The sequence below is a fragment of the Kogia breviceps genome, chromosome 5 (assembly GCF_026419965.1).
Source record: "Kogia breviceps isolate mKogBre1 chromosome 5, mKogBre1 haplotype 1, whole genome shotgun sequence".
Lineage (NCBI taxonomy): Eukaryota > Metazoa > Chordata > Mammalia > Artiodactyla > Physeteridae > Kogia > Kogia breviceps.
Genome location: NC_081314.1, coordinates 13828543 through 14919475, shown reverse-complemented (window position 1 = coordinate 14919475; position 1090933 = coordinate 13828543). Strand labels below are relative to the sequence as shown.

Sequence of the window (1090933 nt, the reverse complement as noted above, 5' to 3'; positions counted from 1 at the left end):
CACTGTACCCTGGTGGGCCTGAGAACGAGGCCCAGAGAGTCCGATGCGGGGCCTGCTCGGGGCCCTGATTGAGGCTGGAAGGATGTGGGCCGGTTTCCGGGTTGAGCTTCAGGCATTGGTGGTCGGAGGGCTGCGAAGAGCCTTCAGCTGTGGAGCTCCCCAGGAGATGGGAGTATCCGACCCTGCAGGTTCTCCTTCCTGCTATTGAGCGTCGACCACGTTCATTAATTTATAACTATTTATTGATCTTCAGCTCTGTGCCAGAATACTTTCCTCTCAAATCTTCACATCGAATCTGAATTATGTCCATTTTACTGATGAGGAAACTAAGGCTCAAAGAAGTTAAGGGTCCCTGCCAAGGCCACACTAAAGGGTAGAGTCAGGATTTGATACCAGACTGATAAGTCCTCCAAGTCCTGTGTTGTTTCTATTACACCAAAGTATATCTTCATTAAAGTAGTTGAACTCTAGAATAAGGACCTGAGCCATAGCGGTTGCAAAGTAAAATGCTAGAGCTTTTGCCTACCACACTCTCTTCCCACCTTTTTTTTAAAAAAATTTTGTTTATTTTTTGCTGCATTGGGTCTTCGTTGCTGCACCCTGTCTTTCTCTAGTTGCGGCGAGCGGGGGCTACTCTTCGTTGTGGTGCACGGGCTTCTTACAGTGGCAGCTTCTCTTGTTGCGGAGCACGTGCTCTAGGCACATGGTCTTCAGTAGTTGTGGCATGCAGGCTCAGTAGTTGTGGCTCGTGGTCTCTAGAGCACAGGCTCAGTAGTTGTGGCACACAGGCTTAGTTGCTCCGCGGCATGTGGGATCTTCCCGGACCAGGGCTCAAACCAGTGTCCCCTGCATTGTCAGGCGGATCCTTAACCACTGCGCCATCAGGGAAACCCCTTCCCGCTTTTTAAAATAAATTTATTTATTTAAAATTTTTATTTTATTTTTTAATCACCGTGGACCAAGTAACACTTGCCCTTTTGCTACATATAAACGTGTACCTCAGGCCTGAGAGTAGCCTTGGGGATTCTTTTAGACCTCTAGATTATCAGAAAGGGAAAAAAAAAAAAGAAGTAAGTGTGTGTGTGTGTGTGTGTGTGTGTGTGTGTGTGTGTGTGTTAAGTAATATTCAGAGGGAGACATATGGACTCTGCATCAGGTAATTTGCCTTTAGCAGGAGCTTTGTTGCCAATGTGACCTCTTTGTGGGTCTTAGTTTTCCTCATTAAAAAAAAAAAAATCTTTGTACACTGCTAGGCACCCAAGATGCTGAGCCCCGAAGTATCACACTCACTTTGACTATATATTTTCTCATTTTTTTCCATGGCAGTTAACCAACATTAAGTTCTGGAGTTGTGCATTATAAATTCATTCTTCTTTCAGACATTACATAATGAATTTGTACTGTATCCAAAGCATTATACTGGGTGCTGCCTGAAGATTATACCTATAAAAATTTAGTCTTGGATTTGGGTTGAAAGAAATTTCACTTTAAAGAAATAAGATTCTTGGGGTTTCCCTGGTGGCGCAGTGGTTGAGAATCCGCCTGCCGATGCAGGGCACATGGGTTCATGACCCGGTCCGGGAAGATCCCACATGCCGCGGAGCGGCTGGGCCCGTGAGCCATGGCCGCTGAGCCTGCGCGTCCGGAGCCTGTGCTCCGCAACGGGAGAGGCCACAACAGTGAGAGGCCCGCGTTCCACAAAAAAAAAAAGATTCTCAAATATGAACTACTACATAAAATAACTTTAAATATATGTGTGTATATTCCTGTGTGTTCAACTGTGTGTTTAAAATAAAATCTTTTGTTTACTCTTCAGTTTAGAGAAGACTAGAAGGTAGAAAAATAACTCTGGGAAAGAAAAATATGGACAAGCTTAGCAAATTGGGAAAGGGTTTCCCAAGAGTTTGAGTGCAATTGATCAACAGATCTTAAAGTCTTACCTGGTCAGTTTCTAGGATGACTGTTTGAACCCTGCCTTTTTGCTGCTGCTGGGAGAATTCCAAGTGGAAGTTCAGCCAGCAGTGTCTCTGTCAGTACTCTGCATACACCCTTCCCTCTCTATTCTATTCCCACCCTTTCATGAGAAGTTGAGGAAGTGAAAATAATTCCTTGAGGAAAAGTCTAGTCGGTATTTTTAAAATATATACATGTCTCATCACTTAGCAAAGTGGTGAGTAGGAGAATGAATAAGAACTTAGTTTCTCCCTTCAAAAGGGTTACAATTTATAAGAAGTACCAATGAAATACTCAGGATAAAATATCCAGCTGGGGAGATAATTTTCATAATGGAAGCAGAATTTGAGGTGGACCTTTGGACCACAAAAATCCAGTTTGTTTGGAAAATGGTATTCATTTAGAATGGCAGTGAGGGAGAAGGCTGGAAAGGAAGGATGGGGCTAAAATCTGAAAATGTACTTAAATAGGGAGGAATTGGGCTTTGATTCAGTAAGCACTTGGGAACAATTAATTAATTAATTAAAAAAAATGTGTTCATATATGCACTCTATAAGATTTATCTTTTGTTGATGCGTAGGAAGAAATGGATTGGAACAGTGAGATACTACACAAGTTTGGAGGAAGTGGGTGTGGAAATAATAATATTGAATAGATTTCATTGAGTGCCCAATTTTGTACCCAGCATTGAAATATGCACTTTGCATACTGCAATTCATATAGTAATACTGAAAGATAGCCATTATTTTCTTCAAATTATAGATGAAACACTGAGGCCCAAATGAGTTGAGTAATATGCTCCATGCCACACTGCTCAAGAGTTGGTGACATACTTGAGATCTGAACCCAAGTTTATCTCCAAAATGAATGCTCTTTGTTTTTTGTTTTTTTTTTTTGCTGTACGCGGGCCTCTCACTGTTGTGGCTCCAGACGCGTAGGCTCATTAGTTGTGGCACACAGGCCTAGCCGTTCCGTGGCATGTGGGATCCTCCTGGACCGGGGCACGAACCCTTGTCCCCTGCATCGGCAGGCAGACTCTCAACCACTGCGCCGCCAGGGAAGCCCATGAATGCTCTTTTTACTGGACTGTGAGTTCTTCCTTTCTCACTAAGAAGCTAGCATCAACAGGGTACACAAATAATTTGCATTTGTTTTGTGAGTTAGGGAATTGGGAGGCATCCTAATGCTCATGTTTTGAAAATAGTGAACCCAGAGGAATATCTTCAATTAGAGGAAGAAGTGGAGCCAGTAAATGACACAGTAAAGGAACAATTTGAATAAGGCAGCAAGGAAAACTATATGCCACAGAAGGGAAGGGAGGTAGAATATAATAGGGTGACTAGCAGTCTAGATGGCTTTAGAGAACTTAAGGAAACTTGGTATTTGGAGAAAAAAAAAAAACTATTGTCAGTGAATTAGATGATTATGAGGACACTAGTAGCCTTAAAAAAATTTTTCTTTTCAGTTGAGTAATGCTAGAGGAAGCAGGTTTGCAAGGGATTAAGAAAGGATTGGATGATAAAGAAGTGGAAGTGGTGGGTGTAAACTATTTTACCAAAAGTTTAGTCATGAAAAGACATATGTTGATGTCTCAGTGAAAATGGATTGATTGTTCCTATATTTGGGGTCTAGTTCTCGTTAATTACTTCATGATGACACTCCACATGGATGTATGCAACTGAATCGAGTTAGGAGTTAGGAGTCAGTATGAGTTAGGAGCTAGCCAGACAAATGTCAAGAGGGTATATGTAGGGCATTGTAAGTGGAGAGACTTGAGAGTTCGATTTTTCCAGAGAACTAAAAGTAGTTTGGCATGATTGGACCAGAGAGTAAGAAGTGGATGGAGTGAGAAATGGGACTAGAAAGATAGATGACGCTCAGATCCTTGAAAGTCCACGATTGCTAGTTTAAAAAGTCTGGACTTTACCCTGAAGGATCTAGGGAAGCACTGAAGAATGCTAAGCAGGGTAATCTTCACGCTCTATTACTGATTCATCATTGCATGTCAGTTACTTTCCCTATTAAAGGAAATGTTAAGGTTCTCAGCTGGATTTCTGCATGAAGCAAATGAAAGTGGGGATCTTGACCACATAATCACATACTAACCAGCAGGAGACTGAATGGAATTGGAGAACCACTGAGTTGTCTTCCAAGGAGAATGAAGCTTAATAAGGTTGCCTGACAGAGGCAAAGCTTTGACGGATTGCAAAAGCACTGATCAACTACAACGTGCTGTGCACTTTGTATGATTACGTTCTCAGAATTTAAAATCTGTTAAATTTACTCCGTGTGAGTTTGACGTGGGATTTTTTTTTTTTTTTTTTTTTTCTGTACGCGGGCCTCTCACTGTTGTGGCCTCTCCCGTTGCGGAGCACAGGCTCTCCCAGACCGGGGCACGAACCCGTGTCCCCTGCATCTGCAGGCGGACCCTCAACCACTGCGCCGCCAGGGAAGCCCTGTTAGTCATGTTTTTGACACGAGTATACTTTTACCTTCTTAAAAATGGCATTAACTCTATGTCTTTTTTAATAAACGTATTTAGAGGAGGCAGGGTTTAAAGTGAGCTTTGAATGAATGAAGGCAGTGATTTCATAGGTAGGAATTGCTAGACATTGTAAATATAGCAGCAGAGTTTTGGGACTTGGTCATTTAGTGACCTCCATAATGGTCCACACCCTGGACATTCTATATCCAGCTCTTCACACGTGGAGTGCTAAGACAACCTGTGGTTAAGTCGTGCCCAGCAGGTTCTGGAGACTTCTTTGACTCAGGGTTGTCTTGTGGAATGAACTCTCTGGGTCTCAGTTTCATGACCTACAAAATAATGTTGGAAAAATGAACTCTAAAGTCCCTTTCTACTCCAAGTTTCTTTAGAATTTTGAGTCTGTGATTCTATATTCTTGTCAAATGAAATGGGCAAAGGGAGTGGCTGCAGGATATATTAGACTTTTTTTACTTCATTCATGTGCCAGTGAAGTAGTTCTTCCTGCATATTTTACAGTATGCATTGCTCTTTTTCTCAGGAAGCCACCTTAAATCAGCAAATGTTTGTTGAGGCTTTATTATGCTTGGAACAATGCTGTATAAACTTGAGGGTCCTGGGGCTCAGGGCAAGGAGCCTGGTGGGTATGAGGGGACCAGGAGCAGAGGCCCAAGTGTGCATGGTATGCAGAGGTCCTGGGGGACATTCTCTGACAACCAATGCTTAACTTTCTTTCCAGAGAAAGGACTTTACAAAGTTTTATATAAGCAAATTGAGAGGTTTAGAGCAATTATGTTTCCTTAAGAATTATGTGCTTGTAAATGATAGTGCTGCATATAAATAAATGAATAATAATGACAAATAGCCTGGATATCTGGCATATAGCAGTTACCTTTAAATTAATTGAAAAAAATTTAATGTAAAAGTGAAATATCTGGAGTGACACGTCACTGCACAGTATAATTTCGATCAAATTGCCTTATTCCACTGTCTTCTAAAGAATTTGTCAGCTCAAATTGATCTAAGGGCATTACTGAATTTGAATTCAAATGTAGTTCAAGCTCCAAGTTTTAAAAATGAAGTCCTTGAGCTCTGAACTCATGATATGCTTTTGTACCTGAAGATGATAATCCAAATTATATTGAGCTGTGCTGCTACAGGACTTTTCACTTGATGTCAAAGCAACTTCATATTGATAATGCTTGATCCATTCATTAAAATCCAAATATAGGAAGAAGAAAGTGTTTTCTTTGCTAAATATGGCCATACTTTGGTGCATCTGACATTGACAATGAATACAGATATAACTTTATCCTGAAAAGATTTATATATAAAGTGAATGTTAATTGGATCATATATATATATCCATTCATACAGACAGACAGACATATATAGGTAAAGTCAATATCTGAGGGAGGTAGAAAAAGATTACAGGTGATTTTGGTTATATTTTCTAACTTTTCTTTTATAACATACACTGTAATAAAGAAAATAAATTACCTTATGCAAATATAAAATGTAGCAAAGGAGCTTGTCATTTAAAGGAAGCTTAGTTTGAATCTGACTATAAAGCAAAGAAATACCTCTTATTTTCTGCATAAATCTCAATTTTCATTTTATAAAGCCCATTTGAGGTGCAACAAAATGGTATAGTCATATCCAGGAGTGAATGGTTGCCAAGGTATAATATGCAATCCCTGTCTGAGGGTTTTGAGAAAGGATTCTTCTGGTAAGGTGTGTTCCTGGTAAAACTAGACAAGAAAGCAGCTTTGTTGAAAGGTTTAAAGTTGCAAGGGAGAAAGGTGAGGCAGTGATCAGGGAGCAGGGGAAGGATGAGACCCGCTAAGGAGACTGGTGGAAGGGCTAGAAGGGCTCATGTTCAGGAGATATGTATTTGTATGTCAACAAATGTATTAATATACCAGTTATTAGATAGCTGCTACCTTGAATGACTCCACCATCCTAGCTGAAGCTGATCAGGTCTCTCCCCTGGGTTTCTCCCTATTGTGGCCACGAAGGGGATAGCAATTTACACTGCAATAGGCCCCCAGGCCCCTGATCTTGTGCAACAGCCAGCATCTAGACTAATATTAGGCAACTCTTCTGATTGATGAGTGCTGGTGCCTGAGTATTGTTAAGTATTTTGAGCATCAACCCTGCCTGTAAGGTAAGGATAATGAACTGGTCCTTGATGCATCTATTTGAGGAATCAATGAAAGGAGAAAGCAGTTATTTTACACTGACGAGCTGTCTTCACGGTAGGGAAAATTATAAAATAAGCCTAGTTGGTCTTTGGCAGCCACTTCCAACCTCTCAGGTACCCTCTTCTCCCTTTCCCACCAACTCTGTGTGTGGTTACAAGGACTTGTTCTATGACTTTCTCAAATATCGGACTGATAAACTCATCACCTAGCCCATCACTTTAAAGTGTAATCAAACATGGGTTTTTCAAGCCTCTCTCAGAGTGTCCAGAATTTTATAGGGAACCAAACTCTAGGAAAGGGGACCAAATTCATTTTTGAATGGTATTTTTTTTTGTGGTTGTGTATAGAATTCTAGGTTAGCACTAATTTTCTTTGAGCACATTAAAGCTGTATCAGTCTGCCCTTTTCTGACTTGCTTTTAAAAGTCCTTTGTCAGTTCCTCCTTTGATGATAATTTTTTTCTCTGGTTGCTTTAAGGTTTTCTCTATGTTTTAGTTTTCTGAAGTTTCATTATGAGTTGTTGAGGCATGGGTTTTATTTTATTCTCCTTGGGATCCACTGAGTGTCTTAAATCTGTAAATAGGTATCTTTCATCAGTTCTGAAAAATTCTCAACCCCTATCCTCTTTTCCCTCTTTTGTGTCTTCCTGGCATGCCAAAGTTAGAACTTTGTACCGCGTTCTCCACATCTTCTACACACTTCTATTTTTTCCATTTTCTTCTCTCAGTCCTGCATGCTGTATAAGGTCTTCTGACCCACCTTCCAGTTCATTATTTCTCCCTCATAGTGTCAGTATGTTGCAAATGTGATTATTGAGTTTTAAATTTCAATTACTATCTTTAGTTTGGTTCTTTTTTTCAGATACAGTATGTAACTTTTCATAGTCTCCTTATAGTTCTTTTCAAGGTTGTCATTTCCATAAACATGGAAACCTGGGTTTTTAAACCTGGCTCTAACAGCAGAAGTCTCTGCAGGTATATTTCTTCTGTCTGTCGTTTTGCTGGTTCTTGTTCCCTTTATGCTTAGTTATCTTTGATTGGATAACTGGTCACTGTCTTTAAATTATTTTGGGGGGGTACTCTGAAGCCTAGTTTGAATGTCTCCCCCTCCAGAGAGGCTTTATTTTGGTTTTGCCAGACACCTGATAACAATTGAGATCTCTTCACACCGAATTCATGGCTTAAACACCTCTGCACACCCCCGCCCCCGCCAGGCTAAGTGTACCCACAGTACAAATCCACAACAGGGTATTCTGTGGCTACAAATTCTTGAAGACTTTTTGTCCCTTTTCTTTTTAATTCTTTTGCCTTGCTTATTGCCATGGCAGGCTTTCCTGCAGTCCCTTGATGTTGAGGGGTAGGGAAGGCAGATTTAGATCTGGTTTAGCCTCAATCTGTGTGTGTATTAATTTGGGGAAATTATAAGACTTATGTCCTATAAGACTCTTCAGTTTCTTTGGGTTCCAGGCCTTGACTTGTGCCCATCTAGCCCCTTGTGGCCACAGCAGTAATGACAGATGATCTTAGGGGTTTTGATCATCCAATAGTCTTCCCGCCATTTCTATAGCAGGCTTTCATCCAGATATTGACCTGGAAGTTCTTTACTGTGTTTTCAAATCTTTGATTATTTTAAGGTAGTGGTGTTTATTTAAATCTATTTTAGCAGTATTTTTTGCTGTTGTTTTCAGCAAGAGTTTTGATCTGAGTAAACCAGCTTGCTATTAACAGAAACCAGAAGCCTCGAGAGAGTTTATCATTGGGCCTTAATGAAGGAATTTTGAGCATGAAAAACAGAAACGATGAGAAATTATCCCGATTTAGAATGGAGGAAAGAGATCTAGGCTGAAATGGCAAGGAGCATACGCCAACTCTATGCTTTTAAAGGAGGTGAGACAGAACCCTTCACAGTGCTCCTGAAAACTGACCCCATCTATGGGTGATGTGGCAGGAAAACATTTTGACATATTTGACAAGAATTTTCCCCACGTTCCTTCATGTGCCTATTTTCTGCCAGCATCTCTCAGCATTGACTCTCCAACAACCTCTGTTCAATCATCTGTCTTGGGTTCTCCCTCCATTCTTTCCACCACTGCTGCCTCTCTCACCTGGGTCAGAATATGAGGGAAAGGTTCACAGCAGTCACTAGTATTCCCAGATTACAGCGGAATATTCTCCCAAGGGGAAAAAGGTATATATACCTGTACTTTTCATACAGTTTCAAGATTTCATGGAAACCGTGTAAAAAATCCAAGCACCAAGCCTATGATGCAGACAACGCAATCAAATTCAATAAACATTTCCTGATGACCTGTTACGTGCTAGGAATCATGCAGAGTTCTAGATCTAGATAAAAAAGACACCATTCCTATCCTAAAGGTGCTTGAGCTTACTGTGATAATATAATAAAAACATTGTCCTCACAAACATATCCAGGGTGAGTACTCTTTAAAGGACTTTATACAATTATTTTGCCTGATTAAAAAAAACGCCAAAACCCAGGAAGACTGGATGCACTATAAATTCCAATTACAGCAGAAAGAGTAGGGGGCTAGCTACAGATTTTACTGGCTTGTAGCCACATGGCTAAACAAGTAAAGAACGAAGGACACAGTGCAGTGGTCACTCTGCACGAATCAGCAGAGCTTACACAAGAGGCCCCTCCCCCTGTACCCTGGACATGGAAGGCCATGTTCCCATAGGGAGCTGGGACCAATGGCAGTGGTAAGAGGACATCCATGGGACACCACGACAAATGAAAGGTGTACACAGCCCCTAAGAGCCCTGGATAAGGAGGAACATCAATCTTGTATTTGATATTAGGGGAGAAGGCAGAAAGACTAGAAATTTAGCCACATCTTCCAACAGTCAAGATTACAGTGAAGAGGGCTCTTAATTCAGCTTTAGAACATTTTCAGATCAAATATGTTCCTTCTGTCTATTCTCTACCATTTTCTTTGCAATTTGCTGAAAGGCTAATGTGTACAACAAAACCCTGAGTAGGATTCACCAGTGAGTTAAGACAGAGTGAGTTCCTTAGTCTGTGACTGCATAGTGAAATTGCATCATGCACTTAAATTTATACAAGTTCAGCTATTTGATCTCAGAAATAAAGAAATAATTTAAATAATATTAGCAGTACCTCTCTCCTCTTGGAATGAACACAAACCAGAAGTGAATCTGCCTTTCCTTCCAAACACATCAGTTCCTTTGTACCGCCCATGATGAGAACCTGTTCTCTCACTGGATGAGAGTCTGGGGTTTGGAAACAGGTGATATTCCTATCACTGTCCTTAATGCAATCCATCTGTGTCCTCTAGTACTTGACAGTAATCAAAGTGGAAAATGGCTATGTTGGATTTATGGAAAGGCCATATGTCAGTCTCCAGCATGGCTCCTTGCTAAGGATGTGTTTAAGGGTTATTTTGTCATGATTCTGTATAACATGCTAAATGTGGAATCCACACCTTGGTGGTGTGACTCTAAGTGCAAAACATCTCTTTTTTTTGTTGTTGAGAAAGAGCAATTTAGACAACTAACTAGCACATTTAGGTTGCTAAAAGGATAGTTTGCCATGAAGAATTTAGTTTGACTATTTCAATTCAATGGCTTTTTATAGAAGACCTACTGTGTGCAAGGCATTGTTAGGTGCTGCTGGGGATTTGGTGAAGATTCCTGGTATTCAATAGTTTTAACTGCCTGTATTGAGCTTCACCGAGAAGGTGAAAACCAAAGACAAAAGGAGGAGGGTGGGATACCATCTGCCCTGGGAGATTGAGGAAGGCTTCTGGGAGGAGGAGACACTTAAGAATAGTCCAGGGCTTCCCTGGTGGCGCAGTGGTTGAGAATCCGCCTGCCGATGCAGGAGACACGGGTTCGTGCCCTGGTCCGGGAAGATCCCACATGCCGCGGAGCAACTAAGCCCGTGAGCCATGGCCGCTGAGCCTGCGCGTCCGGAGCCTGTGCTCCACAACGGGAGAGGCCACAACAGTGAGAGGCCCGCATACCGCAAAAAAAAAAAAAAAAAAAAAAAAAAAAAAAAAAAAAAAAAAAAAAAAAAAAGAATAGTCCAGATTTCAGGTGATGGCTAGTAACAACAGTTGGCCATCTGCCACAGAGTTTGACACTTCATCTAGCAATCCTGAAAGTGTCTCCATTTTATAGATGAGAAATCTGGTGGTTGCAAAGGTTAAATAACTTGCTCCAGGTCACAGTATGTGAAAGACCTGGGCCTCAAATCCAGATGAGTCTTGTAAGGTAACAGCCCTACCTATTATAAGGATAATGTTAACTTAACCAGGTCCCAGAACACTCAATAATAAACGAGCACTTGGTAAATGTTAGTTCCCTTCCCATCTTTCTATATTGTGTCCCTTTACAGCATCTAGCTCAGAAGTAAATGTTTAAGAAAAGAACCAAGGAAAAATGGGCTGGAGGATGGGGTTGAGGTGTGTAGGGCAGGAAACTGATAAAGATCACTGGGGCCTGGCAGGCTGGAAGAGGACCCAGTGCAAATCCCATGTAAAGGTTTCTAGCTGGTCTTCTATTGCTAAGGAGTTGAAAATAAGATCTTCACGAGGACACCTAAACCTACTATCTATAAATATTTGTTGACTGATTTCCAGAAAAAAATACACACACACACACACACACACAAATATATGGTACATATCTAATATACCATATCTATTTATCTATCTATCTATCTGGATATCATGTGAGGGTAGCTATTTTTATTTTTTTCTAACTCATCTACAGTGAGCATTGTTGTTTGGCTGCTCAGTATGTCCTTCCCATGCAGGGGATTTCCCCATCCCCTGGCAGCTTGGACTTAAGCATGGCCATGTGGCCTCAGTACAAACTGTAAGGTGTTCCTGTCTGAGCTGAATCTTCAGAGACTGGTCAGCTGGTGATAATTCACAGCGGAATCCAACAGTATAGAGGGCATGTCCAGGGGGATAAGCTGCAGTAGCACCAATGGACGGGATGCAGGACCTTGATGCCTGTGCAGTGCCCATGGCACTATGCTGCGTACACAGATCCTTGATGGAATCATGGGTGGGCCTTGTTCCCCAGCAAATATGCATCTGACACATACCTAGAGTTACTGTCTGTTGTTTTCAATCAAGAGCCCTGTGTAGTACAGTATCCAATAACCTGCCCATAAACAAAAGATGGTATGGTCCTTTCAATTGTAGTTTTGAAACCTGAAAGAAAACCCCAGGTGTCATGTTGATTTTAACAATAGAGATAGAAGTCTATTTTTGTGGCTCTTTCTTTAGGAACGAGGAAGCTTTTTCTGCAAGGTCCTGGAAGGCTTCCCTTCAGGTCTCATTGGCTGGTCCTAAACTACATGCCCACTTCCAAACCTGTAACCAACAAGGTGGTGAAGAACCTTATTGGCTTATACCAATTTGGGGGAGTTGTTATGGGTTGAACTGTGTCCCCATTTCCCATCTCCCAAATTTCCATGTTGAAGTCTTAACCTGCAGTACTTCTGAATGTGACCTCCTTTGGAAATAGGGTCATTGTAGATGTATTAGTTAAGATGAGGTCATACTGGAGTAGGGTGGACCCCTACTCCAATATGCTTGTTATCCTTATAAAAAGGGAAGCTTGGACACAGGGAGACCTGCACACAGGGAGAACAGTATGTGAAGATGAAGGCAGCTATTGGGGTGATGCAGCAGAAGCCAAGGAACACCAAAAATTGCCAGCAAACCACTATGAGCTAGGGGAGAGGCTGGGAGTAGATTCTTCCTCACAGCTGTTCGAAGGAACCAGCCCTTCAGACACATTGATCTTGGACTTCTAGCCTCCAGAACTATAAGACAATAAATTTCTTTTGTTTAAGTCGCTCACTTTTGGTACTTTATTATGGCAGCCCTAGCAAACTAATACAGAGGTAGACTAGACCTTGGGGAGTGAATCATCATGATCACTACATTTGCCATCAGGTAATGAATGTTATACTGATATCGCTTCTATGATGTACACTTAAAATATGAGACAAACAGGATCGTGAGATAGAAACTGCCCAGGCTTTGGAATCCGAAGGTCTGGGTTCAAGCTGTATCCCTGACTAGTTATGTGACTTTGGGCAAATCAACTTAAGCCCTCTGAACCGGTAAACTGCAAAGGCCACTACTGAACTTGAGATAAGATACCAATTATTAGCATGGAGAGATTCAAAGATATTCCCCTTTCCTGGCCCACCAAAGAGAACCCACCCCCCTTAATTTCTACCCGGTTCCATTCTATCCCTACCTCAATACTTTCCCACCCCTCCTCCACACCAGGAGAGTAAAGAGTTGAGAGAAAAAATGGAGGAGGTGGAAAAAAAAAGTTGTGAAGGCTAGAGGTAGAGAGTCATAATTCTGAGGGCATTTTGGCTGATGAGGGGCTTCAGAGAGGGTGGAGTATAAGAGAATTAGGAAGGAGAGAAGACATTTCCAAGGAGATTTGCTGGGGGTTATGGGTTGGATTCACCTTTGTGTTTTTCAAAATGTTCTAGTAAAGAATATAATTCCTGAGCTCTAGAGAGAGAATGAAGTTGGATCATAAACTCACTTTCCTGGGATACTTAATGAAAGAATCACAAAATTAAAACCAGCCTCCCTCTCCCACCCACCCTACCCCACAAATAAAAACCAGCAGCAGCCAAACAAGGAAAGGGGTACAACTTCATGCCAAAAAATCCAAAGAGTGGCGGTAAAGGAACAAAGCAAAAAGTCTGGCTTGACTTGCCATGACTTGTAAACCTTCCAGAAGAATGCGAGTGAATAAAATTCTGAGAATTCACACAACTATGCCCCCATCTGGAGCAAGAGTGACAAAGGCAGGGCTGCCAGCTTAAATATAGAATATCGAGTGAAATGTGAATTTCAGATAAACAATGAATAATTCTTTGTTCATTGCAATATAATTTTAAATTATACTTATAAATATTATAATATAATATTTATTTCATGCAATACTTGGGACTTATGGATCCTAAAATCGTTTTTTTTTCTTTATCTGAAATTCAAATTTAACTGGGAGTCCTGGTATTATTATTATTAAATCTGGCAACACTAGACCGAGGTAATGAGCAGATACTCTGTAGAAAATTAAAAAACAAAACATAAGCACCTCAGGTAGAAGCCCCTAACTACACTAGAAATGTCTCATTAGCAATAGGACTTAACATTCCTTAGGCTCCTTTCTGAAGGGGGGTTATAAGGGGCCATTCTAAAGCCTTAGGGGAGCTGCCTATAGCTTAAATAAAATCCCAGGAGAGAAAGCCAAAATCCTCCAGGTTTATACATGAGTCCTCCTCCTTACTGCACCCTCAGGATACAAAAAATTGGAGAGACTTGCATTACCCCAGTTTCTAGAGCTTGGAGAAGACAAACAGCCTTTGGGTACATCAGGACAGAGTCCACAAAGGAAGTTTTGTCAGAGGTACCTACATTATAATGACCAAAACAAAAAGAAATATGTAAATATGAAAGCAAGCAACACATAGAAGGCAAAGGATAGAGGAAGAACACTGCCTAGAAGAAAAACTCAAGGAATAAAAGAAAATTCCCTCTAACCATTTTGAGGCAGCTGTTTTTGTCCAGTTGGCCGTTCACCAGATTTTTATAGCAAGAAAGAAAAAGAAAAGAAAGAAATGGCCTTAGATCTTTGATTAGCCCTCTACTTCTGGGAATTCATGCTTAAGTAGAAAATGAAACAAACAAAAACAATATATGTTCAGGGATATTTCTACTGTTGTCTACAATCGTAAGCAAAAATGATTTATATAGTCAAAAATTGGTTGGGTAAAGGATGGAAATTCATAGAGTGGAATACCTTGTAGTGTTGAGATTGAAGATTGGGATTTTAAAATTTCTGAGAGAAAATAATTAGGATATGAAGCAACATGTAAAGGAAGACCCCACCCCCTTTCATTTTTGGCTGTACCATGTGGCTTGTGGGATCTTAGTTTCCCTGACCAGGGATTGAACCCGGGACCTTAGCAGTGAGAGCATGGAGTCTTAACCACTGGACCACCAGGGAATTCCCAAGGAAGACCCTTTTGATGCTGATCTGCATACTTGCAGTTGTGTACTTTGGAAAAGTGCCCAAGAGAGTGTTTGCTAAGATGTTATCAATGGCTGTCTCGGAATGATGGGATTTCTCATTTTTCATTCTCATTTCTCATTCTCTGCATTTCTCTATATTGAGTTGACTTTTTTCTTCTACATCATATATATATTGATTTTATTTTTTAAAAAAAAAAAAAAAAGCTTGTACCCCTTCTGCCTTTCTTGGGCTCAGGGGACTTGCAAGGTCCCTGAAGCCATCTGGGATGAGATGGACCAGACAGAATGAAACCAGGTCACGTTTGCTTTGTAATGAGTGGCCGAACACCTTGCCTGGCCTTAGGACAGTTCTATAGCCCTGAGCCTTTGGGAAGTTTCAGCAACAGCTGCTTGACCTAAAGCTACCCATGACCAGCTGGGCAGGCAGCTGTTGGGACATCGGACTTGCGGCAGATGACCTGTTTTTGGAAGCAGAATGGGGTGGCGAAAGATTAAGAACCCAGCAACTTTTTGGAAAGGCAATCTTGGGCAATTATTTCTCCTCTCTAGCTCAGTTTCTCTGTCCATAAAATACAGTTAATGGAGCCTATGTTATAGGGTCATAGTAGGAATCAGATAAAATAATGTACTGGAAAGATACTCCATAAATGTCAGTTTCCCTCTTTAAAGTCTTTCCATTGTGCTGTTAAAATTAGATTTTTAAAATTTTATTGATGATTGGACCTTGGGTTGAGGGCAAATTTACAAGGAAATGTTTGTGGAGGATAAATGCCCTCCCTGTCCCCTGGTCCATATCCACACATCTAGCCTTCAACACAATGTAGGATTTCACTACCGGCGGGAGACTTATAACTTAAATATTTGTTTCCAGAACTTGATTTCCCTGTGCATTATCTTATTTGATATATGGGAAACAAGAGAGAATTCTACTGTAACTTCTATGCACAGAGCATGATTAAACAGTTGTCAGGAAATCAGAACAAAGGGAAAGATTTGCACTGAAAAGGCTCACAGTCAACGTTGAGAGGTCAGAATGGCGTTTGTCATCTGAGATGAGTAGGGTTTCCATTTCCCCCACAGGGTGAGGGGCTCTTGTTTCCCAGCTCTTCATCTCTGGATTTCAGCTCAATTAAACAGCAGAGTCAGCCTGCTACCCTGGGCAGAAACACAAGTCGAGCACATTCAGTTCCTTCTAGCTTATTCAGAACAGCAATTTGGATTTTAAAAAATAATTAAGATGAGTGAACCAGCCCTCCATGTTGTTTTTGGAGGGACAGTCTGTCCCAGGCTACGGTGAAAACATTCTCTCTGAAGTCAGCTAGCACAGGAACCCAGCAAAACAGAGCTGTTCACAGGATCAGAGTTTTGGAAACAATGTTTAAAACAAAGACTATTTTATGGCAATTAGTATATCAAAGCAGTGAACTCAAAGAGCTGAGTTCCAGTTCAGGCAACAAGCCTACAGCCATGGAATCCAGGATGCATCACAGCAAATAACACACCTGCACATAGCCCAAGCAATTTCTCCCTCAGAGGACAACATCTGCTTTTTTCACTGAGGTCAGTGTTTAGAAAAGATGGATATGCAAGTGAATCTAGGTGTGTGCTTAGGCCAGGGGCTTCAGGATTTAAAAATGCATGAAGGTCCAGGTGATAACTTTCCCAAGTCAGAGTCCCTTCACTAGGTAAACTTCATCTCTGTCCGGTGGGTGTGCATCTGCACGGGGCTTGACAGTATCTTGACCCTCATCAACCTTCTCCGGATGGGAGGGGGATCAACATCCTCCGTGTGGGAGGAGGGGGTGAGGTGACGCCTTGGGGTGAACACGATTAGGAAATGATGACGCTGATGAATCAACCACCACCAAATGGTCAATCATTGAGACCAAGCTCTTCAGAATTTCCGTCATTGGTAACCATGGGATTAGTCACTTGGCCCATATGGTGAGGGATTGTGTGTGTGTGTGTGTGTGTGTGTGTGTGTGTGTGCATTCACACACATTAAGTGGACTAAGAGAACAGAAATAAAAGATTCCAAACAATTAATTGCCCAATTAGCTGTCCTCGCGATTATGGGAATGTGACATTTAGTTAAAAACTCAATGATTGTTTCAATTAAATTGCCCGTTTTGCAAGCATCTTCCTGGCTCAGTCGCCGTGCCAACTGGTTCTTCCAGGGGTGCCCTTGCTTTTGAGAGGCAGGCTCAACAGTCTCCCTTACAACCAGGCCCAGTCTGCTTTCTTAACGAACAAGGTTGAAACCAGGGAGGGAAAGTGCTGTGACTCGGAGCTGGGAGCTCAGCTAGACTCCCTTTTCAGTGATTTCTCAGGCTTGAGGGCGGCCTGCCCGGCCTCTGCATCGGAGAAAATACTGCAGGCAGAGGCAGGGCAGGGCCAGAGTCTGGCTGATCGGGGACGTTTTGCAATCAGCTAAAGGTCTCTTTTTTCAAAACATGGTGGTGAATAAGCAAAAATGAAGGACAAGTGAATATAAACAAAATCTCAGGTTCTAGAGATTTAACAACATTACTGATTGAGGTCCTGCTGGATTCTTACCAGCATTTCCCACTGGCATCCAGAAATCCAAAAGGGGACCGAACATGAAAACTTTTCTTCCTCCTCTTCGTTTGCAAGTATCTGGTCTTGTGGACTGACCTGCTCACTCATCCAGGGCCCATCGCTAGGACGCACAAGAACCTCGGGGTTTTTTGGCATCCTTTCCCCAGCCCCCCACCGCCAGCATCATACCCACCCATAAAGAGAGCACAACCTGAATACAATGAGGCCCGTTGTTCCCACATGTATCATGTTCACATCCCTGAGCTCAGAGCCGAGGGGAATCAGCATTCTGAAGGGCCTTGAGACCTCCTCCTGGACCGGCCTCTTCTGCCCTGGGTGGCTGGTCAGGTCCCAGAGCCCGGGGAGGGCTCTGCCCCAATGAACAATGAACAAACGCAAGCTTATCCGACACGGTGCTCCTGAGAAAGCCCCTCTGGCCAGCCCTTCTGGTCTCCTTCCCTGTGAGCTATGCTGTCCGTGATGCGTGTTACAGGACGGGAACCAGCACTTGCTTAAGAGCCAGCGGCGCTTTTGGATCTAGGTTTACTGTGGGCTCTGCTGCTTTGCAGCTGGGGCCGCTTGGACAGTTTACATAAACAGCACGGAGCCTCATCTATAAAACGGGGATCAAAAATGGTTATTGAGTTATTGTGAGGACTCAATAAGTAAATGGTTGGGAGGGGTCTAGCACCGTGCCTGGGATATGGTAAGTACTCAAAAATGGTAACGTTTCTTACTGTATATTTATTACTCCTTTCAAAAGAATGACTCGGTGTCAAAGCTGGGACTCCAGAGAAGATCGATCAACTGTCAGCCTTGCACAGACCCTGGGGCCTGAGGCCCAGACACAGGTCCACTGGGCCCACTTCATGATCCACCCTCCACAGGGCCTCCAGTAGGGTCTTTCTAAACATGGAGCTATTAAACATACCTTTCGTACTACTTGAAGCTCTTCGGTGGCCGCCACTGATGACAGGAGAGGGGCAGGGGCTTCATCTGAGTCCTGTGGGGTCTGGGTGGGCCCCTGAGAAGAGGCAAGGTGTGCAGGTCCAAATGAGGAGCCTGCCTATAAGGGAAGGGCCTGAGGGCCGGCATGGGTCAGCGTGCAGGGCTCCCTCCAGGTCTGGAGAAGACTCAGGAACAGAATGGAAACAGAGATTTGGGACAGGCATTCCAGGACCTAAGGCAGGCTGGGAGGAGGGGAGGACCTGCATGACAGGGGGACCCAAGAGTGACTGTTGATCCTGGGGGTGGGGGGAGATAGTGACCTCACTCTGTCCCACCGCTGTGTGGCTGCTTTTCTTCCTAGGGCGTGAGGAGAAGTGTGGCAGTTTCCAGCAGCACCTGGGACAGCTTCAGTGGCTGGTGTGAGAAAGACACCCTCACCTCAGGCAGTTAAGATGCTTGGGTAGCCAGTCACAGAAACGGGCTTGAAAAATAGGGCTATTTGTTTTCTTACAATTCTAGAAGTCCAGGGGTAAGGCAGGCTCCATGTGAAACTGAGCAGGACCCAGTGGGGCTCTTGGGCACAAAAGCCTTTCAGTGTCCTCCTGTCTTCTTGTTTGCAGGAAATAGGCTTCATTCAACCTCCATGACCTTCCCTGATTTCCAATGGGCAGGTTCAAACAGTTGCTAAATAAGGAAGGGAGGGGAGGTGGAGACAAGATAGAACAGTCAAAAGAAACAATAGTGCAGCCTTGGGGCAGGGTCCTGGCTCCCCATCAAGGGATACACACAATAACTTTGAGCTGTTTTGCAGATACTGAAACTCCCACCAGGTGGGAGAAGTTAACTGTGTGCTGCTCACAAGCACGAAGACCCCAGACCGGTTGGAACCAGAAGGTTGATGATGCTGACTCCCACTTACCTCCCCACCAACCAATCAGAAGAAAGTCCACGAGCTGATCACACCCTCTCTGAACCATTACTGTAAAACTCCTCACTACCCCCTCCAGGTCCGGATGCACAGTTTTGAGGGCATTAGCCTGCTGTGGCCCCTTTGCCTGGCAAAGCAATAAAGCTATGTTTTTCTACTTCACCCAAAACTCTGTCTCTGAGATTCAATTTCGTGTCAAGGTACAGAGGTTGAATTTCGACTACACAGGTGAGGGACTACAGGTAGCTCAAAGATATCATTAAGAATGCTGGCCGTCCTTGTGTCTGGGCTCTGCCATCCTTGCCGTGGACATCCTCCTAAGATGGTTTTCTTCAGAGTCTCCACATGGCTGCAGGGCAAGTGGCAAGTACCTGCCTTCTTGTGAGGGTGAGGGATGAGTACAAGAGCCCCCTCCCCTAACCATGAACTGTAAATCCTTGCAGCCTGACCGGGCAACTTAGGGCACCCCAGAACCAATAACATGGTTTCCTGCTGGAGCTGGGTGGGTCCCAGAACAAACGTGAGACTGGACTGGAAGGGGGCCAGGGGAGAATTGTGGATTGGGTAGGCAAGCGACCCCCCAACATGTCCTAACAGATACATGCCTCACCCTGGCACACGGGAAGCACTCCCAGGGTTTTAGGACTGTGATATCCTCTAGCTTCTTGAAGTTTGTTGGGATGCACCCGGGAGGCCTACAAGGCCTGTGCTTGCCCAGCTTCAAGACCAAAAACGAGCCCAGAGTCAGCAACAGAGACATCTGTGTTTTAATGGATGGGGGAGCTTACACATCTGAAGTAAGGTCCTGGAGTGACACTCCACCGTGTGAGACAGATGGTGGGCAGGACGTGGTGGCAGTCTTCGCTCCCAGGGGCAAGGGGAGGTTGCCAGTTATAGGGGAGTGACATCAGGTGGGTTCATCGGTTAGCAGGGAGCACGCCCTTCACCACCCCTTTGAGAAGCTGTCCCTAGCTGGGGCAAGCATGTAGGAAGGTCAGTTATGTGTGTAGGGTGTAGGTGAAGCAGGCACTGGTTGAGCCAGGGATGTCCAGAGAGCAGGAGGACAGCCATCTTGAGTAGCCTGACCATAAGAAGACCCAAGGCAACTTTGAGAGGTGGGCAAGGATTAGGCTACCTACTTGCCAGAAGGGGCTCAGAGAGGTTAAGAAAGGACTCAATGTCACACGGGTGGAGGAGCTTCTTCGTGGCCTAGAACCTTATGGAGGCCCAGAGGCCATTGAGTTTTGGTTCTGTAGTTGACTGGGACATAACAATGCACTCAGAGACAATCCCGCCACACGCACCTCCTAGAACTTTGGTGCTAGACTTGTACCAATCCCCAGCCCTTAGCCGCCAACCAGCTGCTCCCCGGCACCCAGCTCTTCCCCTGCTTTCTACCCACAGGCAATGCTTTTTCACGGTTTCCCTTCCTACCTCTATGTACCTTTGTCTCTCGACCCCCCACTATCAGTTAATGATGAAGTCCTCCCAGTGTGGGTGTGACAGGCAGGGGACAAGGAGGAGTGAGAGAAGGACATTCCTATCCAGAGAGGCTGGGGCAGCTCCCCCTGAGGCTACATGGCAGGGAAGCCCAGCCGGGCAGATTTGAGTGCATCAGTATAGGTCCTGCCCCTGGAATGTCGATGACATTACACACTGACTCATCCATTGGAAGTTGTGGTTCCTTCCAAGAAGTTTCCCTGTTGATGTTTAGTGCAAAATAAGGGATTGGAAACAGGACTTTGGACAAGCTGGATTTCAAAGTAGCCAAGGGGCAGAGTCCACCTGTGGGCTGGAGGGGCCTAACCTTTGCTCCTGGAGGGGTGCAGGGCGATGGGGGTGTGTGATCTTTTTCTCTTTCTTCTTCTTATTCTGATGGGAGAACCAGAGTCAAGGAATATCCATTCCATTCCCCTGCCCTGGACAAGGGGCCTTCCCTTCCCAGGTGCCAGCAAGAGGCTCTGGGCTCCTCTGGCCATTCAGACACCCACCCTCCATCTCAGTGAGGGCCTTGTTCTTTCAGGCTCTTTCTCTCCTTTTCTAAAGGGAGTCTCCCAAACTTGGGTGGCTCCCACTGGGCATTTCCGGGCACCCTGAGGTTTCTACTGCCTTTTGGATTTCCTGGGGCTGGAACAAGTGTAGTCCCCAGAGGAGTGGGTGATGCCCTAGAACACGGGTTAGGAGAACTGCAGCTGAGGGCCTGCTCTGCTGTTAGCATCTGGGTGACCTGGGGAAAGTCACTGAACCCCGTTGTGCTTCAGTTTCCTCATCTGCCAAGGAAATTTTAACACTACCTGCCTTTTCTTCCTGGTTTTTAAGAAGATGACACACAATAACAAGGATGAAAATTCCGTGCAAACTTAAAGATGTTTCACGAATGTCAAGTGGCCCTTTTAGTGACCCCAGTGCTGTGCCTTGTGATTTCTCCCTATTTGGAAAGAAGAGTATGGGAGCAGGCAGCGTGGCATTCAGTGAGGAGGTTATTCTCCTTAGGTGCCATTGGGGTTGGGAGGCCATCTAGAGCGGAAGTTGGGAAAACATGAATACGAGTCCCTGCTTCCACATCAGTAGGCCATTTTAGCAAGTTCCTTCTCTGGCTTCTAGCAGGAGGAGGGGTGTCAGATGACCACCAAGTCTCCTCCTGGCTCCTGTTCTGTGAATTTTATTGAAATCCTTATCTCTACAGCCAAAGTTATAACCAGGTTCCCACCATAGAGCTTTGACTTTAAAAGAAAGAGCTCTATTGAGGTGCAATTGACATACGACAAACTAGGGACCCAACCTCTGGCCAAGGTGGAGCAAAGGGACTGGGGTCCCTTTGGTTATGTGTGTAGGGTGTCTTGGAAGGTCTTCAATAACCTCACCTGTTAGAGAAAATGTCAGCTGCTTCCCAGCTGACACCTCTGCAATCCCAGAACCTCACCTGGATTAGAGAAAGTGGCACCATATTTTCTAATTATCCCTACAATTCCAACAAGGCCACTGTTCTTTAAGTCTAAAGGGTTTTGAAGTTGTTCTAATCTGGCTGGGCTCCCATCACATGGCGCTGGCTTTCACATTTCCCGAAGTGAAATGACCACGAAGTGCATTAACATTCCCTCAAGATCATAATGGGGCTAAGAGAGGCCTCCAGGCCTGTGACAGGGAGAGAAGGAACTCAGAGAGGGAGAGCACTTAAAAATAGGAAGTAAGCCTTGGAGTCCTGACTCTTTCTGCAAAGAAGTAGGTCTTGTCTAACTCCTCCATGGTCCCTGAGAGAGCCAACAAGATGGAGATGCCGTGGGATGAGTCAAAGTGTGGCAACACGCCGAAGCTCATCTGTGAAGCTGGGATAAAACAGATTAATCCTATACTTAGGTTACAAGAAAAAAAAGAGTCTTCCAACTAATTCTAGATCATCAGCCATGTAATCGATCTCTCTGTGTCTGCTGAAAATAATGTTATAAAAAATAATGATGCAAGAAAAGTCTCCAGGAGACCAGCGGTCCATCCTCTGCACTATTGGCGTTTGGGCCACAACATTCTTTGCTGTAGGGCAGTCCTTTGCATTGTAGGACGTTTAGCAGCAACCCTGGTCTCTACCCATTAGATGTCAGTAGCACCCCACCCCTAGTTATGAGAACTGTCTCCAGACAAGGCTGAATGTCCCCTGGAGGGCAAAATTGTTCCTTTTTGGGTTTTCAAAAAGGTCCCATTTTGTTCTTAAAAAAAAGTAATTACAGACTATTGTCTTAGATTTGTTGTGTGACTGTTATCTGCCAGGTGCTGGGTTAAGGGCCTTACAGACAAGATCTTGTTTATCAGTGGCTAGTGGATTACAAGGATCTTGTATTTTCTCCTCTTATTATGGGAAACACATAAAGCAACAGCATCTTCCAATTTGTCTAGTTAATTTGCAGTTTCTCTCTTTGCCTCCTGCCCTGCCCAGCAAGGAGGAGGGGCCGTGTCCCGCAGGGAGAAGAGGGGAGATGCCTGGCCCGGTCACTTCCAAATCAGGAATGTGCTTTTGGAAGCCTTCTCATCCTGTTTGAGCCTCATTTATAAAAAGAGGCTTAGAAACAAACTTTGGTAGGAGGGAACACGGCTACTTGGCTTCCCTCTATCCCGTCAGTGCCCGGCCACTGGGCCTGGCTCAGAGTAGATGACTGATAATGTTCCTGGAATGAACAGGCTGATGAAGAAAAATGTCTGCATCTGTCACAGGCCCTGGCACCAAGGTGTCTGATAAATACTTCCTGGCTGACCATGACTGCGATGCAGACAGGCAAAGGGCAGAGAGCAGGATGCAAACCAGAACCGCCTCTGCCCTGCGGGACGCTGTGATCCAGGAGGACGGGAATGGCAATGAACAAGAATTACAAATCACTAAACAATTACAAGCGTGAAAAGTGCCGCAAAGCGGGTGTTCAGAGTCTCTCACATCTCACACTTGCCCAGACGCAAGGAAGCACACCGGCTACAGCTGCGGGCTGGCCTGTGGGATTGTGGTTAGCCAAGGATCTGGGCTCTAGGGAAGTTTTAGAGAGGTTTCCATGGCTTTTAAAGCTTAAAACGGTGAACTTTAATAAAAGAAAACATTTCCATTGAGCTTTTAAGTACTTAATAGGAGTTAAAAGTAAGGCGAATAAAATAGTCTGTTTTGTTTCCATTCAGTCAGTGCTCCCTTTTATTCACTTCATTGTCCTTTAGGATTGGGATTAATGTTTGTCTGCATTTGGAAGAGGTCACATTAGCCCGAAGGCTGATGGATGTCAGGATTAAGGCAGCCACAGGCACTGGGGATGCCAACAGGAGCCTGGGCTCTGTGAGGCTGCATCCAAACCCTCGTCCTCCCGTGTCTTTACCGTCACCCTCCCAACCCTGCCAAGACTCAGTTTCCTCTTGTGTAAAGTGGGGATGGTACTGTCGTGCAAGGTTGTGCTGAGGATTAAGAGAGCTACAGCACATATGGAAAGAACATGGCACACAGCAATTCACAAGGAAGGCTCAGTTAATGATGACCCCTCCCCTCTTCCCTGGCCTGAGTCAGACTGGGAGCTCTTGGAGGGCAGGGCCTGGGGGCCACTCCCCTGAGTGCCCCTCTGTGTCCATTTGCTCTCAGATGCCTTCGCCTCCTTTCCCTGTGCTGCTGCCTACATTTCCTAGGCTTCCTGGCAACAGGCTTTGGGCTAGTTTCTACTCGTGGGAGCACTGATTGGAGACTGAAAAGTGGAAAGAAAGGAGAAGCCAGGGTGTTTCTCTGTCTTTTCCTCCCTCTTCTGTTTTGGTGGTGTTTTTTGGTCTCCTCTGATAGCCCCTCCTGCTATGGTCCAGCCCTGCCTGGCAGCTGGCTTCTGGCTTCTGGCTTCTGATAACCATTTTCCTCCTGGTCCATCTGTCCCTCAGCTTCCTGCTGTTGCCAAGCTCCCAGCTGTTTCACATCTCCTGGTAGGCTTCCAAGCTTTCCCATCTTCTGTGTAAGCAATCCCCTGAACTGAATTCCCTCCACGAGAAATGCCTAGCATGGCTATTTCCCTGACAGGAGCAGACTGACACATCCGTGTCTCCAGCCTCTGACCATGGCAGGAGTTCACTAGTCTCTTATTGGCCAAGTGCATTTTCTATTAGAATATTCTAAAAAGGTGGAATTTGACCACATTTTCCAGGCCTTCCCCTTGACGCTCCTTCATTTTCCATAACCTTAGCAATCAGATGCATGAGGAACAACTAAAGTAAGGGCCAGTCCCAGAAAATCTATGAACAAATCTTGAAAGTTCTGAAAATTCGATTTCATTTTCTTAAGCCCCAGCTTCTAACTGGCTCCATCGACATAACCAGTCTAATCAGTGAGCCAAAATTAAATATACCCAACTCCTGTCCTTCTAATCAATCACAAATCACGAGTGAAAAATGCCAGTGCAAGTGGAAAAATCAGTTCCAGGAAGCCTGCTCTGTCCATCAGTTCTGTCAGGCTCTGCACAGCGGCAGGACCCAAGCCCCCAGCCGGGAGAATGCAAACGAGTCACTTCCAATGACGTCCTGTCAGCAGCAGAATTAGTCTTGAAGGAGACAAAGTGAATGTTGATTTAAGAAAAAGAAAACCTGATTTCAAATGATTGGGAAAAAATGGCATTCGTGGTCTCCTGAACATGCCGGGGGCCCGAAGCCTGCAGGGGTGGGACTGGACGTCCAGGAATGGGGAGGGCCACCCTGTCCCTGCCAGGGGCTGCCTCCTCGGGGGCAGGTCTCCAACTCCGGAGACAGACCCACCTGGGTTCAAATTCTGCCTCTGTGACTTACCAGCTGTGGAGTCCTGGAGGAGTGTTGGATTCAGTCAGAGCCTCAGTCTCCTCCGCTATGAAATGGGCTCCTCTATCCTAGTCCTAGAAAGTGCCCCGCTGCTGATGAGGTGCCTAACAAAAGGCCCAGTATCCTCTCTTTGAACACCGATTAAGGACCCAGGCCAAGGCTATTGAGTGCCTGTAAGTACACCTGCTCTGTGTTGACTTGCCTAGTTGTATTTAAAGAAACCTTCCTGTGCTTCGCGAGTGTCTGTGGGGGGAACAAAACTAGAGAAAGCCCCTGGGGTGTGTCCCAGTCACTGCCACTCTGGCTATAGTCTGTGTACTTGGTTAGTCAAGGCATCCCTCCTCCTCCTCCTCTCTCCTCCCCTCTTCCCTCCCTTCCCCTCCTCTCTCACCCTCTTCCCTCTCCCATACTTTCCTTCTATTCTGCATTTTCTCCTCCTCTCCTTCTGTTTCTTGCTCTCTCCCCTCCCCTCCCCTTCCCCCTCTCCTCCTCCCCCTCCCCTCCCCTTCCCTCCCCTCCCCTCCCCTTCCCTCCCCTCCCCTCCCCTTCCCTCCTCCCCCTCCCCTTCCCTCCTCCCCTCCCCTTCCCTCCCCTCCCCTCCCCTCCCCTCCCCTCCCCTTCCCTCCTCCCCCTCCCCTTCCCTCCTCCCCCTCCCCTTCCCTCCTCCCCCCTCCCCTTCCCTCCTCCCCTCCCCTTCCCTCCCCTCCCCTCCCCTCCCCTCCCCTCCCCTTCCCTCCTCCCCCTCCCCTTCCCTCCTCCCCCCTCCCCTTCCCTACTCCCCCCTCCCCTTCCTTCCCCTACTCCCCTCTCCTCCTCCCTCCCCTCCCCCTGGTGTCATCATCATCACTTCCTGGCCTCACCAGTGTCTGTGACAGCTGGCCACTCCTTCAGTCCCAGCCCAGCGTCCCGCCCCAGCAGGAAGGTAAGATTCAGGGGTGACACTTGGCCATCGGAGGGAGGCAGTGGGCAACGGGAGAGGCATGTGGGCTTTGCCATCATCGCTCTGTCACTGCACGTGCAGCAGGCCTAACCCAAACCCATGGCCCTCTCTCTGGCCCCCTCCCCCCCAACCGCTAAGCCGCACTGAGGCGCCTTCTTCTCCCTCTTCCCCACACTCACACCATCCTGTTGCCTCACGTCCTCTGGGAGCTTCGTGCAGCCGTCACCTAGTGCCGGGGCCCCTCCCAGCACCTCTCCCCTCCCTCCCTGCAACCAGTCCCTGGCCCTGAGGTGGGTCCCTTGCAGCCTCTCCTGGGAATGGCACTGTAACAGCCTCTGAGCAGGTGACCCTGACTCTCTCCGCCAGCCCCCATCCGTCCTCTCAACGAGTGGCCGAGCATCACCCCTGGTCCACGAATCGGATCGCATTGCTTGCTGCTCAGAAGCCTGCACTGGCCCCCACGGTGCTCCCACTGAGGCCCAGCGAGGCCTTCGCGGCCTCCCTCGGCTGACTAATGACCTTCCTTCCCCACCTGGCCTCCTCACTTACCCTCCCAGCAGGTGCTCCCCTCCCCCACCCCAGCCCGCTTTGCCTTTGCTGCCCCCTGACTTGGTTCACGTCACGTCCTTCTCTGCTGTGCCCTGTCCCCATCACCCACCACCATCCTCCAGGGCCCAAATGCGTCCCCTGTCGCGAAGCAGCTCCAGAAAGTGTGACGTCACTTCTGTTACAGGGCTCAGCCACACAGGCAGCGGCCCCGATGCCATATGGAAGGAAAAAAAAAACGGGTCACGTGACCTTTGGCCACCTGCAGAGATAGACCCGGCTTCTGCTTGAGGGTGTTCCTGGTGACACATGGGTGAGTACACGTTTGAAGTGAAACATGCTTCACCTGAACAACGTAGGGTTTGTCAGTGTGCTTGCCAAGCACCTGAGGGCGCTCACCTCGGGAGCTTGTAACCACACACATGCCTGGACCCTGCCCATGACCTCAGAGCCAGAATCTTGAAAGGGGTTTGGGGAGCAGGAATCTGTATTCTTAGAAAGTCCTCCTGGCGACCTTCCCATTTGAGGATTGTAGTAAGGATCTCAGTGTTGAAGCTTTTATTTTTTATTTTATTTTTTTTTGCGGTATGCGGGCCTCTCACTGTTGTGGCCTCTCCCGTTGCGGAGCACAGGCTCCGGACGCGCAGGCTCAGCGGCCACGGCTCACGGGCCCAGCCGCTCCGCGGCACGTGGGATCCTCCCGGACCGGGGCACGAACCCGTGTCTCCTGCATCGGCAGGCGGACTCTCAACCACTGCGCCACCAGGGAAGCCCAGTGTTGAAGCTTTTAGAAGGTAAAGAGTTTTAATGACGGGAATCACTATCTCGTTACGTATGTATGTATGTATAGATATGTGGGATTGGGGTGGAGAATGTGTCTATATATGTGTGTATGTGTACATGTAATATACACACACATGTGGTCGTCCCTCAGTATCCGAGGGGATTGGTTCCAGGCTACCCACGGATACCAAAGTCCGTGGATGCTTAAATCCCTTATATTAAATGGCATAATACAGTTGACCCTCTGCATTTGCAGGTTCTGAACCCACGGATTCAGCCAAGCGGGGATCTAAATTCAGAACCTGTGGATACAGAGCGCTGAGGGTAATAAGGGGAACTGACTGTTGGCTCGGTGACTGTGCTGAGATCTTATTCAATCCTGACTACCTCCTTATGAATCACAGTCCTTATTCCTCATTTTGCAATTGGACAAACAGAGGCTCAGAGCGGGGGAAGTAACTGCCAGACTGTCACACAACTGGAGAGAGGTGGGGCAGGATTTGATCCAAGGGCTGACAGAGAAGTCCATGCTTAAACCACCCAGCGGCACTGCCCAGCTGTGCACTGGGATTTTCATGTGACAGGGTCTCTTTCACTTTCAAGATCAGGCCCCCTGGTTTAGGTAAACCCCAGTCTCTCTCCTGACACCCCTTGGAGGCTGGGGTCCTGAAGGTCTGGGAGCCCGTTCCACCAAGGTGGCCCCTTCCACTCTGTCTCCAGACAGCCTTGTCAGTATCAGGGTGAGGCATTCCCGTCATGATTTGGTTTGGAAATAGGAGGCAGGGGACCCGCCCTACCTTATCTGCAGTGAGTGCAGGACTGGGAGGCCAGCCCTGGCCCCCAATACCTGCCCTTGCTTTAAAATGGTTGCCTCCATCTTGACTACTTCTGATGAGTTCAGATGCATCTTAGTTGAAAAAGAAGGATCAGTAGAATGACTACTGCTACAACCAGTCTTTCATACCGTATGTAAAGTAACTCAGTTACTCTTCATTTGTGGAAAAAAATATACTGAGAAAATCCCACTTGGGAAAGGGGAGTTTTAAATGATATTGTTTTTTTTCTCTCATTGAATGCAGATGTACAGTGTTTCCAAAACACCCTGTGGACAGGAAACGCTGCAGGGTGAAGGGGGTCCTGGGGTTTAAGGCCGGACTTCTTTGCTACAGGATTTTTCAGGGCTTTAAACACACTAATACTCACTGTACATTTCTAAGAAGGCGATATAGTTCTCAGCATTTCCGAAGTTCATCTGACCATGAACCGTTTTGCAGAATCTTGAGTGGGTAACGTTCCCCAGAATATACTTTGCAAAAACAAGGCTCAAATATTACTAATAAACATAACCCCTTACATGTGCAGAACACTTTTTAGCTAGTCCTCAATGATCTCGTTCAACTGAGTTTTCTTGAGCGACAAAGGAGAGGGTCATTTGAGGTTGTGGTGAGCAAAGACAAGACTTGGGGGGGGGTCATCTGGGGACATGGGGCTCCTAGAGAGGCTCTGGGGAAGCTGGGGACAAGGGGCCCATCTCACCAGTCCCTCCACTTGGTCCCTGGTATGCCCCAGGAGACGGGCCTGCACCTCCTCAGGAGGCTCCCCCTCCCCGGCACCCGAGAGAGGACCACCACCTCCCCTAGGTCCTCAGCCAGCACGAGGCCCCACCAGGAACTTTCCTGGACATGGCATGGTTTCTGGGGAGCCCGGCCTGCCAGGATGCCCACGTCACGGCCGCCTGTCTCAAGCGCTCGTGCCAAGGCTGGCCCTGGGTCGTGTGGGCAGCTGACAGCCTTTCTCTCCTTTGAGGATGTTCAGGATCAGTGATCATTCAAATCATACCAGAGGGTGCTAATACCACCTGCTACCCCTCCTGGCATGAACCTACCTTTCCAAGGCAGTGCTTGTCTAATGGTGGGATTCCAGGCTCTGCTACAGAAGGATACGGAGATGGCTCTGATCTGCAGTGCCTTCTCAGGATCCCATGAACGATCCACCATAAATGCATCCCTATTAAATACTCTCCTGTTCCAGGTGCACTACTCCATTTGCGTATCCAGCAGGAGAATACAGTGCTGCCTCGGAGTAACAAGCCTCACGTTCTGGAAGCAGCAGGAAGTCTCGGAGGTGTTGATCCACTGCTACTGAGCATCCACTCATCTGGACCCCGAAGGTGGTGGAGAGGGTGGATCCACATAATGACCAGAGCTAGCAGGGACTGAGCCCTTACCGTGTACCAGGTCCTGCTCCAAGCACTCCGTATGTGTTAACTCACTTAACCCTCACAGTGACCCATCCCAGTGGAGGAGATGCTATTTTTGTTTTCTCCATTCTATAGAAGAGATAAACAAGGATAGAGCGTCCAAATGATGTGCCTATGAGAAGTGGAGCACAGGGCTTGAACTCAGGCTACCTGGCAGAGCTTGGTGACCCCTCTGCAGGGGTGAAAGTCTGCCCAGGGCTGAAGGGCAAAGGACTGGCCTGGACCAAGAGCAGATGATACTGCAGACCTGCAGAGGCCTTTAGAGGTAGAGCCACTCAGGCTGCTTAAGGGAAAGTACAAACTGGAAGGCATATGCTTCCTAAAATAGGATCCTGGAGAAATAAATGTGCTATCCATAGGAAAGAATCTCCAATAGGCAATGTCCAAGAATTAGTAGGGGATATGCTGTGCTGGCCAGAGAATGTTTCCAGGTAAAACAACCCCACACCCAAACTAACGACTAAGAAACGAAGCTAAACTAAACTAAAAAATAAACAACAAAAGCTGCACAGAAAACCACCATGCAGGCAATCACCTCTTCTGCTTGTGGATAAAACTGACAGTTCTAGAAATAAAGGGGAATAGATTAAAGGGTTTCAAAGTATGGGAGTGATTTTTGTTTTCTCGTTTAATGCCAGCTTTCAAGGAAGGGTGACTATGTCTGTCACAGTTACATACTCGTTCTGTTTAAAACCCATCCAGATGCCTCCATGGGCTCTATCAGGAGTAGGAGGGTCCTGCAGCTGCTTCCCAAAGCCAGCAGAGCGCTCTTCACAGGGAGCATGGAGAGCATGCTTGGTAGACCCTTCTCACAGCCATCACTTCTTCTTGAACACTTGATGGCACACCTGGTCACCGCACGTCAGCTCCTGCAACATCAGAAAGCAAGTGAGTGACTAACAAGCCAGGCCTTCCTTCCACCCACCCCCAGCCCTCTGGGTGTCTGTGAGTTGGGGTGGGGGAGGAGCTGGAATAAAGAGGACACTTAGTCATTCTGGGCAAAGGGCATCTCAGAGACCCAATCAGCTGGCGTGACCTGCAGGTAGCAGTCATTTGATTTTGACACTTGAATTGAGCTTGAACAACTATAAAGATGAAAAATGCAAAGAAATTATCCTCTGGAGCAGGATTTCTCCTACTCTCGTGATTAAAGCAACATCGCTTAATTTATAAAAGGCAGCAAAGCCGCAAAGAAGGGAAGGATCTAGTGGGGAGCATTTGGAAGGCAAGGGCCTGGTGAGCTGTCCCTGCACCCTGTGGATTTTCTGGCCTCTGGTGATTAGAACGTTGGTTGGTGGCAGCACAGGCAATGACAGGGCAGGGGCTGCAAAAGGGCTCCCCCAGGCCTGCCTGGGCAGACAAGATGCTGCCTTTCATCTGGACAGGGGGAGCCCCCAGGCCTTATCTGCGCCTCGAGACCCTTTGAGGGAGGAGAGGAAAAACACGAGTGTGGGAACAGCCACAAAAATCACTGCAGTTGATGATGAATCCATTGGCTTAGCCACAGGGACAGTTGGCGTTTGTACTACAATTTAAAAAATCCACCTTCCAAACAAGAGCAGGTCGGGAAAACTGTCCATGGAAAACAGTGACTGCCTCCCATTTATCACCAGTTGACATTGTCTCTGAAATAAAGATCTCAGGTGAGTCAAGGCTGGCTCTGAAGGGCACCCTGTGAGATGAGTACGGACACCAGAGCCAGGTACCTGCTTGACTCCACAGGTGAATGAATAAAGAGCCATCCATTGAATGACCCATGCATTTAACAAACGAGTGACTGAATGCATGAAGGAGTGAAAGATTTTTCACTGTCTGAATGTTGGACAAATCACTTGTCTTAAAGACTGAAGAGTGAAAAATTAAGCTATCTAGACAGATATAATTTATACAAGGAAATCAGAAATAATTTATTCCAACTGCTCTGTTCTGGTGTCAAATTAAACTAAAATATTTTGGGATCAGGTGGACATACCTTAGGATGTGAGGCCAGTGCCTGTGGTCTACAGGCAGTTCCCAGGCGCACCGCCACCCCTCTCCTTCTTAGGCTCGGAGCACTAAGGAGGCCTGGTCTCACCCTCCTCCAGGGCATCTTAATCCTGTGCCTCGCATTTCTCCCCAGCTGGTCTTTGACAGGTTCCCTGCACTTCTCCTTGGATCTTGGCTTCCTAACTCAGCATCTTGAACTTTCCTTATAATTGCAGCCGTTCACAGAAACAGCCATATAGATTTCCTCCTGGAGTCCCCTGAGCCAGATGGGAATGGCTCACGCATTTGACCACACGCATTTGGCTGGAGCTTAGGGGAGGAGGGCAGGGCCATTTTTCTTGTCAAAGCACCTGGCTGGGTGAGCCGGCAGTTGGCATAAGCCGAGTGGAGGGGAGCTGGGGACTTACCAGGTGCAGCTTGTCCGCCTCGACCCACTGCTTCCAGCCTCGGTTCTCCTTTTCCCCCTTCTGCACGCACACGAGGGCATCACCTTCCCAGACGATCAGAGTCTGTAACGAGAGGTTTCCAGGCAAATCAAATGTATGGTCTTGATGGGGACTGAACACAAGTAAACCTGCAGCTGCAGTTCCTGCAGCCACTCTTGGGCTCCTGCTCCGTCCCCAGAGCAGAGCTCTCAGCCACAGCCACGCCAGCATCCCACCAGCCTCATTTCCACATACGCCCTTCGTTCTAGCCAGACCGACTTATCTTGGCCGGTTCTGTTCTCTTTGAAAGACTTCTACTCTTCCATTTTACCATATGGTAAAGACAGCATTCCAAATCGGTGGGGGAAAAGATGATGAATTTAACTATGTCACTATGTAAAATTTCTGGAAGGGAAAGATACCTCAAAGTCAATAGATGAATAACAAACTGGGAAAAATAATTGTAACACATTATCAGACAAAGACCTGATTTCCTTACATACAAAGGACACCTGTAAAGCAATAAGGAAAAGATCATTAACCTAATAGGAGATTCAACACAGGACACCAAACCAACAGCTTACCAGGAAAAACAAAACAAAACAAAACACCCTAGCAGATGGCTTTTAAACATAAGAAAATATCTTCAACCTCGCTTATAACAAGAGAAATGCAAATTAAGTGTGTTTGTTTTTCAGATACAATTCATCCTGTGGTCAAAGATCAAAGAGTCTAATAACACACTGGGTTGGAGGGGGTACAGAGAAGCATGGGTCCTCATACAGGGCTGGTGCATATATAAATTGGTATGAATCTTTGCAGGGCAATTTTACATTACCCTTCAAAATATAATATTGTGTATACTCTTTGACCTAGAAATTTTACTTCTGAGAATTTTCCCTACAGGAAACACATTATGAGGACTGCCCACTGTAGGGCAACAATAAAGGCAAGGAAGCTACCTAGTTAGCAGGGGGCTGCACATATGGCTCCAAAGCCAGCCTTGTCATCCAGAACCGGGAGATGGACCTTCTCCGGGTCCTGGGTTTCCTCCAGGCAGCAATGCTGATCAGTTAGCACAGGGAAGGCAGCAGAGATGCAGAGCTTGTGCTGGACAAGCAGGCTGAGTTGACCAGCAGGTTGGAGAAGCCACAAGAGGCTGAACCACAAGAGGCTCTAACCCCTTTTATTAAATTTACATATAATTTCACCCCCTGCCCCAGCTCCTCCTCCTCCTGTTCCCCCCACTTTACCTGTCTTAGTACCTGCCAAGGGATGATGTGTACTATCCCTAAGTGGTCCTTCAAGGCCACCCACCTCTGTGCCCACATTAGGCTTGCATGTGAGGTCGATGGTATCATTCCCATCCGGGCAGTGGTGGTGTGTTGGTAGCCGCCTTTCCTCGGGAATGATCCTGATGTGAGCTGGTTTTCTTCCAAGTACGTGCAAACTATATTACGCCTCTATGAACAATACTGTGCTAAGGACCAGGCGTTTATTTTCCTCCCTATCTTTCAAACCCAGTTGGTGATAAACGAACCTGTGTTTTTTGTTTTTTGTTTTTTAATTCACTTCAGGTCTGTTTTTTGGTAGACATCTGTGTTCTACAGATTGTTAAGTCTACCTGTTTCTAAAGCAATATTTGACCTTGACCATATTATATATTTCATGTACAATTTTCTTCCTCTTTATTTTACTCTCCAGCCCATCGCAGCGTTGTTTGTTACAGCAAAGGCCTGGAAGCCTCATAAATTGCATCAGTGGCGGCTGGTTAAATATGGTGTGTTTCCTCCCCGCTCTGTAGCCCTTGAAAGGAGAAGGCAGTTCTGCACTTATGGGGAAGAGCAGTCTCCATAGTGTATAGTTTAAGTGAAAAAAGCCAGGAGGAGGGCCATGTGCATAAAAAAAAGGAGCAGTGGGGATGCATGCATGTGTTTGTATACGTTCTCGCCAAGGAGGCAAAAAAAAAAACACCCTTAATAGTAATTGTCCCTCGGGGAGGGAACTAAGGAGCTAGGAGCCAGGATAGGAAGGAAATTTCACTTTTTAGTGTTTAATTTTTTTTAAAGCATGCGTATGTATTAATATTCCCCAAATTAATTTAAAAATAAAATTCTACATGTTTTCTAAAGAAAACGTGTCTCCTCCTTCTTTAGGACCATCTTAAGGCTCACAGTTTCGAATGTCTTAGAGAAACTTAATTCATAGGTTATCCTCTTGCCTCTTCTGGAAGCGAGATGTTGTCTGGAATATTCCAGAGATCCCTCCCACGTAGATGAGAAAGGACTCACATCTTCTCTTTGGGCAAGGTCTGTGTCTTCCAATCCCCCAGCCCGTATTGTCTTACACATCAAGGACACCTAATGCATGTTGATTGAATATCTGTCTCCGCTCTTTCAGAGGGGCTCGTGAGGGTGACCAAGGAGTTAAGAAGTGGAGTCCTGGAGAATACGAGGACAAAGAGTAGAGGAGCAGTACACGCACATGAAAGTGCACACGTGCACACAGACGCAAGATTTTTGTGCACATGGGTGTGCCACCAAGGGTGGGCAACAGAAATTAATCAGAGGGATAGACTCACCCACTCCCTGCCATGCCTCTCCAGCTAAAGGGTTGCAGTCAAGTTACAGGAAAAAGGTAGTGCCAAGGGCACCTGCTCTGTGTTGTGATTCTCATGGGAATAGCCCTTTGCTGGAGGCTGGGCAAATTCTGTCTGAGTACTTCTCAATCTCGTGTGTGTGTGTGTGTGTGTGTGTGTGTGTGTGTGTGTGTGTGTGTGTGTGTGTGTGTGTGTGTGTGTGTTTATTAGCCCTGGCTTTTTGCTGCAGGCAAAGCAGACACCAGAAGTGAGAAAAGGGGAAGGGGATTATCTTTCTCTGCAGGGCTAAGAGCTGATCCTGGAGAGAGGATGGAACTCAGAGAGGACAGAGCATGGAAGGGAGAGGCAGAAGGCTGGGTGTTAACAAATGGAACCCTTTAATGGTCAGAAAGGGCCAAAAGGACATAATTTATTTCAGTAAGAGTGAGTTCTCCACCATCAAAGGTGATAAAAAATGAGTCAGAGAGGACAGGCCTGCTTTTCAATAGCCCACGCCCCAAACTGAGAAGCAAGGGGAAAATGAATCATTTGGAACTGATTAGGTTAGAACAGCAGAGCGATGCAAAAATTCTGAGACAAATTTTCCTATCATTTCTGGTGTCTGAGGAATTGGCCTTGCAGCCACACAGTTCAGAAAAGCTTGCCGATCCAGCATCTCCTCGGGGCGGGATTCTACGAGGGGCCGTTCCTGGAGCTCGGGAACTTAGCATCTCCTGCCAAGACGGGTTTGATGGAAGCATTTCCAAAGGGCTTTCCATTTCCCACTTTTCTTTTCAAGGAGTCCAAACGTCATTCAACCCTGACGCATTGGCTGAGATGATCCATGTGGCAGGACAACATGCATGAGAAATAAAATGTGTCCTGCTCTTTTGGCTTTAGAATCATCCCCAAAGGATGATGACAGCTTTTCCTCCCCACCCCGGGAGAGCAGCCAGAGCTTTGCGGGGAGAGTTGAGACTTCGACTTGGAAGGAACTCCTGGAAGCACCAGAGAAGAGTGTGGCTCCGGGGGGAGTGGGGCTCACGGGGAAAGGGGAAGGGCAGGGTGGAGGGCCCTGCTTCCCTGTGGTGCTCTGAGAGGGTGGCCCTCTGCAGGGCTTGAGAGCACGGGTACCTGGGCACAGGAATCTCAGCCCGGCCCTCCTCAGCTTGGGAGCCAGGGCAGAGGTCCTGGTGGCTGCGCCGGCACAGAGGGAGTGGGTGCCGTGAGGGCTCAAGCTGCCCACTCCTGTGTAAGCCACACGGGCCATGCAGTCCTCGGGGTTCTTGTATGATGCTAAGATTTGGGTGCGGGAATCCTTAAATACGGCTGAGATTGGATTTTCCCCCATTTCTGTTGTTGGGACTGCCCAGCTGTAATTGGATTTGGAAAACCAAAGATGTTCACACTGAGCTTGAACGTGGACACTGTAACAGTCAGTCACTGGGCTGTGATACCACCAGGTGATGCAGGAGGAGAGGGGACCTGCCGACGGCCCCGCCTTTCCCATCGCTGCCCTACTTCTCCCCGCTGCTACCAGCCTCTGCCTTATTCACAAAGAGCCCCTTGGATGAGGCCCTGCCTATTCTGCAGACTCCAGTTCTCGGGCTTGGAGATAACTCCCCACTGTGCACTCAGAGCTCTCTGCTCAGTGTAGGGGCCTCCCTACATCCAAAAGCCGCAAGCAGCTAGAAGTGTGCCTTCTGATGCGTAGAGGATTTCCTCGATTATGTCCTGAGAGTTAAGGTGAGGCTGAGACTGAAGCCGTAAGCTTGCCAGAGATTTATCTGGGTTTCTAGGATTGGAGAAAGCCTGACTTCATCTAGTCTACTGATTTTTTGGTGTGATTTGCATTGCATTTTTCTAAAAAAAAAAAAAAAAAAAATTAAATCAGTTGGAATCATCTGAAATTGAGATATTTCATATAAGAACATATGAAGGCTCAACAGCTCCTGAAGAGAAAAAAAAATTCTAGCAACACGAGGCCTCGGTCCTCCGTGGCAATGCGTGGCTGCTGCTGAGGAGCTGCTCCCAGGATGAAGCTATGCTATCCCTCTGGCACCCTCAACGTCCTTCCCTACGAGTCCACCTGGCCTCTTGGCTTTGCCTGCCAGGCCCACGTCAGTGTACGAGTTGGCCTCCTACCCTCGATCCTGGAGAGGTCAGCATCCTTTAATCCCTCCTCGGCTTATAAGCTTCATGCAGAAGCCAGCCTGCTTCTTCCCACTAAGCTTTCAATACTTGCTTATTGCCAGCCTCACTGAGTCCATTCTGGTCCTCCTCTCCTGATGCCTCCCAGGTTGCTTCTGTCATTTTTTCATTGTGCAGCTAAACAGCCACAGCCCCCGCACCAAGACCTTGTGGATGAAAACTCCACTCTGGTCAGTACCTTAACATTTCGGTTGTCCAGGCCCTTCGTGTACTCGTCAAACTCCACCCCGACTGTGAAATCTAAGTTATAGTTTCGGAACGTGCTGTTGGTTTTTGTCTTGAACTTGTCACCGTCTTGCTCGATGATCTTCGTCTGAGTCAGGTGGATGGCGACCTTGCGGGTGGCAAAATCAATATCTGTTGGCAAAAGAGGTTGTGGAGGTTATGTTGTGCTCGGCCAGACGTGCATTTCTTTAGCAAGGCCAAACACTCAGGACCGGAGACGCAGATCTCAGGCCGGCCACATTCTTTGCTCAAGTGGCAAACGAGAGCTGTCTCGCGCATGGCCAGTTTGGGCATCTCAGTCAACTGTCGGGAAACCCAGGGTCCCTGGGCATCTCCACGGGAGCCCTGATGGGAGGGGAGGTAGCACCCCCGAGCTGCAACTTCCCAGTGTGCGTGTGTGCACACCCATGCACACACGCACATATACACACGCACACGCCTGCACATACACACGCACACGCCCCTGCCCTCACAGCAGCTCCCTTCTGTCTATTTGACATATTGGTTTCCTCCTAAGAGTTTGCTGAACAGAAGACTTCATGGTTTAGAAGGAAAAAATAACCAGTCTAGGGCTTCCCTGGTGGCGCAGTGGTTGAGAGTCCGCCTGCCGATGCAGGGGACACGGGTTCGTGCCCCGGTCTGGGAGGATCCCACGTGCCATGGAGCGGCTGGGCCCGTGAGCCATGGCTGCTGAGCCTGCACGTCCGGAGCCTGTGCTCCGCAATGGGAGAGGCCCACGTACTGCAAAAAACAAAAACCAAACAAACAAAATAACCAGTCTAGATCCTGGGTAAAGATGGATCTTTTGTTCATGCCCACTGAAAGGAAGAATACCTACAAACTTCCATTTTTACAGCAGATCTGGGGGATGTTCTGCCTCAGTCGTGGCCCCAGCACAGCTTAGGTATATTTCAGACACTTAGTAAACACTTGCTCAGAGATTTCTTTTGTTGTTTTTTAAGGAAAAGATGAATAATTGTTTATATTTTTATTTAGAAAGATTTCAAACAAACCAAAGTAGAGGGGAGAGTACAAGGAATCTGGCACACCCATTATGCAGATTCAACAATTGTCAAGGTTTTGCTGCATCTACTCCATTTACATCTTTTTTTTTGCCTTGATATTTTAAAGAAAATCTTATTCATTTCTTAGAGACCATTTGTAAGTAAAAGGGAGCATGCCTTTCAATAGAGTGTTTCATTTCCTAAGCTTTACATTTTACGGTAAGAAGCTAAGTGCTGAGCCCACCTCCTGTTAACCTCTGATTGTGCATAAAATGTCACCCAAGCCAAAACGTCACTGTCCTATAGAAATGATATAGAAACAGGATAATACTGGAACTGCTAAATTTCTACTGTTGCTACAAACATCATTAAGCTTTTTGTCTCTAGCCATAGCATATTTGACCTTTGACCTCCTTTATGCCTGTGAATTCTCCAGATATCTTCGGATGCCAATATAAATCTTTAATTTTTTTTTAAGAGAGTTTACCTGGAAGATTTCAAAAAACACTGAGATTGATTCGCTCATAACCCAAGGTAATAATGACTTCAAGAGTAAGAACAGTTCAGATTCACTGAGTGCTGTTTCTCTGAGAATTCCAGCCTCATCTCTATCGTAGTAGGTGATTAAACTTCACACCGTGTGCTATCTGGTAGGGGATAAATACTAGTGTGCCCATGAGTGAGACCAGCAGTTACCAACAGTTCATGGAGCTGCTTTCAATTCAGAGAATGAACATCTCCGATGGTCGCATCCTCACCTCTTCTGCTGTCCTTCCCTGGTAGCCAAGCATTACTTCCCTCACCCTCTTTCCCCATTTCCCTTCTGACACATTTCTTCCTGAATCCCTCTTTGGTCATTATCACTTTCCTTCTCCTAAAGGACCAAGAAGAAGAGGTCCAAGCTGGATGCTTGGATCACAGCAGAATCCAGGAAGGACCTTGGCTGCTCTTTTGGATTCTAAATTGTATAAAGTCAGCTTTTATCATAAGGGAATAATTTCAAGTAATAACAGGCAACCCAGAAGGTAAAAGGATTATATACCTGTATCCTAAGTTGAAAAGAGAAATAGGTTCAAGTTGGCCTGAGCTGGTGTATGAACGCCAGTGCTTTGCTCAACTATTGTTCACTACTATTGGTTGAGAACTTGTCCCGTCTAAGAATTCACCAATGGCTACCCAACAGGATCACCTGGGAAGATGTAAAAACTACAGATTTCTGGGCCTCATCTCAGACCCTGAATCTCTGGGTGGTTTTAAACCTTGGATTTCCTCTCAAGGGGCTGTTTGGAGAAAGACTTCAATGGTTTAAGAAATTTGAAAGCTACAGTTTAAGCATCTACTCCTCCTGAGGTAGGAAAAGTCAAGGCTGGGCCCAAGCAGAGTCTCCTCATGCATAGGTATTAGGGAGAAGGCAAAGCTACCTCCTTGTTTTGCACTTAACCAGGCCAGGACACATGGAGGAATGGCATCCAAAACAGAAACTCTGTAGCATCTGAGCAAGAAACTCTGCCCATGAAAACCGTGGAGCCTGTGCAATAAAAACACATAGTTTGCTGATGACTGGATGAAAGACAAAGGAACCCACTGGCAGCCTCTTCACTCTTGCCTTCAAGAGGACTTCTCAGCCCGACACATTCACAGAGGGGGTCTCAAGTCGCCCTCTAGTAACCCTGGCTGTATTGTAATATCATTATAATATCATTAGCATTGCCGTTTTGACCCCATCCCCACCCCTGTGGGTCTTGCTTAGGTGCTCACGGGAAGGATTCAACATGGTGCCTGGTGGAAGTCCAAATAAGGAACTGCCAATGACACAATCATAGGGGAGGAAAAGGGGAGTCACCCTCATCTAAGCCCCAGAAGATTAACCTCATATTAACAACCTAAGCTACCCCTACCGCGTGCCCCTCACTCCCAAGGACGCCCCACTCTTCTCCTTCGAGCGTGTAACTTTTGCTTCTGCCCTAAATAAACTGCTTCTTTGTGTGCTCTCACACACATACTGTGCTTCTAATAAACTCTGTGCCCACTTTACAATCTTGGTCTCTTTGTTGAATTCTTTCCTCAAAGAAGACAAGGACTGAGGTCCTTTTCCTCGCCAAAATCCCTCATGGCATAGGTGATGACGTGGAGGCCCAGAGAGGTTAAGTGACTCGTCTAAGATTACACAGTTGGAAAGCAATCACAAGGGTTCGATTATTGGAAGGATGTGTGGAAGATCAAGTTGGGAGGTGAAAACAGAGGTTCTGAGTTTAGGTACCAAGGTAGAAGCAGAGAAGTAAAGAATTTTATGGGGGAACTTAGGATAAGTTTTAGGTAAGGTGACCCTGGGGGCCCTGCTGTGTGGACCTTTGGTAGTATTTGGGGTGATAGTTAGGACATGCCTTGGAACCGACCAGGGATGCTGTCCCATAGTGGAAACTCCCTTGGGAAGCTTCACTCACTTCATTCTCCCAAGAAACCCACGAGATAAGAACTATATTATTCTCCATTTCACCAGTGAAGAAGCTGGCTCAGAGAGGCTGTGTCACTTGCCCTCGATCATATAGTGAGGAAGCAATAGAGGTGGCAATTGAACCCAGGATGGCCTGGCTCCAGGGCCAGCACTGTTCTCCACAAGCTCTGGGCTGACCCGTCCCATCACGTCAGACCACCCCAGTCTGTGCACTTTCTAGTGGCTGCCCAAGATACCAGTAACTTCTGACTCTACGTTTCCCCTGGAGCCACAGGGCCTTCTGGATCCAGCTGGATAAGCCTTCCCTGTTTGGGGCAGCTTATGTTCCCCAGGGCTCATGTACACTGCCCCCACCAGACAGCAATTGTTTTCTAGGCTTAGGTCTCTACAAGAATTCAGTTCGTGCCCCGGTCCGGGAGGGTCCCGCGTGCCGCGGGGCGGCTGGGCCCATGGGCCATGGCCGCTGAGCCGGTGCGTCCGGAGCCCGTGCTCCGCATCGGGAGAGGCCACAACAGTGAGAGGCCCGCATACCCCCCTGCCCAAAAAAAAAAAGAATTCAGAGCTGGAGCAACCACGTTCCAACGCTGGACTTTCTCTGATAGCTTCAGCTTTGTGGCATATGAAATTGTACCGGGGCACGTCCAAGCCACACCGCCTGCAGGCCCCAGGGCATGGGGGTAGATAAATGCTCTCTCTGCTGCTGTGAACCCTCCTAGGCATCTAGGCCAGCATTTATAGAGCCCAGGGTGACCCACTGTATTGGCCATGGACTCAGCCTATAAAAGACTGGTGGTCAAAAAAGTTTTTTAAAGGGGAGCTCGTGATCAGCTAAGTTTGAGAAATGAGCAATTAAACCCAGGACAGGCTGGCTGCTTTCTCTACTGAAGAATTTCACAGAGACTTTAATCTGGGAAAAATGCTTTATAACTCCAAGAGCAGGACAGAAGATGCAGCCTTTCCCAATCTTAGGTGGCTGTAGAACCCTCCGTGGTGGGATCTCCAGCTGGCCAGGGTTCCACAGAACGTAATACAGGAAGGGTTGACAAAACCCTTTCTGAGGCATTTATCTCTGTCACCTGGTCCCTGCAATTACGGTAATATCCCTTGTTTAATTTTTCTCCCTTTAAGGCAACTGCTGGCCTGTTTGGAAAGGAGAAGACTAGACAGGACCAAGTGGTCAACTATATCTGACTTCAGAATGAATCCTTCCTTAAAACTGCTAAGAGCCGCAAAAGAATGTTTTCTGCACTCTAGTCGGTATAAGCACGTGCTTGCGCTAGGCAGGGGCTAACGTATTACGCTCCAATTCACGTTTCTCTCGTTCTGCCCCAGAAAGACAGCCTAAAGAGCCAGGTGACATCTAACTTCAGCTCCATCGCTGGACACTAGGGTCCGGATCTGGAAGCAGCAGAGAGCAATAGCTGTAAGTAGAGTTATTACTAATTGTACCGGGCTATTCTGAGGATGAAATTTGACGGTGCTTGTGAAGAGATCTGCCCAGTGGCTGGTGGCTTGTGGTGATGGCCCCATAAGTGGTAGCTGCTGGCACCATCATAATCAACTCCCCGATCTCATAAGCTGGCTTCCTCGGAGCCCTCTGCATTTTTCCAGGTACTCCCTGCACTTCTGGTCCCTGAATCCCTGACCCTCTCCTCCCAGCCCCAGCATGTTCTGTCCTTTCTTGCCTCCCTCCTCACCTGCTTTCCAGGCCCAGGGTTTAACCCGCAGGAGGTACTACCTGGCATTTTCCTCTTTTTCGGGGAGTTTATTATTTTTTTCTCCAAAGTCTCAGCTCTGTGAGGACAAGGATGATGTCTCTTTGCTCCCGTGTCCCCATAGAACCAGGCCCAGGCCTGGGCACACAGTAGGAGCTCAAGAGATACTTATGGTTTGGTTAACGTGGGCACCGTGGTCTAGGACGGTGGTTGTCAAAGTGAGGTCCCTGGGCTGGCAGCATCCACAGCACGTGGGACCCTCTTAGAAATGTAAATTCTGGGATCCACCCTAGACCTACAGGGGGTTGGGCCCCTCTTGTTTTTACAAGCCTTCCAAGCGATTCTGTGCATACCAAAGTTTAGAACTTCTGGCATAAAAGAGTGAGGGTCAGATCCAGGCATAAATCCTGTCTCTGATCTCCCAGCTTTGTGACCTCATAGAAGTCACTTCCCCTTTCTGAGTCTCAGTTTCTCACAGTAAAATGGGGGAAAGAAAGCTTATCTCATAGGGTTATTTATGTAAGGATTCAGTTAAAATGATGGCAAAAATGCTTTACACAGTGCCGAGGAGCTGGTGGGTATTTGATGCACATTGGCCTCAACTCCTTGGCCTTTTCCACTCTGGTCAAACAGCGGTCAGATCAGCATTCAGTCCGGAGTGAAACATTCAGGTAATGTTTATGCATCTCCACAACCATCCGCCACTCCATGCAGCCCAAGTGTCCTGGACTCTGAAGAAACAGTCAGAATGGTGGCTGGTCTACCCCCTCCCTCCCTCACGCAGCCCTGGCCTGTCACATGGGCGTTTAATCCAGCCTGGCCAAACCTTTTTTGCATGGACTGGTTTCCTCATTCCATAGGTTGACCAAAGGGTAGAAACGACTTTAGTTCCTGCTCTAGCCCTCTGTGCTGAGTGAGGAGGAGTTTAGGCTGTGCTAAACCATGCTGGAGCCACAGTTAGGAGTTGAGGAAAGAGAACCACAGGTCATGTGTTAACCAGATGAAACGGAGGGGAGGGCACCAGGCAAAACTGCAATTGACCCTTGAAAGACACGGGTTTGAACTGCACGGGTCCACTTACATGTGGATTTTTTTCAATAGTAATTACAGAACTACACCATCTGCGGTTGGTTAAATCCACGGATGCAGAACCACAGATATGGAGGAACTACATACATACGTAGGGCCAACCATAAGTTACACGCAGAGTTTTGACTTCATGGAGAGCAGGGCCCCTAACACACCGCTGCTGCCTCCGCCCCACCCCTGTTGTTCAAGGGTCAACTGTACTAAGGAAGAATTGGGAAATACAGAGAAATTTAGAAGTCTAAATTTAAGTCAACTGTACTAAGGAAGAATTGGGAATTACAGAGACATTTAGAAGTCTAAATTTAAGTGGTCTTCGGAGAGCAAGTCTATTTTCACTCCACAGATGTGGAAATCAAAGCCCGGAGAATTTAAGCGGCTGGTTCAGAGTTGCCCAGCTAGGACAACACTCCTGACAGTTTGCCTACAAACACATTCTGTTTATCGTTCACAACTAAAACACATTCTGTTTAATGCTCCCCAAATGGAAATTACTGCTTGTCCCTGGTTGCCCAGAGAGGTAGATCACAGCTAAAAATGTCTACTGCCAAGAGGAGAGGTTTGTCCTGGAAACACCACCCCAAGTCAGTCTTTCCGACCAGAGCTGGGGAATCTTACTAGGGGCTCTATGCAAATTGAATCAAACATTGCCTCTTCTCTGGGTTGAAAAATGGCTTGGCCTCTTGGCTACCCTTCACCGTGTGTGCAGGCTACTTAATCATGAAACCTCTGCTCCACCCAGGGAAGGGAGCCAAACATTCTGTTGGTGATTTTGTGATATTTCTAATCAAAAGGAAACGTTTACCTGCAGCTGTAGCATACACAGGCATACACACACAGATTACAAAAACACTTACTCACTGTACTTTGCAGGGAATATTATTTTCCTGGTGTGGTGTTTGAACCCAGGTTTATCAAATATGTTTTTTTTCATCTGCTTTTCTGGATTAAAGGTATCTATCTCTGAGCCTGATTTATAGCCAGGTGAAATGAATTTCTATCTCAGAGGAAAACATCCAAAGGCAAGCTATTTCTGAATAATATATATGGCTTATAGGTGCTGCAGAAGAAGAAAAAAAAACACTGAAGTGTCTTTATTTTTTTTTTTTTGCTGTACGCGGGCCTCTCACTGTTGTGGCCTCTCCCGTTGCGGAGCACAGGCTCCGGATGCGCAGGCTCAGCGGCCATGGCTCACGGGCCCAGCCGCTCCACGGCATGTGGGATCTTCCCGGACTGGGGCACGAACCCGTATCCCCTGCATCGGCAGGCGGACTCTCAACCACTGCGCCACCAGGGAAGCCCTGAAGTGACTTTATTAAAGCATACTTTTCATAACTGCATTTTGAATAATGCAGGCCATAAAGTTGAAATATGAGTATGCTACTCAACATTAAAATGCTCTGTAATATGCTTGTGGAAAAAGCTAAAGTTGTAGGCTAAAAGGGCAGATGTGATTTGTAAATTAAAGAGCAGAGATGCACACATTTTCATCATATGAAATCTGAAACCCATTCTAAGTGTAGCTTCCATGGGCTTCGAACCTGAACTACTTAATTCACAAATCCTCAGCACTCAGGCATTGTGAGAAGCAGAGTGGAAGAGCAATCTTCTCCGTCTTTCCATGCCATTTCCTCCTCCAGATAATCCACGGAGAGAGGAACTATCCTTGCCCCTTCCTGCCTCCTTCTCTCTTACCCTCAGGGACACCTCCAAATGCATTCAAACCCTTCCTTAGCCAGCGGAGGCAGGCTGGAGACCCTGGGGTGCCTCCCTGCTCCCCTTGTACTTTTCACCTCCCCACCCCCCGCCACCATAACCTAGTCTGCACCATTGGGATGGGGGTCGGGGAGGAGGAGCTGCCACTACACGCCAGGGGAGACCCATAGGAAGGAACCAAACTTATCTTCACCTGGGCTTTTCCCACCTACAGCACTGTCCCCGTTTGAAAGTCAACCAGATGCCACACAAGTAAAGTCTTTGGCCAGTGTCTAACTTTATTGACTTGTGAACACTGGCAGGAATCCAAACGCCGTGAAATTAACTCCTCGTTGGGTCATCAGACATTCATTCATTCATTCATGTATTCATTCATGTATTCATTCATTCATTCATTTTTGCCCAGGGACTCCGAGTGACTCTCTTGCAATGTATCTGAGGGTCCTGCCTGCCTGCTTCGGAGGTCCCCATCCTGATGAACTTTGCTCAGCACGAAGCTCCCCCTCCCCTAACCCCACACTCAGCACCTGCACCTGGAACCGAGCTATGACAAGTGCTTGGAGGCTTGAAGCAGGCAGACCAGGCTCCTCTCTGAGCAACACCAATTTCCAGCCACAAATGATCCCAGGAAAGTTCCTCCACTTCCCTGACCTTCAGATTCCTCACTCCTTAAAATGGCAGGCATTCCTTTGGCTTTATCCCTGACCCTACCCTAAGCTCTAGCTCGTATATCAACATGCCAATTTTAATACTCCACTTGGATGTGTAACGGGCATCTATAATCAAAAGATGTAGATCAGAATTCTTAATGCGTTCACCCCTGCCCGGCACCCCTGTCCAAACTCATTCCCCGCCATGTCCTCCCCACGTCAGCTGATAGGGTCACAGCCTTCCCAGCTATTCAGGCCTAAGCCTGGGGGCCGTCTTCATTTCTTCCATTTCCTCTCGCTTCGTTTTTATCTGCAAGCCCTGTCAGCTTTACCATCAAAATATACACTGAATCTGTCCTCTCTTCTCCAGCCCTGGGCACCGCCCTAAACCAACCATCATCATGTCTCGCCTGAACAACACAGAAGCTTCCTTAATGGGCCTCCGTGTTTCTAGTCTTGCCCTCCTGTGCTTCATTCTTCATGCTGCAGTCATAGCGAACCTTAAAGAATATGAATAAGATGGATTAAGTCTGCGCATCATAAGGCCTGACCTACCCCTGGGCTCACCACACGCCCAACACACCAGCCTTTGCTGTGCCCTGTGCCCGGAAAAACACTTCTCAGCACTCAAGCCTCGGCTCCGATGTCACCTCCTCAGACAACCTTCCCGGACCACCCATCACTCTCCACCCAAGAATTCCTTTTTGGGCTTCCCTGGTGGCGCAGTGGTTGGGAGTCCGCCTGCCGATGCGGGGGATACGGGTTCGTGCCCTGGTCCGGGAGGATCCCGCGTGCCGCGGAGCGGCTGGGCCCGTGAGCCGTGGCCGCTGGGCCTGCGCGTCCGGAGCCTGTGCTCCGCGGCGGGAGAGGCCGCGGCAGTGAGAGGCCCGCATACCACAAAAAAAAAAAAAAAGGATTCCTTTTTATTTTCTTTAAAGCACTTACCACTACCCAGATAGTCTTAAACTATTACCCTCTCTCTCTCCCACTAGCGTGTGCACTCCACAAGGGCAGGGAACTTGTTGCCTCATTTACCACTGCTTCACCAATGCCTAGAGCTCTTCCTGGCATCTCATAGGTGCTCAAGGCATCTGTTGAAACTGAATTAATTAAATGACATAATGTACAGAAAGCTCACGCTAGCACGATGCTTATCACGACATGAGAATGTTTTGTGCACGTGCTCACCTCTGCTGTTACACTTCGGCTCCTTACAGCCAGGACAGGCTTTTGAACATTGTGGGTAATCAGGAAAGATTTCCTGGCAAAGACCACTCAGGTGGCAGCTGCTTGACTTCAGCCTCTAAGGCTACCGCTTTCCTGGTAGAATTTTCCAGAGACCCACTAGGACTTTTTGCAGTAGCCACTGCTCTTTGAAATCTGTACATGTTGATTTCAATGAAAAGATGCTCTTCACAGAAGATGATCCTCACCTTCTTTTGTGAATTAAGAGAACTGGATTTTTCCTAATGGTTGCAATTTATTGAACAAAGATTTCCTAAAATATGTCTAAGCTTAACGTTAACTGAGTGCTTTTATTTTTATTTATTATTTATTTTTGGCTGTGCTGGGTCTTCATTGCTGCGCGTGGGCTTTCTCTAGTTGAGGTGAGTGGGGGCTACTCTTCGTTGTGGTGCACGGGCTTCTCATTGCGGTGGCATCTCTTGTTGCAGAGCACGGGCTCTAGCCGCGCAGGCTTCAGTACTTGTGGCACACGGGCTCAGTAGTTGTGGTGCACGGGCTTAGTTACCCCTTGGCATGTGGGATCTTCCTGGAACAGGGATCAAACCCGTGTCCCCTGCATTGGCAGGCAGATTCTTAACCACTGGACCACCAGGGAAGTCCCTGAGTACTTTTAGAACAGATGCCTTCCATTATACATTCCTGTCTTCCTGATTAAAGTTACATGGTGAGGTTTTATTTCTTAGACTCACCCCCGGCTTCTTCTCCACTTAGTTACCACATCTAGTCAGTTTCCTGCTATGGACAACCCCTTGGACACCCTCCTTGGCACTGCTCTCACATCTTCCCAGGACGACTGCAACCACTTCCTCCTTCAGTTCTCTGACTGTCTCTGCTGATCTATTCACGCCCTGGCTGTCAGGGTACTCATGGCCCTTCTCTCCTCTGTACACAGTTCTTCCCAGGACCCTCTCTTTACCTGATGTCCTTGGGTGATGATCACACATGGTGTCACAGCGCTTCAAGATCCCGCCCTGGTACCTTTCTGACTCTTCTTACCCCTGCGGCCGCCCTTGCACTTCACCCCCTAGCAATATGGCTTCTTCTTCCTTTGGCCGCCCACATCCTCATCAGCCTGACCTTGGCACATGCTCACAGGTCCAGACCTGACTCTATCTTTCTGTGGAGCACTCCTCTCCTTCCTTCAAAACCCCACCCAGAAGTACTCAGGAAACCTTCAATGATCCATCTATCGTAGCTCCCTCCACCTTCACCGCCACACACACTGTTTTTAAAAATTATGTACATTTCAGGTGTACAGCATCATAATTCAACATCCATATAGACTGCAGAGTGATCACCACCACAAGTCTAGTTACCATCCATCACCATACAGAACACACACTTCCTTCCGGTCACCATTGTTCTATTGTCACTATAGCCCTTTCAGGCCCAAGGGACAGAATCACCCACTATCCCATCTGTTGCAGACTATACTTTCTTTAATGGCTGCAACACCACCACCTCTCATCCTATAGGCTGTTCTTGCATATGATTTTGACATTTTGAGAGGCGGGGTCTATGTACCTTCCCCTTGAATGTGGGTGGGCTCATGACTGCTTCAACCAATAGAATACAGTGGAAGTGATGCTGTGTGACTTCTGAGTCTGGGTTATAAAAGGTCATTCAACTGCTACCTCCTGTCTCTTTACACACAACCAGAGTGCTATGAGGAAATGCAGGCCACATGGGTCACCACGTGTAGATATCCACAGCCCCTTCTGAGGTCTCAGCAGCTGGCCAGCACGAACTGCCAGACACAGGAGCCAGAAGCCTTTGAGATGGCTCTGGCCCCAGCCACTGTCCTACTGCAATGGAATGAGAGCCTTCTAGCAAGAACCCCCTATGTGGACCTGGTCAGTGCCCATAACTATGAGAGACAATGATATAATCACTGTATAATAAAATCAAGACACCACATTTTGGGGGTGATTTATCACACTATAATAGAGAACAGGAATGCAATTTGTACACAGCTATAGCTTGACTGTCTGCACCAGTTTGAGTTCCTTGAGAACAGAAGCTGGGCCCGGGCCTGCTGCAGATGGCACCGTGCCTGGCTTCCACGGGCGACGTCTAAAGCTTTGGTAAAGAAGCTGAATGATTCTCCATGTACGTGCAGTGCTGGTCTCACTCCAGGGCAGAGTGAACGGGCTCTCCCGCAGCGTTCTTTCACAGCACGGAGACCTCACTTTGAGGGGTCTTCCCTTTAGATTGAACACCACTCCTCCACTCCCTGACCCCCCAATCCAAGTTGAAGGAGGAACTCAGGGCGTGACAGATTCCTCAGAGTAGAGGAGTTCACCAGCTGCTCTCCTCACTGTCAAGAAAGAGTCTAGGGCCTCAGGAAACACGAGGTCTAAGAAGGCAGGAGAGGAGGTACCATTGACCCTTGTCACCCATTCTCTGAACAGCGAATGACTTGGAAAATTTGGGGCAAACCCAAAGGTTGCCCTGATGTGTCATTGCTGAGGCTGGCAGCCAGGTCAAGTGGGGAGGCTGGGGGTGGAGTGAGTCACCAACTGGGAACAAAGACAGTTTGTCCCCAGACCCACCTCTCGACAGGAGTATCTCCTTCCTAGGGAACCAGCCGCCAGGCCCACAGAGAAAGCCGACTCCCTGGTGCTAGGGATTAACATCTATGAAAGAGACAGCTCTTTGGCAGGGAATGGAGTTATACTTAGTGATATTTCCATATCTGGGGATTTGGGAGGATCTCCACATATGTTTTTCCCAAATGCGAAGGGCCTCGTGCTCAAAAGGGCAAGAAGGCAAGCTTCTCTGACTTGTCAGTGTTGGGAAAGCAACCCCTGTCTTGTGGGGTGGACGTGGAGGAAATTGTACAGATCTGCTGGGTTGCGTTTTGGTTTTTTTTTTTTTTTTTGGCCACATCGCATGGCATAGTTCCTTGACCAGGGATTGAACCCATGTACCCTGTATTGGAAGCGTGGAGTCTTAACCACTGGGCCACCAGGGAAGTCTCTGCAGGGTTGCTTTCAGCAGATTCAATTGTGGGAGGCAGCCGCACCCGGCTGCTTCTGGCTGAGCCCTTGAGACCTGTCTCCAGTCGCTGCCAGTGCCTGTCTGCCCCACTTGTGTCCCGATGAGCAGGTGAGAAGGGTCAGGTGTCCCATCTCCACGGAGGGAAGGTGACTCTGGCTGAGTCGTTTCTGCACAGAGCCTCATGGATTCAAGCTGGGGCAAGCTCCTGGGATACTGCAGGCCATCAGCAGCTGGGTAAACCGAGGCACCAAGCACATCCACATTCTGGGTTAACTAGTACCACCCCCTATGGTGTTAATCTCTATCAGGAAAGTGGGAGCCAACCTCTCTCCACTGCAGAGACTCGTACAAAGAGGTCAACCCGTTTGCTCATTAGAGTGAAATCAATGTAGTTAAGATGTTGAATTGGAAGTCATGACTGTAGCTCTAAGAGATAAGAGGTGTCCGATACCAAGGAGAACTAGAAAGGCCACTCCCTCCAAAACCTCCTGGACAGAGACATCCAAACATCACATTCAAGGACCCACGCACCCCTCCCCCACAAGGAGGGTGTAAGTGGGTGTGAAAGAGTCCAGAGGAAGGCTGCTTTTAGGAAAAGGATTTTTTGGTCAGAGCTGACAGGGTGCCCTGCATCCCGGCCTCCCCCAGAGGGAATAGGGGATGGTGACAGGAGTGCTTGCCTCTCACCTTAAGACTAGAAAGAGGGGCTCCAGGGGCCCACCCTGTACAACCGAAAACTAAACTGAGACTCGATTTTGTACCTAAAGTCACCATAGGACTTTATATAATTTAAGAATAAGCAACAAAGGACTCAAAATTGCTTTCTTATTACATTCCCTGAGTTGGGCTTGTTCAGCTTACTGCTGAAAGCTTGAAACCACCAAATAGCTCTTGTTAAAGTACTTCCAATCATTCAAAACAACAACCAACATCATCTGGAGAAACAAGGCTGGTGTTATTTCTCTGTCTGGTGGATGAGGAGACTGGTTCGGAAAGGTTAAAAAATTGGTCAAGGTCAGAGAGAAAGCCTCAGCTGGCCCACTGGTTTGGTTTCTTCCTCTTTATGATCTTGTTCAGAATTCTAGTTCTGAGCTCATTTCCAGCCCATTTACTCACATATGGAAGCAGGATTCCATTTCTAGTCTCATTCAGGATACTACAAGCAGGGGCGACAGGGTTAAGGTTCTGATAGGGGGATTTTTGTCTCCTCCCTCCTCTCCCAAGTATATTGGTAACATTCTGTAGCCAGGAGGGGGAAAAAAAGCTATCTAGTGTTGTAAACATGTCTAAAGTACATGAAGAAATTTCCAGTCTCTGTAAATTGCAAAACATGTCACATGAGCTCTCCTTGTTTGTTGACACGGTGGAAGTGTCATCAAGCTAGAAGTGAATTGCACAGAAAAACCCACAATTCCCATTCTTGATGAGACTTCCCATCATCATATCCAAATTATTGGGCCTCAGACTGCACCCACAGCCATTTTTTCTCATGCTTCATGTAGGGAAGTTCCAGCTGGGAACTCCCTATGCGTAGAGATCTAAAGCTAGAAAAGGTGATCAGGAGGTCATTGCAGAAATAAGGACAGGCAGCCAATGCTCCTTGCCGGGGCCTGGCCTATAATATCTGCCCCCAGAAGTGAGCTCCCCTCTGTGGGCCCACTTGCTCCGGTTTTGTGTGATTTCTGCCAACCCCACAAGAGATCCCACAGGAGAGTCAACTCAGGACACATGGTGATGGAGACCCTGGCTTGGAGCCTAGTTCAGAAGTCAGGTGAGCAGTGAGATGTTTGATGTATATGATGAAAGCCTTTCCTAGCCTGATTTTCTCTAGGCTGAGAGATTTGTTATCTACTCTTTTTCTGCTTCTCCACTACAAGACTAATGAAAGAGCAATGCAGGGGTCATTTGTGCATAATATCAGATCCAACTGGTAATCTAAGAGTTGGCAATCACAAGGCAGGGGAGCTACTGCATTTTCCTCTCAAGTCTGGCTTTCCGCACATATGCGTGTGTGTGTATGTGTGTGTGTGTGTGTGTGTGCCTCCTCCATTCAGTGAATCTTTTCTGTATGCCAAGGACATTCTAGACATAACCTCATTTATTATTGTTCCCAACTTGCCGATGAGGAATCTGAGCCTCAGAGAATGAGTATGACTTGCCTGATATTACACAGCTGGTAAGGAACGAGGAGTGAGGCTTGCACACAGGTCTGGGGAACTCCACAGTGGCACTGCCAGGAGGGCCAGACCACAGTCCTTCCAAAGTTGCCCTCCCTCCCCCTTTCCCACCTCCTCCCCATTTCCCACCTCCTCCCCCTTTCCCACCTCTGGCATCCCCCCTTACCCAGAGCCTTCATGTAGCCTTCAAAGTTGTCATTACTCTCCATCTCCCAGGTTCCATCCTGGCCCCTTGTCATGGTGGTGGCCTTTGGTTACCGTGGGTGTGTGCTGGATGGCAAGGAGCAGGCTGCAGGGTGAACGTGTTAGAATGAGCTACTTTTATAATCCAGTGGACCAGGTTTATGGCTTTGAAGATAACATGCTCAAAGGTCACAAGCACAGCCCAAAGGAACTTTCCTTTCCTTTGCAAAGTTCAGCAGGACCATGAGCAACCCATGCTCAAAACCTGACGTGGCCAGGCATGGGTGTCCTTGTGACCTCCAACATACACAAGGCCTGGAACAGCTCATTTTTGGCTGGCTGGGCTCCCACAGAGTCCCTGGCCCCATGCAGAATACTCTGTCCAGCAAACACCCAGTACCCACCCAACATGCACAACAGGCCATCAGATCCCAGGCTTCAAACCTGGAGTCTCTCAGCTGTGTAGCCAGAACTTCTGGCCTGGCTGGTAAAGTCAAGAAGATGAGAACTCACGCCTGTGGACCTCTACTCTACTTTGTGCTGGGCAGGAGACACCCTTCATCTTGTTTTCTTACAAGAGCTCTGAGCTATGTTTAACCATCTCCATTTTACATATGAGAAAGGCTCAAGGAGGTTAAACCACATGCCTAATAACTACTGGTCAGTGGCCGAACTGGGATTCAAACTCAGGCTTGTCTGGCTCCAAAGTTCTTTCTAAGGAAAAGAGCTTTGTTAAGACAGTGTGCTAAGTTCAGCTTGGAAAGGGCAGCTTGGGTTGGGGTTTGACTTGAGAACCTGATTCTCACTTGCTTCCCAGCAAGTTACCCTGAGAGCATCTACGCAGTGGGGTTGCTCAAGAAAAGCATTTTCTCAGAGCATGAATCTACTAAAAGCAAGCAGGACCCAGAGGGAGGCCAGATGGAGGGCAGCACGGTAGTGGGACTCTGCTTTAGACCCCAGGAAAAAGCCAAAGATCACCTGACTAAGGTGACTCGCATGGCTGACATTTGGACAAGGACTCTTGGTTCAGGACTGTTCTTCAAACTGGCTATCCCAGCGGGTCAGAAAATGGGTTGGCTTACTGCTCTGACACATGGTTCTGAGAACTGGGGCTTGAGCATGGGCTTCTACACTCTGAAGAATGGAGGTGTGGGCTGGGATGGATAAACCATGAGTCCCCAATTTTAATCTTGACACTTTGAAGCTCTAATGTATATATCCTTGTGCTATGAAATCTAAGCAAATGGTTCTGCTGTCTGTGGTTTGAGAGGTATAAAACGACACATTTATTTTTCAGTAAATATACTGGAGTCAGAAAGGCACACAGTAAAAATTGGCCCAGCTGTTGTCAAAAGGCCAATGTAGGATGAAGGGAAAAGGGGAGTAAAGGACAACTTCACTACAAATGGAAAATGACTGAAGACTTCAGAAGTGGACAGATAGGGAGCCTTGGGCTTCATCCTTTGACGTCCAGCCAGAATCTGCTGTAGGCTGAGCACTCAGCCACCTGGGAGCTAGGTATTCCCCTCCAGGCTCAGATTCCGACTCCTACCTGAGTTCCCTGTAGGCCTCCCTTGCAAGAAAGGAACTGTAAGTTGGCCACGTAGGGGAGGAGACTGGGGACAAGAATGGGTTTGCCAGTTGCAAAAAGCCAGGGACTTGGGTTTTAATGGGCATGGGGGAGGGGGTGGGGGTTATTTACCCTGTGTAAGGCAGGACGTTGAAACTGAGTTGCTTGCATAAAGCCAAAATACTTGATGGACTGGTCCCTCAATGAGAGTGTGAAATAGCCAAAATCTACCTAGAGACAACAAGAAAGTTTATTTGGCCTGGGTTCTATGTGAGTTAAAAAAAAAGGTTCTTCCCTGTTCTGACTCTGGTTTGGGGCTTGAATTTATGCTGCCTGGTAGTCAATATATTAAAATAAATGCAGTCTTGAGCTTGTAATACTTGTAGGCTGCTGGAAAGAAGTAAATGTAAAAGCTGTCTGGAGGGACACACCTTCAACCCAGACCAATCAGAATTCTCTGTGATAAAGCCATGCCAAATGTGAGCTCATAATCCAAAATTTCAAAACACACATGAAAATAATCCACCAAAAATCAAGCACCAGCAGAAACATACAATCCAATTAGACTTCCAAGAGCTTCAGATAATAAAAATTGTCAGATATAAACTATAAAATAAGTATGTTAAAATTAAAGAAATTTAAAAGCACTTGAAAACATAAAAAAGGATAAAATGATTTTTTAAAAAGATATATTAAAAATAACCAGAGAGTAGCAGAAATTTTAAAATATAGCCATTAAAAGTAAAAAGGTAATAGAGGAGTTAAACAGCTGATTAAACACAGCTGAGGAGAGAATTAGCAAATTGGAAGATAAAGCTAAGGAAATTACCCAGGATGTAGATACCACAGAACACACTGGTGGAAATTCAGAACATCAAAATACAAATAAAATTCTAAAATCTTACAGAGAAGACAAAAACAACCGTATAGATTACCTATAGAGGAATAGTACAGTAATCAAAATGGTATCAGATGTCTCAACAACTCTGATGGAAGACAGTGATGGAACTATATCTTAGAGGCAAAAGGGGAAATACTTTTGAATAAGAGTTATTAACCCAGACAACTTCATTAAAATATGAGGGTATTAAAAACTACAATAGTTTCACATATTATAGCCCCAACTGGAAATAATCCAAACATCCATTGACAAGTTAATAAAAAAACAAATTGTGGTATATTCATACAATGGAATACTGCTCAACAGTAAAAGAAACAATCTCCTGATATATATAACAACATGGATGAATCTCAAACATTATGCTGAGGGACAGAAACTTGATACAAAAAATCACATACTGCATGTTTCCATTTATATGAAAGTCTAGAAAAAAACAAATCTCATCTGTAGTGATAATAAAATAGGCCACTGGCTTGATGGGTATGGGAAGAGAAGGTGAAATAGGAAAGGGCACAAGGAATATTTCTTGGGGAGGTAAGATGGAAATGTTCTACAGTTGAGATGGTGGTTGTAAGAAAATTGCCAAAACTCAAACTCTACAATTGATATCTCTTCCTTTTCATTGTATGTAAATTTTACTTAATAAAAATGAATAAAATTGTTCTTATTCATGTATTCATTCATGATTGTTTATGTAAAAATATTTAGTTTCAACCTAAACTAAAAGCCCTTATTATGCCCACATGAGAAGTTAGCTGACTGACATGAAGTAAACGTGTGCTAAGGAGGCTATAATTGTTGATTGACTAGATGTTTATAAGAAATAGAGGTTTAAATGATGAACAACTCAATAAATGAAGTTTAAAATTCTCTAGAAGGAATCAATAGCAGAATAATAGAGGCGGAAGAACAGATAAGTGACCTGGAAGACAAAATAATGGAAATAACTACCACAAAGCAGAATAAAGAACAAAGAATGCAAAGAATTGAGAACAGTCTCAGAGACTTCTGGGACAACATTAAATGTACCAACTTTCGAATTATAGGGGTCCCAGAAGAAGAGAAAAAGAAAGGGACTGAGAAAAAATTTAAGGAGATTATAGTTGAAAACTTCCCTAACATGGGAAAGGAAATAGTCAATCAAGTCCAGGAAGCACAGAGAGTCCCATACAGGATAAATCCAAAGAAAAACACGCCAAGACACATATTAACAAAACTATCAAAAATTAAATACAAAGAAAAAATTTTAAAAGCAGCAAGAGAAAAGCCACAAATAACATGCAAGGGAATTCCCATAAGGTTAACAGCTGATTTTTCAGCAGAAACTCTGCAAGCCAGAAAGAGTGGCAGGACATATTTCAAGTGATGAAAGGGAAAAACCTACAACCAAGACTACTCTACCCAGCAAGGATCTCATTCAGATTCAATGGAGAAATTAAAACCTTTACAGACAAGCAAAAGCTAAGAGAATTCAGCACCACCGAACCAGGTTTACAACAAATGCCAAAGGAACTTCTCTAGGCAGGAAACACAAGAGAAGGAAAAGATCTACAATAACAAACCCAAAACAATTAAGAAAATGGTAATAGGAACATACATATCCATAACTACCTTAAACGTAAATGGATTAAATGCTCCAGCCAAAAGACATAGACTGGCTGAATGGATACAAAAACAAGACCCATATATATGCTGTCTACAAGAGACCCACTTCAGACCTAGGGACACAAACAGACAAAAAGGGAGGGGATGGAAAAAGATATTCCATGCAAATGGAAATCAAAAGGAAGCTGGAGTGGCAATTCTCCTATCAGACAAAAAAGACTATAAAACAAAGACTATTACAAGAGGCAAAGAAGGACACTACATAGTGATCAAGGGATCAATCTAAGAAGAAGATATAACAATTGTAAATATTTATGCACCCAACATAGGAGTACCTCAATACATAAGGCAAATGCAAACAGCTATAATAGGGGAAATCGACAGTAACACAATCATAGTAGTGGACTTTAACACCCCACTTTCACCAATGGACAGATCATCCGAAATGAAAATAAATAAGGAAATACAAGCTTTAAATAATACATTAAACAAGATGGACTTTGTATCAATTATATCAATTTATAGGACATTGCATCCAAAAATAACAGAATACACTTTCTTCTCAAGTGCTCATAGAACATTCTCCAGGATAGGTCATATCCCGAGTCACAAATCAAGCCTTGGTAAATTTAAGAAAATTGAAATTGTATCAAGTATCTTTTCCAACCACAACACTATGAGACTAGATATCAATTACAGGACAAAATCTGTAAACAATACAAACACATGGAGACTAAACAATACACTACTGAATAACCAAAACATCACTGAGGAAATTAAAAAAACACCTAGAAACAAATGACGATGAACACACGACCACCCAAAACCTATGGGATGCAGCAAAAGCAGTTCTAAGCAGGAAGTTTATAGCAATACAATCCTACCTCAAGAAACGAGAAACATCTCAAATAAATAACCTAAACTTACACCAAAAGCAATTAGAGAAAGAAGAACAACAACAAAAGAAAAAACCAAAGTTAGCAGAAGGAAAGAAATCATAAAGATCAGTTAAGAAATAAATAAAAAAGAAATGAAGAAAACAATAGCAAAGATCAATAAAACTAAAAACTGGTTCTTTGAGGAGATGACCAAAATTGATAAAGCATTAGCCAGACTCATCAAGAAAAAAAGGGAGAAGACTCAAATCAATAGTATTAGAAATGAAAAAGGAGAAGTAACAACTGATGCTGCAGAAATACAAAGGATCATGAGAGATTACTACAAGCAACTATATGCCAATAAATTGGACAACATGGAAGAAATGGACAAATTCTTAGAAATGCACAACCTTCTGAGACTGAACCAGGAAGAAATAGAAAATATAAACAGACCAATCACAGCACTGAAGTTGACACTGTGATTAAAAATCCTCCAACAGGGCTTCCCTGGTGGAGCAGTGGTTGGGAGTCCGCCTGTTGATGCAGGGGACTTGGGTTCATGCCCCAGTCCGGCAAGATCCCACATGCCGCGGAGCGGCTGGGCCCGTGAGCCATGGCCACTGAGCCTGCGCATCTGGAGCCTGCGCTCCACAACGGGAGAGCCCACAGCAGTGAGAGGCCCGCGTACTACAAAAAAAAAAAAAAAAAAATCCTCCAACAAACAAAAGCCCAGGACCACATGGCTTCACAGGCGAATTCTATTAAACATTTAGAGAAGAGCTAAAACCTATCCTTCTCAAACTCTTCCAAAATATAGCAGATGGAGGAACACTCCCAAACTCATTCTATGAGGCCAACATCACCCTGATACAAAAACCAGATAAAGATGTCACAAAGAAAGAATACTACAGGCCAATATCACTGATGAACATAGATGCAAAAATCCTCAACAAAATTTTAGCAAACAGAATCCAACAGTGCATTAAAAGGATCATACACCGTGATCAAGTGGGGATTATCCCAGGAATGCAAGGGTTCTTCAATATATGCAAATCAATCAATGTGATACACCATATTAACAAACTGAAGGAGAAAAACCATATGATCATCTCAATAGATGCAGAAAAAGCTTTCAACAAGATTCAACACCCGTTTATGATACAAACTCTCCAGAAAGTAGGCATAGTGGGGATCTACCTCAACATAATAATGGCAATATATGGCAAACCCAGAGCCAACATCGTTCTCAATGGTGAAAAACTGAAACCATTTCCTCTAAGATCAGGAATAAGACAAGGTTGTCCACTCTCACCAGTATTACTCAACATAGTTTTGGAAGTTTTAGCCACAGCCATCAGAGAAGAAAAAGAAATAAAAGGAATCCACATAGGAAAAGAAGAAGTAAAACTGTCTCTGTTTGCAGATGACATGATACTATACATAGAGAATCCTAAAGATGCTACCAGAAAACTACTAGAGCTAATCAATGAATTTGGTAAAGTAGCAGGATACAAGATTAATGCACAAAAATCTCCTGCATTCCTATACACTAATGATGAAAAATCTGAAAGAGAAATTAAGGAAACACTCCCATTTACCATTGCAACAAAAAGAATAAAATACCTAGGAATAAACCTACCTAGGGAGACAAAAGACCTGTATGCAGAAAACTATAAGACACTGATGAAAGAAATTTAAGACGATACAAATAGATGGAGAGATATGCCATGTTCTTGGATTGGAAGAAGCAACACTGTGAACATGATTTTACTACCCAAAGCAATCTACAGATTCAATGCAATCCCTATCAAACTACCAATGGCATTTTTCACAGAACTAGAACAAAAAATTTCACAATTTATATAGAAACACAAAAGACCCTGAATAGTCAAAGCAATCTTGAGAAAGAAAAACGGAGCTGGAGGAATCAGGCTCCCTGACTTCAGACTATACTACAAAGCTACAGTAATCAAGATAGTATGGTACTGGCACAAAAACAGAAATATAGATCAATGGAACAGGATAGAAAGCCCAGAGCTAAACCGATGCACATATGGTCACCTTACCTTTGATAAAGGAGGCAAGAGTATACAATGGAGAAAAAACAGCCTCTTCAATAAGTGGTGCTGAGAAAACTGGACAGCTATACAAAAGAATGAAATTAGAACACTTTCTAACACCATATACAAAAATAATCTCAAAATGGATTAAAGACCTAAATGTAAGGCCAGATACTATAAAACTCTTAGAAGAAAACAGAGACAGAATACTCTATGACATAAATCACAGCAAGATCCTTTTGGACACACCTCCTAGGGAAATGGAAATAAAAACAAAAATAAACAAATGGGACCTAATGAAACTTAAAAGCTTTTGCACAGCAAAGGAAACCATAAACAAGACCAAAAGACAACCCTCAGAATGGGAGAAAATATTTGCAAATGAAGCAACTGACAAAGGATTAATCTCCAGAATTTACAAGAAGCTCATGCAGCTCAATATCAAAAAAACAAACAACCCAATCTAAAAATGGGCAGAAGACCTACATAGACATTTCTCCAAAGAATATATACAGATTGCCAACAAATGCATGAAAGGATGCTCAACCTCACTAATCATTAGAGAAACACAAATCAAAACTACAATGAGGTATAACCTCACACCAGTCAGAATGACCATCATGAAAAAAATCTACAAACAATAAGTGCTGGAGAAGGTGTGGAGAAAAGGGAACCCTCTTGCACTGTTGGTGGGAAGGTAAATTGATACAGCCACTATGGAGAACAGTATGGAGGTTCCTTAAAAGAAAAAAAATAGAACTACCATATGACCCAGCAATCCCACTACTGGGCATATACCCTGAGAAAACCATAATTCAAAAAGAGTCATGTACCAAAATGTTCATTGCAGCACTATTTACAATAGCCAGGACATGGAAGCAACCTAAGTGTCCATCAACAGATGAATGGACAAAAAAGATGTGGCACATATATACAATGGAATATATACATATATACTCAGCCATAAAAGGAAACGAAATTAAATTATTTGTAGTGGATGGACCTAGAGTCTGTCATACAAAGTGAAGTAAGTCAGAAACAGAAAAACAAATACCGTGTGCTAACAGATATATATGGAATCTAAAAAAAAAAAAAAAAAAGGTCCTGAAGAACCTAGGGGCAGGACAGGAATAAAGACGCAGACGTAGAGAATGGACTTGAGGACACAGGGAGGGAAGGGTAAGCTGGGAGAAAGTGAGAGAGTGGCATGGACATGTATACACTACCAAATGTAAAATAGATAGCAAGTGGGAAGCAGCCGCATAGCACAGGGAGATCAGCTCGGTGGTTTGTGACCACATAGAGGGGTGGGTTAGGGACGGTAGAAGATAGATGCAAGAGGGAAGAGATATAGGCATGTATGTATGTATATAGCTGATTCACTTTGTTATACAGCAGAAACTAACACACCATTGTAAAGCAATTAGACTCCAATAAAGATGTTAAAAAATATATATAAGTTTAAATATCTTAAAAACTTTTGAGAAACCTCTAGAGCAGTGGTTCTCAAACTCTAGCAAGCATTATATTCATTTGGGGGGCTTATGAAAGCAGAGATTGTTGGATACTACACCTGGAATTTGATTTAAAGGGTGTGGGGTGGGACTGAAGAATTTACATTTCTAATAAGTTCCCTGGTGGTGATAATGCTCCTGGTCCACGACCACGACTTGAGAACTACTGTCAGAGAGTAATGGAAATAAAAAAAGGAAACCAATGGAAAAATAAAATCTTAAAAAAATGTTGGAGCTGGACACACGCAGTTTTGAATCCAGTTTCACTACTTCCTAGCAGTGGAATCCTTGGACACCTATCTTGTTTGAGTTTCAGATTCAGTTTTTGAGTCTTGGGGTCTTGGTAGGGATTAAAGGAGAGCACAAACATAAAGCTGTTGGCTGAGTCCCTGCCACATAGCACACATTTATTCCAAGGTAGTGGCAGTGGTAGGTGTCGTAGCTCAAGCTCCTAGCAATGCTTGACATACGTCCTCAACAGAACACAGCTTTGGCACACTCTTCCATCTCAGATCGTGTGTGTAGAGAATGGGGTGGGCAGGGGAGGGTTCTAAGGGGAAAAAGTGAGGGACAGTGGATGAAAGAAGACAATTGTCACTCAGCAACTCAGCCAGTATTGTCCCCTACACCTTCTATTCAAGGAGGACCACTCATTTTAGAATTGGCAGCAAGAGCCCAAGTTTCAAAAGTTCTGTCCTAGGGCCCCTTAACTCTCCACTCGTACTTACAAATCACATGCCTGGATGTTCCGTTTTCTCAGGTGCCTGGCGTCTCCACTTCTGAATTTATGTACCTGAGTCTTTGTGGAATCCCTCAGGTGACTCTTAAGACTGGGAAAACTCATCAGTCATAAACGAAATCTTTCTAGGTTGCAAGAAGCTTTCTGGAGACCACACTAAAAGTGAAGATGCGAACCTGTCAAGAAGCTTGGGTCTGAGATAGATCAGTCAGCTAAGAGCAAACACAGCCAAGATCCTGAGGCATTTACCGGAAGTCCTGGGGAGCATCTGAATGCGGGGAGCTGGGCTCCTGGCTGGCTCCTGGAAGCCAGGAAACCCCTCCAGACCAGGCCTGCTTAGCTCCACCCTCTCTCCTTCTCTTGAGGTGAGAAGGTGTTTCCTTAGAAGACAAATGGCATCAGCTGGGCGCTCATTGAGCTTCTCTGCCTGGCCCACTCCTTCCCTTCCCACTGAGCAACGCCCTTTCGACTTGCATGTCTGGTCTAACTGAATGTGCTTGTTATGGGAACTAGACATTCCATCAAATTTGTCTTCACCTGGAGACCCAGGAGGGAGGGGACCTGGGACTTTCTCCAGCCACCATGCAGCACTGGGCCTTGCTTTAGTTTTATGTAAATGGTGCTGCTTTTCCACTTTTGCTCCCAGAAGTCAGGCCTGGAGAGCAGGAGGTCACAAACCCTCATCCCTCTCTTGGCCACGGGGATCAAATTGCTCTGGCCCAGGAAGGGGCCCATTTGCGATTCTCTTCTCCTCTACCCTCCCCACAGTCCGGAGGAGGTAAGGAGCTGGCAGGGGTCCACCGCAGACCACCTCTTCCCAAGGGGGCTGTTCCTGCCTTTCCTCCGAGGATTCTCGGACTGCCCTTGGCAGTTACACCTGGTAGAAACTTGTTCCCACTCACCTTTTCTTCCACCAGACCTAAGGAATGTCTCACATTTCCCAGGTTAGGCAAAATCTGTTTATTTACTGTCTCCCTCCCTGAGACTAGGGGTCATTTTCTCTTTTGTTTACCACCATATCCCTAGTGCCTGGCACATGGCAGATGAGAAATAAACAAATGTTTGTGGAGTGAACACTGCTTGTCTTGAGCGTGAGTAGGGGAGGGTCTTTCCACAACAGAAAGCCCCAATTTTCTGCATATTCTGTGGAAGGAAGGGCAGAGAGGACTTTGACCCCCAGTGGTGCTATGAGCTACTAGCAATCTTTCTTTTCAAGACTTCAAATTAAATGAAAGCATTGGTGAGTTAATCAATAATATATTGGTCCATATACTCTCCCATCATTTATCAAATGCCATTTGATGTGTTAAAAACAATGAAGATGTACCCACTCAAAAACGTGTTTTGTTTCCAATAAGTGGTTTGAGCCATGATTAGAAAAAAGGTATGACTTTTCATTGTGAGTGCTGAGTACTTGTCCCGGCTTGTTTCTTTTAACTCTCTTAGCAACCCTTTAAGAGAGGGGGATGCTACTGTAAGGACGATGAAGATGAGGTTCAGAGAGGTTAGGTGCCTTCCCAGTGGTCACACAGCTAGTAAGAAGACAGTGGATTTGAACCCAGACAATTTTCTATCTGGCCTATTAGGTCTTATTTTCTTTTTCTTATCTTTTCTTTTTTTTTTTTTAAATGGAACTACGCCCTCAAATGTTCCTTGGACTATTGCTAGAAACACCCAAAGACTCTCCCATGCATAATCCTTTTATTTATTTATTTATTTATCTATCTATCTATCTACTTATTTATTTATGGCTGTGTTGGGTCCTCACCTCTGTGCAAGGGCTTTCCCCAGTTGCGGCGAGCCGGAGCCACTCCTCATCTCAATGAGCGGGCCTCTCACTGTCGCGGCCTCTCCCGCTGCGGAGCACAAGCTCCAGACTCGCAGGCTCAGCAGTTGTGGTTCACGGGCCCAGTTGCTCCGTGGCATGTGGGATCCTCCCAGACCAGGGCTCGAACACCCGTGGCCCCTGCACTGGCAGGCAGACTCTCAACCACTGCGCCACCAGGGAAGCCCAAGGTCTTATTTTCTAATCGAGGAATAAAGTAGTTACCTCTTAAAGCAGGGTTGGGGGTTAAATTGGATGTCTGAAAAAATTTAGTGCGGGGGTGGTTCTCCAACTTTGGTCCTATCGGAATCACCTGGTGAACTTGGTAAAAACACAGAGGTCAGGCCCTATGCTCCTTTAAGGATCCCGAGCCTCTGTGTGCCTTATTCCTCCCCCAGGTGATCCTGATTCCTGCCAATGTGGAAGAACCATTGATACAGTACATAATAGACACTAAAACATGGGGGGAGATAGAAAACAAACAAGCAAATATTAAATTCCCAAGAGGTCAGGTGTAAAGAGAAAAGAGGGTGGCCAAAGATGTTGGGCCAGAAAAACCACCAGATTTTGATAGTCCCCTCAGTGCCCTGCTTCCTGGAGGCTCTGCCCCCTGGACTTGGGAGAGCCAGGCCTCAGGAGCAGGTATTAGTAATGGCTATGGCCATGGCCACGGCCGTCCTCGTGCCCACAGTGTCCTCAAGACAGCCACTGGGAGCGTGTAACTGTGTCTGGATCAGTGCTGGGCTGGTGACGAGCATCTGGTCATGCTGCCCTTGGCCGGGCAGACTGCCCACCTCAGCCATGGACGTGAATCAGATTGAACGTTTCCCGAAGAAGCCACTGGATTTGTCTTCCCCTGGAGACCCAGGAGAAAGGGGACCTGGAACTTCCTTCAGCCACCAGGCAGCAGTGGGCCTTGCTTTAGTTTTATATAAAATGTGCTGCTTCTCCACTTTTGCCCCCAGAAGGCCGGACAGGAGAGCAGGAGTCATAAACCCTCATTTTGGGATCAGAGTGCTCTGACCCAGGAAGGGACCCATCTGCAGTTCTTTTGTCCTCTACCCTCCCCATCCCCTTACTAAGGAGGAGGTAGAGAGAGCTGGCAGGGGTCACCCCAGACCGCCTTTTCCCAGGGGGGCTATTCCTGCCTCTCCAGGAATCCCTGAACTGCCCTTGGCAGTCACACCTTATGGAAACTTCTTTGCGCTGACCTTTCCTTCCACCAGACCTAAGGAATGTCTGACATTTCCATGTAATCTAACTTGGAAATCTTTTCAAATCGGCACGTGTGATCTACTTCATTCTTATTTATTTATCTATTCATATTTTATTGCATTCTTGAACAGGTAACATATTCACATGGTTAGACATTCAAGTAGTATGAAAAAATATATCAATAAAATGAAAATTCTGAGTCACCTGTGTTCAGGCCCCACTGCTGCTACTGCCAAATACGAAACCATTTGTATTAATTGCTTGTGTATATTTTCAGGGTTTCTTTATGCACAGAAAGCCAAATATCAAGATATTTTCTCCCTCTTGCCTGTTTATCCAAAAAGGAAAATACAACAAACTTGGAACTGCATTTTTCTTTTTACTTACCTTGGCAAATTTTCCATATCAATACAGAGACTTTTTTTTTGCGGTACGCGGGCCTTTCACTGCTGAGGCCTCTCCCGTTGCGGAGCACAGGCTCCGGACGCGCAGGCTCAGCGGCCTTGGCTCACCGACCCAGCTGCTCTGCGGCACGTGGGATCTTCCCGGACCGGGGCACGAACCCGTATCCCCTGCATCGGCAGGCGGGCTCTCAACCACTGCGTCACCAGGGAAGCCCAATACAGAGACTTTTCTCATTCTCTCTGGCTGTCATATAGTATCCTATTGATTACAAGCACCATAATGAATATAGCCTGTCCTGAGTTGAAGGTCATTGTGTTGTTACTATTACTTGCAATTACAAACTGTGCTGGTCTGATCTATCGTGTACATACATTTTTGTGCAAATTACAGAAAATGTCAAAGTGGTTTTCAAGTAGGTTGTCCCAGTGTATGAGAGTTCTTATTTCATCACATTCTTGGCAACCCAGTGTATGAGCAAATAATTTTAAAAAACTTTGTCATTCAGATAGGTTTTTAAAAATGTATTTTGTTGTTTTAAAATAGATTCTTTATTATAAGTACAGTTGAACATATTTTCAAATATTTTGAATCGTTTTTCTTTTTCTATGAGCTGCCTTTTCATGTCCTTTGTTCATGTTAAATTTGGTTAGTCTTTTTTATTGATTTAAAGAGTTTTTTGTATATTAATGAAATTAATCTTATTATATAACTGTTACAATTATTTCTTACAGTTGCTTTTACCTTTATTACACTGTTTTTTTGTATTTTCTACTTTTCTCAAAACAGTGCATGCAGATATTACAAAAATCAAAGTACTACAAGGCTTATAATAAATGGAGAAGTTTTTCATATGACTCAGTAATTCCACTCCTGGGTATATGTCCAAAAAAACCAAAATCACGAATTCAGAAATATACATGCACCCCAATGTTCATAGTCACATTATTTTCAATTGCCAAGATATGGAAGCAACTTAAATGTCCATCAACAAATGAATGGATAAAAAAGATGTGGTATATATATATATATATATATATATATATATATATATATATATATATAATGGAATATTACTCAGCCATCAAAAAGAATGAAATTTTGCTATTTGCAGCAACATGGATGGACTTACAGTGTATTATGCTTAGTGAAATAAGTCAGACAGAGAAAGAAAATTATGTATGATATCACTTATATGTGGAATCTAAAAAATAAAGCAGACTAGTGAACATAACAAAAAAGAAACAGACTTGAAGATGTAGAGAACAAACTAGTGGTTACCAGTGGTGAGAGGAAAGGGAGAGGGGCAAGATAACAGTAGGGAATTGAGATATAAAGTACTGTGTATAAAATAAGCTACAATGATATGGTGTACAGCACAGGGAATATAGTCAATATATTATAATAACTATAAATGAAGTATAACTTTTAAAATTGTGAATCACTGTGTTGTATACCTGAAAGTTATATAATACTGTACATCATCTATACCTCAATAAAAAAAATTTTTTTTTAATGTAGAAGTCTTTTATCCCATCCCTACTCACTAACTTCCTACTTCCCAGAAGCATCTCTTTTACCACTTTTAGCTGTTTTGCTGGCCCTTGCCTCTGCATTTCTAAAGAAAATTATATTGCTTTAAAACTTATATCAATTTTAAACATTTTCTATTGACTTCTGTCAATGGATGTTGAAGATGTAGCACTTGTACCATTTCCTCCTTCCCTTCCCACACATACATTTATGTCCTCTATTTGCTCTGTCTCTTTTATATATATATATAAAATTTAAATATAAATAAATAAATATATATATTATATATATATATATAGTCCAGTAGAGAATATAAATCTCTGTAAGTCAAATCCTCATTTGAACCAGTTGCAACATCTTACTGTTTGCCTCATTAATTAATGAGTTAATTTAAAATCTTTGCTAAGTGCTCATTTTACGTTTGCATGAGAGTTATGATTTCATCTCTTTAAAAAATCATCATTTAGGGCTTCCCTGGTGGCGCAGTGGTTGAGAGTCCGCCTGCCGATGCAGGGGACACGGGTTCGTGCCCCGGTCTGGGAGGATCCCACATGCCGCGGAGCGGCTGGGCCCGTGAGCCATGGCCGCTGGGCCTGCGCGTCCGGAGCCTGTGCTCCGCAACGGGAGAGGCCACAACAGTGAGAGGCTCGTGTACCGCAAAAAAAAAAAAAAAAAAAAAAAAAAAAAAAAAATCATCTTTTAACAGTTTTGGAGTTCTTGCTGAGATGCACAATAGATTCACCTTGACAGGGTCAGGTAATCTCTGTGTCCAGAGAATCCTTCATGAACAGCTGAAGCCAGAGCACATTTTTTTCTTGGCTCCTAGAGGTGAGTCCCAAGTGTCAATAGAAGTTTAACTTCTCCAACTCTATATTCTCTGGGTTTTTTCCAACTCTCAATTAATTTTCTGTTTTGGTTTTGGTTTACTTAGAGCCCATAAGTTATACCTCATTGGTGACAGCAAATGACTGGGAATTTGGCTTAACGGTCTGACTGTTTGGTGATTTCTATAGATGAACGATAGGTATCTATTCTCTGCTGGGTGAGTGATAACAGAGAATCTGGCTATTTATTTATGTTTTCTTACGTAGTTGACTACAAATTAGTTAAAAAATTCATGCCCACTAGGAAAGAGAACAGTTCTTTTGGATATATGAAATGGTTAAAAAAAATTTTTTTTGGACTAAAATCCTAAAATTAAAACTGTAAGCTCTCTGTCTGTAATTTGGAAAGGGCTTACCTTTCTTCTTTTTAAAAAATATGTTTATTATTTATTTATTTGGCTGCGTTGGGTCTTTGCTGCTGCCTGTGGGCTTTTCTCTAGTTGTTGCGAGCACGGGCTACATTTCATTGCAGTGCATGGGCTTTTCATTACAGCGGCTTCTCTTGTTGCGAAGCACGAGCTCTAGGCGCATGGGCTTCTGTAGTTGTGGAACATGGGCTCAGTAGTTGTGGCTCACGGGCTCTGGAGTGCAGGCTCAGTAGTTGTGTCACACGGGCTTAGTTGCTCCGCGGCATGTGGGATCTTCCCGGACCAGGGGTCGAACCCGTGTCCCCTGCACTGGCAGGCGGATTCTTAACCACTGCGCCACTAGGGAAGTCTGGAAAGGCCTTTACCTTTCAATGTGTGTGTGTGTGTGTGTGTGTATATTTTCCTATTTCTGGAGGGTGTAAATGAATTAAATTACAAAGTCTTTTAAATTAAAGGAGCTATGTCCTGATTGGTTTATGGAATAAATAAGTGCCAACATAAAATCCTGAAAAATAAGATAAGTAAACTTCTAATACTTTAAACGTGCTATAAAAATGTGCCAAAAATTGTTCTTTGTGTAGCTCACTCAGAAACATTTTAAGAATCCAAATTCACATAATTAAAGTAAATGTTTGGCAAACAAGACCAGTTTACTAATGTGGGTTTAATTAAAAACAACTTTGTCTTCCTCTAATTTTTCACTGTTAAGTGTACAGCTGATCCTTGAACAACACAGGTTTGAATTGTGTGGATCCACTTATACACAGATTTTTTCACTAAATAATTTTTTTCATTACACAATCCACAATTGGTCGACTCCACAGATGCTGAACTGTGCACAGGAAGAACTGACTGTAAAGTTCTATGGGGATTTTCAGTTGTGTGGAAGGTTGCTGCTCCTACCCGTCCTGTTGTTCAAGGGTCAACTGTAATACAAGCAAACAGTTTTTTCTAATTGGGTATATTTTCACCAAACATTATAACAGGTTTGCTGATTGAATTAGCTCGCTTTACTGCTCCATAATTTTTTTTGTTCGGTTGGTTTTTTTTGTGGTACGCGGGCTTCTCACTGTTGTGGCCTCTCCCATTGTGGAGCACAGGCTGCGGACGCGCAGGCTCAGCGGCCACGGCCCACAGGCCCAGCCGCTCCGCGGCACGTGGGATCCTCCCGGACCAGGGCACGAACCCGCGCCCCCCGCATCGGCAGGCGGACTCTCAACCACTGCGCCACCAGGGAAGCCCCGCTAATGTTGTTTTAATGTACTATTTTCTAGATCTATAAGGAAGCCCTTTATGATTTTCTCATGCTCTCTGTAACTCATAGCAATTTGGTGGACTCTGCTTTTTTAAGCTTAAGTGAAACATTTAAAAGTGATATCTAATTGTACCAACTCTCTGGAGTTCAGAAACTCTGAGTCTCCTTTTCATGGCAATATAATTATTTGCATAAGTTTAATAAGAATCTGTCTTTCTACTAGAACATAATTAAACGAATTGATTAAACATCCAAGGCCTTCCTGCAGTATCATATTTGAGTACGATGCTCTTTTAATCAGGCTTGACAAGTCATGCTTAAGGAACAAAGTCTGGTAGTACTTGGGATAGGGAGGGTGGGAGGGAGACGCAAGAGGGAGGAGATATGGGGATATATGTATATGTATACCTGATTCACTTTGTTATAAAGCAGAAACTAACACACCATTGTAAAGCAATTATACTCCAATAAAGATTTAAAAAAAAAAAAAAAAGAGAGAGAGAGACATTGCATATTATGACCTCCCAGGAAACCTAGCCTGAGTGCCTCGTTTACAGGGTCCAGTCTCACAGGTAGTAAGGGAGGTCACTTCCTGGTGGGCCAAGAGACCTAAGTTATTTTGGGAATCTTGAGAAAAGAAGAATTCATCCAACTTTGCAAGTAGAATCTGGTAGAGAGAGTTTCTTGGGCTTATTTCTTAGCCTTGGGATGACAAATAATAGACGTTTTTATTTTACTTATTTATTTATTTACTGGCTGTGTTGGGTCTTCGTTGCTGCGTGTGGGCTTTTTCTCTCTAGCTGTGGAGAGCAGGGGCTACTCTTCGTTGTGGTGTGCAGGCTTCTCTTTGTGGTGGCTTTTCTTGTTGTGGAACGTGGGCTCTAGGCGTGTGGGCTTAGTAGTTGTGGCACACGGGCTCAGTAGTTGTGGCCTGCGGGCTTAGTTGCTCCGCAGCATGTGGGATCTTCCCAGACCAGGGATCGAACCTGTGTCCCCTGCATTGGCAGGTGGATCCTTAACCACTGCGCCACCAGGGAAGTCCCAATAGGCTTTTTTAAAAGTTCAGTGAGATGCCTTATGAAGATTTTCAGATGGAAGTTAATTTTGTAATTGTTCAAACTTGTTTTGCCCTTGGTATCACAAAGCAAATTTAAAGAGACCTGTATGAACACTCCTCCTGCACCTATGTAAATAATCAGGCCAAACCTTATGAGAAAAGTGTTATTTTGTCATCAAGAATAATCTTTCTTGAGATTATTATGATTACAAGTGGAGGAGACTATCAGGAAAATTGCAAAAGATTTTGAAGTGGGCAAAAAATATTAATGAGTGTCCTGTCTAACCTACCCATTCAAGTTATCCTTGGTTGTCTTTGACTAGGCTGTTTTCCAACTCTGCAGGGATAGAAATTAACTTGTAGGACTAGTAATAATGAAAATGCTTCCAGTCTACAGCTGTGCAAAGGTCTCCTGAACAGGGCAATGTGAACAGATTCTCTTAGGTGGGGAATATAAATCTGTAAGCCAAAGCTTCCTTTGTAAGAATTGTAACATCTTTCCGGTTCCCTCATTAAATAATAAGTTAAATAAAATCTTTGTCAAGTGTATATGTTTGTATGAGGGTCAGGATTTCACCTTCTTTAAAAACTTTTTTCTTCAACACTGTCATTTTAGTAAAATTTGGGGAAGGAACAGTGATAAATTCATGTATTCAATCCACATTTTTAAACTGAAAGTTCTGTGCAGACATTTTAATTTATAAGTACTTAAAGATATCAAAATTACTTCATTGGCTCTGAACTTTGTGTTTTAGACTAGCCTTCCCTACACTAAGATTAATTTTTTTTTTTTTTTTTTTTTTTTTTTCGGTACGCGGGCCTCTCACCGCCGCGGCCCCTCCCGTTGTGGAGCACAGGCTCCGGACGCGCAGGCTCAGCGGCCATGGCTCACGGGCCCAGCCGCTCCGCGGCATGTGGGATCTTCCCGGACCGCGGCACGAACCCGCGTCCCCTGAATCGGCAGGCGGACTCTCAACCACTGCACCTCCGGGGAAGCCCCCTGAGATTAATTCTAAAAATACAAACAGGGCTTCCCTGGTGGCGCAGTGGTTGCGCCTACTTAGTGGTTGCGTCTACTTAGTCTATGTAGTTTAGACTATCTTGTCTGCTTTGGGTATAAATACTGCACTAGTTTGTAAAATGAATTTGGAAGTTTTTCTTCTTTTTCTCTCTGCTCTTGACTGCTTTATATAAGCAGTGTAGGGTTTGGAAGACTTAAAACTGTCATTATTTGAGGTGATATAATCATTACCTAGGAAAAATCAGAATCAACACACAATTTGTTAGAACTGATAAGAGACTTCAGAAACTGCCAGGTATAAGAGCAAACTACAAAAATCAATAGCATTGCCTTATGCCAGCCATAACTTACTAGAAAATATAATAAAAAAGAAGAAATTTTTCACAAGGGCAGGAAATCTACAAAGAGTATAGGAATTAACAAAAATGAAAACATACACAATTTCTCTGGAGAAATCTTGAAACCTCTATTAAAGGACACATGAGATGATTGAATAAAAGAGGAGATGTGCTATACTCTTGGATTAGATAATTTAACATTCTGAAGGTTTCTATTCCCCACAAATTCATCTATAAATTCAATATATTCCCAAACAAAATTCTAGGTAGAAGTTTTTGGTGGGGGGACATGATAAAATTGCTCTGAAATTTATATGGAGGAATAAAGGTCCATGAACAGCTTAGTTTAAAAGATTGAAGGGTGGGGATTTGTCTTAACAGTATTAAGATAGACTACAATGCCCAAGTAATAAATACACTATGGTATTAACACAAGTAGGGACAGATAGGCCACAGGAGCAGAATAGAGAGCTCAGAGACACACCCCTCTGTGTATGGGAAGTTAATGTATAATAGAAGTGACACCACAAATCAATGGGAAAGGGACAGAGAGTGAGCAAACTGATTCATTATACAGAGAAAAACAAAACCATATATCTCCCTGATTCCCCATGCAAACGTGTGTTCTAAGTGAATAAAAGACCTCAGTACGAATGGTAAAACTACAACATTTTTGGAAGAAAATGTAGGGGACTGTTTATGGACCTAAGGGCAAGGAAAGACATCTTACAATTTCAGAAGCCCAAACCATAAGGCAAAACAATGATTACATTTATTACATATAAAATGAGGATTTTTATTCAACAGATACCATTGACAAGTTTAATTTACAACAGGATGGAAGAAGACAGTTGCAATATCTAAAACCAACAAGTGAATAATATCTAGAATATTCAAGGAATTCCTGCAAATCAATGAAAAAAAGACAGCAATCCTAATTTTTAAAAAATTGTCAAAGGACACGTACTAGCACTAGTACTGGTACAGAAGAGAAAACTCAAAATTCTAACAAACATATGAAATGAAGTGTAAACTCATTAGGACATCTGGATTTTTTTAAGACTTTGGCTATTACACATAAAGCAGCTATGAACATCCACACACAGGTTTTTGTGTGAAAATAAGGTTTCATTTCTCTGGGGAAAATAGCCAGGAGTGTGATTGCTGGGTTGTATAAGTGTACATTTAATTTTTTAAGAAACTGCCAGACTCATTTCCAGGGTGTCCCTACCATTTTATATTCCCATAAAAAATTTATGAATGAGCTAGTATCTCTGCATCCTTGCTAATACCTGGTATTATCAGATTTTAAATGTAGCCATTCTATGGCAGAAAATATTTGCAAATGATGTGACTGACAAGGGATTAATTTTCAAAATATATAGACAGCTCATACAGCTCAATATCAAAAAAACAAACAACTCAATCAAATGATGGGCAGAATATCTAAATAGACATTTCTCCAAGGAAGGCATACAGATGGCCAACAGGAGCATAAAAAATTATCAACATTGCTAATTATTAGAGAAATTCAAATTAAAACTACAATGAGGTATCACCTCACACCAGTCAGAATGGCCATCAACAAAAAAATCTACAAATAATAAATGCCAGAGAGGGTGAGGAGAAAAAGGAACCCTCCTGCATTATTGGTGAGAATGTAAATTGGTACAGCCACTATGGAAAACAGTATGGAGGTTCCTTAAAAAAATAAAAATATAGAGAGGGTGACACAAGAGGGAAGAGATATGGGAACATATGTATATGTATAACTGATTCACTTTGTTGTAAAGGAAAAACTAACACACTATTGTAAAACAGTTATACTCCAATAAAGATGTTTAAAAAAAATAAAAATAAAAATAAAAATAAAAGAGTTATCATATGATCCAGGTATCCCACTCCTGGGCATATATCCAGAGAAAACTATAATTTGAAAAGATACATGCAACCCAATGTTCATTGCAGCACTATTTACAATAACCAAGACATGGAAGCAACCTAAATGTCCATTGATAGATGAATGGATGAAGAAGATGTGGTACATATATACAATGGAATATTACTCAGCCATAAAAAGGAATGAAATAATACCATTTGCAGCAACATGAATGGATCTAGAGATTATCATACTAAGTGAAGTAAGTCAGACAGAGAAAGACAAATATCATATATCACTTATATGTGGAATCTTTTAAAAAAAAGATACAAAAGAACTTATTTACAAAACAGAAACAGACTCACAGACACAGAAAACAAATTTATGGTTACCAAAGGGGAAAGGTGGTGGGGGAGGGATAAATTAGGAGTTTGGGATTAACATATACACACTACTATATATAAAATAGATAACCAGCAAGGACTTACTGTATAGCACAGGGTACTATAATCAGCATTTTGTAATAACCTATAAGGGAAAAGAATCTGAAAAACCATATATATATATATATATATATATATATATATATATATATACACACACCTACACACACACACACACACACACACACATACATATGACTGAATCACTGTGCTGTAACTAACGCAACATTGCAAACCAACTATACTTCAATTAAAAAATATAAATAAATAAATTAGCCATTCTAACAAGTGCATCAGGTATGTATTGTGATTTAATTTGCATTTTTCCAATGATAACAATTGATGAACATCTTTTAATGTTTTTACATGCTATCCTTATATTTTCACTGAAGAAGTATCTAATCTGGTCTTTCACCCATTTTTTAACTGGAATCTTTGTTTTCTTACTGTTAAGTTTATAGCATTCTTTACATATTTCATATGTGTCCTTTGCCAGATATGTGATTTTCAAATATTTTCTCCCATGTAGTCTTTTTATGATTAATTTCTAACTATTTTTCAATTTCAGTTTTGATTTACTCTTTGATCCAAAGTTTTCTTAAGTGAGTTAATGGGCCACAAATAAGAATGGAATTTAATAACAACACAATGTCGGTCTGGAGAGGGGTCATCCAGGGCTGATGGGAAACGTGTCTTGCTTAGGCAGGGCGTTTATCTGAGTCTTGAAGAATAAATAGGGCTTGGGGAAAAAGTCTGTAGTGATTACAGCAACCTTGAGGGTTATCAATTAGGGGCTATAAAATGGTAAGAGTCCCAAAGTACAAAATAGCAGAGACTTTCTTAAGACATCCCCAGGCATTATCTTGATACCCCAGATTAGGTGATGCAATGCCCACTTCATCTGAAGGGTAGCCACTCCCTCAGACATGGCCTTTTTTGTGGGCCAAAAGTCCCCACCTACTGCTGCGTGGCAGGAAGATTTCTTAATGTGGTCTGGAGGTCTCCTTAGAGGGGCCATAAATGAAAGTGTGGCCAAGGTTGGGCTGATAACCACAGTGTGTGAAGTTCGGTCTATTCATTAACTTACTTGCACAGTCCAGTCACTCAGAGAACACAGGGCAACGTGAGGAGGGAGAGCAGAATGGCAGGAGACCAGGTCCTGCCCGGCTGGAGAAAGCCTGATGGAGGTCATGCAGGGATCAACGAGAGAGCTCCTAGATGGGAAGCCTGACTGGCCCTTCTCTGCCAAGGTTACAGCAGCACCAAACCAATCAAAACTGAGTGGAGGGCTACCCTGGTGGCGCAGTGGTTTGAGAGTCCGCCTGCCGATGCAGGGGACACGGGTTCGTGCCCCGGTCCGGGAAGATCCCACATGCCGCGGAGCGGCTGGGCCCGTGAGCCATGGCCGCGGAGCCTGTGCGTCCGGAGCCTGTGCTCCGCAACGGGAGAGGCCACAACAGTGAGGCCCGCATACCACAAAAAAAAAAAACAAAAAAAAAACAAAAACTGAGTGGAGGGCTTCCCTGGTGGCGCAGTGGTTTGAGAGTCCGCCTGCCGATGCAGGGGACACGGGTTCGTGCCCCGGTCCGGGAAGATCCCACATGCTTCAAAGCGGCTGGGCCCGGGAGTCATGGCCGCTGCGCCTGCGCGTCCGGAGCCTGTGCTCCGCAACGGGAGACGCCACAGCAGTGAGAGGCCCGCGTACCGCAAAAAAAAAAAAAAAAAAAAAAAAAAAAAAAAAAGAGTGGGATTTTTAGGAAAGAGTGAGTCAAGTCAAATAAGTCTTCTTAGAGAGGGAGGGACTTTTTTTAAAAATTGAAGTATAGTTAATATATTTACAATGTTGTGTTAGGTTCAGGTGTACAGCAAAGTGATTCATATATATATATATTTATATATATCTGATTAATTTCAGATTCTTTTCCATTATAGTTAATTACAAGATATTGAATATAGTTCCCTGTGCTACACAGTAGGTCCTTGTTGTTTATCTGTTTTATATATAGTTTGCTTTTTGTTTTTGTTTTTTGGCCACGCCTCATGGCATGTGGGATCTTAGTTCCTTGATCAGGGGTCAAACACGTGCCTCCTGCAGTGGAAGCATAGAGTCTTAACCACTGGACTCCATGGAAGTAGTGTGTATCTGCTAATTCCAAACTTAATTTAATCCTTCCCCCGACCTTTCCCTTTTGGTAACCATTTAGGAAACATAGGAAAAGTTTTTTTCCTATGTCTGTGAGTTTGTTTCTGTTTTGTAAATAAGTTCATTGTTTTAGATTCCCCATATAAGTGATATCATATGATATTTGTCTCTGTCTGACTTACTTCACTTAGTATGATAATCTCTAGGTTCATCCATGTTGCTGCAAATGGCAATATTTCATTCTTTTTTATGGCTGAGTAGTGTTCCACTGTGTATATACACCATGTCTTCTTTATCCATTCATCAGTTGATGGACATTTAGGTTGCTTCCACGTCTTGGTTATTGTAAATGGTGCTCCAATGAAAATTGGGGTGCATATATCTTTTCGAATAAGAGTTTTCTCTGGATATATGCCCAGGAGTGGAATTGCTGAATCATGTGTAACTTTATTTTTAGTTTTTTAAGGAATCTCCATACTGTTTTCCATAGTGGTTGCACCAGTTTACATTGCCACCAACAGTGTAGGAGGGTTCCCTTTTCTCCACAGGAGGAGAGACTTTTTGAGCAAATTCGTAAGAATTTTCTAGAAAGGGAAGAACTAGGCATTTTCCAGGGGGAACAGGAAGAATACTGGTGTGGGGCAGGAACTGTCACATCACTTCAGGAGGCAAGCCTGGCTCAGACAGAGAGGGGGTGTCCCAGAGCTTCAGGGGAGGGACTTCTGAAGGAGGTCTTGAACATCAGAATGAGGAGACAGGTGCTATAGTGCAGGAGTTAATAAGCCCCTTGTCCCTCTGGTTTTCCGCCCACATGATGGACCAGCCCAGAGTGCATCACCTGGGGCTACCTCTCTGTGCCTGCTAGAAATTTCCACCCTCTCACCTTTCCAAATATCTACCCAACTTGCTCAGTGCACCCCCTGCAGGGGGCGTCTTTCTAGATCCTGTACTCCACCTTGCTCTCTGTATGCCAGCGAGCTCCTATAGCATGGTCCGTCTGAGGAGTTCATTTGGCCCCTGGCCCTGATGTAAAGTTTCCAGTGTGAATGGTCCAGACATGGCCCTGGCACTGATCGGGTGATCAGTGTACATTTACAGAGGAACGAAAGACATCGGGGGACATCCCAATCCACTAAGGCCATTTTGAAACTGGTATCTGTTATTGCCCCACTATGTATTTAATATCATTGGTAGGGGTTTTGATTTTGGATTTTTTGGGGGTTTGTTTCTGTTTGGCTTAAAATAACAGAAATTTAGTCTCTCACTTTGGGAAGCCAGAAGTCCAAAATCCAGTTACTGACAGGGTTGGTTCCTTTTAGAGTTTCTGAGCAAGAATCAGCTGAGTGCCTCTCTCCTAGCTTCTAGTGGTTACTAGAAATCATGGCATGCTTTGGTGTGTAGACACATCACTCCAATTTCTGCCTCCATATTCAAATGGCCCTCTTCTCTGTGTGTCCCTTTCTGTCCCTTATAAGGATAGACATTAGATTTTAGCCCCCCCCCCCAATCCAGTATGCTTTCATCTTGATCTCTACCCTAATCGCATCTCCACTGTATTTTAAATAACTAAATTAATAAGAGAAGCACCGGGACTTCCCTGGTGGCGCAGTGGTTAAGAATCCACCTACCGATGCAGGGGACACGGGTTCGAGCCCTGGTCTGGGAAGATCCCACATGCCACGGAGCAACTAAGCCCGTGCACCACAACTACTGAGCCTGTGCTCTAGAGCCCACGAGCCACAACTACTGAAGCCCGCGCGCCTAGAGCCAGTGCTCCACAACAAGAGAAGCAACCGCAATGAGGAGCCCGTGCATCGCAACAATGAGTAGCCCCCACATGGGGCAACTAGAGAAAGCCCACATGCAGCAACGAAGACCCAACACAGCCAAAAGTAAAAATAAATAAATAAAAATAAGACAAGCACCATCTTATTCTGTCCTCTAATTCTTGGCCTCTGTCAGATTCAAAGGAACAACCTGAGGTTTCTTAGCCTTTCTTTCCTGCTCTTCCAGCTCCTTGACATCCAGACTCTGAAATATGGCCCCATGGAAAGGCACAGTCTTTGGCATCACAAAGACCCAGGTGCTAACCCCAGCACTGCCTCTGGGTTCTGCCTAGAAAGCCCTACAGAGAAGAAAGGAAGTCTTGCCATTGGTGGACATGTCGTACTCATGGGTTCAGAGGACAAGGCATAGTTGTCGGTTATGGTTTCCACTGAGATACCGTCAGTCCACACAGAGGCCACCCTGACTGTGTATCAGAGAGTTCCTGTATTAGTTATTAACTGCTGCGTAACAAATTACCCCAAAAACTTAGCGGCTTAAAACAACATAAACATTTATTATCTTGTAGTTTCTGTGGGGGTCAGGAGTTTGAGAACAGCTTAGCTGGACTGGAGGATCTGCTCTGGAAGGTGGCTCACAGGTTGTTGGTGAGAGGCCTCCACTGCTCTCCCTGTGGACAAGGGCTGCTCAAGTGTCCTCATGACGTGGTGACTAGCTTCCCTCAGACTGAATGCTTGTAGAGTGAGCAAGGAGGAAGTTGTATCCTTCCACGACCTGGCCTTGGAAGTTATGTACCATCACTTCTGCCACCAGTCCACGTTCAAGGGCTGGGGGGGTCCGGGGACAGTGAGGCTTCACCTTTTGAAAGAAGGCATGTCAAAGAATTGGCCAAAATATTTTAAAAACACCACAGCTCTCTTCCGCACTACGTCTCCACCCTTCTTCTACTCTGTCTTCAGCCACTTGGTCTAATTACTATTCTGCCCCTCCCCACCTTCTCTCCCAGAGCCCCAGGGTCCAGGGTCTCTGCCAGAGTGGGGTGTGTATGTGTGTGGTGGTGATGGGGTGCTGGATTTGCTCACAAAAATCTCTTTCCCTTCTGTATGCCAAAGAAGCTTCTCAATAAAAGGTGAGGACAGAGAGAAAGGGTCTAGGGGGAGAAAACATCCTATTTGACACATGAAAGTGCGTAATTTTAAGCAATTTCACTGACTTGGCAGAGATTCCGTTTTTTCATCAGGAGGTTCGGGATGGTAATATTTATCGCACAAGATTGACATATTAGGACTATTTTAGTCACAGGTAATGGAACTCTGACTCATACACGTTCAGGAAAAACAAAGGAGCTACTTGGCTCATAAGTCAACAGCCCAGTGTTAGGGTTGGCGTCAGGCAGGGCTGGATCCTGATGCTTAAATAATGAAGCATCTCTTGCCTCTGCTTTCCTCTGTGAAGGCTTCAGTCCAATAAGGCTCTCTCCATGTGATGGGTCTCAGCAGTCCCAAGCTGACATTCTACCTTTCAGCATCCCCAAATGATAGAGAGTATCTCTTTCCCAGTGGTTTAAAGTAAAAACCCAAGATTATGTGCCAGGGCCAGTGAACCTGGGTCTGATTGGCCAGGCTGGTGTTGTGTGTCCAACCCTGGAACTGGCTGGGGGCAAGGGAGTTAGTCCTGTTTGAACCACGTGGGCCAAGTGTTATTACCAGAAGAAAGGGGACCAGACTTTGGAAGAAGCAAATTGTCAGTGGTGATGGTGCAGGTTGAAGGAGATAAAGTGAATAAACTGCCCGGCACTTTATAGGGAATGTTGTTTTCTAGATTCTTCTCTTTTCCTCTCTCTCCAAATTTAATCATTTGATAAGTCAATGGATTCTCTGTTAGGTTTGTTGCTTGCAGCCGCCCCTCCTCTCCACCCCACTGCCTTGCTATGGCCTCTCACTGCCACTCTCCTGGACCATTGTTGGAAGACCACTTCACTGACCCCACTCCAGCTCTCTCAGAGCACCTAAACCAGAATCTGGCTCTGAGAGATCCATCACCTCCACACACTTTCCAATGTCCCCTCGGCTACAGAGGTCCATATGGATGGTTTACGGCAGAGAAAGCTGGCTGCAGTTGGGTGACAGCTAGCTAGCTGGGATGGAGTAGAGATGCACGGTAGCCATGGAGCTGGGCACCACGGCTCCCGTTGCAGCCCTGCAAATCGGAGCATCCAGGAGCTGAGGGAGACCAGATGGCCAGAGTGTACTACAGATTCTCAGCCTCCACATCCAAGTAGCTCCACACTCCATCTCCCCCAGAAGAGAAGAAATTGCTTCCCAGGCTTTCATCTAAAATGGAAAGTGCCTGGCTAAGCCAGCCCATCAGTTCTGTAAGGGTGTTCATAGTTAAGCCAGATGGAGTTTGATTTAATGCAGAATCATTTATTTATTTTAAATTTTATTTATTTTAACGGGTTTTTTAAAACGTTTTTATCGTGGAATATTTCAAACATCTACACAAGCAGACAAGATAGTTTAATGAATTCCATACACCCATCATCCAGCTCTGACATTTATCAAGTCATGGCCAGTGTTATTTCATCTCTATCCCTTCTGGTCTTCCCCTCCATAATTATCTTGAAACAAATCCCAGACAGTATGCCATAAATATTTCAGTGTGTTATCCCTAAAAGATAAGAACTCTTAAAATACATGACCATAATGCCATTATCACACCTAAACATTTAACAGTATTTCTGGTAATATTTTCAAACGTTGTCAGTGTACAAATTTCACTATTTATCTCCTGTCCTTTATGATGTGTTTTAGTTTTTGTTTTTGTAGTTCATTTGTGTGAAATAGGATTCAAATAAAGGCTAAATAGTATGATTAGTTGATATGTCTCCTGAGTCTCTTTTAGTCTATAGGTTCCCTGTCTGTATCTCTTTTTGTCCCTTGCAATTCATTTGTTGAAGAAACCAAGTTGTTTGTCCTCTAGTTTCTCACATTCTGAGTTTTGCTGATCGCATCCCTGAAAAGGCCTTTAACATGTCCTTCTGACCCTGTGTTGCTTGTAAATATGTAGTTAGACTGGAGACTTGACCAGATTCAAAGTTGAATGTTTGGAGAGACCACTTCGAGGTGGTGTGTGTAGGAAGCACATAGGTCTGGTGGCCTCTCTCTTTTGCATCCACTGCCAGTGTAGATAGCAACCATGACACTGGACACCAGGAACCATAAGCTCTGCCACTGGTGCCCTCCCAAAGCCAATCCCTGTGCATTCCCAAAGAATCCAATCAGCATTATCCACCTCACATAGTTCTTTTTCCAAATCTTTTCTGTTGGGGGCATATAATTGAGGGCACCTCGGTCTTATACCTGGAGCCTGGGTGCAAGTAGGCTGGGAAATCTAGTTCTCCCTTCTATTAATACCTTGAAGAGATGGAATTCCGAATGAAGAAAGTTCCTTAAACATGGGAGAATTGCTCACAAGATGGCAGACACCCATAAATGTGACAAATGTCCACTAGGGTGTCTGAAACAATGGTAGGACTGAGAGTTAAGTGCCAGGAGTTCAAAGAGGGCCTCCAGTGGGAGCCCGCGGTGTTGGGGAAAGGGACCCATTGGCCCAGACATCACATTCATGAAGGGCTCTTCAACTTTTTTTTTTTTTTTTTTTTGCGGTACGCGGGCCTCTCACCATTGTGGCCTCTCCCGTTGCGGAGCACAGGCTCCGGACGCGCAGGCTCAGCGGCCATGGCTCACGGGCCCAGCCGCTCCGCGGCACGTCGGATCCTCCCGGACCGGGGCACGAACCCGCGCCCCCTGCATCGGCAGGCGGACTCTCAACCACTGCGCCACCAGGGAAGCCCAAAGCTTTTTTCAACTTTTGACATCATCACCAAAGGAAGTTACACATGAAGGTCACAGACAGACAGTAATGAAGTTCATTCTCCACCTTTAAACTTGTGAACCATTATTGGCCCAGACTGCCTCAGGGACACTATGAATTCACTAATTTTACAAATTCTGTAATGATCTTGGAATTAGCACAGCATAATTATATTACACTGTATTTTTGTCTGCTATACTATTGGTTACATGCAACCATTTAAAATAAACAACAATTTTGTCCTTCTGATCTGGTATTTCTTTATTGAGATCATCTCAAAAAGGGGAAATGGGAAGCAAATTCCCTGCTTTAGGGGTATATAGATATGGCTATGCTTTGTTATTAAATTTGCCTTGCAACCATCAGTTGCTTGTGCCCTTCTGATCCCATACCTTGGTGAGTTCAGTTCCCTACCTCCTCTAGTCGATTGTTGCTGCACTTTGAGGACCCGCCGCCGCTGGCTGCAAGTGGCGCCCGAACAGGGACTTGACAAGAGGGACATCTGAATCTCGGTTTAGGAGACCAAATTATGGCTTTAAAATTGAAAATGCGTTTGATTTGCCATGCTAAATATACTTGGACTTGTGTGACTCGACACGCTTATAATGAAACGGACTGGGATTGGAACAAAGTAAAAATGCACTTTTAAGTGTATGGACTGATGGACACATTAGTTTGGACATACAAAAACTTAATGCGGAAATACAAGCAATTCAAGAAGCTCATCTACAAGAAGACGGGCCCCAACAATTAATTCAAGGACTCTTGGATCAGTGTCAATGGTTAAACCCAATGCATTGGTTTCAAAATGGACTCACCGGATTGATTACCGTGGGGTCGTGTGTATTGTTGATGTTAATTGCCTTACCTTGTTTATTACGCTTTATTGTTGGCCGTCTCGCTGCTCTTCGTCAGGAGGTGTATGGGTTGAAATTGCATTATCAAGCTTTAAAAAATAAAAGAGGGGGAAATGTGGCGAGCATTGCCCTCTGAGGAAGGCGCCATTAAGAACCTCATACGCCTCAGGGCCCGATTGTACTCTCCTTGGTATGCATCCTGGACTTTATGGTATGAACGTAAAAAAGGAGATGGCCTTTGGCCAAATCGCTCCAGGGACCTGCTCAGTTGTTCCCTAAAGCTAGGAAAAGCAACCCTGGAGGGGAAATTGGTGCCTTTGAGGGAGAAGCCGAGAAGCCAATCAACCAGCTGATGCAGATAAGGCGTGACTAAGCCGAGAAGCTAATTAACCAGCTGATGCCAATAAGATGGTGACTCAGCAAATTCCCTGCTTTAGGGGTATATATATATATATATATGGCTATGCTTTGTTATTAAATTTGCCTTGCAATCATCAGTTGCTTGTGCCCTTCTGATCCCATACCTTGGTGTGTTCAGTTCCCTACCCCCTCTAGTCGATTGTTGCTGCACTTTGAGGACCCGCCGCGGCAGGCGGCAGACTATTATTTACTGAGTAGCTGCCACAAGCCAGGCTAGGTGCTTGCATACGTTATCAGTAGCCAGTAGCCTTACAGGATGGGAAAAAAATGGATACTCTGGATCATATTCCTACAGAACAATCTGAAAGTTACTAATTGATCACAAACAAATAGTGGTAAAATCTAGTAAAATTTTTCAAATAAGGCAAAACATTTTTAGTTAAATATAATGTATGATTAATCTCTAACCAATAAGCCTCACTGTAATTAGATCATAGTTTGGAGAAATTTTGGAAAACGGTGACAAGAATTTATTTTATCTTTGCATTTCAAAAATAAGTTACACTATAATCTCTTGGTTTTTTTAAAAAAAATAAGAACTTCAGAAGAAAATTTCAAGGGAAATCTGAATTTCATGTGAAATTCAGTGTCTATCATTCTAATAATTGTGCATTATAGGCTACCTGTTTAATTTAATCTGCAAAGGCCCAGCATATCTTTTCTCTAATAAGACAAATTAATAATCATTCTTTCAAATCTCAGAATTTTCAGCTGTTTTAGTTACATGTGATTCATGCTCAAGTGTGATTTTATATGATTTGAAGCATGACAAATCTGTCATTGAGTGATGAAAATGTTCTACAATTGTGGTGGTTACACAACTCTGAATACTAAAAACCATTTAAATGAACACTTTAAATGGGTGAATTGTGTGATATTTGAATTATATCTCAATAAATCTGTTTAAAATAAATAGACAAGTCAAAGAAATATATTTACTATAATTTAGTAACTTATAAGTAAATTTCTTATTTTCATTGAATATGTGGTATTTCACATGATTAAATGGTACAGAAATTTTGCATTTTCAGCATTACCCAATATTTATGATTCTGGTTTTGTTTTATCCAATCTTTTACCCCTTCTAAAATAAAATTAACTGCTCTAAAAAAAAAAAAAAAAAAGGGGGAAATGGCCAGGATCACCCTTGAGAGAATGAGAACTCAAAGAAGCAGGGGTTGTGGGCTGTGGAGAAGGGAAATGGGGACCCCAAAATTGTCTCTGAAGGATGGGTCGGGTTTTGGTTATTGGAGGGGAAATGGGAGATGTCATGATTGGTCAGTATCCTTCCCAGAGCAAAACAAGTCCTTTTTTCCAAAGACACAGCCATCCCTTTCCTTGTCCCAACTCTGCCTGAGAGGAAACCCATTCCTGTGACGTGGGTGATTAGCAGGTCCCCTCCACCTCTGTTGACTCAGCTCTGCAGGTCTGCAGGTCCCCAGCTCAGGGCAGGATGTGGGGCTGGGGCTGAGTGGGTGAAGGCCCTGGAGACTCAGTTCTGCAGGTGGGGTCGGGTAGCGTGGATAAGGGATATTTCAGAAAATTAAGCAGAGTTGAATTGCAATGCAGCATAGAGCTGTTTAATTTGCACCTGAAAGGAACGGTAGTGGTGTCCTAATTAACCGAGACAGAGGTTATGTATTTGGGCATCCAGAGAGGTCCTTGGGGTTCACGTGTTAGAATTTTCTTGTGGGAAGGTTTGGGAAGCTGCCCAGAGAATGACGTTTTAGGGCCCTTGGGGGTTTCATGTCAGAAGTCCATCCTCCTGCCAGCCCTGTGATGGAGGGTCACTGTGTCTGCATCAGAACCTCCGGGGTCCCTGCCAGTATCCTTTGGGGGTGTGGTGGCAGACACCCTGCACTGCGGTCTGCACCCCCAGGAGGTCGGAGAGAGGCTCTGCAGGAGCCTTCTCCACCCACCCCCACCGCTGAGGCAGCCTGGGGGCTTCCTGCCCTAGAAACCCACCCCTCCTGATTTCTGTTAACTGCTTCCCGTCTGCCCTGACCTTGGCTTCTCTCGCTCTTCTGTCACCCACACCGTGTTGTGTTGTCGTGTCTGCAGTGATGTTATGTTGCTTCTACCCTGAAGTGCCTCTCAGATCTCTGATTTTTTTTTTCTTACCCATACATAAATTGGCTTGTTATACACCAGGCACTGTTCAAATCTCTTTGCAGATAAAATATACATCTGCTCTAAGTTGCTTACATAGATTAATTTAATCCTCACAAAAAGTCTATGAGGAATTATTAGTCCCAATTTACAGATGAGCAGACTGAGGCCCAGAGAGGTTGCATGACTTGCCTTAATCTCACAGGGCTAGGAAGTAGCAGAGATGGGACTCGAATCCGGGCCACGTGGCCAGAGCTTAGCCACTCAGCCACTTCACCCCCAGTTCCCAGTGAGGGCCTTCCATTGCCCGAAGCCCAGCCTCAGCCCTCCCACCTGAGTTGCTGCACATGGCAGTCCTGTTTTGGGGGGGGTTTAAAAATTCTTTTATTTTTAAAAATTTTTGGCCACACCATGCGGCCTGGGGGATCATAGTTCCCTGACCAGGGATCGAACCCGCGCCCCTTGCGGTGGAAGGATGGAGTCTTAACCACTGGACGATTAGGGAAGTCCCCTTAGGTTTTGAATATTTGAAATTATGTGATGTAAATACTTTAATAAGGTCTCACTTCAGGTGTATTTTGAAATAATGTAACCCTTCCATTTGAAAAATGTGAAAAAAAAAACAAAAACAGCAAAAATTTCCAAGTTGGCAGGTCCAGGGATTTGCGAGATGGAGTGATACAATTTCCACAGCCTCGTGGCACCAGGTGAGCTTGGCAAATAGGCAAACTCCATCATTTGTCATCCCGTGGGCATCACAGTATTTTTGCCATGCTTTGGAAATTCAGTAAGTGAATCCATTCCTAGTCCTCAGTTATGTGATCAGTCACTGTTGTTAGAATTGAAAATCTTTTTTATAACCGGTAACAATGGCATCCAAGTGTCGGTTAAGTGGTGGAGCTTGCGGTAGTGTTCCCCAAATGGAGCCAACATCAACAGCTTTGCACTGGAAGCCAGAGGTGCTAAAATGCCTCAAAGAGGGCCGAGCAAGCACCATGATACATACAGCTGCCAATTTCGGAGCAAGCCCTTTCCAGGCCATTGGAAATGGAGCTGAGAAAATGGAAAGCAGCTTAGGTTAAAAGCCCAAAGCCTGCTTCCCTGGTTACAGGTTTATTATGCACAATGAGAAACATCCCCTCCCACTTGACCTGTACTTCTTTGGGAAGATTAATCTCATATGAAGTGAATTTCAATTCAATGTGACTGCCCGGTGCTGAACTCCAACTGGACTCCTCACCTTTTTCTTACTATGGAGAGAATGGCCACCAGATTAGTTCTGCTGAGAGGTGGAGCCTGCCACTGTCCCGCTCAAAACCTCCTGTGGTTCCCACGGACCACTAAAATAGGTCCTAGTATTCAAGCTGTTCAGTCAGAGTGAGGAGTCTCCTCTGGGTACCAGAGGCCCCCAAGGGTGGGGTCAGGACCCCTACATCACAGGCACACTCGCACCAGTCAGAACCCAACTGTTGGGTTGAGGCGTTTATATATCAGGAGTGGAAGTCTGATGGGGTCTCCGTACCTGGGATGGGTTGGGAACGCCTGGATCCCTAAACAGGTGTGATGTTCCATCAGTGCCTGGCACACAATAGGCCTTCATTAAACATTCGTGTGATGAATGAACGAACGGTCTTTACAAGAATCTTTGCCTTTGAGCTCTCTACCCTCAGGGACAAAGACCAAGGCCACAAACGTGAAGGGGGTCTCCAGGATCTTAGGCCATTCTGGGCTTTCATCTCCTTGGTGTAGGCTAGGGAAATGACCTCGATAAGCAAAAAATTTAAACATTTCTTATGTTTGTCTCGGGCAGGGTTGCTCAACCTTGACCTACTGGGCTGGATAATTCTTTGTTGTGAGAGCTGTCCTGGGCATTGAAGGCTATTTAGCTGCATCCCTGGCTGCCTACCCAACTAGATGCCTGGAGCGTCACCCCCCAGGCCAAGGTGTGAAGTCAAGGATATCTCCAGACTTGGCCAAATGCCCCTGGGTGGGGGCTGGATTACCCCCAGGTTAGAAACACTGGTCTAGGGCAGTGATTCTCAACTCCAGTGGCATACTAGAATCACCTGGGGAGCTCGGAAAACAAAACTGATGCTTGGGTCCCACCTCGAGACATTCTGATGTAATTGGTCCTGGGTAGTGGCCTGGGTACACGAAATTTTAAAAGCTGCCCAGGTAGTTCTAAGATTTAGCTAAGTCTGAGCGCCACTGGTTTAGCACTGGGCAGTCTACAAGTTTGATATGCATGACAAGCCTCACGAACCTATCTGTGCAGGAAGGGAGCGGATTACTGTGAGTTTCTGACTAGAGAAGTGAGGTCCAGAGCCGTGTGGTAGCCCTGTGAGTGGTGGTGTTGGGATTCCATCCCAGCACATCTGACTCCTAACCCAGTGCTCCTCCCAAAGGGCAGGGCCCAGCCTGGGCAGGTTTGGTGTTCAGGTTCTTCAACGTGAGTCTTTCCTTTCCCAGTGGTTCTTCCTACCCATGGTGTCCCACCTCCTCACTCAGTGTCCCCATTTCTTTATGCAAAGGCACAGCTAGCAGTCATTTACACTTTAGTGAGAACATGAGGCTGCTTTTCTTCTTCCAGAGGGATTGGCAAGTTATGCCTCATCTGTAACAGCGAAGAGGAAGGCTTTACATAAGCCCATAGATGGGATGCGGATGGTTTTGGGGTGATGAGGTGTGTATTCATGACATCTCTGAAATTAAATCCAATTGGCAATTGTCTTTCATTAATGTTCACCTCACCCTAGCTTTGAGTTTAAAATTCTATCCGGTTCCATTTCGTTTACAATTTCTGGAGCATCCCTTGTACACTTGTAAGTGCAGTCATGAAGTCACTGTTCGCCCGACCTTAACAAGGCTCTAAGTTCCGAGGTACAGGGCATCCTGGCCTGCTTCTGGCACTCACTACACCTTGACCCTGACTGGACATATGATATGGTAGGTACTTAAAACATAGATGACTGAATGTCAGGCCACAGACCCGGGACCCAAGCCTGTGCCCTGGAGAGAGACCGTACAGGTGTAACATCAGGACCAAATCTGCAGGTGCGTGGCTGAATCTCTCCTTTCTGCTCAGGGCCGGCGTCAAGAGCAGCCAGCTTCAGAAGCCTTCAGAGAAAATGTGAGCACAGTGGCGTTTCAAAGCCTTTCCAAAATAGACATATCGAGCAGAGACCACTTTTATTGGGATGGCTTCGTTTTAAGAAAAGGGAAAGAGACAAAGCCAGGAGACAGACTCTGCTAACAGATGCAGGCTGTATCTCTGCCCCATGCTATGCAGAGAGGGGGACCCTGCCCCCCCTCTCCAGCCATGCCACTCATTCCTCGAGACTAAGGTATGTTCAGGCTTCAGTTCACCTTTTTGAATACTTGCTTGCAGACCACACCCTGCACTCTCATCTCCTGAAACAAAAACAGATTCTTGTTATTGGCCAAAGCAAGGTCACACTTGGGGCTTAGCACAGCCCGGGGCAGGGACTTGCAAAATACTCCGTGACTGCTATTTTTCCCCAAGAGTTGGCCTGAACTAGACAAGTCCTTGGCGAGTCAGTTGAACTGGATCAGTGGACATCGGTCTTGGCTATGCCCTATAGACAGAGCTGGCTGGAGACAGATGTGGCTCAGAGCTGACTGACGGGACTCCCAGGTGCCTCCCTCCGTCTACTACCCTCCACAAGCCAAAGGCTTTAAGAACGTCAGGCCTGAGCCCAGGTCAGAGTCTGTGTGCAGGGCTGCAAGAAATCAGGGCCAGACTCAAGGCCCAGCCCCCAAAGGGGTCACCGCAGACCAGGGTTGCAAACCAGCTTGGTGGTTCCAAGCTTCAGCTGCACATTAGAGTTACTGGGGGAGTTTGAAAAATACCTGGGTTCTAGGCTAGACTGGTATCAGTATCTCAGAGGGTGAGATCCTGGAATTGCTATTTTTAAAAGCTCCCAGGTGGTGCTAAATGCAGCTAAGAAAGTCCATGCTCTGCCTCCAGGGCAACCCCTGCTGAGTGTTGCTAGCAAGAATGACAGCACAGCGTTGCCACACCTGCGAAGCTTTTTGTTTGTTTGTTTGTTTTGGTAGGAGTCCAGAAATCTGAATATTTATGTGACATCTCCTAATTTTTTAATCACTGGCTGAAGAAATGTGAAGCCCATGGATGGCCAGATAAAAGAGGCCTGTGGCCCGTACTTTGCAACCTCTGGCAAAAAGCCACAGAACTATTGAGCTGACAGGGCCAGTGGAGATCACATAACCTACCCTCATTGCTCTGCAGCTGAGGAAACAGAGGCCCAGGAAGGAGAAAGGCTCAAGGTCAGGCATCGCAGCCCAGGCTCTACACGAGCCGAAGCTGCCTCTGAATATGATATGTCTCCTCTCAGCGCTCACACATCCCAAAGCTCCTGCAGACCCTGACCTTGGCAGGAGCCCTATGTGCTAGGATGGTGTTTTGCAGAGGTTGAGGGAAGGAAGGCACCTCCCCCAAAGTACCCGGTGAGTCAAAATAGACCCCAGGTCACCTGGACGAGGCTCCTTTCTCAGAAGGAAAATAGCTGGGGAGTTCCAAGGTGGCAGAAGGAATGACAGGAGGTCTCTGCTCAGAGGGCAGGTGTTATTTTTCGGCCCCCAGAGGCTAAGGCTCCTACTCTGGATTTGGATGTGCTTTTTCCAGACAATGGATAGAGTAGAAGTGGCTTTGAGGAGCGATCCCAGGCTGGAGGACAGGGTGCGTGGGGCCCACACCTGAGCGGAGAAAGGCTTCTCCCCCTCCAACCTAGATTGTAGAGATAGTAAGCAAATAGGGTAGGGAGTGCCCGGACATAAAGATGCCATTTTTGGCCTAAGCCATTTTGTGATCTAAGCCTGGCTACAGTGCTTGCCCTTGAACCGGCCTCAGTAATTAGTGATCTTAAGGGAAGTGAAGAAATGCAGGAACCATGGAAAAGCAGGCAAGTTCAGTGACTTGTTTATCACAGTTTATCACAGTTCAGTGATAAAGCAGAGGCCTAGTTCCTCCTCAAGGAATACACATAACCATCTTTGAGTTCCTCGGGAACTAAGGCCTCCACCCCGGTGGAGGATGGGATTATGACGTGGACCTTTTCTGACCCTCGTGACTTCAGTCAATTAAAGCCTGGACTCTGTTGACCTTTGCCCCATTTCAATGCTGAATTCTCCTCTGCTCAAGCCCCTTCGTGAATACACATGCGCCCTTGGTTTAAAACTTCCCCAGTTTTGCTGTTCAGGGAGACACAGCTTTGGGAAAGGTCCCCGGTGTTCTCCCCACTTGATCTGAGTAATGATCCCTTCCTTCTCCCGACCTCTGGCTTGGTTGTATCTTTTGGCTCAATAACTACCAAGAGGTGAACCCAATTTTCAGGTAACAAGATCATGTCTTGAGAAGCTTAGAGAACTCACCTGGTTCCGGCTAGCCACAGTTTGGCATGGTGAAAACAGCTATCATTTGGGAGCAAATGTAAGTTGTGCTATCTTCTAGCTGTGTTACTTGGATGTGAGCCTCTGTGTCCTCATCTCCAAAATAAGAACCATAACAGTACCTGGCCCATCGGGCTGCTGAGACAATGGAAAGAGATACAGAATGCTCCACATCTCATGCTTAGCAGATGCATCTCCTCACCTCCTCCCTCTGATTGGACAAGTGGGTCAGCCTAGACCTTGAAAACACATTACTCAGTTTTTAAAGTCACTCAAGCATCTTCCCCAGGGCCTTGGAAGCGAAGCTTCAGAGCAGAACCAAGGTCCACCCATGGTGCATACTTCCAAAGTCCATCCAGACCCCAACATGACCAGGGCCTCTGGGGCCCAGCTTAGCTTACCTACCCCCGTATCCCCGGAACCTACCAGGTGCAGCTCGTCACCCTCAATCCACTGGGTCCAGCCACGTCCCTCCTTCTCGCCCTTCTGCACACACTCGAGCTTGTCCCCGTCCCAGCTCACCGTGGTCTGCGGAGCCAAAAACCACAGTTGTCAGTCTGGAGCCAGCAGCCCCTGGGCGCTGGGGGAGGGGCAGCCCCAACCTTGAGACTCCAGGGTGCGCTCAAGTCAATTTCATTCCAGAAAATCTGCAGCCTCATATACTCCTTGTCCATCACGTGCTCTTATTAAAGCAGGCAAATCGGTTTTAAAATTCACAAAAACCTTCATAAATTTCATTTAAATGGATAATTAGGGGAGAAAAAGTCACCGGGGCGGGAGCTGTCGGTGCAAAGGCTGAGAGTGGGGCTGGGAAGGGAGGAGGGGTTTCTGAGGGTTGAGCGCACACAGGGTCTGGGGGTGCGTGAGGGCTGCTGGCCTGCATCTCGGTGGTGAGAGGCAGACTTCTTAGAATATCCTGCTCATCCCCAGACATTCATTCATTCATTCATTCATTCATTCACTGTTTCAACCTTTGCAAGGTCTCGGGACACCAAAAAAGAGGGCCCCCGCCCGCCTCAAACATCTTTTCACTGCCTGGAGAATGGCCTTAGATATACATCACCATCTGCGGTACAAACGTGCTCTTCCCGGCACTCTCCGTGCTGACTCTAGATCCTCATGACTGTCCACGCGGAGCATGGGCTAGCGTCTCTGCTCTGCAGATCAGGCTACGGGACTCGCCAAGTCCAGCCAGGCGTCCATGGCAGAGCCAGACCAGAACACGGATCTGTGATGTTCAGAGGTCCCCCTCCCCACTGGACTGCGCTGCCTCCCTAGGCGCCCAGCGTCGCCAGTTACAGACCAGAGGCTGCGGGAGCCCAGATGAGACTCAGGGAAGGGGGGCGCTGGGAGGAGAAGGCACCAGGCGGGGCTTTGAAAGACAGGGGAGCAAAGCGGAAGCAGGGACAAGCAGGCGCTGGGAGAGAGAGCTTCTCTGCAGACCACGACCAGACGAAGGCACAGAGACTGAACAGCACAGGGCGTGCTCAGGAAGCTCCTCAGGCAGGTTCCACATTCCAGGGGACCGTGGGGGAAAGAGGAGGAAGCCCCCCGTCCGCCCGCTCGGTCCGGCCTCCACCCCTGCCTCCGGCCCCACCCTTGAGCGCTCACATCTCCCGTGAGCCCCGTGTGCCCGGCCAAGTACTGGGCGTGCTGAAGGGCAGACAGACAGCAGGAGGAGGCCCAGCCTGTGCACATGGACCCACCCAAAATACAGGGCTCCAAGTGCTGGAACTTAGAGGGGAGATGGTCCAGGAGCTCACGGTCTAGACTGGGACCTGTGTGCAGTGGGCATCTCCCATATTCGCAGCTACCCACCTCCCATCCACATGGGCCCTGCCTCCCCCTGTAGAGGTTAGAACCCCACTTGCCCCTTCACTGTGTGGCTCTGAGCAAGTCCATCACTTCTCTGGGCCCCAGTGTCCCCATCTGTCATATGAGGTGTCAGAGGCCATGAACTCAGAGGCCTTGGCTTTACAGAGGTAAGGTTCTAGGATTCTTGGGTTCCTGCCATGCTCAGGTGAGAGGACAGTCAGCTAGCTCCTGATAAAGATTTCGGAGAGAAGGAGGAATCTGGGAAATGGGTGTGGAGTGAGTGGGCCTCTCCCTAGGGAGCATCGCCTCCCCCTTCCTCCCCAGCCCCGCCTCATGCCTGAGCTTGTTGATCTCTACCACCCTCTACTGTTGGGATGAAGTCTGCCATGAGAGGTGGGCACAAGGGGGACAGGCGGACCCACTGTGCCCCCAGCTCTGCACAGGCATCAATTTGCCCTCTGCTCCTGGAGCCCAGAGGGAGAGGGGCACAGGAGGACCCAGTGGGGGGCGGGCGGCTCCTCTCCCTGGTCCGCAGATCCCTCGGGGGCACATGTCCAGCCTCCAAGTCAGGACAGAATGAAGTGAACGTCTGACGAGGTGGGTCGAGGGTAAAGGCCACTAACGACCTCAAGCCACAGACAAGATGCCCATTTACTGGGCGCCTTGTCCATGCCCAGACTGTGAAGGGAGGTGGGGACTGAAATCAGACGGTCCTCAACTTCAAGGAGCTCGTAAGAGCACTTGGCCTCCTCATCAACTGAGCTTCTCTTCATGTGTTTATCCAGAAGTCTACCCTGCACACTGAGGGCTCCAGATGCTATCAGAGGCCAAGAAAGACTCACTGGGTGCTCAGTTACAATAGATACACTTCTGTCTCTACCGGAAATATTAGAGGCTATGAGCATATTCATACCCTCTGTCCTGGAAAACTCGAGAAATGCTCAAAAAAGAATATAGTAGTAACAAGAATACGTAAAATCTTGCTTCTTTAGAGATAATTAGATTTTGGTGTATTTCTATCCAGTCTTTATATATGTGTGTGTGTGTGCGTGTGTGTTGGTGTATTTCTGTACAGTCTTTATGTGTGTGTGTGTGTGTATACACACACACACACACACACACACACATATATTTTTCTTTCTTTCTTATTTTTTTTTTTTTTTTTTTTTTTGCAGGACGCGGGCCTCTCACTGTTGTGGCCTCAACGGTTGCGGAGCACAGGCTCCAGACGCGCAGGCTCAGCGGCCATGGCTCACGGGCCCAGCCGCTCCGCGGCATGTGGGATCTTCCCGGACCGGGGCACGAACCCGTGTCCCCTGCATCGGCAGGCGGACTCTCAACCACTGTGCCACCAGGGAAGCCCCCACACACATATATTTTTATTTTTAAAAAGTTAGGATTGCATCATTTATGGTTTTGCACTCTAGTTTCTTCACTTAATAGAAGCAGTTTTCCACTTCAACAGATATTCTTCATAAGCATTATTTTAATTGTAATATAATATTTAGGAAATGGCTATGTAATTTGCAGTGCCCACCCAGCACAAAATGAAAATCAGGGCTCCTTTTTAAAAAATTATTAAGAATTTTAAGACAGTGACAGCAGAACATTAAACCAAGTGAGGGGCCCTTCTGGGCACAGAAGCCTGTGGGACGGCACTGGTCACAGGCCCATGAGGACAATCCTGGTAGTATTTCATTGTACATACATACTTATTTAGCCCATTACCCATTCTTGGACTTTTAGCTTATTTATAATTCTGTGCTATTATAAAGAAGACTTCCTTGTATACAGTTTTGAGCACAACGTTTCTTTAGAATAAATTTCCAGAGGAAAAATTGTCGCATGAAAGAGTGAGCATATTTTTAAGGCTTTTGATAAGGATCACCACCTTGATCTCCAAAAGGCTCACATCTGCTTCCCTTCCAATGTCAATGTCAGAGAATGAGCACGAAAGAGATGTTCATTAATAGTAAAGCAGGTTAGGTGCTTCCCTGGTGGTGCAGAGGTTAAGAATCCGCCTGCCAATGCAGGGGACACAGGTTCGAGCTCTGGTCCGGGAAGATCCCACATGCCATGGAGCAACTAAGCCCGTGCACCACAACTACTGAGCCCGTGCTCTAGACACCGGGAGCCACAACTACTGAGCCCACGTGCCACAATTCCTGGAGCCTGTGCTCCTAGAGCCCATGCCCCACAACAAGAGAAGCCATCACAACGAGAAGCCCGCGCACTGCAACAAAGAGTAGCCCCCGCTCACCGCAGCTAGAGAAAGCCCGCGTGCAGCAATGAAGACCCAACACAGCCAAAAATAAATTAAAAAAAAAAAATCTAAAAAAAAAATAGTAAGGCAGGCTAGGGAGATTGGGATTGACACATATACACTAACATGTATAAAATAGATAACTAATAAGAACCTGCTGTATTAAAAAAAATTAAATTTAATTTAAAAAACCCCAGTAAAGTGGCTTTGCTCCTGTGCTAACATGTTACACTTTCTGATTCATTTGACATCTTTTAACAGGGACCTTTTGGATACAGATAATAAAAATACCTTACCAAAAGAATGATGGATGGTGCAATTTCAGGCTTCATGATAGATCGAGGGATTCAGGGAGTGGAAAGCTCTTTGAGCGTAGAGAACCCTTTCTTAGAGCCCTACAAATCAGACCCTCAAAGAGAAGAATCCTTAACGCACAAATGCTATGTCAGTGTCCAGAAAAGGCACTTTCTCAAGCCCCGAGTTCCTGCTGACTCTTGACCCAGAGTGAGCTGGACAGAAAAGAGACAATTCGCGTCTGTATTGGATGTACAGAGGAGGCTGAGCTCCGAGAGGTTAAGTGACTTTCTCAGTGTCACCCAGCTAATGAGGAAAACAGTTTGGGCTGGAACATGGGCCTTGTGTGACTCAGTGCCCCCGCCTTGTTTCCCAGGCCAGGCTACGCACCCAGCCGATGTCTGCTCAGTTTTTTGGGGGGTGCAGAGAAAACACGGGCATTATGCTAAGACTGAGCAGCCCCCGGGAGGAACACCCTTCAGTTCAGCCCAACCCTTGCTTGGGTGTGGGGTGCTGAGAGCCAGAGATGGGTCCTGAAGGCCCCTGGGCTAAGGGATCACTGCAGAGACGGGCAGACAGAGAAGTGCCAGGCAGTTACGGCTCAGTGTGGTAGGTGCTGCCATCAGGGGAAGCACGGGGGCTGCAGTGGCCAGGAGAGCCCCATTCTCAGAGGAAACACAGCCAGTTTTTTAAAGTGGGAAGGCATCCCAAACAGAGTGAATAACGACAAGCAGGCCAGTGCTGAAGGAGGCGCAAGTACGAGGCTGGGGGCTAGACAGGGTCATAGCAGCAGACTAGAACTAGGACCGTGGCCTGGAGCGTGTTTTCAATGCCCCCCAATGCTGCCTGCGCCCTCACACAACCCCACGGCTCTGATCTGCTGGGTGGGACACTCCCCAGTGGGCCAGGGAGTCTGCCGGGCTGTCCTCTGGGAAGCTCAGCTGTAATTTACCCTGGGCTCCTGGTACCTGCCGCCCTCCCACCCTGTATCAGGTTGACCCGGTGTTGTCAGCATAGAACATGTTCCTTGGAGTCAACAGACCTGGGTCCTCTGTCCCTAACTGTGTGGAAGGACCTTGGGCAACAGGACGAACCTCTCTGAGCCTCAGTGCCTTCATCTGCAAAAGGGTAGATTCGTGGCACCTACTACGCAGACCCATCGGGGCTCCCAATGGCTCACATGACATTCACGCCCTTGTGAGGCCCCTCCTACCTTGATTCTGGCCTCGGCTGCATGACTGGCTCTGGCCAACAGGACAGCAGCAGGCGTGAGGTAAGAGGCGCCTTCAAAACCCCTTGTCTGCTGGGGGCTCGTCCTCTCGGGACCCTCCCCTCTTGGAGCCGAGCTGCTGTGCTTTAAGGAAGCGCAGGCTATTCTACTAGAGTGAAAAGCCCACATGATAAGCCCCAGACGATGAGAAAGCAGTCACCGCCAGAGGTTGTGACAGTCTGTTGGTCGCCCCAACCGAGCCTTTAGCTGAACGCAGTCACACGGAGCCGTGGACACTGCATCAACCTACAGCATCCTGAGAGCAAGTGGTGGTTGTTTTAACGTATTACGTTTTGCGGTGGTTTGTTATGTGGCTTTGGATAACTGCAAGGCCTACTTTACCAGTGTATGCGGAGGATGAGAGAAAATATACATAAAATGCACAGGGCTGGCACAGGGGGCCCGAGGTCATGGTATTCATGATGTCCAGAGCTTAGATAAGGGGGGGGATTTGCCTGTCGAAGCTGAACAATAGCTAGAGCCTCTCTTTTTTAAGTTGGAGATTTGTGAAGAAGTGATGGACAAGCTATTCACCGTGGCTAAATGTTTCAGAAGCTCCTTCTTTTCCGGGAGACTTGGATCCAAGAGGAGACTCTGCGGGGGCTGCCTGCTGAGCTGGGTGCCCAGGAGCCCTGCGCGGTCCGCTTCCCCTAAGATTTTTTTTTTTTTTTTTTTTTCGGTATGCGGGCCTCTCACTGTTGTGGCCTCTCCCGTTGCGGAGCACAGGCTCAGCGGCCATGGCTCACGGGCTTAGTTGCTCCGCGGCATGTGGGATCTTCCCGGACCAGGGCACGAACCCGTGTCCCCTGCATCGGCAGGCGGATTCTCAACCACTGCGCCACCAGGGAAGCCCCTCCCCTAAGATTTAATTAGCCTTTGTTTAAGCAGAAGATCTATTTGGAGACTCCCCCCTGACAGCCGCGATGGCGCTGAAAATGCAATTTAGTTCTCCCACTTTGCTGTTCCATGTTCACATGTGGTGGGCACGGATTTTTCTTTCTAGGCTTTGTACCCTGTGGGAATAAACCAGCCATTTCCCAGAGGATCAGATTTGTCCTAAGAACAGAAAAGTGGGGGGGGGGGCGAGGAGTCAGGGAGGAGGACGATCACCCACAAACACATGAGAGAAAAGAAGGAAAAGAAAGAACGTTGGGAGGGTGATGTAGCAAACAATGGTCACTTGTTTTCTTGTGACACAAAACATAGCTTCTGACAACGAGGACTCCTTCCGTGACCTCCCTCTGTGGTAAGCAGCTACCTTTGCCACACCAGGCAAAGTCTGGGACAAGGCTCAGCTTGCCCTGTGAATGCAGATCTGAAAGGGTCCTTAAGAGGTCATTCAATTCAGTCGCCCAGCTTGGACACTCACCATGGCTTAATCCATTTAATCAGGGTCTAGTGGGGCAGTTTCAGGCAAGAAGATGTTCCTGGTGCTTTTCAAGTGACACAGGAAGGCAGATGCCAGTGGGGGCTGAGGTGGGCATGGTACCAACCACGGGAATAGGCAGAGCTGCCCGGCACCCCACTTCTGGGAACTCCACCTTGGAAACGAAGCCCAGACAAACCCAAGAACAAGGGGAAAGTATGGCCACCTTCAACTCCCCTCCCAACGGTAATTCTCACCGCCTAGACCATCTGAAGTCTGCAAACGAGCTGCTGCCCGGGGCAGCTGGTTCTAAAGCAAAGCCGGTCTCACTTTTCTATTAAAAACTAATAACCTCCAACACTTTGGCCTTGTCAGCAGCTTTCCCAGAGATACATGCACCAAAAGATGAGTGAAGACAGCTTTGTATTACTCTGACACGGGGCTGTCACTTCAAAAGCCATTATCCAGCTCCCCTGACCACTTAGAAACCCGAGCTGGCCCTGGGGTGACATAGAAAACTCGGCTCCAAGGAAGCCTCGAGGCCCCTCCCCCTGTATGAGTGACCTATACTGGGAGTGACAGACCATTCCCACTAAATGGACCCATCTCTTGACAATGACCTGGCATGAACCACAAATAGTGGCGTTCAACTTGGCTGCCAAGAATTTGAGAGGTTCCTTAAAGCTCCCACGTGCCCCCAAACATCCACTCTCATGCACAGGGGCAAGATGGATCAGCGCCCCCCCCCCCACTCACCCGCCCAGCTCTGGGAGGCCCTCTGCTTACAGAGCCACTTTCCAGAGGGCTGGGACTGGACCTTACTGTCTCTGTGGTTCCAGAGCCAGGTCCTCAGAGGGGAGGTCTTGTCCATAGTGGTTCTGCTTGCAAAGGGCAGAGCCAGGACTGACCCAGGTCTGTCTCCCAAGCCTGTGCTCTTTAAATTTAAGGGGAAAGTTGAAAAACCAGACAGTGACTAGACACTTTCCAAGCATGATGTGAATCGCTAAAAGATACAAACTGGCCATTCCTCCTGGAGTTTGATGTTACAGTGTGCTTCACTCTTTGAGGGTTTCTGGAATAAAGAGAAGATTCTCAGCCTCCGGTGCCTGTGAAATAAGTGGGTGGCTGGGAAGGGCAGGGAAGGTAGCTGAGAACCTGCCAAGTGCCAGGTATGGTGCTGGGGGCTTTCCACCTCAAGTTTTAGAGCCAATCAAAATTAGGCTTGTTAAGTAACCAGCCCAAGCCTCCTCGGGGTTAGGGGTTGAGCCCTCATTTGAACCCAGTTCTTTCTGGCTGAGTCCATGACCTGCCCTGCCTGGGAGGTCAGGTTGGGTGAGCCTCTGATCCTTTCCCAGGGGAATGGCAATGACCTAAAATCAGCACATTCGGGGGAAAAGCCGATTCATTCTGTAAGCATATTAAAACTAGATTAATAAGGCCTTAAAACACGAACGAGTAATTAGGCACATAAAAGCCGTTAGAAGCAACAGCTACAGACCAGTAAAGCCACAGCTGGCCTTCGTGCGCATGGGCAAATGTGATTCCAACACCATGCAGAAGCGAACAGCAAATGATAACGCGATTCTTAGGACAAGCTAAATGATAAAATGTTAAGACTAATCTTGACATGAAATTTTTACAATTCCTTAAACATTCCAGAAAGTGCCCAGGATTCATTTTAAAACAACAAACCGCCAGAGAGCTCAAGGCCCCACGAGGCCAAGGTTCTGCATGGGGAGGGGGAAGTGAGGCTGGAGAAGGTCACAAGGACCCTGTGGAACTGGGCTCAGTCATTGCAGGTGCCCAGCACTGAGGGTGGCCCTAAGGCTGGGCTGGACCCAAGCTCTGCCATGGAGCAGCTCAGGCTGGAGCGAAGACAGACATGTAAATTGGCATCAACTGTGTGCTGTGTGCTGGGTACTTCCTGGTGTAAGTAATAACAACACTGTCATTATAACCATCGCCATCATCACCCTAAAATCATCTATTTAATACTCACTATGTGCTGGGCAGGGTATTAAAGCGTGGGTCATATCAAGTTGATTCTTTAAACCTCCTGGAGCAGTTATGCTTCTCCCCATTTTACAGATGTGCAGACTGAGGCTTTAAGGTCACCCAGCCATGAAGTACAGATGAGGTTTGACTCTACAGCCCATGCTCTTGGCTACTGGACTCTGCGGTTCCCTGATGTAAGCTGGCCCTTGAATGAGCAGTAAGACCTTGCATCATGGTTCTGCGTAAGGAAGCATCGTTCAGCAAATACGGGTTCCATATCCGCACACCAGCCTCGTGTGCTAGAAATAGAGGCAGGGAAGGTGAGGATTCTGTTCTCAAGAGCTCACAGACTACTGAAGACAAGCAGACAGAGAATTCCAGCAAAACGGCAAGTGCCGGGTAGAGGCAGGTGATGGTGATTTTGCAAGTGGGAAGGCACCTCGTCTGCCTCTGAAGTAGAGACAGAGGTCCAACAGGGAAGGCTTCCCGGAGGAGGTAATGCTGGAATCGACACCAAAAAACATCAAGAGAGTTAGGTGAAGAAGTAGAAACTGGAAAAGAGGAACGAGGGAATCCCATGCAGAGGGAACAGCCTGCACAGATGCAGGGAGGTCAGGGGCTGCATGAGTGAGGCTTCTAAACGGGCTTTGCCCGGCTGGACTCTCACGGCATGATACTCCCCAGGGAGTGTGATCCTGCACCTCCAACCCTAGAAGTTACCAGCATCTCTTCTTCCTCACTTCACATCTATGTGGCTCCAACCAGCCAAACCTGGTACAATGGAAAATCCAAATATTTGCTTATCTGGCAGGCAGAGCTGGCTTTGCTACTTGGGCAAGTGTAAGAAACCGGCCTATTCTCAGGTCCACCTGCAGTGGAGGTGGAATAAAGGAGAGGTCGTCCTGCCAGAAGGTGCTCAGAGGGGCTCAGAAGGGCAGAGCCCACCCAAGGCCTCACCTCTTCCACGAGAGCCTCTGGCCCCTATTTTTTAATCTTTCAAGGCGAACAGAAACAAACAGTTCCCAGAAGATAAAAGATGGTAGCTCAGTAACCAGGGAGGAGTGAGCAGGTCAGGATCTCTTGACCAAGAGTTCTTTGGGCTCTGGAATCCTTTAATTCACTGTAGGATACCAGCCCCTACCTTAGAATCTATGGCAGAGAAAATGCACATTACCATTTGTTGAATCAATAGAATGAATGAATGGCAGGAAACATTCTAGGGGTACTCTTGTAATTTACACCGTTTTTTAAATGACAAAATATCCCAGGCATACGTTTCTTCTTCCATAGATTAGTGTTATATAAACAAGTGAACCATTGGAGTGACATTGGCCCCGAGTTTCTGAGGCCTGGAGTCTTAGTGATCGTGCCAGGAAGAGCATGAGTCATGGTTTCCACCCCCTTCTCCCCAACTCTGAACCCATGTCCTGCTCCCACATGAACATCTTGCTACCATGGATGTCATTGCCATTGAACCTGGCAGGCTGTGGGGCTCATCTGGCCAGCAGACAGCAGCTTGCCTGACTGAGCTGGGCGTTCAGGAGGGACCTGATGATGGCCTTGGATAGAGGCGGGCCTGAGCTCCAGTCCATCCCCACCTCTTTCTAGCTGGGTGACCCCCGCAATTTACCTTTTGAGCCTCCATTTCTTCATCTGCAAAACGGGGCTAATGAGTCCCGCCACAGAACAGAGCCATCAGGATGAAATGAAACAAGGGGTTGCAAGGACCCGTTGCAGCTCTGGACTCTCAGTAAGCGCTGGTTTCCCCTCTGCTCTTGGCCTTGTGGCCCACCTCACTGTCCCACACCGTCCTCCATCAGGGTGGAGAGGCGAGTGCCCTTTCAGGCCAGCCTCTGCACATGTAACCCTGCCAGCTCTTCTCTGGATGGCCAAATGTCCCTTCACACATCGCCACCTCCAGAATTTGTCTTCTGGAGCACACAGTTTACGAGGTGAGAGAATTACTAATAACAGCTCATATTGATGGAGCAGTTGACTGCAGCCTTTCTTGCGTCTAATCTTCATTGTGAAGTAGCTTGTGAAGTAGACCCCTTACTTGATAATAATGCCCATTTCACAGACAAGTGAAGGCGCAGGGAGGTGAAGTAACTCGCTTAATGCCACCCAGTTTGTAAGTGGCAGAGATGGGGTTCAAAACATGACAGTCTGGTTCATGGACTCAACCGGTTATGACACAGCCGGACTGCCAGGTCTTGCCTCAGAGGGAGATGGGCTGTGGACAAGGGAGAGCTTAGAGGAGGGCCGGGAACGGCTGCCCTCAGCCCTGAAGCTGCAGATCTCGGCCGGCAGCGCCAAGCCTGGCGCATAGTAAGCATAAGAGACATTAGTTGTTATTATTATTACAGGCAAGAGATATTCAGAAGATGGGGAGAGGGGAGAGAGATATTAAGAAGCAGAATCTATGGAACTTGCGGACTGATGGCCCATAAACACTTTCCATTTATCTTCACAGCGATCACTTTCATGGCTACCTAGTGGTCTATGGAATCAAAAACCCACAGTCACTCTAACGGCCTGTGGTTCCTGGGCACTTAGGGACACCAGCAGAAGGCAGCCTGTTCTGTAAACCACACAAAGTTGGGAGTCAGAGAGATCTGAAGTTCAGTCCCTTCGCTGTAGTTAACTGGGAGTGTGACCCTGGCAGGACCTCAGGTCCCTGTCTGTTAAATGGGAGAGTAGCTCCTCTGTGCTGGGATTGTTGGAGGGTTGAATACATAACATACATTAAGTACTTTTGGAGGTGGGCGCAGGGCTGAAGGTGAAGCCCTGCACCACTCCCAACACTCTGAGGCCATCCTTTTCCCCTTCAACTCACACGCCAGCCTCCCATGCAGGGCCTGCCTTCGGTGGCAGGCAGCCCAGGGAGGTGGAGTTCCCACCCTGCCCGCAGAGACCCAGCTCCAGGCACCACATACCTTCTCCCACCCCCACGGAGTCCTTGTGGGCTCTGCTGCTACTTGAGATCAGCCAGAAACAAGAGCCCAGCCTTGACAGACCTGCAAACTTCAGCCAGAGAATAATAATCCAACGCCCACTGTGTACTCACCAGACACCAGGCACTGTGGTCACAGCTTAGTTTGCATATAGCCCACTGAACTTTTCTAAAGTATCTTCCACCCGACGTGCTCCCCCACTGAGATGTGGACTCCACGTCCTCTTCCTTGGGAAGACGGGTGGGCCTTTGTGACTGCTTCAACCAACAGAGTATGGCAAAATTCTTGCTATATGACTTCAGAGGCTAAGTAGATTATAAGAATGTCATACACTCTGCCTTGTTCTCTTGGCCCTCTCGTTCTTGGAACCCAGCTGCCATGTTGTGAGGAAGCTCAAGCAGCCAGTAGAGAGTGAGTGTGAGTGAGCCATCTGGAAAGTGGACCCTCCAATGCCTCACGGACATGGCATGCTGCAGGGACAAGTCATCCCCTTGGAGCCCTGCCCTAACTGCAGATTCATGAAGAAAATAAACAACTGTTATTGTTTCGGAGTTTCGGAGCACTAAGTTTTGAAGTGGTTTGTTACACAGCAATAGAAATTTGAAATAATTCATCACCACATTTAATTTTCACAACATCCCATTAGTGGTACTACCTCTGCCTCCTTTTTACAAATGAGGACACTGAAGTCCAGAGGGATAGAGTACCTTCCCCAAGGAAACACGGTTGGAGAGTGGACCCAGGATTCAAATCCAGGTTCATCTCAAAGCCAAGGCTCCCAGTTGCTCTGCTGTATCCCACGCTTGTCCAGCTGCACACACTCCTGGTATCACTTACTCGGACCCTCAGTTGCAAACCGTCATGGGCTGCTGCAAGTGAGGTGTCCCCAGGCAGACTCCATCCACAGGGACTGCATCTGTCCACTCTCATTCATCCCCTGTAACTGGGCACCCTTAACCCCAGCACAGGCTTATTACACTGAATCATGACGAGAACATCACTGGAACCCGGGCGTGGGCCAGCCCGCTTCCTCATTTCTCTCCCTTAGTAGTTATCACAAGCACGATCTTCGAATCCACGGCATGCAGCACCAGTCAGGAACTTGTTAGAAAAGCTCCTGGTCCCTATTCTAGACCTTCTGAATCGGAAACTCTGGATGTGGGGCAAGTTCAAGTCTGAGAACTACTGCTTTAACTACTTATGTGGTTTTCAACCTATGATCTGTGGGCTCTGTATGTCATAGGATGTTTTTAGGTGCAAGCAACAGGAAACCAGTTCAAATAGTTTCAGGGGAAAGAAAGGGCATGTATTTGCTGGTTCAAGTACACAACGAAAAGTCTCAGAATGGCATTAAGCGTCAGGAGGTCCAGCAACCCTCCGATGCTGAGGTTTCCCCCTCTCTCTCTCTCTCTCATTTCTGCTTATCTACCAGCCTCATCTTACTTTTTCCTTCTGTTGGATTTCTGCATGCAGCCACGGAGGGCGGCAGGGAACGTACGACTGGCCCAGCGCAGGTCAAACGCACAATCATGGGACAGGCCACAGGGTACGGTCATGGCCCTCGTTTAAGGTTCTCATCCCAGGAGACACAATGTACTGGGATTTGCAGCTTCTTCAGAACCCACAGGTAAGTAGGGGTCATTCCCACCAAATAAGGGGAGCAATGTCGGTCAGAAAAACAAACAGCTGTAATCCTCCAGTAAACATCTGACCAACACAAGTTTGCTTTGCCTGCAGTCTAGGGTATCAGAAGGGCTTTGCCCGCTTATTGCACATAGTATTGTGGCTTCACCAGGCCCTGTCTTCTGTGCTGTCACCATGGTCCTCAGAATTTGCTGTGAGCCGGGTGAAGCAGCAGTCATGATGCCCATTTTGCAGATGTGAAAACAGAGGCAGCAGGTCCAGTCATTTAAGGTCACTTCGTTAACTAAGTAATAGAGGAGGATTCAAAACCAGATGTCTGACTCTACTACCAGCACTCCTTCTCCACACCCCCAAGACCCGTCAGCACTGTCTGTGCTCACCTCCAGGTTGCGATGAGCCTCTCAATAAGGAACTGAGGTGCTGGCCCTCAGCAGAGCTCCATAGGAGACCTTGTAATAGCTTTATAAATAAACTAGTTAGAACCCTTCCTCTGCCACCAGCTGGCTGGATGACCTTGGGCTGAAAAGCTTCCTCAACTTGGAGCCTCAGATTCCCATCTGTAAAATGGACATAATGATACTCACGGAACAGCATTTGCTGTGGGGACCAAAGGAGAAAAAGTGCTAAAATCATCTGGGACAGGCATGGCACTCAGTAAGGATTTAGCACGTTATTTTCCTTTGTTCCTGCCTAACAAAAACCAAAACCTAACAAACAAATGTGATTCTTGAAAGTTACTTTGTGAATTTTATTTGGGTTGCTTTAATTCTTCTTTTTGTAATCCTCAAAAGTATGCTGCTGACACCGATTTCAAAGGTCAAAGAACTTTAGCTAAGACATGAAAGAGACTCCGTGTTTCCTTCCTGGAAAAGACCCTGCCAAATGCAGGGGGCCTGATCTGAGCAGGGGCGGCTCTCAGAAGGCTTCCAAATCCAATGGCATTCTCAGCTCTGCAGCCCAGGGGGTGAATTCTGCTTTCGGCATCATGTTTTTTTAAATAAGAATAACAACAACAACAACAACAAAAACCTCTTTAATGAATCAAGAATAGGATCAGAAGAAAGCTGGCAAAAGCATTTAAACCAAAGCATTAACAGCAGTTTGGTAGATATCATGTATTACCATATATACTTAGATGAATGGATGGATGGAGGAAAGTAAGTCAGGGAGGGAAGGGAAGGAAACATGTAAGCGCTGATACGGAAAGATGCCGGAGAAACATCATCGAGTGAGAAAACAATGTCTTTTCTTTCTTTCTTTCTTTCTTTCTTTCTTTCTTTCTTTCTTTCTTTCTTTCTTTCTTTCTTTCTTTCCTTTCTTTCTTTCTTTCTTTCTTCTTTCTTTCTTTCTTTCTTTCTTTCTTTCTTTCTTTCTTTCTTTCTTTCTTTCTTTCTTTCTTTCTTCTTTCTTTCTTTCTTTCTTTCTTTCTTTCTTTCTTTCTTTCTTTCTTTTTTTCCTTCCTTCCTTCCTTCCTTCCTTCCTTCCTTCCTTCCTTCCTTCCTTCCTTCCTTCCTTCCTTCCTTCCTTCCTTTTCTCTCTCTCTCTCTCTCTCTCTCTCTCTTTCTTTCTTTCTCTGTCTCTCCCTCTTTCTGTCTTTTTCAGCTTTAGATAGAAACATTGACAAATCACCGCCTCGGTAACTATGTGGCTGGATGGCTTCTATATTGGAGGAAGATTTCTGCACAGATCCACCAGAAACAGTAACAGTGATAACCTCTGGGGGGCGGGAATGAGGCCAGGTAAGGGAAGGGGTCCTTTCCTTTTCAGTCCACTTTCTCCTGTGCCATTTGAATTCTTTTTTTCCTTTTACAGTGAAAACAAAGAAAGCAACAGAGGGCTGGAAGTAGAAGGCAGGCTCTGTGGAAGGGGTCATTCTGAGTTCAAGGCTGGAGATGAAGGCAAGGCCTCAGCCTGGGAGGAGGTGCCGGCTGCTGAGTGAACAAAGCTGCCTCCCCCAGGGAAAACCTGACCTGGTGTCCAGAGGGATGACAAATGGCCCTTCTGCCACCACCATGCAGAGCCAGGCTCCCGGCTGGGATTCCCGCGGAGGCTCGTCTTCTCCCACAAAAGCTGCTTGTGCCGCGGGGGCGGGGCGGGGGGGGGAGCTGGGAACCAGGAACCCGATCATTCCTTGTGCCGATCATTCCTTGTGCCGAAGGGCTCCCTGGCCCTGGCGTGGGGAACGGTATTTGAAGCGAAGGAGCATCTCCCTTTTGGAAGGTCCCCACCCTGCCAAAGCCTCCATCTGCTAGATTCAATAAATAATACTGGTTTCAAACTGGGCCTCAGATTTCATTTTAATGGATAAAGGCGTGCAGGAGGCGGTGGAGAAAAGCTGAGTCCAGTCTTGATACACTTCTACCAAAACCACAGCCCTGGCTGCTTGGGGTCCTGTAAAGAGCTGAATAGAAAAAACTGCAAATGGGAGCCGAGTGAACCCGGCTGCACAGAGCTGAGCCCCTCCACCCATCAGCCTGGGGAGAGACCGCAGAGCCATTTCAGGTGGTTCTGGGCAGGGACCGCCATGTCCACGGGGCCCGGCGATGTAATCCTCAAAACAGCATTTGGCAGGGTCTTTTCCAGGAAGGAAACACGGAGCCTCTTTCATGTCTTAGCTAAAGTTCTTCGACCTTTGAAATTGGTGTCAGCAGCATACGTTTGAGGATTACCTCGGGGCCCGGCGGCGACGGACTAAGCCAGCACGTGGCCCTCTACACCTGAGTGCCTCAGAAACATCATGAGTGCTGTCCACTTTTTACAGAGACACAGGTACAGAGAGGTTTCTTTTCTCCAAAGCGGTGGTTCTCAAGGTTTAGTTGCTGGAGAACCACCTGGTGGGCTTATTGAAGAAAGCCAGATTGGTGGCCCCGCTCCCAGAGTTTCTGATCCACCAGGGGTCTGGCTGGAGAATCTGTGTTTCTAACAAGTTCTCACCCTGCTGCCGCCGCCGCCGGTCTCAGCTTCGGGAACCACCGCTCTAAGGGACACACGGTGCAAACAGTGACATACGGCTGGCTGTTTGATCCTTGACTTTAGGTACCAGGGTGGGGGGAGGGCTGTGGAAGGGTGGAGAAGGTCCCATCTAAAAGAAGGCACTGTGACAGCGTCCTGGGGATCCACAGGGTGCAGGAATAAAAGGGCACCCAGCATTTTCAGCAGTCTTGATTTTACTGGGGTACAACTAGCCAGAAATATGGATTTTTCTATGACATCTTACAACCTTTGGCAATCATTGGCAACTGGCTCTTAAATTTCTCAAACATTGTGTGAGCCAAACAAAACACATCTGCAGCCCAGATTTCATCCTCTGGCTGCTGTTCCAGAAGACAGATAAGGTTCCCATGGAAAGAGGCAGGAGCAGAGCTCTCTGAGCCTCTGGGCCCTTTGGGGAGGATGGGAGCCTGACCACGCCTCTCCCAGAAGGCTCCCTGGGGCCTGTCGGGGCCACATCCAGGCTCCCCACTGGGTCCTCAGCACTGTCCCCAGCCACACCCTGCACTCTGGCCACATGAAGTCTTTGCAGACTGCACCTCTGTCCCGGATGAAACCCCTCCCAGCCAGGCCTTTTCTGACCTCTGGGCCTTTGTGCACGTGGTTCCCTTCGCCTGAAATGCTCTCCACATCCGCCCTAATTCTTACTTGTCCTTCAAGGCCCCCTCAGCCGTCACCTCCTCCTGGGAGCCCTCCCTGACCACTGCCTGTCCCCCATCCCCCCATCCCTGCCCTCCTAGCCTGCTGTGCTTCCATCACTGCACTGGGCTGTAATAGCCTGAGGCTGTGTCTGTCTCCTCCACTGGCCTGGGTGCTCCAGGAGGCTTTGCTGCCTCTGTGTCCCCAGGCTGAGCCCAGGGCTGGTGTGGGACAGGTCTGGTCTGAAATAGCACCTACCAAGTGCTGTTCTCTTGGCCTTGGCCTTCCTCTCATCCGCTTTCTGTTTGCTTACTTCCTGACTATCCTTCAAACCACTACTCAGACTCTACTTCCTGTGGGAACAGCCCCTGACCTCCCAGACCCGGGGGGCCCCTTCTCTGCCTGTCCTTCCCCATCAACACACCATCTCAGCATGATTGACTGCTTTGGTCCGCTGCCCCCATTACACTGAACTCCACGAGGGCGGGACTCTTGTGCGATTCATCTTAGTAACGCAAGGGCCGCAAAGACAGAGTGAGCACCGTGAAATGCATATAGGACCAAGAAAGGAATGAACGGAACAGGTGAGCAATGAGATCCTTATAATGTGCTGGGAAGTACATGTTAGAATGAGGCCAACCTGATGCTGAGAACTGGCTTCCTCCGGCCACTGCTCCCTGCTGGTGGCTGCAGAGACCGGGGAGCAGGAGGGGTAGTGGTGCGCTCTCTTTGGCAACCACCTTGCCCAGGAACCCCGAGGACCCTCTGGGCCTTGGCCATGTGGCCTATTGCAGGCAGCTGCCCTTCATTCACAAGCACGAGGCTCGACAGTTGCCATCATTCTATTATGCTCTGCTCTCCCCCAGCTGTGCTCTTCCCTGTGGCCCCCCCTCCTGCTGGACAGCAGGGGAGAAGGGCTTCTCTGCAGTGCAAGGGCCAAGGGAAGGCCAGAGCAGAGGGCCAGCCATCCTCCCAACAGGCAGCAGCACGGTTAGCGCGTGCCATCTACAGTACTTGGGAGGCGGCCGCCCTGAGTCCTGGGACAGCAAAGGTGACCACGAGTCCTCATACAATGTCAGCGAGTTTGCCAAGCTGCTAGGCTCCCTGATCTGTCCACCCACCACCGTCCTAATGCCTAATGGCCGAAAAAAGAGGGTGGCCGTGTGCCCCTTCCTTTGTGTCCAAACCCGTCCCTTCCACCTCTTTTTTGTTACAAGTAAGTGGAGAAGTCACCCCCTCCAGAATTCCTTCTGAGATGCCCTCCTCTGGAGCTTCCCTTTGTCACCACTGATCACAGCGTGTTCCGACTGTGTGTGTGACTGTCTCCACCACAAAGACTGTGAGTTCCTGGACATCAGAGATTGTGACATGTTCCGCTGGGTCAGACCGCATTCAAATCCTCCCTCTGCCACTTCCTTAACCTCCCAAGGTCACACGACAAGAAATCCTGCCTTGGTTTTCTTATCTGTAAAATGGGTTGACACCAGCATTGTGAAGATTCACTGAGTTAAAATAAAATGGGAACGGTACTTCAGCACTTGAAGAGTACAGGCATACCTCGTTTTACTGCACCTCAAAGATACTGTGTTTTTTGCAAATTAAAGGTTTGTGACAACTTTCATCAAGCAAGTCTATTGGTGCCATCTTCCCAACAGCATTTGCTCACTTTGGGTCTCTGTGTCACATTTTGGTAATTCCCGCAGTTATTTCCAACTTTTTCGTTATCTGTTACAGGGATCTGTGATCAGTGATCTTTGACATTACCATTGCAAAAAGATTACGACTTGCCAAAGGCTCAGATGATGGTGAGCGTTTTTTTAGCTATAAAGTAGTTTTTCTTTTTTCTTTTGGCCGCGCCACCTGTGGGATCTTAGTTCCCCGACCAGGGCTCGAACCCGTGCCCCCTGGTTTAGAGGTGTGGGGTATAAACTACTGGACCGCCAGGGAAGTCCCTAAAGTAGTTTTTAACTAGGGTATATACACTGTTGTTTACACAGAACACTACTGCACACTTAATAGACCACAGTACAGTGTAACCATAAGTTTGATATGCACTGGGAAACAGAAAACTTCGTGTGACTTGCTTTATTGTGATGTTTGTTTTATTGCGGGGGTCTGGGGCTGAACCTGCAATATCTCCGAGGTCTGCCTATATTAACTAGTATTACTAGGTGATCAATAAATGTTTCATACAGTAATGGATGAGGGTGGGAATGAAACAGCAAAGATAATTAGCCAAGTAAGTACAAGCCAGCACATTCCAGAGGTGGCAGTGACCCAAAATAAATAGAGATGTTTGCTGTGCCCTGTAAGTACCTCAAGAGTGGGCTGAGGACAAGGATTGTTCTTACAGGGACAAGGATTATTCTTACGTGCATTTGCAGGCAGCGGGCCAGGGACCAGGTCTTGGGCAGTGGTCCGACAGGCCGGGCCCCCTCCTCCCCAAGGCAGGCGCTGTCTGAAGGTCTCCTTTCCCACTATGAGCCTCTCCGAGGATTAAGAGGCCTTGGGCCTTTTAAAGGCACGACCTGACATTTCCCTACAACAGTAGTGTTTCCCCCCCCGCCCCCCCCGCAGTGGCCTCTCCAAGGATCCTCCTTGGCGGCCACCCCCTCTTCCGCCACCATTCCAAGCGCAGACTCCGACACTAACTCAGATCCCCTTCAGGTGAATCAACAAGTAGGGGGGTGAGTCATCCTGGCCGGGGGTTCCTCATCCCCAGACACCGGCACTCCTTCAGCCACAGTCCTGACAAACCCCCGACACCCGGTTTCTGCAAAGGCTAGCCACAGAGGAGCCTGGCCCCGAGCAGAAGTGTGGGCCTCCAAGTCCGGTCTCTGGAATCTCCTCTGGGAGCCTCAGTCAGTGTAAAATATGGGATTACTAACCCCTCCCTCACTGGGCTGTGGTGTAAAATAGCTGGCACAGTGCAGGGCACGGAGCAGACCCTCAGTAAAGGGTAGGAGGGGGAGGGGAAGAGGAGTCGGGGAGAAGCTCACATCAGTAAGCAAAGCAGCTCCCTGGGGGTGGGAGTGAGCTAGCTCTGGACCCAAGACTGGGAAAGGGAGACCGGGAGCACCCTGACCTCCCAGCAACCCCAAGAATGTTGATGGAGGCCCCGGGCTGACCTTCCGGAGGCTGCTGTGGTGGCGCTAATTGGGGTCTCCGGGTCACCAGCTTCCCACCCTTGGGGGCAGGTGGCTCCCTCCCTTCCCCCACTGTCGCCGCCTCTGTCCTGGGCTGCTGTTGGCTGCAAGCTTCAAAGGAAGCTCGGGGGCAGTGGAGGATAGGGTAGGGAAGGGGATGGCCAGGAGAAAAACCCCACTTTGGGGATGAAGGGGGGGCAGGTCAGAAGGCAGAGTCACGGTGCCCCCTGCTTCCTAGAGCGGCTCCATGCTAAGTCCTGTAGGAAGTTTACACTTCAGAAGGGTTGCCTGTGTTTCATCTTGCTTTCCTCCCTTCTCTCCTTCCTCCCCCAGCCTACAGTTCAGCCAGAGAGTCAACAGATTTGCCGGGAATTCCTGCCCAGCGCCTCCCTAGCTGTGTTACTCTGAGCATGTTGCTTCTTGAGACTGTTTCTTCATCTGTAAAATGGGCGTACTGAGACCTCCTTCAGAGGTTGTTATGAGGATTGGATGAAGGCAAGTGTATAAAGCACCAATGCCGGGACACAGGAGAGACTCAACAAACCACAGCTTTCATCTCGGAGGGTATGCTTGATAAGTCGAGAGCTGCCTACCCTGGGGGCTGCGAGTGTGAAGATCTTGAGTCCCTAAGAACACAAAGGCGCTTGCTCCCCTCTCAGACGAACTAGCCCTGCCTTGGGTCAGGACCCCTGGGCAGCAGACGCCCAGGTGTACGCAAAGCCTCACCATGCACTTGCGGTCGTCTATGCCCGTCAGATCCTCCTCAAACTCCTCCCCAACCTGGAAGTCCATGATGTAGTTCCTAAAAGTGCTCAGCGTTCGGATGATCATGTGGTCGCCGTTCTGCACGATCTCTTTGTCTGGCTTCAGCAAGTTGGCGATTTTGCGCAAGGCCACATTGACATCTGCAGGGAGTGCCGGGGCAGAAAGGAGCAGAGAGTTGACTGGAAAATTCAGAGAACTGTTGCCAAGGTAGCGGGGCCCTAGGAGCCCGCTTCTCCCGCGCCCCACCCCCCAAGAAACCCATCGGGGTCCCCTGCTCGATTAGCAAGGCCTCTGCGCGCAGCTAGCTGGTCTGTGTCTTTTTCTTTCTTTCTTTTCTTTGCTTTATTTTTTGTTTTTTGGTTTTTTTACAACAAAGGTTTCTACCCTTACGCTAACCTTTTGAAAACTAAAGCTAGCCAACCAAGCCCAGCTTTCCTAATGAAATTATCCACTTCGAGAGCCAACCATCAGACATTGACCACCATGAACCTTAATAACCCCCGTCCTCCAATTCGCACTTGCTGGCCCCCTGGAGACGCCCCTTCCCCGGTCGGGGTGCCCATGGCGGCGGCTGGGCCGGCGGAGGCAGGCGGGTGGGCGGCCGGCTCGGGAGGGCGCCTGGATCCCACTCCCAGCGGCCCGGCCGGGCGCCCCGGGCAGAGCGCAGCGGGCAGCGCTTACCCAGCGCGCGCAGGTACTCCTCGAAATTCTCGTTGGCCAGCATCTTCCAGTACCCGGTAAAGTCGACCGGCATTTCAGGGGGCGACTGGGGCCGGACCGGGACCGAGCGGGCGGGAGCAGATCTGGGCTCGCGGTGCGACCTGGGTGGTGGGCGGCCCGGAAATGTGCGCCCTCGTGGGGGCGAGGGCTCGTGGGGCGGCGACAGCTGGATTGCAAGCGCGCACAAAGCCAGCGGGAGGATCCACCGTAGCTGTCGCTCCTCCCCCCTCAGCGGGGCGGGGCCGGGGATGTCTGAGGGTCAGGTTGTCCCCGGCCCGCCGCCGCCTAGTTCAGACCTTCAGCTTCCTTCCCTAGGAAGGAAAAGGAGATGGTGGTGGAGGTGAGGGGTGTTTTATTGATTCCAACTTTTCGGTTCCTGCGGGCTTCCTTCAAACGCCTTGAACTTCTCACATTCAGCGGCCACTTGAGGGTGGGGAAACATTCTCCTGCGTTTGCTGGAGTAATTAGGGAAAGAGACCACTTACAGGCTTACAGCGCGGGTGGCCGGTGGGGATCCAGGATCCAGAGAGCTGGGCAGTTCAACTCCGGGAAAGAAAAGTGGGGCACTCCCCACATCCCTCCCCCAAATAAAAGCAAAGCTGGGGGACTTCCCTGGTGGCACAATGGTTAAGAATCCGCCTGCCGATGCAGGGGACACATCTTCGATCCCTGGTCCGGGAAGATCCCACTTGCCGCGGAGCAACTAAGCCCGTGCGCCACAACTACTGAGCCTGCGCTCTAGAGCTCGTGAGCCACAACTACTGAAGCCCACGTGCCTAGAGCCCGTGTTCTGCAACAAGAGAAGCCACCACAATGAGAAGCCCACGCACCTCAACGAAGAGTAGCCCCCGCTCGCCGCAACTAGAGAAAGCCCGGGCACAGCAACGAAGACCTGACGCAGCCAAGAATAAAAAATAAAATAAATAAATAAATAAATAAAAATTTTAAAAAGCAAGGCTGATGTTGCTTGAAGTAAGTATGGTTTAAAAAAGGCCCTCTGTCGGGCTTCCCTGGTGACGCAGTGGTTGAGGATCCGCCTGCCGATGCAGGGGACACGGGTTCGTGTCCCGGTCCGGGAAGATCCCACGTGCCGCGGAGCGGCTGGGCCCGTGAGCCGTGGCCGCTGAGCCTGCGCGTCCGGAGCCTGTGCTTCGCAACGGGAGAGGCCACAACAGTGAGAGGCCCGCATATCACACACAAAAAAAATAAATAAATAAAAATTAAAAAGGCCCTCTGCAGAGTGAAGTTTGAGATCCACTGCTTTATGCAAATGTAAGCAATTATCAATACACTGTTGACTTTCCCCTCTGCTTTCACCTAGTGGCAGTACAGCACTCCACAGTGTTGTTCACTTAGCTTTCTTCACTTACTCTGTTCTGGAGACCTCATTCTTTTGCAGGATATTCCATTGTGTATCCAGCTTGTCCCTCACTGCTGGACATTTATGTATATATTATTTTCCAATCTTTTACTATTAGAAGCAGTACTGCAATGAAGATCTTTGAGCACATCTCTTTTCTCACCTGGTGGGTATGTCATGGTGCTTTAAAACCTCTGTCTTTGCCAGCAAGGAGATGACATAATCATGTGGGTTGACTTTTTGACCTCTATTAAAGACTAAACAACTCTTCTAATTTGCTTTTTGCACAACTCACAGCCTAGGTGACAGCAGGTACTTTCTCCTCCCACTCTAGCTCTACCATGGCTCCAACCCCACCCCCTCCCCGCCCACCCTCCCCAGGCTCCTGTGAGTCCTCACACTACATCTGGCTGAGTTAGGAAAAGATACCACTTCATCAGAGTAGGGGCCGCTTCATCCCAGGGAGTGGCTTGGGCACATGGCACTTAGTTCAGCCTGCTTTTGCCTGGTTCCTGTCTGTCTTTGTCTAGTCTCCCAGTGGCTAAGTATACTCCTGCCCTGCTGGGTTTCCTCCCAGGAGGGCTCTCCCAAGTATACTCCCAGCCCCTGCTGGTTGTGCTGTTACCCGCAGCTGGGGGCTGGTTGTGAGGGCAGGCTTTAGAGGCAGAGCACTTGGTTTGAAGCTGGCTGTGTCACTGTGTAGTTGAGTGATCTTGGTTAAGTTGCTTATCCCTTCTGTGCCTCAGTTCCCACATCTGTAAAATGGGGACACTCTGACTACCTACCTCTTCAGGTGGTGAGAAGCAAAGGAGATAAGGGATACAAAGGGCACGGCACAGAGTACTGCTCCAGATACACGGCTGTTTGAGCCAGAGGAGTGAGGGAAAAGGCAAGGGAGAGAAGAGGGGCTGGCCTGTGTCCCCTGCTTCTGGGGCCTTAAGATCAATCCAGTGAGTTGAGTGAAAGTGCTCCGTGGAAGTGAGAATTAAATATCATCACCCTTATCCTTCCTCAGCCCACTCCATCATGCTTGATTTACTCCATTAATCAGTATTTTGGGGTGCTTCTTTCTATCTGGGGTGATATCCCTTGGGATGTGTAAAGCAAGGAGAGCATCTGAGGACAGAGTGTGAAGAAGAGAGAGGGGACCCGTGAGGGGCTGGCAGTCAGTGAGGGCTCCCTGGAGGGGGTGAGGCTCCAGCTGGATGTTGAGGATAGCGGGGATCAGAGAGGTAGGGGAGGGGGGGAAACGCACAGGCCAGGGGAGGAGGGAGAGAGGTGAACAAGGGGGTGCTGAGGAAGGGGCAGACTTGTTAATGGCTGAGAGATTTGTAAACACCCTAGGACATCCTAACCAGACTTTTGTCATTCACTAGCCTTAGAGAAGAGCAGTGGAGATCCAGAGATCCATGACCAGTCCCAGAGAGCCAGCAGAACCACGAAGGAGGGGAGCCAGGCCAGTGGGGAACCACCCTGAGGCTGTATGTGTGAGGCCTGTGAGCAACCCTGGGCTGGGTGGAGGGAGGACAGGAGAGAGCCAAGGGCCCCCAAGGTGGTCACCTGGGGGAGAGGATTGCTCAGAGGAGCTGGGGAGGAAATGTGCCGTTGCATTCTTTAGCCGATCAGTCCGCTCCCTGGGGATAAATCAGAGCTCAGAGAACCGTCTCCACGAAAGGATACCTTGATTTCCCATGATCCTTACAATCTCTGTGTGAGGCGGGCGGTCCTATTCCCGTATCACTGAGTGGTCGAGCAGCTTGCCCTGCGTGTCCCTAGCTGGTGGGGCAGCAGCGCTTCCCGAGGGCAGTGGGGTTGGAGCAGAGAGCCCTGGGACAGACCCTGAGGCTCCATCCCTCCCCCAGAGATGCTCCTCACAAGAAGCTGGGCAGCGCATGCCTTCCAGTGCCTGCCCTCTTTGCTGGGTCTCCAGCTCCCCGAGACTCAAGCGTCCTGGCAGGCGACAGGCGGCCTCATACTCCTGCCTCATGCTGATAAAGAAAACCTTCCCCATCCACGTTTCCCAAGAGCTCATTTTACTTTAGAGGCTGGTAAACTCTTCTCTTTTCCTGTGTTCAAATATGTGTCTGGAATTATGTTGAGGAGAACAAGCCCCCTCCAGTCCCTGAGCTGTTGCCATGCCATCTGTGAAGCTAATGTCTGAAAGTATGAGGGTGGCCCAACAAAGCTGCCTCCCTGTATCCACCATGTTCGGGGGGTGAGAGGGCTTGTCAAGAGGCCACAGGGACTGAGGGGCACCGAGGTCTACACAGGACGCTTGTCTTTGATGCATTTATGAATATGCAAATATGCAAATGAAACTTCAAGTCCCAGAATCTTAAACCCACTGTGGGGAGGTGGACTGGGGATTTATTTCCGTATAGAAAATGGTTCTGCAGAGTGGGTTAGCTACCTTTCATTGACACATGACAGTTGTTTCTACAGACTGTGATAAACCCTGCGTGGGACGTGTTTCTCTTTCGTTCTTTCTTTCTTCCTTTCTTTCCCTCCCTCCCTTCCTTCTTTCCTTCCTTCCTTTCACCCTCCCTCCCTCCTCTCTCTCTCTTTCTTTCCTCTCACTGTTTTTTGCTTTCTTAACTATTTTATTATGGAAACATTTAAACCTCCATAAACAGAGAGATAATTAATTGTACATTGACCTCCCATGGATTCAACCTCACCAGCTTCAACAATTATTAACCCATGGCCAATCTGGTTTCATCTATATCCCCACCCATGCCTCATTTTCCAAAATTATTTTGAGTCAAATACCAGATAGCACATCCTTTCATCTGGAAACATTTCAAGAAGTATCTCTAAAAGATAAAGACTCATTTAACAAAAGTAACACAACACCATTATCACAACTAAAAACCAATAATATTAATGCCTTAATATCATCAACTATCCAGAAAGAGCTTACGTATAATTTTTTGTTTCAGTTTGTTAGTTTGAATCAAGATCCAAACAAGTTTCGTCCATTACACAGTCATAGTAACAGGCCTTGGGCATGAGCCTCTGTGCAAGCCAGCCAGCCCAGAAGGAACAGAACATCTGGTGGAGTGCAGCAGGCAGGGAGGTGACTCATTTGCCCGCCAGGAGATTGCAAGGCTGCACAATGGCAAGTACAATTGTCTTGTTCCTTTGTGACCATGCCCCCGGGCTCTAGGGATGAGAGTAGGATGTGAAAGAAGGCAGAAGGCAGATCCAGGACCCTCAATGAAGAGACATTTTTGGTAGTGGTAGTTTTGTGAAGAACAGAGCACCCTTTACTTTATCTGCTCCAGTCCACCTCCCCAGCTTAACATCCTGCAAAGATACCTGGGTCCCAACTTGCCAGTCCTGTGGCCACACATATATTTGCAATTGACTCCTAGAAAATGAAGCCTAGGTCCTATGGAATCCTGTGATTTCTGTGGGGCAGGCATAGATGTCAGGTAGGTAGGGGGATTACCCATAAGCTCTGTCGACTGAAAAAAATGCACAAGTTGACAATTACATTTTATTCGGTGGACAAAACTGAGGACTTAAGCCCGGGACACAGCCTCTCAGATGGCTCTAAGGGACCACTCCAAAGAGGACAGGGAGGAGCCGGGATATACAGGGGTTTTTGCAACAAAGGCCAGGGAGTTGGAACATCAAAAGATTACTGTTAATTAAAGAAAACCAGAAATCTCAAGTTCATGAATTTAGCGCTTTTCTACATATGGGAAGATGCAAGGGTCTGGGCTTGCTAAGATCATTCCTTTGATAGGCACCTCAGCTATCTGGGGCCAGTATCCTGTGTTTCTCATCCTGAGTCTCCTCAGGCTGTACTGTCAGGGGCGGCTGCAGCAACTGACCGCTAGATGGCTGGCATTCTGTGTCCATCCTGCGTGCCCTCGGGGCCCACCGTAGGGGCGGCTGTAATGTGATGGTTTGATGGCTGCAGCATCCTTTGCTTACTGATATGGCAGGCAACATTTTTTCATCGGCAGTTGGTGTAAGCCCCCCCCCACCCCACCACCACGTGAGTTCCAAAGCTGTGCCAGGGAGGCAACTGTGCTGGATGTCTCCTGACCTGACAGCCCTAGACTGGGATGGAGACTTTATGGAATAGAGGCTCACCAACACAGATGACAGGACCAGGAGGATTTGGGTGGAGTTACAGATGTCTGACAGGAAGGTTCCCCAGGGCTGAGAGATCTTGTATAGTGGCATAGCTGGTAGGAAATCAGAAGAAGTCAGTCTTTGAGTTCCAGTCTAATTTCGGTCTTTAAGTGGCCATTTCATCCAATGAAATGCAAGAAATGATACAGCGGATGGAAAGATGGGAGATGTCACGATTCCATGCGTTGCCATGTCATGACAATGATGCAGGAAGGGTTTTTGGTCAAAAGCAAAGCAGAGGAAATTTTAAGTGAGATGTCATTAGCCATTGTGTTACACCAGGGTCACTAGAAGGTGGGAAAAGGGTCCACATGATTCATCTGCCTATTGGTGGCCAGTCAGCCTACCTCCCCCGGACATGCCCACAAAAGGACTAAAGTGGGAGGTGGCATAGCTTATCTGAGAAGCTAGGCAACTAAGGGCAGCCCTTGCCAGCTATTAGATAGAAAATAGGTGTAGGCAGATTCTTGACCCACGTGGTGTCTGCTGTGGTTTCAGTGGGTCCGTTGGGCCAGTGGCTGGGTAGAGGTGGCCAATTTTTTTTTTTTTAATCGTTTCTCTTGAGCAGCCTTTCTCAAGTACTTGGTGTGCTTGGCCTTGAGGGTTTGAGATTTAACAAAAGATTTATAAATTTTGTGTTTTCACTTTGATGATACTCTTTTTCTTATTGAAGTATAGTTGATTTACAATGTTGTGTTAATTTCTGCTGTACAGCAAAGTGGTTCAGTTATACGTATATATATATATACATATATACATATATATATATACACACACACACATAATGATACTCTTAAAATATATTTTTGGTCAGTAATGAATTTGAAAAAAAAATGCATCATACATATTCACAACTTTACCCACCTCACTGCCTTTTATGGAGGATTGTGGTTTTGTGTACTTTACCCCACGCCTTCCTATAGGGCTAGTCAGAGGTGCTGGGTGGAAAGGAGGATTAGAGGTGGCCCCCCAAAAGTTGACTTAGTGGACAGAGAAAGAGCAGGCAGCTACTCTTAGAAGAAAGGGGGAGACTGGAAAAAGGTGAGGAATGGGGCTGAGGAGATGGGAGTCCTTGCAGAGTCAAGGACTTTTCAAAAGTAATTGTTATGACTGTGTATGGGCTTTGGGCTGATTATACAACCTCGGGTGAGATATGACTGCCTTGGGTCTTCATTTTCAGAAGACAATGAGCCTTAGAGAGGCTTACGACTTGCTCGAGGTCCCACGGGTGGAGTGGCAGGGCTGGGGACGGGATTTGTGTCTGGCTTTGTGTGACCCCAAGCCCAAGGTCTCCTGACCTTGCAGATTATCTCCTGAATGAGGCAAAGATGTATGGGGATCTTGGTGTGCTGGCTCTGATGAATAAGCCCACAGAAGAAAACCCCAGAGAGAACATAAGTCTTCCAAGTCGTCATCAATATGGAAGCAGAACTTGAATCCCCACGTGAAATGTAAGCACAGGGCATATATTCTAAGAGGAAAAAAATCTATAAAGAGTTAAAGATTAATGGCCTTAGTGAGGCTCCTGCCAGATTAAAAAAAAACCCAAATCTTGCCAGACCAATGTTTTTGTGTTCTGGGGGCAGAATTATCCTATGAAGGGATGAAAGGGAAGCAGCTGGTCAAACACACATTGATTTCTGGGCAGCACGTGACCTGTCCTCTGAGGACTTCCCTGAAATGGAACACAGAGCTGGCTGTGCTGACCGGGACAAGGGGAGGCCTCAGAGGGGAGGCTCGCTGGGGTAGGATGGGCCAAGGTCACCTGTTTGGTCCTGGGCTAGCCTCAAGGCCTCGGTCTCTGTCCTGTCTCCTTAGAAGCAGTGGAGGTAAACACACTGTTTAGGTGGTTCATGGAGGGTTTGTGTTTCCAACAGGGGAAGAAATAGGCCAGGAGCTCATTGATACAGGGACAGAGAACACAGTTCAAATAGCATTATCGTAATCTTTGTGAAGACTCTTCTCATCTGTGACCTCCCTTCCTGCTCCATCCTGCCCTCTGCCTCTGGATTAGAGTCCAGTGGCATGAAGAGCTGGGCATTAGAGTCAGACTGGTTTTGAACCCCAGGCCTACCATTTCCTAGCTGTGTGATCTTGGGTAAGTTGCTTAACATCTCTGAGCCATCATCTCATAGGGTAGTTTTGAGGCACCTGGCCCACATATCCTCAAATAAATTCTAGTTTCCTTCTCGTCCTTGTCATCTGAGGCCCTTCACTGTCTGATCCCAGCGTCTTCTCCCAGCCCTATACTCTTCTTTCCCTTGAGTCACCCTCTTGGGCTGGTGGCTTTGCCTTCTGTGTCCTCACAGCCCAGCCTCACTCCTGCAGGTCCCTGGCCCCCAAAGCCTTCTTCTCCTCCTCATCCATCAAAGTCCTCCTGTACCAGCTTCACTGTGATCTCTTCCCTGAGTCCTGAGTGCCCGAGCTCTCCCAACATGTTCGTGTTACTCACTGCCTCAAGCGGACAGAGCTGTGATTTCCGGGAAATCGTGTGTGCACACGCCTGCTTCCACTTCCTCAACGAGACTGTCGATGCTCTGTGGCCAGTGACTGTGTCTCCCGGCACCAGGTCAGGAGCTGGGCACACAGTGGACACACACCGAGAGAACAGGGGGGATGTGTCAAAGCTGCAAGTGATGGATGCTTTCAGCAAACACCTACCAGGTGCCTTCTAGGCGCCTGGAACCGGGCTGGGTGCTGAGGACACTGCCATGAGCGAGACACGACCCCCAGGAAGTTAAGTCTAGTGGAAGAGAGAAATGTAACAAGTGGAGGCTTGTACAGGGTGCTTCAAGGACAAGATGGCGGTTGAACACAGGGATGCAGTCTTGGAGGACGAGTAGGTGTTTGCCTGACTGAGGAGGGAGAGAGTATTCCCAAGAGGGAACAGCACGGGCAACATCAGAGAGGTGTAGGAAAGCCTGGTGTCTTCAGGGAAAGTGGGGGGTCACATGTGGCTGCAGCTAAGGGGGAGTTCTGGGAGGACGGAGGGATGGCACGGTCTGACACAGTGGAAGAAAATGTTGGAGGGACAAGTGGAGCCAGGCCATGAGGACCCTTAGATGCTGCAGCAAGGTACTTGGCCTCTGTCCTGAGGGAAAAGGGCGGCCACTGAAAAGTTTAAGTTCAGGAATGTCACCATGAGGGAAGGGAGAGACACGTAGTCACGGTAACAGGCGTTGGGCATGAACCTCCGTGCAAGCGGCCAGCCCAGAAGGAATAGAACATCTGGCGGAGTGCAGCAGGCAGGGAGGCGACTCATTTGCCTGCCAGGAGATTGCAAGGGCTGCACGATTGTCTTGTTCCTTTGTGACCACGGCCCTGGGCTCTAGGGATGAGAGTAGGATGTGAAAGCTTTCTGTCCTCCATCCACACATCCCGCATCCATCCAAACAACCTCCATTTATCCACCGTCTAGCACACAGAATGCATCCAACACCTACCCATGCACCCATCTACCCACTCATTCATGCACAGCGGCGCCCCAGTCCATTCCAGTCTTTCCAGGTCAGGCAGTTTCAATGGAGTTCTCCTCATTGACCCTCTGACCTTCCTCTGACTCACAGGGACGGGGAAACCCTTTGTCAGCCTCAGTCACCTGACACAAAGCGATCCCAACATGGGTTTGGAGGAAGGCAGGTCCCCAGGGACCAGAGAGGGGAGGGAGGGCTTTCTGGAAGGTGGATCCTGAGAGGGTCCCAAGGAACGAGTGGTGTTGAGAGAGGCTTAGAGAAGCAGGAAGGGTGTGCCAGCTTAGAGAAATGGCTCACACAAACAGTGGGAAGCCGGAAACCATGGTGGGTTACAGACATGATCTCAAGCTGTCTAGAAGAGAGCGTTCCTGGATGACCAGAGAACAGGCAGGAACAGAAGAGAGTGACCAGACTTGGAGGCTCAGATGCTGACTGAGAAGTTGGGCTTTTCCCATGAGGTGAGGGAGGAGGTTGAATGTTTTTGACACCAGTGACAGCAGCACAATGTAAAGATCGTTTAGGAGGAAATGCCTTGGGAGGGGGTGAGGGACAGATGCACCCCCATCTTCTAAAAGCTCTGCAGAGGAGCCGCCAAGCTGCTTCCTGAACAGGACGCACCCCTCTGAATTCCTTCTTCCTTCTCCCGACTCTTAGATAGCGTCTTGCAGAGAGAGTCCGCTTGCCTCAGGCTCCTGGGGTTTTGTTAACACTTGGATCTCTGGGTCCACTGCAGCTCGTTGAATCACAGTCTGGGTGAGCCCAGGAAAGGGCCCTTTTACCAGCCTTTCCAGATGATGCTTATGCCCCCAGCATTTTGAAGACCTGACTCTTGGCGTCTTTACTGCTCTGCCGTCCTGGTCCCTTCCCTGCACCCTGACTCAGCACTAGGGGATGCCGGGTGTACGCTGGATGTGGGTTTCTCCTGTGAGGCTGGGAGCAACCAGACGGCGGAGGCCTGGGCTTTCCTGCCTCTACTAGCAGGAGCTTGGTAGGTGTCTGTTAGTCAGTGCGTGACCGGAGGACACCCTGAGCCTGATGGCCTTTGTGAGAGCGAAGAGAATTGTCCGAAACCATCTCCATGGCTGGTGCAGCATTAACACAGATGTGAATGTTTGGGCTTGGCCTGGCTGTTCCAGGAAGACAGTATCGCTCATCATGGCCGCCATCACCCCATCCACAGCTGCCCTGCTGATGGCGGGCTTTCCAGCTGGACTGTGGGCTGGTCTCAGTGACTCACTCACCGCATATTTTTTTTTTTTTTTTTTTTTTTTTGCGGTACGCGGGCCTCTCAGTGCTGTGGCCTCTCCCGTTGCGGAGCACAGGCTCCGGACGCGCAGGCGCAGCGGCCACGGCTCACGGGCCCAGCCGCTCCGCGGCACGTGGGATCCTCCCGGACCGGGGCACGAACCCGTGTCCCCTGCATCGGCAGGCGGACTCTCAACCACTGCGCCACCAGGGAAGCCCTCACCGCATGTTTGAGTTAGCTTTCCTCCCTCCCTTCCTCCTTCCTTCCTTCTATTCTTCTTCCTATCCTTCCACTCCTCCACTCCCCCTGTAGTTACAAGCAACAGAAACAAATTCTGGAGAATTTAAGAAATGAGGAAATTTACTACAAGGATTACCAAAGGCACAACGGATTTGGGGAGGGAAAGAGGAAACACAAACGGGACCCTCTATGGGGAACTGTTAGGACACGGCCACCGGGACAGACCGACTCCAGCCATTTTTAGTGGCCGATGTGTTCTAGATTTGAATTCCGGGGAATGAGCACCTACCTGGGTGTGCCCTGCCAGACTGAATCCAGTGAGGAAGAGGAGCCCTTAAAAGGAACTCAGCGTGCTGTTAGGAAGCAGAGTGGGTGCTGGGCCTGCACCAGACCGTCTGGATGTTCACCCCGTGGGGCACTTGGTCCGCGCACTCTGAGACATCGAGCCCCTTCCTCCTGTAATAGGCAAGAACACATCTGACACCATATTGGATGTTTCTTTTACCATGAACCTTTGTATTCTACTGTTCTTGCTACAAGTTTGTCACTAAAGGGATGTTGCCTGTAAGCTTACATTATACATAACGGTCCATCTCTGGGAACCCTGCCTCCCGTGTAATGAGTATTAAGCTAAAATGACTTTGTTTAGCTCACAGAAAACCTCCTGACCAGGCCTATCTGGCTGCAGGAAGGAAGGAATTAATACATCCCCAAACCGGGACTTTACCCCCTCCCCTTCTAGAATAAAAAGAAGACTGAATGCTAACTCAGGGAAGATGGAGCTTTGGGACACTAGTCCACCATCTTCTCGGTCTGCTGGCTTTCTGAATAAAGTCGCTATGCCTTGCCCCAAAGACTCATCTCTCAATTTACTGGCCCGTCATGTGGCAAGCGGCACGAGCTTGGACTCAGTAACAGTCTCTGGGTGCAGTCAGGCCAGGGAGACAGCCACGGAAACGGGGGCATCCAGGGTGGCTGGGGCCAGGACGGGGACAAGCAGGGGCTCTAGGATCACCAAGGAGAGGCTCTTCCCAGAGGAGAGAGAGGGAGGTCAGGGCAGAAATTGGGAAAGACAGGTCTCTGGATGACATAACATCTTGAGACGCCCGGGAAATCCACACTCACTTCACAAACATCCCTGTACGAACTTGCAGTCCTGCCAAGAAGCCAGTTGAATTTGGGCCAAGTTAGGACACCCAGTGAGGTTGTGAGGTCCGGACAAGGCTCTGGGCAGCAGCTGAGGACTGGGACCCACCCCTGGCTTGACACTTCATGTTCTATGCTTGATGCTGCATCCTCTGCAGGATCCGGCTGAGGGGACCGGCTCACTAGTCCGGCGGCAGCCCACGTACTCTGCCCTGCCCTGGGAGGCCAGGCTCTCCCAGACCCACGGCTACTCAAGCACAGACCTGTGGGCCCTGGGGGACTCCCTCTAGTTTCTGCCCAACCCGCCCTGGGCCCCTGTCTGTCTGCCCACAGTGGAGGGAGGAGTGGAGAAGGAGAGATTGACACCTGGCTGTCGTTCTACTCCCCCTTCCCTTTCTCCCTCCAGGAACGAGCATCTTCCACCAGCATCCTTTCCTATAGCACCACCTGCAAGAGGCGTGTACACAGATGACTGGGTTACTGTGCGATTTTGTGGGCGCTTACCCGAGTGTGGGAAGTGTCCGTCACTTCTTTCCTGCCCACCCTCCCCCCTTGCAGAGACGTCACTGCCACATGGACCAGGTGGACAAGTCCATCCAGGGCCAGTGAATCTCTTGGGGAATCTAGAATTGTGACACTGAGACAAGGGTTAAGGTGGAGGGTCACGTGGGCACAGGTGTGCCAGCTGCAGGATGATGAGCTGCAGCTGCAGAGCAGAGATAGTCTGGGGATGGGGCAGAGCAGGAGGGAGAGAGAGAGCGAGTGAGAGGAGGAGGAGGGAGAGAGGGGAAGGGGGCGGGGGAGGGAATGCCAATTTCTTCTTTCTCTCCAGAACCCTGTATACATGTTCTATCCTTGGGCCCTCCCATTCCTGACATCCGTATAACACCTGTGCTCCCACCTCTGTTATTTGGGCGAGTTTGAGGAGTTCCTGTACTGAAAAGAAAAAAGAATCCTCGACTGAGGCACCCAGCAAACACTAGGAACAAGGTTTGCCTGCAAACAGCTATGTCTCTCTAAGGCGAGTGAGTCCCTGAAACTCTTCCACACAGATTGTCTGTTGGAATAAAGAGACGGATATTGCAGAGGCATGTATGAAAGGTAATGAAGGTGACTCCCTGCAAAGGAATAAGGAAATGAAATTTTGAGCCGCTCTGTGAGATTCTGTTTTTTTAAAAAAATTCAATTTACTTAAAAAAAAAATCAATCTGGTAACACTGATTAGAATAAAAAGTACACATACCATTTGACCCAGCAGTACCACTCCTGGAATCTATCCCACAAACGCACTAGCTTATAAGGGCTTATGTATAAGGGAGTCTATTGCAGCAAAAAACTGGAAAAAAGCTTTAGATAAGAACTTTGTAAACTGCTCCTTTGACGTCTGTGTTCCTCATACAGATACACAGCCTCATGCAGAGGCTGTGCTCCTCAAGCATGTGTGTATAAAAAGGATTCCAAGTGCAAACATGCTTCAGAAACACTGGTTTATATAAAGTCCAACAGGTGTGTGTGTTTATTACGGGCTTCTCAGAGCTCATAAGATTCTTATTTGGATATTATTTGATGAAATATTTATTGAGCCCCTACTATGATCCAGGAGTTGTGCTGGGGAAAAAGAACAATGATGGAGACAAATTCTTGCTTTCAGGGAACCTGGTGTCACCATCGAATCAGTCATTTCACGAGTGATGAAATTCTCTCCCAAAAGAGAGCAGTGAGCTGGGAGTACTGCGGGCAAGTCTAACTTAATCAGGACTCAGAGAGGGCTTCCCGGAAAAAGTGACTTGAGGCTCAGAACTGAAGAAGAAATGCGAACGAGCCCAAAGAAGAGGAGGAGACAGCTTATGGGCAGAGGGCAGGGTATATGCAGAAATGCTGATGGGCTCGGGAAGGGAGAGTGTGAGACACTGAAAAATGCCCTGGGCTGGAGCAGAGAGTGAAAGGGCTTCGGGCCTGGGGTGGGTAGGGCAAGGATGGTGGGGGCGGGGCGGGGGGGAGGAGCAGGCCAACCCCAGGAGAAGCCGGGTCTTCACTCCCAAAGCATGTAAAGGAAGATCAGAAGGATTTTTTTTTTTTTTTTTTTTTTTTTTTTCCGGTACGTGGGCCTCTCACTGTTGTGGGCTCTCCCGTTGCGGAGCACAGGCTCCGGACGCGCAGGCTCAGCGGCCGTGGCTCACGGGCCCAGCCGCTCCGCGGCATGTGGGATCTTCCCGGACCGGGGCACGAACCCGCGTCCCCTGCGTCGGCAGGCGGACTCTCAACCACTGCACCGCCAGGGAAGCCGGATTTTTTTTTTTAAGACACCTTTATTGAGGTGTAATTTAAATACCACAAAATCTGTTTTATGTGTGTAGCTTGATGAGCTTTAGTAAATTTATATAAATGAGCAACCATCACCACAATCTAGTTTTAGAACATTCCTAACACCCCCCAAAGTTCCCTTGTGCCCACTTGTGGCCAATCCCCACTCCTACCCTAGGCAACCACTGGTCTGCTTTCTGCCTCTATAGTTTTGCCTTTTCTAGAAATTTCATACTAATGAAATCATATAATATGTCGTCCTATATGCCTGACTCCTTCCACTTGGCACGTCTTTGAGATTTATCCACTTTGTTGCAGGTATCCATCACTAGCTGTTCCTTTGAATTGCTCAATCATGTTCCATTGTATGGACAAAACACACTTCTTTATCCATTTACCAGTTGATGGACCTTTGAATTTCCCCAGTTTTTAGCTATAGTGAATTATGCTGCTACAAACATTCACATGCAAGTCTGCATAGATAAATGATTTCCTTTCTCTTGGGCGGATACCTAGGAGTGGGGTTGCTGGATTGAGTCTAACCATTCCAGTGGGTGTGGAATGGTAGCTCACCGTGGCTCTCTAAAGACTAACAGGGCTGAGCATCTCTTTTGTGCTTATTTGTCATTCCCGTGTCGCCTTTGGCCAAGTGTCTTGCTTCCAGGATTCCATGTTTGGTGACTTGCTTGAAGGATTCGTAGGACTCGGAGGCAGTTAGCTGTCTCGGCAATGAGTCACTGCAGTGAGGGGACACACGGCAGGGCTGGCCAGGGGAGAAGACGCATGGGGTGGGGTCTGGAGGAGCCCAGGTGAAGGCTTCCCAAGTTCTCCCTCCAGAGAGAACACGCACAGAACGCGCCTCTTCCTCCAGCAGTGAAATGCCGCAACACTGTGCATTGTTTCTGTCCAGGGGGGCCTGCCTGAGACTCAGAATCCAGGGTTTTTATCGTGGGCTGGTGATGTAGCATTCTGCCTGCACGACCTGCTGTGATTACCGACATTCCAAACTCCTAGAAGGAAGGCAGATGTTCACTACAAATCACATTGCTTGTATAAACAGTCTAGGCAAGCTGGTATACCCAGATTCAGTGCCCCAGGCAGACAAAACAGCCTTATCAGTTAGACACGTAGGCAATATTCCAAAAGCCAATTTCTCAGATGCCAGCCAAGGGCCAGCCTTCTATCCAGCAGCATCAGGCCTGCTGGGTTAACCCTCTTCCTGCACATGTCCAGTCAAATCTTTGGATTGTTTTTAATTGGGTTTTTAGGCTTTTTTTTTTTTTTTTTTTTTTTTCCCCCGCAGCACGCGGCCGTCTCACTGTTGTGGCCTCTCCCGTTGCGGAGCACAGGCTCCGGACGCGCAGGCTCAGCGGCCATGGCTCACGGGCCCAGCCGCTCCGCGGCACGTGGGATCTTCCCGGACCGGGGCACGAACCCGCGTCCCCTGCATCGGAAGGCGGATTCTCAACCACTGCGCCACCAGGGAAGCCCTAGGCTTATTTTTAAGAGAGTCCTTTACATATTCTGGGCACGAGTCATTTATTAGATACACATTTTGGAAATGTGTTCCTCAGTCTGTGGCTTCCATTGGAGTCGCCTGGTGTCCCTTGGAAGGAGTGTGGGCAGGGGAGGGGTATGCCCAGATTTGCACACACACATAACTGCTCTGGGTCTGATGTGGAGAACAGATCTCAGGGGCCAGGAGTGGATTAGGGAGGCCATCACAGTGGTCCAGGTAAGAGATGATGGGGGTCTAGATTGGGAGGGGACAGGGCGGATGGAGAAAAGAGGCTGCATATGAGGGATGTAGAGAAAGCAAGACTGACAAGGCATGCAAACTCTCATTGTGAATTTCCAACAGGAGGAAGAAAGTTAGGTAGGGCTCCCTAAACTTGACCGCAAAACACAATACTATTGTTTCTAATAGCGATACTTCCATACCTTTGTGGGATTTCAGTGTTCTGATAATCTGGGAAAGGTGGGACCAACCAGATGAACTTTAGGGTCCCTTATAGGGCCATGAGCAAGTCTTTTGGGGATTATTTTAACAATTCTAAAATATTCTGAGGTGTGTGCCTAGGTGCATTATGATGGATTGTTTAAGAGTTACACACACATGTGTATCTAACATGCTGAGGTTTGGTCCAAGAAAATAACTTCATGGCTGAAATGGAACACAGTCTATGCATGGAGACCCTTGTAAAAAGTGAAGGCAGAAACACTGTTAGCATAGGAAGTGTGAGGACGGGGAGAAGAAATTCATATTCAGGTATTAACTCAATTACCACATGTGCCTTGCGAATCCAGAGCGCTATCTGTTTAAAATGGGATTTCACATCATTCTGTCCCAAGTGATACAGACAGTACTGTAAATGAAAAATCCTTTCCTCAGGCCGGGATCCAGAGCTCCGCTCATTTGTGCAGCGTGTGCTATCACAGGAGATCCTTTATTTAAGGGGGGGAAATTCTGTTTACCCAGGAGCCCAAACCACTGTTTTATCTGTTCTTGCAAAATAAACAAAACACCCTGGCAAAGTAGATGCAAAGAAGGCCCGAGGGAATGGAGAAGAACGTGAAATCAGGTACGCAGGTCGGTGTCAATGCAATAAGTCAGGAGCATAGCAGTGATACATATTTTCTCTTCTGATACTAGAAAAAAGGAGGCTACATGAATCAATGGGATAAAACGAGAGTATAAAAATTTATATATATGTATAAATATAAATATATAAATAAATATAAATATAAATATATATATATACATATGGTAGGGTTTTTTTGTGCTGTTTTATTTTAGGGGACGATGTATGTAAAGGCTAAGAAATGAATGTTTTGCCCGGGGGGAGCCACAGGATACAGCCATGAATCAGACAGATGAAGGCATCTCCTTCAACCTAGCGGGGCCTGGTGCCCTGAGCCCGTGGAAAGGCTGCACAGGGAGATAGATGGTGGCGTGCCAAGATGCCTGCTACCGTGTGCACACGGTAATGATCGACCCCTTCTTAAGGAGGTGATGATGAATCTAGCTAGTCATGCTATTTTGCCCTCTCCTGCCACAAGGCCTTTGTACCTGCGGTTCATTCTGCCTGAAAGCCAGTTGCCTCCATCCATCTCCAAGTCTCATGGATTCATCTTTCAGGTCTCAAATCTATCCTTTCTTCCCTGCTGTCTATACTCTGTCATCAGGGTGAATCCCTGATGCCTTACAGAGCCTGAACTTTGTACAATCTTGAAGGCCCCTTTCCAGAGAAAGAATAACAATTATGAGTGTGAAATTAGATACGTAAATAATTAAGGTCCCTCCAGAGTGTTGGGAAGGGCCTGGTGAGCGAGGGGCTGGAGCTTAAGCTTCCTTACTTCACAGGGAACCTGCTGTCTCTGGCTGGCACATCACGTGGTATGTTTGCCCAGCAGAGCCCTCAACACGCTTTGCAATCACGGTTAGTGGCGTGAACAGTCGATTCCTAGCCATCTCCACCCTGGACTGTAAGCTTCTTGAGGGGAGAGACCGTGTCCGTTTTGCTCACCATTGTTCGTTTTCCTACTGTTTAGTCTAGTGCCTGGCATAGGAGGGGTCCTCAGTAAAAGGATTTGAGTAAATGAGTCCTGAATTTTGAATCATAATTATAATCATAGTACTACCGGTTCCCACTCATCAGGAGTGTACACTTGTGGGGCCCTGAGCATCAGGACGGAGGGTATGGGGTAGGGTGGAAGCCTCAGCCTGTGAAACATGGAGGAGAAAAGCACTCTGAACCCTGGGAGTGCAGGGAGACTGAAGTTGGGGTGCCTCTGAGTCAAGGATGTAGCATCTAATTCCTACTGTCTACAGCACTGTGTCCCCCAGAATAAACATGACTTCATGAGTGGTAGGGACCCCCACCACCACCCCCAAACTAGTCCTTTGTAAGATTAAGCTGCAGCTTCCTAATTTTCCCTCTTGGGAAACAGAGACCCATTCCTCATATACATATCCTCCCTGCCCAGCCATACTCTTAAAACTAGTGGGCCTGGTGGTTATTTTGTGCCCAGGGGACATTTGGCAATGCCTGGGGATATTTTTTGTGGTTACAATGGGCAGGTGTTATTACCAGCTAATGAACAGAGGCCAGGGATATTGCTAGGCGCCCTACAAGGCACACGACAGCCCCTCCCAGCGAATAATTCTGTGGCCCAGAATGTCACTAGCGCCCAGGGTGAGAAGCCCTGCCTCACACCCACAGGCTCCCTCTCCATCACTTTTCCTGGGCACTACAGCTGTTTTGCTTTTTTTTCATCCTTTGACTTCTGTACTCCACACAGAACAGTGGGGGCAATGTTGCAGAGCTATTCACCAGAGTAAATGTGATGCAATTTCAGCCATACATTCAGTTTATTCAAAACAAAATGAATATTTATTATAACAGGGGCTATTCTAGGCCGATGCATCGAATGGCTTGTGAATCTTATGCAAATACAAATACTGAGGGCTTCCCTGGTGGCGCAGTGGTGGAGAGTCCGCCTGCCGATGCAGGGGACACGGGTTCGTGCCCCGGTCCGGGAAGATCCCACATGCCGCGGAGCGGCTGGGCCCATGAGCCATGGCCGCCGAGCCTGCGCGTCTGGAGCCTGTGCTCCGCAACGGGAGAGGCCAAAACAGTGAGAGGCCCGCGTACCGCAAAAAAAAAAAAAAATACAAATACTGAGTCAGTAGGTCTGGGGTGGAGCCTGAGAGTCTGCATTTCTAACCAGCTTGCAGCCTGAGAATCTGCATTTCATCCCAGGATGAAAACACTGGGCCTGGGAGCACACTTGGAGTAGCAAATGTCTTGGCGCTTAGGATACAGCAGCAAAGAAAACACAGACTCCTGCCCTTAGGGAGCTTCCAATTGGGCTAGAAAGTGTACTGGACCCAAAGAAGGGTGGAGAGGCTGAAGTCACAGGCACTCAGAGTCTTAGAAAATCAGCTGGAAGAGAATTGAGAGGATGTCTAATCAAACCTCCCCATTTTAGAGATTGGGAAACTGAGGCTCACGGTGGGGAAGGGAGCTAGTTAACATCACCCAGCTTGCTGTGCCAGCTTTTGGGCAGGGCTGTTTGATTCCTATTCCCCTGAATTATCAAGGTCCTTAGGAAGTTCTTGAGGGTAGAACTCATCAGGGTGGGGGGATAGCCAGCAGCTTTAGAGGTTGCAGGCATGAAGTCTGGAGCCTCCCACGGGATGGCCCCACGACTCTCCATGCAGGAAACCCTGATTTCCTACTTCACTCATGTCCATCCCGACACACCTGCAGACACCGGGATATATTTGGGGAGATACTAGATTCTTCCCACTGACCCTTTGCGTTTCTGCACGGTTAAATTTGTAGCAAACATGAACCAGATAAAATCCTGGAGAAGTTCTAAATGAGTTCAGTCATTTGCTCAGCAAGTGGAAAGAGTAAACTCAAACAGAGTTAGGCTAGTCAAAACCTCTTCCTAATCGGGAGTGGAAGGAAAAATCCTGAACACACACACCAGCTCCTGTGGTCACCTTTCGGGGCTCACCAGAACACAGCCATCAACCCAGAGCTTAGAGAACCATTTGCTTGGTGTTGAAAAGCAATTGCTTCCTCCACAGCTGGTACCCGGGAATGGAAACTTTTAAATTCATGCCAGTTCGATTGGAACAGTAGCAAATTTCATGGAGTAGCTAAAAAGAAAAGCAACAGCTGGTACATCAGGCATTAATAATATAACAAAGAAAGAAAAAAAAGAAACTTTTCATTAGTGCTTTTTGACGTCAATTTATTATTTATCCCTTCACCAATATTCAAACAGGCAGGCAGTCATAAAACATTCAAAAAGATCTTCTAGAACAGTCAAGGCATCTGTTTTACCTCTGTTCTTTTTTAGAAACCTGGAAATCAGGAGCCCTGGCATTTACAGAATAGCTGTGTTTAATATATATATATATATATATATATGTGTGTGTATGTATTGTATCAAAAATATTGTTTGAGGATCACTACCTAGAAAGATTTTAGTTTAAATTTTATCACTGGCCAGTAGGTAGGCAGACTACGGTTTGTAAAGTAAGATTCAATGTCAATCAGCAAAGTGTTGCTTCCAAATTTTGTTCTCCTCCATGAGCATTACTTTGTGGAAACAAGGCACTGACAAAGCCCACTGTTTGGTAATTAGCATCCTGTCAAGTCTCTCCAATCAAGACCAGCAAGCTGCACCTGGTCCTAGTTAAAAAAAGCTTTGTGGGCAATTCTGATCTGACCCTCAGGGGCTCCCTGCCATGTGCAGAACTGCCTTCAGTGAGCAGCCATAACTACCATTTACAAAATAAGAAGCCTTCTTCATCCAGAGGTTCTGAGAGCTTTTGTCTAAACCTAATGACCTGCCACACCACTTTAACTTCTGTGATAAATGTCCATCCTTGTGATGCAAACATTTGCTCCTCCCCGAAGAAGGTATCTCTTCCTGGGACAGAAGATGCCTCGCAAACAAAATCATTGTTAAAACAAACCAAATGAAAAATGGAAATACTCTGGAAAACAAAGACTGTAAGGGCCCTGTCCTCAGGACGAGATCAGTGGAGGAGGAGCTGGCCCTCCCCAGCTCCACTAACCTTCATTCTCTCCGAGGCTGGCGTAGAGGTCGTGCTCCTTGATGTAGGTGATGACGGAATCGGGGAGCAGGTACTTCACGCTCTGCCCTTGGCCCAGGGCCCGCCTGATGTATGTGGCACTGATCTCGTTCTGCACTGGCTCCCTGGCCAGGTGGATGTTGTCCTGGTACCTCTGCAGGATGGGCGAGCCCAAGATGTACCCCTTTGGGTCGTGCCCTGCCCGGTCCACGCACACCAAGCCGAACTTCTCCACTATTTCCTGGATGTGCGTGTCTTTCCAGAGGTTGGGTGTCTGGAAGGTCTTCAGGACATCTGCCCCGCAGAGGAGCTTCAGCTCAGGCACAGCTGGAAAAACAAGGGTGGATCCCAAGGAAGTTACAAAAAGGTCATGGCCAGGAAAGATAACATCACATTCTGTTTGAAATTTTCAAAAAATGCTTTTCTTGGAATGTATGGGGAACTCAATGTCTCCGTGTTCATGACTTAAAAAGAAAAAGCATGTAAATGAATCTGAAGCTACTTCAGGGACATACGGTTGTAAGTAATACTTTAATCAATAAATCTTTTAACATTGGCAAAGTGCCAAGTAATACAAAATGGATTTTTTTTTTTTTTTTTCAGTGTTATACCACAAGGCTGTCTGTGGTTGCTGGACCCCATAGCAGAGTCCAAAGGCGGCTGTGCTGTACGTAGAACCCCGTCTTCTGATAGAAGGTGAGGTTCTTAAAGCCCTAGGGCTAACAAGTCAGTCACTGCCTTTCTCCAAATGTATTTCAGCCCTAACACCTGGTATTTCTATAAGTACAATCTCATCCTAAAGGTTAATTATAAAGGATCTGTGGGTAACTAAAAGGTCTCTAAGACGCCAACTGGTGACCTTTTCATCTGTTTTCAATAAAACAAAGCTCTAGAACAACCGATCAATGTGGCTCATCCTTTGACATTTGTGCTACTAGAAAATGATGATTATGATGATTAAAGAATACTTAACATGTATTGATTGTTTACTGTGGGCACTATTGCTAAGCGCTTTATGTGTTTGATCTCATTTGAGCCTCAGAACAACCTTGGAAAGTAGGTGTTATTGTTGTGCCCACTTTGCGGAGGGGGAAACTGAGGCACAGAGAGGTGCATGACTCATTTAAGCAGAGGAGTCAGGATTTAAATGCACACAGCCAGCCTCCAGCTGGGGCGTTTGAAACCGCTGGGCTCTGCCTCCGCCTGCTGGCAGGAACTGAACATGCATCACCCTGCCTGGATATTCCTGGCACCATTTCTGCTCAGGCCCCCTTTGAATGGGCTAATCGGAAGAGGAAAAACCAAGTCCATGCTAGAAGCAACCAGCAGGACCTCTATTCCTTCTGGAAGCCAGTTCTAGCTTCAGTGAACGGCAAAGGCTGGGCTTCTAGGGCACGGGCATCTCTCAGTCACCCTGAAATCTCAGCTGCGAGGGGCTTCAGGGATACCAGCTGCTGGGGAAAACCTGATGTAAATGGTCGGTTTAGGCTCCTCTATTGTGAAACCTTCGAAGGGATCTGGACGTGGACCAGAGAGATGAGTTTACAAACGAGCACTAGACCAGCGGTGCACTGGAAAGTGAGAAACTGGAGATGTCATGGACAGGTCAGAGTTCCGGCCTCAGTCGGGCACAGGCTGCTGTGGGGCTGGAACTGAGTTCCTTCTCTAGGCCTCAGTTTCCCCACGCATGAAATGCTGGCACTGGACTTGTTTACTCGTTTTAAAGCAGCAGATGTAATTACAGAAATACACTTCAAACACTTTAGCAGCATAATATTGATATAATAAAATGATATTCAAACATTTATCAAGGCATGTATTCATGAATTCTCCATGGTTAAGAACTAGGACTCTAGCGCCAGACTTCTTAGATTCAAATCCTGGCTCTGCCGTTTGACAGCTGTGTGACCTCAAGTTTAAAATGGGGATATTAACAGTACTTATCTCATAGGATTATCTTAGAATTGAATGAGCTTATAAATGTAAAGCACTTAGAACAGTGCTTGGAACAGAGTGTGACATATGTTAACTACTGTCCGTCCGTCCGTCCATCCATCCATCCATCTTTACCTACTCATCCACCAATCCATTCATCAGTACATCCATTCAGCACTTACAGAATATCTCCTAAGTACCTGGCCTTTTAAAATCAATAAAACTGCATTTAAAAATTATTCAGGGCTTCCCTGGTGGTGCAGTGGTTGAGAGTCTGCCTGCCGATTCAGGGGATATGGGTTCGAGCCCTGGTCTGGGAAGATCCCACATGCCGCGGAGCAGCTGGGCCCGTGAGCCACAACTGCTGAGCCTGTGCGTCTGGAGCCTGCGCTCCGCAACGAGAGGCCGTGACAGTGAGAGGCCCACGCACCGCGATGAAGAGTGGCCCCCGCTTGCCGCAACTAGAGAAAGCCCTCGCACAGAAACGAAGACCCAACCCAGCCAAAAATAAATAAATTTTAAAAATATATATATATTAAAAAAATATTCAATGACTTAGACCTTTTTCACTCATTTGGGCTGGTCCCACTGCTTACGACATGTATGTGGATCCAAACTACTCTGCACCTGTGAGATTTTACTCTAATTTCTTATTTATTTGACCATTGTAATGTAGCAAGAGACCACCGTTTGACCTTTCAAGCAATTGGGTTGCTGATATGTGGTCTTCCCGTGGGGGAGGTTAAATGATGTGCACTGAATTCCAGGGTCTTCTGGGGTCTGAGGTACACCACCCTGTTCCCACAGGTCAGGGATTCTTCTCCTGTGGATTTCTGTGGGAACGATGTCCACATATCCACTTCGATGTTAGATATTGTTTGAATTCATTAACAATGACAGTATGGAATGTGATTCACTCTGAGCCCTTGCCCAGAAGAGACAAGTACCCTCAGCTGCCCTGTCCCCCAAGTCAAAGGCATGTCTGTGGGACCGGTGTGACGGCCACATGCGCCTCAGATCCCAACTCTGGGCTGTCCTGTCATCAGGCCCCCCCAGAGGCATCCACATCTCCCTTTCAAATCCATTCACGTCACTCTTACAAAATCTGCAGACCGAGTGACTCTGACTGTCTAAGTCCAAAGTCTGTAAGTCCGAGGTTTTGAATAAATACTGCCAATATGATTTGTCCTAGCAGTGATATAGTGACATAAATAGAGGTCCATGGGCAGTTTGGGGCAGCGTGCTTTTTGAATGGCCACAGGCTTTGGAAAGCAGATGTAGTACAGATTAACACAGAAAGGGAGAGGAGTGCCACCAGGACCTTTCCCTTTGAATGTCCAGTTGCCCTAACTCTTTGACATCAAAGAGCGCCGACCCTGAGGCCAGTCAGCCCTGGGTGCTAATTTCAGATCTGCGAGGGCCCTGGGATAGTTATAGCTGGTGGGCCTGTTTCCTCAGCTGTACTAAGGATAATAAAGCCTCCTTTGGGAGTTATGGAAGTTGAGTGATGGAGAGAATGCGATGGAAATCTCCTGCTTAGTGCAGGCACCGAGGGTGGTGTCTGGAGCATAGGACTTCTGGGTCTAGACAGGACACCCAAGATGAAGCCAGGTATTGGCAACTGAAGGGTGGCACCCAAATTAACCTTGGAACAGTCAGTGTGAAGTGGAACCAGATGAAGCGTCTGCTCTGGTTGTACGAAAGGAAAATGGGGCTGAGCTGTGCTCGGGCCCCATCAGCCAAGGCAAGGGACCACATTCACAAGCGACAGAGGCGGCCGGTTAAAGGACCGAGGCATCATCCACCCCAAAGTGTGACACCCAAGCAGCCCGGGACAAGGCAATTCACACGCCTCTGGGTGAGTCCAAGGAGGACAGCAAATCACGGGAGTGATGGGTAAAGCAGGGCTCCGGCGGCCAGAAGATGCTGAGCTCAGCCCCAGAGGAGAACAGCGCATGACAAAATACACGGCACACAGAATGGTCCTTTCAAAACATGTCACTAGTAACATACAAGCGACCTCATCAAAAGCCAAACTTACGGTGAGAAAAAAAGCACCTGCCTTTTAAAAATTGCTCTAGTTTTTTTTTTTCTGATGACAAACATGAAATCTATGTCAATTATGGGATGTATGGAAAATACGTAACAGCAACAATAATTCTTTCTACAAAAAACTCAATATTTTGATGTATTTCTTTAGTCTTTTCTATTTAAACATGCAAATAGATGTGAAAGTATATTTACATATTTTTATATACTTGAGATTACATAGTATTGTATCCTGATTTTTTCCCATTCACCTCCTGTTTCTCCATATCATGAAAACCTTTTGCGTGGATTCTTCATTCTCTATATACAGAATATCCTATATACATCCTATATATATACATCCTATATATACAGTGTAATTTACTTATACATTCCCTTACATTTAAACACTGAGGTTGCTTTTATTTTCTGCCCTTATAAAAATTGCCACGATAAACATCCTTCGGCATGCCTTCATCCCAATTTCTAATTATCTCCTCAGCCAGATTCCTAGAAGGGGAATGTATCAAGGAAAGGGCACACACATTTTTAAGGCCCCTGCTATATTTTGGTAAATTGAAAAGCTCACTTTTCATTCAATGCAAACGTCCTTTTTTAACAGTTACTTTGGAAGAGAACAAGATGAGTCGGATTTAGGGTTTGAACAGAGAGAAAGGGGATAAGGAAAAAACCCCCAACATCACAGGGCCAAGCAGAGCAGACTAGGAGCCCCCTGGAAAGATAGATCCAAAAAGAATGCGGGGTGAGCTTTGGGGGAGGGAAGGACTGGTTCCACCACAGGGAAGTGGGTTCCAACCTGGGCCTCACAGGACGGACAGGTTTTCAACTGGGGAGCCAAGAGGGGAAGGGGGAGGAGGGGCAGGCACACCAGGCAGAGACAGGGATTCTGGAAGCATCTGCAGAGAGGTGAGAAGCTGGGAGCCTAAGCATGGCCTTCCTCCTACCTCACTGGAAGCTACTCCCTTCCTTCACTGTGGGTTCCAGCATCCTGAATGGCATGGAGTGCCCAGCACTTCCTGCCTGTGTGCCTTCCTCAGCCGCCCCTCTGTCCCCGAAATATCCCCAGCCCCAGATAACCTGCTGACCCTGTGAGTCCTGGTGCAGGCGTCACCTCCTCCAGTCCCCCTAATCCATGTCTGGACTCGCTGCCATTCACAGCCTGTCTCCAGCTCAGGGCAGGGGCTGGGCACCTGTCTCTGTTCTCAGCCAGCATCTCTAGAACCCTATCAGGAGTGACTGCTGAGCCAGAGGTGATTCCGAAAGAAGGCAGAGGGCTGAGAATGCACACTGTGTGCTGTGCTCAGGACTGGGGGACAGATGAGGAGGAGCCCGTGCTGGCAATGGAGTGGGGGCAGACAGGGAGACCAGGGGAGTGTAACAAACATTGTAGAGGCTCGTCATACAGGAGACTCTGTAGCTCCTTCTTTCTTGGATTCCTACTCTAGTGCACAGTTCCCCAAACTGGCGGTAAAGCAGCTCCCCGGCGTGCCTATTAACCATCCAGAGTCCCAGGCCCCATCCCCCCTCAGCAGGTCTGAGGCGTGGCCTGGGAATTAGCGTTTTTAACAAGCCTCACAGGTGACTCTGCTGTGAGTGATCCTTGGACCAGCACTCAGGAACTGCTGCAGGAAACGTTTAGGGCATTTTCAAGTCTTTTTCATTAATTGATTAGTTAATTATAAACACATATATATTCTTTTTCAGATTTTTTTCCATTATAGGTTATTACAAGATATTGAGTATAATTCCCTGCGCTATACAGTAGGTCCTTGCTGTTTACCTATTTTATATATATAGTAGTGTGTCTATGTTAATCCCAAACTCCTAATGTATCCCCAACCCACCCTTCAAGTCCTTTTAGAAGAGTGTTTCCCAGTCTGTGTTCTGGGGAGCACCGGTTCTGAGAAATACTAATATGCACTAAAAAGAGTCCCATGATTAAAAAGTGCTGAGAACGGCTGCGAGCCTCTTCCCTTTCTTTCAGAGTCACAGCATACATGAACATAGTAAAGGCTCTGAAAAGTCCTGCAGTAAAGACACCACTTTAAGTTCATTTAACCGTGACATTCTGGAGCCCTTCTAATAGGGAGATAGTGTCCCACCAACTAAAGTTGGGAGAGCCGCTGGGGTGTTGGCCCAGTGGGACCAGCGACTCCCTGCTCATGGCACATCCTGCCCACCCCCCATCACTGGTGTTACTGCTTATGTGCCTGAGGGGCTATCCATTTGACCCCTGGTACCAGGGCTGCCATGGGAGGTACTCTGAAATCACAGCTGACAAGATTCCATCAAACACCAGGCGGTGACGACAGGGTAGAAACCCAGGGCTACAAATTAAAAGGCTAATCCAAATCGACTTTACATGCCTTAAAAATAGGTTTCCTCTTCCAAGTAAAACACTGAGTAACACTGCTATAAAGTATTAGTTTAAGGGATATAATGGCACATTTTGTTTTCAAAAAGGCTAAGGCTTTCAAAAGCAGCCCAGCAGCACCCAGAAGTTTATCTCTGTGTAGCCCTGACTGTAATCCAGGTCACAAGCACAAGTCACAGGTGTAGGTAAACTCCTTTGGGGCAGAAAATCCCAATTTAGCATAACAATTTACAAGGGATGGTGGCAGATTGGTTAGTTTGACCTTTCCACGTGGGAAGTGTCACCCCTAGCAGGCTTCCAAAACTCTTATCTGTGCCCAGCGGGCTGTGACTCCCATTGGTTCTTACCCGAAGCCCTGACATCTCACCCTCCCACAGAGGAGAGGGTCAGCAACCCACCTGCGGGGGCTGGAGAGTCAACCTTGCCTTGGTCCGGGCCTTCCTTCCGGGACAGAGATCTGAGCAGTTTGCTGTGATGATGCCTGTATTGCAAGCATATGGGTTCAGGGGGCGTCCGTGTGGCCTACAGTCCCCCCCAAACCACCCAGGGGGGTCTCTGATTTTAAGTCTCAACCTGCTTTTGTCCATTTTAGGTAGCTCATTCCATAAATATTTGCTGAAGGCCTACTATGTGCCAGGCCCTGTGCCAGGTGATGTGTCTGGGTCCTCACAGACCCCCGCATCCAAGGCAACTCACTGCCTTCTGTGAGCCCTGGATGAAAGGAGGAAATGAGCAGATTTCTAGTCTTTTGGTATCTTCTTTCAATACCTCACTTTTTACAAAAAGCTGAATAGGGATTACGGACCTGGGCTATTAGAATCAGACCTGAGTTCAAAGTTTCAGTTGTAAAGCTGGGAAAATACACCTACTTTTTAGACTTTTGTGAAGGTAAATGAGCTAACACGCAGCAAGCACTGGTACAGTGCATGGCCCACAGCTGCCTCTCAAGATAGAGGCTCTCTCGGATCATGAGCTAGGACTTTAGAATTTGACAGGGGGACGTTCAGAGCCTGCGTTGAATCCCAGCTCCCCCGCCGGCCGGCGGTGGGACCCCGGGTGGGCGGTTTCCAGTCTCGGCACCTGCAAAACGAGGAATGATGACAGTGCCGGCTTCCCATGGACGGTTATGAAGATGAGAGGAGTTCATGCAAAGTACATGCAAAGCCCACCAAGTGGTGTGCAGCACAGAGCAAATCTCATTACGTGTTAGCAGTTCAGATATGATTAGACTTACACCCATATGGCAGGCCCGGCTCTTTAAGCCATCTAGCTTCTGCAAATCAAGAGATACCTGTGCCTTCTTCTTTTTAATAGAGCCCAGGTAATCACTATGTCTTGTTCTCAATTTGATCTTCCATCTTCCACCTACTGTATTAACTAGAGCTGTGTTTGGGAAGGAGAAGTGCCTGGTGGAAGAAGCATGTGTTTGTAGCCAGAGTGGCTGGGTTCAAGTTTAGGCTCTCCTGCTTGTAGGAGCCTGGGTGAGTCACAAACACCCTCAGGGCCTCACTCACTGACCTCTGTTAACTGGTCAGGAAAGTTAATGCTGGCCTTGTCTACCCTGAGTATCACAAGACCATGAAGGAGCAAGGGCTTCTCCCCGGCTGGGTAAGTGGCTGATGCTGATTATTTTTAGGAGCGGGTGCAGTGTAGAGGTTAAGTTCTAGAATGAGGTTGCCTGGGTTGGAATACTGGTTCCAACTAGGAGCTGTGGAATCTTGGTGGGTGCCTTAAGCAACCTGCCTCTACTTTCCTTATCTGTAGAATGGCGGACAATGACAGTACCCGCCTCAGCGAGCTGTTGTGAGGATGAATTAAAGAGCTTAGCACAGCCCATCCACAGAAAAGTGCCCAATCAACGTTAGCTGTTATTGGTATCCTTACTCTCAGTCTGTCTTCCCCATCAGATTGTGAACTAGGAGCTCATTTAATGCATCTTTATATTCTTGGTACCTAGGGAACTGCCGAGTAAAGTCAGCTGAATTCACGAAGGATGGAAGGGGGATAAATAAATACATTTAATTCAGGTCCAGATTCCCTCCTGATGGTCTCAGAGACTCAGCTGAGTCTTCTCAGGGCCTCGCTGGACTCGTCTGTGTTTCCATTATTGTCTCATTGCTTTGGTTTTAGAAAGCTTCACCTCTGAGGATTCACTCCTGGGTTAGTCTGGAATCTCGCGTCAGGCTGAAGTAGGTTTGGGTCTCACCTCCACTTTCTCGCTGTGGGACTCTGAGTATGTTGCTGACCCTTTCAGAACCTCTGTTTCCTCATCTGTGAAATGAGGCCAAACTCACTTACTTCTCAGAGTTGCTGAGCTGACTAGATATTATATACCTGGCACACATAGTAGGTGATCAATGAAAGCTGGTATTATTTTATTTTACTTACCTTGACGCTCCTGGTTCAAGTTGACCCTACTTTGAATACTAGCTGGAGCTCTGAACCCTGGTGTGCAAACGACTATCTTCAATGCCAAATGCATCTTCCTCACAGACCTCCACTCCGCCTTTGTTGGGCGGGAGGTCATTGCTTCCTCTTGTTGCCTGCCTGAGGGGTACCCTGGTGTGCCCAGCCTTGGGCCTGATGACTGCCCCTGGCAGCATGTTCTGTGTCCTCAGCGGCCCCTGGTCTCCAACAATACCCGATCAAAAGGTCACTGTGGCAGAAGCAGAGGCAGCCACATCGTGGTCCCACCCGTAGATCCCTGGTTTTGAAGATGGCCATGAGCATGGCTTCAGAGTTCAACAGACTAGGGCTCCACCACTTGCTTATTTGTTGTGCGACTGTGGTTAATTAGTCTCTCTGAGCCTCAGTTTGCTCATCTGTAAAATGAGGACGACATAAGACCATGTTTGCCAAGGGGCACATGAGCTGCTGCTGGACCACATCAAATGGCATCGTGACCGAGGCCCTCCCCCAGCATGGGGAAAGGGCAAGTGAAATCAGTTATCAAGTGCCCTAAAAGCATGAAAGCTGGCCCAGATTTTTGAAAAAGTTAGAGTAAAAATAAAAAACCTAATAAGGAGAAAAAGAATACTCAATAAGCCCTACAGTGAATTGACTTCATAGTGACATATGTCACTGTCACCATGATGTAGATTCACTGCTGAGTCCACTAAGAGGATACTAGATGGAGCAAAGGGTGGGGTGGATCTCTACAATGCTTCTAGAATCACCTAACTTTACAATTTTAACCAGATTTTTCAATCTTAAAAAAATGATTTTGGTAATTTTAGATAAACATTAGTAATTAAACAAATTTTCTAATGAAGCCTACCCCAAATACTGACAAAAAGTCTTAATCAGCTATGTAATAAAACAGTGTTGACTCTATCAGTGGATTCTCAACTTTGGCTGCACAAAATAAATCATTTGGGGACCTTTCAAGGTACCCATGCCTAGACACTGCCCCAGAAAAATCAAAATCTCAGGTAGGGGAGGGTGAGCATTTAGAAACAGCTTCCCAGGTGATTCCTACAGCCAGGATTGAGACCGCTGGTTTGGACTGATCCCAGTACTAAGCATAAGCATGATTCACACACTTGTTGACTGAGGCTGTGGATCTCAACCCTGGCCACACATTAGAATCACCAGGGAGCTCTTAAAAATCCTAAGGCCCCCTCCTAGACCAATGACATCTCAGTCTCTGGGGTAAGACTCAGGCTTCTGTACTTTTGAAAGACCCCTAGGGGCTTCCCTGGTGGCGCAGTGGTTGAGAATCCGCCTGCCGATGCAGGAGACACGGGTTCGTGCCCTGGTCCGGGAAGATCCCACATGCCGCGGAGCAACTGAGCCCGTGAGCCATGGCCGCTGGGCCTGCGCGTCCGGAGCCTGTGCTCCGCAATGGGAGAGGCCACAACAGTGAGAGGCCCACATACGGAAAAAAAAAAAAAAAAAAAAAAAAAAAAGAAAGACCCCTAGGTGATTCAAGGTACAGCGAGGGCTGAGAAGCACTTGTCTAAAGGGTACAGTAAAAGAAAGAAAAAGAATGTGTACTGTAAAATCTTAGGTCTGCATTTTGCAGCAGGATATTAATTACGTGGTACTGCGGTCAAATCCTACTTAACTGTGAGTGGCTTATCTGTTATGAGGAGACATTATGGGCCCGTTAGGGATGCAGGGAAGGTAGCTAACATTAAGCACCTACTATAAACCATGCGTTTTCCGACATCATCTCATGTAGTTCATACAGTATCCCAGTGAAGTAGGTGGTGTCATCCCGTTCTTATTAGGTGAGGAATTGAGGCTCAGAGAGGCTAACTCATTTACATCAAGTCACTTCGCTAGTAAATTTGGCTCCAGGATCTGGGCCCGAGGCCACACTGCCCCTCACAGGGTGGAAAAGAGCGTCTCTTTGTTTCTGACTACATATTAAAGCTAAATGATTTGTTGGATTATCTGATTTGTTTCTACTCCCCTCTGTTAGCCTAGATAAATGAGAGCTGACTACACTGTTTATTCTAAAAGGGTGATCTAGGTCTAAATTTATTACTTAAGTTAAAAAAAAAGAGAAGTATATATCTAACAATTATTTCATATTTGCTCTCGTTCAATTTGACGACAGATTTTTTTTTTGTGGTACGCGGGCCTCTCACTGCCGTGGCCTCTCCCGTTGCGGAGCACAGGCTCAGGACGCGCAGGCTCAGCGGCCACGGCTCACGGGCCCAGCCGCTCCGCGGCACGTGGGATCTTCCCAGACCGGGGCACGAACCCGCGTCGCCTGCATCGGCAGGCGGATTCTCAACCACTGCGCCACCAGGGAAGCCCCCTGACGACAGATTTTGAAGTAGCACTGTAACTGCTGAATGCTTCTAGCTGGTTCTTTCTCCAGTAAAGGGTAAGTAATAAGAACCAGGATGTGGAAACTAAATGTTTACCTTTGCTTAAAAAGGCAAACATTTTTCTCCCAAGTGACTTTGAAGATTAGTAAAAAATAAAAACCAATCCAAATTATGGGCAGGGCTGTCAATCATTCAACCTGGTCCCTTGTGTCTCCTATTCTCTGACAATCCTAGTGATTCCACATAGATCAAGACACAGCCCACGGTCTGCAATCCCTCCCAGCAGAGCTGGCTGTCATTAGTGACAGGCAGGCCCCCCTCACAATCCCCTCTGACAGGCAGGACAAGTGGGACTTCTGGCTTCTCTAGCAATCTCCCAGGAAAGCTTCCCAGACAAAAGTCAGAGACCCACTGTCCTAAAATCCAGGGCTTTTAAACGGCTGCACTACTTATGCTGAATGCTAATAGCAGTTCTAAAAGAAAAAAAAAAAATCCTGTGTAATTATTTCTAGACTCATAGTTTTTTCTTAAAGTCTAGATTTCTAGAACCTAGGATTTGTACACTTGGAAAAGATGGCCTATTAGGTAGATGCAGTTTTCAACCTAGTCAGTGACGACAGTAATAAAGGGTGTCACTTTGAGTATGATTATGTGGTTCTGGGTCAGAAAAGTGATACGTTTTCGTAATGCCCATTAGGTTATGCTGTCCCTGTATTGCAAGTGAGAGATGTGTCCCAGAGAAATGTCACGGGCCTAATGTCACACAGCTGCTGCGTGGTGGCCCTGGAGCCTAGATGCTACAACCCTCTGAAGCAAGATGGGGCTTTCCCACAAAGTGTAGCCTGAAGGGCAGTGGTTTGTGATTTTTTCACTTAGGACCTCTCTGAGAATGTGAATCTGCTGGTCTCTCTCCCTCTAAGGAGAAACGCTTGCAGGATTTGGGTGAGAGGGGCTGGCTGAAGCCCCACTTACCACTCCATCCCTGCCTGTCACCCTGTGGGCTCTGCAGACGTGACCGTGGCCCCTGCTCATCCCAGGAGCACATGCCCACCGTTACCTCAGCACCTTGACTGTCTCCGTCCACTGCACCTGTTCACTCTCCCAGGGGTCCACCTGGATCCAGTCGGACGTCTGCAGGGCCAGCCGGGCCATGGCCACCCGGTGCCGGGCAGCCACGAGGTCCTTCTTTCCGTAGTTGTCATTGACAGGAGAGATGATACCTCCGATCACTTCGTACCTGCCTAGGCAGCAGAGAGCAGTGGTGTTGCTGGTACAGGACCTTGTCACCTGGCAGCTGGAATTCAGGCAGGTGCTAAAAATCTTGGGGTCTCGTCCTGAGTGGGATCAGACCCTAGCATTCTCTGCTGGGCGGGCCAGCTCCCTTGGGCCAGGTAAGGGTGCTACCTCAGGAACCACATCCCTCTCCTCCAGAGGCTTCTACACCCTGGAGTAGCTGAGAGGATGCTGTGAGGGTGGAGCTGAGGCAAGGCTCCCAGAGAGCAATGTGGATGGTTAGGGTCAGAATATGTTGGAGGAACACGATGACTCCCCCTGCGTGGGACTTACAGGGGCATTACTGTCCTCTACTCATGTTTGGGACAAGAGTTACACATGGTTTCTTAGCTCAAATAGGGGATTTTGTGGATCAAAGAGGAAGGGATGACATTTAGCCTGGACCAGGTGCGTGGGTGATGGGACGCAGACTCACTGCACAGGCCCACCACTGGTTTTGGAGGACTGTGCTGTTAAGGGAATGGGAAGGCCTACTTTGGAAAAGATGTGAGCTGTCTATGAGAGATGTTGCACGGCTCAGTGACCGAAGAATGGGGCATTATAGGTTTAGAGCTGCAGTGAATTGTAGAAGCTACAGAGAACCGCCATGGAAAGAGTATGAATGGGCCTCAGAGAGACTGTGGGTGGAACTCGGGTGAAGCTCTAGTTCTGTCTCTAACTAGGATGTCTTAGGCAAATTACCAAGCTATTTGAAAAAATAAAACACTTAGCCATTTGAACTTCAGTTTTCCTACCTGTAAAATGGGATAATACCTGCTTGGCAGGACCTTGTGGTAAGGACAAAATTAGATAATGTTTATGAGGGGAGATCATATTTTGACTTTGTATATGATACATTTTTTAAAAGTGTATTATAAATTATCATATGCATATAAAAGGGCATAGAGTTTGACAAAGAGTTATAAAGTATATCCTGTTCTAATCCTCACCTAGGTTAAGATACAGAAGTTCCCTATCACAGCCTCCACACTCTGATGGAAGCTCATCACTATTCTTACTTTTATAATATTAACTCTCTTGCTTTCCTTTATAGCTTTACCATGTATTTATGCATCCTTAAAAAACACAGGTTGATTTTGCCTGCTTTTGAAACTTTTAAATATGGAGTCATACTGAATGTCTTCTTTCATTAAGCCTTTTCACTTTGATAAAATTCATGTAGTCCAACCAGTTTTATTGCTGCATAATATTCTTTTGCATGATTATATACCAAAGAATTGCTCTATCTTACTGTTGATGGATTTGGTTTGATTCTGGCTTTAGACAGTTACCAACAACACTGCTATGAAAATACTTGCACAAGTCTCCCTGTGTATATATTTCTTAGGATATGTACCTAAGAGTGGAACTGTTAAGTCATTGGGTAGATGTATTTGCAGCTTTACTAGATAATGCCAAACAATTTTCTAAAGTGGTTGTGGACATTCACTCTCCAACCAGCGGTGTATGAGAGTTTCACTTGCTTCACACCATCAAGCAAATAACCATACAGGGTTATTGTCGGGATTTTCCCATCCGATAGATGTGTAGTTATATCTCATTGTGGTTTTAATGTTCCTTTTCCTGTTTACCAATGAGCCTGAGCATTTATTCATATATATTATTAAACACTCGAGCTTAATTTTTTTGTGAAGTGCCTGTTCAAATCTTTTGCCCATATTTTCGGTTGTCTGCCTTTTTATCATTGATTTGTAAAGTTCTTCATCTATTCCAAATATTAGCCCTTTGTTGGTTGGTTATATGTGTCATAAATACCTTCTCTCACTTGATGGCTTGTCTTATTCTTCTTATGGAATCCTGTGAAAACAAAATGTTCTTAATTTTTATGTAGTTGGGTTGTTAGTTTTTTTCCTTTATGGCTAGTGCACTTCGTGTTATGAGGACATTACCTCATATATTACCTCATAAAAGCTTTATAGTTTTGTTTTTCACATTTGTGTCTGTGCATGATGTGCATCCTATTAAATTATTTTCCATTTGGATAGTCAATTATTCCAGCATCATTTACCAAAAAGACCTCTTCTGTCCCGCTGATGTGCATTGTCACCCGTGTGGAACTCCTAGTGTCCATCTGTGCCTGGGCCTGTTTCTCCGCTCTCTGTTCTGTTCTGTGGCTGTATTTGCCATCCTTGTACAGCATCACACTGCCTTGTTTAACAGAGCTTTAGTACACATCTTGATATCTGGTTAAGTGAATCCTCCCACCTGTTCTTCAAGAGTGTCTTCGCAATTCTTGACTTTTTGCATTTTCCACATACATTTTAGAAAGCACTTGTCAAGTTCCACAAAGATGAAACAGCTCCCCAGCCCCCCAAAAAACCTGCTGAAATTTGATAGGAATCGAATCAAATCTATAATTCAGTTTAGGGAGAACTGACATTTTTACAATAATGAGTCTTCCAATCCACGAGCATGGTATATCTTTCCATTTGTTTAGGTTTTCCTAAATGTTTCTAAATAAAATTTTACAATTTTTCTTGTAACGCACTTAACACATCTTTTGTAAGATTTATTCCTAGATTCTTGATCTTTTTGATGCCACTATAAATGGCATTTTTAAAGTACTTTTTTTCCTGCTGTTGATATGTAGAAATATAATTGGTTTAGGTATCTTGACTGTGTATCTAGTACATTTGCTAAACTCTCTCATTAATTCTAATAGTCCATCTGCAGTCTTTTGAATCTTCTGTGTCCAAAATAATACCATCTGAAAATACTGACAATTTTTCTGTTACATTTCCAATCCTTTTACATTTTATTTTTCTTGTTGCATTGTTTAAGACCTCTAGAATAACGCTGTATAGAGATGGTGTTAGCAGGCACCCTTGTGTTAGCCCCACTATCAGAGGAAAAACTTTCAAGTTTCATTATTACGTATGAGGTTTGCTGCAAGTTTTCTGTAGATATCCTTCTTCAGTTGTGGCAGAGACCATGCCATGTGTTCATTAAGACCCATTTTTATTTTTCCTCTTTCTGGGCATATAGGAAGCTAATATTTCTGTTCCTCTTGAAATTAGGTTGTGTTTTTGTGATTTGAATGAGTTACAGTCATTGGGACGTGGGTGGAAGTGATGTATGCCCCATTTAGACTTGGCCATAAAAACTCCTGCATGACGCTCTAGCTCTTCATAGTTAATCTGAAAGCTGCAATTAAGATAGCAAAGCATATGGGGGCTACCAGGATACCTGAGACACAGCTTGGAAAGGAACTGCCCTGTAGATCTTCTGAACCGACACAGGATTTATCTGATGAGAGATAAACTTTATTTAATGTGTTAAGCTACTCAACTTGGGGGATTTGTTACTGCAACTTAGCCTGGTCTATCCTGACGAATACGTTATTTTAAAAGAGATATTTAATATCCAAAATACATAAGGAACACATACAACTCAACAATAAAAAAAAAATTTGAAAATGGGCAGAGGAGCTGATGGACATTTTTCCAAAGAAGACATACAGATTACCAACAGGCACATGAAAAGATGTTCAACATCACTAAACATCATGGAAATGCAAATCAAAACCACAGTGAGATACCACCTCACACCTGTCAGAATGGTTATTATCAAAAAAGACAAGAAATATGTGTTGGTGAGGATGTGGAGAAAAGGGAACCTTCTTGCATTGTTGGTGGGAATGTAAATTGGTGCAGCCACTGCAGAAGACAGTATGGAGATTCCTCAAAAAATTAAGAATAGAACTACCATACAATCCAGCTATTCCACTTCTGTATATTTTTCCAAAGACTACAAAGATACTAATTTGAAAATATATACATACCCCTATGTTCCCTGCAGCATTATTTACAATAGCCAAGACATGTAAGAAACCTAAGCGCCCATCAACAGATGAATGGATAAAGGAGTTGTGGTGTGTGTGTATATATATATATATTATATATATATATATACACACACACACACACACACACATACATACACGATGGAATACTACTCAGACAGAAAAGAGATGAAATCTTGCCATTTGTTAGAACATGGATGGACCTCCAGTGTATTATGCTAAGTGAAATAAGTCAGATGAAGAAAGACAAATACTGTATAATTTCACTCATATGTGGAATATAAAAAACTAATAAACTAAAAAAAAAAAAAAACCCAACAAATAATGAACCAAACCAAACAAAAACAAACACAAACCCGTAGATATAAAGAACAGAGTAGTGGTTACCAGAGGGGGAGGGGTGGAGGGAGGGTGAAATGGGTAAAGGAGATCAGTCTCCTTTACCATACATGTCTCCTGTATGGTGACAGATGGAAACTAAATCTTTGATGGTGAGCGCTTTGTAGGGTATACAAAAGTAGAAATATTGTACACATGAAACTTACATAATGTTACATATCAATGTTACCTGTATAAAATAAAAAAGAGACATTCCCAGCTAGTCATAGGTTGAGCTTTTGTCATAAATGAATTCTCTGAAACTCTTGAAAGTGACTGTGTGATATTTCTCCTTTAGTCAGTTTAAATACAGTGCACTGCATTGATTAACCTTCTAATCTTTAACATTGCATCCCTGAGATAAACTTGGTTTGGTCAAGATATATTATCTTTTTAATGTGTTGATGGATTCACTCTGCTAATATATTTTTAGGAAGCAAGAGAAGTCTATAATTTTATTTTCTCTTAATGTCCTAATCGGGTTTTGGTATCAAGGTCATGCTAGCCTCATAAAAAGTGTTGGGAGTCCCCTCTTTTTCTATGCTCTGAAGTAGCTTGTGTAGGATCGAAATAACATTTTTTCCGTTAAGTGTTTTCTAGAACCCATCAGTGAAGTCTTCATGAGGCTGGAGTCTAATTTGTGTGAAAGTTTTTGACTAATGATTTAATTTCTTTAATGGCTGTAAAATGATTCAGATTTTTATTTCTTCATTATAATTATTGGCAACTTGCATTTTGTCTAGGATTCTTTTCATTATATCTAAATTTTGAAATGTACTGGCATAAGGTTGTTTCCAATATTCTCTTATCTGTTTAGTGTTGACACCATCTGTAGTGATGTTCTTTTCATTCCTAACGTTGGTTGTGTTTCCATTCTTTTTCCTTGCTCAATCTTGCTAGAGGTTTGTAATCTTATTAGTCTTTTCAAAGAACCAACTTTTGGCTTTATTGATATTCTCTACTGAATGTTTGTTTTCCATTTCATCAATTTCTGTTCTATTTTTATTAATTCTATCCTCCTACTTTCTTGGTGCTATTTTGCTCTTCTTTTTCTAACTCCTGGTGATGGATACTCAGCTAATTTGCCATTTATCTTATTTTCTAATACACACAATTCTGGCTATAAAAATTCCCTCTAAGCACGACTTTACTTGTATCCTTTAAGCGTGACTTTACTTGCATTTACTTTTTGATATGTAGTGTTTTCATAATCATTCAGTTCAAAATACTTTCTAATTTTTATTATTACAACTTTTTGATCCATGAACTATTCAGAAGTGTTTTCCCTAACTACCCAACATATTGAGATTGTTTATTTGAGATTTTTCTTGTTTCTTGAGGTAGGCTTGTATAGCTATAAACTTCCCTCTTAGAACTGCTTTTGCTGCATCCCATAGGTTTTGGATCATCGTGTTTTCATTGTTGTTTGTCTCTAGGTATTTTTTGATCTCCTCTTTGATTTCTTCTGTGATCTCTTGGTTATTTAGTAACATATTGTTTAGCCTACATGTGTTTGTGTTTTTTACGTTTTTTTCCCTTGTAATTCATTTCTAATCTCATAGTGTTGTGGTCAGAAAAGATGCTTGATATGATTTCAGTTTTCTTAAATTTACTGAGGCTTGATTTGTGACCCAAGATATGATCTATCCTGGAGAATGTTCTGTGCGCATTTGAGAAGGAAGTATAATCTGCTGTTTTTGGATGGAATGTCCTATAAATATCAATTAAATCTATCTGGTCTATTGTGTCATTTAAAGCTTGTGTTTCCTTATTAATTTTCTGTTTGGATGATCTGTCCACTGGTGTGAGGTGTTAAAGTCCCTCACTATTATTGTGTTACTGTCGATCTCCTCTTTTAGAGCTGTTAGCAGTTGCCTTATGTATTGAGGTGCTCCTATGTTGGGTGCATATATATTTATAATTGTTATATCTTCTTGGATTGATCCCTTGATCATTATGTAGTGTCCTTCCTTGTCTCTTTTAACATTCTTTATTTTAAAGTCCATTTTATCTGATATGAGAATTGCTACTCCAGCTTTCTTCTGATTTCCATTGGCATGGAATATCTTTTTCCATCCCCTCACTTTCAGTCTGTATGTGTCCCTAGGTCTGAAGACCGCATATATATGAGTCTTGTTTTTGTATCCATTCAGCAAGCCTGTGTCTTTTGGTAGGAGCATTTAATTCGTTCATGTTTAAGGTAATTATCAATATGTACGTTCCTATTACCATTTTCTTAATTGTTTTGGGTTAGTTTTTGTAGGTCCTTTTCTTCTCTTGTGTTTCCCACTTAGAGAAGTTCCTTTAGCATTTGTTGTAGAGCTGGTTTGGCGGTGCTGAATTCTCTTAGCTTTTGCTTGTCTGTAAAGCTTTTGATTTCTCCATCGAATCTGAATGAGATCCTTGCTGGGTAGAGTAATCTTGGTTGTAAGCTCTTCCCTTTCATCACTTTAAGTATCATTCCACTCCCTTCTGGCTTGTAGAGTTTCTCCTGAGAAATCAGCTGTTAACTTTATGGGAGTTCCCTTGTATGTTATTTGTCGTTTTTCCCTGCTGCTTTCAATAATTTTTCTTTGTCTTTAATTTTTGCCAATTTGATTACTATGTGTCTCGGTGTGTTTCTCCTTGGGTTTATCCTGTATGGGACTCTCTTGCTTCCTGGACTTGGGTGGCTATTTCCTTTCCCATGTTAGGGAAGGTTTCGACTATAATCTCTTCAAATATTTTCTTGGGTCCTTTCTCTCTCTCTTCTCCTCTGGGACCCCTATAATGCGAATGTTGTTACATTTAATGTTGTCCCAGAGGTCTCTTAGGCTGTCTTCATTTCTTTTCATTCTTTTTTCCTTATTCTATTCCATGGCAGTGAATTCCACCATTCTGTCTTCCACGTCACTTATCCGTTCTTCTGTCTCAGTTATTCTGCTATTGATTCCTTCTAGTGTAGTTTTCATTTCAGTTATTGTATTGTTCATCTCTGTTTGCCTGTTCTTTAATTCCTCTAGATCTTTGTTAAATATTTCTTGCATCTTCTCGATCTTTGCCTCCATTCTTTTTCCGAGGTCCTGGATCATCTTCACTATCATTATTCTGAATTCTTTTTCTGGAAGATTGCCTATCTCCATTTCATTTAGCTATTTTTCTGGGGTTTTGTCTTGTTCCTTCATCTGGTACATAGCCCTCTGCCTTTTCATCTTGTCTATCTTTCTGTGAATGTGGTTTTTGTTCCACAGGCTGTAGGACTGTAGTTCTTCTTGCTTCTGCTGTCTGCCCTCTGGTGGATGAGGCTATCTAAGAGGCTTGTGCACGTTTCCTGATGGGAGGGACTGGTAGTGGGTAGAGCTGGCTGTTGCTCTGGTGGGCAGAGCTCAGTAAAACTTTAATCCTCTTGTCTGCTGATGGGTGGGGCTGGGTTCCCTCTCTGTTGATTGTTTGGCCTGAGGCAACCCAACACTGGAGCCTAGCTGGGTTCTTTGGTGGGGATAATGGCGGACTCTGGGAGGGCTCATGCCAAGGAGTACTTCCCAGAACTTCTGCTGCCAATGGCCTTGTCCTCACAGGGAGGCACAGCCACCCCCCACCTCTTCAGGAGACCCTCCAACACTAGCAGGTAGGTTTGGTTCAGTCTCCTATAGGGTCACTGCTCCTTCTCCTGGGTCCCAGTGCACACACTACTTTGTGTGTGCCCTCCAAGAGTGGAGTCTCTGTTTCCCCCAGTCCTGTCAAATTCCTGCAATCAAATCCCGCTAGCCTTCAAAGTTTGATTCTCTAGGAATTCCTCCTCCCGTTGCCAGACTCTCAGGTTTGGAAGCCTGACGTGGGGCTCAGAACCTTCACTCCAGTGGGTGGACTTCTGTGGTATAAGTGTTCTCCAGTTTGTGAGTCAACCACCCAGCAGTTATGGGATTTGATTTTATTGTGATTGCGCCCCTCCTACCATCTCATTGTAGCTTCTCCTTTGTCTTTGCATGCGGGGTATCTTTTTTGGTGAGTTCCAGTGTCTTCCTGTCAATGATTGTTCAGCAGTTAGTTGTGATTCCCGTGTTTCGAAATAGGGAGTGAGAGCTTTTTCTTCTACTCTGCCGTCTTGAACCAATCTCTCACCTTTTATTTCTTGATTTGAGACCTTTCCTTTTTTTCCCTAAAGTAAGCATTTACTGTTATAAACTTCCTTCTCTGTTCTGCTTTAGCTGCCATGTTATATGCCATATTTTAATATGTTATATTTTTACTTTCATTCAGTTCCACGTATTTTAAAAAATTTCTTTTGAGACTTTCTCTTTGACCCATGGATTATTCAGCAGTATGTTGTTTAATTTCCAAGTGTTTTAATATTTTCCTGTTGTTTCCTTTTATTGATTTCATTTTGATTCCATTATGGTCAGAGACCATAATCTGTATGACTTCAGTTCTTTAAAACTTGTTGAAGTTTGTTTTATGGTTCTGAATATGGCCCATTTTAGTGAATGTTTCATGGGTGTTTGAAAAAAAATGTGTATTCTGCTGTTGTTGGTGGAGAGTTATACACACATGAATTAGATCCTGTTGGTTGATGGTGTTGTTCATTTCTTCTATATCCTTGCTGATTTTCTGTCTAGCAGTTCTGTCAATTGCTGCAAGTGGAGTGTTGAAGTCCCACCTATGACTGTGATCCTGCCTATTTTGCTTTTCAGCTCTTACCAGTTTTTGTTTCATGTATTTTGAGACTCTGGTTTTTGGTGTGCACACATTTAGGATTATTATGTGTTCTTAGCTGACCTTTACCGAACTTTTAATTTATTTTAGTTGTCATTTCTAGAAGTGCTGATTTATCCTTCATCAAATCTGATAAGTCATTTTTATAGTTTTTTTTTAATAAAACATAAGCATAACTTGAAAAATCTGTATCTGTGCACAACAATGTTCATAGTGGTACTACTTACAATAGGTAAGACATGAAAGCAACCTAAGTGTCCATCGACAGATGAAGGGGTAAAGAAGATGTGGTACACATATATACAATGGAATATTACTCAGCCATACAAAAGAATGAACTAATACCATTTGAAGCCACATGGATGGACCTAGAGATTCTCATACTTAGTGAAGTAAGTCAGACAGAGAAAGACAAATATTATATGATATCATTTATATATGGAATCTAAAAAATAGTACAAATTAATTTATAAAACAGAAACAGACTGACAGACGTAGAAAACAAACTTATGGTTACCAAAGGGGAAGGGGGGAGGGATAAATTGGGAGTATGGGATTAACAGATACACACTACTATATATATAACAGATAGGCAACAATGATTTACTGTATAGCACAGGGACCTATATTCAATACCTTGTAATAAACTATAATGGAAAAGTATTGAAAAAAAGAACATATATATATGTATATATATATATATATATATATATATATACATATATATATACTGCTGAATCACTTTGCTATACACCTGTAACTAACACAATATTGTAAACCAACTATACTTCAAAAAGCAAAAAAATAAATAAATAATCTGTATCTGACACTGTCAATTTCAAAGTCTCTACAGGTTATTTTTGCTGTCTGTTGATTCTGCTAGTTCTATTCATATTGTTCTGTTTCTTTTGCACTTAGATGTTTTTGACTGTGTGCTGGTCAATGCCACTAACTAGTTATTTGGAGGGCTCCCCAAGGCCTAAGATAGATATGCCTTCCTCCAGAGAGGCTTCATGTTTGCTTTTGCCAGGTAACTGGCTGGAGTTATTAAAAGTCATGGATAGGGGCTTCCCTGGTGGCGCAGTGGTTGAGAATCTGCCTGCCAATGCAGGGGACACGGGTTCAAGCCCTGGTCTGGGAAGATCCCACATGCCGCGGAGCAACTGGGCCCGTGAGCCACAATTGCTGAGCCTGTGCGTCTGGAGCTTGTGCTCTGCAACAAGAGAGGCCGCGATAGTGAGAGGCCCGTGCACCGCAATGAAGAGTGGCCCCCACTTGCCACAACTAGAGAAAGCCCTCGCACAGAAACGAAGACTCAACACAGCCATAAATAAATAAACAAATAAATTTTTTTTAAAAAGTCATGGATGACCTTAAGTCAAGTTCTCAACTTGAGCTTCTTTGACTAATCCAGGCAGAGGGCTGATGTGTGGTCATTTCTTCCTAGCAATATTTTATGCTTTCCTTTTTCTTCTGCTTGCCTTAGTGTCAAGGCAGCAAGGCTTTTCTGAAGTCCTTTAGGAATGGCGGAGGAAAGTGGGTTAAGATCTAGTTCATCCTGGTCCTGAGGGTGCAGCTCCTGGGAATCTAGCTTCATGTGGGAGAAGTCACCCATACGGCTCCCAGCTTGGAAAGGCTCCAACTTTGTATTCTTTCCCTCTTGGCTTGTATGGCCGCTGAGTACCTTTGTGAGCAGTACTGTCAAGTGTCCACCAGGGGTCCCGGTGGCATACTTACCTCCCTGGTTACAGGTGTTTATCTCTTAGCTGGTCTGAGACATCCCCTCTGTCTCTTCCATTTTAAAAGTGAAGTCTGAAAAATGTTCTATCCACCATTTCTTGTTGCTTTAGTGGGAGAGTTGATCCAAAGAGTGCAGCCTCTCCCCTGGAAGGTGGAAGTTCTCTGATGCATTTTTCCACGTCTGGGAAACCTGGCTGCCCTAGGGTCCTCCATCATGGAGGCTGAGGCTCCCACTGCTCAGGGGGCTGGCAGAACCAGCTGAGACTAAGGAGAGGACATTCAGCTTGTGACTTCCAGAACTGCTCCTGAAACTCATTTCAGAGGAGTGCTTGTGAAGGTCAAAGCGTTCATTTGGAAGATCCAGGCATTGTTGAGAGAGAAAGATTTATTTAAGTTGCAAAAGTTACCCTTAAAAAAGTCAAGAACCAGAGCCCAGGGGGAGAGGGGACACAGTTTTACTAAAATCCACAGAGCAGTAAGGAGAGAATATGAAAATGGAAAGGGAAGGCCCTTTCTGGGCTGAGGGTGGGGTGGGTGGAGAAATGAGCCGTAGAGCAGAGAAGAGATTGGTAGGAAAGGTTTGTGTGATGGAGCATTTAGACCTGAGTTGAGGCCTGCTCCCTACACCCTCCTACCCTTCAGAGACAAAACCTGGTGTGTGTTGGGTGCAAGAGGCCATAGTGAAGAGGTCCAGTTGGGTTTGGAAACTGCAGAACAGACGGACTTGTATTTTGATTTCCACCTGGAATTCTAGAAGGAGACCATCTCCCATTGCCCTGTGCCAACACAGAACAGCATCAACACAGTGGAAACGGCAGTGTGTCGAGTACAGGCAGAGAGAGCTTCAGAAAATACCCCCTCCCGTGCCTTACAAGTCCCCCTCAGCTCCAGCAGGGCATGGTAGAAACCAGTAAAAATTCTCAAGGTTCCTCGAGAGGAGTAGTGAGGGAGGCTGAGAATTAACAGTCAGTAGGGCTGCTGGGCGGGGGTACAGGGTACAGGGCGTGCAGCCCAAAGCCAGAGGTCACGGGGTTGGCAGTGCCAGAGAGAGTCCAGCATGGGCCCAGGTAGCAGCAGCTGCGCCTGAGCCAAGAGAAGCTGAGGAGGCCTCAATAGCGGAGGCAGAGAGAATAGAAGCCAATGCTCGAGGTCAAGAGCAGACCCCTCGGCTGAAGGACATTGAGGGCCAGATGCCCGTTTTCAGATGCCAGGATGATAAGCCACCTCGGATGCTTAACTTACTCTTGGGAAAATAGGCGGAAAAGAGAAACTTGATCGCAAAGTGACCTATAAGAGAATAAGCTTAAAATCAGAAGGTAGTTACCTTAAGGTTACCTTAAAGTTACCAATTTTCTTTTCACCGTTCATGGAAATGGTGGCTAAAGAGCAAGTCAAGTGTTATAGGAAGCAAAGGAAGTTATTCTTCTGCACACGTGAGTCTCATGTGAGACATGGAAGACGTTAGTCCTTTCTCTTTTCCTCTTCAAAAGAAATGGGGGTCAGGAGGACTAACTCCTGTTGGGTGCCAACTCTCTTGGGTAATTTACATACATTTAACCTTCACCTTAATCTCTGTTTTACAGGGGTGGGGGGCCAGGGGCTCCTCCAGGCAGCTCTGCTGAGTATCTTGGCTACTCAGGTGTCACCTGGGATGGTTTAGCTCATTTTGACAGGGGAGGTTGTATACTGAGGAATCAATGCTTTGTTACAGCTCCCAGGAGAGGAGAGTCAATAAAAATGAGCTAAAACTCCTTCTTGCCCTCTAAATGGTCATGAGTTTAAGCCTCTTTGGTTCTCCACAATGCTACAATCCCAGTGTTGTTTCATGTGACCCCCTCTCCCTCTTGCTACATGGAGGTACTTCTCCGGTGACCCAATGCAGCCCAGACACACCTCCATTACAGCACTTGTATGATAATGATCTGTTTGCCTTTGTCTTTCCCGTGAGGCTGAGAGCTCCTTAAGGATGCAAACCTGTCTTTTCATTCTGGATAACATGGCCAGCGCTTCACTTAATATGAAGCTATCCCATCCTTCCCTTGGAGTTATCATAGTAATATGTGGCTGATAGAATTCCTTTTTGTTTATCTCTACCCCTCTGGAAATTCTAACAAAATGGCAGTAAAGGAATAAAAGAAGTATGAAATCACAAGGGCAAAGAGAGTGGGAAAGGAGACAACAGTAGGTGGGTAAGGTCAACACAATTTTGGAAGCTGCAGAGCTGATGAACAACGGTACCAGAGCCGGCAGAGTCTGCAGGCGGGGAAAGCAGTAAGGGTCAAGCTGCCATGCGTGGCAAAGCCCAGAGGAGCCAACAACCTCCCAGTGGGGGTGGGTGCCAGAGGGCCCGAACACAGGACGACTAGTTGAGGGTTTGTCTAAGGAGCCCTTGGATACAACCACTGACCTTGTTCTCCCATCCTGACAGAAGGCCAGATTTCTGCTTTCTGCTGAGGTTGGACCAGAGACCCTTGACTCCCAGGCATAGCTGAGGGGATGAGGGATTACTATACCTAAGACAGGAGAGTCAAGTCTGGCTTCCAGAATACCGGATTGGAGCCATCTCTCTGGACACATACAGACACAGTCGGGGGTCTTGGACCTAGGGGCTGGACATATGCCATTAGGCCCACCAACTTCACCCACACACCCAGAGTTTCTGGATGACACTTTCGGCCTGATCTGCAGATGAGAGTGGACAGCTCAGGAAGACACCAGTTTTAGAAAGGTGCTGACCATGAAAGACAGAGACCAAAACAGCCGTCTGGAGAAAAGGAACTAGGGGGACACAAAGGTAAGGCAGAAAGCAAAAGGAAGCTTCAAAAATCTCCAAATAATATTTTCAGAAGACAAGAGACGATATCCCATCCATGAAACAAAAATGGCTTTTTTTTTATTTAAAAAAAAATCAGAAAATAGGACAAAGCTCTTAGAAGTTAGAAAAATATTCACAATATTCACCAACTATCACGTGCCAGGTGCTGTGCTGGGTGCTGGGGAAATACAGTGGGGATGAGGCAGACCAATTATTTTCCTCAAGGAGCTTATACTCTGGTGGATGACGGCAGCAACAAAATAAGTTAGGAGAAGAACTGGAAGATACATTTGAAGAAATCATCTGCTAAAAAGAAGATAAACTTAGAAGACTGATTTGGGAGGTGAAGCATCTAACTAATAGACATCCCTGAAGGAGAGAACAGAGGGGGGAAAATATCAAAGAAGTAACACAAATATCTTCCCAGACTAGAAGGACCTAAGTTTTCACAGTCAAAGACCCTTCGAGTGGTCAGCACTCTGAATAAAGGAACACACTGGCAAACCACTGTAAAATTTCAGAACACCACTTTTAAAGAGAAGATTCTAAAAGTTCTCAGAGAGAAAATAAGAGAGCGTATACAGAGGACTGGGACAGCATTGGACTTCTCAACAGCAATTCTGGGATCCAGGAGACAGTGAAGCAAGTCTTCAAACATTAGAGGAAAATTATTCCCAGCATGGAATGCTATATTTGGCCAAACAACCAATTAATTAGGATGGCGCTGGCAAACTTTTCCTATTAAGGAACAGATATTAAACAGTGTAGGCTTTGTGGCCTGCATATACTCTTGGTGGCATATTCCTCTTTTTTTTTTTTTTTTTGGCTGCACCACAGGGCGTGTGGGATCTTAGTTCCGTGACCAGGGATCAAACCCATGCTCCTTGCATTGGAAGTGCAGAGTCTTAAGCACAGGACCACCAGGGAAGTCCTGGCATATTCCTCTTTTTAAACAACCTTTTTATAATGTAAAAATATCATTCTTAGCTCACAGAAAGCATGAAAACAAGCTATAGGCCAGATCTGGCCCCTGGGCTGTAGTTTATTGATCTGTGCATTGGAGTGTGGCATAAACTTGTGTTCATATACGTAAGGTCTCAGGAAGTTGATCTCCCATAGATTCTTTCTGAGAAAGATGCTAGAGGATGCACTCCACCAAGACAAAAGAGTAAACCAAAAATAGCAGAAGGCATCGGATCTAAGAAACTAGGGTTCCAAATCAGGACATAGGCAAAGGGAATCCCCAGGAAAACAGTGTTGCAAAATCCCAGTTGACAGTGGTGTAGCAGGCATAGAGAGCTAGCTGTCCAGATAGGACCTTGAGGGCTCCAGGAAGGATATGAGCAGAAACAAAATGGAACAGACAGATTACCATGAGTTTGTTTGTACTAAGAGTTTTAGAGAATTTTTGGGGGGGAAAATTTGGGACTAAATCAGTGATAGGTATAAGGAACCCAAGGAAACAAATAAATGCAGCAATTACTAACTCTAGGAAAAACCAAAGTTTATATCAGAGGCAATAAAATCTTAGTGTAATACACGGTTTAGTTAAAATGATCTAGCAGACATAAATGTAAATAATTAATATTAATTTAACCCAAAGCTGTGAGCTAATCAATTTGGGAGCGTATGGTGGAGATGAAGTATGAGTGTGAGGGTGGAGTTGTGAATGCTAAATTCTCCTTTTACACAACTGGAAGCCAAAAGATAATGTCTGAATCTGAAAATTCAAGAAACAACAGTATAAGCTTATTATTTAGAAACAGGGAGTCAAATACCAGAGAAAACAGCTAAAAAAGTCAACAGTGATTGCCCTGGGAACCAGGAATCAGTGGTGGGAAAGAATGGAACAAACACTACTATAAGCCTTATAATAACTTTTATTATAAATGTTTATAAATTTATAAAATAAATTGAAAATTAATGTATTTTGTAGAAATACTTCAGTGTACTGAAAGTGTAAAGAATCAAAAATTAACAAAGAGGTTAATACTGTTTATATTTTGGTTAAATTTTGGTTAGCTTTCTTTGTCTTTTTCTTCTACTTCATATACTGTAAATTCAATTTTGTATCTTCTTTATTTAGATTATATCATAAGCATTTTTCTTGGCCATTAGGACTCTGAAAACACCATTTGTAATGGCTCTACAGTAATTAATAGAGATTTTTTAAAAATTTATGCTGGAATCAATATATTGTGACCATCTTTGTAGATCTTGGTTTCAAGTTTTGGATAAATTTTTAAGATAAATTATTAGAAAGGAAAACCACTGGCTTCAATGTTTTGGGTGATTTTGGCACATCTTGCTAAATTTCTTTTCAGAAATTTTGAGCAATGGGAGAGAGACTGCAGCACAGTATGAGAGAGTTCATCTCTCCCCACACTGGTCAGTAGTGGGACTACTCAATTTAAAAACACCTGCTAATTTGTAGTAATTTCTTGTAGTTTAAATTTTGCTTTTAAAATGACTTGTGTGATTTTTATTATTTATGAGATATTTCTATATCTCCTTTTGTGAACTTTCTCCTCATATTTGTTGTCATTTGTCTATTGATGTGTATGAATACTTTTAAACAAGTATGTTAAATGTTTGCCTGTTGGATCTGTTGGCAAACATATAGAGAGGATTCTCCTCCAAATCATGGACCTTCCCCAGCTCCTGTCTGGCTGCTAGGAATTAGGCCCAGGTATTCACCCAACTAGAACACCCCACGTCCATGTGCAATAAAGCCAGTTTTCATCTCAGGGTTACAGCTCTTCCTTGATTTACGACAGGATTAGTCCCATCACAAGTGGAAAATAAACCACCATAAATTGAAAATATCATTTAGTCAAAAATGCACTTAATACACCTAATCTACCGAACATCCTAGCTTAGCCTTGCCTACCTTAAACATGCTCAGAACACTTACATTAGCCTACAGTTGGGCAAGATCCTCTAACAGAAAGCCAATTTTATAATAAAGGGCTGGATGTCTCCTGGAATTTATTGGATACTGTGCTGCAGAATGGTTGGATGGGTACAGAATGGTTGTAAGTATATCAATTGTTTACCCTCATGATCGCGTGGCTGATGGGAGCTGAGGCTACTGCCGCTGCCCCAGCATCACGAGAGGATCGTACCACACATCACTAGCCCAGGAAAACATCAAAGTTCAAAATTCGAAGTACAGTTTCTACTATATACGCATCTCTTTTGCTCTATCATAAAGTCGAAAAACTGTAAGTCAAACCATTGTAAGTCGGGGTCTGTCTGTACTTTCACCTGTCGTTTCTTGAGTGTTGCTCCTCTGTTCTAGTCTCTTGCATAAATTCTCTGTCTCATCTCACAGTTTTCATATCCTTATTTTTGTCTTGCGTTCTGGAAGAATTACTTGCACTGGTGACCTAATTATCTATTTAGTTGCAAGAAACAGCCTCCCTACTGCCTGTCTCCACTGAGCACTAATGTGGCGATGATGTTTTTTATCCCCAAAGCCCTTCCCTGTCCTCAGGTGGGCTGCTCTTTCGCTTTATCACATTCTCTTCTTGAATCTCATGAGAACCAGAGGTTTTAAAATTTTATCTTCGTTAAGTGGAGAGCCACGTGGCCTAAACCTGGAAGATGGGGCCTTCTTTGGAAATGCAGTTCCTTTTTCATATGAACCGTGACCTCTCTCTGACCAGTCCGCTGCCTCCAGAAAGGTCTATCTGTTCAGTATGGAAGGCTGGGCGGCCCTGTCAGCGTCTGGGTAGGCCCTTGCTTCATTACTTTGTTCACGGTTAAAGGATAAAGGCAACATTTAAGCTTACTGTAATTTTTCTTTGTATATTAGAAGTATTTCAGGCAGGGAGCTGCAGGTAAAAGGAAACAGCAATTGAAGGGAATTCTTCACTCCGAAGGTTTATCTGTAGTATTTTACTGACTGAGCTATCTAAGGTAGGAAAATATTGATTTTTTTCTTCAAATATGTAGGTGACTGTCCTGTTTCCTTTAATTAAATAATCTGTACCCCCCATCACTGATTTTTTTTGTTTTTCCCTTACTGTATATTTTCTTTCACATAGACTTTATGTTCCATTGTGCTGTCTTGAGTCCCTATCACACTCATTTAATCTCTTTTTAAAAAATTACGTTTTAGGGACTTCCCTGGTGGTGCAGTGGTTAAGAGTCCACGCTCCCAATGCAGGGGACCTGGGTTTGATCCCTGGTCAGGGAACTAGATCCCGCATGCATGCCACAACTAAGAGTCTGCATGCCACAACTAAGGAGCCGGAAAGACGCAACTAAGGAGCCTGCCTGCCGCAACTAAGACCCAGTGCAACCAAATAAATAAATTTTAAAACTATTTTTTTAAAATTACATTTTAGGGGCTTCCCTGGTGGTGCAGTGCTTGAGAGTCCACCTGCCGATGCAGGGGACGTGGGTTCGTGCCCCGGTCTGGGAGGATCCCACATGCCGCGGAGCAGCTGGGCCCGTGAGCCATGGCCACTGCGCCTGCGCGTCCGGAGCCTGTGCTCCGCAATGGGAGAGGCCACAACAGTGAGAGTCCCGCGTACCGAAAAAAAAAAAATTACATTTTAATGTCTGAGAGAGCTTTCTGAGCACATGGTCAGTCTTCTAGGAGAAACTTGGGATACCTTTCTCACGTTAAAGAAAGAAAAATACCCATTGGCATTCTCACTGAAAAGCCAATCAGTGAATGTCAATTTCAGTGAGGAGCTGGTTATATTTCATTTGGTCAAGACTCTCAGCAGAGGACAGAGCCACTGCCCTCAGTATCCTTCACGTTTCTGGTTCAGCTTAGCCTTGGGGGCAGATGTCCTTAGCTGTTTCTCTTGTGAATAGATCTTTTTTCCCTCATATTTTAATATATATATATATATATATATATTTCTTTCATTACATTGTATTACAACTGTTATATAGAAAACTGTACTTTGGTTCATTTATTTTGAGTCTGGGCTATGTTACTGAACTTATTAGTTCTAACAGCTTTTCAAATGCGTCTCCTGGATTTTCCAGGGATACAGTAACACCACCTGCAATAATGAAAACTGAGTCTCCTTTCTATAACTATATTTGATTGATGCCATCAGCAAATAATAGTGGTGAGTAAGCATTCTTTTCTATTTCCCTGCTTCTGTGCGAATGCTTCTGAAGTGTCATGCCATTATGTATCATGCTAGATAAGTATACTAGTCCTACTTTACTAAGAGCTTTAAAAAAAAAAAATCCCTGAGTAAGTGCTGGGTTTTTATTGAATGGCTTTTAAGTGTGTATTGAAATGATGATTTAAGTTTCATAAAAATATATTGCCTTAGTAATGCAATATATTAATAGATTTCTTTATGTTATACTGTCCTTGAATACTGGGATGCATGTTACCTGATCATGTTGAATTTTTCTTTTTGTAGTAATTTGATAACCTACTACTTTATATGGGCATTTTGCATCCAAGATTATGCTGTCAAGCACTAGCTGTAATGCCACAATATCCTTATCCAATTTTCTCTGTTCTAGAAAACGGTGATGGTAGATTGGATCATTGGTCCTAATTCCTCACTCTGCTATTATAATATCGCACACCCACACCTCTGCCACTGCCTCACTAAGGCAGAACATACTTCCCCGCCCCTTGATTTGGGGCTTGGCTGCGAGACTTCCTTTGGCCAATGAGGTATTAGCAGATGTGACATGAACAGAAACTTAAAACTTGCTGGCTTGGTGGCCATCCTGTGCTTGTGCCATCCCTGTGAGAGAACACACGAGGTAGCTCCTACCCCTTGCGTTCTCCTAGCCCCCAGAATTATATAAATGCTTTACACTGGTAAGAATTTGATAACATATGGACCGTGTGTGGTGCGTGGCTGGTGCTCAGCCCTTGTGGCTCGCGCTACTCCCTGGCCTGGCCGGTCAGCAGAGGAGGGAGCTGTGGCAGACTGTGTTTTACGAGATGGTCACACCATGATCTCCCGGCCCGCATGCTCTTCTAGATCTGGCCATTCCTCCATCCAGAGGTCCCCTTGGACCTGGGTGGGAGCCTTTGTCTGGGGCAGAAGTGAGATTGGGTGACTTCTGAGACTGGGTCATAAGAATGCCATGTGCTTCCACCTTGTGATCTGGAGACGCTCGGTCTTAGAACCCAGCTACCAGGCCGTGAAAACCCCAACCAGCCTATGCAGAGTCCCCCTAGCACAGCCAGGAGTGTGGTTAGGGTCAACGTCAGTGTCCCAGCTGACGCCCTGCCGGTACGTAGCGTCAACTGCCAAACATGTGAGTGAAGAGGTCTCTGGATGATTTCTGCTCCCTGCTGCGCACTCACTCCCCAATCTTTTGAGTCTTGTCAGCTGAGTCCTCAAACATCATGGAGTGGAGACAAGCCATCCCCACTGTGCTCGGAGCATAACAAAACAGTCAATTTACACCTACAAGTCTGTGGTGGTTTGTTACTAGTAATAATAACTAGAACAGGAATAGAGATTCAGAAAGGTTATGTGATTTTTCCCGTGGTTATACTACTAGGAAACGGCAGGACTGTGATCTGAACGCAGGTCTGCCTGTACTTCTGCTGCTGCACTGTACTGATGACGAAGTGAGCTTGGGGAGACATAAGGCAGCCAGGCCTCACAAGGGTAACCACTAGGTAGCCCCACCTGTCTTGTGCATCCCCAAAGCAGGTCTCTCAGGCGTATGACAGAGATGCTGTCCCCTCTAGAGCTGACCTGGACAAATGAGACCATCTCCCCCAACAAGACGGGGCTTCAGTAAAATGTTACTGCTGCTTAAAATGCTTAGCAGGCTCACGAACCACGAAGCAAAGACTTAATAGCATTCCAAACGGTAAAGACTTCATTGTTTCCATGGAGCATGCTTTGGCACATTTATCGGCATTTTATAAAGCATTACCATACATATTTAAAACAAAACTACACTTGTCAAAACAGCTGAGAGAAGTGTTAGGTGACGCTAGGAGGCATTTGGCAGCCTCCAGATCTGGGGCTTTTGCCGGGAGAAGCTCAGTGTTCCCCCGAGCACACACACAGTTCCAGCCTTGCCCACTTCATGGACCCTTTTGTCCATTTTCTTCTCTCTTTAGTTATTGCTGAAAAGCACCCTTGGAAATGAGGCCTTGAAAGGCAGGAATCCTTTAAGAAATATCAAGAGCAACTGCTGCCAGTGCTGTTAGGAACCAAATAAACAAGGAAAAGAAGCCAGAGTGATGATAAGCAGGTTGAAAAAAAACAAAAACAAAAAAGGCCAGGTTCGCAACTAAATGGATCTACCTGCTTTAAAAAAAAGCAGCTGTGATTACCTGGGCCTCCAAGCTAATGTAAGCAGCTCCCTTCCCTCTTTTCTGTTTGATCATCCCTGTTTTCTTTAGACCTTAATCATAAAGATGAGATCATTAGGCAACATTTAACTTAGCTCCTGATTTCTGCTTTACGAAATATACACAACACCCTACCTAAGCTGTTGATTCCTTTCCTGCATTAGAAGGAGTAAGGATGAAGGATTAAGGAGTTAAAGAATGATTGACCCACTACCCCTAGCTTCCCCTTAGTAAATTTGTGGGTGGACCTCTCTGGTGCAGCCAGAACACGTGGGCAAGAGAACATCCCATTGCAGAAGGACCTCATGAGCAAGACGGTAGCCCAAGGAAGATGTGGGAAGTCAGCAGGTCTGTTCGCGATGGAAAGATGATGAGGAATCTGACCTCCTGCCCGATGATCAACTGAGATTCTTTCCCCCTTTTCCCTTTAGAAGTTGTCACGGGGCTTCCCTGGTGGCGCGGTGGTTGAGAGTCCGCCAGCCAATGCAGGGGACACGGGTTCGTGCCCCAGTCCGGGAAGATCCCACGTGCCGCGGAGCAGCTGGGCCCGTGAGCCACGGCCGCTGAGCCTGCGCATCCGGAGCCTGTGTTTCGCAACGGGAGAGGCCACGACAGTGAGAGGCCCGCATACCGGAAAAAAAAAAAAAAAGGTGTCACAGCTGAGCAGAATCATCGGAGTTGGTCTCTAGACATAAGTCCACCATCGCCCCAGACTGCTGGCTTTTCTGAATAAAGTACTTTTCTCTTCTGCTGAAGCTCACCCCTCGATTTATTGGCTGTTGAGAGGCGAGTGGCCGAACCTGTGTTCAGTTACACGAAGTCTAACGAACATGATCTGGCTGACGCTGCTGAGGCTTTGAGGCCGTTGTGGCATCTTTTCTTTCTCAGCTCTCAAGCTTACTTAACAAGTTTTGCTCTTTTCTTCATGTGTATGTTTGTCTCTTCAGCTGGATTGCTCTTAGCTCTCGTGGTCCAATTGAACTTGAGACTGCCTATTTATTGCTCTGCTCTGGGCACCACTGGCCAGGAGCACCCATCTATTTTGATGTCCACTGTGGGCCTGGGTGGCAGGCAGGAGACCAGATCCAGCCTTCCGAGTATCCCAAGTAGAGTGGTAGCCCTCTGGAAGCATGGTGGGCCAGCTGGGACTGAGCGGGCCGTTCCTGGAAGTGTAACCATCCTTCCTCCCTCTTCAGTGCCCTTGGTGTATATGCTCCTCTTCTTGTCTGCCTTCCACTTCCCTCACTTCTTTCTGTGCGAAGAGTCTTTCTTTCAACCAGCAAACTCTTCCTGCACACGACAAAGCCCCCTCTGGTCTGAGTCTTTCAATGCCTGAGCTGGTCAGCGTGAGGCTTCTTTCTTTCATTGCCAAATGTCCTGCTTTGTGTTTGCAATTTCTTAAAAACTTCAGAGTAAACAACAAAGTGGTGATATTTCATAGGGTTTAAACTTCCTTCTGGTCTTGGAGAAAAAGGACTTCTTGGTTTCCTCTCTCTCCCGTCCCACTCTGCAATCATCCCCCCCCACCACCCCGAGTCTCAGGCGCTTGGCACTGGGCCACTGGCAGTGCCTTCATCTGTCTGAGCGCTGACAAAGCCTCCAGGGGGGTGGCTGGCTCCGTGGGGTCCTATGTGCTTTCAGGGTATCAGAAATTCTTTTTCTTTTGTGCGTCTCTATTTTTCATTATTTAACTCCTGGCGCTGCATCTCTGCCTGCTGAACGGAATGACTGTCCTTTCAGAGAAGATAGGTTTTTTTTTTTTTTTTTTTTTTTTTTTTTTTGCGGTATTCGGGCCTCTCACTGTTGTGGCCTCTCCCATTGCGGAGCACAGGCTCCGGACGCGCAGGCGCAGCGGCCATGGCTCACGAGCTTAGTTGCTCCGCGGCATGTGGGATCTTCCCGGACCGGGGCACGAACCCGTGTCCCCTGCATCGGCAGGCGGATTCTCAGAGAAGATAGGTTTTTAAAAGAACTCAGCAGAATCCCAAATGCTAGGGGCTCATGGCGCCTCAGAAACTCGTTACCATCTCACTGAAGGCCTTAGATCCGGCAGGAAAAATACAGGAAGGAAGGCAGTTCTGGCTCCGTGTGTAGTCCGCTGAAGGGGTCAAGGGAAAGCTGCCCGAACATCGCCCCGGGGCAGCCTCTGTGCCTGGAATCTATGCAAAGCAGCCTCGTTTCCCATTAATGAATAACTGGGCCTGGGCAATCAGTCCCCTCAACTGTCCTCTCCAGACAGGCTTTATAGTGGCAGGAACTTGAGGGCAAGCAGGCAGAGACACACCTGAGTGTGAGACTCAGCTCTGCAGCTGCTGAGCCATGTGACCTGGGGCAAATTACTTAACCTCTCAGTCCCCCATTCTCTCCACCTGAATCAAATGAGCTCATGCAGGAGACAGACACCAGTTCAGGGCAGACACATGGATGGAGAACATGCTAGAAATATCAGATGAATCTGAATTTCCCCCTCTTTCTCTTTTGTTTTCACTACAAACACCATTTCTCTTCTTAAGGCAAGAGGGGCCGGCTTGGCAGGCACTTTAAGTCGGGTCATGTACCAGCACTGTGAATTCTGAAATAAATATGGTGGGAGCCCTGCCCTCGTGGGACTCCCCACAGTCCTGGGGAGATGAACAGTCACCACAAGGTGGTCAACATGGGGCAGAGGTGCACAGGGAGCACTGAAGAGGCTCTGAACAGGTAGAGCAGTTTTCTGGAGGGGAGACAGCTAAACTGAGTCATGTACGATTGCTGAAGGCAGATGGTGACCTATGAAAGGTAAAGTCTTGTTAATCAAATCAATTCTTTCCACTTTAACTGTATTGAAAGAGACTTTAAAAAAAAATCTTCAGAACGACTGAAGCTTGATGACTCCTTGATTCTGCACTAATATCCTTGCCCATTTCTTGATACGTTTTCAATTTACCTTCATGGTAATTTATACTCAAGGAAACTGTCCAAGGTCTGCTAAGGGATTCAATAAAATAGGTCATGGAGTTAAACGCTGTGGTGAAATCAAGGGCTTAATTTTATGGATAAAATTAAAATTGCTTAGCTGCCTTTTTCATTATTCGTGTTAAGACTAACGATTGATCAGTGAATGTGAAGAGATCACTGTAGGAATCAGGAGGCCATTTTCCTATTCTTTCAGCACATCTGGTGAGGTTACGGACTTTGCCCTCGAGGTTAACAGACCTTGCACAGGGAAGAGACCCAAGCAGCCCACTAGCTTGCCTCCACCACTGGGGCTGCTCCTGAAACTGCTGCAGGGGCAAGGAGCCTGAAACTGGAATTTTTCCCAAGATCAACCTTGGGAGGAATGAGAGGGATGACCGTGTTTTAACATCAATATTTTTCTGGTACTTTTCTTTTTTTTTTTTTCGGTACGTGGGCCTCTCACTGTTGTGGCCTCTCCCGCCGCGGAGCACAGGCTCCGGACGCGCAGGCTCAGCGGCCACGGCTCACGGGCCCAGCCGTTCCGCGGCACATGGGATCTTCCCGGACCGGGGCACGAACCCGCGTCCCCTGCATCGGCAGGCGGACTCTCAACCACTGCGCCACCAGGGAAGCCCTCTGATACTTTCCAAAGTGAGGTCTGCATTGATGTCATTATTATTTTTTTTTAATGTCTTTTTTTTTTTTTTTTTCTCGGTACGCAGGCCTCTCACTGTTGTGACCTCTCCCGTTGCAGAGCACAGGCTCCGGACGCACAGGCCCAGTGGCCATGGCTCACGGGCCCAGCTGCTCGGCGGCATGTGGGATCTTCCCGGACTGGGGCACGAACCAGTGTCCCCTGCATCGGCAGGCGGACTCTCAACCACTGCGCCACCAGGGAAGCCTGATGTCATTATTAAAAATGAGTATTCCAAGCTGCACCTAGCTGTGCTCTCTGGCAGTGAGGCTTAAGAACTTTCATTTTTCCCAAGCATCCTAGGTGATTCTTACCCATGAGTGGAGAACCATGGGTCAGCACTGACTGTAGAGGGACTACTTCCTTTCAGTCATCCAAGGTTCTCTGATTAACCTAGCTCTAAGGTAACCCAGCTCTAAGGTAAACAAGGACCACTTTGCTATTATGACCAAATGGCCAATTTTATGAGTATGGAATAAAAGGATAAAGTCATTATATCTCAAAAAAATGTTTAGATTTTAAAAAAAGGATATGGATTTCTTAGGTTGTAAATGTTTTATAGAGTTTAATGCAATTTCATTTTTGAGGTTGGTTTCTAATAATACCCTTAATTTACATGTCTAATATATGCATCGGTCAATTCTGATTTATGTAAATTGTAGATGACCTTGTTCACTTGCAATATAGGACAAAATCTAGAGGTGCAAAAGTAACCTAAAGCTAACTATTCTCACCAAGCACTAAAAAATTAGTCCCTTTGGGAGACCATTTTTCTTAAAAGTTTTTACTTTTCATTTCAAGTGTTGTTTAGATTAGTGCTTCTGTAGCTGTTCTTTGTAATGGTTAAATAGGTACCTACCAGCTCCCCCAAAGAAAAAGGGTTACTGATCCAGTAGGCTTGGGAAACACTGGGCTAGACAAAGTGAAACAGGGTTTTACTGCAGACAGATTACAGATCCTCTGAGAGCCCCTAACATGTGGATGGGCACAGTAACTCTACAAGAAAGGGATGGAAATCTCAGGGGTTGCCAGGCTCATTGAGTTTCATGGAACATTCCACTGGATGAACATTCAGAGGACCACAAGTTGTCAAATACTCAGTTGGACCCACCGGCAAACTCTATCAGGGGGATCAGGCTGCTTTCACTTAGATGCACTGCCCTTAAGACCCAGGCCTAGGAAAATGTTTCACAACTGGTGGTGCACATTAGATCACACGGGGAGCTCCCTCAGACAGAAACCTTCCACTCTCGACATCCAAGTTCAAGCACTGATCCAAATAATGGGAATCACAGTCTACGTGATCATCACCAACTCTCGCTCCTACCATCCTCAAATCATGACCAGCATTTCTGACTAATACTACAATCCCTATCACGCCCATTATACTGATAGCGCCACCGTCACCATACAATGACCAACAGGACCTGTGCCATGACCATCACCACCACCACCACTACCACCACACTGAGCAACCGACACCACTGCTACTATTAACCCCGTGACCCACCGTACTACCACTGCCACTACTGCAACCATTCCCCGCACTGTAGCCACTACAACTGCTGTCAGAGCAAGTCACCACCACCGCTCCCCTGTTGCCACCATCTTTCTTATGTCCGGTCTGGAGATAAAAAAACACAGTGTTATTATTCCAGGTTGCATTCAAAGGTTGGAAGATGAGATATACTTGCACATATTTATCCCTAGGTACCAACAACCACCAAGTGGAACCAGACAGGGTGTCCCGGTAGAATCCTGGGCTCTAGAGTCTAAATAGACTCTCTGATCCAAGGCACGAGAGTCCCTCAATTACCTCTGTGACAAGAGTAAAAAATGCCACATGGGGCTGCCATGCCAGTTTATCTGATGGGAAAATTCAGCCCCAATCTGCTTTCAGAAACGTGGAAGCTGGACCTCAGCTAGTTGCTGGGGAGCAGACCCTGGTGCTAGGCATGTGGCAACCACAGGGGCTTTAAATCCAGCTCAAAATGCAGCTTTTTCCTGCTTAGGGAGCTGGTCCTGGGGGATCACAGCAGACAAGGACTTAACTTACTCAACTATGTGCTCTAGCTTCTGTAATTAAATTATTTTAAAGTTATATTTTATGTATGCACTGCATTTATTGTACATAGGTTAAGTGTATAAGAATAATACAGACAGTCCTTGACTTTATGATGGTGCAAAAGTGATGTGCACTCAGTGGAGACCATACTTTGAAGTTTTAATTTTGACCTTTCCCGGGCTAGTGATATGCGGTACATACTCCCTTGTGATGCTGGGGCAGCGGAAGCAGCCACAGCTCCTAGTCAGCCACGCAATCACCAGGGTAAACAACTGCTATACTTACAACCATTCTGTACTCATACAACCATTCTGATTTTCACTTTCAGAACAGTATTCAATGAATTACGTGAGACAGTCAACCCTTTATTATAAGACAGGCTTTGTGTTAAAGAATTTTGCCCAGCTAAATGTAAATGTTCTGAGCACATTTAATGCAGGCGAGGCTAAGCTATGATGTTCGGGAGGTCAGGTGTAGTGAACGCATTTTCGAATTTCAGTGTTTGCAACTTACGATGGGTTGATCGGGACATAACCCCATCATAAGTGGAGGAAGATCTGTAATGAGTCCACGTACTGAGTGCTAACAAAGTATTGGGAACTGTGCTAAAGGCCTAAAGGCTTTACATATACCACCTCTTTAATCGTCATACTCTTTTACAAAAAGAAGAGAGGTTAAGTGCCCCAGGTCACAAAGTGAACTCATTGTAGCACTGGAGTGTGAACCTAGGTAGTCTGGTTCCAGGGACACTCTTAACTGAAACCCTACACTGAGCTGTACACACGTCACCCTGCATGGAGCGATTCAAGGTATGTTCAAGGGTATTACTGATTATATGCGATTTGTCTCATGTGCTAATTTTTGAGCCTAGTCTCAGAGGAGATGTAAATCCACTACATTCCAAGAGGTAGAAGAGACATGAGAGACCACCAAGTGCAAAGCGATTCGGGGCAAAATATGAAGGTGGAGAGTCAACTACTCTCCAGGCAAAGTTCTCATAAATTCATGTAATAAGCATGCGATGGGGGGCAGCGGTGTGCAGGGCAGGGCACGGGGCAAGGCAACGCCAGCCTCCTGCTTCTTATTCCATAGCTTGTGTGTGTTGAAGTCCTCAGCGGGCTCAGGAAAAGATATCCTGGGTTCAAACAGCTTCAAGGTTTTCCAAGCACTTCCACAGGTGGCAGCAGCACTAGAGACAGATGGGGAATGACTCAGAGAGCAGTGCAGGGGCTGCCTGCCAGGGGATCGCCATGCTTCCTCCTCACCCTCGTTCAGTCCTTACACATCTTGATATGAGAAATGGTCACTTCGCAAACGTACCTATTGTTAACTCTTAAAAATACACAAATATATGCAGACTTATGTGTATATTCTACACATACACAGACGTACAGATAGTTTTTTTTTAAAAAAGAGATGGACTCCTTCAACTATCGTTAAGCTGTGTCCTACTCTGAGTGTCTACAGTGTGGCCAGGACCATTGTCAGGGATGCTCTGACTCCCGTAGATTCTCACAATAATCTCAGAATCCCCGAAGATTTCATTAACTGGCTTGGCCAAGGTTGCAACAGGATGGAAATGGCAGCGCTGGGATTTGAAAGGTCCCAGGTCCATTTGTCTGGCTCTGAAGTTTTGCTTCTTGACATGATCTGTGCTTGTTTTAACCATACCAAGTAACTCTTAGATTAAGATTCTTCATCTCTAAAGTGGGAGGAAAACAATGCTACCTCATGGGCTTGTTTGGGGGGATTAAATAACAGAATGTATGTAAAAACATTTTGTAATATGTAAGGAGCCATTCAAATGTAATATTATTACTATTATTTTGGTTTCAAGTAATAGAATTGTTTTTACTATATAGCGAATTTGCTTAGTTATCTGGATAATGGTTTCAATATCATTATTGGCTCCCTTTGTAGTTTTACATCTTTTACCTTTTTATTTCAGAACAGTTTTAGACTTCAACGAAGATAGTACAAAGACTTCCCACATATTCTTCACTAGACTTCTGCTAATGTTAACATCTTATATAAGCACGATACAGTGATCTAAACCAGGAAATTAACATTAACACTATTCACTATTCACTGTTCACACTAATCTATAGACCTTGTTCATACTTCCCCTATTTTGTCCACAGTGGCTTTTTTTCTAATGTAGCGTCTGATCCAGGATTCCCAGTCACATCGCATGTGACTGTCCTATCTCCTTGGTTTCCTCTAATCAGGGACAGCTCCTCAGTCTCTCATAACCTTTAGAAAAGGAGTGGCCAGTTATTTTGTAGAACATCCCTCAGTTTGGTTTGTCTGATGTCTTCTCATGAGTAGACTGAGGTTATGTACCTCAGGCAAGAATATCTCAGAGATGGCGTTGTGCCTGTCTCGGTGCACCATATCAGGGGGTACATGATGTTGATCTGTTTTGATTCTGGTGATATTACCTTTAATACTTTGTTGAGGTGGTGTCTGCCAGATTTCTCTATTGTGAAGTCACTATTTTCTCCTGTGTATTTGTAATTAACAAGGATCTTGTGGGAAAGTGCTTTGAGACTATGCAATTACCATACTTTCACCCACTAATTTTAGCATCCACTGAGGATTCTGGTGTGCAACAATCAGTACTATGATGTTGGCCAAATGGTGATTTTCTATTTCCAACATTCTTTCTACAGTATTAATTAGAATTCTACTGGAAGGAAGAAATGTTGCCTTTCCTGCACTTATTCATTCAATCACTTATTTATGTCAATATGGACTCATGAATATTTATTTTATTCTGTGGGGTGGAATCCATTATCATTATTTATTTTGTTCCTCAGATTATCCCAGATTTGCCCAATGGAAGCTCCTTTAAGTTGCCTCCTATGTCTTTTTGACATGCTCTCATCATTTATTAAGTATTCCCTTGCTTTCTGGAACTACAAGACATTCATGCTCATCTTGTACTTTCTCTGCCCCTGCTCTGGAATTAATCATTTTTCTAAGAAGCTTGGGTTTCTTTTGTTAGAGACCAAGAGGGCTAGTTGTGCTCATTGCTTCTGGAATTTTGTGGTTTCTAGGCACCTCTTAGAAGACAGAGCTAGAAATTATATATACGTATACACTCACACATGTGTACACACACCTTGCTGTATTTATTTCTGTAACTATCCATCTGGATATATATTAAAAACCATGAGTTCATACTGAAACTTCCGATTCTAATCTCACACCACAGAGTTCATTCTAGCCTTCCCCTCCTTTCCTTATTTGTAATTCCTTTTTCTAACACTGAGATACTTGGCTCTGTCACCCAGAATAATTTACTAATTTGCTTGATCCTACTGTTATTTACATAGAGTAGTTTCAAAAGCTTACCTACACTCCCGTGGAAAATACATTTTCTAACTAGACAACAGTATTTATGCACACTTTTTTTTTTTTTTGTCTTTAGCCTTGCAGTATCCAGTTGCAATGATGCTTTCCATCATTACTGAAGTTGGTTCTTTCCTTTTCCATTGGCTTCGGTGTGGTAATGTATTCATTTATAATAGAGACAGGCTCATTTGTTACAGCTTGGGTTCCCCTCACAGCCTGGTTGACCTTAATTATACAGTTAGTTTTTTGGGGTGTGAGATTCTGTGGTTCTAAGAGACAGACTGAAAACAGTGGTATGTTCAGAGAAGGCTCTCTCCTCCCTCTTCCTAGTTGCTACCCCCATTCCCATCCTGAATTCTTTTCACTCTGTTCCCATTCACCCACTCGAAGGAACCAATCTCATTAGCTTATAAAATCCATTCTTAAATGATTTTGTCCTCTTAAGATTTATCTTCCCTATAATTATCAGGAACTCTTCCATCTCCCCAAGGTTGAACCCTTTCTCAACAACCTCATCTTTAGAAGTATTTATACAGACACATCTTTTCAATGCGTTTTAATTAATGCCCTTTGTGCTGTTGGGAGTGTTAACTTCGCTGACTGTTTTATCTGATGTTGGCTTGGATTTTTGGAATGCTCTCGCATGAGTTCTCTTTAGGATCTGCTTAGAAAAGCAGGCAAATGCGGGTGCCTGATTCTAAATGATGTTTGCTTCCCATTTGGAAGACCGAGATGGTTGCAGGTCCTGGCATATTAACTCTGCAGCTGTCTCCTCAGGGAGTTGAAAGTTCAACCTGACTGGCTGGTATGGGGGCAGGAGCAGCAGGTAGAGACAGCAAGGTTTGCTCAGGAGATGGGCACCCCCATGGAGAGATGACAAGAGCACTGGCTTTGCATTCTAAGAGACGGGGGCTCTGTCTTTTACTCGCTGGGGAGATCTCATGCAAAATGTATCACCTCTCCAGGCCTCAAGTTTACTTACACCTGTAAAATGGGAATATTAATACTCACAGCACTGTTTTGAGGATGACATGATTCTATTTAAAAACCCCTGGCATGGAAGAGGTCCACTGAAAAGACAGTGTCACTTCCTCACTTCACCCCTTCATCCTTACATTCATAAAATATGTTGTTTCAATCTTCCTTGTTTTTTAAATTAAGCTTTTTGAGATAATTGCAGATTTAAAAGCAGTTGTAAGAAATAATGCAGGACAATCCCATGTGCCCTTCACCCAGTTTCCCCCCATGGTAACATCTTCCAGTATGATACTTGATATCACACCCAGGACTGGGACTGATAGAATCCACCGATCTTATTCAGCTTTCACCAGTTCCACATGCACTCATTTGCTCATTTGAGTGTGTGTGTTTAGTTCTATGAAATTTCATTTCATCTGTAGGTTTCATGTATCCACCACCAACAGCAAACTACATGACAGTTCCCTCACCACCAGGAACCCTCACGATGTCCTTTTATAACCACACCCACTTCCCTCCCGTTGCTCCCAAGCCCTCATCCTAACCCCTGGCAATCATGAGTCTATTCTTTTTTTTGTTTGTTTGTTTTTTGTGGTACGCGGGCCTCTCACTGTTGTGGCCTCTCCCGTTGCGGAGCACAGGCTCCGGACACGCAGGCTCAGCGGCTATGGCTCACGGGCCCAGCTGCTCCGCGGCACATGGGATCTTCCCGGACCGGGGCACGAACCCGTGTCCCTTGCATCGGCCGGCGGACTCTCAACCACTGCGCCACCAGGGAAGCCCGAGTCTATTCTTATTTATATAGTTTTGTCATCTCAAGACAGTTACAGAAATGGAATCATTTAATATGCAACCTTCTAGGATTGGCTTTTTTCACTCAGCAATACTCCCTGGAGAGTCATCAAAGTTGTTGTGTGTATAGTTTGCTTCTTATTATACTGAGCCTATTCTATGGTATGGATGGATCCCAGTTTAATTGTTCACCCCCTGAAGGATACCTGGATTGTCTCCAGTTTTTAATTATTATAAACGAAGCTGTAATGAACATTTGCGTACAGGTTCTGTGTGAACGTAAGTTTTCATTTGTCTGGGATAAATGCCCATGTGTGCAATTGCTGGGTCATATGGTGGCTGCCTTCTAGTTTTACATGAAACTGCCAGACTGTTTTCCAGAGAGGTTGAGCCATTTTACATGCCCACCAGAAATTATGAATGGTCCTTCTTCTCTCCATCTTTCAAGCACTTAGTGTCATCATTATTTTTTATTTTAGCCATTTCAATAGGTGTATGGTAATACCCTATTATGTTTTTAAAGTTGCATTTCCCTAATGTTATCAAATACCTTTTCATGTGTTTATCTGTATATCCTCTTCAGTGAAATGTGTCTTTGCCCATTTCCTTATTGGACTGTTTGTATTTTTTTTTAATTTTGAGAATTATTTATTTTAAGTGAGGTAACATTGGTATATAACATTATATTAGATTCAGGTGTACAACATAAGTCAATATTTGTATACACCACAAATGATCACCATGATAAGTCTAGTGACCATCCATCACCATACAGTTGACCCCCTTCCCCATTTAGCACCCCTGCCAAACCCCTTCCCCTCGGGTAACTACTAATCGGCTCTCTGTATCTATGAGTTTGTTTTTGTTTTGTTTGTTCATTTGTTTTGTTTTTTAGATTGCACATATAAGTGAAATCATATGGTATCTGTCATTCTCTTTCTGACTTATTTCACTTAGCTTAATACCCTCTAAGTCCATCCATGTCGTTGCAGATGGCAAGATTTCCTTTTTGTTTTTAACGATTGAGTAGTATTTAACATATATATATATATACACCATACAAGATAGAAGATATATATATACCATAGATATATATGATATATCTATGATATATCAAGATATATATACCATATCTTCTTTATCCATTCATCTGTTGATGGGCGCTTTGTATCCATATCTTGACTATTGTAAATAATGCTGCAATGAACATAGGGGTGCATGTATCTTTTCGAATCAATGTTTTCGTATTCTTTGGGTAAATACTCAGAAGTGGAATAGATGGATCATATGGTAGCTCTATTTTTAATTTTTTGAGGAACCTCCATACTGTTTTCCATAGTGGCTGCACCAACATTCCCCACCGACAGGGTGGGGAATGAGGGTGAGATTCTTTATGTATTCGGGACTCGTTTTTTGTTGGATATGTGCTTTGCAATTTCAACTCTTTTTGAAGAATAAAACAGCAAAAAATTAAACAAAAACCATTGATTTCTTTTAGCTTTCTATCTGGTTGCGGGAAAGAAGAAGAGGGTGAGAAACAAGGGGGAAAGGTGGGAAGCATCTTATGGTTTATGAGGACACAAGCAATGGCTCCCATTTTTCACAGCATGTGCATATGAGCTGCAGTGAGGCAGACGTAAACCAGAATACGGGGGGTGCGGGGTGCTTGGGAAGTGTCTGAGGGCCTTGATACAAGGCACACTCACAGCTGAGGTTCTGTTCGCCCCCTAACCTGGCACAACCGAGTCTGGTGCGAGAGTACATACCGTGGAAACTGCCCCCCTCAGAGACCCTGCCAGGATCTCTTTCCTTCAGGCTACATTCCAAAGTAGACAGAAGGATAAGGAAAATGCTGATTTGTTATTAAATCAGAACAGCACCTCCTCTTGAAAGAATTTGGAATGTAACACTTGTGCAGCCTCAAACCCTTAAAGCCTCACAAGATGAGGAACAAATTGTCTTGGTTCCAAACAATTGCTGCAGTAATTCAACATTCTTAAATCTATCTCTCCAGAAAAATCTCTTAAATTAGAAACGTGAAAATGAACAGTTTTTCAGACCAGGCTGGCGTAATGCCCATGAATATATATTAAAATCACTCTGATTAATAAATGTCTGTGTGAGCCCAAGATTAAAGTAACATGCTGAGCTTATATAATATTTACTCATGCTCTGATAATATCTCTGAAAGCCCAGAAGACCCAGAACTGGGGCTGTCACTGCCTTAAATAGAATTATTATAGCTTAATTTCCCCCCTTAACTCAGATTGTACTGCACCACTGTATCATGGTGCATTTAATTCTCTCAATATTCACTGTGCAATAAAGGATCAAAATTAAAGTCACAGGGCTTCCGCGGTGGCGCAGTGGTTGAGAATCCGCCTGCCGACACAGGGGACACGGGTTCGTGCCCCGATCCGGGAAGATCCCACATGCCGCGGAGCGGCTGGGCCTGTGAGCCATGGCCGCTGAGCCTGCGCGTCCGGAGCCTGTGCTCTGCAACGGGAGAGGCCGCAACAGTGAGAGGCCCGCGTACCGCAAAAAAAAAAAAAAAAAAAAAAAAAATTAAAGTCACAGGGGTAGCAAAAATAACGTGCGTCACACTGGACACTGACCAGACATTTTTATTTAACACAGAAAACTGCTGGTGTAAATGATATTGTAATAAATGTGCTCCAATTTAAAATGCAAGTCACTGAGAGGAAGTCCTGGAAGCCATAAAATACCTTTCCCCTCCTCAAGGTTGTCCCAAGGGAAGAAAAGGACAAGGCTTTCAACCAGGTTATTATCTTTACGATGCAATTTAACCTGAGATGCCACAAATGCATGGGGCAGGACTGTTAGGCAATAACATCATAAAGTATCAAGAAAGTGCTCAAGAAAACAGAAGAAACAGTTCTGCGGTTTTCTCACTTCCATGCGTAGATGTGAGAATATTGTGTTAAGTTAACCTGTCTGGTGGTGGCCACAGGACCAGGAGCTACTCTGAGCCCGCACTGTGGGGGGCCTGCTCAGGATGCAAGTGGAGAGACCAAACATGTATTGGATCTGTCGAGTAGGTTAGACCCTTCATGTACATCATCTCGTTTAACCCTTATAATAAATAACCTTTAAAGTTAGGAGATATTTTTCCCATGTTGCAGTTGAGGAAAACACATGTCGGAGGGGTGAAGTAAATTGTTCAAGGTCATGCACTAGAAGGTGGATTTGATGCTAAGGCTGCCTTCAAAGTCAGTGTTCTTTCTGTGACCCCACGGTCATAGGGAAGGGAGCATATGTCCTTTCGATGGTTCACCATTCTGCGATTCTTTCTCCTGTAGGTGGTGGCATCCAAGGGAAAGCAGGAAAAGAGATGAGAATCTCAGGAGCACCACCAAGTCAGAGCCGAGTGTGGCCGGGTAGCAGCCAGGGCCGGGTGGGGCCTGTGAGCAGGCAGGCTGCCGGGCAGAGGCACGGCCTCCTGGATCCTGCCTAAGCCAGGACAGAGATTTGGCTGAGAGCAGATCTGTGCCCACCTCTGCTGCATGCACCTAGAAGACCAATGGTCTTCTTTCTGGGGGCATCTATTGAATCAGTTATAAACAAAGCACAAAGAATACATTCTGGAAAATATAGTTTGGGAAACTGAATTCCAACCAGAGCGAAAATCGGGAAACATAGTCTGAAACTGACAGTTTCTGAGCACTTGGAAAAAGTGATGACTGTTCAGAGTTAGCAAGAGTTTGCCGAGAATAAGTCATTTCCCTATTCGGTAGCGTTTCCAGATGGGCAGGCAAGTAACCACCATGAAGGCAGAACCTCATCCAGGCATTTGCCAAGGTCTCATAAGATCACCTTGGCAACAGGGTGGGAAATGCACAGTGGGCCACGCTGCGGGCAGGAGGAGTTGTCCAGGGCTGTGCACTTGCCCCCACGGCTGAGTCTGGTCACGCTGGGGAAGAGGGCTTGAACTCTGCGTCAGCCGTCCCTGGCACCAGATGGGGTCCGGCTATCCAGGTGCAGGCTGCTGAGAGTATTCCAGCAGGTGATTTTCTGGAGGCCATCTATCTGAGGATCCCTGTGTCCAGGTTCCATCCATGGCAGAGACCCCTACTTTGTAGGCATCTGATGAGACACTTGGTCAAAGGGTTTCAGTGAGTTCCCTTCACCTAAAGTCCACGTTCCTTACATGGCATTTCTGACTCCAAAATCAAGCCCCGACCACTTCTCCACTTTCTATGAGTTCACCCAGACTCTGCTCTCATCAAATCTGTCTTTGGGACTTGCACATTCAGAAGGCCTCACGAGAGCCTGCTGGTGCATCTCTGCAGCACAGGGCAGTGAGAAGAACACTGGCCTCGCGGCCCAAGGCCTGGGTTCAGGCCCCAGCTCCCCCATATACTAACTTTGTAAGTGATAACCTCTCCAAGCCTTGGTTTCCCTGTCTATAAAGGTAGGGACAACACTACCTCCTGACCTTGAATACCTGCTGTGCTCCAGGCTTGCACTTCCACAGTCTCCTGTAATCATTAAAGCCCATGTGATGTTCTCTCGTGCGCGGGTCTCTCAAAGTCAACAGGTCTGAAGCTAAACTTGTCCCTCCCCAAGTCTGCTCCACCTCCAGACTCTCTCCTTCTCCGTGGGTGGCGCACCCTCTCCCCCTCAGACCCAATCCACTATCAGGTCAGCTTCACCCTCTAATGACCTTCCCCATCCACCAACTTCTTTTCATTGTCATGTCACCCTCTCATCAAAAGTATTGCTTAAATTGCCTCGTAACTGGCTTCCCTCCACCCACTCTTTAGCGCTAGGATGGCGGGGGCAGATACAAAGAGGAGGGAGGGAAAGGCAGATCTTCCCACAGCTCTTAGGATGAAAAACAGACTCCTTAACAATGGCCGGGCTTCCCTGGTGGCGCAGTGGTTGAGAGTCTGCCTGCCGATGCAGGGGACACGGGTTCGTGACCCGGGTCGCGGAGGAGGCCCACGTACCACACACAAAAAAAAAAAACAAAAAAACAATGGCCGGCAAGGCCCTCAGGGTCTGCCCCACAACCCTTTCCTCACTTCCTGTAACACTCCCCTCTGTTCCTGCTTCCTGGTCATCCCTCAGAGGCTCTGTCCTCTTCCCACAAGGAGCCTTGGTACACGCACTTTCCTGGTCCAAGAGTGCTCTTTCCTTGCATCCCCTGACCCAGGCCAACCTCACTTTCAACCTAAAATGTGCCTCACTATTCTTCTCCAGCTCAGTCCTTACATTTTCAGAAACACTTTTCCTGGATTCCCTGCCTCTGTCAAGTTGCCTCACTGTTCACCCTGATAGCATCAGGAACTCCTCTCAGAGGCATGTGTCGCCCGAGTAATTTTACATCTGTGGGATCTGATTAACGTCTGCTTCCTTGTTACAGACTGAATACTTGTGTGTCCCCCCCACCCAATTCATATGTTGAGACCCTACTCCCCGATGTGATGGTATTAGGAGATGGGGCCTTTGGGAGGTAATTGGGATTAGTCAGGGTCATGAGGGTGGGGCCCTCATGAATAGGATTCGTCACCTTATAAGAGTCACGAGAGAGCTTGCTTCCTCTCTCTGCTCTCCTCCATGTGAGGACATGATGAGAAGTCAGAGTCTGCAACTCTGAAGAGGGTTCTTGCCACAAACTAACCATGCTGGCACACTGATCTCAGACTCCCAGCCTCCAGACTGTGAGAAATAAATTTCTCTTGCTTAGAAGCCACCCAGTCTATGGCATTTTTGCTTATAGCAGCCTAAACTGACCAAGGCACTCCCCCAGGGGCACAGGGCCCACTTTTGTTGCCTCTGCTTCTAGCACAGTTTCCAGCACACACAGGTGCTCAACAAGAAGTCTGTTGAGTGAATGGAGGCAACACGGCACGGTGGCTACAAGCACAGACTGCAGGGCAGACTGGCTCTACCCTGTGTGTGATGTCGGGCAAGTCACTCAACTTCTCTGAGCCTCAGCTTCCCCGTGTGTAAAATAGGGAGAGTGACAGCATCCACCTCATAGGGTTGTTAGGAAGTTTCAATGACCTTTGTTTAAATGTAATGTACTCAGAACACTACCTGACAAATAGTAAGGATGGTATGTGTTTGTTAAATATGTAAAATGAACAGGTGCTAAATAATCATTAAATGAATAAGTATTAATGAAGCTGACAGAAAACCTGATTTAAAAAAAAGAAATACAAGTGGATTGTTGTTGAAATATAGGCCAGTGGCCAAATCATGCTGACTAGAAATAACAAAGTGTCTATGTAACAGAAAACAGGATTTAAATTTAATTCAACCTTTGTTAGTAAGTGTGCGACTACATGTTGGGAAAACAACTACTTACAACTGGGAATATATCCAACATCTTTTTTTTTTTTTTTTTTTTTTTCAGTACACGGGCCTCTCACTGTTGTGGCCTCTCTCGTTGCGGAGCACAGGCTCCGGATGCGCAGGCTCAGCGGCCATGGCTCACGGGCCCAGCTGCTCCGCGGCACGTGGGATCCTCCCGGACCGGGGCACAAACCTGTGTCCCCTGCATCGGCAGGCGGACTCTCAACCACTGCGCCACCAGGGAAGCCCTATCCAACATCTTAAGAGAGATGCGGGCTCAAATTCTTAATCCAAAGAAAGCTTTAGGTATGTCTGATGCTATTGATTAGTCATATGCTGGGCTGAATCATTTCTGTCAAAAATCAGCAAACCAAGAATAAAACTCCCAAATGAACTTTTTAAAACCACCCACACCCACTACACAAATTCATCCATCAAGGCTTTGAGAATCTTCTTTGAGAGTTCCCCACACAGCACACAGTGCAAGGCAAGAAAGCGCCTATGATTAGAGGACAACACTATAAAATACAGAAAATCCACAGATATCACACATTCCTACCAGCCCTTATCATATTCCCCAACATTCTTTCAAGTAAAGGAGTATAAAAAAATAGCTGGCTCAACATTTCATCCTTTGAGCATGTATGACTTTTTGTCAGGGTATTAACAACGAAAATCTTCAGACCTAAGTTTTCATCCATTGTAAAATTTTTTTTACTATAAAGGGGTGTGTTATCACAGGACTAAAGACAGTAAAAAGTTGTGATATATTATAGTACCTCTGTCAGTTTTTAAGGTTTTGCTGTTGCTTCAGGAGAAAAAGGAAGGAAGGACAGTTGCAGTTTGAAGAAGGGGTGCTTGGCAAAGGGGAAAGGGCTCAAAACAACAAAGTAATTAGAGCTACTGCAGCAAACTAGGAATGAACTATTAATTTCTCCTTAAACGTACTACACAAATTGCTTCAGCTTGTTTAGTTCAATTTATATGAGTGTAATATCGAATTAAAATTGTGAGTTGTTTTAGTGAAAATACACCAACAGAAGGGAGATTTCATTTTCTTTATGAAAAAAGAAAGTCAGCTGTGAGGCCAGATTTTCATCCAGCCTTAATTGTGAGCTGATTCTGATTGAGAGAAAAGGCCCTGTTTAAATATTTGTCCCCGGAGAAATGAGGGGTCGGGTGATGGCTTGATGCACAGCTCTGCTGGCTATGGGAGGCTACAGCCAGCCACTGGGGCTGTGGGCAGGGGGAGAGGAAGCCCAGCTGTGCAGAGAAGGGAAATTCTCACCACACACCCCTCTCCATGACCTGCTTCTCCCTACCTCCAGCCTCGTTTCTCTCCTATGTGCTGGAACGTGATTCTCTTCCACCTCTGTGTTTTACCAGTGCTGCTTTCTCTGCCCATAATGCCCTCTTAAACTGTGCTTGGCTAAGTCTTTCATGTTCTTCAAGCCTTGGGTGTCATCTCTTCCAAAAAGCTTTCCCCAACCGTCAGGTGAGAGATGTCTCTCCTTTGCATCTAGTGCCACAATCACTTGCTACCATGTGTCTCTCATCGCCTACATTGTGCATCCCTCTGGGGCAGGAGATGCAATTTAATCGATTCTATTTCCAGAAACAGTGCCTGGCATGAAGAAGATGCAGTAGGTATCTGTGGAACGTTGAAAGATGTCAACCCGCTGTATAACACGCAAAGACACAGGCAGCAGAATCCATTCTGGACTCTCAAAAATGACCAGGTACTTTCTATGCAAGAATGACTGAGAATAAAGGCAGGAAGATGCTCGAGGTCATATGTGAGGCCCCTCTTCCTATTAATACTTTAAGGTACGGAAATCACATGCAATATAAAAATATACTGTATCCACATGATTAATTATTCATGCATTCTGTGGTTATCATGAGCTTTAAGGATGAGGAATATTCTCTGACACCTCGCTGGGCCATGCTAGAGCCTGACCATGCACTAAATGAGAGACTGCAAGTACATGAAGTATCCAAAGTCCCCAATACAGTGTACAGATGTACCTGCCTGGGAAATAGCACATTTCACAAAGCAGAGTATGGGCCCTGCCCTGATAAACCTCAGAGCGAAGACAACAGGGGCATTTCTGATGAGTCAGGGTTGCTGGGAAAAGCCACTTATTGGCGAAGAGTCAAGCAGATGTTTATACCAAGCAAAGTAGATGCTATATACCCTGAAAAGAACATGATTCCACACACTGCTTTAAGACATATACGGAATACATTCCTACTTTCTCCCAAATAGAAATATTCTTTGTTTCCCCCATATACTTGCCTTAGGATAAATTTTGTGAAGTGGAATTGCTAGACCATGGATATATACTTTTTTTTTTCTAAGAGATAAGGACATTTTAGTTTTGACTTGTAAGAGATTGACAAGCTGTTTTCCACAGCCATTGAACTATTCACATTCCTTCCAGTAGTGTATGAGAAGTCCAATTACTCCACATCTTTGCCCATAGTTGGTATGACTGGTCTTTTTAATTTTAGCTCTTCTAATAGGGGTGCAGTGGTATTTCATTGTGGTCTTATTCTGCATTTCCTGTATACAATTAAGCATCTTTCTGTGTGCTTACTTGCCATCTATATAACTTCTTTGGTGAAGAGTCAGTTCAAATAGTTCCTCCAATTTTTACTTGGTTATTTGGTTTTTAAAAAAATTACTGTACTGAGATGTCCTTACATATTCTGGATAAAAATCCTTTAACAGATTTATGCTTTGAAAATCCTTTCTCCCAGGCTATGGCTTGCCTTTTTTTGTGGTTTTTTTTTTTTTTTTTTTTTTTTGCGGTACGCGGGCCTCTCACTGCTGTGGCCTCTCCCATTGCGGAGCACAGGCTCCGGACGCGCAGGCTCAGCGGCCATGGCTCACGGGCCCAGCCACTCCGCGGCATGTGGGATCTTCCCAGACCAGGGCACGAACCCGCGTCCCCTACATCGGCAGGCGGACCCTCAACCACCACGCCACCAGGGAAGCCCTATGGCTTGTCTTTTATTCTCTTAGTGTCTTTTGAAGAGGAGAAGCTTTTAATTTTGATGAAATCTAATTTGTCTTTTTTTTTTTTTCCTATTTTGGATCACACTTTTGGTAGTGTCTTATCTAAGAAATCTTTAACCTAAGGTCACAAAGATTTTCTCCTGTTTTCTTCTAGAAATTTCATAGTTTTATGCTTTATATTAAAGTTTATGATCTATTTTGAGTTAGTTTTTGTATATGGTGCAAGCTTCAGGTTGAGTGTTATTTTTTTGGAGGGGGTAGGGGGGAACATATGGATATTCAATTGTTCCATACCATTTTTTGAAAAGAGTATTCTTTCTCTTCTGAATTGCCTTTTGCAACTTTGTCAAAACTCAGTCAAATTTCATGCTCACTATTCTGTTCCATTGATCTATTTAACTATTTTCACACCAATACCACACTGTAACAAGTACTGTAACTTTATAATTAGCCTTGAAATCAGATAGTGTCAATCTTCCAACTTCGTTCCTTTTTTTTCAAAATTACTTTGGCTATGCTTTGGCTATTCATTTCCATATGAATTTTAGAATTAGCTTATCAATTTTTACCAAAAAGCTTATTGGGACTGAATTGAACATACAGGTAAATTTGGAGAGAACTGAAATCTTAACACTGTTGAGTCTTCCAACCCACAAAACAAGGCATATCTCTCCATTTTAACTAGGTTGTATTAAATTTATCTTAACAATGTTTTGTAGTTTTTAGCATATGGATCTTGCACACTTTTGCCATATTTATCCCTATTTCTCTTTTTATGCTATTGTAAATGGTATTATTTTAAATTTTTAATTTATGATTGTATATAGAAATGCAATGATTTTTATGTATTGATCTCATATCTAGCAACATTACTAAACTCACCTATGAGTTTTAGGAGCTTTTTTGTAGATTTCTATGTATTTTCTCCATAGATGATTATGTCATCTACAAACATTTTTTTTTCCTATTCCAATCTGGATGACTTTTATTTCTTTTTCCTGCCTATTGTTTTGGCTAGAACCTCTAGTACAATGTTGAATAGAAGTGATAAGAATGGACATCCTTATTTTGTTCCTCATCTTCTGATTGGAGAGTTTAATACATTTACAGTAAGGGTAATTATTGATAAGGAGGGACTTACTTCTGTCAGAGTGCTATTTGTTTTCTATATGCCTTATAGATTTTTATCCCTCATTTCCTGCATTACTGTCTTTTAGTTGATTTTTTAGTAGTGAAACATTTAAATTCCTTTCTCATTTTCTCTTGTGTATTCTATAGCTATTTTATTTCTGGTTACCATGGATTACATTTAACATCCAAAAGTTATAACACTCTAATTTGAATTTATACCTGCTTCACTTCAGTGACATACAAAATCTAGGCTCTTTTAACGCTCTCTCCCCACCCCTTTTGGTTGTTGATGTCACAAAATTACATCTTCATACATTGTGTGCCCCAAACTAGTAATTCTTTTAAATGAATTAATCTCTTAAATTATGTAGAAAGCCAGACTTGAAGTTACAAACCAAAGTTACAATAATACTAGCTTATTTCAGACCAAGTTTTTTTTTCTTTAAGTGTATTAATCTCTTAAATTGTGTAGAAAATAAAAAGTACAGTTACAAACCATTGTTACTAGCTTTTACAATTTCCCATGTATTTATCTTTATTGAGATCTTTATTTCTCCATACAAATTTGAGTTACCATCTTGGGTCCTTTCATTTCACCTGCAGGACTCCCTGAGCATTTCTTGCAGGTGTAGTGGTAACAAATTCCCTCAGCTTTTTTTATCCAGGAATGTCTTAATTTTCCTCTCACTTTTGAAGGATAGTTTTGCAAGCTATGGGATTCTTTTTTCTTTTTTTGGCCATGCTGCGCAGCTTGTGGGATCTTAGTCCCCTGACCAGGAATTGAACCCGCATCCTTGGCAGTGGAAGAGCAGAGTCCTAGCTGCTGGATCACTGCAGAATTCCCCAGATATGGGATTCTTAGTTGACAGCTTTCTTCCAGCCCTTTGAATATATCAGTCCACTGCTTTCTGGCCACCAAAGATCCTGATGAGAAATCTGCTGAAAATCTTATTGAGGATCTCTTGTACATGATGATTTGCTTCTCTTGCTGCTTTCAAGAACTCTCTTTGTCTTTGGTTTTTGAAAGTTTGATTATAATGTGTCTTAGTGTGGATCTCTTTTGAGTTCATCTTACTTGAAGTTGGTTAGACTTCTTGGATGTTTGTATTTATATCTTTCATCAAATTTGGGAAGTTTCAGCCATTATTTCTTCAAATATTCTCTCTGCCCCTTTCTTTCTCTTTTCCTTCTTGGACTCTCACAATATCCACCTTATGGTGTCCCATAGGTCTCTTAGGCTCTGTTCACTTTTCTTTAATCTTTTTTCTTTCTGTTCCTCAGACTTGATAATTTCCATTGTCCTATCTTCACGTTTGCTAATTCTTTTTTTCTGCCTCCTCAAATATGCCTTTGAATCTCTCTAGTGAACTTTTCATTTCCATTCTTATATCTTTCATCTCCAGAATTCCTTTTTGGTTTCTTTTTAGGTTGTCTATCCCTTTATTGATATTTCCATTTCATTCATAGATGGTTTCTTGACTTTCTTCACATCTTCCTTTAGTTATCTGAGTATCTTTAAGACAGCTGTTATAAAGTCTTTGTCTAGTAGATCTGCCATCAGGTCTTTTTCAAGGGTGATTTTTGTTTATTTATTTTTTTCCTTTGAATGGGCTATACATTCCTGTTTCTTTATATGCCTTCTGATTTTTTTGGTTGAAAACAACATTTGACTCTAATGATGTGTAACTCTGGAAATCAGATTATTCTCCTTCCCCAGGGTTTGATATTTTTGGTTGTTGTTATTACTTATTGTTTTTTGACGGTTGTAGGCTGTCTTTGTGCTGAGGATCAGCCCAAAGTATAAAGTCTTCTCAGTCTTTTTTCAGACTTTCCCTAGGCATGTGTAGTCACTTTCTAATTTTTCCCATATATGCAGTTAATATTGAATGTCCTAGTCTTTAATGTCTGGTAAATGTCTGGAGGGAAGGGGAAAGCGTGCTGATCGTTTAAATCCCCTGGAAGTTACTTCAGCCAGAGAGGAAGGGGCTTGCAACAATGAGAGAGGAGATGCAACAATGACTGGCCACCTTTGTCTGCACATCAGTGATCAGAGGCAGTAACCAGAGATCAGAGCACAGATCTCCAATATTCAGAAGACAGAGGCCCTTTTACCCACACTGGCTCCCACAAGCTGTGTGCAGGCTGTTCCAGGAACACGGGCACAGCTGCCTGCCATGTGGCTGGGGGTAGGGGAGGGGTAGCTCTTACTGGGCTAAGAGCTGAAGTTGACTAAACTTAACTGCACTTTACCTGTCCATGTCTTCCCCTGGACATAGTCTGTCTTCAACAGACTTCAGTATTCCAAAATGGTTACATCAGATTCTGTTGGTGCAATTATTGTTTAGGTGGGGAGACAGATTCCTATGGCTTCCTACTCTGCCATCTTCCCAGAAACCTTTGTGGGATATTTTTTAAATCACAAATTAAACCTCTTTTGTTGGTATAAAGCCATTTAGGTTACCTGTTTCTTCTCATTTAAAAAAAATCTACTTTTGAATGAGATTTGGTAGCGTGTCTTTTGAGGGATTTGTCTATTCCAATTTTTTAAATGATCAAATTTGTAGGCATAAAGTTGTTTATAATATTCCCTTATATTTTCTATATAAGTTTTCAAAATCTATAGTTATGTCACCTCTCTCATTCCTGATAATGGTAATTTATGTCTTTCCTCTTTATTTTCCTGTTTGTATGGCTAGAGGTTTATAACTTTTCTTGATTTTCTCAAAGAAACAACTATTGGTTCAACTGATTTTCTGTATAAAGTGTTTCTGTTTTCTCTTTAATTGACGTCTGCTCTGTTCTTCATTATTTCCTTTCTTATGCTTATTTTGTGTTTCATTTGTTCCTCTATTCCTAATTTCTTAAGATAGGAGCTGAAGTCATTGATTTAAAACCTTTCTTTTTTTTCTAATATAGTGTTTAGTTAGTGCTACAATTCCCCCTAAGTATTGCTTTAGTGACATCCCCAAATTTTTGATATATTTGACTTTAATTTTCATTCAGTTCAAAATATTTTCTCATTTCCATCTTGATTTCCTTTGTGACACATGGGTTTTTTAGAAGTGTGTTATTCCATTTTGATATTTGGGGAATCTTCCAGAAATCTTTCTATTATTGATTTCTCATGTAATTCCATTGTGGTCAGAGAACACATTTTGTAGGATTTCAAGCCTTATACATTTATTGAAGCTTCTTTTATGGTCCAGAATAGACTCTATCTTGGTAAATGTTCTCTGTGCCCTTGAAAGGAAAGTGTATTCTGTTGATGTTTGGTAAGTGTTCTATGAAAGTCAACTAAGTTGAATTGGTTGACAGTGTTGTTCAAGTCTTCTATATCCTTAATAATTTTCTGCGTATTTATTCTATCAATTAGTGAGAAGAGACTTAAAATATCAGACTGTAATTGTGGATTTGTCTATTTCTCCTTGCTGTTCTATACGTTTTTATTCTTATGTATTTTGATATTATTACATTTTGAAAAGGTTTAGAATTATTTCCTCTCAAATAATTGACCTCTTTATAATTATGAAATGACTTCCTTTATTCCTGTTAATATTCTTACCTCTGAAATCTCATTTCTCTGACAGTAGAGCTATTTCAGCTTTCTTTTAATTAGTGTTTTGGGATAGTTGTCTATTCATCTACTGTGAACCGAATTGTGTCTTTATATTTGGTATGTTTCTTGTAGGCATCAAATAATTGTAGTTGGGTCCTGCTTATTTTATCCAATCTGACAATGCCTGCCTTTTAGCAGAAGCTGTTAGACTATTTATATTTAAAGTGATTATTGATATGATTAGGTTTAAGTCTATCATTTTGTTATTTGCTTTCTATTTGTCTCATCTATTCTTTGGTCCCCTGTTCCCCTTTTTCTTCCTTCTTAGATTAACTGAGTACATTCTCATTCTATTTTATCTCCATTGAAAGCTTATGAGTTATAACTGTTTGCTTTTTTATTTTAGTGGTTGCATTAGGGTTTATAATATATATCTTTAACTTATCACAGTCTACCTTTAAGTGATATTATAACACTTCATGTATAGCATAAAAACCTTACAATAGTATTCTTCTGTTTTTCCCCTCCCAGTCTTTTTGATACTGCTGTCATATATTTTACTTCTACATATGTTATAAAACCCACAATATATTGTTATTTTTGTTTAAATGGTCAATTATCTTTTAAAGAAATTTAAATAATAAAAAAAATATATAATTGCCCATGTGGTTATCAATGCTCTATATTCCTTTGTGTAGATACATTTTTCCATTTGGTATCATCTTCCTTCTGCCTAAAGGACTTTGGTATTTCTTGTGGTGCAGGTTTGCTGGTGGTGAGATCATTCAGCTTTTGTAGATCTGCAAATGTCTTTACTTTGCCTTTGTTTTTGAAAGATATATATATATATATATATATATACACACACATATATATATATGTATGTATATATATATATTTGTGTGTGTGTGTGGTACGTGGGCCTCCCACCACCACGGCCTCTCCCGCCGTGGAGCATGGGCTCTGGACGCGCAGGCCCAGGGGCCAAGGCTCACGGGCCCAGCAGCTCCACGGCACATGGGATCCTCCTGGACCGGGGCACGAACCCTTGTCCCCTGCATCAGCAGGTGGACCCCCAACCACTGCGCCACCAGGGAAGCCCTGAAAGATATTTTTGCCAGATATAGAATCCTAGATTGACATGCTTTTTTCTTTCAGTACTTTAAAAGATCTGTACAACTGAATTCCCTTTTGCTGAATTCAGAAACAAGAAATCTGCTATCTTCTTTATTTGTTCTTCTGTAGCTGCCTTTAAGATTTTCTCTTTATTATTGGTTTGGAGAAACTTTATTATCATATACCTTGGCATTGTTTTCTTCATGTTTCTTGTGCAGGGGTTTGTTGAGCTACTTGATTAAATCTGTTTTCATCAAATTTGAAAACATTTCAGTGATTACTTCTTCAAATATTTTTTCTCTTCTTTGTTTTTTTTTTTCCTTCTAGGAGTTCAGTTACAAGTATATTAAGATGATTTAAATTATCTCATATCTCACCAATATTCTTTTCTTTTCTTTTTTTTTTTTTGCGGTACGCGGGCCTCTCACTGTTGCGGCCTCTCCCGTTGCGGAGCACAGGCTCCGGACGCGCAGGCTCAGCGGCCACGGCTCACGGGCCCAGCCGCTCCGCGGCATGTGGGATCTTCCCAGACCGGGGCACGAACCCGTGTCCCCTGCATCAGTAGGCGGACTCTCAACTGCTGCGCCACCAGGGAAGCCCCTCACCAATATTCTTTTCTTTATCTTTAAAAGTTTTTTTTTCTCTTTATGTTTCATTTTGGATTGTTTCAGTTTGGATAGACTTGTTATAGCTTCAAGTTCACTAACCTTTTCTTCTGCAGTGTCTAATCTGTTGTTAATCCTATCCAGTTTATTTTTCATCTCACCTACTGTAGTTTTCATATCTAGATATTTGAGTCCTTTTAATATTTTCCATATCTCTACTTAATTTTTGAACATATGTCACATAACTATTGTAATCTTTAATGTCCTAGTCTGCTAATTCTAACATCTGCATCAGTTCTGGTTCGACTTCCATTGATTGATTTTTGTCTTCATTACGGATGTGTATACAGACTTCAATTCTTTTTTTCTATGGAAAACCAAGTTGCCCTCCAAAAATATTTTATCATTTCCCATCACTACCAATACATGAGAGTTTGTTTCCCTCCCTATCCTGCCAGCACTGAATTTTGACAATCTTTAATCTTTGCCTAACTCATAGGCTAGAACTATTTACTACCACAACGGATATTTATTGAGCACCAGCTATAAGCCTAGTGACAGACAGTGGCAATTCTGTGGTGTTCAAGCAGTCACAGTAGCTGCCCTCATGGTGCTTATTACCTTGTGTTTATGTTTTTATTTGCATTTTCATTGATTATTAGTGATGTTGAGCAGCTTTTCTCAAGTTTACTGTCCATTTATATTTCTTCTTTGGTATATGGCTTACTAATGCTCACTGACCAGTTTTAAGTTAACTGGATTTTTTATTCCTGTGTCAGAGCTATTTATTTACTAAAAATAAATACTTCACTTTTTGAAAAATTAAAAAATGTTTTGTAAACAAAGACATTTCTTTAAAATAAATTAATATTTGTATGTAATTTCTTTGAAGAAATGATTTACATGTTACTCAAATATTTTTTTCTATGTTAAAAGTAAATAGAAATTGATTTTGGCTTAAAAACAATGCCCTTAAAAGGCAAACATTTTTGAGCAATGCAGAAATACACAATACATATATGAATATATAAGATATACATAAATACGTAATGAATAAAACTTTCATATGTATCTGACATCAACAAATAAATGACTTATATTCTTTAGAAATAATCATGCAGATTACAAATGCCAGTTTACTCTCTTAATAATGAAATGGAAAGTCAAGGAGATGGAACATTTACAGATTAAATATTTCCAGCTGATTAAATATTTCTGGCAAAGCCATGCCATCTGTATTAGAAATGCCCTATATACAAGTCTGTTAATTTGTAATTGTCTAAGATCTATTCTTTCAAAGGAGAACATGTCAAAATCCCCATTATAGAATGTTTGTTTACCCACTGAAGAGTAGCAGGAGTTCTCAAAGGTACATGCTACCTATTCATCTGGCTGTGTGGGTAACTGCTTCCTGGAGCCCCAGGAAGGACGTCCTGAGTGAGACACAGGTTCTATAATGTGCCCAGTTGTCTTTTTAGCATTAACGGTCAATGTGAAGTGGACCAGAAGGTAGTAGATCCTGAGAAGCATTTCAACTCTATGGCCAGGGATATGACTTGTACACATGTCACATGGCTAAGGGGTGTTAGCCCTCTGAATATGATGGAGGAAATGTATGTCACCAGTTATGCTGTGAATGAATAAATTGAACAGTTTTAATAATGGGGATGATGACAGCAGCCAGCAAAGCCCTAAGAGGCCCAACCCACCAGTTCTTCCATCGGACCTGGGCCCCATGACTGACCTGTTTGGTGAAGGTGGTCTCTGGCCACCTCAAACAAGCGCAGGTGCATGTTGGTGATGGGGTTGAAGGAGCCACAGGCCAGGAGCACCACGGGGATTCGGCTCTTCATCTTGTCAGGCACATTCCCACTCGTTGCAGCAGCCACCCTGCCTTCATTGGGACAAAAACTCACGTCAGGGAGTTGGCACCAAGACAAGTGTCAAGATCAGTGTCTCTAAGCCACACACAGGCCATTACTTCTCACTCCTCAGATGACTGAGGAGGCAAGAATAACAATAACAACATTTACAGGAGGTTCACCATGGGCCAGGAACTGTGCCAAGCACCACACCAAGGTACAGCTCTTATCTTACCAAATGCTTTCAACTCAATCCTGAGTAGTTACTTATACAGCCCAGGGACCTTAGAAGCTGCAAGGCCAGGACAGGAACCCAGGCCGCCTGACCCAAAGACCATGTTTTGCCCATAACCTCTACATCCTCCTGTGCTCTGATGGATCACCTTAGGGTCAAAAGGCACATGTAAGATGCCCAAAATGTCATCTCTGATAGTCCAAATAGAAGTCACAGGCCTCAGAGCAGAGTGGAACTTTTTAAAAACTTATTTTAAAATAATTTCAGACTTACAAAAAAACTTGCAAAATTTGTACAAAGAATTCCTATATACCCTTTACACAGAGTCCCCAAACATTAACATTTTACCACATTTGCTACATTCATTCTCCCTCTCCATATACACACACATATCTGTAAATACCTATAATTTTTTTTCTAAAATGTTTGAGAATAAGTTGTAGACATAATACCTCTTTAAATACTTCAGCATGTGTTTTCTAAGAGCAAAGACATTTTCTTAGATAACTGCAGAACAACGATTAAAATCAGAAAATTAACATTGCTACAAGACTATAATCTAATCTACAGGTCTCTTCTGATTTCACTCACTGTCTTTATCTGGGGCCCAAGCATTTTTTGAGAGGGTCAGGCCCAGACACTCTCCATACATAGTTCATTTATCCTCACAACAACCCTGTAAGTGTAAGTAATATTATCCTCATCTTGCATATGAGGAAACTGAGGCTCAGAGAGGGACTATCATTTGCCCTAGGTCACACAGCCAGTAAGAGGTAGAACTAGGAGTCAAACCAAGGCCTAACTCCAGTGAAGCTCTTCATTGAACATTCCAGGAGGCAGTGCCTCAGTGGCAGGAGAGCCCTATCAGCCAGCCTGCCCTGGATCCCAGGCTGTTTTCTGCTTTACTTTAACCTCACCCAGGTGCTGAAAGCTACAGGGTTAGGACACAAGAGGGTGGGCCCAGAGGAGGGCTATGAGGAGACTGAAAGGGCACCGGCCATCTGGGAGTGGACATGCCTCCTGGTACTGGGAAGGCTTAAGTACCTCCTTGGGTACATAGAGAAGTTGTTCTGGCAGTGTTCTGAGCTACGGTGGTGTGAGGATAAAAAACTCTCAACTTAGGTGGGCTGTGGTTTCTTCCCACTTCCTTTGAGGCAGCAGGGACACCCCCTGCTTCGTGAGAAGAAAGCAGCCTGCATGACAGCTGCTGGCCCTGGCTTCTTCCTGGAGAGGGCGGATCTTTAATGAGATAGTATTTGCAGAGTGTGCTGAGCTACTCACAAGAGCAGCCTTGAAATGAGTGTATCTGAAGAGGCTGGCTGTTTTTTACAACTGTTAGGAAGCCTTTCAAAATTCTACTTCGTTCTGACAAAATATCATTTTTTTTTTAGAGCCCTTAAAACATGTAACTGCAGCATCTCAGGTAACCTGGGATTTTGATCTATTTTCTCCAAAGTTCCCAGTAACTGTAAATTAGAACATTACTTTGAATGGTGGCATCAATGCGATGCAGTGCGACGATGGGAAGGAGAACAAATGATATATAGCAAGTGTGTGTCTGTCTTTTATTTCCTTGCGCGGTCACACTGAGCCATGCTGCTCTGACAGCGACTGACTCTGTCTGAGCCGCACCTCAGGCTGGAGGTTGCAGTGGGTGCACATTCCCAGGCTCAGGAACGGGGTCAGTGCACCTGCGTCGTCTGTTTATGCCAACGTGCTTCAACTAAACACCCTCCCAAGCCCAAACCCAGAGAAATACAATGATAGGGCTGAAATGGACTCCCTCCGGGGGTTCAGCAGAGAATACACCAGGCTCCGATTTGAGCGCATCCCAAAGGTAGGATGCATGCCATAAAAGTGACTCATCTGCCCTATCATGTCATAGTACCTAGCGAGATGAAGCAAGCGTGGGGGACTTTTGCTACTGGGAAAGGCTTCTCACCAATAAGCATTTAATAGAGGTCCACCGAGTGAACAGCAATTGCAGCTGAGGTACTTAACACGTTAAGAAGGTGGCATACGGTCTTCTTGGAATTTATCATTAAACTGGAGGCAAGGCAAACAGATTCCACCTGCAGACCCCGCCTCCTCTCCAGTTTACCGCCTCCCACTTCACAGTCATCCCGATAGCATTTCATCCAGCTCCTCAAATACAACACACAGCTCCTTTCTCTTGCTTGTGCAAATGCTCTTCCGACCACCTGAAACGAACGCCCTCCTCGCTCCTGCCTTCAAGGCGTTCTCCCTGGAGGCCAATGCCTCCCCACAACCCCAGCATGCTAACTGTACCTGTTACTTAATCACTTTCTTCTTTCATGGACCACAGACCTGTCACTGCCTTGTTTCTGCGTCGCTCTTCCCCAAGTAGAAGGTGAACTCCTCCGGGGAGGTTTCTTATTCATCTAGGCCCCTCAACTCCTGCAGGGTGCCTGGCACACAGGTACTCAGGAATGTGTGTGGCACAAATGAGAGAATGAGGGACTCTTCCTGACCAAGCATCCTCCTTTTCAGATGGCGACCTCCTCTCTTTGTTTCTGTCCCAAGCAGTCAATGGATTGGGCCTTCCAGGGATATAAGCTGACCTTTCCAATTTCCCAGGGGCACCTAAGGCCCCTCCCCAAGACCCCACTCCACCCAAGTCAGACTGAAAGCAAACAACACATTCCTGCCTTGTTGTGCCATCTTCGATGCCAGGAGCCCATCAATAGGGATATACCAGCCTCCTGCACACTGACACCAAGGTCATTCCTCCACCCTGGAGGTCAGCAGCTGTGGCTTTGCCAGGTGAAGGGACTTTGAAGATGCGATTAAATTAAGCATCAGAAATGCAGAGGTTATCCTGGATTAGCCGGGTGGGCCAATTTTAACGTGATTAGGGTACTAATAAGAGGGAGCAGGAGGAAGACATAAGGGACAACGCAACGATCAGAAGGCAGGAAGATGCTCTGCTGCTGGCTTTGAAGATGGAGGGAGGGCCAGGGCCCAGCACGGCGAGAGGAATCAGCAAGGAAACAGATTCTCCCCTAGAGCCTCCAGAAGGAGGGCAGCCCTGTTGACACCTTGATTTCAGACTCCTGACCTCCAGAATCATAAGAAAATAAAATTGTGTTGTTTTACGCCAATACTCTGTGGCGATTTCTTACAGCAGCCCCAGGGAACTCATACACTCACCTATTTGGGGCAGGCGATCTGAAGTGACCTTCAGCCTGGGGCAGGGAGGGCACAGCGATTGAGCCGATAAGGAGGATGTGGAAAGGTGTGTCGGGCACAGGGGCCAGCACTGCAAAGGTTCAGAAACCACCACTTAAGGTGGGCAATGGACTAACAGCACGTAGACGTGGCTGTGTGTGTGGTGTAAGCTGATGAGTGGGTGGCCCAAGATGGGGGTGCAGAGGGTGCAAGGATCACACAGTCCCCCAAGGGAGAGTCTAGATGTCATCCTATAGGCAATGAGGAACCTCTGAAGGATTTTAAGAGCTCTCAAGGGCTCCCAGGATAGTGTGTCAGGAAGCAAGCCCCAGGATGGCTACCCCCGGGACCGCTCTGCCTGGCAAAGGTCAGGCAGTCCCCAGCTTCCCAGAGGATGGCCTTTCCTGCTGCCTACATTTCTCCTCAGTCACCGGGTAACGTGATGCTGGCCAGTACCCCATGCGTACTAAATTCTAACTAAGTGTGTGCCCCTCGGCCCATTTGTCACAGGCTGTCGCAGAGACACGGAAAGGAAAGGCGAGCCGGGAAGGTTAAGTGCCATCACTGCAGATGTAATGTGCTAACGCTCATCAGTTGGGAGGCGGTTTACCTTTCCCTGTGGTGAATGCCTCTAACGGGACCTGGCCAGGGAAAGTGGCCGAAAACATCCATTTATTATACACATAAAGCAGATGGATTTGGGCAGAATGGAAATGGATTCTACCAACATCTTTCATTACGTAGACCTCCTGACAGGACTCCTTGTCTTAAAGAAAACAAGAGGCACGCGTTTGGATTTGTGGGGTTGACGAGCACATTTTTCAGGACCCGGGGAGATCGTCATCTGCACAAGAGTATCAACTTCTCCAGGGCAATCAACCTTCACGTAAACTCCGGGCACTTTTTCTTTTCAACTTTGCCGGATTCGCTCGCTGTTGCTATGGGCACACACACAGTGCTGCTAAGAACAAAAGCAGAGCCAGCCTCCTCTGTTGTGTGAGGATCCTCTGCCAGCCACCCCTTGGAGGAAACAAACAAGCCAATTAAGCACTCGTCCTAATTATGAGAGTCGCAGGAAAGCAGGCAGCCTGGCTCTTCAGTTTTGAGAACTTTCAAAAGATTTGGAGGAGCCCAAGGAATGGAACAAGCTCTCTTGCAATCCCACACTCAGGAGTTGGGACTGATTTCGACTGTCATAGGAGGGAGGAACTGAGTAAGAGCTACCGGGTTTATTGAGTGACAGGCTAGGCACTGGGCAGAAAACCTTATACACATTGGCGCTGATTCTTTCAACACGCCTGGAAGGGAAGGGTTGGTGCTTGCATTCTGGTAAAGAGTCTAATAAACTTCTCCGAGCCTCAGTCACGTGGAAAATGGAGATAATTACACATACCTTCTAGGGCTGTCTTGAGAGTTATCGGAGTTGATCCACTTAGCACAGTACCTGGCCCACCTGGCCCATAGGGGGTTCTCCAGAAATATTAGCTCCTTCCTCTTTCATTATACTGAAAACAGAATTCATTATCCCTACATCTGCTTCCATATACCTATTCACCTTGTTTGAAAAAGAGCCTACCATTTTGTAGTCACCCACTGATCAAAACCTGGCAGGCTTTGGGAACATGTCAGCATCCCCCGCCTGGCAGGCAGCTCAGTCAGACCAGCTTGAGTTGTCACCAGAGAAGAATGCTCCCAAAAAAGGCCACTCCCACATACCACTGCTGTGGTTTCTGTCTAGCTCCAACCATAACAATCAACTCAAAGCATCACTTATCCCTGAAACTGAGTTAAGAGTTGATATTGCAAAACAGAGGAATGAATAGTTTAATGTCATTCAGGTAGGAAAAACATCTGAAAATGAAGAAGAAACATGCCCCAAATCGCAACCAACTTGCCAACTTTAAACAAAGAAGATATAAGAGGAGGTAGAAAGTGAGAAGAAGTGCCTGGGGTCTGCTAGGAGGAGTGCAAAGTAGCAGATAACATGCCAGCTATTGTGCTAGTGCCTTGGAGGTACAGGGATAAATGAAATCTGGGCCCTTCCTCCCAATCTTTCAGGAAGAACGGATATGGAGGACACCAGGTAGGGCAGAGTCTGCTGGTGAGCTCCCAGCATCCACTCCCCTGGCTGGGCATGCTGCTACATTCCCAGTCTCCTTTTCAGCAGGGTGAGACCATGTAACTAAGGCCTGGCCAGTGATCTATGAATAGAAGTGTTGGGTGGGACTTCCAGGAACTCTTTTTAAAAGGGAAAGGCATGCCTTTCTCCTCTTCTCCCCTCCTCCTGCCTGGAATGTGGTGGCTGGGGTACGGCAGCTAGACTGGACCCTGAAGATGAGGATCAACTCTAGGTCTGGCAGAGAATAAGCCAAGAGAAAGCCAGGACCCTGAGGACCTGGACTGCCGACCTCCAGGTTTTTTTTTTATTGGGGAGAGAAATAACCTCCTAAGCCACTATTATTTTCTATTTTCTGTTATATGCAGCTAAACCTAATTCAAACTGATATACTAATACCTAATGAATGTTTATTGAATTGGGATGTAAAGGAATGAAAAGTGTATAAACTTTTAGAAGTTCCTATTGCCCCAGTTAAACCTATTTTATATGCAGAAACTCAAATAGATATTGTTTGAAAGGGAAAATACATCTAAGAAAAAAAATTCTACCATCACTTAATTTTTTTCTATGAATTTTTCATGGGAGGAAAAATCATTACTCAGGACTCTAGAAGGCTGAAATGTGCAGCAATGAATCTGCTTTTCTGTAGATCACAAAAGCCAGACTCTGTCCTATCTCCTTCCGCCCAAGACAGATTCATTATGGTGTGCTGTTGCACTCTGCTTCAAGTGGGCATTTGCCATAGGGCTTGGCAATTTAATGGTTTTCTGATACTTGACAAAAATGAAGCACAATCATTTTGCAAGGAGTCTGCATTCCTAGATGGGTCTTTTCCAAATAACAGCTGTGCCTCAAAATTGAGTTATTCAATTTGCAATTTGTGGACACAATACTCAAACATTTACAACTGAGCAAAACCTCAAACCACTTGGGCTATTTCCAGGCTTCAGAGTTTATGAAGTTTTCAGCAATGTTATGAGTGTGCAGCTGTTGACAAACTCAAGCCAACGTCTCTGAGCCACCAGACCTGGCAGGCAGCAGTGATGTCCTACTTAGCAGGCATGTGGAGCTGACCACAAACCCTTGGGATAGAAAGAACATGAGGGAGAGAGATGAGCCTCATGCCAAAGTCCACAGACTAACACCCTATCTCTTCCTCTCCACTCCCTAACCCATGTGTAGAGATGACACCCATAGCTATTGTTCTAGTCCTGATCTTGCTTATGGGCCCCTACAGGTCCATGGGTGGCCACGCACTGGCTTGATAACAAGCCAGACAGACGTGGATTCAAAACCAACAAGCACTTCCTAACGACATGACCTTGAGTGTATCAGTCAGCAGAGGCCAGGTGAGGCACATTAACAAACAACCCCCAAATCTCAGTAGCTTAAAACAATGAAGGTTTATTTCCTGTTCCTATACATGCCCAGTCCATGCCTACTGGGGGCTCTGCTCTGCCTCATCTTTGTCCCTCAATCCACGACTCAAGTCAATGGAGGAGTCACTACCTGGAATATAGTCAATCACTGTAGCAGAGGAAAAGAAGGCTCTGGAAGGTCATTTGGCCTCAAATGTGCACAGGTCACTTCCAACAACAGCACCCAAGTTCAACAAGTTAGAAAATACAGTCTGACTCTGTGTCCCAAAGTTAGAGAGCCAGAAATATTTGGTGAATAGCCCTGCAGTTATCAGTTAATTAAGCACTCTGAGCCTCAGTGACCCATACGGAAAATGGAGATAATTACACATACCTCCTCAGATTGTCATGAAGATAATTGCTGTTGACCATGTAGGGTACTCAAGAATAGTGCCTGGCCCATAAGAGGTTCTCCAGAACCTCTAACTTTTCCGTGTGTCCAAAACAGATGTCATCACCTCCCATACCTGCTTCTGGCTGCCCGTACCCCTTATCTGTGTTTCCAGTCACCCATGATCAAAACCTGCCAGTTAGCTATGACACCTCCCCATCCTTCTTCATGTCCCCTCAATACAATTAGCCTCTGAGTGTGTCCAATGTTCTCTGCATAAGGTCACCTTCCATCACGACTGAGACCTGCCCTACTATAGGATTTCATTACTTTCTTGTATCAATTAGGGAAAATGCAAACAAGAAAAGGAAGCTCTGGTTATCTTAGTTCCCCTCCCCACCAAAGGCAAAGCAGTGAAGGAGCATGGGATGATCAGAAGGCCACGAGGCCATCACACAGAATAAAGGAAGAGCTGAACACGAGACCTCAGGGTGGGCAGGGGACAGGGCAGTGTCACGGTCCCAGCCTGGATGGGGCCCTGTGGTACAGACATGGTCACTGGGGCTCACACCAGTGTACAATGCTGTTCCCAGAGAGGGGCAGTCTATCTGGACTGGACAGTCCCACCGCTGCCCCCAGTGCGGGCATCCACACTTGGTAAGGTGAGAGAAACTCTGGAATCACCTCCCCACCACCAATTTGGCCCCAATCCAATCTTTTCTCAATATGCTGAGCAGATTAACTAGTTCTAAAGTTTGGGTTCAATCACTCAGACGAATGTGATAAACTACTGAGTGTTTACTATGCACCAAGCACTGTATAAAACCTGGGCCTTTATGCCAAGCCAGTGATAAAGTCTTCGGTAATTTGTTCTCCATTGGCATTTACGTGCTAGGTCATGTCCTTCATCTGGCGTCAGAACTCTGGAGATTCTGGCCTCATTCTACCTCTCCTAATTGTCTCCTGACTGCCCTCTCTGTTCCCTACATGTGCTCCATCTCCTCACCAAGCTGGGACCACCTGCCATGCTCTGAAGTGTCTTCTGAGTCTTTCTGATTCTGGGATCTCTGTTTATTGCCACTTCCTAGAGCTAGAATCTCTTCCAGACCAACCCTCCCACAGAGCTCCTCCTGGTGGCCCACCTGGAAGTCACTGTTCCCTCCTCTGACCCCTTCAAGGTGACACTTTGTCTATATGGTTGAGTCCCCACACTCTTCTAGCCTAGCAGGCTGTAAATCCCTAAGGGCAGGGATCCCAGGGGTTCTAATGCAGAGTGGAAGGCAAATAAGTAATATTCACCTCATTCATTGGGGGACAAGTTACAAGGGAAAAGTAGATCAAAATGAGAGCCAGGGAGCACCGGGCACTTCAGGGCATGGTCTAGGCTGAAGCAGGAAGAAGCAACTGAGGAGGAAACATCCCTCAAACCAGAATAGCAGAGCCCCAGCTTTGTCCACCCTCCCCCGCCTTCCCCGTGCTTCCAACAACCAATTCTTCCTAGTCTCCAGTTTGCTTTATTTTACCCCATGCAGACTTCTGTCCCTCCATCTGGGGTGTCAGCTCCCTTGCAGACTCGAATATTGTTCTCACCCCATGAATCGTGTCTGCTGCCTTGGCTGGGCCCCATCCAGGATCCTGATTCCCGATTGCCCCTCAAAGGCATCATTTGACTCCTCTGTCCTCTCTGTGTCTCTGTCCCTGCCTTGTCCAGGGTGCATGCAGCCCAGGGTCCCGCTCCAGTCCAGCAGGGGCCGATGAGCCGGTTAGTGTTGGGAAAGCAGTCCCACACCCTCTACAGCCCTAGGGGCTTCCCTATTTGTCAGCAAAATGCAGAACAGTTCATAATGATGGCACCAGGGCCCTTCTCGTGCCCAAACCCCAGAACTGGCAGCAGTGTGGGCTCTTCCCCCTCCCTGGTCTTGACAGCCTGTCAGTTCTACCTGTGTAACATCTTTATGATCCAGCCCTCTCTCAAATTCCACAGTCGCTGCCTGGGATTGGGGCTCATTATTTCTCAGTTGGACCTGAGTGCACTCTTAACCTGGTCTCCTGTCTCCAGTCTCACCTCTGATCCATCTTCGGCTCAGTTGCCCAAGGGGTCTTTTAACATGCTTAATCCCCTGCCGAGCACCCACATTCTAGATAATGTTGAAACTCCTTAGCGTGGCATCCATAGGCCCTCATAACCTGGTCATGACCTGTTTCACCAGCCTCATCACTTACCTTCCAACCCCTCCCTGTGTCTGCTCCATCAAACTACTTTCTATTCTATCCCAAGTCCCCTTGCGTTGAATTTTAGGACCAGTCTTAAAATCAAATGTAAAAATTCTAACAAAGAAGGCAACTTTGTTTACCTTGCTTGTTTATTCATTCACTAAAAAAGAAAACAAGTTGTCACTGCTGTCAAGTTCCCCCAGGCATCAGGATGATGACAGGGAGCTCCTGAAATACCTATAAAGATGAGGAGCTGGCTGGGCCCTCCATGAAGGCAGGCCAGGCCAGTGGAGGCCCAGTGAACCACAGCAGGGGAGATGCGGGCAAGCCTTACTGCTAAAAGGTAGGTGTTCACTTGAGAATTTCCCTGGGCACAACATAACCAGGTCCAGAGCAATCCTTTCCCATCTCATGTAATATAATTTCCTCCAGAAATTATAAGCCAAGCAGCCCATCTTCCCTTCTTTATTGAGTTATAAGCAGAAGGAGATGGTCATGAGCAGAAAACTGCAAATCTGTGCAGTGATCTATGAAGTCAGATCAAACCCGAGCCAGGTTTGGGGCGGTAATTAATTAAAAATTTTAACCAAGTTCATCCAACATATATTCAATGTTATGCATAATCACTTTTGTGCTGGCCAGAGATGAGGCCTAAATGGCGGGCGGTTCACAGGAACGACTGCAGTCTCTATGAGTCTTTAACAGACAAACCTTATCTTGTTTCTTCCCTCAGTTACTGCTTCAGAAGCCATTAGCAGGACAGGCAGCTCAGGCCCTGCCCACGTCCCCACCGAAACTCATGAACAGGCCAACATCTCTCATGCGTACAAGGACACTCAAACAGAGAAGCCCATGGGGCACTTCTTCTGGCCTTGAACTGAGGCTGCCTGTGCTTGCACCTGGAATGGAAAATGCTTGGCTTTTTGTTCCAAGCTTTATGACTTTGAACAAGCCCTCCAATTCTCTTTAAAATGAGGATATCCCAACATTCATCCACGGGGGTGCCATGAACATGAACAAAAGAGACACATTAGAACTACATCTCCTACATGGCTTTGAGAAGAGGAGGAAGCCTTCCATTACAAAGTTAGGAAGCAGGATTCATGTGTGCCAACCCTGTGTGAAGACACCACCGTCCATGACAGATTCAACCTGTTCCTGCCAAAGCAAGCCAAACGAGGCCACTATTTATCTCAGGGCATAAGCCCTACATGCACAAAATCAAGGATTTAATGAAGCCAGTGTTCCAGCCGGTTTGGGTCTGGGCTGGGAGAATCAAAGAGGCCCAACATATCTACCAGTAGGTCATACACAACACTCCAGCTGACCTGCACCAGGTTCCCTCCCACGAAGTCAGGAATTGGTGACCTTCTTTACCATGCATGAATTAAAAAACCAACAAAGACGTTAATTTGCTCCTATGATTGCTGAAGAACCAAATGTTATTTATCCCGTAGCCATTGGCTGCTGGCATTTTTTACAGGACATTGTGATACATGGTAATCTATGAGCGTGCATGCACGAGCATGGGGTTCCTGGGAGCTGGAGCAGAGAGGCTGCCCAGAGGCCCAGGCAAGGAGGATCCTGGCTCCAGGGTAACAGGCAGATCCCGGGGCCTCAAGGTCAATGGGTAGAGCTAGAATCCAGTCAGGCCATAATAATTACAGAGCACCTTATGCCCAGAGGCTGGGGTAAAGCCAGACATAGACATCTGGAGGTATCAGCTCCAAAATTAAGACAGGGAAGCTTCATCCACCAGCCTCTGGCTCGTGTGAATTCTCCTGCATGTGCTGGCCTCGCCAGATCAACAAAATAATAACTTAAGTGTAAGAGAAAACGTAGCCGAAATGAAATGACTTAAGCTCACCGTCTTCCATGAGCAGATGTTCCAGAGGGAGTGTGATGGGGCAGAGGTTCCGCTGGTCCTTCCCGCGGCATAGTGATTCTTCTCCTTGTTATCAAGCCCGGTTTTGTTCAGGGACAAGGGGCTCAGATCCTGACAGGAACCACGGCACCACGGCCGCCATGGCGGTCTGCCCCCTTTGCTGTGATTGGTCGGGCGTGGGCATGTGACTCAGCCCCAGCCAATGATATTTAACAGGAGGGGACCCCGGAGGCCTCTGGGAAAGACGTTCCTACCCGCTGAAAGAGCAGCGACGGAGAGGCCCTTTCTCTGCTCCTCCCCGCCCTGGACACTGTGGTGTTAAGATGTGCCACTGGGGTTGCCATGGCCCCCTGCCACCGCAAAGGGAAGCCCTAGAGAGCTGCAGAGGTGAAGGACCACCCAGAGATGTGGTCTCGTCAAGTCACTGATTTAACCTAGTACTGCCTCTCTAGATTTTATTACTGAGCTGCTAAAATACCTTTCCTGCTACAGCTACTGCTGGTCAGGTATTCGGTTACTTGTGGCTCGAAGCATCCAAACAGATATACCTCAGGAGGCCAGTGTGAAAAGACAGGGACCTTCTGCATGACATGGTCCCTAAAGTCAAAGCTGACACTCCATCTGGGTTGCAAGCTGGAGAGAGGCACTGCGCCTGTGCTTGAGGGCATCCTGCTGTGTGGGACCCAGGGAGGGGTGGTATGTTAGACCCCAATGTGGCCACTGTACTGGGAATTTTCAAGGGACTATTTCGAACAAACATGATTTTTGGTTGACACTGGGCCCTCAGAACCTAATCTCGGGGGTAACTGCCAACTGAGCCTCTTAACAGACCCGTCTCAACTGCATTCACTGTCCCCATGTCCCCGCAGGGACCTCTCTGAGGGCAGCTCTGTATCTGGTGGGACCGTGTTCGCGTCTTCGCATCTTCGATGGCTCACCAGGAGGACATGCTCCTCGCTCCACCTCTCCACAGGCAGGGACAGCTGTGTCTTTCCTGCTTCAGTGCCAGCTGCCTGCCTGTCTGTGCCTTTGGCCCAACACAGCCTGGTGACTTGAGGAAGCCTCAACACATCCGCACCGTCATCTGTGCCTTTGCTGCTGCTGGTTCCTCTGCCTAGAATGACCTTTTCTACCCATTTGTACCTATTTAACTTTACTCCCCTAGCACTCAGCATATATTAGGGCAACATAAGAGGTCTCCTTAACAATAACAGAAACAAATAACCCAATTAAAAAAGGACTTGAATATACATTTCTCCAAAGATATACAAATGGCCAACAAGCTCATGAAAAGATGCTCAACATCACTAATCATTAGGGAATGCAAATCAAAACCACAATAAGATTCTACCTCATACCCATCTGCGTGGCTACCATCAAAAATACAGAAAGCAACAAGTGTTGATGAGGATGTGGAGAAACTGGAACCCTTGTGCACTACTGGTAGGAATGTACAATGGTGCAGCTACTGTGGAAAACAGTATGGAGGTTCCTCAAAAAATTAAAAGTATTATTTCTATATGATTCATCAATTCCACTTCTGGGTATATACCCAAAAGTATTGGAGGCAAAGTCTCAAAGGGATATTTGTACACCCACGTTCAGAGCAGCAATAGTCACAGTAGCTAAAATGTAGAAGCTAACCAAGGGTTCATTGATGGATAAAGAGATAAGCAATATGTAGTATTTACATACAATGGACTATTATTTGGCCTTCAAAAAAGGAAATTCTAAAACATGCTTCAGTATGTGTGAAACCTGAGGACACTGCTAACTGAAACAAGCATCAGAAAAAGACAAATACTGTAGGATTCCATTTACATGAGGTACTTAGAGCAGTCAAACTTATAGCGATGGGGAATAGAACGTTGTTTGCCAGGGGCTGGATGGAGGAGGGACCGGGGAGTCGTGTCGTTTCAGTTTTGCAAGATGTTACAGTTTGGGATATGGTTGTATAACAGTGTGACTGTACTTAACACTATTGAACTGTATACTTAGAAATGGTTAAGATGATAGATTTTATATTATGTGTATTTTACCCCAATTAAAATCTAAAAATAAAAGGTCTCCCTTGGTGAGCCTTTCTCTGATGCCAGGGTCTGACTGCACTGGTTGCTCATTAACCTCTGCCTTGCTTCCTCGTTTTCTGTTCTATCAGGATTGTTTTGAGACCTACCCAGGTGCCTAAACCAAGAGAATCACAGAGAAATGGAGCCAGAGCCCTTATTGAACTGCTCCTAAAGTCAATCCTAACTAGGCATCTCAACTATGTGAGCCGGTAAATTTTTTTTTTAACATCCTTATTGGGGTATAATTGCTTTACAATGTTGTGTTAGTTTCTGCTGTATAACAAAGTGAATCAGCTATATGTATACATATATCCCCATATCCCCTCCCTCTTGCATCTCCCTCCCACCCTCCCTATCCCACCCCTCTAGGTGGTCACAAAGCACCGAGCTGATGTCCCTGTGCTATGCGGCTGCTTCCCACTAGCTATCTATTTTACATTTGGTAGTGTATATATGTCCATGCTACTCTCTCACATCGTCCCAGCTTACCCTTCCCCCTCCCCGTGTCCTCAAGTCATTCTCTACGTCTGCGTCTTTATTCCTGTCCTGCCCCTAGGTTCATCAGAACCATTTTCTTTTTTTTTTTTTTAAGATTCCATATATATGTGTTAGCATACGGTATATGTTTTACTCTGACTTACTTCACTCTGTATGATAGACTCTAGGTCCATCCAACTCACTCCAAATAACTCAATTTCATTTCTTTTTATGGCTGAGTAATATTCCATGGTATATATGTGCCACATCCTCTTTATCCATTCATCTGTCAATGGACACTTAGGTTGCTTCCATGTCCTGGTTTTTGTAAACAGTGCTGCAATGAACATTGTGGTACATGACTCTTTTTGAATTATGGTTTTCTCAGGGTATATGCCCAGTAGTGGGATTGCTGGGTCATATGGTAGTTCTATTTGTAGTTTTTTAAGGAACCTTCATACTGTTCTGCATAGTGGCTGTATCAATTTACATTCCCACCAGTAGTGCAAGAGGGTTCCCTTTTCTCCACACCCTCTCCAGCATTTATTGTTTGTAGATTTTTTTGATGATGGCCATTCTGACTGGTGTGAGGTGATACCTCACTGTAGTTTTGATTAGCATTTCTCTAATGATTAGTGATGTTGAGCATCCTTTCATGTGTTTGGGTGAGCCAGTAAATTTTTAACCAGCTTTGAGTTGGTGTCCTGGACTTGCAACCAAAATCAACCTAATTGCTAATACACTTGATCTGAAATATTGCAGCACTAAGGATAAAGAAAAGATGCTAAGGATTTCTAGGGAATCAGAAAGTTCATAGACAAAGGAATGAAAATAAGACTGGCATCTGACCTCTCCTTTACAACATCAGATGCCAAAGATAATGAGCAATGGCTGCATACTTCTGAGAGAAGATGACTTTGAATCTGGAATTCTCTATCCAGCTAGACTCTCATTTCAGCATAAAGACAGAGTAAATACATTGTTAGACATGAATGGACTCAAAGTTTACCTCTGAGGCACTCTTTCTTAAGAAGTTCATTGAGAGTGTTTTCCAGCAAAACAAGGAAGAAAAACTAATAAAGTAGAAAGAAAGGGATCCAACCTAGGAGGCTGGTGAAGCTGGCATGAGATTTGTACAGGCTGCAGAGCATGGCCCAGGGCAGAAGAGGAAAAGGTGGGCCTCTAAGTAAAAGGTGCATGCTGAGAGGCCGGGTACAATGAGGTTACAGTGAAAGATTACTCTCTCAACTGTAACCAGAAAAAAATCCGAATAAAACAAAAAGCTACCTAATAATATAATGTAAATTACAATGTGACACAATTTTAAGCCCTGATGGAATATGAGAAAAGAAAATTCATTTGACTGATATTTCCCTTTGAATGGTCCAGGGCTACTTGACCCTGGAGTGAACATTCATGTAGTCAAAATGACTTAAATGCTATTTAATGGTGTTCAACTTTTAGAGTCAATTTAATGACAGGCACAGAAGGCTTAATTGTGAATACATTATAGAAAGATAATGTTAACACCCTTGGTAATGTAAGAATACAGCCACCAGAAGGGAAATGGTTAGGGAAAGAAAAATGGGACCAAGAGGAGAAGTTCCAGTATTTTCCTCTTACCTCACAGAGAGTCTAGATACTGATTACAGTTTAGGAATAAGAAACAGAGATTTGATTGTGAATAATAGATATGGGGAAAGTAGCACTTTAAACAAGACAGGGCATAAACTTCTCTCCCATAAAATGAAGCTGGAAGGTAGGTGGTTCAGGGATAGTGCAGCAGCTCTGATATCACCAGTATCCCAGGATCCCTCTAGATTTCTCTGTCATTCTTAGAATATGCCTCATCTGGTCTCATGGTCACAAGATGGCTGCTACAGCTCTAACCATCATACCTGTATTCCAAGTAAGAAGAAGGAAGTGGGAGGAAGGGCAAAAGAGGCCAACCTGCTGAGTCATTCCCCTTATAAAGAGCTTTCCTGAAGCCCCAACCAACAGCTGCTTATATCACAGTGGCCAGAACACAGTGACATGACTGTCCCTATCACAAGGAAAACTGAGAAGTGTAGTTTTTTTAGATGGCACATTGCTACTTTCAACAAACCTGGGTTTGTTTGTAAGAAAGAAGGGGAGATAGATATTGGGAAAGCAATTCATCATTTGTGTCCCAAGAAATAAAAGTATATTACTTAAAGTTAAAAGGTAACCAATAAGCTAATAAAAAAGAACAGAACCATCAAAAATGAGAGGGAGGGGCTTCCCTGGTGGCGCAGAGGTTGAGAGTCCGCCTGCCGATGCAGGGGACACGGGTTCGTGCCCCGGTCCAGGAAGATCCCACATGCTGCGGAGCGGCTGGGCCTGTGAGCCATGGCCGCTGAGCCTGCACGTCCGGAGCCTGTACTCCACAATGGGAGAGGCCGCAACACTGAGAGGCCCGCGTACCGCAAAAAAGAAAAAAAAAAGAGAGGAAGAAGGAAGGGTAGGGTGCAGAGTATAAGCGAATTAAATCGATCCTTCTTAATGGGACTCAGTGGCTATCTTATCAGGGTACAATTTAGAGTTGTGCATTTAATCTCCCAAATAATTTAAAAAGACTAAAGAGGCTACCTTTGGGTTGGGAGGTAGGCAAGGAGGTAGGGATGAAGCTGTAACTTTTTATTAAAAAGCCCTTCTGAAGTAGTTGCATTATTTTGATTACAAATGTATCCGTGTTTATTATATTGGGAAGCCAAGTATCCCTATATTTCCTTTACCCTTGACAACCTGGTTCAGTGGTGGGCATTTTAGTACGATTTTTAGTTCCCCTCACTGGCTTAGAAAGTGACATAAACCAGCCCTAGTCAGGGCTTTCTTTATTTCACTTCTTTCAATTGATTTCTTATTTTTTAAACCCTAGGCATTCAAGGTTCTTTATGAGAAGAAAGACTGGCCGACACACCACCTCTTGTGTTTCTAGTAGGGCAGGTCCGCCCAGGCCCCACCTGAAAGGCGGCAGCAGCCTCAGCCAGTGTCATCCCCCTGGGTCACTCCTGTCTGCTGGCGGACCTCTGTGCAGGGAACTGTGTTTGCTGCCTTCCTGGTCTGCACTCCCAAATCAGTCTCTGTAATATATTAACATGCGGTGGCCAAAGGGAGTTCTGCTGAAATAGGCAGTAGTTTGGGCCATTTGGGACTAAATCCTAGAATGCACACGATAATGCTGAGTAATGCAGTTTAATTTATGAGTATGCAGGTCTGCTGTGAAATTGGGACATGGGAGTACAAGACATTAGCATTCACATGGCCAGGGCAGGGCCAGGTCCAAAACTATAATAGGCATTTCACACTGGCGAGTTTGAAGGAGCTGACACGCTTGTCAGTTAAATGTGTGCTCACGAACCTCATCCGTTTATTTTAATGCCACCAGCCACCTGGGAGGTATGTGCTGCTCCTGGCCTTATGCCCTTATTATTGCCCAACACCCCCCCCCCCCATTGTTTTCACAACAGTAAAACATTTGTATGTACATCCTCTGGGCAGGTTTAAAAGTTGAATTTCATGGTTGGGATGTGGTTTGATCTGCAGGAGGTAAGGTAGAACAGTCGGCTTCTCAACTCCTTCCAGCAAGGGCATCCAAACTATTATATGGCTAAGTATTTCCAAATTAAAAAGGGAAGACAGACAAGTTTGTCATTTAACTCATAGCAGCTGCACCTGCAGTTCATGCCATGTACTCTCCAGTTTAAAGAACTTGTCAGCCAGAGATTTTCTGTCTGACCTGGACTTTCTAGCCCATTGTTCAATGCACAGAGAGAAATAACATCTCTTTCTGTCTTCCTTATGAATGAAAATACATTCTTCCAAAGTTCAAGGGAAATATCAAGTGTGCCCCAGCAGTAAGTTAAAGTATGCTGGAAAAGAGGTTGGAAAATCCATCTTAGCAGGCCGAATGATGTCTCCAGACCTATCAGGTCTTAATCCCTGGAACCTGTCAATGTGACCTTATTTGGCAAAAGGGTCTTTGCAGATATGATTAAGTTAAGGATCTTGAGATAAGGAGGTTATCCTGGATTACTCAGAAGGCCCTCAATGCAGTCACATGAATTCTTGTAAGGAGGAGACAACGGGAGATTTGACACACAGAGAGAAGGAAGGCCATGTGAAGACGGAATAAAGAGAAAATTTGGAGGTGCTGGCCTTGAAGACTGGAGTGATCCAGCCACAAGCCAAGGAATGCCAGCAGCTACCAGAAGCTGGAAGAGGCATGAAACAGACTCCCTCCCCCTCACATATGCTCCCAGAACCTCCAAAAGGCATGTGGGCCTGCTGACACCTTGATTTTGGCTCAGTGATACTAATTTCAGGCTTGTGGCCTCCAGGACCCTGAGAGAATACATTTCTGTTGTTTTAAACCACGAAGTGTATGATATTTTGTTACAGCAGCCCTAGGAAACTAACACACCCCTAGAGGTGCTGCAGGGGAAGGTTTCAGTTTGTACAAAACCATCCCAAACACTCTGTGGTTCCTTTGATGGTATTTGGCAGAATTCAACTTCCTGCCTCCAAGCAAGTGGAAAGTGAGAGGGTTGAACGTAGGGCAGCCAGGTCCATGAAGCACAAGGGTAAGAAAAGCAGGCAGCCACACTCCCGGGTCCTTGGTAACAGCTCTGGGCAATTCCCCTCCTGAAGCAGGGGGCTGAGTGCATGAAGAAAACATGTCTAGTTCTTAAAGCAAATATCTGATTGGTAAGGGTGAAGGGGGTACCAAGGATTTAAGAAGCGTCCCATAAATTAACCTCATAGCTCAGTTAGGGCTGCGTTGCACGTGTGTGGCAGGGGAGCATATCTTCAAATAAATTCATTGTAGTTCTTAATAAACATGGCCAGATGCCTGCGAGCGTATGTTAATAAGGCTATTCTCTGCAGGTTTATTTGGAAGAGTGAAATATTAGAGACCCAAATGTCTACCACCAGGGGAATGGTTAGACCCCATATTATACCATGCAGCTATAAAAAATCAACATGTTTCTATGCATATACTGACATGGGAGGTTACTAATTAGTAAATGTTGAGGGAAAAGAAGCATGTTACAGACAGTCTTATAGTAGTATCTCATTTTGGTTGAATGAAGCCATCTATGTTGTAATATATAGGGATAATCCATAATATATACACCTATATATGTATATAGATCCACTGGATGGGTACTCATCAAATGTTAAGTCATTACCTCTAAGGAAAGGGGAGGGTTGTTGGGGGGACAGACTTGGACTTCTTACTTTACATGAATGTGCTTTTTCCTTTAAGTGTGTACTCTTTTTGTAGTTTTTAGCAGGAAAAAATGAACATGCAGTAAACGCAAGCTGTGAGAACCTTGTCTAGTAGATGCCAGGCACGGTGTGGCCTGAGGAAGGGCCGGTGGTCCGCAGAGACTGGCTGTGGCTTCTTGAGGTCACCTGCAGGCCTGCCAGTGTCACAGGGCTGGAGGCAAAAATGCTGGCTTTTACACCAGGGTCCCTAGTGGGGCGATGTTTTTATTTATAAAAGAAAAACCGGCACAGTCAGGAGATCAAAGTCCCAGGCAAGTGTGTCTACTGTCTCTTCACAGAGTGGGGCGAAGCCACTATTCACCGGCTCCTCCATTTTGCATGAAAGCCAAGGGGAATCTGTCTTTGGAGCACTTCCTGAGAAATCCTACATGAGGATGTTTCGAACGGTTGTTTGGCCCCCTGGAAGGCTGGTTTCCTCGCTGGTGAGCGGAACTGTCTGAGCACGGCCCCTCCTCCTGTTGGTGAGCTGCCCGGCAGGACAGGAGCCTATGCCTTGGGAAAGGACCCCCCAGTCTCCCTCCTTGGAGTACACCCCAAAGTGCACCCCAAACACGCTCCACCACACAGGAAGCCAGGGCTCTTGGATTGAAAGAGTCCCCCAATGACTTGCCCACTGGAAGTGCTCTTTTGGATTAATGTACAATCAGACTTATCAACTGTGCACTAAAAAGGCGTTAATACAGCTGGGGGAAATATGCACTGATCTCCCACCGTTCAATTCAGGGGCACTAGAGATGTGACGGGAGTGTGTCTCGGGACGTCAAAGCAAAGATGAGATTTCTGGACGATGAAAAACCATGAAGCGCAATTCCCCTTCAGATAAAAGCAGGGTCGTGGGTCATTTCCATCTCAAACACATGCCACGTTGAGCGCAGGGCTTTGAAGGTAACAGGTCTCTGCAAACACTTCTGCAGTGATGGCTCTCAGTGAAATTACTGCTTTTTGTGGAAGGAAAGGAACCATTCCTCTCTCCCCTATAAAATATGAAGTGTTTATTTTTCCAAGTATGTTTCTCCGAGATTTGCTGCAAATCATAAAAAGTCGTGACATTTTACGATTCCTTATTACAAATTTCAAAAAAGACTTTCATCTCCTTTAAAGGGATTGTTGCAAAAACAAAGATTGGGAGCTGGATCTGTACTTAAGCAGAGCGACAGCTGTATCTAGAAGGCTTATGCTTAATCAAAATATTGAACCCTGTTGCTTTTGTACTTCCATTCGCAGAATCTTAGCATCTGGTCCAAACTCCTGTTTTATAGTTGAGGAAACTGAGGACCAGAGAGGTGAAGTTGCTGATTTAAGGTCACACAGTAAGGTAATAATAGAGCTAGAATCAGAACTTGGGCTGAGACTTGTATCACACTGCAGTGCTGCCTTCTAAGCCAAGCTCTTTGGTTATGGAGATTTTAAAGTTTTATCCAAGGACTGCGTCATGACATAATCCTCATCACTAGGCCTAATGAGGCCGGCAGTCTGGAACAAAAGCAGGGGATGCAGAAGACCCCTTTTGTGCAGGTAATAAATTCAGAGAAATATGAGGTTGGAAAGGACCTGCAGGGATTCTCTACTCCATTTCCTTTCCTGAAAGCAGAAGTTGCAGACATCATTCCGGGGAAGAAGGAGCTATCTTGTTTCTAAAACCCTTCAGGGAAGATTTTGTCACTTCACTTACAAAAGGGAATATCTGATTTGCTCTCAACAGTAAGATCCAAGAAATAAGCAGAAAAAACCAACACACAGTCTTTTACATAAAAATATAAAATATTCCTCACCCGATATCTCAGAAGTGATTATTTAAAATCACCTCCAATTTTTTTTTTTTTTTTTTTTTTTTTTTTATTGCGGTACACAGGCCTCTCACTGTTGTGGTCTCTCCCGTTGTGGAGCACAGGCTCTGGACGCGCAGGCTCAGCGGCCATGGCTCACGGGCCCAGCCGCTCCGCGGCATGTGGGATCTTCCCGGACCAGGGTACGAACCCGCGTCCCCTGTATCGGCAGGCAGACTCTCAACCACTGCGCCACCAGGGAAGCCCATCTTCCTAGTTTAATCCAACGTGGACATTTCTACCGTAAAAGGAAAGCATTTTGGAAATTAAGAAGTACAGAGTTGTTGTGACACGTTAACTATGATTTCTGTAAGAATCTGTAAGAATGTAGGAGACTCACTCGGGCCTGACTATACGAAGAACTTTGACAGAGAGGAGAATACAGAGAGAACTGCAGAGCATGAAACACTTGCAACATGGAAATTCCTGAGTTCAAAACTATACAGCGGCTCCCACTGTACGATTTTTCTCTCTAAGTTTTGTATGAAGTCCCCTTTTTTTGCAAAGCAGTTTTTGTAGTGGGCCTTAGCTGCAGAAAGTACATTTCTAAGTAATCTGAAGGGGAAAAAGTTTGATTAAAAACTCCACCAATGGGGCTTCCCTGGTGGCGCAGTGGTTGAGAATCCGCCTGCCGATGCAGGAGACACGGGTTCGTGCCCTGGTCCAGGAAGATCCCACATGCCGCGGAGCAACTGAGCCCGTGAGCCATGGCCGCTGGGCCTGCGCGTCTGGAGCCTGTGGTCCGCAACGGGAGAGGCCACAACAGTGAGAGGCCCGCATACCGCAAAAAAAAAAAAAAAAAAAAAAACAAAAACAAAAAAAACTCCACCAATGATTCCACATATATTCATGCCAAATGAGTCGAAAGTCAGAAGTGATTCTGAGAGAAGGCAGTCTGCCTAACATCTGTGATATTAAGAGAGCAGAAGCTAATAATGTATGGCACTTTATCTAAGATGATACCGCTGACCCACTGCCAACGGCTTTGAACTGCTTCTCCATCAGATGATGAGATGCCGGGCTCTAGAGCATCCAGGGGTGCGTCTCAAAGGCAGCTGCTGGAGTTAAGGCGGTCCAGGCCAGTGGCATAGTGCAGGCCACTCACAGCACCTGTGAGGGGGGCTGGCAGGTCTGAGGACAGAGCAAACACCGGAGTCTTGGCCTCAGGGTCCTGGGCAAGGGTGTGAAACAAGGACCTTCTTTAATTTCCCCCCCACCCGAACCATCCCCTTCCTGTGACCCATCAGAGCTTCTGTAGCCATGACTCAGGGCTCCTGTTCCAGCCGTTTCTCCTCTGTTCCAAAGCAAGGATTTCTCTGAATGACCCCCTCTCCTCCCCCAGGCGTTCAGGAACCTCCCATCCACTGGTGGAATATCTGGAGCCCACTGCTTGATCTGTGTCTGGCCCTCATCTTCCACCCAGCTTCAGGCCTGAGAGGGAGCCCAGGCTGGAGGTGACGCTGGAAGGACGGGTGCCTGGGGAAGACTTGTACTCTGCGGTCTGCCCTGAGCCAGCCAGCGTCCCGGCCAGGTGTGGGCTCCGGGCTCCCAGCGGAGATTCAGCCGCATCTCAGCCCGGAGGCGGCCCACGGCTGGTGGAAGAGGCCCATGAGTCAACAGCTATAATCCAATTAGGTGCGGGTACCCACCGAATGCAAGGGGGCCCAGAAACGAGGCTAAGTGGCTCTGAGTGGATGAGCTGAGGAAAGCCGTAGAGTTAGCACTTGAGCTGGATCATGTCATTACTATTCGCAGGGCACTGCTGCTAACTGCTTCCACATATTTCAATGAGATGCTCACATTCCCCCTTTGCAGACGAGGAAACTGGGGCTCAGAGAAGCAAACTACTTTGTTCAAGGTTACATAGGGAGAAAGAGTGAACTGGGATCTGACCCCACACCGCGGGCTCTCCAGCTGTCTCCCAAGACCTGTGAACCAGATGACAACAGTGTGAACCTATGAGCACACACCTGGGGGTCCTTCACAGCCTGGATTCCCTGGTCCCCAACAGCCTAATGTTTAAGAGGAACTGCAAAACTCAATTCAGTTCACTTTCATTTTGGAAGCAAGAGCGAACAGATGCCCCGCAGCCTCTTTCCCTAGGAGAGGGATGCAGAACCAGTAAAGCACCATCCCTCCTCTCCGCTGAGAGAAACCGGGAATCACTGCAGAACCAAATGCAGCTCTGCTTCTCCAAGAGTGAATAGTGTTGGTTGTCAGTCTAGAAGTCCAGAAGCAAAGGCAAGAGAAGAAAAACCTGAGCTTGGGGCCCTTAACCAAGGAGATGTACATCCACTCAAGAGAAGATCAAAACCATTCAGATTCAAAGTACAAATTGTGTTTCACAACAAGCATCCTACCCCTATTTTACTGAAATAATGGAACTAAAATGTTAAAGGAACAGATACAGGGAGAAAAAAAATGCAAGACGTTCCGGTTTAAGGAATCTCTGCTTCATAAACGTCCACCTTACTGGAGTTAGTCTGTCATTTCCTGTGTCTACTCCAGTTTATAAAAATACTTATGCTTGGATTAAAAGGTTCCTAAAAGGTCATTCTGCAAATAAAACCAGACTCAGGTATGGTTTTTAAAAACCTTCTGATGCAGAAAACCTCGCACCTCTCAATGTGTCACTGAATGATGCAAAAGGTAAGCGGTATTGTTAAAAACCCCATTAAAAGGTTTTTTTTTTAAAGAAAAAAAAACTGGTTTAATTAAAAAATAGTAGAACACTATAAAATGCTGACCTCGCCCTCTGCTGCTCTGCCTCCACTTCCTAAGGTGAGTTTCTGGCCTCTGTCTGGAACACCCCTACACTTTACCACCTCCCAGAACTCAACCGGTCATGACTCACTGTTTCCCCACAAGAGCGGCTCCTCATCCCACCTCATTAGCCCTGGGGATGGCACTGTGCGCTGAAAAACCCCAGGCGTCGCTGCCCACCCGGCTGCCAAGCACCTCTCACAGGCTGGCCCTTCCTCCTCTGTGTCTGAGACCAACATGCCTGTTCCCAGCACTCCTGGCCTTCAACCTGATACACAGATGGTGTTTAATAAATGCTCCCTGAATAAATGATGCAGGCACGTGGCCAGGAGCCTCTTGCTTCCTCCCTCTCCTTGGAGCTCCTCTCTCCACTTGGACTGCCCTCTCCCCTCAGTTTATCTATACCACCTTCTCCAATGTCCCATAAACGAACAGCACCATCATCCAGGCAGCTGTGTGGCAGGGATTCTGGGCCCCTCTCTTTTCCTCCCACCACCCTCCTCTCAATCCGTCTGTCACCGAGTCCTGTTCGCTCCACGTCCTAGATCCCTCTCTGATCTCCTTTCTTCTCCATCACCCCGTAATGCCTGGCCCCAGCCTTCCTTGCGTCCGTGGGGCCACCGCACGCTCCCCCGCTCCGCACTCCCCTGTCCAGCCCTTCCTTAACACACACTGAGCCCGTCCCTCCCCTCCGTCCTCAGGATGGAGCCCAAGCTTGTTGACGAGGCAGAGAGGTGGTCCATATGACGTGGCCCCGTAAGTCTCAGCCTCACGCCAGCTGCCGCAGAAGCCCTCTTACCCTCGTTTCTGGCTGGTAAAGCGGGAACAAATGGCCAAAGCAGGAAATCATTCCCCAAAAGTCTAGGTGAACTTTAGCTTTAAAGTAAACCTATGCGAGGGAGTGGTCTGACGCGAGGCCAAGGCTTTGTTTTGGGAACAGGGCTTGGAGCTTTCGCAAACCCCATCCATCCCCCTTCCCCATGCCAGCTCCTTTTAGGGGGAGAGGGCACCTAAGGACGCACCAGAAGAACCTGAGGGGAAGGACCTGTCTTGAGTCTTCTGATCTGCACCCCATCCCCACCTCCACCCATCTTTTATAGTCCAGTTCTTTCACCAACACCCGGGGCGTGAGGGGAGGCGAGCCACTCTCACTATTTTGAGTCTTTTCAAAGCATTCGATTCACTCCTCCAAAAAAGCCTACTCTTTCCTTTTATGCTCATAATCCATCAGTTTATGTAACATTTAATAACATTATGTGATACATTACAAGTACAATGGGCGCCACCAACACATTTGGAAACAAACGCAACTGACTGGTAAGTGCCGCAAGCGCAAGGTGGGACAGGAGAAGTCAGGCAGTGGGTTTGGTCAGGCCTGGGGGGTGGGGGGATGGTGTGTGGGCGTGGCCTGCCTCCCCCACTGGATTATGCGCCCCAGACCAGAAGAGCCTGGCTCCGCTCACTCCCTTTAGGATCTCTGTGTCTGACGCAGGACTGGAACATAATCTGTGCTTAGGAAATGCTGGCTGAAGGGAGAAATGAGGCTCCCCATAGACCAGCCCTACCCCAACTCCAGAACCTCCTCTAACAAATCCAGGCAGCCCCTCCCCTCCCTACTTGGACTCACTCACTGCCAGAGTCACATAGCGGACAGCACGTTCTAACTCAGACCCAGGGCGGGACGGCATCTCAGAGCCGGATGCAGATACGAGGGACCAGAGATCCTGGCTAGTGCAGATGCACGGTCCACGGGTCAGGAAGATGGAGACAAGCTAAGGGATGCGGTTGGGGGCACATGGTGCCTCCCACCTCCCTGCCTAGACTCCTCTCCTCTCTCGTCCCCGGGTCCCAGCAGCTGGGAGATCACACAGCACGTACAGAGTCCTGAGAGGGCACAGCCTCGGGCCGAGGATGGCTCCGGAACATCCCCACTCCATGGGAGTGTCTTACAGGTGAGACCCTTTGGGCAGGAATCACACCTTCCTCCCTTCTTCCCCGCGGCTTGGGGCACGAGAGGTAACTGATTAGCAGGAAAGCGAGCCTCCAGCAAGTTAACCTGCAGATAAAAAGAAAATCAACTTCAAACCAGGGGGCTGATTTAAATGTAAACGTTGTACCCCTACTGCCCATGAGCCTGGAACAAGCTGAGAATAAGCGCAGTGATGAGAAAGCCAACCACTGGCGGACGTGTCTACTCAACAGCAGGCAGAGAGACAGCCGGACTCTGGGTTACAGGGGAAGGGCACACATAGAGACAAACTTGATTCTGGGCTCAGAAACTCTTCATTAATAAGACTGACCTCCTTTTCATGCTGAGAGCATTTGTGTGCCCTTCCATACTTCCAGTAAAATCACAAAAATAAGATGCCAAGCTGTAAGCACATTGCTGTACTGATTATGATACAGAGGCAGGTAGAACTGAAGACAGAAGCAAAACCATGATGTCTCTCAGGCCCATTTTGCTTTTGACTTGACAACCGGGCAGGCCTATCTCATGATCCACCCGTTGGCTCATCACAAAAATGAACGTGGACACCAAAGACACAAATCTCCCAGCTGGCTGTAGAGTGCATCATGGATTTATTTGATCAATGGGATCCCTATGTTTTAAGGACGAACTTTAAAATTGGTTCAAACTCCTTCACTGCCATTAATAATCCCTTCATTTAGCAAACATCGATCAGCATCCACTATGTGTCAGGAAGTATGCCAGGAACCAGGGAGACAGAAGGGTAAGCCACAGTCCTGCCTACAGGGCTCTCCTGACTGTGCTGGTGGGGGGGCGGGGGCGCGCAGACAGGCTACCTGATGTTCACAACACATATTGGAACTGGCATAAATGGAAACAGAGGGAGCCTGAGGGCACAGAAGAGGGCTCCCGGCCCAGCCAGGCTGAGAGTGTGCAAAAGGGGTACGGAAGGGTTTCAAGAGGAAGTAACAGGTGTTTGGGGTTTTGAAGTATGAAGAGGAGTTAGGCAGGAGGCGATGAGTTGGGAAAACAGTGTTTGCAAACCTGGGGCAGTGGGAGGCCGTGGGGCATGTCAGGTTCAGGGATGCAAGAGGGTCAAAAGAGTAGCTAAGGTTGGTGGAGGGGTATGGGGTGGTGACGGGATGGGGGAGACGACGGCATGCTCCAGGGCCTGTGTTCTATGTTGGCAAGGTTGAACTTGACCATGATGGTGGTGGCTGGTGAGCCTCTGCATGTTTACACAGGGGATGATCAATCTGCAAGTGATCAGCTGAGGGTCTCCTGAACTGCAAAGCAGCCTCCAGGGTGACACCTTCCTTTATTCACCGCTCCTGAGGCAACAGCACCTTACAAGCCTCATTAGCAGACAGATCTCCAACGAACAAATCAGCCTGCTTTCCCTTCCATAATCCCTCTCTCTGAGGCCACAGCTATTTTCAATTGCGTTCTAATTTCGAGAAGCGATAAACACATGCGCTCATGTTTCCGTTTACAAGTTTTTGATTATCAGCCTGGCACTGTAGCTGTAAATTACCCATTTTCTATGATATTTTTACTTCTCTAGATGAAGAAGGACAAGAAGCGCTTTTAAATTACTAAAGTGCCCAAGCCACAAAGGCAGGGAATAATTAAGCATCTTTTTGCCAATAGAAATATAAAAGCAAGGGTTTGAAAAGTGAAATGCAAGCTCGTGGGCCGTGTCAGATGACCAGGCTCTAGGGACATCTCTCTGGACATCTCACAGGTGCATCTGCTCACCATAATCAGTTTACCTAAAACCAGGAAGCGCTGCGCTGGCAGCAGAACTGCTGCTATGAGAGCTCTTAAAATGGCTCCCTGAAAACCAGCTGCTTTAGGTAGCAGGTAGGCCCCTTGCGCTTCTGGGCACTAACTCCTGCATTTTCTGCTTCTAGGAGGGATTTTTAAAGATGGGATTGTCACTAACTCAGATGCATCCAAGCAGCTGAAACGTTTGGTCAAATTCTGATTGGAATGCCACAGGGAACCAGCCACACTCACTGGTGTTGCGAACCCCTCTCCCAAAGGAGACCCAGCCAGAGCCATGTCTGGTGAGGACTGGGGTGTGGGTGAGGAAGAGCCTTGGGAAAGGATGGGGGGCAAGGAATTCAGCTCACCAAGTGAAGTGGAGAGGATGCTAGCGTGCAGAGTCGCATGCCTATTGGCAGCCTAATGTCCCGTTTAATTGGAAAGTAACGCTAATTGACAGAGTAGTATGTAAATGAAAACACGACTGTGGCTTTGTGGCTTTAAAAGGTGCTGTTGGCAGTTTTGTTTCGAAAGCCCAGCTCTGATGAGCTACACAGTTTCATTATTGGGATGACTTGCTCATCAAGAAACCACGCCAACCACCAAATTCCTAACATCTTCCATGTGGGGCTGTGCTCCGTCCTGGGGACCAGGGTACAGAGGACCCAGTCCCTACTCTCGAGCGGGGGTCAGACATGGAAAAAAACGACAAGCAGCTTCTTTTTTTTTTTTTTTTTTTTTTTTTTTTTGCGGTATGCGGGCCTCTCACTGTTGTGGCCTCTCCCATTGCGGAGCACAGGCTCCGGATGCGCAGGCCTAGCGGCCATGGCTCACGGGCTTAGTTGCTCCGCGGCATGTGGGATCTTCCCGGACCAGGGCACGAACCCGTGTCTCCTGCATCGGCAGGCGGATTCTCAACCACTGCGCCACCAGGGAAGCCCGACAAGCAGCTTCTTAAATGTTCAAAACGCCATGTGTGGTCAAAGCAAAATCTCGTGTCATCAAAGCCGGGGAAGTTCTAAATGCTGCCCTCTTCACATTTTCAACCCTTAGTGGATGACAATAATAAATCACAGTCATACTAAATCAATAGGAACAGTGACAACGGCTAAAAGGTATTAAGTGTACTGTGTACTAGGCACTTTTTAGGTCTAACTCATATTTCGACAGCACCTATACCAAGCCTGTTATTACCCTGTCTTTTGCGTCATCTTTAATCTTTGCAAACACAATGCAGAGAGGTACATATTATCATCTTGTTTCTGATGGCCCCCTGAAGCTCGGGGCTCATCCAAAGATGCGGTACCAGGAAACGTGGAGCACGGACAAGCTCCCGTCTGATCACAAAGGCTGGGTCATTTCACTCCCCACTTCCTTGAAGGCGCAGAAACCAAGAGGGGCCCCAGACTCCCCCTCCACCCAGGCCCCAGGCTCTTTGGTATTCAAGATGGGCTCATTCATTTTTGCAGGAAACACTAGATGTAATAAGCATATTAACCATCTTTCAGACGTCAATCACAAGTCCTTCCCTCAAGAGTAAATTGTCCTCCATCCTGCGAATCTCAAGATCCTCGCACGAGTAAGGAAAGGTGAGAGCAGGTTAACGCGCACAGTCTACCCTCAACAGCAACGGCAAGGGGGGCTCTATTCAAAGTCCAGCAGTGTGCGTGCATGTGCGTGCGCGTGCGTATGCGTGCGCGTACGTGTGCATGTGCGTGTGTGCGCGCGCAGTGAGGAGTGTGCTGTGGCTGTGTTGGGCGTGTGTCACAAGGGGTGTCATGGAGGGGTTTGATGGAGGGTGGGTCTATGGGCTGTCTCATGGGGAGGCGTGCAGTGGATGTGGGGAGGTCAAGGGCAGGTGACAGGGGCTGTGCTGTGCTGCGTGTGGTGGAAACCACGATGCGGGGGACATGTCACGAGGGGTGTGCCACGGGGTGTATCATGGGGGTGGGCCCCCCTGGGTGTGCCCTGGGGGCTTTGCTGTTGGGGGGGTGACGTGGAGGGTGCTGCAGGGTTGCAGCTGGGATGTGCCAACTAAAGAATGTCGCTCACCACCTGGTTCTACGAGAATGAAGTCCCAACCCACCGTAGTGGCTGACCTTCAGCACAGCCGGGGAGGAGTTCAGGGTGAAGATCAGGAATAAGGCACTCTGTGCTCTGGGAAAAACTTGCAGAACAGGCCTTCAGAGAGTTAGATTTCTGCAGGAGAAATTTTTATGAACCCCTGCTGGGCTGCACCCCGCAGGCCTACAAGCCCTGGGCTTGTTCAGCCTCAAGACCAAGGAAGAGCCTGGAGGCGGTGACAGAGAGAGACATCAATGGTTCAAAGGATGGGGGAGCTTACACGTCTGGAGCAGAGTCCTGGAGCGACACCGCACCTGTGGGCAGGACGTGGAGGCCGTCTTCGCTCCTGGGGGCAGGGGGAGGTTGCCAGTTATAGGGGGACGTACTTCAGGTCGGCTCATCGGTTACCAGGGAAACCAGCAGAGGGGCACACCCCTCACCACCCCTTTTGATAAGAACAGTCACTAGCTGGGGCGGGGACTAGTACGTAGGAAGTACTAGTCAGTCGTGTGCATCGGGTGTAGGTGAAGCAGGCACTAGTCGAGCAGGGGATGTCTGGAGAGCGAGAGAACAGCCATCTTGAGTGGCCTGACCATACCACCCCAATTCTCGCATCTTTCCATACATAGAAAGGCACTAAAACCATTAACTAAGGTGCCCAATCCTCGTGACTAGCAGCAACCTTCCCCTGAGATGTGTGCTTGATTACACCTACCTTTCACCAAAATCACATATATGCTGACCTCCTCCCTCACCTCTTTGGAACGGACCCTCAGAGCTACTGCGAGGCTGTCCTCCGGGCTATGGTCCTCGGTAGGACACTGAGTAAACTCAACTCACAGCTCTTATGTTGTGCGTTTTGTTCTAAGCTGGCAGATGTCTTGTGGGGGTCTGCTGTGGTGTATCACGGGGGTGTGCAGTGGGGGTGCGTGGAGGGCGAGGAGGACCCTGCAGTCCAGAGAGGTGCCTCAGGTCCCCGTCACAGCCGCGGGGCACCCCGGAAAGCCCGCTACTACCAGGCCTGAAAAGGCCGCTCTTGCCCACTGCACCTGCCTGATACCCGTGATGGGAAGCTCCTGCCTCAGCACCCTCACTCTCCCCCAGGGAGACACTGGGGTGGCATGTTCCGGAATTCCGCCAGCTGGAGGAGCCTGGGAAGCCCCTCTCTTCCTCAGCCACTCACTCCCGCCTTTCTGTGACCGGGTCCAGGTGGTCTTTGCGGGTCACATCTGACATCGCCTCTGCACAGTCCCTCCCAGGGGACACCCGGGACACAGTGTAGGTGAAGGAAGGCAGTGCCCTTGGCTTTCTCCTCTTGCAGGGGCCCCAGCACAGGTAGCCACAGGCTTCTCTCCCAGAGCAGCAGCCTCTTTCAAGGGCCCCTCCCTCCCACACCTGGCACACGCCTCTGACCCTCCAGCTCATCTTCCGAGGGAGCTGTTGGAGTGACAGATGCCGGAGAGCTCAGGCGTGCGGGGAAAGCCCTTGTTTGTTGTTTTGAATGTATATGTCAAATTTTCCTCAATCTCTAATAGGAAAGATTTTCAAACATCCTGCCAAGTTGAAAGAATTTAAAAATGAACACCTGGCTATCCCCCACCTAGACTCTACCATTCATATTGTATTACGTTTGTTGTGTAATATATCTATCCCTCCATCCATTCGTCAATCCAGCTTATTTTGGGGATGCCTTTCGTAGTAAGCTGCAGATAGCAATACCCTTCTCCCTGAACCCTTCAGCAAGCATATCACTGACTGGAGTTCTGTATTGCTTTAGCATTCTTTTCCTCATTTTCTGAACATAGAGTGAAATGCACAAATCTTGAGGGTACCCTTCAACGAATTTTGACAGATGCATGCACCCATGTGACTCCAACCCCTATCAAGACACAGAACATCCTATTGCCCCAGAAAGTCCTCTCACGCCCCTTCCCACTCAATCTCCCAGTCCCCTTCCCCCCAAGCAACCACTGTTCTAAATTATAGTGTATAGTCTCTGTGTCTGGCTTCCCGGGGGGGGGGGGTGTCCATCAGTAGTTCCTCCTTTTCATCAGCATATAGTATTCCATTCTCTGGCTGTACCACAGTTTATCTAGATAATTTTCCCATTGGTGAATTCCTTTTTTAAAAGTAAAGATTATTGCCTCATCAAGGTTGTTCTATAATGAAGTCACGCTTGCATTCTAACCTGTCTCTCTTGTGGGCAGAAGACCAGGTGTGCTCAGATTTAGCATAGCCCTGCCTGACCCATGGGAGGGGACAAAGGGCAGAAATAGTGTATTCCGTCACCTTTGTGAAAAAAGAGTGAAGATCACAGTTCTAGAGTAGAGACTTTCAAAGTGTGATGGGATGCAAGATGATTCTAGGCCAGAACTTTACTATGTTTATTGTTACAAGTATGTCCTATAGCTGGCCTGTGAAACTAGTTTTCCTACTTGAAAGGGATATATAGTTTGCTTTTTTGTGTTTTCTCTTGGCTGCACCTCTCAGCATGTGGGCTCTTAGTTCCCTGACCAGGGATCGAATCCGTGCCCGCTGCATTGGAAACTTGGGGTCTTCACCACTGGACAGCCAGGGATGTCCCTCGTTTGCTTTTAAAATAAGTTTATTTACATAAAAACTTTAAAGAAATATTAAACAAATACACAGGGAGTAAAGATAGGGAAAAAAATCATGAGAATTGTATGCAGATGACTGTGGTCTTGGGCACACCCTAGAGCAGTGGTCATAAACCTTCGATGAACATTCAAATCACCTGGAGCTTGAAAATCACCCATGCCTGGGTCCTACCTCCAGAGCCTCTCATATAATGGGCCAAGGTGTATCCGGGCGTCAGTAGGTTTAAAAAGCTCCCCAGGTGATTCTAATGTGCAGCTGGGATGACGAGAATGGTTTGGAAAGCCACGGTTCTGCAAGTGTGGCTCCTGGGCTGGCACATATCACATCACCTGGGCACTTCTTAGGCGTGCAAATTCTTAGCCCCCACTCCAGAACTACTGAATCAGAAATTGGGGATGGGGCCCAGCAATCTGGGGCTTCACAAGCCCTCCAGGTGGGCCTGATGCAGCTCAAGTTTGAGGACCACTTCTCAAGGGGCATGGGCAACAAACCCTAAAAGCAGCCTTCATGGTACCAATCTGGCCAAGGTCAGCTGGCTCTGCCTGAGCCAGCCCCTGGGAAGCCCTTCTCCTCCCTGGGATAGAGAGGGTAGGTGGAGACCAGGTGGTGAGAATTACCAAGGTGATGACCGTGTCTTAACCTCAATTAATTCACAAACCCTCAGAAACCCTCACAAATCAGCCCTCAGAAAATCCACTGTTGACTACAATTTTATTTTCACCATGATTTTTAATTATCACTGACCTCCTTCCACTCCATTACCCTTGTTAATGGAGAATTGACTATGCAGTTAAAGTGAATGTTTCCTCTACTAACAGAGCTGTACCAGATTCATCTCAGAGTCCCTCGCAGCCCAGAAAATGTGATGAGTCTATGGATATATCGATCTGATACAATTCATTTCACCCAGAATATATGAAATTACCACTCAGAGGTCACCTATTATGTGTTCCTATGTCCAAAGGCTTATAGGGAAGAAATAGAGTGTTAGTGGAAGAATAACACGGTATTTAGAGAGCTAAACCAGTACTTGGCCGAGTCTGGCCTCTTGGCTGGCAGTAACGTCTGTATTAAACGATGCTCAACACAGTTCTACAGATGTGTCAAAGGCCTTGGAAATACTGAGAAGATAAGAACAGACACTCTGAGGGCTGCTTTTCTGCACCGGCTGGCTATTTTTGGTATTTTGGTGGTAAGGAAAAATGCAAAGAAAGAGGAGGCTAACAGGAGCTCACGGAATCTGATTATATCTCTTCCAATGCTAAGTCTGAAAAATGAACTTTCATGTACACCTCAAAAGATTACAGAATTTGCCAAAGAAAATGTGCTGGGGGATTAGCAGCAACAAGTGGAATTTGTCTTAAGTGTACGTCCCATGAGAAGATGTTGGACAAGACACCGTGGTCCTTTTCTCTTAGACTAACACAGTAAAGGCGGAATGCCACCACGAAGGACGAATCAGGCAGCCTTGGGAAGGACGGTCGAACACGGCAGGGACTCTCTCTGTGATCCAGCATCAAAAAAGACTAGGCCAGCTGTCTCATAGTTACCTGACTCTGGACTGACTGCAAACAGCTCTAGGAGAGCAACTACAGCTGGGAGAGCCAGAATCTGGTCCCACTAAGTGACTCCCGCTAGGAGCCCGCCCCTCCAAGGGCTGCCCCACACATGCCCTACACCCCTCTGCCTCTGCTCCCAAGCTCCGCCCACCACTGCCAGCATTTATTTGTGGGTCTCCAGAGTGCAGAGCTGGATCTAATTCAGCCCAAGACAACGTACGTCCTGAGGCCTCAGCAAATGACTTAAAACAAACAAACAAACAAACCGGGCTTCCCTGGTGGCGCAGTGGTTGAGAGTCCGCCTGCCGATGCAGGGGACACGGGTTCGTGCCCCGGTCCGGGAAGATCCCACATGCCGCGGAGCGGCTGGGCCCGTGAGCCATGGCCGCTGAGCCTGCACGTCCGGAGCCTGTGCTCCGCAACGGGAGAGGCCACAGCAGTGAGAGGCCCGCGTGGCCCGCGTACCGCAAAAAAAAATAAAAAAACCAAACAACTTTTTATTATAAAAAATTACATCATACAGAAAAATAGAGGAAATAGTGTAATGGACTGCAACACAGCCGTGTCCAAATGCTCATTAACGTGTTTCCAAGTTCACTTCACCTTTTTTTTCTGCTGGAAGTATAAGTATGCATATTATAAACACCGTGACATTTCACCCCTGAATACTTCAAAAATAAAGGACGCTTTCTAAAGCAAGGCCACTTTCTTACTTATTCATAATACTATGATCACACTTGACAAAGTTAACAACAATTAACAAAAATTCCTCAATATCATATAAGACAGGTCCAAATGTCAGCCTATATCTTTTTTTTTTTTTTTTTTTTTTTTTTGGTGGTACGCGGGCCTCTCACTGCTGTGGCCTCTCCCGTTGCAGAGCACAGGCTCCGGACGCACAGGCCTAGCGGCCATGGCTCACGGGCTTAGCTGCTCCGCGGCATGTGGGATCTTCCCGGACCAGGGCACGAACCCGTGTCCCCTGCATCTGCAGGCGGATTCTCAAGCACTGCGCCACCAGGGAAGCCCCAGCCTATATCTTTTGAGGAAATAAAATATCGATATAATTTGGGCAACCCCAGGAGAGACAGAGCAGATGTGAATGCCCCCGCAAGGTCCCCAGGAGGCAAATGTGCTCACCCCTGTCCCACCTGGGGGCTCCATCATTCCCAGAGGTGCGAGAGGGTGGAGGGGCATTCCGTCAAGTGGGGCCACCTTCTGGAGATTTGGGGGGACCTCACCCCGACAGTGCCACCATATCCAAACAGAGCGCTCCCAGGCCCCTCCAGTCAGCCATCTCCCACTCGGTGACCAGTCTTGTCCAGGAGGCTGGATCTGATCAGACGAACCCACCTGCAGGCCCAGCTCTGCCAGCAACAAGTTTGCCTTGAGCAGGTCGCCTGAGCTCTGGGAGTCTCCGTGTGCTCCTCTGTAATGTGGGAGATAAGGCCTGCCTCAGAGGGCAGTCATGAAGATTGAAGGAGACAGCGACACAGGCTCTGTCGTGGAGCGCCTAGCACACACTGCTTGGGCAGTGACGAGCTCACTGAAGTTCTGCTGCTGCCCCTGGGGGTGGCAGTGATCCCCTTTAAGGCCATAAGGGCAGCCGAAGGCATGAGATTGAGCAAGGGCCAGGCGGAGAGAGGGCCGCACCCTGCAGATCTCTAAGGCAGGGCTTGCCTGATGCAAGAGGTCCTAGGGTGGGCCCTTCCCAGCTCCCGTGTCCTCCATGCAGGAGGCTGCTGCCAGATGGAAGTGCTGAGGAGTAGGGGGAGGAAGGCCATTGGACCATCAGAGCAGAAGCATTCCCTGCACGGGGCCTCTGGCCACCCACCTGCGCCATCTGGTGTCTCCTACTGGCCTCCCGCTAGCCCTGGACCTCACCTCAAGGCACCAACCCTGGTTCTTCAAAACCACCTGCCATCAGCTCCTCCTCCTTTACTCTGTGTTAATGACAACCACTGTCCACCGTCAATACTACTGTTTATTAAGCATCTGCTACATCCCAGGAGTCTGCTGTGTAAGTTTTGGACAATATCTCCCTGACTCCACACTCCAATCTTTCAAGAAAGACATGATTACCCCCCTTTACTTAGTGACTTAAAACAATATACATTTTATTATCTCACACTTCTGGAGGTCAAAAGTCCAAAAACGGTCTCACTCGATTAAAACCAAGGTGTCGAAGAGCTGCATTCCTTTCTAGAGGCTCTAAGGGAGAATCCATTTCTTGCCTTTTCCAGCTTCCAGAGGCCACCCTACTCCTTGGCTCATGCCCCGTTCCATCTTCCCAGCCAGCGATGGCCGGCCCAGTCTTTCTCAAACTGTATCACTCTGACCGCCTCTCCAGCCTTCCTCTTTCATTTGTAAGGAGTCCTGTGATTACATCGAGCCCATCTGGATGATCCAAGATAATGTGAGAGTCAGCTGATTAGCAACCTTAATTTCATCTGCAACTTTAATTCCCTCACGTCATGCAACCAAACCTATTCTCAGGTTCCAGGGATTGGGATGTGGGCCATTATTCTGTCCGCCAGAGAGAGACTGAAACTCAGAGAGGTGATGGGGCTTACTCAAGGCCACACAGCTATTAAGTGGTACCAGACTCAGATGTCAGATTATGGGGACTGCAATCCAGCTCTGCTCCTGCTACTTTGCTTTGTGACCTTGAGCAAGTCACTCAACCCTTCTGGCCTCAGTTTCCTCACTTACAAAATGAAAAGGCCATCTAAGCACTCATAAAATATCCCCTAGCAGCCAGTCTGTGACGGTCTGAGGATCCTGACCTTCTCCTAATAACACATGTGAGAAAGCCCAGGACCTCATGAAACTCTCACCTCATCTTGTCCACACTAACTGAGGCTCCAGTACTGACCATTAGAGGGAGCCAGCATCGACTTCCTTCTTTCCCCTACCTGGAATATTCCAAGCCTTTTGTCCTGGGAACCATGGAGATATGGACTTACAGACACCTGACTGCCTTACCCCCGTGCCCCTCCCAGCACACCACACAAATCTTAAATCAACTATTATGTGTTTTCCTCCTAGTCCCCAGCTTAGAGGAGAGTAAGGATTAAGGTTTCTTTACACAATGAAAAGAAAAAGAGAGTGAGAAAATGAGACAGTAAACATACAGGGATGTGCAGGCTTTTTTGCTGAGAGTTCCCAAACCAAGGCAGAAAAAAGCTCCTCTTCTTTTCTTTTTTATAATGCACTTTTTAAAAAAGCACTTTTTATTACAGAAAATTTCAAACATATACAAAAATAGAGAGATGAGCACAGAATTCTTTTTAACTCACTCCCAGGCCTACCACCTCCAATTCAGGTAGTCCTCACAGTCTGAAATTTGAACTTTGAATCACCATCTGCAGTGGGCCACTCCATGTGTGGGTCCTGCATCCCTTTGTCTTGGAAACTGCTCTGCTACCACTCCTTATGATTCTGGAAGGTCTGTCAATCAAGATGGCCAGAAAACCTTACCTATAGGACAAATCAGAGCCCCTTGTCAATATGAACACTGGACAAAAGAGTATCTTCTTCTGAAATCAGGAGCTGGAAACTCCACATAAGCCTGGAGCTGCTATTCTCCCCACCTTAGAGAGTGAAGCCAACGCAGTGGTGTTCACGGTGGAACTGCTGAAAGACAGAGAGGGTGTACTTCCTGGTGCCATGATCTGAGCACCTGGATCCAGCTGTGCCTGATACCCTGAAACTTTTTTACTCTAATAGCCATATTCCTAGTTTTGCTTGACTTAGTTTGAGTGAGGTTTCTATTCCTTGTCACAGAATCTTGAACATCCCCAGAAAGCCTTCTTTAAAACAACTAGCATAACTGTCCACTTTTCCTGTGGGAGTTAGAGATTAGCCTCCTTCATTTAACAAAAACAATCTACATTCCTTAGGGAATACATTTCCTAGCAGACAAGAGTGAAAATATGTGATTTAAGGATACTTCCTCAAGCAGGAAAGGACAAGCTGTCAGAGAGTGGTCCTGGGTTGAACAGGGAGACTGCACAAAAACTGGGCTTTGGGCCCAAGCCTCCTGGGGTACAGCCATGAAGCTAGGCAGGATAGGGTGGGACCAGGTTCCAGTTTCAGTGACTGAGGGAGAACCCACTTGGGCCTCAAGTGGTACCTGTCACTAAGAGATAAGGCTCCAGATGAAAGTAGAGGAGGTGGATCACAGGCCACCCAGAAACCTGTACTCAGTCGACTACTTTCCCTGCTCTTCCTTCCCCCTCCTCGCCACAGGCCTCCTCTGCACACTGAGGACACAGAGGTCCCTGTGCCAGGCAGTGTGGAAATGAGCTCCAACGGCTACAGCCCATGACCCGTGGGAGTCCACAGTCCGGTGAGAGGAGGCAGGTAAGTGCACGATGGGAGGAGCTGCAAGGCATTATGGGAAGAGCATGCACATAACAGGCTGGAGCCCTTGAGGAAGATGTCCTAGTTTATTGTCTCACATGAAGGCTGGCATATGTATGTTACGCACTGCAGCAGCATCTGTCATAGAGAAAGACTGCGAACAGCCCGGGGCCCACCCACAGAGAACCGGTTAAGTAAACTGGGGTAAAGCTGCTCAGTGGAATACTGTGCATCTGTGAGGGAGGGAGACGGAGAGGAAGGGAGAGAGGGAAGGAGAGAAGGCTTTATGTACTGATATGGAAATCTCTCCCAGACATATTGTTAAGCAAAAAAAAAAAAAGCAAAATGCAAAATGGTGAGTATAGAAGACTGTGTTTTGTGTAAGGGTGAAATATAAAAGAGACCTATAAAGTCTCAAAGAATTATAAAGAAACACGACAGTGGTTGTCTGTGGGGAGGTGAGGGTATGGGATATGGGATGAGAAAGACCATTTTCATTGAATACATTTACATTTATTTTTTTTAACTTTCCAATCATGTAAATATGTTACCTATTCCAAAAACATTTTAAATAAAAGGTAAAGCTTCTGTGGTATTTAGGGTAGTTCTCAAAGGGATAGTTAGACACGTTTGGGGACTATGGCTTAGGTGCATTTCCAACACAGCTACAATGTGATGCTGACGTGCCTTCTGTTGAGAAGCAGCTCTATGTCCTGTCCCTCTGTAGCTGGGCAGGCAGGTAAATATGGCAGAAATGATACTCTGAGACATCTGAGCATGTGCCATGAGAGGTGACGGAACTTCCACCTGGTCCTCTTGGGATGCTTGCACTAAGAACCCAGTTGTCCTGCAGGAAGGAACCGAGGCCAGCAGCCCGGCCCGGCCCAGGTCCCAGCCACTAGGCCCTGAGTTGGGGGGGCACTGAGATGGCCAACTAACTGCCACTAGATGAGAGCCCCAGGGTGGGACCTGCTTCACTGAGTCCAGTCAACCCCCAGAACTGCAGAGACGAGAACCAAAGAACTGTTTTCTTTCAATCCCTTAAGTTTTGAGGAGCAGTTCTTGGTGTGTGCCTCTGTCTTACACTTGATTTTCCAAGATGGAAGCTTTCTGACACACTTAGAACAGTTTACCTATAAGCCCAGGGGGGTAGCAGAAACCACCCTGGGGGCCAGTATTTAGTTGGCCCTATGAAAGTAGGAACAGTCTAAACAAATGAAACATATGACTCTGGATGCCCACGGACCACAAGGGGCACCATTCGGCAGGCTGCTGGGTACCAAGGTCTGGGCTCCAGAGAGGGGATGTGATGGAGCTGAGGATGCAGGAGGCGTCTAGGTAAAGGTGGTCATTAAAAACCAGGGCCGGGAATGAAATCATTCAGGTGGAGTGCACAAACAAGAGCAGAAGACCCCTGGGAATGCCCCACTGAAAATGCCCGCAGAGGAAAAGGAGCAGGGAGAAGTCAAAGAATCATCATCAGGGAAGAAGGAGGAAAATGCAAGAAAGAAGAGTTCAAGAGCTGGGCATGGTCAGAGGTGCCAAATGTTACACCGAAGAGACAGAGAAAGCTCTGGAAGCTCTGGCAATGCAGAGGTCACTGGTGACCTCTCTAAAGGAGAGTAGTCTCCCTGAAGCGGTAGGAAAATCTCAATGCATTCCCATCAATATAAATCACTGCAACCAAAGTTGATGAGACCAAACAGCAAATAATGTGGGGCTCCCTGCTTTATCTTCTGAGCAACATTAGAGGGGGAAAGGCAGAGAGTGAAGAATCAAAATGCATATAATAGAACGAAACAAGGGAGACAAAACATTAACAAATTGAGTAGATACCGTCTGCACAACAAAGAGGTGATTGAAAAGCACAAGGTGAGGAAAAACTACCTCTTGAGTGCGTCTTTTTTTTTTTTTAAATAGAGAGACCGTGAAAGATTCCTTTGTTTTGTTGACCATGCACAGTCATGGCAAGGCCAAGTAAAAAGGGGTGCAACAGCATGGGGCAGTCCATAGGCTTCATCTCGTCAGCCAGTACTGATGAGCTGGAGTGGCTGCAGGGAACACTTTGTAGAGGAGGATGCAGGCTTGGGTATCAGGGAGTGATCTCTGCTGAGTGCACAGGACACAGGAATAGGGCACTAGCACCAAGCATGCGCCATCCCGGTCTCTATGGAACGCACATTAAGCCACACCTTAAAGGGAAATGGCCTCGTTTCTCTAAAATGCCGGGATCTTGAACGAATGCCCTTCTACGCAAATACTAACATGCCCATAACTCAAAGCGTATGAGATTTAGCCACTAAATCCTATTGAGCTTGCCACATGAACAATTTTAAATCTGCTCCTGGAGTAAGGCCTTCATTTGTAGTGACAAATATGCCAACAGACAATAATAATAAGTACATGGAAATGTTTCTAGAATCTGCAACATGCCCCCAAATTTCTGCCATTATTCCTCCTCCACGCACAGAAAAAAACAGGCATATAAAATGGATTGGGACTCAAACCATAGAGTGAATTAAGTTGAAATGTCAGCACAACCATATTGTACTCAATTGTGAACAGATACTTTGATGAAGTGCTTACTAAATCTTTAACTGGACGTGGAATGTTTCTATATAAAGGCAATGACTACAAAATATTTATCACAGTGTCTAAAGCCATAACTACAGACATGCTCTCCCATGCTCTGGTATCAGTGTCAGTATGGTGAATCCAGCACTAATATTAAAATACAGCACTGGAGACATAATTATGGGTTGATACAAAGCAGGTTCAATGTTTTCTCCCAATGAATTTTTCTTTTCGTGTCATCTTAATGTATTACACTTGAAAAATAACAGGAAAAAAATCGAGCTACAAGAGAGGGGGAAACATTGCCAAAATAAAGATAACTCTTTTTTTTTTTTTTTTTTTTTTTTTTTTGCGGTACGCAGCCCTCTCACTGTTGTGGCCTCTCCTGTTGCGGAGCACAGGCTCCGGATGCACAGCCTCAGCGGCCATGGCTCACGGGCCCAGCCGCTGCGCGGCATGTGGGATCTTCCCGGACGGGGGCACGAACCCGTGTCCCCTGCATCGGCAGGCGGACTCTCAACCACTGAGCCACCAGGGAAGCCCAAAGATAACTCTTATTATATACTCAGGCCGCCTTTGAAGTGTTGGGTCTCAAAGTGCATGGCTGCAGAATACTAGTGTTCTGTCACTTAAATCAAATATTGGTAGTCTAGCCCAACTCACAGGGAAAAAAATGGTAATATTCTTCTTATCTGAAGTTTTCTTCCCATGATTTTTCATAAACTTTGTGGGTTGGCTACTCTGAAGGTAGTCTTCAATCTGTGTATAAACAGGTCTGATTCAGCACAGAATTATGGATTTGGTTATTTTCAGTTTAGTGCACCGATCACGTTCATGGTGTTTAGGGAAGAACAGCACAGCAGACGCTGTCCGTGCTATGCCCTGAGCTCTCAGGACTCACTGTTTTAGAGCAAGCCAGAGTCTTCTGTGAGTCAGCACCTGTATCCCTTTGCCCTGGTGCTTTACGTGGTGACTGGAAGCTGCCGGAAGTAAGGAAAGGAGCCTTGCTCAACCAATGACGGATCGCAAGGGTGTGTATACACCCAGCCGCCAATCCCCAGGAGAGGCCAATTCTGGGGTGGGCGCTCTACACACTGGCTGCCGGAAGCTCCCAGCAGGTCTAAACTCCAGTGGTCCACGCTGGTGACCTGATCCACGGTGCGCCTCTCTGGCTCATTTCTCTACTTCCTTATTTCCCTTCTTTATTTGGGATTTCCTTCCAAATAAACCACACAGACTCAAATCCTTGTCTCAACTAAGGACACACGTGCCATGATTTCCCAACGTATGGTCAGTATGAGAACTGCTGCTTTAGGACGTACCATTGGCCAAGCACTAGGCTCCTGCCAGCACTGGGCAGCAGAGGATGGAGGGGGACAGTGCCGACACAGGGAGAGCTGTCATCAAGAATGTAAAATCCAGGCCCTGAGGTACGGGAGTACCAAGGCCTAAGCAGGACAAGAAGCCAGAGTGATGTAGGGCCACCCCAGGCGATTGCTGACTTAGGAAGTGGAGTGAGTGTGTGTTTGGGGCTGGGTGGCAGAGTTTGCTGAAACTTTATCAATAAAGTCCCCAAAGGTTGCAAACCCAAAAGCCCCATCCCTACCCCATCGCTGGGGACTAGGTGTGAGGCTGCAGGGCCGGGGGGGGGCAGTAGCCTCCTCCAACGTATAAGACCCTGAGAATCTAAGTCTACACAGCCAGAGGGAGTGCATCTCCTGGCCACTCAGCCAGTGGACCCAGAGGATGTCCCTCGACCAGAGACACCGAGGCAGGGAGCCAAGCCTGGCCTCAGAAACTGTTGAGTAAAAGACTTAATCAGGATAAGGCCACGAATGCAATGACCTTAAAATTGCAAACAGCATGAAGATCATTATTGAACTTGGCTCGTTTTAGAATTAAAAAAAGATTTTACAGGAGTAACAAAACGATATAGAAAGTTTACAATACAGAAAAAAGTTATCCATTGTTCCACTGTTCAAATGCAATTCTTGTCCGCTTGAGGCAACCCTCATAGACCATTTTCCTGAATACGTCTTTCATGTAACAGTGTTCTGTTCACCGTGCGGGTAATGACTTCTCTCCTTACTAATCTTCCTATTTTTAAATATCCAACCAACCTGGTGTTCTGTAACTTGACTACCCTCCTATACTGGATATTCAAGTCACTTCTAAGTTTTCACCATTATAAATAATGATGCATCTTCATACAGTGGCATTTTCCAATTTTCAAATTATTTTCTTAAGACAGAATTCCAGAAGCAAAAGGTAGCAATTCAGTGACATCTGAAACAGGAAGCCCCCCTACTTTTATCATCTACAGTCCTTGGATTAGTCATAAAATATAAACCAGGTAACAGAAACTGGCATCCTCTCTCTCACACACAAAAAATATTAAGACGACGTTGACCAATAGCATCATAAAAGTTACATAGAAGTGGTGCTGGGAAAACTGGACAGCTACATGGAAAAGAATGAAATTAGAACACTCCCTAACACCACACACAAAAATAAACTCAAAATGGATTCAAGACCTAAATGTAAGACCAGACACGATAAAACTCTTAGAGGAAAACATAGGAAGAACACTGTTTCACATAAATCACAGCAAGATCTTTTTTGACCCACCTCCTAGAGTAATGGAAATAAAAACAAAAATAAACAAATGGGACCTAATGAAACTTAAAAACTTTTGCACAGCAAAGGAAACTATAAACAAGACGAAGAGACAACCCTCAGAATGGGAGAAAATATTTGCAAACGAATCAACAGACAAAGGATTAATCTCCAAAATATATAAACAGCTCATGCAGCTCAATATTAAAAAAACAAACAACCTAATCCAAAAATGGACAGAAGACCTAAATAAACATTTCTCCAAAGAAGACATACAGATGGCCAAGAGGCACATGAAAAGCTGCTCAACATCACTAATTATTAGAGAAATGCAAATCAAAACTACAATGAGGTATCACCTCACACCGGTCAGAATGGCCATCATCAAAATATCTACAAACAATAAGTGCTGGAGAGCGTGTGGAGAAAAGGGAGCCCTCTTGCACTGTTGGTGGGAATGTAAATTGATACAGCCACTATGGAAAACAGTATGGAGGTTCCTTAAAAGACTAAAAATAGAACTACCATACGACCCAGCAATCCCACTACTGGGCATACACCCAGAGGAAATCATAATTCAAAAAGACACATGCACCCTAATGTTCTTTGCAGCACTATTTACAATAGCCAGGACATAGAAGCAACCTAAGTGTCCATCGACAGACGAATGGATAAAGAAGATGTGGCACATATATACAATGGAATATTACTCAGCCATAAAAAGGAACGAAATTGGGTCATTTGTAGAGATGTGAATGGACCTAGAGAGTGTCATACAGAGTGAAGTCAGAAAGAGAAAAACAAATATCGTATATTAACGCATATATGTGAAATCTAGAAAAATGGTACAGATGAACCGGTTTGCAAGGCAGAGACAGAGACACAGATATAGAGGATAAACGTATGGACACCAAGGAGGGAAAGCGGGGGCGGGGGCGGTGGGATGAATTGGGAGATTGGGATGGACATGTATACACTAATATGTATAAAACAGATAACTAATAAGAACCTGCTGTATTAAAAAAAATAAAATTAAAAAAAAAAGTTACATAGAAGAAGGCCCGATGGGAGAATTAAAAAGCAAAGCAGTCTTTGATACTAAGTATAGGGTTCGTTCAATAAACATCAATTTCTGATCTTTAAAATGAACATTTGAAGGTCAATAATAATTTCAAGTTAGGCTCCTACACACTAATTCGTGTAAAAGGCATTCTGTTCTAATGATCAACTGCTCACAGAGAAAATTCTAGCCTTTTAAAGCCTGCTCTATACCTGGCCTGGTGGGATTCCCTGACACTGACATTCATTCTCTCCCATATGCCACTTACTGGGTCCCAATTCAGCTTCGTTTGCTTCACCTGTTTTCATCATTCTCCCCCCCTCCCCCCCCCCCCACCGCCAACTGCCCACGCTTTTCGGCGAGCAGGCTGGCTGAGAGCAGAGCAGCTGGTGGCTGTGGTCAGGGGCAATTAGGCTGATCTTGCGGCTCAGCCTTGCTCCACACTCCTGTCTTCCCAGTGCGGTAACTGGGTGGGAAGGACCGGAATCAAGGCGCTAACCCTCACACATCTGCCTTGAATACGTGCACTCTGCAAGTCAAGAGAGTTCCCACACTCCTACCTGGGCTGTGTCCTGCCTTGACAGTTCATTTTTATAACAGGAAGCAAGGGAGGCGGGTGCTGACGGAAGGCAGAAGGCAGGCAGGAAGACTGGCTCTAATTTAAAACCATCTTAGGAGCTCTAAAAAGTTCCAGGCTGACTGATGGGTACATTTACTCCTTAGGACCCTTTTCGTAAATACCTACCCCTTAACATGCACTTCCTCGAGGCATTAAATACCATCCCTGTGTGTCAGCCTTAGGGAAGGCAGATTTCCAGAGCCACGTCTTTTCTCCATGGCTCAGAGCCGCACGATTACAAGCCTATTAGACCTGTACCCTGAGGATACAGTGGTCAAGCCCAACCGCACCAAGACTGGCGCGGAGGCCAGCTCAGTTTCTGCACGGCGATGCGACTTTCCTTCCTTTGCTTCAGGGAAGACGGCAGCTCATCTCTTGTAATAAGGTCTACCTCTGAGACAGGTGGGGATCGAAGATGTATTTTGTCATCAGCTCTAGCCAAATAAATAAAATAACTCTCTAATAATATTGAGTCATGGAGAGAGAATGCTTCCTGGGGCTGGTTTGGATCATGTCTTATTTGAAACTGGCCTTTGAGTATGATTTCCTCTTTGTTCTCAGAGGAACTGACCGGGCTTGAAGGTAGGCGTGGTGTGCCTCTGGGGGACGCTGGCTCCTGACGAGGGACCACGCTGGGATGGCGGGGCTCTGGAGGGGTAGGTCGCTGCCAGCTATCCCGCCCTCCCTCAGCTGCATGCAGACAGGTGTCCTCCACACACCCGGACAAGAACAGTCAGCTTTGCCCTTCTTTCCCCTCAAATGACAGCTCTCTAGATGCAATGTCATAAAATCTATGCCAGAACCTCAGCCTGATGTGCCCAGAGATATCAAAGAAGGAGAAAAAAAAATAGGCTCTTGGTGGTCCCTGTCACTCTGAAGGGAGAGGGGCTCAATGCCCACCATGCCCGATCTACCGCAGGTGAGCTGGACCCCTGTATGTTGCCGCCAGCCAGTATGAGAGATGCTGAGACCTAGCACACCCAATGAGACAACATCCAAGGAGGGGCTCTGTAACTCTAAAGGGTTAAGTATACTAGAGTATTAGCATTATTTTCCCATTTTGAAGCCAAAGCTCAGTGATTTTTAAAGTACACATTCTTTTTTTTTTTTTTGTAGTACGCGGGCCTCTCACTGTTGTGGCCTCTCCCGTTGCGGAGCACAGGTTCCGGACGCGCAGGCTCAGTGGCCATGGCTCACGGGCCCAGCCGCTCCGCGGCACGTGGGATCTTCCCGAACCGGGGCACGAACCCGCGTCCCCTGCATCGGCAGGCGGATTCTCAACCACTGCGCCACCAGGGAAGCCCCAAAGTACACATTCTTATAAGATTACTTTGGCTGCATAAAAGATTGTTTGCCAGAATTCATAGAAAAATACTATCCAACAGTCTTCAAAGGTATATAAATAATTCAGTATAAGCCTCCAACCAACATTTCCGGGCCCCCTCTATCTATATCAATACCGACTAAATCTCGATACCTATCCTACCTTTATGCGTTCTCCTGGCATGCCAGGCTTCTCATTCATGGCAGTTAATCTGGTCTATACCTTGAGGTTTTGTGTGTGTGGTCACGTGCTTAATTCTGTCTTTATCAATAATCTGTCTCATGATGTCTTTGGGCCGCATGAGGGTGGAGACTGTGTCACTTCGTCTCAGCATTCTAATCCCCAGGACACTGCCTGAGAACGTACAGAAGGAAGAAACGGAGAGAAGGAGGGAGGGCAGTGAGCAAGACATGGTGCTGGGTACCAGGGGTGCTCAATCCGATAGCTGTGGAAGCGCTCACAGCCCTCAGAGGAGGTAATGCCAGGGCAGCTGGAAAAGTGATGCCCAGCGGTGCCCCGTGGGACCATGGGAATGCAGGATTGTTTCCGAAAGGCTTCCCTGCAATAGGCTGTGCCCCTGCAGGTGCTGCAGGGGTTCCAGCTTTGGGGGCAGATCCGGCCAGAGACAGGGACAGCGGGAAGGCACAGGGATGCAGATCAGACCTTTACTGGGAGGAAGGCCAGACCCAGAAATGCCACTCCTGGGTGGAAAGGGCAGACAGCCCTGACGTCTAGAAGTCGCTGCCACCTTCATCCAAGGCGTTTTCACCCCCCAAACCCATCACTGAGAACCTGTGATTTCCCCAGAGTTGATTTCCCCAGATTCACACTAGCCACAGAACGCCTTTCTATTCCTAGTTCCAAGATTGGTACTGTGGGTCTATGTGTACATGACAGAGACGATGATGAGGGAACCACAAGTCCAGTGTGGTTTGTTAAACACACCGTGCAGAACCACACAGCTAAAACGGTGGGGCAGAAGCTGCCGTCCCGAGGCCTGCCCTGAAAAATGGGATCTTTCTGTCTTTACCCGGGAGCTATGATAAACGAGCAAAGACAGACACTGGTCAGGATGAGCCACTTTATTTAAAAGCTTCGACAGCCCAAAGTGGTTTAACATAGATACATGGAAGATTTATCTAGATGATAAAATACCTGAACTTGAAAGACACATACATTATAATTTCGCAGTTTTTTTTCCCTTTTAAGATTCACATAATCAAGTGCTTTAAGTAATGCATGAAATGCACATAAAGCTGTCCGGTTAGCGTCTGCAGAGAACCTCTGCTTCCAGATGGGACAGAGCTCAGAATCAACGCCACCCATCTGTGTCTGTGGCCTTCCGTTTCCTCATCACAGTGGACAGCACTGGGAGGATTAATCAATATAATAATAATAATAACAGCAGCTATTATTGACTAAGTACTTCCCAGACCTTGTGCTGTGCATTGAGGACGGCACACCACACACTTATATATGAGCATTACTGACTGCTCATAACAGCCCTACAAATGAGGGGCAATGCGTCCCATGTTACAGATGCAAAATTGTATTTCAGAGAGCTTCTGTCATGCATGTGAGGTCACACAGGCAATTTCATCTGACTCCAAAGCTGCAGTGTTCACCACTAAGCTGCAACATACATGAAAATGCTTGGCCCTTAGCAAGGGCCTAAAAACATTAGTTATCTCTCCCTATCTTCATAATCCCTTCTTTTTTTTTTTTTTTTTTTTTTTTTTTTTTTTTTTTTTAATCTGGTACGCGGGCCTCTCACTGTTGTGGCCTCTCCCATTGCGGAGCAAGCTCCGGACGCGCAGGCTCAGAGGCCATGGCTCACGGACCCAACCGCTCCGCGGCATGTGGGATCTTCCCGGACCAGGGCACGAACCCGTGTCCCCTGCATCGGCAGGCGGATTCTCAACCACTGCGCCACCAGGGAAGCCCCATAATCCCTTCTTTTAACAGCACACTTGCACATTGAGAAATTTGATCTGTGGGTTAAGGTTCCTTTGTTCATTCGTTCATTCATTCATGCATTCATTATGGGCCCAGCATTCTGCTGGGTACAGGGCTTACAGAATTGGATTCCACAGCTCCTGGACCGGTCTCAGGCAATTACCATATCCATAGGGGGGCAGGGGTCAGCATGGAGCAGGGACAGCTCCTCACCAGGGACCCACACCCAGCTGTGGGTTAGGGACAACCCAAACAAGACAACGTTGGATCTTTTTCAACCCTAGTTTTTCCCCCATGCTTTTGCTGTGTTTTCTTAGGCCTGAGTCTTCAGGCCTTCTGACAGCCTGGCTGCCCAAGAGGCCCTTTATCACCCAGAACACCGCTTTTTCCTGCCAGGGCTGGTGCTTTCTGGTAATACCACTGCAACAGATAACACAACTCCCCCACTAATCACCCTGCACAGTTCCTCAGAACCAACCTCTCACCCCCACCTCCTATCTTCTGCCTGCCTTGTTCCACCATTTTTTACCCAGAATAAGGAATAATAACAATAGCAACAGCAGCAGTAACTCCTACATGTCAGGCACTGCTCTATGTATTTTAGGTACATTAACTCATTAAATCCCCATAATAACCCTCTTAGGTAGGCACTATTATTACTCCTATTTTAGTTCACTTACGGGAAGAGGGAGGGAGGTTACATTTCTTCAGGGCCAACTAGATGCCAAGCACTGTCTTAACCTTGCACAATCAGATAATAAGTGACCTGCCCAGGGTCAGGCGCAGAGCTGGCAAGTAACAAATAAGAACCTGAACCCAGGTCTATGACTGCCTAACCCAGTGCTGTCCTCTTTTTGCTCTCCACAGGTGGCATTGCCATGGTCTTTGAGGGGAAACAAAGTGGCTGCACAAAGCCTGCCCTCTCCCCCTCTTCCCCCAGCACCCTTCTGTTAACACCTGTCCTCTGCTTTTTTTTTTTTTTTTAACCCCTATTCACAAACGGTGCCAGATTCTTCTCTCAACTGTGTTCTCCACTCTCTGGGCCTCCCGGCCTGTTTTCATGGAGCAAATCCGCAGTCTCCACCAACAGTATAAACCGAGCCAAAGAAGGAACTGGCACCATCCAAGCCAATAAAATATACCAAGCAGTCACCAGCCAGGTGTTTTCTGAAGCTTCCAAACCTCTCCTAAATCCCTGGGGGTCCTCAGCGAGGGACCAGTAGGGTTGCTGCCTCTTGGGAGTTTTCTGGACAGTTTTGGGGGGTGATGCCACCAATGAAAATAAGGAAGTAACATGCTCAGCGGAAGAGTGTGAGCCTTACGTTCTCAGGGGATTCATGGTGTTGGCACTAACAGGTGAGCCTTTCTGGGAAATGTATACCTGGCCCTGAAGGAAGCAGGAGGCTGTCTCTGGCAAGGCCATCGGATCAGGCTCTCTCCTCTGGGCTCCAGAGCACCACGGCTGGGGCTACCAGTGTACTTCACCTGGCCCACCCTGCATGAGCTCCATGAGGGCAAGGCCAGTGTAAAGTGGGCACTAGTTAAATATTTTAAGAATGAAGGACTAAAGCAGGCATCATTTTAGAGAACAAGCTGTTTGAGAGAGTCTACTCAGACAAGGAAACAGGACTCCAGGAAAGGGGAAGTGAGTGCCCAGAGGCAGCACACTGCTTTCAGCCCAGACCAACACCCTGCTCCATCCACAGAAATCTTCACCTTCACTTCACTTGCTGCACACTTGGAACACCACTAAGTCATTTACATGCAAAGTCTCAATTGTCAATGGGAGGGAACAGTCCCATTTTACAGAGGAGGAAGTTAGCGAACTTGCTTTGCTCCCCGCTTTCAGTGGGCAGGACCTTCCTTTTCTCAAACAAGCCACACTTTCTCCCAACAAGTGTGTTTGCTCCATCGTTCTCCACCTTGGGACCCTGCCATTCATACTGAAGTGTGAGTTCCAGCATCCTTTATAGATGGGGACCACCGGCTAAATGCTCTCCCAGCACCCTGCACTTCCTATCTTCACAGATCTTTCAGTTTTAACTTTTACACTCAACGTGTGGAGATTACCTATTCGCTGTGGGTCTCTCTTACCAGACTGCGAGCTCCATAGAGGGGTGGGAACTACGTTCGTTGGCCCGCACTGTACCCCCCAGCACTGAGCCCAGTGGCGGGCACTCAATGGCGTGCAGGATTTGGCGGATCCTTATTTGCATTTGTTGAGGGCTCCAGTGCTGAAAATGGGCTCGGGTCTGAGCCACCGGGGTGCTGCGGTTAGGTCGATAACGCTGTGGCGAGAATGGGTGGCGCCGGCTGTGGACAGGAGGGGTTCTGGGGTTCATCCGACCCAGACGGGCTACCGGGCTCCGCACCCTGTCGCCACCTGTCGCCCCGGCGCCCCCACCAGGGCAAAGGCGGACTGAACAGGCCCGACCTTGGCTGCGCTTACCTTCACGTCGCGCGGCTCCGCAGAGGCACTCGGCGAGCCTCTGGGTACTGCAGGGGACTGGAGGCCCGGGGGCGCCGAACCCGGGCTCTTCGCCCGCGCGCGGCCCCGCACCTAAGGCCCGGAGAGGACCGCTCCAGGCCTCCGCACGCACAGCCCTTTACGGTGGTGCAGCCAGTCACCTGCCCTTCCCACCCCCGCGCTGGGGAGGGGGGGCCTAAGGCGAACTTGACCCTGCGCTGCAAGGGCTCCCCGAGGTGGGCGGAGTCAGAGAGAAACCGCGGCGCCCGACTTCCTCCCCGGGGGCGGGCCCTAAAGAGACCCCGTCCCACGCCCCGCCCCTTTGCGCCAAGCCCCCGCCCACTCCCCCACCCCCGCCTCTGCTCCCACTCCCTGGCTTGCGTGCGCCTCTGCATTTTATTTTTCTATGTTTTGCGTTCCGTTTTATTTCTTACTTTTAACTTTCTTTTTTTTAAAGATCAAATTTAAAAATATATCTAAGTAATGCATGATCACTTTTTACAAAATAAAATTACCTACACGTTCTTATAATGGTAGCAACAGAACCCTCTCCCTTGCGCCCCACCACGCAGTCCTTTATAGCACTTACTCCGTTGAGTTCTACTAGTGGTTACCCCCTTGTCGCTAAAAAATAAGCTTACACAGAGGTTTCTTGAGTTATCTGTTGACTTTCTGCCATGTTCGATGAGGATTTACTCTCTTCCTGTGCCCCTGCCTTCCCTCTCCTGACAAGTTTACACCTCTATTCTCAAGCCCTGCCCTGGTGAGCTCTGAGACCTCAAACCAGGAGTGGATGAAGGCTTTCTGGGTCCTGAATCGTATACAATTGTGGGGGAAGGGGAGTAGGAGGACTGTTTTAGAAAGCCCTACAGAATCAAGCCTTGCAAATGAAAACTTATTTAGAAAGGGAAAAAGCAATCACAACAAAATGCTGGGGCCTTGGAGATTCAGGTCCGTATCCTCTGAGATCTTCGCAGGTAATTTATTTCCTGAATTTGCTTCCCCAGTGTGGCCTGCCCTCCTCTGCCCACCCAGAACCCTCCATAACTCCCAGTCCTTACAGGGGCGGTGAAGGTCAAGATGCATCAGTTTCTGCCAATAGGATTTCCTAATGGAGTGAACTGAAGTGTGCAAAAAAAAGAGATATCAAGGGTGATGTCAAGGTTTTGTGAGTGCTGCACACCTCATTCCCAGCTTTTCCTAGCATCCGTGACAGGTTCTTAGTACGGAGCGTTTTGGAAAGCTGGCTCTGGGCCCCGGCCGGATCACCAGATTCTCACAGTGCTCCCATGACATCGGCTAGACGGGCATACCATCTCTACGTTTAGGAGGGCCCTTACTTGTGCCCTCCCGAATCAGCACAGGGGACACACGCAGCTAGCACCCGACAAGTGCACAGGTGAAGGGGCTGGTCCACCTCTGCTCACTCAGCCTGAAGAAGCGGTGTCCACACCCCTCCTGACGCCCCTTCTCTCCTGAGAGTTCAGTCCTTCCCCCTTCTCTGCTCTGTCTCGCGTCTCTCCTGCTCCCTCTCCTTCCTCCCTCGTCCAGCTCCCAAGAATCAGAAGTGACTCCCTTATAGTGTGAAATGTGCCTCAACAAGGTGACCTTGGGCAAAGTCACTTTACCTCTCCAAAGCCTTCTGCGAAATTGGAGGCAACAACTTTTGGGGGAGGATTAAGTGGCTTCATAGGTATACGCATGGGGATTTTTTTTTTTTTTTTACTTTTTTACAGCCCTATTTTTTTTTTTAACAACTCAGAAATCTTAAATAGTGGTCAAATTTATTGCTCTTTTCTTATTATTGCTTCTGGATTTTGTACCATACTTAGAAAGGCCATTCGTACTCTGAGATTTTAAAAAATTCAAGGATAATGATCTTTGGACGGTCTCTTATTGATAACACGGCTTGTCTCCCAGCAGGGTGGGAGGCTTGTGAGAAAGGTTAGGGACTTAAATCTGTGTGTAGCATTGGTACCACAGGTTGGGTTCAAATCAAGGGCTAAATCATTCTGAGTCAGGGCCCTGACCCAGGGAAGGAGAGGCTGGACACAGAGAGCGAGATGGGGATGGGCAATGACTTCTCCATGCAAGGGTTGCCTCTTTCCCTGGGGTAGTGAAGATTAAGGCTTGGTTTAGGAGGAAGCCTAGCTTCCCACGTATGAAGTAGTGCCTCCTAGTGGTGGGAGGTAAGAACCTCACATAATAACCATAATAACTTCACTTATCCCAAATCAAGGAGGGGCAAAAGGCTGTGGTTGAGAAATCCATTCGGGGGAGACAACTAGCTCCTAATACTCTAGATAAGGGACTATCTACATGAGAATCATGCCCTTTGCTTGAGGGCACACAGGGCTACTGGATCGTGGGTATAATGGGGATAATATTTTTTTTACCTTTTTTATATGGGTAAGTTTTATTTCTCCTGAATCCTATCTGCCATTAGAGTCAAGGAAATGGCCAGGTAATGCCACCTCAGGAAGGAGGAGGATTTTACATCTCAGTTTGGGTTCCTTACAAGCAGAGCCTGAGACAAGGATTCAAGTGCAAGTGTTTTATTTGGGAGTCCAATAAAAGATGCATGACTAAGGCAGCTACTGTTACAAATAATTGGAGCTTGATCCTGCAGGAAAATTCTAGAAAGCAAAGAACATGTAAAGAACGTGGCTTAGAATTATCCAACCCAAGAAAGAGCTGAAGGAGGGAGGTCTCTAAAGGGAAAAAACTGGAACTGACAGGTTAGTTCATTTTGAACATTTTACAAATTAGTTCTAGGCATATAAATGTGGTTACCAAATGAGATCAAGCTATAACTATTCTGCAGCTTCCTTCTGTCACCTAATGGTGTCCTGATGAAGCACTTTCTGCATACTGTCTCAGGCCTACAGGTGTGACCTGAGGGCATTCTGGAAGACTTGCTTTTGGACAGATCATGATGGGACTGCAGGCTGGCTCAGCCTCTGTGGTTGGATGAGACCATAACCTTGCCTTCTGAGCTGTCAGAAAGGTCAAGTTTTGGCTAGTGAAAGTAAAATGTAAAAAAAGGAGACTGGCAGACTTTTAAAATGATCAGAGGGCAACCTTTCCGGTCCCTTTAAGGACTTCAAAAGGTGGATGTTTTCTCATAGGCAATGGACAGATAATGCCAATGTGAAGTCTTTCTTACTTGGCCGTTGAAGCAGGCCTCCACAAGAAACCACCATTTGGTCAACCTGTCTCCACTGGCCATAGTTACTATTGAGTTAAAGTGATCCGTTTGAAATATGAATCAATCCACAGCACTCCCCTGCTCGGACGACCTCAGCTGCTTCCACCACAATTAGCATAAAACACCAAGTTCTCCCCAATGACCTCCAAGGCCCTCACAAGATCTGCTCTGACAAGCTCTCCCTGACATTGTCTTCTGACAGTGACCACTCCTCACCCCCTGTCTCCTTGGCTTTGCTGCTGTCCCTTGAACACACCGGGGCTGTTTGCACCACAGAGCCACTGCACTGCTGTTCTCACTGACCGAATGGTATACTCCCCCAGCTCCCGAGGTAATTTGCCCAATTCCTTAGCTTTCTAACATGCCACCTACCTCAAACATAAACAACTAGCACTCCCATACCACCCTGTTCATAGCACTTATTATCTGTCATTGGAATCTTTATCTCTTTCTTATTTGCCTCCCTCACTTAAGTGCAAGGTCCCCAAAGGGCAGAGTCTTTATATATTTTGTTCCTTGATATATCCCCACATTTTTTTTTTCTTTGGCTGTACCATGTGGCATGCAGGATCTTAGTTACCGGACCAGGGATGGAACCCGTGCCCTCTGCAGTGGAAGCAGCACGGAGTCCCAACCATTGGACTGTCAAGGAATACCCTATCCCCACGCTTAGAACAGTGCCTAGCACTTAGCAGGTAGTCAAGAAATATTTGTCGAATGAATGAATGCATTGAACCAATGAAAAAATAGCAACAAAATCAGTAAACATACAGTTTGAAAATATTTTAGAATGCAGACTTTCAACTCATCCAAAGTGGATTCCTCTCAAGTTGGGAAGAATTGTGGGAGCAGAGAGAGAAAAAATAAAATAAAATGAAGTGGTTGAGATGCATTATGTAATCTGATTCATAATTACAGATGAGTATTAGACTGAGAACTTTGGCTCTTTTACATTTGACCCAATCCTGTGTTAAATATTTACGCAAAGGTTAGCTTGAAAGGCTACATGCTCATTTAAAAGTACTAAGAAGAAAAAAGTTTCCCCTGGTTATTTTTAATAATGCAGAATGGTGTTCTGTGGCTTCTGCTGGCATCTGAGGGCCCAAGATGGTAACTGCTTACCTGGAAATAGAGGCCTTGATCAAATATTTAAGATCTCACTAATTTTTATTTTCTGCCAATTTTTTATTCCTGCTTCCCACTTTTTTTTTTTTTTACCCATTTTGCAGCCACACAATTCACACAGAAATGTTTCATGGATTATTAAATGCAGCTAAGCAGTGAGCTTTTGCTAGAACATAAGGCCAAACTCGGGCCACTGTTCTAACAAAGTAATGTTTCCTTGAATGTACGGACTACGATTTTACAGAGTCCTCTGTCCTATATTCTGAAGTTTTGTAAGGCAGATGCATGTCTGCTGCAGAAAGGACTTTAAGGTGCAGACAAAGACTCCCTGCAAAACAGGCTTTACAGTGGTGCAATGAAGCAGTCTTGGAATCAAGAACAGTTGAAACCATAGAATTGGTAAGTGGGTCCTTGACAACATGGCAAGATGATACCAAGTGGTGCCTGTTTGCTAGTGAAAACATTGCACACGGGTGCCACTAGCAGTGGAGTGGTTTTGGTGAGCACCTACCTAGGCTTGATTGTCTTAGGAATGTTCCAGTTGCAGCACCTCAGTGCTGTAAATTAGCTTTCCTGATGGAGCTTTTATATTCCACCCCTGTTGCTAAAACTCTAATCCTGCCGTCCATCGGGGCCCACTTGGTACAAAGCAGGCCTTCTGAAAGAGGTCAAAGTCACAATGCATTGTTCACGTCGGGAAGCACTTTAGTAATAACCCATTGTTTTTTGAGGAGGAGAGAGGACCCAAAGAGGTGAGGTGGTTTTTTCAAGATCACATGTAGCTGGTCAGAGATGGGGTCGGAGTATCAGTCAGAATTTGTTGTTGTTGTTGTTGTTAAACAAGCAACAGAAACAGTCTCTGCTGAGTAGAAGGGAATTTATTGGTAGGATCGCACCTTCAGAATTTATAGGAAGGTTGAAAATCCAGGCTTAGAAAGGGGCAGGAAGAAAGCCGTTCTGAAAACCTAAAAAGTGAAAACCCGAGGAATGATCTCTTAGCAGAAATGGTCTAGTGAGGATGTCATTGCAGGGATAGGTGAGTAAATTTTAGCCACTTTTTCTCTATTTCACTCATGCAGGAGCCAGGTCCTGGGAGGGACCCTCTCATTGACCAAGATTAGGACACACTCCCCTGACATTCTGAGGTCATGCTGGCAAACCCCTTCCACTTTGGTCACTGAGAGGAAGACATCTGAATTTACTTCTCCGCTAAGCTTCTCATGGTGGAGAGAGGCAAATCCCTCAAAGGACCCCCCCCAAAGATGGTGTTAGGAGGAAGCCAGGGATGCAGGGAAGCCAGGATACAATGAAACATGGATTTAGTTTAAAGTGGGAGACTTCTGTGCAGCTAGGAACAGCCAAGAGAAGCAAACAGGAGTTTGCGTGGGATTAGTAGGAAGGTTTTGCTTTCCAACCACAGGAGCTCCTCGCCCCTGTTCTCCTTCCTTCATCTGTCTTAGAATGTGAATATGAGTCTGGAGGCCAAGCAGCCAGCTTGAGTCTATGAAGTGACAAGCATGACCTCCAAAGTCACTTGCTAAGACTATTTAGCCACTGGCCGAGTAGATGAATAGAAGGAGTCTGATATGTAAAAATACACCATGGGGCTGCTATACCAGCTCTGAACTGCCTACCTGCAGACTTCTTCTTTTGTAAGAAAATTAAAAACCTATTTGGCCAGGCCACTACAGCTGGGTATCAGAAACACACAGCTTTGCCCAATCTGACAATAAAAATTGGTCCTAGAACTCTGGTCTCTCCGTTCCTTATGCAGCACCTTTCCTGTTCTACTTACAGAGACACAATTCCTGCATTCAAGAAGCTGATGGCCAAATTGAGACTAAAATAATCCTCTTAAGCAAGCAGACAGCAAGACCTGTGATGTGTAATATACTCTGAGCAGTGAGGAACAGATGACAATGGCAAAGACAGAGTTCAAAGGCCAGTCCTTCTGCCCCCCAGGGCTCTGACTACTGTCATGCTTTTCTGTCTTTTCACCTTTGCCTCCTCTCTGCTCCTTTGTCTTAGCTTATAAGAGCCTCAGGTCTCTCCTGTCCTAAAAAGAATCCACCGTTTACCCAATGGCCTCTCTAACAAACAATCTCTTGCCTTCTCTTCTTATCCAAACTTCTCAAAAAAGTGGTCTGTCCACGTCTTCTCTCCTCCCATTGAATCCTCAACCCAGAGCATCCAGCTTCTGTCCCTGCCTCCACACTAAAACCATTCTACTGCTTGCTAATTCCTGTGGGTAAATCTTTGTCCTAATTTGACTGGCCCTATGTGCTGCCTTTGATAATGTTCACCACCGCCTTTGTAGAAACTTCTCCCTTGGCTCTGTGAGCTCACGTTCTCCTGGATCTCTTCTTACGTCTTGGACGGTGCATCCTGCCTTGCCAGGACTACTGATCAAGGCGTCAGATCATACCCTAGCTACAGGGAGGACACTCAGCCTCTCCCTAGAAATTGAATAGCGAGCAGAGAAACTAAGACAACTAAAAATGGTGTCATTCTTCCATTTTCACAGCAGTGCCCTGGTGGAATTGCTGAAGAGCTCCTGCTATATGGGGCCCTAGAGCTGCCAGGTTTCCTTCTGCCTCCTGCCTGGTTCTTTAGCTCTCCTGTGGTCTCCCTGAAAATCCTTTACATTATCCAGTGTCAATTTCTGTTGCTGGCAGCCAAAGAGGCCTGAGTGATACCCTGTTCTTGCTCTGATTTCTAAACACATGTGTGCAGAACAGGCCATGGGCCCTGGTTTGTACCTGTGTCCTCAGGAAGCTTGCTCTTTAAGACTCAGATCAAATATTCCTCCTCCTCCATGCAGCCCTCCATGATCCATGTCCTGGCAGTCAAACCATGTTGCTCTTTCCACTTTTCTGCTGCAGCAAGGCCCTGACCTCCAGTGGTCCCCGAGAGCCTGGAGTGCTCTGTGGCCCTTTCACAGTCAACGCTAACACTCGCATTCAGAGTAGTCTGTCCAGCTGGTCTGTAGGGCCACAGGGCTAAGTCCTGGCCTTCCCCACTAACCTAGTGTCTCCTAAATGGTGACAGCTTTAGAAAGAGATGACAGAGCTCCTTATGGAGTGTCAACTCTCAACTTCGATCTGTCTTCTGAGAAGGAGCTGGCAAGAAACCCTGCACGGTCTCAGACCATAGAGCTCCTGGTGTGAGAGGAACCCGTGCTTTCTTTCCTCCCTTCCATGTTTCCTCTTCTGTGCCAGTGTGGTTTTCCACAAAGCAGACACTGAGATGGAATTAAAGGTGCAAACGTTTTACAGGAGAATGACACCTGTGAAAGAGAAGAGGCAGGAGGCTGATCTTCAGGGGCAGCGGCAGACCACGACGCAGACCCAACAATCTTTGCCAGCTGGTGGGGCTCTGGAGCTCAGATCGCCCACTAGAGGTGACCTGTGTTGGGTACAGACCCCTGTACCCCCACTTAGTCATTGCTTAGGGTTTGCCCTGAGGGTAATTCGACCTTGGCTTGAAAACGGAGGCCACCAGCGGGAGGCTGTCAGGAAGCCACGCCCCTCCCTCTAGGGAAGCCAATCTTTTCTGAAGGCGGATCTGGGCAGTGGATCTCCGTGTGTGTCATACCTTCCGCCAACCAGTCTTTGTCTACGGGAGCTCATGGACTGGTCTAGGTCCCCACACGGTTCACGGCTCTGTGGCACAGCGAGGCAGGGGTTAGGGCTGTGTCTGTAGCGAGCGAGAGGTTTTATTCCTATCTCAGACTCTGAAATAATAGCTCAAACTGAAATCCTCACCACTGAGTTCTTGTACCTGAGGAACAAAAGCTCAGCTGTGAATCTTGGCTCTGCGTCCTTCCCTCCCCTGCTGGACCCTGCCCACACCTCCTCTGTCCACCGGTCAGGCTGCTAACGTCTGGGGCAGTGCCGTGCTCACAGGTCTCACGGGCTGAGTGAATGAATGAAAGAGTGAATGAATTATGACATGAGGAAGGAAAGAATGATGGTTCAGATAAAAGAATGCAGCAATGATGAAACAGCCCGAGAGAAGAACACATTGAATAAAGATACTTCAGCAACAGAACTACCAACTGAGTCACTTAGGGGTGAGATGATCACCCCCATCCTCCCTGGGATTCTTTGAAAAATCGCTTGACTGCTTCATCCTGGAGCAGCAGTAGTGTCTTCTCTCTCTCCTGCCTATTCCTCAGCAATGACAGCAATTCTTTTTCCTCTGAACCTTCAGCTTTTGGATTAAGTCTCCATTCTTCCCTCCAAGGCAGCTTTGCTAAAGGCAGGGAGAGCAGATTGCCGGTGAAGGCTGTGTGCTCTCCTATCTCAGACCAAAAGTGATAACTGATTGCACCACCCCGAGCCTTCCCTCCATCCATCTTTACTGCTCCCTGTTTGCCCAGATGACACCTGAGCCTCAAGCCTCCAGTTGCGGCCGCAGTCAGTGGGGACTCAGTTCTCCTCGAGGGGAGAAGAGCGGGCAGAGTTCTCCCTTCCACGTGGTCCTCTAAGACTTAGAGCCATGCACTAATTGGCCTGTGTCTGCTTGGGCAGGTCCAGAGCCTGTAATTGGGACTGATTCTGACAGTCTGGCCCCGTCGGGAGAATGTGCTGAAGAAACACACCCTAGGGGAGGAGATTATTTTCCCAAGATCATTTTTGAAAAGGACAAGTGGAACTTTACACTAATGCTTTGGGGCAAGACTTCCCCTATCTTTAGCTTCCAAGAGGAGAAAGTATGAAACATATTAGTGACCCCCTATGCATTTGAAGTTTTGCATATATGGAGTTAATCAGCTTTAGGCTAAGCTGTGCTGTGGTAACAAACACCTACATCTCAATGGCTTACAAAAACGACCATCTATTTCTTGCTCAGTCTACGTGTCCATCATGGGTCAACTACAGCTCTGCTCCGTGTTTACACATGGACATTCCTGGGAGTGTTGCCTTGGGGCAGGGGGGAGAAAGACACAGAGAACCATACGCTGGCTCTTACTGCTTTGGTGCAGAAGTGACATGGCCTTTCCATTCATGTTTTATTAACCTGAGCAGGTCATATGCCACTTTCAAGTTCAACAGGCTCAGGATGTATAGCCCTCCCACAGGTCGCAGGCCTGATGTGGGAAAGTAGAATCCTCCCCGCCGGGGAAGGCTAATATTTTGAATCTTAACATACAGAACCACTTGCATTTACAGTGAGGACTCGAGCAAGGCAGCTCAGATGATCTAGTGAGATTTCAGGTGCGGGAAAGCCTCTGCACCTGCAGGTGAAGCAGAGGCTGGGCCTCTCCAAGCAGCATGATTTAGTGGCTGAGGGCCTAACGTCTAGTTGGATCTCCACCTCTGCTTGTGTGACCTTGAGCAAATTGCCTGACCTTTCTGAACCTCTAAATGGGCATATTAACATGTACCTATTAAGGCTGTTGTGAAGATTAAATCAGGTATCTGGCAGGTGCATAATACATGGGAGATTTTATTATGATAAAGTAATTCAGGCTTGTCTTGGACAAGTTGGAAAACTCAGAAACATAGGAAGAAATAAATAACACTAAAGCAAAGTGGCAAAGTGTCTTTGCCACTCAAAGACAGCCAGTGTTAAAATTTTGGCATATTTCCTTCAAAAGATGAAAGCAAGGTATTTTTAAAGCTGAAGCTGTTTCTGAGTTTGGGCAGAGGGTAAGGAAGACATTTGTTTGGGAAGACACCTTAATGGGCTTTTTAGCTTCCCTCCCTTGTTTTCCCTGGCTAGTCTGGATGGGAAACATTGAAAGAAAAGTTTTCTGAATGCTCTGCATGTTAATCAGACAGAAGTCTTTTCGTCCTCTGTTGAAAGCAGAGAGTAAGGTGTTCTGTTTGGGGGGCTCTGGAAAGAAAGGATGTGAACAGAGTGGAAACCTATGAGGTTATCTGAGACAGAGATACACGTAGGGAGAAAGTGAGGGACACCCAGCGAGAGAGAAAGACAATGAGGGATGGAATGGAGAACAGGGGACACAGAAAGACACAGAGAGGGACACACAGAAAACCAGAGAGGAACAGGAACACACACACACTGGCAGAAAGTGAAACCCAGTGACACCAGCATCAGCCTGCTTTGTCAGACAAGAAGCCAAGCTGATTTTGTTCGGTCGGGGCCCAGCACATCCAGTGAACTTCAGAGACTAAAGCCTTTTTTAGCTCTCAGCATCCTCCTGCCCTCTGCAGTACAACATTCCACCCCCCAGCCTGCACCCGCCGCTGCCCCATCCTCAAACGTTTGGAGTAAAAGTCTGTTTCACAAAACAGCGTGATGCTGCTGGTGCCTTGCGGAGCACAGACGATGGGTCCTTGTCCTGAGAGGGATGAAGTGGCTTAGCGAGAGGAGCAGGGTCCAGTGGAACAGCGCTGGGATCCCTCGAGGGGATTGACAACGGAGCCAGAGGAGGGTTTGGAATAGGGGGTGAAGGGCAACCCCTAAAAAACTGAAACCCCCTTTCTCAGGAGATCCTTGACATCTCAAGGAGGAGGCTGTGGATCGCTGATTTTCTGTGGGATTGAGTTATATTTGGATATTAAAAGAATCTGGTGATTGATATGTATTAAATATCAAATATTGTCAAATATCATAAAGATAGCTATATACTGAGATATAGATATTTCACATAGTTGAAATCGTACTGTCCACGTATTGTATATCATGCTTTTTCTCCTAAGCATCATATTTCAAACAGTCTCCCACAGCATTAAAAACTCGCCATAAACATCATTTTAGGGCATTCACATTTTTTTAACATCTTTATTGGAGTATAATTGCTTTACAATGGTGTGTTAGTTTCTGCTTTACAACAAAGTGAATCAGTTATACATATACATATGATCCAATATCTCTTCTCTCTTCAGTCTCCCTCCCTTCCACCCTCCCTATCCCACCCCTCTAGGTGGTCACAAACCACCTAGTTGATCTCCCTGTGCTATGCGGCTGCTTCCCACTAGCTATCCACCCTATGTTTGGTAGTGTATATATGTCCATGCCACTCTCTCACTTCATCACAGCTTACACTTCCCCCTCCCCGTATCCTCAAGTCCATGCTCTGGTAGGTCTGTCTTTATTCCCATCTTACCCCTAGGAACTTCATGACCTTTTTTTTTTTTTTCTTAGATTCCATATATATGTGTTAGCATGCAGTATTTGTTTTTCTCTTTCTGACTTACTTCACTCTGTATGACAGACTCTAGGTCCATCCACCTCACTACAAATAACTCAATTTCGTTTCTTTTTATGGCTGAGTAATGTTCCATTGTGTATATGTGCCACATCTTCTTTATCCATTCATCTGTTGATGGACCCTTAGGTTGCTTCCATGTCCTGGCTATCGTAAATAGAGCTGCAATGAACATTGTGGTACATGACTCTTTTTGGATTATGGTTTTCTCAGGGTATATGCCCAGTAGTGGGATTGCTGGGTCGCATGGTAGTTCTATTTTTAGTTTTTTAAGGAAGCTCCATACTGTTCTCCATAGTGGCTGTATCAATTTACATTCCCACCAGCAGTGCAAGAGGGTTCCCTTTTCTCCACACCCTCTCCAGCATTTATTGTTTGTAGATTTTTTGATGATGTCCGTTCTGACCAGTGTGAGGTGATATCTCATTGTCGTTTTGAGTTGCATTTCTCTAATGATTAATGATGTTGAGCATTCTTTCATGTGTTTGTTGGCATTCACTTTTTAACAGCTTTTGTGTTGCCCTCCCTTTTGCTCACCCTCCCTGGACCTCCTCCCAACTCCTGCCGCCCACCTGCTTTGCTTTGTGAATTCTTCTTGGCTGAGCTAGAGGAGGTGCCTCTGACAGGGTCTGTGGTGGGCTCAGTTATGGAAAACATGGCCTGAGTCACGAGATGAGTGATTGCCGTGTCCCTCCCACCTGTTACGGGAGCTGCCACGAAGGTGCTTCCAGGGCACACACACAATTTTGTTATTTGCCATTGTGGTTACTGAAAAGGTGAAATTGGAACTTAGGAGCACAACATGTAGGCAGCACCATAATTAGCCCTTTGGAAGGTGAAGGATCACTTTAAAATAAAAGAAAATAGCTTTACTCCCACAATGAAATGGCTGCAATTTTCCAGCTAATGCAGAACCTGCTGTATTTCTGTAATTATGTCCCCTAGGTCTTCTATTCACAGTAATTTCTTGCTTTCTTTTTCTCTCTCCTCTCTCTTTTTTTTCTTACTAAATCAATTCCCTTTGGTACCAAGAAGACTAAATAATACTATTTGCAAACAGGAGGAAAAAGCTCTTCCCCCACATGATGAATGCATTTTATTTTGAAGGGTAAAAAATAAGAGGCCAGTTAATTAAGTTCTTAACCCAGTAGAGCTGTGCTGTCTAAGACTTGGTCTTATTTCTTCATCTAAGGGCAGGTGTCCCGAACAAAGAAAGGTGGTTTCCTGGAGGTGACTGACAGCTGTGACAAATCACAGGCAGGATGGGGCCAGGCGACCCGGCCCCTGCCCCAGACCAGACCTTGAGACCCCCGCCTCGCATCTCTGTGCCTCAATTTCATCACCTGTAAGATGCCTAAAAATCCCTGCCTTGCAGGCCTGTGGCGAGCATGTGAAAGTGCCTAGCACAGTGCCTGAATCACGGTGAGGACCCAACCATAGTAATGACTCCTTTTAGCCTGTGGCCATTGAGTGAATGAATATTTAACACAGAGAGAGCCTGAGCCGGTGATGACTCATCGCCTTTAGAAGACTTACTGCTCCGGGAGTCTGGAAGATGACCCAAGTGAAAATCTTTGGATTTTCTCAAAGCAGCATTTTGAGGAGTTTTGCAGCAAGCAATCTTGCAAGACAGGTGCCGTTTTACACTTGAGAAGACGGAGGCTCAGCAACTTGCCCAAGGCCGCACATCTTGTAAGTGGCAGAGCCAAGACATCGATCCCATTCTATCTGGCTCCAGAGTCCAGGCTCATTTCTCTGCAGCTTTGCTCAGATCCTGTCCTGGTTCTACTGTGTACTAATTTTTCATCTGCAAAATGGGCACATTGCTTGTGAAAGCGGTCAAGCATGGCCTTTGTTATCAGACAGACCTGAATTCAAACTCCAGACCTCCCAATCCCCAGCTGTATGACTTTAGGAAAGAAACTTAACATTCCTGGGTTCCATCTGTAATATAAGAACCCTAAGCGAACCTGGCTCATAATGCTGAGGACATAAATGAGATCGTGTTTATAAAACAAGTGTGTGCAGGGCCTGGCTTACACATTTGGTAAGCATCCAGTAAAATAATAGATTTAATGATCTCTCCTCCTGTGTTGTTGTAAAGGTTCAATGAGGTCACACACACATGAATGACTTTATAACTTGGGAAGCCTAGATCCACACTGGCCCCTGTTACAAATTTTATTTCACTAACTTCCGTGCCCTTCCTGGTAATAATGGCCCTGATAACCCAGTACGAGAAAACTATGCCTACAACCCAGTGCTCTCAGCTTTGAACTATCCCTGGAACTGAGGGAACAGTTACCATATAAAATTGTTTGCAGGAGGCTCAGCAGCCAGTGCAGAGGCTTAAGCAACAATCCTCCTTCCTGATTAGTTTCACTGCAGATCCTTGGCAAACAGAGTCCCCTGCACCTCAGCACTTGTCAGGGACAGGGGGAGGGGGAGGGGGAGCGGCTGATCTGTGATTAAAAATTCACTGCGGATCACCAGCCAACAAATCGTGCCCTTTGGGAAGACTGAAAATTGACTGAAGGGTCAATTTACTGCCCCAGCCTGGGAATATGTCCCCTGATCTGGGGACAGAGAAATCAGTGACTTTGTTGGATCAGAGAGTCAGGTGGTATTGGGAGGTCAGACCAGGTAGGGCTGGAAGGGAGGTATGACAGATCTGTGGGGGCCAGGATTCCTCCCTTCCTCCCTCCCTCCCTCCCTTCCTTTCTTCCTTCCTTCCTTCCCTCCCACAAATAATTCTTGAGTCCCAGTTGAGCCAGGTCATGGTCTAGGCTCTGGGCTAGAGAATGAATCTGACCCAGCTTTGGCCTCGAGGACACAGAAGTCCAGGACAATGACACTGATTGGTCAGCCATGAAAGAGGTAAGCACAGGTGCTATGGGACTCCAGAGGGAGCTCAGCCTTGGTGGTGGGGTAAGGGGATTGGGGGTATTCAGGGTGTATTCTTCCAGAAGGAACGGCATCTGAACTGAGCTTTGAGGAGTGTTAGAGAGACAAAGGTGGAACTTAGAAGAGCCTGGCACTGTCCCAGGGGCACTTGGGGGACACAAATAATTCAGAGAGAGCAAGAATGGAGGTGAGGCTGGAGAGGCAGGCTGGGCCATGAAGCGTCCTATAAGCCAGGCTGCAGTGAGAAGAGAGAATCACACTGGCCCGTGATATGTTTGATGGTCTCAAATCCTAATTCTGCCATTTAGCAACTGGTATAGCTGTGGGCCAGTTTCTCCTTCTCAGGTCTGTTTCTCATCTATGTAAATGGGAATTCTAACACCTACCTCATAGGGGTAAATCTCCAAGTCGGTGTCTGGCCCATTTGGACAGTCAGCAAATGGTACCTCATTCTTTTCCCCAAGTGTGGGGATTAGAGAGAATGTGTGGTGGGAAACCAGACAGGCCAGGGTCTGGCCAGTAACCCTTTCCTCTCTGGTAGAATCACCTATTACCAAGCCCCTTGAAACTCATACTGTAGCCAGAACCCCAGAACCCAGAGTCTGCTGGTGGACTCCAGGTTCTAGCCTCTCTGTTGGGGTGGGAGGTTGCAGGGTAGCCCTTCTGTGTTCATGCAGCCTGGAGGCAGTCACAGTCAGCAGGCAATGGGGGGTGTGTGCCACGTGGTTGAGGCCCTTGCCTTAGGTAGAATGGATGCTTTTTACAGGCTGAGTGAATGTATGTGGGTTTTCTTTGTATCCTCTTACTAGAGCAGAAGATCTTTGAAGAGGCAAACGGGGGTGCACTACAGCATCCAGCAGGACCTGGCACAAAGCCCGGTACATGTTTGTTGAATGAATGCACAAGCTCTCTGCTTCACCTCCTTTACTCTCCCTCCACCCCCCAGTCATACCTGCTCCACTCGGCACTGCAGGAAGCTCCAGGTCATGGGATCCAGGGAAGTTATCCTGGGAAGGAGGTTTCCCCTTCCCCTTCAATGCCCTACTTCCACCTGCACCCACAGAAGATGATAGGCTTGGCCAAGTGTGTAGGAGTTTTTTCCAACCTCTGGGAAGGGCCCCTTTCCATGCTCTGGGTAGCATCTTGTTATACCACTGAGACTCGGGACAGACAGGTGGTAGGATGGGGCTTCCTAGAGCCATCAGAGGTCACATCATACAGCTATGACTCCTAATGTCTGAAAACCATCTTTACTTTCACGCTTTCAACCAGTTCCACTTCCTCTTCAGGAAGACTGTCCTGGGCCACTTTCCCACTTTTTTTTGTTGTTGTTGTGAATTTTTATTGGAGTATGGTTGCTTTACAATGTTGCGTTAGCCTCCAGTGTACAACAAAATGAACCAGCCCTACACACACAGATATCCCTTCCCTTTTGGACTTCCCTCCCATTTAGGTTACCACAGTGCATTAGGTAGAGTCCCCTGTGCAGTACTGTATGTTCCCATCAGTTGTCTGTTTTATACATCATACCAATAATGTATATGTGTCAATTCCAGTCTCCTAATTCCTCCCTGCCCACCCCTTTCCCCCTTGGTATCCATACATTTGTTCTCTACCTCTATGTCTCTATTTCTGCTTTGCACATAAGATCATCTATACCTTTTTTCTAGATTCCACATATATGCATTATTATATGATATTTGCTTTTCTCTTTCTGACTTACTTCAGTCTGTGTGATACTCTCTAGGTCCATCCATGTCTCTACAAATGACACAATTTCATTCCTTTTTATGGCTGAGTAATATTCCATTGTATATATGTACCACATCTTCTTTAGCCACTCATCTGTTGATGGACACTTAGGTTGCTTCCATGTCCTGGCTAATGTAAATAGTGCTGCTATGAGCACTGAGGTGCATGTGTTTTTTAGAATTATGGTATTCTCTGGGTGTATGCCCTGTAGTGGGATTGCTGGATCATATGGTAGTTCTATTTTTAGTTTTTTAAGGAACCTCCATACTGTTCTCCATAGTGGCTATATCAGTTTACATTCCCACCAACAGTGCAGGAGGGTTCCCTTTTTTCCACACCCTCTCCAGCATTTATTGCTTGTAGATTTTTTTTTTTTTTTTTTTTTTTTTTGCAGTTCGCGGGCCTCTCACTGTTGTGGCCTCTCCCGCAGCGGAGCACAGGCTCTGGACGCACAAGCTCAGCGGCCATGGCTCACGGGCCCAGCCGCTCCGCAGCACGTGGGATATTCCCGGACCGGGGCACGAACCCGTGTCCCCTGCATTGGCAGGCAGACTCTCAACCACTGCGCCAGAGAAGCCCTGCTTATAGATTTTTTGATGGTGGCCATTCTGACCAGTATGAGGTGATACCTCACTGTAGTTTTGATTTGCATTTCTCTAATAATTAGTGACGTTGAGCTTCTTTCATGTGTTTGTTGGCCATCTGTATGTCTTCTTTGGAGAAATGTCTATTTAGGTCTTCTGCCCATTTTTGGTTTGGGTTGTTTGTTTTTTTTATATTGAGCTGCATGAGCTGCTTGTATATTTTGGAGATTACTCCTTTGTCAGTTGTTTCGTTTGCAAATATTTTCTCCCATTCTGAGAGTTGTCTTTTCATCTTGTTTATGGTCTCCTTTGCTGTGCAAAAGCTTTTAAGTTTCATTAGGTCCCATTCATTTATTTTTGTTTCAATTTCCATTACTCTAGGAGGCAGGTCAAAAAAGATGTTGCTGTGATTTATGTCATAGAGTGTTCTGCCTATGTTTTCCTCTAAGAGTTTTATAGTGTCTGGTCTTACATTTAGGTCTTGAATCCATTCTGAGTTTATTTTTGTGTATGGTGTGAGGGAGTGTTCTAATTTCATTCCTTTACACGTAGCTGTCCAGTTTCCCCAGCACCACTTATTGAAGAGGCTGTCTTTTCTCTATTGTATATTCTTGCCTCCTTTGTCATAGATTAAGTGACCGTAGGTGGGAGGGTTGATCTCTGGGCTTTCTATCTTGTTCCATTGATCTATGTTTCTGTTTTTGTGCCAGTAGCATACTGTCTTCTTTCCCACTTTTTACAGCATGGTTTCCAGACCACACTTACGCTGGGACTTTGTGTAATCTAGAAGTCAGAACTGCAGAGCATGTCCCTGCCCCAAACCTTGGCCCTTCATCACCCCAAATCAACCACCTAAGTCACCTGTGTGAGCACACCCTTCCGGCAAGGTGGTGGGGTGCCATGAGGCAATGCTTGCGGGCCCCACTATACACGTGGGCAAATGGCCTCTGCGAGGTGAAGGTAAACTGCCAAGTTCACACAGCCACCAAGAGATACAGATGGCAATCCTGCTCCTCCATGCCTCCTCCCTGCACCATAATATAATACTCAGCTTTCTGTTCTATTTGGATTGTGGGAGGAAAGGACTCTATAGTTATATTTTATTATTTCTTTAAGTTTGATCACATCACAATGCTGTACACATTCTAGAGTCTGAATGAAGGAATTCATGGCAAGAAAGATCAAACGACTTTGGTCATTAATGATACAATTACGTGTTGCATTTTTATTTCATGCGAGGCAGTAAACACAGTGATTTAGTGCATAGACTATGGCACGAGATGGCCTGTGTTCCAAGCTTGGTTCCACTACTGGCTGTGTGACTTTCAGCAAATTGTTAACCTCTCTGTGCCTCAGTTTCCATATTTGTAATTTTGAGATAATTACCTTATATGATCATTGTAATTAAATAAGTTAAAAGGTACAAACACAACAGAGCCTGCATTTGAGTAAGGGCTCTATAAGTTTAAGTTGTTACTGTAGCTAAAAATATTAGGGGTTCATTCTCTAGCTAGACTATTCTGGAAAAGGATAATAAAGGGACAACAGTAGCTAGGTCCTGTTCATTCAAGAGGCTTTGAGGTCTGGGCAATGGTTTTGAGAGTATTTTAACAACTCTGCTGATTAATGAAAAAAAGAATTGATCAGCAGGCCAAACTTTTCCAATCTTGGCCCGGGTTCAGACTTGACTCTAAATGCAGCTTAAATCTCAGGCTTTGGGTGCCTCAAGGAGCCCAGGTGGTCCTCAGAACCCTGGGCCATGCTAACGCACAGGTCTGCACTAAAGCCAACAAAATAGAACAAGTTGAAGCAATGAGGATGGTAGAGAAAGTCAGGCAATATTTTTCCTCCCCTGAGGTTAACAGAAGAGTAGAGTCCCTTAATGGAATATAGGAATTTAACCATCCATTACTTTAGGACAACCACTAAAAAAATAGATCTCACATCCCCAAGCAATGGAAATTCCATTGATAAAAGCAAGCTACAACAAGAAGGCAATCTTAACATCAAATGCTGTGGATGGGTTTTTTAAATAAATGGACAATTGTATGAAACAATATGCTAGCTATCACATCATATACCCAGCTTTCACAAAAGACTAAAAAGAAATATTTCTCCTCTGCTAGAATACTATTTCACGGCTGTGCAGAAGCAACCGGGCCTTCTCTTGCTGGAGGGCACTTGCACTTCAGCCAGTGCTCTGCTTCTGGTACAAAAATAGCCAAGATAATTGCAATGGATAAGAACAGTTTTGGGATAAGTTCTTCCCCTCCTCCTTTTAAATCTGTGGCATTCATGCCCTGCCAACCCCGATCAGTGTCTGAGCCCAGACACAGAGCTGGTCCTTCCCGGGAAAGAGCCCTGCAGGATGGTGTGCCCATTTCAGCACAAAATTACACACTATGCTATCTGTGATGCTGCTCAAATTCATAAATCCCAACCCATAAAAGCAAGGCAGCAATTCTTTAGGAGAGAGCAGGGATTTTCTTTCCACCACAGAGAAGTCCAGACGTATGCATTTGCTCATACTTTGCTTCCACAACGAACACGTCTCAGCCCGATTTCCAACTGGGTAGCTCCCTCGCCTTAATGGGCTGTAAGGGCACTCAGTTTTGTTAATTTCGCAGACGACACTTTCTTCTCTGGCTTAAGCGGCCTGAAGACTGTAATTTGCTAGTCCTCATTAGAAGGGAAGAGGTGTAGTCCTGCACTTGGTGGCTTTCATAAATCACGTTTTCAGGTGGCTTTAGCGTGCCAGAACATTTGTGAGCACAGGGCCTGACACGAATAATACCAAGGATGTGGCTCTGTGTTGGGCACTTCTACGATCCCATCTGTGATTCACCGAACATTCGTGACAAGGCACAGACAAAGGGGGATTAGTTCCAGACAAAAATGCATCAGTGATCTACTGAATAGTCAATTATTAAACACATAATGGAATCTGTGGTTAGCAAGGCATGCTGAAGATGTGCCATGTTTGCACAATTTCTAACAGGAAAGGAAGACTGGCTGCTAGTTTTTGAAAAATGAAACAGTTCAGTGTTATTTAAGGTAAAACTGAGAACACACATCTTTCCTCAGAGGTGTGTGTGAGATTCGTGTTTATTATTCACATTTTCTTCCGTTTCTCCCTTTAATGAGACCTCATGGCAGTTAACTGTTAAAACTCACCAGTAATGCCGAAGAGGCAAGAGACTTTTTCTCTCCTCGTGCACGAGGCGAGGGGATTAAGAGCGCTGCTTAAAGGAGCTCCAGAGACGGGCACGAGCCACGGCTATCAGCACAGTCCCCAGAGACAGGCATGAGATGCTAAGACTGCTGCTGCCGCCACCAAGAAGCCTGTGTGCGAGCACAGGTCATTGTCCACCCCTCCCCTCCCGGGAGCCTGTGCAGCCCGCCACTGCCGGGGTCCCGGGATCCAAGGACAACTTCCCCGGGAGAACGCACGGCGCGCCTCGGGCTGGTGCAGCGTCATGCTGGCCTCTGCCGCCGCGGGCTCGCCCCGCATCCGTGCCCCTCCCTCCCCCGAGCCTGAGCCAGAGCCCCCTAATCTGCTGTTGCTTTAACCCCGTCCTGTCTGGGCGGGGAACCGACGCCCTCAGGTGACCTACACACACAGGCAGGGTCAAATCCAAAGCTGAAACCCAGGAGCTGTGCGAACAAAGAAGAGGAAGGGAAATCTCTCCCAGCAGCCTCAGGAGCAGCGATTAAATCTCCACAATCAACTTGATGTACCCTGCATCTGTGGAATACCTGAATAGACAGTGAATCATCCCAAAATTGAGGAGGTGGACTTTGAGAGCAAGATATATTATGTTTTCCCCTTTTCCTCTTTTTGTGTGTACGTGTATGCTTCTGTGTGAGATTTTGTCTGCAAAGCTTTGCTTTCACCATTTGTCCTAGGGTTCTGTCTGTCCGGGTTTTTTGGTTTTGTTCTGGTTTTTTTACTTAAAAATTTTTTTTTTCTTAATAATTATTTTTTATTTTAATAACTTTATTTTATCTTACTTTATTTTATTTTATCCTCTTTCTTCCTTCCTTCCTTCCTTCCTTCCTTCCTTTCTTTCTTTCTTTCTTTCTTTCTTTCTTTCTTTCTCTCTCTCTCTCTCTCTCTCTCTCTCTTTCTTTCTTTCTTTCTTTCTTTCTTTCTTTCTTTCTTTCTTTCTTTCTTTCTTTCTTTCTTTCTTTCTTTCTTTCTTTCTTTCTTTCTTTCCTTCTTTCTTTCTACTTTTTCTCCCTTTTATTCTGAGCCGTGTGGATGAAAGGCTCTTGGTGCTCCAGCCAGGCATCAGGGCTGTGCCTCTGAGGTGGGAGAGCCAACTTCAGGACACTGGTCCACAAGAGACCTCCCAGCTCCACGCAATATCAAACGGCAAAAATCTCCCAGAGATCTCCATCTCAACACCAAGACCCAGCTTCACTCAACGACCAGTAACCTACAGTGCTGGACACCCTATGCCAAACAACTAGCAAGACAGCAACACAGCCCCACCCATTAGCAGAGAGGCTGCCTAAAATCATAATAAGGCCTCAGACACCCCAAAACACACCACCAGATGTGGACCTGCCCACCAATAAGACAAGATCCAGCCTCATCCACCAGAACACAGGCACTAGTCCCCTCCACCAGGAAGCCTACACAACCCACTGAACCAACCTTAGCCACTGGGGACAGACACCAAAAACAATGGGAACTACGAACCTACAGCCTGCGAAAAGGAGATCCCAAACACAGTAAGATAAGCAAAATGAGAAGACAGAAAAACACACAGCAGATGAAGGAGCAAGGTAAAAACCCACCAGACCTAACAAATGAAGAGGAAATAGGCAGTCTACCTGAAAAAGAGTTCAGAATAATGATAGTAAAGATGATCAAAAATTTTGGAAATAGAATAGAGAAAATGCAAGAAACATTTAACAAGGACCTAGAAGAACTAAAGAGGAAACAAGCAATGATGAACACCACAATAAATGAAATTAAAAATACTCTAGAAAGAATCAATAGCAGAATAACTGAGGCAGAAGAATGGATAAGTGACCTGGAACATAAAATAGTGGAAATAACCACTGCAGAGCAGAATAAAGAAAAAAGAACGAAAAGAACTGAGGACAGTCTTAGAGACCTCTGGGACAACATTAAATGTACCACCATTCGAATTATAGGAGTCCCAGAAGAAGAAGAGAAAAAGAAAGGGACTGAGAAAATATATGAAGAGATTATAGTGGGAAACTTCCCGAATATAGGAAAGGAAATAGTCAATCAAGTCCAGGAAGCACAGAGAGTCCCATACAGGATAAACCCAAGGAGAAACATGCCAAGACACATATTAATCAAACTATCAAAAATTAAATACAAAGAACAAATATTAAAAGCAGCAAGGGAAAAACAACAAGTAACACATAAGGGAATCTCCATAAGGTTAACAGCTGATCTTTCAGCAGAAACTCTGCAAGCCAGGAGGGAGTAGCAGGACATATTTAAAGTGATGAAGGAGAAAAAACTACAACCAAGATTACTCTACCCAGCAAGGATCTCATTCAGATTTGATGGAGAAATTAAAACCTTTACAGACAAGCTGAGAGAGTTCATCACCACCAAACCAGCTTCACAACAAATGCTAAAGGAACTTCTCTAGGCAAGAAACACAACAGAAGGAAGAGGCCTACAATCACAAACCCAAAACAATTAAGAAAATGGGAATAGGAACACACATATCGATAATTACCTTAAATGTAAATAGATTAAATGCTCCCACCAAAAGACACAGACTGACTGAATGGATACAAATACAAGACCCGTATATATGCTGTCTACAAGAGACCCACTTCAGATCTAGGGACACATACAGACTGAAAGTCAGGGGATGGAAAAGGTTATTCCATGAAAATGGAAATCAAAAGAAAGCTGGAGTAGCAATTCTCATATGAGACAAAATAGACTTTAAAATAAAGACTATTACAAGAGACAAAGAACAACACTCCATAATGATCAAGGGATCGATCCAAGAAGAAGATATAACAATTGTACATATTTATGCACCTAACATTGGAGCACCTCAATACATAAGGCAAATGCTAACAGCCGTAAAAGGGGAAATCGATAGTAACACAATCATAGTAAGGGACTTTAACACCCCACTTTCACCAATGGACAGATCATCCAAAATGAAAATAAATAAGGAAACACAAGCTTTAAGTGATACATTAAACAAGATGTACTTAATTGATATTTATAGGACACTGCATTCAAAAACAACAGAATACACATTTTTCTCAAGTGCTCATGGAACATTCTCCAGGATCGATCATATCTTGGGTCACAAATCAAGCCTTGGTAAATTTAAGAAAATTGAAACCATATCAAGTATCTTTTCTGACCACAACGCTATGAGACTAGATATTAATTACAGGAAAAGATCTATAAAAAATACAAACACATGGAGGCTAAACAATACACTACTTAATAATGAAGTGATCACTGAAGAAATCAAATAGGAAATAAAAAAATACCTAGAAACAAATGACAATGAAAACACAATGGCCTAAAACCTATGGGAGGCAGCAAAAGCAGTTCTAAGAGGGAAGTTTAGAGCAATACAATCCTACCTTAAGAAACAGGAAACATCTCAAATAAACAACCTAACCTTGCACCTAAAGCAATTAGAGAAAGAAAAACAAAAAAACACAAAAGTTAGCAGACGGAAAGAAATCATAAAGATCAGATCAGAAATAAATGAAAAAGAAATGAAGGAAACGATAGCAAAGATCAATAAAACTAAAAGCTGGTTCTTTGAGAAGATAAACAAAATTGATAAACCATTAGCCAGACTCATCAAGAAAAAAAGGGAGAAGACTCAAATCAATAGAATTAGAAATGAAAAAGGAGAAGTAACAACTGACACTGCAGAAATACAAATGATCATGAGAGATTACTACAAGCAACTCTATGCCAATAAAATGGATAACCTGAAAGAAAAGGACAAATTCTTAGAAAGGCACAACCTGCCTAGACTGAACCAGGAAGAAATAGAAAATATGAACGACCAAACACAAGCACTGAAATTGAAACTGTGATTAAAAATCTTCCAACAAACAAAAGCCCAGGACCAGATGGCTTCACAGGCGAATTCTATCAAACATTTAGAGAGGAGCTAACACCTATCCTTCTCAAAATCTTCCAAAATACAGCAGAGGGAGGAACACTCCCACACTCATTCTATGAGGCCACCATCACCCTGATACCAAAACCAGACAAAGACGTCACAAAGAAAGAAAACTACAGGCCAATATCACTGACGAACATAGATGCAAAAATCCTCAACAAAATTCTAGCAAACAGAATCCAACAGCACATTAAAAGGATCATACACCATGAGCAAGTGGGGTTTATTCCAGGAATGCAAGGATTCTTCAATATATGCAAATCAATCAACGTGATACACTATATTAACAAATTGAAGGAGGAAAAACCATATGATCATCTCAATAGATGCAGAGAAAGCTTTTGACAAAATTCAACACCCATTTATGATAAAAACCCTGCAGAAAGTAGGCATAGAGGGAACTTTCCTCAACATAATAAAGGCCATATATGACAAACCCACAGCCAGCATTGTTCTCAATGGTGAAAAACTGAAACCATTTCCACTAAGATCAGGAACAAGACAACGTTGTGCACTCTCACCACTCTTATTCAACCTAGTTTTGGAAGTTTTAGCCACAGCAATCAGAGAAGAAAAAGAAATAAAAGGAATCCAAATCAGAAAGGAAGAAGTAAAGCTGTCACTGTTTGCAGATGACACGATACTATACGTAGAGAATCCTAAAGATGCTACCAGAAAACTACTAGAGCTAATCAATGAATTTGGTAAAGTAGCAGGATACAAAATTAATGCACAGAAATCTCTTGCATTCCTATATACTAATGATGAGCAATCTGAAAGTGAAATTAAAAAAACACTCCCATTTACCATTGCAACAAAAAGAATAAAATATCTAGGAATAAATCTACCTAAGGAGACAAAAGACCTGTATGCAGAAAATTATAAGACACTGATGAAAGAAATTAAAGATGATACAAATAGATGGAGAGATATACCATGTCCTTGGATTGGAAGAATCAACATGTGAAAATGACTCTACTACCCAAAGCAATCTACAGATTCAATGCAATCCCTATCAAATTACCACTGACATTTTTTACAGAACTAGAACAAAAAATTTCACAATTTGTATGGAAACACAAAAGACCTCGAATCGCCAAAGCAATCTTGAGAACGAAAAACGGAGCTGGAGGAATCAGGCTCCCTGACTTCAGACTATACTACAAAGCTCCAGTAATCAAGAGAGTATTGTAGTGGCACAAAAACAGAAATATAGATCAATGGAACAAGATAGAAAGCCCAGAGATAAACCTGCAGACATATGGTCACCTTATCTTTGAGAAAGGAGGCAAGAATATACAGTGGAGAAAAGACAGCCTCTTACATAAGTGGTGCTGGGAAAACTGGACAGGTACTTGTAAAAGTATGAAATTAGAACACTCCCTACCACCATACCCAAAAATAAACTCAAAATGGATTAAAGACCTAAATGTAAGGCCAGACACTATCAAACTCTTAGAAAAAAACATAGTCAGAACACTCTATGACATAAATCACAGCAAGATCCTTTTTGACCCACCTCCTAGAGAAATGGAAATAAAACCAAAAATAAACAAAAAGGACCTAATGAAACTTAAAAGCTTTTGCACAGCAAAGGAAACCATAAACAAGACCAAAAGACAACCCTCAGAATGGGAGAAAATATTTGCCAATGAAGCAACTGACAAAGGATTAATCTCCAAAATTTACAAGCCGCTCATGCAGCTCAGTAACAAAAAAACATACAACCCAGTCCAAAAATGGGCAGAAGATGTAAACAGACACTTCTCCAAAGAAGATATTGCCAACAAACACATGAAAGAATGCTCAACATCATTAGTCATTACAGAAATGCAAATCAAAACTACAATGAGATATCATCTCACACAGGTCAGAACGGACATCATCAAAAAATCTACAAACAGTAAATGCTGGAGAGGGTGTGGAGAAAAGGGAACACTCTTGCAGTGTTAGTGGGAATGTAAACTGATACAGCCACTATGGAGAACAGTATGGAGGTTCCTTACAAAACTACAAATAGAACTACCATATGACCCAGCAATCCCACTACTGGGCATATACCCTGAGAAAACCAAAATTCAAAAAGAGTCATGTACCACAATGTTCACTGCAGCTCTATTTACAATAGCCAGGACATGGAAGCAACCTAACTGTCCATCAACAGATGAATGGATAAAGAGGATGTGGCACATATATACAATGGAATATTACTCAGCCATAAAAAGAAATGAAACTGAGTTATCTGTAGTGAGGTGGATAGTCTTAGAGTCTGTCATACAGAGTGAAGTAAGTCAGAAAGAGAAAAACAAATACTGCATGCTAACACATATATATGGAATCTAAGAAAAAAGGAAAAAAAAAAAGGTCATGAAGTACCTAGGAGTAAGATGGGAATAAAGACACAGGCCTACTAGAGCATGGACTTGAGGATATAGGGTTGAGGAAGGGTAAGCTGGGACAAAGTGAGAGAGTGGCATGGACATATATACACTATCAAACATAAAATAAATAGCTAGTGGGAAGTAGCTGCATAGCACAGGGAGATCAGCTAGGTGGTTTTTCACCACTTAGAGAGGTGGGATAGGGAGGGTGGGAGGGAGGGAGACGCAAGAGGGAAGAGATATGGGGATACATGTATATGTATAACTGATTCACTTTGTTATAAAGCAGAAACTAACACATCATTGTAAAGCAATTATACTCCAATAAAGATGTTAAAAAACAAAAGTCAACAGTCAGCAGTTCAGTAAGGGTGGGTATTCCAAAGTAGTATACCATCCAACAGTCCTTGCATTTTGGGTTTGTTTTGTCCTTTATTCAACTTATGAGTGAATATGGATGTGTGTGTTCTAAAACGCACAGGGCTTCAAGCAAAATAGTGCATTGGGCAGTTTGCCTTCCTACCCTGCATTCTGGATACCAAATTCTCAAATGGATGAGGAGCACCATCTAAGAGTTCTTCTCTTCCATCTAGGCTGCCTTCCACACTACCTCAGGCCGTCCTGGGACACGAGAGGCTATTCAGTGGTCTGGATCCAGAGCGCTGCCCTTGTAGCCCAAGCTGGACGATTAAGGACAAAACCAGACACAGGTACTTCCTTTAAGTCAGTGCTGCCAGTTTCTCTAGGTTCTGCTGCGAACTACATGTCTTTGAACAAACCACCTCCCCTCTCTGGATTTACTCATCTGTAAAATGGGTGGGATGACTTAAAAAAATCTTTGGTTGGGGCTTCCCTGGTGGCGCAGTGGTTTGAGAGTCCGCCTGCCGATGCAGGGGACGCGGCGAAGTTCGTGCCCCAGTCTGGGAGGATCCCACATGCCGCGGAGCGGCTGGGCCCGTGAGCCTGCGCGTCCGGAGCCTGTGCTCCGCAACGGGAGAGGCCACAACTGTGAGAGGCCCGCGTACCGCAAAAACAAACAAACAAACAAACAACCTTTGGTTGCTCATATACACATTGAAATCAGATGCCAAATTTGGGATGCATGGATGGTTCACTGAGCAGTCTTAACTAACTTGGGGTAGAAACATGAGATGATTTCATCTTTCTCTAATCATGGCCTTCAACTGGGTATGTTGACTCTTTTCTCTCTTTAGTAACATCGTGGGCATTCTGTCACTTTTCTGTCACTTTCCAGTATCAGAAGTTGAGTTCACTTTAAAGTTTCAATCTAAAACTCCATTTAGAGCTCCTCTCCTCTCCTTCCCCAGGGAAGACATTACCCATGTGCTATGGTTTGAATGCTTATGCCCCACCCCACCCCCCAGTTCATATACTGAAATCCTAGCCCCCAAAAGTGATGGTATTAGGAGGTTGGTCTTTGGCAGGTGCTGACGTCATGAGGGTGAAGCTTTCATGGATGGAATTAGTTGCTTATAAAAGAGACCTCACGGAGCTCTCTCACCCCTTCCACCATGTGAAGATACAGTAAGTCTGCAACCCAGAAGAGAGCCCTCACCCGACCAGCCCTGCGATCTCAGACTTCTGGCCTCCAGAGCTGTGAGAAATAAACTCCTGTTGTGTATAAGCTACCCAGTCAGTGGTACTTTGTGGTAGCAGCCTAGACAGACAAAGACATTGGGACTCTAGGACTTGGAGAAAGGAGGGAGGTATGGTTTGCTCCCCTGCCTGGCACCTTAGAGTCGGGGGTTGTGCAGTTGGACATGTAGGCACCTGCTCTTCTCCATCCTTGGATCCAGGGTCCAGGGCAAGGAGGAGAAAAAGAGAGAGCAGAAGTCTTCCCTCACCCCTGATAACTGGCCAGTGGAGGGAGGCAGGTGTTGCCGGCCTCGCTGAGGTTTGGTGCAGAGCGAGCTCTGTCTGGAGGCTGATGTGGAGGGTCCCCATATCAATGGTGATCATGGGCTTTGGGGCCGTGCTCAGCTGAGGACTTCTCCAGAAAGGGAAAAACAGTATTTCCTTTATTTTATCCATAGTCCGTTTTTCTAATGCCACTTTCCAGGTGAGACATGGATCATGTTCTCACTTAGGCCACCTGGAGAGCCTAAAGCTTCTGTGTGCTCCTTTAACCTCAGCGCTCCTCTTGGGGGTCAAGAGGAGGAGAGGTCCTCTCCTGCACCAGCCACAGGTCTCCTGTTCACAGATGGTGGTGGTGGGCTATTTTTTTTTTTTTTTTTTTTTTTTTTTTTTTGGTACGCGGGCCTCTCACTGCTGTGGCCTCTCCCGTTGCGGAGCACAGGCTCCGGATGCGCAGGCTCAGCGGCCATGGCTCACGGGCCCAGCCGCTCCACAGCATGTGGGATCTTCCTGCACCGGGGCACGAACCCGTGTCCCCTGCATCGGCAGGCGGATTCCCAACCACTGCGCCACCAGGGAAGCCCGGTGGTGGGCTATTGACACCATAATGCTGACTTACTCTGCTGGTGTGGGCTGCTACAGCCAGCCTCCCACCTTTAGAAATTTCTAGCAGAGAAGCAGGCTGTAACCTCTGTTTAAATATATACCTTAAACTACAGGGAACACATGTCAAGCTTTCTCCCAAATTCATCACCAACCTGCCCTCCATCCAGCATCAGCACTAGAGGGGCCTGTGAGGACCATGGCTACCAAGCCACTCAGGGGTGCATGAAGCCAGATCTCCTGAGGGGCTCTCTTGCAGGCTCCTGGTCATCTCTTGGAGCCTCACGTGCCTGCCTTCTGCAATGGCATGTGACCCTCTTCTCTGCTGACCTCCATTCTCCTTGGGATACTCCTCCTGGGCAACTGCCTCCAGAGTCAAGCTGGTGCTGGCCCGAGCCTTCCCTGCCCCCGATGCCTGCAACCTGCATAAGGATGTATCCCCCTTTGCTTAGGGCACACCAAGGAGCCCCTGTGGCCAAGGGGTCTTAAGATCAATGGTGTCCCTGTATCTGCAGGGTGGGCCTGCCCGGCAGACTCTCCCCACTCATCAGACTCAGGCCTGTGATGTTATTAATAAAACTCGATTCAAAAAAAGCCTAGGGCTTCCCTGGTGGCGCAGTGGTTGAGAGTCCACCTGCCGATGCAGGAGACACGGGTTCGTGCCCCGGTCCGGGAGGATCCCACGTGCCGCGGAGCGGCTGAGCCCGTGGGCCGTGGCCGCTGGGCCTGCGCGTCCGGAGCCTGTGCTCCGCAGCGGGAGAGGCCACAACAGTGAGAGGCCCGCATACCGCAAAAAAAAAAAAAAAAAGCCTAGATAGACTGGCACAGGGCAGGGTGGCCGGGGGCCGGAGGTAGCAGACCTTGTTCTGCCATTTCCCCCAAGCCCTGGGGAGGGGGCATATGGCTCTAATTGCTTTGGGCTCACTTGAGCATGTAGTGTACACGTGACTCTCTTCCCCCAGTGTGGGGCTTTGTAGACAATCCTGAATCCACTGGGAAACTCCACACTCAACATTTTGTTACTACTATGTGTGTTTTTCTGATTGCATCAGACCCCCAACAGGGTCACATGACCCCCTCCCCAATATTAAGAGCTATTGAAGTGTAGGATGTCTAAGGGACTTCTCATTCTCAAAATTTGTGCTTTTAGTTGTAACTGAGGTGTGCTTGTACTTCAACATGAATTGGGAAGGTTGGTAAGACAAGGCCATCCTTCCTGCACCTGCTCCAGTGGCAGAGACCAAAGGCTGGGTGAGGTCAGGTGATGTGCAGTTCTCTAGGGAAGTTCTAAAAGGAGGTCCCATGTGAAGGGGAGAGCCATGCCTCAGAGAAGGGGTGGGGTCTCTGTAGTCAGGGAGACCGTGGCTAATGTGTCCCCTTGAGACAGGTGAGGCGGGAATGTGCCTCCATGAGACTGGGTCCGACGGACGGCAGGCTGAGAGATGCACCATGGGGCGTCCTCACCAGAGGTACAGGAGACAGAGGAAGACACCCTGTGGCTGACTCCACATGGAAGATAAGACAGTTCCATCTGGTGAGGTGAACTATCAATATTTCCAGTCCTGCCACTTGTTGACTCCCCCCAGAATGCTTGATGAAGCCTGACCCAGAGGCCCATTTCTGGTCTCAGCTCTCCCTCCAGGCTCGAGGGAAGGGCCTTTGTATCTGAGTAGCTGTCTCTCTTTGCATCACCTCATCACCATGTACCTCCCTGGACACCCATGTAGGAGCCGCAGCCTTTCTTAGTTCAAGCTTCTTAGTCAGGGCAGGTTAGGCTATGCTGTGGTAACAAATAAATCCCCAATCTCAGTGGCTTAGCACAGGAGTTCATTTCTCACTTAGATAAAGTCTGATACAGGTCAGTGAGGGCTAGCCTCCACCTGGTGACTCAGGCCCTGGACTGCCGCCATTTTGGAATGCCACCATGTTAACGCATGTCCTGAGATCTCAGGAAGGGAGATCTCTTCCTGCCTCAACCTTGGGTGCCCTGGGCTTTAATTTCCTTGTTGAATGATGCATTTCTTCACAGGCACTCTAGACATTTGCGATGGGCAAAGGAAATTTCTATCTGCACCATAGATTATGGTAATGTACTTGCCCCATAACGTTACAATGAATTAGGGCCAGACTCGTCTGAGCCACACGAGATCCAGTAATGACACTATGCATTTATAGAGTCCTTTTATTTTCCAAGAGCTTTCAAATTTATCATCTCATTTCACTGCTTCTATATCTTTCTGAAAAGTGAAGGCCCACTTCCTCCCTGCACTGTCCAGGTGGAGAGGCCAAGTTCAACACCACTCGATGCCTCACTTGCGTCCCACAGGTGTGGCTGGACCACCCAATGGTACAATGGCACAGTGAAATTAGGGTGTCAACAGAAGGATGGAATCCTTATGTTCCTCTGGACCCTCCCTCTCCTTTCTCTATCCCACCTCCTGTCCAGGCTGCCCCAAGATGTCTTCCTTCCTCTCCTGTCTGGAACCTGTCCTTCTGTGCTCACTGCCACCACCCCTAGATCTTGCAGAGACCTGAGTCTCTGATTTAATAACGGAATAATAATTCAGTCAACTCCCACTGACTGCTTGATGACTGGATCCTAAGTAGAGCATACAGAGTTCGAACTGGGGTGGATATAGCATTTCTTGAATTTCCCAGAAGTTTTTAAGGCTCTTGAAAATATGTCAGAACTGTCAAAATTAAGAAATGTTGCAATTTACATTGTGAAACACGAATCACCGTTCTGTTTGGTGTGAAACAATATAAAATTGTGATTTTTGAAACAGAAGAAGAAATAAAAGTAGAGACTTGGAGTTAAACAGGATAGTTTGCACACATGCATTTATCCTTCCTCCCTCTTGAGACACTAATACAATGGTAGAAAAAAGGAAAGAAAATGGTATAAATCTGCCAAGATGAAGAGATTAGGAGCAAAGAAGACAGTGGGGAAGAGAAAGCAACAAGGTTGGGAAGACGGGGTGCTGGTGGTGGTGACGCTGCAGTGCACGTGGCTACAGCAGGGACGCCCCTGAAAACCTGATGATTCCCACCCAGAGCCAGAAGGTTCAGGGATGGGGAGGCCCGTGTAGCTGCGAACACAAGGGTAAGACTCGAGTCAGGCAGACACGAGTCTGTGGAAGGAGCGGGTAGAACCCCAGACCTCCTCTTCTTTAGCTGGCGATGGGGGATGGGGGAGTCTTATCATCCACATGCAGAAGTCAGGAAAAATATTCCAGGATGGAGGAAAGAAAGAAAGAGAGAGAGAGAGAGAGAGAGAGAGAGAGAGAGAGAGAGAGAGAAAGAAAGAAAGAGAGAAAGAAGGAAAAAAAGGAAGGAAGGAAGAAAGAAAGAAAGGAAGGAAGAAAGGAAGAAAGGAAGGAAGGAAGGAAGGAAGAAAGGAAGAAAGAAAGAAAAATACAGAAAAGAAAGAAAAAGAAAAGTATCGATTAAATCTACAAGATCTAAATCTAACTAATAGGCATTCTATAAACGGAGAGCAGGAAAGTCTGATAGAGGAAATTATCAAAGACATCATAAAAGTACATTTCTCAGACTGAAGGACTTGAGTTTCAGAGACAAAAGTCCTGTCACATGCCCAGCACAGTGGGTGAAAAATGACTCACACCAAGGCCAGAGTACCGGAGATGGAGCAAAGATCCTAAAAATGTTCAGAGAGAGAGAGGAAGGGAGGGAGGGAGGGAGAGAGAGAGAGAGAAAGAATCATACAAAAATTAGTGGCAATCAAAACGGCATCAGACTTCTTAACAGCAACCCGGGATGCTGGCAGATAAAGAGCAATTCTTCAAAATTCTTAGGGGAAATGTTTTCTAGTCTAGAATTCTCTGCATGGCCAAACTGTCAAGAATACAATAACTTCTCGTGCACCCAGTTTTTTAGAAGGATGTGCTCCACAAAAAAGGAGTCCACAAAAACAGGACAAAACAAGAACCACGGAATCTAGGAGATGGAGGAACCAGCACAGGGAGAGGTGAAGGGATCTGCCAGCTGATGACACAGGATGACAGCTGTACAGCAGCTCTAGACAACGACTCTTCAGACTGGAGCAAGAGGATGGAGGGGCCCGGGAGTGGTGTCACCAGAGAAACAAAAAGTGGAATGTAGAGATTATCTCATCTATTTAACTGTCATGAGAGTTGTTTTACAACTGGGTCCAAGTTTAGCATGAATTAGTGACTGATGCCCAGAAAACGAGCAAGCGAAAATGTAAGGCAGTTTCAACTTCAGGAAAAATGAAAACAAGTAGAAGAAAATAACTGTAGTTACAGTACACTATTTGGCTCAGTCGTGAACCACATTTATATGGTTCTAGAAATATACACTCTACAGTAACTCTTCCGAAAATTGTGATGTGATGCAATTGGGCGGATGGGGAGGAAAGGTTGTGGGATGGTGGGAGGGGGCGAGGGCTCCCTCCTTACCTTTTATTATAGAAGATGATGGACAATGCCTAAAACAGAGCAAGGACTGGCCCCATAAGTGTCTTACTCAGCAAGATGAGGATATATACCAGAGAAAAACATGCAGATGAGTTGGAATGTTTTTCCTCTGAGGAATAAAGGATGTCGAGGAGGTCAGACAGGGGACAGATCCAGGTAGTGTGGTGCCTGAAACTTACACAATTTGGGGACCCTCTCAGACAAAGAATGACAAACACATAATTAGGGGCAAAGATTTAGGAGGGGTTTGTCAAAACAAGAGACTCTGGAGATCGAGCATCAATCCCTTCAGGGTGCGGTGACCTCTGAAGACAGGAAATGATGCTGTTTGTCATTGTAAGTTTTACAGCATTGTTTATTGCTTGATTCCACGCATTGTATTATTTTATATGCATTAAAAAAAAGAAAAAGGGGGCTTCCCTGGTGGCGCAGTGGTTGAGAGTCCGCCTGCCGATGCAGGGGACGCGGGTTCGTGCCCCGGTCCGGGAGGATCCCACATCCCGCGGAGCGGCTGGACCCGTGAGCCATGGCCGCTGCGCCTGCGCGTCCGGAGCCTGTGCTCCACAAGGGGAGAGGCCACAGCAGTGAGAGGCCCGCGTACCGCAAAAAAAACAAAACAAAACAAAAGAAAAAGAATGAACACATTGCTAAAACCCAACTAATGACGTCACTTGAGTTAAACCATTTCTACCTGGTTTCACCTGCTGCTGCGGAGACCAAACTATTTTGTGCACATTGATACTTGCTCACCTCCTCGAATTGCTTCGTGCTTCCCTCGTCCGTTTGAAAGGTTTTACAGTGAATTTTCTCATAAAACTTTGTGCTCGTTTGGCCAAGAGCCCTAGTGCTAATATGTTTAAAAAAAAAAAAAATCTGTCCCCCTTCTCTCACCTGCCTCTGTGCCTGAGTTTCAGTCCTGCAAGGTACCTTGACAGAAGGACAGCTCCCTAAGCCCAGACAACCATCACAGCTGTTGGGCCAGCACCCCTGAGGAGCAGAAACCCTTGTTTCAGGGGAGAGCTCAATGGACACCTTAGATGTCCCCCTCTCAGTTGGCAGAGCTCAGCCCAGAACTCAGGGCAGGGGCAGGAAGGAGGCCTCAGCTGGCTGCCCATTTTGGAGAGACAGAGCCTCTCCAGAGCATTCTGATTTTCTCCCCCAAAATCCTCTAGAAAGAAGGCCATCATTCTGTCAAAATGGTATGGCTGTATTTGATTTTTCAAAGTATTTCAGCTGCATTCAACAGCCATGCGTTGAATGTCAATTGTATACAGGGCACCGTGCAAGGCCCCGTGTGGTGGGACCCTAAAGTGAGTATTAGAGGGACCCCCAAATGGGTAACACCTGGCCCTGCCCTTAAAGAATCCATGACCCTGGGCCCAGGCTTGCCCTGCTCAGCTCAGCCTAGGAGCTGTCCGGCAGCTTCCAGGGCTAATAGTTCCCTTTCTTTGTGTCACGCTCTGCTCTCAAGAGCAGGGGATTCAGACACAGATAGAAAAGATGCAGCGTCTGACCTCTGGGAGGTTTCTGTCTTGTCCCTCCTAAGTGGTCCCTGCTTCTGAGAAAGCTATAGTCCATCTGTGAACATAAAGCACATCTGTTGAAATTTAGAGTTGGATGCAATGGAATTCAGAGAAGGCAAAGAAAGTGCTTATAATTGGAGGATTTCTTGTAGATAGGGGTTTTGTCCTTTTCCTTTGACCAAGATTTATTAAATTTACAAACAAATGAAGAAAAAATATCGAGAGTGCAGACGTTCACTTACTCTGAGCATTATCGATCAAATACGCTTGAACTTGCAGTCATAGCAATTTTCCCTCCTTCTGGGGTATAGACGGGCTGTGTCCTGAGCCAGGGATGCCTGAATGACTTCTATTAAATCATTAAGAGCCAGCCTGGGCTTCCTCTTGGAGGAAGCCTCCCAGGACATCCAGGTTGAGCCAGGCCCTCTCCCTGTGTTCCTAAACCTCACTCAATAAAAGTGTGGATCACGTGGCACAGAGACTGCCTCTTTCCCCACCAGACTGTGATTAAATAAGGTCAGGGAACGCTTTGCTGAAGACCGTGGTGCCGGGCACGTGGTACATGCTCAGCGGGTGCGTATCACGGTGAACAGGACGCAGCCTGTGATCTGCGCTTGGGTACATCACTGACCCCCTTCAGGCTAGCTGGGTGCCTGTGTGGGGTTCAGGAATAGGTGGGTGGGTGCGTGACTGGGGGCCACAGTCTGAGAGAGAGAGAGAGGGAGAGAATGTTTGGGTGGGAGTTGTTCATACCTCTCCAGTCCTTGTAAAGCCGATAGGCGAGTGGATGGGGAGGGAGAAGTGGGCTGTGAAGAATGCGTGCATTTTCCTTCCAGCTCAGCTAACACCTGACCTGCGGCTTGGGTTCTGGGACTCAGATGCCCACCTGTGAAAGAAGGGGCTGGAGTTTAGGTCTCAGAGATGCCTTGGAGCCTGAACACCATGTGACTAAGTCTAGGGGAAAGATCCCGACTGGGGTCTGGAATATTAGCTCTGCCACAAGGTTTCAGGGGTTTAAATCTCATTCCCTCTCCGGGCTCTCAGTTTCCCACGTGTACGAATCTGGGTTGGGTTCTGAGGACCCATCGTCTTCTTCCCTCAGTGTGCTTCCACATGGGAGCCCCCAGGTCACAGCCTTGGGCACTTGTTCTGCTGGTGGTCACATTTGCTTGAGTCCACGATGCTCAGGGGTGGCTCCTTTCAGTCTCCCCAGTTGCAACTTGAGTCTTCACTTTCTCTCTGGACAAAAGAAGAAAAGACAGGGCAGTGTGATTAGAGCATACAGAGGAGTCGGGGGAAGGGGATGCTAGGGTGATGCGGAAGAAAAGGAGGAGGAGGAGGAGGAAGAGAAAGCCCCAGCGGCCAGGGGAGGAGAGGCGTAGAGCAGAGTGTCTGGACTTTGCAGCGACATCTGATGAGGGATTCGAGGAGAGTCAGGGGCAATAACAAGCAGGAGGTTGCGGACCTCAGTCAGCTATCCTTGGAGGCACTTTGGGTGGATGTCACGGCAGTAGGCAGTGACTCCTTTGGGATCCCGGCTGGCAGCAGGTCCCTGTCATTCTCCCTAGAATGGCTTTGTGTGCACCCACTTACCCTGTCTCTACAGGGTCTCACCTCCCGCTGATATCATAATAATAGCAATCACTACCATATTTTCCGCATCAAGCCCTGCAATTCCTTACCATCTCCCCAAGAGGTAATTATTATGATCTCCGCTTTACAGATGGGCAACCAAAGTGCACAGAGACTAAGACAGTGCCCAGGAGCCTCTGCCTCTGCAGAACCCCGCGAAGCTGCGCTGCAGGGACAGGGTCTGGGCTTTTCCCTCTTTGCACAACACCTCTTCCCAACAGACGCACCACTTGTGTACGAAGGCACTCAGCCTGTATCCACTGACATTTTAAGTTTGACCTGGACCTGATCCTGAAGTGACAAGGCTCCAGAAAGAATGGGCCTGGGTTGTGTCCCCGATGGGTCACACCCAGGGTCTCCTTCACTGCTTCCAGCAGAGGGGTGGCCTTTGTGGGAGGAACAACCTCTCATCTGACTGAATCTGCCTTGAGCTCCTGGGAATAAGTGTCAGCTTCAGGAGGGAGACATCTAGGGCTTTAGTGTCCAACCAGTACCATATTCCCAAGTGGTCCTCTTAAGTCAGTGTCCCTGCTGCCACCAGACACATTCCCCCTCTCCACCCCGGGAGGGGACTGTAGTCACTGGCCATTTGGCCAAGGCTGGGTCACATTTCACACATGCTGACTCTCCATGGCTACATTCTCTGGTATCCAGCATGGAGTCTGTCAAAATGCTTGTTAAGACTATTTTTAAAAAGTCCCATTTAGCATTGAAGTGATGCCAGAAATGCAGCCTATAAAGAAAGATGACAAATGATCACTTCCTCTTCCAATTCTGTCCCAGGCCTGAAGCTGCAAGACTTATTCAGAATCTATTCTTGGACATTCAAGACAGAAGTTTCTTTTATTACTATTATTCTTAAAAATGCCAATCAAAATATAATGTTATTAACACTCTTTGGGAGTCCATGGATACTGTGTGAGCCAATGAGGTAGATTATGATCAACAGAAGAATTGTCATTATGGAGATAAAGGCAGAGTGTTCTGGTAATATATATGTATCTATGTAGAGGAAAGTCCATCTCTTGCTGAAGGCCACCTTGCAACAGTGTTTCTAGGGCAGCTCTGGTGTGGGAGAGAAGACCCACAGGCAGTGTAGTATGAAGACCCCAGACAATAACAGCAAACATTCTGCAGCACTAATACTGAGCCAGACACTGTTTTAAGTAGTGCTTTACATATTTATATCATTTAATCACACTATATTACCTCCCTTTTACAGATAAGAAAACAAAGTCTCAGAGAGGTTAAGTAACTAGCCCAAGGTCACACAGCTAGTACGTGATAGTGCTGGGATTCAAAACTCAGGCAGCCAGGCTTCAAAGTCTGGGCTCCTAACCCCTGCACTGACTGCCTCTCATGCTCAGATGATGCTAGCAGGGTCAGGGGAGGCTTCCTGGAGGTGGTAGATGGACTCAGGTTTGGCACTTGAATGAGGGCCTCCTGGGCCTCCTCTCCACTGAGCCATGTGCTCTCTCTTACTATTTCGCCGACCACTCTGAGTTAGTTCCTAGTCTCTGTGACTGTGTCTCCCCTCACTAGCTCTGTGAGAGCAGAAGCTCTGCCTTTGTCTTCTCTGGCCTGGCCCCCGGGGGCAGGAGCTTAATGAACTAGGGCTGAATGGAGTTGCTGATGAGAGGGGGGAAGGAGTGAGAGGGCATCTCAGGATGGGCAAAAGTGTGTCTGCGGGGATGAAGGGGAGGTCTGCAGAGGGTCCGTGCGTCCGTGGTGCAGAGGGGGTCCTGGTCAAAAAGGCAAGATCGTGGAGGGTCTTGAAGGCAAGGTAGGAATAACATTCAACCGAAGAGTTACTCTTGGACAAGAGGGCTGCAGGCAGGGAAGAGTTCTGGAAATCTAAAGTGACCCTGGGGGACACTGTAGGCGTCTAAGCCAGGGACCATCAAATGCAGGACAAGAGCCCTGGGAAGATTTCTCATATCTGTAATGCGGCGGGGGGTGGAGGGGGCACTGGCAGGACAAATCAGCAGAATCAGAACAAACTCGAAACCAATCAAAAGCCAAAATGGATGGGAACTTGCCCTGTTGTGAAAGTCACCAGCTGACTGCGTCCTGCTGGACCCCATCAGCCCCATACCGTGTTTCTCATCACAGTGATCATTCCCTGCACGCTGGCAGAGCCAGCAGCCCTTCATCTTTTCTCCAAGGCTGAAGTTTCAGACATAGTTTCCTCTCGTGCAAGAAACCAAACTCTTTTATCCCACTCCATCATACTGCAGTGGGAAAAAAGAATTGCACCCCCCTCAGCAAAATTGATGCAAATGCCAACTCTGGTTTGAAAACAGCCCCTTCACTGGGAAGCTGAGTTTCTCTCTCTCTCTCTTTTTTTTTTTTTTTTTTTTTTTTGTGCTACGCGGGCCTCTCACTGTTGTGGCCTCTCCCGTTGCGGAGCACAGGCTCCGCAACGGGAGAGGCCACAACAGTGAGAGGCCCGCGTACCACACACACACACAAAGAATAATACAATCATTTTTGAGATCTGACAGTGCCTACTTTTCAGCATGCTCAGCTATGAAGCAGGTGCTGATTCCCAGCGATCTGCTTTGCTAACAGACCCCCTCCTTGAAGTTCTGGGGTCTTTCAGCACTGGAAGCCCACCACACACCCGTAGCTAGTAACTAGGGTGGAACTAAGGGCTCCTTGTTGGCGTTACACACACTACTCCCTCCTCTTTTGGTCTTTGCTAGGGCGTTCTCACCTAATACAGAAGGTCCCCTCTCTCCCCCGGCACAAGTAACAGTACCAATTATTTACAGAGCACTTGTTATGTGCTAGGAGCTTTCTACTCATTAGCACATTTCACGCTCACAACAGCTTTGTGGGGATGCTATTTTTATCTGTATTTGTGCATGAAGACAATAAGACAGAGAGCTTAAGGAATGTGGTGAGTGCAGATCCAGGACGGGAAACCAGGTAGGTCTCTGACCCCAGAGCCATTCCCTTCCCATTCTCCTGTCCAGCTCTCAGCAGCATTGCCCAGGTCTTGTCCGATACAAAAGACATAGTGGAGGTCACTGAGGTTTCTAGGGAGAAGGTAGTTGTGACAATGTCCAGGGTAGAACGAATAGCCTGCCAGTAAAACGAAACGATCGGTGCAATGGCTGATTAAAAGACCCTGTGCAGAGGGCTTCCCTGGTGGCGCAGTGGTTGAGAATCCGCCTGCCGATGCAGGGGACACGGGTTCGTGCCCCGGTCCGGGAAGATCCCACATGCCGCGGAGCGGCTGGGCCCGTGAGCCATGGCCGCTGAGCCTGTGCGTCCGGAGCCTGTGCTCCGCAACGGGAGAGGCCACAACAGTGAGGCCCGCGTACCACAAAAAATAAATAAATAAATAAATAAAATAAATAAATAAAGTACACGGCAGAATTGATATAGAAACAAACATGGCTACTGTCCACACAGCCCTCACTACTTATGGGTGCTGGGCATGGATGCTGCCTAACCATTCGTTCAAAAGATCCTCTGATGTAGGTACTGAAAGCATTTCCATCTTACAGCTGAAGAGACAGGGGCAGAGTCCGGTGAAATAACTAGCTCCAGGCCAAATCTATCAAGTAGTGGAACCAGGATGAAAAGCCAGGCAGTTTACTCCAGGGCCATCGCTGGGGAAACGGTTCTCTTGCTCCCGTGATTTCTCTCCCATGTTCTTTCTTCCTCTGCTTGGGCCTCGGCAGCTCCTCACACCCTTTGGTTCATGCCTCACCATCACCATCCATCCCTGCGGGGCCCCTCTCCGGAGCTATTTGTTTGTTGACTATCTATTCGTTAATTTCCCCCATCTCTGATATCCACACCCATCTCCCCCTAACTCCCCATAAGCTCTTACTCTAATGCGTTTTATGTAAAACTCTTAAAGATGCATGTCACCTTGTAAAATATCTGAAGTTGTTTTATGCGTGCTTAGCTTGCATTGATTTAAAGAGTCATGTGCCTTAAACCATTCTGGTTCTGACTTTTCCCATTCAAATCTAGGCTTTTAAGATCTATCCATGGTGATTTCTGTGCTTCTAGTCCACAGCTCCTCACTGCTGCCTGGTATTTCACTCTCCAGCACATTTCACTTAATTATCCCTCTAGTGATGGCCCAAGTTTAACTTCTTGCTATCAGAAATAATAATAATACTATTGACAAACATCCTCATACTGGTTAGATCTGTGGAAAAATCTCTGGGTTGTACAAACAAGAGTGGAATTGCCGGTTCGTAGCACATAAATACCCATAATTGTACTAAATTCTGTTAAATTGCTTTCCAAAACAGCTGTATCAACTTAAAACTCCAAGCAAGCAGGGCATAAGTGTTCCTATCTCCTCACTTCTTCTTTGCCTGGACTCGAATTACCCACTTTTCTAATTTCTGCTACTCTGATGGCTGTGAAACACTGTTTCATTTGTGATTTAATTTGCATATCTTTGATTACTAGGGAGTGAGAACATCAACTTCTTATTCATTTCCTGTTAAATTCATCTATTTACTTCCTTGATTCTTATCCTTGCCCCTTAAAAAATAATTGGACTTCCTGGCTATTTTCTTGATGGCTTGAAGTTCCCGGTAGAGTCTAGAGTCGATACTAATCCATTATTGGCATTATTGGCATTGTTGGCATTGTTGGCATTATTGGCATTATTGGCATTATTGGCATTAGATATTGCAATAGCTTCTTCCAGCCTGTCATTGATCAGTTAATTTTGTCTGTGGTGCTCTTGTTAAACCCTACGACTACAAGTTTTGATATCTACCTATTTTTGTTTCTTTAGCCTTATGGTTTGTGCTTTGGGGTATTTGATAATAGATATCCATCTATATTTTCTTCTGTGAAGTTTATAGTTCTACTTTCGATGCTTATGTGTTTATTCTACCCAGTATCTTTGCCATAATGTGAAAACGTGGCTTTCTTCTTTTCCTCGTGACAAGCCAGTTTCCAAACGCCACTGACTAAACAATCTTTCCTTCTCCCATTGTCTGTGGCACCACCTAGATCATCTGTAAAGTTCTGATATATACACGGCAGGAGCTTTCCCCTGGTGAAGTGTGCCTTTCCTGATGTTGACAGGTATTTTTGTGTCCCGTCCAGGGGGTTCAGGAGGGATCTGGACACTGATGGGTGCCATGCTTAGAAAGGGTTGCTCTCGGATGGGATTGTTGACCTCCAGACTGTTGTAATATACAGCAGGATGCTGATAAGGACCCCAGGATGGCCTCAGTCTCTGGCTCAAACCTGGCCTCAGAGGAGCAATCTATACTGCATGTATGAGTATGTGTAGAGCCAGACTTAGATCACAAAGGTTTGAGTTTGAAGCCCAGTCGCATCTCCTGTAAGCTGGGTGAACTTGGCAAATCACTAAATTTCTCTGAACCTTAGTTTTATCACCTGTCAAGCGGGGAGGCTAAGAATACCTATTTCATAGGTAGTTCACAGAAGATGAACTGAGCTACCTTGCACTTTACTGGCACATGGCAAGTCTTAATAAATGACAGCCGCCCAGTGGGACCAAGAGAAAAAGCTTCGTAGAAAAGGTGGTGCTTGAAAGGTGAATGGATGTTTGCTGGGCAGCTACCGCTGGCAGGGCTTCTGGCTGGGAGAGAGCATTAGAACAAAGGCCCCGAGGCGTGAAATAGCCTGACATTTCAGGAAGCTGTAAGCGGTTTGGTTTGGCTGGAGCATAATGTAGGGGAGAGGAGGGACGTGCTTGTCTGTAACATACACATAGACACTTAATTATAGCTGTTCTTCCGTGGTTCTCTAATTGCTTTGCATGTGTGTCTGGTCATCTGGAGAAGAGGACTGTTTCCTTGCGGTTGGGGGCTCCTGTCTGGTGCTCGATTTGGCAGCAGGACCAGGCTGGACATCACTGACACGGGCTGCCTCTTCAGATTCTGGGTTCAGCCACTGGCACAGTGAGTCACGGCTGAGCTGGCAGGGAGACTCCAGAAGTCTTGGTCCGGTGTAACCCCTGACTCCCTGACTCTGAGGGACTCCAGCCCACCCCCATCTAGAGGCCTCTGCTGTCTTTCTACAGGCTGGAGGCAGGTTGCAGGTTGGGGCACCCCTTGATCCCACTACTTCTTTAGCTACTGTCATCCAGTTCCAAAGCCAATACCTCTTGTTTTCATTTTCTTTTACAGCATTATCCCACTTCTACTACCAATTTCTGTATTAGGACTTAGGGAAGTGGAGCCACTGTGCCATAGAATAAGGGGTTTATGACAAGAAATAGACTTCCCACAATTGTGGGAGGGGCAGGGAAGACATGGTCTGTGTTATGGGCTGAACTTACATCCTCTGCCCCAAATGCATATGTTGAAGCCCTACCCCTGCTACCTCAAAATATGACTGGGTTTGGAGATAGGGTCTTTAAAGAGATGATTAAAATTAAATGAGGCCACTAGAGTGGGCCCTGATCCGATATGACTGGTGTCCTTATAAGAAGGGATTAGGATACAGACATACACAGGGGAAGACCATATGAGGACAAAGAGAAAAGTCACCATCTACGAGCCAAGGAGAGAGGTCTCAGGAGAAACCAGACTGGCTGACATGTTGAACTTAGATTTCCAATTTCTAGAACTGTGAGATGATAAATTCCTGATAAGTCATCCAGCTTGCGGTACTTGGTTACAGCAGCCCGAGCAAACTAATACACTCCGGAAGGAACAGCTAAAGGATCATAAATAATCACTACGCATTTTCCTATAGATCTGATGTGGATGGAAAGTTGGATCTCTCAGGGAAAATCTGAGAATCCAGGCAGGTTGGGGCTGCAGACATGGAAATGTGAAGGGAGGACCCATGGAGAGGTCTATGGGAAGCTGTTGCACAGCTGCCATCTCTGTGGTTACCAAGAATCTAGTGGTAAACCAGTGACCACTCTTGGTGATTAGGACTGGAAACTGGGAAGAAGAGCTAGGCTCAGAGTGATAGAAAACAGCAAGTCAGAATCCATTAGGCTCCTCTGTGTCTGTCTGTCACCCCCTCTGACCTCAGAAACCTTGAGAAGGAAATGGTTACTGCTTCATTTCTACTTTTCTGATCTCATTCAAGTTCTACTTTTAGCCAACTTGAACTTGGAACCCTAGAGAGGAGGAGATTCTGGGAAACATAGCTTCCAACGTGACCCAGTTGACCAAAGAATTAACCCTTTGAGATGCTCTGGAAATAAAAGAAAGGGAATCTGAGATCTAACAGGCTGCAGAAGCACCACAAAGTATAACCCTCATCATTTGCACATTAAAGGGTCTTCTTAGAAGTCTCACTGAAAAGAAACCCATTTAATTTTGATCAAACATTTCCCAAACTTCTTTGCTCATGGAAACTTTCTTTCTCCTGGGCATAGCAACTATTGACAACCTGATGTCAATATCCACTCTCCTGCTCAGTCCCCTTCCTGGAGTGGCCGGACAGCAGTTCCTTCCTCCTCTGCCTCCTCTTGTCAATTCCTGCCCTGCCCTGGGGCCATAGCTTCTACCCTGAATGTTGAGCCTACCACGCTCTTTTCCCAGCTACCACCAGCACGCGGAATGGGCCAGAGCCGAACAGTACTAACCTCAAGCTGAAGGGCAGACCTGGTGGATGATGTGTGGGAAGGGACCCTGGAGGAACTTGGCTGGTGGGTTCCTGGCTGCCCAAGATTCAACGGTCTGTCCCTAACAATCATTCTTTGTGATAGACTCACTTTTGAGCAGATTTCTTGCTCATCCTCATAACAGCATTATGCTGACTCCCTTGCACAGCAAGATGCTTCCTTGAGTGGTGACGACAGCAATGGCTTGGAGGGGAGTCTGGAAGGGAATCATGCAAGGTCCAGGGAAGCCCCTGGGAATGTGGCACTCACGTCACTCTCAGCCATCGTGTGGTCCAAGTGCATACAATAGGAAGCCTAGCTTCTTTAGCAAATGATAGGGATTATTACTCAGATAACATTGTAAACAATCAACCAGATGTTTCCAAATCTATTACCTCAGAGTCCAGGCTGTTATGATGTTTACACTTTTGTCCTACCAGGTTCTGTGGATCTGAACAGATAGGTTCTTTAATACTGAAGGCGCTGGAAAAGCTGGCCCAGACAGAAATCAGAGCGGAGGTAGGCACTGCACTGTGTATTGATGCTCCTATGTTCCTCATGATTCCAAACATCCATTAAGGACTTTAAAGCTAAGTTTTACCTACATCCAATCTTGGAATTGGAAAGGTGAAAATAAAAAGACAGACATCCTTCTGACAAGATTGCAGCAGTTGGTTAGCTTGACAGGCCTTTAAATAGCTGTAATTGGAATAGAGCTGAAGAGTCTAAAAGGAGTACACTCTGTTTCTTGCCTCTGCGGCCCCCAGCTCCCAGGGGTCAGTGGTCAAAAGAGCTATAATTACACCTCAAGCAGTTTTAATGACACTGGAGGGAATTCTGAAGTCCTAGGTCCTCAGAATTCCTGAGGTGCAAGATTCCCTGGAGGGGGCCCAGAGATAGAAATAGATGCATTTATTTTAAGCAGCTTATAATCTTGGCCTCCAAGGCCACCTCTTCTCTACCCTTCAAGTCTGGGTAAATTAGGGCTTGGAAGACAGTGGGATTTGGATGGTTTTCCATACTCTTGGGGAAAACTATTCTGTGAGTGAAATTCCCAGTCTCTCCCCGAGGAACCAGAGTCATCAGAAACACGTGTGTGTGTGCGCGTGCGTGCGTGTGTGTGTGTGCGTGCGCGCGTGCATGTGTGCGTGTGTGTGTGTGTGTGTGTGTGTGTGTGTGTGTGTTGGGGGACAGAGAGATTGCCAAAATGATCACCTGGCTGAAGGCCACAAGTCCCGCTTCCCTTGGCTGCCTGGCTTTCCTGTCATGAGGCTGGTTGGGAGATCCGTGATAGGCGCTCCGGGGACTCCAGGGAAAAGATGGGAAAGGAGGATGACACGTGAAAGGAACTTTCTAGCATGGAGTACCCTGGCTGCGGCCAGTTCAGTCCTGAGCACAGATCCTGGCCAAGCAGAGTATTTTCTAGAGAACCAGCAGAGGGACCTTAGAGAGGAAGCCAGCAGCCTCCAAACACCTCAGACCGGCGCATCAGCGCTTCTGATTTCTATCTGTTTCTCTCTTGTTTTGACACCAAACACGTAACAAAGGACCCCTCCTTGAAGTTGCAGGTGGATTTCTGCTCCTCTGCTGATCAGAGGCGCCATCCCACTTTGGGCACCGGCTTCCCAGGAGGGAGCTGGGCGGCCTGAAGGAGAGCAGCCCGCTCCCTTGCCTCCGCGCTAGCGAGTCCCGCCCGAGCGCGTGTGCGTGGAATCGTGAGGAGTGGGACCCGTTGTCCCCACAGTGGCGGGACATGGCTGCCATGACCAGACAAGCTGGCCTCTTAGGAAGGCGGCCATTCCAGTCGATATGTTTTCCTGGACCAATCTGAACAGAGCCAGGAGGGGGAGGCTCAGCCCTGCGTGGGAAGGATGACAGCTTAGCTAATGGGATGGACTTTCTGGCCAACGAGGGTGGGTCAGCGCAGGGGCAAGTTGGGAAAACTTTATGAGAGAGGTTTATTTATTTTGTTATTACAGTTTTTTTCTTTTTTAGTTGAGATGTATTGTGTTATAATACACACATCATAAAATGGATTGAATGCACTAATCTTGAGGGTACAGCTTGATTTGTTACCTATGTAGATGCCCACGTGACACCATCCAGATCAGGATACTGAACACTTCGTGCACCCAAGACGTTTCCTTTGTGCCCCTTCGCACTCAGTACCTACCCTCCCACGATCAGGGCTACTTTGACTTCTGTCACTATTGATACATTTTGCCAGTTGCTGAATACATACAGTATATTTACTTCTGTGTCTGGATTTTTTAGAAACCCAATATGACTGACGTCTGTGTGATTTGCCCATGCTGTGTGGGACACAAGTAGTTTATTCTTTCTTAATGCCGGGTGGTATTCCATTGCATGAATATACCGCGATTTGTTTACACGTTCTTCTAATGATGGACGTTTTTGTGGTTATCATTTTTTTTTGACACAAATAAAGCTGCAATGAACATACCTTCACGTGCAAGTCTTTGTGTGGACATATGCACTCATTTCTGTTGGGTATATATTGAGAAATGGAATTGCTGATTATAGGGTGGGTTTATGTTTATCTTCAGTCAGTACTGCCTAAGGGTTTTGTAAAGTGTTGGACCAATTCACTCACACTCTTGCCAGCAGTGAGGGCAGTTTTACTGGAGAGCTTTTAAACCAAGATTGTCACGGCCACAGCTCTAGCCTGACTCTCTACTGTTTTTCTGTTTCTCCTGCAATCTACACTTGGGCCAACACCCTGCCCTGCTCATGACTAGACCCATAACTAGGGAGTTACCTGAAGAGGATTTAGGAGTACCGTGAGTTCAAGGTCAGGGTTAGTCTTGGTCAGTGTTAGGGATCAGCCTGTGACCAAGGAGAGAGAAAGACCATCTTCTGATGCAGGCACTAGCCAGCCTTTAGGCTGACACTTGCCTTTTAGACACTCAGTGCTCTTCACTTGCTGGGATGTCGGTGACCAGGATGCTGGTGGCTGTGAGTACCACTTACTGAGCCTCTAGCATGGACCACTCTCTCCTCTAGTCCCCATGATAATCTGATGTGGAAGATAACATTATCCATGCCTAGAAACTGAGGAGACAAAAGCTCAGTGAGGTTAGACAGCCCACCCCAGGTATACAGCTTGTAGGTAGAAGGGCTGAGACTCACACCCTCATACAAAACCCTTGCTTTTCTTTCCTTTAACAAAGTTACTTATTCTTTGCAAATACGCATTTGGCACACATTCAAAAGGATACAAATAGGAAACACAAAAAAGAGTAAGCCGTCCTTTTACCTCCTCTTCCACCCAGTTTTTGTCCCGGATCTGATCACCATTACTAGCTCCTGTGTGTTCGTCTGGGGCCTGTGCATTTACAAATACAGACAGATATTCTGAATAATACTCCCCCCACCCCACTTTGCCATGCATCTTGCTTTCTCAATCTAACAAAACATGTTGGATTGCTTTTGATTTAGGTATCCATCATTCCTTTTTTTTTTCCGCAGCTGTACTATAATCTATTTAAGCATCCTCTTCTGATGGACATGTAGGTTGTTTGCAATTATTTGCTACCACAATGTTGCACAGATATGCCCGCCTGTGTACCACCTTGCACATGTGTAAGTGTATCTGTATGATAAATATCTAGAAATGGGATTGTTGCATCAGGGTGTATGCCTCTGCCCTCCATAATGCAAAACCGGTGGACTCACCCCAGAGAATTTAGGGGACATCTTGGCCCACCGTGTTTGCCGAACGTGTGAGTGAAGGAACCACTCCCCTTGGTCAGACATTGGATAGGCTGTTGTGGCAGCTGTCAGCCGCCAGGCACCAAGGCTGTTCCTTCACTTCTCTCTGATGGCTTTGCCCCTGTGGGGTTGCTTCCCAGATTAGATAAGACGATCCAAGGACAGGAACCTCTTTTTCAGCTTCAGCCATTACATTTCAGCTGTGACAGTTTGAGGCTAGGGTTTCTGAATGAGTGTGTGACCGTAAATTAATTATTGAATTATTACCACCTGAAACAGACCAATTCATCAGGTTCTCCAAAGAATGCAAAAGTTCCTGAAACGTTTTCTACTCCCCACTCAACCTTCTTAAATTCTCCCAGAGTAAGAACAGGATTAGTTTCAAAGGTAAGGCTAGGAGTGAACCTTGAGGGAGGAGCCAGATGTGGGTAGGCATGAATTGAGCCCCTACTAGTGGGATTTCAGGAGCTGTATCAGATGCACAGCAGAGATGCAAGGGGGATGGGGGCTTCTCAGGACCCTTCAAACCTCATCTGCAGGTGGCTCTCTATACATACGCCCAGCAGTCTCATCCTCCATCCTGAGCCCCTCCCGCAAACAGCAGGCTGCAGTGGGAAGAGATGTCTCCTTTTCCAGGACAAAAGGCTCCTGTCAACCACTGTCTTCATTTACGTCGTGTTGACTTATTAAAGTGAGATCCAAATGTTTCATTGCTCTCAATTACATTTATTAATGGAAGCTAAAACTTCTGAGGGTGAAGCTTATTGGAACATATGGTCAACCTTCCACTCTGAGAGCCTGGGGCTAAGGAGCACAGGGAGACAAGGGACCGGGATTTTAATAACTCTTTGGTTTTTCCTGATCTCCCCTTCCCCAAATAATTAAATAAAATGATCTCTCCTTCTTACCTTAATAGGAAGGATTAGACAATTTAAATCAAGAGAAAGCTAAGAGATATACTCAAATAATATTAAGAACGTCTATGGATATAGACTGTGCAGAGTTATTTCTCAAACTTTGCCCTATCTCTCCATGGTTTTAATACTCGATTGGAGAAGGATGGTGGATTTGGGGCTGCATAAAAGACTCCATCAATGCCTGCTTCACAGATGAGGAAACTGAGTCTCAGAAAGAGAAGGATGTGCAGAGAAAGAGAAAGAGACAGTGGCTGATGGATTGGGGTCATCAGGAAAGCTTTGGGGAGGAGGTGGGTTTGGGTTTGGGTTTGAAGGATGGAGAGAATTTGGTTATGTGAAAAGAAGGGAGGAGGAACCAAGGTAGGGGACATGGATTGAGCAAATGTACAGAAACGAGACTAACTAAGATGTGCTTTGTAGACAATGAACATGACAGTGTGGTTTGAAAGAAAAGTTCATGTAGGGTGGTGGGAAATTAAGTTACAAGTGGAGGTTGGGACTTTGGGAGAGATGGCTGAGATTTTATCTTTGAGCAATCTTTTGGGGGTTAGTGCCTGTGAGAGTGTTGGAATGGATGATCTGATAGTTCAGCAAGGTGTGGATTTCAAGCTGGCCCAGCAAACATTTACTTGGCACCCACCATGTGCCAGGCATTGCAATTGATGCTGCAGACACATAGAGGAAAATACCAAGCCCTGGCAGTGAGGAACCCACAGTTTGCGCTGCGGTGGGAACGGAGGAAGATAAATTAGGGGTAGACGAAGGTCTCAGGTGTGAAGAGATGTGAGCTTTCATCAGGATCTTTGTGGCAGTTATGGGGTGAAGAACCGGTGAGGGGAGGATTTTGAACAAGGGAGCTAGAGGCCAAGGCATTGGTGGGATTTTGCTGATGAGGTGGGGAGAGGGTGACGTGTATCAAGTGCTTCATAATAACCCTGTGAGCAGGGTTTCTCCATCTCTGTGCTGTCGACAGTTTGGGCTGGATAATTCTCTATTATGGAAGCTGTCCTGTGGGATGTCCTTTAGGATGGTTAGCAGCATTTGGCCTCTATCTGCTAGATACCAATAGCATTCGCCACCAATCATGACAATCAAAAATGTCACCAGACACTCTCAAATGTCCCCGGGAGGCAAAATTGCTCCCAGCTAAGAGCAATTGCCCTATGAGGTAGGTGAATTATAATCTCCACTTTATAAGTGAGGAAACTGAGTCTCAGGAAAGTTAAGTGACTTCTCCAGGATCCTTCAGCTAGAAAGGGTAGAAAACAGGTTTTTGAACCCAGGCAGTCTGGCTGCAGAGCCTGCATTCACTGCAGTGAGGTGGGATGAGAGGGGGATAGAGGAGTGATTCCAGCTAGGAGGAATTTTTTTTTTTAATACAATAAAATGTTTAATGAGCAAATTCGGCTTGAGCAAATATGAAACTGGAGAAATGGTGCTGAGCCTGGTGTCTCCGGGAAGTCATTCCCTATCAGCGCTCTTGGAATGGGGCTGGATAGCTGGACGGGCTCAGCCCAGCACAGTACGAAGTGGTAACTGGTCAACCGCAATTCTCCCAAGCCAAGAACTCTCTGAATATTAAAAAGTCAAAGAGAGAAACGTTTATCTTTCCATAAAACTGAGCTCCCAGGCTCCCAGGGCTCTGTTACTGGTATGTTGCAATATTTCAGAAGTGATTACGCAGCCTGCTTTGGATTAAAATGCTTTCTGTGGTTGAAATGTTGATAGGCTAAAAAAATAAAAATAAAACCAAAAAACTTCTCAATCTGGAGATGATGTTTGCTTCTTCCCAAATCTAATTTAAGCCTCACACTGCCACTATAAAATCTATTGATCTGTCAGTTGGTCTCACACTGGAATAATGTAAAGCAAATTTATAAACTCAAACACCTGGTGAATCGGTTAAAAACCGCATTGCTTCTCAGAACATCTTCCCTGTCTCTTCCAGCCTACTCATGCTGCTTTTAGCATTCAGATATTTAGTTTAACAAATGTGATAGTGTGAATTTAATAGCATTAAGTTTGAGCTAGGGATATATAGATCAGTTACAGTTTCTGCCCTCAGGGAGTTCACAGTCTGTTGATCAGTCTGGAGCAGGATGTGCATTTGTAGAAGGAGCGTAAGGCAGCCCAGGTAGCGGAAACAGCACATGCAAAGACCTGCAAGCAGATCGAGCTTAGAGTTTTCGAGGAATTCATGTCGTTTAATATGGCTGCAAGGCAGAGTATAGGTAAAAACACGGTGTGAATTCCAGGCAAGGTGCATTCCACAGGGACCTTGTTCCTTTCCATTCTGTTCTTTGTTTCTATTTTGTGGTTCCCCAGTCTAAGTTCCAACACTTTTCCACCTTACTAGTGTCAAGTCCCCTCTCCACAAAGCCTTCCTAAGTACTGCCATGGTCCCTGAACCTTCTCTGACTCCTCACAGCTCTCAGAGTCCATACCCTAGATTGAGGTACTTTGAGGGCAGGAGTTGTGTCTTTTGATTCTCTGGTTCCTCAGCAGACTTTTCAGAAAAGGCTGGTACTCAGGGAACATTCCACTATATACTGCTTTTGGAAGTTTAGAACTTGAAGAGCTGGTGTTGCTCATTCTGGGCAAATTTGACTGCAATCCTACTTCTGGGAATTCTGGCACATCACCTGACATCACTCTGTCCTGGGTTTCCTCCCACTTCTTTGGTTGGACCTTCTTGGTCTCCCATGAGACCCTCTCTGCTTCAGTGTAGGCTGGCTTCCCCAAGTTTCTGGCCTTGGATCTGTGGCGTCTTCACTGTCAACCTGCTGCCCGGCCAACCTCCCACCCCTTGATTTTAACTACCGTCCACTTGCTGACAACTCTCAGTCCAGCCAAGAACTCTGCCTGCATCCCAAACCTATCTCCACCGAGGACTGCACCTGCCCGCAGGGCCTCCAAACTTACCATGTGCCCATAGGATTCTTCATCCTCACCATCCCACCTCCCCGAGCTTGTTCCTTCTCCTTCTGTATTCAATAGTCTTATAAACGTCCCCAATTATAAGTCTTATAAATGCCACCGATGGCATCAGCTCAGGATGCCAATCCAGGAATCCAGATAACGTTCCAGAATTCCCCTCCCTTCCTTAAGCCTATCAGACAAGAGTCTCCCATCAAATTACTTCTGGAAACTGCACCTTCCTCTCCATCTCTTTTCCCTATTAGTTTAGAATTCATTCCCTTTTGCTGAGATACCTGCCCTTAATTGCTCTTTCTGTCTCCCTGGGAGCCCCACTATCTTTCTAAAAACCAAGACTGGGGCTTCCCTGGTGGCGCAGTGGTTGAGAATCCGCCTGCCGATGCAGGAGACACGGGTTCGTGCCCTGGTCCGGGAAGATCCCACATGCCGCGGAGCAACTAAGCCTGTGAGCCATGGCCGCTAGGCCTGCGCGTCCGGAGCCTGTGCTCCGCAACGGGAGAGGTCACAACAGTGAGAGGCCCGCATACCGCAAAAAAAATAAAAAAATTAAAAAATAAAAAATAAAATAAAAAATAAAAACCAAGACTGATCTTTCTATTCTTCTATTTAACTTCTTCAGGCCAATTTTAGGGATGATATTTAAAGTCCTTAGTTGAAAGCTCAAGATACTTCATAACATTACTTCTGCCACCCTTTCCAGCGAGTTACTGGATGGTAGAGACCACGGAATGCAGGGAGTCCACCGTGTTTGTGGAATGAATAAACATGCTTTGACTCTCTTGGATGTGACGTGACTGCGTTTTTAGCTTGGGGTTGGGTAGCATAACCTCCTGCCCAGCTTCACCTCTGGGCCCTGTTGTTCAGATGAACAGGCTCAGAACTACAACCTCTCTGCTTGTCCTGACCCCTCGTTATCTGTCCCAGAGAAGGTGCATCTCCTGTCCTGTCATTAGGTCATTGTCCAATGTCCCGCCTTATCACTTGAGATACATCAGGGATGAGTGTTCTTTCAAAGGAAGCGGCCTTCTTTTTATTAACAGGCGTGGCTGATTCCATACAAAGAGGACTTAGAGCTTTACTCTATAGCATTTGTGAGAGAATCAGAACCCTAAGAGATTTTTATTCGGTAGGAGTAAATCTGTCTAACATGGCAATGCTTGCTTCACTATTTACTACTCTACTAGTAATAACAATATCTTATGTGTTAATGCTTCCGTGATACCTAAGTGCTTTCTCCTGCAGTATCTCATTTTTATTTTTGATCGTTGTAAGGTTGGAATGGAAGGTATTACTATCTGAGGAAGCATAACTGGGATTTGGACTAGAGTTCAGTGAATCCTCATCCAGTGCGCATTAGACTGGGGCCACAGTGTCCTCTTAGGAAAAATGACCTGCCTTTTGAACTCTGCAATTTCCAAAGCGGTCTTGCATATGTTTTCTTCTAGCTTATTTTATTTAAGGAAAATCTTTCACTTTCTGCCTTTATCTCTTTGATTTCTATCTCATCTTCAGCACTGATAAGATAGTTGAATAAAATAGTGGCTAAGGATCTTTGTCTGTTCTAGAATTTTCTGATGACCCACAGAGACACTACTGCTCTGGTATTAGTATTTTAGGACCTTAGACGGTGCCCAAACCACTGCTTGGGTTTCAAGTCCCTGTCTTCAAATTCATACCTGAATTTCAGTCATGGTAGATGAAGAATTTCTAAAGATCTGCTGTACAATGCACCTATAGTGGCCAATACTGTATTGTACACTTAAAACTTGGTTAAGAAGGTAGATTTCATGTTATGTGGGGTATTTTTCCACAGTAAAAAATTCTTATCTGAGCACTTAAAGATATCCTTGCCATGTCTGGGTACCAAAAAGCCATTGCAACCCAGAGAACCAGGACAGACAGCTAAGCTAGCTCCAGAAGACAAACCTGCACTTTCAGATGGTGAGAGCGAGTTCTCCTGGAGAGCTCACAAAGCAAGGGACAGGTTGCATGGATGGTGGACATATCTGGTCCCACAGGACTCGAGTTCCTAGGGCTTTGAAATACAGGCATCACCAGGCAGTGATAAGGGAAACAGGGCTTGGTGCACAGAGCTAAGGAGGATACCAGAGTGACTGCTCAGTCAGGTGATTCACTTTTTCTGACCTCCAGCTCTGCTGACCGAACTTTTACTCTTCAGAACTCAGCTCTGATGTCATCTCCTCTGGGAGCTCTTTCATCCTTTATCCTAGAGTGAATCACTCCTGCCTAGGTGATCCCATAGCCCTTTGTACACTTTTTGATTCTGTCTCTTAGAAAGAGGCAGTAGTGCAGTGTAAGGTCAAAAACTTAGACTCTCCAATCATACTATAGGTTTGAATTCCAACTCTACTACTCATTAGCTGTGTGAACTTGGGTGAGTCATTTCACTTCTCTACTTTATTTATGAAATGGGGACAATGGTGATGATGATACTACCTACCACACAGAGTGGTTGCAACAAACGACATGCAGAGTGCCCTGTGACTGCCATTGCTAAGATTAGTACAGTTTGGCCAGGATTAGCATCACCTACTTGAATCCCACTGCACTGAGCACATAATTGGTTTAACTGGTATTTGTTGAGTCCCAGGCTTTACATAATAGGTGCTCAGTAGGCATTTGTGGAATCGTTTATTGAATTGTAATTAGTCAAGACTTATACAGGAAAAACAGCATTGAATCAGCCAACCAATCAATGAAAATTTTATGTGCTGACTAAGGGACTAGCCTGTGTTGAGATTTATTGGTCTTAGTATAGAATAAAACATAGTACTCTCTATAATGTAATACTGGTGTTTACTATAATTATAATTAATAAATTTCAAACTCATCAGTCTAGCATAGAGCAGGATACTTAGTAGATATTTTTGCAAATGTCTAGTGAATCAAATTTCCTTCCTGGAGTTTAAATCAAAAGGATCAGTTTACAAAAATCCCTAAATCACTCAAACCCTTTCAGGAAACTGTTCCCTAGGGCAAGTGGTGACAGCCCCTTCACATCACATGTCATTCACCAAGCAGCCTAGAATGCACTCTTGAAACCCTAGTGTCTCTCTTTGAATTTTTTGTAACTTAAACAAAATTATCACAGATTGACAGGAAAGCAGTCCAGAGAGGTCCTGTGTCCCCTTCACACAATTTCTCCCAATAGCTACATTCTATGTCATAGTAGTATAATATAAAAACCAAGAAAAAGACATTGGTACAACACGTGTGTGTGTGTGTGTGTGTAGTTCTTCCTTTGAACTGTAAGTTTATTTTACCTGAGAAAGGAGTGGGAAAGGCTTCATTGGAGATAGTCCAACGGCCCCGTCAAAGGCGTTGGGGTAAGGTGCCTCAGTCCATCCCATCCACAGGAGGCCCCTGCAGGGGGAGTGTGAGGAAGCTTCCAGATCGTCCAGACAAGCAGATGTGCAGGTGTAAGAGGAGGAAGGACATTTCAGACCTTGAGATTTATGTGCTGGTTTCCCTAAACCCTCTCTCAGTTTGCTCTTCGCCTCCGTTCGGAGATTACCTGTGCACCAGGACATAATTCTTCATGGATCCTCAGTCCTGGGCTGGGCTTGGTGCCTTCTGCCAGGCTCATACACACAGTGTTTCAAGGGTCCGATCCACATTTACGAGAAGGAACCGAGGTAGAGCCAAGTGCAGCTGAGACACCCACAACTCACCCTGTTTATGAAGTTGCAAATAACCCCTCTCTCCGGGGTGTTGGCGATGGTATTTTATAGGGGTTTAGAACAACTCATAATGGACTTTTATTAGATGCTTAATTTTAAGTAGATCCCTAAATTGTAGGGCATCTAAATGCCAGTGTTCTCTGAATATTTATATACCTTCTTCGAAGAGAAAAACAGGAGAAATGGCCAAGACAAAGGGAAAGCCCTGGCTGTCATCCCCAGCTGCTTCAAATGGCAAAGTTTGGAAATGAAGGGAGGGAGTATTTTCTCTTATTAGCGGGGCTTCAAGAGAGATGGGGTAATTAAGAGCCGGGGAGAAACGGTAGAGAAACCTCATCTGGCAAAGAACTTCGCAGCTGGGGGTGAGCAGGCCCCACAGAATGTCACAGAATACACGTTACTGTGAAAGAGCCAGCATGTGATAAGGGACTACTATGTGCCAGGTTCATTTCAGAACTTTATTTTGTCCTCATTGCAGCCAAATTAGGCAGATGCTTTCATTTCCTCTTCAGAGAGGACCAAAGTGAGGCTCAATACCGTGTAGCCAGTAAGCAGTAGACCCAGAATGCAGTTTCTGTCGGCCTCGGGGACTCACTCCCCAAGCGTCCTTTATTGCAAAAGAGGATGAGAAGAAAAGCAACAACCTGTGTAAGAATCAAACAAAATCATCACCATAAGCAGAGCCCAGTGCCAGGTACATAATACGTGTTTGATCAATATGAACTCCCATCATTATTTTATTTAACAAGCACTTACTATGTGCTAGGTACGCTTAGATGTCTCAAGTCATTCCATCATCGGGACAGCCCCGTGAGGTAGGATCCTTATCATCTTACAGATGGGAGTGGAGGTACAGAGAGGTTAACTGAGTCACCCAAGGTCACACAGCTAGGCAAGTAGCAGAGATGGGGCTGCTTCTCTTGCGGGTTTCCTGTTCTCTGGGATCACTGTGAGAGTTCATGGTCTACACACACTGCTAGCTAGACCAGAGCTTCTGCCATCACCTTGAGGGCACATTGTAATGCAGACTGCTGGGTCCCACCCTCGAGTTTCTGATTCGCTGAACCTGTGGTGAGACCCGAGAGTGTCCATTTCTAACAAGTTCCCAGGTGATGCTGATGCTGCTTGGCTGCGGACCACACTCTGAGAACCATGGGTACAGAACAGAGGCCGGGGTCTTCCTCTCCTGTATCCAGCATGGGATGGGCTGTGATGATAGCCTCTCTCCCCCCCTCTGCCTGGTCATGTCTCCCCAGGCTTCACAGTGAGGCCAGGTTTCACCTCCTGGTGTTCATTCTCATAACCCGTTTCCCCCCGGCTCTTCTTCTCTTGACTCTCTAGAGACCCCATGGTGTCTGACCCTCCATCTAGCCCAGGGCCAGCTTCATGGGTGCACAGCCAGTGCAGTCACACAGGGCCCTGCATTTAGAAGGGTCCCACGCTTGGGGTTTAATGCTCTGTGGTCGCTGTCTTGAAATTCATAATAATCGACCTTTGAACTTGTGTTCTGTAAGTGAAGCACATGGCTACAAGGGACAGTGAAGCCTGGACCCAAGGCTGACCCTCAGCTCCTACATGGGCCCACCTCCTGCTGCCTCCTTGCTTCACTGGGACAGGCCTTCAGCTGCCTGCTCCTTTCCTCCTAGTGTCCCAGGCCCTGCCTGGCCTCCTCTTCCCACGCCCGCCGTGCTCGGGGTGGCGACCAGCCTGCATTGCTCGGAGGAGTGCCGTGATGTGCAAAGGCCCCCTAAAAACATCCTTTTGGGGACCCTGTGTCCTGGCAACGGTGATTGTAGAGAGAGGTGGAAGTGAGGGAAAGCGCGACATCTTGTCCTCTCTGCCGCTGTTGACTGGGCAGCCCCCGCTCTGGGTGGCGCCTGGCAGTTGGTCGGCACGGCCCCTGGAAGGGCAAACGGTATCACAGCAGGGATACACATCCCAGGAAAAGCCTCTCGTGGAACCATTCAGTGAGAAGTGAGCCAAGAGCTGGCACAGAGAGAGAAGTCAAGCCCAGTTCACTCATTGTCCTAACTTCAAAACCAACAGAAGATACGGACTCAGCACACAGCATGGGGAAACATCAACACGCGTAAACAGGAAGGCATAGGGGCCATATGTTGGCCACGCTCCACCCACGCAGCTCCTCCGGAAGCCGACCGCGCGTCCGGTGCCGTCTGCGGATGACTGGCAGGGAAGCACGTATCTGGATCAGAAACGAGCAGACGCATCAGCTCTGCAGCGGCTGCCTTCACAGGGCCTCCACCTCTGCTGTCGGGGCCTCCTTGGGCGGTGGTGCACGTGGCAGCCTCTTGGCCAGGTGGGAGGGCTGACCCATTCTGGGGGGCATTTGTGGGCTTCTCTCTTGACAATCTTAGGGTCTGAAGAGTGCCAACCCGGGGCTCAGGAGTTGTGGGTTCTGCCTTTCCCTGGAAGGGGAACCTTGGACAGTTCAATTAATTCCTCTGACCCAATTTCCCTTAACTAAATGGAAAAAATAATGCCCACCTGACAAGTAAGTATGAGTCACTCATTCTTTCAGCAAACATTTCCTAGGCGCTTACTCTTGTCCAGATTATGGGCTGGGCCCAGGAGATGGGGGATAAATAAGACAGGCCCTCAAGGAATGCCCAGTCTAGCAGGAAAGGCAGCCACATAAACAGGCGTCCGTGCTTTTCATGGCAGCCAGCAGTGAATGTCTAACTCGGCTTGCGAGGCTACAAAGGAAGCTTCCTAGAAAGTCTCCATTTCTGTATGAAGCAGGACACACAGGTCATGCGCTGAGAGCAAAGGGCATGAGGAGATGGTAGGAACTTAAAGAATAAGGGAAGGGTGTGGAATGACTGAGGACTTGAATATGAGAAGCCATTGATCAGGGGTGGCTAAGAGGATCATTGGGACAATTGAAGGAAACCGTGCATGTGAGAGCAGGTGATAAACATCAAAGGGCATAGCACTGTCAGTTTGTGCTGATAGCTGTACTGGCACTTAGTAACACTTTTCTCCTATTTTAAAAAACTTAATTTAATTTTATTATTATTTTAAAATTTCTTTGAAGTATAGTTGATTTACAATGTCGTGTTAGTTTCAGGTGTACAGCAAAGAGATTCAGTTATATATATTCTTTTTCAGATTCTTTTCCATTAGAGGTTATTACAAGATATCGAGTCCTAGGGCTTCCCTGGCGGCGCAGTGGTTGAGAGTCCGCCTGCCGATGCAGGGGACACGGGTTCGTGCCCCGGTCCGAGAAGATCCCACATGCCGCGGAGTGGCTGGGCCCGTGAGCCATGGCCGCTGAGCCTGCACGTCCGGAGCCTGTGCTCCGCAATGGGAGAGGCCACAGCAGTGACAGGCCCGTGTACCACAAAAAAAAAAAAAAAAAAAAAAAGATATTGAGTACAGTTCTCTGTGCTTACAGTAAGTCCTTGTTGGTTATCTATTTTATACGCACGCACACACACGCACACACAAATACTCTTCTATAGGGAACCTCCACTTGGCGTATTTGTTGACTAACTTCCCGCTCTGTGTTCCCTGATGCACCCCTGTGTATTCTTTCCTTTTGCTCATATGCTCCTGTTCCTTCCTCTCCATTCAGATAAACCTGCCTTATCCTTCAAGGCTCTGCTCCATGCCTTCCTCCTCCAGGAAGCCACCTGGGATGTCGCTGTTGCTGTGTGAGTACCTTCCCTTCCACTTCCACCTGGGGGTGCAAGAGCGCCGGCTGACAATGCCTCACACTTGGCTGCTTTCCTATTTCCTTGGGTCTCTCTTAGGTGGCCTCCTGACTCCGAGGGACACTCATGGCCCCACTCTGAGAAGAATGGATAGGAGGGCCTGCCCTCAGAGAGCTGAGCCATGAGGTGGGAGACAGACCATCTCAAAGGCCCTCATGTCTGAGCCATCAGGATGCTCCAGGTCCTGCAGGGCCAGGGACCACTCCCTATCCATCTCTGGATCCCAGACCCTGGCACACACAAGGAACTCTGCTTCCTCCTTTCTTCTTTTCCTTTCTTTCCCCTTTACTTCCCTGAGCCCTTGTAGGCACAGACACTATGCAAGGACCAGAGCACGCAGAGTTGAAAAGATATTGTTCTCAAAATCCCACAGTCTTTGCTCCCCTAGTTCCTGGTGTATGGTAGCCACTCCCTAAATATTTGTCAATCTGAATTGAGGTTTCGCCGAAGAGACACTTCTGACCCCCTGAGGGGTGAATCCCACACGCCTCTTCATTTCCATCATCACTTGGTTCACAGAAACCGTGGAGCTTCTATTCTGTGCTCTGGGACCTCTGCCCTCAGAGCTGAGTGGCCGGGGGAGATGGAATGAGAACACCTGAACCCCCGAGGGTCAAGATGTGGGCAATTTTCCCAAAGCACAGATGCTTCTAAAATGCCTGAGTTGCTCCACCATGACTACGTTTTTTGCTCTCCGTGCGCTAATCTGCAGGGTATGAGCCTTTTGCTGAGTTGTGGGACTGGGGGCAGGGCTGACTGTCTTCTAGCTATTTGGGGAAAAAGAAAGCAGGAAGGTTTAAAGTGGTGGGACAGAGAGCAGCAGAGACTCCAACCCCAACACAGCAGTATGCAGGGGTAAGGACCTGTTCTTCTGCAGGAAGGACGGACCCCAAACTCCCCTAAGGGCAAAGAGATTCAGGTGGGCTGGGTATCTTGGTCAGCGAAAAGGCACTACCCGGTGCTTCCCGGGCACTGGCAGTGTGTGCTAGGAACGCCCTTACTGATCATTTTGCTGCCCTTCGAGGGGGCACCCATGTATTGCAGGAAAGGGGAGATGGAGCTTGGAGAAGTGAGGGCTGGTGAGTGATGGAGCCTGGATTCAAGCCTAGGTCAGCTGCAATCTCTCTCCCACTAGAGCATGGACTTGAGGATGTGGAGAGGGGGAAGGGTAAGCTGTGACGAAGTGAGAGAGTGGCAGGGACATATATACACTACCAAACGTAAAACAGATAGCTAGTGGGAAGCAGCCGCACAGCACAGGGAGATCAGCTCCATGCTTTGTGACCCCCTAGAGGGGTGGGATAGGGAGGGTGGGAGGGAGGGAGACACAAGAGGGAAGAGATATGGGGACATATGTATATGTATAACTGATTCACTCTGTTATAAAGCAGAAACTAACACACCATTGTAAAGCAATTATACTCCAATAAAGATGTTAAAAAAAAAAACCAGCAGCAAATGGGAAAGGACTTAAAGCACTGCTGGAATCCATGGGACTTACTTGGTCAGGTTGGCAAATCCATCAGAGAATCACATTTTGTTTATTACAGATTTGCCATCTGCCACCTAAGTGTCCAATGCTGAGCAGGGATGGGGGATGGGTAGGATGGGGACCAGGACAGAAGGAGAAGAAGGCCCAGTCAGTAGACGGTCTGGGGCACCCGCCACGGCCCCAGTTACATCAAGGAGGGCCTCTAGGGCACGCTGAGGAGTGCAGACTCTATCCTGGGGACAGGAGGGATGTTGCAGGGTTTACAGAAGGGCCAGGCAGGTACATTGATCATTTTAGAAAGACCACTGGATGGGAGAGGTGATGAGTCTGGAGGCTATCAGTTAGGACTATATTCTGTGGAAGATTCTGTGCCAGGAGCTGTAGGGTAAGAGGCTGGGAATGTCTTGGTCCTGCCCTTATGGAGCTGGGAACCAGGCCTGGGCAAATCCCCAGTACATGTTCTAATGTTGTAGGTGAGATAGGCCAGGACAGGGGGCAGAAGAGACCTCCAGGATCAGAGGAGAGAGAGGGTGTGCAAGCAGGGAGGCTTCCTGAAGGAGGTGGCATTCAAGCTGAGTTCTGAAGGAAGGAGATGGTTCTCATAGGTCAATACTGCTAAGCTGAAGTGGCCAGGATAAGGCACCCGGAAGGGCAAGGCCTGGGGCACAAGATGCAGTTAAGACTGGCACGGTTTTCTCTTTGGCCAGAGGAGGGCAGGAGACGAAGCTGGAGGGAGGGTGGCGGTCTGGGACCTGCCAAGGAGCCTGGGCCTTTGTGCGAACTGCGAGCCTCAGGAGGCCTCTGCACATCAGAGGATGGGCTGGCAGAAGTGGCCAGGGTGGGTGCACAGTAGGTCAGACAGCCTGACGGGGAAAGAGAGGTCACACCACGCAGTTCGGTGGAGCAAATTGGATACGGTTACACCACTGTCAGCAGTGACACCTTCAGGTGCTGGTGAGGTAGGGGTGGGGACAAAGGGAAGAGGCTTGCCAACCCATGATGGGGCTGCGTGGGTGCTGGAACCACAGAGACCATGGCTGGCCGTGTCCCCGAAGCAGAGAGAGCAGGGGATAAACACGCCGGCTTCTCTCTTCCTCCTCTTCCTCATTGGCTGAGCCAGGTGGAAGCGAGCCGATCTTGGAGCTTGGGAAATAACAGCCTCAAGGGGTCGACCCCTCTGTCCTGCAAAGCAGAGTCGGGGAAGTAATGAACCTGGGGGAGACCAGTCCCAGGACCAGCAAGACCAGCGTGGGCCTGTTTTGTGACCACCGCTCACCCCAGTCCAAGGCTGTTCATATGACAGGTCCTCCATGGATACGCTGCCGTGGAGTGATGGGTATCCTCACTCGTGCTCTGGTCCTTGAGTGTCATCTTTGGGGGTCCTGGAGGCTGGTGGTAACAGAGGACATGGGGCATGACCCCAGGGACAGGATGATCAATGAGGGCCCACCTGTGGGCTCCAGGCCTCACCTCCCCACCACCTCCGGCCTCCTCACTGCCCACACCCCTCACTCCCTTTTGCCCAATTGGCATTTCCCTGCCTCTTCACAGTAATCACCATCGACGGCTATTGACTGGTGATGATAGGGCTGAAATCTGAAGGTGAGGGAGTGAGCAATTTCCTTATCTGTCTGTGCTGCCCCAGATACAGCAAGGCCAGGTGTCCGTTTGTCTGAGTCCAAAAGCCCAGCCAGCGTTCCCTCATCCCCCATTTCTCCTCCTTCCAAAGGGAACATTTTTGAGCTCTAGGTAAGGATCACCTCCTCCAGAAAGGCTTCCCTGATTTCTCTAGCCCACAGTGGCTTTTTCCGCTCAAGTCAGCCATCAGGTGTGCTTGACATCAACCCTTTAATGCCAGGACTAGGATATCTTAGCGCAGAGGTTCCCAAACTTGGTGCCTGTCACATCTCCCGGAGGGCGTGTTGAACCACAGCCTGCTGGGTCCCAACCCAACGATTCTGATTCAGTAGGTCTGGCACGGGGCTGAAGAATTTGCATTTCTAACAAGTTCCCAGATACTGCTGGATGCTTCTGGTCTAAAGTGATCATTACTGCTCATTGGGCCCATGCCATTTCCTTTATGACCCAGTAAGAGCCTATGGGGGCAAGGGACCCTTTTTACAAGGAGCATTGCCTAGTGCTCTTTTGGTAAAAGCAGGTGCTTAAGAAGTCATTGCTCATATGTTACCCGAAAAAGATTTTTTTTTTTCCTTGTGAGCGGCAGGGGAAGGAAAGAGAGGAGAGTTTAAGATTATTGGCTGAATTTTATGATGCTGTAAAATCTTGAAATTTACCCTATAAAATGGCTCTTTCTCCTGCTGTTAAATGAGTTAATATGTGAAGTGTTTACAGTAATATCTGCAACATGTTAAGTTCTGTAGAAATGCTTATAATTATTATTGTTGGTGGTGGGGTGGGCATTGGAATTCTGCAGAACCCCTTGACTTGAGTGTATCAGGACACATGTGGAGACAGCAAGGGCTGCCTAAGGCCTTGGACTATTTAAGATTTTCCCTTTTCCTGGAGTGAAATATGCCCAAATGTCAGCAGTACCTACCTTTTCAGGGGTGGATTTTGGATGAGTTTTACATCCTTCTCTACACTTCTCTGTGCTTCCCTAGTTTTCTACTGCAAACATGTATTATTATCATTATAAGCAGAAAAATGCTATTTACAAAACCCTGGGCATCTCTAACACAACATTACACAGGACACAATTTCATTGCACTGGGCTGAATTATCACTTCCCTACCAGAATGGACATCATTCTCTCTGGGGCTGGGGGATACTGATTATTCATTCTTTCGTTTATTTATTCATTTATTTTCTTAAAATGTTGATTGGGCATTTAGCATGTGCTACCTCTGTTCTAGGATTCAAAGGTACAAAGGCAGGGTAGCAAGAGGTTAAGGGTATGGCATTAGCATCAGCAAGACTGGGGTCTATCTGTAGCTCTGCCACCCATTCGTTGGGTGACTGGACAATTTACCTCCCTTCCATGTCTCAGTGTCGCTATCTGTAAATGGGGACCACAGTGCTACCTTCCATACAGGGTCTCTGTGTGGATGAACGGTGGGGAAGCCCATGCCCAGCATGCAGCCGGCACTTGCTGAATCCTGGTTGTTGTTACCAGGGTCCTTGGTCCGAGAGCGGGCTGATCCGAGAGATCACGGTTTTGTGGTGACATCAGCGATCCCAGGACACACGCTCGGATGGCTTTCTCTGCTCCCACAGCCTTAGGTTTGCAGCGGATTATCACCCTCGTCTTTGAGATGGAGACTGTGAAGTCTGCAGGATGAAAGGACTGACTCTGATTGCCACAGTCCTCCCAACTCCTGCCCTGATGGTACCGCTGTGTCACATCACTGGGCAGGGAGGGTGACACAGAATCACCAACCTCAGCGGATGGCCTTGCTTTTCACTCTGCATCAAGAAGCCGAGTCAGTTTGGCTGCCTTTGCCGCAAATTCTTCAGCTCCAATGTCCACTAAACTAAGGGAAGCCTTTCTTTCCATGGAGCAAAGACCAGAGGAGGGATTCTACCTTAGAGCACGTGGCATCTCACACCTGCCACCACAGAGACGAGGCCCCACGGCACTGCATTAAGTGTGTTGAGCTGCAGCAAGCCTCCTTAGGAGCTGACAGCTGCCACCTGCAAGTAAGTATTCTATCTAACGAGCACATGAAGCCTCAAACACTAATGAAAACATCCTTCAACATTAATAATGAGATTAGACGAAATTGCACAGGGATGGCACGCTGAATGTAAAAGGGGGTGTCCTGGGAGTGGGAGAGTCAACAGACTGTGGGAGGTTTGCTTGCTTCAGGCAGGATGTGCCATTTTGGAGAGCAGGGTGTCACCCCTCCGAGGGAAAGACCCGCTGGGTCCATCAAAGGCCTCTGGTGTCCTTCCCAGAGAGGAGCCAGTGTGGAGAGGGGGAAATCCAACCTCTCTGCAGGGGAGGTGAGCCCGGGTCTGTGATCCCAGCTCCAGCCCTGACCAGCTGTGTGGCCTTGGATGTCTTTTAACATCTCTGAGACTCAGCATTCTCATCTGCGAAATAAGAGGAACAATGACATCTTCATAGAGATGTTAGGAACATAAAATTAGAGAATGTGTGAAGAAGTCATTCAAGACCTAGGGAGTGATGTATATATACATGTATGTGTATATATATATACATACATATATATGGCATTTTTATAATAAATAAAAACTTGGTAAAGCTCCATTTATGGCAGTTGTTAGGGGGTAAAGTCTTCCCCAAATGAAACTTTTCAGATAGGTGGAACTTATGTGGGTTTTCTGGTTCCTTCTTTTATTGAGAAGGCTCTTTACAATCTATTCCATGCCTCTGTCTTCTTAGACACTGCCTACTGCTTGTTGCTTTTTGTTGCTTTATTTATCTTTTTGTTTCTCTTCACTATAAGGCTGTCAGTTGCTTTTTTTCTTGTATTTTTCATTATGGAAAATCTCAAACATATACAAAAGTAGAGAACAAAGTATAATGAGCTCCCATTTATCCATCATCTACCTTCAATAGGTATCAATTCATAGCTAGTCTTTTTTCCTTTATACTTCCTACTTCCTTCCCACCTGACTCCAGGTTATTTTAGAGTGAATTCCAGCTATTGTATCATTTCATTGCTAAATAGTTCAGGTTATATCTCTATAAGATAAGGACTCTTAAAATAATCAAAGACACAATACCGTTATCACATCAAAAAAAGTAGAAATAATTTCTTAACATCAAATACCTAATTTGTGCTCAGATTTCCCTGAATGCTTCATACATATTTTTAATAGTTTATTTGAATCGTGATATAAATAAGGTACATACATTGTGATGGTCCGATATAACTCCTTAGTCTCTTTTAATTTACAGGTTTCCTTATATTTTTTCCCTGGCGATTTATTTGTTAGAAAAGACTGGTCTGGGTCATTTGTCCTGGAAAGTTTATCACACCGTGGATTTTGCTGATTGTATTCGTGTGGTACAGTTTAATGGTTCCTCTGTTGCCTGTATTTCTTGTAAATTGGTAGTTAAATCTAGAGGCTTGATATATTCAGGCTCAGCTTTTTTTTTGCGGGGGCGGGGGTGGTACGCGGGCCTCTCACTGTCGTGGCCTCTCCCGTTGCGGAGCACAGGCTCCGGACGCGCAGGCGCAGCGGCCATGACTCACGGGCCCAGCCGCTCCGCGGCACGTGGGATCTTCCCAGACCGGGGCACGAACCCGTATCCCCTGCATCGGCAGGCGGACTCTCAACCACTGCGCCACCAGGGAAGCCCCAGGCTCAGCTTTTATGACCACTTCACAGGCGGTGCTCTGTATTTCCATCAGGAGGCACACAGTGCCTGTCTGTCTCTCCAGGACGGAGATCGTCCCTGCCGACACAGTTAACTCATTGGCAGTGGCAAAATGTTGACACACCAGTTCTATGATGCCGTCTTGGTTTCTTAGCTGGAAATGTCTATAAATGGATGCTTCTCTTGGTCAACTCTGCAGTTACCCTGAAGGATAGTTCATTTAGGAAATGCAAGTTAATGCTTAATTGTTTCCCCTTCTCCTCACCAGTTTTTAAGATGATTAGTTGTTCATTTGTGTCTTCCAGGGAGGACTATGAACTCATGGATTGAAACCCACCTGATGTCTTTGAATCTATTCTAGTTATTATCATTATTGAAGTTCAAATTGCCTCCCCTTGGCCAGCGGGAGCCTTTTTGCGTGTGCTCCTGAATCCTTTTGACCTGACCCTACAGGACTTTGATAGTTTCCCTGCAAGATGTCCTCCACTCATCTTATGAAATCCCTGCCCCAGACCTTTAATCGAACATTTCTCCAAGGATTCTTAGTTTCTTTTACTGGGAAATGGGCGTGAGGGGTGCTCCATGTTGCTAGTTTAGTCCTTATTTCTGGGGCTTTTTAGTGGACAGAGAAAGGAAAAAAATGTATATGTATGTATGTATGTATATGTATTTAAGATAAAATATACTGGGAGTCAATACTGCTGCTACCAATTCAGGTTTAGGACTATAGAATTTTACTTAACCTATGGATCTTAACGTCTACATGGTTTTTTTTCTATCATATTGCAAATATTTCTCAATGTCAACTCATCTGTTCTGCTGCACAACGTATACACAATTGTCTGAGAATAACAATACAAATACCACCTTGAACATTATGATTTAAATATTAAATGTGAGTTTAAGAATTTTTTGCAGTTATTTATTTGTCCTTAAGATATATTCCACTAGGGATGGATGTAAAGTCAAATTGCTGTGTTTTAAAATCGCATGGAATAATCCCTCTCTGTGTGGTTACGCTACCCACTGAGTACAGAGTTAGATTCACTTATTTCATTTTGTTTTTGATTTTAAGGGATTACTTTTCTAAAATTCAATTTTATTTTATACTTAGATAAAATATTTACATGGTTCCAAAATTAAATCTATAACACAAGGTGTATTTAAAGAAAGCTAGCTCTCATTTACTTTTTTGGAGCACAGGCTCCGGACGCACAGGCTCAGTGGCCATGGCTCACGGGCCCAGCCGCTCCGTGGCACGTGGGATCCTCCCGGACCGGGGCACGAACCCGCGTCCCCTGCATCGGCAGGCGGATTCTCAACCACTGCGCCACCAGGGAAGCCCCCTCATTTACTTTTAATGTAGCCAACTATGTTTCACATAAATCATCCCTTTGTAAGTAATTGGTAGCATACTCTACATTTTCTCTACCTTGCCTTTTGCACTTAACATATGCTAGAGATTTCTCCATAGTAGTATATGGACTTATTCCTCCTTCCTTTTTATGTATGATACCATTTCTTGTCTGTATCACTCTGCCTGTCTCTAGCAATCGACCTTCTACCTTAAAGTGAAGAGTCTGTGCCTTGGAGTGCAGATCTCCCAGATTGTGTGTTAACTAAGAGTTAATATGTTCTGAGTAAGGGCCCATGGAGCTGGAACTCTACAGTAAGGAATGGGTCTGGTCTTTCTGGTAGGTACGGTGGCCGCTGAGCCTTCAGCACATTTGTTGCTCAATAAAAAGTAGTTGAATTGTTTCAAAATGTTTTAGATACCTCTAAAATGAGCAGTCACTGTAACAATAAGTGGTTCTTATTGTGCTTTACTCTTCATGTCAGACTTACAGCATTTGGTCCCTTTGGCTGGCAAAGACATTGGTATTTGAAAATCGTTATTTTGCTATTAGAATTTCTTCTGGAAAACCTATTGTTTCTGAGGACCATGCAGGCTTAAGGATAAAAAACATCATTTGGCAAGACTCACTTTAATAAAAGATTGTTATGTAAACCAGGAAGGGGCTCATTGTCTTTCTTCCTTAGCATTATTTGATTGATTGATTGATTCATCTAGTCATGTGTTCACTTCATTTATAAAAGCTTTTTGTGCATCTGCTACATCCAGCCACCATGTTGGAAGCTGGAACTGAGGGGGTTTCCCTTTGTCCTCTGAGCCCATGGACATCTTTCCTCATTTTCCCGAAACATTCCTATATGACTGGTCCAGTCTCAGGCCCAGATGTTGATTTCTCCTTTGATAAGGGCTTGTTGAAACCTGGGAGGTGGGAAGGACTGCTAGTGTCTGAAAACACTTGTTCTGATGTAAGGAGAATATTGGATGCCTTCGGTCATGTGTCCTCAGTTCATCCCGCTGAAAGCATCTGTTTACATCTCACAGTTAAATCTTGAATGGACTCAGGTCAAATATATTCAGGTCTTCATAAAATACTTGGGCATTTTTTTAAATGAAACCTTTTATTGGTTAAGCGTTAATAATGTAGCTGTTTGTGGCCTGGAAATAATTGGCCCTTTTCTAAGTATGAAACTCTTCTCTGTCTTCTCCCAGCTGACAGGGTGTTCAGTTCTGGGCCACAGTTTGCCTTGGCCTCCGCAGAACCTGCTCTTTTTTCAACAACATATGAACGGATTAGGCATAGCACTGCCATTAAAATGCTATAGTCTTCTGCCTAAAACAATTTGCTTTGAAAGGCTGTCACAAATTGCTGCACACACACCTCAGCCTGCATTTTTTTTTTTTTTAGTTTATCTGATTGAAGTATAATTGATTTACAATGTTGTGTTAATTTCTACTGTACGGCAAAGTGATTCAGTTATACATATACATACATTCTTTTTCATATTCTTTTCCATTATCGTTCATCACAGGATATTGAATATAGTTCCCTGCGCTATGCAGTAGGACCTTGTTGTTTATCCATCCTATATATACTAGTTTGCGTCTGCTAATCCCAAACTCCCACTCCATCCCTCCCCCACCCCCTTTCCCCTTTGGTAACATAAATTTGTTCTCTACGTCTGTGAGTCTGTTTCTGTTTTGTAGATAAGTTCATGTGTATCATATTTTAAACTCTACATATAAGTGATATCATATGATATTTGTCTTTCTCTGTCTTACTTCACTTAGTATGATAATCTCCAAGTCCACCCATGTTGCTGCAAACGGCATCATTTCATTCTTTTTTACGGCTGAATAACATTCCATTGTATATATGTACCACATCTTCTTTATCCATTCATCTGTTGAGGGACATTTAGGTTGTTTCCATGTCTTTCAGCCTGCGTTATTGAACTGCCTCTTGGGATTACTGTGAGAACAGTGCCAAGGAGATAATGCAAAGCCCAGCAGGAGGCAAGAGCATTATGAGAGGGTAAAAGGCAGGACACCTCAAAACTGGTACACATACACACGCCCCAGCACACACATTCACATGTATGCTCACATGCACACACACACACACTCTCTCTCTCTTGTGTGCACACACATAAACGTTCTTTACCTGCCCACACTCACACACTTGTACACACACACGCACACACATCTGAACACACGCTCATATACACACTCACATCCCTAATAATACATGTATACACAGACACATACACTCACACACATTCACCCACTCACATCCATACTCTCACAAACTCATGCACACTCACCATAAACACTCATGAAACACACACTCATATACACACTTGCACACTCCCACCCAGGTTTGAATATACACGTGCACTTATATCATTCTTCATCATCATGGAAATTTGAGATGGAAGCTCTTCTGTTTTCCCACTGCTACCTTCTCCACTCCGTTCAGGAACCAGACATCTGGATGGCAAGTCACCTATTGCCACTACCTAGGTCCTGAACAGCCTGCTGGGCAGTAGGCTCTCTAGTGGCTCCAACCCAAGGGACCAGTTTTATAGCAAACTCCAGGCCCAGAACCAGTGTCTGAGAACCAAGGGGCAAGTATGATAGTCTCGGCTCCCCTGCTGGGAAAAGTGAGGCAGGAAAAGGGTCTGGGAGTGGCCCAAGGTCATCCAGGAAGGTCACAGGTGACTAAGCAGAGCTCAGAAGCCAGTTGCCCTGAAACCTTGGCCAGTCAGGCTTTGAGTTGATGTGACTTGCTCAACACTCCTAGGACGAGATGCTTGTCTTTAGTTTCTAAACATTCTCCACCATTAATGAATCCTTTAATCAGACTCATTAGTTGTGGTTTGCATTATGTAAAATGACCCCTGGATTAAGGCCCCTTACCATGTTCAGAGGAAGTAGCTGTATATTTTGTATCTCATTTATCAACCTTTTATGAAGTAGCAATTATGTGCATGTTTTAGGAGCCAGGCACGCTCTGAAATTGCTGCGAATGTAATTCTTCTGAGCACTATTTCATTGCTGCCTCTCTGAGTGATAGAAAAAGAAGCTGATGGTACAAGGGAGACTCTGCCTCCGGAGGAGAAATTAAAGAACGGCTTGCTTCACTCAGATCCTCTCCCTGGAGGACCAGAGTTACCCTGACGTTTTCCTCTGGACAAGGGGGGTCTAAAATTCAGACCTTCACATCCCGCGGGGACCCCTCCCTCTGTCATACCGTGGGGAGCCGTGAGTGAACCATGGCCAAATCAGACCTGCCCTGACCGGCCATCCATCACTCAGGGCCTCTCTTTCAGCCTCTCCTTCTCATGGGTTTTGAAGGAGCTGGAGAGAGAAGCTTTCTTTTCATCGACAATCACTTTGCATCTCTCTGACACCCCTGGGGGTCTCCTGTTCTGTAAACTTTTTTGAGAACCCATTTCGCTTCCTTTCCTCTGACCGGTGGTTCTCCGTGTGTGGTCCCTCAGTGACCCGTAGCACCAGCATCCTCTGGGAATTTCTAGAAATGCAAATTCTCAGGCCCCAGTCCAAGACACACTGAATCAGAAACTGTTTAAAATCATTAACTAATGAGAACCTACTGTTCAGCACAGGGAACTCTATTCCGTGATCTGTGGTGAACTAAATGGGAAGGAAATCTAAAAAAGAGAGGATATATGTATATGTATAACTGATTCACTTTGCTGTACAGGAGAAAATAACACAACATTGTAAAGCAACTGTACTCCAATAAAAAATTTTTAAAAAAAGAAACTCTAGCAGGTAGGGGCCAGGGATCTGGGTTTAACAAGCCCTCCAGGGGATTCTGATGTTTGTTCAAGTTTGAAAACCATGTTCCAGAAAACAGGGGAGAAAGAGACATATATGTCAGCCCAGTGAGCATTTTTTCAGAGCTGGTGTCGGCTCATTGATGAGCGAGAAAGCCTTCCTGGGCAAGAGGGAAAAGAACCGACCAGCTGGATCACAGTGGGGCCCCGGGAGGTGGCGGAGGGGGAGGGAGGGGCAGGGGGGCAGGGATGGATCCCCTGCCCTCTGCAGTGTATGAGGGGCTCGCGGAGAGCAACTCCTGACCCAGTGGGTCTCCAACTTTGCCACATAATGGAATCACCTGGGGACCTTTAAAAACTACTGATGCCTGACTCCTACCTCCAGACGTTCTGATTTAATTGATAAGGTGTGTGATCTGAGGACTGGGGGGGGTGGGGGTGGTTTTAAAGCTCCCCAGGTGCTTCTAATGTGCAGCAAAGCTTGGGAGTTTAACCTGGAAGTCCTGGTGCCCTGGTGGTGGGGTTTCAGATGGTGGGGAAGGCAGAAGTGGGAGACATTTAGCTGTCTTTCTCATGCCTCGTGCATCTGTACAAAGTTTAGGAGATCACCTACTCCGCCTGTACAAGCTCGTCTTGATCGTAGGGGCTGCTCAAGACAAATGCACAGGGCACCCAGAGAGAAGGTTCCGTACAAATCATGACTTTTCCGAGGCAGAAAACACGCAGCCGCTCTCCTGGCTCATTAGGTCATAAAAGTGCCATGGCCAGGCTGACCAGATCTCACTGGCAGCACACCTGTACTGCCCACGCCATGAGAGCAGGACGGCTACAGCCCCCAGGGGTCCCCAGTTACTTGCTGTTGCCCTGGCAGCCCTTCCCGGTGGCAGGACAGAATCCTGAGAAGAATGAAGGCTCTGGGGTCCCACTGTGTTGGCATGTGCCCTGCTGCTTCACTTCTCCAGCTCTGGACCTCTCACTGCAGACCTGAGGGTGATAATGCCCCCTCCTGAGTGTGGTGTGAAGATGAAGAGGAAGTTCAACTACATCACTATGGGCACCTGGCCGGTTCCTCCACACCTGTGTGCTGTCCCCTTGCTCTCAGACTGGGCTTACCTGAGAAGCTAATCCCCACCAAGCTGTGGGTGGAGAGGTTCTCACCTGAGCCCACATTGAAAACACCTAGGGAGTTAAAACCTTCGTGCCTGAGTCCCTGTCCAGAGGTGCTGACATAATTGGCCTGGTGTGGTCTGGGTTCTGGATTTTAAGAAACTCCTTAAGTGTTTCCGCTGTGTGGTCAGGGCGAGGCATCACTGTTTTACCAGAATAAATCATGGTTTCCCATGGTCATTATGTCTGATGTCTGAATGAGGACCCAGGGAGCCCTAGCCCAGAGGGGCATGTCAGGGCAGTTCGGGGCTCTGAGGCAGGCCAGAGAGACCGCTGTTTGGTAAGAGGGGGCCCCATGGCACCCCTATCCCGTCTCTTCTGTCTTCCCAGAAGGCCAGCCTTGGCCGAGGCACCTGGGCCTGGTCTGATGCCCGACTCCCCGCGCTCTCTCACTTTCCTCAGCTGCTGCGGATCTATCTCCCGGCAGCCTCAGCAGCCAGCTTTTCCCAGGGACTGATCCTGGAGGGTGGGAGGTGCTCACACACCTATATCCACCAGTTTTCCTGGCCCTGCCAAGTCTCCCCTTCTCAGCCGCCCATCCTCCCGAGGCGCTGCCTCCTCTGTTTCTCCATTTCAGACTTATCTGTGATGCTTCATTTCTGGTTCTAGGAGAAATGAGGTTGTTTAGACCAGGTGGCCCAAAGCCACGGGTGACATGAAGAAGGACAGTGTTTTAGACACCTCCCAATAGTAAGATGGCTTGGCTAGGCCGCACCATGGGATACCACATATACCTTGTGGGTTGTGGAGATCTAGCGCAGCTTAAAATGTGAACGAGCTGTTGTGAAGCAAGGAGTAGCTTGGAAAATATTCTCAGCACTGGGTGTTGGATGGGCCACGGGTGTCAAGCAAGCCCTTGTCCAAACCTGACAGAGAGAGAGAGAGAGAGAGAGCTTTTCATCAAACTGGCTGCGTCTCCCCCACTCACCAAACTCCCAGCATAACCACAGCTCAGCCCAAAACACCTGTGTCATGACCAGGGAGAGGGGGAAATATCATGGCGGGCTGGATACGTGACCTTGCTTTAGAATGAAAGTTCTTGCCTGTCCCTTGGGTGAGGCTCAAATGTTAGCATGTTTCAACCTTTGAAATTCCACAGAGGTCATGTCCACAGGTCTTGGTGCCCACAAGCCAAACACCCCCATGTGAGCTGGATGGTGTGTGCCAGATGACCGATTTGTCCTGCTGTGCTCTGAACCTGGCCTGGGCCTGGCGCACAGCAGACTTCTGAAGGAGGAATGCTCCGGCCGTGCAAGAACAACAGCGCAATGGCAAGGCCATTGGCCAGACAATTGTCATCGGGTTCCTGCCTTGTGCTGGGCACCAGGCTAAGACAGTGAACAAAAACAGACCATATCGACACCTTACAGCCCAGAGGGGAAGGTGGGAAGTAGGCGATCATCACACAGTGTAGTTTCTCGTGGTGGGTCAAGTCTGGTGCGGGCAAGGGGTGTTAGGGAAGGCTCCGAGGACGGGACTTTTGAAATGAGTTATGAAGTGGGAATTAACTGGGTTGAGAGTGGGGCCCGAGTTTTTCCTGCAGCTTCTGTGAAGGCTCTGAGGTGGGAAGAATCATGGTTCATTTCCATTCCTTGTGGCTGGAACACAGACAGCGGAAGAGAGAGTGGGGCGGGATGCCGTCAGGAGGTGGGGACCGTACCTGGGATGGTGTCGAAGGCCAGGGGTTAGGAGCGGGGTCTTCAGCAGTGCTGTCGTGGAGGCCTTCTCGTGCAGGGCTGGACCGCGTGCTCTCACTCACTCCCTGTCTCCTTGTAAAGAGGCCTGAGAGTTGATTTGTAAAATCAACCTGCCCCCCAGTGACTCTTCTGTGCTCTCAAGTTTTAGAACTGTGGATTTAATAAACGTAAGGTTGCAAAGTTAACATAATTGAGTGAATTAATTCCTCGTAGACTCCATCCACGGGACAGTGGCACGCCATCTCCAGGCGGGTGGGGCTGTAGCCTCCTGGACTCAGCTGAGGGCAGTTCTCTACAGAGAGGGTTGCCCTGAGCCATTAGTAGTCCGCACTCACTGCACGGGGGATGGGTGCATCCTCTCACCGCCGAAGCTGATTTCAACCCCAATTTATAGGGCCAGACGGAATAGTCTTTTCTTTCATATTCCATACTCCTATCCCTTCAGGAAGGACGGACCCCTTCCTTTGCGGGGCAACAAGCCTCACTCAAGGTGGTCTTGTCTGGGCTTCCCTGGTGGCACAGTGGTTGAGAATCCGCCTGCCGATGCAGGAGACACGGGTTCGTGCCCTGGTCCGGGAAGATCCCGCATGCCGCGGAGCGGCTGGGCCCGTGAGCCGTGGCCGCTGGGCCTGCGCGTCCGGAGCCTGTGCTCCGCAACGGGAGAGGCCACGGCAGTGAGAGGCCCGCATACCACAAAAAAAAAAAAAAAAAATTAAAAAAAAGGTGGTCTTGTCATCCCTCAGGAAGGGACCTTGGTGGTTTCTGAGAACTGCCCTGGGACAGGTCAGGATCTGGGTTTCTGTGAAGGAAGAATTCCTGTGCAGCAGGAAAGTAAATCATCCCAGGGAGACCTAGGGCTCCCAGCACATGATACACACTGAAGAGAGCCCAGTGCCTCCTCCCAGGGCCAAGGAAACACCAGGATGGGGAGACAGGGCCTTGGGCTCTAGTATGGGCCCTCTGGTTTTTTTTCCTAACATTTTTATTAGAGTATAATCGCTTTACAATGTTGTGTTAGTTTTTAACCATATAACAAAGTGAATCAGCTATATGTATACACATATCCCCATATCCCCTCCCTCCTGCGTCTCCCTCCCACCCTCCCTATCCCACCCCTCTAGGTGGTCACAAAGCACCAAGCTGAGCTCCCTGTGCTATGCAGCTGCTTCCCACTAGCTATCTATTTTACATTTGATAGTGTATATATGTCCATGCCACTCTCTCACTTCGTCCCAGCTTACCCTCCCCCCTCCCCGTGTCCTCAAGTCCATTCTCTACTTCTGCCTCTTATTCCTGTCCTTCCCCTAGGTTCATCAGAACCTTTTTTTTTTTTAGATTCCATATATATGTGTTAGCATACGGTATTTGTTTTTCTCTTTCTGACTTACTTCACTCTGTATGACAGACTCTAGGTGGATCTACCTCACTACAAATAGCTCAATTTTGTTTCCTTTTATGGCTGAGTAATATTCCATTGTATATATGTGCCACATCTTCTGTATCCATTCACCTGTCGTTGGAGCTTAGGTTGTTTCTCAGTGTCAACAGCTAATTCCTCATCTGCTCTGCTGCACAACGTATACACAATAGTCTGAGAATAACAACACAAATACCACCTTGAACATTATGACATGGCCTGCAAACTTGATTTATAATTTGGACAGTTATGATGGATGCTATTGGTACCCTGCCAAGCTCCCCTTCACCAGGCAGATACTAACCTTAACCCATCCTCCCAGCACTGCAAGTATTTGCTGCCCATGGATCACAGCTGCTGTTCTCCAGGGAATTGCCCTCAGCTGAAAGGGAACCACCCTGTCCAGGAGATCACACCAGGGACCGTCTACCAAAGACTGACGGACTCTGCTTTGGAGGTGCGGGTGTACAAAAGGCTGACCCCCTTGACTCAAGGAGGCACTGGCCTTGCTCTGTGGGATCAGGCTGAACTGGGCTCCAGCTGGGACCACAGCTTGCTTGGCTCTTCTCCTGCCCTTTGTGTGTGTTTCCCTCACTGCCCTCCTGCTGAGAGCACAACACAGTAAAGACCCCGTCTTGGGGCTCTGCTTCTAGGGCACGTGAGCCCATACAACAATGATGTTTGCATTTTATTCTAATCTGATTCAATTTCATCCATCAGGGGAAAAAAAAAGATTTATTCAGTTAGCCTCCTGTGTTGCTAGCTCTGGGCCGGGGTCTGTGGAAGATTTAATGAAAAGGCCTGTCGACCCACATACGGGCCTTTCAGCAGCATCTCATTTTAGACAGCTTGTACCATACTATCTCTTCATTCTGGAGATGACTCAGGAAGTTCAATATTTCTGCATCTTCCAAACTGAACCTCCCAGGGAGCCTCCTCTGTGTAGAACTCGCTCCCAAATTCTTAGGTGACCCTACTTATTTCCCCCAATATGGTCACTTTTGTGCATTTTCTGAATTATAAATTAGGACTCATGGTAAAAATGGAGCAGAACATTTTGAGTCTGGACTTTCCGGGCAAATCCAGGGTGTGCTGTCATGATGACTTCTGTTCCTTAGCATGGATAAGCCATTGATGAGTGGGCTCAGATGGGGGTCCCCTAAAGAAGTGATGGGTGTCCAGTTCGGGAGGGAGGACCATGGGGCTGATTTCTGGGGGATCTGGGTCCTTTGTGTCCCACTATCTGCAGGATCTAAAACCGGATTGCCTGTACTGAAGTTACAAGCTAGAAGAAAACTGGGTTTGGAGCATGACAGTAGTGACGGCATGGGAGCCCCCCTCAAGGAGGCTGTGTTAGATATGCAATCAGGGCCAGTTACTTAACCTTTTTGAGCTTTGGTTTCCTCATCTGTAAAAATGGGCATGATGATAGTACCTAACTCAGTGGATAGTTGGGAAGATAACATGTGATAATGTATGCAAATTATTGTACAGGAAACACCTAGGAAATGTTTCCCATTATTATAAGGCACACCCAGATATGTTGAACTATCAGCCCTGCCACTTGGTAAAGGCCGTCCTGATGATTCTGGGAGCTTTGTTTGCCACCCACTTCTTATCATGGTCCATGTGAGGTTTGAACATGGAAATCTCAGATCTTGGGAAAACCTCAATACTGTATATCAGACCATCACTACTGGCCTTTCCAAGGCTAGGCATGACTTAGACGGTATAGGTAGGAATGGATAGAGATGGGGAGCACCCCCACCATAGACCTAGGAGCAGTCAGGTTTAGAAGATGAAAAGGGCCAGGGAAGGAGAGAAGATTGGCACCTTGGGGTAACCAGTGGGGTCACACAGATCTGGGCCCAGATTCCAGCTCCATCCCTCTCACTAGCTCTGTAAACTTTGACAACTCCCATACATTTTCTGAGACACAGTTTTCTACTCTAAGATGGGGTAACATGGACCCTGCAGATAAGAATCTGTGCTGTTGTCAACAAGATGCCTGATGTATAGTAGGTCCTCAGTAGTCAGCCGGTGCTATATTTCTGAGTCAAACTTTCTAAACTGGGCCATATACCTCCCCATCCAGCTCCACACACTGCTGACAAAGCCCTTGATTCTGAATGACAAGCCTTGAGGTCCCTTCTATCCTGGGCTGGAGGATGAGGACCCAGCTTACAGAGAATGGGGCTTGTTTTGGTGTCTCTGAAGCCAGTTCAGCCCAAGTGGCCCAGTGCTCTGGGGTTCAAATTGCTGACAGTCCTCGGATTCCCTGTGCATTCCCCAGCGGCCGGGCCCAGGAGAGAAACAGCACAATGGAATGTGGGCAGACATTCAGCCCTGCTCTCCTGCCCTGAGGTCTGCAGCAGCTGCTCTCCAATTAAGCATCCCGGTTCAAACGAGGCCACTGACCTTCAGTTCACCTACATAAATATACTTCTCCAGGAATGCCGAGGACTTCACACAGGGCTCACGTGGCTTCCCTTGGGGCTTTTGAGTTACAGAGTCTTTCTATGATCCCACGGTTTTAGCACTGGGTTCTGGGGTATTGGCTATGCCCTCAGAGCTGGGAGGGCACACGGCCTTTCTCCATCAGTTGAACTATGGCAGGCTGTGTGGGAAGCTTCCTCATCAGGGAGTGGGTTACCCTCTGGGGGGTTGTCATGACATTGTCCTTTCCAACTTGCTTCTTCACACTCAATACCCCGAGTCCCTTTTCCCTGGTCTGAGATGGCTTACACGAAGGGTCGGAAAATGTTGGGCCACGGGCCAAATGTGACCCACCACCTGGTTTTGTAAATAAAGTTTTATTAGAACACGGTGGTGCCCATTTGTTTACATATTGTCTATGGCTGCTTTCCTACTCTGACAGGAGAGCAGTCACAACAGATACCATATGGCTGTAAAACAGTCTAGCTCTTTACAGAAAAAGTTTGTCTACCTCTTCCCTATACCATCTAGGCAGAGATGTACCAGATCCCATGCTGGGACTTGGGTAGGGAGGGGATTGGTTCAGGGAGAGACTGAGCCAGAGCTTCCCTTCTGACAAGAAGCCCCTTCTCCTGGGAAACATCATAAACATCTGGCAGAGGCACCCCTGAGGCTGCAGAACTCAGGTTGTCCAAGGAATGTTCTGCAGACCCCTAGTCCTGTAAGATGCCCCCAGACAGAAGGTTTAGAGGTCAAAGATGTTTGAGAAACACATTCCTTAACCTCCTCTTGAAGAAATACAATGTATTCTAGTATATGAAAGGCTCTGAGAGATGCTATGGGTGACAAATCCATTTACTTTGTTTCATAATGTTTCTCTAATGGAAACTGGTCACAGAATGTTTTTCTACATGTTTACCCCAATCATAGCCCATAGAATCTAGAAACAGATTTGGGAAATAATGGTCTAAGAGAAAAAGTCAGTTTCATGGATTTGAGAAATTATTTGTTAATTCCAACATCCTCTCACCTAGTTCTAGCAAAGGATGGAAAAAGTATTGGTGCAGCCTTTACTGGCACTAAACCACCTCTGTGGGTGTTTCAGAATCTTGGGTGCACAGAGCTCTCCTTCCTTCTCTTGATGACTTCTGGGGCAGCGAGACATGTGGTACAGGAGTTAGAGAGGGACATACACACTGGCGTTATGGTTGGTGAGGCTGGATGGCAGAGAGAGGTCATTTTGCATCCGAGATCATTTGGGGCCTTCTTGCTCCTCATCTCCCCCGAACTGGGCCAACGTCGGTACCAGCCACAGGGGAGAAGCCTCATACTCCCAGCTGTAGAGAAGGATGGGCATCGGAAGGGCAGGCAGCCCCCCCAGAGAGCCCAGAGCACAGCTTGAGCCACGCACATGCACAACCCTTCTTGGCCGTCTTTCCCAGCTCACTCCCAGCAGGAGTGACTAGGAATGGAGAAGGGATATACATGTCTATGTGGTACTTCTGGCCAGAGGCTGGGGTTGGACAATTCCTACTTTGGGCCAAGGGTACGAGAGTCCCTCAGGGAGCTCATGGTCTAGTAGGAGAGGAAGACTCATAAGCCAGCATAGCACTCCATCCTGATTGCCAGACCTTGGTGTGTGATGTTCTCCTGGAGGCCTCTTTAAGATGCTGAGTCAGTGAAGGAAGCCAGACACAGCCACAAGAGAGTGGGACTAGGGTAGGAACGTGAAAGGAACATACTGAAACATTTAAACAAGGGCTAGAGAAGGACTTTTGGTTCAGTTCGCCACTGTGGACTGAGACCTTGTCTCTTAGGAGATTAGATGTGAGATACAGGTTTATGCAATGGAACACAAACAAACAACAAATCCACAAAGCAGAATTAAACCCACTCAGAAAATGAACAAAACACCTAACAAGTAATTCTAAAAATCTGAATGAAGCAGAATCCTGTTTGTCTGGATCAGAATAGCAAGACTTTTTAAAAGGAAAATAATTAAGTGATGCACAGGCTGTGGGAGCCTGGCCCTGTCCCACTCCGCTGATGGAAATGAACGACATTTCTGCAACATTTCTGTATGCCGCATGAGCCTTCAAACTGCTGCTACCTTTTGACCAGATGGCGTCATTTCTAGAAATCTGTCTAAGGGAATGATCAGAAGTGGAGAAGAAAAAGCTTTATGAACAGAGATGTTCGTGAAGTACAGTTTATAATACTGAAACATTGGAAGCCATCTAAACGTTCAGCAATGGGGGAAATAGATTGACCCCTCACACAATGGAATATTTTACAGAATGTAGAATGATGCTTACAAAGGTGTTAGTGACATGAAATTCTTTTGACATAGCATTAAATGAAAAATGCAAAACTGTAGAGAATTACCTTCACCATTTACGTATATGTATGATGTGCTAGATAACAAAATGTTAAAAATACATATTTATGCATGGTGGGCTGATGAGTAATTTTAAGGCTTTTTTCTTTTACATAGTTTCCAAATTTTCTACACTGATCATACACCATGTTTTGCATATTTGAAGCATATTTGAGCAACTTCTTTAGCATCCCAGAGAACGGAAAGAACATTGGCCTGGAGTAATTGGAAAATGCTTCCTGAAAGAGATGAGAGTTGAGAAAGGCTCTCTGGAAAATGCCCAGCACCACTGCATGAGGTAGGTCGGGTGGGTTTACTCTTCCCACTTGACATCTGGGGAGCCTGAGACCTGTGGGTACTTGCATAGCTCAAGGCCACTCCTGGCATTAGCAGTCAGGATGAGAACCCGCCTCCCAATTGCAGGCACGTGGGTTTTTCATTAGGCCCAGCTGCCTGGCAACGGGAGGAGCCTGTGGGCATCTGCTTGTTATCTCTCAGCCCTCGCCCCTGATTGTTTATCTGGAGTGGATTGTTTATCTGATGTGACTCTGCGGAAGTGAGCCTGGGACACCTGCCCCTGGCTGGGCTGCCTTGTTCGCTTACATCTCTGAATCACCAGGGCACTGCTTGGAGCTGACAGCATTTGGGAGTGCACTCCTCCAGGTTCACTGAGACTAAGTCACAGTGAACCAGTGCAGTGAGCACAGAACAGGTAACGTGCTCCTCCTGTCAGCAGTGTCTCAAGCTAGGGAGATGCTGCAGCGCTGGGGTGGCATCCAAAAGCAGATATTGTTTGAGCAGCACTTGATCAGAATGTGCATTCTGGGTTCTTTGCAGGTTTCCCGGCGGAAAGCAGCAGCAGAGGCTGGTACCTGGAGGCAGAATGTGGAGTGAAACAGCCCACAGAAAACTAACGGGTGACTGGGTGTGAAGGACCGGAACTTCGGTGTCAGAAAGACTTGGGTTTGAGTCTTGCCACAGCCTCCTCCCAGATGAGATTCCTTGATTAGGTCACTGAATCTGAGCCTCAATTTTCCTCATCTGTCAAGTGGGCATGATGATACCAACCTCGCAGGGAGAACTAAACAGTCAGACAACGATGCTCCATAAATGTGATACTATGACTAATGACAATGATGACTTTAAAATAAACTTTACTACTTTCCTTTAAATATGATCGGGTAGGGCTTCCCTGTTGGCGCAGTGGTTGAGAATCCGCCTGCCGATGCAGGGGACATGGGTTCGTGCCCCGGTCTGGGAAGATCCCACGTGCCGCGGAGCGGCTGGGCCCGTGAGCCATGGCCGCTGAGCCTGCGCGTCCGGAGCCTGTGCTCCGCAACGGGGGAGGCCGCAGCAGTGAGAGGACCGCGTACCGCAAAAAACAAACAAACAAAAAAAGATCGGGTAATATTTTATTGAATTCTAAACACATTGTAACCAAATGATGCACTATGGATCCTGGAGGAACAGTTTGGAGCAATTGGAGCTGTTTGTCTGAGAGACTGTGTGAGAAGGTTGAACCCGTTGTAGTGCTGGGAGGAGGACAGCGCTGCTATGTGGAGGGCAGTGCAAGTCCAAGGGCAGACTCTGCTGAGACCCCCACGGCTTGGTCAACATTGAGAGAACTGGGAAGTGATCTGAGTTCGGCTTGGGTTGAGTCCTTGCTGCAGGAGGGAGACAGACCCCTTGGCCCCTTCACTCTGCCTCCGGCCACACCACTTCATCCACATGCCTCTGCCGACTTCATTCCCAGCCTGGAGAGGCTTCTCAGACTCTCTGAGTCCCACTGTCCTTCCAGATCTGCTCCAATCTTCTTTTCCTGCTCCCACCCCTGCGTCTCCATCCGGGAGTCACCAAGTGTGTCAACATGGTTTTGTCCAGTCTCTGCCACGTATTGGTTCCACGGCCAAGGGCAGGTTCTACTCTGGATATCAGTTGCATTATATGAAAATGTGAATCATACTTATAATTACCAACTTTTGAGCACTTATTTTGTGCCAGGCACTGGGCAGAGAGCTAGAAAGACATTAGTTTTTTAAGTCTCTGTGCACGTGAAGTGGGCAGTAGCATGCTGGTAAGTGATTAACAACTGGGTCTCGAAAAAAGAGCAAGACTTATGACCCAGCAATCCCACTCCTGGGCATATATTGGAGAAAATCCTAACTTGAAAAGATACGTGCACCCGAATGTTCTTAGCAGCTTTATATACAATAACCAAGACATGGAAGCAACCTAAGTGTCCATCGACAGATGACTGGATAAAAATGTGGTACATATACACAATGCAATGTTACTCAGCCATGAAAAAGGAATGAAATAATACCATTTGCAGCAACATGGATGGACCTAGAGATTATCATGCTAAGTAAAATAAGTCAGTCAGAGAAAGACAAATATCATATGATATCACTTATATGTGGAATCTAAAATATGATACAAATGAGCTCATTTACGAAACAGACACAAAAGCAAACTTACAGTTACCAAAGGGGAAAGGGGAGGGGAGGGAAAAATTAGGAGTTTGCAATAAACATATACACATTACTATATAGAAAATAGATAACCAACAAGAACCTATTGTATAGCACAAGGAACTGTACTCAATGTCTTGTAATAACCTATAATGGAAAAGAATCTGAAAAATAATAGATTTATATATATAATATATATGTAACTGAATCACTTTGCTATATACCTGAAACTAACAAAACATTGTAAATCAACTGTAGTTCAATTTTAAAAAGACAAAAAATGTGAAAAAAATAAACTAAAAGCAAACCTTGATGTGCAGTTTGCCAATTACTGTGGTGTAAATTTTCTCACCGTGGTTAATTTCAACCTGCCAACTTGTAGTCACTGAACCGAGAGCTGGGAAGAAAGGTGTACAATCAGCTCCCGTAAACTATGAGAGCCGGTTTCTAGCGTACGTTGGGAGGTAGGGAAGTGCCATCATCCTGGTTCTACGGGCAAGGAAACTGAGTCTCAGAGGCTCCAGTGACCTGCCTAAGTTCCCCAAGGTGGGAAAGGCAGAGCAGGAGCTCTAACTCAGGCTGTCTACCTCCATAGCCTGTGTTCTGTCTGCTTCACTCAGCCATAGCACTGTTACAGGATCAAGTACACTGAGGGCACTTCTGACACAGCATGGCACCCAATGCACACAGTAGGTGTTCAGAACTGATGGCTGTGGTTGAAATCATTGTCAGTGACAATGTCACCAGCTGGTTTTCCAGGCCTCCTCCAAGGCTGGGTGGAAGCGACTCTGGAAGAACTGGGGTGGAGGACCCGAGGCTGCTCCTCCATTTCCATCTCCATCTCCATCTCCTTCCTGCCAGCCATTCATGTCTTTACGTATCTCCCTTGTAAGCACATTTGAAAAATGCTGTCTCATTTAAACAATGACCTCTGCAGCTGCCAGAGGACAGTTTGGTACTTCACACTGTTTAACACAAAGTTTCATAAACACATTTAAGCTGGTCCACGTCTGTAAGAAAAGGAATGGTCAGAAATCGTTCTGGTCACTGTGGAAGTGGCAGAGGAGGTGAGTGCACATGCTCCCTTGGTGGTCATCTGCAGAGACAGAAGCTTCCAGAGAATCTGTGTGATTACCCCTTGGTCATTTAAAGAAGGTCTCTCCCTCACCCCAGTACATGTGCATGTACACACATACACCCATGCTCCCGGACGCTGTGGAGTCAGGAGTGCTGATTGCATTATGAAGAGGAGTATCAATATGGGTATGCTTTGGGTATCACTGAGGGAAATACGAGGAAACCATGTGTTTCCTTATACGGAGGCATAGATGGAGGGACACAGCTTCCTTTGGGGTTGGGCCTGGAGGTGGGATCCTCCCACGGGCACAGCTTCACCGTGGAGATCAACCTCAGGGCACATGGCTCTGAGTCTCAGAGCCCAAGCAATGGTAAGAACAACAAAACACACCAGATACTTATCCCGTGAATCATCTGCTTTAACCCTCCTGGCAACATGGTGATGTAGGGGCTATGTTATCTCCCTACTTCATGGCTGAGCAGACTAAAGCTTAGGGAGGTTAAAGAACTTTCTCCAGGTCAGGCACTTGGCTAAGAATTTAATAAGTACAACACCTCATTTGATTGACCCAGCCCTTCATGCAGCTCGTGCTACTGGGTTTCCATTTGATAGAAACGGGGGCTCAGAGATGTTAAGAGAATGACTCAGGGTCACAGGGCTAATAGTGATGGAGTGAATGGGCACATGGATGCCCCTGACTGTGGAGTCTGTACCCATAATGACTCTGGACTCCCTTGGAAAATCTGAGATAGTTGAGCCCAGCCAGGTCCCGGCCTCCAGCCTGCCTTCAGGGAGCAGCTCTGGCCCTGCACACCAGCATTCAGCCCATGTACGACCTCTACAGGAGAAATGTGTTCTTTTTTTTTTTTTTTTTTTTTTTTTTGCGGTAGGCGGGCCTCTCACTGCTGTGGCCCCTCCCGTTGCGGAGCGCAGCTCCGGACGCGCAGGCGCAGCGGCCATGGCTCACGGGCCCAGCCGCTCCGCGGCACGTGGGATCCTCCGGGTCTGGATCACGAACCCGCGTCCCCCGCATCGGCAGGCGGACTCGCAACCACTGCGCCACCAGGGAAGCCCGAGAAATGTGTTCTTATTCCTTGACGTTAGACCTGCAACTGCCCCCTCACTGCTTTCAGGTACTACACGGGTTGCTTCTCTCTGTCTCTCCAAAGGAGGCCAAGTGGGTAAGAACCATCCCTTCTTGGTTGGAAGTGTTGTTCCAGCCTGGCTAGAGGAAGGCTGTGCATCTCTTTGGTTTCCGGACGCTTTCACTCAGGCGACCTTGTTTTGTGCTAGACCTGCAGCGATCAATTAATTCTCTGCTCCCGCAGCAGAGAGTTGTTGTTGTTGGTCGGTGACCAGGACTTTGGGGAATGAGAAAAATGGGCAGTGCTTTGCCCGAGAGAAAGGTGGCCCTTCTGTTCTCATGGCCACTGCGCTCGTTCAAACCCAGCTATCTCTCCCCCAGGACTGGCTCCGTAGTTTGCAGGACCCACTGCTAAATGAAAATGCAGGGCCCCTTGTTCAAGCGTTCTTAAGAATTTTGAGACAGGGACAGCAGAGCAATGAACCAAGCGTGGTCCTTTCTAAGTGCGGGGCCCTGTGTGACTGCACAGCCCACACGCCCACGAAGCCAGCCCTGCTGTCACCTGGGCTATGGCAGCTGCCTCCTAACTGGTCTTCCTGCCCCGGCTCTCTTGCCTCATCTTCAAACCATTCTCCACACTGCAGCCAGTGACTTTCCTTGACGGCAACTCCATGTAACTCTATGCACTGATTCATAGCTGTACGGATTGAAAGCCAAGGTGAACACAGCAGGTACCCCAGAACTGTTCCCTCTAGACCCGTGTTTCTCATCCTCAGCGCTATTGACCTGTAGGGCCAAGTAACTGTTTGCTGTGGGAGGTTGTCCAATGCACTGTAGGATATTTAGCAACATCTAAATATCTATAGTTTTTTTTTTTTTTTTTTTTTTTTTTTTTCAGTATGCGGGCCTCCCACTGTTGTGGCCTCTCCCTTTGCAGAGCACAGGCTCCGGACGCGCAGGCTCAGCGGCCATGGCTCACGGGCCCAGCCGCTCCGCGGCACGTGGGATCCTCCCGGACCAGGGCACGAACCCATGTCCCCTGCATCTGCAGGCAGACTCTCAACCACTGCGCCACCAGGGAAGTCCTAAATATCTATAGATATTTTGCCTCTACCTGCCAGATGCCAACAGCATCTCCTTCCCTTCCCTTGCGTCTCATGACAATCAAAAATGTCTCCAGACATCACTGAAGGTCTTGGGGTAAGGGAGGGGGAGCAAAATTATCCCCAGTGAGAACAACTGCTCTAGGCCCAAAGGTACAAAGGCGGGGCCGAGCCCACGGGATGCACGGGCAGTAGGTGAGGAAGGCGCCACACACCATTAGGTCCTAAAGGTCACCATTCAGGCTGTGTTTGGCTCTGGGGGGATTTTGAAGGGGCATGGTTTTCCCTCCTGACCTCTCTAACCTCTTCCATGATACCTAAACACACCCAGGTAAACGTCAGATCCAAGTCACTAAAACTTCTAAAAACATCTGTTTCAGCTTTCAGCTTATGTCATTCTTTGTATATTTTAAGGGATTTTAGCGATTTCCCAGATGAGGCCAATCACCTGTGTTATAGATGAGGAAACCAAGTCCCAAGGAGGCACCGTGATCTGACCAACACAGTGGATGTCTGATGCTTTTGCTGGCCTAGTTCCCATTCCCCTTTTATAAGGTCGCATTGCTATGAATTAAACCTTCCTGCTTTGGGGGTTATCACATGACCCCAAACTGGCCCATCAGAATTAGTCCTGGAATTTGTGCTGAAACCCTCAGGAGCGGGGCCCCCCTCTTATCTTCCAGGGCTGCTGGACTCATGGGATGGAAGCTTGCGGTTCTTGGGGGGTCACTTGGCAGGGAGTCTGAGTGAAAGGCAGCATGGAGAAAGGCTTTGCTGTGGGATGGGAGCCTGGGGCCTGCAGGCCTGGGTTGAGCTCCTGAGTCTGGTTGGGTCTGCAGGCAGACGTACCACTGGATTTTGCCATTTTGTGAGCCCGTAAAGTCCTTTTTGCACTTCAGGCAGTTTGAGTTGGGTTCCTGACACTTGTATCCAAATGGATGTTGACACCGAAGGCCCATGTCCAGGCTTCCCATGACTCCAAGTTCAGGGCTTGTTTATAGCAAGATGCTGCTCATGAAGCCTTCTGCAAAAGCTTCGATGGTGCCGATTTTGTGATGATCCCAGGAATCAGCCCCTGCCCCTGGCAAGGGTCACAGTGAGATAAAACTCTGGTGGCACATACTTACCACGGCCGCTGTGAGGTTTCTATACTACTCGTTAATGCATTCTAAGGGATCATCTATCCAGAGGCACAGCAAGGAGTAGGCCTCATAAATCTTTTAAACTGACTTGAAAAAAAAGGCTTTGATTTTTCCAAATCCAGAGTAGAAAGGGTAGCTTCTCTGTTTCAAAAATATTTATCTTTTAAGCATCTTCAGGACCAGAGTTCATCAAGTGAATCTTTCTTTTGGCCATTAAAGTGAACTGTTCGAAGCAGTCAGAAAGAGGTCTGTTTCTCTTTCATTTTGCTACCCCGTGGCTCCAGCTTCTTCAATGGGGTCCCTTTGCGGTGAACTGCTGTGGCCAGCCCTCTGGGTTTTGCATACTCTGGTCTGGTCCCAGAGCAGCTTCTATATAGTGAGGGAGACGAAGAGTAAATAGGAAATTGAAATACAGGGTGCTAAATGTGCCATAGAGGGGAGCATGGGGGCTGTGTGGGTATGTGGTGGGCTGCCCAGTCCAGCCTGGGGATCAAGGAAGACTTCCTGGCAGAGGTGACACCTCACTTGAGTCTTGGAGGATGATAGGGATTAGGTAGCTGGAAAAGAGGAGGAGACATTCCAGGCAAAAGAAATGAATATGTGCCCGGTGGGAGTGGGGAAGGAGAGCTTTGTTTATTCAGCCCCTTACTGAAAATTCCCCATGTCCAACACCGTTGGAGCCCAGTGATGTCTATATCTTTGAAATGGCCTCGGGCAAGCAGGGGTTATAGCCTCAGGCCCTGGTCAGAAATAGTAGGGCACAGTCTTAAAACAAATCTGATGGGGGTGCGTGTGCAGGCAAGATGGACAGGTGACAGCTGGCGGTGCGGGCGAGTGTCAGGTGATTCATTCGTTACCGCTGCCAGCCCACATTTGTCGCTGTTTACTGTGAGCCAGGCCCTGGCTGGGCCCTGGGGACACAGAGGCCCTGCCTTCGAGGAATTCACAGACCAGATGAGGGAACAGATGAGGCTGGTACTGTGTGATGGGGGCTCTGGAGACGCCGACACCTTACGATGTTATCTCTGCCTCTGGTAGATAGCACAGGGGGTTTGGGAGCCCCAAAGAGAGCAGCCTCATCTTCCTGGAGAAGTCCCAGAAGGCTTCCTGGATGAAGTGGCATCTATGTGGAGTCCTGAAAGACAAATAGAAATCAGTCAAAGAAGATTATACAGAGGGAGACTTACCAGGTGGAGTGGGTTCAGAGGGTGAAGTCCTGGAGGGGGTGGGGAAATCATGCCTTCAGGAAACTGAAAATGGCTCAGCGTAGCCAGAGGGCAGGATTCTGGGGCAACAGGGGGTGGCAAGACGTGCCACTCAGGAGTAGACTGGGACAGATCATGAAGGACAGCGTGAGGCAGAGGCGGAGAGAAGGATGAGAAATGTTACACAGGTGGAATCAGCAGGACGAGGCGTGGGGAGGGGGGTGTGGGAGGGAGAGCAGAGCCAGAGTGCCGTGCTTGCTAATCAGGAGGGGGGACACAGGAGGAGCGAGTCCGGGGCAGAGCCGGTGAATCCCGTTTACCACGTTGAGCTGCGAAGCCTGCAGGCTGTCCCACGTTGTGGCTGGAAATGTGGCCCTGAAACTCCGTGGGGAAGCTGGGGTGGAGGGACAGGTGTGTGAGTCGTTGGTGAGCGGTGAGATTGAAGCCGTGGGGTCAGCTATGTCCACAGCGGGTAGAGGGCAGGGGAGGGGGTCTCGGAGGAGAGCACCGCTGGACTGGAAACAGATTCCCTGGGCACTAGCGAGAGTCTAGGACTGGCCAAAGAGGCCCGACCGGAGAGGAGGAGAGAGAGAGGGGGAACCAGGAGCAGGGGGACAGAGGGCCAAGGAGGGCGTGGTCTCCAGTGTCCACAACGACAGAGGAAGGGGTCGTGGGGCCCAAGTTGGGTAGCACACTTCTGCTCTCCAGACAGGCTGGCACTAGAGGGTCTGAGTCAGGTAGAGGGGACCTAGGTCATAACATGGGGCTTGGTCATAGTGGGGAGCCTGGTTCTAAGTCTGTGCAAAGATACATGATTAGCTGATTTGGAGCTGAGTCACTGTATGACCTAGTGGGGGGGATATGAAATACTTTTGGGGGGCGGTGGTCATTGCTTTTTCACCCTTCCCATTGTTCTTCCCTCCCGCATCATGGTATCCAGATGCAGTATCCAGGCTCTCTCTATACTTCATCCATTCACTGGATTCCGTACTTCATTCATTCATTGGATAATGCTTAGAGAGGGCTTAGAACAGTGCCTGGCACATAGTAAGAGCTTGATCAATGTTAGCTTTCTTTTTTTTTAAATGATTTGTCATTTTGAGTTGCTGATTGTGACAGACCTCCGCAAGGTGACCCCCAGTATCCTCCTGCTTCTAACTAGTAGAATATGTCAAAGGCGATGGGTTACATTAGGTTGATTAGGTTACATTATAAAGCAAATGTGTTGGGTTATGCTTCCCCTGGTCACATTATGTCATGTGAGACTCCTTCTTAGCTGGTAGGGTGGTGGGGAGAGAGAGAGACAGAGAGAGAGAGAGAGACACGCTCTCCTGCTGGTCCTGAGGATGGGAGCCTCTATGATGCTAGCTATCTAACCTGGCAGGGACATGCAAGCAGCCTCTAGGAGCTGAGGTCCTCAGTCCTACAATGGCAGGAACTGAATTCTGCCTGACCACATGAGCAGAGTGGAGGACCGTGGCTCCAGATGGGAACAGAGCCTGGCTGATGCCTCGGTTGCAGGCTGTGAGACCCTGAACAGAGGATCCTTTGAAGCTGTGCCCAGGCTCCCGAGCCACAGACACCGTGAGGTAATGCCTGTGTGTTGCTTCAAGTTGCTCAGGTTGTAGTACTTTGTTTATGCAGCAATAGAAAACTAATACATCTATATTCACCCGTGTAAAAAACGATTATTAAGTGAACGCCAGCTGGCACAAGGTTAGGTACTGTGTCGGAGAATAGACACATAAATAAAATAGTGCTTCTCTTCAAGGGCTCTCAGTGGGTTCCTGAAACTGTGGGTTCCCAAAGCAAGGGCTTGCCTGTCAGCGGAGTCCGAGGGGGTGAGGGAGGACTTCTAGGCAAAGGAAAGAGCTGGTAGCAGGCCCCGCAGGCCTGAAGGGGCTGGAGCATCCTGGTTGGTGAGAGCCTCAGTGGAGGAGAACTTGGTACCTAGAGTAGACTGAGTGGGTGTCACGTCTCCTACGGCCTTGGCCGTCACACCGGAGAAGCTGCAGAGGCACTCTGCATAGAGAATGACCACGGGGAGTGGATGCTGGGTGCAGGGCAGGCACACCGGGCTTTGCTGTTGGTGCAAGACCAGCGCGGCACTGACGTGCTTCTCCTGCGATGTGAGCTGTCATCTTCTCAGCCTCCCTGGAGCCTGCAGGGCAGGAGGTGGCTCCGGTCAGCTCGAGGTTGGAATACTAACTGTCGGGTTCTCAGAGCCCCTGTGGAACGCCTTCCCTCCCAGAGCTGTGGCTACAGCCAGGACATTCTGGGGCTTCTTTCTCCATCACCGGACAAAATGCTTTTGCCCTGTGCCACACAGAGAAGGAAGGAGACAGTTCAAAGCAACCTAGAGGAGGTGACGGAGGCCCCTCACTGCAGCAGCAGAGGCCATGAAACCTCGCTGTCTCTCTCCCATCAGCTGTCCAGGGATGCAGACACGAGACATGGGTTTCCAAGCAGGTACACAGTCTAACTTCTGAACTTAACTTTTCTCCTCTACCCAGAGCCTCCCTGCTCAGAAGAAACCCTGACACTCTGTCTTGTATGCACCACCTCTGATTTCTCCCACAAGGAAGCATTGTACTTCTTTTCAGGACAGGGAATGGAGCAGGAGTGGCGCTTCATGCGAGAAGGTTTACTGGAAGAAGGTGAGTGTGGGTCCTGTACTGGGATCCAATGCCTTCCCCCCACCCCCCGCCCCGCTCTCCTAGCTGGTAGCTGTGCCTGGAAGTGTCTGCAAGGCCAGCCGCCCCTGGAATGCATGCAGGAGGCTCTGGGAGGATGGCGTGGTCTTGCAGGCCCTGAGACCGACAGACATTGTTATCTTCCTTTGGGAGGCGACTGGCATCGCCTCCCATCTCAGCGTGAGCCTTGGGAATCACAGCCTTGGTGACAGCTGTGTTGCTGTAGATATCCAGAAAATTGAGTGCTTTCTGGTCCTCAATTTAAGAAGTCATTTGCTGGATGGTGCTAACTAAGAACAGTCATTATGCTTGAGAAAGCTCCCTTCTGCCTCACTCCTTAATTAAGTGGGGGAGAGAAACAAAAACCCAGGTTTGGGAAGCCTCAGGCTTTGAATGGAAATGCCTACGAGGAAGGAGACTCCGATATGGCCTGGCTGCTATTTCTCTTACACGTGGCTGGGTGAGGGGAGCGCATCTTCAGAGATCTGAATCCTGCATTACCTCCCGGCTGGAATCAAAAGGCAGGGCAGGATGGGAATGGGGAAAGATGTAAGTCAGGAAAGATGTAACTGTAAGCACTGAATTACGTTCCCTCAAAATTCATGCTGAAGCCCTAACCTCAAGTGTGACTGTATTTGGAGATAGGGCCTTTGAAGGGGCAATGAAGGTTAAGTGAGTTCATAAAAGTGGGGCCCTAATCCCACAGGACTGGTGTCCTAATAAAAAGGGGAAAAGACACCAGGGTGTGTGCACACAGAGGAAAGACCCTGTGAGGACGCGGAGAAGATGGTAACCTACGAGCCAAGGAGAGAGGCCTCAGGAGAAACCAAAACGGCCAACACCTTGACCTTGGACTTCCAGCCTCCAGAATTGTGAGAATAGACATTTCTGCTCTTGAAGCACCCAGCCTATGGTATTTTGTTATGGCAGCTGGAGCTGACTGATACAGGGGGCTCCATCCCCTGAGATCAGAGCAGGCAGAGGGGCAGGAGGGCAAAGGTTAGAGGGTCAAACAGGCCCTAGAGGCCAAGGCCAGTGAGGCGCCCTCACTCTCTCACTCCAGCCAGTGGATGGTGGTAAGGACTTAGGTACCAGGGGTGGAGATTTGCTGTGATGGACACAGGTTTTTAGAGCTCTGGTTTGCTTGAGGCATCTCTCTCTCTCTCTTCTGCTCTCTCTCTCTCTCTCGGGCTTTCCCTCGGCTGCAGTAAGAACTCTTTTTGAAACTACCTTCTCTGGGCACTCTTCTTTGGTTTGGCTGGTGGGGGGGGTGGTCAGAGGAGACCAGGGTTCCCTCTGCTTGGGAGTATGCACCTCTCTTTGCCTCCCTGTGGAAAGCCAGGGAGGCACCAACTCAAGGGTCACTCATGCAGGGGGCCCTGCGGTACCTGGTGTAGGGCAGTGGCCCCGGCTGGTGTGGAAGTAAGAAGGCCCTGCAGGTCAATACTGGGCTGTGGACCCAGGGAAAGGGGCTATGAAGCTGCTGTGGTGGCTTTGTGTCAGATCAGCTTAGGCCAGCCTCTAACCCCAGCAAAAGGTATCCTGCTCCATGAGGCTGCCCGCCCAGGGCTTGGGGCCGAGCTAGAGGGATGGTGTGATTGGGCTGGAGTAGCCCACCTTCCTAATCCTCAGAGACCTTGGGAAGTGGTGGGCAGCTAGGGGAGGACCCAGGCTGGGGTCCGAGCCATGGCTATTTCTTTCTAACACAGAGCTGGACTCAGGGGTCTGGTGGGGGGGGTAGGGAGTGATTCAAACATTCCCTGGGGCTTCTAGGAAGCTTGTCATGTGCAGCAGTCTTTGCTCCATGGCTGAAGCACTAGTCAAGAAGATGCTGCCCGTCTGCCTTAGCAGAGGGCTCCTGAAAGTGACCAGTGTCCTGGCAGGGAGATATGTATGACCTGAGGGCCTGCGGATCCTCTGCCCCTCCTTCCCTGACCCCAGGCATAGCCACTGAAGGCCTCCCTGAGACTGGACCTCTGACCCCTGCCTGCACCCTTGGTGGGTCTCCAACTCTGCCTTGGGGGAGGGGAGGAGTACAAAATTAAACACCCTGGCCTGGCCCTGTGGTGGGGCCCGGCCCAAACCCCTGGTCATCCGATATGTGAGCCAACAAAGTTTGAGAATAGCTTCTATCAGATAGCGTCCTGACAAATACTGTGAATTTGGACATTTTCTTCACTTTGTCTTGTCCTCAATATGAAGATGATACAGTCCACCCAGGAGATGTCGCAGGGATTAAGCAAGCTGGAGTCGTGGACCGTCTGGAGTCAGCCCCCGGGGCCGATTAAGTGCTCAAGGAGCAATTCTAGCATAATTATTAGTAATAGGACAGCATCCTCAGTGTCACATGCCTGTTCAGCCCTTCTCTGTTTTCTCATCTCCCTGGTCTTTGTAATCAGCCTCTGCATCAGTTCTCCCTGAATCCACTTACTGCACCCTCATCCTCATGGCATCACCCACACAGAGGGGACAGGTGGGTTGCTGGGGGTCCTCGCCACTGCCCACTGCTCTGTGTTCTCCCACTGCATCTTGGAGGGGCTGAGATGATTCTCCCTGATACCCATCCCATCCCTTGAAGACTTGCTAGTTTAGATATTGGGGTATGTTCTTTCTGCAGAGAATGTGTGTAAAAAGATTCAGCGTTCTGTTTCAAATTGCATTGCATGGAAAGTTCTTAGGCAATAATCCTTGCACGGATGAACGCAACATACTGGCGTGAAGTCTATCAGTGAGTTTCACGCTCCTGAAAAATAGGCTTTTGGTAAGACAATGTAAGTTTTCCAAAAAATTAATAGATATGTATCTGTTGGGGAAGTGTCCTAATGTCTGTGCCTTACTTTCTTATTTTACATTTATTTATATTTCAGGCGTACAGCATTTTAGTTTAGCATCTATACGCTACAGAGTGATCACCAGCACAAGTCTAGTTACCATCCATCTCCAGACAGTTGACCCCCATTACTCAGTTTGCCTACGCCCAACCTCCTTTCCCTCTGGTAACAACTGATCTGCTTCCTATCTATGAGTTTGTTTTTTGTTTTATTTTGTTTGCTCTTCCCCACCTCCTCCTCCTTTTCTTTTAGATCCACATATGAGTGAAATCATATGGTAGTTATCTTTCTCTGCCTGACTTATTTCACTTAGCATTAATACCCTCAAGGTCCATCCATGTTGTCACCAATGGCAGGATTTCATTCTTTTCTTTTTTTTTGGTTATATTCATTTGTTTGTTTTACTTTTAGATTTCACAGGCAAGTGAAAACATACAGTATTTGTCTTTCTCTTTCTGGCTTATTTCACTAAGCATAATTCCCTCCAGGTCCATCCATGTTTCTGCAAAGGGCAAATTTTCATTCTTTTTTATGGCTAAGTAGTATTCCATTGTGTATATTTGCCACATCTTCTTTATCCATTCATCTACTGATGGGCACTTAGGTTGCTTCCGTATCTTGGCTATTGAAATAATGCTGCTATGAACATTGGGGTGCATGTATCTTTTCAAATTAGTGTTTTTATTTTCTTTGGATATAGACCCAGGAATGGAACTGCTGGATCATATGGTAGTTCTATTTTTAATTTTTTGAGCGACCTCCATGCTGTTTTCCATAGTGGTCGCACCAATTTACAGTCCCACCAACAGTGTACAAGGGTTCCCTTTTCTCTACTTCCTCGCCAACATTTGTTACTTGTTGTCTTTTTGATGATAGCTGTTCTGACAGGTGTGAGGTGATATCTCATTGTAGTTTTGTTGTTGTTGTTGTTGTTTGTGGTATGCAGGCCTCTCACTGTTGTGGCCTCTCCCATTGAGGAGCACAGGCTCCGGATGCACAGGCTCAGTGGCCATGGCTCACGGGCCCAGCCGCTCCGTGGCATGTGGGATCCTCCACATGCCACGGACACGAACCCGTGTCCCCTGCATCATCAGGTGGACTCTCAACCCCTGCGCCACCAGGGAAGCCCTCATTGTAGTTTTGATTCACATTTTCCTGATGATTAGTGATGTTGGGCATCTTTTCATGTTCCTGTTGGCCATTTGGATGTCTTCCTTGGAGAAATATCTATTCAGGTCTTCTGCCCATTAAAAAAAACCTTTTTTATATTGAATTGTATGATTGTTTATATACTTTGGGTTAACCCATGATCAGATATATCATTTGCAAATATTTTCTCCCATGCATAGGTTGCCTTAGTATTTTGTTGATGGTTTCCTCTGCTGTGCAAAGGCTTTTAGATATAATTATGTCCCATTTGTTTATTTTTGCTTTTGTTTCTCTTGCCTGAGGAGACAGATCAAAAAAAAATATTGCTACGATTTATGTCAAAGAGTGTACTGCTTATGTTTTCTTCTAGTTTTATGGTTTATGGTTTTATGTTTAGGTCTTTAATCTATTTTGAGTTTATTTTTGCATATGGTATGTGAAAATGTTCTAATTTAATTCTTTACATGTAGCTGTCCAATTTTCTGAACACAGCTTATTGAAGAGACTGTCTTTTCCGCATTGTATATTTTTGTCTCCTTTGTCATAGATTAATTGAGTGTGTGGGTTTATTTCTGGAATCTGTATTTTTGCTCCATGGATCTACGTGTCCGTTTTGGGCCAGTACCATACTGTTTTGCTTACTGTAGATTTGTAGTATATTCTGAAGTCAGATTTCTTCAGATTGATGTGGCTATTCATGGTCTTTGTGGTTCCATACAAACTTTAGAATCACTTATTCTAGTTCTGTGGAAAATGTCATGGGTATTTTGATAAGAATTGCATTAAATCTGCAGACTGCTTTGGGTAGTGTGGACATTTTAACAATATTAATTCTTCCAATCCATGAATGCAAGATATCTCTCCATTTCTTTGTATGCTATTCAGTTTCCTTCATCAAGGTTTTATCGTTTTCAGAATATAGGTCTTTCACTTCCCTGGTTAAGTTTATTCCTAGTTATTTTATTCTTTTGATGTGATTATAAATGAGATTGTTTTCTTGCTTTTTCTTTTTGATAGTTCATTATTAGTGTATAGGAAAGCACCAGATTTCTTTATATTAATTTTGTATTTGGCAGCTTTACTAATGCTATTATTAGTACTAATAGTTTTTTGGTGGAGCCTATAAGGTTTTCTATATATCATATCATGTCATCTGCAAATAGTGACAGTTTTACTTCTTCCCTTCCAATTTGAATGTTTTTATTTCTTTTCCTTGTCTATTGCTATGTCTAGGACTTCTAGTACTATGTTAAATAGAAGTGGCAAAAGTAAGCATCCTTGTCTTGTTCCTGATTTTAGAGGAAAGGCTTTCATTTATTCACCATTGAGTATGATGTTAGCTGTGGGTTTGTCATAAATTGTCTTTGTTATACTGAGGTATGTTCCCTCTATACCAACTTCGATGAGAGGGTTTTTTTTTTATCATGAACTGATGTTGAAATTTGGCAAATGTTTTTCTGCATCTATTGAGATGATCATGTGATTTTTATCCTTCCTTTGTTAATATAGTGTATCACATTGATTGATTTGTGGATATTGGACAAACTTTGCATCCCTGGAATAAATCCCACTTGACTGTAGTGTATGATCCTTTTTATATATTGTTAATTTGGTTTGCTAATATTTTGTTGAGGATTTTTGCATCTATGCTTATTAGAGATATTGGTCTGTAATTTTCTTTTTTGTGTGTGGTGTCCTTGTCTGGTTTTGGTATCAATGATGGCTTCATAAGATATGCTTAGAAGGTTTCCCTTCTCTTCAATTTTTGGGAGAGTTTGAGAAAGATAGGTATTAAATCTTCTTTGAATGTTTTGTAGAATTCACCAGTGAAACCATCTGGTCCTGGGGTTTTGTTTGTTGGGAGCTTTTTAAAATTACTGTTTCAGTCTCTTTATTAGTCTATTAAGATTTTTATTTGTTATGATTCATTTTTGGACAATTGTATATTTCTAGAAATTTATCTATTTCTTTTCAGTTGTCCAATTTATTGATGTATAATTGGTTGTAGTAGTCTCTTATGATCCTTTGTATTTCTGTGGCATCAGTTGTAACTTCCTGTCTTTCATTTATGATTTTATTTATTTGAGCCCTCTCGCTTTTTTTCTTGGTTGGTTTAGCTACTGGCTTGGCAGTGTTGTTTATCTTTTCAAAGAACTAGGTTTTAGTTCCATTGATCTTTTTAGTGTTTTACTATTTCATTTATTTATGTTCTGGTCTTTATTATTTCCTCCTTCTGCTAATTTTGGAGTTGTTCCTTTAGGTGTAGAGTTAGATTGTTTACTTGAAATTTTTCTTGTTTCTTGAAGTAGGAATGTATTGCTATGAAACTCCCTCTCAGAACTGCTTTTGCTGAATCCCATAGATTTTTGGTATGACATATTTCTGTTCTCATTTGTTTCTAGGTATTTTTTTTAAATTTCGCCATTGACTTCTTTGATTACCCATTGGTTATTCAGTAGCATGTTGTTTAATCTCCATCTTTTTGTGTTTTTTTATCCCTTGGGGTTGATTTCTAGTTTTATACCATTGTGTTCAGAGAAGATGCTTAACATGATTTTAATCTTCTTGAATTTATTGAAATGTGCTTTGTGACCTAACATGTAATCTATCCTTGGCAATGTTCCATATGCACTTGAGAAGAATGTGTATTCTGCTGCTTTTGGATGGAATGTTCTGTAAATATCAATTAAGTTCATTTGATGTAAGTGGTGTATTAAAGTCCCCTAATATTGTATTGCTTTCAATTTCTCCCTTTAAGTTCAATAATATTTACTTTATATATCTTGGTGCTCTTATGTTGGGTGTATATACTTTTATAAGTGTTATATCTTCCTCCTGGACTGACCCTTTTATCATTATGTACTGCCCTTCTTTGTCTTTTATTACAGTCTTTGTTTTAAAGTCTATTTTGTCTGATACAAGTATAGGCATTCCAGTTTGTTTTGTTTTTTCCATTTTCATATACATGGAATATCTTTTTCTAACTTTCAGTCTATGTGTGTCTTTAGTTCTCAAGTGAAATTATTTCTTATTTCTCTTGTGGGCAGCACATAGCTAGGTCTTTTTTTAAAATTCATTCAGCCACTCTATGTCTTTTGATTGGTGAATTTAGCCCATTTACATTTAAAGCAGTTATGGATAGGTGCATAATTATTGCCATTTTGTTCATTATTTTCTGGCTCCTCTCTGTTCCTTTCTTCTTTTCTCTTTTCTTTCGTGTTTTGGTGGTTTTCTTTAGTGCTATGTTTAGATTTCCCTCTGATTTTCTTTTGAGTACTTACTCTAAGTTTTTATCCTTGTGGTTACCCTGAGGTTCACATATAACATCCTGTGTAAATAGCAGTCTGTTTTAAGTTGATAGCAACTTAAGTTTGAACATGTTCCAAAGTTTTATCTTTTTACTCCTCTCCATGTTTTAAACTTTGATGACACATTTTACATCTTTTTATTTTATGTATCTCTTAACTAATTATTGTAATTTAGGTAGATTGTTCATCTCTGTTTTATTTAGGTCTTTTTCTGAGGTTTTTATCTTGTGTTTTTGATTGGAATATATTCCTGTGTCTCCTTATTTTAAGCCTAATTCTCTGTGCTTGTTTCTATGTATTAGTTAAGTCAGCTACCTCTCCCAGTCTTGAGGAAATGGCCTATGTAGATGTCCTGTGGGGCTCAGAAACACAATCCACCAGGCACCAGAGCCAGGCATTCAATGATGTCCCCTATGTGGGCTGTATGTACACTCTTGTTGTGGTGAGGGTCACGACTGCTGCTGCAGTGTACTGCTGTGGTGTGCCGGTGGCTGGGCAGGGCTGGCCCCTGGACAGCTGCTGGCCCAGTCATGGCTGCTGCCAGCTGCTAGTGGGTGGAGTTATCACCTGTCAAGCTGTGAGTCCAAGTGGAGGCACAGGGGTGATCAGGCCTCTCAGCAGGGTGTGCCCACTGGTACTAACAGATTAGAGGGAATTCTGGAATGGCACCTGCCAGTTCTTGCATTAGTATGGTAGCCTGAGATTGCAAAAATGGCTCCCACCAGTGTCTCAGTCCCCGGCAAGTATCCTAACTGGTTCCTGCTCTCTGGCAGACACTTCAGGGTTAGCAAGTGGGTCCCCTTCTAAAGCCTCCTAGAGAAATGGAAATAAAAACAAAAATAAACAAATGGGATCTAATGAAACTTAAAAGCTTTTGCACAGCAAAGGAAACCATAAACAAGATGAAAAGACAATGCTCAGAATGGGAGAAAATATTCACAAATGAAGCAACTGACCAAGGATTAATATCCAAAATTTACAAGCAGCTCATGCAGCTCAATAACAAAAAAACAAACAACCCAATCCAAAAATGGGCAGAAGAACTAAATAGACATTTCTCCAAAGAAGATATACAGATTGCCAACAAACACATGAAAGAATGCTCAAGATCATTAATCATTAGAGAAATGCAAATCAAAACTGCAATGAAATATCATCTCACACCAGTCAGACTGGCCATCATCAAAAAATCTACAAACAATAAATGCTGGAGAGGGTGTGGAGAGAAGGGAACCCTCTTGCACTGCTGGTGGGAATGTAAACTGATACAGCCACTATGGAGAACAGTATGGAGGTTCCTTAAAAAACTACAAATAGAACTACCATATGACCCTGCAATCCCACTACTATGCATATACCCTGAGAAAACCATAATTCAAAAAGAGTCATGTACCAAAATGTTTATTGCAGCTCTATTTATGATAGCCAGGACATGGAAGCAGCCTAAGTGTCCATCAACAGATGAATGGATAAAGAAGATGTGGCACATATATACAATGGAATATTACTCAGCCATAAAAAGAAATGAAACTGAGTTATTTGTAATGAGGTGGATAGACCTGGAGTCTGTCATACAGAGTGAAGTAAGTCAGAAGGATAAAAACAAATACCGTATGCTAACACATATATATGGAATCTAAGAAAAAAAAATGTCGTGAAGAGATTAGTGGTAGGACGGGAATAAAACACAGACCTACTAGAGCATGGACTTGAGGATATGGGGAGGGGGAAGGGTAAGCGGTGACGATGTGAGAGAGTGGCAGGGACACATACACACTACCAAATGTAAATTAGATAGCTAGTGGGAAGCTGCTGCATAGCACAGGGAGTTCACCTCTGTGCTTTGTGACCACCTAGAGGGGTGGGATAGGGAGGGTGGGAGGGAGGGTGACGCAAGAGGGAAGAGATATGGGAACATATGTATATGTATAACTGATTCACTTTGTTGCAAAGGAAAAACTAACACACTATTGTAAAACAGTTATACTCAAATAAAGATGTTTAAAAAAAAAGTAAATTATTTACAGTAGTACTATGCTTGTGTCTTACCAACATGTAGCTGATGGTTGAAATCTCATGATATAGATATAATACATAGGGGTATATAAGAGCTACAAGAAAAATCCAAGAACCCCCCAAAATTGTTCAAATGTAAAAGCAGAGAAAAGTTTTAACATTGAAGAATTTGCTGTGGTGAGCCCAAACAATATAATATAGAGTCTAGAAAAAAACCTTGGGTGTTAAATAAATTGTGATTTCCTCTTGTTTGGAAAATGCCGGAGTACTGTAAAGGTCCTTAATGTGGCTGGCAGAGCCTTTCATAGCTGCATATTTGAAATGAGAGTAGATTTTTTTTTTTTTTTTTTTTTTTTGTGCTAGGCGGGCCTCTCACTGTTGTGGCCTCTCCCGTTGCGGAGCACAGGCTCCAGACGAGCAGGCTCAGCGGCCATGGCTCATGGGCCCAGCCGCTCCGTGGCACGTGGGATCTTCCCAGACCGGGGCACGAACCCGTGTCTCCTGCATCGGCAGGCGGATTCTCAACCACTGCGCCACCAGGGAAGCCCGAGAGTAGATCTTAAGAGTTATCACCAGAATAAAAAATTGTGGCTATGTAAGGTGACGGATGTTAACTAGACTTATTGTGGTGATATTTTTGCAACATAAAAACATATCAAATCATTAAGTTGTACATCCGAAACTAATATAATGTCATCTGTCAATTACACCTCAATTAAAAAAAAAACCCAAAACTCTACGATAGCATTGCACTTGAAATCTAAACTCTGAAAAAAGAGGGAAAGAAAGAAAGAAGGAAGGAAGGAAAGAAAGAAAGAAAGAAAGGAAGGAAGGAAGGAAGGAAGGAAGGAAGGAAGGAAAGTAGGTAGGAAGGAAGGAAGGGAGGGAGGGAGAAAGAAAGAGAGAGAGAGAGAGAGAAAGAGGGAAAGAAAGATGATGTAAGCACAAAATCAGAGATGCTTATAAAAGCCAGCAGGATTGGGGCTCAGATGGTCCTTCCTAGTCTTCCTGCTTGCAGGTAGATCCATGCAGGCAGGACCACAGCAGTGCCCCTGGGCATCCCTGGTTTCCACATCTGTGACTTAACAAGACTTACCACCCACGCAGGGCAGGCTGAGGAGCAGGCACGGAAGAGAGGCGTGTTGGGTCACAGAGCAGCGCACAAAAATCCAGTGACAGGATGATGTGTATCAGCTAGCTTTCGTGTACAACAAACCACCCCAAACTCATTTATAAAACAAGCATTCATTCTCACTCACATAACTGAAGGTCAGCGGGGTGGTAGACTGGCTGATCTAGTCGGGCTGGGCGGGGCTCGGCCAGACTTGGCTCCAGGCTGGGTCAGTGTCACGTGTCTCTCCTCCTTCTTGGATCAGTGGCCGGCCGCGGCATGTTTTTCTCACTGTGATAGCAAAAGCACACCGAGTCGATACCAACCACTCAAGCACATCGCCAGCTTCCTCTGCTAACGTTCCTTTGACCAAAGCAAGCCACACAGCTCAGCCTGGAGTGGAGGGTTGGGAAAGCACACTGTCCCATCAGGAGGCCATGGTGACAGTACGGATTAAAATACTATTGCAGGGAAACGGAGAATCGGTGTTTGGATGTGCAGTGGAGTGCCTGGCAGGGCATGGGGCTCTTCTGATGAGACTTACCCAGTTAACCTGAGCTGGCTTACTTAGGTTCTTCCTGGAATTCACAAGCTGTAAATGGAGTGCTTCAAGGGAGCATCAGAGAGCCCACCAGGGAGAGCGGGCCCGTCCGCTCGGGACTGCAGAAGGTAACCCACTGCACACCATTGTATATGGAGACCAGGGGGACAACACTGCTACCTGCCATCCCACCATTAGTGTCTTATTCCTCTGAGCAACATGTGGGTGACAGCAAGATGGGGTTGCAGGTGAGGGCCTGCTGAGGCAGAATAGCAAGCTGGAGAGGATGAGCAGGAAGCGACGTGGAGTGGTCTGCTACGGCAGGATGGAGGTGAGGCCAGGGCCCTATTGCCCCGTGAAGGCAGTAGTCTCGTTTATCAAATGGAGAAACTGAAGCCTGATTGATGAAGGACCAGGTCCTGGGCTCCCGCTGCATGAAGGGCTGGCAGCCAAGGGCTTCCTGACTCCTGGTTTAGAGATCATCGCACCTGGATGGCGTCAGGGGAATTGTAGGTCCAACTCGGAGAAGAGGCTGTCCAGGACCTCTGTGACTCTTACTCATCATCAGAGATGTCTCAGTGTTTCCGGTGACAACAGCCCCCAGATCAAAAACTCCAATGCCCAGGGGTGGGGGGGCGAGCTGCTGGGGGTGGGTGAGACAAAACAGTGGGAGTGGGGAGCTCATACTCACCTGGGGAGGGAAGGTAATACAGGTCCAGTGGGCTATGCCATGTGGGAACGTGGGCTTGGTGTCGCTGGATCTTCCATATTTTCATCACTATCTGGAAATCTGGATAGTGAAGTAAAAAAAAAAAAATTCAGTTGCTAACACTGCAGGCAGGAGAAAACATGTCTGTGGACTTCACTGGGTCCTCAGACCACCAGCATGTCACTTCCACAAATATCTTTTGGGCCACATTATGTGCCAAGCAGCTCGATTAACTCCTATCAAATTAGGTTTTTCCCTCAAGCCAGCGCCACCCACTCTGGGGAGCTTTGGGGTGGTCCTGGCTGCCGTGCTTGGAGCCCTGGGGGCTGTTTCTGCTGGCTGCCTCTGATTTCAGAGATCATATTCAGTTTTATTCATTCGTTCAATGTTTATTTAGCTGAGGTCAGCACAGGAGATACAGTAGGAAACGGGACAGACACGATCTATGGTTTTAGGAGCTCAGAGTGTACTGGAAGGCATGCACAGCAGACACCTAATCACATTAATAAATACAAGATAATTCACGATACAAGCCAAGAAGGAAAGGCAGAGATAGGAGGCAAGAATGCAGTGGACGTCAGATTTAGCCTGAGAGTGATCAGAGAAGGCCCGGGAGACCCAGGTGATGAGTAGGGAGAGACTTTCTGGGTGGAGGAGCAGTGCGTACAGGGCTACATGAGGCTGAGGAACCTGATGATGAAGTGAAGGGCTGCACAGCAGCAGGCTGGGACCCTGCTGGGAAAGAGCAGGAGAGAAAACGACAGACCCGGGGAGAGGGACCTTGGTGGGGCGAGGCAGGATTTCAGCAGGGAGAGGCCGGATCTGATTAATGTGTCTCAAATGTCCCCCTAATGCTGACTGTGGAGGAAATGAGTGAATAAATGGGAGATGGTGACCATAAACCGGTTAAGAGAGGCTGGAGAAAGGACAAGGGTGGGGCAGTGGAGAGAGATAAAAGTAGTCAGAAGACATATTTGGAGGTAGAGCCAACCGGACACGATGATTACAATATGTATCCATTACATACTGCTTGGGATAAGCCAAGAAATGTTGCTGCTGGAAGCAAAGTCCCTGGTGGAGAAAGACATTTGCTCTTGCTTGCTTTTTTTTTTTTTTTTTTTTTTTCGGTACGCGGGCCTCTCACCACTGTGGCGTCTCCCGTTGCGGAGCACAGGCTCCAGACGCGCAGGCTCAGGGGCCATGGCTCACGGGCCCAGCCGCTCCGCGGCATGTGGGATCTTCCCGGACCGGGGCACGAACCCGTGTCCTCTGCATCGGCAGGCGGACTCTCAACCACTGCGCCACCAGGGAAGTCCTGCTCTTCCTTTCTTAAGTGCTGTCGCTCACTCCCCTTTCCAGAGAGAAGCCTGCTGGCCCCGCTGCACCCACAAGCCTCGTCAAATGAGGGCTCAGTGTCTGCAGGCTAACATTTGCTTTCTGGATTTGGTTTCAACCCACCGTTTTCCAAATACCTGACACCTGCTCCCCTTAGGCTGAGTACTGGGTGTGAGGGACACACCAGAGATTTTCCACTCAGGAGATTTGCCTCCCAGGAGAGGAGTGATAGAAGTCAGTTCATTAAATGCCTGGCACTGCTTCCAAGTGCTTTGCAAGTGGTTGATCAATTGAATCAGGTTAATTGTTATCCCCATTTTGCAGATGAGAAGACTGAAGTATATTTTCAGTCGAGGATGTCAACTGGCAGTTGAACCCAGGCAATCCATTGCAAAGTCCACGTGCTTAAGCCCTACTCTACATGTGTGAGCAAACACAGATGTCTTCAGACAGAGGGTTGTCGTGTGTAGCTTCATTCTGCGTTGATGTGAAAGACTCGTGAAGCGACTCTGCCTGCATTACCCCCATCAGTGCAGCCAGCAATGCTATCAGAGGGGATTTTTCCTGGACACGCCCAGCTCGGTGCCTGCGTGGCCAGAGTCCTTCTTCAGCCAGTGGGGCTCTGCCCTATTCCTGGTGGAAGAAGCAATGTGGTGTTTCGCCTCCTGCTGCTGATTGGACCAGGGATCAGCCCTTGATCCAGGAGGGATCTGTTTATAGGGTGCCAAGAATCCAGAGGTGGCCAGAAATAAAGGGCTGACCCAACAGCGGGGATGGTTGTGAGCTGAGCCCTTTAGCAGCTTCCCTGCAAATCTTTGCCTGGAGGATGCAAATGCAATTGGCCCATAAGTGACGAGAGGCCACAGGGGAGATGTGCAGAGTCTAGTGGGAAAGATGGACAAGATAGCAGGAATGGCAGCAGAGACACCGTGGCCAGGCTTCCACACCTGAGTTTCCCTTCCCACACATTCCCTCCGAACAGCAATGCATTTTTCTGATAAGGAAGCTTCTTAGAAGACTTAAATGCCTCCAGAGGCATTTTCCTGATAAGGAGACTGTAGGGCAACTAGGGTGTCCGGCAGCTGACGGGGACTTGCCAGCTGCTCTCAATTTGCATTTCCAGGGAAGCTGGTGCAAATGAAACCCCAGACTCGAAGGCAGAAGGAACCCAGCTCCCTGGTTACAGGCTCCTGTAACAGAAGGACCTGTGTTTCACTATTCCAATAGAGCAGGCATGGTTGGGGTGCATGGTCCATCTCTTCGAACTCCCCAAATGCCATCTTTCCAGGGGATCGCATGCTTTGCTTCCTTTTTCAGATTCTTAAATGGATGAGATGCAACCTCCTGCAAGCCAGTCTAGGACAGTGTTTTCTGAAGTATGATCCACGGACATCTAGTCACCTGACATTCCCCCCTCTCCATTCTTAATCTCCCCCTCCCCCTCAGTGTTCAAGTTTAAACAAGTTTGGGAGGCACTGCTGCTAGTTTGTTCTTAGACATTCACAGGGCACATAAACATGTCATATAGTTCTCAGAATTCCGTAACAAGGAAACTTCTTCAACATTGCCTTTTCCCAAATTTAACTGACCACAAAAACCTTTTTTTTCATACAACAGCTAGTAATAACCCCTGGAACCAGGATTCTGTGGAATATACTCTGGAAATTTTTAAACTAGGAGATCTCGGGCATGTTCATTCAGCATCCAACAGACTACCTGTAGCTGAACTCTGCCTCAGGCTTTGTGCCAGGAACTGGAGCCACAAAAGCATCAGGCTCAGGTCCCGTTCTTAGGGAATTTGGTCGGGTGAGGGAGACAAGAAGGACACAGAGAGGGGTATCCAGGCCATCTTGAGGCAGTGAAGGCTCCCTGGAGGAAGGGACACCTGAGATGAGTCTCTAAGAACAAGGGGTATCCCGCCAGACAAAGACCCAAGGCCAGTAGGAGCCATGCTCGTCACAGAGTTTGTAATTAATACAAGTCATTTCAGAACGAACTAAGCACAATATTCAATTTAGTAAATGCGTAGCCATCACTTTCTAGTTAAAGGAAGAAAACTATGGATTTTGGTTCTCAGCTAAAGCGCCTTTAATGATTAAGGTATAGACATTTTTCAGGCTCATTTCCTTTGTAATTGACAAACTGGTGATGTGGAAGAGATATCTTGGACCCCTGTGCAAAACCTACTGACCTGTTTTTGACTTCACTGGAGCATGTGGACTTGATGCTGCCAAGGGCCAGTTTAGATAAGACTGAGCTGAGAATCTGGCACAAACCTGTCTGCCTGCCTTTGCAGAAAGTCAGCAGATGGAGGGAGAGGCTTACGCTTTCTGAACAGTCATTAATGAGCCACTTAGAAACCATATCAATCCACTCTACAGAGAAACAATGTCTTCCAAGTGTGCAGGATAGAATGTAATATTTACAATACCTACTATGCACCTAGCCCTGTGCTGGATGCTTTCATACCAGTTTTCTCATCTTTCTTATCCTGGAGGAAGGAAGATATTGTGTTCATTTTACTTAGGAAAAAACTGTGGTTTGGGGAACTCAAGTGACCTGCCAAGTGTGTGTCTAGGACACTGAGGAATGTTTGAGGCTAATCCAAGTGCACGTCACACTGTTTCATAGTGTCTCCTCAAGAGATGGGGAAATAAAGGTTGTCAAAGATAAGCCTCTGACACATGCTTCCCCCAAGAGGTAGGCCAGGTGAACAATGCTCCTGCTTCTGGCCAACCATCCTGTGCCCTGGAAAGCCTGGACTCAGACTCTGATTTCTCACCCACTCCTGACTGTCTCCTATGACCAAGGAGAATTTGTCCTTTTCCCTCCTGTGATTCTGGCATGGTGGGGGTAAACTTTCACCTTAACCTGTGAGATGATTCTTTCAGCAAAAATCCCCCCTTACCATCAAAAACCCATCATCCCCAGCTGTGGTTTATTGGCTGTTTATTAGCATTTAGTAGAGAGCACAGAAAATATGAGGGTCCCTCCCTCAGCTCTCTTTTCTTTTGTCATTTCCTGGAGGTGAGTGGTATACCTATATATTTAGCATGCTATTAAGGATAATTATACCTCTAAATCAAAGGAGATTGTTCACATTAGATGGGAAATGATTTAAGTGTGGTGGAGTCTGATTTTCAAGGAAGATGGAGCCTCAAAGAAGCTTAAAGGTAGACTTGGGATTTTCATCAACTGGGAAGATGCAGGCACAGCTCTCACATGGGTGGGGGGGTATAGAGGATCTGAAGCTGGATTTTATTTTTAATATCTTTATTGGAGTGTAATTGCTTTACAATAGTGTGTTAGTTTCTGCTTTAAAACAAAGTGAATCAGTTATACATATACATATATCCCCATATCTCTTCCCTCTTGTGTCTCCCTCCCTCCCACCCTCCCTATCCCACCCCTCTAGGTGGTCACAAAGCACCGAGCTGATCTCCCTGTGCTATGCGGCTGCTTCCCACTAGCTATCTATTTTACGTTTGGTAGTGTATATATGTCCATGTCACTCTCTCACTTTGTCACAGCTTACCCTTCCCCCTCCCCACACCCTCAAGTCCATTCTCTAGTAGGTCTGCATCTTTATTCCCATCTTGCCCCTAGGTTCTTCATGACCATTTTTTTTTTTAGGTTCCATATATATCTGTTAGCATATGGTATTTGTTATTCTCTTTCTGACTTACTTCACTCTGTATGACAGACTTTAGGTCCATCCACCTCACTACAAATAACTCAATTCCGTTTCTTTTTTTTTTTTTTTTTTTTTCGGTTCATGGGCCTCTCACTGTTGTGGCCTCTCCTGTTGCAGAGCACAGGCTCCGGACACGGAGGCTCAGCAGCCACGGCTCACGGGCCCAGCTGCTCTGCGGCATGGGATCTTCCCAGACCAGGGCACGAACCTGTGTCCCCTGAATTGGCAGGTGGACTCTCAACCACTGAGCCACCATGGAAGCCCAATTTCATTTCTTTTTATGGCTGAGTAATATTCCGTTGTATATATGTGCCACATCTTCTTTAACCATTCATCTGTTGATGGACACTTGGGTTGTTTCCATGTCCTGGCTATCGTAAATAGAGCTGCAATAAACATTTTGGTACATGACTCCTTTTGAATTATGGTTTTCTCAGGGTATATGCCCAGTAGTGGGATTGCGGGGTCATATGGTAGTTCTATTTGTAGTTTTGTAAGGAACCTGCATACTGTTCTCCATAGTGGCTGTATCACTTTACATTCCCACCAACAGTGCAAGAGGGTTCCCTTTTCTCCACACCCTCTCCAGCATTTATTGTTTGTAGATTTTTTGATGATGGACATTCTGACCGGTGTGAGATATCTCATTGTAGTTTTGATTTGCATTTCTGTAATAATTAATGATCTTGAACATTCTTTCATGTGTTTGTTGGCAATCTGTATATATTTTTTGGAGAAATGTCTATTTAGATCTTCTGCCCATTTTTGGATTGGGTTGTTTATTTTTTTGATATTGAGCTGCATGAGCTGCTTGTAAATTTTAGAGATTAATCCATTGTCAGTTGCTTTATTTGCAAATATTTTCTCCTATTCTGAAGGTTGTTTTTTCGCCTTGTTAATGGTTTCCTTTGCTGTGTAAAAGCTTTTAAGTTTCATTAGGTCCTATTTGTTTATTTTTGTTTTTATTTCCATTTCTCTAGGAGGTGGGTCAAAAAGGATCTTACTGTGATTTATGTCATAGTGTTCTGCCTATGTTTTCCTCTAAGAGTTTTATAGTGTCTGACCTTACATTTAGGTCTTTAATCCATTTTGAGTTTACTTTTGTGTATGGTGGTAGGGAGTGTTCTAATTTCATTCTTTTACATGTACCCATCCAGTTTTCCCAGCACCACTTATTGAAAAGGCTGTCTTTTCTCCATTGCATATTCTTGCCTCCTTTATCAAAGATAAGGTGACCATATGTGCGTGGGCTTATCTCTGGGCTCTCTAGCCTGTTCCATTGATCTATATTTCTGTTTTTGTACCAGTACCATACTGTCTTGATTACTGTGGCCTTGTAGTAGAGTCTGAAGTCAGGGAGCCTGATTCCTCCAGCTCCATTTTTCTTTCTCAAGATTGATTTGGCTATTCGGGGTCTTTTGTGTCTCCACACAAATTGTGAAATTTTTTGTTCTAGTTCTGTGAAAAATGCCAGTGGTAGTTTTATAAGGATTGCATTGAGTTTGTAGATTGCTTTGGGTAGTAGAGTCATTTTCACTATGTTGCTTCTTCCAATCCAAAAACATGGTATATCTCTCCATCTGTTTGTGTCATCTTTAATTTCTTTCATCAGTGTCTTATAGTTTTCTGCATACAGGTCTTTTGTCTCCTTAGGTAGGTTTATTCCTAGGTAATTTATTCTTTTTGTTGCAATGGTAAATGGGAGTGTTTTCCTAATTTCAATTTCAGATTTTTCATCATTAGTGTATAGGAATGCAAGAGATTTCTGTGCATTAATTTTGTATCCTGCTACTTTACCAAATTCATTGATTAGCTCTACTAGTTTTTTGGCAGCATCTTTAGGATTCTCTATGTATAGTATCATGTGATCTTCAAACAGTGACAGTTTTACTTCATCTTTTCCAATTTGTATTCCTTTTATTTCTTTTTCTTCTCTGATTGCTGTGGCTGAAACTTCCAAAACTATGTTGAATAATAGTGGTGAGAGTGGGCAACCTTGTCTTGTTCCTGATCTTAGTGGAAATGGTTTCAGTTTTTCACCATTGAGGATGATGTCGGCTGTGAGTTTGTCATATATGGCGTTTATTATGTTGAGAAAAGTTGAAGCTGGATTCTCTTGCTGGGTCTCCCCTTGTGGTGAGCAGCCCAGAGCTGAAACATCCTGGCCCTGTCCTTGGTGCTGAATTTCTTTCCTCCAGAGTGGTGAGGGAGGGCTCAGAAAACCATGTCATGGATTAGCACCTTGGATACCTTGGGTCCTTATTTCTCTTCTAAAGTCACAGCCTCCTCTGGAAAAAGATATTAAATCAGTTCTTCCTGACCTCACTGCATTATTCCAGAACCCACCAGCATGACTGAGTGGCAGAAACAAGGAGACCCTTGTTGAGTCTGGGGCTCCATGGGACCTCTCCCTATCATAAACTACCTCTGTACTTCCAATATGAACCCACAAGCTCATGAAGCCTGTCTCAAGTTAGTAGGCACAGACTCTGGTATATGGTTTGCTGGTTTAATGTCTTTTGATTTTTTTTAGATGCAGAATATTTGATTGAAAATCTTAAGTTGGTTCCCAAGATATACAATAGATTAAAATCCCCTGCCTTTGTTGAAGTGGAAGAAGTGTCTGAATCTCCGGCCACGTGGTCCTATGCCCCAGGAAGGCCCTCAAAAGTCTATGTGGATGCCCTATGGGTCTGGGGTGCAAGCCTGAAAACCACTACTTTAAGTTGATTCTTTTCCTGGCTCTTCACTGCTTATTTAATTCCTTTTCATCATTTGAAGCTAAGTTCAGGTCACCTCCTACTGAGAGCTTTCCCTGACCCTGTGCTGAGTTAAGGGCTGTGCTCCCTGAGCTCCATGGTCCATTTTATCACTACACTGATCAATGCTCACAGAGTTGGGTAACTGTGTGTCTTCTTCATTGGACCCAGAGGTTCTTGAGGGCCAAGATCATGTGCCCAGAACATGGTAGATGCACACTGCATACTAATAAGTTGATGTTAATTAGCCTCCCAGTCAAGGTAAAGCAGGTTTCCTGAGAAATAATTTCACAGCCCCTAATTCAACACCTCCAGAGATAGGAAACTCACTCCAAACTGAGGTATCCCTTATCATATTAAGTATACTGTGATGGTAAAAATCTTCTTTTTCATTTTGAGCCCAAGGACTCTCCCTGTAGCTTCTACTTTCTAGGGCTATATAGAACAAGCCTCATCCCTCTTCTACAATTAGACCTTCAAATATGTGAGGGGAGATACCACAGCCTTCAGTTCTGGGCTAAACTTAATCTATTCCTCATGGGACATTATGTCGAGTCTTTTTACCTGTTTCTTTGTTGCTTTCTTTTGCACACTAAAAGAGTTTGTCCCTCCTAAAGTCTGGAGTCGGATTTTGAAGGTTGTATATGTATAAGCATCTCACATCTACTGCTCTTAGCTCATTAAATTATTGTTTAGTTTTATCCCATTGCTTCAATTTTGCATCTCTCATAGGTTTTCTCCTCTATACTTTTAGGATCTTTTCTATCTCATATTGGAAAACTTTTAAAGTCAAAGGTAAGAAGATATCCTACAGCCCTTTACCTCTTCTTTTAGAAGAATGACTGTTGGTGTGAAGACAGTGTTTCTTTTATATTAGGTCACTTTGGGTTAGAATGAAAAAGCAGGATCCATGGGGCAGGGAGTTTTGTTCACTTCTGTATCCCCAGTACATGGAAGAATGTTTGGCATATCTTAGATGCTCAATAAATATTTGTTGAATAATTGAAACATGTAAAACTAGTGCCAGCATTTCCTGGACCTAGACACAGCGGAGATGATGCCAGAACCCATGTCAGAAGAATTAACTGACTATCATTCGAGGGTCCTCATGCTTCAATATACAATGTAAGATTCGCTCCCATCCCTTGCTCATGTCTGCCGGTGAGGAGATGACTGGGACAGGGTTAGTTTATTTCCAGAAAATGGTACCTAACAACAGGAAAGCCAAATGGAGCCTGATGATAAGAAATAAAGAGCAGAAATGTTGATAAAAATACCACTGATCTTTTGTATTTGCTGGGGTCTTCTTAGGTGCTTAGCTTTTCACATACATTTTCTCACTTGAATACTCAAAGCATGCCTACTATTTTAGAAGGACAACATAATTCACAAGTCCACTGCCTATCCGTGGCATAGATCCCTTCAGAGCTTGCCAAGCTGTGAGTTTCCTGAGGGCAGGACCTAACTCTGCCCTTGGCTGAGTTGTTGCTGTGTCTATGCACAAAGCTGAGCTTACGGAAGATCCACTTGGCTGAGATGAAGGAGATGGGTGAGAGTAACAGCAACTAGAGACAGGGAGCCCAGGGGAGAAGCTGTTCTTATTCTTGGCATTGGTGATGCTATGGTAACATGGCAACATGAGAAGAAAAAAATGTGTATATGTGAACATACATATGTACACATGTGTGTATATATGCACATACACACATATATATTTAATAATAAATGTAAATGTGTCTTTTTAAAACTAGTTTTCAATAAATTGAAATTTAATCCTTTGAAAGCTAGGATTTTCTTTCTTTTTAAGTCAGTAGTTTTTAGGTATAATTTAATACAGTGAAATCCACCCATTTTAAGTGTACAGTCCAATTTTGACAAATGTATACAGTCATAACCACCACTACTATCAATATATAGAACAACTCCATCACCCCAAAAAGATCCTGCATGCCTTTGTGCATCCAATCTCCTCCTCTCACCTCCAGCCTCTGGAAATCACTGATCTTATATCTCTCCCTATAATTGTGTCTTTTTCAGAATGTCATATAAATTGGGTAATACACTATGAGGCCTTTAGTGCCTGGCTTTTTCACTCAGCATAATGCTTTTCAGAGGCATCTGTATTGTTGCATGTATCAGTAGTTTGTTCCTTTTTATTGCTGCCATTTCTATTTTCTGGAAGAATGTGTAATTGATATTATTTCTTCCTAAAACATCTGGTAGAATTCTCCAGTGAAGCCACCTGGGCCAGAACAGTATATTTTATTTTTATTCTTTACTCAATCTTTTAATATCCAGTTTGAAATAATATATCCCTGAAACCTGTGTTCATTCTTTTTTTTTTTTTTTGTGCTAGGCGGGCCTCTCACTGTTGTGGCCTCTCCCATTGCAGAGCACAGGCTCCAGACACGCAGGCTCAGCGGCCATGGCTCACGGGCCCAGCCGCTCCGCGGCACGTGGGATCTTCCCGGACCGGGGCACGAACCCGTGTCCCCTGCATCTGCAGGTGGATTCTCAACCACTGCGCCACCAGGGAAGCCCCATTCTTTTTTAAAAAAAGATCTTTATTGGAGTATAATTGCTTTACGTTATGTTAGTTCCTACTGTATAACAAAGTGAATCAGCTATATATATATATATCCCCATATCCTCTCCCTCTTGCGCCTCCCTCCCAACCTCCCTATCCCACCCCTCTAGGTGGTCACAAAGCACCAAGCTGATCTCCCTGTGCTGTGCAGCTGCTTCCCACTAGCTATCTATTTTACATTTGGTAGTGTATATATGTCAGTGCCACTCTCTCACTTCGTCCCAGCTTACCCTTCCCCCTCCCCATGTCCTCAAGTCCATTCTCTATGTCTGCATCTTTATTCCTGTGCTGCCCCTAGGTTCATCAGAACCATTTTTTTTTTAGGTTCCATATATATGTGTTAGCATAAGGTATTTGTTTTTCTCTTTCTGACTTCCTTCACTCTTTATGACAGACTCTATGTCCATCCACCTCACTACAAATAACTCAATTTCATTTCTTTTTATGGCTAAGTAATAGCCCATTGTATATATGTGCCACATCTTCTTTATCCATTCATCTGTTGATGGACAGTTAGGTTGCTTCCATGTCCTGGCTATTGTAAATAGAGCTGCAGTGAACATTTTGGTACATGACTCTTTTTGAATTATGGTTTTCTCAGGGTATATGCCCAGTAGTGGGATTGCGGGGTCACATGGTAGTTCTATTTGTAGTTTTTTAAGGAACGTCCATACTGTTCTCCATAGTGGTTGTATCAGTTTACATTCCCTTTTCTCCACACCCTCTCCAGAATTTATTGTTTGTAGATTTTTTGATGACGGCCATTCTAACTGGTGTGAGGTGATACCTCATTGTGGTTTTGATTTGCATTTCTCTAATGATTAGTGATGTTGAGCATTCTTTCATGTGTTTGTAGGCAATCTGTATGTCTTCTTTGGAGAAATGTGTCTTTAGGTCTTCCACCCATTTTTGGATTGGGTTGTTTTTTTGATGTTGAACTACATAAGCTGCTTGTATATTTTGGAGATTAATCATTATCGGTTGCTTCATTGGCAAATATTTTCTCCCATTCTGAGCGTTGTCTTTTCATCTTGTTTATGGTTTCCTTTGCTGTGCAAAAGCTTTTAAGTTTCATTAGGTCCCATTTGTTTTTTTTTTGTTTGTTTGTTTTAATTTCCATTTCTCTAGGAAGTGGGTCAAAAAGGTTCTTGCTGTGATTTATGTCATAGAGTCAGAATGGTATATTTTAGAGAACAGGAGCTCACTGGATATTTTGGATACTTTGACCTTGGGTGCATGGTCACTTTGCCCTTTCTTCCCTCACAGAGGAGGGACTGGGGTGTCCATATATCCTTGGGAGACCCCTCAGCTGCTGCTGGCTGGGCTGTAGATCAGAGTGTGCAGGGCGGGGGCAGAAGAGAGAAGGATGAAGATTCATCAGTGACTCGGGGAAGAAACTGGTGGGAGGAGTGAAATGTCAGGGAAATGGCATTCAGGGATTCCAGAACGTAGCACAGAAAACAGGAAAACAAAATGTCTCCAACCTCCTCATGGCCTGTTTATTGGGGAGAAAATCACATCATCAAGGTCACATTGTTGTTCGTTTTCTATTTTCATCCTCCCTAGAAAGAGAAAAAGCAAACTTTAGAAAGAGGCTGCTTCTCAGGAGATTTCCAACCTCATGTCCAGAGCAAGGTGGTTTGGGTAAACTTTAGAGAAATATCTGATTGCTTTTAAGGGCTTGGTGAGGCAAAAATTCCAGATGCTTTGAAGTGTTCCTGATGCTACATGAAACTTCTCAGTATTTAATCCTCCAGACTCTTCCCAGTGGAAACAGTATTGATTTAATCAACCCTGGTCTCATGTCCTAAGGACAAATCTCCGTAGCTGCTTTCAGGTAAGTTTGCTGAGATTCAGACCCTTACAGATCCTTTCTCCAGCCAAAGCTTGAAAGGATATGGATTGAAAAGGGACACCCAATTTGAGAACTCACGACAACACGTATGGCTGGCGTAAAGCACAGCTGGCACTGATGTTCTCATTATAATGTACCACTCCAGGAGACAGGGGCTTTAAAAAATCTAAAGGTGGGCACTAGACATAAACAAAGATAACCACTAGGGAAAAGGAGTACAGAGAGGATTGGGGTGCCAGGACAAGATGTCCTTATACAGGGAGCTTGTTCTTACCATCATCCCTCACTTTGGTGCCCCACATCATACCTCCTGCCTTTAGCCTCCCACCCATTGTACCTTCCCAGCCCCACAGTAGAGTTTTCTGGGTTTTTTGGGGGGGGAGTCACCTTCAAATTACTGTTTGCCCTCTCACCCTTTTAACAATTATTTATTGAGCAACTCCTGTTTGTTTGATCCATGCTCAGTTAGGGGTCCTACCTTTGTGCTCCAATAGCATCATCAATTGATACCTAAGGTGTGACGTCTCCTAGTTGCATGTGCCCGGCTGATGGAGGCTATTAATGATGAAAAAGCCATACACACTTCACACCCATTAAGATGGTTATTATAAAACAAAAACCAAATGCATGTTGGAGAGGATGTGGAGAAATTGGAACACTTATGCACTGCTGGTGGGAATGTAGGATGGTACAGCTACTGTGGAGTATAGTATGGCAGTTCTACAAAAAATTAAATGTAGAATTCGTTTATGACCCAGAAACTCCACTTATGGGTATAAACACAAAAGACCTGAAAGCAGGGCCTCAAACTGAGATTTGTACAGCCATGTTTATAGCAGCATTTTCACAATAGCCAAAAGGTGGAAACCAAGTGTCTATCAACAAATGAATAAACAAAGGTGGCATATATGTACAATGGAATGTTATGCAGTCTTTGAAAGGAAGGAAATTCTGACATGTAACACAACATAGATGGCCCTTGAAGACATTATGCTAAGTGGAAGAAGTCAGTCACAAAAGGACAAGTATTGTAAGATTCCACTTATATGCGGTGCTTAGAGTAGTGAAATTCATAGAGACAGAAAGTAGAGTGGTGGTTACCAGAGGCTGGGGGGAAGGGCAAATGGGGAGTTTTAGTTTAATGGATACAGTGTCAGTTGGGAGATATGAAAGCCCTTCTGGGGATGGATGGAGGTGATGGTTGCACAACAATGCAAATGTACTTAATGCCACTTCAAAATGGTCAAAATGTAAATTTCCTGTTATGTACACCTCACCACAATAAAAAAAAGAAACCCAAGAAACTCAGTCATCCTTCCTCCTCAACACAAGACAGAGTAACGACAGAGTCGCCAAGCTGCTTCTAGATGCTTGTTGGGAGGACCCATGGCATAAAAGCTGTATCAGTTCTTTGACTTCAAGTGCTGTCCAGATGTAAGGAAATAATAAAATTTCCTGGGGGACAGGGCTCCGTATTAGTTAGGACATTTGGGGTTGCAATTAATGAAAAAGCCAACATTAATTGGATTATAAAAGAAAGGGGATTTCCTGCATCACATAAGTAAAAACGTCCACTGGTAGGTGCAGTTCCTCAGGGCTCTGACTCAGTGTTTCTGTAGAATTTTCTTCTACTCTCATTCATTGTCGGCTTCTCCATCTTCTAGATTACACTCTTGTAGCTAAATGACAGCTTTCTGAGAAACGGTGTCTCCCATGAGCTGAGAGAAGCAGAGAAGACGGATGGAGAAACAATACTCTTGGACTCCTGCTAGTTTTCCATTTCTGGTTATAGACTTTTCTGGTTTCCAGTTGCCTTCTGATCTTTGCGTGTTGTGAACTGACCCATACCCTTAATATAAATTCTCATTTTCTGTTTAATGCAGCCTCAGCGAGTTTCTGTTACTTGCAACCAAAGAGTCCTGATGAACATGGTAGAACTCCTCCTTTAATTTATACCTTGTCTTTTTTTTTAGCCCTCTCTACCTAGGCTTCCGAGTGAGTTATCTCCACGGCAGGAACCAGACTCTTGAGTCAGGCTACATTCAGAATTACTCACCAACTCTCCCCTAGCACCACACCCACTCATCATCCTGCACCCAAACTTGTGTGTTCTGCCACATTTCCTAGGAGGCTTCCAGGTCCCTCATGTAAATGTGCCCCTGCTGAGCACAGCCCAACTGCTGTCCTGACTGCTTTAAAGGGAGCGCATTTTAGGATCAAGGAGTGACCCTTACGAACCATGTCTCCCCAAATTTACAGTAAATCCAGAGAGTACAGGGGCTGGATCAGCCACTTCCTGTCCCCTCCCAGGGCCCAGCATGAAGTTAAGCTCACACCTGAACTCTGAGATGGATTGATTGATTGATGGTGAAGAGATGGCCTTACATTTTCGATTTCTCACCAGCAACTGTCCTCCTTTACAAAATAGATCCCTTGACATGATAAGAAGTTACATTAGTTTAAAGTAATTGCTTACACTGTTCAAATTGCTCTGCTTAATTGCTTCTAAAAGTGAATAGGACTCAAGAAGGGACGAGCTGTAAACACCGAGTCTGTTCTCCAACTGGATCCTCTTATAAGCAGATATGAGTGACTTCTAGTTTATAAGAAGCTGAATGATTATCTAAAGCCACACCTAGTTTCCATTTGGTCCCAAAGGTAATGGAAAAAGGGAGATGTCTGTTCTGAACAAAAGACAAACTTTTGGTTGCTTAGTGTCTTGTTATTAAGCCAAATTGTAGAACACATTGGAGACCTCCTTCCCTCAGAAAACAAAACAAAACAAAAATTCAGAACAAAAAACAGGCACAACAGGCTTCCCTGGTGGATCAGTGGTTAAGAATCCTCCTGCCAATGCAGGGGACACGGGTTCGATCCCTGGTCCAGGACGTTCCCACATGTCGTGGAGGAACTAAGCTGGTGCACCACAACTACTGAGCCTGCGTTCTAGAGCCTGCGACCCACAGCTACTGAAGCCCGTGCACCTAGAGCCTGTGCTCTGCAACAAGAGCAGCCACTGCAATGCAAAGCCCATGCATCTCAACAAAGAGTAGCCCCCACTCGCCTCAACCAGAGAAAGCCTGCGTGCAGCAACGAAGACCCAACACAGCCAAAAAATAAACAAATAAATAAATAAATAAATAATAAAAAAACAGGCACACCCTGCTGTTGTTCTGTTGATTCTTTATATTCTCCAAGAGCTGGAATCTGGGGGAAAGTGGTCCTCATGAACATGATCTATCTATCTATCTATCTATCTATCTATCTATCTATCTATTTATCTATCATCTATCTATTTTTTAATGTTTAATCAGCTAAAGTGAATTAAGTACTTCCACTGAGCAGGTAAGGCATGGAGTTCTTTAGAAGGGGACAGGCATATGTATTAGGAAAAGAGTCTGATGAATTTTTGTGTGTTGAGTTCAAGAACTCTTGATCTCAAGACGTGATACAGAGGAGAGATGCGTCTAGGAGCACATGAGAAAAATAATAAGTGCCTTCCTTGAATTGGAAGGAGAGAGCTGAGGCAGAGAGAAGACCTCCCAGAAGTCGGCCTTTGTGGGTTTTCAATGTCATTACCTTGGGAGGATATTAAAATAACAGGTGGTGGTGATGGGGGAAGAGATAGGAAGGGGAGTGATGGGGAAAATCATGTTTTTGAGAAGCATTAGGACAAGAAGAGCAATTTGCAGCCTTTTCTGTGCAGTCTGAATAACACCTCCTATTTTCTGTGCAAAATGATAAAAGACAAGACTCAGGAAGGAAAAGGCCCAACCAGCCTAAACTTAAGCAAAGGCTCTGGGCTGGTGATAAAAGATTCTGCAGTTGGAAATGGCTGAGGTGTCAGTCCAAGTCCTCTTCATCAAAGCCACCACACAGACGTTTGTTAGAAGAGGAGAGATGACCATCTGCTGGTCATGGTCATGCTTTCCTACTCAGAGAAGAACTGGCCAAAAAGTCACTGGCCAGAATCAGTGTCCACTTCAGCTGATGAGGTAGCCAGAGTGTGTCTGCATTCACACACAGAAGCTCCAGGGAGGTTGTAACTTAGGGTGGGCCCAGCAACATGGGGGCTTGGAAGGGGGTAGATGCCATCAAGAGCCTCCTGAAACATGAATGACAGTGTTGTGGGCTATAGGATCTTATGGGTTGACTCAGATCTCTTCTATTTCAGAATCAGCTATCCACTCCCGAATAAGAAATATTTCCAGAGAAAGACAGGATTTCAATTTTGAATGTGATCCTCTGTTTGCATAATCTGTAATATCAGGGTAAAAAGGTGCTTACCTCATGGAGCTGACATGAGGAATAAATAAAACAATCTCAAGCCACAATGCTTGGCATGTATAGGTACTAAATAAATTTTAGGGCTTCCCTGGTGGCGCAGTGGTTGGGAGTCCGCCTGCCGATGCAGGGGGTGCGGGTTCGTCCCCCGGTCCGGGAGGATCCCACGTGCCGCGGAGCGGCTGGGCCTGTGGGCCGTGGCCGCTGGGCCTGTGCGTCCGGAGCCTGTGCTCTGCGACGGGAGAGGCCACAGCAGTGAGAGGCCCGCGTACCACAAAAAAGAAAAATAAATAAATAAATTTTAGATTACTGTTGGTATTAATGTTAGTATAAGTATCTAATAGTTTCTCCAAGATGCTACCTATCAGTCAGGAAAAGAGAAACCACTCAAGATCTTTCAAATACAGGAATGTAACACAGGGAATTGGCCTTGCAAATAACAGAAGAGCTGAGAAGCCAAATCATGGGAAAGTGGGGAATCCCAGGGGTTAGCAACAACGGGAAACTGCTGTTAGTGAGGTCTTGTACAGTGAGAAATGAGACAATAAAGGAAGAGTCTGTATCTCTGGAGCTGGGATCACAGGAAAAAAGCAGTCATTGATGCTATCCCTTGCTGAGATTCCACCAGAGGTGATGCAAGACATTCTTCCCACCCTCTAGTCTTCTGCTAGTGTCTCCCATTAGCTGAACCTACCTGGGAGTAGGTTGGCAAGAGAGCCTGGGAAATGCAATTCTGTACATGCCAAGCAGAGAAGGCAAAGCGAAGGGAATGGATATTAGAGCAATCAAGCCAACGACCAATATTCTTCATGAAGACTGAAGAGTTGACCTGCTATAGTTCTTGGGAGTTGATCAAGATGGTCTTTAGTCTTTCCAGACTTTTTGCCCCTGGGCTTGTCCTCTGCTGCTTCTTTCATGCTGTCTTGCTCCTTTAAGCCTGCTCTCAGAGCATTTATTTCCTCTCGATGTCCATGGTTGGCGATAGTTTCTTTAAACAGCCTCTCGGGAAAATTACACTGTAAAGTGGACCAAGACCATGAAATAAGGGAAAATGTTCTTATGGTGACATTTCAGCCTTTAGATGCGTGAAGGTTTTTTGGTTTTGCTTTTGTTTGATTTTGTTTAACCCCAGGGCCTTCATTCCTAGAATCCTGAGAATTACAACACACAGCTCTGTTTATATATACAGATTGTTTCATTTGTCATCACAATCCTGTGATGTAGATGGACAGGGATTGATTTCCCTATTTTCCAAAGAAAGTTCAGAGAGTTGACGAAACATATTCAATGTGATACAGCTTTAACTGGTGAGCAGGGATTCAAATCCAGGCTTTTCTGACTCCCAAGCCAGGAGTCTCCCCACTGTATCCAATGCCTTTCTCAAGGGAAAAACAATGGGTTCAAGGACAATGCCATTCACCGGAGTAGTCCATTCGTCTCACTAGTGAAACACCTCCTTTATCACATGTAAAATATATATTGGGTGTGTTTCTGGAACATTTTTTTCTCCCCAATTTAATCTATTTATCTAATCCTGCACGAGTATCATGCTGCTTTAATTAATTTAGCTATAATATAATAATATTATATGTTATAATATATGACAAAGAAGGTCCCCTCTCTCTCCTCTTTTTCCTCCGTCCTTTTCTTAACATTTTTCTTGGTGGTTTGTGCATATTTTCTTTTCTGGGATAAACTTGAAATCTACTCATCAAATTCCAAAAAGAAATCTATTGGACTTTTGATTGGACTATATTCAATAGCAAATTAATTTGAGGAGAACTGTCATCTTTGCAAGAGTGACTCTTTCTATGTAACAACTGGAGGTATCTCTCCATTTACTCAATTCTTTTTCATGTCCTTTGGTAAAGTTTTATGGCTTTCTTCAAGCAGGTCTTGCACATTTCTTGTTAGATTTATTCCTAGATGTACTACAGTTTGGGTTGTGGACATGAACAAGGTATTTCCTCCCATGACATTTGGTAACTGGCTATACTGGGGTAGAGGAAGCTCCTGGTTGTTGTATGGTCTTGTATCCAATCACCTTCCCAAACTCACTTGGTTTTTATGGCTCTTCAGTGCACTAACCTGCGTTTTCTAGGTAAGGAATGAGATTGTCTTCCCTACTGTATTTAAGCTGTTCTTCCTTTCATGCATTTATTCCCCCCCCCAAACACTCTATAATTTATCTCATTGCCTTTATAGCTTGTCTTAAATTATTGTAATGTCTGTATATTTCATTGCCTTTAGTAGATTGAGAGTAGAAATTGTCTTATTTATCTTTATGCCATCTCTCCCTGTTCCCCCAAGAACTTCACATATTACTTGGCATAAAGTATATAGTATATGCTCCATAAATGTTTCTGTAATAATTAGTCATGCCTTGTAGTATAGTGAGTTATGCATATTAACATCAGATAGGTTCGTGTGTTAAAATAACATATTGTTTTAACCAACTCTATCCTAACCTGACTTCCTTGTATCTTGAGGCTTTCTCCCCAGTTCAGGCAACCAAGTTGGAATCGCATTGCCCTGGGGAAGGAGGACCTCAGAGAAAAACAGGAGATGTCAAATTCTTGGCTTTGGAATTCAAAATTCAGGCCCCCACAAAAAGGCAAGCTTTGTGATTCCAAGAAGTTTCATTCCCCTTCCTATCCAGCCCAACACACACACACACACACACACACACACACACACACACACACACACACACACACACACACACACACACACACACATCCTAAAACTAGATGAAGATTCTGAAGGGGAGGCCCTGTGAAGCTACCCCCAAGTCAACAAAAGAACTCCGGAGCCTGCAGCCCTATCTGAGCTGGGCCATCGGTGACCCCAGGGAAGCTATGAGGCTTTTAGTGAATGAACAGAGGACACTGCACCAGCTGAGGAGCCCTGCTGGTTATCCTTTAAGATGCAGCCACAGAGATCACCCTTCAGTGTCGGTCAGCAGGTCAATGTTGGTGAACTAGGAGGAGTGATGCCCCCCGGGCCCTGAGGCTTTGCTAAGTCTCCATCCTACCCACCCCATGCCAACACTCTGCTCTCCATGGGCCAGAGAGGAGAGAGGAGCTTGACACCTAGGCGGGCGGCAATGACCTGGAAAGAAGAGCCCCCTTCCTCTGCACCCACCCAGCCCTTGGCAAACAGCCCTAGAAGAAACATGCTCCACGTGTCTTCCACGTGTTAGAGGCAGAGCAGAAATAATCATCTGTTTGCAATTAATCTCTTGAGGGCAGAGATTGGCTGGGCCCGTGAAGGATGTCCATCTGCTAGGTGAAGGTGTGGAACAGAGCCTGCGGGCTGCTCCGGAGAGGCAGGTAGAGTGATAGCTTAGAGCGGCAGGACCAGAGGAGGCCGCTTCCTCTCCACCTTCTCAGACCGACCACCTGCCCACCGCTGCCTCCTAGGAGATACCAGTTGGAGGATGAGGCTCCCGGCTGTCGGCTGCAATGGGCTTCCAGGGAGCCTACTGCACTAATGGCTCTAGAACCTCAGTCTACCTACCTCTTCTGCTGATGGAGGAATTAGCCACAGGGACCTGGGCTTCGGATTCCAGGCAATGGAAATGCTTCAACGCTGGATCTTGATGGTCCTGTGAGCCCCCTTCTTGTGTGCTGTCACATCGGACTTCAGAACCAGGGGGTGGGACGCAGCCCTGTGTAGTCTGGGGAAGTGAGATGGGCACCATTAGGGTGTTTCAAGCCGAACCACAGCCCTGACTACAGTAACTTTAGAAAACCAGAGAATGTCTCATTCGGGAGGGCTTCAGAGATGCTAAATCCAACTTGATCCCTGTACCGATGGGGCTCCAAGAGGGTTAGTGGCAGGCCTGTGTCCCACAGACGATCGATGTCACCTCCTCGTGCCACCCTCCAGCCACTATAAGTCTCCCCACCCCTCTGATCCACAGCCCTGGGCAGCAGCTTGGGGAGGGCATGGACATTCCTGGGGAAGCTTGAGGTCAGGCATAGGGCCTTTGGTGGACAGGAGAGCTGCAGGCATGGAAAAGGGGGCCCAGAATCAGGAAACTGGGAGGGGGAGGGGCAAGCCTCACCAACTTGATGGTGGCAGGAACGGCAGCCTGAGCCTTGGGGTCAGAAACTGGGAGGGGGAGAGCAGGCTGGAGGTGGCGGAGGGGCAGCGAGGCCAAGAGGGGAGCACTAACACTGCTGGCATTAGTGCGACAAGGTGTGCTCTTAGGGCGGTGCTGGCAGATGGCACAGTGCAGGCAGGGTGCCTCGGTGACCCATGCGGGGTGGCCCCGTCCCCCGTAAACCATGCCCCCCCGCCCTGGGATACGATCTGATTAACAGGGGTGCACGAAGGTAGCCATGGCTGGAACCAGCTTGCGTGGGACCCTTCTTTCGACCGTCTACATTTCCTGAGGGATTGCAAGTTTCACAGGTAAGGAAAATGGTCTTCTGGAGGATGAAACTCTCACTGTGGTGTATGAGGTGTCAGCCAGGAGTGCAGGAAGTGTTAATCCCCAGCATCCAGCCTCTGCACACCCCTCAGATCACACCGGCCGAGCTGCCAGCCTCCCTCTCCACTTGTGAATAGGGCATGCCCGTCTCTCCGCCCGTCAGAATATCCTAATAATCAGAACATCTCATTTCCCAAACATACATTTTCTGTGTCGGGGGCCAGGTAGACCTTACGTTTAAATGTAAATATTTTTAAATGGCTATTTATTCTATACCAATTCCCAACAGGAATCTGAGGCAACTTACCCAAGCATTAGGGCAGTTAAGAGAAAGATTTTTAAAAGAGCTTGCTGAAAGTACAACAGAGGAGGAAAGGAGGACATTGCATCCGGAAACCAGAATAAGAGACAGTGATCTCTAAGTTTAGCTCAAACTAGAAAAAAGGGAAGCATATCTGTTCATTTCACTTTCTGCACCTGAAAAAAGCAAGCAGCACAGAAGTAAACATCTCTGAAAGTGTAGTGATGCGCCATATTGGAGGGGACAAAAGTGTCTCAGAGGCAAACAAAGGCCTAAGATCCAGGAGTGACGTTGGACAAGATATTAGCTTCTTTGAGCATGAGGTTTCATATCTGGAAAATGAAGGCGATTATTGTAAGCAGGGTGCCTTGTTGGCACGTGCCCCATTCCTGGCTCATAATTCTAGGAGGAAATGTGTCATGAGGGCCTTACATTATATAAGAACCGGAGGGTAACAGAAGAGACAGTGCCATCTGGGCAATTCTGCCTCCTCTCTGGCCTCATGGCCCAACCATCTCTTGGAAGAACATTCCTCTCAAAGGAAAGAAAAACATCCCCCTGAGGCCTGGAAGTGGGAACGGAGAAGAGTTCTCTGCCTGGGGCCGCCGTTTCAGGCTCCTGGTGCTACGGAGGTGGGGTAATTCTGTCTGCATCTGCAGCTTGGCTGGGAGCAAAAAGCTGGCAGCCCTGGAGGCTGCTGAAGGTGCCTCCATTGCTTAGAAAGTCCAGACACGACTGCACACCTCTTCGTCTGGCCACGCTTCTCTGTCTGGACCCTCCCACCACGTTCTGTGGGATCCTGCTAGCCTCTGGCACCACTTCTGTGGGACCCATGTCCTCAAGGGACCCTTCTCTCATTTCCTGTTTCATATTAGGCCTCCTGGGACAGAAACCGAGGTGGCGAAATGATTTCTGCCTACTCACCTCTCATTAAAACTGCCTCCCTCCCACCTCGGCAAGACTTTGCTTTCTGCTAGAGACACTATGAAAAGGAACAGAGAAATAAATTCTCAGTAAGGTAACACCAGTATTCATAATAATGAAAGCAGCCAACATCTACTGAATGTTCACGTGTACTAAGCATTGTATAGGGATTGTCTCATTTTATCCTTGGGGCGACTCAATTCTATCTCCATTTCACATAAAGAGAAATTGAGGCTCAGAGAAGTTCAGCAACTTGCCCAGGGTCACACAGCTGATGCATGGTGGGAAAGGGAATAAATTCATGAGCCTAACATATTAACCACTTCCTTTCTCCATGTAGTGGTTACTCCAGGCTTTTTCTACTAGGGCCATTTCATAGCAAAAGAGCTCTAATTTTTGTTCTGCAAAGAAATGTACTAACTGTAAAAGCAGCTATTAGTGGAAGAGGTGTTTTGAGTTGAGGGCCTTCCTAAGGCCCCTGGATGGCATCGTGGATATTTAGCCTCTCTGTACCTCAGTTTCCTCACCTATAAAATGGGTATAGTAATACATACATACTTCAGGGGTTGTTGGGAGGTTTAATTTAGTTACTGTGTGTAAAATGCTTAGAATGGCACCTGGGACAGGGTAGGTGCTACGTGAATATGATTATTATCACTGTCATTATTGTCTGGGCACTGGCATCCATCTCCAGCATGTCTGGGGGAGCGTATCTTACAGGGGGAGCAGGTAGGCTCCCAAGAGGAGAGCAGCAGGTGCTATCTGCATTCCCCTGTTCTTACTCCTCTGGGAAACCAGACCTTGGCTGCCAGAGAGAGGAGTCAAGGAGCCCTGGGTAAGCACGGGTGAGAGAGCTCCTCCCCGCCAGGCCACTTCCGGTTTTTCCCAGCATCCTGGGATACAGGCCTCTTGTGGTGCTGATGCTGAGCCAGGCTGGACATTATTTTTTGGTAGCAAGAGGAGGGGAGGATTCTCTGGCATTCTTTGCATCTGAGGGGGAAGGATTGAATGGCTCACAGAGCTGACTGTTGGGTTTCACCTCTTATGTACCCGGGTCCTGTCTCATCACATCCTTTGGTTCTTAGTTGGATGGTTTGGTGCCCTGTGGACAGGCCATGTGACAAGGAAACTTGGGGAAAGGAGAACTGCCATTGATGTAGTAACATGAACTCCCATCCTCACTGCTTGGGTCCCTACTGCCCTGAGCTGGGCTCCCACACAGATCTGGTCCTTCTGGGACATTCTTTCAGTGGCACTTGAATTTACGTACATCTACAATCCAACTGCCAGCTTCCGGGGGCAGCCGTTGGACCCCTGACTCCCACTCTGCATGCAGCCCTGGGCATCACAGGACACCGGGGACCCACAGGAGGCTGGGGTTGCAGTGGCCATTGGCATCCCTCCTCCTGGGGAAGCCGGGCCCTTCTCACAGATTCATAACGTCCCAGGAAACTAAGAAAATGCAGGTTGATGCAGTAGACGCAGATTCAAGACCATCACAGTTTCCAGATACTCCCAATTAACCTCATTAGTGAGATCAATTTGGATCAGGCTACCACAGTACCAGCTCTTTACCTATATTATTATTCAGTTCAGGAAATGCTTTCTGAGCACCTACGACCTGCCAAACACTGGTAGGGCCTAGCCTGTAGAGAAGAATCAAAGGAACACAGATCCTGTCTCCTGGGAGCCGAGACCCAGAGGAGTGAGAGCCAGTGGGGAGACACCCTGCCGCCAAGTGAAGACAGAGACTTCTGTCTTCTGTAAGCGACAGGAAGCAGAGTGCCAGGTGTAAGACAAGGCACAGTGACTAGTGCCGGCAGCTACTGCTGCTGTTGTTATTATTATTATTGAAGTAGCTCAGATTAAGGAGTGATTAATTCTGTTGGCAGGTAGTCAGGTCAGGGAAGATCGCAACGGAAGAGGTGAGATCTTTGCATAGATTTGCAAGTGAAAGATGTTCACTGGGCCCATTCTGGGGCGAGAATCATCACAGGCTTTGAGATCCCCATGGGCCCAAAGGCCAGGGACGAGGCTCAGTGTCGGGTCAAGGAGCCATGCAGCCCCATGCTAGCCTGACCGACTGCTACCTTGGACATCTCAGTCCTTCCCATCTCAGGCTTGTGGAATGGGAATAGGGAAAGAGCTTCCTGCCCGCTTCCCTAGGAGATGCTGACATTCACCCGGTCCTGTGCGGGCTCCTGCACAGGTGGGCCGATGGGTCCCCAAGCAGGGACCTTTCTGTTCCGTCCATGGCTCCGGCCGGCCAAGCCTGCAGCCCGCACTCAGCCAGCGTGGGGAGAGCCAATTGACAGATGAGGCACGGCGGGAGGCCTGGCAGCCTCGCCCTTGGCTCTCCCCAACACTGCAGCAGATGGCCTGCCTTCTCCAGCCCTTCAGAGACACCCCCTCGCAATTACCACTCCACAGCTGCCATGTGCAAAGGTTAGCTTGGGTGCTTCAAATGTGTGCCTGGAAGATTATGTAACCCGTTGGCAGGAGAAAGCCACCACACTTGGCGAGTTTAGCAAGATTAAATGTGTCAACAGTCAGCTTGACTATGAAATAATGCAAAGGTCTTCTCAGTCTCATCTGAATTTAAAAAAAGTCAAGATTGGTTTGTGTTCTGTCTAAAATGCTATACATCAAGAGCACGTTTAACTCATTCATTCATTCCACAAACGTAGATGGAGGGCTTACAGTGTTCCAGACAAATGTGACACAGCGAGAATCAAACATCGTGAATGATTTCTGCCCTCAAGGAGTTTACATACTAGCAGGTGAGGCAGACAATAAATAATACACACAATAATTACATACACTACGTAGTATGACAGAAGCTGGAAAAATGTCATGCAATAAATTTTAAAAAGAAAGCAAGGGAAAGGAGATTAAGAGTTGGTGGGGGAGTGATGTCACACGATGAATGAGACAGTCAGACAGGTTTTCCATGAGAAAGTGAACTTGACATAGATTGTGTTATGTACCTTTTCACTCTCCTGGTTGACAGGCGTTTGGTAGGTAGGTCTAGGGGGAAATGGCTGAAATTGCTCGAGGATGTCTTGAGTCCTCTTCCCCAATTCTTATGGGGAACCTTGCTGACAAGTGCTTGGAGAAGCACATTGTCCCCACAGAAGGCAACCAGGTGCCCGGGGTTGTCTGGGGTGCAGGGGTTCCCAGGGCATGGGAGCTTCAGAGCTAAAACCTAGGAAAATGGCGGCAAATGGTCACCCTAGGCTATACCAGTGCCTCAGTCGCATCTTACTGATACTTTCAATCCAGCCCCAGGGAGCCCTCAGACCAGCCACACAGAGTAGACTTTCTGTCCAAGGCTCCAGCCTTGTCTTACCCATCTTTAAATCTCTCTGTGCCTAGTTAAAAATGTTTCTTGTCGGGCTTCCCCGGTGGCGCAGTGGTTGAGAGTCCCCCTGCCGATGCAGGGGACACGGGTTCGTGCCCCGGTCCGGGAGGATCCCACATGCCGCGGAGCGGCTGGGCCCGTGAGCCGTGGCCGCTGAGCCTGCGCGTCCGGAGCCTGTGCTCCGCAACGGGAGAGGCCACAACAGTGAGAGGCCCGCATACCAGAAAAAAAAAAAAAAAAAATGTTTCTTGTCTTAAGCCCAGTCATTGTGTTTGATAGATAAGCTAGAACTCAGAGAGGCTGGGGATTTCATCAAGATCAAATGACAGAAGACCTTTCTCCTCCCTTCCTGTGATTCCTAGTGCACCTTGGGGCCCAGAGGAAGGCAAAGGAGCGCCCATTTCCAAAGTGCTTTTGAAAGTCTCTAGGGCAGTTTTACTTGCAGACATTGCAGAACTGAAAACATTTACCTCAAGTGAAGTCTGAATACTCTCCAAGGATTTCCAATGTTGAGGCTTCTCTGGGTGAAGAATTCATTGTCTGAATTCTCTGAGAAGTCAGAGCTTCTCCGAGACAGGGATTGCCACATGCTCCTGGCACTGAGCAGAGAGCCTGGCCTCGGATGGGATGTCAGCTCACACCTTATTAGTGTTAACATCCTTTCCATCACCCAGGCACTTCAAACTCAACCTGAGCAGGAACGAGCTCAGCAATCCTCACCTCCCCCACCTCCTAAACACGACCCTTCTCCCAGGCTCCCATTTCGGTGAACCATCTTGGCACCCTCTAATCACCCAAACCAGCTGACGCTTCCCTGTCTCTCACGCCCGCAGCCCATGGATCATTTAGCCTTACTTCTGTACCGCCTCCCAGAGCAGCCCCTGGTCCTCACCCCCATGGCCACTGCCCGAGTCCATCGCCTGGCACTTGGATGACAGCAAAGCCTTCTCACTGGTCTCCCTATTTCCTCCACAAACGTTCTTCAACACTGGGAAAGGGATCTTTTAAACATACTCACCTGATTGTCACTTTCTTCCTTAAAAGTCCTCCAAAGGTTTTCTATTATTGGCTGGATAAACTCCAGGCTCTCTAGCATGGCATGCTGTGCCCTCCGGAATCCTGTCTGCTTAACTGCCTGGCCTCAGCCCAGCCCTATTTCCTACCACGCCTTTCCTCTGATTGGACTCCTTAACTCAACGTTCCTTAGGAGGCTCCGCCAGTGTTTTCACTTCCGCCGCCGCGCCCTCTGGAGGACCCACCTTTTCTTATTGCAAGACTCAGCTGATGTCACTCTGCAGGAGACTTTTCTTGACCCTTCTAATTAGAACCAATTGTCCTCTGATACGCAACACCCTCTCTGGCTTTCTAAGCTTGTCCTTGTATCACAGGGGCCTGGAAGTCTGGAAACTACATTACCCAGATTCCCTTACCAGCAGAGTTCCAGTTTAAATTCTTCAAATGAGAGGCTGGTACATGAGATTTGGAAGTCAAAAGAAGAAGACAGGTCATTATTTACTTCTAGGAATAGCAGATCCATGCATAGGCAGATAGAGGCTTTGGGTCGTTCTTTCACTTCCTCATTTCCTGAAAGCCAGCATCAGTTTTCCATTATCATTACTTCCCTGGATCTCCCATCAGTTTTATAAATATTGACTCTCTTGCAATAGATTTCTCCCTCTTGAAATAGGGAGAGAGGTTTCTATTTCCTAATGTATACTCCTTACTTTCTCAGGTGTAATCAGTCTTTACATACCTAGCATCTGGTCCAGCATCTGGCACTTAGGATTCTGGATTCAGGGACATGAAATGTGGGGTTTTCCTTTGAGAAACAGAAGATTTTTATCTGTGAGCGGACCAAGAGGCATAAGAATTCAGACATACAAGGGTATGCTTTTTTTTTTTTTTTTTTTTTGGCTTGAGGTACCAGAAACTTAAATGGAATTATTACAATTCTCATGCTTAAGAAAGGAATTGAGGGCTTCCCTGGTGGCGCAGTGGTTGAGAGTCCGCCTGCCGATGCAGGCGACGCGGGTTCGTGCCCCGGTCCGGGAGGATCCCACATGCTGCGGAGCGGCTGGGCCCGTGAGCCGTGACCGCTGAGCCTGCGCGTCCGGAGCCTGTGCTCCGCAACGGGAGAGGCCACAACAGTGAGAGGCCCGCCTACCACAAAAAAAAAAAAAAAAAAAGAAAGGAATTGAAATCTTTAGGTAGAAAAAGTTTTGCTAAGCAGCTGGGGAACCCCTGCTTGAAGACTGGGATGGGTTAAAGAAGTTTGCATAGATTTGAGAGGGAAAATGAGAATGACCCCGGGAGAATGATTCCAGCATATTAAAGCAAATTCCAAGGTGAGATACTTAGCACTAGTGGGAAAGGGGGCCTGGCACAGGTTTTGAAGAAATGTGTCAGATAACGTGTGGAGTTAGGGTTGAAAGGGAAGCCAAGGGAGACACGTAGGAAATCCACGGCTGAGTCAGGTCCACGTTAGATGTTGGACTGGTCGCCTGTGTGTGATACCTGGGTAGGGACCGTTCACCGCCGTGTCCTAGCATCCAGGACGGTTCCTAGCACACAGAAGTTCCTCTATAAATATTTGTCTGATGGATGACTATTGAGAAAGTAAATCCTGGTGGACTTCTGCTTCTCAGAGAGGAGGTGACAAAGATAGGCAGGATATGTTTGGGTAACGGCTACTTTTACCTCTGACGCCGGCTTTTTCTCTTGCTATGTGCAGCCAAACGTGACAACTCAGGAGAAGGCCAGGACCACAAACATCTGGGCCTGAGAACAAAGAACTCAGAAAATAAAGGAAAACACCAGGACCCAGAAACAGTGCTAGTCTTAGCCATGGTAGAGAGGGAACGGGGCAGACCAAAGAGGCAGGTTATACGTTGTCAAACTTGGCCCGAAAGGAGTCAGGGAACCCCAGAAGGAGATGAGACCCCAGAGGCTATCCCACTGCCACAGGAAAGGGGAGGCGAGGTTTTGGAAGGGAACTTACGGCAGGAAGAGGTGGCCTTCTCCAGAAGCCTTAACAGCAGCTTCGGTTCCTGGCATTCCTGCAGCTGAGTCAAGAGGCCAAAGGAGAAGGAAAAGCCCGAATCGACAGGTTTTACGAGGCCTGGAAGGGAGGCAGAAGCAGCAGGGAATACAGGGCAGGGCAGGAAATACCCAGGATGCAGAAGAGAGTCCCAGAGAGGAGTCGGGGTGTGAGAAGAGCAGAGCTACACACACTTGGCTTGTGCAGGCTCCTGCCCACAGGAGAGAAGGGGCAGGTGGGACCGATGGAGTGAAGCGGCCCCAGGGCTGCCAGGAACAGCAGGCTCAAAGGGGCAATAGGAATGTGGAGGTTTTACAAACATGGGCCGGATGCACAGGAGACGGCACCTCAAAGAACACCTGGAAGCGGGGGGCTGCACCTCGGCACGTGCCAGTCTTCCTGGCACTTCTAGTGAGTCTGAGACCCAGGATATTTTCTTTCTATGTCTCACATTTGTTTTCTCTAACTCCTTTCCCGCAGATGTCACCCAAGCATCTGCTACAGCCCCTGGCTGGCAGCAGAGACACGGGTTCTGAGAACATCACGTTGCTAGGCTAAATTTGGTGGGTGCAGGGCTGGCACTGGTATATTCCTGCGTGCCCTACTGACTTTCAAATTCTTTGAAAAGTGGGACACACAAGGATTTCGGTTTGGATAAATCTCACCTCCTTGTCGCCGAGAGACACATCCAACCCGGACAGACGAGGCATAAAGCAGCTCCTCGAGGGGTGGGGGGAGACACTCATAATCCAGCTGGGGGAGCTCCGCTGGCCAAGACTTGGGGAATTCAAATCTGGGAGGAAAGGTCTTTCATTTCTCGGGATTTTAATTTGCAAAAAAGATGGGAACTCCAGTTTTGAACTTTGATTTCGCTCCTAGAATTTAATAATGGAGAGGCCTCCACAGAGCTCAAGTTCATGGTATTTTTAAATTGCTCCTTGGGGTATTTTTATGCTATCATGTGGTGTTTGTTATAGGGCTTCCTCTGCTGAGCTATATCGGACAGTGTGGCTTGACATTTGAGATGGGAAATATAATCGGGGTGAACGTTTGGCCTTGGTGCGGTGGAGACTTGGAGTGATTTTATTTAATACCCCGTTCTGACCATTTTAGAGGTTCCTGGGGGCGACAGCTGAACTGCCCATCCCACAGGCCCTCGGTTAGTGATATGTGGCATGGCCGGAAGTTTTGAGGGCACAGCTCCTCTGCTGGCCTGGAGACTTGGAGTGATTTTATTTAATACCCCGTTCTGACCATTTTAGAGGTTCCTGGGGGCGACAGCTGAACTGCCCATCCCACAGGCCCTCGGTTAGTGATATGTGGCATGGCCGGAAGTTTTGAGGGCACAGCTCCTCTGCTGGCCTCCGCCCCTGCGACGACAGATGTCCCTGGGCTGACCGTAGACTTGGCTGTGTAGCCCATTTGGATAAGTGGGCAAACCCTGAGGGGAGTTAGGGCAGAACCCCAATCCTGCCAGCTTCCTGTTTCCATAGAGGAGCGGCTTCCTCCTGCCATCTGCTAACTCGGTCAACAGTGGCGCCACTAACATTCAGAAGGACACACGGTGACCAGGCAGCAGAGTGGGAAGGCTCCAAGTACTGCTCACAGACAGTGGACTAACCCCTCTCTGTGAATTGGAAAATGATGCCCATCTGGGAAGGCAGGGCCCAACAGGAACAGGGGTTAGTGAGTAGATGACACGTTTGTGCAAAGACAAATGTACCCCTTTTGCTTCAATAGGATGTTTGGTGAGCAGAGCTGGGGCTAGACTGCAGTTCTCACCTTCCCAGGCAGGGGGCGCTTCTGTGCAGTGCACGACCTGCACAGTCATACACAGCTGCCCTGCATACCCTTTCCTGTTCTTGCACCGGCCAACCTCCAGTCTCGAGGGCACTTGCATTTGAAAGTCTCCACTTGGGCAGGGGTCACTAGGTGAGGTCGGCCTCTGGAGGCCCAGCTCAGACCACTGTCCTGTTCAGATTCTCAGAGTCCGTGGGCTTCAAGTCACAGAAGGGCAGTGAAGAAAAGCATCCTCTCCAGCCCAGTCTGTCTAGGGGACTCTTGTGCCTTGGGGGTTAGTGGGCACCTGTCTGACCCATGAGTATAACCTCTGCAGGTCCCTTCCTAGCTAGCATCTCTTGTATGTTCTCTGTCTGCCAGGGCCTAAAAGGGCAGGAGGGGTGAGAGGAAGAATGGATCAAACTCCACTCTAATTTCTTACAACGATACTCATTAATAATTATATTTGTCCCTTATATAATAACATCATGAGGTCTTATGGTGTTCAAAGTCTTTTTTAAAGGTAATTGTATATCGTGGCCTCTGTCAGGAATGAATGACGGGTAAAACCTCACTGGGATCCATGAGATGAATCACCCTGGCCTCTGCCTGAACCCCATCACCGCCTGGGCTGTGAAATCCTATTTGCATAATAAGGACACACACTGAGACTGCAGGACCCTCGTCAGGACAGAGCTCTATAAGGGAGATGTGCAGGTGGGCACAGATCAGGGAGATTAAAGCAGAATTTGAACCAGAATGTTACTCCAATAGTCAGGCCAAGCCCGCTCACGTGTGACATGATCCCAGAAGGGTTCTTTAAATAAGGGCTTTGTGAGGTGGACAGAAAAATGCGTTGAACATGATGGAGCCTGGCCCCCACACACAGAGAGGCGACATAAGTCCTCTGGTCATATACATACCTTATAAGAGATACGTGGTGAGCTCCAATTGCCATTTCTAAGTCTTGCAAGGAATTTTTGGAGAGCCGGCGTGTCAGCCTGGACTGGTCCTCCTCCAGCCCCTCCTATTCATGACTGTGTGTCCCTGAGCTCCACAGCTGCCTGCACTGCGTTGGCCACTTTCTCCCTCCAGATGTTCAGTGCCAAGCTGTTGGGTTTCGTTTCTGCAAGCCCCTCCACATCCATCAGGAGCACAGCCTTTCAGGAGGCTTTGCAGCCCTCCCCAAAGCTTTGCATGATTTGCGTTGAGTTTCATTCAGGAGCAGCTGCTGAGGCTGCAGCTTCCGGTCCTCTCTACACGGGGTGCCCTGGTGCTAAGGTTTGCCAGGGGCTGAGAGGTTTCCTGGGATGGGGACTTTCAGTGCTAGAACGGGGAAAGTTCGGGGCAATCGGAGGCGTGCTGGTCACTCCACCTAATGTCCTGACGTTCTAGCGGCTGTGTTCTCTGCACCCTGATGAGAGTTCTCCGCTCACTCTGATGTCACCCTTTTTATCTTCTTGCCCTCCACACCAGCCAGCAGCTGAGGCCTGAGAAGGCAGCGTAACGGTGCATGCCTGGGACTACTGAGTGTGAGTTATCATAGATCATGAAACTGAGCTTTTTTTTTTTTTTTTTTGCGGTATGCGGGCCTCTCACTGTTGTGGCCTCTCCCGTTGCGGAGCACAGGCTCCGGACGCGCAGGCCTAGCGGCCATGGCTCACGGGCTTAGTTGCTCCGCGGCATGTGGGATCTTCCCGGACCAGGGCACGAACCCGTGTTTCCTGCATCGGCAGGCGGATTCTCAACCACTGCGCCACCAGGGAAGCCCGAAACTGAGCTTTTTCCTTTCTGTGTGTCCAGAGTCTATGGGGACAGAAAGCCTCACAGACACAGGTGTTCCCTAGGGTCTGCAAGGTCCTGCCTGAAAGGCTGGTTCATGTGTGCCCTGGCTCGCACTTCAGCATCCAGCCCCATCATGCTTCGAAGTTGTGCTGCGTTTCTCTGGGTTAACATCACATCTCTGATGCTTCCATGCAAAACTGGCACTTCTCTCTGTTTCAGATTTATTCCAGGCCAAACATTCTGAGGTTGGTATGGGAGCTATGTCACTTTCCTCAGTTTCTCTTGTCTCCATGGTGCTTACATGGCCAACTCCCAAATCCCTAGGATGTTTTGGTCATTTTTTTGGTTAGAAGTGTCTGGGCTGTTGCCACGGCACCTACAGCCATACGGAACCTTCCAGCGGTAACCATGTAACTCGACAAGGTGGCCAAAATGAAATGTATAGGATCTGCCAGGGGTCACATGCCAAATCCATGCATGTGGGTTTGGCTGGGGTGGGAAATGTGCTGATACCATCAACTCCAGGGCAGAGGTAATCTGTTTGCAATTCCAAACTCATTACTTCCTTATTTGCATTCAGTATCGAAAAGCCATTCATGAGAAACACGTTTTTAAAGCACCATTACTATAAAATTTGTTAAACTGAGTGTAAACATTTTATCAGCAATATGTTCTGGAGTCTTTTTTCTTTCTTTCTTTTTCTTTTTTTGTTTTTTAACTGAAACATTTCACAGCTGCCTGGCTCCTAGGCTGGGTCACAGGTTAATAATGTCTCTACCTTGGAATGAACTTGGGCTGTTGCTGGCTGTCTTGTGAATTAGGCAGCAGTGAGCTTTTCATCCCTTATGGCTGCAGCAGGAAGCAGTGTATCATCATTACGAAGCTTTCTTTTTTACTTTCTCTTGTACCATCAAGTGTAATCTGAGGATGAGGGCCTGTGCTCCTTGGAAGGAGATTTCAGGCACACAACCCTTTGGTTTACTGGTCTCGGGGGGGGGGGGCCCTGATGCTCCTTACACGACGCAGTTTGCTTGGCACAAAATGTCATCCAGACAGCAGAAATGCTCTTGAAAAGGGAGACCTTAAAAAGGGTAGAAACAGATTCCTGTTTAGCAGACAATAAATATCCTAGAGTTAAAACGGCTTTGACTCTCGACCTATTGTGAGGTTACCACTTTTTTTAGTTTAGGTTTATAAACTTAGAATTCAAAATTGTGTTTGCCTCTTCCCAGGCACCTTGTTTGCTAGTGGAGTCCAGAGCACCCCAGAGGAACGGGATCAACTTGTGCCGGGAACAGTTATTTCCCAATCAGGGAAAATAGTCATCAGATATGTGCATCCGTCAGATCTGCCTGAGTTTGAATCCAGGCTGCATGTCTCTGTGTGACCTTAGACAAGTACTGAGCGTCTCGGCTTCATTTTCCTTACCTCCAAAGTGGAGATAATAAGGCTCAGTCTAGAGGTTCATTGTGACGATGAAAAGGTAAGCCATATAAAAATTTTAGTAGCACTTATTTACTCGTGTTATTACTGTTTCAGCTGTTTCTAAAGCTGCCACCTTGGACGATGTTCACCGCTCATGGCCGTGCTAGAGATCAGTGTGTGTTGGGTGTGTGTGTGTGTGTGTGTGTGTATGTGTGTGCTGGGGTTTTAAGAGCAGGGGCTTGAAGGCCATCTCAGATTCGCTGTTGACGAAAACAGCCTCATCTATTCCGGTCTTTGCAACATCCACGGAAGAGTATTAGCTGCTACTTATGTTTGTATAATCACTCTGAATGGGCTTTTCTGAACCCACACTCCTTACTCCAGTTGGTGGGTAGGACAGAGCTGATTACCCACGTAGGCTTTAAGAGAAAAGGTCACTTTGGGGAAGAACATAGACGTTTATAGGCCATTTGGAAAGCAGTTGTAGCCAGAAAACAGCTAGCTTTACTCTTTGTAATTTGAAGACAGGCCCTTGGGGAGTATGTTCCTTATACTCATGACCCTACATGGGGTTTGGAAATGGAACACTGGTGCTTAGCTATCCTTGGGTTGGTGTGAAGGGGTGTGGGGCTCCAGAGGCTCTGGGCTTGATTGTAATTACCAGCTCTCCATGGAGACGGATCTCACCCCAGGGACCCATGTGGGTGGGGGCAAACAACTACAGTCTCAAGGTCATTACTTGGATCCTGGGTGGGCTCATTGGTGGGCTGAATCCCTTTTTAAAATATGCTGAGCTTCTGTTCTCATTGCAACCCCGGTTGCAATGCCATCTCTCTGGTCAATGGGATGGTGGCAATGACATCCTCAGGCTTACCTATAATATGTGAGCTGTTGTGCAGACTCTCAGAGGCGTGGTTCCTGCCAGCAAAGAACTTGTAATCTGGTGGGGGAGATGCACGTGCAGATATTTAATTACCATTCAGCATCATAAATGCTCTGATAAAGAGCCTGTTATTTTAGGAGAGGGGGCTAAAGAGGTCCTGAGGGACCAGAGAGAGCCTCCTTGGAAGGCAAGATTTCTGAAGGGTGGGTAGGAATTTTCTAAGTGAAGGGAAAGTGTCACAAAAAAGAAATAGTATATGTACTTTTCAGGAGGTGGAGAAAGCACAGTGCATTTGGTAATTGAAATTAATTGCCTGTAGTTGAAGGACAAGTGCTTGCAGCAGTTTGGAGTGTTGAAGAAGCAAGATACATACTAGAGAGGAAAGCCACGGTCTGGTAATGTATGGCCTGGTAGCACACAGGAAGAGGCTTGGAGTTTATTCTGAAGACAAGAGGGGAGCCATCGAATGAGCTTATGAAGAGGAACGGTCAGATTAATGAGAGGGGAAAGTTCATTCTGTAGGATGGAGTGTGGATGTAGGTGAGACATGAGGTTGGCCTTAACTGGGAAGTGACAGTAGAAATGGAGAGTGAAGCAGAGGTGTATTCATAGGCTGAGGAAGATGAAGGAATCAAGAATAAGACCTAGGTTTCTAGACTAAGCAATGGCTTAGAGAGGTTAGTGGTACAGGATTCTTATTCGATTTTTTTTTTTTTTTTTAGATTATAATTCTCCGGTAAAATGGTCTATATTTATATATTCTTATATTTATATTCTATTTATGCATTCTTTTTTATATATATTCTTGAACACAATATAGTTATTTTAAAGTTATCAGTAACTTTAATATCTAGCTCACCTGTGGGCCTATTGATGCTATTTTTCTCTTGGATTTCACTGATTTGGTCTTGTTTCCTGACATGATTGGTAATTTTCTTTATCTAATTCTGGACGTTGTGTTTAAAAAGTTTTAGAGACTTGATGTTTTCTTCCTCAGAGAAGAATATGTATTTGTCATCATCTTCTTCCTTCTTTTTTTTTTTTTTTTAACCTTTAATGAGAAAAAATATATATGATATTGAGCTCAAGAAAATGTGTGTTCGGTGTGTCACTGGGTCAAGGATTGGGGATGAACATGATCCAACCAGAACACGAGATACATATAAACAAAGATATACATGGTCACAGAATGAAAGCCCGGGGCCTGGTATGGCTGGCTGAGTCTCAGTTTTCTCCTCCCTTAGCATCATATTGAGGATCCTGCCACTGATGGGGAACAGACACCCAGGCTCTGGACATGGCAGAGCTCCCTCCAACACATTTGTAGTTGGTGGTGCGTCTCCCTCAGAAATTTCTCAACCTACTCACGCTATGGATTGGCCCTATGGACACCTCAGCCGGATGCAGGGTATCGGCCACCTCCAGAAGGGTCGCCCACTCCACCTTGGGTATCATGTGCGCCACAAAGCCGGGCTTGAGCTCCTCAGGGCTGGTGCGGACCTTGGTGGCCTGGAGGTGGGGAGAGAAGCCACGGGGCCCTGCCCTCCACACATGTGAGCTCAGCAGGTTATGGGGTAGCAGCTCCATGTTGCTACCCCTTTCTTTCGCCAGGCTAGAACCAGAAAGAGAATAAAGCTTCTTATAAGCAGGTAGGATATGGCAATATCACCTTGACTGAGGGGAGGCTTTTCTACTTCTGGTTTGCCCTTACTCCTAAGACGTAGCTTTTCTAGGGTCTCACCTGACGCCCTGAGTGTTTACCAGGGCCTCGCTCACGGCAGGCCCCAAACTTCAATTTTGGTTTGAAGGCCTTGCCAGCTCCATGAGGCTACAACAGTCCATATTTAGATTTTTACTGTCTTGGCAACTACTTTCCACTTGGTTTCACTGTGTCTCATCCAACATGTAGCTTGGAAATCAAAATGAGTCAAGGGAAAATTCAGGTTCAATGTTAGCTTTCTCTCTCTGTGGTTCTTCTTTTTCCAGTGTCTTGGGGTTCAAGTCTTGGTTTCTTTGTAGTTTGAATTGCAAGTTGTGTCTGTCCAGCCCAGTGAGACTACTGGATGCTTTAGAACACTGTTTCTGTTTTTTTCTGCCTCTATGCTCCCCGCCAGGAGTTGATAAATGATTCAAGGAGAAAAACCCTGTAAAATGCAGGGCTCACCATGAAGCATTTCCCTCAAGTGTTGGATACTTTGTTTACTCTCTGATGCCATCAAACAGCTGTTTTCAGATTGTTATCTTACAGTTTTTCTTTTATATATATATATATATTTATTTATTTATTTTTGGCTGCGTTGGGTCTTCGTTGCTGCGCGTGGGCTCTCTCTAGTTGCAGCAAGCCGGGGGCTACTCTTCGTTGCGGTGCGCAGGCTTCTCATTGCGGTGGCTTCTCTTGTTGTGGAGCACAGGCTCTAGGTGCGCAGGCTCAGTAGTTGTGGCACCCGGGCTTAGTTGCTCCTTGGCATGTGGGATCTTCCCGGACCAGGGTTCGAACCCGTCCATGTCCCCTGCATTGGCAGGCGGATTCTTAACTGCGCCACCAGGGAAGTCCTCTTACAGTTTTTCTTAGCCAGAGAATTAGTCTGATACAGTCTACTTCATCTTAACTAGAGGTATAAGTATGGACTTAAATTTAATATATTGCTTAAAAGCATATAAACATAAAGCTAGATTCAAATTCTTATAGCAATAGGCTATACAAACAGAAATCAAAACAAATTAAGAAATTTAAACCAATTAAAAAATTTAGTTAACAAATTCAACCAATTTTTAAAATTGATTAAAAACCTGTAACATTAATTATTGTTAATTTAATATGATGAGTGGTGGATTAAGATATATGACTACCTCCGAATGTCAGGTTTTTAATTGTGCTGTGTAATGATTCAATTCTCTTCTTTTCTTCTAACAAGTAAATAACTTAAACTCTACTTTATAGCATGCGCTGTGCCATTATTTGGACTTCACTTTGCATAAACATTATATTTTTGCACAGATTCAAATATGTTCTTTTCTCTTTGGCTCTGAGCACTTAGAATAGTGTTCTTTGGCACTAACACAACGATAGAAATTAACACAACGTGGGCACTGAAATGGCAGCCCTTGCATCTGGGTGGTCATCTTGATATTTCAGGATGTACTTATGTTAATGTTCTTACATGATCATTCAGATGAAAACACAAATTTGAAAAATTACCCTTGTTGAGGATTTGAAGACTCTATGAACATGACCATGGACTCCAGTTCTTGAAACTAGTCAACGATGGGTCCCAATTCTCCTACCTTGCTCTTCTCAGTCTTTTCACACTCACAAGTGAGAAATGCAACGGGCCCACCAGCCCTCCCTGAAATCTCCAGCATCCTTTCAAGCCCTCTGCTCCCATGGAAACCTTCCCCATCCCCAGCCCTTGGCCGGCACCCAGGGCTCCTCCTTCTCAGTAATTAAGGAGCAAGTGGCTGAGCACTGAGTCTCTCTTCCAAAGAAAAGCTGGGAGACAGGAATCTCCAGTGGTATAGCCTCAGTCTTACGTATTAATAGGTGTGTATTTGTGTGTGTCTGAGAGACAGAGAGTGTGTTATGGGCTGCCTTTTGTCCTTCAAAATTTTTATGTTGAAGTCCTAACCCCCAGCACCACAGAATGTGACTGTATTTGGAGATAGGGTCTTTAGAGGGGTGAATAAGTTCGATTAGGTCATTGGGATGGGCCAGTTCCCAATGTGATTGGTTTGATGACCTTATAGAAGACATTGGGACGCAGACACAGAAAAGGAAGACCATGTGAAGACACGGGGAGAAGACAGTCATCTACAAGCCAAGGGGAGAGGCTTCAGAAGAAACAACCCTGCTTACACCTTGATCTTGGACCTTCAGCCCCTGGAACTGTGAAACACTTAATTTCTGTTGTTTAAGCCAATTAGTGCGTGGCACTTTGTTATGGCAGCCCTAGAGAGAAAGAGTGGGGTGGGGGCAGGGGGAGAGGGGAGAGAAATAAAATGAAAGAGGAGACAGGCTGCAGGTCTGGTCAGCATGCCAACATGACCCTGGCGGCCGATGTGTGCAGAGAGCAGAGGGCAAGTCTGAGGTGCATCCCAGCCTGGCTGCTCCCCACACAGTAAGGGTCCCTACTTTCAGGCAAGACCCTGCCTGGACATTCAGGCTTTTATCCTGAGATCTGTTTCACCACAGCAGCTAGAGGCAGTGGCAACCTTGCTCTTCCTTAGTCCATGGGCTGCTTTCTGAGCTGGCTGACCATGGGATTGAATAGATAGGAAGGCAAAGCCACAAACCCATAACCGAGAGCAAGAAGGTTACCAGGAGGCTGGGGAAAACAGAATTGACCCAGATCTATATGAATTAAAAAAATCTTACACACAGGGAGGGCTTCCCTGGCGGCACAGTGGTTGAGAGTCCGCCTGCCGATGCGGGGGACGCGGGTTTGTGCCCCGGTCCAGGAGGATCCCACGTGCCGCGAAGCGGCTGGGCCCGTGAGCCATGGCCGCTGCGCCTGCGCGTCCGGGGCCTGTGCTCCGCAACGGGAGGGGCCACAACAGTGAGAGGCCCGCGTACCGCAAAAAAAAAAAAAAAAAAAAAAAATCTTACACACACACCCACACCTATTAAAGCAAAGTTTCCACAGCTGGCAATCAGTGTGAGCTCATGGAAAAGACAGAGTCATAAACTGAGAGCCAAAGAGACTTGAATTTAAATCCCTGCTCTGCCACGGACTTGTGCATAACCCTGGACAAGACACTTAAACTCTCTGAACCTGTGCTTTTGAATTTGTAAAATGGAGATACCGACACCTCTCTAATGACATAATCTGAAAATTAAATGAGAAAAGTACGTGGCAAGAGGCTTAGCCTAGTGTCTGGCACATAGTAGGAACTCAGCTGATGTAGAAATAAAACTTTTCCTTCCACGACCCTTAATGTAGAGTCCTTAATGTTCAGCAGCCCCTGTAAAGTGTAAATAAAAGGCACCTGAGGGGGCTTCCCTGGTGGCGCAGTGGTTGCGAGTCCGCCTGCCGATGCAGGGGACGCGGGTTCATGCCCCGGTCCGGGAAGATCCCACATGCCACGGAGCGGCTGGACCCGTGAGCCATGGCCCCGGAGCCTGTGCTCCGCAACGGGAGAGGCCACAACAGTGAGAGGCCCGAGTACCGCAAAAAAAAAAGAAAAAAAAAAAAAAAAAAAAAAAAAGGCACCTGAGGAAGGTGTGGAGCGCTGGGATTGTATACCAGCCGCTCCAGTGAGCAGAAGTAGAGGCCAGTGCGCGGGGTAGCAGGTGGGGGCTGAGGATGTGGGGATGCTTCATCATCAGAGCAGCCCCTAATGGCTTTGCAGCCCAGAGACTGAGACAAGGCCAAGTAGACCCTTTCCACCCCTGCGGAAACGCCCCAGTGTAGGCTGGAAATGGAGGGAGATGGAGGGGGCCAGGTGTGGGCACCTGGGCAGCTGAAGGAGGAAGGCGTGGCTGAGGCGCTAAGGTGGGCTCAAAGGGCATGGGTCCTGTAGGGGAGGGGGAGTGATCTAGGGGCGCAGGCAGTGTTCTTCTGGTTTCTGAGAGCTGGCCACCACGGGAAATGGTGCGACCAAAGGAGACAGAGGCAGAGACCAGGCAAAGTTTCTCTGTCTTCATTATCATTTCTCACCAGGGAAGAGCACACATAAAGATCCACCCCAGGGAAAACCTATGCAGGCAAACCCACCCAAGGCTTGACTGCCACATCAGTGCTTTCAGTGGAAGAAAAAGTGAACGGTCCCCGAGGTATGACAGGCCCTTACATACATTTACCATCTTCTTTAAATGCCTGTTTTACATGAGACAGGCTGAAAGAGTAAAGTCACCTCAACGAGGCCACAGGTGGCAGAATCTAAAGTGGCAAAAGCTCCAACCTACGAACGGGAATCCTTATACAGAGATTTTACTTGCTGTTTGTCTGAAATTCAAATTTAATTGGGTGTACTGTAGTTTTGTTTGCTAAAGCTGGCAACCATACTAAAGTGACACTAGGTGGCACAGCCAGGGTTAATACACAGCCTCCACTGCACTATGAATTATAAACGTGATGAGCTCTTTTTTTTTGGTATGATACAGGAAATATTCTGGGTTTGCTTTTGTTTTTATTGAAGTAACATTGATTTATAACCTAATATAAGTTTCATATGTACATTATATTTCTGCTTCTACATAAAAGCATTTTTTTAGAGACATATCTTTGGTGACAACTTTTTCTGTTTTGGGGGGCTGTATAGGTTTTCTACTTGTTGAGTCAGGTTTGGTAATTCTTAAGAATTTTTCTTAAGAAAAATATTTTCTTAAGAAATCATTCACCTTTAGATTTTCTATATAATTATAGTGCATTGTCTTAACATTTTAAAACCTCCTTATTGTTTGCAGTTTTCTCTTTTTGTGGTCATTCCTGACGGATTTACTGCCTTTTCTCTTGTCAAGGGCATACCCTCTCCATTTTCTGAAACTTTTTCCCAAGAAAAAACTTTTTATTTTATTATGTTTTTTTAATTTTTTTTTTTTTTTTTTTTTTTTTTTTTTTTTTTTGCGGTACGCGGGCCTCTCACTGTTGCGGCCTCTCCCGTTGCGGAGCACAGGCTCCGGACGCGCAGGCCCAGCGGCCGTGGCTCACGGGCCCAGCTGCTCCGCGGCATGTGGGATCTTCCCGGACCGGGGCACGAACCCGTGTCCCCTGCATCGTCAGGCGGACTCTCAACCACTGCGCCACCAGGGAAGCCCCCATAAGTTTTTAACATGTAATTTTTCTCATTTTTTTCTAATTAAATTTCCAGTTTTGATTTCTTCTTTAGTTCAAGATGATTGAGAAAAGAGGCTTCAAAATTTCCAAGTGGATTTTTGTTTGTTTACTTTTTAGGGGCTAAGTTTTTCTTGACATCTTCTAGTTTTATTTTATGATTTCTATTTGTTTTGTAAGTAGCTGATGTTTACCTTGTGTTCTAATATATAAGCAAAGTTCTAAGGTGTCTGAAAAGAATGTACATTTTCTGTTTGTTGAGTATAAGTTTCATGTCTGTTTGTGTATTAACTCATTTGTTGTTATTCAAGTCCTCTACAGATTTATTTCATATTTATCTACTAGATTTTATATGTTCTGATAGAAGTGTACGAAGGTGTATTAGAGTTTCTTAATGTGATTGTGGATTTGCCTCTCCATTGTATTTCTGGGAGTCAGTGCTTTATATATTTTAAAGTTATGTTATTGGTGCATTAAAGCTTTTTGTCTGTAGAACATCTTTGTGGATTTCACCTTTTATCATTAAAATATACCTGTATTGTTTTACAATACTTTTAGCCTCAAAATCCACTTTATGTGATGTAAATACTGCCATCCCCACTTTCTATTTGTTTGCACTTGCCACCCCTCTTTTCAAGATTTCTCTGCCTTTTTTAGGTGTATGCATAGAACATAAAATTAGAATTTGTTTTTTCACCCAATCTTAGAGTTTTTTAAAAAACAGCTTTATTGAAGTATAATTGATTTACAATAAACTATACATATTTAAAATGCACAATTGTACACCCATGATATAATCACCACAATGATTGTTTTTAATGACTGCCTAATGATTTTTTATCACTATTTTTAACAGGGACATTAAATACACTGACCATAATTGTAAAAGGACATGTTTGGCCTTATTTTATCTTATTGTTTGCTTTATGTGCTATTATATATTTTTTGTTCCTGTTTTTTTTTTTTTTTTTTCCCTAGCCAATTTTTACTTCATTGACACACCTTTTTTTCAGTTACTATTTTGGCTTCTGGTGATTTGGATGCCTTTCTAGATGTTTCATTTTTCATTGGGTATATACATATATTTTGAAGAGTATATTCAAATCTGTATTTCTCTATCAATATACTAACTATCCCAATTTCCCATGAGAAGACTTTTTAGTAGTTGCATTCAATTCAATTCCAGCCACACATCCCACATCAAAATGCAGCTCTTAGTATGTGTTTCCTTCATCATTGTCTCTGTTTCCCGCCCCCCACCAACTCCTGGGTTTTCTTGGAATCCTTTGGAATTTTGATTCCCAGATTTGTTTTTTCATTTTGATAGAATATCCTACATCTTTTAATCCCTTACATTCATCTATTCTGATTTAGCCATAACTGTTACTTACTCAGTCCTCCTAGTTGCTGTCCTAACCCCTTGCCTGTCCCTCACTCATTGATGCTTTTGGTACCTGACTTACTGATCCACCTTCTCTACTCCCATCATCATTCTGAGGGCTTCATCACCCACATTGGTGACCCAGCCAACATTCTCTGAGTCCCATGCCCTCCTCTCCTCCAATGGAATGTTCTCAGATGCCACCACAGTCACTCCCTTAGGTGCCCATTCTCCAGACTCTGTCATCATCAATAACTGAACTCTGTCTGCCATTGTGAAGTCATCTCCCCCTTTCACCCCACCTCCCCAGCTCCCTTGTCTGGTTCTCTTGCTCAAACACTCCCCTTTCTGATCTCACCAGTCTTTACTCTGCACGACCCTCTCCTATCCTTCTTTCCCTCCTCATCCAGCTTGGATTCCATGATCCAGCCCTATAGCCCCCTTGCAAATCCTTTTAATTCACTTGACCTTTGCACCTTATAGTGAGTAGACTAGTGACCCCCCCCCCACCGGCCCCGGCAAAGGAACAACCTCTTGGGATCTTTAAATGTGACTTTATTTGGAAAAAGGGATCTTTGCTGATGTAATTAAGGATCTTGAGATGAGATCATCCTGGACTAAGACAGGTTCTAAATCAAATGACAGATGCCATTTACAAGAGAAGAGGAAACAGACACAGAAAGACGCAGAGTTAGGAGATGGGGGCAGAAATTGGAGTGATGTGTCTACAAGCCAAAGAAAACCAAGAATTGCCAAGGATTGCAGGTAGCTGCCATAAACTAGGTTAGAGGCATAGAGTGAATTTTCCTTCAGGGCCTCCAGAAGGATGCAACCTTGCCCACACCTTGATTTCAGACCTCTAGACTCTGGAACTGTGAAAGAATAAGTTTCGGTTGCTTTAAGCCACCGTATTCTTACGGCAGCCCTAGGAAACTTATACATTCTGCTTAAGTCCTTGATTGGAAAAACCCTGAATTGCTGAAAACCGATGATCTGCTTATTCCTACTTATACCAGTGCAGCTGAACATTGCTGGGAAAAATCTCACCAAGTTCCTGTGAATCTGCACTTCACAAGACTTTCTCCTACCTCCGTAGCACTCCTCAGTCTTCACTGCCAGCTCCTCCTTGCCAACCAGAACTCTAAATGCCAGACTCTTCTCTACCAACAGTCTCCCCTAAGAGGTCCCAGTCACAGGCCTCAGAAAAAGAGACACTGATGTTTCTCATTTACTGTGTGAAACGCAAGATTCATATATCTCACACATCACTTGGATGTCTAATAGACGTCTCAGATTTAACAGGAAGAAACAGAAATATGAATATCCCATTCCTCAAATTTTCTTTCTACTGTAATTGTCCACATCTCTGTAAATTACCTCAAACTCAGGAATCATCCCTTATTCCTCTTTCTCACATATCCTGCATCCAAATGGTCAACTTTAGCTCCAAAATTTCTCTTAATTGAATCACATCATGGCATCTCAATTTCTAAAGCTCCACTCCAAGCCACAGTGATCTCTCTCCAAGACTATGGCAATGGCCTCTTGATTGATCTCTGTCCTTAGAATCAAGAATCTAAATTTGATTATGTCACTTCCTTCCTGAACTTCTTCCCCTTCCCAGTCCCACTATACCTCTGGCCCTTCTCATTGCACTTGGAGAGAAGATTAAACCCTGTACTATGGTCCCACAAGATCCTGCCTGCCTGTGGTGGTCACAGTGTGCCAACCGCTAAAACAAATTTACCCAATACCAAACAATGGCGCAAACCACAGAGATGTTTGTTTCTTGCTCACATACCAGCACTGATTGGTAAAGGTTCAGGGATACAGGCTGCTGTCATCTTCAACTTGTGTTTCTCTTTCAAAGTCACCCCAGGGGTCATTTTCATTCTAACTAGCTGGAGGAGGGGAAAAATCAGGGAGGAGTGCATATGGGTGGATTTTATGAGGCAGAATTGAATAGCACTTCTGTTCATATTGCACTTGCTGGAAACTCTCGTGATCACACACACTTTTTCGGGAGACTGGAGGATTGATCTAACAGAGTGTTCTGGAATAAGAAGAACCTAGATTTCAGTGAGTTGGTGGTGGTCTCTGCTAACTTCCTCCCTGACCTTCTCTTCCTCCATTCCGGTCCATGTACCCGATGCCCAGCCACCCATTCTTTCCGAATGAGCAGAACATGCCATGGTTATTTTCTTCACAGAGACTGTGTTTCTTCTGCTCAGAATGCTCTTCTTCTATAAGTATGAAAGGTTGCCTCCTCCTTACATTCAGTTCTCAGCTCAAATGCCATCCCCAACTCTGCCAAAGCAGAACCAGCATGTCAGTTCCTTGTCCTCCAGATCACTCCACCAAATCGTCACAACACTGAGTACCTGCATAGGAGCTTCTGGAGGGCAGGGCTCTGTCTTGCTCACCACTCTATCCTGGAACAGAATGGGGACTTAACATTTTTTTTTTTTTTTTTTTTTACTAATTCCTACTCTTTGAATATTTTATGCTGAGATTTTTTTTCTAATTTTTAAAAAACTTAGAGTACTCCCTTAAGTAATTTACTTAGAAATATACTTGGGTGGCATTCATTATGAGTCTCCTTGAGCTGAAGAACAATCTTTCTCTTCCCATATGAATATTTTATTGGACAGTGTAAGATTCTTGGATCACAATACTTTTCTTGAAAAACTAAATATATATTGTTTCACTGTCTTCTAGTGTCCAAAGTTGCAGATGAGAAATCTGTTGTGCTCTGATTCTCTTGCAGTGGAAGCTTCTTGCCATGCTTGGAAGCCTGTAAGCAAATCTCTTTATCCTCAAAGTTTATAAATTTTCTCAAATGTATATCCTTTTTTTTTCATTATTCCTGTTTAAAAATTTATGTCTTTTTCAACTCAGAGTTTTCCATTTTCTTTTTTTAAACACTTTGCTTCTCCTAGGTCTGTTCATTTATCTCTTTCTGAAACTGTGCATTTTGCATCTTAGGTCTCCTGGATCTATCCACCGTGTCTCTTATTCTTTTCACTTGTTTTTCTTTGGATTTTCTGGTCTTGTGTAGTAAGACTGTTCTTCTACTTGATGTTTCATATTACTCATTCAGTTTTCAGTTGAATCAATTCTATTTCTTAGTTCTTCAAGTGCATTTTTCAATTCAGATTTTTAAAAATTTTACCCAGGGACTTCCCTGGTGGTCCAGGGGTTAAGACTCTGTGCTTCCACCACAGAGGGCACAGGTTTGATCCCTGGTCGGGAAACTAAGATCCCACATGCCACGTGGCCAAAAAAAGTTTTTTTTCCCCAAATTCCTTTTTTATTTTCTAGTTGTACAGCTTTCTGCAGTTTCTATGAACTTTAATTTTTCTTCCGTTTCTTTCCCTAAACCTCCTCCTTGAGAAGAGGTCTGGCTTTTTTCCTGGTCCCTCCTCATGCTCTTGACTTGTACCCATTCACTCTGCATCTATGTCTGTGGGCGTGGGTCCCTCTAGCACATGAGCAGGTCAGGCCGAGGGTCTTGCATCTGTGGAAGATTGGAGTGTAAGGAGGAGGATGTGAAGGACTGTGGTCTTCTCTCAGTGCTGAGAGCAGTGGCTGCTCTCTCTGTGCCTTTGGGAACTCACAGCTCATTGTCTTGGGCCTGCTCATCCTGCTGGGTGGTTAGATGTCTTCACCCCAGATTTGGCCAGAAAAGATGCCTTGTCACTGGATCCTACATCCTCCAAGTGATTGAAACAGGTGCCATGGAACAGAAGTTGACCACCATTCAGTCCCTTGGAACCTGAAACCTCAAACAAGTGTTGGCTCCTCTTCAGGATTCAGCATCAGGGCTACTCCCATGCAGACTGTCATTTTTGCTTCCTACCTGAGTTACCACTGCAGAAAATGTGGTGATAGAAGGCATCAGAAATAAGGGCTCGGGCTGCCATCTCTCAGATTTCCTCTGTGACCCTGCTTTATGTGTAACTGTAATCGCCCTCCCCCTTTTGGCCTCATCTCTGCCCCCAGCTCCGTTTCTGATGAGCTGAGGTCTGGGCAAAACCCATCAAGATCAAGGGCCATCAGGGACCATCACCTTCTCACTCAGGGAGGTAGGGTGGGATAAAGGGGTTAGCACCAGAAATGGAAGGGAGGAAAGATGGACAACATCCATTGTCCACCTCTTAGGGGTACTGGTCAGACAGGTCTGAGAATGCCTCCTGCTCAGTGGACATTATCCAAGCAGGAACCAGAGGGAATCAGGGCAGGAATAGGCCGATTGGTTGGGCCTCTGGTATAGACCTCAAACCAGAGGGGTAGGAGGGGTCCCAGATGATTCCCACTCTCTAGCCCGCTCCCCAGGCAGAAAAGTAGTTGGGGAGCAGCATTTTTCAGAAGTGAACTTTCCTGGTGTGATCATTCTGCTTGGAGGACCCATTGGGCACATGTGGGAAGTAGATGGTCCAGAGACTTGGGATGTGAATCTCGGCCATCTCTCTTTTCAAGGAATGTAACTAACATAGCTTTCTGGTTGCTGGAGAGGATTAAGAAAAGTAATATATTTGGAAATCAGGTTAGAGTTCATCTGGGAAGAATAAATTGATTCTTCTTTAGTGTTTATATATCTTTAAGGCTTAGACTCTTTACAATTTATCAGAGAGCAGGGTCAATGCCTCCTTTCAAACCACACTGATAAAAATTGAAAACCAAGGACCACATTTGCAATGGAAGCTGAAACAAACAGATAGTCTCCATGACCTATCAACTCGGGTCCTGCTCGTATAGCTGTTCTAAGTTAAATGAAAAGTTTGTCTGTTTGTCTCCTATGTGCCTAGATCTATGCTGTGTTCTGAGAATATGGAGATGTTTAAGACCCAAATTCCTTTTCTCCAGAGTCTCCCATTTTGGGAAAGGGATATGAATTGGGGAAAGACAAGAAAATACAAAGAAAACCAAGTAAGTACAATGACAAAGGGAAACATGGGATACTAGAGGAGATAAGGGCACACAACCCAGCCTGGGTGGGGGGTCAGGAAAGTTTCCATGGAGATGCTCTGCGGGAAGCGAAATGTCTACACTTTGCTGAAGGAAACTGAGATGTTATCTGCAGGTCAGAGAACAATCCAGCTGAAGAGAATCTGAACAACCTCCCCACAATTCTGCCCTCAGCCCCGACACAGAGGTGCCAAGTATATCTGGGCAGTGTTTAAATTCTGGATGACCACAGCTAGTGCCAAGGACCTCATGGGTGACCAGGATTAATAGGTTAGAGAACAGAGGATAGAATAGAGATAACAAACCAAATGCATCCAGAAGCTTAGCGGGCAGGCAGAGACAAGGTTTCAGTGTCAGGGACTTGAAGGGAGCAGGCTGGAGTGAGAAAGGGCATGTCTGCAATGACAGCCACCAGGGAGCCGAGACTCCACACGTACTATGCATGCAGCAAGGTGATTAGAAAAATGACCGGGACTGGAAAAAAATGGAGGAGAGACTTGAATCAAAAAGTTCCATTAAAAACTCCAAAAGATGGGGTAACTGTTCCATATAAAAAAACACTTTCTAAGCATCAATTTTCAAAAACTTATAAAGACCCTGAAAGACCCTATGCGATCTTGAGTTTCCAGTAAGAATTTCCATATTTGAGAAAATATTCCCGTATATTGGGACTTGTGCTAGGGTCTTGGAAGGACTGGTCGACAGCTGAGAATCATTGAACACAAGGCTCCTTGTCCTCCTCCTTTTTCCTTCTCCTAAGGGCTTTAGTGAGATATAATTGACGTACAATAAACCGTATATATTTAAAGTGTAAAATATTGGTAAGTTTTGCCATATGTACACACCCATGAAAGCACAACCGCAATCAATCTCAAAAGCTTTGTTCTGCTCCCTCCTGCCCACCCAGCTCCAAGTAACCACTAGTCTACATTCTGTCATTACACATTCATTTACATTTACTAGAGTTTTATGTAAATGGAGTCATGCAGTATGTACTCTTTTTTGTGTGGCTTCTCCCACTCAGCAAAAACTATTTTGAGAGTCTTCCATATTGCAGGAATCAAAAGTTCATTCTATTTTATTGCTGAGGGGTATTCCATTGTATGGATACACCGGCCGTAATTTGTTATCCATTCACCTGTTGATGGGCTTTCGGGTCATTTCTAGTTTGAGGCTATTACAAATAAAGCTACTATGAACACTGTAGGAGCACATGCTTTCTTATCTTTTGGATAAATCCCCCAAAGTCCAATGGCTGGATCACACAGTAAGTTAAGTCTGACTTCTTTCCAAAGTGTTTTCTTTTTTTTCTTTCTTTTTTTTTTTTTTTTTTTTGTGGTATGCGGGCCTCTCACTGTTGTGGCCTCTCCCGCTGCGGAGCACAGGCTCCGGACGCGCAGGCCCAGCGGCCATGGCTCACGGGTCCAGCCGCTCCGCGGCACGTGGGATCTTCCCGGACCGGGACACGAACCCGCGTCCCCTGCATCGGCAGGCGGACTCCCAACCACTGCGCCACCAGGGAAGCCCCAAAGTGTTTTCTAAAATGATTCTTCTATTTACATTCCCAGCAGCAGTGTATGAAACTTCTAGTTCCTTACCAATACTTGCCATAGTGAATATATTTCGCTTATTCATTTTAATAGATGTGTGGTAATATTTCATTGTGCTTTTTATATGCATTTCCTCAATGACAAATGCTGTTGGGTTCATTTTCATGTGTTTTTTTAGCCATTCGTATATCTTTTTGTGAAGTGCCTGTTAAAACCTTTTGTCCCTTTAAAAAAGTTGTATTGTTTATTTTCTTCTTACATTATATATTACAGATACATCATGTCTTTTATCAGATACATGGTTTGCAAATATTTTCTCCCAGTCTTTGCTTCTTTTCATTCTATTAACAACGTCAGAAGTTTTTATCTTGATGAAGTCCAATTAATGTTTTTCCTCTTATAGACTGTGCTTTTGGGGATATCTAAGAAGTATTTGCCTCAACCAAGGCATAAGTCTTATTTTAAGCAGGTTTTGGTGTCGAAGCTTGTTCAAAATTGAAGCTCAAATGCATTATTCAGGGAAAATCCCAAGTCTCTGATTTACTCCTATTTTCTTGGAAACAAAAGCATCCTCTTGAGACTTGCTTCATAGTCTGTACCAGCCTATGGAGCTGTCACCCAGAATTATTGCCTCCCAGAGGTTCTGTTCTCTTCTTATGAAGGGAAAATGTTCTCTCATGAGGACTAGAATGGGAGCCTTCATGGGTCTTGCCTTCCTCTGCTGCTGATGCTGAAATTCACCAGTGCCAAATCAAATCTCGGAGACAGAGTTTTGGGTGAAGTAGAAAAGAATAGATTTATTGTTTTGCCAGGCAAAGGGGGACACAGAGCGCTCCTGCCTCAAAAACTGTGTGTGTCCCAACTTGGGAGGATTTGGTGAGGAGTTTTATAGCAATGGTTCAAGGGTGGGGTTGCTGATTAGATTAGGGTGTGTGAAGGGCCTGCACTCCTTTAATCTGGCCTCAGGTAATCTCTCTCTTTTTTTTTAACATCTTTATTGGAGTATAATTCTTTACAATGGTGTGTTAGTTTCTGCTGTATAACAAAGTGAATCAGCTATATATATATATACATATATCCCCACATCCCCTCCCTCTGGCATCTGTCTCCCTCCAACCCTCCCTATCCCACTCCTCTAGGTGGTCACAAAGCACTGAGCTGATCTCCCTGTGCGAGGCAGCTGCTTCCTACTAGCTATCTATTTTACGTTTGGTAGTGTATATATGTCCATGACACTCTCTCACTTTGTCCCAGCTTACCCTTCCCCCTCCCTGTGTCCTCAAGTCCAGTCTCTACGTCTGCATCTGAATGTTGGCCTCAGGTAATCTCTTGATGAGCTTCTCTGTTTCCTTTAATTTGGCCTCAGGTGGTTTTCTCTGGAATGAGGAATGCTGCATCTTCCATGTGGGGGGTTTGTTCTGTAAACAGCTCAAAGACATTGTTAGGTGTACCCCTTGAGGCAGAACCAGGACCCTGCCCCAAGGCTACACTATTGTTTCTTGGCTGCTCCTCCCTTGTCTCTGCATCCCCCTTCCCTAATTAGCAACTGTTTGAATCCGCCCTTTGGAGTTCAGGGAAGGTCATGGAGGCTGAAACCTTTCCCTACAAGCAAGAAATGGGAGACTCAGAAAGGCTTCCGTGCCCAGGAGCCCCACAGGGTCCTGCTCGGTTTCAGTACCCCCTCCTACCCACCCCAGGGTCCTGATGAGTAGGGAAATGTATCTCATAGCAGGGAGTGTGTTAAAGTCTAATGTGCTGTGCCTTGGATTTTCCAGGCATGTGCTTTTTTCAGATTCTAGAGACAGGAGGAAAAGAAGTGTGCTCCCAGCAATACTCAGGGCCCCATGCGAAACTGACTACATCCACAGAAAGGGAAACGTGAACCACCATGACTGAGTTCCACTCTGTGAGCCTGCTTGCAGAATCCTCCTTACGACCTGAAGATAAGCATTACTGTCCTTACTTCACAGCTAAGGGTATAGGCTCGGAGATGTAACGTAATATAAGTTACCCTTGAAAGTAAGTGGCAGAGTTGGGACTGGAACTCGTGTCACTCACCCACTCACTCCAAAGTCTCCTTCTGGGCACAGCAAGCTGCTCAAGGGAGGAGCAACCAGTTTGTAGGTGATTCATTCAAACTAACGAATATTTATGTGAAAGCACCCTCAGGGGCAGGCCTCTATTTCCTGGGACCATGAGTGTTTCTCTGATCAGGACCCTAGGGCTATGTGAACATGACCTGCTCTCACCCTCCTTCAGAGCCCCAAAACACACTGGGCTTTGCAGTCAGGCAACTAGGTTTAAATCCCACTCTCACAACTTCTCAGCTTGGTGACCTTGAGTTAGCTTCACAATGTCTCTGAGCCTGGGTCTTCTTATCATTCAGGAAACAAAGAAACTTGATATATATAGTCCTGCGACTTGGAGCAATGGCTGATGAAAACTACCTTGCACTGGAGGTGAGGCCCAGGGATGTAGGCACAGGGAGGTCCCAGCCAAGCTGACATTTGCTGCCTGACTGTTTGGAAATACCCCAAATATCACCATTGGAGGGGGACTCTGAGCAATTATTATGTGTCTTGAGCTCAGAGACAGACGTTGAAAAAAATAAACCTCCCTACTCCAGGTGAGCTTGTACATAAAAATTCCCAAACCTAAGAGAAAAATCTAATGCTAAGGAAGGTGGACAATTGTGAGCTGAATTGACTCCAGGTGAAATAAAAATGACAACGTGAAAATTACATTTAAAAAGGCATATTTAGGGCTTCCCTGGTGGCGCAGTGGTTGGGAGTCCGCCTGCCGATGCGGGGGACACGGGTTCGTGCCCCGGTCCGGGAAGATACCACATGCCACGGAGCGGCTGGGCCCGTGAGCCATGGCCGCTGAGCCTGCGCGTCCGGAGCCTGTGCTCCGCAAAGGGAGAGGCCACAACAGTGAGAGGCCCGCGTACCGCAAAAAAAAAAAAAAAAAAAAAAAAAAAAAGGCATATTTAGTATCCTCAAAGAGATAAAGAAATGACCTCCATGAATAAAATAGACATTTATGAAGTTACATAGGCCAAATGAAACAGGACCAGTGGATATGAAAAAGAACAATTTGAAATCCTGGAAAAATAGATACATGGAATATTAAAATTAAAACAGATTGGAAGTTGAAAAATTGGAAGGTAGTAGACATAAATTAATTTGGAATATAGCATAAGAAGATTAAAATTAAAAAATCAGCTAAGAGACATTCAAGAGTGTTAAATCGATTTTCAGAAAAAAAAGAATAAAGGAAATGGTGGCATAATTAAGTATGCATCTTAAAAATTAAAAGAAGAAAACATAGGTATAAATCTTCATGACCTTGCATTAGGCAATAGTTTCTTATATGACACCAAAAGCATAAGCAACAGAAGAGAAAAATGGGTAAATTGAAAAACTTCAAACTTAAAAACCTTTGTTCTGCAAAGGACACCATCAAGAAAATGAAAAGACAACCCACAGACAGGAGGGATATTTTTGGCCAATTATATATATGATAAAGGACTTGTATCTAGAGTATATAACGAACTCCTACCACTCAAAAATATAAAGAGAAATAACCCAATTTAAAATGAGAAAAGGATCTGAATAGACATTTGTCCAAAGAAGATACACAAGTGGCCAAAAGCACTTGAAAATATGCTCGACAACATTAGCCATCAGGAAAATGTAAATCAAAACCACAATGAGATACCACTTCATAACCACTAGGATGCCTAGAATCAAAAATCAGAGAACAAATATTGTGAGAATGTAGAAAAATTCGAGCCCTCATACAATGTTAGTGGGAATGTAAAATACCACTTTGGAAAACAGTCCAGCAGTTCCTCAGCAGGGTAAATATAGACTTACCACATGATCTAGAAATTCCTCTTCTAGAAATACCCGAGAAATAAAAGCATATGTCTGCCCAATAACTTGTACCTGAATGTTTATAGCAACATTACTCATAATGGCCCCAAAGTGGAAACAATTCAAATATTTGGTTGATCAAGGAATAAATAAAATGGGACATATCCATACAATGAAATATTACCTGGCAATAAAAAGGAATGAAGTGTTGACATGCTATAGCATCAGTGAACCTTGAAAACATTACACTAAGAAAAGAAGCCAGTCGCAAAAGACCACATATTGTGTGATTCCACTTATAAGAAATGTCCAGGATAGGCAAATCCATAGAGACAGAAAGTAGATCGGGGGACTTCCCTGGTGGTGCAGTGGTTAAGAATCCGCCTGCCACTGCAGGGGACACGAGTTCAAGCCCTGATCCAGGAAGATCCCACATGCTGCAGAGCAACTAAGCCCGTTCACCACAACTACTGAGCCTGCACTCTAGAGCCCGCTAGCCACAACTATGGAGTCTGCATGCCACAACTACTGAAGCCCACATGCTTAGAGCCTGTGCTCCATAACAAGAGAAGCCACTGCAATGAGAAGCCCACGTACTGCAATGAGGAGTAGCCCCCGCTCACCACAACTAGAGAAAGCCCGTGTGCAGCAATGAAGACCCAACATAGCCAAAAATAAAAAGAAAGAAAGAAAGTAGATTGGGATTGCTTGGGGTAGGGAGGGAGGCATCTGGGGGAAATGGGGAGTGGCTGCTAATGGGTATGTGTTCCTTTTTTGGGGTGATGAAATGTTCTAAAGTGTATTGGGATGTTAAGGTGATGGTTGCAGAACTCCATGGATATATTATAAGCCACTGAATTGTACATTTGAATGAGTGAATTGTATATGAATTGTATCTCAATAAATCTTTTATTAAAAAAATAAAAAGTAAACAACAATAGAGTAAAAAAAAATAGTGTATAGCTTTTAAACCAGTTAAGAGGAGAAAGGGAAAAGTACAGAAAATTTTATTAATTTAATAGAAGGCAAGAAAGTCAAGAAAGGAAATTGAAAGAAACAAGTAAATAAAAAAATTACCTGGTAATAACTAAATCTAGATATATCAGCATTCATAAGTTTGAAATCACCTGTCAAAAGAAAAAACAACAGATTGATTACAAATAATAAAAATCAAGATTTTTGTTTTTCATGAAAACATCCCTAATACAAAATCATAGTGAAAATTTGCAAATAAAGAGAGGGGCAAGCTATACCTACAAACACAAATCAAAGGAAAAAAAGCTATGCGGCGTTTCCAGTATAAGAGAAAATTGAATTTAGTGGAGAAAGTATTATTAGAGATAAAAAGAAGCCCTACATATCAATCAAATAATCTAGCAAGAAAATATAACCATCATGAACATATATGTCATGATATAGTCATACAATGGAATATATCACAGCAATGAAAATGAATGAGCTAGATTTTCAATGTAAAATCTAAAAAATGCATTATTGAGTGAAAAAAGCAAGGTATATCTCAAAACGTAAAGAATGACACTTTTAAGTAAGTTCTAGAACACAGAACAATATATATTATAGATGGATAAATACACAGTCCATGATTTTATAATTTTATGACCTATTTGAATAAATGCTTAAATCCAGTCACACTCCTTTAATACAGGAATTGCAGGGATTGAAGCAACTGATTTTTCCCCCCTTATAGAATCTGAATTTGTACAATTTTTACCAATAACTTAATTAAACCCACAATCAGATTCAAATTTCAGAAAATGCCTACAACATCCCTGGGCTGCTGTTCTGTGCCGGGCATAGGAAGATGAATGAGAACCAGTCCCTGTTCCTGAGGGACCTCCCAGCCATCAGCACTGAAGGAAAGGTAAACAATATGATGGGACAGATAGAGGGATGGGAAATTCTGAGAAAGCACATTGATTCCTCTTCATGAGCTCAGGGAAGACTTTCTGGAGGAGATGCCTTCTGCACAGTCTTAAAGGATGAGTGTAGTTGTCTAGGTGAAGGTGGTGGATAAGGCTGGCATGAACAAAAGGGTGCAGCTCGAGCAGCATGGGGTGTGTGGAACCCTCCATGGTTTGGTATTTCTGGTTTGGGCAGGAAGTACAAAGAGCAGGTAGCAGGGGTGGGGGACATCTGGTCAGAGGGATAGGCAGAGCAGGTCACCGGGCAACACGTAGGCAGGCCAAAGATCTAGAACCTCAACTTAGGGGTAGAGGGGACCACTGCAGGGGTTTCAAGCAAGGCACAATTAGATTTGCCTTTTTGGATACCTCATGCAGGCAGCCGGGTGGAGGGCTCAGACCTGGACACAGGAGGTGACTTCAAAAGATGGAGAAGGGGCTTCCCTGGTGGCGCAGTGGTTGAGAGTCCGCCTGCCAATGCAGGGGATGCAGGTTCGTGCCCCGGTCCGGGAGGATCCCACATGCCACGGAGCGGCTGGGCCTGTGAGCCATGGCCGCTGAGCCTGCACGTCCGGAGCCCGTGCTCCGCAACGGGGGAGACCACAACAGTGAGAGGCCCGCGTACTGCAAAAAAAAAAAAAAAAAAAAAAAAGATGGAGAAGGTCTGACACAGAACCTGGGATTGGAGAAGTAGGTAAACTTGATAGGATTTAGTGAGATTGGTATGAGAAGAGGAAGAGTAAGGAAATACAGCCAGGTGGGGGCTTGGGTGACTGCTAGGGAGTCATCAGAGGGGTCTAGGGATGGGTGGGTGGGCAAAGACGATCATGAGTTCATTTTCTGACATTTCACACTCTCGAAGGCCAGGAGGAGATCCATCAACTCTCCTCATCCTCTTGACTATGAATTGTGCAATTTATGCAGGTCAGTGACAAGAAGCCGGGGCAGAAGTGATTTGTAAATGATTTCAGCTTGTGGCTTTTAAAAATTTCCTTGTAATAATTATCTTGAATTTGCATTATTTATGACAAGGAACACTGACACAAGGATTGCAGTACGAAGTTAAGCATCACTGAATTGTATTGAAATAAGAGAATTGCTAATGTGTAGCTCTGACATTTTAGCAGTATCATATCTGATTTTGTCACATGTACAAGGTACCATGAGCTGGGATCCAGAGGTGGTGTGTTATCACCGCCTAGTATAGTGTTCCTTAATTATCAGCACTCTCACACTTCCTGCACAGCAGATTGGAATCACTAGAAATAGCACAAACTTGAAAATTAGTGTTTTTCTCTTAAATAATCAGGATGCTATATTTATAGTTTTCATGGGATTAGAGTCTTAACGAAGGTAAACTAATTTCACACTCAAAGGTGAGATAGTGTTTTTTCCCTTCTTACTGTGTGATTCCCCCCACCTTTTCCAGGGTCCATTTTTTCAGTCTCTCAAAATTTCCATACCATGAATAATCTTCTCCATTTTCCCCTTTCAAAAGGGGTGTTTCTGCCCTTGGATTGCTCTTGTGATAATTCACTATGATGGCAAGGAGCCCATGATGGAATGGAAGATTTTGCTTTCCCTTATAGTTACTCACCAGCCTGTGACATTAGCAACCAGCGATCACAGGGATTGTGCAATTTTTAAACTTCAACAAAAGTCAAAATGCCTGGTCTAGTTCACTGAGCTCTAAATCACATATAAACTACTGCCCACCAACTGGCAGTTGAGTGGGAAAGGAAAAGAAAGGAGGAAGAAACTTAACCAAGGGATAATAAATGGGTGGAATTCTGAGTGGTCCTTGGCACAGAAGTGTGGAATCAACACTTAGAGGTTCCCTCCCCCTCTGGGCCCTCATCCTTCCTCTGTACCCACCTTATCCTGCATCACAGGCACACGATGCCCTCAGGGAGCCCCATGCAAACCCCCCTCCCCAGCACAGATCTCCGCTCCAGAATCCCTCCCCCACCGCGTCAAAACTGCCATCTTGCATTTAAGTTGATACTGCCCATCTTAAGAAGCAACATACCTCTTGGAATGAATTCATCTTCCATCCTAAATGCCTGGCATCCAGCATCCTAGTGATTCTCGCGTTATGGGTATTTTTCAGAAGTGTTAATAGACAAAGGGAGGAATTTCAAGCCCTGGGAAGAGGAATGTATCCTGATGGCTTAGATTCCTTCTTATAGTTATAAATGCTTTCAGCTAAGCTGTCTGTCTGCAAGGCCAGCCTTGGGAGAATGCAGAAGCTGCAGTCAGCATCCCTCATGTGCACTTATATATTTTACTTTTGCATTAAGCTTCGCCATGAATGATGGGTTCTTTCTGGCAGAGACAGTGTAAAACTTGAGGCAAGGGATTGTAGCTAATAGATCTTTGTTTTTGCACCCATGTTGCTGTGCACACTGCCTGACTGCTGTGGGTGCTCGATAAATAGATGTTGATGATGGAAAAAGAGAGTGAGACAGAGCGGCAGAGAACGCCAGACACAAACAAGAGAACAGGGAAGTTTTTTAGGATGGAAAGGGAAAGGATGTTTAAATAGAACATTGTTGAAAAGAAGGCACAAGGAAACATGAGAAGAAATACAATATAAAACAAAAGAGAAATTTAGAACTCTAGGTTCTGAGGCTTCCAGCTGGAGGAAAGCTTAGAAGCCACTGAAATCTGCTCTCATCCGAAGCCAGATTTCTGTGCCTGAATCGTGGGAGGCCACGTCTGTCTGGATCATTCAGAACTCAGCAAGGCTGACTGGTCAAGCTGGGTCTCTATGGACCTGGTAGACGTTGGCGGTGTTGGTCCCTGGCCTGTGAGGTAACTGCTTCACCCCAGGAATTACAACTCTGAAGGGAGCCTGTAGTGAAAGGTGACTGTTTTTGCCACCTAGCATCATGTCACCTTTCAAGGAAAAATTACCCCAACTCACTCTCATAGGACCAGCCCTCTCCACACTCAGGCCAAGTGCCGTGGGAATTCATTCCCTCCCAGACTCTGGGCGTGGGCGGGGCACTCAGGCCTGGCCAATCACAGCGTTGCATTCCCCTGGCCACTGTGAGTGGTTCAGGGATCCGTGCAGGAGCCAGTCCCAATTTGAGAAAATAGAACACAGCCTTGACACTTGACAATTGTTGACAATTCCAAATCATCATAAACATAAAAAGGGTTGCCTAGGGCGGGCAAAGGACGGCCTGGTGAGGAAGGGCGGCCGGTAGAGGGGGAAAAGCGCCTGGAGCCGGAGTTCGGGGGCCACATGATTTAGGAGGGGCACAGCGAGAGAAAGTTCTCGGCGCCGAGCCTAGAGGATCGGAGAGACTCCTGCGGAGGGGCGGTTTCGGAGGGTGGAGGAGTGGGGTGCCAGGCGGTGCCCGTTGTACGGGGACTGGAGAGAAGACTTCCTCTGCTGGCCGAGAGCACCCGAGCCGCGGGACTTAGTGGAGTCACGGCAGTGCCCTTTGTGGAAGACTGGGACTTGGTGCAAACCCTGGGAGACGGTGCCTATGGAGAAGTTCAACTTGCTGTGAATAGAAGAACTGAAGAAGCAGTTGCAGTGAAGATTGTGGACGTGAAGCGTGCCATAGACTGTCCAGAAAATATTAAGAAAGAGATTTGTATCAATAAAATGTTAAATCATGAGAATGTAGTGAAATTCTATGGTCACAGGAGAGAAGGCAATATCCAGTATCTATTTCTGGAGTACTGTAGTGGGGGAGAACTTTTGGATAGAATAGAGCCAGACATAGGCATGCCTGAACAAGATGCTCAGAGGTTCTTCCATCAACTCATGGCAGGTGTGGTTTATCTGCATGGTATTGCAATAAGTCACAGGGATATTCAGCCAGAAAATCTCCTATTGGATGAAAGGGATAACCTCAAAATTTCTGACTTTGGCTTGGCAACAGTGTTTCGGCATGATAATCGTGAGCGTTTATTGAACAAGATGTGTGGTACTTTACCGTATGTTGCTCCAGAACTTCTAGAGAGAAAAGAATTTCATGCAGAACCAGTTGATGTTTGGTCCTGTGGAATAGTACTTACTGCAGTGTTGGCTGGAGAATTGCCGTGGGACCAGTCTAGTGATAATTGTCAGGAATTATTGTGATTGGAAAGAAAAAAAAAACATATCTCAACCCTTGGAAAAAATCGATTCTGCTCCTCTAGGGGCAAAGAGGCCCCGAGTCACTTCAGGTGGTGTATCAGAGTCTCCTGGCGGATTCTCTAAGCCTATTCAATCGAATTTGGACTTCTGTCCAGTAAACAGTGCTTTTAGTGAAGAAAATGTGAAGTACTCCAGTTCTCAGCCAGAACCACGGACAGGTCTTTCCTTATGGGACACCAGCCCTTCATACATTGATAAACTGGTACAAGGGATCAGTTGTTCCCAGCCCACATGTCCTGATCATATGCTTCTGAATAGGCAGTTGCTCGCCACCCCAGGATCCTCACAGAACCCCTGGCAGCTCTTGGTCAAAAGAATGACACGATTTTTTTACCAAATTGGATGCTGACAAATCTTATCAATGCCTGAAAGAGACTTGTGAGAAGTTGGGCTATCAGTGGAAGAAAAGTTGTATGAATCAGGTTACTGTATCAACAACTGATAGAAGAAACAATGAACTCATTTTCAAAGTGAATTTGGTAGAAATGGATGAGAAGATCTTGGTCGACTTCCGGCTTTCTAAGGGTGATGGATTGGAATTCAAGAGACACTTCCTGAAGATGAAAGGGAAGCTGAGTGATGTTGTGAGCAGCCAGAAGGTTTGGCTTCCTGCTACATGATCGATCCACTGGCTCTGGGATTCCTGGTGAAGATAGTGCTGCTATGTGGACATTATTCTTCCTAGAGAAGATTATCCTATTCTGCAAACTGCAAACAGTAGTCTCTGAAGAGTTGTCTTCCCTCTAGCCAAACAATTTCCAACTCTTTTTGTATGTTCTTCATACAAATAATACCTATATCTTAATTGTAAGTGAAACTTTGGGGAAGGGATAGATAGAATTCACTAGATATTTCTTCATCTGCATTTAGTGTCTGAATTTGAGACCCACCTGGTGGAAACCGAGCTCTGGGGATACGTGAGCTTACCAGCTTTTATATCAACATTATGAAAAATGACATTCTTGTCCCATTTTTTTTTTTTTTTTTTTTTTTTTTGTGGTATGCGGGCCTCTCACTGCTGTGGCCTCCCCCGTTGCGGAGCACAGGCTCCGGATGCGCAGGCTCAGCGGCCATGGCTCACGGGCCCAGCCGCTCCGCGGCATGTGGGATCTTCCCGGACCGGGGCACGAACCCGCATCCCCTGCATCGGCAGGCGGATTCTCAACCACTGCGCCACCAGGGAAGCCCTCTTGTCCCATTTTTACCAAAACATTAGGTTTCATCCAAAAAGTACATATTTCTTCCACTGTGTCTTAATTACATGGATGAATTAGTAAAAAACAACCTTGTGATTTTGGGACAGTAGATTTATCAGTCTGCGAAGTGAAGCCAGCTTCAAAAAATATATCCCCGGGCTTCCCTGGTGGCGCAGTGGTTGAGAATCTGCCTGCCGATGCAGGGGACACGGGTTCGTGCCCCAGTCCGGGAAGATCCCACATGCCGCGGAGCGGCTGGGCCCGTGAGCCATGGCCGCTGAGCCTGCGCGTCCGGAGCCTGTGCTCCGCAATGGGAGAGGCCACAGCAGCGAGAGGCCCACGTACCACAAAAAAAAAAAAAAAAAAAATATATATATATATATATATATATATATATATATATATATATCCCCGATTTGTACTTATATTTTTAAAAGGGCCTGACCTGGTGTATAAACCTGTTTTTGAATTATAATTATTAATTATAATTGCAAGTAGGTATGTTTTTTCTGGTGTAGGTAATAATATATATGATTGGTCTTTCAAGTAGACGTTGAGCATAACCTCTAGTGCTTAACTATCTTTACTCAAAATTACTGTTGCACATTTTAAATATTTTTCTATATTATTTTCTACTTTCACAGCTATATTTTAATTCTTTATTACAGAAATAAATTCTATTTTGAAAATGAAAAAAATTAAAGTGTTGCGTAGCAACTTCCAGGTTGGAGTGAAGGGATTGGTGAATCCTCTCCTCAAAAAACAATTAAAACATTGGGAAAAACTGTCCGAACAACCATTTTAGAAGTCTTGAAATTGACCAGCGGCAAACAACATATTGAGAAGTGTTTATTCATGGAAAACCTGCTGAGCTTCAGGTATGAACAGGGGGGACTGGCATCTTGTCTGGGACTGTTCCTATTCCTCATTATTTCCCTCCATCTAAATTTGGTTGCCCAAGTGGTTCTACCAGGGTGGATGGGGCATGAACACCAGCAGCTTAATCACAGCTGGGAGAAATATTTGTAAATTATATATGTGTGTGTGTGTGTGTATGTGTATATATATATATAAATGATTTATATTAAAATATGTGAAGAAGTCTTATAACTCAATAATAAGAAGATAAGCAACCCAACTTAAAAACAGGCAAAAGATTTGAGTAGACATTTCACCAAAGGAAATATATGAATGGCTAATGAGCATGTGAAAAGGCGCTCAACATCATTAATCATTATGAAAGTGCAATTTAAAACCACGATGGGATATCATTACCCACCCGCCAGAAAGACTCTAAATCAAAAGTTGTGGAGAGGGCTTCCCTGGTGGCGCAGTGGTTGAGAATCCGCCTGCCGATGCAGGGGACACGGGTTCGTGCCCCGGTCCGGGAAGATCCCACATGCCGCAGAGCGGCTGGGCCCGTGAGCCATGGCCGCTGAGCCTGTGCGTCCAGAGCCTGCGCTCCGCAATGGGAGAGGCCACGGCAGTGAGAGGCCCACGTACCGCGCAAAAAAAAAAAAAAAAAAAAAAAAATGTTGTGGGGAGACAGACCCTCAAGCATTGCTGGTGGAAAAATAAATGGGTACAGCCACTTTGGAAAAGTTTGGCATTTTTTAAAAAGTTAACCATAAATTTATCACATGTGCAATTCCACTTAGATATCTAACCAAGAGAAATGCAAATATATGTCCACACAAAGACTTATATTTTCATAGCAGCATTTTTACAATAGCCCAAAGTAGAAACAATCCAAGTGTATATCAACTGGTGAATGGATAAATAGTATGTGGTATATCCAAACAAGGGAATAGTATTTAGCAATAAAAAGGAAAATACTGTTTATGGATACCACAACATAGGTGAACCTTGAGTACATGTTAAGTGAAAGAAGCCAGACACAAAATGCTATACATTATATGATTCCATTTATACAAAATGCCATCAAAGGCAAAACCTAAAGCAACAGCAGATCAGTGGTTGCCTGCAGCTGGGGTAGGTAAGAGCAGAAATTAATTGCAAACAGGCATGAGGAAAGTTTTTGGAGAGAGGAAAAAGTTTTAAAATTAGATTATGGTGTTTGTTGTACAACTCTATAAATTTACTAAAAATCATTCAATTGTACCTTTCTAATAGGTAAATTTTATGGTATGTAATTTATACCTCAATAAATATGTAAAAAAAGAAAAATGCCTAGCTTCACTAGTGGTCAGAGACATGCAAATTAAAGGACCTAAGAAATAATATGTGTCACCTATCATAAGGCAAAATATTACGAAGTCAAATTACATACCCCTGGTAAATATATAGGAAGAAAGTTGGAATAATTATTTTAGCTTTTTTATAAATAAATATGGAAATAGCTATTATAATGAAAAATATCTATATCTCTGGCTCTATAATCCCACACTTAAAAAGCTATCCCATAGGAGTAAAGATACAGCATTCGAGTAAATATTTTAAAGGATTTTGTTACAGCATTATATTTAGTTGCAATTTTTTTTCTAAAAAACCTGGAAACAAAATGATTATTTATCAATGTGGAATGAATAAACCGTGATGCATCTGTAATGTGGCTGCAGAGTTCAACTACAGTTAATTTGAGGAGAAAGTGAGTTATGTGGGAGATGAGGTAGGTACACAATCCTTGGGGGGGCTGGAGGAGCAGGGTCTAGGTTGAGTTTCCAGAAACAACTCTCAGGACACCCCAGAACTGGCCCACCAAGGTTGCTGCTCTCTTTGTCACATCAGAGAGTGACAGTGGTAGTTTGTATTATTCTCCATTATTTGCTTCCCTTCCTCGTAAGAGCATTATACTTCTCCACTCCATTAGCACAAGGCTTGGCCACATACATGACTTGCTTTAACTAATGGAAATGCCAGTGGGAGTGATGCAAGTCAGTTCTTTACTCAAAAAATGGCCCATTTAAAAGGGAAGAAGAGGAAAATATTATCAATTAAAAGTGACTTAAGAGAAATATCAATGAAATGTAACTTAAGGACCTTCTTTAGAACCTGATTAAACAAACCAAGTATAAAGGAAGACTTTTTTTTAAAGACAAAAAGGAAAATCTGAACATAGATTATTATTGGATAATACTCAACACTTGTTTGTTTTGTAAGATGGATTAGGTATTGTGATTTTTTTGTTAAATCTTCATCTGTTAAAAATATATGGTAAACTATTTATTTTAAAATATATTTTAAAATATACTATACTATATACTATATATATAGTATATATAGTATACTATATATACACTATAGTATATATAGTATACTATATATATAGTATATACTATACTATATACTATACTATATATTTTAAAATATGATGATATTTGAAATTTGCTAAAAAATACTGCAACCCTCACTAGAAAGAAAGGAAGAATGGAAGGAAAGAGGGAAGGAGGGAGCGAGGGAGGAAGAGAGGAAGAGGAAAGGGAGGTGTATTAGGTTTTTATTGTTGCCATACAAATTGTCACAGACCTAGTAGGCAAAAAAATCCCCACACACTTATTATCTTGCACTTCTGTTGATTAACAGTCTGACGTAGTTCTCACGAGGCTAAAGTCCAGGTGCTGGCAGGACTGTTTCTTTCTGGAGGCTCTAGGGGAGAATCTGTTTCCTTGCGTACTAGAGGCCCTGGTTCGAGGCCCTCTGCCTCTATCTTAAAGCCAGCAAGGTTGCACTTCTCTGGTCATTCTTCCCTGGTTACATCTCCTTCTCTAACTACAGTCAAGAAAGATTCTCAATGTTAAGGATTCACAGGATTAGGTTAGGCCCACCTAGATAATTCCGGAAAATTTCCTCATCTCAGTGTACTTAATCACACCTGCAAAATTCCTTTTGCCTTGTAAGGTAAGATATTCTCAGAGGACAGAATGTGAACATCTTTGGGGGGCCATTATTCTGCCTACCACAGGAAGGATTAATGAAACAAGATTGGCAAAATGTAAATATTGCTAATTGTTGAAGCTGGGTGATAGATAGGTGAGAGTTCATTATACTTTTCCCATTTCTTTTGTGCATGCATGAAAATTTCCATAATGAAAGCCTACAAAGAATAAGTTAAGTCTATTGGAGCTGACTGCAGAGGATTTACATGATGAATTATAAGGTGGGAAAAGCAAACTTCAGAGAAGTGTAAGTAATATAATCCTAGTTTTATAAAATAAACAATGACTGAAGTTTTATATATTTATCTGCTTGCCCATCTTCTGTCTCTTTCTTTCTCCTCTCCTCCCTCCCTCCCTCTCTCCTTTTCTCTTTCTTTCTTTCTTTCTTTCTTTCTTTCTTTCTTTCTTTCTTTCTTTCTTTCTTTCTTTCTTTCTTTCTTTCTCTCTTTCTTTCTTTCTTTCACCTTTTTAATCTGTGATTAAATGAACAAGGAAAAAGCTAGGATGGGCTATTTAGGTAACCTGTTAATATATTGGCTACATAATATGTGTGTATTAGAGAAAGAGAGGTAAGCAAAACTCAAAGAGTTCAATGAAACCAGTCACTTGATTTAAAAAATGAATATATAAATCCATTTATGAAAAGGTATATATGCACGTAGAGATACATGAGTGAATGGTTACCCAAATGTAGTCCTTGCAAGGTAGAGGTATTTTGGGTAACTTTTACTTTCCCCTTCTACTTTTCTGTATTGTTTGAAATTAGTGCACAATAAACATATATTCTAAAAAATCATAAAAGATACAATAAAGTGATTTTAATTGTGTAAAATAAAGAAATGTGACTGAGTATTATTAGTATGTCTACTGTCAGGGACTTACCCTCTACGGCCAGTTTTCTTCCTCTCTGGTAGAAGTAGAAGTGAAATTCTAAGCAGTATCAACAATGAAGATGATTTCATCTGGTTTAGAGGAAGGAAGCAGTGTACAAAAACCCCGAACTTTAGACTTTGTTAAAAAATATATAAAATTAAAGATATGAGTTAATTTTTTTCGGGCAACCTTTAAAATAATAGAAACAGATATTGTAACCATCGAGCCAACAAAGGGCAGGGGGTTAAGAGAAGTAAAACAATCAAGTCAGTGGAAAAAGAGAAGTTTGGAAAAGGGAACGCATTGACAGGAAAACCATGGTAAACAATTTGAAAACTTAGTAATCCAGACGTAAACATATTCAACTAACCTATTAAAATGCAGGGACTATCATGTTGACTAAAAATCAAAACAATGTTTTAAAATCCATTTATCTGCTGCTTCTAAGAGTCATAAATAAAATTAATACAGAAAGGTTAAAAATAAGGGATGGAAATAGCATATCATGCAAATACTAACCCCCAAATAAGAGATGTTCTGTTAGACAAAATAGATTTTAAGGTGAAAGCATTAAGATACTACATGACAAATGGTGTAATTCATCAAGATATAATAATTATGACCTTAACACTCCTAATAACAAGGCCTAAAAATAGGCAGGATTACAAGGAGAAATAGAGTGTCCCCAGTCCTAGTGGGAGATATTAATACAGAGCTGTCACAAATTGATGGATGCAGAAAACAAAAATTAGTCAGGGGCTCTATGGCCTTTGAATCCCATGCACAGAGGTGCAATGCTTTAGACTAAATGTTTGTGTCCCCTCCATATTCACATATTGAAACCTAATTCCCAATGTAATCATATGTGGAGATGGAGCCTTTGGGAGGTGATTAGGTCATGAGGGCAGAGACTTCATGAAAGTGATTGATGCCCTTACGAAATAGACCCTGAGGTTTCCTCTCTCCTTCCTTGCCTTTGATCTTAGATCTTGGGCCTTGGACTTCTCAGCCTTGAGAATAATGAGAAACAAATATGCGTTGTTTTTTTTTTTTTTTTTGCGGTACGCGGGCCTCTCACTGTTGTGGCCTCTCCCGTTGCGGAGCACAGGCTCCGGATGCGCAGGCCCAGCGGCCATGGCTCACGGGCCCAGCCGCTCCACGGCATGTGGGATCTTTCCGGACCGGGGCACGAACCCGTGTCCCCTGCACCGGCAGGCGGATTCTCAACCACTGCGCCACCAGTGAAGCCCGATGTGCATTGTTTGAGCTACCCTGTCTGTGATATTTTTGCAATGGCAGTCAAATGGATTAAAACATACAGAAATGGAGGGGGGAGGGTAGAAAGAGGTCCAGTCACCTCCCGGGACATCTCAGTGAAGAGCATATGAGCCTCAAATTTGATCTTTGCTCTCAGCTCATCCTAGTTGTGTTTCTGAAAGAATCTGTCACCCCACAGTCTTGGAAGGTCAGCCAAGCCTTGAAGCTAAATCAAAGCTAATATAGACATTGGAATACAAATTGAAAAACATTAGTTGCTAACCAGATACATTTTTTCAAGTATATATAAGTTTTGGATCAGGGACAGATGAAGGAACGTTTCATTCTGAAGATGAAGGATTAAAAAAACAATATTAACATGAATAATGTTAACAATGTGCTGTTAACATTCCTTGTGACTGAAACTCAAATGCTAGCTAGAGTGATTATTCATTCTACAAACAGCTTGCTTGCTTTGCAAATAGTTTGCCACTGGGCATATTTGAGTAATGAGCTCCTTGGTGCATTCTGTACAGGGCTCCTGTTCCCAAGGTATAGTCAGTGGCAGCTCTGGGGCTGGGAAGGCACTCCTCACTTTGCTTCTTGAAGAAAGGAGCCCGGTTAGTTTCCTGCAGCCAGAATAGAACCATAGCCCTGGCGTAAGCGTAGTCACCAGGCTCCACACTCCAGGTGGTGCTAGGGAGCCAGGGGCCACTGGCACTGGAGTTGCTACCGCAGAATTAGATGGTTACAGGGTTATAAACCTACTGCAATAATGAAACTGGAGAGGGTTATGGTTATGACACCAGCCTTGGTGATCAGGGCCGGGTCAAGGGGACAGGGGAGTTTGGAGTCCACTGTGGACAAAACACTCCCGAAAAAGTTGCAAGCTAGAGAGCTTGCAACGCTCAGCAGAATGAGCAACCGGACACATTTTAATAAGATTTAAATTAAGTGAATAATACAGGCCTGCTGTAGAAAAATGAGAAGATATAGACAAGCAAAAATAAATAAAATATCTCATAATTCTCCACCCAGAGATAGATCATTGCAATGAACATTTTGGTACTTCCTTTAAACTTTTTTTTCAATGACTATGTATCTACATATATGGGTGTTTTCTTAACAAAAGTAGAATCATTCAACATGTGATACTTACCCAACTGTGGAGTAAATATCTCTTGACATTTATAATGCCATATATAATATATAGTATGTGGTATTCCATTGCATATAAGTACTATACTTTGTTTCATCCATCTCCTAATGTTGGACATTTAACTTTTCCAAATTTTACCTATTGTGCTAGATGTACACCGATCTTTGCACATTTCTCTGTTTGCTTAGGATAAACCCCAAGAAGTGTTGCGTCCAGATCAAAGGGACAGAACATTTGCCAAGTCACCATATGGGGAAATTTACCAATTGATGCTTTCTCTACCAAGTATGATAACATTCAATTCCATTTCACCAAACCTGTGCCTCAACATTTGTTTCATCTTTCCAATTTGATAAGTGGAAAAAGTACCTTGTATTTGTTTAAGTTTGTATTTATTCAATAGCTGGTAAGAATGTATCACTTCGGAGCCAAGACCTCTAGAGACCTTGAATGTTTTGCATGCTCTCCTGAACCTCTGTGATCAACAGAAGAACATATCCAGCATATAAGACACACATGGAACAGAGTCAAATCACTCCAATTGTCCTGAAATAGCAAACATCCAGGTGGTCCCTAGAAATGTGAGCAAGCCCAGATGAGATAAACATAACACTATTCCAGACTATGACCAATGAATGCTTAACACTAAAATTTTGTAATTGTTTGTTATGCAGCGTTATTACAGCAAAAACTAACTGATACAACTGATGATGGTTACTGCAAGAAAATTGAGATGTATGTATGAGATGGATGCAGCTATCAGAAGAAGGATGGCTGAAGGATGCAGCAGAAGCCACACATGCCCATTACACTGAGACATTAAGGACTTGTCTCTCTCACTTCAGCTGTTGACATTTTAAATGCAGAACCTGAAGAGGGCAATGTTTAACTGAAAAGGAATGAACCCATGAAGATGGAATTTCAGGTGGTGCTGAGGGAGAAGAGCCTGCTTTCTTTTTGAAGACCAGAATGGGTTTTGTAGCCAGACCAGTGTTCTTCCAGGGCTCCTAAGGACATCACTGAGTATGGTGAAAATGAATAGTGAATGTGCTTTTAGCAGAGGGGCAATGAATTGTTCGAGAAAATAGTTTTCTTTCCTCCCATCAAGGAATATCTCCTCTTAATGGTTCTGTCGATAGTGTCCCTTAGGAAAGACATACACTAAGTGGCATCTTTATGGAAGTTGATTGCCAAGCTCGGCCCTAAGAGCTAGCTTCTGAGAGGTAGCTAGGATTAGAAGAGACACATAATTGCAATCCAGGGGAAAATCTCTTGAATTGTATAAAAGATGTTAGATTTCCATAGCAGTTTACCCCCTAGTTTATTTCTCAATTACACAGTACATTTCTTGGAGGAAATGGGATTAAATTGCAGCAAGAAAAATTAATGCCTGTAATAATGCATGAATTTCTTATTTTGATGGTCATTAGACTTGGGAAAGGGATTTTGTAGGGCAGTTGTGAAATCTGTCTCCCCTGAGGTTCATGAGAGCAAGTTCAGGCATTGATCTAAGGGTCGCAGAACTGGTTGGTCAGTTTGGTTTTCATCTTTTTTGGAAGCAGAAAGATCAGAGAGGCTAAAATCCTAAAATCTCAATGCTGGTTCCTCCTCCTGCCCCCACTTTGTTCAGCCCCATCAGGTTCTGGGATTTTTCTCTCTCTGACCCACACACCTGCTTCCTAGTAAAGGGCCACCTTGACCTTTGTTGTTCCTACTTTTTTTTTTGGCTGCATTGCACGGCATGTGGAATCTTAGTTCCCTGACCAGGGATAGAACCTGCCCCCCCTGCATTGGAAGCACGAAGTCTTAACCACTGGACTGCCAGGGAAGTCCCGTTGTTGCTATTTTTATGGTTAGTTCCTTTTGAGTTCTAATTTAAAAATCTTTACCCATTCATAGTCACAAATATATTATTATATGTTTTATTTTATTCAAGAAAACTTATGTTTCTAGCTTTTACATTTAGGTCTAAAATGTCTCTTAAATTATTTTTTGTGTGTATGGATTGAGATAGATATCAAGTTCAATTTTTTTCCCCTCACAAAGATATCAAGTTCTTATAGCACATCCTGTTAAAAAGACTTCTTTCACCATCGAACTACTCTGGTGCCTTGGTCAAAAATCAATACATGTGTAGGTGCATTTCTGGATTTACTGTTCTGTTCCATTGATCTACCTACGTGTTTTATGCCAATAACAGACTGTCTTGATCACTTTAGCTGTTTAATAAGTAGTGTAAATTCTCCAATTTTGTTCTTAATATTTAAAATTGTTTTGGCTATTCTAAATCCTTTATACTTCCATGTATATTTTTAGAATCACTTTCTCAATTTTTTAAAACAAATTCTTTTGAGATTTTGATTGGGATGCATTAAATCTATAGGTCAATTTTGAGAGAATGGACAATTTATCAATCTTGAATAATCTAATCCATGAATATGGTGTATCTTTTCAATTATTTGCATTGTCTTTAATTAGTCCCAGGAATGTTGTATAGCATTCAATATACAGGTCTTGCCTATCTTTTGCTAGATTTATCCTAGGTATTTCATTTACTTGTTGATGCTATTTTATAGATACCTTTTAAAATTTCATTTTCCACTGGACAGCTACATGTAAAAGAATGAAATTAGAACACTTCCAAACATCATACACAAAAATAAACTCAAAATGGATTAAAGGCCTAAATGTAAGACCAGACACTATAAAACTCTTAGAAGAAAACATAAGCAGAACACTCTATGACATAAATCACAGCAAGATCCTTTTGACCCACCTCCTAGAAAAATGGAAATAAAAACAAAAATAAACAAATGAGACCTAATGAAACTTTAAAGGTTTTGCACAGCAAGGGAAACCATAAACAAGATGAAGAGACAACCCTCAGGATGGGAGAAAATATTTGCGAGCGAAGCAACTGACAAAGGATTAATCTCCAAAATATATATGAGCTGCAGCTCATGCAGCTCAATAACAAAAGAAAAACCAACCCAATCCCAAATTGGTGGAAGACCTAAATAGACATTTCTCCAAAGAAGATATACTGATTGCCAACAAACACATGAAAGAATGCTCAACATCACTAATCATTAGAGAAATGCAAATCAAAACCACAATGAGGTATCACCTCGCACTGGTCAGAATGGCCATCATCAAAAAATCTAGAAACACTAAATGCTGGAGAGGGTGTGGAGAAAACGGAACTCTCTTGCACTGTTGGTGGGAATGTAGATGGATACAGCCACTATGGAGAACAGTATGGAGGTCCCTTAAAAAACTAAAAATAGAACTACCATATGACCCAGCAATCCCACTACTGGGCATATACCCTGAGAAAACCATAATTCAAAAAGAGACGTGTACCTCAATGTTCATTTTAGCACTGTTTACAATAGCCAGGACATGGAAGCAACCTAAGTGTCCATCATTGGATGAATGGATAAAGAAGATGTGGCACATATATACAATGGAATATTACTCAGCCATAAAAAGAAATGAAATTGAGTTATTTGTAGTGAGGTGGATGGACCTAGAGTCTCTCATACAGAGTGAAGTATGTCAGAAAGAGAAAAACAAATACTGTATGCTAACACATATATATGGAATTTAAAAAAAAAAAAAGGTTCTGATGAACCTAGGGGCAGGACAGGAATAACGACACAGACGTAGAGAATGGACTTGAGGATATGGGGAGGGGGAAGGGTAAGCTGGGACGAAGTGAGAGAGTGGCATGGACATATATACACTACCAAACGTAAAAAAGATAGCTAGTGGGAAGCAGCTGCATAGCACAGGGAGCTCAGCTTGGGGTATCAAGACATAGAGGTAGAGAATGGACTTGAGGACATGGGGAGGGGTTATGGAAGGGGAAGCTGGGACGATTTCAGAGAGTAGCACTGACGTATATACACTACCAAATGTAAAACAGATAGCTAGTGGGAAGCAGCCGCATAGCACAGGGAGATCAGCTCAGTGCTTGGTGATGACCTAGAGGAGTGGGATAGGGAGGGTAGGAGGGAGGCTCAAGAGGGAGGGGATTGGGGATATATGTATGCATATGGCTGATTCACTTTGTTATACAGCAGAAACTAACACACCATTGTAAAGCAATTATACTCCAATAAAGCCTAAATAAAATTAAAAATTTCATTTTCCAACTGTTCATATCTATATATACAATTAATTTTTGAATATTGATCCCATATCTTGTAACCTTGGCTAAAGTCACTTTCTAAATTTCAGAGATCCCATAGCTTTCTCTATATAAAATTCTGTCACTTTAAGATAAGGACACATTTCCTTCTTTCTTTCCAATTGTTATGTCTTTTTTCTTTGCCTTATTGAAGTAGGTAAGATTTTCAGTACAATGTGGTACAGAATTGGTGAGAGGAGAAGTCTTTGAACTATTCCCAATCTTCAGAAAAATGGTTCAATGTTTCACCATCAAATATGATTGTTAACTGCATGTTTTTCACAGATGCCTTACATTTGATCAAGAAAGTTCCCTTCTGTGGTAGGCAGAAAAATGATCCCTTAAAGAAATCCACATCCTAATTCCAGAAACCTTCAAATATGTTCAGGTACGTGGCAAGGGGGAATTCATGTTCTTGATGGAATTAGAGTTGCCAGTCATCTGACCTTAAGATAGCAGATAATTATGGATCATGTGGATGGACCGAATGTAATCACAAGGGTCCTTAGGAAAGGAAGAGGAGGCCGAAGAAGAGAGTCATCAGGGGATGTAACTGCAGAAAAATAATCCGAGCAATCTAACATTTCTAGCTTTGAGATATAGAATGTGGGTGCCCTCTGAAAGCTGGAAAATATAAGTAAACAAATTACCCTTCAGAGCTTCCAGAAAGGAATGCAGCCTGTGAACACTGGGATTTTAGTCCAGTGAGACCCCATTTTGCATTTCTGACTTCCAGAACTGTAAGGTATTAAATTTGTGTTTTTAAGCCACTATGTTTACGGTCATTTGTTACAGCAGCAGTAGGAAACTACTACATCTTCAATTCCTAGCTTGTTGAGAGCTTATTTTCTTGTTTGTTTGTTTTCTACTTTTTTTAAAAAAAATAAATGAGTCTGGCTGTTTCCTCTCTTGACCATGCATTACATTATCTTGATTGTTCTTATGTCTCATAATTTTAACAATTGCATGGCAGCCATGGTGTGAAAAAAAGCAGTAGAGACTGAGGTAAGTCATTCTATCCTCCAGAAAAAGGCGTGGTCCTTCTCTCAGGCTGCTAGTGCGGCGCTGAGTCAATCTAACCTTTAGGAGAGCTGAGTCTGGGGCTTTCTTGCACCTTTAATTTTATTCAAATTTCCTCTGGCTTTAAGTATTTTGAGGGTGGAATCAAGACTTCCCCTTAGGAGGGATAGAGATCTGGGGACCCAAGGCTCTGGATATCTTTCCACACTTTACCACTCAACTGCCAGCTTTCTGAGCCCTGGAAGCTCTCTCTGCTGTGGCCCATTCAAGTTGGCCTCCATTCCTACCCCCCATCCTGTCTCTGGGCCTCAGGACACCTCTCTCTGCCCTGTTGCCCTGCTTCAGTTTGCAGAGACTGCTGCAGTGCACCTGCTGCTCCAAAAGGTTTTCAACCCTCTTCCCAAACCCCAGCAGACAGCAGCCACTGCTTGCGAAGGTCCAGATGCCCCAGAGGGCATTCTGTCAGGTCTTCTGTTTCCGTGTAAATGTATAGGGTCCATTTATAACATTCCTTCAAAACTCCATTTAGAAAATTGATTGTAACTGCCTTGAATTTATAGACTAATTTGGGGAGAATTGATATTCTTATAATATTAAGTTGTCCCATCCATGACCTTGGAATGGATCTCCACTTATTTGGATCATATATATGTGTATTTTTATTTATTCGAATTTAAAATTTTACTCCCTATAGGACTTGTTCATTCTTACATCTTTTCTATACTTTTTGGCTATTGTGAACTGTGTCTTTTATTTTATTTTATTTTATTTTTGTGATACACGGGCCTCTCACTGTTGTGGCCTCTCCCGTTGCGGAGCACAGGCTCCGGACGCGCAGGCTCAGCGGCCATGGCTCACGGACCCAGCCGCTCGGCGGCATGTGGGATCTTCCCGGACTGGGGCACGAACCCGTGTCCCCTGCATCGGCAGGCGGATTCTCAACCACTGCGCCACCAGGGAAGCCCCTGTGTCTTTTAAAAAATCAGATTTGCTAATTGGTTATCACTGGTGTAAAGAAATGATACCGATTTTGAAGGTTGCCCTTTAACACAGCAATTCTGGCCAGCTCTCCTATGCTGTTTGATTCTGCTAGTGTTTCTAGTTAGATGTTTATAATATTTCTGAGTAGTGAGCGTTTTACCTTTTTTTTCAGAGTCTTTCTTCCTCGTTCTCTTTTCCATTGGCCAGGACCTTTGTGATCTGTTTATCAGTAGCATGCATTTTTATAGCACCTGATGCTTCCCTGCTACAGCTTCAAGCCTTCCTGGCCACAGATGAATTGAACCAGAAATTAACACTTGAGACGAACTGGGCCAATCGGATTCTCTTCCCCAGGAATTTGGAATTGGAATTCAGAGTTGGTGGTCAGTCTCCCTTAGGCAAGGAATCAGAAAGTGCTGTAAACGTTGCATGGGGAAGCCATGTTTGGTCATTTGCACACAGAAGCAGAGAGAGAAGGAAACAAGTAAGTCAAAAGAAGCAGTTTAAGAGACAGGGAGAGGGAGAGACAGATGGACATAGACAGAGACAGACAGATGGGCAGAGACAGAAGCACATGAAGAGAGAAAAGGAGAGAAATAATCCCGGAGATGCAAGACACAGGGAGAGGCCCACACCCACACACAGAGCCACACATTCAGAGTGAGGAACAGACACACAGAGACAAATAGAGAGAGACGTGGAGAAAAATGCAGAGACACACACAGCAGACATAGAGAAAGAGGGACAGAAAGATAGACAGGAGTCCCAGACTTAACAAGGCCATAGGAGCCCATCACGGTACAAAGGCAGAAACACTGCCGGTTCCTGGCATCTGTCTGCAGGGCTCGCTGGCTGCAGCCTCCTGGGAGGCCTTCCCTCAGGTTTGGTGAGAATCGTCTGAATCCTCGTAACAAATCCACTTCATGTAAGCTCACTTGAGAGGCTTCTCCCTGCCCTCAAATGCATAATTCAGCCCAGAACTCTTCTCTGCACTCCAGTTTTGCACAAACGTGACTGTACCTAGAAAGTTCAAAGACATAACAAACCTAACCCTTCCAAATTGGAACTCCTAATTGTTCCCTCCTGAACACAACACCTTCCTGCCTTCCCGGAAACCTAGGAGCCACCTCTGATTCCTCCCTTCCCTTCAGCCCCTACAGCCGACCAGCACACAGCACTGTCCCACTAGCTGTGTCTCTAATCCATCCACATTTCTCCATCTCCAGGGTCTCCTTCCTGATCTAACACCATCTTCTCTCACCTGGGACACCGCAGCAGCCTCGTAACTGGTTTCCCAGTGTTCCCCTTGCTCTCTCTCATCCATTCTGCACACAGCTGCTGGAAGTGTCCTCTTAACCTTTAAATTGACTGGTAACATACCCCCTTACCAGCGGCTCGGGCACACACATGGTCATCTCCAAGGACCGTGCCGCAGCTGGTCATCTTGTGCCACGAACCCTGCTAGACTGACTTGTCCTTGAGACGTTTATCCTTCCTCCCAGGGCAAGGATGCAAAGAACCTGGTGTCGAGTCTATAAATGATGAAGTCATTTTCTGGTTTCCACCTCTTTTGTTTTTAAATTCTGAATGGAGTGTAGTTGATTTACAAGATTGTGTTAGTTTTGGGTGTACAGCAAAGTGAATCAGTTATACGTATATGTATATATCTCTATATCTCCACTCTTTTTGATTCTTTTCCCATATAGGCCGTTACAGAGTATTGAGTAAACTTCTCTGGGCTATAAAGTAGGTCCTTATTAGTTCTCTACTTTATATAAGGTACTTTGTATATGTAAATCTCCACCTCTTTTAATTTTACTTTATTTGCAGAAATTAGCAGACTTCATGTGAGCAGAACAATATTTCAGTCGTTCATGAAGAGGTAAAGCTGCACACGTTGGATGTGGTATAAGCTCCCTCCTCTCCAGTCTATCTTTCCAATGGGTTCTACCCCTCCTAGAGGTCCTTGATCCTTGAGGGCAGGAAGGTTCCAAGGACCGCTCAGCTGGGAGTGATTTTATCCTCCTCTGAATCCCCAGACCACTTGCCCTCTGAGCTCCTGAGAGCACACAGACAAGGGAGGTGTGTTTGGGGGGGGTGTCTGTCCACCTCACAATTGCTTCCTCTTTGGACAGACTGCCATCCCACTGCCACAGGGGAGGGGTCCTGGTTACACCACGTGACCTGTCTCCACCCCACAGCCGACTGGACCAGGCCAGACACCTGACCCAAGTCAGGCCAGCTGGGCTCTCTGTCTTGGGAATCCTTCTTTGGGCCTGAAAGCCATTGATTTCAAGCAGTGTTTTGGAGTGTGGCTGGAACCCAGGCATGCAGTGGCAGCCATGTGACCTGTGCTGCAGAGATTTGGCCACGAGAGAGGAACGAGGAGGCCAGGGTCGGGGGGTGTGGGCAGGGGGGAGCTGCCTCCAGTCTCTCCTGCCAGCCCTTGGGGAGGCCCAGCTTCTCTGCCCTTTCCCGGGTCCCTGAGTCACATCTGTATCCTTACCATGAACTATTTCAGGGCTTATGTCTGTAACCAGCTCTAGCTAATGTGAGTAGGTTTCTGCTACTTCCGACCACACGAGTCTGACCCCACAAATATCAGACTCCACGAGTCTGATATTTGTGTTCTGATATTATAGTCACCTCATCTTTCCTCTAAGCATTAAGCTCTGGAAGGCAGGAATCTGATTGCACACATCTTTGTACCCTCACAGTGCCTGGTGCAGTGTGATGTATGACAAATTACAAATTCATCAAATAAATGACCTTATTTATACTAGTTAGGAAAGAGAACCACATGCCTCAATTTTAAGAAACAGCGACTATTCCTAAAAGTGCTTAGTATTTAAACAATGGATCCTTAAGAAAGTTATCATTTTAATGCAAATTCGGGCAATTGTGTCTTGTAAGTAACAGTTTTTCTAAGGATCCTCTGCTCCAGAACCTTCCGCGGTTCTCACTGCCAGTTAAAATTATGTTTATGTTCTTGGAGCTGCACTCAAGACCCCTCAGATCATGGTCCAAGGTTCCCGTCCGTTCTCTCTGCTACCTCGTGCTGCAGTCACATAGACCTCTCCTGGGTCCCCCTCTCCCCGTTATGCTCAGACTTGGTTTACTATTTACATTACTCTCCCCTCGTTTTTCTTCTCAAAAATCTTAACTTTTTCTTGGAGACCAGTTTAGAATCTCATACTTCTTTTTAAGTCCTTTTCTGATCGATACAAAGTCAACCTGTTCTCTCTTCCTCCAGAGCGTCTCAAAGTAGTGGGCAAAGGACCACAGCCAGGAGGGAAATATACATGCTGAGCGTGAGCTCAAAGAACCAAGGGGCAAGAAGTGATTCAGGCCACAGACAAAACATTCCATCAATTAAATAATTTCAACAAACTCTTCCAGAATACTCAGAATATGCAGGCGTCTGCCAATTGCTAAGGTTTTCCTTAATCTTCCAGTGGCCCCTCCCTACAATTGTTGACTCCACCGAAGATTGGTATTTTCTCAATCCTCTGTAAAAGGATAGGGAACTACAGCTCCAAGTGGCCTTTGCTCACCAGATGGAAGTGCATTAACCCATTCCTGTAGAGACAGTCTGGAACCTTCAGTAAATAAGAGATTTGTGAGTTTAAGCACTGGAGACCATGGAAACACAGAGCACACGCCCTAAACCTAAGGATATCAGGGAGGACTTCCTGGAGGAGGTAAACTGAGTTAAGTTTGAAAATTATGATCGAGTTGGTTTCCTGGCACCCCATCTTAAGTTGCCTTTGTAGTCTTCTGACCCCACCCTTCCTCTCCCCCCAGGCCTGGAGAGGTGACTGAAGCTTGGATGGTTCTCCTACGGACCCTTTAGATAGACCCAAAATACCCCAGTGACACATGAATAATGAACTCTTCTATACTTTATTTGCTAAAGAGCAGCATCATCGTCTCCTCATTTATTTCTGGTGCTAATTCAGACCTTAAACAATTGAGTTTGTTGATGGTGAGGGGCCACTGGACCCAGGGTGGTAGTTGGTCAGATTCAGCATCTGCTGTTTTCTCTATTCAGCACCTGAACGCAGCTGGCAAAAATCCATGCCACGCGGCTCATGCCTGCTGCACAAGTCTCTCTGGGTCATAGAAAGCTCTATAATATTCGTTTTTTAGAAATCGAAGTTTTCCCTACAGGTAATGCATCAAAATTTACAGTCCCGTGGACAAAATTAAGCGTCGGATTAGGAATTCAATGTGTGACAATATGTCTTCCTCTCAGAGAGATATTGTTGCACAAATCAGAAAATCGTAACCTGGCTATGTATAATCAACAACATTTCATTCCAGAAAGCATATTCTAGCTGGAATGATAAGGCCTGCTGAAGCTGTGGATGGCATTTCCCGAGGTTTCTGAACAGCTACACTTTCTGAGAACCCTGGTGCTTTTCCCAGACGTATCTGAGAATTCGCTAGCAAGCTCTGTTCCTCATAACAGAGCTAATACAGCCAAGGTCGTGGGTTCATTTCAACAAGGGACAGTTTTCTTCACTTTCTACAGCTATATTTTCCGTCTCTCAACATGCTCCTTTTAATATATTCCAAGTTAAAGAAACAAAGATAAATCTATGAACCCCACATGCCATTCTGGCTCCAATCTTACGTCTCCAATCCTTTATCGCCAAGCAACAGCAATAATCCGTGTCCTGTTTACCGTAATTACGATTTATTGCACACCTACTCTTTGCCAAGCACACTATTTTACCTCATTTTACTTAATCGCAACCCCATATGAATGGGATTAATACCCGTATTTCCGGGTTTAAAAACATGGAGGTTCAGAGAGTCCGAGAAGGTTGTTCAAGGTGCCGCAGCTATAGGACGTGGCGCGGGGGGGAGGAGTTTCCGCACCTCTTCCCCCTCTGCTCCCGCACACGGCAGCCCAGACTCTTGCTGAACGGAGCCACCGCAATGGCTCTCTCCAAGGGCGCCAGGGACTGTGGCTAAATGCAATGGAAAGTTGCCTCTCTCCTTCCTTACCTCGGCTGACCTCTCTGCGGCATTTACCACAGGTAGCCTCCGTGGTCCCATGGCTTTCGAGTTTTCCTCCATCTCCTCCGGATGCTCCTTCTGTCTCGTGAGTGACTTTCCTGCTCTCTGCCATCTCCTAAGGTTGGCGTTGCTGGGCGTTCTGTGCTGGGTCCTCTTCTCTTCTCGCAGTGTCCCCCCCGCCCTTGGGTGGTCTCACACATTCCCATGGCTTCAACAGCCATCTGCCCGTTGCCAGCTCTTAAGTCTGTATCTCTCTAGCTTGGTGCTCTCTTTTCTGTCTCAGACCTGTAGCTGCCACCACCCACTGGACATCAGTGTGTCCCGATGCCCTGCAGGCACCTCAAGTTGGGTAGACCCCAAAGAGGCCTGTGACACAGCAGTCCTAAGGGACAAAGATTTGAATACCTGGCTCACTGTATTTCTTCTCTCCTGCACCAAAGTCATTTTTGGTGACTTTGGCATTCGTGGAAAGAGGCATCCAACTTCTTGATCTCTCAGTTGCTTACCTGCCTCATCTCTGATAAAATCATCCTCCACTCTACCTCATCACCCCCTCCCATGGGCACACCAGAGACCTTCTGGTGAGTAATGACTGTAATCTCAAAGTCTTAGCCTAAAGCATAGCAAACTCTGACCCCTGTCAACCTTCCCGTCCTCTAGTGCCTTTACGCCAGCAATTCTTTGACTCCTTGGGATCCTAATTTTGAGCCCAGCCACATTTTCGCTACCCATCACCCCTGTTTCCCTTATTTTCAAATTTAAATTTCATCACCATTTATTCTTTTTTTTTTTTTTTTTTTTGCGGTACGCGGGGCTCTCACTGTTGCGGCCTCTCCCGTTGCGGAGCACAGGCTCCGGACGCGCAGGCTCAGTGGCCACGGCTCACGGGCACAGCCGCTCCGCGGTACGTGGGATCCTCCCGGACCGGGGCACGAACCGGTGTCCCCTGCATCGGCAGGTGGATTCTCAACCACTGCGCCACCAGGGAAGCCCACCATTTATTCTTGAATGCACCCTTGCTTCTTGTTCCTCTCCTTGCACTTTCCTGAAAAACCCCAAATCCTGTTGGTTAAAGCCAACTTTCCACGTGTGACAGGGAAGAGCTAAATCGGACTCCACTCCACGTTTGATCTGTTTCTTTGACTTTAACCTTTGCTTTTCCTTGCTTTTGTTGTTATAATCATACATAATGGCCTGCCTCAGGGAACCCTGCCCCTCTGCCTGAATGTTAAACTAAAGTGCCTCTTCAGCTCCCAGGGAGACAATCGGACCCTGCCCACGTGTAGATGGCTGTGGAAATTAACACATCCCCTTCCGGAGGCTGGCCATTCCAGGGACATTTGCAAATCTTATGGCCTTTTTACTTTATTTCCTCATCTCCTCCCACTCTCTGTGCTATAAAAGAAACTGGCATCCAAACCCTGATAAGATAGTTTATTGGAGACACTAGTCTACCGTCTTCTCCGTCAGCCGGGTCGTGCCACTTGGACTGGGTAACACACCCATTCTACAGTTGCATCTCAGAAGCTAAACATGGCTGGAGAAAAACATCAGGTTCCTTTTTGGATTTATCATCACAGATCTCAAGTGGGTCCTCAGATCTAGACAATATTTCACACTTTTCCGCTTCTCTCAAACTTCCAGCATCTCCTTACTCTCGGCGTGTAATCTTGCTTCTTCTTTCACTGATAAAATGGAAGAAATGAGAAGAAATCTGCTTCTGCCAACCTTTTGTTAACCGCCCCTTCCTGCCAGGGCTTACACTAGTTCCTGTACTTCGCTTATGATTTCCCGTTGAAATTATCTGTTTCCTCACCAGACTTTGAGCTCCTGGAGGGAGGGACCTCATACTCAAAACCCTTAAAAGAATACTTTTTAAATCCTTTGACTTTGGAATACTTCACAGTTTCTTGACATTTTAGGTGCGCACTTAATTGGCTGGAGTTCCCATTTACTTATAAGTGTGCCTGGGAATTAGTTCTTTTGATGGTTGTAATGAGGCTATAGGATTACATGGTCTAGAAGCTTCCTCTGTGGTTCTAAAATGTCAGGAAGGACTCTCCGGGGTATTGAGCTGTGTGGGGCCAGGGTGTCGCCCACCAGAATGAAAGGGCTGAAGATGCTGGAGGATTCTGAGACCATCTCTACCCACTCTAAGAGAGGTGAGCAAGGGACTTACTTCCTACTTTTCCATGCAGTTTAGAAATCATGTAGACACTGTCTAACAGGAAAGTTATGAAACTACTTTCTTTGGTGAATGTCTAATATTTATTTTCCACCCCAGCGTCTTAGAATAATGAAGAAAGCAAGATAAAGCAATTAAATGGCGCCACTGCCCAAAGGCCACTTGCTCCAGTTTTATAATCGTGTTTCTGCCACCCTGTAGAAAACAATACTTCCTACAGCGACATCCCCCTTGGAGTGTTAATGAGTCCTCATGCTTAGAAACGGATGCTACTGCAGGTCTTCTGACTCTTTGGAGGAGGTGAGGGCTGAGCAGTTGTCTGGCATCTAGATGAACCTCATGACAGGGAAACAAACTTAATCATGAGTTTTTAGAAAAATCAGTTAATCTATTCCGGATGCCTACTATGGCTGAAGAATGTCTCCTGCCATATTAGGAAACAAAGGATGTTGCAGCCATCAAGCCAGCAGCCACTGTGGCCGTCCCCAACTCTACCCTGGTAGAATTCAGGATGGAGAAAAGCAGGATACTGGCCCTAGACAGTTCAAGGCCTATCAGAGGAATGATTTCAATGAGCCCAGACTCTTGCATCTTCCCATGCATAGAAAAGTGCTAAATTCATGAACTTGAGATGTCTGGTTTTCTTGAATTAACAGTAATCTGTGATGTTTCCAACTACCTGGTTTTTGCTGCAAAACCCCTGTGTATCCTGACTCCTCCCTGTCCTCTTGGGAGCAGGTCCTCAGAGCCATCTGAGAAGTGGCCTCCCGGGCTTGAGTCCTCAGAAAGTCCACCAAATAAAACATAATTCTCAACTTTTAGGTTGCGCCTTTTTTTTTTTTTTTTTTTTTAGTCAACACTACCCTATGCTGGGGTCTCTGTGCTATGGAGTAGTGCTATAAAGATGGACAGGATGCAACGTCTGGCTTTAAGGAACTCACCCTCTAGAGGAGGAGACAGCAAGGACAACGGTGTGGGCTGTGATATGATGGAGGGAAGGAAGCCCAGGGGTAGGAGTGGAGAGGCAAGACACCTAATTGACCTGAGACATCAGAGAAGATTTCTGGAAGGATCTGAAGGAGGTGAATTTCAAGATGAATCCTAAATAATGGGTAGTAATTAGTCTGGTAACGGTATGTGTGGCAGTCTGATATGAGAAAGGATGGCACCAGAATCTGCAGCTCCTATGCATTCCCTGAGGAATAGCAGTGTGTGTGAAGAGGAAGGAGGGGAGGGAGAGTGGCCGCAGGGGCCAAAACATGAAGGCCTTGCCCGAGGCAGGGAATTCTCTGGCATCTAAAAGCCTTCCCATTTCTGAAATTCTAGGGCACGCTGGCGCCTGACAATATCGGGGGCTGGAATGTTACCCAATATGATGGCGGGACTGAAGATACTGAGGGATTCTGAAACCATCTCTACCTGCTCTAGAATATCCATAGCTGATTACACTTGTTCCTTCTTCTGTTAGTTGTTTGAAAACCATGTAGACATTCTATGAACAGAAAGTTATGGAACTTCCATGCTGTAGAGATTTGCTTGAATTGTGAAGGCAGTGGTGAGCCATTGAAGATTATTAAGCAAGGACGTAAACTGGTTTATGTATTCTTTTAGAGAGGTCAGTCTGCAGGGGCAGAGAGGAGGAGGGTGCATCTGAGGGCAGGGGCGGGAGACGAGAAGACCAGTGTTTTCGTGGACCATCTGCAAGTAAGGGAAGAGTCATGATGCTTTTCCATTGCGGCAGCGGCCACGGCTGGGGCCAGTGCAGGATGGCAGAGGGCGAGGGATGCCTCTGGAGTCCCGACAGAAGCAGACTGCAGCCCTGCCTGCTCGGGCGCTCTGTCCGCCCAGCCACCCACTTCAGCCCCCATCTTCATGGTCACCTTGCCTTACTTCCTGATTGTCCCACCTCTGGACATTTAAGCCAGCCTGATCCAACTTGCCCCAGACCCAAGCTCCTTAGCCTCCCATCCCAAGCCTGCCCTTCTCCTGCTTGCTCTGTTTCTGACACAGGCACCACCCTCCACTCAGCTTCCCACACCAGAAGCCCGGTCTGGATTTCTCCCTCCACAGTCTACATGCAACCAACCTCTGAGTTCTGCCAGTTTTACTTCCTAAATATTTCTGGACTCCACTGCCCTCAGTCCAGCCCTCATTACCCCTGGCCTGGGTTTTTGCCAAGGATCCTAGCTATTCGTCCTCCACAGGCTCTGCCTATTGGGAGCTTGTCAATAATGCCTTTCTGAGATACCCTTCTGATTCCCCATATTTCTCTGCACCAGGTGAATTCTATTTCCCTTTTAAGGCAAACCGAGAACTGAACGCTCCAAGAAGCCTGGCTTATCCTCCGGCTGGCTCAGGGAAACTTTCTTCATGTTCCAAGAGCCTCCTGGCTTCCTTTCTCATGGCACTTTGCACCCGCACTCTGTTTTCTCTTCATACGTTCGCACAGGACGGTGATTCTGTTGGGTTTGTTTCGGGGAGGTCCAAAGAACAAGGCTTGACACAGTCTTAGTAGACACGTAATATATATTTGCTGAAGAAATGTAAAACAACAGGCAACATTACTGAACCCTGGTGCCTGGTCCTGTGCTTACTTAAATGATCTCCTTGGGCTTCACATCATCCCTACCAGGGAGGTGTTATTACTCTTATTCCCCTTTATAGGTGAGGAAATGGAGGGTTAGGAGTTGAAGTGTCAGAGCCAGAATTTAATCCCAAGCACACATACTCTGGAGCTTGTGTTCTTTATCATAAATGAAGTCGCCCACTACCGCAGTGGGGACAGCTGGGATCCCAGGGGCCATTATCACTGCAGAGCAGTTGCCCTCTGAAAATGAAACATGGGTAAGCTGATGAGTTCAGGGGCTTTCCCTGCTTGGCCTTCAGTAGTTGGGGAACCAAGTGCATTTTTTTTTTTTTTTTTGCAGTACGCAGGCCTCTCACCGCTGTGGCCTCTCCCGTTGCGGAGCACAGGCTCCGGACGGGCAGGCTCAGCGGCCATGGCTCACGGGCCCAGCCGCTCCGCTGCATGTGGGATCCTCCCGGACCGGGGCGCGAACCCGCGTCCCCCGCATCGGCAGGCGGACTCTCAACCACTGCGCCACTAGGGAAGCCCTTTTTTTACTTTTTATTTTTTTTCCAAGTGCATTTTTACCCCACCCCCTGCCTTACTTGCAGGCTACAAGCCTGACTGTTCCTCAGACGGTGTCCCGCCGCGTCTCACCTTTCTTCTTCCCTCTGCCTCTGGACTGTGGATGGGGGCGTTGAATTGCCCTTTCCTTCCATGCTGCCTCTGATGTAACTTTCTGGTGGATGGTGTGGAAACAAATCCTAAGGGCTGACATGTCCCAAAACCTGACCTTGTGGGAGCTTCTCCCCACAGCCTGGCTCAGCTTGCTCTCCAGCTGGAGCCATCAGTCCACCCTGACCAGGGGCAGAGGAGGTGGAGGTGCTTCTCCATCTTTCTTCCTGTGCACGGCTTAGCCTAGCTCAGGCCCCGGGGCACAGCAAGGAGCTCGATAAATACTTGCTGAATTCAGTGGAAAACCATCCTGCAAGCAGAGACCTGTGATTTGCTGGGGGATGTTCCAGCCATTCCCAGAAGGGGGGATTTGTATGAGATGTCCACTGCCTCTGCCTCCTAGAGTCCAGGGAGGGTAAACTCCCCATGAGACCCAGAGGATTAATACAAGAAAAAAATCATCGTAATACCTTTATTGCTCCCATTGAAGCCATTTTCATATGTGGCAGTCTTTTAAGAAGCAGGATTGAGTCATGTTTATTTCCGTATCAGACAATCAAATCTCAGGTTTTGTAAGGTTTGGGTATCTCGGAAAAAATGGTTTGTGTATGTGTGCATGTGTGGATGGTGAGCATTTAAAGCCGAAAGGGATTAACTTCTCTGGGAGCATACAATTCTTTGGGGATTTTGTGGGTATAAGTGTAAGACTGCAAAATCTGAGATGTGAGTCTCTCTTCAAGACCTAATCGATGGTCATCTTACTACTTCCTATAACAGACACTTGTAATTCAGTCTCCTTAATTTTAAATTTTCTTTGAAAAGCAATAAGAGGAATAGTTTCCAAGAAGAGGAAAGTTTCCCAACATATGTCACCTCTGGCTTCCTTTGGAGTGAACTGCGTTAGCCATAACCTCGTCTGCAGGTAGAAGAAGCGGCCAGCTGCCCACACTGCCTATTTGTGGATTTCTGTTTATTTTCAAGCTACCGAATAGCATGGGTAGAGCACTGGACCCAAGGGCAGGCAGGGCTCCACAGTTGGGAGGGCGGAGAGCTTAGAGCTTGGCAAAGAAATTGACAAAGAGTGCTCCGCCAGACCAGGCCAGGAGGTACTTGGCAAATGGAGGTATCCGATGGCCAGCAAAGCGCTTCAGAGGACAGAGACACAGTGTGGATTCTAAAGTGCCTCTCACCAAGGACTTGGGTGGACATGTCCAAATCAGACACTTCTCAAGCATGGCCAGCAGCTAAGCAGTTTAATTTGCAGATCTCTGTCCAGGCTACAGGAGCACAGCTTGTCTAGGATTCCCATGTCTTTTTTTAGTTGTCAGTTTTTACAGGATATGTGCCCTGGTCTATGAAACCCAGAAGACCATGTTCCATTGCTCAGAACTACCAAAATTATCTCTTTTCAGAAGTGCATTTTCATTTCCCTCAATGGCAGTCTAGTTTTATTTTGATTAACAGTGAAAATTCTGTGCCTCTCTCCAGTGCATTTCCCATCCATGCAAGTATATTTCCCTCTTTAGTCTTTGGACAGGGGTGAAATTTAGAGTTTTCTCATCAGCGGGGGCCATCTCTGCTCTACCAGGAGTAGAGGTGATCTGGAGGGAGGGGTCTTGGCATGAATAAGTCAAGTCGCCTCATGGATTTTCTAGATTTTCCCACTTTATTCTATTCCTCTCCCATCTCTACAGCAGCTGGAGAGCCTGCCACCGACTCCCCACCAATCCCATCTTCCCTGTGCAAAAATCCCATGTGGAAATAAACTGAGGGTTTCAATAGAACTACAACGACATGTCTCAAAATAATGTGCCACTTTGGCTATTTCCCGATTTATGAGACCATTTGTTTCCCTAAGACCTCACTTTGTAGTTGGATGAGATGTAGTTGGAGAGGCAGCACTTGCAAGGATAACCCAGAGCTGGAATCTCAATGCCTCCCAATCCTTCCTTGGATTGAAAACCCAACTGGCAGGAGGAAATCTTGGATCTGTACATGGGAGCCACATGGGAGATGCCTTTGCTTCTGCTGTGGCAGCAGCGGCGTACCTCCGAATGGCATGTGGCTTCTTTCCTCGGTATTTTAAGAAACTGTCTTGGGCTCTAGTTTAATCATCATTTCCCCACAATTCAATTAAAACTGGCAGGCAAAAATGATCTCCTTTTTCATAGCCTTGATTACATGTTAAGCCCGATTCCAGGACATTAGCTCCTGGCATCTGGAATCTTGGAGTCTGGAAGGGAAGTGCTCTTCTGAGTCAGCCTGGGTTGCAAGCGGTCCTGCCTCAGGCTCGCTATCTAAGTTGTTTGTTCGTTGTTGCCTCTAAAACCTCATTCGGGAACTCAGCTTGCTCTCTGCTCCTCTGGGAGTCCTGTCTATGCTGCATGAACTGGTGACAGCAGCACAGCACACAGCTGTGAAAACACAATGCGGGGGAGTGGGGGGGCGGATCTGCCGGACTTGGGAAATCTCTCCCTCAGAAAGTGACAAGGCAGAGACTAAATCAGGAACATGCCCATACTTGCTCCCTGACCTGAGAGTGACAAATTAGGCCTGGGAGAGCAATGGGCTTTTTAGACAGCACTCCACACCTGTGTCCTGGGGAGCCACCAACAGTTGTCTCAAATGCCCTTTGCGATATATTTGGAAGAGAGATTTTCGCAAGGCCTATCTGTCCCGCTTTGTGATCACACACTGTGCAACTTCCTCCAGCGTCCTCCTGGTCCTCCTGCTTCCCGGGGAAATGCAGACTGCTGGTGAGAAACAGAGAGTTCCTTTGCCACCCTGTGCTGGCCCGGAGTCAGCTGCCCTGACAAAGCTGACCCCCTTCATAAAACATAACTGGGGTCTGTCCCATGGGCACACTGCGGAGGGGAGGCTGGGTTGAGGAGCCCTGATTCCGTTTTCTGATGCTCACCTTCTCCTTGGGGACTCCTGGCACGTCACTGCTGCCCTCAGCGAGGTAGCTTCAGGCAGTGCCACGCCCCTTCTAAATCCTAATGACTTGCAGCTTTTCACTTATTTCCCTGTGGGCAGCACCTGGCAACAGGCAGGAATACTTAACCAAGACTCCACTACAGGATCCCGGATAAGACTAGGGAAATAAACACACACGATTAACTGACAGCTCAATCCATCGGGGGTCCCAAGAGAGGCCTCGCAGACCATCTCCCATAGCCAGAGGCCATCTCCACCTACCAGTGTGGCCAGCACGTCCTAACACCTCAATTTCAGGCTCTTCTAGGGATGCTGCCCCTCTTGAGTCCCAAGTCCTCCTTCCAAGATATAGTGTCTTGTCAGAGAACCATCTGCTTCCACAGGGGACGCCCCCTCACTCCCCTTCTCAGGTTTCCTGGCCGCTGACCCTCATTATCAAAATCCAACACACGTTCCCAGCCTCTCCTGGGTGATGTAGGTGAAATCAGCACATGTCCTTCTAGAGGCAGTAAGCAGCAAGCAGTAGACATAAGTAGCAGTGGTAAGGTTTGGAATACCAGCAAATCTCTCCTCTTATTCCTCCTCACTGCTCGAATTGTCTCACACCAACTTCCTTTGGGGGGTGCCTGGCTAAACGATGGAAGACCCCTGTGGAAAGCAATTCATTTTTACAACGAATGGAACGTATTTAGTCACTAACAGTGCTTTCATGTCCTACGCTCTTTTGTCATTGTCTCTGTTCTTGCCTGCCTCCCCTTCGTGGTGTGAGAGCCTCGTGGGGAAGAGCTGTGGGTCTTTTAAATTTTATTTTTATTTTTTACGTCCATCGAAAGAGCTCTCAGCAAACACTACCTGAGGGAGTCGTGACCAGCAGGGACAGTTTTGTGATTGTCCTGTCTGCGACCTGTGGCCTGGAATGGAGACAAGGTTAGACCACAAGGATGTTTAATAATTACACTACAATAACTCATATTGTAGATACCATAGCATCTAATGAAAATAAAAATGTCTTGAGTGCCAACTGTGTGTGTGTCTGGCCTGTGCTAGATGCTGAGGATAAAGATGAAAAGTCTTGGCTCCTGGCCTCAGGGGACTTCCAGCTCCAAAGGAAAGCCAATCCTGGTTTTTGTCGCTATCACTTCTGTGCTTTGCTTGTAGTTTTGCCATATATGAATCCACTCATGAGACATATAATTTCCTTTTGCCTAGGTTTGAAGTTTTATAGGAATGTAATAATGCCACATATAGTCAGTGCTTTGTGGCCGGCTTTTCTTGCTTGACGTTATGTTTTGGGGATTTATCCATGTTTTTCGAGACTATAGCAGTAGTTTATTCATTTTCATGGCCGTATCGTATTCCACTGAATGCACAATGCATTTACCCCTTCTACTGTGGGTTGACATTTGTGCTGTTTCCAGTTTGGAATGATCACGGTGTGGCAATAAACAGTCATACGTGTCTCCTGGGCCCACGTGCGCAACAGTTTCTCTAGGGGTAAATGTCTGGGCACGGTGCTCTTTCGTCACTGGATGTGTATCTTAAGTTTTCCTACGTAACAGTTTGTCTAAGAACTGTGACACTTGCCACTCACACCAACAGAATAAGATAGTTCCTGTTGCTTCACATTGTCATCAATGGTAGGTATGATCAGGCTTTTAAGTTTGGACAATCTGGTGGTTATAATCCTCGTAATAAATTCATAAGGGTCTACATATATTCAGAATACTAGATGTTAGTAACTGAGATATATCACAAATATCTTCTCACAGGTGAGGCTCCTATTTTCACTCTCTTTGTGGCACTAGATGAATACATACTTTTAATTTAATGTAATCACATTTATTCATCATTTCCCTTATGGTTATAGTACTTGTTATGTATTGTTTAAAAAAAGAAATAACTCCTCTACCTCAAGGTCATGGGGCTAGTCTCCTATCTTATCTTTTAAAATGTAATTTTGCCTTTCATGTAGGGTTTTTTGCTTTTTTGTTTTTTGGGTTGTTTTGGCCGTGCCACGTGGCTTACAGGATCTTAGTTCCCTGACCAGGGACTGAACCTGGGCCCATGGCAGTGAAAGCTCCAAGTCCTAACCACTGGACAGTTAGGGAGCTCCTCATGTAGGTTTCTTAGTGCACTTGGAGTTGGTGTGTCCCAGTACAATTTATGGAAAGGCATTATGTCCTCATTGGTATCCAATAATTTTTTATCCATACTTGCTTGGGTATGTTTCTTTATACTCTATTCTACTCCACTGGACTGTTTGTTTCTGTCTTAATTACTACAGCTTTGTAATAAGTCTTGACATGAAGTAAGGCAAGATCTTCCAACATGTTCTGAAAATGCCTTGGTTTTTCTTTGTCCTTTATACTTATGAATATATTTTAGATTAGTGTGTAAAGATCCATAAAACAAAAAGATAAATAACTCTTTTTGGATTTTTAAATTTAGATATAATTGACATAGAACACTGTGTAAGTTTAAGGTATACAACGTGTTGGTTTGATACATTTATATATTGTAATCTGATAACCACCATAATGTTAGCTAACACCTCTATCCCGTCACATATCTATCATTTCTTTTTTGTGATGAGAACAATTAAAATCTAGTCTCTTAGCAACTTTGAAGTTTACAATACAGTATTGTTGACTCTAACTGCTATACTGTATGTTAGATCTACAGAACTTATTTACCTTCTAGTTGCAAGTTTATAGCCTTAAACAACATCTTCCCAGTTCCCCCACCCCTTGTCCCCAGTAATCACCATTCTACTCTGTCTTTATGAGTGTGGTTTTTTAGATTCTACATGTAAGTGAGATCATACAGTATTTGTCTTCTCTGTTGGACTTATCTCACTTACATAATGCCCTTAAGGTCCATTCATGTTGTTGCTAATGTCAGGATTTCCTTTTATGTCATGGCTGAGTAATATTTCATTGTATATAGTATACACCACATCTTTAAAAAATTAAAACTTGAATCACCATATGATCCAGCAATTCCTCTCCTGGGTATATATCTGAAGGACTTGAAATCATTATCTTGAAGAGATATTTAAACCCCCATGTTCATTGTAGCATTGTTTGGAAACAACATGAGAGTTCATCAGTGGATGAATGGATGAGGAAAATGTGAGATATATGTATATACATATTACAGATACATAACAATATATTATTCCGCATTTTTGAGTTCTTATTGGGATTACATTGAATTGATATGTTATTTTGGAGGGAAATGACATCTTTCAAATAAAAAATACTTTTGATCTCATAACTTATCTCTAGACATTTATTTAGGTCTGTTTAATGTTTCTTGATAAGGTTTTATCATATTCTCTGTTGAGGTCTTTTATTGTAATTATTTTGGGTTTTTTTGATGTTTCTATTTTTATTATTTGTGCCTGGATATAGAAAGACAAATGAATTGAGCATATTATTTTTGTATCCCATAATCTTGCTAAAGGCTCTTATTGATTCTAATGATTTTTCTATAGAGTTTTTTACTTTCCATATTTACAGTCTTATAATCTGAAAACAGTAATAGTTTCCTTTTTTCCCTAATATTTACACCTTCTTTCTTTTTTCCCCAATCTTTATTCTCTCTTTCTCTTTCTTTCTCTCTCTCCCTCTCTCTCTTTCTCCCTTTCTTTCTTTCTTTCTTTCTTTCTTCCTTTCTTTCTTTCTTTCTTTCTTTCTTCCTTCCTTCCTTCCTTCCTTCCTTCCAATCATCATAGTGATTTGATATTTGCATACAATAAGTCTAGTAACAATCTGTCCCCATACAAAGTTATTACAATATTATTGACCATGATCCTTATACTCTGTATTACAACCCTGTGAGTTATTTATTATAGAACTGGAAGTTTGTACCTCTTAATCCCCTTTACCTGTTTCACCCACTCACTCTATCTCTCTCCCTTCTGGCAACCACCCATTTGTTCCTTATCTATGAGTCTGTTTTCTTTTTTGTTTGTTTGTTTGTTTGTTTTGTTTTTTAGGTTCCATATATAAGTGAGATCATATGATATTTATCTTTCTCTGTCTGACTTATTTCACTTAGCATAGTACCCTCTAGATCCATCCATTTTGTCGCAAATGGCAAGGCTTCATTTTTTCTTATGTCTGAGTAGTATTCCATTGTGTGTATATATATATACAAGTGTACGTATATCATATCTTTTGTATTCATCCATCTATCCATGAACACTTAGGTTGCTTCTATATTTTGGCTATTGTAAATAATGCTACAATGAATATTGGTGTGCATATATCTTTTTGAATTAGCATTTTTGTTTTCTTCAGGTAAATACCCAGAGTGAAATTGCTAAATTATATGACTGTTCTATTTAATTTATGAGGAAACTTCCTACTGTTTTTCATAATGGCTGAACTTATTTACAATTCCACCAAAAATGCACGAGGGTTCCCTTTTCTTCACATCCTTGCCAACACTTGCTATTTATTGTATTTTTGATGAAAGCTATTCTGTCAGATATGAGCTGATATTTCATTGTGGTTTTGATTTACATTTTTTAGATGATTAGTGATGTTGAACATCTTTTCATATGTCTGTTGGCCATCTGTAGTCTTTGGAAAAATGTTCAGGTCTTCTGCTCATTTTTTAATTGAGTTGTTTGCTTTTTTTGATATTGAGTTGTATGAGTTATTTGTTTATTTTGAATATTAACCCCTTAATGGATATTTCATCTGCAAATATCTTCTATCATTAAGTAGGATGCTTTTTTATTTTCTTGCTAGCTTCCTTCAATGTGCAAAAGCTTTTTAGTTTGATGTGGTCCCATTTGTTTATTTTTGCTTTTGTTTTCCTTGCCTGAGGAGACAGATGCCAAAAAATATTGCTAAAACTGATGTCAAAGAGTGCACGCCTGTATTTTCTTCTAGGAATTTTATGGTTTGGTCTTACTAATTCATTTTGAGTTTATTTTTGTATATGGTGTGAGAAAGTAGTCCAGGTTCATTCTTTTGCATATAGTCCTTCAGTTTTTTCCAACACCATTTATAGAAGACGCTGCTTTTCCCCACTATATATTCTTGCCTCCTTATTGTAGATTAATTGACCCTATAAGTGTGGTTTATTTCTGGTCTTTCTATTTCCTTCCAATGATCTATTTGTCTGTTTTTGCACCAGTGCCATACTGTTTTAATTACTGTAACTTTGTAGCATAGTTTGAAAACAGGGAGCAAATACCTCCAGCTTTGTTCCTCTTTCTCAAGATTGTTTTGGCTATTTGGGGTCTTCTGTGGTTCTGTACAAGTTTTAAAATCACTTGTTCTAATTCTGTGAAAATTGCCATTGGCATTTAGATAGAGATTGCATTGAATCTGTAGATTGCCTTGGGTCATATAGTCATTTTTAAAATATTAATTCTTCCAGTTCATAATCATGGTATATCTTTCCATTGTTTGTGTTGTCTTTAATTTTTTTTAATCAATGTCTTATAGTTTTCCAAGTACAAGTCCTTTACCTTCTTGATTAGATTTATTCCTAGGTATTTTATTCTTTTTGATGCAATTGAAAATGGGATTGTTTCTTAATTTTTCTTTCTGATAGTTTGTTGTTAGTGTAGAGAAATGCAACAGATTTCTGTATATTAATTTTCTATCCTGCCACTTAGTGAAATACATTTATTAGTTCTAATAGTTTTATGGTGGTGTTGTTAAGATTTTCTATATGTAGTATTATGTCATTTGCAAACTGACAGTCTTACTTCTTCCTTTCCAATTTGGATTTCTAAATCTTTTTCTTATCTGGTTGCTGTAACTAGGACTTCCATATTATGTTGAATAAAAGTAACAAGAGCAGACATCCTCTAATTCCTGATCTTAGAAGAAATGATTTTGGCTTTTGACAGTTGCATATGAAATTGGCCATAGGTTTGTCATATACAACTTGTATTATGTTGAGGTCTGTTCCCTTTGTACCCACTATGTTGAGAGTTTTATCATAAATGAATCAAAGGCTTTTTCTGCATCTATTGAGATGATCATATAATTTTTATTTTTCAGTTTAATATGTTATATCACATTGATTGATTTGCAGATATTCAACAATTCTTGCATCTCTAGGAAAAATCCCATTTCATCATGTTGTATAATCCTTTTAATGTGTTGTTGAATTTGGTTTCCTAATATTTTGTTGTGAATTTTTGTACCTATGTTCATCAAGGATATTGGCCTGTAATTTTCTTTTTTTGTGGTGTCTTTGTCTTGTTTGGTATCAGGGTGATGCTGGTCTTGTAGAATGAATTCAGAAGCATTCCTTCCTCTTCAGTTTTTTAGAATAATTTGAGAAGAATAAGTCTCTTAACCTTTCTTTAAATATTTGGTACAATTCACCTGTGAAGCTGTCTGATCCTGGACTTCTTTTGTTGGGAGTTTTAAAAAAATTACTGATTCAATTTCATTACTGGTAATTGTTCTGTTCATATATTGTATTTATTTCTGATTCACTCTTGGGAGATTATATGTTTCCAGGAATTTATCAATTTTTTTCTAGGTTGTCAAGTTTATTGGTACATAATCATTCATTGTAATCTCTTATGATCCTTTGTATTTCTGTGGTGTTGGTAGTAATACCTCCTCTTTCATTTCTGATTTTATTTATTTGGACCATCTCTCTGTTTTTTCTTCTTGAGTCTGGTTAATTGTTTATCATCTTGTTTCTCTATTCAAAAACCAGCACTTAGTTTTATTGATTTTTCTATTGTTTTATCAGTCTCTATTCATTATCACCTCTGTGATCTTTATCATCTCTTTCCTTCTACTAGCTTTTGGTTTTGTTTGTTCTTTTTCTAGTTTCTTTAGGTATAAGGTTAAATTGTTTATCTGAGATTTTTCTTATTTCCTGAAGTAAGGTTGTATCAATATAATCTTCCCTCTTAGAACTGCTTTTGCTCTGTCCCATATATTTTATTTTATTATTATATATATATTTTGGCTGTGTTGGGTCTTAGCTGCAGCACACAGGATCTTCGTTGAGGCATGCAGGATCTTTCATTGGGGTGCACGGGCTTCTCTCTAGTTGTAGCCTGCGGGTTTTTCTCTTCTCTAGTTGTGGCACACAGGCTCCAAGGCACGTGGGCTCTGTAGTTGTGGCGCAGTTGTTCCAGAGCACATGGGCTCTGTAGTTTGCAGCACGCAGGCTCTCTAGTTGAGGTGCGTGAGCACAATAGTTGTGGCATGCGGGTTTAGTTGCTCTGTGGCATGTGGGATCTTAATTCCCTGTCCAGGGATTGAACCTGCGTCCCCTGCATTGGAAGGAGAATTCTTTACCACTGGACCACCAGGGAAGTCCCTGTCCCATAGATTTTAGATCATTGTGTTTTCTTTTTCATTTGTCTCCAGGTATTTTAAAATTTTCTCTTTGATTTCTTCAATAACCCGTTGGTTGTCTAGTAGCATATTATTTAGCTGCCACATGTTTGTGTTTTTATTTTTGTTTTTTGCAGTTTTTTTCTTGTCATTGATTTCTAGTTTCACACCACTGTGGTTGAAAAAGATGCTTGATGTGATTTCAATCTTAAATTTATTGAGACTTGTTTTGTGGCCTAGCCACAAACTAGTGATCTATTTTGGAGAATGTTCTATGTACACTTAAAAAGTATGAGTATTCTGCTATTTTGTATGGAATGTTATATATATGTATATATCTATTAAATGAGTCTGATCTAATCTATTATTTAAGGCCAGTGTTTCCTTCTTGATATTCTTTTTGGACTGATCTGTCCATTGATGTTTATGGGGTGTTAAAAACTACTACTGTTATTATGTTACTGTCAATTTCTCCCTTTATCTTTGTTAATATGTGCTTTATGTATTTAGGTGCTCCTAAATTGGTCCATATATATTTACAGTTGTTACCTGTTATTGGATTGATCTCCTTATCACTATATAATGTCCTTCTTTATCCAGTCTGTTTTAAAGTCTATTTTGGGGAATTCCCTGGCAGTCCAGTGGTTAGGGCTCAGCGCTTTCACTGCCATGGCCTGGGTTCAATCCCTGGTTGGGGAACTAAGATCCCAGAAGCTGCACAGAATGGCAAAAAAAAAAAAGAAAAAAAAAAGAAATAAAGACAAATATATGATATCAGTTATATGTGGAATCTAAAAAAATAGATACAAATCTAAAATAATAAAGTCTATTTTGTCTGATATAAGTATTGCTACTCCAACTTTCTTTTTGTTTCCATTTGCATGTAATGCTTATTTTGTTTCACTTTCATCTATTCCTCACTTTCAATCTGTGAGTGTTTTTAGGTCTGAAGTGATTCTTCAGTAGACAGCAAATATATGGGTTTTGTTTTTTTTCATCCATTCAGCCACCCTGTGTCTTTTGATTGGAACATTTAGTTCTTTTACTTTTAAAGCAATTACTGATAGGTATGAACTTACTGCCATTTTGTTCATTGTTTTTTGGTTGTATCTGTAGTTCTTTTTTGGTCCTTTCTTCCCTTGTGATTTGAGCACTATCTTTAGTGTTATGTTTGGATTCTTTTCTCATTTTTTGTTTGTATATCTATTATAGGTTTTTGGTTATCATGAGGTTCATATATAACAACATATATATTCCTGTGTGTGTGCGCATGTGTGTGTATACATATGATTATTTTAAGTTGATGATCTCTTAAGTTCAAACACATTCTAACAACCCTGCATTTTTACTACCCCCCCAATGTTTAATTTTTTAACATCATATTTTATATATTTTTTGTTTTGTGTATCCCTTAATTACTTATGGATAATAAACAATTTTATTACTTTTGTCTTTTAACCTTCCTACTAGCTTTTATAAGTGGTTGATCTCCTACCTTTACTGTGTGTTTGACTTTACCACTGAGTTTTTTTGGTAATTTTTTATATTTCTAGTTGTGGTCTTTTCTTTTTCACTTAGAGAAGTCCCTTTAACATTTCTTGTAAAGCTGGTTTAGGGGTGCTGAACTCTTAACTTTTGCTTCTCTGTAAAACTCTTGATCTATCCTTCAAACCTAAATGATAGCCTTGCTGGGTAGAGTATTCTTGGCTGTAGGGTTTTTTCTCTCATCACTTTGACCATATTGTGTCACTCCCTTTGACCTGAAAATTTTCTGCTGAAAAGTCAGCTGATAGACTTATTGCAGTTCCCTTGTATGTAACTAGTTGCTTTTCTCTTGCTTTTAAGATTCTTTCTTTATCTTCAACTTTTGCCATTTTATTTATAGTGTGTCTTCTTGTGGACCTCTTTGGGAGTCATCCTGTTTGGAACTCTCTGTGTTTCCTGTGCCTGGATGTCTGTTTCCTTCCCCAAGGTAGAGATTTTTTTAAGCTGTTATCTCTTCAAATAAGTTTTCTGCCCCTTTCTCTCTCTCTTCTCCTTCTGGGACCCCTATAATATGAATGTTAGTATGCTTGATGTTGTTCTGGAGGGCTCTTAAACTGTCCTCATTCCTTTTACTGTTTTCTGTTCAGCTTGGCTGATTTCCACTACTCTTCCAGTTTACTGCTCTGTTCCTCTAGTTCATTTATCTATCATTGATTCCTCCTAGTGTATTTTTAAATTTCAGTTATTTTATTCTTCGACTCTGTTTGGTTCCTCTTTATATTTTCTAACTCTTTGTTGAAATTCTCAATGTGTTCATTCATTCTTTTTCTGAGTTCACTGGGCATTTTTATGATAATTACCTTGAACTCTGTATTGGTTAGATTGCTTATCTCCACTTCGCTTACTTCTTTTTCTGAGGTTTTATATTGTTCCTTCACTTGGAACATATTCTTCAGCCCGCAGCTTTCTCTAGCACCACCCAAATTCTGAGGCTTTATACCTACCTGATTGTGGCCTCTATTGTCACCCCAGAGGATGGATCCTCATAGGTCTCACCAGTGCTGTACCTCAGTGACTTCTCTGCTATCCGGTGAGCCAAGCTTTGCCCTTCCCAGTGAAGTTTGGATCTCAGTCCAGGGGAAGACATGGGTGACTCTTCCTTGGGCGCTCTAACTTACCCAAAGGATAGTGGTTGTTTCTTATATATGTGATTCATGTATTCTTTGTAATTTTCTTTCACATTCACTAGCTAATTCCATATTACTCCAGTTCCCCATTAATAATTACTTATATTAAATTTTCTATATTCAAATCACAGAGGGGATTTTATCTCCTGACAGGATCCTGACCAATATATTCTCAAAAACATATATGCTGTTATTGTGCAATATTTTAATCCTATCCTATTTCCTTCAAATTTGGCATTGCCTCTGTTACTTTACAATGAGAATTTTTGTTTATATTTAAACTGATATTTGTCAATACCTTAGCTCCCCACTTGTATTAGTTTCCTGTTGCTGATGTAACAAACTCTACAAACTTAGTGGCTTAGAACTATACAAATTTATTACATTACAGATCTGTAGTTCAGAAGTCCAGAGTGTGTTTCATTGGACCCATGTCATGGTGTTGGCAGAGCTGCATTCCTATCTGGAAGCTCTAGGGAGAATCCATTTTCTTTTCCTTCCTAGCTTCTAAAAGGTGACCACATTCCTAGGCTAGTGACTCTCTTCCTTCATGTTCAATGTCAGCATGTTGGGCCAAGTCTTTCTCATCCTGTCATTTCTCTGACCTCCTCTTCTGCCTCCTCCTTCCACATTTAAGGACCACTGTGATTACATTGGGCCCACTCAGATAATCCAGGGTAATCTCCCTATTTTAAGATCAGTTGATTGGCAACCTTAATTCCACCTGCTACCTTAATTCTCCTTTGTCAAGTAAGGTAACATATTTACAGATTCCAAGGATTAGGATGTGGACATCTTTGGGGGCATTATTCTACCTACCACACCATTTTTTCTTGTAACTCAGATTTTCCATCTGGGATTATTTCCCTATTCCTTTGTAATTTATGTTAATGAAAGTAATTTTGGTGATAATTTTTTTTTGTCTGAAAATGACATTATTTCATTTTCATTCTTGAAAGAAAATTTTGACAGTACTTTTCTTTCAGCATTTTGTGTCTTGACTCCCACTGTTTCTATAGAAAGGTCAGCATCAAATCACTCTTTGTAGGTAATCTCTTTGTCTATAGTGTTCTCAGGTTTCACTCTGATGTATTTTGGTGTGGACTTTTAAAAAATATTTATCCTTTTGTTAATTTATTAGAATTTTTTAACTGGAGACTTGGTGACTCTCAACAATTCTGTACTGTTCTCAGAAACTATTTATTTTTATATTACCTCTTCCCTTTTTCTCTCTTGGCCTCTTCTGGAAATCTCCATCTATCTCTCATGTCTTTCAACCTTTCTTTTATATTTTTTACTCATAATCTCTCTGGCCTGAATTTTGAGTAATTACCTGCATCTTTTTGGCAGTTCCAAAATTATTAAGTATTCCTCTTCAGATCCTTAATAACTTGTTGATTAGTTTGTTCATTATTTTTATCTCAACAATCATATATTTTTATTTCTAAAACTGTATTTTGTTCTTTCCAAAATCTGCTTAGTTATTCAGTAATGGTTTCTTCCTTCTGTTCTTTTTAATCCTCTTTAAAAATTTCTTTAGGTACATTAAACATGCTTATTTTGATTTTTATGTCTCTAAATTCCAATATCTGATGTTTTTGTGTGATTGTTTTTGCTATCTGTGTGCTGGTTTGTAGTCACATATGTATATGTAGTTTTTGAAATTGTGTTGTTTATGTTACTCCAAACTTTACCTGTAGTAATCCTTTGAAGACTACACAAAGTTTTATTCCTCAGTGTATACATTTTTTCTGCCACCTATAGTTGCTACCACCTTAGGACTTCAATTTCAATTTTCGGCTATCATTTGTTTTGGAATGCACAGATAACATTTTTTAAGACCACAAACACATGAAAGTTCTGGTTTATATCTATGGATGCTCAGGAGAGATATGTTTTAATTTACTCAGGGCTAGGGTTTAAACAGACAGGTGTCCTTGCTGTCCCCTTCTGTGTGGTGAGGTTTATTCCTCAATCTCATAGTAAATGTGTAGCCTCTTTAAGTAGAATATAGACTTTAGGTTCTGAACATCACATGCCAGGCAGACATTAAAAATGAACCTCGTCGTCTACAAGACTGGCAGAATCACCCAGGGCAGAGCTAGCTTTGTTGCTCACATACTTCCCAGGGTTTCAGGTTTCACTGAATTTTTTATTTTGCAGAATCAATTTTGTGTCAGCTTAGCAATATATTTAAAACTTTTCTGTTTTGTCTATTATTTTAAGATCTAATCTATCATATTGTTGAAAATGGAAACTTGCAATTTGTATTTTATTCTTATAATATTTGGTTTTCCCATTTTAAGTGAGTTCTACTTAATTTAATTTAACTGCTATTTAATATTCCATTGTCTGACTATATCATAATGATGAACACATTTTCTGTTGAAGGATATTTATAGTTTTCTGTTTTCATAATTATGAAAAATACTGCAATGAATATATATATATATATACATGTTTTCATGTGCATGTGTATATTTTTTAAATATATAACTAATAGTGATGGCTAAGTATTATGGGTAGAATTGTATTCCCTCCAAAAGTCCCCCTTACTCTCAGTACTCAGAATCTGACCTTATTTGGAAATAGAGTCCTTGCAGATATAATTAGTTCAGGTAAGATGAAGTCATACTTGAGTAAGGTGGGGTCCTAATCCAGTATGACTGGTGTCCTCATAAGTAAACAGCCATATGAAGACACAGAGATAGAGGGAGAAGGCCATGTGAAGACAGAGGCAGAGATTAGAGTGATGCTGCCACAGCCAAGGAGAGGGGCTACCAGAAACTGAAAGAGATGAGGAAGGATCTTCCCCTAAAGGCTTTAAAGAGAGCAGAGCTGACATCTTGATTTCAGATTCTAGCCTCCAGAGTTGTGACAGAATAAATTTTCTTTTTAAGCCAGCCAGTTTGTGGTAGCCCTATGAAACTAACCTGGATCAGAGTATGTGTGCATATTTAGTTTTTGTAGATTCTGCCTAGTGCTTTCTAATGTGCTTATATCAATTACATTCCCACTATCAAGGTATGACTATTACCATTGCTATTCATTTTCACCAGTGTATGATTTTATTAGACTTCTACAACTTTTATAATTTGATAAGTGTGAAATGGTATGTGTTTTTGTCCATTTGGGCTGCTATAATAAACTACCACGTCTGGGTAACATCTAAACAACAGGAATTTATTTCTCCCAGTTCTGGAGGCTGGAAGTCTAAGTTCAAGGTGCCAGCATAGTAGGGTGAGGGCCTTCTGCTGGGTTGCCATCTTCTTACTCTATTCTCAACATGGCCAAAGGAGCAAGGGATCTCTGTGGGATCTCTTTTATTAGGACACCAATCCCAATTATGACAGCAGAGCCTAATCACCTAATAATAACCTAACTACCTCCCAAAGACCCCAAGTCCTAAAACCATCAACTTGGGGTTAGGTTTCAATACTAATTTTCAGAGGACACAAACATTCAGATCATAGCAGTATCTTTTTATCATTTTTAATTTCTATTTCCCTGATGACCTGTGATATTGAGCATCTTTTGTGTGTTAATTTGCCTTTCAGATTTATTTTTCTATAAATTGCCAGTTTATAAATTTCCCCTAGTTTTCTTAATTGCTTCGTTTATTCTTATTGATTTGTAGAAATTCTTCATATATCCTGATACCAATACTTTGTTAGTTATAAGGATTTCAAATATCAATTTTCACCCCCATGATTTCACATTTCATTTTATTTATGGTGTCTTTTAATGAACAAAAGTTCCTAATTTCAAAGTACTGAATACATCAATACTTTTCTTCATGATTTGTGCTTAGGAAATTCTCCCCTACATTTAAGCTGTAAAAATATTCTCCTTAACTTTCTTTTAAAATTTATAATTTTGCATTTTTCAGATGAAGCCTTTGTTGCATCTGGAATTCTTTTATTGCCATGATTGAATAGTCCATCGTTTCCCCTGCTGACTTCTTAGCATATATTACATTTTTTATATGTGTTGATCTATTTCTAGACTGTCTCTGCTGTTCCTTTCTTTGTTTGGCTATTGTTTCACACAATCCCAAGTACTACTGTTGTTCATTTTCTAACTTTTTGTGTTTGTTGCTCAACTGAAAAATCTTCAGATTTTCTTCTTTTCCAAGGTAAGCATTAATGACTATTATTTCTAAATATCACATTAGCTTCATTCTCTAAGTGTTAATACGTAGTATTTTCACTATTTTTCAATTTCTAAATGTTTTTAAATTTTGATTTTCTCTTTGATCCATTAATCATTTAGAAGTTTTTCCCCTTGACTTTTAAAGATGTGAGCATTTAAGGACATTTTTGTTATTAATTATATTTTAGTATAATGGTAATAAAAATATTGTCTACATGATATAGACTTCTTGGTATTTGTTGACATTTGCTTTGTAAATATCCAACTTGTGCTTGAAAATTAAATTGTATTCTTTAATTGTTCATTGCTGGGTTTATATTTGTCCATTAGACCAGAATTTCTCATAGTATTGCTCAAATTTTCTCTATTCTTATTAAATTTTATAGGTTTGACCTATAAATTACAAAATGAAGTACATTAGCATCTTTTGATTGTGAATTCATGACTCCTTGTAATTCTGTAAAGTTTTGCTTTATATATTTTGAGATTATGTTATTAAGTACATGGAAGATTAGAACTATTATACCTTCCTGGCAAATTTACCATTTTATCTTTATGTAAAGATTCTCATTATTTTTAGCAATACTTTTTTTAACTGAATGAAAGATTCTTTAAATTCTATAGTGCTTTACAATTTTCAAAAGTTTCACAAACATGATTTCATGTAATCCCATAATAACCCTTCTTAACCCCCTACCCCTATATTGCCTCTCCCCCCTTCCCTTTCCCCAATGGTTCTCTGTATCTGTGAGTCTGGTTCTTTTTTGTTTTATTCACTAGTTTGTTGTATTTTTAGATTCCACATATAAATTATATCATACAGTATTTATCTTTCTCTGTGTGACTTATTTCATTTAGCATAATGCCCTCCAAGTCCATCCATGTTGCTGCAAATGGCAACATTTCATTCTTTTTTATGGCTGAGTAGTATTCCATTATACTGTGGTATATACAGATATATACCACATCTTCTTTATCCATTCATCTGTTGTTTGTCACTTAGGTTACTTGCATATCTTGGCAATTGTAAATAATGCTGCTATGAGCATTGGGGGGCATGTATCTTTTCCAGTTAATTTTTGTTTCTTTTGGATATACACCCAGGAGTGGAATTGCTGGGTCATATGGTAGTTCTATTTTTAGTTTTTTGAGAACTCTCCAATACACACACCCTAATTTTCAACTTTATTTAGGCGTTTCACTTGTAAACAGCTTAAGGCAGCATTTAAAAAATACCTAATTTCAAATCTCTATTAATAGGTAAGTTTAGTCCTTTCATATTTAGTAATGGTATATTTGGATTTATCATATCGATTTATTTTGTTTTAAAAATCTGCCTTCTGTGCTTATTTTTTTATTCCTTTACTGTCATTTATTGGATTGATCACGTTTCCTTCCATCCCCTTTTCTCCTTAATTTTTTTGAAATTATTTGATCTATATCTTAGCATTAACTGCTTACCCTTAACATTTTAACCAGCATACTTGTGAGCAAAGAATATTTTAATTCTGAGCTTTCTATTCTAGTTTTCATGCTATTTTTGCCCAGTATTTTGCAGCTATTTTGTTTATATGCCAAATTACTCATTATTTTAACTTTTCTTTTCTTTTTTTTTTTTTTATTGCTTAGATTTTGTTTAGATGTGTCCACGTGGTTTTTACTGTTCACTATTCCTTCTTCCATCTTAGAGTTTCCTTCCATGAGGGCCTGTTGGTGACCCAGCACTGGGTGCCTGAAAGTGTCTTTGTTTCTTATTTATTCCTCAATAACAGCTCAGCTATTTGAAGAATTTTTAATTACAGGCATGTTTTAAGTACTTTGAAGATACAGGCATCTGATCAGTTTCTATAAAGAGTCTGAAAGAAGACCTAATCTCTGTTTGTAAAGTACAAAGTTTCATATTCATGTATATGAATCGTGTTTCTTAAATCTTCATAATCACTGTTTGCACATTTGCTCTTTGAAAAACTCTCTCTCTCTCCCTCCCTCCCTCTCTCTCTCCTAGGTAGCTTCAGTATTAAATCAACCTTTAGACCAATTTTAGGAAAATGAATTTACTTTGGATTTTAGTAGTCTGATTTAAGAGTTTCATCCCCAAACTCTAAATCCAAAAAAATAGCTTAATATTTTTTACAATAAAGTCAGCTTCCAATATTCAGTTGTTCATGGATGAAAGCAGGAAGGAAGCCACACTTTGCCATTTAGGGAAAGCATCGGGTTTTTAATGTCCTTCAATTCCTTTGTTATCAAATACATACAGTTTATCACATGCCACCACACGACACTGCTTTTTGACATTCCCAGGTGCTGTAGAACATCATGTGAAGGTACTATAATATATCTTGTCCCCTTTGGACACATGATTCACTATACATTACCATGCCAACCTGGAAAAGAATTTCTTAAATATTGAGAAATATGAGAGACATAAAACTCTAAAATTACTTGGGTGAAATGATTTACTTGGAGCAGTCTAGCAAGCCTGGATGGCTATGAAAGAGAAAGAGCAGGCATGGGTAGCCTCTTTCTCTGAACCGGGAAAGTAAAGAAATGTTTACCTCTTCACTTCTCTCTCACAGAGACCTCTCCATTGGGCTGTTGGTGTGGAAGCCATCTCCTGGCTCCTAGTCTGGTCGGCTCCAGGCATTTTAAAGCACTGATATTTGTACACCTACTAACCCCCATTATGTAGCTGAGCACGGTCTAGAGGAAGCTCTGGATCAGGAATCAAGAGAACTAGAATCTAGTCCAGGCTGTGTGACTTGAAGCCAACAGTGTAACCTCTCTTTGCTTCCATTACCTTGTGTATAAAATGAAAACAATATTTTCACAACCTATCCATTAAGATACCCTTTACCCTTTACCACCATCTCCACCAGTAAGATTTTTTTGAATTTTCCTGCATAATGCAACATGAAAATATTAGTTCTAGATTTTTATAAGAAGAGTGGTTTTGCAGTACAATGTTTGGTGAAATAGTCAAAAAAGAATGATGCAGAAAAATACTCTATTCAAAGAAGGTAAACCCTTCATTCATTCATTAAACAAGTAACTATTTAGCACCTGTGTGCCAGCTACATGAGTCTCTCCTCTCCTAAAGCTTGTATTCTATTGGGAAGAGACAAGACAAAAAAATGAGCAAGTAACTTCACAAGAAAATACCAGCAAAGAGTGCAGAGAATTAAAAGAGAGCAATGTTAGACAGTAACTTGGTGGCCTCTCTGGAGAGGTGACATTTAAGACGAGACCTGAATGTCACCTGATAGTCAGAGGGAAGTACAATTTCAGGAAGTAGTTCATTCCTAAGGCAGAAAAGAGCTTGGACAAAAGGCCAGTGGACAAGGACAGAATAGTCTGAGAAGCAAGCAGGAGCAGATCAAGTAAGGTTTTGTAAGGTAGACTAAAATTTTTTTCTTTTGTTTTAAGGGAGATAGGAAGCCCCTTGAGGATTTTAAGATAGACAGGTGCTGGGGAATTAGGAGAAGACAACTATTGAAGGTAGGACTGAGTGATTAGTGGGGAGGAAGAGGGAGAGACTGTAGGTGGTATATTAGTTTGCTAGGGCTGCCATAACAAAGCAACACAGACTGAATGGCGTATAATTAATTTTCTCATAATACTGGAGGCTAGAAGTCTGAGATCAAGATGTTGGCAAGGTTGATTTTTTCTGAGGCCTTTCTCCTTGGCTTGTAGATGACTGTCTTCTCCCTGTGTCTTTCCATGGTCTTCCATGTATGTGTCTGAATTTCCTTTTCTTGTAAGGACACCAGTCAGATTGGGTTAGGACCCACCCTAATGACCTCATTTCAACTTAATTACCTCCTTAAAGACTCTATCTCTGAATACAGTCCCATTCTGAGGTCCTGGCTTCAATCTATGAATTTGTGGGGCGGGGGATGCAGTTCAACCCATAACAGTAGAAGATACAGTGTGAGCAAAGGTGCAGAAGCAGGGTTTCCATGGTGTCTTCAGACAGACAGCGAAGGTAGAAGCCTGGAGCATAGCTTACACATAATGGAGTCACAGAAAGTCAAGTTATCAATGGAAGTGGAGGTCAGGCTCGTGAGGGTACTGAAACCTGATGAAGGAACTTTGACTTTCACCTATAGGTCCGGGGGAGCCGTGGAGAGTCTCTCAGCAGTGGGGGAGAGCTGGATATTGATGGTTAGGCAGTTGGTTGTATGAAGACCATGTAGGAGAGGATATGGGCAGAGGACAGTTTAGGGCATTGAACTCGAGTCAAACCCTTAGAGAGAGAAAGGAGAGAGGAACATCCTCCAGAAGAACTTCCAGTAGTGATTTAGACAGCAGGGAGACAGGACTGGATCCTGGGAAGTTGTGCTGAAAGGCAAAGGCTGCTGTGCAAAACTTGTGCTGGGATTACAGTCAGGGTAACTCAGGACAAGCCCTCCTTGTCTCAATCCAAACCCTGCACCTATAGACACAATGGAGGCTAGACACATTGTCTTATTTGGCTGGAAAAACATGACTCCAGCAGCAGACAGACCTCAGTTCAAATCCCAGCTCCTTCATTTATAGCCACGTGTGATGGTCAATTTGATGTATCAACTTGACTGGACCACAAGGTGCCCTGACTTTTGATTAAGCATTATTCTGGGTGTCCCTATGAACTGTGAACTGCCTTTGAACTGGAACACTGGCTTTTTCCTGCCTTTGGACTTAAACTGAAATATCAGATCTTCCTGGGTCTCTAGGATGCCAGCCTTTGGACTGGAACTACACCATCAGTTCTTCTGGTTCTCAGGCCTTAGGATTTGAAACTACACATTGGCTGTCCTGAGTGTACAGGACCCAGATCTTGGAACTTGTCAGCCTCCATTACATGAGCCAATTCCTTATAATAAATCTCTCTCCTTCTCTCTCTCTCTCTCTCTCTATATATATATATATATAAAATATATTATATATAATATATACTATATAATATATATAGTATATATAATACATATATATTATATAATATATATATATATTCTCATGTCTGGAGAACCCTGACTAACACACAGTGTAACTTAATCTCTTTGAACCTTAGTTTCCCTAGGTTTCTAATGGGAATCATAAGTCACCTGCCAGACTTGTTGGAGGACTAAATGACATAATGTGTATAATGTCTGGCTCATAGTAGGTGCTCAATAAATGTCAGGTTCCTTCTCATCCCCCTTAGTGGAACAAAGCCCTGAAATGACAGAGCAGGTAGATTTAGATACAGCACATCTGAACTGCTCCGGCAGGGCATGTAGTCTGGTGCTTCTTGTGCCAGTGTTGGCAAAGCAGCTGGTGGGACTGGAGCTGGTGTGGTCCCATGTGTGTCCATATGTGTCCACATTTTTTTTCTGCATAGACAACAACAAATAATGGGCTAAGAGTCAGAAAAAAGGTGCCCAACAGAAGGTGTGGCCCTAGGTGAGTATCCACTATCACTATCGATGGCTTTATTTACTGCATCTCTACCATTTGGCCGAGAAAGGACTCACCTCCTCACAATTCATTTAACCCTGAAAATAACCTTGTTACATTAGATTACATACTGTATTCCAATTTGTAGATGAGGAAACTAAGGTTCAAACAGAATAAGCAGTTTTCTTGTGTCATATTTAGTTAGAAAATGGTAGAACTGGGTTTGGAATCTTGGTTTGTCCAATTCTAGAAATCATTCTCTTTCCACTAAGCTCCACTGGTTCCTTTTCTTGGCCTCTACAAGTCTCAACATTTGAGCTACAGAATGGGGCTAATTACACATTACACACAGGACTTACCTCACCATATTTCTCTTTTCCCAGCCTTTGTTGTAGACCAAGTTGGAAGAAGTATGTTCCAGTTACTCTGGAGGGATGACAAACCACCCCAAGACTTAGTGGCATAAACAACTGTTACTGAGCAAAGACTCACTGCCTGACACTCATAGAAGCCAATATTATGGCACCAGCTTTTGAGAAAAGAAAGAGCTTTATTGAGAGGTCAACTAGCAAGGAGACAAAAGACAAGGCTCTCGAATCTGTCTCCCCGATGCAGGGTTCAAAGGTGAAATTAAGGAGTTAGGGGAATTTCAAACTTGGAAACTGTTTGGCTAGTCTTGAATTAGTCTGTACAAGCTAATTGCCTTCTGGAAGCTGGGTTTTCCTTATTGAAGGACTTCTTGCTTCATAAAGGGCTCTGGTGGCAAAATTTTTATTCTTTGAGTTTCATAGACTGATGATTCTTGGTTCTGGGTCATCCTGGAGACATGAGTTCCTGTCTTGCACATTTACAGCACTGTCTCTGTAAAATAACTCAAGGTTTGATTAATCAACAAGTTATTTAAGGAAGCAAAACCAGTTCAAGTTGGTCAAGGTTTATGTGCTGTTTCACAACCATTTTGTTACACTCGTGGATTCTGTGGGTCAGGTATACAGGCAGGGTATAATGGGAATGGCTTGACTCTGTTTAATGATGTCTGAGACTTTAGCTGGGAAGGTCCAAACAGCTGAAGGTGACTCAGCAGCTAGGAAATGAAATTATCTGGAGGTTCTGGGATGACTTAAAGGTTGGACTCAGCTGGGGCTGTCAGGGCACCTACATGTGGCCTCTTCACATGACCTGGGATCCTCACAACATGGCGGCCTCAAGGTAGTTGGACTTTTCCAATGCAGGCTCCAGGCTCCAAAAGTGAGCATTCTAGTGAGCAAGGCAGAAGCTTCATTGCCCTTGTGATCTGGGAAGTCACAGAGCATTGCTTCTGCCAAATTCTACCCGTAGAAGCAGTCCCAAGCCTGCTCAGATTCAAAGAGAGAAAAGATAGATCCATCCATCAATGGGAGAAGTGTCACCGAATTTTATGGCTTTTTTTTTTTTTTTAAACACCACAGGGTATAAAGGTCCAAGGAAAGTGTAGGAGACTGTACCAGAATGATTCCCTGCTGTCATCAATGACATCTTTGTTTCACTCAGGCACTCTACCTCACCAAGCATAGAACACTCATGTCTAAACAATGTTGAACATGAACTGGATTTGGTAGTGAACAAGCTTGTCTTGCTTTCTCACGAAGATAAATTCCTAAACTTTAAAAAGCTCCTTTGCCAACAGCAGTGTCTGCCCTAGCACCAAAACATCTGAGAGATGTTGCAAATTCTGTAACCTGTCCAGTTGCTTGTGGGTCATGAAGACCCAGCTTTGCGTGCCAAGATGGGGGAGGGGAACAATAAATGACTCCAGTTCTTTAAGAATCAGGTTTTCGACCTTTCTTTTTTTTTTTTTTGCGGTATGCGGGCCTCTCACTGTTGTGGCCTCTCCCGCTGCGGAGCACAGGCTCCGGACGCACAGGCTCAGCGGCCATGGCTCACGGGCTCAGTTGCTCCGCCGCATGTGGGATCCTCCCGGACCAGGGCACGAACCCGTGTCTCCTGCATCGGCAGGCGGATTCTCAACCACTGCGCCACCAGGGAAGCCCTGACCTTTCTTTTAAAGTTAAGTATTTTAGGTTAAATTCAGTTTAGGTCATGTAGAAAGCTGCAGTTTAATTTTCTTTTTAAAAATAAGTTTCCATAAGCTGGTATATTTTATTTATTTTCTTCATTTATCCAGTTTAAATTATTCAGGGGCTGTGTTTTGGTGCTTAATTGGGCAAGGCATTAATGACCCTGGTGAAAATGAGAGGGAATGGCTGTGTTTATGTCAGGCCTGTTCCCTTTAGATTCTATTTTCTGAAACAGGAGAGTTATTTATTTATTAAAAACTATTAACCCAAATAAATTGTCTGAGATTCATTGCCAGGTGGGGCCCTAGACTTGGAGCTTAAAGTGACCAAAGCCTTACATCATTCTGTTCACCATTTTTTGAGCAAGATGTGTAAAGGAACAATAGCAAGTCAAGAATAAAGGGGGCAGCCTCAAACAAATTCAGAGATTTGTATCACTACTTTCGTGACAGCTAGTTATTTGAATAGTCATTATTCAGAAGTGACGGTGGATAAAGATATTTAAAAAAATCAAATTCCCAAAGCTACCTCTTCTGATTTGAAACTACTTTTTAATTGTTTTAATTTATTTTTATTTTTTAACGTCTTCATTGGAGTATAATTGCTTTACAATGGTGTGTTAGTTTCTGCTTTATAAGAAACTGAATCACCTATACATATACATATATCCCCATATCTCCTCCCTCTTGCATCTCCCTCCCTCCCACCCTCCCTATCCCACCTTTCTAGGTGGTCACAAAGCACCGAGCTGATCTCTCTCTGCTATGCAGCTTCTTCCCACTAGTTATCTGTTTTACACTTGGTAGTATATATAAGTCCATGCCACACTCTCACTTCATCCCAGCTTACCCTTCCCCCTCCCCGTGTACTCAAGTCCATTCTCTACATCTGTGTCTTTATTCCTGTCATGTCCCTAGTTTCTTAATAACCATTTTTTCTTTTTCTTTGTTTTGAGATTCCAGATATATGTGTAAGCATACGGTATTTGTTTTTCTCTTTCTAACTTACTTCACTCTGTATGACAGTCTCTAGGTCCATCCACCTCACTACAAAAAACTCAATTTCATTGCTTTTTATGGCTGAGTAATATTCCATTGTATATATGTGCCACATCTTCTTTATCCATTCATCTGTCGATGGACACAGGTTGCTTATATGTCTTAGCTATTGTAAATAGAGCTGCAATGAACACTGTGGTACATGACTCTTTTTGAATTATGGTTTTCTCAGGGTATATGCCCAGTAGTGGGGTTGCTGGGTCGTATGGAAGTTCTATTTTTAGTTTTTAAAGGAACTTCCATGCTGTTCTCCATAGTGGTGGTAACAATTTACATTCCCACCAACAGGGCAAGAGGGTTCCGTTTTCTCCACACTCTCTCCAGCATTTATTGTTTGTAGATTTTTTGATGATGGCCATTCTGACTGGTATGAGGTGATACCTCATTGTAGCTTTGATTTGCATTTCTCTAATGATTAATGATGTTGAGCATTCTTTATGTGTTAGTTGGTAATCTGTATATCTTCTTTGGAGAAATGTCTATTTAGGCCTTGTGCCCATTTTTGGATTGGGGTGTTTTTTTTTTTTTTTTTTTTTTTAATATATTGAGCTGCATGAACTGCTGTATATTTTGGAGATTAATTCTTTGTCAGTTGCTTCATTCACAAATATTTTCTGGCATTCTGAGGGTTGTCTTTTCATCTTGTTTATGTTCTCCTTTGCTGTGCAAAAGTTTTTCAGTTTTAGAGATATGGGAACATATGTATATGTATAACTGATTCAGTTTGTTGTAAAGGAAAAACTAACACACTATTGTAAAACAATTATACTCCAATAAAGATGTTAAAAAAAAAGTTTTTCAGTTTTATTAGGTCCCATTTGTTTAGTTTTGTTTTTATTTCCATTTCTCTAGGAGGTGGGTCAAAAAGGATCTTGCTGTAATTTCTGTCATAGAATGTTCTGCCTATGTTTTCCTCTAAGAGTTTTATAGTTACTGGCCTTGCATGTAGGTCTTTAATCCATTTTGAGTTTATTTTTGTGTATGATGTTAGGGAGTGTTCTAATTTCATTCTCTTACATGTATCTGTCCAGTTTTCCCAGCACGACGTATTGAAGTTGATGTGTTTTCTCCATTGCATATTCTTGCCCCCTTTATCAAAAATAAGGTGACCATATGTGTGTGGGTTTACCTCTGGACTTTCTATCCTGTTCCATTGATCTAGATTTCTGTTTTTGTGCCAGTACCATACTGTCTTGATTACTGTAGCTTTGTAGTATAGTCTGAAGTCAGGGAGCCTGATTCCTCCAGCTCGGCTTTTCTTTCTCAAGATTGCTTTGGCTATTCGGGGTCTTTTGTGTTTCCATACAAATTGTGAAATTTTTTGTTCTTGTTCTGTGAAAAATGCCATTGGTAGATTGATAGGAATTGCACTGAATCTGCAGATTGCTTTGGGTAGTATAGTCATTTTCACAATGTTGATTCTTCCAAGCCAAGAACATGTTATATCTCTCCATCTGTTTGTATCATCTTTAACTTCTTTCATCAGAGTCTAATAGTTTTTGGCATACAGGTCTTTTGTCTCCTTCGGTAGGTCTATTCCTAGGTATTTTATTCTTTTTGTTGAAATGGTAAATGGGAGTGTTTCCTTAATTTCTGTTTCAGATTTTTCATCATTAGTGTATAGGAATGCAAGAGATTTCTGTGCATTAATTTTGTATCCTGCTACTTTTCCAAATTCATTGATTAGCTCTAGTAGTTTTCTGGTAGAGTCTTTAGGATTCTCTCTGTATAGTATTATGTCATCTGCAAACAGTAACAGCTTTACTTCTTCTCTTCAGGTTTGGATTCCTTTTCTTTCTTTTTTGTCTCTGATTGCTGTGGCTAAAACTTCCAAAACTGTGTTGAATAAGAGTGGTGAGAGTGGGCAACTTTGTATTCTTACTGATCCTGGTGGAAGTTGTTTCAGTTTTTCACCATTGAGAACGATGGTGGCTGTTGGTTTGTTACATATGGCCTTTATTATGTTGAGGTAAGTTCCCTCTATGCCTACTTTCTGGAGGGTATTATCATAAATGGGTGTTGAATTTTGTCCAAAGCTTTTTCTGCATCTATTGAGATGATCATATGGTTATTCTCCTTCAATTTGTTAATATGGTGTATCACATTGATTGATTTGCATATATTGAAGAATCCTTGAACTCCTGGGATAAACCCCACTCTATCATGGTGTATGATCCTTTTAATGTGCTGTTGAATTCCGTTTGCTAGTATTTTGTTGAGGCTTTTTGCATCTATGTTCATCAGTGATATTGGCCTGTAGTTTTCTTTCTTTGTGACATCTTTGTCTGGTTTTGGTATCAGGGTGATTGTGGTCTCGTAAAAAGAGTTTGGGAGTGTTCCTCCCTCTTCTATATTTTGGAAGAGTTTGAGAAGTATAGGTGTTAGCTCTTCTCTAAATGTTTGATAGAATTTACCTGTGAAGCCATCTGGTCCTGGGCTTTTTTTTGTTGGAAGATTTTTAATCAGTCTCAATTTCAGTGCTTGTGATTGATCTGTTTATATTTCCTATTTCTTCCTGGTTCAGCCCCTGAAGGTTGTGCTTTTCTAAGAATTTGTCCTTTTCTTTCAGGTTATCCATTTTATTGGCATAGAGTTGCTTGTAGTAATCTCTCATGATCCTTTGTATTTCTGCAGTGTCAGTTGTTACTTCTCCTTTTTCATTTCTAATTCTGTTGATTTGAGTCTTCTCCCTTTTTTTTCTTGATGTGTCTGGTTAATGGTTTATCAATTTAGTTTATCTTCTCAAAGAACCAGCTTTTAGTTTTATTGATCTTTGCTATTGTTTCCTTCATTTCTTTTTCATTTATTTCTGATCTGATCTTTATGATTTCTTTCTTTCTGCTAACTTTGAGGGTTTTTGTTCTTATTTCTCTAATTGCTTTAGGTGTAACGTTAGGGTGTTTATTTGAAATGTTTCTTGATTCTTGAGATAGGATTGTATTGCTATAAACTTCCCTCTTAGGACTGCTTTTGCTGCATCCCATAGCTTTTGGGTCATTGTGTTTTCATTGTCATTTGTTCTTAGGTATTTTTTCTTTTGCTCTTTGATTTCTTCTGTGATCTCTTGGTTATTAAGTAGCGTATTGTTTATCCTCCATGTGTTTGTATTTTTTACAGATTTTTTCCTGTAATTGATATCTAGTGTCATAGCGTTGTGGTTGGAAAAGATACTTGATGCAATTTCAGTTTTCTTAAATTTACCAAGGCTTGATTTGTGACCCAAGATATGTTCTATCCTGGAGAATGTTCATGAGCACTTGAGAAGAAAGTGTATACTGTTGCTTTTGGATGGAATATCCTGTAAATATCAATTAAGTCCATGTTCTTCAATGTAACATTTAAAGCTTGTGTTTCCTTATTTATTTTCATTTTGGATGATCTGTCCATTGGTGAAAGTAGAGTGTTAAAGTCCCCTACTATGATTGTGTTACTGTTGACTTCCCCTATTATGGCTGTTAGCATTTGCCTTATGTGTTGAGATGCTCCTATGTTGGGTGCAGAAATATTTCCAATTGTTATATTTTCTTCTTGGATTGATCCCTTGATCATCATGTAATGTCCTTCTTTGTCTCTTGTAATAGTGTTTATTTTAAAGTCTATTTTGTCTGATATGAGATTGCTACTCCCGTTTTCTTTGATTTCCATTTGCACTGAGTATCTTTTTCCATCCCCTCACTTTCAGTCTGTTTGTGTCCCTAGGTCTGAAGTGGGTCTCTTGTAGACAGCATATATACGGGTCTTGTTTTTGTATCCATTTGTATCCATTTCTCTCATTTTGCTTAACTTACTGTGTTTGGGGTCTCCTTTTTGCAGGCTCAGGTTCGTAGTTCCCGTTGCTTTTGGTGTCTTTACCCCAGTGGGTAATTTTGGTCCAGTGGGTTGTGTAGGCTTCCTGGTGGAGGGGACTAGTGCCTGTGTTCTGATGGATGAGGCTGGATCTTGTCTTTCTGGTGGGCAGGACCACATCTGGTGCTGTGTTTTGGGGATGTCTGTGACCTTATTATGATTTTAGGCAGCCTCTTTGCTAATGGGTGGCATTGTGTTCCTGTCTTGCTAGTTCTTTGGCATAGGGTGTCCAGCACTGTAGCTTGCTGGTCGTTGAGTTGAGCTGGGTCTTAGCCTTGAGATGGAGATCTCTGAAAGAGCTTTTGCTGTTTGATATTACATGGAGCTGGGAGGTCTCTGGTGGACCAATGTCCTGAACTCAGCTCTCCCACCTCAGAGTCAGAGGCCTGACAACAGACTGGAGCACTAAGACCCTGTCAGCCACACGGCTCAGTAGAAAAGGAAGAAAATAAGAAAGAAAGAAAGAAAAAATAAAATAAAGTTATTAAAATAAAAAATAATTATTAAAATTAAATAACTAAAAAGTAATAAAAAATAAAGAAAGAAGAGAGCAACCAAACCAAAAAACAAATCCACCAATGATAACAAGCACTAAAATCTATACTAAAAAAAAAAGAAAGGACAGACAGAACCCAAGGACAAATGGTGAAAGCAAAGTTATACAGACAAAATCACACAGAGAAGAATAGACATACACACTCAGAAAAAGAGAAAAAGGAAACAATTACATGTGTCGTTGCTCCCAAAGTCCACCACCCTCAATTTTGGGATGATTCGCTGTCAATTCAGGTATTCCACAGATGCAGGGCACTTCAAGTTGATTGTGGAGATTTAATCCACTGCTTCTGAGGCTGCTGGGAGAGATTTCCCTTTCTCTTCTTTGTTCACACAGCTCCTGGGTTTCAGCTTTGGATTTGGCCCTGCCTGTGTGTGTAGGTCACCTGATGGCATCTGTTCCCCGCTCAGACAGGACGGGGTTAAAGCAGCAGCAGATTAGGGGTCTCTGGCTCAGGCTGGGGGGAGGGAGGGGCACGGATGCGGGGCGAGCCTGCAGTGGCAGAGGCTGGAGTGACGTTGCAGCAGCCTGAGATGTGCTGTGCGTTCTCCCGGGGAAGTTGTCCCTGGATCACGGGACCCCGGCAGCGGCGGGATGCACAGGCTCCCGGGAGGGGAGATGTGGCTAGTGACCTGTGCTCGCACACAGGCTTCTTGGTGGCTGCAGCAGAAACTTTAGTGTCTCATGCCTGCCTCTGGGGTCTGTGCTGATAGCCAAGGCATGCGCCCGTCTCTGGAGCTCATTTAGGCGGTGCTCTGAATCCCCTCTCCTCGTGCACTCCCAAACAATGGTCTCTTGCCTCTTAGGCAGGTCCAGACTTTTTCCCGGACTCCCTCCCGGCTAGCTGTGGCGCACTAGCCCCATTCAGGCTGTGTTCACGTCGCCAGTCCTCTCCCTCGGATCCGACCTCCGAAGCCTGAGCCTCAGCTCCTAGCCCTGACCCATTCCGGCAGGTGAGCAGACAAGCCTCTCGGGCTGGTGAGTGCCGGTCGGCACCGATCCTCTGCGGGAATCTCTCCGCTGTGCCCTCCGCATCCTGTTACTGCGCTCTCCTCGGTGGTCCGAAGCTTCCCTGCTGCCAGCCTCTGTCTCCACCAGTGAAGGGGCTTCCTAGTGTGTGGAAACGTTTCCTCCTTCACAGCTCCCTCCCAGAGATGCAGGTCCCGTCCCTATTTTTTTGTCTCTGTTTATTCTTTTTTCTTTTGCCCTACGCAGGTATGTGGGGAGTTTCTTGCCTTTTGGGAGGTCTGAGGTCTTCTGCCAGCGTTCAGTAGGTGTTCTGTAGGAGTTGTTCCACATGTACATGTATTTCTGATGTATTTGTGGGGAGGAAGGTGATCTCCATGTCTTACTCTTAACACCATCTTGAAGGTCTCTCCGATCTGAAACTACTTTTTAAAAAAATTTATTTTATTGAAGTATAGTTGATTTACAATGTTAATTTCTGCTGTACAGCAAAGTGATTCAGTTATATATATATATATATATATATATATATATATTCTTTTTCATAATCTTTTCCATTATGGTTTATCACAGGATACTGAATATAGTTCCCTGTGCTATACAGTAGGACCTTGTTGTTTATCCATTCTATGTATGTATAACAGTATGCATCTGCTAATCCCAAACTCCCAATCCTTCCTTCCCCCTTGGCAACCACAAGTCTGTTCTCTATGTCTATGAGTCTGTGAAACTACATTTTGTTGTTTACTTATTCTATATGCTTCTCTCAAAACTATGATGTGTGAGAAAAAGATGGAGTTTGGAATTAGGCAGACATGAATTCACAATCTGTACAAATAGGTGAATGTAGATAAGTTACTCAAACTTTCTTAGATAGTAACCTGGTTAGAATAAAATAGGGAAAATAACACCTGTTGTTGCAATGATTAAATTAAGTATGGGTTGCAAAACCCCCCCATTGCAAACCTGGCACCAAGTGAACAGGGACACATTAATTGTTGTGTTGCTTTACCCATGTTTTGCATCTGCAATGGCCCAGCACAGGCAGAGGGTACAGCTGTGCTCCATACAGATGATGTGGACTTGAGGCTCTTGTGGCCCGAGAATTTCCAAGTCTATACTTATTCACCTTCATCCCCTCTGAGCCAGGTTGTTGGTGACTTTCTCTCAAAAGACACAAATCAGGGTTATGCCTGGCATTTCAGAGACTTGGGAAGTAGAGATAAAAGGGAGACATTTTTACATTTATTGGATGGTGACTATGTGCCAGGCATAGTTTTGAGTGTTTCACATATATTTTCTCATTTACTTCTTGTAATGACCTTATGAAGTAGGCATAATGCTCCTTAATCAACCATCCCAAAACATAAGGGCTTAATGCAACAACCATTTATTCTTTTTCATAAGTCAGCTGGGCGGCTCTGATGTGGGCCAGGATTGGCTGACCTCGGCTGGGCTTGCTCATGTGTCTGTGTTCAGCTCATGGGCCAGTTGGTGCTGACCGGTCTAGGATGGCCTTGGCTGGCTGGACAGCTCAGCTCTACTCCATGTGATCTCTCGCCCTCCTGCAGGTCACCCCTTGGTGCAGTGGACCAAGAGAGGAAGAGGAAACATGTATGTTATTGTCCTACTGGCCAAAGCAAGTCATGTGGCCAAGCTCTGAGTTGAGGTGGGAGAATACATCCAAAGGGAATGAATTCAGGGGGACATGAACAAATGGGGGTCATTAGTACACTTGATTTTTCACAATAGGCATAGTTATTACCCCCATTTGTAGAGGAGGAGATGGAGGCTAGCAACGCTGTGCCTCTTGTTCACTGGCCTGCCCCCTGGTGTCTTTCTCTGCTGTGTTCTTTTTGGTGATCTACTACATGGGGTGGGGATACTTCCCACTCAGCTGTATTTCCCCTTCTTTCTCATTATTTGGTCTGCATTTGAAATTTCAAGTAAAATTTTTGCGACTAACCAATTGGTCTTAAAGAAACTCAATGGAATGACATCAAGGGACATTGTGGGTAAGTAAGTAAGGTGAGTCTACTTATTAGAAAATGAAGGGGAGGCAGATATGTAATTGGATGGAGCACAAACAGAAGAAAAGGAGACAAGTTTATATTTCTCCTCTATCTGCTGGTTTCCCTGATTTTGCCTGGGTCACCTTCCCTGCCTCCACGCCATCCTTTCTGGATCCTGACATCAAGTCTGAAAAAGGCAAGAGCCTGGTGTTGACCTGAGGCACTTATTAGCCCTGTGATCTTGGGCGAGGAAGTTCCTTTCCTAATTTCCCCGAGCCTCCCTTTGCTCATGTGAGAAAGAATAAACCCACAGATGTGGGTTAAAGGAGACCTGCAGGTGAAGCGCCCTGCCTAGGCTGAGCCTTTTTGCAGCCACCATGAGTCATGGCTGCCCTTCAAGCACTTCTTGGTGCCTGGAAATGCAGAAATGTCGACCTGCACAACTGCAGCAGCTCTGAGTGAGCTGCCAGGGCGGTGCAGAGTGGCTGAGCAGCACGAGGGCTGTTAATCGATTTTATGGCTTTGTTGAATATCCCAAACTACAGTTATGAATTATAGGATGCCGTTTAGACACCGTTGCAACATATACATTTTGTTAGTTGATTTGTATAGGCACATATCTGGCAACATAAAGAATGTGCAGGACCATAACGCTTACAAAGCGCTGTAATTGCCTTTTACTGCCCTCTTTGGCTTCTCAGACAGGAACAGAGGCTTTGAGGAGAGGACGGATAACTCTCCTTGGTCTTTGGACTGTCTGTCTAATTTAGTGTCCATTGGCAGGGTGACATAACCTGTCTAGGTGCTCAGTATATGGGTTGAATCAATGAATAAATAACTTTTGTTTCTCTCTAGATTTCTCTATTTCCTTAACTATTTCTTATGAACCCTGACCTGTGTGTGACATTGGCACTGCATATATGTATGCAAATAAGGTCAAGGATTTCTCCTGAGCCGTTAGTTAATGTTTAGGGAGTACCTCTATGAACCTTGTGTGGCCTGGGGGTGGTGTGGAGTTGTCAAGAGTGCAAGGCCGTTGCACTCTGGGTACTGACAATTACTCACGAGGTGTTACAAGGCATGACATCAGGTGGCCTGGTCTCAAGATACGTGGAGTGAAACAGAAAGGTGGTAGCTTCTTGCCTGGGTACCATACTGCAGGGAAGTGTCTGTCCCACTGCAGCCTCGGCAGGCCCAGCGGGCCACGTTTGCCTTTTGTGATCTGGTCCATCAGCCTCCGAGAGTCGTGGCTGTTCCTGCCTCTTCAAGATGGTGCGGAGTCCGGCCATTGCCCTCCTGGTCCGCGGTGATGTCCCCGGCTTGGCAACTCAGAGCAGCACTCGCGCTTTCCAGCTCTAGCGTGTGCCTGGCGCCCTCCCCAGACCAGGAGGCACAGAACTTCCGGACACCCGGCCAAGGGCAGGACCTGCAGCAACGCCCGCCCGCCCGCCCCTCCGCACGGATGTCAGCTCCAAGGGCGTGGCGGGGCACGGTGCCCTGAGTCCCTGCAGGCGACGCTCAGGCTCCCGGGGACCACTTCTGAGGGAGCCAGCCCTCCCCCGAGGCAGTTATTTGAGAGTCTGAGCGAGGGCGCGGGGCCGGAGGGCTCCCCGCAGCCGCCCACCGGGTCCTCTGGGAGCCGAGTCCTACCTGGAGCAGGAGCGCCCCGGAGCTCGAGGACGGCGGAGGAAAGTTGGGAGGCGAGGGCGCGGAGCTGCGAGCCTAGAAGCCGCGGCCGGTGTCCGCGTCTCATGAATATGCAGGAGCCACCTCCCTCCCTCCGTGACGTCACGGGCCGTCCCGGGGTGAGCGCCGGAGCTGCTCGGGGTCCGCGCCAGTGAGCGCGGCTGCTGCGGGCGAGCTAGCGGCGCGGCGGCTGGCACCGGAGGCCGAGCGCGGCGGCGCCTGAAGCGCACACAGCGGCAGGGCAAGGCGGCCCGAGGCCCGGCGGACACCAGGAGGCGAGAACCGGCGAGGGCAGTAGGCGGCGGCGGCGGCGGCGGCAGCTCGTAGGCGGCGGCGGCGGCGAGGATGGTGACTGCGAGGCTGTGCTGGGTACCGCTCCTGCTGGTGCTGGGCGTCGGGAGCGGCAGCGGCGGGGGCGGCCGGCGGCGCCGCCTCCTCGCCTCTAAAGGTGGGTGCTGGGGAAGTTTCTTCGTCTCCGAGGAGGGAAGCAGGGCGGGCTTGAGGGTGCAAGCGGCGGGGACCCCGCTGGATTTGCACACCCTCCCTTGCCGCAGCTTCCGCGGCCTCCGTGCGCCCGGGATGACCGAAGTGAGCGCCCTGCGCCCTGGACCAGAGAGATTCCACCTGAGGACGCCGGCTCCACCCCTGGGCAGATTCTAGGGACCCAGGAGAAGGCCAGGTCTGGGGTGTCCGGACAACTTTGGGGGCTTTCTGCGCCCGAGTGGGGGTGTAGTGGCCGAGTGGCGGGCTCCGGCCCGGGATCGGCGGGAGCAGGGCCCTGGCACGGCGCGGACAGGCAGTTGTCTGCTCCAGCCCAGAGGGAGGAATCAGTGGCGGCTCCTTCAAAGGAGGGAGCAGAGCTCGTCTCCCAGGTCGGGGTTGGGGTGGAAACTTGTGGGCTCCGGGGAAGGCCTCCCTGGCTGGCTTCAGGATCCCCCAGGGCGGTTCTGGCCACCCTGGGAATGCGCGCCCTCCGGGTGGGCCGCGGAGTCCGGAAGAAGTGCGGGACGTGACCCTCCCCATAGCCTCTCCGACTGTGCTTGGGCACCGGAGCACAGAGGCGCAGAATCCGGTGACCTCCCTCCCCGCAACCCTATTGGCTTGGAGTTCTTGACCTCCCCGCTTCTCCCGCCCCAGAGGAAGCAAGATCCTGGTGAATGCCTGGCGAGGTCGGGAGACTGTAGGCTGACGAGCCGCGGAATTTGCTGCCTGGGAGCGCGGGGAGGAGCGCCGGGGTGGGGGCGTCTGGAGGGCGAACTGAAACGGAAGGTCACGTGCTTGCTGGACGGTGGTGTGAGAGGCAAGGGAGGAGCAGAGCGGGCTTGGTGGCGATGGGCGCAGGAGAGGCGGTGGCAGTTCTGGGCTGGAGTGCCCGGGTTGGTGGTAACTTGTTGATTCTCTGCGTTTTGCCAAGGATAGGAGGGCGTGCGCTTGGTTTAAAGGCTGTGGCCGGATTTTCCCGGCAACCAGTACGGGAAGGAAAGTGGTCACTGACAATCCTCAGAGGACGGAGGAGTTTGCTCTTGTAGATGAAGAGGCTCCCTATTAGCGGCAACCTGATTTGCAAACTGGCTTTGACCCGTAGCTTACCTGTGGCTCAGGAGGGAATGTATTCTACGTTTAATTACCCTTGGAGGGTGGGGAGAGCGCGAGGCACAGTTCGCCTCCTCAGGACCTCGGGAATGCCTCTTCCGCAACTTGAGAGTGAGACGGTTGAAAATAGGAGAGTTTCTGTTTATGCTGCAATCTTTTAGTTTGGTGGCATCGTTTTTTGTAACATTATTTTATAAGCAGGCATCCTATTCCTTTCCATCAATTCCTATCTTCACCCCCATCCTTGAGAGGTAGTCTTTTTTGGGGGGAAGACAAAGGAAAACTGATTATGAAAATGTCTCAAACATGTGGTAAAGGAAAGGTAAAGGGATGGGTAAAGGAGTCGTTGATCATTCAGAGAGACGCTTGTTCTGGTGAAAGCAAGAATAAAAACCAATGAACGACCAAATCTTTTGCTCTCCTTCCCCAATATAGACACTTTGTTAAATAGGCAGATTACATGTTTTTGATTTTTTTCGTCACTTTGTAGTGGAGCAAATGGCGTATGTTTAAGCCGATGTTTACATAAAGGGGGGCTCACAGCAAGTGAAGGAAGGGAAAAATAACCTGTTTGGGAAGAAGACCTGGTATGCTTATGCATCGCCTAGAGTTCCCAGGTCAAAATGGAAAATTTGGTAGAGATAAAAGAGAAAGATTGAAAAGAAAAGAAGAAAAAAATCCAGGCTCTCAGTGATTCACGCGTATGTGAATAATTATGTGCATTTTAACCAACACCTTGCATCTTCTCCACTTAGAACATATTCATTTCATGTTGAAAATAAGCCATTTGTCTTTCCGGAGTAAAAAGTTGATTGGTCCTGCGGAGCTAGAGTTGCTGTCTGAGTCCCCCGCGTTCTTTCCTCTTTCTCTTTCCAACCACTGGGGGGCTGCAAAGGGCGCTGTTAGCTACATTTTTCTTTTCTTTTCATTTCTTTTTTAAAGACAAATGTGTAATATTTGATCAAAACAGAGACATTTGCTATGACACTTTAGCTGGGATTTACACGGCTGACTCTCCTTATTACAATGCACGTGCATTTTATGTCTCCAAATTTCATATAATTTCTGAAGAACATTTGAGATACTGAAGGTATGCTTCATATATGATGTGTCCCACCACTGACTCTGCCTTTTCTAAGGTTCATGTCATTATTATCCCCATCACTAAAAAAGGAGAAAAGTCAGAAAGTCCTATGAAGAAGATTGAACAAAAAAATAGCTTTCTTTTTCCATACAATTCTGAATTCATTCACAGAGGAAAAATAGGAGTGGGGCGTCAAGCTGCCTGGCAGACCTGAATGCACCCTCTGGACAACTGTCTGGAAGTATGTCCTCCCGGCTTGGGCTCGTGTACGATGTCGTGTTTGTGGCACACAGCTTGTTCTACCTTTGTGTTTCTTGCTTCTTGCTGTCGGGAATCAAGCAACTAATCCCTGAGAGCTGTGGGGTTTTTGCAGAATTGCTGCACTTTGAGTACAAACATATTCCTGACGTCAGAAATAATACAGTGGCCAGGCAGCTGTTATAACCCCTTCCTTTTCTCTCCTGTATCTTGATTATTCAAAAAAGACAAACACTTCCTGGATGCCTTGAAAAGACCAGATCCTATGCACATGTTTCATGAGCAAAGCTTGGGAAGGCATTGTGGACCCAAGGAGCCTCTGGTGCAGAGAAAGGCATGTCTTATCCAGGGAAAAAAAGACAATACAAAAAAACCTCTTAAGATTTGTGCCAAATTTGGTGATGCATCGGTGGTCTCAGGTCTCAGGGATCTGGTACACAAACCTTTTCAGTCCTCAACATGCAGGTATTGGTTGTTCAGGACAATGCTTGAGTAGAGACCATCAGCAGTAACTGATGTAGTGCCCGCCTGTGTGCCCAGAGCCTGGCTCAGTGCTCTGGAGGATTCTCAGCAAATATAAGAAGATCAGCCCCACACCATTCCCATCTCGCTACTACCTTGCTTTGAGAGCTTTGATCTGGCTGGAGACAAGATTTTTATGTGAAAACTTTAAGAGAATGACAGCAGGCCGAGTTTGTGCCAAGTATAGTACCATGCGATGCGGACGTAGACAAGGGAGACAGAGATAGGAAGAGGGCTTGCAAGCACAGCATTTGGTAATAGGGAGGGGAGGAGACAGAGCAGAATTGTAGCAGTAGTCGTATAATTGTAGTAACCTCAGTTTGTGGAACTTCTTAGTGTGTTACAGGCACTGCGCCAATCCTTTTAACTGGGCTGTCTCTCATTTTTACAAATGCAGGGCTGGTTTTGGTAGCCCATTTCACAGAGGAAGAAACTAAGTCTGAAAGAGGGCAAGTGACTTGCCAGGACCACCAGGGGAGGATGTGACACTGGGGTGAGAAAGCGAAGGCTCACCATGGCCAGTGCCCCTGGACTGTCCATCGCATACTCTCCCCTTTGGATTTACAGGCAGATCTAGTGACCACAGGGAAGCTGACTGTATCTCTGAGATCCCCAAGAGCCCCTGTGGCCCTGCATACACACGAGGAGAGTCCAGGGCTGCTGTTTCAAGGGGCCTGTTGGGAGATAAATGGAGTGGGCCTTGTTCTCATCCATGGAAACCTGTGTTCTAGCTTCAAGCAGCAGCCTCATCCTCCCTCTTCCAGATTCAAAAACCATCCTGCATATTCCAAAGTGCACATGGCAGAACCTCCCACGGGGGCGAAGGTGGTGTGGAATTTTTTTGGTGAATTGTCCTATATCATCTCTTGGAAAGTAGCATGTGTCTCCTGGGGGTGTGGCAGTTACTTCCCCAACAACTGAAGCACAAATGACAGAATGTCCTCAGCCCTGCCTCAGAGGGTGCACTCTGACCTGCACTCATCCCAAAGTACCTGTGGTTCCTGGACCAGGATGTGCTCATTCCTGCCCTGGACCCTTTGGACCATGTCTTCAGGCTAGACGGTCACCTTCCTCAGCCTAATGCCTTCTGAGACTCAAGACACAGCCAGGCCTGGGCATGGTTTCCCCTAGGAGCCTTCCCTGACTGGTCCCTCAGGATGTGGCTCTCCCTCTGGTGTACCTGTGCTCCTTGTCTGGCTCCAGCACTGCCTTGTGAGCCCTGAGGGATGGAATCTTGTCCTGATTCTCCCTCCCTATCCTGATCTCCAAGTCCACTCCACTGCCTGGCCTCCGGATGTGAGCCGAGCAGTCAGGAGTGAATGGCTTGGTGAATCCACCTGTTTGCAGTTGCAGTGCTGTTGTTTAATGACACAGAGATTTTGGATGTTTTCTCCTGTCCTGTAGGAAGGAAAATTTGGGCTTCAAAGCGAGAGAAACCTGGGTTCCAATCCTGACCCTACTGCTTCCCAGTAAGATAATCTTGGACACATCAGTGAATCCCTTTGAACCTCAGTTTCCTTATCTATAAAATGGGCATACAAAGATATACCTTGCCAAGTGGTTGTCAGGAAAGTGTTTAGAAATCACTTCGCACAGTTCATGGCATGTAAACAGCATTAAATACACAGTGACTGTAATTACTGTAATTACTGATCTTTAGACACTGGGTTCTAGCATCTGAGATCTGGTGACATTCTCCCTTTCTGACCGACCTCTTGGCAGTTCAGTAGCTTCGTTCATATCTTCCCTCCATTCAAACTCTGTTCTCTCTGTCTCTGTCTCTCTCCACATGTGCGTATGTGTGGACATAGTCATATGTAAATACATGCACACATAGACATTTGGCTTGAATTGTGCAAACACCTGCCTCTTTCACTAGTCTATGACTGCCTTTGAGGCTGGGACCCATGTCTTGTCTCATTCATCTCAAAAGCCCTGGCACTTAATGAAGGGCCAGCTCTGAGGAAGGACTCAGCAATGTGTGTTATCTAAATAAATAAACATCTCTAATGTGCCACTGCCGAAGGGGTGGGATTCTGGTCTCTGGAGGAAGAGCTTTATTGGTGTGATTTGGGTTGCAAAGAGAAGTCCACTGACCAGCAAACACTTTCCTTCCAGCCTTGCTGTCCCAGAAAGCAGAGAAGCACTCTTTTTTGTTTATTTGTTTAAGACACTGGCAAACTCTGTGATGATGCATGTTTATATGGAAGGGGGTAATTGACACTGTGATAGCCAAATGACAGCTTGAGATGGATTATTATTTTATTATTTATGATCTAGCCCACCACTAATTGGACCCTGTGGAAATTGGAATGGTGGGTTTGCAGATGAACCATGAGAGGACTGAGCTGGGGGAAGCATGCTGAGCTGAAGACACTGGTGCTGAACAGGACAGAAGTTCGCCATCTTAATCAGCTGGGGCTTCTGTAACAAAAATAACATAGATCAGGTGGCTTAGAAACAACAGAAATTGATTTCTACAGTTCTGAAGGAAGGAAGTCCAAGAATGATTATGTCTGGAGAGAGTTCTCTTCTGGGTTGCAGACTGCTGACTTCTTACTGTGTCCTTCTGTGAGGAATGCAGAGAGAGGAAGCAGGCTCTCTCACGACTCTTACAGGGACATTAATCCCATTCATGAGGGCCCCACCCTCATGATCGCTTCTAATCCTCATACGCTGGGATTTGAGTTGGAAGGAGAAGGTCTCCAAAAGGCCCTGTCTCCTAATACTATCACATTGAGGGTAGAGTTTCAACATGTGAATTTTGGGAGGACACAAACATTCATCCGTACCAATCATGCTGTCAGCTTTGGGGAAGCAATAGGCAGAAGACGGGAGGCGGCAGTGGTTGGAGGAGGATGCTTGGGGTGAGAGCGAGGCCAGCCCAAACATGCATTGGGCCCCATTTTTAGCTGTTTCAGCCAAGAGCTATGTCTCAGTCTCCTGTCATTCTCTATGAGCGGATTGAAGAGCTAAAACAAATATCAGATATCAAAGAGCTCTGTCTAGGGTAAACATCACACATGACACAAACTATTGGATAACTTGGTAGCTTCTGGAAAAGGGTAGATCACTGTGCGTGAAACACCTGGAAAAAGTTTTGTAGGAAAGGAAGAAATTGTCAAGGATAGGAGAAGCCAGCAAAGATTAATGGAGAAAATGAAAGAGGTCTTGATGGGTGAGTAGGCATTTTGTCAGCAGATAGGGGGTGGGCAGGACAGGTAGATGCAAGGTAAGAATGCCCATGTTGGTACACAGAAGCCCAGGAGCCAGGACAAATATATTTCTGCATACAGATTTATAAGGCTAATAAAAGAGTGAATGTTTATTGAATGGATACCGTGTGCCAGGCACTATTTTAAGCACTTCATATATGTCAGTTGGTTTGATCTTCACCCCACTTGGTTTGATCTACCAATGATGCAGTTAGAATTACTATCCCATCTTTACAGAGGAGGAAACTGAGGCCCAGAGAAGGGAAGTAACTTGCCCCAGGTCCCACAGCTTAGAGACAGTAGAACTGAGATTTGAACCCAGAACAGTGTGGCAAGCATGGATTTCCCATGTCACACAGGCTTACCTAGCAGAGTGATGTGTTTTCAGCCCGAGGAAGTGAGGCCAGAGAGGCTCTGCTGCCCTGGAACATTCCAAGGCAGTTCAAGAACATTTGGGTCTTCAAAATTGCTGAAAGAATCAGTTGCTCTGGAAGGCTCACTCTCTGATTGACTTCCCCGTCAGGAGCGAACATCGTCTTTCTCTTCTCGCCCGGGCAGCTGGAAGCCTTCCTCCCCTCCCGTCATGCTTGGCCTCAAGTAGAGAAGGCAGCTGTCTGCACTGCATGGTCCATTGGAGGGGTCTCCTGCATCGGGAAGACCTCCCAGCAGTTGTTCACTTGGGTTAAACATGGCCCTCTTCTGACTCCTTTTTTTTTTAAGCAGGCAAGGTTAAGAAAAGCTACCACCGACACTTTCAAGTATATTAGATGTACTTGAAGCCTGGACTCTGGTGAGAATGAGGAGGGGATGCCGAAAGGCAAGTGTGGCAAGAGGGGAGAGAGATGGCATAGATGACATGGAAGGTAACATGACTGCTCATAAGGCTGCCTTTTCTTCTGCTGTTGTGGCAGGATTTTATATATGTCAATTGTCTTTTCCACAAATACCCATTTTACAGATTGGTAAGTGAACACCACAGGGTATGTAGCCGCAGAGCCAGGAATCAGACCAAGGGGTTAGACTAATTGCAGTTGGTTGCCACCCAGCACCAGGAAGCCAGGTGATATCTTGGATGATGTCACCCGAAGGCCACTTCTCCCACTTCTTAGTGGTTTTCTAATCCCCAGGCACTTGTTTCCAGTACCTTCTCAGGACTTTGCTTGTCCCCAGCTCAGTGTCCTCTGCTTACATCAGTCCTCCGGAGAAGGCCCTGACCAACTCTTCTCCTAGCTCACCTTAAGCCCTGCTCAGAGGCTTACTCCATGTCTGTCCCCTCTAGGATGCCCTGGGGTACCACCAGCCCCATGTGTGTGCCAACCCAGCCTCTCCTCTTCCCTCCAGGAAGCTGCTGCTTACTCTGTGGCCTGTGTTTGGGTGAAAGGTACAACATCTGCACACTCACCCAAACCAGAGCCCTGGAGTCCTCCAGCATCCTCATCTCTTCTCCTCTTCCATCACACCCCATCCTTCGTCAAGTCCAGTTGATGCTACCCACGAAGACCTAGAACCTTCCCACTCCCCTCCATGCCTATTGCTCCTGCCTTAGTTAGCATCTCTTGGGAATGAAAGCACCCCCCCCATCCATCACCCTGTTGCCAGGATGGGTCACATCAACCCCAGTCCCACCAGGCCTATAAGAAATGCCATCCCAATCATCATGAATTCCATCCTTCACTATCCATGCTGCAGTCCGTTAAGGTCCCAGGGTTTTGAGAATAACGTAACACTCTTGGAATCGCCTCAAGCTTCCGTCCCTCACAGGTTACCCTCGTGCTGCTCGCTGTCTGAACAGCCTGGCCTCTTGATGTCCCCGGCTGACTCTCTACTTCCATGGGCAGCAGAATCTTTACTGCCACTGGGGTTCCAGCACCTGAAGTCCAATTCTCCTGTTACATTTCATTGCCAATGCCCCGGGGGGTGCTTGGGGATAGGAGATGGAACAGGTCACCAGTTCCCATCCTAGAGGAAACCAGCCCTTCTCCCACCTTCTACCTCTCCTATCCCTACCATCACCCCTTCAAGGAGCTCAGGCATTCATAGAGCAAAGGCCTGGACCGAGTGTCTACAGAGATCTTCTGCCTACGCTCTTGCAGCCCAAGCCTTCTCTGAAGCTAGGACACACAGAGAACCTCACCCCCGATGACAAACCACAGTCCTCTCAAGATAGATCCAAACTCTCCAGCCTCACATAAAAGTCCGTTGATGGTTTCTCCCCTCACTTCTCATCTGGCCTCCTCTTCTCTCAGTGAACTTTCCAGCAGTTTCCAGATAGTAAATACTATCTTCTATCAAGAGCTTACTGTGTGCTGGGCTCTGTTCTGAGTGCTTTATAGGTATTAATACTCATTCAGTCCTCCGGCCACTCAATCAGATGTGTGCTCTTATTATTCCCATTTTACAGGTGAGGAAACTGAGGCCAGGAAGGTTCAGCTAGTTACCTAGTTCACCCAACTACTACTACTACTCCAGCAGAGCTGGGATTTGAATGGACAAAGTCTAGTTTCAGAGGCTACCCCCTTATCCGTTGGGTTAGTGACTCTCAAGCCTGGATGCACAGTGGAACCCCTTGAGAGTTTCAAAATAACAGAGATGCCTGGAACACCCCTGCAGAGATGCTGGTGTCATTGATCTAGGCCAGGACTTGGGATTTAGTTTAAAGCTCTCAGATGTTTGCGATGCCCAGCCAAGGTTGAGAAGTGCCCCTGCCAACCCCTATTGCTGACAGTTCCCCAGGGAATGCTTCCTTTCTTGGCATGGGTTGCAGGGCTGCTCCTGGGTGGGGGCCTTGACCCACAGTGCCTATCGCCTCCCTGCCTCCCCGGGCAGACTGTGACCCCCTCGAGGGGGAAGCATCCTGGTTACCTCTGTGTGACTGGTGCCCAGCACAGTCTGAGGTCCAGAGGGAATGCTGAGCGTTGAGGGAGTGACGATATGCCGGGGTGATGCCACCCACACTGGCTGCAAGTCCCTCGGGACTCTGTCCATCCACACTTCCCCCGGTCAGGGCTACTCCCTGCATTTGGTCACTGGTAGGAACTAGTCGTCAGGCCTCTCCCCTTTAGTTAACGGATTCTCCTTCCAAACCAATGGCGGCATTCGCTTTGTAAAGGTTGAGAACACTCAGTTCTGCAGATGAGTTGAGAGAGCCCTAACCGCACCAAGATGTGTAAGGGAGTCGAGTCCAGCAGATGCGGCTGGAATTCTCACCGAGAAAGGCTGTAAATGCCACTTGTAGCTTCTAAAAATGCTTAATTCGCTGAAATTTGACTTAAGTTTTGCCGATTGAAAAAAAAACCAAGCAAACACGCAGCACATCATTTTTGTGATTTCTGCCACTTTGCACTTCTGTGATGCCTGTTGTATTATATAGTTAAACAAATCTGCAGTCTTCAAAGAAGCCTGACGAGGAAATCGCCTGTGGAGAAGGCAGCGTCTCCAGGTCACGTGACCGGGACTCACTGATCCGTGTGAGGCTCAGGGCACATCACTCAGCCCTCTGGGATCTGCTTTTCCCTGTGCAGAAAGGACAGGATGGCACCTGCCTCCTCTATTCAAGAAAGTTCTGAGTGTCCACGTGCAAGTGGCTCTGAATACCCTTTGGAAGGATAAAGTGCTTAAGAAAATAAGGTGATCAGATTTAAGAAATTGGTTTTGACACTTCAGGACTCTAACCCTCCAAACAAAACCCTACATCTTTCCATCTTTATACTGTCTTACCAATTTAATGAATGATATTTTCAGGAGAGGTCTGAATTTAGCGGTAAGGCCCTTCCTAATTCTCTAATGTACGTTCTGCATATGGTACACAGTGGGTGTCCACCATGGTTATGCAAGGGGTGCAGCAGTTGCAGGCCCATAAATTTTCAGGGAAGAACCAGTCAAAACTGTTAATATGATGTCAAGTTGATGTGTCATTTTCCAATTTTCATGGATAACTGCATCGCAGCAAATTAATTAAAACAGATAAATGTTAATCTAATGCATGTCTCCTTGTAATTAATGAAATATAACTATTACAGGGTATTTGATTTATTATTTTAGTTTATAAAATGCCGAATTCTTCTTTAAAGTTAGATACAATAAGAGAAACTGACACATATATAGCACTAGGAAAAATAATCACATTTCAATAAATTAATCACTCTCTAAAAGGATATAGTTCATTAACACCATGAACTGACAGTGTTGGATGTAAATTAGATTAACCTTTTTAGCGACACTTGCATTTACATTGCACATTCTCTTCAAACTCCAAGCACTTTACGTATATTAATTCCATGAACCCTCCCCAGACCCTTGTTAAGTAAGTACATATATCAAAGTTGGAAGGGAGGAGAAATGAAACCCTTCAAAACTACTGAAATCCTGGTCTTAAGATTTATGATTTCCTCTTCAGCAGTACAGTTGATGCTGGACTTCTGGAGCTTGAGAACACGGGTGGTATTCAGGCTCTCTCGTGCTGTCAGGAAACAATTAGCCCATCACTCAGCACCTGAAGCCAGAGATGCTTGTGCTTGGGGCTCAGGTCAAATGCTCAAAGGAAACCCTCTGCCTTCTTTCACAAAATACACCCCAGCAACTGTGGGTCTGGCTGTGGACAGGGCAGCCCCAAGTGATGGGAACTTAGTGCCCTACTGGGGCATCCAAGGGTCATCTTCCCTTGGGCCAGCTGCTTCTCTTCTTTCACATCCCTACCCTTGATCATCTGGGTGCTGTGGTGAACAAGACCTTGGGGAGGCTATTGGGAGAAGAAAGAAGGAGGGACAGGGAGATGGGAATGGGCTTAACCTCTTCAGCTGGGGGTCTCTACTCAGGCCCGCCTGAGTTGGGGGCCAAGACCGCTGTCTCTTTACCTGCTGGGATGGAGAGTGGGGGCCTGAGAGAGGAGGAGTCCCTCTCCAACTAGCTGAAACCTGCTCCTCAAAGAAACTTTCCTGAGCGAGGACCTGGGTCTTCTGTAGCAGCTTGTCACCAGGACCACTCCTCTCCTATGGGAGCTCTGCCTACTTGCAGGACTTACTGTCATTGCCTGCTGGAGATTGCACAGAGGGCAGAGGAAGCAGGGCTTGCATTATAAAAGCCTATGAAGAATCAGGGGAGGAGACTAAGCATTTCCTTAGCTTGATTGACTGCGTGTTTGGGTGTGTTTGGTGGTTTGAGGTCCTGAATATTTATTTTTTTCCGACTCTTTCTGTTCCTTCAAGTTCTCAAACCCACGAGTGCGTTCCTAGGGGCAGATTTTCACTTTATTCCACAAACCCATTGAAATGCTGTGTGTTTCAGATAACGGTCTGCCCCGGAGCTAGCGCATCACTAATGGTTAGACATAAAATAGAATGGAGTGTCGGGGATTCTTCTCCCTGCTTCTGGAGTTGGAAACTCATGTACTCTGGTCCTCATGCAAGGACAGTTTAACCCCACCCAGTCCTAGAATCTCAGCTCATCCTGCTCTGCCGGCACTTCTTGGCACACTTGTCTGCTGCAAAATGCTCCAAATTCTCTCCTTCAGACCTCGTAGAGAAGGGATTAAGAATCTGGATTTAGAGTCAAGAACTAAGACAGGCCATCACTCAGGAAACTCACAGAAATGCTAGGGAATGAGAGAAAATATTGAATTTGCAGTTTATGGTATTTTAAGAGTTTCCTTCCTTCCTTCCTTTCTTCCTTCCTCTCTCCCTTTTCATTTCTTCTTTTCTTGTGTGTTTTTGTTTGTTTGCTTGCAGGAGGATGCGTGGTCCTTTGGAGCAGGGAAGGAGGCTAAGATAATTGATAATCAGAGTTAAAAAGAATTTCACCTTCGAGACCTAGATTTCACTTTCTTTGTGTTGGTTATTTTTTTTTTCCCAAAAGCAAACCAAGTACTTTGGCTTTATGGCACCATCATGAGAAATATCAAGATGGTTGTATCTTGCGTATTAATTTTAAAATTATATTTAAGTCTTTTTAGTGACTTATTCTTCTTTTAACTAGAGGTCACAAATAAAGCACTTTTTTTTTTTTTTTTTTTACTGCACTTGTATCTTTTTCCTCTTGAAAACCCCCCTGCTTCCCGTCCACCCCAATCTTCCGTCCTTAAATTGCAGCCCTCTTACGTGGAAGAACTCAAGTCAGAGACCAGCAAAGAATCTTTGCTTGAAGATGGAGTTTTCCTGGAGTTTTGCTTTCAGACGTGTCCCACCTCTGCCCCAGAGCCCACGAGGGAGGAGGGATGGGCTGATGGAATTGTTGGGTCACCTTCAGCACCCTTCTCATCTGCTGCTTCCCCCTCCTGCGATTTCTCTTCCTGCTCCCCAAGTCCCTCCAGGATCTCTCTCTGCAAGACCTTGGCGGCACCAAGGTCTGCTTTTGGAGGTAGTGTTTGGCTGCTCCCTGGAAACCACTTCTTAAGTTACCACCAATAATCGTGAGAATCCTCCTCCTCCTAATCTTACAATTTGTTTTCTCCATCCAATGGGAAATGTGAATAGAAGCATCTTTAGAAAACTTTGCTACTTCTGTGGATCAGAACCACCTAATATTTAACTAAAGACAGAGGGCTCGCTATGCAGCCACAGCTTCAAAACAAGTCGCGTGGTTCATACTTCCAACCAAACGGGCTCTGGTAGAGGAAATTCGGAGCTGCCACTGCCCCTGTCTCAAGCCTACTAGATGTGGTGACCTAATGCTCTCCTTACATCATCTTATCAGAGAGGAAACGCTCTGACTTTCCTGTAAGCTAAGGCAATGGGACATGATGCAGGATCTCACGTGGTGATGTGCGCATTTAGAAAGAGAGGGCACTGCTCAACCCCTAGGGTTACGCGTTAGCACACTGGTGGCGTTTGGGGCAGAGTGGCCCGCTCTCTGGAGGGTGTGGGGGATGTGTGAGGCAGATAGGTCTCTGTCATGCTGCTCAAACCACCATATTAGGGTGATTTAGCTCCTGTGCTCAAATTGTGGAAGCCCAGGGTCTCCCCTTCATTAGCCACAAGGACTCACCTGGTTCTCTAGCTTGATTGCATCTTCTTAAAGGCGGGGCAGGGTTTCTCCTGAGCAGCGGCCTACACGCTTGGCTCTGCGGTCTGTAGAGCACCGATCCTTCTCTGTCTGGTGTTCTCAGCGTGTTCTTCACTGTCCTGAGCTGTTCTTGTCTCTGGTCCTTGCTTCTTGTGGCAGGCACTATCTATATCCCTGACTCTTGTCTTTCTACTACAGCCAGCTCAGGATAGGAATGGGGGGTGGTGGGGTGGCGAGAGGGCGGGAGGGATAAGGAGGCAGGGGCCTCACTGCTCAGAGGGCACTTGGTAAGTTGGATTCTCCTTGCCTGACTGCACTTCTCTATCCCTGAAGCTCATGGACTGATTCCTCTTTAATCCACTTCTACGCAGCCCTTGGTGGCTCTTCCAAACACACACACCCAGTCCATCACCCCCTGCTCAGAATCCCTCCGTGTCACTTCATCACCTTCAGGATAAAGTCCACTTTCCTTGGCTTATCCCCAAAGGCCCTTAGTGGGTGCCCACCTGTTCCTGGGCTAGAAGGTGAGCTCGTGTGAGCAGAGCCCAGCACCTGCACAGTGCCTGAAGAGTGAATGAGCGAACCTTCCCTCCGTAGGCTGTCCTCATGCTTCAGCCTGACCCGCAGAAAGAGCCCAGTTCCCTGCCTCGTGGGTCTTCTCGTCACCGATGCACACCCCGCCCTTGCCCCATTTGCTTTTGCCTTGTCCGGCAGCCTGGTGCCTCTTCTGGGATCCATCCCTGAGCATCCCCTGGGAGTATTCTTACCCCATACCTTGATTACACAGCTCCTATACGGACCTCCGCGTATGGCACTTACCAGCTTGCCTACCTGCCCACCTGCCTGCTCCTCACTAAACTGTCTTATCCCTGAGGTCAGTGTCTGTGACGTCCTCATCCTGTGACCCCAGGCATGTATGGTCTAGCACAGGGTAGGTGGGTGGGTGATGTCTGGAGTTCCCTAGAACTCAGCTCATTGCCTTGTGGGGATGGAGGGCTGGGGTGGAGTTCCTCTTGATTCATCTTTCTCCTTCATGCCCCTGGGTCCCCAGTGCCCACCCATCTTGCCAGTGCAAGCCCACCCGAGTAGGGCTGGTGGAGAAGGAGGATTTGGTTAGGAAGGTTAGCATCGCGGGCTGGGTGCTGGCTATCATTGGCATGAGCTGGTGATTCGAGTATGGGGAGGTAGAGCCAGGCTGGGGGCAGGTGACATGTTGGAGGTGAGACACATCGGGGACTGGGAAGCTAGATGGCTCAGGGCCTTGGACCTCTGAGGCTGATGATTCTGGGGGCCATTTCCAGAGCGTGTATGCTTCTGGGATAATTAATGTCAAGTAACTTTGCCATCGATGAACAACCTTAGTCATGAGTTCCCTCTTTAATCTGTAGCACTGCATACCACCTATCTGGGAGAACATCTTCTGTCACCGCGCCGATGAGAATTAAGTTGTAACCTCGGCTGCTGCAGGTCTTATGCTCTGCCCAGTGCACTCTCCATGTCTCTCAGTGGTTACTGCATGCTCCTGTCAGCATCCTCTTAAGCCTCAGACTGTAGAAGTCCTACATGTATAAAGCATGCCTCCTTTTCCAAACAGGCCATTAAAAGCGAGTTGCAGTTGGTGACATCAGATGCATATGTGTGGAGAGGCCAGGATGAGGTTTTTAGTTGGAAAAGCTTTGCCGTCAGTTAGAGTGAGATGGCCCCACGTGACGAGGCCCGTGGAGTGCTACCCCCATAGCTAGAAAAAAAAAAATGAGCAAGTGGGAATCCTTCAAAGTCCAAACATTTACTTCCAGATCTAAGGATATGCTGGTTCAGTTCTAAGCATTCAAGCTTTGACACTGTGCACAGGGAAACACCACCATCCCCATCCAACCCAAATCCAGGACTTTTGAGGCTGGTGTTGGTAGGGGAAGCTCCTGGGGGTGCTCCCTGGGGATGTGGCTGTGCAGGGGTGTATGGGGCAGGTGGCTAATAGCCCTGACCCTGACCCTGAAGCCCCTCTTCTCCTCGGGGCAGGAGTTTTTGTGTAGATTATGCTGCTGGGGCGGGGGCCTGGACAGGACTGAGCTGCCACCTTCCCGTAACTCTGGCTCAAGTGGGAACAGCTTCTCCCTCTAGATATTAAGGCTAGAGCTTGGACCCAACTGGGTTTGACTAAAGGCTCAGGGTGCATAGCAGGGAAATAAGCAGAAAGGATCATGAAGGCAGACCACTGGTTTGCATTTGCTTCAGAACCAATGGCCCCTTTTTACAATAAATATTTTGTAGTCCTCCCATTATTATCCTGAAATGAAATGTACTGATATTACTGCTTGCTCGCATACATAATTTAACAAGTCCGTATAATGACTTAACTGAAATATAAAGAAACTAAAAGGAAAATAATGTATCAGAAAATCGTGTGTAATGCTTGGGCCCACCTCTACTAGAGGAGTAGTGAATTAGATGTTTGCTGTGAATGCCACAGCTACAGATGCAGATGGATCCAGGTGCGTGGTATTGGCAAGTCAAATATCATGGTTGATGTTGGGGTGATGTGATGTTAAGAAATGGTGACGTACTTCCGGTGAAATTCTGAATGAGACCAAGTACCCTCTGGCCTTAATTCACAGGATGGTTGTATTCCTGAGAAACTTGGGGTTTATTAAAGCTACACGAAGACTATTTAGCTGACTCACTCCAGTGCCATTAGTACAAGGAAGAGAACCGTGGAGTTCTAGATGGTGTGCTGGGGGATGTCCAGGCCGAGGGGTGCCTGGAGGATATACCCCAACACACACACACACACACACACTGACTCCTAAGTTCCTGCTTCTAAGATGTACAGAAGCTGGAGCCCATATGCACTTGCAGGTGAAATTGCCTTAAAGGGTAGACAACTTCTGGAGCTGTAGTCTTTCTGGGGGAACTTTTGGGGCAAAGGGGAAAATGCCACTAGCTGGTGGACACCTGAAAGAGGTTGTCCCGTTTCACCAGAAGACCTTCTGAAGAATAAAGCCTTCCCAGGGGCCATGTTGGAAGACCACACTGAGCCCATCAACCTTTAAGGGTACAGACCAGCAGAAGGGAGGACCGCTTCTTTGCCTAAGATGGAGCCAGGCTGGGAGTAGGTGACATGTTGGGGGTGAGACAGGTTAGGCCCTGGGAATCTAGATGGCTCAGGACCGTGGACCTCTGAGGCTGCTGATTCTGGGGGCCATTTCTAGAGTGTATATCCTTCCGGGATAATTAATGTAAAGTAACTTTCCCATCAACGAAAAAGCCTAGTCATGGAAAAGCTTAGCTCTTTCATCTGTAGCCCTGAATACCACGTATTTGGGAGAACATACTTTGCTTTAAGTATAGAGACATGTCTTCCGCTTTCCCTTTTCCTGCTTCTCTTCCCCACAAGCAGAAGAGTAGGGGAGGAGGAGAGAGCAGACCACACCCGGCCCCTCCATCAGGAGACTTTGGAATACCTTGCCTTTTTGGCGGGAGCAGAAACTTTGTGGATCAGATAGGAGACTGGAGTTTAAAAATGAGTTGGGTTGAGTCTTAGCAATTGAATGAAAAGCTGTAGAATTGGGCTGGAGTCTCTTTAAGGCAGTTGCCATCCAGTGGGAGGGAGGAGCTTGACAGCACTGTAGGGGGCAAAAATAACAGCTTTTCATGTTTATATCCAGCCAGATAGATTAAATGCTAACAAACTGGCTAGAGTATTTATTATGGTCCATACTGATATTTCAGAGATAAAACATTGTTTTCTGGGATGGAAGAGTCTTCCTTAGTGTTCTCATTGATAATTTAGAGGGATGAGGGTTTTTATTTGGTTATTAATCCCTCGGTGTCTGTTTATTTTTCCCCTCTTCCTTCACATAAGCTTAAAGGTGCTCCTAAGAGAGAGGCTGAATTGCCAAAGAGAGTTTCAGTAACTCTGAGATGAAAGTGCATTTTAATATTTTGATTTAATGGGAAATGGTATATCCCCTTAATAAGGAGTTCAGTGACATTTGGTAGTTCTGTAATATTTGACTTGGAGTTGAGTTTATAAAAATTTCAGCCCAACGGTAACTTCAGGGCACTAAGGGATATGTGTATTTCTGAAATGAGAAGACCTGGTTGACATTCTGATTCTAAAATCAACATCATCTCTTATGCATCACCATATTTTCAATTATAATGGACGATGGGCCGTGCATTTAAAAGTGTTTTCCCTGCAAGCTCCCTCCCAGACCTAGCTGGGAAGGGAGAGTTCTCACACCCACTCTTTCAACTTAACTTACTAACAGCTTCCTTCTCCAAGACTGCTTTGTTTTTTTTCTCCCCACATTGGTTCCTCAGGGATTCTTTAGAAAGTGGAATCTTTTTTAACGTCGTGGAGGAATTTACATCCTGAGTCACCTGAAAATGTTGAACTTGGGAAAAGTAAAGTCATGGCAGGAAAAGCCTGAGGTTGTATGAAATAGCTCTGACAGCCAGACAAAAGTACTTCTAACAAAATCTGGGGACTAAAACCAATGTCTAGGGCATGGTGTTCTAGTATCTCTTGGGTGTTTCAGGATGATTCAGACCTTCTCTACATTTGTTTCTCATTTCAGCATTATCTTACTCTCCAAGGAAACAAATGCCCTAAGTGGATTATATCAAGAACCCGATATGCCACTCGTAGGCAGCGAATAAGGTTGGGGTTACACTCAGGCAGTCCTAGGATGCAATGGTTTTGTGGAGTAATGTGGGGTTTTATTATTATTATTTTTTGCGGTACGCGGGCCTCTCACTGTCGTGGCTTCTCCCGTTGCGGAGCACAGGCTCCGGACGCACAGGCTCAGGGGCCATGGCTCACGGGCCCAGCCGCTCGGCGGCATGTGGGATCTTCCCGGACCGGGGCACGAACCGGTGTCCCCTGCATCGGCAGGCGGAGCCTCAACCACTGCGCCACCAGGGAAGCCCCGGGGTTTTATTTTTAATTAAAAAAAATAAATTAATTTTTGTAACGAATGGAGGCAAATTTTATATAAGTCACCTATTTTGAGTGTACATTTCAATGATTTTTAAAATAAATTTACCAAATGGCTCAACCATCATCAATCAGTTTTAAAACATCTCTATGACCCCAATAGGATCCCTCATGCCTATTTACGCTTTGCTGTTTTTGTTGTTGTCGTTTGTTTGCTTTGCCAGGAGGCTCAGGAGCGGACCTCCCTACATCAGAGAGTGGTCACAAAACCAGGTCTGCGATGGCCCTCTCTTCTACCCACAGTCAGTCTAGGGTGGGGCAGGCCGGGTCTTTCCCCCACCCACCTCATCCAGCTGGGCTGGAGGAATAGAACAGCTGTCGAGCTCGGTGGAGCCTGCTACCAGTGGCTTAGAATTAGGGGCCTCTTCCTCAGTGGGGTTGTGAACTCCCGACTGGCCTTATAGCCGGTCTTGACCCCTTAAAGATGCAGGTTGGAGAGAGACTAGTCAGCAGCCTCAAGGGTGTGTGTGAGGAGGGGATTTGTGGGGCTATCGAGGGTGCCTTGACCACTTTCCCCCTGCTCCTGCCATTTTCACAGATTCAGGCCCAACTTGCAGCACTAGCTGCCCTTTGCCTGTGTGCAAAGGCCTCTCTGGCCCTGAGAGCCCTCTCTGCCTGTGTGTGGGCCAGGTCAGAATTCCCAGGGAATTAACACCCCCAGAATGGTCCTCCACCAGTGACTGACAGGAGTTGGTGGATCAATACCCCTGCTCCCTTGTCACTGAGGTGGGAGAACATCACAGCCTTTCACATGGTCCTCAAGGCGTTCCCACGAGGTCTGGGCTCCACTTGCCCAGTTTCTACCCTTCGTTCCTGAGTCATTTCTCCCGTCCCCCACCGGTCTTTCCTGAGATCACCTCCAGATAAACCACCTGCACTCAAGTCCTTGTCTCAGGCGGAGCCTGCTCCTGAGGGAACCCAAACAGATAGAAGGAGCAAACAAGAGAAGGTATTTTATGGAGAGCGCTTGGGTGCTCTCTGGACTTTGCTGTCTGTAGTAAATCTGGTGTTTCAGGATCTCGGTGCTGGGATTCCTTTGCACGTTTCGTCAGACTCACTTGGCGGCTGTGAGGTCTCGTGGGGTGTTTAGAGGACTGCTACCCCTGACTGGGGTCCCCCTTCACTGAATTGGGGCGCTCCTGTGTGGCACATAGCCTGGTCTTCACTCCCACCCGGGGTGAGGAGGCCTCCCTGCAGCGAGCTCTGTGCAGGGCTCTGCAGCCCAGCCTCCCTGGGCCTGGGGGGGATGGGCGGCTGTTCCTTGGGGCCCAGGATTCTGAAGGCCCCTTGAGGGCAAGGTTGCCCCAGCTCCTTCCCCAAGATCTGGGCTAAGGTGGGTGCCCAGCCCCCCAGGGGAAATGAGGTGAATTAGGCTGATGCCTGCAGCACACATCATCCACACATCTGGGGCAACATCTGGTGCCTCTGATCGCAGCCAGATTTCTCGAGTGTCTATTTTCAGCATTTTCCCAGAGCGCCTATAAGTGAATTTTCAAAGTGGTTACCTCTGTCTGCAACGCTTCCTTCACTGCCGTGGAACAGCCGGCAGAACAGAAAATCTCTCCCCTCCACCCACCCCGGTTTACCCATGAGTCTGAATGACTGTGGTCATTCTGTCATTTCAGGTAAGGCAGTGAAAAAATCTGATTGATACAAATTCTGCCCTTTCTCTGAGAGACGTAGTGCCCTGAGCCACTGTCGGCTGAGCGGGTTGACGGGAATTAGTCCTTCCACTTAGCTTCAGTCACATGGCCCAGCTCAAGTGGATGTGATTTGGTATTTTTAATTTTTTTGACAGCCAAATGACTTTATTTCAGAGGTGACTATTCTCAGCATATAAATATATATGTAAATAGGTGATTTCAGGTACTGAGGACAACACCTGATTTATTTTAAAAGTTCTCTTAATTCTGGGTGGCTGACTGATGCATGGTGTGTGAACGGTGTGTGAATCCTGATTCAGTGTATGGGTCCTGATTATGCAACTTAGAAGACATGGGATCTTGGAAAAGTTGCATAACTTCTCTGAGAGTTAGATTTCTCAGCTCTGCGACGGGTATGTGAAATCTTACCTCAAGACGCTGTTGGAAATATAAAGTAAGGCCAAGGACGTAAACCACTGGGCATAGCAGAGGCTTGTATTCTGGTTATCTACAGCTACCTAGCAAACTACTCCCCAACTAACCCATGTAAAGCGGCAACGTCTTTTTAAAAAAATTTTTATTGGAGTATAGTTGATTTACAGTATTGTACAATGGTATACAGTAAAGTGAATCAGTTTAATATATATATATATCTCAGTTACATATATATATATGTCTTATATATGTCTTATATATATATATATCTCCATTCTTTTTCAGATTCTTTTCCCATATAGATTATTACAGAATATTGAATAGAGTTCCCTGTGCTATACAGTAGGTCCTTGTTGGTAATCTGTTTTCTATATAGTAGTGTGTGTATGTTAATCCCAATTTATGCTCATAGATCCTGTGGCTTGGGAATTCAGATGGGGGTGGGGTGGGGAGGATAGCTTGTCTCTACTCCGTGATGCCTGCGGTCTTGAATGATCAGGAATCGGTTGGGATCATCTGGAGGTTTCTTCACTCCTGTGTCTGGTGCCTGGACCTGGGTGACTCAAGGATTGGGCTCAGCTGGGGCTACTGACCAGAGGCTGCATATGGTTCAGCTTCCTCCCTGGATGAAGGATAGTCATGCTTCTTACCAGAACACAGAGTAGAAGCTGCACCGCCTCTCATGGACCCAGCTGCATCCTCTCCTAAGTCATCTGGAAGCAGGTCCTGCTCACCTCAGGCGTTTCTCTCACTGGATGATGGCTTGCATTTTCTCCTTGGCTATGTCCTTGATCTTGGCCTTAGCCAGAGTGGTCTCTACTCTCTCATGCCCCAAGAGAGAAAGGATGGAGGACATTCATTTCCTGGGTAGCAGGCAGGGAGCACATGCTATGAGGGGGTAGCATGCACAGTGGGACTTCTGGAGGGAAGATGGGTCCCCGTAGGAGCTGCGACCCAAAGGCTGGAGGGAAGGGGGTGATGAGGAAGTGGTCGGTCAGACCCTGAGCATAGTTACCTCTGTTCTAGAGACTTTACACCCATCAGCTCAGGTCAGCTCATCCTCACAGGGGTTCTGTGCCGTAGGTCTGATAACGTCCCCACTTTATAGTTGAAGAAGTCTCCGAGAGCTCTTAGTAAGTCCATAAGTGATGATGTTGGGACTTGCAGCTGGATCTGTGACTTCTGAGTCTGTGCTCTTACTATCGCTCTGGTAGGCAGCCTCCTATTTGGTGACACCTTTCCATCTTTTGTTCTCTATTTATTGTGCATTCATCCTTTTCCCTGACTCCATTCTGTACTCACTGAGGGCAAGAGTGTGTCTTCTCCTCCTATATTCTCCTCCTCTGTGCTTGGGAGCCCCTCAGAAAATAGCACCGGGGCCAGGTCGAGAGGCCACCGTCACCTCCATGGGTCCAGCCTGGCGATTCTCTGTCTTGTGAGCCCCACCAGCTGGGTTCCTGTGGATTGAGAGCAGGGAGGGCGTAGTCGTTCATAGCCTAGTCTCCAAAGGAAATTTTATTCTCGTTTATTGTTGAAGTATTGGTTTTGAAATTGAAACACAGAAGGTCTACCAAAGGGATGTCCCATTCGGAACAGGCTCTCCTTTTTCCCCCGTTTTCAGGTTAAAAGCAATAATCGTGAAGCAAACAGAAAAGGAACCCTCCAAAGAATATCGTGAATGGCTCTGACAGGTTAAAGCTGCTGGATAGATGTGGGATTTACATGACAAAAACCTGAGCACAAAGCTGATTGTCAGTCACCAGGAATAAGATTCCTTGAAAAGCTCAAGATCTTAATCAAAAAAAAAAAATCCCACAATTTATTTTTGCTGGTAAGTGTCCTTTTGCCTGATGAACTACTCAGGCTGGAATATTGCTTTTCCTAAACTTCATTTCACCAAGGCTGGGTTTGCTTCATCCCCGACCCTGCACCTTCAGCCCCTCTTCCTGGTTGAGCAGGCTGTTTGGAGCAGAGAAGTCTTGGGTGAATGTTGTTGATTGGAGAGAAACAAGAAGATCTACATTTTGATGGGGAAACCAACAAGATGACAGATTAAAATATTCAAAGATGATTCTGGGCAGGAAGGCAACACGGGCGTTGAAGTAGGCTGGAGAGTCAGGGCTGGTGGAGGGGATGGGGGGGGTTGATGACTGCTCTGAGCCCGAGGCCTTCCGTGCCTTGGGGCCGCCCAGCTCTCCAGCCTCATCTCCAGCCTGGGTCTGGCACTTAGAGCACAGGGAAGGAACCAGGTGTTTCCCCCTCCAGGCAGGACCACTCCCTCCCCTGAAGGACCTGGGATGCCCTCACCTCCTCCCTACGCACAACCTCCAAACCAGATCTCCAAGATGGACAGAGATTTTTCTCCTCATTGGCGACTTTTCTGTGACACTTTGCATTTCTCCTCCCACAGTTGTGTCCTGACTCTAACCTGTGCATACCTCAAATAGAACCTTACTTTTCTTTTCTTTTTTTTTTTAAATATGAAAAGCTGGATTTGCCTACCAGATAGTGAGGTCTGTAAAGGGGCAAGGCTCCTCTCTTAATTCAATCCCTGTTCACCAGTACCTGGTAACTCACAAACTTTTGACTGGGTGAGTGGACAAAGGCATATGGATGACTTGTTGATTCAATGAAATGCTTTGGAGTGTGGGACTCTGAGGGTTCTGGAGAGGGCAAACGATGTCAGGGAAAGAGCCGAAGTCAGCAGAGAGTGCGTGCCTTGTTGGGCGCAAGCCTGGACCAGCCCGTTTTCCACGGGCTGCCATCCGAAGGCCTGCGGAGAACGGGGACCCCCTTTCTAATGTTGAGCCTCTCCACCCTGAGCTAGGGGGGCTGGGCTAGCACAGGATACATTCTCAGGCACTCACAGGCTCAGGATCGCCCGGGGAGCCCATGTGTCAAACCCTTCAAAGGCAAGCACTTTCCCTTGTTCTTCTGATTCTTTTTTCCTGCTGAGTCACTGCCCGTGAGAAAGCCACTGTTTCTTCCACCTGCCAGTGAGGGACCTCGTGTCTGATCATCGATCCACACTGCAGACGCAGCCAGGGCTGCTCAGAAATAGGGCTTAGTCAGGGCACCCAGGCTGCTTGCTCTCCTTCCCAGGGAGCGTCTGGGGCCAATTGTCACTCAGGAGGCTGGTCAGAGCAAATACCTGCTCCTGCCTGATTTGTAGTCTGGACGCATCGTTGCCCCTGGACAGGGTAATGGCCACCGGCACCCTTGTTCCGTAGTGATGTCTCCTAGGAGGCTGGGGCTGGGGGCCGTCAATGAGGAGTGAGAATGTTGCTGACCCACTCTTGGGGGGGGCTTACGGACCACGTGGGGTATGTGCCCCACCTCCAGCGCATGTTCAGGAGGTTTGGGAGTGAGGCATGTGTGCTCATTCTTTCTTAGCTTTATCTTCCTGCTGTTCATATTTCCTCTTTTTCTGCCTAAGTCGTCGCTTTTCTCCTTTGGCACGGTATGCGTTTCAGTACAAAAGACTGAAATCCATTGTAGAATGTGGTGGGGCATCCGTGGATAAAATAATACATTTGAACTCTGCCCAGGTTGACATGACGAACTTGAAGCCGTGATATACTTGGAGTTATGATCTACCTGGTGGGTTGGGGGAAGGAGCATCCGGGAAGGGAGATCCACCGGGAACCTGCAGAGAAATACACCTGGCAACCCCGTGCTCCCTCTAAGGGATCAGAACGTGCCCCTGTAGAGTCAGGATTAGACAACGGTGTCACGCAAAGGACACCCGGTATGTCTGGGAAAATAGATAACTCCTCGAAGCATTGTGCCATCCCGCCATCTCTGCACAGGTATGCCATGTTTCATCCATTCTAGGATGACGATTGTTCTTTCAAATGTTAACATCTCTGAAATCAAGATGGGTCTTTTAATGGATGGTGCCATAGATACAATGAAATGTGAGGAAACGTGGGCAATGACTGTGTCGTTCCTTTGCCTGTTTGCTGTCAGATCTGTCCCTACCCTCCCGTTCCTGGGCTTTGTAAGGGAGGGAGCTGTGGTCCCCAGCTGCCTTGCCAATTGCCTCTGTCTCGGTACAAGCCACGGGAGGCCCTGGTGGAGACTGGAGAGTGGGGGAAGGAGAAGTCAAAGGGTTTCTCCCTCTACTTCTTGTCCCGGGCAATCACTGCTGCCACACATCTCCTGCCCCTGCTGTTGCCCTGCCAAGATTCCAGGTTCTGCCCTGCGGCTCCACTTTCTGGGCTTTGGTGACCCTGCCTCTTCTATCCCTTCAGCACTTGGTGGTGGTGGCTTCCTGTCTTGCCATTTGCTGCTTAGCTTTCCTTGTTCCCCGTCACTGGGATAATTGATTCTTTGCATTACATTTCCTCTCTTTAAAGTATCTAGAGTAGTCATGGTTTTCCTGGTTAGACCCTGACTGCTATGAAGATACAACATCACAAGATTAAACATTGAGGGGCCATTATTTCTCTTCCCCAAATCCCCTGACTGCGTAAGAACGTGATGTGACATTATATTCATTTACGGTCATCATGGTGTGTGTGTGTGTGTGTGTGTGTGTGTGTGTGTGTGTGTGTGTGTGTGTGAGAGTGATTCACTGCCCTCTCAGCTCTTTCCTCCATGTTCCGGCATGGTGGGATGGGAGGGACAGGGGAGATATAAACGAAGGAGAAGATCCCACCTCTGCCTTCAAAGGGCTTACACTCAAAATGTGGATAGAAGTGGAGCTTTAACAAAATAGAGAATAAAATTAGGTGACAGCATATGGTGTTCTTTGGTTGGTTCTCTAGGTTTTCTAAAAGTAGAGGCAGGAACATGGATTCAAGTTACAGAGTGGCAGTTTGCAGGAAAGACACATCTACATTTTCACAGATGCAAAGATTAGAGAAATACAATCTGGTTCTTATCTTTATAGCAGGGCTTGCTTTTTCAAGGAACAGGAAAGACTAGAGGGTTTCCTTGAATATTATTCTATTTTATAATTAAAAAATACATTCTTTTTATAGAAAATTAATAAAAAGCATAAAAAATAGTAGCAACATTTAAAAATTTGCATTAAAAGATTAAAAATTGCTATATTTCCCATCACTCAGAGGTAATCCTCAAGGTATTTCTAGATTTTTCTATGTATATTTTTACATAATTTAATTCATACCATATATATAATTTATATCTTACTTTTTTCACTTATCATTATCACATAAGTATTTTTCCAGGTTATTAAAAACTCCTCATAAACCTTGCCTTTAATGGCTACATAGTATTTCAATATGTGAGTGTACCGTAATTTATCCGAGCATTCATTTTGTCAGATACATTAGTGGCGTCTATTTTCTTTTTTCATTTTAAATAATTCTGCAGTGAAAATTTTGTATCTCTTTTTATGTCCTTAGGATACAGTTCTAGAAGAAGTATCCAAGGATAAGGACATTTTAGGGTCTCTGATACATTTTGCCAAACTGCTTTCCAAGAGGGGTCCATTGGTTTATCTTCCTATTTATATCCCTGTATTTCTCTAGCCTCTATGATCCTTTTTTTAACAGGTATAATTAATAGGCAGTAAACTGCACATATTTCAAGTGTACAATTTGATAAGTTTGACATACATGTGCCCCCATGAAGCCATCCTCACGACCAAGATAATGAACAAATCTATTGCCTTCAGAATCTTCCTTATGCCCCTCATACTTCTCCCCTGCTCCACCTCCCCACCTCACTCCCGTCCCACAGACAATGCTGCTCTGCTTTCTATCATTCTACATTTAGTTGGCATTTTCTACTTTCTATAAATGAAATTATACAAAATCTACTCTTCTTTTTGTCTGGCTGTTTTTACTCAGCATAATTAGTTTGAGATTCATCTGTTGTAGCACGTATTAATAGTTCATCCCTTTTTATTGCTGAATAGTATTCCATTGTATGGGTGAACCAACATTAGTTTATCCATTCAGCTGATGGACATCTGGGCTGCTTCCCAATAAAGCTGCTATGAACATTCATGTGCCAGTCATTAGTGAACATATGCTTTAGTTTCTCTTGGGTGAATACCTAGGAATGGAATGGGTGAGTCATATGGTAGTTATATGTTTAACTGGTATCTTTTGTTAGTAGTAATTACCTCTTGGGGCAAAACATTGATGCATTATAATGATGATGATAATAATAGTTATTATTATTATTAAATTATTTTAACTGGCTTATTGAACCTTGTGCTGGTTCCCTGATCAAAGTTGAGGAGTGGAAGTGAGGAGGAGGACAGAGACCCCCTTCCCGTCACTCTTTTACATGTTCAGCAGAGAGTAACTAAGGGGGATGATCTGTGCACAAGGTGGTTTCTAAACCCCTGCTTCTCACTCTGGTCTGTAGCCCTGTCTCTGCTCATCAACCCCTTTTTCTCAGAAGAATAGACTCATGTCCTGCTGGTCTTTGATTGGAGTGTCCTGCTTGGAATCAACTTTCTCTTTATAATACTTCGTGATGAAATAACCTAGTCCTCTGCCAATCACATCACCTCCTTTTCCTCTTCTACGATCAATACCCTTCCTAGTATTAAGGGGGGGTGGTGGTTGGAGGTGGTATGGGACTGTGGAAGCAACCACATTGCAGGATCGACTGGGAACTCCATGAAGGCAGACTAGCCTTTCTTGCTTGCTGTCCTTGGCTGGAAGAGACATTCCATAAATAATTGTTGAACAAATAAATGCATGAATTTACATAAGGGGAAAAGTAAGTGTCAACAGTAGTCAGAGGACCGAGTGATCAAACCTATTTACTTTGGGCAACGAGAGAAGGTTTCGTGAAGCATAGGGTACGTATGAGAAAGCAATACAAGATAAAATCTAATGTTAGATTGTATGCTTCAGAGAGTTTAGTAGAGGAGAGGAACTCTGTTTCTTGTTCGAGAAACTTTCCATACATCATGATGTTGAACACCCGTGACAAACGTGGGCTAGAATTATCTCCATTTTCTGGTGAGTAACCAGGACTCTGAGATTTGGGTAAACCTGCCCAAGGTCCCAGCTAATGGGAGTGAGTCGACAGAGTGCATACCTCTTGGAAGGGATGGGCCGCGAAACGGCAAGAGAAAGGGAGAGATCGTTTTCGTCCTCTAAGTGGTGCGAGACACTCACTCTTAGTCCACTGGTCCTGCAAACGTGAACCCCTGTGCTCTGCAGAGGAGATTGCTGTGGCTGGAAGGGCCTGAAACCCTCTTCCACTCTTCTTCCCAGGAGCGCAGTATGTAGTGAGATGCTGGCTGAGACCGTCTCCTTTGCCCACTGTGGCAGCCCAAGGGTGCCAGCCCTCACATGGCCTGTCTTGGGGCCTTGCACCCCAGCACCTCTGGGGTTACTCAGGAGTCAGGAAGATGAACAGAGTTTGTCTCCGTGCTAGTCTGTCTTCGTTCTTCTCTGAGTCTTCTCCGAGCCACTCACCCCACTGACCCTAAAGAGAGAAGTTTCTGAGGCATCTGATAAGGACTTCTGTTGAGTTCCAGGAACCATCAGTTTGGTGTTAGTTTCTTTTTCTGGGAACTGCAGTCAGATCCAGAAGGCCTTTGCTTCCTGCTCTGCACTCTGGCCTACGAGAAGGATGATGACCGTGGTGGCTTCGTCTCTCAGCGCAGCTTGTCCAGGAGCTCTTCCTGGACAACGTCTTGGGCTGGGGCCGGAGCAGGACTCACCCTTGAGAAGCCCGTCTGGGTGGCCCGTGCTGAGCTCAGTGCTTGGCACACAGTAGCAGCTCAGCGGCTATTTGGAGTGAAGAGCATTGCAGGCCGGCTTGGATGACATCGCCGGGGCAGAGGTTCCCCAACTTTCTCAGCTCCCAGCACCCTTTACTTGTGTCTCAGGAATTTTTTTTACAGTGCCCCTAGGCCGAAAGAAGTTCCGCTTATTAAATCTATTGGTCCCCCAAATTTAAGAACTATTTATGCTCTAACAACTTAGTGCCTACAAGGCACCACATGATGTCTCAGACTGTGGAACCACACCGGGCAGGGCCATCTTCACGTCTTGTTCCACATTGATTTTTACACAGTTCTTGCCTTTTATCATGAGAATCCTGAAAACTAGGGCTCACAAAGATGGCACCATGAAAGGCAGGCAGCCCTCTAACGTTGAAACCGAGCTACCTCGAGCTAGTCGTTTGCATGGCGCCTGGCAGATGTCACTGTATGTCCCTTGGAAAATCGAAAACATCCAGGGGCATCTCTGGGAGGTTGCGGTGGCTCTCCCGGGGTGCCTCGGCATGCACTTTGGGAGCCGTGGCCCTAGCGTCTCTGTCCTCCTTCAGCTCACCTCAGTGTTGGTTGGATGCTGACAGTGTCCTCTGTCTCAGGGCTAGAGCCCTGCCAGAAGTGCTCTCAAGGGTCTTCTGGTCTAAGGGGAGAACGATCCTCGAATAATCCAGTCTGGGCCATGCCGGGGGTCGGGGCAGGTGTTCTGCATGGCAGGGGAAGGGCCCACTGCATCTAAGAAAGTGCATGATTGCGGGATGAGAAAGGTAAGCATGGGACATGTTGCAAGCACATGTTCTATCCCACCCTGGAGAGCCGAGGACGCTCGGGTGGAGGTGACACCTGAGCTTGGGCTCAAAGCATGAGCTGGAGGAAGCATTCAGGGAGAAGGGGCTGCTGCCCTTAAGCAGGCAACATAGGGCCAAGCCACCCAGAAGGGGCTCTGGAGGCTGTGGAGTTGGAGGGACGGTCTGCATTTCCGGGCCGGGATGCTTTCTGAAGAGGGAGTGAGACACGGGCTTATGCACCGAAGGGCAGACTGTTGCGTCTTTTCCCCAATCCTGCGGGCTGTGCAACCCCAAACCTTCCCCGGGGTGCTTTGTCTTCTCTCTTTCTTCATTTTATTTAAGCAAACAAGAAATGCATTTTGCCTGTGTTATGAACTGCTGTTTCCAGGAGGTTCGATTCCATCTCCCAGCTACGTGTCTCTGGCCCGTGGCAGCCGCCTCCCTTCTCTTCTGTCGGGAATGACCTGCTTTGTCCTTCAGAACAGTGAGTTGACAAATGCCATCTGATGTGTCTCCCAGGCACCTCCATTCATCCTGATGGCAGGCTTCGAACAACACCACCACGGTTGATATTTTATACGTTGAGACTTTTCTGCAGTGCTTTCATTTTGCACGCTTTAGCTTTTAGTGCCACCTTCTCTGGGCCCCTGGCACGTTTACACGGTGTCACTTGGTAAAGAAAAACCTTTTCTGCAGTTCTGTTCAAAGGCTGTTTAAAAGAACGAATGAAAAGCTCTATCATTTGCCCGAGTCTCATTGTGGGCAGTGGTTCTGCCAGAGATGCAGTCATTGGTCCTTTGAGAACAGCACTGTCTGAACTCTCTGCCTTAGTATCTGGGCTGGTACCTCTCACGACCTTTGCCGTGACCTGGAAGAGAGGTAGAGGGGAAGGAAGGGGGCATTTGGACTTGTGAGCGAGCCGTGGGTCCTGTGCAGCTCTGGGCAGAAGGCAGGCTGATCTGCTTCTCTCGTGTGGGGTGGGAATGTCATCTTCTACACCTGGGGCCTGGGCTTCTCTGGTCATGGTCTTGGGGCCTCTGCTCTGGTGAGTGCTGAAGGGGAAGGAGGGCAGGTAAAGGGCAGTGCTCCATCCAGATGTGAGGCAGGGTGGCCAGCTCTGGTTTATGGTCTCAAGACAGGGAAGCAAAACACACCCCTTTCTCAGAGCTGGCCCAGCCCTCTTGAGAACCAGGTAAGGCACCAGCGCCTAGCTTTCTTCCATTCGGGGACCTGCGTGCCCCCTGGCAGGGGGCCCAGAGCCTTTCCACAGCCTCCTGCATCCTGCAGAGGCCTCCCACGTCTCCCTGAAGCCCGAGGATGCCCCTGCAGTGTTCTGTGGCGTGGTATTCCGTTCACCGTCTCTAAAACCGGAGCCCTTCTCTTGTTGCTCTCTTTCTTTTTTTTTTTCAGTACGCGGGCCTCTCACTGCTGTGGCCTCTCCCGTTGCGGAGCACAGGCTCCGGACGCGCAGGCGCAGCGGCCATGGCTCACGGGCCCAGCCGCTCCGCGGCACGTGGAATCTTCCCGGACCGGGGCACGAACCCTTGTCCCCTGCATCGGCAGGCGGATTCTCAACCACTGCGCCACCAGGGAAGCCCTTGTTTCTCTCTTTCAAGATCAACTTGCCCTGATAACCTGTTGGACAGTGGTTTGATGGTTGGCCCACTGAGCTAGTGTTCTGCTGTTTACCTCTGGAAGGTGCTGGCGCTTTATCAGCACTGGTTCCCGGAGGACAGGGAGGTGCTGGAAGGGCTCGGGCCAGGACCAAGAGAATGGACCAGCTAATGGAAAGGGTGCTCTGGGCTCCGACTCACTGTGACCAAATGACCTGGGAAGATCTGGGCTCTGCAGGCCAGTGTTGCCATCCAAGTAGGTCTTGGTTGTGAGTGAGGATGACACCAAATTCCATTCTCAGCACTGCCGTGCCTGGGGCGACAGCAGTAGCCTCCTACTCAGGCCATAGCTCTGCTGTCTCCCCACGATCTGTAACCCATCATCTTCTCTGCGGCCAGAAACATCGTCCTCAAACCCAGATCCCAGTATGCCGCTGTTTGTCTGAATCCCTTCAGCTGCTCCAATCATATCGAGGATGGAGTCAAAGCTTCTTGACTGCATCTGTGGTCCTTTATGACCTAGCCCCAGCCTAACACTGGAACCTGCATTTGTCGTTCCCACACACACCCACGACTGCTGTTACCTCCTGCTGGGCTGATGCTGTTTCCTCTGGAGGTGGCCATTCTCTCCCCATTCAAATTGCCTGCTGATTTCTATTCGTCTTTTCAGACTCTCCAGGCCAGACCTCACGTGCTCCAGAAAGCCCTCCCAGGGTGCTGCAGGTTGGGATTGGAGCCTCCTCTCTGAGCTTGCCCAGAACCCTACTGTCCCTTGGAGCACAGACCACACTGCACTCTCATGGTTTATTTATTCATTAATCTAAATCCCACTAGAGGGACTTCCCTGGTGGCGCAGTGGTTAAGAATCTGCCTGCCAGTGCAGGGGACACAGGTTCGAGCCCTGGTCTGGGAAGATCCCACATGCCTCGGAGCAGCTAAGCCCGTGCGCCACAACTAGTGAGCCTGCGCTCTAGAGCCCGCTAGCCACAACTGCTGAGCCTGCATGCTACAACTACTGATGCCCGCAAGCCTAGAGCCCATGCTCTGCAATAAGAGAAGCCACAGCAATGAGCAGCCTGTGCACTGCAACGAAGAGTAGCCCCCGCTCGCCACAGCTAGAGAGAGACTATGCACAGCAGCAAAGACCCAACACAGCCAAAAATAAATAAAATAAAATAAAAAAATCCCACTGGAGCCTGAGATTGTTGAGGTCAGTGACTACAGCCCTCAAAGGTACATGTGTGTCTGGCGATGGACTGAATGAGTGAAGGAAAGGTGCCCAGAGTCAGGCTGGCGGCTCAGTCTTACTTTGGGTCTGTTTGTGCTTGGGCCCGGCCAGAGGCGGGAGATTGAGGAGAAGGGTGACAAGTAAGAGTGAGGCAGAGGATTAGCCCCCTACCATGCAGCCAGGCTCCCAGGCAGTCCCCACTGGGAAACTGGAGTATAAAACAGGAGAGGAAAATGTGAAGGGTCACAGACATGTGTAAATGCATTGAGGGTGGAGGAAGCCTGCAGCTCTTTAAGCTTCAGCCTTGTAATTGCCACCATCCCTGGTAATGGCCTGATCATGGCAGGAGTCAGGCACTGGCCGGAAGCCACAGGAATGATAGATGAATGGGATGGATTTTGGGAGCAGAGGAATAAGAGCTACTTTTTTTTTTTTTTTTTTTTTTTTTTGTGGTACGCGGGCCTCTCACTGTTGTGGCCTCTCCCATTGCGGAACGCAGGCTCCGGACGCACAGGCTCAGCGGCCATGGCTCACGGGCCCAGCCGCTCTGCGGCATGTGGGATCTTCCCAGACCGGGGCACGAACCCGTGTCCCCTGCATCGGCAGGCGGATTCTCAACCACTGCGCCACCAGGGAAGCCCAAGAGCTACTTTTGAGGGATCTTTTGAATGGAAGGCCTCTTGCCATTCTTCTGCCTTCTTCTGTGACTGGCCCAACAGAAACCTGCAGGGTGGCCTTGTCTTTTGAAGCTTTTAAATCATATCCATTAGGATGTGATTAATTTTTCAGTAGGTTATGCCTCTACCTGAGCTCCTGGGCATGGAGGTCAGTCACATCAGTTGTCAGCAGTGGCCACTGTCATCTTCCATCTGCACTCAGAAACACCCAGGTATCCAAGGAAGGACCACCAGAGAATGGTCATGGCTGTCACCCACGTTTGTCCTTCAGGAGCAAGCCAAGGGAATTTGGCATACGGGACTCAAGGTGGCTACAGGACAAAACCCCATGCATTCTCTGGGAGCCTAACTGTGCTTTCTTTGTATAATTTTGATTCCAAAACTGTGGATGCTTTTCAGTCTTCCCTGCTGCTTTAGGAAAAGCTGCTTTGTTATTAAAAGTGGTTGCCAATTTATTCTTTGCCTAAAAATGAGAACTCCCAGTTTCCCAGGAATAAAATACTCTGAATGTCTCTTGTATATTTTGAAGTTACGGCAAATAGCTATTTGAAAATGATGAAATGGCTTCCTTTTTTTTACACCTCTCACTAATATTTACACATAATAACATGCTTGCAGACACTGCCTGTTCGTCAGGTGGTCCGTTTGCCAAGTGGTCCTTCTGGTTCTCTTGGAGTGAAGAGAACCACCTGAGATGACTCACACCTCTTAGGTCCCATCGTCTCACATTAAGGTTCTCTGGAAATGGGAGAGTGAACGCAGGGTGTTGGGTCTGCTGAAATATTTTGTAACACAAGATCCGTGCTGTGTGACCCTTGGCAAGTCATATAACCTCTTCTTCTGCAAAGTGGGCAACAATAATTCTAGTTTGTTGTGAAGATAAAATAAGGATGTGTGTATATGTGCGTGTTATATATATATATATATATATATATATATATATATATATATATATATAGCACACATATAGACATATATCTGTGTATATATATGTGTGTGCACGCGCACATATATCTGTATAGCAACAAACATCATTAAATATTTGGTATAATCAAAATATTTAATGATTGGTTATTTGGTTTAGAATAGGTTGAGAAACCCGAATGGGACTCTCCACTTGGATGGCATTTTATGCCTTCTTGAACATGTGAAGTCTTTGGAGAATTCAGTACTCACATCGTAGGCCATGAGGACTGAAGAATTAACTAGAGGCCACAAAGTAAACTGGAGGTCAGAGTTAACTAGAAATTCACAGTTGCAAGGACTGGGTCCCTTGGAACTGTGGAATACTAGTTAATGGAATTTGGGGGATAATAGAGGATTAACCTTCAAAGTTGTCCTCTTCTGCAGTCCTTGTAGGATGTTAACAAAGTTTCAAGAAGTATAATTGATTGAGGACTCTTGGCATAAACATTATGACCCTCATGACCCCCATCTTCTGAGAGATTTCTTTTTTCTTTTTCTTAAGCGAAAGACAGACTGTAACTTTTTTATGGCTCTGTGTTCTTTGGTTAGTTGGGATCTTGAAGTATTCCAGAAACTCAATATGTTGAATATATTGCTGCATAAAATAAGGGAAGGATGGAAAAAGAAATTAAATATATTTTAAGAAACTCCAATGAAAAATTATTGACATTTTAACTCAAATTCACGTTGGTAAGTCTGTTCTCTAGCAGCAGCAAAAGACATAAACTCTTTTTTATTTGTTCATAACTTTGAGCTATAAAAGAGATCATTATTCACATTTTTTTTCTCATATGGTAGCATAGCCTTCAAGTTTAAGAGGTTGGAAAAGTAAAGAGAACATGCAGAGTATTACAGCCATCATGAAATTGCGTAGGGCTTTGTATATAAAGCTTTTTCACTCCTCCAAACATGTTCGTATGTATTTTCTTACGTGGGACTCACAAGCCTGCCTTTGAGATGGGCGGAGAGGGTTTGATGATTCCCGTTCATCAAGGCATGGAGGGTTAAGTGACTTGCCCGAGGTCACCCAACTAGTAAATGTCAGGGCTGCTACCAAAAGCAAGGCTTCCTGGGTTGTCAGTCACTGCCAGGTCGTGTCCATTCTGCCCTCAGATGGCTCTTACTCCTTCCAGTCTCACTGCCCTAGCCTGGGTCAGCTATGCATTCTTGGGAAGGCTGCATCCTCCTCCTAGTTGAACTCCACCCAACCCACCTGATCTCTCAGTCATTTTCTTGTTCCACAGTAGACCTTGAGTGTCTCCCCTGGGCCACAGCCAGATGACTCTTCTAAGAGCATCTCCATCGCCACTGGAGAATCTTCAGGGGTTTCCTTTTGCCAACCACATAAATCATCAGGTCCTTCCTACAGCCACCTGTCTTTCTGCCCTGCCTCTGTCTACTCTCTTAGGCCTCTAAGCTCCAACCTAACTGAGTCATTGTCTTCACGTGGGTCCTGCCTCCTCTGCTCCCCTCCTTCCCTGCGTCATACATAACGTACAGTCCACCTGTACCATCTCCCACGACCACACTATGGATCTGTGCCTCTAGGCCCCTTCCAAAGGAGACTTTCCCAAATAAATCGTCACCCACTTGCCCCCAATTCAAGGATCTCTCCTCCCTTGAACTCTTACCCTTAGCACCCACATCGTGGCATTGACTGACTTTCTCCTGAAACATTGTAGACTGGCCTAGTTCCCCTTATCGAGTCTGTGAGCAACCTGAAGGCAGGGACCTAGGATGGGACCCCAGCTTCGGAGTCAGACCTATTTGAGTCCAAGTCACCCTGTCCCCCTACAACCAGCCGTGGGAACATCATTCGGTCACTAGGCCATTGGTGGAGTCACCTGCAGGGCTTCCAAAAGAGGAGGTCTGCACCCCCACTCTTAGACATTGTCTGGTAATTTTGGCTGGACTGTGGCCTGGGCATCAGCATGCTAAAAGGCCCTCGGATGATTCTGATGAGCAGCATGGTTTGAGAGTCACTGATTAAACCTGCCTAAGCAGATAGGTTGGAACCTTCTCTCAGATAAAACACCTTTTGGGCTTCCCTGATGGCAGAGTGGTTAAGAATCCACCTGCCAATGCAGGGGACACGGGTTCGAGCCCTGGTCCAGGAAGATCCCACATGCCGCGAAGCAACTAAGCCCGTGTGCCACAACTACTGAGCCAGCACGCCACAACTACTGAAGCCCATGCACCTAGAGAAGCCACTGCAATGAGAAGCCCGCATGCAGCAGCAAAGACCCAACGCAGCCAAAAATAAATATAAATAAAATCAATAAATTTATGAAAAACACAACAAAACACTTCTTGCCCAGAGTTCCTGGCACCGCGAGCTGTGGCGTGCGTAAAGCATCTGGTGCAGGGCACTCTCCTTATGCTACCAGTAAACGGAGGTCATTACAATGATGATTCAACGTTGTAGCTTCCGCAGCACACCTCACACCCTGGCCTGAACACGGTAGGTGCTCAAAGCCCAGTGATAAGGTACGAAACATAAGAACAGTATGTGCTTTGTGACAGCAGTGTGATGTGTCAGTAACCCCTGGTGACCATTTTGATGACAACACTTGTCGCCAGTGGCCTGTGAACTGCCTTGCGAGGCTCATCCTGAACGCAGATGCACTTGGCCTCGAGGGCCCTCCCTCTGCGCCTGTCAGAGGCACCTGTAATATTTGTACCCCACCCCTGCCCTGAGGCTGCCTCCTGCAATCCATTTGGCAGGAGTTGACTGGTGCTGATGCTGTTGTTTCCAAGGGGAATTGTGGCCTCTCTCTTTACCAAGTCATGACAGGTCAGTGGCCGGGAGAGGATGCTCATTTTTGAAATAGCTCTTAAGCATAATGATGGGATTCGGCTTCCAGAAAAGCTAAAAGAATGATGATGGCAAGATCCATTGTACACCTGCCTCTTGCCCTGTGTTAGATGCATCGCACAACATTATGGAGGGCCCGTGGTCTCTGTAAAACCCTGGGTAGTCAATGCTGCTTTTTTTTTTTTTTTTTTTTTTTTTTTTGCAGTACGCGGGCCTCTCACTGTTGTGGCCTCTCCCGTTGCGGAGCACAGGCTCCGGACGCGCAGGCTCGGCGGCCATGGCTCACGGGCCCAGCCGCTCCGTGGCACGTGGGATCTTCCCGGACCGGGGCACGAACCCGCGTCCCCTGCATCGGCAGGCGGACTCTCAACCACTGCGCCACGAGGGAAGCCCCAATGCTGCTTTTAATGGCGAATTTTTGCCTTGAGGACATCAAGGGGAAGATTATGGTTTAGAATTATCAGGATTTCTTCTTGGCATTCACGTGCTCTTCTCGGGACCGAATAGCTATTAGTAGCCCTTCCTGAAGCCAGAGAAAAGCAATGACGACTGAAGATTTGGAATCTCAGTGCCATTAAATGAAACGCTTATAGAATAAATATACCTCTGATTAGGAGGCGTGCTGAGGAGGCTCAGTGCTCTGCAGGGCTGGAGAAAAATGAGATGAGAGGCCTCATAAAAGAGCAGTCAATTATTTTAAAGATGAGTTGGCATCTTTTAATTCCTCACCAGATAATGAAATAGCTGTTTGAGCCTGAGACTATTGTATCATTTCTGGTGTACTCAACAAAATTTATTCAGCAATCATTTATTAAGTGTGCCTCTGTCCCAGGCCCTGGGCTGGGGCCTGGGACATGTAGAGGAAGGAGCTGCAGTCGCTGGCCGTGGAGAGATGACTGTCTCTTGGGGAGAAGTGTAGGATGGAGAGCAGTGCAGGCTTCCTGGAGGAGGTGAGGCCTCAGCCAGACTTGAAGGAAGGGAAGAGTTTGCCCAGCGAAGGACTTGTTGAGCAGAGTAAGAGGTCTCCGTCTAGGTGAGCTGGGCAGGTGCTCTGGGTTCTGAGCCCACCCATAGCTGCGGAGTGCAGACCAGGCCCACAGTTAGTGGCCTGGGCACTACTGCCCCTCCTCCGTCAGCAGGCACTGGAGCCAGGAGGACAGGAGACATAGATCCCAGCTGCGCTTCATGCCTGTGTATGACATCAGCCATCGAGGCCCACTGGGCTCCAGCGTCACCATCTGCCAGTGCAGCCTCCGAGAGTCTCTGAATCCCTGACCTTAGGTGCTGAAGAGGGTCAGAGAGGCTCTGTGTCTGCAGAGGCTTCCCGGAGGAAAGGGCTTAATGGCGCCCTGAGGGATATTGGAAGGTCCTCATTTATTCTTCTTTCAGGCCCCCTAAAAGCATTTCAGTCCTCTGCTCTCCCCCCACGCTGCAGGCAGGAGCTGCATGAAGAAGGAAGTAACGAAGGGACTACTCTCTGAGCATCTGAATTCCCTGTAAGTTTTAAGTCTAGCGGAAAAGAAAAGAGCACAGGCCATGGATCCTGACGGTGGGCTGCAGTCAGCTCCATCACTTGCTGATAGCGCCCCCCAGCTCTTTCTCAGAGCCTAGCATTCTCCTCAGTAAAATGAGGGTAATCCCAATTACTCAAAGGTTTCTGAAGATTCCAGATCATCAATGAAAGCCCTTAGCAGAAAGCACTGCCCATGGCCAGGTCTCAGTAAATTGTGGTCAGTAACAACCATTACACCACGACAGTTCCCACAGTGCAGGGGTGCATGATGGGGAATTTGAGGCTGATGCCAGAGGTGCCCCCACGACCTCAGTCCAGGGCAGAATGTGAGGATTGTAGAACCACTGCTTTCTTCTGCCTTGGCCCTCAGTTAGCTCTCAGTAGTGTTTATTGAATGAATAACTGGATGAATGGATGAATGGATGAATCGATTAAAAAAAACCCACAGAACTGGCCATCTGGTATTTTTTGCTAGGAATTTTGTCTGCACATCTGTCTTTATTGTTAGAAGTCAACTGTTCCTTTAGTCTACCTTGAAAAATAGAAAGGATTCCTGCAGAGTTTTATATACGAGTGAGATGTTGGATAACTGGTAGGAAAAGGAACCCACCCTTATTCGGTGCTCTCTGTGAGCGGGCTTTCCTGATGGATACCTGGGGCAGGGCCTTGAAGCCAGGGTCCCGTGTTTCAGAGGCTGCAGCCCTGAGGTGGGCTCACTCTTATCCTTGTTTTGTTTTGAACGTTATATTAGCCATTCGTCTTGTTTCCCTCTTGCCTGATACCCACACACATGCCAATGAACTATCTAGGTGGTTTTCCTGTGGCTGAGGGGGAGGGGCTGTTCTGAGGTTGAGGCTTTGGGATCTGGGGAAGGAGAGGTACAATGAAAACGGGTTTGTGGTTGAAACGATACAGAGATACTCTGGCAGGGCGTGGTCTACCTGGAGCCACACCCACACCTCCGCCAGGTGTCCACATCACCGAGGAGCCACCTGTCTGTGACTGGCTTTGAGGGAAGTATGTGGCTGAGAAGCAGGCAGGTGTCTGGCCCTCCCGAGCATTGAGTTCCAGCGGCAGCCACCTTGGTGGCTGGCTCAGGTTAGTGGCCTGGACTTCGAAACTCAGCCGAGGACTTGAGGGCTCATCTCAGATGATGGCTTCAGGAGGGGAGGCCTGTCTGGCCTAAAGGCATGGCATCGGGGGAAATGGGGGGGGGGGAAGAACTCCTCAGGAAGAAGGGGTCTTCAGCCAGCCTGTGACACCCGAGATTAGGCTGTGGGGCGGAGTGAGGCCAAGAACTTGGGGTTCCGAGCCCTGCCTGGCTGGGGAAGAATGACATTTCCAGGAAGCTGACATTACCCACTGGCAGGTTTCTGGGAAAGGATGGGACCTGTAGTTATGTCCAGAGGAAGAGTTCAGCTTGGACTTTGTGCAGTCAGGTGCCAGGACTGGGCAGGAAGCTGCTGGGTTATCCCTAACACCGTCTTTACTCTTTCTGCCCCAAGTGGCCAATTTTGTGACTCGACCCAAGCCAAGGTGCTTGTAAGCCTGAGAGAAAGCAATCTGATGTAAACATTTTGGGGAAACGTTGCAAAGCAGCGTGAAGCTGCAGGTTTGGGGCCTCAAGATGACACCCCCTATCCTGTGAGAACTGGTTTGGGAAAGGGAGCCATGGGTCAAGGACTAAAATTTTCTGTCCTTTGGATGAAACCAAGATACCTTCGGCCATAGGACTCTCCGTCTGCACCCCTGCTCTAGACACGGTCCCAGAGGCATTGTCAGCTGTCCTGCTCGGGGGGCGGGGAGTGACACGCCTGGGCTGTGTGGACCCCACTCCCCTGCTTCCCCAGAGGTCACTGGGTGATCTCCACAGAGCCCTCCGAAGCGGAGAGCGGGTGTCTGTGGAAGAACAGCAGGATCCTGCACTGACCGAATTTATACTCTTGCTAGATGTTTTACAGCGTACATTGCACTGGATAAATTGAAATGGGGCAGGAAGGTTTTTAAGCAATTCATCAGTCCAAGTAAACCCTTGTTAAGAGGTAGACATGAGCTCTTATGGGGATAATAGCCATAGGAAAACAAAGTGCAATAATATTCTTCTCTTTCCAAAAGATATATGAAATCAGTAGCGGGTTCCCTGCTCACGAGCCCAACCTCTGGTGCTATAATTTATTCTGGGCCTGAGCGGGGTTGCATGCTGGCTGCCCTCTGGCCTTGTATAGAGGCCCTGGATATTTATCTTAGAGAGGCGAGCTGAGCAGGGGATGCTCAGAGGGTGTCCTGGGCACAGGGGTTCAGCCGGCCCAAGAGTGGGGGGCTCTAAGGAGAAGGTGGGGCACTGCCTCACCCTGAGCACGGGGCCCAGCTCATGCTTTATCTCGTTGAATCCCCGGGCCCCTGACTTCCTCTGCAGAGGAGGAAGCTGAGACTCTGGGTGAGCAAGTGTCAGGTTGGGAGTGGTCACCTAGCCCCCCGGGCCTGGGGAACTGGAGTTTCCGGGAGCCCTAACGGGGTGGGGGGCGAGGGGAGGTGTGGCCACAGGCAAGGGCTCAAGAGCGGGAGGTGCAGGAGCCGGGGGTGGGGCTCGGGAAGTCGGCTAGGTAGAGAGAGGCAGGTGCTGGGATGTGTAGCGGGAGGGCTGTGCTTGACCGTGTACTACCTCAGGGCAGAAACCGCAGCGGTCAAGGGCCCACTGGCTCTGGAGAGCACAGAGTGGGTGCTTGTTAAGTGTTCATGAACCAAAGAGTGGTGCTATTGTTCCCAGTATTAACTGCAAATATGAAATGGTACCCTGAGTCGAGGTCATTCATCTGAATCAGGACTAAGGGACTGATGGACACATGGCAAAGTGAGATTCAGGAAATCTTGGTTCTAAGAAAGGACCTGTGAGGTCTGACCCTTAGACAAGCAGTGATAGGAGTACAAAGCTTCAGGCTTCTCAATACACAAGGTCATGAGGACCAGGGGCTGGGTCCTGGTCATGTGTGGGTCCCTGCATCCAGGCCAGACTGACACAGCGTGGGACTCTGTGAGTGCTTGTCCAGTGAGTGCAGGGGTGAATGGACCATGCCCCCGTCACTCTTCTGCAGGCGGTGCATCCTCAGTGAATCAGAAGGCCCTGCATCACTTGTGTAGACCCTGCTCCCCGGTCCCCCGGGAGCCGGCTGAATCATGGCCGTGGTCATTGCAACAGCACAAGTGCCGCCGCAACCAGAAGTCTTCATCAGGCTCTTACAGGGTGTCAGGCACTTGCTGAGGGCTTTGGACACCTGACTGCACATAATCCTCCTGACTCAGTTAGGAGGCTACTATTAGCATGCAGAGACTGAAGCTTGGGGTAGCATTAAACTGACTTTTCTACAGAGCCATGGAGTGAGTTCAAATCAAAAGGCTGAGGGATACTCAACTCATCAAATTACCATGACCCCTCTGTGTAAATCATTGATTTTCAGAATTCATCCCAGACTGTCATCAAATATTTCTGCAGAGCAGTCAGAGCTCTCAGACCAGCCTGGAAACCTTGAGAAGAGCCTGTTCTGCTACCCTGAGACCACCCAGAGTTTAAGGGTCAGCCAGGATGGGCCAAGCCATCTAAATTTGCCACAGGTCTGAATATTAAGGTGAGAATTACTAACAGCTGCCACTTAAGGGAACAGCTGCTGTGCTCGGGGCGCTGGGCCAGGTGCGGTACACGTGGAATCTCACAGAATCCTTGAAACGGTGCAGGGAGCAAGTAATGCTCTCCTCAGTGCATAGATGAGGGAACCTGAGGCTTGGTGGGGGGGGGGGGGACGTCAACAACTTGTCCAAGGCCACTCAGCCAATGGTGATAGAGCCAGGAGTCGAATGGAGTCTGTCTGAGCCTAAGTCCCTGCCTTTTCTGCCCAAACCCGCCCCAGTGTACCAACCAGCAGGCCTGTGATGGATTCACCCAGCAGGCAGGTGGCTGAGGCGGGAGAAAGGACGGTGGTTCTGTGTCCTGGTCCAGCATGCAGCCTGCCATGGACAAGTCGCCTCACCTCGCCAGGGCTCTTCTTCCACATCTATAGTAGAAGGGAGCTGAATATGCTGAGGGTTGCTGACTACGGGGGTGTGAGCGTACGGCTGTGTCTGTTGATGGGATATATGTGTGCCCGCATGTGCGTCGGCAATTTAGAGACTTACCACCCTCCCCAGCAGACATAATTCCTAGAATCCAAATATGCAGTCTGCTCCTTTGGAGACCTCCAGTAATGAAGCATCCGCCTTCTCCATCTGCCTCCTCTTCCTGCTCCAGCCACTTACCACCTGGGCCCCAGCCTGGAAAGGACCAGCAGCCACTTGCAAATAGGAATCTGTGGGAGAGAAAGGACAAAACCTCCAAACCCTCCAGGACCTGCCTGGCAGCTCTGTCACATGATTTGTAGGTGAGAATGGGAGTTGGTTTGAGGCCTGCTGTTTTTTCCCCCGTCTTCCTGCAGCCTTAACTGATCTCTTATCCCCACCGCATTTCCTTAAACAAAGGGCTGGGCAGTGCTTCAGAGCCCCGTGGGCAAGCGCACTGGAGGTTTGGACAGGGATGGGAGAGGGACAAAAGGAGGAGGGCACCACCGAGAAAGCCAGCTCCCCAGTGGGGAGAACCCCAAGCGTGGAGACAGTCTTGCTGAGCATGCTTGGGGCCCAGGCACTACAAGACCTGAGACTCACCATCTGTCCTCTGTTCTCTTGTTCCTTCCAGAATCCCACATTGGTCTTGAGCAAAATGATGGTGTTAGCCAGAAACAGGGTCAAGTGGTGTGGATTTTTATCCCTGTGCTTTTTTCTCCTCACCTGTGAATCTCCGAGGCACCTGCTAGATTAAGCATCCTGATATCAGGATTAGCAAGCTCCACGGGCATCATTCTAATTCTCAGGCTTTGCAGCCTTTCGGGGACCCTCCTTCCCTTGTGCTGACTTTTTACCAGGTCTCTTTGGCCTGGAGGCTGAGAGCCAGGCCCCCGACCAGGCAGCCTGGGCTGTAGGAAAGCCACTGCCCCGCACAGAACAGACCTGCTGTTGCTTCTGTGTCCTGGCCAGGGAAGGGGTCAATCGCATTATTTTTTATTCTTCACCTGCTGAGAAAGGTGTGCTTTTGGAATCTAGGTTATTTCCCCATGTTCTCTGCTCAGCGTGTTCCAAATGTTTCCCTTGCTGGCCTGCTTCCGTGACATGTGGTGGCCTCGGGGGGCAGGGGCACTGATAGTTCTCATTTTGACAGTGGGAGGGGCTGGTTCTGAGGAAGACCCTCAAACAGAAGCAGCATCACTTTCTGGAGAGCACTGTGCTAAGTCCAAACACCAGAGGAAGGGCCAGTGCAAAGTTGAGGGGGGACCGAAAGGGACATTTTGTCTCAACCGAGTGAGGAAGCAGAGAAAAGCAAGGAACCCTCAGAGCTCATCCACTTAATTGCTCCAAAAACTTGAGTCCAATGAAACCCAATACCCGCTGTTGCTGGGTGCTAAGCCAGGCCTTTCCCACACTCCTGGGGAAAGCTCTTTTCTCAGGGGATACTTAGGAATTTGTTTTTGAAACGTTGTTCTTGGGCTGCTATCTCCTTTCTCAATGAAATCTCCACGATATCGAGTGCAGGGGGCACAGAGAGTCAGAGAGAGTGAGCTTATAAATTTAAAGTTTACATGTTTAGATTCTGCTCAGTAACTTGGAGAAAGTGCGTAGAAAGAAGAAAGACAGAAATCAAGATAGTTATTACAAAATGTTGTACAGATAAGGGAAAGTGAGGCCTCTGTAGGATTTAGGTGGGAATGGCATTTACTTAACCATAATTGTGTAAACCCTGAATAGAGGGCTAACCAGAGTGCAACGTAACCAACTCCGTTGGGAAGATTGGGGGTGGTGTGTGCACACACACACACGTGTGTGTGTGCACATGTGTATGCGTATATATGTGTGTGTGCACATGCGTGCGTGTGTGTGTTGTGTTTATGTGAGTGTGTGTGTGTGTCCATGTTCAGTTGTATGGAGTGGAGAGAGAACAAGAACCAAATCCTCTTCTTCCAAAGTAGAAAGATGATGCCTAGAGGTGAAAAATGAGGAAGCAACATAAACGTGTTTGTTTAGATATATGGAGGTAAATAATGAAAGAAGCAGCTAACATAGTTAAAAGCAGTTGCTTCTGGGAAGTGGGAAATGGGGCTCATCATGCAGGGAGCTGAAGACCAGGTTCCTCCAGGCAGCCCTATGTGGGTTTCTTGCTCGCTTTTTATTTTTATTTTATTTTATTTTATTTTTTTGCGGTACGCAGGCCTCTCACTGTTGTGGCCTCTCCCGTTGCGGAGCACAGGCTCCGGACGCACAGGCGCAGCGGCCATGGCTCACGGGCTTAGTTGCTCCGCGGCATGTGGGATCTTCTCGGACCAGGGCACGAACTCGTGTCTCCTGCGTCGGCAGGCGGACTCTCAACCACTACGCCACCAGGGAAGCCCTCTTGCTCGCTTTTGTGAGGACTAATTTTTAACTTTGGAGAACCGAGATGAGCTCTTCATTCTGTTACATCATCATCATCATCATCATCATCATGCCATGCAATGGCATTTCCGTTTACCCACTTGTCCAGGCCATCTTTTAGTCATCTTTGGCTCTTGTCTGTTTCTCTCATTCCATATCCCATCCATCGCGAAATCCTGTGAGTTTTGCTTTGAAAATGCACCCGTGACCCATACATTTCTCTACCTGTCCAGTCACCGCCTGGTCCAGGCCATCGTCATCCCTCCCCTGGGTTACTGTGGTAGACACTTCCCTGCTCCCACCTTGGACCTACAGTCTGAAAAAGGAAATCTTAAAACTCAGATGCCTTCCAGGGGCGCCCAGAGTGGAATCTAAAGTCCTCACGATGATTAGCAAGGTTCTGCATGATCTGCCCGTCTGTCTAGCTTCATTGCCTGTCACTCTGTCCCCAGCTCACTCTGTTTCAGCCACACTGCCCTTCTTAAGGTTCCTGACCGCTTCAAGCTTGCTCCTGCCTCAGGGCCTTTGCACTTGCAGTTCTCGTCTATGTAATCTCCATGAGAGCATTTGTCATCTTGGTTCCCTGATATATCCACAGCCCTGGAACAGTGCCAGCACACAGTAGGCACTAGGTAGCTATTTGTTGCCTATCCCAGTGAATGAGTTGTGCACCCACTGTGAGCAGAACACTTCCAGGGACTATAGGATATAGAGACATTGGACTTGTGCCCTGCATTCGATTTGTCACACTCACAGAGTTATGTGACCACGGGGAGGGGCGCATACCGACTTCCCGCAGCGGTTGTGGACGTAGCGTACTGCTTTCTTAGTTGCCTCGTGTAACTGTCACCTGGATGTCTGGAATGAATGGTGTGTGGTATTATGGAGGGTGGGGCAGGGAATGGAGCCCAGAATATGCTGCCATGGAGAAACCTTCATGTGTGTGTTTCACTGGGCAGATCAAAGGGATCTCTGTCTATGGGTCACCTGCACATACGAGAGTTTTACTGATGTATCTCAGTGGCATCGTCTCTTTTCTCTCAAGCTTTCTGGAGAATGTCATTCTCTCAACGGACTTTTTGAGACGATTTGGCTGTGTGCATTGGAGTGATGTAGCCCTCACTCCTAGATTGACCTCTTTGTGAAAATGTAGTGATATTTAACAAATATTTTTGAGCATCTGCTGTATTCCTAGCTCTGTTCTAGGAAGTAGAGATATGGATGGAATTAACCTTTTTACAGGGGCAAGAGTGTCCCATGCAAAAGAGCATACATCTATGTGGATATTAGTGTCCTTTGAAAGTATAGTCTCACCCCCTGCCATGTAACTTTTATCATTGCCTATGCTTCAAGGTGGCTATGTTAAGTTTCCATAAATTGGACTTTCTTCTTCAACGAATGGATTACCAGACATTAATTAATGGTCACTGACTATTCCTACCAGCTTACTTTTCTGGCTATATCTAATTATTAGAATTAAATGGTGAGACAGGTTAGGCAGACTAAATCAAAGGAACAAAAAAGAGTCCAGGCTTCCAAATTGTGTCCCGGCATTTGCTAAATCAATTTCAATTAGTTGTATAAAGACATTTGGCTGCTTTGTGAAGGAAGATGGTTGCCTTTTCAGAGACAGTCTTTGTTCTTCCTAGTTATCCCTGATGACTTTGGACCACATAATGGCCCTGAGAGCCCATGTGTCCCTTGGGCTCATACTGCAAGGTAAACAGATGAAAAAGTAGGTTTCCAGGCTGGGTCTCACAGGTGGAGAAGGTAATTCTGTCTGTTTCCAAGGCTGCTGCGCCCTGCCCGCCTCTGTCTCTTGCTGGTCCAATATCTGTCTTCAGTATTCAAAGATGGCTGGTGGGAGAGTTGCCATGATGTGTGTATCTCCTTCTCTCTATTGGCAGAACAAAGAAGAATAGACCTGAGTGATGAGGAACTTGCTAATTTAGCCAATAATAATTCATTTTCTACTAAGGAGAGGCCAAATGCACTGTGGGCAGCTTTTCCCAACCAAATTATGTGTTCATCAACAAACTAAATATGCTACTAATTTCTTGTCTCTTTTTGTGTTTGTTTCTGGTTGAGTTTTTGTATGTTGGGGTTCTTATTATTTCAATTTATTTTTAGATTATGAGGGGACAAATGAACTTACTGCATGCTCCAGTTACACTTTAGGGAGGTCTTTTGGTATGAATTTTTAATATGTTTATACTTTTGAATGACAGTGTATCACAGTAATATTAAAATATCTTAATTTTTTGTTTTTAGTTATAAAACTTTCATGGGTTCCTTAAGCGAATATAATACCCTTGGTATTGAATGCTTCTGTAGGGGCTTAATTTCTGCTGAAAGATAATTGTTTATAGTTAGAAATGCTAGGAGGTCTTTTAACAATGGTTGGAGGGGCTTCTTTATTTGGCATCTGCAACTTACAAGCTTTCATAGATCTGAGAAAAAAGCTGTGCACAATGGCAAAGAGACTTGCCAACCCCGCCCCACCATTGGGTGATGGGATCCGAACCCAACCTGCTTGTGAGTAGACATCAATCTCTAGTTTCACTGAATTGGTACTAAAATCCTCCTGTGATGTATTTATATCACAGCTAAAGTTGAAAACCAGATTTTGCTGCATCCCGTGAAGAAGAAATGTGTGTACAACAAGGGTACAAGAGAAAAAAACCCATTAAGGACTCGATAAAAATTAATAGGAACTAGACATAACCAGACACTATTGAGATAAGTTGACTAACGTTGATATTAGGCAGATTCCAGATATTGGTTCAAAGAAAAATATGTATTTCTCTGGGTTCCATAATAAGCAATACTCTAAATCATCACAAACACTTCAGAAACAAAAGCAACCAATAGGTCCCATTTGTTTATTTTTATTTCCATTTCTCTAGGAGGTGGATCAAAAAGGATCTTGCTGTGATTTATGTCATAGAGTGTTCTGCCTATGTTTTCCTCTAAGAGTGTTATATATGGAATCTAAAAAAAAGAAAAATGGTTCTGAAGAACCTAGAGGCAGGACAGGAATAAAGACACAGATGTAGAGAATGGACTTAAGGACACGGGGAGGGGGAAGGGTAAGCTGGGACAAAGTGAGAGAGTGGCCTGGACATATATACACTACCAAACATAAAATAGATAGCTAGTGGGAAGCAGCCGCATAGCACAGGGAGATCAGCTCGGTGCTTTGTGACCACCTAGATGGGTGGGATAGGGACGGTGGGAGGGAGGGAGACGCAAGAGGGAGGAGATATGGGGATATATGTGTATGTATAGCTGATTTACTTTGTTATACAGCAGAAACTAACACACCATTGTAAAGCAATTGTATTCCAATAAAGATATTAAAAAGAAAAGAAAGCAACCAATAAAAACCTCAGAGCTGAGCTCTTTCCTATGTAAAATCTGCCTCTAATCTGGTATTTTCCCCCCTGATGTTACTGGAAGAACTTGGGGTTGGTTATGGCATTTTCTGTCTGCATGTTTTGATCAGTGAAACTTGATTATGTGTGTGTTACTCACCTTTCATAAGCAGCCACTCATGTGGAAATTTCATTTCCACTCACGTGGAAATCGGTTTGCAGAAAGAACGAGCGGACTGAAAAAAAGGTGGGAGGGGTAGTTTTTATCTGGTTTAATATAATCTAACCACATTAAAATCTTAATTAGGAAAGAGATTTTAAGCTGTGGGTCTCATCTGGAGAAATATGCTTGAAAGCACTCCTAAGAGAGAAATGAGCCTTTTCCTTAATTCACTGTCATTATTTGGTTCACATATTCATTCCAAGGCCTTGAAATAATCCCCTGTTTTAACCCAACAGCCAAGAAAACCCACATACCATTATATTATGAACTTGAGGGATAGGAGAAATTACTGCATATTACTAAGACTGTTATCCTTCAGATTTCTAAAAATATAGAATTTTATGCATAGAGCTCATTTTTATTTAATCTTCAAATACCCGTGTGATTGAAATTTCTTGGAGAATCAAAATGCCACTTTTCTTTTGCTACACTGTAGTATTAAATGATGTAATAATTTAGTATGTAATTTTAAATATATTTTACAGTCAACTCCCAGATTATTTAGAAGATACTGTGTATCTTTTTGTGTGTAAAGTGCTTCACATTTTAGAGGGGAGCTTACCCAATCAATAGCATGTTATAAACTTTGCACATTTGTAATAACATGAAATTAAAGCCCAGCAGTCTAATGCTTCTGAAAGTGAATATATCAAGCAGTATTATTTTTTGATCATTCGTAATTTGATTCAACCTCCCCAGATGGTCTCCCTTCATTACATTCCTTTTTTCCTCTCTGGGTTCTCTCTCAGAAGCAGAAGTAAAACTCACTGGAGTCCTTCCATACATTGATCCATCTCGTTAGTGAGCCAAGCGATGGTTATTGATAACCACAGTGTGACCAAAAATACTCGTCATGGGAGTTGAGCAGGGAGTAGGAGGGGCCTGGTGGGGAAATGTGTTTGGGGAAGCCGAGGAGATGAGGGGTGGCAGGTACCAGTGCATGGCAACTGAGGAGACTAATAAGTTCTGATCTTATCCAAGAGCCCAGGTTCTTACCCTGGAACTTTTCTCCTGGATGACCCATGCTTATGGAGGCTACAGGCGGTCACAAACAAGGAGTATCATCACAGATGCTGCCTCAAGAGAGTAAAACATCATCTACCAAAAGAGACAGAAAGAGACACATCTCGTCAGTTTCTCCGCTTCCGTTTCCCCTGGATTCCTAGATCCCCAGAGAATTTCCCAGAATTCTCTGCTCGATATTCCTGCCTGGGTCCCAGTTGAATATCTCCAAAGTCAACAGAAGTCTTGTTCACCTATTCTCCATCTCCAGTCTCAGATCTTTTCCCTTTCATATTTGCGCCACACGCTTGCCAGCCAAAATACGTTTCTTTACCCATTACATTCCACGCTGGCAACAATGCCATCAGCTTTGCCTCCAAGATGTGTCCCAGGTCTGCCCACTTCTCCCTACTTCCACTGCCACAACCAAGTATAAGTCACTGTTGACTGCCACCTTCGCCTACATCACCTGTTACCTGGTCTCCTGTTTCTGATTTCCACACTCTCTCAACAACTCATTATCCACAGGCAATTGTCCACTCAACAGATTGCTTTAAAGACAAATAAGATCATGTCGCATTTGCTGCTTAAAACTCTCCATTGGTTGCCCACTGCCTCAAATCCAAACTCAGCTGAGACATATGAGGCTCACAGGGCCGGAGTGGAGTGGACTGAGCTTAGCCTGAGGAGCTGATCATTTTGGTCTAAATAAGGACAAAGAAAGGAATGCCCCAAATAAAGTGGTAGGAAAGAGAAATAGAGCTTTTTGAGCTGTATTTCTCGGAAAACCTCTTAGGTATTCCAGCTTTGTATCAGTCAACCATTTGATAAACAGGCTTTCTGGGTTATTCTCTAGATTGAGGTTCCTAATCAGGGGTCCACGGGCGTGTACCTCCTGAAACTCTGACATCGTTTGCAAAATTGTGTGTGTATATGTGTAGGAGTGTGTGTTCGTGTTCAGACGTGCATTGTTTTTCCTGGAGAGAGAATCCATTCCTTTCATCAGCTTCCCAAAGATGTCTATAGCTGCCACTAAAAATAGCTTATTTAAATATAGTGACTTAGGGATACAGTTGAGGAAGAAAAGGCAGTGGAATCTTGGTTGCCCAGAGATTCCTTTGGCGGGGGTCTGTGTTTAGGACCTGGTTGCCCTGAGCTTCAGTTTGTGTCATCCAGGTTGCACCGCGGTCCGCTAGGACTTCCTGTGATGAAGGGAATGTTCTACGTCTGTGCCATTTACTACGGCAGCTGCTAGCAACATGTACACTTGAAATGTGACTAGTGAGACCGAGCAACAGAATTTTTAAACTTTATCTAATTTTAATTAATTTAAATGAAGATAGCCACACGTGGCTAGTGGTTAGCACATTGGACAATGCAACCTCAAGCCTGGTGGTCCAGTGTAGTAGACAGGAGTGAGTCACCCTGGTGTCATCTAGCACTTCAGCCCTTCCAACTTCTCAACATCTCTCCTCTCACATCCCCCCTCTGGGAGGTAGGGTGGACATGTGTTCCTCTCCGGTATTATTGAGGAAACACATAGAACTGAATTTTTATAGAGCACGTTCCAGGATGTATTGACAATTCTAAAGTAAGTTATCACACGTGCATAGAGGTCTTTATTACATGGTTTTGTGTTCCTGGGTATTATGCTCTGTTACCTCATTACTTTTTTTTTTTTTTTTTTTTTTTTTGCGGTACACGGGCCTCTCACTGTCGTGGCCTCTCCCGTTGCGGAGCACAGGCTCCGGACGCACAGGCTCAGCGGCCATGGCTCACGGGCCCAGCCGCTCCGCAGCATGTGGGATCTTCCCGGACCGGGACACGAACCCGTGTCCGCTGCATCGGCAGGCGGACTCTCAACCACTGCGCCACCAGGGAAGCCCAACCTCATTACTTTTCAACCCAGCCCTTTGAGGGAGTATGTTGGGGCCCATAGAGGCTCGGATCTGGTCCAGTGTAAGTGGCAGAGCTGGTGTCTAACCTTCCTTTGTCCGTGTTCCTGTATGCAGCCCCCAGTCCCTGCTCCCCCTCACTTGACACAGGGTTCAGCATGCTATGCGGAGGGCGTTTGTTCCGTCCACCCTGCTGCCCCGTCTGTGGAGCACATATATCTTTCTGTCAAGTCTAGTAGCAAAGATTCTGTTTGACCCTTCCTTGCAGGCCAGACTCTTCAGAGCCTAACTTGAACTTTCTCTGTTGCTCTGAGCAGCTCTCCCCAACCCTGCTTGTCTTTATGAAATTGTGCATTCCTGTGCTGCTTGATCGGGCTCAGCTCTGTCCTTAGCAGTAAGTCAGTGTTGATGCATTCTTGCCTGGCTGGAAGGAGAGGTAATTCTCTCGGGATGAACGCAGCTCTGACACCAGAGCACAGCACCAGAGAGCTGGGTTTGTAGGCAGCATCTGTTGCACACTCAGGGGCTGGCTGTGGTCTGGTGTTACTGGACCATATTTGAAAGACGGTGGGGATGTTGGAGAAACAGAGTTGCTTTGAGGGCTGGATATCTGCCCAAAGAGATACATCTGATCATCCTCAGCCATTTTTCTTATGTACACTGCTTAACTTCAGGGTAGATCATACATGCCTATTATCTAGCTTGATGCCTTTAGGGATGCTTTAGGTCTCCAAAGCAGCATTCCCATCGAGATGTCTTTAGAAGAGCGCCAGTTGTACAATGTTAATACAACTAGAAAAGCTGGCAGCTGGCTAGCACCAGCCTTCCAGTGCTAAATTGGAATCTGGCCCGTTCTCTGTGTCTGAGAAAAAAAGAGTGAAGTATTTAGGTAAATACTAAAGTATACATTGTAGACTACTAGTGCAGTACAAGTTCAGGAACAATTGCAGCTGTCACACAAGACAGGTTTTCAAGGACAAAATCAAAAGCCACCTCTTTAATTAATTCCAGCTCCTGTCGCTCAGAGGCTGAACTCAGAGGGGTTTGGTGACTCACCGGCCGCCCTCAAGGTGTGCAGTTTGTTTTGTGTGTGTGTGTGCCTGGCACCTCAACAAGCTTCACCAGGAGGATAACGAGTGCTGGAGACAGGAGACCTGGAAACCTTCTACCATTCGAGGTGGATAAATTCCACTACCAGCAACGACATCTCCGTGCTGTTTGCTGGTTTGCAGAAAAATAGTATTAAGGAAGTGCTTTCCCTTTTCTATAATACCTCAGCTATCTATAAGACAGAAGCTCCAAACCAATGACATAATGGCAAAGCAGCCCTTGGAGAGCAACCCTGAATGGTGAGAGAGGTGGGATTACATGGGGGTTGAGCCGAAATATGGGAATGATGAGCTTTGTTGGCTGTTTTTAGTGGTTCCACTTGCCATCCAGTGTTTGCTGGTATTAGATAATGCCATAATTAACATTTTCAATATAAGTCTATGCCCATGTCGCATGTTCTTTCCTTCGGGTAAGTGTCTATGGCTTTAATATCTGAGTTAGAGGTATCAACACTTTAAGAACAAGTTAATACACACGGTCAAAGCACCAGCGGTTTGTAAGGGCCCAGCCCTGGGCATGGCCATTGCTTAAGATCTTTTCAAATGGTATAAGTGAAAGGAAAAGGCAGCTGTACTTTCAGGTTGCTTTAATTGGATTATTAAAAATACTTGACTTTCCAGAAGATAGAGCTCCTGCCCTTATCTCCCTGCACTGTTTTCCTCTCAGGGAAGCGCTGACTTAGAGCCACCAGTTGGTGTGTCAAACATTCCCTTCATATTATTGGTCCCGATTAGACTCTCCTTTTCAATGTCGTGAGTTAAAAACAAATAACAAAGAAACAAGACAAAGAGAAAAACTATTCATGCTAGTCTTCACAAAGATGGGCAACCTTCAGCTAGGTGGAATTTTAAAGTACGGTGTTGAGAGCAAAGTTGCAACATAATGAAAAGAACCCCCAGTATGGTCACTCCTCGGTCCGTTTTCCATAGTATTTGTGGGGCATCAGTAGACAGTCAGTTTCCCCTTCTTAAAAGTTTATTAAGCACAGATGCACACTACTATATATAAAACACGTAAACAACAGAACCTACTGTATGGCATAGGGAACTATATTCAATATCTTGCAATAACCTAGAATGGAAAAGAATCTGAAAGAAAAAATATATATATGACTGAATACATATATAACTGAGTCACTTTGTTGTATACCTGAAACACTGTAAATCAACTCTACTTCAATGGAAAAGAAAATATTAAAACACTTTAAAAAACCTTCCAAAAAAAGTTTATTGAGCATCTACTATGTGCTGGTTGCTCTGCTAGGTCGTGAGATACAAGGATGAATAAGATGTAGTCCTTGCCCCAAGGCTTTCGTGGTTCATGGGGAGACTAAGCTGTGGAAGCACTGGGGCAGGGGCCGCTAACCGGGCCTTCCCACTGGCTTCCTGGAGAGGCAAGGTGATACCGTAGTACGGGCGGGGCGCAGGGAGGATATCTCAGCAGAGAAAGTTGCAAGCAGTCATCAGAGAGCATGGTGAGGCTTGAGTACTGGGGGGGCTCAGTATTATCCCCCGTGCAAATGGAAGTCTGCTGCTGGTTGGTGGGGGCCTGCCTGGATTTGGAGATTTTTTAAAAAATAAATTTATTTATTTTTATTTATTTATTATTTTTGACTGCGTTGGGTCTTCGTTGCGGTGCGCAGGCTTCTCATTGCGGTGGCTTCTCTTGTTGCAGAGCAGGGGCTCTAGGCGCGTGGGCTCAGTAGTTGTGGCTCGTGGGCTGTAGAGCACAGGCTCAGTAGTTGGGGTGCACGGGTTTCCTTAGTTGCTCTGCGGCATATGGGGTCTTCCTGGCCCAGGGCTCGAACCCATGTCCCCTGCATTGTCAGGTGGATTCTTAACCACTGCACTATTTTTATATGAATAAAAATCCGGGCTCTGGGACTTGTAACACAGGTGGATTTGTGTGGTGATTACTTAGTCACCCTTGGTAAGTGTAAGGACAGAGTGTGAAAGCCACGTGCCGTCTCATGCATCTAATATGGAAAGGAGAGTCCAGCCACACTCCATCCTCAGCTGGTGCAGGGAGAGCCCTCTACCCTGGGACAGGCCCTCTCATCTGCTTTACAGCTTGGGAAGCACTTGGACTTGTGTTATTCAGTCCCTCCTTCCAGAGGCCTTTGAGGGCACAAACTATAGCCAGCCAGCGTCACACGGGTGAAAATGTTGGGTCCAGGACCTCTCTGGGGTGTCAGCTCTGATGTTGCAGCCCCTATCAGCACCCTCCTCCTCTGCCCGTCTTGGGCTTTGGAGTGGTGTGGGCCTCAGAGGCACCTTTGCGGCCACCAAGGGCCCCACCTTTCCCCTGCAGGCTTGCTTTTGCACATCCCATCGTAGACCCACACTTCCTGCTCCCCCGCTCACTTTTCTCCCATGCTCTGGGGCTGCGGCTCTCCTCTCCCCTGCCTTTCTGAGGGTTTTCACTCCTGTATGCTTTTCTGCTCTCCACTTGCTGCCCAAGCCTTGTGCTCCTTGCCTGCGTGTGTCCCGTCACAAAGCTCTCCTACACTCCACCCTCTGCGTCTCCCTTTGCTCTGTCTGCTCTCATTTCTCCCTGCCTGAAGTAAAGGCTGCTGTCTCCGGGGACCGCAGTTCTCAGAGCCTGCACAGGTGAGTGCATCCCGGAACCTCCCTGAGCTTTCTGATTTCTTAGCTCCCCACGGAGGGCGTGAGAATCCACGGGGATCACGTATTCACCAGCTGTGCACTGAGCCTTTACTGCATCTGGGGTGCCGTCAAATGGCAAGCTCCTTCTCCCCAGGGCACCAGGGCGAGGCTTTTTCCACCCGCCCTGCAGTTCACGGTTCTTCCCAATTTCCTCCCTCGTAAAAGGAGGATTCCACTGCCAGCAACAGTGTAATCCATGTGCATTGGAATGAGCAGATTTGAAAGTGTGATAGCAATAAAAGGTTTTAAAGTGTCACGTTATGTACAAATTGGGAAGTCATTTGGCCTGCCCATAACTTTTTTCCTTACAAATTACATGATTTCCAAGCCAGAAGGCTGAAGTAAAAACTGCACTCACCCTTGAACTGGTAAAGCAGAAATACCCCATTCTTCGTCCACATCCTGGGGGTCCTTTTGTTGCTAGCAGGCTGCGAGGCATTTTTGGTAACCATTGTGCTGTTACTTTAACATTCACTGTTATTATCATTGGAATCCTCTTCTTTTTTTTTAATACCCTATAGGGGTATAAATGTCATGCATGTGTTTATTAAGAAGCATTGTTTGTCCTGAAAATTGCTTCTGAATGTCAATAGGTTTGGGCCTGATATAGTACCAGGAGGAGGCCAGGCCACTGCCATAATATGTTGCATGGTAACATAAGGGTGACCACTCTTGGATATTATGACCATGCTGAGAAAATAAAAAGCAGCTTTAAAATAAAACAGGCAAGAGTGTTTACAGATTTATGTGCTTCTAGGGTTCATCCCCCTGACTTCGTATTTATCTGTAGGTCTGCAAATGTGGCTATTTTAAATTGTCTGACACCTTCAGAAATGCACCCTTCGCTTAAAATTGTCCTGCAAAATCAAAGAGGTCACCCACCATGTAAAAGATGATCCTTAACTTTTTACTGCCAAGCTCCTGGTCTATCAATAAATAAGTAATGAAATGCTTCATCAAGAGGAGAAGGCTCACTAAAGGGAGGTCCAAGGTGGAGGCCCTACCTGGATGCGTTAGAGACGAACAGGTAGATGCTGTGTGACCCAGGTAAGCTCAGGAAGGTGCTAGACAGGATGACCTTGGAGGTCTCACTGGAATGGTTTATTCACATTTCCCCCAAATGTACCTTGACGACCATTGTTGGCACATAGAATGGCTTTAAATGGGTATGGAGATAAACTGTTTTTATGTTAATAGCTATGTCTTTATTTTAATATTGTTTTAAAGCATAGCTAACATATCAAACTCATGATATAAAGTTTCCTTTTTAAAATAAAATTATTTAAATGAACAATATGGGTCTATTTAAAGAAATATTTTAAGCAAATACTGCGACAGGTGGCACATGGCTACAGCAGAAATCATGAGAGTATTATGCAAATGATGGAAGTTTGGAAAATGTTGGTTTTAGCTTGTTTAGGTAAATATGGGTGTCGTGTTGATGGAAATCCTGGCAAGCATGTATTGTTCTTTTGGGGCAATATATTGCATAATTAGATGTACTGCTATTTCATATGTGGCTAATTTCAGAAGCTAAAACAACCGTATCTATTAAATGCTATTTTATTTGATTAATAAAAATGCTAGATAGTTTTAGGATTGAATAAATATAAAATGCTAATTGGATATAAAATTCTTATTTATGTGATCATAGGCATTGCCATAAAATTATAAGACAATTATTACTGTTTAATATTGCCTTAATTAGAAGTACTCTTCCCAAAGTTAGAAGACAATAAGCTTCTCCCCATAGCAATTCCTGAGGAATCAGTGATGTTGCAATGAGATCAGAAGTCAAAATAGAACAGGGCAATTTTCTTTTTCCCAAGAAGGCACAGGGAGGTGTTCAGCTGTACTTTTGAAGGCCAGAGTTTAAATAGGCTGCCACAGAGTTGTTAGACTTAACTTGTCTATAGGACGTCCACTGTGTACCATTCTCTGTTAGGTCCCTGGGGAAGTGGTGATGTTTATATGAGCCAGAATTGTTTCAGGAGCAAATAATAGAAAACCTAACTCAAACTGACTCAAACAAACAGACAAAGGATTTATAGTTTCACACAATGAAAAGCCGAATGGTGGACTTCAGGCATGGCTGAATCCAGGTGCTCAGGAAGTGTTATTAGGACATGGCTTTCTCCATCTCTCAGCTCTGCTTTCTTCTTCACTCTCCAAGGTTCTCTCCATGTGGTAGCCCCTAACAACATGAGCTCCACCTGAGAGAGGAAGCTCAGAGGCGCACTAGCATCTATCAGGGCTCAAGACCACATGTGGTGTAGAAGAGTCATTGTTTCTCCTCTCCCACTTCCCCTGTTGCTCGTTGCTCTGTCTCAGGGTGCTCTTGTACCCTTTGAGGTCCTCTCTCTTGCATCCTATTGGGAGGAACAGGGAATTAATAGTTTCATGTTCTCTTCTTATAGTCCTGCCTCTCTTCCCAAGCCCATCTTTAATTCCCCTATAAGGGAGGAGGGCTAATGGGCCAGCGCCTGAGATCTTAATTGGGCGACAGTTCCTAGTGTGTGTGTGTGTGTGTGTGTGTGTCTGGCAGCAACCACTGGTGAAATGTTTGGGCATGGGCCTTCTTTCTCTCTTTTGCTCCCATAGAAAGATCCAGCCTGGTCTTTCCTCCTTTTCCAAGAATACCTCTTTTGGGTAATTTAAGCCAAACCCTTCTTCTGGGCCTGGGGCTCTCTATTCCTCTTTTTGTTTCTACCTGCAGAGGTTCTGGAACACACTGGTTCCAAGATTCTGATCCATGTGGTTCTAGATCCATGGGACTTCTGCCAACTCAGGCTGTACCACAGGCCTCTGCACTGGGGGACCCTGGAGGGCCCTTTGCTTCCCATTACCGCTGCTTCTCTCCTGACCTGCAAGGACGAAGAGGGGTGAGGGATGCCAGCGCCCAGCTAATCCTGGGTCTGTGGATAATGAGCAAAGGGGCACCAAAACCTCACCTTAACCCCCAACACGCCCTCTCCTGAGAGGCCTTTTGCCCAAAGAGTATGTCCCCACTTCTCCCACGCCCCAAAAAGAAACTCATATACTGTGCCTGCACCTCCCTGTGTGTTAATTTATTCACACTGATTGACTTATTAACACAAATTCCCCAAACGGTGGACAAAATTGTACCCTTTGTGAACAAGCATATCTTGGTTTAAATCCTGACTTTGCAACAAACCAGTTATATGATTTTGAGCCAATTTGAGTCTTAGTTTTCTCATCTGTCAAATGGGGATAAAAATACTGACCTAGTGGGGTTGGGAGAAATTGACAAAAGTGTGTGACAAGTGAATGATAAATGCAGGCCGCTGCACAAAGAGACTGGTGACTGGTTCTGGGAATCTGTAGCAGCAGGACTGGTCCCCATAAGCTGCTTGCTGGGGGCTTCCTGGGCTACCCAGGACACCTTTGGTGAAATCTTCACTGGGATTTCGGAAAGGTCTCCCAGTGGAGTGCCGGCTTAGCCTAGCTCAGTCCCCAGAGATGATGGCCTATCTACTCTTTGTACCTGCTAGGGTCAGGGGTGAAGAGCAAAGCTCACACACAGGTCTTCAGGCGGACCCAGCACTTTTGTGCTATGACTGAAACCGTGCAGGTCTTGGGTTTGGGCACTGTGTCTTCCTACACTGAAATGCATTTGCCTCCCAGAAACTTCAACTTGCCTTTACCCAGCCCTATCTTTAAGCTGGCTTAGAAACTGCCTGTGACCTTTCCTTGTTTCTATAATGTTCCGTATCATACTTTCACATCCGTATTATTATTATTATTTTTGTGTGGTATGCGGGCCTCTCACTGTTGTGGCCTCTCCCGTTGCGGAGCACAGGCTCCGGACGCACAGGCTCAGCGGCCACGGCTCATGGGCCCAGCCGCTCCGCAGCATGTGGGATCCTCCCGGACCGGGGCACGAACCCGTGTCCCCGGCGTCGGCAGGCGGATTCTCAACCACTGCGCCACCAGGGAAGCCCCACATCCGTATTATTTGATCCTTACGGCACTTTGGTAGGTGTCATAGTATTTGACAGATGAGGAAACTGAGATGTGATGTCTTACTTTAGATCTCCTAATTTCTTTTTTTTTTTGGTGCTAGGCGGGCCTCTCACTGTTGTGGCCTCTCCCATTGCGGAGCACAGGCTCCGGACGAGCAGGCTCAGCGGCCATGGCTCACGGGCCCAGCCGCTCCGCGGCACGTGGGAACTTCCCGGACCAGGGCACGAACCCGTGTCCCCTGCATCGGCAGGCGGATTCTCAACCACTGCGCCACCAGGGAAGCCCTAGATCTCCTAATTTCTGATCTCATGCTTACTCTATTGCTCTGAGTCACACATGTGGCATTCTGTCTTTATTATTCCTACATGGAGACAATTTTTTGTGAGGTTTTAAATTTTTTGTGACCTCACCTTTTGTGAGGTCTCATATTATTCTGCCCGTGTTGAGATCCCGGACTGTAAGCACACCTTCCAGAATGTGCAGTGCCCTTGAGAGGGCTGGTTCCCTTTGCTTCCCCCTTGCTAACCACCCCGTCCCCCAGCCTCCGCTCCTCTTCGATGCTGATATGATATTAACTCCAGGTGCATCCTTCCTGCATATTTCTTGTTGCCTACTTGAGACTTTTGGATGGGAGAAATTGATTAGGCAATCAACAGCATTTAGTGCCCCATACTCTGCTAGGAAGTGAAGGTGTTATAAGAATTATGAGATGTTTCTATTGCCACTAGGGAGTTTATAAGAGAGACATGGTCCCCTCCTTATGATTTCTTCCCCTTCTTTCCTTCTTTAGAATCCTGATGTCCTTCCTAAATGACTCAGGTCTCAGGCTCAAAAGACTGCCTTTGAACCGAAAGAACACAATGCATTACTGGTGTCTTGACCTTTGTCTCTCTGACATTTGCTCAGTGCCTGTTCTGAGCTGTGGCTCTGACTTTGAGGGGCTTTGGAGAGTTGAAAGTTGGTGATATCAGCCACACCCCTGGGTCTTCCTTGGCATCCGTCTGTCCAAGCCGAGGTCCTGCTTGCAGTGAGCATTCAAGGATGCATTAGAGGAATCACATTTCTTCCCTGAGCTCTGAACATCCAGTTTTTCCTCTGGGACCCCAAATGACCCAGTCACCCATGAACGGAGATATTTCTTTGGGAAACTGGTTTTCATTTCCAGCCTCCACACCTCACAGAATAGCATATTTCCCATGTGTCAAGTTAAATATGCTGTTGTCCATTCTGATTTTCCCTTCCTCTAGGGAACCAAGTAGGCAGGGGCTTGTGCCTAGAGCTTTGTCAACCAGGGAGCCACATGGAGGGTTTTTTTTTTTTTTTTTTGCGGTACACAGGACTCTCACTGTTGTGGCCTCTCCCGTCGCGGAGCACAGGCTCCGGACACGCAGGCTCAATGGCCGTGGCTCACGGGCCCAGCTGCCCCGCGGCACCTGGGATCTTCCCGAACCGGGGCACGAACCCGTGTCCCCTGCATCGGCAGGCGGTCTCTCAACCACTGCGCCATCAGGGAAGCCCGGCAGTTTTATGGACTTTGCATCTTGCTCCATCAGCTGACTTTTCTCCTCTCTCTTACTTGTGATCCCTTGAATTCTTCTTTAAATTGTCTGTGGTTCTGACATCCTGATTGGGCTTCTTTGTACAGAACTCAGCTACTTTTCCACATGCTTCATCCCAAGTGAGTATGGGGAGAGCTGTGTGAAGAAGGAGGTTGACGTCTCAGCAGATCCATTACTGATGTCTGTCATGGGCATGACAAGGAAAAGTAGTCATACCTGCGATCTGTGCTGAGGTGTAAAGGGGGGATGGAAAACTTCTGGCTGCAGCAGCGTGGGTGATATATAGGTACTTTTTATAGATGACAGTGTTTGGCAATTGCCAATATTCCATTGCACCCATATCCACGACTTTAAAAATTGGACCTTGGGTATATAGAATTGGATTAATCATAGTTCTTTTCATGACACAGTGTTATCAGTGGCCCTCTTTTATTTATTAAAAACATAGCAAACACTATGAACTCACAACTCACACCAAGAATTGTATATTACCAATAACTTACACCTACCCATGTGCTCCTTCCCCACCCCAGCTACATGCCTCCCTTACTCCAGAGAGGTGACCATGATTCTGAAGGTCGAGTTTATTACCCCCTTGTTTATTTTTTTTTTTAAGTTTCAAAAATCACACATGATAGCTAAACCCAACTGAACTTTATAAAAAAGTGTCTTACTGGATATTGTCTTCTGGAACTTTTTTTTCCAGCCAACTTGAAGATGTTACTCTGTGTATCTGTTTAATATTTCAGTGTGAAATATACACCCTTTATTTGTCCACTCTGCTGTTGATGGGCCTTTGGGTGGGTGACTGTCCAAATTTACATGATGCCAGATTGCTTTTCAAAATACTTGTATCATTTTATATCCCTACTGGTAATGTGTGTAATAGCCACATTAAACTGCATTTTCTCCAACGCGGAATATTGTCAACATTCTTATTTTTGCAGTTGAATGGATGTACAATGCAATCTTGTGATCTTGATTTCCAATTTCTTGACTGCTACTAAGGCTTAGCATTTCTTCGTATGTTATAGGCTATAATCGTTTTTGCTTCTGTGAAAATGCCTGGTAATGCCTTGCTAATTTTCCTATTGGGTTGTTTGTGTCTTTCTTATCTCTTTGTAGGTGCTTTTTATAGTGTTGATACTAATCCTTTGTTGGTCGTCTATTCCACAGATATCTTCTTCGGGTTGTAGCTTGCCCTTTTTCTTTCTTTGAGTCATCTTTTGGCGAACAAAAGTTTTTAATTTTGTTGAAATCAAATGTATCAATCTTTTCTTTGATTGGTAGAACTTTCTTAATCTTGTTTAGGAAATCGTTTCCTGTTCCAAAGACAGAAAGATAGATAGCTAAACACACCACACACACACACACACACACACACACACACACACACACACACACACACAGAGTTGATTTTTATGAATGATGAGTTACAGAGCCAGTTTCAATTTTTTTTTTTTTTTTGCGGTATGCGGGCCTCTCACTGTTGTGGCCTCTCCCGTTGCGGAGCACAGGCTCCGGACACGCAGGCTCAGCGGCCATGGCTCACGGGCTCAGTCGCTCCGCGGCATGTGGGATCTTCCCGGACCAGGGCACGAACCCGTGTCTCCTGCATCGGCAGGCGGATTCTCAACCACTGCGCCACCAGGGAAGCCCCAGTTTCAATTTTTACACACAGAGAACCACATTTTCCAGCTCCGTGGATTGAATTACCACTTCCTTTCCCCTGTGATGGTCATGCTGTCTCTTTCAGATGTTAAAGTTCCACATATGTGAAAATCTCTTCCTGGGATCTCTGGTTTATTGGTCATTTTTCTAGTCCTGTACCAACACCCTTCTGTCTCAATGATCACATCTCTATGTTTAGTTTGTGTAGTCTTTGTATCTGGTAAGTTCCTTCACTGGTTTCTTCTGCAGAAGCAGTGCAGGCTGTGCCTTGTCTATTTCTCTTCAATATACATTTAGAATCCGTTTGTCAAATCCCTTGAAAAGGCTTGGGGTTGTTTTTGAATGGAGTTGCATCAAATTTATAGGCCATTTTGGAGAACGCTGACATCTCCCTAATGATGAAAACACCCTTTCCATGAATGTGGTATATCTCTCCATGAGGGAGAGGCCTGGAGATGATAGTTTTCTTAGGACCCTGGAATTACAGGGCACGTGTTTAGATGATAGTGCCCCCTTCTTTCTTCTTGCCAGTTAGAGGTTTGTATGGTCTTATGTTAGAAAAAGCATTCATAGGCATCTGGTTAAAAAGTTTTCTTTCCTGCTTCCAGGGGGATTGTGAGAATTTAGATGAAACCATGTTTGTAGAGTATCTGGTGCGGTGTCTGGCCCAGGGAGATACCTCAGTAATCAGAACAGAGCGTGCTGCTGGGAAATGAGGCTCCCTGAGCTTAAGAATCATGCAGACCTGGCTTTGTATCCCTGCATCTACCAACTAGGAGGCCTGGAGCAGGGACCTCATGTCTCCTAGTGTCAGTATCCTTTATGGTGATATCCGTAATACAGGGCTCTGGGAAGGTTCTGTAAGGTGTGCAGTTCGGTGTTTGGTGTTTGGTACTTGGTGCAGGACGGGAGGTCAGAAAAGAGTGGTTCCCTTCCCTGAACTGCGGCCAGGCCAGGACATTGACCGTCCCCCTTAAGCTTCAGGAACTGGCTGCCCCACTTCCCATCAGGCCGCCTGCCCTGCCCTGCCCTGCCCTGGACCAGAGTGGTCTCAGAAGCTGACAGCCCCATTTCCTCAACTGATGTTCTGACTTATATTCTAATCACACGTAGAGGCTACATAAGATCTAAATAGATTTCTGGAAACCTTGAGGCCAAGTTTAAAATGAGATTACCTCTGATGGGAAGAGCTGGAGCCTCAGACTTGGCTTTCCTCTTCCCCCTGGACCTTGTGATTTTTTTTGTTCTGAAGCCTCCAATGGCCCCATTATGTTTGCCTGTCCCCATGGCCTGCCCTGCCTGGGGCTCACATGCCGCTGTGCCTGCCCTTTGGAGAGGAGATGTCTCTAGGCATCAGCCACTTGGGGCAGTCTCTGTGGTGATGGCCCGAGGTGCCCTGAAGTTTTCTCATCCTGACTCCTGGGGAACGTGGGGATGGGGAATAAATCTGTATCCCATACCTGACTGCCTTAGGCCCCAGGGCCGTTCCTCCACCCATGCAGCTCTTTAAGGAGGAATGTGAGCCTTGACTGGGTCCCGTGTGGTTATGTGCTCAATCAGAGAAGGACAGCTGCTCTGGAAGCCTGAACTGGATCTCAGATGTGCCTGACAGGGATGAGACTTACTAAGGTAGTGTTTCTGATATATCCTGGCTGACAGCGCTAAACCAAATCGGAGACAGACATATTTGTTATTTGTTTCACTTTCATTAAATACAGGAAAAAGCGCAACAAGAGAAGTAGATGTTTGTAACTTTCATTTTCTGTGCGAATTATACGTATGGAGCTTCAAAAATTCCAGGTCTTCCCTTTTTTTCTGAGCTCTCTGTTATCACACAAATGAAAGGTAAGAGACAGCACGTCTAATGAGTGTTGACAATGTGCTGATCATTCTGAGGCGCACTTTATATAATTATCTCCTTTATACTTCACGGCAGTGCTGCGGGGGTAGCGATGGTTAACCACAGAACTGCACTGCAGATGAGGGGCTGAGCCCCAGATGTGGCTGTTTGGGTTCAGCCAGCCCAAGTATAAAAGGTTCCTAACATACTATCACCAGATAGTATCCATCCCTCGGGTAGTAGGTAAGAGTTGACAACCTCATTAGCTGGGTGACCTTGAGGAAGAGATTCAGTTAGTACTTACCTTAGAAGGTTGTTGTGATAAATGAATATAAAGAATTAATTATAAGTGAATTAATGAAATTAATATACACATAAAATGTTAAGACAAGTGCCTGGCACATAGTATGCATTCATTCAACGCTAGCTGTAAATAAAATAATATGTAGTAAGTCATAATAATCGTTAATTAATACAATTGCAAATAATGTTACCGAATATTGGAATTATTGCCTCATTTTGTCTATGTCTCAGTCCATAAAACGGGGCTTGACCAAATGGAGAGGGTCAGATAAAAGACTTAGCAGAGTGCCGGGGCCCAGATGAGGATTGTTTCCTACTGGAGTCTATAGATTGTCCCATCTCAGTGGTAATCACTGGATAATGGCAGTGCAAAGCATCTCCAAGAGCTGAGCTGTTCTCATGTGATCTCTGGGTCCTGGGAAGGGATGGCGCTTGCTCTGGTGAGCCTGGGTTTCTCATCTTGCTCTTCCCTGACCTACATTATCTCTCCTTTCTTCACTTTCCCATCCTGTGCTCTCTCATTGTGCCTGAGGGATAGGAGAAGCCACTCCATGAGTCTCTATCCTTCTCTTTCCATCTTCCACATTGACCAAGGGCTTGGGAGCCTTGGAGTTCTGTATTAAGGCCTTTATTCCAGAGTTCTGCTTGTTGGCATGTGTCTTGATTTGGGGGCAGAGATGGTTAGGAGAAGCACACAGATAAATACTTCAAAATGTCCTCCTGCCTCACTTTAAAAAGAGGTACAGTGTTGGCTTATTTGTTCCTGTTTTGTACCTGCAGAAACTGAAACTCAAAGGAGTTAAGTCACTGACCAAGCACACCATTCACTCATCCAGTAAGTGACCCAGTAAGTAACCTCAGAGGAGGGGGAGGTTCAACCCAGGTCTCTCCAAAGTCAAAACATATTACAACTTTAATTACAGCTATGTTAGACCATTTCCCACATATCTCTTGTACTCTTTTCTCTTTTTTTCCCCCATTCTTTTATCTCTCTGTACATTAGTGGGGCTATCTATTCATCTTGTCTTCTGCTCTGTCCAGCTTGCTGTTAAATATACCTGAAGAATTCTTAACTTGATGCATTGCATATTTCAGTTCTAAAATACCTTTTAAAATTCTTTCTTACACATTCCAATTTCTGTTGCAATTCTTTTCTTTTCTTTTCTTTTTTTTTTTTGCGGTACGCGGGCCTCTTACTGTTTTGGCCTCTCCCGTTGCGGAGCACAGGCTCCGGACGCGCAGGCTCAGAGGCCATGGCTCACGGGTCCAGCCGCTCCGCGGCATGTGGGATCTTCCCGGACCGGGGCACGAACCCGTGTCCTCTGCATCGGCAGGTGGACTCTCAACCACTGCGCCACCAGGGAAGCCCTCTGTTGCAATTCTTCATTTTTTCATTCATTTTGTTCATCTTGTCTTCTATTTTCAACAAGTTCATCACAATTATTTTAAAGTCCTTATCTGCCAACTCAAATAATGGGATAGTACATGGGTCTGTTTCTATGATCTTTCTTTCCTTGATTATTGGTCAAATTTCCTTGCCTCTTCATATGTCCTGTAATTTTTTATTGTATGCTGGTCATTAAATACAGAAAACTGTAGACGCTCTAATATTGTTTTCTACCAGGGAGGACTCCCCTTTCTTTCTGTTAGGTAGATAAGATGAGAAAAGGATGATCCAATAAAACATATACATTTATATATTACACACCAGTCAGTGCTCAGTGCTTCTTTCAAGTTTCCATAGTTCAGGCAGTTTTCCTCATTGTAAAGATGAAGCTGCAGTTTCTCTTACACCAAATAATTAAACAAGCACCTCCATTAATATGCAGTGCTCTTGTTTATTCACATAATTAAAGACAAAAAGAGAGATAGTCAATCAGTTGGAAGGAAGCTTTCTTAATGTAAGCAGATGACTAATCTGACCTTGATTTCCATTTATGACAGGTGCCATCTGGAGAGCCCTGGAGGGCCGACATTGGTGAGCTGGGATGTGGGACAAGTCAGTGTAAATCCACCTCTGGCCATCTGAATCCCAACAGGGAAACCCCATCTAGCAATCAGCACTACGAGCCACTCAGAGGGGCAGCAGGAAGGGTGAACCTTTAGGATTATTTGGGAGCCCGTTCTTTAGGGACTTTCTGTAAGGCTGGGGCCCTCTCAGGGACCAAGTTTCTTGCCTTCATGACCTTCCAGTAATTCACTAGCATAATGAAGCTCTTCATCTGGGAGTGAGGACTTGAGGAAGATGTCTGAATTGGAAAAAGGAACACATTTCTAGGCAGGAAGAGCTGTTTTCTAGTGCCTCCAAGTAATACAAGTAAAATTGAGTGTGAAGGGCTCCTTGCAATAATTTGGTTGTGACCTTTGGCCAGTTCGTGAAAGACCCAGTGGGTTTATTTGTGAGGGCCCCATGGTTTTATTGGGTGCTGAGCAAAGTATTGAAATCTAAAACTCTTCTCCATCCTGGAGCAGGCACTGTTGTTCAGTTCTCCACAATATGGCCATACAACATGCACCTTCTATTGGTCCATTGGAACCAAAGTTTATGATTCATAAGCGAGTATCATTACATCAGGTAGCCCTCATCTCCTATGGCCATTGGAGAAGGCTAGGGAAGAGAGAATGGTAACTAGTGGCCAGCCCTGGGGAAGCTGGCCCCACCCACTGGGGAAGGTGGCCCCAGGAACCCAAAGGTAGAGTAGCTAAGCCCTACAGACATTGGCCTGGAGATGCGGTAGTTCTTGGCAGGGCAGCTCTAAGGAGGACAGTGTCCCTTGATTCCTCAGCTATCAGGCGACCCCCAATACCATCGTGTCAGGCACGGTCTTGGTCCTAAATCACATGCGTGGGCTGGTTTTTGTCCCCCTTCTTTCACCCTCTGCCCAACAGGACTCGCACACAGAGCCCCACCTACCTTCCTTTATGTCTCCTTTTGGCCCCAGTAAACCTTCTAACTTATAGCTAGTATGTGCTTATCCCACCCACTGTGCGTGCTGTGTGAATAAGTAAAACAAAATTCCTGCTGTTGAACAGCTACATTCTACCTGAGGAGACACAAGTTTCTCAATTCTTAACAAGATGGGACTATATTTAATTATGTGCTAAATGGTGTGGTGCTGATAAGTGCTGAAGAAAATCCGATGGGAGAAAAGTGAATGTAGCGAAGTGGGAGAAGAAGTAGATCTTGACCTGGGATGTGTGTCCCCCTGTCTCCCCACTTTTGGACTTTGGCTAATGTCGTCACCAACTGGCAAGGTAGCTGGCAAACAACTACGGTAAAAGAAATGAAATGATAAACAGAGTTGTAGCGGTGCCAACCCACACACACCAGGATGGTGATAACTCAGCTTCTGAGGTTGACAGCTTAGTTGGAGCAATATTGTATATTTGAACTAGGCTAGAGTTAGCAATATCTAAGTTCATTCATGCTGCTGCTAACATTAGCAAAACCATGGTTCAGGAGCCAGAGTTGATATATTGATATTCAATATAACGTCCACATTCTTGGAAAAGCAGCTCCCAGTTCCATCCCTGTGGAGGTTTCACAATTTCTCAGTGGGGTTTCCATGGATCCCTGGGCCTTAATGAGAACGTGGTATTCATGAGCAGATAAAGAAGGCTGACCAATGGCTTTAAATCAAATTAGACATTTTTCTGGTGAGATATTTTGTTTTCTTCTTTCTGAAAAATTTAAATTTCAAGAAAAAGACTTTTGGCCACAGATTTTATAATAATCTTCCTCCCACAAATCTAAAATAATCTTATGAAAAATTCAAAGCCTGGTTTTTAAAAAACCTACAAGGCTTTCTTCAGTATGTGGATCTTTTAGCTGGGAAGCCTTTTCTTAGTTCATATGCAAATGTTCATGGAAGTGGTTGGTCTCCAAGTCTCTGGAACTTCTGCAGGCACCATGGGGTCCATTTAAATCTCTCTGGCTGGCTGTAGAGAGCCTCACCGTGCTTCCCCTTGCCATTTTTCCCTTGAATAAGGTACACAGTAGGTTGATGTTTTCTAATCAAGCATGGTCCACTTGATTGCCTCCTGAATTTATGTCCTCACTACCTCTCCCCAGGTGTGTGACACTTTCTATGCTGTTAACATTTCATGTCTCATTTCCCCCATTTGTCAAATGGGAATGTTCCAAAGTACTGACAGGAGTATTGTGAGGCTTATATATAATTTTTAAGTGCAGTGTCTGGTATATGATTGATATCAAATAGTAGCTCTGTCAGTAAGGACTAGGCTGAGATGAATGAAGTACCCATTTCAGGTAAAAGTTCAGGAGGCTCGCACACACACACACACACACACACACACAAAACCTCAAAAATAAAGCTAAATATTACTTTAGTGCAACATTTTAGAAAATCAAAATTAATGCAAAAATCCAGGATGAAAAAAGTGTCAAAATTTAAAATAGATATAAGATCAGCGTTACTGATTTTTCCTTTTGCCTCCAATACAGCTCGGCACGGCACTGGTAGTGATATGTAACTATACATCTATGCCCGTTCCTGCCCTTTTATTCCTGCTTGGCCTACCATGAAGCCCTCTTCATCTATCACCCACTAGGGAATCTGAAAATACGATGGAATGGGGTGGGGGATTGTTGATCTTGCTGGATGGCTTCCCGAAGCTGCCGGGCTTGCTGAAGAAACAGCATGCAGAAAAACATAGGTGTGTCCAGGGGCACGCAGGCCTCGTTTGGGACTGAATCATTAGGAGTGTATGCTCAGGCCAGGGCCTGATTAGATGGGTGTGGAAACAGGACACAGGGGAGGAGGAGAGGCAGGTGTTCTGGCAGCTGGCATGGTTAGCACAGCTTGAGTGGTACCCATCGGGGCTGCAGGCCAGGGCTGTCCTCTAAAGTGGCAGCATTTTTCTTCTCCGCATCCTATCCCATCCCATCCCATCCTATCCCATCCCATCTCATCCCTGTTTCTTTTTGAGCTTATGGTAATTCAAGTACAGGAGTATAGTTGAGTCCCATCATCTATGAATTTAATTCCTTCATTTATTTGTGCTTCCAGCAACTTGGAAAAGGAGAGAAAAAGAACAGTTGAAATAATGCCAGGGATTCCTCCATTCCACTCCAAGCAGGTGGGCTGCAAAGTGAGCAGGCCTGGGGACAGCAGGAGGCTCAGGCTGGCCTAGGTTCCCAAGCACCCGCCGTGGTGGGAGAACCTTGCAATGCCAAACGTGTCCTTGTGTTTGCATACTTCTGTGTGCGTATGTGACGCCGTGCACCATGGTAACTCCCTGTGAGCTGGTCACCACTTCCTCTGGCCTCAACAGAAGAACCAGTGACCTTGTCCAATAGTGGAAGAAAGGTGCTGGCTGGTTCTATATACTGTCTGGGCAATTTAAGGAATTTCCTGTTAATCCAGTTTCTGGCTCATTTCCTCAGGCTGCCCCGAATTATCGTACTAGACCTTCTTTCACCCTCTGCTCACCAGGACTCACACACAGAGCCCTACCTGCCTGACCACCCATGATTTTCATAGCATGTGCAGACTTAGAACCTAGCCTTGGGGGAGACGCAATTTTTATTTTAGGCATTCATCTACTCATTTAACTGCCAATAGTTACTGAGTTGAAGACTCTTGGTCAGATACTGTGCCAGCCTCAAGGATGCCAGGCCTAATAGGATACAATCTTACTAGGAGCTCATATTCCAGCGGAGAATGACCACATGTAAATAGCTGATTCCAGCACAGGGCGAGTAGTGTTGGGGTCATGATTCTGTGGGGTGATGGCCCTTCTTTTTTCCCAAGTCCTTGAGTTTGCCCCATGAGTGTCCCATGCTTCTTTAAGGGAGCAGCTATGAGCTGGCCAGCTCCCAGAAGCTACAACCCAGGTCTTTTCAGTGTACCGTGGCCCTGGCATCCTTTTCCTTTTGGTTAGTGTTCCAAGGCTCAGCTCCCTTCCCGCTCCTGCAGTATGCCTCTCCTGACATCTTCAGACTCCTGTGAACTCCTTCCATGCTGTTCCGAGGGAGGAGGTGCAGCCTAGTAGGTGAGGCACCCCAAGAAGTTTGTGGGACCTGGGAGGCCATGTAAAATACAGGCAGCTGTTCTTGCAATTTATAGGGGTCCCCAGGGCCCGGAGCCCGCCATTTGGCAGGCACTTCATAACACCTGCGGTTGGCTTTCTTCGAATCTGCCAGGATCAGAGCCAGTGCTTTGCCTCTATCAGGACCTCCAGAGTTTCAAAGTTAACGGAATTTTCCCAATGATACAAACAAGCGGAGGATTACAATTTGGCTTCAAAAGGACATCAGAGAGTGGGTGGTGTTATTTGCCCAGCACATACTATTAGCGATGGTGACAGTGTAGCTGGCTGTGATTCTACCCAGCCACTGGCTTGGTCATCTGAGGCCATATTCTCTATTCTGCTAAAACATCTGGGAGAAACATGGGGGGTGCAATCAGTCACCCCAGAAGTTGGTCCAAATGGCATTTGTTTGCAGATTTGCCCAAATATTTAAATGTTTGGCATACATAGACTTTTTAAATATGATTTTGTTGGCACCATACAAACACAAGCCTGTTGACTTCATTTCTGCATCAATGTAAATGTTTTCCTTTATGACTATTTAACTAATGTGCTGTGTTACAGATTGCTGAATAAATATGAAGTATGTCATGGACTTCTGCTAAACAAATTCTGGCTGGGACATTGAAGAAAGGTTTATTTCTCTTCCACGTTTAGAGGAGGAATATTTTCTTATCTATTAGGCTTATCCAGCCACACTATTTCCTGTTTTGTTTTAAGGTCCCATGTCCTAATTATATGTCTCGATCTTAAAACTGACCTTATTGAGTCATTGATTGCTTTGGGAAGATTTCTTTTCATTCCTTTTTATTGTGCAAGTAATTTCATGTGCACGGTACCAAAAATTAGTTCAGATAAGCAGATCTAGAAAACAATTTAAAATCACCAATAATCCCATCACCCAGAAATAATGACAGCAAACATTTTGTTTGATGTTTATCTGTTCAGAGGTATGTATCTGCCATTCATTCAGTAAATATTTATTGAATTCCTCTTTTGTACTCAATACATGAAATCATCCTATATATAGTCTTTGAGACCCGCTTATTTCTCCTAGACATGCACATCTTTCCAAGTCAATAAATGTGTGTCTACACTGTCTTTTAAAATATCTTTCAATTGTAAGGGCATATCGGTATATTCTGTTATTTTAAAATTTCAGTTATCGTAAGTTTCTGTTATAAACGTTGCTGCAACAAAGGTTCTTGTCAATATTTCTTGGCATGCTTGTCTGATTATTTTGGAAAGATTTTCATATATATTTACATCCAAATTATAAAGGAAAGTGTAGAATCCCCACGGCTCCCACACACAAAAATGCCCCAATATGCATGAGTCGCTGGTAATGAAACTGCTGTCTCAGCAATGGAGTTTCACCTATGCTATTGCACCTGCCCAGACTTTGCTTCGTGGGGTTTGCATTTTTTTTTTTTTTTTTGCGTTATGCGGGCCTCTCACTGTTGTGGCCTCTCCCGTTGCGGAGCACAGGCTCCGGATGCGCAGGCTCAGCGGCCATGGCTCACGGGCTTAGTTGCTCCGCGGCATGTGGGATCCTCCCGGACCGGGGCACGAACCCGTGTTTCCTGCATCGGCAGGTGGATTCTCAACCACTGCGCCACCAGGGAAGCCCCCGTGGGGTTTGCATTTGATCATCCTTCAGTTTCAATTTAAATGTGACATTCTCAGAAAGTCTCTCCTGACTCTCCATCAGATTAGTTCTGTATTATGATTGCTGCCACCCCCAGCCCTTCCAGAGTGTCTGTACCTGTCCTGTTCTATTAAGATCCCTGGAGACAGGAATCCTGTCTGTTGGGCTGTCTTTCCAACCAATTAGTCTGGTGCTTTGTTGAATTCAGATATTCTTTGGATGAGTGAAAGTACCTGTCTGTGGTTGTCTTAACGCTTTTCTTTGATTTTCTCTTCTGTCTTTCAGGGGATTTCTGTGCTCTTGACACCAATTAGGAGGCCTTGGTCTTACTCTTTGTGTTGGTGTAAGAGACTTTTTCTGTCCTAACTAAGATGAGAAGATATTGACTCACACACACATGAAAATTCCAGCGGTGGGAGGGGCTTCAGACATGGCTGAATTTGTGTGCTCCATGACGGTTCCCAGAAATTCATCTTCCCATTTCTAGGCCTGGATTTCCTGTAACCTGGCCTCATTCTCTGGCAGGCCTTCTTCTGGGGAGGGTGGTGGTGCTTAGTTGCTCCAGGTGTATGTTTTGCTGTCTCTTGAGGACTCCATCAAATGTGGATGGAGGATTCTGAGCGGCCTGACTGGGGTCCCAGGCCCTTCCCTGAACCGCCTGCTGTGCCCAAGGAGGTGGGGTTCTCTGGGCCCGGGATCCCACTGGAAACCAGAAGGAAATTCAGGATGACAAAAGTTGACTGTTACCACCGTCCACTGCACTCTAAAGTTGTTGTGTGGTCCTCAGCACAGCCAGCCTCTTGGGGCCTTGCTTTGATGCTGTTTGTGTAGGAAATTAGACAAATAATGCTGGCTTGATTGTTGTGAGGACCCGATGGAACAGTGGATATGAAAGCACTTTGGCATTTATAAAACAATTTGAAAAAAGAGGGGCTCTTCGTATTGCAGACTTGGAGATCCCTTTGTCTTTACCCCACAGGTGCAGCTGAGTGGCCTGTGTGTTCCAGAGGTTACAGACATGTCAGCTGGGGGACTGGTCTGCGCTCAGAGAACCAGGACCCCTCCCCACCTGCCCAGGGCCATTTCCCCACAGTTAGAACCTGAGCTGCCCTGGCAGGCAGGCTGGTTCTGCAAACCCTCTTCCTCAGACCCAGGAACCCTCCCTCAGCTGGCGCCAAGCACTGCTAACATGGCAGCTGGTTAGGGTGCAACATTGCCAAGGATCTATAACCCTTGAATGGTGGCAGTGCTAGAGTCATGTCTGTTACAGCTACCCTGCTGGCATCTGTGGGTGCCCGATTCTGGGAGGGTGTCTCAGCAGAGGGCTATCCTCTACTCCAGGACATTCCTGCTTGCCACCTTGACCTGCAGACCACCAGCTCCTCCAACCCCATTTCTCTTTACCTCAGACCATGTATCTGCCCATTATTTGCTGTGTGACTTCAGACCCACTGCTGAATCTCTCTGAGCCTTGGAATCCATTCTGTATACAACTATCCCAGTTGTGCACTTAAAAATGAGATAATAGGGCTTCCCTGGTGGCGCAGTGGTTGAGAGCCCGCCTGCCGATGCAGGGAACGCGGGTTCGTGCCCCGGTCCGGGAAGATCCCACATGCCGCTGACCGGCTGGGCCCGTGAGCCACGGCCGCTGAGCCTGCGCGTCCGGAGCCTGTGCTCCGCAACGGGAGAGGCCAAAACAGTAAGAGGCCCGCGTACCGCAAAAAAAAAAAAAAAAAAAAAAAAAAAAAAAAAGAGATAATATACCACATCTTCTTTGTCCATGCGTCTATTGATGGACACTTAGGTTGCTTCCATGTCTTGGCAATTGTAAATAGTGCTGCTATAAACATTGGGGTGCATGTATCTTTTCGAATTGGAGTTTTTGTCTTTTCTGGATACATGCCCAAGAGTGAGATTGCTGGATCATATGGTAACTCATATGGTAATTTTTAGTTTTTTAAGGAACCTCTCGTACTATTCTCCATAGTGGCTGCACTAATTTACATTCCCACCGACACAGGAGAGTTCACTTTTCTCCACACCCTCTCCAGCATTTATTATTTGTAGACTTTTTGAATATTACTTAGCCATAAAAAAGAATGAAATAATGCCATTTGCAGCAACATGGGTACATCTAGAGATTATCATACTAAGTGAAGTAAGTCAGACAGAGAAAGACAAATATATGATATCACTTATGTATGGAATCTAAAAAAAATGATACAAATGAACTTATTTACAAAACAGAAATAGACTCACAGACATAGAAAACAAACTATGGTTACCAAAAGGGAAAGAGGCAGGTAGGGGTAAATTAGGAAGTTGGGATTAACAGATACACACTACTATATAGAAAATAGATAAAAAAAACAAGACCTGCTGTATAGCACAGGGAACTACATTCAGTGCCTTGTAATAACCTATAAAGGAAAAAAATCTGAAAAAGAATATATATATTCATCTGAATCACTCTTCTGTACACCTGAAACTAACACAACATTGTAAATCAACTATACTTCAATTAAAAAAAAGAGAGGCCTTCCCTGGTGGCGCAGTGGTTGAGAGTCCGCCCGCCGATGCAGGGGACGCGGGTTCGTGCCCCGGTCTGGGAAGATCCCACATGCCGCGGAGCAGCTGGGCCCGTGAGCCATGGCCGCTGAGCCTGTGTGTCCGGAGCCTGTGCTCTGCAACGGGAGAGGCCACAACGGTGAGAGGCCCGCGTACCGCAAAAAAAAAAAAAAAAAAAGATAATACGTGGATGCCACCAGCCCAGGGCTTAGCACAGAGCGTTCATTACCTTCCTGGCCTGGCCCTTCCGATGACTCCCACAGGACCGTTTGGCTCTGGACGACGTGCCAGAATGTAACCCTGGTCCTTGCTAAACCCCTGGACCACTGGGCCCCTTTCCCTGGCCGCTGTTGCCCTCACACCAGGGTCTCATAGAGTCCCTGCAGGAAGAGTGAGTGTCTGGGGACGGGGGGGTTCTAAGTGCTGAGCCGAGGGCTCAGGTGGCCAGCGCAGTGGGGGGAGCCTGAGAGCGGGGGCTGTGAGGGAGAGGACCCCAGCTCTGGGATACAGAACCATCCTAGTCCGGAGAGTAAGGCCAGAGATGCCGCTGAGGAAGATGAGGGTCTGCAGTGCATCAGAGGAGGAGATCCGAGATGCCGCTTTCACTGCGGGTGTGCAGGAAGCCACTGAAGAAGGCAGAAGGAACCATGACAGGAGACTTGACGAGGCTCAGCACGGCGGAAGGTGCACGGGGAAGCTAGCCTGTCACATTGCCTGTATGCACCGCCCTGCACTAAGGATGCCGCTGTCTCCTGCTTCTTTGAAGCACAGAGCCTGTCCAGAGTGGGCGCTCAGAAAGCAAGCACTTGAAGAGACAGTGATGAGAGACGAGAGGGAGGAAGAGAGAGAAAAAAGGGAGAGAGCAATTGAGTGAGAAGGTCTGCTGCAAGCAAGCCAGGGAGTGGAGGGAGAAGAGATAAGAATGAAGTAAGTGGATCAGTAAGGACGTGCCAGAAAACAATGCAGACGTCTCTTTCTCTCTTAGGACAAGCGATCTGGAGACAGGCTGTCCAGAGCTTGAGGGATTCCTCAGCCATGCCACCAAGGTCCCCAGCGGTCTCTTACCCCCTTCAGCTGTTGGCCGTGTACTTGCTGTGCCCGGAGCCTCAGGGCTGCTGCAGCGGCCCCAGGTGTACCTCAGGGTTGGGAGGATTTGGGGGGACTGGGAAGCTGAAAGGAGAAAGGGTAGCCGGCTGCATGGGTCCATATTTTCAGGACAGTAAAAGCTTCCTCAGACACCCCAGCAGACGTCTGTCTCTAACTCATTGGGCAGAATCGTGTCTCATGACCACCTCCAGATGCAAGAAAGGCGAGTCATTAGCTTTCGCTGCCTCTGTGGTGAGGCAGGCGAGTCAGAAGGGTTGGAAACGGTGTGCGGTGAGTGACAGCCAGTGCCCTCGATCCCGCGGGCTTACCCCGGGTGACTGAGCGGCCGCAGACTGAACTAACCCAGCGAGGGAGGTCAGGAGGCGGGAGGCGCTTTAGAGGGAAGCCAGTGAGCCTGAAATTCCAAGGTGCATCTACACAGAAGCAGAGCTGGCCCTGGAAATGCGGTCTGGAGGTGGGGCCGGAGGGAGAGGCACGGAGGGTGGCCGTCACAGCTCCACAGCCGTGGGTGAATGTGTCCGCCGGGGAAAGAGTGCTGACCTGGTCCAGGCGGCAGGAGGGAGAGAAGCCAGGGGCTGTCAGGGCAGTGCATCTTGGTGGAGCCAAGGGAAGAGGGCCTGTCCAGTGGATGGATGGTCCAGGCACGGCTGTGGGAGGGGAACTGCCTCAGGAGAGCATCACTGGGGGGGAGCATGGTGGGCCCGGAGTCAGAAGGGAAACCAGTCACTTCAGGCAGCCTCTTTGGGAATTGATGAACCTAATTCTGGGTGAGGGAAAACAGTAGAAGGGGCTGCGACTCTGGGCCCCGGGGCTGAGGGCAGAATCGCAGGCTGTGCTAACCGGGGACCCAGCCCACGGCGTGTGCTGAGGTGATGGGAAAAGGCCGACGATTTCCGGTGGCTTTGAACGAGGGCTTAGTTTCTTTGCCCAGCTCTGTGTTTGGGCTTACGAGGATATGGAGGGCATCACTGAGTGTGGGAATAGAAAAGAAGTGCATGGAAACGGGTGGGTGATATGGAAACAAGGGCTTTGGGTGCCAACTATTGAAATGTCTTTTTTTTTTCTGAGGCTGCTGCAACCCAAATATATATAAACGACACATATGAACACACCGTGGCACGTCACAGACAATCTGATGCTTGGGTCTAAAGTTGTAATTTAAGGAAATTTAATTGCGAAACACTAAAAATAATCAGAAGCATAAATCGCGGAGCAAGCCTGTCATCATCACCAAGCTCAAAACTGTAACTGGAAAGAGTATGAGATGCTGTAGAAAATGGACCAGTTGGAAAAATAAGCTGAGTCTTCGCGATGCTCCCAGCCTGTGCTGGAGGTGGGGAGCAGGGTCCACGTGTGCCTGGAACGCCTGAATCACTGTAGTCTCCTTCTGGACTCGGGGCTGGAGCTCAGCCCTGGTCCACGTCTCCCTCCCTAAGTATATCTGTAGCTCCCAGGATGCAGACATTTATACCAGCCAGTGCCAGTCACCCCTTGCTCCTTCCACCAGCCTCCAGGACCAGCCAACGCTCTGCCCTTTTGCTGAGTGGGGAGCTGCTGCTTTCTCTCTGTTATCATGTCCCAGGTGCCCTTTCCCTTTCCGCAGCTGAGAGAACCATGGGTGCCCTTCTGTGTCATCAGGCATTGTCAGGGGTGGGGCTGTGACCAGGGCAGTTTTGCCTGGGGCAAAGGTGATGTTGAGACTGGGGAAAGTGACCCAAGAAGGCCATATTTGGGGAGGCATCTGTGCAGGGGGGGAGCCCTTTGGGGATCCAGGGCTTAAGGCGGTAGCATTGGGGGCCTGCGATGGCAGGGGGGATGCGGTTTTACATAGGGGTTCAGGATGGTCTCGGTGAGAAAGTGACATTGAGCAAAGATGTGAAGGAGGTGAGGAAGGGGAGGAGCGATGTGGATGAGGGGGAAGGGTATCCAGCCTATGGGACAGGCGGTATAAAGTCCACAGTAGGACATGTGCCTGGTGTGTGTCTGAGGGACAGTGAGGAGGCCACTGTGTCTGGAGGAGAGTGAAGGATGGGGGAAGAGAGGAGATGAGGTCAGAGGCCTGGCGGGGGTGGGCGGTGGGCTTCTGCAGGGCCTTGCAGACATTGTAGGGGCTTTGCGTTTTCCTCTGAGTGAGATGAGGGTCATTGCAGGAGTTTGAGTAGAGGAGAAACATGACCTGACTTAGATAATAAATGAGCGATTGGACTGCTGTATGTCAAAAATTGTGAAGAGTCCGTTTCCAAGCTAACAAATTCACCTGCCACGGTCTCATAGATGTTTGGCAGACACAAGCCTCCTGGTCAGAGATAAAGGATTTTATTACTCACAGGACACCAGGCAGCATAGCCCCTGCCTCTCGTTCACAACCATTCCCTGAGTTCTACTGGGGCCATTCGGAGCAGCCCAGGTGGATGCTATGCACACAGTGGGTCTGTGTCACTGCCGAGGAACCCTGGGCTTAGGAAACCACAGTCTTATAAGGGGCTATTGGCAAAGCTGCCCCAAGTTTGTCCTGGAGTAAGACAGCATCTTTATCATGTTGTTCAGGAGACAATCTGCCCTCTGCCCAGGAAGGAGATACTATCTCTACCCTCCGAATCTGTTTCTATAAATGTCCTTGAAAAGATAGTCCAGGACAAACACTGTCACAACACACGTGGAAATACCATGGAGAATTTCCACCTTCCCCAGCTATATAGTGACAATAAACTAAGTAGGAGGAGGTTGGAAAGCCAGAGGACCCATCAGGAGGATGTTGCAGTGACCTGAGAAAGAGATGATGGTGTTTGGACCGGGTCATAGCAGTGCAGGTTGTGGAAAATAAAATGTTTCCCCTGTGTAGAGCCACTCAGGGCATTCTGCCCTGGTCATGCAAGAGAAAGATCAGTCCTGCGTGCTTCCTGAAGCCCCAACTCATGATTATAGAAGAGAGACTGTGTGATAGTTAATTTTATGTTTCAATTTGGTGGGGCCACAGTGCCCAGATATTTAACCTGACATTATTCTGGATGTTTCTGTGGGGGTGTTTTTCGATGAGATTAACATTTAAGTTGGTGGACTTTGAGTAAAGCAGATTGCCCTCCTTAGTGTGGTGGGCCTCGTTCAATCAGTTGAAGACCTTCATAGAACAAAAGGGCAACCTCCCCTGAGCAAGAAGGAATTTTGCAGCGTGTGGCCTTCAAACTTGAACTGGCTTTTCCCTGGGACTCCAGCCTGCTAGCCTACCCTCCAGAGTTTGGACTTGCCAGCCTATATAATGTCATGAACCAGTTCTATCTATATCTATCTATCCATCTATCTATCTATCCACACACACACACACACATACACACATATCCTATTTGTTTGTGCTTCATCCTGCTTTTGGTGGGAGTCACTGAAGAGTTTAAAGTATTTAGAAGAAGGACATGCTTGGATTTATATATTAGAAGGATGCTGAGGAGGGCCAGATGGTGGGTTGGGAGACTGGGCGTTGGGGGACAGTTATATTTATCCAGGTAGGAAATGACAAATTTGGTGGCAGAAGTGGGGATGGAGAGGAGGTCTGGAGTGGGGAGATATTTAGCCAGAGGAACTAATAGGAATCAGAAGCCATTGCATGAGGGATGAAGGGGAAAGTCGAGGTGGGTCTAGTTCCTGGGTATGCTGGGGATGCCAGTACCTGATGGTACAGGAGAAGAATTGGGCTGGGGAAGTAGGTGATGAGTGTTCTGGGGGGCATGTCAAACTGTGCTCCCTTATCTTGAGGGAGGTGCCCAGGGAGCACAGATTGGGTAGATGTCACAACTTGAGGGGGGTTGAAACCCTGTGGAGTGCGTAGAGCTTGTCCCTGTTGTCCCCAGAGCATCATTCCCACGGAAAACCTGTCCGAGTGCCTTGCCCGGCATCGCCAGCCTAGGTCTTCACCCAGGGGCCCAACACAAAGAACGGGTTAATGCTGAGGGGGAAATTCACTACCAAAGGCGTTAAACGCCATCTGGTGCCAGACAAGTGAAACAAATGAAAGAAGACTCTGAGGGGACCCCTCCCTAGAGGGAGGCGGAGTCTTGCCTGTACTGGAGGGAGTAGGGGAGGGGCTTTCCTTGTGTGCCCACACGTGTACTCAGGTAGAACCCTTGCGCACGTACACCCATGCGTTTATGAATAATTGAATCTCCGTAAACCTGCCGTCAAGTAGCTCATTTTAGTTTCACAGACTGCCCCCGCTCTGTCCCCTGTGACGGCTGTCTTGTCCCCACTGACACATGAGGAGAGTGAGGGTCCTGGCCTGCAGACAGGCTCAGAGTGCTGCGAGGGAAGGAGAAAGGCAGTGGTTCTGGCCCAAGTCCTCCCCTTGGGTGCCATATGGGCCACATCCCACCCGGGATGGCAGGTCCAAGGCCAGCAGGCTCCAGGCTTTCCCTCCTCCCCCAGGGCTGGTTGGCCTCCGAGGCAGGACTCTGACACCAGAGTTTTAAGTGATCTGGCCGGGTGCATTATCTAAATTGTTATGTATCACCCCGCGTAATGGCAAAAGTAAAAACCGCTGTTAGCTCAGTGAATAAATCCTCGGTGTTGATCAGTCACCGCGTGGTGTCGTCTCTTTTAATAGGCGCTATTTACATGGGGACTTGGCAGCCTGCTCCATCGTCTAATTGCAGGTGGATAATGGATGCCGGTCTCTGCTGTGCCGTAAAAATGTAAACTATAAATGACTTAAATGCTCGTGTGCTCCCTTCTCTACCCAGCGCTCATTTCCACCTCGTATTTAGATACCGGGTGGAGAAGAAAAACTACTCTCCTGTGAGATAATAACTTTCAAGATGTGGGGCTCCCAGCTGGGGCTCCCAGCTTCTCCCAGTGCTTCCTGGAGCCGTAGTTTCCCTGGGTCTCTCTCCACGGGGGAAGCGTCGTTCTGAGTTAGGCAGACAGACCCCTGCCTCTTAAGTGCCATGATGTTATCGCATACTCTTAAGTACTCTGAGTTACTGGCCCTGTGCTCATTAATGCTCCTGTGGGCTGAAGGGATCGGAAGCTTCCAGAAGAGCTTAACTCCAGAGCCTTGCGAGGAAGTGGATTCTAAGGATGGGTGTGTGCTGATGATGGCTTGAAAGCAGGTCAGGAGAGCCAGGTCCACGCAAGTGACTCAGTGATGCAGTTTACCCGCGACCTTGCCAGGAGCCAGGCTTGTTTCACTCTACATTCAGCTCTGAGACACCTGCAGGCCCTGTTCTGTTAGAAAATTCCCCGTCAGGGGTGTGTACCTGATGTTCTAATAGGGGTTGGATGGGCTGTGTGTACATGAGTGTGGCTCTGTATGATGGGGCTAGTTTTTTTTTTTTTTTTTTTTTTTTTCATACAAGGGTAACTTTATTAAAGCAAAGAACTGAACATAATTTTTTTTTTTTTTTTTTTTTCCGGTATATGGGCCTCTCACTGTTGTGGCCTCTCCCGTTGCGGAGCACAGGCTCCGGACGCGCAGGCCCAGCGGCCACGGCTCACGGGCTTAGTTGCTCCGCGGCATGTGGGATCTTCCCGGACCAGGGCACGAACCCGTGTCTCCTGCATCGGCAGGCGGATTCTCAACCACTGCGCCACCAGGGAAGCCCTGAACATAATTTTAAAGGACATTTTTCAAAGGACTCCACCTCCATCATACCTTCTCCTAATTTTTATCTTCGCTGAGAAATTGTGCAAGGTTAAGTTGACTTTTCTCTAGTGCTGCTGTCTTGGCTCGTCTCATCTTCATTTCTGATTCTGGCTCTGCAACCTCACGATCCCTTTCAGAGTCAACCTCAGCCTCAACAGTGTGATGTCTCCCGTTCGTTCTAGCTGAAGCTACCACGCTTCTCCATCCTCTGTTGGTCTTTTGCCGAGTGGATTTCGTTCGGGATGCTTTTACATCCTTGACGGGAGTTATATATACTTCTTTATTCTTTTCATCTTCACTTTGAAAAACAGTTGTAGTTGTCTTGTCATCCTGTGCCATTACAGCTGGGTCACCGTGTTCTTTATTTCCTTTTTTCTAACTGAACCTTGATTTTCTCCAAAGCTCTCAGACATGTTCTATCTTTTACTTGCTCCAGAATCTCAGTCAATAGAACTCGAAGATCTTTAGCAAGACTGCTCCTGAGTTCTAAAGAACCCAAGGCTTTTGTATAGACCCGAATTTCTGGTGAATATGGACATGTTAGGATCTCATTGCAAATTTTTTTTTTTTTTTTCGGTATGCGGGCCTCTCACTGCCGCGGCCTCTCCCATTGCGGAGCACAGGCTCCGGACGCGCAGGCCTAGCGGCCATGGCTCACGGACTTAGTTGCTCCGCGGCATGTGGGATCTTCCCGGACCGGGGCACGAACCCGTGTCCCCTGCATCGGCAGGCGGACTCTCAACCACTGCGCCACCAGGGAAGCCTCATTGCAAATTTTTATAGCCAGATGGTCATGAACTGTTAAGGCCTGATAATCTTGGGAATTCTTGGCCTGAGGATTTGATCCACTTGGTCTTGTCAAATCTACAGGTAACTCAGCAACATTAGTGATGTCTATTTCAGCTAAAGGAGAAGATGCAGGGGCATTGGCCAGTGTTTGTAGAGTTGGAAGAAAGGCTTCTTCAAAACATTCCTGGTGAGTCCTGCTTGCATAAGCAAACATTGGGAAGAACACGCCTAGGCAATGTCGAAGTCGAACATCCTCTGCAGTCACAGGATTGTACTGTAACAAGACAAGACAAGAAAGAACCCTACTGCTAGTTTTTAATTCATGTTCCAGGAGCACTAAGGGAGTCCATGGAACTACTTTGGGATGATTTGAGGGGGTGCCATGAAGTCCCCTCTTTTTTTAAAAATTTTTTTTTTTATGGTACGCGGGCCTCTCACTGCCGTGGCCTCTCCCGTCGCGGAGCACAGGCTCCGGATGCGCAGGCTCAGCGGCCACGGCTCACGGGCCCAGCCGCTCCGTGGCATGTGGGATCTTCCCGGACCGGGGCACGAACCCGCGTCCCCTGCATCGGCAGGCGGACTCTCAACCACTGCGCCACCAGGGAAGCCCGAAGTCCCCTCTTTTTATGGGTCCAAACACTTCTACCCACATGCCACAGTACCGGCTATTCTACCCATAAGGGGTGCATTTCTTAGGGATTTAAGGCAAGAAGACCCCCCATTCATGTTCAGAATGGAGCCATTCTCCCTTGTTAATACATTAGTTCAGATTACAGTGTGGCGCCATTGAAGGTTAACCATGAAAAAAGGTTCATTCTCTTAAGTCTGTGAGTCTGTTTCTGTTTTGTAAATAAATTCATTTGTATCAGACTCACAGACCTAGAGAATGAACTTATGGCTACCAGGGGGGAAGGGTTGTGGGGAGGGATAGATTGGGAGTTTGGGATTGAAAAGTATACACAGTGCTATATTTAAAATAGATAACCAACAAGGACCTACTGTATGGCACAAGGAACTCTGCTCAGTATTCTGTCATAACCTAAATGGGAAAAGAATTTGAAAAAAATATAGATACATGTATATGTATAACTGAATCATTTTGCTGTACACCTGAAACTAACACAACATTGTTAATCAACTATATGCAAGTATAAAATAAAAATTTTAAAAAGAAGAAAAGAAAAAAGCCATTCAACACACTTCTGGGGGAGTAGCACAGAATCAGAGTGAGAGTGCAGTGCACCTAGCCTGGCAGCGGGCAGAGCACATGGTGCATGCCAAGCTGTCTTGATGGGTGAAAGTGGAAGATTATACCGGGAACTCCAGGCCCACTCCAGGGTAGAGGGGACCCTTGGAGGCAGTGGCAATGGGGCAGAGCCTGTGGCTGGGGTGCAGCCTGGATGCCCGAGATAAGAGAAGCATAGAGGTGCTGGAGGCCCCTGCCGCTCTGCTCATGCCTGGCCCCTCACTTTCCCAGGTGACTCTAGAAGGAGCCAGGCAGCCCGCTGGGTGAGCGGGGGAGAAGCACAGGCTGCAGAGGCCTGAGCCATCCCTGTGCAGGTGAGAGGCGCCTCCTACATGAATAATGCTTTGGCTCCTTGGTCTGCCTGACTGTGTCCACATGGCCTGCTGTGCTCCAGGCCATCCTCCTAGGGGGGCTCCTCTGCCCTGCTGCTTGAAGTCCTACCCAGCTCCTTAGCTGTACAAATACAAGTAAGGGTGGGGGAGGCCTCAATGGGATGATCAGCTTTTGTGGGTGGTTGGGTTGCTTCCCCTGAACTGATGTAATGGTCCATGTGTGATCTCTCAGCAAAAAGGGCTGAGTCAGCTCTCTTTTTTTGGTGTCCCACGGCATGCAGGATCTTAGTTCCCCAACTAGGGATCGAACCCGTGTCCCCTGCAGTGGAAGTGCAGAGTCTTAACCACTGGACAGCCAGGGAAGTCCCTCAGAGTCATTTCTAAGTAAGATTTTTTTAATAAATCAAGTGATTGAACGTGAGCAAGTCAAGAAGCATAATCAAAGAAATGCGACAGGATTTCTTGTGCCTTTTATAGATATTACAAAGCCCCACATGTTTGTGAAGCTCAGGTTGTCCTCGGGCCCAGGCCCCTCTGGTCGCATCAGAGCTGAATGGGGTGCAGGCTGCCCCTGTAGAGGACTGACAGTCGGGAGGGACAGACAGACAGGCAGAGTCAACACAGTGTCACAAGTAGGTGCCAGGACAGATCCATGTGTGATGTGCAGGTCCGCAGGAAAGAGAGATGAGCCCCACCTGGAGATGGAGGCAGGTGACCCAGGAGAGGTGCCAGGTGAGCAGAGAACCAGGGAAGCTGTGTGTGCAGAGGCCCGGACAGTGTGGCGGCATGGCAAATGCAGCTGTTCTGAGGCTGAAATGGACAGTAGGAGACACAGGGTGTCGGAGTGAGGCCGACAGTGAATCGGGCAAGGGCTGTTGGGTAACATTACTCCTTGACGTTCAGCCTGGAGGTTACGGGGAGTGCTGAGGGGCTTAAGCAGGGGAGTGACATCATTTCAGAAGGACACGTGGTGTTGCTGAGTAGAGAATGGGATGGAAGTGGTGGAGGCAGGTAGGTGTTACCTAACAGTGCCAGACCCTTGTAAAATAAGGCAAATGCGGGTGGTGACTTCTGGAATATTAGATGATTTTGTTGTTAATGTGATGCTTGGCCCCATGGGAGCTAGGTCATGGACCTCTGCAGACAGGCGCAGAAGTGGACCCTCTGAACAAGACATACGAAATGAAGAGCCCTCTTTCTATTGCATGGACCCTTCCCAGAGTTTGTGCCCTTAAGAACTCATCATGACGCCTCCAATATAGGAAAGGTGCTGGGTAGATGAGGAAGGTGTTGCAGGATTGGGAGTAAAAAGATTCAGCCTTCTACGGTGACCTCTGCCCTTCACTGGGAGATGTGTATCCTGGGAGGCCCCTCCCTCCTGGCATGCTGGTCATCCCGTCTTGGTCCCTGGACATCACCACTTGCCCAAAATCAATGGCTCAGTGAGCAGACACAGAATTGAATAGATCTCACCCCAAGGGGAAGGGAACCAGGCCCAGGACAGCAAGAGGAGAGATTGTCCTGCAGGTAGAAGTTACCTTCAGGGAGGTGGACCTCACAGAGAGTTACTGGTGCTGTTGTCCAGGCTTGTGATGCTGGTGGCAGGAATGGGGGGGAGGGGTGGCCCAGGAAATCGGTCCCTAAGAGGAATTCCAGACTGTGCCTAGAGTCACTGGGAGAAATGCACAATCTCAGAAGGGGTCTCTTGAAGAACCACCAGTTTGTGAGATAAATTTCTCGTATGGTTGTGAAAATGTCTTCTTTTATTCAAAAACTATTTATTGGACGCCTACTGTGTGCCATCTCTGCTAGGCATTGGGGGTCCACCGGTGACTATGGCAGACCCACCCTGGCCTTTCTGGAGTAACTGAGTGGTGGGAGAGATGGGGCACAAACAGATCCTACAAAAATGATTTAATTCCTACTGGGAATGACGGAGAAGTCCAGGGGCCCGTTATCTGTGAGTCTTCAGTTTCTGCCTCAATATGGCCAAGGCAGGGAATCAGGGGGTGGTGAGGAGGCTGGGGAGAACCCTGACAATTTGGCTTAGGACTGGTTCTGCTCCTGTAATGCAAATGCATTGAAGAGAGCAGGTAGAACTGTCTCAAACAGAGGAAACTTGGCATTGTTTTCTTGGGTCTGAAAGAAAAATTGCCATTTGGCCCTGGAGCAGCCCTTGCTTTCTCTGAGGCTGTGTCCCCATTTGTAATACGGAGAGCAGACTGGAAGGTCCTCCGAGGGTGGAGCTGCTCTGTGTCCCTGACACGCTGGGGCATTGGTCTCCCCAACTGGGGGCACCTCAAGCCCCCATTCCCTCAGCAGGTCCTGGGCCCGCATGCAGCGCCTCTGCACAGGCCAGCTCTGTGGAGGGTGCTGTCCTGCACCCAGCATCCCAGCCCTGGCTTCACAAGGCAGAGGAGACGCTGGTACAGCTTTCAGTGACGTGAGCTGAATCTGCTGCCCCGGGAGCTGCTCAAGCTGGGCGCCAGGGCGCCTTCATGGTGGCAGGTACCCCAGGGGAGCTCGGAGCTCTGACTCCTTGTTTACCAGGGAGCTCTCACTGGATGCTGTGTGTCTCACCCCTACCACCCCTACCCTGCTCCTCTCAGGCTCTGCTTCTTGGCAGGAGTCTGGTCCCAAGGGAAGAGAGCTCAGGCTAGAATCACTGAGCCTGAGTATTGCCTCCACCTGGCCCCAGACCTGGGGTTCTGGTTCCTGCTCCAGGACTCGGCGCTGCCCTCCTCCCGATCCACAGTAGCACAGAAGGTCCCATGGGGGACGGTGGGGGTTGGGGGCCATCAGCAGAGGTTAAGCTCTCAGCCTCTGAAGTCCCACTGCCTGTGTTTGAACCCCAGCTCCACTCACTGCAGAGTATAGCCAGTCTGGGTCTCAGTTTCCTCATCTGCAAAATGGGGATAAGGATGGATATCTACTGTGTAGAAGGTGAGGATTCAATGAGGGAGTTCATGTAAGGCTCTTAGCACACTTCCTGACGCAGCATTAGCGCTCATTACACTTTGTGGCTATTTACCAATAAGACATGTCAAGCCTGAGCATGGAGGTGGCAGCGTTCCACACGTGTACGTCCCACGGCACAGCGCACCCCCTGCCCGGGTGCCCACCCTTTGTCTTCCCCTGTGTCTGTCCCTCACGCATGTGGGCAGCCTGGGGGAGGGTGCCGTCCTCCCCCAGGGAGACCTGGACTGAGCCGCAGGCAGGGCCCACATTAGCCGCGTGTCCTTTTTCCCCATGAAGCGAGGTTCTCTTTTCCCTGGAGATCACTGAGGGGTTAAAGGACTTTTCTGCAGCCCTCTGGCAGCCGTGGCCTGGCCCCAGAGGATGTTTGCTCACTAGCAGATACCCTGTGGTTCAGGCAGCAGTCGGGCCTGGATCTCACCCACACCTCACACAGCTGGGTCTGTGTGATGGCTTCTCGTCCCAACAGGACTATTCGTTTTCAGTCTCATGGTGATACTGCGGGTAAAGGAGGCACAAGCTTTGCACATAGAGATGCACACAGACCCAAATCTCAGCTCTGTGGCCTCGAGGCAGTTACTTGGGCTTTCTGAGCCTCAGTTTTGTCATCTGTAAAATGGAGACGATAACCCTTACCTTGCAGGATTGTTTTCAGTCTCAAGATGCTACATATAAAGCATCTGGCACACGTCTGCTGCTCAATAAACAATAGTTGCCATTTTTGTTCAACGAATATACCCAATGCCAGGGATTTGGCCCTTTAGAATAAACTTTAGCGATCACTTACAAAATTATTTGAACTACACGAAGGAAATTAAGCTGGAACCATAGTCAACTGCTTGCATTTGGCAGATGAGAAATTAAGGACCACACAGGGTTGGTCCCCTGTCTAGGATCTCCCTGGTCGGGAACCTTGCTGTTTCTCACATTCTTTCCCTTCAGCTACGTCGTATTCTTTGTCAGTAAACAGGAACTTTGAAAGTGACCCCAATGTTGTTCCCCAAGTAGTTTTGTTTCCATTTACTACCTTGGGTACATTCAAATTTTTGGTGAGCAAAATTTTATTCATGGGGATGCTGACCCAAACTGAATCCGTGTCCAGCCAGTGGGAGGCCTTAAAACACACTCACAAAGATGGTGGGCGTGCAGAAAGAGGATTCACTTTTTTCCAGGTGTTTACTTTGTAAGGCGGAGGTCACGGTTTGGCTGCTGACCCTGTGCCTTCTCTGGCTGTGTGACCGTAACAAGGCACTCATCAGCTTCCCCATAAGAGGTGAAAACAAAGAAAGATCACAGCCATATAGGGGTTTTGTTATCCTTAATATCACAGATGGTTTTTTCTAATCTCCCACTGCTTCCCGATGGATGTTGGTGGGGGATGTCGAGGAGGGGTGAGCAAAGCCAGAGGAGGAGGAGAGAGCGATGAGGCCGAAGAGATGTCCGAGGAAGGTTTAAATGATGTGTGCGGTCCGACGTATGATGCGGCCCCCTCTGAGATCTTCAGTAATAGCCGTCTTGCTGGGTGTCCTACCTGAGGCTGGGTTTACTCTATCGGGGTAAGGATAGAGTTGAGTGTGGGATGGGCGCGGAGGCAGCTCACGGCTCGTGCAAGGAAATGCTGGATGGCTCAGGGCTGGGCGCTCATGGGAACGGGGGGAGGTACCCTGCGTGGAGTTACATGGGACTGAGGACAGTGACCCTGGCTGTTGTTGATAATAGTGAAAGGCATCCCTCCCCCTCTCCCTCCAGGTGGCCCAATCCTGCTTCCCGGAGGAGGAGTGATGGGTGGTGTTTGCGGGTCTACCTCTTCTGCAGCAGCTCCCCTCACCCCCTGCATCCCTCCCAGGGGGCTGGGAGGAGATCGAGTCCCTCATCCCACTGGAGAGGTGTTGATGAGCTCCTTTGAATGAATTCAAGCCTCAGCACTTTAGTATTTTTGACATGAGGATATATCGCTATGGCAAAATATTGGAGTTGGGAACTATTAAAGTGTTTTCTGAAGTCTGGCTGTGGACCGCAGATTTATAGGGAAGGGTTTTGTTGGGGGCGGTGGGGGGGAAGGTGTCAAGAGCATAAAAGCTGACCATACCCAATATCTTTCGCAGACAGAAATGATATTTCAGTAGGTAAAATAAATAGTATGTGGAAGTGCTTGCAAATACATCACCGCGCCCTTTATGTCCTGTGTGGGATTTGTGTGTGCAAAATGTGTCCCAAGGCTCAGAAAGCAGAAAAAACTAAAGAGACAAAGAAATTTGCCTTCCCATTAAAGGGCCATCTTTCCTCTGCTTCCTCTCCGTGTCACAGGGTGTTATGGGGCTTGGGGAATGGAAGGGCCGCTTGTCTCTTGTTGGCTTGGTCACCGGAATGGGGGTGCGGAGTGGCTGGAGTCGAAGTTCCGACCCCTCAGGGCCCAGAGGCCCCCCACTGCAAAGTGACACTCTGGGGCTGTGCAGGCTCAGTGTGAGACCTCTGTCCCCGAGGCCCTCCCGTCTCGGTTAGCTCTCACTGTCCCCTGCCAGGAACGGCGGGGAGCCAGAGCTGGCTCTTCGTCTTACAGATGGGCACCGGGGGGCCCCCAGAAGGGAGGGGAGACTCCTATCTCAGAGGCCTCCCCCACTCCACACTGCCCGTGCCTGGGGCGCCTCTCTGCCTGCCGGCTGAGAGCCCAGGTTCCTGAGCCAGAGGCGGGACAGTGACCTTGGGAGCCTCATCGCGCAGTGCCTGAGGGGGTAACCTCCCCCCAACCCTGCCCTGAACCGAGCTCTGGGGTTATTACCAATGGCATCACAGGGTAGATTTGGGTGGGGCTGGTGGTGAGACTTCCCCTTCCGCTGTGCATTTCAGGACAACCTGGAAAAATAAGTGGCGGTCCTTCTCCTGCAGTTGTCAGCCCAGAGGCTTCGCCAGAGCCCACGTGACTCGGCGGGCCGGGCGGAGGAGCCGGAGAGACGGCTTTGCCTGAGATGTAGTAGCGGGTTGACTGGTGTCCACAGAACCTCAGACGGTGGCCTTATTTGGAAATGGGATCTTTGCAGGTGTAACTGGTTAAGATGAGGTTCTACTGTGTTAAATTGGGGCCTAAATCCAACCACTGGCATCTTTATCAGGAGAGGAGAGGACACAGAGATGCAGGGGACGCAGCCCCAAGCCGAGAAGGCCAGGGGCCCCCAGAAGCTGGAAGCGGCAAGGAACGGCCCTTCCCTGGTGCCTTGAGAAGGAACATGGCCCTGGCGAATTTTGATTTGGGGTTTCTGGCGTCTCAAACAGTGAGAGAAGAAGTTTCTAGGCCACCCAGCGTGTGACGCTTCGTTCCTGCAGCCCCAGAATCTCAACAGGTTAGAGAGGGGTTGCTCCTGGATCTGCCTCTTTGAAGGGGGCATATGGGGTACGGGGATTTAGCCAAGGGGGTAGAGTTTGAGAAAATGAGAATGTTCCAAATTGGGTTTTCTGTCTCAGAAGCTGTGGTAGTCTGGGGTCTCCAGAGAAATAGACCCAATAGGATGTGTGTACACACACACACACACACACACACACACACGAAGATTTGTTTTGAGAAGTTGGCTCATACAAATACGGAGGCTGAGAAGTCCCACAATCTGCTGTTTGCAAGCTGGGGACCCAGGACAAGCTGGGGGTATAATTGACTCTGAGTCCGAAGGCCTGCGAATCTGGAGCTCAGAGAGCAGAAGACCTCTGTCCCAGCTCAAGCAACCAAGCAGGAAGAGACGAATCCCTCTTTTCTCTGCCTTTTTTGTTCTATTCAGGCCCTCAGCCAAGCGAACGATGCCCACTTGTGTTGGTGGGCAGACGGCTTCTCAGTCCACTGATTCAACGCTAATTTCATCTGGAGACACCTTCCTAGACACACTCAGAAATCAGGTTTTGCCAGCTCTCTGGGCACCCTGGGGTCCAGTCAAGCTGACACACAGAATTAGCCATCCCAGAAGCTACGGCTAAGAAGGGCATGGCCCCTGCAGAGTGAGTGGTGGAGCTTCCGTATTACATTTAAAAAGCCCCACTGGCTCGTACGGGGCAGGCTGTGCAGGAAGCCAAGGTCTTCTAAAACTGTGTGATGGGTTCAGTGGGTCACTTCCATATTCATGCTGTTTCGTCTTAAAATCGTTTCCATCTGCTCTTTTCTCTGCCTCTTCCCCAAACTCCCAGGATCTTGGACGTTCTCATTCCGAGACTCCAGCACATTCGAGGTTTCTCTCCCTCTGTCTGGAGTGAGAATGGAGGTGGTTTGCAGTAAATAGAGGAAGGACACAATTTTTGAAGAGAAATGAATTCTCTCCTTTGTTGTTTTTTTCCCCTGACTTTTTGCATTTTAAGTATGGCAGAAATAATGAGTTTTGTGATTCAAAGTCTGGTGTTCATATGGTAATGCGTGTGTCCTTAGCGTTCACAGTTGAATTTAGATCTGTAAAGGATCCCAGGGGAAAACAGAACACCGATGAGGATGTCAGGCCCACGTGTCAAGGCCTGTGCCCCACATGTTGACTTTTAACTTTATTGTTCAAAATTTGAAGTCATCCTCTTAAAAGCATTGCCAAGCCTTTAGAATACTCTTCTCCAACTATCTGACTCAATGAATTAAGAACTCGGTAGGGAACTTGGGCTTGGGGAATGTCTGCATGTAACAAATGCACACATGCAAAACACAGAGATGAGACGTGCTATATTTCAGATGTCTAAATATTGTAAATTTTGAAATTAAATTTCCCCCCGAGCTTTCACGTTTGTGTTATTTTCATCTCTGGTGCTGGGATCATTATCGATTGATTCTTCTAGGGTTCCTCCTTATTTCTGCTCCCCATCTACTGATTCCTCTGCATCACCTTGGTCAGTCTAACACTGAGATCTCCAAAGACTCAGGTTGGAGACCTCAGTGAATTTCCAAGTTGCCAGAATACAGCCGATAGAGTTCCTGAAGGCCAAGTTCAGAGAAGCCAAAGCTATTTCTGAGAGGTCAGAGCTTCAGCCGGTTCTCTTAGCATTTCGCCTTGGCTCTGCATTTTCTGTTTTTTGGTTCAGTGATGAAACACACTGTCCATCACTGCATGCGGCTGCGCTGAGAATTGTCAGGAGCTGTGTGCTGGCAAAAACCGCAGGATGCGAAGTCACCCTTTCCTGTCTGCAGGGCTTGCAAAGTGCCAGGCACATACTAGCTGCTTGACATACCCTATGCCTCGTCATCCTTTTGTGAAGTAGATAATATTATACCCATTATAGGGATGGAAATGAAGAGTTAGGTCACTTCCCCAGTGTTAGACCTCTGGTTAGAGGTAGAATACAAGCCCCAGGATGGCTGCCCACAGAGTCCCTGCTCTTTCTTCTTTCCCTGATACTGACTCTCTTGTTTTTGTTGGTTTGCTTGGGTTTTTTTAAATTAATTTTTTAATCGGGCTATAGTTGATTTACAATGTTGTGTTAGTTTCTGCTGCACAGCAAAGGGAATCAGCCATACATATATACATATCCACTCTCTTCTAGACTCCATTTCCATATAGGTCATGACAGAGCACTGAATACAGTTCCCTGTGCTATTCAGTAGGTTCTTATTAGTTATCTATTTTATATATATAGCGGTGTGTATATGTCAATCCCAATCTCCCAATTTATCCCTTCCCCCTTCCCTGCCCCCGGTAACCATAAGTTTGTTTTCTACATCTGTGACAATTTCTGTTTTGTAAATAGGTTCATTTGTACCAGTTTTTTAGATTCCATATATAAGGAATATCATCTGACATTTTGTCTTTCTCTGTCAGACTTACTTCACTCAGTATGACAATCTCTAGGCCCATCCATGTCGCTGCACATGACATTATTTGGTTCTTTTTTATGGCTGAGTAATATTCCATTGTATATATGTACTACATCTTCTTTATCCATTCCTCTGTTGATGGACATTTAGGCTGCTTTCATGTCCTGGCTATTGTAAATTGTGCTGCAATGAACATTGGGGTGCATATATCCTTCCGAATTATGGTTTTCTCCGGATATATGCCCAGGAGTGGGATTGCTGGATCATATGGTAGCTCTGTTTTTAGTTTTTTAAGGAACCTCCATACTGTTCTCCATAGTGTCTGTACCAATTTACATTCCCACCAACAGTGTAGGAGGGTTCTCTTTCCTCCACACTGTCTCCAGCATTTCTTGTTTGTAGATTTTTTGATGATGGCCATTCTGACTGGTGTGAGGTGAGACCTCATTGTAGTTTCCATTTGCATTGCTCCCTGATACGGACTCTTTAAAGCTGGGTGTATGCTGAACTGTATCATCAGGGAGCTAAGAAGTGGACAGAAGTGGGGAGTGCGGGTCACACTTGCAGCGTCCATTTTCCCTTTCTTCTAATGCGTACAGGAGGTCTCCTCTCACCAGACAGGCAGAAGACTCAGAGAACATGGGGCTGAGGGGTGGTGGAGACCTGGTACCCCACAGTCTCCCATTGAGGAAACAGCCCCAGGGTGGGAGGACACAGGACTAGTCAGGTACCTGACACCCAATGTTCTTTCCTACTCCTCTTCAGTCTTTTTACAAGAAAAATGGTCTTCTTCCCTCACTGGAGATGATGTAACTGAAATCTAAACTCCTGAATGCACTTTCGGAATTGTTCATTAAAAACGCGTGGCCAACAATATTTTCTCTAAGGACCCCAGATGGCAGATAAATGACATCTTCCGCCTTGACGTCCCCTCGGTGGCACATGATATTACAGCCAGAGAAAGAGGGTAAGGGCTCTGTGGCATAAATTAGGCTGAAGGAGGAGGAGCCCCGGTTGAATGGTGGGCACGTGTCCTTCCTTTTTCATGTCAGCCTTCTGTTGAGGAGACGTAAGCTTGACACTGCCTCTTCTAGCTTTTATTCATCTTGGAACATATTGACGGCACCATGTCAAAAGGCTAGGGTGCCCTTCTGCCAAAGACCTCAACAGCTACGCCTGATGTTTTTTTTAAGGGCCTCAAATAAGTCCAGGTAAAGGACTGGTATTCTTAGGAAGCCAGTGGGGGTGGGATGTGGTCATGCTTCGCCTCTGTTTCATTTTGCGATAAATCAAACCGATTTTTACACGTGGCACGTGGAGGGAAGACATTCTTGGACTAGGAAGATGGGCAGAGCCTTGTTTGGTCATTCTTGGCTATTTGCTAATGAGGAGTGACTTAACGTTTGTCAACGGGTTGGAGGAACGTAACCCCCATGTCCCTGGAGTGGTTGAGGTGTGGGCTGTCCGTGTCCTGGCGGCCACCCAGAAGGGTCCCGGGGAGGCATCCTTACTACTGCAACTCTTGCTGTCCCAAGTGAGGAGAATAATCGTTTGGATAAATGTTTGGAGATAGAGCAGGTATCCCTTGCTATCCAAAGTCTTGATGCTTTGCTCTCAACTTTCAGGAACCAAATTGATTCTGGGCTTCTCTATTTGGGAGAAACATCTGAGTGAATGGGTTTTGAAGATCGAGGGATATTTGTATAGTTTCCTTATTCCAGGCATCTCTTGACAACAAGGACGGCATACGTGAGTTGGAACTTGGTGTAATGGAGAGGACACACACTCAGAAGCTGTTTGTTAGATCTGGGTCTCTGCTGCTACAGTGAAACGGTGTGGTGTCATCCAAAGCTGACCTGGGGAAGAAATCAGGTGTCTGGCAGCTTGCATGATTTGAGATGTGCTGGGGAAGATTCCTATGTCTTCGAGTAATTCTGTGCTCAGACTGAATTATCCATCCAAAGTCACATGGTTAGTGAGAGACACAGCTGGCATTCAAATCAGGCAGTCTGGCTCTACTGTCTGTGCCTGCAGCCACTGCACAATTGACTGGGGATCTTGGGTGAGTCCCTCCTCTTTCTGGACTTCAGGACCCCTCTGTAAAATGGGGAGGTTAGACTCCAGGACCTTCAAACCGCTCAGCTGTCCAGGCACTCTCTAGCCTAGGGGATACTGGGGCACGCTGCTCTGGGCCCAGAGCAAAGCACAAATAGGTGGGAGGACCCTTTGACCTCCTTCTCCCCCTACCGCAGACAAAAGGAGGGTGTTGCCCCCGGACATATTGCATGGGGCTTGTCCTGAAAATTATGTCTGTGCAAAATGAACAGGCTTGCTGGGAAGAACAGGCTCATAAATATACTCAGGGGAAAATTAATTCATTAAAAATATATTTCCCATGTAGTCTTTTTATGAGTCTGACTCAAATTTATTCTTATTCTCTTGCTCTGTCTTTGCTTCCACCAAACCTAGGTTCCAGGGCCAGTAAGTACCACTTCTGGGTGGTCCACAGCGGGTACAGGGTGGCAGAAATGTGGGCACGCCTTCCTGCTTCCTGTCAGCTGGGCATCAGGCATGGTGCAGAGTCCACAGTGGCCCAGGGCCCAGGACCCAGGACCTGGCTTCCCGCCCCGCTTCCGCTCTTTGCCATCTGCATGACCTTGGGCGAGTCGCTTGGTCTCCTTGCCCCTCAAATTCCCCATTTACCAAATTGAAGGTAACAAAATACTCCTCTGGGTTTGTTTTCGAGAAATGAGTTGGTGTGTAAGCAAAGTGAAAAGCGCTGTAAGAGATGAGAGAGACAGACTCGCCCTTGACAGAGAGCGAGGACACTGGAGTCAGATGGGTCCGGTGGAATCCGGCTTCAATACTTATCACCCAGTCAGCCAGCATGAGTCCCTTTACCTCTCTGAGCCTCGGTTTCTTTATTTGTAAAATTGGAATCATGACCCCTACTTTAGAGAGTTGTTTCAATATTAGAAAAGAAATAGGAGGCCTGGCACATAGTAGATAGTATAGAAAAATTATGCTATGCTCTGGGACACAGCTTAAGAGGACACTGCGGCTGCACAGACCTCCTGTGTAGACCAAAGGGACATAGCATGGTGGCAGGGTCAACCTAACTGCATCAAGGACCAGGTTCTCAAAGGTAATGACTTCACAGTGATAACCAAAGCAGCTTTATTTTTTAAATAATTTATTTATTTACTTATTTTGAACTGTTTGGCCTCTCCACACGGCATGCAGGATCTTAGTTCCCCCACCAGAGATCGAACCCGCATCCCCTGCAGTGGAAGCGCGGAGTTGCAACCACTGGACCGCCAGGGAAGTCCCCAAAGCAGCTTTATTGAACACCCACCTTGGGCCAGCTGCTGGGCTTTGGAGAAGAGCCTTCCCCTTCTGTTGTAACTTCCCTGGGGTGCCAGCCATGACATCCCCAGCCCCATTCCAGTGGTGCATTTATCTGTCTTCTCCAGAGGCCATGAGCACATTCTTAAAGTGCATGCCAAACACCTGATAATTTAGTGTGGGAGCAGAGAAATAAACACAAATACCGCAAGCGTCCTTCACTCAGCACCGACACTACGAATGAACCGGGCAACCATCGGTTTAATGAACAGTTGAGTAGACTGAAAAAAAAAAGAGAGGCAGAATATTCTTCAGGGTTCCTGGGATCTTAGGTGAGCCAGGAAATAACTGAAATGCTGTTTTATGTCTGTGAAAAATTACTTTTTGTGTGTGAGCATGTGCATAACTGAGTGAAAGGCTGTTTTACTAGGGAGAGGGTCCATAGCACTCTTCATATTCTTAAAGGGCTGAAGATCAAAAGGTTACAGCCTATTAATCTACTGAGTCATTTTAATTTATTTTTTAGACAGGGGGAGGTGGAAATAATTAGTTGTATCATAATATATGGGAGAAAATGTCTCTCATTAACCTTTTAATAGCTTGAAAGGGTACAAACTTTCAAGACCTCACCGTTGGACGTTTTCAATTAATGTTGAGTAAATTTGCATTTTGTAAATGTGATCAAATGTGTATGACGCTATATTTGAAACATTTCGAGACTCTGACAGAAAGTACAAAGCCAGAACATGGAGGTTAATGCTGATAATCTCAAGTCAACTCTCTGTTTGTTTTAGAGATGGCTTTGCAATGCATAGAAATTAATAAGTAATTTTCTTGGTGACAGCCTGAGGCAACTGAATTAATGCTTAAATCCAAGTCTATGCAGTATGGAAAGGAGCAAATGATTTTTACAGAAGTTGTCTCTAGCAGTAGGGGAGAGGGAGGTACTATGGGGGAGCATCTAATGAGAATTCTCATATTTTAGTCATTAACCTAGAATCGGGATGTCACCATCCTGTCAGAGAAAGAGGAAATAAAAATCCCAGAGGCCACAGGAGTCTTGAATGCCAAATTGGAATCAAAGTTTGAAATGGGGCTTGTCCTCTCTGCAGAGGTACTCTGTGCTGTTTCCTTGGGAATGATCCCCTTCCTGCCATAAGGCATTCCACGTGGGTAGTATGCCCGCAAATGCTGACCCCAGGGGGCTTGCAGATTTAGGGGAGCCTGCCCTGCCTTCCTCTCCTTTATCAGAACGTCTCCTTCAGCTGGAATTCCAGCTTCTGGAAATCCAAGAGAGTGAGAAGCGTGGAGGAAGGTCAGGGGGAATTTTTTGGAGTTTGATATCCACTGATATCAGTCAACTTTTTTTTCCTGCAACCTCTTCATTCAATAATTCATTTATTCTGGGGGAGAGACTTGAAGTCAAATAAATCTAGATCCAAATGCACATTTCTCATCCACAGAGTGGGAATTGTAATGCCTACTTCACAGGGTGGCCATTAGGTATATTAATAAAGCAAAGCCCAGGTACCTGATGGGTCTACAATGGTAGTTCGGACTGAAGCATTGTTATCCTATTCAGGGCAAGAGGCAATCTATCCACACACACGGTCTATCCAAACACCTTGGGCTTTGGGAGCCCCGTTCTTGTCCCTCTTATGCCCTTAGTGGCCTTTCGGGACATTTTATGGGAAGTTCTGGGAGCCTACCCTTACCTGGTTTAGGGATGATTGACACCCAAAGGACATTGTTTTCTGCCTAATCATACATATTGGAATTTTTCTGAAAACGTTTTCCTAGGGAGTTTTAAATTCTGGACAGCTGGGATGCTAGCTAGTCCTATGGTCTATGTCAGCTAAGGAATTTTTACCAAAGCTCTACCTCCTTTGGAATTCGGATTCATCCCAAGACTGGAAGAGGGCTTGGAGATCCCAGTGGTACCTTGTCAAGGGAATCACTGAGTACCTAGGATGGCCTATTAGTTGGAATGTCCTCAGTGTACTGTAAGTTTTTTGTGAACTATACAGGGTGATAGGAAACAGATGACTGCGAGAGCCTCTTGGGTGGTCTTCCAACCCCACCCCGCCCCTCCCAGTCATTCCCAACACAGCGGCCCTGTGAACATAGAAGAAACAGAGCATGGTGAGAGGGTGGACTTTGGAGTCGGGGTTTGAGTCCCAGCTCTAAGTCCTACTAGTTGTGAGAAATTGCTCCATCTTGGATAATAATAATACCTGCATCCCAGGGCTGTTATGCAGATTAAATGAGAGGCTCCACCACCCTCTGCCTGCCTTCCCAACCTCATTCTGAGCTCCCTGGGTTCCAGTCATGCTTGTTTCCTCTTCATCCCTGGGAAGTACCATCTTACGACAGCGCTTTTCTGCTTTGTGCATCTTCTCCCCAGCTCACCTCTCCAGTTGCGTGGGTGCCACGTGCTGCTTTTACATCTTTCACATCTCAGCTGGAAGGCACCTGCTCTGAGCACCAGCGCTGGACCAGGCCCCCTGTCCTATGCCCACAAAGTAGCCAGTTCTTTGGCCTCAGGGCGTTCATCACCACTTGTAATTATAGGTTTGTGTTTTTATTGGATTAAAATCTGTCTCTCCCAGTAAACTGGGAGCTCTGCAAAGCTGGGGACCGCTTCATTTGCCTGTTTTCTTTCCCACTGCCTGGCCTGGGATTTGACACCAACTAGATGTTGGATAGTATCTGGTGAATGAGTGGCTGAACATTTATCTTCTGAAGCCCTGGCAAGCACATACATTCCACTAGTGTTTTGTTTCACTTTTCAGAATGGTTTCCATTCCTCCATTCCATTACAGGCAGACCTCTTTTTATTGCATTTCACTTTATTGCATTTCTCGGATACTGCTGCTTTTTTTTTTTTTTTTTTTTTAACAAATGGAAGATTTTGTGGCAATTCTGCGTCGAGCAAGTCTATCGGCACCATTTTTCCAACAACATTAGCTCACTTCATGTCTCTGTGTTGCCTTTTGGTAATTCTCACAATATTTCAAATTTTTTCATGGTTATTATACTTGTATGGTAATCTGTGATCGATGATTTTGGATTTTACTACTGCGACTTGCTGAAGGCTCAGATGATGGTTAGCATTGTTTAGCGGTAAAGTACTTTTAATCAAGGCATGTGCATTTTTTTTTAGACACACTTAATACTTCAGTATAGTGTAAATATAACTCTTATGTGCACTGGGGAGCCAAACCATTCACATGATTTGCTTTATGGAAATATTCACTTTATTGCAGTGGTCTGGAACCGAACCCGCAGTATCTCTCAGGTATGCTTGATCTAAAACATTTCCAGCCCAGCCCCAAATCCATAGAATGATTTATGCTGCTTTTAATTAGAACCGGCTCTGAGACAGCTTGGCTCAAGTCTAGAAGAATCCCATGACCTTGTCAAGTGTTTGCCCTGAAGATTCAGATGGCATTGTACACCTGTACCTTTCCTTGTTGATACACCTGTTTGAAGTAAGTGGGAATTAATGATATCCTGGGGAACATATCATAATACAGATATGTAAGTAAAAAGTCCAGCCTACTGTACAGCACAGGGAACTCTACCCAATACTCTCTAATGACCTATATGGGAAAAGAATCTAAAAAAGAGTGGATATATGTATATGTATAACTGATTCACTTTGCTGTACGGCAGAAACTAACATAACATTGTAAATCACTATACTCCAAAAAAAACTAATTAAAAAAAATGTCCAAATCTGGGCACAACTAAGACGTTTGGAAATGTTTGGATTTTCACTTTCAGAGTCTACTTTCCTTCCCCCTTGTGCATGAAGTGGACATAGTATTAGTGTCCAAATCACAGCATCGCATTGAATGCTCTGCCTACTCCCATTATTCTTGTCCCTTCAGTGAGGATGCTAGATCTGTTTTTATAGGAGGTTGAGCATCAGATAAAATGCAAGACATTCTGTTACTCATCAGAATGTTTCCAACATTTAGCACGTTGTCATTAATTTTGACCTGCATTTTAGTTCATATTTATTTACAGATGGTAGTATATTTAATCAAGTTCTTGAACATTATGTACACTGTTAGAGGTAAAGAGCGATAATACTTTTTATATTAAAATGTGTGTGATAACTGTAAAGAAGTACAAATTACAGAAAATAAAAATATAAAGGAAATAAGTCTTACATAATCCTACACCCTAAGATAATTACAGTTTGCATTTTAGAGTGTATAATTTTAGTCTTTTCTCTGTGTCATAGGTATATATTTATATACCAATTTGGAATCATACAGTACATGCAATTTTGTAACATCCTTTTTCTGAAAATAAATACATTGACACATTTTAACAATCTTAATGATTATTTTCAAACTTTTAAAGAACTTTTCGAGGCTGGAAAATGTCACACAGATATGACAAGAAACACACCACTGTTATAAACCTTCATGTACAGTTCCCCAGGTTCGACACTTTTGATGCATCTGCCATGGAGGTATTTTTAAGGACCTCTTAAGCATCATATGTCTTTTATCAATACGTGAGCCTGGATCTCTAAAAGACAAGGGCTTATCATTAAATACATATCCACAGTGTCATTATCTCACCTAAAAATGAATAGTAATTTCTTATCAGCATGAAATATGCAGTCACTGTTCAGATTTCCCCGATTGGCTTATAAAAGATTTTTACAGTTTGTTTGAATAAGGTTCAAATAAAGTCCATAAACTGCAATTGGCTGATAACGTCTCAGAAGTGTGTTTTAATTTAAAAGTCTCCCTGCGTGTGCACGCACGCACGCACACACACTTTTTTTTCTTGCAGTTTATATGTTAATTTTTTTCTATAGAGTTTCCCATGGTCTGAAATTATGTCCCTGTGGTATCTTTATAACACGTTCCTCTCTCCTCTGTATTTCCGGTAAATTGATAGTTAGCTCTAGAACTTTGCTAGGTTCTGGTTTGCAGTTTTGGCAAGGTGACTTCACGTGGTGTAGCGTATTTCCATCAGATGGTATGTAATATCTGATTGTCCTTACTTTTGTGGCATTGGTAGTCATTAATGATTATTGCCTAAGTAATTATTTCACTGGGACCTGTGGAATAGTGATATTCCAAGTTTCTCGTTCCTTCTGTACTTTTTAGCTGAAAGACTTTTATTAAGATAAACTTCCCTTCATTAACTGTTGGGCAGATTTCAAACTAAGGAGTTGGTTCCTTAATCTTTCTTACTTGAAGATAACTAAGGTGTGTTTTGTGTTCTGTGAAAACATGGATTGAAGCACATTTGATGTGCTTTTCAGTAATTATTCAGATAATAATGTTTCAGTTAACATTATTATTGATATTCAAATTGACCCATCTGTGGTCAGTGGAAGCCTCTTTAGGCCGGCCCCGGCATTCTCTGAGACACAATTCCGTAGTCTTTGATGACATCCGTGCTCTCTGTCGTGGCAGAAACATACACAGGCTGCACATGGCTCCTCTTGTTCATCTCCCGCCCCAGACCTAGAATTAACCATTTCTCTAAGGGGTCTTTGTTCCTTTCACTGAAAAATGTTTTTTAGGTAGTAGGGGTGCCATTGCTGCTGGGTTTTTCATTGTTTCTAGTCTTTTCATTAGCTAGAGCTTGGGAAAATGTATCCGGTTAAGCTATATGAAATTGTCATGTTATAGGTTAAAGTGATCCAATATTGGCAATTTCACGTGGGTTAACCTGTTTTTAGAGAAAACACGTTATGAGCTCAAACGGATCTGTTCCAGTGAGTTTGTCTTTACTTTACTTCATTGATCCTGACAATCTGAGCCACTTGTCCCTAGATATCTGGTGAGGCCAGTTCATACTGCTCTTCTTCTCTTAAGGGTTTCTGGGCTAGTGTTGATTTGGAACTTCATTCATTCATTCATTGTGTAATAGATGCAAGTCTGTCCCTTGAATCCACCATACTTTATTTAATCCATTTCCTTTTCCTGAATACTTTGATTCCATTTGTTCTCTTTGTAAATGTGGCTGCGGTGAACATATTTGAATATAAATCTTTCGTGTGTATTTCTGATGATGTCCTTAAGATGAATTCTTGGAATGTGGAATTTTGAGGCCAAGGGGCTTTGGGGTGCATTTTGCCAACTTGCTTTTGTCTCCTGCTTCCACCACTGTTCACTGTTAGGTTTTTGGTCAAAGTCTTCATTCCTAGTCACATGGATCTTTCTAGTTTGTATGTCCATCATTTGCACGTTAATACTTGTGTTATTAGTACTGACAGTATGAAACACATGTGGAACTATTTGTAAATAAATTAGAGTTTTTAGTTTATAACCATGCATGATATTCCTATAGCTAATTCAGATTTAGAGCCTGTGTTAAAAACACTATTGATTTCTTTCTCCGCAACAATGCCCTATATCTCTCCCCTGCCACCAGGTTATTTGTGGGGCTGAAAACAACTTGAGGACTGGGATTCTAAGTTCTGGGGGAGAAATCCATTTGATACGTGTAAATGTATATTATGTGTGTGTGTGTGTGTGTGTGTGTGTGTGTGTGTGTGTGTGTGTGTATGAAGTATTAATAAATGCATATGCATTTTATAAAGTAATTTATTAAATAAGTAGGAACAGATAAACACTATGAATTAGATTAAAAGACAACAGTAACAACTTTTAAGTGTCAAAAATGTCAAACTCTGCCTAAGTTATTTTGAGTTAGATAAATTGGAAACTTTTCCTTCTTTTACTTTAAGCAGTTTTCAGAAATCGAAGCGCCAGCATTCAATATCCCTTTGTACAAAACAATTCACTGTTTGTCTCCTGTCAGCCAGGCATTGTAGGTGAGCTTGTACATACACTTCATACCATTGCTTACTGAGCTGCTCAAGCTACCAGATTTTGAGCTCCCCTGGTCAGTTTCTCCCGTGCCTTTTGCACATCAGCTGTTTCTCCGTAGCTGCGCCTTCCCTTCCTCATCCCCTTTGGTGTCTTATGCGTTGCCCTCCTGCACGCAGCTGAGGCAGTCCTGGCCCTGCAGCTGACTGCAGCCCTCGAGCTGTGTGCGTCCTAACTTCTCTGTGTCACTTATTATAGAAACACACTGTAAGTTTTAGTCGACACCCTTGGGTGCCAATGTGCAAAGAAAGGAACATCCTGAACCTTTTCAAGTTGCCAGACCATGCCTTGCATATGTTAAATGGAGTCAGCTTATTCGACAGAACCGTTACAAGGTGTGTTATACACAGGACGGGATTTCCACCCCTGGTATCATTCTCACATGCTGTTTCTGTGCCCGGGACGTGCAAAGAGGAGGGCCAGTGACTAATGTCGACCTTCTCGTGAGTGTTAGTATTCCTCTCTGAGCAGCCTGATCCGACCTCATCCAGATGCTGCCAGGGGTCTGAATGTTTTATTCAGCGCTGGTGTCTCTTCCCATGGGCAAAAAGAGAGTTCGAGTGGACAAGCAATTTGAAGAGATTAAAGAAAACGGACCGCTTCTTTAGAAATGTGCTTTTACTTCTCTTTTCGTTTGAACCCAGTGGCAAGAGGAAAAGAGTGAAGTCTTGCCTGTTGCTAAGGCAGCGAGGGTGACGGTCCCGTTGGAGGGGAGAGAGTATTTTTCATGATTACAAGGTGGAGTGTGTGGGATCTGGCTGTTAGGCAGGCCCAGCCATGAATCAGTGATATCTAGCATGACGGGGGGATGAGGGAAGAAGATGGCGCTTTGACATCCAAATCCTGTTGCCAGTAGCAGTGATAAATGAGGAACTCAGCACCCTCCAGATCAGGCGGCCCTCGTGGAGAAGAGGCAATGTAATAAAGATTGGAGATACCTTTCCCCTGTGCCTCGGTGAGCTCTCCATACGATATATGACCCCTGATATTTATCATGTTAAATCCAGAGAGCAGTGGGGAGACGTAACAGCTCATTTTTATCATCTTGAGATAGACAAGGTGTGGTCGTGACTTTAATTAACCGACTCCAAGCAAGTGTATTTAGAATCTCCTCCCGAGGCCGTGTAAGTGCTGTCTGTGAGAGTAACTTGGCCACGTAGAGCTAGCTCCTGGCTGACGTGACCATCTGCTCTGCACGAGGGACCCTTTGGTTCATGTACACAGAGTCCATTTTCCGGAAACCAGAGGGGTCAGCAGAAGAAGATTCTAGGCAGGCTATGGTCTCTTGTCTGGGAAGTCTGGAGCCAACAAGAGAATTCAGCACCATCTTAGACAAGATCTTTGTAGAGGACGGTCCCAGAGGAAATGGAGTTTTCCTTTTACACATTGTGGGGAGGGGCAGGTGGTGCAGGAGGAAAGATGGGAAGCCGGGTCTTGTCAGAGGTTTCATCACGTGTGTGTCCAAGGCTCTTCCGCCCCTGGCCTGGCCTCTTTCCAGCCATCCCCTTTCAGTGCTTACATTCTGCCCAAATTCCTTGCAAAGCCTCAGCCTCTCTTGCTTCCACACTTTTGTACACGTCATTCCCTCTGTCTGAACGGTGTTTCCCCACCTTCCAGATCTGATGATTTCCTACAAAGTTTTTAAGGCATTTCTGTGTCACCTGAGACCATCAGAGTGATTGCTTCTCTCTACTCACCAGGCAAGAACCTGCAGGGCGGCACAGGTCCTGTCTGCCTGGGTCTTTACTGTGTCTCAGTATCCCAAGCATAGATTGTGCAGCGGGGGAGAGAGAAACCTTTGCTGAAGTAGGGAGATGGGCTGAGCTGTTTTCAGTCATGATTCCTCCTGCTCCATCACACCCTCGTCCTGAGTCTTTATTTTACTTTAATATAAAAGCCTTTATTGAAATAGAATTCACAAGTCATAGAATTCACCCATTTAAAGAGTGTTATAAAGCGATTTTTAGTATATTCGCCGACTTGTGCAACCATCACCGCAATCAATTTTAGAACATTTTCATCAACAAAACCCCATGCATATTAGCAGTCAATACACAGTTCAGCTCATTTGATTCGTTATGCATTTGAAACCAAAGAGAAACCCTGTACCCATGAGCAGCCTCCCTGTGACTTCCCCAACCTCCCTCTTCCCCAGCCCTCTGCAATCGCTAACCTACTTTCTTTATGGACTTGCCTATTCTGGCAGTTTCGGAAAAATTGAATCGTACAATCGTGGCCTTTTGTGTCTGGTTTCTTTCATTGAAGCGCAGCGTCATTCAGGTGCATCTGTGCTGAGGGATGTCTCAGTACTTCATTTCTTTTTACTGCCCAGTAACATTCCATCGTGTGGATGTACCACCTTTTATTTTTCTGTTCATCGGCCGATGGATCCCAGCCCCGATTCTTTTTTTTTTTTTTTTTTTTTGCGGTACGCGGGCCTCTCACTGCTGTGGCCTCTCCCATTGCGGAACACAGGCTCTAGACGCGCAGGCTCAGTGGCCATGGCTCACGGGCCCAGCCGCTCCGCGGCATGTGGGATCTTCCCGGCCCGGGGCACGAACCCGTGTCCCCTGCATCGGCAGGCGGACTCTCAACCACTGCGCCACCAGGGAAGCCCACCAGCCCCGATTCTTAACGACAGCTCTGGCGTCGCCTCCTCCAGAAGACCTCCCCTGGCTCACATCTGTCACAGATTTGGGACGGTTCCCTTTCTGCACCTACCACTCGAGTATGACACTGTCAGAGCCAGGGCTCGACTGTCATTTTTGCATCCTTGGAACTTGGCAACTGGCCTAGCTTGGTGTTGCCACCTCCAGCTATCCCTTCTGGGTGATTTTTTGCACATCTTCATACCCTCTGTGTTATTTATGTTGAGAGATTTATAAAAGAAAAGAAAAGGCAAGAACATTTGGTAAACATCGTGTTGCTTCCATCCAGAATTTTAGCATCATGTTATATTTTTCCTTCAAGTCACTTTGTCTCTCCTTAAAAAACAAGGATTTGAAACTCTTAATACTTTATATCCCCTTTGATCATCAATCTTGGCCGTACTCCTTCCTCTCTTTCCCCTTTACCTTCCAGAGGAAACACCATCCTGTTAGTTTTGTGTATCTTTACAGTTATATACATGTAGTCATGAAAAATATCAGTAGTCCTCTTTGGGGTATGTTTTAAGTTTTCTGTAAACGATGCCACAAAATGCATATTGAGTCTACAACATTCTTTTCATTTCAGCTGATCTCTCTGTGTTGATATGTAGATTAGTAGTTCATACTTTCTAACAGCCATGTAATATTCCACCTGGGCTTTTCATTTACATAATGTTTTCTTTTAACTAACTCACTTCTTATGGAAATTAATTTAAGAAGGAAACTGTGTCACCCCTATAAATGGAAAATGATTATTGCTTGCCTTAAATAATGTTACAAGGAAATAAAGAAAAGTATGGCTATTAAAATTGAAGTATAAAGCATAAAAAATTGACCAGAAGGATACGGTTGCCATGATGACTGAGGGCAGACAGGAGGGCGGGGAATAAAGCTAAGAATCATGATCTAAAGGGAGGTACATTTATCTGAAATATTAGCATTGTTTATTTAAGTGGAAAGCTGATCGAGCTTGCCTTAAATATTGATATGAGGAAATTAAAAGTATACATGGCTATTAAAATGAAAATAATACCCTCCAGGGTAACCCCTTGCTGTCAACTCGTATGCCACGGTTGTACTGGAACATACTTTGGGAAATCCAGCTTGGTTCAGAGTTAAATGATTGAATGAATGAACACATCCGAGAATGAGTGGTCTGCAGTGGAATTTCGGGCATCGTGCCCAGAACCCAGGGGTGATCTGTGGTGAGACTGAAGACTTCCTCAAGCCCGGTCTGCACACAGAGTGGCCCTCAGACTTGGCCAGCGTCCTGCTAACCAGAATGACAGCCGGCCCAGCATAGCACTCACAGGGGCCAGCACTGTTGCGCGTGCTTCTCATACAGTAACTTATTTCTCACAACAACCCTATCAGATGGATACGCTTATGATCCTCCTCGTTGTACAAATAAGGAAACTGAGGCAAAGAGAGGTTAAATATCAACAGATCGCCTAGGGTCCCACAGCTAGTGAGTCGGAGAACTGGCTGGGAACGTGGGGAGGGTGACTTTGGGCTCCGGATCCTTCCCCCTGCTGTGTGAGCCCCTCCTCTGGGGGTGGTCCTGTGTTCAAGGCCTCAGCGTAGGCTGGAGAGGGAACCGGCAAACTCAGCGTCCACTCCTACTGAGGCCATAGCCCTGCAGCTGTGTGAGGTGCCTCCCTCCAGCCCCACCACACCCAGGGGCCGAGGCCAGACTCAGACCCTGCCCGCGGCTCCAGAGAGAGAGTCTTGCCCTCTCGTCTCCTGGTCTCCGGCGCCACCTGGTTCAGCGCCTCTGTTCCCTCCTAGTCTGACCGGCTGTATCTCTCTGGCCGGCACTGATGAGCGCCAACTGTGTGGTCCTTGCAGACTCCTGGGGAAGCCCAGGCAGGTGGCACTGGCTGGAACTCGAGTGTGAGCCAGAGAAACAATCAAAGGGACCTGGCATTACGGGGAGAGCAGGGAGTTAACTCGGGCTCAGGCACGAAAGGCGTCTCCATGGAGGACAAGGTGACCAGCACGCCCTGCAGAGGGCCAGCCCCAAAGAGGAATAAATCGCCTTCAACTCGCCCCTCTCTGGGTGGCCTCTGACTGACTTCTTTGTCTTCCTAAAGGCCGTTGCCAAGGAAATCCTGAAATTTCACAGTAAAACCAAGAAAACCATCTTTTAAGGCGAGTTTTCTAATCCCAGGTACATAAAATCAAAGTGTGATAAACAGTTTTAGCCTCTCCTTTTAACCAGCAATTATAATCTCCAGACTAGATTGATTATTTCCAGAAGGAGGGACCAGAACCAGCCCTTTATCCAATGCTTGTAGGTTCTACATGTTTTACCTTTGCTATCTTATTTTGGCTTCTTAGTCTCTCTGAGCTGGGGAAGCCCTTACCTCCCTGAAGGGGAGGATACTGTGTGCAGGGGGGCCAGGTGAGGGGTCCGGGGCACCGAGTTAGGAGATGCTGGCGCTGGGCACGGTCTCTGTGGCTCCAAAGCTTCCTGTCGACTGTATCGCTTTGGGGGGAGTGCAGTAGGGTCCCAAGGGGCTGAACGTGAACTTGAAAGAGTCGGGGAAAGGGGAGGTGGGCTGTGCCCCAGTGCAAAGCCTCAAGACAGTGGTGACCCTAGTGACCCTGGGACAGGGTACCACTCGCTTGGCATGCTCCAGGCTTAATCACTCTCACCTGTGGTTCCATCGCCTCCTACAGCTGTATGATGTACCGAATCTTGTACTAAATATGTCAAGGGCCGCCGGTGGGAGGGAGCAGCCAGATTGAAGAGAGTGGAAGGTCACACAGTTCAGCGGGAAGGAACTCGGTAGAAGCAGCACACGGGCTCGAGGGCTAAAAACCAGGCTGTGATTAAGGGTCTGCAGGGCTTCCCTGGTGGCGCAGTGGTTGGAAGTCCGCCTGCCGATGCAGGGGATACGGGTTCGTGCCCCGGTCCGGGAGGATCCCGCGTGCCGCGGAGCGGCTGGGCCCGTGAGCCATGGCCGCTGAGCCTGCGCGTCTGGAGCCTGTGCTCCGCAGCGGGAGAGGCCACAGCGGTGAGAGGCCGGCCTAGCACAAAAAAAAAAAAAAAAAAAAAAAAGGGTCTGCAGCGAGGCCACCGGCCCAGTGCTGGGCCCACACACTCTCTCCTTTTATCTGAACCCAAAGCACGGGACCTTGTTAATCCCCTCCTGTCCCTTCAGGCCCGTCTCCACCTTCTCTGTCCTGTCCTGTGCCCCGGGGGGCTAATCTCTGGAGGCTTCCTCCAAGCTTCCTTCCCTCTTGCTTCTCGCTGAGTTTGACCAGAAGGAGTCACCTGCTTTTAACTTACCCGGGTTTCGATGTCCCCACTGGGGACACAAACAATCTACAATGTGTAGAATAACAGTCTGTACCTCAGAGTTTTGAGGACTAAATGAGATCACCTGTATGAACTGTTAGCGCAGCAAGTGACACATGGTAAACTCTCAACTTTACTACTTTCGCAGTCTTACACTTCACCTGGGACAATTCAGCAAAGGCCTTTGAGTCTCTGTTCTCACCTGTGAATGGATGCTCACAGCATCTCCCCACACCTGCCGTGCGGGTTGAGCAGGACACAGAGGCCCACTTGGAGGGATTAACTGAAGGGAGTTAAGGAAGGGACTCTTTACTAGATGAGCCATATGGAACTGCCAGGGATCGGACCGTTTTTCACCTACAGACACAGCAGTTTCACGTGGTTCCAAAAAGTGTGGGCAGTGTTAAAGGGGTGACTCTATTAAGGGAGACTGAAGCGCCCAGGCCTGGCCACATGGCAGCCGTTAGCGCCCAGGCCGCTGGGGCAGGGGGAGAGAGGTTAGCAGGAGCGGCAACTGGGCCCTGCCCAGACCTGTGGCTGCAGAGACAGGATGGTCTGCAGCAGCTGAGACCCTCTGTAGGCGAGCTGGGGACACACTGGGACCGATGGAGAGAGCCAGAGGAACGAACACCCCAGCCTGTCACACCTCCCGACATTTCTGTTTTCTCCTGGTGCCTTCCTTTGGTTAAACCCAACCAGACAGACAGCAAGGGAGCGTGGATGAAGCAGACTGTAGACATCAGCCTCCCAGACATGGAGGAGAGCTGGAGAATAAGTCTGTAGGGACGAGAGGGGTGTCACCAGCTCCCATGCTTTTGGCTCAGATGAGGGCCCCGCAGTGGGCCTGGTGTGTGTGGCTGCTTCCTTGTCATCCTTACTGTTTCTGCTGTTGAGGGATTTGAAGGCCAAGCAGGGGTGAAGAGGGACGCAAAGGTTCAGTAACATCAAAGAAAGAAACACGGCACTGGACCAACCACAAGAAAAGCACCCACAGAGGGGCCTTCGGAGACTCTTCTGGATCCCCTGGCTGGGACTCAAGGCCAAGCTTGGCAGGAAACACGGCATCTGATTCCCACTCAAAGTCCAGGCCAGGCTGATGGTGTAAACAGCCTCAAGGTCTTTGGTAGAACCCAGCTTTAAATGGCAAATTGCTCCAAGGGAGAGGCTGTCGGGAGAAGCCATCAGTTTTAGGACCTATTCAACTTGCACAAGTTTGCAGACCTTCAGGACTTTTTCTGATGAATGAAAAACAGCTAGACCTGGATGAAATATCACAGACTTCTATGAAGCCCCATTATAGTTCACAATCCGTGCTCAGCATGGCCGCTGCTCATCTTTCTAAAAGCGCTCTCATCGCTCATCCATACCCCACCCGCACGCTTGCTGGGCCCTGCCCAAAAGGCAGGGGAAGAGGGGGGAGCAGTGGGCCATCTGCAGGCCACGGGGGCCAAGAGGAGGCCTCATTCACACTTGTGTTTCTCCATCTGTGCTCTTAGGTCCGGCTCTCCACTTCCTGCAAGGACTATGTGATCATCTCCGGAGAACAGGCATGTGGCATCACCAGGGAAGCTTCAAAATAGTACTGAGGCCCAGGTCTCACCTCATTTACATCAGAGATCGTGATGTCATTGGTCTGGAGTGTGGCCTGGGTTCTGGGACTGTTGTAGAAACTCCCCAGGTGACTCCAGTGTGTACCCAGCACGAGGGTCATGGCCTTCAAGCAGAGAGGCTCTTGAGCTGCCCCAGAATCCCCAGGAGGACTTGGAAACACAGATTGTGGCACCCCAGCCCCAGAGCTGCAGGCGCAATAAATAGGTCCGATGTGGAGACTGAAAATGTATGTTTCTCTTAAGTTCCCAGGCAATGCTGATGCTGCTTGTCTGGGGACCACACTCTGGAACCCCTGCCTTAGTGGAAACTGAGGCTCAGAGAGTTTAAATGATTTGCTTGAGGTCAAATGACCCTCAGTGGAGAGAGAACTGAAGTCTGTTTATCCCCGTCCAGGCTTGCCTGGTTGAACCTGGTGCAGAAGGCTGATATTTTCTTCAGATATTTCTGGTATCAAGTTATCACAGAAAGCCAAACCTGCTCCCACCCCATTCTAGGTTTATTCTTTTAAGTCTGTGTTTGTTAGACTTGCCAGGTCAGAAGAATCCCACGATGGGCGGGGGAAAGCACGTGTTTAAAATATTTATTTCTAACCAGCCGAATCTCCCACCGCCACGAAGTGGGTTTGGCAATACCCCCTAAGGGAAGCATTGGCCTCCCTGAGCTTCTCTTCTGAAGTGCAGCCTTCTCCTCCTGTTTGGAAGATCCTTGGCTTGTGCTTGGAGCCCAGCAAACCTGAGTTCAAAGCACAGCTTGCCAATGTGCAGGTTGTATGGCCTTGGACATGTTACCTAACCTCTCTGAGCTCACTTTCCTTCTCTGACAGCCCCACTCCTGCACAGTGAGGATCTGGGGAGGAGTAAATAGCATGCCCTGGGTGTGAGCACAGCACGTCGTTTCTCCCTTCCCTAGGCTGTGTGGTAAGGACAGACATAGCTGCCATCAGGAAAACATAGCCAACCATGGGTCTGCAGGAGTGAGCACAGACCCTTCCTATGGGTGGAGCTGGCAGTCAGGGCTCCCAGAGCATCCATGTGGGCTCCCAGAGCATCCATGTGAGCTCCCTGTCCCTCCTGGGTGCAGGGAGGATGGGACCTGCCCACGAGCCCAGCCCTCCCAGTCGGCAGCCCCGCTGTGCCCTCGCTGTGCCTCTGCCGTCCTCTGGGCTCTGGGTGGGAGACAGTTTCATGCCCCTGACTCCGCACCCTGGTGATGGATGTGTGTCAGTGACCTGGGCTCCTCGGCCACCGTTGGCACACACGATGATGTAGCTGAATTTGTATACACCGTAAACTTTCTTCGAGGAAAGCAATCTAGTTCCAATTCTGGTTCTCCGGAGTTACTGGTTTGTACAGAAGATAAGCTGGCTGGTCAGCTGGCCGGGGACAGAGGTCAGGGCCACGGTGACTCTCTCACTAGCTTTCACTGGGCATGATAAACAGAAGTGTGTGGCCAGTGCCGAGAGCACCGGCCGCCTCCCGAGTGGTGGGAAAGGCCTTAAGGGATGGGGCGGGTGTGAGGCCAGCTCAGAGCTGCTCACAACAGCGGCTCCACGGGGAGGAGTCCCTCCTGGCTGGCCCTCTGTCTCTGTCGGCCCCACTCTCCATCACCCATCTCTCCTCTTCCCTTCCTCCCTCACGGTCTGTCTGCCTCCATTCCTGCCCCTCTGAGCCCCACGGCTTTGGGGAAGCAGTTAGCTCACCTCTGTGAGCCTCAGCTTCTTCATCTGTGAAATGGACTCAATAATCCTTGTCTCAGAGGGCTGTGGCAGGATAGAGTGAGATGATTACTGTCAAGTGCTTGGGCAGAGTCAGGGTTAATGCACGTGAGGAACCTCTCTGTCACTGGCAACCCCTCTTGGGTGATTGAATGCCTTGTCTGTAGACACAGATTTACTAACTGTCTGCTTGGAAGGAGGCTTGGGCCTGACCCCAGTGGGTGACCACAGTTGGTTCTCAGGCAGCTCAGTCTGGCTGGGGGTTCCCAGCACACAGGACAAGGTGGTGAGTGACCACAGGGGACTGGTGGTGACCAACAGTGCCACAGAGCTCATGGGAGGGAGAGTTCCTTGGGGACCCGTATAGTCAGGGAATGCTTCCTGGAGGAAGTGAGGGTGAGCTGGGCCTTTATGTAGAAAATACACTTACGGTTACCCGGGGGTAAGGGGGGGTGCAGGGAGGGAAGAACTGGGAGATTGGGACTGACATATACACACTGCTATATATAAAATAGGTAACTAGTAAGGACCTACTGTGTAGCACAGGGAACTCTACTCAATGCTCTGTAATGGCCTATATGGGAAAAGACTCTAAAAAAGAGTGGATACATGTATATGTATAACTGATTCACTTTGCTGTACGGCAGAAACTGACACAACATTGTAAATCAATTCTACTCCAATAAAAATTATATATAAAAAAAAGAACGGGCCAGATTCAGGGAGGGTGAGCCAAGTAAGGAGGCCAGGCATATATTAAGTGCCCTCCCTATGCCAAGAGCTTTACACTATCCTTTTAAGTTCTTACTTTAAGCCAAGAAATAGGCATGCTTTTCCCTCCTTGACAGATACTGAGACATCAGGCAAAACAAGAGATAAGGGATTACACCCCAGCGGTCGGGTAAGGAAAGTAAGATGCACAAATCCAAGGCTGTGTAGCCAGTAAGTGGTGCGAATGACTTTCAAAACTAGATCTGGGGCTTCCCTGGTGGCGCAGTGGTTGAGAATCCGCCTGCCGATGCAGGGGACATGGGTTCGTGCCCCGGTCCGGGAGGATCCCACATGCCGCGGAGCGGCTGGGCCCGTGAGCCATGGCCGCTGAGCCTGCGCGTCCGGAGCCTGCGCTCCGCAACTGGAGAGGCCGCAACAGCGAGAGGCCCGCGTACCGCAAAAAAAAAAAAAAAAAAAACTAGATCTGTCTGACCCCACAGACTCTGCCGTAACCTCCTCTCACACCACTGACACCCACATGCCCCTGTCTCTGCCAGAGGCCCCTACCTGGTACCAGAGAAGGAGACAAAAGCACACCCTCTTGACTAGTAGACTAGTAAGTAGGGTGCGAGTGGGTCTGTCTGTAGGAGACCCTGCACTCTGTGTGTGTGTGTGTGTGTGTGTGTGTGTGTGTGTGTGTGTTCTTCATGGACAAATTTATTAGCAGAGGTTGATTCACTGAGCACTCTGCCGTGTATTAAGTGTGTGTCGACTACTGTTGACTCCCGATCAAGGACAGCCCTGACTAGGGAGGAGGGCGCTTAGGAGGAAAACTTAAAGCTGATGTCACGAGGGACACTCCTTCTCTTCCATCCTGCAGCCACCAAGGCAGCTTTCCCTCGCACGATTATCAGGGGCTAAGCTCCGCCTGAATTTCGTTTCCACCCAACTTCTCAGAAACCTGGCTATTTCTGGAACACACCTGGGAAACGCCTGTAGGTTTATGGACTGTTGTTTCTGAACTTGACAGAAAAATTGGCTTGATTTTGTTGAAGGTTTTCTGTTTTATTAATGTTGGGTTTTCCCTCTAGATAGGAAGGCAGCTCAGTGATGTGTAAACCTCCATTTTCATCTTTTTTTTTTTTTTTTTCTCTCAGAATTTCATTCCACTTCATCACCTGCTGCCTCCTATCTAAGGCCTCCCAGAGATGGATGGCAGTGTCCAGAAACCATTTTCTTACTCTTCTTATCTTGTTTGCTTAAACCCTGGCTCGGATGGGCTTTCCTCTCCCTTGAGCAGGCCCTGGATGTTCACCTGATTTCAAGCCACCATAATCGTACGGCAAACAAGTTCTGTGTATCTTTCCAGATTGCAGCATTTAAGCAGGTCTTTGGAAGTAGAAAAGGGCATGTGTTCCAGAGACAAAGCTTGGTGGAGGAAGAAGAGCTTAGATTTCAGAATCGCCTAGCTGTGTTTAAACCTCAGTTTTGCCCCTTACTAGTGGTGAGACCCTGGACAAGTTAACCTACAATCTTTTGGCTGAGCCGCGTGGCATGTGGGACCTTAGTTCCCCGAGCGGTGATCAAACCCGAGCCCCCTGCGCTGGCAGCGTCGAGTCAACCACTGGACCACTAGGAAAGTCCCTAGCCTACCTCCTTAAACCTTGGTTCCCGTGTATGCGATAAGGAAATAAAAATGCTTGCCTGCAGGCTCGTGGAGGGGGTTAAAAAGGGGTGAAACGAAAGCATCCAGCGCAGTACCCAGCACGTAGTAGATATTCAGTAAATGATGCCTTTTTCCTTCTGACACCTCAGACAAGAAAACAAAACATGTCCTGGTTTAGTGCTAATCTTAGGAAGGTGGTAACGAGTAGGAGGAAACATCTCATTTCAGCACCCTGTGAATCAGTCTCCCGGTCTGCCCGGTGTCTAGAGCTGTCCTTGGCACGATAAAGTAGAAAAGAAGAAGGAAACAAGGGCCCCCGCTCAAAGGAGTTGAGTTGGGGCTGTGAGATACGCGGAAGTGAAATAGCTGGGGTGCCTCTCATGCCGATGCCCTCAGGAGCAGATGTGCATGGGAGGAGGCCGAACTGGAGAGTGCCGATGGCTTTGGGCTGAATTTGGATGCGGGGAGGGAGTCTAGGATGGAGGGGCGTTCTGGGAAATAAGATGCTGGCTTGCTGGGGTTGGGTGTCAGGCCACAGTGGGGAGGGCCTGTCAGTAAGGCAGGAGGGTATAGAATGAGCACTGCAACAAGTGGCTAGAGTGAGCCATCGTGGATCCTTTATTTTTATTTTTGCAATTTTTATTTATTGAAACATTTTTTCCTTTTATTGAAGGATAGTTGATTTACAATGTTGCGTGAGCTTCTGGTGTACAGCAGAGTGATTTGGTTACACATATATATTCATGTTCTTTTTCATAATCTTTTCCATTATGGTTTATTACAGGATATTGAATACAGTTCCCTGTGCTAGACAGTAGGGCTTTATTGTTTATTTTATATATAGTAGTTTGTATCTGCTAATCCCCCAATCCTAATTTATCTTTCCTCCACCCCCTTTCTCCTTTGATAACAATAAATTTGTTTTCTATGTCTGTGAGTCTGTTTCTGTTTCATAAATAAGTTCATTTGTGTCATATTTTAGATTCCACGTGTAGGCGATGTCACATGGTATTTGTCTTTCTCTTTCTGACTTACTGCAGGAGTATGATAATCTCTAGGCCCATCCATGTTGCTGCAAGTGGCGTATTTCATTCTTTTTTCTGACTGAGTAGTACTCCATTACCACATCTTCTTTTCTTTATCCATTTGCTTGTTGATGGACATTTACGTTGCTTCTATGTGTTGGTTCTTGTGCTAATGTGCTTCTATGAACATTGAGGTGCAAGTACCTTTTGGAATTAGAGCTTTCTCTGGATATATGCCCAGTATTGTGGGTTCTTGAGGTAGGAAATGACATGGTTACATTCAGTGTTATAGCCTCAGCATCGAGCCAAATGCCTCATACACAGTAGGTGCTCAATCAATAGTTGTGGACTGCTTGTTGGATGAATGTCTGGCTGGACGACCAAGGCTCAGCTTGAGCATCACCTCCTCCAGGAAGCCTCTCCTAACCCTGCCAACCCCGCCTCTGCCTGCGGGGCCCCTGTGCACTCTCTGTTGTAGACCATGACCCACCCGGTTGGCCTTGTCATTCTCTGGTCTGTCATCCCCACTGGACTCCAGTCTTCCTGAGGACAGGACCATGTTCTGTATCCTCAGCCTGGCTCACGGAACACGTGGGTTGGATCAATGCCCACAGACATGGTTGGAACGATAGGGTGCAGCTCCTGAATGAGGACTGAGAGAGAGAGAGAGAGTTTGCAGAACTCAGAGGCCCTTAAGGGCTACAGATTGGACTGTTTAACTGCAGTGTAATTCTGGTCACCAAACTGTGGGCCGAAACCCAAATAAGCGTGGAATAGGTCATATTTGGAGAAATTGAGGCTACTTAGTAAGAAACTATTTGGAAAAAAGTGTGAACTATTTTGTAGCATTGGACAGTGCTGGGTTCCTAGAACAGTGCCTTGGAAATCACTTAGGGAAATGCTGTTGTTTTATGGATGGTGAAAGAATGACAACAATGCCCAAGATCACTTGGCTTGAACTTGAAGGGCAGGGTGGGACCCAGTATCCTGACTCTTGAATCATCCTTGCTAGAATCCCTACCTCATGCCAGAGCCTCTTCCTGGAACAGGGGGTTTCTGTGCCCTCCCCACTCAGCAGCTTCGATAGCAATTTCTCCAGGACATATCAGCCTGCTCATCTCCATACCAAGTGCTTTACATGCATTGGCTCATGGAATCCTCACCTGTCCGTGAGACAGGTATCACAATCTCCATTTCACAGGGGAGGAAATCAAAGCCCAGAGCAGTGACGTGGGCCATCCAAGGCCACTTAGCTGTAACCGGTGTGGTGCTGAGATTTGAACCAAGTGTTCCTGACTTCTGAATTAATGCCATTCTAGCGGTGCCATGTTGAAAAGAATTGCTCAAAGCAGCACACATGCAGGAGCCACATGGGAGCATTTGCAACAGCATCTGTTTCATAGCTGAGCAGATCAAGCTAGAAAGAAATGGGTACTTTTCATGCCCTCCTCAGCCTTCCCTGACAGTAGCAATGTCTTTTCTTCCTAGATCCCTTTGGTCACTGATGCCATCAAACTGAATTTTTTAGCAGAGAAATGTTACATCCCAGGAATTGATTTTCTTGCATAATATTTCTAGAAAAGTTAATTGTCTCATTAGTCATATTTGCATTCTCTTTTAATTGCATCTTGAGAGCCAATATATGCATTTTTCTCCTATGTTATAGTTCTCACTTTAACAACCTTTTAACAAAGCAGAGATCAGAGCACATGAAGAATACTTGCTTTCTTAAAATACTCCACCTTCCAAAAATGTAGGGCCCAACTTTCACTGCAGCTGTAAGCTAATTATGATACAAAATATGGATCACAACTAATTATCAGGATCTGACCTTATTTTGAAGCCATAGATTCCCATAAACTAGGTTACCATTACTAAAGGAATAGACATTTAAGTAGGAATTCAAGAACTGCAGTAATGAGTGGGTATGAAATGTTTATATTGTTAACAAAAGGCAAAGGCAAGAGATCATTTTCCTAGGCTTACGTCTGGTGAAATTTTCCAGAAGTCCACCCTTTGCAGGGCCTTATTAGTGGGACAGAGATGATGAAACATCCATTTCCATTTCATGAGCATCCTAGAATCTTCTATTTGAAAATAAGGATGGCTGCTTCCAGTTTTCAGGTTTTTCAAAAAAGGGACACTATATGCCTGCTATCTACAGAGCTCGGTGCTGCATGAGGTGAAAGATTGTGAGACAGCTAAGCCAGCATCCTTGCCCTAAAGATGTCCATTGGAGTAGGTAGAAATGAGGGGTGGTCCCAAATTCCAGGCAGGGAGCACTGAAATCCCATGAGGGCAGCTGGTGGTGAAAACGTCAAGGGAGAACTCTTGTTTGACCTAGTGATATTGGAGCTGGGTTTTGATGGGTCATGAGGATTTCATTAGATGGAAGAGAGGAACGGAGGAAGCATCTGGGGTGGGAGAAAATGTGGAGAGGGAGATGGAAAGACACACGTTTAAGGAACTGAAGAACAGTAATAAGATTTGTGTGTCTAGGGACTTCCCTGGCGGTCCAGTGGTCAAGACTTCGCCTTCCAATACAGGGGACGCAGGTTCGATCCCTGACTGGGGAGCTAAGATCCCACATGCCTCGGCTGCCAAAAAACCACAACGTAAAACAGAAGCAATATTGTAACAAATTCAAGAAAGACTTTAAAAAAATTGGTCCACATCAAAAAAACAGAAAATCTTTAAAAAAAAAAATTTGTGTGTCTATTGCCGGGGTCTTCATAGTGGCATCGTGACAGTACAGAAGACGCGTGCTAACTTTAGGAAGTGTTCATACATGTTTATTTTCCTGGGGAAGGATGGTCCATAACTTTCTCAAAAAGGCCAGCGATTCCCCCAAAAGTTTAGGCTCTCTGGCATGGAGGGTAGTTTTTGTGAACTGAGCATTGGAGAGCAGGAAGAGAAACGCAGAAATGCATGTTAGAGCAGACCGTGCTGGGCCTTGAGGCCAGGGCTCTATACCTGGACTCTTGGGGACTCAGCTGGGGTGGGAGGCAAGATGGAATGGAGGTGATAGAGGCTACGTGGGAGCTGGGCAGAGGCTAGAAGAGGCAGGAAGGCTAGATGGAGGCTGCTGTGCTTCCAGGACGGGAGAGGGCCTGGGACACAGGGAGGGAGCTACCAGAAAGGAGAGCAGGAGAAGCTGTGGAGGAAAAGGTGAAAGGGTTGGAGACAGAGGGAAAGCAGGTAGAGATACGCAGCAGCAGAGAGTGATGATGTCTTGTGAGCTCTGGCGCCAGACCGCACAGTTCAAACTCAGCTTTGCTGCTTCCCACCTGTGCAACTTGGGGCAACTTACCTAACCTTTTGTGCTTCGGTTTCCTTAGCTGTAATTCTGGCTCCTTCCTCAGAGTTGCATGGGCGAGCATCAATTGGACTGAGATGCTCCAGGTACCTGGAACAGCCATGATGAGCGTCCCAGGAGCGTGGGCTTTCATCCCCACGAGGCCGGCGGCAGCTCCACTGGGCACTGCCATCTCCCCAGGGCCTGGAACCATGCCCGGGACACAATGGGGGCTCCAGAAACGTGTGTTCGATGCTGCATAGATGACTCACGGTGACGTGCTAGGAACTGGGACATAGGCCTGCTCTTGCTGGAGGTACGTGTGGTCATCAGCAGGGCACCAGTGAAAGCTACACGAGAGGGTGCCAGGGGACCACAGGACCTCACCCCGGCCTCCTTCTCAGGCCTGTGTGTCGAGCCCTTGCACACTAACCGTCATGTCCAGTCCTCCCGGTGGCCTCCTCTGAGCATAGCGGGATGGATATGATTATCCCCATTTTTCAGGTGAGAGACTGAGGTCTTTGCAGTGAAGGAACTGGCCCTTTTCAGCTACTCGCATGGAGGCAGCTGGGTGGGCCTGCTCCTTGGCCCCCTGTCTTCCCATCTCTGCTGCTTCCGTGGATCCTCAATCTATGATTTCCCAAATTGCAACAGAAGTGTTTAGCTTACTTAGAAAACAAAATGTCCAAAGAGAGTATGCATTTTAAACAACAAAAATTAGAGACTCTTAGTAATGCAGAAGGAGCTTATTCAAGATGTAATGGTTTCACTTAATGCCGGGGTTAAGAATAACATCATCACAGGCAGATTTCAGGAGCAACTGGCACCACGCCCTAGCCCTGCCCGACCAGCTCTGTGGCTTTTGACAAACTGCTTCATCTCTCTGAGCCTCGGTTTCCTCATCCATAAAATGAGGATAATGAGACTCCTTCACGGCTGTTAGGAGAGCTAAATAACATGTGTATAAATAACTCAGCAAGGTTCTTGGCATATAGGAAGAGTTCAATAAACGGTTGCTATCCTTCTTTCTTCTGTTATTATGCCTTATTTGTGCAGATAGCCTAGCTTCGAGGGAATAATGTAATATATGTACTGTTGGGAAAGCTGAAAGGCTAGTCCTCCAGATACAGGAGAATAAACTTGTCAGTGAAGGTCAGGTGTGATATTACTGGAGAAGAGGTGTGTGAGGTGCAGGAATGGGGTCAGGGGAGGTAGGCTTTTTACGACTATAACCAAGTCTGTCCCACTGCTAACCTGCAAAATTGACGAGGATCTGCCTTGATACAACCCCCAAAGTCCTCTTAGAAGTGAACTTGGCAAGGGCAAAGGCAGCCTCGGCTTGCCCAGACATGCGGAAACCCTGGATCTCAGGGGACGCAGCTCTGCCACACCCTGACTGTCTGAGTGACCTGAGCCTGGCAATGGCAGGTCCAGATGGGAAGACTGATGTGATGGGGCCTCCGGGATGCCTGGTCCAGAGGAAGCGCTCCCCATCTGGCTGTTCGAGCAAGCCCTTTAGAGACTGGGCCCATCCCCAGTGGTGGGCTGCCCTCTGTGGGATCTGGGGTAATGAGACTTGTGGTTGACCTGGGTAACTGGTTAACCACAATGGTGGACAACACAGGGGAACATTTGAGTTTCACAGACAGACATACTGAGTGTTGGATCTGAGTTTCATGGGTGTGCCGTTCTTGTCACTCATTCAGCATTTTCTGAGCATCTCTTGGGGCCCGGTCTGTGCCAAGGGAACCTGGAAAGGATGAACCTTGATCCCTGCCGTCAGTGAATTTCCAGCCTGGAGAGAGGACAGAGGAGGAAACAGACCAGGACTGGACACTGGCCCAGGGCTCTGGCAGAGGGAAGCCCTGAGCAGAGGCGAACAGGAGGAGACACCCCTTACTCTCTCTGCCTGAGGGCCAAGAAGCAAGATTCCCTGAGGGAATCCCAAGCTTTTCCCCAAGACTCCAACCTTCTGAATTCACATGGAAATAGTAACGTTGATCTTTTTCTCAAAGAGCTTTTCTGGATCAAATTCTGTCTTGTAAGCAGTGCCGTAGTGAAAACTTCAAAGGCGAGGCATTAAAAGGCATGCAGATAAATGCACGTGAATGGACAGTTTCCTTTATCTGGAGCATCAGTTAGTTGCTAACACAGGTTCACAAAGCCACTTAGCCCCCACTCTCTGTAACCACGTGGAAATGAGAAGCTCACTGCAGAGACTGAATTTGCACATTCCCTTCCGGATGTTCCTGAATTTATAGGTCGTGGATCTCTCCAGATCGCCCTGAGTGGGGGTGGGCGGGTGTTCCATGGCTGTGGACAGCACACAGGAACATGGCTTACTCTAATCCCCACCAGCCCAGCGTCTCTCCAGGTCTGGGGCAGGCGTTCTCCTAGAGCTGGAGGTGGGAAGTCCCCTGCACCCCTGCACCACTCTTCTGGGCTGGAATCCCCTCCAAGAGTACTCTCGCCACCTTTCCTCTGAGACCAGGATAAAGTCCACCTTTCCAACAAATCCCATCCAGACTGTTATAGCCAACTGAGACATGACACAGTTGCATTCTGCACTGGGCAGATGGGAAGTCCTGATGAGGACTGAATGGGCCATGCTATTTCTTGCCACAGTGCCTTTGCATGTGCTGTTCTCTGTGCCTGAAACTCCTTTGGTGCCTATGTTGCTTCTTTGGGACTCAGCTAAGTGCCCAGAAGACTTGTGCTCACCCATCCCAACACTGATCACATTTTATTGTGTTTTAAATGGTTGTTTATGCAGCAGCCTCCCTTACAGACAGTTCCTGCCTGCTAGCAGTCCTCGAGCTGTAGCAATTGCTACCCTATAATAATAATAGTGATAATGATGAAAATAATAACTATTATTGTTATTGTTATTACTGGTGGTAGTGGTGAAGTGTAGAGAAGGAATGCCAAGTGAGGGCTCAGCATGAGGAGATGAGTCAGGGGTTTGGGGAAGGCCAGGAGAATGGTGGCTGTGTGCCAGGAGTCCCAGGCATCCAGTTTGCAAAATGCTGGGTGCACTGACTTAGTCCCCGCTAAACGTGTGTACACTGTCCTTTGAGAAGCACCTTCTTTCTGATTCCAAGTTACTGACCTCAGCAAGTCTCAGGTAGTGGGGTAAAGGACCATTCTCTAAGTGGAGGGCTTCCTAGTCTACAGACAAGCACGCCCACCCTTGTGAGGTATTATATTGAGGGATTATAGTCTGTCCCTAAGCTGCTCAAGTACAAGTATAAAGAATGCATGTACATGATGTGGGTTTTAACTGCAAAGACAAATCAAACCCTACTACCCTCTTGTGTGGCCACCGAAGGATCATCTAATCTATTACTTGGTTCAATGTGAGCAGACTTCGGGAAAACAAATAATAAATACTTGTTACTGCTGCTTTGAGGGCCCCCCTGGCTGAGCAGCCAGGACTGCAGAAGGTGCAGTCTTCCCTTTACCCTTGCGCTGCCTCTGCTGAGCCTCACCCTTCCTCCCACAGCTGTCACGAGTCCTCATATGACTAAGCTGTGTCATATGATGACACACATACCCACACCCCCATGTCCCCCTTATTGTAAACTCATCCTGTGCTAGTGGGGTTGGAAGGTGAAACCTGGTCCCAACTCTGCTGTGTGACCTTGGGTGGATCACTTCTCCTCTCTGGGCCTATTTCCTTGTCTATAACCAGGGTTCTTCTTTTTTTTTTTTTTAATTCAAGTTTAGGTGATTTACAATATTGTATTAGTTTTGGGTACACAGTGACATGATTCAGATATGTGTATATATATAACTGAATTATATATATATATATATATATATATATATATAATTTTTAAAATTTTCCATTATAGGTTATTACAAGGTATTGGATATACTTCCCTGTGCTATACAGTAAATCCTTGTTGCTTATCTATTTTATGTATAGTAGTTTATATCTGTTAAGCCCATACTCCTAGTTTATCCCTCTCCCCTCCTTTTCCCCTTTGGTAACCATAAGTTTATTTTCTATGTCTGTGAGTCTGTTTCTGTTTTGTACATAGATTCATTTGTATTACATTTTAGATTCCACATGTAAGTGATATCACATATTTGTCTTTCTCTGTCTGACTTACTTCACTTAGTATAAAATTCTCTAGGTCCATCCATGTTGCTGCAAATTGCAATATCTCATTGTTCACTATGACTGAGTAATATTCCATTGTATATACACCACAGATTCTTAAGCCAACCGTGTGTTGATGGGCACTTGAATTGCTTCCATGTCTTGACTGTTGTAAATAGTGCTGCTCTGAACATTGGGGTGCATATCTTTTTGGATTCGAGTTTTCATCTTTTCTGAGTATATGACCAGAAATCGGATTGCTGGATCATAGAGTAGCTCAATTTTTAGTCTTTAAGGAACCTCCATCTGGTGTCCACAGTGGCTGTATCAATTTACATTCCCACCAACAATGCAGGAAGGTTCGCTTTCCTCCACACCCTCTCCAGCATTTATTATTTGTAGACTTTTTGATGATGGCCATTCTGACCGGTATGAGGTGATACTTCATTATGGCTTTGATTTGCCTTTCTCTAATAATTATATGACCAGGGTTCTTTTTTTTTTTTTTTTTTTTTTTTGTGGTATGCGGGCCTCTCACTGTTGTGGCCTCTCCCGTTGCGGAGCACAGGCTCCGGACGCACAGGCTCAGCGGCCATGGCTCACGGGCCCAGCCGCTCCGCGGCACGTGGGATCTTCCCGGACCAGGGCACGAACCCGTGTCTCCTGCATCGGCAGGCGGATTCTCAACCACTGCGCCACCAGGGAAGCCCAGACCAGGGTTCTTAAACATGTTTTTGTACCATGGACCTCTGTAGTAGTCTGGTGAAACATATAAACCCCTTCTCAGAGTCATGTTTTTTAATTAGTAAAATAAAATACATTGGATTATAAAGGGAACTAATTATATCGAAATAGCTATCAAAAGATTTATAAATTGTGATAGTGCAATATATATGTTTACTTATTAACACATTAAGTGACAAAACCTAGTTGTGGGTGTAATACCTATCCTAATTCTGAAGTAGCAATGGATGTAAATGATATTCTGAGATGTCTGTGATAACTGACGTGCCACGCAGCACCTGTGATTTCTGTTGGTCACAAAGTCCCAGGTCCTAGATCCACAGCTAGGACTGCTGTGGTCTGCTGCCTACATACATAGTAAAGGAAATCCTGAATTTCTGTGAGATTAGCGAGGATAAAGATGTGTTTCTTATCCAGATTTTAGGCACCCCCTGAATTGTACCCATGAACCCCAGTAGTGAACCCCTGGACTTCAAGATCTCTCTGGGCTCTGCCAGTCCTAGCACTTTACTGGTGTCAGACTCTGCAAAAGGCAGGCCATGATCTTCCAGCTTGAGCCCCAAGCTAGAGTGGAAAACGGGTGAAGGAACCTCCCAACCCCACATTAACTGAGCGCCTGCCATGTACGGGGTACCACCCTAAACCGATAGCACACAGGGCTGGGTAAAGTACCCTCTCATCTTAGGGAAGGATTGTTGGAAATAAATCATTTAAAAGTTAAATACATAAACAGAGGTTCAAAACCCTGACTGAACTCCTGCCAGAAGCAGGCTCTGAAATAAGAATGTCTCAACCACCACCATGTTTTCCTGCCATGTCTTGTCACCCTTTGAGGAAGTGCCATCTTGCACCATCAACCCTGCCCTGGATATGTTCCCTAACCTCTCTGAGCCTTGGTTTCTTTGTCAGTGAAGGGGGCTGAGAACTACTCCATAGGATTAAATAACAAGCACAATTAGGGAGTAGCACACAGTTAGGGAGTGATGTGGGCACTGGCCCCGTTTGGACCAGTCTAGTTGTGGCCTCTGGGTGCTGGAAGTCTTGCATCTGGGGCGCTTGTGTACTAAGACTCTCCAGGGCCTTTCTGGACCTAGTCTGGAAGATGAAGCAGCGCCACTCACCACCTTACAGCCTGCTCAGTGATGCAGCGCACAGCACTCTGGGAGGTGTCTTCTCAGCGTCACTGAGGGAGGACCTCCGTGCCCGGTTAGAGGCCTTGTCTCTGGCTGCTGAAAACTCTTCACGTCCCTCCCCAACCCTGGAAAAGCCCACTGATGGTTGTGCGCGTTCCCTGTTGCTGAATAAGGATCTTGGAGATTGTCTTCTTACGCAAAAAGTTTTGGTTCTCATTTCTGGTTTTATTGCTTATTATCTCAGAAGCTCCAATCTGGTTGCTTAAGCTCACCATGATTCAGGTTCTTCTCTCTGAAAAGTGGCATAAGAATGTCATCCCTGCTGATGGAGAATCATGTTGCAGTACTTACCAGGAAAATCAAAGCAAAATAAAACCTAATCACATGGAAAGAAAAAACAGAACTTTCTTAAACAACTTTTGTGTACAAAAGAAAATCAAAACCACAATTACAAGCTATTCATAGAGCAACACTGTATACCCAAACTGATGGAATGTAACCAAAGTTGTACTTAGAAGCAAATCCATAGGCTTAAATGCTTAATAATCAATTAGAAAGAATGAAAATAAATAAAGCATTCAACACAAGAAATTAAAAATGAGAAATCTGAGGAAATTAGGAAGCAATAAACCATAAATATGGTAGGAATTCATGTATTAGAAAAATAGAAAAGCATTAGAATTTATAAGTGAATCTAAAAGCTGATTCTTTGAAGAAACCAATAAAATGGACATGCTCTTCTTAGATCTAATCAAGAAAATAAGGGAGAAAGCAGAAATACCCAAGATTAAAGATGAGAAATGGGATATAACCATGATTTTGGAATAGATTAAATTAAATTACAAGAGCATAAAACCTACATCTCTAAGCTAAGATATTGGGAAGCTTCTGAAATGTATGGCATCCTGAGGAAATGTGTATGATCAGATTTGACTCAAAGAGTTAACTTGGCTAATAGCCATGGAAGCAATTTAAAATGGTGTTTAATGAATTATCAAGAAAAAATAGATGAATTTTCAGAGGAGGGTCAAAACAAACTGAGTCAGGGTTTTACTGGAGCAGGTGAGTAGATGGGGAAAAACAATGAGCAGGACATGGTCAAAGGCACAGGGAGATTAGAATGAAGTCAGCTGGTCAAGGCCAAGGGTAAGTGTGTGGGAGGCAAGGGCAGGTGAGCCAGGGTCTGGGACCGATTGGATCTAGAGACCAATCCACCGTTTCCTACTTTTGAGGCTCAGATCTGGCCATCTGGGCCCTGCCTTTCTTTAACTTCATGGTCAGCCCGGGAGCTAGCCCTCACCACCTACTCACCCTTGAGTGCTGTGACTGTCAATGGGACAGGGTTTTGAAAAACTTCAGCACTTGTACGGATGCAACTTTAACAGTAACTTGAGGGAAAGGACTGGCCTCATCATGATCAAGAAGTTCCTTCCTACAAAGCCATTGTGTTGATAACTTCAAGACTTCAGGTGCTTCCCATGGTCTTGAATATGTTACCCTGAGAGGTGACGCCAAGAAGGCTGGGGGCAGAGGGAGATGCCCCGGAAGCAAATCTTTCTCTCTGGGTCACCATCCAAATTTAACTCGCATCCCAGACTCTCCATATGGTCTCTCTGGAACCAGAAGGTCCGAAGATGTTGGGATTTTTCAAGGTTCAATTCCCGAGGACCGTTAAACGCATCATCATGCTTTGCTTCATTCATTTAAAAGCACGATCTTGGCAAATACAGCCTTGGGAGTGTATCACTCATGAGTGATACAATGCTGCATGGAAATATTAGATCTTAACTGACGACTTTTACTATCCCATGGAAGAAGTACTCTTATATGATCTGCTCGACCATGGTGGAGAGAGAATGGGAACTAATGGCTATCAAGTTCCCATGATTTGCCACCCATTTTACATTCACTCTCCCACATAACGCTCACCATCTACAACTGATACACAAATATTATTATCCCTATTCAACAGAATGGGTAAATGAAAGAATTACATCACTTGCCAGTGGTCTTTCAGCTAGAAAGTGCGAGAGATGAGATTTATACCTTGATTCTAAGGTCCCTGATTTTTCTACTCCATCATCCTACAGTTTTTCAGGTAGGCGCAAGCCCAGAAAGGATATTTTCTGAAATGTTCCACCCTGTTCTCCATGGTGCCTGTCAGGAGCCCTGCAGCAGCCTGTTTTTCTGCAGGAACAGATGGGAGCTGGAGAAGCAATCTCCCACTTCCTGCTTCTACAAGGAGGCCACATAGCCTCTGTCCTAGTGTTTCTCCAAAGCTGTCTCTCCAGTCTTTCTCTGATGCCTGAAATATGGTTTGCAGGCACCAAACTTTTGTTCCATAATGAGAGAAAAGTCCAAGGGAGGAAATGACCCTTTGAAAGAAGACAAGTGGATGTATATTAACATAAAAGTGTGGCTGATTTCTAGGAGATGCTTTCCTGGAAGAAGGGCTAGACAGGAAAGTGAATAGGGCTGAAGGCACCAAAGCTTTCATCAGAAAGGAATAAGCACAGGGCTTCCCTGGTGGTGCAGTGGTTGAGAATCCACCTGCCAATGCAGGGGACACAGATTCGAGCCCTGGTCCGGGAAGATCCCACGTGCCGCGGAGCAACTCAGCCCATGTACCACAAGTACTGCGCCTGTTCTCTAGAGCCCGCGAGCCACAACTACTGAGCCTGCGTGCCACAACTACTGAAGCCTGCGCGCTTAGAGCCCGTGCTCCGCAACAAGGGATGCCACCCCAATGAGAAGCCCGCGCACCGCAACAAAGAGTAGACCCCGCTTGCCGCAACTAGAGAAAGTCCATGTGCATCAACAAAGACCCAACACAGCCAAAAAAAGTAAAAATAAAAATAAAATAAACTAATTAAAAAAAGAAAAAAGAAAGGAATAAGCACAAACAGGAGAGGCTGATGATTGTCAGGACAGACTTTTTCCATTTTACAGCCTTGCTACCTTGGGGGAAATAATCCTCTACTTAGACTCTGTTACATTAAACCAAATCAGTAGGTTGTTGATTTATGTCCATCTGTGACCACTATGACCTTCGGATTCCCTTCTAATGCATCACCTTCATTTCCTTTCACCCACAGACACTCACAGATGCTTAGGAGTCAGAAAAGAATGGCAAGGAGGTAGGCTATGCCTGACAGTTCTTTCCGCTTCTGTGACGACCACCCTGAACCAGTTGTCAGTGGCGCTCCTGTCATTCACATTTCCACGTCAAGGACTTTGCTAATTTATCATCCATGTATTTTAATCAGAGAAGGAGATGCCTGGAGTGGATTTCATCCATCTTGGGGGAGAAGAGGTTTGACCCCCGACCCTCCCTGCACCCCCAGCCTGTGTGACTCCCTGATGGATTAAACGAGGTAACGTAGGGTAATGGGAAGTTGTCTTACCAACTCAGAGAGGGAGGCAGTGATGTTACACAAGCTCACTGGGCCTCGGGCTCCTCCTCTCTAAACTGGGGACACAGTCACCTACTTGTAGGCGGTTCTGAAGATCATTGAGTAAAGCTCCCAGTGCAGGGCCAGCACACTCTTGGGGCTGAATGGCCTTGGGTTCCTTACCTCTCTCAATTTTTGTTTTTAGAAGTGATTGCTGTCATTCTCTGCAACTATCAAAATTTTTTCTAATTAATTAAATTATTTTTATTGAAGTAGTTTCAGGTGTATAGCAAAGTGATTCAGTTATACATATATGTATATAAATAAATAAATAAATAAATAAATAAATAAATAAATAAATAAATAAATATATATATATATATATATATATATATATACACACACTTTTTTCAGATTCCTTTCCCTTATAGGTTATTACAAACTATTGAGTAGAGCTCCCTGTGCTATACAGTAGGTCCCTGTTGTTTATCTATTTTATATATAGTAGTGTGTATCTGTTAATCCCAACCTCCTAATCAAATTATTGCTCTGTTGATGGGGCAAAGCACAGCCTTCATCTACTTCCTACAGCTTCAGACAGTTAATGTCCCTGGGGTCTCTGCAGTCCTAGGTAGATGATATTGTTTCAGCCCTGTGGAAGAAACCGCCACCTCGAAAACCTCTTTGTGGCAAGCATGTTACATAAATGATCTTATGTGAACCTCCAGAAAGTTCAGAAAGGTAGGCATTATGCTCCTTTTAGAGAGGAAAAGATGGAGTCCCAGAAAGTTGAATGATTTCCCAGTGATCACACATAATCACGAGGGATGTAGATTTGAGTGCGCCTGATGGTTAAATGCCTGGATCGCAGGTGCTGTCATCCCTCCTGATCACAGAGGCTCCCCTGCGGGTAGCCATTTGAGGAAGGATGCTTTTCTGGGAGAAATGGGGCTGCTTCCATTGTTTTGAAGTTGGTATCTTTGCCTCACTGGCTTCTGGAAATGGAGTTCTTGAAATAACCACTCTCCTCACCTCGCCCTGCCGCCTCTCTAAAAATTAACGATGTGTGTTACCTTCTCTCTGATTGACACGAAGGCCTGCCCTCTTCGCAGAGGTTGTGTCTGTACCGTCTGGACACTGTGTGTATGAGGCTTTGGTTCTCTTCCAGGCTCTGTGCTGGGCGCTGCAGACACAACTGTATCTCTCTACGATTTTCAAGCCCACGGCCGTGGCAAACGGGTACAACCAAATACTCCTTGGGAGTATTTAAATCACCTCCTTATTTAAATTATTTAAAGTATTTAAATCACCTCCTTGGGAGGTGATTTAAAGTGAGGCAAAGTGTCTGTTCCAGAGCAAGACCAGCCTTGGTTTAGTTAAGCAAGAGGCAGGGTTTGTCCTGGGCATACGCCACTGTTTTTGTGGGGACCCATTACAGCCAAGTGGAGGGTGGCCCTGAAGTTTGGAAGAAAGTGTCCGGGGCCATTTGCTTTTGACTACCTCTTTTAACTCCAGGAATCCAGACATTCACTTAACCTCTCTGGATCTCAGAATCTTCATCTACAAGTAGACCCAAGGAACCCTTTCAGAGTTAAGGCCCGGATAAACTGATACCGGGAGCTTCTTGGAACAGTGCCTGGCACATGGTAGACTGCCCTCAGGTTCCATGTGGACTGTTGACCTCGAGTTTATGCCTCTTTGTTCTTCTTCTCATCCAGATGGACTTTAAGAATCCCTGGGTACTTGGATTTTAGATGCATTTGGTAACAGTGTGTTTCATTTCTCTTTCCACACAAGAACAATAATACATGTTTGTTGAATTGAAGGCTACCTTGTGATACTTTGTTTCCTGGGCAGGCTTTTTGTTTCCTGGGGAGGCTTTAGCTGGAACATGACTCTTTAAATCATCCTGATGGAAAATGACTGGTTTCTGATGATGACCAGCTTCTGATGGGATGTCTAATTCCTGATGGAGTGGACAGTGAAGATTTGGCCAATTTCTAATGTGATAGCCAGTTGGTAAGAGGCCAATTCCTGGTGTGAGGGTCAATTTCTGCCTTATAAAAGGGCAACTATCATTTATTGAATATCTACTGTGGACCTGACCCAGTGTAGGAAATGTATGAATTATATGTGATTTAAAGCACTCCAATGAGATTAGCATGTAGATGACAGCAATTAAGAGTCAGTTCTAACATCATATTACGAGGCTCAAATGTCATTTTTGCCACTTTAAGCATATTACTTAACCATTGTATGTCTCTGTGATGATAACAGAATCTCCTATCATAGGGTTTGGAGGAAGAATTATCTCCTGCCACATAGAAGGTGTCCATTAATATTTAGCTGCCCTTATTTTTATCCATATCTTGAAGACAGGGAAACCAAGGCTTGGGAAGTGACAGTGAGAGAGTCCTCCTTTCCCAAGAGGAAAACTCAAATTTAAATTTTGCTTTAAATTTTGCCTGAGATCCAATTCTGGATCTCAGAATTGTGTCCTATACTCATTTTCAGTTCAGGCCAGCTCGTTGCAATGTGAAGACATAAGCCTCTCACTTGTTGGGGGTGATACCTACGGGGGCATCCTGGGTACACCATGGCACTGAGACATCAGGTTAAAGGCAGGGCCATGGTAGACCTCTCCTAAGTATAGACTGCTGAGACCCCATAGAAAGTCTGCCCTGCTGGGGGGAAGGGTAGAGTTCACAGTCTCCAGAGGTTTCACAGGCAGAGGCTGAGCCTGATTGAGGCCAGTTGGCTGTATAAGAAGTGAGTTATAACCATCTCATTGCTGAACAGCAAGCTCCACGGTAAGAGTGGCTTTCAGCTCTTATGCATTATCTCTTTCAATCTCTACAGCCATGCTCGGAGGCATGCATGTTGCCTTTTACTTCTCTGAGGTCAGGGAAGTTCACATCTTGCCTTCCGGCACATTTTGGCAAAGGCCAGATTTGAACTTGGGTTTGTTGGACCCTTTAGTCTGTGCTCTTCCTCCTCCTGTGCTGGCTTTCTCCATGAGGATAGGACTGCAGGGCTAGAAGAGGGCCAGGAAAGGATCCTGGCAAGGCATTAGGGGGCAGTTGGCAATAGACAGTTCATGATCCCAGTAAGCAGTTAAGCTGAGCAAAACTCCATAGGAAGGAGGTGAGATTGGCCATGGTATAGAGGGTTTATAACAAGAGGAGACCTCAGCCTGAAAGTCAAGGAAAATTGGATGGGGGCAAGATTGATGACCACAGGTCCCCTGGGATATCTCAGCCCTGAGGCAGCACTGCCCACATGGACAGCGGTAGGAAACTGCTGCATAAACCTATCCCCAGAGAGCCAGGGCAGGGGGGTGGCTCTCACTCTTCCTGGCTCCACAGCCAGTATGTTCCTGGTTACCTATATTTGGTTTCCACTTCAATACCAAAGCCCGGGCCTTTAGCCATCTTGGGGCATGACATCTCTAATTTGGGACAGGAGAATGGATAGTGATCTTGAGCTTCTGATGAAAGCTATAGACTCTTCCCAGGAAAATATGCAACATTTCTGAAGGTATCTAGGCCCCATGGGATTTCTCTGTCGATCCCAGAAAAGTCTATAGATCTGGTTATAAGCCTTGCGTGAAACTAGTAGGTTGAACCAGCGGGTTGAACAAAAGTCAATGGGTACAAATAATTTCATGTGCAGTAACAAACATAAAAACAGATAAAATACCTCACACTAAACAAGAAATGTGCAGTAGCTAGGAGGAAAACTTTGCAGTCTTATTGAGAGCAAAAATGAAGCTGTGAATAAATGGAAGGAAAGAATGTGTTCTTGGATGGTAAGAGTCAACGTTTAAAAATGTAAATTCTCCCACTTTAATCATTAAATTCTAAGCAACCCAACCAGTAGTCCAAAACTGGTTTGGCTGCTTAGGTGGGAAAGCTTTCAAAAATGATACTAGGGTTCATTTAGAACAGAGGTTGGCAAACTAGGGCTTGCTGAAATCCAGACCACTGCTGTTTTTGCAGATAAAGTTTTATTAGAACACAGCTACACTCAAAATTTGTTTACATATGACCTGCTTTACATATGTGGCTGCTTTCCAGCTACAAACGCAGAGCTGAGTAGTCACTATACAGAGACTGTATGGCCCACAAAAAGCCGAAAATATTTATTGTCTCTTTAACAGAAAGTTTGCAGATTTCTGACCCAGAAAATTAAACACATGAAAATATCCACGTAAACATGAAAAGATGGATATGGGCAGACTAGCCTTACCAAATTTCAAAATGTTTGATAAATACACACTACTTAAATCAGTTCGGTATTGGCACATGAATAGAAAATTGTTCAGTGCTATGAAAGAGTACAGAAATAGGTCCAAATATTGGTAGAACTTACATCTACTATAAGATAAGATGACATTTAAAATCAGGAGGAATAGGGCTTCCCTGGTGGCGCAGTGGTTGGGAGTCCGCCTGCCGATGCAGGGGACGCGGGTTCGTGCCCTGGTCCGGGAGGATCCCACGTGCCGCGGAGCGACTGAGCCCGTGAGCCGTGGCCGCTGGGCCTGTGCGTCCGGAGCCTGTGCTCCGCAACGGGAGAGGCCACAGCAGTGAGAGGCCCGCATACCGCAAAAAAAAAAAAAAAAAAAAAAAAAAATCAGGAGGGATAGACTATTCAGTAAACTATTTGATATCTAGAAAAAAGTCTCAGTACTTTGCTTATACCTTATATGAAAGAAATCATAGATGAATACAATATTTAATAATAATCAGTGGAATCATCTAAAAGCTAAAAGGAAACAATGGTACAAAAGAAAGAAAGTTGATGTATTTTACTTAAAAAAATTTTTAAAGCCTGCCCAGTAAATTTACTGTAGCAAAGCCAGAAGACACTTGAAAAACAGAATATCCTCACGATTAGGGACAGAGGTTGTAAGCAAAGAGTGCCAATGAATCAATGAGAAAATAATAAAACAATTTAATCAGCAAAGAACATCAACAGGCAGTTCATACATACACAAGAAAGAAATGAAAAAGATCAAATAAACTCTGGAAAAATGCTTATTCTTCCCCTGATTGAAGAAGTGTAAACTGCAACAACTCGGATGTATCTTAATTTATTGAATACCTGTCAGATTAAGAGCTTGGCAAAGACATAAAAAGTATCAAGCGTGTGTGGAAACAGATATTTGCATACATAGTTTGGAAACAGCAATTGCGGTCTCCGCTCTAGGGTAATTTGATTGCTCTTATGAACATCGTAAATTCATCTACGCTTTGACCTGTGTTGCTGCATTTAGAGGTTTATTCTCCAGGTACCCTCAGACATGCAAAGATACTTGGAAAAGATTAAGTGCACATTGTTTGTATTAGTAAAACAACAGGAAACGACCTAAATACCCATCATTAAGGTTTCATTGTGTCAGTGTTTCTCAGACCTGAGTAATGTATCCATTCCATTTAAGGGAAAAATAAATTCTCAGGAGCCTGTTCTATTGAATTTAATTATTTTTATTTTGAGGTTTCTCTAGAATGTGGAACTACTGAACTAAGTATAAACCTCATAGCGTTATAGTTCTTATAATCCTATAAATTAAAAAAATGTATAAATCATATATAAACAAATACAAAACCAATAAAATTCAAGTTAACACTATCAAGCTTATAAGAGGTGTGTATTCTGAAATTAAAGGATGGACGTGTTAAACAATGGGGTTGTATAGACACAGATTCAGTTTTATTTATAGAATCTGTACTTTCGGTTCAATAATACCAATAAAAGGAAGGCCTGCTTACATAAATAGGTTTTAAAATTATATAAATGCGTTTAGGTTTTGCTTGTTAGTTCAGGCTATTCAGACGCATGAATAATCAAAACCTTCAAATGAGCGGTTTTAATGAGCGGTCGTTGATAATCCCGTGAAGCTATCCAGTTTATTTGAAGGTAAGGTCAGCATCCTCGCTTATTGAAATGTGTGTTAAATAGTAATAAATCTAATTATCACTGCAACTGAGACCAGAAACGTTCTTTGTGGGCTATTTAGTGCCGTGCTCATTGCTAATGGATTCACGTGCACAGGCGCAGACTGCTGTGGACGGCCTGTTTGAGTTCCGGGTTTGCCTCTTCTACCCAGAGGACTCAATTTCCAAACCACTTTTCCCTTTTCAAGTTACTTTGAAATCTTTATTTCCACAGACTGCCATGATGTCATTTGATCTTCATTTGCAGTGACCCTGCAACGCAAACGATGGGGCTGCATCTTTGAGCAGTTCTTGGTTAAAAGATGGCTATCCAGGTGGTCCAAAAGATGGCTTTGACTCCTTGACCTAGGAGATATCATCAAAATGAAAATGCAAAATCACCGAAGGCTTAGCTCCTGACTACCAGGCTCACTGTAATGGGGTGAAATCAGAGAGTTACCCAGAAGGAGCTGGAAGAAAGGGGTGAGGGGAGAACAAGTAGTCCCAGCTCCAAAGTCATAGTTTCAGTTACCACCCAGGATGTATTTCCTGGGAGCCTGTGATGTACCTGATGAAATCGTGCCTGAGCTTTGGAGCCAGGGCACACGCACGGGCTTGGATCTGGGCTCAGCCACTTAGCAGTCGACTGATTTAGGGCTTGCGGAATGCTGAGTGCCAGAGCTGGCCCTGGGACAGATGGCCCCACGGCTCAGGGCCACCCACCTCCTTCTTCCAGGCTCAGTTGACCCTCACTCATGATGTCACCCAGCATCCCACCAGTCAGGGTCCCCTAAGACAATGGTCAGGGGCAGTGGAGGGAGAGGTATGCCCAGCTCACTTCAAAGATCTGGACCATGCAGCTCTGGGCGGTTAAGTAGATGTTGGCAGAGAGCATTTAAGCATTTAAAAATCTTTGCATCAGATGTTTTCATGCACTTCACTGCCAAGAAGTGCAAAGGGTGCTTGGTTTAACTGTGGTTATTTACAGCCCAAAGAAAGTGGCTGGCAGTTCGCTGGAAGCCGAGGGTTTTATTTCTCACTCCTGTTTTCCATTTCTGGGATTTACGGTCCTTGGGTCTGGCAGAGCTTGCCTGAAAAGCTGTGAACTCAGTCCACTCCTGCCTCGCCCCACTCTCTGGAGGCTCTCGGAAGGCACAGGCTGTGTGCCCTTGCGAGGGGAGGCCCGATTGCTGGTGATGCCACCAGAGGTGGCTGGCCAGGTAGGCCGTCCTCCTCCATTGTGGGCACCGGGAACCCCAGCCCCAAAGCTCTCGACGTAAAAACCGAGGTCAGAGCAACAACTTGCTGTTGCTTTTTTGTTTGTGTTTGTTATTTTCCAATCTGCCGTTTGACCTTTGATTTTCCTTAAGTAAAATGTGTATTTTCGAAAAATTGCCCACTTCTGCTCAGGGCTATAGTCAACCATTTTTGTCTTGATTCTTTGGCCCTTTAGTATCTGAGAGAGATTTCCTCATCTTGCGTACTCCCCGCCCGTGAGGGTTTTACTCAGGTGGGAGCGTGCACTGGTCTGGACAGTGACCGAAGCTGCCCCTCCCTGGACCACCTGCTGGAAACCTTAACTGTTCCTGGCACATTGGAGGTGCTTCATGGGTGACTTCTGAGCGCATGGAGGGGAAAGGGGTCCCCGGTTATCTGGGCCTGTCTACAAGAGTGCAGTTCTAGGGGCTTCCCTGGTGGCGCAGTGGTTGGGAGTCCGCCTGCCGATGCAGGGGATACGGGTTCGTGCCCCGGTACGGGAGGATCCCACATGCTGCGGAGTGGCTGGGCCCGTGAGCCATGGCCGCTGGGCCTGCGCGTCCGGAGCCTGCGCCCCGCAACGGGAGAGGCCACAGCAGTGAGAGGCCCGCGTACCACAAAAAAATAAAAAAATAAAAAATAAAAAAAATTAAAAAAAAAAAAAAGTGCAGTTCTGCCTCCCTGCCCAAATTGGTACATTGAACTCTGTTCATAGATGTGTAAAAACAATAATAATATTCATAGTAACCCTCAGTGCAACTGAGCATGTCCTCTATATTAACCTCTTCTAATGCTCACAACAGCCTTGTAAGGGAGGTACCCTTCTTTTTTTAATTGAAGTATAGTTGATTTACAATATTGTGTTAGTTTCAGTTGTACAGCAAAGTGATTTCAGTTATACTTATAAACATAAACTTAAATATATATATATATATCCTGTTCAGGTTCCTTTCCATTATAGGTTATTACAAGATATTGCATATAGTTCCCTGTGTTATACAGTAGGTCCTTGTTGTTTATCTATTTTATAGGTAGTAGTGTATATCCGTCAATCCCAAATTCCTAATTTATCCTTCTCTCCTCCCCTCTTCTCCTTTGGTAATCATAAGTTTGTGTTCTATGTCTGTGAGTCTGTTTCTGTTTTGTAAATAAATTTGTATTTTTCTTTTAGATTCCACACATAAGTGATATCATCTATTTGTCTTTGTCTGACTTACTTCACTTACTATGATAATCTCTGGGTCCATCCATGTTGCTGCAAATGGCATTATTTCATTCTTTTTTATGACTGGGTAATATTCCATGTATACACATACCACATCTTTATCCATTCCTCTGTCAATGGACACTTAGGTTGCTTTCATGTCTTGGCTATTGTAAATAGTGCTGCTATGAACTTGGGATGCATGCATCTTTTTGAATTAGAGTTTTCATCTTTTCTGGATGTATGCCCAGGAGTGGGATTGCTGGATCATATGGTAGCTCTATTTTTAGTTTTTTAAGGAACCTCCATAGTGGCTGCACCAATTTATATTCCCACCAAGCGTGTAAGAGGGTTTCCTTTTCTCCACACACTCTCCAGCATTTATTTTTGGTAGACTTTTTGATGATGGCCATTCTGACCAGTGTGAGGTGATATCTCATTGTAGTTTTGATTTGCGTTTCTCTAATAATTAGCGATGTTGAGCATTTTTTTGTGCGCCTTTTGGCCACCTGCATTTCTTCTTTGGAGACATGTCTGTTTAGGTCTTCTGCCCATTCTTTGATTGGGCTGTTTGTTTTTCGGATATTGAGCTGTATGATTTGTTTGTATATTTTGGAAATTAATCCCTTGCTGGTTGTATCGATTGCAAATATTTTCTCCTGTACCATAGGTTGTCTTTTAGTTTTGTTTATGGTTTCCTTTGCTGTGCAAAGCATTATAAGTTTGATTAGGTCTCCTTTGTTTATTTTTGCTTTTATTTCTTTTGCTTGGGAGACTGATCGAAGAAAATATTGCTACAATTTATGTCAGAATGTTTTGGCTATGTTCTCTTCTAGGAATTTTAAGATGTCATGTCTTATATTTTAGTTTTTAAGCCATTTTGAGTTTATTTTTGTGTATGGTGTGAAGGTGTGTTCTAACTTCATTGATTTACATGTGGCTTTCCAGCTTTCCCAACACCACTTGCTGAAGAGACTATCTTTTCCCCATTATATAATGTTGCCTCCTTTGTTGAAGATTAATTGACTGTAGGTGTGTGCGTTTATTTCTGGGCTCAGTATTCTGTTTCATTGATTCGTATGTCTGTTTTTGTGCCAATACTATACTGTAGCTTTGTAGCATTGTCTGAAGTCTGGGAGGGTTTTGCCTGTAAAAGAGGTGCTCTTATTACTCCCATTTTACAGATGAAGAAATAGAGGCACAGAGCGGTTAAGTAATTTGCACAAGATCACAAAGCTAGTTAGTTGCAGATGTCAGCTCAGTTCCAGTTGACTCCCTGCATTTGTGGCCACTATGAGATGCCATCTTATTTCACATCATTTGAGTCCCTTTGGCATTAAACGATCTCATTGTAGGACCCAGCAGGGGTTCTGCTCTCACCCCTGTTGGAGTAGCTTCTCTGGCTTCCCATTCAGGGGCTCTCTCTCCTCTGAACCTCCTACCTGGAGACCTCACTTGCGCGAGATCTCTTCTTGGTACTTTTCATGGACACATGTCTTGTCTCTCCCCTGCACTGTCAGCAACCTGTGGTAGGTAGAGGCCTACTCTGGTGGCAGCAGTCACACCTAGCAAAATCCTCCACTAGTAATCCTGATGCTGGTTATTCCCTCCTTCTTTTTTTATCAGCCACACCAGAAGTTGATCATTCTCATTTGCCTTTTCAAAGAACCTACCATTGGCTTTCTTGATCCTCTCTAAATTACGCTGATAATCTTATCAGTAGTGGCTTTAATCTTTTTTTTTTTTCTTCTACTTTCTTTGGGTTCATTTTACTCTTCTTTTTCCAGTTTAGGAAGATGGATGTTTTAGCGTATTCATGTTTGTCCTTTCTTCACTTAGGGCTGAATCCTGCATGTTTTGATGTGTATATTTTTTATGTCACTGAATCCGAAATATTTTCTGTTTGTATCATGATTTCTTTTTCTGACTCACCGGTTATTTAGAAGTGTGTTTCTTAACTTCCAAATAAGTGGGGGACTTTTCAGGTTTATCTTTTGATGATTGATTTCTCCTTAAATGCTAATACTTTTCCATCTAAACAGAAACACCCTCCCGTTTATCATTCCCGACCCTGGGACAGGAGCTTACCCCTCTTTATTGCAGCTCCTTACACCCTCCCTGCTCAGGCAGTGTCAGTGTCTCCATCCCACCGATGAAGACCCTGAGGTTAAAGACTCTGCCCGATGTCGCACAGCTATGATGTGTGATTTGGAACTGTGGAGACAGTGAGAGGAAGGCAGTCCACTGAAACCCAGCTCTTCGTGGTTGTGAAGCTCAGCTCTGCCACCGTCTCGTCTCCAGTTCACAGTCACAGGGGGCATGAACAAGTGAGGGCTTCAATGTTGGCAGAGGGATGAGGGGTCCACGTCATCATCACTTGGGTGGGTACCAGCGTCTACTGCCCGGCAGTTACCTTTTCACTTCCTGCCTTGCACTCATTTTCACTAATTAAAGTGCTCCCTCCAGACTGCCTGGGTGACTTGACAAACTCACGTTGTGATCACCAGCTCTCCTCATTTCAGCCACCCACAGGAAGGAGCGAGGCTTCTACAGGCAGAGCAGCAGAAAATGAGTTCTAAAAATGCAAAAATAGCTTGGAGAGAAGGAGCTGCCTTGGGCTATGAGGGTCATGTCATCTGAGCAGCCTGTGGTTGTCAGTACTTGCCTCCCACACGCCACCTGATGAGCAGACCTGCCGGCAATCGGCTCCCTTATGATCCCATCATAAAACAAGTCCATCCGGGTGGTTCATCCTTAGCAAATATTAAGGAGGAAAATGAGGACTCTGGTCATTATTTGGCACACAGGTTTTCATTGTTGTCTTGTCCCCCGGTCCCCTGGCCTGTTTTTTTCCCTCTGCCCTCCTGGAGGTAATCTCTTTGCTGTCAAATTATTCAGGGCAGCTGAAGAGAGAATTTGCTTCTGCACAGGTCCTTTCCAGAGATCATAAGTAAATAATAAACTCAGGAGTTTCTAGAGCCTTCTGTTTTATGATGAGGTCATTTGAGCTTGAAGTAGTGAGAGGGTAAATTCTATAAGGAGAAATGCAGAGAGGATATGGTCCAGATATTCTGAGTGTCAGGGATCTAACGTGCTAGGTGTTTGTTAGTTCTTTAAAAGTCTTTAAATGATGGAGTTAAATACTGTATTCACAATTGGCCAGGGGCTGGGGCAGGCTTGGGCTGGCTGGTCCCAGCCACGGGGCTATCCCCGGGGAAGATGGCCCTGAATGCCGTGGAATCTTCACTCACCTGACATGAGCTAGACGGCCAGTTTAGTCTGTGGTGTTGTTTAGTGTGTGTATGGGGCAGGAAGGACTGTTCATTGTTTATTAAAATAACATTTTTTCCTTATACAAAAGCAATGCGTGTTCACTCTGGATAACCCTCCTATAATCTAATCATTTATAGATAATCACTTAAACTTTCTTGAGTACATTTTTTCAAATGTTTCTTAAGGAAAACATATACTTGTAAAAAAATGGATCTTACAGTATGCATTTTCTTTGAATCTTACATTTTCAAGTAAGTATATACTGGAGACGTATTTCTGTGTCGATGAATATTCTGGTATAATGTGTTAATGGCTGCATTGTATTTCATCGTCTGAAGGTGCCATAATTTATTTAACCAATATTTTTGGTTGGGCTCTTTTTCTTTCTGCTCTACACAGTGCTTCAATAAACGACCTTTGAGATAATTTGATAGGCACATCTTTAATCTTTCTAACTCTGGGATAAATCCCTAGAAGAACTGTTGGGTCCAGTGCTGGGCCCTTCTTTCTAATGCTTTTGCTCTGCGCTGCCTAAGAGCATTGCACTAGCACTGCACGCATTATGCTCTCACTCCCATAGTGAAGCCGAATCCGGCCTCTGTACACCAACACCGAATTAAATTTCGGAGACAGAGTCTTGGGTGAAGCAGAAAAGAATAGCTTCATTGCTTTGCCAGGTAAAGGGGGCCATAGCAGGCTAATGCCCTCAAAACTGTGCGTCCCAGCCTGGAGGGGGTAGTGAGGAGTTTTATAGTAAGCGTTCAAAGAGGGTGTGATCAGCTCGTGGACATTCTTCTGATTGGTTGGTGGGGAGGTAAGTGGGAGTCAGCATCATCAGCCTTCTGGTTCCAACCGGCCTGGGGTCTACGAGCTTGTGGGCAGCTTACCATTACTTCTTCCACCTGGAGGGGGTTTCAGTATCTGCAGAACAAGTCAAAGATATTGTTGTGTATATCCCCTGAGGGGGAGCCAAGACCCTGCCCCAAGGCTGCACTATTGTTTCTTTTAACTGTTACTCCCTTGCCTCTCTATCCCCTCCTTTCTCTGATTAGCAACTGTTTGAACTTGCCTGTTGGAACTCAGGGAAGGTCACGGAGGCTGAATGAAGCCTATTTCCTGTAATCAAGAAATGGGGGACACAGAAAAGGCTTTTGTGCCCAGGAGCCCCACAGGGTCCTGCTCGGTATCAATATATCAGAGAGCTCTCATATACATCGTTCTCCGTCTTTCCCTAAGCACGTGGTCAATGTTAAAAGCATTGTTTAAATGCCTAAACATTTAAAGCAAGGTTCTTCAAGAGCCTAAGAGTTCTACCAGTGCTTCTATTGCACCAGTTATTTGTGTTTCTGTTGGTACCATGCAGAAGTTTTCAAATATAAGAAATGGGAGAGGTACCCTCTGCTCAGTGGAAACAGGCCCTGCTAATGCCCTGAGCAGGAGGGGCCTGCCCTGCACAGCTGGCAGGCCTACCTACAAAACCTCACCCTGCCTGCAGTGGGAAGGGTTTTGTCAGCATCCCCTTCATTGAGAGGAGAGAAAAAAACCACTCAAATCTTATGGCTTGAAACTGCTCAACTCTAGAATCCTCATCCACCCACTGCACACAGCCCTTTTTTTCTGTGCCCTTTCATCCAATATCAAATGTCCACCTGGCTGTAGCTGCCAGTGTTTGGAATGGCTGACTTGCTCCTCTGCTGGAATTTAACTGTTTGATAATTTACGTGTGGACTCTCTGGAATCCAGTCCAGATTTGATTGTGATTATGAAAGCTTGTAGCTCCATCTCAGGGGAAATGGTTGAAACTGGAGGGAAATGAATCAACCATGAGAAGTTGCTGGGATAGGTGGAGAAATTCCCCCACAAAGAGTCAACTAAGAATCTTAATTTGGGGTAGCAAAGGAAGAGAGGAAGGACAGAGGATGAAAGTGGAACCTACCCCCTACCCCCGACCCCATCCTCCTTTGGATCAATGTTAGGAGATGCTCAGACCAGCTCTCGAGCTATGATAGACTTTGCATCTGTGTTTGGCTAATTTTCTCAATGAGGTGGTAAGCACAGAAGCACCAAACTGACTTCTGCTGGTGGATTGTTCAACTAAAGAATTGGGAATTTGAATCTGGAGCTGTCCAATGCATAGCATTTGTCACTAAGGTCTAGGGGAGATGGTCGAGGCAGAACGGACCCATTTTTTACCAACATGGAACCAGGTGTGATGCAATATACTGCGGGGAGCGTTCGAAAAATTAAAGGTGACTTTTCAATCCAGGATTGCAAGCTGACAGCAGCTTGAGGAGCTCTATGTAATGAGTATATTGTCTCCAATAGGGGGCCTTGATGACTGATAGGTGAAAAGCTGTGCCACAGCCTGGAATTATTATGCTCCATCACAGAAGAGGGCGAGAGTGACAGCACGGTGATCTGTTAATGCTCTATGTGGGGTTAATGGTGAGTTTTCCTGCTGCTGGTGGCCTATAAAGACAGCAAAGAAAAGGGAAATGGTGTGGGGGAAAATCAGTAGTATTAGCAGAGTTATGATAATAAATGGAATCGTTTATTTCTGGGATGGTTTTTATTGAACTGGTTATGAACGTGATACTTTTTCCTTTTAGTTTATAAGCTGGAGAAAATGAGAATTCAGGAAAAAAATTCAACTTTCTGGTAGACACAGCAGCCATGTTGGGTCAAATAAAGCTGGAGTTTTCATAGTCTTTGAAAAGGAGGACTGAGAAATGACGTCTGTGCAGACAGAGGAGCTCTGTGGATGCTGGGGGGAAGAGGGTGATCTTTGATGTCAGAAAGACCTGTTTTTGCATCCTGGTTCTGCCTGTTATTAGTTGCATGACCATTGGCCAGTTACTTCATCTGTAAAACAGGATAAGTATATCTCCCTAGCCAGGGTGGTTATGGGGCTCAAGTAGCATCATGCGTATTTGTAAAGGTGTTTAGCACAGCTCCTGGTAGGAAACAGCTACTCAGTAAATAAGCCATGGCTCTGGTTTGCTGATGCCATCACCATCTTGGAATTCATATTTCGTTATAGTCACACAGTTCAATGGCCTCTCAGCCACAGGCCAAGAAAGAATTGTGTGATGTATTTGACTTTTTAAGTCTGTTGATTAACAATAATCACTTTAGTCTCAATTTTAAGGAGCAAGCTCAAGTCTCTAAAAGATATAGAAAGTTCCTCCAAAAGATAATAATAAGCCTTAGCAATAGCCAAGCAGAAGTGGAAGGGTCAGCTACCATGGACACTGTAGAAAAGATTACCTGGGTGGATGGAAAGGAGGAAGGAGTCTATTTGTTTTTTTTCCCAAAGTGAGGTTCAAATAGTTATTTTTAAAAAGCTAGAAAAAATTCTGAGGAAGAATATGTTGGTTTTCAGGTTTAGCTTTTTAAATGGCCCAGTGCATATACGTTTGATTATTCTTGATTATTTGCTAGGGAGGAATTAATACATACCTACTTTGCAGCAGATGTATTCATATACATTATTTTCACAGTTCAGTGACATGAGGTATGTTATCCACATCTTACAGATGAGGAGATTGAGAATAAAATATTTAACGTAGACTAAAGTTGTACTGCTAGAGTGAGGCCAGGGTTCACATTCCAGTCTCACGGTCCTCCTGCTGCTTCATGGAAGGGAGAGGATATTGGCACCTGGAAAACCGTCCTTGAACCTTCTTCCCCTTCCTCTGCTCCCAGGCCCAGTGGGTGCCCTTCCTTAGGCTCTGACAGCAGTTGGGTCTCTGCCATCACCCTGAGACAGGAAGGGGGCAGGACAGAACCTTTAAAAGAATGACAGCCATTGAGGACATGACATAAACTGGTTAGAACCAACTGGGTCCAAGATGGCAGACAATTGACTTCCACTAGACTTTGTGCCTCAGTATACACTTATTGTAATACATTAGCATATGCTAAATGACAAACCCACAGGAACCATGACAGTTCTGAGGCTGACCACAAAAGACCAAAAGTGGGCGGTGGCCCAATTCCTAGAAATCCCCACCCCTTCCCCCAAATAGCTGGAATACTCCTCCCACTCATTAGCCTATGAAATTGCCCAGCCCTATAAAAACTGACAACCCCATACCCTGGCACCTCTTGTCTTCTGAGATGGCCCACACTCTGTCTATGGAGTGTGTATCTCCCTGAATAAACCTTCTTTCACTTTACTGTGGCTCGCTCTTGAATTCTTTCCTGTGTGAAGCCAAGAAGCCACACTTGGTGGCCATCCCAGGGACTCCCCTGAGACCTGGGATGTGACCATCCTCTCACACCCCACTCTCTTTTGCACAACAACCCCACTTAATTCAACTGTACTGCGCTCATCTCTTCACTAGTCTTTATCTCTAGAGTGAATTTCAAAATTGCAAAAAACTGTGTGTTGTTCACCTCTGAACCTCCAGGACCTTCCTGAGGGTAGCTGGCACATCATGGGTGCCTAGGAAATGTATGAATGAATATTGGAAGATAGTACCCAAGTCGCCGGCCTCCAGTCTTTTCCTTTGAGCCACAGTGGGTCTCAGCCTCATCTATTCAGGGTCCTGTTTGGGTTCATGCTTATCCGAACTCCATCTTCTTTCCCTCGTCCATGGGTCTTTTTCCATCAAGACAAAAGCCCTCCTAGCCCCTGACTCCTTTGGTCCCCTAGGATCCTCAGCTTCCCCAACCCCAGCTTCCCTCTGGTTGTTTCCACTCTGTCCGAAGTTCTGCCCCCTTCATAAGCTTCCACAACCTCACCTGCAGCTCTAATTCTTGGCTGGGTCTGCTCATCCCCCCATCTGTGAGGACACTGCTCCAGATACCCTCAAATCAGTGCTCTCCCAGGGACTGGAGCTCTGTGAATCCACACAGGTGAGGCAACCAACATCCAAGGTTTGCTATAAGAATGAGATGATTGCAAGGTGTGTAACACGGATAAATGCAGTTGTTGTTGAACTTGAGTTCATGTGCCCCAAAGCACAGTGAGGCCAAATAAACCAAAACATCAAAGTTTTGGAGCAGAGAATGGTTTATTGCAAGGGCAAAGCAAGGAGTATGGGCAGCTCATGCACAAAAGACCCATACTCCCTGAAGATTTTCAGGGCAGAGTTTTAATAGGGAAAATTTGGGGGGTGGGCTGCAAGGTGTGTGGCTTTCTTCTGATTGGTTGTTGGGGAGGTAACAGGGTGGTGTTCCAGGAATCCTGTGCTCAGCCTGGCTGGGGTCCTTAGTTCCTGTAGAAACACTTAAAGATATGTTGTTATATATATCCCTTGAGGAGAAACCAGGACTCTGCTTTACTGCTGCACCATTGTTTCTTTCTTTTTTTTGTGGTACGCGGGCCTCTCACTGTTGTGGCCTCTCCCATTGCGGAGCGCAGGCTCCGGACGCGCAGGCTCAGCGGCCATGGCTCACGGGCCCAGCCGCTCTGTGGCATGTGGGATCTTCCCGGACGGGGGCACGAACCCGTGTCCCCTGCATCGGCAGGCGGAGCCTCAACCACTGCGCCATCAGGGAAGCCCTGCACCATTGTTTCTTGACTGCTTTTCCTTTGTTTCTGCATTCCCTCAGTTGCCTAATGAGTAACTGTTTGAATCTGCCCTTTGGAACTCAGGGAAGGTCTAGGAGGCTGAAGCCTTTTTCTTACAAACAATAATTGGCAGACAAGGAAAGGCTTTTGTACCCAGCAGGGCTCCACAGTGTCCTGCTCAGTAATTGGGGAGATTTCAGTCTACTTCTGTCACCTATCAGCTATGGGACACCTAATTCTCTTAGCCTCTTTCCCCTTATCTCTACAATAGGGCTAAAGATACGTATTATGTAGTAAGTTTATCAAAGCACAAGGTTTGTTTCTGGCACTGTGAGGATGCTGTGTATGAAAGAGAGTGTCACTGAAATGAAATGGAGACGGAGGCTGGCTGACCTCACACATCCTCAACTCCACAACATACACAGCAATTCTAGGGATGACATAAACATGCTATTTCTTTGTGGAAAATGGATCTCCAAAAGAAAAGAAGATGCTTCTGTTAATGACAGGATAGGACAAGAGGTGAAGCTGTGTGAGAAGTTGAGGGCTCTCTTGGAGTAGAGACACACTGAATGGGGGGAGTTTTGTCCTATAGTGGCATTTGTCAGTTTGGGTTTATTCCCGCCCGCTTAGGGCAAATCCCTCACAGATGTCAAGATACTACTAAAAATGAAAGACGAAGAAAAGATAGACAATACGAAAGAATCTAAAGCTTGGGGAAGTTTCATTTGTTCCTTTGTTTTGAAAGGTTAATTTCTTGGTGCCAAGGTTGATGTTCCTCCTTTCTCAAGTTTGCCATTGGTATTCTGAGTGAAAAGTTAAACACTTGAAACGGATAAAGATTACCTGCCAATGTTTCCCCATGAATCAGATTTAAAATGCAAACTGTGACATGAGGCAGAGACATTCATTTTATTTAGTAGGGAATGGGGATAGGAAATTGCTGGCTTTTGCACTGCAGCCCCAGAAGCTGGTAGGTCATACTGGCAAATTCTTCAGTCCCCTTTCCCTGAACCCACCCTGAATCCAGTTCTCCAATTCCAGCCACTTCTTTCTTTCCTCTTCCCTTTTCCAAGCTGCCCCAGCATCCTGCCACCCCTACGTCCTTTAGTAGCACTTCTGAATGCTTCAGAGAGGAAGACTCCAGGAATCTGTCTGGTGAGAAGTAGAGCTTTGCTCATTTTGATCTACTGAATTTAGCCAGCATTCTGCTCTAGAGATGGAAGAGAGCTTGGAGGTAAATGATCCAGCTCTGCAACTTAATAGCTCTTTGGCCTTCAGCAAGTTGCTAAACTCTTCAGGATTCAGCTTACTTATTATTATTATTATTATTATTATTATTATTTTTTGCGGTACGCGGGCCTCTCACTGTTGTGGCCTCTCCCGTTGCGGAGCACAGGCTCCGGACACGCAGGCGCAGCGGCCATGGCTCACGGGCCCAGCCGCTCCGCGGCATGTGGGATCTTCCCGGACCGGGGCACAAACCCGCGTCCCCTGCATCGGCAGGCGGACTCTCAACCACTGCGCCACCAGGGAAGCCCTATTATTTTTATATAAAATGCAGATCTAACTACCTATTGGCTGATTCATTTAACTAACTGTAACCCCCTCTGTTGTTCACCACCCTCCACCTGCCTGGAGTTAGTGTCAGGCAGGACATTTCCCCCCAGCTGTTTGTAGATAACAAGTCTCTTAGGAGTGCTGCAGTGACAAACCACCTTAACTGGAGCAGCTGTGGGGGAGCAAGTACAGTCCAGACTCCCAGCAGGTGGGCGTCCAGAGAGAGGATTGTGAGCATTGTTCTGTGCCCAAGGGTTGGGGAGTTATGCAGGAATGTTAATCCTTTTCTGTGATCTTTCTTCAGACCTCATTTGAGGACTCTAGGCTCCTCTCCTGTAGCTGGCTTCCCCCCCCCCCCCCCCCCCCCCCCCCCCCGCCTTCTCTCCTACTCCTTGACTTCAGAGGGCTGTGTGCTATATGCAGAGGACTGGCAGGGGCAATGATGGGAATGCACGTTGCTTTTTGCACTGGGGTTTACTTATTGAGAAACTGTCCGGTGGGCCATGCTTCTAGGCTTTGCTTTGCAGGTGGCAGGCAGAGTCTCGGAAATGCACCCTTGAAATGAATGTGTCTCCATTCTGCCTCATTTCTGGAGTCAGAATGAGTTAGGTTCACCTTGGATTTTAAGATCCTCCAGAACTTGACCTCTGTTTACTTCTCCAAGCCCCTCACAACAGTTCTAATGCTTCTACACAACCTGCTCCAAGTGGAGAGGTGGCTTCCTTGTCCCTATCATACCCCACATGCTTGACTACTTTCAAGCCTTGTTACCATCCCCTTTCTGGGGTGCTCTTGTTGCTTTTCTGTACGTTTAAATTGATCCATGAACCTTCTCATGATCTACCATAGTTTCCTACTTATTACTCATTCTGGGGCTTGACCTTTGCCAGGGGCTATGTTAGGTGCTGGAGATATGAGGGAGAATTGAACATGGTCCCTGGTTGCAGTAAACTTACATCCAGGTTGTATCTTTTATACATTCCCCATGTTTGTCTCAGTAGCAAGCACAGGGCTTGCCATCAGGAACATGCAGAAAATGTGCTTACTCTCCAAATCGGTGTAGCCATAGACAGCATCTGCATTTATACCCCAGGGCCTTTGCACATGCTATTTCCTCTTCCTTGGACTATTAAACTCCATTAGGTTTTAGCTGAGATGTTACTTCCCCATGAAATCCTTTTTGATCACTGAACACTATATCGGGGTCATTTTTATAAGCATTCGTGAGTTGAACTGTTCTGTCATAGCATTTATCACAGTTTTTACTTATCTGCTTGCGTGGTGATTTGACTCTTTTCTGTCTTCTTTTCAAGATTGTAAGTTCTGCGGTAAAGGTGATCTAATTTGTTCACTACTCTATGCCCAGGACCTGGCACAGTGGTAAATCCACTATGTTGCTATTCGATTAATCTGTATCAAATAAACGGCAGAAAAGATGGATGGATGGATGAATGGTTAGATCAATGAATGATTGAAAGGATAAAACCAGGCCTTCCCAGGTAGCAACCCTGGCCATTCAGAGACATCTGGATATCTGCCTTTCTTTTCCCCTCCTACCATGATTTGCCCCTCCAATCTTTCATCACCCTTGGACCCCTTGATCCTGAATGTCTTTGTATTTCCAGGGGCAGACCCTGGTTCTGGTGTTGAGTGACATATGGTGAGTCTGTGTTTTCAGCATAGGGTTTTTAGCCCAGCTGTCCTCAGGAGTCCTCACTCAGTACAGAGATGCTACCCAGTTCTAGTGGTAACACTGCCTAAGAGGCATCTGTGGGCAGGACGCAGCCAGGGTGAAGAACAGGAGGAAGACTGTCAACATGTATGTGTCCTAAGCTCAGCAACCTTCCTTCCCCCTTCCCTCCCTCCTTCCCTCCCTCCTCCCTCCCTTCTCCTTCCCTCCTCCCTCCCTCCCTCCTTCCCTCCCTCCCTCTTTCCTCCCTCCCTCCCTCCCTTTCTCCTTTTCTTCCTCCCTCCCTTCCTTTCTTCCTTTCTTATGAACTTTGATCCTCTGCCTCCATTCAGTACTCATCAAAGGTGAACTCAGTACTTATATTTTTGATGAGACACATAAACTAGAGATTGGTAGGAAACATTCTTCATTACCTTTAGAAACTTCTTACCAAAGAGAAGTAATAGGTTCTCTTGGTCTGGGACTGTAGATGTTTCCTGATGTTGTATACAACCCCAGAGGAATGGGAGGCCAAATCCCAAGGAGTCAGCATTTCTACTATGTTCTTTGCCTGTCTTATGGCAAACTGGGCACGTGTGCATCTCCCATCTGCCTTCTGAGAGGCACCAACACATGCCTGCAGCATACTACCCTGTGTTGGTTACCTAAAGACGGAGAAGTATGTGTATGGGATCACATATTAAATAAATAAGGGCACCCTCCTTTCTTACCAGCCCAAGAAGTGGCTGGAGTACCAGGCGGGGAATGGGAAGATGAGGTTCCTGTTCAGTGAAGCCTCTAACCATCTGCGTGAGTTCTGGAAAGTTCTTTAATATCCGTGGGCTTTCACTGAGGTGAGGAGGAGGGGTGTGTATGGATGAATATTCATTCATTCATATGTATTCCAGCTGCCTGACAAAATCTAATTTCCTGCAGTAGCTGAGAGTCTGCCAACATCTGTCAGAAACCAAGCCTACAGACAACTGTAATAGAATATGCTACTGTCTTATGGTTATTTTACCCAATTCACAGGTTCAAGGAGACAATATTTGAAGGTTCTCTGATTACTACACAGTGCAGGGCACACTTACGTAGGATACAGTCTATTGCTGAATTTGAGCAAGTTCCAGAAGCAGAGATTCTAGGGGCTTGGGGGAAGGAAGGAAGCCTAGAAGCAGTCCTCCCATCAGACCCTTGAATCCTCTCTCCAGCATCTGCAATAAGTGTTTTCCATCCCTGCCTACCCCCTTCCAATGACAGGGAATGCAGTGCCCTCCTAATGAAGCCCTGTTGCTCTTTGAATTAGGACTCAACCAACCTCTTTGTACATGTGAATGTAAATGTGTATATGTGAGCGTGAGCGTGATTATACATTTTGTGTAATCCATGAGTTTGTTTCCAGTGTGTGTGGCTGAATCTCCCACCATTTTCTGCCCCCAACAATTCCAAAGAGAAATAGAATATTTCTAGGATTGTCAGATATTTTGGATTCTTGCGACCTCCCTCCACCAGTACAGTTAATTGAGGGTCGATTCTGTTGGCAACTGTTATGCGTTACTCATCCAGGGTCTCTGTGGACACCTCATTTCCTGCCTTCTATAAAAGAAGTCAGCCAACAGATGGGTGTCATTGCTGTTGCATTGTTGTGCAGAAAGAAAAATGGTGGATCAGAGCATTCTGTTCCCCTCTTTGCACAAGGAGCCTTTTCCTGCCAGCAGCTGGGAAGCATCACGGTCTCCTAGGCACAGTCCTTCTGATCAGCATTAGATCCACTGACTTTCCTTGTTATATCTCCACAGGTAGGACTGTGGTATGAGCTGATATTCGACACACTAGGGACATTGCTGACCGTGCTACCTCCTGGGACCACCCTGGCCTTGAAGTGGGGAGGGGTCAGTTGGGCTGTACGTATCTTTCATGAGAATGCACATCCTGTGGGGTCAACTAATCTGCCCAGAGAGTGGACATGACCAGTGATCTGTGGCTGGGTGCTGGGGTCTGTCTGATGAGAGACACAGGTGCCACTTTGATACACCTGGTTCTCAGCATCCTGACTCTGCTTCCTCTTGTGCTCCTCCCTCCATTGCTGCCCCAGGATCTCACACAGGCCTGGGTGGATATAGGCTTTAATAGAACTACATCTAGAGACTGAAAACTTGGCCCCTGTGGACGCCCTAGGATTTATAGCTTCAGAGGAGGTTTTGAACTATGATCTCCTTTGTGACTCAGTTGTGTATTTGCCAGATTCTGTGCTTTAGCCCTTTGTACAAGTCCTTGGTCAATCACGTTGCATAGAGCAAGGTAAAGTACAGCTCATTTGGGGTAACTCCTGAAGAGCCTCTCAGATGAGCATTGACCCATTAGTGAGACGTATGAAATTATTAGATATGTTCAGCCAACTGCAAATCTATCTTGGGGCTTTCCCCCCACCTAATTCATAAAACTATCATAATAGACTTTACTGACTACCCTGTGGACATTTGGACATGTTATGCCAATGGCAGAAATGGCCAAGGGATTTCCTCTGGTGTGACTGCCTACAGGTTACGTGTGGTCCCTCTTAAGTATTACTACCTTGAGAAGAATGTTGGGGCTGTATCTCTGTTCAGTGACAATGAATGCTGGGATTGATTAGCAATGTCTGCTATGGGAATGTGGTAGCAGAGTAGTAGTGTGTTTGCTGGGTTTAGTGTAATGCATGGAACACAGGCTCTGGAGCTGCACTTCTTCAGTTCAGATCGTACCTCTGATACTTCCTATAGTTGTATGATCTTAGGCAAATTACTTAAACCCTCTGTGCCTCAATATCTCCAACTGTAAATTGAAGATACTGATAGTACCTACTACCTCACTGGGATTTCCTGTGGGTTGAATCAAACATATAAAGTGCTTAGAATGGTTCCTGGGCACATGGTAAGTGCGACATAAGTATTTGCTATTATTGTAATGATTAATGTGTATCCCTGAGCATCAATCCAGTAAAAAATTAGGGTTAACCTGATGTATTTGTCATTAATAAGTCCATTTGGGGTCCTCAGGATTACTACTTTGTTTTTTAAGAGCTTATAAATAATCTAAGATGTTTTCTACAATTTTCTTGGGCATCACTGTGTATCTTATGACAAGTAGTTTTTGATTCATGCTTTCTAATTTCTTAAAAAAATAAGACTTTTACCATTGCCTGATCTTTAGGCATTGCTCTCATTCCGTGTTATTGCACAGCTGTCTTCAACAAATCCTGGTGACATATTAGGTGTCACTGTGTACCACACATGGTTCTAAGAGCTTCTCTTTCATTGTCTCACCTACTCTTCACAACAGCCTATTCAGGTTGGAACTGTGATCGTCTCCATTTCACAAATGGCTTAGAGATTTTTAAATATAGCTACGGTTTATGCAACTTCAATACCTTGCCCATGATTGCTCAGCTGGCAAATGGCAGAACCTGAATTAAAACCCAGATCAATGGCTCATGTGAAAGGTGATTTGAAGACCTTTTGTCTGGTGGAGAAGGTTTTTAAATGGAGGGAAGAGGATCCCAGTTGATATCTGAGACAGGATTTGGGAGCTGGGGTAAAGTTCTGGATCAGGAACCAGTGTCATTAAAGACCAAGCAGATAGGAGTTGTGATATGCCCGTTTTATCTTTGCTGAGTTTAAGGGAAGGAGGTAGAAAGAACATCTGATTAAGATTAGATTAAGTTTCCTCAGTAGGTCAAGGGACAGGTCATTGAGATTAAGACAGAGTCCAGGTAGACGGATGGTCAAGGATCAGGCAAATAAGCCAATTAATGATTAAAAATATGAATTGTGGCCATGCTTTTAATTGAATGTATATTTTTAATATCCTAGGTAAATTTATAATATTCCCTGCCTTTATAGGTGTCTCTTAGGGTCCTGCATTGGAAGAGTCCATTTTTCTACCTGCCAGAATCAATCTCTCAGGATGAATCCACCCTTCTACCCATTCTAGACTTCCCTGAGCTGGGTCGTTGTGTTGTGGATAAAGAGGTGAATAAGATAGACACATGTGTTTGAAGAATGTACTTTCAAAGTTAAGCAAAGAAAATAAAAAAGTAAACATAACCTGCACAGTAAATTGAGGCTTATATAGAGACCATCATTAATTTCTGTGGGGGTCCCCAAAAGAAATACCTAACCCAACCAGAGACGGGAGAAGAAAGTTATTGAAGGCTTCTCAGAAGAGGTGAGTTTTGAGTTAACCAGGTAAGGTAAGTTCTTCATAGGTGGCAAGACAGGGAGATATGGTAATGTGTGAAATACTTGGAAACTTCAAAATGTTGGCATGGCTTGAGTGTAAGTTGCAAGAACGGCAGGACCACGGGGCAAGACTCAGGCCATATCCCTATGGATCTCAGAGTCCACCTTAAGGAGTCTGGATTTTAAGTGTTTGGAGCTACAGCTCTCTGTGGTTTGGATGACAGGATGAAGGCAGGAGAGTTAGGTTCCTCATCAGCCCTTCATTATGCTGACATCTTGGATTCATTGGGGTTTTTTGGGGCCCGTTATTCTTTTCCCCCTAAGAAAACCAGATGCAAATAAAATAAGATTAAAATAAGATTTAGAACACTTTTATCACAGAAGAGATGGTGCTATCATAAATGTCTCTGTCCCACAGGCAACATTTGCTATTAATAGTGGAAGATTTAACAGATGCCCATTATCTGAGAATGGGATTTGTTCTGATATTGGCCAGACAATGAGTTCCAGACACAGTTTATAATCCAGAGTCTCCTTTATTCTTGTACAGAGCACATAGAACAAGGTTGACTTTCATGTGACACCTGGTCATGCCATAACTTGTTGGGGGAGACATTTTTCTGAAAGTCTTATATTTTTAATCTAGAATATAGCTGAGCCCACAACCCCACCCCATTTCACATTTATGTCCACCAAGTCTACACCGACATTCAAGGTAATTTGAACTGACCTTCACAGAATTATAACTGCAGAGAAACAAAGGAAGCCAGCTCTCCACGGCAGCTGTCACTTGGCCCCTTCCTATCACTCCCCAACCCCAAATCTTCTACCTGAATGTCTCTGAAGTAGCAGGGAGACCTTCAATACCAGGAAGATGTGGCCCACCACAGTGGGTGTGGTGACATCATATATCATCCCTGGGGCTATTCCTGGGCTGCTGGAGAGGCCCTCACAGCTTGTAGTAGGTTATCTGAGGCAAGACCCACAAACAGGATTTCATTGGCGCTTGATGCATTCTCCTTATTTTCTCAGCCTTTTTAGTCTGGTCCTGGCTTCCTGAGACCCGTCAGCATAGAGGCTAAGGCGCCTCATGTACCACTCAACCTGAACTCAGTTACACAAGCTGGCTGAGCCCTGGTACCCGCTCACCCCCTCAGCTCCTTTTCCACTTGCTCAGACCTCTTGGGAGTCTTACTTGGAGGCTTGTTTTCCTACATGTGGCCTTGTGCACCCTTCAGAAATCAAGCATGGTCCTGCTGCTCTTTTGGGGTTGACCTCTGGCTTCCTTTCTTGGCCAAGGTTCAGATTTGACCTTGGACGTTGTGGTCTCTGAGTGCCCTGGTTAAACACTTAGGTGGTTCCCCTCAGTGCAGGCCCTCAAGTCGAGGCCCCAACCCTGGCATCTGGAGGAGGGCACTGTCCCAGGACAGCCCTCTGATGTGCCCAATGGAGAACAGAATGTATCTGTTCAGCAGGCTCTAAACACCCAAGAAATTGAGAGAGAACTGACGTCCTGGGTGTTCAAGGCCATCCCATTTTGCTGGTCTTCCTTTTCAGCTTCTTTATATCCATCAATCTGCTCCATCCAGGAGGAGAACACATGGCACGCCTCAGCCAATTGCAACGTCACGCTGGCCTCTGCTGCCACAGGCCCACCCCCCATTCCATACCCCTCCCTCCCCACCGGCCTGAGTGAGCCAGAGCCCCCTAATCAGCAGCTCCTTTAACCCCCTCCTGTCTGGGTGAAGAACAGATGCCAGAGAGCAACCTACATGCAGAGGCAGGGCCAAATCCAAAGCTGAACCCCAGGAGCTGTGCGAACAAAGAAGAGAAAGGGAAATTTCTCCCAGCAGCCTCAGGAGCAGCGGATTAAATCTCCACAATCAACTTGATGTACACTATACCTGTGGAACACCTGAATAGACAACAAATCATCCCCAAGTTGAGGTGGTGGCCTTTTGGGAGCAACTGTAGACTTGGGGTTTGCTGTATGCGACCGACTAGTTTCTGATTTATATGTTTACTTATACTTTAACTCTCAACACTTGTTATCATTGGTGGATTTGTTTATTAGTTTGGTTGCTCTCTTCCTTTTTAAAAATTTTTATTACTTTTTAATTTTTTATTTTAATAACTTTATTATTTTATTTTATTTTTTCTTTTCTTTTCTTTATTTTTTTTTCTCCCTTTATTCTGAGTCATGTGGGTGACAGGGTCTTGGTGCTCTGGGCAAGTATCAGGCCTGAGCCATGGAGGTGAGAGAGCCGAGTTCAAAACATTGGACAACCAGAGACCTCCCAGCCCCACATAATATCAGTCAGCAAGAGCTCTCCCAATATCTCCATCTCAACACTAAGACACAGCTCCACTCAACGACCAGCAAGCTCCAGTGCTGGACACCCCATGCCAAACAACTAGCAAGGCAGGAACACAACCCCACCCATTAGCAGAGAGGCTGCCTAAAGTCATACTAAGTTCACAGACACCCCAAAACACACCACTGGACTTGGTCCTGCCTAAGAGAAAGACAAGATCCAGCCTCATCCACCAGAACACAGGCACCAGTCCCCTCCACCAGGAAGCCTACACAAGCCACTGAACCAACCTTACCCACTGGGGGCAGACACCAAAATCAACGGGAAATACGAACCTGCAGCCTGCAAAAAGGAGACCCTAAACACAGTAAGTTAAGCAAACTGAGTAGGGCTCCGTTATCAGCTGTGGTGCCTTGAGCAAGTTTTTGACTCAGAGCCAGTCACTGTTTCTTGATTTTAAAGGTGGGCTGATGACCCCCTGAGGCAGTTGTGGTGATTGCTATGAACAAACACCAGGTACAGCATGGTGCCAAACCGATGGTGCTCCATAAACACTGGGCATGAGGCAGGCTGCGTGCAGAGTGGCTGCGAGGGACCAGACAGACCCAGGGCATGGCCAGGTCAGGTTGAAGAACACACCTTCATCACATGACCGGATCAGAAGCTCTTTAGTTTAAAAAAAATTGATGCAGAATCTAGAGAGAAAAGGAAATCTAAAAGAAGATGTGGTGTGTATACACACATACAATGGGATGTTACTCTGACATAAAAGAAGAATGAAATAATGCCATTTGCAGCGACGTGAATGAACCTAGAGGTCATCATACTAAGTGAAGTCAGACAGAGAACGACAAATACCATATGATATCACTCTTATGTGGAACCTAAAAAATAGTGCAAATGAATTTAGTTACAAAACAGAAATAGACTCACAGATACAGAAAACAAACGTGTGGTTACGAAAGGGGAAACGGGGTGAGGGAGGGATCAATTAGGAGTTTGGGATTAGCAGTTACAAACTATTGGGTTGGCCAAAATGTTCATTTGGGTTTTTCTGAAAGTTTTGGTCAACTGAATACTATGTATAAAATAGAAAAACAACAAGTCCTATTGTATAGCACAGAGAAGTATACTATATTCAATATCTTGTAATAAACCGTAATGGAAAAGAATATGAAAATTTTATATATATATATATATATATATATATAACCGAATCACTTTGCTATACATCTGAAACTAACACAACATTGTAAATCTACTATACTTCAATACAGAATAAAAATAAAAACTTTTGTTTAATTAAAGAAGGAAATTTACTCCTTGACTGTACTCTCAGGAGGCTGGCTTCCCAGGAGCTGTGCCAGTGAACAGGTTTTCCCCTGTTTCACCTGCTGGCTGTGTCAGCTCCCAGCTGTCCTTGGGGGAAGAAATTCTTGGTAAACATCCTGCCCTGCCTGGGTGGTAAGTGACAGTCAGAGAAAGAAACTGAGAGCATTTCATTTCCAAAATCTGTTTACAGTTTGAAGACATTTCAAAATGTTTCTGGTGACTTGCTGCACTTCCCTGTGAAATCATTTTCCTAAGTCACTCAGTAAATGAAAACATCTTCTTCACTTTTTGTCGTTGAAATGTAACACACATGGGCCTTCCGCGACTCCAGGCCTTCTGTGGTTCCTGGGAGCCAAGCACAAAGGAAAATATCGAAAGGAAAAATATCCCACGAGAGATTCTGTTGATGATGTGCTTAAAATTTCCATTGTGTGGTTCTGAAGAACCTAGGGGCAGGGCAGGAATAAAGACGCAGACATAGAGAATGGACTTGAGGACACGGGGAGGGGGAAGGGTAAGCTGGGACGAAGTGAGAGAGTGGCATGGACATATATACACTACCAAACGTAAAATAGATAGCTAGTGGGAAGCCACCGCATAGCACAGGGAGATCAGCTCCGTGCTCTGTGACCACCTAGAGGGGTGGGATAGGGAGGGTGGGAGGGAGGTGCAAGAGGGAGGGGATATGGGGATATATGTATATGTATAGCTGATTCACTTTGTTACACAGCAGAAACTAACACACCATTGTAAAGCAGTTATACTCCAATAGAGATGTTAGAAAAAAAAAGTTCCATTGTGTTTTCAAGTTCTATTATGAATGGGAACAGCAGCCCTTGTTCACCTTTATGCCTCATCTCACAATCTTGCGATTTCTGTTTGCTTTGTCTGATTTCCTCTATTCATCGTGATGTTCCCAGTCCCAGCACGTGGAAGGTGCTCAGTAAATATTGGTTAAATAAATAGTGGTGCAATTATTCCAGCCTGGCTGTGCCTCGCTGTCACTCATGGGACTTTTAAAGGGAGCACGTCCTGGGCTTCCCTCCTGCCCCCTGATCAGCCGAGGCTTCAGGGGGACTGATTCAGAATCCCTGTCGCGGATGAGACTTTGAGGCTCCTGGGAGTGCAGTGTGTGCCCTTCAGCCCTCCTGGCCTTATTTAGAAATGTTTAGACCTGAGAAGTGGTCCTGCTGTCTGGTTCGCTGAGGAATCTTCCCACTACCGTTGCCTGGAAACATGCTTTTGGACAAGCTGGGTAGTCCTGCCAGGAAAAGCGTGTACCTTGATAAGAGGTTAAGGATGACTCCGATGCCATGTTTTGCTCCGAGCCCTGGGCAGGCAGTAGTGAATAGTTCCTAGCAAGATACTTGTGTTCACTTAGCATGCGCTTGGTGTTTACAAACATCATTCCTGTCCTCCTGGCAGGAGACTTAGAGGGAAGTGTCATCGTTTTTGTCATGGGGAATCCAGTCTTCGAGAAGCTGAGGATCTTGCGTAAGGTCTCAGATCTGGGAGACAGAGTGGGCGCCCAACCCCACCCGTCCCCAGCAGGATGTCTCATCCTGGGCCAGTGTTGGTAGGTGCTGCCGTGCTCCAGGCTGGAAGGGTTGGGGAGACAGAGACAGAGAGGAAGTCACTTTGCAGAGAGCAGTGGGCTGGGAGTCAGATGACCTATGTCTGAATCCAGCGAGGGGGTTGCAGTGACAGTGAAAGCTCTGCTCTCTGTGAGCTCACTGCGTGCTTACCATCCTCGGGGATACAGAGAGGGGACTGAGCACCAGAGAAAAGATAATCCTGAGAGAGCCTCCTCCAACCCCCCGTCCCCACTCGGCCCCATGGTGTGTCTCTGACCATCCCCTGGGAGGGGTGAGTTGGGCGCTGCCTGGTGGGTGGACATTCTCTGAGCCCAGCTGGTCAGGGGGGCCGAGGACCAGGAATGGGGGTGGGGGTGGGCGCCATTCTGCCCTTCCGGAGGCCACCAGTTCCATCTGTCCTTCCCCACGGTGTGTCTGCACCATCTGGACTCCTGGGAGGATTTAAGCCCTTTGTTACCCAAGGTGTTCAGATGGGAGCTACAGAACTGGAGAGAGAGACAGAGAGACAGAGACAGAGACAGAGGGAGAATGAATAAAGGCCAAGCTACAGGCCCATTCTGCTACCTGACTCCTTCAACCATGGCCCGGCCAGGCTTCCTCAGGTGAGGGGAGCGTGGGCATTGCCCTCTGCATTGCTCCCTGAACCATTATTTCACAGATATTATTATTACTTAAGCCAGAGTCTACTGATATAGTCAACTAAGTGACGGTTGAAGTAATAAATAATGGTGCCAGGCCATCCAGCCAGGAGGGGGCCCAGCTCCAGTCCATACCCTCCTTGGCCTGAAGGTGTCCTCTCTGCCTTCCTACTTGCCAGTTTTCAGTCTTTTACCCTCTCTCCCACTGGCCCCCTGGCCCATTTCTGGCCTCCTTCTCTCTTACCCTCAAATAATGGAGTCCAGTAAAGTTCCCTCCGATCCCTCTGGATGGTGCACATTTCATATTCTTGGGTGTTGAGTTTCAGTGTCCCAAGGCCAATGACTGAGGGTCCTCAGAGTGCAGGGTGGGCTCTGACTCAGCATCCACAGGGTGCAGTAGAGGGGCATAGATCTGGTCATTTTAGAGATGGGCTGGGGAGGGGGAAGGGTAAGCTGGGACGAAGTGAGAGAGTGGCAGGGACATATATACACTACCAAGTGTAAAATAGATAGCTAGTGGGAAGGAGCTGCATAGCACAGGGAGATCAGCTCGGTGCTTTGTGACCACCTAGAGGGGTGGGATAGGGAGGGTGGGAGGGAGGGAGATGCAAGAGGGAAGAGATGTGGGGACATATGTATATGTATAACTGATTCACTTTGTTGTAAAGCAGAAACTAACACACCATTGTAAAACAGTTATACTCCAATAAAGATGTTAAAAAAATAAATAAAGATGGGCTGGGAAGAAACCATGGCAATCTTCCACTCTCACCTCACTCTCCCCTCGAGAAGTATGTCCTAACGAGCAGTGTGCAAAAGGATTTGGAATGGTGCAGGATGAATATGGCTGATTTATATTTCTGCACTGATTTCATTGGATATTAAAACCCATGCAATGAACAGGTCGAACTATTTCTCAGATGGAAGTAATAATATCTTAAGACAAGGATAACTCAGTAAAGTGAGTTGATTCAAAGTCAAGTCAATTATAAGAACAAGGAGCAAATAAAAGTACCGATAGTGTCCAGATAGGGCAAGAACCCGAGAAGGGAATCTGGGAAGGGCTTAATTGTTGGAGACACTCCCCGGGGGGATCTATAGTAAATGGCCTCACCCCTGAGAGGGTACAGTTCCTTCCTGAAACCAGCCCATTTGTTCCATAGGAGAAATTCAAGCAATTAACAGAGCTTTGACTGCATTTTCCATCACTAATATTCTTGGTATAAGAGAGACACCAGGTCCTAACCCCCAGCGCCAAGACAGAGCAGAATCACCTGCTGCATGAACTTGACAGTCACACTTAAAACCTCTTGCTAATCCGGCGGGGTGGGGAGCGGAGGACCTTGTCCGAGGTCACAGACTCAGGCAGAGTCAGAGTCAAGCATCAAACCCACGTCTCTCTGACTTCAGAGCCCACGCCCTTTCTCTTACTTTCCTAGAGGAGCTGTACAATCTCTTCAAACTCTACGAAATCTATGACTTGAATTAAGGGTATTTTAATTTCTCCCCATGCCCTTTGAAAAATAAAATTGACCTTCTATTTTCCTGGGGCTGGCTGATTCCTTTAACTCTCACAGGCATTTTAATTAGCATCAATTCCATGTATTCAAGGAAATGAATTTTTATTTCAAATGGTGCAAGAGCCTCTGTGGGGAAGAAAGGAAAAACAGTAGCAAATGAACTGTTCAGCCCTCAAAACTCTTTTTCTAAATTATAAAGGCAGCATCATAAGTGCCAAGATTAAGCGACTAAAGTACTGTGTAGTATTAATACTATATCCTATATCCTGTAGTATTAATACTATATCCTATATACTGTGTAGTATTAATACTATATCCTATATTCAGTCTGCGACAGCAATGGCAACAAACATTGGAAAAAAGCAGAAAAAAGCTACGCCCCCAACAAGGTCTGTGTCCCCAAGTTATACTGTCAAGAATCTCCCTTTGAATATGGAAATTGGCCATGTGCTGAGGTCCCCGTCAGCGTACTGTCTTTTCCTTGTGGCAGGTTTCATGTGTAGCATACTAACTTTGCATGAAAGATGTTCTAATACATCAATGATTTGACTGCAACCAGGACTTCAGAGTCATTGCCAGGACCCATGGGACTATCGGTGCCCTCTTGAGGCCTTGAAGTACCTTCAGTTAAGACCCAGACAGATTCTAGAAACTTAAGCAGATTTTATTGACTGCATGAGGCCACCACATTATAGGTGGCAAGTGGTGTCTTCATCCCTACAAGAGACTTCCACAAAGATTTTATGAGCTCAATTTCTCTATCCCTTTCCAATTAGTTCTGTCCCCCTCCCAACACCAGACTATAGCTCCTCACATATTAAGGGTATTTGGGATTGGGAGCAACCATGGCGGAGAGAATATTAATGGAATACACAGAACTTGCACCATTGCGTTTTGTTCTGAAGTTTCTCCGTGAATTACCACTATGCAGGGAGGACGGTCTCTGAAACTGTCTTGTCATGTGGCCCCGCCCCTTATTTTGGTGCTTGACTGTGTTCCCCGGTGCCCTCAAGCCAAATGTCAAACCTGAAAAATTCTTTAGATCTTTCATATCTCTTGCTAACAGAGACAGTGGGTATGGATGTGGAAGACCAGTGACTCTGGAGAATGGGCAGAACCAGTGGGCTGTTTACAGCTATTCCATTCCTGAAAGTGTCAGCTGATGGAGGGCTAGTGACATGCATTTTCTGCCTTACACAATAATTAGCATCAAGCATTGGCATGATTTTTTTTTTTTTTTTTTTTTTTTTTGTGGTAGGCGGGCCTCTCACTGTTGTGGCCTCTCCCGTTGCGGAGCACAGGCTCCGGACGCGCAGGCTCAGCAGCCATGGCTCACGGGCCCAGCCGCTCCGCGGCATGTGGGATCTTCCCGGACCGGGGCACGAACCCGTGAACCCTGCATCGGCAGGCGGATTCTCAACCACTGCGCCACCAGGGAAGCCCGGCATGATTATTAATAGTATTCCACTTCAGCTACAGACACCCTCAATTCTCAGAAAGTGTTCGGACACGTTGCTCGGTCTCCTGGTTATGAGTATTGGTCGTGCTATAACTCAGATTTCTGCAAAAATGGGAGAGGAAAGGTGAGTGGCTGGAAGAGGACATCTGGGGGAGAGGGACTGTTTTAGTGATCAGTGACAAACATCTGTGTCTCTTTAGTGCTATGTGTTTTCCAAGGGCAGCGACAGCTGCTCAAAACCCTGTAAATTCGCTTTAGGACTTGGAAGTAATAGAGCTTCAAGCTGGCACCCACACTGTGGGTTGCCGTTGATTTGTCTGCGATGGGCTCTTGTGTCGAATGCTTGTGCAGTTGTGTCAGGCTGCTCTCCTAGGAGATAAACCACAATGGGTAGATGAGGAAATTTAAGGACGCTGGTTGACAGTTTAGTCAGCTTCTTGGAAAAACAAAAGTGCCTTTCCCAGAGAATAGATTCTAAGGGAAAGTCATTTGATTTTACCAAATGACACCAAAGTGTAGTTTCAGAGTTCTCAGACCGCATCATATTTCCTCCTGCCTTCCTGCTCCCGAAATCTCATTTTCCATCTGGTGGCCAGTGGTTTCCTACTGTCCCCAGCTCCCCGAATAGCTCAGGGCATAACTAATTCTGCTTCTAACTCCTGCCCCTTTCCTTCTCAAGGCAGTGCCATCTAATGAAGACCATGTTTTACTTAGAAGTTTCCCAGCTTTCCCAGTAGAAGGTTTCTGATATTCCAATTGACATGAATGGCTTCTAGGACATTACATCTCCCCAAAGCTTTTGTGATGTGCCAGAGGATAAATGTCCTGGCTGGAAGGGATGAAGCTGACTGTGATATTGGTGCTAGGGTGCTGGGAGAGTCTTGCGCAGGAATACATTCCTGGTCTTTTGCTCTTTTGCTGAATGACGGGCCCCCGTTCCCATGGCTTCTTCTGGTGATGATTGGTTGTGGGAGGTCTTCTGAGTCATGACCCAGGACCGTATCAGTTAGGGTCATTAGCTGGTGTGTGCTTCAGTACAGGTGGAAATCCATCAAAGCCTCCTTCGAAAATGCCCAGAGACAGACATGGCCCATGCTGGACATTGGCCAGTGGATCCAGGCTCTTGATTCAGAGTTGCTTCATCTCACAAGGGATCTGTGGTCTCTTGCCTGGACTGGTCTGCTATGCTGTGGAGAAAACAAGAGAAGGGACAGTTCTAATCCTCTTGGACTTGGTGTTCTGTTTGAAGAAGCATGAAATAAGTGGGGCAGTAGGCAGGGGTAAATAGAGCCAGCATCTGGGTGCGGGACACAGGTGTTCTATCGTTAACCCTGTGTAGTCTAGTTCCTGGTTAAACTTGTGTGATCCAACTCCTTTCTCTGAGCCTTGCTTTCTTCGTTTATAAGGTGGGAGTTTGGACCAGCTGAGCTCTCAGACTTCTCCCAGCCCTAATATTGGGTATAATATTATAGGTTTATCATCTCACATGAATGGACGCCTTTTGAGTACCCATAAAGTGCCAGGGACTCTAAGTATATTTTTTCTAATATAAATAACAACTCTGCTATTACATATATTATTACATATGTAATAATAGCAACTTTATTATTTCCTTCCCTTTATACATGAAGATGCCAAGTCTCAGAAAGTTTGGGTGGTTTACTACACGAAGGGGGTTGCATTTTCAGTGAAAGCCACTCCAAACTTTAGGTTTGGGTGGCTTATCCAAGATTACAGAGTGGTTTGGGTGACTTCCTGTCTCCAGGCCCAGCAGTCCTTTCCTCTCTCCACTGCATCTTTAAACTGGAGAGATATACCAACCGTCTGATCTGGACTTTCTGCTTTCCTGCTTAGGGGTGTCTTTGCCCAGCGTTCCTGAGGGGCTACTATTTCTCTTGGGGTAACTAGCATCATAAAAATGACCATAGCAGCTAATACTATTCAGCCTTTACTATGTGCCCTTAAGCAGCTTACAGTCAAGTTGAGGAGATAAGGTATGCTACTGTGAAATATGTAGGTAAAACCACACAAATTATTCAGAACGATACATAGTTGCACATGTGCTTTCAAATTCTAGAAGAGGAATAGATGGGGTGGGCCAGAGAGCCCACACATGCCTCCTCTTCCAACTATCCTCAATTCCAGTGCAATTACAGGGCTGGAAGGTGCTGTTATTAAAGTTTCCAGATGGGATTCATTGACTAATTTGTGGAGTTGTACATTTTCATTGTCACGGGTGTTGGAGGTTTTCAGGAAGTGATTTAAGATCAGGAGATAAAGAATGTAATTATTTCCCCCAAATGCAAATGGCAGCTTTAATTACATTGGATGGGAGTCCTTGTATTTTTGTTCTCTGTCTAAAATACAATGAAACATTATTTCCTGCTATTCCTCTTAGAGAAATGAATTTCCTAAATGCTTAGCACAATGCAGTGATATAAGACTTTGGGCAAACTATTTCTAAAAATGGCATTGGGAAGATAATATAAACTGAATAAATTTGCCTATTCAGCTTAAAGGCCAATAATGGTGAAGTGTATAGGGAGAAGAAGCAGAGACCAATGGGAAACTATTCTGTGCAAGAGTGAGAGCCAATGGGAGGCTTCAAGAACTCCACAAAGCGAACCACAGGAGGATTGCAGCTTGGTGGATACTGACTTCCGCAAACTCCTGTCCTTATTACAACCGCGCTGGCCTTCCACAAATCCAAACTGATATTTTCTACCAACTTCCACAAAGATGGTACAATCCGCAAAGTTAGAATAAGCCTTTTCCACACCATTAAATTTTAACATTTCACATTTCTGAGTATTTGGCTACTAACACAGCATTCCTTTTAATGAGAAATCTCAAACCTGATTTCTCTCCAGCTGTCACTGTTGAATTACTTGATGTTAAATCCTTCAGCAAGACTGAGGGAGAGAGAGAAAGAGCTATAAAGGGACATTAATGACTTAATCAAAATAAGTTTGCTTGGAAATGTACAGACACTGCATACTTACTATTTTGAAGGCAGTAAAAAAAAAAAAAATTTTTTTTTTTTTTCTGGAGATTTTATTCATTCCCCTGGCTTTGGAGGCAATTACAAAATACTCAAAAGTATGCAATCCTCTTTGGATGTAGTTCACTGTTTTATAGTAGACATGAAGTCCCCTGTTTTTTTCCTGTCTGGCTTCCAAACAGCTTATCTGATGGCTCTAAGTTACTGGGGTATAGACTCTGTGCTCCTGAAAGTATTATTATTAATTATTACTGTTTTATATTATGCAAAAGCATTAGGAGTTGAGTACCCACTCAGGAGCAGGAGGGAGAGGTGAAATTCACTGGACTGCCATGCCAAAAAGAAAAGAGCAAACACTGTCCGGCCCAGATCATAAATCTAGGATTAAACCACAGGTTCAAGCCATATTTAGAGGTGAGATCATATGTGAACACTTGAAGCATTAAGAGTCACGTGTTGGGACAATTAGCCAAGTGAGGGGTGTGCCAGATGCCACAGCCCAGAGAAGGACACAAGAATCCGCTGGTCCATACATGGCCCAGACAATCTCATCCAATAGCAACTTTCTCCCCTCGGGCAGATTTTAATGAACAAAAGGGTGAAAGAGTAACTGCTAGCTTTTACGGAGCTCTGCTGGAAGTCCCCTTAGATTAGTTTCCCAGGGCTGTTGTAACAAATTACCATGAACCTGGTGGCTTAAAACGGCTGAGATTTGTTCTCTCACAGCCTGGAGGAGGCTGGAAGTCTGAAATCAAGGTGTCCATAGGGCTGGGGTCCCTCAAGGCTCCAGGGGAAAAGCCTTTCTTGCCTCTTTCAGCTTCTGGAGGCTCCAGGCATTCCTTGGCTTGTGGCTGTATCACTCTCATCTCTGAATCCATCTTCACGTGGCTTTCTCTTCTCCCATGTGCCTCTCCTCGGTGTGTCCTAGTAAGGACACTTGTCATGAGATTTAAGGTCCACTTGGATAATTCAGGATTGTCTCATGTCTAGATCCTTAACTCAGTTACATCAGCGAAGACCCCTTTTCCAAATAAGGTCACATTCACAGGGTCCTAGATGTGGACGTATCTTTGAGGATGTATTCAATCCACTACACCCACCAGATTGCTGCTTCCATCTCAACGGCAAGACCTGGGTCCAACGGCCATCCCTATCTGCAAGGGAGGGGGAGAGATGCACATTTTTAGCTGTCTAAAGCATTTCTATCCTGAATTCTTCTCAGTGTGATGCTGCAGGTTCAATTAGTGCTGACAGAGTAGATGAAATCTATTTGCCAACCCTGAAGAAAATGGCTGTCTCAGGTTAAGGGCTAAGATGAACGCAGGAACAAAAGGTGGATTGAGGATAACTGGGACAGTTTCTGTTCGTTGGACTCTGGGCCAGCCTGTGGGGAGATGTTGCCGAGGCAGTAGCATGCTGATCTTGCTCCTAATTTTTTTGACAGTTGATAATCAGATGTTGCAGAGACCTATCTAAAGACTGGCAGTGTCAGGCTTTACCCCTCCTCCTGAGAGGTTACACAACGTGTTTTTCCCTCCTGTCTCCCAAAGAAACACATACTTGCATACACATGCCGAATAACTCTCTAAAATCCCACATCACCACCTTCTGTAAATTGCATTTCTTTTTCTTTTCTATTTTATTTTATTTTATTTTTTTTGCGGTACGCAGGCCTCTCACTGTTGTGGCCTCTCCCGTTGCGGAGCACAGGCTCCGGACGCGCAGGCTCAACGGCCGTGGCTCACGGGCCCAGCCGCTCCGCGGCATGTGGGATCCTCCCGGACCTGGGCACGAACCCGCGTCCCCTGCATCGGCAGGCGGACTCTCAACCACTGCGCCACCAGGGAAGCCCTCTTTTTATTTTTAAACCATGCAACTTTCATGAACTCTTCTTTGGAAAGCCCTAGCTCTCTTAATTTACCCTAACAACTCCTCTCATCTTTTGCTGTGAACTCATTTCCTTTCTTGACTTGACATGGAGTCTTATCCTGTTATTTCTCTCCTCCCCTCTTGTGATGTGGCAGTGGCTCCCCACTCAAGGCCCTTGGCTGTCTGTGGACTGTACCGAGGTATTAGAATGACCGTCTGCCACCGTAAGGCAATGCACCTCATCCTCCACTTATTAACTTCCGGCAGTGATCAAGGTGGGCAGCTTTTTCTTAAGCAAAAGAAAATGATTTAAAACGTTGCTTTCAATATTCACTTTTTTTTTTTTTTTGCGGTACGCGGGCCTCTCACTGTTGTGGCCTCTCCCGTTGCAGAGCACAGGCTCCGGACGCGCAGGCTCAGCGGCCGTGGCTCACGGGCCCAGCTGCTCCGCGGCACGTGGGATCTTCCCGGACCGGGGCACGAACCCGTGTCCCCTGCATCAGCAGGCAGACTCTCAACCACTGCACCACCAGGGAAGCCCTCGATATTCACTTTTAAACTCTAAAGACCAGAAACTATGAGATCCTCTTAAATTCTCTTTAAAATATGACCCTGTGATAGGAAAGTAGGAATCTGTGTCCCTGAAGGTTTTCCTTTCCTTTTCTTTAATAAATGTACTTCTGATTACGCAGCCTCCCACGCAGCCCAACATACCACTGAGGGTCCAGGCTGAACGTGAGGACACGGGCACGGTCCTGTTCATGGGCTGGGGATAATTTCTTGCATATGTACAACAGAGGTAGGCTGTGGGGCTTACAATCTAACAAGATAGGAGAGGCATCTTTGGGCCACTAGGTTGCTGTAGAGAGTTGGGAGACGACCATAAACCCTGAAGTGATGCTTCCTGATAGCACCAAGGCCCAAGTGCAATTATAATTACCTTCTGCTCTCACCCGTGTCCTTCGTGCTCTTAGAGAGGCTGCCAAGACAGTCTTTACCGGGAGCTTTTGTGATGCCCCTGGTGGTCAGGAGGTATCACTACAGGCCCTCGTGCGGGCAAAGGGAAAGGCAAGATTGTAGGGAACCTGTTAGGAAGAGGGTAGCAGATGTGCAGGGGTCAAACCTGGGTTTCCCTCTTGATGTTGGACACTACCAGTCACGTAACCTTGAGCCCTTCTGCCAGTTTTTTAAAATTTTATTTTATTTTTTGTAAAATGGAGCAGCTAATATCTCCTATATCATTAGGATTTTTGTAAGAATCAAACAAGGCAGTGTTCCTGGTTTGCAGTGAGCACTCACGGGCTAAGTGTGAGTTTCTATCTCCCACCCTCCCCAGTGGACTTCACTGCCTCACGCTGGCCACAGACTGACCTTGGTTGCCACGTTATCAGTCGATCACCAAACAGTCGTAGTAACAGTAACATTAATATTGGTCGTCATTGCATTTGCCGAGCTATTCCAGCGTGCCAGTGTGCGTGTGCTTTCTCCTGGGGGATGGCCTAGGCATTCAGGCTAGTTCCATCATACAGCTGTGCCACCTGCAACATGTGGCCAAGGAAGGGAACAGAATGATGGAAAAGGCACAACTGCTTAAACTGCATTGACCCGGAAGTGACACCACTCAGTTTTGCTTGTGGTAATTCATTGGCCAGAGCCAGTTCATGTAGCTGTAGCAGCTGGATGGAACGCCCGGAGAAATCTCCTTTTGACGAGATGCTGGTCTGTCCATTTAGCCAAGCCAGGGGATGCTAATTTCTGCATTGCCTTCACACCGCCTGCCGCACCCCCTGCTGCAGAACTGAATGAACGTGCACAGCTGGCCTGCTGTGACTGGAGGACTGGCAGCCATACCATCCACTGTGAGCTCTCGGGGGAGACAGTGTTCCCTCAACCTCCCATGGCTGCCCTAGTGCCTCCAATTCCATCATCACAGGCTCTTTGTAGCGTCATTTAGAGACTGTACGCTTATCTTTCCATCAGCAGCCTGGAGAAGGGAGTTATGCATTCATGTATTTTTTAGGGTCCTTTTGGAGAAAGCGTGTTAGCTGTGATCTCAGAATCCTAGTCACAAGATATCAAATTAAGTCTGGAAGTATGCTCAACCATGCCTAGATTGTCAAAAATAAAATACAAAGCAATATTCTGGAGGAGATGGGGGAGACATTCTTTTCTCTTGTTTTCCATGGCTTTGCTAAATTCTTGGAGAATCACACCCAATGGGACAGGCCTTTATAGAGCGCCTACTGTGTACTCAGTCCCAGGTGGGCTCTCAAGGAGTGTTTGAACTAGTTGGGGAGGGAAGATAAAGACAAGAAAAAAGGCTTCACAATACCAAGGCCGTGCAACAACAGAGAACAAAATACCTGCCAGTCCTTGAAAAACTGTGGTGTTCTGATCTTCAGGGAACCGGTGCTTGATGGATGGAGACGGTAGCGGGAACTTCGGAAGCTGATTAGAACTTTATCTTCACCTTGCTCTTATCAGGGAACAAGGAGATACTTGTTCACAGTAAAGGCTGGTCATTTTAGCCGGAATGGAAGGAATTGTACAGCTTTAATCAGAATATTGCCAACTTGCACAATTCACTCTTGTGCGGTTGGTAAGGATATCTTTCCCCCTGCTGCCCGGTTCTGTGGCCCCCTTCAAAGGATAACCTGGATTCTTCCAGAGACAGTCCCTCCCTCCTGCCCTCTTCTTTACAGAGCAGCGAGCTAGGGGCACGGGAGAAAGAGAGAAACTCACTGCAGTATACCACCCACACTTGGAAAGTCACTGTTCTCCAAGCGAGAGCTGCCAGCAGCAGACATTTCTATTCTGTTCCCAGCACAGTATGAGAGAAGACCCAGGATTCTTTCTTTGTTGCCAGCTGAGCAATGTCCAGCTGAGAGGAGCCCCCTCTTTTCTTGCTTCCCACCCCAAGCCTGCTGACTTCACAGTAGAGTGTGAAGAGTTCTTTGGGCTGACTTTACATCCTCAGCAACTGTGCAAAGTGTAATAATTCTATCTCATACCAAATACCCCTTAATTGACCCCAGAAAGAGTCGCTGTTCATAATTCAGGAAAAACCCAAAGCCAGGATGAAAAAAAAGAAGCTGTTGCTGAAACAGAAAACTAAAGGCAAAACCTGAATTTCTGGTGGTAACATGGAAGGAATCTCATTCCAGGGCAAGGACTCGGGGTGGCTTAGAAAGAAGTGTTCTATTCAAGGCTTGAGGTAGCTCCAGGTTTAGGTGAAACAGTGACTAATAGCAGTTAAGAATGAGTGAGGGAAGTACCAAGTTTATTCAGAGGCTTATTTCTTTAAATTCGTCCCTCTTAAGATGCATGACCTTTAAATATTTGATCCCCCTGACTTAGCTATTTTACTAAAGTTCCTGACAAAGTGCATTCAGGTGCCTGTTAATAACCATGCTCGTGACGGACCCTGGTTGAACATCGGGTTTTTGTCAAGGTTCATTCCCAGTACTAACGGAGTTCCAGGGGAATGAAGGCATCGTATCCTAAGACAGCTCGAAACTCTCTCAACCCTAACATTTAAAGGGCCCACGCATGACACACATTTTGGTAATTTTAGTCATAGCTAGTCATGGACGGTAACCTCCGTTCCTCCTCTTCTAGGCCCGGGGTCCCTCAGTGAAGGAGAGAACACATTACTTTTCTCCCAAGCGACTGAGCAGCCACCTCCAAAGTCAATCCTTTCCCCTCCTCAGAGCAACAGTGAAAGGTTTCACTGCTGACTCCCAGCATCTACACCGGGCAGATTTCACAGAGTCATTCATCAGACAAACATTTACTGAGCATCTACCCTGTGCTGGGCTCCTTCCACGAGGCAGGTGCCTTCCCCAGGAAAGGCAGTCAGTGTGGATGCTGTTTGATCAGACCCCTGGCACCCTGGCCTCCCACTAGCCCAAGACTAGACAATGTAGCAGGCCTCATAGACACCTGGCATTGCACCTCTGTGTCCTGGGACAGGACCTGCTTTCCCGTTATTCCCTGGCATCTGTACCACCACCCCTGAGAAAGGGCAGCTCTGGGTCCATTTGCAGCTGTGCACACATAGGATCCCCTTGGAGCACAGGACATGCTCGGTGACCTAAGAGGTGGTGTGGTCCCTGAGTCCAATCTCCTTCAGTGTAAGCCCCCAACCCCCGCTCAGTCTGTGGGGACCAAGGTGGTGGGCCTGGTGTCACCTGCAGAGCACCTGCGGAACACGGTCACTCCCCTGCGGAGGACCAGTGGGGTTCCTGCTTTTTCAAATGGCCGTGTGTAGGGCAGGCATTTGAGGCTGCCTTACCGTGTCAGATCCGGTCTGCAGAGCCTCCACCCTTTCTTTCTTTTAATACGGTCCAACCCTGAGCAACACAGCTTGCAGATGGATAGATTCTCTGAGTGATAGATGACCAGGCCCATTTCTGCTCCAGAGAGAGGTCCCCACTGGGACCCACATCGTCACTAGAATGTGCTTCTTCCAGAGAGCCGATTCCAGGAAACCTGCCCCGAGCCTGCCGGAATTCTCCCAGGAAGGGGCAGATTGATCCGAGAGGGCTTTCCTCGCACTGGCAAAGTGAGCCCAGAATTGTGTCTCAGTACTCCTCCTGGACCCTGCAGGCTGGATGCCCACTACCTGTCACCCCAGAGGGCAGCTTCCCTGACACAAGAGAAGGGGCAGGAGGTCTGGCCTCAGTTGTCCCAGCATTCCGTCTCCTCCCCTGTGTCCACATGCCAGTTTCTGCCTGGAATTCTAGAAAACAAGGTCCCTCTCCAGGATGGCCCACAAGGAGATGGGAGGGTCAGTTAAGTCTTCCCAAACCCACACATGATGGTGGACAGTGCACAAGGCCCTTGTTCTTTACACATAATTTATACCGAAGAAAGGCCACTTGCAAAATGAATCTTCATAAAAGCAAGAGAGAAAAATTTCACAATAGATTTTTAGAACACTGTCATGAAACATGGAATTAAGAAGTATAAACTCATGTTCATCTTATCTTATGTTTACCAAAAATGGTGTTATAACTGCACCTGTGTGCTATTTTATGCTAAGTCAAGTGTTGAGTATTTTTCCCCGACGCTCTTGTTAAGCTGTAAGCAAGGGGAACGTTTGAGTGGGAACTCACTTTGTAAATGATCATTCAGTTAATGATGTGACAACTTTTCCTTTTTTACACATTCTCACTGTCAGGCATTGATGAGAAAATTTCTCTTTGAGACGACTAGCAATCTGGATGGATTCTTTCACTGAGTGCGAGGACAGCTGGGAAAAGAGAGACAAGAGCACACTAGAATTTCTGCATGGCCCACAGGGAACTTCCAGAACGATGTTGTCCTTGTGATGGCATCTGCTTGGAGGGTCCCCACATCCTGCCCTGGCTCCCCAAAAGTAGCCTGCCCTTTGGGCTCTTTGATTTTGACTCTCCAGCCTCTTCTCGGAGTCTTCCTTACCTTTTTCCTCTAACACAAGGAGGCGGCTCTTCCCCTGGATCTGCCCTCTTCCCCTAGCTCTTCCCAAGTCTCCCTCCTTCAGACAGGAGGAGCTCCTGGTGTCCCTGTTGTTCTGTGACATCCAAGCAGAGATCCAGGGAAGAGTCTTGTAGGGCCAGTTTTCAGGAGAGGGGTTCCCTGGCATTGAAATGTCAGAATCACCAAGTCCTTTAAGCAGGGACTCTTGGAGCAGACATCTGCATATTCACCTCTCCAGGGTGACAAGAACATTCTCTCTCTTCTTTTTAAACATCTTTATTGGAGTATAATTGCTTTACAATGGTGTGTTAGTTTCTGCTTTATAACAAAGAGAATCAGTCATACATATACATATGTTCCCATATCTTCTCCCTCCTGTGTCTCCCTCCCTCCTATCCTCCCTATACCACCCTTCAAGGTGGTCACAGACCACCTAGCTGATCTCCCTGTGCTATGAGGCTGCTTCCCACTAGCTATCTATTTTACTTTGGGTAGTGTATATATGTCCATGCCTCTCTCTCACTTTGTCCCAGCTTACCCCTCCCCCTCCCCATATCCTCAAGTCCATTCCCTAGTAGATCTGTGTCTTTATTCCCATCTTACCCCTAGGTTCTTCATGACCCCTTTTTTTTTTTTACTTAGATTCCATATATATGTGTTAGCATAGGGTATTTGTTTTTCTCTTTCTGACTTACTTCACTCTGTATGACAGACTCCAGGTCCATCCACCTCACTACAAATAACTCAATTTCGTTTCCTTTTATGGCTGAGTAATATTCCATTGTATATATGTGCCACATCTTCTTTATCCATTCATCTGATGATGGACACTTAGGTTGCTTCCATGTCCTGGCTATTGTAAATAGAGCTGCAATGAACATTTTGGTACATGACTCTTTTTGAATTATGGTTTTCTCAGGGTATATGCCCAGCAGTGGGATTGCTGGGTCGTATGGTAGTTCTATTTGTAGTTTTTTAAGGAACCTCCATACTGTTCTCCATAGTGGCTGTATCAATCTACATTCCCACCAGCAGTGCAAGAGTGTTCCCTTTTCTCCACACCATCTCCAGCATTTATTGTTTCTGGATTTTTTGATGATGGCCATTCTGACTGGTGTGAGATGATATCTGTTTGTAGTTTTGATTTGCATTTCTCTAATGATTAATGATGTTGAGCATTCTTTCATGTGTTTGTTGGCAATCTGTATATCTTCTTTGGAGAAATGTCTGTTTAGGTCTTCTGTGCATTTTTGGATTGCGTTGTTTGTTTTTTGGATATTGAGCTGCACGAGCTGCTTGTAATTTTTGGACATTAATCCTTTGTCAGTTGCTTCATTTGCAAATATTTTCTCCCATTCTGTGGGTTGTCTTTGGTCTTGTTTATGGTTTCCTTTGCTGTGCAAAAGCTTTTACATTTCATTAGGTCCCATTTGTTTATTTTTGTTTTTATTTCCATTTCTCTAGGAGGTGGATCAAAAAGAATCTTGCTGTGATTTATGTCATAGAGTGTTCTGCCTATGTTTTCCTCTAAGAGTTTGATAGTTTCTGGCCTTACATTTAGATCTTTAATCCATTTTGAGCTTATTTTTGTGTATGGTGTTAGGGAGTGTTCTAATCTCATACTTTTACAGGTACCTGTCCAGTTTTCCCAGCACCACTTATTGAAGAGGCTGTCTTTTCTCCACTGTATATCCTTCCCTCCTTTATCAAAGATAAGGTGACCATATGTGCATGGGTTTATCTCTGGGCTTTCTATCCTGTTCCATTGATCTATATTTCTGTTTTTGTGCCAGTACCATACTGTCTTGATTACTGTAGCTTTGTAGTATAGTCTGAAGTCAGGGAGCCTGATTCCTCCAGCTCCATTTTTCGTTCTTAAGATTGCTTTGGCTATTCGGAGTCTTTTGTGTTTCCATACTAATTGTGAAAATTTTTGTTCTAGTTCTGTGAAAAATGCCAGTGATAGTTTGATAGGGATTGCATTGAATCTGTAGATTGCTTTGGGTAGTAGAGTCATTTTCACAATGTTGAATCTTCCAATCCAAGAACATGCTCCTTTGACAAGAGTACACCTGTATCTAAACCCACCAGCAGAAGGAAACTTCCCTGCTGTCTCACTAGCCAGTGACACCCCCTTCAGTCATCATCGCTGCAGTCCAAGGGCAGGGCAGGGTTTGGTTCCTCACCTCTTCACCTTGGAGTGGAACCCAAGGGAAGATGCAGGAGCCAGAACACTCTCTAAGGCGTCTCCCTTGTTACCCCAAGAGGAAAGGATTCACCATTTTACTAGGGATCGATGAAATGATTTTTTTTTCTCCTTGTTCTTTTAATCCTCACAAGACTGCAGGAACATAGGTGTCCATCTGCCAGTTTGATAGCTAAGAAAACAGATGTTCAAAAAATTTAGGGGTCTTCCCTGAGGAGAGAGTCAGCCAGTAGAAGTAGGGGACCTCAGACTGAGCCCAGCCCACTGTTCCCATCCAGCCGCTGTGCGAGCACAGTGAAGGGAAGGTAAGGGAGCCCCGTGAGAAGGGCGGGAGGGTGTTGTATACCAGGCAATGGGTGTTCCTCTCCAGAAAATATAGAAATGGATTTTCCAGATGGGACCTTCTTCTGAAATTTTAACATTGACTCTTCCAGTAATTATGCACATACAGGTAGAACCAGCATATCAACAAGTCAGGGAGTTGACATGGGCCATCTGAAACCTTCAATCTTAGCTCACGTGGGGAAATTGGAGTGTGTTTGGCATAAACTATCCTTGCTCTTTAAGGTTTTAAATCTCACTGCTTAATACCATATTATGTGCAATTATTTAGAAATCAAAGTCTCCATCATACTTGCCCAAGCCTTAGGGAGAAAGCTCTTTAGGGATTCCTGAAGCCAATGGAAACTGGGCAGTGGCAGTGGCAGTGGGGCTGAGCCACCCCCCCCCAGCCTCCCTTTTCAAGGCATTTGTCTCTCCTGCTGGCCCAGTGCTCCCCCTGCAGCTAGGAGTCCCATCTCTTCTCGCAGGGAGCAGGCATCTGAATACACTCACTACGTTCCCTCTTTGGACATACTGCAGAAAATGTGCCCAGAAAGGGAAGCCCTGCAGCTAAAGGGAAAGGAAGGGACTGACATTAGTTGTTCTCCTGCTGGGTGCCAGGGAGAGCTCCCCCTTATAGTCTCTCATCCTGGGGACAGCTCTATGAGCTGGGGATCATGATGCCATTTTAAAGGTAAGGAACGTGTGCCTCAGAGGGGTCCAATTACTTGCTCAAGGTAGGCAACTGTGAAGTGGTAAAGCCCAGATTTGAACACAAGAGATGGGGACAGGTGGAATTCCTATGGTAGAATCCCAGGCACTGTGGTTCATAGCTAAGGGAGTTAGCTTTGGGCCTGTGGATCTTTCTTGGGTCTCAGTATACTGCATATGGAAATGACTCCTGTCTCTTCCTTGCCCACATAGAACATGAGAAGACCACCTGCACCATGGCCCCTTCCCTGGTGTGAGCTTGCTGGCCCCAGCGGTGAGCTCTGTGCTGTCCCAGAAATCCAGGTGTTTCTGAGAAAGATCACATCACCGCCTGGCAGGTCAGCTCTGACTGCTTCCCGAGAAAATCTGGAACTCATGCTTGGGGGAAGCCTTAGCTGGACCTGTGCCCTTAAGAGCCTTGGTTTGCTCTCACTGGGAGAAATGCTCCTGCCTGACCAAGGATATATTTGGCTCTGGCTCAGGTAGAAATGGGTGGACAGGCTCCTTCCTGCTGCCTCTGGAGGCCAGTGATGGTTGTGGTGAGGGCATGGGCCTTTTCTGTAGACTTCTCCTTGGTCTTTCCAAGGCTATTGGACTTTAGGGAAGTCCCCCTGGTGACTGTGTTTTATTAAAGTACTGGGACCCATGCAGCTCTTCAGAAGGGCTGGGAGAATTCTGGGGGAACCAAGGAAGTTTCCAGGTTGGTGGAAAGACCCTCTATTTCCAGAAGAATTCCAAGGCAGCACAGGGACAGGAACTGAAGAATCAGCCTAGAACAAAAGGGACAGTGAGGATTTGGGTTTCATGTGACTCATCTTGAGGCCGTGCACTCCAGTTGTAACTTTGCAGTCAACACCCAAGGGACCTAGGGAAACCATGCTTTTCTCTGGGACTCATTTTCCTCTGCAGTAATTAAAGGGAATTCATTAAAACTTTCTAGGTTTCCTCCCAGTTTGACTATTTGATCACAATCATCCCACCAACTCCATTGTCACGTTAACCCTCATCGGCTTTCCCAGAACCATGATTCTCAGACTTCTGTATGCCAATTTTATGCCCAGATTTGCTAAAATATTTCTTTATGTTAAAGGGCTGACAATTTCAAGTCACTATCACCACTCATCTTAAAATCTGCAAATATCAGAATAATTCCACCTTAGTACTCAGGTTTTGCCTTGGATTTATCAATCCTTTTATTCTGAAAAGCATGGTTCGTGGATCTGTGCTTCCTTGGGCTTCTTAATCAGGATGAACTTCTTGAATTCCAAATGGATGTTAAGATGATCAACATCTTCCTTAAAGAGCTGCTCACTCCTGACCATTAATACAGCAAATGCAAAAGACTGGGAAATGGGCCATTTTTCAAGAGTAACCTCAGAGCATATTTGCACGGTAATATCTCGGCAATCAGCAAAAAGGGAAATGTAAACATTAAACACGATGGGACACCATGTTATTGAATTAAGAACTTGATTCCTACACTTCTGTAGAGAAGAAAGAACTTTGATTCTAAGGTCAGGGATTTTCAATTTGCTATTCCTCCAAATGCTTTTATTTGTTCTTTATGATTAGAGAAAAATTAAAACGCTAACTATGGACTGTCTAAAATAATTCCATTGGAAGGTAAATATGTTGCTGCAATCCCTGGGATGATGATAATATGATAATGATGATGATTTCTATTGTAGATATAGGAAAGCCAAGGTTCCTCAAGGTTCATTGACCTCAATCGTTCAGGGAGTAAGGGCTTGACTTTCTACCTCTCAGTCCTGAGCTCTCTCTGCTACCCCTCAACCTCTAGGGTGACTCTGGCTGCCCACCTGCAAGCCCTGCTTCCCAGCCAGACAGTAAACTTCTGGAGGGCTGGGTGATGGCTTCTCCACGTGCTCCCGTTAACCCCCAGACCAGGAGAGGACTTACAATCGGATCCCAGCAAATAAAAGCAGACTAGTTGGACAGAACCATTATCCAGTTTCTGACTGTGCTCCAGAGGGGTCCTCGGTTCCTCAACCCCATTCTCCTATTGTCTTCAGGGTATGAAGCTGAACATTCAAGGCTTAGCGTGTATCACTCTATGCTCCTCATCTCATGGACTTTCTTTTTGAGCTCATTGTTTCAAGGAGGAGCAGTGATTCTAGTGGACAGTCTGAAGTAGTCTGTGCCCAGGGATGACATCTCCCTTTTTATGCTTTACATTTACCCCCGCCTCCACAAACACAGTCCCTGTCCTGCTCCATGTATCAGTTCTTCTTGCCCTGCCCTCTCCATCTGAGATTGTGTTTCATTGTTCATCTCCTCTGGCCAGATCCCCCCAGTCCAGGGTGACGAGCTCACGGATGGGGCTCAGAAAGACCCCATCTTTGTTAGACAAGTCAGAGAGGGGACCTCCCTAGTGGAAACTTGAGTCACCAGGGACCTGGGGAGGTCCCTTCAGCAGAGGCTACCATGAGACCAGTCTGAAGCCACATGGTGAAGGAGCAGGCTTCTTGCTTAAGTCTGGGATGTCTCAGCTAAGCAAAGTGCCACCATCTCCACAGAGGAGACACCCTCATCCCTCCCCCAGGGCTTCCTTCCTACCTGGGCCCAGCTCTTTCTTCTTGCCTCCGCATCCTGATTCAACAACACCTCGGTCTGCAAGACCTTGCTTAGGTCCTATACTCGGTGTGTTCCTGGGATCTATGAGATGAGAAAAATGACCCATCCCTTCAAGCAGTCAAAGTATAGTTGAAAGACAAGGTACATGTATTGGAGCAGCTAGACAGAAGCAGCAGCAGCAGCATTAATGGAGTGCCTGCTCTGCACCAGCAGCCACTGTGCTAAGGGCTTTATATGCATTGACTCATTTATTTGATCCTTAGAACGGCCCTGGAACGTTCCTCTACAGCCGAGGAAACTGAGGTTTAGAGAGTGCAAGTGACTTGCCCAAGGCCACACAGCTCATGGGATGCCAAATTGGGCTTCAAACTCAAAGTCTGACCCCAAGGCCTGTGCTATTTTTTTATGTGTCTTTTTTTTAATTGAAGTGTAGTAGCTGTACAATATTATATAAGTTACAGGTGTACAATAAAGTGATGAACAATTTTTAAATATTATACTCCATTTATAGCTATTGTAGCATATTGGCTATATTCCCTGTGTTTTACAAAAGTACTTATAGCTTATTTTATACCTAATAGTTTGTCCCTCTTACTCCCCTACCCCTATGTTGCCCACTTCCCTCTCCTCACTGGTCACCACTACTTTGTTCTCTATATCTGTGAATCTACTTCTTTTTTGTTATATTCACTAGTTTGTTGTGCTTTTTAGATTCCACATATAAGTGGTATCATACAGTATTTGTCTTTCTCTGTCTGACTTATTTCACTTAGCATAGTGCCCTCCAAGTCCATCCATGTTGCTGCAAATGACAAAATTTCATTCTTTTTTATGGCTGAGTAGTATTCCGTTATGTACACACACACACACACACACACACACACACACACACACACACATCTTTATCCATTTAACTGTTAATGGGGTTGCTTCCATATCTTGGCTATTGTAAATAGTGCTGCTATGAACATTGGGGTGCATGTAGCTTTTTGAATTAGTGTTTTTGTTTTTTTCAGATATATACCCAGGAGTGGTATTGCTGGGTCATATGGTAGTTGTACTTTTAGTGTTTTAGAGGAACCTCCATAGTCTTTTCCACAGTGGCCGGACCAATTTACATTCTCACCAACAGTGTACAAGGGTTCCCTTTTCTCCACATCCTCACAATACAAAAGTGTGTGCAAAGCATAGGAGTAAAGATGCAGAGTGTCACTGGCAAGGCTTAGCTCAAAACGCCAGTGAAAGAAATTCTTTAGTTTGTTGAATCCTGTGTCTTTCTTCAAAACAGAATCTGCTTTGATTTCCTGCTCAAGAAGAAGAGAAAGCACCATCCTGATGGGATTTTCATTTCTGTTCTATGAGGGGTGGCAAAGAAAAGAGAAAGATTCTTTAACGGCTTGTCTTCTAAGCAATTTTAGGACCACCTGTATTTTGGAAGCTTATTTTGCTTTTGAAATCACAGATGATGTGCAGTAACAGGAAGAGGACCAAATATTAAAAGTTTCTTTTTCACTCCACTCCAAATAATTACTTTTCCTCTAAATTTCTTGGTGTAACATATACCTTTTAAAAACCCACAATAATAAGGAGCCTTATAAGTCATAGGAGTTACATCTTCATGGGGAAATTTCAAGGAGAAAGTGGTGGAGATGCAGACAACCACACACTGTATATTATACACAGTGCCATGATTTCCTTTGTAAACTCAGTAAGTGGGAAAGAGTTATTCATCCCTCTGTCAAATACAGATGAATCTGAGGGCTGCGATCACGCTCACCTCTGGCTTCTCATGGGTGCATACAGACCTGGGGAAGTGCTGGCTTCTAAGCAGAGGCCAGATGAACTTGAGCTAAGGTTGCACTTCCGACTGAGGAAGCACCATGAGAGAAAGGGGACTGTGCGCCCCTTTAGGGCTCTGGGCAGATCCCTACTTACTGATGCTATGGAAAAGGCATGGTAGAAAGTTCTCTTTGCAAACATGCCTTTGGAGACAGAACAGGAGAAAAACATACCATGAAAGATCCCTTTGAGGCTGATTTTCATTTAAACAAAGTGAAGTGCAAATGCCTGTCACAGAAAATGGCTCATAATCTGTTGATGGTAATTTTCTGGAGAGGCTTTGAGATGCCACCCCCATCCTTCTGGTGGCTGCCTCAGTGTTCTGCTGGAGCCGGCTCTGCCGGCATGGGGGAACCAATTGTTAAATATTCTGGAATTTGGGAAGCCAGTTCTTAAACCACTGGGGGCTTGAAATTGGCCAAGTCTGGAGTTTTTACAGTGTGGAAATCAGCCAACCGCTACAGATTGAGATTTTTGCTTTCGTTTTCTGGAGGGCTGGCTCGCCGGCACATCAGTGGGCCACCCGACATCAAATTCCGAACGTCCAGCAGCACCCCAGCTGTGTTTCTCAGTGGTCTGTTGAGACCCTGTGAACCTGGGGGTCCAGCCAAAGAGAGCCTGTGGACTGGGTGCAGACCCTGACTCTCTCCCTCAGTGATATGGGCTCTCGGGGCTTCATTGCAGCTGCTAGTGGGAGCTGCCCCCCAGTCAGCATGGCCAGGGGTGCTCACACTGCATTCACCCGAGCTCCCAGTTCAGGGCCGTGCCATCCTGGTGCCCTGATTCCAACCCGCTGCATCGTTCACACAGGTGAGAATGGAGCTGTGGTTGTTAGAGTTTCAGTCACATAATTCCATTAACCTGCGGTTAAATTCTTCGAAGTTTCCTGAAAACATATCTTCTTTCCCTTCATAATAACCCTCCAAGTTAAGCTGGGTGTGATCGTTCCTGTTTTGCAGATCAGGACCATAAGGCAGAGAGTGGTTGGATGGATAGATTATGCAAAATTATGCCACTCATTGGTGGTAGCACAGGACTCAGATTAAAAGATTAATTTTAGGGGCTTCCCTGGTGGCGCAGTGGTTGAGAGTCCGCCTGCCGATGCAGGGGACACGGGTTCGTTCCCCGGTCCGGGAAGATCCCACATGCCGCCAAGCGGCTGGGTCCGTGAGCCATGGCCGCTGAGCCTGCGCGTCCGGAGCCTGTGCTCCGCAGCGGGAGAGGCCACAACAGTGAGAGGCCCGCGTACCACAAAAAATAAAAATAAAAATAAAGCATGTGTCATTGAAAAAAAAAAGATTAATTTTAAAAATAAAATGCATGAAGCAATTGAGTGTGTGTGTCTGTGTGTCTGTGTGTGTCTGTGTGTCTGTGTATCATGCATGAATCAGTGACAGGAAATGTGGGAAGTTGTTTGCAATCCTAGGAAGGCACCAGTTGCATGGGATAACTGTGGAAGGTCAGGCCAGTGAACATGGGACGCTCTGGGGACCTGTGATGGCCTGCAGTTACTTCCAGCTGCCTCTGAGCAGATGTTGATAGTTACAGTCCAACCAAGTCTCCTTGCTGGCCTTCAGGGTAAAGCCCAGATTCCTTGCCCCTGCCTGCAAGCCTGGTGCAAACACCCCCTCCCTGGCAGATCTCATGTCATTCTTCCTCACCTTCGGAGTTCCCAACCCAGTGGCTGTGCTCCCCAACTCCTCCTGCCCCATCCCCAGCTCTGTTGAACTGCTCAACTTTAGAACTTTGCATCTGTTGGTTCTTTGCTAAGGAATCTCCCTACTAGACCTGTCCTCACCTGTGGGCTGGGATAGGTCTTGCCCCGTGGCGCTCCTACTACCCCCTGCGTCTGTCTTGACCCTCATCATGTAGCATCCTGTCTTCTCTCTCTTCTCTTTGTGTCCATCACTAGCTTGTAAGCTGTGGGGAACAGGCTTGCATGAGGCTAATCTCTAAAGTTACATCCCCCAGCCCAAGCTACTCAATATATTTTGTGTTGGGAGAATAAAGGGACGGTCTTAGACAAAGCGATAACTCTTACAGTAAGATTTGTCCAATTTCCATGGCAGAGCTTGTGCATTCAAGTGAGTTCATGCCTTCAAATGGCCACTGGATTCTAAGGATCTTGGAGGCAGGATATCATACGTCTATCACTTCTATTCCTGGTGCCTGGCACACAGTGGGTTTGCCAGTCAAGTATTTGTTGGATGAAACTAAATGATGAATGACTAACAGATGGGTTGATATTGTTTTCACCATCCTGGCTGCACAAAGACCTTCACCCTCTGCCCACAGTTTATCCATGATTAATGTGGTTAACATCTGATGCCTGATGCCCGCTTTTCCAGGAGCCATCACTGGAACCCTCTTGGTGAGAGCAGCTGCAATCTCCCCTCTCCTGCCCTGATGGGACTTACACCTTGACTTTCCCAGACCCACTCCTGCGCCTGTTTTCCTTCTTTATAATAAGGAAAAGTGTTGGCCGCTTTGGCTACCGCATCTTCATTTCCAGTATGCTTTCTGATGATGATAGCAGTTGCTCCTGGAAGGGAGGAAGCACCAGCCCATTTTACAGTTGAGGAAACTGAGGCTCCAAGAGTTGCAAGGCTCATTCGAAATCACATGCTCTGAGCAAGTGAGAGGTGGATCTGGGAGCTGCACCCCGTTCTTCAGCCCCTAAGCCTATTTCTTTTCTTTTGTTTTAAATTTTTTATTTTATATTGGAGTATAGTTGATTTACAGTGTTGTGTTAGTTTCAGGTTTATAGCAAAGTGATTCAGGTATACATATACATATATCCACTCTTTTTCAGATTGTTTTCCCATATAGGTTACTACAGAATATTGAGTAGAGTTCCCTGGGCTACACAGTAGGTCCTTGAGCCTATTTATTTTCTTTCTGTGATTCTGTCTGGTTCTGTCTTGTCTTCCCAGTTACAGAACTCTGTAGTGGGGTGCACAGCATTTCCCTAAAACATACATTGCTTTTCTCTGTGTGGGTGATTACAGAATTCAAAGGTATAAAGCCATGAATGATGGGAAGCCTCACCCCATGCTTCTTTTGAGGGGTCACATATTTCCTGGAACCTCACCCCTTCCTCTGCTCATCAGGCTAGAAAGAGAGCTCATTCTTCACTCCCACTGGGGATAGAGCCGGGAAGTGTGAACAGAAGGTCGCCTGCAAAGGGCAGGCAGAAAAAGTCCCTGCTTCTGATTAGATTTTTCTCCCCGAACCAGTTTGTCCCTTTTTTGATCTCTGCACCTTGGCAGGGCTGCCTGGGACAAAAGCTTTTGTGTTTGGGATTCTTTCAAGGGATGGCACCAGAGCCATACCCTCTTTGGTCACCAGGGTGTCATTCCCCAAGAGATGTGTTGAAACGTTAAAGAAACCTTTACCAAGAAGCTGTTTCCATTGTATTGTTCTCAATGAACAGTCACTGGTTCAGAGGCTCTCGCTCTTCAGGAAAGAAAAAGTAGCCTGCCAGCTTTGATCAGAAATCTTTTGCGTGGAGAAGCTTGCTATAGTGGCTGAGAGCAGCCCCAGTGGTTATGCTGAGAAGTTCTGGAAGCAGCCAGCTGCCTGCATCATTTGCATGGGAGATGTAAACCCTGTGTCATTGCTGGACCGGAAGCCTGCGTTCCCCTGTCCTGGGCAGTTGTGGCTTCTTCAGTGGACTGAGTGTACGGTGTGTTGGTGCTTAATGGCGGGACGTGAGCTTTCCTTGCCTCTGTTCCTCCATCTGAGGAACACCTGAGTGGGAAATCCTGGTATTTGCCAGCTGCGGTCCCACAATCCCCACCTCATGAGATTTCCCCATCCGCAGATCCCCTGCCCTATTATTGACTTAATAGTTTTCTTCAGAGGAACTTCCTTTTTTTTACTCAAATTTATTTTTCGAGGAAACTGTCTATTTTGACCACGAATGGAAACGAGTATCACTCGCTGTATATCTGTGAAAGTAAATATGGTGAAATCAGAGCAACAGTATTAAATTCTAGCCAGTCGCTGTGGCCTGCAGGAGGCTGTAAGCGTGAGGCCCACTCAAAGCCAGAGAAAGGGCAGCCAGGTTTAGAGACAGAGAGCAAACAGAAGGATTTGATCCAAACTGAAAAGAGACTGACTTTCTCCCTTCCAGCGGGGCCAAGAGTCAGGTGAGGTCAGTGCAGCTCCTGGGCGCGTAATGAAGAAGGCACTTGGTCCCAGGGATGGCCGTGCACTTGCACCAATGCCAGAAGGGAGCGCCTCCTTAAATTTTGCACCTTGGGCCCCTCACTTTGTCCTACTCTGATCCAAGCCCTTTGTGAGTCAGTCTCACTCATCCCCAGGTCCCCTTACCACTTAAGTTCATCCTTGGAGGACCAGACGCAGCCTTGGGAAACACCAACTCCTTCCAACTTCCTGCCGTATCGGAAGAGAGTTTGGGTTGGTGCGTTTGTGCTCAGGTAGCTTTCTTTTAGGTGTGGTTGAACCCTCTGCTAAGTCCTCACTCAACCCTCCCCCCCATTTAATATACCACCGGCAAGTGCACAGAGTGCTTTCATCTGGTTTTCCAGCATCTACCGTTTTGCCCCTTTTGGAACCTGGGTGCTATTTGCTTTCGGTCTGTCTTCTGGCATTGCCGCTGTACTCCTGACCCCTCTTCTTCCTCCCACCCCAGAGTCCCACGCAGGCAGGGGAACGGTGTTACTAGGATGGTCCTGAGTACACTATGCTCTTCCTGTGTCTGAAATGCCTTTCTCAGCCTGCTGCAGACCACAATGCCCTGCTCAGGTGTCCCTGCTCCCTTGCTGAGTATTCCTCTGCCACCGCATGAGGAAGGGTAGGAATTCTTGCTCAATCCTGTTCTGTACTGGGCATTACATCGCGGTGGCCTCTGCAACCTGGGGCATCCTTGAAGGTGGAGTTGTGTCTTACACAGCTCAGTGCCCTCAGTGCCGGTAACCAGGGCTCGGTCCAGCAGGGGGCCAAGAGCACAGGCTCTAGAATCAGACAGCTGAGGTTCTGCATGCTCGCCCCACCTCCACACATCCCCCCTGCCCCAACAGCCCAAAGCCTGCCTTTCCTCACCTGTAACACAGAATTAGCAGTACTTCCACCAGGGAAATGATGAAGATGTTATGAGGCAAAGCAGGCGGATCCCTTGACCTGGAGTATGCTCATAACAACTCCTACGACTGCTAACTCCCCCGGAGGGGCGCTCATTGAAGAGCTGGGTCTCTGGTTAGGGTAGGGAAGGGCAGCAGAGATCAGCTTTCTGTAAACCACACTTAACCACCGCCCCTCTCCTCTTTGGAAATTTTATTATCAACCACATAGGTCCAGTGCTTCTAGCTCCTTAAAGCGCTTTCATAGTCATAGATTTATAGGGTGAGCAGAGCAGCTGTGGGACAGGAGGGGAAAGTGGAGAACTGCCCATGGTACAAATGGGAAAATCATAGAGGTGAAGCAACTTGCCCAGTTGCAAAGGGAGCTCGGGGCAGAGTCAGGCCTGGGACTCTGTTCTCCTAACTGGGTTCCATATTCCTCGCATGTGGTCCCTTTGCCTCTAGGAAAAACCTTGTAATTGGGATGTCCTGCTGCTAACCGCTTCCTTCTTAGGCCATGTTATCGGCTGAATTGTTGAAGCCCTAACCCCCAGTACCTCAGACTTTGACTGTATTAGGAGATTGGACCTTTAACTTGGTAATTAAGGTAAAATGAGGTCATATGGGTGGGCTGTACTCCCGTGTGACTGGTGTCCTTGTAAGAAGAGGAGATTAGGACACAGACAGAGGGACGACCGTGTGGGGATACAGCAAAAAGGTGTCCATCTGCAAGCCAAGGGGATAAGCCTGAGAAAAAACCAAACCTGCTAACACCTTGATCCTGGACTTCTAGACTCCAGAACGATAAGAAAACAAATTTCTGTTGTTGAAGCCACACAGTCGTGTTATGGCAGCCTGAGCTGACTAATACAAGACATATGCTGAAATGGAAAGACAAAAAGTAAATAAATAAAAGAATGGGCTATCTGGGCAAAAGGGGAATGATGGGAAACTTCCCAATTCCATGGAAGAGCCATAAGGCATCATTTGGACTCATCACTGCTAGGACTTTCTGAGGTTGTTTTTTGAGGTACGTGGGCCTCTCACTGTTGTGGCCTCTCCCGTTGCGGAGCACAGGCTCCGGACGCACAGGCGCAGCGGCCACGGCTCACGGGCCCAGCCGCTCCGCGGCATGTGGGATCTTCCCGGACCGGGGCACGAACCCGTGTCCCCTGCATCGGCAGGCGGATTCTCAACCACTGAGCCACCAGGGAAGCCCCCTCTGAGGGTGTTTCAAAGCTGAATGCTCTGGAGGATCTGGCAGTGCTGAGGTTTGGGGAGGACACTATGGGTTTTTTTCTGAATCGACAGTGGTTAGAAGAGGCAAAGTGGACATAATTCAGAGGAGCAATCTGGGACCTGTCGTGGAAGTCGGGCCAGGTAAAAGGACAGGGGTGTTTTGGGCCCCGGAATGAGTTCTGTTGGGAAGTTTGGGAGGCTCAGCTTCCTCATCTTTAGAATATGGACAGTGCATTGTTTCCTAAGACAGAAAGAGATGTCATGTCTGGAGTAGGGAAGAGGCTTTGTAAGCGGTGGTGCTGTTATTATCATCGCTTCATTTGCTAACAATTCCTCTGGTGGTGGCCCTGCATTCCTAGGATGCAGAGCAGGAGTTCTGGGGCTGAAGGTGGAGAAGCAGCCCCAGAGGCTGCTGGGAACAGGTGGGTGGGAGCCAAGGAAGGCATAAGGGAGGGAGAGAGAAGACCCAAGCCCCCACTAGTTACCGGGCCGGAAGGGGTCAGATGCTGGCTCAGGAAGTGAGGGTGTCACAGCTCAGAGTTACCACAGGTCATGCTCACCTTCCTTCCCTTTCCTAGTGCTTATCTCTCCGTACTGCTTCCTCCTGGATGACGGGCAGAAAAGACGTGCTACGGCTCCATGGCTTCCACTCAGCAGAATCCCATAATCCAGTCAACCCAGGGTCAATCAGTCATCAGGAATGATCACCACGACGTGCCTGGAGCTCTCTTTGTGACTTTGGGCAGGTCATTTTACCTCTTTGATTTTCCCATTTGTAAAATGGCCATAATCCCACCTTCCCCTCCTGTCCCAGAGCTGTTCTGCTCAACAGATCTATGACTGTGAAAACTCTTTGAGGAGCTAAAAGCATTGGACCTATGTGGTTGATAGTAAAATTTTCACTGAAAGGAGAAGGGGCAGTGATAAGTGTAGTTTATTTATAGACTTGCTGCCCCTCCCTACCCTAGCCACCTCTTCCATGAGCTCCTTTCCAGGGGAGTTAGCAGTCACGGGAGTTGTCATGGGCAGACTCTAGGTCAAGGGGTCTGTCTACTTCGCCTCATGACACCTTCATCATTTCCCTGCTGGAGCTCTGTGATACAGGTGGGGAAAAGCAGGCTTCAGCGGCGGGGGTGGTGGTGGTGGTGCTGGTGGAGGTGTGACCATGCCTAGCGCTAGACATTGAGGAGTGGAAGGAGGGAGAAGCCTTGGTATCTCCTGTTCCCCCAGAGACGTGGGTGAGATGTGCAGACAAGACACAGTTCAGTGAAGTAGTGGGTGTAAACCAGCCAGCACATAGTAAATGCCGGGTTCACGTAAGCCGCAAGTTAGAGTGCAGTGATTGCCGCAATGCGTGGGCAGCAGCCTCCTGTGTCTCAGAGACAGCACTGCCTTTGGAGTCCTCTGCTGCCACCTGGGTGCTGAGTGGAAGGAAGCTCCTATAGCCTTGATTTGCTGGTACCTAAAATGGGTGCCTTCGGGGTTTCCCTTCTGGACTTAGAAGCTCTCCCAGTGGGAGTGCTGTTCCCCTCCGGGGCTGGAGAATTCCTCTGGGCGGACCACTGTCCCCAGCAGGGGAAGGCTCAGATCTGCAGCTCACCCCCGGAATCATGGTTCTGGACCCTCCGAGAGAGGTGGGCTCCCTTAAGGTCACACAGTGGGTCTTAGAGCACCTTCTGCCCCTAACCTAGGGCACATCAGACCACTTCACTCTTAACACTAATGACTTCTCTTTAGCGTTATCCCCCACCAAGAAGGACCCCTGGAAGGCAAACACCCCAATGCCTTCACCCGAGTGCTAATCCTGGCCCTGACATATGCCAGATAATAGGACCTTGGGCAAGTAACTTAATTTCTCTGTGCTTCAGTTTCTTCACCTGTTAAAGGGGGATAATAATAAAACAAATAGCATGTGATTAGCATGAGGTTTAAGTGTGTTGATATTTGTAACACACTTAAAGCAGTGCCTAGAGCGTGGCAAGTGCATTATAAGTGTTTGTTAAGTGTTATAGAGAAAATAAATAAGAGAGATACCAGGAGTGAGTAGTCAGGGAGGGCTTCTTTAAGGAAATGGCACTTGAGCTGAAAATTGAAGGCTAAGATACCAACCGTGAAAAGACAGAGGGTATAACATCCCAGGCAGAAGGAACAGCACATGCAAAGACCCTGGGTAAAAACTTGTTCAGGGTATTGAAAAATAAGCCTGTTCATATTTGGGGATGGCTGGACAGTGAGATGGAGAGGAAAGCCAGGGTCCAATGAGGGAGGGCCTCATTACAGCTAATCTTTATTTAATATTACCATACAAAGCTGCCAGGGTTGTAAGCAGACTGCTACAGAGGAGTTGGACCGATCTGGACAGTGGTGAAAGTAGGGAGATCAGATGCTCTCTACTGCAGTAGCCCAGGCAAGGGATGCTAGCGACTTGCACTCTGGTAAAAGAAGTAGGAGATGGTAAGAAAGGGATGAATTTGTGGAAAATTTTGAAGGTAGAGCCACAGGCCTTACTGGTGAATGAGATGTGCAGGCGGCATGAAAAGAGGAGTTAAGGATCACTCCCCAGCGTTTGGTCTGATCAATTGAGTGGATAGCAGTGCCAATAACTGAATGGGGAAGACTGGGCAAGGAACAGGTTTGGGAGAGGCAATCGGGAGTCTAGTTCTGAGCATGTTGAGATGCCCATGAGACCTCCAAGTGGAGATGCTTTCAGAGTTGGCAGTTGAATATTCAGGCGTGAAGCTCAGGGGAAAACTCAGGCCTGGGGATGAAATGGTGGCATCATCAGCATACAGGAGGAGGTAAAGTTTCCTGCAGGATGAAAACATGTGGGAAGTGAGTGAACATAGAGAGCAGGGCCAAGGGCCAATGACCAAGCCCTTGGCCAACACTGAGGCCAGGAGAGGGGACTCAGCCAAGGAGACAAGGGACAGCAGCCACGAGGTAGGAGGAAGCCCCCTAGAGAATGTGGTGACGCAGAGGCCTAGAGGACACAATGATTCAGCGTGATCTTCTCTGAGGCTGAATAAGGTGAGGCCCGAGAACTGACTCAGATTTAGCAGTACAGAGGTGACTTGTGACCATGGAGGAGTGGCCTCAGTGGAGCGGTGGGGACAGAGCCCAACTGGAGTGGGTTGAGGGATGATGAGGGGGGAGAAGTGAGAACCATGAGTGTTGTCAACTCTTTTGAGAAAGGTTGCATGAACAGGCACATGGAAATGGGGCAGAGACTGAAGGGGGGAGTGGAATTGTAGGGTGGGGAGTGTTTTCAGAAAGTCAATGTCAAGGCATGCTTATGGCGAGAATGAAGTTGACTGGGAGACAGAGGGCAGTGGCAGGAGCAAAGGCATTGAGTGGGCAAGAGGGACATGTCTAAGGTCTACAGAGAGGGCTTGACCTTAGGAGCAGGGAAGTTTCTACTGCGATAGGAGGGAAAGCAGAGTATGTGAGAACAGCTGCCAGTAAGTGAGAGAATTTGGGAGTGGGAATAGGAGGTAGTTCCTTGATTTCATCTGTTTTCTTTATGAAATATGAGGCAGAGTTAACGGCTGAGAGTTAGGAGGGGGAGAGAGAGTGTGGGAGTTTTAAGCAGAGAAGGGAAGGTGTGAAATAATCAGATGGGGAGTGAGACAGTGAATTTCCTGGGGAAAATGTTGGAGCACTGTCCACGGTGCTGACCGCTCCCTGGAAATTTGGACTCGTACGCATAGGCTGAGCTAGAACTGTTTACTTCATCTTCTCTAAACACATTTACACGGTGCAGAATCTGAGAAGGGGGGTGCTTGGATTAAACTGGGGTTGGAGTAACGGAGGAGAGAAAGGAGAGAGAGCCAAGGCAGTTAGGCAGGTTTGTGAGAGAGGGATTAAACTGCTGGACAGTGGACTCAAGCAGAATAGGGATGGAAATAAAGACGCCGGGACATGGTTGACAGCAACGAAGTGGCAGGGTCAGTGGGGTCAATGCAGGGCTCCGTGGGGGGGGAGGTCAAAGAATTGTTAGTGCATTTATGCCAGAGTGGATGAGCAGGAGGGATGGGAGGTGATGGTCAGTAATGGGTGCGAAATAGAAATTTTGCAGTTGGTTCGGTGATTGGTGATGATGTATGACCTTAGGACTGGGTGCCTGAGGTGGGAGGAGGCAAAAGATTGGGTCAAGGAGGTCAAGGAACTCAGAGGTCATGATTATGGACAGACCATTGCCATTGACGTTCAAGTCCCCCCACATGAAGACAGGGAGGCAGGTCTGAAGACATTGGTGAATGGCAGGGCACAGGGTGACTGGGAATTTGGCAGATGACAGCAGTGTATGATCTGCTTCAAAAGAGCTGACAGTTTTGAATGAGGAAGGCAGCGGCAGGGTTTGGAAGTGGCAGTGAGGATCCAAAAGGCACCGTCCCACTTCTCTGAGCTGCAAAAAATTAGCCTCTACCACTAGAAAGTCCTGTTTTGAGTGCCCTAGGGACTTCTGGGTTTCCATTAGAAGAAGAAGGTAAAGGAACTCTCCAGAGCTCAGCCCTGGGTGAGGGATTGAGGTGTGTTTGCTTTCGATATTCTCTGAGATTCACAAGGACTGGCAGGCAGATGGGTTAGAGGATCAGGAAGGGATATTAGGTGACATAAGAGGAGCAGGCTAGTATGATCTCTCCATCACTTGCTTCTCCTTCCAATCCTTTTGCAATTTTTTTTTTTTATTACCTGACCTTTAAGACTTGAGGGTCATCCTTTCCAACTTCATTCATTCATGCACCCTTGCCTGCTTTCATTTAAACGATGAGAGCCTCAGCTCTCATAAGAATAGGATTGACTATTGGGTTATTGTGATCATTAAATGAGTCAATATTTATAAAGCAGTTGGGACAGTGCCAGGCACAGAGTAAGGGCTCTCTAAGTCTTTCTGTTTTTATTTTTCTTTTCTGTCATTTATAAGAGTTTAGAATTTTTAAGCTTCATTCCAGATCTGGGATTACCACACTGACTTGTAAATCCAAGTGCCACCCCCATTGTAATAATAATAATAATAATAATAATAACACGGTAAAGCATTTAGAATTGACTGTGTCTCAGAATTAGGAAGCAAGTACTCACATTGCAATAGGATCTTTGCTTTAATAAATACCGGATACATTGCAGGGATTCTTGGCCTGTGGTATATGGACTGCCTGAAAACTTATGCAAACATTTGCAAAAACATACATTTTTATGTTTTTCTACGTTGAAGGTCTATAGATCATCAGATTTTTTTTTTTTTTTTTTGTGTGTGTGATATGCGGGGCTCTCACTGTTGTGGCCTCTCCCGTTGCGAAGCACAGGCTCCGGACGCGCAGGCTCAGCGGCCACGGCTCACGGGCCCACCCGCTCCGCGGCATGTGGGATCTTCCCGGACCGGGGCACGAACCCGTGTCTCCTGCATCGGCAGGCGGATTCTCAACCACTGCGCCACCAGGGAAGCCCCATCAGATTTTTTTAAAGAGATCTGTGTCCCCAAAATAGATTAGGAAACGCTGAGCTCTCCCAATTAAAATATAATTTCATTAGCAAAAAAAAAAAAAATCAATTTAAATAAATTTGCCACTAATCCAACTCTTGAGTGAGTGAGGAGATATCCAATCAGGTAATTCCCCCACACTTTGGGCCTGACTCTGCTCTATGGTTGATACCGTAGGTAATGAAACAATACATTAAATATGGTTTCTGCTCTCAAAGATGGCATCAGACAGCTTCCTGGCAGGAATCAGATGGCACGTTCAAATTAGGTAGCTTGAAGAAAGGCTAATAAAGGGGTTATTTACAAAAGTGTGGGCAGGATGTTGTGAACGACAAGAGATAGTGTGGTCCCCTGGTCTAGACATGGTGGAGCACGTGACAACAAACGATCACCCCCATCGCCCCCGCCCCCGGCGTGAGGCGGGACTCATTATGGAACCTGAAAATAAAGCTGGGAAGGGAGGGTCTCCTAAAAGCTGTGACTTTCCTTTCAGTGGAGGAACTAGGCCACGTTGCAGGAAGCTAAGGGGAGATTGCCAGGGCAGTAAATACCCCAACCTCTCTCCTCCCTTCCTCAATCCCTGCAGCAGCCCCGATTTCTGAACCCAACCACGAGTGGGTGGTCACGGGAGCTCACTGATATGGTCCACTGTCTCCCGGAGCACACAGCTGGTCAGAGAAGGGAAGGTCCATCTGGAGGGGAAGTGAAAGATGTCCAGCCCAGGGACCTTGTCGGGAAAAGGGGATGGGCTGAGTGGATCATGTGAGATTAACAGATGAGAGAATCAGAAATGCAGACACAGTGCATAATTAAATTCTCAGCAGGAAGAGTAGATAGTGTTTCCACAGTTAGGGTTAGAACATGAAGTCATCACATTTTAGGAAATGTGAATCTTATATCTAAAAACTTGTGATCCTAGAAACTGAGTGGCTATGTGAGTTTCCCCTGACAGCAGCAAAGAGTTGATCCCAATTTGAGTGTTTAATGTTTGTCAAATTGAATTGATTCCTATCACTAAAAAAAAAACAAAAAAAAAAACAAAAAAAAAAAACCCCTCTTCTTTTGAACGAATTACACATTTATAAGAAGTAAAACTAGCACAGAGAGTTGCCCCAGCCTCCCCTGGGGTGACAGTATGTTATCAAAACCAGATCGCTGCCACTGTGTAAGATATAAAGGTCACATTTGGTGAGAGTGTTTATTCAGATGCACCCACTTTGTAGACCAAAGGCTGGTAAACACCTCTCCTGGCCACTCCCTTGGCAGCCCTGTGAGGCTTTTGGAAGAATTTGTGATGCCAGCATATAGTTTCCAACCCTTTAACAAGCTGTGTGTCCTTGGTCATATGTCTTAACTTCTTTGAACTCTGGTTTCCTCATTTGAAAAATTGGGAAAATAACATCTTCCTCATGAAGTTGTCATGAGAATAAAGACAGTCAAAGCGTGAAGAATGTCTGATACAACCCATAGCTACCGTTGTCTGCATCTCTGCAGAATAACTACTAGCAAGGACTCCTAGAGTCAGTGGACCTGAGTTCCAACCCAGGTTTATTTTCCTAAGTAGCTCTGACTTGGGACGGTTAGTTAATCCTTCTTCGTCTTACTTTTTCCACTCTTTAAAAGAGGATTATACCTACCTAATAGGGAAGTGGTGAAGATTCAAGCAGGCGAGGCACGTGTAGTGTCTGGTACACAGTAAATGCTCAATAATCTATGCCCTCATTATTGGATGGTAGGGAAGGACCACACCTTCCTTCTCTATCTGCAGCATCTGGCAAGCACTGGCTCACACAAGGTGCTCAGTCAATTGTTGACAAGCAGAAGTGTATATGAATGACCGGGTCTTGAACGGGTTGGCGTTCTGGAACCCCTAATCGAGCACCACATCAGCTGAGCCTGGCGTGTTGAAGCTCGGCACTGTTCTGAGCCCTTCGTCCTGCAGCCCTATTCATCACTTCTGACTTGTGCACATCGGCACAGCAAGTGATGCATCGCTCAGCCCCTTATCACGCCTAGGAAGCCCGCTCTCATGTAAATGCCACCCGGACCCCATTCATCAAGGGGACGCCGTGTTCTCCTGGTAAACTCAGCTGCCTAACGTACAGTGAACACAAGTTCCCCGGCATACTGAGCGAGGCGCCTGGTGGGACAGATGCCAGGTTTGGCCTGCTGACATTGAGGAGATAAAAGTCCTGTGTCATAGAGTGATCGTCTCTAGCACAGGTTTCCAGACGAGGGCCAGGGCGGGGACTTCACAGCCAGAGAGACCCAGTCAGCTCCCATGCATCCCTCATGATGTACACCTGGGAATGTCACACAGCCCCTTTGAAGCCTCAGTTGCCATCTTTGCCTCTCGGGAGTGGTAATAACAGACTCCAGAGCTCTGGGGAGAACCACTGCATTCCGTGGGCCTCTGCACTTGCACTCTATACAGGCACTGTGGGGCTCGCCATGCAAGGAGCGCCCCACTGCATTTTTAAGGGAGACACTAATGGAAGCTCCACTGATGTTCAGAGGAAGTATTAGATGCATGTGGCACGAAACCCTCACTGAAGTCCTTCCGAGAATCAGAGACCGAGTCCTTAAGGGAAGGTTGCCCGGGGGTGTAATGAAGGAACGCCATGTTGTTACTCATTCATTCCTTCAACAAACGTTCACAATTCCAAACTATAAGCCACATGGCAGGTCAGGGCAGCCCCCTGCTCTTACGGGCTCACTTTCTAACAGTAAAGAAACAAACATGAAACAAGTGTGGGGTTAAGTGCTGTGACAGACGGAAGCTCAGGGGCTGGGAGGGAGGGTCCTGAACCAGCCTGCAGGAGGTGGAGCTGGCGATGCTTTTCTAGATGCCGATTTTATATCGTGTATCTTTGATTTCAAGAAGTTGTGGCACTTGCAATTTTTTAGCCCGATTCAAAGCAATGTTTGGATCCCGTGTTTCACTGTTTTCAGCACTGACAGTCCTTTTATACCGTATGCCTGAGCTCTTAATTTTACTTCCCATGATTTGATTGGACTGAATTCATTCCCACAGACATACTTCGATACCGTCTCCCCCAAGAAGCGCACATCAGGGGCAGGCTTTCTGAACCTTTATGGACCAAAGGTAATCTTTCCACGTCCTTCATACATGAAGGACGACGTGACACCTGTTGAGTCTCAACAACTTTGTCCCTCACAACTTGATAGATCTGAGACTGGCAGTTAGTGAACCAAAGGAGAAGTCTGAGGACGCCTGACACGATTTCTTTGGCAGCAAACTTTTTTTCATAATTTTTTGCTCAGGTACTTCTTAGACCATATGTTGTCCTTGCAGATCCAAATTTTCTCAGGTTACTAAGAGTGAGTTTCTTGGAGGAATTTTTTCTTTGTAATGCAATGATCCCCTTAGGGCATTTTTTGGCTCATTTTTTTATATCTTTATTTGTTGCTTCTATAGTGTATACTATACTGGTGTTTTCTTATGGAATACAGGTTATGTATGTGTTTGATGATTGTAGTCATCTGTATTTATCATTTTCTCCATCTTGACTTTTACCTTTTTGTCCTTTCTTTCTGTATTCTAAGGGAGGTTGTCAAGTCTGTGATTCACATCCAGAATATCCACAGTCCCTTAGAGGCAACAGGCAGACCTGGCTCCCTCTGGTAATTTTTAGCCCAATGTTAACTACTTCTGGTGTTGTCTTTAATTCTGCTTCTGCCTGAAGATGGTAGAAGTGTGAGATGGGGGGTTAGGGGCAAGTGATGGCTGGATGGTGAGAGGTTTTTGTGTCCTATTGATGTTGGGGAGTCATTCAAGGCTTTTTTTGTGCAGGGTGTGGCCCAGGCAGTTTTGTGTTTTAGGAAGCTCACTCTGACATTTGTGTAGAGGAGGATGGACTGGAAGGAAAAAGACAGAGGTAAGAACATAGCACAGGGAGGGCCCTAAACTTGCCCTACAGTTGACCAGTGTTTTGTCTGAACCGGCTGGCAGATGGAAATTAATGTAGACACAGGCAGCAACGTTTAAAACATTGAAGACTAAATAGATCATTGTGGCTATAGTTGTGTGTGATTTAAAAGCAGGTGATACAACACCCCCAAAGTGATAAGCTTCTCTCAGAGATGAATTAAGATTCAGTCTGGCAATTACATTAAGGTTTCTGATACCTAGCTCACATGGAGAGCTGCAATTATGATACATATCGCTATTCTGCATGGTGGGCTCAAATAACACATCCTGTTGGTTGAAGTTTAACAGGAGGAAAAAATGTAAAAGATGCCTCACTTTAAGGGGAAATGCCTTCCTCTGGCTTCTGTGATTTTTTTACCGGTAGCACTTAAAGAATTCTTTTTTCTGTGTTTGAAAGTGAATAATAAATAGACCCATATGTCCCTTCCTTCTTAGTTTTTCAAGCTAATACAGGTAACTTCAGTTAGAATGCATAAGTCAAAAAATACTGTGTAAACCAACTTCATCTCCACATGCGGGAAAAGAAGAGAAAATAATTCCCCTGTGCTGTGAAATGTATAGGAGAGGAGGCATGGGGTAGGAAAAATGCCTGGACCCTGGGCTTTGGTAGACCCAATTTCCCATCCCAGCTCTATCACTCTCTAGCTGTGAGAAGTTGTTTAGGGTGTCTGAAACTCAGTTTTCTGGCTGGATATTGAGCACAATAGGGTGTCTTGAGGATTGAACGAGATGACACGTGAAAGAAAGTATAGCGCAAAACAGGCGCTCCAGTGAAGTGAGCTCTTTTAAAATATTTTTGTATTTCTTAAAGTTGAAATACATGATTAATAGCAAAGGACATCTCAAACAGTTCTTACAAGAGCAGTTCAACTCAGTAGCTAGAAAATGATTAGTCCCTTGTAATTGCATCTGTGTCCCTGTGGGGATAGCAAAACCCCTTAGGCCTTCCCAGGGAAGTCCCATTTCGAAGATACTGTATTGAAAGGAATGTTCAATGTCTTTGGAAAATGATAGACTTTGGTCATCATTTTAAAGGATGTTAAAATGGAGATGGGGTATATTCTTAAGATGTTTGCTTAGTGGAGCAGCATCTATCTGTTGACCTGGAAATCACACAGAGGTCTGATTCTTCAGTGGAATCATAGACAAGGTCTTGATCCATGCTTAAGCCACTGTGTTTATAGCCAAGGTATTTCCAAGAGTGACCTGAGGGCAACTGATACTTGGTACATCAATACCTAGGGACTGGGTAGAAGCATGGCTAAGATTACATTTTGTAAGGCTCAGATCACTCCCACAGCATCTGACGGTTGACTCCTAGAGAGGGGCAAAGATGGGGCAGCCAGGAGCCCACCTTCATTGCCAGGTTCGAGAACATGAACAGATGTTACTGGGAGGCCAACCATATTACACACTACTGGAAAAACTTGAGAGGTAGGAATCCAGGCACACCATGCAGGGCATTCAGGGCCGCATAGAAAACCTGGGGTATTCTCCCTGGAAATGCAGGAATAGGATCCTTCCCTACTAGAATAGCCACAGCCCACCATGGAAGCAATAGGACACTTCTGGCTGCAACTTGGACCTCACCATGGAAGCAATAGGACACTTCTGGCTGCAACTTGGACCTCACTATGGAAGCAATAGGACACTTCTGGCTGCACCTTGGACCTCAGGAGGTCAGAGCTTTGATGTGATATCCCCCTACCCATGTCCCTTGGGTAACTGATTGCAGTTAGAGTAGAAAGAGCAACTGACTTGACATTAAAGCTCTCACCTGGCTAAGAACCACACCTCAGAACCACACCTCATCATTTACCTGTGATATAGATTTACTGACTTTGAATCTCAGTTTCCTCAGTTTAGCACAGAAGATGCCTTTATTTTTCCCTTTTGCTTGTATGCATGTCCTCTGACTTGGGTGTTCCTCTTCTGGATGTAGAAGTCATTCCGCTAGAGTCGCACAGCTCTCACAGCCCGAGTCTGTCTGTCTCCTGTTTGGATGGCTCTCTGCTCTCTGGCCAACATCAGACGGGAAGGCTCTTCTCCATGAGTCGGGACAGCCCCAGCCCCACCCCCACATAACTGGCTTCTTGGGAAAAGCAACCGTGCACGGGGCTCGTAAGACCATCCAAAAAGTCAGGACTCAAGACATCCCCCTTAAAATAATGTTTTCATAGAAATGTGGACTGTGCTAAAACTGAGAAAGCTTAGGTATTTCATGAGGAGTCTTTGGGCAAAGGGAGTTATCACTTGAGCATCAATTTAGGAGAAGATAGTTTGACACTTGCTGAACATCGTCTTTACGGATCTCTCCCAATGCAGCACAGAGACCACCAGACAACACACTGTGCAATGCAGATTATCACGGCTGAGCTGGGCTGGGGCAAGGAGGGGAGGAGGGGGGAACAGCTGTTACTTAATGCTCAAGATGCACGCTCTGTCATTCCACTAATCCATCAGGGAACATCATATTCGTCAAAAGCTCCAAAATATATAAATACATTCAGCAAACCCCTAGATGATGGCTTGTGAAGAGTTTCCCACCTGGGTTGCAAAAAACAAAGGTTGGAAGGTGCATATAAGAACATTTTAGAATGGAGAACACTTGGAATTTCCTGCCCCAGGGTGTGATGATTTTGCAAACAAGAATGGGTTCAAGAAAGGTTTAGACAGCATTTCCAAGAGGGTATTCCTCCTAATAACAACAGTCCGAGGTGATGCTTTTAAAAAGATATAGTGGGGATATACGGGGTATCACAGGCATCCTTTGGAGTTATAGGATGCTTATTTGCATATAAAAGACTCTGAGATCTGTAGTAAAGATACCGGTTTAATTTTGTTTCCTTCCGAGTTTCCCAGTCTTATTGATTCTGAAAACTTTTTGATGTCCCTAATTACACTCCCTCCCTCTTTTGAGGCACACACCTGGGAAGCCCTGGAGAGTTTCCGTCACAGTTTTCCTCCGTGTCATCCTGTGGCCATCCTCGGAGGTGGAATCTGGAGCTGAATGGAGAATGAGGTTGATCTGATGTGTTCTTTCTGATGTGTTTCTAGTCTCACATTCTCTAAACATAGACGAGTGGGTAGGAGAAATTCAGGAGCACCTAAACTTCTAGGAACATCAAAGAAAATCATCTGAAGGGGGAAGATGAAAGCAGACGTTACAGGGCCATATGGGCAGCCCGCGGCACTGTCTCATCCTACCCTGAAAGCAGAGCCGTAGCGGGGCACCCACGATCACATGTAGAGCAATAAGATTTGGCTTTTTGACAAATGGACGTGTTAATCTGGTGGAGTATATGTCGGTTTTTTTTTGGATAGCTGAAGTCAGTTTATAAAAGAAATGTGTTGTGTGAGTCTCTTCCTGTCCGGAGCCCCTCCATTTTAGGAATCTGGCTTAAACCCTACTCTCTAAACTCCTATAACCCCACACCAAGCCATATTTCTGCTCTTTGCCTTGAGAGCCCTGTGAATGCAGGCGTAGGCTTGGGAGATTTACATCTCTATCTTAGAGCATTAATATGAGTAAGTCATTGTTTATCTTGGTCTTAAGAAGATTCAAAGGTTTTAGATCCAGGAAGACAGAGTAAAGGTCACTGTCATTCTTAATGAGCAGTTTCTTCAGAGCTTATCAAATAGAGTGAGTTGATTATGCCTATCAGCCAAGCTTCCCTGAAATGATTTGGATGGATAATAGTGCTCTAGTAATTAAAAATATATATCACTCTTCGTCATCAAGCCCCAATAGGATCCTGGATTCCTACTGAAAATAGACAGATCTCCCCCTTGACTTTTGCTGTGTTTGTAGCTGGCACTAAAGGGATATTGTGGGAAGAGGACAGACTTTGGAATTAGGCAGAATTAGTGCCACAACTTAATAGCTGTGTCTTAACGAAAGTTACTTAGCCTTTCTGAACTTCAAGATCCACAACTGTAAAATGGAACAATGGTGCTTATCTCAAGGGAATTATACGGACTAAGTAAGAAGACAATTAGTACCTTGCTTTGTCAGTGAGAGGCATGAGACTCAATATATAATTGTTATTTTTGTCGCTATTGTTATTATTATTTGGTCCAAAGGCAAAAAACACAGGTTTTCAGGGTGAAAGGGACTTGAGCTGGAATTGTGTCTCTATTGCTTAACCAGCTGTGTGACTTTGGGAAAATCACTTTGCCTCTCTGAGCTTTAGTTTGTGCATCCGTTAAACATGGTGACTCTTAACTGCCCTGCAGGCTTGTTGGGAGAATTGGGTGGGAAAACTTAGGGAAACCCATGAGCACAGTCCTGGCAGGGAGCAGGGGGTTGACGAATGACTGATCTTCTTACTCTGCGCTTGGAGGAGGAGGAGTTGTGGGAGGATAGAGCCAGGGTAGCTGGGTTTAATGTCAGATATGGACAGTGGAGATTGAATAGCAGAATATATGTCAGGTCACTGTAGAGATAGCTGAAGTCAGTTTATAAATGATATAGCTATAAAAATGTAGGACTGTTTGATACTCTATCATAATCATAGCCTGCTACCTCTAGATTATATTGGAGGTTGAAGATGCATTTATTCAACAAATACTTATTGAGAACCAACAATGTGCAGGGATTTGGGCCAGGTACTGGGGGTGCATTGATTTATTCTGAAGAAGGAATCATTGATGAGGGCTAGCTCTCTAATCAGGGGCAAGGAGAGATTCATCTTCCTCCGGTCCTAGCCTCAATAGGGCTCAGGAACCCAGTGATATGAAATCACTTAGGTAAGAGCCTGGGGTCCTTTGCAGATATCACATTACTGACATCCCAAACATAGTATACTTGTTCTCTTTTCTGTTTCACTGTACATGCTGTTTCTCTGCTTGCCTAGAAAGTTACCACCATTCCCAGCCTCCCAACCTGCATTGCTCTTATACATCCTCCTGGACAAAGCTCAGGGGTCACTTCATCCATGAAGCCTTCTTGAACCGCAGTCTAGGTCAGGTGTCCCTCCTCTGGAACCTGAATTCCCTCCCTGTGCTCCCTTACGACTTCTTTAGCACCCACCTCTCAGTGTCCTCTGGCTGGGAACCTCTTCCTCCTAGGCCATAAGCTCTTGATGGCAAAGACTGTACCTAACCCAGGGACTGTAATGTGTTAGGGGCAATACTGATATGATTTGAATGTGTGTGGCATAGCATACTTGCAAATCACAAAGAGATGTAATTATGGTAGCTGTTAGGGCAACTACGGCAATATTTACACAGAGCTTTGTAGTTTACAAAACACTGCCTCAGTCTTTCTTCACTGAGTTCTCACCCAGCACCATGAGACAGACAAGTTCAGAGCAGAACCTGCTTTCCTGTCCTTTGCCCTGCAAATGAGGAATCAAGGAAGGAGGACTGATTGTATGGGCTGTGCCATGTCAGGCCTAGAACTAAAATCCAGGTCTGTGTGGTTCCACATCCTTTTGTTTTCTCTATTGCCATTTTATTTGTTTGTTAATTTTCTTGCTTAACAGAAGTTCTTAGGAAAGGACACACACACAGGACATAGGCACGCGGAAACGCAAAATCCAGTGACCAGAGCAGCGAATGATGGACTCTCCATTTCCAATAAAGAGTCTCCTAGCTGGCAGCAGCTCTCCTTCCTCTACATTACTTACCTTTGTCTAATTTCCTGAGACCTGACATCTCTCCACAGGGACCAGAGTCTAACATAATAATACAATAGGGTATGGGTTGTGAATATTGAAAACACCCAAAATGGCAGATAGCAGATTTCTTCCAAGACTCTGTGCTTGAAGGGAGGACAGAGTGCTATGTGACAAGGGACAGGGACAGATAGAAAAGGAAACCAGCTTTGCTGTCCCCACAGTGCTGCTTGGCAGGGTCCTTTGCTGTGTTAGACCACCTGTCTGGCCCTTGTCCAGCAAATGGGGACCCCATGCAGCCACTGGGCCAGTGCTTAGGGAGGAGCATCCTTCCTGGGTCAGACTCACCTGAGGTAGGTGCACTGTCCAGGTTCCCTGAGGCAGCATGGCTGGGGTGTGCTGAGATCAAGGGTGAGTGAAGCCAGGAAGACATGGGAAACTCTGTCTGAACCTCAACGCTGAACGACAAATTCAGGCAAAGTACTGAACACATCTCAGAATCTCACAGGAACAATGTTGTTTTTTTATTCATAAAACTGAAATAATAACATTTGCTCTTCCTTTTTCCAGAGGTTTTTGTGAAGTCCAAGTGACTTCTTCCAACTCATGAACTGGCTTTCTGCCTGTGCAGTGAGAATGGCTGAGTCTGTGAGCTGAGGGTGGGGACCAAGAGGTGGAGGGCTGGGGATGAAGAGGACCAGGGGCTGGCCTCTGCTTCCTGCCTGCCTGCAGGTTACCAGCATTGCAGGCTGACCCACCTGGTTCAGTGGTTTGTATCCCTGTACTGTACAACGCAATCACCTTGGGTGCTTTAAAAACTACTCATGCCTGTGTCTCACCCCCTCTCAGAGGTGCTGATGTGAATGGTCTGGGCTGTAGCCTGGGCATCTGGATCTTTCAAAACTTCCCACGCAGTCCCTTTTAAAATTAATTTTTGGCTGTGTTGGGTCTTCGTTGCTGCACGCAGGCTTTCTCTCGTCGCAGTGAGCAGGGGCTACTCTTTGTTGCAGTGTGCAGGCTTCTCATTGCAGTGGCTTCTCTTTGTTGTGGAGTATAGGCTCTAGGTACGTGGGCTTCAGTAGTTGTGGCATGAGGGCTCAGTAGTTGTGGCTTGCAGGCTCTAGAGCACAGGCTCAGTAGCTGTGGTGCACGGGCTTAGTTGCTCTGTAGCATGTGGGATCTTCCCGGACCAGGGCTCGAACCCATGTTCCCTGCATTGGCAGGCAGATTCTTTTACGCGGGTCTCTCACTGTTGTGGCCTCTCCTGTTGCGGGAGCACAGGCTCCGGATGCTCAGGCTCAGCGGCCATGGCTCACGGGCCCAGCCACTCCGCGGCATGTGGGATCTTCCCGGACGGGGGCACGAACCCGTGTCCCCTGCATCGGCAGGCAGATTCTCAATCACTGCGCCACCAGGGAAGCCCCAGGCGGATTCTTAACCACTGCGCCACCACGGAAGTCCCTCCCCATGTGATTCTAATGTACAGCAAGGGTGAAAACATCTACTTTCCAGGGAAGCAGATCTAAAGAAATATAAGTGGCAGCCCATATTTAACTGGCTTTAACTCCATGTGCATGTATTGAATGCCTGCTTTTAAGGCACGTTCATTACTCTGTGTAATAGCAACCACTCAGATTCTTATTGGATTAGATTGAGTTGAATGTACTCTTGACTCGTGTTTAAGTGTAGGTACAGGAACCACACTGTCGTCCTGTACCCAATGACTTGTCCCAGATGATCACCGTTATGTCATGACTGGTCTGTCCACTGGCCACTTCCTTTGGTTCTGTTTTTTTTTTTTTTTTTTTTTTTTTGCGGTATGCGGGCCTCTCACTGTTGTAGCCTCTCCCATTGTGGAGCGCAGGCTCCGGACGCACAGGCTCAGCGGCCATGGCTCACGGGCCCAGCCGCTCCGCGGCACGTGGGATCTTCCCGGACCGGGGCACGAACCCGTGTCCCCTGCATCGGCAGGCGGATTCTCAACCACTGCGCCACCAGGGAAGCCCTACTTCCTTTGGTTCTGTATCTGAAAGTCATTACGGATGAAGATCATTCCTTCATCTCTGGCTGTGGACAGACTACTTACTGAGTACATACAAAAGTTCTTAAACCTTTAGGTGTATCAAAGTCACCTGTGGGGCTTGTTAAAACACATGCTAGTCATCATCCCAGGGTTTTTGATTCAGTGAATTTGAAGTAGGGTCAAGAATCTGCATTTCTAACAAGTTCCCAGGAGATGCTGCTGCTGGTGGTCCAGGGACCACACTTTGAGGACCCCTGGTCTAAGCAGCCTAGGTTCTTTTATTATTTATCTCTGATCTGCCAAAACTACATGAGGAGGCACGACCACCTCAATTCCAGAGAGCTTAGAGAGTTAAGCAACTTGTTAAGAGGAACATTCTTTTTTTTTTTTTTTTAACACCTTTATTGGAGTATAACTGTTTTACAATAGTGTGTTAGTTTCTCCTTTACAACAAAGTGAATCAGTTATACATATACATATGTTCCCATAACTCTTCCCTCTTGCATCACCCTGCCTCCCACCCTCCCTATCCCACCCCTCTAGGTGGTCACAAAGCACAGAGGTGAACTCCCTGTGCTATGCGGCAGCTGAGGAACATTCTTGTAAGTGGCAGGGTCAGGACTGGAACTCAGGGCTGCCTAACTCCCAAATCAGTGGTAAGTGGAGACACTTACCACTGTGCCTCCTGATAGACAGTCATTGGCTTCCTGCAGCAATCTCAACCGTGTCCCAGGCACCGTGGAAGTGACAGGAGACCCCTCCCTAAATCACTTCCAACCTTTCTGCGGTCTCCGTCGAGGAGAAAAACTCAGAGATACCACTCAGGTATGCAGCAAAGCAGTAGCAATAGGAGACAGCCAGTGACCCAGGGTCCAATGGCTCCTTTCCACAGAACAGCTCCAGGGTTGGGGAGGGTTGTGGGCTGTAGGGGTCCAGAAAGGCTCTTGGAGGAGGAGGTAAAGTGGGTCCTGAAGGACATGGTGTTCTAGGTTCTGGCCCTGCTTCAATTGCGGCTTTTATCACTGGGTGAGCCTCAGAGGATGTGAGGTCTCTGCTCCAGTTTTAATGCCCGGTCCTTGGACTATGTCCCCAGTCCTGCCTCATGCCTTCTGGGTGGAGTCCTAGTGCTGGGGTCCCTCCTGGTCCTGTGCAGTATTTCTCTGCCTTGTGCTTTGACCAGGTGGGCCCTGTTTGCCATCAGCAGAACTGGACTGTGCCGGGGACCGTACTGGAGCTCCCCTGGGGAAGGCACAGCAGGAGTGACAAGGACAAGCTATCATAAGGGCCGCTTTAGAGGAAGAATGGCTGATGTTGGGTCTTCAGGAAGTCACTATTGTTGAGTTTCTGGGGAGCTGCCTGTCTTAGGAGAATAATGGCAGTAATAACATGTGGGAGATCTGCTGGCCTGTCCAGCACAGGAAACAGCTGCTAACAGAATCCCCCAGGACCTCCTGAAGGTGGTCTTCAGGCTAGAGCAAATGCACGGTCACTGAAGTAGGCTCAGTCAGCTCCTGGCAGCTTCTGCTGTCTGTAAACCCAGCCACTAACCCTGCTCAGACTTAGCAGGTGCCCCTCACGTAGCATGTACTCTTGGCACAGCTGATGGGGCTTCACCGACATCCCCTGAGGATGACGAGCAGCCTCTATGCTCCATCCAGCTCTGCTGTCACAGAGGACCTTCTCTTGACTCCCTGGTGTGAGTTCTGTGGCCCCAAGAGCCATGCTTATCCCAAGAAGGGGGTCTTTTCTGGAATAGTTTCCAACCTTGCCTCCCTCGGTTAAGGCAGAAACCAAAACACAGAAGAGCTGTTCCATGGGGGCAGAACTAGATGGGACTTGGGTTCTAAAGCACATGTGATGGCCCTGAGGTTTTGGACACCTCACTTCATTCTTTTTGGCCTCATTCGTCTGATTGATAGAGTCATTTGTGATTTGCCTAAGGAGGTGGATAGGTTAAAGAGTACACATCCTTCAGTAAATCTTGGCATCCAGGTGTGTGTTTGCAAAGTCTCAACTTGGCTCCTGTTACTTCCTGTGTGTGTACACTGAGGGTGGAGTTCCTGGTTTTGTTGAGAATATCATTAGGACCAGTGGATGTAGTTTCTGGGGACAAGGGACACCTAAGAGCATGAAGCTTGCTCACAAAGGACCCCCAGCCTGAGGTGAGCCTGGAGGACCACAGGACGGTCCAGGCTGCCCAGGCCGGGGAGGACATCTCAGTGAGAGGGCTCCACCCCAGGGCTGTGAGGGAGCTGGATGTCCTTGGAAAAAGCCGAGGAGTTGTCCAGAGCTGGGCACCCCAGCCAAACCCACACCGGGTGCTAGAGACTCCCACGTTCCATTGCCATAAATTACAGGAAGAGTCATGAGTGACCAAGTGATACACCTGAATTTCTGTGATAGTTTTTCTTCTTATTTTCAACCCCCCTTCCATGTGTTGAGACTTATCATCATCCTGTCTTTGTGTCTGGACATTCTTGCTCAAGTAATGAATGCTCTAACGTTCTAGGGCCCTCGTGTGACCTGGAGAGGAGTCTAGAGAGGCAGGAGGTAGCATCCCAATCCTGGTTTAACCCATTGTGACCTCAGGTAGTAAGTACCTTAACTCTTTGGTCCTCAGTTTCCCTAGCTGTAAGATGGGAATAACACTTGTCCCATCCACCTCATGGGAACTCAGGGGTGATGATGCCTTTGAAAGGGCATTGAGATGTTGCGGGCAACGTTAAACTCTACAAGTGTAAGGAGCAGCCAATCAACCTGCACTTGAATGCACCTCCACTTTTTGCTAATATCGTAACCAATGAGCTCCCAGAGCTCCATTTTCTCATCTGTCTGATAAAGATAATAATCCCCTCGTCACAACGGGACCACTGGGCTGCTATGAATTATGATTATGTGTGTATAGCATCTAACAAGTGCCTGACCTATAGTCTACAAACCCAAAACAGCAGCAGCTGTTATAGTGATTGTAATCATTAGACTGATTATAATCTTCACAGATATGGATACAGATAATTTTGCCAGGTAGACCCAATTCTTTCATGGCAATCCCTTCCCTTCCCTTTCACTATAATGGTTCTTAGTACCTCTGTTTAAATCTAGAATCAGCCTTGCTAAGCCTTCCTGAGCCCTGGATGAAGCGCGTCTTCTAGAGCTCGATGGCTCACTCTCTCCGCGTTTCATCCTGTTCTGTCATTTGGGGAGAGAAGTTTCTGTGTGCTGGCTGTGCCCGTCGCCACTGTCCACAAGGCAGGACAGGCTTCAGTCAGAAAGCCTAATGATTAGTGTAGGAATTCAGGATGCTCTGATAGCATGCTTCCAATGGCTTCTTTGCCTGAGGTCTTTGAAGGAAGCTTGCAGAAAGACATGTTAGGATTCCAGCTTTCCTAACCCACCAAGGCACATGGAGGGTGCTATGCTAATTGGCATGTCTGCCATCTCCCTCCCAGAGTGCCTTTGTGCTGTCTGTCAGCTTCCGCTTTGTAGATACTAAACACTGTGAAAGCGAGTGATATCATGACTGACAACTTAATAGATGTCTTTTTGAGCTGCACGTGCTCCCGCGTGCTCCCACCAGATAAAATGAACAGAAGCCTTCAAGACCCCTCTTTTCAGGCTGAGTCTTGAGAGAGAGCCTTGTTAGCAAGAGCCTCCCTACTCACATGAAAGGCAGGGAACTCAGTCTGATTGGAGATTAGGGGCTTGGACGCTTGTCAACAGGGCTGCTGCCTGACTTGCTGGAGAACTGACATTTTCCCGGGTCTTTCTGATAACAGGTAAAAATTATGAGGGGTGGAGACAAATATGACTCCTGTTCGTGTGAGCAGGCCCCCAGGTGAGGCTTGATGTTAAAAGTCATCACCTTAGGAGACGGTACACTTATTCTGATTACATTGGAAGTACTTAAAACGTCTTTTCTTTTCTTTTTTTTAAACGTTGTTTTCAGAGTCCATACAACCCCAAATCCCAAAGCAGTGCAGCTCAGGTTGGCTAGACTAAGCTCAAAGTGCTACTTGTTCTGGAAGTTAGTGATGCTGGGCTCTTTTTTTTTTAGCTTTATTGAGATGTAACTGGTATACAAAAAAAGCACACACCTGTAATGCGTACATCTGATGAGTTTGGACATATGCACTCATGATACCATCACCACAATCAAGGTACTAAATATATCTATCACTGCCAAGAATTTCCTTATGTTCTTTTGTGGACTTTTTTTTGTAAGAGCATTTAACTCAAGATCTATCCTCAACATCTCAACATGTTTTAAAGTGCGCAATACAGTATTATTAACTATTGGCACTGAGTTGTACAGCTAATCTCTAGTTCTAGAGATTGTTCATCGTGCATAATAGAAACTCTCTCCCCACTAAAAAACAAATCCCCATATTCCTCCTCTGTGCAACCCCTGGCAACCACCATTCTATTTTCTCCTTCTATGAGTCTGACTAATTTAGACACTTCATATAAGTGGCATCAGTCAGTATTTGTCCTTCCGTAACTGGCTTATTTCACTTAGCATAATGTCCTCTAGGTTCATTCGCGGTGTCACAAATAGCAGGATTTCCTTCCTTTTTTTTTTTTTTTTTTTTTTTTTCTTTTTTGTGGTATGCGGGCCTCACCGTTGTGGCCTCTCCCGTTGCGGAGCACAGGCTCCGGACGCTCAGGCTCAGCGGCCATGGCTCACGGGCCCAACTGCTCCGCGGCATGTGGGATCCTCCCAGACCAGGGCACGAACCCGCGTCCCCTGCATTGGCAGGCGGACTCTCAACCACTGCGCCACCAGGGAAGCCCTTCCTTCCTTTTTAAGGCTGAAAAATAGTGGATAAAGAAGATGCACTGGGCTCTGCCCCACACTACCTTGCATCACACTATACCATTTTTATTCACCCAACAGGCTACACATTCACCTGCCTCTGGGACTTTACATGTGACTTTTTTTTAAAATTTTTTTTGCCTGAAACAACAACTTCCCTTTCTTTGGGGGCTTGATAAGTCCTTGTCATCTTTGAAGGGTCATTTCAACTCTTATCTTCCCTGAATGAGGTTCTCAACCCCAGTTTTCCCCCAAGAAGACCATTTCCTGCCCCTGCATCTCTGCTACTCCATGTCCATTCCTTGGCAGTTTTGTCATCTTGGAAGAATTGAGTTATGGCATCGTTCCCCACACTGTGATTTCTTTTAGATCAGAGGACAGATCTTTATCAAAACTCTGTAACCCAGCCTCCAGTGGAGCATCCATTACGTGGTGTCAGCTCAGTAGATGTTTATTCAAAACTCTAGACAGTTCGCGAGAAGCATGGGTAGGTGGGAAGAGTTCAAGCTCTGACATGAGGCAGCCCCTGACTTTGAAACTGCACAACTCAGACTGGAACTTGAACCCATGGGCCAGGAGTTGAACCCAGCCTAAACCCAGATTGGGACTTGAACCCACTGTCCTTTAATTAAGATCACACACCTGGTCTCAGGACTTAAAGAAGCTCAGGTCCTTGCTGCCTTATCGCAGAAAGAATTCAGTGAGAGACAAAGTGATAGGTACGGAGTGGATTGATTTAGAGAGGCTCACATTCCATAGACAAAACGTGGTCCGTCTCAAAAGGCAGGAGCGGCCTTAGGGAATGGGGTCGTCTCAGAAAGTGAGAGCGGCCAAGGGAGGAACACACGCCACAGGGAGAGTATGGGCCATCTCAGAAGCTGAGAGGCCCCGAAATATGGGGTGGTTAGTTTATGGGCTGGGTAATTTCGTCGGCTAATGTGTGGGAGGATTATTACAACTATTTGCGGGAAGGGGCAGGGATTTCCAGGAATTGGGCCACCGCCCACTTTTTGGCCCTTTATGGTTGGCCTCAGAACTGTCATGGTGCCTGTGGGTGTGTCATTTAGATGCTAATGTATTACGGTGTGCGCCTATAATGAGGCTCAGGGTCTACTGGAAGTTGAATCGTCTGCCATCTTGGACCTAGTTGGTTCTAGCCCGTTTATGTCATATTCTCAAGGCCTCCGTCATTCTTTTAGAGGTTGGTCCCTGCCCCCTTCCCTCCTGTTTCAATTTCACCTTCCTTCCTGGCCCATAGGCGTGGGGAAGCCACAGGGAAACCCTCAGTGTCTCTGAGCCTTATGTCTCCTGATCCATAGGAGAGAAAAAGATTCCTAGAGGTGTGGGGTTTCTAGGAGAAATCAATGGCATGGGCCAGGTGCTCTGCACAGCACATACAGGCTGTGTAAAGCATCTGCTGGAAGGATCATAGCTTCTCAAGGCAGTTCTCAGAAAGAATTTCTCCAAATTGTTCTGGCAAGGCTGAAATCTCTGGAATAAGTATATAGGCTCTCAAGGGACTACTTAGAAGAAATCTCTGTCAGTGGTCTGAGCAGATGCTGGTGTGTGGTGAGAAATGCAGCCTTGCTTTCCACTAGCCAAGCCTCATGATCAAACCGCGTCCTGCCCAGGGCTGCCCCAAGTCTCAGCCCAGGAGCCCCGGTGGCAAATTCTAACACATTTCCAGCTTCGCCCGCGTGCTCTGTTCAGCTTTCTACAGTTTAACAAGTTCCAGGGAAGATTCCAGTGCCTCTTCCAAGCATAGGAAAGTTTCTCGGGTTCAAAGAATATCATTCCTGGAGCTGGCAGATTGATCGTTCCGACACATCCCGCCCATGCGGGACAGATGGCGTTACAGAACATTTTGTCCGATGAAAACCATTGCCCATGAGTGAGATTGCCTGCCATTTGAAAACACGTTTCCACAAGAAGCCTGCTTTGGGCTTCCCTGCTGGCGCAGTGGTTGAGAATCCGCCTGCCGACGCAGGGGACACGGGTTCGTGCCCCGGTCCGCGAAGATCCCACATGCCGCGGAGCGGCTGGGCCCGTGAGCCATGGCCGCTGGGCCTGCGCGTCCGGAGCCTGTGCTCCGCAACGGGAGAGGCCACAACAGTGAGAGGCCCGCATATCACAAAAAAAAAAAAAAAAAAAAAAAAAAGAAGCCTGCTTTGTTTCTGGGAATTAGTTAGAGGGGCTTGGACGGGCAGTGCCAGAATGCTTGGAGCCACAGTGCAGACTCTGGGAAGACCTTTCCCCAGGAACCCCCTGAGCCCACCTGTCACTCCCTGGTGAGGTATAATTTCCTGTGATCCCTGCTGGCTCAGAAAGCCTGTTGAAAAGTATATGCCAAGGGGCACAGAATCCATTACAGAAAAGAAAATAAACAAAACTTCAATAAGTTCAACTAAGCATATAATACCTTACAACAGCTGGGATGCCCTAAAGTTGCCGAACACACGATAAGGGAGGAAGGATTTAACTGCAGTTAAGTGTGCAACACAGGTTGTTTTTATTAGGAAAGGGGTATTACGGAAATAGCAAAAGTTCAGCAGAGTGTTGCTAGGATAGTGCTGAAAAGCAGAGGGGATGAGATAGCTCAGAGCAAGAGGGTGCGCGCCGCACAGCACCCAGGAAAGTGAAATGAAAGGGTTTCGTGGAGCGGGCAGTGTGTGGAGACAAATAGGCGGCACTTCTCCTCCTCAAAGGCTCCTTGAGGTTTTGCTAAATAAAGCAGGTAGGTAATTCAGAGGAAGTTCAACTGGGGGAGACGAAAATTCGACAGGAATTGGTGTTGCATCTACAAAGTGGCAAAAGTCATCTAGTGAACATTTTACTGGCAGCACACAGAAGAAAATATCTTAATCCAAAAGAGTGGTAGTGCTGGTGTAGAAGAGTTTTCACGCGCTGGGACGCACCAGTGAGGGAGACACGGCTGGTCAGCTGGGATATTTACATCAGTCTCGAATCTGAGACTTTACCCACGGTAATATTATCCTCCACGGTCTCCTCCATCCCTCTGGCAATAGGCCCACCTGGGAATGCAGCCCCCTTAGCAGAACAAGTCCTCAGGCACCTGTGCGTTTATTCAGCAACGTTTACTTAGCACCTACGCTGTGCCAGACTCTGTTTCAGGTGCTGGATGTACAGAGACAAGGTGAGCACCTGGCACCGTGAAAGGAACTTGCTGATTGTCAATCTTTTGAGCGAATTAATGATTGAATGAGTGAATGGACAGATGTATGGGTGGGTGAGTCAGGGCATCTGATACTCCCCTTCACTAGCGGAGGCCAGGGTGTACTAGATGGAAACAAGGAAGTTCAACTGAACTATTTCCATGTACTCAGATAAGAGTCTGTGCAGGACCCACTGGGTGCCCTGGGGAGGCGGCTGCTCCCCCGGGAAGTCAGGGAGCGTGTCCCACAGGAGGATAGAAGGGGTCCTGAGGCAAAGCCTTCTAGGATGACCCTCCTGTCCCCTGGCCCCCCCTTGAGAGGGCCCTTGGTCTCCAGGAATGGTTCAGCTTCTCTGCTGGATCCTTGGCCCTACTGCTTTCATGGGTTGCCCCTTGCCCACTCGTTCAGTCCGTTTATGGCCACTCTGGGGTGACCGACACACCGAATCCTGCCCTGGTGTCGGGCCCATGGGATTGACCCGCACTTCCCACGGACGTGACAGGGTCCCCTGCAACATGACGAGGGGGTAACTTGCTCACTTTATTATTTTTTTTATTGGAGTATAATTGCTTTACAATGTTGTGATAGTTTCTGCTGTACGATGAAGTGAATCAGCTATATGTATGCGTATATCCCCTCCCTCTTGGACCTCCCTCCCACCCGTCTAGGTCATTACAGAGCACCGAGCTGAGCTTTGCTTTATAGCATGTTCCCACTAGCTATCTAGTTTACACATGGTAGTGTATATATGTCAATCCTAATTTAAAATCATCCTGTGTTAGGGGGCAGTGAACGTATCTCATTCCAGAATCATCTAGAACTCATAAAAGAGGATCACAGTAGAAACTAACAGATGAGGGAGAAAGGACAGGATTAAAGAGGGGTGGAGAGCCCACTACACTGCTCACGTAGCGGCTCCTTACCCTCCGCTGTGGCCCTCTGAGGGACCCCGGGGCTGCCTGGAACCCTGTGAGGACTACATAAGGTCTGCTTCTTCCAGATGGAGGCTGAGTGAGTATTGTCCCAGGCCTCCAAGGAACGCCCAGAGAACTCTCACTTAGCTGGAGAGATGGGGTGGACGTCGTCTTTTTCCTCAAGTCTTTCATTGCTAACGACTTTGAGTGGGATTTGTTCAAGTGATTCTTTGTGTTCAAACTCTTTTTGTTCAAAGTCATTACTCACTGTGGTTCCTGTGGATATTTGAGATAGCTTAGCCTGGCATATTCCCCATCATGGCCCTTTATAAATGTTCATGCTGATTAGAACTTTTATTTTTCATAATGACCCTCTAATGTAATGATAACACAAGTAATAGTCCATATCTAATGTCTTCTTGTCCAAAGGCTGAGGGAATTCATTTCGTGTATTTAGTGCCGAACTCCTAAAGGAAAACTGTTTAAGCTGTTGCCTTCACTTATGCATTTTTATGAATCTCTGGATAATAAAAGGGAATGGCTTGTCTGGAAAGTCGGGAGAAAGGGAAGATGTTCAGGTCATTTGTGATGGCCTTTTGGATGATCTAAACACCGTTTCCTTATCACAGAGCTGCTCAGAAACATTAGGTTCTAGGCCAATGACAGGACCAGCAGACTGAGTGGGAAGCTGGGGGTTTTGCAATACCTGGGTCTGTTTCAGACGCAGTGGCACTAGGCCACTGGACTCTGGGTGGCCCATAAGCAGGTCATGGGTGCAGCTGGTTGCTAGTGGGCAGGGGTTTATTGTGGGAGTGTGAGAAGAGTGTCCTCCTCCAAGCCAGAGAGAGGAGAGCCCAGGAACCCACTGAGCAATCCAGAAAGACTGGGACCCCCCTCAGGGAGCCTAACTGAGAAAAATGGAGGCCGCCCATTTTGCACCAGGCTGCCCTGCACATCATGAGTCTTGTCTTTCATCCTGAGCCCTTCACCCCTTAGTGATGCCCTCTCCTGGCACCCCTCTTCCCCATCTGTGTTATTTCGTGTGTGTTCCCCCAAAACCTGCTCTCAGTAATACCTCGAGGGTGAATAAGTGTAGCTCATGGGTCCCCTCGCCCAGGGGCGCCTTCACGTTAAGTGTGCAAAGAAAAACTTTGGGTGCAGGAAAATGGATTGCAGACTGGGAGAGAGCTTGGTCTGAGGAAACTTTCGTGTCACTGGAATCATCTTGAGGGTAAGGAGGCATGACTTCCACTTCACCCATGAGAAAGCTTGACAGATAAAATACCAGGCACCCAGTTAATTTAACGTCAGATAAGCAGCAAATTACCTTTAGCAGAAGTATGTCCCAAACGTTGCATTGACATACGGATACTAAATTAATCATTTGTTGTCTATCTGAGGTTCAAAATTAACTGGGCTTCCTGCATTTTTATTTAAGTTAATCTCATCCATGAGTCCTAGACTTGGTACAGTCTCCTGGGGTCCTGAATGTGGCTTAAATGCTACCCAGTCCCAGCAACAGAGGCACAGGTGAGCAGACGTAGTGGTCCAGTCCACTTGTGCCCAGACTGATACGAAAGTGGTGCGTCTGCCTTCATCCTCCCGGTTATCTCAGTGAAGAGGAGGTCCTTCTGGTCTATTGTAAACCCAAGATGTGGTAGGAGAGGGGGCACACTTTGAGCCCCTACCCACTTGCTTGGGAGGAATGAGCGTTGCACAGTGACACAAGCATAAGCTGTGAAATCGGAACTGAGTTCAAATCCAGCTGTAGAACTTTGGTCGAGTGATACTGTCTCTGTGCCTCTGTTTCTCATGTGTAAAATGGAGATGACATCTACCTCTCAAGTTGTTGTGATTTGCCAAAGTAAGACATGGAAAGCAGCTGTGTAGTGAACCCCATGAGGTGCCCCAGCTGCTGGGAGAAGTGTTGGCAGAAACAACTTCCAGATGTCAGCCCCTTCAGGCCCTGCCTCAGCTGTAAAGTGTCATATTGCCCAAAGTTAAATCCCTTCCAGGGGCCCTCATCCAGTGCCTGATGAATGCAAGAGCCATCTCAGCTCAACCCCAGACAACGCAGAAAGGGCCATTCAAGCTCTAGAGCATCGCTGGTGGGTCACTGAGCCTGCATCACTTCTCCCTGGGCCATTCCTGCTTCCATCCCGTCTCTTCCACAGCTATGACCCCAAGGCCACTGCTAACGAAATATCCTGCACAGTAAACTCTGTCTTAGAGTCTGCTTCCCAGGGAACCCTGCCTGCCACAGCCTGGTACCGTTCCCGGCATGTAGGATAGGTGCTCAACCCATGGAAAACACAGACGACAACAAACGAAGAATGGCAACAGCGGAGTCAAACATACAACGTGGACCTAGTTGTACATGGCAGCTCCTGCACCTTCTTAGAAAGGGCTTCCTTGCTGGCGGTGATGTCATTTGACTTTAGATTGTGATCAATGCAAGACCCATGCCTGCCCCCGTGCCTCTCTTGGTGGGCCTGGAAACACAGCAGGTGCTCACTAAATGTTTGGACAACGTTTAGCTGCTTGGCCTCAGAAGATCCGATGGACGGGCTTCCCTGGTGGCGCAGTGGTTGAGAATCCGCCTGCCGATGCAGGAGACACGGGTTCGTGCCCTGGTCCGGGAAGATCCCACATGCCGCGGAGCAACTAAGCCCGTGAGCCGTGGCCGCTAGGCCTGTGCGTCCGGAGCCTGTGCTCCGCAACGGGAGAGGCCACAACAGTGAGAGGCCCGCATACCGCAAAAAAAAAAAAAAAGAAGATCCGATGGAGCGGTAGACTTCTAGGGGACAATCATATACAGATATAAATAGCTTCAGGAGGGTTTGCTTATTAAGTGTGTGTGGCAGAGATACATGAGTGGTTGCAGTAGGAAAGTGTGGGGTTTGGGGATACCCTTGGTCCATGAAATAGGTCATGAAGGAAGAGTGATGGATCCCCCAGAGACCCTAGGAATTGGTGGGAGAGAAGGTCTGGGCTACAGGCAGGGCTGGAGAGAGAGCAGGCTACACCCAGGAAATGGGAATTAGCTCAAGGTGTCCCGGGGGTTAGGCAATGAGCAGAGGTCAGGGGCACAAGGGGATTATAGAATGAGAAGCCTGTGTGCCAGGCTAGGGAGTGTGATCTTTATTTACAGGGCGATGGGAGCTCCGAGAAGGAGGGGAGCAGGGGATGGGGTGGTCCAACCTGCATTTTACAGGCCACTCTGCCCTCAGTAGGGAGGATGCCTAGGTAGCGGTTTGGCCTAGGTAGTGAGGGTGGAAAGCAGACACACAGGAGACTTTTCTGTGAGGGACGTTATATACAATATATATGGTAAAAGATGAATTAACGGATGAGATTGAAGGGAGCCATGGAGGGGGATATCCTGGGTTTTCCCCTTCCCTCACCACTCTGTCTACTCAGCTCATCATTGCAGGACCCAGCTGAGGTGCAGCCCTCACCCCCTGAAGGTCATTATTGACCTCCCCTTCCTCTGAAGTTACTACAAAATTACATCTGAGCTACCCAATCACACAGTGAGAATTCTGAATCCTGTTCTCATTTTCTTATGTTATTGGGAGCTTCTCCAAGCAGAAGCTGCCCATATCTTCCTAAGCACACTCGATTGTCTCTTTGTAGTTCTTTCTCAAATGGACCGGCTGTGTCTCTCTCAGAGTTTTTCCCCAGTGTGATTCTTGTTTCTTGGAATGTTCTTTCTCAGCTGTCGGATCTCAGCTCACCTGTCACTTTTTTTTTTTTTTTTTTTGCGGTATGCGGGCCTCTCACTGTTGTGGCCTCTTCCGTTGCGGGGCACAGGCAGGCCTAGCGGCCATGGCTCACGGGCTTAGTTGCTCCGCGGCATGTGGGATCTTCCCGGACCAGGGCACGAACCCGTGTCTCCTGCATCGGCAGGCGGATTCTCAACCACTGCGCCACCAGGGAAGCCCTCACCTGTCACTTTTGAAGAGTGGGCCCTCCAACAATCTCAAAAAGGTCACGTCCACTTGACCTGTATCCTTATGGGATCCTGTATTTCTCCTTCTCAGCACTGATGCCAATTTAATTACCAATGTACCTACTTACTGCTGTACCTCCATTGTCCCTCCCACATACAGTAGTTACTCATTAAATAAATCTTTGTGGAATGAAACTGTTACTTGTGGCTTCCACCGTGTACATGGGCAATCAGTGTTCACATTCCATTAGTCCAGCTCGATGTGTGGGTGGAAACCATTTTGAAAGTTGTTTCCAGGGGGATGAATCTACTCTCTCTTTCAACACCCAGGATGAAGCAGCCCCTGTATCATAAAGCTGCGCTTCCTAGCTAGTTCCCTTCCCTTGTGCTGTAGGAAATCCCATTTTCTCCCACTCCATGCTTAGCGGAGTTGGAGGCAATCTACATATCCAAGACATAAATGCTTCATGAATCCAGCAGGTACTGAAAGAGAGCCTCTTAGGTACAAACCCTGGGTACATGCTCTGGAGCCAAGGAGTGTCCTCACACGCGCGAACTCCAGCTCAAACATTCCCAAAGGAAGCCTGATCCACCTGTGACTGGAGCCACATGGGCTGTGGAGCTTGGGTGCCCTCCTGGTGTATGTGGCATCTCTGAGAGGCTGGTTTATGAGGATTTCAGAATTGCATGCCAGGGCATGATGTGGGGCTTTTGCTAAACTCCTGTAGAGGAAGAGATGAGGTTTCAGCCTCTACTGTTGAGAGGGGAGGGGGGATCCTGGCACCTTGTTACCTACCTGACCCCTCTCAGCTCCATTGCTGGCTGCTTTATAAAGATGTAGGGGTGGAGGAGTGGATGCGCCCGCTGGCACAGGGAAGACAAGGGGCTGCCAGGCACTTCAATACACAAAGCACCCTATGCAAAAGCATGGGGATGCTCTGCCTTTGATCGTGTCACTCCTCAGGGCTGGAGCCGCCTACCTGTGGCGGGAATGTGGCTGGAGCTCTGGCTTGCAGCTTTGGCGTTCTGCCCAGCGCAGGGGAAGAGCTATGAGGGCTGGGTGTACCTGTGTGTATTTAGGGGTCGTGGTTAAAAAGGAAATTACAGCACAGGTGAATCAGAGAAGTCATTCTCAAAATCATCACCTTGGCCCTGAATTCCTTCTCTGAGAGCCTCATTCTTTGGAGGTTAAAAGGCCTTTGGAGTTCTCAGATTCTCTCTGGATGAAAACGAGAGCCTTGAGATAGAGAGAGTCTGAGTATCCTCCACCAATGGTGGATTATGGTGGATGCCTGGGGTGCCATGGGGAGGGCGGTCAGAGGGCTGTGATATCAGCCAGGGAGCTGGGAGAGAACACCGTGTGGGGAATGGGGCTTCCGGGAGGGAGCTGAGCTGAGCCAGGAAGGCACTCGATGAGAGGGGGGCCCATGTCAGAAGGACACTTCCCCGACCTCACTGACAGTCATGATGGGTGCCAGTTTATTCACTGACCGAGCATGTATTTATCAGAGCCTATTGTGGGCCAGACACTTTCTCAGCTCTGGAGAAACAGTGATGGACAAAACAGGGCATCCATTCCAGAGGGGCCAGACAGACAACCACAGAGTCAAGTCTTACAGAAGTTGTGATCCCTGTGATAGAAAGATTAAAGAGCACGTTATGGGGGCAGGGAGAGATAGTTGGAATGAGGTCTTCAGGAAAGGGCTCTTTGAGGTCTGAGCTGAGGGCAGAGTTATGGGAAGCAGCTAGTCGTGCTGTTGGGGGAAGGCATTCCACACAGTGGGAACAGCTAGTGCAAGCACCCCAGGTAGGGCTCGGTTTGGTGAATTTGAGGAATAAAAAGGAAACCAATGTGGCTGGTGTATCACGGGGGAGGATAAGTGATGGGGGATGAGTCAGGACTGGGCCTAATAGACCATGGGAAGAAATTTGAATTTTATTTCAAATGTGGTGGGCACATTTGAGAGGGTCTAAGCAGAAATGGCCATGGCTTGCTTCATGGTCAGGTTTTCTCTTTGAAACCGTCGCTCCAGAAGCTCTGTGGAAAAGGGATTGTAGGGGAGAAGAGTGAAAACACAAAGATAAAAGTTGAGGGTTCTTGCAGAGGTTCAGGCAAGGAATAATATTGGCTGGGCATAGGATCTTGGCAAATAGAAAGAAGAGGGCTTCCACATTCTACTGTGCTGGTGTAGAAATGGCAGAACCTCTGATGGACTATGTGTGGATGTGAAAGGATTGCTAAGTTAGGAAAAGGTAGGAATCAAGCCCCTCCTGGGGTTCTTGTTTGAACATCAGTAATGGTGCCATTTTCTGAGATGGTGCCCCTGAGGTAAGGAGCAAGTCTGGGAAGGAAATCTAAAGTAGCCCTCTGTTCCCAAGTGTCAGCCAGAGGGGAGGGCTTCCTGAACATCTGAATGGGGATGGTAAATTATACCTGGTAAGGGACTCATCTTTAAGAAATGAGCAGGTAACTCAGATTCAAAAGCTGAACATCCTTACCCTTCCTTTCTCACAAAATTAGGGGCTAGGAATTAAAATACCTGGGCTCTGAGGCCATGCCTTCCACGGGCTATTCCTGTGGAGTGTGGGGATACTGGGGAACGCTAAGACTCCTGGGAGACATGGGGTGGCTCTGACTGCTGACTCTGGCTTGAGGAGGCCCTAGGGCTTCAGCTTTGTAGAGTCACACATAGACTGCATGACGGTATGAGACACTTTCACCCAACCTTTTCTTTCTTTTTCCAGAACTGGGATTATATTTGCACCAAGGTCGAATCTGCATTTTCTCTTATAAAATTCTTGCACATTTAATTCCATCTTGGGTCTTGGTATTGGCTTCTTGGAGGACCTGGACCAGTAGACCTTGCTGACATCAGAAAGGACAAGGGCCATATTAACCCTACCAGATGCTGCCCATTGTGAACTGGATTGAGTTCTTCTTTTTTTTTTTTTAACATCTTTATTGGAGTATAACTATTTTACAATGGTGTGTTAGTTTCTGCTTTACAACAAAGTGAAAGAGTTATACATATACATATGTTCCCATATCTCTTCCCTCTTGCGTCTCCCTCTCTCCCACCCTCCCTATCCCACCCCTCTAGGTGGTCACAAAGCACGGAGCTGATCTCCCTGGGCTATGCGGCTGCTTCCCACTAGCTATCTATTTTACATTTGGTAGTGTATATATGTCCATGCCACTCTCTCACTTCGTCACTACTGACCCTTCCCCATCCCCATATCGTCAAGTCCATGTTCTAGTAGGTCTGTGTTTTATTCCTGTCCTACCCCGAGTCTCTTCATGAAATTTTTTTTCTTAGATTCCATATATATGTGTTAGCATACGCTATTTGTTTTTCTCCTTCTGACTTACTTCACTCTGTATGACAGACTCCAGGTCTATCCACCTCATTACAAATAACTCAGTTTCATTTCTTTTTATGGCTAAGTAATATTCCATTGTATATATGTGCCACATCTTCTTTATCCATTCATCTGTTGAAGGACACTTAGGTTGCTTCCATGTCCTGGATATTGTAAATAGAGCTGCAATGAACATTGTGGTACATGACTCTTTTTGAATTATGGTTTTCTCAGGGTATATGCCCAGCAATGGGATTGCGGGGTCATATGGTAGTTCTATTTGTAGTTTTTTAAGGAACCTCCATACTGTTCTGCATAGTGGCTGTATCAATTTACATTCCCACCAGCAGTGCAAGTGTTCCCTTTTCTCCACACCCTCTCCAGCATTTATTGTTTCTAGATTTTTTGATGATGGTCATTCTGACCGGTGTGAGATGATATCTGTTTGTAGTTTTGATTTGCATTTCTCTAATGATTAATGATGTTGAGCATTCTTTCATGTGTTTGTTGGCAATCTGTATATCTTCTTTGGAGAAATGTCTATTTAGTTCTTCTGCCCATTTTTGGATTGGGTTTTTTGTTTTTTTTTTTAATTGAGCTGTATGAGTTGCTTATAAATTTTGGAGATTAATCCTTTGTAAGTTGCTTCATTTGCAAATATTTTCTCCCATTCTGAGGGTTGTCTTTTGGTCTTGTTTATGGTATCCTTTGCTGTGCAAAAGCTTTTATGTTTCATTAGGTCCCATTTGTTTATTTTTGTTTCCATTTCTCTAGGAGATGGGTCAAAAAGGATCTTGCTGTCATTTGTGTCATAGAGTGTTCTGCCTATATTTTCCTCTAAGAGTTTTATAATGTCTGACCTTACATTTAGGTCTTTAACCCATTTTGAGTTTATTTTTGTGTGTGGTATTAGGGAGTGTTCTAATTTCATACTTTTACAGGTAGCTGTCCAGTTTTCCCAGCACCACTTATTGAAGAGGCTGTCTTTTCTCCATTGTATATCCTTGCCTCCTTTGCCATAGATTAGTTGACCATAGGTGCATGGGTTTATCTCTTGGCTTTCTATCTTGTTCCATTGATCTATGTTTCTGTTTTTGTGCCAGTACCATATTGTCTTGATTACTGTAGCTTTGTAGTATAGCCTGAAGTCAGGGAGTCTCATTCTTCCAGCTCCGTTTTTTTCCTCAAGACTGCTTTGGTTATTCGAGGTCTCTTGTGTCTCCACACAAATTTTAAGATTTTTTTGTTCTAGTTCCGTAAAAAGTGCCATTGGTAATTTGATAGGGATTGCATTGAATCTGTAGATTGCTTTGGGTAGTAGAGTCATTTTCACAGTGTTGATTCTTCCAATCCAAAAACATGGTATATCTCTCCATCTATTTGTATCATCTTTAATTTCTTTCATCTGTGTCTTATAATTGTCTGCATACAGGTCTTTTGTCTCCTTAGGTAGGTTTATTCCTAGATATTTTACTTTTTTTGTTTTAATGGTAAATGGGAGTGTTTTCTTAATTTCACTCTCAGATTTTTCATCATTAGTGTATAAGAATGCCAGAGATTTCTGTGCATTAATTTTGTATCCTGCTACTTTGCCAAATTCATTGATTACCTCTAGTAGTTTTCTGGTAGCATCCTTAGGATTCTCTATGTATAGTATCATGTCATCTGCAAACAGTGACAGCTTTACTTGTTCTTTCCCGATTTGGATTCCTTTTATTTCTTTTTCTTCTCTGATTGTTGTGGCTAGAACTTCCAAAACTATGTTGAATAAGAGTGGTGAGAGTGGGCAACCTTGTCTTGTTCCTGATCTTAGTGCAAATGGTTTCAGTTTTTCACCATTGAGAATGATGCTGGCTGTGGGTTTGTCATATATGGCCTTTATTATGTTGAGGAAAGTTCCCTCTATGCCTACTTTCTGCAGGGTTTTTATCATAAATGGGTGCTGAATTTTGTCAAAATCTTTCTCTGCATCTATTGAGATGATCATATGGTTTTTCTCCTTCAGTTTATTGATATGGTGTATCACATTGATTGATTTGCGTATATTGAAGAATCCTTGCATTCCTGGGATAAACCCCACTTGCTCATGGTGTATGATCCTTTTAATGTGCTGTTGGATTCTGTTTGCTAGTATTTTGTTGAGGATTTTTGCATCTTTGTTCGTCAGTGATATTGGCCTGTAGTTTTCTTTCTTTGTGACGTCTTTGTCTGGTTTTGGTATCAGGGTGATGGTGGCCTCATAGAATGAGTTTGGGAGTGTTCCTCCCTCTGCTATCTTTTGGAAGAGTTTGAGAAGGATAGGTGTTAGCTCTTCTCTAAATGTTTGATAGAATTTGTCTGTGAATCCATCTAGTCCTGGGCTTTTGTTTGTTGGCAGATTTTTCATCACAGTTTCAATTTCAGTGCTTGTGATTGGTCTGTTTATATTTTCTATTTCTTCCTGGTTCAGTCTCGGCACATTGTGCATTTCTAAGAATTTGTCCATTTCTTCCAGGTTGTCCATTTTATTGGCATACAGTTGCTTGTAGTAATGTCTAATAATCTTTTGTATTTCTGCAGTGTCCGTTGTTACGTCTTCTTTTTCATTCTAATTCTAGTGATTTGAGTCTTCTCCCTTTCTTTCTTGATGAGTCTGGCTAACGGTTTATCAATTTTGTTTATCTGCTCAAAGAACCAGCTTTTAGTTTTATTGATCTTTACTATAGTATCCTTCATTTCTTTTTCATTTATTTCTGATCTGATATTTATGATTTCTTTCCTTCTGCTAACTTTGGGGTTTTTTTATTCTTCTTTCTCTAATTGCTTTAGGTGTAAAGTTAGGTTGTTTATTCGAGATGTTTCCTGTCTCTTAAGGTAGGATTGTATTACTATAAACTTCCCTCTTAGAACTGCTTTTGCAGCATCCCATAGGTTTTGGGTCGTCGTGCATCCATTGTCATTTGTTTCTCAGTATTTTTTGATTTACTCTTTGAGTTCCTCTTTGATTTCTTCAGTGATCACTTCGTTATTAAGTAGTGTATTGTTTAGCCTCCATGTGTTTGTATTTTTTACAGGTCATTTCCTGTAGTTGATATTTAGTCTCATAGCGTTGTGGTCAGAAAAGATACTTGATACGATTTCAATTTTCTTAAATTTACCAAGGCTAGATTTGTGACCCAAGAGATGATCTATCCTGGAGAATGTTCCATGAGCACTTGAGAAGAATGTGTATTGTGTTGTTTTTGGATGGAATGTCCTATAAATATCAAGTAAATCCATCTTGTATAATGTATCATTTAAAGCTTGTGTTTCCTTATTTATTTTCATTTTGGATGATCTGTCCATTGGTGAAATTGGGGTGTTAAAGTCCCCTACTATGATTGTGTTACTATCACTTTCCCCTTTTATGGCTGTTAGTATTTGCCTTATGTATTGAGGTGCTCCTATGTTGGGTGCATAAATATTTACAATTCTTATATCTTCTTCATGGATTGATCCCTTGATTATTATGTAGTGTCTTTCTTTGTCTCTTGTAATAGTCTTTATTTTAAAGTCTATTTTGTCTGATATGAGAATTGCTACTCCAGCTTTCTTCTGATTTCCATTTGCATGGAATATCTTTTTCCATCCCCTCACTTTCAGTCTGTATGTGTCCCTAGGTCTGAATTGGGCCCTTGTGGACAGCATATATATGGGTCTTGTTTTTGTATCCATTCAGCCAGTCTGTATCTTTTGGTGGGAGCATTTAATCCATTTACATTCAAGGTAATTATCAATATGTATGTTCCTATTAGCATTTTCTTAATTGTTTTGGGTTTCTTCTTGTAGGTCTTTTCCTTCTCTTGTGTTTCTTGCCTAGAGAAGTTCCTTTAGCATTTGTTGTAAAGCTGGTTTGGTGGTGATGAACTCTCTCAGCTTTTGCTTGTCTGTAAAGGTTTTAATTTCTCCATCAAATCTGAATGAGACCCTTGCTGAGTAGAGTAATCTTGGTTGTAGGTTTTTCTCCTTCATCACTTTAAATATGTCCTGCCACTCCCTTCTGGCTTGCAGAGTTTCTGCTGAAAGATCAGCTGTTACCCTTATGGGGATTCCCTTGTGTGTTATTTGTTGTTTTTCCCTTGCTGAATTTAATATGTTTTCTTTGTATTTAATTTTTGATAAGTTGATTAATATGTGTCTTGGCGTGTTTCTCCTTGGATTTATCCTGTATGGGATTCTCTGCGCTTCCTGGACTTGATTGACTATTTCCTTTCCCATATTAGGGAAGTTTTCAACTATAATCTCTTCAAATATTTTCTCAGTCCCTTTCTTTTTCTCTTCTTCTTCTGGGACCCCTATAATTCGAGTGTTGGTGCATTTAATGTTGTCCCAGAGGTCTCTGAGACTGTCCTCAGTTCTTTTCATTCTTTTTTCTTTATTCTGCTTTGCTGTAGTTATTTCACCTATTTTATCTTCCAGGTCACTTATCCGTTCTTCTGCCTCAGTTATTCTGCTATTGATCCCATCTAGAGTATTTTTAATTTCATTTATTGTGTTGCTCATTGTTGCTTGCTTCCTCTTTATTTCTTCTAGGTCCTTGTTAAATGTTTCTTGCATTTTGTCTATTCTATTTCGAAGATTTTGGATCATCTTTACTATCATTATTCTGAATTCTTTTTCATGTAGACTGCCTATTTCCTCTTCATTTGTTAGGTCTGGTGGGTTTTTACCTTGCTCCTTCATCTGCTGTGTGTTTTCCTGTCTTCTCATTTTGCTTATCTTACTGTGTTTGGGGTCTCCTTTTCACAGGCTGCAGGTTCGTAGTTCCCATTGTTTTTGGTGTCTGTCCCCAGTGGCTAAGGTTGGTTCAGTGGGTTGAGTAGGTTTCCTGGTTGGGGGGACTAGTGCCTATGTTCTGGTGGATGAGGCTGGATCTTGTCTTTCTGGTGGGCAGGTCCATGTCTGGTGGTGTGTTTTGGGATGTCGGTAGCCTTATTATGATTTTAGGCAGCTTCTCTGTTAATGGATGGGGCTGTAGTCATGTCTTGGTATTTGTTGGGCATAGGGTGTCCAGCACTGTAGGTTACTGGTCGTTGAGTGAAGTGGGTCTTGGTGTTGAGATGGAGACCTCTGGGAACTTTTCACCGTTTGATATTACGTGGAGCTGGGAGGTCTCTTGTGGACCAGTGTCCTGAAGTTGGTTGTCCCACCTCAGAGACACAGCCCTGACGCCTGGCTGGGGCACCAAGAGCCTTTAATCCACACGGCTCAGAATAAACGGGAGAAAAAATAGAAAAGAAAGAAAGAAAGGAAGGAAGGAAGGCAGGAAGAAATGAAGGAAGGAAGGAAGGGAGGAAGGAAGAAAGGAAGAAAGGAAGGAAGAAATGAAGGAAGGAAGCAAGAAAGGAAGGAAGGAAGGAAGAAAGGAAAGAAGAAATGAAGGAAGGAAGAAAGGAAGGAAGGAAGAGAGGAAGGAAGGGAGGAAGGAAGAGGAAGGGAGGAAGAAGGGAAGGAAGACAGGAAGAAAGGAGGGAAGAAAGAAGATAAAATAAAGTAGGATAAAATAAAGTTATTAAAATAAAAAATAATTATTAAGAAGAAAAATTTTATTAAAAAAAAATGGTTCGGTCAGAACCCTAGAACAAATGGTGAAAGCAAAGCTATACAGACAAAATCTCACACAGCAGCACACACATACACACTCACAAAAAGACAAAAAGGAGAAAATAATAATATATCTTTCTCCCAAAGTCCACCTCCTCAACTTGGGATGATTCGCTCTCTATTCAGGTATTCCACAGATTCGGGGCACTTCAAGCTGATTGTGGAGCTCTAATCCACTGTTTCGGAGGCTGCTGGGAGAGGCCTCCCCCTCTCCTCTTTGTTCGCACAGCTCTTGGGGTTCAGATTTGGACTTGGCCCCGCCTCTGCGTGTAGGTCGTCTGAGGGCGTCTGCTCTTCGCTCAGACAGGATGGGGTTAAAGGAGCCGCTGATTCGGGGGCTCCGGCTCACTCAGCCCGGGGGGTGGGAGGGGCATGGATTCGGGGCGAGCCCGCTGCGGCAGAGGCCGGCGTGACGCTGCACCAGCCCGAGGCGTGCCGTGCGTTCTCCCTGGGAAGTTGTCCTTGGATCCCGGGACCCCGGCAGTGGCGGGCTGCACGGGCTCCCGGAAGGGGAGGTGTGGAGAGTGACCTGTGCTCGCACACAGGCCTCTTGGAGGCGGCAGCAGCAGCCCTAGCGTCCCACGCCCGTCTCTGGTGTCCGCGCCGAGAGCCGCAGCTCGCGCCCTTTTCTGGAGCTCCTTTACGCGGCATGCTTAATCCCCTCTCCTGTCGCACCAGGAAGCAAAGAGGTAAGAAAAAGTCTCTTGCCTCTTCGGCAGCTCCGCGCCCACCTCTGGAGCTCCTGGAGCTCCTTTAAGCGGCGCGCTTAATCCCCTCTTTTCGCGCCCCAGGAAGCAAAGAGGGAAGAAAAGGTCTCTTGCCTCTTCGGCAGCTCCAGACTTCTCCCGGACTCCCTCCCGGCCAGCCGTGGCGCACTAACACCTTCAGGCTGTTTTCACGCTGCCAACCCCAGTCCTCTCCCGGCTTCTGACCGAAGCCTGAGCCTCAGCTCCCAGCCCCCGCCCTTCCCGGCGGGTGAGCAGACAAGCCTCTCGGGCTGGTGAGTGCTGGTCGGCACCCGTCCTCTGCGGGAATCTCTCCGCTTTACCGTCCACACCCTGTTGCTGTGCTCTCCTTCGCTGCTTCGAAGCTCCCCTCGTCTGCCACCCGCAGTCTCCGCCTGTGAAGGGTCTCCTAGTGTGTGGAAACATTTCCTCCTTCACATCTCCCTCCCACTGGTGCAGGTCCCGTCCCTAGTTTTTTGTCTCTGTTTATTCTTTTTTCTTTTGCCCTACCCAGGTACGTGGGGAGTTTCTTGCGTTTTGGGAAGTCTGAGGTCTTCTGCCAGGGTTCAGTGGGTGTTCTATAGGAGCAGTTCCACGTGTAGATGTATTTCTGATGTATCTGTGGGGAGGAAGGTGATCTCCGTGTCTTACTCTTCTGCCATCTTCTCTCCGCCCCTGGATTGAGGTCTTATAATCATACAGTGGGAGCAGCCATCACTGTTGAGAAATTCAATCCTCATTTCTCAAAAATGATATGCAGAAATGATATTGAGGATTAACATATAACATTTTTAATAAATATCTCCATTTTCACTAATATGCAGCAAACCAAATAATACACTATCAATAGCATGATACCCATCTTAAGTTCACTATAATGAGCTCTGCACAATTAATTCCATGCATCATTCTGTGCTCATAAGAATCTTGTAGACTTTTCCAACCCTAAATCAGTTCATTGCTCATACATTTGTGTGTTTGTAACAGATAATAACGTATATCTTTTTCCCCACCAAATGTCCTGTGACAATCTGATTTCATGAGTTGGAGTTACTTGCCTCCTGGGACCTTCTTAATTCCATGGAATTCCATGGAATTCTCATTCCATGCTGTACTGTTCTAGGCTGGTGCTTATCTTCTGCCAATGTCCTTTATCTATCTGTCCATAAATCCTCTTTGTTTTTATTTCCTTATTTCTTCCTTGTTCAGTTATCCCCAGAAGTAATGTTGGTGTATGTGGATACCAACATTCTCTTGATCAACCAAAGTTATTCAGAACTAAATATGTCCAAACCAGATATCTTGGTTAAGAGAATTTAAAATTGGTGAGGAATAGTGATTCCATGCAGAGTGCTACATGGGTCTTTGTGCAGATAATTGACAAAAGCAATAAGAGCATATTCATTTATTGATCTTTTAATCACCTTTGTTGGGCACCTGCCACGTGCGGGACCCCAGGGTGCTTAGAAATTGTCACATCAGGGATCCCAAAAGTTTTTTTTGAGAAGGATGCCTTAAGCATTGAGAGACTCTTCCAGCTTCAAAGACCTGTTCTGTTTACCTCTAGGAGAAATTGACACCTTTAGCAGTGGAGTTACCCTCTAAAATTGCTAAGATCATGATTTCTCGGTTGAGATACAATGGTTGCCTCCCAAACACTCTGAAAATTCAGAGTCCAGATTTATTTCAGAAATTCATCATGATGCTTTTAACCTTTGATGCCTTTTGCAGTAATGATTTATGGAGTTTGTTTCTTTGTATGGTGGTGTCTCCACCCAGGTTGCAAGTGATATAAGGACTGTGATTTCAGATAATTATTCTCTTGACAGCCTGCGCTCGGTTCATGCAGCAACAGAGGATGTTCTTCTTGCTTTTTTCCAGAAAAATCAGCATGGCAAAAATTAGCTACACGACATTACAACAATTGGTGTGCAAACTAAGTCACCCAGTTGCTCTTCTTTCACAACCAGAACAAGAGAAAGGACTGATCTTGTCACCATGTTGATGGACTTTCCCCCAACTAAGATGAATCTAAGAATTGATTATGTGAGCCTGGCCTTGACAACTTTAGACATCCTTTCTTTCCCTCCCTCAACTCTGTTTCTTTGTTCTCTCTCCCCTGTTCCTCTGCTCACACGTTTTCTCTTTATTCCTACGTGAGGAGTATGTACTATTTTTTAAGTCCTTTGCTAGGTTATACAGCAAACTTTTTGGTCTCAGAACATTTTAACATTCTTAAATATCATTAACAACCCACAATCTTTGGTTTTTGTGGATTTTACCTATTGCTCTTTATTTCATTAGTAATTAGAGCTAATAAAATGGGATATATATATCTTTATTAATTCAGTTAAAAATAATTTTAAAAACTATCACATATGGACAAAAATAGAGTACTTTTTATTAAAAATAACTGTATTATCCAAAATTTTCAAATAATGAGGAGAGTGCCCTTGTTTTATATTTTTGCACATGCCTGGCTGATTAGAAGACAGCTGAATTCTCAGAATTGTTTCTGGATTCTGTTGTGATACCTCTTATACAGCCTCTGGAAAACTCCTCCAGAGAGAATGAGGACAAAGGCTGCAAATACAATCTTAGTACTTGCATGAAAATAGTTTTCACCTTGTGAACCCCTCAAAGGGTCTCAGGGACCCCTCAGGGTTCCTGGGCCGTACTTTGAGAACTGTTGTGCTAGGACTAGAGATACAGGTGTGAAAGACCCAGCATCTTTACCCACCATCTGGTAGTGGAAAGACACAAAAGGGTATTTACAGCCCGGTATAGCCCTTGATGTGCTAAGGACAGGCAGGGGGCTATAGTGGGATAAGGAAAGAACTAATTCAGTCTGCGGGGTGTTTTTAGGGGTGGAGAGGAAGGGGAGGGTCAGAGAATGCTTTCCTGAGTCAGTGGTGGGGAGCTGAGCTGAGCAGATGGGAGTGCAGATAATTCAACTTGAATGCAAATGGAACCATCTTGTCTGATACCCTGATCAGGGTTGATTATGAGGGTGACCTAGGGCCTTTGGCTTTCAGCTTTATGATGATTTTGTGTGTTTGGTGGTGGTAGAGGGCAGGCTTTTCTAGCCTATCCTCTACCCCTGATATCCTACAACTTCCCAGGAAGGAGCCAGAGCTGGAGAAATGCAGATAACAATCCACATCAATAAGAAGTGAAATTGACTTGCCAGTGCTTTCTTTCTGAAGCACTGAGAAACAGGTGAGCATTCTGCAGTGAATATACTGGAAACCAGATAATTGCCATTCGTCGTTCTGAAAACCTTGAGATCTAAGGCATGAAATGGAATTTGCAATAAAAATGTATCTCACATTTGCTACCTTCTAGAACAAAGCTGATAGCAAAAACCACAAAGGTTTTATTTATTAGTTTGCCAGTAGAGAAACAAGAGTTTGGTGTTTCTGTCTGAGGTTAAAAGGAAGTTGCACTGTCACATCCAATCTTCTCACTCATTTTGAATATAACATTTTAAAAGATTCTTCAGTGAGTGTGATGTTTAGTTTTATGTGTCCATTTGGCTAGGTTATAGTATCTAGTTATTCAATGAAACACTCATCCAGGTGTTGCTGCGAAGGCATTTTGGACATGTGGTTAACATCTACAGGCAATTGTTTTAAGTAAAGGAGATGATCCTCGATAATGTGGGTGGGCCTCATCCGATCAGTTGAAAGGCTTTAAGAGCAAAAATGGAGTTTTCCCAGAAAAGAAGAAATTCTGCCTCAAGACTGAAGCATTAACTCCTGCCTGAGCTTCTAGCCTACAGGCCTGCCCCATGAATTTTAGACTTGCCAGCCCCCGCAATAGTGTAGGCCAATTCCTTTATATATACTTATACACACACACACACACACACACACACACACACACACACATACACACACGCGCGCGCACGCGTGCATCTATGTATGTATATGTATCTCTCTCTCTCTCTTTCTCTCTCTCTCTCTCTATATATATATATATAATCTCCTATCTCTATCTAGCTCTAGCTGTAGCTCTAGCTCTATCTAGCTCTAGCTCTATCTAGCTCTAGCTCTAGCTCTAGCGCTATCTAGATCTAGCTCTATCTAGCTCTAGGTCTAGCTCTAGGTCTAGCTCTAGGTCTAGCTCTAGCTCTATATAGCTCTAGCTCTAGCTCTAGCTCTATCTAGGTCTAGGTCTAGGTCTAGCTCTATCTCTATCTCTATCTATCTCTATCTATCTCAATCTCTCTGTCTCCCATTGGTTCTATTTCTCTGGAGAACTCTGCCTGTTCTCCGGTCTGTTCAGTCTTGGCTCTTCTGTGCCCCCTCAGAGTTACGTAGTGGTTGTGGTTGAACAATGGATTACAGAAAGAGTTGTAGACAATTACATTTAGTAGCATCAATTCCAAAGTAAGTTACGGGCTGGTTTTAGGGGTTAGAGATATTTAAAATGCAGTGAAGGATGAGATATTAAAGTAATAACAATCTTGGGGAATTATAGGTATAACAATTTAGTGCACGCTTCAGTCCAATAATATGTTCAGTAGGTAAGACAGTGTGGAGAAGTGTGTTGGCTCTAGTAATTGAATGGGAACATTAAACCATCACAGTCTTCCCCCCTACCTCTTCCTATTCTAAAAGATTTTTTCCTGAATGGCTCCAAATCTTCTTTACAGTCTTAATCTAATCTTCCCCGCCCACCAGTAGATTTATTGGGTAACGTGGGCATGTCTATATGGGGCAGGCTGGGTCCCATGGTGGTCCTCACCGAGGCTGTGGGTGTTGAGATTCAGAATCAAAGGGCCTTTACTGGGGACATTTCAGGTGCTCATCAGCACTGAGTCAGCTCTGACTTACTCATTTTATCTTCCTCCCAAGAACCCTGCGGGGTTGGTATTACCTCCATTTTATAAAGGAGAGTGAGCAGAGGTCTGGGAAGATTGATGCTTGACTAAAATACCCTGTTCGTTACATAGTGTCAGAACTATGACATTAAGCCCAGTACCACTTACACCTAATCTCAGGGTCTGTCTTAGGGCAAGCTTTGGGCAATTGGCTTTATCTGGATGGCTTGTGCAGAGACAACTGAAAAATCGCACTTTTGTGAGATTACACAATTCCCCAGTGCACAGTTCTTGCTAGCCTTTCTCCTTGCCCACGTTTCAGTACCCAATGGGATAATGGTATATGGTTCAACCCCAGGCTGGGGCAATTTAGTGAATGACTTTGAGAGAATGCACACAGTAAACAATTGAGTATTTATGGATGGAAAATGACAGATGGAAAGGAAGAAAAAAATAGGAAAGGTGGATAAATGTATGGATAGATGGATAGAAGGAAAGGAGGAAGGAGGGGAAGGAAAGCACTGGTCTGCCGTCACTGAAAGCACCCATCAGCCATCTTTTCTTCAAGTGCTTTTTCAACCCAATTCACACAGTATAATGTAACCCTCATCCTCTGTGAATCTTTGCATATGTGAGTCACACACATGGGATTTGCATTTAAAACTCTGATTGGTACCTCTAGCAGGAGATATATAGTGCTTCTAATTAAGTGATGGCAAATGTCACCCTACGTTCTGCGAGGCACACCCTGTTTCTATTTGGGTGACGTCGAATACCCGCTCATTGGAACCAAAGTGCTGCTAATTGCTTCAGGAAGTGCTGGGAAGGCAAAGGTGTGCTCACCTCATTTATCAAGGTTCCAGGCACTGTGTCAGGACCTGTGGACATCATTGTGACTAGGATGCTTCCTCTCCTTGAAGAGGGGGAAGGAGGGGCAAGGAACCAGCTAATGGCAATGCGGCGGACCTATAGCCTAATAGCAGGCAGTGCAGGGTGACAAGGTGTATAGAGGAGGACCACCGGAGGAGGGGGGCTGGAGCTGCATCAGGCAGCATGAACAAGCAGGAGCCAGGAGAAAGGAGTGTGAGGAGAGGGGTAGACAGCACAATGAGGGCAAAGGCATGGGTCACGGAGGGAGCGGGGGTCTTTGGGTGGTTTCCCTGATCTTGTGGTTGGAGAGCAGGAGAGCTTCTGATGGATCCTAGGCAGGGAAGTCAGGACCAGATTTGCCCTTAGGCAGGCTTCCCTCCACCTAGACACAGATCCTATCCCACCCTCACTCCAAAGCAAGGAATAGAAATACTTTTTGAAATGCTATGACAATTATTATAGTTAGGAGTCATTCTATTGCAAGAACAGACACCCAGTCAAACTAGTACAAATTTTAAAAATGATGGTTGGGGGAAGAATTATTGAAAGGCTTCACTTGGGAGCCCCAGAGAAGCCACGGCAGGCTGGCAAGTCAGTGAAGGGTGAGCAGGGCCAGGACTGGAGAACAGGACGTGGGGGAGCAGCCTCTATATCTCCTGCAGCTGCTTGGGGTGCTTCTCTTTTCTCTGTATGTCGGCTCCCAAATCCTCTGTCTCCTGACCGATTCACTTTCTTGGATTTTAATAGCTTTCCGTCTCCGTCTAAACGTTGGGTTGGGTGATCACTGCATGAACGCCAGCCCCAACTCCTTATGAATTTTCACCTCAAGCGCCCATCGCCAAATACATAATAGTTTCTCGGCCTCTTAAATGAAAGTTTAAAGATCCAAACAATTGGCCCAGCCTACTCCACCCACGGATGCCCCCTGGTCTAGGCAGTTCTACCAGAGGATGGAGTCAGAAGGGGAAACTGGGCATGGCAGGCAAAAGAACAGCCTGACAGCCACTAGAGTGACCTGTTTCTTAGGATGTAGTTAGCCTCACTGGAGCATTTTGCAATCAGTATGGTATGTTTTTACTCACAATTCACTTGTACCCAGGGAGAATTTTGAGCATTGAGGAGCTAGCAATGTCCAGAGGGTCAACTGCAGGATGTAGGTAGGAAGACTCAAAGGGTGAATCACCAGCCACTTGGCCCTGCTGCTTGGATTGAGTGTTAATGCAGTTTTTCAGTGGTGCATTGAGTGGAAGCAGAGAGCCGAGAGCCGAGGCGTGTTCTGTGGATGCATCTGTGTTCTAGTTAAAGGCGCACCAAGGGGGCAAGACCTAATTTCTCTATATAAATGGAGCAGAAATATCACACTGGCATTTCCTCTATACGAGTGCAAAGACACAGGCATTTTCCAGATGCTGAAACATCATGGAAAGGAGACAAGACAGAGGCAAGAAGCAGTTCCTAAGGGGGCATGATATGACAGAGTTCGGCCTCAAGAGGAGTTGTATAGCAAACAGGGACATTATCTCGTGAAGAACCCATGAAAAGTCAGTTCTGAAGTTACGACCAAATGGAGCAAAGCGTGTGCTGACTGGCCTCAGTCTATTGAAACAAAAAGGCAAAATGTTTGTCAGGCAAGGGAAGAGATTAAATAGGAAATTACAGCCGAGCCACCAGCATCAATACCTATTGCTTCTTTCTGGAAAGGAGATGGTGCTCCAGTGTCTCTTGAAGCCAGAGTTTGGAAATGGTTCCTGGATGATTCTGTGCAAGCCAGTAAGCCCTGGGTGATGTAGGTGATATCCATTAGTCCAGCCTCTTGGCTGGCCTTGCCCCTCAAACTATGGTCTCCAACCAAATATAACTATTCACACACCCCCATGGTGTAGCAGGGTGCTTTTACCATCAGGCCCTTGCCCATGCAATGTTCCTCTGCCTGGGACCCTCCATATCTTGTATCCCTGCTTAATTCTTACTGCTCCTGACTTAGAATCTACTTTCTCCAGGAGGTAATTCTGGATTACTGTGGTGGGGTGAGTGCTTCTCCTCTCTTTTTCCATAGCAGTCTGCTTTTCCTCTTCTTACCTACCTCTTGCTATACTGGTATCGTGGATCCCCTTCTAGTTTGAGAGTCTCTTGAGGATAAGGACTTTGTTTTTGTCCCATATTTATTGAAGTATAATTTACGCACAATACAATTCACTCTTTTTAAATATGCAAATTGATAAGTTTCAACAAAGACACATAGAGGTGTAACCATCACCACAATCAAGATACAGAACAGTTCCTTCACCCCAGAAAGTTCCCTTGTGCCCCTTTGCAAGCAGACGCTAGCAATTACTGATCTGTTATCTATCCTTATACTTTGGCATTTTCTAGAATGTTACATGAATGACATCAAACAGCATGTAGTCTTTTGTGTCTGACTTCTTTCATTTCACCAGTGAAATACTTTGGAGATTCATCCATTTTGCTGTATGAATCAGTTGATTTCTTTTCATTGTGGAGTAGGTGTTCATTATATGGATATACTGCAATTTGTTTATCCGTTCACTAGTTGATGGCCATTTTAGTTTCCACTTTGGCACTATTCTGAGTAAAGAGTCTATGAACATTTACCTACAAGGGTTTTTGTGTAATTTATGTTTTCATTTCTCTTGGATAAATCCTAGGAATGGAATTGCTGAGCCATTTTATAAGAAATTGCTGAACTGTTTCCGAAGTGACTATATTATTTTACATTCTTACCAGCAATGGATGAGTTTCAGTTGCTTCACATCTTCATCAGAGCTTGGTATTGTCAGTCTTATTTTAGCCATTCTAGTAGTGACACGGTGATATCCCATAGTGGCTTTAATTTACACATTTTTGATAACTATTAATGTTGAACATCTTTTCTTGTTCTTATTTGTTGTTCATATATTTACTCTGGTGACAAGTGTGTTCAAATGTTTGCCTTTTTTTTAAGAACAGATTATTTGTCTTATTTTTTGTGTTGTAAGAGTTCTTTATCAATTTTGGATTCAAGTCTTTTATGAGATATGCTTATTTAATATTTTCTCATAGTCTCTAACTTTAAAATATTTTCTTAAAATTGTTTTCCAATAATAGAAACTTATAATTTTTATAAAGTTTGATGAATCAATTTTATCTCTTATGATTCATGCTTGTTTTTGTCCCTTCTAATACATCTTCACCTAAACCGAGGATACTCAGGGTTTTTTTCCTGTGCTTTCTTTTAAGGGTTTTATAATTTTAACTCCTACATTTAAGATCATGATCTATTTAGAGACAATTTTTGTGTATAATGTGCAGTGGGATTGAAGTTCCAAAACACCATTTAATCAAAGGACTATCTTCTCCCCCACTGAATTATCTTGGAACCTTTGTCAGGAATTGACCATATGTATGTGTGTCTCTTTCTGTAAACGTCATTCTTTCTATTGACCTGTATGTCTATCTTTATGTTAGTATCACACTGTCTTGATTAGAGTAGCTTTATAATAAGTCTTAAAATCAAGTAGTGTGAGTCCTCCAACTTTGCTCTTCTTTTTCAAAATTGTTTTGGCTATATCAGGTCTTTTTCATTTTCATATAAATTTTAGAATTAGCTTAACCATTTAAAAAATTCTGCTATTATTTTGACATGGGTTGCATTGACACTTATAGATCAGTTAGGGGAAAATTTACATCTTAACTATATCGAGTCTACCAAATCATAAACACTGTCTGTCTCTCCACTAAGACCTCTCCAGGTCTTCATTAAATTCCTTCAGCAATATCTTAGAGAATTTACAGATCTTGCATGTATTTTGTGAAAATTATTCCTAAATGTTTCATTTTTGATGCTATTATATTAATATTTTTACATTTAAATTTCCAATTGTTTATTTCTAATACATAGAAATACAATTGATTTTTATAGATTGACTTTCTATCCTGTGACTTTCCTAAACTCATTTATTAGCTCTAGTAGTACTTTTGTAGATTCTGTAGATTTTGCTTCATTGAAGATCATGTTCTCTGAAAATAAAGACAATTTTACTTTTTCATTTCCAACTCGAGTGGGAAAATATTCACTCTTTAATCATTAAGTATGATGTCAGCTACAAATTTTTATAAAAGCTCTTTATCTGAGTGAAGAAGTTTCCTTCTATTCCTCATTTGTTGATAGATTTAATTATGAATGAATGTTGAATTTTGTCAAATGCTTTTTTCAGGGACATTTTCCCCCATTTTACCACCGATGTTTAGACTGTTTTTGCACATTTTAAGTACTCCATAGATATTTGTTGAATCAATGAAGCTGGGCTAAATACCTCTGAGAATGTAAGGTTATACTTCAACCATTCAGAAGCATGAGATGAGCTAGGGAGACTTCAGAGTATTTGAATGCTTAGTCCTGTCAGGAGTACTAGATTTGCCTAAACGATCATGCAGTTTTTACAATATTCCTATGAAGAAAGTGTCTCCATTTTACAAATGAGGAATGAGTAATAGATGGAAAGAGTAAAAAGCTATAGTATTGTTGGGATGTGGGGAAGTAGTTCTGTGTTTCATTACTCGTCAGAAATAAAAAGACAAGACAATCATTAAGTTCAGAAAACAAAAAATAAACAATATGATATTGCTTATATGTGGAATCTAAAAAAAAAAAATGATACAAATGAACTTATTAACAAAACAGAAACAGACTCCCAGACTTAAAGAACAAACTTATGGTTACCAGGGCAGAAGGGTGAGGTGGGAGGGAGAGCTAGTCAGGGAGTTTGGGACTGACAGGTACACACAGTGCTATATTTAAAATGGACCAACCAGGACCTACCGTATAGCACACGGAACTCTGCTCAGTAAAGAATGGATACAGGTATATGTATAACTAAATCGCTTTGCTGTACACCTGAAACTAACACAACACTGCTAATCAACTATACTCCAATATAAAATAAAAAGTTAAAAAAAAGATAAATGAAGGAGGCTGGTTCCAAATATAATGCAAGTTAAAATGGAGGATGATTCAGCCATTTGATGGAATGAATGAATCAAGAATCCAACTGGTCTCTATGCAAGGAATGGTGTTCTTGGAACGATGGTTGGACCACTAAGAAGGAAAAGTAATCCTTGCACGATAATTGGCTCAGCCATGAATGGTATCCTCGTAGTCAAAATAGTGTAAATTTAAGTTATTGGTTTGCAAACCTGAGGATTTGATCTATACACACAGCAAAGAAGATTTCATTGGGGTTACTCATCAAAGTGCAAATGTTTATCAACCATGACAGAGCAAAGTTGAGATAGATCTGAAGGAAGTTAGAAAGTGAGAGAGAAATGAAGAAATTTTAGGAATATGAACCTTTTTATTTTCCAAAAAGGGAATATTTAAACCCCTCTGAGACTCAGTTCCTCACCTGCACAATGAGATATGAAGTCTCATCTAGAGGGGTTGTTGTGAGGGTTAATGAATGAATGTAGAATGCCTAATATGTGGTAGGTACTCAACTAACTATAGTAGTGGTAGAGAGGAGAATCCCCACTAACGATGCAGAAATCTCGACTTCTTAACTTCAGGGTCTGCAGAGCACCTTTCCTGTGGCACTTCCACTGCCCAGAGAGCAGGGGGGTAATGAAAGAGCAGGGGCTGTGTTGCCAGCGGAGGACGTCTGGATGACATGGCAACGCTGTAGGCGCTGTCACCTTCCCCATTTTACAGCTGAGGGAGTCAAGATGCTGCGTGGCCAACTGACTTGCACTGAATCAGCCCTGAAGTGGCTGAACCGGGGCCACAGCCCAGCAACCGTGACTCTGGATTCCGTTGTCTGCCACTGACCCGAGTGGCGCGTGAGTCTGCAACACTGGGTTAGCTCCTGGTGTATCTTCTGTACACATTTCTAATGAATAGGTTTAATTAAAGGAAAAAAAAAGGTTAATTCTTTTTCCCAACAGTTGCAAATTATTTACATTGCATTTGTGTTGATGGCTCATAAAAGAGCAAAGGAGCGTGGGGACAACCCAGAGTGGCTGTAATTTTCCAGGGTCTGTAATGAATGCCAACAAGTGAGCATGGATGAGCCTGCTGCCCCATTAAGACCTGCTCTAGACAAGGGGCTCTCTACCCTGGGCATGATTCAATCATCAGAAATAGGTCTCAGAGGCCAACACCTGAGAATAGCAACGCATATGTCCATGCCCCACTAAACTGCCCCTCCGTTAGTTCACGGTTACAGTGGAATGGGTGACAAAGGGCAAAACAGTGGCCCAGGTTGAGCCTACCACCGATCCTGGAACAGCTCTTAACTGACCTTTTAAAGCATGATGGAGTGGGAAGGGGACAGAGCCACTGCCACAGATCTGTCCTCAAATCTATGTATAAGCTTTCACTTTGCCATGGCTATTGAAACAATATGTAATATGTAATGTGTGTATAATATATATTATAATGTGGGTTATATAGTGTAATGTGTATTGCATATATTATGATATGAGTGTGTGTTGGGGGGGCACTTTTTGAATATCATGATGTAGGAAAGAGTTTTGGGTTTTCACCATTGTTAGTTATTAACCCTGTGGCCATCTTGGGAAAGTCACACCTTGTGAAAGTAGTTTCTTTGTCATTTTCATAATGATCACAACTACCTCTCAGGTTGCTGGGGGGAGCATCACATATGTGACAACATCTCTTAAACTGTGAAGCAGGTTGTGAGGATTAGCATTAGGACAGCTTTGATTATTCTAGGGCTCCGTATAATCTGTCATTTCATTTCTAAAGCAGCTACTCTGCACCCAGATTCCTGTGGGGGAATTAAAGGACAAACCAAGGAGGTCCCAGTTGAAGAATTAGATTAATACTTTAGAAAGATCACTCTTAATGTCAGTGTAGACGATGGATTGGAAAGGGACAAGACTTCTTACTGGAAGACAAGTCAAGAGGCCATTGCAGCTATTCACATAGGAGAGCTGGGCCAGAGACAAATCAACGGGCTGGAATGAGCAGAAATAGGATATCCACCAGATAAGATTTTCACATAGGACTATTACACCAATCCTGGTACAAGTCTTAGTGCTGGCTGACTTTAAGTTATCTTGTATTCATTTGCTCATAACAAAGTATCACAAACTGGGTGGCTTAGAACAGCAGGAATTTATTGTCTCACAGTTCTGGAGGCCAAAGGTCTGAAATCAAATTGTCAGCAGGACCATGTTTGCTCTGAAGGTCTCTCTTGTAGATTTCGGTAGTTCCTTGGCTTGTGAAAGCACAACTTCCCTCTTCACGTGGCGTTCTCCCTGTGTGCATGTCTGTCTCTGTGGCCAAATTTCCCCTTTTTATAAGGACACCAGTCATTTTGGATTAGGACCCACCCTAATAACCTCATTTTAACTTGATTACCTCTGTAAAGACCCTATCTTCAAATAAAGTCACATTGCAAGGTACTGGTGGTTAGGACTCCAATCCATCTTTTGCGGGGGGACACCTCAACTGGTAATATATATTTGATACATATTTTAAGTGTATTCATTGTACATTATACAGTATATCATTCAGCTGATCAAATTATTAAAGAGCAACTTAAAATGCTATATAATTTAGACCATTTAGATAGACTCAGTCTTTAATGGATCAGAAAATATTAAAATGTTTGTTGTATATTTACACATTTGTTGGTACTTATCCATATACATGTATATAAAAATTCAGCAACAGCTCCTAATGATGGATTGGATAAGATTGAGGTCAGAAATCCCAGCACGCGGTTGGAATCTGCTAGTTTGTTGATTGATAATGGATTTTAACTCTGAAACATCTCTGAATAGATAGTAGCATTTAAGAATTAAAGCTTTTGATTAATTTTTAAAAATATCTATACTGGGCATCTAGAAATAGAAATAATGGGATTTGAGCCATATTCACAATAATATTATGGATTCAAATAATGATCTTAAAAGTCAATCTTTTTGTTTTATTGTTTCCATTGTTTTCCAGTGAACAAGCACAAGCCATGGATTGAGACTTCGTATCATGGGGTCATAACAGAGAACAACGACACAGTCATTTTGGACCCACCACTTGTTGCCCTGGATAAAGATGCACCGGTTCCTTTTGCAGGTGAGATGATAGCTTAGCATGGGGTCAGGCTCTGCTCATTTGGAAGACAAGTTGGGAAACCTCCAGGAAACCCAGGCTTGGGCTTCATTGCCCTTGTCACCACCTGTGGCTCTCACAGGTCAGCTTGTGCTTTCAAAGCTGTATGCTTCTTCTGATTCCTGGTGTGGATTCTGTATCTCCTTATGGTTTTTCTCCTTGGTGTTGCCTCCAGTGCAAGACCCTTCCTTGTATCTTCTTCTTCTGAGAGATGGTATATTGCTGAAGTGGCCTCTGGAGTTGGAAAAGCTGGGCCAGCAAGGCCTGTGGGGGAATTTTCCCTCTAGAAAGAGGGAAAATTCTGTATCTTCTCATCGACACGAGAAGATGTGTAACCCACTGTCCCCACTACCCACATATCATGAACAGGTGAAGACTTGTAACTTGGTAGATTGACAAGAGACAAAGGAAAGAAAACAGGATTGGGAGTTATTTGCTAAGGGTAGGACAAACTTGTGCCCTTGAGCTTCGAAATGGGTGTGTCTGTTAGAGGAGGCATCTGGAGGCAGTGCCATTTTGCCCTTGCCACTTGTAGCTAGAGAGCCTTCTCCTTGTCATCAGGATGACCACTGCTTCCTCCTCTAACCTCCTGGAAGGGCCAGGTCCCAGGAGGGGTGTGTGGAAGAAGATGGCTGTGTCTCATGTTTCCATAGATTTTGGCAAAGAAAAGGGGATGGGTGATGGCAGGGCGGGGCAGGGAGGGGTTGGAGAAAGAATTTCTGAAGATGCCTACATCATGAGTGATATTGTTAACATTTTATAACTGTCAGGAGAAGGACAGGAAATTTAATGAAGGTTTTCAAGATTTCTGGAAGATTGCTTTATGATAGATGGGTGCCAGGCTGAGGTTTTTACCATGATGAAGTCTAGTTTTTCTGACAGTTTGTCTGTTACATTATGAGCTACTTGGGCAGAAAAGATTGGCTCTTCCACACTTCTAAGAGATAAGCTCTGTGAAGTCCTTTTTTTCATTACAGAACATTGTAAAGTAAGGAGTGAGGGGGTGAGTTAAATGGGGAAATTCAGCCTTATGTGAAGACAAAACCATCAGCATTCTCGCAGAGCATGGAGGAGATACTCTAGACTCTCAGAAGAAGGCTTAATCTTCATTTTATGTAGAATGATAACCACCAAGGGTACCTAACTGTGACTTCCATGGTGTTTAGAGTTGGGACATCTCCATACATCTTCCAGCCATCCTCAGAGTTCCCAGCTCAACTAAAGGCCACTTGGCAGTGTAAAATCCCATGCTGTCTTTCCCACAGTAGATGAGGCGTCTTCCCCAGACCTTCTTTACCAGCCTGGGAATATTGCAACTCATCCCCTTCTTGGACATAACTATATTGAGGTTGAACAGCAATTCTCACCAACCCCCTGGAAATGAGATTTTAAAACAAACACTAGCGAAAATGTTTGGGTCCTGGGAATGTTTGGACTGGCATGCACTGTGTGCTTTAAAAATTGAAATAGAGACGGCATTTAGAAGTTGGGAAAGTTTGCATAAAACCGCAGGATTCTGGTTTCTCTTGATGAATTCGATCTGAGATACGGAGTTGTGTTGTGGCTTCCCTCATTAGACTGAGCATGTGCAGGTCCTTTATTCATCTTTCCATTCAAGTGTGTGACCCCTCTTTAAGATATAAGAGAAAAAACTAATGGCATATTAAATGGGAAGTGAACAGATGCTTTTAAGTCACTGTAAGGTCGTGAGGCCAACACTTTAAAAGATGAGGGATGTGTCTGATTATTTGTTGTGTCCGCCTCAGTGTAGCCCTGTTCTCATCCAATAGTGTACTAGGAGACTGAGGTCATTGAACAAGCTGTTCCACAGTAAACTTATAAACTCTAATGTAAAGACTAAAATGGAAAAAAAAAAATTCAAGCAAATCTGCTATTTGAAAGTTTGGATTACAAACACTTACCTTCCTTGGTTGTTGACCTGAAGGACAGTAAATCATTTCACCTGAAGATTGACCAAAGGATTTCCTTCAATTCTAAATCCATCGAATACTTTTAAGCTTGAAGTTGTATTCTGACCATCAGATGTGACCACAGGTGTTCTGACACCTCTTGAAACTAAGGTTTGCTTCTAAGCGAAGCCCTGAGCAGTCATTTCCATCTGAAGACAATCTCTACACTCTGCCTGATATTTGCAGCTGCGTTTTTTAAAAAAAAAAAAATCTAGCTTAATGCATCAAAATGTAATCTTCCAAGTTCTTAAGGGTAAAACGTAAAGGTGCTTTTTAGAATGGTCAAAGCTATATTTCTCAGTGCTATTTATGGTTGGCTCTGAGATAGGACACAGACACTAACCAGCCATCCATGCTGCAAAGAACATTTATCTTAAAACATTTAAAACATTTATCTTGAAAATAAAATACTGAAGGTTTATTTCAGATCCCTATCATTCTCATAAAATTGAAAAATTCATATCTGCCAGCTCCATCACTCCTTGAAGTCAACTGCAGCTTTTGGTCCCCCCCTTATCAACTGCTCTGGTATTGTGTGTCACTTTTTCCACCCTCATCCCGATGCTCTTTATTTCCAGCTTAGCCAGTAAGATGAGCTATAAGCTCATGGGGGGTATGGTTCCATCCGTATCACTTTTGCTCTGTCTTGTTTCTCTTGAGACTTTCCCTCTTTAAAAACTTTTTAAGAAAACTTTCCTACCTAAAATATCACTCATTTAAATAAAAATCATGATTGAATTTTGTGGATAAATACAAAATTCTGGGATATAAAATAGCTTTTATTATATATGTCCTGATTATGACAATGTGTTTATGGTAGAAAATGTGAAATCTTCTTACCCCCAGAGAGAGTCTCTGTTAACATTTTAGTGTATTTCTTTCCGGTCGTCTTGCTACTCTGTTTTAATCCAAAAGTGATAAAGTGATACACTTTATATTCAATATTATAACTTATTTTTCCTACTAATGAATATACACCATTTTATTAAATACTCTTCTGCATCTCATTAAATGGCTGCATGATTTCCAACTCAATGAATAGTCTATAGTTTACCATTCTTTTATTTTTTTCCAGCTCTATTGAGATATAATTGACATATAGCATTGTGTAAGTTTAAGGCATACAACGTGTTGACTTGATACGCTTATATGTTGCAAAACGATTACCACTGCATAGTGTTACCTAACACCTCCATCTCCTCACATAATTACCACTTCTTTTTGTGGTGACAATATTTAAGGTCTACTCTCTTAGCAATTTTCAAGCATATAATATAATGTTATTTACTCTAATCACCATGCTGAACGTTAGATCTCCCAAACTCATAGCTTGAAGTTTGTACCCTTTGACTGACATCTCCACATTTCTCCACCACAACCCCTGGTAACCACCATTCTGCTCTCTGTTTCTATGAGTTCAGCTCTTTCATTGTCCACATATAAGTGATATCATACAGTATTTATCATTCTCTGTGACATTTCACTTAGCATGCTGCCCTCAAGGTCCATCCATATTGTCACAGATGGCAGGATTTCCTTCTGTCTCATGGCTGAATAATGTCTGTATACATCTCCTTTATTCATTCATCCATTGACAGACAGGTAGTTTCCGTATCTTGGCTATCGTGAATAATGCTGCAATGAACATGGGAAGGCAGATAATCTCTTCAAGACCCTGATTTCATTTCCTTTGGGTGTATACCCAGAAGTGAGATTGCTGCATCCTGTGGTTGTTCGGTTTTTAATTTTTTGAGGAACCTCCATACTGTTCTCCATAACGGTTGTGCCAATTTACACTCCCACCAACAGTGCACAAGGGTTCCCTTTTCTCCACGCCAGCTCCAGCATTTATCATTTGTAGACCTTTTGATGATGGCCATTCAGACTAGTGTGAGATGACTGTCAATTTGTCTATTTCACGTCTTTTATATTACAATATGTGTCTACATTTCTGATTCTATCATTTGGATGGATTTCAGAATTGGAATTAATTGGTCAAATATTTTGAAGTTCTGAAACCTGTTAAAATGCTTTCCAGAGAAGTTGTGTGCTTTTGCGGTCACATTCACACACATCTCTCATTCCCTGACCCTGTATGGCTCATTCTAATGGTGTGGTTTCATGGCAATAAATGGATTCACCAATTACAGTGGTCTCACTCTTTTCATCTGTGGAATAAATGTATAAGCTTCCCAGGGTTGCTGTGTTGATTAAATTTAAAGAATGTCTAGGATGCATGTTGCGAAGATTCAAGATACAGTAGAAGTTCGGTAAATTTGAGTTTACTTTTCATGAACCTTCTCTCTTCTGCTTTCATAGCGGAGATCACTAACTCACAGGGAGCCCAAGAAAGTTGCCCAGTGTCCCAGAGCAGGCTAGCCGTGGGGCTGGGATTGGAGCCCAGGGCTTTCATCCTGGCTGTGAATTCCCTTTCCCTGGGATATTTCTGTTTGATTCCTCACCCATCTGATTAGCAGAGGCGCTCTCTCTCGGTCAGTGAAACCTCCCTCAGACTTCAGTCAAGTCCATGAGACCTGACTCAGTTCTCAACCCGGTGTCTGAGCTCAGTGGACATGATCTTAGAGAATCACATACAGAAAAATCCTTGAGTCATAATGCACATTCTGTCCACTGCACGGCAAAAAAATGGTAATGAAAGCAAGCTGGGCACACCGTGAACTTATTAATTTCTACATGAGCCCCACTGAGGCCTGTTAGGAAACCGTGGAAACTTTTAAATTTGAAGGGAATTAGATTGCCTTTCAGAGGTAATAGAACTGCTCGTTTGTTTACACCGGGCCAGTCTGGACTTGTCTTTTGGGAGGACAGGGCTACAGAGAATGATCAGGCATAATTGACTGGCTTCCCAGCCTGGGTGACTCTCTGAAGACTGCCCAGAAAATTGCCTGGGACATGATTTGGCCTGGTTTGATTAACCGGCTGTAGCAGAAGGTGCTCTTTCCTCCATGGTTGTCTCCATGGGTCCTCCCTGTTCTACCCAGAATTTGCCCTTCTATCTGCCTCCTTGTCTTTGGACTCATCCAGGGCCCTTGTTTGTGCTTTGGGCCCCAAAGCTGCCCAATGGCAGAGACCCTCCCTGGGGGCTTGTGCAGCGATGGTGTCTTACAGCGAAAAAGGAATCCTGGTTGTGAACAGTCCCAGGCTCTGACCAGACGCACATGGTTTCACAGTTAGCCTCAGCCTTTGGTCAGCTATATGGTCTTAGATAAGGTACTGAACTCCTCTGAGGGGCAGTTTCCTTATATTTAAAATGGAGGTAAATGCACTACCTATTCCTGGGCTAATACATGGATTAAATGAGATACTAATGCAAAGTACCAAGCGCACGGGCAGCCAGGAGATGTCCAGTGTATCATACTTCTGATAATCCTAGCGACGGTAGTAATGAGAGTCGTCAGAGTGAAAATAACTCTCATTATCATCAGTAGCCGTCTTTTATTCATTTTAGGTTGATTACAATGGTGTGATTGAAATCTGTGATGATGATGTAAAGGAAAGAAGCAAAGTAAGCTTGGAGTTTGTTCTGAAGGCTTGATGCCGTCACCCACTTGCACCACCAAGCTACGTTGCCTGGATTGTTTGGTTATGTGGCAGTCCGGGGAAAACCAGTTAACTAAGGCAGGGGAAAGTCGTTTGTGAATTGTGCAGAACTCTGTAAATGTTAGTTGGAAAGGAACGTCCCCTAACATTCTACCTATCGTTTATCCCTGTGGAGTAACCTATTCGTTGCAAGATATACTTTTAGATTGCCGCAGACCGTGTGCCCTTTTATGATAAACACACACACACCCACACACACGTGTGCCAGCTCCTGCACGCACAAAATTACATCCAAGCCTCACATCAACCCTGTGGGAAAAGTAGGTCAGCTATTATGATTCCGTTTTGCAAATAAGGACATTGGAACTTAGAGAAATTAAGTAACTGCTCCAGGTTACCAAGCTAAGGACAGACCAGCCCTGTCACTCAATTCCAGACCCTCAGACTCCAAGTCCTGCCTTCTTTCCCCTCTGCCGATTGTCCAGTGTTTGAGGCATATGTCACTGGCAGTAGAAGATTTCCATGGTACCCGGACATAGTGTTAAAGAAAGTTGATCCCATGCTAATCCATTCCCTTTTAACTTTTTTTTTTTTAATCTTTCTGATTATGTCAAGGAGAGAGGTGCAATTTGGGAGGCTCAAGGTGTCTTCAGTACCTCTCAAACACTTGCTAATCTCTCTTTTTGACAGCGATAGAGCAAGTGCTATCCCAATAGCACTCCGTAGGCAACAGCATTGCGCTAGAATTTTAATAACATTCTGTTGTATTTTATTTAGATTACGCTCTGTTTGAGGCACATATTGCTGGCTTTTCAGTTTTCTTTTAAAATAAATTCAACAAAGTTTTTAAAACCCCAATTTAAAGAAAAATGTAAGTAAATAAGTATGTAGGTAGTTTGTGCAGTGGCAAAAAACCATGTAAGAGGTCTTTGGCTGAGTACCACGTGGATACCAGGCAACGGCCACATCCAGGCCTCACTGCCCCATCTAGCAACCTCGGGGTCACCGGCACTGGACACAGCCATCTTCAGTCTGTCCTGCCCCATGGCTCTCTGAGCTGTGGTCCTGGCAGCAGAGGGGCCGTCTGTGTCAGCCTCACCACTGATACGCCTTTGCGTTCCAAGTTGGTTGCCGCGGGGGTCATTCCTGAGGGCCAGAGGGTGGTGTCCCACCCTGCTCTCTGAGCATTCACTTGGCCTCAGCCAGAGGAGAGTGCATAGCAGGGCCTGCAGAGAATCAGGTTTAGGCTTAGCTCTGGAATCTACCATGTGGGCTACTGCCTTGGACCTCACAGAGTTGGAATCTAGCATAAACAGGAACCAGCATCTATTCATTCAAATACATGTGAAAATTACTAAAAAGAATAAAGAATAAAACAGTATACCCACGGGCTTCCCTGGTGGCGCAGTGGTTGAGAGTCCGCCTGCCGATGCAGGAGACACGGGTTCGTGCCCTGGTCCGGGAAGATCCCACATGCCGCGCAGCGGCTGGGCCCGTGAGCCATGGCCGCTGAGCCTGCGCGTCCGGAGCCTGTGCTCCGCAACGGGAGAGGCCACAACAGTGAGAGGCCCACGTACCACAAAAATTAAAAAAAAAAAAAAACAGTATACCCACACTCCTAAAACCCTGCCAGACTATTTTTATTCATGTCTAGGTACATAGCTCTTATTAATTTGCATCATAGTATGTATGTTCAGAGTCTTTTTTTTTTTTTCTTTGCACAGAACATTTTCCAAGCAGATTGAAACAGATTCAAAAATACTACAAAATACTACTTAAATGTAGGCATAATTATATATCATATAACTATCATATTTTACTTAATCATGCTTCTATGTTTTGTATATTTGAGTTGTTTACAAGATTTTCCCATTAAAAAAAATTACACTGCCATGGGCAACTTTGCTTAAAATACCTTTCTTATATAAACATAGGAGTCAGGATTTTATGTTTATGGTTTAGTTCATAGACAGTACGTAAAAAAAATAATAAAATAAACAGATGTGTCCTATTTTCAGTGACAGATGGAGATTGTGTTGTCAAATGTTTCTGCTGATAGGATCTGTGATTGCCCAATTTTCGAGCAGATGGTGGGGTTCAGATTAGACTGGGAAGTAAGGACTGGAGGGGACTCCAACCCCTGTCTGCAGCCTGTGGCAGAGTCCCCTGTCCCCATCTCTGCAGGCTTCAGGCCTCCATCCCTATGGCAAGGTCTCCCCCTCACTACAGTGACTGTGCTCTAAGCGTTTCCAGCTGTAGGCAAGATGTGATTTCAGAACGATACAGAAGTTGTTTTAAAGTTGAAAAGCATTGAGGGCTGAAGGCACAACAACCGGTAAATAAGGCAGAAGATCTGGTCAAGGCGATACTTGTGATCACTGGGGGAACGGGGAGGGTGGTGACAACGAAAAGGTCCGTTGGCAGTCCCCAGAAGCAGCAAGGCTTATTGGACTGCACCTGTGGTCCTGATTCTTCTAGTCCTGGAGGGGCTTGCGAGGTAGGCTGGGAGAAAGGCAGGCCTGATGTATCCACCAGTCTGGAACTGAAGTGTTGATCATCTCTATGCCTCGGTTCTCTTTCTTCTGCCAGCTTGGCAGCTGCCAGCCTTGACAGCGATGGATGTGGGGTTGGGGGCATAAGGGGGTTCCTTTCTTGGTTATCCCTGCACGGGCACTGCATTCACTCCAATTTTCCCCTTTCACACATTTTATATCTCCCTCCTGTCTTCTGAGGGCCTAGCAGCTCAGGAGGCAGATCTCAGCTCCAGTGGGGGTGACAGGAGCCATCAGGTCATCCTTGGGCACCGAGAGCTTGGAGCACAAAGCCCTAACCTCACTGAGAAGAGAACACAGCACTCCTGCCGCCACACTTTCTAGGGTGGAGCTGCTCTGCCGAAGGGAGAATAAGGAGCTTCCCTGGTTCTCTGCTGCCCATGAGTTTGGGCTCTTTGCCCTGAATGTTTTCTCTTGGCTATAACAAATCCTTCCACTTTTTTCTTCTTGTTAATTAACCTCTTTCTTGGTCCACCTGAAACTGTCTGTCTGTGTATCCCCTGCCACATGGCTTTTTGTTGTTGGTGGTTTTAACTTCTCTCAGGCCATGTGGCATTGCAGCCTTGGTAAGTTTTGGATGGCCCATCTCATTATAAAGATTCTACTGCTCACTTCTCCTCCATCACATTCTATGCTTATTCCTGGTATCCCAGACCTCTCCACAGGAGCCTGGTTGGACTGGGTTCTTTGGCAGCAGCTGGAGACCCTGTGAGTGTGGTCACACGTGGTCACAAGGGATGGCTGGAGGAGGGGCTAGAGCCAGAGTGCAGGGGAAGGAGCTTGGGAGCAAGGGGTGGTCAGTCAAGGAGGAAGAAGAGGGCGAGGGTCCCAGGTAGATCCCCACAACAGGGGCTGACTGGAGGTAGAAAGCTATCCACCAGTGACCCTGACCTTCTCGAGGAGAAGACTCTAGTGAAGGTGAAGTCATGCTCCAGGTAAAACTAACACTTAAGGGAGAATCAGTGGATACTGTGGGCTGTTCTCCATCAATAAGGATGAAGAGTAAGGGACATTCAAGGAGGGAGGTTTGCCTGGGACTGAGAGTTTCCTAGGTTGTGGGACTTTCACTGCCAAAACTGAGAAGGTCCTGATAAACTGGAGCAGGTTAATTACCCCAGCAGGTGGGATGTGGAGTCCCAGGTCAGAAAACTTGAGTGTTGGCCCTGAGAGAGACCTTGAGAGACGCCCTTGAATGTAGGAATTTCAAGTCTCCTGGGATTCTGAGTTAATGACAGTATACTAAAACAAGATGAAAAGTGAACAATAAAATTAATAATAATAGCAGGACTGTTGCCAGCCCATATGGTAACAGTGCCAATCAGAAACAGCTGCCTCTTCTTTCAGACAGACGCTGTCCTGCACCAGAGCACATTACTTGGTAAGTGGAGAAAGAGGTGGCTTTTAACCCCTAAGTTGTCCCCTTGATCATACATCCTTGTACAGGAAACAACTTGCACACAGCACTGAACATTAACTAACATTTATTGAGCCCATACTACATATCAGGCACTGTAGTAGGTACTTTACACACACTACATCATTTACTTTTTACAACAATCCTCTGAAATAGGCATTCTCATTATCCCTATTTTATAGAAGGAGAGACTGAAGTTAAGTCAGATTGTATCACTTGCTCAGAACATAGTAGTAAAGAAGTTGTTGTTCCAAATGGTAAAGTTGACATCTCAGTTAAGTGTTGCTGTCCAACAACCACTGCAAAACTTAGGATCATTGAACAAGAGCCATTCGTTCTTTCTCATGAGTCTACCTACTGATTGGGCAGTTGTGCTAATCTGAGTCAGACTCAGCTGATGCCAGCTGGGCTCATTCAGGTGTCTGCAGACAGCTGGTGGGCAGGCTGTAGGCTGGCTGGTCTAGAATGGCCTTGCCTGGGATGACACTGTTCTCCTGCATGTAATCTTAGGCATGTCAGCAGGCTAGCCAGAGCATATATATTCCTGTGCTGATTGCGGAGAAGCTTAAAAGCACAGAAATGTGCAAGGACTTTTGCAAGCAGCTACATGGGCCAATTTGTTACTGTCCCAGTAGGTAAACAAGTCACATGGCCAAGCCCAGAGTAGGAGCAAAGTACCAAAGGGCACAGAGAGGTGACAAGTTAGGGTCATCAGTGCAGTCATTCTATCACTACTCTTAGGCCAGAATTATTCACATCCCTCTTCGGGCAAAATATGCTCACTGCATCCTGGGACTCCCAAAAGTGGTATCCAGTCATGGCATCTAGCTTGAAGCCAAGGTTTTGTGATCCTCATCAGGTCTGGATGCAGCTCCTCTTGTTCCAGAGAACTGTGAACTAAAAAGATAATTTATCTTCCCCTACAAACCCTCCGGGGAAAGGAAAAACACAATAAATTCTGATTCAAAAGGGAGGAAAATGGGAGCCACACAGCAATCACTGGACTTGCCTGTAGCAATCCTGATATTCCTGCAAGAAAAATGTTGCCAGGTGTCCCAATTTTGAGGGTGATTCTGTTCTGCAGGAGGGCTTCCCAGTGCACTGTTTTCTACTGCTCCCTGTTAACCACTGTTCTATTTTGCCATCATTTGGTTCTGCTTCATCCCATGCCTGGTGGACTCAGTGGGAGTGGACACAGTACCCCTGAGGTCAGGTTCCTGGCCTCAGTCCCTGAGGATACTCTTAGCTTCATTCATCTCTATGTCGGTGTCCCTGACTCTGTCCAGCTCAGGCAAAGACAATGGGCCCAACTGAAGTCCAAAGGCCAGAGATCTTTATATGACAAATCAGGAATCATACAAAACAAAAACAAAGCCTTTGCTTTTGCTGGAGAAACAACTCAAAAGGCACAGGCACCCTTCCAGCTCCAAGCTCAAAGACATCCGAGCATAAAGGACTCCCACTCTATGGCCTTATTGACATGTGTGATGCCAGCACGTTTATGGTACTTTCACACTCACTGCCCCTGGTGGCCAGATTCTAAGCCACATGACCCAGCCCCCTTGCCTGACTGTGATTGGACCTGGGGTGGACATCTGACTCTAGGTGGCTGATGAGTTGGCTAGTTTCAACCTGTGACCTGCTACATGGATAGAAAAGACGACGTAGGCCAGTTGGCTTCCTGTCTGAGTACTGAGGAGCCACACTGGAGGGTGAGGGTTGCAGATAAAACTTCTGTGACACATGCAAATCACAGTATAAGGGCTTGGTCAGCAGACTGAGAGGAGGCAGCTGGTCCCAGGGAGAAACAGATGTGACCAGAGGGAACAGAGTCTTAAGTGGTCCCTGATGGGAACTGTGGCCTCAGTTCCCGAGTGGTCCTGGTTTCCTGCTGATCTCTGTACTTGTAACTCCACTCTGCCCTGAGATGGCTATGTCTCTGTCTCAGAAAACCAGAGGCCAAATAAAAACCACCTGTTAATGTGGTTTCCTATATTGAGGGCATGAGGCATTGTTTGAGCTACAGGAGAGAAAAGAGCCCAAGAAATTTAGAATAAGGGAACAGCATAGAGAAGAAGGCACTGGGAATTTGAAAACACTAAAGAAATCCTCTTAAAAAGCCGTAACCGGTGTTCATCATGGTGAAACCAGTGATAATTGAAAACCAGCTGCAATTGTCCATAATTGGACCGTTTAATAGCCAAGCTTAGACAAGTTAATACTGATTCAAATCCATTCTCTAGAAGCTATTTCTGCAGCTTACGACAGTAGCCATATTGAATAGGCCTGGAATCGGACCCCATCACAAATATTAATTATGAACATGGATTTGTAAGGTCAATGGTTTTACTTTAATAGGAATTAGGGGCCTATGAATGCAAGTCCTAAATGCCTTAGCTTGTTGTGAGATTCCAACAGGAATACAGGCAGGCATTTATAGTTCAGTTCTTCTGCTTTGGCACAGTGTCCAGCGTGAGATCACTGAATACCTTGACGTGAGTTCAGAGCTCAATTTTATGATCTTGTAGCTGCCTGTAATCACAGAGGAGGCATCAAAGGCCAGCTGTCCTCCATGAACCTTGACAGTCTGTATAAACTAATTAGTGTTTTATGAGCCATCCTTTCAGAGATTTGGAGAGAGGGCCTATTAAGCCAAGTTCAATATGATCTACAAACTTTAAAAATTATTATTATTTATCTAAGTTCCAGCTGAGTGCCATGGTGAATGACATCCCTGGCAATGGTCAGCTTGGGACTTTACTAAAATATAATACTTTGTATTTTTTTTTAGTACAAACGTGAATCCCAGTGTGGCAGGAGTTCTTTCTGCACATTAATGATACTAATAGCAAAATTTCAAGGTCAGGGAAGAAAAAGGAAAACAATTTGGAAAGCGTGGGCATATCCGCAAAGCCCACTCCTGGCCCGTTTTGCTGAAGGTTGCAAAGGGTAAAAACATGATGCTCTCTGGCCCCACGTCCAGTGTCCAAGAGCACCCCTTGGCCCTTTGCCTTTTTTGTGTCTCTCTCTTAGAGTCCTAAATAGGTAAGATGCCAGGTATGACACTCACCACAGCTTGCCCCGCTGCTGCCTGCCCCCCTGCTCTCCCTCCACCTCAGCGATCTTTGGGCCATCCTTCTCAGTGCTGTTTCCCGTCCCCTATGGTGTCTGCCCTGGGCTGGCCATACCATTTGGGTGTGTATTCTATCTCTGCCTCCACCAGTGGGTGCTCCGTCACTGCCCACCTATGATGCGTGTTACTCTAATGCTGAACTTAGGGATCCATCATGATGCTGATTGGCCCAGTAAAAGGGCTCCATCACCTTCCCTCACCTCCTCTCTCCCAGCCAAGGAGGAAATGGCCTGTCTCCTCTTCTGGCCCACCCTTGCTTAGCGTTCTCGCAGAAATGTTGTTTGGACTCCTAGTGTTTACACTTCTTTCTGTCCTCCCTTCCCAGAGATGGATAGGTGCTCCCAAGCTTGAGGTGTGTAGGATAGGTTCACATGCAGGCCAGAGTTGTGCTGTGGTACGTAACCTTCCACTCAAGCTTCTACCGCTGATTCTGCCCTCTACCATCTGAGTTTCTTCTCATTTGTAGTGTTTCTCTTTTCTCTCACAAGCGCAGATGTTCTTGCCTGCTGTCTGGTTTCCACTGGGTGTTCTCCACTCACCCCTCCTCTCACGCCCACATGTAGTCCATCAGACATGACTCTAAATGTCTGAACTTAATTTACAAAGAGGGCTTGACTGTAAATGATATTGTATTTTTAATTTTGTTGTTCATGTGTTCATTGCTAGAGTATAAAAATTCAATTGCTTTTTTTTTTGCTGTGTTGGGTCTTCGTTGCTGCATGCGGGCTTTCTCTAGTTGTGGCGAGCAGGGGCTATTCTTTGTTGTGGTGCACAGGCTTCTCATTGTGGTGGCTTCTCTTGTTGTGGAACGCCGGCTCTAGGTGTGCAGACTTTGGCAGTTGTGACACGCGGGCTCAGTAGTGGCTCGCGGGCTCTAGAGCACAGGCTCAGTAGTTGTGGCACACAAGCTTAGTTGCTCTGCGGCATGTGGGATCTTCCCGGACCAGGGCTCAAACCCGTGTCCCCTGCATTGACAGGCAGATTCTTAACCAATGCTCCACCAGGGAAGTCCAATGCAATTGCCTTTGTATGTTTATTTTTATGCTTTGTGTCCTGCAACCTTGCTGAACCCCTACATAGACAATCATGTCATCTGCAATTAGAAACAGTTTTGTTTCCTTTTATTCCCTTACTGCACTGACTAGAAATGCGAGAAGATTTTCTTGCCTTGTTCCAGATCTTAGGGGAAAGCATTCACTCTTTCACCAATAAGTATAATATAACCTATAGGGTTTTTGTAGATTCTCCTTGTCAAGTTGAGGCAGAATTCTATTCCAAGGTTTCTGAGAGTTTTTTTGTCCTTGTTTTGTCATAAATGGGTTTGGATTTTGTCAACTTCTTTTTTTCTGGTATTGATTTATATGAATATGTAGTTTTTCTTCTATAGTGTGTTAATATGGTGATAACATTGATTGCTTTCCATATATCGAACCAACCTTGCATCCCTAAAGGAAACACTGTTTAGTCATAATGTATAATTCTACTTGTAAAATTCATGCTACTGAATTTTATTTGCTAATATTTTATTCAGGATTTTTTCTCCCATATTCATGAGGGATATTAGTCTGCCATCTTCTTTATTTGTCTGTCATCTTCTTCATCTTTCTTCATCTGACATGAAACCAGATGCTATTATCTGGTTTCATATCAGGGTAATACTATCTTCATAAAATGAATTGGGAAATGTTTTCTCCCTTTCTATTTTCTGGAAGAGATGGTGTAGCACTGGTGTTAATTCTTTTGTAAATGTTTGTTAGAGTCCTTCAGGGAAAATGCTTTCGGGGGAGTTTTACAATTATAAATTAAATTTCCTTAATAGTTATAAGGCTATTCAAATGATCTATTTCACATTGGGTGAGTGGTGATAGGTTTTGTTTTTCAAGGCATTGGCCCATCTCATATAAGTTGGCAGATGTATTTGTGTAGAGTTGTTTTTAGTATTCTCTTATCATCTTTTTAATGTCTGCAAGAACCTGTAATGATATATACTATTTCACTCTTGATATTGAAAAATTTCTCTTCAGTTTTTTCTTTGTCAGACTTGCTAGAGGTTTGTCAATTTTACTGATCTTTTTGAAGAACCAACTCCTTATTTTACTGATTTTACTCTGTTGTTTTTCTATTTTTTATTTCATTGGTTTTTGTTCCTGTCTTAACATTTCTTTCATCTACTCATTTGGATTTATTTTGCTATTCTTTAGCTAGGCTTTTGAGGTGAGAGTGTAGATTATTGATTTTAGATGTTTTCTCTTTTCTAATGTATGCCTTAAATGCTATCTGTTTTCCTTTCAGCACTGCTTCACCTGTGCCATACAAATTTGGATGTATTTTTATTTACTTCAGTGTATTAGTTTTATTTACACTGAGACCTCCTCTTTGAGCCATGAGTTTTGCTAAGTTTCCAAATGTTTGGAAATTTTTCTGTTATCTTTCTGTTGTTAATTTCTACTTGGTTCCTTTGTGGTCAGAGGGCATACTTTCTATTTAATTTAATTTAATTTAAATTTAATTAATTAATTAAATTAATTAAAATTAATTAATTTAATTAATTAATTAAATTTAATTTAATTCCTTTAAATTTTTTGAGGTTTGTTCTATGGCTCAGGATCTATCTATGTATAAGTTCTCCAGGTGATTGAAAAGAACATATATTCTGCTATTGTTGGGTGAAGTGTTCTAAAAGTGCCTGTTGGTTGATAGTATTGCTGACTTTCTTCTATATCCTAACTGATTTCCTGTCCAGTTCTATCAGTTGTTGAGATAGGGCTGTTGAAAGCTTCAACTTCTATATTTTTCCTTTCAGTTTTATCAGTTTTTGCTTCACACATTTTGCAGCTCTGTTGTCTAGTGAATACACATTTAGAATTGCTATGTCTTCTTGGTGAGTTGACCCTTTAATCTTTACATAGTGTCATTATCTGTCTGTAGCAATTTTTTGCTCTTTAAAAAAATTCTTTTATTTATTTATTTTGGGCTGTGTTGGGCCTTCATTGCTTCACGTGGGTTTTCTCTAGTTGCAGCGAGTGGGGGCTACTCTTCATTGCAGCATGCAGGCTTCTCATTGCAGTGGCTCCTCTTGTTGCAGAGCACAGGCTCTAGGCACGTGGGCTTCAGTAGTTGTGTCATGTGGGCTCAGTAGCTGTGGCTCATGGGCCTAGTTGCTCTGCAGCATGTGGGATCTTCCCAGACCAGGGCTTGAACCCGTGTCTCCTGCATTGGCAGGTGGATTCTTAACCACTGCGCTACCAGGGAAGCCTGATTTTTTTGCTCTTAAGTTTACTTTATCTGATATTAATATAGTGACCCTGCTTTGCTGTGATTAATATTTGCATGCTATATCTTTTTTTATTATTTAACTTTGAGTCTGCCTCTTTCATTATATTTGAAGTAAGTTTCTCATAGACAATATGTTGGATCTTTTCTTTAATTTACTCTGCCAATCTCCGTCTTTTAATTGGTGTATTCATACCATTTACATTTCATGTAATTATTGACATTTTTAGGGTTTAAGTCTGCCATTTAATTTATTATTTACTCTGTGTTCTTCTCTGTCTTTTTGCAACTCTGTTTTCTTTGTCCTGCCTTCCAGTTAATTACTTGAATGTGTTTCAGAATTCATTTTGATTTATCTATAGTGTTTTTGAGTGTATCTTGTAATGTATCTTTTTTAGTGGTTGTTCTGGCTAGTATGTACACATAACTTATCAGAGTCTACTGGTGTCATTATTTTGTCTGTTCAGACAGCATATAGAAACCTTACCTCATTTAGGTCCCTTTACTATCCCCTGTTTATAATTGTCTTAAATATTTGTTCCATGCATTTAGAATCACATCAGAGAATGTTATGATTTTTGCCTCAACTGTCAAATGTAATTTAGCAAACTCAAGAAAGTCTATTATATTTACCCATATATGGTTTTTAACATCTTTATTGGAGTATAATTGCTTTACAATGGTGTGTTAGTTTCTGCTTTATAACAAAGTGAATCAGTTATACATATACATATGTTCCCATATCTTCTCCCTCCTGCGTCTCCCTCCCTCCCACCCGCCCTATACCACCCATCAAGGTGGTCACAAACCACCTAGCTGATCTCCCTGTGCTATGAGGCTGCTTCCCACTAGCTATCTATTTTACTTTTGGTAGTGTATATATGTCCATGCCACTCTCTCACTTTGTCCCAGCTTACCCCTCCCCCTCCCCATATCCTCAAGTCCATTCCCTAGTAGATCTATGTCTTTATTCCCGTCTTACCCCTAGGTACTTCATGACCTTTTTTTTTTTTCTTAGATTCCATATATATGTGTTAGCATATGGTATTTGTTTTTCTCTTTCTGACTTACTTCACTCTGTATGACAGACTGTAGGTCCATCCACCTCACTACAAATAACTCAATTTCGTTTCTTTTTATGGCTGAGTAATATTCTATTGTATATATGTGCCACATCTTCTTTATCCATTCATCTGATGATGGACACTTAGGTTGCTTCCATCTCCTGGCTATTGTAAATAGAGCTGCTATGAACATTTTGGTACATGACTCTTTTTGAATTATGGTTTTCTCAGGGTATATGCCCACTAGTTGGATTGCTGGGTTGTATGGTAGTTCTATTTGTAGTTTTTTAAGGAACCTTCATACTATTCTCCATAGTGGCTGTATCAATTTACATTCCCACCAGCAGTGCAAGAGTGTTCCCTTTTCTCCACACCCTCTCCAGCATTTATTGTTTCTAGATTTTTTGATGATGGCCATTCTGACCGGTGTGAGATGATATCTCATTGTAGTTTTGATTTGCATTTCTCTAATGATTAATGATGTTGAGCATTCTTTCATGTGTTTGTTGGTAATCTGTATATCTTCTTTGGAGAAATGTCTATTTAGGTCTTCTACCCATTTTTGGATTGGGTTGTTTGTTTTTTTGTTATTGAGCTGCACGAGAAATGGAGCTGGAGTAATCAGGCTCCCTGACTTCAGACTATACTACAAAGCTGCAGTTATCAGGGCACTATCATACTGTCCTGATTACTGACAGTATGATACTGACAGTATGATACTGGCACAAAAACAGAAATATAGATCAATGGAACAGGATAGAAAGCCCAGAGATAAACCCACGCACATATGGTTACCTTGTCTTTGATAAAGGAGGGAAGGATATACAGTGGAGAAAAGACAGCCTCTTCAATAAGTGGTGCTGGGAAAACTGGACAGGTACATGTAAAAGTATGAAATTAGAACACTCCCTAACACCATACACAGAAACAAACTCAAAATGGATTAAAGACCTAAATATAAGGCCAGACATTATCAAACTCTTAGAGGAAAACGTAGGCAGAATGCTCTATGACATAAATCACAGCAAGATCCTTTTTGACCCATCTCCTAGAGAAATGGGAATAAAACCAAAAATAAACAAATGGGACGTAATGAAATGTAAAAGCTTTTGCACAGCAAAGGAAACCATAAGCAAGACCAAAAGACAACCCTCAGAATGGGAGAAAATATTTGCAAATGAATCAACTGACAAAGGATTAATCTCCAAAATTTACCCATATTTTTATTTATCATGTTCTTTCTGTTTTCCTGATGTTCCGGGTTTCCTTCTTTTACAGTTTCTTTTTTGTTTCAAAAACCTCCTTTAGCCATTCTTTCAGAATTGGTCTTCTGATGACCAATTCTCTTAGTTTTCCTTCCTCTGAGAGTGTCTTGATTTCCTCTTCATTCCTGAAGCATATTTTTGCTGGATATCGAATTCCAGGTTGATAATTACTTTCTTTCAGCATTTGAAAAATATTGTGCTTCTTCCTTCTGATTTCCTTGGTTTCTGGTTAAAAATCCCCTGTCATTCTAATTGTTTTCCCCCTATAGATAGAGTGTTGTTCTGGCTGCTTTCAATATTTTTTCTGTCTTATATTTTCAGAAGTTAATTGTGTCGCCTTGGCTTAGCCTTCTTTGGGTTTATCCTGTTTGACATTCACTCAACTTCTTGAATCTATAGGTTTGTGTCTCTTGTCCAAAAGAGAGTTTTCAGGCATTACTTTTTTTTTTTTTGAATATTTTTCCAGCATTGCTCTCTTTTCCCTCTTTTCCAGAAGTCCGGTGATGTGAATGTTAGATCTTTTGTCATGGGTCCTTGAAGCTCTGTAACTCTCTCTCACTCTTTTTTAGTTTGTTTTCCCTCCGTTGCTCAGATTGGGCATTTCTGTTTTTCTCTCTTCCAGTGCACTGATTCCTTCCTCCATTCTCCTGATAAGCCCATCCACTGAGCTTTTTATTTAAGTCATTGTGTTTTTCCCTTCTGAAATTTCCGTTTGGTTCTTCTTTATAGCTTCCATTTCTTTACTGAGGTTTTCTAATTCTTTGCTTAGGCTTTCTATTTTATTTTGATTCATGCATGTTTATAATTGACCATTCAAGTGTTTTTATCATGCCTGCTTTAAAATCTTTGTCAGATATTTCTCATATGTCCTTTATCTCAGCCGTGCCATCTATTTTTTTTTTTAACATCTTTATTGGAGTATAACTGTTTTACAATGGTGTGTTAGTTTCTGCTTTACAACAAAGTGAATCAGTTATACATATACATATGTTCCCATATCTCCTCCCTCTTGCGTCTCCCTCCCTCCCACCCTCCCTATCCCACTCCTCTAGGTGGTCACAAACCACCTAGTTGATCTCCCTGTGCTACTTCCCACTAGCTATCTATTTTAAGTTTGGTAGTGTATATATGTCCATGCCACGCTCTCACTTCTGTTTTTCTGTTTGAGATCTTGTTAATTTTTGGTATAATGAGTGATTTTCTGTTGAAACCTGAAAATCTTTATATTATTGTCTGAGGCTCTAGATCTTATTTATACCATCTGTTTTAATAGGCTTTTTCTGACACTGAGCAATGGAGGAGGGTGGGTACCATGTCCTTACTGACAACCGGAGGTAAGAGTCTACATTCTCTACTTGGCTTTCATTAACACCTGAGGGGGCTTTCTCATTACTTCTGGGTTGGGGAGGGAATTCCAGCTTCCCACGTGGCCTCCAGTGATACTGCAGTGGAGACAGTCTCATTACAGCTGAGCAACGGTAAAAGTCCTGAGTCTTTCCTAAGCCTCTTCTGACACCACCCCAGTGGGGAGCAGAGAGGGCTCCTCATTACTGTCAGGTGAGGGTGGACACCCAGGCTCCCCACATGGTCTTCATTGACACTGTAGGATGGTCATCATTACTGCCTGTTGGGGATGAAAGTCCCAGCACCCTACTTGACACTCTCTGACAAAACTTTAGCAAGTATGTTGGGGTACCTCATTACAGCATCATGAGACTGGAGGTCTAGGATCCCTGCTCAGCCTTTTATGGCATGGGTAGAGATGAGGTCACAGTTTTTTTATTTCTTTTAAAAAAATTTATTTATTTATGGCTGTGTTGGGTCTTTGTTTCCATGAGAGGGCTTTCTCTAGTTGTGGCAAATGGGGACTACCCTTCATCGCGGTGTGCAGGCCTCTCACTATCACGGCCTTTTGTTGCGGAGCACAGGCTCCAGACGCGCAGGCTCAGTAATTGTGGCTCATGGGCCCAGTTTCTCCGCGGCATGTGGGATCTTCCCAGACCAGGGCTCGAACCCGTGTCCGCTGCATTGGCAGGTAGGTTCTCAACCACTGCGCCACCAGGGAAGCCCCACAGTTTTTTATGTAGCAAATAGAGTGGCAATGGTATGAAAATTATTTGTTTTGCTATGTAGCACTTTTTCTGGTCCTTTGGCTAGAGAAAGCAACCTTTTGTTTGGGATTTTTTTTTTTTTTTTTTTTTTTTTTTTTGCTGTGCCTATTCACATTTCTAGTTGCAGCCTTCTTCAGCTTCAGGTTTGGGGTATATGAGGCAAAAAGAAAACTGAGGGAACTCACCATCATGCTGTTTCTTGGGTCCCAAGCTCCCTAACTGGTTTGCTCTCTCCAACTTTCAGTCTTCCTATGTATATGTATTTCCAGGATTTTTAAGTTATGCTTAGTAAATAGGAAAAAGTCTAATGATTTTCTTCTATAAATGTAACCCCAAGTCTACCAGGTCTTGTCATTTTCCAAAAGAAGCCAGAAATCCAGAATTTTGTATGAAATTTCCAAAAATTTTTTAAAAAGCAAATAATTCAGTTTCATCTATAGAGCACTGTGTGGGCAGACAATCTAGAGATTAAATAACACTGCTGGCTGAATTTTGCCCCAGGCCACCAGCGTGTGTCCTCTGGTTTAAGCTACCCAGGCAGTGAAGGATGAAGGACTGTGGGTTTTATACACTTGGAGGTTTGCACACTGTCAAAGAGGGATGTTTGCCTATCCCACATTTGTTCGTTTATTCATTCATAAGAAATTTTTGAGAGTCTGCTGCATGTGAATTACAGTGGTGAATGAGACAGTCAAGGACTTCTCACTGTGGAGCTTACATGAGCAAACAAAACACACACTCCTATAGTGAACATCATGATGGAGAAGAGGTTTACAGAAACAGATGTGACTCTATGGGCCCTTCCCTAGGTGGACCATCTTTCTGATGGTTAATCCTAGTGGATTTCCTCAGGAATCCAAAGTCATCTTTCTTGTTGTGTAAGAAGAATACCTGGGGACAGCTCCACTGGCTCCAAAGACAGCCAAAAGAGAGAGAACAGGAGCCTCCTAGCTACATCAGTGTGTCCTGATCATCGTCAGAGATAGCAGAGATAGCAGAGATAGAGCTTTCCCAAACTTCATGGTGGTTTGGAAAAAAAAAACCAGAGTCACATTAATGAAAACCAAGGAAATAGGAGGGCTGACGTCTGGATGTAGGGTTCGGGCATGAGTTATCATTGCATGGACAGGGCCTGGAGATAGGAGTGAAGGTAAAGAGCAGCTGTCTCAGCATGCATTTGCCTGGTCAAACCAAGGGCTGGAATGGAATGGGTACCACTTGCCATTTCCAGGGTAGGAAGGAGACAGGGATGCACACAGGAAGTCACCATCACAAATTCCTTTGACCCCTTTCAGTCATGAGGGTGGATATGAGATGAGCAGTCCTGACTCTGAAGATGCTTATGTTTCTTCAAGTCCCCTGAATTCCCAACCAGCATAAACACCCACGCTGGGGCGCAGACAGAGAGAGGCAGCCAGAACAGCAAAAGCTCTCCCACTCTCACGTATTGGACAGTATTCTGTTTCTGCACACACAGATTTTGTAGTAAAGCCAGAGTTTGAAAACCCCAACGTTGAACTTTCTGTTTATATTCATACCTGAGCATTATCTGTGATCACAATGACACCATGGTTATTTTGTTATGAAAAAAATTACTTCTCCCCACTTTTACTCAGGCCTTTCCATCTCAAAACTTTGAAATCTTCAGAGCTCTTTGGCAATTCCACTTTTTTTCCTGAGTTTCAGCAATAAAAGAAGTTGACTTACTCAGCCAGGAAAAGGATGACAAATAGTAATTGAATTTAATTTTGCAGAGCGCTGCAGCTGGAGATAAGGAAGCTTAAAGACATGACAAAAACAAACAAAAAAGCACAGAGCTTGTCTTCCTGCACAGCAAATACAGCCCTGCCTGACTCACAAGCACTGTCCCTTTCCTCCAAATGTGAGGAGGCCCCAGCCTCAGCTTACTGCTGCCAAGGTAGCTGTCCCCACTAGGAAATGATTGTTCGGTGGCATTTACCGCAAATTGCAAACAGGAGAAAGAGCTTGCTGGAAATAGACTGGGATCAAACTATCACAACTCATAAAAATAGTAGTCACTGCCTGCCTACTGTGTGTTTGGCACTTTACTGACAGACTTACATATATAATTTCATTCACATTCACCAATCATGTGAACTTTTAAAGCTGGCACTCTTTTTACTTTAAAGATAAGGAAACTCAGTCTCAGGAAGGTTAAGTGACTTGCTGAGACCATACAGCCAGGTACATCTTAAGAGTCAGAATTCATATAAGCTGGCATCATTCGTTCAGGTCACTGGTTCTTTGCTGGGGTGATTTTTGCCCCCCAGGAGACACTCAACAATCTTCGGAGACATTTTTTTCATTTTCTTAATGGGGTGGAGGGTTGCTGTGGCATCTAGTGGGTAGAGACCAAGGATGATGCAAAACATACTAAAATACACGTGACAGCTCCCCACAGCAAAGAATTATATGACCTAAAGCATCAATAGTGTCGAGATTGAGAAACCCTGCTCTGGAAGGCAGGAGGCTTCAGTTTAAGTTTCTATTCTGCATGTAGCTCAGGACGTAACTTTGGAAAAATTACTTCCTCTCTTTGAGCCTCAGTTTTCTCGTATGTAAATCAAGAGGATAGACTTGGATTATTAGACTTGTTAGATTGGATTATCTCTAAGGTATTTCCAGCTTTCATACCCTACAGATCCTGAGAAACGAGAGAATTTCATTTGTGGCTCTTGAAGTGGTCTCGAAGATACCTGTCAGATGTACTGAGGCTTCAAGCAAAAGAAAGGAGAGTTTTTGCATGGCATCGTTACACTATATAGCGTGGACATTTCATGCATTCTGCAGTAGAAAAAAATGTCTTCACCTCATTGTATTTGGGTCTTAGTTGATGGTCCTGTTAAATTTTGACTTCTTGCCGTAATCAAATTGCCCGTTCTGGACCAGCCAATGATTGTGTCACCATGGGCTGGCCCAGCTGCATATTTCATGGTATGTGGGTGCCTTTGGGGAAGGCAGACCAGCTAACCATGGGACTAAGGCATTTGTGCTACACACACCCTGGCAACCACAAGAAGAGCTGAGCCCTCAGCCTGGGCAGACCGCATAAGCCTTACCGTGGCTCTGTTCTCCTGGATTGGCCCAGCTGGCCAGTGGAGGTCTGAGAAAAAAATTACTCGAAGGCCAAAAATTACTGCTTTGCCAACACACTACACACCTATACACCTACATACACATAGATTAACTCACACATTTGGCAAAGGACTAGACCTTTCAATCGCTTCACTTCTGTTTATTTTATGAGGATTTAACGTCAGTATTTTATAATTGTGGAGAACAGACCTTCAGTGTGTTAAAGATGCATTGCTAATGTTTTTGTGAAAGTCGGTGGAAGAAAACCAGGGAGGAATTTGCTTAAATTTTAGAGAAGAGAGCATTTGAGAATTGGTAAATTGAATTCTCAACTCTCTATGAGTCATGGGATAGAATGTAGGCACGGGTGTGATTCAGTTCCTGCCTTGAAGGACCTGGCAATGTCTTGATGCAGAGGCATGTCAGAGCCGGATTGGAGGTGAATGACACTGCTGTAGCCATCGCAGCTGTGAGGCTGAACCAGAGTCACAAGAGTAGGTGAGCTTTTTGCAGGCTGAATTACTTCTGTATCGTCTGGCACACAGAGGCCTCAGTGAGCGCTGCTGAGCATAGCAGATCCAGCACGGTTCTCTCTCTTGCTCCATGTATGCTGCACTGAAGGTGTTACCATACCCTGCTCTACCTGAACTAGTGACTCCTTGAGGGCAGGAGCCCTGGCTTGTTCGTGTCAGTATCCCCTGCACCTGGTCCAGGGACCCCTGAGGAATGGATGAAGTCATGCACAGCTGAGTGGCATACCCAAGGGCCTGCCTTCCAAGGACTGCAAACTCCCTGAGTGTGAGGGATAGTCGGTGGGGCTCCATGGATGCCAGGGACCCTGGAAGAGAAGGCAGAGAAAAGTAGGCAGGAGACTTCCAGAGAGTGAGGGGAAAGTCAGAGTGCCTTTTCCTGGTGAGAAAAGTCAGATTATTGGTGTCTGAAGGCTTGTCTGAGTTTTCACTTGCTGCTTAACAAAGTGCCACAAATTTAGTGCCTTAAAACAACATCTGGGAAATCCCTGGTGGTCCAGTGGTTAGGACTCTGTGCTTTCACTGCTGAGGGACTGGGTTCAATCCCTAGTCGGGAACTAAGATCCTGCAAGCCACTCGGTGGCCAAAAACAAAAAGAAAACAAACATCTGCTTACAATCTCAGTTTCTGAGAGTCAGAAGACTGGGTGGGCATGGTGTGGCTGGGTCCTTTTCTCAGGGTCTCACCAGCAGAAGCCGAGGTGTTGGCAGGGCTGCGTTCTCACCTGGAGCTGGGGTTCTCCTCCAGGCTCCCTGGTTGTTGTCAGAATTCAACTTCCTGTGGCTGTAGGACTGATGTCCCTTCTTTCTTGCTGCTGGCTGCCAGCCAGGAGGAGGTCTCAGATCCTGAAAGTTCTTGTCAATAACATGTAATACATGCCAGGCATTTCACATCAATTCTTTCATTTAACCCCCTAAAGCAGGGGTCAGCAAACTTTCTTACAGGGCCCAACAGTAAATATTTTAGGCTTTGCAGGTCAAAAGGTAACATCAAAGCTATTAGGTGGGTACTTAATATAACCATTTAAAATGTAACCATTTAAAGATATAAGAGCCATTCTTAGCCTGTGGGCTAAAAAACCAGGCTGCCTGAATTTAACCTATGGGTGGTAGTGTGCCCACACTCCCTGCTCTGAACAATCTCATTAGGCTGAAGTTAATATTATCCCCACTTTAGAGATGAATAAACAGAGACACAGGGGCTTTCGATTACTTGCCTGACTCTGTCAGCTCCCAGGTAGGTCTGTTTCTGGTTTCCAGGTCTGATTCTCGTCTGATACCCAGGTCTGGTTTGCCAAGACCTGATCAAACCCCACAGGTGCAATGATTCATTGCCTGCTCATCTTCCATCTAGATGCCAACTCCCTCCCTTTCTCTCAAGTTTCCACAAGGGCATCAGGGCCAGAAGTGGAAAATCAGTCTACCACATACAAAGTGCATGGTCTTTGTGGCTGTCGTAATCCTACATCTAATCATCCATGCCCTTGCCTGAACAGCAAAATCACCTACAGACCTAAAACTCACATTCATGGGTTTCCTCCTTAAAGAATTCAACTCAGTAGGTCTGAAGTGGACCTGGGAATCAGAATTGTCTTGAGACTTTCTAGGTAATTCTGATGCAGAGCCAGATTTGAAAACCACCAAATAGATCAGTGCTTCCAATCAGCTGGGTGCTTTTCAAACTTGGAGCCACTCAGGCTCCTGCCCACTTAGTTATTGTCACTGGGGATGACTGGGACACACTGACATCTTTTCTCCCAGTTATCTCCTTCCATCCCAGAGTCCCCACACTTGCCCACAGCTGGCCTTCCCAGAGATGGGGTCAGTGGGCTTGGATGAGCTGTGGACAGCTAGATGGCTAACAAGCACTGCAGGTGAATCTGAGGCACTCCAAAGTTGTTCTCCAGAGACCCACACGGACGAACAAACTAAACAGTACCTGGCCATCAGGTGGACCCAGCAAAATTTGCCTCTAGCAGTCACTGAATTAGACTTCAATGACATTTCATCCAAATCAGACAATGGGTGTTAGAAATTGCAATGGTCTTTTAAATGTAGTGGCATTGAACCCAAACACTGTACACAAATAGAGTTCAAGTTCTGGCTGAAGGGCATTATTATGCTAGGATTGGAGCAGCTGGTGACTCTTTCCAGCTCCTTCCTAGGAGACCTTTAGTGCAGGCATGAAGGCAGGTCAGCTCAGAGAAGTCTGTATTCTACATGTAGCCTGTTCTTCTTCCCCTGGAGCTTCGTTCTAGGAAGAAGCTGTATGAACCAGTCCCAAGTTTGTCCTTGGTCAAGGTCATCATGCCTTGACCGTAGTACGGTACAATAGTTTGTACACATTTTAAAATCGCAGTCCCGGGGCTTCCCTGGTGGCGCAGTGGTTGAGAGTCCGCCTGCCGATGCGGGAGACACGGGTTCGTGCCCTGGTCCGGGAAGATCCCACGTGCCGCGGAGCAGCTGGGCTCGTGAGCCATGGCCGCCGGGCCTGCGCGTCCGGAGCCTGTGCTCCGCAGCGGGAGAGGCCACAACAGTGAGAGGCCCGCATACTGGAAAAAAAAAAAAAAAAAAAAAATCGCAGTCCCCGTGATATCTAATGAAATATAGAGAACTTAGTGCCCTGAAGAATGCTTGGAGAATTTCGCTTAAGTATTAAGGGATTCATGGAGCCCCTAAACCACTCCATCCTTAGACTCCAGGTAATGACCCCCAAATGTAGCAGAAAGTCTTAAGAGGGGAAGAGGGGGGGACCTGTGTTTAAAACAATTAGCTTGTCTATGTCAGCAAGCCATACAACATTTCCAAGTTTATTTCTAAATCTGTGAAATGGGAGTGTTATTACCATGTTCTTAATATCTACAGAACAGTAGTGAAAAACAAAAACCAGAATGTATCATGGATGTGAAAGCATCTGGAAGTGTTCAAAAGGCTATTTTGAAATGCACGATCCTGTTATTATTATTACTATTTTTAAAGTGTGTCTGGTTCTAAGACAGCTGTCCCCAACCTTTTTGGCACCAGGGACCCGTTTCGTGGAAGAAAATTTTTCCATGGACCAGGGTGACGGGGGCGGGGGGCATGGTGCAGGCGGTAATGTGAGCAATGGGGATAGATGGGAACAGCAGATGAAGCTTCGCTCGCTCGCCTGCCGCTCACCTCCTGCTGTGTGGCCCAGTTCCTAACAGGCCATGGATTGGTACCAGTCCGTGGCCCGGGGGTTGGGGACCCCTGTTCTAAGGCATCCGAGTAATCTTCAATCTCATTAAGGCATTGTACGTGTATATTCAAACATTTGAAAGAGCATCAAAGACAGAACATTTCTCAACGATTGAACTGAACAAATATTACTGAGTCCCTCACTGATCTCTACTCTAGAATGCCTGCTCCTCCCACACCTGTCTCTTCTTTTCAACACTTCGGGCCTTGGGTCCCCCACCGCCTCCTGCTAAGCCTTCCCAGCTCCTCGCCCCATCCCACTGGCCCATCACCCAATACTTCCCTCTATGGGACCTTGACAACATGACCTTGGAACTGCTTGTTCATGCAGCTCTCTCCTCTCCCAACAGGGACCACCCTGAAGTCGGGGAAGGTGACCTGCTTGCCTCTAGGTCCCCCATCCTTACACAGAGTAAAATGTCTCTTAAATCAAAGGGAGATAAATGAGTTTAAAACCCTATCCTTTTTGATTGAGGTGAATATAACAAAGGCCCTGCCCTCTAAACATTTACTTAATGAGGAAGCTGACATGAGAGATGCCCTCAAGTCCACTGTGGCCTTTAAAGACTAATGTGGTCTCAGTTCACCTTTGTTATGGGAGGTAATTCGTGAAATGGCCATTGAAAGATGACTGGGTCCCAGAGGCTTCATTCAAAAGGAGGAGGGAAGCCAGGAGCAGAGATGCAGGGGGAAAAAGGTGTGGTGGGCCCCTTTGCCTGGCACACAGGCCTCACGTATGGAGGAAGTGGGAGCCACAGCAAGAAAAAGCAATGGGACAAAAATGTGGAGCATGTTCTCTGCCAACCTGGGAGTTCGTACTCAGTGGGCAGCCAGGAAGGTTTTTCGTTGACAGGACTGAAACAGAGGCATGGGAAGTCAAAATCTTGGCCACTATGAGAGTAACTGTGACTACGCTATACATTTTGGTGTTGTGAAATACTAAGTGTTTATGCCAAAAAAAAAATTATTGAACACCTACTATTGGTCAGCTCTGTTCTAGAAACTTAGGATACAAATCAGTAAACCAAAAAGAGCTCTGTGCCCTTGTAAAGCTCACATCCTAACATAGGTGAGAACAAGACACAGACAATAAACAACAGATTTGGCAAATAAGTAAATTATATAGTAGGTTAGATAAAAAAATGAAACGGGAAAGAAACCTGAGAAGGCAGAGCAGGGAGGTGGCTTGGGAGCATCTGGTGGCCTCACTGTGAAGGTGATATTGAAGGAAGGAGGGGATGAGCCTTGCGTCATGGGGCGGGGTGTATTTCAAGCAGAGGGAATTGTCAGTACCGAGGCCTGGAGGTGGAAGCTTGCCTAATTGTTTAAGGAAAGGCTGGAGGCTAGATGGGAGTGGGAAAGATCAAGCATGGCTTGTGGACTCTGGTGAGAACTTCAGTTTTGTTTTTTTTTTTGAGTGAAGTGGAGCCATTTCAGGGTTTGGAGCAGAGGACTGGAATGAACTAATTTACCTCTGGTAGGACTTCTCTGGCTGCTGCATTGAGAATATATTGTAGGAAGATGCAGGCAGTATCAGGAAAGCCAGGGAGGAGGACACTGCAATAATCCAGCTGGGAATGCTGGTGACTTCTAACAGGAGGTGAGAACTAGTGGAATTTATTTATTTATTTATTTATTTATTTATTATTTATTTATTTATTTATTTGGTGGGTAGGTTTTGAAGGTAGAGCTAGCAGGATTTCTTTTTTTTTTTTTAACATCTTTATTGGAGTATAATTGCTTTACAATGGTGTGTTAGTTTCTGCTTTATAACAAAGTGAATCAGTTATACCTATGTTCCCATATCTCTTCCCTCTTGCTTCTCCCTCCCTCCCACCCTCCCTATCCCGCCCCTCTAGGTGGTCACAAAGCACCGAGCTGATCTCCCTGTGCTATGCGGCTGCTTCCCACTAGCTATCCACCCTACATTTGGTAGTGTATATATGTCCCTGCCACTCTCTCACTTCATCACAGCTTACCCTTCCCCCTCCCCATATCCTCAACTTCATGCTCTAGTAGGACTGTGTCTTTATTCCCGTCCTACCCCTAGGTTCTTCATGACCTTTTTTTTTTTTTTCTTAGATTCCATATATATGTGTTAGCATACGGTATTTGTTTTTCTCTTTCTGACTTACTTCACTCTGTATGACAGACTCTAGGTCCATCCTCCTCACTACAAATAACTCAATTTCATTTCTTTTTATGGCTGAGTAATATTCCATCGTATATATGTGCCACATCTTCTTTAGCCATTCATCTGATGATGGACCCTTAGGTTGCTTCCATGTCCTGGCTATTGTAAATAGAGCTGCAATGAACATTTTGGTACGTGACTCTTTTTGAATTATGGTTTTCTCAGGGTATATGCCCAGTAGTGGGATTGCTGGGTCGTATGGTAGTTCTATTTGTAGTTTTTTAAGGAACCTCCATACTGTTCTCCATAGTGGCTGTATCAATTGACATTCCCACCAACAGTGCAAGAGGGTTCCCTTTTCTCCACACCCTCTCCAGCATGTATTGTTTCTAGATTTTTTGATGATGGCCATTCTGACGGGTGTGAGGTGAGACCTCATTGTAGTTTTGATTTGCATTTCTCTAATGATTAATGATGTTGAGCATTCTTTCATGTGTTTGTTGGCAATCTGTATATCTCCTTTGGAGAAATGTCTATTTCGGTCTTCTAGCAGGATTTCTTGATATGTTATATTTGAGATGTGAGAGAAATAAAGGGGTCTAAGATGGTGCCAAGGTTTTGGGCCCAAGCTAGAAAGATGGAGGTGCCATTGCCTGAGTTGGAAAGGCTGTGGATGGAGTGGGTTTGGGAAGGAATACTGGGCATTCGCTTTAGAATAATCCATTGCTATGTCTTCTAGCATTCAAGTGGAGATATGAAGTAAGCAATTGGATACTCAAGTTTAGGGCTTGGGAGAAAGGTCTGACTGGGGAAATAAATTGAGAATTGTTGGTATACAGCTCCTCTTTTAAGCCATGGCATATTCAGATGTTTGAGGGAAGAGCTGGGACAAGCAAATGAGACTGAGCAGAAATAGCCAGTGCATTAGGAAAAAAGCAAGAGCACAAAGTATCTGGAAATAAAGTGAAGAAAGTTTGGATGGAGCATGGTTGAGACTAGTAAGGTGCTCCCAAACCAATTCGTCTTTTTCCTGGGCACAGAATTAGACTATATTTCCCACCTTCCCCTGAAATTAGGTGCATCCATGTGTCTTGAGTCCTGGACAGCGAAATGCGGGTGGAAGTGAGGTATGCCACCTCCAGGCCTGGCCAACAACATCTCCTGCTCTCCATGGCCTCAGGGGAGAGTAGAGCCTGTGGATGGGAGGATCTGGTCCCCTAATGACTCTGTGGAGCTGTACCCCCAACACACACACACGCACACACACGTGCACACACACTCCAGAATGTGTCACAGGTGAGAAATAATCCTTTATGATTTTCAGCCACTGAGATTTGGGGACTGGCTGTTACAGCAGTTAGTATCTCTGACAAAGCTAGAGAGTGATCACTTGCTGCTGCTAGGTCAAGGAAGCTGAGTGAGGACTGAGAAACGGTCATGGCACGTAGCAACACGGAGGTCTTTGATGACCTTGAGAAGGGCAGTCTCAGGGGAGGGTGAAGGAACGTCTGATTGGAGTTGGTGCAATAGAAAACAGGAGGAAAGAAATTGGTGACGGTGAGTCCGGACCCACAGAGAACCGGGGACTAGCTGATGGGGAAAGAGGGGTCAAGAAAAGGGTGGTTTTGTTTTTAATACGGGAGAGATAAGCACACCCTGTGCCGTTTGTTGGTGGAAAATGTCAGCTCTTTCCTGAGACCGTGGCGCAATTTGGCCCGTGGCCCGCGCCTCTGCAGCTCACCTGGGAAAGTTATTTGTTTCCGCCTGAATAGCAAACGATATCGTTTTGAAAGGCCTCCTGGTGCCTGATTGATTTGTTTGGGAGCCTGACAGCCTTAATGGACTTTTCTGACAAGACAATGGTTTCTCCTGGCAGTGCTTATCTTGGAGAGGTTACAGGGGTGGTAATGAACAGCGTTATGCTCAAAGACAGAAGAGGAGGAGAAGGAAGAGGGAAACGCTGCAAAGATTTGTACTTAACATGGAACCTGCGCTTCACATGGGAAGGAAGTAAGCTCCCAGGTTCTGCCTAACTGGCAGATGCTGGCGGAGGGAACAAAGACAGGAGAGAAGGGTGTTTCTTCTGGGTCTTCGTTAGTAAGAGGCAACCAGGACTGCCCTATGAGGATATTTCCTTTTGCGATTAATCCCCATGGATCTCCCCTTTCCTTTTGCTCTCCATTTTCCAAAGGAAAATGTCCTCTGGGATGCAGTGTGGCATGTTAGAAAAAGGCTCGACCTTAAATTCTTGCTTCCTCACTTTCTGTGTGATCTTGAGTAAGTCATTTAACTTTTCAAGTCTTCCACTTCCCCTTCTGGAATATGGAAATTGTAATAACCTGAAATACCTTCTGGCATGCATCCGAGATCTACAAGTGGGGGCTATTGCTATTTGGGACCCTCCCGGAAGACGTGATGACCCAGAGAAGGAGAACTGATGGGTTATCATCCGGTCCTTTCTCTCCAACCTTGCACAGGTTACTGACCCTCCCTGTACCTCCCTCTCCTCACCCATAAGTGAATGTCATCACAATACCTATGCCCCAGATTTGAGGGGTTTATTAATGAATGAATGCACGGAAAATGGGGTCTGGCGCATTATAACCTCTCGGTGACTTAGCTCTTAGAGTTATTTGCACATGTGTCTGTGGTTTTGTGTTAATTGGAAAAAGGCACGTTCCTTGGCTAGTTGGTTGACTTAACATGGTACCTGGGCAGAACTTGGGGGTGCAGTGAAGGATCTGGAACTAAGGGTAGCAGCCGGTCACTCCAGATATGTCCAAATGTCCTTTCCCGGAAGAGCTAGAGGTGCTGATGGGTTCCCCTCCCCCCACCTGAGCAGCAACGCGAGCCACCTTGAGGTCCTTGCAGTTGCCTGGGGTCTTATTACCCTGGTCACTGCCCCACAGGCAGCCAGGCTGCAGGAGTGCTCGCGACGGGCCAGACCTGCCTGTCCCCTGTTCTGGATCTATGAGGCCTCACAAATCTCCAAACCAGTGGTGCCCGCTGGTCAGCCCAGGGGGTGGGTGGAGTGTGCGCTGTGCCCCTAGGGGCTGGGAGCTCCGTCTTCCGTCCCTGAAAAAAATGCACCAGAATGCACAGGGGTAAGAGATTTTATTATCGATATAACCTTGAATCCACTCCTACTTAAAAAAAAATAAAAATAAAAAGGAAATCATTCACAAACTTCAGAACATTTGCTTTTATTAGTAACAAATTACTGCCTGTGGAAATACTGCGGCTGAGACCCATAGCTGTACACAACTCCACATTAGTCTGGTTCACTGGGGTGGGAGGGTAGGTGGGTGGGTTATAGGTAGTGGAGTTGGGGAGTTGAGAGGGGCAGGGAGGGAACCCACAGGACACCGTCTCCTTCTCCAGAGTGGAGACCTGGGCTCAGCAGGAGGCAGATGCCTGGAGGGAGGGCGTGCTGTCGTGGATGGGGCCAGCCTTCCCCAGCTTGGAAGCAGAGGCCAAGGCGGAGGCAAAGGGTGAGTGGCAGGGCAGGTATTTGGCAAAGTATCCCCAAAGGAAGTGATGGAGGAATTGTGGCCGCAGCCAGCAGGAAATGGACTTGAAGTGCTCCAGGTGGAATCTGGCTTAAGACCCATCTGCTCTTATCAACTGTGAGGACACCTGACAGTAAAAGCCAAACCTGACTCATCTTCCAGACCTGAATTAGCTCCCCAAACCAATTCTTCAGAGCTTCTTCTTTTAAATAATGAAGAATTTGATCAATGTACTACCAAGTGGATTCAGAGCAGCCAAGGAGAGAGGCTGAGATCAGGTTTAAAAATCTCCCAGTGAAGCCCCCCATGGACTCTCCAGGGAGGCATTTGTACTTGCCCTGTTAGCATCTCTGTTTAGGGAGGGTCTGATGGGATTTTCTCTTTGGGATGCTGGTGGAACGCTGTCCAGGGTCCTTCCAGGGACATCTCAGGGGCCAACAGGCACTTGGTTGGCCTGAAATGGCAGCTGTAGGTCTACAACACAGCTACTTGAACCAGGAGTTCTTAGTCCCGGGAGATAACAGAGCCTGCCCTGACCTGAGTAGAGGAGTGAGCATTTGGGATTGGTTCTCTCTTTCTTCTGTTCCTACTTCTTTACCCACCCCCAGGATCACTGTGTGACCAGAGCCCTCCTGTGCACGGGTGGAATGTTGGGAGATTCCCAGACCCTTTTTCAGAGCTTCCTTAACCTCCTATTTCTCCATCACAACTGACCCATCACATGTCCCATTTCCAACTTCTAAGATGCCTGTGTTTTAGCTAATAATCTAACAAACAGAAAAGAGAAGAGTTTGAGAGCAGACCCTCCTTCCCAGGAATGTTTGCGCTTTCCAATGAGTTAGTGCAAGAGAATGAGTGTTCCAGAATCACCACGCGAACCTCAGTGAGAACCTTCCCTTCTCTGAAAGCCAATTGTTTAATTTTTAAGAGAAAGGATTTGGTCTAAGTGATCTATGCCTCCCATTCTGTCATTATATTTTCATGTCTTTGTGGCATGATTTCAGCCAGCTGAGGAAACTTTCTGTGGCCTTTAACTCAGACTACATTGGCCTGCCCTTTTTGTCTTCCAGTGTCTTTCAGTGGGGATAATGATAATTATGCCTTCCTCAGGGAGTTGTTTCAAAAATTAAATAAGGTGACATTTGGAAACATGATCCACAAATTCAGAAGGTCAAAACACCTGTGAGGACTGAGGTTGATGGTAGGTTTTAAACGAATCTAGAGCAGAGCAGATGGAACATCCTGGGATTGGAGAAGTCCTCCTGGACACCCCTTGATGCACTTGTTTTATTGGTGCATGGGATACATTTCTAGGAGTTGAATTGGTGGGTCAAATCTGTACACTGTTAGTATTCTTGGTACCCAGTGCAGAACTGGCTTCCAGAAAAGAACTGACTTACCAACAGTTAAGAAGCAAACTGCTCTCTCCTCTGTTGTGCCCCAAAAGCAAAACAGCAGTTTTACTTTGCATTTTGTTGATTACTAGGGAATGTGAACATTTCCAAAATGTTTATGGGGATATATATTTTTTTGTTTTGTAAGTTTTTTATTCATATATTTGTAAATGATTATTGCTTCCCTATTAAAGTGCAAAAATATCTATCTCTAATTTCTTTTTAATAGTAATCTATTGCTGTACTTTTTGTAAGAAATATTGCTCTTTTGTGCTTTTAAATTTTGATTAGGTTGTTTTGGATATAAATTTTAAACTGTGTTAGTCAAATCCATTGATGTTTTCTTTTGGGATTTTGTTTCCCATTACTTTTTTTTATAATGGTATTTTTTAATATAAATTTATATATTTATTTACTTAGTTTTGGCTATGTCGGGTCTTCGTTGCTACACACAGGGTTTCTCTAGTTGCGGCAAGCGGGGGCTACTCTTCGTTGCAGAGCGTGGGCTTCTCATTGCGGTGGCTTCTCTTGTGGAGCACGGGCTCTAGGCGCGCGGGCTTCAGCAGTTGTGAGACGCGGGCTCAGTCGTTGTGGCACACGGGCTTAGTTGCTCCGCGGCATGTGGGATCTTCCCGGACCAGGCCTCGAACCCATGTCCCCTACATTGGCAGGTGGATTCTTAACCACTGTGCCACCAGGGAAGTCCCTCCCATTACTTTTTGCTCTAAGTAAAAAGAAAAAATGTTCTTCATCCAAATATCCAAACAATACTAATACAGTTTTTTCCCCAAGGTTATACATGGCTCAGTTTAAAATTAACTCTTTAAACTACAGGTTTCCCCCACTATCCAAAGGTAGAGCATTTCTTTCAAGTCTTTCATAAGCCAAAATGGCATAAAGCAAAGAGCAGTTATCTTAGGACATATCTTGCTAATGGATACACAAAATAAATCAAGATAAAGCACAGATGCTCACAGACACTGTTCAAAGTTATGGTGTCTTGATGTTGAGGTGCTGAGTATAGTTCCCTGGGCTTTAAAGAGCTTGGTGGTGTCATTCTGGTCGAGGTGCATAAAGCCTCCCTGAAAAACAAACACTAGATGCTATTTTTGCTTTTTGCCATTTTTTTTTGGCAAAAGTGAAAATCCTCTTCGTATTTCTTTCAGTTAGTGAAAGCAGGTACTAATGTAGGTCTTTCAAAAAAGTGAAGGGGTGTAAAGCAAACTTTCAAAAAGCAGAGGTACCTGTATTTGAAATTTGTTTTGATGTAGGATTGGTGAGGCTCTAACTTAATTTCTTATGAGTAAAAGTATTTTACTAATTGTCTTAAAAGTAATCTTATTAATCCTTGATTTAGTAAATTTAGCTGGCTGTATTCAGGAAAAGATTTCTTTTAACTGATTTTGGAATACAGTAAGATCTTTTAATCTTACAATTATGATTAATCTTTTTTGTTTGCTTTGTTTTCGCTTTTTGTTTCTCTCTTTTCATTTTAGCCAAGAGAAATTTACAAATCTTTGTTTACTGATTCTGTTTCCCCCTAATACAGATAATGCTTAGAATCTCTGCCCTCTGTGAATATTGTGTGTTCTGATATTGTCACGTGTTGCTTTGGCATTTACCTGCCTTCGTAGACATCTTCTTGTTTTATTATTTTCATCACTCATGCAGTTTTCCAGTGTTCATTTTGCTTTTATGTGCTACCAATAGAAATTTTCATTGTAGTCCTGCATTTTGGGGTTCTGCTGCAATCCTTATTTCACTCATCTTGTTTTAGTTACTTCTGTTGGGTTTTCACATTATTTGTTATCTTTTAACCCAGTTCTGCAACTAAAGACCTTGTGACTTCAAGTGAGCTGTGTAACTTCTCTTTACTTCTCAGCAGGTCATTAGGGGAATAAAATGAATCAATACTTACAAAGAGCTTGTAGCCATGCCTGGCACATAGAAAGAGTTCCATTAATCTAACCTATTATTATTAATACCCATCACCACTTTCTGGTTATTTTATACTCTGCAAGCATACAATGGATAGAAAATAACAATTCCCAGTTTGAACTGCTCCCAAGTTTCTTCATATCTTTGTGACCATCACAGCAGCTTCCTGCGAGAACCATTTATTCAGGAAAAATATGTCACTGCGATTTCATCTACTGACTCCCATTTCTTGCTCTCAGATTTTTGAAACTTAGGGACTTCCACTATCTCTAGAGTAAAAACAATGATGTGTGTCTCTTGGTGGTTGTCAGCAGGAGTCAGAGTGGAGAGTTGAGGGTGTTGTTTGGAGGACAGCATCCTGCTTATCAGACCAGGAACCATTTAGTAGAAAAACGATGGCTCAGTCTTTGGGTAGGTACTGACTTTGCACTTCTGGATCGGGGGTATGTGGGGGGCTGAATGGACTTTTGGGTCAGCAGCTTACTTCCTTTCAACCACAGAGCTTAGGTGGCCATTAATGGATCCTTTCCATTTTCATTTGATTAGTGAGAGATAGCACTTTCCTCTCAGTTCTGGCAGGAGGTTAACTGCCAGGGCCAGATTTGGGTGCTTTTGTGAAGGGTGGTCCTTGCTGTGCCTTTGTACATACTTCCAAGGGGTACCGAGTGAGACCGCATCAGCTGCTGCTCATGAGGGGCCCTTCCAGACGGGAGGTCCATGTTGAAGTGCAGCGATGTCTGCATTGCTGTCTGAACCTGCAGCTCCCCAGGCTGAGTGAGCAGAGCACCCCAGTATTTAATGGCTGAGAAGATAACAGGGCCCCTATACACCCCCCTTCCTGTGGGCTGGAAGCTGGAGAGGACAAGTGGCATGAAGAGGCCAGCACGATAAGATGCAGTGGACTCAGTTCAAGTGGTAGTGGAAGAGGGCTTTTCAGTGGTTCAATTTTGAAGCGGTTCTAAGTTTTTAAGTGTAAGTTGGAGACAATGAATTGAGTTCTCACATAGATTTCAAGGACTTTCTAAGTACCTACAGGGCCATTCAGGTATTCATACATTCCCTCCCTTATTCATATTTATTGAGCTCCTGCCATGTGCTAAGTGCTGGGGATGCGGTGGTGAACAAGATGGAACCTCCCCTGTCTCTTGTGAGAAAATCCATTCTGCGCTGCGTACCTACTGTGTCACCCTCTTTTATTAGGAGCCTTGCATGTATCCCCACATCTGTGTAATGACTCTGAGAGTTTACTGCCGTGTTCCTGTTTCACAAATGAGGAGCTGGGGCAAAGGGACTTACTGGTTGTGTCAGTGGAGGATCAGGATTTGACCTTCTGTTTGCCCGACACTAGAGCCCTTCCCTCGCGCTTCCTAAATCTACCAATCCCCACTTCCCATGATATGTTTTCAAGGGTGCGACCCTAGAACCAGAGCTGCGGTGTTCAGATGGATAGAAAGAGCCGTAGCTGGAGTATGCTGGATATTAAGAAACGTCTGGAAGTATTACACACTTTCAGGCAGGTGTTTGGCATCAAGGAGCCAGTCAACCGACATGACACACGCCCAGCAGGAAAGAGGCGTTCCCACCTGGAGTACAGACTCTTAAAGTTTGAGAGAAATGTGCAGTTTTGCTCATGCCATCCTCAGGGAAATGGTGCACTAGCCTGAGCTCAGGTTGTACAGGCCTAAGAAGACATCAAGCTGCTTCCCTTTCGGTTGGATAACTCATCACAATGAAGCCGCCTGTGTCCTGACCAGTCTCTGCTCCATTCCTCAGGGAGGGTGCCACTTGCCTGGATGTTTCATCTTGAGTAGATCTTAGTGGGCCCTGTCCACGCCGTGGGCTTGAGAGAGGGAAGGTATTTACAGAAACCTGCAGAGCGGACTTATTTACAATAGTTGGGATGAAATTTGGGGCCAAGGAGGGTTTATAAAAAATACTTAGACATCCATGAAGTCAAGGATACTGCAGCATCCCCTCAGCTTCCTAGGAAGCTTCAAGTCTCCAAATGCGTAATACCCCCACTCCTACTCTCAAGTACTTCAACAGTGACTAGAGACTCTGCTCTTTACATTACAGTGAGCATGACTTTTGAGAAAGGTTTTGTAGACTTAGGGTTGGAGAGGGTTGCCTCATTCCCTGGATGGATAGAGCCCGCCTCCTGTGGAGGCTCCGCGTGGTAGAATCGGAGATATGAGGGTCAGTAGACTTGGGACCTCGTCCCAGCCCTGTCACTCACCAGCAGTGTGGCTCTGGTACATCACTCCCTTCCCTGGCCTCAGTTTCCTCCTCCATAAATTCAGCAATTCAGTTTAGATGATTTTAAAGAAACTTCCAGCTCTGTTCTTTAAGGTCCTTTCTAGAGTGATTTGTTTGCAGGGGTGAGCAGTCTGTTCTCAATTATCTATGACCAATAGACAGAAGGAGAGGCCCCAAACCACATAAGATATGCTGGGTAATTCATATATATCTATGTATCCCCACAACAAAAAACTTTTAAGTAGTTGTAATAGCTACGGTGGTACAATGGAGCTGAATCATCGTACACATTCAATTTACTTGAATGAAAGCAGATGTGGATTATAAGAGAGAAACCCGCATTTATCTCACCTCTACATTCCCTGCCCCTTACCCTGTTCACCACGTCTCCCTCAGCCTTTCAAACTAGACCTTCACCTCCAGTAATCAGGAAAATATGGGAAAAGAAAAAGATAAAAATATGGAATCTTTTGGGCTTCCAAGTGCCTGGTGTTCACAATTCAAAGAGGATGTAAGGTTTTGTTGTTTTTAGTTTTCAAGTGTAATTTTGACTTTGCTTGATTTCCAATTCTCAGCGTGCCTGTTGACTTTTGACTCTAAAACTGCATAGATTTTCCCTGTATCATCCATGTTAGATATCAGATGCAGAGACTGTTGCCCAGGGATTAAGTGACCTGTCAACCATCAAGGATCTAGTGAGCACCAGGACTCCATTGTACAGCAGTGCAGTGACACCAAGAACCAAGCCCCTTCCCTGTCCCCTGTTTCCTGCGTGGCTGTGCTGAATCAACCATGGACTTTTGACTCCTCAGGAATGTGATGGGTTCCTGCCCTGGGCATTCCATTCCCTTGAATGAGCAGTCATTTACATTTGGCTTTCTTAGGCATTATTTTAATCATTTTGGGCAGAGATTTTCCTTCTGGATTTGGTTAGGCTCCATCCAGTGTTAGAATGAGTTTGCAGGCCTAGGGGAGTTGGTGACTAATGACAGAAAGGCAGCCATCACTGTCCTGTGCAAGAATGGAAGATCAGTTACGGGTTAACGTTTTGCAATTGCCACAGGTTCTCCACAAAGCAATTAATCTTCATGCAGATAATTACAAGTTGATTTGGTTGTACCTCTTTGAAATCCAGACTGATGTAAGTAGAAAGCTTATGTGCTGTGTTCTGAGAACTACCCAGAGCCACCAGGCCCGGAAACTGCCTTTAGCGAGCTGGAAGTTCCACCCTCAACCTCTCATCTGCTTATAATTCTTCAGTGACTCCCTGCTGACTTAGGCTAAAGTCTAAACTCTTAAACACGACCCGTAAGTCCCTCTAGTATCTGCATGCTGCCTATATCTTTAGCTTCATCTTTTCCTGTCCCACTTACCTCCCAGCAGCTATAACAACCTTATTTCATGTTCTCAAATAGGCTGCCCTTCTGTTCGCTCTAGACCTTGCCACATAATGTTGCTTGTACCCAGAATACTTATCCCCCACTCTAGGATCCCTTGCCCCAGGCCTCAGTCCTCAGGCTCTGGGAAGCTGATCCTGATGCCTCCTGCCTGGGTTGTGTGCTCGCTACACTCTATCGAAGTTCCTGGTTCCTCTACCATAAGCTCCTTGAGGGGGAGAACTCCATCCGTCTTTCCACCGTGCCCTGTCTCCTTACACAGCCCGCGTACAGGGGGCGTTCATTGGCTATTGAGGAATGAATGAACCAACCAACCAACCAACAATCAAGGTGGAACTTCAGACTCCTTAACTGGGAGAAATAGCTCATAGCTATCAACACTTTTCCTTTCATTTTTATAACCTCATAGCCATTAGCAATTTTCCTTTCGTTTTTAATACCAGAAGTAGTACATTACTATATTCTCCTTGTTTAAACAAATAAAAAGAAAAAAGAAGAGAAACATTGCAAATGAGTCTAAACTCCTCTTACCTACCATTTCCAGTCCCAGACTCCTCAACTATATTTTGTATTAATTTCCCTGGCGTGTGTGTGTGTGTGTTTGCATGTTTGTATGCATGTGCCCACATATCCTCCAAAATGTACAGTATTACATGGAAATATCTCTTTGCAGCCTGCTTTTTCAAATTTACAATTTGTTGTAAATTTGGTTTTGTGTTAGCACCCTTAGCTCTGATTCATTCTTTTGAGAGGCTGTCAAGATTTCTGAGCATGGATAGAACAGTTTATTTAGTTACTCCCCTGTTGTCCATCAACGTTTAAGTACATTGTAATCCTGGAATCTTCAAGAGAGAGGGACTTCAGGGATCATATGATCAGATCTTCTCTTCAAGAGCCTGGAGTCCCTCCAGTAGCATCCCTGGGCAGACATCGCCTACTCTTGCTCAGATACTTAAAGGAACAGAACTCTCAGTACCGGAGAAGGCAGCCCTAATTATAACATTTGTCCCCAGAGTAAACCAAGATCTTCCCCCTTTTAATTCCCATCCTTCTTTCGTAGTTCTGTCCTCTGGAACCTCAGCCACTAAGTGTACCTCCTCCTCATCGCCACACTTGCCCTCCGAATGTGTGACGGGAACTAGCATGTCGCCCCACTAACAATTCTCCTTAATCTTTTGCCCAATCCTCTGCCACTTGGTTTCTAGACCCACTGAGCATCAGGCAGCCTGCTGAATGCACCCAGTTTGGAAAATCCTCTCTCAAAGTGTCACTCTTAGGAGGGAATGCAACACACTAGATAAAGCCAAACCAGCCCTGGGCTCTTTGGGATTATCCTCTCCCTTCATCTCACCATTACACTTGTATCAGTGTCACCCGGGATCTGCATAGCTTCAGGCCCCAAAGAAAGAGGAGGCAGGATGAGTAGCTTTTGTTCTGGGAGTGGGCACTGGGGTGACCTTGGGTGAGATCTCTTCTCCTGGAATGCAGGCCTGGGCACGGGGAGAGGGGCACCGAGATCATGCCCAGTGCCCTTAGAAAAATGCCAGTGAGCAAAGGGGACAGAGAGCATAATCCCTCTCCCAGACCATTTTGCTTGGCGTGAGCAGTGGAGGAAGCCAGTTCCAAGGAAACTAGGAATGCCTATTGATTCTTATCAAAGTAAAGTGAGGAGCACCTGCCCTCCGCCCTCCCCAGGCTTAGGCAGGCAGGTCCAGAGATGCCCAGAATACCAGGCAGAAGCGCTGTCCTGGGGAGTAGCAGCTGGTCCAATGTCTTGTCTTCCCTGTTTGGTCCAGGAGAACATCTCGTCTACCCTCATTCACCTAGTCTAAGGTCTGACCTTGTGATGTGAATGTCGGGCCCCTGGCGGGGTTAGCAGGAGGAGGAGTCTCATTTCCTTCACAGAGGGTTAGTATTGGCTTCATGAAGATCGAGCCTCCAACCCAGCTCTGTTCTCTCTCAGTCAGAACGCTTTGGTTGCAAACAACAGAAACGGACCCTGCTGGCTGAAGCAGAAGAGGATTTACTGGACGAATATGATGAGATCAGAGGGAACTCACAGACCCCAGAGGAGGTTGAAGGTCCAAACTTAATTCCCATCCTTGAGCCAATCTGTTCAAGATTTGGTGATCTGGAAAGTTCAACCAGGCCTGGCAGTTTGGTTTATCATTCTAATCTAAAATAAAGAACCATGATTATAAGGTATCCCCCAAATAGCCATTCTAAGTCTGTCTTAGATAATGTTATCCAAGCCTCAGCTTTCTTTTTTTTTTTTTTTTTTTTTTTTTTTTTTTGCGGTATGCGTGCCTCTCACTGCTGTGGCCTCTCCCATTGCGGAGCACAGGCTCCGCGGCCATGGCTCAGGGGCCCAGCCACTCCGCGGCATGCGGGATCCTCCCGCACCGGGGCACGAACCCCTGTCCCTTGCATCGGCAGGCGGACTCTCAACCACTGTGCCACCAGGGAAGCCCTCAGCTTTCTTAACTGTTATATATTTTTAAAAAGGGATGAACATGCCTACCCACTTTGAAAGGGTTTTCAAAGTGCCCAGCACAGAGTCAGTGATCAATATTCTTTAGCTTCAAGGTATCCCAGGGACTAGAGTCAGAACTTGCATCTTTTCCAAATAGTTCGGCACAGCACTTACCAGCTCGTCTGACCTCTTTCTAACACATCTTCACTGCTTGCAGGCTTTCAATAAAGAATTTCCCAATTACTTAAATGGTGTTTTCAAGGATCACATCCAGAGATCGAGGGAAAATTCCCACCACAAGTGATTACTCATGTGGCAGACAGCTTTGAGACCAGGGAGAGTACAGCCTAAGGGGAGAAATTCAATAACTGCATAATTTAATGAAAGCAATCTTTCTTTGACTGTCTGAAGCCTTGTCTGTTTTCTTACACTCTGGAAAAGCACAGATAGCATATATTTTGGAAGTCTTTATACAACGTAATAAAATTAGACTATTTATTATATGTGCATTAATCTGAATGTATCAAATTTTTATCAAGTAACTAAAATAACTAACACGGATTGTGCATTATGATGTAAATCTGGGGCAGAGGGGTGAATATTTTAGTAAATGCAATTAGTTATTAAATTTTGCAATGACAGGGACCTGAATCCCCTGGTGGAAATAGAGGTGGGGAGATTCTCTTTCTGCCCTTGCTCTTCTGTGCCACTGGTAGGTTTGATAATCAGAAAAACTACCCACCATTTTGCCTTCCTTCTCCCTCCCTCTTGCTCCTCTGCCCTCATCCTTTTCCCTTATTCTTTTCTTCACTCCTCTTAACAGCATTCACATCCTCTTCTTTTCATTTCCTCTCTCCTTCCCTGTTTACCCCCACTTCTTCCTTCTATGACAATCACAAACTCTCCCCGGCCTTCAGGACCCACGACTACAGGCTCGTTCTTTGGAATAAAACAGTTTCCTCCGTAAAATGTAAGGTGCACATAGAACACGGGGCAGACAACTAGTTCTTAGCCAGACACCCCTTAACCATAACAGTGTATCTGTCTTTATCCCCATGATATTTGTCTCCATGTAAGAGGTATCAGAGGTTGGAGAGAAAGAAACAGTGGATGCGGAGTTGGGAAGGGATGGGAATCCTTGTTTGGCTCTTAACTACCCGTGTTACCTCGGGAAACCTGAGGCTCTTTGTTCATGTAGGCATTTAGCACAATGCCAGGCATAGAACAAACATTCAGTAAATTAAGAGAGTTGGGAGAGCCTAGTAATAATCATGCACAAGTCACATAACCTCTCTGTGCCCCATTTTTTTTTAATTTGAAAAATCAGGATAATAGCACTGCTTTTCAAACTGCATTATTGTTAGATTTAATAAGTAATTTGTGAAAAGCTTAAAACAGTGCTTTGTATATAGTACATACTCAATGTGTGTTATTTAATATAAAGCAAGTATATCAGTCTGGGTTTGGTCAAGAAAATGGCTAACACTCCAGGTGTTTCCAACAGGAAGGGCTTTCACAGAGGGGATTAGAGGACATAAGGTCTTTAGAGAAGCTGTGGGGTGAAGGAAAGGGAAAGCCACCACTAGCATTTAGGAAGTCAGGAATTGCAGCACCAGTGGGGGTCATTTGCAGAAGGATGCCCAATGCACCTGGCATCAGTCCCTCCACCTTCTCTCTGCTGGAGAGCCCCCATGGCTGCTCACCCCCCGTGGCTTCAGGGGCAGTAGGGCTCTGCTCCTCCTCCACCTTCAAACTCTCCTACACGTGCCTGTCTGCTGTTACTCTTACAAAGATAGAAATCTGTTACCTGCTGGTTAGAATTCTAGGAAATCTAGTTCCCAGGACTCTAGGCCTGTGATACAGGACAAAACACAGAGGAGAGAAGGTAGGTGATGCTGAGTTGTCCAAAACAATCAAGCAGGGTGGGGAATAATACCTGGGGTTGATATAAAGAGTATGTGAGGTTTAGCGTGTAAGTGCTTTTTGTAAACTTCAAAGTTCCTTGCAGATATTAGATTTTGATGGTAATGGGAGTGAAGTGGGAGGGATATGTCCAGACAATGAATCCAAGACCAGGTAAGAAAACCTGGGAAGCCAACTGAGTATGTGGAGTGAAAGGATGCTTCATAGATAATCTGACATATTTAAGACTTTACCATGTGCCATGCTCTAGTATAAATGCTTTATATGCACTAACTCATTTAATCCTACAAAAACCCATGCAGGAGGTGCTATCATTACATTTTACAGATGAGGAACCATGGTCCGGAGAAGTTACATAACTCGCCCAAGGTCACACTGCTAGTAAACAGGATTTGAATCCCAACAGTGTGACTCCAGGGGGCAATTTCTTAACTGCCAGGTAACAGAGAAAGGAGTGGATGTCAAGTTGGAGTTGGCTGGCTTCGCGATTCCCCAGGAGCTGGCTCTGGCTGGAGCTCAGGGTCTGTTACATGTTCCGGTTTGGTTTCTGTATCCTCAGAGAAAAGGTTATTTTAAAAAGCACAGGTTGGGGCATCCCCGGTGGCGCAGTGGTTGAGAGTCCGCCTGCCGATGCAGGGGACGCGGGTTCGTGCCCCGGTCCGAGAAGATCCCACATGCCGCGGAGCAGCTGGGCCCGTGAGCCATGGCCGCTGAGCCTGCGCGTCCGGAGCCTGTGCTCCGCAATGGGAGAGGCCACAATGGTGAGAGGCCCGCGTACCGCACACACACAAAAAAGCACAGGTTGTTCTTTCACTCTTCTAAAAGCAATTCTGCACCAAGGTTGGGGATGTTTTCGCCAATCAAAAATAATTTGACAAACTAAACTAAGCCACTTTGACCCAGGATGGCTGCCCGTGGAGCAGACTTGTAACTTGCCGCGAGAACTGACTTTTCCTGTTAGAATCCATCCTCATTCAGCCCACAGTGGCACCTCCTCCACAATTTGCTGAGATCCAAGAAAAACTGATCCTCATTCAATAGTCACCATTAAAATAGTTTTGTTAATTTCTTTGTACATGACAAAAATTTAAAGGTAGGAAAATGCAAAAAGCAAAATAAATCTTGGTCTACAATATGATTATGATATTTTCTGTACCTTTTCAAGATCTGGAAGGAATAGAAATTGTTGGTGTCTTGAGAGAGGGGTTTTGGCCCTAGAAATTTTATGTAGCACATGACATATTTCTTCAGATAGCCTTCCCTCACCTTTGGTTTTCTCCCAGTCAGCTGCTTCTAGAGCAAAAAAAAAAAAAAAAAGCCATATTTGCCTTGGAAAGCAAGAGCACTGTTGTTGGGCTAGAAAATGAAACTATTTAAGAAATGTCAAGTGCAGAGGAAGCTTGGAAATTATGCTTTAAATTTTAGAAGTTCTCTAAAGCAGAAAGGAAGGAAGAAACCAAACCATGTTCTGCTTTAGCTCCGAAGTACATTAGCACTCTTGTGGCCCTGCAATGAACCAAATTGTCCTCAAAGTCTTAATTAATGACTCAACATAGAAGAACTGATCCATTTTCTATCTGCTCCAGCAGAAAGATGACCAGGAATAGGACCTGTGGTCATTTTTCAAGAGCTCATCATGGATCTGGAACTCAGGAAATAAAAACAAAAGTAAATAAATGTTGACAAGAAATAGTTATTATTTTGTAAAAACACAATGTCTATGTAACTAAGCTACTATCAGCAGAAATTCCCCAGTTCTTTTCAGAAAAATGGCCACCCCTATTAGCTAAGAGATTCCAGTCTTTTTTTTTTTTTTGGTGTCTGATCTTATTTATTTCTCTTAGAACATCTCATTTTTGCTTGGACTGAGACTTAGAAGTAGAAGCTCTCAGAGAGGACAGCCTCCGTCTCTTGGCAATCTGTTCCTGGCGTTTTTCTTTGGCATCCTTCCTTCTCTTGGCTAAAAGTTTAGCATGTTCTGCAGCCTCTTCCTCATTTTTCTTAGTACACTGTTTCTTCAGAGCAATACGCCAACGTTTGTGTTGCAGAACATGTGGAGTAACAAGACGCTGAATCTTGGGTGCTTTGGTCCTAGGTTTCTTAGCTTCTTTGTTTAGGGGCTTTCTCACAACATACTGGCAGATTTGGAAGCAAAACTCTGGAATCATTGAACTTGCTATTTCTTTGCCTGTATTCATCAATGCTATGTAAGCAAAGATGCAACATCCTGCATCCCCTTGGTTGCAGAGCTGTTAGGGATCTGGGGTGGTGCTCTCAGTGCAATCCAGGCACTCATAATATTTAGTTCTTACTTCTTGGGTTGGAAAGACCCCACCCAAGGACCAAGTAGGATGTGAATTCAAGTGAGGGGGCAGAGTATAAGACAGAGGAGCCCTGGGATCGTGGTGAGCTGGAGAAGGTCTGCTCTCAGGGAAAGCAGGACCCAGCAATTGTTGCCTTGTTGGCCCAGATGGCTAGCTCTCCTGATGTTCAAGGGGAATCTGAGTTGATCCGTCTAAACCTCCTGAATTTTACATTTCAGCAAGTAGTTCAGATATTTTAAAGCACTGAGCAGGTCAAGCAAACATGTCTTTGGGCCAAATTTAGCCCACAGGAGCTTTTTCCCCAGACACCTTTCAAGGCGGGTGACAGTTTTACAAAATAGCCCAAGACCCATGACACCTGGAGCAAAAATAATGTTTGGGGTGAATCTGTTGAGGGAAAATGACAACCTGAGTTTGCTTCTGATAACAGAATATGTGGAGTCCCCAGGGGGATGAGGATATAGAAACAGCCTTCGCAAACACAGTCATGTGAGACAGGATTAAACGGTGCAATAATCTGAACCATCTCACTGAACACCGTGAGCAGAGGTGGTCGAGTGGCGAAAGGGGAACCCAACCTGGGTGGAGCAGGAAACCCCAAGTAGCAGCGTTTGGTTCACACACAAGATTATTGTAGAAGGAGCGAGGACCTATTTTTTTAAATTTTAATAATTGAGAATTTAAGAAAATACCACCAGTGCATCAACTCCAACCACGCTATGGTCCATTTGGGTAGCACCATAGCAACCATCATACATGAAATGCAGGAATGATGGACATTCGGGTGCCCGGGTGCATTCGTCTCTGAAGAGTGGGGTTTGCAACTTTTCCTAAAGAGAGGGAACGGGAACGGGGGCACACGGCTCTCACATGGGTGCCAAGGACTCAGGAGTTTCTCCTTTCATCAAAGCCCTTTTCTGGCCTGCCTTTCCAGAGAGCACGCAGGGGACCTCTGGGCTCACACATTAGTTGCCCATAAGTGAGCTTTAATTACAGCTCAGGGCTTTAAAAGCTCCAGATTTCCCACAGGTAACCTTTCAAACCACAGTTCCTTCATTCAGAGAATTTTGAGCTCCTTCAGAAAACAAGGGTGGCTTTTTTATCTAGGGGCAATCTTGTTTCCAGAGTTCTCTTTCTTGATGTATTTTTTAATATTTTATGGATGCTGCTCACTTCTCATTCGGAGCAAGTCCTATCTTGGTGTCCTAGAGCTGGTAAATACAGTGGGAAGGAGCACACGTGGTGCCTTGATGGAGGGGCAGTGCCCAGCCCTTCCAGACTGGCCAGTGGATTCAACTCTGACACTGGGGCAGCTGGGCTTCCGCACATCCGCTCGGTAAAGCACCCATCAGGAAAGCACCTGCTTGGAAGCCTGCCTTCTTCCAGACTTCCTGGCTGACCTCCGCTCCTCCCTGAGGGTGTGCATCCCAGGTAGACAGGAATGTCTCTGAAAGACAGCATTGTCACTATCACATCTGCTGCTTACTTACGGCTTTGGGTTTTTCTTTTTTTTTGTCTGGAAATTTTATTTCTTTTTTTTTAATTTAAATTTTATTTTGTATTAGGGTACAGTTGATTTACAATGTTGTGTTAGTTTCAGGTTTATAGCAAAGTGATTCAGTTATACATATATCCATTCTTTTTCAGATTCTTTTCCCATATAGGTTATTACAGGATATTGAATACAGTTCCCTGTGCTAAACAGTAGGCCCTTGTTGATTATCTATTTTTTATATAATAGTGTGTTTATGTTAATCCTAAACTCCTAATTTATGCCTCCCACCCCCCTATGTTTCGCGTTGGTAACCATAAATTTGTTTTTGAAGTCTGTGAGTCTGTTTCTGTTGTGGCCTCTCCCTTTGCGGAGCGCAGGCTCCGGGTACACAGGCTCAGCGGCCATGGCTCACGGGCCCAGCCGCTCCGCGGTATGTGGGATCTTCCCAGACCGGGGCACGAACCCGTGTCCCCTGCATCGGCAGGCGGATTCTCAACCACTGCGCCACCAGGGAAGCCCTGTATCATTTTTTTTAGATTCCACATATAAGTGATATAAGAAGTCTTTCTCTGTCTGACTTACTTCACTTAGTATGATAATCTCTAGGTCCATCCAGGTTGCTGCAAATGGCATTATTTCATTCTCTTTTTACAGCTGAGTAATATTTCATTGTATATATGTACCACATCTTCTTTATCCACTCCTCTGTCGATGGACATTTAGGTTGCTTCCATGTCTTGGCTATTGTAAATAGTTCTGCAGTGAACATTGGGGTGCATATAACTTTTCAAATTATAGTTTTCTCTTGATATATGCCCAGGAGTGGGATTGCTGGATCATATGGTAGCTCTATTTTTAGATTTTTAAGGAATCTCCATATGGTTCTCCATAGTGATTATACCAGTTTACATTCACACAGACAGTGTAGGAGGGCTCCCTTTTCTCCACACCCACTCCAGCATTTATTGTTTGTAGACTTTTTGATGATGGCCATTCTGACTGGTGTGAGGTGATACCTCATTGTAGTTTTGATTTGCATTTCTCTAATAATTAGTGATGTTGAGCAGCTTTTCATGTGCTTTTTGGCCATCTGTATGTATTCTTTGGAGAAAGGTCAACTTAGATCTTCTGCCCATTTTTTTTTATTTTTATTTTTTATTTTTTTTATTATTATTTTTTTTTTGGTACGCGGGCCTCTCACTGTTGTGGCCTCTCCCATTGCGGAGCGCAGGCTCCGGACGCGCAAGCTCAGCGGCCATGGCTCACGGGCCCAGCCGCTCCGCGGCATGTGGGATCTTCCCGGACCGGGGCACGACCCCGTGTCCCCTGCATCGGCAGGCGGATTCTCAACCACTGCGCCACCAGGGAAGCCCCTTCTGCCCATTTTTTGATTGGGTTATGGGATTTGTGCTCCAGGCTGTTATGAGAACTTTGGCCATATTTACACATTCCGCATCACTGCAACGCCAGGCAGTGGGCACTTTTATTCTCCTCATTTTATAGATGTTAGATGGAGGATGGAAGACGTGAGGGCTCAGGTATGTTGTCAACATCTGTAAGTGGCAGAGCCAGGCCGTCGGGCTCCAGATGCTATGCTCTCCTGCCTCTCATGGTTTCCCTGCTACCAGGAAAATAACTCCCAGATGAAAACAATCAGGTGCATCAGTTCAGCGCTAGGCATCCGCGGGGGTACCGAGTGTGCTGTGTCACCTGTTGCAGGAGTCCTCAGAGGCCTGCTGTCCAATCTGCTCACAGAGCCCCCTGGCAGAGGTGGTCCCCCTTCCAAGTGTCATCTCACTACGTTCATCATGCTATGTGTCGGCGTCATGATGTATTTGGTCGCTAGCCTGTAACACTGGTGGGAGAGGGGAGTGCAGGTTCCCCGGGAAAATAGAGCTGTGCACATTATCAGGACCACATGTGGAACCCGGCCTCTTGTCTTCCCACCCGAACCCCGTGGTTAGTTTACAGACAGTTTCCAATTTTAGCCTTAAATTGGTCTAGATGTGTTTAGCTTTGGAACCAAGCATCCTTGCCTGGGCAGCACAGCAAGTGCCCCTCCCTTGTCTATTACTATTAACACCATCACTCAAGAAGAGGATTCTGGGTGCATTCAGAGGCAAATTCCCCAAGAGCCATTTCCCTTTTAATTCAGTAGAAATGTCTTCGGTAGAAATACATCATAAAGATACATGAGCAGAATTGGTGTCTGCTTCCATAATGCATTCCATCTAATTGAAAATCCAAAAGCAAAAGCAGATGCATGAACTCAGAGGCAAGAAAGAACAGAACAAGACCAAATGTCATTTTGTGCTGATCTGTGACAGAGACAAGGCAGTTTCCATCCAGGGAAGGAAAGGAGGATGATATTTCTTCTGCGTGCCCAGCAGGTTCACCTACACTGTGTCCTTGGAGCCTCACAACCAGCTGGTGAGGTCAATATTATTATCTACATTAATAAATTTGGCCTCTGGGGCCAGGAAGCCAGAAAGTAAATTGAGGTACTGTCTCTGTGGGACTGTGGATTTGGGGCTGTAAGGAGACCCCATGGAGAGCAGGTGGGGAGTGGGGGACAGGTGAGGAGATAGCCAGGCCCTGGACACACATGAGCCGAGTCCCATACTGGGTCTAACTTGAAATGTACCTCCATTCAAAGCAGAAATCAAGGGCCAAGTCTTATTCTTTGAATCTCTGCAATGTTAGGCCTTTACCAGTTGCTGAAAAAATGTTTTCTATTATTGAAAGAATGAATTAATAATATCATTTAAGGGCTCTTACGGCTTGAAACATGATGGATACTCAGCAGGATAATAAATTTAAACGCACAGTTGCTGTCCTCAAGTCTTTGCCTATGACTTTAATTCTCAATTATCACTCTAGACAATCCTTGGAGTATGTCTGCAGCTAAGAACTAAACATCCCATCAGAATGTGGGGCAAATGCTTGAGACCCGGAATGCTGAGAGGCAGGAGAACATTCTAGATTAGGAGCCCCTCCGGGTCTCATTCTGATGCCAGCAGACCTCGGGAATTCCAGTGACATCTCCATCCTTCGGGGGTTGATGTGGAACTGTGCTGAAAGTTGGCTGGCACCTGTGTTGACACCTAGGATCCAGGGTCTACAAGACTCACAGGGCAGCCAGGACTGGGACCCCGGCACTGCAGCTCCCCAAAGTAGAATTTATCAGTGCCCTGGAGTTGATCCAATCAATACCAAGAGGCTGTCTCGCCACACTGAACACACCGAGGCTGATCTGAAAACCAGACTATATGTCAGCAAGACATACAGTCATGCAGAAGACGAGCCTCACATGTAAATACCTTACGTCTCTTCTATCTTTTAATCCTTGCCATAATCTTAAGAGATGCTGGCATTTTTATCTCAATTATATAGATGCGGACACTGAGGCCCAGAGAAATAAAATAACTGGCTCAAAGCAGACACACTTAGAAAGTGGAAGCGTTCAGAATCAAACCCAGACAATCTGGCTGGAAAGTTTTTCTTCTTAACCACTGTCCTCTGCTGAGATGCAGCCATGTTGACCAAGAAATGTCCTACCCATCCTGGGTCAGAGGTGACTTCTTACCTGGAGCCAACACAAAATGCATGGAGAAAGCATCAGCAAGAGGAAGCAAAGGTGAGCTCCCAGTGGCGGAGCTGGCCTCTGGAGTCTTTTGCCAGCCTTTGGCCAGAGCTCAAGAGACCCTTGAGTGCTCGGGTCCTGATTCAGCACTTTCTGAGAGATGAACTTCCTGTTTCCAAAGAGGAATCCTCAGAATGCCTCTCTGTGCCAGGCTTTTTACCACATCAGTGTCCACTTTCCTGGGCAAGTTTGTTATTTCTTGTCTGCCACAGTGGGGGTAGAAGCATCATGGAGACATAGTGGGAACATTGAGAGGATGAGATGCCCTCTCTCCTGAGCCTCCATCTACCGTGCTAAAATAAATACTCCTAATTCCTGATTGGAAGCCTTAGCGATTATTTAACTGCTTCCATGGCCTTCATTCCCCACCTCCCCCAGCCTCCTAACCCCTGTTCCTGTGGCTGTTTGATTCCAAATGCCTCAGTGTTCAGTGTGGACCCTTTTAAAGAGAACCCCACGTAACTGAATGAAGATCAAGCCAAGTGATTCTGGTGACTCTGGTTCTTGATGACACTCCAGTTCCCACAGGCATGTGTGCCAGCCTCTGCAGCCAGGAGGGTTCTGGAAATGCATGTTGTCCCTGAGTATTCTGGAAGGTCATGTCCAAGGATGAGTTAGCTCAGAGGAGTGGGGTGTTTCAGTGGGGCCACTTGGGCTAGTTCCCTTCCTGTGAGTGATTCCTGCATGTGTTTTGGATTCATTTATCTACGTATCTGTTCTTTCCTAGAAGAAGTGTAGAGAAACAGTTACCAGCGTGGGCTGTTGAGTCATATAACCTGGATTCAAGCCCCAGCCTGCCCCTTCCTATCTGTATGACCTTGAGAAAATTAATGAACTGTCGTAACCCTCAGTTTTCTCATCTATAGAAGCAAGTAACGATGAGAACTAGTTCTCTGGATCGTTTTGAGAGTTAAATGAGGTAATATATTTTTAAAGTTTAGCACAATTCCCCAAGCGATACTAGTTACTTTTAGTTGTTCAACCTGTGTTCAGTGAGCACTTACTATGAGCCAGGCACTGTCCTAGGGAGTGGTGATGCATCAAGAAACACAATGGAAAGTCCCCCCGGCGTAGAGCGTATCTTCTTGTTTTTATGGTGTCTCTGTGCACACAGGCCCCACAGGCAGGAAACAAGGCCCCTCAGAGTGGGACCCAGAGTGCTTTTGTCTGGGTAAATCGTCACAAGAAAATGAGGTCCCCTGGTCAGACAAGTTAAAAAAAAAATCCTGATTACAGTCTTACAATCAGTCATTATAACTGTACACTCTTACTCATAATAATCTGTAGATTTCCCATGCACAGCCTCATATCAAAGGGTCTGAGCACTCCTGCGGTCAAGATGCCTCCTTAACTTTGACTAAACCAGCATTCCCCAAACTTACATGACTGCAAAATCTTCGTTTGCTAATTTTATTAGACTGACTGCCTATGTTCTATGTTCTGAGAAAGATAAGGAAAATGCTGATTAGAGATGACTGAAAAAGCAAGTCTACAGTATAATGAGAAATACCAGGGTCTCTTCTTCCACCAAGGAGCCCAAGCAAGGGGCTACTTGCAAAGAAGGACACCTCTCCTTGTCGTCCCACCACATCCTCCACCCCCGGAGTCAGTCCTGCGGAGGTGTGTAAGGCAAGACTTGAGCACTAACTGCTGAACTTCTCTTCTCTTGTAGAGAAGTCTGTAAGTCATTGACTGGTGTTTGCCCTCTTTGGAATAAACTCCTAATTGATTTCTAAAGATAGCTGTTTGAAAATTAAATTACACTTCCCTTATACATTATACAAAGAAGCATAAATCAGTCACCTCAGCTGGGCACACACCCCCTCCTTGAGTTCCCAGGGTGTGATTACATTACTTCAATTGCACTGCTTCTTTTCAACTCAAGCTATATGAATTGTTTCTCTTGCTTAATCACCCATGTCTTATTACAGAGACAATTTATTGTTTTAGTGCAGCATAAAGTTCAAATATTTTATGCAAGATGAATATGGCCACTGACATTTTTATTCCCTTTTCAAGTTCACATGCACAAAAATCACATTGGAAACTTTTCAAAATGTTTGTGGCCATTACTGCAGTGTTGAAACCTCCAGAAGGTGGTTGTTTAGATGTAGAGAATGGACTTGAGGACACAGGTAGGGGGAAAGGTAAGCTGGGACAAAGTGAGAGAGTAGCATTGACACATATAAACTACCAAATGTAAAATAGATAGCTAGTGGGAAGCAGCCGCATAGCACAGGGAGATCAGCTCAGTGCTTTGTGACCACCTACAGGGGTGGGATAGGGAGGGTGGGAGGGAGATGCAAGAGGGGATATATGTATACATATAGCTGATTCACTTTGTTATACAGCAGAAACTAACACAACACTGTAAAGCAATTATACACCAATAAAGAAGTTAAAAAAATAAGGAACGACTCTAGAGAATGTTTCCTCCTATAACATTGCAAGGGATTTTATTGGCATATTCACACAAGCTCATGAAGAACTTCCCCTAGGTGTGAAAATGCCTTTGAAAGCACATTGGGAATGAACTGTTGATGCTTACCTGAGTCTCCAGACCATGAGTCTGAGTGAAAAAAGCCAATCCCAAAAGGCTACAGCTGGATGATTCCATTCATATAACATTTTGAATTGCAAAATTATTGAAATGGAGAAGAGCTTAATGGTTGCCAGGATTAAGGAGGGTGTGGGGAAAGAAGGATAGTACGTTATTTCCACCTCTTAGCTGTTGTGAATAATGCTGCAGTGAACATGGGAGTGCAGACATCTCTTGGAGATCCTGATTTCAATTCTTTGGATAAATACCCAGAAGTGGGATTGCTGGATCATATGGTAGTTCTATTTTTAATATTTTGAGGATCCTCCATACTACTTTCCATAGCAGCTGAACCATTTTACATTCCCATCAACAGTGCACAATGGTTCCAGTTTCTGCACATCTTCATAACACTTATTATTTTGTTTGTTTATTTTTTGGTTTTGGGGTTTTTTTGATAGTGGCTATTCTAACAGGTGTAAAGTGATAACAATTGTGGGGCTTTTTAAAACATCTTTATTGGAGTATAATTGCTTTACAGTGGTGTGTTAGTTTCTGCTTTACAACAAAGTGAATCAGTTATACATATACATATGATCCAATATCTCTTCCCTCTTCAGTCTCCCTCCCTTCCACCCTCCCTATCCCACCCCTCTAGGTGGTCACAAAGCACCGAGCTGATCTCCCTGTGCCATGCGGCTGCTTCCCACTAGCTATCCACCCTATGTTTGGTAGTGTATATATGTCCATGCCACTCTCTCACTCGTCACAGCTTACCCTTCCCCCTCCCCATATCCTCAAGTCCATGCTCTAGTAGGTCTGTGTTTTATTCCCATCCTACCCCTAGTCTCTTCATGACATTTTTTTCCTTAGATTCCTTATATATGTGTTAGCAAATGGTATTTGTTTTTCTCCTCCTGACTTACTTCACTCTGTATGACAGACTCCAGGTTCATTCACCTCTCTACAAATAACTCAGTTTCATTTCTTTTTATGGCTGAGTAATATTCCATTGTATATATGTGCCACATCTTCTTTAGCCATTCATCTGTTGATGGACATTTAGGTTGCTTCCATGTCCTGGCTATTGTAAATAGAGCTGCAATGAACATTGTGGTACAAGACTCTTTTTTTTGTTTTGTTTTGTTTTTTGCGGCATGCAGGCCTCTCACTGTTGTGGCCTCTCCCGTTGAGGAGCACAGGCTCTGGACGCGCAGGCTCAGCGGCCATGGCTCATGGGCCTACCCTCTCCGTGGCATGTGGGATCCTCCTGGACTGGAGCACGAACCCGTGTTCCCTGCATCGGCAGGCGGACTCTCAACCACTGCGCCACCAGGGAAAACCTACATGACTCTTATTGAATTATGGTTTTCTTAGGGTATATGCCCAATAGTGGGATTGTGGGGTCGTATGACAGTTCTATTTGTAGTTTTTTAAGGAACCTCCATACTGTTCTCCATAGTGGCTGTATCAATTTACATTCCCACAGGCAGTGCAAGAGTGTTCCCTTTTCTCCACACCCTCTCCAGCATTTATTGTTTCTAGATTTTTTGATGTTGGCCATTCTGACTGGTGTGAGATGATATCTCATTGTAGTTTTGAATTGCATTTCTCTAATGATTAATGATGTTGAGCATTCTTTCATGTGTTTGTTGGCAATCTATATATCTTCTTTGGAGAAATGTCTAGTTAGGTCTTCTGCCCATTTTTGGATTGGGTTGTTTGGTTTTTTCTTATTGAGCTGCATGAGTTGCTTATAAATTTTGGAGATTAATCCTTTGTCAGTTGCTTCATTTGCAAATATTTTCTCCCATTCTGAGGGTTGTCTTTTGGTCTTGTTTATGATATCCTTTGCTGTGCAAAAGCTTTTAAGTTTCTTTAGGTCCCATTTGTTTATTTTTGTTTTTATTTCCATTTCTCCGGGAGTTGGGTCCAAAAGGATCTTCCTGTGATTTATGTCATAGAGTGTTCTGCCTATGTTTTCCTCTAAGGGTTTGATAGTGTCTGGCTTTATATGTAGGTCTTTAACCCATTTTGAGTTTATTTTTGTGTATGGTGTTAAGGAGTGTTCTAATATCATACTTTTACTTGTACCTGTCCAGTTTTCCCAGCACCACTTATTGAAGAGGCTGTCTTTTCTCCACTGTATTTTCTTGCCTCTTTTATCAAAGATAAGGTGACGATATGTGTGTGCGTTTCTCTCTGGGCCTTCTATCCTGTTCCATTGATCTATATTTCTGTTTTTGTGCCAGTACCATACTGCCTTGATTACTGTAACTTTGTAGTATAGTCAGAAGTCAGGGAGCCTGATTCCTCCAATTCCATTTTTTGTTCTCAAGATTGCATTGGCTATTAGGGGTCTTTTGTGTTTCCATACATATTGTGAAAAATTTTTTCTAGTTCTGTACAAAATGCCGGTGGTAGTTTGATAGGGATTGCATTGAATCTGTAGATTGCTTTGGGTAGTAGAGTCATTTTCACAATGTTGATTCTTCCAACCCAAGAACATGGTATATCTCTCGATCTATTTGTATCATCTTTAATTTCTTTCATCAGTGTCTTATAATTTTCTGCATACAGGTCTTTTGTCTCCTTAGGTAGGTTTATTCCTAGATATTTTATTCTTTTTGTTGCAATGGTAAGTGGGAGTGTTTCCTTAATTTCACTCTCAGATTTTTCATCATTAGTGTGTAAGAATGCCATAGATTTCTGTGCATTAATTTTGTATGCTGCTACTTTACCAAATTCATTGATTAGCTCTAGTAGTTTTCTGGTAGCATTATTAGTATTCTCTATGTTTAGTATCATGTCATCTGCAAACAGTGACAGCTTTACTTCTTCTTTTCCAACTTGGATTCCTTTTATTTCTTTTTCTTCTCTGATTGCCGTGGCTAGAACTTCCAAAACTATGTTGAATAAGAGTGGTGATAGTGGTCAACCTTGTCTTTTTCCTGATCTTAGTGGAAATGGTTTCTGTTTTTCACCACTGAGGACGATGTTGGCTGTGGGTTTGTCATATATAGCCTTTATTATATTGAGGAAAGTTCCCTCTATGCCTACTTTCTTGCATGTTTTTATCGTAAATGGGTTTTGAATTTTGTCAGATGCTTTCTCTTCATTTATTGAGATGATCATATGGTTTTTCTCCTTCAGTTTATTGATATGGTGTGTCACATTGATTGATTTGCATATATTGAAGAATCCTTGCATTCCTGGAATAAACCCCACTTGATCATGGTGTATGATCGTTTTAATGTGCTGTTGGATTCTGTTTGCTAGTATTTTTTTGAGGATTATTGCATCTAAGTTCATCAGTGATATTGGCCTGTAGTTTTATTTCTTTGTGACGTCTTTTTCTGGTTTTGGTATCAGGGTGATGGTGGCCTCATAGAATGAGTTTGGGAGTGTTCCTCCCTCTGCTATCTTTTGGAAGAGTTTGAGAAGGATAGGTGTTAGCTCTTCTCTAAATGTTTGATAGAATTCGCCTGTGAAGCCATCTGGTCCTGGGCTTTTGTTTGTTGGAAGATTTTTAATCACAGTTTCAATTTCAGTGCTTGTGATTGGTCTGTTCATATTTTCTATTTCTTCCTGGTTCAGTCTTGGCACATTGTGCATTTCTAAGAATTTGTCCATTTCTTCCAGGTTGTCCATTTTATTGGCATAGAGTTCCTTGTAGTAATGTCTAATAATCTTTTGTATTTCTGCAGTGTCCGTTGTTACGTCTCCTTTTTCATTTCTAATTCTATTGATTTGAGTCTTCTCCCTTTTGTTCTTGATGAGTCTGGCTAATGTTTTATCAATTTTGTTTATCTGCTCAAAGAACCAGCTTTTAGTTTTATTGATCTTTGCTATCATTTCCTTCATTTCTTTTTCATTTATTTCTGATCTGATCTTTATGATTTCTTTCCTTCTGCTAACTTTGGGGTTTTTTTGTTCTTCTTTCTCTAATTTCTTTAGGTGCAAGGTTAGGTTGTTTATTCGAGATGTTTCCTATTTCTTAAGGTAGCATTGTGTTGCCATAAACTTCCATTTTAAAACTGCTTTTCTGCATCCCATAGGTTTTGGGTCATCGTGTCTTCATTGTCATTTGTTTCTAGGTATTTTTTGATTTCCTATTTGATTTCTTCAGTGATCACTTCGTTATTAAGTAGTGTATTGTTTAGCCTCCATGTTTTTGTATTTTTTACAGATCTTTTCCTGTAATTGACATCTAGTCTCATAGCGTTGTGGTCAGAAAAGATACTTGATACGATTTCAACTTTCTTAAATTTAGCAAGGCTACATTTGTGACCCAAGATATGATCTATCCTGGAGAATGTTCCATGAGCACTTGAGAAGAATGTGTATTCTGTTGTTTTTGGATGGAATGCCCTATACATATCAATTAAGTCCATCTTGTTTAATGTGTCATCTAAAACTTGTGTTTCCTTATTTATTTTCATTTTAGATGATCGATCCATTGGTGAAAGTAGGGTATTAAAGTCCCCTACTATGATTGTGTTATTGTCAATTTCCCCTTTTATGGCTGTTAGTATTTGCCTTATGTATTGAGGTGCTCCTATGTTCGGTGCATAAATTTTTACAATTCTTATATCTTCTTCATGGATCAATCCCTTGATCATTATGTAGTGTCCTTCTTTGTCTCTTGTAACAGTGTTTATTTTAAAGTCTATTTTGTCTGATATGAGAATTGCTACTCCAGCTTTCTTCTGATTTCCATTTGCATGGAATATCTTTTTCCATCCCCTCACTTTCAGTCTGTATGTGTCCCTAGGTCTGAAGTGGGTCTCCTGTAGACAGCATATATATGGGTCTTGGTTTTGTATCCATTCAGCCAATCTGTGTTTTTTTGTGGGAGCATTTCATCCATTTACATTTAAGGTAATTATCAATATATATGTTCCTATTACCATTTTCTTAATTGTTTTGGGTTTCTTCTTGTAGGTCTTTTCCTTCTTTTGTGTTTCTTGCCTAGAGAAGTTCCTTTAGCATTTGTTGTAAAGCTGGTTTGGTGGTGCTGAACTCTCTCAGCTTTTGCTTATCTGTAAAGGTTTTAATTTCTCCATCAAATCTGAATGAGATCCTTGCTGGGTAGAGTAATCTTGGTTGTAGGTTTTTCTCCTTCATCACTTTAAATATGTCCTGCCACTCCCTTCTGGCTTGCAGAGTTTCTGCTGAAAGATCAGCTGTTAACCTTATGGGGATTCCCTTGTGTGTTATTTGTTGTTTTTCCCTTGCTGAATTTAATATGTTTTCTTTGTATTTAATTTTTGATAGGTTGATTAATATGTGTCTTGGCATGTTTCTCCTTGGATTTATCCTGTATGGGACTCTCTGTTCTTCCTGGACTTGATTAACTATTTCCTTTCCCTTATTAGGGAAGTTTTCAACTATAATCTCTTCAAATATTTTGTCATTCCCTTTCTTTTTCTCTTCTTTTTCTGGGACCCCTATAATTCGAGTGTTGGTGCGTTTAATGTTGTCCCAGAGGTCTCTGAGACTGTCCTCAGTTCTTTTCATTCTTTTTTCTTTATTCTGCTCTGCAGTAGTTATTTCCACTATTTTATCTTCCAGATCACTTATCCATTCTTCTGCCTCAGTTATTCTGCTGTTGATCCCATCTAGAGTGTTTTTAACTTTATTTATTGTGTTGCTCATCGTTGCTTGCTTCCTCTTTATTTCTTCTAGGTCTTTGTTAAATGTTTCTTGCATTTTGTCTATTCTATTTCCAAGATTTTGGATCATCTTTACTATCATTATTCTGAATTGTTTTCCAGGTAGACTGCCTATTTCCTCTTCATTTGTTAGGTCTGGTGGGTTTTTACCTTGCTCCTTCATCTGCTGTGTTTTTTTCTGTGTTTTCATTTTGCTTACTGTGTTTGGGGTCTCCTTTTTGCAGGCTGCAGGTTCGTAGTTCCCATTGTTTTTGGTGTCTGTCCCCAGTGGCTAAGGTTGGTTCAGTGGGTTGAGTAGGTTTCTTGGTTGGGAGGACTAGTGCCTGTGTTCTGGTGGATGAGGCTTGATCTTGTCTTTTTGGTGGGCAGGTCCACATCTGGTGGTGTGTTTTGGGATGTCTGTAGCCTTATTATGATTTTAGGCAGCCTCTCTGCTAATGGATGGGGCTGTAGTCGTGTCTTGCTATTTGTTGGGCATAGGGTGTCCAGCACTGTAGCTTGCTGGTCATTGAGTGAAGTGGGTCTTGGTGTTGAGATGGAGATCTCTGGGAGATTTTCACTGTTTGGTATTACGTGGAGCTGGGAGGTGTCTTGTGGACCAGTGTCCTGAAGTTGGTTCTCCCACCTCAGAGACACAGCCCTGATGCCTTCCTGGAGCACCAAGAGCCTTTAATTCACTCGGCTCAGACTAAAAGGGAGAAAAAAAAAAGGAAAGGAAGAAAGGAAGGAGGGACGGAAGGAAGCAAGAAAGGAAGGAAGAAAGGAAGAAAAACGAAGGAAAGAAGGAAGAAGGGAAGGAAGTAAGGAATGAAGAAAGGAAGGAAGAAAGGAAGAAAGAAGGAGCATAAAGTAGGATAAAATAAAGTTATTAAAATAAAAAATAATTATTAAGACAAATTTTAAAAGGAAAAAAAAAAGGGACGGTTAGAGCCCTAGGACAAATGGTGAAAACAAAGTTATACAGACAAAATCTCACACAGAAGCACACACATACACACTCACAAAAAGACAAAAAGGAGAAAATAATAATATATCTCGTTCCCAAAGTCCACCTCCTTAACTTGGGATGATTTGCTGTCTATTCATGTATTCCACAGATGCAGGGCACTTCAAGTTGATTGTGGAGCTTTAATCCGCTGTTTCTGAGGCTGCTGGGAGAGACGTCCCCCTCTCTTTGTTCGCACAGCTCCTAGGGTTCAGCTTTGGACTTGGCCCCACCTCTGCATGTAGGTCGCCCGGGGGCGTCTGCTCTTCACTCAGACAGGACGGGGTTAAAGAGCCGCTGATTTGGGGGTTCTGGCTCACTCAGGCCAGGGGGAGGGAGGGGTACGGATGCGGGGCAAGCCTGAGGTGGCAGAGTCCAGCGTGATGTTGCACCAGCCTGAGGCATGCTGTGTGCTCTCCCGGCGAATCCGTCCCTGGATTCCGGGACCACCCCAGCAGCGGGCAGCACAGGCTCCCGGGAGGGGCGGTGTGGAAAGTGACCTGTGCTCGCACACAGGCTTCTTGGTGGTGGCAGCAGGAGCCTTAGCGTCTCATGCCCATCTCTGGGGTCCGCGCTGATAGCTGCAGCTCGCATCCGTCTCTGGAACTCCTTTAAGCGGGGCACTTAATCCCCTTTTCTCCTGCCCCAGGAAGCAAAGAGGGAAGAAAAGGTCTCTTGCCTCTTCGGCAGCTCCAGACTTCTCCCGGACTCCCTCCCGTCTAGCGGTGGTGCACTAGCCCCTTCAGGCTGTGTTCACGCCGCCAACCCCAGTCCTCTCCCTGGGATCTGACCTCCGAAGCCCAAGCCTCAGCTCCCAGCCCCTGCCCATCCCGGCGGGTGAGCAGACACGCCTCTCGGGCTGGTGAGTGCTGGGCGGCACCGATCCTCTGTGCGGGAATCTCTCTGCTTTGCCCTCCGCACCCCTGTTGCTGTGCTCTCCTCCGCGGCTCTGAAGCTTCCCCCTCCGTCACCCACAGTCTCCGCCCGTGAAGGGGCTTCTAGTGTGTGGGAACCTTTCCTCCTTCACGGCTCCCTCCCACTGGTGCAGGTCCTGTCCCTATTCTTTTGTCTATGTTTATTCTTTTTTTCTTTTGCCCTACCAGGTACGTGGGGGAGTTTCTTGCCTTTTGGAAGGGCTGAGGTCTTCTGCCAGCATTCAGTGGGTGTTCTATAGGAGCAGTTCCACGTGTAGATGTATTTCTGATGTATCTGTGGGGAGGAAAGTGATCTCCGTGTCTTACTCTTCTGCCATCTTCTCTCTCCTCCTGCGCTATTGTGTTTTGATTTGCATTTCCCTTATGATGAGTGATGTTGAGTATATTTTCACATATTTATTGGGCATTTGTCTTCTTTGCAGAAATGTCTGTTCAAGTCCTTTGCCTATTTCTTATTCAAGTTATTTGGGGTTTTGCTATCGAGTTGTTGGAATTCCTTATATTTTTTGGTTATTAACCGCTTAGCAGATATATGGTTTGCAAATGCTTTCTCCCATTTCCATAGGTTACCTTTTCACTCTGATGATTGTTTCCTTTGCTACACAGAAGATTTTTAGTTTGACGTAGTCACACTTGTCTAATTTTTCTTTTGTTGCCTGTGCTTTTGGTATTGTATCTGAGAAATCATTGTGAAGGCCAATGTTATGAAGCTATTCCCCTACATTTTCTTCTAGGAATTTTTAAAGTTTCAGGTCTTATGCTTAAGTCTTTAATCCATTTTGAGTTGATTTTTGTTTATGGTGTTAGATAAGGGTCCGATTTTATTTTTGTGCATGTAGATATCAAGTTTTCCAGCACCGTTTGTTGAAGAGACTATTTTTTCCCTATTGTGAAGTCTTGGCACCCTTGTGAAAGATCCTTTGATTGTATATGCATAGATTATTTGGGGGCTCTCTATTCTGTTTCACTGGTGTATATATATATATATATATATATATATATATATATATATATATATACCTGCTATAGCAGCTTTATAATATTTTGAAGTCAGGAAGTGTGAAGCCTCCAGCTTTTTTCTTCTTTCTCAAGAATTATTTTGGCTATTCAGGGTCTTTTGTGTTTCCATATGAATTTTGGGTTTTTTTTTCTAGTTCAGCAAAAAATAACATTGGAGTTTTAATAGAGATTGCATTGAATTTATAGGTTGCTTTGGATAGTAGGGACATTTTAATATTAAGTCTTCTAATCCATGAACATAGGATGTCTTTCCATTTGTTTATGTCTTTACCTTCTCGTAGTTTTTAGTGAACTAGTCTTTCACCTCCTCAGTTAATTCCTAAACGTTTTAGTATTTTTGGTGCTATTGTAAATGGGGTTGTTTTCCTAATTTCATTTACAGATAGTTTGTTGTTAGTGTATGGAAACACAAATGATTTTTGCATGTTGGTTTTGTAACCTGCAACTTTACTGAATTTGTTTATTAATTCTAACAGTTTGTGTGTGTGTGTGTGTGTAATAATTAGGGTTTTCTACATGTAAGACCATGTTGTCTGCAAATAGTTTTACTTCTTCCTATCTGATTTGTATGCCTTTTATTTGTTTTTTGTTTTGTTGTTGTTGTTGTTTTTGGCCTATTTGCCCTGGCTGAGACTTCCAATACTCTGTTGAATAGAAGTGGTGAGAGTGGGCATCCTTTTCTTGTTCCTGATCTTAGACAGGAAGCTTTCAGGTCTTTTCCTCTGATTATGATGTTAGTTGTGGTCTTTTCATATATGACCTTTATTATGTTGAGGTAATTTCCTTCTATTCCTAATTTGTTCTGTGTTTTATCATGAAAAGGTATTGAATTTTTTCAAATGCCTTTCCTGCATCTATTGAGATGATCATGTGATTTTTTTAATCCTTCATTCTGTTAAAGTGATGTATCACATCAATTTATTTTCATATGTTGAAACATCCCTGTATCCCAGGGATAAATCCCTCTCGGTCTTGGTGTGTGATCCTTTTAATGTATTGTTGAATTCAATTTGCTAGTATATTGTTGAGGATTTTTGCGTCTATATTCATCAGAGATATTGTCCTGTAGTTTTCTTTTCTTTCAGTGTCTTTGGCACTAGTATCAGGATAATGCTGGCCTCAAAAAAATGAGTTTGGAAGTAGTCCCTCTTTTTCAATTTTTTGGAAAAATTTGAGAAGGATTGACATAAATTCTTCTTTAAATGTTTGGGAGAATTCTTGAGTGAAGCTGTCCTGGGCTTTTCTTTATTTGGGTGTTTTTGATTACTGGTTCAATCTCCTTACTATTCATAGGTCTGTTCATATTTTCTAGTTCTTCATTATTCAGTCTTGGTAGTTGCATGTTTCTATGAATTTATCCATTTCTTCTAGGCTGTCCAATTTTTTTGGTGTATAATTTTTCATAGCAGTCTCTTTTAATTCTTTTTATTTCTGTGACACCAGTTGAGATGTCTCCTCTTTCCAATTTTATTTATTTGAGTCTCTTCTCCTTTCTTTTTAGTTAGTCTAACTAAAGGTTTGTCAATTTTGTTGATCTTTTCCAAATGTCAACTCTCAGTTTTATTGATTTTTTTTCTATTGCTTTTCTATTCTCTATTTCATTTAGTTCTGCACATATCTCTATCATTTCCTTCTTTCTCTTAACTTTGGGCTTAGTTTGTACTCCTTTTTCTAGTTTCTTGAGGTATAAATTTATGTTGTTTATTTGTGATTTTTCTTCTTTTTTAATATAGCTGTTTACTACTACAACCTTCCCTATTAGTATTGCTTTTGCTACATCTCTTAAGTTTTCATATGTTGTGTTTTTATTTTCATTTGTCTCAGTATATTTTCTAATTTCCCTTTTGATTTTTTCTTTGTTCAAGAGTGTGTTGTCTAATTTCCACATATTTGTGAATTTTTTAGTCTTCTGCTATTGATTTCTAGTTTTATTCCATTGTGGTCAGAAAATGATTTTAATCTTCTTAAATTTGTTAAGACTTTTTTTTTTGTGATCTAAAACACTATATCCTGGAGAATTATCTGTGTGCACTTGAGAAGAATAAGTATTCTGCTTCTGTTGTGTGGAATGTTCTTTGTACTTCTGTTAAGTCCACTTGATCTATAGTGTTGTTCAATCTTCTGTTTCTTTATTGATCTGTCTGGATGTTCTATCCATTACCGAAAGTGAGGTATTGAAGTCTCCTACTATTATTGTATTACTATCTACTTCTTCCTTCAATTCTGTCAGTGTTTGTTTCATATATTTGTGTGCTCTGATGTTAGGTTCATATATATTTATAATTGTTATATCTTCTTGATGAATTACTCTTTTATCATTATACAATGTCCTTCTTTATCTCTTGTGACAGTTTTGACTTAAAGTCTATTTTATCTGATATAAGTATGGCCATCCCTGCTCTCTTTTGGTTGACATTTATGTGGAATATCTTTTTCCATCTTTTCATTTTCATTATATGGTCCTTAAATCTAAAGTGAGTCTCTTGTAGACAGCATATAGTTGAATCTTTGTTTTGTTGTGCTTTGTTTAATCCATTCAGCCACTCTATGTCTTTTGATTAGAGAGTTTAAACTATTTATATTTAAAGTAATTATTGATAGGGAAGGACTTACTATTGCCATTTTGTTCACTGTTTTATGTCTATCTTATGGCAATTTTGTCCCTCTTTTTCTCTCTTGCAATCTTCCTTTGTATTTTGTTGACTTTTTGTGCAAACATGCTTTGATTCCTTTCTCATCATCTTTTGTGTATCATCTATAGGTATTTTCTTTGTGGTTACCATGGGGCATACATAAAACATTTTATAGTTATAACAGCTGGTTTTGCACTCACTTGAGGTACAGGATCCTTTTAACTAGCTTCTGCTTTTCTCACAGAGGGAATTGATTCATGTATTGTTGCTGGATCAGTATCTTCATGGGAAAAGGAGGTTCTGAGGGTTCTCCTTCCACTGTCTTGTTCGTAGTATCCTAAGTTGTTTTCCTTTGACAAAGCAAAAAATATGTTGATGTTCCTCATGTGGTTATTCAAGAGAGTTAAAAATCTTTCAGGCGTTAAGGAAGTAAGGAAACAAGGAAGTGAAGAAGGAAGTGGGGAAGCTGCCATGCTCTCTGTGAAAGCCTGGAAATACTGTATCCACTCTTGCCTTCTCCACAAATTCCTCCAGGGCTCCTCTAGACCCAACTTTCCAGCCTTCTCCTTATCAAGATCTCTCTTACAAAGACAAAATAAGCTCTTGCTCTGTGACAGGTAAAGCTCTAACAATGAAGAATTTCTTGCTGCCCTATGGGGATATAGACAGAGACTTTGCTGACTAGTTCTCTCACACTTGTGCTCTCTCCCATGATTGTCACTCTGAACAGGATGTGAGATGGGAGCTCAATCTATTTTTTGTTTTTCATATACAACTATCGTAGAATCTATCTCACTCTATTGCAAGTATTGTTTTCCTATCTTTCTTCTCTAATAGTCTGTGAGCAGCTTGGAGGATGTGTCTGATTCATCTCCTTGCCCTCAGAGTAAGGCTCAGTAAAGTAAATGGTCATCCAGTGTTTCCTAGATGACTGGGATGGATGGATAAATGGATGGGTGGGGCACTGATGAAATATCAGGTATCAGTAAGCAGAGGTAGGGGCTAGTTTTGGCATTGATTTCTGATGTATGGAAAACTACATCCTGACAGCACTAACCTGAGGCAAATGTATTTGCTGGAAAGGTTACACATAGTAGTATTGTGTGGTCCAATAGGCAGCTAGCCTACATGCAAAGAAACAGGTCAAACCCATGGGCATTTTAGACTTACCTGTAATACCCTCAATGACTGGTTAGTCCAATCCCTGAAGCATGTCTCAAAGAGTAAATACAGCTATTTCAGAAATGACCTTTAGTTATCTGTAGAGGGAATCCTTCCCAAACCACCCTCTGGATATTGTAGTCTCCCTGGGATCTCCCATAATAGTATGAGGACAAAAAGCCTTATAGGTTCTCAGGAGACTTCATTGGCAGGTCAGCCTGGCAGTTCCTGAAGGCAATGAGATAGCTCAAACTTGGCTTTTAATAAATAGGGGAATTATTCTCTCTTTTTTTTTTTTTTTTTTTTTTTTGCGGTATGCGGGCCTCTCACTGTTGTGGCCTCTCCCATTGCGGAGCACAGGCTCCGGACGCGCAGGCCTAGTGGCCATGGCTCACGGGCTTAGTCGCTCCGCGGCATGTGGGATCCTCCCGGACCAGGGCACGAACCCGTGTCTCCTGCATCGGCAGGCGGACTCTCAACCGCTGCGCCACCAGGGAAGCCCTCTCTCTTTTATTTTTATAAGTAACTACTATTTCTCCACATTGCAATATCTATTGTAGATTCCTCTGAATTCAGACCTTTCTCATCTCCATAACAATGAAATCCCATGGTGAGCATTGGGAAAAGAGCTATTATCCAGAGATAGAAGAGACCTAATTAAGAAGAAACAAGGGTCTTAGCTTCTTTTGGGGGAGGCTCCCACTGTCCTGGGTGATGTTACCCAAGAGTCCTTCCCACCTGAAGTAGACACTCTTCCCCTTCCTGGCTCCAGAGTTGTTAATATCCTCCCAATTGGGTTATGGGATATGGGATTGAACTCCATGATTCCATAAATCCCAGCCCTCTAAATTCTAAATGTCTCAGTCTATTCCCACTATAAAAAGGAGATTGAAAAAAGCTTTATGATTTTTTTAAAAGTGCAGATTGTCTCATGAACAATGAATTAACCATCATAAAAATACCTTCCACTGAAAAACACAAGGGGAGACAAATTCAGGTCAAGGCAAGTCTGAAATATCCTTAAGTGACTGTGCCCTTTAAACACAGTTTGCCCATTATAACCCATCTCAGGTCTAGAAAAGTACTCCACACTGAGGTGTTAAATAAAAGGCTGCATTTCTCTCAACTGTTCCCAGTTCAAGTTTCCTCCACATTCTGTCACTCAACCCATTGTCTCTTCATTGTTTGTCTTTTCTAAATATGATTGAGAGTCAGTTCTAGGAGGTACTGGACTGTAAGATCTATTTGGGTAGGAATTGTAATGTTTTAGCACATTTTTAAATTGCAGCATTGGACACGATGCCTGGAATGTGGTAGTCACTCCATTAACCTTTGCTGAATGAAAAGTTTCAGATCAAGTCAAGTTGTATAGTGTAGTGGTTAGGTACACAGACTTGAGAGCCAGATTTTCTGTGTTCAAATCCAAGATCTGCCTTTTCTTTTTAACTGCACAGTCTTAAACAAGTTTGTGCCTCAGTTATCTCATTTGAAAAATAAGAATAATAATGGTACTACATTATTGGTACTGTATATCATTGGATTATTATGAGTGAATATATTTTAAATGTTTATAACAATGTCTAGAGCAAAGTACATACAAATAAAAGTCATTCATTTTATTATTGAAACCTGTGATGTAGCTTGTGGGATAGAAGTACATAGGTTTCAAATTAAAAAACAAACATGTTTCAATCCCACCTCCAAACCTTACTGGCACTGCAAACCTACTCAAGTTACTTTTCCCCTTTGATTCCCTGTTCTCTTTTCTGTAAAATAAGAATAATCAGATTTAGCCATACAGCTGTTGGAAACATTACAGGAGATAATCCATGTGCCATTCTTGGCAATGATGTTATGCCACTCTCTCCTGGTCCTCCTTCCCTCATCAGTGGTGCCCTTTCCCTTCTCCCTCATGGTCTCCCTACTCTGACCATCTCTCCCCTGGGATTCCTCTGAGGCCCTTTGCTCTTACTCTATTCACCCTCTTTGTGTGGTCTCCTCTCTGCCATCCCTTTGATCACAATTCCTAAAAGCTGATGTTCCAAATTCCTTACCTCCTGCCCAGAGCTCTCCATAACTTCCAGTCCCATATACCTACCTACTCAACATCTTCACTAGTCTGTCCCACAGACACTCAGAGTCAAAAACTGATCTCACTACCTCTCCTCCAAACCTGATCTTCCTTCTGTATTGAATGTTGCTATAAATGACACTAACACTCACCCAGTTACTCAGCTGGAAACTTGAGTGTCTTTAATTCTCTCTCACCACTGACATTTCAAAACTCACCAAGCTCTATCAGTTCTCCTTCTATAATTCTTCCTTCTAGGACTATCCCTTCTCTTTGAGCCCTGTCATTGCCAGAGCTTCCTGATTGGCCTCTCTTCTGTATTGCACCCCACCCCCTGCTCCCCAGTACATCCATTTTCCGTAGTGAAACCTAAGTAAAATTTCTCTGGATTCTTAAAACAGAAATCCATGCATTTTTTTCCTCTTGATTTAAAAGGCTTCAATGCACGCCATTGCCCTAAGAATTGAGCCCACCTCCTTCAGAGGGTGCAAAGACCTTTGATAATCTGGCTGCAGATTCTCCTTCACCCATTGCCCTCCATTCCCTTTTCAGACTAATTCTCTGGTTTTGCGCTCAGATTGCTTTAGCCTCCTGCACTTCCTCCTGCCTCTAGCCTTTGCACATTGTTTACTCTGCCACTCTTCCTTCACTTAGTTGATTCCATATCCTCCAAGCCTTCAAGTATCAATGGAGGGTTACCTTCTTCCAGAAAGCTGCTCTGATTCCCTTCTCCGGGTCTGTGTAAGATGTCCTCCTCCAAGTTCACGCCATGCCCCGTGGTTATCTCCAAGCTAGCGTGCACATTGGTAGGCTACCTATTTACATCTTCCTCCCCATTGGGTTATGAGCTCTCTGAGAACAGGAGCACTGCATAATTTATCCTGTGTTTATTTCTACTACATGGTATATAGTAGTCATTCAGTAAAGATAAATGAATAAAAAAGAACTGATGGATGTTATTTGACATTTCCCTCTACTTTATAGAGCTCATCTAACAAGAGTTGGATATGAAGGGGCAAAAAGTCTCCCTGTCATAACTAGTCTGATACTCTTCTTCACCCTGTTAGTAGTTGTAATGTTCATCCCAGACACCCAGAATCCAAAGATTTCTTGCCCCCATTGAAATGTCCTGCATCCAGGTGGCCGGTAGAAAGTCTGTTCAGTTTGAAGTATCTTGTCTTACCTTCCCTCCCTTCCATAGCCCCTCTTTCAGAGGGTAATATTTGGTGCTCTAAAATAGGGATGACAAACTATAGCCTGAGAGCCAAATTCAGCTCACCACCTGTTTTTGTAAATAAAGTTTTATTGGAACTCAGCCACCCTTGTTTGTTTATGTGCCGTTTATGACTGCTTTCATGCCAAAGTTGAGTAGTCATGACAGAGAACACGTGGCCTGCAAAGCCTAGAATATTTACTCCCCGACCATTTACAAAAAAAAAAAAAAAAGTTTGCCAACGCCTGCTATAGAGCTTTGCTCAAGACCATCTGGGCCCATTCAGCTCTGTGCTGAGATTTACGTATGCAAGGCATAGCCCAAGAAAGGGTCATGGTCTTAAATCCAATGGCTGAAAGATATTCCTAATACTTTCCCTGTGATAATGTTTTATGTTTTTCTAAGTACTTTCATATTCATTAAGAAAAAGATCTTCAAATACAAGTATTACTGCTCCCAGATGAGGCCCACGCAGCTGCTCTGCAACCCACACTTTGAGTTGTGAGGAGGTGGAGCACAGGCTCTGGAATCTCACTGCCTGTGCCTACAGTTGGCTCACTGCTCAATGGTGTGAACTGGAGCAAATGAGGTACTTAAGCCTCTGGGCCTCAGTTTCCTCCTCTTTGAAATGTGCTCAATGAAGGTAACATCCAACTACCAAAGTTATAGTGGGGAGTAGATGGGACATGGAAAACGCTTATTGCAGTGTTTGGTTTATTTTAAATGCTTAATAAATGTCAGCTGTTATGATCTCAGTCAGTTGTATTCTAGTATCATAGCAAGAAATTCCAAGGAGATCTGGATTTTGGATTTCCCTCCCCAAAAGGAATAGCTTAGCTCTCTAGGAACAGCCAGATTTCCTAAAACTTCCTTGTCTGCATAAAATCGTCTATATATATCAGTGCCCACGTGAGAAGATCAAAACTGGCATCCATCGGTTTCATCCATTCTGATGTCATTCGGCCTCTGTCCCCATCAATGGGCCTTTTCACTGCCCTGATCATTCTTGCTCTTTTGCTTCATCATGCTATTCCCCTACGGTCAAATTCTCTCATCCTGCTTCACAGCCTGTTTCTCAAAGACCAGCAGCTGTGCTCCTTCCTACAGGAGCCCACCCAGGACTGCGGTCCCCCAGCCACAGTGCTGTCCTCTTTTCCACAGCTCATACAGCCCTAGGACAAACAGCTGCTCTGTAAATGAGACTTGTCTCCTTAGGCTTTATTTAGCTGTGTGGCTCATTCAACCTCTCTAAGCCTCAATTTTGTCAACTACAAACTAGGAATATGTATCTTTCAAGGTTGTTGTGAGGATTAAATATAATTTAACAAATGTTTCTTGCACACAGTACATTCAAAATACATTCACTTTTGTCCTCCATGCTTTTAGCCCATGGCTGTCTGCATACAGCTGGGCACATGGACTGATTAATGTAAATTGCCCCAGATAGCAGTGCTGCTGCCAGTGACTGGCTTCTGAGGGCCAGATGAGGGCCCTGACAGTCCCACACAAGTTCTTTCTACCCTCTCCCTTCCCTGAAGACTTTCCTCCTTAGCATGTAACATTCCCCCACTCCACCCCCAAGAAGAAGGGTGGTGGTAGAGGAGAGCCTAAGTGCTGCTGGGAGCAAAAATGGATCAGTCTGTTTGGAGAGACATTTAAATGCATGCCCAGTGAACACAGTGGAAATGATAAATCAGGGCCTAAATGTGTCCAGTGCTGTGCAGGTCTGGGGACCCACCTGTTGGTCTGAGTGACTTTAATTAATCTTCTAGTTGCTGTCACTGGCAGAGGGCTGGTCTTACCTTTCCACTGTGCCCTGGTGAGGAGCCCTTGCTGTCTGTGAGGAGCTCTTGCTCTCTACCTGGTCTGTGCCCGCCGGTTCCAGAGCTGTTTTGCCAGTGGAGCTGGGAGAGGTAGGGGCCCCAAGGGAAGACCCAGACCATCCTTGGGGTTCCTAAGCCTCCTCCTAGTGTGTAGACTAATGTATTCCCAATCTATGAGTGAATGGGAGGTTTGTCTTCATCCAAGGTTTAAACCCTGCTTTGAGCTAAATTAAAGAAGGTGAAGACACTTTATTTACTGGAAGAAAGGGAATGACGGAGAATAAAAGACTTGGGAAAAGCAAATTCTGAGCAAAGGACTTTTTAGAGAAAAGCCACAGATATGAAGGGGAGGTAGCAGTGAGGATCAATATCTGTCTATCTATCTATCTATCTATCTATCTATCTATCTATCTATCTGTCTGTCTATCTATCTATCTTCCATATCATTCCTTATCTGCCTGTGCTTTCTTTTCTTTTACTTGTTAAACATATGAAATATGTTTATAATAGTTGTTTTAATGTCCTTGACTACTAATTTTATCAGCTGTGCCATTACTGGGTCTGTTTGTATCAACTGGTTGTTCTCCTTATATTGCATATATTTTTCTGCTTCTTTGCATGCCAGGTAAATTTTTATTAGATACTGGACATTGTGAATTTTATGGTGTTGAGTTGTGGGACTTTTTTTATACCTTTAAATATTTTTGGACTTCATTCTGGAATCAGTTAAGTTTCTTGGAATCAGTTTTAGTTTTTCAAGCCTTGCTTTTAAGCCTCATTAAATGGGGCTGGATCAGCTGTTAGTCCAGGGATAATTTGTCCTCATTACTGAGGCATTACTCCATGCCTCATGCATTACGAGGTTTTTCCTCCCTGGATGCTGGGAACACAAACTATTCCTAGCACTGAGCTCCAAGGATTATTCTGTCTTCTTTTTTTCAGTAGTTTTTCCCTCAGCCTTGGTAATTTTCTCATACTTCTCTTCCCTCAGGAATCACTGTGCTGTGTTACCTTTTGTAAAATAGCTGAAAACCAGTGTTTTATACATTTTCCCAGTGTTCTGGATTTTTAAGGCAGTAGTTTCTTATTATTCCATCATGGTGGGCAGCGGAAGTCCTATTAGATACTACTTTTATCCTTGTTTTATACGTGGTGAAACTGAGGCACAAAGAGGTTGAGTAATTTGCCCAAGCTTGCATGGTTAACAAATGGAGTAGCCAGAGATGTGAAGTCATGTTCTTAAGTTTGAGGCACTACTGTCTCAAAGGTGTTTCTGTAAATCAAGTCAAAATTTGTGTAAGTGATAATTTGGTATTTCCCTATTACAGAAGAAGGAAATCAATGTGTGTTTTCACATAAATCATCCAGCATTCAAAGGAACAGTTCCGTTCTGCTCATCCCTGTGCTCAGAACCTAAGCATGGGTGCTTCTCCAAGCATCAACCCCAATGCCATATTTGCATCCTGTCTCAGATCTGACCCTTTGGGGCCACAGGATAGATTGCCAGAGCCTCCATTTGTGACAGATTCTTGTATTGAAGAAAAATATAACCTGACTTTTCACCACTATCTGGAAAATTCCTGTTTTCAGAGCACAGACCATTTACCTGAACAGAGTAAAGAGATTATGGTTAACTCTCTATGCTGAATTATGCATGGTTTTCAGCTAAGTTCTCTGTGTTCTATTTTAAGAACATTTTCTGCAGAGTGGAAGAAAATCTATACTGTCCAGAGGCAACTATTTTTGATATATTTTACTTCCACTAGGAAAAAGAAATAATAAGTCTGAACCTTATCCATTTTTCTTGCATCATGTTTTGTAATTGGTAATAAGAGATTTCTCTTCATTTTCAGAAGTGGAACTTTCCCTTCACGTTCCAAGATGTTAAAAGGGGAAAAAAAAAAAAGAAGCAAATTTGGCGCAAGTTTTAAAACATCTATTGCGGCATACTCATTATGACATCTTTTTAGAATTAGGCTGACTAATCCTGCTTAATACATGAGAAGTGTTTGCTATTAAGCACTGTGCCTTCTCAGAACACCATGTCAAAACCATTTTAATTTGAGTTAGGGATGATTTAAAAATGTCAGCTTTAAAAGGACTATTTCAAGAATGCCTCAGAGCCTTGGGTTCAGCTACAGAGAAATTTGTGATGCATTGAAATAGTAGAATGACTAAGGCAAGAAGGGACTTGAATTCTAGAGTTTTTGTTCAGCATTCATGGTGTAAAGTACAATGGATGTGGATCTAAAAAGGAAGTCAGATTACCCAGCTGAACTGAAGACATTCATTGGGGAGGGAAATCAAAATGAAAAAACAAATCTGTGCATTTCTCAAATGTACTCTGCCTCTCATAGTCTATCCCAGCAATCTTTGCCACATTGGGTTTGCAAGAAGGCCTTAATAATTGCAGTTTTTGCTGCCAGTCTCCCCAAATACTGGCTGTGAGTGTGGGGCAGGGTGGTTGGTGGCATGAAAAGCAAAGTGAGATAACTTCACAATTTTGATTCAGGCCAGACCTGCAACTACATTTTTCTTCAAGGTTGCAGAATAGACACACCCACATATGAATACATACACAATACATACATGAGTTCTATTTATTGATGCTAAGATGCCGTCAAATGTGAGATGCACCATTATTTGTACCACTAAGAAAGGAAAAGCGTTGCCAGCTAATCTATGACACGTTTTCCTAATACTTAGGACAAAAATGTTATTTTATACTTATTAAAAGACTTATTAAAACAAACAGTAGACTGTTATCCCTCCCATGCATACTTTAAAATAATATAGGTAAAATTAAATGGTTGAGGAGCATTTAGAGGCTGAATTTTCTAATCACCTGTCATGCACAGTTGTCCAATCCAAAGTTTTTGCCTACAATATTATCCTTCATGCCATTAGAGCATTGCTTATACAGCATTTTTTAAAAGTGCTTCATTATTGTATCCAGAACTTTCTCCAAGTGCTAAAAGTGATTCTGCAAATTTTGATCTGTACACACTGGCAATGAAAACTACAGCATGACTATAGCCTGGCCAGAAATTTGAGATGCCATTGATTTACTGATTGTAAGATTCATTGATAAAATATGAAAAAAAATGCATCTTAGAAGACATGAAATGATATATATGTGTATATATATTTGTGAGTATACATATATGCATGTGTGTATACATATATGCATGTTTATTTGTATACATATACACACGTAGATATATAAACATTTATAAAAGAAACAAAAGATTTCCTATCTTGTAGGATCTCATGCCAGAGAATAGGTTACCTTTCTTCCTTTCCTGGGCACAGACATTCCATCTGTGCACTTACCTCTGGCCTTGGCATCTCTACAAGCCTGGCCCCAGCCTCAGCCATAGCTCTACCTTAATTGCACCTGGATATCCTGCTCTTTTTATGGTAGTCCTTAAAGAGCAAGTTATCATAAACAAAGAAAATAAGCATGAGAGACTGCATGACATTGTGGGAAAAGAATGAGATTTAAAAACAAAGGACAAGATTTGAGCCCCACTGAGCTATAATATTTACCAGCTGTGAGACCTTGGCTAAGTTACATATCCTCCCTAAACCTCACTTCCTCATCTAAAAATGATGGTGCAATATTGCCAACTTGACAGGTTTGTTGAGAGGGCAGATAACATTTATACAGATGTAAAATTATACACACATAGGTCTTCCTTATACTGCCAGTGTGCTGACACATGTGCTGTCGGCCAAGAGGTGGGACCTTTACTCATGGTAGATAATCCTTAACTTTGGTCCTAGAAAAGCAGCAGAATAGAGAGCTAGAGAGCCAGCTTCAAGAGATTGAAGCAATAAAGACTGACCAGGGGATAAGGCGTGTTCTGAAGCTAGGATAAAAGAGGAAGCTAAAATTTTTTGTGGCACTACTTGGTTCCCTGCCTCTACACTCACCCTCTCTATCGGAGAACCCTCCTCTTCCCAGATGACATGCTGACCATCATCTAAGAGGTTAAGTGTGGGGGAAGTGGTATGCGTCCCCGATCATCAGGTTGTAATGCACTGACATCCTAGGAGATGGGAACTTGTAATTGTTGACGATGTGACAGAACACGAAAAATGACAATGCATGAAATCAGCTGTAGGAATTATGATTTGTAAATTATCATTCTATGTGTTCTGTTTCTCAATATTTTTAGCAAGGTAGTTTTAAAAAAAGGAATATTAAGAGTACCATCTCATGGTGTAACTTATATCCATTTTGTCAAATAGTGGCTGCCCGTCCCTGTCACCTATGCTCAGGATGTTAAATAGATTTTATATCTCCCATCATCTCCAAGCAACTGGCAGTGACCGCTGGGAGTGCTCTGTTGTAAAATATTCTCAGGCCATGTCCATGTTCAGCAAGTAAGTGTTCTGTGAGGACTTAAATTTTAGTATCTGCCATGGATGAGGGAGAGGAGAATGGAGTCAATGTTCCATGAATCCACTGACCCTGGCCTGTGGTCCAGGTCACTTGTTCAAATCTGTTTGTTAGAATAAACAAGAGCTGACTGAGGAGGAAATTGATCTTGCACTTAATTCTCATCTTGATATTAACGTCCTGTAACTGTTCCCAGGCATCTTGCCCTGATCCTAGTGTCTCAGACTCTTCTGGCAGAAGGGATTAGACTATGCCTTCATTCATTCTTCTAACAAATTTTGATTGGGTGCTTACTGTGATCAGGAACTGTGCTAGCATCTGGGGACATATCAGTGAACAAGACGAATGGAGTCCTGCTGTCAGAAAGAAAGACAGGCCTTCAACAAGCACATATACTATTTAATACAGCTCCCTTGGGAATTCTCTGGCAGTCTAGTGGTTAAGACTCCACAGTTCCACTGCAGGGAGACTTAGGTTCGATTCCTGGTCAGGGGACTAAGGTCCCTCATGCCATGCAGTGTGGAAAAAAAAAAAAAATACAGCTCTCCTTATGTGCTACAGAGGAGAGGACTTGTATAGTACCTTATGAATACATAAAAATGAGGAAACCTGGCCTATTCCAGGAATCAGTTAAAGTTTCCTTGAGAAAAATGTTGTCATTTTTAAATGCATCTTTAATATATTCCAGGAAAACCTGCCTATGAGAAATATGAGCAGAAATATTAAGAACGTTTGAAAAATATTGGTAAAGGTGGACATGGTCTACCATGGGCCAACTTCTGAGAGTATTTTTTACTCAAACTGACTTCACATTTTGGAGCCTGCCATGCCTTATTCCAAACATCCATTCTCTGTGCTCTGGCTTCCCAGAGACATGGGAAGTTAACTTTTCCCTACATGAGATAAAGACACAGCCTCTACCACACTGTCTTCCCTCGTGGTTGGACACTACAGGGTTTTTATGGACCTTGCGGGGTCTTCACACTCAGCCGTCTCCTTCCCGAGGGGAAACTTATAAGCAGTGAGAGATCACGGGACTCTGAGCTTTATGAGAGGACATGACTCCCATTCCCCAGGCTGCCATGTCTGGCATTCACAAGGGCGATAAGGCCTGATGGAGTCCTCACTGCCCAATAGCCTGTGGAAGAAAAGTGCTCCTTCCCCAAGCGATTCTCTCCCAGTGGACCACTGCAACACCACCACCCCTCCCGGATGAAGAGCCTGGGCTGACCCACGTCTCCCTCTTTCTGGACTCATATACAGGAGTGCACATACGCTGCCAGGGTTATCTGTACTTTTTATGTGCTTGTTTTTATCAATGCCCACTTCTTTCTCTTCTCCCTGACTCATTGTTAAGCTCTGATTCTTCTAGAACCCTTACCAAGCCACTGCAGCCTACTGCACTTTTTTCTTTCCCTGATCCTCAGAAGCACGTGTTTGCTAACTGCATCAATTCCATTTTCCAAAACACATTCTAGGGGCAGAGGGCTTCGTGGGTCTCATCGTTCAGCCCATCCCCATCATGTTGGAGTGTAGCACAGAGCCAGAGACACGGGAGGCATAGGTGACAAAGCCCACTGGGAGTGGACAGGAACAGCAGTGTGCTTTGGCCTTCATTTCCCAAGTCAGGTGGAATTATTCACTATCCAAAGGCATTGATGATGAGACTCAGTATTTTGATCCAGACTTTAGGAGGAAAGCCGTTGATGGGTAAATGATTGGCTAGTTCTCTGCTTCCCACAAGTGGGTCATGAAGGGCTGTTGATTTCCCGAGGCATCTTGGGTAATGATGCTCTCATCTGTCTGTCATTAAAGGATGGGAGGAGGTTTTGGTGAACATAGGGTGGAGAAGATGGAGGACATGCGTACATATGTGTGAATGATTGCAAAGAAGTGCATGCTCTATGGATACCTATTTGTTCCTCATGTCAGTACAGAGTGAAAGTACCCCACTTGGGCTGTGTGTGGCTGAGACACACAGGTAATGATTTCCACTGTATACTTGCAGGGCTTCCACGGGTTCCATGGTCTCAGCCTTTACAGGAAGTGCTAAGAACTTGGACTGTAGACTCTGGGAGAGGGAAGGGAGTTTCCTTGTTTATTTTATTCCTTTTTATTTGTGTTTCTTTAGGCTTATACTTCTAGGTTGATGTAAATTGCAATTTGTCCTCTGTAACATTTGCTCCTACAGAATATTCATTTTATGTTATATTTTTAAAAGTTCTAAATCTCAATAAATTTTGAAGTGTCAGGGTTTAAACACATGGTGGTATATCTTGCTGCAGGACTGCTGAGACCTGAGCTGTGCTAACGTCCAGGGTGACTCCCGGGAAGCAGCGCTGGGAGGGTCCCCTCGCTGACCTCACCATGGACCCTCTTCCTCACAGTGTCTTGGGTTCTCAGAACACATTTTTGGAAGCGCTGATCTGGTTGTCCTACTATGCATGTCATTTGTCTCCTAACTTGACAACCACACGTTACAGGGCGGTGTTTTATACTTGGCTTATAGTCCTCAAGGCTGAGAGCACAGTAGGTATTTAGGGAATGTGTGTTGAATGAATAAATAACTCAATAAAAGTACACCTGCGAGAAAGTCCAAAGAGACATAAGTCCCGGACTAAGACATATTCCACCAATTTAGTTCTAATCCAATGCAGTGAACATGTGTAGGTAATTGCTTCTGTGCCAGGCACTGTGCTAGGCATGGTGAATATAAACATGAGGGAAACTCAGCTGCATCCCCGAGAAGCTCAAAGGCTTGAAGGAGAGACAGGCATTTAATTAAAGAAATCACCCAACTGTGGATAAGTGGGACAGCTGATGGATGTACAGGGCTTGAAGGTTGCAAAGGAAAAGGAATATTGAACCCTTTACCTATGTGATGACTAAAGTGGGTTTTGGAAGAAAAACCATGAGTTTACCAGGTTGACAAGGAGAAGGGAGGGTAATGCAGGGGGAGGGTCTAGCGTACTGGACTGGTCTAGGGCTTCCAAACCCTGGGGGAAACACATTGCCATATGCCAGAGACTATTAACGTCCGAGAAGGAAAATGTAAGACTGGCAGGTTTGGGAGTTGAGGATGTCCTTGGTCACAGTGCATAACTTCTTTCCTCCTCTAGAGGCAGTGCAGCTCCGCGGTGACATGGTCTCGCTCTGATTCGGGGAGGTGCCACACTTCCTGACTTCAGGGATCTGTGGTGGCTTTGGACAGTGACCTCGCCCTTTGTGAATTCCCACTTAATTGTTGTGTTCCTGGGACTGAGGGAGGCTGCTATACAGCACGGGCCCTGCTCTAGCGTGTGGCTGATAGCATCTACTGGGGGCATGTGTCTCTGCGATATTCTTATTTTCTTAAAGTCTTCTTATTATGCAGTACAGATATCTGTAGCTTTTTTTAAAGCTTGCCATCAAGAAACTGTGAATCTGTGACGGTAAATAAGACAACTTGTAAAAATGCATTTACGTTGATACTTCCAACTTAAAATTTATTTTGTTTTTACTTTAGTTTATTTATGAGCCAGGAGCAACACTGATGGAGAATCTGTTTCCACACTAATAACACTAAAATAGATTTAGGTGCCTATCAGATGGAAGCTGAGTATCATTTTTAATTATGATTAAGGTGACGTTTTATTATTTTCTCCAGGAGAGTCATGAATTTTGACTCTGAATGAAATGTTAATTGAGTGTACCTCCTGCCCCTTCAATCAGAGGTTATTCCTGCTAAATCATTGTCGTTCTATGTGGGCAGTTGCTAGCGGGGGACCTTTCATTGACATGAGTTCAAAGCATCATTCCAGGTGCCTTTCCCCGTCCCAGCCTGTCTGAGCCAGGAGGAGGAATCAGACACATGTGAATTTGAAACCCCTAGGTATCTGTGTACACCTTGATGATTTCGTCTTTCTAAGCCTGAGTCTCCTCAACTGAACAGTGGTCATGATACCCCCCTCACAGGGTGAGACATGTTGTAAAACGCATTGCAAAATGCCTGGCACGTAGTAAATGCATTTAACACTGTTGGTGGTGGTATTCTTATAATAATGTTGATTATGGTATTATTATTATTATTGCTATTACTATATTGACATCTCAGTGACAATGGGAAATCTCAAACTAATATATCAGTCCAAGTAAGGGCTGGGCAGAGAGTGACAGGGGTACCTCTGGGCAGGTGGGATGGCAAATCTGGGGAATTCCAGGAGGGGGTCTGGGGCTGCTTAGCAGCCGGCTATGGGGGCTGCTTATGTCCTGGGGAACACTCACTTATTTCTGAGAGGCAGCAAATGTAGTAAGCAGGGCATGGGCTGTGGATTCAGATAGATTTGGGATCCAGTCCTACGGTTATTAAAATAGGAATAATAATGCTATTTTCAGTTATTTGGAGGGCTGTGAATAATGGATGAAAGCATCATTGGTGCCAGGGACTTCCCTGGTGGTCCAGTGGTTAGGACTCAGTGCTTTTACTGCCAAGGGCACGAGTTCAATCCCTGGTCAGGGAACTAAGATCCCACCAGATGGGCCCCCCCCCCACCACCAAAAAAAATAAAAGATTCTTGGCGCCAAATACCTGGGGGCTGTAGTTATGAAATGATACCAGAAAATGTCGAGTGGGGAACCATCCACCATGGCAGGCTTATGAAGATTCCCTTCTAATTAGGAATGAATGCCTTTGAGATTTTGGTTGGTTTTCAGAAAAGTGAGCTGATGATCATGAGAGGTCCTTGACATAGATCTTGGGTCATGACTTGGCTGTCAGTAATGTCTGCCCCGCAAGGGTCCATTCTTACCCCTGTGTCTCCTTTGTGGCCACACTGAAAACCCAGCCACTCAGCAATTAGGACCTCACTCTTGGTAGGATGACCAGCTTGTCAGGTTTTCTTGGCACTTTCCCAGTTTTAGCACTAAAAGTCCTTCGTCCTGGGAAATTATTTAGTTCCAGGCAAACTGGACCATTCATGCCCCTGCTTGTCACCGTACTGGCGAGAGGTGACCTTTGGAAGGCTGTGGCATCTTTATAGCGCCCAGAACTACATTTGTGTTCAGCCACTTTTTCCCTAAGCCTAAAAAAAGATCAACATCAAACCTGTATATCACACAGATTTCTTTCATGTAAAAAAACAAGCACGAGAACACAGAACGCCTGGGTCTCTAAAGTGAAATAAAATGATGTGATTTATTTCCTTTGCTGCTGTTCTCCCCTCCAAATGGCTTTTGGCATGCTTGCCTTTGTTTGTTTGTTTTTGTTTGAATGGTATCATTTGAGTGGGAAATGCAGGCATTTCAGTGCGTGGAGGGGGCCATGCGGCACACGGACAGTTAGACACCTCCGCTCCTCAAACCCTCCCCAGACAAAGCCTTTGTCCCCCTTATGGGGCAGGACGCGAGGACACAGAGCAGGCCCGGCACCCCGCAGGCTCCCCGCGCCCCAGCCCAGCTAGTCCCGCACAGGACCCACTCTCCCGGCCTCCCCCAGAGCCTGGCAAACTCACTGACTTCCAGGCCAAAGCCGCAGAGACTCTGATTTAACTGAGCCCGGATTGGGCCAGGCATCAGGATTCCTTAAAAGCTCTCTGAGGTGATTCTAACATGCTGCCAGGACTGAGATCACGTTTCTAATCAAACAGGATGTATGAGCGGTAGGGGGTTCCGGCCGTCAGCACATTTCAGACCCGCTACCTCCCAGGCATCTGAGGGCATAAACTGATGGTCCTGTGAGAGGCAAACTTCAAAGACCTGGCTGTGGGTGTCTGAGAGGGGATGAGAGGCAGTGACGTCCATTCCCGGGGCAGAACAAAGCATTCGATGTGACATCCCACAGAAAAGTAGGTTAAACCGAAGGGGCCGTTTTGAAGTAAGGACACAAGCCGTACTGCCCAGGCAGTACTCCCGCAGCACTCCTGGGGGAGTGCCACCCGCCAGGAACAAGGCACCTTGTCATGATTCCTGCAGGCAGCAGTGTCTGGGTCTGCAGAGCAGCAGCGGACCCCAGCCTGGAGGAGGAGGGGAGGTGGCAAGTTTGGACAGAGGAGGAGGAGACTAAGGATCTTCCTGGAATGCTGTGGGCAGCAGGCCTCCGCCGGGCCGTCATGCATCAAGTGGGCTTGCTCTAGAGCACATGTGAGACTCACTCTAAGAACTTCCAGCAATAGTACGTGGAAGACATCCGTCAGCAGTCAGAAGGGGGACGGCTGGAACACTAGGATGCGAAGGAGGGGCTGAGGCACCAGGGACACTTGGGTGTCAGCTCATCTCCCATCTCCAGGGCTGAGGTGTGGCCACAGCAATTCCACTTGTGCACGCCCACCGGTAAAGGATCTGCGCAAGAACAAAAGGAGTCCTTATAGAATTTCTCCAAATGAGGGCTTCCATAACACGTTTGAAGATTCGTTTATGATAAATTGTTCGTGTATACAGAGGAGATAGAAGGAGCTGCATTCCACAGATTTGAAGGTCAGGTTTCAAGCATGGTTTTCCCACTCCCACCAAGTAACTGTGTGACCCTGGACAAGTCACTTTCCCTCCTTGGGCCTCCATTTAGCCTATTTCGAAATGACAGATGTGGATCAGATGATTTCTAGGAGACCGCTTAGCACTGACACTTTAGGAATTCATGCCTTTTTAGTTCAGTATCTGTATTAGTCAGGGTTCTCCAGAGAAATAGAACCTCTGTGTGTGTGTGCGTGCGTGTGTGTATGCGTGTGTGTGTTTGTGTATGAATGAATCGGTCCATGTAATTGTGGAGGCTGAGAAGTCTTACGATATGCTGTCTGCAAGCTGAAGTCTCAGGAAAGCTGAGGGTTTAATTCAGTCCAACTCTGAAGGCCTGAGAACCAGAGGAGCTGGTGGTGTAAATCCCAGTCCAAGGGTCGGAGAGGATGAGATGTCCCAGCTCAACCAGTGAGGCAGGAAAAAAGGGATACATTCATCTTCCCTCTGCCTTTTGGTCTATTCAGGTCCTAAAGGGTTGGATGAGGCCAGCCCACAGTGGCAAAGGCTATCTACTGTACTGAGCCCTCCACCAGTTCAAATGCCCGTCCATCTCAAAGCGTGCTCACAGACACACCCAGAAGTAATGTTCAATCTGGATGCCTCATGGCCAGATAAGATAACACATGAAATTAACGACCGCAGTATCTGTGGGAAGAGAGAGGGTCTGAGGAAGGGTTTGCCCATGGGGTCTTTCATTCCTTGTTCCCGGACACAGTCCCCCACTCCCACCACCCTGCTTCTCCTAAGTACGTTCCCTACGACTCCGGGAGCCACAGCGGGGCTGAGATGGCAGCCAACTTGTACAAGTCAAGCCCTACCTCTGTTAAGATGTCACTTCAATAGACAGAACCTCAGGAGAGTCTGTCCTGTCTTCTCCAAAGTTATTTCTCTGTTCAAATGAGTCCAGCTGAAAATCTGAAGAAGGTCAGATGGGGACCTTTATCTTAGATGAAGATAAATTGACACAGACAGATCTAGCCAGAGCAATTGCCCTGCAGCTCACACAAGAACGTTTAGTCGATGTGTCCAGCCTGTAGTCTGAGAAGTCTGACAAAGCTGAGGGTTGAGCAGATGCTCTGCGGAGGGCTTACGGAGCACCATATTGCTTTGAGGGATGGAGCCCTCAGGAGGAAATGGTCAGGGAGGGTCAAAGGCTATGGATTCTGGTCTAACTAGCTGACATGACCTGGGCTAGGGGGATAACAGCAAATGACTTCCATATTGGGTACCTATAATGTCCCAGGTACAGTATTGGTACTTTGCAGATTTTTTCTAATTTAATTGTCTTCCAGACCCGAGGACATTATTATCTTGATTTTACAGATGAGACAATTAAGGTTTAGGGGGTTTCTAAAGGGAGAGTTACTTGGTGCTCCAAGTGGCCTGGCATGAAAACCTATTTCCTTTCCTCTATTACATGCTAAATTCTAAATATTCTCATCACTCACCATTCTCGGAAACTACTTTAACTTATGGGTCCCAGCTAAGAGAATGTGGGAGTACAGGAGGTTACAGATTTCAGGGAGGGGCTTGGAAAAGCCTAAGTTTAGGAGAGTCACCAGAGAGCCCCGCCCAGCAGGGCAACAGGCTGGCGGCGGCAGCAGTACCAACCCAGCCCTGCATCCTGGCTTATGGCCTGTGACTGGCAAGGAGAACCCAGAAAGACAGCAGTGTGACCTCAGACACCAGCCAGAATCATATCAATTTAAGAGACAGCAAGAGCCCCTTTCAAAAGGTAACTGCTTAATTTTTTTTAAAATTTGCTTTGCTTTTATTTTGTGCTGAATTACTCCTGAGCCATAAGTTTTTGTTTCTACAGTTTCTTCTGGGTTATCTTTTTCTTCCATGCAGCCTCCTCTTAGAGTTTAGGGACAATCTGTTCTTCTTTAATAAGAATTGCCTCAATGTGGCAGGTGGAGCTCATGTAGGGCTAATCTGGCCACGAGTTTTATAGATACAGTAGCTTTGTTCACCTGGATGTGCTCCGTGACCAGAGAATCTACATCTAAACCCTTAAGTTTATCATCACTCTTTGCATTTTTTTTTTTTTTTTTTTTTTTGGTGGTATGCGGGCCTCTCACTGCTGTGGCCTCTCCCGTTGCAGAGCACAGGCTCCGGACGCACAGGCCCAGCGGCCATGGCTCACGGGCCCAGCCGCTCCGCGGCATGTGGGATCTTCCCGGACCGGGGCACGAACCCGTGTCCCCTGCATCTGCAGGCGGATTCTCAACCACTGCGCCACCAGGGAAGTCCCACATGCATTTTTAAGCATGTGCAGCAAAAACAGCACTCTATGGGAGCCACCAGCCCTGTGTCCAGCCCCACTGTTTCCCCTAGACACATCTGCCAGCTCTACCACTGTAGGGACAGAATGCCACCCATTGCTCCTGTAAAGTGACATCTTTCAGATACTCGGTGGCTTATTGCATAGGCAAACCTGATGGCCTGGGCAGTTACATGGGTGTTTGTAAAGTGGACACAAAGATTTGAACCTCTTGATTTACATGATTTTTGTGGGGTTTTCTGGATCAAGCGAATAGCAATCCATTTTCAGAGATCAACTCGGTTGGCTTACACGAAAAGCCTGCTTCATTCTTTCTTGGAAACATGGGAATAATCTGTGCTATGGGGGGATAGATCAAAACAAGACCAGCGGACAGCCTACTGGGACGACAGACAATGTTTGAGAACCAAACATTCGGTGCCGCAGCAAGCATGTCTGAGCCATCACGCATTCACTCAGCGCAGTTCACTGGTGCCGGTGCCATACCAGGATCTAGGAACACTGAGAGAGCCAGAAATGGTTCTGCTTTCCAGAAACCCCACTCATCCAGGGCCCTCCAAAGAATGTGCCAAACCCTGACAGTGGATGGGTTAGTCTATCATTGGAGAATAAGCTAGGGAATATTTCAATGTCAGATGGTTTAGGCTGAGAGTCCTAACTGTTTCGCTGTACCATTTTGGGCACCTGGGGCTAATGCTTCATGAAGTTTTCACAGGGAAAAAATGAGAAAAATTTTTTTAAATTACATTTTAGAAGTCACATTTACATAATCATTTGATGTAATGCTGTTTGTTCCAGGCTTCCCTGGAGTGAGTAACATGGGAGCCAATGTCCCTGTAATGGCCTCAGCCCCTGGGGTTGCACCCAGACTTTTCTCTGCACTTTTTTTTTTTTTTTTTTTTTTTTTTTTTTTTTGCGGTATGCGGGCCTCTCAGTGCTGTGGCCTCTCCCGTTGCGGAGCACAGGCTCCGGACGCGCAGGCCCAGTGGCCATGGCTCACGGGCTTAGTTGCTCCACGGCATGTGGGATCTTCCCGGACCACGGCACGAACCCGTGTCTCCTGCATCGGCAGGCGGATTCTCAACCACTGCGCCACCAGGGAAGCCCTTCTCTGCACTTTTCTCTGAGCTATGCTCAGCTGCAACAGGGCTCTGGCCAGGGATAATTAGGCTGTATGGCTGTGAAAACCCACCTAGGGGGAGAAAAGAGAGGAAAGCCTTCTCTTTAATTGATCACTCTTTTTCCCAAACTTGAGAGGAAAACACTAAAATTAAAATCCATTTTCATCATATAGTCTTCATTAATGTGAAGTGTGGTTTTAGGCAGACCTTAATTCAAAGCCTGGTTTTTCAGTGGAAAAGAATATTGCTTTTTGGTGACCTTTAATAAATCCAGAACTGACGACATGAAATTATAAAAGATTTCTTAAGCAGCTGACTTCCCTGAAGAGCCTCTTCCCCACCAGGTGGTTCTCCATGTGGCCGAGGTGCCCACACTGGGACATTTGTTCCAACCACATGTTGGCTGTGACCCCTATGGGCCGCACGCGTGTGGGGATGTGTCGGTGCGTGGTCCCCTCTGTGAGCGCCAGCGCCACATCCTTCCTGGCTGGCTTTCACTGAGTCCTGCCTGGTAGGCACTCAGGCACTGTGTGTGGAAGGAAGAAATGTACAAATGAGTGACATTACCGGAACGTAACGTCATCATTCTCAGAACTAAAATGTGGCATCTCCTCTGGGGCCAGGCCATTGAGTTCGACATTTCTAAAATTTTTTGAGAAAGAATAATCATAAGTATCTTCTACCAGGAAAATTTTCTCTGGCCTATATTATCTATTCAGCATCTGTTTCTATACTTTGGTAGTTTGCCTAGTTATTAAATGAATGTTTTGTGACTAAGAGTCTGAAGAGCTAATTTGCTTTCCTCAAAATTTTGGCAGGAAAAGCTAAAAATGTTTTGAAATTTGGAGACAACATCTTTACTCTAGCCTGGTAATGGACACCTGGTTCCTTGACTAGGGTGGTGAGGGGAGAAGAAATTCACCAAGAGCAGCTGCTGGCTCCCTGCTTCCTTCCCTCCTTCCCTTCTTCTTTCCTTCCTTCCTTTTTTCATTACTCCCTCCCTCCCTCCCTCCCTCCTTCCTCCCTCCTCCCTCCCTCCTTCTCTCTCTTCCTCCCTCCCTCCCTCCCTCTCTCTTCCTCCCTCCCTCCCTCCCTCTCTCTTCCTCCCTCCCTCCCTCCCTCCCTCCCTCTCTCTCTTCCTCCCTCCCTCCCTCCCTTCCTTCCTTCCTTCCCTCTTCTTTCCTTCCATCCTTCTTTCCCCCCTCCCTCCCTCCTCCTTCTGAGCTACTGAGAACCTTCTCTGAGCCAAGCCTGTGATCTGTGCTGTCAACAGCACCCTGTGTACGTGATGAAAAGGACCCCCAGCTCCCACCTTCATGGAGCTCTGTCAAATGAGGGAAACAAAGAAGTAAACCGACAACACGAAGGCATGGGTCTAGTACTGTGAGGCAGTGGACTCCGGGCCATGCCTGGGAGGAGGAGTGAGTGTTGCTGGGGTGGAGAAGGGGGAGGTGGGAAGGAGGGGTTTCAGTGCAGAGCATCTCACTCAAAGCCTGGAGACACACAGCTCTGACACGCCTGCAACCGCAGCGTGTTTTCTGTGGCAGCAGCTTGAGACACGAAGACAGCAGTGGGGAGACAGGGCCAGGTTCTAACGAGCCACAGATGCCACACCAAGAAATTGGTTTCTAAGCACAGTGGGGAGGTACTGCAGAATGTTAAGCGAGGGAGTGACACAATGAGATGTGGGTTTTATTTGTGAAGAAGACCCTGGAAACAGAATTGAGAGGAGCAGGGTTGGATGAGAGCCGAGCCGAGACGAGGAGATTAGCAAGCAGGTTTAGTGGACAGAGAGGGGAAAGGAGGGAGCAGATTCTAGAATGAAGCCCAAGGCCTGAAATCCCATCCTGCGTAAAGATGCGAGCAGTCTACCCTTGTCAGAGGTCCCATGCTAACACTCAGAGACCCTTACTGTTCAAAGCGTGGTCCACAGACCAAAAGCACGGGCCTCAGCTGGGGAGACCTCAGCCCTCGCTATTGAATCAGATTCTGTATTTGAACAAGCTCTCTGGGTCATGTGGCTTGTGTGAGCGTTGGAGGAGCACGTCTGCAGGGGATCGTGGGAAGGAAGAGAGCAACTCTGCAAGCTGTAGGCATGTTAGGAAAGTGTGGTGTACAGATGCGTCTCGACGAGCTGATTATGTTGTTTGGGGAAGTAGCAGCTGAGGCTCAGAGACTTGAAGGGATACGTGGGCAGCTGACGGAGCATCAGCCTTGACCCAGCCCATTCCATGAAAGCCAGCGATGGCTGGACCTGCTGGCCTGTGTGTCTCTGGGGCAGCCAGGGAGGCCAGGACAACGTGCTGAGATAACATCAATCCCTGGATCTTCCCCGCCCCCACCCTAAACTGTCTCGCACACATCGGCCAAATGCGCGTTCCTGCCTAAGACTGTTGACACGTGTGTGAGTTTGATCACCGGGATCCTTCTGACTCCCTGTATAAGTACAGCAGGCAAGGGGCAGGGGAAGCCCTATCCAAGGTCAAGGCAGAGGGATAGAGAGCCAAAGACAGATTCGAGATCACAAAGTTCCAGTTGCAAAGACAGAGTCAGCAAATCTTGGTCATGGGCAAGATGAGGTGTTAGGATGGGGGCTAGTCAAGGTCAGCGCCTGAGCTCTGCCATGGTCACTCCAGGTCCTTCAATGTCTGGGAGGGTGGCGCATGGGAGTTACCTCCATGGGGTACCTGTCTGCATTCCCAGGACACCTGTCAACAGCCACTCTGAGCACAAGGGCGCCGTGCACGTGACACCCGAGGAGATGGTGTCCCTAATTAGTGTTGGCAGCAGCTACACTTGTTTATGATGTTACATAATCAAATTTGTATAAGTGCTCTTTTATAACTCACTTAAAAAATTCAAAACAGCACAGCGCAGGCAGGGGAAGTATAAGCAGGGGTCTCTGACAGGTGGGTGTTCCAGCCCTTCCTCCCAGGGAAAGGTGTGTACACCAAGAGAGAACACAGGAACAGGAAGTGGAAAGGCTGTGTGCAGAGCTGCCAGCATCAGGGATGGCTCCCTTCCCTGGGACAGACCTTAGTTGAACTCTTGTCATTACAAGGAGATAGAAGTTCAGGATCCCAGGAGACAGGGACCCCCCAAGATAGAAGTTCAGGATCCCAGGAGACAGGGACCCACCAAGAGTTTCAGTCTTTGTTTTTTTCTCGCATCCTCCAGACATGACAGTTGCCATGTCATCCCCCTGACAGATGTGGGAAGCTTTGACTGAGTGACACTCCTGACATCGGAGACCCCATGCTTGGTGATGAGGGTGGGCTATCAGTTCTTTTCAAAACCACAGGCAGGCCTTGTTGGGGGCAGTTGGGTGACTTTTTGCAGCAGTCAGGGAGCCGTGTTCTGCCTTCTTTGGAACTATCTTTGGGGCAGAAATTGTGGGTCCCTTACTTAATTTGGGCACATTTCTCCCCAGTCTTTTCTAGAAATCATAAGATAGATAAGGAAGGATTCTTCACAAGATATTTGCAGACTTCCTATATTCTCACCTCTCGTTGCAAATACGTGACAAGTCTAAGAAGAGATGCAGATCCTTGCAAATGTTATATAAGAGATGGAAATAATCTTCTTGGCTTCCTGCAAGTAAGAAAATTATTCCATGTAGAGGTGAGGAGGTCTTGTGCCCTGTGGGGAGGAAGTTTATGAGAGTTTCCCATAACTAATTCACAAGAGAATTTCTCAAGCTAGGACTCATTGTGGCTTCAGGAATTCCATGAACTGTCTGAAATAATTGTGGGTACAATTTTTATATAGGTGGGTATATTTTTATGGGAAGCAGATCCATGTCATTTATAAAATTACAAAGGCTGTGATTTAAAATAGCTTAAGAACGTAGAGACTTTTTCCACTTTATGAGGAGCCTTCAGATATGTCCCATGTGGTCCTCATGTTATCCTTGTGAATGAGACAGAGCAGAGACCATTATCTCTAGCTTATTGCGAGAAAACTGAGGCACAGAAATGCTCAGTGCTCATTGGCCACATGCCTATTCGTTCTCGGAAACTGGACACATAACCAAAGTTATGACTCCTATTCTTTCAACTCCAGCACCAACCTGAAGAACAGAAATTATTGCCTCCAAATAAATAACCCAGGACATTTGGACATTTGGAAACTTGAGAGCCTTAAATTCTGAATCTGAAAAACTGACTTCCATGTGTTCAAGTCAGATCTCTGACAACCCACATATTCCCTTTCCCCACATTTTGCTGATATGAGGTCACGTGCGATGACAAAGCTTTTTCTAGCTCAAAGTTAGCCCTGGGTATGACCACTAAAGATGAGAGACCTTCCCCCGACCCCAAATAGCCACAAGAGCCTATTTGCCTCAGTCCTCTCCTGGGCACTGGCTGGGACTCTCCTTTCAAAATGCAGGTGCCTACCCACCCTTTTGATGAAGGTGGACCTTAAACTTTATTTTGAGCCACACTTCTCCAAAAAGCAACCTTAAAAATGCCGTGTCTTTGGAGATAGAGAACAAACTGGTGGTTGCCAAGGGGGAGGGGGTCGGGGGAGGGATCGGGATGGAGTGGGAGGCTGGGGTTAGCAGAGGTAAGCTTTTATGTATAGTATGGATAAACAACAAGGTCCTATTGTATAGCACAGGGAACTATATTCAAGATCCTATGATAAACCATAATAGGAGAGAATATTAAAAAAATTATATATGTATAATTGAATCACTTTGCTGTACAGCAGTAATTAACACAACATTGCAAATCAACTATACTCCAATGTTTAAAAAATGCTGCATTTAAAATTCACAATCAGACTAATTCCTAAAGAAAAATATGTATTGAATAGTTGCAACCAGTCCCAACGTGTGAGTGGAAGTCTGATACCTCACCTCTCCGAGCCCTGTCAGAAGAGTATCATCATCACATCAGTCTCACTGGGTTATTTCAGATTGAGTGACGTGAAATGAGAACGTGCCGTCACTCTGCCAGGCCCCAAGTAGGAGCAAAGAAGTGGTCATTGGCCTTTTGGCATCCTTCAGCATGAGTTTCTGGTTGGTATTTCCATTCTCTGTCTTCCCTGCTTTACATCCTAGAACATATGCTGGACCTGACGTTCTAGAAAAGGAGTATTTCTCAAGGCTTTGCAGTGCTTCCCTTTTGAACTTGGCTGTCCTCGGGTTAAAATTTTCTGATTGTTTGAGACCTCTATTTGATTCAGTCCAACAGGAAGACAATCAAAGAAACATCATTAACTAAGATGTCATGAGAGCCATCGCATGACATTTGTAATGCACCGCTTGTGTTTAATTTGCATTCTGATGTAAGAAATGGATGTCTGCAAGCAAGCGCACACCAGGCATGGGTCTGCTCTATGCCTAACTCCATGCTACGTGCTGGGAGCTGGATGTCACACTCCCAGGTCTGGCTGGGGTGGCAAGCTTAATGCACCAGGAGCTTTTGAGAAAAGTATGTGTGATGTAGAAAGGCATAGGTGCTTCATAAATGACCATATTCATGAAACTGAATTCAGTGCTCACTGGAACTGTTGAAGAAGGGTGTAGAGGATCAGTTTCAAACTTTGAAAGCACATATGCTTCAAACTGGGCTTCCCTGGTGGCGCAGTGGTTGAGAGTCCGCCTGCCGATGCAGGGGACGCGGGTTCGTGCCCCGGTGCGGGAGGATCCCTCGTGCCGCGGAGCGGCTGGGCCCGTGAGCCGTGGCCGCTGCGCCTGCGCGTCCGGAGCCTGTGCTCCGCAACGGGAGAGGCCACAGCAGTGAGAGGCCCGCGTACCGCCAAAAAAAAAAAAAAAAAAAAATGCTTCAAACTAAGCCAAGGCTGTACAAGAATTGAGTGTGTGCTCCATGAATAGCCCCTGGTGCACGCTGCAAGTGGAAGTCTCTGGGGATCACGTAGGAGATTAAAATGATTTAATAAGGGAAAGTGTTTAGGTAATAAGTAGAAAAACCATGATCCAGTGGACGAGACATAATCAACAGTAACCCAGTCTGCCTGTGTAATGAGGAAGGTCTTGTATTACTTGGAGAAATGATGGAAAAGATTTACTACAGATCATAAGTGTCATGAGAGTATCTTCTTGTCTTTTAAATTCATAACTGCTCAGTTGTTTATACTGAAGAAAATTAAAATCGCTGGTAGTCTCACCGGCAAGGGGTGGCAAGCATTGTTGGTATTCCAGCCTATTTCTTTCCAGCGTTCTGTGTGTAGCGGTGTGTGTGTCTGTGTGTGCGTGTGTGTGTATGTGTGTGTCTGCTATGAGATCACATTCTATGTACAAAATTATTTTCCTGTGTATTAAATATTCCCATGGCATTAAAAATGTCTTCAAAATGTGTTTTTATGTGGCCGCAAACTGTTCTGACACATAGATGTGTCACAATTTAATGAACAGTTTTCCCGCTCTTGGGCATGTAGGTTGTTTCCAAACCTTTGCAGATAGAAACAATATTTTTTAAAGTATTACAGTCATCACTTTTGTGCCAAAATATCACTGTCCATTTCAGATTCTTTCCTTAAGATGAAGTCCCAATAGACAAATTGCTAGGTCAAAAGGATATAAACATTTCGAAGATTCTCCACATCTATTCTTTTCAGATACACCATTTTATTTTCCCAGTAATAGTATCCAGGTATTCTGCCTTTCATAGATTCTGCAGGCACTATTATTATATGGTTTTTCCTATGTTGGTTGCAAAATAATCTCATCTTTGTTTTAATTTGTTATTCTTTCTTATTGATTGAGTACTTTCCCCAATGCTTAATCACATTTTAAATTTCCTCTTTTACACATTTTCGTAGATTTTCAGCCTCCTTTGATTGTCTTAGGCTCCCTTTAGTAAAGTTATTTAAACAGGCCTTGAGATTAGTAAAAGAAAGCCCAGTGTGGAGACCTCTAACTACCCGCTTGCTAATTTCACCTGGGTAGTGACTTCCTCACAGACGTATGTAGCTGAAATTATTTTAATGCTTTGTGCTTAGGTCAAGTATTTATGCATAGGTTTTTTATTTGACAGCTAATCCATGGCCCAGCTTTGGGAAGGCATTATTTCCTCCATATGGCCATAGATAATAGATGAGGTCATTTCCAATTCATTTGTCTTTTCCTTTTTTCTTCTTCTGGCTCTCTTTAGTCAAATCCTTGGAAAAGCTGTAAATGCACACAATAAGAATGAAAGTCATGTTTCTGATGGGAGGTTTGTCATTTCCCATTTGCTGGTGTGATATATGTTCTTTTCAAACCTGAAGCGAGGATGAATTTTTCTACGTACGGTTAAATTCCATTACTTCCTCCCTATTCATCTTTTTTTTTCTTCTTTTAATGTCTTTTGTGGTAACTTCCATCTTAATACCTTTGAGCTTTGAGTTTTCTATGGGGTGCAAGACCTCTTTGGGTTTTAACAAAATGTTGGAAATTTCCAGTCTTCTGACATTTGCCATGTGATTACCGGAAGCTGTCTGATGACAAGGAGTGCTTAAGAAGGGTCCTGTTTATCCATCCTATGTATAATAGTTTACATGAGTTCCTACCGTATAGTACAGGGAACTATATTCAGTATCCTGTGATAGACCATAATGGAAAAGAATAGAAAAAAAAAAAAAAAGAATGTCTATATGTGTATGACTGAGTCACTTCGCTGTACAGCAGAGATCAGCACAACACTGTAAATCAACTATACTTCAATTTAAAAAATTAAAATTAAAAAAGTAAATTAAAAAGAAGGGTCTTCTGTGTAATTATCTTTATTTTCAAAACTGGCTCACAATATCAGCTTTCTCATTGATGAAAATCATGATATGCCTATAACATCATGACTGTTTATGTAGGGAGGCACTCAGCTACATGTGGACATGTCCTTGGCAGTCAATGGATAGCCTCACAAAATGTGATGTCTGTATCACACTATGGACTCACATTTAGGTCAGTCCCTTTGGTAATTGTATATCAGCTCCATGTATCTTTTATAGCTTGTCTTAGCCATCAGAATGCCTTTAGAGTTTACTCTGCTACTTATCATTGATATTGGGAGTTATTCAAGGTCAGCCATACACCCAAGCTAATTAGGATAATGCTATAAAGATTATAGATGTTATAGTTGCCCTGTTCTGCCTGATTAGCTGTGTGACCTCAGTAAGTGTCCTAACCTCTCTGAAGTTAGGTTTCTTGATTTAGAAAATGGAGATTATAGTAAAAACTTTGCAAGGTAATTGTGTTTGTATATACTATATTTCTGTGTATGTTTACTTGCAGTTGGAAATGATCCAGCAGAGTATGAAAAATGTGTATGTATGTGTTGGAAATGATCTAGCAGACTATGAAAAATGTACAGTGTGGCAGCAAGAGGGGCTGATGGCTGGGCTGAAGGCAAATGGTGATCAGATTCATGTGAGTGGTGAGGCTTCTCTTAGTCGAACAATAAAACATTCAGATTAACTATTCATTGATGGTTCCAAGAAGGAGAAACATCCCCAAAGGAAAGTTTAAAGCTGAATTTGATAGTCTGAGAACATTCGGAGCCTCAGTTTACAGGCATTCATTATGAGTATCCATATTTCATGATCATACACAGTCCATCCTCATCTTTCGCAGATTCCATATTTGCAAGTTCACCTACTTGCTAAAAATTATTTGCAATCCCAATATCAATACTCACAATACCTTCACGGTCATTTGTGGGTACGTGCAAAGTGGCAAAAACTTGAGTTGCCTAATGCACCTGTTTCCAGCTGAGGTAGAGCAAGGCAATGCTCTGTCTTTGTGTTTCAACTCATCTTGTTAACAAGTAGCCTTTTCATGGTCCATTTAGTGCCGTGTTTTTCGCATTTTTGTGCTTTTTACAGGTGATTTTGCTGTTTAAAATGGCCTCCAAGCATAGTGTTGAAATGCTGTCTAGTGTCCCTTATGGAGAAAATACTTGTGTTAGATGAGCTTCGTTCAGGCGTGAATTCTAGTGCTGCTGGCCATGAGTTCAATGTTAATGAGTCAATGATATGTATTAAGTACGGTGTCTTTAAACAGAAACAGGTCTAAAACGAGTTTCCATGTTTATCAGTTGATGAAAATGTTATGACCAGAGGATCTCAGGAACCTAATCCTATATTTAAGGGCAGTGATTCAATATGCATGAATTCAGCGTTTGTGGTGACTTTCTTGACTATAAGTATACTGTGAATAACTAGAATAACAAGAATCAGCTATGGTTGGTGAGGATTCCCTTTGAGGACAATTCCCTTGCACTACTTCCCCTGACCTGCCAGCAAAAGATAATCTCTGGCCTGTTCAGGAAGCACCCCAGGATCGTCAGACAGAGAATGAAGACAGTAAGAACTGGTCAGGGATTTTTTTAGGGCAACTGAAAAACTGGTGGTTCTCATAGAACAATGGCTATTAACTGGGAACTAGGCCAGTGGGGGAGATCTAAGCGAACAGGCCTGCTTCCACATGCAGGCCTTTGTTGAGAGCCTTCTCTGTGTCAGACTAGATGCTGAGATTACAGAGGTGACTTAGAGCCCTGCCACGGAGGAGCTGATTGTCTTTGATCCCTACCTCTCTACGCCCAACGCTTATAAAGTATTGGGGGCATGTGCTGGCCATCATGTAGTGCATTACCATTGATCTCCACAATGACTCTGTGAGGAGGTACTATTACTACTGTCACTTTTTAGAGGAGGCACCTGAGGTCAGATAACTTGCCTGAATTTACACAGTACATGGCAGAGCCAATAACTGGGTCCAAACGGTGAAGCTGCAGACATCCATGAGTCTACACTACCCTTTCTGGTTAGGGGACGGATGTGGAAACAAAGACAGTTCCAGGTAAAGGTGTGCCGTGCTGGGGGCGCTTACAGGGGCTGAAGGAGTCCTAGGCTGGTGTCACCTCCGGAGGCTCAGACAGTAGTAGGAGAGAGAAAGTGTGGATTAACAGCTTCTCAACAGAGCAGGGAGGGCTCAGAGACTCAGGGGCACTGCACAGCCTCCACGGGGTCCAGTTCTAAACCACAGCTGTGTGGGGGCCACCCGAGGCTCCTTGAGGCCAGCCGGCAAGAAAACAAGCTTTTGTCAAAAAAGGCAATGACTCACGCTAGCCCGTCTCCATTGAGTGTGATTAATTGAGGTATGAATGCACTTTCCATCGGCATTGACTTTTAAGAGTGATTGTCCTGCTTCAGATATGAAAGAAAAGCCGGATTTATCCGGAAGAAAAATAAAACCATCAGTGCTTTGAGTTTTCTTAGGTAAGGGCTAGATTTTCTTCATTCTTCACACTGCCACACAGAGCTCCTGAAAAGGAAAATATGTCAGTCAGCAAGAATGTTACACATCAAAGAGATGGTCAAGGCTAGAGGCCCAGAAAAATTACACAGATAGAGGCATCTGTGCTGGTCTGAGTTTTCCCTCCTGTGAACCATAACAATACATTCAGAAAGCACTCCTGCACTTGGCAAACTAGGCTCTAGGGTTCTTGGGCCCCTCGCTAGGTGGGCATAGCTGGTGCAGGTAGCAATACTGCACTGCCTCTGCCCAGCGAGCTACAACAGATCCACTCGACTCGTGGGTGTTCTTAACAAATCTTCCAGTACTGCGCCTGACACCCTTCAATAGCCTAACACCGGGAACATGGGCGCTGGATTGCTGAGGGTGACTTAATCCATCATCCTACTGTCTGGTCCCTCTCTCTGCACTCAGTGTTGGCTTCCTGACCCTCCAAACCTTTTGTCCTTTAATTTTTCCCAATCTCCAGAGGAAATGCAGAGAACATGTGGTTCCCTGAGTAGATGCTCCTAAATTCTTTTTTATAATTTTTTTTTATTTTTAACATCATAATTTGAGTATAACTGTTTTACAATAGTGTGTTAGTTTCTCCTTTACAACAAAGTGAATCAGTTATACATATACATATGTTCCTAAATTCTTAATCTTATAGGTGAATGGAACCAGTAAAAGTGTAAAAGGGTGGAAGAGAGAAAAGCACATAGCACTGGAAATCACACCCCAATGGTGAAATCCAAAACAACCACAGCAGACTTGAAAAAGTATTGAGTGCATTTCTTTTGAATGTTGTTTTATTTTTATATAGCACGTTCTTATTAGTTATCTATTTTATACATTTTGGTATATATATGTCAATCCCAATCTCCCAATTTATCCACCACCACCACCACCCTCCCCTGCTTTTGTCCATATGTTTGTTCTCTACATCTCTTTCTCTATTTCTGCCCTGCAAACCGCTTCATCTGTACCATTTTTCTAGGTTCCACATACATGCGTTAATATACAGTATTTGTTTTTCTCTTTCTGACTTACTACACTCTTTATGACAGTCTCTAGGTCCATCCATGTCTCTACAAATGACCCAACTTCATTTCTTTTTATGGCTGAGTAATATTCCATTGTATATATGTGCCACATCTTCTTCATCCATTCATCTGATGATGGGCATTTAGGTTGCTTCCATGACCTGGCTATTGTAAATAGTGCTGCAATGAACATTGGGGTGCATGTGTCTCTTTGAATTATGGTATTCTCTGGGTATATGCCCAGTAGTGGGATTGCTGGGTCATATGGGAGTTCTATTTTTAGTTTCTTAAAGAGCCTCCATACTGTTCTCCATAGTGGCTGTATCAGTTTACATTCCCACCAGCAGTGCAAGAGGGTTCCCTTTTCTCCACACCCTCTCCAGCATTTGCTGTTTGTAGATTTTCTGGTGATGCCCATTCTAACCGGTGTGAGGTGATACCTCATTGTACTTGTGATTTGCATTTCTCTAATAATTAGTAATAATTATACTAATAATTATTATTACTAATAATAATTAGGCACCTTTTCATGTCGCTCTTGGCCATCTATATGTCTTCTTTGGAGAAATGTCTATTTAGGTCTTCTGCCCATTTTTGGATCAGGTTGTTGTTTTTTTAATATTGAGCTGCATGTGCTGTTTATGTATTTTGGAGATTAATCCTTTGTCCATTGATTCGTTTGCAAATATTTTCTCCCATTCTGAGGGTTGTCTTTTCATCTTGTTTATAGTATCCTTTGCTGTGCAAAAGCTTTCAAGTTTCAGTAGGTCCCATTTGTTTATTTTTGTTTTTATTTCCATTATTCTAGGAGGTAGGTCAAAAAGATATTACTGTGATTCATGTCAAAGAGGGTTCTTCCTATGTTTTCCTCTAAGAGTTTTTTTGTGTGTGTGTGGTACACAGGCCTCTCACTGTTGTGGCCTCTCCCGTTGCGGAGCACAGGCTCCAGACTCGCAGCCTCAGTGACCATGGCTCACAGGCCCAGCCACTCCACGGCATGTGGGATCTTCCCAGACCGGGGCACGAACCCGTGTCCCCTGCATCGGCCGGCGGATTCTCAACCACTGCGCCACCAGGGAAGCCCCCTCTAAGAGTTTTGTAGTGTCTGGTCTTATATTTAGGTCTTTAATCCATTTTTAGTTCATTTTTGTGTATGGTGTTAGGGACTGTTCTAATTTCATTCTTTTACATGTAGCTCTCCAGTTTTCCCAGCACCACTTATTGAAGAGGCTGTCTTTCCTCCATTGTATATTCTTTCCTCCTTTATCAAAGATAAGATGACCATATGTGTGTGGGTTTATCTCTGGGCTTTCTATCCTGTTCCATTGATCTATATTTCTGTTTTTTGCCAGTACCATATTGTCTTAATTACTGTAGCTTTGTATAGTATAGTCTGAAGTCAGGGAGTTTGATTCCTCCAGCTCCGTTTTTTTCCCTCAAGATTGCTTTGGCTATTCGGGGTCTTTTTGTGTCTCCATACAAATTTTAAGATTTTTTGTTGTAGTTCTGTAAAAAATGCCATTTGTAATTTGATAGGGATTGCCTTGAATTTGTAGATTGCTTTGTGTAGTATAGTCATTTTCACAATATTGATTCTTCCAATCCAAGAACATGGTATATCTCTCCATCTGTTTGTGTCATCTTTGATTTCTTTCATCAGTGTCTTATAGTTTTCTGCATACAGGTCTTTTGTCTCCCTAGGTAGGTTTATTCCTAGGGATTTTATTCTTTCTGTTGCAGTGGTGAATGGGATTGTTTCCTTAATTTCTCTTTCTGATCTTTCATTGTTAACGTATAGGAATGCAAGAGATTTCTGTGCATTAATTTTGTATCCTGCAACTTTACCAAATTCATTGATGAGCTCTAGTAGTTTTCTGGTGGCATCTTTAGGATTTTCTATGTATAGTATCATGTCATCTGCAAACAGTGACAATTTTACTTCTTCTTTTCCAATTTGTATTCCTTTTATTTCTTCTTCTTCTCTGATTGCCATGGCTAGGACTTCCAAAACTATAGTGGCAAGGGTGGACATCCTTGTCTTGTTCCTAATCTTAGAGGAAATGCTTTCAGTTTTTCACCATTGAGGACAATGTTGGCTGTGGGTTTGTCATATATGGACTTTACTGTGTTGAGGTAAGTTCCCTCTATGCCCACTTTCTGGAGAGTTTTTATCATAAAACGATGTTGAACTTTGTCAAAAGCTTTTTCTGCATCTATTGAGATAATCATATGGTTTTTACTCTTCAGTTTGTTAATATGTTGTACCCCATTGATTGATTTGCATAAATTGACGAATCCTTGTAGCCCTGGGATAAATCCCAGTTGATCATGGTGTATGATCTTCTTAATGTGTTGTTGGATTCTGTTTGCTACTATTTTGCTGAGGATTCTTGCATCTATATTCATCAGTGATATTGGTCTGTGATTTTCTTTTTTTTTGTAGTATCTTTGTCTGGTTTTGGTATCAGGGTGATAGTGGCCTCATAGAATGAGTTTGGGAGTGTTCCTTCCTCTGCAATTTTTTGGAAGAGTTTGAGAAGGATGGGTGTTAGCTCTTCTCCAAATGTTTGCTAGAATTGAAAGGTTATAACTTTCTAAGAATTCGTCCATTACTTCCAGGCTCTCCATTTTATTGGCATAGAGTTGCTTGTAGTAGTCTCTTATGATGCTTTGTATTTCTGCAGTATCCATTGTAACTTCTCCTTTTTCATTGCTAATTTTATTGATATGAGTCCTCTTCCTCTTTTTCTTGATGAGTCTGGCTAACAGTTTATCAATTTTGTTTACCTTCTCAAAGAACCAGCTTTTAGTTTTATTGATCTTTGCTGTTGTTTTCTTTGTTTCTATTTCATTTACTTCTGCTGTGATCTTTATGATTTCTTTCCTTCTACTCACTTTGGGTCTTGTTGGTTCTTCTTTCTCTAGTTCCTTTAGGTGTAAGGTTAAACTGTTCATTTGAGAATTTTCTTGATTCTTGAGTAGGATTGTATTGCTTGTATTGTATTGTATTGCTTTAAACTTCCCTCTTGGAACTGCTTTTGCTGCATCCCATGGGTTTTGGATCATTGTGTTTTCCTTGTCAATTGTCTCTAAGTATTTTTTGATTTCCTCTTTGATTTCTTCAGTAATCTCTTGACTATTTAGTAACATATTGTTTAGGCTCCATGTATTTCTTACGTTTTTCTCCTTGTAATTTATTTCTAATCCCATAGTGTTGTGGTCGGAAAAGATGCTAGATATGATCTCAATTTTCTTAAATTTACTGAGGTTTGGTTTGTGACCCAAGATGTGATCTATACTGGAGAATGTGCCATATGCACTTGAGAAGAAAGTGTAACCTGCTGTTTTTGGATGGAAAGTTCTATAAATATCAACTAAATCTGTCTGGTCTATTGTGTCATTTAACGTTTGTGTTTCCTTATTTATTTTCATTTTGGTTGATCTGTCCATTGGTGAAAATGGGGTGTTAAAGTCCCCTACTATGATTGTGTTACTGTCGATTTCCCCTTTTATGGCTGTTAGCATTTTGTCTTACGTATTGAGGTGCTCCTATGTTGTGTGCATAAATATTTCCAATTGTTATATCTTCTTCTTGGATTGATCCCTTGATCATTATGTAGTGTCCTTCTTTGTCTCTTCTAATAGTCTTTATTTCAAAGTCTATTTTGTTTGATATGAGTATTGCTACTCTAGCTTTCTTTTGATTTCCATTTGTATGGAATATCTTTTTCCATCCCCTCATTTTCAGTCTGTATGTGACCCTAGGTCTTTATTTCAAAGTCTATTTTGTCTGATATGGGTATTGCTACTCTAGCTTTCTTTTGATTTCCATTTGCATGGAATATCTTTTTTCATCCCCTCACTTTCAGACTGTATGTGTCCCTAGGTCTGAAGTGGGTCTCTTGTAGATAGCATATATATGGGCCTTGTTTTTGTATCCAGTCAGTGACCCTGTGTCTTTTGGTTGGAGCATTTAATCCATTCACATTTTAGGTGATTATCGATATGTATGTTCCTATTACAGTTCTCTTAAGAGTTTTGGGTTTATTTTTGTAGGTCCTTTTCTTCTTTTGTGTTTCCCACTTAGAGAAGTTCCTTTAGCATTTATTCTAGAGCTGGTTTGGTGGTGCTGAATTCTCTCAGCTTTTGCTTGTCTGTAAAGCTTTTGATTTCTCCATCGAATCTAAATGAGATCCTTGCCAGGTAGAGTAATCTTAGTTGTAGTTTCTTCCTTTTCATCACTTTAAATATATCTTGCCACTCCCTTCAGGCTTGTAGAGTTTCTGCTGAGAAATCAGCTGTGAACCTTATGGGAGTTCCCTTGTATGTTATTTGTTGTTTTTCCCTTCTTGCTTTTAATAATTTTCCTTTGTCTTTAATTCTTGTCAATTTGATTACTGTATGTCTCAGCATGTTTTTCCTTGGGTTTATCCTGCCTGGGAGTCTCTGTGCTTCCTGGACTTTGGGTGGATATTTCCTTTCCCATGTTAGGGAAGTTTTCGACTATAATCTCTTCAAATATTTTCTCAGATCCTCTCTCTCTCTTCTCCTTCCAGGACCCCTATAATGTGAATGTTGATGCATTTAATGTTGTCCCAGAGGTCTCTTAGGCTGTCTTCACTTCTTTTCATTCTTTTTTCTTTATTCTGTTCCATGGCAGTGAATTCCACCATTCTGTCTTCCAGTTCACTTATCCGTTCTTCTCCCTCTATTATTCTGCTATTGATTCCTTCTAGTGTATTTTTCACTTCAGTTCTTGGATTGATCATCTCTGATTGTTTGTTCTTTAATTCTTCTAGGTGTTTGTTCTTTAATTCTTCTAGGTCTTTGTTGAACATTTCTTGCATCTTCTCGATCTTTGCCTCCATTCTTTTTCCAAGGTCCTGGATCATCTTCACTATCATCATTCTGAATTATTTTTCTGGAAGCTTGCCTATCTCCACTTCATTTAGTTGTCTTTCTGGGTTTTATCTTGTTCCTTCATTGGGTACATAGCCCTCTGCCTTTTCATTTTGTCTGTCTTTCTGTGAATGTGGTTTTCATTCCAAAGGCTGCAGGATTGTAGTTCTTGTTGCTTCTGCTGGTTCCCCCCTGGTGGATGAGGTTATCTAAGGGGCTTGTGCAAGCTTCCTGATGGGAGGGACTGTTGGTGGGTAGAGCTGGGTGTTGCTCTGGTGGACAGAGCTCAGTAAAACTTTAATCCACTTGTCTGCTGATGGGTGGGGCTGGGTTCCCTCCCTGTTGGTTCTTTGGCCTCAGGTGACCCAGCACTGGTGCCTACAGGCTCTTTGTTGGGGCTAGTGATGGACTCCAGGAGGGCTCATGCCAAGGAGTACTTCCCAGAACTTCTGCTGCCAGTGTCCTTGTCTGCGCGGTGAGCCACAGCCACCGCCCGCCTCTGTAGGAGACCCTCCAACACTAGCAGGTAGGTCTGGTTCAGCCTCCTATGGTGTCACTGCTCCTTCCCCTGGGTCCCGTTGTGCACTCTACTTTGTGTGTGCCCTCCAAGAGTGGAGTCTCTGTTTCCCCCAGTTCTGTTGAAGTCCTGCAATCAAATCCCGCTAGCCTTCAAAGTCTGATTCTCTAGGAATTCCTCCTCCTGTTGCCGGACCCCCAGGTTGGGAAGCCTGACGTGGGGCTCAGAACCTTCACTCCAGTGGGTGGACTTCTGTAGTATAAGTGTTCTCCAGTTTGTGAGTCACCCACCCAACAGTTATGGGATTTGATTTTATTGTGATTGCACCCCTCCTACCATCTCACTGCAGCTTCTCCTTTGTCTTCGGATGTGGGGTACTTTTTGGTGAGTTCCAGTGTCTTCCTGTCGATGATTGTTCAGCAGTTAGTTGTGATTCTGGTGCTCTCGCAAGAGGGAGTGAGAGCACGTCCTTCTACTCTGCCATCTTGAACCAATCTGAGTGCATTTATGTAAAGTAGTTAGGGTGTTCTTATAAAACGAAGAGAGCATCTTCCAAGAAGTAGCACTTCTACTTTACGTGTAAGAGATTCCTGGCTTCACCCACACGTGTGCATGCCTAAAGAACAATTCCTGTTCTCAGCTACTAGAGAACAATTCAAAGATATATCTGTTGGTATTCTGTTTACATACTGGTTGCTAAAACCCATCATTTGATTTAAGTAGGTTGTTCTGCCTCGAGAAGTGGCTAAATAAATGAAAATGTGTCTGGATTTCCATTGCTAAATTTTCTTTTCATCCATCTTGTTTGGGCCAGGCACTAAAGCTCTGACAGTGTAGCTTGGGGCTGATGGTCACCATATAGGATTTGATTAGTCTAACAAGTGATCATCCTCCACAGTAAGTTTAGATAGACCCAATTCCTAGGTCCACTGGTTGCTCTACCTGACTGTGGATGTGAACCCATGATTTGTTCTCCATTTTAGCTCTATGGAGATCATGAAGAGAACTGTGGGTTTTTTATGTGCCTACTCTGGTTATTACTTATTGTCTGGAACACTGTGTTGGAAAGAATGCCGAGGCTGAAACTGGCTCAGTAGGGAAGAGCATCATGATCAATTAGCATTGTCTACCATGAGTACAAGTGGACAGAATTGGGACAAGTGAGACCCACGTATTACATCCCTGGAATAGAGCTGCAACATTTAGAAACTGGGAAATCCTAGGAGGATGGAGGATGGACCAGGTTCCTCCCAGAGCATCAAGTTGAGTGTATAGGTGGGGGGAATTGTGTATCTTCCTGTCCGTTAAAACACTTGGGTCCCCCTTTCAAGCCGCCAGGGCTCTTCTGAAGCCTCAGACCCTTCCTTAACAAGGAAGATGAGGAGAATGCAGCCTAAGGAGCAAATCTAGATAAGTGAGATTTGTAGCAAACCCAGCTCCACTTTGCTCCTCTGTATATGTTCTCTGATGTAGAATGCCTTTGCCCTGGCCTAAACATCTCTGTCCACAGGTTCCAGTCCTCAGGTCTGCTGCACATTTCTGGATTTCAGAGCAAGACGAAAGCCTATGGTTATTGAGGGAACACTGTAGGTCAGGGAGAAAAGCTGAACCTCACTGAAACAAGAGTCAAGCAATAAAAATTACCTAAGGAAGCTGAAGGTGCATGGACACATCCTTTGTTAGTTGGGAACGTACCTACATTCTCGGGGTTCAAGCTGCTTAAAATCACTGTGCTGCTGCCTTCAGGCAGAAGTCCAGGTAGTCTGCCATGCCCTGGGCCAGCAGACAGGTAAGCCTTTGAAAGTACAAGGGGAAACCTCAGTGATTTCTAGGTTGTTTGGCCTGAGGAAGGGCTTTGCCATCTTTCTGATACCTCACCTTCACATAGCATGGAGCTTTGGAGGTATGAGAATTCTGGTTTGGCTCAAAAACCCCAGCATAGGGACAGAACAGTGTGGATAAAGGCTTCGGAAGAACAGCCCAGAAGGCTGGATTCCTGGAAGGGGTAGCTCTTCTTGGACTCTGATTGATTCTGTGAAATGAAATTATACCCACAGTGACATCCATTATCTCCTGTCACATACGCATATCATTTGTCCTTGAGAAACAGACTACATAAAAACAGGGAATGAATTGGAGGCAGAGGAAAGGGGAGGAAAATAATATGAGATGGCAAGCTTTGAGCTCTGTGGTGAAAAGGTTCACTGGCATGCTCTGTGGCTGCCCTCACGTAGCTTACTATCTAGTAATTGCACAATGACCTGAGGCCGAACAGGGAGGAGCTGAGGGCTCTGGGTCTTCAGAGAGGGAGGGCTCACCCAGCAGAGGTCTGGGCCAAGAATGTGCAGTGAAAGGGGTGCTGGACGTGCCTTTATGCATTTATTCCCTCCGCCACTTAACCAACCTTTTTTCATGGGGTTTAGAAACCCCATGCCAGACATTGGGGTCACAGAGATGACCCCAGTTCTCCCCCTCAGGAAGTTCAGGGAATGCATGTAGAGAAACACATGCACATGGTAGTTACGGGTGCTGGGATAGATCTGATGGGCAAGGGCGTGGGCAGGCTGGACTAGCTGCTCCATGAGGCACTTTGGGGCACGTTAGAGAATGGCACCTCTTCTGGACAGATGCCATCCACGGGCATGTGGCTTGGCAAGCAGAAGCTTCTCTGTGAAAATCGGGAAGAGTCCCAATCTTCTGGTTGAGTCTGTACCCAGCCATGGTGTGGACTTAGCCTGTGAGCCATGGGAGCACCCAGGCACTCTCGTGCAGTGTGCAACCTGCACAACTGTACTCAGCATCTCGGTGGCAGTGGGCTAGAAGCACACAGCCCGTGTCTTGACTTCAATGTTGTGTAACCTTAAGCAGCCCACTTGAGCTCTCAGAGTCTCATCGTCTATATATGCAGGATGGAAAAACCATAATATGCACCTACCTTGATTGTTGTGTATGTGTTAGTGTGTGTACTGGTGCTCTGGGCCCTGGAAGGCTCTACACAGATGTTAAATATTAATAGTCAGTAGAGATCTGCCTCTTGATTTATGGACCAGGAAAATCTTTAATAAATCTGTTAGTGGATAAACCTTACATTTACTACCTCTTCTTGCTTCTCTCTTTTCTTCTCCCTCTTTCCCTCCCCCCATCTCTCTCTGTCTCTCCCTGACACTCACGCCTACCTTCTACCAGCAGTCCTGCCGATTCAAAGGCTTACTCTCTCCTTGCTCAGAGACCCTTATCTTTGTTTGCAGAGCGTCAGTCAAGAGGCAGGTTTTCTATGGAGTCGTAGAACTGCATACAACTTAACAGTGTCCTTTAGGCCCTACCTTGCTTATTTGTTGCAGAAAGGATTTTTTTTAAGAGGACATAGAAAATAAAGTCAAGAGGTGCTCATTCCCAATAGCTTGATTGAAAAGCATCATTGGGACAAATGAACAGAGCCACACATTTGCATTAATTAAATTGACCATGAACCCAGCTTAATGTTTCATTTCACCTTTCTCCTTGGCATGATGGTGCCTGAGTGTTTTGGAACTCAGATACATACACGCTGGCAGGGATGGCTGAAAGATCAGCAACAATCAATGTTTATAATCAAAGAAGATTAAACTCCATATTAATTAACGGGAATCTAATGATCGACACTCCTGGGGGCAGAGTGGCCCAAGCCTGCACTGCATTCACAGAAATGGAGGTAATTAAACAATGGACCTTTCTGGAAGGAAAAGCTTTCATTATTATTGAGTTAAATTCTATGCATAGCGCAATTCTTTTACCAATGGGGAATCAATCCAAGTGTTGTAGGAAATTGGGACCGGTGACATGCAGCTCCTGACCTGAGTCTCCAGGGTGCTTCTCCAGGTGTTCCCCAAAGGAACTTGGGGTAGTGTTAAGAGAAGGAGCTTACTCCTGAGTAGAACTCCCAGCCCCATCACTCAGTAGCTGTGTGATCCCAGGAAAGTTACTTAACCTCTCTGTTTCCTCATTTGTAAAATGGCGATAATAATAATTGTACCTATCTCAGAGGAGCTGTGTGAGGATTTGATGAGTTTGGAGTGGCAAAGATAGATGGAAAGCAAAGGGGAGGAAATGCTGGATGGTTTCTCGAGCAAATGCTCCCTAATGGGCCCCATCTTTACAGACAGCAGCACGTTTAAGCCTCAAAGCCAACATATGAGGTGCATCTTCACAGATGAACATGCCAAGGAAATTGGAAAAGAGCAAATACCAGGACTGCTTAGATATCCTAGGGAGTGAGGATTGATGGCTCCCATTTACTGAGAGGACTAACCCCGCGGCCTCTATTCAGTGCTGTTCATTCATTGCCTCGCTCACTCACCTGCAGTACTTGGGACCTCCTGACACATGTGAGGACATGGAGACTCAGGGAGGTCAAGGCTGAGAGTTCATGCTGCAGCTGGACTTGTGCCCAGAGGCACCTGGCTCCACTCTTCCTGGGGGTGTCCGCAGGAGGGAGGAGGCTGAATGGAAGAGGGCAGTCACCCACTTTCTATGCCAGCCACGCTTGTGACAAAATGAGACAAAGTCCTTGCTTGGGATGTACCTGTGGTCTGGTTGTGCAGACAGAATTCAAAATCAGAGAACGGAAGAACGTGTGTGACCCACAGTCAGTTCCTTGTCAACCCCAGTGTCCCCGCCGGAACGATCCATGCATCGGACCATCAAGAACGGGATCCTCTCCTGCGAGGTCAGGTGATGTGGGTGCAGGAGGGGCAAGGATGCTAGCGTGTAGGGGTCCACGTTGTCCACCTTGTGGGTCTGTGGATCTATGACTGGAAATCCTGGTCCAGGAGGTGGCAGGTGCCACAGGGACACAGCATTTCCAGATGATTTTATTATGGCCTACAGAATGGTTGGAGCTCCGCTTTACTTGAAAAGCATATGCATTATCACCTGGCTGTGGCTGATAGCAGAATTCTGGAACCTGCGGTCCAGAGACGTCCCAAGGGAGGGCATGCAGCGCCTTCCCCAACATCACTCCTCTCTGACAGACCCAGTAAGACATCTGCCTTTGACCTCTCACCCTGCCTTTGACCTCAATTTAGCACCCTTGCAACCAAGTCATAATTTAAGCGAAATTACTCCTTGACATCCTCATGCCAGGTAGTTCTTTACCAGCGTCTCTGGGTGATTTCCTTCCCGGAGAGCAGCCTAATCATCTTGTGCTTCTTCACCAAACAGCTGATGCCTCGGTGCATCGTTGCCTCCCAGTCGTATGGATTTAGAGCGCCACTGCATTCTAATCATTGCATAATCATTGATCCCCTAATCTCTCGGAGGTCACCTCTGCGCGTCAGGGCCCCGGACACCCAGGAGCCCAGATGCCAGCTAAGTCCAGGCAGGAAAGAGCAAATGGCAGGTTATTCAGGGTGCTTGCGTCGGCCCACCTCCCCTCCGGGCTGATTGTTGACTTCATCAAAAGATCTGCCTGCTTAATAGTACGTGAAGCTGCTGGCTAGGCCTGACTGATTTCAAAAGAAGGAAAGCGTGTGCAATTTAAATGAAGTGCGCTGGTGTAACGCAGAACCCACACACAAATGTGTGTGGGTTCCCAGCTGAGGCAAAATGTGATTACTCAAACCACAAGTGGTTCAGCTACGTGAACACTTAGCTTCTAGACGAAAAGTACAAACAGAAACCAACTAACTGCATTCTCCAACCTCCTTTTCCCGCTCATCAAGATAATAGCACGGTGCTTAAAGCAGCTACCCTGGTTTTGTTTTGCTCATATCTCAATCCATAAACGCCTGTGGAGTGATGTGGGAAAAGAAAACTTAAGAGGTGTCTTGAACAAGTTAAATCTAGAGCCACATCCCAACTCCTCTGAGTCTAGCTGAGAGATCTCGGCAAAGTTATTTCATGTCGCTGGCTTCAGTTTCTTCCCTTCCGATATGAGATGCAGAGTGACAGTTTAATCAATATGCATAGGACATGTATAAGGTCAGCAGTTAAGACCTCACAGGATGTGTGACAAGAAATAAGATCCTGTATGGAAAAGGGTGTGCACAGTGTCCAGAACATGATAGCCAATCAATACGATTATTATAATTGAGATGACTATTTCAAGTGTAATATTCAGTATTTTGCATTTCCTTGTGTTGATCACCTGATGGGAAAGTCATAGAAAGTTTAAGGAAGATTGAAGGAACCAACGTTCCTTTCAGTCTTGGTTCCTTAAGGAACCAACGTTCCTTTCAGTCTTGGTTCATTTGAAAACCTTGAGGGAAAAGCTGTTACGCACATGGACTTAGTTCTTTGGGTGTTTGAACCCCACTCCTACGTCCCCCTTGCCTCTCTCATTCCCCTGTCATGTGTGACATATTCAGATGAGGACACAAAGCACCTGAGGTGAAGGAATGGATGAGCCCACATTTTGAGGGCAAACTTCCTAAACAATGGCTGTGTCTTTGAAAGCAGATTCTCCATCTTTGAATTCCTGCTGGTTGGAAAATATACTCACTTCCCTCTTTTCCTTAAAAATATTGATCACCCATGACGCTGCAAGATACTGTACTCGTGTTCCTTCAACTAACCTGCACAGCAGTGTTATGGCTGAGGAGACCGAAGCCTCATAGGTATATGTGGCCTCAGGATGATTCCCAAGTTCCTATTTTTCCCATATCACATAGAAAATGGTTAACATTTTTATAAATTTATAAAAATTGTACAGCTCACAATATCAAGGTGCAGAGGGAAAAAAATCTGTGCACGCTGTTGTGAGAATTTACAGGAGCTGTCGAGTCAGAGCCCCGGGCCTGGTATAAAGCCCCTGGAAGCAATCCCTCAGGGTAACTCACCTGCTCTACTGATTCCTGGCGATGGGGTCAGAGCACTGGCTCTGACCAAACATTGAAATGCTGACTATTTAATTGTAGGAAGGTGTTTTTTTTTTTTAATTTATTTCATAGAAGTAGAGTTGATTTACAGTGTTGTGTTAATTTCTGCTGTACAGCAAAGTGATTCAGTTATACATACATACATTTTTTTTCATATTCTTTTCCATTAGGAAGGTGTTCTGTAGATATGATCTAGTCACCTCACTCTCTCCCTGTCAGCACCTGTGACTTTTGGGGGGGGGGTTGGATTAATTCCAAAAGGCGGCAGGGCTGGAGCAGCTCACAAAGCCTCAAAGGATGTCTAACGGTTGAACTCACAGCGCCATGGACATGCGGCCGGCAGCGCGCTCAGGTGGCAGGTGTTGGGCGAAGGTTACAGTGCAGCCCTGCCCAGCTCCAGTGTCAGAGGCAGCAGGAGAGGTCTGTGCCCTTCACCTCGGGGACCTCTGTCCTGCCGGCACTTGCTGCTTGACGTTGAGCTGAACACGTGGGGCTCGGGGGCCTTTGGGTCCCGCCCACAGGGGAACAAACCTTACATACACCAAGGAGAGGTCATGCAGGTTAATATAAGGCTCTTTTCCTAGATAAGGAATGTCAGGGAGACGGTGGCTTCGGCCTTGCTTCTCCCGAGCAATGAAAATTCTGACTGAGGGCCACTTAGACACAGACCCGGCTGGGACAGCTCTCCAGAGCCTGCCTGACGCTACCTGTGATCTCAGGTATGGAACTCCGCAAGGTAGGGGCGGTGAGGTCAGTTGCAGGTCTGAGGCACTAAGTTGCTTCCCCCAAGGTTACTGGCTTTGTTCCAGTGGCAAGGGGTGTCCAGCCTCAGAGCCCACGCGCCTTGCTTTCACCTGCAGTCTCCAGTCATCTGTTTATCCCCCATCCATCTCCAGCTGCATCCAGCACGAGACACATCCCTTCTGAATAGTTCTGCAGACAGCTGCTGCAGAGAGAGGCTATTGAAAGCCATCCTAGAAGTGAGTTAGTAATAGCTCACCTTGAAAAATAACAAGGTTAAGGCTGAAGAATGTTCTATTCAATTCCGTTGTAATTAAGAGAACTTTTCTGCGTTGCATGCTGCATAATTGAATTATACCACCGATTAACTTTTTTAAATAATTATTTGTAGATTTGCTTCCCTTACGAGCACATTTTTTAAAAAAATAATATACTTTGCCACTTAATAAAGCAGATAGATGCCGGGGGAGAGATGGTGGAGGAGATGTTGTTTGTGTTCAGTGGTTCCATCATTACTATCACTAGTAATAGCCTTATTATTCACCTCAGAGACATGGAAATGAATAGTAATGGAAATGAAGGAATATTCGTGTTCCATGAGGCTTTATTAAAAGAGGAAATGAACAATACACAGAGACAAGGAATAATTCTTTGTTGGTTGTGACAACGGTGCTTTCAGAGGAAGGATTAACCTGCATCTTTAAGGAGCAGCTGAGGCTCTCCCTCCTCGTGCTGGGAGGTGTCAGGTCTGAGACCCGCCCCATTGGAAACCCCCTCCCGCCGCCGCCTGTCTGTGGACCACTGAAATAAGGCGGAGGCTGAAATAAGGTGGCGGGCCTGATCTGGGTGGTCTGAGATGGCCCTTCCCCGAGCTCCTGCCTCTACTTGGTATTCAAGACTGGCGGCTCTAAATTGGATCATAGTAAGTCATCCTCTAGACCCCCGGAGGGTCTTGGCCTGAATAATGAGACGATTTAAGTGGTGGTGGACCCAGGCACTCACAGGTGTTACCCTGAGGTCTGGCCCTGCCCTCCCTGCCCTCCCTGCCTGCACTCCTTGCCCTCATGCCACACTCCACGCCCCCCCCCGCCACTCGCCGGGGCTTCTCTCAGCCGCCCCTCACCCAGGAAGCCTGCCTCTCCTGCTTACAGGCCAGTGGCTGCTCAGCCTCCGGGACTAGCCTGCAGCTGTCTCCTCTCCCAGAAGCACACGGCTGTCCCCCGGCCAGTCCCTGAACTCTGCGAGGATCCGCCCTGTCCCTCTTCAGTGCTGCCGGGGCCCCAGCAGAGCGTGGCACAGAGCAGCGCCAGGAGCCGTCTGCTGACTCCAGGGAGCTTATCTGTGCATATTTACAATGACCTCTTTGCCAATGCCCCCAAAGGCAGGGTTATTTTTTCCAATTGCGGTATAATTTATATAAAGTTCACTAATCTTGCAGGCACAGAAGGATTATGTTTTCCATATCTACACAAGCTACTGTACAGATAAAGATATGGAACGTTTCCAGCACCCCGGAAAGCCCCCCTCTTGCCTTCCACCCTCAGGGTGTAACCACTCTTGTGATTTTTATCACCATTGATCAGCTTTGCCTGTCGCGATCTTTATACAAATAGAATCGCGCGGCGGGGACACTTGTGTCTGCCTCCTTTCCCCCAACGTTACGCCTGTGAGGCTCATCTTGATGGCATTTTATGTGCCCGTGCCCTGCAGGGCTTCCCTGTTCGATGCCCACTAGGGGACCCCTGACTGCAGAAGACAGAGACGAGCCCAGGGCTGCAGACAGAGCTCCTGCTGGCTGCTGCAGGCTCAGCACCAGAGCTCAGGGCACGGGGAAGGTGGCCAGGTCGCTGCTGGGTGAGCAGCCTGTGGGCTGAAGCTGCCACAGGCCCTGGTTCTTTGAGAAGAGGCAGCTCGGGGCATCCTCAAAGGAGATGGGCAGAGAGATAAACAGAGGAGGCTGGAACCTTCATGACGGGTGTGGGCAGGTGGCTGTGCTCTCAGGAAACCCCTGATCTGCTCAGCCACAAGGCACTGACTCTGAAGCGACCCACCTTCCTGACCGCCGTAGCAATGCAGCTTGGTCTCTGCTCAGGCCCAGCGGGGTGAATTCGGGAAAGCAGATGACATCTGCTTGACTAAAGTGGACATGAGCCTCGATCTCAAGGCCGGCAGTCGGCCTGATTTGCTCCTGGGTCCCCAGCACCTGGCAGATACCTGCTACACAGTATGTGCTCAGTAAAGTCGCTGCCAAATGACCAAAGGAGGGGAGAAGATGGGCAAATAGTCCCACCTGGAGGCGATGATCGGGCCTCCTTCCTCACACCGCCCTGGGGGGATCCGTACCCATCAGTGCCCTCTTAACCTGTTTCAAAGGCGAGTAGGCTTTACTGGAGCAATGCAGGCCGTCCCGTGGCAGTGAACCCAGCCCTGGGCTTGCCTGTTTGGGCTCGTCTGGGAGCAAACAGGCAGTCCGTTTGCTCCCAGAGCCAGGGCCCTGCTCTATTCACCTCTGCGCCTGTAGCCCCAACACAGGGCTGGGCCAGAGAAGGGAGTTCAGGGAATTGTGTGGGCCTCAAACTAAAATACTCATGTCCTCTCTTAAATAAAGGGAAATTTTAGCAAGGAAGAAGGAATGTCCAAAGTTGGTGACATCCTGAGATTCCTGAATGTGATGTAATACTCTGTGTGCGAAAAGAGAGAAATATTACCGTTTCAATATCCGTGTTCTCTCCCCGTCCCCTGCCCATAAGTGGGCTGCTGCCTGTCACATCACGTCCTGGACGTTTTTGTGCAGAATCACGGTAATAGGTAAGCGGGACCATTGAGGGGCTGGATTTATTTGCATCGAAAAAGGCATAAAGTGACTGGCGGTAGGAGATATCGGAAGGGACAGCCAGAGGCAGGCGGCCGGTGAGAGGAGAATTTCTGAGGCTGAGGAAAGTAACTGGGAAGCAGCTGCCATGCCTGTGAGGAACCGAGAAGAGAATGTTCAGAATGTCTTGCTCTGCGTCGTGGAAGAAGTCTCCTTGGACGGCTTCCGAGACAGCTCAGGAAAGACTTGCATTTCTGTTCAGTTGTAGAACTGGCCATCTCCCAGTGCGCCACGATGCAATGTGGGCTGGGGGTGCAGGCAGTTTTACGTAGAGGTGACACACCTGGGGGTCATAGGTGAAGTGCACTGGGGGCCGGGAGAGCCAGGGCTGCGTCTGGGGGAGTTTGAGAATCGGTGCTAGTGACCTCACATGTCTGGGGTCAGCCCCAGTCTCGGTAAAACAAGGGCTTTGGTGCACTGAACTTGATCTGTGATGGTGAAAACTTTTATTCATTCAAAAGCCAATTAGGCTTAACTGGTAGAGTCTTCCAGGGGAGTGTAGGGAGAAGGATTTTGAGGTAGAATCTGAGCTCAGTAAGAAAGGGTGACATGATTGATGGAATTGACTAGCAGTATCTGTCCTGGATGCCATGGAGAGCACACTGGCCATGGTTTAGAGTTTCCCTAAGGCCTCTTTTATTTTTTTTATTTTTTTTATTTTTTTGCGGTACGCGGGCCTCTCAGTGTTGTGGCCTCTCCCGTTGCGGAGCACAGGCTCCGGACGCGCAGGCTCAGCGGCCATGGCTCACGGGCTTAGTTGCTCCGCGGCACGTGGGATCTTCCCGGACCAGGGCACGAACCCACGTCCCCTGCATCGGCAGGCGGATTCTCAACCACCAAGGAAGCCCCCTAAGGCCTCTTTTAAAACTCAAGGTCAAAGTGTGAGTGTGAGTCCATGTGTGTGGTGGATATAGCCTCACAAGGGGTTGGGAGGCGGTGTCATTAAATATTTAAAATCTCATTCAAAGAGCATTTCATATAAAGTAGGAACTTCGTAAATGCTTCTGAGTGAATTCTTATGTAAATAAGGCATATGGGTGCCTCGAATACTGGAACATAACAGGAACAAATTCTTTTCATTTTAACAAATATTGATTTGGTGCCTATAAGGTGGCAGGCACAGTAAAAGATACCAGGAAGGAGAGTTGTTCCTGCCCTCAGTGAGCTCCTGGACTTTGAAGAACTTTCAGAAATGAAAAAATAAAACAAACAAACACAAGACATTAAGCTCACCTTGAGTATCTCAGTATCTCACCTGAGTATGTCAGTAGCTACTCGCTATGGGCAGTGCTGGTCTGGGGTTCTGTGATCACCACTCTTTTGCCCATATCTCTTAATCCAGAAACATGGGGTGGGACACTTCCAGTTACCTAATTAATTTACTCTGAGAAATGTTGCCAGGCCTCCATTCACAGTCCACTCGTTGAGATTTTATGGGGAAAAGATCTGATTATAAAAGCTCTGCAGTCTGATTCCTCAACCCACAACTGATTAGAAGCACAAGTTTTGAGGTTGTGGGTGAGGAGTGGAGGAATCTAGAGGGAGCCCTCTGATTAAGATTGGAAAAGAGGGGCTTCCCTGGTGGCGCAGTGGTTAAGAATCCGCCTGCCGATGCAGGGGACACGGGTTCGAGCCCTGGTCCGGGAAGATCCCACATGCCGCAGAGCAGCTAAGCCCGTGCGCCACAACTCCTGAGCCTGCGCTCTAGAGCCCACGAGCCACAACTACTGAATCCCACGCGCCTAGAGCCCGTGCTCCGCAACAAGAGAAACCACTGCAGTGAGAAGCCCGCGCACCGCAACAAAGAGTAGCCCCCGCTCGCAACTAGAGAAAGCCTGCGCACAGCAACGAAGACCCAACGCAGCCAAAAATAAATTAATTAATTTTAAAAAAATTGGAAAAGAAACTATCAAAGAGACAGCCAGTGATGAGCTTGGGAACCACAATCAGGAAAGAGGACATGAAACCAATGAAAGCCCAGCCTTAGGGGAACTACCCACCCTTCTGAAGCACCGGCCCTCCGGACACACGCTGCTGCATCAGATTAGCTAACTGGTCCAGAGAGGACAGGAGTGTGGGGACAGGGATGCTTGTTTGCTAGAGGAGGCAGGCAACTGGTCGTGCCAACCACAGAGAAATCAAGCTCAACAGTGGGATTATTCAGGCAGTAAGCATACCAGCCAGAAACTGTATATCCTTGTTGGCAAAGGTTAGTGGGGCTGCACTGCTGAGCTAGGTCTTTACACACATCCCCCTAAGCGTCACAGAGAGAGCCTTACCATCAAGTGTGCAGGTGCAAACAGGTGGCACAATGGCTGCCGTGGGCCTGCAGGGGCTGGATGGGCTGGGGAGCATGCGGTGCCCACAGAACTGCAGCCTTCTGTGGCATGGGAAAGAGGGCTGGGCGAGGAAGAACTTCCGATTCTCCAAGAAGCTGGAAATCGGGCTTCTTATGAAATCTCCCAAGTTTAAAACATTGGCAACTAATTCAATTTTTAAAACAACCCCACCAATTCCTTCTTCTCCCCTGTTTCCTTCCCCATGTGTGATCTCCATCTGCTTGGAGGGTTATTATTATCCTGTGTACACCAAGGAAACCAACGTATAGAGTGGTGGGGTGATTTGCTGAAGTTCCCAGAGCTGGTGGACAGAGGAACTGAATTCTGCAACTAGGTCTGAATTAAAAGGGATTCACGCTTCTCTCACTGTGCTGTTGTACAGTGTGTGTGTTGCTTTAAAGTTTCGGGCATCTCGACTTTTATCATCTGCAACCCATCCTCACCAAGCTGAGGATGGGTTCCACTGCAAAAGAGTCTCTGAGCTGATGTTTCCAGAGGAAAATTGATGATCACTCCTCAGAATGACTTTCTCGCCTAAAATGGAGCTGCTGCCTTCCCCAGAGATGACATACAGGGATGCTCAGCTGAGGATGAGATACAATCCCTAAGTCATGGTGTCAGACCTCCGATTTTCCTGTTGCAAGGGGAGGCGTATCCCTTTGTTCTTTAGATTGATAGATGATAGATGATAGCTAGATAGATGGACAGAGAGACAGATGGATAGAGGGAGAGAGAGAGAGATGGGGAGATGGAGAGAGATGGATAGATAGATAGATAGATAGATAGATAGATAGATTTCATAATACAGAAGTTTCTAAAGACTAATACAGCTAAACCCTGTTTTCCTACTACCCGGCTGAAATAAAATATCACCAGTTCAGGTAAAGCCCTCTGTGCCCCTCTCTGACCAAATCTTCCAGATTTCATCAGCAGGAAGTTGGTGTTTATCATTTCCACGCATCCTCCTATCTTTCTGAGAGCCAAAGTCTATGTACTTTTTTAGGTTACACACCTGCATACCCAGATACTGATACACACGTACAATCACACATGTGCACCATATATATACACACATGTGCATGCACCCACACCCACATACAGAGTTTCCACTTTTCCTTGCAGGTGATTCATGCTTCACTTTCTTCCCCAGATCTTATCTGGTCTCTTCAGTGAGCCTTTGGGGTTAGTGGGCTGATTGCATTACCCTCACTTTTTGGAGGAGGAATAAGGACTTCAAGAGGGGGTAGGAGATGGACATGAGTCTCCCAGATGGCAGAGCCTGACTTGCACCTGGGCTTCCTCTGCCTTGCTCTAGGGCACCCTCCCCTCCCAGCCACGGCAGGGTCTCTGCTTTGCTCTGGGTCACTAAGTCACAGGCAAAGGCGGATGAGTCCAAACAAAAAAGTCGTTCCTCCACAGACTGAAAATAGCAAGCCTCGGTTGAAATTTGTCTTTCCAATTAATGTAATACAGTCTTTTTCCCTTTTAACTTCTCTCATTTAATTGATAATGTTCTCTGCCCAGTCAGTTTCTTTGATTGCTCCCTTCTTTAAAGCTTAGGGCCAGGAGCTGGATGGGTTGCATTTAAGTTATGACTTATATAGGAAATTGATATTGGCATTTTCTGCATGAAAAGGAGATACAGGTTAATTAAAAATTGGAAGCTGGTAAATTTCACCTTGAGCAGTTCGTGTGTGCTTTTGGCAGGAGTTGATGCAATTATTGTTCAAATAAAATGGTCATCCAAAAGAACATATCTTTTTTTCTTTTAAAAAGAACGCAGCAAGGTATTCATTATTAAAATCAAGCCTTTACCAAAGATGCGGTAATGACATATGAAAACTGGGTAGGTTTTTGTCAAAATGAAGAATTACATATATTTTAAATTAAATGCTATTAGATTTTATTTTTAAGTGAAAGAATAGATTGCACTTCTAAGTTACTGTCAGGCTAAAAAGCACCATTCTAGGCCCACCATAATTGCTCAGTAAATGCTTGTCAAATCGAACTGAATTGAAAAGATGTCAAGATGCCATTACACTTAACCAGTCTTGAGGGTAACAGCAATTGCAGGGCTGTGCCACATATATAATATTGATGGAGTCCTAAAGAAAACATGAGTGATTTTTTTTTTCCTAAGAAAATCACATTATTCACACACTGTAGGGGATTGGGGGCATCGAGTTCTCAAATCAGGACTGCGTGTTGGCACTGTGGGTTTCCTACCTCACGAGCTGCCCCACCTGGATGCGCCTGCCTCGGGTGTCCACTTTCTGGGGAAAGAAAGACTTTAGCAGCACACATCCTCTCAAAGTCAACGCAAACCTCTGTCTGAAACGGTTCATGCCAGAGGCTTTGCTCTCTGGTAGGCTTCAGGTCACATTTCTCAGTGTAAAGACCCCCTCTGTCAACAGCCTGTGTTTGCTGGGCTGGTGGCAGATCCTCCACCAGTTCACCTAACTCAGCCTGACGCTGGAGACAGAGGGATAGACAGAGCCGGGGGCCAGCGGGGGTCTGGAGTCAGGATGGGCTTCGTCCTCGCAGCCGTCGGTCCTGGCCTGCCACCCCCACCTCCCACCCTGCCTGGAGAAAGCTGAGCGAGACGAAGGCTGGCCGATTCCAGGAGACAAGACGGGGCTGAGTGGAGTGTGAGAGGGACGGGGAGAAAAGCCGATACAAAGGAACGCCCTCCAGGTGGTCACCACTGTGGGCAAACTGGGGCCCAGAGATACTTCCCGTGATGCCTGATGCTAAGAAGTCTCTCGTATTGTCCACTGTTGCATCCACTAGCCACGTGTGACCGGTGGGCATCTGAAATGTGGCCCGTGAGATAGAGGAACTGATTTTTTACATTTATTTCCTTTTGATTAATTTTTATTATTGATTACGTATAGACTGTGCTCTCAAGTGGTTGGCCCAAGGGATGGAAGAGGGTGTCATTTACCCAGTGGCTCTATCTCCTGTCACCTCAGGGGGTGTTACACCTCACACGACCCATCCATCAGCCTGCGTGGGTGCAGGAGTTTCCTGCAGGTACCTACCCCACTGCTGCATCAGATCAGCACAGGTGCAAAGTAGGGGCTCTGGCGGTTGTAGCTGAGGCAGGAGCTGACGTACACTCCTGCGTGAGGCTATTTACAACAGATTCGCCCACAGCAGTAGTTCTCAAATCCGAGCGAGCATCGGGAGCTCCAGGAAGGCTTGTTAAAACAGATTGGTTTCCCTGGTGGTGCAGCGGTTGAGAGTCCGCCTGCCGATGCAGGGGACACGGGTTCGTGCCCCGGTCCAGGAAGATCCCACATGCCGCGGAGCGGCTGGGCCCGTGAGCCATGGCCGCTGAGCCTGCGCGTCCGGAGCCTGTGCTCCGCAACGGGAGAGGCCACAGCAGTGAGAGGCCCACGTACCGCAAAAAAAAAAAAAAAAAAAGATTGGTGGTGGCCAGCCTGAGGGCTTTTGATGCCCATGCTGGTGGTCAGGTGACCACGTTTCCAGATTCCCTGGGCTCAAGTGAAAGGTGAGCCAGAGGATGTGTGCTGGAGTGGAGGTGACCGACCGGTGTACCGGTTCACCCAGCACTGAGAACATGAGACTTTCAGTGTTCAAATCAGAACAGTCCCAGAAAAACTGGGACAGGTTGGTCACCCTCTCTGGAGGCATCTTTTGGCCACCTGCGCTTCAGTGACTTGGCCAAGTGGGAAGTTTAGGCCCAGCCCTGCTCGGCCCTCAGGGTGCCTGTGAGAATCAGGGTGGTGCGTGAAGCCTGGGAAATTTTATTGTTGGCTTTAAGATGAGCTGCTTCTCCAACAGTAGAGGGTGCAGGTGGCCTCTGGAGCCAGAGGTTTGATCTCATCCCCAACCTCCTCGGAGCAGCATCTGGAAGTGCAGCCCCGCTAAAGAAACAAGCCTTCCTGTGCAGGTCCCGATTCTCCTGGGGCAATCCTGATGGCCTGTGGAATGAACCTTAGCGGGGAGCTCTTCATGGAGCCTTTTTTTTTTTTTTCTTTTTTTTTTTTTGTGGTATGCGGGCCTCTCACTGTTGTGGCCTCTCCCGTTGCGGAGCACAGGCTCCGGACGCGCAGGCTCAGCGGCCACGGCTCACGGGCCCAGCCGCTCCGCGGCATGTGGGATCTTCCCGGACCGGGGCACGAACCCGCGTCCCCTGAATCGGCAGGCGGATTCTCAACCACTGCGCCACCAGGGAAGCCCTCTTCATGGAGCCTTTGATTCCCACCTGGTGGTGGGTTCCTTTCCGTGTTAGGTGTGATGTTTTCAAGGAGGGACTCTTTGGACCATTTCTCCTTCACAATCAATTAAATATGACTATCATCTCTGTTCAGCCCTGTATAGATATGGTTGGCAGGGGCGAAGAGGAGGGACACAGAGCTTGCTCCTTGCTCTAGGATGTCCCTGACAAACTGGGGAGGAAAGAATGGTTTGATGATGCCCATTCCGAATTCCCCATCGCAGACAGACAGATGTATGCATGACCTCTCCCTCTCACCCTACATTCTGTCTACCCTTGGGCCTGACATTGCGTTGGTCTGCCTCCCTGTCCAGCCTTAGACCGTGAGCGCCTTGAGGGCAGGGGCCATCTTGCCAGTCTCTCTATTCCTGGACTCAGCTCAGAGCCTGGCCGGGAGCTTCCAACTGGAGGCTGTTTGCTGGAGGAAGGAGGAGGCTGCTCCTCTGTAGGTGCTGAGTTCAGCCAGGAAGAGGGGCTGAACGGTAGCCAGGGAAGCAGCAGCGTCCTGGAGGAGGTAAGGCAGGCCCTGGACCATCAGGAGAGGTAGGCTTTTTAGAGGAGAGGGGATAAGAGACTGTTCTTGGCTGTGGAACAGCACAGCCAGGGCACAGACACTGGAGAGACCCTGGAAAGTGTGGGTGACGGGGAGGGGCCCAGCCTGGCTGGAGTGAGAGATCAGAGTAGTCAGCAGAGGGGAAAGAGGTTGGCTCCATCCAAGGAGCAGATAGTGAAGGGCCTTAACGAAATAGCCCCAAGATAGCCAGTATAAGTGTTTACTGCGTGCCAGGCGTGGTCCCAAGGACTTGACTTGTATTCAGTCCCTTAATCCTCAGAACTCTGTGAGATGAGTTGTGGTATCATACCTGAGGAGTAGCTGAGGAGTAGGTTATCATGTATCAAAGTCGAATATAATAGTAAGCAAAGGTTTCTGAGAATTAGAGACAATAACGTCTTTCTGGCTTCTTGATTTTTCCAGGATGATGTGTGATTTGTTAAGGTGGCCTGAACTAAAAGAGTGCAGTTAGTGAAATATTACTCAGCAATACAAAGTGGTGAATTATTGATAGGTCCAACAGCATGGTTGAATCTCAAAATTATTGATATACTGAGTCAAAGAAGCTAGGCCAAAAAAAAAAAAAAAAAGGAGGACATTCTGTATGATTGCATTTATATAAAATTCTAGAAAATGAAAGCTAATCTCTGAAGACAGAAAGCAGATCAGCGGTTGCCTGGGACGGCAGCAGAGAGATGGGTGAATTGTAAAGGGACATGAAGAAATGTGGGGAGCTGAGGAACATGCCTGTTATCTTGATTACAGTGATGCTTTCACAGTATATACACATACCAAAATGGATCCAAATGTACACTTTAAATGTGTGCAGTTTCTTGCACTTCGGTTATATCTCACTGAAGTTGTTTTTAAGAAAAGGTTATCCACAACAAGAGTGGAAGTTGAGAAAACATAGTATATTTTCTTAAGTAAAAGGGAATACTTCATATATGTCAATTCACACAATTCTCTCAAGCAGCCCAGTGATGCAGGTGTTAAATTCCCATTTCACAAGTTCTGAACTGAGGCCCAGAGATATTCAGTGACTTACTCAGGGTCGTACAACTTATGAGTAATGGGCAGAGCCAGAATTCCAACACAGGTCTGTCTGATCTCCAGATCACCGTGTCACGTACTTTATCTGTGCCTCTCAAACTGGATTCTCCCTTTGAGAGCATCCCCAGTTCTCAGGAGGGGAGGGATGAACTGATGAGTCAAAAAGCACGTCCAAAACCTCCGAGGACTCGGCGTCTCATCTTTCAGAACGGCTTTGGATGGGGGAGGATCTTACCTTATGATTATCAAGGTGATTTTAACTCAAATTTTGAACTCAAACACTGATTGCTAATCACTTCCTCTTCTCAATAGACAAGGCATAACCTTCGTGTGAAAAGCAATCAGTAGAACAGGAAACAGGAGGGTCAGAGATGGGTGTGGGTGACTTAAGTTTCAGATATATCCCTGCTGTAATCTTTGAATGTTTGATTATGAACACATATCACATGAAATAGACAATTTGAGGAAAGTGAGAAAGGAGAGTGGAAAGAAAGGAAGAAGGAAGGAAGAAGGAAGGAGGGAGATAGAAAGGGAGGAAGAGATGGAGGGAAAGGTCTCTACTTCGGGACATATGTCGAGATCAGTGCATGGCCAACTCATTCTCCTGGCCCTTCCGCTCTCACCCAAGACCCTTGTCAGTAAGAAATGATGATCACGCCAACTCCCTAGGATCCTCTCAGAGACCCAGGTCTTTGGAAAAAGATTCTGTTGCCATCACTGAACACCATTTCCTGGATGTTTTGGGAAGAGTCTTCAGTGCTGGCTGAGAAAAAGCACAGTTGATTGGGATACTTTGATTCCCTGAGTTTTTTTTATGGCATTCAGCCTCCCGAGTCCAGGACATAATTTCTGAGGTTTGTAATATTGGATTGAGGAAATGCTGATCGATTTGTTTTGATTTTCCTTCTCACTATGCTCCACTTAGCAGCTCCTGCTTCCACCAACACTACTGACTAATTATCACTCGCAATGCCATCATCGATGCCGCAGAAGGTCCCATTAGCACCTTCCAAGGGATTTATATGAAAACGACTGTGAACTGGGCTTGGACACTAATGAATTAATCTATTGATATTTGTGGGGGAAATCCAGTTGCTTCTGAGCAGGCCAGGCATTCTCCACAGCCCCCTAAATGAACTGGCTTCTTTCTAGTCATCCTTCATACCCACCTACCTCGACCCCGGCAGCCTCCCCAGACACCTCTCCTCCCCTACCCTGTTCTTCCTGACCTGGGTCAATGCTGCTGCCATTGCAGTACTATCCTGAGCACACAGTGCTGAGGCTCTCTGGGCTCTCCACTGGTTGCTCCCTAAGGAGAGGAACCATAGTTATTCCCTTTGTACCCACAGGACCCAACGCAAAATAGCCCCAAGATAGCCAGGATAAGTGTTTACTGTGTGCCAGGTATGGTTCCAAGGACTTGACTTGTATTCAATCCCTTAATCTTCAGAACTCTATGAGATGAGTTGTGGTATCGTGCCTGTTACATAGATGGGGAAACTGAGGCACAGAGCAGTTCAGTGACTTGTCCAGGGTCATACAGCTAGGAAACAGAGGCGCTAGGACTCAAACCCAGAGAGACTGGTTCAGAGTCCAATTTCAAAGTTTGTTGGCGTACACTGAGTTGTATTTTTAGAAGTTGAAGTCTTTTTTCAGGTACCTAGTTAATATCTGTTTGCAACGGGCCAAAAACTTAAGCTGAAGGAACAGCACCTATGGAGACCATAGCCTAATTCCATAGCACAATTCCAGCTTTGGCACTGTGCCAACCAGGCCTCTGTCCTATTTCAAACCCTTCTCCTCACTGCCTTCAGAGTCAAGGCCAAACACTTGAGTAAACCTTTACTCCCTTCCTTCTTCAACAGACAATGACTGGCACATCATAGATGACTTAATTAACATTTGTTGAATGAATAAATGAATGAATGAAGAAATGACCACATGCACCCAAAGATACACCTGTATGAGAAGAGAATTTAGCAATGTTTGCCTCTCTAAAATCGCATCCCTGCTAACTTGCTCCTGAACTAAAAGTATAACCCTGTCAATAGTCTCATATATGAGTTTCTTACACCTCAGACAAGATTTAAGGACCCAAAACACAGGATTTTATCAGAATTTCCTATATGGTAAATGATGAAAAAATTTCATACTGCATCAGGTGAAATTGTGTTTTCAGGTTAGAAACAGGGCTTGAGAGGCATGTAAAACAGTCTCTGAAGCCTCTTTGACCAGACTACTAGATGCTGAACAGACATTTTTAAGGCTTTTAAGACCAGGCTTTATGTAAAAGGTGGAGAAATAAAGATCAGAATCCCTTTAGTGCTCTAATTTTGCTAACGGGCTTAGGAAAAGACTTTCACTGTCTTTTTGCATGTTTAAGATAATGATGTATTCTGGAATTGTCTCAGAATTCCCATGTTATGAATTTTTTTGAGCCTGGTTTGACATAGGATTGAGTTCATCTTGCAGTCATTTACTGAGCCATTCCCATGAGTCCGGCACTACAGTTGGCCCGGTGTAGGCATTTAGGGGGCTGGTAATAGAGAGAGCTTTAGGGGGGCTACGAGAACAGAGTCCTGCCCTCAGAGGGCTTCCTACCACTGGGAGCGCTAATATAGCAGGAGGAGCCTGCAAGGTGCAAGGTGCTAAAGAACGTCTATCTGGAAGGTGTTCTTTGATTTGGACTACAGAAGACCAGTTCAGTCCTCTTGGAGGGGGGGGCCTTTGAGGTGAGGTTCAGGGACAGGTGGAGAGATTGTTACAGGTGAAGAGAAGAAGGGAAGAAAGGGGCATCCCCATGTCTTCTGAGAAACACCGGGTCCATCAGGGGAAACAGACCCAAACACACCCAACCCCGCCAATGGGGGACACAGGGAAGGCTCTTCCCTGGTTGAGATCCTGGTGGGGTCCTGGTTCACCCTCCACTTGAGAGTGTGGCATGGATAATGCAATGTGTAGGCATAAGGAATCCAATCCACACTTTCTCTTCTGTCTTCAAACCACTGTTAGCCTCTACGCCTCTAGCTGAGGACCCCACCCCATAATTTATTGTGAAAATAGAAGCCATCAGAAGACAGCTCCTTAACCTCCCCACCCTTCAGTGGAGGCAAGTCCTTGCTCCTCTCAGGGCCGATGTGTCACTTGACCTGCAATGATATCCTTCTTCATACCCCCAGCTAAGGGACTGCTCCCATCAGCATACAAACAGGCTCAAGCACCTGATATTAAAGGGAAAAATTAAATCCCTCTTTTTTCTTCACCTTCAGCTGCATCCAAAGATCTCTACTACCCTTCTTAGCAAAGCACTGCTTATTTCTCTGCACCCCGGTTTCCTCATCTGTAAAAAGGGGCTATCATTAATAATCATCCCATAGGCTTGTTGAAACGTTAAATCAGTGAATCCGTGTGAAGCACAAAGAAGGGGCCCGGGTTGAGCTTTCACTGTTTGTTAGCAGTTATTAACCTCCAACAAGTTGCCTGTACTCATTGCCCGACCTCCTCGATCTAGTACCCCTCACTCCCCTCTGATCTGTCCTCCCTTCCTGATGTGCAGCTGAAATTGCTTTGTCAAGGTCACCAGTAGACGACACGAAGCTCAATCATCAGATGACATTCCCCTGTCTCCTCCCTTTGGACCTCACATCATTCAGCAATGTCCACTGCCCTCTCTCCTTTTTGCAACACTTCTCCCTTGGACTCTGGGATTCTGTGGTGTTACTGGAAGTTCCTGCTCCTTTGCTGCCTCCTCTTCTTCCACCAAACATTGGAGAGTCTCTGATGCACTGTTTTTACCCTCTCCAGGCCAGACCTCCCGTGAACTCCAGGCCCACATATCCCCCTGCTCAATGGTCATCTCTGCTCCACTACCTCCCAGGCACCTTGAATCCCAAGTCAAAAGCAGAGCTCTGCCCCCTCCTCCCACCGCAGATGGTCATGCCTCCATCCTCACCCGCTAAACCACAAGCTGCCAACCACTCAGACTCACAGTCATCGCTGAGTCCCCCCTGCCCGTTCACATCCATGGCCACGTCGTCCCTCACCTGCAGGACCCCATGAGCCTCCCCACTGGTCTCTCTGCTCCAGCTCTTGCCCCTCCCTGGTACATTCTCCATTCAAAGCTGGAGGGTCTTCTTAAAGCAAATTCCAGATCATATATCTGTCTTATTTAGTTCAGTTGGAAGACTTCCCAAGGTCCTGAAGATAAAAACCATCCCCTCCCCCATGGCCTGCAGAGCCCCCAGGGCCTGTCGGAGGCCTGCCTCCCATGCTCTTCTCCTGCTGATCTTGTCCTTGCTTGGGACACTCAGACCCTGTGGCCTCTCTCTGTTCCTCCAGCAGGTGGGGTCTTTGCACTTGCTACTCCCTCCCTGGGATGCTGTTGCTCTGTCCATCCCATGGCTCTCAGCTGCTTCCATCCCATTACAAGCACCTTGGCCCAAATATCTCCTCCGCAATTGAGCCTTCTCTGATGCAGTTAGCTATGCCATTGATATTCGTTTCTTTTCTATCTGCCCCACTATAATAGAGTCCCACAATGTGCAAGAACATTATCTGCCTAGAATACAATTGTGTCCCGAGCACCTCACATCGTGCTGGCCGTGCGCTAACTCCTTCGCAAATCTTCGTTGAAGAATGAACCCTTTGACGCCCCTACCCACCTGCTACGGCATCCGTCTCCACTTATCCCAGCATTCCTGAGTGCCTATCAGAATAAGTGCTACACAGAGAAGAGGACCCTGCAAGATGCAGAGTCCAAAGACTCTCCAGGGGTGTAAATCCATTTCCTACCCTTTATTAGTCAAGTAATGTTAAGCAACTTACTTAACCTCTCTCAGGTTCAATTTCATCATCTGCCAAATGAGGGTGAGAATAAGGATATATCACTCACAGGGTTGCTGGGAGAACTGCACACAATAAGGCGTGCGATTGTGTTTTATAAAATTATACAATACTTTCAATACCATATATTTCAACTAGAAGTAGCGTTTGCAGGCAGCTATTGTCATTTTCATTTTTAGCCAATGGGGAAGCAGGGACTCCATGGGGCCGGGGACCAGTTTTCATCCCCACTCACGATGTCTGAGTGTATCAGACCCTGCCATCAGTGAGCGTTCATTTTCTCTCTCCTTCCCTCCGTCTCTCTGAAACTTTATATCAATACATAGCTTTATGTATTGGGTTGGCCAAAAAGTTCATTTGGGTTTTTCCGTTAAGATGTTACAGAAAACCCCGAGCAAACTTTTTGGCCAATATATTGTTTTGCCAGTTTTCTAGGAAAAAATGATACCTTGTTTTTCTTTATGTTTATTTTATCATAAGCAAGGATGAGCATATGTTTATTGACTATTTATATTTCTACCGTAAATTGCCTATTTGTTTTCTCTGTCCATTGGGGGGAAGGGTATCGAACTTTTCCTTATGACTTTGGAATCAGTTTGTATTTTACGGATTTTAGCCTTTTATCCATCATATACTTTAAAATATTTACCCTAGCTTTTTAATTTATCTGTTAACTATGTTTATCATAGCTTTTCCTTTATAGAAAGGCTTGTAAAAAGTTATAAAAGGATTTGCCCACGTTTTTGTTCAATATTGAGGTACTTGTGTTATTTACATATAAATCTTTGATCTATCTGAAATTTATCTTGGGTTAAAAAGCGATGTAAAAATCTAGCTTTATTCTTTTCCCTGAAGAGTTATACACATGCTCCAACCCTTCTCTGATGAATAGTCTCTGCCACCCTCCCTCCCTGATTTCCAGTGCAGCCTTTATATTTGGATTTGTTTATGAATTTGCCATGCTCCTCTCCTGATCCATTTGTCTTTTCTTGTACCTAAAACCCACAGCTTTCTACCTTTAACTGTCTTAGTATCTGGAAAGATCTTCTGTTCTGAAGCTCCCTGGCAGTCCTTACATATTTATTCTTGTAGGGGATCTTTAGAATCTTTAGAACCACTGTATCAGTTCCCTAAAACCCATCCTGTCGGAAAGTTGGTAGAGACAGGGTATGTCGATTGAAGATATTGATATGTACTGGTAAGTTGCCCTCCGGGAGGTTTGAACTAATCTGTATTCTCAACATCCTCTCACAGGTCTGCCCACATCAGGCGCTTTAACTCCCTACCTCACTGCTATAATGGAATATGACATCCCATTGTCGTTTCAGTTTGCATTTCTTTGATTACTAGTAAGCCTGAGCATCTTTTCAGATGTTTACAGCTCACTTGGTTTATTTTTTATGGATTGTCTCATTCACACCGTTTTGTAATCTAATTGGGATGCCCGTCATTTTCTTACTGGTATGTAAGAGCTCTTTATAAGTTAATGATACCAACCCTTTGTCTGTCATATACAATGTGCACATTTTAAAAATTTATTTGACATTTAAGTTTGTTTTCCCTATAGAGGTTTGTGAATTCTTATGTGTGCCTGGCACATAATAGGAGCTTAATAACTGTTAGTTGAATGTCGAATTCATAAAGTCAGATCTACCAATATTTTCCTTATGGCTTCCGGCTCTGACCATCTCTCCCACAAGGACTGTGTTGTATTCTTTCTGATCATAGCAAAGGCTATACTGTCACATCCATTTTTCCATTAGTTCCTCATAACTGCCCTGTTAGGGAGAGGGGAGAGGGGTAACTTGAGTTCATTTTCACATTTAGAACCTGAGGTTCAGGAGCGAAGCAGGAGCAAGCTGGCATGGAGCCAGCAGGAGTGGCCAGTCTGCCAGACGGACAGATGGATGGACAGGCAAGGGCCAGGACCACTGGAGCCATCTCCAGGGTATGCCTAACTCCTTCGGGTGAAATTTAGACCCTCCAGCTGCTCCTCTATGCAGAGCTCTCTGGGCATTATTTAGAGTAATTAACTTCTTACTAATATTTTGACTAATTAGGAAACATTTGGACTCAATTTGAGTTGTTTGTTTGCCAAGTATTTTGGCCAGTTTGGCATTTAGTCAGCCAGGCTCAGTCCTTGAAGTGACCTCTGCATCGACTCTGAGAATCAATCTTGCACAGAAATCACGCAGCCACTCGGAGGGTTGAAGGAGACGAAGTCTCACACCCACTGTTTTTAAACAGATGTCAAGGACTTTGGGAAGGACGGCCACCTCTGGCATCGACACTATAACTAATATTGATAGTTATTATTCATAGGAATGCCTTTGCTACTACATCTTCCTTTTCAGAACATTTCCTCCAAAAACATTTACTCGATTCTCACAATAAACTTGTGAAGTAATTACTACAGAGAACAGGGGTCGGCAAACCTTTTTTCAGTAAAGGGCCAAATAGTAAATATTTTAGGCTTTGCAGGCCAAGGAGCAAAACTGAGCTACCATTTTTTTTGAAATGTTATTGTCTTTTTTACATTTTACATTTAAAAATACAGTAACCATTCTTAGCTTGCAGGCTGTACAAAAACGGGCATAGGGCTGAGTTTGGCCTGGGGGGGTTTGCTGACCCCCAACATGTAGTGTTATAACTGGTGACTAGACAATGAAACTGAGGCCCAAAGAAGCGATGTGACTCTGGATGAATCTTTTTTTTTTATGAGCATAGAGGATAATATGTAGGGCTTTCAAGCTTAATAATGATGGCTCAACCTACTAGTCATTCATTCATTTATCCATTACCAACAATTTACTAAGCATTTACTGTGTGCTAGGCCTCATGGTAAGAAGTGGGATGATGTGAAGAATAGTCATTTAAAGTTCTGGCTTTGTACCAAGGGGTGAACGCAGGGTTGGGGGGCGGGTGGTGCTGGTATGAATGGGGAGATAGGGATTGACATATTTACACCAATATGTATAAAATAGATAACTAATAAGAACATGCTGTATAAAAATAACACTAAATTAAATTTAAAAAACAAAAAGTTCTGGCTTTGATTTAGACAGGCATTCACTCAGACCTGCCACGTACGTGCTGTGTGACCTTGGAGTTCACTTAACATCTCTGAGCCTCAGTTTTTCTCATCTGTAAAATGGGCACAATTAGTTCGCCTGTAACATACAGATATTAGCTCACTGGACTGTTGTAAATATTTAAGAAAATCATCAAAAATCTTTAAACAAATGTCTTGAATATGGTGTCCATTACTTGGAAGCTAATAACAATAGTAATGAGACCGATAACTGTAATTTACATTGAACCTTCATGTAGTTTACATGAACCTTCAAGGAGCTCACTGTCTAGAGAAAGAGACAAGCATAGAAACTCATAGCTGCCCCGCATATGTGATAAGAAATGCTGAAGATTCATAAAATCTTTTATCAGGCAGGCAAAGGGAAATGTACTTCCTGTATGTGCACTGTCCAGTGGGGCACCAGTGGGAGGGGTTCAAGGAGGGATGAGCGCACAAGGGGCCACACTTTAAGGTATGACCTAAAGGGAAATGCAGGTAACCTGCAGTTGGAGAGAGGAGGCAGGAGGCCAGAAACCCAACTGGGCCGAATGGGGAGAGTTAGGGACATCAGTGCTGGGCTAAGAGGATGAAGGGATTCGAAGAGGCGAGGAAGGTACTTCAGGCCTGAGCAAAAGCTGGGCTGGGGGATGCAAGTTCTGGGCATGGGCTGAAGAGAAATAGCTGCAGCCCCTTTACGATAAAGAAACTCTCAGAACGGTGCCCTGCCAGGTGGTGGACACAGTAAGCACCCACTTCAAGGTTGGCCTCCAACCCTCCCCCTTCTCCTTGGCCTCAGGCCCTCACTCTCACCTGGACTCTCCATAGGCCGAGCTGCCCACTTTCCCCCCTCAACTCTGCCTCACACCACTGGTTCCTCACAGCCCAGTGCCTAATGCCTCCTCCTGCAGGAAGTTCTCCCAAACTACTCCAGGACAAAGTTTCCAACAATTGTAGTACGTGACCCGACTGAATGGGAGCAGGCCCTGTTCTGGCAGCCACGTTCCTGGAAGGGGTTGTGATCCTGGACAGCCACCCACCCCCCAGATCCTGACTTGAGTGATTACATGGGCACCCCCTGTTCCCATCTCTCTTCCTTAACCAAACCTATGGGAGTCCTTAATCAAGAAGTGTGTTTGAAGGATGAGTTGAGAATGAAACTACATTGTGTAATCAATTCTGTTTACTAAACCGCTATTATAATCATAGCATGCATGTATGCATTTATCTGCATAACAAATTCGCAGAAAGAATTCATGTTTAAGTCCCAACTATCATGTTGGACTCGTATTACCTGCAGTCCTTTCTCATCCGAGAAGTGGTGAGGTCCTTAGCTAGGTATAGAGAGGGGTGTGTCAGTCCACACCCTGTCCAGATCCCCTTCTTTATTTTCTCTTACTGTGTCTTTTGTGGCAGCCACTGAGCTTTGTCTGCATCCCAAGTGGCCTTCCATCCCACCTCGCTGTGTCATGAAGGGGCTGCAGAGACGTCTGTCTCTGTGGATCATGGCTGTGTTCTCTCACACTAGTGATTTCCCTGTAATTTGGTTTGCATGGACATGTGCCGTTCTAGAATTTGGCGTGAGTTATGCCAACTTCCGTGCTGAAGCTCTCAGGGAAAGTTTTCTCTCTCCTCTCCTGTGATAATAAGGTGTCTATTCGTGCTTGGAAGAATGCCACATGGGATGGTGGTTTTGTGTATAGCCTTGCCTTTTGATAGAACTTCCAAATTGTGAACAACTTGCAGATGTTTCCTCTGGTTGCTCACAAAACTACAGTTTTGGCTTCCTCACTGGGAGCTGTTGCCCAGAAAGCAGCCTTCCCCCTCTACCCCTCCACCTTTCATCAGCTATATATTATTTGCTGTTTATCTCTGGAGGTAGGGTCCCAAAATCTACAGTTTAGTAAATACATCAAGGTAGCTTTATGTATAATATATAGAAACCGAAGATCTTGACACAAGACTGAGCCAATAGTAGGCCCTCGGTGAAATACTGTAGTTGAGAGTTTTATGGGCTTTACTGGATCTTTGATGCTAATTAACAACCTTCAGACCCAAGTCCCTGTAAGGACTGTCTCGCCTGCCTCCCTTCCTTCTGCCTTTTTTCCTTCTTTTAGCATTTACGAAATTCTTCCTGGGTACTAAGAATGCAGGAATGAAAACTCCCCAGCTCTATCTTACAGAGTTGACATTGGGCAGTACAGACAAGGAAACCTGTGTATGCAATACTAGGTAATCAGTGCAATTACAGAGACCAGCCTGGGCTCACCTGGAGAATGGGGCCTCTGACGTGGCTTTGCAGAGAAGGGGTGTTGGAGATGGGCCTGCAGGATGAGTAGGAACAGGGCAGGTCCATGCAGAGCTGAGGGGGATCCTTGGACAGGGCCACTCATGTTCTTTGGTCTTGGGACCTCTTTACACTCTTTAAAAATTATTGAGGACCACGAAGAACTTATTTATGTAGGTTCTACCTTATTAGACTGAAAACTGACCTATTTTAGAAATATTTATTCATTCAACAATAATCAACCTGTTAGATGTGAACATAAATGATATCTTTGCTGAAGATTTTATGTTCTATATTGTTCAAAACAAAGTGAATCCAGTGAGAAGAGTGGCACTGCTTTACCTGATGGCGAATTTCTTTTTAAGATCTAGCTTAATAGAAGACAGCAGAATTCTCATGGCTGCTTTTTCATTCGATCTGTTGTAATATTATACCTCGTAGCTTTTGTAAAACTTGGCTGTATATTCATGAGTTACTAGAAGTGAAAAAGACAAAAACATCTTCATGAAATTATGAAAATAGTTTTGAGTTCATGGGCTCTTCCTCCAAAGGGTCACAGGGAACCCCAGGGGTCCCAGGATTGCCCTTGGAGAATCTCAGTTTTGGAGACAAGAAGGTCAAGGACATATGACTGGCTAACTTGCTAGGCATTAGGCTTCTGCTCTACAAGCAGGGCACCAAGTGCTTTTCCCGGAGGCTACCCCCAACCCCTGCTCAGCAGGGCAAATGGGGAACGTACTCAACGTACTTTTCCTCCAACTCTTACAGAAATTGTTTTGGAGAAGAGCCTTTGCTATTATGGTACTCAGACTTCTTCAAAAGAGGCCTGTTTTTAAAACAAATACATTCTTAAGAAGGCATATGTAAAAATACTCTGTGCATAGACTGGCCTTCGTTTTCCATCAATGACGGAGTTTCTATGCTGTTATAGCAAAGAGCGTTAACATGTATTTGATTAAAAAGCCACTAGGCCCACATCTTAATATTTGGAACATTGTAATTATTTAAGGCTTGGTTGGTTTTTGCTAGCTTTTGTAGTTTTTTTTTTTTTTTCCTCCGAAAGCAAAAAGAGAAAAAGAATCCCATACTCAGAGCCATGACTGTTATTGCAAGGCTGCGTGAGCTGTCAGAAGGCCCCTGACCTTGGAGACCACTTGTTAGCTGTGCTGACATACAAGGGCCATATTTATGAGCTACATAATTGAATAAAAATGGGTTTAGAGATGGAAAAAAAGAATGCCAGCGAAAATGGTGAATAACTGTATTCATGTGGCTCCCTTGGGATTGGGCTTGTTTTCTGCTTCCTTGCTATTAATGAAAAGAAATCCAATTTGTTCTACATGGTGAGATTTGTAATTTAGATGCTTATTAATTCTGGCTTCTCATAGGAGCTCTTTGAAAAATATTGTCTTCAAAGCATTTACCCTCAAAGGCCAGCAAACCTTCACTGAAAACAAGCTGAACACATGTGGCTAAAATGTTTTCTGTGTTTAACACAAGTTTATCAAGTACGTGGCATGTGGAAAACCCTGATCTAGATGTTGCGGAGGTTGGAGGTATAGAAAGAGCGTACCTAGCGCGGCCCACCTTCCGGCGGGGGGCGGTGCCTAGCGCACCGTCCAATGGGGAGCGGTGCCTAGTGTGGCCCACCGTCCAATGGGGGGCAAGGCAGGTACATAGAGCAGACAGGGGAGTGTTTCCCTATGGGAGGCCAGGTGGGGGGTTGTGGGGGGAAATGGTGGCTTCTGGGGGGATGATGTGAGCCGAGTGTGGAACCAGGTGGGCTAGGTTTCCAAATGAGGATGCCGGCATTCTGGCTTGAGCAAGGGCCGAGCCTGCCTTAGCGAGGCTGTCAGTCCCAGAAATGGTGCAGGACTGTGATTCCTCAGCCACTACTGAGTCCCCAGACTGTGTCCAGCCCTGAAATGCACACAGCAGGGGAGGCTAGAGCAAGAGCAAGGTCTCCCCCATTGAAGGGTATGTGATCTTGCTGGGGATGCAGATGAACACGGCAGGGCAGGAAAGATGGCAGGAAAGCCTGGGGTCTTCTTGGAAAATTCAGGCCTCAGGTAGGCAGTTTAGGTTCTAAATGTTCACAAGAGGAAACAAGATTGTGAGCGTGTATGAGTTCAGCCATTCATTCAGCAGGTATTTCATAAGTGCGTATTTGGTGCCAAGCCTACCACTCGGCTTGGGGAACGAGAGGAGATTAGCTGTGCTCCCCTTCATTCAGACTGGCATCTTTTTCTCCCATGTGCCTGGTAAGATGTTGAATACACAGTAGGTGCTCAATTAGTGTTTCACTGACTTGGATCCAAACGAAAGGTCAGGCCCTGGTCTCAGCTCTGCCATTTCCCAACCTCACCATCTTTGACAAGTCATTTAGCTCCTTTGGACAATTTTTCATTTATAAAAGAGGGATAATCTCTAAATAATGCCTGCAGGATTTTTTTCAGGTGTAATTATAAGAACATCCTCTCGGCATAGAGCTTTCTACAGTTTACAAAACACATTTACTTCCAAATTTGAAAATGAATTCAGTTGAAAGTCAAGTGGGGCAGACGAAGTAGGTCTCTAGAGGTGTCTACAAAGGGTGTCAGAGCAAACTTGAGCCTGAAGGGCCATTTAGTGTCCCAGCTTGGCCCTTGGCCATTGTAACTTGGCTCCATTAACTCGGATGTTCGAAAGGAGGGAACACTGCCCTTTGTCCTAGGAGGTGTCAACCCTCTCTGGCTGGATGTGTGAGGAGACCAGCCGTGACCAAGAACCCCACTCTGGCTTTACATAGGGTCACCTTCACAAGGCAGGGCGTGTGGCCTTGGCACCGTGAGAATCCAGAATCTTGGGGAAAGTGAGGTCCACAGTGCCTGCCACTCTTTCTCTTCAATTTTAAGTGAGTTACTTCTTTCTCTGAGCCTCGTCTTCTTTATCTTTGAAATGGTGATCAGAAACCCTACTCATTAGGAGAATTGTATGGATTAAATGGCCAATATATGTAAAACTCAGGAAAGGATATAAGCAACCTGGGTGGTGACCTCAGAAATGGACAGTAAGAAGATTAAATGGCTCCAGTCTGTAACTACATGAGACTTCATTTCTTTGAATTTTCTGATAACTCTGGCTAACCTCAAAGCCCTTCCATGTTTTTTTCTTCATCCCGAATAATCTCCCCAAATGCTGGGTTCAGTTCCAAACGGAGTCCTTTGCTGACGGTAGGCTCTGACTTAAGCCCCCGTTGGAGGTTTGGGTGCTGCCGCTGGCTCTCTGGGGCCATGGTGATGGAGACAGGGGACCCCTCTGACCTCCTGGAGCCAGCGCAGGGGCAGGGGTGTTGTGGAAAGAGAGCTGGCTTTGCATCCAGGCAGATCTCAGTCCCTACCCAACCCCACCACTTAGTAGGTGTGACATCTACGTAGGTGGGCAAGACCTGTCTGTCTCGTCAGGTTAGAAAAGCTGACAATGTACTTTCCATGCCTACTGGTATAAACCCAAAGAAAAATTCTCTCTGTCAAGTTCCCCACATGTCTGTAAGTAGTAAGCGATGCATGATAATCTGCCTCCCCCTGAAGGACAGAATCAGGTGAGCCGTGTTACACACGTGCGTGTGCGCGCGCGCACACACACACACACACACACACACACACACACACCTGTGCACAACACCCCCTCCCTTCCCGTTTCCAGTACTGAACACGGGGCAGCCTCTCCGCTCTATGCTGAGGACCTTATAAATGGATTCAAGCTGTCACCACAAAAGCCAGGGTCCAAAGGGGCTTCATCTGTATGGTAGTAGCCTGATATGCTCACTTCCAATAGGAGCTGAATTAGAAATCACATCTCTTAATACGCCTAGAAACCTGAAACAGATTCCTTTAAACTCTGTTGTCTCTAGAGAATACCTTCTAAAATCCTTTAGTCACTGTTTGCAAGCGTGGTGGGGTGAAGGTATTTGGGGCCCTGGCCTCCTAAGGGAAAGTAGACTCTTCCTCTTGTTTTCTTTACATCACCCCAAGCTAGGCCAGACACCTTGCGGGGAGAGGGTGAGGGAAGCACAGTCAGGGTGCAGAGAGAGGTGACCGGGCCCTCAGGCAGTGCCCCAAGAGGAGGCCAAGGAGGCCTTGGTGAGCCAGCCTCACCATTCCAGAAGGCCATGTCCACATCAGCCAGCACAGGCAACACACCCGCAGGGCCAAAGAAGAACGCAGGAGGCCCTAAACCAAGACCATAAAGCCGTGGAAACCCAGATTCTTGAAAAATATTTTAGGAGAACAAAATACTGCTGATATTTTGTGAAGTTAAAAAAAAAAAAGCAATCCAGGGGATTGTATGTACAATCTGACCATGGATTAGTTTTTTCTTTTAATGCACAGAACAAAGCCTGGCAGGATAGACACCGTAAGCTGATGGATGGCTTTTTAGTTTTTTTCTTTATACTTCTCTATCTTTCCAAGGATCTTTGCAGTGAGCATATGTTACTTTTACAGTCAGGGAGGGGATGGTGCTTTGAAGCGTCCATCTCTCTGCTTGGACTAAGGGCGGGCGGAGGAGACAGCAGCCATCCCCACAACCCATCAGTGGCTCACGGTGTGCTCCTCCCCACCTCAGAGACTTCTCTTTTCTACACAAATCCAGATCCTATTCATCTTCCAAGACCCGGTCTCCGCCAGACCGCCCTTGCCAAATAGACGCACAGCACGCTTTCTGTGCACCGCCGTGATTTCCCGGGACTCCCATCGTGTTAGAGATGAACGCCAAGCACCTAGGTCAGTTCTGTGCACGCAACCTGCTCATCAATCCTTGGAATCAAGGACCCAAGTGCCATGGAGAATCCCTCCTGTTCTAATTGTTTCCCCTTGTTACAAACACTCACCGTGACCTCTCCCATTAGAAGATACAGTTCTTCCCCACAGCATCGCCCCTCTAAGAGGATGGCAGCATGTTCAGGCTTTACCGCCAACCCTCCTGGCTCCATCGTCCACTGACACTGACCCTGACTCCACCTCTTTGCGGTCTTGGGCAAATTGCTGCACCTCTTGAGTCTCTGTTTCTACCTCTGTCAGATGGAAGCAAAATACAGAATCTGATCTGCAGGACTTGAGAGTGAGACAAAAATGAATGTATTGAGAACAACGCCTGCCTCACACATTTTTGTCCGTCCCCCCCCCCCCCCCCCGCCTGTGTGCTCCTCTTGCTTTACCTAGAGAGCCGGGTTTCCTGGGTCACTTCGCCCGCTCCAGACCCACCATCCTGTCACTACTCAGCCTCTGCTCTCAGCACCCACAGAGTGTGGCTCTTCCAGCAAATTTATGTCTCAGTCGGCGAAGTGGCTTTCTACCGACTCAGGGCAGTGTGTTGCGTCCCCGTCAGATTTCTGGTGTTCTGGGATCCCTTTGGGGGTTTTTGTTTTTGTTTTTTTATTTGCTTTTTCATTTCTATTGTTTCTATACGGGCATCACTGAGTAACTCAGAGTCCCTTGCCCTGTGGAACGTCTCCCAAGTCCTCTCCAATGAGCCAACTGCGACTTCCCCGTGGGATCCCCTACTGCCCCTCCTCCGACCCTCCTTGCGCTTCCTCCTGGGGACTCCTGGCCCCTGTGCTTCCCTGACCCCTTCGGCAGGGCATAGACGCTGCCTCTGACAACCCCGCCTCCATACCTCACTCCCCCATGAGGCACAAAGAGAACCGATCATCAGGTGAGGCTGATCATCTCTCATCAGCCCCCCCAGGACTGGGCATAAGGTGTGACGTATACAGTGAGTGCTCAGCCGTGCTTAGTCACGTCCATGGGACCATGCCTGATTTGGGGCAAGGCATGGAGTGAGTGCCTGTTCAATAGTTGCTGACTGAATATTTGGTTTTTGTAATTGGTTCATTGTGTCTTGCTCCTTCATCCTTCCCAGCATTTCCTCTGTCTTGTTGAAATCAACTTCCCTAAAATGGCCAGACCCCAGTTTCTGAATTTTATGCTTTCCTCCACCATTCATGGGAGTAGAAGGGTCTCAGCCATTTCTACTTCTGGCTTCTGGTATATTAAAAAAATAGAGCAATGCCAAACCCATTAGAAATACCACGGTGCGTTTAAATGATTACATTTAACAATTAGAGTCATGTGGTGAAGGCTTCCTTTGAAGCCTTCCTTCTGGGGTGTCCCTTTAACATGATCTACAGGTATAACCATGAAGACCAAACATCAAGTCTCAAGGCTCTTTTGAAGGTGAGAAGTGGACCAAAGGACCTCCACCCCAGCCCTGTGATAGACCCCCATCCCCCCGTATTTGCTGAACTTTGAGCCTGTCAACTTCATCTTGGGCCTTTTGGAAACGTGAGCGAGCCCAGGGAGTGGCCGTCCACGTTGGAGTTGGTTCTTGGCATCAATAGAAGGCTACAGACCCCTCAATTCTGGAACACTAATGGCACCAATATCAACCCAGGAGCCAGACAAGCTAGAACTGGAGGATGAGCACAGGCCTCCGGGCCAGAGGACTTCAGATGCCCCGGGCTGCTCCGCTCCTGTTAGATGTCACGACCCAGACAAGTCACTCACCGCAGCACAGCTGTAAGGATCACCAGCTCAACTCAGACAGCGCTGCTCAACACTGAGGAAGGAAACGCGGGTGAAGGGCTGGCATGTAGTAGGCTCACCATAAAGGACCCCAATGGTTGCCAATCTTTTGCAGTCCCTCCTGGAATGGATGCTGCATTCTGATAGATAAATGTGGTCTTGCTGGAAGATCCTGGATCTCCTCTGGGAGAGCCTACCTAGTTAATTCTGGCAAGCATATTTTGCAGTGAATGAACGCAATTCGAAATCATCGTGTGAGGTGTTGAAATCAGATCAGTCGGCCTTCCCCAGGGGAACCGGTGAATTTTTCAAAACCTCCCTGCTCATTTCTCAGCCAGCTGGAGTGCTGTGTGTTCCGTGTTGACAGAAACCCCTCATCATACGGCGCCAGATTACTCAACAGTGTTTAACATTTCAGAAGCACAATCCTCACTCCAGTTTTGTGCTAAGCCATACAGCAGTCTCAGAAAATCAGTATGCATGTCAGATCCCTTCTCTCCACCCCCCATCTCACTGCTTTCCTAAGCCCCACCCTAACTTAGATGTAAGGGCAAGTTCTCCACTAAAAACTAGTTCCTAGGGCTTCCCTGGTGGCGCAGTGGTTGAGAATCTGCCTGCCAATGCAGGGAACACGAGTTCGTGCTCTGGTCCGGGAGGATCCCACGTGCCGCGGAACGGCTGGGCCCCTGAGCCATGGCCGCTGCGCCTGCGCGTCCGGAGCCTGTGCTCCACAACGGGAGAGGCCACAACAGTGAGAGGCCTGTGTACCGCAAAAAAAAAACCACAATAAAACAAAAACTAGTTCCTAACTGGACTGGCCTATGCAGAATAGGGGATTCGCATCCTGATTTAACTTTTACTGGCCGTGTGATCTTTGAGCCATGGTTGCATTCATGATTCATTCATGTTTTTTCAACAGATATTAATTGAGTGCATGCTGTGTGCTTGGCTCCAATTTTGAATACCAAGGACATAGCGGTGAATAGGTCAGCCTGGTCCCTGCCCTCATAGCACTTAGAGTCAGGTGAGAGAGTCAGACACTAAGTACATGATTAAGCAACTGATCATTTGAATTGTAATCTTGACAAGAGAGGCAAAACAGAAGTGCAGGGTCCCGAGACCACGTAACTGAGGATCCAAGGGAAGGCTTCTCTGGAGAAGGCCCATTTAGGCCCAAGCCGAAGGCTGAGTAGGAGGTCAGGATAAGGTGGCCGTGAACACACCTGTGAAGGGCTTGAGACACATGGGTACTGGGAAGATGTCTGGGCCACCTGCTGCTCCTACAGGAGGGTGGCCCCAGGTAAGGGTGGTGAGAGGCGGCCTCAGTTTATGCAGGCTCTGTGGTCTGCATTGGCGAATGGCTCTCGTCTGAGACAGGAGAAGGTGGGAAAGACCCTGGGTACTGGGTGTCTGAAGAGGGCAAAGGAGGTGAGTGGCCCAGAGGGCTCTGAGGGTGGAGTCGGGTGAGGGGAAGCTCTGGGGACAAGTCCTACCATAGATTTCTCAGTATCGTGGAGGGCTGGTCCTCTCCCAAGCAGGGCATAGCTGGTGGCAAAAGAGGCAGGCCAGAGGACGCAGGACCTGGGGATGCCAGCAGAACTGTTGGGCATACTAGGGTCCCTCTGTGATCGGAGCATTCAGTCAAGAGTTTCAGGTCACAGCTGCAAGAGCCAGGCAGCTACAAGAATCACCCCATGTGCCGTACCAGGAATTATCCCCCAGATTACTAAGTCCTTCCTCAGCCCCTCTGCTCCTTCCCTGTACTGTGGGGCAACGAACGTCCTGAATGTCTGTCTGCAGGTACTTGGCCCTGTCCTGCCACTTTCTCAGGCCTGGCTTCTGCCCCCTTCCCTCTCCCACGATGCACACGCAAACACACATGCCCAGTTCTTCCAGGACAGAAGCAGGACTGATGCTTGGGACTGTTGCTGTTGGTGGCATGGTCACCCCTCTGGGCCTCTCTGCCCTGACCTCCCTCTATCACCTCCAGGGAAGTTCTGGTCTTGGAGTTCTAAGCTTCCGTGTTTCTCCTCCCCCACTCCTGCTCTACCTCTATCTCCTTCTAACTTGGCCTTCCTCCCCTCACTGCTACAGCTGCAGGAGCTCAGGTCTGAACATCTGTCCCCTGAGCTACTAAAGAGGTCTCCCAATCTGTCTCCTCTCTCCTGCCTGGTCCCATCCCATCTAAACTCAGTGCTTCCGCCAGAGATATATTTATGAAATCTACATCCGCTCGTTTCCTCTACAGCCCTCTGTGGACACAGGCTGGCCCGCAGGCTCTGGCTGGTCCGGCTTCCCCGCACCCCATCTCCCCAGCCCCTTTCCCACCACTCCCTGGAGGACTACCACTGCCTCGTTTCATACACTGGTTGGTTTCCCAGGCTCTCGTGAGCCTTCATGCTTTTGTAGCTGCTGTTCTTCTCTCTGGAAAGGCCCCACCTACTTCCTGTAGAAGTAGAATTCCCTATGCATCCTTCAGCCCTCATTTCAGGATTTGGTCACCTCTGTGAGCTCTTACGAGTCTGCAAACACAACTGAGAGCTCATTTCTGGGCTGCAGCGAATCCCTGTGTTCTCCCTTACCATGGGGTTAACTCACTGATTCCAGCGGTCTGTTTCCAGCTCTCTCTCCCTTGTCGACCTAGGCTGGGATCTCCTTTCCTACCCAGTCCCGTTCCAGCGCATTGCTCTCCAACTATTCTACTTCATGCCATTCAAGCCGGAATGGATGTGAGATGATACAAGAAAAGCATTTAGAACAGTGCCTGTCACAGAGCAAGCATTAAATAATTGTTAGCTAGTACCCTCATGCCTTAGCACTGTCTTATGTATCATTTTTCATCTTTAATTCATTGATTTATTATTCACTAGTTCATGACTATTAATTGAGCACCTGGTACAAACCAGCATCTATGTTGGTTGCTGTGGATTCAAGAACAAACAAAAACAGATACAGACTCTGCCTTCCTGGTGCATCCCAGGCTGAGGGAAGGGTCTGAGCAAAGGCCTCTGGGGAACGGGGAGTGGGGCTGGTCAGAGCCTGGAGGGAGGCCAGTGCTGCCAGAGCAGAGACGGGAAGGAACAGGTGAGCAGGACGTGGCTGGGAGGTCAACAGAATCTTCATTGTAAAAATAGAGTTACCATATGATCCAGCAATCCCACTCCTAGACATATATTTGGAAAAGATGCAAACTCTAATTCGAGAAGATATATGTACCTGTACCCCAATGTTCATAGCAGCACTATTCACAATAGCCAAGACGTGGTATATACATACACACACAAACACACACACAGTGGAATACTACTCAGTCACAAAAAAATGAAATAATGCCATTTGCAGCAACATGGATGAACCTAGAGATTATCATACTAAGTGAAGTAAGTCAAAAAGAGAAAGACAAATATATGATATCGCTTAAATGTGGAATCTAAAGTAATGGTACAGGGCTTCCCTGGTGGCGCAGTGGTTGAGAATCCGCCTGCCGATTCAGGGGACACGGGTTCGTGCCCCGGTCCGGGAAGATCCCACATGCCGCGGAGCGGCTGGGCCCGTGAGCCATGGCCGCTGAGCCTGCGCGTCCGGAGCCTGTGCACCGCAACGGGAGAGGCCACAACAGTGAGAGGCCCGCGTACTGAAAAAATAAATAAATAAATAAATAAATAAATAAATAATTTTAAAAAATAAAGTAATGGTACAAATGAACTTATGTACAAAACAGAAATAGACTCACAGACATAGAAAACAAATTTATGGTTGCCAAAGGAGAAAGGTAAGGGTGGAGGGATAAATTAGGAGTTTGGGATTAACAGATGCACATTACTATGTATAAAATAGATAACCAACAAGGTCCTACTGTAGAGCACAGGGGATTATATTCAATATCTTATAATAACCTATAATGGAAAATAATCAGAAAAAGAATATGTATGAATATATATATTCATATATATATCTAGTTATATATACATATGTATATGAATCATTTTGCTGTATATGTGAAACTAATACAACATTGCAAATCAACTATGCTTCAATTAAAAAAAAAAAAAGATTAGTGGGAAGCCATTGAATTAGGGCTGGTGTGACCAGACCTGACTAGCCCAGAACTGAGGACATGGAAGATACCTAATGAATACTGGTTGAATAAATAGATGATGGGTGGGCACGTGCATTAATAATAGCAACAACTAAGGCTTATGAATACTTACTGTGTTCTAGACACTATCCTAAGGGCTTTATATGTAATAACCCCTATAATCCCCACTAGAACCCTACGAAGTAAGTGCTATTTTAATCATTTGCATCCAGCTGATGAGGAAAGAGAGACACAAAGGGTTAAGTAAAAGTAACTTGCCCAAGTCCCACAGCTAGTGAGTGTGGGCCAGGATTTCTACCCAGGCACGGGCCCCATGTCCTGGGCCCTGTGGATGGGAAGGTGGAGGAGTGAGGCTGCACTAACAAACCGTCCAGGGAATGAAACGCCTTATCTAACGTTGCATCTCTAATTATGAAGATGATTCCGCTTACTTCTTTACACGTGCATCCAATGTTCTCCATTTTCATCTGAGGCACCTAAATAGAGGTAATCCCGTTAAGCCTGGTTCTGCTTTCTGTGGTGCATCCAGACCCACAGGGCTTTCCTTTCTCCCCTGCAGTCTGTGCCTGTCCTCTCCAAATGCTTAGAAGCATGGGAGACATTTATTTTTAGTGAGACGGCCAAGAATTTCATTATGACGTGAATCTGAGATCTCCTCCTGGTAGCCGTTTGCGCTGTGCTAGTTTTGCTAACAAGTAGCTGGTTTCAGATCGCTAGGTGGGCATTACTTTAAAAATTAGGATCCCAGTTACGCAGAAATAAATGGTTTCCTCCCTTCCGGTGGGGACATGTGTTCTGTGCGCTGGGACCTTCCTCCGTAGGGCTGGCTGGGGAGCGATTCTCAGAGTGATTCTCTCCAACGCTGGGCCCCTGACCTGCTCCTTCATCATTGCACGTGAGGAGTTTGACGTTCCTTCTCTTTATTGGTCTTCCGTTTCCCCCAGGGAAATAGGCAAACTGTTTTGACAGCCTGTCCCCTTCAGTCTGCAACTCTTGTTCGGCTTTGAACTGTGGAGCTAGTTTGAAGTCATCCCTTTGTCTTAGGGGTCTGCAAGACAATTCTAAGCTCTCTTTTGGAATAATGAGAGTTGAGACTTCCCTGGAGGTCCAGTGGTTAAGACTCCGCCCTCCCAATTCAGGGAGCACAGATTCAACCCCTGGTTGGGGAACATGCCCCATGGCGAGGCCTAAAGAAATAAATTATTTAAAATAAAATAATGAGAACTATGGAAACTGAACATCTTCTGGGTCCTTCCTTCTCTCACACGAGCCTTGTCAAGAGCTAGGACAAGTCAGCGAGTTGCAGTCAGCAGTGAAGTGACCTCTGTGAAACCACAATGAAATTGTAATTAATCGGGGTCAAGGGAAAAATGCGGGGGGGTTTCAGAGGAACACGATTTGGCTGGCTTGGTTTTAGAGCCTGACCACAGGTACATGGGAGAAATAGCGCTAGGAATTTGCATTTGTTTTAAAAATCGAGAGCAGGGCTTCCCTGGTGGCGCAGTGGTTGAGAGTCTGCCTGCCGATGCAGGGGACGCGGGTTCGTGCCCCGGTCCGGGAAGATCCCACATGCCGCGGAGAGGCTGGGCCCGTGAGCCATGGCCGCTGAGGCTGCGCGTCCGGAGCCTGTGCCCCGCAAAGGGAGAGGCCCCAACAGTGAGAGGCCCGCGTACCGCAAAAAAAAAAAAAAAAAAAAAAAAAAAAAAAAAGAAAAATCGAGAGCAAAACCTCTTAAGGGTTGACATTTCTGGCAATTGGATTCTTTGTTAGCTTATCTCCAAAGGTCTCCACCCTAATCCTGGGCAATTTCTATTTTATGTTATTGGTATATTTGTTAATTTTTTTCTTTAACATACAGAAAACATTTGAAAGAAGCAACGCAAGGCTTCTGGGGGGAAAAGTTCAGGCAATTACATTGAGTGAATCAAATAATGTGCCAGTTGTGGTGCTAGGTGCTGGGGTGATAAAGGTGGATAAATCAGGAGCTGTCACCACCATCTGGAAACTTGTCCTCTAGCAGAAGAGACAGAAAAACAAGCACAATAGATCATTTTATGGCTCGTCACTGAATCCCTTTATATGTCAGATGTCGTGCGTTGTGCGTGTCTCATTGCAAATGAAGGACTATTAGGTCGTTCTACAGCTAAGGAGACTGAGGCTCAGAGAGGTCGGCCTGGGTTACTAGATGCAGGGCTCTCCAACTCCCTAGTCCATTGCTCCTTTTTCTCTTCAGTGTAGCCTCCGTGCCCTACGTGGAGGCCAAATCCTCTCTGCTGGGGGAGGGACCTCAAGAAAACTCCATAGAAGAGGTGGCAGTGCAGTGGAGCATAGTGTCATTTTGAATCATATGACAAATTACCACTGAGAGAGGCTGAGAGCAGAGGCGAGCCAAGAACGCCTGGAGGAGGTGGCAGCCGCGGTCAACGCTTTAGAAGAAGCACAAATGGGTTATAACGTTGTAGCAAAGGGGCATAATGATTCCAGAAGTGGGACGACTCAGAGATTGACAGGGAGGCTTTTACAGATTTCAAGTGCATCAGTATCAGCTACTCAGGGACTCTTTCTGTACTCACAATGTGAAGTGTGTCATTGATAGAGAGTCTAGACGTCATAATGGCTTTGCGACACGAAGCACAATGCCCCCATCTCCAAATCACAGCAAATGCACCCACCGGCAACTTTCTCTGCCATTGGTCCTCAGGCCTTTGGGAAGTTAGCTCTGCCTGTTTGGGAATGTCAAGGGCAGCTCAAAGTGGGAACGGAAACAGGTCCTACCTTCTGGGGTTTCCCCCTTTGCCCTTTGACCCACCTCCATCCCAGTCCTTGGGTGGCCACAGGGCCAAGGGACTAGAGTATGCAGTACAGACAGCCTCGTTCAAGGAAAGGAAATGCTTCGGACCACGCCGTCACCTGTAGGGCACACGTTGGCAGGTGACAGGTCCTGGACACTTGCCGAGTGTGGTCTCATGGGATCCCTACAAGTATGCCATGAAATGTTTTTTTTTTTTCTCGCTTCCATCTTCAGTTTGAGAAATTAAATAGCAATCCTCAAAGCCAAGCTTTTAGGGAGGGGTTTGGGTAGAAAGGAAATCTTATGAGTTTAATTCAAAGTCCAGAACTTTTTCATGATATACAAAAAACCCTAGGCTTCCTGACATGGTGCTTCCCTTAGCTGCTGCCCTGGCATTGCTCCTGGGATGGCTGTTCACTTGAAAGACCCCTGGGATGGGGAAGGGATCAGATTATCCCTTTGAACCATGACTTTGCAGGTATACTTTCTTATGCCTCCTACCTGTCCTCACCTCCTTAATCTGGGTAAGAGCTGCTTGTTGTTAAGCCTAACCCACGTGGCTGTTCTGGAGATCTCACAGGACCACCCATATGGGGGAGTTGGATGCTCTTCTTTTTATCTCCATAATACCCTGCAGGGGCCCACGTTTCAATGTTCCAGTGTGTGTGTGTGTGTGTGTGTGTGTGTGTGTGTGTGTGTGTGTGTGTGTGTTTAATAAGCCAATTTAGAAAAATTAAACAAACAACAACAAAAACAGGGATTTTTGCATAAAAATCTAGATTTCTAACCATTGAGTAAACCTAGAACATTCAGGAACTGGGGCATGGATCCCTGACATGAAACCATCATTGTGAGTTAGTGGTGGTCACCCCATTAGGCAGGAGGTTACAGTCTCCCATTTAGTCCCATCCCTCCCTGTTTTTCTTACATGAGGACCACTTCCTGGTTTTGTGCCAGCCTGGCCCCTGGGGGCATTGGAGTCACTGTCTCTGTGAATATCTGTCTCCCCAAAGAAAACACACCTGTGTTCCTTAGGGCAGGGCCTCTGCTCACTCATGGCCACCTTCTAGCACAAAGCAAGCACTGAAAAATATCCTTCGGGGAACACAAGCATGAACTAAGTTTCCATTTATCTCGGTTACATGAGACTATTTCATCACTTTCCAGCCTAGGCCAAGGAAATAATACAGTGGCCCAGAAGGTTGTGGGTGCTTCCAGGTGAGGGCAGGACGTGGACAGTGAAAAGCACTGCTGATATGGGGAGGGGTGAAGACCCAGGGACTCAGCCTTCACTCACCTCCCTGATCCTGCCTTGGACCCCAGAATTGCCACCTGCACCAACCAAGTTCAGAAACATGGAAAGCCTTCCCAGAACGAAGTGAGTGAGAGCCTTGAAACAGGCCCTTGCCAAAGTCCAGGTCTGAATGACACCTGTGATTTCCCAGCTGATCGTAAATACTGTAATTGGGAAAGGCGTGCACCAAGAAGATTTGCTTGGAAGAAATCACATCAGACTTAATTAATGACTCCAGAGCAATCAACCAGGCTCCTCTGATTTAAAGCCCCACAGACCAATCCACGTTAATTGGATTTGATTGTATTTGCTATTTTAATTAGTAGGCGAATTATGAAAATGTTTATTTCTTCATAACAAATGAGTGGATGCTGTTATCCACTCACTACTGTGGCTTTTTTGCCTTCCCCATGTGCCAAATGTGTGACCTTCCATTGTTCCTTTGCTCAAGTCCTTTAGTTATCAAACTGGTTTGCAATTAGTAAAGGGCAATTTAAAAGTTCCAGTGTCCTGCAGAGGAGCCCCTGAATATGGGGGCTCCTCCTAGCAACTTGCCTTCCAGGGGACCCAGCTGCCACATCTGTCTGAGCAAAAGTCCCAAGTCAGAGCTGATGTCTTTCATTAAGGTCACAACCCAAGTCAGTTTCTGGAGGCTGCACTGTGGGCTTAGTGTGGTACGGGGTCTGGAGTAGAGAGTAGGGGGAACAAAAAGTGAAGGGGCTTCCCCGGTGGCGCAGTGGTTGAGAGTCCGCCTGCCGATGCAGGGGACGCGAGTTCGTGCCCCGGTCCGGGAAGATCCCACATGCCGCGGAGCGGCTGGGTCCTTGAGCCACGGCCGCTGATGCTGCGCGTCCGGAGCCTGTGCTCCGCAACGGGAGAGGCCACAACAGTGAGAGGCCCGCGTACGGCAAAAAAAAAAAAAAAAAAAAAAGTGAAGAATGTTTGATCACTGCCTCCAAGTTGATTTCCGTCTCACTGAGGCATTGGGCGAGGGAGGAGGGGAGCCGAGCTGAGGGAGCAAAGGGCAGGATGGGCTTGCAAAGGAGCATTCATCTATCTACCCCAGCTCTGGAGGAACTGGAAATGTTTAGACTCACTCACTCATTCCATGGGCATTTGCTGAGTTCCAGCTGTGTGTCGTGCTCTGTTGAGGTGCCATGGTTGTGACGATAAATCAGACCGAACTATGAGCTTCACAGCCTGGTCTGGGGACAGGCAGATTAATATATGATTACCATTTGGTATGAGCAGTGGTGTCAAGGAGAGAAGCCCTTTCTAGAGGGCAGCACGGGGAATGGGATCTCACCTGGCCTTATTCATGACCCCCGATCTTAGGTCCTAGATCCCAAAGGAGAACCATGGCCATGCCAGTTGTAACAATGACAGCTGTTCGAGCTTGGGCGAGCCCCTGACTTACGGAGTTATGCTCAAGTCTGAATTCAGTGGCCTATGTCATATGCTTAGCATGGTGTTAGTGCAAGTAGCATTTGTTATATGGTGCCTGTACTCGTAGAATTGTTTAATGTCGTTTCTGTGGATCCACTTCTTCAACCCACACTGTCTTCTTTTCTCAACATCTCTTGGTGTCTGTGTTACCCATTTTGCCTCTCGATCGCATGGCATTTTAATCATCGGTTTGTTCTGCTGGTATGTCAGCTCCCTGATGCCAGGGACTGTGTCTCGCGTCTTCCGGAGCTGCCTGGGACAAAAGCAGGTGCTCACTGAATGCAGGCTGGGGAGTGATTGACAGGGGAGATCACACATTTCCCAGGGGTGGTGGTGATATGTGATCAGAAGCTGTAATTGCCTTAGAGGCGAATAATATTCTAATCTGTCACTGCATTTGTGAAGTTAATACTTCATTTCACATAGTTAGTGGAGGCATTGCAAAATTGTTATACCACTCAACTTTTGAAGAGATACCTCATATTAATCTCATCAAACTACTCCAAGTTTTAAACTCACTGTGAATGCAAATACGGCTTGCTGTGGAATAATGTGAAGTAGGCTGTTAGCATGTTGATGGAAAAATTGTCTCACTTTAGGGATAACTCGAGGGAATCAAGAAAATAAGTTCTGGGCTTCCCTGGTGGCGCAGTGGTTGAGGGTCCGCCTGCCGATGCAGGGGACGCGGGTTCGTGCCCCGGTCCGGGAAGATCCCACGTGCCGCGGAGCGGCTGGGCCCGTGAGCCATGGCCGCTGAGCCTGCGCGTCCGGAGCCTGGGCTCCGCAACGGGAGAGACCACAACAGTGAAAGGCCCGCGTACCGCAAAAAAAAAAAAAAAAAAAATAGAAAAGAAAAGAAGTTCTTAGTGCTAGTTGGAGTCATAATAAAGTGAATTATTAGACGCATTTCCATCTGAGAGATTCGGTGATTTTCCCGATTAGTGGATCCTCTGAGAACAATACTTCTTTGTAATGAAGCTGAGCCTTTAAAAAAATAAACAAACAAACAAGACAATCTCCATGAATTATACCCAAGAAGCATTGAGTGGACCAGATGGCTCAGTTATCAACAGGATTGCTGCTTTTGCATCATCCTTGGAAAGTGCAGGTGGTAAAGTTTAAGGAATCTTCTGGGAGGGCACATGTAGTAAGTCACCTCGGGGGGTGGAAGCTGCAGCTTTATGGCTTTCTGAAGCAACCAGAACTAAGGGGTGCAGCTTCAGAGGCCAGAGACCTCTGCTGGCAACCTCCCAGCCAGGCCTGCCCTGCAGCCTGGTGGCCTCCAGCCTCCAGTTCTAGTATCAGACCCAGCAGTGCCCAGTTTTGTCAGGAGTCACCACTTTTTCAGATTTTTTTCTTTTCCTCACGTGCAAAATAGGAAATCTCTCTGCTTTGATTTTCTCTCAGGGACACGAGGAGGCTCAACTGAGACAGTGTAGGTGACACCTTGGGTACTAATTTACTCTCCCAATACTCAAAGAGCTTGTTAAGAATGCACTTATTTACAAAGCAGAAACAGACTCACGGACATAGAAAGCAAACTTATGGTTACCAGAAGTGAAAGGGGGCTGGGAGAAGGATAAATGTGGAGTTTGGGATTAGCAGATAAAACTATTATATATAAAAGAGATAAACAACAAGGACCTACTGTATAGCACAGAGAAATAGCCAACATCCTATCATAAACTACAAAGGAAATGAATATGGAAAAGAATATACATATATACATATGAGTCATTTTGCTGTACACCCAAAACCAACACAATATTATAAATCAACTATACGTCAATAAAATAAATAAATAAATGAGGGCTTGTTAAGGATACCTGACTCAATGTCCAATTGTTAGAGAAACGAGAAATACCAAAATTCACATTAAAGACGCAGCTGTGCCCTCTCTCACATTTAATGCCAGGCTTGTTAGTTCCCTAGGAAGCCTCACTAGTTTTGTTCCTCTTATAATCAAGGCTTCTAGAGACTGCAACCCCCCCCCACCCACCGTTGCAAAAGATCCATGCCGAACATAGCCCCGAGAGACTCTCACCCACTCTGTCCCCTTCTGTAAGGACATAGCAGCTAGGGGCCAGCTGGGGTGGCGTGGATGGCAGGGAGGATCCCAGGGAATTTAGTCAATAAAAGTAATAATAATAACAATAATAATAATACCTAAGATGAAGCATGTATTAACTGCTTGTTATGTGCAAGTCAGGGCCACCTTGTGCTGATGTGTAGGCTGTGCACACAGCAGAGCCCCCAGAGCTGTGCAGCTCACTGTGGTGTGACTGAGGGGCAGTGCGTATTGGCCACGTGGGGCAGGGACTGTTTCAACTCCTGTGTTAGATGAGGACAGCGAGGCACAGGGAACTGAAGTGACCTCTCCAAAGTCACTCACCTCGTGAGCGACGGAGCCTCGTGGACTGGTTCCAGAGGCCATGCTCTTAACACCTGTACTACGTCATCACTTGGGAAGTCTCGCAGGAAGGGTGCTATCCAGACAAACCCCAGGTGCCTTGGGCAGAGGCAGACAGGTGAGCCAGTGACCGCCCAACGCCATTCGACAGGAAAAAGGGACAAAGAAAGGGCTTGGGAGGCTAGGTGATGAGATGAATTTCAAGGGTGTTGGGGAAAGCAGAGGGCGGAGCCGCGTTCAGAAGAGACAGAGCAGGTGGGTCAGGAATCCCTGTTTTCCAGCAAAGAATGATGTCAGGATGCTGGGTTTCTGAAGAAGGCAACTCACAGTACCCAGCAGGGCAGAGCAGTTACTGAAGAGCCCCCTCTGGAACACCTGTTCCTAGGAGAGTAACGAGGGCCCCTCAGGTCTCAGGCTGCGACCTAAATATCAGTGATTAATTGTGAAAACTTTGCTGTTACTGAAAGCTGATTATTTTCTTCACACTGGCATGAGTGTCTCCACATGCTAGAGTTCCAAGGAGTTACTGTGATGCAAGAAAGAGTCCTGGAACCCGAGGCCCCTCCTCGGAGCCACCGTTCCCTACTGGGGGAGCTGAGGCGTGTCATTTAATAAACACAGATTGAGCGCCTGCTCTGTACCTAGCCAAAGAGGAAATGGAAGACAAAGTAAAGTGGAAGATTTGAAGTTTAAAATAATTTTTTAAATCAACCCTCTCTGCAAAACAATTTATGCTCTGAGTTCTTGGGGGACAATATTGATTTAATATATTTTTCTTCCTTTCAATAAAGGTGAACTGTGAAAATTTTGCATATTATTTTAGGAGCCTATATGTAACAGTAATTAAGAGTTTGGAGTTTGGAGTAAAATTATTCTTGGATTTTACACTGTTTACTAGCTGTAGAATCTTAGGAAAGCTAATTAAGCCTCAGTTTCTTCATCAGTAAAGTAAAGAAAATAATAGTCCTCTATCAGTTAGGACTTTTCCAAGTGCAAGAGTAATTCCACATTCCCCTGAATCAGGAATTAAGGAAATGTCTTGTTTCCCACTACCGGAAGCCCGGGGGCAGGGGGAATAGATCCAGCAGCTCAGTGACGGAATCAGGGACCCAGGTCTCCTGTCCCTCTGCTGTGCTCACTATGGGTGCCATGCTAAGCGCGGTTCCCTGAGATCACAAGGTGGACACCAGTGGCACTTGGGTCTGTGTGCCACTCTATTCTCACCCCACGAGAGAGTGAGAGAATCAGTCCTGCAACCACGCCACATGTGTCCTTATTCTCAGTCTGTCTGGGCCATGGTCGTGAGTCCCCTCCAAGTGGAGCTACAATGGCCAGAGAAAAACCATGCACTGATTTGCTTCTTCAGTAATCAGGCTGCCCTTGTGAGGCTGGGGCCGGGCTGACTCCACATCAAATCAGGATCTAATTAGGAAAGGGGGTGAGAACGTGGATAATGGGAAGGCAGCCAACAACAGTGTCCAGCACAAGTACCATGACCGAGGTTTGTCACAAAGGATAAAGAGATCACGTCGAAAGTTCTGAGCTTGCCCCTTAGCGCGATTGTAGATCACTTTAATAATAAGCAAAGGCGCAAACCCTTCTAGGAATTTCTGTCTCTGCTTCAAATAATAATCGTTTTGTTCTTTTGAAACATGCCCCAGGCACAGCGCTATGCTGATGTTTTGGAGAAGTGACATCTGAGCCACTTCCCCTCAGAGAAAAGGCCACTCTCGCTGCCAACACTTTGCTGCTGCTTTATGGCTTTTATACTTTATTGCAAGTGCATTCCCAGCGGTCTCTGAACGCTGTGTTCTAGTGTCCTAAAGAAACGTCCTTGTCCTGCCGTGAGATGCATTCTCATCTGAAGTGTCATCTCAGGGCGTGATGTACATCCAGGCTCTGACCACAGGCAGCGATACGTCACATCTTCCCTCAGCCCGGCTGCTCTGACAGCCCTTGTTATTGGGTTCCCTGCAGGAGCCCTGCACGGTGCAAGGCGGCCAGGAGATCCCGAGGATGGGTGGAGGAATAAGGTTGCCGGACAACCTCCCACTTGGAGAGCATCACAGATCTGGCACTGAGGGGGCCTTGTCAGAACTCACCCCCATTTTTAGTCTCCAGGTAGGGGATGGGGAAACCAGGTGAGAGGAAACACAGAAAAGGGCGTTCCAGCCATGGGTCCAAAACCAAAAGTGACAGCTCTATCACCCTCTCTCAAGGAGATAAAGAGGGTGTGATAGGGTTGCTGGAAAATGATGGAGTGATAAAAGACACGGTCCTGATTTGGTGATTTTAGTTGCAGGTGTCACATGTTCCAGGGTACACTGTTGGCACTGAGTGGACGCCTCAGGCCTGGCCACACGAAGTCAGGCTAGCAGAGGTCCTGAGAGCTGGGTGCCAACCAGACCCTACCTTCAGATAGGTAATGCCCATGCTTCCTTTTTATTTGAGGGGGGCTCAATTTTTATGCATCTTCTGGATTATACCAGGTTCAGGAGCATTACATTAGTTGGAGCTCTGAACCATGTCAGGTAGGAAGAGGCCACTTGGGCCGATGGGATTGTAGCCTTAAGCCTCTCCAGAAATGCAAGAATAGAGGGAAAACGTGCGAGAAGACAGAAACAGAAGGTAAATGCGGTCCCTAAGAAACTGGGTTGCTTACGCCTGCTTATTTGTTTGATGGGAGGTAAGAAGAGGCAAGAGAGAAAAGTATCTGAAGTCATTTCTACTGAGTGCCAAGAGCAATGCTTCACCAAATGGCCCCATACAAAGGTTATGCTGGGAGAATGCAGGGTGCCCCCTTATCTCTGGGGGGCGTGAAGCTGAAATCCATGGGCTTGGTTACAAAGGGTAAAGGGCAAGGGTGTCCAGGTGACTGATGATGAGTGATTATGCTGAACGATTATGGAAAAGCGTGGCTTTCCTGGCTGTATGGGTATCCCCTGGGCAGAGCACCGCTTGTTCCTGGAATGGGGGCCTCGGGTCTTGAAGATGAGGTCAGAAAGGACGTGTCCCAGGACCCTCCGTAGCCTCGGACCCAGGGTCAGCCCAGACTCGGGCTCCAGCCTCCTCGGCCCACCCCTCTCCGCTCTGTCAATACCTTCAACACTTCCTGCCCAGTGAAATCAATCTCCTACACAATTACCTGTGAGGCGGGGTCTGGCCCAGCCAGTTGGTGAGCATGTGCCCCCCTCAGCACCAAACCTGCCTCCCCCTTCTTTTCTTTGGATCTTCACAGCTCCCGCCAGTAGCCTGTGTTGTCCAGTCTGTACCACCTCCTCTGCACCTGCTTCCTCCACGCTCAGGTGTGGATGCCCCCTCAGGTCCACCACCCTCCTTCAGCAGGGATAGAGAGACCATTGGAGACCCAGAAACTAATAGCGTAGCACCCCTTTCAAGCTGATAGTCCTTAAAATGTTGCCGCACTTTTATTGAGGAGTGAGGCTGAGGGTGGGGGGAGGGCTGTGCACCCCACTGAGAAACCGAAGCCCTCAAATAACCAGAGCCTTCAGATATCCAGAGCTGCCCTCTGAGAAGGTAGTTAGGAGACTCCAGTGGTCCTTCAGCCCCACACCACCCCCAGAGATGATCAGATTGTTCTCGGAAAGAGTCCTGAGAAATACGTATTTCTTCCACTTCTGCTACTTTAGTGTCCAAATTCAAACTGGCTGTCAAGGGGCCACCCGTGCTCCCAGCTTCCTGGGGAATCCAGGGTGCCAGGGGAGAAGGGCTGCAAGCACAGGATCCGCACCTGGAGCAGAGCAGCTCAACTAGTGTCTAACTCTAGGGTAGACCCCAGGCCCCTCCCCGGCACCTCCCGCCACCCTCTGTGGATCTATGTCTCCAGGCTGCAGAGCCCCCTGCACAGGAGAAGGGAAGCTCGGTGGCAGGGACTGTTCGCAGGGCAGAGCCTTATTCGTAAGTAAACTCCCAGCACAAGGACTTTGTCAGTAAAGAGAAAGGGACAGAGATTCAATGCGGGGGAGAGACCAGGCTTCCCCTGGGCTGCGTTTTACGTTGCTGGTCCCCATCAGGCTGAGATCACCTGTCTACAAATTCCCATCCTGCACACTGAGATGTGAACCCACACTGAGTCGTGTTCTGGTGCCATTTAGGAGTGATGGAATAAAGAATGTGTTGAGAGCTTATCCCAGTGGCAAGCTCCACGCTAAGGGCTGGCAATGCAGACACAAGCCTGATAGAGTTTCCGCTTAAAGAACTTCAGATTCTAGTGGGGGAGATGGACAAGAAAACAGCCAGTGGGATGGAGAGTGACAGATGCCAAGTGGAGATCATCTCCAGGGACTGCAGGGATGTAGAGGAGGAACCCCAAGCCAGCCTGAGGGTGGAGGGGGTCAGGGAAATTTTCTAGAGCAGATGGTTCTTTTAAAATGAACCCTTCTGTTATTTCTGGTTGAACCTTAAAAAATAAACAAAAAATTTGCCCAAATGCAGGTTGTGAAAGACACAGAGTGAGTGAGAGAGAGGACAAGGTGTGTCTCAGACTCACACATCCACTGGGATGCTATCATCACTCTTGGAATCTCTAAGTCCCAGGTGGAAAACCTCTAAGGGATGTCTGGGTTACAAAGTTCTGATGGAATCAGTGAATCAAAAACTAAGTCCCCGGGACTTCCCTGGTGGCGCAGTGGTTAAGAACCTGCCTGCCAATGCAGGGGACACGGGTTCGATCCCTGGTCTGGGAAGATCCCATGTACTTCAGAGCAACAAAGCCCGTGCACCACAACTACTGAGCCTGCGCTCTAGAGCCCGCGAGCCACAACTACTGAAGCCCGCACGCCTAGAGCCTGTGCTCCACAACAAGAGAAGCCGCCGCAATGAGAAGCCCGTGCACCGCAACGAAGAGTAGCCCCCGCTCACCACAACTAGAGAAAGCCCGCGCGCAGCAACAGACCCAACACAGCCAAAAATAAACAAATAAAATAAATGTATTTTTAAAACAAACAAACTAAATCACTTATTTGCAAACCAACATCTCTGTCATGCAAAGTCCTGTTCCCCTGAACCAAAGTTTCTCACTTCCAGAAAATCACGTACATTATCTGAATGAAAATTGAAGGGAGAAATAAAAATCACACTTCATGCTGGGTTGATTTTCTCTAATGATCGGATCCCTGCCCCCTCTTTGGGTGAGAAGTTATTACAGCTATAAATATTTGTAATTCTTTCTCTGATGTATTATATTTGTTAACATCGCCACAGGGTAGACACTGTGCTTGAAAAAATAAGAATGTTGAATGGTGGGGACTGAAGAGAGAAAACCCGGAAGGAGGATGGGATTCTTCCCTTGAGCAGGCTTCCCTAGCAGTGGGCTCTAGTGGAGGGAGTCTGGACCACTGATCGGGGAACTTAGCTTCCTGTTCTGATGCCCGCTAGCATTGCGCCTGGGGACAAGAGCACTTAAACCTCTGTGGACCTGTCTCCTCTTCCACAAGATATCTGGGGGATACTAAAATAGATTCATAGATGCAAAAAAGATTTTATAAAGCAGTAAGCTCCACACATGCACATTTCAATGAAGAGCACAGGTGCTAAGGAAGCTACCTGCTTCCCCTTCACCTTCACAAACAGTATGCTTGACACTCTTCACTTCTCTGATCTCCCCATCAGCAAGGCTCCAGACTCACACAAATATGGATTCAAATCCCAGGTCTGTGATTTGGGGCAAGTTGCTTAGCTTCTCTGATAGTCAGTCTCTTTATCTGTTCAATGAAGAGAACTACTGTTCAATTAAAGATGAAGTCTGTGCAATAATTTTATAAATGGTAGCCATTATTATGACGTGTTGATTTTACTCTATTAGTTAGGATGCTTTCAGCAATTAATAAAAAGTCCAACTCAACTAGAAAAAAGAAACTGGAAAGAGAAAATTTTATTTCTCATGTAATAAGAAGTCAGGGGGTCAGGATAGCACCAGGTGGAATTGAGGATCAACTCTGTGATATCACTGAAGATCCAAATTCCAGTGTTGGCTTCTGTCCTAAGACTGGTCCCTTGCTTTTCTTCAAATATGGCTGCAACAGTTCCCAGCATCACATCCCCACTCAACAGTGTTCACAGATCATACCCAGAAGTGGATGTCCTCCTGATATCAAGAGACTAGGAAATCTACCAATAAGGAAAATGAGTAGATCTCTGAAGAAGAGCAAGATAAAAGCCTGTGCCATACCACCTTGAATAAGACTCAAGGCTAGGGGCATGATCTCATACTGTCAAATCTCTCCCATACTACCTTGAAAAGGACTGTGTGCACATTACGCCTTCACTAAAGTGTTGCTACTAATTTAAAACAGTTAATGGAGCACCCGGTTATTAAAAACCTATCATGTTATAATATTTATCCTTTATTCAGAAAGCTGTCAACTGTGGTATAATTTCTAAAAGCAAGAAAGAAAAGGAGGGACTTCCTTGGTGGCGCAGTGGATAAGAATCTGCCTGCCAATGCAGGGGACATGGTTCCAGCCCTGGTCCGGGAAGATCCCATATGCCATGGGGCGACGAAGCCCGTGCACCGCAACTACTGAGCCTGTGCTCTAGAGCCCGCGTGCCACAACTACTGAAGTCTGCACACCTAGAGCCTGTGCTCCTCAACAAGGGAAGCCACTGCAATGAGAAGCCTGTGCACCGCAACGGAGAGTAGCCCCCGCTCGCCACAACTAGAGAAAGCTGGCACGCAGCAACAGACCCAATGCAGCCAAAAAAATAAAAATTAAATTAAATATTTTTTAAAAAGAAAAGAAAGAAAGAAAAAGAATGAAGTTAATTGTTTAACAATAGAAGAATGGTTTAGTAATCAATAATGTTCCCCCCTAATTCTGAACTATTAAAAATGATTTTAGATGACATATAAAAATTATCTATAATGTATAGCGAGTAAAATAAAAATGCATATACATCACATTGTTTCCACTAAGGCAAGCAAACATATCTATAAAATAAAAGTATTTATAGGAAAAAATCCACTAGAAGAAATCAGACCAAAATATTGACAGGGATTTTTCTAGGGTATAGGAAGCTGATTGACTGGTTTTCTTTTTTTCCCTACAATGTTCAAAATTTCTATAATTCACCTGTTTACTCTTTTAACAGGGAGAAAAACAATTTAAAAAAATAATGGTGCTTAGCCTGACCACAGAGAATGCCTTCTTGGCATGGATCTGCATGTATATTTATATCTTTCTCTTCTGTCTAAATCAATGTGAAAAGGCAGCCCAGACTATGTGGGAAAGTCTCTGCATCTCATGCATTTTTAGCAGATTTATTGAAATAAGCGAGAGATGAGGGAGGAGGACCTCTTTGCCCTGAAAACGGGTTATATAAACTAGAAGTGATATTGTGGTGACGGTGACCACAGAAATGCAGGTTAGGAGACGCTTCTGAGACTGCAAACATGTCATGAAAATGCTGAAAACTTGGGAAGCCACAGATAATACCTGTGACAAATTAAAGAGGATTGGCATGCATCTTTATTAAGACATTTATTTTGATTACAAAGAGATTAAAGAGCTGAAGCTGCCTCCAAGACAAGAAGTTTGATGAAATGGATCAGAAAGCATGAGATGAGGTTTCCAGACAACAAGTTTGAGGTCTAAGTGGACAGTGCAGTTCACTTCATGATGGGTGAATTGCTCATGAAGACCTCCCCCTTCTCCAAATGCCTCGTCCATAACTTGTTACTGGATCAAAGCCTTTCAGAAGTCAAATGTATCCTTTTCCTCCATACAGTCCTACCACACAATGAAGTGTAAGCCACAGAAAGAAGTACCATTTTAATGCATTAACAAACACTGGGTGTGTCAGAATTCCACCCTCCACGTTTCATATCCAAACTCTCCGCTGCTGCTTGGCATCATACCTGACGTGCCACCATTATTGCTTTACCCTGTGACCCTTGGATAGCCCCTCATTTCTTACGATTCCCAAAACAATGCTTTCCCTCTGGGAGATAAAGCTTTATGTGACTGTCAGAGAATCTCATAGATTAGTAGTTGACCATCAATAAGGAAAACATCTAGTTGGAGAGGCAAGACAAGAGGAGGAAGTAGGCCTCGAAAGGCAAAATCTTCTCAACATTGCACGTCTTGTGCCTGAAGCTTCCAGAGATCATGTTCTCATTGGTTCTTCTGCGAATTACCTAAATCTTCCATGGAACTGAGGAACAGGGAACCTAGAATGTGTTGAGCATTTCCCATACACGATATCAATTCATAATCCCAGCTTTTCTTCATTTTCATAATAAAATCAGCTCTGATTAGTTAAGAAACTTAGAGGTTTGCATGTTAATACATGGCAGATTTTGGCAAGGACTCGAGAGCCTGAGAGACAGAATTCTCCAAAAGCTACTACTCTTTCTGACCAGCTGCCAGTTTTAGCCAGGCAAGACATGTCATGGTGCTGTCCGTGGTGCTGAACGCCATGACTTTATGCCAATTATAAAGGACCAAAGGAATGAAAGCTTAGGTCCTCGTTAGAATCTGCAGCTTTCTTTTCGCCTCTGCACCTTCAGACAAAACTCTGTCATTGATCTGTGCGATTTGGTGTGACATTTTTCCTAAGTGCTCTCTACAACCGTATTTGCTTTAGACATCAATTTTAAGAGTGAAAGGTCGACTTTCTGGATGTGAAATATTTTAATACATGACATTTTATCTGTCATTGCTAAGATTAATACAAAGTGTTTGCCCTGAAGAATAACTAAAAAGGCAGTCAAACAAGATTATCTATTGCATAGAAAAAATAACACCTCATTAAAGAGACTGTGTATATAGCTCTTGGCAAAGAGGTCAGTATCATTAAAGCAATGCCAGAAAGCACACAGCAGACAAAGAGGATGAGTTTATCTTGCCTCATCCCTGAATGAGCCAGGACTCGTTCTTATGGGGAAAACTGAGAATCATTAGAATTGAAGCTAGGCTTACTGGTACCCAATCAAAATCTGATTTTCTACCATTCACTATGGTAACAAATACTCTTATTGCTCCTCACAACATAGCCATTATTTTGCCCTCCAGAGGGACAATAACGGGGAGGATAACCCCAGACACTCACCACCTGCCACTGTTGCTGAGGCAACAGGTGCAACCTATGAAGTGCCTTCATGCAGGAGAAGAACTGAAAGCCCCCTTGAACTCATGTATGATCAGAGCACTGTCGCTCTCAAATTTGGGGTATAGATCTTCCACAGCCAAACCTCCCTCATACTTCTCCCCATTTTTAGAAGATGGAGTCAGCAAAAACCCTGGACATGCTGCTTGGTGTACTCAAGAGAATATGGGTTTTGGAGTCAGCTTTCTGTTCATGTACTGACTCTACTGACAAAGAGCTGTGCAATCTTGGGCAAGTCACTTTACCTTCATTCACCTCAGATTTCTCATCTGTAAAGTGGACATGACTGTAAATCCCACCCCCTAGTGTTTCTGTGGGGATTAACTGAAATTAGTACCATGTACTCAATAAATGTTGGTTTACTTGCCAATCCACAGGATGCTGTGGGGGCTGAGAGCCCAGTGAAGCATGTTAATTTCTTACTATAGTTTTCAGACATATTTAATCACAGGCCCATTGTTGAGTGAAATTGTGCGGGTGGAGGACCTGGAGTTCCAGCACCTCAGGCCAGTTGTACTTCAATCCCAGTATCCCCAGATGGTCCCAGAAGTCTGTGGGAACCACAGGTTTCTCAAGATGGTTTATCAATTGCTCTCGGTACTCATTGTGTCTTCCTTTCACCTACACTGGCCTTGTGACTATTTTAACTTCTTCAGAAAGAAACTAGGTGTCTTCTCTAGCCCCCTACACTAGAAAGTTCTAGGAGATGGACCCTGTTTCCAACCAAATGAGTGCAGACAGACATTTCCTGGCATCCTGTAAAGTAAATAAATGACATTTGTGTTTTGATTTTCCCCACAGTTCCCAGGATGGGACTGCACACCACATATTCAGCACATAGGCCATACCTTTCAGCCAAGTCCTGTTCATTCTTCAAAACTCAGGGCAGATGGACACTCAACAGAGAAGTTTCACTGAGCTTCCCAGTCCACACAGACTCTTCTTTCAGTGACCTTCTCATTGGATTGTAAAACATCTGGGATTTGAGGGGGAATCATATCTTTGGCTGTTTACCCACAGTTCTCAACTCTTATCTTTTTCCTAATTTTGCCTAAGCTAGAAGCCCTAGGGAGCTCAGCATATACACAATGTATAGAAGAGAACTGAGACATATCTTCACAGTACGGTTCATTATATTGTTTGTATTTGGGAAGGCTCCCTTGAAACATGGGCTAATAGGAATTCTGATGAGAAAGTGGGACAGTAGAGTGATTAAGACAGTGGACCCTGGAGTCTAATACTGTAGGTTCAAACTCTGGCTCTGTCACTGGGTGGCTTGGGACAAGTTATCTAACCTCTCCCTGCTTCAGTTTTCTCATTTGTAAAATTAAAATAAGAGTAGTTCTTTACTCACAGGGTCATTGTGAGCATTCAATAAGCTAGTACATGTAAAGACCTTGGAACAGTGCCTGGCGTGTAGTTCCATAAACTTCTTATTGACACTTTGCACAGTGCTTAATGATGAAATGAGTTAGTATGGGATTGTCGAAAGAGCACTGGACTGAGAATCAGGATCTACATTCTAATTTTGGGTCCTCCATCCACTTGATGTGTGATTTTAATCAAGTTACCTTTGCTCTTTGGACCCGCTTCTCGCAATTGTTTCATCAGTGGGTTGAAACAGATCATCCATAAGGCCTCCTATCATCTATATCTTGTATTTATTTATGTATTTTTATTAAAGTAAAATTGATTTATAATATTATATTGGTTTCAGGAGTACAACATAGTGATTGAATATTTTTATAGATTATACTCCATTTAAATTATTATAAAACATTGGCTGTTTTCCCTATGCTATACAATATATCCTTGTATCACTTATTTTATACATAGTAGTTTTTACCTCTTAATCCCATATCCCTGTCTTTCTGTTTCCCCCTTCCTTCTCCCCACTGGTAATGTCTAGTTTGTTCTCTATATCTATGAGTCTATTTCTGTTTTGTTATATTTATTCATTTCTTTAATTTTTTAGATTCCACATATAAGTGATATCATACAGTATTTGTCTTCTCTTTCTGACTTATTTCACTAAGGATAATATCCTCCAGGTCCATCGATGCTGCTGCAAATAGCAAAATTTTATTCTTTTTCATGGATGAGTAATATTCCATTGTGTGTATATGTATATATATATATATATATATATATATATATATATATATGTATGTATATATGTACACCACATCCTCTTGATCCATTCATCTGTTTATGGACACTTAGGTTGCTTCCATACCTTGGCTATTATAAATAATGCTGCTATGAACATTGGGGTGCATATATCTTTATGAGTTAGTGGTTTTTTTTCTTTAGATACAAACCCAGGAGTAGAATTGCTGGATCATATGGTAATTCTATTTTTGCTTTTTGAGGAACCTCCATACCATTTTCCATAATGGTTACACCAGTTTACATTCTCACCAATAATGTATTAGGGTTCCATTTCTCCATTGTTCTCCTTGGCAACATTTGTTATTTGTGTAATTTTGATGATAGCCACTCTGAGAGATGTGAGAAGATATCTCATTGTGGTTTTGATTTTCATTTCTCTGACAATTAGTAATGCTGAACATCTGTTCATGTGCCTGTTGACCGTCTATATGTCTTCTTTGGAAACATGCCTATTCAAGTCTTCTGCCTATTTTTTTTTTTTTTTTTTTTTTTTTTTTTGCGGTATGCAGGCCTCTCACTGCCGTGGCCTCTCCCGTTGCGGAGCACAGGCTCAGCGGCCATGGCTCACGGGCCCAGCCACTCCGCGGCATGTGGGATCTTCCCGGACCGGGGCACGAACCCGTGTCCACTGCATTGGCAGGTGGACTCTCAACCACTGCGCCACCAGGGAAGCCCCTGCCTATTTTTTAATTGGGTTGTTTGGATATTTTTGATACTGAATTGTATGAGCTGTTTATGTATTTTGGATTCATAGGACATATCATTTGCAAATATGTTCTCCTCTTCAGTAGGTTGTCTTTTCAATTTTTCAGTGGTTTCCTTTGCTGTGCAAAAGGTTTTAAGTTTAATTAGGTCCCATTTGTTTATTTTTGCTTTTGTTTCCTTTGTCTGAGGAGACTGATCTAAAAAAAATATTGCTACAAACTTATGTGAAAGAGTGTTCTGCCTATGTTTTCTTCTAGGAGTTGTATGGTTTCCAGTCTTACGTTGAGGCTTTTAATCCACTTTGAGTTTATTTTTGTATATGGTGTGAGAAAATATTCTAACTTAATTCTTTCACATGTAACTGTCCTGTTTTCCCAGTACCACTTATTGAAGAGATTGTCTTTTCCCCATTGTATATTCTTGCCTTCTTTGTCATACATTAATTGAACATATGTGTGTGGGTTTATTTCTGGGCTCTCTATTCTGTTCCATTGATCTATGTGCCTGTTTCTGTGCCAGCACCATACTGGTTTGATGACTGTAGCTTTGTAGTGTAGTCTGAAGTCAGGGAGCATGATAACTCCAGCTTTGTTCTTTTTCCTCAGGATTGCTTTGGCTATTCAGGTCTTTTGTGTTTCCATGCAACTTTTAGGATTCTTTGTCATGAGTATTTTGGTAGAGAGTGCATTAAATATGTAACAGATTGCTTTGGGTAGCATGGACATTTTAACAATATTAATTCTTCCAGTCCATGAACATGGGATATCTTGAAAGATCTTGGTTTCATTGAACTTTTCTATCGTTTTTTTGGTCTCTTATTTATTTCCTCTCTGATCTTTATTATTTCCTTCCTTCTGCTGATTTTGGACTTTATTTGTTCTTCTTTTTCTAAATCCTTTAGATGGTAAGTTAGGTTGTTATTTGAGATTTTTCTTATTTCTTGAAGTAGACCTGTATCACTATAAACTTTCCTCTTAAAACTGCTTTTGCTGTGTCCCATAGACCTTGGAAAGTTGTGTTTTTATTTTCATTTGTCTCATGGTATTTTCTGATTCCCCTTTGATTTATTCATTGACCCTTTTTTCTTTTTTTTTTAGTAGCATGTTGTTTAGTCTTCAGTGTTTGTGTTTTTCCAATTTTTCTTCTTGCAATTGATTTCTAGTTTCACATTGTTGTGGCCAGAAAAAATGCTTGATATAATTTCTATCCTCTTAATTATGTTGAGACTTGCTTTGTGGCCTAGCATCTGATCAGTCCTGGAGAACGTTCCATGTGCACTTGAAAAGAATGTGTGTTCTGCTGTCCTGGGATGGAATGTCCTGTAGATATCTATTAAGTCCTTCTGGTCTAAAATGTCATTTAAAATCACTTTTTCCTTATTGATTTTTTGTATGGATCATTTTTCCATCGATATAAGTGTTAAAGTCACCTACTATTATTGTATTATTGTCAATTTCTCCCTTTATGTCTGTTAATGTTTGCTTTATATATTTAGGTGCTCCAATATTGGATGCATATATGTTAATGAGTGTTACACGCTCTCCTTGTCATGATCCCTTTATCATTATATAATGCCCTTCTTTGTCTTTTGTTATAGACCTTGTTTTAAAGTATACTTTATCTGATATGAGTATTGCCACCTCAGCTTTCTTTTCATTTCCATTTGCATGAAATATCTTTCTATCCCCTCACTTTCAGTCTGTGTGAGTCTTTAGATCTGAAATAAATCTGTTGTAGGCAGCATATACATTGGTCTTGGTTTTTTAAATCCAATCAGCCACCGTGTGTCTTTTGGTTGGAGCATTTAGTCCATTGACATTTAAAGTGATTATGGATATGTATGTACTTATTGCATTTTGTTACTTATTTCCTGGTTGTTTTTGTAGTTCTTCTCTATTCTTTTCTTCTTCTTTTAGTTTCTTCCCTTGTGGTTTGATGATTTTCTTTAGCAGTATGCTTGTGTTCCTTTCTGTCTAGTTTGTGTATGAATTGTAGGTTTCTGAGTTGTGGTTACCATGGTGTTCATATATGTTGACCTATAACTGTCTCTACTTGTTTTAAACTGATAGTCATTTAAGTTCAAACACATTCTAAAAGATATACATAAGATATAAATTTTTACTCCCCTCCTCATTTTCTGTTTTTGATGTCATATTTTACATCTTCTTGTCTGTCCTTTAATTGTTATTGCAGTTATAATTGACTTTACAATTTTTGCCTTTTAATCTTTGTACTTGCCTATTTAAGTGGTTGACCCATAGCCTTTCCTATATATATTGCCTTTACTAGTGGAAAATTCTTGTAAATTCTTACTTCTTGTTGTAGCTTTTTCTTTACCACTTAGAGAATACCCTTTAACATTTAAGGTTGGTTTAGTATTGATGGACTCTTAGTTTTTGCTTGTCTGAGAAGTTCTTTTTGTCCTCTTCAATTCTGAATGCTAACCTTGCTGGGTAGAGTATCCTAGGTTGTAGGGTTTTCCCTTTCAGCATTTTAGATATATATTCCACTCCTTTCTGGCCTGTGGAGTTTCTCCAGAAGAATCAGCTGATAGCCTTATTGGGTCCTTTGTATGTGACTCTGTTTTTCTCTTAACTGCTTTAAAATTCTCTCTTTGTCTTTAATTTTTGCCATTTTAATTATTATATGTCTTGGTGTGAGTCTCTTGGATTCATCTTGTTTGAGACTTTCTGTGCTTCCTGAATCTGGAAATCTGTTTTCTTCTTCAGGTTCAGGAAGTTTTCTGCCATAATTTCATCAGATACATTTTCTATCCCTTTCTCTCTCTTCTTCTGGGACCCCTACAATGAAAATGTTATTATGCTTGATGTTGGCCCAGAAGTTCCTTAAACTATTCTTTCTTTTTTAATTTGTTTTTCTTTTTGCTGTTCTGAGTGGGTGATTTCCATTATACTATCTTGAAGATTTCCTATGCATTCTGCTTTATCAACCAGTCTGCTGATAATTCCTCCTAGTATGTTTTCATTTCAGTTATTGTATTCTTCAGTTCGGATGGGTCCTTTTTTACATTTTCTAGTTCCTTGTAAAAATTTTTGCTATGTTCATCTATTCTTTTCCCAAGTTCAGTTAGCATTCTTATTACTAATGCTTTGAATTCTTTATCTGGTAAATTATTTATCTCTGTTTCATTAGTTGTTTCTTCAGGTTTTTTCTTGTTCTTTCATTTGAAACAAATTCTTGTCTTCTCATTTTGTTTACCTTTCTCTGTCTTTATAAAATTAGGTGAAACAGTTACCTATCTAGGTCTTGAAAGGGTGTCTTTATGTGGGGTTATCCCTATGCAGTCTGTGCGTGCCCAGTGGTTTTGGTGAGAGACCTGGATCTTCCTCTGGATGTGCTGGCAGCTACTACCTTGGTGGAAGTTAGGGCTGGAAATGGAGGGGCTAGAACCAGTGCAAAGTGTGAGCCGGGGCTTTTCCTATGCTCAATGACTGTCACTGCCCTATCAGGGGCAGGGGCAGCATCCGAAGTGCTGGAGCAGAAGCCCTGAGGGTCCTATCCAAGTCGGTTCCATTCCCTCTAACAGTGTGCTCTCCCTCTACCCCCAGCAATGGCACCTTCACCCTAGTGGAGAGCAGTGCCAGAGCAAGAGGAGCTGGAGTGGGCACCTGGTGCAGGCTGAGGTGTTGGCTGCTATGGTCCCAGCAAGCCAGTCAGAGCCCTAGGCTGTTTCCAATTCTCTGCCTTCACACACTTGCCAGCAACAGCTGCCCTTGCTCCGTTCAGATGCAGGGCCAGGTCCAAGCCAGTTCTGACCCCCCATGTGCACACTCTCCTTGGCAATGGCAGTCTTCTCTCTAGTGTAGAGCTGAACCAAAGCAAGAGAGGCTGGAGCCGGCACCCAGTGCTGACTGGGGTGCACGCTGGGACAGTCTCAGGAATCTGGCCAGAACCCCAAGCCATTTTCAATCTGCTTCCTCCACATTATTTCCAAGAATAAGCCCAAGTGTGTGCACGTTTTTTATGAGCAGTCTTAGCTTCTTACAGGTGTCCAGTAAGACCCACTGGTTTTCAAACCAGCAAAGGGGACTCATCTTCCTAGTGTCAGACCCCAGGTCTGGGGTGCCCAATATATGGTTTGAACCCCTCACTCCCTGAGGAGGATCTCCAAGCCTGTGATATCCCCCTTCTCCTCTGTGTCCCCTGATAGGGGCCCTGGGTCCTGACCCGATCATTTCTCCTCCCTTACTACCCAACTCACTGTAGATCTTTCTCTGCAGCCTTAGTTGTAGAAGAGACTTCCTTCCAGTTTCCAGGGTTTTTTTTCAGCAAGAATTGCTCCACATGTATATGCATTTTGGATGTGTTCATGCAGAGAGGTGACCTCTGTAACCTCCTACTTGGCCATTTTGATCTCCCCTCTTGTATCTACCTTTTTCAAATTTTTAACTATGGTAAAATATACATAACATAATGTTTACCATCTTAACAATTTTTAACTTCACAGTTCAGTGGCATTATGTACTTTCACATCATTGTGCAACCATCACACCCTCCATCTCCAAAACTCTTAATCTTGCAAAACTGAAACTCTGTGCCCATTCAACAATTACTCCTCATTCCCTCCTTCTCCCAGCCCTGAGCAAACACCATTCTACTTTCTGACTCTAGGATTTTGAATACTCTAGATACCTCATATAAGTGTCATAGTGCAAATATTTGTCCTTTTGTGACTGGCTTATTTTACTTAGTATAACATCCCTAAGGTTTATCCACATCCTATCACATGTCAAAATTTCCTTCTTGTTTAAGACTGAATAATATTCTATTGTGTGTATCTATCACATTTTGTTGATCCATTCATCCATTGATGAACATTTGGATTACTTCCACCTTTTGACTATTGTGAATAATGCTGCCAGGAACATTAATATACAAATGTCCCTTTGATTCCCAGCTTTCAATTATTTCTGGTATATGCCCAGAAGTGGAATCGATGGGTCATATGGTATTTCTATTTTTAGCTTTTTGAGAACCCACAATACTGTTTTCACTAGCAGCTGTACCACTTTGCATTCCCACCAACATTACACGAGGGTTTCAATTTCTCCACATCCTCATAGCATTGATTTTCTGGGTTTGGGTTGTTAATAGTGGCCATCCTAATGAGTGTATGCGATGTCTTCTTTTGACTTTGTGACTTTCTGCTTGATGTGGCAGAAATGGCTGGTCCAGGGGTCTGCTGCCCAGGACCCTGCTCGGGTCCTCTTTCCCATGTCTGTTTTCTGTGCTGGGTACTTGGTAGTCACAGAACAATCTCCAAACCTTCCCTGAAAGGATGGTGATTTGGGCTTATAAATACATGTGACACACCTTGAATTAAAAAAGAAATTCAGCCCAACCTCATAAAAAATAATCAGCCTCTTCCTTTGATTTTATAGGCATAAGCACTTCAGGTCATATTTATGGGGTTAAGATCCAAGCTCTGATCGATGGCTTCTCATCTGCTTCCTGTATTCATGGCAAGGCCCAGAAAAGCAGGCATGGAGAAATCTATGGCTGGGTGCCACTAAAATATAAATGTTCCTTCATTTCTAAATAGATGCTAAAGAATGAAGCTTATATCATTACGCCTGCCATAAAATATTAAATGTAAGTAATTCAGTGTTACCCAAGGGCTGGAGCTAAGCTGGTGCCTTTTCCTTCCCCTCTTCAGGGAGGAATGGCTCTGAGTACCCCAGCTGGCCCCCAAGAACTGGTGGGCGCCTGCACCTTTATCATTCATGGCTAGAGGCTGCCTTTCTTAGGGTCCCATGATGCTGGATGCTGCAGGAAATGAATGGCAGAGAGCCACGTCTGCAGCCAACATTTTTGGCTTCTCCTGGGAGAGAGAGGACCAGAGGGGCTGCTCCTCTTCCTGACTTCTTCAAGTAAAAAGAAGATTCCCAATGTCTGATTTGACCTAAAGATATACTGTGTCAGTTACTTTTTGTGTCCCAAATCCTGCCCCCCTCAGCCCATCTGGTCTCTGTGCAATCACGATGGACAGGTCAGTGCATACTCTCAGAACCTCCACATCCACTCGGAGCACCCACTTCACACTCAGGCGCTGCCCAGAAGTGTGGGAAAGTTCATGTTCCCAGTAACAACTCCCCACAAATGGGAGGTGGAGGATGGGGATGGTTAATAAATATCTCAGCTGCTCGTTCTTTAGAGGGAAAATCTCCATGTGCATTCTACGCGGTTCTCAATGGCTTCCCAGAAGGATCGAGCCCCATTTTGCTCACAGCAATAACTAGCTCAATTCTGCACCTCTCCAAGTTTCCTTGTCTTGTTTTCTTTGCCCCCTCACCCTGTCTTCCTGAGACACCTCCCAAGGAAATTACCTGGTCCAAGTCTTTGTCTCGGGCTCTGCTTTCAGGGGGGCCCATTCCAAGACATGGGCTCAAAATATGGGAAGGATTTCTGGAAGAAGAAGTGAACTTTGAGGCTTGGAAGCTGACAAAAAAGACCAAATAGCTCTAAAAGTCAGCGTCTATGCAAAGAATTAGGCTTCAGTTGTGTTTCTTGTTCTCTGTACATCTTACCCAGACCGTCAAGGTCAGGCCACAGTTGTGCAGGTCAGGTATTGCACAAGGGCACCTAACACACGAGTTTGAAATTTGATACTTGTTCTGCTCACCAGGCCACACCCTCGAGTGCTAGGCTGCATCCAGCAGAATAAAAGATTTCTGTTTCTTAACAGGATACTCACCACTCATTCTCCAGGCCATGTGGCTTCAGGTTGGCATCTGTACCCAGAAGGTACCTTTTTCCACTTTGCACAAAGGCATCTTATAGGCCAGCTGTGGTCCTCAGTCACCTGGGGTTCTGCCCTATGTCTGACTACTTTTATCCACAAGGCTAACACTGTAACCAAGGCAGTCTCTTTCCCATGCCCTATATGACATTTTATTTCTGCATCTGCCCTTGGCTAATGGTGACTTTCTCCCTCACTCTTCTCCCAAAATGTACTCCCATGTTCTCCAGTGTTGGTCTTCAAGTCTCTGCTCATTCTAATAAGCTTCCAAGCTCACTTGGATCACTGTAGCACTTGTTGGGATTCATCTATTTGTTCATTTATTCATACGTTTATTCTTCAAGAAGGTATTCAGTGTTTTCTGAGAATGTGCTTGGCACTGTGTCTGCAGACATGAAGCAATCCAGCCCCTGTCCTGGGGAGGGACAAGCAGACAGAGATAGACCGGTGATCAGTGCAGTGACAGAGGAATGCACAGGGGCTCTGTGAGCACGAGGGGTCCCTCTCCCAGGCTGGGGAAGAGGCAGTGACAGATAGCTGTCTTCACCCAAGGTAAAGGTGGAGGGTGGGAGATGTGAAGGGCATTCATTCCAAGAGAGAACAGCAAGTTCAAGGGCAAGGAGACAAGAATGTCCACAGGGGGCTCTAACTGTTCAGTTTTGTTGAAATATAAACTTGGAGGTAGAGAAAAGAGAGAGATGAGGCTTGGCTGGGGTGGGGGTGGGGGTGTGAGCAAGGCCCTGTCCCGCAGGATAAGCCCAGTAAGGTGCCGATAGGAATCAACCCGGTAAGAAACAGGGAGACGCTCCAGGTGCTTGGCAGTGGCTTCACTCTTGCTTATATTTTGCAAATACTAGAAATTCAGTTGATTTCCTCCCCCCCCGCAAATCTACCTGTGTTCCTGGATGGGAAGCCGTGTGGAGTAGGGGTTCATTGGTCTGGGATGAACACTTGTCTGTAATGAATGGATGAGAAATGTTGTGGATGTGGACTTGGAAGATGCTGAGTCATGAACATAAGAGACTCTGATTACGTCTCTTGATCCCCATCCCTTTCATAGCGTGGACACTGGGTCTTCTGGTCTACCATCTCCTAGGTGAATTTCATTGTCTTTTCTGGTGAGAAAGTCTATAGGCAGGGTCTCCTTGCCCTTGTTCTGGACAGAGGCATAAGACAGGAGCAAGAAGAGAGGCAGGCAGGGGCTTGGCAGTGGGCTGGGAGGAGGGGTCCAATCCCTGTTCATTTGCTCAAGATCTTAGCATGACCTTGTAAAATTCAGGGAGGGCAGAAAAAGCTTGAGGTCTTTGTGTCTTACTGACCTTTATTCAAAGCCAGGTTCAAGCTCAGGCAAGTTATCAATCTTCTCTGAACATCAGACCTCCTTCTCAAGGGAGTTCATGGTCCTTCCCTGGGCTGTTCAGACAAATTAAGAGACAATACAGAGTGCCTAGCCCAGAGCCTGACTCTGAGGGTGACCCCAGATGGAGTTCATTACATGTGGTCTTGTTCCTCTCTCCACCCTCCCCTCCTTTAGGGATCTCTTTCCACTTCTCTCGGCCTCCCTTTCTGTAAATACATGAGTTCTGTGCCAAGGTGTATCAGCATTGTCCAACTCATCCATCTCTCTACAAGTTAATCCACTTCTGTGTTGCCACCAGTGAGGACTTCGTGACTCAGAGCTCTGATTGTGCTCTTAATTTGCCAATAATTTACCATGTGACTGTTGGCAAGTCACATGCCCTGCCTGGGCCTCAGCATGTCCATCTGTGGAATGGATGAGTGGACCAGATCATTTCTGAGAGTCCTCCCAGCTCTAACATTATATGATTCATGACTATACACTGTCTAGGAAATAAAGCCCAAATGCCTTAGCATGGCATGTAAGCTCTCCCCAGGGCCCCTGCCCCATGGTCTGACTACAGTTTTACTCACATCATCCCTGGTTTTCTCTTTTCCACTATCCAGTCCCTTGCCTTCTCACCCCAGTGGAATTCTCTGCTACCACTTAGGAATCCTATCACACTAGCTATCTTCCCCTCACTCATCCTGTTGCATCACAGCAACTAACAGTATTGGGCAGATGTACAATGATGATTTTTTTTGAGCTAATTTGAAATTTGATGATGAGTATTACTGAGGAAAAGACAGAGAAAGCCTGAGCTTATAATCAGAGATACGGTTGGTGAGTTCACTAGACCAGGCCATCAACACAGTTGTTTGGGCCAAAACACTGGCCCCAGAAGTACCTGCAACTCCACATTCAGCCTGTTGGTGAGACTGTTATGAGCAGATGAGATAAAAATTACACATGGATTTTATGTCTGGATATGTCACTTTGATCAAGGGTGGGCAGACTGGAGTTGTGGATAGTGTAACAGAAGAAGGCGAGGTTAAGCCTCATTTCAGCTTTATCTTATCTTGCCACGTGCCCCGGAGTCCAGCTGCTTAACTTCTTGGGCCTCAGTTTCCTCATCTGCAAAATGACGGTGCTCTTTTCTCTGGAGGGTGTCCCACCCTGATTGAGACATTGCATACAAAGGCCCATAGGGAAAAACATCCAGGTGCTACCCCAAAGGTAGCAAGCAGTATCTAAAGTCATTGCTTATCACCCATTACAATAAGGCTCTGTAGAATGAGCACACCCAGTCATGCATCCCCGCTGCTGAGAAATGACTCATTCTCATGGATGTGACCTGAATAAGTGGAGGAAGTATAGCAGTCATAAAATATTAAAATGCAAGAACAGCCTAATGGCTTCATTCATCACTGCCCGACTGCAACTTTCTGCTCTGTGTTACTCGTGCATTTACTATCCCATGTTCATTCGCTGAGTGCACAACAACATTTGCTGAAACCCTGCTCTGTGCCAGGCCCCAGGCTAGGCTGTGGAGGTATGAATGGAAGGCCAGAGTCCTGCCTTAGAGTACCTCCAAGCCACGTGGGGAGGCCCACGAAAAGCAATTGCAATAAGTTCTGATCGGTGACAGAAAGAAGGGATAGTCCGTGGGAGGCCAAAAGAAGGATCACTAAATCATCAGGGAATCTGGAAATGTTCACAGAGGATGTAGAATTTAAGAGGAGTCTTACAGGATGGGTGGGTAAGGCGTTTGCGGAAGCGGAAGGGGAGCCAGCAGGTGGTAGGGGAGATGAGCCTTGAGTTTGGGCTGAACGTCAGGAACAAAAGTTGGAGGTAAAGTGTGGGAATCGGCCGGCAAGCAAGTGAAAAACTAAGCCAGCAGTCTGGCTGAGGACCCTGGAAGTCAACCTGTCCTTTACCCCAGAGCCTCAGGGATGTACCGTCATCGTTACCACCTGGTGCTACCTGGGGCAGGCAGGCACAGAGCCTGAGTGTCCAGGGGAGCTGCTTATGTCCAGGAGGGTATAAATGTCAATAGAGGAGTGGCCATGGGGGCTTCTGGAAGGAGTGACTGGCACCTGAGCCTGACCAGACATTTCTTTGGCTGCAGGTTGCCCTGTACAGACTCGGAGGCTGGGGCACCTTCCCCCTCTAGATGGGACTATTGTTGAGTGTCCTGCCCTGTGGATAGTAACTTGCATCCTGGTCTTGATTAAAATCCAAGTGTGGGATAGGAAGCCTGCCTCTGGCCACCCAGGACCTTTGGACCTGGTGACTTACTTGGTGGCTATGGCAGGAAATGGAGCAAGGCGCACTGAGGGCTCAGAGCATCGTATACTATGGGGGTGGTAGTAGTTAAAGAGATATACACTTCAGTGCAACCTTCTAATTCTTAAAAAAGATCAATTATGGCAGGAAGCAGGTGGGGAGAAGTTGTCAAGGGAACTCAAGAGCCATGTGTCCTTGCTCAGAAGATGAAGAAGGCAAAGAAAGCCGCATTGAGACTTGAAGTGGCTTTTTTTCTGACCTGCGTCAGAGGGCTCTGTGCACCCTCCAGTTCCGAGGCCCTCTCTTCCTCTGCAGGCCCAGGTCCACCGTGCTCTAAGACAGAAGCCTGCAGTTTGGTTGCCCCTGATTGAGACAGCCAGAGTCTCAAAGAGAGTTAAAGACAGGATAAAATCAGATCAGAAGCCTTCGAGATTTTATTTCTAACAGGTTACCATTATTTGCAATGAAGACAGAAGGGAGAATACGATTATGTAAAAAGATCTCTTCGGATGGCTGCTGATTCCCACCATGCTGATATTAATTCAATCATACACCTAAAATTTGGAGGCCATGAGCTTCGGGAAGTCAATTTTTCCAAGGGGGGGGGGGAAATGAACTTACAAAAGACTTGAATATGACACTGTGTGTGTCTTTTTGTCATGTGTGGTGTGGGTCTCTGTGTGTGTGTCTTTGTGCTATGTATGTGTGTCTGTGCCTGTGTCTGTTTCTGTGTGATGTGTGTGTGTGTCTGTGTGCATGTCTTTGTGCTGTGTATGTGTCTGTGTGATGCATCTGTGTGTGTGTGTCTTTGTGCTCTGTGTGTGTGATGTATCTGTGTGTGTCTGAGTGTGCGTGTGGGTGTCTATGTGTGTCTGTGTATGTGTCTGTGTGTTTCTGTGTGTGTATGTATGTCTCTGTGTGTGTTATGTTTCTGTGTGTGTGTGTCTGTGTATGTATGTCAGTGTGTGTCTGTGTGTATGTCTCTATGTGTCTGTGTGTGTCTGTACGTCAGTGTGTCTGTGTGTGTCTGTGTCTGTGTATGTATGTCAGCGTGTGTCTGTGTATGTATGTCAGTGTGTGTATGTGTCTGCGTGTTTCTGTGTGTGCGTCTTGTGTGTCTGTGTGTGTATGTCAGTGTGTGTGTGTGTGTATGTGTGTCTCTGTGTCTGTGTGTGTGTGTGTCTCTGTGTCTGTGTGTGTGCATGGGTAAGTGAGAGACAGGAGGCCCAGAATGGCTTACTCTTCTCCGACCTTTACGGCTCTCAGAACCCCTCCCCCTCCCTGAGAACTGAGGCTCCACACCACACCAGAATCTAAATTAAGCTAGTTAAATTAGTTAAACCAGAAAAGTGCTCTTTTGTCCTTTCCAGTGTCATGGTTGGGCCTTCGGAAGCAGCAGGGGAGCGAGGTTCAATGAGTCCATTACTGCTTTTCTTGATTCTGGTAATTCTGTTGTCAATCGGCAGAGTTATTTTGTAGGTTGAATACTGTCGAATTAGATTACCGATGCATGAGTTACTGATGATCAATAATAGCTTCTCCCGTGTGCTGACTGTGCGTTGAACACCGTGAAGGCCCTTTGAACATTTTACTTCATATAATCCTTATAATAACCAGAAAGAATAGGTATTTGTCTCCCCATTTTACAGAGGTAGAAACGGAGGCTCGGGACCATATTCAAGCTCGCAAAGCAGGTACGCAATGGAGACCGGATTTGAATTGAGGAAAGATCCCTTGTTCAGCCTTTCTGGAGCCTGGTGGTGAAGGGAGGAAGAAGACGAGGGGGGCCTGCAGTTGGAGACGAGTATGAAGGGTCTTGAGTGTCATTCTAGGGGGCTCGACCTTCCTTCTTTCTAGTTTCCGGGCTCTGCCTGTGGACTGGCCTCCACCGGGCATCCCCTGAAGTGTGGACAAGCCCGTGGAATGGCAAAGCCCTCCCGTTGCTCAGGACTCAGACTGGGGGCACAGAGGTCCCCGAGCCAGGCCCCATGTAACAAGGTAGGGCTGGGAACTGACCCTCTGCCAAGTGCACAGCCCCCAGCTTTCATCAGCCTGTCAGAGCCAGTGTAGGCATGCCAAGATTTCGCTGAAAGCCAGCTGCTGTCAGTGTATTAAAAGCTGAAGTCCTGGGGGCGGGAGGTGAGGGGGTGGAAGTGAGGGAGGTCTTCTGTGTTTTCTTTATGGAGCCGTTTGCCACCGCTCTGTGTGAATTGTGCCACAGAAAATCAGCTGCCAGAGGCTCCGACGGGCAGCTTTCACTGGACAATGGGCTGATGCGTCTGCCGAGTACACCCCATCGTCGTGAACCAAATCACACAGCTTCACAGGCGAGGAAGGGGCTAGTGGTCCTTGCAATACTCACCCTCCACCAGCTCCCTGGAGACGAACAGTTGAGGAAAGCAGGCAGCACCTACCTCTTCCCAATCAGCAGCAATGTGACTGTCTCCAAAAGGGCCGTTGCCCACTGGGGCTCAGCTGGCCAGATCCAGGCTCCAAATTCAGGGATGTAGGGCTTCCTTCCTGGGAGCCGACATTTCTCTCTCTCTCTACTCTAGGGCCCAGTTACTGCCCATTCTGTGTTGGCAGATGTATCAATGTCCAAGGCCTGCTGTAACAAACACAAAGCAAATGGCATAAACAACAGAAATTTATTGTTTCACAGATCTGGAGGCTGGAAGCCTGAAATCGAAGGGTTGACACGTTGGTTCCTCCTGAGCGTTGTGTGGGAGAATCTGTCTTTCCCCCAGTTTCTGGTGGCCTCAGGCGTTCCTTGGTTTATAGATGGCATTCTCCTTGTATCTTCACATCACCTTCCCTCTGTACGTGTCTCACTCTGTGTCCATATTTCGCCTTTTATTAAGGACACGGTCATGTTGGATTAGGGACCACCCTAATGACCTCATTTTAACTTGATCATGGGCAAAGACTCTCTTTCCAAATAAGGTCACATTCACAGGTACTGGGGGTTAGGACTTTAACATCTTGGTGGAGGTAGGGAACACAATCAACCCATAACAGCCGAGATGCTGCCTTTGCGTCTGAATCTTCGCTGGAGCTGTGGATATGTTGGCTGCCACAGCTGATGGAGATACACTCAGGGTGTGGGACAGCTTCATTTCAGATGGAGAATAGAATCTTCCTCACTCTGAGATCTTGAGCTCTGGACCAGCCCACAAAGGAAGCGTCTCTGTTTGGCGGGGGAGGGGGAACAGCGCCTGAGCCTCTACCAGCTTTCATTCCATTTGCATTATCCTTTTCAGAGGTAGTTGAACACTAATTGAGCTCTTACTCTTGGCCTAGAACTGGTTTAAGGGCTTTATAATATTAGCCGATTGAACCCTCATAATGTCCATAGGGGGTGGATACTAGCATGAGACCTGTTCTACAGACAACAAGTAACTTTCCTGGGCTCACTGAAGTGACAGAATTGGGTTGAAAACTCAGGCACTCTGACTCCAGGGCCCAAGCCCTTAATTCTAAATTCTTGATAATGCAGACTTTAACACCCCGCCCCCCCAAACCCACCCAGGGCTTCTGATATAGAAAATCTGAGATAGAGCCCAGGAATCTGAATTTTAAGAGCACCTGTAGTGATTCTGATGCAGAATCCACGGTCCACATGTGGATAAACAGTGTCCTCCTGTTTCCATGGAAATGACTTTGTCAGATAAGGTACAGGCCTCCGGGTAGCCAGAGCAAGCACCCTGGTTTTCCTCCCACTTCTCTGACTACTGTCTCCCTTCTCTCAGGCACGTAGTGATGGGTCTCCATACACACCCACTCCACTCTCTTCTCCACACATCAGCCAAAGGAATCTATTTGCAATACGAGCCTGAGGCCACATATCTGTCTGTCACCCCGTAGCTCCTAGAATAAAACCTGCGTACATAACACTGCCACAGGCCTTCTGGGAGCCATTCGCGCTCATGCCTGGGTTTAAGTCCCAGCTGTGCCAATGGAGCAAGTATTTTAAGCCCCCTGAGCCTCGTCTATAAAGCAGAAATAGTAACATCACTTCCACAAGGGTGGCAGCCAAGATGGAGCGTGGCAATGCACAGAACATGTCCAGTTCCACTCGTGGCCCCTAGGGGGCGCGCAGTCAGAGGCGGCTTTCACAGTAAGCGCACCCTCGGAATTTCCAGCACTGTGTGACCCCGACCTCATCAGAGAGCTCTTATTTGCTGGGCCCTAGAAAGATGTGTAATAATTGTGCAAAGACTAGGGCCCTTTACTGCACAGGTCTGGCAGTAGTTCCTCGGGGGCTTTTCCAGCCCGAGACCCAGGAAAGCACACACCCTGTAGAAAAGACGGGGGAAGTGTAGACCATCCTTCCTCCAGGCCTGAAGGTTCTCAGTGTACAGATGCCAGGCCTTCCCCTTCCCCAGCCTGGCCAGCTGCTCTCTTAATCTGCCGGGCACAGCGCTTGTCTTGTCTGCTGTTTCCAAACAGACAGTGGGGCATTGTGGGCTCTTCTTAACTAATGAGGTGGGAGCAGAGATGAGGGTTCTGGCCGCCTGACACAGACCCACATATGCTGCTCCATTAGGAGGGAATGGGGATGTGTCCTGCTATGCGGTGTTTCCTCTTGGCAAAGCTGCCCTGTGTCAGCGGCCATGAGCAGCAGTACCATACCATCTGCTTCTTGGACAGTGGTTTGTGGGTTTGAGGAGGGCAGTCGAGGTTTAAATGTGGCCCTCGGAACGTTGATACCTTGCCTGAACCATAAGGGGCTGGATTGAAGCATCTCAAGAATGTTTTTTCCATTTGGATTATTTGTGCTTTTTTAAAATCTCAAGAAGAGGCCTGGCCCCATGACCAGTGTTCTGTGCTGACCTGCTATGCTTCTCTCTCTGCTTCCTTCTCTCTCTCTCCCCCACCACCACCCCATTTTCCGAGGAAAATGTATTAAGAAGACCAGAAGAGACCTTTTGGAATTACAGTGAGATTTGGGAAGAGTAATTACAGGCATCTAGTTTGCTAATCAATTACTCTTAGAATCTTAAAGCTAGAAGGGACCGTCCAGCTCAGCGGTTTCCAAATCTGGCTGTGCATGAACATCACCTGGGGAACTTGAAAAAGATGCCAGCTCCGAGATCACAAACTAGACCTACTAAATGACATCCCTGGGACCAGGGCCCACGAATCTTTGCATTCAGCTTGCCATTGTGCTTCCTCAGAGCCATGGGGGCCTTGAAATGGAGTCTGGAAGTTTTCATCCTTAGCTGAACTGCATGTGCTCTGTGGTTCCCACATGTAGACTAGAACCCCTAGACCACTCAGGTATTCAAACTATGCGAGACAAGTGCTTGGGGCATATGTTACTGAATGGTCGTTATTCCAGCAGCTGCACTGCAGTTGATCTATACCCATCTGGCCATGGTTTCCTCGTCTCTGAAAGTCAGACCTGGTCCAAGCAACAGTACTGCATCATGCAGGAGAAAGAGCCCAAGTTTGGGGGTTGGACTTGGTTCAGACACTGGCTCCACGACTGACTAATCGTCTGGCCTTGAGCAAGGTACAAGTGTCCCCCAGTTTCCTTTCCTGAAAATGAGTACAAACAGGTTGACCTTGCAGGATTTCTGGGAGAATTCAAAGAGATGGTGGTCGTGAAGTGAGTGGTGTGTGAAACATCAGGGTTCTTCCCCCACTGCCCTGGCTATAGCTCGGATGTGTCCCTTTATGATCTTGTTGAAACTAGTACTTGCCTAGCAGATGTCTTCCTAAAGCATGCATTGCATATTCGTCCAGGCTACCCTGTAAAGTAGACCTGACTTTCAGGCGTTCTAATGTACTTCTTACACGAATTTCACCTTCCCCTGCATATGGAACATTGTAATAATCTGTGCTGACTGGATTTGCAAATGATTGCCAGAGAATGAATAAAAAGGGTTAAAAATTTATAGAATAGTCTTATTTTTTGTAAAAATAAAAAAATTAAATGAAAATAATAAAAATATGTATACATATAGAATGATTGTATCTGCAAAGAGAAGGCTTTAAAGCATAGTATTAACAGTAGTTTGCCTGGAGGGTACAATTATAGAGCATTCTCAGTTCCTTTTTTGCTTTTTCATAAACTTAATTTTTTAGAGTGGCTTTAGATTTACAGAAAATTTTCAAATGATAGTACAGAGAATTCCCGTAAACCCCGCTCTCAGTTTGCCTTATTATTAACATCGCATATTAATATGGTACATTTGTTACAATTAATGAACCAGTATTGATAGATTCTTATTAACTACAGTCCACACTTATTCAGATTTTCTTACTTTTTACCCCATGTCCTTACTTTGTTCTAGGATCCCATCCAGCACGCCACAGTACATTCAGTCATCCTGTCTCCTCAGGTTCCTCTTGGCTGAAACAGTTTCTCAGACTGTCCTTGGTTTTGATGACCTTGACAGTTTTGAGGTAGACTGATCAGATATATTAAAGAATGCCCCTTGATTGGGATTTGTATCATGTTTTTCCAAGCTCATAGTCTGGGGCTATGAGTTTTGGAGAGGAAGATCACAGAGGTCCAGGGCCATTTTCATAACATCATATCGAAGATACATACTGTCAACCTGACTTGCCACTGTTAAATTTGACCTTAGTCACCTGGCTGAGGTCATGTTTATCAGGTTTCTCCACCATAAATGTAGTTGTATCCCACCCACCTTTTCCATACTATACTCTTTTGTTTACTGTTCCATATTCTCTAAAGTTTTTTTTTTCTTTCAATGAACATAATTACTTTGATAATCAGGGAGAATAGAGGTATTTTCATTTTGGAAAAAAAAAAAAAAAATGACAGTCTCATCAGACCTTCATCCTTTCTGTGTTGTTGTGGCTTGATTTTCACACTATTGCACACGGCTCCTCCAGAAGTCCCTGCAGGGAGTGGTCTGGCTGCAGCCTCAGTTCCTGCTGAGTGTGACCCTGACCTTGGACCCTGCTGCTGGCCTTGTGGAGCGTGTATCTTGCAGCGTAACTTCCAATGGAGCCGCCTGAGCGGCTCCATAAATCAGGTGGGAGCTGATTTCACTGTAAAAGTGAAAGGGACTTTCAGCTGCACTTTCTCCTTGCTGCCCAAGGTAAACGGGGTGTAAATCTTGCTGAAGGAGAAGTTCATATCCATCCACCTGGAAACACCCCAGCAGCTTGGAAGACAATCTGCTGCACACCTCCGTCCACTCAAAACACCCAGCCCCCGGCCGCAGACCGGGCACATTGTGTCCAATTCTCAGTGGGATGAATGAGTGAATTATAGGCGTTTCCTCCCTTCTCTCTTCCCTGGCTTTTTGCCAAAGAAGCAAGTGAGAGTGACGCATTGAAAATGGACAGCTTTTCATATGGTACCAGTTTCCTGGTCACCTGTAGCAGCCACACTGTCCTAAAATTCACTATCCTTGTTTTTTGTTTGTTTGTTTTGCCAAAGAAACAGTTTTCCAGAGTGAGTCTGAGAGCAGGTGTCTAATTGCTCTGCTTTAAAGGGAGCCTGGTGCAGAAGGCAAGGTTCAGAAACTGGGTGCACGGGATGGATGGCCTGTGGACTGCACTTTGTTTATTTAGCACCTAAAAGAGGAGAAAAGAGTCTTCAATCATACCTTGTTGTGGCCTGTCTTCCTGGCCCAGGTAGCATTCCCCTGTGAATATGGAACATTCTCAGCAAATTTCGCAGCTCTGGGTGCTGCTGTCTTCTCATGCAGAGGTTCTCAACCTTGGCACTACTGACATTGTGGACAGCGTAATTCTTTGTTGTGGAGGACCGTCTTGTGCATTTAGGATGTAGCAGTATTCCTGGTTCCTACCTACAAGAGGAGGGTAGCACCACTGCCCCCAAGTTGTGACAATCAAAAATGTCTTCAGACATTGCCAAATATCCCCTGAGGGGAAATCACCCTCCGTTGAGAAACACTATTGTAAAGGGATAGGTATCTGCCTAGGCCCCTTACAGAGGAACACATTTCCAACCCTTAGGTATGCTTGTGTTTCTGCTTGAGGGCTGGGAGATACAGGCAGTTCCTGCCTCTGTAGGGCGAATGACTTGCTAACCATTAACTGCAGAGGTTTGAAACCAGGGAGGCAGTCCCCATCAAGATTCCTGTTCTAGTTATCTATTGCCGTGTCGCAAAGCACCCCAAACTTAGTGCAATAAAGCAGCAACCATTTCCAGTTGCTGTGGACTTTAGGGAGGGAACTTTTCGTCACTGTTCTCAATGTCCCTGCCTCAGTAGGAAGATTTGAAGGCTGGGAGGGACTTGACACCTGGGACCTAGAATCATCCAAAGCTGTCGTCACTCATATGCCTGGCAGTTGATGCTGGCTGTCACCTGGAACTAAGCTGGGACTGTGGACAGATCATCTACTTGTGGCCTCTCCATGTGGTCTGGGCTTCCTCGCAACATGGTGGCCTCAGGGCACTCAGATGCTTACATGATGTCTTGGGGTTCCAAAGGTGACTATCAAAAGACAACCAGGTGGAAACTATCTTGCCTTTTATGACCAGGCTTTGGAACTCACATGGCGTAGCTTCCACTGTGGTCAGAACCACTCCCAGATGGGAGGAGTCTCAGTCACATTGTATGAAGAACACGTGGGTGGGGTATGTTATTGTAGCCTCTGTCCCATTTCCCTCCCTGACTTTATCTTTCTGTAACAGTGTTTCCCTCACCCCATCCCATGGGCCCTGACGCCTGACTCTCTTCTCTAAGGATCTCTGCTCTCCTTTATTTCACCACAGAGGCTCCTCCATAGTCAAAGAGGTTGAGTTGAAATTACCCTCTAGTTCGGCTAGAAAGGATGATACTTGTGTTTTGTTTGGTTTATTCCCTCTCAATATCTCCAGTGGCTCTGAGAACCTTTTGATTCTCAATTCTAGAGGTCCTAAGAATAGCTGACTCCATTTCACCTTGAAAAAGCTCATTTTAAGGCAAAACCACAGTATTGGTTACTGTGAGGTTAGCTCAAGAAAGAATTTTGGGACTGATGTACTTGAAATAAGATTTCACACAAATCTTTGCATTTAAGAGACTGTCTTAAAGAGTGAACTTGCATCCTCCAGAGCCTACCAACGTGCAGTGCACACATTAGGTTCTTAACAAGTGTTTACTGAATAAATGTTTCTGACCTCAGTCACCAAGCATTTTATTATACTCAGTATTGTCTATATTAGAGACTTGTGAGATTTTCCCTAAACCTGGAAGATCTAGACAAAATAGAAATAGAATATGAAGTTTTACTCCTCATATAAATCCTGGTTACATTGAGTAAGTTCATATGATTATTCTGTTGAGTTTCTAGGCTGTGGCCATAGCTAAATGTTTGCCTGGGATAGTTTTGAGCCAGTGCTGCAAGTAGTCTGGTATTGCTGATGTATGTACAGGCCGTTGTTTGTTCCTGGCTGAGGACTCACTGGTTTGATCATTCAACTGTCTTTACTAATTGCTGTGTGCTCAGGCTTATGCTAAGTGTCAGGCATGGGTGACCATCCAAAAGAAGGCAGACCCTGCCCTCAAGACTCAGGGCTGCTTCTTGCTTCCTTTGTTTGTCTGCTGTGTTTATTGATTATGATTAGCATATTCTTCCTTCTCCAGCCTTCTCTCTTCCCATTCTTTGCCTTGCCTGGTGTATCAGTCCACTGTATTTTTGGTAATGCTGCATAACAAGCCACCCCACTTTTGGTTGGCATGCAAAAATAAGCATTTATGTACGACTTACTTGTCTGTCATCATCTGGAGTCTGGCTGATTTCAGCTGAGTTCAGTTAAGATAGGGTTTTGTCTCATGGCTGGGCCTGAAGTGTTCTGAGACATGTTCTCATGGCAAAAGGCAAGGGCACAGAGAGCAAATCTGGTTGTGCAAGCATATTTTAAGCCTCTGCTCACATTGTGTCTACTAATATACCAATGGCCAAAGCGAGTCATGTTTTCAGCCCAAAGTCAAGTTGCATGACAATAGACTCCTCCTAGGAGGCAGGGGACAGTGCTTGAATATTTACTGAGTGATGATCTAATCTATCACGCCCAGTACTTCTTCTACAAGTGTCATACTCTTTCTGGCCTCTGGACCTTCATATGCCCTCCCCTGGACCTGAAATTCTCTTCCTTTGGAGGTCCAAGTATCCCACTCCCTGACTCATCTTTTAAGAGTCCAGGCAGGCGCTGCTTCCTCTGGGACACCTTTCCTGATAACACACTTAGGTTTCTGGACCATTCTCCGGGTTCCCATAACATCCTGCATATCCTGCACCAACTGGATGCGTCTGTTGGTCTCTATCACCCCCACCATTCCATCCATGAGTGTTGAACCACATCTGAGTCACCATTCTTTTCCCGGCATACAGCACAAGCTCAAAGGTTTTGAAAAGCAAATGCATGCCGTGTTTGTGGCATTGGGTGAGGGGGTTGAGATCTCTCTACACGGACAGCTCTGGGGAAGCACAGATAGAACTGGGATTTCAACATTTCCAAGTGGGAGGGCCATTTGGAATGCACCGTCCGAGCTGTCTGGGCACATCTGACTGTGTCCAACAAATGCCATCTGCTTTGGAGGCATGTGGAGACTGGGAAATCAGTGTAGATCGTGTGGCTTAGGTTCTGTACTGGAGGGCCTCAGATCCTCCCTTGCCCATTTTGAATTTTGCTCCTCCTATCCTGATTTTTAGATAGGGAGTAGGTCTGATTAGCTGCCAGTTTGTTCCCCAAGTAGTAGGCTTGGAGGATTCGAGGCCAGGAGGCATTGGGTAGACATGGGCTGTTTTATGCAGGATCTGTCATCAGTTTGTCATTGGTGTTCCTGTGTTGATTTTTTTGGTAAAGGGGGTGGGGCTGGGAATGTGGAGCAGAAGGCCGTGCATGTGGTTAAAGGCAGTGACATGTGTGGCTGCCACTCATCTCTGGAAAATTCCAGAAGTGATAAGGAGGGTGGAGGGGACAGACTTACAGGCTGCTTTCAACCCACTTCAGCTTCTTCCAACGCCTTTCACTGTGAATGACCAATCTGAACGTAACTCAATTATCTGTGTTTGCCTGTTCAGTGTGGTACTCTTAGATATAATAACCCATCAACTCGGCTTTCAGAAACCACCCATATCTTCTCAGGCTGGGTCTTCATCCAAAGAAGTGAGTGGAGACATTCAAAAGGTTCTTCCAAATCAATGCACAGAATATGAGAGATGGCAGAGCCCCAAACCCTTCTACCCCTTCTTGTGTCATTTCTAATTCCCCTAGGCATGCAAGCATTCGGCTGAGTCTCACCAGCTCAGTGGGGTTTGCTCCAGGCCAGCTGAACTGGCCTTAAAATTCATCAGGCAAGATACCACGTTGTTTATGCAAACTTAGAATTTCATGGTAGCCAAGTCCATGCAGCCACCCTGCATATAATAGCCCAAACAAGTTCTTCTGGGTATCCTCATTTAGAGACAGGCTACAGGGAGCTATTATAAGAACTTATGGGACAGGTACAGGGTGTGTGTGGCACCTCTGTCTTGTCTTCAGTGACCCACCCTGCTTGCTGCTCTCATTTGACTACTCTGTGTATCCACAGCCCTGGGCTGTGCTTTGCCTGCCCACCTTCCCAGTTCCACCCATTCAGATCTTCTGGGCAGCATCCCCTGCTAGCACAAGGGCATTGCACAGTGTAGGAGTTATTCGATAAGCCTGTAGGATTGAATTATGAGAATTAAGTATGTTTAGTAGCAAGAGTCAAATATGTGGAAACTCTGAAGTGAGCCATTTTCAATCCCTACTTATCTAAAATTGGGGCTGAAAACTTTCTTTGAGTCTCTCTGTACAGTCAGCCTCTCACTTTCCCTAATGACTCTTAGTCGATGACTTTACCCTTCAGCGTCTCATGGTGCTTACCTGCAAAAATGAGATAATGACAACCTTGAATGTGGCTGTGAGGATTATGGGTAATGGGTAGAGAGTGAAATGCACGTGGCCCTCATTAGATGATCCAGAATCTGAAATAATGGTTAAAATGGGGACCCTCCATCTACCAATCCACTTAACCTGCTTAAGCTAGTCTCACAGACTTCCCTATACTAGTCCCTAGGTCACCATATTTTTATTTTCTTCTAATACATAGATAGTAAACACTGAAAGAATATTTATCTAACCTTACTTTTTTACAACTTTTCTCTCCTGAGAGAGATTTCACAGCTCTACTAAAGTTTTGTTTTAGTTTCTTTCAAGGGGCCCAGATTCTGTTTTCTCCTGAAAAAACTCTGTTCACACATTTTGAACAGAGTCATTTTCTTGATGCTTTTCTCACAAAACACCACCGAGTAAAAAGTGTTATTTGGAGTCTCCTAATAGATCAAAAAACAAAATAAACACAAAAATATTTTTCTATTGAACTTTTCCTTGTTGAACAGGACAGATTAAATCGTTCCAATGACATGCAATCTGAGGGAGTTGGAGATCCCAAGGAAGTTTTGCTTAATCTTGAGTCAGCTGTGGTTTTCGTCAATGGATATTGACAAGATAGTACTGCAGAGTCCACCATACTGGTGTGCTCCAGTCATTTTCCTGGAGTACTAAACCAGAGAGTGAACAAAGGTGGAATGGACCTAGAATGGACTTGTTATCTCATCGTGGTTCCTCTGTTTTTTGGTGAAGCAAACATCTGATTAATCACTAAAACACAGACTACAACACTTCATTCTTGCTGGGCATGGCTGGAGCTCTGTGTAGATAAGACCTCCATGAATCATTTCTCCTCTCAAAGCAACAGAGAGTTAGCAGTCATAGCAAATATACTTTCATGATCTCCAGGTAATGCTTCCTTCAGCCTGCCTCTCAGGAATTATTATTAAAGGAGTCAATTGTGTGTGCTTGTTTTCACATGAGTTTTCATCAAACGCTCATAGACCTACTACATATCTACTAGGATGATCTACCCTGAATTGCTTCTTCAGGGTAAAAAGCATAGAGATGGAACCTTTGAAGAATTTATATGTGTAACCTCTTGATTGCTTTTGACTGAGGAAAAAAATTAGATTTTGACCCAAGAGCCAAGTCAAATCAACTAATCCTGGCAGCTTGGAGAGCTGAGTTGAGAAGGATCTGATGCTTAATAATGACTCAGTACAGAGGACGCTGTGATAATTTCGCATTGACTGTCACTTGGGTAGAAAGGGAGAGTCATGGCACAGGTGTTGGGTATTGGATCTGTCTCCTAGACTTGCAAAGTTAACCAACCAAGCTTTGGCCATTGGAAAAGTTCCTCTTGAAACGGTAGAGTTACCAAAAGGAGATGTAGCTGTAGTTCTTTGGCTTCAAACTCTCAGATAGAAACTAAATCATTCAGTCTAATCCCACAGGCTTGCATAGGCTGAACTGAATTCTGTGGTTTCATTTCTGGAGCACTGGTGCCTAAAACCAACTTTTTTAACTTTTAAAACATCTCTTTCAAGTTAGAAGGGCTTATTCTTTCTCTGATCACCTTTATATTCATTCCCCCACTTAGGGTCAATCAGCAAAGCCTGTCTACAGTTGCCTTGCATTCTCCCTCCTCTGTCCCTGTGTCCCTATCAGCCAGGGCACTTTCCCTGCCAACCAGGCATCAGCACCAGTCTGCTCTCAAGAAAGGATGTGCTCTTAGTCATTTACATCTCAGCATGAATCTCACTGTTTTTCTTTCTCTCAGAGAATTAGAGTTTGAAATTTCTCTGAGGAATGAAAGACCCCTGTTATAGGAAGGTAGGCCACAGTAGCAGATAGGGGCATAATTTCATACAGGAAGGCCTTTATATTATGCTCCAAGTCACACCACATATAGAATGGCCTAATCTGCCTAATACATGAGGCCCGCCCTGCTGCCGTTTGACCTCTACTAGAGGGAACTCCTTCTCTAGAGATGCCACTGTGTCAGGCTTCCCTGGTGGCGCAGTGGTTGAGAATCCGCCTGCCAATGCAGGGGACACGGGTTCAAGCCCTGGTCCGGGAAGATCTCACATGCCGCGGAGCAACTAAGCCCATGCAGCACAACTACTGAGCCTGTGCCCTAGAGCCCGCGAGCCACAACTACTGAAGCCCGTGCTCCGCAACGAGAGAAGCCACCACAATGAGAAGCCTGCTCACCGCAACTAGAGAAAGCCCATGCGCAGCAGCAAAGACCCAACACGGCCCAAAATTAATTAATTAATTAATTTTTTTAAAAAAAAGATTCCACTGTGTCAATCCCACACACGTGCATGTGCATACAGGTGAATTCTCTGGAGAGGAGAATTCCAGCCAGTCTCTCGGCCTGCTCTCCCAGAGCACTCCTCTGTGCCCCCTCTTCCTCCTCCCTATTATGGTACAAATAGGGTCCCAGTGGCTTTGCCGAAACCAGCCATCAGTCATTACTGTGGCTGACTGCTTTTTCCTCACTCTATGTATACTCACCATCAATGTATGCTCCACTTTACCACTGGGTCTGAATCCAATTACTTTTAGAATGCACTGAAGGAATGTAACATGGGGGGAAAAAGCCCATGTTCCCTTTTGTAAAATGAAAATCCTTTCGCCATAGGAATAATCCATTTATTCCTTCAAGAAATGTCTGTCGGTTGCTTTTTATATAATCCTGTAGATTCGCCAAGAAAATAGGAGATGGCATTCCAGTGGGAGTCCCATCTATGGCTGCAGTAGAGAGTGTGGTGTGAGGGCTGAGGAATGGCCAGACCCGAAATCTGGGTAACTGAAATGTCTTTGAAATGGTTGCTCAAATATTTGAAAGCCCAGGTGTTTGAATCTGATTGCAAGACAACAGGACCCAAAGTTGAAGCAACAAGTATCCATGTACCCTTTGCTAGCTCTCCTTCCATGCACACGTTTCCCCCTCTAACAAGACTCTACAGATACACAGGTTAAGGGAGCAGTGAGCAGGCTGGCTTGCAAACAGGGGACAAGCATTCTGCATCCCAGTATCTCTCTCCAAAGCCTTCTCTGACTCTCCCCCCTCTCGCCTCGTTGACATCTCCCATAAGACTGAGAGGGTCATTTCTATGACAGTTTTTGAAACTTTGCCAGAAGTCTAGGAAGGAGAGCCAAGAGTCAGGCAGCGGCTGGGGGCTAATGAACCTCTTCCTACACACAGGCACCCTGCCATCCCCAGGGGAAATGACCTGGCTGCAACAGCAAATGATGTCCTCCCTCTTGGCTTGGTGGTAGGAAGAAAGAGAGTAACTTTGGTAAGCTGAAAGGAGCACATCCCAGAAAAGCAAATCTTTCTTTAACGATGCCAAGAACACTACCTGCTAGAAATCCACACTAATCTCAGAAGGTACTAACAGCTAGAGGAGTTTCACTCACATAAAACGAACTTGCAAATGCAGGTATTATGTGCAAGCTAAAAGGCCAGCTACAGATTTCCACCTTCAACAGGAAGCTTTGCCACGGCTTCCTGGCAAAGGTGAGGGACCGGATCTAATGCAGAAAATAGGATGCAGGGCAGGGAAGGAGTGTGACTTGTGAGAGCTCCTCTACATGTTCTAGGTTTCCAAAAGCAAAACAATGAAGGACACATTAAGTAATGAGCATCTGAGTGACATAATGCCATCTCAAAGCCATAACAGTGGGTTCTCTGTGTGATTCTGTTCCATTCACCCATTTACTCCTTGCTTGCTAGAAACTTCTTGGGTTCTCTCCTCCCAGATGTCTTCACAAGATGCTTTCAAGTTCACGTTAGCCTTTTGCAGATGGTATGCACAGAATCAGGCACTTATTTTGGTTTCTTTCTTCATCCAAGGAATCAGTGATTTTTCTGCCTTGGACTCCAGGTTACTGAAGCTTGGGGTTCTTGGTAGTTCTGGAGAGTGAGAGATTAGTTGCTTGAGATGAAGAAAGTCACTGAGTAAAGTTATCAAAAGTCTGATTAGGTGTTTCACAAACCCTGGACCCCTCAACACCAATCCTACCCACCCTCTCCTGCCAACACCTGAGTCGTTTCTTCTCCCAGACCCCACAGAAAGCTTAGTCCTTATTGGCCCAGCACCCCTTGTATCTCTCCCAACCTAAGAGAATTAGTGCTGGGGGAAGGATACTCAGGATGCTTCAGGGGCAGAGAGAGGGGCCAGTAACTAGGATGGGATGACGGAAGATTGCCCCAAGAGGGGGACAACTCAGGTTAAGTATTGACGTATGATTAGAAGAGGATAGAAGAGCTTGTCAAAAGACATTTCTCAATATGGGGCAAGAGAGAGGGGGAGAGAGAGGGAGTGTATCAGAGTTTCATTTAACTTGTCCATGAGGAAACCAGCAAGATGACAAAATCAGGACAAAAGAGAACATGAGAACTGGGATTTTATATAGTCTGTGAAATAAAAAGGAATGCGGAGAAGAGATAGATAAATTAGATGCAAAGCTGGGTAATTCCTGCAGGGCAATGAAACTATAACTTATAACTTCTGAGATTCTTTTCTACCAGCATCTCTTCCTTACCAGAAAACTTATGTTTTCTATATGTTAACCTCTAACCTTTACAGAATATGAAATATCTGGGACCTAATCAATAATAAGCAGTAAGAAAAAGACAGCCAAGTCCCCCTAGAGCAGGGGTCAGAAAACTATACTTATAAAGGCCCAGATAGTAAATATTTTAGACTTCGTACGTATTGTAACTACTCAGTTCTGCTATCACAGCACAAAAACTGCCCTAGACAATAGTTAAATAAATGGGTGTGGCTAGGTTTCAATAAAACATTATTTATAAAAACAAGTGGTTAGCTAGATCTGGCCCACAAGCTGTAGAATCTGCTCCATGATGACATTAAAGGATCACATCATCATTGATTAACTTATTTCCAAGTTTTGGTATTTTTTTCTTTTCTTTTTTTTAGAATTTATGTATTTATTTATTATTTTATTTTTTGGCTGCATTGGGTCTTCGTTGCTGTGCGTGGGCTTTCTCTAGTTGTGGCGAGCATGGGCTACTCTTCTTTGTGGCACACGGGCTTCTCACTGCGGTGTCTTCTCTTGTTGCGGAGCATGGGCTGTAGGTGCGCCGGCTTCAGTAGTTGTGGCACACGGGCTCAGTAGTCGCGGCTCTCAGGCTCTGGAGAGCGAGAGCTTAGTTGCTCCGCAGCATGTGGGGGTCTTCCCAGACCAGGTCTTGAACCCGTGTCCCCTGCATTGGCAGGTGGATTCTTAACCGCTACACCACCAGGGAAGCCTGGTAGTTTTTTCTTAACAGTTTTCAAGTAAAGGAAACAGCAAGTTCAAAGGCATAGGGCATGAGCTTACACATTGTATTTGGGGACTATGAACAAGTTAAAATTCCTGGAGCACTGATATAGGTGTATCAGCTACATGAAGAGGAATAAAGGTGGATAATTTAGGGAGAGAATCAGCCATCGTTTAACCTGTAGCAAAAAGTGTACCTGAGTAACACACCTGAGCAAGAAAGTGAACCAGACCTGGTCTAATCCCAGTGAGTGACCTGTGAGGGTTGAGTGAATCTTACTAAACCTCAGTTTTCCTGCTTCAAAAATAAGGATAATATTGGACCCACCAGAGGGTAGCTGTGACAGTTAAAAAGAGATGATGCATGTCCCAGGACTCAACAAATGATAGCTTTTAGTTATAAAACGATCTTTAATATTTTTTATTAATCAAAGCCAAAGGGAGGTCCTAGGGCTACAGTTGAATCCACAATCGTTTGTTGGAAAGGGTAGGTGCTGGGTTCATGAAGGCATAATGGAAAGTTCTATTGCTCTTTGGTGTTTGAGGCTTGGTCCTAAGACCAACTCAATCTCTCCCTTCAATACCCAGCTGGGCTTAGAAACTCAGGCTTTCCTGGAATTCCTATTAACAATCCCAGAACCCCCCACCCCTTGTGATAGACAACAAGGCTCTGGGGACAATTACCTTGTAAATAAGGACATACTTAGTGTACTTTGAGCGGAAGCTGCTGGGTTAGCAACTGCATTTGCATTCTGACAATGGATGTGCTAATTAAGGGTTGGGAGGGAGGGAGATGCAAGAGGGAAGAGATAGGAGAATGTATGTATATGTATAACTGATTCACTTTTTTATAAAACAGAAACTAACGGACGGTTGTAAAGCAATTATACTCCAGTAAAGATGTTAAAAGAAAAAAAAAAAAAAAAAAGAATGATTCCTACCCATTCGTTAAACCCCGAAGAAGAGATTCTCTAAGAAATAGAGCAGCCCCTTTCACTTATGGCCCTGTCAGCAGTGTCCCACACTTATTCAAAGCCACTCTTTAAAATTGTACCTATTATTAGATGTTTTTTTTTCCTAACTGGGCCCAGTTATCTCCTCCATAGGAGAGGAATTCATGTCTCCCCTCCCAACCTCCTGGCATCGTCAGCCACGCCCCATCTTTTCAGAGAGCTTCCTCTGTCTCAGGTTGCTAGTAACACCTACTCTCTGTTCGCAGCTCTAAAGCTTACCCAGATGGCCACAATGAAATAATAATAAATGATAATGATAAAGTATTTACTCTGGGCCATTTATGGTTTTTTCACCTCTAAGTAGTAATACTGTCGGAGTAATTATACAAATGCCATGCAGTGCTGTCCGTCTTTGCCTCGGTTCAAACTAACAGGCTGCCTGGTGATCCAGGGCAGAGGAACAGCCCCAAGTGCGGAGCCTGCATCAGACTGCAGACCCTGAACTACAAGAGTGCACCTAAGGCAGAGCCCACTGGAAAATGGTCAGCCTGGGCAACAAGTCTCCTATTCGTCCATCACACACACTAACACTCGGGAGTGAGCTGGCTTGTTTTACAATGGCTCCTTGTACTTGGAGAGTAGCTGGGCACATAGCCTTGGTGTCTAGAGGAGAGGAGAGGTGGAGGAAGTGAGGCTGGAAACCCGGAAAGACCCTCCTGAAAATGACAATGCAGCATCTCACACCCGACAGCATCCAGCCTCCGCAAGATGGCGCCACCCTAGTTGCACGGATCAGGGCAGCACTTTAGGCCACAAGAGGACTCTGGACTTCCATCTGGGAGTGTTTGTGTACCTAGCTTTGTGAGATTACGTACCTTGTGTGGTTAAGTTGCATACTTTGTGTGGTCAAATGTGCACTTTAATTGTAAAGAAACTTTACAGCCTTTGTCAGTCAATGGTACCCAGCACATTGCCACCCTTGTGAAATGCAGACTTCATTTCTGTGTCACTCCATGTGTGATTGCCCCCAAATCAGCCCACGCTGGCCAATGTCCTAGCGTTTGGGGTGGCACTGTCAGAGAAAGAGGATTTCTGCCTGTTCCCCGTCCTCCCTGACTCCCGCACCCCACCCCAGCCCCTCAGGCATCTCCGGAGACACCGTGAAGGTCCACTTCCAAACCGTGCAGCCCCAGCCTGCGTTGTGACTACAGGCGGGTCGTGTTTTAACACAGAAGGGGTGAATCTGGAGTGGGAATCAAGCACAGAAAGTCACCCTTTTTAACTTTCTTCTGCCAGAGAGTCTTTGCTTTCTCACTGCTTCCCCTGGCACGTCTTCCTCACCATCTTCACACTTACCTTTGCTAGGCTGCACTTCTGGGAGGGGGGACCCTGCCCGCTGCACAGATGTACTGCTCACTGGCAGATGCTCTTCAGGGTGGGCGTCTCTTCAGACCCCATCACGTGCTCCAGCCTATGCCCTGCCTCTACGAAGCGTCTGAGGATGCACAAGACTGGTCCCAGCCTGTCCTTGCAAGATTCAGAGTTAATTAGTAAGGAGAGGCCACAGCCCTGACCGCATTATGTTATCAGAAGAGCAGATAAGCTAATGTGTACGTCTGAGGTGTTTTACAGAAAGAAGGGGCTTTGCTACTAAATTGTGCGTGGATATAAGAATTACTTTCTTAGAATGGCATTTTTTATTTTAAAGTAGCACCTCGGTTTTTTTCTTTAAACTTACATACGAACCTTCACTCTCCTGAATAAATAGTTTGACTCAGGGAATTTGCTACTTCACATGCTTGTTGTGGTTCTTTGAGCCTCTCTTTCTTGGTCTGTAAAATGGGATTATTAATATCAATCACAGAGGATTGTTGTGAGGCTAAAGCGAGAAAATGCCCTTAACGTTTAATGCTGGCATAAAGAGGATGGTGAGTGAATACGTCTGTAGGTAGAGAACTGTCAACAGTATGGGCTCATCAGACACAGCGCTGGGGTGGCCATGACGTGCCTCCAAGTTTCAGGGATGAAGGGTCAGTGTGGGTTGGTGCAGCCCAGGAAGTGTCCTGGAGAAGGAAGTTGCTGTCTGCACCCTGTGAGCTGGGGTATGAGAGGTAGCCTGGCCGGCCCCAAGCCTGGCACAAGTGACAAAAGGCAGGCCGAGGTGGCCCTGCTTCCTGTCTGCTACTCACTACACCTCCTACTCCCAGAAGGAGTGGGGATGGAGGATCAAGTCCAGGACAAGGAGAAATTTATTCCACTCAAGGCTGCACTTCTTTCCTGGTAGGTGAACATCGGTTTGTCGCCTTCTGAAATTGTAAAGGAACGTAAGCTTTTGTCTTTGAATAAGAATGAATGAAAAGATGACCATCGGTATTTTTTGAGCATCTAATGAAACGCATGTCACTGAAGACACAGCTCAGATGTCATTATGTCCTCTCAGAGGCCTTCCTGGGTCCTGCAAGCTGAGGTAGGGCCCCTCCCATCCTTGTCAGTCCCTGGTCCTCCGGCACTTGCCACACTGAATTCTGATCATTTGTTTCTCCCACTGACTGTGAGCTCCTCCAGAGAAGAGACTGTGGCCTGCAGCCCAAAGAGCCTTGGACCCACAGCTCGGTAAGCATGGGAGTTTGAAGGGAAGACAAATTTGGACATAGACCCTTACTAGAGAGAGTGGAAAGCAGAAAGTGAGCTGGGAGTCGGCAGAGCGAGAGATCACCCCCAATGGACAGCTCAGGAGTGGATCCACAGTGCAGGTCCCTGAAGATATTCTGGACCCAAAGCTCCTGCAACTGACAAAACTCCCCATGAGCTAAGGCCAGATCAAGGGCTTTTCCCTATGGACCTGAGCTAAGTAATACCTAGGAAAGCAATTGTCCTCCATTGAAAAGAAAACTTTTAAAACATTTTGCACTGATGTTTACATTTTCATTTCACACAACGAAAAGGGGAAAGGAAACTGGGAATGAATACGAGCTGAGCGCCAGTTACTCTGTAAGCCAAGTTACATGTGGTGTCGTTCACGGGGAAACAGGCTTACAGAGGAACACACCCCAGGTCAGTATGAGGCAAAGCAGATCCAGGCTTGGAGCTCAGATCAACCACGTAATAGCTCATTTCTCTGTGGGCCTGGGCAAGTCACTCCCTACACATCAATCTGGAAAATAGAGATGAAACGAGATGTTTTATGTTAAAGTTCCTAGCAGAGCGGCAGGAATATAGTAGGTGTCTAGCAGATCTTAGTTTTTGTTAAATTGCTTGAAATGTTGCCAATTAAATTTACTCGGTTGCATGAATCTTCTAAAGTGGCAGCAGTGGTTACCCTCGAAGGGATATTAACATCGGACAGTTCAATGCTGCCGAGCCAGAAGGCGCCAGAAAGCTGAACTGACCCCACGTGTCTGAATGCTGCCCTGGACCAGCAACATCAGAGCTACCTGCAGGAGCTCATGCTCTAGGCACCCTTTCCCATGGACACAGTTTCTCTCATATCCAGTCACACAGGTGTGAGGACAGAACCGCAGAGGCCTGCCGGGAGAGGCTACCAAAATCTGGAGAGTTCCCCTCTCCTCCCACCCCAGCAGAGAAGCTTTCCAGGAGTGCTGCCGTAGACGGAAAGCCAGGGAACCCTCTTGGGAGCGTGGTGGACCAGCGTCTCGGGGACCATGGCTGCAGCCTCCAGGGGACCCTGCTGCTTACAATCAGGACAGCCCTTGGCTGAAGAGTGAATGCGGCCAGAAAGTTCCTTGCCAGCCCTCCCACACACAGCCAGATGTTCTCAGGGTTCAGCAGATTCTGGCAAAAACCCTGAAGAGCCTACAAGAGAGCAGATCTGGTCTGAGCCCAGAGCCCCAGAGACTCCTGAAGCCCAGTCCTGAGGGTGGCGCAGAAGATCCCATGCACAAATCACGCTACCTCCCTCAAGTATAGGAATCACAGGTCCCACGTAGGCCTGGCCTGTGCCCCTCCTCCAGATGCTGGCTGTGATACGAGATGGCTCTTCTGCAGTTCCTAAAGACAGACGGAACGTCCATGGGCAGCTCATGGAGCAGGACGAGGCTTTGCCAGGAGGGTACCAAGCAGCTGCCAGAGGTCCCATCCCCACCCATGGTCACGGAGCACCGTGTGTTCCTCCTGCTGCTTGGACATCTCCTCCAGGAAGCCTTCCAGGTCTCACTCTGGGCTGGGTGCCTCGGGTATGTGCCCCTCTAGCATAGAGATTTTTATTATTGTTGTCACTCGGCACTTGCCTCCTTGACCCAATATGGTCCCTTTATGTGAGGGAGGCAAGAGCAGACAGCGACGCAGAGTCTGGGCAGAGAAGAGGCAGCTACTTACAGGGGTCAGAGCTCAGTGGCGACTCTGGATCCACCTCATTTTGTGCCTTCTCCACATGCCTTTAGAATGAGATTCGGGGAAGGAGATATTTGGAACTCAGATTATTTTACGCAGGACACGGAGGACTGTGGTTTGGGGGCATCTGGGTGCCATCATTTCCAGCCTGGCCAAGGGTCACCAGGGTTCTCCAGGGACTCAGACTTCTCCACCCGAGCCATTTAATGCAGTGCCTAGCTGACCAGCCACGGAGACTTAATACTGAGGAAAGTATGATGCATTTCTGGATTGTATGGCAGAAATGCAGACTTTTTTTTGATAGATTCTGACAGCCCATTATCCAATAGCAAAGGGTTAAGTATGAAGTGCCCTAGAGAGAATGTCTCTTTCTGTTGTTACAGCATCGACCAGGCTGACACTGAGGGAGGCTGCTCTCGCCGCATCCACATCAGGCTTAAGTTGTCTTTGATCCTCCATCAGACCGAGGGCTGGCGGGGTGGCAGCTGGCCAGGCTGGGGCTCCCACGCTGTATGTCAGGAGATAGCCCGTCAACACGTCTCCTCCTCTGGGAATTCTGTGAAGGCCTGTCTCCCCGGTCTCTCGCAGTGTCAGGGAGACACATCCAACCCCATTCCACATCCCCCTTGGAAAAACTTCCCAGGACCTTCCCGGCTTTAGGGAGCAGCGAGAGGTCCTAGAAGGGGCTCTGGGCTGAGGGCCCACAGCCTGGCTGGATTCTGATCCCAGTTTGTGGCTAAATAGTTGGTGACCTTGGGAGAGACTCTGAACTCTCCTTTTGAGGGGGATTTTTCATCTATAAAATTTTTCACCGAAAAAAATGCCTAAAATAACCTATCTTGCTGTAGTATTAGTATTTAAAGATCATTCGCTTAATGAATAGGAAAGCACTTAGGGAAACATAAGGCAATATGAAAAACAAGGCATGAGGAATGCCTTTCAGCCATGGAAATGATTCGAGACTGTGACCCTGTCTTCGATCATGTCTTGCGTATTCTAACCTCTGCACAAAGCTGAAAGGGACTCGAGAGATTATTCTAGATTAATATTACTCTAGTTCCCAACCCTGGCAACTCATGACCGTTCCCTGGGAGCTTTTTCAGAAGTATCAACCCTCTACTGCCGTCTCCCACCCCATCATTCCAATCCCCCGACTTCTATATTTTGATCCTGTTAGTCTGGGGATGGCATAACAGCATGGTTGGTTTTTAAATGCCACAGATGATGTGCACCTGGGGAGGAAAAGGCTGGTTTAGTCCAGCCCTTGGTTTTGTAGGTGCTGATGCAGTGAGGTCGGGAGCGGTGGGGCTCCCCACACGGGTGCACACCGAGGCAGTCATCAGGAGGCAAAAAAAAAAAATAGCACAAAGGCCACAGCCAAATGGCTCTCCCAGGCAGGACGGCAACCAAACCTTATGACATGCAGGCATCTATGCCAAGAGCAAAGATCCTGTCAATCAAAGATGTCATCTCCCAAGTCTGCAGTCACCCCGTGACCCCCCGGCAATATCTACCAGGAACACTGCCCTGGGAATTAGTGCAGAGGCAGGAGATGGTGGTTTATTTGCTGGTGTTTGTGGGGTAAAGAAGCCTGTTGTCCTGTCTCCCTCTGGGCTCGGCTCTTCAGGGCAGGGGCTGAGTGTCCTCACCTCTGCCTCCTCTAGAGGGGAGTTAGAGGAAATCAAACCAGAAAAAAATGTTTGGTGGGTAAATGAATGAGTGATTAAGTGAACGAACAAAAGCATTTGAAGTGCTCAAACACAAGGCTTAAATTTAAACCTTGAACATCATATAATGAACCATTTCCACACTCAACTAGCTCTTCTGTCCTAAATTTTAATTAAGTCAACGTAAAAATCATTTTGATAGTTAGCCAGGGCTGCGCTGATGCTAAACATTATGTGTACTCATATTAATGAAGTAGAAGGAAAATGAAATGGGACTTTTGATTCTCTGCCTAACTCACAATAAACCATTTATGGTGTTAATTGTTTATAATAACTTAATGACATAATTACTCCCATGTAGGTTGCCTGGAATAATGAAAACGCAGAAGGATTAAAAATCTTTTGAACTAGGTTTAGAAAGAAGGCTGGCTTCACCTTTTATCAGTTGGGTGAGTTTGGTCATCTTGCTTAACCTCTGACCCTCAGCAGCCTCATCTTTAAATATCTATCTTGCTGAGTTAGGACAGTCAAGACATAATATGCTCACTTCCAGTTACATTCTACTGGCCAGAACTAGTCACTTGGCCCCAACCTAACTGCAAGGGAGTCCTACAAATGTGCAGTAAATGCCTACTACCTCTCTTGGGCAGTAAAGCTCCACGTATATTAGTTTTTCCCTCATTGTGCTCCTGGGAACACATTTATAATTTAGGAAGGAAGAACAGAGGATAAGAAAACCACCCATCTGGAAAGCAAGGCCTTCCTCCTCCTATAACCCTTCCTTTCTTTACTCCTTCATTCCCTCATTCATCAGAAGATATTTATCAGGCCCCTTGAGGTGAGCAGCTGTAGATAGAGTTGAGGGCAGCCTCTACCTTCATGGCACTAATATTCTGGCAGGGAGGCTTGAGGGAGGCATGGAGCAAGAAACAGACAATAAATAAGTGAAAAGCTGACGGAATAAATTCAGATAGTGATTGATTAGCAGTATGATACATTAAAACTGACTGATGCGATCCTAAGTACCTGGGGGGAGGGGAAAGAGAGGAGAATGACCAAGAAAAGCCTCTCGGAGGAGTTGTCATTTGAATAAAAGCCTAAATGTCTGACCTAGTCATCCACACTAAGTCCTTCACTGAGAAATGAGGATATGGTATCAGAGCTGGAAGAGAAGGGTGGAATGAGGAGCTTGGCAAATACTCTCCTCGAAAAGGACAATCATAACTAATATTAATAAATAATTTTAAATTTTTTAATTTAAAAACTAAAAATGATAATAAAATTTTAAGGACAATAAAACTAAAAAAAAATTATAAATAACAACCATTTCTGGATGCCGGAAATTGACCAAAGGCAAGCAAAAAACTGGGGGAATGTTATGAACAAGTTTGTGTCAATTAATTAGACAACTTCAATGATGGAAATATTTCTAAAAGACACAAATAATTAAAATTAACTCAAACAGAAATATAAGATCTGAATAGACCTCTGGCAAGCAAATATATTGAATTAGTAATTTAAAATGTTCCCACAGAAAAGCCCAGGCCCAGATGATTTTACTGGTGAATCCTAGCACATGTTTAAAGAAGATAACACCAGTTCTTCACAAACTCTTCAGGAACTAAAGGAGGAGGAAGCACTTCTCACCTCATTTTACGGGGCCAGTATTATACCAAAGTCATGCAAAGACATCATAAGAAAACCACAGACCATAACCTAAATGGGAGGGAAGTCCAAAAAGGAGGGGATATCTGTATGTGTATGGCCGATTCATTTTATTGTGCCGTGGAGGCTAACACAACACTATAAAGCAAACATACTCCAATAAAAATTAATTTAAAAAAATAAAAAGAAAACCACGGACCAATATCTCTCATGAACATAGGTGCAAAAATTCTCATAATATGACAAATCAAATCCAGCAACACATAAAAAAGATTATACGTCATGACTAACTGGAATTTATCCCAGGAATCAAAGGCTGCATTAACATCCAAAAACCAATTAATATACTACACCATCTTATTAGAATGGAAAAAATTGCAAGGACAAAAGCTACATGAACACCTCAGTAGATGCAGAAAAAGCATGTGAAAAAATTCAACGTCCACTCAAATTAAAAATAGAGAAACTTCTTCAACGTAATAAAGAGAATTTACCCAAAAAAAAGAACTACAGCTAATATTATATTTAATGATGAAAGACTGAAAGCTTTCCCCACAAAATGGGAACAAGGTAAGAATGTCCACCCTCAACACTTCTATTCTACATTGAACTGATGTTTCTAAGTCAGTGAAATAAGACAACAACAACAAAAAAGATATTAAAGACATTCAGATTGGAAAAGAAGAAGTAAAAATCATCCTTATTCACAGACAACATGAATCTGGATGTAGAAAATCCTACAGAATCAGTAAAATTCTACTAGAACTAATGAATGAGTTTAGCAAGTCACAGACACAAGATAAATATTTAAAAATCAATTGTATTTTTATATGCTAGCAATGAACAATACAAAAATAAAAATAAGCAAATTATTCCATTCAAAACAGCATCAAAAATAATAAAATATCCAGGAACAAATTTAACAAAAGAAGTACGAGACTTGTTCACTGAAAATTACAGAAAAAAACTGATGAGAAAAAAATAAGAAATATCTAAATGAATTCAAGTTCATGGATTGGGAGATTCACTATCATTACAGTGACAGTTCTCCACAACTGGATCTCTATAGTCAATGCAATCCCATAAAAATCTCAGCAGGCTTTTATTTGCAAAAATTGACAAGCTGGTCAAAGGACCCAGAATAGCCAAAACAATTTTGAAAAGGAAGAACACAGTTGGAAGACTTAGACTTCATGATTTCAAAACTTTACTATAAATCTACAGTAATCAAAACAGTGGGGGTACTGGTGGGAGGGTAGGAAAATGATAAATATAGACTCATCTCACAATATACACCAAAACTAACTCAAAATGGATCATTAATTAACTTAAACATAAGAGGTAAAACTATAAATCTTTAGACTAGCACAAGAGAAAATCTTCATTAACTTAAAGACAAGGAATTCTTAGATATGACACTAAAGCCATGACCCATAAAAAATTGATAAATTGAACCTCATCAAAATTAGCAAACTTTTATGCTTCAAAAGACACCATTAAAAATATGAAAAGACAAGCCACAGACTTGGAGAAAATATTGTAAATCATATATTTGATAAAAGACTTGAATACAGAATATATATAAGGTTTGATTTGTAAATTAGGCATAGTAAGAGATTAACAACAATAACTAATAATAAAATAGAAAATTTTTAGTAATATACTGTAATTCAAGTTATATGAATGTGGTCTCTCTCTCTCTCTCTCTCTCCAAACATCTTGCTATACTGTACTCACCCTTCTTCTTGTGATGCTGTGACATAATAACATGCCTACGTGATGAGATGAAGTGAGGTGAATGATGTAGGCACTGTGACATAGCATTTGGCTACTACAGACCTTCTAAGGATATGTCAAAAAGAGGATCATCTGCTTCAGGTGATCCTGAATCATTGAGCCTTGATGATGTCGTAGGTTGGATCTCTGGAGCAGAGACTGTTGATGGTTGGAGATCCCAGACAGAGCGGGACAGCATGAGATTTCATCATGCTACTCAAAATGGTACACAATTTAAAACATATGAATTGTTTATTTCTGGAATTTAATATTTTCAGACCAGAGTTGACCGCAGATAACTGAAACAGTGGATAACTGGGGACTACTGTATTTGGCTTTTTCCCTTCCAGGCTCTGGGACAAGCGGGCACCTGGGAAAGGTGGAACATGCCATGATCTGAGTTCGGGGAGTGACCTGGGTTCTCTTACTGACCAACCCAGATCAGTAGCAGCACTGGATGGGGCTGCGACAGCGTGTGCAGGAGGGAGGACAAAGCCAAACTCACATGATTGCAGTACTGGACACCTGCAGCCAGGAAGAAATATTCTAGGCCACTCTGCACTCAAAGGAGTGCTTACCATGGTGGCCTGGCAGTGGGTCTGGTGGTTAAGAACATGGGTGCTGACCCCACCACCCAGATTCCAGGCTTCTCACCCAGGGCCAGGTGATCCAGTAGGGACACCAAGGGGTGCTTTAGGCACCAGCAAAGGAAGGGGGCACACAAAATGGAGAGAAGTCCAGCTTCAGAGAAATGCATCCAGAACTTTAGAATTCTAAAACTTAGAAAGTATTTTACTTCCATCATCTGCATTGGTTTTGTGTCAATATTTTTTATTATTTATATTTTGAATTGTGAAAGTTGTGGCTGCAGAGCATTTTTTAAAAAATATCTTTATTGGAGTATAATTGCTTTACAATGGTGTGTTAGTTTCTGCTGTATAACAAATGGAATCAGCTATACATATACATAGATCTCCATATCTCCTCCCTCTTGCATCTCCCTCCCACCCTCCCTATCCCACCCCTCTAGGTGGTCACAAAGCACCAAGCTCATCTCCCTGTGCTATGCAGCTGCTTCCCACTAGCTATCTATTTTACATTTGGTAGTGTATATATGTTAATGCCACTGTGACTTTCTCCCAGCTTACCCTTTCCACTCCCCGTGTCCTCAAGTCTGTTCTCTATGTCTGCATTTTTATTCCTATCCTGCCCCTAGGTTCTTCAGAACCTTTCTTTTTTTTTTCAGATTCCATATATATGTGTTAGCATATGGTATTTGCTTTTCTCTTTCTGACTTACTTCACGCTGTATGACAGGCTCTAGGTCCATCCACCTCACTACAAATAACTCAAATTCATTTCCTTTTATGGCTGAGTAATATCCCATTGTATATATGTGCTACATCTTCTTTATCCATTCATCTGTCGATGGACACTTAGGTTGCTTCCATGTCCTGACAATTGCAAAGAGAGCTTCAATGAACATTGTGGTACACGACTCTTTTTTAATTATGGTTTTCTCAGGGTATATGCCCACTAGTGGGATTTCTGGGTCGTATGGTAGTTCTATTTTTAGATTTTTAAGGAACCTCCATACTGTTCTCCATAGTGGCTGTATCAATTTACATTCCCGTCAACAGTGCAAGAGGCTTGCCTTTTCTCCACACCCTCTCCAGCATTTATTGTTTGTAGATTTTTTGATGATGGCCATTCTGACTGGTGTGAGGTGATACCTCATTGTAGCTTTGATTTGCATTTCTTTAATGATTAATGATGTCGAGCATCCTTTCATGTGTTTGTTGGCAATCTGTACATCTTCTTTGGAGAAATGTCTATTTAGGTCTTCTGCTCATTTTTGGATTGGGTTGTTTGTTTATTTCATATTGAGCTGCGTGAGTTGCTTGTATATTTTGGAGATTAATCCTTTGTCAGTTACTTCATTTGCAAATATTTTCTCCCATTCTGAGGGTTGTCTTTCATCTTGTTTATGGTTTCCTTTACTGTGCAAAAGCTTTTAAGTTTCATTAGGTCCCATTTGTTTATTTTTGTTTTTATTTCCATTTCTCTAGAAGGTAGGTCAAAAAGGATCTTGCTGTTATTTATGTCATAGAGTGTTATGCCTATGTTTTCCTCTAAGAGATTTATACTGTCTGACCTTATATTTAGGTCTTTAATACATTTTCAGTTTATTTTTGTGTATGGTGTTAGGGAGTGTTCTAATTTCATTCTCTTACATGTAGGTGTCCAGTTTTCCCAGCACCACTTACAGAAGAGGCTATATTTTCTCCACTGTATATTCTTGCCTCCTTTATCAAAGATAAGGTGACCATATGTGCATGGGTTTATCTCTGGGCTTTCTATCCTGTTTCATTGATCTACATTTCTGTTTTTGTGCCAGTACCATACTGTCTTGATTATTGTAGCTTTGTAGTGCCGTCTGAAGTATGGGAGCCTGATTCCTCCAGCTCCATTTTTCTTTCTCAAGATTGCTTTAGCTATTCGAGATCTTTTGTATTTCCATACAAACTGTGAATTTTTTTGTTCTAGTTCTGTAAAAAATGCCATTGGTAGTTTGATAGGGATTGGATTGAATCTGTAGATTGCTTTGGGTAGTAGAGTCATTTTCACAATGTTGATTCTTCCAATCCAAGAACATGGTATATCTCTCGATCTGTTCATATCACCTTTAATTTCTTTCATCAGTGTCCTATAGTTTTCTGCATACAGGTCTTCTGTCTCCTTTGGTAGGTTTATTCCTAGGTATATTATTCTTTCTGTTGTATTCGTAAATGGGAGTATTTCCTTAATTTCTCTTTCACATTTTTCATCATTAGTGTATAGGGATGCAAGAGGTTTCTGTGCATTAATTTTGTATCCTGCCACTTTACCAAATTCATTGATTAGCACTAGTAGTTTTCTGGTAACATCTTTAGGATTTGCTATGTATAGTATCAGGTCATCTGCAAACAGTGACAGCTTTAATTCTTCATTTGTGATTTGGATTCCTTTTATTTCTTTTTCTTCTCTGATTGCTGTGGCTGAAACTTCCAAAACTATGTTGAATAATAGTGGTGAGAGTGCCCAACCTTGTCTTGTTCCTGATCTTAGAGGAAATGGTTTCAGTTTTTCACCATTGAGAATGACATTGGCTGTGGGTTTGTCATATATTGCCTTTATTATGTTGAGGTACATTCCCTCTTTGCCTACTTTCTGGAGGAGTTTTATCATAAATGGGTGTTGAATTTTGTCGAAAGCTTTATCTGGAACTATTGAGATGATCATATGGTTTTTCTCCTTCAGTTTGTTAATATGGTGTATCACATTGATTCATTTGCGTAATTGAAGAATCCTTGCATTCCTGGGATAAACCCCACTTGATCATGATGTATGATCCTTTTAAAGTGCTGTTGGTTTCTGTTTGCTAGGATTTTGTTGAGGATTTTTGCATCTATGTTCATCAGTGATATTGGCCTGTAGTTTTCTTTTTTTGTGACATCTTTGTCTGGTTTTGGTATCAGGGTGATGGTGGCTTTGTAGAATGAGTTTGGGGTTGTTCCTCCCTCTGCTATATTTTAGAATAATTTGAGAAGGATAGGTGTTAGTGCTTCTCTAAATCTTTGATAGAATTTACCTGTGAAACTATCTGGTCCTGGGCTTTTGTTTTTTGGAAGATTTTTAATCACAGTCTCAATTTCAGTGCTTGTGATTGGTCTGTTTATATTTTCTCTTTCTTCCTGGTTCAGTCTTGGAAGGTTGTGCTTTTCTAAGAATGTGTCCATTTCTTCCACATTGTCCATATTATTGGCATATAGTTGTTTGTAGTAATCTCTCATGATCCTTTGTATTTCTGCAGTGTCAGTTGTTACTTCTCCTTTTTCATTTCTAATTCTTTTGATTTGAGTCTTCTCCCTTTTTTTCTTGATGAGACTGTCTAATGGCTTATCAATTTTATCTTCTCAAAAAAACAGCTTTTAGTTTTATTGATCTTTGCTATCATTTCCTTCATTTCTTTTTCATTTATTTCTGATCTGATCTTTATGATTGCTTTCCTTCTGCTACCTTTGGAGTTTTTTTTGTTCTTCTTTCTCTAATTGCTTTAGGTATAAATTTAGGTTGTTTTTCTGAGATGTTTCCTGTTTCTTGAGGTAGGATTATATTGCTATAAGCTTCCCACTTAGAACTGTTTTTGCTGCATCCCATAGGTTTTGGGTCACGTGTTTTCAATGTCATTTGTTTGTAGATTTTTTTTTTTTTTTTTTTTTTTTTTTTTTTTTTTTTTGCGGTACATGGGCCTCTCACTGTTATGGCCTCTCCCGTTGCAGAGCACAGGCTCCGGACGCACAGGCTCAGCAGCCATGGCTCACAGGCCTAGCTGCTATGCGGCATGTGGGATCTTCCCAGACTGGGGCACAAACCCGTGTCCCCTGCATCGGCAGGCGGACTCTCAACCACTGTGCCACCAGGGAAGCCCATGGGAGTTACGAGTCTTAATTATCTTCCCTGGCCTTTTCTTCAGGAACCTCAAACTGATTTTCAAGTTTCTCTTCTGAGTTTAACATTTTAATCTGCCTGCCTTCTGTGTGGGCTTTGCAGGCACTACTGATGACAAGGAAATGAAGAGTTAGCCAGCCACATAGGAGGTGCTTGTTACCAGCTGAGCAGCCCTGCTCCTGATGAGAGGTGCTCATCTGGTTGTTGTGTAAGAAGGTCCTTCATCTCCCACTCACCTTGATCAGAATGAAAGCTGGAGTCATGCCTGACAGGCAGTAGCCTCTGAACTTTGGTTTTAAACTATGAAGCTGTCCCCTGAGATGCTGACTTATTAGCTCCAAAAATTGATAGAACAGTAAAATAGTCCATATACTTCTGTAATATTGATTGGGCTGCCATTTCTCTTTCTTCTGCAGCTAGAAATATGGATTTTCCTGACACTTGCCTTAACTTGAATTAAACATTTAAAATATATCTCTGCCCCTTTAGGGTTCCCCACCCAAACAATTGGGAACTTCAGTACAAGATACGTATTATGGGCAGAACTTGTCAAGAAGTGAAAATATGAGGTATTGTATACCTGCAGTATTTTGTCAATTTCAGAGGCCTTTCCATACAAGGAGGCAGCTTGGTGTGGAGTCTGCGCACCAGAGCCAGGAACACGTGGGGTCAGATCCCATAGTGACCTTGAACAAGTCATTCAGTTGCTCTGTGCCTCAGTTGACTCATCTGTCAAATGGGGTGAAGACCTGCTGGCAGTGGGCTTGTTGGTAAGGTGAGAGTCCCCGCAGGCAGAGTGCTCTGTGCCCACTGGTGAATCTGGGAAGGATGTAACAGTGTATCCAGTCCGGAAGAAGCCAGCCACAGGGTAAGCTTAGGGACAGCATCAGGCATTAGAGGAGCCCTGGCACCTGGAACGACAGCCCACCAAAGATGGTTCCCGGGATAGAGCACCAGAAACAAACTGGGGTCTGACGCAGGAGCTAAACAGACCTAGAAATGACCCAGTGAAGGAGGAAGGGGCTTGACAACTGGCAAAGGGAAACCTGGAGGCAGGGTCCTAGTGATGGCCTTGCTGGGATCTTTCTGACACCAGATGGTGACCTTCTCTGAGGCTTTTCCTCTCCTGCAAGGTCAAAATCAGAAGCAAATGAGTTTTGGCTTCAGTACAAAGGTGCCACCACTGGTGTAAGCAATTGCCAACACCTACCATGCACATTCTCCATGCTGGAATCCTGCAAAGTGTTCTCTTCACTTTGCCTTGTTGATTTACACTTCACAATAGCACAATATAGTAGGTTCTGTTATTATTCCCATTGTATGGATGAGAAGACTGAGGTTTAGAGTATTTCAGGCATTTTGGCCATGTTCACAGAGTTAGGAATGTTGGAGCTACTCCTTGAAGCCAAGTCATCCTGATTCCAAAGACTCTGGTCTTAACCATCATACCATTTTTCCTTTAAATTGATTGAGACTTTGACAGCCAATAAACATCCCCTGAGCACCTGTATTAAGTTAGGCCTTAAGCTAGGCAGTAAAGTCAGGGAGATAAGTATAGATTCTTGCCTCCAGAAGCTCCAAAGGGGAAAAAAAAAAGATGTGTGGAAACAATTGACAATGCAGGAAGAAAAGTGCAGGGAGGCCAGGAAGCATGGGGCATGGGGGAGCACCAAGGAGGTGGTGCCCATGTCAGCTTGAGAAGCCAGAGCAGGCTCCCAAACAAAGTAATGCTTAAAACTGGGTTTTGGAGCTTGTGTAGGAGTTCTCCCAGTAGATACGTATAAGGGATAGTTCTTCATTAGTTGACAAAGAGCAGCTAGGATGCCCCATTTTCTTAGAAACAAAGGCTGCTGATGGTAATATCAGCTGCTTAGTAACCTCTCAAATGGGCAGCTTGCAAGCCTTTCTGTTTCCACAGGTTCCTGTTTGCAGATAATCTGTACAAGCCTGCTTGTTAGGGCGGTTTTTGCTCCTTCTTGATTTCCAGATGAAAAAGTTTGTGCATTAGTTGCTGTTTGGCTTTCTGATATTCTAACCTTCAACCAGCAATTTCAGAGCAGAGCTTCTCTCTACCTGAAGTGGCCCTCGCCCAGCAGGTTTGGAATTGCCAGATAAGCATGACACATTTTCTCAGAATATCAATTCTACTCAAAGAGGCAAGGATATACAACATTAATTTCATAGTTAAGGACATTTAGATAATTTATAGAGTGAATTGAAAATTAGCATGACGGGCTTCCCTGGTGGCGCAGTGGTTGCGAGTCCGCCTGCCGATGCAGGGGACACGGGTTCGTGCCCCGATCCGGGAAGATCCCAAGTGCCGCCGAGCGGCTAGGCCCGTGAGCCATGGCCGCTGAGCCTGAGTGTCCGGAGCCTGTGCTCCGCAACGGGAGAGGCCACAACAGTGAGAGGCCGGCGTACCGAAAAAAAAAAAAAAAAAAAATTAACATGACTCTCGAGAAATAAAACATTAGCTTTGTTAGAAACATCACAGTTGACATGGGCTACTTTTTGGCATAGCAATGCCTTCTCCATTATTAGGTGATGATGAAATAGCTGAGTGGGACTTGGATTAAGCTCGTCAGTTTCCGGCCAATATAACACTTGCAGTCAGTCCTTTGCTTGCCCCAAAGCCAAACCCCTCCATTCTCTTTGTAGAAGGGACGAGGGTCCATTGCCTGGTGTATAACCCAGTAGTGCCTGCTCTTTCATTCAGATGACCACCATGGTTGTTCCTCACGCTTCACCAGCAATGGCTGAGTTCTTACAGCAGTTTAATGTCTTGCTTGAAATTAAAATAATGGAAGACACAACCACAAGAAACCCACCACAGGCCGTATCAAGTCATTAAACTGTAATGCAGTGAAAGCACAGCATCAAGAAATCACTGGTGATGTGAGGGGAGCAAAATAAACATCGGCTGGGCTTTTAATTAACTGCCTCTAAATAATGAACATGAGCAAATTAGACTGACTTTGAGTAGCAAAATACCACTGTAATATGAATATTACTGTTGATGGATAGCATGGCGTCTTTGATGGAGAGGTGTTAATCAGGCGGCAGCTCTCTCTAGCATCTCCTGGAAACGTTGTACCTTTTAGCCGGTGTCTGCATGCGTCAGCAGTTATTTTTGCCTGTGGGCTTGTGGGAGGGGAAAGCGTGAAGAAGCCAGACACAGGGGCTTTCCCCCACCTCTAGATTCTATAATAATAATTATTATTTTACCACTAAGAAGACAGTTGTGATCAGAGGTGAACTCTGAGGTCGGGTGGGTCTGAATGTAAATGTTGGCTTATGATTACTGTGTGTTGTTGGAGAAGTTTCTTAACCTCTCTGTGCTCCAGGCTTCTTATTTCTACTTGCACAAAGAGTTGCTCTAAACAGACTGGCACAGTACATGACACAAAATAAGCACTCAAGAACTACTGAGTAGCGAGAGCAGGCCTCCTACCTTGTTCCTGATTTTAGGAAGAAAGGATTTGTTATTTTACCATTAATTAGTATGATGATAACTGCAGGTTTATCATAGATGCCCTCTATCAGTTTGAACAAATTTCCTCTATTTCTAGTTTACTGGGAGATTGTATTACCTATGGGTGTTGAATTTTGGCAAATTCTTTTTCACATCTATTGAAATTACCATGTGGTTTTTCTCCTTTGTCCTGTTAATACGGTGAATCACATTGACAGAATCTTGCATTTCTAGGAGAAGTTCTGCATAGTCATATTCTTTTTTAGAGTTGGATGCAATTTGCTAGTATATTGTTAAGGGTTTTTGTGTCCATGTTCATGACAGTTAGAGGTCTGTCATTTCCCTCATTTACAATGTCTGTTAATATCTGTGTCAGGTTTTGGTATTGGGGTAACAATCAGCCTCTTAAAAAGAGAAAGTGTTCCCTCCTCTATTTTCTAAAAACAAATTATGTATAATTAGTGTTATTTCTTCTTTGGATGTATGATAAAATTATTAATGAAACAATCCAGGCCTGGAGTTTTCTTTGCGGGAAGATAGTTTTATAAAAATTACAAATTATTTAACATGATTTAAATATGATAATCAAGAGGGTTTTTTAAATATACTTGGGATTTACCTAACTTTTCTTTCCTAGCTTCTTGATATTAGATTTTTTTTTTAATGATATATGCACTTAAAGCTATAAACTTCTCTCTGAGCACAGATTTGTCTGCATCCCCACTCATTTCGATATATTGTTTTTATATTATCTTCAGTTCCAATTATTTACTAATATCCCTTTCAATTTCTTCTTTGATTCACATACTATTTAAATGCGTATTGTTCAATTTCCAAATATCTGGGGTTTCTCTAGACTCTTATTGTTAAATGTTAATGGTTTCCATTTTAATCCCTTTGTGGTCAGAGAACTGACTCTAGGATTTCAGCCTTTTTCGTTGATTGGTTCATTTGATAGCCCAGCATATGGTCTTTGTGAGCATGACATGTGAGGTTGAAGTGAATGTGTTTTCTGCAGTTGAATGTAATGTTCTATAAATATAAGCTGGGACAAAGTGGTTGATAGTGTTATTTAGATTACCTATGACTTTATTGATTGTTTTTTGTCTTGTTGTTCTATCAGTTACTAAAATTCTTCCACTGTGGTGTGGAATTGTCTATTTCTCCATTTAATTCTGTCCATTTTTACTTCATATGTTTTGAGAATCTATAATTAGGTGCATATGCTTCTATGATCACGATCTCTTCCTTTACAGTTATAAAATGTCCTCCTTTAGCAATAATCTCTATTTGCCATCAGTTTCATCTGATACAAATTTAGCTGCTCCAGCCTTCCTATGCTGATTATTTGTATTGGATTCTTTCCCACCCATCCCTTTTTTTTTTTTTTTTTTTTTAATGGTACGCGGGCCTCTCACTGTTGTGGCCTCTCCCGTTGCGGAGCACAGGCTCCGGACGCACAGGCTCAGCGGCCACGGCTCACGGGCCCAGCCGCTCCGCGGCATGTGGGATCTTCCCGGACCGGGGCACGAACCCGTGTCCCCTGCATCGGCAGGCGGACTCTCAACCACTGTGCCACCAGGGAAGCCCAGATCTCTTCATTTTTAAGTAAGATTCTGTACCCTTATTTGACAGTCCCCATTCTTGCTTGGCAGTCAGAAAGGTATTTATTCCCATCTGGTAATTGCATCCAGAGCAGTCATTTTTGAGACACAGGGTTTAAAACACTCTCATCAAATATTTAAAATCTAGGCACTATAAACACAGTCACTGTCCTGGTCAGTGCGGGTTTCTTGTTCCCTCCCTCCTCCTGCCATCTGCCCACACCTGACCCAAACTGTGGACACCTCAGGATCAGCCAGTGAGGTCAGCAGGAGGGCTGGGAGTCACTAACACTGGTAAGATCACAGCAGTGGAACTAGGAAAGAGCCCATGTGATACGGCCTGCCATCACTTTCTTGGTTTTTTGTGTCTCTAGCCCCAGCATGGTGCCTTGCACTTACTTACTCCATCCTCAAAAAATTCTGGTTCTATTGAGTTGAACTGAGCTGAATTAGTCCGATGAAAATACGTTGCCCTGAGGTTTACTTTTTCTTACCTTCCTCTTGTGTCTGCATTTCCCCCCCCCCTCCTTTGCCTTTTTCTCCTTCCTCTCCTTTCTTCTTGTTCAGGATTTCTGAGCCTTGAGAACTACTTTGGGTGTGATCAAATATCTCCAACAGAAAATTACCCTCATTTATATTCAGTTTAATTGGACTCTTCAAAGAGAAATGGTCTGGTCTGATGGGTCTTAGAATCATGGCTGTATCTGGGCACTCCAGAGAACACCCCAGAACCAGTCTGGGCTCATTCGCTGCTAATATTCCCACATTGGCATTGATCTTGGGATAGAACCTCAAGGCAGGCATGTCAGAAGTCCACCCCTCCAACCCCAGCCACTTCAGAGCAGAAATGAGACTTGAGGATGCGATGTTACCTGTTCTCCAGCCCTGAAGGCTGCAGAGCTAGCCTTGTCGGAGAGGTAGTACTGGCCTGAGCAACAGGGATGGAATGGGAACCAGCCTTCTTGTTAGAGCCTGGCCCACAAGCTGTCTGTCTTGTCCATTATTCCACAACTACATTTGAGAAATGGCCAGGAGGGAATGGGGTGAAAATGGAGTGTTCATAATGAAATTGAGGATGGACGAAATAATAAAAAACAAAAGCCTAAAGGTAAAACTGGTATCGACTGAGCATCTCAGAAAACACTGTCAGTAAGAGATCGGGGCACCTTCCTATATGTAAAATGGGGTGTGGGGACTTCCTCTCCTGAGTAGGAGTGTAGAACGTTACCGGAAGCAATTCCCTCGGCGGTCCCCTTAGAAGTCATGGGGCTGCCTGGAGACGGCGCAGCGGGGCAGAGAGGGCGTGGAGTTACGACTCAGCCATACTTGGGGTTTACACCAACTTTCGCTCTGTGACCTCGAGAAAGTAATAGCTCCTTTTATCCTTTTTGTTGTTGTTGTTGTTAATTTGTACAGATTTTGGTGTAAAACATCTGCCTTGCAGGGTTTTTGTGGCGATTAAACCAGATCACCTGGGCGGAGGTACAAAGCTCGATGCCTGACACACAGCAGGCATGCAGCCGCGTTACCCCTTCTCCTCACGGTGCCTGTGCTTTGTGGGCAGATGCCTGGCCACCCTGAGCCTGAGGCCCCCCTTAAACTGTAGACCGTAGGTACCTTATCCTCGTTGCAGTAGTGCAGCTGGGGCAATGTCAGACCAGTCTTGGGGCGTGTCGGGTAGATGTTCTCCCTACGACATTATCTCTGGGCCCTTTTACAGGTGACACAGTTGAAACCCAGAGGGTCACTGTAATTTGACTAAATCAACAAGTCAGCAGTGAACCTGGAACGTGACTCAGGCCCCCGGGCTCAAGCCTGTGTTTTACTCCCCAGCAGCCTATAGCTGGACACCTTGCTGCCCGTGTCATGTGACACTTACACACCCCTTTGCACTATGAAGGGTCTTTCTGGACATCTGCACATCGTCTCCCCAACAAGCCTGTAAGCTCCCTCGACACAGGAAGAGAACGTGTCTCAAATCTTCAGTACCTTCCAGGACACTTACTACAGGGCTTACAGGCCAGGGTTCAAGAAATAAACATCCATCAACTGAGATAAAGAAGATATTTGCATGGCTTTGTTTTAATGCTGAGAAATAGCTATAATACACATGAACCCAGCTGACGGAGAGAAATGTATTCATTTCACAACATGGTCAGTTCTTTAAGAAATTGGATTTTCAGGCTCCACAGGGATTCTGGAACTCACATAAACTCACCCCCGCTGTTTGGAGAGAACATGGCAACTCCAAGTGGTGTCCCTGTCCCTGCAGGGGAGTGGTAGGTGAGAGGTGTGAAGGAGAGGGGAGAGGAGAAGGGGGAAGGGGGTTACAGCAACGCAGGGTGCTGAAACCAAGAGTAAAGGACAGAGCAAGCAGTGCTGCTCACATTTACTGAGCAGCCAGGTCACCTGGGGACCCTAATTAAGTTAGCAGATGCAAACTATTATATATAGTCTGGGTAAACAACAAGGTCCTGCTATATAGCACAGGGAACTATATCCAATATCCTGTGATAAACTATAGAGGAAAAGAATATAAAAAAGAATATATATATATATATATATATATATATATATATAATCGAATCCCTTTGCTGTACAGCAAAAATTAACATAATACTGTAAATCAACTATACTTCAAAAAAAAAAATAAAGAAAAAGGCATCATGGACACACCAGAAAAAAAAAAAAAAGATGCATATCCTGACTCTGGCGGTCCAGGTGGGACCTGGGAGTCTGTATTCCTAACAAGCTCACCAGGGAGGCCCAGGCCGCTGCTTCACAGAACACACTTTGAAGAATCAAGGATGTTGTCACAAAACAAAAGACAGTGGAAGCTTTGGCCTTTTTCTCCTTTCCTCTGCAGTCATTTGTCTTTCGACCGCGGGCAAGTTCCTTAATCTCATACTGGGCAGAGGGCAAGCAAGAAACCTCCTGGGAAAAGTGGCAAACTGAGATATCAGCCAGCTCCCCGGCTTGATGACCACGCACACACCCCACCCTTCCTGCTGGGTACACCGCATGGGGCACATTTCAGTTTTACCATCCAGGACATGAACGTGTTGGTCTGAGTCTCTAAAGGCCGCTTCTGCTTTGACAGTTGTCTGTGTGGAGGAAATGGTCTGGTTTGGGGTTGGCAAATCTGGTCCAGTCGAAGCTCTGTGTGTTCAGTCTGGCCGTTCTCAGGATCCCCGCTCTCTGCCTTCCGTCCTCCTGCAGGGGAAATCTGTGCATTCAAGATCCGTGGCCAGGGGCTGCCCTTCGAGGCTGTGGTGCTCAACAAGACGTCGGGAGAGGGCCGGCTCCGCGCCAGGAGCCCCATCGACTGTGAACTGCAGAAGGAATGCACGTTCATCATCCAGGCCTACGACTGCGGCACGGGGCCCGAGGGCACGGCCTGGAAGAGATCGCACAAGTGAGTGACCAGAGGGAGCTCCCTGGGCCCTCCCGCCCCCGCCCCCGCCGCCCACCTCCGTTCCCACGCTGCCCTTCAGATAGGCACGTGCGGTGCTCACACCGTGCTGCTCCAGCCTGCCCGACTGCTGCCCGGGTCCCCAGGCCCCTACAGGCATCAGCGTGGGCCTCCTTCTACCCCTAGAATACTCCACCCCTCTGCTTCACATGAAGATGCTCCTATTTTACCATCAGGACTGAGTTGAGATGTTGCTTCCTCTGGGAAGCCCTCCTGCAGACCTCGTTGGGACCTTTCCCTGGATTTCTGCCAGGCCATGTGCTTCACTCCATCACAGCGCTTTTCATTTGGGGTTGTAACTCTCAAATAGAGTTTATTTAGCTCAGCGCCTAACCCAGAGTGAGAGTGGCTCAGTTCTTACTGGATGGAGTGAGTGAATAGTGGAGGGAATGGGGAGATGATCTAGGGGAAATGTGTTGCCTAAAGCTGGGTAACTAGGAAGGTCAGAGAAGGAGAGGCACCTCTCCGGGGCGGATTCATCTCAGGATCGGGGCAAGGACAGGTAAAGGGGTCTCAATGGGAGGGAGGACAGAGCACTCGGACAACAGCCACCCCAACTGTCTTGTGGTTTCTCTACTCTCCTGACCTTGGGACCTGAGTCAGTACCTGTGGGAGGGGTGGGAGGATGGTGTGATCCTTTCCTTACCGCCATCTCTTCCTTCCCGTGTGTGGTCCTAGGGCCGTGGTCCATATCCAGGTGAAGGACGTCAATGAGTTTGCTCCCACCTTCAAAGAGCCGGTCTACAAGGCTGTCGTGACAGAGGGCAAGATCTACGACAGCATCCTGCAGGTGGAGGCTGTAGACGAGGACTGCTCCCCGCAGTACAGCCAGATCTGCAACTATGAAATCGTCACAGCTGATGTGCCTTTTGCCATCGACAGAAATGGTGAGTGTCCCGAGAGGACCCCCGTGAATGGAGGCAGGGAAACAGGGCTCTGAATGCCCTTGGCAGGTGACGCCTCCCTTGCTATCCCTGATGTAGGCTCTGTAACCCAGAACTCAGGCCTGTGCTTACAAGGGATGACCTTACGTCATCAGCAGCCTGGCCAGGTCTAAAACACCCCAGAAACCTCCTCAGTGAATAGTCTATAGAACGCACAATGCCACGCATTTGGATGCTGAAGACAGGTTGGTTTTCCGGTAGAATTTTCCCGCCCTCATCCAGATGAGAGCCATGCCATCCCCTCAGCCACATCTGAGTTTCCTGTATAACAAGTGTGACATTAGCCACACCACACTCCAATCCCAAACGAAACTTACTGAACTGAGAACAATCCTGGAAAGCCATCTGGATACTTTCCCATCACCGTTATTAAAAAACTCATTGCAGTGTAAACACCACAGCCAGAGGCCCAATCAACTCAGCCCGCTTTAACTGTAATTCTCAATAACTTGATATGAATCAAGTATATTGTTTCATTATTAGCATGAGTGTGTGGGTGTACGTACATTATCCTCACTTCGTTTCAAACAGGATTTAACTGCTCAATGATGGGAAAGTTGCAAAACCTGAGGCTCATCCACGCCACAAATGTTTATTAAGTGCCAGGCACAGTGCTGGCAACTGAATAGAGATAGAGGGGAAGTCAAAACAGAAGTGGGCCTGCCCACATGGAGCTTACCATCTAGCAAAAAAAAATAAAATAAAAATAAAAAATAGAAAGTCAGGCAGCGTCAAGGGTGAGGGTGGTGCACAAAGCGTGCCATGATCCAGGGTTAGGCAGCGAATTAGCCCTCAGCCTCCTGGTAGCCAATGCCTAGAGGGAAATACCATCAGTCACCTGCTCGCAAATCTTCAGTGCTTCCCGTGTTTCTTGATGTTGAGACCAGGGAGAAACATACCCTATGACAGAGTCTTCTGCATCCTGAGAATTGCAGCAGATTCCATAGGGCATGGAGGCCCAGGAGACCCCTCTTCCTTGGTCTCCTGGAGTTTATGATCTGTCTCAGAAGATGAAACCAATATTCATCCAACAGACAAAATGGTAATAAGGAAGTTTCCTTAAAAGATGCTCAAACATGTGGCCAGTGTCAGTTGTACACCTGGACATCACTAGATGCTAAGTGTGTAGGACCCAAGATCAATGCATGAGAAAGCAAAGGAGAAAATACTGGACTTTAAAGTTTGGTTCAGGACTAAGAAGCAGGTAATTTCAATTACAAGAACTGCTCCTGATTGCTTTTCCTACAGGCCCTATGAAGCGGCTGGCCTGTCCCCACCACACAGACATACATGACACATGCACACACGTACACACACACACACACACACACACACACACACACGCCACTCTACAAAATATGAAACAACTGCTTCATATGTTTCTGGTCCCCTATGATCAGCTGTGCCATCTATGTCCTCAAGAGCTGTGAAACTTGGGGAGTGACAAGTCCTTGCTGAAGAGCTAGACTGGACAGGGGGGAGGGTATCTGGAACAAGTGGTCAAGCTGCCCTTGGCCTCCTGCCTTAGTTCTGTAGAGCCACGACCCCGGGAGAGAGGAGATGCAGAGTCCTTCACCTGAGGGTAAACTGCCCCAGTCGTGAAGATAATTACTCACCTTGATGAGCCATTGCACTAACACATGCCAATTTATTTACCTAGCTGTCTCATTAAAAGTGAGTAATGTTCCTTTGCCAGACCTTTGCCTCCAGCGTTGGTTTACAGCCTGAGACAAAGAGGAGAGCCGGCACTCCAGGGAGCTTGCCCCCCCTCCCCGCCCACCCCGCCCATGGCGAGGTTTATAGAAGCAGTTCTCATGTAACGAAGGCAGGACCTAAGGGCAGACGCAGGAGCAGCTCCCATTCTACTGAGCTTCCCAGTTGACCCTTATCCATTGCTTCTCCCAGTGACCTTCCCAGCTCCTTGAAGAAGTTCTTTGCAGACACATTAGAAAAAGTACTGCTGGGCTTCCCTGGTGGTGCAGTGGGTAAGAATCCACCTGCCAGTGCAGGGGACACGGTTCCAGCCCTGGCCCGGGAAGATCCCACATGCCGCGAAGCAACTAAGCCCGTGCGCCACAACTACTGAGCCCACACGCCACAACTACTGAAGCCCGCAAACCTAGAGCCCGTGCTCCACAACAAGAGAAGACACCACAATGAGAAGCCCACGCACCACAACGAAGAGTAACCCTGGCTCGCCACACCTAGAGAAAGCCCACACGCAGCAACAAAGACCCAACGCAGCCAAAAATAAAATAAATAAAATAAAATAAATTAAATTAAATAAATTAATTCTTTTTTAAAAAGAAAGAGTACTGTTGAGTTGGGCTCCACTCATTCAGGCCCCAGGACTTTTTCTTTTAACGCAAGACTCAACCTCTTCCAACCAGAAGTCTTCGGCCTCCCTTCCCTTGAATTCCTCCCCTGAAAAATCATGGCAGTGACAGTCCCTGCCCCATGTGGGGTAGTGAGGCCTCAGGGAGAGGCAGTTCCTGGGGATGATGTTCACAAGGTACTTAGCATATAGTGTTCCATTCATGGCGCCATGATTATTAGATATTTACCTGGGTGACTGGGACATGGACGGTATTCATTCCCCATGGATTTACAGACTGAAATTATGAGCAAATAACTGAGTTGGTGGCATTACCTCCCTCTTGGGAAATTCTGGATCCATTTCAGATGGCTTCCAGGCCCCCATCTTCTAGCATTTGGCTGGTCTCTCTGAGATTGGTAGGGCCTAGTTCCTCATTTCCATTGAACTGATGGAAAAACTGATTCCTCAAGCATGAAGAGCTGGCCATATAGCACCTGTCACCTCAGTGGCAGAGTGGAGACTGGAGCCAGGTCCCCTGAGTGTTGGGCCCAAAGCCTTTTCACCAGTGATATTATCACTGTCCTCAGTGACATTTGACAGGAACACATGGCAATGGTATTTAAGTTCAAAAATACAAAGTTGTGTCTTAATCCTACACCTACCACTCTGCGTATGTGTGTGTGCGTGAGAGAGAGAGAGGTCCTTGACAAGCTACTTAAACCTGGCCTCAGATCCTCATAGTAACATGGGAATTAAGTCCTGCACTCAGCCAGGGATGGGAATGATGGCTGAGGGGGCAACCAGGCTCTCAGTGACACCTGGTCTCCACTTGGCAGACTTTTCTATCTTCCAAGCAGTGGTTGGTCTCATGCAGCCTCTGCTGAGCCCTCCACAGGCTGCCCTGGTGAGTAACAGGCATTGGACACCTATGAGAATAGTGTGTCCTCAAGTCTGTTTCTTCTCCAAGTACATGAAAACGCTTCTCTTCCACCTGAATAGAAGAGAAACGCATGTCCTTTGTGGAAAACAAGGGAAGCATAGAAAAGTATGAAGAAGTAGGTCACCTGTAATCCCACCAAAGAGAACCACTACTGACATTTTACCAGCGCTTTTTCTATGAAGTTCTTGAACAAAATAAGGCCACGCTTTCCTTGCTTTTCTTTATCTTCCCCTTTTCACTTATTCGATCGTGTGTATTTTTTCCATCCATCAACATGCTTCACAATTAGCACTTTTAGCACGAACAGCAGTCCGTCTAAGCAGAGAATCAGGCTTAGCTTGTCTCTTACTCTTGGGCATCCAGTTTCTTTACTCTTTTTCAATGTGAAAAATAATGCTTAGAGGAACATATTTGCACCTTTGTCTGTAATTTTTATCATTTTTTCTGGAGTCAGTTGTTAGACATGGAATTGCATGGCCAAAAGGTATGAACACTTGCAAAGTCACTGGCCTGCATAAGTTTCCAACAGAGCAACTCCGATTTAAATTCCATCAGAAGGAGGGTGCAGGTAGGTGCACTTGTCTCATTGCAACCCCTACGCCACCTGAGGTTTTAAAAAATACCTTGGGCTTCCCTGGTGGCGCAGTGGTTGGGAGTCCGCCTGCCGATGCAGGGGACGCGGGTTCGTGCCCCGGTCCGGGAAGATCCCACGTGCCGCGGAGCGGCTGGGCCCGTGAGCCATGGCCGCTGAGCCTGCGCGTCCGGAGCCTGTGCTCCGCAACGGGAGAGGCCATAACAGTGAGAGGCCCGCGTACCGCAAAAAAAAAAAAAAAAAAAAAAAAATACCTTCACTATGACACGTGGTAGGTACGGATCGTTCTTTGAGAGTTAACCTTCCCAAGTTCGTCTGGAACAGAGAAATAAGCCCAGAGATCATTACTCACCTGGGTTAACTGTGGACTCAGTCCTCCTGAGAAGGCAGCACTAGGAGAAATCATTCACATGTGGGGAAAATAATACAATTGTCACAGAAGCAAAAAGGATGGCTGTTTCTGATCTTTCAAAACGTTTTTAAATGTGTGACTTAGCCAAACTCGACCCTTCCCTCTACAACCATCAGTGAAAGTATTATACTCTGATACTTCAAATCCTGTGCTCTGAAACCCATTCTCCCCTGCGTGAAGTCAGTGGTGGTGGAGAAAGTAAACTAGTTTCTCAGTTTCATTAAGACTTCTTACAGAAGGGGAGCTGCCGTAAATTGAGCCAAGGATTGCTGGCTCGTGCGTTTATTTTTATTTTTCTACCGCAATCAGTAGTGTTGGGTCTGCTGAATGTCACGCTGACAGTGAACCCTGAGCCTTCCTCTTCTACGAGGTGTATCTTTTGAGAGCCATTTAACTTTAAAGAAAGTTAAAACCTTGTGTTCAAAATTCAATTCGATGTTGCTGAAACATACTTCTCGTGGTCCTATTACAGTGCTTCCACCTCGCAGAAGTCCTCCCCTGTGACGGCTCTAACCATGAACTAATTTATTAACAGAAGCCACAGGGAATGTTACCAACCCCATACTGAGCTGTTCCAGATGTGCTTGGGGCCCGGAGCTGAGACCAAAACAAATATTTGGAGGAAAAGAAAAGGGATCCTGAACCTCCACCACAAGGCCAAAGATAGAGCAAACACATTTTTATTCAGAGATTCTTGACTGGCTTTGTTAAAGGAAACTTGACTTCTAATCACTGGCTGCAGTTGCATTTTTAGAAACAGAGCAGAGCAGACAGCAGAAGAAACGATTCCAATTCTTGGTGCAATGCCTTGGGCAACTTCGTACCCCCTGACCCTCCATACCCTTACATGGGCTCACATTCGTAGCACCTGCTCATGGCCTCGTGCTGAGTACTGTATTACTAATACTGAGTGATGGGTGGATGGATTTTTTCCTATCTTTAACACATGATGTGGCTTTTCTACTTTTCTGAACTTTCTTGGGTTAGTCCCTGTTGTCTCAGTTTGCATCAACAATATGCATCAGTTGAAATGGAAGAAAGCTCAGTAAAAACTTTCCCCTTAGTTTTGATGAAACATCAAAATATACCTGAATCACACAGACATAGAGAACACACTTGTGGTTGCCAAGGGGTTTGTTTGGAATTAACAGATGCAAACTAGTATTACATAGGATGGATGAACAACAAGGTCCTACAATATAGCACAGGGACATATATTCAATATCCTGTGATAAATCGTAATGGAAAAGAATATGAAAAAGAATGTATATATATATATATGTATAAATGAAGCACTTTGCTGTACAGCAGAAATTAACACAGCATTGTAAATCAACTTTACTTCAATAAGTTTTTCTTTAATTTTAACAAAGGTGCACAAAAATGAAATATATATACCTGAGTCCGTCATTCCATGTTTGTGTATCTGCTTGTTGGTTTATTTGGGGTTTTTTGGTTTTTTTAACATCTTTACTGGAGTATAATTGCTTTACAATGGTGTGTTAGTTTCTGCTTTATAACAAAGTGAATCAACTATACATATACATATTTCTCCATATCCCCTCCCTCTTGCGTCTCCCACCCTCCCTATCCCACCCCTCTAGGTGGTCACAGAGCACCAAGCTGATCTCCCTGTGCTACGCGGCTGCTTCCCACTAGCTATCGGTTTTACATTTAGTAGCGTATATATGTCCATGCCACTCTCTTGATTTCGCTTCTGGCAAGGGATGATGACATCATTTGAATTCTAATTTGCTGTCAGCTCCACCATTGAAAAAAAAAAAAAAGCCAGAATGAAATTATTCTCAACAAAGGGAGATTTTAAGCTCTGGGAATCAAAAAGTAAAAAGTATTAAATGCATGTCAGGCCTTGATTCATTTTTTTGAAACCAAAATTGTATTTCAGCAAAAATAGTCAATTAAAAGTTTGCTCATTCATTGTCAAATATTTATTTCTGAGTCATAATATCAAACCCACAGGAAGAAATACACACAAATGGCTCAGAAACAATGTCTGGTCTCTCTTGGAGAAGAAAAATGTCTTTGCCACCGGGACAAGGAATCTGTTATTCTGTGTAGCTTTCAGAAGAGAGGTCACACGTTTTCTCGTATTGATTTTACTTCCTATTTGTTAGCAAAATAATGTGAGAAGAGGCAATGAACATTCCTGGCGAAGAGCCCAGATGTTAAAAAATACGTGTCGGGACGTTTCTGAATTCCATCTTTTTCCCAGAGATTTCATGTCAGATGAACATACATTGCCCTACATTAGGGACACAGCCTAATGTAGGGTTAGTTTGGCGTAGTTTAGGGTGGTCTTCTGACGACCCCGTACTTAACACAACCAGTTGGATTCCAGATGTGTGTGCAGAATTACCTGGCAGTTCTGTTCCACAGCTGGGGTGGCTCCAGCCAGCGGTTCCTGAGAATCTGCCACCAAGGCACAAGCAGGCCACATGTGGAAGCCACGTCCCTACTTGCCCTAGTCTTTACAAAGAGATAGGGAAAGGGGACATTTTATTCTGGTGAAGGTTGGAAGAGGGCAGAAGGGATTTTGAAGAGCTGCAACGTGGTTAACTTGATCTGAAATGATTTTCAATGTCCCTGTGTCTTCAGGCAACGTCAGGAACACGGAGAAGCTGAGCTATGACAAGCAACGCCAGTATGAGATCCTGGTGACTGCCTACGACTGTGGACAGAAGCCTGCAGCGCAGGACACCCTGGTGCAGGTGGACGTAAAGCCAGTTTGCAAGCCTGGCTGGCAAGGTGGGCCTGCTCTTGTCAATCCTGTTGGGTGAAGGCAGCGTGGCCATGTGTCTAGGAGGTGCTGGACTTGCCCTCCAATCATCGCAATGCGTCACTAGAGGAATCTGTAAAGCACAGGCACTCTGCTGTGAGAAAGAGAGTAGCCTGTTTGTTCTTAAAACTCCTGGGCGACATGGTACCCCCACTTTACAGCTGAGAATGTCCAAGGCAACTCATCTAACTCGTGTGCCCGGTTTGTCCGGTGTGCCCTTTCTCACGTCTCATGACGTCTTCCTGTCAATAGGAATTATCCCACAGTGCTCAGGAGAAAGGGCCAATTCACTTTACCTAAGGGTTTGGAGTTCAGCTGGTGCGTTTCAAGTTTTAATAATTGCTCAGCACCTGGGGAAGGTTGCGTGTTCCTTGGGCTTGCACAGAGGGCGTACAGGCAGAGGCTGGAGATCCAGAATCCAGCCTCTGTGTTAGGGGGTTTCTAAAGTGTTGGCTCTGGTAATGGAGAAGCAATGGCCTTCGATGGAGGTGGATATTTGTGCTAGTTTAGATCTTTTAGGATGCAAAGACAGAAGGTTCAGGTTACCCTTTGAGGATGGAGGCGTAGCAATGAACTAAGGGGGAAATGAGGATGGAAAGGCCAGCTGCAGAGATGGAGCTCACAGAGGATTGGACGGTTTATGGAATAACGAGAGCTCTTGTGGTGGCACCAATAGTTCTGGTGGCCAAGCAGCGATGCTGGAGTTATCTCTGTGCCACCATTTTGGTTGTTGATGCTGTCGCAGGGTTCTGCTTCCACATAACTCAGGGTGCTCCGTGGTTTCATCCACTTTGTGCCTTCTGTCTGCTGCCTTCCCTTCATAGGTCTTAAAAGCTTCAGGGCCCCTGTTACATTCTACCTCTTTCTCTATCTCTATTTCTCTGTATCTTTCTTTCTTAACTCCCCAAGAGAGGGTGCGATCAGCTGTGTTGGTCATTCATGTCCCTGTGGGACAGGCTGATGCCGGACCACATATAGGTCACTGGTCAGACTTTGAATGGCTGCCTTAATTTAGTCAGGCATTTATTCCTAATCCAATTCAGCAGGACCTCATGGTGCAAAGCAAGGACACCTGAGCACCCACCTGGGTCATTGCCCTCACATTGTCCCCTGCACAACTTTATCTTCCTTAATCTTGCAACTAGAAAGATGAGAGGGGGTAATTAAATCCGCCTCTGGAGAGAACCGGAATCATTTGCCTTTGAACAAAGTAGACAAGGTGAAATGCTGAGTAGGGGAGACACCGCTAAAACGTGTGAGGGGTAAAGAACAAAGGAGAGTCTTCTCTGTGTCTGTCTATTTCAAGCAAGAGACAGAGAAAAAGGAACAAGCCAGAGTGCGAATCTATGTGTCCCTGACCTCAGGGGCCCTGAACTCTGGTTGAGTGTAATTCACTAGACCCTAAGGACCCTGAGGGCAGAATTCTGTCTCTCTTGTTCACAGTGGAATTTCTCAGGTTTAGCACATGTCTGGCCCCAATGGTAGGTGCTCAAGAAACAATCATTGAATGAATGAACGAACTAATGAATGAATGAATGAATGAATGAAAAGCTATTTGAGTGAAGAAGAACTCACCTTGTTTTATTTTGACGTGTAACAACTGGCCCCAGTGAAAGTCTCACTTTTGAAAAGAAAGCCTGGAAGGAATATAAAAGCTTTCTAAGCGCACAAGCTCACAATGGGACTTAAAGTGAGGAAAGCAAAACGCAAAGCCATATCTGGAGAATGATCCCAACCTTTTTTTTTTTTTTTTTTTTTTTTTTTTTTGCGGTATGCGGGCCTCTCACTGTTGTGGCCTCTCCCATTGCGGAGCACAAGCTCCGGACGCGCAGGCCCAGCGGCCATGGCTCACGGGCTTAGTTGCTCCGCGGCACGTGGGATCTTCCCGGACCAGGGCACGAACCCGTGTCTCCTGCATCGGCAGGCGGATTCTCAACCACTGCGCCACCAGGGAAGCCCAATCCCAACCTTTTTTGTCTTTGATAAATGAGACACCTACAGATTTGGAATCACTTTGATATATATTTACATGTAATTTCCTAATGGAGTTTGTACTTGTTTCAGTGTTAAATGTATGCAAAGTAAAACGTGTCAATAATGTTTCGTTCTGCGCGTGAAGAATGCGTGGGGCCCCTACCTCGGGGCACGAGGCTATTTTCAGCTCTAGACAGGGATGTCCAGGAGGCAGGGATGCTATCCATCTACTGGTGTGTCTGCAGCCCCAGCACAGGGCCAGGCACAAGGCAGCTGATTGGCAAGTGCTGCATGCATGAATGAATGGCGAAAAAGGTACCTTTGCGTGGAACAAAGACAAGAGGTCGGCAGCGCCTCCCTGCACCTGCTCACCGTGCCAGGCAAAGCGAAGTAAGCAGGTGTGACATCTGGACCAACTACCTGATGGTGGCTCCCTGCCTAAATCTTCCAGCCTTGGGTGGGAGAAGCCGACGCTGGATTCCGCATCACCCCCCTCCTCCCTCTAGCTCTCCCACTGTAGACAGCCATTAGGTCTCTCTCCCCAGCCACTGTCCCAGCAGCAGGCTTGCAGGTCACAGACAGGTCCTTCAAGTTCTCAGATATGTGCGGTGACGGTCAAAGTGCTTTCCTGGCATTCCTATCCCAGCCCCCAGACCTAGAGAGGAATCTTCCATCCTGCCACAGTACTGGTCCACTTTACTCCCCGACTTGGGGCAACCGCCATTTCTGACCAGCCCATCTTGGGGCTGTTCTCTCTTCTACTCCTGGCCAGGGCTGCAGCCTCGGAGCTCTAAGTGCTCCTTTCTCCAGGGAAGAGCATGAACACCGGTCCCAGATACGTGTCTCGTGTCCAGCCCCTTCTCCCAGCTTTGTGGAGCAAACTGGAGTGAGCCAGGTTTTACTGGGTTGCTTTTTGTTTGTTTGTTTGTTTGCTTCGTTTTGTTGTGTTTTGCTAACCACAGATGAAGCAGGCTGTTCCTCACTGGGAGAGGCCATCCGGTTCCTAGGGGAAAGGGCTGGTTCTTCCTGAAGCAGGTGTTGGGTGAAGGCTGCACTGTATAAAATAAGAGAGGAACCGAGAGACGGGAGGCCATTCAGGGCACAGTGAATAATGTCAGGAAGCCGGTCTGGCTTGCGGAGGGGTGGGGACTGGGGAGAAAATGGGGAGCGAATTTGGAGAAGTCGGTGGAGGGGAGGGTTGGTAGTCAAGATTTTGGATGCCAGGGTGAGGAGCCGCGATGCTCTCCAAGCCTCTGGGACCCAGCTGTGAGCGAGGGCTCTGCGGACGTGTGCCAGGCGTAATTGCCCAGAACAGAGGCTCCTCCCTGAGCTGGCTTCTCTCAAGCAACAGCAGTCACCAAGCGATCGCAGTTTGGCAGCTCAAATTCTTGTACCTGTTCTAAGTCATTCCCCTCCAGGCAGGAGGGGACTGCAGCAGAGTGAAAGCAATCCATCATGCTCAGAGCCTTCTCTCTCCCCTGGACCACTCACTTCCAGTCAGTGCCAGCACAAGCCCTTTCTGCACTCAGCTTGTCCCAGGGAGCTAGCTATGCTGGAGGAGCAAGGTACCTGCTCACAGCTAGAGCCCTCCCTTCCTCCCAGACTCCAGTGATGCCCCAGGGCATTGGGCCCTCTTTTCCATCACAATAACCCCTTCCAGGAATGTAGGGCTGCAGCTTTCCCAAGGCGATGCTGGCCTTCCCCAGCTGTACACGAAGGACACCCCACCCCCTGGCTCTGCTGCCGCCTGCCTTTCAGACCTTGGCTAAGGCATCATCTGCTCCGGCTATGGTATTCCATTCTGTCTTTTTTCTGTGGGTGACTATTGTCTTCCCAGAAATGATAGGGGCTTCCTGAGGGCAGAACCACACGTCTCTCAGTCCCTGGCACTCCCTGAACTTTCTGTCCATCACCTAAGCATCACCTAAAAGCTTGCTTACCACCATCACTCACCAATGGCAGAGCAGGGCTTATCAGAGGCTCCGCTGGCAGCAAGGGAGGAAGTCTTTGCATCCAGAAAACGACCCCAGGGTACCAGGCATATTCGTCTTGCTCTCACGTGAGTTTTGTCTTCTCTGCTGTGTTCTGAGAGTGTAATTCTGAGTAGGTGGTAAGGGTCAGCTTTCTCTGCAGTTGTAGGTGGAGATTTGCCTAAGGAAATGTCACTCCCATTCTCAGCCGCCCAGGGAAGAAGAGCATCCTCAAAGCATCAGTTAGACCTGTGTGGGTGAAAGGGAGAACTAAACCTCTGTGTTTTGTCCTGAGCTCTGAGAACACGCGGTATCCCTATGGCAGCTCCTATTCATGGAGATGTATGATTCTTATAGGAACCAGAAAAAAAAGGAGTGCCTGCAGCACACATGCTAAAGACGAGCTCGTGCTTTTCATGACAGACATCTGGACTTGCAGTCTTCTTAGCGTCTGTTTCCCTCCTGCCAAGCGGTTATAGGTACCCACGCCTGAGGACTTCGGGAAGAATCTGCACCCATCCATGGGTCAGAGCACCACAGAGGATGCACTGCCCTCAGAGGCTCTCAGGGGGACGGGGGCAGTGACAGCAATCTCTGACACCAGTCAGAGATGGCACTGCTGACCCCGGCTTATAGGGACCACAGACTGTGTCCTAGAGGAGCATTTGCAAGTCAGTTGCTGGTTTGAGGGTTCTGTTCGTTTAGTGTTTACATTATGTTATGTAATGTCATACTGAGAAACACATCCCTGCTTTTTCCCTTCCTTTGTTGTTCTCTCTAATCCCTTGGCCTATCTCTTTCTATGTTTCAAGCTGAAAACACTGTCTGCACAACACTTACTTAGGACATTTTCCCTTTTTTTTGTTGCAAGTCAGATTTTGTATTTATTATTACCTGCTCCTGCCACCCAAGACCCAAAGTTCAGTCTGTCACTGTCCCCTTTATGCAAAACAGCTCCCCTCGGAAGAGAACCACTATAGACTGTCTCCCTGGCCCTTCACCATTTCTTTCCCAGGCATGTTGCTGACCAGACATCCTGCCATTCTGGATCTGAAGTTCCCACATCAAATCAGTTTTCCTGACTCCAGCCCCCACACAATCCCATCTTCATTTTCCTACTTCATCCCTGAGCACCATCCCACAGCAGCCAATTACACCTCGCCCAGCATTGGTTCACCCAACGCTGCAGGTTGCTAGAGCTTCTTCCTCGGGCCCAATTCCTGCTCCTTTTACCTTCACGGTAAGGTGTCTTATTTAATATAGAAAGAAAAGGAGATGCAGCCACATAATGAACCATTTCTTCTCTGTTCTTTTGGGCTTGACTAATTCTCCAGGTGCATCAAACTGTCTTGGTGTTTCTACCATTCCACAAACCAGGCCTTCGTTAGGAAGGAGGAGGGTGTCTTTGAGAGGAATGCTTCTCAAATCTGAATGTGCACATGAGCACCTGGGAAGCTGCGTAAAATCCAGATTCTGACTTAGTAAGTCTGGGGTCGATCTGCATGTTCCTGGTCCATGGCCTTCACTTGGAGTGAGAAGGTCATGCAGAAAATATTTCTAAACACCTAGAGTATGTCTAAGATTTTTGCGTTGAAAAGACAGCAGCCTGAAAGCTGCTGGTTGAGATTAATTTTCCCTTAGTTATTCTCATTGTCAGATAACTGAAGCTGACACACAGGACGCAGTAGGAGATATTCTGACGTGAATTCATTTACCCTTTACTGAAGGCCCACTGTGTGCTGAAGGCTGAGAATACGGAGGAAAAAAGACCTACCAGGACTCATAGTATAGAAGGCAATTTGGGGGGCACAAGCTCTGCTGGAGGGAGCATTGGGGACACAAGGGAGAGACATTTAACCTTGCAGGGGCCCTGGGGCGGAGGAACCTGGCATCAATCTTGAAGGATAATAGTTTTAGCACAGCGAAGAAGGGTGTTTCAGGTTGGGGAGCAGATGTCAGGAAGGTGGGAGGGGGCATGATGTGGCCAGGGCAAGAGGGAGAGCATTGGACGGGCCAGTGGGGACCACATCAAGAGGGAGACCTCCTGTGTTACCCCAAGGGCAGTGGGGAACCCAGAGGCTTTCATGCCCTGGCGTGATGAGGGGGGATCTTGGAGAAGAAGAACTTTCTGGCCAACCACATAGATGATGGCTAGGATGCAGAAATTGGGGCAGGGAGACCAGCTGAAGAGAATGATTTTTCCTGAGTACACTGAGCAGAGCACTTCTGGAAAAGTATCTAAAGTCATGTATTTATTCCAAAACCAATTCAAAGTACTGAGCAGCAAAGGAGGTTAGATTTTCAGGCAAATCTCATGAGACCCGATAGGCTAGGGGACAAGACTGGCAGTCAGGCATGTCTTGGGTAGAGTAGACCACTGCTAAGCCTTGTCCAGTATATATTCTGTCCCTTCTGCAGCTGTCCACTTGCCTGACACCCTGCCAAGGAGAAAAATGCCCAGGCCCCAGGGGTCAGTCGGCTTCACCCTGCCCCTTGCAAAAGTCAGATCAATTATTGATCAAGTACAACAAAGAGCTGACTTAGGTTTTACTACTTGAGAGGCATTGATTTTGAATCATAGAGTGATAAGCCCATGTAGGTACCCAGATTTGCTTAAACAGAAACAGGCAGGGCTCAGAAGGTGGAGATGTGTCCCTTGGAGGACTTCTGGTGAGGTCACCCTTGTTGCAGGCTGAAAGACAGAGGAAAGGATGGCTCCTTGCCCTCAGTTCCCTCCTTCACTGTCCTGCCAGGGAGTCCAAGATACTACCATTAGGGTACCAACATTTTGTTCTAAAGGATTGTTAAAAAACAAAATTCAGTGTAGCAAATGTGGAGATCTAATTGGCTTTATTCAACAATTCATGAATTAGGCAGCGTCCAGTGTTCAGAGGGGTTGTACAAAATGGAGGGTTTTATTGAAGGAAGGAGGGGTGAGAAAGTTATTAGCAAAAGAAAAGAAAGAATTGTTTCAGGCCAGGTCACCTTCTTTTGGGGGAAGGGCAAGGGTCTATTATTCATATTACCTTTCTTCCTTTGGGGGATGGAAAGGGTCTCCATTGACCAGAAAATTCCAGACTTTCCCATTAAGATTACATCCCTAGACTATCTTATACACTGGAAACTAATATAATATTGTAAATCAACTATACTTCTGAAGGAAGGAAAGAAAGAAAGAAAGAAAGAAAGAAAGAAAGAAAGAAAAAAAGAAAGAAAGAAAGGAAGGAAGGAAAGAAGGAAGAAAGGGAGGAGGGAGGGAGGAAAAAGAAAGGAAAGGAAAGGAGGAAGGAAGGAAAAGAAACAGAAAGAAAGAAAGGATTACATGCCTGGGGAAGGTCAAAACCGTAGTCAGGTCAGGTGTTAAATCTATGTTTGGTATCATGGACTTTAGCACAGGTAGTGCCTTTTTGGGCCTGTGGTTTTCTTTAACAATTCCCCCCTTTTGGTCAAACTCTCAGCCTAACTGAGAGATATGATCAAAAGCGCAGGCGGTAACACCACTCCCACCTATTGCTCTGTAGCTCTCACAGCTTTGCGGGTCCTTGGTGTGGTTCCTGTAGGTCACAGTGTCTTCGCTTAATCCCTGTGACATTCACATGTCACGGTTCCAGGCTCATAATCCTTAAGTTGATCATTCTCTTCATTTCTTTTTCTGATGTTCCAGTCTTAGGGAGATCATTTGCTTGGTGGTTAGCAACTGCAAACATGCATTTAAAGGGTTTTGAGAGAATACAATGCACCAGGGTTATTATTATGATTATAATAAGCACGATAATTCTCAATGTTTGTAGTGCACTTCAAAGCCATGGTCCCCAAGACCCAAACCAATCAAAGAAAGACCCCACTGAAGCAGTCACCCTCTTAAGCCAAGTGGCTTGTTCAGTAATCCTACATAACTGAGTTTCAACTTCACTAAAGTGTCAGCTCGGGTATAGCAGGTGGTGTTGGGTACAGCACAGACACCTTGTTCAGCTAAAAGATAATCAAAGCCTATTCTATTATCAAGAAAAACCTTGACCAGAGAGTATAAGGATCTTTGCTGGGCAGCTAGTGCTTTTGTAACAGAATTTGTAATGTCTCCAAGTGTTAAGGAGAGATTTCTGATCATATCTCACTTGTATTTACTCCTAACCAGAGATGGATTTATTCCCTGCATTTGAAACTGTGCACCTCAGATCGGGACTCAAACTCATGTGGCCGGGACTCGAACCCAGCCAAAACCCAGACTGGGACTCGAACCCATGTGGCCAGGACTCGAACCCGGCCAAGACCCTGACTGGGACTTGAACCCACACAGCCGGGACTCGAACCTGGCCAAAACTCAGACTGGGACTCAAACTCACATGGATGGGACTGGAACCCAGCCAAAACCCACAGTCTTCCAACTGAGATCACACACCTGGTTTCAGGACTTAATGAAGCTTAGGTTCTTGATGTCTCATTGCAGAAACAATTCAGTGAGAGACAAAGTAATAGGTAAGAAGTGGATTTATTTAGAGAGAAACACACTCTACAGACAGAGTGTGGGCCATCTTGGAAGGTGAGAAAGGCACCAGGGTATGGGTTTGTCCGTTTTTATAGGAGTGGATATAAGCTAACAAGTAGGAGGAGTATTCCAGCTATTTTAGGAAGGGGCAGGGATTTCCAGGAATTGGGCCACTGCCCACTTTTTGATCGGTTATGGTCTTGGAACTGTCATGGCGCCTGTGGGTGTGTCATTTAGCTTGCTGATGTGAGCGTATACTGAGGCTCAAGGTCTAGTTGAAGTCAACTTGTCCACCATCTTGGACCCATTTGGTTCTAATCAGTTTATGTCATGTCCTCAGGCTATTGTCATTCTTTCAAAGGCTGTGCCCTGGCTCCTTCCCTCCTGTGTCACATTTACGTGCTCAATCCAGGGGTCAATCAGGTTTTTAGTGCATGTGGAAAGAGAATCTCCTTTGTCATTTCAGCAGATGAAAGAAAACCAAGTTTCAGTTTCACATAAGTATGTTACTGATGGTTGGGCTGCACCCTGCAGGCCTCTAAGGCCTGTGCTTGCCCAGCTTCAAGACCAAAGAAAGAGCCCGGAATCAGCAACAGAGACATCAGTGGTTTGATGGATGGGGGAGCTTACACGTCTGAAGCAAGGTCCTGCAGTGACACCCCACCACTGTGTGCAGCAGGGGATGGTGGGCAGGACGTGGTGGCAGTCTTCACTCACCAGGGGGAGGGGAGATTGCCAGTTATACGGGAAATTGACATCAGGTTGACTCATTAGTTACCAGGGAAACCAGCAGAGGGGCACACACACCCCTCACCACCCCTTTGATATGCTGTCACTAGCTGGGGCCTGGGGTAAGTATGTAGTCATGCGTGTAGGGTGTAGGTGAAGCAGGCACTGGTCTGGCAGGGAATTTACAGAGAGCAAGAGAACAGCCATCTTGAGTGTCCTAACCATATACCGATATTAAAGCATATTTTAACACCCTTATAATATCGATTCAATTTTAACCAGTTTGATGGATTATACAAGGTAAAATTCCGTCTTTTTCTCGCTCTCTTCACCTTTCTGTATACAATTTAGTTGGTCCTTCATAACCAGAAGTTCTAGTTTAGGCAAAATTACTCTCATTTCCCTTAATAGGAATGTATTTCCATACCTCATATCTTTTCTTAACCAAGAAACACATCCTAATTTCCTTGCCTATAAAGTTGTGTCCCTTATTATTACTAATAGCTTTAATTACATATATTAATTAGAATTCTTAACTCTTAGAAACCTTAATTTCTAGTGAAAACTCAGAAGTAAGCAATTTTGAACCACATGTCAGATGAGCATTTTTTTTAGATTGACAAATTTATGAATGCATCTCATAATTTCTAGAAACGTGTTTCTTCACAGGACAGTCTTTCACTGTGACACAAAACATGTTTACTAATGAAACCGTGCACCTCTGATTGGAACTTGAACCCACATGAGGACTTGAACCCAGCCTAAACTCAGATTGGGACTTGAACCCATGGTCTTTTAATTAGAATCACTCACCTGGTGACTGGACTTACTGAGGCTCAGGTTCTTTGTGTCTCAGCGCAGAAGGAATTCAGTGAGGCAAAGTGATAGGCAAGAAGTAGATTTATTAACATAGGACAATTTTGAGGGAAGTAAGTGGGCAGCCGAGGGGGCTCTGCCCCACAGATTAAGCAAGGCTACATTTTTATAATCAAAGGAAAGTGGAGGAGGGGAAGAAGACTGCCTTCTTCCTCATTCTTCAAGTAGATGTTAGGCTTACATCACTAGCTCCTCCTTCGTATCAGGCAGGAGAGTGTTTGACCCTATGAGGTCAAACTAGGACTGTCATAGCGCTTATTCAAATCAGCAGAAGGGTGGTAACAAATACTAAAATAGGACTTCCCTGGTGGCGCAGTGGTTGAGAGCCCGCCTGCCGATGCAGGGGACACGGGTTCGTGCCCCGGTCCGGGAGGATCCCACGTGCCGCGGAGCGACTGGGCCCGTGAGCCGTGGCCGCTGAGCCTGCGCGTCCGGAGCCTGTGCTCCGCAACGGGAGAGGCCACGACAGTGAGAGGCCCGCGTACCACAAAAAAAAAAAAAAAAAAAAAAAAACCTAAAATATGTTGAATCATCTCAGGTTTCCGTATGAGGGTCTCCTACTTAGGAATGTCACCTTTCCCTTCAATTCCTGTCCTTGGTCCTAAGGATCATTACCTTGCTGAACTCAACTGGCAGAATGCCAGACCTCATTTTTTTTTTCACTTAGTGACCTCAGGCATATCTCATGCTTTTATTTATGGCTTTATAGTTAAGCAAGCGTGTTTCATTTCACGACATTCTGATAGCTTTCTTGAGCTATCATTAATTTACAGTGGTCTCCCAAAGTTCCCTAGGTTTCCCTCTCTATAATCCCCTACTGGGACTTCTACAACTACCTGTGTAACTATCCTACTCTATTCCTATCACTAATAGAACCAAATTTATCTTGAGTTTCTTTGCAATAGGAAGCCAAAAGTAGATAAACCTATGTTCAGTAATTAATGTTTCACAATTTTCTTATTTATAAAAGACCTAGATATTTAATACATTTCTATCATTTAACTTTAGAAAACTCAAAAGTTTCAAGTTACCAAAAGAGATTTCAAAGGCTATTTTTAAGTACCTATACCATAAAATATAATTGTTGCTGAAAAGTTTATATATAAATTCTTATCCAATTTACATCTATCTAAAACATTTGCTGCCATCAATCATGGTTAAGTTACCCACAAAAGTTTCATGAGACACCAGGCAAAACCAGCCATCATTCTAAGTTATTTTATTTTTTGCTGACAAATTTTGCAACAGAGAAACATGACTCTGACTAATAAACCTGAGTAGAATAAAAGTTGTTTACCTGCATTATATTCAATGTCAATAACCTTAAAAGATATGTCTGTTTTAATTAAACCAACAAACTTAAACTAGCTTTTATTTACGAAAGATTATCTTAAATCAGGTGAACTTGAAAAGTATCTGAGTTAGTTTCTGTTATATTTCTGAGAACTTTAAAAGGAAACCAACTAGAGCTCTTTTACAAATTAATTTGGGCAATACCATCCGAAGGTAGAAAAACATATCTACGTATACATATATAGACAAACAGACATACTGCTGCAAACAGAGGGCTTATAGTTACTAATATTAGTGGAAAAGATTTGTAAGATTTCTAGCTAGCCCAGTTTCCAAACACCTCCTCACTCTTTTTTTCTTTTTCTTCTGGTGAGAAACTTCCCTATTAAGATTGCATCTCAAAGAATGGCTCTTTGGTCCTAAAGAAGATAGGAGTAGGAAATTTATATCACAAAGGCACAGATTAAGCGCAATAGGATTCTGTTTCCAATGTCTTGATTTTTGTAAGCCTTTTGAGAGAAATAGGTGAGGTTTGGGCATTGGCAAAAAAAAAAAAAAAAAAAAAAAAAGGCAGGTGAACTTTGTGGTTTTTGTTTGTTTGCTTTATTATTTTTAATTGAAGTATAGTTGATTTATAATGTTGTGTTAGTTTCTGGTATACAGCAAAGTGATTCAAATATATATTCTCTTTCATATACTTTTCCATTATGGTTTATTACAGGATATTGAAGATAGTTCCCTGTAAGGCAGGTGAACTTTGAGCTTCTAGAGAGTCACACCTTTGACCCTGCAGAGATTTTCAAGACAAAGACAGTTGTTTCCAATTCCCCAAAGAATCGGGTTGTAGCTTTTGTTTTAGGTACCTTTTATGTCTTTAATTTTTTCATTAGGCTTTTGCAATAAGTCTTTCAATGAAGCTATTTTGGAATTTCAAAAACTACTGTAGACTTCTGCATACCTATTAAAATAGGTATCCCATTCTGTTTGTATGATTTGAGAGCCCTTGCTTTTGTGTATGTTTTTTAAATGATCTATCTATTCCTCATAATGGCCATTGTAATTCCTCTAAGGGCTGACAGCAGTTTGGTAGGTCCCTGGCTACAAATGGAGCTTAACCCATATTTCTATCCAGCTATGCCCAGCCACAAATGGAGTATAACTCACATTTCTATTTGGCCATGTTTTGGAACCCTCAACCTGGTGGCTACCAAGCCCAGCTCTCAGGACACAAAACAAGTTTAGCAAGATTTTGCCATTTTTGTAAATACCTACAGCTTCTGGAATCACAGTTCTCAGACATAAAATAAGAAGGTATGCCGGAGGTGGTACACTCAAGTTTTGGATATAAAGGATCTCATTAGCAATTAGCCTTTATCTACACAAAAGAAGACAAACATGTGCACATTAACATATAGGCAGTAACCAAGAGATGTTTCTGTGCCCTGGCTAAAAGAAGGCCCTGTATGCACCACCAACAATTCCCATGGAACCTTGGGGGAAGGACTGAACCAGCAAACCCCAAGGACTGAGGAACTGAGGACTGATTCCAAACAAAATGGAGAACTGCAGCTGCCACAAACAGTTCCCAACATGGAATCTGGGGAAGGATTCCAAGCAAATGGGGAATTGCACACTAAACCTTCTTCAGTTCCCGGTGCGGAATCTGGGAACAGAATCAATGGCTGGGGTTTTCCACTCAAAACCCTGGAAATTGCATTCTGAAAGGCTAAGGGCTTGGCTCCAGGCAGAATCATCTGTCAGCTCAATTGGCTGTAGTCAGAATCATTTACCAGCTGAAGCTGACCTGCCCCATAAAGGAAGCCAATTATACTGGGAGCTTGAAAGCAAAGTGAATGGAGCTCAGACTGAGAGGAATTTGCCAATGGCTCAAAAGTATTCGTGGGGCACCATGCCTGCGTTTCCCGTTGTCCCCAAATGCCATTGGAAGTTTGCTTCAATCCCACTGCTGCCACCAAATCTGGTAAAAAACAGAATTCAGCCAAGTAAATGTGAAGATCTAATTGGGTTTATTCAATAATTCATGAATCAGGCAGCATCTCATCCAGTAAATAGGTGCTCCGAGGAGTTGTACAAAATGGAGGGTTTTTATAGAAGGAGCATGGGGCAAGGAGGCTATTAGCAAAAAAAAAAAAAAAAAGAAGAAGAAGAAGAAAAGAAGGAAAGAAAGAGTTGCTTCAGACCAGGTCACCTTCTTTGGGGAAAAGGGCAAGCGTCTCCCATGCAGATTGCCTCTTCCTCCTTTGGGGGATAGAGAGGGACCATGTGACAGATTACCTTGTTGGTGCTGAGAATAAAATTCCAGACTGGCCAATTAAGATTACATTTCTTGGGAAGGTTGAAATTGCAATTAGGTCAGGTATTAAATCTAGGTTTGATATCATGGGCTTATCACAAGCAATGCCATTTGTGGCCTGTGGTTTTCTTCTTTAACAGGATAATCCCCACTTAAACTGCAAATGCCAAATGTCACTATTAAGCCAGGGTTCAGCAAAGTATAGCCCACAAGCCAAATCTAGTCCACCTGTTTCTGTGAAACCGTGAGCTACAAAATGGTTTGTACATCTTAAATGCTTGAAAAAAATCAAAAGATGAATAATATTTTGTGGCACATGAAAATTACATGAGGGCTTCCCTGGTGGCGCAGTGGTTGAGAGTCCGCCTGCCGATGCAGGAGACACGAGTTCGTGCCCCAGTCCAGGAAGATCCCACATGCCGTGGAGCGGTTGGGCCCGTGAGCCATGGCTGCTGAGCCTGCGCGTCCGGAGCCTGTGCTCCGCAACAGGAGAGGCCCACGTACCGCAAAAAAAAAAAAAAAAAAAAAAAATTACATGAAACTCAAATTTTAGTGCCCGTAAATAAAGTTTTTTGGCATACACTACACTCATTCATTTACATATTATCTCATGGCAGCTTTTGCACTACAACAGCAGAGCTGAGTAGTTACATGGGGACCAGATGGCCCTCAAAGCCTGAATGTTTACTATGGTCCATTCCAGAAAATGTTTGTTGACACTTGCACCAAGCTATTATTGTCCATTGACCCCTTAGTAGGAGGTTGTTTATTGGAGTACCTAGGACAGCCTAGAAAAAAAATGGAACAATAAATGGACACATTTAGACAGAGGCAAAGAAGTACAAAAGTCCAAAGCAAGGTTCACTGCACAGAGGACAGGTAAGCAATTCTAGCCCATTTTACAGATGAGGAAAATGTAGGCCAAGAGAGATTGAGTGACTTGCCCAAAACCTCACAGCTGGTAAATGGCAGAGATGGGATTCACATTCATGTCAGTCTATCCCAGAGGGACTGGGGTATGAGGAGGAAGGAGGAGGATAGAACAAGGAGGTTAGGAATTTCCAAAGGGGCATGTAACCAGCTTTATAAAAGCGCATCTCAGAAAACTGTTCAGAAGAGACACAACTGGTGTGTCCTTAGGGGAACGTATTTAACCTCTCACCTAATCTCCAAAATGGTGATGAGACTTACCTTGAAAGGGCAGCTAGAGTTCAATGAAGCAATATATAGGTTCCATCCGAAAGGTGCCAATATGCTTTCTCTCCCCTCTCCCTGACTCACCCAACTCACATGTCCTTGTTTGAGCCTGGTCCAGCACACTGTCCCCTTGAGATTACAGCTCATTTGAAAATAAACCCATGCTTGCAGACTGTCCATCTCTTGCATACTATTTGTCTGAACCTAAAGTTGCCTCTGGTGACCTCACCGGCCAGAGAAACCCCACTTGAGCCTGAGACCTGGGTGTTAAGTTTCAAATGCAAAGACGTCAGCTCTTGGTGGATTGAGCAACAGGTTGGAGAGCTGCGAGTCGGCCCTGGATTCACACTGTGGAGTGGAAATGCCAAGACAGGGGCCTGGAGAACTGACCCCACTCTAACCACGCAGTGGGACGGCCAGGGTCCCAGCACAAAAGAGAGGCTCTCAGAGCCTCCATTCAACTCCGGGAACTTCCCCCCCAGGGCCTACCCTGAGCTAGGTGGGCGGGGAGCCCTGGGGCTGTGAGCTGGAGCTGTAGGGTGAGGGCAGGCAGGTGACCTGATCCTGAATCGATGATTCTGATCCAGCGAGGTCAGAGCAGTGACGGGGGACCCAGGGGCTGGGAGAGCAGAGAACAGGCGCTCCTGAGCCTTTGGAAAGTCTTCCAAGATGAGATGGCACTGAAGCTGCATTGAGGGGGTCAATACCATTCACCAGGCGCACTGAGGGGGTGGGGATGGAAGCCGTGTTGGGAAGGGGCAGGGAGGAGTACCCCCCAGAGAGCTTGGTGCTTAAATGCTGCACCTTCTAGCAATCGGTTTCCACCCGTGTCCTGCTCAGCATCTCTTGCTCTTTAACTGGAGGGGGACAAGAGTTTGCGTTGCAGGGAAGGGTGTGGAGAAAATTCTGCAGAGGTGGATGAACCAGTGTGTGTTTCCTTGTTTGTCTCCATGACAGATGTGGTAAGATTGCCAACGCGGACAGTGAATGAAGTAGACAGAACTTTCCAGAGAGCTCCTGTAAGGCTGTGGGCATAACAGCCAGAGTTCACCTGGCCCAGAGGAGCATGGTGGGCCTCAGCAGGGAGGGTTCCTCCTCCCTCCCTTTCCATGGAGCCCAGCCAACCTCAGCTGCTGAGGTCTGGGTGCCTTCAGAGCATCCGCAGTTGGTACCCTCAGCCAGGAGGCTGGTTTCCCTAGTCAGGAGGACAGGGCGAGGCCCCCCAGGGTAGCAACAAGCACGGGCACGTGGGCCCAGGGCAAAGTGGAAGCTCAGGGGGCCTGGGGGGCCTGCAGCTGCCCTATCAGATCATGGGCCAATGTGGGGAACCTGTCTGGGGCCTCTAGAAACTAGTACATTCTGAGGATGACGAATTTCTTGTAACCTGGCTGGGGGAAGGTAGTATTTAGAGTAAAACGTGACCACATTTTCAGCCAGTTTAAGACAAGTGGGTTGTTGGTTTTGCCTTGTTTCAGCAATGAGGCGTTAGCTGGAGACCGGAAGCCCCTCTGCGTCTCCCAACACCAGTGTCTGTCTCTGGCCCGAGAATCTGCATCCCTGGGTGATGGCGGCCAGCGGCCCACAGGCAACACCCGGCAGCGAGGAGCTGGGGCCTGTCCACCCGCGGAGGTTTAGCAAATGACACCTTCCCTTGGGCAGACTCTCCCACCTTTTTCCAGGCTCCAGGCCCAGAAGCAAACAGTGACAGCATGTCACCCCCTCCCAGCCTCCAAGGCTTTTGCTCTTCAGGCTCTCAGCTCCGTGGATTTATAACACCCCTCATTACTGAATGCAAGACAAAGCACCCCGTACCCAGTATGTGGGCGGCACTCAGACATGCCAACAGGAGCCCTTCGTGGCAAAGAGAAGAGGCAGGTTGTCTGTCGGCCCAGGTGGGCAAGGGAGAAGGATGGTTTTCAGGCAACATTTGCCAGTTCTGTGTAATAAATAGCAACTGAGCCACCGCAACTTTTTTTTTTTTTTTTTTTTTTTTTTTTTTTTTTGTGGTACGCGGGCCTCTCACTGCTGTGGCCTCTCCCGTTGCGGAGCACAGGCTCCGGACGCGCAGGCTCAGCGGCCACGGCTCACGGGTCCAGCCGCTCCGCGGCATGTGGGATCTTCCCGGACCGGGGCACAAACCCGCGTCCCCTGCATCGGCAGGTGGATTCTCAACCACTGCGCCACCAGGGAAGCCCCACCGCAACTTTTTAATGTAAACATATTTTAAATCATAGAGTGTTTCATGCTCATTTGAAAATAATTTTTTAAAGGAAAATAATTACAATAAAAATTCCCCATGATCCGCTGAAGGCAGTGTTATCAGTATTATAGTATACCTTTCTCCCTTCATACATAGTTATTTGAACTTTGGTTTTTTTCCACTTAACTTTGGGCCACATGTATCGTCCGTCGTCATGAAACCTCACCACGCTCTCAGCAGCTGCGTGACATTCTCTCCAAGAAGGTCAAACATGCTTGACAGGGTCCTTGAAGTCAGCTAGGGCAGTGTGATTGTCTGGCTTTTGCTGGGTTCCACTCTTCTGTGTATCACTGAATATCTGTGCAAAAGTCTTTGTCTGCATTTTGGATTACTTTCTCAGGCATGTATTACCTGGAGCAAAGTGTTTGGGCATTTTGAGGCCTGAGATAAGTTTGGCAGAGCATCTTTCTAATCGTCTGCGATGACTTCCGCTGCCCCCGGCCACGTGAGGGACACCTCCCTCCACCCCTGTGCACTTGGACTCTCAGGTTGCCAGTGTATTTCATGGACTCTGCAGATTTGTGCCGTATTTTCTGAAGAGATGATAATTTGGTTCTAATTTTAGAAAGTCACTCAGTGAAATGAAAAGTCCTGCAGTCCTCTAATATCACCTGGAGTCGTGGTCCTTTTACTTAAAAAAATAAATAAATTCTGCAACCGTGTGCAACAGATCTATTGATTAAAGAGAGTTACGTGCCTGGAGTATGAAAAGTTTACATAAGCCATCTTTACAAAAAGACTGAAAGTGTGTGCATGAAAACCCATACTCTAGCATTGTAAATGCTTTTCAGGGCTATAAACGTAAAGATTCTTGAAGAATAGCCACTCCATCTTGCACCAATAATGCATTTGTCCCAAGATAAGAAAATTGCCTGGAAAATGCTCATGTTTATTGGACATAAGAGAGAAGAGTTGCTATAAATCCAAGAGAAAGTACCCTGCTTGGCTGAGTTAATGATTTCCCCCTTGGGAGAATTGTTTTCCAGAATGGCCGTTCTTAAATTGCCTGGTTTCTGCACCTTTCCAGCATCCATTCTGCTGGATGTGTTTCTGTTTGGGAGCTGAGAAGCATGTGAGATGAGGATCTTCGGGGATGAAAAGGTTGGGGAGAAAGCAGCAACCAAGCTTTAGGTGGGGACCCTGCTTTCTGAACACCGTACGGTTCCCTTGGATGGCAGCATTGGCTGTTGCCCCGACAGCCCCAGAGAGCGTGGAGCCAGGGTGAAAGGGGAGGGCCAGCAGGCTCAGAGGTTTGCTGGAAAACTAAGGTGATCACACGGACATCAGAGAGCCATGCCGAAGTGAATGGATCCCCTCATAGCGCGTGGACAGCCAGGGGCCAACCAGACTGGGTTGCAGTGTCCCGGGGGGCGTGTGCCAGACGTGGAGGCAGAGCAGGACTCACCCAAGGGCTGTGCACAGATCCAGTGGACCTGGAGAAGCAGCCCACAGAATGGACCCCAAACCCAGCCTTGCAGAACAGCAGCAGTATCTTCAATTCAGAGAGACTGGAATGAGCAGGAGAATCCAGAAGGAAGGCAACAGGAAGAAAGTCTGTCCCCGGAGCCCAGAACCTGGGCACAAACACCTTTCGTGAAGCATCCTTGTCATTCATTCTTCAGATATTTATCGAGAACCTGCCATGTTCCAGGAACTGCACCAACCACTGGAGATTTAAAATCTAACCAAAAAAGACACAGTCCCTGCTCTTGTGGAACTTGTGATGGTAGATCGGAATGGGGTAGGGGGTGAGAGTTTCAGCTGGAAAATAATCACAGAAAGAAATGAATAGTTTAGGCTACTGGTCAAAGCCAGTCACATCGCCAAGCCCCAAATCACCAGGGCAGGGAGGTGTACTCCTTCCACCGGAGGAGGGTGTCAACGAAAATAGTCAATAAACAATCAATAAGGGATTCCCTGGTGGCGCACTGGTTGAGAATCCGCCTGCCGATGCAGGGGACACGGGTTCGAGCCCCGGTCCGGGAGGATCCCACGTGCCGCGGAGCGGCTGGGCCCGTGAGCCGTGGCCGCTGAGGCTGCGCGTCCGGAGCCTGTGCTCCGCAACGGGAGACGCCACAGCAGTGAGAGGCCCGCCTACCGAAAACAAAAACAAAACAATCAATAATAAGAATAGAAACGAGTTTTATTTGAGCCAGACTGAAGACTAACCCAGAAGCCATCTTCCCAGATGACTCTGAGAAACTGCTCTGGAGAAGCAGCATTTTCAGCACAGTTTTATATCTTGTCAGACCAAAGAATATTAAACAAGTCAGGGTTATACTTCTTCTGGTTTTCAAAAAAAAAAAGAACAGATCAGCACATACACAGCGAATCAGTATGGCCTTGGCACCTGGGATGGGAGTCTTATCATCAACGGAGTATCAGCACTGACGTGCCAAGAAGAGGGGCATTGAATCTTTACTTTTAACATGAGCATTGTTTACTTCTGGTCGATGTGCCCTCTTCTTTAATCATTAAAGCATATGTACACTGTATGTCTGATAGGCCACAAATGCCTGAAACACAGTGAGGCCAAACAAACTGAAACGTCAGAGTTTGGAGCAGAGAAAGGTTTATGGCAGGGCCATGCAAGGAGACAGGTGGCTCGTGCCCAAAAAACCCCCGAACTCCTCCAAGGGTTTCAGCAAAGCACTTTTAAGGGCATGGTGAGGGGGGCATGGTTAGTTGTTGCCAACTTCTTGCTGCTGGAATCCTTTGTTCTTGCAGCTGTCCAGGCAGGTCAGATCAAGATGTTCCTGTAAACCTCCAACAAGACAAATGCTATTCTCTGTTCTGCAACTTTTAATCTCCATACAAGTGGAAAAGTGTTGCACCCTTAAAGGTCAGAGCCTTGATAATGGGCTCTCCTGTATATTTCAGGCTATAGGAAACATTCTTAACTGGAAGCAAAAACAATAGAATACAAAGATTAAAGTAAAAGAAACAGATTTGTTCTTCCCTATTGCACTTCTCAAATCTGGTGAAGGACTACTTTTTTCCCCCCAATCATCATGGAGCATGATTTTGCAAAAATATAATAGAGACAGATTTCTAGAAAAATGAAATAAATAGCAAAGGCATTCAAAATATAAGCCAATTTTTAAACTATAATTCGATTCAACAAATGTAAAATTACTCCATCAAATTGCTATAAAGTTTCTAAATGCTACCCTGGATTTCTATGGCAGAACTATAACAAGCAGGTCCAAGGCCACACCCGTCTATAGACCACAGTGAGTAGCATCGCCCCAGAATCTGTCCTTGCCCTTGCCCTCGCCTTTGCCCTCCACAAAATCAGAGATGATTTAGACTTGGATTATGTTTCCAATTTGGTCTGATCACAAGCCATCTTTACATGGTCCTTACCTCACAGCACTGGTTCTCCTGGTTGACAATGACAGGGAGAGGAAAATGGTACAATAGAAGCCTCGGGCTTCATCGAGAAGCTATTGGGCAGGAAACTGTCTGCAGTTTCCCCGGTGCTCCCAGAATAAGGCCTGAAGTTGTCCACCTACATGCTTGACTCTGAAATCAGAGTCATGCGATGTGAGGGTTTTATCAGGCTGAGGAGTCAGTAATTATGGTGATGATTTGGGACAGAATTAGACTCCTTCTGTCATCAGGAAACTAGAGAGAACTTCACAGGCAGGACAAAATTTGAGGACAAATTACTAGTTGTTTCATTTGACATTTATTGAGACATCTCAGGGGATTAGAAAAATTGCTAATACATGAAGTTTTCCAAAATTGGAGTCATATGTAAGTGCAATTTCATCATCATACACACTTGTCCACAGACACTCAAACTCAGGCAGAGGTGTATACATATGTGTACACACACACACACACACCACACGTCTTGGATCCTTCTCATTTTTTAATTTCTTTTTTAATTTTTGTTTTTTTGCGGTACGCGGGCCTCTCACCGTTGTGGCCTCTCCCGTTGCGGAGCACAGGCTCCGGATGCTCAGGCTCAGCGGCCATGGCTCACGGGCCCAGCCACTCCGCGGCACGTGGGATCCTCCCGGACCGGGGCACGAACCCGTGTCCCCTGTATCGGCAGGGGGACTCTCAACCACTGCACCACCAGGGAAGCCCGATCCTTCTCATTTTTATGCGTGGCAGTTCAGAATCTCTGAATTCCAGATGACTGCCTTCTTCGCCTTTGACAAAACTGGAGAGAGAGAGAGAGAGAGAGAGAGAGAGAGAGAGAGAGAGAGAGTGTGTGTGTGTGTGTGTGTGTGTGTAGATTTTCATACATCTAATCACTCATTAATTTCATAGATATTTATTGAGCACCTATTATGTGCCAGGCCCTGCACAGTGATGTACAAGTTAAGCTCCAGAGCATGAATGGGTGATAAACAAAGAGTAAATAATTCTCAGGAGGAAGAGAAGGACCAGCCACAGAGGGGCCAGGGACTGATCACCAGGCAGAGGGCTGAGCTGAGTTGTACACCCTGATCTGAACCATGGGTATTTTTTCTCTCCCTTCTTCTCCTTTGTAGTTAATTAAGATCTCCCTTTTTAGTAAGAACCAAAAGGTAATAAAATCCTCTTGTGAAGATTAAGTATAGTAAATGCCAAGGGGTTAGTAATAAAGAAAGGGCAAGGATTCCTTATCTTTGTAATTGAGTTCAGAGAGTTTGTGTTTTCTTTCTTTTTAAATTATGCCTGCATGTAATTGTTTTTAATTGGGGGAGGGAAAGCCATATAATTTAATGCTCAAAAATAGATGTGCCTCTTACGTGTTGGGCCCAGGGTAAGTGGTTTGCATTTGTTATCTGATATAAACCCAATCAGCAGTTCTGAAATAGGTGATAACATCACCAGTGTTTGCGTGAGTAAACTCAGGCAGGGAAGGAACTGACTGGCCCCCCCGTCCGTGGTACCAAGTGGCAGAGCTGGGACTCACACCTGGGTCTAACCCCAAAGCCTGGGCTCTTCCCTTTGGGGTTATTAATATGCCCATTCTACAGATGAAGAAACTGAGGCTCAGAACCATTAAGGAACATGCCCAAGGTTATTCAGCTGGAAAGGCAGCTATGTAATTCGTGGGTCCCAGTTCAAAATGAGAATGAAAAGCCTTTTGCTTTGAAATTACTAAGATCTTCAAGAAAGCGACAGCAGAATGTTACACCAAGTATGGGGCCCTTCTGCACATGAAGCTGGTCTCGGAGCCCGGACTGGACTCCTCACCACCTCCTGCCTCCTTCTGGCTGAATGTCCCATCTCACGGTTATAAACCCACAACAGCAGAAAAGGAAATGTTAAACGAAAATGAACTCAGGAAAGCAAGTGATCCTTTTTGGGGTTGGGTTTTGGAGTCATGCAGGCCTGTCACAAGTCCTGGCTCTAACACGTGTATGGTCTTATCTAATCTTCACACCAGCTCCCTGAGATGTAGTTGTAATTTTCCCCCATTTTACAGATGAGGAAACTGAGGTAGAGAGCGTCTTGCCCCAGGAGCACTAGCTGGTAAGCAGAGAAGGCAGGCGTCTGACTCCTCACCCCTCATCTCTATGCTCTGTTGTCTAAGTGTCACCACGGCCCTACCCAAAGTCAGGCTCGGATACGGAGGAATTCACCCCAGGAGCCCTGTGGGGAGAGGAGAGAGAAGGCAAGTGTCAGAAGCCAGCCCTTGTCACTCCCATTTACAACAAGGCCCGCTCCCTGGCCCAGCACGTAAGTCCCTTGTATCCTGGCCCCAAAGTTCCTTTCTGGCCCATCTCACACCAGGCCTCCTAGAGGCCCACCCCTGGCCTTACATTTGTCTATGCTTTCTGAGTCCTGCCAGGCTGCTGATCGGGGGGCACCATTCATGTCGTTTTCCATCTAAATAGCCCCCGTTGGCATTGTACAGCCCCAAGGCCATGGTGGGGACACCCTAGAGTTCTCTCTGCCCCCCGAATGCCCCTCATTCTACAGTGCTGTGTTAACCATGCCTTCTACTGTCTGCATCCTGATATTTTGACAACTGGGGACTTGCTGAGCCTGGAGGGACTGCCCCTCTCAATTAGCTAATTTCTAGAGAGAGCAAACAGCTTACCCTTTTTTTTTTTTTGCGGTACCGGGCCTCTCACTGTTGTGGCCTCTCCCGTTGCAGAGCACAGGCTCCGGACGCGCAGGCCCAGCGGCCACGGCTCATGGGCCCAGCCGCTCCGTGGCATGTGGGATCTTCCCGGACCGGGGCACGAACCCGCGTCCCCTGCATCGGCAGGCGGACTCCCAACCACTGCGCCACCAGGAAAGCCCCAGCTTACCCTTTTGCTTTTCAAACACTAACCAACCAACCCAGAACTCACATCCCCATCCACCTCTTTTATCAGGCTCTCACACTCCGGCCAACATTCACCTGCCCTAATCACCCCAGGGCCAGGTACCAGACATCTAGGGACAACGCCTACGCCCCAGAGGCCACTGAAATTATGCAAGCTAGGCAATCCTAAGGCTGTTTACCCTGCCTCGCCCCTTCCTTCCCGTGCAAACCACAGTACAGGCTCTTACCCATGGTTTTCCCCTCTCCCTGTGCCTCCTGACCGACCCTGTGCTTCTCCATGTGCCCCCGGTGGTGTGGGCCCCCTCTCTTTGGGACTTGTGAGTATAACACATTCTCTTATCAGTGGCAATAATATTCCTGATCTGTTGGCCTTATCACACTTAAATAATAATACAACCTATATTAAAACAAAGCCCAGGTGACTCCCCCCAGGAAGCTCCCTCTGATCACTAGTGGGGATAACTTATGTCTTCCTCTTTGTTCTCTGGGACCTGCTTTCTTTCCCTCTGTCTGCCTTAAAGCTGGCCATGTGGCTGCCACTGCCCTGACCGCCAGCACCATCCAGGTAAGGGTTATGAGTCACACTCCTCTGCCTCCCATGCCTGGGCCTCTGCCTGGCACATAGTAGGTGCTCAGTAAATACATGTCATCTAGAATAAAGATAAGAAGAAGACAAGACTGAGGATAGTAGTGGTGGCAGTAGCTCTCTGTTCCTGGTGCTTTGCATACCTTTTCTCCAATTCCCAAAGCAACTCTGCAAGGTAGATCTGTGTTGTCATCATTCTACAGATGAGAAAATGAAGCTCGGGGAGGTTCACTGATTTACCTAAGGCCACACAGCCAAGAAGTGGCAGAGCCATGGTTCAGACCTGAGTCTGTCCAGCTGCAGAGTTAACACTCTTGAGTTTAGTTAAATTGAGGTGAAGTTAATTCCACATCCTGTGACACGGTCAGAGGTGATTCTCTGTGTGGGTTGATTGAGAGGTGGTAATCAGGAATGTTCTAGTGTTCTGAAAATGAGCACCAGCCCTAAGCCAGCTGCCGAGTGATCTTTTCAAAGCACAGTCTAGATTCTTCATGGCCTCACTAAACACCCATTTATGGCTCTTCACTGGCCCTAAGATGAAACCCAAACCTCTTAGCCAGCACCTGTCATCTGATTTCCACTTACCTTTCCAGCCCATCTCTACCTCTTTACCCACCCCCAACTCAGAGGCACTGGATGACCAGTGGAGATAAAGATGCTCCCTATTAAGCATAGGTACCTCCCTAGCTTTTCCCTGTAGGAAAGGAAGTCCCTTGGTGCCAAATCAAAGCCACTTATTTCTAGGAAAAAGTCTTGAAAGATGCTGGGTGGTTGATGCCTGCAGAGACTGGTTAGAATGTCAGCTGCCTGAACAATCCCGGATCGGGAAGGAAAACCCCTTTCCTATCCCTCCCACTCCCCAGCATCCCCACATCCAGCCACTTACCTTGTATGAATCCAGCAATTTCCTAGAAAACCTGATGCTTCTTCCTCTGTTAGAAGGTGAGACCAGGCAGAGCTGGAGGCCCTTGGAACACGCGCAATAAAGGAAAAAGGAATGTTCGGATACACCTGTGTCTCTCCCTTTCATCCTGCTGCGTCTCTTCTGAGTTCAGAATTCGAACAATGGACCTGAGTGTCTTGAATTACAAGAGCCCTCAAAGCCTGTGCTTTCCAGAAGTCTCACATTAGCTTTTTTCCACCCAAAGGCATCTAATAAGAGAGTTCCAAGTGGTTAATATTCTCCAGGTGAGAAAGTATATGTTCCCCCCATTCAGCAGGAGTTATAATGCAATCATCCTGTTTCTAAATCCTTAATCCACCGAGAAGGAATTTAGTTCCTGAAGGCATTCCAGTGCTAACCTTTTCAGGAATACTTATGATGTCATCGAGCTTGATTATTAAAACAACAGGTGGTCTACTTCCTTTCTCTTCATTTGAGAAAACAGCGGTACCATAATTCATTAACTAATCTCTAGAGGTCCTTTATAAATTGAAAAGATTTTGTTTCCAAGCAGGACAGCTCAGAGAAATTTAGGAAGCTTGTGAACCAAGGAGTGGGGTGTTTCTATCAAGAGGCTTCAGCGGGAAGGTTGCTGTGTTGGGCCCTTAGCCTTCAACGCTCACAACGAGCCCACGAGGAGGTGTAACCACCCCAAATCTACAGATGAGGCCACGGAGGCCCAGAGATGACAACTGTTTTGCAAAAGTCACATGACCCGGAGGAGATGAGATTCAAGCCTAGATCTCTCCGGTCTTCAGTGTCAAAGCAACCCCTCACCCACACAAACTGCCCCCAAGGTCAAGCAGTGATAAAACTGACAACACTCCTTGATCCTTTACCAGCATCAGAGATTATCATCTTTTTTTTGATATATCAGTGCAAACTGAAGGTTCAAAAATGAATCTGGGGGCTTCCCTGGTGGCACAGGGGATAAAAATCCGCCTGCCAATGCAGGGGACATGGGTTCGAGCCCTGGTCCATGAAGATCCCACATGCCACGGAGCAAATAAGCCTGTGCGTCACAACTACTGAGCCTGCATGCCGCAACTGCTGAAGCCCTGTGCTCTGCAACAAGGGAAGCCACCACAAGAATAAGCCCGCGCACCGCAACGAAGAGTAGCCCCCGCTCACCACAACTAGAGAAAGCCCATGTGCAGCAACAAAGGCCCAACACAGCTGAAATAAATAAATAAATAAAATTTAAAATCTTGAAAAACAAAAAACCAAAAATGAATCTGTAAAATTCACCATTCTCAGTTCCAGCAAATCCTCAGCATCGTGGAGGAGCTATTGTGAAAGAGCCCCGTGACTATGGGCAAGTCATACCAACTCTCAGCCACAGTTTTCCATCTGCACAATTAAGACAGTAGCACTCACGGACTTCTCTGGTGGCACAGTGGTTAAGAATCTGCCTGCCAATACAGGAGACACGGGTTCGAGCCTTGGTCCGGGAACATCCCACATGCCACAGAGCCTCTAAGCCCATGTGCCACAGCTAGTGAGCCTGCACTCTAGAGCATGCGAGCCACAACTACTGAGCCCGTGTGCCACAACTACTGAAGCCCGTGTGCCTAGAGCCTGTACTCCGCAACAAGAGAAGCCACCGCAATGAGAAGCCCGTGCACCGTAACAAAGAGTAGCCCCTGCTCGCCACAACTAGAGAAAGCCCGTGCATAGCAATGAAGACCCAACACAGCCCAAAATTTAATAAATTATTAAATAAATAAATTTATTTTTTAAAAAAAGATAGTAGCACTCACTCACTGGGTTGCTGGGAGGATTAAATGATAGAAGAGACCTAAAAGCCCTTAGCACCTTGTAGGTGCTAATAATTGTATGTCTTCTTATTTCCTGCAATAAATGTTATTGCATAAATGATCACTTAACAATAATAACTGTTGAATATGTCCCTTGTGTTTGAGGCTGAAACGACTGCATTTAATCCCCCCAGATCCTGGGTGGTAGTTGTGACTTTTATTGAGACTCAAGGTGGGTAAGTAGTTTGCCCAGAGTTCACACAGGAAGTGGGAGGCCTGGAATTTGAACACAGGCACCCTGAATTTAGAGGTCATACTTTTAGCCATCCTGCCATCCTTCCCTCTGGAAAATGAAGATGAATAGATACTTCATGTGACAAAGGCTGAATCTGATGACTTGCATTTTGCTCTCTTAATCCCCACCCCAACTCCTTCTTGGAAAATGAAAGATGTTTGTGTGAGCTTCCCACTGTCTCCAGGACGCTACACTCAGAAAGCTTCATTGATTTCTTTTACTATATGGTTGCAATTTTGCCTGCTCTTCATAAACCCTCAAAAACAAGCCTCATGAGCTCACCAAAGCAACTGGCAGGTGTGATGATCCTAAAGCTCTTCTGGGCCTGATTTCTCTCCAGAGAGGGACTTGTCCCCTGTAACCAGGGGCGGCAAAAGGAATTAAAACTTTGCTAGGACTATGCCTCCACTGACTTTTCCTTCGTTATTTATTTGCTTCTTTATTTACACTCCTTCAAAAAAGGACTTGATGTGGAATTTCTCATCAGAGATAACCACTAAAATAACTAGATGAGAAAGAGACGTCCACAGTCCCCACAGAATAAAGGGAATCGATACTGAGGATGTCTTGGGCTTCTCCAATAGAAGAGGCTTCTGAGAGGAGGTGTTGTGGGAGACATCTTACCCAGCAGCAGGAGGAGACACTCAAGAACTGCTGATGTAAGGCCATACCAAGGTCCCCCTGCACAAAGCCATTTCCCTGATTATTTTAAAATCTGTATCTCTAAAGAAAAGGAAGATCCAGGGAGAGAAGAGTGAGGATGGGAAGGAAAGAGACCCCCTCCTTGACACCATGTCTTATTATTGGGAAGAGATTCCTCCATTATCAGTTCTGGACCACTTGCCTTGCTGAGGACAAAGAGAAGCAAACGTGATGGGCTGCTGTTGGGATGGATGGTTCTGCAGGACTGAGGGTAGGGGCAGACGGAGGCAGTACCAGAGAAGCTGCAAACAGGCTGTGGCTTCTGTCTGTGGCTCAAGAAGGGCTGCCATGGCTGAAGTCAAGGTTAGGTCTCTGAGGCTTAGGTCTCTGAGGTCTCAGATCCACCTGGCAAATATTTCCTGTGCTCAGGGCTAGGTGTGGAGGGATCAAAAATAAACTCACAATTCCTGCCTTTAAAGAGTTCTTCGTTACAGGAAGAGGCAGGCACACCAATGGATAATTCCAAGATGATATCCTACAGGATCCATTCACACCTCCTACCACTGTCTAGTGAGCATGTGCTCTGTGCTGGGCATTGTGCAGCAATGCTGGGGATTCAGGGTAACCGTCAGCTTGGAGTCTAATGCTGCAGTCTAATGCTGAATATGCTGTGAGAGCACAGAGCAGGGTTTCAACCCAGACTGGAGAAATCCTGGAAGGTTCCGTGGAGGCGGTGACAGAAAGAAGAGAATTGAAAGGGCGCTCCATGCAGAAGAAATGGCATGACCGAATGCTCAAGAGTATGAAACATTTTGTACCTAGGACACGACGAGACTGGTCACGTGCGGACCTCTGCTTATAGCACTGTGACTTCTAGATATACCTGAGAAAAAGCCCTCCTGTCTACCAGTGATTGGTCCTTTAGATTGACCTCTAGAGCGTGGGCTGTAGCAGCTTCATGATCTCATCCTCCAGGAGAGGACACAGCTCCACGGAGCTCTGAGTAAAAACATGTAATTGGCTGTATCCTCTTTTACTTGTCGTCGCCATCATTTAAACATCCTCCCATGGCAAGTTCCCTGGTGATGAACCCCACAACAGGGGGTGCAATCTTCGCTTATGGCTCAGAGAAACCCCTTAAAATTACCGGGTTAGCTGGAATGTGGCAGGGTTGCGGTGCAGGGGGCATGAACGTCTCCTCTGCTCGCTGGGGAAGGAATAACATGCACCGGGGCCCTACTGCACGTCGGGCCCGCATTGTTGCGCCTGGTCCTCACCCCGCCAGTGTGGTCCCTACTTCACTGATGAGGTGCCTGAGGCTAGGAGACCTTCGCTAACCTGCCCAAGAAATTCCTGACCTGACTGAGTCAAGCCAAGATCATTGCGGCATCCACTTCGAATGAACCTCTCTGAGTTCATTTGAATGCCCATGGGCTTTCATCCTTCACATTCAGGTCTCAGCTCAGACAGGAACTCTCTCCATCTAAAGAGTCACTCTCTGTCACCACTTTTCCTTTCATAGCACTTACCCTCCCAGACAGGACAGCACGGACATATTCATTATCTGCCTCTCTCTGCCAGCTCCACAAGGCAGGGACCCTTCCTGACTCCTTCACTGCTGTATCTGTGATGCTATAAGCAGAGCCAGGTACATAGAACCCCAGACAAATAAATGCTTTCTTACTGAACAAAGACATCTGACAGTCCCTAAGCCCAGCCCTTCCACTCCACTGGTTTCCTCAAGGTGGAGGCCGGTGGCCCATGGGGTGTTTGTGGAGAGCCCCTTGGTGGCTGATGAATGACCCTAAATGCAGGACTCTCTGAGTTTCTCAAGGGTGAGGGCAGGCAGTCCATAGATTTTCATTTCTACCGTAGCAAAAGGATACCATCTAGCAAGGTGACAAACGTTTGAGATTCATAAACTAATAGTATCCACAACTCGTGTTCCTTGATGATTCAGACTTCTACCCATAAGTCTGGTTCAGGCTGGCACAGACCTCTCAGGCAGCTGTCGCTATCAGCAAGCACTGTTGTCGGTCACCGTGAGCGTGGCCTTGACTGGCCTCTGACTTTCAGTGGCCGCTATTGTTGTTTCAATCAATTCTTGTGTACACTCATGCTTGGTGTGTATTTCTGTTGATTGCTCTGTTTCGTGTGGTACCATTTTGATTGTGATTTTGTTCCTCTCCAGCATTTTATTGTCTCCAAGTTATTTTTCCACTAAAAAGCAGGGTTAAGACCATCAGCCCTACTTAAGTGGGTCACAGTCCTGAATGTTCGAGAAAGAGTCCTTGCACCTCACCTTGTGGCCTCATGTAATTCTGAATTACTTTGCTCACCTTTATTTTGTGACCAGAGGTATACGTTCCTAAAACTCACCTTGCTGGGCAAAACGGGGAAAATGGGGCGAGGGGCTTGACACTCGAAAATGTCATCAGTGACACATAAAAAAAGAGAGAGAGGGAAAACATTAGCACAGTTTTACTTGTACGCAGGTTAAATGGTTAAGAAATAGATAAGTACTACAATAAGTAGTACTTGAAGAGACCTGAGGTTTGCTTGTGGAAGTGGACACAGGAAAGGTCGCAGCTGGTACGTTACTGTGAAGAGGGTTTTCTGATGGGAATGGAAAGTTGTAACAGTGGTCCGGGTGGGTGTGGCTTTTCACACGTGGTGAGGGGAGTAGCTGGTAGATGTTTGAGGTCTGTGCATGTGCCTGTTTTGTACATTCCTACATGGCTCAGCTCAGCTCAGCTGGGTGCAGGTTTCTGCATTCACCTAATATTTCTCATGCAAGAAATCTTGCATAAGCAAATGTGAAATTCCCATTATCCTCAACTTGTTTCCTAATATATCAATTGTGTTGGAACAAATTCACGTTTTCAAAACATGCGTTATAGCAGAACTGTCTGTACCTGACTTACTGTCATCCTTTCCTTGTTTGCTCAGATTGGACCAAGAGGATTGAGTACCAGCCTGGCTCAGGGAGCATGCCCCTGTTCCCCAACATGCACCTGGAGACGTGCGACGGGGCTGTGTCCTCCATCCAGGTCACCACAGAGCTGCAGACCAACTACATCGGGAAGGGCTGTGACCGCGAGACCTACTCTGAGAAATCCCTTCAGAAATTATGTGGTAGGTTTTTCCCTGTTGAGATTATTTTTAAATTATTTTTAAACAATATGTACAAAGCATATGTTATTATATTATGAAAGAATCACCCCTCCCCACTTCATTGGTATATGTAACCTCTGGATGGATATTGTTTACTTCTCATGGTTAAAGGGTCAGAAGGCACAGCTTTTGGCATCAGACACACCTCATCAGATCCCACCATGTACCAGCTGTATGGCTGTGGGCAAGTGATGTGACAACGCCTCTATTCTTCATCAGTAAAATAGGGGTTCATGACCTCATGTGTTGCTTTTTAAAAAATTTATTTATTTATTTTTGGCCACGTTGGGTCTTCATTGCTGCACGTGGGCTTTCTCTAGTTGCAGTGCGCTGGCTTCTCATTGTGGTAGCTTCCCTTGTTGCGGAGCACGGGCTCTAGGCGCGCAGGCTCAGTAGTTGTGGCGCACAGGCTTAGTTGCTCCGCGGCATGTGGGATCTTGCCGGCCCAGGGCTCAAACCCTTGTCCCCTGCATTGGCAGGCGGATTCTTAACCACTGCGCCACCAGGGAAGCCCGACACCATGTGTTTAAGAGCACCTAGCACAGGGCCTGAAGGAACAGGGCTCCCTTCCACCGTGTTGGTTTACAGAGGGGTGCCTGCCCAGGGGCCAGTGTGAAGGGTGGTATCAGCCACTTGGGGAGAGGTGGGTCTCCTCCCCCAGGACCAGGTATGGAACTTGAGGGCTTAGTGCAAATGAAAGTGCAGGACCCTTTTCCAAAATTATTAAGAATTTTAAGGCAGCAACAGCAAAGCATTAAACCAAGCCGGGGGCCTTGTGTGATCGTTCAGGTCACATGGCAGTGAAGCTAGGCCTGGCTGCCCACGTTGGAGAAGAAGAGCTGAGGTGAGAGTGGAGGTGTGAGGTGGAAAGTCCAGTGTGGGGGACAGAGGGCTTGCTGTCCACGGGCTGAAAGATGGCGCCCCAAGAAAGGAGCCAGCCAGAACTAGGAGCCAGGCTGCTGGAGGTTCTATACAAGGACGCTTAGCTTTATTGAGCACCTGCTGTGTGCATCCTCCTAGAATCTTCACATGCCCTACCCTAAGTCCCCCACGACACTGAGGAGGGTCTTATTCACCCAGTTTTAAAGCTGGACAATTTGAGGCCCAGAGAGGAAAAATGACTTGTTCAAGGTCACACAGATAGAAAGTGACAGAGCCAGACTTTGAAGGTAGGTCTATGGGAATGCAAGGCTCTTTGGCTCAGGATCTGTGACTCTGGGCCAGGCCTCTGGAGGTGGAACGTAAACCTCTCAAGTCAGCTGTGGAATAAGACACTCAATATGGTGGGAATGGTGCCATGTGCTTGGTAAACCACACCGTGCATGGGTTGATGGGCCTCCTTCACCCCCACCACGTATATTTCATTTCTTTCCTGTTCTCTCCAAGAATATTCAGGCCCTCACACTGACACTCCAGCCAGGCTGTGAGCAGCTTAGAAAGGAGCTTCCTCTTAGACGGGGCCTACACGTGGGGGTAACTCCATCCCCACCAAAGGAAAAGGAGGCTCCCGAACCCACAGCATAGCCTGCATCCCCTCCTGGGGACCCCTCCACTACTCTCTTCAGGGCAGTTTTTCTCTCTCAACATTGACACACACACACACACACACACACTCATGCACACACAGTGCACACACATGCTCATACAGGTGCACACACGGGTGCATACAGGCACACACAGGTACACGCATGCATACACAAATACGCACACACATGCACATACGTGTGCGTGTGCCCCCCCCCCCCCCCACACACACACCTTCACGCACACAGCTCTTGTCCAAAGGACCAAGTGACAATTTGAGAACTGAATGTGAAATACACCCTGCTCGGGTATCACCGCGTCCTATTTGTCATGTCACCAGGCTGGCAAGGAGGGCATGTGGGAAGGCACGTTTTTCCAGAATGATGCAGGAGATTGGGAAAAACATCACAACCTCCATATTCCAAACTGCTCTTGTAAAAATGGCTATCAGGGGCCCACGGTATTGAGAAAGCTGCCTCTGGTGCTCTCCTTCAGTCCGGGAGCGGGGAAGCCAGCTCCGCTGACATCTTACTTTGAATGAATATCCCATTTCGCTCCCCGCGCACCTGAATTATACGTCAACTGACCCCCATGCCACCGCGGGTGACCGTCATCCTAAACTCCTCCAGGTTAGAAGGAGATGATGGAATCAGCTTGTTAAAGATCGGATGGGCCCAAGGGCACACACTGGTGATTTGATTCTGAATGTTGCGAGGGGGGAGACCAGGAGATAGGGAGAGTGAAAAGGATTTTCTGAGCGAAGAAACTTTAGAGCCAGATTGCATCTGGTTGTTCACATAGCTCATTGCTTCTGGGCTGCCAGCCTCGCCTGGCAGGAAGGCAGGTTAATTCAGTCAGGAAAGCACTTTCCCCTGAGATGCGAGCTTATCTGGTGCTGGGAGCGACCATTTGTTAAGAGAAGTCTGCCTGTCTCTCTGGTAACCTTCCTGGCAGTGCCACCCTCCCGTCGCATTTCTGGGAACCCTGAGTGGGCCTGACGGGCAGGGCCGCTCCTGCCTCCAGATTAGGAGTCTGACTCTTGAATCCGCGGAGGGAGAGTTCAAGAAGGAAAGGCATGAGCGAGTGAGTGAGACAGATGCCCATCTGCGCTGGGGTCTGCTTCCTCTGGCCCCACGTGCTCTCCAAACCGTGAGGGCAAGGCAGGCCAGGTCGCTTCTAAAGCAGAGCCTGGGTAGTAATTCCTGACTCCCGTGGGGCACCTCAGGTTCTGGAGACAAGCTTCTCTGTGTTTTCAGTGGACGGTAGACAAGTTGCTGGCAGGGTTTCCCAGCCAGGGAGCCACCATGACACTTTAAGCCCCAGCGTTCATGCATTTTTCATTCTACAAATCTTTACTGACTTTGGATGGAAACAGGGAGACCAATTAAGATGTTATCGTCATAGTCTAAGCAAGAGAGAATGATTTCTGAACCGGGGGAGTGGCGGTAGGGGTGAATTTAAGACAGATTTAGGAGGCAAAATCAGCAAGAGTCGATCATTGATTGGCTGTCAGCAGTGCAAAAGAAGGAATCTTAGAAGAGTCTCGTGTGAGCATCTAACTGGACGAGAGTGCCACCAACCAGTGGCCACCAAATTCGGGGCAAGGGCAGATGTAGGGGACAATGATGACTGGACCTGTGGAACATCCAGGTGTGGATGCCTAGCTCTAGCCTGACTCTCCACACTCCCGAGGACCCACCTCCATCCTGCTGAGACATCCTTATAGCCCATTTCTTCCTGGTGTCCTGCCTCTTCTTGGCCAGGGTACCCCATCTGTCCCCGTTCCCAGTTCATTCCCATCCCTAAGCCTTTGTTCATGTTTTCTTCCCGCTAGAATCTCTCTCTCCTTCGCCATCCCAAACGCTTCCCTTAAGTCAATATTCGCCTGCCCTCTGTGCTCACCAGCAGCAGTCCTGGGGCGCTTCCTGGCGTCTTTGAGTTCTGGCGTTGCTTCTGTGACATTTGTTGCTGTGCGGTGACCCAGGCAAGGGTGTCTCCCCAGAGGCACCTTGTGGAGGTCCGGTCACCGCCCACCTGCTTCCTCCTCCTGCATCGTCGCTCCACAACGAGCAGTGATGGGATCCCGCGTAAGGGGCTGTCGGACAACAGCTGGGCAAAGCTGCTGTCGGGAAACACCGGACAGGTGCAGTAGCACCAGAAATAGCCTCTTTGTTTCCAGGGGAACACTGGACGTCAGGCATATTGCTGCCTGCAGTTTGTGCACTGAAGCACTTCCATTCCACCTGGAAACAAAAACGATACAGGGCCCTGCACCTGTGTCCCCTTCAGCTTGTAGGACCAAACTTAGCCTAACATGGTCCCCCATTGCCACTGGCTTACATGAAGCCGGGCCTCTCAGGGAAGTTGGACAAGCCGCTTATCACTTCCCCTGGGTTCAGAGATTCAAGATGAAGGGATCTCCCATCTCAGTCCCAGGCTTTCCCGAGGTGAAGTGTCACAGAACTGCCTTGAGTATGAAATGCATGATGAAGCCCCAGTAACTCTTGGCCAAATTAAACTTGACATTAACCAGAGCCCAAGAAAAGGCTCACTTCCGTGCCCCTGAGTCTCTGCATATTACAATAAACAGCAAAGCAGTTTGTGACGCACGTGGCATTCGGAGACCAGAGGCCAGGGCTGCCCCTTCCTGGAATCACAGGCTCCTGGCATCTGTCCGGCACCTCCCCACGTGACACTCGGGGTCACCTGCTTTGTATATGTAGAGTCAAGAGCTCCGAGGACAGGTCCTGTTGAAGGAAAGGCTGCAGAGCCAGACCCTGCTGCTAAATCAAGGGATTGAACTGTCAGACCGGTTCACATTACCAGTCGGTGAGCTGTTCTCAGGAGTTATACACTTGTGAGTCCAGGAGGTCTTCGTAGCGAATCCATTCATTCATTCATTCATGTATTTATTAATTCAGCAAATATCTGTTCAGTGTCCAAATGTTCTAACTCGTGAGGTTATCTAGAAGTTAGTAAGACCGCTTAACAATTCAGTCTCCTGGGGAAGACAGACGTGTAAAAAAAGTTCAGTCCATGGCTTTCTACTACACCGTGCAGCTTCACAGAGCTTGCCCTCGCTAAGAATCACAGTTCAAGGCTTTTATACCTTCAGAATACCCCAACCAGGGGAAGCCATCATCAGTTCCTCCAAGAAGCCTCTAAACAGCTAGAGCTTCCGGGGGGAGGCAGAACCAGCCCCCCAGTCATAGCCGGTGTTTCCATTCTCAGAGAGCTGAAGTGGGCCTCTGACTCTAAGGAAGACTGATGCACACGTGTTGGGAATCCCATTAAATCATGACTCATACATGAGCAAGTGTGCACACACTGGCCCACGGGTGATGACAGTGAGTAGTGACTTCTTCGAAGTCAATTAAGCAGCTACCATACAGCATCCCCTTCTATTCTTGGAGAAGGTTTTTGCCTGCAGTGGCCTTTCCCAGGCTGGTCAGCAACTGGGTATCCACAGCCCTGCCCCAAGAGCTTGGCTGACCACCCTCATCCAAAGCCCAGCTTGCTTCAGCTGGACAATGCAAGGCCTTTGAGGAACCCCTCTTGTCTAGGATTCCAGAGGTGGAATGATAGTCTGATGGTAGGATCAACAGTGTGAGCTCTGGAAAGGACATCCGAAAGTCCTCCACATCCATCCTGAAGGTATGCAGATGCAGATAGAGAAGTGCGAATGGTAGCCACTGATGTCAGTCACTTCATGTGGTTTATCAGTCAGGATAGGGCAGGTTATGCTGCAGTAACAAATGATCCCAAAATCTATTGGCTTAAAATAACAAAGATTTATTTTCCATTCCTACCACATGTCCTTCTTGGGTTGACTGTGGCTCTGCTCTATGTTAGTTTCCCACTGGGATCCAGGCTCACAGAAGAGCCTCTATCAAGAACATTGCTGATCTCATGGCAGATGGAAAAAACACGTGGTGAACCATGGACTGGCTTGTAAAGCTTCTGCCCTAAGATGACACGTCACTTGCACTCACATTTCATTGGTCAGAGCAAATCACAAGGCCAAGTGCTATCAGTGGGTCAGAAAAGTATGTTGAGAACAGAATGCTTTCTATCATCATGTAGTTCAAGTACAGCCTTTGTCAAGAGGGCCTCCCTGGCTTCCCCTGAGACTCTCTGTCAAAGAACTCTTCCATGCACCAAGACTAAAAGACTTTCTACTAGGTGACTGGAGGTAGGGCCCATTTCTATCTGGTTCGTTGCTGCATTCTCACCACAGTGCCTGGCATAACTTAGACATTCCATAAACATTTAATGAAGTAACATGGAGTTGCTATTGCTAATTGTGAGAATACTCTATAGAATGAGGCCTGTGTCCTTGAGTACAATGGTTCCTCTCCCCTGAGACCCTCTCCTTCTTGCCCTCCTTTCCCATGCCCCATGGTGGACCATGAGGAGGCATGACTGAGGCTCCATGTCTGTCACCATTGCCACAGGCCTACCGTGAAATGCTAAGGACACTCCGCCCTCACCAAGGCCACCCCAAGCAACATGCAAACCCAGCAATTAAGAAGTCCAGACAGTGACCGCTGTCCCCAGGCTCCATGTGGGCTCTCGCTCCACCGTGTGTCCTGAAATCTGCCTAAGTCACCCCTGTCTTTATCTACTTGCTGACTCAGAGATGCTTCCCCACCCTGATAGGGCTCAGGGACTTCAAACCAGACCACACCTCTGGTTGCAAGCCCCCTGCACTCAGGCTGTAGCTGCTGTGCACCAGACCAGTGTGAACTCTCAGAGCGTGGTGGGTCCCAGGGACCTCTGTGAGGGTTCCTAAGGACGTCTTAAATACACACTGATGTGCAGATGTTGCTGTTCTACCTTTGTGAGTTATGCATCCTGTTTACCCCCTTCTTTCCATGGGATCCTTTGGGGAGAGGAGAGAGAACTTCAGGAGAAAGGAAAATCTCTCTCAGTTTATTTAAGTGCACTGAAAAAATGAAATACAATCTGTTAAGTCTGTGAAAGCCTGCACCGTCTGGTAAAATGCAGTGCATTTTACCTCCTTCCCAGGAGGCAACATCTGTGGGTCAGGTAGGGTGGCACGCTGCTCCCCTCACCAGGGAAGACACGGAGCTCCACAACGATGGCCTTGCCAAGACACATGCCTCTCTGTGGACAGCCACCTGTCCAGGGAAGTGTGGTCCTGGAAGCTGGGCTGGGCTTGGCAGGACACTATGCTGTGTCATAGAAAGAACATTGCTGGGGGTCTGAGAGCCGGGCTTGCCTCTAGCTAGCTGAGTTGGTGTGTGATCCTGGTCAAGTCATTTCCCCCTCTCTGGGCCTCAGTTTCCACGTCTGTAAGATGTGTAGGAGGTTGGGGGTGGGTAGGGATATATTGGGAGTATGGGATTAACAGATGCACACTACCATATATAAAATAGATAAACAACACGGTTTACTGTATAGCACAGGGAACTATATTCACGATCCTGTAATAAACTATAATGGAAAAGAATCGAAAAAAGGATATAAATATATACATATGTATATATGTATAACCAAATCACTTTGCTGTACACCTGAGACTAACACAATATTATAAATCAAGTATACTTCAATTTTTCACTAGGTGAAGTCCGAAAGAGAAAGACAAATACCACGTGATATCACTTATATGTGGAATCTAAAATATGACACAAATGAACTTATTTACGAAACAGAGACAGAGTCACAGACATAGAAAACAGACTTGCATTTGCCAAGGAGTAAGGGAGGTGAGGAGGAGGGATAGAGTGGGAGTTTGGGGTTAGCAGATGTAAGCTATTACCTATAGAATGGATAAACAACAAGGTCCTACTGTATAGCACAGGGAACGATTTTCAATACCCTGTGATAAACCATAATGGAAAAGAATAGAAAAAAGAATGTATCCATATGTATAACTGAATCACTTGGCTGTACTGCTAAAACTAATATAACACTGTAAATCAACTACACATCAATTCTTTTAAAAAAAGAATAAATGTCTGTAACTCTGAAAAGTAAATTTCCCTAAATATATGTGTGTAGAATAACCCTGACCAGGGCTGGCCTTTGGCAAAATGTAACCAATTTTGCCTCCTAACCTCCTCTTTTCTGTCTTCTCCCACATCATCCCCCAACCTGTCCTTGCTCTGCACCTCCCTCCCTATATCCCCACTTGTTTGGGGGCAAAACTGCAATCAGCTCCTTCACTCGTCTAAGGTGTTAATTACAGCGTGCAGTCTGCAGGAACATTGGCTCCTTAACAACAGCAAGGTCCTCAGTCAAAAAGGGACCTCAGAGGGTGGAGTTCTGAGCCCTGTCAGCCCTGCCCTGGTTCCCCCATGCTCAGCCTGCGTCTCCCTGGCCACCTGAAATTTCAGGAACCGACACATTCCCTGTGAGCCCTAGTTACCAGCTGCCGTCATGCTGGACAAATCCTGGTCTCTGAGCCAACTCACTCATGGGGCAGAGCAGCTGTTGCCAGGTTGCATTATTCTGGGGCGTTCTAGGAGGATGAACTTGGTCCAAAGACTACATATCTCCCATCCCCCAGCAACCCCCAAATCTCTACCTGCTACCACCATGATAGAGTTCTTTCTTTCAAATACCTATGGAGGGTGATAACCTTTAAGGCTTTGTTAGTCATTAAAACATTAGTGTGAATTAGCTTATCAGATAAGTAAAATGGACATCAAATAAGTCTCAAGGATTACAGGAGAACAAGTAATATTGATGAGAGGTGGGGGGCGTGAACAAGAGGCTGGATGAACAGGCTCATGGGAGCGTTGGGAAATGGCCGGAAACATCTCACGGAGGCACTGGGTAGGAGAAAAGGCAGTTATAAACATTAATGGAGCACCTACTATGTGTCAGGCATGCTACCAGGCAAAAGCCCCAAGAAGAACGCATTAATAATGGAGTCAACGCTGCCCACGCTTCCCCTTCATGAGCATAGCTGCAGGGTGATCGTAAATTAAGAGACCGGAATCTCCACTCCTGCATCCCACCCCGCCACATCTCAGACACTGCAGGTCCCAGAGGCCTTTCCCAGGGCGAGCTCCTCACAGGGCTAAGCAGAGCATCTGCTCTAAGGATGCAGATGTGTCACACAGCCAGCTTTCAGTTGCAAACCCATGGGCATCTGTTCCAAGGCTGCAGGGAAAACTGGCTAGATTAAACATTTTCAAAGAAGGACATCGGTTTCCAATATGGCACCTTCCTGAGGGATTTTCATGTGTCATTTTAACTGAAGATGTTTGTAGTGGCTGACTCTGAAACGCAGCCCCTAGGTGGCAGGAGGCCCTGATATACAGAATTCAGAAGTCCAATGGTCCCAGACAAATGCCAGGTTATACACACAACCACTGTCCATTAAACCCGTTTACGACTGCCGCGTCAGTGCTGTGCCAGGTGGGAACCCACACACACTTGGTCCCCTGCACCGTGCATCCTTTGGACTCCCTGGCTCTTGTTTCCTGGTATCCGGAAGCCCCTGACCTTCCTCCTCCCCTGACTAGCTGAGCGCTGCCCCTCTGTGGAACGTAAGGATGCAGAGCACACTGCTGGCAGCACCTGAGCTTCAGGGGGAAGTCCATGGCGGCCCGGTTATCCTCCCAGCTGGGCCGTCCTGTCTTCTGGGCCAGCCTTTCCGGCTCACTCAGCTCCGCCCTCCACAAAGCTGTTGGTGTGATTCTCCCAAGACACGAATCTGTCTGTGGCACTCCCACGGCCTCAGGATATCCTCAGCCCGGAATCACAGTGGTAGCAGAAATAATAACAGCTCTAACAATAACGACAGAGTTACAGCTAACGTGGAGTGAGCTCCGCCCCAAGTGCAGGCGCCGTGCCGTCTCTTATTCAGCTCCCACAACAGCTGGGAGGGCAGGTGGCAGAGAAGGGGGTGGAGAGTCGGAAAGGTGGGGGAGGTCACTGGCCACAGTCACAAGGCTAGCAAGCCAGGCTGCCACCGGGCATCAGGTTCAAGTTCCGCTGACTCCAGAACCCGTGTTCTCAACTGCTATACCATTTGGCCTAAACGAATGGTTGGAAAAAAGCGTGCTGAGTGCAAAGTGACTCATACCGTTTCTCATGGGGTCAGGACCTGAACTTTCCCCATCACAGCTCTGATCACACTGCATCCCGATTGTCTGTCAATTTGTTGGGTCTGAGCTCCTCCAGGTCAGGGGCTGTGCCGATTCACATTTACTTCGCCAGCACCCGGCAGGTGTCTTGGCACCCGATTCGTGCTCAATAAATGGCTGACAGGGTAACGGATGGATGAGCGTGTGAATAAATCCATCGATCCGAATCAATCCCGGGTCTTCTCCAGGAACCTTGCCTGCTTATCGAAACCCCCAGGGTAATCTCATTTCTCTAAATTCCTCCAGCACTTTTTTCTTGTATAATAATAGTTCATTGCACTCTGTCCTCCCACTTGCAATACTTTTGTCTGTAAGTTACTGATGCCTCCCCAAGCCGACCATGAGCAACATGGGAAAAGGTGGCATTTAACCCTTCTTTTCCCAAGTCCCCTAGCTCAGGCCGAGCGCCTAGCTCTGGGTAAGTACGCCGAGCAGTTCCTTCTGACCCAGGAGCAGAAAACAGAACGTGAGGACACCCACCCTGGGAGGAAATGACCCTTTGTTCTTTCTGTCCCCATCCCCCGCAGGAGCCTCCTCTGGCATCATCGACCTCTTGCCGTCCCCCAGCGCCGCCACCAACTGGACCGCGGGGCTGCTGGCGGACGGCAGCGAGATGATCTTCAAGTTCGACGGCAGGCAGGGGGCCAAGATTCCCGACGGGGTTGTACCCAAGAACCTGACGGACCGGTTCACCATCACCATGTGGATGAAGCATGGCCCCAGCCCTGGCTTGAGAGCTGAGAAGGAAACCATCCTCTGCAACTCGGATAAAACCGGTGAGTCTTGCATCCAGCCCTCCTGGCGCCTGTCCCCTCTGTCCCAGCTGGTCAGGCACGGCCACGGCCACGGCCACGGCCACCAAGGGCGTGGGAGAAAAGCGGGAGTGTGAGAGGGGCCCTGGGAAAATATTCGGGTCTCTGGTTTTCTGGCTGATGATTTCCTCTCCTTGGGGTAGAGCAGGACCAGGAAAGGGAGGCAGGGTACAGACAAAAAGAGTCAAAAAGCTGGGGTTGGTGGTTTTCAGACTGGGTTCTTCAGAGCCCCGGCGTCCCCAGAAGTAACTTAGGGCTGCTATATGAGGTGGGGTTGGGGGAGGAGGCTTCATCCTTACTTCAAGCAAAGCAGCTCTACCTTCACTGTATTATATTAATATATAGACAGATTTCCAGAAGTTTATTTTCAATGAAAGGGTCCTGCTAATTTACATCAGTTTGAAAATCACTGCTGTGCATCATGATGACGGGTAAGCTTTGCTAGGCATTTTTCAGCTTGCTGAGCCTGTGTAAAGGCAGTTCACAGCTTGGTGGTTAAAAGCACTCCACCACTTAGTGGCTGTGGGATCTCGGGCAAGTGGGTTAACCTCTCTATGCCTCGCTTTCTCAGTCCATAAAAACATTATAGTGTTATCTACCTCATAGGGTTTTGATCAGGATTAAATGACAATGTATGTATAGCACAGTAGAACAGTACCTGACGCACCGGAAGTCTAGTCTGTGTTAGCTCTTCCTATTCTAAACAGTGCCTCACATCTCTACAAACAATTTTACGAAAGCATTATTGTGTTTCCTGTTTTAAGGATAAGGAAACATCCCTGAGACGTTAAGTAACTTGTCCCAAGTTATTCAGCTGGTAAGTATCAGAACTGGAATGTAAGCTTAGATCCAGCTAACTCCATCGCTATGCTCTGGTCACCACACCGGACATGCAAACACACACACATGCAAACACACACACACACACACCCCACATGCAAACACACACACACCCCACACACAAACACACACACACATCCCACATGCAAACACACACACACATCCCACATGCAAACACACACACACACACACACACACACACCCCACATGCAAACACACACACATACTCTGATATCTTATGAAAATGTCATGTCTATCTTAAATTATAAGTCCACATTTTCCCATTTCAAATGCTCTTGTTAAAATACCCTGAATAAATGGCAACTACTCTACACTACGGCAGATAGTGCAGTGAGAAGACAGGATAGAAGAACAGCTGACCATTCAGCTTTGCCGCTGAACAGCCGAAGTTCACATGGCAGCTTCTCCACTACTTAAGGAAAATCGAGGAGTTGCTAATCTCACTGAGCCTTAGTTTCCCCATATGTAGAATGGGGAAAATAAACATGAAATAAGGTACGAAATCACTTAGCAGCTCCAGATAAAAAAAATCTGTGCTCGACTAATTAACCTGATGTTGTTATTGTCATAATCATTATTATTTCTAGTTTTATTCCACATGATACTACTACCAGGACCCCACATTTCCCGTTTCAATCAATATTTGTGGTAAAAGCCAATGTATTTTCTGGATATAGAAACTGAAACGGGGGGAGTTGCCCAGCTTTTCCCAGTCATATGGTGAATCTGTGTCAGAGCCAGTGCCAAGGATTTGTTTTCCTGGTCCTTCGTATAGGAAGGACTCCGCAGACCTGCTTAAGGTGGCACTGAGGTTTGGGACTGGGTCCAGAGCTCAGCCCAGGACCCCAGGAATCACCCCGTGACCCCATCTTCGCAGTGTCTGGCGGGGTGACCCCACCATGATCCAGAGCCAGCATCAAGGAGACAGTGGCTTAGGAGTATACAGATGCATGCAAAGCAGCACTGGCTGGGGGTAGTGCCCACACACATATAGTCCTTTCTGAAATGTATCAAATACCGCTGGGAGGCGGGCCTGACGAATATAGAACTCTGGCTTACACAGGAGGAAATTAGAATATGAAAGGTTGAGCAACTGGCCGAGGATAACCCAACTGATGATCAAAAGACCAGACTTGGCCCTAGCTCCTCTGGCCCGTGTTTCAGGTTCACGCTACTAGACCAGCGGCTCTCCACCCTGCTCTGCACTAGAATAACCTGGCGACTTTGTAAAAGTACCTAGATGCCAGGGCCCTACCCCAGCTCAGGAAGCCAGCATCTGGGCGATTCTCTTGTGCAGCCATGGCTGAAACCTCTGCATTAGACGATGATGCCTCACTTTCATCAGAGCAGCACCCCGAACAGGCATGTCGTCCCCTCCAGCCCGCAGGCTCTGGCGCTGCTCAGCTCTGGGCTCAGTATAAAGTAACCCTTTGCAAATCAGTTTAATGCTGGCACAAGAAAAGATGCAGAAGATTTTCCTCTATTTTCTCTGACTTAAAAAAATACCTATAGGGCTTCCCTGGTGGCGCAGTGGTTGAGAGTCCGCCTGCCGATGCAGGGGACACAGGTTCGTGCCCCGGTCTGGGAGGATCCCACGTGCCGCGGAGCGGCTGGGCCCGTGAGCCATGGCCGCTGAGCCTGCACGTCCGGAGCCTGTGCTCCGCAACGGGAGAGGCCGCAACAGTGAGAGGCCCGCGTACCGCAAAAAAGAAAAATATACCTATAGGTAGCTCCTTGCCCTAAATAAAAAATTATCAGGAACAAATTAAAACTTGATTAGAGCTTTTATACGTCAGAAAAATGTCCAAGTTATAAAAGCTACACATGTTTATAACAGGCAGCCTACAAAACACAGAAGAGTATGAAAGAATACAAAAGTCACCTAAAATTCTAATACTTGGAGGGATTTTCTGTTAACAGTTGGTATACTTCACTACCAAATGAAATCTTATTTTTACTTCTATGTATATGTAGAATGTTGTTACAGTTTTCCATCTATTTTTATAATACATGTGATACCATTATGTTATGTTTCTCTTAAAAAACATTGCATATATCCAGATCATTTCTCTACGTGATAAAATATTCTTTAAAAATAAGAATTACTGACAGTCTTCTGTTATTAGGCATTATTATACTTCATTTAACTGGCTCCCTTTTGTTAGACATTTAGACTGCCTCCTTTTAAATGCAAATAAAACAATGCTGTAATAGGCATTCTTGTCATATACAATAAGCATTCTTGTATATACCTGTATGGATGCTTCTGATTATTTCCTGACCAGAAGCTGAATTACTGAGTCAAAGAATATAAATGTTAGGAAGGCGATCGAGGTAAATTACCAAGTCGCCCTTAGTGAAAATTGCACTAGTTTCCATCTTGCCCACTAATTAAAACTTACCAATGCTGGCCTATCATGAAGTAATTTATTAATAGTTGGATAACGGAACTGATTAGTCACCAAGGGCTAGCTGCAGTTTTCAGAAAGAAAGAAAACCACTCTCACCACCAACAAGAAGCATCTCGACAGCTAGCACCCTTTCATCAGTTTTTCCTCCTGCCATTGTCCAGCAACCCGAGGTGGGGCTGGGTAATGAGGTTTCTCGGCTTTGCTCAGACATTCAGGGACTCAAGATACTTCAGTTATTTATCGCTGCCATTTTCAACCACAGAACAGAAAGTTAGACTAGAGGCTTGAACACAGAAGGGTTTTATTAGCTAGACCAGAAAGTTGTGTGCCTCACTTGTACTCACACTTGCTGGGCCAGAATTGGTTCCCAAGGCTCCACCTAACCATGAGAGAAGCGGTGATGTGAGTTAAGCTACGTGTCTAGGAGCAAAGGAAACAAGGTTAGCTGAATACCCAGCAATGGCTCTACCGCAAGGCTACTGCATGAGGCACTGGTGCCCCCCTCCAACGCCACCTTTGTTGGCCCTTATCTTTCCATTCCTGGTGTGAGCAGTTTCTTTCCCGCCCTGTCTTAGAAACTTCTCTCCCAACACACATCCTCCCGCAGGACCCCTTCTTCCTGGCATGCAGCTCTCTTGCTACCTCTGAGTTTCATCTGAATGATAACGTGCCACCTATACTGCTAGCTACTTTCATACAGGGCTTTCCAAGACAGAGGGGCCAACCTAGTCCAGCAATTATCAGATGACAGAGGCAGAGGTGCCAGCCTGCCAGGGAAGGCTGGGATGGTCCCCCAGGCTGCTGGGAAAGAAACACTCCCACACTTCCAGAGATGCCCAGAAAACCACTCAGAGAGACCGAGGTTGTCTGAGGTAGAGAGGAGGTGGGAATCTCACTCCCAGCTGCCTGTTGGCTGAGCTGCAAACACTTGTACATCTACTCCAGGCTGGTGTTGGAGCACAGCCCAGGAGAGCTCTGGGGAAGTTTGACTCGTGTCCCAGGAGTTCAGGGTACATGAAAGCTGGACTTGACTCTTGCCCAGGGGGTGTGAAGGCAAGAGGCTGCTGGGGGCTTCCTCAGCAGTGGGGTGAGAAGAGAGGGGCAGCAGGGGAGGGGCGGCCCTACTACAATTTGGCGGAACACAGATGTTTCTGTTCTAGTCATGGGAACTAAGTGGGCAACCAGAAATGGTCACAGCTATAGCCAAGAGGTCTGCGTGCCAGGAAGAGGGGATCCAGCAGGAGGGGCAAATGTGGGCGGGAGGGAGAAGTGACCAAGGGAGGGCAGGAGCTGAGAGGAATCATGAAAGCTGTCATGAGAATCATGAAAACATCACTTACACCAGGAATGGAGAGGTAAGAGCCAAGAAAGGTGGGATTGAAGCTGGCACTAATGTCCCAGGAAGGACTGCATCACTTATCAGATCAAGTCCTAGGTGAAGATTATAACAGGCCCTTTCTTTTTTTTTTTTTAAATAATTTATTAATTTATTTATTTTTGGCTGTGTTGGGTCTTCGTTTCTGTGCGAGGGCTTTCTGTAGTTGTGGCAAGCGGGGGCCAGTCTTCATCGCGGTATGCGGGCCTCTCACTATCGAGGCCTCTCTTGTTGCGGAGCACAGGCTCCAGACGCGCAGGCTCAGTAGTTGTGGCTCACGGGCTTGGTTGCTCCGCGGCATGTGGGATCTTCCCAGACCAGGGCTCGAACCCGCGTCCCCTGCATTGGCAGGCAGATTCTCAACCACTGCGCCACCAGGGAAGCCCCAACAGGCCCTTTCTTATGGGTTTGTGGGGGGGGTGGGGAAAGGAGGGCTAAAAACACGTTTCACCGGGGCCCAAACCCACTTCCGTGGCCATGGGGGATCTCTGCAGAGCCTCTCCAAAAACCAGCCAGTGCACCCGTGAAGGAGTCCATATGTAGACACCCACATGACAGAGGACACTGGACATCCCTGGGAAAATGACAAACTTCACTGCTTCTTTAAAGAGACTCCACTCCTTCCCTTCTTATCTGCTTTCCCCTGCCCCTGACCATGACTGGAGCTGGAGGAGGTTCAGGGAATGAAGGAAGAGTAAAAGAACACACCTTCCACATCCTTTCCCCACTGGCGGCCACCAAGCCACGGGGCGAGGCTGAGTAGCTAAGAGGGGAAGATCTTTTAACGGATGAGACACTGGTGTTTGGTTTGGAGAGAACCCTTACAGACTATTTTAATATCTGAAAGTGACCAGAATACATTAGGATCTGCCAGAGACGTGAGCAAAGAAAGGGAGGAGTGTTGTCAGGGAGAACACTGAAGGATGGGGAAAGACGTGAAGCTGGTTTCTGAGTGTATCATGTCACCAGCGCAGTGAAGAGCCAGTTACCCTGGTGTGGATGGTGACCCCAGGGACCCAGCTGACGGAGGGCGGGGGAGGGAGGAACCTCTGGAGGGAGGCCAGGAGATACTCCCGTGAGGTCTGTCCTTTCATTCTTCTTCCACCTCTTCACCAACAACCTCTCCTGACTCCAAATGAAGCTAAAGGGGAGAAATCCGCTTTCTATATCTTCCTGATAGTCATCAGCAGAAACTCTAGGAAATCAGTTTAAGCAATAGTGAGGGAAACAAGAAGTATTTAGTAAAATCCCCATAACCAGACCTGGGTGTTTCATCGATGCAAAGGTGGAGTGGTCACCCGAACATTGGCCTTGGCCAAACCTACAACACTTGGCAACTAAACATTCTCCTTCCTTCCATCTTTTGGTTGCATCCTGAAGAACGGTAATGCTTTTGTGAAAACAGCATCCGACACTCTTTTGTTATGTTATCATGGTCACGAGGCAGTGTAATAGTCCTTGTAATAACTAACAGTCATTGAGCATCTGTTCTGGGCAGATGCTTTACACGCATTTCCTCATTGTGTAATTAAGATGCTTTCAGTTACAGGGAACAGGAAATCAAACTGATATCAGATGATTAAAAATCAAAATAATAAAGGGAATGTAGGGTTCTTGTAACTAACAGAGCTAAACAGCTTCAGGTAAAGTGTGATCAAGGTCCTGGGTGCTTTTCTCTGCAATTTTTCAGATCTGCTGCCATATGTATACCGATTTCATGTTAGCAAATATGGCTGCAGCAGCTCCAAGCTTCCCAGTTATATACTGCAACTTCTAGAGAGAGGTGGTGGTCTCTTCTATTTGCTTTCTGCTAAGAGATAGAGAGTTCTTTCCCAGAACTCCTCAGAACAGCTCCAGAATCACTGGCCTGACTTGAGTCGCTTTCCTGACAGAAGCCCCATGGCCAGGAGAATGGTCTGCACTACTGAACTCGGGCCTGGGACCTGAACCACTCTCTGTGGCAGGGGGCTTTTCATGAGCTTATTTGACTGAAACCACCTGAAAGCCCATGCCTAGAAGTGGGACTGGTGTTGATTCCTTCCACTCATACCTCCATGGGCAAGGTTTGTACAGGACGTGCAAGAATCAATCACAATATCCGATTCTCATGATACATTAGGACATCCCAGCATCCCTGTCATGATACAATGAAGGAAATCGAGGCTCTAAGAGGCTGAATAACATTCTCAGCATCATCTAGAGATACAGCTCCACGCCAAGTCTCTCTGAATCTAGGGCCCATGCTGTTTCCACTGGATCTGGTCAGCTGCTCATTAGCCCAATATTTATGGAACATGTGCATCATATTAGATTTCTGTGTGTGCTACTACGTGTGAGTCCTCTGAGTATCGGTAGAAGAACAGCTCCTCACCTTCCCGGGGCTGTTATCTTGTGACTATAGGACATCATGGCTGGGACCCATGGTGTGATTTTCTGTTTAAGCAGGAGAGGAAGTTTTTTTATCAGGGGAGAGAAAAGTCCCATCTGTTGTCTGTGTATGGGGAAAAAAGAAGTATTTATTCATTGCTTTGGAAATTCAGGGAACTATGTCTAACGCTGGGAAATCAACGTCCCCTCCTCCCAGCAACTAAAAGTGAGGCAGCTTTCCTTAAGTGCACACAGATTAGGCAGAAAAGGAGACATGCTCTGTGATTGCGGTTGGCAAGCCTGATGAAATAAAATAAAAGCCCAGGACTCTGGGAGAATCCAGCTATGTTAAAGGAACCTAGAGTGGCTGAATGTGATTGTCAGAGAGGCCCTCTGACCCTCCCGGAAGTATATGTAAAAAAACCAAAAAGAGCTTGTGAACCTATGTAATTTTATCCAGGATCTGATGCAGCATCTGAGTATAAGTTAGGTTGGTATTTAAAGCCCAAATGGCTTCTCAGCAGAAGTCTTTCCGTGAGCTTTCTTGAATCTTCCTCTTTCATTGCAGAGAGCTCCACTATGTGTGTCCTAGAACTATTTATCAGACCCAGTTGTAAAAAAGGAAAATGGAATGCCTGTTTCTTTGTTTTCCGAGGTGTGCTCAGTGATGGAGTGGAGATTAGCACAGGGAACCTGGAAACCCTCAAATCCTCTTTCTGCTTTTCAGAAATGAACCGGCACCACTACGCCCTGTACGTGCACAACTGCCGCCTTGTCTTCCTCTTGCGCAAGGATTTCGACCAGGCGGACACCTTCCGCCCCGCGGAGTTCCACTGGAAGCTGGACCAGGTATGGCGCTCACAGCGCGCTTGCCCCCTGCTCCCCCGCGTGCGGGGATGGTTGGTTGGTCCAGGGATGGTGGCAGTGGGTAGGCATCTCACGGTTCTGGTCGCTTGCTGATTTGGGGGAAAATCAACTCTGGGGAACACACAGCATCTTAAAGTCAGGACGGAAACTGCAGCCTTAAAGACCAGTCGGAGGTGGGGAGGACCACACTTCCCGGCTAGAACCCGCACCCGTCAGTAGGTGCCAGCGTGCATCTTGTCGACTTTCTCTGCGCCGAGCTCCTGGGAAGCTGATCCTCTCGACCCCCAGGCCCAGTTTCTGATCTTTGTTAGCGCATATTTATGTCATAAATGCTCCGTGTCTCCTCTTTGATGCTCTCTTTGAGTGACGGTGCAGCCTCGCTTTTGGTGACACAGGTTGAGAACAGGGGCCTGAGGACTTTGAAGTCATCAGTGACACAGTGCCCTGTGAGCAGTTCATGTTCTTTTCTGAAGTGGGAAAATCTCTGCCTCACTCCAGAGCCTTCTGACTTGTGATCACAAGGGCCGCTCTGTCCTACTTGTCAATGACAAATGAAGTGTCTGGTTGGAATCAAAAGCTTTGAAGTGTCTGTTTCGGAGGGCTGTGCAGTGCCGAGACTGCAGAGGTGGCACTTCTCTGGGTGGCCGTGCCGCTGAAGAAGTGTCAGTGCAGCAAGCCCAGAGTTGGCCTTTGCTTGGATTTGAAGGTGGGGGGCATGAATTTTTGTTCAATGGTTTTACACTGTCAGAAGGGAGGGTGGCAGTCAGCAGGGAAGAGGGTCATCGAATGGATGCTGCTTAATGAAGCAGATGAAATGATGCTCATTCTACTGCATCTCTTTTTTGCTTTCTTTCTGCCCAACCCATATTCTGGGAGCTTCTGGGGCCCCCAGTCTTCTTTTCTCCCTCCAAACGTCCCTGTGGGTGCCACCCGCCTCATCTCGTCTAGGGCTGAACGTTTCATAGTCCTTTCCCTTCTCTTTCCCAATTACCCGTGTCTACCCCACCCTCTCCCTTTTCTACGTAAGCCTCAGACCCCCAGTGGGGCTGATCTCAGAGTGTATCACTGGGAAGCATATGCCAGAAGGAACTCATTTCCTCCAAGATGAGTATGATTGCTACCCCACTTCCTCCATACAGAAGTATTGACATGTGCTCTTTAAAAGAGAGATTCATTAACCTCAGGGAATGTCTCAATGGTGGAACATCAGTCAGGGTGACAAGGTCAAGGATGCCAGGCTGATGCGAAAGATGTTTGAGAGAGCCCTGTGGCAACTGCCTAGTCCATTCTCAGTAAATCCCATCCTGCTGTACCCCGGGGTTTTGGAAATATGGCATCTGGATTAATATATGTTCCTCTGAATTAGGATTTCTGGGTCTTGCAGAAATTATGCTATCTTGACATTGTTTATTTGACTTCCCGGCAGCCTCTCAACTAACTTCTAAAATGCCATTTGGCTTATATGGGATGTTTTTATAAATACGTAATACGAATTGAGGTGACTTAAAATAAGTTCCATATCATGAGGGGTTTTAATTAAAAAAAAACATTGCTATACTGGCTGAGATCATTATAGATGCCCTGCAGCATTTTCTAAGATGGGATTGAGAAGCACTGATACAGGCAAATGAAGTCACAGGGTTTGGAATTTAAAATAGGTGAGGAAGGAATTCTGGTTCTATCGATTAAAAATATAGTGAATTTAGGAATTCTGAAATCTGTTCCCAAAGTGGTGAATTGAAGGAGGGGCTGAGAGTCACTGAATACCTTCCAAACTACTCTGATCTCATTTCTTACCATTCACGGGCGCCCGCTCTGTGCCAGGCGCTGCGTGAGTGGCTCATTCTCATCTCTGCCCCAGTCCTGCCAGGTGGATAATATGAGGCAGGAGACCACGGTCCACTAACTCGCCCAAGGCCACACAGAAAACCATGGTTAGCACCTGCTTTTTCCGTATGTCGTGCTGCCTCTTTGGTGCACTTGCTAATTAAAATTTTAAATGTTTTTATTTTTTAATTTAAAATTAATTTAGAGATAGGAATTATGCAAAGCACAAAATGTTTATAGTCTTGATGAAACCCTATGAAACTGTCAAATCTTCACTTTGCTCAAGCTCAGTCTTCCTTGCCTTAGCTTGGGCTGCCACACCAAATACCACAGCCTGGGTGGCTTAAAACAACAGACATTTATTTCTCACAATTCTGGGAGGCTGCGAAGTCCAAGATCAAGGTGCCAGCCAATTCCACCACCGCCCCCACGTGAGGGCCCTCTTCCTGGCTGTAGACAGCAGCCTTCTCACTGTGTCCTCACTTGGTGGAGACAGCTTGGGTACATTTCCTTCTTCTTATAAGGCATGAGCCCTATTGAATCAGGGCCCCATCCTTATGACCTCATTTAACCTTCCTTACCTCCTAATGAAGGTTAGGCCCTTTCTCCAAATACAGCTGTGTTGGGGGTTAGGGCTTCAACATATGAATTTTACAGGGACATAATTCAGCCTATAGCGTTCTTCTACTAAAGAAATTAACATTTAAAAAATGTAAAGGCTGCCTATTGATGACCAGAAGCCCCAGCCCACTTGGACAGCTGCTCATGCCCTGAAAGGAGCCACAGTGGGTGGCATATAGGAAACCTCCACCAAACTCATGCTAGCAATCCAGTGGTGTATACAGACAAGCCCAGATTTCTCTGGGCTTGTCCTCTATTTAGCTCCCTATGTAGACAGAAACTTACCAGAAGTTTCTTGGAAGTAAATCACTTGATGCCCAAACTGTGTATACCTGATAAAGTATCCTCCCTCAGGAAGCCATCCCAGGCCACCCTTTGAGTAGTTTGCCTCTCCTCTGTGCTCCCAAGACTCCCCAATACTCACTCTACCCTAGTGACCCATTTGTCCTTCCTCTCTGCTCCCTTGGTGCTGAGATCCTGGCAGGCAGGACTGTGTCTTACTCTCTGCAAATTCTCAGTGCAAATTGCAGCCCTGAGCACACAGTTGGTGCCCAGTAAAAGTTGGCATAATGATGAAGGGATACTGAGATCAAAAGAAAGGAGAAATGAAGTGAGGGAGGGAGAGAGGGAAGAAGAAAAGGAAAATTGAGATCTTTTAAAACCTCCTGGTGATTAACTGATTGTTTGATCCATTTTTATGGAACATTTAAAAATTCTAAAATTTTGCCATTTTTACTCTCTGGGTCTCAAACATTCAGCTTTGATCTTGGTAATATATTATTTCAAAGATATCACTGAGGGCTTCCCTGGTGGCACAGTGGTTGAGAATCTGCCTGCCAATACAGGGGACACGGGTTCGAGCCCTGGTCTGGGAAGATCCCACATGCCGCGGAGCGGCTGGGCCCGTGCGCCACAACCACTGAGCCTGCGCGTCTGGAGCCTGTGCTCCGCAACAAGAGAGGCCGCGATAGTGAGAGGCCCGCGCACCGCGATGAAGAGTGGCCCCCGCTCGCCGCAACTAGAGAAAAGCCTGCACGCAGCAATGAAGACCCAACACAGCCAAAAATAAATAAATTAATTAATTAATTTAAAAAAAAAAAAAGATATCACTGACTTTACCACCAGTGGCTCTGTAACTATTACAAAACTTCCTGGCCTTGGCCAGAAAGGGCTCAAGCCAGTCTAATGTATTGTGTGTATTCAAATTCCTGTCCCACCTTAGGGGTTCCAAAGCATAATAAATGTCCCACTGCCTGATGGGACCTCATTTATTCTGAGCATAAACTGTGTGCCAGGCTCTGCAGCTAAACTAAAGCCTCTGCTCTCTGGAAGTATCCATGATAATGGGGCAAGCAAACACATAAACAGACAGTGTACAATCCTATGTACAGTCCTATGTGATGTGTGCTGGGATAGAAGGCAGGGGGCCAGGTAGGGGGAGTCTGTGGGAACCCAGTCCAGAGGCACCTGCCACTGGGAAGGGGGGGAGGGCTCAGAGGTGTGGAGCCAGGTAGCTGGCAGGGAATGAGTAGGAGGGCCATCTTCAGGGGACTGTAAGCTTTCTGTGTGTCAGGGCACAAGGACAGGATGGAAGGGGAAGGTGTTGACAGTGTTACAGAACCTGGACTTGGGTCCTCTCTCCTGCATGCAGTAAAGCCAATCTACTGGCACAGGTTATGGTGAAGGAAAACACAACGTTTATTGCAGGGTGCCGAGCAAGGAGAATGGGCAGCTCGTGCTCAAAAGACCCGAACCCCTTGATGGCTTTCAGGGAAGAGTTTTTAAAGGCAGTGTGAGGGAGGGGCCCTCAGCGTACATGATCAGCTCGTGCACAATTCTCAGATTGGCTGGCATCAAGGTGAAGTTTCAAGCATCACCATTCTTCTGGTTTCAACCAGTCTGGGGTCTACGTGCTCTTGGTCAGCAGTTTTCATCTGGTGGGTCTGCTTCCTATAAAACAACTTAGAAATGTGTGTCAGGCTTTTATCTGTATCTTTCAGGCAACTGGGGGTTCGGTGACTCTGCTATGTGGGTGGTTTATAGTCTCAACTGTTACCAGTTTCCTGGCCCAACAGCTCTTCTTTGTTTCTACATCTTCACATTCCTAATCATTAGCTCTTTTAAGCCAGTCTAATGTTTTGTGTGTATTTAAATTCCTGGCCCAGGGATTCTTTTAAGACTCTTTTAAGAGTCTTAGGGATTCTTTTAAGACTCAGGGGAGGCCTGGGAGACTAAAGCAAAACCTTTTACTTCAAAAGACAGGGACACAGGGGCTTGGGTACAGTTTCAACAGGTGTTAGGACCCCAGTTTGGAGGAGCAGGTGGGAATTAAATGCCAAGAGGCTTTTTATATCATGTTATTGAGTTGGTAATTTATCCCCAAAGAATGGGCCACAATCAAGGCATTTTGTTATTCAACAGAAGACTAAGAATTTGAGGGATGTAAATGTGAGGAATGCTAGTATGGTGTTCATAAAATGTATCACATTTAAGCAAATGTAACTCAGGCCAGGCCATTCAGTGGGGCCAGTAGCACGCGTTGTGATAGAATCAGGGTCTCCCACTTCTCTTTTCACAGCCAGGAGATCGATCACATGACAGATGCTGCTTGTTGGCATGGAAACCAGGGCGTGATAGGTGGGTGGGCTTCCACATAGCTCTTCAGGTTAGTGCCCAGGGAGTGTGGTAGTTGTCGCAGAGGAGCTGAGTGCTTCCAAAAAGCCCACCCCTTTGCCCTACACCTCAGAAGGCCTCTGCCAGGGTATATGGACTGCCAAGTAAATCCATTACCAGGCAACCCCAAGAAATGCCCTGGCAATCCAGTGTACCTCTTGAAAAGGGATCATAATGATGAGGAGACTGTCGTTTTAATGGGATTTTTACTTATGATCTGCTAATGCAAATCCCTCAAGCCTGCAGTTAGTCATGTGCAAACCCAGACAAGAGCAAAGGAGAAGGCCCAGCTGCCAGCTCACATGGGAAAGGTTTATTAATTTGCAGCCCCTCCTGGCTTTCATGTTATTTGGATATGATAGACTCAGCATCACAAATTTTAATGATCTTCCCTTTGGACTTGCTGGTGCTGGGAAGGAGACCCACTGATATTTTACAGCCTGTTCACCTATTGGAAGGCACAGCTTGAGTGACAGCCTTAACGGACCAATAAGAGGACAGGTACCCCAGGCTCAGACAAGGGAAAAAGATGCATCTCTGAAAAATCGCAAGTAGCACAGGAAGCGGAAGAGAGATCCATTCTGTTGGCCATCGCCTTCTCTGTGCCAGAACTTGTAACAGGCACTGGGGGAGAGAAGAAGGATATGAATGACCCTGTCTTGGGAGCCCACAGCCCTGCCCAGATTATACCCAGTTTCAGAGACCCTGGAGAGCATTCTCCTGCAAGAGTCCCAAATAATCATGGACAGGAGAAGCAGTCAAAGCAAGTACGGATGCCTGGCTGGGTGAATGTAGGTCCTCATTCAGACTCAACCACCACACAGCTCCAGGCCACACAAGAATCCAGGCCTGGTGCAGTTCCAGTCATTCAGAAGTGAGAAATCAGATTTCTACAGAAAATCTTCCAATTTTTAATATTTTCTCATTTAAAAACATATCATCAGACCAAACAAATGTTCTGTGGTAGACCTTTATACTCTGGTCATTGATAAAAACAAAAACAAAAAAACAACCACCAAGAAACCCCACTGTCATTCGGACACAGGAAAACCACACCATAACATGACTATCTGAGAAGTTTAAACCTTCTTTAATGAGACTCACTTGTCCTTTCTAAGCGCTTCCTGTCCTAGCCCCTTACCCCACCCCCCATGAAGAATGCTGGATTCCCAGTATGAGGGGAAGTAGGGGGCATGTCTGGTCCCCAATGGCCCCTCACCACATCCAAAGAAAAGGGGCCAGTGGGAGGGGGGCAGGGTCCCTGAGACCCAGGTGGTCTTCTTTCCTCCCACATAAAGGAGACAATAAGTCACAGGCCCAAGTTCCCCCAGAAACAAATGACAGAGCCAGGATTTGAGCCAAATACTCCCATTTGTCAGGCCAACGCCTTTGCCCATCAGGTCCATTCTACTTGCAAAGGCATCTAAAGCCCCTGGAAGAGGCAAAATCCTTTATTCTTGGTGAGAAAAGAGTGTTAGAATGATGTAGAATCGGTTTATTTGCATCTGCTCTTACAGCCAAAATGGGAGTCAAATGAGTGAGTTCAATCATTATTATAGCCAAGTGCCAAGGAGTTAATTGGAGAATGGTCAGTCCAGTCCAGACCAGTCATCTTAATGAGCAAAATAATTGGGCATTGTCAGTGCTCTAATTCCACATGTAAAGACTAACTCTTGGATGCATTGGCCGTGTTTCCTCTAAAGCAGTGATGCCACCCCACTCACTGTCCTGCCCTGGACACTGGTCTTCAGTGAGACCTGCTTTCCTTTAGGAACATGTGTCCTGAACAGAGTGGGAGGAAGAATGTCCAGAACCTCTTTTGCCTCTCCTTTTGTAGGAATCCCAAATGATGTTTTCTAAGATGTCAACTTGCAGGGTTGTTTGGAATGGATAATGGACATGGGAGAATCACAAATACAGTGGCTCTCATGTCTTTATTTCTCTGTAATACAGAAGGGCCCCCGATAAGCACCCACTTCTCTGAGTCCCTCTCCTTTCCTCTTCCCATCTCTAAGAACTTCTAGACATTTGGGGAGGTGTGGCATCTGTGACTTCACGGTGTTGGCGGAGAAGGGTCCTCAGATCCACGTAAGACACCCTAGGTCCTCTCGGGTTGGGACTGTGCAATGACTGGATTTCCTGCTCTTTGGAAAGGTGGCTGCTGACGTGGTCAGCCCAGTTGTTCTGTTTTCTTTAGAGAGGGCGCCAATATGCTGGAAATCCACCACTTCAACCCACTCCCTGAGCTGTGTTCTCTCCACCTTAAAGCACCTTTCCTGGAAGCCTTTCATCCTGCCGCATCTCTGCTGCACTGGTTACCTCTATGCCACAATACCTCACCTGGGCTCCTCGGGGTCCCGAGTGAGCCACCTGTGGTAGACAAAATAATGGCCCCAAAGATGTCTACCTCCTAATCCCTGAAATCTGTGAATATGTTACCTTACATGGCAAAGGGTCTTTACAGGCATGATTAAATTAAAGATCCTGAGCTAGGGAGATTATCCTAGATTAGCCAAGTGGATCCAATGTAATCACAAGTTTCCTTATAGGAGGGAGGCAGGAGGATTAGAGTCAGAAAAGTTGTGACAGGAAGCAGAGGTCAGAGTGGTATGGGGCCATGAGCCAAGGAATGCAGCCACCCCTATGAGTCGGGAAAAAAAAGAAACAGATTGTCCATTACAGCCTCCAGAAGGAACACAGCCCTGCTGACACCTTGATTGTAGCCCGGGGAGACTCATTTCAGATTTCTGACCTCCAAAACTGTAAGATAATAAATCTGAGTTGTTTTAACACAAAGGTTGAGGTTATTTTTCATAGCAGCAATAGGAAATGCATACTCTGTTCATGAGCCTTGGGGAGGCCACCTCCCATCCCCCCACACTTTACTGAGGTGACCCTGGGCCCAGCTATCCAGGCAGGTTCAGAGAATCTTCTGTACCCACAGTGTGTGGTGCCTCTAACTACCCCCATACCCCTGTCTCTATGGAGCCCCTCCCCTTGGGGGCGTGGCCCTGGGAGGGAGGGAGGAAGAGGCACTGCCTTTAACATCCTCCATTCACTGCCTACTTTGCTTTTCACCAAGCCTGCTTCCTCAGGAGCCTCTGGACTAGGATCCCCAAGGGGCATATTTAGCCTTTCCTTCTGCCCTAAGCCATATTCCTCCTCTAGCCTAAGGTGCTGACCCCCTCACCAGCCGTGATAAGTGGCTCTTATCATCTTCCCTAAAGGTATCTCTCTCTGCCTTTAGGGAAGAAACACTGAGACCTTCATGCTTGGTTCTGAAAATGCTAAAACAAACTTAGAAAATCCTCTTTCTCTTGACAGAGCCTCACCTGGAAGCTTACAACTTACAAAGCTGATACATGAAGGAGATCCTCTAGATAATACCTGTCCTGCCCCTGAAGCACAGAAACCTGCTTCACTGGAAGGTCTCCCCTTGAGTTCACACCTCACCCCACTGCGCTGTCAGCTTTGTGCCCCAGGGCTTGCTCCCAGGCGAAAGGAGCCTCCTGGCTCCAAGGAGCACAGTCCAGAAGCAGCAGCTTTACTGCCCTGGGAGCACCTCTCACCCAGAGGGCACGGGAGCAACTAGGCATGGGGGTGGGGAGCATTTCTGGGCAGCCCCCTGCACTCTTCTCAGGAATCCCTGGGAAGCCAGCCCCCTTATCCCACCTGCCGCAGCCATGACCTTGACAATGCCCTCTTGTACTGGCTTGTTCTCTGTCCCTGACTCGCTCTCCCGCTTCCTCTTTCCTCCTCCCTAGAAGCAGCTCCCAAATGAACCCCCTGCTCTGGTTCGTCTGGGTAGCACAGGTAGAGTTTTGATCTACCAGTGGGCAGTTAGCAAACAGCCACTGCTATTATTATTGGAAAGAAAGGGACTTCTGTAGAGCTTCAGGGGCAGAACTATGATTAAAAGGAGGAAGCTACCAAGAGACAAAAGTAAAGTGAATAAAAGGAAGGAAGGGAAGTTCAGCGAGGTGAAGAGGAGTGCTGCCAGATGTGAGTGGAGCTGATCTCGAGCCTAACCAACATAAGACCTGATGACAAATAGATAGCTCTACCTGTGTCGTACTGGGAACATAGTCTCCACAAATCCACTGAGGGTTTCCCTAGCCTTACTCATCAATATATCCTGAGCCATTTGCTTGAAGAGCTGGTTTCTCAAGGCTTTCTTGGATTTCCATTATTACTCGAAGGATTTTCTTTCATTTTTCTTCTGAAGAGCCTATGCTAATGGAATCCAAACTCTTGGTGAATTGAGACCTGCAGGAATGTCAGTCCATTACCGAACCAAACTTGGGTCTGCTTGCCCACTAGCAATAAAGCCAATCTCCTGACACTGAATTGTGGTGAAGGAAAGTGCAGCGTTTATTGCAGGGCGTCAAGCAAGGAGTCCAGGCAGCTAGTGCCTATGAAACCAATAGCTTTCAAGGAAAGATTTTTATACACAGGGTGAGGGAGGAAGGTTGTGGCATGCTTGATCAGCTTTGGGACATTCTTCTGATTGGTTGGTGGTGAGGTAATTGGGAGTCAACCTCATCAACCTTCTGTTTCCAACCTGTCTGGGATCTACGTACTTGTGGGCAACACACAGTTCACTTCTTCCTCCTGGTGGGGGCTTCAGAATTTGCAAAACAGATCAAAGGACATGGCTCAGAATATTATTTATCACTCTTGTGGAAGAACTAAAGGTCCTTGACTTTGTTTAATGGCTAAACTATTGTTTCGTCTTGCTTAACTGTTTTCCTTTCCTTCTGCATTTTCTCACTTCTCTGATTAAATTTATTCTTTGGAACTCAGGGAAGGCCTAGGAGGCTAAAGTTTTTCTACAGATAAGAGGCAAGCAGAGCGTATTGGGGGCAGGAGGGAGTCTGTACCAGGAAGGTCCCATAGGGTCCTGCTAGGTTATAATTCTCTTCTCTGCTGCAATCTCACTGGCTTCTCCCACTCTCTCATTCCATCTTGAAGTAGAAGGCTATACCACTGCTAAATTTAAACAAATCAAATATGCTAAGTATCCTATACCTTTCTCCCTTTGCTGTCAGACCTGGTTCCTCTCTGGTCTCTTTTCCCCAGATGAGCATCTGCTCAGTAATTCCTTTTGCTCCCATGAAATCATTATTTGTGTCTTAGCCTGTACATCTGCCCAGAGGCAACAAATGCATTATTTTCAGTAGACATCCAGTAATACATATTTAAAAACAGACTCTCATTTTACTGTTAAAAAGAAGAAAACAATGTCAACACAATTACAAATGCTTAGTAAATCAAATCACTGTTTCAGTAATAAGATGCTCAAGCCTTGGGGTGGTCCCAATGGAAGCAGCTTTGACTCAGTCACCACACTGGCTGTGCCTTGCTCCTGTCTTTTTAGCCTGCTTTGGGGATTAGGTGCCAGTGGGAGGGGAGGGAGACTCCTTCTTGGCATCAAACCCAAGTGTCTGCATTTGCTATATGAGAGATATTTTTTCTCTCTGTCACTTCCACAGTATAGAAAACAAGAAATTGGCAAAGTTGAAACCTGATACAAAATGACACATTCCAGTGCTAACGCCCTCATTTAAGAGACACGAGGCAGAGGCACTGATCACCATGAAGTCACTGTATACTGAGAAGGAGAATTGCATTGCACGTTACTTCTGTCCTTACTTTGTGCCAGGCACTTTCTTTTAATTCTAACAAAAATATTGCAGTTTAGGCAAAACACCCAGGTTAAGGATGAGGAATAGGAGACATAGTAGGGATCTTTCCACATCTCTTATCTAATAAATGGAAGAACCTTGAATATGACCTCAAGACACACATATGCCAAGAGGGTAAAAGGCACTATTATTGACTTGGGAGAATTTACAACCTTAATGAATATACAGGATGACAAGAATGAATCGATATCCATGCTGATACCTAAGTGTTTAGAACAGGGCATGGATGTCCAGCAAGAAAGAGATTCCAAGCTCAGCTTATCAGGAATCATATTTTAGCATCTTTTGAAGAAAAGATCACCTTGCTCCTGAGGAACAGTGGTGAAAGGGCTGTTCATCCCATAAAACAAGAGAGTCCAGTGAAGCTGATTTCCCAGGGAAGACCACTCCTCCAAGAATGTCCTGCAAAGCAGTAACCCTGGAGGCCCTGGGCAGTGATATTAATTTGCCCTACCTTCCCTGCTTCCTCCCATTGAGTCATCTGTTTCCATCCTTAATGTCTAAACATGCAAACATTGCTGCACTTTCTGCTCATCAGTGTAGCTAAAGGAAGTGCCCTTTAATTACGCTTTTAACTAATGAACCTCCTCCGTCACCTTGACAATTAGTGCACATTTAGAAGGAAGAAAGGCCTCATTATGAATCAGCTACTGCATCTCTTGGTTACTCAGAAGATGGTGGCTTTCTTGAGACAATAGAAATCAGAATCAAAACACAAAATAAGCCTTGTGATTGCATTAACTTCTAGTAGCCCTTAGGTGTAAGAATGGCAAACAGTCAATAAGGTTATATGTGATGGAAAAAAGGAAAACTAGCATTTTATGAGAGGCTATTGTGTGCCAATCCCTAAATTCATTGTTTTGCATACATTAAGTCTAAGCTGTCCAGTTACTTTTGAAGTTATTTCTTAACTCCATTTTATAGATACTGAAATTGAGGCTCTGAAAGATTAAGCAATTTGCCTAAAGTGTTGGACCAAGTCCATCATTCTTCAAAGCTCCTTGTTCTTTTCCATTATGTGTTTATCTTGTTGAGAAGTATTTATATAGCTTGGCAGAATGGGGTATCTGCCAAGTTTTCACCATATTTTTCCATGCACTGATCTTAGCAGACACTCTCAGGAATAATTTGCTTCCATACAATTCCCAGGCATAGACAGATTGGACAACACTATGTTGTCACTATGTAGGCACCTATCTGCATGACCTTTTTTTAAATATAAATCTATTTATTATTGGCTGCATTGGGTCTTCGTTGCTGCGTGCAGGCTTTCTTTAGCTGTGGTGAGCGGGGGCTACTCTTCATTGCGGTGCGTGGACTTCTTATTGTGCTGGCTTCTCCTTGTTGCAGAGCATGGGCTCTAGGCACACAGGCTCAGTAGTTGTGGAGCACAGGCTTAGTTGCTCCGCGGCATGTGGGATCTTCCCGGACCGGGGCTCAAACCCATGTCCCCTGCATTGGCAGGAGGATTCTCAACCACTGCGCCACCAGGGAAGCCCCTGACCATTACTTTTACTGCGACAATTACAACAGTGTGTTGTAGGCATATAATGTATATAAACTGAAAATACATAAACTCAGTAGAACAAATGATGAGGGTGGGGAATGGGGTTATACTGTCGCATGGTTCTCACATTTTATGTAAAGTGTTATAATGTTAGCTCCAAGTATACTATGATAAACTAAAGATGCGTATGAAAGAAGCCCTACTTTAAAGACCATGAGATTAAAGGGATGATCAGGAAAAAATACAAGCTCCGGATGTTGTAGGTTTCCTGAAACAGACAAACAAATGGGCAATGGTGGTGACAATGGCAAAGAACAGTTGATGTGCATGGGCCACAACAGGAATGGAGAAATTGAACTTGGAATTTTTAGACAGTGCTTAAGGAGAGTGCTCAAGAGGTGGTATGAATGATGAAGGAGGGCCTGATCTTACCTCCCAACCCTTAGTTGAAATTGGGCACAACATTTAAGAATGTAGCGTTGTCTATTTGCCATGAAACAGGGTTTTCAAGGGCCTAGAGAGAAAATTCTGAGGTTTGGGTTTCAGAAAGTAAGCAAGAGAACCAAAAGGTGTAAGTTTAAGGGATTTGGAAAATGACCTAGGAGTGTGGGAATAGAGAGCAAGGTGGAATTTGCTGCTCTCATGGCTGCAAGCAACAGTGTCAACCTTGTCTCTTTGTGTATCAATCATGGCTTTATTTCCCTTATACTTCGATGCTTTGACATTTGGGGGCCTTGTTGACCCAGGAAGGAAGTACCTCTCCCAGGGTTAATTCATTCCTGGAGATAGTAAATGAATTGTCTGCCAGCACACCTTTGCTATGAAAGCCAATAAATCCAGAGTCCATACCCCATCTGCCTCCTTTGATTGGGCTCCTGCAGACCAGAACACTATACACCTGCCCTAAAGCATTCCAGGGCCAGGTACTGGACAACTAGGGACCACCCTTAGAGCCCAGAGCCCACTTGAATTATTCAGCCAATTATTCTTCCCATGCACTCTGCCTCCTGAGAAACCCTGGTGCTTCCCTGTGTGGCCCTTCACGGTGTGCCATGCCTCCTGTTTGTAGGGATCTATGAGTATAAAAACAACTTCTTTCATGGGTGTATCTTGCCACACCAGATTAAAACAAATCTTAGGTACATTTTAAAACTGTGTATCATTGGGGCCTAGAGGCCTGTGTGTGTCATCTGATAATCAGCATACTGGGATGGAGTAAGTGTCCTTTTTTCCCTTTTAAGCAGAAATATCACTCTTTGTTCAAATTGTTTATGCTGGGGGTGAAATTGAATAAAGTGAAGAGGTCTGCAAAAGCAATGATTTTAGCCATAAATCAGAGGTTAAAGGGAAAATTATAAAAATATTTACAAATTAGGGTATCTAAAAAGGTCTCAGAAATGATCCCTCATTTGCATCAAGAGCATCCCACATTTACTTGGCATTGCCTTAAATCCTCATCTCTCACTTCCAGACCCTGTGGCCCTTTTGCCATCAAGAGCCAAACCAGCCTCTAAGAACAGCCCAATGGAGGCTCTGCAGTCAATTTCCTTATAATGTAATTAAAGGTACATATTTTGGCCTTCCCTCCTCTTTATCAGAGGGGATGAATTATTCTTCCTAATCCTGTCCTGACTCCATTGTCCAAGATGAAGATAAGACAGTGCTGGAGCCACCCCTGTGCTTGACCCTGTGGATTCACTGCCTTCTTCTCTTTGGTGGGTAGGTGGTAACTTCCTGTGTGCTCATGGGGAAGAAAACTCTTTCCTATCCCAATAGGAAAGTCTAATATCTGCCTTCATGACACTACATGAAATGTTAGACACCAACTACCTCTTGGCATTCTGTTTAGGTTGCCCTGGAAACAGAGCTTGGCATCAACTTCATAATGTGGTCTGCTTCTATTAAAAGGGTCATGTACCCTTCCATCAAATACAGTCTTCTCAAAGGTTTCATTACCAACACAAATATAAGGGGATAATGAGGCTTTAGCTATGTGGGCATAAGGCAAAGAGAAACTATTCTACCTATTATCTAGACTCAAATAAAAAGTGTTTTACCAATGCAACAAAAAGAATAAAATACCTAGGAATAAACTTACCCAAGGAGACAAAAGACCTGTACGCAGAAAAGTATAAGACACTGATGAAAGTAATTAAAGATGATACACATAGATGGAGAGATATACCATGTTCTTGGATTGGAAGAATCAACATTGTGAAAATGACTATACTACCCAAAGCATCTACAGATTCAGTGCAATCCCTATCAAACTACCACTGGCATTTTTCACAGAACTAGAACAAATTTCACAATTTGTATGGAAACACAAAAGACCCTGAATAGCCAAAGCAATCTTGAGAAAGAAAAATGGAGCTGGAGGAGTAGGCTCCCAGACTTCAGACTATACTACAAAGCTACAGTAATCAAGAAAATATGGTACTGGCACAAAAACAGAAATATAGATCAATGGAATAGGACAGAAAGCCCAGAGATAAATCCACGCACATACGGTCACCTTATCTTTGATAAAGGAGGCAAGAATATACAATGGAGAAAAGACAGCCTCCTCAATAAGTGGTGCTGGGAAAACTGGACAGCTATATGTAAAAGAATGAAATTAGAACACTCCCTAACACCATACACAAAAATAAACTCAAAATGGATTAAAGACCTAAATGTAAGGCCAGACACTATCAAACTCTTAGAGGAAAACATAGGCAGAACACTCTATGACATAAATCACAGCAAGATCCTTTTTGACCCACCTCCTAGAGAAATGGAAATAAAAACAAAAATAAACAAATGGGACTTAATGAAACTTCAAAGCTTTTGCACAGCAAAGGAAACCATAAACAAGATGAAAAGACAACCCTCAGAATGGGAGAAAATATTTGCAAATGAAGCAAGTGACAAAGGATTAATCTCCAAAATTTACAAGCAGCTCATGCAGCTCAATATCTAAAAAACAAACAACCCAATCCAAAAACGGACAGAAGACCTAAATAGACATTTAACCAAAGAAGATATACAGATTGCCAACAAACACATGAAAGAATGCTCAACATCATTAATCATTAGAGAAATGCACATCAAAACTACAATGTGATATCATCTCACACCGGTCAGAATGGCCATCATCAAAAAATCTACAAACAACAAATGCTGGAGAGGGTGTGGAGAAAAGGGAACCCTCATACACTGTTGGTGGGAATGTAAATTGATACAGCCACTATGCAGAACAGTATGGAGGTTCCTTTAAAAACTACAAATAGAACTACCATACGACCTAGCAATCCCACTACTGGGCATATACCCTGAGAAAACCATAATTCAAAAAGAGTCACGTACCAAAATGTTCATTGCAGCTCTATTTACAATAGCCAGGACATGGAAGCAACCTAAGTGTCCATCATCAGATGAATGGATAAAGAAGATGTGGCACATATATACAATGGAATATTACTCAGCCATAAAAAGGAACAAAATTGAGTTATTTGTAGTGAGGTGGATGGACCTAGAAACTGTCATACAGAGTGAAGTAAGTCAGAAAGAGAAAAACAACTACCGTATGCTAACACATATATATGGAATCTAAAAAAAAAAAAATGGTCGTGAAGAACCTAGGGGCAAGACAGGAATAAAGACACAGACCTACTGGAGAATGGACTTGAGGATACGGGGAGGGGGAAGGGTAAGCTGGGACGAAGTGAGAGAGTGGCATGGACATATATACACTACCTAACGTAGGGTGGATAGCTAGTGGGAAGCAGCCGCATAGCACAGGGAGATCAGCTCGGTGGTTTGTGACCACCTAGAGGGGTGGGAGGGAGGGAGACGCAAGAGGGAAGAGATATGGGGATATATGTATATGTATAGCTGATTCACGTTGTTATAAAGCAGAAACTAACACACCATTGTAAAGAAGTTATACTCCAAGAAAAACGTTAAGAGGTTAAAAAAAAAAAAAGTGAGCCCATAAATGGGGTATACATGTGTATTGAGACTTGAATAACTGGAAGATATCATCCACTTATTTTTACATCTGTAAACATATGAATAAAATGAGCCTCACAAGCCAAGAGCAGAAATATACCTTTGGGTTTATTCCAGAATACTGAAAATATCCCTCTGCCATATCTAGAAAAAAAAAAAAAAAAAAGTCATACTGGGAACCAAAAATAAAATAAGGAAAGAAAGATTCTTTCATGGGCAGGGTGCAAAGCCAGGCTGTGTCTATACTCAGCCCCATGAAGTCGGGCATTTATTCACTCACTCATTTATAAATCTCAATTGAGATTACGTTTTAAAATGAACAAATATATTTCAGGGGCAAATATTCACGAAGGAGCTGTGACAAGCAGGCAGGCTTTGGAGTCTGTCAGACCTGAGTTTGCGGTTGAGCTCTGCCCTTATTAGCTGTGTGACATTGATGAGTCAGTTCACCTCTCTGAGCCTCAGTTTCCTCCTCTGTGAAATGAAGATAACTGTAAACACCTTGGGCTTGGTTGTGAGGATTAAATGATACAATGACTGTAAAGGAAGGTCAGTGAGGTAGTAGCAGCAGAACATTTGATCCATGGAAGTGTGGTATAGGGCCAGCACCACCATAATATACATACACATGGATAGATAGGTAGCTAGGTAGGTAGGTAGATACATACATACATAGATGGATACATCGATGAGATAGATAAATAGATAGATACATAGATGATAAACTGTAGAATAAGCGCTCTCCTACTTCTAAATTCATTTAACACACGCTTTTTTAGCAGCTTCTCCATACCAGGCCCTGATCTGGTGAAGAGAACTTTGATAGAGCTCTGCTCTCATTATCCAGATTGTGGTCTTAGCATATCATTTGTGTTAAAAGAAACTAGATTTTCTTGAAGAAACAGCTAATTCCAGGTTTGGGGTGGAAAATAAACAGTACAAGCCTGGATCCAGTTGCCAATTTGCAGGAAATGCTGGGACAGAGCAGCATTTTGAGCTGCATTTGAGTGTGCAATTAACAAAATCCAGACTGGGAAACTCCACAGGTCAAATGTCCTGCGTTCTTCCACAGATACATTGTGAGGAAGAGAAAGCGATGGAGGAGGAATCTGTAGATGCAGAAAAGATTTTAAAACATAACAAATTCGTTTCTTAATGGGAAAAACTAAACCACAGTGTCTAGGGTACACATTTGAATGATAAAACTACACAAGTAAAGACTGTAGAAGTCCGGACACTGCATCCTCCTAGGAGGAGGAAGGGGGTACTGACAGGTGGGACCAGGGTGGGCTTCTGGGAGCTGGTAAAGTTCTTTCTCTGCCTGGGCAGTGGCTGGAAAGATGTTTGCTCTATAATAGTTCGTTGGGTTCTACACCTGTTTTGTGTGGCTCTCAGCATCTTGACAGTAAAAACGTAGCTTTAAAAGGAAGCAGCATGCGTTGGGGGAAGGCTGCTATGTGGCTGGAGATGCTGCCAGGTGCTACGGCAAATAAGTGAAATCCTAGCCTGACCCTGAAGGAGCTTAGAGTTGAGTGGGAGAGAAGGGTAATTGGATTATCATGATCGGAGCAAGGACAGAGGGAAAGACAGGCAGGGAGGGGCACCTAGGCAGGCCCGGTGGGCAGCCGAAGGCTTGGAGTGAACAGCAGGGACAGGACCTAACAACTCTGAATGCTGACAACACACCGGCCCAGTGTGAGCACACAGGGGCGATGGTGGCTCTGTCTTGGCTCTAAAGGAGGTCACTGGGGGGATGCGTGCGGATACGGCGGATAAGCTGCTCATAGGCTAGGCACCCTGCCCTGAACTTCACACCACTTCTCCGTGTCTCATTAATTCCTGCGAGGCATTATTGCCCCATTACTCAGATGGGAGGTAACGGAGGCTTACGGTATAGAACAACTTGCCCTTGATCAACTGGCCAGTAAATAGCAGAGCTGAGAATTGAACCAAACCTACACTCTTGAACCAGCTACACTTCAGGGAAGTCGTGGGCCTGGATTCCCTGACGGGTACAGCTGGTATGTCTGTGGAAGTGGGCAGGCCACGAGTTCATGGGCTTGGCAACAGAAAAATACAAACGATAAAAGTTTAAACGTCATTTTTACCAGGTAAAACAGCAAAGTAATACAGCTTTTTGTTTTAATGAGAACACCAAGCAAGGTAAGGGTATGTTACATATACGCTGCTGGGGCACGTGGGAATCGGCCCAGGCTTGCCTGGGGCATCCTGAGGCCTGCAGCTCCTTTCCCAGGTGACAGATGACACTTTACCATTCAAATGCCCATGGCAGAGGAAGGACGGCCGTGTGTGATATACTTGGGGAAAATATACAGCCTCATGAGGGCAGATGAAAGCATATAGAAGCGAGAGCGTGATTTTTGAACAGAAAATCTCAGGTTCACATTGCACCATGGCCGGCCTCTAGCAGTGGGAACTTAGAATATTACTTAACCCCTCTAAGCCCCTGTGTCCTCATCTTAAAAATAGGTTAATAAGCATTAAAGATGTGCATAAAGCACCTGATTCATGCTAGATGATAATAAATTAAATTGTCTTATCTTTGTTCTTATTTTTACTTTTTCTCGCCCATACTAGAGATCAGTCTTGGCTTAGCCAGTTTGAATCTATCCTGGAGGATTCTGGAATTCTGGGCTTTATGAAAACAAGACGCTATGCCCTCTGGGGTACTTGGGAGTGGGTGGTAACCTTGCTTAGTGGTTAAATGCACGGATGTCTGAACCTGGCTTTCTGGGTTTGAGTCCCAGCTCTGCCATATTTAAATTTGAGAAAGTAGGTTCACTGGGTCTCAGTTTCCCCTTCTGTAAAAAATAGGGATAAAATAACACCCCATAGGGTTGGAAGGATTAAATGTGGTAATACAACGCATTGCGCCTTGCACAGCTTTCTGACTCCAGGCTTTCTGCAGCTCTATCAGTCTGACCGGAGCCTTCTGTGGGCATCGCAGGCTGCCCTGGGGCTTCTCAATTCCTGTTCCCATTGCAGAGGTTCTAACCCTAAACGCTGACTCGGTGCAGGCTAAAGGCATGAAAGACTTACGTCTTTGCTTCCTTAGAATGCTCAGCCCATTGGAGGCGCATGGCTGCCTAGGTCTCTGTGGATCATATGGGCTCCACACCAATCACTTCCTTTTTTGAAAATGAATTTATTTATTTATGGCCACACCCCAAAGCATACAGAACTTCCCCAACCAGGGATCGAACCCACGCCCCCTGCATTGGAAGCGTGGAGTCTTAACCACTGGACCACCAGGGAAGTCCACCAATCACTTCTTCTCTGTGCGTCTTTCCACCTCCACGGCGGTGGGAAAGGGGCTTTTAAATCTTATGAAGGAAGGATCCCTTCCTACTGGAACTGAGGCTGTACGTGAGTGCCCTCGGTGCCTGTGTGTTAGACACTCATTCTCAGAAGAAGCAGCTCATGGGCAACACCATGGAATCATCTGCCCCACAGAGTAGGGGCTCCCGCTGAGTTTCATTCCAGAACCTTAAGGCTGAGACACAGAGAAGGCTTTTATCCTCACTGCCTGAACTGCCCTGGCCCACTTCAGAATGTGGCACATCCGCTAGGAGTATGTTCTGAGCAGACTTGGTTTCTGAGAGCAGGATTCTGTGACTTGCCACCTTTCAGGTAAGGGCAGTCTATTCACCAGGCAGTGTCGTGGGCTGAACACTGACACCATCATCGGCCTAGTCGCCATGGGGCAGACCCCACACCTTGCAAAGGTCCTACAGCATGCCTGCCTGGCAGTGATGTCAGGGAAAGCTCACATGTGGTCAGTTAAGGCAGCCTAGAAGGCTTCCTCATTACACTTTATCACTGGAGGCTGCTCCATTTTTGCATTTCATCTAACAGCCCCCTATCTAGGGAGAGAAAGGCGGGACATTTAAAGGCTGTTCATTTAATATGATTTTAGCACAGTCTCAATCCCCTGCAAGTCATCTGTCCCTAATAGTCTTCAGGTTTTTTATCCAGGGAGGAAAGCACAATTGGTCACTTCAAATCTTGAAAAACACACTTTACATCACAGCTGGAGTCAAGTGTTAATTTGTCTTTCCGTGTCTCCGTGTGACTCACCCATCTGGCCCCCCTCCAGCCTTTTGTCCACTTGGCTACCTCACTTCGGCCATTTTTCCAAAGACATCATGGGGGCTGCAGCACCACTGCCTGACCTACATGTTTCCTGAGCGCCCATTTCACCCTTGCCCTGGGTCTGCTGGTGTGGTTCACATACCACTGGTGTATAGGAAAGCTAGTCATAGCCAACCTATAAGAGCACTTAAATGTTTCATGGGAATCAACTCATTTAATTTGGGAGACATTAGTCTATCACCAATGGCATTAAGGGGGAGAAATTAGAAATACACAAATGGGGGCTTCCCTGGTGATCGAGTGGTTAGGACTCCGGGCTCCCAATGCAGGGGAGCCCGGGTTTGATCCCTGGTTGGGGAACTAGATCCCCACATGCATGCCACAACTAAGAAGCCCGCATGCTGCAACTAAAAAGATCCCGAATGCCAGAACTAAGACCTGGCACAGCTAAAATAAATAAATACGTTTTAAAAAACCAGAAATACACGAATGGATTTTTAAAAATTTGTTGCCCATTTATTTTAATGTGTAAGAGAAAAAGTGTAACTTGCACATTACAACTGGGATTTCAGAGCTATGAGATGATATTAAACTACTTTCTAAGTCAGTTTATTTAAGTAAAAGTGAGTTGACTTAAAGAAAAAATATTAAAATGATAGTAGGAAAAGTGTGTGAATTTGCACATTTATTTAACAAATACGTCCTTTGAGCACCTAGTACATGGCAGGAGTTGCTCTGGACCCTGAGGATACACAGTGAACAAAGCAGGCAAAAAAATCCTGGACCTTCAAAACACCCAGGTAAGCACTTCACTAAAGTTATTCGAATGGCCAGTAAACTCTTGAAATGAGGCTCATCAGGGAAATGCAAATTAAATCCACCATGAGCTGTTCTAAACATCCACCAGAATGGCTAAGAAAAAGAGAAAAAAAAAAAAAAGAAACAAGACAATACTAAGACTTGGCAGGAATGTAGAGCAATTGGAACGCTTGCATATTGCTTATGGGAATGTAAATTGGTACAGCCACTTTGGAAAACCGTTTGGCAGTATCTCTTAGTAACTCCTGGTAATTCTCCTAGTAGTCCGCCCAGCAAAAACACATACATATGTTCATTAAAAGACATGGACAGGGCTTCCCTGGTGGCGCAGTGGTTGAGGGTCCGCCTGCCGATGCAGGGGACACGGGTTCGTGCCCCGGTCCGGGAAGATCTCACATGCCACGGAGCGGCTGGGCCCGTGAGCCATGGCCGCTGAGCCTGCGCGTCCGGAGCCTGTGCTCCGCAACGGGAGAGGCCGCAACAGTGAGAGGCCCGCGTACCGAAAAAAAAAAAAAAAGACGTGGACAATATTTGGGAAATGAATGGGTCTCAGGAAATGCTAGTGGAATGAATTAAAACCTATCTGAACTGCTTTGTACAGAGACAGGTAAGACAGTATCCTGGTCCTTGAGTAGCCCCAGAGTAGATTCTCTTCACTGAATGCACTTTTCCTAAGTGGCTACTGTGTCCTGGATTTCATGCTAGGCACTAGGAATGCAGGGCTAAATCAGAGATGGGCCTTACCCTCTTGGGAAACAGCAGCTGCTTCCTCGGCAACCAGGAGACCTTGCCCTTTTGCACTTTGCTCAAGGAAATTTGGTTGCATGAATATCAATATGGACAGCCCTCATTTATATTCTGTGACGATTTTTTAATGTAATTATGTAGTCTGTCTCCATGAGAACAGGAACTTCCTCTGTCTTATTTCCTGCTGTGACCCCAGGACTAAAGCAGTGCCTGCCCCGTAGCAGGGGCTCAGGAAGTGTACGCTGGAGGCAAGGACGAATGGATGGCTGGGTAGGTGGATGGATGGGTGGATAGATGGATGGACGGATGGATAGGTGGGTGGATGAGTGAAAATGAACATAAATGGGAAGAGGTCACTAGTCTGTAGGTAAACTCGGCTTCCGTTCGAGGTAGGGACCTCCCACCATGTAAGGAATATTCCACAAAGAGTCTGATAAACCTTACTCATCTCTGCCAAGGACACTCACCGGCAGTTTGAATTGTTACAATCAACCATGGACTTTTTTTAAAAATTAAGACATAGATTAATTTTTCAGGAGAGCACGGCTCTAATTTACAGCGAAGACCTTTGGTTTAATCAGCACAGGAAAAGAAAGAAAAAAAAGAAGTCCATGAACATCATTGGCCCACTTATGTCTTCCCATTGCACTGCTAGCTGGGTTTACCTCATTGGCCTTTAATTATTTTATTCTCTTGCGTGGCCTTATCTCTGACACTTCAGGATGAAAATGTGATTTGCCATTCAGAGGTTTCAGCAAAAATCACACTCTAGTCTGCAAACTGAGAGTCTGATAAAGGAACAGAGGGATAGAGCGAGGCTTTGAACGGATGTCTTTAAAGTGTTTTTAATTAAATCTGTGTTATTATTTAGGGTGGTGGAGAATCATTTACATGCATTACAGGGTTTGTTGGGAATCTCAGTCGTGCTGTTCTTTTAACTGCAGCATTAGTCATGGAGCCTAAGGTCAATGTGACGAGTTTGCTTCTTTAGTCAGATATGTTGTGAGCAGCACCTATTGTGTATACCTGCTTTATACGAGTCATTAAGCTAACTTCTGTGGGGGTCACAAAGGAATACTTGGCAAAACTGCTGCCCTATCATACCAGGAGCTGGATGACATTACCAGGTTGTAATTCAGCAGAAGAGAGGAGGGGGCTGAAGGACTGAACATTACTGAGTTTATCTGGGCTGGGATCTGCTCTAGGTGCTTTGCCTGCATTCACCCTTTTGATCATCACAGCAGTCTGCAAAGAACCATTACCCCCATTTCTCAGGTGGGAGAACATTGAAGTGGCTGGTCCTAAGCCACACTGCTCTTTAGTTGGGCTCTCTAAAAACCTGTGTTCTTTCTGCTACAGCAGACTGCCTCCTGGAGAGGCTGAGGGGGCCACCACTCTTGAAGGCTGGCCTTACCCACAGCTGCGAATCACATGGCCCAAGATGCTAGTCAGAGGTGAGGACAGGGCCCTAGGCTTTTTCAGCAAGCTTTCTCCAACCCACAGACTACAGGACCCCCTGTGAAAACTCTCTCACTTCCTAGGCTCTTCCTTCAAAGCGTTTGTCACAATTTAAAATATACTGGGCGACTTCCCTGGAGGTCCAGTGGTTAAGACTTTGCCATCCAATGCAGGCGGTGTGGGTTCGCTCCCCTGGTCGGGGAGCTAAGATCCCACATGCCTCACGGCCAAAAAAACCAAAACATAAAATAGAAGCAATATTGTAACAAATTCAATAAAGATTTTTTTAAAAATAAATAAATAAAATATATTGGTGTTTGTACGATTATTTGAAAAAAACGTGAGAGCTACAACTCAAAATACTCTACACGTAACCCTTGAACTAAGACTGACCATCTGAGAGCCACATTGTACCTGGACTTAATCGCAGGGCCCCTCTCAGAACAGTTTTATCAGTAGCGATTTCTCCTGAATGCTCACTGTATGCTGTGTCAAATTAAGCACCCTTTGTGCATTTTCTTATTTATCCTTACCACGACCTGTCTTACAGATGAAGAATACTGAGACTTAGGGAGTTTAATTTGCCCAAAGTCACACAGGTAGTCATTGGCAGAACTGGAAATCACACCTAAGCTCTTCAAAGCCCTGTTGTTAATCTTACACTACACTATCTTTCTTGTTCTGTATTCTTATTGGAGTGTACCTTGATGTTAAACTTTCAGACCACGTTGAGTGTGTTATGAGAACCAGCCCCCCAAACTCATCAGATTAATAAAGGGTGATGTTGAGCACAGTGGTCTCTACACCACCCAATGTCTCATTTTGAGAACCCCAAAGAGAGATTTCTGTCTGGATTCAATGCAAGGAAGAACTCTGCTTCTCTTTGACAAAAGCTGCCTCTTTGTTTCATGGGCGTGGTACAGCAGTAGGACCATGGAGTATAGAACAAACAGGTGGCCCCTCTGCCAAAGAACATAGACCCTTTCAGGACACATTTAGGGATAAACCACACATACTCCCTCCAAAGCTTCATCTTAACTTTCTATCTTAGCCCAAGTCCCTAGAAAGCAAAGCCCAGGGTGAAAATGTATGCGTTTCTCCTTTTCAATAAGGAGGGTAAGCCCAAGAAGATGAGAATGAGGGAAAAGGGAGTGAGGCAGGAATGAAGGAGATCTATAAAGAGGGTGTGTTCCAGGCAAGACATGGAAACAACCTAAATGTCCCTCGACAGATGAATGGATAAATATGTGGTACACATATACAATGGAATACCGAATACCACTCAGCCATAAAAAGAATGAAATGATGCCATTTGCAGCAACATGGATGCAACTAGAGATTATCATCCTAAGTGAAGTCAGAAAGAGAAAGACAGGCTTCCCTGGTGGCGCAGTGGTTGAGAGTCCGCCTGCCGATGCAGGGGACACGGGTTCGTGACACGGTCCAGGAAGATCCCACATGCCGCGGAGCGGCTGGGCCCGTGAGCCATGGCCACTGAGCCTGCGCGTCCGGAGCCTGTGCTCCGCAACGGGAGAGGCCACAACAGTGAGAGGCCCGCATATCACAAAAAAAAAAAAAAGAAAAGAAAGAGAAAGACAAATGCCATTTGTTATCACTTATAAGTGGAATCTAAAATATGACACAAGTGAAGCTGTCTATGAAACAGAATCCTGGACATAGAGAACAGACTGGTGGTTGCCAAGAGGGAGGGGGTTGGGGGAGGGATGGAGTGGGAGATTGAGGTTAGCAGACGTGAGTTTTATATACAGAATGAATAAACAACAAGGTCCTTGTATAGCACAGAGAACTATATTCAATATCCTATGAGAAACCATAATGGAAAAGAATATTTTAAAAAGACTATATATCTGTATAACTGAATCACTTAGCTGTACAGCAGAAATTAACACAGCATTGTAAATCAACTATACTTTAATGTTAAAAAATTAAAACTGAAAAAAAAAAGAGGGCGTGTTACCAAGCTTAGACATCGCTTGTGATCAAGTTCAGCTGATGGCTCTTCCAAAGCAGTTATTAACTATGAATAATTAAGTACTGTGTCTTAGGTGAGGATAGAAAGGGAGAACATTTGTCCACAGGCACCTGTCTCCCATTTTCCCCAGGAGCATTCACTCCCCTGTATGTCTGGGTGTCATGAGTCCTGCTGTGCCTCATGGCTCGGAGATGCCTGGGGAGCCCACAGCAGGGTGAGGGCTGTTGGGTTGTGCCCTTGAGAATCCCATCACTGGGCAGCAGCTGGGCGGAGAGTTGCCACAATGACAACTGGAGCCAATGTGTGGCCGTGCCCGTCCCCGCCTCCCACAGAGAGATGGTGCCGAGACCTGAGGTGGACCAGACAGGTGTCTGATAGACTTTCCTTCCCACATCTTCCCCTCCATGGCTTCTTCCTATTTCCTGACTTATTTTTTAACCTGTATTGATTTTATCCTCACAAGCCACATTCAGTCTTCTTTCGAATGGGTTGAGCGATAAATAAAAGTCTTCGCTCTGTGCTAATCTGGTCTCTCCGATAAGAGTCATATCCTCAAGGCACCCCTTCTCGTTCATCTGCAAGGGTGGCTAAAGTGGGTGCTTGAGGCTAAATTGGTGCAATCACTAGTTGTCACCACTTCTCTACACAACTAGGTAGCCTTGAACTTGCATCTCATCCCAAGTGTAAGGCTTCATTTCCTGAAGTGTTTCCTCTAAGCCTTGGTTACATTTGTTATTGGAAACCCCAAGAACCTGCAAGAACAGCATTCCTTGGAGTCCCCGACACTGAGCACTTGATCAATGTTTTTGCACTAACTCAAATAATTAACAGTGATTATGTAATAATAATAACCATTTATTGAGCATTTACTATATGCCCAACCCTGCCCTAGAACTGGTTTATGTTATTTGATTTTCAGAGCACTCAGCTCCTACCACCTGTGGCTCAGTCATATAATCTGATGACAAAAGTCAGATTTCTATGATGATGGATTTTGCTAGAAAAAAATTCATATACTATCTCTCTGACTCTGAAAATATCAAGCCAATATTGAGTCCTTGGAGAGTTTGCTGTCTCCAGATGCTTCTCTTTCTCCTGATTACCTTGGTCTCAAGGTTTCCTTTTCACTGTGTGACTCACAGCCCGTCTACCAACTGCACTGAAAACCATCTACCGGGACTCAGCAGTGAGGCAGCCTCTAATTACCTGATGTCTTCAAGGTCCCGAAAGTGTAATTAGTTTGATTGGACCTTGTAATTAAATGGTCAGCCAAGCACATGGGAGGATACCTTCTGCTTGGACATTCTCTTCTTTTTCTGGGCTGAGGCCCTGAGAACTGCATCACCACAAACAAAGACCCAGCAGGGTGCCGAGCTGCCCTAAGGCCTGGGATGCTGGGGCAGCATTTAGAGATGGAGGGTCTGGTCTTTGTGCCGGGCAGCTCTGCTCACTGGCAGAAGTGCCCTCCGTGTAGTGGGTGGTGCAATCCCTCCGTCTCTAAATATTTCTCATGGAGTGTCTCTACCTGGCATGCCTGGGTGCCTGAAGTTCACCCCTTGCCTGGCATGTGGTACAGATACCTAAGACCGCTGTAAAAATATTCTCATTAAGGGGAGGGCAGGGGGTGGATATCAGGGCATTTCATAGGGAGCTAGGAAGGAATTCAGGAATTCAGAGTTAGCTTATGATACCCAAGAATTCTGAACATAAATATCGCCTTCTTCATCCACTCAGCATAACAGGAAGGCATTTCTTCTCACTGAATATCAGAGGCTGGTCCCCAAATCAGCCTTACTAGTAATTATGTAAGGACACAGAAACTATCTGGGAATTGAGCAAACAAACCAAGCAGCATATATACATATACAGATGACCATAGAAGAAAAGCATATTTGATGATACAAATGAACTTATTTATTTCACAGACATAGAAAACAAACTTATGGTTACCAAAGGGGGAAGGGGGGGCATAAATTAGTTTGGGATTAACATATACACACTACTATATATAAAATAGATAACCAGCAAGGTTCTACTGTATAGCACAGTGAACTATATTCAATATCTTGTAATAACCTATAATGGAAAACAATCTGAAAAAGAACATACACACACATATAATATATATATCACTTTGCTGTATACCAGAAACTAACACAACATTGTAAGTTGTAAGAGATTATAGTCGAAAACTTCCCTAACATGGGAAACGAAATAGCCACCCAAGTCCAGGAAGCACAGAGAATCCCATACAGGAAAAACCCAAGGAGAAACACACCAAGACACATAGTAATCAAACTGTCAAAAATTAAAGACAAAGAAAAATTATTGAAAGAAACAAGGGAAAAACGACAAATAACATACAAGGGAACTCCCATAAGGTTAACAGCTGATTTCTCAGCAGAAACTCTACAAGCCAGAAGGGAGTGGCACAATATACTTAAAGTGATGAAAGGGAAGAATCTACAACCAAGATTACTCTACACGGCAAGGATCTCATTCAGATTCGATGGAGAAATCAAAAGCTTTACAGACAAGCAAAAGCTAAGAGAATTCAGCACCACCAAACCAGCTCTAAAACAAATGCTAAAGGAGCTTCTCTAAGTGGGAAACACAAGAGAAGAAAAGGACCTACAAAAACAGACCCAAAACAATTAAGAAAATGGTCATAGGAAAATACATATCGATAATTACCTTAAACGTGAATGGATTAAATGCTCCAACCAAAAGACACAGGCTTGTGAATGGATACAAAAACAAGACCCATCTATATGCTGTCTACAAGAGACCCACTTCAGACCTAGGGACACTTACAGGCTGAAAGTGAGGGGATGGAAAAAGATATTCCATGCAAATGGAAAGCAAAAGAAAGCTAGAGTAGCAATACTCATATCAGATAAAATAGACTTTAAAATAAAGAATGTTACAAGAGACAAGGAAGGACAGTACATAATGATCAAGGGATCAATCCAAGAAGAAGATATAACAATTATAAATATATATGCACCCAACATAGGAGCACCTCAATACAAAAGGCAACTGCTAACAGCTATAAAAGAGGTAATCAACAGTAACACAATAATAGTGGCGGACTTTAACACCTCACTTACACCAATGGACAGATCATCCCAAATGAAAATAAATAAGGAAAAAGAAGCTTTAAGTTACACAATAGACCAGATAGATTTAATTGATATTTATAGGACATTCCATCCAGAAACATCAGATTACACTTTCTTCTCAGGTGCGTGCAGAACATTCTCCAGTACAGATCACATCCTGGGTCACAAATCAAGCCACAGTAAATTTAAGAAAATTGAAATCATATCAAACATCTTTTCTGACGACAACACTATGAGATTAGAAATGAATTACAAGGAAAAAAATGTAAAAAACAAAAACAAATCGAGGCTAAACAATACGTTACTAAATAACCAAGAGATCACTGAAGAAATCAAAGAGGAAATCAAAAAATACCTAGAGACAAATGACAATGAAAACATGATGATCCAAAACCTATGGGATACAGCAAAAGCAGTTCTAAGAGGGAAGTTTATAGCTACACAAGCCTACCTCAAGAAACAAGAAAAATCTCAAATAAACAATCTAACCTTACACCTAAAGGAACTAGAGAAAGAAGAACAAACAAAACCCAAAATTAATAGAAGGAAAGGAATCATAAAGATCAGAGCAGAAATAAATGAAATAGAAACAAAGAAAACAATAGCAAAGATCAACAAAACTAAAATCTGGTTCTTTGGGAAGATAAACAAAATTGATAAACCATTAGCCAGACTCATTAAGAAAAAGAGGGAGAGGACTCAAATCCATAAAATTAGAAATGAAAAAGGAGAAGTTACAACAGACAACACAGAAATACAAAGCATCCTAAGAGACTACTACAAGCAACTATACACCAATAAAATGGACAACCTGGAAGAAATAGACAAATTCTTAGGAAGGTATAACCTTCCAAGACTGAACCAGGAATAAACAGAAAATGTGAACAGACCAATCACAAGTAATGAAATTGAAACTGTGATTAAAAATCTTCCAACAAACAAAAGTCCAGGACCAGATGGCTTCACAGGTGAATTCTATCAAACATTTAGAGAAGAGCTAACACCCATGCTTCTCAAACTTTTCCAAAAAATTGCAGAGGAAGGAGCACTCCCAAACTCATTCTATGAGGCCACCATCACCCTGATACCAAAACCAGACAAAGACGTCACAAAGAAAGAAAACTACAGGCCAATATCACTGATGAACGTAGATGCAAAAATCCTCAACAAAATACTAGCAAACAGAATCCAACAAAACATTAAAAGGATCATACACCATGATCAAGTGGGATTTATCCCACTGATGCAAGGATTCTTCAATATATGTAAATCAATCAATGTGATAAACCATATTAACAAATTGAAGAATAAAAGTCATATGATCATCTCAATAGATGCAGAAAAAGCTTCTGACAAATTCAACACCCATTTATTATAAAAACTCTCCAGAAAGTGGGCATAGAGGGAATCTACCTCAACATAATAAAGGCCATATACGACAAACCCACAGCAAACATCATTCTGAATGCTGAAAAACTGAACGGATTTCCTCTAAGATCACGAACAAGACAAGGATGTCCACTCTCACCACTATTATTCAACATAATTTTGGAAGTCCTAGCCACGGCAATCAGAGAAGAAAAAGAAATAAAAGGAATACAAATTGGAAAAGAAGAAGTAAAACTGTCACTGTTTGCAGATGACATGATACTATACCTAGAGAATCCTAAAGATGCCACCAGAAAACTACTAGAGCTAATCAATGAATTTGGTAAAGTTGCAGGATACAAAATTAATGCACAGAAATCTCTTGCATTCCTATACACTAATGTTGAAAAATCTGAAAGAGGGATTAAGGAAACACTCCCATTTACCACTGCAACAAAAAGAATAAAATACCTAGGAATAAACCTACCAAGGGGGACAGAAGGCCTGTATGCAGAAAACTATAAGACACTGATGAAAGAAATTAAAGATGATACCAACAGATGGAGAGATATACCATGTTCTTGGATTGGAAGAATCAATATTGTGAAAATGACTATACTACCCAAAGCAATCTACAGATTTAATGCAATCCCTATCAAATTACCAATGGCATTTTTTACGGAACTAGAACAAAAAAATCTTAAAATTTGTGTGGAGACACAAAAGACCTCGAATAGCCAAAGCAGTCTTGAGGAAAAAAACAGAGCTGGAAGAATCAGACTCCCTGACTTCAGGCTAAACTACAAAGCTACAGTAATCAAGACAATATGGTACTGGCACAAAAACAGAAACATAGATCAATGGAACAAGATAGAAAGCCAAGAGATAAACCCACGCACCTATGGTCAACTAATCTATGGCAAAGGAGGCAAGGATATACAATGGAGAAAAGACAGTCTCTTCAATAAGTGGTGCTGGGAGAACTGAACAGCTACATGTAAAAGAATGAAATTAGAACACTGCATAACACCATATGCAAAAATAAACTCAAAATGGATTAGAGACCTAAATGTAAGACCGGAAACTATAAAACTCTTAGAGGATAACATAAGAAGAACACACTTTGACATAAATCACAGCAAGATCTTTTTTGATCCACCTCCTATAGTAATGGAAATAAAAACAAAAATAAGCAAATGGGACCTAATGAAACTTCAAAGCTTTTGCACAGCAAAGGAAACCATAAACAGGACGACAAAACAATCCTCAGAATGGGAGAAAATATTTGCAAATGAATCAACGGACAAAGGATTAATCTCCAAAATATATAAACAGCTCATGCAGCTCCACATTAAAAAAGCAAACAACCCAATCCAAAAATGGGCAGAAGACCTTAGTAGACATTTCTCCAAAGAAGACATACAGATGGCCAAGAAGCACATGGAAAGCTGCTCAACATCACTAATTATTAGAGAAATGCAAATCAAAACTACAATGAGATACCACCTCACACCAGTTAGAATGGGCATCATCAGAAAATCTACAAACAGCAAATGCTGGAGAGGGTGTGGAGAAAAGGGAACCCTCTTTCACTGTTGGTGGGAATGTAAATTGATACAGCCACTATGGAGAACAGTATGGAGATTCCTTAAAAAACTAAAAATAGAATTAGCAGACGACCCAGCAATCCCACTACTGGGCATATACCCAGAGAAAACCATAATTCAAAAAGACACATGCACCCCAATGTTCATTGCAGCACTATTTACAATAGCCAGGTCATGGAAGCAACCTAAGTTCCCATCGACAGACAAATGGATAAAGAAGATGTGGTACATATATACAATGGAATATTACTCAGCCATAAAAAGGAACAAAATTGGGTCATTTGTAGAGACATGGATGGATCTAGAGACTGTAGACTTGCTTCTACAGAGTGAAGTAAGTCAGAAAGAGAAAAACAAATATCATATATTAATGCATATATGTGAAACCTAGAAAAATGGTACAGGTGAACTGTTTTGCAGGACAGAAATTGAGACACAGATGTAGAGAACAAACGTATGGACACCAAGGGGGGAAAGTGGTGGGGAGGTGGGGGTGGGGGTGTGATGAATTGGGCGATTGGGATTGACGTGTATACACTGATGTGTATAAAATTGATGACTAATAAGGACCTGCTCTATTAAAAAAAGTAAACTAAGATTCATGAATTTAAAAAGAAAGAAAGAAAAACATATTTGAAAATTAGGAATACAACCCGATCTGTGAGGGAGAGAGAAACTTTCTAATAGATACAGGCAATCCCACCATGGAACCAAAGCAAACCAGTCAAGCAGGAGTCTGCAGTTGTGAATCTCGTATGTGGCTTGTGGTCAGATCATGTCGAACTGGGGAAAGTGTTCCTGAATCAGAGTCGGGGGTGTGCTCTCTTTTTCTGCCTGCATAGGACTAGTGTTGTGTTGTTACTGCTGGTTTGGCTTTCATGTGGGTTTAGTGGGTTGGAGAAAATACTAAGGAAGCAAAGCCATCTGAAATCAGGAGACCCCCTGCCCACTCCATAAGCTGCCTCTGATTAAATCACCTTACTTCGCAAGCACGTACTTTTCTCATTTGTTGAGCGCATAAACACCCATCCATTCATCCTCCCAGGGACTCTGAGGAGAATGTGGGATAATACGATGGGTACTTTGAAAATAATAAGGTATTATTTCATTAATGGAAGATGATGAGGGCCGTCACCATTAATTATGGTTATTAAGTATCTATTATTAATACAAATTAATCCTAAATCTCATGAGGAATGAGGTGGGTATAAATAAATAAATGAGATCTAAATGAATGGGTTTAAAGGCAGTCATGATAGTGACTGAGTACCAGCCTGGTTCCTCTCACTTCTAGGTGAGTGCTGGGGAGAGGGGAGGCCCCCCCGGACCCTGCTTAATGGAGTGAGTCTGCTGAGAAAGCTGGCCCTGCACTCAACACATCTGGTGAATGAGACACCTCCTCCCCAAAGCAACCCATCCCTCCTTCCCCGCCCCGGCTCTCTTCTATTCTCCCTCTCTCCTTCTGACTAGCTAGCTCCCCTGAATTGCCATCCCTTCCTCCTTAGGCTAAGGGACTGAAGACGTGGTCTGGACAGGGGTGTTTGCAAGAGCCGTCCCCACCCCTCTGACATTCTAACACCCTTTGCAGGCCATCCTCCAGCAAACCTGTAGGAGTGGGCCTCCCCTTCCCAGCTTGAGGGACACCCTGCAGCTCAATGCTTCGGGATGCAATGGAATGCTTCCAGAGGCCTCATCTCCTCTCCCAAGGCCCTCCAGCCTCCCACAGTGCCTAGTTCCACTTGAACTTCAGGAACCCTTACCAGACACACTATGCCAATTCCTATCCGACAATGGATTGTTCTTTCTTCCTTTAGTTGTAGCACCACATTGTGGTTTAGAGCAGAGCCACTCAATTTTAATGTGCAAGGCCATCATCTGGAGATCTTGTTAGAACGTAGATTCTGATTCAGAGGGTCGGGGTGGGGTCTGAGATTCTAGTTTCCAACCAGCTCCCTGGGGACACCTGTGCTGCTATCAGGTGCTGCTGCCTATGGATGGCTCACACTTTGCTCAGCAAGGCTTTCCAGCCAGACTCTGGACACAGACTCACAGTGAGACCCTGGGCAAGTTATTTAGCCTCTGTGGATCTGTAAAATGGGGAAAATAGTACTACCACCTCCAAGAGTTGTTGGAAGAACGGATTAAGGCAATGAGTGCTAAGTTCTTAGCCCAGTGAGTGGCAAGGAGCAGATGAGAGAGGTCAGTACTCACTGTACCACTGATGAGTGGGTATCACAGGAAGATGAAGAGGGAGCTTTCTCTTAAGGGTGCCTTTCCCTGGGGAGACATTTCGGAGATTTTGAAGAGCACATCGTTCAGGCTTAGCACTGCCTGGAACCAAGGCCAACTAATTCCATATCTTTGAATGCAAAGACCGTTAGCATTTTAGGAAAACAAGCCCTTATTAAACAGCATTTAGTTGGTGGGGAAACCTGGCTTTGGGGAGATTGGGTAGTTCTCCAGCTATGTCGTGTGTGGCCAGCCTCACCCATTTAAATGTCTTTAGGTAGATGGGATTCTTGTTTGTTTGTTTATATAAAGTGGCCATGGGTTACACATAGTGAGGAACCTTCCTGAAGATACGGAGGGCATTCAGGGGTCAGAGCAACTGCGCCCGGCATCAGTGAAGGATTTGGGGCTGGGGTGGAGAGGTGGAGAACAGTGTGGAGAGTAGGGTGCGGAGGGGTAGGAGCTGGCCTGGGTGGGCCAATCAGGGTGGGAGAAGTAGGAGAAAGAGGGGCAAGCGATGGAAGTAGGGTGCAGAATGGAGCCCAGGACCAAAAGACAACAGTGTGTTTGGAGAAGCAGGGATTATGAGTTGGGTAAGATGGGTGTGTTTGCTTCCTATTGTTATTGTACAAGTTGCCACACACTTATAGCTTCAAACAACACAAATTTATCTTACAGTTTGGAGGTCAGATGTCTGAAATCAGGACTAAAATCGTGGTGTTGGAAGGGCTGTGTCCTTTCTGGGAGCCCTAGGGGAGAATGGTGTTCCTTGCCCTTTCCAGCTTCTGGAGGCTGCCCACATTCTTCGGCTCACGGCCCCTTCCTCCTTCAAAGTCAGCACTCACACCACACCAGCCTCTGCTTCCTCCCATCACCTCTGACTCTTCTGCCTCCTGCTCACTTATAAGGACCCTTGAGATTGCACGGATCTCAAATGAGCCAGATCATCCAGGCGAATTTCTCATCTCAAAATCCTTCACTTAATCACTACTGAAGAGCCCCTCTGCCAAGTAAGGGAACGTAGTCACAGATTTCAGGGATTGGGGTAGAGACATCTTTGGGGGTCATTAGTTTGCCTACCAGTTGGGGGTGACTTAAATCCTGGGTGTCTGTCTCCCAGGCTTTTGTGAGAAATGCAACTTATTAAGGAAGTTCCTAAACAAGAAAAAGAAAAGTTTATTCAAGAGCTTGGAACAAAGGGAAAAAGCTTTTCATGACCCAGCTATATTAGCAGGTTCATAAGGAGAACCTCCCCCTCACACAGGGACTGAACACCAAGGTCATACACGGCATCCCGGTAGAGTCACCTTCGTCAGGATCTCTGAGGAAGAGCCACAGGAGAGGCAAGGCAGCCCGCAGTTCATGAGGACCTGGGAGAGCACTCGTCCTTGGCCTTCCCTCCCTCTCCTCAGCACCACCCTCTGCTTACCTCATAAATTCAGAAACTCCCTTACAGCCTCGGTGTATGTAGGACAAATTCTCCTGTGTGCTTTTCCTTAATTCTCACACTATACCACACTCATAACTCTTCTGATACCAGACGTGATTTTTTTTTTTCTTTTCCACACCAAGCAATTTTGTCCAACACCAGCTGGGTGTTCTACAATTCAATTCAATTCTGACACTAACTGGAGTTAGCACTGATCCCAGAGATTAAGGGCTCAGCCACGGGAGACGGCTTCCACTTCAGATGCCGATTGAAAGTAGTAGGTTCCCAGGTTACCCACCACTTCTGTCTAGCTCAGCTACAAATCGGGGGTTTCCACGAACCCTTCCTTGGAGTTGATCATTTGCTAGAACAGCTCACAGAATTCAGGGGAACACTTACTTATGTTTATCTATTTTATATAATAAAATACACAGGTAAAGAACACAGATGAACAGCAAGATAAAAAGATAACATAGGGTGAGGTCTGGAAGGGTCCCAAACTCAGGATTGTCTGTCCCCATGAAATTGGGGTGTGTTCCCCTCCCAGTACATAGATGTGTTCACCACCCTGGAAGTTCCCCAAACCCCACTGGGATTTTTATGGAGGTTTCATCATGTAGGCATGATAGATTACTCTTTCTTTTTCCAGTCCTCCTCCCCTCTCCCCTCGCCATAGAATAGTGGGTAAGACTGAAAATTCCAAGCTTCCCATCGTGGCTTGGCCCTTTTGGTGACTGCCCTCCATCCACCAAATGTCACCTCATTAGAACAAATGACATTTCTATCACACAGGAGATTCCAAGGGAGTCAGGAGCTTGGTGTCAGATGCTCCTATCACTTAGGAAATTGCGAAGCTCTTAGGAGCTCTGTGTCAGGAACTGGGGTCAAAGACTAAACGTGAGAACAAAAGATTCTCCTAGCACCCTTATTTGCAAGGATTTTTAGGTCAGGAAGCAGAAGTAGAGACCAATATTTTATTTACATATATGTCTTATTATCTTACTCACACTCAAGCATAAGATTGAATGCTCTATGAAGTGGTTTTAAGTCTAAGCATCACCCCCGCTTGTGCCACACCACTAGGGAGGGAACCTCAGATGCATGGCCTGGCAGAGCCAAGGCTCCAGGCTCCCTGAGCAGAACCTCAGCCTCTTCCACATGAGGCAGGGTGCCTAGCACATGGCAGGCTGCCTGAGTATTTATTGATTGGATGAATGAATGGATGAATGAATGAATGAATATAGCGTGCAGACTTTTCAATGGGATTAAATTATTTAATTAGGGATTCTCCTTTTATGTGTACTTCCTGAACACCTATAACATCTCACAATTTACCATTATTACACAGGATTCAAAGAATCTTCGTTCCTCAAACCAAAACACAGTGGTGACCTACGTGACCACTTTGCTGTTTCTATCGTGGTGCGTGGTAGGATGGGATGCTGGGCATAGCCTTGGAGCACTTTCTACGTCCCAGCCCTGCACTTTGGGAACATGGCAGGAACAAGAGAAGGCTGTTAGGGGTTGAACTGGGTCCCTCCAAAACAGATGCTGAAGTCCTAACCTCCAGTACCTCAGAATGTGACCTTATTTGCGAAGCTGTTGTGAATGGAATTAGTTAAGATGAGGTCATGCTGGAGTAGGGTGGGCCCCCAACCCAATATGACTGGTGTCCTTATAAAAAGATGGCCATGTGAAGATGGAGGATTGGAGGGATACATCTGTGAGCCCAGGAGGGCCCGTGGCTACCCAACACTAGGCATGGAGCAGACCTTCCCTCAGAACCCTCAGAAGGACCAACCCTGCCGACACCTTGATCTCAGACATCCAGCCCACAGAACTGTAAGACCAATAGTTCTTTGTCTTATAAGACCGGTGGGTGGTCCTTCATTGTAGCAGCCCTAGAAGCCTAATACAAAGGCCAACACAGAATTGTGGACTTAGACCTTCCCAGTCTTGTTTGAAGACTTCGTAAAACCTGGTCCTTGAACAGTGTAGCTTGGATAGAAGCCAGGATGAATGAGTCACACTTCTCTATGTTAATGTGGAAGCCCACTTGTATTTTCTGATATCTACAGTCAGGCCCAAGCTTGGAACCAGCAGGTGCTTTGCACCCTATCAGCGCTCAGAAGTCCATGCTGAGTGACTACCCCGGGCTTGGAGCTGGTCAGAGCACCCCACCTTCTCTCCAAAGCCAGGGAAGGTTGGTGCTGGCAGGTTTTTGTGTTTCTTTGGGTGTTTTTTTTTTTTGGGGGGGGGGCAGGGTAAGTGGGGAGGGAGAAGAGATATTGCTGGATCCTAAACTGTTCCCAAGGCTTTGTATGAGACTAAAACCCAGGTGTGAAAGTTCCACATGGCATATCTCCCAACAGACTGGTCTTAAGACCGTGGATGTGCTAATAGATTTAAAACCACAACGGTTCCCTAAAGATTTCCACAAATTCTTCCAAACTTAATGGCCTGACTTGTAGTTCAAACAAAGAACACAACTTCTTTGCTGTGGAATTCCAAGCTGAGGTAACCTGTTCGCCTGTTTTCCCTGGAGGTCCCTGTGAAATGCCAATAGGCCTCTCTACAGAAATCTCTCTGCAGGGGGGAACAGGCGATCCCCTTGTGGCAGGGATGGATCTTTTCTGGAGCGGCCATGTGATGCTCACAGCCAAGGCCCACTGACAGTCTGTAATTACAATCAGGCACTCCAGAGGCCACCAGAGCAAGATCAGTGTGGGAAGCCCACACAGTGGAGCCTCTGTGCTGGAGATTCAGCCTCTCCATTTGGAAGGTACATTTGTCTCAGCTACTCTGCCAGAGAGCTGACAGATACACACCGGGCGGGCATGTGGCCGAAGGCGAGACAGGTTAGCCACGTGGCACCTGGTTTACGGAGCCAATACCTGAGGAAATCTTGGCAAGATTTGCGATGTAGGACATGCTGGCTGACTTGTCCTGTGCTGTGTCTTTGGAGATGGAAACACTTAACCAATTCCATTCAAGATCAGCTCAATTTTCCAAAGGGGCAGAATTTCTTATTTGAATTATTCAGAGGAGTTTTATTCACTCACACCAAGACATATATCAACTAAACTATAATTATGTTTCTCTAAAGATATCCACTGTGATGCCTCCTTTTTTTTTTTTTTTTTTTAACTTGCAAGGAGAAGTCAGACTGTGTATTTCTGGACAACCAGCCTCAATATTCTGACTGGCAGGATGAAAAATTAATTTTCTTCAAATACATTATTGAATAGTTAGCTGTGTCTCAGCATCCTGTTTAATATACCGGGGCCCCCTTCAAAGAGCCTATGATTCATTCTCATCTTTGCCAAGAGATAGCATTCAAAGGCACCTGATGACAGGAAACAGGAGTTCTGGGCTCCAGCTCTGCCATTAACAAGCTCTTTCACCTTGAACGAGTCCCTGATACTCTCTGGGCCCGAAGGCTGGTCGAAGGCTCCAGAGGACCCTCCCACCTGCTCTTCTGCAGCTCCTCACAGACATCCATTCCTCCCTCTCTACCTGAAGGCAGGAGCCTTAGGGCTCCCTAGGATGGGGTCTGTCCTCCTTGACACAGAATGAATCTTTGCCACCCACCTCTCCTTCTTTGCACATCTCTCCATATAGCGCTCGCTGGGCTTCCAGGTCTTTTAAGTGCTCCCCTCACCTTATTTTTAGAAAGGTCATTGGGCACTTGGTAACCAGGATTTGGTCCCTATCATGGCTGAAAGGCTGTGTGCCCAGTAACAGAGGAAGAGGCCTCAGGGGGGAGCAGAGAGGGCTTGGCAGGACGTGACAGCTCTTCACCTACCCATCCATGCTTTCACTCATGCGATCTACATTTACCAAGAACCCGGAGACAGATGTGGTCCTTGCCCTCGTGGATCTCAGAGTCAAGGACTGGCCTCACCGATGAGATAGCCACCAGCCACGTGTGACTGTCAAACCCTTGAAATGTGACTAGTCTGAGCTGAGCTGTGCTGTTAGTGTAACATGCACAATGGATGGCAAAGACTTCATAAGAAAAACGTAATGTACAATATCGAAGTTTTAATATTGATTACGTGTTGAAACGATAAATGGATGTGTCCGATTAAATAGAGCATAGTATTAAAGTTAATTCACTGTAGCTACTAGAATATGCCGGATTACATACGTGCCTTGAGTGTTGAGAGGGACTTGGGAGGGTGGAGGTGGGCGGGGATGGTGTGGGCTGGCACAGAATAGCCTGGGTGGCATGGTGGGGAGAGAGGCAGCACAAGGAGGGCTGGGCACGTCCTGGACCACATGCGGGGAGGGCAGGGCTCATGCCAAGAACAATGGAAGCGGCTGATGGTCATGAGGGGCAGGCAAGCACCAAGCAGAACCCCTACTTTTCTTAAGCACTCACTGTGTCAGGCGCTGTTCTAAGTGTTTTATAGGTACTAAGTCATATAAATGCAGTACTCATGAGGCGGTTACTATTGTCCTCACTTCCATTTTGTAGAGGAAGAAATTGAGGCATAGAGAGGGGGTGTGGCTTCCTTGTCCCGTCACATTTTGCTCTCCCATAGCCAGGAAGTGGTCAAATGAGAATTTGAACCCACGAGGCCTGATCCCAGAGCGCCAGCGTTGAACAGGGTCGGGCTGAGGGGTGGGCACCTCGTGGGGAATGGGCACCTCCACAGGTTTGGGGCAGCGCAGAGCCCAGTCTGAGGAGACGGGAAGGCTCCTGGGGGCAGGGAGTTTGGGGGAGAAAGGCAGAGACTGATGCTCCCACGACACCTGCTCTGCCAGGTTCTCTGGCCACCCTGTCACGAGCTGTCCCCTCACCCTCTGTGCTCCGGCCACAGGGCCACCGCCGGCACTGTTCGCTCGGCCTTGAACATCCTTAGCCCCACGGGCCCCCTCACCTGCCTCCTTTCCTTCACCATCACTTCCGGGCTCCATAACTAGGTAAACCTCCCAATTATGGGCTCATATGGCACCTGGTACCTCCCCTTCATAGTATTTCTTTCAGATATAATGTTACATTTATTTATGTGAGCATTTTATTTTCTGCCTATTCCCTTAGGGAAGGAACTGCGTCTATTTTTTCTCACTTTTTATACTCAACACCTAGAATAACTCCTGACCCATAACTGCTATCAATAAATATCCATTGAGGGCTTCCCTGGTGGCGCAGTGGTTGAGAATCCGCCTGCCGAAGCAGGGGACACGGGTTCGTGCCCCGGTCCGGGAAGATCCCACATGCCGCGGAGCAACTAAGCCCGTGAGCCATGGCCGCTGCGCCTGCGCGTCCGGAGCCTGTGTTCGGCAACGGGAGAGGCCGCAACAGTGAGAGGCCCGCGTACCGCAAAAAAATAAATAAATAAATAAATATCCATTGAATACATGATCAAATCCTCCTGCAACATGGGTGTTCTATCCATTGCACAAATAAAGAAACTGGCGCTCAGCAAGTTTAAGAAACTTGCCCCAGGTCCAAGTCCAGGTAAGAGGGCAGAGGGGACATTTCCTCCGAGCTGGATCACTCCAAAACCACTGCCTCTTAGCGGGACTGCAAGGATGTGCTGATGCCCCCAGGATGGGCATCAAAGCCAGAGGCTGCGGGAAGGGCTGAGCAATAGGCATGGCCCCTTCCCTGGCCAGAGTCATACTGGGACTCACCCATATCTGACAACTTTCACCCTCCTTCCTTTTACCCCACGAGGCTCCCACCTTCCAGAGCTCTCCACGTGGGAGCCGCACTGCCAACCTGGTGAGGTTGCCAGAATTCCAAGTGTTTGACACACGGATGAGATCATCCTGATGACCATGCTCCAGCTTCCTGAGCTGGACTCTTGTCACCCTTTTCTTTCTTTTTTTTTTTTTTTTTAATTAAAAAAAAACCAGACATTTATTGTTCACAGTTCTAGAGGCTGGAATCCAACCTTAGAGTTGTCACCCTTTTCTAGAGGAACCAATTCCACTGTTGCTGGCTTTTACTGTAATCATTCATTCGTTCAGTCATTGTCAAATGGCCATCATTTCCCTTATGCCAAACCTCTAGAAGCTCACAGTCTTCTGCGGGAGGGGGTTGCACCCACAGGATGAGATTCTAAACACTTCAACCCCATCCTAAAGTGACTCGATTTCAACCCCCTTCCTCGAGCCGAGTGATCTGCTTGGTCTTTGTGCAGTTGATTACGATCAGGGAAAGAGCACCAGAGGAGAAATAGTCTCTTTCCTAACTGTCTAACTGAAGACATGTGCTTCCGGCCTGTTAAAATATTGAACTCACTGTGTACATGGTTGCTTACAACCTACAACAGGCAGGCCGTGCCTCCAAGGCTCAGATCGGAGGCCCGGGGCCCTGACAGATGTCAGCTGTTCAGGAAATTCAGGAGGAAAATGTCTGCAGATGAATTCCATGGCACGTCCCGGAAACCAAAACCATGGAGGAGTGAAAAAGCTGGGCAGGCTTGAGAGGCTTTTTGTTTTGGGGGGCAAGGGAGCCCTAATGCTTAATGGGGGAAGCTGGGAGAAATGTGTGATCAGAGGCAGGAAAGCTTCAGGGTCGGGGAGGAGGGATGCGGGGAGTGGCGGGGTGGGAGACGGTGGCATATGGTGGACCCTGGGAAACACTGGCGGAAATCTTCCTGTTTTGTTCACTGTAGCATTCCCAGGGCCCAGAAGTGTCTGGGACATAATGGGCGCTCAATCAACCTGTTTTGAATGAACTGAATGAATCTCACACCATGTGTCTTCTGAGATTTTTTGTTCCAGGTGATGTTCATAGGTGCCCAACAGGAAAATAAAATAAATGAGGTCAGAAAATGCACCAAACTGACTATTCTATCCGCCACATTAGCATATTAAGTTCTCTGAGGCAGAGGTTCTCAAACTTAGCCCATCTGAATCACCTGGAGGGCCTGTTGAAATGCAAGCTGCCAGGCCCCACCTCCAGAGCTTCTGTTCAGTGGGTCTGGGGTGGGGCCTGAGAATTTGCATGTCTAGCAAGTTCCTCAACGTCTTAGCTCAGGCTGCTATAACAAAATACCACAGACCAGCAGTTTAGACAACAGACATTTTCTCACAGTTCTGGAGTCTGGGAAGCCCCAGATCAAGGTTCCTGCAGGTCTGATTGCTGGTGAAGGCCCACTCCCTGGGTTGCAGATGGCTGCCTTCTCCCTGTCTCCAGTGACAGAGAGAAAAGGAAGGGGCTCTGGTCTTTCTTTCTCTTCTAATAAGGGCACTAATCCCACCATGGGGGCCCCACTCACATGACCTCATTGAAACGTAATTATCTCCCAGAGACCTCACCTACAAACATCATCACATTGGGGGTTAGGCCTTCAACATATGCATTTTGAGGGGATACGAACATTCAGTTCATAGCACTAGGTGATGCTGATGCTGCTGGTCCAGGGACCACACCCTGAGAACCATAGTTCTGAGTCACCTTGCAAAAAGAAATCTGTTTTACTGTGTTCAGTAAAACTTTTCCAAAATATTCTTGTCCCTGAAAGCCATTGTTCATGGTACATCTTGCAGGACAGTGTTTTACAAAACCCAGCTGGGAAAGAAGCCTGAAAGGGTCTGCAGAGAACATTTTCCTGAGTGATGGCTAGTGAGGGGCCACATCTCCATTGGCTGGTCTCGTCCCGCTTACTCACTCTTGCAGGACACAGAGCCCTTGGAATGCACAGTCCCTACTTCACTGAGAGCAGGATTTCTGCTCTAACCTCTGGCTCACACATCAACTCAGTCAACCCTACCTCTGTGGGGCTTTGCAGAATTTGCCAATTAGCCCAAGCCTGGGCAGAAGAAGCTTTGGCCTGGATGAGAGACTAATTGAAGTGCACTTTTTCACTAAGTGGAAATGAGGCCCATCAGTAAGGCCTGAAAGTTAAGGGATCTTCCCAGCGTGTCATGCTGGGGGGTGGTGGGAAGGAATAAAGCAGCTGGTCCAGTGAGTTGGTTACATAGGCAAAAATCACAGAATGGTGCCAGAGTACCAAGTAAATCACTGGTGCCTAGTAACAGTGTGTCTTCTCTCCCCATGGATGAGTGTAGATCCCGGGTGCTAGCAATTCTTGATTTACACTCTCCAAGCACAAATTACGAGAACAGTTTTTCAGGATGGTTTTGAGGATTTGCCCGAATGTTCCTCAACCAAATTGCAAATGGGCATGGTCTCTTTAACTAAGATTACCTTTCATGTTTCCTGCTCCCCTGTGCTCCACTGCCCTGAGTCAGCAGTTGCTTTTTAAAATTTTTTTTTAATTTTAACATCTTTATTGGAGTATAATTGCTTTACAATGGTGTGTTAGTTTCTGCTTTATAACAAAGTGAATCAGTTATACATATACATATGTTCCCATATCCCCTCCCTCTTGTGTCTCCCTCCCACCTTCCCTATCCCACCCCTCTAGGTGGTCACAAAGCACCAAGCTCATCTCCCAGTGCTATGTGGCTGCTTCCCACTAGCTATCTATTTTACATTTGGTAGTGTGTATATGTCCATGCCACTCTCTCACTTTGTCCCAGCTTACCCTTCCTCCTCCCCGTATCCTCAAGCCCATTATCTAGTAGGTCTGCATCTTTATTCCCATCTTGCCCCTAGGTTCTTCATGACCTTTTTTTTTTTCAGATTCTATATATATGTGTTAGCATACGGTATTTGTTTTTCTCTTTCTGACTTATTTCACTCTGTATGACAGACTCTAGGTCCATCCACCTCACTACAAATAACTCAATTCCATTTCTTTTTATGGCTGAGTAATATTCCATTGTATATATGTGCCACATCTTCTTTATCCATTCATCTGTCGATTGCTTTTTGACAGGAGGCCCAGCGGGTGCTTTCTGAGCTGTCATAAACACTTACTGCTGAAAACCCACTGAACTCCTCCCTGCCAGTTCAGAAGTGCAGGCAACCTCCTGGGGAAATCTTAAATAGATCTGCAAAAAAGAGTGGCATCTTTGCTTTGGCATGTGGTTGATCTTGGCACTAACCGAGACCTCATCTTTCTAATGTTCCAAAACAGTGGCCTGAGGCCAGATGGCCTTGCAAGTCCTCAGTGAGAACCCAGTTTGCATGGTTTCTGCCCTCCTGGTTCAATAGCTCTCCATTTCAGGAGCTCTCCAGTTCCATTTTGACCTACCCTGCAGGAGCTTATGTAGCTTATGTGTCCACTGTCACCTGAATCTAACACTTGATAAGGCTGTTGCAATAAAGAAAAGCTTTCTAGAACACAAGGCACTAAAATAACACACTCCTTAGCATGGCGTACAAATTTCTCAGGATCCCAGCCCCAGTGCTCTCTACTAGCCTCACCGCCGGCCTCACACATCTGACAGGATGCTGGTTGGAATGTATCCTCCTATCATGCATAGAATTCATCTCTCTTAATTGCTTTATCAACTTTTTCATTTTGCTCTAATCTCATCTCTCTTCCAATTCACTAACTCTTTTGTCAGCTTTCTCGATTTTTGTTTGTTTGTTTCAACAACTATGTCTTTTATTTCTGGCATTTCTCTTTGGTTCATTTTCAAACCTGCCTTCCCCTAACCCCTTTCCGATTGCTCCATTTTCTCTGGTTCCTGGAACGTGAGTTTTGATGCTTTTTCTCACACATGCAAAGGATTGTTCCTTCTTTGTTTTATCACTGTTTACTCTGAGCTCATCTCCGGCAGGAATTGTCCTGCTCATGCCCTAGGTTGCGGGCACATGTCTGTCCAGAGGTGTTGAGTATGTCTTTGATAAAGGCCTAAAGACTTCAAGGATGCATTTTTTAAAAAATATCTATCTATTTATTTACTTTTATTTTTGGCTGCGTCGGGTCTTAGTTACGGCATGCAGGATCTTTCGTTGTGGCTCGAGGGTTCTTTGTCATGGCACACGGGCTTCTCTATAGTTGTGGCACGCAGGCTCCAGAGCACGTGGTCTCAGTAGGTATGGTGCGCAGGCTTAGTTGCCCCACGGCACGTGGGATCCTAATTCCCTGACCAGGGATCCAACCCACATCCCTTGCATTGGAAGGCGGATTCTTAACCCATGGACACCAGGGAACTCCCAAGGATGCATTTTTATAGTGTCTGAGTTCTGGATTTCCACACCATGTGGGTTGTTTACACTTGGAGCCAATGCGCATGCTTAGAGCAGGCTTGGGGGTGTAACATCTCAGAGGAGACACGTGTCAGAGAGGTTGGCTGGCTTCCTCCCAGCATCCTTACTTTAATGTCAGTGGCTGTCCCAAGACCCAGGCTTCAGACAGTCCCAGGCTTTATGCTGCCAACTCGAGTTTCCTTTGCACAGGGGACCTGAGGCATTCCTCATTCTCGTGGGCTTCGAAACCATGGCTGATAGCCTGAGCCTTTCTAACTCTCCTGTTTTTGTTTCGTTATTGTTATTGTTATAGTTTGTGCAGCATCTCAGTGTATTTGGAAAAGGAAAAGAGTTTCCATGTTTGTTCAGGTTGAAAATACACTCTAAGCATTGGGGGTGCTTTATTTTAGCTCATTTCACACGGTAACCCTACGATGTAGATACTATTATTATCCTCACCGTACAGATGGAGTTGAGGATTAGGAAGCTTTATGTATTTTCCCAAAGTCCAGAACATGATTCCCCAGAAATTCCTAAAGCAGATGTGACACCCAACCCGTGACCCCCAGGCGTGACCTGCGTGGACTCCCCACCCCCTCCTTGGCTGCCCTGCTCACCACACTCTGGGCTGCCTTCAGCCCCAGGGCAGCCCCCCCCTCTGTCTGCCCCCCACTCATACCAAAGCTTTCCCACCCTTCCCCTGCTACATCTGGTCCTCTCCGCCTGCTGAAATGCTTTCCATCTTGCGACAGCCTGTCCCCCACACACTTTCTCAGCCTTTCCCCTCTCTAGTACGTATTATGAGTTCTGAGTAGGAGTGAGGGTGAAGAGGTGAGAGTGGACAAGAGAAGCATCATCAGCACTTGGCAGTAACTCCGCTGGAGGGAGGGGCCGAGGGGGAGGAAGTTGAAAGCAACGCCCAGTGTCCCGGCTCGGATGAAGAGGAGCGTTTGCTGAAGCAGGGAACACAGAACAGGGAGCAGGCAGGGCTGGAGCACGGGGCTGTAGAGCTCGGTTTTGGACATGGTGAGTCTGAAGTGCCTGGGGAACATCTAGTGGACCATTCAGGGGCAATCTGACATGGGAGTGCATCGCTCAGAAGATAAGTATCTGCTCAAGATCCTGATTTGGCAGTCTGCCTGCAAAGCTGAGCCAGTGGTTGTGTATGGAATGGAAAGAAAAGAGGCCAAGCGGGGAAGCCCACCGTGGGGTTGTGGTTCACTTAACATCCAGTAGAAACGCCTTGAGATTAGAAACCATGTCATTTCTTCCCCTGTATTTTCTAATAATTTTCTGCCTAAGACAGAACTGGTCCTCCTGCTTTATAGGGTTGCAGTGAGGATTAACTAGTACCAGGAAGAGAAAAAGCTGCTTTGACATTGAGAAGCATGTTCCAAGATTGATTGTTGCCATGACGACCATCCTCCTACAGCCCCCAAACGCCCATAAGTCCTGCTGCCTACAGAAGAAAAGCTGTTCAGGTCCTCGGGCCTCAGTTCCAAGCTATCCTTGCAGCCTCATCTCCCACTCCTCACCTTTGCCCAAACCAACGTGACCCCTCTAAGCTCTGTGTCTGTGCTCCTTCCCTCCTCCCAGTGCAAGCAGACGCCCGCCCCCTCCGCTGCATCACCCTGGTGCCTTGCACAAATCTGTGGACATGAGTCACAACTGTTACAAGCTTTTCTGTCAATTCTGTGTCTGAACTGGAAGCTCTATGAGGGCAGGTGCCTTCTTTTCTTCAAAAAGCAGGATATGCAGTCAGTAAATGTCTATAGGAGTGAGTGAATGAGGGAATCTCCATTTGCCCAAAACCTAGTAGCTTCTTTGCCAATTGAAAGGACAGATGAATCAGAGAATAAAAGGTTTCTGCTCCATTTTCCTGGAATGTTTCCTTGCCATCTATTCCTAATGAAATCTTAACAGTTTTAGCCACCCTAAATGCCACCTTCTCCCAACCAGAAGTCTGGATCTCACAGTGCTTTGCACCTTGTCTGTAAGACTTATCTCAATTCTGATTGCATTGTATTTGATACCTAATCACCACCACCATGCCCTGCCCCAGATTGAAAATCTTGCAGGCAAAGCATGTATCTGGTAAGTGCTGCATCCCAAGCAGCCCTCAGTACATTCCCTCGCATATTGGTTCATAGGTGAATGTATCTCACATTGAATAACTGCATTCAAAAATACCTGACTTCCTAGGAAAACCAACTCAGAACTTCCAGTGTGGCCCTTTCAAGGACATTTGGACCAACTTGTGGGCAGCCTGATCTCCTCCCCTCTCATGGGAGGCTTCCCCAGTCTCCAACTCAACCCTGGAGTACCAGCCTGCTCCCAACCCAGACCTCCCTGGCTTTGTCCCTGCCATCCACACTTTTGGGTGGATATCCAGCATTTGTCCCTGGGCCTCGGTCTCTGATTCACTCCCCAGCTAAACAGCAGCTGCCAACAGACACCCTGGGAGCACACCTGCAGGTTTCCAGAGGGCAAAGTGTCTTTGGTCCAGCTGAGGTCTTGGGCATTGTCTCTGGGGATGGCATTGGACATGCCTGGTGCCAGCTGGGTTCCCCAGGGATTCACGCACAATCAGGAATGAAAGTTCCTCTCTCCCCCCAAGGAAAGGTCACTTTACCTAATTTCCTCCTTTCACGGTGGAGCCATTGCCTTGACACAGTTATTTTTGCTGCCCCCTGGCCTGATCATTTTTCAGTTACAGTTTGCCCCTGCAGAGGGTGAATGAGGGTCTCTTTCTCATCATAGATCCACATTTATGAAACCCTAATTACGCGTTTCCTTGAGCTGCCTTCATAGATTACTTGGTGCAGGAAGTCTGCAGGAGTAAGCCTAGTCTGACTGATAGCCTCTGTTTGGACGCCGAGTTAGGAGCTCACTGGGGAAGCTCCCAATCTTTACTACCTCTAGGTCAGTTCAGGCTGCTCCCCACTCCCAGAAGGCCCTACCTTCTGACCTTGGAAAATATAAATCTTGCCATCTTTTGTGACCCATATTAAAATAAGATAAAACGTATCCCCCTTCCAAATTGCCAGGATTGTCTATTTTTTTTAAATACTCAACGTGGTAAAGGTACAATGCACGAGCAGTCTCACACTGTGTGGCAGGAGTATAAATAAGCACAAACTATTGCAGGAAAAAATTGGATGATGTATGTCAAGAGCCTTCAAAAATACCTCCAACGTTTGACCCAGTAATTCCATTCCAGGAATCTCTTCCAAGGATATAATCAGAAATGCAGACCAATATTGATGCAAAAAGAAATTCATTGTGGTATCATTTCTAATTGCTGGTACACAATGAATACCTGAGAATAAGGGAATAATGAAGTATAAAATATAGTATAGTATAATGTAGTGTATCCATATTATACAGCCATCTAAAGTGAAGATACTAAAGGCATTTTAATGCTGATGTTAAGTGAGATAAGCAAACTTTCAAGTTGTATGTACAGTGTGTTCCAATAAGACCTTTCCCAGCTCTTGTTTCATGGGATGCTTATAGGAATGCTATAAATAGAAAAGTTCCGTTTTCCCAAAAGGTTGAAAAATTGTTACAGGTGTATACTCTGAGGCTGCTGGGAACCTTGGATAGGCTAATGACATGGGAAATGAAAAAACAAAAACAAAAACCAAGGCTTCACTGGTTTTTTAGGTGGGACATCACTGTTTTTAGGTGGAACATCACAAGGGATGCTATTCATGGAGCACATTTCAGAAAAGCTGGGGGATGTGGGGATGCCTAGGAGAAGATGGTAACGTTGACAGGGATCGCTACTCCTGTTAAGCTACGGACTTATTTTGCTTCCTCCTTGGAATTTTTTTGTACTGTCCTACGAAAATGCTATAAGTGTTGTGAAAGAAAGCGGACCAGAGGACCAGCCTCCATCCAGCTTCGGTAGATGCGGAGTGATGCAGAGTCAGCCAGAGCATGGATTCAACGTGGCAGCCAGGCCCGAGAGGGAGGCCACTGGAAGAGTGGTGATGGTGGCCTGGGCAGGGGAGGCCCCCAGTGCTGCCTGATTGGCTCTCGTGTTCTGCCTATATTTCAAAAGCCATGAGGTGTGGACAGGGTCACGGCACTGCGATCTGTCCGCTCTCCACCCTGGGACTGGTCAGAGGTTTCCTGATGTTCTGACTGGCCATCCGTGATTGCAAACCCCAAGTCCAGCGTGCACTGGGTCTCCTTGGATTAGATGCTTCCTCATTCAGAACTCTCCTTACTTCCCCACTCTTCCATCACCCTTAGACTGTGTCTTCAGATCTTCCTTTGTGCCACACCTACACCCCTAGGTCAGCCTCACCTGGGTCAGAGACCCACCCCAAGATCCCTGCACCCAGCCCAGTGTCTGGTCTCAGGCATCAAGCAGGAGGTGGGTGTAAATAGAGTTAGGACCTCTAGTGAGATGTATCAGGTACTGAGCTGTACACTCAGTGAAGTGTAACAGGATTTTGGAGACATCTGCCTGGACCCCTCCTGCTTACCTTCCAAGGGCCCCTAAAATATTCATCAGGCTTTATCAGGTTAATGGATTTCAAAAGGAGCAATTTTCTGAGACATGAGACAGAACCGTATAAAAAGAACATTAAGGGAAAAAAAAATCTTATTCCAGAATGAAAGGGAAAAGATCATTTAGCATCCCTTTTCATGTTATCTATTCATGAGAAACAGCACATTTAATCCAGAGCGGGGTGTAGGAAGGACTTTGATGTCCTCACTTGGGGTCACCTTCATGCAGAACTCATCTGTCTCCGTTGCCACAGACGGCAGGGGCAATGGAGACAAGATGACGCAGATGAGAGACACTTCCGAGGTGGACTCCACAGGGTACAGAGGGATTTGAGGGAGAGGGAGTGGGGAGGAGAGACAACCTAATGCGACTTCTAAGACACTTGCTTAGGGGACTGGAGGGAGGGGGCTCCCACCCCCAGCCTTGTCACCCTTTATGCTTCCTATCTCTTTTCCCAAGACGTGCCATATTGGTTTCTATTTTGGATCATGCTGTGGGAGTTGAGTACCTTGAGGTCAAGAATTGTGACTTTATCCTGGCCCCCAATGTCTCTACCCACCCATTAAGGTTAGATTTTCATTCCCAGGACTAAGACCAGAAATCATAGGTGCAAAAGTTGTGAGGGAACATGAGTGCAAGAGTGCTGTGCACTGAGTCCAGCCAGGAGGACCCACTTGTCGTTCTTCTCTAGCTCCCCAGGGCCTCTAAGGAAGGATAAAACTGAGTGCTCTTGGCAAGACTGTCTGTCTCAGAATTTATTTCGCTTGGGTTGAAGGGAGGGTGAGACTACAACAGCTCCTCAGACAAGCCTTAATCTAGAGACAAAGGAATTGGGGGGGGGGTCCCTATTCTTCTGAAACTCATTCTTCTTCCTCTTCCCATGGTCATTGCTTTCTCCTTGATCCTTCCTAACTCCTAATTTTTTCCTCTCCTATTTTCTTCTTTCTCTTTCCCTTCCTCTGCCCCTTCTCTATCTTCTTCTTCATTTCTACTTCCCATCTAGCATCTTTCTTGGTATACCTCCATCCATCCCAGAGGTTAGAAAAATAATTTTAATTTTACTCTTTCTCTATTGAAGAACTAAGAAAAGTTTCATACAGAGCAAATTTAAGCGGACACCTCCACCTGTCCACCAAGAACTCGCCAGCCTAGAGAGCTGGTAATTATGGGACCAAGATAATCTGCCAATAGTCCAATGTTTGCCTGATGATTAGCTTCTCAGGTGTTCCTCTACTCCATGGTTTGCCCCATCACGTTTGATCTGAGTTTCTCTAACCTCAGTGCCTATCAACCATTATGTTCATTGAGTTCTTTGCCATAAACATTGTGGATCTAAAGGTGTCTTCTCCCTCTTTCATAATTAGAATAACAGTCTGTGTGATGTTTCATTGCATATTCAATTTGAAGTGTTGCTTCTCTTTCTTTCCGCTAGATTTGTGACAAAGAATGGCATTACTATGTCATCAATGTGGAGTTTCCTGTGGTTACCTTATACATGGATGGAGCAACATATGAACCATACCTGGTGACCAACGACTGGCCCATTCATCCATCTCACATAGCCATGCAACTTACGGTCGGCGCTTGTTGGCAAGGTAACCCTAAGTCCAGACCTTCTTCCTGGCCCATCTGTGTACAGTCCATGAAAGGTACTGATGGAGAAAAGGGCAAAGCAAGTGGTATGAGAACTAGCCAGGAAAATTTTCTCTCCCTTACTAATAAAACAGGACTTATAAAAATAAGGATGAATCCAGGCACTAAGTTTGTATAATAATAAAGGACTTGGCTTGAGACCAGATTTTGAGTATAGATAAACACGAGCAATTTCAGGTTGCCTCTGAGTTGCTAATGCCTTTTATTGTTCTGGAACCTTATCCGGTTTCAAACTGGGGCTGTGTAGGAAGAAGTCTGAATGTGGAATCTTATAACAAAATTGCCAGTTGGCTCTGTTGGTTGCTACACAGGTCAGGAGCCAAGGATCTCTCTTTATTCCCAAATTGTCCCAGACCCCAACCCTCTATTCTGGGAATTCACAAATATGTGGGACGGAGGGAGCGGGTGGATTGTCCACAGGTTCAAGGCCATGAGAGGCCACCCTCAAGTTCTGCTAAGCTCTGAGCCCCTTCCCTGCTCCCCAGGGATGGAGGCTCCTTGTTGCCTTCTCGCTTGAAGGTCTCTGCTCCTTCCTCATTTCCTCTGCTGCTGCCTCTCCTCCAGCCCCTGCACCCAGGCTAATCTCCTCTTTGGAAGCAGGAAAACCAGCATTCTGAGCATGCCCGTAGTCTCTCTATTCCCCACTCAGATTTGCTGCCATCTTTGTTTTTGCTCCCTTAGCAGCCGGGGTCTTTTGAAGTACCAATGGGAGAGCAGAGGCGAAGTAAAATGCTCCCCAAATAAGCAGATTAGCACTTTGAGATGACTCGAACTCGTGTTGATAGATTCTTTGAAAGTTACTAAGATCTGTGACCTTGACCATTCTCCATGGGGGCTTAGGGGAAAGGTGGGTTATGGTATAAGAGGAAGTCTTCAGAGGGCTGGCTCCCTCTAGGGGAGACATAGGCCCCTCTGCACTGGGACTAAGAGTGAGTTCTGGGCAGCCCCATCCATGCAAGAGAAGATGACAAGAGGGGCAAATGGTGCAGCCCTGGGAGCACTAGAGACACAAAATCCGGGAAGGAAACAAAGCAGGAATGAGGCAATGGAAGCCAGTATTTTTTTCTAATTGGAGTATAGTTGATTTACAATGTTGGGTTAGTTTCAGGTGTACAGCAAAGTGATTCAGATATGTGTGTGTGTGTGTGTGTATGTGTGTGTGTATTCTTTTTCAGATTCTTTTCCCTTATAGGTTATTACAAACTATTGAGTATAGTTTCCTGTGCTATACAGTAGGTCCTTGTTGTTTATCTATTTTATATATAGTAGTGTGTATATGTTAATCCCAACCTCCTAATTTATCCCTCCCCCCACTTTCCCCTTTGGTAACCATAAGTCTGTTTTCTATGTCTGTGAGTCTATTTCTGTTTTGTATATAAGTTCATTTGTATCTTTTCTTTTTAGATTTCACGTATAAACGAATCATATGATATTTGTCTTTCTCTGTCTGCCTTACTTCACTTAGTGTGATAATCTCTAGGTCCATCCATGTTGCTGCAAATGGCATTATTTCATTCTTTTCTATGCCTGAGTGAGAGAGTGTGTTTTTGAGCCGAAGTCACCTACTTGAAGTTTGACGTACATCACATGATAGTAGAAAGCTCCTCAAACATTTCAGTAGAACGTGATAGGAGCTTCCTCAGTATTGCAGAATTCCCCAGGATAACAGGAAAGGAAGACTGTGTCATCTGGCAAGAGTCCATGAAACTAATTAGCATAGCAAGGCACTGATTTAGAGGTTGCACAGGAATCATTAGTCACTAAACACAGCTGTGCTAGAGCGATGGCCCTCTTGTGTGGCTCAATGCCCCAGCTGGACACCACCAATCAGCCCGTGGATATTTTGGAACATAGCTTGGATGCTACCCATAAGATAAGGGGGCCCCAGTCATGTCCTCACCATGAACCTTACCACTGCTCTTCCCTAGAGGCCCTCAGGGACCACATCTGGATCCCTGTCACCCCAGCCTGCAATGGAAACCTGCCCCAAACTCTAACAAGGCCAGTTGAAACCACTTTTTCCCAGTTACATGCCAACTGGGTAGACCAGCCCCACCAAAATAAACTGATTTTATAAAGAATTAAGATGAGCTCTTTGGATCAGTTAGAATAGGCTAAGTTGTGCTGCAGTGACAATCAAGCCCCAGTTCTCAGTTACTTAAAATAATTCGCACTTCATATTCACTGCAGAAGAATGGGGGCTCCTCTCTGCTTTTCCCAAGCTGACAGAGCAGCCACACTGCTGCATGCTGAGAAAGAAGAAAAAGAAAGCATGATGGATGGTGCACAAGCCCTTAAAGCTTCTGCCTACAAGTGACACCAATCATTTTTACTCGCACTTTATTGGCCAAAGCAAGTCATATGGCCACACCTAACTCCAACGAAGCCTGGAAGTGAAATCTACAATATGTCTGGAAGAAAAACTGGAAATATTGTATGAACGACACTGGTGAACACTGTGGTCTGTCCACTTAGTCAGTGATATTCGTTTGACTGCCCCTCCCACATTAAAAATACAGCCAACCTTCTCTAAATGAGACAACCTCTAAGTTCCACCTGTTTCTGGCTCCAAGCTCAATGTACAGGTTCTCTGAGTGATTCGTGATGATCTTTTCATTGGGTTGAGATGCATAGGAGGCTCTATATCTGGCCCAGATGTTGCTCCACTCGATCTGGAGACCTATACACTAACAAGAAGAAGTATTTGCTACCATCACAGCCATCACCCCCTCCATACGTACACACGCACACAAACACACATGCGCGCGCACACACACACACACACACACACACACACACTATACAACAGTGCAATGAAGCAGAATAACCAAAAAACATTTCCACTATGTAAGAGGAATAGTTAGAGAAACACAACAGTCTTTGGTCCACAGCAACTCTGAAATCCCTCTGGGCAGATGCTGTAAGGGCCCCTGCCCTAGGGTGGGACATGTTCTTTGTGATCCTTGACTCCATTCTCTGGGAGTTGATTCCTTCCTCAATATCCACCTAGGCCATATCTGAAGACAACATTGTCACTCCACAAATAGAAGCTCTAATATTATACCTGATGACAATTTATTTAAAAGCTATACCACAAAAATGCTTTTCAAACCAAAGTATACGTTCATTCTAAAAGAACGTGGGAGAGAGACTTCCCTGGTGTCAAAGTAGTTAAGAATCCACCTGCCAAAACAGGGGACACAGTTTCGAGCCCTAGTCCGGGAAGATCCCACATGCCGCAGAGCAACTAAGCCCGTGCACCACAACTACTGAGCCGGGGCTCTAGAGCCTGTGTGCCACAACTACTGAGCCCATGTGCCACAACTACTGTAGCCCACGTGCCTAGAGCCTGCGCTCCACAACAAGAGAAGCCACCACAATGAGAAGCCCGCACACCGCAACGAAGAGTAGCCCTCGCTCGCCACAACTAGAGAAAGCCTGCGTGCAGCAATGAAGACCCAATGCAGCCAAAATAAATAAATAAATAAATAAATAAAGATTTTTTTTTTTTTTAATGCTTTAAAAGAGTGTGGGAGAAAGAACAGTTACTAGGGTGTTTGAGTACTTCTGTCCTCTTCCCAGATAGATGCTAGGACCACTCTTCCTTGGAGTAAAGTGTGGCCATGTGACTTGCTTTGGCCAATTAAATGTGAGTAGAAGTGCCTTATGTCATTTCCTGGAGGAAACTTTAAGAGCCACTGTTGCAAGGAGGCCCTTTCTGTACATGGATGTTTACAGTCCTCTGAGAAAACACTAGTAAGTCCCCACTTCTGGATAAAGAAACTGAGGGTCTGAGAGGTGAGGTAGCTTACCCAAGGTCACCCCGTCAGATTTGCCCAACCTCAACTCTTCAAAGCCTGTTCTCCTTCCACTGTGGCTTGCTGCCACTGTTGCTGATTGGCCATCTTGTTGATGTGATTATGTGTTTGGGAAAATGCAGGAACTGATGTGTATTGATACAAATGCTGTAAACCCTTTACTTTCTGAGATATCTGACAACTCTGGAATCAAAACGCCACAGAAACTCTGTATTCTCTTTGCTAATCTCTTGCTGTATACTCCTTCAACTGACCCTCTACAGAATAAGAAAAAAGAGTTTTGGCTTAGGAGTCATAAAAAATTTGAGTTTGAGTCAAATTCCAGCCCTGCCACTTACTAGCTGTGCGGACCCAGCAGAATTCCTAACTTCCTTGAACTCCTACTTTCTCATCTATTTTTTTTTTTTATCTAGAGTAATACCTACTCTTTATTCCAAGGATTAGGTGATGGGTCCATGGAGTGTGCTTGGCATGTTTCAGTTGAATGAATGTGTAAATTTGAAAACATCTGCTGGTCGCCTCCTCCACCTCCTTCTCTGCTCCTTGCACCTAAACCCAATACGGCAGATAGTCTGCAAGACCTTGGTACACTCTGGCCTCTTGTGATGCCATCTTCCCCATGGCTCCCTGCACGCACTGACCTTCTCCCCTTCCCCAGGATTAACGCTCACACTCAGACCCTGCCCTCCCAGGTCCATCTATAGGTGAGAAAAAAGGTCACTGAGGTGGAGAAGAGTGAGTCAGAAGACGAGTGCTGGAAGATGGGGCTGATGGTATAGGAGAGAACCTGATCATCCAGGCTTCTGGGCATGGAGAAGATCTGAGTATCTTCTCTGAGGGGAATGATAATCTATTGGTGAATTTTCAGCATAGGAGAAAAATCATTTAAAATCTTTAAAATTGGGCTTTATTGGATGAGAAAGAGTTCGCTAGGAAGATAAAGACGGCAACAGCATACAGCATGGCAGAGAAGCTTGACGTCAGCATGCCCAGGGTGTCCTATCACTGGAACATGCATGGACCGGAATGAGTTGAGAGGAGGCTGAGATAGGGAGTTGAGACCAGACCATAGGACGCCATCTTGCCTTGTTAGGAGCTGGGATTCTCTTTTTGTCTTGGAAGGAGACATCAGAAGGTCTTTCAATAGGACATGGCACTGTGAAATTGATGGCCTATAATGCAGCCTTTATCTCGGCATGTTTCTAAACCCTCCGAAGTCCACTTACATACACGCTATAAGCCCGCTGTGTGAACGAACCCCTTTGGGCCTGCAATCGTGGGGACTTTTTCACATACTTTTGAGGTTGGCAAGGGAACTGGTTCCCATTTGTGAAATTTCCGATCGGGGTTTAACAATGAGGATAGAAAATAACGTGCTAGCAGCTGCTTGCTCCTGGGAACTGGCTCCAGCACTGAGGCTGGTTAGTGTTCTACAGCCCCAAATAGCCTACTGTGTCCTGTTCGTGAATTGGAAAGCCAAAGTAATTGGTGGAACTTTATTTTCATTGGTATTTTTTCCAGTAATTTTAAAAAAAATATTGAGACTTCATTTACACTTAAGAAATGTTGCCAGTATGGCCTAGAGCAGGCAGCATATTTTAATTCTTGAGAAGGGCTTTTAAAGTCAGGATGGACCTTGCCTTTCAAAGAAGTCCTCCTTCCTCCGTGTGGCTGCTGCAAGCCACCTGACCATCGCCTCTGTGCTCTGTGTCAAGTGTTCTGGGGATGGAATCAGACCCTCTCTCCTGGCCGAGATCAGTCTGTACTGACTCAGAAACGGCTGCCTTTGGACAAATACCAGGTCCCTGTCTCTCTCTGCGTCATGCCATTGGAGAAGATCGTTTAAAAGACTAATCAATTTGTCCTTTCCCTTAGAGTCCCTACTCATCCATTTTTAACAGCAAAGATTCAAGTTCTACCCATATATGGTAAAAACTGTATAATCATATCTGCTCTGTGCCTGGACCTCTACACTGGGCCCAGCCAACCAGGGCCTGTAACTCAGCTGTCATGGGTGTGAATCGGGAAGGCTGCTGATGTGCCAGACCATGGCCTTAGGGAGTCCCCAGGGTTTCAGAGAGATGCCTCAGCAGGTGACACCCCAGGGCACCTCTCCCCCAACACGACAACCAGAGCAGCTCTGTTTTATCCATTTTGTATGATATCAGGGCAAGAGTTCTGTTAATGAAATGGCTGAACATGTTTAAAGAAACATAGTTTTAGACATGCACCCCAGTAAGTACCACCCTGCCCTCTGCCTGAGACTCATCTGCTCTTGGGGGAGCTCATCACAGACTTCTCTGCTTGTGGCTCTGTCCCCAGAGACCACCTCATCCCTGCCTCTGCTGGGGCATCTCCTCCAGTGCTCTCTGGACCTTGACCTTCCTAGAGTGTCTAGCTTTGCCTGTTCCTGACGGTGGCACCCCTCTGGTCTTGGATGAGGAGGGCTTTCTACCCTAGCTCCTGGTCTGGCTGAGTCCTACCCCCTACTTAACAAATAAAGCAGCGGGAGATAAAGAAGGGGATGGTTCTAAAAATTAGAACCTGTTAAGGGACAGACAAGAGAAACCCCGCTGTGGCTTTGGGGAGGAATCAAGGCAAAGAATAGGAATGGCCAAAAAAAGAATAAAAAGTCAGAAATAACCCTGAGGGTTGCAGTAATCAATAGCATCTGTTCCTCAGACAAAGAGGAATTAGAGCCACATGTGGACCTGAGATCTGCTGTACATTTTCAGGTCATTTTTTTTTTTTTTTTGCCAGACAGTAAAAGTAGTGCAGAGACTTGGAATACATGCCGTCACTTAATAAGCTTGGTCTAATTTAATACAAATTCTCTTAATAAAGTCTGTGTTGAAATTATTCTGCATCCCTGGGGGTCCCTGCTGCTGGGAGAAAGAGGCACGTGCTAGCACAGTCCGCCTTACATTCAAGTGGCATTTCCCGAGGGGTTCATGAAGCTCGGTCCCACAGTTTCCTCAAGGAGGCCAAGGTCCAGTTTGGGAAACTGCGTAGACCATCCCCATAGCACCACATTGAAGAGTCACAATGCACATTTGCTTATTCAAAGCTCTCAAAAGCCCGCCAAGAAACCAATCAGTTTGACATTACTTAACCTATGTTTCTCAATCGTATTCCACTATGGAACTCACCCTTTGTGGAATAGTGTTCTTGGAGCACTGTTTGGGAAACATCTCATTGGAGTTATTAAGGCAGATCTCCACCCGCTACTAGGGCATGAGTTTGCAGAAAGTAAGTACTATCTGCTCTCACAGATTCTCCTCCCCTTCTCTTTCCTCCTACTTCATGTCCTGGAGAAGGTCAATAATTAATGTTTATTGAATTATACCCCATTTTTGAGTTTGTTTTGACAAAGGCGTATGGTTCATGGTCTGACACACAGGGGTGACTAACAGGGTGTCTCTTTGCATTGTCTGTATTAAAAAAAATCAAGAAAAGGTGATTCTAGGACCTGGAGTTCATTTGACATGAGGGTATATTGGTTTAAAGACAACACAGATGGAATCAGCTTTAAAATCCAGGCATTCATATGTGGAAACACAGTGTAACTGAGTTACAATTTTAATGTTGAATCTTATTCCGAAAGTTATATTAATTAGAAAATTTGACAAGGGTCTTGGAGTAAAAACAGTGTCACTTTAACTTCTCTGAGAGGCACACCAGAGTGGGGAGAAAAAACCAAGAGAAGGTCACTGAAGAAAGAGACAGAAAACTCACGTGATATCATCTCATTTCAGAGTCCCTTGGTTGTTGCTGTCACCAGAACTAGTGGCCAATTTTGAGTTCCTGCACTGTGCTCAGCTCTGGCACGTCTTCTGTTTAACAACCTTACGGTGTGGGTGTGATTATCATCCCCATTTTGCAGATGAGGAAACTAAGACTTAGAGAACATAAGGACCTTGGGAAAGGTCACCTAGAGCCTGGATTTGCACCCAGGTCTGTGCCCCCCAGAGCCCTCACCCTTAATTATGCTGCTGCACCACCTCTGCTTCTAGGGACATGTAAAGTCAGATCGTGTTTCACAGCCAAGTAAGGAAGACCAGAGGATTCTGGAATCTGGGGTCAAACCATTTACCTGGGCATTTTTCCCATCGATCAGACAAAATCAAGCTGAGGCCAAAGATAACCACTGGCCCGTCGGGCATTATGGTTTAATGGGAGGGTTGAGTTTGGAATCAGAAGAGAATTCCAGACCCGCACTACTGCTGCTTATCTGCTCTGAGTCTTTGAGGACTGTGTCTTGCCTCTGTGGTCCTGGAGAGTGGAGGGGCCATCCTGGGTGATACATGAGGGCCCTTCTAACTCCATCAACTTAGGTCCCCAACCCCAGAGTAATGACTTTTGTGGTCACCCCATAAGTGGTATGTTTCACTCACTTAGAACATGCCATGTACATGTTTTCTGGAAAGGCTGGAGGGAGGGAGACATAAAAACCAAAGGATCGAGAAAGCCTGCTAAGAATGTGTCATGGCCAGCCCTGATGGCAGAGCCACCCCTGTCCACAAGTCCCTGCAACTACAGTTCAAGCCCTGGGGTTGCGTGGACAGTTTTAAAAGCCGCAGCTTATGGGGGTCTATTACACACTTCACTTAGTCTTTGCGTTCCGTGTGGGTCTCCATCACTGAAATGAGGAAATGAGAGAAAGCAAGATTTCAGATGGTCTCACCATTTGCATTGCTCAAAATTGATATCCAACCATCCATGAAATTGTGTTCACTGAGGAGTGTCCCCGTTGACAAACCATGCACAGAGCAGCCTCCAACTCAAGCAAGAGGGAACGTGGCCCCCACTACTTTCCATGGGTTTCTCAGACTAAATAGCTGTGGGAATAACAGCAGGGAAAGAAAAAAAAGCAGCATCCGCCTACACTTTGCAAGGGGAAGAGACTTAGTACCTTCACACAACACAGATCTTTTACTCAGAGGAAGGTGAACATGACTGATTCTAAAGCTGCGTGAACAGTTGATGGGCTCACCCCTCAGTGCAAAGAAAGCTGAGGGGGAATTCATTCCCAATGCAAACTCCGACTCAGAATAACACAGGCGACATTAAATCACACTTGCCAAATACTATTATTTTTCAGGACAACTGTGTTTCCCAGCAAACTTGACACAAATCATTGGGAGTTGCTGCTGAAATCATTGTGTCTACAGAACCCAGTGTAATTGGACATTCTCGCCCAGCCCTGTGTCAGTCCCAACCCGTCCCCATCTTTCTGAAGCACCCCAGTTATGATATCCTCCGAGAAATGTTGCTTGAACTCTCCCGGCCATATGTATTGTATGGCATGGAGGTCAAAGGCTTGGGAGCAAGCAAGATCTGAGTCTGAATCAGAACTTCACTAACTTCTGCCCGTAGGGCATTAGGCCAGTTACCTAGCTTTGAAAACATCATCTGTAAAAGGAGTTGTGGGCTTCCCTGGTGGCGCAGTGGTTGAGAATCCGCCTGCCGATGCAGGGGACACGGGTTCGTGCCCCGGTCCGGGAAGATCCCACGTGCCATGGAGCGGCTGGGCCCGTGAGCCATGGCCGCTGAGCCTGCGCATCCGGAGCCTGTGCTCCGCAACGGGAGAGGCCACAACGGTGAGAGGCCCGCGTACCGCAAAAAACAAAAAAAGTACATGAAAGAATTTGCCATGTTTTAGGGACCTAATACTAAATCATGGATGTTATTTTTTTTCCCCTCTGATCTGTTGGACACATTGTCTAAATCACGTTTGGAAATTATCCATGCACTGCCTTAGAACATCTGCTGTACTGGAAATTTACTCATATTTTTATTTTACTTTTCCAGTGTCTATTCTCCCAACTAAATGTGAGCTCCTAGGGAACAGGGTCCCACCTTATAATCAACTGAATCAAACAGAAGGTTAGGCAAACAGAAAACACTTTAAAACTGTGTGCAGATCTAACCTCAGGAATCCAAAATTGTGTTTGCAAATATTTAGAGAAGGTTCTTTGTATTAGAAATCAGGTTATTTTCTTTTCTTAAAATAATTCATGAGCATGTGTATGTCTACATGTTAGCAGGGGAGCCATGTGGTGTGTGCAGACACCCTAGATATTAAATAGAAAGCAATTTTTCAATGTATCCATTATTTTTTTTAAATCCTACATCACAACCACCTCTGAATGCAAATATATTTCCGATTTCTGCTGGCCTCCTATTGCTAATAGAATTGCTTTCCTGGAGCCGCATCATTAATAAATAGAGTGCATCACAGATCTGGGATTCTTGAGTCAAAAATAAGAAATATGGATATTTTGCTGAATGAAAATACTATGTGGGAAGATGTCTTGGAATCCAGGAGAGTCACAGAGTGTGGTCTTTAAGGCTGGAGCTGCTGAGTGAGCAGTTGAAGGGGCTTGGATGGCAGACCACAGCAGCTCTCTCCAAGCCACATTCTAGACTGGGCTGCCCAGTACCACTAGGATGCCCAGCTGGTCCTGAGCACAGATGGATGTACTCACTGTCTAGAGCCCACATTGCACCAATTCCTGCTCATGCACCCTTGACGACTTTCTCCTGTAACCCCAAGTTTCCTCTGTAACTATAGAATACGTACCTACTGGAAGAATCAAGCTCCCTAATTTCAGACTATACTACAAATCTACAGTAATCAAGACAGTATGGTACTGGCACAAAAATAGAAATATAGATCAATGGAACAGGATAGAAAGCCCATAGATAAACCCATGCACATATGGCCACCTTATCTTTGACAAAGGAGGCAAGGATATACAATGGAGAAAAGACAGCCTCTTCAACAAGCAGTGCTGGGAAAACTGGACAACTACATGTAAAAGAATGAAATTAGAACACTTCCTAACACCGTACACAACAATAAACTCAAAATGGATTAAAGACCTAAATGTAAAGCCAGACACTATCAAACTCTTAGAGGAAAACATAGGCAGAACGCTCTATGACATAAGTCAGAGCAAGATCCTTTTTGACCCACTTCCTAGAGAAATGGAAATAAAAACAAAAATAAACAAATGGGACCTAATGAAACTTAAAAGTTTTTTGCACAGCAAAGGAAACGATGAACAAGATGATAAGACAACCCTCAGAATGGGAGAAAATATTTGCAAACGAAGCAACTGACAAAGGATTAATCTCCAAAATATACAAGCAGCCCATGCAGCTCAATATGAAAAAAAACAAACAACCCAATCAAAAAATGGGTGGAAGACCTAAACAGACATTTCTCCAAAGAAGATATACAGATTGCCAACAAACACATGAAAGGATGCTCAACATCACTAATCATTAGAGAAATGCAAATAAAAACTACAGTGAGGTATCACCTCACACCAGTCAGAATGGCCATCATCAAAAAGTCTACAAACAATAAATGCTGGAGAGGGTGTGGAGAAAAGGGAACCCTCTTGCACTGTTGATGGGAATGTCAATTGATACAGCCACTATAAAGAACAGTATGGAGGTTCCTTAAAAAACTACAAATAGAATTACCATATGACCCAGCAATCTCACTACTGGCCATATACCCTGAGAAAACCAGAATTCAAAAAGAGTCATGTACGACAATGTTCATTGAAGATCTCTTTGCAATTGTCAGGACATGGAAGCAACCTAAGTGTCCATCAACAGATGAATGGATAAAGAAGATGTGGCACATATATGCAATGGAATATTACTCAGCCATAAAAAGAAACGAAATTGAGTTTTTTGTAGTGAGGTGGATGGACCTAGAGTCTGTCATACAGAGTGAAGTTAAGTCAGAAAGAGAACAACAAACACCATATTCTAACACATATATATGGAATCTAAAAAACAAACAAAAATATGGTCATGAAGAACCTAGGGGCAGGACAGGAATAAAGACACAGACCTAGTAGAGAATGGGCTTGAGGATACGGGGAGGGGGAAGGGTAGTCTGTGACAAAGTGAGAGAGTGGCATGGACATAGATACACTACCAAACGTAAAATAGGTAGCAGTGGGAAGCAGCCGCATAGCACAGGGAGATCAGCTCAGGGCTTTGTGTCCACATAGAGGGGTGGGATAGGGAGGGTGGGAGGGAGGTGCAAGAGGGAGGGGATATGAGGATATATGTATACATGTAGCTGATTCACTTTGTTATACAGCAGAAACTAACACAACATTGTAAAGCAATTATACTTCAATAAAGATATAAATAAATAAATAAACAAGAATAAGTACCTACCTCCCAAGAGTTTGATGAAGATTCAACAGCATTGGGCACATAGTTCATGCCAGTAATTGAGAGTTGTTGTTGGATCTGCTGCTCCAAGTGGGGGACAAGGCAGGGAAGGGATGACCAGCTGGATGCCTTGGAGAGTGGTCGCTCTACCATTCAGACCCAGGCTCACACCCTTCTTCCTGCAGGTCAACAGAAATGTCCCTTTACTAGGGCAGGGACATGCTAAAAGGCTGTGAGGAGCGCCCTATCCTTGAGGGCTTCGAGGGCCTAAATCCAAAGACCCCACATTGGCTGCCCCATACCCAAAGCCATGGCCACCTAAGGTCATCCCTCAGAGCCAAATCTGTGGACTGATCACTTCAATAGAGGCTTCTCCTTTCATTTCCAATGTGAAGATGCTCTGGGTGTCATGTAACAACGGTCTGAGTTAAAGCAGCTTAAGCTGTAAAGATGGATGATTGGCTGCCACAGCTGAGGACACCCCGTGGTAAAGCAGTGAGGAGGTCTGCTCAGGGTTCGCTCAGCCTGCTCTACTCTCCTGGCTCCGCTCCCTCCAGGAATTGCCTTGGTTGCCCCTGGTCTGCTTGCAGGATGGCTGCAGCCGCTCTCAGCCTTCTATCTTCACCTAATGAGCTCCAAGGAAAGAGAGCAAGAGTAGGTTCCAGAAACCTTCTAGAGAGAAGATGGAAGCTCTCTTCCCAGAGGCTGCCAATCAACTTCTCCGCTCATCTCACTGGCTTAAATTTGGTCTTATGATTATCCCTAGACCAACTCCTATGGCTTTTTTGGACCCCAGATGCTGATTGGTTTCATCTTGGTATGAGGGGTCCCAAGTATATGCCTCATTCTGTCCCTGGAGCAATGGAGACGGAATAACCTGATTACCTTTGACTAAACAGAATCCATCCCTGGAACTCAAGTCAACCCCCCAAACCTCAGGGCTGCCATTACAAGAAGACAGGAGTGAGATGCATGCTGGAGAGGCACCACAGGTCTACAACTCTGCTGGACCATCTTCTTCAATTCAGCACACAATTATGAAGTGTCTGCTGTGTGCCAGGCAGGGTGCAAGATGCCTGATGACACAGGGAGAGGGGCCCATGTTATTGAGAGGGATAAATGAGCCAACTTGTGCAAAGTGCCTGGGGCAGCCCTCAGCCCCTAAAACCTGTTCAGTATTGTCTTCATTACAATGAATCCTGCCGTGGTATTCCCTGCCATCCAGGAGACAGACTTAAACAATAAATTCTAGCAGTGTATGGAGAGTCTGGGCAAGAGTAAGCCTGTGGGTAGCATAAAGGAGAGAGCTGACTCAAGGAGTATGCAGAAGCCTGGCCTCAAGAAGTGTACAGCCCAATGGTTCTTAACCTTGACTTCATGTTTGATTCACCTGAAAGAGACAGACAGAGGAATGGATAGAGAAGATGTGGTATATATACAGAGTGGAATATTACTCAGCCATCAAAAAGAATGAAATAATGCCATTTTGCAGGAACATGAGTGGACCTAGAGATGATCATACTAAGTGAAGTTAAGTCAGACAGAGAAAGGCAAATATATTATAAAATCACTTATGTGTGGAATCTAAAAAAAAATAGATACAAATGAACTTATTTATAAAACAGAAAGAGATTCACAGACATAGAAAACAAACTTATGGTTGCCAAAGGGGAAAGAACAGGGCTGAGGGATAAATAGAAGGTTAGGATTAACATATGCACACTACTATATAGAAAACAGATAACCGACAAGGACCTACTATATAGCACAGGGAACTATACTATATTCAGTATTTTGTAGTAACTTATAGGGGAAAAGAACCTGTGCCATATAACTGAAACTAACGCAACGTTGTAAATCAATTATACTTCAATTTAAAAAAAAACTCCCCACACCAGTTAGGTCACAATCTCTGGGGGTGGGACCCCTGACCAGGGTCAGTTTATCTTTTTAAATATCCCCAGGTGATTAAAATGTGTAGCCGAAGCCAAGAAGTGTCTGCTGTGTGCCAGGCAGGGTGCAAGAAGAAGGGGCCTTATAGGCTATTGAAGACATAAAGCACACATACATTAACTAACGATGCTGCACCGTGAGGGTGCATTAAAATGAACTATTGTGTTCCAGGCTCAGAGCAGGGAGAGGACAAGGTAGGCAGGGGGCTTAAGGGGCCTTGAAGAACCAGTGGGATCTGCCTTATCTGAGCAGTCTGGAGGTGGTATCTCAGTGTGAGAGGATCGGGTGTGAGCAAATGTATGTGTGCAAACCTAGAGGGTGTATCAGTCTGGACCCAGTCAGGAGAGAGAAACCACACAGTAATTTCAACAAGGCAATATAAAAAATTATTAGCTATAACAGCGTATTAGAATAATGAAGGATTAGCTGCTAAGTAGAGAGAACTCTGAATGCTATAGGAATGCAGATATCAGGACACCCACCCTCCCTAGGGCTGGACCTCTGCCACCCAGGCAGAGGTCCAGACTTTGCTGACACAGTGTGGCTCACTGAAGGGCAGAGAAATCGCTGTGGTGTTACTCTGGCAGAACCTTCCAGGAACCTGCCCTCCAGATGCTGGGGAAAGCTGTTCACAGAGAGGTTTCTCATGGAGCAAACTGATGGGGGCCACTCCTGAGACAGCGCAGGAGAACCAGGAGGCAAAACCCAGCAATGTCCCCTACAAGCAAGTGGAGGCTCAGAGAGGCAATAGAAACTCCTCAGGGAATTAGCGAAGCTGGATTTCCACCCAGATCCATCGTTCCTGTACATTCAGCTACCTCTGTGAACAAACAGAAGTGCCAGATCAAGACTAAGATCATTGACATAAGCTGCCCAGGGATGGAAGGGGTCTGGGCTCAGTGAAGTCAGTGGGGAGGGCCTCGTGGAGGAGGTGAGGCTTCCAATGGACCTTAGGGGGGCTTTTATTTTAAGGAAACGAGGGAGAAAAATGTCAAGAGGAGGCTTCCAGGCTGCCTTTGCAACACAAGCCGCGCTGAACAATCTCACAGACAAAAGAGCTGACCTGGACTCAAACAGGACTCAGCACAGCCAGTAGAGGGTACAGTAAAAAAAAAACTCTTAGGTGATGAGTAGAAGGGCAGAGGTAGAAGAGAATCAAGGAAGCCCTTATATGCCAGAGAACCTGGATCTGTGCTGACGTGAAATCAACTCGCTGTGAGAGAGCCAGAACCCAAGGACATGGTGCTTTTAGGACCCCTCACTCACATGCCAGCCTCTCTGTGGAATAAATACAGGAGAGCAAATGCCAGCTCTGCAGTCACATATACCACTAGAGTACCAGCTCCAGCATTTAGCTGTGTGTCCTGGGGCAAGTCCCTCAACCTTTCTGAGTCCCAGGGTTCTTCATCTGTCAGTTGGAAACAATGAACCCTTCTTTGCAGGCTCGCTCAGGTGAAGTCCCCAGCAGACAGCCTGGCACACGGCGCGTGTTTAATCACTGGTAGATTCTCTCTCTCCTACTTTTACTCCGTAGGCCCTTCCTGTCTTTTAAGACATCCCATGCCTCTGAAAGTAAATGTTTTACATTCAGGAATTCCAGATTCCTAAATAGGTGTACCTGGAGGAGTGCCAAGGTCTTGGCAGCCAATGACATCCTCTTGAGACTCGGGCTTCACAACTCTGTGCTCACCACTTGGAAGGAAAAGCTCGGGTTTAGGGGATGCAGCCACTGTGTTCTTGGCTCCCCAGCCAGATGGCGCCTTGAAGCGATGTTTCCTACCCAATGTCCGCAGGGCAAATAACGATGCTTCTTTATCTTTTAGGAGGAGAAGTCACCAAGCCGCGCTTTGCTCAATTCTTCCACGGCAGCCTGGCCAGTCTCACCATCCGCCCTGGCAAAATGGACAGTCAGAAGGTGATTTCCTGCCTGCAGGCCTGCAAGGAAGGGCTGGATATCAATTCCCTGGAAAGCCTGGGCCAAGGAATAAAGGTAAGGAAGGAGCCAGCAATGCTCCCGGTGAGACCGTGCTTTGTGGGGCAGAGGCTGCTGAACACCAGTGCAATCCTGGAAGCAGAGTCATTTCCTGCCATGTCACACCGAGCTGGTACCATGGCAAAGGTGCTGCCACAGCAGGGAGATCGGTGACCGTGACCGCACAATAGACTCTGTGCCATCTCCTGAAATTCCTAGATGAAGCCCTCGAGTGTAATTGGTTCAGTGCACAAAAGCAGGCACACGTTCAATGTCTACCTGGAGGGAGTTGTTATAGTTCATTGTTTCCTGGGTTGGTGGGTTGCTTTGTTTTTTATTTGCCCAAAGGAGCTGAGGGAGCATGCAAGCATAACTTTCAGAAATACAGAAGAGTAGGATTAAAAGTTTGGACCATGGAAACTACTAATTACAAAGGAAGGTCGCCCCCGGGGTGGGTGGAATTAGAGGTCACCGGGTCTTATGTTGTTAAGTTGAGGCCCAGATTGGGCCCCAGGCAATGTCTGGCTGCCACAGGGAATATGAACAGATTCACGATTTTGTCACCCACACAAAATAAAACTCTTCAAATGATCCAAGGGAATCCAAGGTGCATTTTGAGAAAAGCTCCTCCTGAGGGGCGCAGGATGCGGCTGTCCTCATCAAGCACCTCCCCGCCCACGATGGACAGGCATAGATCTGGCCTCACCTGGACCAAGGAGCGCCTGTCCGCATCAGGCCTCGGGGTCCTGAGCAAAGAGCGGGGTAAACATCATCACAGACCCCGCTCCACCATAGCGGACCCCGGTGGCAGCAGGCAGCCCCTTGGCCTCCTCTCTGGGAGTGAGGGCGGCCCACCCTCTGTCTCCAGGGACACAGGACAGCCTCCTGAGGCCCCAGTGGCTGTGAAGGTTTCGCAAGGAGAGAGTGACCAGAACAGAGGTTTCCCACCACCGCCCATCCGTCCCCACTCAGCACTGCCCATATGGAGCTGCCCACAGCCTCCCTACCCCAGGCCTGCCTCTCCTGGACAGGGGTCACCCCTCCAACAGAGGGCCCTCTCATTTACGCTCTCAGTGGCTGACTGCCCGTGGGGCTCTGGCCTTGCAGGGACCAGTGATCTGGGCAAATCATGCCCCGACTTCACGTTGCAGTCACTTCAGCAAACATTCCGCGGACACCCATATAATTTGGTTCTGGGCTGGGGAGAGGAACACGAAAAATGAATGTTCCAAGATTATTGTCTTTGGGGCACTCAGTGGCCCAAGCAGACACCTGTAATCCGGTGCTCCAATGATTATGAGCACTGACATTTCCTGAAGGTCTCCTGGGTACCAGTGACTGTTCTAAAACCTTTATGGGTTTCACTCACTTAAGCCCCAGAACAACCTATGATAAAAGTACCATGAATCTTCCCATTTTGCACATGAGGAATGGAGGCCTGGAAGAGAAAGGCAAGTTGCCAAGGATCCCAGAGTGAGTCAGGAGCAGAGCCAGAATGCGATCCCAGGCAGTTCTGCTCCAGAGCTTCAGAACCAGAGCAACAGCAGTGAGGGAAGGCTCCTTGGAGGAGGTGAGGTCTGAGCGTATTGTTTAGGATGGGTAAGAACCAACCAGGAAAAAGGCAGGCAGTGGGTGGCAAGGGAGAGGGCAGGGAGGTCACTGGAGGCAGAAAGCCAGTGTTACAAGTGCCCAAATTGCAGGAGGAAAGCTAGAAAGTGGGACCAAGAGAGGTAGGCAGAGGCCAGGTCATGGGGCCGTGTTAATGTCTGGTGTTTACTTTTTTTTCTCTGTTGGCAACAAGCAACCATTGAAGGGCTCCATGCAAGGGAGCATGATCTGGGCAGGCGTGGGGTTCAGAATGCTCACCCTGGAGCCCTGGTCAGAGGGGGAAGATGGGAGGGGCACACAGGCAGGGAAGAGCATGAATGACTTTCCAGAACATTGTTTAACATGCATGAAACACATACACACAGGTGCTCTCCATAGCTAATCACCTGTCTGAAGGAAACTCACAAGACCACCTGTACTGCAAAGGCCAGCATTCCACCTGTCAATGTCATGGCAGCTGGCCCAGGCAAGCCCCTCATGGCACAGTTCATACTGATATCCTCACAGGCAGAGCCTGGGGTTTGATCCTTGGTCTACTGTTTGTATTGTTCCCTCAGTGTTTTGTCAAGCCAGTGAAATCTGTCCTCCAACAGATCCAGAATCTGTCCCCTCTCTGATTCTGGATCTGCTCCCTGACTCTGCGTGGGTCTTCTCTGCTCTCGACCATCCCATGGGGCCACAGTTGCAGGATTCCAAGCACCACAGAACAAATAAACCAAAGATGCTCGACTTAAAAGCCACACATTCTTAGAAGTATAAATTAAGAACCATAGCAATTCCTACATGGCGGTTCTAGCCCGTGAAAGAGGAAGTGCTAAATGAAGTGGCACCCAGAGCTGTGGGGAGTGGACGAGGCTCATCCGACTCTTTAGAATACCACGTGCTCAGGACCAGTCACTGCAAATGACCCTTTCCCATCCTTAGGGCGCGGCGGGCAAGAACTAGTTCACTGTATGAGAAGTTAATGATAACACACACGATGTTACGGTGCACCCACCGGGGGCTATTTTAACCTCATTATCCCTACTCCTCACAACAAATTAAATATTATGACCCCATTTCAGAAATAAGTCTAGGTTCTTTCCGCCACACGACTCAAGATTAGAAGGCATTCTTGAAAACTATGAAAACTGCTTCCTACCTGCCTTTCCTCCTCCGTCCCTCATTTCTTTTTTGAATAATGACTAGTATTTTCTCTACTGGCTCCTGGCCTCCTCCCTCCCCTCTGGCTAGTCCAAAAAAGTGAGGGCCTGCCGTGATTAAGGACACATCCCGTCTACTCACAGGGTCCCACGTGGGTCCCTCTTCTCACTTGTTTCCCCCTGGATCATGCATATTTCCGGCTGTTTCTCCAGCATGTCTGGAGTCATCACATGATCAAGGTGGTTGTTGTTATGCATCCATATGAGACACTGTGGAATCGCCACATTCCTGAAGAATACACACTTCTGATGTTCAGAGCGCCAGCCCTGCCGAATTGTCAGCTCTAGTGTGGAAGAGTGGGAAAGAGCAAAAACTTTGGGACAAAACCCTCCTAGGTTCAAAGCACAGTACGGATATTCATGACCTGGGTGACCTCGGGCAAGGTACTTTAATCCTTTAAGCCCCAATTTCCTCGTGTGTAAAATGGACTTAGCAGTATTTTGTAGTGATGTAAGAATTGAATAACATATATATATTTTATATATCCTTACATATATTTATATATCAGATATAGCAAAGATACACATACAGATGAGATATATAGATATAGATACAGATACAGATCTCCTCTAGAAAACCTGATAACCAGGCTCTCAACAAATCACAGTTCCCTTCTCCTGCTGGGCTGACCTTGCACTTGGCATTGCTGATGCCCCAGCTTCTTTTGCAAAGTAATCCTAGGTGACAGTTGCAACAGAAGAGCCTCTATTGCAGGGAATCTTCATCTGTCCCAGCCCAGAGGAGCTGGCAGGGAGGGCGAGGTGCCTGGAGGGCCACAGCCAGCCTGTCCTCGAAGAACAGGCCGGAGCTTTTGGCAGGGACTTCACCGATGTGCCAGCCTGACCCTCCAGGACAGCTGACCATTCTGCTAAGACCATCTGTCTAACCGCTTCTTGGTTCAAAGAAAGGAACTACTGTGGCTACAGCCCAGCTTTCCAGGGAGAGTGAGTGCTGTCACCTTTTGCTAGGTCCCCAGGAAGCCATCTCCTGCCCCTGTGGAAATGCCAGTACCACCCTGTGTCCCGCAAAACCAGAGACCAACCCTCAGTCATGCCACGGAAGACAACACAAACATACAAGCAAAACCTATTCTAGTGGAGGGCTTCATTGATCCTGCAAGAACTGTGTTGATGGCTAGCCAGTGCCCACCTCAAGCCCTGTGGCAGTCTTTGGGATACTCTGGCAGCCAGCCTTGGGTATTCACTAGAGATCCAACATATTCCCTAACCCGTCCTCTCCCTAGGAGGCTTCAATGGGAGTGCCCTCTGCTGATGCCACGGGTTGCTGGCCAGTCCATCCTTCTGGATGAATTTCTTGATTTTCCTGTCCAGCCCTCGTGCACAGCTCGGAGATTGGCCTTCTCTGCAGGGGGCATCATCTTGTCTCATGCTTTTCGTGTACTGGACCCTCTGGATGCTGGAAAAAGTCAGTGGACCTTGCCCTCGAGGTGCTCACAGTCTGCTGGTGGGGGGCAAACAGACAGACGGACAGCAAAAGCACCAAAAGACTGCTACAGCAGGGGTTGGCAGGGACAGGGAGAGCACAAAATACCTGGAAACTTAAGTGGTGCATTTAGAAGAATGACTTTCAATCTGCTCAAATGAGAAATGGATGATCTGTGAAACACTCAGAACTACTGATGATTCACCAGCATGTGGCATCTTCACGGCTGAGCATGCTAAGCTAGTGAGTCAGCCCCAGCAAGAGAGAGACCAACAAGAGGCCGACTATAGCGTCACCTGTGCATATGCCCAGGGGCTCCTGAATCCAGCATAGGGAACAGTGCTTGTGACCAGACGTCGCAGCTCAGAGAGACCCTGCTCAGGGCTTTGAGGACAGGAGGAAACTGGATCATAGGGAAAGAACAGTGAGGCCAGCAGGGGACCATTCACTCATTCATCTAACAGGGGCTTCCGGGGCACTAGGACAAGGTTCTGAGATTCGGGGATAACAGTCAGAGCCCCTGTCCTCTGTGAGCTGGTAGTCACTGCACTATAATAATTATACTACCATTTCATAGCACTATAGGAGCTCAGTGGGGACCTAAGTGAGGCAAGCTGGGGAGGCTTCAAGGAGGAGGTAACAGTGAAACACTCACATGATAATTGAAAGAGACAAAGACTGAGCTATCAGTTGGCTGGGGGTCACAGTGCAAGGGACTTATTATGCGGGACAATGGCACCACAGTACTCATGAGATAACTACCTCCTGATAGGGTCTGGACACAGAACAGGAACTCTTGTAAAGACATCCGAGTCATATCAGGGAAAAGCTAACACAGATAGATTTTCCCTTAAGAGCTTGAAAACATACTCAATCTACTTCATGGAAAGAGTAATGCAAAATAAAACGATACTAAGATAGTATTTATCACCTATCAGATTGGCAAAAGTCCCAAGTTTGACAGCATGCTCTGTTGTTGAGGTTTTGAAAGAACATTCTCATACGCTATGAGAGGGAGAGCATATTGGTATAATCCCTAGCGATGGAAAATTTGCAACATTTGTCAAAATTTAAACTGCATATACTCTTTGACCTAGCAATTTCCCTTGTAGGGATTTATTCTACAGATATAATTACACACTTAGGAAATGTTATATATATATAAGATTATTCATTGTGCCATCATTAGTATAAGACTGGAAATAACTCAATGTTCATATTAGGAGACTGGTTAAATAAATTATTTAATATTAAATAATATTATACAACTTAAAAAAAAATAAAAGATCTCCAAGACAAAAGCTAAGTGAAAAAAGCAAAGTACAGTATAGTATGTAACAAGCTACCTTTGGTGTAAGAAAGGAGAAAAATGGGAATCTATATTCATTGATTATATATTCATCAAATGCTTAAGTATAACTGTCAGGATAGGCTAGGTTATGCTGCAGTAACAAGTGACTAAAATGTCAGTGAATTATACAGCAATTTTTTTTTTTTTATCGTGTGCACTTCATGCCCATTAAAGACTGGCTGCAGCTCTGCCCCCCTCACTGTGAGACCCAGGCTGATAGACCATTAGGGAACTTTGCAGATTTCATGGCAGAAGGAGAGGGACATGGCACCATGAATTCACTGGCTGTTAAATCTACCACCCGGGTGTGAACCAAACAATACTTCTGCCCACTTTTTGTTGGCCAAGCAAGTCACATGACCACTGTTGAACGCAACAGGACAAAAATGTATATCCTGTATGGAAGAGTACCATAAGTCACATGATCAAGCCTGTTGACAGGCTTGTATAAGCATCTCACTGGGAGGGGAAACAACTAATTTTGAACAATAATGCAATTTGTCACTAAGAAATTAATGGAACCGTGATCACCTGTGGGATAAGGTTGAGGAAACTGGTTGGATAGGAGATAGGAAAAAGATGGACACGTTCACTTAGCACATATATATATTTGAATATATATGCTTCATGCTCCAAAGAAGAGTAACTGCTGGGAACACCACGGAAGAGACAAGTCTGGATCTACTTTATCTGGTTTGAGGACCCACGTGACTCAGTGGGGAGCATCGTAGCCCCTGGGCCTTCACCCAGCGTGGGATACCAGGGACCCAGGATAGGATAGATAGATAACAAACCTAGGGCAGCTGGCAGGCGTGTAAACAGCAAGTGATTAAAACTCATGGGAAATCTGAGTTTAGCACCTAGAAGGCAAGATCAAGAATCAGATCTAAGAGAGAAGGAAGGCCATTAACTTAAAAATGAACTTTAAGGTTGGAAACTAAAAAGATGGGACATGGGTCAGGAGGTGGAGTGCAGGGTGAATGGAGGAGCAGTTCAAGGCCAAAGTCAAGACAGCAAAAGGAACAAAAGCCCCAGGTTTTCGGGCTATGCGCTGAGGGGGTGGCGGTCCAAGAGCTGAAAGTTTCTGGGAAGGACCCCACAGTAGCCCAGAGCATGAGCCCACCAAAGGCTGGGCCCCAAGAGCACTGGAGATTTCAGAATTCATCCTGTGGCTCCCAGTGGTATTACCAGGAGTTTATAATCCACGGGGAATCTTACAGAGGAGGGTCCCGAAGCCCACCAGAGGGCAGCAGGGATTGCTTGAGGGGTTAAAACAGTTACCTGTGCACACAGCTCCTGCACTTGCAGATGCTCTGGAGATGCCTGTGCGGGCCTTAGTGGCCTTTGCATGTAGATGGAGGGTCTCCCTGAGGCTGGGTACACGGTTGATCATTCTCTCCTGTGATACTGCTTTCTGTCTTCCAGTATCATTTCAACCCCTCGCAGTCTGTCCTGGTGATGGAAGGTGACGACATTGGAAACATCAACCGTGCCCTCCAGAAGGTCTCCTACATCAACTCCAGGCAGTTCCCAACCGCGGGTGTGCGGCGCCTGAAAGTCTCTTCCAAGGTCCAGTGAGTGGACGCTGGGCAGCCTGGGGCTCAGCCAAGGCATCAGGGATGGTCCCTGGGAGTGTTCTCTCACAAAACAGGATTCACCTCTCTTCAACCATTGGCAGCTTCTCTGCTCCCCCTATGAGGACACCCCAATGGATCTGTGTTCTCTTTTTGTTTTTCTTTTTAAGTGAAATATAGTTGACATACAATGTTTTGTTAGTTTCAGGTGTACTGCTTAGTGATCTGATATTTACATACACTATGAAATGATCACTATGATAAGTCTGGTAACCATATGTCCCTATACAGAGTTATTACAATGTTATTGACCATATTCCTTATGCTGTATGTTACATCCCTGTGGATTTTTTATTTTATAACTGGAGGTGCATACCTCTTAATCTCCTTCACCTATTTCACCCCACCCCCGACCCCCTCCCTTCTGGCAACCACCTGTTCTCTGAATCTATGAGTTTGTTTCTGTTTTATTTTTTTAGATTCCACATACAAGTGAAACCATAAGGTCTTTCTCTGTCTGACTTATTTCACTTAGCATAACACCCTCTAGATCTATTCGTGTTGTTGCCAATTGGCAAGATTTTATTTTTTTTTCTCATGACTTAGTAATATTCCATTGTGTGTGTGTGTATATATATATACATCATTTATCATTATTATAGTATTAATATATGTTAAATATATACTATATTACAAATATATATCATAAATATATATTTACTATATATATGTATATATAATATACACACACACACACCATAAATATATAAAACCACATCTTCTTTATCCATCCATCTATCCTTGGACAGTTAGGTTGCTTCCATATCTTGGTTAATGTAAATAATGCTGCAATGAACATTAGTGTGCATATATCTTATCACATTACCATTTTTATTTTCTTCAGTTAAATACCCAGAAGTGAAATTGCTGGATTATATGGCAGTTCTATTTTTAGTTTTGGGGGGGAACCTCCATACTGTTTTCTATAGTGGCGGCACGAATTTACATTCCCACCAATAGTGTTTAGAGGTTTCCTTTTCTCTACATGCTGGCCAACACTTTTTATTTATTTTATTTTTGATATTAGCCATTCTGACAGGGGTAAGGTGATATCTCATTGTGGTTTTGATTCACATTTCCCTGATGATTAGTGATGTTGAACATCTTTTCATGTGTCTGTTGGCCATCAGTATGTCTTCTTTGCAAAAATGTCTATTCAGGTCCTCTGCCCATCTTTTAATTGGGTTATCTGTTTTTTGCTGTTGAGTTGTATAAATTCTTTGTATATTTTGGATATTAACCCCTTACTACATAAGATTATTTGCAAATATCTTCTCCTATTCATCAGGCTGGCTTTTCATATTGTTGATAGTTTCCTTCACTGTGCAAAAGCTTTTTAGTTGGATGTAGTCCCATGGGTTTATTTTTGTCTCCATTGCCTGAGGAGACACATCCAACAAAATATTGCTAAGACCGATGTCAAAGAGCATACTGCCTATGCTTTCTTCTAGGAGTTTTATGGTTTCAGGTCTTACTCATTTTGAGTTTACTTTTGTGTATGGTGTGAGAAAGCAGTCCAGTTCGATTCTTTTGCATGTAGATGTCCAGTTTTCCCAACACCAGTTATTGAAGAAGCTGTCTTTTCCTCATTTTATATTCTTGCCTCCTTTATCATTGATTAATTGACCATATATGCATGGGTTCAGTTCTGAGCTCTCTATTCTGTTCCATTGATTTATGTGTCTGTTTTTGTGCCAATACCATACTGTTTGGATTACTCTAACTTGGTAGCATAATCTGAAGTCAGGAGTGTGACACCTTCAGCTTCGTTCTTCTTTCTCAAGATTGTTTTGGCTATTTGAGATCTTTTATGGTTTTAAACAAATTTTAGAATCATTTGTTCTAGTTTGGTGAAAAATACCATTGGCATTTTGATAGAGATTGCATTGAATCTGTAGATCGCCTTGGGTTGTATGGTCATATTAATAATATTAATTCTTCCAATCTATGAGCATGGTATATCTTTCCATTTGTTTGTAATGTCTTTAATTTCTTTCATCAATGTCTTGTAGTTTTCTGAGTAGAGGTCTTCTACCACCTTGTTTAGATTTATCCCTAGGTATTATAATTTTTTTGATGCAATTATAAATGGTATTGTTTTTTAATTTTTCTGATAGGTTGTTGTCAGTGTACAGAAATGCAACAGATTTCTGTATATTAATTCTGTATCCTGAAACTTACTGAATTCATTTATTAGTTCTAATAGATTTTGGTAGCATCTTTAGGATTTTTCTTTGTATAGTATCATGCTCAACAAATGTTTATTAATTGAATTAAATTAACCAACCTAGCCTTGATAGAGCTCCTAAATACCATGAGTATGCAAGAGAAAGAAAAGGCATGGTTCTTGTCCCCAGGGATCCGAGTTAAATTAAGGAGATGAGACTATCACTGTGACCTTTAAATAACATCCTTACTGGCCTATCAAATCATTTCTCAGCCAAACAGCTGCTTGGGAGGGCATCTAGGAAGGGGACCCCAGAAAAACTCCTGAGAAGCAGAAAGGGAGTCATCTGGCACCTGGAGCCAGAAAAAGGAACCAGAAAGACAGGAACAAGGGTTGGAAAGATGGGTCTGCTGACTGCCATGTTTCCAGGGCCTGGGACAGATGCCAGGATAAAGTCCACAGATGGCAATTACATTCAACAGTTCTAGTGATGGAGAAAGTGCTCCCATCTCCACACTAAAGGCCACCCCTGGAGGCTGGGGGTAGGGAGCAGGCACCTGCAGGTCAGCACCACACTGCACTGAAGAAGAGGGACCAGACTGGCTAGTCTCCAGCCCTAGGGCCAGCCTTCCATAAACTGGCAAGGAGAGGGGTGTCCTCTGAAAATGGTAGGGTTGGTGCCACAAAGGCAAAAAATCTGGGAGCAGGAGCCCACCACTGACTTCCACACCCTGCCCACCCTGGAGAAGAAGATGGAGTGTCTCAGCCTGCCCTCCCCCCAGGAACTTTGCCAAGGGATGCAAGTTGATGGCTGCCACCAGCTGGAGTCCACCCATCATTCCCAGAGCATCTCTCTAGACCCTGGGGTTCTCCATTTTCGCTTAGGTCTTTGGTCTAGATGATTAGCAGAGAGGGCCAGTGACACACATGCCTGATGAGGTCTGATGACACTGTCAGATCTGTCAGCATTTACTGAGCTCCAACAATGTTGCAGGCTCTTGGGCAGCTTCCTATCTACATGTCCTCTGCATTTAAGCCTTATGCCTATAAGGTAATTAATTATTCATCCCCACTGTATAGATGAAGAGACTGAGGTTCACAGGAGTCGTGCCCCTTGCCCAGAGCCTCCCAGCCCAGGAGTGACAGAGCCAGGCATGGACCCTTGCCTGTCTCCCTTCCGAGGCTTTGCTCTTGTTGTCACACCACTCTGGCTCCCAGATATTTTTGTGGCAGTGTATCAGGAAAAAGGAGTATGATTACAATTGCAGTCTGCTGGCACCTCTGGAAGAGGCACCGCACTTGTGTGATATCCTTGTAGAGAGAGACCCTGGGGTCTCACTCAGTAAGATGGCTGTAACTAACCAGCGAGAGACAACAATTTATTTACCAAATCCTTATGCACATAACAAGCAGTCGCTGTCTAATTAATGTTGCCATTGATTACTTTGTTAAAGGATAATTAAAGGTCTTAAGGTTACTTGTTGCTGGTATAGAAAATTCCTATTTCACCCAGGAGCTAATCTTTTCAAGTCCCTAGATGGCTAGTAGTTTTAACTAAAATGCAGCTTTGAATCTGAATGTCTGTTGACATCCTCAGAGGCTCTCGGGCACTCAGGATGTCTCGTCGAGGACTAGAGGTGGCTGTATGTATCTCTGTCCGTGGCCGGATGATTCCAGGGTTTGCTCTTCAGTTGCCGTGACTACTGTTTTCCCAGGTGCTTTGGAGAAGATGTGTGTATCAGCCTCCCCGACGTGGACGCCTACGTGATGGTGCTGCAGGCCGTCGAGCCCCAGATCACCCTCCATGGCACGGACCGCTTCTGGAGACCCACTGCCCAGTTTGAAAGCGCCAAAGGGGTGACCCTCTTCCCCGACATCAAGATTGTGAGCACCTTTGCCAAAGCCGAGGCCCCCAGTGACTTGAAGACCACAGGTACAGGCGCACACTGGGTTGGCGGGGGGGGTGGAACCTTAAATTCTCACATAAAGTATGATTCTCGTCAATTACACTTCAGGACAACTGAGGTATTGTTCACCATAGTGGGGTAATTTATGATAACGGAACAAAAAAGCCTGGAAACAACGCAGGTAAATAACAGAGAGGAATGAATGGCTTAGCAAATTGTGGTACCCCCATAGAAGAGGTACGATGTTGGAGGGAAGGCACTTATGCCAAACAATAAGTTTAAAAAAAAAAAAGCAAGATGCAAATTGCAAATTACAGAGTAGCTACGTGTAGAGTGATCTCAACTCTGTCAAGAAAAAAAAATATGTAGAAAAATGCCTAGAAGGAAACACACCTAATGCTAACAGTGATATTCTCTGAGAAGCAGGAAAAGAGCCAATTTGTTTCTGCTCCCCTTAACTTCTCCACAACTGCAAAATGTTCTGTAGTACACGTGTATTATTTTGGTAATGAGAAGAAAAGTTACAGAAGCATGAAGAAAAGAATAGAGCTGCATCTTAATATATACACTGTAAAAGTCTCCTTCAGCAATATCACTCTCAACTCTCAGGGAACTTTCCAGTCGTTCTTTCCAACAGTTTCATTGTCGGGAGGGCTGTTGAGTAAAAGTAGTTTGAATTGTCTGCCAGGAAGAAACACTGAGTTGCACTGAAAGCTACAGAATATTCGGCTGGTGGGGGGAGAGGGATGGAAGGATATGGAAGGAAGGCAGGAAAACCTGGGGCCCAGATCTACGGGGGGAATATGAGTTTGAGAACCATCCTTTGCTGCCTCCTCCAAAAGCATGTTTTCAACTCTCCCTCTCCCCCTCCCAAAGCAGCTGCTAACAATGTGCTACTGCCAGTGGGCCCGAGTTCCCGAAGGGCTGCTTCTCTAATGATCCTAACTACCCACTGCCTTAAACCATGCCGGTCCCCAGCAAATGGGATGCCTGGCAAGACAGCCCTTCTTAGCTCACAAAAATAGATGGTGTTATACCACCTGTCTGGGCAGGACGGTTTCCCAGTTACACTCCAAGGTGCATTAGGTCGTGTGATTTTTCCCTCTTGTCCTCATCTGGGGCTAATATCAAACAGGAAAAGGAAGGGCCTCCGACTGCGGTGGCTGCAGGCCGTAGCTGAGAGTATCCAGATTCCCGAGGCCTGACATCAGCCTATAGGCAACGCAGGGACAAGCAATTACCTGGGTCCACATCTCACCTTCTGTTTATGAGAGGTGCATGCGGACCGCGTAGCCAAGGGCCCGAGAGCTATTGCTAGTACTTTTAAAATTTCACTTTTATCGTTGTAAGAATAATCATTATTATGGGTGCCGTAAACAAGCAGGCTAATGGCATCTGCCACCCGTGACCCTCTCCACCACCATCCTCTGCCCTCATCGACTCGCTCTTTGTGCTGTTTCAGTACCAATGACATCACACCCCTCTCTCCCTCTGTGTCAGCTTACATGTCTACTCACTCCCTACCCTCAGCCTGGAAGGTCCCTCTCTGTCCCGTTCCCCATTATTGCAGACAAAAATCTCTACCTTCAACCCCTCTTCCAGAAGACCCCACCACCCTGACCCCAGGCTGGTACTGTACACGCCCAACCACTCTGTACGCTTCCAGCCACTAGTGCTCTCTCTCTCTCTCATACACACTGGCGAGCCCTCGGTGGTGATTATCTGTTTATTAAGCCAGACAAGGATCTCCTCCAGAGCCCAGCTTATTGATTTGCCAGTAAGTCCCTGAGCCCAGTACAGTCCCTTCAGCACAGTGGGAATCAGGGAAACTGATGGAAGATTTTGTCCATATGCAAGCGCAAGAGAACGAGAGAAAATGGTGGGGTGAACGTGCCCCCTACCTAGGGTCAGCAATCAGTCAGCAGTTGGGTCATAGGAGCCAGGATGACCCGACCTGACCTGACAAGAGTACGGCTCCCAAGAAAACCCAGAAACCACAGGCCATTTAAAAGAGAGATATACGTGTACCATTATTAATGACAGACTTCGTTAAGTGTATATTAATGTGCTTTTAGATTTGCCAACGCTACACGAAGCCATTGAGATTGGCAAGCATTTAAAAAGTAAGTATACGAAATTATTTATAACAGCATATATCCGTTGAGAGCAAAATATGTTTCTGGTATCCCTTAAAAATTAAACAAAATAAAATAATTATTTAAAATAGCTCATCTTTCGTGAATCCTTTCACAATTTGTTTTCATAAATGTTTTATCATGCACAAAATACACCAGTCTGCTTAATGAGTAAATATACTTATTTAAATGATCTCTAGTTCACAAATTTTTCAATAAAAGCCCGCAAGATCAAAACTATTCGAAGACCACCGGCCCAGAGGTTGAGACTTTCACGAAGTGTGGGATCAGAAGGTCATGGTTGCCGTCCAGCTCCTCCCCTGTTGTCTGTGTGACCCCAGGCAATCCACCGCACCCCACCTCATGGACTGTCCATTCCCCCATCAGTGAAATGGGAATAGTAATAGTACCCCCTCTAGTGTCTGTCTGTTAGGATTTCCTTTGCACTGTGCCTAGCATATAGCAAGGACTCCATAACTACTAATCACTTTTTATTTTAAAGTAGGATTTTCATTTAGGACTGCCAACCTGTCCAGCGTTGAAATACTCAGACACTCCCCTGGGAAACTTAGGGTCCGAGTATCAGGCAAGGACAGCTAGGCTGTCCAGGAACCAGAAACACAGGAACAAGGGTTGGAAAGATGGGTCTGCTGACTGCCATGTTTCCAGGGCCTGGGACAGATGCCAGGATAAAGTCCACAGACGGCAATCACATTCGACAGTTCTAGTGATGGAGAAAGTGCTCCCACATCCACACTAAAGGCCACCCCTGGGGGCTGGGGGTAGGGAGCAGGCACCTGCAGGTCAGCGCCACACTGCACTGAAGAAGAGGGACCAGACTGGCTAGTCTCCAGCCCTAGGACCAGCCTTCCATAAACTGGCAAAGGTGAGGGGTGTCCTCTGTAAATGGTAGGGTTGGTGCCACAAAGGCAGAAAATCTGGGAGCAGGAGCCCACCACTGACTTCCACACCTTGCCCACCCTGGAGAAGAAGATGGGGTGTCTCAGCCTGCCCTCCCCCCAGGAACTTTGCCAAGGGATGCCAATGGCTTGCCAACTGGACTCACCGATTTACTTATGTAATTATATCACCAGTGCAGCTCCACTTCAGCAATGTGTCGTCTTACCGCTCCATGCCAGCCCCTCAGACGCTGAAGAGTTAGTCACGCAAAGTGTTTCTGCCCTGGAGAAGCTCAGAGTCTGCTGGGAGAGACAGACACACACACCGTGACCACGCGGGGAAAGCTCTGAGAGCCTGGCGGAGGGGCACTCATCTCTGGTCCCAAAGGGGACCAATCCTTCTCGAGCATCTATTCTGTGCCACACATTGTTTTCAATCCTCTCAGTGCCCTTACCCTCTTTACAGATAAGGAAATTGAGCGGTAGGTGGCTTCTCTAATACTATACGGCTTCTCAGGAGAAGCGCTGGTATTCAAATTCACATCTTTTGACTGCTGTGTTCATGCTCTTCACATAAATTCGTGCCGCCCAGCCTCAAGGGCTGCCTGGACAGCCGTCTGAGCCGCGGAGGTGATATTTGGGATCGCCCAGCCTCTCCTCCTGACCCAGCCTGAACCTGGGGTTCAGTCACGGAGGAGGAGGAGGATGTGTCAGGGCCATGATCTGAGCTGTCCTCACTGCTGTGTTTTCCATGTGTCTGTCTTCCCACAGCCCCCAAATCGGCAGTTTTTGAAGAAATGCTTCACAACTTAGATTTCTGTGACATTTTAGTGCTGGGAGGGGACTTGGACCCCAAACAGGAGTGCTTGGAGCTCAACCACAGTGAGCTCCACCAGCGACACCTGGACGCCACCAACTCCACGGCCGGCTACTCCATCTACGGTAAGGCCATGCTCAGTCCTGCACCCAGCGGTCCCTTCTCAGTGGCCTTGTCCAGGGAGTCACGAGTGTGATGGCAGCTCCGTCTCCCGTGGAGGTGGGTCAGGAGGGAACTCTTGACCTCAAAGCATGGACTTCTAGCCCCTCCCTTGGCGAGCGATTCCAGTATCCTGGGGACTTGGCGCCCGTTCCACTCCTGGGGAAATCTGTAGAAACTAGGCGGGTGCCTGCTCTTATCATGTTTGATCTCAGCAAGTATTACAGCAACATTTGGCATATTGAGGCCGAACATTCTGGTCAGAGCCCAAATCTACGTGGAAATTCTGTGCTTCAGTTTAACTGGCTCCTTAGAATGTCTGCACTGGCACCCGTCTGGCCCTAAACACCCTAAGCTCTTACCCTCGCCGACTTCAGGAGACCCACACCGCCAGCAGCTGCAGCCTGTCTCCCCAGCCCCTCTTCTGCCTTCTTATGACAGGTGTGGTCTCTTGACACAGGTGTGGGCTCCATGAGCCGCTATGAGCAGGTGCTACGTCACATCCGCTACCGCAACTGGCGTCCAGCTGCCCTGGAGGCCCGGCGGTTCAGGATCAAGTGCTCGGAACTCAATGGGCGCTACACCAGCAATGAGTTCAACTTGGAGGTGAGTGAGTCCTGCAGCTGTGAGGGAAGCCCCGGGCCGCCCATTCGTTCGCTTCGTTTATTCGGGAGAACTGCCGCCACCGGTCCACCTGCCACCCCAGGTCCACAGCATCCCTCCCTGCTCTTCTCAGGTCAGCGTCCTCCATGAGGTGAGAGTCTCAGACAAGGAGCATACCAACCACCTCATCGTGCAGCCGCCCTTCCTCCAGTCTGTCCACCACCCGGAGTTCCAGACTAGCATCCAGCGCAGTTCAGGTAGGTCACCTGGGAGGAGGGACCTCAGGACACCAGGTGCTGATGGTGACTCAAGACCACCCACTCAACAGACAGTTAGGGTGCAGCAGCCAGAGGCGCCCAGAACTGAAGGAGGTGCCCGGCCGTGGGGAAGCTACGGGCCTGGCTCTGAGGCACTCACGGCCTCAGGAGGGAGCAGGTCAAGTACACGAGAAGTTATAAGAAATGTATAATAGCAGATGTTACAAAGGGCTGGGGTAAAATTTTGCAAGTCCCCTTAGACCCAACTCGAAGCTACATGCCGTACATAGCCTTCCCTGAGCCCCTCACACGTGCTCACACACACGTATGCACCATATTGCAAAGTCTCCCACCCTTACTTCTGTTCCAGAACCTTCCCTATTGTCTTCCTATCTGGCGGGCACTTCTGTCTGTCCCGACTGAACTCCACAGTTTCTAGCTCTCGGGGGGAGGGGAAAGGGGCTGCCCTGTGCTTTGATGGAAAAAGCAAGAGATCAAAGAGAACGTGCACTTACTGAACACCTACTATGTGCCTCTGTGGAAATTCACATAGATGATTTCGTTTGCTCCTCACAACTACCCATGGGATAGGAATGATGAAGTCTACTATAGAGATGAAAAAAAGTGAAGCCCACACAGAGTGGGGCTCTGACCCAGAGCTCTCCGACTGGGCAGCGCAGGGCAGAGGTTAACCGACACGCGGATGTTTCAATGGCGTTCCATCCCCGGGGTGAGCTAGCCCCTCCCTCGCTCACCGCGTCCCCTCGCTCACCGCGTCCTGCGGATTCCTTCCTCGTTCCAGTGGCCCCGAGCGCCGTCACGGTGGTTTCCATCATCTCCGTGTGCGTGCTGGTGTTTGTCGTGGCCATGGGCGCACACCGGGTCCGGATCGCCCACCAGCACCTCACCCGGGAGTCTGAGGCTGCCAAGGAAGCCGAGATGGATTGGGACGACTCGGCGCTCACCATCACGGTCAACCCCATGGAGGTAACGAGTGGGCGTCACGCGGGGGCTGGGGGCTCAGAGCGGGCTGCCCCTCCTCCACCCAGCTCCGTCCTTCCTGTGCCAGAGCCCCGCCCGGCCAGCCCAGACCCACTGGCCCTTCCCTTCTCCCGGGCTCCTCCAGCCTCTCAACCCGTGTGAGCCACACCTACCCACCAAATGCGTTCACTGCTTAAAAACGAGTGACTTGCTCTCACCCAACAAACAAAACCAGACATTTCTTAGGGCAAGCAGCCACGCAGTGTCTGGATTAGCTACCAGCATTGTAGTATTTAGCTCAGAGCTGACTCACTCTCAGGGACTCGGTATTGAATGTTTGATTAGCTACCAGTATAAATTAGACGGCTCTGCTTCATCTGCCCAGAGCTCGCTTAAAGACTCAAGATATGTTAATACGAAAACCCAATGGTAATACCTGCCATTTATCGAGCCCCCATCACGCCAGCCCTGCGCAGGGGCCTCAACACGTACCACCTCCTTTAGTCTTCCCAGCAACCTGTGAGGTGGGAGCCACCGTCCTCATTTACCAAGGCAGGACCAACTCAGAGAGGGAAAGAAAAGTACTCAGACTCCCAGAGCTTGTAATGGCACCACCAGTATTCAAACCCACGCCTGTCTGATTCTAAAGTTATCTTTCCAGTTGGCCATCAGACCCCAGAATCCACCCATGAGTGTCCAAATGTCCCTGATCTGGACATCAAGAAAAGCTGCTTCCGTCGGGCCCTTTGGTCTGCCCATGGCTGCTGGGTGGGGGGAAAGGCAGGAGTAAGAAAGCAAGGGAGTCAAGGGCCATCAGGAGGAGCCACTGAGGAATGAAAAGCAAAGTATCCCAGCCAGTCCCCAGTTTCCCCGCCTCACCTGGCCTCCTGCTCCAACTTCAGAGCCAGCGCACCAACGCAGGTCAGCTCGTCCCAGCGTGTGCTGTAGGTACAGGGCTGAGCGCACCACTTTGCGGACCGCAGCATTTCCACCGTCAAAGAGCCGAGCCTTGGGCCTAGGAAGCAAGATCATTATGCCTGGAGCATCTGAGTACCCGGCCAGAGCGTGCTCACTAAGGGCGAACCTGGTGATGCCTGCGGTCAGGGAAGCATGAGCAGGGAGAGCCTCTGGGGCTGTCCAGGGAAGACTTCTTGGAGCCTAAGAGAGGCCTTGAAGAATGAGTAGGATCTGGGGGAGGCAAAGGTAGAAGAGAAAGCACTCCAGAGATGGGATGTAGCCAAGCATGGGCTCACATCTTTTATGGCTGGTTTATGAACTCAAAACATAAAGCCGGAAGTAAGATTTGACTGGAATTGCCATAAAGCTAGGGGGAGGGGGGGGGACTGGAAAAGCATGGGGTAGAGTTTGAGGACACAAACCCCCGGGGGTGAGGGGCAGGCATGGAAAATGAGGACTTTGTCCTTCTGAAAGGAGTATTTTTGAGGGGCGGCACAGCCGAGTCTTGGCTTAGAAGACCTTCTGCTCCCAGAGACGTTATTTTCGCACCTGGAAGAGGGGTACAAGCTTAAATACTATCCTCGAATTGAGAAGCAAGTCACTAAAGACTTGCACACCTATGTAGATGGGTTTCAGAAATGCCAGAAAAGAAACTTTGGCCCGAAAGCCTCCCTGAATGATGGATGGGATCGGCCTAAATGTCCAATGTTCAAAACGCAACGATTTACCTTGAGTTTGGGTCCTGGAATTTGCCATTTCTTGTCTCTGTCCTTAGCCCTCCGATTGGTCTTTCACCAAAGGACTTCCCTTCCAGAAAGCCTATCTCCCGGCCCAAGGGTTTAGCATCAAGGGAAGGAGTTCCAAGGGGCCCTAAATGTCTCCTTAATGGAGGGAGAAACTTAAGCTCCAGCGCGGCTTCTGTTTGCTCCCTGATGAGCTTTTCCCCTCTCTCCCTGCCATCCAGAAACACGGAGCCCCAGGGCGTGCGGAAGATGAGACCGAGGAAGAGGAGGAGGAGGAGGAGGACCTGAGCTCGAGCAGCAGCGACTCCGAGGGCAGTGACGAGGAGGCGGAGGGGGAGGGGGTGGGCAAAGGCAGGCGCGGGCAGGGTGGAGCCGGGCGAGCCCAGCTGGAGTGGGATGACTCCACCCTCCCCTACTAGTGCGTCTGCGCCCGCTCACGTGTCCCTTTGGAAGCCCCACCCCGATGTACGCCCCAGCCTATCGCGTCGCCTCTGATTTCTATGACGGGTCCGGCAGGCCTTCCCCAGCATCCTGGAATCCACCCTTTACGCCTTGGGTACTCCCTGCGTCCCGGCCCTGGGGCCGTTCCCAGAAGCCCAGCGCCATCCTCACTGGGGACTTCAGGGGGGACTTTGTCCTGTAGCCCCCACTTCTCTTGCACTGGGCTCACCCAGCAGCCTATCAGTAGATCCGTGGGTACCGTGTTTGCTCTTCCCTGCAGGGGAGAAGGTCAGCCTTCATGTCGCTCCCCTACCTGGGCTCCACGTTATCAGGCCCCTGAGGTTCCAACCCCGCCCCCCCCGCCCCCCCCCGCCGTGCGGGCACTGACTCCGTGGCGTCTCCACACCGACCATCAGGTTCTTCGCACCTGACTCCCCAGGCTGCTTCCTACAGGCAGGATGGTCAGACTCCACACACCCGAGGTCTAAGTCCTCCACACTTCAAAGGAACGTCCCTACCGAGGTGGAATTAAGTTTGCAGGGAAAGGTTTGCCTAGGCTGTCCCCACTGCGCCCCAGCGCCACACACACGTGCTCTCCCATTTTGGAGAGCCTTTCCCTTTGTCCTGTTTGAGGCCACAGAAGTTCATATGAAAAGTCCGAAACCAAGAGCAGGCCCTTGGCCACAGCAGGGCCTGGTTCCAGCCAAAGTTCTCTGAGAACCTGCCTTCCTGGCAGCCGCTGAGACCCACGGTGCTGCCCTGCTGGGTGTTCCCGCCACACGACACCATGAGGGCCAGGAAGCATTGCACATAGCCACTGCCCTGGGTGACAGCTGTGACAAGCCTACAGCCAGGAATCAGAAGGGTGGACGCAGAGCTGGGTGACAGGGGTGGCTGGGCTCTCCTGGGCCAGAGGGCGACCCCAAGGTGGACAAGGCTCTCAACTGTCTAGTCTTACGGTCCCTCGTCCCCTAGTTCACAGTTTTGCCTCTTGAGAAGATACACTCCTCTCGGATGTTTTGGAACAAGCATGAACTGCGCCGAGTCTAAAATCAGAGTTTGGAGATGTAACTGCTAGAAATTAGAAGCATCTTTGCCATAATAACAGCTTCTTTCTTCTTCTCAGAAAAGGAGCAATGCTTTGGGTGGAGGGCCAATATATCCAAAAACCATTTCCTTCTTTCCTTCTTCTTTGTTTTAATAAGGAAACCTTTTCCATCTCCATCTTAACGTGGACACTTTGGGAGGAGAACTGTTGCTATAGTAACTGGTCTGTGATCTTTTCTGGCCGAGAGTATAGCAGGCAAGAGCTAGGGCTGTTAGAGGACTTCCATGAGGCTCTAAGAACGTCTTTGTTTCAAATGTCTTGGGCTTTTTTTTTTTTTTTTTTTTTTTTTTTTTTTTTTTTTTGCGGTATGCGGGCCCCCCACTGCCGTGGCCTCTCCCGTTGCGGAGCACAGGCTCCGGACGCACAGGCCCAGCGGCCATGGCCCACGGGCCTAGTTGCTCCGCGGCACGCAGGATCCTCCCGGACCAGGGCACGAACCCGCGTCTCCTGCATCCGCAGGCGGACTCTCAACCACTGCGCCACCAGGGAAGCCCCTCTTGGGCTTTTTTTTGTCCTCAGTATGTATGATCTGTCCCCTCTCTCCCCCACCCCAACTCCCAGCCCTTCCCGTACTGGCACAGAGCTGGTCCCTAGGCACAGGGTATTCAGGTTCAAAAGAAAGGTCGGAATCTGTTCATCCTACTCCCTGTGTAAGAGAGACACAGCTACTCTCCTACTCAGAGAGAGTTTAGGAAGGGGGACCACCATCAATGTCTTTTAGTCTGACCTACACCCAGTGAGGATCCGTGACAGGTCTTTGCAACCTTCTGGTTTGAGGAAACCACCTTAGGCAGCCTTTTCCTTCACCTAAAGTGTTTTTTGCATCTGTTTCCTCCTTTGAGCCTCACAATAATCCCATGAGGGAGTGCGGAACGCCTGTTGTTAGACCCATTTTCATGATGAGTAAACTGAGGTTCAGAGATTCAGCATCTTGCTCAGAGTCATTCCAAGGCATAGACAAGATGGGACTCCCCACTCCTGGCCCAGTGCCTTCCACCCTGATTCTACCTATTCGTATTCATGCAGCTAACAGGCATTGCTGAGGACCTACTACGTGCTAAGCACTCTACCAGCAGCTGTGGGAAAGGGAGAAAGTGGAAGAAGCTCCTCCCTCAGAGGACTTGATAGTTGCAGAGGAGAAACGGTCAGGCATAGAAATCATACAAGAGACAAATGCAGAGGGAGGGAGAGGAGAAGTCACAGGAAGAAGAGGGACACATTCGCGAACTCAACCCATGCCCTGATTTTCCCCTCCTTAGAAAAGACGCTGGCAGAAGTTTGGGTTTTTGTTTTGTTTTGCGGTACGCAGGCCTCTCACTGTTGTGGCCTCTCCCGTTGCGGAGCACAGGCTCCGGACGCGCAGGCTCAGCGGCCATGGCTCACGGGCCCAGCCGCTCCGCGGCATGTGGGATCTTCCCGGACCGGGGCACGAACCCGTGTCCCCTTCATCGGCAGGCGGACTCTCAACCGCTGCGCCACCAGGGAAGCCCGAAGTTTGGGGTTTTATATTCATTGAATGGAAATAGACACCTCTGTGAATTTTCCCAAATAGCCCTTTTCTATCAGGCAGGGTCTGCACATCTAGAAGGAGAAAATCTTGGATTTTCAGTCCTCACAGTCCCCTTAGTTAAATAAAAAGAGACGTTTTAGCCAGGCATTTAGGAGCTAACAGAATTCTTCCAAAATTAAGGCAGTAAAATGAGTATTGTATTTATAGGTTTAAAGCCAATTCTTTTTGAATTGGATTTTGATTTCAAACATTCAGGTTCGGTGTTCATGAGAGTGCTTTCTTCTGCTAGGTCTTTCGGTTTGTCTGTGGTGGGGAAGGTGGTCTGGTGCCCTCCAACTGCCTGCTATGGCTACGTCACTTATTCACGGCTCGGTGAGCTGCTTGGGGCGTGTGAAACCATTTCGTGGGTTTTTTCAGGGCTGGGGGTGGGGGTGGGAGGAGGGAACAGGTGAAAGTGGAGCTTGGCCAGGGCAGCAGAGTTGATTCATTTGTGACTGGACTCATATGTAGAGAAACAATGGGGTCAGGTCCCCTGGTTTCCCACTGAGCCCTTTCCATCGACTCCTGCCGTGGGAGGTCACCCTGCGTGCCAGCCCCAAGGACAAGGCACTTGAAGTGATGCTGCTGGGTCAGTGGGCGTTCATCGTGTTCCCAGCACCCTGCTCAGTGCCATGGGTGAGAATAAGAAGGGGAGACTATATAAAAGTAGCAGAAGCTTCAGGGAGTATCCAGGTGAGTGGTGAGTAATGCGATCTGCCCTCTCGCAGGGATTCTAGCCACAGGTGGAAAATGCCATTCATAAGGGGCAGCGTTGCCCAGGCTCCGTCTGCGGTATCTGGGAACCCAAACTCCCAGATGGCCAGATCCCCTGTGGCTTCTCACGCAGACAGCAGCAGCAGTACATGTACACTTGTACCGGGGGGAACAGCTGAGCAGTTTGGCCACAGGCCAGACCAGTGCTTGTCTTGCCAGGTGGATGACCAGATCCTGCTCTCTGGAGGTTGAAAAATACATAGGTGGAAACCTCTCACGTGACTCCGGTGACGGAGGAAGTGAAAGAAGAGGTTGAGGTGAAGAAGCCAGTACAGAACGAGTTGCCCTAGTGGAGTAGAGCAATCAGCTAGTTGGTCATCAGTCTTAGAGAACAAGAAAAGCACATTCTAGTAGCTTTAATCCATTGCTATAAATCTGACCAAGGCCCCAGTTCCTCTAGCTACCAAAAACGTGGGTTCTGCTTTCACCACCTCTTTCTTGAATGTACACAGCCATGCTATCAAGCAGGGCTTAGCCCACCCATCTCTGCTTGTAGCAAGGGCTGTGCCGGGAGATGGGCTCCTGAAGGGGAAACAATGTCCTCTGTTCCTGTACGACAGGGACTGGCGAACCTCACCTGTAAAGATCCAGTTAGTAAGTATTTCGGGCTTTGCAGGCCACGTGGTCTCTGTGGCAGGTATTTGACCCTGCCATGGTAGCATGAAATGAGCCACGGACGATGTGCTTAAATGAATGGATATGGCTATATTTCCCAAAAAACTTTATTTATGAACGCTAAAAAGAAGCAGGCAATTTGAATTCATACTGTTATCACATGTCACAAAATTTTATGACTCTTTTGATTTTTATTTTCAAGCATTTAAAAATGGAGGAACCTTTCTGAGCCCACTGACCTTTCAAAAACTAGCAGCCGGCCAGATTTTGCCCAGGGGCCATGGTTTGCACGCCTCGGCCATGTGTGTGGGGAAAGTAGCCTTCCAGCTGCCAAGGGAAAGCAGATTACTATCTTAGGCCCTCCCATCAGCTACCCAGTGGTCTTTGCCTCCAAAATAAACAGCAAATAACACCACTAGTCCTTAATTAAGCTGTTTTTAAAATCCACGTTCCAGGGGGGAAACCAAAACCAAAACCAAAAAATACTTATTGCTCGTTGAATTGCCTCAAACGCAGGCAAGCTTTCCTCAAGAACTGAAAGGCCTGGGTCCAGGAACCTGTTGACCGCGGAGTACAAGCCCTATTGAGCTATGGGCTAACTCGCAGGCCCAGGGCCTTCCCCCAGTGACTCAGCCCATAATGATTTCTAAGCAGGAATGTTCATGATTTCAGACTGATTTCCATTCAGCCCTGCTCATGCCATCACTCTAAAAATGATCTAAAATTCTTGTGACCGTTCGAATCAATACAGCATAATTAGTAGAAAGCCCGCCCCGGCACACTTCAAAATTAGCATTCTTCTTGGCTGTACCGTCCTCTCATTTAAATTAACCAAATCAGTTTTACAAAAATAAGTGAGAGAGCTGGTATAATCCTCTGAAAAAATTTACCAGTGCAAAGTAGATGTTTTTCAGGGAAGATCATTCTGAGGCCTTTGGGGGATCCCCAAAGCCTCCTGCCATGTACTCCGGCAGGCTACGGATACTACACCATTCTCTAGCTGCATCAGACATTTATCGAGGCTGACAAGCCAAAGCCCTGGGCACAATTTAATTTTCATGGAACCACTTTCCGTTGTCCAGCTGTAGGCAAAGGAAATGAGTAATGAAAGTTTTGAAGTCTACCCCGGCACCTTCATTTCCCTGCCTTTATTTGCTTTACTTTATACATTTATTCTGTACCTGCTTTATAGATCTTGCTCTAGTTATCCTTTGGGCACCAACCAGAAAGAAGAGTTAGTTGACTTGGTAAGAAGTGGGTTAGAAGCCAAACTTGACTATCCCAGGGAGACGAAAAGGGACAGAAGATGTCAGCTCCACCAGCACCCCAAAAAGCAATCAGACACCCCCTGTATGCCATCAGTGAACAGATGGGATTCCGTGTTTGCAGCTATGTTCAATGTAATTCAGCAAACCCTTGCTCAGCGCCCGTGGCATGCCACACCGGGTGCCAGCAATGGGGAAAGGGAGGATGGATGAGTCGTGGCCCTGCCCGTGAGGGTCTCCTGGTCTTGCAAGCTGCTGGGATGTTCCCTCTGAACTGCTGGAGGCTGTCTATGAGCCCTCAGGACTGGGGGACAGAAGTTTGGGGTTGGGAGAGGGGGGATAACGTGATCTGGCAGTTCTCCACCCTGAGTCAGGTGGTAGGTATGATTCTGGGAGCCCTGCCACACATTGCTGAGGCCAAGCGGAGAACTTTCTAGGGAAGTAGGCAGTGCTTCCCTATGCGTTTCTTAACTCCACCCCAGGCTGACTCAGTTCACCTGTTGAGGGAAGCCAGTCACCCTGCCTACAGGGCAGAAATAACATGGCCGAGGGCTAGGATTCAGTGAAAGCAGCCAAAGGAAGTTCTTTTTTGGGGGGAGGGGGATTTTTTTTTTTTATTCAAACAGAAAGTCACAAAAATTATAATCATCCACTCAGTCCCATGGAATTAATTTTTTTTTCATCTTGATCTTTTGTTAGCACTTTTATGAATTCATCAGTTTTCCACTAGAGTTCTGAAAACGCTTATTCATTCAGTTCAGCAGTACAGTCAGTTACCAGAAACCTGTACTTGTCAGAGTCTTTTCCATGAATTCCTTGAAGATGAAAGCCTTTTATAGGAACATTTTTGCGAAAGCATCAGAGTACACCCAGAACTGTCTGTAAATGTATTATGTCGCTGAGATCCAGAAGAGTTTTCATTTACAGCCTGGCCTCTCTTTGTGAATTTTCTCATGAAACATTTCTCGCCCAAGACCTTAAGGCCATGTTACGTGTTTCCCTAAGGTTAGTCACTTATCTCAAAGGCTCCTATGGGACAAAAGGACACACGGAGTGGGATGGCACAAAGTGGACAGAGCGGCCTTCAGTAGTTCTGGAAACAGGGTGGGTTTTGTTCTCGTTGGCAGGCAGCCCAGGGACACAGTGTGGACCGAGGGTGAGAGGCTCAGATCCAGCCAGGACACCGCGTAGAGTGAGTGAATAAGGGGGAGTGTTCATTGGGAAGCCTGGATACGGGTGAGACGCACGCAGTGTGCCACTGGGTAGGACATAGCAACCATTTACATTTGCCAGAAACAGTAGCGAGAACCATGTCCCAATACCGGCTGGTTCCTGCCATTCTCAGGAGCGGGGAGGAGCTGGTACCTCTGGACCACTGAGCTGACACGTCTCCAGAGTCAGGGTCCCACTCCATGAGAACTCCCAGTTGAGTGAAAAGGAAGCACAGCCCTCACTTCCCAGATGCCTAATGGGGTGCCTGACCAGGGCCCTAGAAAACATGGTTGTGTGAGGCTAGTATGGCTTCCCAACTCTTGCCTCCTCTGCCGTCACAGGCCCCTTCCTCAAAGCAAGAAGAGGGTCTTGTCTATCGCAACACCCTGGGTGGCTAGCAGGGCAGCTGGCCCACCGCGTGTGCTCCATAAAGGCTGAAGTAAAACGGCAGACCAGAGATCACTTAACTTTGGGGTTTGAAAAATCAAGATGCTCCAATGGAGGAAGACTCCGCCATCTCTTCTCTTCATGTACAAGCTCAGGTCCTTTATAAATGCAGGTGGGGGAGGGTGGAAGTGCATCCTCCTGCATCTGAAGGGCAATAGTGGAAAGAGAAGAGAGAGGGGTTGTTTGGAGAGGGACCCCCTCCCAGCTATAACCTGTAACAGGAGCCCTTAGGCAGGGAGCAGGGGTAGGTGGGCCTCTACGAGACCACTTGCTCCTCCCGAGCATCCGAGGAGAGAAAGCCGTACTGTGTTAATGCCCCCGGCCCTGTGCTGCTCTCCAGGCCCTTTTATCAGATTCACTGCAGAGGAGATTCATCAAGATGAAGCTCAATCCCCAATAGACTAATGAAAAGAGGGCAACAGACATGAGAAGGGCCGAAATGCAGACGGTGTGTGTTAATCACAGGCAACTGAAACACGTCGGCTCTAATGTCTGCTTGCTTTTATCTTGAAATGAAAATGCATCTCTGCTGCCAAGACCCTTTTTCCTGAGCATTTCAGTACAGAAATGGGACACACACACACACACATGCACACACATACACACAGATATGCACACACAAAATTGGAGGGTTCTTTTCCCCAGTGGAAAGAGCTCTCAGAGAAACGAGCCCACAGGTTGTGTCTATTTGCAGAAGCAGAAAATCGACCTCAAGTCTCAGCTACAGGCTCCAGCCCCCATGTAGAAAAGGGAGTGAAAAGGATGAGGAGGCATCAGCCCTTGGGAAGCATTCGGTTAACAGCTCTGGGATGGGGGCCTCCACCTGTGCCTGGGGGTCACAGATGTGAATACAATGAGCACATCCACCCCCCCCTCTGCCCCCCGGAGACAAAAGTACATCCGTCCCGGTGCAGACGGAAGGCAAGGATCTGGAGCCCCTCCCCCAGCCCCCCAGCTCCCTTACACTGCTGCAGGGGAGCCTCTGGCAGATGGGATTCTGGAGAGGTCACGCCCATCTTCACTAGTCAGTTTCAAGGAGTGGAGATAAAGCAGAAGCATTTTGGAGGTCGGTAAGCTAGACCAGTAGCCAGGGCTGATCGCTCAGAAAGCAAGAGAAGAGATTGAGGGGAAAGGTGACTCAGAGCTGGAGAGGGAACAGGTGAGGCTGTGCAGGAGTGACAGCAACAGAGACGCCCCTCACCGGGGAAGCCAGAGGATCGCTCTGGATTGAAAGCCACATCCAGATTTCAGCCAAGTATGGGTGAGTCTGGCCATATGACCGCAGAGGCAGTCAAATCGATTGCTTCCAAAGTCAGAGCTGTTTGAAGGTCATCTCAGTTCTTCGTTGAACTAGTCATGACGGATCGGTCCACCTGATTGTTTCCAGCCTGACCTCAGTGCTTCCGGGACCGGTTGTTGGTGGACTGAGCTGGACAGGCTCGGAATGAGATGGAAGAAAACCAGTTCATGAGTTTAGAAAAGAAATTGTATGTAGAAATCAGTTGTTGTCAAAGAAATCTGTAGGGATTAGAGTGGGTCTGCTATGTTATTGGCTATATTACGTTATGCTATATTACATGATGTCAGCAAGGTAAGAGTCAGAATGATTTTGTGGGACGTTCATTTGGAAAATTAATATATTAAATATAAATTCTCAGAGACAAGTAGCTAAGGACAGCTAAATATATGCGTCATGTACATATCTATAATGCAGAAATAAGTGAGATGTAGAATGCAGTTGTCGATGGTTCACATTTTAAATTCCTTAGAAGCCCTGGTTTGGATGTTCGACTTTTTCTTATTGTTGTTTACTTCTAGCTCTCAAAGCACTGGAACGGTGCCTGGCACATGGTAGGAGTTTGCTAAGCGTTTAGAAACTGATGGTCCAGCTTGTCACCACTCAGTAGACAGTCACTAGAGTTACTTCACCCCAAGTTAAATGAGCTTCAGAGAAGCAGGTCAGCGACATCCTCCTCATAGGTCATCACAGCTGGTTGAGGAGAAGCCTTTGTGGATTCCCAGATTCGGGGCCGTGTTCAGCCACAGCTGCAGGTGTTGGGTCTGGCTCTCTGGTCGTGACCAGTGATGGGATGTTACGTTAAGTGAGTTGATGCCACTTAAACCAAATCTGCATAACTTCCAGCAAGCTGTTTCTACAGGGCACAGGACTGGGGGCTCCCGTCTTACTGCCTCTGCCATTTCCTAAACACTCAATGATATTCTGTTGACTTTTGCCAACTTCGGTTCTGGAACTAAATGTAAAGGTTCTGGGCTCAGCCCGTCTGAAAGGTCCAGCAATTCCTTCTCTCTGCCCTTCCCTTCTCCCTTATCTGGAGATGCCACCACCATTTAGATACCTTGGATGGCTGTTTCTTCCCAGCTGCCCAACCACCGTGTGGGGGGAAAAGGTCCGGTGAGCTTTCTCTCCTTGGAACCTCCGTGGTGTTGTAGCCACTACAGACAGAGGAAGGACCAGCAGCATCATTTTATAGAATCACTGTTACGGTCTGAGCAGTTCCTGCCAGCGTGGCCAGAATGCCTCTCGCTGCGGCCGTCTGCATCTCCGTGGCCGGGCCAGTGTGTACCTGACACGTGTCAGACTTCTGCGATCTTCCAGCTGCCTCGGAGTGAATTCTTTCAACTTCAAAAATGTGTTTATTTGCTAACTGTACTATTGTGTGTGCATGAGTGTCATACAAGGCAAACTCCGGACTCTCTCGTTAGAAGGATGTTGTGTGTTTATAGCATATTGAATCTAATTTCAGGAGAGCGCACACTACCAACTTGCTCAGTGAACGGGCTTGTCGAGTCACAGAAGATCAGAGAAAATGCCCTTTCACACCCCTACCCTCTCTCAGCACCCCTCCCCTGCCTAATTGAGCTGTCCTATCCACTCCAGGCTGACACAGAGTGAGGGGCACCGAGAATCGGTATGTATATAAAGATATAGGAAGAAATAAGAACCATCACAGGAATCTGCTGGGCTTCTTCCCATGACTGTGATCTTACCCATGTCTGAATCGCAAACTTTCAATTTCTAACAATTCAGATTCTTGCCATTTCCAGGTAATTTGTTAAATGCCTATTCAACACATAGACAGATATTTATTTTCAGCCTTGGCTTGTAAATGTCTACAAACTGATTCATGTTGGTGGCCATTACGACACTTTCTGTGAATTGGTGAATAAATATGATTTTCGAATTTCACAGTAAGGATGACATTGGAGAGTTTTTATTCTTCGGGCTGTTTGATGAAGTAAGACGGCAAGAACAGCTTTAGCTGGGTCACTATTCTCTGGGGCTCTGTCCTAAATCCATGCGTGGGGAAGAGAGGGGCGTGGGACGTGAGGGGTGGTGACATGGCAAATTGGCCGCTATCCGGGCTCCATCGGGGGCCCCTGTTACCCCCAGAGCTGAACTCAGCAGCACTGTTAACTGGAGACCAAAACAAAGGCAAAGCTGAGCACCTACAAAGCGCTGGAGCTCAGTGTGTGTAATCTTAATTAAGATGAAGAAGATGAGACCCAGAGGAGCTGGGGGCACTGAGGAGGGCAGGTGGGGCTGAGCACAGCTCTCTCGCTCTCTCTCTCTCTCTCTCTCAGCCTGTTCCTTCCTTCTTCTCCATTCCTGCTGACCTTCCCTTACACGCAGGTGCTGCCCAGGACCATCTAGCCCCTGAAGCCCCCTGAAGATGCGCTGCCTCCCCCTCCAAAGCTGGTGGGGATCCAGAGCACTTCCCTAGGTTTATGTGAGTCGCAGGGACAGCTGCCTCTCCCTCCTGATTCATATTGGGCCCACCCAGGGGTTAAGTGTTACCTTTTGCTTCCAGAGAGAAGGAGGGAAAATTCGAACAACATTTTCTTGGAGGTGTTGGCGTCGTGGAAGGGATCCGCATTGCACATGACACAGCAAACACCACCTATAGGTGCTGTCATTTTTTTTTTAACTCCTCTGATTACCCTCCTCCAGCCGTGTGCCATCTGCCTGCCCTCTCCACTCTTTCCTTTCCTACCCCTGTCCACATCTCCCCCATCCTTCTCTGCAGTTAAAAAAACAAAACAATTTCCCTTCTTTTTCTCTTTGATGAGCAGCTTCATCATATTTTGTTCATACCCTGGTCTCCAGCCAAAATCCATGCCCTTCTTTCTATCCCAAGAAGTTCATCATGATCCTCTCCCAAATACAGATTGTTCACACCCTAAGAGGAGCTCTTCTGCCTGATGTTAAGACAGCATGTTTATCACATCGAACTATATTATTATATTATTTTATTTTAACCTCACAAAATTTTATTAGATTCATATCTCCATTTACAAAGTGCAGAGGAGCCAAGTGCATAATCCGAGGTGACATGATGTTAAAGTTCAGGGTCACCCAGGGTCAAACTGGTGCTTTTAACCCATATATCAGTCCAAGAGTGGGTGCCCATATTCTGTGAGCTCTATATTCACAAAGCTACTTGGAAACCTTTAAGAGGACAAGATCTGGGCGCTCACATACATAGGTCACATTGCAGAGACTTCCATGTGTGCCTATGAACTTCACCAGGACCCTAGCTGGACACAGGCCCCCAGCCTTGGGTCACAGGAATTACAAGCACCACCCTCTGAGCTCACTCAGGGCCTTCAGCTCAGTTATCTCTTCCCTAAAAGATAGGAAGGCAGCCCCAGAAGCCCTCTGTGAGTTGACCTTGAGTTCCCTTCCTCAAGGCCACATTGTCAAACCATTATTCCTGTTCTACCCGTCACTTTATCTGCCCTTACCCTTCTAATTACCAACGTTTACAGTCATCCAACAATTGCACAATCATGTCATAAGGGCCTACAATTTTCTTGGGATGAAGTTAAATACCAGACGCACATACATATATCTGCAAATACACCTGTGCACACACGTACGTATCTAGGGACTTCCATTTTCATGATACCTTAGTAAAACAACTTATTAGTCATGGCACCACTGTTATGTGACAATCTCCCTGAGCTTTCATTTCCTCATTTATAAAATGGTGATAATGGTACCTTTCTTAAAGGACTCTTGATAATTAAATGAGATAATTTCCATTAAGAGTCTGCCACAATGTCCAGCCTTTTAGGCATTCACTGAATAAATTACACCAGTTATGATCTCCGATCGCCCCTAGTCAGAGATAGTGTGGGTCACACCCTCATTCATTCAGTCCTTCCTTCATGTACTCATTCATTCATTCATTTACTCATTCATTCATTCATTCAGTGGTTCTGGGGTCTAGCCTGGACAGCACTCTCCATGGGTGGCCTCCACTTTATCTCCTCAATATAGAGGTTTTTCAGAAAGAGGGGAAGGGGAAAGGGCACTTCACAGGTATTTTGCTTTGGACCAACATCTCATTGGTATTTTCTAACTTAATCCTTCCAGCAGCCTCATGTGGAAATCATCTTCACCTTCATTTTTTATAAAGGAACTGGGTTCCAGAGAGATTAGGTCTCCTGTCAAGGTCACACAGCTGGTGAGTGGGAGCCCAGATTCCCACACAGATGTGGTTTTCTAAACACTGTGCTTGGGCTACCAAACCAAGTGTCTGACCACATGGCTAGGAAATAACCAGCCTTGAAGAGTGAAATGTTGCCTTTGAGAAAGCAAAGTGTGCAGGTGATGGAGCCCAGTAACAAACGCTCTTTTCCTTTTTAGCACCTTGGGCTACCACTGGTCCCCAAGCACACAGCAGATAAGAACTGAGAAGTCCTCTTTAGACAGCTGTAGTTCCAAAAATAAAGCAAGTGCTAAAAAGTCTGTAAACCAGAGAGAGTCTAAAAACCAACAGGAGAGCAAACTATGTGGAAATACACACTTAGAAACAAGGGCAAATGGGTCTCCTCTCCCAGAGCAGTAACACCAGCAAGCCATCCACAAGGTCTCTATTCATGGACTCTATGACAATCCTGAGAGCAATTTGGAGTCTTCATTCATTCATCTGTTTGTTGCCCAAAGATGTTCCACAGTCATTACTCAGTGTCTCCTGTGAGCCAGGTACCAGGATACCAGGAGCACCAGGTCTCCTCATTCACTGGATGACCAGTCGAGTGGAGAACAGAAATAATTATTAAATAACTCATAAGTAAGGGTATAATTGCACTTATGAACTCTGCAAAGGAGGCACCTCTGGAGCTACGGGTATCTATACTAGGGTGGATTGCCATCATCAGAAAGCTAAAATTCCCTAAGGAAGTGATGATTAAGTTGAGAGAAGAGGGAGAAAAGGGAAGCGTACTGATCAAGGTTCCTAGCTGCAAACGAGAAAGTCGCCTTTAGCTAGTTGAAGGCAGCAGATATTTATGAACAGGATTATTGGGAAGACGAGAGAATCTGAGCTTCCAGGAACACCTCCCAGCAGTGCCTTCTCCAGCACAAATGAACTGAGGCCTGAGTTCAGATATGGGCTGCAGATCTGGTAGAATTTCCATCTTGCTTTCCTCTCTCCATTTCCTCCCCTAAGACTTTTACTCCAAAACTCCCTGGGATTCCACCTCCTGAAACGCCATGCCTCAGCCAGGATGAGCCACTTGATGGAGAGTCTGTGAATGTGTAGAATAAGCATGGGAATACCCTAATCCAAATGGACTCAGATTTTGTCAATTAAGGTTATGCTACTTCCCTGCTCAAAATCTACCAAGAGACCTCCATAACATCAAGATAAAGGGAAACGCACTGCACGGCTGATGATACAGTTAATAAGCTGGCCACCACCTACGTGTAACAGACATGCATCCGCCACTCCTTCCCGTGGGGAATCCTGCAGTCCAGAGCTCGTCTGTGTGCCCATCAGACTTAACTAAGCATGAAGTAAGGCGGCTGGGGCGCCTGAATGGATCTCAAAGAGCAGGCTGCTTTCTGGAAAATGTAACTATTTATCTGCAATGCTGGTGATGGGCAGCCGTGAGCCTTTTCAGACATGACATGCTTGCAAAATTGAACACTACATTGTGTATTTTGCTTCTGTTAATAAATAATAAACTAACTTTTCGCCTGACAAAAATATGTCACTTGGCAGGAGATCTCTTTGATTTAAAAGACCCTCTGTTGCACACACTCTCTCTCTCTCAACAGCAGCCGGAAGGGTAGCATGAAAGCCTGGTGCTAGCAGATTTTTGACCCAAACACAAGTGGAAGCATGCTTCTTTCACTAGAAGGTACCTCCGGCTGGGACTGGGTTTGACAGAGGGGCAGTCAGACAGACTGCTCGCTACCAGGAAACTCTGGCGAAGGCTTTCAGAGATGAGCAACCTGGGTGCGTGTCCAACATACCTGCAACAGCTGTGCTGCCAGATTTCCTCAACTTGTCCATACAAGAGGAAACATGGCATCCAGACCCACGGATAAAGGTGGTATCAAAGAGGTGCATTGGGCCTTCCCTGGTGGCGCAGTGGTTGAGGGTCCGCCGGCTGATGCAGGGGACTCGGATTCGTGCCCCGGTCCGGGAGGATCCCACGTGTCGTGGAGCGGCTGGGCCCGTGAGCCATGGCCGCTGAGCCTGCACGTCCGGAGCCTGTGCTCCGCAACGGGAGAGGCCACAACGGTGAGAGGCCGGCGTACCACGAAAAAAAAAAAAAAAAAAAGGTGCATCAAAGAATAGCCACTCCAAGCTGAGAAAATTAATTTAAGGCACCAGTTTCAGAGCTGTGTGCTAGCTGGAGTGGAAACTGAATTCTCTTGGGGGTGGGGAGACACTCAGCCTGCACTGTCAGCCCATCTTGAAGGCAACCTGGGCTTCTGCAGGAAGAACTCTAGGAGGATTTGGTCTGTACACAATGAAAATCTCAACCCAAGACAGATGGGTGTGAATGGATTCTTCCCGCCCCCACCCCCACCCCACCCCCCCCCACCACCCCCCCCACCACCCCCGACATAAACGTCCCCTGAGGAAAGCTGAAGCAGACCAGCCTGAGGGTGTTTCTCCCTGGTGTGGGAGGTGAGCTATGAAAAGAGTCCAAGGACGTGCCCACCCAGGATGGTGGCCTGGCTTGTGCGCACATCATGTGGCTAGAAAGGCTTTACATTTTCTGGGATGAAAAATATTTCCCTCAAACGGGATATTGTTCTAGAGAAAAATCATGCACCTTAAAGACATCCCCCAAACGATAGAACTCAGGGATTCCAAGACTCTTATTTTGACCAATATACCAGAGAGAGAAGAGAGAGGAGAGGGGGAGAGGGTGGGAGGGAAGAAGAAGTAAGAAAACCAGCCTTTCTACCCTCCTTCAGCTCCTTTATAGATTCAGTCGACTATAAGATGGAAGTTCTAACCCTAAAATGTTAGAAAATATTGTAAGTTTTTGTAGATTTACATATAAAAAGATTAATAGTAGGCACAAAGAAAGCAGTGTGGGTTAAATACACACACACACACACACACACACACTAACAGCCACTCCAAAGAAATCCTCAGTTAAAATTAACTAGACCATTGTTATATAATCTAAGTGATAATTTCTTCAAAAATACTTCATAATAAACAGCATTTTATGTGAGGCAGAGAAAGAGAGAGAGAGAGAATGGTTAGTTAACACTGAAATATTCGAAACAGGAATCCGCACTCCAGAGAGGGTTGCTTAAATTCTTTGGATATCATTATTAAAATCTATACAGGAGGTTTGTTTACCAGCTAAAGAGAGATCAGAAATATTTCTCAGAACCCAAGAGGAAAATAGACAAAGAATATGAACAGACATTTCAAGAAGAGGAAACTCAAGGGGCTAAAAGGCAGATAAAGAAATTCTCAAACTCATTAGCAATGATAGAAATGCAAATTGTAACCAAATTCAGACATCACAGACCCGTCGAATTGGCAAAAATTAAGAGAGCTGGATAGCGTCAAAAGTCGATGGAGCCCAAACACCCTTGTGCCCCGCTGGTGAGAACACAGGCAACCAGAACCATCAACCAAGACGCAGGACTCCAATCTGACAACCCCCAGAGAAGCTGTCTCGGATCCACCTGGTAAACGGGGATGTTTGTTGCGACATCATTTGCCGTACCGGGAAGCTGAGGCCCTCTGAAGACTTGTAAGTAAACGCGATGGGATGTGAAGCAGGGCTCATTAATAACAGACTGGACCTAACGTGTAGAGAGTAGCGGATAGCAGAGTATGCTCCCTGGCCTCTGTCAGAACAGAACCATTATTCCTCCAGCCCCTGGAACTTCTGGCCACTGATGCTCCTAGCCACAACCCTATCTGACAATCGCTCTCAACCAGAGCAAGCGCCTTACCCACCCACGCCCAATAACTGGTTGATGCCTTGAGGCTGGGCCTGTTGCCTTAAGTTAGGGCAACTCTGCCTGAGTTCCAGCTCCAGAGCTCTGCACAGGGTCCTCCTCTTGTGCGTCACAGGTCAATTCTTCCCACGGCCCAGTCCTGCTTCTCTCCCTCCTCCCCTCCCCCTCTCCCAGGGGTTGATCCTGAAGCACAGAACATTCCCAGTAAACTTCCTTCACACTAATCTCCATCTAAGAGTCTGTTTCCTGGAAAATACAACCTAACACGTATAGCAACATAGGTACAACGTGTAAGAACAGTGATAAGGGAAGAGAAAAAATAAGTAACAGAATGAGATCTCTAACCCAATAGAATCAATATAAATTAACAAAAAAAGGCACACAAACCATACATGTTTTCAAAATCACATACAGATAAAAGAACATACAATGACACATTACACGGTTTACTGATGTGATAGGGAATGGGGCCTTGAACTGAGACCAATGATGACAGCATGACGTGAGCTGAAGGGTGCACTGAGTCAGCCCTTTTGCACCTGAGGTGCAAATGAGTATGACTACTACTACTAATAATAACAGCAAAATAATTTGAATTGATGAAATTGAGGGGTGGTTCAGGATATGTGGTCGCCTACAGAGACGGCTTGGGTCTTTGTGGTCCTTGTATTAAGAACAGGTAAGAAAACAAAAGCAGCAGCTTGCTTCCTCAGACCAGCACAGACGTCTAGAGCTCACTGGCCCTGGGAGCCCCCAATTTACAGAGCACTGCAACCAGCCCCCCAGCTTTATGGCTGGCTGCTTCTGCCATCAGAATGTCTTAAATATCTTTGGCGCTGGAGTAAACCTTGCATTCCATGCGTTCATAGCAGTCACAAAGGATAGAGCGAGGACTTCCCTGTTTACGAACGGAGCTCATGTGACTGTTTCGTGACTTCTCATACCTTGATCAGAATTGAGTTTAGAATGTGTTTCTGCTGTTCTTCTGCAGCAAAATTGTGGAGGAGAGAAATATAGCCCCACCAACCTCGAATTGCCAGACTCAACGAGTGTTTGCCAGAAGGTCATTGTTGACCAGCCAAATCAGCTGTGTGGCAGAGCCCAGCTCTCTCTTGCCCAAACCCCTTTGCTCTTCTTCCTGGCGAGAAGTTCACAGTGCCCTCTCCTTGCTACGGGGCTCCAGTTAGCGTGGTCCTGAGATAAAGTTCTAGCCAATGGCATGTGTATGGAAGTGATATCAGCCACCCCGAGCCTGTCCCTTAGAAACTTGCTGTGAACAGTCAGTCCTGCAGGCTCTCTCCCTTCTTTTCTGCCTTTGCATCCAGAGCAACATGCATCCTTGGAAGCAACGTTGACGATGCCAGAACCAGAAGACAGATCACTTGAAGCGGAACTTCCCGCTGATCAGGAACACTTGCTTTGGACTTTATGAGCAAGTTCAAAATGAATTAAAACACATTATAGAACAAAGCTGGGAAATGTAACATTTCGGAGCCTGGTAATCTATACACTTGGGTTTGTGTATCAAGGCTTCTAGCATTTCCTTAATCAGGTCTGTTTACAGCTGCCTGGTTATCTCACCGATTAACCCAAAGAGTCCTCCTCAGATTTTATTTTTAAAATAGCCTTTTATTTAAAAAGAAAAAAGGGGATAAATACCCAGGTGTCCGATATAGAAGGTTATAAGAATGGATCTGAGAAATATTTTTAAATGGCTCTCTTTATAAGAAGGAACTCTTAAAGGGATTATAACATTGGATGTTACTCATGCACTGGTTAAATAAATATGTACATGTTAAGCTTTTAATTACATAAGTACCCTTATTTTAACTTACGTAAGTTCAGCAAACGTTACTAGTTGCCAATTCGGTATCCATTCCCACTTTCCTGCTAATGAACAGAACAGTTAAAATTATACAGCCTCGGGCTTCCCTGGTGGCGCAGTGGTTGAGAGTCCGCCTGCCGATGCAGGGGATACGGGTTCGTGCCCTGGTCCGGGGGGATCCCGCGTGCCGCGGAGCGGCTGGGCCCGTGAGCCATGGCCGCTGGGCCTGCGCGTCCGGAGCCTGTGCTCCGCGGCGGGAGAGGCCACAGCAGTGAGAGGCCCGCGTACCACAAAAAAAAAAAAAAAAAAAAAAAAAAAAAAAAATTATACAGCCTCTCTGTAGCAGTGCAGCTAAGCATGGCCACACCACTCAGTTCTGGCCAATAAGGCGTAGGAAGACCCTGAGGAAGATGTTCTTGCCTGAATTAAAAGACGAGGCTTAGTCAGCCTTCGCCTTCCCCCTTCTTCCTTCTTCCTGCCTGGAACATGGATGAGAGTACTGGAAGGTGCAGCAGCCACCTTGTAACCATGTGACCCAAACCCAAGGCGGAAGGTGGGCGTGCTGAGGGGCACCGAGCAAGGAGATGTAAAGGAGCCTGGGCTCCTGGTGGCCTTGCTAAGCCAGAGTAACAGCCCGGGCCCCGCCCACCTCCCCTCCCCACCCCGCCCCACCCCAATTAAACCAATGTTGGTTGAGTTTCTCTTATTTGCAAACGAATGGATTCCTGATACCATATATTAATTTTTCTTCTCATTTTCAAATACAAAGAGTTTGCTCTTTAAAAAGAAAAGCTGTGAACTTAGTGTTCTACAAATTTATACAGATGTGCTGTAATTTATAGCTTTAAAATGATATTCAGAGATTGGAAGTCTCAAAGAGAGAGAGAGAGAGAGAGAGATTGTCTGATAAGTAGGGTGTCTCCTAAATGTCCAATATGAAAAAGTTAATCGAAAGTCTAAAACCCCATTTGTAAAATTGTTTTTTAAAAACTTCTTTTCAAAAGTTTTCTTGAGAAATAAATATATTTTGACCAGGAAAAAAATGACCTGTATGCAAGTGTTTGTAAAGAGCTGCAAGTTATAACTTTTATAAATTTCAAGCTGAATTCAAAATCAAAAAATTAGATGCTATTATAATTAAACTCATTTTAATTACTAATTTTATTTTTAAGTATAACCTTTCAATAAGAAAGTGACTTACATGCTATGGAAACTGGTAATGTTCCAAAATTATTCTGTGTTATAAATATGAGCTTAAGATAAACATAAAATAACATGAAAATTTCTTCAAGGTGTGAAATAATAGAAAAAAAATATATTGGTCTCTGCCCCTGGTTCCTGACACAGGGGTCCTAAAACCCTTGGTATTTCCTTGGTGATAGGAGTGTCTTTTGTTCTAATGAGGTGACTCTTGGTGGGTTCCTGGATGAGGCCCAGTCACCAGAAAGGTCAATCTGTGATTAGAAGCTTGGAACTTTCAACCCCACCCCATTCCCATCCTCTGGGAAGGGGACAGGGGCTGGAGATAGTTAATGATTTATCATGCTTAAGTGATGGAGCCTCCATAAAAAATCCCAGTTCAGAGAGCTTCTGGGTTGGTGAACACATCTACATGCCAGGAGGATGGAGCTCTGCAACCCCATGGGGGTAGGAGCGCCTGTGCTCAGGACCATTCCAGACCTTGTATCTCTCCACCTGGCTGTTCATTTATATCCTTTATTATATTCTTTAAAATAAACTGGTAAACATCAGTGTTTCCCTGAGTTCTGTGAGCCATTCCAGCAAATTATGGAGCCCCAGGAGGGGGTTCTGGGAACCCCAGGTTATAACTGATGAGTCAGAACTACAGGCGACAAGCTGGGACTTTGTGATTGGTGTCTGAAGTGGGATAGTCTCGTGGGACTGAACCCTTAATTTCTGGGATCTGGTGCTGACTCCAGATAGATTGTGTCAGAACTGAAGTAAAGTACAAGACACCCAGCTGGTGTCACAGACTTGCTTGGTGTGTGGAAAACCCACTCATCTGGGGTCAGAAGTATGGTGAGTGTTTGAGCAAAGGAGAAACAGAGGAAGAGTACTTTTCTTTACACAAGACTAAAGAGTCCTTTCTAAAAAAATGAAGAAAAAGCATTACTTTCTATCTTGGCCTATGAAATGGTAGGTTCTGAGTCAAGAAAAGGAAAAGAAACTATCCCCTGACTTTTCTTAAAAAAAAAAAAAATCTTATGTATGAGCTTTATTTTCTCCAAATAACTGGGAATCCCAAACTTGGAAACTTTGTACTGAAGGCTTTTAGTTCCTAATAAAAAATAGTACCGGATAATAAAACCGGGAAATTTAACGTTTTGTAGTCTAGTAATTTCCCTATAAATTGGAATGAGAAGAAAATTCTATTGGTGAATTAAGTTTTTGTTGAAGCTCAATTCTTTGTAAGTGATTGTGTGTTTTACCTCTGTAGTATTTGAGCACTTACTACAGGAAGCAAAGATAGAAGCATATCATGATATGCTTAAATTATGCAGAGATTGGGTTTTATATCAAGGGCAAAATAGCTATGATTTTTATGACTGTAACTTTCTGAATTTCCTACACTTATTTTCAAATAAAAACAGCAGCAGTAAAAAAATCTTTACTCTTAATTAAATTAATGTTGGAAAATTTATAAATGTAATGTCAATGTGGTAATGTTACAGATAATATGTCAACATCTAAATAAGTAGGGTTTTTAAAAAGTAAATTGCTTCCCATGAAACCAGACATAGATGCATATCCATTTATGTTTGTTTAGATTTTCAATAAAAGCATTTTACTAATACTTGCTAATATTAATTGTGAGGTAATTTATTATTGTTTTGTATATATTTTATTATGCAAATTGGCTTTGGGGACTTTGGATTGATATAATATGGAACATGGCATAGACATGTAACAGTCACCATATACTCCTCCACATTTCTCAACCCCATGCAGTTTTATGGGGCTTCATGACTAGTCTTGGCCAAAGGGCTATGACTCAAAGTGGTTCGTATCCCTTCTGCGACAAAGCACTATAGAGCCAGGACATGACAAAGCAGCTCTCTTCTTCCCTACTAAAGTGACTGCAGAAGCCAAATGTTCCAGATGGGACAGCTTCAAGATGGTAGACTTTCTGCCAGCCTGGGTCCCAAGTAACCATGTAGATATGTGAGTGGGAAATAAACCTTGGTTGTGTTAAGCTACATAGCATTATTCTGGCTAATTAACTGAAAGAATGAATGCCTACATTCATCTAAATATAATGCAACACAAAACTAAAATAAGAGTTAAATAATCTCCTTGGTGAATTCACATGTATATGCAAAAGCTAGGGTTACATATTAGGGCTTGGAGATAGAAAGTCATAGGATAATTTTAGGCAAAACCTCAATTATCTTGTATTTGTCTATGTTCTCTATTAATCGCGTGGATGTCTACCTCAGATACTGAGAGTCCTATGGTTTTGTATTTCCTCGAGTCCCCCTGAAGATAAAGAAAATGGAAGTGGTTTTCTTCTTTAAATTACTGGTACAATAACCAAATGATGCCAACACAGAAAATTACCTGGGATTGTAAAATGGAAATCGTGTTGCCATTTTGGGGGGCTTCTCCAACCATCAGGCATCCCTTGGAAGCTCTGTCTGATCCTATCCTGTTCTAGGATCGTGCCCAAATTCAAGAAAACTTCCCTGGAGACTGATCTTCCTCCTACATTTGGACCATTTCTTCACAATCTCCTGTGACTATTCCTTCACTTCTTTGCCTTCAATGTTACTGTTTCAGGATTTTGTGCTATGTCCTCGATTCCGTGCCATGCTCTCTCCTTTGAAGATCTCATGCGAGCTTGTGGCTTCACTGACTTCCAAAAGTCACCGCTATGGCAGGTGCCTCCCCAGCTTTGCGGATGCATCTGGTGCCTCTTCACGGGGCATCTTCACTGAGATGCCCTGTAAGAACCTCAAGCAGCTCATCAACCTTCCCCAGCAAACCCACTTCTCTCCCTTTGCCCTCTCTCAACACCACATCAACCCAGACACTTGGATCATTATCCTTGCAAATCCCCACTCATCCAAAGTCTTTTTTTCTCATCTATCAATATTGCTTATTTTTTCCTGACATCTGGGCCTTCTCTTCTCACACAAAGCTACTCTTACGCATACTACTGCACCAGCCCCAGTCTTAATTACCCCACTCCCATTCAATTCAACATTGCTTGACGTGAGCTTTCTAAATGCAAATCTCATCTGCCTCTTTCAAAGCCTCCCCATCACCCAGGTTAGAGTCCCCTTAGCATGGTACTCCAGGCCCTTTGTGACTTTACCCCTGCTTTTTTTCATTGAGCCTCTTTTCTGTACCCTCCTCTCCTGACACTCTGAGTTCCAGTGCAAGCTACGTGTGCATCCCTGGACTCCACGTACATCCATATCTCTGGGCCCTTGCTCATGCTGTGCCCTCTACCTGAAACGTCTCTCTCTTCCAGTTTGCCTGGCTACGTGCTGGTCATCATTTAGGTTTCATCTTGGACACCATCTCCCCAAGGATACCTTCCCAGCCGCCCGAGCTGACCCAGGTCCCCTCCTCTCTGATTCTCCACTGCCTTGTGCTTCCCTCTGACATGGGACAATCAGATCATCCTGCCATGGCCTGTTTACTAGCTTATCTTTCCTCTTCCCTCCCTCTCTGTGGGTGGACAGAGGTAGATTCTCTATGAAGCTGAGGATGCTGTAGCCTCAGGACTCCTCACTTAACCAGCTCCTTCCCCAGGCTCTGTCAGGGGCCCCAACAATGTGTCTTCATGGTGCCATGATTTGTCAAAAATAAGATATTTAAACAAAATGGCTCAACTCTGTCATCTTTCTCTGACATCCCCCCTGCGTCACTTCCCTTCACGTAGGTGACACTGGAGTGGTTGTGGGATAGATTTAATTTGGATTGAGTGGGGCATTTTACAAAAGTGCTACACAGTTATTTCTGCGGGATACTCTTACCACCCACATGTGCCGACCCCTTCAGCATCATGTACAAAGGTCCAGAGGTGCGATGACAGTATAAACATGTTCCACAGCACCTGCAGGTGAAAAAGAAACACAGTGAAAATGCATGGAGCCAGAGCTAGCGATGTATACTCTTATCTTCACAGGAAGAAAACAATTGTAAGCAAAGGCTTTGGTGCTCATCCATACCCAGATAAAAATGTCCCTCTTCTTCGGATTACAATCAAGAATGTTGTATACACAATTATAAACTTGGAACACATTTTAAAATTCTTTTGAATGGAGTGTAACAGTAAATTTTATCACGATTCTTGTGTTATATGGCACAAACCTGTAGCAATAATGCAAACAGAGAACATGTCTATGTGGAAAATAACGTGGCTTAAACATCCCCATGTATCAGGGTACAGCTTAGTGTAGCTGATGCAATTTTGTCTCCAAAAAGTCTGGAAGTTTCAGATAAAACTGCATAAAAAATTACCACTGATGCAAGAAAATGACCTGAAAACACCTGTCTGGCCAAACTCCTACACAGTCAATGTATGAAGTATAAAAGTAAGTTGATTTCACAGTTACGCAGTTAAATACAAAGTACTGGCATTCAAAAGTGGATTTGAATGTCCTTTGTGTAATTCTTAATTACAGATCAATTTTGTATAATTTTTCAGAATTAATGAACATTCTAAAACTAAAATAGGACAGAAGGAAATTAGCCTAGGGGAAGCCAAAAATATCAACTGGAAGACAGACTAACAAAGGCTTCAAAATGTCCACACCTCTTCTATCACACTAGACTAAAAGGCTGGTGGTCCAGAGGAAGATAAGGAAGGAACTGTGATATCTAAAATGTATAGGGGACTTCCCTGGTGGTCGAGAAGTTGAGACTTCACCTTCCAAAGCAGCGGGTGTGGGTTCCACCCCTGGTCAGGGAGCTAAGATCATCCCACATGCCTTGGGGCCAAAAAAACAAAATATGAAACAGAAGCAATATTGTAACAAATTCAATAAAGACTTTAAAAATGTTTCACATCAAAAATATCTTTAAAAAATAAAATAAAATAAAATGTATAGATAACAAAACAGCAGGAAAGATAAAAGAGATGATGAGAATCAGAACACTATCAAACAAGAAACAAAAGAGCAAGAAAAATAGAATAGACAATCCATATACTAGAGATACTAGTTTTCCCCAAATTCACAATTCTCCCATTTACATGCCATTACTCTGATGACACATGAGGATGAAAGAATCTTTCCTCAACCACCAATAATATAAAGCGATTTTTGGCAAACTATGCAAAAGGAATGACTGAATCATCTCTGTCCTCCTTAGAAAATAACATAAAATTGTTGCCACATGAAGAGATGATCAAAGTATATGCTATCAAAATATGTTAGTAAACAGCATTACAGAGCTGTGTCTGTTACTTCAAGCACAGTATTATTTTTCTCTTTTGTCAGCTTTTAAAAATATGAAATTTGATATAATTTCTTTCTTATTCTAAATAAATATCCACTTTTTACCTAATTTCATAGTCATGATCAGTAAAGAGCAAACAAAAGCTGGATCTGCTCCCTGATGGGGGAACTTGCTGTTTCCAAGTTTCTGTGTTACCGGCCTGGGTCCTTGGACTCTTTAATCAACAGAAATAAATAAAAGGCCAGATGAGGAATTCAGACAAGACTTTATTGGGACTCATGCTGCAGCATGCATGCAGTTATTTTTAGTCCCTTATAGTTTCTTTGTGTTCTATTGTTCAAGGAGAAGTTTGTCCGGGTGCAAGCACTGCAGTAAAGGGTCCCAGGTCCCAGGTCCCAGCCTGTCTCATATCCACTGTCTCAGCTTGTGCCTGGCACCTCAGCACTTGCTCAGTGAAGGAAAAAAGGGGCAAGGTCGTGAGCCAGCTTGATTATTATTGCCCTGCCCCTATGACTCCCTAAGTCACTCCACAGTTTATTCCTCTGCAAATGCAAAGTCCTTTCTTGTCCCAAAGGCTGTTATCTGGAGCCTGGGGAATCAGCCTCAGCTCCTGCCAGGTCATCAACCCTGCAGAAGCCGCCTGCACTCCACAGATGAGCAGAAGTTCTGGGAAGTCTGGTTTGGATGTACACGGTCCAGCAAAGAGTCCCACTACTGTGATGGGCTCATTGTGGTTAAGCCAACATCGTAGAAATGAATAGAACCCTCTGTTGCGTGTTCCCACTCAGTGGACAGTTACAGGCTCACGAGCTTATTCTTTTTTTTTTCTTTCTCCATTTCACCCAAACGAAAGGGCGCAATTTTTTAAACATCTTTATTGGAATATAACTGTTTTACAATGGTGTGTTAGTTTCTGCTTTACAACAAAGTGAATCAGTTATACATATACATATGTTCCCATATCTCTTCCCTCTTGCGTCTCCCTCCCTCCCACCCTCCCTATCCCACCCCTCTAGGTGGTCACAAAGCACCGAGCTGATCTCCCTGTGCCATGCGGCTGCTTCCCACTAGCTATCTATTTTACATTTGGTAGTGTATATATGTCCATGCCACTCTCTCACTTCGTCCCAGCTTACCCTTCCCCCTCCCCATATCCTCAAGTCCATGCTCTAGTAGGTCTGTGTTTTATTCCCATCCTACCCCTAGTCTCTTCATGACATTTTTTTTCTTAGATTCCATATATATGTGTTAGCATACGGTATTTGTTTTTCTCCTTCTGACTCACTTCACTCTGTATGACAGACTCCAGGTCCATCCACCTCATTATAAATAACTCAGTTTCATTTCTTTTTATGGCTGAGTAATATTCCGTTTTATATATGTGCCACATCTTCTTTAGCCATTCATCTGTCAATGGACACTTAGGTTGCTTCCATGTCCTGGCTATTGTAAATAGAGCTGCAATGAACATTGTGGTACATGACTCTTTTTGAATGATGGTTTTCTCAGGGTATATGCCCAGTAGTGGGATTGCGGGGTCATATGGTAGTTCTATTTGTAGTTTTTTAAGGAACCTCCATACTGTTCTCCATAGTGGCTGTATCAATTTACATTCCCACCAGCAGTGCAAGAGGGTTCCCTTTTCTCCACACCCTCTCCAGCACTTTTTTTTTTTTTTTTTTTTTTTTGCTGTATGCGGGCCTCTCACTGCTGTGGCCTCTCCCGTTGCGGAGCACAGGCTCCAGACGCGCAGGCCTAGCGGCCATGGCTCACGGGCTTACTTGCTCCGCGGCATGTGGGATCTTCCCGGACCAGGGCACGAACCCGTGTCTCCTGCATCGGCAGGCGGATTCTCAACCACTGCGCCACCAGGGAAGCCCTCCAGCATTTATTGTTTCTAGAGTTTTGGATGATGGCCAATCTGACTGGTGTGAGATGATATCTCATTGTAGTTTTGATTTGCATTTCTCTAATAATTAATGATGTTGAGCATTCTTTCATGTGTTTGTTGGCAATCTGTATATCTTCTTTGGAGAAATGTCTATTTAGGTCTTCTGCCCATTTTTGGATTGGGTTGTTTGTTTTTTTGTTATTGAGCTGCATGAGTTGCTTATAGAGCTTATTCTTTAAAACAATAGAACAGGGCTTCCCTGGCGGCGCAGTGGTTGAGAGTCCACCTGCCGATGCAGGGGACACGGGTTCGTGCCCCGGTCCGGGAAGATCCCACGTGCCGCGGAGCGGCTGGGCCCGTGAGCCGTGGCCGCTGAGCCTGCGCGTCCGGAGCCTGTGCTCCGCAACGGGAGAGGCCACAACAGTGAGAGGCCCGCGTACCACCAAAAAATAATAATAATAATAATAGAACAGTAAGCAGTCTCCTCCTCTCTTAATGCTGGCTCCTTGGAAAGGATCGCTCAGTGAGGATGCTCAGGCTCCCATATGGCCAGGTCTTTATGTCTGTTTTCCTGGAGGCTGCCCGAGTCCCAGACAAGAGCTGTTATGAGAGCTTTAGATTGTTAAAGGTGTTCTCTTCTGGGCACGTTTAAATGCCCCCAGGCCATAGTTGCAATGACTTGCCTCAAACAGTACTTTCCAAAGGGAGGCTGCCGAGTTGATCATTTCTTTGAAGGTTCACGTTCCGCTGCTTTCTCCCGGCTACCCAAGTGCTGAGCGGGAACTGTGCTTAGAGCCAGGCCTCCACCGCGTAGACCAATCCCACAGCCCAGGGCAGAAAAGGACATTCACACTGAGTGTGCAATTGTCAGAAAAAGCTATAGGCTGTGCATTGAAGGCTCCTCAGCTTTTTCTCCTCTGGTAGAAGTAATTATACGGCACTTCCAGTAAAAATAACTACTATAGGTCACAAGCCCAACCTAAGTGCTTTATTTTTATAGTTAATTGTCTCAACAACCTTTGAAGTTGTACTATTATTAACCCATTTTGCAGATGTGGAAATTGAGGCCCTGATGGACTAAGTGATTTACCCAAATGCAAGCAGCTGGTAATATTACAAAAGACAATTAGATTACCTGTTTTGTACACCTACTTAGTGCCAGACCCTGCGCTAAGACAATGGAGAGTCCAAGATGAGAAAGACAATTTTCTTCTCCCACTGCCTTTAAGGAGCTCATGGGGGCAGGGACAGACGTTTTAGCAGGGAATTTATGACACTGGAAATACAAACACAGCCTGTGTTAACCGCAGGAAGCCTGGGCAGGTAAGGAGATGTTCACTAACGCAGACCTAAAAAGGAGCTATTTTGCTTCCCACAATCATTTCCTACAGAAATCTTTCCACATGACATTTTAAAATGGTGATACTTTTAAAGAAGGATGAGAAAACAGAGAGATACAGAACCAGCAACAAATGTTCATTTGTCTTTATTATTCTTCATAGAAATTCCTATTATATCATATCATCATATCATCCCCATTCAATTTCTCAGGTTAAAAAAAAACTGAGGTTCAGAGAGGTTAAGAGACCAGAGCAAGGTTACACAGCAGAAGCCAAATCTGAATGCAGGTCTGTAAAATAATCAAG

General features: G+C 45.6%; 5 protein-coding genes and 2 pseudogenes across 9 annotated transcripts; 2 read left to right on the top strand and 5 right to left on the bottom strand.

Moving 5' to 3' along the window:
- Positions 1-30566: 30566 nt before the first annotated feature.
- Positions 30567-52829, bottom strand: RBP2 (retinol binding protein 2). Its single transcript, XM_059065214.2, has 4 exons — positions 52596-52829; positions 37335-37513; positions 32350-32451; positions 30567-30825 (listed from the first exon to the last, which is right to left on the bottom strand). Exons 1-4 carry the CDS (start codon positions 52666-52668, stop codon positions 30775-30777), a joined length of 405 nt encoding a protein of 134 aa, XP_058921197.1. The 5' UTR covers positions 52669-52829; the 3' UTR covers positions 30567-30774.
- Positions 52830-88459: 35630 nt separating this feature from the next.
- RBP1 (retinol binding protein 1) lies at positions 88460-123502 on the bottom strand. 2 transcript variants are annotated; one of them, XR_009335739.2, is made up of 5 exons: positions 112543-112765; positions 111823-112001; positions 91146-91247; positions 90842-90958; positions 88460-88700 (listed from the first exon to the last, which is right to left on the bottom strand). XR_009335739.2 is itself a non-coding variant. In XM_067033690.1 (5 exons), exons 2-5 carry the CDS (start codon positions 112613-112615, stop codon positions 88647-88649), a joined length of 408 nt encoding a protein of 135 aa, XP_066889791.1. In that variant the 5' UTR covers positions 112616-112892; positions 123336-123502; the 3' UTR covers positions 88460-88646. The 2 variants fall into 2 exon arrangements, 1 of the variants encoding a protein (XP_066889791.1); XM_067033690.1 differs by lacking the exon at positions 90842-90958 and adding an exon at positions 123336-123502 and having other exon boundaries at positions 112543-112892.
- An 8733-nt stretch (positions 123503-132235) lies between these two features.
- On the bottom strand, positions 132236-245791 carry NMNAT3 (nicotinamide nucleotide adenylyltransferase 3). Of its 4 annotated transcripts, XM_067033685.1 has the most exons (7): positions 245503-245791; positions 194605-194754; positions 148731-148790; positions 147300-147341; positions 145309-145492; positions 139869-139951; positions 132236-133439 (listed from the first exon to the last, which is right to left on the bottom strand). In XM_067033685.1, exons 2-7 carry the CDS (start codon positions 194711-194713, stop codon positions 133090-133092), a joined length of 828 nt encoding a protein of 275 aa, XP_066889786.1. In that variant the 5' UTR covers positions 194714-194754; positions 245503-245791; the 3' UTR covers positions 132236-133089. The 4 variants fall into 4 exon arrangements, with proteins under 4 accessions (XP_066889786.1, XP_066889787.1, XP_066889788.1 ...); XM_067033686.1 differs by lacking the exon at positions 147300-147341; XM_067033687.1 differs by lacking the exon at positions 148731-148790.
- Positions 245792-381048: 135257 nt separating this feature from the next.
- Positions 381049-384033, bottom strand: LOC131757618 (multifunctional methyltransferase subunit TRM112-like protein pseudogene; annotated as a pseudogene).
- Positions 384034-406642: 22609 nt separating this feature from the next.
- LOC131756646 (serine/threonine-protein kinase Chk1 pseudogene) lies at positions 406643-407691 on the top strand (annotated as a pseudogene).
- A 59345-nt stretch (positions 407692-467036) lies between these two features.
- CLSTN2 (calsyntenin 2) lies at positions 467037-1064953 on the top strand. The gene is made up of 18 exons (XM_059063644.2): positions 467037-467238; positions 705763-705885; positions 918844-919039; positions 919775-919983; positions 926918-927067; positions 957650-957835; positions 968049-968297; positions 976075-976196; positions 1027446-1027608; positions 1043466-1043632; positions 1050645-1050793; positions 1054736-1054953; positions 1058733-1058903; positions 1059398-1059543; positions 1059674-1059797; positions 1060600-1060784; positions 1062700-1064282; positions 1064514-1064953. Exons 1-17 carry the CDS (start codon positions 467136-467138, stop codon positions 1062895-1062897), a joined length of 2859 nt encoding a protein of 952 aa, XP_058919627.1. The 5' UTR covers positions 467037-467135; the 3' UTR covers positions 1062898-1064282; positions 1064514-1064953.
- LOC136794300 (condensin complex subunit 3-like) lies at positions 547984-585480 on the bottom strand. Its single transcript, XM_067035322.1, is given in 5 exon segments — positions 547984-548340; positions 548342-548515; positions 548732-549093; positions 582556-582624; positions 585378-585480. Coding segments are annotated over 5 exon segments (1065 nt in total).
- Positions 1064954-1090933: the final 25980 nt, after the last annotated feature.

Excerpts from the sequence above, each read along its gene's own strand:
- CLSTN2 (XM_059063644.2), top strand. The coding sequence starts at position 467,136 with ATGGTGACTGCGAGGCTGTGCTGGGTACCGCTCCTGCTGGTGCTGGGC. Across the intron at positions 927,068-957,649 it reads TTGCAAGCCTGGCTGGCAAG|ATTGGACCAAGAGGATTGAG; the intron begins GTGGGCCTGCTC and ends TTGTTTGCTCAG. Across the intron at positions 968,298-976,074 it reads CTGCAACTCGGATAAAACCG|AAATGAACCGGCACCACTAC; the intron begins GTGAGTCTTGCA and ends TCTGCTTTTCAG.
- NMNAT3 (XM_067033685.1), bottom strand. The coding sequence starts at position 194,713 with ATGAAGAGCCGAATCCCCGTGGTGCTCCTGGCCTGTGGCTCCTTCAAC. Across the intron at positions 139,952-145,308 it reads GAGACAGTCAAGGTGCTGAG|GCATCATCACAGCAAACTGC; the intron begins GTAACGGTGGGC and ends CTTGCAATACAG. Across the intron at positions 133,440-139,868 it reads TGACTCTCCAGCCCCCGCAG|CTGTGCCTGAGCTGAAGCTC; the intron begins GTGGGTTGCTGA and ends TTGTTTTTCCAG.
- RBP1 (XM_067033690.1), bottom strand. The coding sequence starts at position 112,615 with ATGCCGGTCGACTTTACCGGGTACTGGAAGATGCTGGCCAACGAGAAT. Across the intron at positions 112,002-112,542 it reads GGAGTACCTGCGCGCGCTGG|ATGTCAATGTGGCCTTGCGC; the intron begins GTAAGCGCTGCC and ends CACTCCCTGCAG. Across the intron at positions 91,248-111,822 it reads TAGACGACCGCAAGTGCATG|ACCACGGTGAGCTGGGACGG; the intron begins GTGAGGCTTTGC and ends TTGGCTCCGCAG.
- RBP2 (XM_059065214.2), bottom strand. The coding sequence starts at position 52,668 with ATGACAAGGGGCCAGGATGGAACCTGGGAGATGGAGAGTAATGACAAC. Across the intron at positions 37,514-52,595 it reads AGGCTACATGAAGGCTCTGG|ATATTGATTTTGCCACCCGC; the intron begins GTAAGGGGGGAT and ends TTTTGCCAACAG. Across the intron at positions 30,826-32,349 it reads AGGCGGACAAGCTGCACCTG|GAGCTGACGTGCGGTGACCA; the intron begins GTAAGTCCCCAG and ends CTGATGTTGCAG.